The sequence below is a fragment of the Callospermophilus lateralis genome, chromosome 15, assembly GCF_048772815.1.
Source record: "Callospermophilus lateralis isolate mCalLat2 chromosome 15, mCalLat2.hap1, whole genome shotgun sequence".
In the NCBI taxonomy this organism is placed as follows: domain Eukaryota; kingdom Metazoa; phylum Chordata; class Mammalia; order Rodentia; family Sciuridae; genus Callospermophilus; species Callospermophilus lateralis.
In genome coordinates, this window is record NC_135319.1 from 79476479 (window position 1) to 80457782 (window position 981304).

General features: G+C 36.3%; 2 protein-coding genes across 2 annotated transcripts; both read left to right on the top strand.

Moving 5' to 3' along the window:
• Positions 1–647: 647 nt before the first annotated feature.
• Positions 648–29489, top strand: Trub1 (TruB pseudouridine synthase family member 1). The gene is made up of 8 exons (XM_076834458.1): positions 648–950; positions 4493–4591; positions 6982–7037; positions 14506–14587; positions 23991–24063; positions 25688–25827; positions 28029–28085; positions 28831–29489. Exons 1-8 carry the CDS (start codon positions 662–664, stop codon positions 29088–29090), a joined length of 1056 nt encoding a protein of 351 aa, XP_076690573.1. The 5' UTR covers positions 648–661; the 3' UTR covers positions 29091–29489.
• A 99609-nt stretch (positions 29490–129098) lies between these two features.
• On the top strand, positions 129099–875670 carry Atrnl1 (attractin like 1). The gene is made up of 29 exons (XM_076834523.1): positions 129099–129388; positions 143383–143466; positions 145290–145403; positions 149755–149883; positions 151251–151459; positions 171589–171763; positions 176371–176458; positions 181335–181590; positions 248311–248494; positions 265982–266136; positions 295586–295670; positions 297167–297375; positions 298321–298439; positions 304932–305064; positions 308102–308283; positions 312610–312823; positions 314628–314816; positions 321909–322127; positions 333238–333375; positions 360478–360571; positions 379184–379236; positions 409719–409813; positions 413940–414018; positions 415747–415904; positions 452494–452555; positions 473426–473504; positions 670177–670284; positions 780185–780299; positions 875524–875670. The coding sequence occupies exons 1-29, from the start codon at positions 129099–129101 to the stop codon at positions 875643–875645; spliced, it is 4137 nt and encodes a 1378-aa protein (XP_076690638.1). The 3' UTR covers positions 875646–875670.
• Positions 875671–981304: the final 105634 nt, after the last annotated feature.

A 981304-nucleotide genomic window follows, 5' to 3' on the forward strand; every position in this document is an offset into this window, starting at 1 on the left:
ATGGGGAGGTGGGGGAGACGGAGAAGAGGGGTACCAAAATAGGTCAGAATGATTTGCCATTGGCTCGGCCTATAAGTTTCTTTGTGGGATTGAATTCTATTCACTTATTCATTTCCAAATATTTATTTAAGCTCCTACTAGGCGTGAGGCAATAGAGATACAGCCAGGCACAGGTTCCTGGCTCTAACTGGGCTTACAATAGGTGTATTTTAATTCGAAACCTTGATTGCAAATCGGACGAAACAGTGAGCCTAGGCGGCCGTGGACCCTGACAAGCCGCATCAAAGGTCATCAGGTTTTCTATTCTTTGATGCGGGATGCTTTTAGTTCCGGCGAGGGTGTGCAGGTGGGATACGGAGAGGTTCCTCCATCTAAAACATAGATTTGGTATTTGGGTTTTGGTACTTTAGGATTGCAACTGAAAATAACCTCTGGGGCACGCAACTAACCCCTTGTAAGAAGCAGAAAGGATTCTAGGAGAAAAACGAACCCAGGGGCGCCTCTGCGAACCCTTGGCCGGCGCGGGGGAGCCGTGAACTACAACTCCCACAGGCCCTTGCGGCCCCGCGCGTTCGCACGGCTGGGGAAAGAGGGCTGTCGAGCGCAATCTTGTTGCGTCATCAGTATGCGCCTCCCGGTAACAGGTCTGGGCCATCAAAGTATGGCAGCTGCAGAGGCGGCCGTGGTGTCGTCTTCGTCTTTAGAAACAGACCCAGCCCCTGAAACTGCAGAAAGTGCCGAAACAGCCGCAACAACGGCGGCGACCACGGCAGCAACGGCTGCAGCCATGGCGGTTGCAGCCGCAGCTAGGACCGGATGCGAAGCCAGGGTCGTCAAGGCCGCTTTGGCTACTAAGCTGCTGTCCCTTAGCGGCGTGTTCGCCGTGCACAAGCCCAAAGGGCCCACTTCAGCCGAGCTGCTGAATCGGTTGAAGGAGAAGCTGCTAGCAGGTACTGCAGCCCGGGAGGGGACCAGTTTGGGCTTTTTGCAATACGCATTGTTGGAGAAAGAAGAGTAAGGGAAAGGGAGAACGACCACCAGATTAGCCCTGGACAGAAATCAGGCATTTCGGGCTTGGGCTTGCCCTCGCGTGAATTAAATAATTAATTGATTAGTGTACCGGGGACTGAATTCAGGGCCACTTAACCCCGGAGCCACATCCCCAGCCCCTTTTTTGTATTTTATTTAGAGACAGGATCTGAGTTGCTTAGGGCCTCTCTAAATTGCTGAGGCTGGCTTTGAACTCGGGAGCCTTCTGCCTCAGCCTCCAGATTCGCTGGGATTACAGGCGTGCGCCATTGCGCCGGCCTGCATAAATTTTTGATAACCCAGTTGTCATCATGACGGAGTGGGAGATTAAAACACACACATACACACACACACACACACACACACACACACACACACACGCATACACAATAAATTTCTACCCTACAGTGAGCACACCAATTTTCTGCAATCTGATGCCTCAGGAGGGTTTTGTTCTGTTCATGTGGATGAACCTCTTCAGAGGAAGCTCTGGCTCTGTACCCGCAAAGTTGCATTCTTCAAAATATATTAGAAAAGCAGATATACTTAGGCAAGACTTACTTCAGTGTTTTTCACATTTTAGTGGGCATAAGAATTATTGAGAGTCTTGAACAACAGCAGATTCCTAATCCTTGCCTTCCAGAACCTTGTGCTTCTGAGGGTCACATACACTGGGAAAATATTAGAAGAGCCTGAAGGATCACAGAGTTCATCAGCCCACTAGATCATTACAGATAGTAGTATCACAGAACTTTAATTTTTGTTTTTGTATTTTTTGAACCTAGGGGACATTTAACCACTGAGCTACATTCCCAGCCCTTTTCTAAAATTCATTTTGAGACAGGGTCTTGCTACATTGCTGGGGCTGGCTTTGACCTTGTAATCCTCCTATCCCAGCCTCCTAAACCTCTGGGACTCAGGCATGTGCCACTGTGCCCAACAGAACTTTAGTTATATTGGACCCCACACTAAGCTAGATCTGTCTTGTTTTAAAGAGGCAAGAAGATGAAACATACTATCTCTTCCAGTAACTGAGCTCACAGTCTAATAATCTCTTCAGGCTTTAGTGGTAAAACTATTAAGGTTATTTGAGGCTTTCCAGGGTTTGGTCCTAGCCTGTCTTGCCATTAAACCAGAATGGAAACTTTCTTAATTGTTTAGTGTTCCCTGACAAACTACATTAAAAAAAAATGCAAAACCAAATTATTCTGATAGGAAATTAATTATAACTGGCACAATACAGATTTAAATGTTTGTTGGCTAACAGGTACGCTTAACAGAGTTGAATTCCAGTGTTATACCTACTCATTGTTTTGTTGTACTTTTGTCGCCTATTACAAAGGGTCATATAGGGATGTTGAAGCAAGGAATTGCATCAAGGGTAAGGATAGTATTATCATTAAAGTTTTTTTTTTTTCTCCTTCATAGAGTTCCTGCCTTCATTTGGCCTGATTTGTTAGCCGAACTATGGCTTTATTGATCCTTAAGGTAATGGTTACCATTCTTTTGTTCCAACAAGTTTCTGACAGGATCAAAGCCATACTCTGGCCTTATGGTTAGTCCACCTCCAAGAACTGAATGTTCTTGTTGAAACTTAGTTAAAATTGATTGCTTCAATGCCATGGCTAGGTTGTTTCTGGAAACCACTCATTCAGATATTAATATTCTCAGTGCCATCCATCTCTACAGTGTTTGTGATTGAGCTATTTTTTATTTATGTTAACTAGACTGGGGCTTCCCAAGTGCCATTCTGACTAGTTGACAGAATTACCTGGGAAGGTTCTTTACGATTCCCACATTCTGATAATGGCCATGTTTGACAAGCACCAATTAAAACCGCAGTTAATGGTCATGGCCTCTAATAAACATCATTTGTCTTTTTTTTTAATATTTATTTTTTTTTAGTTTTTGGTGGACACAATTATTTATTTTATTTTTTTATGTGGTGCTGAGGATCGAACCCAGCGCCCCGCATGTGCCAGGCGAGCGCGTTAGTGCTTGAGCCACATCCTCAGCCCCATGTCTTTTTTTAATATTGATTCCCATCACACTATAATCCCCACTGTTCTCTGTCTGAATCCTTCAAGGCCTGAAACATCAGAATTTTATAGCTGGAAAAAAACCTTAACAAATGTTCACCCATGAGTATTTGTTTCAGTAAATTGAGCCAAATTTCAATGTGGTGGAGACAGTATGTCTGTAAATTAGAAAGAGGTAAATTTGGCTACAGATGATACAGTAAGTTTATAGGGCATTCACACAAGAAGTATCAAGCTGAAAATACCCCCGAAGATTTCAGTAAATTCATGGGTGAAAGATCCATGATAGATTGCAAGTGAAAAGTGAGGCATTTGAAGGCTAGGCCAAACCTTAGGAATTTATGTCAAACAGACAGCCATGCTCTTCTAAGCATGGTGATGTCGTAATTAGAGAGTGACACTGGGGCTGTGTTCCTGATAATGTGGTTCTGACTCAGTAGGGTGGTAATTATGCAGTGAGGCTGAGCAACCCAGCACATCATATTAGCTGTTTTACCTGGCTTCTCCATTTCTACTACTGCTTTGATTTCCCCTCATCTTTTCTCTCTTCCTTTCTTTGCCTTTTGCTGTTTTCTGTCTCCTGGGTTTGAAAGGTTGAGGGGGTGGGATGTAGATCATTATAGCTGTCTTGTTCTCTCCTTTCTCATTTAATCAGTAGCCAGTATTCTCTCAATATATTGTTAAGTATCAACAGCAGCAGCATAACTTTTAAGTGCTTCGTACTTTCCAAAGCATTGTCAGGTAACATTATTTAATTTTATCTTTATGACAAGCATGTGAGAAATAAATCAGGTTTTTTTTTAAAAAAAATTAAGTGCTTTAGAGGTCAAGAGACAACTGAACTGTTACCTGTTTCCCACATAACCTTTAGTTGAGATTTTTTTCTTTAAGGAACTGAGTTTTAATTAGAAGATGGGAAACAAACAAAAGTAGTTTGTGATCTCAGTGTCCTTGGCAGTATCCCTGAATGAGATGTACTCACAATGTTAGGTGGCTAGTCTACCAGTGAAGAACACCAGGTAATGGAAGAGAGTTAGAAATGCAAATTGAGGACTTTTAAAACTAGTTGTCTATATCAAAGTTAACTTCTTTTCATCATTCTCTGACAGATCACATTACCAGGAATTTACTAGATTTTTTATGGCTTGTCTTTGATATTTACCCATTTTTTTAAAGTATTGATTTTTTTTTCTTGAATTCTAGTTTCTAGACAACTAATTTTGGAACAATATTTTTTTCTGTAATTTAGGGAAGTGTGTACATTTAAAAACTGTTCTTTGCTAGTAATGTTATAGTCTTAAGTTTGTTAAGTTTGTATAATGTGTTATTTGTTTTGAATATCATCCTGTCTTCCCCCAAGTTTATAGAAACTCTACTTCACTCATCTTGGTAATTACTTTCGTTCATCTCAATTACTCTCATAGAAGCTGGAATGCCCTCTCCAGAATGGACCAAGAGGAAAAAGCAGACTTTGAAAATTGGACACGGAGGGACTCTAGACAGCGCAGCTCGAGGCGTTTTGGGTAAGAAATGAGAAAGCTAAATGGAACTGCCTCTAATATCAAAAAGTAAGATTGGTTGAATGCAGATTAACTGGTTAAAGCCATGCCAGTATTAGCCTAATTTGGAATGTTTTACTTCTACTGGATTAGAGTGCTATTTTCTAAAGAAACCCTGACAAAGTATAGAAAGTTATACTTTCATGTGTGGATTGAGGCTTTGAGAAAAGGTTTGTATCTGTACAGAAAACAGTTACCATCACAGGCCTGGAATTGCTATCTTTAGAAAGTTCTGCTTATAAGGTTTGTCTTGGGCTGGCATCTGCAAACTTAAGTTTTAGGAGTGTTCCCACCCTTCCCTGTAGGATAAGGGCAATTTGCTGTGCCAAGCTTTTTGCATGAAAATCTACTTTTCTTCCAAGAATCTGGAATTTTGTCCTAGCACATAAGCAGAGGATGCCTGGGTGACCATTCTCAAACCTCCAGTAAAAACCTTGGGCACTGAGTTGCTGATAAGCTTCTCTGAGAGAAACATTGTACATATATTATTTTTTTTTTCACTGTTGGAAAAAGGAGCAAGCTCAAGTGTGTCCCCCCTCATAGGAGGGAGGAAATATGGATTTCACCAGTGTCTTTCTCCCTTGTGATGCAATGGGATGCTGTTACATGAATTGTTTGGAATGCTTGAATGAAGCATTCTCTGGTCTCAGGCATTTAGAGTGCTTTTTGCCTTTGACCTCTTGCCTCAGTTATTCTGTTGTCATTTTAATGCTTAATGGTATATTCACATATTGCCTTATTCACTTATTAATTCGGGCAATAATTCTTGAGCACTGTGATTTTTCTCTTCTGTACGATGTTTTACCCCTGAGATTATAGACTCTTTCAAAGTCAGGGAATGTGTCTCAGTTTTCTTTTTTTGTTCCTTTAGAAATATTCCTCTTAGGAATGTGCACATAGTAGCTGTTCAAAGAGTATTGATTAGGGACTCATTTGAATGGAATCAAATTGCATTGAATCTTTGTTGTTATTATTGTACAAAGTTTTTGCCTCAGTGGGAGAAGTGTCAACACATCCTGTCATTTGAAGGATATTGTGTTCTTCAGAGTTTATTAAAGGAGGGCAGTTTTTGGTCTTAGTTCTAGAACTAATGTGACTATATTTAAATAGAGACCAAGGATCAATAGAAATGAGTTCCATAGAAGTGTAGAAGTGACTTTATGAATGAGTTGGGTCTTTACCCGGGTTTAGAAGGTTAGATTTGAATACTAAGGGGTTGGTACTGTAAAAATTGGAATGTTATGAAGTTGTTGGGGGTTTTGAAGTATGCAAAATGGGTTTTGAGAAATAGTTATAAAATGGTAGGAATTGGAAAAGGAAGGGACAGATTATGGAGCAGTCATGTTTGCAGTGGGTTAGGCCTATGGCGGTGGGAAGCAAGCATGGATCAGTAAGATTCAGGGGAATGAAAAGGTGAGGCCAGTCTGTTTTGAATTTTAACTCTATCAGTGTTAGTTGTGAGATGCTGGGCAAAGCTCTTAGACTCTCTGTGCCTCAGTTTCCTCATCTATAAAACAGGGGTAATTATAACTTTTTAGGGTCGTTTTAAGGATTAAATGAGACAATGAATGATGACAGTTTTTTTAGTTTGTTAATCATCTCTGCAGTTTCTTCTGAGTTCTGAATTGTGTGGTTATACTGTGTACTTATACACAGTTGGGTCCATTGATGATAAATACACCAATTCTATAGAATTTTGCCTGCTATTAAGTGAAGAAATTATTAAAGCCTCTCAACCTCACCTGATGAAATGTGTGGTTATAAGTATGTGTTTGAAACTGAAGAGAAAGGTAGGCCATTGTACTTTAGAGTTGGTTTATGTTAAAATACTCTCTCTAGGCCCTCATTTTAGCCTGTAGTTTTCTTTGCGTTAGATTGATTTGTTTTGTTTCTCTTTCCTGAATTGTATCCTGCCGGGCACTAATCATCTTTAAATGGTTCATTAGCTAGGATGATGGCTTTTGCTTTGTTTAGTAATGAACTCTGTCAAGATCTCATCACACCACTTGAACATGGTTAATTGCCACATGTATTTTTCTCTGGTGCCCATATAAAATTCCAGTGAGTCCTTTGAGATTGTTCTAAAACTTCATCATCTAATTGGCTAGGTTGAGGTTTCTGTAGTTTTTGATACTTTGAGAATGGGGAAAAAAGGGTCTCTCTCCCATTTTCTCTTCAGCGTTCCTTAGTTTTATGAGAAGTTCAACTGATCCGAGTAATAGGAACTTTCAAATTATGTTAACTGTATCTCTTTCCAACTTCACATTATATAGGTCAGGGACCAAATATGTAGATATTCTAAAAACCTAATTTTCAAAATAGAGTGTCATAGTATTTCTTTCTTTGATTTGTAGTGGTTGGAATTGGAAGGGGAACAAAAATGTTGACCAGTATGTTGTCAGGATCCAAGGTAAGAATACTGGAATATTTTTCTTTTATCTTTAATGTTTTTCTTACTGAACTATACTTTGAATATTTTCAATTAAAGGATAAACAAACTTTAAATTATATGAAAAGTTTCACTCTTATTAATCAAAATGTCACAAACATTTATGATTCAATTAGTAAGATTCTAAATTGAAAAATAAATTAGACTTAAAGAAAAAAATATCTGCAGTGTCCATAATTTAAAAAAATTATATGCAGCTTTTTTTAAAAAAATTAATTGTTAGATGAAAGCAAACTTATAGGTTATGATTTCTATTGGCAGATTTTTTTTTTTTTAACCTTGGAATTTTTATAAAACTAGCATTTTATAAACCATGTACTTTTTAACAAATCATACTTTGTTCAGTGGTTATAAATGTTTATTAAAGAAAAGAATATGGCCTTGAGATGACAAATTATATTGTTCATCTGTGAAAATAGCTTTAGTCAGGCATGGTGATGCATGCCTGTAATCCCAGCCAGTCAGGAGGCTGAGGCAGGAGGATTGAGAGCTCAAAGCCAGCTTCAGCAACTTGGTGAGACCCTAAGCAACTTAGTGAGGCTCTATCTCTAAATAAAATATGGAAAGGGCTGGGTATGTGGCTCAGTAGTTAAGCGCCCCAGGTTTAATCCCCAGTACCCACCCACCCACCCCCAAAAAGAAAGAAGGTAGCCTTGACAAGATCCAGAAGCACTTTTTTAGATCCTTCGTAGGAGAGAGAAGAGAGTTTACTCAGGCAAGAGAGGCTAGAAACTTGTGGACTGCATTGGGCATTGAGTGTGGCAGAAGGAACATTGAAACAAATCAGATGTCAAAGTAGTTGACCTCCCTAGGAAAGATTATTAGTGTCTCTTCCAGTTCTCAAAGGAAAGCTTATATGTGTATTTTAATTAGCAGTCAGGTCCAGGTTATGATAGCTGGGGCTGGGGGTCCAGTGAAAATGTCAGTGGAAGAAAGTTTACTATGCCAGAAGGTAGAGAAGGATTTCGCCAAGTTCTTAGACTAAATGTTTTGAAACCCTTGCTCTAAGTGTAATATAAATAGTTGGCAAATTGATTTTTATCTTATTGTTTCTTAAAAAATAAATGTGGTCAAAGACTGCTTGAGTGAATTTCCAGTTCATTGCAGACTGATGGATGACTTTTGTAAAGTATAATTAAAACCTTATAGCAATGTCAAATTGCTAAATAAGTTTCTAAACACCCTTATTTTCTGCACCTATCTTATTAACGGGTACTGGCTCGTGGACCATACTTAAGAGTGGTGGTGGTCTGTTTAAGCTTTTCTTAAAATTAAAACCCTGGAAAAATCAATGGGCTTCAAAATATGCCTTCAAGTTGAAGGGTTCTTAATGCCTTAGATGAGTGAAAATTTTCAATGTGGCTTGCTCTGTAATCTTGAAAATAATGGTGTTGAAAAATCACAATACAGAAATTGTGTTAGAATGGAAGCATTTGCCTGTTTTTCATTAACTTTATACATTGTGCTTACTTATTAATGCACAGAGTTGAGAGTCTATTTCTGATACAGGTTTTTGCCAGTTGCTTAATATTTGTTTCTTATCTTCAAAATATAAATAATGGTTATTTAATAGGGGAATATGATTTTTCTTTTTTCACATTACTTGTATTTTCCAAAATCCTTACAAGTCACTTTTATGTGTGTGTGTGTGTGTGTGTGTGTGTGTGTGTAATTTATTTATTTACATTAAAGACTTTGGGTTTTTATCCCTAAGATAAAATCTGTTGGGTTCATTGAAATATTTTATTCACCCCTTCCCCCAAACCACAAATATACACAAAAAAAATTTGTTATTGAAAGATTTTACTTGTAAATTCCAGGCATATTTTCAGAAATGTGATGACTGAAAATGTAAGTACATCATTGACTCTCATTTGAGTTTTACTTACGAATCATTTTGCTGCCCATCTAGGAAAGCTGAATGTCATGTGGTGACATCAGGGATCCTCACAAGACTATAACATAAATAGAATATCCCAGTTGTATCTCGTTACAGAAACCTAGTTCTTAGGTGTTTCACATTTCAAAAATAGGCATCATTATATTGATAGCTGTTTCTCATTTTAATTTTATGTTATGTATTTGTTGCAAGAACTGAATAATTATAAATTTACCTTTAAGTATGTTGAAAATTACATTTTTGTCAGAAATAGTAAAACTATTAATTAATATTTTTCTGATTATTGTTTTTAGTACTAGAGAGAATCTTAGAGATCATCTCATCCAATGACTTTAGAATTTTTTTGACTGAGATTCATAGCAAAAAAATTATTTTACATCATGACCCTATGTACACATATAAGTATAAAAAGCAAAAATTTCGTTGAACAACTTTAACCCTAGGTATGATGTACTTTTGAGATATATATATATATATATATATATATATTTTTTTTTTTTTTTTTCCATTAAAAAAACACTGGTGGCTGTATCTTCCTGACTTAGTCCTGACCTGGTGTTTAATCTAATGTTTACTCCTTCTCCACTTCTTATTTTTACAGGTGTTTATTTCACAGTGTTACTAGAAAAATTGCACTTGTAGTATGTGCAGTGTAGAGTTACTTTCAGAGTTACTCTAGGAGTAGAAATATTTTACTCTAGGATGATAGTACTCAGTATTTTAGTACAGACATAACTCACCAGTAAGTTCTAATTGGAGACATTGCTAATTACACCTGGGCTAATAATTTTTCTGCAGAATCAAGAAGCATCCTTAGAATTCTTTTCAACATAGTGACACTTCCTAGAACCACAATCAATTAATAGATGGAGTGCTGGACTTTTCAATAAAATCTGCAGGTCACCAGATTATTTTGCTTCCATCTCTAAAGAACAGCGATTATCTGGGTTTAAAAGTTAAGAAAAAAGCCCTTTCCCCACGTTCCTCATTATCTTGTCCTCCTGTCTTATAGTAACCCGTGTTCTAACAATGGTCATGTTTCTTGAGTGTTTTATATATATTTTTTTCACTACATTTTTTGGGGGGTACATGTATAATTTTGTAAAAAGCATCTAAATTTTCTTTTTAGTGCCTTCTTTGCACTATAACAATAATGTTATTACTGTTTCTGAGTATTTTACTTCAGGATTCACCAAATCAAATCCTCTCTCTCTTGAATTCCAGGCCTGTTAGATTTTTCTAGTTACGTGTCAAACACCTAAAATAAATTTTCACAAGCAAGTTCTGCTGGATTTCTTGAATACAGCTAATTTTACTTTTTTATTCCTATCAGTGATTTCTGGTGCTGTTGACAAAATATGATATGCATCAGAAGGAGAAAGCATGCTATTTCTTCAAGGGAGAGTTTCTGGGCCTAAACTCAGAAAGAAATTCCTTACAATCAGGGTATCAAATGACAGATAGATTATTGGCCTCAAAAATAGTTTATAACGGATGTAGAAGTAGATCTGCATAAAATATAATTCAGGCAAAGCAACTCTGAGAAATGAGGCTAATATGTTCTTCTGACCTCACCTGGTCTAAGTAGAGTATGTAGATTAAAGGAAGGTGTTAGTCCCTCTGCTGTTATTCCTAAATTATACCTTCTGTAAGCTGGTTATTTGCAGAAGCTGGATAACAGATGGTATGCTTTGGAGTAACCATCTTTGATGAGGTTTTGGATTGCTCTTTTTATTAGTTTTCTGTATTGATTGTTAAAGTTGGTTACTTTTACAGATGTTTTAGGAACTAGATCAACAGATGGAAGAGTTGATGTCCTATTATGGAAACTTGAATCTAATTAGTGTGGTAAAGGCATGAAGTTATCCCCCATCTATGTGGCAGTAAAACATAGTAGAACCTGTAGGCAAAGCCAGTGTTTCCTCAGAAAGCAGCTTTACATCACCTCCAAGAGCTGAACAAGTGTTATCATTGGAGTGCACAAAGTTTCCCACCCAACATGTAGCCAAAGGACATTCCCTAAGAACACACTAGCATTTTTTAGGTTACCCAGTCATGAGAACTCAGAAGTGTGACTTAAATAATGTTTTACAAAACTTGGGCAGATCTTTAAGATACCAGTGTTCTAATCTGCCTTCTCCAGAGTGTAGTCTAATTTCTGCCCTTTCTATATCCTTTATGAATATTTCAGATATTTTATTTATATTGAAAATTTTGAAGGGTTTACACTTAGGAACTGTAAACAGCAATTCCTTCTTACACTCAAAGCCACATGTTTTTGGTTTGGTAGGATTATAAAACATATCCTTCCTCATTCTAAAAATATCCATCTTTTTGTTTTATTTGTAAAACTTTGAATGACAAACTTTTGAAAATGATTGTGTACACTTTCTGAACTACAAAATATTTCTTCCTGAAGGGTGTGGGTGGTGATTTGCTCTTAGATGTCTAGCTAACACCTGCTGTGGGGCTCAAGGAACTCGAGGACAAGGAGAGTAGAGTAGTGTAAGCAAAACCACGAGTCCCAAAGAGCACACAATTAGATGGAATATTCTATAGGACCTCTGTTTTATTGTAGTGGAATTATGATGTAATGAATAGTTTGAGAAGGCAAGAATCAATATATAAAATGTACATGGCAGACAGTTGACACACATGGATAATGATGTGCCAAGCACTGTGGTATGAGTGCTCAGTAAAATAAACCGCTGGCCACAGTCCTTATCTATTGTCACCATTGTGTTCCTTCCCTTGCAGTTTTTTCTTCCCCTGCAGTTGTTTTTGTTGTCTTATGTCTTAAACTGTAACCTCCTAGAGGCCTAGAGCACTATAACATCTCTAATATGTGTTTGTGTTTGTCACAGGCACCTAGGAGAATATAAATTCATACTCCTTAAGATCTGTGATGGGATTTTATAGGTTTGATATAAGCCTCATTCTTTTGATGTACAAATTTGTATTAAGCACCTCCTCTTAGCCATGTTTTGGGAGTAGAGTGGATTAATTGTGTGGCTTTGAAAGATGAATAAGGTTTGATCCATAGAGAAAAGAGGGGTTCAAGGCCGTGGAAGTAGTTTGTGCCAAGGCACAGAATACCCAGAATCCGGAGGCCAGAATGGGCATTGGATACTGGCAAGCATGTTAAGGTCCCTAGTTCAAACCTATTACATAGCTGAGTGGTGGGTACAGTTGTAGCACAGTGTACAAGATTACATTGTGTTTTTTTCATGTAGCTAGATAAACCCCAACTTCCCCCCTCCAGTGGGCACTTAACACTGAGCTACATCCCAAGCCCTTTTTATTTTTTTATTTTGAGACAAGATCTCACCGAATTTCCCAGGCTGGCCTCAAACTTGTGATCCTCCTGCTGCAGCATCTTTAGTGCTAGGACTGTGCTGAGCCAACTAGATAGGTGTTTAAGGAAAAAAATCAGGATACTTTGTTACTTTACTGTTTCTTATGAGAACTCACTGTAACCAGATCAGTTACTATAACCAGATCAGTTACTATAACCATGGTTACTATGAATCATTCTGTACCTTTCTCCCCTTCTCTCCCATTTCCACCTCCCAGTCATAATAATAGTGGAAATCGTATTGTTATCTGTTGCTTAACCAGGGCTGGTCCTATTGTTCTAAACTCTTCTTATGAAGTACTCACTGATATTTCCCCCAATTAAGATAAACAACTGATGCTGGAGCCCTTAAGACTACCTTGGCCACTTGCCTTCATTGCCTGCAGGGGAGGCAGAGTTCAGACCCAGCCAGGGTGGGCCTGAGCCTGTGCTCTCACCCTTCACCCTGTGGTTGCTCACTCAAGGTGGGGTGTTCCAAATATAGAAGCAAGAACTGGGCATTAGGTGATGAGACTGAGTGTTTACTTACAGGAAACTAATTTTTGTTAATCCTAAAGAAATCTTTTTAAAAATTTTAAAATTTTAATTTTAAAAATATTTAAATTTTTAATTTAAATGCATTGGAACAATTCCCTTCTTCATTTTTTAGATATTCAAGCTATGTACTATGAAGGTGATGTTATCAAGGATCTTAGGCTGCTGTATATAATGTCTGTGTATTTATGGGATTTTAAATTTTAATTTTTTTCATTATTATCTTGGTTCCCTTCATTAGCAAAATAGATTTGCCATTCATAAACCTACATTTCAGCAAAATACTTTTGAGTTTTCTCTTTTAAAAACATACATAATAGCCAGGCATGGTGGCACACACCTATAATCCCAGTGGTTTGGAGGCCGAGGCAGGAGAATCGTGAGTTCAAGACCAGCCTCAGCAACAGTGAGGCGCTTAGCAACTCAGTGAGACCCTGTCTCTAAATAAAATACAAAATAGGGCTGGGGATGTGGCTCAGTGGTTGAGTGCCCCTGAGTTCAATCCCAATAGCAAAAAAATAAAATATATATATATATATATAAAATAAAAAATACATAACAACAGATTATTTTCAGTCACAAATAATAGTTCTTGCACTTTTCTCACTGCTTTATGGGTTGCTTCAAATAAGTAGTAACAAGAATGTGTACTACAGGGGTGCCCTAAGATGAGAAGAAGACAATGCTTAGTTGACTAAGACAGATCTTATTCTTTTGTGGATATTGATCAGTTCTTGAAAGTGACCTTTCCTTTCAGAGAGCTTTAGTGTCAGTTCCTTTTATTGAGAAAACACATGTAATAGGTGAGTGCACTACCCCTGCTATTCTAGTTTTTCTTATTTTCTATATAATTAGCTTTTGTTAAAATGCATGCTCTAGTTACTAAACCTGATATTAGTATTTTATATAAGAAGTAATGAGCTAGCTTATTTAAAATGAATTTTAATTGTATGTGTGGTAAAATTATTATTGATTCTTGTGATGGCAATGTTGTGTTTGATTGTACCATTCTTTCTACTCACGGGCAAATAGCTGCCCCTGGTATCTGTGGAGGATTGGTTTCAGGACTTCCGCAGATAACAAAATCCATGAATACTCAAGTACCTTGTATAAAATGGCATAGTGTTTGCATATAACTTAAATATATCCTCTCATACTTTAAATTATATCTAGATTACTTATAATACCTATTACAATGTAAATGATATGTAAATATTTTGTTAAACTGTATTGTGTAGGAAATAATGACAATCTGTGGTTGGTTGAATTTGCAGATGCAGAACTCATAGATACAGAGGGCCAAATATATTTGATTTTTTTTTTAAAAAACAAACTGCCAGTATAAAAGCGGTTTTAGAAATTTGTTTGCAATACTAGTATGTTTATAAGCCATAATTAACATTAAAATGGGTTTTTCTTTCTCATGTTGGTCAGTATGGAAAGTTTGTGAATGTTCCTCAGTTTACACAAATGCTTCCCACTATCAGAAACAAAGAAACCAAAAAAATAGTTTCAGTGTGTTGTTTTGCCTTCATTCTCTATCTGGTTGGTATTATTAATAAAATTCTGAATAAACTTCAAGGCATGCAGGATAGTTTTTCACAACCTCATGCCCCACTTTTCTGTTTTTCTTCCTCTAGAGGTACATTGCCATTGGAGAGCTGGGGAAAGCCACTGACACACTCGATTCTACAGGGAAAGTGACAGAAGAGAAACCCTACGGTATGAAGCTCATCTGACACTGTCCTCCTTTTTCACATTTAGAGAATGTTTCTGTGAACACAGAATTTAAAACTAAGTGTCTTACTTAATATTTCCAGTGGTTTTATTTTATTTATTGATTTTTGTGGTATTGGGGATTGAATCCAGGGCCTCAGATGTGTTAGGAAGTGCTCTGCCACTGAGTGACATGTCACACAAAGTTGCCAAGGCTAGCCTCACACTTGTGATCCTCCTGCCTAAGCTTCCCCCAAGTAGCTGGAATTACAGGCATGTGCCACCATACCTGGCTTCTGGTGATTTTAGTTCTCAGTACATTTCTTGAAGTTAAAAAGATTGGAACTTTTGTTTTTAATCACATTTTTACTTGTTTGGTAAGAATTTATGAACAAAGACTTTGTATTCTTTCTTTTTTCCTATAATGAATTTGTGTAATGTTCAGAATTATTCTTTCAAAAAACTCCCTTGCCAAAAACATTTATAGATAGGATTTAGAGTATTTTTCCTTAGTAAGTGAGAAACAAAGCAGAGATACTGTCTTGCTAGATTTTAACTTGTATCTTTCCTTTTTAAATTTTTAAGAAATAATTATTTCTTAGCTATTAATATAAATGTGCTGGGTTTAGGCCTTTAAAACTTATTATCTTATACTTCGGGAGTAAAAAGAATGACAAAGGGAAAGCTCATTCTCTGAAGTAAAGCTGGAACTCACTGGGGCTCACCTTAATTTTTCTGCCATTTCCTCTTTCACTACTTTAAGAAAGGATAGATAAATGAATTGGTCTCCTAGCAACTCTCACCGTGCTGTGCTATTTATAATGCAGCAGTTGTGGATTTGTCAGTCAGTTCACCTGCATTATTGTGTCACCAGCTGTGAATTATTTGTAGGCATTCTGGGGTTTTCCCCCATATTGAACGTTGTTTCTCCTTAATCCAGCTGTAGGCAGTCTGGCTTCTGGCTTCCCTAAGTTTTTGTGTTGATTGTCCCTATTATGTATTACAAGTTGTCCTAGTAGCAAGACCAACCTTTTTCTTGTCCATAATGTCTTCACTTATCCTGTTAATTAATTAATTAATTAATTTTTTGGCTTCCAATTTCCTTTTATTTTAAATTTATTTGTTCTAATCAATTATACATGACAGCAGAATGCTCTTCGTTATACACAAATGGAGCACAGTTTTTCACTTCTCTGGTTGTACACCCAATTTCCTTTATTTATTTATTTATTAAATACACAACAGTGGAATACATTGCAATCCTTATTACACATATAGAGCACAATTTTTCGTATCTCTGTATATAAAGTATGTTCATACTGACTTTCGCCATTATACATGTACTCTTTTTTTTTTTTGCATTACAATTCTTTTTTTTTTATTTAAGAGAGAGAGAATTTTTTAATATTTATTTTTCAGTTTTCGGTGGACAGAACATCTTTATTTTTATGTGGTGCTGAGGATCGAACCCAGTGCCCCGCGCATGCCAGGCGAGTGTGTTACCACTTGAGCCACACCCCCAGCCCTACAATTCTTAATACACATATATACCACAATTTTTCATATCTCTGTTTATATATAAGGTATGTTGGTCCCAAATTCAAATCTTCATACATGTATTTTGTATAATTTATATAGAGCTTCATATCTTGCTCAATTAATCAAAAGAATAAGGTAAAGGAAAAATAATTCATTTATTTCTAAATCTTTTTAAAATTACATGTTGAATGATCCTTGAAATTATTAGTAGTATTAGCAAATAATAAATAGATTTAACTGAAATTCAACTCTTAACTTTCAACTAGAAGACTTAAGATTAAAGAGGCTAGGGCAATAAGAGGACAGAATGATTTTCAGAGTATATTAACATACACTGACAGCATGTATATAATTAAGTTTCCCAGTGTCTCTCTTTTTTCCAAGTCTAAATAAGGAGAGTGATTGATATTCACACTAATGTCCTAGGGTCATAGAACTAAGAATGGGATGCAGCTCAGTGAAGCATAGAGCTGTAGACTATGCAAATCTGAGTTTGATTTCTATCTCTGACCCTTTTCTAGCTGTGTAACTTTAAAAATTTCTTAGTCTCTCTCTGTTTCATTTTCCTCATGTCCAAAGTAATGATAGTGAGACCAGCCTCATAGTCCTATGAGGACTGATTGGAAGAGAATGGATATGGGGGTTTCATAAACAAATCACGAGGCTCTTATAGTAGTTTTGGGAAAGATGGTAGTAATTTGGACTAGGGTATGGCAGTGACAGACATGGAAATTTTCAAATTAGAAAAGTGGTCAGTAGGTAAAATTGGTGGGACTTGATTGGATGGGGATAGTAAGACTGTTGTCAACCATGACCTAGGGTTTGGGGTTTTAAAACTGGTTACATGATGCTGTCACTCAATGAATAGGGAACATTAGTAGACGAGATTGACAAAAATACTTAAAAATCTACCCTTTCTTCCTAACCTTTAGCATTTAGGAATTGAAAGAACTCTGCCCTTCATTGCACAATTTGTAACTTTATTTACTTGCCTTAAAGAAAGCTCAGTTTGCTAACATAGTCTTATTATAATGTTGTAATAAATCAGAGAGAACCAAGAATGGTGGGTCATGCCTGTAATCCCAGCAACTCAGGAGTTAGAGGCAGGAGGATCACAAGTTCAAAGCCAGCAACTTAGCAGGACCCCAAGCAATGAAAAGTTTTTTGAAAGGTGGGATGGTATGCTGGATGGCTCAGTGGTAAAGCACCCTGGGTTAAATCTCCAGTACCAAAAAATTAATTAATTAATTGATTAATTAATTAATTAAAATAATAGAGAACTTAAGGAATTTAATAGCTAATGGAAAATTCTGAAGTATGTTCTTGACCCTCTGAAAACAAATTCTGAAACCTATGAGCAGTATTTTATATGCCTTCATTACTATTCTGAACTAAAATTGAGAACTACTCTAACTTACCTATACATTTTTTCAAAACAGTATAATATAGTAAATGAAATATAAAGAAAAAAATAAAAGTAGCTTTTAATAAAATAGATATAGTGATATGTATTATATGTGTGTGTGTGTGTGTGTGTGTGTGTGTATATATATTACTATACTAACAGTCTTCATGAAGATGTCCACACTAAAATATTGTGAATCGAGGGCTGGGGTTGTGGCTCAGTGGTAGAGCGCTTGCCTACCATGTGTGAGGCACTGGGTTCCATCCTCAGCACCACATAAAAATAAATAAAATAAAGGTATTGTGTTCATTTACAACTAAAAATATTTTTAAAAATATTGTGACTGACACAAGTACAAATGCAGACTCACATAGGTTTATCATAGTAATAACTCAGGACTGGAAAAAAGTTCTTTTGTGCTTAAATGTAAAATGGAGTTAAGTTCTAGCCTTAGATAATTATAAATGGGTTTCACCTACACAAATACTTGGCAGACATCCAGAAGTCAGGAATACCCAGGACAGTTCTTATTATGTTCTATGATCTGAGCTTAGCAGGACATCTAGCATTCCTGGCCTCTACCTATTAAAGGCCACTGGAGCTTCCACCCTACCCAGTAATTGTAATCACCAAAAATGTATTTCTTAATTGACCTGTTCACACCAACTGGCATTTGAATGAAGTAGCTAAGGCAGTCTGCAATCAATGACAGGTGAATGCTCTTACATCATTTTGTCCTAAATACATAAGCACTGTTTTTAGCTTTTGTGTCAGATAGCTGAAAGTTAGCTTAGAGGAATAAATAAATGTGTCTCTGCCTTAGTAGACTTCAAGACCATATGAACCAGGCCCTTCCTGTTGTTCTCTATCATAGCACCCTCTGATATTCCTAAATAGCATTTTTTATTGCTCACAAATATATCTTTTATGTTAATCCCTTGAGCTATGGGGCCAAAAACCCTGTTTCTTTTGCTCCTCACTATATTCTTGGTATATTATGTGGCATGTAGAAAAAAAACACGTAGTATGTGAGTTAGTAAGGCAATCCACAGACGCATCCTCTATGAAGATGTCAGTAGATAAGTTCTAGGTAAAGCCAAATATCTTCCTCCCTTCTGCTGCCTTTTCTCCCACATCCGGGTATTAATTCTGCTGTGTCCCTGAGGACACTGAGCTCAGAACACTAGGGCTCTGGCCCTGAGGCTAGATGTGGGTCCAGCTACTAGGAAGCTCTATCTGTTCCTTTATTGGGGATTGTCTTTTCTATCCCTCTATGACTTATTTTGAGGTAAGAAGTGTGAAAGTGAAGTGATATTTCAAGCTAATCACAATGGTCTAACCAGAAATTCTGGGATAGGAAGTTACCAAAGTCTTTGCAAATGGTCTCAACTAATGTTATGTTCTAATGGGAGCAGCTTCTCAGGTTGCCTATGCGTCTAGGGTTATGGTATAGGAAGCTGAAGAGTAGAGTTTGATCTCAGATTGGATTAGTGTGTAACTGAGTATCAATCTTCTCAATGGTGCCATTTGTTTACACTTAAAATTTTTTTATTATAAAGTATTACACAAGTAAAGAAAAATGAACAGTGGATAAGTTTATAGCTTAATGAATTATCGCAAAGCTAAACATTCATGCAGCTACCAAGAAATAGAAGACTCCAGGGCTAGAGGTATAGCTCTGTGGTAGAGTTCTTGCTTAGCATATGCAAGACGAGGCAAATAAAAAAGAAAAAAATAAAAAGAGTCCTAGAACATCTTCTTATCTTCTTGTACCTCATGGGAGTCATACCTCCTCCTTTTCCAAAGATAATTACAATTCAAACTTCCAACATTATGGTGATAGTTCTTAAACAGTATGTATCCTTTTGTGGTCAGATTCTTCCACTTATATTTGTGAGGTTTATACATAGTGTTACTTGTGTCAGTATTTTGGACTTTGTTATTGCTGTGCAGTATCCCACTGTGTGAATATACCAGTACACACACACACACACACACACACACACACGTATGTATATATGTATACATTACAATACTATTCTTTCTTTGTAGTGTGTATGTGTGTGTGTGTGTGGTGCCCTGGGATCAAAGCCAGGGCCTTGTGCACTATAGGCAAGCACTCTACCATAGACCTATACCCAGTCCTCTTCTGTTGGTAGGTATTTGGGGTTGTTCCCAGTTTGGGACGTTATAAATAAAACGCGATTTATATTTTGTCCTGTGCATACCTAAGTTTAATTGCTGGGTCATAGAATAAGTGTACATTCAACACTATTGGAAATTGTGAAATAGTTTGTCAAAGTGGTTGTGTAACTTTGTAGTTCCACCAGCTATTTATGAGTTCCACTTGTTTGAAACATCTTGATATTAGAAATACATTCTATTAACAATGTTTTTACTTTGGGCCACACTGGTGAGTATGTAGTGGTGTTTTGTTGTGATTTTAATTTGATTACTAAAGACATTCAGCATTTTATTTGGATTTTTTGGCTTATTAGCCATCTTTCATGGACTGTTCAGGTCTCTTTCTTCCTTTTTTTCTTTCCTCTGTATTGAGTTGCCTTTTTCTTATTGCTTTGTATGAGTTCTTTATATACTTTGGATGTCTACTCAGATATTTTCTCTTATTCTGCATCTTGCATTTTCCTTCTCTCAATTGTATTTTTCAAAAAGAAAAAGATCTTGTCTTTATTTGGTTCAGTTTACAAGTCTTTTCTCTATGGTTAGTCTTTTTAGCATTCTGTTTAAGAACATTTTTCTTACCGCAAAAGCATGAAGATATTTCCCTGTGTTCTAGAAGTTTCTATTGTTTTGCCTTTCACATTACATCCATCATTCTTTCATGTTGCATCCACGATTGTAATCCATCATTTTTTCCTACTTGGATATCCAATTGGCCCTGCATTTCCCCACTGCTCTGCATGGCCTCCTTTGCCACAGATCAAGCACTATTCAGGCTTGGGTTTGTTTGGAATCTGTTTTGTTACACAGATCAGTTATTCCATCCTTGTGTTAACACCAAACTATCTTAATTGCTATAGTTTTAAACTTAAGTCTTGACATCTAGAAGAATAGATGTACTTCTTACAGATTTTTTTTTTCCTATAGGTTTGTTTGTTTTGTAGCTTTCTTATTTCTAATTTGCTGAGTTTGAGTTTGTTTTTAAATCATGGGTAAATACTGAATTTTATCAAATATTTTTCTGAATCTGTTAAGTTTTTCTCCTTATTGAAATATTAAGCTAGACTTATATTTCTAGAATAGATTTGATAGCATTTTCTGGTATTTTCTTTGTTAAGGAAGAGTTTAAATTATAGATTTTTAACTAGCTGTCAGACTATTATTTTTAAATTTCTTTCATCATTATAAATAATTTTTCCCCTAGGAATTTTGTCTTGTCTAAAATTTCAAACATAATTGTCTTAAAGTTATTTATAATGTTCTCTTTTGATCTCTTTTTATTTTGAAGTAATATCAAACTTAGATTAAAATTGTAAGAATAGAGCAGATAACTTTTTCTAAATCACCCCAGCGATGCTTAGCCATACGTCCCTTGGTTATCTCTGCATTTTGATTTGATTTTTGTATATGCTCTCAGGTATGAGTCTGAGTTTATTTTTTTACAAATGGATGTTAGAAATCTTTTAGCACTCATCTTTGGAAGAGTGCCCTTTCTCTACTAACCTTTGAACTTCTGTCAAAAACAAGTTGTCCATATATGTATGCTTTTATCTTTAGATTCTTTATTTTATTCTCTTGATCTATTTGCCACAGCTGTTTGTGATAGTGGGACTTGTCTAGTAACAGTTACCGTGTTATGGGCGAATATTTTTAACTCCATCATACTGCTTTTAGTTCCCATTTCATTTAAGCATCAACTATTATGTTGTAAGTTCACTGAAAAAGCCAGTAAGTTTTAAGCAAATTATGATTTATTACATGATCTCATATATGTTAATTTTATGAGAATGACTTTAAAAGTTATTTCAAGGGGCTGGGGATGTGGCTCAAGTGGTAGCACGCTCGCCTGGCATGCGTGTGGCCTGGGTTCGATCCTCAGCACCACATACAAACAAAGATATAGTGTCCGCCGAAAACTAAAAAATAAATAAATAAATAAATATTAAAAATTCTCAAAAAAATAGTTATTTCAAATGAATGCTGTCACATTGATGCCTTTTTAATTTACTGAACAAAGAATAATTATTCAAGTCCTATGACACTTTGATCATCAGTCTTCTTTTTCCAAATATACATCTTTTGGCTAGTTATTGGATCTTGTTGGTGTAGAAGTTTTTATTTTGCATTTCTTTTTAAATTCTCTCAAAGTAGAGATGTTATTCTTATAGGAACAGTTGTTATAGGACTAATATCATGTTTTAGATGTAGCCAGCATGCTTTATTCTCTAGCCATGTATCGCAAGGTTAGCTTTTATTATAACTCGCTAGGTAAGCTTTTTGTCTGACAATTCAAACATCAGATGAATGATTGGCCTCGGTGACTTTTAAATGTCCTTCAACCTTGAGATTCTATTATTTTTTAGCAAATTAAATTTCAGCAAGAATGTCTTGAGCACCATCTTAATAATGAATGTTATCTAAGAAGAGAAACTGTCTTTGCCTTTGAAAGGCTCAGAATTTTATTGGTGAGATAATACCTTAAAATATTGTTAAAAATTGTGCATGATTAATTATAGAATGAACAGCACACACCATAAATGCCTGAAATGTGAGCACAGAGGAGGAGTCAATGTGGAGAAGTAGAATGAGAAAGAGCACATCTTGTCATCTTGCATGGGGGAAATCAGTGAAAGAGAGCCACTGAAGGGGGACAAAGGAGTACACATTTGCAGGAATGTCAGTGAAGAGCTTAGCTAGCAGAAGCAGACAGCAGTTTGGTCTTGTTTTTAAAATGAGGGGCTACGTTATGAATTACTGCAGTTTTATCAGCAGTGGCATTCCTTTGGGTGGGCCTGCACAGTTGTTCCATTAGCTGTCAAGTTTGAAAACTGTAGATTTGCATAACTAAGTTTTGCCACCAGTAATTATGTCTTAATATTGCAGCAGAGTAAAATTTTTTTGTGAACAAATCCTCACCCATATTATGAGACATATCTGTTGGAGGAACAGTATGAACAGGACTTCCATCTGAGATCTGTGATTTTGGAGTTGCTAGAGATTGGAGCTATCCTCAGACTGGCAACCCTCCTGCCTCAGCTTCCCAAGTTGTTGGTATTATAGGCATGTACTACCAGGCCCAGCTGTGGGGAAGTACTTTTGAGTTCTGTTGCTTTTCATCATCTGTTTGAGTCTAGTAGATTCTAGTCTTTTGTTTGTGTTTCTTTTTTAAGGTTCAAGGTCATACAGAGGTTAAGACTGTTCTCCTGGGTTGTTTCTACAGTCTGAACACAGTATTCCATGTTATCATTTGATTTTTATCATGGTGTTAGAACTATAATTAAAAGTGCACTAATTTCCAGATGTGCTGCTGCATGTCTGTTAATCCCAGTGGCTCAGGAGGCTGAGGTAGAAGGATTGCAAGTTCAAAGCCAGCCTCACCAATTTAGTGAGGCCCTAAGCAGTTTAGCAAGACTCATGTCTCAAAATGAAAAATAAAAAGGGGTGGGGATGTGACTCAGTGGGTAAGCCCCTCTGGGTTCAATCCCTGATACAAAAAAAAAAAAAATTCACACTAGTTAATTTTTGTTTAATATTGTTCAATTAAAATCAAATAGACATATACAAAAAAAAGTTCAAATGAATTTCCTGCAAAATTGTAAAGCACCATAGTTTCTTTCCATTAACTATGACTTAAACAAGTTATAGAATATTTCTAAAATTTAGTTTATTACTGAATATGAAATATGTATAATGAACCATCTGTAAGTATGAAAATTCCAGATATTCAATTTATATATCATAGTTTTCAGTTTTTAACCTTATGTAACTAAACTCTTCTCAGGTAAAACTTAAAATGTGGATAATATTTTATAATCTTCTGTCTCACATTAAGTTTTTACAATATTTGATGTCTAGAAACTTAGAAAATAATTGATAGACATTACTTTTCTGCCTGCTTTCTGATCACCCCATTATTGATCACCACAGGATCGTTACTATAGCTAATGTGCATTTTTCTCATGTCTCCTACAGGCCACAGTCAGAACCAGCAAAAGTGCATACATGATGATTGGGCCATTTTTATTGAAGAAAAAAAAATTGAAGCAATGGAAATTTAATCTTAACAAAGAACAATATGAGATTTTCTATCCATTTTATCTCATTAACACATATTTTATTCTTCTCAACCAGGTAGAATTTGGTCTATAAGAAATACATTTTAATATGCTTAGTTGGAAAATTTTTTTTAAAAGAATTCAGAGCTGTTGGTGCTGTAAAAATAGTGCATGTATTTCTGTGATTGTTTTAGTATCACTTTTTGTTGTTGTTGTTCATTTTTGGCAGATAAAATAACACAAGAAGATATGGAAGGCATACTACAGAAATTTACTGGGACAATAATGCAAGTACCCCCTCTGTGAGTTCAATTATTGATTTGATTAAGTGTTTAAATTACTTTCCACTGCTTAACATCGCTCTAAACTAGAATGGGATTCCTTTTGTTACATGGCAAGGCAGATTTTAAATCTGCCATAGGGAATGATCGTGTAAAGGTGAGCCAGATTTAGACTCACGTGAAGCTCTGTCTAGGAGGTAGTGTGGCGTGGTCTCCTGTCCTTGGGTGTTCCACAGTCTAGCATCTGGGCTGTTTGTGTTTTTATCAGCCTTTCCAATTCTGTCTACAGATATCAAGGCAGTTCTGCTGCTCAGAGATGTCTTTTTCCAGAAATTGCCATGAAGGACCGTGCGGAGAGCATCAGAGTTGTGCTAATATGCACTGCCTCTCAGAAGTTAGGCCCATTCCTTTGGGGCCTAGAATTTTTCTCTATGACAAATGGAACAGATGACAGTTATACTAAAAATATAAATATTTTGCTTTACCACTCGGTTCATTCAGGTTGCTATAACAAAATATAAACTATAGCTTAGAAACAGCAGAAATTATTTCTCACAATTTTGGATGCTGAGAAGTTCAAGATAAGGCACTCCTGGTTCAGCTGTTGGTGAGGGCCAACTTTCTCATAGCCAGTGCCTTCTTACTGTGTTCTCACAATGAAGGGGCAAGACAGCTGTCTGGGGCCTCTTTGGTAAGGGCAGTGACCCCTTCTGGGAGGGCTATGCTCTGTGATCTAGTTACCATCCGAAAGGTCCTGCTTTCTAATACCATAATACTGGTACTTAGGATTTCAACTTTTAAATTTGGAAGAGTCATAGCACCACTTAACCATATTTGTACACGTGTGACCATTTCAGGCAAATCACTTTTTTTTTTTTTTTTTAAATGACTGAGGTTGAGTCAGGATAAGTTACTAAGAGTTATTTTAGAATTTTGTATTCATATTGCATTTTTAAGTCTTTTTTCCCCTCTTTTTAAGAATGTTGAACTACCTATGGAAAAATGGTTTTTCATATATTTCCTCAAATGTAAAACTTTAAAAATTTTAATAAGGCCTGAATAAAAATTAACTTAGGCCATTGTTAAACTGAATTAAACTTATAAGGACCATTTTAGATTTTCTTTGCTCTGACTATCCAAGGATTTTGTGACCTAATAAAATTTTATTACATAAAGCTAAAATATATGAAGTAGAGTTTATGCTTATAAGCTTTTTAGAAACACTGATAACTTTAATATAAAGTGAAATTTATTATAGTAGAAATTATTTCAAGGAAATTTATCTGAGATCATTATGACCAGAGGCTACTACTGAGTTCCTTGTGCCCTTGACATAGAAAGAGACTAGGGAAGGGAATGTATGAATAGCCCATCTCCAGGAAGATCGTTAAAGAAGGGCTCATTGAATGCCAGAATGGGCTCAAATTAGCCTCTAAGATATTTAGGAGCTTTATCCCTGAAAACATTTTGGAGTGGGTTGGAAGAAAAAACAGTTCAAGTTTTAGAAGGGCTTTTCACTTTAAAGGGCTGCTAGATATTTTTCTTTTCATGCCATCATATGGAATTACCATCTCTCATTCTCTCTCAATCTCCCTCAGATCGTCCTCTCTTATTCCCTCCCTCTCTCCCTCTCTTATCTTGTAAGCTATTCTGCATTAAAGAAAGATGGACAGAGACTTTCAACTTTAATGAAGCGAGGTGAAGTAGTAGAAGCAAAACCTGCCAGGCCAGTAACTGTATACAGTATCTCCCTTCAAAATTTCCAGCCGCCATTTTTCACATTAGGTAAGATGGAGAAATCTGAAATCATTTGTATTTACTGTACCTTTATTTATATTTAGTTGCTATTCAATAATTCTAATGGTTCCCTATGTTTTTGGAGATTCTTCTTAAATTTTGAATTTATGAAAGGTTGTGATTTGGTTACATATTTAATGAGATACCTCAACCTACATGAAGGTTCAGAAATGTCTTTTTCACTAGGCTGAGTTTTTCATGTTATAGGATGTCATCTTGCTATTAAATTGGAAGTAGCATACCTTAGATCCATCCCTCTGGAGAAGGTCTGGGGATGTGGCTCAGTTTAGAGCACTGCCTAGCCTGTCCAAGGCCCTGGGTTTCATCCCCAGTACTGCAAAAAGAGAGAAAAAGCTCTCTATGGAGAAAACAGTATATATCTTCAATGTTTTAGACTTAAAATTTTTACCTTATGGAATGCTTTTCTTTCCATTTTTGACTACTGCTGATACATTTGGTTTTAGAATAGATGTCAATTTGTCCTCTTAATATTCTTTAATAAAGAAAAAAATTCTTTATTAAAGAATTTTATCCTTTAATAAAATATTTTTAGCTTTTGGACAAAAACAAATTTTAAGAATGGACTCATTCCCCCCCCCCCCCCGCCCTTTGTTTCCTGTAAGTTACTACTAAAGATCCTGAAAATATGGAAGAAGCAGATAAGGCAAAATGTATCTTTGACAACATGGTCACATTTTAATTCAGGCCATCAATTTGAATATGTAATTCAGATTTGAAATAAACTAAAAAGCTAGTTTTTGTTGTTTAGAAATTTTATGTGTTTCCTGGCTGCAGCAAGTTGTAGGTAAAGTCCTGAGCACCTAAGAGCTGTGAAGTATCAGGAGATGTAGTTCTTGATGCTCAAGCTCTCTGACATTGATCCCACCATGAATTTCATATAGTTAGGATTCCTTTTAGAAATAACTTTCCAAAACCTTTATTCCTAAACTTTGTTGCTTTTTGTCATTGGCATTATTATTTAATGTGTATTAGGTTTCTGCAGAATGTGGTATTATATAGTTAAAGAAACTCATTTTCTTAAGTACCTTGATTGTAAACTGACAAATAATGAAAAAAAAAAATCACACTGAAAAGTATTTTGCTCCATTCACTGAAAATGCAACAGCTGGCCTGGCAGAGTGAGTATTGTTTACAAAAATAAGAAAATTCCTATTTTTCTGACTTCATATGTCATAAATGCCTTATTTCTTTGACTCAAGACTGCAGTAGGCCAAAGAGTTGTCTTTCACCGAAGTCAGATATAATGCAAAAAATGTCAGCCCACCTCGATTCCATCCTGGTGCTCCTTTGTATTTTATCAGTGTCCCCAACCATTAGTTCATGGGGGGAAAGAAAGAAGAATAATTAAAATCTCGAGGTGGGGAATTTTTATTAATTTCCCTGATGGCTGTATTCCTGCCTTGATATTAGAAACAGCAAGAATGTAGTCCTTTTGTGTAGAAATGCGGCAGCTCTTTTCGGTATATCTTGAAGATAATGAAATGAAGCAAACCCCTGCTCTCCACCGATGAACTTGTAAATGCTATGCTAACAAGCTGATTAGATATTCAGTCAGTCCTAGGACTTTGTGTAATTTCAAGTTATGTTGTGATTTTTTTCAAAAATATTTCAAAAATAACATTTACTTATCCTGAGTTTTCTGAGTATAGTATAGTACACAAACATGATTCTTATCATTGTGAAAGGATTTCTTTGTTGCTTGGTTTGTTGGTTATATTTTTTTGAACTTACATATCTGAAAGGTTTTAAATATCTACAGCTCATGGGAGCAAAGCTGATATTTCTAACCATTTAAAACCTAATAAATGAACAAGGTTCATGTATCTGAAAGTATTTTTAATGTCTGTATTTCATGACAGCAAAACCGAGATTTCTAACTATTTAAAACCTATTAAGGGAACAAGGCTGAGGTATTAAAGTGGTATGACTCGCCAGTTAATTTAAAATGTGTTCATGAGTTTCTGCTGTTTGCTTTCTCCACACTTTGACTTTTCAATCTCACAAACACATATGCTGCAGGATGAATAATTTATGTTTCAGCACATAAATATTTTATCACTCAATGGTTTGCATAGTGCATTTTTTACACTTGTTTAGGGGCATCATTTCTATGTAAAGTGGATTTCATAGGAGGTTAGCAATTTACCATGTCACTGTTAACATTCCAGATGTTGAATGTGGAGGAGGTTTTTATATCAGAAGCTTGGTCAGTGACATTGGCAAAGGTAAGCAGAAAAATGAATTATGAATCATCATTTAGAGAGTAATATTCCTTTTTGATGGGAAGAGGGAATTTTCTATTTTTCATATTTCTGAGTACTGGCCTGTGGAACTGAGCTCTTACTGCTTTCAGCCTTGGGAGCATTGTCAGTTTCTAGCATGGAATTACCATCCTCTGCAGCTATAGTGAGGGACTTGTGATGGGACAGGAAGAGAAAGGAATGGCAGATGAAGGCAGGAGTAATGAATGCAAGAGCCAATGTTTTTTTAAGTACAAAACATTTTAAATCCAAGTAGATATCAGAAAAAAAAGACGTATCCTCCTAAAAGTTATATTTATTGATGCAAATCACATTAAAAAAAAAAAATCCTGGAAACCATAGTCTCACAAACCACCAGGAAGTTGTGATTCTGGCTCTGCTTTTCCCGGCAGTTACAACACTAGAATAGTATATCTCCTGTGCAAAGTAAGGGTAAAATTGACCTCATGAGGTTGCTTCATGAATTGAATAAAAATAAATATGTGCCAGTTTTTTGTAGACTTTAAAGCAGTTCATGAGTTATTATATTGTTTTGCTACTTAATTATTTGTTTATCTCAGGGGTCTTGGCTCTTACTGGTTTACTTATAGTTCAGCTTTAGGGATGGTTTTGAGAGGTTTGAGTCAAGTTCTTTTGTCTTTTGAAAGATTGTAGATTGTGAAATACTGAAACACTCATCTTATGGAATTTTCACCTTTTGTTGCTGTAGAGCTCTCTTCCTGTGCCAATGTACTAGAGCTTACCCGAACCAAACAGGGGCCATTTACACTAGAAGAACATGCCCTCCCTGAGGACAAATGGACAATTGATGATGTTGCACAGTCTCTTGAGCATTGCTCGTCTCTTCTGCCAGCAGAGCTGACACTTAAAAAATCAAAACCTGAAGAGTCTAATGAGCAGATTTTGAGCTGTGAATATATGACTCTAAATGAGACAAAGGGGGAAGATGATGTTAATAAGACATTCTGAAGTTGACCTGAGAATATCATCATTTCCTGGTTGACATTTGAATCCTGTTTGTAGATGCAGAATGACAAGCTACGTGCAAGGGACAACCGGTTCTTCTAACTACTACTTCTTCTTTTTTTTTTTTTCATGAATAAAAATGACCATCATTTAGTTTCTATAGCCTACAACTTATTTACTATACATTATGAATGGAGTTGCACTTGTTCAATTCTTTTCTATACTATCAATTGTTCTTTTAAGATATTTTTATATTAAAATATGAATTTGATTGGAATCAGGATATTGATGCTGAGTTTGATTTCTTCAGCCTTTTTCTATGAAAAAGCTGAACTGATTTTCTAAGCAAAGATTTATGAGCTACGTGTCTGAGTAACATCATTAAATGTGATTTTGATTTTATTTGGATTTCCATGTGGCTTCATTGTTTAAGAATTCTCTAACTCTGAAATGGCTATTACTGAACTCCTCCTTGCCTTTGGAGAGTTTGTTATTTAAAAACATTTCCTTAAAAAGACTGTACTCACCTAGTATTTGCTGTGTGTGTTTAGATCTTAGAAATGAATAAAGTTTTATAATAAATATTTGTAAATGAACCAATCATTGCTGCTACCACTTACAATATGTAAAAAAAAACTAATATTGAATTAATTTCTCTTCCGTTAGAGTCCAAGATAGCTCCTCCTCCAATAGCTTTGTGCAGCTATGTGCTCTCTTTTTTTTGGTGATTTCATCAACCCAATCAACTACTTTGTGCCAAATTACTAAGTAACATAATTTTTAAAATTTAAACTACAGACCTGTATCTTAAGTTAAGGTTTTCTCTGATCTTTAAATTTTATTTCTCTCTCTCTCTCTCTCTCTCTCTCTCTCTGGTTTCTTCAGTGGTTTGCTCTTTATAGTGAAGTTTATAGACTTGGAGATAGCTGCCCTGTACATTCCAGCTGATGCCTTCTGCTCCAAATACTTAAAAATAGTGATTCTAAAATGTTTTTGTTCAAATAACTGGAAAGTTACAAATCCCTCTTTCCCATAATTTTGAAAATTACAAAATAGTAAATTTTATGTAATGCATCCTTCATAATTTTGTTGAGAATGTAATGTATTATGCAACTGATATGCAGAAATGTTTAATTTCCTCTTCATTTACTCAAATATAATTTCAAAAGGAAAATTTTAAATTTCATAAAATTTGAGATTTCATAAAATAAATTTTCATAATATAAAATTTCATAAAATTTTGGGATTTTTATTGATTACCTTTCTTCTTAAAGGTGGTTGCCTGCTTGCAACTCAGCATTTTAACATTTAAATTTAAAGTGATTTCATTTGTGGTTTATCTATATGTGGTTAATATACAAAGTTAGGTGCTTCAGTAAAGCATCTTCAGCATATTGGCAACATTTGAAATGAAAATATTAAAACTAATTCTTAGTATGAGACCCAAAACTGAGCATATTGATACCTTGCTGCATTAACATAAAATGACAAACACATAAATTTATAAATTGAAAATTTATTATTTTACTTATTCATTTGTAGTACTCTACAATTTGTGTCAACCAAAGGTGACAGTGGCTACCTCTGCCTGTTAAGAGTGGCATAGGTTACAATATGTTTTCATTCATTGCCAAAGTCCAAATTGGGGGATGTTTCAGTTTTAGAATATGGATGAGGTAGTTCTGCTTTTTTTTTCCATCTTAAAAATTGACATGTACAATTTACTGATTAGGAAAATGTCAAGATTATTTGAGAAGGAAATAACTTCTAAAAATGATAGCCAGTCCTTTTATTTTATATTGAAAACATTGAAGAAAATTTTCCCAAATAGAAAAATTACCTCTAGTCCTTACCATCCTAATGCACTAACTTTCAAAGTTTGATTTTTATAATACTATTTTTTCCTTTTTGTTCAGATAATTAGTCTTAAGTCACCTATACTACTTTGAAAAAAAAACACAGGGGCCCTCCTCCACTGAGCTATACCCCCAGCCCTTTTTTTTTCGAATGTGAACGAAAAATTTATTTGCTCATTTCTTGCATTTGAAGTACTCTTCGATGACATCCTTGGCCTGAGATTCTTTGCCATAATCCTTAACAACTACACAACTGCAACCAACCACTTTACGGGGCTTGCCCTCTCGGTCAATTTTACAGAGTCCTACCCATTCTCCTAGTTTCTTGTTGTCATCGACCTTAATTAGATTGATTTGGTGTTCAGCACAAAGGGCCTCTACCAATTTGACATACATAGGCTCATTACAGTTGGATGCAAGTACACAGAGATGGGCCTGGCGCAATTCCTCAAAGTCCAGATGCTTCTGCAACAACCTTTTTAGTTTTTATTTTGAGACAGAGTCTCGCTAAGTTGCCTAGGCTATCCTTGAACTTATGGTCCTCCTGCCTCAGCCTCTTGAGTAGTTGACATCACTGTGACCACCATGTCCGGCAGGCACCTATAGTTTTTTTATTGAAAATTTTTATTTGATATTATCCATATTTAGTTTTGATAGTGATTATTGTAATCATATTCCTACCTACTCATAATTTGTTTGAATCATTTTCCTATGACAAAATACTTGAATTGTTTTGTTTTATGAAGATAAATTCTCAGAGTGGGATTATTCAGTGAAATTATTTGACTTAATAAGAGAAAAATCAAAGTTTCTCTAAATTGCTTTTGTGTGATTACCTGCATACTTTGTACATCTAGATAAATAAATGTCTTAATGGTTTCTTGATCTGTATGAGTTATTTATGCAGTAAAAGGTTGATAAAAATGTTTATCATGACTTTTGTAAACCTTAAGCCTTTTTTTTTATTTTGCTGTCTAGATTTGCTAACTTATTTTATGAATTCATTCTCTTTTATCATCATCAGGTGTGTTAAGTATTAAGGGTTAAATTTTACTGAAACTTTAAAATATTATAACTCTCACAAGTAGCTAAAACTAATAGAGATGCTCTGAAACATTCAAGATTCATCCAGTCTGGAATTTAAGTACCAGCTCTCTCCCCACCACCATTTTAATCAAAAATATTAAAGAAGTATTTATGTCTCATATATTTCAGGCCTAAGGCTTCATACCATAATACAGTTATTTTTCTTATAAGCAAAAGATAAATTAGAAATTCTTAAAAATGTCTTAACCTGGAATATACCAAATCTCTACATTTTGGACACTTTAAGCCTTTTATATTACTGAAAAATATTGACCTAACCTAAGACCAACAAAGTGGCTTTAGAATTATTTTATTTGTGGTCTTAAAGTCCCTAAGCCCTAAGGCTGGGGTTTTAGCTCAGAGGTAGAGCACTTGTCTTGCACACAAGAGGCACTGGGTTCGATCCTCAGCACCACATAAAAATAAATAAATAAAATTAAGGTATTGTGTCCATCTACAACTAAAAAAAAAAATCTTTAAATCCTTGAGCATTAAAATAATAGAAATCTGCTGTCGATAAATTCAAGATTGAGAAATGTGAGTAAGAGCTAAACTCACAGTGTCTTATACTGACCAGATCTTTTCCTCTCAAATACTTGAATCAAGACAAGCCACTGGCTCATCATCAGAAATGATTCTGCTAAGAGTGCTTTATGTCAAGTCTTCAGTACATCTTATGACTCTGACCAGTTTGAAATTTGTATTGGACTTACAATGGGCATATAGAGGTTCAATTACGTGGTGGATTGTTCTGTTTTCAAAGAAAGCAAGCAGTTGACCTTTTGAGGTATAAAATAGAAGATGTGATTCAAAAGCACTCTATAATGTTAAGACATTTATTAAATAGAGGATAATAAGTATGAAGTTTAGGCTCTGAAGTCGTCATAATAGCCTTGTACTTAAAATTTAAATAGGATTGTATTGAAATTTTCTTTCTTTAAGGTGTGTGTGAGCAGCGCTAGTTTGCCCTGCTGGTTCATTTTATGTCATTGTCAAACACTTGTTACATGACACTCAAATCAGTCACACCTTCATTTGTCAACTTGTGAATTAAATTCTTTGAAGAGAATATTTTCAGATTGCTGTTTTCAACAGTGATGCCAGTAGGAAGGTTTAAGTCAGAAAAGTATTTTACTCTTTTATCCATTACTTTTAAAATTCAGTATATCAGATTATTTTTCTCTCTGTCTTAATCTGCTCTTCATTTCTATGCAAAGTCCTTAATCATTTTAGGCCTCAATTTGTCCATCTTTAAAACAAAGGAGACAAACTTTTCTCTAAGAATTTTTCCAGCAGTCAAATATTGGGGTTCTGAGTGTAGGTCATTTGTATTTATTCTGTTCAGGAACTCATTCCTCATGAAACTGAGTCTTCATCTTGTTCATCAATTCTGGAAAATTTTCATTTCTTTGCATATCACGTCTCTTCCAGCTAGTAGTCCTATTTATATCTTCACATTTTAGTCTGTGTCTAATTACTCTTTCATATTTTTCATCTCTTTATCCCACTATTCCTCATCCTGGGAAATTTCCTCAAATCTTCTTTCCAAATAAAGAATTCCTTCTTCTGCTATTTTTATTTACTGTTTAACAACTCTATTTCAGTGGCTATTGTGTTTTATTTTTATTCCTAGAACATTAACTGTTTTTCAAAATCTTTTTGTGTGTTGTCTTATTCTTTCAGTAGGGGTTTGGTAAACTTTTTTAAAATCTTTTTATTAGTTATACCAAAAAATCACACATATCATAAATATATAGCATTATTTTTTTTTCGCAAATCAAACGTGTAACCAGCAACTAAATCAAGAAACAGATCATTACTAGTCCCTCTCCCCAAGCCCTCTAGAAGCTCTTTTCCAATCACCAGTTACCACTCCTACCCCCCACAAGGATAACCCCTTCTAGCATTATAGATCATTAATGTTGCCAATCTTGTGCTTTATATAAATAGTATTCATGCCTGGCTTCTTTTCCCAATGTTATGCTTGTTTTTTTTGTTTTATTTTTTGTTTTTGGTCTGTTTGCTTTATGGGCATTGAACCAGATTCCCTCTACCACTAAGCTACATCCCCAGCCCTTTTCATTTTTTATTGAGGCAGGATCTCACTAAGTAGTTGCCCAGGCTGGCCTTGAACTTGCTTCAGCCCCCTGCACAACTGGGATTTCAAGCTTGCACCACTGCTCCCAGTTCAAAGTTACAGTTATAAGGTTCTTCCATTTTATGTTACTGTCTTAGCTCAGAGTGCTTATAACAAAGTACCACAGTGGGTGGCTTAATCAGCGGACATTTATTTCTCAAAATGCTGGAGAATGGGAAATACAATTTCAGGGTGCTGGCAAGGTCAGGTTCTTGGTGAAGGGTTTCTTCCTGGCTTGCGGATAATTACCTTCTCACTGTGTCTTAATGTGGCAGAGAGAGGAAGCTCTTCTGTCTCTTCCTCTTACAGGGCACTGATCCCATTATGAGGGCTCTAGCCTCATGAACTCACCTAAACTTAATTGCTTCTCAAAGACCCTGCCTCCTACCCATAACACTGGGCGCTGGGACTTCAACATAGGAACTTTAGAGGGAGACAGGCATTTGGTTTATAACAGCTGCCTATAGTCATAAGCTAGTAATTCTCACTATTGCTTAATATTCCATTGTATTTAGTATTACCCCTGTTTATTCATTTTTCTGAATGATAGGCTGGCACTTCACTAGCTTTCAGTTTGGGATCTATAAGTGATCTAGTACTGATCTCCTGGTAAAAATATGCACACATTGAAGTTGGACATTTCTAATAATGAAATCTAGGTTTTAAACTATAGATGGGTTAAGCTTTAGTTGGTACCAGAGCAGTTTTTCAAAGTTACTGTTCTAGCAGTGTGTGCGCATTCTGGTGGTTCCTCACACCCACCAGCACTAAGTATTTAACATTTTGGCCATTTAGGTGGGTGTTTAGTTAATCACATTGTGGTTTTAATAAGCTTTTCCCTGTTTTTTTAGAGTGTTGGGGTGTGGGGGGGGTATGTATTTTATTTATTTAGTCTGATTGCCTGGTCTGTTGGTCTATTTAGTCCTATTGTCTACTGGTCCAATAGTTCTGTTTAGTTACCTGACATTTTTAGGGAGTGTGCGCTAATATTTTTCAAATCTCCTAATTCTCAACCAAGGCAAAATTGTGTCCTTGATGTTGCAGAGTTGGATTATGAGTTAACTCATAGTTAATTATGAGAAAACTGTGTACTTGGGTCCAGAGTATCTTTCCAGAGAGGTTTGGAGTTTGCTTTTGTGAAGCACACCAGAGATATCACTATTCCAAATCTTAAATGTATAGTTTCCTAATAATAGAGCCTCCAAATACACAGTAATACTAAGTACAGAACTGAAAGGCGAAATAAACAAATTCACCATTAGAGCTGGAGAAATCAGTTCCCTCCCCTGTGACTGGTAGACCAGGTAGACCAAAAAAAAACAAAAAAAAAAAACCAAAAAAACAAGTGATACAATGGGAAACTTGAACACAAGCAACCAAATGACCTGAATGATCCACCCAACAACAGCAAAAACAGGGTTTTAACAAATGTACATGCAAGATAGACCATCTCTATCTCATAAAGCAAGTGTTTAATAAAGTTCTAAGAATTTAAATCATATGATTTATATTCATGTATTTTATGGTCTCTGACCACAATGAAATGAAACAAGAAACTAATTACAGAACTATCTGGGAAATCCTCCAATACTCAGAAGTTAAATGACAAACTTCTAAATAACTAATGGGTGAAGGGAGATATCACAATGGAAATTAAATTGAACTGCAACTTGCAATTCATGAGACACAGTAGAAGCAGTATTCAAAGAAAAATTAATAGTATCAAATGCTTATGTTTGATAAGAAGAAAGTGACCTAAGTTTGCACTTAAAAATTAGAAAAGTAGTTACCCTACTGGTATGAGTCAGCACCACGTATAGCCAGAGGAATGAGAAGTTCCATTTGTGTACAGTGTGTCAAAAAGCATTCTACTGCCATGAATAACTAGTTAGAACAAATTTTTAAAAAACACTAAAAGAAAGTTTTTTAAAAAGTAGAAAATCTTTCTGTGGTGTTACATGCTTACAGTCCCAGCTTCTAGGGAGACTGAGACAAGAGAAACTCTTGAGCCCATGAATTTCAAGACAACCCTGGGAAACATAGCAAGACCCCATCTCAAAACGAAAACAAAAACACAACAAAGCAAAAAACTAGAAAAAGAGAAAATTTAACCCAAAGCTATCAGAGGAAATAAAATAATAAAGAGCGGAAATATATACACGAAAAATAGAAATCAGAAAAAACAATAGTAAAAATCAGTAAAGGAAAAATTGATCATTTGAAAAGATCAGTGAAGTAAAATGATACAAATTACCAATATCAGGAATGAAAGAGGAGACATCACTGTAACTATTATAGACATTATACAAAACCCTCATGCACAAGACCAGGATTACAAAAAAAGTTAAGCAGGCATCTCTCAGATGCACAGAAACAAAACAAAGGATTTGAAAACCAAAGCAAACAATGTATAAAAAGGGACAATGCCTGAGGACTAAGCAGAGTTTAACTGGGGAATGCAAAGTTCACTCAAGGTTCAATAGTTGATGTAATTCACCATATCAACAAATTACACAGAAAAACCATGGGATCATCTGAGTAGATGTAGAAAAAACACCAAACAAGAACCCATTCCTGATCAAATCTCAGCACATTAGGAACTGGACTCTGCAAGCAGCTCCAGCACACCTACTAAATGCTCCATAGCTAGCAACAGTCAAACTTTCCCAATCTGATGAAGAGCGTTTCTGAAAAACCTACACTTAACATTGCACTTAATTGTTTAAAAGGGAGAACTGGATACAGTAGTGCATGCCTGTAATCCCAGCCACTCGGGAGGCAGAGGAAGGAAGATGGCAAGTTCAAAGCCAGCCTGGGAAATATAGCAAGACACTGCTTCAAAATAAAATTTCAAAAGGACTAGGATATAGCTCATAGGTAGAACACTTCTGAGCTTAATCCCCAGAACTGAAAAAAAAAAAAAAAAAAAACAGAAAAAAGAAAGAAATGCTTTTCAAGATCAGAAAAAGGCTATTTTATCTATCTGTCTACCTGCCTATCCGTGTCTTGTTGGTATTCTGTTTCTCTCAAGGATCAGGACTAATATACCTGCTTTTGTGACTGCCATTTTCTTCTGTATACTCTGCTAAACGTGAAACATTTCATTTTCCCTCTCTCTCCTTGGGAGACTTGTCACCCTTTTGAATTCAATTTATCTTGCTGCCTTAACTTTCTGATAGGCTTAAGAAGTTCTAGTTTTTACACACTGTTAGGATGGAATTGATATTCTCTTCAAGCTATTTATACCTAAGAGGAAGCTTAATTAATGCTTCCCCTCCACCTCCAGCATTTATGGTTAGAAAGGTTTGAGGTCACTTTGTCCAAGATTTTTGCTAGAAATGAAATTTTCCGTATCTTAAGAATGGTTAAGACAGATAAACTGACTTGCAACAACATAATGTGATAGTTAATTTTATATCATTAGAAAATAATCTAATAATTAATGGCAGAAATTTTAATAAATTAGCATTCATATATTCAGGTCCTTTGAAATTATTTGAATTTTCAATTCTTCCATTAGGGAAGAAAAGGTGGGGCATGGAAAAGGAAAGTAACCTCAGCAAACTCCAAATTATTGCATCCATAAGGACAGGGCTTTGAGGTCAGATATCATTAAGTCATTAATATTCTTTTGGCTCACAGAATTAGCAGTATGATCGAAAGGTGATGACTAGGTCATTTTATTCTATATAATTTGAATATGTTAGTTGTCAAATATTCACAGTGCCTTTTGAGTGAAGAAACAATACATGGCACAAAAGGCACAGTCCAGGCCTTTAAGAAGCTTCAGACGGGAGTTCAAGAAATGTACATATAAAAAGATTTGTAGTGGTACAAGACAATACATCAGTATCAGTGAGTGCTGTTGCCAAAAAGCTGTTGATGCTTAGTGGAGCAATAACTCATTTCTGCAAACATCTGTTGAATTTCTACTGAAAACAGACGAGGAGAGTACAGAGCAGGATATCAGCAGAGAGGAGAAAGGCCTTGAATTGGACTTGAACAATGAACCCACAGAGTTAAGAGAAGAAGCAGCCGAGGAAGGAGAACGGTGGCAACAGAGACATCAGTGGTAAGGATGGAGAGAAGGATTTGCATATTTGGGATTGCCTTGAAAGCCAGTATTGATTGACAAATCACAGGTTCATAGGGAAGGTTTATTTAAAGGAGATTACCCTGGCAGTGAAGTGTGGCAAAAGCAAAATAGAGAGAAACAGGAGACACTGGAGGCACAGAACCCAGTTAGAAATGAGTGAGGTGTAGTCCTGCAGGCCAGAGGTCACAGACTCAGGACTAGAGTCTCATCAGATAGTGAGGTCTCAGTGAACTGCATAAAGGAAACTTGATGGTATCCAGTGATTTACTAAATAATTGAAGGTCGTGGAAAGCATGACTAGCAATAGTCATGAAATTAATTGTCTTAAAGGGAGTAAATCTAAATTCTTGTATGAGTAGTGTGCTCTCAGGCACTAGGTAGTTGTTGGCACAGTTGCCTAGGACAATGACAACCACCAGGCATGTTCCTCTTACAACCAACACAGAGCCACCCAGAGAGGACTGTGCCTTTCCACTTCTCTCTAGGGTGTGGCTGTGGAAGGAATGTGGAGGGCGGTCTCCAGTTGGGGCTTCCTAATTATTATTTGAAATATTAAATCATACCAGTGGTTGGGAGCGTGGACTCTTGGTGTCGGAGATTCTCCCAGCCCGACTGCTTATTACCACTATTAACCGTAGGTAGGTTAATTAACTTCCCTAAGCCCCAGTTTCCTCATTAATAAAATGGGGGTATTAATAATGTCGACTTCACCAAGTTATAAAGCCTTAATTAGGTCATTCAGGTGGTGTTTGGGATGATTCTGAGAAACCAGGGAGCAGTCAGTCAGCAGTAAATAATAGAGGGTAATAGCACATGCTGACTTACCCACAGGGGAGCAGGAGGAACCTGACCCCATGGTTATGAAGTCAAGCGATACATTTCAAAGGTGCTTTATTTGATTCTGTTTTGGTAAGAAAACTGTAAAGGAAACAAAGAATTTCCTGACAGCAAAGATGATGAAACTGTGAAATAGGCCACTGATGAAGCAAGGTGGCTCTGGAGGCGGTAGGCGTTCGCCTGGTGCATATCATGTGTATTAAAATGCACCAGAGTGTGTGTGTATGTGTGTGTGCATGTGTGTGTGTGTACGTGTGTGTGCATATGTGTGTGTACGTGTGTGTGTGTGTGTGTGTGTGTGTGTACACGCGTGTGTATACACAGCCTTGAAGTAAGTACAGCAGTCCACTGCTCTGTGGTTTCTCATTTCATAGCTTCGGTTATCTGCTGTCAACCACAGTCTGAAAATATAAAATTTCAGAAATAAACAATTCATACGTTTTATTTTAAAAAAACTTGGTAATGGGGATTGAACAGGGGTGCTTGACCACTGAGCTACATTCCAGCCCTTTTATGTCTTTATTTTTAAACAGGGTCTTTCTTTTTTTTTTTTTTTTGGCTATAGTATGTTCATCCCAGTTTATTTTATTTTTTTTTATTGGTTGTTCAAAACATTACAAAGCTCTTGACATATCATATTTCATACATTAGATTCAAGTGGGTTATGAACTCCCATTTTTACCCCAAATACAGATTGCAGAATCACATCGGTTACACATCCACAATTTTACATAATGCCCTATTAGTAACTGTTGTATTCTGCTACCTTTCCTATCCTCTACTATCCCCCCTCCCCTCCCCTCCCATCTTCTCTCTCTACCCCATCTACTGTAATTCATTTCTCTCCTTGTTTATTTTCCCATTTCCCTCACAACCTCTTATATGTAATTTTGTATAGCAATGAGGGTCTCCCTTCATTTCCATGCAATTTCCCTTTTCTCTCCCTTTCCCTCCCACCTCATGTCTCTGTTTTATAGTTGCTCTCATTATATCAAAGAAGACATTTGGCATTTGTTTTTTAGGGATTGGCTAGCTTCACTAAGCATAATCTGCTCTAGTGCCATCCATTTCCCTAAACAGGGTCTTTCTAAGTTGTTCTGGCCTTACCAAGTTGCTAAGGCTGACCTCAAACTTGAGTTCTCCTGCCCCAGCCTCCCCAACCCTAGGATTATAGGCATGTGCCACCACCCCAGGAATTCACAAGTTTTAAATAACATTTATTATAGTATCTCATAACTGTTCCATTTTATTTTTAGTAATTGTTGTTATTCTCTTACTGGGCCTGATGTATAAGTTAAGCTTTATCAGGCTCCTATATATAGGAGAAATCCTAGTATACATAGGGTCAGTACTGTCCATGGTTTGAGGTGTGCACTGGGACACATTTGTGTGGATAGGGTGGGGGACTCTAAACCCTTTTCATTTACATCATTTGTCTGTGCCTCCAAGAACCCAGTGAAGTCAGTAGGATCTGTTTTTTACCTGTTATTTAGGTAAACAATTCCAATTGGCACTAAGGACCAGATGACTCACCGAGTCACCCAGCCAGAGTGGCAGAGCCGGTGCTTGTACTCTTCCTTTACATCACATCTGGAGAAAAGAGCTCTGAGGGACAGATGTTTCATGGGAGGGATGAAACATATGCCTTAATGCCAAAAAAATAACTAGGAGTAAAAGCAGAAAACAAGACATTTGTTTCTGTTGTAGTATGACAGGAAACAAGGCCCTTCTGGGTTGGGCTTGAGCATTTAGAGGTGATTTGGTGTGGGTGGGACTGCCCTTGGAGCATTGCACCTGGTCCTGGACCACTTGTTACTATGCTCATGGAAACCAGCTGGGTGAAGTTGGAAAGAAAGCCCTGAAATGAGCAAGGGACTGATGGGATTGATTTATAAGGAAAGAGTAAAAGAGTTAAATGTGTGTAGTTGACTACATAGTTAACTACGCACAAAAAGAATTAACTGTGTACAGTTAAGAAAAGATATGAGAGACCAGCTAAATGGAAACAAATGTCTGAAATATGTCAACATTAAAAAGGGAGATTATTAGTTCCTGAACATGATACCTGGAGCCTGATATGCAGTAATAGGAAGAAAACTTAAGCTGAGCATATAGAATGTTCTTAGTGAGGGGTCTGTTAAGGCCTATTGTGGAGTCTCTGTCTCTCTGCTTCCTCATCATCATGTGAGCTGCTTCCCTCTGCCAAGGTCTGCCATGATGTTCAGCCTCACCTGAGCCCCCAGGAATGGAGCCTGCTGTCCATGCACTGAGACCTCTGAGACCGTGAGCCCCCAAATAAACTTTTCCTCCCCTAAAATTGTTCTGGTCAGATCTTTTCATCACAGCAGTGAAAAAGCTGACTAAAACTGTGGGTATATAAGCAGACGTCATTTTTTAGAGTTCTATATTCAAATACAGGCGTAAACAAGAGATAAGAAGATTTCCTTTAAAATACTTCAGCAGGGAAAGGGAGGAGAGAAAGGAAAGAAAGAAGAAGGAAAAGTAGAAGGAGGGGAAGGAGTAAGTCGAGAGGAAGAAAGGAAAGATGCAGCAGTGTGGCCAAACCTTGACAGTGGGGAATCTCGAGGAAGGCAACGGGTGAGTTCATTTTTTTTTCCTACTTTTACTTATGTTTGAAAACATCACAAAAATCTCAAAATTATTTTCTGAATATAACTTAGTCCCTGGGCTCTGATGACTAGAAAGGCCTTGTTGCTAGTGAGCTCACTTCTAGGTCCCAGGGCCTGGGAAGGTCAGCCATTCGGCTCCACAGATGCCCAGTGGTCCGGGTCAAACCGCTCTCCACAGCTGAAGGTGGAAATCAGGAACATTCTTGGAACTGTAGGTCTCTTGTGGAAGCTCCCAGAGGTGGGGCTTCTGAGGTGAGAGAGTAAGGACAAGGTCATTGAGCTATTGCCCACTGACCTTCGCTGGTCTCCTGTCCCTGCTTTGTAGAAATATCTACCATTGAGCAAAGGTGTCTTTGGAATGACTGAACTTTATTCTTTTGAATGGAGAAGCATTTTCTCCTTATTGCCTGAGTTTGGGAAGAAGAGTAATCCATAAAGTGAAAGTTTTTAAAACTCCAGCCAGCATTTGTGAAGCTGTTTATTTTCTTTTTTCTTTTTTTTTTTTCATTGAAGAATTGGGCGGGGGCGGGGGTGTAGCTCCATGGTAGACATCTCCTAGCGCGTGCAAAGCCCTGGTTCCATCCCCAGCACTGAAAAAAAAAATTTTTTTTGTTTCAAAAGACAACATCTCTCTTTCAGCCTCTCTAGGAAGACCTCATTTCACCTTCTTGCCTTGAATTTTTAGGGCACAAAATTTAGAAAGCTTTAAGAATTTATGCCTTGAGCCTGCTTTTTTTTGTTTGTTTGTTGGAGGAATATAAATATTTTATTTGAATTTTGCTGGTGGCAATCAAGCATGAACACTAGCCTGATATCTGAGAAGCTGTCACGCCTGAAATTTTCCACAGTGCACAAGGCCAGCCCATGGCAGCCAGAGTGAGGTGGAGTGTAGCCCAGTGCAGGACAAACTCCGCAACCACAGGAGCTGACTGGGAGGGAGGCAGGGCTGGCTGATGGGAAAGCCTGGTTGAATCCCCTCTCATCAAAGACATGCTGCAGTGCTGGTCTCTGTCCTGGGCCGGGCCCACCTCAGCTCCTACCTGAGCTCGTATTACAGCACCTAGGCCCCTCCGCCCTCCTTCTACCTTGTTCTCTGCCTTGTCTCCAGAGTGGAGTGTTCTAAAACACTCCTCTTCTTACATTCCTATCACCCACACAATAAAACATGGCAAGGAGCAGACCTTGTAGTTGACTGCATCCCTGGTGCTTCACACCATGCTGGCTTATAGATATTCTTTAAAAAAAAAAAAAACTTTATTGTATTTGTTTATTTTTATGTGGTGCTGAGGATCGAACCCAGGGCTTCGAATGTGCTAGGCGGGTGCTCTACCATTGAGCCACAACCCCAGCCCCCTGGCTTATAGACATTCTTCATGAAGATCTGACAGAATGCAGGCAACCTCATGCCTCCACTCTCCTAGTTGCCTCTCTGTGCCTTTCTTAACGTTCTTAACCTCTATCCAGAAGGTGGCTCTTCTCCCTTGTCCCCTGTCTTAGTCCATTTTGTGTTGCTTTAACAAAACACCCCATGCTGAGTGATGTGTAAAGAAAAGAGCTCACAGGTTTGGAGGTTCCTGAATATGGTTCCAGCCTCTACTCAGCTCTGGCTACATCACAACATGGTGGATAGTGTCATGGTGGAGCACACCTGAGAGGCATTGATTCATGGCAAGATAGGAAGCAAGAGAGATTTGGGGGGCAGACTTGCTCTTTTTATAATAACCTGCCCTTGTGGCAACTAACTGGCATCCTATGAGGATACTTAATCCCTCCTAAGGTGGTGCTTCTAGTGACCTCATCACCATCCACTAAGCCCCACCTCTTAAAGATATCGCCACTTTAACACCACCACACAGAAGACCAAGTCTCCTTGGGCATATGAACTATTGGGGCACTCAAACTACTCAAACCATCCCTGGTTTTTCAAGGCTCCACTTAAACTTTACAGTAATGAAATCTTTATTGATGGCTCAGTTAGAATAGACTCATCCTCATCTTGGTTGTCATGACACCTGGTATGTCCACTTATTTTATACTTAGCACCCCATTTTAATCACACACTTACCTGCGTGTCTTCCCCACCAGGCTGTGGGCTCTTTGGAAACAAATGCTATGTTTTGATCTTGATATCCCCAGTGCCTGGCACATTCTAGACACTCAACATCATCAAATAAACTCGGGAGCCATAATATTACAAATATTAAAAGATAATGGGCACCCAGCAGGTTTGGGTAAAGTGAGATGGCCTTCATCGTCACACGCGTGCTGTGCGCTGAGCTACCCCTGCTTTCCTGTCTGTGGTTCCGGGAACTGGAAGTGAAGCTGCTGCCTATGTTAGACCTCAGCTGACCCCTGGCCTTGCATGGAGAGATCGTCCCCAATCCCTGTGTCTTAAGACTGGGAATATTTATTCCACTACTCTAAGCTGCCTCTCAATTTTAAGAATCTATGAAAGAAACAAGATGATATATAACTTATTCTAATTTGTGGTGACTTCTCTGTTTCCATTTAAAGGAGGAGGTGGAATTGGATTGTTTGTTTGGTTTGGTTTCTTCATCAACGAGAAGCATGTTAATATAACTAGTCTGGACATCTGTCCCATTTTCAAAAATTACAAGTTTCGATCATTGCTAAATTGTACAGATCCCAATCTGTCTGCTCTGCATACATTTGCATTTATAAAAGCAGAAGCAGGCTAAAAGTCTTTCTAATGCAATCCCCTAGATACATGAAGTATTAGATTGCTTTCCCCATTGGTTCGTGCATTGCTAAAGGCTTAAAAGGATCATTGATTTGAATTATTTAATGTGTACAGCAGGTTGAGTTTCTTTCTTTCTTTTTTTAAAAGAGCCTCTGGGGGCATTGCTTTTTTTTTTAATCTCATTTTTCTTGGAAAATAAGTAGTTAAAGCTGTATTCACATAAGCTCCCAAAGTGCCAAATTTTCATTGTGTTTTTAAACCATCTAGGAAATGTTTGATTCTAATGAAATGTTACTGCTGAAAATTGGGCTGAAATTGCTGGGCTAAAAATATAGTTATAACTACACATTATTCTAATGTTGTGATTTTTTTTTTTCCTCTTGGAGGGCTGATACAGATGAAGAGATTGGAGAGATCCAATCTATAATCAAAAGCCAGCCTGGATTGTTGTTGCTGTTTTTGGCATTTAAGCTGATTTTCACTTAAATTTGGTAAACAGTCCTAGACTTTCAATGTTGAGCATTTTTACCATGTAATTTAAGTTTTAATTCTCTTTATGTTTTGATAGCTCACTCTTTCCCCATGGAAAAGGCAGCTGTATCATGTCAGCATGATTTGTGCTGCTAACATCTGGGAGAATGAGCTTATTTTAGTTTGTGTTGTGTTCAGAAAGCATGCCAAAGATGAAGACCTTCTTGTGTTGTGCAGTGTGGCTTCCCATAACAAAGCAAAGGCCCTTACTTCATCCGTTTGACAGAACACTGCACAAATAAAATAAAAATATGAAAGTCCCATCCACACAAGGCAGTCAGTCTTGCTATGTAAAAAGTTCAGGTGGGGGGATTAGAAAGGTGACTGTACAAATTATCATCTAAAATACACTTGTGACGGTGAAAAGGGGTGCTAAAATAACTAAGAGACACTAATCTACAACAGGTAGAAACTGGAACTGTCCAGGGTAAAGCAGAAGTCAGTGCTCTAACTAGAAAATTTGCCCCTGATTCTAACGGTCTCATTTACATTGCTATGTAGCAAATTCTGGAAATTCTGGGAAGTCATTGATGTAGTTCTGTGCCAAGGAGCAATATGGTAGGAATTCTAATATTTCAGGCAGTAGAACATTTTCTTGGATTTGTAGCTGGTAAAAGACATGTTAGGGCACAAGACAAAGCAATTGAGATTAGATGAAGGGCATAAACATGGTCTAATAATAAGTCTGAGGTTGCTGACAGTGAATTTTTGTTATTGGCTAAACATCTTTCTTAATAAATCAAATGAATTTAGCTATTGTGGAGGGGTCAGAAACTGGCGGCCGACCAAGGAAAGTTGGATTTGGGTTGCATGTGGCTTTGATTCCCAAATCAGAAATAATTAGCCAAGAATTTCAGCGAATGAAATAAGTTTTTGATGTTTCATGCCCCAAGTTGCAGTGAGTGTCCTATTTTCACTTACGCTAATTTCTTCTGAATTAACATACCTTAAAAATAGCTGTAGCTTCTCAAATCTGGGAGAGTAGCATATGCTTCTTGCTAGACACTTTCCTTTTTCCTGAAGGTCTCTTTGAGGTCTTTTAAGAACTCAATTCAATCCAGCAGCTATTATGTGCCTGATATATGTAAGGGGATGTATGTATGCAAGGTACCTCTGAGAGAGAGAGGGGAGAGCCAGGCTCTGCCCTCAACATGCTTCTCTATGATCCAGAGAAGAAAGAATAAAATAGTCATTCAAGAGTACATAGGTAGGTGCCATCCAAAGTGTCTGTAATACATTGAAGCCAGGTGGTGGGTGTAAGGATAGTTGTAACAGTAGTCTGTAATTTTCTAAACATTTAACATGTTTTACCATTTTTAAGAGTCAAAAAAGGGATGTGAGAATTAGAGGATTAAGAGCATCTGTTGCGGGACTCTGTCTTGCCTTCATCTAACCTTCTTTACAACATTCTGTTCATTTGAACTGTGACTTGGCTTCCCTAAAAGCTCTCACATGAGAAGAGTCTTCTTTCTCCCATGCCTACTCTACGGTAGACAGCAAGGTGCACGATCTGTTGGGGCCCTGCGATAGTCTCAGTTATTTGCTCTTAGCAACTTTCCTATGAAGTTTACTCTGTCTTTCTTGCCTCACCTCCCCTATCTCACCTACACTGAGTTTTAGCACCTGATTCCTGGTGTGCCTTGCTCCTTGGCCCACTCCTTGCACACAGAATCTGGGATATGGACACTGTTCATCTTTCTACCACAGCCCCACCCCAAGCCACCAACAGCTCTCAATTAGCTCCTGTGGTGGGTTCCCTTCTCTCTCTGCAGAAGTCCACTGTCTGCACCACTGACAGGTGAGGCTGGGGCAGAGGCAGGTTTGGAAGTCCAGAGGAAATGAAGACTGCAGGGTGTGAGAATTGTTAGGGTTAGCCTTTAGATGAGTCTAAGGCTCACAGCACAGATGGGGGCTGATGGTCTGAGATTCATCAGTGAGCTTAAACCCAGGGAGCAGGTTTAGATTGTTATTCCAGGGACAGTGAAGCAAAAGGGACTTCTGAGCCCTCAGTCATTCAAAGTGAGGCTCATAAGGCAGGAAGGAAGTCCAGAGAGAGAAGAATCCTGGGGATCAAGGTGTAAAGTATTTCCAGCAGGAGAGACTGGCTCCTGAGGGAAGTAAGACATGGCTATTGAGGAAAGTAAGATCAGAGCAAACTGCATTCATTGGACCTGGAGAATGGGGATTTGTTACCTTGAAAAGAGTAATTTTAGAAGCCACTTGAAATTTTTTTGCAGGATTTTTTGGTGTGTGTATTATTCCAGGCAAAAAGACCAGAAAGCTACCAGTTATATAGCAGTTATCACCTGCCCAGCACCATGTTACCCCCATTTCATTCCCACAGCAGCCCCTATGGAGTAAGTAACTCTGACGGGGAGGACCTGGAGGCAGAGGAATGAAATAGATATGGAGATTGCTTACGGTCACACCAGCTAGTCAGTGTGGAGCCACGGTTTGAACTTGGGCAGTCTGACCCCCATAGCCTGTTCTTTTAATTACCAGATTGGTGCTCAAAGATGACTGTGGAAAAAGAAAAGAAGAAAATAAATAAGGAGCCTCTGGGCTAGAGAATTACAAGCTGTTTACACAGAAGTGGAAAGGAAACCTGTAACAGTGGGCGAGATCAGTGGGGGAGGCAGATCAGTGTAGAAGAGACAGACCTCCCCCAGCAGAGACGGGGAGCTGGTAACTGGCTGGGAATTAAGCCTCTAAAAATACCCACAGAGCCGGCTTTCTCAGACTAGCTCACATCCTCTTGGACGCTCACACCCGCCTTGATGAACACAAGAGTTTCACCCCTTCATTTAATACTATTGATAATCCAAGTCATATTAAATATTATGTCTGAAATAAAAACAATGGGGGGAAATGCTGCTTAGTTTTCAAACTCTACACTAAAGTCCAAGTTCTAATATGACACAGACTCACAACACACACACACACACACACACACACACACACACATACACACACGAAAATCTCTGACCTGCCCGGTGGGAAAAAAAAGATGGAACAAAAAGGAGCCTCTAAAGAGGGCCAATCAGATACAGAAAGAGCAGGGACAGGGACATCATTGGTGAAGCCCTGCAGGTGAGATCTCTCATGCAAGCGGAGCGGCAGGCACTGTTGGGCGGGCAGGACAGCGGTCCTTTGGGAGCTAATGCTGTGTCTCTGAGCAATAATACTTGGGCATGCGTGGTAGGTTAGGAGCGAGCGTGGTGGTCAGAAGCAGAACACCTAATGGGGAAACGTATTATGAGTCCTGTAGAGGCAAGACAACAGTCCTGAGCCCCCAAATCCATTCCTTGCTTTCCTGAGAGAACTGAGCATTAAAATTGCAGGTGACCTTGAGGAAGGAAGGTGCTCCACACAGTCAGGCTTCTCCCAACCATCCTCGGAGAACAGGACCAGTCAGCAGTGAACCTCTTGGCCTTGGTCAACAGTTGCCTTCCAATCTCTGTTGCCTTGGAAATCCAAACATCTTTGGATCCCTCCTTTTCTGCTGTGCCAGCATGGATGGAGCTAAGTGAGAACGTTTGTACCATCAGGCACCACAATTGGTGACCCTATCACTGCACATGCAGATGGGCATGCTCCGGGCTCTGCCAGCCCTGGGACTGGAGTGCGCTTTTGAAGAGATGTGATAACAGCCACGTCCTGTTTATCTTGCCTTCAACTCATGGACAGAAAGAGGCAGCTGACAGTCTGCTTGAAAAGGGATAATAACAATAGAATAAAAACCTAATCTCACTCTTTTTCTGTGCCGGTTTCCTACCTTGCCCTAATTTCATAGATGAAATTGCATACATAGAACCGCCTTTGCAATTTAGCTCTGAAGTCCAAGAAAGGTTACACAGGGGAGCGCAATGCCTTTTTATATACTTACTCCCTGGTGGGCTAAATCACCTAGAAAGCTGGAGGAGAAAGCTCCCCAGCCCCAGCAGGTGCAAGGAGGGGACCTCTAAAGGATATTCCCGCATCCCAAAGTTGAGAGCAGTGGAAGTCGGGGAGTGATCATAACTATTATCTTTTTTATTTTTAACCTCAGTTGCAGGGAGTTAATTATATCCCTCAGTTTGTGGCACACTTTTGTAGTTATTTCAACCAGCCCCTGCTCTTGTTTCATGTATTTATTCCACATTCCTGCTCACTGAAGATGCCCCAACCCTAGCCCAGAGGCAATTGTTCTAACATATTTAATGTGCATGTATTTATTTGTATGTGTCTATAGATTGTGTCTTTTCTAAATTAATCTAATGGTGCTATGTGATGTGTCTGTCTTTCTTCACCACAGTAGGTCTTTTTAGGATTCAGTCTTGTTGCTCTGTGTGCTAGTCTCTGATCCTAGTTGCTAGGGAACACTCCATGACTCTTAGGTGCTCACAATTTGCCAAGTTCAGTACCAAAGTGTGGTAGGTGCCTTATTGTATTTGATCTTCACAATAACCCAGGAGCAGTGTGCTGTTATTTTGACAGTGACCCCCAAATCAAGTCAAACAAGTCAGAATTATAGTAGGCGATCCATAAAGGTAGATGGTGGTGTGCCCAAAGCCAGGGAGGGTTTGTGTTCACTCAGTACCTTCAGGTGTTGCTGCTAGCAGCTGGTTCTGCCTCTTTGCTTGTCTTGGTCTTTAGGTAATATTGATTTCAGCCCACCTGCCTTTCTTCCCACTGGCTGTCAGTTCCCTTGGGTCAAGCAGAAAATGGAATCACCTAGTACCAAACCAAGAAGCTACAGTCACAGAGCATCCACATCTTCTCTTGGGAGAATAATGTTGTGGAAGTGAGGGTGGCCTTAGTGCCTCTTGAATTGTGTAATCAACCACAGCCCAAGCTACATCCTACCAACAGAAAATTACAGAGCCCTGAGCTTCAGAACAAGAGCCACATCTTCAATGGCCCCACCATTGGATAAAAGGAGAATTGCCAAAGATCTCAGCTACCTCCTTTTCTGAGGAGAGGGGTGGGGGTTGAGTAGAGAAGGATAGATAGATGCTGGGTGTGTGACTGAGTATTGCTACCCAAGCTTTCTACAAGAGGCTAGAAGCTCTGTCTGAGGCCCTTAAATTTGTGAAAGTTAATAGACTCTTTGTGCCAAATATGAACATCATAAAGGACTGAACTTTATGTTTCTATTCCTACATGAATCTGGTAGAATAAATCTGCTCTCTCTCTTTTTAAGAAACTTTTTTGACACCAGTTACATGTTAAACATTACATGGAGTAACTAATGAATCATGCTCTATGAAAATGCTTCAAATTTCCATATATAAAGAAATTTTTAGCTGTGTGTGACAAAAGAGCCCTCACATTGTGTTCGAATTCTTTGGAGAAGTCTTGTATTGTGTTTTCTCAGATCTTGGATTTTGTTTCTCAAGCCTCCTTCCTATCTCATTACTTATTTTGGAACTAGTACATTTAAGTAAGATTTTCAACAAGTATCCTTGAAAAATTATCTGGTTCCTTTCTTTTTTCTTCAAAAACATGTTGAATGTAGCTGATATGTTTCTTTCAAATTAAATATTTCCTCTAAGGTGGGATTTGAAATGTATGCCTAATTTTTATTGACTAGTATTTCACCTCTTGTTGTTGAACTTCTGCTCTTATTATTTTGTAGGTCAGCTTGGCTATTCTAATAAAGATTTTCTAACATATTCTGTTTCCAGTGTGTCTTATCTTTTGACTGCATGCCAGTTGCTATTAACTTCTTTGAGTCTTCAAAATAGTTCACAGAACACTATTTCATTTCTATTCATAAAAAGAATAACCAAGGTTAGTGCAATGAGACAATGTTCTAATGGACATAATGCCTAGCAAATTTGAGAAGAAAGGAGGCCCCCCTGGACCTTACAGGTGGGTGATAGGTCACTGGACTTGGACTCCAAATGGATGTAGTCTATGCATGAAGCAAGAGGAAGGTGGGAACAGTCATACCTAATGAAACTTGATCCATCCTAGGGTAGAGGAGTCCAGGACTGTGGGGACTCAGAGCCACCCTGAAATACCAGGGCTCAGGGAGAGCTTCCTAGAGAATCAGTCTCTGAGTTGCCAGGTGATGAGGAAACCAGGTCAACTCTTCTGGCTCCCCAGAACTGCTCATTCCACATCCACTCACTGGCCTTGGAGTTGACCACACCGAGAGGCCTAAAAGTCTGCCAGGTCCTCTTTTCTGCAGAGCAGTCATGCCAACATGGAGCCAGGCCCTAGGAAAGGGCTGCCGTGTCTACTACGACTACAGAGGCTGGCTCACTGGAAGAACCCACAGCCACTCAGTCCATTCTGGCATCTTTCACAAGGAGAACTTCTGACTCAAGGATGTCTCCTTTTCTCCCCCCACTTTTTAGAATCTGAGTTGGGAGCACACAGAATTGCTGGAAGGTGGTCTCTTCTGGCAAAGTGAGACACAAGGGCCTCTCCCAACAGAAAGGGAGAAGCAGATGGAAGAAGGTCCTCCTGCTCCAGTGGTAATGGCCTCTGGCAGCCCCTCCAACAGGCAGTGCCCAAATGCCGGCCTTCCTGCCTTGAGGGCGCTGACTTCACAGCCTCTTCTGATTAGGGCATGCGGTCTGCCTCTTCCTCTTCTCTGTTGAAAATGGAAAATCATGGAAGCCTTTTACCAAATGAAAACTGGTTAAAGAGCTAAAAATGAAAAGGAAAAACATGAGTACAAATTAAGCAATAATGAAAAGATATATTACTCTTCATTAAAAGCTGACGGGAGGGCTGGGATTGTGGCTCAGCGGTAGAGCACTCGTCTAGCACATGCAAGGCCCTAGGTTCGATCCTCAGCACCTCATAAAAACAAATAAATAAAATAAAGGGTATGTCTAACTACTTCTAAAAAATAAATGTTTTTTAAAAAAAGCTGACAGGGAGGAAAAAAAGAGGAAAATGAAATAATGATCTAAATGGCCCTATTTGTTAGAAAACCAACATCAGAGAAACTAGATGTTGTTTATAATCATGTATATTTCTATAGAATAAAATGTGTAGAGAGGTTTGATCTGCTCCTCTCTGAGTACAAGTAAAAGGAGGTTTTAAAAAATGCAAAGCCATAGCAGGTTCTGTGCCTCCTGCATGTTGCTGTCTCCTTCAAATTACAGAATGTTTAAGGCTCGGTTTTAATATAGCCAAGATTACAGAAGACCTGAGAAAAAAGGTGTCCTGTCCTCTCTGGCAGGACACTCTGGCTTTCTAGTGTCACTCTGCAAAATCTCAACTATCTTAGATGGAAACGAAGGGAGCTACCCTGCGAAAAGAGAAGCTTGGGGACTTTCAGAGCTTTAAGATCTACTCCTGACCTATGTCCACCATTCTAAATCTTTCCTATAGTTGTACAGCAAGAGCATCCCAATCACAGGAAATATTAAATCAAATTTCTGTAGAGGGAAATGCAAAGTATTAGAATGTATTATGAAGCTAAAGTAATTAAATCAGAATTGGTTTAGGGATGGACCTGCAGATCAATGAGACCAACATCAAGGCTAGAATGTGGACTTGCAAATGCATAAAATAATTTAATGGAAAATAAAGATGGCATGGAGAACAGTGGGAGAAAATTGATCATGCGGTAATTATTGAGGTAACTGGCTGGTCGCTAGGGAAGAAATAAGCTTATTTCCTATCATCTTCCTTGTGCTAAATAAATTAGAGATGGATGAAATAATTCTCTGTGCACTAAATATATATTTTTTAAATGTTAAGACTATGTGTTGGACTGGCCCTGCCCCAAATCATATAAAGATGCAGAACTGGGGCTGGGGTTGTGGCTCAGTGGTAGAGCGCTCACCTAGCATGCATGAGGCAATGGGTTCAATCCTCAGCACCACATAAAAATAAAAAATAAAGATTATTGTGTCCACCTAAAACTAAAAAATAAATATTTTTTAAAAGATGCAGAACTATTAGCAGAACCCAGTTTTTTAAAGCATTTTTATCTAAAAAATAATTTTACTTTTAATAAAAAGACTCCACGAAGGAGCATTAATACAGGACTTATCAAATGATGAACTTAACCTCTTCAGGTCTTATTTTAAAAAATGAGTGACCTGGTCTTCTAGGTCCTCTTAAAGCTAAACCTTACAGCTGAAACACCAGGTCCCTATTAGCTTTTTGCATAGGGAATTACAGTTAAAGCAGAACTAGTTCTGAAATCCATTACAAACAAAATTAGTCCAGTATACTGCACAGAGACTTATATTATTACACCAGTTTATTGAATCATTAACCTTTGTTGTGTTTGTTGTTACCACGGACTGAACCTAGGGGTGCTTAACCACTGATTCACATCCCCAGCCTTTTTTTGGTTGTTGTTAATTTTTTATTTTGAGACAGGTCTTGCCAAGTTACTTATGGCCTTGTAAGTTTGCTGAGCCTGGATTTGAACTTGCAATCCTCCTGCCTCAGCCTTCTGAGCAGCTGTGACTACTAGGTATGACCCAGCTATATTGGAGATTTCTAGCATGCCAAAATGATCCTGGCTTAGACTAGCAAGATTATACCCTTTGCTCATATTAACTCTTTTTTTCAATAGACTGATTTTTAAAAATATAAACTAATACACTTTAAAAATACATTAAAAATCAGTCCTAAACTTTGGGTCCAGAACCACATCCTAACCATAACCATGCATAAGATATGTATATTTTTGTTTCTTAAAACTACTACTCAAGGGCTGGGGATGCAACTCAACGGCAGAGCACTTGGTTGGCCTTCACAAGGCCTGGGTTTGATCCCCAGTACTGAAAAAATAAATTACTGATAAAAGTATCAGCAGTTCCATCATCAACTGTTACCTGAGAGAAGATTAATATGGTTAAAGACTCAAAATGGCTAAACAAACTATATCAAAAAGAGGGGCTGGGGATATAGTTCAGTTGGTAGAGAGCTTTCCTTGTATGCATAAGGCCCTGGGTTCAATCCCCAGCAACCACTTAAAAAAAGAAAGAAAATACATCAAAAAGGACAGACGGGATAAAAAGAGTAAATGAGGATATTGGAGCACAGACAGAATGAGGGCTGGGAAATGAATAAAGCAAGGAATAAGATCAAAACCCAAGATGCCCCAAATAAACAGCTACCACTGGCTGGCTAAGCTCCAACCACACACCTGTGCAAGTGCGTCCCGCACCCAGCCATACCCACGGCTTCTGCATCCCTGGATTTGACCGACCATGGATTGAAAATACTTGGGGAAAATTGCACCTGTTCTGAACTTGTACAGGCTTTTTTTCTTATCACTATTTTCTAAAAAGCATAGTATAGCAGCCTACCAGGTATTATAAATAATCTAGACATGATTTCAAGTACATGGGTTATATGCAAATGCCATTTTATAAGGAACTTGAGCATCCGTGGATTTGGGGTATCCACAGAGGGTCCTGGAACCAGTCTCTGTGTGGGACAATTGTATCAATTTATTTAATCCTCATGGCAAGCCTCTGAGGTAGGAACTATGCTCATCTTTTTTTAATGTCTTTTTAATTTGTTCCATATATATATATATATATATATATATATATATATATATATATATGACAGTAGAATGTATTTTGACATATTAGACATACATGGAGTATAACTTCCCATCCTTGTGGTTGAGCATGATGTGGAGCTAGCTACACTGGCTGTGTATCATATATGAACATCGGAAAGTTATGTCCAATTCATTTTACTCTTTTCTATTCCTATTCTCCCTCCCTTCCCTTAATTCCCCTTTGTATAATTCAATGAATTTCTGTTCTCCACCCCTCAATGTGTGTTAGCATCTGCATATCAGAGAGAACATTCCACCTTTTGGGTTTTGGGGACTGGCTTATTTCACTTAGCATATTCTCCAATTCCATCCATTTACAGGCAAATGCCATAATTCCATTCTTCTTTATGGCTGAGTAATGTTCCATTGTGTATATATATACCACATTTGCTTTAACCATTCATAGCTTAGCTATTGTGAATTGAGCTGCTATAAGCATTGATGTGGCTGTGTCACTATAAGATGCTGATTTTAACTCCTTTAGGTATAAACCGAGGAGTGGAATAACTGTGTCAAATTCTAAGTTTTCTCACTATGTTCATCTTTATTTTACTGATAAAGAGCAAACCCAGAGAGACTGAGAAACTGGCTCAATTTCATAGCTAGTATGTGGTGGAGCCAGGATTTGCATCCAAGCATTGGATCCAGGGCCATGTAACCAACTGCTGCACTAAGTAAATATGTGCCGTATCAGTGGTGCCAGAAGTGGGCCATAAACCTGAAAACAAAATGGACTGATCAGAACTCCCTTTAATCAGCACATCCCCAGGCAGAGAAAGACAGTGTCATGATAAACAGAGCCTACTAGTGTGTATCTCATTTTGTTTCCAGAGGTCCTGGATGAGTTTTTTTTTTTTTAAAATAACTATAGCAAAATGCCTGAGGCAAGCTAACTTTATAAGTAAAGAGGTTTATTTAACTCGTAGTTCTGGAAGCTCAAAGGCAAGGCCTAGGCTCAGCTCTACTGAGGACCTCATGGTGGAATGATGTCACAATGCCAGGAGCTCTAATGGGAAGAGACCACTTCTCCAAACAGAAAGCTAGAAAGAATAGGTGGAGCCAAGCTCAGGCTGTAAGCAGCAACCCCCAGGAGAAATACCTTAATTAAATTGGTTTCATGCACCAATTTAAATGGTTTGTTTTTTTTTTTTTTTTTTTTGGTGTTAGCTTTTTGAGTTCTTTATATATCCTAGAACTTTTGCTCTATCTGATGTGCATGTGGTAAAAATGTGCTCCCATTCTGTAGGCTCTCTCTTCACCTCACTGGTTGTTTTTTTGTTTGTTTTGGTTTGGTTTTTTGTTGAGAAGTTTTTCAGTTTGAATCCATCCCATTTATTGATTCTTGATTTTATTTCTTAAGCTATAGGAATCTTGCTAAGGAAGTCAGGGCCTAATCTGGCATGATGGAGATTTGGTCCTACTTTTTCTTCTATTAGGTGCAGGTTTTCTGGTTTAATTTCTAGGTCCTTGATCCACTTTGAGTTGAGTTTTGTGCATGGTGAGAGACAGGGGCTTAATTTCATTTTGCTGCATATGGATTTCCAGTTCTCCAAGCACCATTTGTTGAAGAGGCTGTCTTTTCTCCAATGTATGTGTTTGGTGCCTTTGTCTTGTATGAGATAACTGTATTTATATGGGTTAGTCTCTGTGTCCTCTATTCTATACCATTGGTCTACAAGTCTGTTTTGGTGCCAATACCATGCTGATTTTGTTTCTATTGCTCTGTAGTATAGCTTAAGGTCTGGTATAGTGATGCCACTTGCTTCACTCTCCTTGCTGAGGATTGCTTTGGCTCTTCTGGGTCTTTTATTTTTCCGGGTGAATTTCATGATTGCTTTTTCTATTTCTATGAGGAATGTCATGGGGATTTTGATTGGGATTGCATTAAATCTGTATAGTTCTTTTGGCAGTATGGTCTTTTTGACAATATTAATTCTGCCTATCCAAGAACAAGGGAGATCTTCTAAGGTCTTCTTTAATTTCTTGCTTTCTGATAGATTTTGCTTTTAAGAACATTTTTAGATTTACAGAGTTTCCATTTACCTCACACCCAATTTCTGCTCTTATTAACATCTTGCATTACTATGGTACATTAGTGGCAATTAATGAGTCAATATTGATACATTGTTATTTTCAATATCCATCCTTTGCATAGATTTCCTTAGTTTTTACCTAATGTCATTTTTCTATTCCAGGAACCCATCCAGGACACCATGTTACATCTACTTTTCATGTCTCCTCTGGCTCCTGGTGGCTGGCGCTGTTTTAATCTCTGTTCTGCAGAGCCTGAGGACTTCTGCAGAGTTTCTTTGAAATTACAGCTCAATATTTTCAAGCACTTATCCAAACAGCCTAATGTTCTGATGGCTCATAGCCGTGTTTCAAGGCAATAAACATCTCTGTTTTCTGTGCAGCTGGAGGAACTGCTGCCTAGCCTCCCGCCAGATGACTAATTGGGGACGCAGGAGCATTTTTCCAGGTAAAGCATATTTCATGGGATTTCTTAAGCTGCAGCCTTATATGCAATAATTGTCCAATTACAAGAATTATGTTCACATTCTGCGCACTCTGTTTTCACTAACTATGTCTCCAACTTTGAAAAATATGACTTTTAATCACTGAAAATTTTACTTGACTGTAATTTCTTTTTTCCCCCCATCAGTTTCCTTTCTGTTGACTCTTTTCTCTTTTCCTATCTGCCTATAAACATGCTCAGGGTTCTCCTGGGCTTCAAAAATGAAAGAAAAAGTTTCTTGCAGTCTAGCTACCATCTAGTTCCTTGTGCCATTCATTGCTTACAATTCTGGAAAGCCTAACTTGTACATGATCATTATTTCCTTTTTTGGTCTGTCCTTTTATTCCATAATCAAGTATAAGCAGAGCTCCTTCCTCACATGTGAAACTGACCTTTTGAAGGTAGATGGTATGTGCCATATAATGACCTTCTCTTGGTTCTCTTTCTTCTTATGCCCTTAAAAGAGCCGAGTGTGGTTTGTCCCCTTCTTCAAAGTGGCCTTTTTGTTGTTGTTGTTTTTCCAGTACTAGGGATTAAACTCAGGGGCACTCAGCCACTGAACCACATCCCCAGCCCTATTTTTATATTTTATTAGAGACAAGGTCTCTTTGAGTTGCTTAAGGCCTTGCCCTTGCTGAGGCTGGCTTTGAACTCACCATCCTCCTGCCTCAGCCTCTGGAGCCCCTGGGATTACAGGTGTGAGCCACCGTGCCCGGCTTCTCACTTGTTTTTTATGACATTGAACAATCATGGTCTTATTTTCCACTGTCTTTTTAGCTTCCTTTCCTCTTCCCTTTCTCTCAATGTCCAGCGTCTGTCTTGCCTTTGACTTCTCCATGTTGTCTTATCCATGCATGTGTCTTTATTACATGATCACCTCTAGGTCTGTAACTCTGGTCTCTCTCTTAAGAGGCATTTGGCCAGTCTTCCAGTCTTCCATTGCCAAACGTCCCTAGACATTTACAATTCGATATCCCTCCGTGGTATTGACCTTGCTCAATGTCCAACACATAATCGTCCCCAGCCCCTCAGTTCCTCCTGAGCTTCTCTAACTCCTTTTATTATTCCTACTCTTCTCTCTGGAGCCCAGACTTGAAACTTTGAGTTTTTTCATCATAACCCTCTCTTGTCTCCCGTGATTAATCAGTAGCAAGAGTAATCTAATACTCTTTGAAAATCTCTCTATATATATTTCCTTCCTTGGAATTATGGTGCACTCAGCAAGTATTTACTGAGAGCTTTCTATATGCCAAACATTTGGCCAGTGCATTTTTATTTCTGTTTTCCTGTCTCTAATTTGTCCCTTGCCAATTAACTCAACAGAGATGCCAGGTGTATCTCCTGAATATTCTATGCTAATTTTGTCATCCCCGTGCTTGGAAACATTTAGCTACTGAAAAATACATTCTGTAGAGTCCTAGGGTTCTGCATAGTTCCTTAAAGGTGCCAAAGATAGGTGTGAATGAGACAAGAAGAAATAATTTCCTATTCCTATCGTGTTTCGTCAGAAAGGCCCTGTGTCTTTAGCAAAAAAAAAAAAAAGAAAAGAAAGAAAGGCTGGGGTTGTGGCTCAGTGGCAGAGCACTTGCCTAGCACATGTGAGGCCCTGGGTTTGATCCTCAGCACCACATAAAAATAAATAAGCAAAATAAAAGTATTGTTTTCAAGTAAAAAAAGTAATTTTTTTTTTAAAAAAAAAGCTAAAAAAAAGTTTTGAAAACTACTAAACTACTTATTTAGCCTTGAACTGACCTTTAATGCCCTCTCCAAGCAGATACTAATGTCTTTCCAGCCTAAAATGCTGCAAGCTAACTAAAGACCAGCCACCTTTTTAACCATGACTAGACTAATTGTTGTCACCAGTGGGAATCAAGTCAGCATGTGTCGATGTGTCTCTCACACCATGACCTCTTCTTGACTTCATCTTCCCATGTTGAATTCTGTATCCGACTTTTAAAAGCCACTTGAAAGTTGAGCACCTCCATCCACTTTCTTTCTTTTAATTTGTTCTAATTCATTATACATGATAGCAGAATGCATTTCAATTCCTTGTACACAAATGGAGCACAACTTTTCATTTCTCTGGTTGAACATGAAGTAGGTCACACCATCGTGCAGTCATACATGTACCTAGGGTAATGATGTCCACCTCATTCCACCATCTTTCCTACCCCTGTACCCCCTCCCCTTCCCTTCATCCCCTTTGTCCTATCCAAAGTTCCTCCATTCTCCCCCCACCATTTTGGATCAGCATCCACTTATCAGGAAAAACATTTGGCCTTTAGGTTTTGGTGGGCTTTTTTTCCTTCTATCCACTTTCAAGAGAAACTTTCCCTTTTCTGAAAGTCTATGAGCTGTTTGTGAATCCTTTAGCACTTACTGCATACTTGCTTGATTTTCTTGTTTGTCTTCATCCCTTAGGTATTGTAGACTCCTTGAAGGCAGTGGTTAGACATTGGCTGAGTGAAGAACCAGATCTGTTTCCCGTGGTTTTGCCCTGGAAACATCAGTAGTAGGAGTTCCTATTGAAAAGAGAGAGAAAAAAAATCATATTATGTGTATTCATGTGAAAGAGATCAAGAGAAAAGAACAAAAGGAATCATGAAACAGAATCCTAATAAGAAGAAGAAAAGCAGCTTTCTTATGCAGCAGTACCCAAGGAGGGAGAAAAGGTGAATAACAGCCCTTCTTCACTCTGTCTTGGTTCATTCCTTTGCGCCTTTGTTTTGATGAGCTCCCATGGAAGGTGCCAACTCGTTAAGGCTTCCAGTATCCTTGGAGATGACAGGGCTGCAGTGCTCATTGTATAGGGAGATGAAAAACTTCTATCCTAAGTGACTTTAACCAGGACACGTGGCAAGAAATAGAGCATAAGCTTCCTGGTACTGATGAGAGCACTCAGATTCCCAGTTTGTGACTCTTCACTTCCTGTGACTTCCTCTAGATTTAAGAGCTTTTCTTGAGAATAGGAAAAAATATATGGATTTCCCACTGTCCTTAGGATTATAATACCCCATGTAACATCCCCTCTACAAATCTGCTAACACCAACAGCAGGTATTCCTTGAACACTCTGAGTGCCTAGCATGTGCACACACAGCACTCACTCTAACTGGGTTCCCCCAGGGACCCAGCTGAAGCAGGTGATCCATGGCCATGCCAATTTCAAGTACTCAGGGATGCAAATGATGCCTTGAGTCAAGTTTCTTGATATCTTGTCTGTTTTGCACATGGACAAGTAGCTACTGCATCTATATTCTATCTCTGTAATGTCAGACTGTGAAGCATCTCTTGCTTTTTCCAAGCAGAACTTGTAGCTGATGACAAGCTGTTGCTGAGAAAATGGATATTTTTCTGCATTCAGTTCTGCATGGAAACAGCTGACCAATTTCCACTGCTGTTATGTGACTCTTTTGCTCTTGGCTGATTTTGAGTAATAGCTTCACTTCTGTAGAAAGATTTTATTTGAAGTCTATTCAGAGATTTGGTTCAACAAACTGGACTCTAGGTTTCAGAAAATCTCTTTTGAACCTTCCAATAACAGATTTTCTCATCTATTATTCCTGGAACACTTCATTCTTCACAGCTTAGCCTGTAGATGGTTTGGTGGTTCACTGTGTTCCCTTTGTCACTCTGACCTGCTTTTTCAACTTGGGATATAAATAGAACAAAATCTCTTTTATTTTTCTAATTAATTGCTCGAATTCCCACTTTCCCTCATTAGCAGGAAGTCTAATATCTTCTTGAGAACTTCCTTTTCTCAGTCTTACTTCTAAATATCAGGAAGAGAAAAAACTGGAGCTACTGTCACCCACCTGGTATCACTTTTGAAAACCAGTCCTTGGTAAATCTGCAGACACTTGTTGTTCTAGTCCATTTGCTGCTGTACAAAAATTCCCTAGATGGGGTGGCTTATTAAAAATGGGAATTCATTTCTCACACTTCTGGAAACCAAGAAATCCAAGATCAAGCTCCAGAGATTTGGTTTCTGATGAGGGTTCCATTCCTCGCAGGCTGGTGACTTTTTGGTTGAGCCTTCACACTGTGGAAGCCACAAGAAATCTCTCTGGAGTCTCTCTAATGAAGACAGTATTCTCATTTCGTGAGCCATCTACACTCATGACCTAATTTCCTTCCAAAGGCATCACCTTCTAATACCGTGATTTTTGAAGTTGAAATTTCAATGTGAATTAGGGAGGATCTAAACATACAGTCCATTGCTCTCGAACATTCTGTTGTGGTATTTTTGCTGGGCCAGGTCCTTGCTTAAGGTGCAGTTGGTCCTGTGTCTATGTTGCAAGTTAGTTCAGGTATGATATCAGAATATTTAAATATTGGTACAGCATTGGCCCTAAATGATCAGAGCTGCAGAGAATACCAGCCAACTGTTAGTCTTGCATAATGGCCCTCTTTCATTTCTAAGTCCACGTTCAGCTCTTCTTCTCCAAGTTCCCCAAATGTGCTGAGGTGGCTGAATCTAGAGAAGCTTCCAGCCTGGACCATATGCTGCAGGGAGCCAGGTCTCTTCTTCAGGCCTGTTGAAGAGTAGGAATGACATTCTAGATAAATTCTTTCTTCAAGGTATTTTGTTCCATGGATCTTTTGTTGTTGTTGTTGCATGGATCTTTTTACTATTAGGTAGGATGAAGTTCCTTCCCTAGTAGAAGATTTTTATTGATATCCTACAGCTGCCATAATGGAACACCACAAAGTGGGTAGCTTAAGACAACAGATATTCTTTCACAGTTCTGGAGGCCAGAAGTCCACAAATTCAGGGTCACTGGCAGGACCATGCTCCTTTGGAATCTGTGAGGGAGACTCCCTGCTTTCTAGCTCCTGGTGGTTTGCTGACCATCATCGGCATTCCTTGCCTTGCTGCACTTTGATCTTAATGACCTCTATCATCTCATGGTGTCTTCCCTTTTTCTCCCCTCTTGGTTCTGTATCGCTCTGTGTCTTGTGAATAACCCACTCATATTGGATTAAAGGCCACTCGACTCCTCTATGACCAAATCTGAGCTAATCACAGCTGCAGTGAGGGGAGTTCAACATCACGGTAGGGGAGGCAGAATCCCCCGGGACCTGGAGGATGAGATGAGGAGAAGATCTTTGTGGGGAAGTGCTACTGAGCCAAAAAGAAAGGATGTGGGTGGGGGTGGCCGGGAATAGTGATTTGGGGAGAAAGGTGGTTTTTCTAATGCCACTTAGGCAAGGAAGAATGTGTGAGCAGGGCACAATGCCTGTGCCTGTGAGCAGCCTGTGACTGAGCACTTCTGGGATCTGGGGACTGGGCGAGGTACCCGAGGATCTTGTCTGCTAGTCCTCACGTGATCCTTCCAGGGAGGTGCAGTGATTGTCCTCATTTGGAGGCACAAGTTAAGGTAACAATGTGACAGATCATACATGCTAAAACCAGGATTTGAACTCAGCCTGACCCAAGAGACGAAGATTGGAACTGTTATGGGGAGACACCTCAGAAAGCACTCTAAGTTCAAATTTCAAATCAAAAGAGAGCTTTATTTACCTGACCAGAGACTGTCACCCACCACAGAGACTCAAGCTCTGTGGGAGGACAGCAGTTTCCTGGTCCAACCAAAGAAAATATAAGCACAAAATCCACAACTCAGTGACTTGCTTATTGTCCTGTAAGCTAGCCAATCATAGAAATTAAAACATTAATAAGCGGGACCTGTGGGCTCTGGGCAGGACTGGAATTTTCCAGCCAGCAAGCAAGTGATAAACAGAAGCAAAAAAAGCATTAGCTTTGCAGTTCAGTTGGCGACAGTCCTGGGTTCAAGCAGGTGCTAGACAGTCACACCCTGAATTTGGGTGGGGATCGTCAGGGTGAGAATCTACTACAAACTCATGTAGAGACCCACAAGGGCATTCAAACCCAGGACGGACATAGCTCACCATGACCACCACTGCATCCTGAGCAGGATATAATTTGTGGGGTACAAAGTACAGAAAGACAATTAAAAAAAAAAAAAAAAAAAAGCTTTCATTTCAGTTTCTCAGAAACAGCTCTTTTAACAGTTTTTTATAGAAGGAAGCAAAATGGAGTCTTAGGCCTGTCTATGACAATTTTTGCTTTATAATTGTCTTATCTCACTTATCAAAATCATATCTGTAATCTATATTTTTTACTAATCTATAACCTATAATTTACACTGTTATTGATTGTATTTATCAGTTCCCACCACAACAATAACTACGATGCTTTATTTCCTCCAAAAAGGGGGCAACTGGCACAAGAGGAGCTGGAGCGGTGGTAACTACCAGTCACAAAGCTATCGTGGGGCCTGAGTTCCTTTAGAGCTACTTTCTTAGGGCTGGGAAGAGACAAGCTGGGTTTGTATCACAACCCCCATTAGTGGCTTGGGATGCATTCCATGACCTTACTGAAATGACCTTTGCTGTTTAGAGATGCTGTAGTGAAAGTCACCATCAAGGTACCAGCCTCAGAGGGCATTGAGAGCCTTCCTGTTAAAACATGGATCGCATCCTCCATTGCTCTGCCCACAACCATCCAGTGGCTTCCTGACTCAGAGTGAAAACTGATCTTCAGAGGACTCTGTCAGACCCTACTCTGTGCGGCCTTTGACTTCATCTGCCACTTCGGTGTCCCTCCCTTACTCTGCTCCAGCTATCCTCTGGTCTCTTTGCTGTCCATGGAGAGGACAGGCCCACTCTCTGCCTCCATTTCTTAGCTCACCAATTCATAACCGATGTCCCAGTGAAGTCTCTTCTCTCTTCCTCATTGTTTACTCTTCTTCTTTACCATCCTACTTATCCAAAAAAATCACCCCCAAAATGTAGAAAGTTAAAACTTCAGCAGTCATTTTATTTCTCGTGGTCTCAGAGGGTCAGGAATTCTCTTTTCTAGAAGGTTCTAGTTTTAGGATCTCTCATGTGGTTGCAAACTGTGGCTAGAACCAGGACAATGCAGGGGTTCACGGAGCTGAATCTGACTGCAAGTAGCCTTGGGTCCCCACACATCACTGGTTTGAACTTCCTCAGCATGCTGGCCCAGGGCTACGGGCTCTTCACACAGTGGCCCAAGGTTTCACAGGCAAGTGTGCCCACAAGAAAAGTGGCAGCTGTATTCTCATATGACCTCATCATTTCCACATCATCTATTTGATTGGATAGTCACAAAACCCACCTAGTTTCAAGGGGAGGAAATACAGATTCCACTTCTCAATTGAAGAAGAATCAAAGTCACATTATAACAAGAGCTGGCAGGAAGGGAGATATTATTATCAGGTAACAAAAACTCAAAAATGCCACACCTCTGCACTCCCCATCAGCCCTAAACACATCTATTGATTTAGGCATTTCCTGTGCTCTCTGACTTCTGCCCTAAAGTAGCTCTCCCCCAACCTTTTTTTCCCCCCTTGTTGTATCCCAGAGCCTAACACAGAGTCTGGCATGTAGTAATATTCATTAAGTACTTGCCAAATAGATGAACCCTGTCTTTTTGTTCCCATATTTTTTAACTGGTACATTATATTGTACATACTGATAGGATTTATTGTTTCATGTTTGGCTATATAACAATCTATATAACAAACTATAACAATATAACTTGACCAATACCACGCCCTGGCTTTTAATACTGAGCGTGGGCCTGTACCTTAGATACTAATATGACCAAGACAGAGATGAGGGAAATGGCTTCAGGAAGATTTGTGACTTATGGAGGAGCCTCAGTTACAAAGTGGAAGAGTCAGGATTGAAATGCATGCCCTGCTCTTTCTGCTCTTCTAGGCCACACCTCTGCGGACTCCCCTTCACCCTCCAGCTCCACCCCTGCCCAGAGACACACGCCACCCCATCCACTAGCAGGCAAAATTCAATTTTCCCCCAGTTGGTTGCACTCAAGCCGAGAGCAAAGCAATTGCACTTTAAATCCCCTTATAGCAGATATTTCAGAGCATGTTCAGGGGCAGCCATCACGCTTGACGTTTAGATCTCGTTTCTGGTTTGCTGTAAAAAAAGGCAATTAAATGAAAGGTTAGGCAGCTTTTTAAATGGCCAGCTCAAATTTTCAGCTTTTTTTTTTCTCTCTCTCTCTTACTGTCTTTATAGGCATTTTACCAATATTCATCACTATTTCCCTTCGGGACCCCTCAGACTTGTGATATTTGAAATAATAAAACCCTCTTTGGGCCCTTTAAAAGGCCTCGGTAAAATAGCACCATTAACATTCACAGTTCCTCATTTAGGAGACCTGATTTCACTTATTTCCTTATTCTTCACTGTTTCTCCAACGAGGATCTCACATAATAATGTTTGAAGGCTAAGGACTTCAAAGCAGATTCTTTACCATTTTTATCTGGAAAAAATATTCAATATTTGTATAATTAAAGTGAAGTCTTCCTAGAGAAAATGACAACTCAAATAATCGTAAATGTACCTCCAAGAAAAAAAGCTGTCAAAATGACATTTAGTTATGGAGTCACATTCTCTAAGGCCTTTGCTTCTCCCTCTGATTTCTTGTAATCTTTGAAGGTTATGTCATGCTGACTTCAAATCACTTTTTAAATTATTATGACCTCTTTAAGTGTGAGCTCTAAGGGTGAGGGGATCTGTCTTCCCATTGCTCCAGATTGTGTCTACTGCAAGGATTTGAGACAACAAAAGCTGAAAATAAACAAGATCTCCCTTGACTCTGGTTTTCCTACTGGCCAACATCCTATTTTTTTTTCTTTTGCACAAAAGGTTTTTAAACTGTGTTTTATGCCCTCCATCTCCATTTTCTCATCTGCTAAATTATACAGCAAAGATTACTGATGCCCTCCAGCCCAATTGGCAAATCTAAGGGAATTGGTGCAGTTCTCTTTTTAATTGGCCGTCTCCTGCCAACCTACCCAGCCTGGATGTCACACTTCCACCTTGCACCTTGGTCAGTGCTCAAGCATCCCATTACCTATGACATCTTCCAAGTAGCTACACAGTTAATGCTGTAATTTACGCATCTTTGCACACATTAATGGAGGAAGCAGCTACAAGTGGCTGAGGCCAGGGCTCTAAAAATTGACCCATCTCCAGGCCTCAGGTCTGCAGGGGGAGCTCACAGCTAAGCAGCTGGAATCCAGAAGGGCTTAGAAAATTTGCACTGGACCTTGACCAAGACTAGTGCACATGTCCAGCTCAGTGTTTAGTGGTGATTTTCAGGCAATGCTTGTACTTATTCAGTGAAAAATGTCCAGGTGTCAACTCTGTGCTGGGCATTGTTCTAGGCAGAGGGGTTACTAAACATTGTAGCTTCCCTTAAGTTGCTCACTGGGTAAGTTGAGAACAGATAAGTACAAACTCAGCAAGGATGTTCCTGTGACCATAGAGATAAATATCATAGACTTTGTTTAATCCGTTGTTCTTTAAGTTTTGTTGTGAGCTTGATTAGATGTTATATTAGAGAAGCATGCTATTGTTTTTTGTGTTACACATGAATGAATGAATAAAATGTGAGTAACTTTTTTATATAATTGTTAAAAACTACTAGAAAAGCTGAAAAACCTTGCCATGCTATGTCCTCTAAAACCTTTTATTTTATGGTATTTTTGCACTTTTCTTGCCTATATAAACACCGCTGTTTTCATTTCTTGGTATATTTACACTTTATACCCTGCTTAATTATTTACTCACATCTGTTCATTCTCCCATCAAAACAAAATAAAAAATGGCAGACTGTATAACAAGGGAGAACAGATTTTTGACAGGCAGAATTGAGAATTAGAAGGAAATAGTCAAGACATGCATGATAAACAAAAACTAATAATTGTGCACTATAGCAACTTCCAGCCATGAATTTATAAAAGCAAAAAAAAAAAAAAAAAGAAAAGAAAAGAAAACTTAAGATCTCAAGAGATATATCTGGAAAAGAAGAACTAAAATTTATCATAGGCAATTAAGAAAATGACAAGAACAGCAAATTTCTTTATTTATGGAATGCAGTCAAAGCTGTACTTATTGTCAAATTCATAATCTTGGACACTTTTTACTATTTAAAGAGATGGCAAAGCTTTAGGATTAATCAGATCTGGATTCAAATCCCAATGTGTTCATTAAATGAATGGTGTTAAATACATTATCTTCTCTCAGTTCTTTCCTTCTGCATAAATAAGATGGAATAACCATGGACTGCAAAGAGTAATAAATTTCTGAGAAGCATTTAGGATAGTGTCAGGTGGGTAATAGGCAATCAATAGTAGTAGCTACTATTGAAAATTCATTTGAGTTATAGTTTTTACTGTATTACATATAGGTTTTATTTTTTTAAGTATTTTAAATTGTAGATGGACACAGTTCATTTATTTATTTATTATGTGGTGCTGAGGATCAAACCCAGTGCCTCACACATGCTAGGCAAGTGCTCTACCACTGAACCACAACTCTAGCCCTATAGTTTTTGTTATTTAAATTTTTTGTTTAAATTTTTAATAAAAATTTAAAAACTGATACACAAATATTCTTAGTTATTCAAGAGCTTTGATGACATCTAAATATGTTTTACCTCTCTCCATCTGAGATATTCATCTTTGTTGGTTTATTTTGACTTGATACAAGAGCTTCTGGCAGTTTTTAATTAAGTCCTCACAGGTTTTATGTCATTAGTTATGTTAGTTATACAAATTATTTGCAAAAATAATATCCTTGCTTCTATTTTAGGAATTACCTCCCTAGAACAGTTTGTACACAGCAATATGAACCCTCAAATCAGATCAGCAACAGTTCTGGATGTTTGGAAAAGGTTTTAATTTGAGAAGGGGCCCTTTTGGGTTCTGCAGAGCCTGAGCAAGGAAACTGCTTTGTTAGCTCAGCTTGTGGAGAAGAGGAGATATGAATTCAATTAGCACCTTGGTGTTTTCTTTATCTTTCATTTCAATGGAAGAGGCGCTTCACAGGCTAGGTGGTGTCAAGTCACTTCAAAGGAGGGGGAAACAGTTTCTTGGTTTTTAATTTTCTACCAAAAAGGAAAGTCACCCATTTTGTTCCGCTCTAATTAGTTGAGAGCTAGTGGGTGCATGACTTAGAGAGCAGGCAGATGCTTTGAAGGCGGTGTGACACAGGTCTCCATCAATCTCTGCGCAGGACTTTGGCTGCCACTGTGTCTGGGCTGGAGGAATGGCTCAGGAAGGCAGCAGCCTAAGCCAGGTGCCAGAAAGATCATGGCAAGATGGTGAGAAAAACTGCATTTTCCAACTCTCTCACTTCCTCCTGCATCAGAGACACAAAGTTGATTATTTGAGTTGGATTTTTTTTTTTAATTTAAATTATTTTAAAGTCAGCTACAAGCTTAATTATAGACAGATACTGTGTAGGTGCTTGGATAACTCTCCATTACCAACCTCTCCTCTGTGGGAAGCCAAAGTGAAATCATATAGAATGTTTATTCCACCAACAAATCCTTGTTTTTCTAGTGAACAAACTGAGGCCGACAGTGAGAAACTATTTTAGCCAGGATGAGAAGACTAATGAATGTTCTGGGCTTTTAATTAGGCTCTAAAATCTAAGTACATCTCACATCTCCCTGACGTACTGGTTCTAACCTGCCCCCTTCAAGGCGCCTGTGTCACATACAACAGTTAGAGGACACCTTACTCTGCTGCCTTGGCAGAGTATTTTGAGTGACCCTGCCACTTACCTCCCAGAGGCAGTGGCATGCCTGAGCCCCAGCCAGGCCACTCAGGGTCTACGTACTCAATGACCAATCTGCCTGATCCGGTGAGCACTTCATTCTGCTTAACTGAGCGTCTACTTTGTATAAGGCATTGTGAGCTTCAGAAGTGAATAAACAATGAGATCCCATGATCTGATCCCATAAGCTAACACTTTGGGGAAAAAATTTAAATCCTGGCGAGCACAAGGGCTTTCTTCAGGCTAGCTAGCAGTCACAAACTCCAATGCCTGCAGAGGCCCAGCTGACAATATAAATGAGTGTCTCTGGCTGGGTGTTGAACTATTATGGGGAGTTGTGGGGAGCAATTCCAGCTGGAGCGAGCACCCTGTTTGACAGCGGGCAGCTGCAACTCGTTTTCAGCCAAATGTGCTCCAGCGAAGAAATGCGGCCCCAGTGTGGCCAGTGCTGAAGGTTCCTCCGGAGGAGCCAGCAATCTCAATCTTGGTGTAAACTCTATCAAATTTCCAACTACAGGCCAAGTGTTCCCAGCTCCGTTTGCAGTCTGTCTCTTGGTCCTTGAGCAGGGCAGTGAGAGAGAGTTGGTGAGATCCCCTTCAGGATGCACTTTTCCTTTATGCCTTCCTGCTTCCTGCCTCCTGCCTCCTCTCCTGCCTGTCTTTACCTTCCCCCCATCCCTTCCCATCTCACCTGGGTTCAGTGAACGTTCGAGGGAGGAACCTGGAGTGTCATTCACCAGTAAATTCTAGACTCCTTCTTGGGGTAAGCACTTCACTATAGATTTTTAATTTTAAACAAGGAAGTATTTATAATTTGCTTCTTTCAGGGAAGAGCTGTATCAGGGTTAGCCAACACTTCAGGGCTGAGATACATTCAGATACAGGGCTGAGTTATATTCTTGCACAGTCAAGAAGTCCATTTTGGAGTCAGAAAAGCATCAAATAGCACATGAAAGCCACCGCCTGGAGGTTTACTTTAGTATTAGAACTAGATAGGAAAAAGGACCAAATAGGCCAGCCATCAAAAGACCTGCTTGGGACTCCTCCCCTTCTCTCCTTTTGAGAGAGAATGTGAATATCTGCACAAAAACTACATAAATATTCATCATGTATAAAAACATAAATAAATATCTGTTTAAACACTACCAATGTTGAGCATCAGGAACTGAAGGTTAAGAATATCAACCACGGGAAGTGCATTGGGGGTGGCAGAGATGGAAAACAGGGGGAAGGAGTGGAATCAGATGATGTGGGGCTACCCATAGGAAGAGACTAGAAAAGTAGAGACCCTTGGGCATGGCTGCCATGGTCTATCTGATGTTTTGTTTTTTGTTTTTTTTTTCTTAAGTTTTTAAAAATTTCTTTATTTTGTTTATTTTTATGTGGTGCTGAGGATGAAACCCAATTTAATGTGTCACCCAAAGCTCACAGCTGGAAATTCAATGCCCAGAGGCAATAGTGTTAAGGGGGGGGGTGGGGGGGTGGGGGGGGGTGTCTGTAAGTGATTAGGGCCAGGCAAGGTGGCACATTCCTGTAATCTCAGCAGCTCAGGAGGCCGAAGCAAGTGGATCATGAGTTCAAAGAAGCCAGCCTCAGCAATTTAGCGAGACCCTATCTCTAAATAAAATATAAAAAAAGGGGGCTGGGGATGTGGCTCAGTGGTGGGCCCCTGGGTTTTAATCTCAGTTACCTGCCCCTCTCCCCCCACTAAATAAATGATTAGGTCCTGAGGGTTCTGCTGTCTGCCCTCATTCCTGAGTTAATGCTGCTATGGTGGGAGTAGTTAGTGAAAAGAAAGTGATACAACACTCGAGCGACCAAGAGATCTTTATTGCAGCAGTGCAAAAGAGGAGAAAGAGAGAGAGAGAGAGCAGGAGAGAGAGAGAGAGAGAGAGAGCAGGAGAGAGAGAGACCCAGCAGGAGGGAGTTTTTATAGCCCAAATCTAGTGGGGTCTCTGGGTCTGCAAGCTGCCTTGTTGGCACAAGTGTTCAGCCTTGAGCGGGGGCGGGGGGGGGGGGGGCGGGCGGTCGTTGAGTGCTCAGCCTTGAGTGGGGTTGAGTGTTCAGACTTGACGCAACAGGTGATAAAGGACGAGACAGAGCGGGGTTTGGGTGCCTGGGTTATCCTGCAGACAACATAGTTCAGCCTGTCCTGCTAACAGTTAGCTGCCCAGGAGTGGGTTCCAGATAAAGGGATGACCTCAGCCCTTTCCCTCTCTTGTGTGCACACACTCTTGTCCTTCCACCTTCTGCCATGAATTGTCCCAGTGAGAAGGACCTTGCCAGATGTGGGCCCCTCAAACTTAGGCTTCTCAGTCCCCAAACTGCAGGGAACCTCCATCCAGTCTTAGGTATTCTGTTGACTAAGATGACGAGAGACGCTAAGACGATGTGTTATTAATCGAGCTGATTCTGGGGTACAAAATCAGGAAGTAAGTGAAATCAGTGGGGGCTGGTGGGGGATAGTAAGGTGTGGGTGGATTGGGGGTTGTGAGCGCAGTGTGGTACTAGAAGGTGACTGACAACTGGCTGTCCTGGAGGTGGGGAGAGGCCATGACCTGTAGCAGGTGCTAATTTCCAGTATGTAAATACGCTGTCAACACGGAGTCTCTAAAGGCAGGGTTGAAAAGAGAAGTGCACAATTGGTCCCCCAAAACTTGGAAGGTAAGGAAGGTGAAATTAATGAAGTCAAAGAACACTCAAGATCTTGTGGTGCTTCGGGTGTGAGGGATGTTGAAGTCTCAGGAGGGGCTGTGTCGGAGTGGCTCAGTTGGGCTGACCTCAGAGGTCACAAAGCAGATTAGAAACAACCCCCCGCCCCAACCCTGCTCCCAGCCACTAAATCTATGAGAATGACCATAGACAAAGAGCAGAGGAAAGAGCTCAGGCCTAGAAGCCACAGAAGCGAGTGTGTCCTTGTGCCTAAAGTCAGTGCGTGTTAGAGTGAGATGTCATGTGTCATTGTGGAGCATCATCCAGGGGTGAGTCATGGAAGTTGTAGGCATGACACTATGTGGAAAATAAAGGTTCTTGTCCATATAGTGGGGCAGAAAGACCTGTTACTCAAGCGACATAAAATATCATGTGACTGGTACAGATAAGGTGTACTAGAGGGAGGCTTTTGGCATTAAAACAGACGCTACTTGTTTGAGTCCCTACAGATGTGCTTGGAATCATATTAAATGCTTTATCTGAATTTTATTTAATCTTTAGAACAACCCATTTTACAGACATGGGTTTGAGTCACAAAATTTAAACAACTGCTAATACAGAGCTGAACCTGGCACGTGTGTCTAATACCCAGGAGTCTGTCCCCAAACCACAGTACCACACTACCTCCCCTTCATGCTGTGATGGAGGTCAGAGATCTGTAATCAGAGATCTGGAGTTCCTTTAAAAAAAAAAAAAAAAAAACCAGCTTGCATATTCCTAAAGAGTCAATTTATGTTAAAAAAAATTTCCCTTGTGCTTGCATGTGACATGTATTTTTAGGGCCTGCTTTAGCAAGTGTATTTTTGTGTGATGGAGTGGGAGAGTGGGAAAAGTTTTGCAGAGCTGTTGAAACCAGAATTCAGGGGGCACAGCAGAGCCTGTAAAATCTCTGCCATCTAAGGTCTTGGAAAAACCACAGAGAGACGTGTTCTTGATTTATTATTCTATGTACATCCCCGGATGAATGACTAGTTAAAGGTATTGTTAAAGCATTTTAAATGACCCACTTCCAGCAGCGAACAAAATCACTCACTGTGCCAAGCCAACTGGCGTTTGTGAGATTATAAAACCACAAAGTGAGGAAAACGTTAAAACAGCTAAAGCAAAAATGATACACAATAGGGAGAAGGAGAGAAATGGGACTTTATTGTCTGCCTGGGCAGATGGCTGACCACTAGGAGGGCCTCAGTGTAACCGCCAAGGTAATTGGTTGCTGGGGTTTTTCTGGCAAGGGCCATTCAAATCTCAGCTTTATCTACGAGATCCTGGCTCATTCTTCTCCAGGCTCTGCTCTCTGCCTCCTCTCTGTAACTAGATCTAATGATTGATATGATCAGGCAATTGAAAAGAGAGTTACCTTTACCTTACAATGAGTTTTTGGAAATAAGGACGTGAAAAGTAATTAAGGACCGGATTTCCTAGCCGTCTTTCTCTCCTGCATGTACAATTATCCATGGATATAAAATTGCCTGCTTTGATAATTGTACCCTCCAAATGAGGGGCAAGTGGCTAATTATGCCCACATGTGGCCGACTGCACTCTCCATTAGCCAATTATGTGCACAAATAATTGTGCACATAAATAATTGCACTCATGGAAAATAGCAGCCCTCCTTTCAAATCCTCCTGCTTGGAGTGGCCGATTGGAGTAATTGTCACACTGGAAATATATTTGGGGAGCAAAAGCATATCAGATTCCAGGAAATGTGTAAGTGACCAGAGCGCACAGATGTGCCCTGCAGCAAATGGCATTAGGAGCCAAAGAGAATAGAAAGACCACAGGACAGAACAGGGCCAGCCCCTGAATTAGGAAGCCTGCCTCTAGGGTTGGCTGGGCTGCTCTGTGCCATGACCTTGGGCAAGTCATTAACCTTCCTCCAGGTCTACTGGTTCTGCATACACAATGAGGATGATAGATAATGACATCCAATTCCCAGCATTATTGTGGGATGGGTCAGACAATTACAAAGAATTCATGGTCTCCTTGGGCCACAGCATTACATAAATATGAGTCATTATCATGTCAATTGGCACATTTCCAATTGTGCTGGAAAGGTAATCACCATCCTGGCAAAGCAGGACCTCTGGGGGTTTTTTAGGGAGGGGAGGTTTGATAAAAACAGGAAGTTCCTTGCTCTGGCTCTAATATTTCTACAGATGAGATACCAGAAAAGGACATGTGATCATTCAGAATTCATTCATTCACTGGACACACATCTGTCAACTCACTCTGTGCCTGGCATTTGGAAACATGATGAATACCTTGACCCCCCTCAGCACACTGGCCCAGGCAACCGTCCCTCGGGTCACTCTTTTACTCTGACCCACTCCAATTAGCAAATCAGGGGAAATTTCACCTGGTGTTTAGCAAACTGACACAGATTTTTATGGTCTGCTTGCCATTAAATTCAATGAGAGTTACCATTATTCTCAGTAACCTCAGAACTGTGGTTTCAAGGACAGTGCTATCAGGTCATCTATGTCCCAGTGTCAGGGGTGAAAGTGAGAGGCAAGACCCCTGCAGTGATCTTCCAGGCCTCGCTAACCTTACCTGACTAGCTCCAGTGTGAAGCCTGGCTCCTTCTAACCCCGCCCTCTAGTTCAACCTCCAGGAACCGGCCCTTACTACCTCTCTAGTTTAACCACTTGCCTGAGTCTGCACCTCCCTTCTATCATTAGGAGAAGGATTGCATCCTGGGGGTAAAGGCAGGTTTTGCAGAAGCAGACATGCTAAGCTATTCTTGAAAGATGGAAAGGTGTTTGTTAGATGAATGGGACATAGAGGTCAAAGCCACATCACAGAGAGTCAAGGTATGAAATAGCTTGTGGGAGGGTTAGGCATGTGGACTCTGAAACCAGACTCTGCCTGGGTTTGAATCTTGGCTGTGTAACATTAGGTCAGTGACTTAACTTTGAAAGGAAAGTGACCACAACACTCGGAGCAACCAAAAGATCTTTATTGCAGCAGTGCAACAAAGAGAAAGGAAAGAAGGAAAGAGAGAGAGAGAAAGAAGAGAAGAGATGAAGAGGGAGAGAGCAAGAGCAAGAGAGAGACAGAGAGCGCGTGCAAGAAAGATAAAGAGCAAGAGATAGAGCGAGAGAGGGGGGCCTGGCAGGAGGGAGTTTTTATAGCCCAAATCTAATGGGGCCTCTGGGTCTGCAAGCTGCCTTGTTGGCCCAAGGGGGGTTGAGTGCTCAGCCTTGAGCCGGACTTGACACAAACAGGTGATAAAGGACCAGATAGAGGGGGGTTTGAGTGCGTGGGCTATCTTGCAGCCAACATCTGTTCAGCCTGCCCTGCAGACAACACAGTTCAGCCTGCTCTGCACCCAACAAACTTCTCTGTGCTTTTTTTTTTTTGCTCACTCTTTTACAAAGTGGGAATTATAATATGCCTGCTTCATAAAGTTGCTGTATGAGTCAAATTACTAAACATATTAATATAAGTGTTTGGAATGAACACTAGCACAGAGTAAACCCTAATTTTTTGACCATTTTCCTATTACTTGAGTGGGAACTTCTACTACATATATAAAAGGCCATCTAAGGAAAGCAATTCCAGTGTGTCATGGTTTAGATGTGGTGTGCCCCAAAACACACATGTGAGAAAATCTAAGAAGGCTTGTAGAAAAAATAAATGGGTCATACCCCTAATCTAGTCAGTAAATTAATCCTAATGGAATTAACTGAGTGGAAACTGGAGGCAGGTGGGGTGTGGCTGGAGGGGGCATGACTATGGGGTATATATTTTGTATCTGGAGAGTGGAGTCTCTCTCTCCTTCCTGATCACTCTGTGAGGGGCTTCCCTCCGAGACACTCTTCTGCCATGATGTCCTGCCTCACCTTGAGCCCTGAGGAATGGAGCTGGCCCTCTATGGACTAAGACCTCTAAAACCATGAACCCTCTAACAAACTTTTCTTCCCCTAAAATTGTTCTGGTTAGGTCTTTCTAGTGGGCAGCAAAAAAGCTGACTAAAACACATTGGTTTTAGTTCTCAAACTTTAGCATGTCTTTAAAAAAAATCACTTGGGGAACTTATCATAGAAATGCCTGAGCTCCATCTTCAGAGATGCTGATGCACTAGGTTGGGCCAGAGCCCAGGCCTCTTCATTTTAAAGAACGCTTCACCTCCATTCCATATGATTCTGTGCAGTCATCTAAGGACCACACTTAGAGAAACAGAATCATAGAGAAGTGGCTCCGATTGCATCCCTTGCCTTACCTGGCCTATCTAACACCAGGAGAGATTCTCTAGTCTTTTTGTGAAAGGTCTTTTTCTAGGATTGCTGCTCATTTTAGTTTGGCCTCTTCTTTGAGAGTCAGGGAGACTCCTGACTTGCCACAGCAGTGTCCTGTGCCATAGAGCTGTGTCTACACTGTCATGGTCAGAACCAAGTCTGTTAGACCCATCTATCAGCTTCCTTCTCTAATACTTCTGTAGTTTCAGGGGACAAGATTCTGTTTAAAGAAAAATTTTATTATAAAATGAATTTCATTTTTCTAATCTGTAAATAAGAAAAAATCACAAGCATTGCACTTGGGAGAACAAGGAGCCAAAGGTGAGTGCTCCCCACTCCATTGCAGTAAGACTGGACTCTGGCTGCAGTGCAAACATTGATCTGTTGCTGAATGCTCTGCATTTTCCAAAAAGAATTGGTTCTGCCTTTTGTGCTTCAATGCTTAAGGGAAGTGGTGCCACAAAATGCAGTGTTTGTAGCCTAGCTTCCTTAAATTGGAACATTTTCTAATAGAAGCAAAAATAAAAACTGCTACCAGGTTGCAAAGAGACCCAGCACATGAGGATTATCACACACAGTTCTCCTTAGGTGATGAGTGGAAGGGTGGCCTGTCTATTTCACAACATCCATCAGGGTTCAAATGCTAAAGCAATTACTGAAAAGATACCATACATGGTGGGCACTTTCACAAGTATTTTGTTGGCATAAAAAGAAATACCAATCATTTGCAATGAAAATTTTCCTATTTTAATATTACTGAGAAAGAAATCTGCAGTTCTCACATCTCCATCCTGATCTGCATAAGACAGGTTCCCCTGCATAGCCAGGAACACCACCATGCTGTCCCCCGTGCCTGCCCCCTAAGAGTGGCCTCCTACGGCTGCTGGAGGGCAGGTTTGGCTGCCAGCCGGGGAAGCTATGCTCGCACCAGTATTTGTAACCATGGCTTCTAGACGAGAACATTGGTGGCACGCTTATCTGAACAGAGCTCCTCGGGCTAAAGGAGGGCTGGATCTAACAGGATGAAATGTGATTAAGGATAACTGTGAAGCCAAGCGCTAGGCCCAGAGTCTCCAGCCTCTCACTTCTGAGAGGAGTGGAGATGAGCTCTGGGTGATGGGAACCCCTCTGCCTGCCAAAGCAGCCTGTTCCATTTGGATGACTCAAATGACTGGAAAGTTCTTTCCTATCAGGTGGTAACATATGTCCCTTCAGTCCATTCCTGCCATGGCTTGGGGTAGGGGGCTGGCATGCCCTGGTTCCTCCATGTAATTGTTTGGGTCTTTTAAATATCCCCCAAAAGCCCATGTATTAAAGACTTTAAGAAGTGAGGCCTAGTAGGAGGAATTTCAGTCGCACGCCCTCGAAGGGAACCCCTTCCTCTGTCTCTTTTAGCTTTCCAGCTGTTACAAAGTGTGTGGCCTCCTCTTTGCTGCCATGATGTGCTACCACCCCATAGGCCCCAAAGTAACAGAGCCAAACAGCCATGGACTGAAACCTCCAAAATCCTGATCCAACATAAACCTTTCCTCCTTAAAAGTTGCTTATCTCGGGGCTGGGGTTGTAGCTCAGTGGTGGCGTGCTTGTCTCGCACTTATGAGGCCCTGGGTTCGATCCTCAGCACCACATAAAAGTAAATAAATAAAATAAAGGTACTGTGTTCATCTACAACTAAATTTTTTTTTTTTAAGTTGATTATCTCAGATGTCTTGCACAGGGACACAAGGTAGCTCACACACTGCTATTTCTGTTGCTTTCTGTCTTCCTCCCTCCCTCCTGACTACCACCTTCTGGCCACACTGGCTTTTTTTCTGATCCATGCCTTTCCTGCCTCCAAGCCCACACCTGGTATTCCTCTCTCTGAAATATCCCCCACCCCCGACTTCTTAAAGTTCTCTTTTTCTCCCTCAGGACTCTGATATCTCCTCACCTTGTTCAGGTAGCCTCTCCCAGTTGCTCTCATTCACGGCACCCTGTGAATTTCCTTCATAGCACTCATGTTGACTTATTTAAATTTCTTAGTTGTGCAATGATTGTTCACCCTCTCTCCAGGCCACGCCTGTTCACTGAATGCCTCATATGCCAGTAATTTAAACTCAGTTCATATTTATTAGACATGTTCCTCCAGATAATTGTGAATAATTTTTGGTCCATCCTGAGTTAGTCAACATAGTTTAATTGAATTATGGTATGGAGAGAGCAAGCGTATTTGTTCTCCTATTTTACCCATTGAGAGATGTAAATGAGTCACAGTAGACATTTTGGAGGTCTAATATGTGCTGTAACTCACTCTCCCACTCCTTTGCCCATTTTCTTAGCCTGGGAGTGTTGGGTCACAGGTCCTATTCAGACTGTGGCCTCTGAACTCTCTGTGACTCTCCAGGATTCACCTGCCTTAGGATTTACCTGTTTACCTTCAATGCCTGTTGTTGTACCAAAAGTAGCCGATGTTGCCATCCTCATCAGAGCTGTCAGGAGGGGGAGAGGGTGGTAGCACCCCTATGGACTCCTTTCACAGAGACTGCCAAATAGCCATCAGACTGTTAATTAATGACTTTTGATTTAGGTTTGGATGGAGCAGTCCCCCGGGCCACTTAGGGTGCTATATTTTCCTCCTTGGAAAAGGCTCCTCAACTAACTGCTGAGCAGACAGAGGAAATGAAATGCTCACAGAGGAAAAGGACACAGAAAGTCTGACTTCTCAGAACACAGTATTTAGGGCTGGGATGTGGCTCAGTCATAGACACTTGCCTGGCACTCATGAAATCCTGGGTTTGATTCTCAGCACCACAAAACAAACAAAAACACAGTATTTAAAAGTGAGCTGGACTATGAAAAGGTGCTTACATGTTCTGTTATTCATCAGAGGGAACACGCATCTATTCCATCCCTCTTTGCTCTCACAGCTTGTTTCTGTCTCTGTCTAGGCTTGCGCACACACTCATTCATTCATTCCAGGAGTAATAGAGTTGCTCTGTGTCCCTTGGAAAGGAACCCGTTCTGATGGAAACCATGCTGGGCAGCCTTGCTCTTAATCATAGAGACCATGCTTTATCTTTGCACAGCCTAAAGGCCAGGTGGAAGCAGTCCTCTAAAGGAAATCAAATAGAAAGGTTCCTGCCAGGGGCTGGCAGATCTGCAGAGGGGGAACAGAGCTGTCTTCCTGAAGCTGGGCAACTGTACTAAGAGCTGCTTGAAGGGAAATGAGCAGAGAAACGTCTGAGGAGGCCACGCCAGCTACACTACCCAGGAAGCAAAGGCTCTTCCCCGCTGGCAGCTTCTCAACCCCTTGGGTAACTGCTCAGAAATGATAACTTGGCAGAGGCTCAAAGGGACATATTGCAGACACTAGAGGAAATACCTAAGGTCGAGGCATTGTTCCTGCCTACATGCACAGGAATGTACTCTTGCTTAATTGGTCAATGTCCTTGCTCCAGACAGTGGTAAAAAGAAGCTGCAGCTCCATTCCATCTCTGGCTGTGCTCCAGAGATGGAATGGAGAGAAGTGCCTCCAGAGTGCTCACTGTGGGGCCAGGGTGCCAGGTGCACCCTTATGTTGTGACATCCAGTCCTCATTCATCAGAAGGGAATAGGCATGAAGTTAAATCAATAGCCACCCTCTTTGTGCCCCTACAAACACAGTAACCTCTTTTCTCTTTCTCCAAATCTTACATATTGCTACAAGTCCTGTCTGTTCCTGAGGCAGTCATTGTTTTATAGAATGAAGTTATATAAAGTAACAATAATATAACTGGGTGCTAGTCAGGACAGTCATCAAATGTATTCACTGAAGACTACACTAACAACTCCAGCTTCTCCACCACCCGGAACATACCTAGGCAATAAGAAACCCTACAAGGAGACCAGGGTGGGCAGGTAGATGGAAAGCTGATTTGTCCACAGAGCAGTAATTAGTCCCATTCTATCCAACATGGTTCAATTGCATTTTTATAGACAGGGATTGTTTGCATAATTGTCAATTTCCTACAATTAACAGTTTTAAAATAGCTCAAAAACAATGAAAAACAGAGATAACCCAGAGGGCATGGCAGACACAGGATTTTGTTTTGTTTTCCTCATTTCAGAGGCTTTCACAACATTCCTGATAAGGGAGTATCAAGGACTCTGTATGGCAGGAAGTGATACTGGAGATGGTCGGGGAAATGTCATAGGGATACTAAATGCCGTGCAGGGGTACATGGGCACAATTTTGCCTCATCAGTGGTATGTATTATTAATAGAAAATGTAAGAAACACCTGTAGAGTATGTTAAACATTCCGTTTCCCAGGACTAACTCCTCAAGGGTCTGATACAGTAGATTTGGGGTAAAGCCTAAAAATTGTATAAGCAGCAGCCCAGGTGATTCTGATGTCCTTTGAGAAACACTGGTGGAACAAGTAGAGGGCTAGTGAAGGCTTGCCCCTAGGTAGAAACCTGCAGGTGGCTAGGGCAGGGCAGAGGAAACTCCATTGGCAGTGAGAGAAGATGGGTGGTCTTATAAGACTGCAAACCAATAGCCACAAGAACTAATATTGAGTGCTTGGGAAGGGCCAGGGGGTGCACTAAGCATTAAACATGATGGGAGCCTGAACTCATCGGTATTAGTAGATAAGAAGAAGGGCCAGAATTGGGGAGATTTTCACCAAAGCCTGGTTCAGGCTCCATGCTACTCTCATGGTGCTTGCTGGGAATTCAAGGACCGACCCAAGGACTTAATAAATTGAGTTGAGTCTTCCCAGCAGTGTGAAGCCTGGACTTCAGAACTCTCTGAATGCTACTTGGGCTTTCTAGCCACAATGGAGATCTGAACAATAATACTCCAAGTTCCTCAACTCATAAAGCCCCTCGACATTTGGACGGGGTAGCATACCTGAAATACAGGGAGCATCACTCTTTTCAGTCATTGTGAAATGAATATTCTTGCAAGATCCAGTAAGTTGATGTAGCACCCTTGAACAGGGCGAAATGAATACTCACTCAGAAATACTTGGTGTTTCTAAAGAAAATGCAAAGGGAAGAATAGTGAGAGTGGGCCAAAGACTTTAAAGAGATTTCTTCCAATCATATATTGCAATTGAAGAGAATTAAATTATCATTTTAATTGGGTAAGCCTTTACAGGGCCTTATTATTGGAAAATGAATTGCCTCCTAATTGTTAGTGTGCAAATACGAAAAGCTGAACTTAAGCTGTTTCAATAAAACATCAATTATCAGAAGCTAAAGTAGGTTCTCCAGGTCAGATTGGATAAGCTATAAAGAACAAATGCTGATTCACATTTTTCTGTGGTACTATGAGATAGAAGGAAATGAGTAATTCAAACCAGTGATTTAATTTTAGCCAACAGTTGACTCTCCTTCATCTCCAAGTAACCATGCTGGTTGCCTTGAGTCTCACGGTGAATGTTCATTGTTTTTCTGACCCTCAGTGCAGAGTTTGCATCTGTTAAATTAAAGAGTACTTGTCTAATGGGGCTGGGCCTGGACCTGTTCTGAACTAGGATTCCCAAGGCTTAGGTTCTGATTCTCTTGTTACTGTTAAGTCTGTGAATGACCTTCAGCAAGACACCTAAGGTCTGTGCAGAACTGCAGGCTTGTCATCCTCAAGACAGAGTGGATAATTCTCTCTCTATCCGGAGCCCTTACTGAGAAAAAGATTACACAATTGCAGTTATTTGAGAACCTTCTGAAAAGATGTCTTATAAATATTATAATTAATGTTATCACTGAGTATTGCTTCAATGCAGATCTTCTAAATATAAATATAGCTGAGTAAGAACTCAGTTTTCCCTGAAGCAAAATTGGAATTTGAAAAACACAAGTTTTGGAAATTCATTTTGTGATATATGATTCCAGAAGATTCGCAACACATTCAAAATCTTTTTCCTATGTAGATTATTAACAACAAAATTTGACTCAAAATATTTACTTCCAGGAGTGACTAGAACCTCAATAATAAGTCCCAATGTGAGGTTTATTTAATTTTTTTATTTAACGGTTTTCATGACAATTAAATTTTCTATAATGTCAATCCATACAAAAGTTCACAGTCTTTTGTTATATCAGTTGATTAAAACAAAATAGGAGTATTTAGCAAATACACAATACTGTTTATTTCTGATTAATTTAGAGGCTACAATGAACTTCTGCAATGTGTTGTAGTGGGCAGGATACGAACTAGAGGAGTCAGGACACCTGTATTCCAGGAAGCACTTGTGGTGCAGCTCAAGGTTATTCAAAGTGGTTCCTGGATATCCTCTGGAGCTTGTTAGAAATGTGGATTCTTGGACTTGACTCTTGATGTATGGAATCAGAATCCCTAGGTGTGTCGGGTAGAGGGCTCTGAAGTCTCTAATTCGCAGGCTCTCCTGTGATGGTGATGTGCATTCGAGTTTGAGAAGCATTGTGTAGCTTATCCTTATATTTACCAGGAATATGATCCTAAATGGGTCACATGATCTCATTGAGTTTAGTTGCCTCATATTTAAAGCAGGTCCAATAATATCTGCTTCATGGGGTCATGTTGAGGTCTAGACAAGGCATCAATGTCTCTGGCCTACAGTTTGACAGTTTCTCTGCTCAGCTTCATACTAGCTGGTGAACCTCAAGCAAGTAATTTAGTTGTTCTCAATTTATTTCTTCATCCGTAAGATGAGAATAATATCTGTTGTTCTCAGATTATTAGGTGGTCGTAAACTCAGTTAAAATTAAGTGCTGAAAGATCTTTGTACTCCCAAATCTAAGGGATTAATGAGACCAGGTTGATGATTTTAAGAGTAGAGTGAGTAATGAGATTGACCTTGTTCTGTGTTCACATGGAAATTCTAAAGAATATGAACATTTGAGCCATTCCTATAATCCCAGCAACTCTGAGAGGCTGAGGCAGAGGATTGCAAGTTGGAAGCCAACCTCAGCAACTTAGCAAGACCCTTTCTCAAAATAAGAATAAAAAATAAAAAAGGTTAGGGATGTAACTCAGTGGTAAAGCATCTCTGGGTTCAATCCCCAGTACAAAAAAAATTGCACATTTGAAACACTTGAGGAAAAGGAAACCAGTCCATAGAGACTAGTCCTCCAGGGGTGTGCTGGAATCAGCTAGACTAGCTCCTGAGGGCCAATTGCCAAATCTTCAGGAATCTTGCCAGCTGGTTGTTTAAAATGGTCATTATTTAAAAATTAAACTATATAATCAAATTTAAAATAATAGCAGATAAGAAAAATTTTTAAAAGAATACCCATCTTTCACACTTCCCCCTTCCTAATTATTTTATTTTCTGAGCCTTGGGATGATTTACATTGATTGTCTATGTGACATCCCTTCTCAACACTACATAGCCTGATATCGAATTAGTGGCTTGAAGTTGGCCACGTGATAGTGTAAGAATTTGTACCACGGAGGTCAGCCAATGCTATAGATCTAGGCCTTTTTCCCCCTCTCCTGGAGTTGTCTATTAAAAATTTACCAACATGCCGATGTTTTTACCTTTGTTAATTTACTATAACCCAGGATCTGACTCTAGACTCAGCAACCTGGATTTGCCAGCATTTCAAGAACTGAGGCTTTTTTTCTAGGCTTCATATCACCCAGGCTTGAAATCTGATATATATACAATAAGAATATCAATTGATGAATTTGCAACGAGATTTGCCCTAGGGCTTTTCCCAAGGGAAAGCAAAAGGAGTGTGGTATGCATTTTGAATGTTTAATGACATTAGGCTAAGGTGACACAGAATATCCAATTCTGCCAGGGAAGCACCAACTGCCCTAAGGAAGAGGCAGGCAAGTCCTTGGGCAGGGCTCTCTTCACCTTGGGAGGGTCACTGTCCATCTTGTTCAGAGACTCTTTCCTTTGTGGCATAAATCAAATTAACATTGCTCCCTGGTCACCTCCTGATGGTCTCACCCTTCCTTGACTCATGCCAATGCCTTCAACTGGGTTACTGTCAAGAGTTGGCAGCTATTCTTGATCTTCGAGGCAGTGTTTTTCCAAGAAAAGTTTATGAGGTTGGGGCATATGTATCGGGATCATGTGCATGTATCTTTAAAATGCAGATGTGTAGGCCTTCTCTTAAGCATCTACTAAATCAGAATTTCTGCTGGTGAAACCCAGGAATCTGCATTTGGAACAAGTTATGCCACAATTTCTATACACACTGCAGTGTAAGAACCACAGCTTGGAGGTTTCTTGCTATTTCTCCACTAGATTCAGAAATACATTGACTTCTTGATTTAATTCCCAAAGCACTTGCATTTTTAAATTTCTGGGGGCACTGCATTGCAGCTCCCCTGTATGACTCACACATTAATCATGAAGGGCATTATGGACTGAATATTTGTGTTCCCCCAAATTTATATGTTGGAACATCAACTCCCAATGTGATAGTCTTAGGAAGCAGAACTTTTGGGAAGTAATTAGGTCATGGGGGTGGAGTCCTCATGAATGGGATTAGTTAGTGCCTTATAAAGGAACCTCAGAGAGCTCTTTGGCTCTCTTTCCACCATGTGAGGTTGGAACGAGAAGTCAGCAGTCTGCAATCTGGAAGAGTACTCCACCAAACCTGACCATGCTGGCATCTGATCTCAGACTTCCAGCCTCCAGAACTGTAAGATCTATATTAGTAAAAATTTACCCCAATTTAGGAAAACTAAGTTCTAACCCTGACCTCAGGCTGGTAGCCATTTTCCTCTTTCATAAAGGAACCACCCAATGTGTCATTACCCCTGGTAACAGAAACAGAGGCACAGAATTGGATTTGCTTTATGTGAAATCCCAATGCACACAGCTTGAAGTGCTTGGGTTTGCTATCATCTCCAGGCAGCAAGAGGAATAAACTTTGGTGAGTAGAGATTAGCCCATTATCAGAGACTCATTCTAACTCCTCGAGTCTCTGCCAGGAGTGAGTTATTCAACTCCAGGGAACAGTTGGCAATGTCTAGAGACATTTTTGCTTGTAACAATTAGGGGTAGAGGCAGGGGTAGGTGGGGTGGTACTGTCACCCAGTGAGTAGAGGCCAGGGATGCTGTTAAACACCCTGCAAAACAGAACAGTCCCCCACAACAAAAAAATTGTCCCCCCAAATATCCACAGTGCCGAAGTTGAGAAAGCCCATCCTAAATTCTCCTGGCCTTTTCCATTCTAATTGATTTTTGCCCTTTCAATGTTAGGATTCATCTAGTGGTCTCTTGCCCCCAGCAGTCTGTGGAGAGTTGTTAAAGGCCTGAATCATTTTAATGTCACAAGAAAAGAGTAAATTCATATGGAAGGATGTGTCATTTTGTTTAATGATGTTTTGCCTTTCACGTAGCAGGAACTCTATAAAATATATTTTTAATTAAATGGTGAATAGATTAAAACATTAATTTCCCATGTGCTTTAATAAATAAAGAGAAGATGACTTCTCATATATAGAACTGGTTCTTGTATCTGTCTTGAGTGCATGATCAAACACTCAACTACATGCTTTTCCCTTTGAATGGATCCAATAAATGCTCTTAGCAAAGAAAGTAGAGCGGATATTATTTGCTGAAATTGAAATGCTAATAAAAACCATCCCTGAATCCAACCCCCAGATCTATTTAAAGAATTCAAAGAATGTCAAAAAAGCACATGGCTTCAAGGTTAATGTGTAAGATTTATAGAAACTTGAAAAATCACTATAACTAAAAAGAAAGTCAGTACTCCCTGCATGCCTTTAAATTAGAATGGCAGCCCAAACCACTTAATTATAAAAACAAGGAAATTAACAGGTTTTCATATTTGTTTCTTGCTCTGACCAGCATTTAGTCAATAATTCTTAAAGAGAAATAACAAAGAAGAGAAAGTTCTGAGCCAAATTTGCTTTCTCACACACATATCCAGGTTAACTGCTGAGTTTTCTATCTGCAGAATGGATTCTTCTGTAGTTTAATAGCCACTAGAGATGGAAACAGAGAGGTATAACCTCAGATTCAATTTAATTATAGCAAGTATCAATAATAGTGAATGATCAGGAAGATCAGACAAAGAAGTTAGAAGAAACATTAGATAGAGGATGCTCATTATTGTCATAACATAAAAATCATGGAATCTTAGAATCTTAAAGCTGAAATGACTTGAAATTTACAAACCCCAATTCACTAGTTTTCAGCTGAAAAAATAATTGGTCAGAAAGGCTAAATAACTTGTTCGAGAACACAGAGCACAAATCATCCTCCGGGGTCTTTGATCTCAATCAGAATGAACTGGTTATTTTCCAGGGTCCCTCTTCTGGCTATGTAGCATATTTGCCAGTCTGACTGGTTTTGGAGTTGTTTAAATATCTGTCTTCCACTCTGCCATCATCCCCTCATTCATCTTTAATCTTCAATGCCTTGAACTCAATAAATGTTGAATGAACAAAACTGATTTGAACTCAGGTTTACTGATCACAGTCTGGTGCACTTTGAAATTGTCAACTTACACAGAACCAAAATAGCATATGATTTGTCTTTAAAATTCTTTTTTGTACATGTAGTCTTCAGATAGATGCTACATAAATATTATTAAAATCGACTTCAATGTTATATTTGATTTGATTTTTTAAAAAAGTATCATGGGGATCTCTTTAAAACAATTTTGTTTTTCTTTTGGTACTAGGGATTGAACCCCTAGGCATAATACCGTTGAGCTATATCCCTAGTCATTTTTATTTTTTAGTTTGAGACAGGGTCTCACTAAGTTGCACAGGCTGTCCTCAAATTTATGATTCTCCTGCCTCAGTCTCCTGAGTTGCTGGAATTACAGGCATGGGGCACCATACTGGGCATCAATTTGTTTTTTATTGTAATATATAACTAGTTTAGGCTTGGGGATATATACAATTCCAATGTATTTTTGTTAATATTAATTTTTCTTTTGTTCTTTTTAAAATCACATTTTTCTTCTTGTTATAGCAATTCAATAATTTCATCATTGTAGTAATTAACTGTAGAAACCACAGAAGATGGCAGATAAATAAAGGAATAAAATACAAATTACCCATAATTGTACATACATTTTTTTTAACCTTACAGTCATAAGCTCTGAATAAGTAGGAACACAGTGTAGCATCAAAGGTTAACATATGGAGTGGCATAGTTGACTTAAGAAATTATCTAGCTAGACATTTCTTGATAGGGTAATTTTGCAAATGACATAAATAAGAGAATAAGTGACTTGATGATCTCTCACAGCTTGAAAGGGCGTTAGGAGGACATTAGAACCAGATTTCCAGTCTCAGCAAAGAGTCAAGGCGGAAGTGCTAAAATCTAACAATACCCCACTGGATGGAGATTTATTTTATGACTATAATAAGCCACATGGTAAATCATAAGGGGTGTTTCATTCTTCTAATATGTCTCTACTGTATTTAGAATCTGATAAAGTCCCTATTAGAATTCATCTCTTTAAGAATAAAAGGAACTGCGGAACTACAGAGAGGGCTGGAATAATCCATTAATTATATCCGTTAAGCTTCAGTTACAGCTAATAAGGAATATCACATGACTCCGGTGTGTGCTTGTTCTGAACAATAAAGAACATGAGGAAAGATAAGATTCAGGACTAAAATGCCCTTCAGCAGCACCCTATATGTAGTGGTGATGAAAGTCATTAAAAGAAAAATTGATTGAGGTATTTTAGTAAACAAAAGAACTCCCTGCTTCCCCATCAGGAAACGTATTGTTAATATAGTGCTGTTCAGCCTTCCGGAAGAAAATGTTTCTTCATGCTTCTCTCTTTAGCCTTATTCTTATCCTGTCACTTTTCAGGCGCGTGCACACACACACACACACACACAAATTGAAAACGATGGTCCTATTTTATTTGCTTCAAAAGAAACAGGCTGCTGATTTTGCTTGGAGCAGTTTACTCTTGGCCTTGATGTGAGTGTGAGGAGAAGAGCGTGTAATTGACGAGGCAGACTCTAAGAAGCAGCAGATACAGTGTAAAGAGAGGGAACAGGCATGAAGACAATGGCTATTTGGAAAAAGTAAATAATTTTGGCAGCTAATACGTCCTGAACATATTTTCTTTGATACTGACTTGCTTCACATGACAATAGCAGAATCACAGTGGCTTGTAGGCATTGCCTTTTGATATTTTTCTTTTACATTTTTGAATGTATCATAACTCACATTTATATTACCTTTGGGTTAGACTGAGATCTGTAACTTTTATTAAAATCTGGAGCATCAAATACCTGACATAGATCTGCATTCTCTGAAGGCTTAGGGGCCCAACTAGAACATTCTTTTTTCCCCCCACTTTTTTTTTATTGGTGCATTATAGATGTACATAATCGTGGGATTTGTTACATATTTGTACACATATTTGTTACAGATTTGTACATATTGCACAGTATAGCGGTATAATTTGGTCAATATCACTCCCTAGCATCCATCCCTACCAACCCCTTTTTTCTACTGATCTGCCTTTGATTTTCATGAGATCCCTCCCCCCTCCCACCTTTATTTTCCTTTTTCCTCTTTACTTTCCACATATGAAAACACACAACCCTTGACCTGAGTTTGGCTTATTTCACTTAAACAACGTACTCAACAAACTAGACTATTCTTATAAACAATGATATAAGATATTAAAATGGAAGTTTTGTTTCAGACTGAAAATACATTCCAGATCACCATACAGGAGTTAAAAAAGAATGTCTGTGGCATAGGAAGGGGTGAGGGAAAACGGCATACAACTCTTAATTATTTTCTCTCCATGAGAATATATGAGGTGGATGATGTAAATCAGGTGGAGAATATTTTTGGAGAGAGATATCGGTATGCCATGAATGGTCCCACCCTACCCTAAGGAGATAGGTCGTGAGGTCTGTCTTCTGTCCATGCACAGTTGGAAAGGGACCTCAAGGAGACCACTCCACAAGCCTCAGGGGTAGAAACTGATGCTTGGAGTGGGAGGCTGGGGGGCAAGGAATGGAATAGTCCGGTTCTGACTCCCAGCTGGGAAGAGATAGGCTGACTGGCTGCTAGGGTGCTAGAGTCCAGAAGGTGACCCGCCTGAAAGGCCACAGGAGTGTTCACTTGGCTCTTGGTCCCCCTGGAGGAGGAAGCAGCAACAAAGAGGAACTGGAGGTGCTAAAGGACGAGGAGGCACCCAGCTGGAACCTGGGTTCGGGTTCCAGTGAACTCCTGTTTGCTCACTGAATTCAATTCTCCTTCTGGAGAATTACATGGGAAAGAGCCCCAGAGATGGGGAGTGAGGGTTTCTCTAGCAATTACCACTTCCCCACAAAATACGTATACACACACACACACAGCTGTAAACATATGGTAAACTCAGAAAGCTTGAGATACTAAATCACCACTACCAGGGTATCTGGCAAGTAAGATTGTTTTCACCCCCCCCCCCCCCCCCCCGTTATCTCTTCTTCCTCTTTGCCCTCCAATCCCAAGGTTAGCAAGCAGCAGAAAGAGGAGAAGCCCTAGGAGGGAAATAAGAGCAGAAACTCTTCCTCCTTTCCCAACTGCAGGATTCTTTTAGCTGCAGCCCTTGACAGGGATTGTATGTTGGGAGGGGTGTCCTTCTGAAAATTTAATTATTATTTAATTTAAGAGCATTTTAAATTTTGACTATATCGGGATTTGATGTTTAATTATTAAACCTAGACTGTACTTTGTAGTTTGAAGTTAGGAGAATTCTTTTTATTTTCTTAGCAACCTGAACAGCTTGGGTGGGGTCTGCAAGAAAGTTCATTCCAGGGTGGGGGACGGCAAAGAAAGCCCTCCCAACCTGGTGCAGGTAGTACTTAACCTCTGCAGATTTATGGACCACAGCTTGTATAGAGGGCAGAAAAATTAAAAAAAAAAAAAAAAAAGACCTGTCGTGTATTTTTTCCATTTCTCTTTTAAGAAGAAAACTGAGTTAACATAAAAGTTGAATTCAAAGCCCAATGGGTGTTTGCATATTCAAGTCTAGGACATATCTTGTAAGCACTGAAATATGGTGTTCATTATTTCAAATGACAAGTTGGGTTTTTTTTTTTTTTTTTCTTCCTTTCTAATTTAACAAATTAATTTGCCTTGGAACCTTTTGGTATGTATTTCAGAATTGTAAGCTTTCATCATGAAAAGATGACAGTGTTGAAGATTAAAGGGTGGGGTTCTTCTCAAGATGTTCTCAGTCCTGTGAAGGAGTCTGCGCATGGAGCTTCTTTCTATCTCATAACCAGTATTTCTTGATATTCTCTTTATATTCTGTAAGATTTTCTTAAAAGAAAAAATTCAGTGGTTGAAGGACATGTCAGAGAATAGAGGATACACTTTTATATTAAAGGGAGTTTCATGATATGTCTTTTGAAGTTCATTTGACTTACGACACATCTTTCCCTCCTGGAAGTGTTAGATAGCTCTGTACTATAAGGCTGGCAGTCTTTTTGTAAAAATACAGCTTTCTCTTTTTTTCCTCTCATGCTCTAAAGAAAGTGTGTACTGTAAAATGTGAATATCAGCAATCAGAAAACAGTTTTTTTTTTTCCTTACTTCTATATCAAGGTCCTCAAAAACCTGTATCTAGTCATGAATATTTTTTCTTTACAGTTTGCTTCTTTTTTTCCTCTCTTCCAGAAACTTGGAAGTTTCTTTGCATGGCACCTGGACCAGTGTCTTTTTTAAAATTACATATAGATGAGAGAGGGTTGCTATACTCCCAAATAGACATATTGAAATTCTGTAGCTCTATTTTTGACTTTGTTTTGCAAACAGGTCCTTTACTTTGGGCAAGGTAATTTGTTATTCACAGTTTCCTTGTCCCCATATTAACAAGGTAAAAAATGTAGAAATTTTAAAGAAAGCTCTAGGTAATGTTTTTATCCCTGAATTTTTGGGGAGTTATAAAAACAAACAGCTTACTAAAACTGTAAGAGAACCAATCATGGGGTTATTACATTTAAGCATAAGCAAAATTTCCTCTTGGATCATTAAGTTATAGAATAGAAAGGTTATGTTTTGAGAGACAGAGAACACTAGGTAACTTGTGAGTCAAACAAGTAAAATTTTACAATTTAAGAATACTGACAGCAGTTAGACTTCATAGGATTCTCACATTCCAAATTTAAAACTTTCCTAATGTGCTAATAGAGGTACTGCAGCAGTAGGCATTTAAGAAAAAAATAGAATGAGTTAAAATTGTATTATGTTTTTTATCAATTCTCCTTACTCACATAATTTTGAAGGGCGGGGGGTGGTGGGGATTGAACCCAGGGCCTTGTTCATGCTCATCATGTGCTCTACCACTGAGATACAGACACCCCCAGCATCACATAAACATTTTAAATGGTCACAAAATGTTTGAAAGGAGGGGCAAATCGTCCACTTTCCCACTTCCCCTCTCCTCAACTGTCACCAATTCTGTTGTCTTCTCCTTAGACCAAGACCCCTAGTTAGGCACACGCTCCACAAGAGGGAAGTCTGGACCACGCAGATCTGCTTAGGCCAAAGAAGTTAACCATTCCACTTTCTCCTCTCCAGCTAGTTCTCAGCCCTTGACCCTGGCATTGCTTCTCCTCCTGTCCTTGGGCCCAGGGACTTACAGGCTAGCTGGTTAATGCTCCTCCCTGCCTCCTGCTGCTCTCACCCTTGGCTCCAGCCACATGTGAGAACTGGAGGGGTCTCCTTCAGAATCAACTCTGACCCCCAGGCTGCTCTCTAAGTTCAGTCCAAGAGGTAAGTGCCCCTATTTGATGAGCCTAGATTGGACAGAAACATACCTATTCACAGGATTTGGGTGAATTTCCCAGGATGTTTTTTCTTTCATAGGTACAAGCACACAAGTATTTGAATATTCTGCCTCTGGATTAAAATGGCATAATAAACTGGGTTTAGTGATCCACACCTGTAATCCTAGAAACTCTGGATGCTGAGGCAAGAGGATCAAAAGTTAGAGGTCAGCCTCAGGAACTTAATAAGACCCTGTCTCAAAATTTAAAAAATTTAAAAGTGTTGGGGATATAGCTCACTGGTAAAGTGCTTCTGGGTTCAATCTCCAGAACTGAAAAGAAAAGACATAATAAACATTCTACATAGTCTCTGTAATTGTCATATTTAGAACAATAAAATACAGTTCAATTTATCTATAAAAATTTGACCATTCATTTGACCATTCTGCCTCAGAAGTAGCATATGTTCTGCCTGCTCAGAGTCTCTCTTTCCTTTAGGAAAACGCCTCCCTGCTTTGCCTGGGGTCTGGATGGGGCTGGTGAGAGTGTCCTCACTCTCCGTTTTGGCTCACCCAGAGATAAGCAGGGGACCCAAGCCAGGCCAGCTAGACATGATTTCCAGAAAATTGGGTTCTTGAACACAGTCTCACCCCACCCAAGGTTTGGTTGGAGAGGAACAGAAGGAGACGATGATTGAAGCTGGGTATTGGAAAGGAAGATTATTCATGAGGCCCTAAGACTGAGGCCCCTGGAGATAGCCCTAGTTCTCATTCCTCCTGAAGCCATTCACTCCAGGAACAATTCCATCTTTCCAATATTCTCTTTTGCTGGAGATCATTATTTTCTGTTCTTTGAGACCAAGAAGAATGATAAATGATAGACTTGTTGCTAGGCACTTTGGTTATTTTTATTATTTTGAATACTCCTGTGATAAATATCTTGTGCATGCCTGTGTATGGATATGGCATTTTATATATTTTACATAATTTGCCAGAAGTGGCATTACTTAGTCAAAAAGTATGAACATTTTTTTTCCTGCTGCTTAATATAAATTGCCCAAATGCTTTTTAAGAGGATTACACCAATTTACATTTTTTATTATATGTTACAGAAAGTACTACTCAAAAATATTACAAAATTAGCTTCTGTTCAGGAAGACCTCGTAAGAGATGATATGTCTAAAGTACTGGAAACAGGAACATAGAGTGCTTTCAGCTTAACTTTTAAATAATTGCAGTGAGTTGTTCACGAGATCTTACAGAGTTTGGGCTGAATATGCATTTATAGATTGATTTGTACTAAACCAAGGTTTGTAAACAGATTTCTTACTCAAATGTTTTAAATTTGTAATAAATAGCTACACCTGCTAAATGTTTAATATACATTTATTAGGAGCTTTTCATTATTCAACAAAATTCTCAAAATGATACTACAATTACTCCTATTTTACAGGTAAGAAAAGGAAGGATTATACAACTATGCAGTCCAAAGAAAGAAAGGACTGGGTTTAGAGTGCAGCCCTACCTGGCTCTTCACCCTGCATTATAAAACTATCTCACTTATCTGTTTTCTAGAACTTGGGATTTGGAAGCCAGGTTGGAATCCTGACTTCATACTTAGGAACCAAACAACCTTGGAGAATTCATTCAACTCCTCTGAATCTTTGTTTTCTAATATATAGAATGGAGATAATACTATCTGGTCTCCCTAACTCACAGGGCTTTGCAAGGTGCATAGAACGCGAGAGAGTGCTGTACACATGTGCAGCATGGTTGCTTAGGGTAGGAAACACCATTCGTAATTATCTCTGACTACTATTAGAGGCTGTGGAGAACTTTGGGGCTGTGAAACACCCACTCCTCTCTTTCTTCCCTGAGTTCTGAAGTGATTGAGATTCATACCCAAGTCCAGTGGAGGAGGATAAAAATGCCACTTGAACTGGGGAATGTGGTTTAGGAGTGTGGCCCCAAGGGACTTCCTACTACTTCATGACTGAACGAAGGGACTGACTTACCCACCCAGCCACAGGGAGAGCTGGACACATTGTGTCTCTCCCACCGAGCGACCTCTTACTGCACAATGGTGGAGGAGCAGTTGACTGAGGACAGATTACTCCAAAAAACAAAGCGTACAAAGCTCCAAAGCACAGCTGGCCAGGTCCTCCTGCCCATGCAATCAGGGACTCAGTTCATTCTAGACAAAGCCAGTGAGGTGGTGTGGAGAGGGCAGGGGCAAGTTTTCTTCCCAAGCTTTGCCTGCCTGGAATTCGAATGAGAGCATGGGAATGTGAGATTCGGGAGAATAAGCTCTCTCTCTTACGAGTGAAGACTCATCATCTCTATCAGTCATTTAGAAATAGCTCAGGAGGATTACAAGGAGTCTTTCTTGACTTGTTCTGCCTCCTACTTGACTAAGTTGAAAGGAGCCATCTGTGGCTGCCGCTTATGATACTGACAATTCTGCTCCCACTCCTTAACGCCCTCTCATGTGGCCATGAGACTCCCTTTAATGTGTTCTTCAAAAAGTAAAATATGTCTCATTTTCTATAAAATCCAGCTCTGTGTCAGAACCTGCACATGTATTGTCTGCTCTCTGATGCTCCCCTTTCTCAGGGTTTGGACTACTTGCTCTGTCTCCCATAGGGTCCCCTCCAGGCCAAAGTATGTGCCAACCTCATTTGGACAGCAGACACCCTGTGGAAGGACATTAGGAGGCAAGAGCTAATTGGAACTTTGTGATGAGCTGTCATGGATGCCTGGGCCTGTCAATAGTGTTCAATAAAGCCAGAAGGCCAAGCGTTTCCTTCTGCATACTGATTGCTGAGTTAGATTTCCCAGTGCAGAAGGGCTTTCTAGGCAGTCAATTTTAGACTATTTCTCTTGGTTCTTAAGTGGTTAAAATCCCTAGCTGGTCTTTAATCTAAGTCTGAAGAATTCTTAGTTATGGCTGAGATTATGCTATGATATTTTTACCCTTGATACACACAAAACTTTCTGCAGTCTATTAGATTCCTGTATCAGTTATTGCTGATCAAATGTCTCTTTCCAGTCTCTATGAGTGACAGATACATGTTTTCTCATAAGAGGACAGAAGAACTCCCTTTTTCTTGTACCTTTTCCTTTGTGCTGCCTCCCTATTAAGTCTGGGCCCTTATTCTTCATGCCTCCCATTATTATGACCACTGAGGAGGTTTTTTGGAGCTACTCTGATTTCTGTCCTCTTGAAGATCTGTTTTTCCAATTCATTATTTAGTCCTGTGAGCTGCCTGTTCAATAAACTCCTATCTGGGCTAAAGTTAACCAGAGTCTTCTTGCAACTGAGAACTAATAAACATCAGATTGCAATGATCTGTTACTCCCAAACTTGTACAGTATTTTCTGTCTAATCCACCTACAAATCTTTAGTATCTGCTTTCTTTTTTTGGGTAATTGTTTGTGTGCATGTCTCATCTCCCCAAATGGAATGTGGTCTTCTCAAGGGATGGACCTTACCATATCCATCTGTAGACTTCATGTAGTAGCTACTAGACCTTTCACAAAGGAAGTACATGACAGACATTTCTTGGCTGATGTTCCATTTTCTCCTCCTTTACCCCCCATCATTTCAAACATATTCATGCAGATACCAGAGAAAGCACTTAGCTTTACCTGTTTCTATCCCTATAGCAGCAAGTGGAGGGCTGAGAGATGCAAATATAAATCCTCCTGATATCAGGTAGGACTTCTTATGCCCCACGGTTGTGGGATTATTGCTTGGTCATCTCCTCCCCCAACCATCTCATGAGGATTCAATCCCTGTAGCAAAGGGGTCAGATGTAGAAAAAAAAATCATTATTTTATTTAATCATAGTAGTATGAGTACTGAGTATTCGGGTGTGTGCTTATGATAAGCACATATTTATTTGTATGAGAAAAAGAAAGAATGAAAACTCGATTGCCATGTATATTATTCAGAACTTTTGGGTTATAAGTAACAGAAACTCAATTCAAAACAACCAACTTAAGTCAAAAAGGAAAATATATTGATTGACTCATGTAACCTTCTCATGGAGAAGTCAGAGTAGAGGGAGCTTCACTAAATTTAATCCAGTGTTGTGGTCTTTCTGTGCTGAAGTGTTGATGGTGTTGGGGGGGGATCTTATCAGAAGAAAGTATTTGTGTTGGGGTGGTGGAATGGCTGAACAGATGAAGACAAGGACTAACATACATTGTTAAAAATAATTTCCCATTATATCTTCTTAAATTTTGCAAATTCTTCCAACAAAGTAGCACATAGGGAAAAAGAACACATGAATTATACTAGTAGGTGCTTCTGTCTTGAACCCAGTGCCTTTAAAAGCTCATCTACTGCCCATGCCTGAGGCAGCGAGTGCTCTATAAAAAGCTTCTACAGGGCTGTTTCCAAGCGTGGCCTCGTCCTGGGATTTTTTCCTTTCTCTGTTTCTTCACAGTAGTGATGCTCCTCGTTGAACTCTGAGTCTGGGACTGTCAGTTTTGCTTTTGCTATTATCCTAGAGGCCAATGGCTTCAGATTATCCTCCATCATGCTGCAGACTCTTCACTTTAGCCAAGGTTAGCTATTCTTGTGAAACAAAAGGCCTATAAAACAATGGACATTCAAGAAACTGATTATTTTGGCATGTTATAAACTTTATTCATGTTCTTTAACTGAAGAATTCCCCTACTGAAACCAGTACCAAGCTGCTCTTGGAATGTAGGGAGGCCTCTTAAATATGGAATGTTCTAGAGAGCTATATTTTGGACATTTAACATATTCTTTAATAGGTTTGCTTAAGGCCCAACACTGAAACTCATTAAGTCTGCTATGTCCATGGGGTCAGTCACATATAGCTATCTATGATTCTATAGCCTTGTCCCTTCTGAAACTCATGTGGAAATTTGATTGCTAATGTAATGGTATAGAGAAGTAGAAGGACCTTGAAGAGATGTTTGGGTCATGGGGACAGAACTTTCATGAATGAATTAATGCTGTTCCCATGAGAGTGAGTAGGTTATTGCAGGAAGGGGGTTGTTATAAAGAGTCCACTCTCATGATTTTTATCTCACATTCTTTTCCATCATGAGATGAAGTAGCATGAGATCTTCACTAGATACCAGAATCATGAGCTTGGACTACTCAGCTTCCAGAATGATGAGCTAAATAAATTTCTTTCCTTTATAAATTACCCAGACTCGGGTATTCTGTTGTGGCATCAGAAAACACAGCCTCAGAAAAGGAAAAAAATCTCTTTGGTGTGCCCAGCCTTCCTTCCTTCAGAAGTCAGCTGTGCTTCCCACTGATTCCCCACAGGAATGTCAGTGCCCGAATCCTTCAGCCATCACCTGAAATGTTAAGTTCTCCTGACAGTCCCAGAAAGCGGCCATTACTGGAGCTCTAGAGCCTGTGCTGGATCATGAGAAATAAGAAAGCTGAGCTTTTCAGATAAACCTGGCTTTTTACAAGCCCCCTAATTTTAGTGCATAATGATTTTGAATTCACCGATAATTTGTACAATTTTCCTGTAAGTCATTCACACATAGTTCTCTAACATGAAACACTTAGCTTTGCTAAGACATGTATATTAATGAGAACTGTGCTTCTCAAGTGTAAATGTTTTATATGTGTTAAGGCTTTTGGCTTATATGTGAAGGGGCATTGCATAATATGATCTAGAAATCTTTTCTCTTTAATTCTCATATGTAAAGAATTCTGTGGATTGGCTGAGAAACACTGATCTGTCAATTTCCATGCCGACTTATAACAAGGAAATCATTAGCTAAGGAAAATAAAAATATAATCTATGCAATTAAAAAAACAGGCTAGTTTTGCCCAATATGAAACTAAGATAAAAGGAACCATGAGAAACAAAATATTTCTTTAATCAGGTCATTGTGATTCTACTAAAAAGTATTATTTTTTCTTTATGGTGAGAATTATCTTGATTCAAATGGGCAATATTGACCTCTTTGACCCTTGTACCTCTGCAGAAGCAGAAAGGTAGCTTTGCCATAAAATCTCAACTGGCACAGACACTGAGATAAGTGTCAAGGGCTTTCTTTTAAAAACCACTCTGGATTGTATTTTGGTCTTTTAGTGATCCAAAGGAAATAAATCAGATGTCTCTTTGAGAACACTTCTTCTATCCTGGGGATGTCATTCCACCAGGGGTTTATGTAGTAGTTACCTTTTCAATTCATTAAATGCTATCCCAGGGCCCAACATAGTAATTGTTCCCTCATTTGTGATCCATTTAGCTACAGAGAATTAAATATTCAACTTCTTGCCTTCCAGGATAAACTCATTCTTACCCAAAGCTCTTCCAGAAAGGAACTTAGATTCTTTGAAGAACTCCCCTGCTTATACCTAGAGCCATTCAATTGTTAATTATACCCACAGACTCTGGGAGCCCTGCAAGGGCAAAGGAGCTATATCCCTGCATTTTCAGAGCAGGAGAAAAAGCATTTGCTGTGTCTGACCTCATAAAGGCTCATTAATGCTCCATGACTGTGAAGACCTTCTGTAGGTCACTCACTTAAACACACACATGCACACACACACACACACAAATGTACATACAACACACAACATTACCCCAACACAACTGTGATGGCAGTTTGCACACTGCACTAGCTGTTTCCCTAGAATGTTTTATCCAGCATCCTCTCTCGATAGTGAATGCAAAGGATTTAGGTTGGGAAAGTGCATTAGCTTTTGATTAATGGTTGGATGAGGGCCAGTTAAATTTTTAAATCTGAATGAGCTTGCTGACTCAGGCTCCTTAGCAGCATAATGGACAGCCAGTCCTCAAAGCTTTCATTAAAAGGGGTTCTGGTAACCGATGTCTAGAGAAATGAGTTGATATACAATTCACCGAACTACTCAGCTTTCATCTAAAATGGAATATGTAATCTCAGAATTCACCTGGTCTCTTGAAATTTTCAGGTAAAATTAAATTTGAAGAAGCTGGAGCTTAAATATCTTGAAGATAGGAAGCCTCCAGTAGCTTTGTGACTGTATCCCTCTGAAGCCTGTATTTAATTATGTTTATTGCATTTTAAGTGCAGCTGGAGTCACTGATCTGCTGATAACAAAGTCTGGAATGGTTTGTGGGAGGTTCTCAGGATGTATCAGAGACTGATTGGATTTGAATTTTATTTTTAACTGTGGGTCCTCTGAATTCTGCCTTTTCATTTTTATCTTTTTCCCCCTTACTAATAGGAACAAACTGTGACTTTGCAGAAATCTTCCTAGGAAACCTGGCTGGAGAAAGGCCACTGAAGCTACCCTGACCTCAATGGCATTTCCATCTGTCAACTGATGACTCTCACTCAGCCTTTAGGCTGCAGCCTGAGATGTGTCCGACACCCCTTTGCAGTGACCTTAGAGGTGACCCCTCTCCCTCTTCTGTGTCTCAAGAAAAATATGAATGATATAGTCTTTCTTTCCCAGTCCAGTAATATTTTATTTGATTTACAAGATTGTTCAGTACTTCCAAAAGCTACTTACAGCAACCATAACTAACTTGAAAATGGCTGAGTTCTGTGCAGTCATCTCTGAGTTGAATAAGTAACTTGTCTCATAACTTGTCTTCCCCACCTTATCTTCCAAGTTTACAAAGACCACTGCCCTTCCTTGAAACCAGCCCTAGCAGCCATATATGTACTATGTCCATGGTTCTTTTGTAGGCAACAGCTGACCGGAACAGTGACAGGCAATTGCTGCAGGTAAAGCCAATCAAATCCATTCTCTCTCTCTCCTTCTCACTACACCTAGAGAGAATGAAATAGTGTATAAAGAAGCAGATATGGACTTAGAGGAGGCTGATACCTTTCTGGTTGATTCCAGTCAGTTTAGAAGCCCAGGTGCATTCCTGTCTGGGAGCATCATGATCTTCTTTTACAAATCCGTAATCTCTTCCCATCTTCTTTGTAGTTAGCTTAAATTGTTTTATGCTCTTGAAACCTAGGGTTCTAAATGATGATACAAAATTTCTGTTGTGCAAAAGTACTTGCCAGGGGCTGCGGGGTGCGGGGGAAGGAGGAAATGGGGACTTGGTGCTTAATGGTTATAATTTAAGCTTTGCAAGATGAAAAGATTGTGGGGTTTGGTTGCACAGCGACATGAGTACACTTACCGCAAGTGAACTGCATGCGTCAAAATGGTTGTGATGATAAATTTCATGTTACACGCATTTTACTAAAGATTTTTAAAAATAGTTTTAAAATGTCTGTTTTGGACAGCTTGTTTTTCTTCTCTAGTACTACAGCCTGTTCAGGTCTCTGTTGCCCCCTATATGAGCCATTGTAGTCACCAAATTCATCTCCCACTTCTACTCCCTTGGAAGCTGGTCCCCAGGATTCTACCTTGTGTGCATGGAGCAGCTGATATTCCTGAACTTGGCTGCTCTCCAATGTGCAAACCTTCGTGGCTACCCACTGAATCCAGGATCAAGTTAATGCTCCCTAGCCTATAAAAGGAACCCAACAGACCTTTCCCATGTTCTAATCTACAGATTCCCAGGAAGAAGCAAACCCTAGGCAGGCTGGCCTCTCTCATCCCCTGAAAAAAACTTACTCATTCTGGTTCCCCATCCCTATTTCAAAGTCCAGCTTCAGGCCCATCAATTCCATGGAACATTTTCTGACCATTTTAGTCCTCCAGGGACATTTATTGTTGTTGTTGTTGCTGTAGCTGTTGTTAGATTTGAGGTACTGGAAATGGAGTCCAGGGTTGCTCTACCACTGAGCTACATCCCCAGCCGATTCTATTTTAAATTTTAAGGCAGGGTGCTGATCAGATGCCTCAAACTTGCCATCCTCCTGCCTCATCCTCTCTAGTTGCTGGGATCATGGGTGAGTGCCATCATGCCCTATGACATTTATTATTTAAATCATACTTTTTAGTGTTTAATATATAAACAGCTTCCTATGAATCTATCTTGTTCCTCTGCTAATTTACTTATCTCCTGATGATAGAGATTAGATTAGGCCTTATAATCTTTGATTATTCCTATATGCTGTGTTCGAGGTAGGCTTTTAATGTTGGCCGAATGAAATCAGAAATGAAGAAGAGCTGCCTTATGAGCTTGCTGCTTCAGGACAAACATTTGCAGAGATGTAGTAGAAACATTTATTAAACACTTCATATTTTCCAGGTACCATGTTAGGGTTTTCACATGGATTGTATACCTCATTTAGTCATTCCAACATCCTATTTAAATAGAGATGATTATTATCCTCATTTTATAGATGAGAAAATACAGGCACACACATACAGGCCCAAGATCATGTCCATTGGTAGGAGGCATAGTCATGGTTCTGAGCTAAATCTGTTAGGCTCCTAAACCCATGCTGCTTCTTCTCTCTCCCTGTGTAGGCTCTGTTATTAATGCTGTCTTTTTTTTTTTTTTTTTTTTGCCTGTTCTTCCAGTGAATTATAACCTCCCCAAAGGCAGGAATCTTCTCTCAGTATGTCATAGAGGCTCACTGAAGACAGGAAAGCAGGAGGAAGGATGGAAGCAGAGAGGAATAGGAGGCAAGAAACTTTGTGTGTGGTGCTTGTGCAGCTCCTAAATTTGGCAAGAATCAGTGTTGCAAGGGGCTTGACCAGAATACACCGGCTCACCTTTCTGGGTCACATTCCCGACATCATTGGTCCCTTTCCTGAGGTGATTCAGCCACATGTTCACTATATGGATAAGAGTTCATGGTGAATATTGTCTTGCCCCACTCTCTTTTGGCCAGTGTTCCTGGGCATTCAGCCTGCTTCTCACTTGTTTTGAGCAGATGGTACATGGCCTTCCTTTTTGCTTGGCAAATGCTGAACTATGGCCTCTCTTAACTATTAAGTCCCCAGATAAAAAGCAAAACATGGGGCTCCCTGACCAACCCTGCCCCACTGCCCCACTGCCCCACTGGCTGTGTGGGGAACTAGGCCATATGGATGGTGACATAGGTTTAAGGAGTGATGGGCAGACAACCTCTAGTTGCAAGTTTCTGTGATTGTACTATAAGGGACTCTTTTCTTTTCCCTCCCTCCCTCCCTTCTTTTCTTTCTTTCTACCCAGGGTCTCCAGCATACTAGGCAAGCTCTCTGCTACTGAGCTACATCATGAGCCTTTTTTATTTTATTTTGAAACAGGGTCTTGCTAAGTTGCCCAGGCTGGCCTTCAACTTGTGATCCTCCTGCCTTAGCCTCCCCAGTAGCATAGATTACAGATGTGCCCTATATCACCCAGCTGGGACTGTCTCTTTGGTTGAGTTTTCTTACCACAACATCTCAGTTTCCTTACCTATGAAATGGGAATATTAGAATTGTTATCAGAAATAAAAGATTTTATGTATATAATGTGCTTAGCATAGTACTTGCCACTCAATAAAGAGTAGCTGTTGTTGTTGGTGGTGGTGATGCATAGCATCCTGGGAGAAGTAGCATATTAAGCCAGGCTCTGTCATGCTTAATATGTCAAGCTTCCAAACCTTTTCAATGCTGTTTTCCAAGAGGATAGTTGACCAAGATGAGGAATATGTAGAGACAGTTTATTACAGATTGTGGTCTGAAAATCAGGAATAGCGTGTATCCAGGTTCTGTGTGAGGAAACAAGAGAGAAATAAAAACTTGGTGTATAAGGGATAGAAAGCAAATTCATTCTAGTTGAAGCCATAAGAGATTTTGTTAGAGGGTTCCAAGGAGTTACCAGGAACAGGTCTTTCCTCTTGGTTCCAATTCTGAATTCAGCATGGCTTTATTTCCTTTTTTCTTCAGGCAGACTTTCTCTCCACAGTTGTGATGATAACTAACAATGTCCCTTAAGTTTCATCTTTCCAGCTTTGTGAGCAAAAAATGCAAAGTTGCTTCTCTTCATATATATATATATATATATATATATATATATATATATATCTCCCAGGGCAAAACAGTTATTGAGTAGGCCTGGACTGCAAGTTCAACCTCAGAGAAATCACTTGAAGTAGAGGACTTCAGAATCACAATCTGTAGTTCCACAAGACTCACAAAAATGGAGCAAAGAAGGAACTAGTCAAACAGAATACAAACATGTCCAATGACCTTAGAGGGTGTGGGTCTAGGAAACTGCATGCTTTCAGAACCAAGATGGACCTGAAAATTTTCCTTGAGGCAGATGAAAACCCACATTCTCCTAGCAAAAAAAAATTTTCCATTCTCTTTGTGAGGAGTTTCCATGGAGAGGCTAGCTAGCTTCGTGGGTGAGAGTGGGCAGCAACCAGTTCCTGCTGCTTCTCACTGGGGTCCATCCTTCCTGCTGTTCAGTCCTGTTCTGCCCACAGCTCACATAGTATTTCTTACTCTTATGGCTTGGGGGCTTTTTCTCTGCCTGATGCTCATAGTCCCCCCACTAAAAGCTACTGCCTTAAGAGGGAGATTAGCCAAATGAGCTGGTTTGATTATGTGTTGATTTAACTCATAATCTTATACCTGGAAAAGAAAATGTCAGAATACTATAATAGCTTCAAATATAAACACGGAGCCAAAAGACCTCTTCAGCAAACGTTGGGCTTCCTTGTCATCCACAGAGAAATACAACGGACTCTACTGGGCAAGGAACGAATACAGTGAAGAACAGCATCAATATGGCGATGTCATTCTCATGTGGGAAGACCACGGCAGCAGAGAAAGGGGAAGGTGACATCAAGTCTTCAAAACAGTGTCTATATGTTTAGGGCTAAAGTTCGAGTAATGAAAGAAAACAGATCACAATTTGAGCATCCCTTATCTGAAATGCCTGGGACCAGAAGTGTACTGCCTTGCAGATTTTGCATATATATGAGGTATCTTGGGGATAGGACCCAAGCTCAAAATTTATTTATGTTTCATATGTATCTTATACACATAGCCTGAAAGTAATTTTTTAAAAACATTTTTAATTGTAGATGGTCATAATACCTTTATTTTGTTTATTTAGATTTTTGTTTTGTTGTGTTGTGTTTTTTTTATGTTGTGGTAGAGACCAAACCCAGTGCCTCAGGTATGCTAGGCAAGTGCTCTACCACTGAGCTACAACCCCACCCCCCGAAGGTAATTTTATACAACATTTTTACTTCATCTGTATTTTGATTGTGATTTGTCACACAAGTTCAGATATGGAATTTTCTACTTGTGGTTATGCCAAGACTCAAAAAATTTTGAATTTTGGAGCACTTCAGATTTCATATTTTCAGATTATGGTTGCTCAACTTGTACTTGTATAATGTTTTTGGCTACCTGGCTAGACCTGTGTGTGAGATGGCCTTCTTACCTTAGAGACGTTGGACATTGTCCTTTGCTGTTTGTCAAGGTCTTGATTCAGATATAAAGAAATGATAATTTTTTTGTTTACAAAGCAAATTCAACCTCACTAATGTAATCCTCTAATGTAATCCTCTAATGTAATCACTAATGTAATCCTCTCAATTAGCTAAAGGGAAAGAAATGTTATTCCCAGTTTATAGAGGGGGAAAATTGAGGCAGAGTCCAGGAATGCGGCTGGTGAGTTTGGAAAGCTGAGCATCCATGCTTCTGAATTGTAATGGGCAAAAGCCCCTGGTGAACATTTAAATGCTTATCCTTGTCCTCTACTTCCAGAGGGTTTGACTGGGCAATTTGGGGAAGGACCCAGGAAACTGAACTTTTATCATGCACCCAGGGGATTCCAAAGCACATGATCCACTGAGTATAGTTGTGAAACATTGCACTAGACACTAGTTCAATGTCAGGTATGCTAGGCAAGTGCTCTACCAAGTGCTCTAACCAAGTTATTTCATCTTTCTGAGCCTTGATTTCCTCATCTGATAAATGGCTGCCGAAAATAAAAATACCTAGGCTGCATACCAAATGATTTACTTATTTCACCTAAGTTAATCCTCCCTGTAACCCCATAAAGTTAGTTCCATGTTGTCCTTATGCTTCAGGTCTCAAACCTAGATCATTTCTACTCTCTCATTTGCATAATTGCCAGGAAGATTGGAAGAAATGCATAGCAAGTATCCAGCCCATCTCCCTGATGTTGAATGAATGGCAGCAGCTGTTATAACTACTTCTGACAATACAGTCACCACTAAAATGCAGACAGTGAGCCAGATAATCTCTGAGGTCCCTTCAGCTTGCTCCATCACGCCATGATTTCAGCACACCAAGTGTTTGCTGTGTTTAAGGAGGTTCCTAGCGAGAGCGTGGCAGTGACTGAATTCAACTGTACAAATGACCCAACTCTTCCTTTAATCAGAGATTTATTGATTTTTTGTTTTGTTTTGTTTTGAGCAAATGAGTCTATAAACAAAGACTAGAAAAATACAGAAAAACATGAAGAGAACTATTGTGTTTTGATAATAGGGTTATGGATGACCATTTTTATTTAAAACATTTCCTTTTGCACTTGTTAATATAGTTTCCATAACAAATTAACATTTGGAAGAAAAGCAAAATCTCTGATACGTCTTGTGTTATCAATTTTCAATATATTTCTTAAAAATGATTTTTTAATCACAATTGGCAACTGAAAGTCTATTATAGAAAAGGGAAAAAAAATTGCTGGGGGTATAGATAGCTCAGTGGTAGAGCATTCACCTAGCAGGTACCTGCTGTGGGTTTGATTTTAGTCCTGCAAAAAAGAAAAAGAAATAAAATTAAAATAAACCAACAAAAGAATGGCATCAGAAGCTAAAGAACTTCAGAGCTGACGGACCTGAGCCTGGTTTATACATTTATTATCCTTGGCTTATCCCAAAATATTAAAAGTAAAATATGATCCAATCTGCATCTCTTGCACAGTGTCATGTTGTTTAAATAGAAAGTTCTTGGAACAATCTGTACCATCCTTGAAACACTTCATTCAATTCTTGGGCATTACATTTAATCTACTGTTCCTGCCCTGAATCATTAAACAGTACTTTCAACATCATGGCAGTCAACTAGTAAGGCCTATTGCTGTATATTTTACGTGAGACTTGAAACATAAACACTTATAGTTCTGAACCCCAGTTTTCCTTGCTTCAGAAATAAGATGTGTGATGAAAAAGGAAACCCATAGACTCCATGTACCTCGCCTCCAGTACAGGAAAATAATCTAGGTGTGTTTTATTTATTGCACTCTTCACTGAAATCAAAGTACCTCACAACCTTGATTTTCATTTACTTCCTAAGTACTAGCTAAAGTAATTGTAAATTTATATTTTGGGTTTAGAGAAAGTCGTCACTGTAGAAATGAGGAGGACAGATCATGTCTCAGGTCCTGTCTGCATTGATGCTCACAAGAGAGTATGTTTTTGAAGGTGAGGTGGCTAACAGCTTGGACCTAGGAGCCAGACTGCTAGATTCATTCTTTGTGACCTTGACCAAGTTACCTTACTCTGTGGGCCTCTGATTTCTCCTCTTCCAAATAGGGATAGCAATACTTCCTATCCCACAGAGGAATTGTGAAGATTAAATGAGTTGATATTTGCAGAAGAATATTAAGAATTTGATTTTGTTTAAACAGTGTCTGGCACATAGTGCTAAGTACTTGTTAAATAAATAAATGTTTCAAAGGGTAGAACAGTCATTCCATTGAAATGGAAGGATTGAAAGCAGAAGACCTTCAAGGGGTGCTTACCCTCAGAAAGCTTACATTCCAAAGCTGGGGGAAATGTTTCTCGTGGGATATTTTATGACTTGTTTTTAGGTAGAAGTGGGAAATGTGGGTCTGAAAGTCCTTCCTCCTTCTACTGTTTCCCAGATGACTCCATCTCAAAATAAATGCCAGAGTGACATATTTTGCAGTGGCATATCTAAGCCCCTTGGTGTGGGGTAAGGGCTGTCCAGGCTGAGGGGGCTGGGTAGGCAAAGGCTCTGAGAAAGGGAGGCCTGCGGCTAAGGTTTGAATGAGTCCCTAGAGGTCATGTGTTAGACACTTAACCGTTAAGGTCTGGGCCTTCAATAGGTGGTTAGGTAATCAGGGCTCTGCCCTCAGGATGGATTAATGCCCTTACTGCCGGAGGGCATTAGTCATTGTGGCAGTGGGTTCCTGATAAATGGATGAGTTTAGCCCCCTCTCCACTATGACTCCCTCCCTCCCTCCTCTCTTCCCCACTTTCCCTTGCCTTGGAGTGTGGGATGATGGAGCATGAAAGCCCTTGCTAGATGCCAGGACCTTGATATTGGACTTCTCAGCCTCCAGAACTGTGAGATATAAATCTCTTTTCTTTGTAACATACCAAGTCTTTAGTATTGTGTTATAGCAGCACAAAAGGGGCTCAGACACCTGGCATGGACAGCAAGAAACCAGAGTGTTGAGAACAGAGATCTCAGAGAGGGAGAGTGGGCAGATGAGAGGATGCAAGAGACAGGTGTGGGGTTTTCTTCACCCCTTGAAGGTCTTCTGCTTTTATTCTGAGGACCTGGAGGGTCATCAAAAGTATTTGAGTGGAGGAGTGACATAATTACTATTTTAGAACAGACTTCAGAGGAGGAAGGGCAGCGGTGGAAAGAATGGCTGGAAGCTGTTATAGCAATCCAGGAAGAAGGTGATGCTAGTTTAGAGCTGGTTGACAGCAGTAAGGGCAGTCAGAGAGGATTATGGGTCTTATATCCCTTAGGCCTCAGCATCCTGCTTGGCACATAGTAGGGACTCAATAAAGATTTATTAAGTGAATGCATGAATGTTCGGGTCCAGTAACTTCTCTGAGGCTCTGATTCCTCACTTCTAAAGTGGGAGTGAGAATCTGCTATTTTTATTCCAATAGTTTCTAACTCCAAGGGCACATTACCCAGCTTTCCATTACTGTAACAAGTACCTGAGATAATCAACTTATATCAACTTCTAAATATTTTCTTTTGGCTCACAGTTTTGGAAGTTACAGTTCATGGTCAATTGTCCCATTGCTTATAGGCCTCTCTGAAGGCAGCACAAATTGGCAGCCTGACAAAAGCAAACTGCTTACCTTATGGTCAGGGAGCAAAGAGAGACAGCAAAGGACCAGGGTCCCACAATCCCCTTCTGGGGCACACCCCGTGACTTGAAGTTCTCCTACTCAACTCCATCCCTACCACCAATTCCCAACAGTGCCAGGCTGGGACCAAGCCTTTAGCCCATAAGACTCTAAAGGACACTTAAGATCCAAACCACAGGAAAGGGTCACTGTGGGAATTGAGTGACATTATTTGCATAAAGTGATTAGCATTATAATTAAAAACCTAAGATTAATATACACAAATAAATGCAAAACATTTTTGGAAGCAGTTACCTTCAGAGAAATGGAAAATGTTAAACTTTTCACTTTATTCTTACACTAAGAATAAAGGAAAGAAAATGTTGGATTTATGAGTCATTTTTAGCTTCCTTTTTGTACTTTCTACTACTTTTTGATATTTTTCTATAATGAATATGTGGAATGAAGACAGAAATGAAAGAATAAGATCACTCAGAATTTCAGGTTTTTGTAAAACATCAGAAATGTAAGACTTTTCCCCTGCTTCTTCTTGTATGGTGCATTTCACCAACTCTGAATGTGGGTATTGTCCTAATTTTTCTCTTTTTCTTCTCTTATTATTCAAGAGTAAAGTGAGCTTTTGAAGCTCCTATAAGACAAGAACCACAATCCAGTTCATCCTCATGGTTTGGAGCTCCTTTCCCTGAAAAGAACAAGCACGTCTGTTTAGTGCTTGAGTCCCTTGAGTTGAAATCATTCATCATGAACTACATTTAATCTGTCTGAGCTGTAAGGAATGAGGTTCCTTGCTGGAATTTACAAATTAAATATTCAAAGATGGATTTGGAGCCAGGTGCTGGTTTGCACACCTGTAGTCCCAACTAATGGGGATGCAGGAGGATTACAAGTTCTAGGTCAGCCCAGGAAACATAACAGGACCTTGTTGCGAAACACAAAAATAATAACAACAATGACGACCGCTTCTGATTAGGAGTTCTTTACCACTGAGATACTGCCTCAGTCCTTTTTTACTTAATTTTTACAATTTAGAGACAGTGTCACACTAAATCGCTTAGAGCCTTGCTAATTTTCTGAGGCTGGCCTTGAACTTGTGATCTTCCTGCCATTACCCCTTCTGATATTTCTTAAGTGGGGGCACTGAAAGGTAAAGAGGTATGGTTGGAGGCAGAGAATAGGGCAGAGGTCACCAGGAAGCTTGTTTGTCAAACCTAATATTAGCCACATCAAGAAATAATTGAGCTAGAAGGAGCCCTAAAATGCGAGCACTCTGGACAGTATTGAGAGTCATCCCACCTGTTTTCTCCCCCTCCTTCTTACTTGCCTGTCCTAGTTGTAAGTGAGCTTTTCCTCCCAGCTAACATTCAGCTGTCCTTCTAAGATTGACTGTACACTAGGGAAACTTGGGAAACTAAAAACAACAAAATATTTTGTGGTTTTGGGGCTTTATCCAAGACCTGCCAAATCTGAATCTCTTCCTGGTGGCTCCTGGGCATTGCGTCTCTTTCCTCTTCAGTTTTCCAGGTGGTTTTAATGCGCAGCCAGAATTGAGAGCCACGCTGATCATGAAAACTCAAGGAGCAAGCCCTGGCAGGGAGAGTGTGCTTCTCTTGGGGATCTGGAAGAGTAGTAAGTTGTTAATAACCAAAGGAGTATAATAATATTAATCACCACACTCATAATATCATTAATATTAATAGCTAGCATTCACTGAACTTTAAATGTGTTTGCTAATTTAATTCTCAACAACACTGGGAGATAGATGCTATTACTGTGGGTTTGTCCATTTTACAAATAAGGACTCCAAGGCACCCCAGATTTATATAGTTTGCCAAACATGTGCTCAAGCTAGGATTCAATACTCATTGCTACCACACTGTACTGCTGCCTGCAATGCTGAAATCAGAAGACAGACACACTCCTGCATTTTCTCCCTCCATATTCCTGTGGCCTGAATATAGCTAATATAAGAGATTTCTCTGATGTAAACTAACCAAGAGATTCCACCTGCTCTTTTGAAGGCAACGTAAATTACTAACCAGCATTCTGTGATTCCCTTTGGCATCTATTTTATATAGACTATATCCACGGCTTAAGTTAGTTTCATAAGTTATGATGCTCATCAGTGAGTTTGTGATATAAGATAAAGCAGTAAGAGTTTTCCCCCAAAGAATGGTCTTTCCGTTTGTGACAAATTATTCTTGGCAATGTAATTAGCCAGTTGGGTTATTGAAACAGATGGGAAATGTTTCTTCCAAAACTTCAGAATTGAAATGATTCTTATTCTGTCTGGTGATAAATGTCAATTAAAATAGTTCTCCCTTTGCCGGAAAAATTAGAGAAAAAAAATAGTTTTAGAAAACAGCAATACTGATTGCCAAGGGAAATTTGTTTTTGCACTAAAACAAGCAAAACAAATCAAATCCCTTAAAACTAAAAACAGACTGTCTTCTGAAGTTAAATTCACATCTGGAGATTTTCATAAACTTTATTGGAAAAGTTCCAGTTATCTATATTTTTAGCATTACAAAAATATTCTTATATGTTGAATTTGATCTGAAATGTTACTTTTAACCAGGTCCTGACACAGCTCCTACTTGACTGGAAAATATTCTGTGTTGATAAATGTGCATAGATGTTGGAAATTAGGGCCATCACTCAAGTGGATGCAAAAAACTCTTTGTAAATAATGTTGAATGCCTCTTATCACCGGATGGACCAATAAACAGGAGTTGACAGTAGGAACAAAATTTTGAAATCCCTGGTGAGCACAGTATGCTTATCAAGTCTTTTCAAAGGATGCATTTGGGTTGCATTTAAAGAATGTTACTTATACAAGAAATTTTTGTCAGAGGTGTTTTTAACTATGGTGTCAGAAGACAGAAATAATAGAAGGAATTTTAAAGGACCTTATAATGACTGAGTATATACCCGTGTAAAAGCCACAGTTCAGATAATTTAAATGTTCTTTCTAATTTCAAGAAAATCTTTTGGTAACGTAGGATCTTCTATGCTAAATGTTGGTCGTGAATACGAGACAATATTTATTATATCACAAGTAAACTATTTTTTTTTAAAGAGAAAGGCAAAAAAAAAAAAAACCCACCCCAAATTACTCCTTAAATCTAAGATTAATATATTAAAATTCTAACCTACATTGAAAACATTCACTTTTATTTCACAGAAAGGAAAAACTTTTCTCCATTATTTCTAATGCTAAGTTTATATGTGTGTGTGGGGGGGGGTGTATTTACACACACACACACACACACACACACACACACACACACTTGTACCAGGGATTGAACCCAAGGGGACTTAACCACTGGACCACATCCCCAGCTCTTTGTGTATTTTATTTTGAGACAGGGTCTCACTGACTTGCTTAGGGCCTCTATAAATTGCTGAGGCTGGCTTTGAACTCATGATCCTCCTCCTCCTGAGCTGCTGGGATGACAGGAGTGAGCCTGGCTTTAAGATACATTTATCAGACTTTTTTTTTTTTTTTTTTTTTGTCTTTTAAAACAGGAAAAACTAGAAAACACTATCTTGAATTATTATTATTGTTGTTCTTAAGTCATGAACAGTTAAGCAAGGACCAGGAGCACCTTGGAGGATTAAAAAAAAATCCCGTTATCAAGCGTGGTTAGATTTAGTATATAGAGGCATAAATTTAGTGCTCAGAATCCTGCCTGAGACATATATTTAAATTCTAGGCTTGAGAGGGAACATGTCAACTCCTTTTTGACAGAAATATCTTTGTCATAGATCTTTGGTGGCACCCACTCAAGATGTTGGGATTTCAGGGTGGGGAATAGAATCTCAGCAGGCTCAGCTGTACATGACCTTGAAACTGAATTTGAAATGTAAATGCTCTGTGAGTTAATTGGACACCGCATTTATCCTACTAGCAACTGCTCTATCTGGACCTGAGTGCATTAGGTTACAAAGAATTCATCTCAGCAGGACAGAAATGGTGGCACTGGGGAGCCCAGTGATCACTGCAGAGACACTCTTTCCTCAATCAGCTTACCCACCCTCCCTAGGTTGAGAGGTTAGGTGTCTGACATGTTTCTGTCTGACATCCAGGGCAGGGCCGAGTTTTTGGGTGGGGAGATGGACAGGAAGATGGAGGCAAGAAGTACTTGTAGCAGATGAGTAGATCCATGAATGAGGGCCATTGGGATAGCCTACGTATAGGACATGTGGATAAATCACATTAAAAGATTTTGCTTTCTCCCTTTCTGGTGTTCCATTGAAGATTACAATAGACTGAATGACTCTAGCACAACAGAACTTTGAGCCAGGTTTGAAAACGGCCTATGTTTCTATCAAGGCCGGGCACCATATCAGGACCTTGATGTATTTGGCTTTCTTAGAATTAAGAGAGTTCAGAGTTTGGCGAGACAAGCTCAGAAAGCAGCAAGATATTTGTCCTGGGATCCAGCATGGCAAGTGTCCTGGGAGTGACTGAGGACCAGCTGGAGCCTGTCTTCCCTCCACCTTGACCATTATGCCCCTGAATGGAAGAATTTCCCAAAGTGGCGGCTTGAAGCTTTCCCTATACATTTCCCCCATGATTCTTGCACCATTTTTTCCCCCTGGATTTGGCCACATTTGTATGTACACATAAGTGGGAACACTATTAGATGAGCTGGCAAAACTGCTTGTCTGTGATTTCTTCACCTGTGCTTCTGTCACTCTTCTGTTTCCCTGTTGACTCTGGTGTTCGACCTTGGATGCAGGTTGGGAAAGGTGTTGGTGTCACAATGAAGGACAAAAGAAGTGGTCAATTTTCTGTTTATTAACCACCCTTCCCTTTTATGTCTGGGCTATTGTCTCTCTAATAGGAATTATTGGCATGTTAAGAGAAAAGAACAAATGCTTATTGAGTGCCTACCGATTGGGAAGACTGCTACATCCACATATGCAATTTTTAAGCCACAGTCCTCCTGAACGCTAGTATAAATGCCTAGTCAATGTCCTGGAAACTGAACAATCAGGTTACAATTCATGATTTTTAAAAGGTAGTTGGGAAGTGTTTCAAACCCCAGGAGTCTATACCTCCTGTGTTCAGGTTTTACATGCAATATTTTATATAATATTTGGACCTCGTCTCCATTCATCTTCACTCTTGAGTTATTGTTCCCAGTGTCATCATTTAAAATAGTTAAAATAAATCTATATACTTATAATTATCAGATAAATACTTTTATCCTTATTTTTTCTCCTAACCTCCAAATTCTAATATCCATCTGCCAGGTCATTATCCTCACTTGGATTTCTAATAGGCATCTCAAGCTGATCATGACCAGAAGTGAAGTTCTAATCTTCCCTCCCAAACCTGACAGTTTTTCTCATCTCAATAAATGAAAATTCTATCCTTTCAATTGCTCATGCCCTAAACTTTGGAGTTATCTTTGACTTCTCTATTTCTCATGTCCCACATTCAATCTCTCAGTATATTCTGATGCCTCTATCTTCAAAATATACTCAGAATTTCACCACTTTTCTCCATCTCTGGAGTTACCATCGCCCTTTTACTTGGATTAGCATAACAGCTTCCTGACTTGTCTTTCTTCTTCCATCTTTGCTCCCTCTGCAGTATAATTTCATGAAGCAGTTAAAATGGCTGCTAAAAACCTTTAAAGTCCTAAGCCAGATCACATTACAGGTATATCCAAACTTCTGATGGCTTCTCTTGTAAGTCAAAGTCTCTGTATTGGCCTAGGAGACCCTCCATCGTCTCCCTGCACCCTCTGCCCTTCCAACCTTATCTTCTGCTGTGCTTTCTCCACTATGCTGCAGGCACTCTGGCCTTCTCAAACCTGTTTCCCTGTTGACTCTGGTGTTTGACCTTGGATGCAGGTTGGGAGAGGGGTTGGTGTCACAATAAAGAACAGTTGTGCTGTAGAGTCTTGGCACTTGCTGTTCTTCTCATCTAGGACCTTCTTCCGTCTGATACTTCTCTCACCCTCCCCTCTTTTGTATTGCTGCTGAACTGTCATCTTATCAGTGAGCATTTCCTTTGACTATACTATTAGAAATCACAACTCCCTCACACTCCTGCCCTCCTTATTTCCTGTTCTTAACTTCTTTTTCTCTTTAGCACTTAACATCTTATGGAACTCTTTAGATCTTACTTGTTCATTTCCTCTCATTAGAGCAGGGAAGTAAGAGTAAAGAAAATTGAAGTTCAAATTCAGTACCTTGATCAACTTTACATAATTAGGAGGACCCAGGTCTTCTAACCCCCAATCTCCCCAGTTCATTTTGGTTTCTACTTTGAGTACAGGTACTATTCTTTTTTTAAAATTTTTTTTAGTTGTAGTTGGACACAATATCTTTATTTATTTTTATGTGGTGCTGAGGATCGAACCCAGTGCCTCACATGTACCAGGCAGGTGCTCTACCAATGAGCTACAGCCCTAACCCCTATTCTGGAGAAAAACATTCTTGTAAGGCTTAAACATTCACATAATAGTTAATCCTCAAAGCATCCTAACAAAGTACATTTCCTCAGAAGAAATATGCTTTCCAATGTTTGCCTTTTAAAGTTGAATTATAATATACCTGTATTATAATGTTTGCCTCTTAGATATGTGGATCAATGAACTTTTATATTTGTATACTTCTGTGTAACCACCACTCAGACTAAGTCTCCAGAGCTTCCTTTCAGTAGCTATCCCCATTCTGAGGTTACCATAATTTTGATCTTTATCATCATATATTAGTTTTGCCTGTTGTAAACTTCATTTGAAAGGAGTACAGTATAGTGTTTACTGTGCCTGCATTTTTTTCCCCAATATTATATCTGCGAGAGTCATTTATGGTGTTGCATATATCCTAGCTTATTTTTTTCATTGCTTTGCAATGTTTTCAATGAATATATTATGACTAATAAATTTGTGTGTGGGGGGGTATATGTGTATGTTTACATGCATGTATACTTGACCTATAGTTGATGGATATTTTGGTTGTTTCCAGTTTTGAGCTATTAAGAATAAAGCTCTTGAGGTTGGAGATATAGTTCAGTGATAGAGTGTGTGCTTAGCATGTTAAAGGCCCTGGGTTCAATCCCCAGCACCACTGGAAAAAAAGAATAAAGTTCTTACAAAATTCTTACAAAATTCTTGCCTTTCAGTGAATAAACCATTTACTTGTCTTGGGTATATACCTAGGAGCAGAATTATTATGTTATAGGCAGGTATATATTTAGCTTTAGTGGATACTACCAAATTTTTTTTCAAAATGGTTGCACCAACTTTAGTTTCACTAGCAACGTATGAAAATTCCAGTGGTACCACATGTTTGGCAATGTTTAGCATTATTAGTTTTTGAAATTTATAGCTATTCTGATCATTATGTTGTGATATGGTGGTTTGAATTTGCATTTCTCTGACCACTATTGATGTTAAACACTTTTTCATATACTTATTTTCCATTTGGATACTCTCATTTGTGAAGGATCTACTCAAATTTTTGCCTCTTTTTTGAACATTGTCTATGTTTCCAATGTTCACTTCTAAGTTTGATGTATTTTTTTAGCAACCTGGAAGAGAATGAATATTAAAGTGTAGATTATGGAGTCATTCATTTATTAAGTTCATCGATATCTATCAATTATCAACTATTTCCTAGGTATGACATTAGACTTTAGTGACAAAAAAAGACTAACAAGGGAATTCCTCCTACAGGCTCACTTTCTAGAGAGGAAGACCACATAAAGTGAAATGATGTAGATTTGATAATATGGGAATGGGAGTGGGTGTACAAGGGAAGGCTGGATAACATATCTGGAAAAAGCAATTGGGGTGGAAGCAATTAGGATAGATCTCAGCTAGAGAAGAGATCAGCTGATGAAGAGATCAAAGTGATTACTATGGTTGGGTTCTTGAGTTTCTAGGAGCAGAGATTCCCTCAAGCCAGTTCCAGCATGGAGTTGCTGCATAAATTGATATGCAAGATAAAATCTCATAGAAATCCATGAATGGGAAGCATAGAGACTGGAATTCAACCAACATTTTTAATCCAAGGCAGCTCTAGAATTTTCAGCAGCGAGAGTTCATGGATCATCCCTGCTTGCCTAGCAATAATAACTGAAATAATAACAAGAAATAATAACTGAACATTTCTCCACGTGTCTGCTTCTCTCTGAGCACAAAGTAGGGAGAAATCTCTTCATCTTCTACTCTCTCATTTCTCTGTATCATAGTTGCTATTAACCTATGGTTTCTTCCTATTCATAGGTTTGACCTTCTTATAATTTGAGATACTTGTGCCTTTTGGTCCCTCCTCTGTCTAAAAGTCTCTCATCATTTTCTGCACACATTTTCAGCCTTAGTTTCTATTCTTTCTTCATTCTTTCTACATTTCCTAATTCAAATTCCCCAAAGTGAGAATTTGATTGTCTGGTGCATCCCCATTTGAGTGGCATTTTTGTGCCAAAGTCACCTCATAAATTTGTGGGGGAACCTAAGGACTGCCTGCCCTCAGGTTGGTGCCTGCCTCTGTTCTAATTATCAGTAGCCAACTAAACAGAATTGTATGTAACGTGGCTGCCTAAGTGGGCTTTATTGGTGGAGTTAAGGGCTTCTCTGGAGTTAAGTACTAGTGGGTCATTCAAAACCCATAATCATGGAAATCTAGAAGTACCTAGGCAGTTGACATTTTATTTAACCAAGTAGAGGACTTTACCAAAGACAGAAATTTGTCTTGAGATTTTATGACTCTAATGCATTTCCGAAGGAAATGACCTAAATAATGTCTTCAGGACAACTGAAAGAATTTTTAATCCTTCTTGGAAAAGCATGAAGACATTCCTATGGAAAATGAAAAGAGTAATTTTCTTAAAGAAAAGTGGTTATCAAATAAGTCAATAAGAGCTATCCTGGGTTAAAAGAGTTACAGAAAACAATGTGATAAATTATTTTCATTTTTACAAAGTATGTATTCAAATTTTAAGTGACCTGGTCATTTCATCTTCGTCATCTCAAAATTGCTTGAGCTGGACAAGAAATAATTAAGGAAAGGTCAATTAAATTAATTACAGTCCAAGAAGCAAGATAGAGTACAGAGGTGAATAGGTAGGAAATTTTAATTTGAATAAAAGTAGAAATCTGAAAGGCACTCTAAAATAATATCCTAAAGGAAAGGATAGCTGGGTGTTTTTATTTAATTTTTAATAACAAAGAACACTTGATGAAATGAAAAGGCATAAAAATTTAACACTAATGAGTCTTTTTTAACTTAACAATTAACTTTAGAAATTCAATCATAGAATAACTGTTATAGATAGCTTAGGACGATTCAGAAAAAAATTAGACATTCATTTAAATGGGGTAGCTTTTGCAGCAAAGAAGTTAGAATAAAAATAACAAGGACTAGGAAGTCCGAGGCTTTAGGTCATACAGTGATCATAAGCCAAAGGAAATGTTCCCGCTGGAAATAATGTTTTCAACCCACCGGACGGCTGGGCATCTATAAACGTTCTGAGCATGTGCTGGGGGTTGGCACCAACTTCCCTGGTGACGTCTTTTGAGTCTCTGCATCCTCAACAGCCATGATACCAACACAGTATTGCTGCTTTGCTGTTTATTCATACATATTTTTGGCGTCTGGCTAGCTCTGAATGCCCATATTTTTCTCCTTTTAATGAGGCTGATTTTTTTTTCTTATTTTGAGTGATCATTTCAAGTTTCACCCTTATCCAATCCTTCTCTAATAAGTATTTCATTTTGACTAGTCTGCATGTTTAAAAGAAAATTGGTGGAGCCAAAAATCTGTTGGTAATGATGTTATTATTTATGCAGAGAAGACTTGGGATAACCGTAATGATTAACATTTCCTCCTAGCCATTAAAAATAGTCAGGCATGCTGCTGATGATATCTGCCAGGCTTAAGTTTGGGGAGGGTGTTTCCCAGTTAAGACTTAACCTTTATTTTAATTCTCCCCTTAGATTCATTCATTATATAGTCAAAGATGCCAAATCCTACTGTCAGGAAAATTTCCCACTTAGGGGAAGTAAGTAAGTACCTACCATAATTGACTTGAGGTGCACAGCAAATCGTTCATCCAGGAGCCACTATGTCTAAACTTCTGCCATTGGCATTTAACTCCTTTGTATTCATTCCCTCTTTTAGTCTTCTTTTAAAAATATACAGGTATTTCTTACATTGGATGTATTGCACTAAAATTACTAAAGAATGCTCATGATTTCTCAGATTCATGTTCCCTCTGATAGTCTGGGTAACAGTTGAATGATCAAGTTATGGGCATGCTGTGTGTGTGCTGGAGGGGCCAGGGACTGTCAGAGGTGGCCGGGGAAGTACTGCATCTTTATACTTTTCTTATATTCTTCATCAGAACCACTGTCAGAAATAGGTATGAAGGAATCTATGCTAAGATGTTCATGATTGGAACAATTTGATCATAGGCCCTTCAGTGTCACTCCCAGTAGAGAAAATGCCCCCAAATCCTTAAGCTCAAGGACAAAATCCCTAGATGGAGTTTCAAGTTACAGCAAGAGTGTGAGGGCAGTGTGTCTCTGGGGCTTTCTGATGGTCACTGCAGTCCCACATCTAGGCAGGAAACAGTGGGCTGTGAAATTGCTGCTGCCTGAGTGACAGGCAATGAGGGATCTAGACAGGAGCCACAGAGCTTGCTGTATGGTGCTCCAGCATCTCACCACCCCCACAGGGGCCTCGAGCAGCACTGTAAGGAAGGAAGGGTAGTTGACAGAGTGAAAAAGAGCTTTGCAGTCTCTGTGATGACTTTTATGTTTTACCTCTTTTGAAATTTCGGACCTCCAACAATGTTCAGGGAGGCCCAATGTGGTTTGCCATTTTACAAATGAAGAAACGGAGCATGAATTAGGTTTTCACTGTTTTGTTGTAGAGATGGAATCCTCTGTTCTTTGTGTAGTTCTCTCAGTTCTACCTTTTGCTATCTCCATAAACTAAAGAACTGCATCCAACAATAAAGAATGAGGTCATAAAATACCTCCTAAAGTGTCTGCTACCAAGTGGTTCAGATAAATTAAAGTTTCACACATGCTTCCTTCCTAGCTGTACATTTAACATTTTCTCTGTTTACCTCGGAACAAATTTTCCTGGAAAAGTATGTGTCCTCTTCATGTGCAAAAAGACTTTCAGACTGTATTCTAATTGAAAAATTGTAAACTTGGGGCTCTTGCTTAAAATCAGCAATGCTCATGGTGACTTTTCTTCCATTTAATTTAAAATTTCACATTAGCTTTGCAGAGGAATATGGGTGAGGGACTTCCAATAAGAAGAATCATAAGCCTGGTTTTAATTTACTTGTGTACATTTTCAAAATTACTGTGCCTGGAGTCTTCCAAGACTGATGTTTTTAATAAGTAGAATGTCATGTTATCGAGATTTGTGGGGCCTGGCTATCATTTGTCAGATATTTTTCTTTTTTTATATGTGTGCTCTTTTGTGGGTCCTCTTTGTCTCTGAGCTCTTTTCAAGGAAACCTCCCTGCATCCTGATGGCTTAGTCTCTCAAGATGAGAGGGACCATAATTCTCTTTCATGTTCTATTCCTTGTAAACATAAACATATTTTCCTGTGTCAGGACCCCAAGCAGCTTTCTGAAAGCTAGTAGGTTATTGTTCCTATGAATTGTTTATTTTGCTTGGGAGCTTTTGTTTTTTAAGTACTTCTTGTTTTTCCTATTATGACTGACTTTTTCTTTAAACAGAAAGAACATGAAGCAAACCTCAACTAAGGTATACAGACATTTTTATCTGTTGATCTGTATGAATGACACATTAAGAGTCTGAGTGTAGCAGTTGTTGGGATTTTATCACAACCCAACAATTCTATTTCTCAAAATCACAAATATCACTCTCTGTCTGATAGCACTATTTCTCAGTGTATAACCCATCTTAAAGTTGGTTTATTTGGATTTGAGATAATGTAATACAGTGCAGTGATTCTTAATAAGAGTCATCTTTAAAAATTAGAATGATATATTGGGGAAAAATTAGACTTCTGAAAATAAAATAATATGATATTATAATGGGAGAGGAGATGTCTCTGGAAGAAGGGTCTAAGGAGTTCGGGGTTGGGGGGAATCTTAATCCAGGATCACCAGGGTCCTTGGTTTATGTGATAGAAAAGAATTTCAGCACTTGCTAGTCAGATGCATAGACAGACTTATTTTGGAAAGTAGATACATATTCAAGGGAGAATGCCTGCTATTTCAAGAAAGAGACATAATTTTGGGGTTCTCAGCTCTTAGAGAAAATTTGGTGAAGGGTGGGTATGGAAACATATGTAGGGATGACATCAGTCTGGGGATCTCAGGATGGTTTATGGTGGTCTGTCAATCCTCCGATCCTTAGGCTGATGTGCTCTTCGTTATCTTATCAATAGACAAAGGTGGAAAATCTCTGAAATTAAAGGTTGCTCAAAATTTCATATCTCTTTTTTGATTTTTAATCCATTGGTGGGCTAATTAACAGAACACAAGTTAATTATCATGAGTGAATTTATGATCAATTTTAAGACTTGTAGATTTTCCAGGAATTTGAGAGTGACTAACCTGGGAGTGCTAGTCATGGAAAAGTGTAGAACTTTTAATATTTTATTTTCTTCTCCTTCATTTATGTCTCCCTTATACCCATTTCTTTTATTACTTCTATCCTATCTCAATATTTCTTTTTTTAGTATCTGATTAAAATTGAATTTTTGCTCATTTTTACTGACAGAGCTGGGTGGTTTGGTTTGGTTTTATTTTATTTTATTTTTTGTGGTGCCATGGATTGAACTTAGGACTTACTTATCCTGAGCACTGTGCTTTACCACTAAGCCACATTCCCAACCAAAAGCAGCTGTATTTTGTGTGTATGGGTGTGTTTGTCTTCATACATGTACTTAGGGAAATGATGTCCATCTCTCATTTCACCATCTTTCCTACACCCATGCCCTCTCCCTACCCCTCCCTCCCCTTTGCCTTATCTAGAGTTCATCTAATCCCCCCATGCCCCACCACCACCCGCCACATTATGAATCAGCATCTTTAAATCAGAGAAAACATTCAGCATTTGTTTTTTTTAGGATTGGCTAACTTCACTTAGTTTTATATTCTCCAACTCCATCCATTTTTCTGCAAATGCCATGCTTTTATTCTCTTTTAATGCTGAATAATATTCCTTTGTGTATATACACCACATTTTCTTTATCCATTCATCTACTGAAGGACATCTAGGTTATTTTCTCTAGGTCTAGACCAAGGAGTAGGGTAGCTGGGTCAAAAAAAAAAAAAAAAAAGCTGTATTTTTAAAAAAGAGTTTTGTTCCCCTTTTAGGTGAAGGAAAGTACCATCAGACAATTTCCTTTAGGAATGGAGAAAGTGTCCATGACCTTTTTAGGTACCCCATGCCCTCCCGCCTTTCAATATTGTCCCAAGGGGAAGAGGGTAGCGAAGCCTATTAGATGTCTTGAAAAGCTTGGACAGTTCCAGGTTTTGGCACTCTTTCTTGACACATTTTATCATCACTAGACCATGCCCTTTCTTTCTTTGTTTTTCCTCCTCCTCCTCCTTCTTCTTCCATTTTCTTCTTTCTTCTTTCTCATACCCCCCCCCATTCAGTAAATTCTTACACGTTCATTTTTAAAAGGAATTTTCTGCTAATTCTGCTTGCTTAATTGCTTATTTTTCTTCTTTTCCTTCCCCCCCCCACCTTTTTTTTTAAACAAATACCCATATCCTTTCTTGATTTTCTCCCCATACTTGGGCAGGAACTTTAGTCAAATAGTCAACTGATTTTAATTGATCATCTGCTGTGTTATAGACTTCGAGCTCAGCTTTTAATGAATACTTTTCACTCTTCTGCTGAACTTTCGTTGGGTTCGGGTTTTTGGTTCAATTTCATTCTTTGGTTGTCTGTCTCTGATTTAGTTTTGCCTTTGTCAACTCTTACTTATCATATGACCTTGGACAAGTTGCTTAATTTTATTGAGACTTAGAAGGCCTTTTTGGGGTTAGGCATGCATGACTAACTCGAAGATTTCTCCTAATAGCCTGAATTGTATGATAGGACAAAGAAAATCAGTCTGATTTCAGTAGAAATGGGGGTTCAAACAGTTCTGACACTAATTAGCTGTGTGAGTTTGGATAGGACACTTCACTTTTTTACTTCCCAGCATCTCATTTGTGAAATAAATACCTTAGTCCAAATTCATCTTTAGAATTATTTGGTTTTCTTATAGGTTTGCCTGGATTTTTTGTTTTGCATTGACCCAAATCTTTTAATAATCCAAAATAGAATTGATTCTTTTCCGAAATTTTGGTGAACACCAAATATCAAACTTTATATAGTGCTGTACCTACCATTTGTTGAGTGTTTTCATAAATTATCCTGTTTGGACCTTTATTAGCCCCAAATGGATATTGACAGATTATCTGTAGGCAAACCAAGGCACAGAGGTTAATGAATTATTAGGGATAACCAGCATATAGGTGGTGGAATTACAAATAAATTCAAGGTTAAGCTCTATGTTAAACTCTATGCCACTATCTTTATTTTCTTAGGAACAGACACAAAGTTTTATTATTTTTGTTTGCCTTAACATTAATATCTCTCTCTTTCTCTCTCTCTCTGTCTCTACATCTTTATGTATCTCTCTGTCAAAGATAGGCCTTGCACATTGTAGGCAAATTCTCTCACTGAGCTGCATCTCCAAGTTGAATTTTTAGTTTTCAGTCCATCTTACAGTAATAAAAGCCTTATAATAAAATGCTGCGTTTCCTGCCTCTCTTTCTAATCCCTCAGAAAAAGCAGCTTTAAAATATTTTTAATGTATTATGATTATCTTGTTATTTCTGGATTTATCAATTTTAGACTGTACTTACTTCTTATTAAATAATCAAGGATTAGAATCAAGGATTTGAGCTTAGTGGTATAGTGTTTGCCTGGCATGTGAGAAACCCTGGGTTTGAACTCTAGTACTGGAAAAAAAAAAAGTAGAAAGAATCAAGGATTTAGCACTATCATTTATTCACACCCATCTTTTAAAAGTGTACATAATTTTTGGGCCATTCAGTGGTCACCTTAATGTTTACCTTAATATGGCCATGAAAGTAAGTATTGGTCACTATTTTTCTAGCCAACAAACTGCCTTTTCTGTTCATTAGGTTTCTGTGTGATATTCTGTCTCTTCCCAAATTCTCTAAGACCTGGAACATTTTGTTAATTTTTTTTTTTCCCCAAAAGCTGCAACAGTTACAAGTGCTCATATTCATTATCTTCCTGGATACCTCCTCCTTAGCTCCTGATTCCTGGTTGTACTACCTGCTCTGTCAGCCTGGGCACAGCTGTGTATCATCATGGGATATTCTTTCATAATTCTCGTATATTCAGGCTCCTCTTCCTTTATTAAAAATGTCAAGCTGAGTGTGGTGGTGCACACCTGTAATCCCAGTGGCTTGGGAGGCCGAGGCAGGAGGATCACAAGTTCAAAGCCAGCCTCAGCAACTGGGAGGAACTAAGCAACTCAGGAGACCTGTTTCTAAATAAAATATGAAACAGAGCTGGGGATGTGGCTCAGTGGTTGAATGCACCTGAGTTCAATCCCTGGTATTAGAGAGAGAGATAAAGAAAGAAAGAAAGAAAGAAAGAAAGAAAGGAAGGAAGGAAGGAAGGAAGGAAGGAAGGAAGGAAGGAAGAAAGATTCAGTAGTTTCCTAAAAACAGGTATATTCGGAGATTTTTATGAATGCTTGGATGTCTGGAAATGTCTTTTTCTTCATACTTGATTGATAGCTTGGCTGGGTATAGAATTTTAAATTTAAAATATTTTTCCTTATATTTATACTTTCAGATTCTAGCTTTGCTGCTAAGAATATTAATGATGTTCTTACTTCTAATCAATTGCATTTGCTTCTTCCCCCTCAATTTGTGAGTTTTTTCTCTTCCATGATTTAAGCTAGGTCTTTCTTCTAGAGACTCAGTTAAGTTCTAGGAAATTTCCTTGTTAATACTTTGATGAAGTGATATTAACAAATTTTGTCTGCTCCTCTCTATGTTGTGTATTAATGCACTAACAAATCAATATATGCACTCATTTTATGTTTAATTAAAAATAGCATGTATTATGCATAATCATTAATGGATTCTTCTAATTATCTTAGTTTTTTTCTTCCATGTTAAAGGGAAAACCTTTTTTGCCCTTTTTATTCTAATTTCCAGGAAATTTCGTGGACTTTATTTCCCAAACCTATTGTTGCATTTTAATTTTATTTATTCTACTTTATTATTTATTTTCTGAATGTACCCTTTTTTTTAAAAAAAAAAAAAAGGAGTACTCAATTCTTGTTTCATGGTTGTAAATCTTTCCATATTACTTGGTTTCATTTCCTCTAATTTCCTTTTCTCTACTGGTTTAGGTTTCTGTCTTTTGTTCTGATTTTGGTGCTGGGGGATTGAACCCATGGTCTTAAGCATGCTAAGCATGCACTCTACCCTCAAGCTACATCCCCTGCCCCTAGATTTCTATCTTTTATGTTGAGTAACACTTTACTGTCTACTTTTAAGTGAGAATTATGAAAAATGGATCAGGTTTGGGTAAGACTTATTGACTAATAGACTCTTTATAGAATGATCCAGAGACTGACTTGTCAGCTTGTTAGGTGACCACAAATGAAAGCATTTTTTTGTCTTTGAATCTCTCAAATTTTGCAGATAAGTATCTTTCAGTTGGTTGTAGGTGTTCTGGGAACAGGTAGGAAAAGACAGCAGGAAAATTTTGCAACTCAATTTGTAAGTTATCACTTGATCTCATCATTTTCCACTGTGTACCTCACACCCTTCTTTTATGCCTAGTTCTCCATCTGGAGTCTCTTATTCAATTTTCCAGGAAATGAAGCCTCCTGTTTGGGTTAGTCTTTAGCTGCTTGGGGTGAGGAGGGGGACTATGGGTTCTTACTCTGCCCTCAACAATTTCTATTGTTTTCATCCTAGACACTGAACTCTACCTTCCATGGTAACTCATTAATGAATTGCTGAGTCCTGAGCTTTATTGGGTTCTTAAGGAGAAATAGACTTGTTTCTTGTTTCTTATCTATTCAGGCATGTATATTTTAATTATCATTTGTCCATTTGCTGTCCTCCTTCACTGATACTTCCAAATACATTGCCACCTCTCATCTACAAGTTGATCTTCTCATTTTCTTTGTCATTGTGAACTTATTTTCAAAAAATAAAACAAAACAAAATACACATACACACCAAAAACCCCTTTCCTGTCATGTTGGTGGAGTTTGTAGAGGGAACAAGTAAATGTACATACTTGATCAACTGTTTAATAGGTCCCATCCTATGTTTTTATATATGTATTTATTTATTGAGGTACCAAGGATTGAATCCAGGGGCATTCTACCCCTGAGATACAACTCTGTACTTTTTTTTTTTTTTTTTTTACTTCTTATTTTGAGATAGAGTCTCTCTATGTTGCCCAGGCTGGCCTCAAACTTGTGATTCTTCTGTTTAAAACGGCTTCCTATTTTACTCTTTTATTTTTTAAGATGGGGATCTCACTATGTTGCCCAGGTGGGCCTTGAACTTGCAATCCTTCTACTTAAGCCTTCTGAGTAGCTGGCACAAGCATCATACCCTTGATCTATGTGATTGATATTATTTTTTTCCAATGCTGGAGATAGAACCCAGGACCTCGGGCATGCCAGGTAGAGCACTGAGCCAAACTCCCAGCTCCCTGCCTATGTTTTTGTTAAATTAAATTTTACAAAAGACAAATTACTGCAATTGACTATTACTAATCAACATTTTTTTGTGTGTGTGACAAGTCTGAATATTTAGGAAGAAAAGTGTAAGGATGTTCATTTTATTTCCCAGTTAAAAAATATATTAGCCCAGCATAGTCAATTGAGTATCTTTGGATTTATTTCCTTGGATTTACTTATAACAATATGTTTGAAATGTGTTAAGTAGAAAAGTTGGCAGATGGATGAGTCTATGTGTGTGTTTTAAAGTGTGACAGCAAGAGAAACCAATGGAAGAAAAGACTGAATCCAAGAGAGAGCAGAATGTTAGGTTTTGGTTGTAGGAAGGGTGGTGTTTCAGATCATAACCATATAAACATTTTTAATATCATCAATACTTTTAATATCATCAATACATCAGTATCTAAACTTGATTTTTTTTTTCTGTTTAGCCTCATAGACCATTCATGTACTGTTAGTGTCTTAACAATGCAACCCCACTTGCACTATGGGTCCTTCAAATGAATGCATTTCTGGCTCTTGAGGCCAGGCTATATCTGCAGCTCTCATTTTCTTGGCTGCTTTCAGAAGTCTCATATGAGTCAAATGGGAAACAGTAACTGGAGTAGCGATCATTTTTCAATCAGGCAATTGAGAAGGGTCTACTTTGGTTCACTAGTCCAAATAGGATCTTTTACTTTTTACGTTGTAATCAAAAAGATCAGTGGATCTTAACATTTCTTTTGTTCTTTCTTAAAAATCATTCAAATTTCCTTCAAACAACCTGGTGATGTGAAGTGTCATATTTTGTCCATAATATTATAAAACCACATAATTTTGTCCATAATATTATAAAACCACATTCATAGTGAATGGAAATGAAACATACTACCCAAATATTTGAAGGCCCTGATATAAGGCTAATTCTGGAGAAAACAAATTTACTTTTCTTATATTTCCCCTTGGAGAAATTTTAATGGGTAATTCTTATCAGAATAATTCCATCCTACGTCAATAAAGCTGACTTTTCTTCAATTATCTCTTTGGAGTAATTTTTCACCTTTCTGCTAGATTTATGATGGCTATTACCAATATTGTAAATTATCTTAGTGCTGCGTAGCACTGCTAGGATGCTGACTTCTTTAGGGAAAAAAAGATAATGTGGAAGTTTTAAAATTTCTTGGCCATAGAAGATACTGAGAGATCAGTCAAGTTTCTAGGAAAGCTTTGTCACTGACTTTTCCTGTGACCATTTAAAACCATGTAAGTGTCTTGTGTCTACATTTGTGAAGTATATGACACTGTATGAAGAGCTCACAATTTAGTGATACCCCTCCAGGGTAGGAATCACAGAAATCATGCTTATTTATCTTTGTTTTCTCTTGCTTAAACTCATAATAATTACCTAGAAAATATTGATCACAACAATTTGAAAGAGAAATAGGATGTAGGGCAAGTGGAAATTCTGTTAGATCCTTATGAGAATAATTTTATATTCAGTTAATATATTCAGCTTGATTCTAAAGGCAATGTTGAGAGAAGGCCTGTAGGGCTGTATGTTCTTCAGGGTAAAGTGAAGTAGCAAGCTGATTATAGTGGTTAGATGATTAAAAAATATGTATTTTTAATGGGCACACCCTTTGCTCAAATATAGGCTACAGTCAGTATGTGGCTGAGCTGTGATCTATCTCTTGTTACTTGTACTCCACTGTACCCTTTCAATTACCTTCACACCTACCAAAGGTTTTAAGAGCTTGGCCACTTTCCATGGGTCTGAAAGCAACTCTGCATTAGATGTGAGAAAAATGTGGCTGACTTTAAACTTTGGCAGAAAGAGAAGAATGGAAGAGCAGCAGAAATTGTTCATGTATTGCTGATACTAGAAAGAGTTCTGGATTTCAGTCACGGAAATTTAAAAAGTATGATCCAGAACAAAATCTTCCTTTTAATGTTTTTTGTAGGATGTTGTGCTTCATTTCTTTTCCCATCCAAAGAAGTCTGTAAGAGGTATCCCAATGTGAAAAACATGTGCAAGTTAGGAATGGCCTGTCCAAAGTTTAGGCTTGAGCATCCTCATTGCTGGTGCAGATATGAAGTGGAAATTATGATTTGTTATGCCAATGACAGACATGGTTTTCTTTTTCTCTTGCAAGGGAGTCACTTCTTTCTGGACCTCCTTGAGTCACCACTGAGGCATTTGCAAACTAAGTCAACACTGATATTTTTTATTCACCAAAGGAGAACAAAGCATCTGCTAAAAGAAGCAGCTTGATAAATAGTGGAAAAAGCATGGAATTCAGAGGACTTGCATTTAAAGCTTCTGTTCATGACTTACTCCTAACCTGCCATTGACTAGTCTTTCTGAGTTTCTCTTTCTTTATCAGCAAAATGGGGTTAATGGAGGATTTCATCTGCAAAGTGGGGATAATAGAGATTGAAAAAGATGACGCCAGCACATTATTCCCAAAATAAACACGAATTCTGTCTTAACAATAATATTATGACTGTGTGGTGACAACCAAAACTTTTCTCCTTTTGCCGTCAGAAATGTCCTTGGCAGATTTTACATTCTTGTTCATATTGCTTTTTCTATGGTGGGGCTCCAGAACACTGCTGTAACTCGAGGATGCATAGCTGCAATTTGTGTTCTGCTTCCTTTCCCAAGGGTTCAAATAAAAAGCTGATGTGAAGAAGGCATAAAAGTACGGAGCAAAAATCTCAGTATATGCCATCAAATCTTGGAAAGTCATATAAAGGAAGAAAGATTGCCGCTGAGGAAGGGAAACGGCTCTTTTCTGGGCATGATTTCTGCTCCTCTGAAAAAAGCTCCGATGTTGCAAAAATTTTCAAGGCAGAATATCGTCCCAGATGGAGAAGGAAACACTGACAGGCAGAAAGGGAGACCGCAGGGTTCCGAGATAGCGTCGGGAAGGGGTGGCGTGCTGGGGCTTAGAGTCTCTCAGTTCTTTGTTGGGGGCGGGGGAGTCGTGTTTCTATTGAAGAAATGGCTCCCCCTTGGAGAGGTCCCTCCACTGGGAGGCTCGCAGTCACTATCTCCCGCCCCTCCCTGTCCTTGCGGACTCCACAACGTGGTCAGACTGCGGTGCCTTTAAGACTTTTGCTAGCTGCACATGCTCAGCTCTTTGTGTGTGTAGTTGGAGTTTTTCTCTTTTAAGAAAAAAAGAAGAAATAGGCAGGAGGTTGGGCTGAAGGAAGGGAGAAGCGCTAGGAAAAAAGCGCTGCACTTTTGCAGCTGCAGACGGCGGACGCCAAGGGCTTCTTTTCTGTTGAAGCCCGTCTGGGTCTTTTATTTGTGAAGCCCGAGAGGCTCGCCGTGCGGGTGGGGCTGGCTTCCCCCGCGCGCCCAGCAAAGGGCAACGCAGGCGCGCGGGCCACACCTGGGGTCCAGCTGCCCCTCTGCTCGCGGACCGCGCGGGGTGGGCGCGCGCGGGGGGAGTCCCAGGTCCCTGTCAGGGGCGGGGCCAGACCACCGCGCCGGGCAAGGGGGGAGCGCGCACACGCTCGGCGGTGCGGGGCTGCCCTGACGCTCTGCCGGCCAGGGCTGCGGCCCCAGAGCTGGCCAGCGGCACGGGAGAGAAAATGGCTGCTGGGGGGCAGCCGACTGCCCGGCGGACGGCCCGAGGCTGACCGCCCCTTCTCCGTGCCCCCCCTCCCGCGTGGGCGCGCCCACCTCGGGGCTCCCGCTCCGCCCCCGCCCTCCCGGGCGCGCGTCGCTCGGAGCCGAGGCAGTTGGCGCGGGCCGCGGGCGAGGCGGGGCCGCGCTCGGGGCCCCCTCCCCCGCGCAGCCAGGTCTCCTCCGGAGCGCCGGGCACAGCCTGCGACGCCCGCTCCCCGCCTCTGGTCCTGCCCGGGGCGCCGCGGCTGTGGGGTTGGCCCTCTGCGGACAAGGTCAGGAGGCTGGGCGGCGATGCGCGAGTGCGGCTGGAGGCAGCCAAGCGGAGGCGACGGCGGTCGGGATCTGTCCCTCCTGACAAGAGAGCGGGACTGGGGCTGGCGCCGGTGAGGAGAAAGAGGAGAGGCGGCGGCGAGGTTCACTGCGGCCGGGATTCCCCTCCGGAGCATCACTGTTCGCGCTCGCGAGCGCAGCCCGGCCGGGCATGGGCGCGGGGAAGATGGAGCCCGGGGGCCAGGCCCGCATGGACGCCCCGCAGCCGGCCGCCCCGGGGCTGTGGAGGGCTCGGCCGGCGGGCGGAGGCGGGGGCGCCTCCTCCTGGCTGCTGGATGGGAACAGCTGGCTGCTGTGCTATGGCTTCCTCTACCTGGCGCTCTACGCGCAGGTGTCCCAGTCTAAGCCCTGCGAGAGGACCGGCTCCTGCTTCTCTGGCCGCTGTGTCAACTCCACTTGCCTCTGCGACCCGGGCTGGGTGGGGGACCAGTGCCAGCACTGCCAGGGCAGGTTCAAGTAAGTGCCTTCGCTGGATCCCGACCCTCAGCCCCGTCCGGCTGCGGTCGCGGCTTTCCCCCGGGCTGGGAGCGGGCGGGAGCGGGGCCCACGCTGCACCCCTGCTGCACCCCTCCGGCCGTGGGCGCCCCGAGGGTCTCCGGCCCGCGCGGGGTGCTGGCAGACGCTGGCAGACGTGCAGCGAAGGCTCCCCGGGCTTTCCAGATGCTCGCAGCGACTTCTGATCCCCTGCACAGCAAGAACATTTTCGCACTCAGTTACAGTGCCAAACACCATTTTCGTTAGGGCAGTGTTTTAAAAATGAGAAATTATGCAAGTAACTCATGAGATACATGTGCATTATGAAAAATTGGAACACAGAAGTGTAAAGGTCTTAAGTTGTGGTCTACCGGTACTCCTCTCCCATCCTGCTCCTCTCTAGACGTGACCACTGCTGACGTTTTATTTAGTACCCAGTGACCATAAGAAGTAGGGTTTATGATGGGCTTTCAAAGTGTCCAACTGTTCTAAGCGTTTTAGGTTATCCCATTTGCTCTTCACAATAATCCTGTGACTTACAGGATTCCTATACCAGATACACAGAGAAATCAGGCAATGAATTTAAATAACTGGCTGAAGGTTACTCACTAGAAATTGATGGGTCGTGATTCCAAATTATCCCAAAACTTTAGCCAGTAGGCGATGTTGACTTTGCTAGAGTAGGCTTATATTGAGGAATACATGGGTGACATTATATTAGGTAAAAGGATGAATACCTGGACTTATTTTGTGTGTGGTGAAGAAAATGAAGTTTTCGAACTGATTAATTAGCTAATCAGGTATTGTGTGGGAACTCACTCCGGGTTTTCAGAAGCTAAAGGTGTTAAAGGAGTTTGCTTCACTGAGATACTTTCTCCCTATTGGTTGATGCTTATTAGGTTCCTGACCGTTATAAAAAGAATTGGGTAGGTGTTGGGGAGCAATAAGTATTTAGTTGAGGCCATTAGTGTAGTCTTCTGACAACTTGCAGGTAACAGAAATTCAGCTTCTTAGCCTTCTAGATACTTAATCTGAAGTTTGCTGACTGGTTTATGGCCATGAAATTACACTATGTAGATTGCCAACATTTACTGTCAGGATGATAGCAAAATTTAGGTGAAGTGTCTTGGGCTCTAAGGCAAAGGTGAGAATATGGTTTACCTTATTAATATATTCTAGAATTTTATTTTAGTTTTAAACAGAATATTTTTTATTTTCTTCCTTTCATTTTGGTTGTTGGTGGTTAAAGCAATTCTCCTTAAAACTCAATGTAAACATGTTGTTTTTAAAATGACACTTTAAAGTTTTAGGTAGATTTTGCTATTTAAATTACAGCAAGGTTTTGGAAGTAAAATCTCAAAGTGCAGTTTTATGAAATTCATTTGTAGCAATAGGTTAAATGTTTTCAGGGTTCATGATTTCACAAACTGCAGTTTAAAATACATTTAAAATATTTTGCAAGAGGTGCTGATTAAAAGTTTGAAAAGTGTTTTAAGATGACAAAGATTTTAATGAATGGTGTCTTTAGTATAGACTTCTTTACATGTGTTTTTGCACTTTGATTATGACAAAAGCAGCCAGCCTCTTTACCTTCCTGGCAAGAGAGAATTTGAACATGTAAACTAGCAGTCAACAGTGAAAAGAGCTGCATTCATTTTTTGCATCCTTTTTATACGTAAAGAGGAGATTGCTTGATTCATATGCAGTTTAGGGATATTGGCCTTTGTGTGGGTGGATTTGTTCTATTTTTCTAAAAAGGATGTAAATTGTAGTCCTGAGAAGCTCATATAGTATCTATGTTTTATAGTAGGAGAACTTGTCAGCCTGTGACCTAGCAGCGTGCAACCTGACTAGCAGTTGTCTCAGTTATTAGGAGAGCTTACAGATAAGTTGAAAGTAACCTATATAATATTGAGAGATGGTGTTTATAAACAAAATGTGTTATTGAGTATAAGGAGGATAGGTTTTTAATGTTGATGTGGTTATATGACAATAAACCTTGAACTAATCATTGAATACCCACAATTTCCTTGGAAGTTGTTGTTTCCTACAATTCATTGTACTCTGTTGGCAAATAGTTTTTCATTTCTCTGTGGAATACAAGCTATTTATTAGAGTAAATATAACCGGTGCAGCTATCTCTCTTTTGTATACTCTTAGGGGTAAAGAAGATGTATTTAATGTTATAGAGAAGAATCATATTTAGAAAAAAAAGACTTGTTGTTTTGAACAACCAATTAAAAAAAAAGAAAAGAAAAAAAGACTTGTTACTGGTAAAATGTACATGCTAAGCTATGAAAGGTTTACTCAAAGATAGTGATTTGTTTTTCCATTATTTGAATAGTAATACAGTGGGAAAGAATTTAACTAGAAGTTCTTACTTCACTAATAACCTTGAAAATCTTTTTATGAAACTGAAGGATAGCAGCCTTACAAACAGACATCAGAAATGATTGATCAATTTTGGTAAGCAGGTGTCAAAATTAATTGGTTGGTTCCATGGTAACTTAGCTATTTTCTACTGTAGAATTTCACTAGGGAATAAAGTATCCTTCTTTACAATGGAAGATTGATGGTTGGGGGAAGAAATGCAGAAGCAAATATGGCATCACAAGTGATACTTCAGTTTCTATCATTGATTCCCTTCTCTGTTTCCCTTTGAAAAGACTAAAACATTCACAATTACAGGCTTTTCCTCACAGGGTAAAACAAATGAGCATGACCTTCATTCAGTTAAGACTAAAGGTCTTAGGACTGAGAATCAGAAAGGACAGTACCAATTTGAAATATAATGAAGGGTATAATAGACTTTAATTCAAATTACATTTGAGTAGCTTAGTATAGAATTAGCTCGGCTAGCAAGTGTGAGGCCCTGGGTTCAATCCTCAGTACCACATAGAAATGAATAAATAAAATAATTGTGTCCAACTAAGAAATAATAAAAAAAAAAGAATTAGCTAGAAAACATTTTGCTATAATCCATTTGAGTGAGCAACATTCTTTTTTTAGAATATAGTTTAGAATTATTTTTGTAAAAAGTTGAGATTCATATTTATATAAATTTCCATTTTGTGTTCTTAGACATTTTCTTGCTAATGTGGGACTTATAATAATTCTAATTTCTTTAGGTAAACAAAATAACCTAATGTTCTAAGATTGGAAAACATCTCACTATATTGTGAATTATTTATAAATGTAAGTTTATTATATTTATTGAATGTTTTCCTAAAATTACCTGTATTATCAATATATAAAATTTCTAAAAATGTGTTAGATTACTCAGACTTGGATACTGAATTTCACATATTTATAATGAAACTATTTCTGGTGACAGCAAAATGAAGATATAATGTCAGAAATTAGGTTGTTGTAAACAAAGATAGGCAGGATTAAATGTGTTAACATTTTTCTAAGATGTTGTTTAAAAAACACAAGGAATTCTTTCTATTAATTGTAGGGAAACTCTCAGTAACTATAATAAAGTTAAACAGAATATTCCTTGTCCACAGGTCTTTACTTCAAAGTAAGAGTCTAATAGATAATTTATATTGATGGATTCCTTTTACATTATACACACAATAGGAATTGAAAATAATTCAAATGGACTCTTTCTAGGATTACAAATTGATACAGTGATTGATACAGTGGGATTTTGAAGAAGGGTGTTTCTGACACCTTTTGACAGATAAGAGGCACCCCTCTTTTATTCCTTTCTGTTTTTGAAAGTTTCTTGAAAAGTGTTTCTTTCCTTTTGGCTTCAGGCATTTTATATGGTTTACTTCTTTGAGCCTCTTTTCCTGCCTGGTCTTTGCTTGGATAAAAACTGATTAGCCTTCTAATATTAACTATTACTTCCTCTTTTTTTTTTTTTTTTAGAGAGAGAGAGAGAGAATTTTTTAATATTTATTTTTCAGTTTTCAGTGGACACAACATCTTTTATTTTTATGTGGTGCTGAGGATCAAACCCAGTGCCCTGCGTATGCCAGGCGAGTGCACTACCGCTTGAGCCACATCCCCAGCCCAACTATTACTTCTTTTTTTAAAAAATATTTTTATTAGTTATTGATGTCACTTTATTTATTTATTTGTTTTATATGTGGTGCTGAGAATCGAACCCAATGCCTCTCACATGCCAGGCAAATGCTCTATCACTGAGCCACAACCCCAGCCCCTTAACTATTACTTCTTAAGTACTACTTTCTTTATAAAGGAGGCTTCTCTGACTCCTGAGATTAGATTATACGTTGTTTACCCTTTTTTAAAAATTTATTTAATTTTTGGGCTGGGGTTGTGGCTCAGTAGTAGAGCGCTTGCTTCACATATGTGAGGCACTGGGTTCAATTCTCAGCACCACATATGAAAATAAGTAAATAAAATAAAGGTCCATTAACAAATTAAAAAAAAAACTATTAAAAAATTTATTTAATTTTTAATTGTAGGTGGATACAATACCTTTATTTTTATTTATTTGTTTTTAAGTGGTTCTGAGGATTGAAGCCAGTGCTTTACATGTGCCAGGCATGTACTCTACCACTGACCTACAACCCCAGTCACACATTATTATATACTCTTAAAGCACAAATTTTCCTTCTTAGTACTTTGAAAATGAAGGACTTTAATTACATCTTTATTTTGAAGAGTTACTAAAGTATAATGACATACAATAAACTGTAGAGTTTAAAATGTACAATGTGAAATTTTTTAAGTTTGCAATCTTAAGTTTTGTATTTTTTGTATATCTATATATCTCTATATATCTGAAACTACCACCACAATAAAAATCATAAAAGATATCAGTCACATCAAAAGCTTTAAATACCTCATTTTCCTTCTAATTGCTTGTTCCTGTCCCTGGATAACTATGCATCTACTGTCTCTTGATATATATTTGTTTGTATTTTCTAGAGTTTTATATAAGTGGACTCCTACATTATGTACTTCATTTTGCTTAGCTTCTAGGTTCAGTGTATTTATTTTGAGATTCATCAATGGTTATCAGTAGACTGTTTCTTTTTATTTATGAATACTGTCCCAGTGTGTGGATACACCACAATTTGTTTGTCCCTTCATCTGCTGATGGCTGTTTGGATTGTTTCTAATTTTTGGCTTTTCCTTATAAAATTTCTCTGAACTTTCATTTACAAGTCTTGGAATGGTCATGTATTTTCATTTCTCTTGGGGAAATACCTAAGAGTGGAATGGCTGGATCATATGGCATATGTGTGTGTGTGTGTGTGTGTGTGTGTGTGTGTGTGTGTATGTGTGTGTATATATATATATTTAACTTTTAAAAGAAACTGGCAAACTGTTTTCCAAAGTAGTTCTATCATTTGTGTTCCCACCAGTGTGTGAATGTTCTGGTTAATTCACATCCTCACCAATACTTGTTGTGGTTAGTCTTTTTAAAGTTTAGCAATTGTAGTAGATGAGTGATACTTCATTGGGGTTTAATTTTCATTTTCCAAAGAATAATGATGTTTAGTATTTCATCGTGTGTTTACTTGCTATCTGTAGATTTTCTTTAGTGACTTGTCTTTTCAAATCTTTTACACAATAAATTTTTTTTCTTACTATTGATTTTTATGTGTTCTTTATACTTTCTGTATACTACTTTCTTATCATTTGGAGATACTTTCTGCCATTCTGGAGCTGTCTTTTCATTGTTCTAACAGTGTTGTTCAAAGAACATAAATTTGAAGTTTCATTGATTTTGGTGTTGGAGTTAATGCTGGCCCCATAGAATTAGCTGGGACTTTCCTGATTATTTGCTGGAAAAGTTTGTGTGAATGTGGCATTATTTCTTCATTATGTGCTTGGTAGAATTTATACACACACACACACACACACACACACACGGTGTGTGTGTGTATATATATATATAATATATGGATTTATAAACTACTAATTCAATTTATTTATTTAATACATATCAGGCAATATGACCTGGATTCTTTAACATTTATTGACATGATATTGTCAGTTTTGGTAAATATTCCATGACATGTGGTGAGGGCTCTGCTATTGATAGTGTAGTGTTGTATAGTTTTAGTTAGCTCAAGTTAGTTGATAGTTCAAATCTTCTAAAACTTTTCTGATTTTCTGTCTGCTTTGTTGGTTGTTGAGAAAAGTGCATTGAAATCTTACATAATAATTTTGTATTTACTTATTTTTCCCTGCAGTTGTATCTGGTTTTGCTTCATATATTTTGAAGCTCCATCATAAAATTTTTGATTATGTTCTTTTGGTAAATTGATCCCTTTAACATTATGAAATGACCATTTTTGAAAACACTATTCTTTTTCCACTGATGTCTTTGCATCTTTGTTGAAAATTAATAGAATATTTTCACCTTTGTATCTATTTTTGACTCTGTTATGCTCCATTCATCCAAGTGTTTGTCTTTTTTTATGAATTCCCCACTGGCTTTATAACCATATCTTTATAGTAAATTTTGAAATTAGATAATAAGATTCCTCCAACTTTTTTCTTATTTTTGAGAGTTCACTTGGTTATTCTAGCTCACTTGGTTTTCCATATAAATTTTAGAATTATTTTGTCAATTTCTAAAAAAAAATCTTGTTGGGATTTTGGTTGAGACTGTGATGCTGTAATAGGTCATTTTGGGAAAAATTGATAATCTAGATAATATTGAATTTTCTGGTTCATCAGTACAGAATATTTCTTCATTTATTTAGGCTTTCATTCACTTTTTTTTAACATCAATCTTTTGTAGTTTTCAGATACAAATCCTGGATGTATTTCATTAGATTTATATTGAAATAAATTTTTAATGTGTTTGTAATTGTTAGTATTTCTTTTGTTTTCAATTCCATTTGTTTGTTAACTTTGAAAGGATAGTAAGGGAATATTACAAACAACCTTACGCCCGTAAATTTGCAAACTTAGATGAAATGGACCAATTCTCTACATGACGCGAGTTATCAAAACTCACTCAAAATGAAATAAATAAGATAAATATTCCTACATCTATTAAAGGAATTAAATCCACAGTTGCAAACCTTCTCCCCAAAGAAAATTCCAAGCCCAGAGACATCACTGGTGAATTTTACCAAATATTCAAGAACTTTATACCAGTTCTACAGAAAACAAAATTAAGTTATTAAGTTGATAAGGCTAGAATTACCATGATAAGAAAACCAGAAACACAGCAAGAAGAGCAGTATCTCATGTAAACACAGAAGCAGTCAGTCGTCTTTTTGTGAGGCCCTATGTTCAATTTCCAGTGTCACAAAAAAATCTTCAGCAAAGTATTAATTCAAATCTAGCAAAACAAAAAACATAATATATTGTGACCAATCATTTGAAAAATTCTCTTTGCTGGTATTCTTTCTTTATTCCTAATATTGAGTAGTTTATGCTTAGTTTCTTCTTGTTTATTTTAGCAAGACATTTGTCAATATTATTGATATTTTTGGAGATTATGTTTGGTTTCATTGACTTCTGCTGTTTTCACTTTCATTTATGCTGTTTCATTGTATTTTAATTTGATTTTCTTATTCTAGTTTCTTAAAGTGAAAGCTTAGATCCTTAGAGATATTTCTTTCTTTTTAATAAAATAATTTTAACATTATGTGGGTTCTTTTAAACATTGCTTTAGCTGCCTCTCACATATTTTGATATATTTTGTTTTCATTCAGTTCAATATGCTAATTTTCCTTGTGATACTTTCTTTGATTTATGGCTTATATATAATTATGTTGTTTAATTTACCAGAGATTTTTTCATTATGTCCAAAAATATTCCATGTGTGATTCCACTTCTTGCAAATCTGTTGTAACTTATTTTCTGGACAAAACATGGTATATTTTGGTGATACTGCATGGCAGTTGAAGTGAGCGTGTCTGCTGCTGAGCATTGTTCAGGTCTTTTGCTTTTCTGCCCCTACTCTGTTTACTTGTTCTATTTATAACAGAGGAGTGTTGATGTTGCCAACCATAATTGTGAATATATCTGTTTGTGGCTGCATTTCCTTTGGTCTTGTATTTTGAAGCTTTTTGGTAGGTGTGTGTATAATTAGGTGGTTTGTGTTCTTGGTGAACAGACCTCCTCTTTGTAATTGATGATTCTTTGGTAATTGCTGAAGAACAGTGGCTGTGAATCCACTTAACCCATAGATGCAGACTGATAGACAATAGCTACAAAGTTAAAGTGCTGAAAACTTTAGGTTATTGGTTTTAGAAACATTCATCTTGAAAGTACTATTTTGTCCTGCTAGCAATTTGAAGATGGGATTGTGAGTGATTTGAAGAAGGAATACAACATTTTGAAAGGGTGCTTTATTAATAATTCTAACAGAAGTTGTGATATTCTCTTCTTGTACTCTAGTAAAGTCATCTTGGGTCCCATCCCACTTTGAAGGTCACTCTATACAAATCATATCCTGACCACAGAATCATTGCCCAAGATGGTTTAACAGTAGTACTTGGGTTGGCCATCACCATATAGTAGCTAAAATCTCTCTGCAAACTGAAGGATTAACAGAGTGAAGAGAAAACACACAGATTGAGAGAAAATATTTTTAAGTCATATATCAGATAAAGGGCTCATATCCAAAATGATTAAAGAACTCAAACTATTTAATAATAAGAAAACATCCAGGTGTGGTGGTGCATGCCTATAATTCTAGTGACCTGGGAGGGTGAGACAGGAGGATTGCAAGTTTGAGACCAGCCTCAGAAAATTATGGTATATTTGGTGATACTGCATGTCAGTTAAAGTGAGAACATGGTATATCTTGGTGATACTGCATGGTAGTTGAAGTAAGTGTGAGTTTCAAAAGAAAAAAAGAAAAAAGGGCTGGGAACATGGCTCAGTGGTAAAGTGCCCCTGGGTTCAATCTCCAGTACCAAACCTCCCCTCCCCCCCAAAAAAACAGAACAAAACAAAACAAAACAAAAAACAACAAAAACAAACAAAATACTCCACTAAATAATAAAGAAAACAGGGGTTGGGGTTGTGGCTTAGTGGTAGAGCGCTTGCCTAGCTCATGTGAGGCCCTGGGTTTGATCCTCAGCACCACATAAAAATAAATAAATAAAATAAAGGTATTATGTCCGGCTACAACTGAAAAAAAAATGAAGAAAACAAATAACTGTATTAAAATAGGAAAAGAACTTGAATAGACATTTTTCAAAATAAGACATATAAAAAGCCAAAAAACAGATAAAAAGAAAAAGTTGTTCAAAAAGTCGTTCACCATTAATCATTAGGGAAATGCAAACTAAAACCACAAGGAGATATCACCCCCTACCTTTTAAAATGACTGTTGTCAAAAAAATGAAAGATAACAAGTGTTGGCCAGGTTGTGGAGAAAAGTATGCCCCTACACTCTATTAGTGGGATCATAAATTAGTAAATTGGCCATTTTGGAAAATAATAGGGAGGTTCCACAAAGAATTGAAAATAAAATTATCATATGATCCAATAGTCCCATATTTGGGAATACATTCAAAGAGACTGAAATCAGTATTCTGAAGAGATGTCTTCATCCCCTGTTCATTACAGCAGTATTTCTAATAGCCAAGATTGGGAAGAACCTAAGTGACCATCAACAAATAAAAAAGTGGCATATATATACAGAAGAACTCTTACTGAGCCTTAAAACAGGATGAATGGAATTATGTTATTTGTTATACCATGGATGAATCTAAAGGATATTATAGAAAAGTAAAATAAATCAGACACAGCAAGACAAATAACTCATAATCTCACTTAATTGGAATCTAAAAATTTGAATTCATGGAAGTAGAGAGCAGCTTGGTGGTAACCAGAAGCTGAGGGATTGGGTTGGGTAGGAAGGAGAAAAAGTTGTTCAAAAGGTGGGAGGTTTCAGTTTGGAGGAGTAAGTCCTGGTGTTCTATTGCACAACACGGTGACTGTAGTTAGTGTAGATTTCAAAATTGCTAAAGGACTGGATTTTAATTGTTCTCATCACATACAAATGATGAGTATGTGAGGTGAGGGGTATTTTAATTAGTCTGATTTACTCAGTTCACGGTGTATACATGAATTGAAGCGTTACTTTGTTTTTTTTTTTTTAAATATTTATTTATTTATTTTATTTTTTGGTGGACACAACATCTTTGTTTGTATGTGGTGCTGAGGATCGAACCTGGGCCGCACGCATGCCAGGAGAGCGCGCTACCGCTTGAGCCACATCCCCAGCCCCTGAAGCGTTACTTTGTACAACAAATATGTACAACTATTATTTGCCAAAGGAGGTTAAGAAAAAAGAATCAATAAACCAACAAATAGTATTTAAACTAGCAAACCTATTTTAAAAGGATGTCCATTTGAGGATGACTTACAATGGTGACCATGCATAAAGACTGACCTGATTGAATTTGATTATTCCTTGATTGTGGCAATCTACCATACTTAGATTTGAATTGGCAAAGAGAAAATCTCTTGGTGGTAGATGAAGGGAATGGTAGGCTCTTGGTAGGATTGTTAGTGCTGGGGATGAGAGTTGAAGGTAGGGAGAATGAACAGGGTGTGTAGTTTTCAGTTGTGTACATTTCCTGTTGTGTACATTCAGTGTGGAGGCATAACAGCTCCTTTCCTCTTACAGTGCAGAGAGAAGGGCTATTGTAGCTCCCAGAGTGTATGTTTCTTTGGAGGAAGGATTTTTTTTTTTTTTTTTCAATTTGAACTAAGGGCAAGGTATTGGGAACATAGGACAGAGCTGTGTAGTTGGAAGACGTAGGGTGATAGAAAATAGACTGTAGGGTCAGAAACATGGGCAGAGGATAAATTAGAAGCATCATGATTGCTTTAGTACTGTGATGCTGGGGGACTTTTTTTTTTTTTTTTTTTTTTTTTTTGTGGCAGTAGAGAGAGGAGATGATTCCCTCATCTGCAGTTTGGGAGGTATATTCCCAACTAGGATGGTGGTAGATTATATTGTGGGTGATTTTGGAAAGTAGGGCTGCCTACTTTTAAATTTCCAGCTTTATTTCCTTATAAAAAGAGTTATATATTTCTTAAGTATTTATTAAGGTGCTGTTTGAATATACTAAACTTTTATTCCTTCTTTTTAAAAGAAACTGAAATAAAAGTAGCTAGGAAGGTAGGTTCATAGAACAAATTAAAATTTTCTTTAAAATTAAGTCCCTGAGGCACAAAACTATTTATCACATAGGCTGAAAATATGTTTGTACTTTAAATTGAGACTTATAATTTGTATCATTAGATTCAGCTCTTGATTTTGGAAGGTTTCACAATTTAAATTACAATAGTGTTTTGATTTTAAAGGTAATTTGTTACAACTCTTAAGTTAGAAACTGACAAGGATTTGTTGATGAACCATAAAGAGCACATTTTTTTTTTTAACAGGATTTGCCCTTTTGTTATCTTGCTTTTCTATTAGTATGGAAGTAATATATGACTTTGAGATTGTAATAAGGAAATTTCTAAATTTTTCTTAATGTTCTCTATTTGTTAAGACATTATCTTCCTTGTTTCCTTTATTTATTTATTTATTTTTTTTAAGAGAGAGAGTTTTTGTTTTTTTTTTTTGTTTGTTTTTTTTTTTTTTTTTTTAGTATTTATTCTTTAGTTCTCCGCGGACACAACATCTCTGTATGTGGTGCTGAGGATCGAACCCCGGCCGCACTCATGCCAGGCGAGCGCGCTACCACTTGAGCCACATCCCCAGCCCCTCCTTTATTTTTTTTTTTGTCTTGTATTTCTGATAGTTCTTTAAGGCAGTTGATTTACAGTATTTGCCTACCCATGTCTATGTTTCCTCAGGGAGAGTTTATTAATTTATCCTTTGACCAAGCCATTCTTTATTATTTCTTTGCATGTTGTGTGTCTGTCTGTCTATCTTTTTTTTTTTTTTTTTTTTGCCAGAAATGGGACATTTAATCTTTATAATATGATAGCTAGAAATCACAGTTCTTCCCCATCCCCAGGGTTTGTTTTTGTTGTTAATTTTCTAAAATATTCCATAATGACTGTATTCTTTATTGAGTGTGGTTTTTTGAAGTCTCCACTCATTTAGCTAGTGGTTTGCTAGTATTTTGACAGATTTCTTTGATTGTCTAGAGCCAAGAAATAATGAAAACCTCCTGCGTCTTTGCAGATCAGCTCTGTGTTGTGGTATACTCTTGAGTGTGTAGCTAGGTTACTTACAACCCTGCCTTCAGAGCCCTTCAACAAAGATGGAGGTACTGGATTTAAGAAGTAAGTCTGAAGTGTATAGGAATGGTAAGGTGGTCTTAGAGGATATGAATATAGTGAGTGTAGCACAAACAACATCAGTTACTGCACTGAGTTGTGTCCATTTTGAACTATGTGAGATAATATCAAATTATGTTCTAAAGTAGTTGTACAGATTTATTCTTATTAGAGTTTTTTTTTCACCACCTCCTTGCCAGTATTTGGTATCTTCATTATTTTCATTTCTAGCCATTCTGTTGTGTGCAAAGTATTATGTTACTATGATTTTATTTTGCATATCTTTGATTATTAGGGTACTGGTTTGGATTCATTTAGGAAATAATCATAATTTTAACAGGAAAAGTTTAATGTAAATGAGAATTAACAGAATGAATGGAGATAGGAGAAAATGGCTTGTAAGAAATGGAGAACTCTGAAGAAGGCGGAAATAATAGATACAAGGAACAGCCACTGCTGCTTTAATGGCCCAGATAGAAAACCCAAGAACCCCTCCTCTTCTCAGCCTGAGACCCACTCTTGCTGGGAAGGCATGGCTGTGATTTAATGAATGGGAGAAAAGTCAGTTCAGGGCTGCACTGGTGAGACTTGCTTATCATTTTCCCTGTAGAACTTGCTATAAAGGCATTATTTAGAATGTTGGGGAAAACTGTTCATGGGGAGGTGTCTCACTGTGGGCATTTTGCTACAAAATTGCCTTAGAGGAAATGCCCTGGGAGACTGTTGTTAGCTGGGTGTTGTTGACCAATGTGTACTATAGGAGTCTGGTGCTGGAGAAACCATAGGAGCTGCTTGAGCACACTGGAACCAGTAAGAAAGACCCTTTCCTCCTGCAGTCTCTCCTGGGCACTCTACTGACAAAGCATGCCAGCTTAAATTCTTGCCATCTGGCAAAGAAAAAGATATTTAAAGGGCCCAGATCTATTTTCGCAGAGTAGGCAAATAGGATGAATTTGGAGGTGAGAGGCAACAGATGGATAACTGGCACAGTGCACACTTTGATGATTCAGCTTCCATAAGCAACTTTCTGAACATATTTAAATTCCCCAACCACAACTAACAACACTATTTCTACTTAAGAACTCACATTTCTTACAAGTGAAAAAAGTTCTTACCTTTTCCAGAAAATGAGGAGCCATAGTCTCCAAGTCATTGTATTGATCATTGGTTATATAAATTTTTTTTTTCATTTTCAGTCATAGTCACACTGACTATTCTATCCAAAGATTAAATTATAAAGTTAACTTCCAGTAACTTGTATATAAAATAAAATAGTCAAGGAGAGAGAGAGAGAAAAAAATATATAATATAACAAGCAAATTGAAACCATGCAATTCTATTATGGGCCTTGTTTCTATAACTGGTTACAATGCCATGATTTATATATGTCTGCAGTTTTGTTCTTCTATCATCTGTTCCATTGGAATTTTACCCTGTGGAATGACCTGATCTTGCCCTAAGTATATCTGTTTTAATGCATGCATTTCATAATATCAATAATTAGAATATCTTGTGAGTTTGTTCCTATTGTTTATTGCTTCTTATTTTGTTGTCTTGTATTTTTCTTATGCCTAATTTAAGTAATTAAAGTAAATTCTCACATTCTCTCAGAAATATGGCAATTTGAAAGTTTTCTTAGGTTGTAAATATATCTTCTATTTTGAAAACAGCTGTCCTATTTCTTTGGCTTAATGATATTTTGAACTTTCTCATGCTACTTTATTATGTCTTAAAGTTACTTTAAGGTAATTATTTTCATAATTTTTCCTTTCTAGGTTAACAGAACCTTCTGGATATTTAACTGATGGTCCAATTAACTATAAGTATAAAACTAAATGTACATGGCTAATTGAAGGCTAGTAAGTATACAATTTGAGTTGAATTAATTTTATTCTAAAAGATAAAAGTGATTATTTAATGCCATTAAATAGTATAAAAAGTATTTTTATTAAAAAGTATAATTTTATATTTTATAGTTTAATTGCTTATTAACATTATTTTCATTATGCATTATTTTCATAATGTTTTTGATGGGATTTACAAGTTTTAGAAATCATATTTTATAAATTACAGTACCCCTTCACTTGTGATATTAGAATAGATATATGTGTGGGGCTGGGGATATGGCTCAAGCAGTAACGGGCTCGCCTGGCATGCGCAGGTCACTGGGTTTGATACTCAGCACCACATAAAAATAAAAAATAAAGATGTTGTGTTCACTGAAAACTGAAAAATAAATAAATAAATAAATAAATAATATATATATATATATATATATATATATAAAGAATAGATATATGTGTGTGTGTATAAATAATTTTTGAGTTACTATGGCATTAAATAGGCATTTTTGGTGCTTTTAAAGCATCTTGTTATGGAATTAAAAACTCCATAGAAAGTCTAGAAATATTCCGTGGTGACTTATGCCATTGGTTTATATTATTCGACATTTTATTTTTAATGGTATTTAAAAAAGAACATTTTATAGAAGAAAGAATTAATATCCTAATTAGGACTTGAAATTGAATTTATGTAAGCACTGTGAATACATCACAAGTAAATTGATATGGATTTGTGATTTTTAAAAGTATGGTATTTGGAAAAGCATGTTTTTAAAAAAGATTTTTTATGTAATTTAGGGTTTTTAATTTTTCCTGTGTATCTCTAGTTTCTGTTTGTTAATAGTATATTGCATGTAGCAGACAAAAACTTCTAAAGGTAGTTTTGAAAGAGATCCCTCCCAAAATGTTCTGAATAGCTGGTGGAATCACTATAGGAGGTATAAATTAGTTCCATCAGAACTTACTGGATTGGATCAGTTACAGTATGCTTATTTCAATAAAATACTGAGTAATCATTAAAAAATAGCATTGCATTGAGACCTTTCAATTATGATTTGGAGAACTTAGTGTCTCCACCTAAGGGTTCTATAGAAATGAGAATAGTTACTTCTTTTTTTTTTTTTTAATATTTGCTTTTTAGTTGTAGTTGGACACAATACCTTTATTTATTTATTTGTTTTTTATGTGGTGCTGAGGATCGAACCGAGGGGCTCCTCACTTGCTAGGCAAACTCTGTACCACTGAGCCATAACCCCAGCCCAAGAATAGTTGCTTCTTGAGTGTTGAAATTTTTTTAATGTGTGTCTTTTAAACTTTTAACATTTGTTCTTTTTAGTTATACATAAAGCAGAATGTATTTTGACATAGATGGAGTATAACTTCCCATTTTTGTGGTTGTATATGATATGGAGTAGTACTGTGGTGTGTTCATATATGAACTTAGGAAAGTTATGTCCGATTCATTATGAACATTGAATTTTTAAAATCAATTTTATAGAAATACAGTTGGCTATGATGAAATGCACCCACTTTAGTAGGCAGTTCAATAAGGTTTCAGTAATGTGTATAAGCTATGTAATCTCTACCTTAATCCAGACAGAATCTGTTGACTAAATTTTTAGAAAATGGTGATTCTTGCATATGGCCTATTAACAGATTTTGAAAGTTAAGTCTCATTTTTACAAATTAGATATGACAGTTCATTAATCTTTTACTTTAGTGATTTGAGGATATAGAAAAATGATCTGTAAATAGGTTTTTAATAAAATATTCTATCTAAAATTTCTTGACTGTGTTTTGGGTATTATTTGTTAATTTAAAAATATTTTAATATTTTTCAGTCCAAATGCAGTGTTAAGATTAAGATTCAATCATTTTGCCACAGAATGTAGCTGGGATCATATGTATGTGTATGATGGAGATTCAATATATGCACCTTTAATAGCTGTTCTTAGGTGAGTAATTGTGTAAATTTAATTGATGAATTTATAGTCTGTTTTAGGGAAGTGAGTATTATAATTTGTTAATTAAAAGTATATTGACCTATACTCAAAAATAAATTTAATGCACATATTGATGGCTAAATTTCAAAGATGATTATAATACTATTTTGTGTACTCTGTCAGCTTAAGTGTGTGTGTATGTGTGTGTGTATATGTGTGTGTGTGTGTGTGTGTGTGTGTGTGTGTGTGTATAAAATGTTAATATAGCCTGGATAAATAAGTACTATATTGGTCTGTAGATTTCTTTATAAATATTATTTTTTTCTGTTTAGTTTATTCTTTTAAAATGGTTTGAATATGTTTTTTGAACTATATATTTGGGTACATCAGGGTGAGTTCGAGCTTGAGAAATAGATTTTTTTTATAGTTGTCTATTTATTTAGTGAAATGCTGAAATTTTAAATTCTGAGGGAAAAGGTTAAGGTATGCATTGTGTGATGGCTTAGTAAAGGAGGTATTTCTATCAATTGTCACAATGTAGGGATCTTGGTTGCTTCAAACTTTCATTCTTAGTAGTCACATAGACTTAACTTATTATGGCATTTTAAGTCTCCGTTTAAAAACATTTTCTATGTATGTCTATAGATGTTATAAAGTTTTATGAGTAGAAGAAAAATATATTAGGTATAGAAAAATTTATAAACTTGTAGATTTTAGAGACATCATAAGTAACATGATTGTTGACTAAGTACTCAGTGTGTTTTTTAATTTTGTTACTTGCACATTCTCTTTCTTGTATTCTAGCATTGTTGAACATTTAAGTATAAATACAGGCTTGTTTTAATGTTATTTTGCTGTTTGTATTCCTGTTCATCAAGAATGTAAAATATTTTTTGGACCTATGAGGGTTTACATTTCCAAATGACTATTTCAGAGTGAGCCCGTAGGTGCTTAGATACTTACTCTGTGATATTGGTATTGCAGAAAATATTCTTAAAAACTCTTGTTTTGAGTTGTTTGGGTATTATAAACTACTTGGTTACAAGTAGTCTTGTATCTGAAGACAACAGAAAATGGAGTAGATCCTTGAATAATTATGTTGTAAGACAATTCATGCAATTAGATAAGATCCTGGGTTCACACTTTTATTTTTAGCAATTTAAACATCACTTTGCTATTATTGCTTTCTTTTTGTGACACAATTGACCATCATTTGTGTGTATTTTCATTTATTTTTCTAGTAGTTCTAATGACTTTGCATTAATTAACACTGATTCATTAACGTTCTTACCAACCTTTTCCTGTTAGTAAAAGAATGGTTCCAAACTTAATTAGCATGATGGGATTAGTATATGGCTGTGAACATGGAACTGTCTTGAGGGAGGTGGGAACTTGTGTTTATTAAATATCCATTTGATGCTGAGCACTGTTCTGAATAGTTTAAATGCCATTGAATTCTCACAAAGATCTCCCATTCTCACAAAGTATCCCCATTTCATAATTGAAGAATTAGGAATCAGAAATTATTTACTTCTAATAGGTAATAGAGCCAGTTAGGATTTTTACTGTTTGTACTTCATTTTGCTAAGAATCAGAATCTAATTGGAATTAGATTGTTGTGTAGGTACTATTACTCAATACACATTTACTAACCTGCTCAGTTCCAGAGACTTTCTTAAGCCTGGGTGGGGGTGGTGGGTATAGTATAGTAAGGAGTAAGGTCCAGGTCATTGCAGTGAGTTTAAAAACCAGCCACCTAAGGCCACTCACCTCTACAAGACTATTTTCACTTTCGACAATAGTTGTAAGCTTGGAGGTCCCCACCCTCACTTATAACCATGTTTGGGGATGATAATGACTATAATGACTCTTAGAATTCAGGAAAGTGCCAAACTTCTGACTATAGATTTATTGTAAGGATAGAAATCAGAGCCAGCCAAATAAAGAGAGGCATTTGAAGAAAATGAGGTTGGGAACGATTATAGATACAAAGCTTTGTGTTCTTGGGATATGTCACCCATCCAACTAGTCAATGTGTATTACCAATAAGGAAGTTCACCTGAGTTTTAGTTGTTCAGAGTTTTTATTGGGGTTTCATTATGTAGGCATGATTGATTGAATCTTTGGCTGTGAGGTTGAACTCAACGGCTTTAGCCTCCCTTTTCTCTTTAAAAGTTAGGTTGATGCCATATATGGCCCAACCCTTTACTCAGTGGCTTATCTTGTTGGTGCCTCTATCCCCCATCCTAAATTGTCTCTAAACTCTAGAGGCCCATCATAAGTCACCTCACTTGCAAAAACTTTCAGGGCCTACCATGAGTAACAAATTCCAAGGACTTAAAGGCTGCATTCCAAGAACTGAGAACAAAAACCAGCCAAATTCCTTAGTATGCACTAGTCATGCACAAGGGCGGGTGGGGCATGAAACCAGATTTTTCACACATAATAGTGTGTGAAAAAGTGTATTTTAATCAGGTTATAAAAGAGGGCTATATAATTTCAGAAAAAGTAACCAGTCCTTCATGGTGAATTTTATGAGTAGAAACGTGGTAGACAAAGTATGGGGCCAGATAGGATATTCTAGGTAGAGAAAAACACGTATAAAGATGTAGACACATTAAAGACTTTATATTTTAGAACAATAGTAAGTAGTTTTGAAAACTTGATCATAAAACATATGAAGGGATACGCAAGGACCCACATAAACCAGTAAATACCAGTTGGCCATCTAGTTAGTATTCATTTAGTGCCAGGCAATGTACAAATTATTTATAACAAACATAATACCTAAAGGATCACTATGTACAAGTTATTATCCTTTAGGTATTATCACTGCCATTTTACAAATGGAGAATTGAATCACAGAAAGGTTCTGTAAGTGACCAAGTTGCCTATCTGATAAGTGATATAGAGTCAGAATATGAGTCCATGTTATGTGATTTTAGGCTTTAGTTCTTTAATCACTATATGTGTAGCTAAGATTGATATTACAGAATTTGAATTCTGTCGACAGTCTCTTTTAAAAAATCTTAGTTTCCTTGTAGGTGTGGAGCATTCCTGCTAGCTTTACTAAAATTTGCAACCAGTGGGAAAAGGTAAAGCTATACAATTACTTGTTGGAGTAGCAAGGTAGAGCCAAGTGAAGGTTTTTATATGACTTAATCATATATACAATAATTATAGTAGATGTAATATAATTATGACCTAGTATTTGTAATAATAATTACTAAAGCATTAAATCAAGAGTTGATTACTTTTTAGTTTGTGTTTGAAAAATAAATTATTTGACTAATATTTAATATGTGTAAAATATGATTCAAGGGAATTTAGTTTGTAATGGCCTAAACAAATTTAATTTGGTTTAAAGGAATTTGCTATTTTGATTTATGTAGTTTTTTAGCAGCTTATTCTCTTCCTCATTGCCTATTTTTACAAATTAAAGAGGGTAGTATGGTATAAGAAAGTGAAGATATATAATTTTTCCCCAAGAATAAATAGGTTAAAGATAAGTGCCAGTTACTTGAAATGCTACTTCTTATACATTTCTATTCCTCTATCCCCCAGATTAGTTTTCTTCTGTGTGCATATAGGCCTCAAAGAACAATATTTTGTTTTGAAATAGTTATATATTAATAATACAGTTTGCATAAATATACAGAATTTTAAAGAGCATAGAAAGCATATATTTTAAAATTACCTGAAATGCCTAGATGAGAGTATTGGAAGTATACTAGAGAACTAGAATTTTATTTTATTTTTTGGTCCTGGGGATTGAACCTAGGGGTGCTTTACCAATGAACTTCGTCCTTAGCCCTTTTTAATTTTTTTTCTTTTTTAAATTTTGAGACAGTGCCTTGTGAAGTTTCTGAGGCTGGCTTTGAACTTGCCATCCTCCTTCTGGGATGGCAGGCATGTGTCTTTGCATCCAGTGTGAAATAAAATTTTATTGTAATTAGTTAATGTAGAGCATTTCTTCTAGCTTTACTGGACTTTGCAACCAATGGGATCACTTGGTAGAGTAGCAAGATAGCTCTGAATGAAAATATATATGATTTAAGTAGAAGACCACACTGGTGTGGCAGGATGGGTAGCACAATCAAGGGAGAAATGGAACATGCAGTCCTATGGTGATGAGAAAAAAGAGTGAGGTGGTATGAGAGTAATTGTGTATTGCAGCAGGAGTAGAGCTAACTGGGTAGAAATGGATAGGACTCATTTTTGATTTATTTACTTTAGAATTATTCTTTCTAATATAGCTGCTTAATGATTGTAATAAGAGTGTTTTTGAGTTAATTTTTACTTAATTTAATAGTCATCTATATGTAATGTATAGATAAAATATTTAATTTTGTTCTTTTTTTAGTGGTTTGATAGTTCCTGAAGTAAGGGGAAATGAAACTGTGCCTGAAGTTGTTACAACATCTGGTTATGCACTGTTACACTTCTTTAGTGATGCTGCATATAACCTAACTGGTTTCAACATTTTTTATTCGTAAGTTTTTTTTTACAAAACTTATCTTTGTAATATGTGTTATGTGTCAGGAGCAGGTTAGTGTGTTATTCAAATTATATGTAGGATCCTTTCTTAAGTGATGAAATCGTAACAATGTACCACCAAATGCTATCTAAGCTCATGTTGGGATAATAAGTCTGAGGATGTTATGGTGGCAAGTTAAGTTTGGTTGAATATTAATTACAAAATTTAAAATTGTTGGCAGATGCCTAAAATCCAGTGTAGCTTTATTGGTAGCAACAGATACATGAGCATGCAGGGAGTGCAGAACTGCCTTTCTGTATTTCTAGTGTATTTTATTTGTAGTTTGAAGAGGGGTGTGAAGCTAAGTTTTGGTAGTCCTTCTCTAGACCAGAGACTGTCCTAAATGACATAATACATTATGTCATTTAATTTCTTTTTAATCAGTTCTTTCAAATTGGTATTTTTTCCTATGATACACGTGAGAACACTGAATCAGCTTAGGAGATAAAAGTATGTGGCTATACTACTGTCTCCCTCTAAAAATCCGAAAAACAATACTTATGAGAATTTATTATGTGTCTGGCACTTACATCTAGAAATTCCAAGGTGAAGTAAAGTAGCCAGCAGTGCTTTCATAGGAATGGCCACAGAGAAATTCTACACCTTAATTTTCTTCTTTTCTTCATAAAGGTAGAAATTGATAACTAGGGTTTTTTTATTAAGCCAGGAATAAAATAGTCAAAATATCCCTGAACCATCTATTTATTAAAGGATTTCTTTATTATGTAATATATACAAAAATGTATGCAATGGAGAATAAATAATAGAATATAATTAGTTTATAGTATAATATATATTATTATATAACATATATTATAAAATAAATAATAGAATATAATTAGTTTAAAAACTTTAAAATGAAATTTGGTAAACACCCTTTTTTTCTTAAGCGTGTATGCATAGTAGCATGTGCTTTAACTGTTATATAACCAAGTTATGTCTTGGCTTCTTATAGACTTTCAGGTATTCATGGAATTTAATTTTTTTCTGTAAAATATTTATTAAAAATACTTAAGTATTTTCAAAAAATCTATAAATTCTGTAGATGTTGAGTGTGTAGTCCTTAGATGTTTGGAGTCTTGGTAGCAAAGTAAACTTACTAAACAAACTAAGACTAATTGCAAATAAATGCATGAGAGTTAAAGCTTACAGAGTAACGGGATGAAGCTACATTGTAAAACGGGCTGAAGCTACATTGTTAAACTGTATTAAATTAATAAGCAAATAAGACTTAATATAAAAACTAGAAAGTTTATAAAATATCAACCAAAATTCTTTTTTAATTATCTTGAATTTAAGTATATATGAATTATATTTTACAGAATCAATTCTTGTCCTAACAATTGCTCTGGCCACGGAAAGTGTACAACCAGTGTTTCCGTTCCCAGTCAAGTGTATTGTGAATGTGATAAGTACTGGAAGGGTGAAGCTTGTGACATTCCTTACTGTAAAGCCAACTGCGGCAGTCCAGATCATGGATACTGTGACTTGACAGGAGAAAAACTGTGTGTCTGTAATGATAGTTGGCAAGGTAAGCCTGTGTGGTGTAATAGCTTCTGAAACATGTATTTAGTTATACAAATTCTATTTTCATTTTATTGAAGTTTGCATACCCAAATCACATGTATTTGTTTTTATTTTTAGAATGTTCAGGTTGACAATTAACTTCTTAATAATTTGCATCCTCACAAATAGAAATGGTAAAGATTTTGTCTACTTGCTATTTTGAGGATTAAATGAAGTTATATATGAAACTTTTAAGTTGTAGGTGTGTGATCATCATGATTTAATGTAATTTTTATTGAATCGCCAAAGAGTTGAAGACTTCACTATATTCAACATAGGGTACATTCAAATTTACTTTATAATGGGTAACTTAAGTATTGTGTTGCAAAAATAAATGGTTATCTCACAAGGTACTGCATTATATTACTCATTTCTTAGGGAAGACTGACCTCTTGTGGCTATTTTAAAAAGAGCATGAGAATATTTCAAAAGGTATTTAAAAGATTTAAGTATTTGGCTGCCTATTATGAAAGAAAGATTCCTGGGAAATAATACTTAACAATTTTTATAAATATATATCATTAAGATTAATTTTAGACTATGCTGGGGAGTTTTTATTTACTTCAGCATCTGGGTATAAAGTCATAATTTTTTTTCATTGGGGAGTTAAACTAAGGAATAGGTTTAGTCATCTATGCACTTGCCCACCCAGAGCCTACCTTTTGCTAATTATATTTTTGTTCACATATTGAAAGGCTTCCCCGTGTCAATGTATTAATTTCGTCAATAGAGTTTGACTCACTAATTGCATAACTCACTGATTACAAAAGTATGATGGTGTGTTGTTATAACACCATGCAGCAATAGTAGCTTTAGTTTCTGTTAGACATTTCTAAGTAAAAACCAAAGAGAAGGTTCTGCTCACGTAGTTGTATTCAACATTCTTGAGATGACATTTTATAAAAAGTGTTACTGAGTATGCTGAGTATTTTCTTAGTGGAATTATTTAGGTTTTGTAAGTTATTTAGGCTTTGTATAAGTTATTCTTATCTTAAACCCATGTTATCACATTTTAGAATATTAGATATGACAACTACAAAAGATTAAGTGATTTCTTATTAAATTGAATTTGAATATATAGTGTGATTATGATAGATTGTTACAAATTTATAAGAGTTCTTTGATTAAAGGGTTATATATTTTACTAGCTATTTTAATCATTTTTGACTTTTCTCCTTCCTTTTTCTAGTGCCTGGAGATATTATTTCTTTAAAAACTTCAATCTGAAACCCAGATTACTTCTTTTTCTATATGCAATAGTACATTGAGATCAATTTAAATTAAAGCCTGAGAAATAAATAGAAGAATAACTCATACACATAATGTTTGCAAACTGGTCTTCAATTGCTAGTCTTGAAAGCAAAAGAATAATATGTTGTATGAAATTCTTTATGAACATCTCTATCCATTTTCTGTTCTTCTATTAGGCCATCTTTGAAATGCTTTATTTTCTGAGGGTTTTGTAATAGTACCTCGTTCAAAATATTACCTTTAATTTTCCCAGTTTTTGTTTATTGGCTTTTTCTCATTCTATTATTCTCACCAGTATAAATGCCCTAAATCATATAATTTCCTGAATCTGATATGTCTATAAGCAAATAGAAATGGGGAAGCAAATACTCATAATACTGCCATGTTTACTTTAAAGAAAAGTTATAATATGAACAGCCTAAGAAATGTATATGTATGTGTGTTTGTGTATACACATTTGAAATAAGAATAACATGACAGTAATTTATAAATTATAAAGTATTATGTAGAAGTCACACAAATTTTATATTGTTCTTATTTATATTCTTATTTATTAATTAAGGATTTGATCTTTGAAAGTGAATATTTTGAGGGTAGAGGGCCAGGTGGAATGCTATTGTTAACACAATGTGCAGATAGTTTTCTTTGAAAAAGTCTCAAACCCAGTCTTGATTCTGCATTTTAAAAAGTAGAATTAAAAGTTGGTGTAATTATGAACAAAATCATTAGAGGGAAAATGATGTTTTTATTTCTGATAGTAGACTAAGGAGAAGTCAGTGAGGTAAAAAGGAAAGAAATATTTGCTTCTAGGACAAATAAGGAATAATCAAAGAACTAGACATTTTAAAGTGAGGGCTGCATAGGTAATCTTTAAGAGATTCAAAAACTGGCAGTTTTATAGAATGTGTTATTTGGAACTAGATTCTCTGGGTTAGAATAACAGATTTTTGTTGCCTCCATTGTATTTTGTCCTCTGATATTGTTTGACTTTATTTACTCTTTTTAACTCTCTCTTTGACTCTCTGTTCATTTTAAAAATGTATGTTACCACCCAGAAACTGGGATCTTAGTAAGAGAACACAGAGGACAAGCCTCATGTTTGTCCTGCCTGGGTTTTGTGTTTCCTTGTTTTCTGTACAATATCTCTACTACTTCTGCTCAACCATGACTCTATCCCCCTTAACTTTTTCATTGAATTCTTTCTTAATCATCTGTTCTCATATTTTTACTGTTTGATGCATTTTACCAAATTACATAGGAGTTTAAAGATAGGTGACACATTAAAGCCAAGTGTCACCCTTCTCCTATAAAAATACTTAAAACAAACCCAAACAGACAAGAAATATTGTAATTGTAAAGAATGTAAAAAATACTAAGTGTAGCATTTTGAAAAGCACACCAGTTTATATTGTGTAATGTTTAAATTTGTCATAATTTATTTTTCTCAAAGATAATGATATTTACATGTGTAATATATTGATAAAAGAAGAGACACATGTATGGCATTGTCTACTTCTATGGCTTTTTAAATAGACTTTATTTAAAAAAAATTTTGTAGTTATAGATGGACAGCATGCCATTATTATATTTGTTTATTTTTATGTGGTGCTGAGGATTGAACCCAGTGCCTCATAAAAGGGAGGCAAGTGCTCTGACACTGAGCTACAGCCCCAGCCCTAAATAGACTTTTTTGATAGTAGTTTTAGGTTCATAGAAAAGTTGAGCAGAAGGTGCAGAAATCTCTGTCCCACACATGCAGAGCCTTCCTCATTGTCAATATCTCCTACTAGAGCTGTACAGATGTTAGAATTGATAAATATACACTAAAAAAATCACTGTCATCCAAAGTCCTAGTTTATATTAGGGTTCATTCTTGGTGTTGTACATTCTCTGTTTAGATAAGTGTATTGTGACATGAATCCATTTTTAAATCCCCTGTGCTTGCTTTGTCATCATTCCCTCCTCAGTCCATGGCAACCACTGATCTTTTTTTCCTGTCTCGCCATAGTTTCCCCTTTCCTAGATGTCATATAAAGTGATGTGTTGTGTAATGATGGGAATGCATTCTGAGAAAAGGTATGTTAGGCAGTTTTGAGTGAACATCCTAATAGTGTACTTGTATGGTGTCACTAGGTGATATAAACATATTTGTATATGTCGTTTGTTGTTGACTGAAACATGGTTACTATGGGGCATGTGACTTAAATTGGAATCACTTAATATGTAACTTTTTCTGTCTAATGTCTTTCACATAGTAATATGTATTTAAGTTTCCAGAATGTGTTTTTATGGCTTAATAGCTAATTTCTTTTTAGCACTGAATAATATCCCATTATATGGATATATCACAGTTTATCCATTCACCTACTGAATGAAGGACATTGTGGTTTCTCTGACATTTTTCACTTAATAAAATTTATTTAAATCTTAGTTAAGTCACATAAGGGAAAAAGTCAACTTTGAAAAAAATTGATCTCTTAAGATAACTTTGAAACATGGAAAAAGATGAGAAATTTTTAAAAAGATATCAAAATAAAAAATACAAAAAATTGAATTTATGTTCATATGTAGAGAGTATAATAGTACAGTGATTTTCAAAGTGGATTCCAAAATGTGATGTTTCCCCTACCAACTCCTTTAATCATGGTGGCTTCAGGTTTCTGTCTCATGTGTGTTTCTGAATCCCTGGGAGTCTTTGGTTGAAAACAACAGAAGTAGTTCTTGCTTATTGAATTAGAAAAGTCAGCTACTGGAGAGAGAATACCATTTTCCAATATTCATCCTGCTCTCCCCCACCTTTTTTTTTGGCCTGGTAATGGAAGCCACACACACTTAACCACTGAGCCACATGCCCAACACTTCTTATTTTATTTTGAAATGGAATCTCACTGAGTTGCTTAGGGCCTCACTAATTTGATGAGGCTGGCTTTGAATTTGTGATCCTCCTGTCTCAGACTCCTGGGCTGTTGGGGTTACAGGCATGTGCTACTGTACAAGGCCTTTGTTTCTTTTGGAAATAGGATCCACTGACTTTTAGTTTATCCCTAGGCCTCAAGGCCTCATGACACAGTTCTCATCCTACCTTGCAGCTAGTGTGGCTTTGTTTTCAAGGCTGTGGGTGGGAATGCTGTATACAACTATTGGGTTGTCCAGTTCTTTTTTTTGACTGGTAAATGGCAGCCACTGTAGTAACCAGTGACACTAGCCCATTCACCTCTAGAATGTGTCAAGAGAGGGTCATGAATTTTTAACTTATTTTAGCAATTTATTTTGGCTCTTTTAGCCTATTTCCTAACAAAAGGATATTGAAGCCTGATACAGTGACACACACCTGTCATTTGAGTTATAGGGAGTCTGAGACAGAAGAATTACGATTTCCAGGCCAGGTTGGGCAGTTTAGTGAGACCCTTCTCAAAATAAAATTTAGAAAAAGGGCTGGAGATATAGCTGCGGGGGAGAAAAAAAGAAAAGGATACTGGACAACTCACAAGCAAGATGGGAATGCTGGAAACAGCAGTTTTGAAAAAAGGAAGCTACAAAGGAAGGATAGGTCTATAGCAAAGATGAAGCAGTAGGAAAATTAGAATACTCCTATCACTGCTACTGGACTTTCTTGGCATACTACCATTGGCATCCTTATATCGATTCTCCAAGCTGCAGGCATGGATGGAAAGAACTTTAAATTGTCCACATCTTTGTATCACTTGTGAAGATGGAAAGTCTTGCTTAGAAACATCTGGATGGGTAAATATAGGTCTTATCCATACCTTAGGTAGTTTTGGAAATATAGAGAATTTAACCTGTGATGTGTGGTGGGAATGGGTCCTGTTTCTGAACAAAATTTACACAATATGGTTTTCCCCAGACATATGAAGTTCAAATAAATGGAAAATCCAAATAAAAGATTTCAAGTATAAATTGTTGCCATAATTGTCAAGAAATGGGCTAAGTAGTTCTCTCCTGTCTACTCAGAAAAACTGCAGTGTGGACTGGATGGTAGGAGTAGACACGTGAAAGAGATACTCAGCAGGCTTCAGCATGTGATTTTTACGGAGAGATGAAATACAGGTTGCCATCTTTTATGTATGTATCTCATTGTCTCTGTGTCCATCCTGTTCAAGGTTGTTTAATCCTTTTACATGTTTTTAATTCTTCTAAATATTTTTATGTTTTCCATATTTTTCTAATTTGAATTCAGACACAGTTTTCATGTAAGGATTGAAGTTGATTGTTTTAAGCCCTTAAATTATTGATTAAAAGGCAGACTCTGAATATGTAAGTCATTTAATGGAATAGTTTCGTTGCATTGTGCTTCTGATCTGTAAAGTCATACTTTACAGATGTAAAGTCATACTTTGACTTATTTCCGTTTCTTGATCTGTAAAGTCATACTTTACAGATGTAAAGTCATACTTTGACTTATTTCCGTTTCTTGATCTGTAAAGTCATACTTTACAGATGTAAAGTCATACTTTGACTTATTTCCGTTTCTTGATCTGTAAAGTCATACTTTACAGATGTAAAGTCATACTTTGACTTATTTCCGTTTCTCAGGTGCTTAGTCCCTTTCTATCTCAAGACCTGTCTTATTTCTAAATTTCTTTCTAGAATACCCCCATCCCAATAATATTCTAAGATCAGGTCAGATCCCCTGTTCTGTGAGGTTTTTAGACCCTACTTTTTAAAATCATAGCATTCATCACAGTTCATAATAGTGTTTGTGTGATTCTTCATCTTTTCCATTGTGATATAAGCTCCACGAGGTTAAAATGATATTGTTTTGATGATCTTTGTATCCCCAGAATCTAATATAGTCCGTGACATGTAGTAGGCACTCCATTTTTTTCTTTTTATTATCAAATGAATGAATTAGAAACCTGCTAATTTACTAGTAGAATAATGTGTGAATATTCAATTATAGGTGTTTAGGGCTAGTACTCCAATAAATTATGTTATTTATTTCCATATAAAACATAATTCTAAATATATAAATGTTTTATATATAGAGAGACAGTTAAATTGGAGCATTTAAATATTTTATTAAAGTTTCCGTTCTTGAGTGAGTCCTTGGTCTTATATTTGTTCCCATTCTTTTGTTTTAGATTTTAACATTTGCCATTGGGTGGCAGTGTTTACTTCCAGAAAGAGCACTTAAACTATGGTTTTGCAGTTGAGTAAATCTGATAATTTTGTTTTATTTAGAAAATGCAAAATCTTTTAATCCAAATTCATATTTTACCCTGTAGTATTTTTTCTAAATTAATCATATAACATATTAGGGCATAATAAGTTATTTTAGGGTACACATGTAATCATGAGTTGCCTTGAAGAAATTTGCAAGGTAGCTTACATATTGCCCTTTAGTACTCTTTAAAAAACTTTTTTTTTTAGTTGTAGATGGACACAGTACCTTTATTTTATTTATTTATTTTTATGTGGCGCTGAGGATCAAACCCAGGGCCTGACATGTGCTATGCAAGTGTTCTACTACTGAGCTACACCCTCAGACCTCTTCTAGCACCCTTAACCATGGTTTACAGATTGCCTTCAAAGCATGGAGACTTAGCTCAGGCTGTAGTGTACTACAGAATGGGTCACTTAAACAACATACATTTATTTCTTACATTCTGGAGATTTCAAGTCAGATCAGTGTGCTGGCATGGTCTGGTTAGGTTATTTCAGGTAGGAGTGGTAGAAAATTTTTCATGGATATGTTTTTATAAAAAGATGGTGATATCTACATTTAAACACAGCAAAGACATTTACATTTAAATGTAAATATCAATATTTAATTTTTAATCAATGGATAAGCCTTTATATGTATGAAGTGCTCTCTATGGTTATTTGTGTTTATAATTAATATTCAGTTTATTAATTTATATTTTTAATCATTTTGGTGACAGAATTCTGAAAGCAACAAATTAAGAAACTAATTTTCCTTAAACTTAAAAATCATATTCATAAATCTTATTCAATTCATAAATTTATTAGTTTGAGTAAAAATAAAGGTAATCTACAGAGTTTGCCTAAAAACCATTCCTTCTAATGTGGTAGTTGCTGGAAACTACGTAAAATGATTTAATAACAAAGCAAGAATTTTGATTGTTGTTTCATTCTGTGTAGAAAATTAGGTATATTTAGATTACAAAATAAAATAAAAAATATCTTTAGGATCCCATTTCCTATATTAACAATATTTTGTTTAAATTAATTACATTAATAAATTATTATATTAGTTTCCTAGAAATGTTATAATAAATTACCACAAATTTGGTGTCTTAAAGCTGTACACGTTTATTAAACTCTTGCTATTTTGGATGTCAAAAGTCTAAATTAGTTTCACTGCGCTAAAAATTCAGCTCTTAGCTGGGCCTCATTTCCTTTGGAGGGTGAAGGAGAGAATCTGTTTTTTTGACTCTTCAGCTCCTGGAGCTACCTTCTTTGCATTTCTTGGCTTCTTTCCATGGCCTCTGTCTTCAGATCCAGCAGTATAGTATCAGGGGTCACATTGCCTCCTTTGTGTAGTCAGAGCTACCTCTTATTTGGACACTTCTTTTTAGAATCCATTCAGTTAATCCATGATAACCCAGCTCAAAATTCTTAATTACATCTGTAAAGTTTCTTTAAGTTGGGGAAAAGTAGTATTCCTTATATAATATAGGTAAAAATCATACAACTAAAATGTATTAATATTTCTGTGAAGAGTGAGGGACAAATATGCTATATTGTATGAACTAAAAAGCTTTGTAAAAAGTGGAGTAAAGAAAAATGATAGGAGAATTATGTTGTCAAAATAATAAGTGTGCTAAAATTATGTAAAAAGTGTTCTGTAAGAGTTAGTTTCATTTTAAACTGGGAACAAATTATTTAGTTAGAGCAAAACAGCCTATCCCCATCATATTAAGTACAGGCATATCTTCATGATACTGGAGATTTGTTGCCAGACTATCTGAATCAAGTGAGTATTGCAATAAAGTGAGCACACAGATTTCTTTTCCCTGTGCACATAGAAGTTATGTTTACACTATACTGAAAATGTACATACCTTAATTAATTTAAAATACTTTATTGCTAAAAATTGTTAAAACTCACATGAGCCTTCATTTGAATTGGAATCCTTTTGCTGGTAGAGTGTCTTGCTTCCTTGTTGGTGGCTGCTGACTGATCAGAGTCCTGGTTACTGAAGGTTGGGGTGACTGTGTCAGTTTCTTAAAATAAGACATCAGTGAAGTTTGCTGCATCCATTGACTCTTCCTTTCATTAAGGATTTTTTTGGGGTATGTGATGCTGTTTGATATCATTTTACTCACAGCAGAAATTTTTCAAAATTGGAAAGTGGGCTGCTGCTTTATCAACTAAGTTCATGTGATATTCTGTATCCTTTGTTGTCATGTCAGTGATGTTGACAGCATCTTCAAACAGGAATTGATTTCATCTCAAGAAACCATTTTCTTTGCTCATCATAAAAATTTAACTCTTACTTTGATAAAATTTTATTGTGAGATTGCAGCAATTCAGTTATATCTTCAGGCTCCACTTTAGTTCTTTTGATGTTTCCACCACACTTGCAGTTGCTTCCTCTACTGAATTCTTGCACCCCTCAAAATCATCCATGAGGGTTGTATCAGCTTCTTCCATATTCATTTTAATGTTGATATTTAGGTCTCTAAATATCTCTAGGTTTCTGAATATTCAGAAATCTTGAATATTCCTTATGGCCTCTGGAATGGTGAATTATTTCCAGATTGTTTCCTATCTATTTTGCTCAGATTAATCAGAGGAATCACTATCTATGGCAGTGGTAACCTTACAAAATGTATTTCTTAATAATAAGACTTGAAACTAAAAATCAGCCTTTGATCTATGGCTGCATAAAGGTTATTATGTTAGCAGGTATGAAAACATTAATCTTGTAAATCTCCATCAGAGCTCTTGGATGACTAGGTGTATTGTCAATAAGCACTCATATTTTATTTTATTTTATTTTTTTTTCTTTTCTTTTTTTAATTAATTTTTATTGTTGGTTGTTCAAAACATTACATAGTTCTTAATATATCATATTTCACACTTTGATTCAAGTGGGATATGAACTCCCATTTTTACCGCGTATACAGATTGCAGAATCAAATCAGTTGCACATCCATTGATTTACATATTGCCATACTAGTGTCTGTTGTATTCTGCTGCCTTTCCTATCCTCTACTATCCCCCCTCCCCCCCTCCCCTCCTCTCTTCTCTCTCTACCCCCTCTACTGTAATTCATTTCTCCCCCTTATATTTATCCCCCTTTCCCCTCACTTCCTCTTGTATGTAATTTTGTATACCCCTGAGGGTCTCCTTCCATTTACATGCAATTTCCCTTCTCTCTCGCTTTCCTTACCACCTCTCATCCCTGTTTAATGTTAATCTTCTTCTCATGCTCTTCGTCCCTACTCTGTTCTTAGTTACTCTCCTTATATCAAAGAAGACATTTGGCATTTGTTTTTAAGGGATTGGCTAGCTTCACTTAGCATAATCTGCTCTAATGCCCTCCATTTCCCTCCAAATTCTATGATTTTGTCATTTTTTAATGCAGAGTAATACTCCATTGTGTATAAATGCCACATTTTTTTTTTTTTATCCATTCGTCTATTGAAGGGCATCTAGGTTGGTTCCACAGTCTTGCTATTGTGAATTGTGCTGCTATGAACATGGATGTAGCAGTGTCCCTGTAGTGTGCTCTTTTTAGGTCTTTAGGGAATAGACCGAGTAGGGGAATAGCTGGGTCAAATGGTGGTTCCATTCTGAGCTTTCCAAGAAATCTCCATACTGCTTTCCAAATTGGCCACACCAATTTGCAGTCCCACCAGCAATGTACAAGTGAACCCTCTTCCCCACATCCTCGCCAGCACTTGTTGTTGTTTGACTTCCTAATGGCTGCCAATCTTACTGGAGTGAGATGGTATCTTAGGGTGGTTTTGATTTGCATTTCTCTGACTGCTAGAGATGGTGAGCATTTTTTCATGTACTTGTTGATTGATTGTATGTCCACCTCTGAGAAATGTCTGTTCAGGTCCTTGGCCCATTTGTTGATTGGGTTATTTGTTATCTTATTGTCTTAATTTTTTTAGTTCTTTGTATATTCTGGATATTAGGGCTCTGTCTGAAGTGTGAGGAGTACATTTGTTCCCAGGACGTAGGCTCCCTATTTACCTCTCTTATTGTTTCTTTTGCTGAGAAAAAACTTTTTAGTTTGAGTAAGTCCCATTTGTTAATTCTAGTTATTAACTCTTGTGCTATGGGTGTCCTATTGAGGAATTTGGAGCCCGACTCCACAGTATGTAGATCATAGCCAACTTTTTCTTCTATCAGACGCCATGTCTCTGATTTGATATCAAGTTCCTTGATCCACTTTGAGTTAACTTTTGTGCATGGCGAGAGAAAGGGATTCAGTTTCATTTTGTTGCATATGGATATCCAGTTTTCCCAACACCATTTGTTGAAGATGCTATCCTTCCTCCATTGCATGCTTTTAGCCCCTTTATCAAATATAAGATAGTTGTAATTTTGTGGATTGGTTTCTGTGTCCTCTATTCTGTACCATTGGTCCACCCGCCTGTTTTGGTACCAGTACCATGCTGTTTTTGTTACTATTGCTCTGTAGTATAGTTTGAAGTCTGGTATAGCTATACCGCCTGATTCACACTTCCTGCTTAGCATTGTTTTTGCTATTCTGGGTCTTTTATTTTTCCATATGAATTTCATGATTGCTTTCTCTATTTCTACAAGAAATGCTGTTGGGATTTTGATTGGCATTGCATTAAACCTATAAAGAACTTTTGGTAATATCGCCATTTTGATGATGTTAGTTCTACCTATCCATGAACAGGGTATATTTTTTCATCTTCTAAGATCTTCTTCTATTTCTCTCTTTAGGGTTCTGTAGTTTTCATTGTATAAGTCTTTCACCTCTTTTGTTAGGTTGATTCCCAAGTATTTTATTTTTTTTGAGGATATTGTGAATGGAGTGGTTGTCCTCATTTCCATTTCAGAGGATTTGTCGCTGATATACAGGAATGCCTTTGATTTATGCGAAGCACTCATATTTTAAAAGGGTTCTTTCCCTTTGTAGCAGCCATTTAAAAAAAGTTTTATTCTAATTTATTATATATGACAGGAGAATGCATTGCAATTCACATTATACATATAGAGCACGATTTTTCATATCTCTGGTTGTTTACAAAGTGTATTCACACCATTTGTGTCTTCATACATGTACTTAGGGTAATGATGTCTGTTTCATTCCACCATCTTTTTTTACCCTCTTCCTTCCTCCCTTTCCCTCTCCTTTGCCCTATCTAGAGTTTGTCTAATCTTTCCATGTTCCCTCTCCCAATCCCACTATAAATCAGCCTCCTTATATCAGAGAAAACATTGGTATTTTTTGGGGGGATTGGCTAACTTCACTTAGCATTATATTCTCCATCCATTTACATGCAAATGCCATGATTTTATTCTCTTTTATTGCTGAGTAATATTCCATTATGTATATATACTACAGTTTTTTCATTCATGCATATATTGAAGGGCACCTAGTTTGGTTCCACAGTTTAGTTATTGTGCTGCTATATACATTGATGTGGCTGTGTCCCTGTAGTATGCGTTTTTTAAGTCCTTTGGGTATAGACTGAGGAGAGGGATAGCTGGGTCAAAAGGTGGTTTTCCAAAAAATCTCCATACTGCTTTCTAGATTGGCTGCACCATTTTGCAGCCCCACCAGCAATGTATGAGTGTGCCTTTCCCCCACATCCTCACCAACACTTATTGTTATTTGAATTTTTAATAGCTGCCATTCTGTTTGGAGTGAGATGAAATCTTAGAATAGTTTTGATTTTCATTTCTCTAATTGCTAGAGATGTTGAACATTTTTTTCATGTATTTGTTGACTGATTATATATCACCTTCTGAGAAGTGTCTGTTCAGTTCCTTGGCCTGTTTTTTGATTGAGTTATTGTTTACTGGTGTTTAGATTTTTGAGTTCTTTATATACCCTAGAGATTAGTGTTCTTTCTGATGTGCATGTGGTAAAAATTTGCTCACAAGTTGTAGGCTGTCTATTCACTTCAATGATTATTTCTTTTGCTGAGAAGAAGCTTTTTAGTTTGAATCCATCCCATTTATTAATTCTTGATTTTAATTCTTGTGCTATAGGGATCTTATTTAGGAAGTTGAGGCCTAATCTGATATGATGGAGATTTGGTTCTACTTTTTCTTCTATTAGACACAGGGTCTCTGGTTTAAATCCTAGGTCCTTGATCCATTTTGAGTTGAATTTTGTGTATGGTGAGAGATAGGGGCTTAATTTTCTCCCGTTGCATTTGGATTTCCAGTGTTTTCAGCACTATTTGTTAAAGAGGCTATCTTTTCTCCAATGTACATTTTAGGCACTGTCGTCTAATATAAGAAACTGTGATTATTTGGGTTAGTCTCTGTGTCCTCTATTCTGTACCATTGGTCTACCAGTGTATTTTCGTGCCAATACTATGCTGTTTATGTTACTATTGCTCTGTAGTATAGTTTAAGTTCTAGTATAGTGATGCCACCTGCTTCACTCTTCTTGCTAAGAAGTGCTTTGGCTCTTCTGGGTCTCTTATTTTCCAGATGAATTTCATGATTCCTTTTTCTATTTCTATCAGGAATGTCAATGGGATTTTGAATGTCATTATACATATCTAAAGCATTAGATATGTATAATGCTTTTGGTAGTATGGTCGTTTTGACAATATTACTTCTGCCTATCCAAGAACAAGGGAGATATTTCCATCTTCTAAGGTCTTCTTTAATTTCTTTCTTTATTGTTCTGTAGTTTTTGTTGTAGAGGTCTTTCACCTCTTTTGTTAGATTGATTTTCCCAAGTATTTTTTTTTTTTGAGGCTATTATAAGTGGGGCAGTTTTTCTCATTTCCCTTTCAGAGGATTTGTCTCTGATATACAGAAATGCATCTGATTTATGGATGTTGATTTTGTATCCTGCTACTTTTCTGGATTAATTTACTAGATGTAGAAGTTCTCTAGTGGACTTTTGGGTCTTCTAGGCATAGAATCATATCATCAGCAAATAGTGCTAATTTGAGTTCTTTTCCTATCTGTATTCCTTTAGTGTCTTTCGTCTATTTAATTGCTCTGGCTATTGTTTCAAGAACTAAGTCAAATAGAAGTGGTGAAAGAGGGCATTCCTGTCTTGTTCCAGTTTTTAGAGGGAATGCTATCAATTTTTCTCCATTTAGAATAATGTTAGCATGGGGCTTAGCATAGATAGCTCTTACTATGTTGAGATATGTTTCTGTCATCCCTAGTTTTTCTAGTGTTTTAAACATGAAGGGGTGCTGTATTTTTTTGAATGCCCTTTCTGCATCTATTCAGATGACCATATGGTTCTTATCTTTAAGTCTATTGATGTGATGAATTACATTTATTGATTTCCGTATGTTGAATCAACTTTGCATCCCTGGAATGAATCCCACTTGATCATGGTGCATGATCTTTTTGACATGTTTTTGTATTTGATTTGCCAGAATTTTATTGAGAATTTTGGCATCTATGTTCATTAGAGATATTGGTCTGAAGTTTTCTTTTTTTGATGTATCTTTGCTTGGTTTTGGAATTAGGGTGATATTGGCCTCATAGAATAAGTTTGGGAGTGCTCCTTTTTTTCCTCACTCCTGAAATAAATTGAAGAGTATTGGTATTAGTTCTTCCTTAAATGTCTTTAAAGGTCAATTTTATTTATTTTTTTTCGAAGAACCAACTTTTTGTTTTATCAATATTTTTAGTTGTTTCTTTTTGTTTCAATTTCATTAATTTCAGCTCTGATTTTAATTATTTCCTGTCTTCTGTTTTTGGGGTTGATTTGTTCTTCTTTTCCAAGGGTTTTGATATGTAATATTAAGTCATTTATTTGTTGACTTTCTTTTCTTTTAAGGAATGAACTCCGTGCAAGGAACTTTCCTCTTAGTACTGCCTTCATAGTGTTCCAGAGATTTCAATACGTTGTACCTATGTTCTCATTCACCTCTAAGAATTTTTAAATCTTCTTGATATCTTTTGCAACCCATTGTTCATTCAGTAGCATATTATTTAGTTTCAGGTGTTGGAGTAGCTTTTTTTTTGTTTATTTTATCATAAATTTCTAATTTCATTTCATATGATCTGATAGAATGCAGGGTAGTATATCTACTTTTTTATATTTGCTTTGTGACATAATATATGGTCTGTTTTAGAGAAAGATCCATGTGCTGCTGAGAAGAAAGTGTATTCGTTCATTGAAGGATGAAATATTCTATATATGTCAGTTAAGTCTAAGTTATTGACTGTATTATTGAGTTCTGTGGTTTCTTTGTTCAGCTTTTGTTTGGATGATCTATCCAGTGGTGAAAGAGGTGTGTTACAGTCACCCAGAATTATTGTGTTGTGGTCTGTTTAACTCCTGAACTTGAGAAGAGTTTGTTTGATGAATGTAGATGCTCCATTGTTTGGGGCATATAAATTTATTATTATTATGTCTTGTTGATGAATGGTTCCCTTAAGCATTATAAAATGTCCTTCTTTATCCCTTTTGATTCAATTTGACTTGAAGTCTACTTTATTTGATATGAGGATGGAAACCCCTGCTTGCTTCCACAGTCCATGTGAGTGGTATGATTTTTCCCAACCTTTCACCTTCAGTCTATGAATGTCTTCTCCTATAAGATGAGTCTCTTGGAGGTAGCATATTGTTGATTCTTTTTTTAAAATCCCAGTCTGCCAATACATGTTTTTTGATTGGCGAGTTTAGGCCATTAACATTCAGGGTTATTATTGAAACATGATTTGTATTCTCATCCATTTTTGTTTATTTTTGGTATTTAACTTAACTTGGTTTCTCTTTTTTTTATATATTTATTTTTTAGTTGTAGTTGGACACAATACCTTTATTTCACTTATTTATTTTTATGTGGTGTTGAGGAACCACACCCAGGGGCTCACATGTGCGAGGCAAGTGCTCTACTGCTGAGCCATAACCCCAGCCCATGGTTTTTCCTTTGATTAGTGTAATACCTCCCTTTGCTGATTTTCATTGTTGGTTTTCAGTTCTTCATGGAATATTTTGCTAAGGATGTTCTGTAGTGCGGGCTTTCAAGTTGTAAATTCTTATATCTTTTGTTTATCATGGAAGGTTTTTATTTCATCATCAAATCTAAAGCTTAATTTTGCTGGATATAAGATTCTTGGTTGACATCCATTTTCTTTCAGAGCTTGATACATGTTGTTCCAGCATCTTTTAGTTTTTAGGGTCTTTGTTGAAAAATCAGCACATAATCTAATTGGTTTTCCCCATATGTAATCTGATTCCTGTCTCTTGTGGGTTTTAATATTCTCTCCTTATTGTGTATATTGGGCATTTTCATTATAATGTGCCCCGGTGTGGATCTGATGTGATTTTGTACATTTGGCGTCCTGTAAGCCTCTTGAATTTGGTTTTCCAATTCATTCTTCATGTTTGGAAAATTTTCTGATATTATTTCATTGAATAAATTGCTTATTCCTTTGGTTTGGAACTCTGTTCCTTCCTGTATTCCAATAATTCTTAAGTTTGGACTTTTTATGCTATCCCATATTTCTTGAATGTTCTCCCCTTGTTTTCACTGTGTTTTCTACATTCTTTTCAAATTATATATTTTGTCTGAGTTCTTGTCTTTCAAGTGGTCTAATCTGTTGGTGATGCTTTCAATTGAACTTTTAATTTAGTTTATTGTTTCTTTCATTTCAAGGATTTCTATTTTTTTTAACTTCTATCTCCCTATTGAAGTAATCTTTTGCTTCCTGTATTTGTTTATGTAGCTCTTTGTCAAAATGATCTTTTGCTGCCTGTATTTGCTCTCTTATATCATCCTTCAATTTGCAGAACATTTTAATCATGTACATCCTGAACTCCTTCTCTGTAATTTCTTCTGTTATGCTCCCCATGGATTCTAATAATGTGGTATCTTGATATGTTTGGGGCACTCTCTTCCCTTGTCTTTTCATACTGCTTTTTTGTCTTCCATTATAGCACTGTGGATCTGAGGCATTGCTGTTTTTACCCTATAGGCTTATAGTGCTCCTGTAGGGATCCAGTACCTCTCCTTTGAGGTGAAGGACAATGTTATCAGATCCCAATATAAACAGTATACACTTTAAAAACAGATGTTTGCTATTAAGATGTTTACAGTTTGGTCACAATATATACAGAAATGGTGAATTCAGTTATTATCTACAATATGCTCAGCAGGTTTGTAAAAGAGTTTACAGTTTCTGATGGTGGACAAAGTACTGAGGGCGAGGAGTAGGATGTTATGCTGAGGAGGTAGAGTTGTTATATCATTGGAAGTGTGAAAGAGAAACCTAAAGAGGAAGATTAGTAACAGGAGAAGGGAGAGGAAGTACTTTTGGGTAAACAAGTGGGAAGATATTAGAGTACATAAAACAAGCACACATATATATATTAGGAAAAAATAAACAAGTGTTAAAATAGTAGAAATTGGTGGGATAAAAGAAAAAATATACAACTTTAATATATTATATATATTTAGAGGATATTATTATATATATTTAGAGGATATTATTATATATATTTAGATGTCTCAGTCCTCAAAATCCTAATTCATGCAGAGTACTTGGTTTCACATATGTTGGGAATGTGAGTGCGGGAGAATAGAGGAGAGGAAAAAAAAATCTTTAAGGAAGAAATAGGATTGTTTTGGTTGGAGATCCGGATCTTTCCTGCTTCCCTTCTTATCCAGTTGGTGGGATCATCTGTTGTTAGCTGCCATGTCTGCCCTTAGGATGGTGAAGATAACAAGGGTGTCACTAAGCCAGGGTAGTGGCTGCTGGGGAGAGAGGTTTTGCCCCCATTGAAGATGGAGATGAAGGTGACTCAAGATGGAAGCGCCTGCTTTCTGCAGTGGGCTGTCGGGTTGTATGTGGGGGGGGGGGAGCAGCTGAGTGATGCTGTTGGACTATGAGTTCAGAGAGGAGCTCTTGTGTCCCGCAGTGTGTGGCTGTCAGCTGACTTCAGAGCCTGTGTGAAGTTCCTGGGTGCAGGCTGGCCACTGCACATAGGGGACTATCTCTGTTGCTGTAGAGTCCTAAGATTGCGGCGACAGGGGGAGCCCTATGTTGGTAGATGGGGGTCCACACGGGAGTGATGGCCGGAGTTCTTGCATGTGGGAAGCTGCCGGGTGTCCTGCATTGGAGTGGTTTTGGTGGGTGGCCAAAAGTTCTGCTTGGGTGTTGATGGTGCCCACTGGGGTACCTGGTAGTCCTGTGTGGCTAGTTGTTGGGAGACCTACTCTGATGCTTTGGCCTGGAGCCCATGGCACTGTGGCTGTGATTCCCTTGCGCGAGCAGGAATATTGCTTGCGGAGAAGCAGTGTTCTCACTATTTGAGTCCCAGGTCATGGAGCAACATAGAGTGTTGCCTCCCTCTTGCCTGCCATCTTGGATCCTCCCTTTGCAGCAGCATTTTAACAGTAAGCTTAACATGTTCAGTAAATCATGTTGTAAACAATCTACTATTATCTAGGCTTTGTTGTTCTATTTTATAAAGCACAGGCAGAGTAGATTAGTTCAAATTTTAAGGGTCCTAGCATTTTGGAAATGGTAAGTAAGCATTGGTTTAAACTTATAAGTCGCCAGCTACATTATCCCCTAACAGGAGTCAGTCTGTTCTTTGAAGCTTTGAAGTTAGGTAATGACTTCTCCTTTTATCATAGCTAGCTATTTTGGATAACTTTACTGCAGCTTCTACACCAGGACATGCTGCTTCACCTGGCCCTCTTATTTTATAGAGATAGTTTCTTTTCTTAAACTTTGTTACTACCTTCTACCAGTTCTAAACTCTTCTTTGTCGCTTCCTCACTTCTCTCAGCCTTCATGGAATTGAATAGAATTAGGGCCTTATTCTGAATCAGGCATTGGTTTAAAGGAATGTTGTGGGTGGTTTGATCTTTTCAGACCCTTAAAATTTTCTCCATATCAGCATTAAGCCTATTTGATTACCATTCCTGTGTTCACTAGAGTAGTACTTTGAGTCTTCTTCAAGAACTTTTCCTTTGTTAATCATCCACAACTTGGCTGATTAACATACGAGGCCTAGCTTTCAGTTTGTTTCAGTTTTGACATACTTTCATCATGCTGCTTCATCCTTTCTAGCTTTCAATTTAAATTAAGAAACACTAGACTCTTTCTTTTACTTGAATATTTAGAGGCCATTGTGGTATTATTAATAGACTTATTGTTGTATCAGGGAATAGGGAGGCCAGAGGGGAGGGAGAGAGATGGGAGAGTGGCTTTTTAGTGGAGCAGTCAGAACATACATAACATTTGTTAGTTAACTTGGCATTCTGACATGGGTATAGTTAGGGTGCCCCAAAACACTTTTAGTAACATTAAAGATCATTGATTACACATCACCATAACAGATATAATGAAAACAATTTGAAATATTGTATTACCAAAATGAGACATAACTATGAAGGGAGCACATAACATTGGGAAAAAATGGTACTGAAATTGACTTGCTCGATGCAGATTTGCCATAGACTTTCAGTTTGTAAAATAGGAAATATCTGCAAAGTGTAATAAAAAACAAAGTATGCCTGGAAAGTTAATTTTATTACTTTTTAAATTTTTTTTGTATATAATTTATAAAACTATGTGGATCTTATATTTTATAAAATAAGTTGAAGCTCAATGAGTTTATGTCTACTATTTAGCACATTTTAGTCACATTAGAATTCAAATAATTTGTGAGCTCACTTTTGATGAAGATATATTTTCTTCAATAGTGTTCTTTCCATTATATTTAGTTGTAGTTATTTTTCTTTTTACTTTGAGAAACACTAATTAGGCTAATGTACATTTTATAGATGAGGAAACCAGGAGTCCTGGGTAACATTATGAATATGGATTAAGATACAGTTATGTTTTCAGCTCAGTTATATTCAATTATAGTATTTGAAATTATTCTATACTAATTGATAGTTTTGGTTTTTGTATACATAATAATTTTTTTTCTTTGGGGATATGCATTGTTAATAATGAAGCTAAGCTGGGTATGGTAGCTCATGCCTGTAATCCCAGTGACTGGGGAGGCTGAGACAGGAGGATCACAAGTTTCAGGCCAGCCTTAGCAACTTAGTGAGCCCTATGCAACTTAGCGATACCTGGCCCCCAAATAAAAAGGTCTGGGGATGTGGCTCAGTAGTTAAGCGTTCCAGGTTCAATTCACAGAACCAAAAAAAAAAAAAAAAAGATGCTAAGAAAAACGTAATCTTTATATTTGTTTAATAGTTTATAACTTGCAAATACTTTCATTTTTATATTTTAAAAAATTATGGTAATCCTTGGAAGTAGATTGTAATTTTAATTTAATGGATGAAGACTCGATGAAAGGTAAACAGTTTAGCCTAAGATCACACTGCTAGTAAGTGCCAGAAATAGAATATGAGTAGATTGTTTTTCAATTTAAATTCTATTAGCATACTAAAGTAAATCTGAAATTTTATATATTTTAACAATTTTGTTTTGATTGTGTTATTTATTTAAACATCTTCATGTCTGATTTTTTTTCCCCTCTAGGCATTACATTTGCTGTTAGTAGTTTCCTTGCACATTATATTTCAGACTTTTTATTGTTATAAGTTACATTTGTTAGGATGATGAACATCAGGTTCTTAAATTCTCTTAATCTGTGCAGTCTGCTGTTTTTTATAATCTCTATCTCATTCTATAAACACAGTTCTTTGTTAATCCAGTGTGTTGTTTGATTTTTTTCTTCAATAGGTCCTGATTGCTCTTTCAATGTTCCTTCTACTGAGTCTTACTGGATTCTACCAAATGTTAAACCCTTCAGTCCTTCTGTAGGTCGGGCTTCACATAAAGCAGTTTTACATGGGAAATTTATGTGGGTGATTGGTGGATATACTTTTAACTACAGTTCTTTTCAAATGGTCCTGAAGTAAGTACTTATTTTAAGATCTTCACAAGTTTTATTTTTAAACTGGAATTGCTTTCTGTCCAAACATAAGTGGTTATTTTGTAATGCTGTGTACTTGCTGAGTGGGACTGATTTGGGACTATATGAACTGTTGTCTGCAGTTAATTATTTGTTATTGAGCATATAAGTTTGTTTTGTGTAGTTATTTCACTTTTTCTAAAACATTTTTAGTTAATTTTATGTAAGAAAATGCTACATAAAGGCGGGAGGTCCCTATGTTCAGCATAATAAATCTTGCTTTTTACTTTTCCGGAGTAAAGTGTAATTGTAGATATAAAAATACTTTTGCTTTTTTCTGTATAGTTTGTCTGAACTTTTACTTAGTTGGTACTTTATAAATGTTTGTTGGGATAACAATGCCAGCATTATAAAACAGATCATTTACTAACAGCGCATGCATGATAGTATTGTTCTTTGCGTGATTGAGTGATAAAGGGAACCACATGGATGGCAACTTTATCTGATATCCTTTAAAGCTGATTATTGTATTTAGTAAGCCCTTTAATAAACAGAATAGAAGAGGAAATACGAAGAATCATTTGATTATCAATGTCACTTTCAGTGTTGATATTTGTAATATGTAATAATTGGCATAACTTGGGCATCAACAAGTCAGAACTGGCCCTAGATGATTTATCATAATGGTGTGTACCCAATAGAATTATCGGTTTTTGCATTTAAAGATACAGGACTGCCAATTACACATGAATTTCAGAGAGACAACAAATAAAATTTTAGTGTAAGTGTGTGTGTGTGGTTATGTCCCAAATATTGTATGGTCATACTTATGCCAAAAGATTATTTGTTAATTATCTAAAATTCAGATTTAACTGGGCATCCTATATTTTATTTGCCAACCCTACCCTTTAAATATGTTAGCCCTATTAATTTTGAAGATTTAAAAATTCTGAGTATAAGAGGAGTTTGCTTTAAAACAATGATTGAGTGTGAATAGAATTAAAGTATAAAATAAATTCTGGAGAGAGAGGAAGAGTTGTAGTAAGTATTTAAATTAAAAATTAGAATTCTGTAGCACAATACATGAAGAATAAAATACAGCTAAAAATCTTGAGAGTTGCTGGGATAAAAATGAATTGTTAAGATATGAAATGACCCAAAGAAAATAGTGAGATTTAAATGTGGAAACTAAAAGGAAATGAACTATGATTTTTTAAAAAATGAAATGCCTACAAAATAGTTTAAACTTTAAATTAAAATTGTGTTATTCCCAAAGTTGAGTTATGATGACAACAAAGTTGTCAAAGGAACATTGAAATCTTACATGTTCTATGCAAGTTGAATAGAGTGTTTCAAATTAAGTGATGAATATTATGATATTCTCTTAAACTTGTATATTTACCATTTGAACCAGAGAGTTTAACTTTTTTGTATGTGTATATAATCTGGTTCTTGTGGTTACAGTGTTTATATTATCTCTATGTACATGTAAAGATATAAACAATAAATATATATAAGCATATACATATATATCTAAGCTTATATGGTTATAAGCTATGAATATCAGATTAGAAATAAATTTGTTGCTCTTTTTTCAGGTTAGAGAATATTTTTCATCATTCTGAATATAGTTCAAGTGTAGGTAAGGATATTTAAAAAGCTTTTAGAAGTGATAGTGTCAGTTATAATTTGATTTATTTTCTGGAGGAGACTTTTTTTGGGGGGTGCTAGGCATTAAACCTAGGGCTCTATATATGCTTGCCACACATTGCCACTGAACTATATACCCCAGCCCTAGAGTAGAATTTAATTGGGGTATAGATGTTACATTTAAGACAAAAGCATTCTGTAAATAATGTTAAAGTTCTGTATAGTGTATATTGAAATAAAAAGATACTATTTTAAAGAATACCTATTTATTAACATTAATGAAAATTGACATGTATTCCTGAGCATAACACACTTTTGAATATTTACCATGTACTTGGTACTTGGGATGTATTAGTGCATATAAGTGTCCTTATCTTTGTGAAGTTAATGAGGAAAGACTGGCAATGAAAAGATAAATCTACTTATTGAACTAAATTATGTACATGCAAATATATACATAGCTAGATAGAGAGGTAGGTAGATAGCAGGATGAGTTAATCTGGAATGCCACAGAGGAGGGATCACAATTGTAAATATAGCGGTCAAAGTAGGCTTCATGAGAAAGGTGAAAACTAGGTAAGGTCTTGGAGGAGGTCAGAGTATTGGCACTGCAGTAATTTGTAGGTGCAAAAAGGAGCCAGACCTGGGCCTCAAGGAAGGAGCTTTTTGAAGTATTTGAAAAGGAAAAAGGAGGCCATGTGATTGGTGTATGTGAGAGGGGAACATGAAATTAGGATAATGGCAGAGATAGATCATGTAGGTTGTTTTAGTTTTTTTGGGAGGGTTTTTTGTTGTGTGTGGGTTTTGTGTGTTGCCTTAAGCTTTGAAATAGAGTCATGGTAGCCACACACAACGGCTTCTAAATATTCAAGTGAAAGGAAGAGTCTCCTGTCTCTTGATTTAAATTGAAAGCTAGAAAGGATGAAGCAGCATGATGAAGGTATGTCAAAACTGAAACAGACTGAAAGCTAGACCTTGTATGCTAGTCAGCCAAGTTGTGAATACAATGGAAAAGTTCTTGAAGAAGACTCAAAGTGCTACTCTAGTGAACACAGGAATGGTAATCAAATAGGCTTAATGCTGATATAGAGAAAATTTTAGGGATCTGAAGAGATCAAACCACCCATAACATTACATTCTTTTATTCTCAACTGTTGAGAATTCATGAGATTTTGGAGAAAGAGTAGAAAGTGGGATTCAGTTAAAATGGAATTATTAAAGGAATGAGTTTTAAAGAAGACAATGAAGAACTGAGTCTGAGACTCCATATCATTGGAAGATTGGGGATAAGAGGAGAACTCAGCAAAGGACTGAGAGAAGTGACCAGTGAGATGGGAAAACCAAAAGAATGCAGTGTCTTTGAATGCAAGGGCAAGAGTACAGGTGGACCTCGGAGTAACTAAAGGTGTCAAATGCTGATGATAAACCAGGTCAGAGAAAATGAGGACAGAAAAGTGACTGTGGATTGGACATGAGGAAGTTGAATTTACCAAAAACAGTTTTCTCTGCAGTGGTGGGCCTGACTAGAGTTAGTTTAAGAGAGAATGGAAAGATAGGTGTGGGGGGGACAATAAAGGAATGGGGTAGCATAAAAGTAGGGTGGTAGCTTGAAGGGTGAGTGAAGTCAAGTGATTTTTTTTTAAAAAATAACAATATTTATATGCTGATGGCAATGATCTAGTAAGACAAAGGGTGATGTAGGGAAGAGATGAGGGGACTCCTGGAGTGTTGTGGGATTTATGCACAAGAAACAAGAATAGCTCATTTATAGCAGGGATCAGTGAGTTGGGGCCCAGGGCCTGAGACCTAGGAAAGGATTTTTTTTTTTTTTTTTGCATTTTAATAGGTTGTAAAACATATTCTATGAAACCCTGATATTTTAGGCCTGCAATCCCTAAAATATTTGTTGTCTGATTCTTCATGGAAATAGTTTGCCAAGCAATAACTTTCAGGAACAATGGGAAGCAGCATGTTGGCTGCAGATGCTGATAGGCAGGTAGATTTGGTGGTAAGTCTCTGTGGGAGCTATATTTTGGCATATTTTGTAATTTATGTCTTAGCTTGTAATTCAAACTAGGAAACAATGCTGAAAATCATTTTGGTAACCTTTCTTGTGAAGGGACAGTTTTTTGCTTTGCCTGATGAGTTGGAGGCAGAGAAGTGGGAGAGAACAGTTTATACTGATCTTTTTGAAGGAATACCCTGTTTCTTGGCTTGGTGCTTCCTCTCATATGTGTTGGCAAATCAAAATTTGAGGGTAAGCCAGGTACGGTGGCACATGCCTATAATCCCTGCTACTTGGGGAGTTGAAAAGGGAAGTTTGAAGCCAGCCTGGGCAACTAAGCAAGACCCTGACTCAGAATTTAAAAAAAGGAAATGTAGCAGCTCAGTGGTAGAAAACTTCTGAGTTAAACTGCCAGTACCACCAAAAAAAAAAAAAAAAAAAGTTTGAGTTTATACTACTGTACTTATTTTACAGAATTCAAAAAGTTATCAGTGAGCAAAGTATATTTTTGCAAGGAAATATATGCTTCTTGGTTAATTCATAAGCTAAGTTAAGCATATATGAAGAGTAATGTGAATTTCTAAAGTAAATGCCTATTGTAAAAATGGAATTTTCATGTACTTCCAAGAAAGCTGGCTTTTTAAATTTAAAAATATAGAATAACTTACTATTTTTTAGGTTAATTGGTTGAAATTGCTAAAGGTAATTAGACAACTTAATTCTAGTATTGAATATTCTACTCAAATTTATATACATTTAAGTGAATGAATCTAATTTAGAGTAGGTATTTCTTGACTGAAGTTTTTATTAAATATTTTTAATATGGCATTTGAAATTATGAGTTTACTGTAATTATTTTTTAGTTTTATGAGAATTTAGATACAAATGAAGAAAAGCATATGCAAGTCATAAAACTGAAAATCAATAAGAAGTTATTTTATTTTCTTATTTTTAGTTACAATTTAGAAAGCAGTATATGGAATGTAGGAACTCTGTCAAGGGGACCTCTTCAGAGATATGGACATTCTCTCGCTTTATATCAGGTATGGCTCTGCTTTTTGGGTTAATTTTTTTTTTCTCAGAATTTACCTTAGAGTAGAAAGTCTCAAATTTCAGATTTATTTAAAATATCTAATGAGGATAGTAGAATCATAATGGATCACAATTATTTAAGATGTCTTGGACTTATATTATTTTAGGAAAAGAGTAGATTTTTAATACATTTGAACATGTAAAGAAATAAGGATTGAGTTTTATACATGGCTTTATGTCTAATCTTAAGATTAATCACTTTTTAAAAATTGTGGTAGAATACATAAAACATAAAGTTGGCTATTTTAAGTATTTTGAAATGTAGAGTGGTATTAAGTACATTCACATCATTGTGTAACTATCACCATCATTGTCTCTAGCACTTTATTCATCTTGCAAAATTGAAGCAATAACTCTTCATTCTCCCCTTCCCCCAACCCTTAGAAACTAGCAGTCTACTTTGTGTCTGTGTCAATTTGACTATTTCAGGTACCTCATGCAAGTGGAAATACATAGCATTTATCCTTTTGTTATTGGCTTATTTCCTTGAACATAATCTCTTCAGCATTTATCCATGCTGTAGTGTGTATCAGAATGCCCTTTTAAAAAACTGAATAATATTTTGATATATGTATATATAATAATACTAATATATATGTATATATATACATATATACACACATACACATGTGCACACACATATACGTACATATAACAACCACATTTTAAAATTCATCTGTATGTTGATAAACTTTTAGATTGCTCCCATTTGTTGACTTTTGAGATTAAGATATGTGTACCTACAACTGAGTCTCTGCTTTCGGTACTTCTGGGTGTATGCCCAGAAGTGGAATTCCTGGATCACATGGTAATTCTTTCAGGTAACTTTTTCAGGAATTGCCATATTGTTTTCTACAGTGGCTGCACATTTTACATTCCCACCAGCAGTGAACATGGGTTCCAGTTTGTCCACAGCTTTCATAACACTTAATATTTTCCAGTTTTGTTTTTTAATAATAGGTTCCTTAATGAGTACAAAGTGTTATCTCTTTGTGCTTTTGAATAACGGTGATGTTGTGTAGTTTTTAAGAGCTTATTGATCATTTATGTATCTTCTTTGAGAAAAAAAGATATATAAATATAAATTCAAGTCTTTTGCAATTTTTTAATAAATATTTTTTGTCCTTTAGTTTTAGGAGTTTTTCTTATGATATTAACCCCTTAACAGATATGATTTGCAAATAGTTTCTCCTCTCCTGTGATATGTCTTTTTGCTCTGTTGACAGTGTCCTTTGATGCATTTTTTTTAATGGTGCTGGGATTTGAACTCAGGGCTTTGTCCATGCTGAGCATATTCTTTACCACTGAGCTATATCTTTTTTTTTAATATATATATGTTTTTTTAGTTTTCGGTGGACACAACATCTTTATTTTATTTTTATGTGGTGCTGAGGATCGAACCCAGTGCCCCACGCATGCCACGTGAGCGCGCTACCGCTTGAGCCACATCCCCAGCCCACTGAGCTATATCTTTAACTTAGTTTTGTGATTTTGATGTAGTTTAATTTATCTATTTTTTTCTTTTTGTGTGATATAAAATAAATCTTTGCCAAATCCAGCATATTAAGATTTTTCTTCAAGAGTTTTAAAATTTTTATTCTTATATTTAGGTCTTCATTTCATTATGAGTTAATTTTGTGTGTGGTATTAGAAAGGATCTAGTTTCATTTCTGTGTGTGTGAGTAGCTGGTTTTCTTAGCATCATTTGTTGAAAAGAATATTCTTTTCTCTTTAAATGGTCTTGGCACCCTGGTCAAAAATCATTTGACCATATATGTGGGGGCTTATTTTTGGGCCCTTTATTCTCTTCTTTGATACATGTTTGTCTTGATGCTAGTACTACACTGTTTTAATTACCATAGCTTTGTAGTAAGTTTTAAAGTCAGAAATTATTGAGACTTCCAAGTTGTTTTTGTGTTTTCAAGATTGTGCTTTAGTTATTTAGGATCCCTTAAAAATATCATGTAAATTTTGGGGTAGAGTATTATACCAATAAAAAATATTAGTATCTTCATAGAGGTTGCTTTTGAATCATTTGTTTTTATATATTTGTGGGATTCATGAATTTAACATGATTAATATGACAAGATACTTTTCTGGCTTCTATTTTGAACTGGAAAAGATATGTTTTGTGGTCTTTGATTAGGCCTTTCAGTTCAGAATTAATTTTTTCTGTGCTTAGGCAAAATTTTTGAAAAATACGGGAGTAGTATAAAAAACAAAGTACTATTTTTTCTATGCATGTTTTTAAAATAAAATATTACTTTATATGTATGTTTATTATATATATTTATATACATACATACATATATATGTCTCTTTGTCTTCGTTTAGTTCTGTGTTTTGGTTTTTGGTTTTTGCATTATTTCCTTTTTGTAACAGCTTTACTGAAATAATTGATATACCATATAATTCGCTTTTAAATATAAAATTCAGTGACTTTAGTATATTCAGAGTTGTGCAAACATCTCGTGTAGATTTGTGTAATGTCTCAGTTAACTTGTGTAATCAATTTCATAACATTTTTATCACTTCAAAAAGCAACCTTATACCCTTTAACTGTTCCCTCTATTTGTTCATTCTCCATAGTCTTTAAGCAATCATAAATCTTTTTTCTATTTCTAGAGATTAGTCTATTGTGCATTTTATATGAATGATATCATATACCATGTGACTTATGATTGGCATGTTTTACTTTGCATGATAATTTGCAAGGTTTAACGGTATTGTAGCATATATATCAGTACTTTGTTACTTTTTATTACTGAATAATATTTCCCTGTATGAAAATATCACATTTTGTATATCCATTCATTAGTTGATGGACATTTAGATATCAGATATATGAATATTCCCTGTATCAGATATATGACTATTTTCTCCAATTGTGTGAATTGTTTTCATTATCTTGATGGTGTTATTTGACTGCAAAAGGGTTTTATTTTGATAAAGTCCAATTATGTTTCTCTTTTTTAGTAGTTGTTTGTGATTTTGTTATCATATCAACCTATTGTCAAATCCCAGGTCATAAAGATTTTGTTCTTTTGAGAGTTTTATAGTTTTGGTTCTTAAATTTAATTCTTTCATACATTTAGGGTTAAGTTTTTTTTTTTTTTTTTTTAAATATGGTGGCCATTAAGGGTTCAGCTTCATTCATTTTTATGTGGCTTTCTATTTTCCTAGCATTATTTGTTGAAGGTACTGTTCCTTCCCCTTTGAATGGTCTTGGCCTTCTTGTCAAAAATCAGCCAGGCACAGATTTATCAGTTTATTTCTGGACTTTCAGTTCTGTTCCATTTATTTATGCCAATACCACATTATCTTGATTACTTTTGCTTTTATAAGTTTCCAGGAAGTGTGAGTCCTCCAATTTTGTTCTTTTACAGGATTATTGTTCCATATCTTTTGCAATTCCATAAGAATTTTAGAATCAATTTGTCGATTTCTATGAAGAAGGCAGCTGAAGTTTGGACAGGACTTGTGTGTTAGATCTGTAGATAGATTTGGAGAGTATTGTTATCTTAATGCTAAATCTTCTGATCCCTAAACATTGAATATATTTCTGTTTATTTAGATCTTTTAAAAGTTGTTCACTAAATTTTTGTAACTTTTGAAGTTTAGAAATTGTTTTGTTAAATTTATTCCTAAGTATTTTTCTAAAATTTACACTGTTACGAATGGGATTGTTTTCCTTATTTTATTTTTTGCATGGTTCACTGCAAACATAGAGAAATACAATATATTTTTATAATTGATCTTATATCCTGCAATATAATTAGTTAGCTCTTTTCATTTTTTAGGATTCATACATATGAGATCATAACATCTGCAGATAGAAATTTTGCTTTTCAAATTTCAGTTCTAATCTGGATGCCTGTAGTAGTTTTCCCCTGTTTGTCCTAGCTATGACTATTGTCCAGCACTTGTTGAGTAGAAGTAGTAAAAAATGGGCCTCTTAATGCAAAGCGTCAGTATTTCACCATTCAGCATAAATTTTGCTGTGTTTTCCTTAGTATTTCACCATTCAGCATAAATTTTGCTGTGTTTTCCTTAGATTCCCTTTATCAGATTGAATAAGTTTCCTTCTATTTTATTCCTAGTTTGTTGAAATAGTGATGATTTATATGTCATTTATATGTAAGTGAAATTGTTTATAAGTGCTGTAAAAATTACCATGAGTGAATCGAAGGTATGAATATTTTCCAATAGTCATGAGAAAATGTTAATGAAAGTGTATTCTACATTATGTACAAATGTGATCTTTTTTGGTGAATAGTACTCAGTGTAAACAGTGAATAATCGAGAAGAGAATACAGCAGTACAAATAGATGGTAAAATTCAAGTTTAATAAGTGGGGGTTCTGATCATTCAAAGCTTCCAAGACTGAGTAATGAAATGAACAACTTAGTATGTTACTTTCCTGTTGTATGTGAGGAATAAATTATTCTTAGTTATAGAGCTAATATACCCTTAATTTTAAGGTTCTGATCAGTTGGCTGCATTTTTCATTCTGAGAACTTTGAACTTAATTATCCTGTGGGATAATTTAAAATATGGTTAATTGATCACATAGTACAACCATTTAAAATAAAATGCCTTAAAGTAATTTTTCAAAAGCAAGATACATACCCTCCTTTTGTGTGTGAAAACTTTAGTTATCATTATTTGTGTGTTCCTCACTTGACGTTTTACAAATAATAACTATGCCTTATAGATGTGTGAATAGTTAATAAAATGTAATGTTTAATTGTAGTCTTTGTTTTTAATTAATGTGTATTGCTGAGACTTATCTATTTTGTCTATTAACATATGTATTTTAATTTACAGGAAAACATCTTTATGTATGGAGGCAGAATTGAAACAAATGATGGCAATGTCACAGATGAATTATGGGTTTTTAACATACCTAGTCAGTCATGGAGTACAAAAACTCCCACCGTTCTTGGACATGGTCAGCAGTATGCTGTGGAGGGACATTCAGCACATATTATGGAGCTGGATAGTAAAGATGTTGTCATGATCATAATATTTGGATATTCTGCAATATATGGTTATACAAGCAGCATACAGGAATACCATATCTGTGAGTTTCTTTAAAAATGTAATTTTTTTATTGGTTGAGAATATTATTATTTTAAATAAAATCTTCACATGAATTTAGTCAAAATGATGATTTGAGATTGGAATTATAAGCTGAGAATTAATGGTTTTTTAAATATAACCTTTTTAATTATTTTAGATTTTGTTCTTTACTATTTTAGTTTATCTTCTTAGCCAAATGAGGAAAGTTGTTACACACTATTCTAATTTCCCAAAATCTCAAAATATTTTTAAATATGAGAGATCCCAGTAGATGGTGCTATTTCCTTGGATTTTATATATGAACAGAGAATGAAAGTAGCCTAATCTTTTTACTATGCATTTCATGATTTCAGGACTTTTCATTTTTCAGCCCTCTGTTCCTAATCTTATTGCTATATCTGTATGTATATATTACTCCTTTAAAGTAAGCTTCCCAAGTATACTGTGCTGGTTTCTTAGAGATTATTATCAGGTCTATGAAGGTGACTAGGACAATCTTCATGTGACTTTCTGTACTTATAAACCTAGTTTTTTTTTTTTTTTTTTTTTTTTTTGCTTTTCTGTTTTCTATTGCAATTTTTATGGCATTTTCAAGCAGTGGTAACCTTTTTTTAAAAAATGTTTTTAAATTTGTTTACAAATATGTACCCTATGGTTGCTATTTAGGTTCAGAACATACTCCATTTCTGATTCTAGCCAGTGTAATGAACCTCAAGTACTTGAATTTTTTTTTTTTTTGTACAAATGTATCTGATTAAAGAGTTTCTGTGCAGTGTTAGAACACTCATTTGCAGGCTTCTGTTGTGCTCAAAGGAAGACTCCTCTTCCCAGTTTCCCCTGAAGTTCTTTTAGGTGATGACTGTTTTACTTCTGTGTCCTCAGTGCAGTTGGGTTGAAAGTGGGGAATGTATTCTTCTTAGTCTCTCTTATCATTTCCACTCTGTTCTCAATCTCTCCTCCTGTAAATCAGCTGGCTTTGAATCTTGTGTTGCCAGGCTCTAAACCTTTTTCTTTCTGTCTTTCTTTCTTTCTTTCTTTTTTTAAGTTGTAGATGGACAGAATACCTTTGTTTTATTTATTTATTTACTACTGAGTATTGAACCCAGTGCCTCACACATGCTAGGCAAACGCTCTACCACTGAGCCCCAACCCCAACCCCTTACTTTGCCTTTTTGCACTCATCTTTTGCTTCTCAGATCACTTTGTTTTATATCTTGAAGAATCGAGTTTCTGGCTCACTGTCACTCTGTCCAGCATATATAAATCAAATATTTTTATGATTTAAAAATATCCACATAAATATTTCTTCCAATAGTCTCTTACTTTATTGATCTCTATCCTAAAGCTCTTTTTTTTTTTTTTCCATTCTACTTGATCCATTTTTTTTTCCCCTATGCCATACTCTTGACCTTGTCATTCCAGAACCTACAGGTCCCATGCTGTCTACTTCAGATGTCTTTCCTTTCAAACACTACCAGCTTCCCCCTTCTAGCACTCACAGTCTTACAGGTTTTGGGCCTTTCTAGAACCTTTAGTCCATGAGCCTCTTCTCACTTTTTCCACTTTCTCAAGTTGGCCCTTCACAATGTCTGAAAGTCTTTTTAGTCTACTTTGGTCACCCAACTCTTCTGGAGATATACACATTTTCCTTTCTCTTCAAACTTCCAGCATTTTCTTCTTTATCACCACTTTCAGCTAATGATTTTACTTCCTAAGTACTGAGAAAATAGAAGTAATCAAAAGAGAACCTGTACTTATGGGAGTGTGTTGGAGTGTAAAGATTAATAAGCAGAGCTGCATTGCCTGAGCTTGCTTATATTATTGTCATGACAGGCTCATGATGACCCTGAAGCAAACACAGTTGAGTTACTCTGATTTTTCAAGTGAGCCTGGGAGTTGAGTTGTTAGTCGAGAATTACAGCCAGGTGCAGTGGCGCACACCTGTAATCCCAGTGGCTCAGGAGGCTGAGACAGGAGAATCTTGAGTTCAAAGCCAGCCTCAGCAACTGTGAGGCGCTAAGCAATTCAGTGAAACCCTGTCTTTAAATAAAATACAAAATAGGGCTAGAGATGTGGCTCAGTGGTCGAGTACCCCTGAGTTCAATTTCCAGTATCCCACTCCCCCCAAAAATTACAAACTTTTTTCAGAGAAGGGCTGTTTTGTTTTCTGATATACTGTATTTTGGTTTTATTATGGTATTTAAGGAATATTGTAGGTATTAGTTCTACTTTTTTGTAATGTAGTGAAATTTATGTGTGGCTCAATTTTCATAAATATTCCATAGGTTCTTGAAAAGTAGGCAAATCCTGTAACATCATGCAGGTCAATAGGTACATACGTAATGTACTTTATTGCTTATATTGTATAGGTTCTGTAATACTTTTTGTGCTTGATCTTTTTCTGAAAGTCTTAAAATATTAGCCTATTTCTGTCTGTTTCTCCTTGTATGTTCTTTAATTTATGCTTTATTGAAGTTGGTGTTATCTACAGATATTAATAACTTATGTGTTTATTGTGAATTGTATCCTGTTGCGTTTTGATGTGATTTTCTTGCTTAATGCTTTTTGATCTGAGTTCTGGTATATCTGATATTCATATAATGCCCCTGCTTTGTCAGTCTTTTCTTGGTGTACCTTTGTCCATTCCTTTACTAATATGTCTACTATTTAGTGCTTCAGAATCACTTTGTTTTATTAAATTTATGTCTCATATACAGAAAAGTTAGATTTTACTTTGTAATTTCTATCTGTTTTTAGTGTATTTTTTGTACATTTTATAGTTTTAAAAGTCACTGCTTGCTTTCTCTTTGTTTTTAATTATAGGTCTTATCTTTAGCCTCCCCTGCTTCTGTTGGATAAGTGTGGTAATTTGGTAGTTCTGCCACCACGGTTTTCTCCACTGTTTCTCATCTTCCTTTCTACATCGTTGTGGCATCCTTATCTAGCTGTCTTGGTTTCCCTTACTTTTTTGCATACTTAATCTAGAATTTGTAGGGTTTTATTGTTTTTTTTTTTTAATTTTTATGCTCCTGGTTTCTCTGGAAATATAATTTTCTTTATATTTCACCCTACCCGTCTCCCTCACATTTTCCTTTTGCTTTATATGTCTTCCCTGAGGAGAATGGAAGGATTCAGATCTAAACTATCATCAGGCTTGTTAAGTTGCTGAGGTTGCCCTTGAACTTGAGATCCTTCTGCTTCAGCCTCCTGAGTCACAGGGATTATAGGTGTGTGCCTACCATGTCCAGGAACTTTTGTTGAAGTTTTAAAAGTAAATTCTTAACTAAATCTAAAGTCAGTCAGTACTTTCACTCTTTGTGCAGCTTCCACTTTACTGTTTTAATTGTTTTCAAACACAAATTACATTATCATCATCATTCAATACTAAGAGTAATCAAATTTTTTTTTGTAAAGGGTTAGATGGCTTTGTGGGTCATGCTGCTGAACTCTGCTGGTCCAGCATGAAAGAAGCCACAGACAGCACATAAACAAAGAGCATGATTATTCTCATAAGATATTAAAGTTGCCTGATTTGGCCTTGGGCTTTGCTTTACTTCCCCTGAGCCTGAGATAGAGCATATGCTTCTAGGTTCCTAGCAACCCTTGTCTAATTTAAATTAAATTTTGTTATGTGGTATTTTTGGACATTGTATGTTCTAGTTCATGGCCCAGAATTCTCAGGGGCAGCATATTTTTCCTCCATGTGGAACCAAGGGTGAAACAGATTATGTCTGTCTGCCTCTGCAGAGCAGATTTTAAAATCCTTGCATTTTTCATTGAGAGTGTAACTCTTCAGGGATCCAGTCAAAGCTCTCGAATCCAGTACCTGCATGGGCCCTCCGAATCTGTAGGCCACCTGATTGCTATATGCCTTCTTTACTGAATGTCATTTGCAATTCACAGAATACATTTTCAGGCTTTTCATGTTTCCTTTACTGAATGACAGTCTCTTACAGCCATGAGAAATAGTCAACATAACATTGTCTAGAGATGGTTAGGAAGGCACAATAGATCTATTCTAACCTGCCATGAATGATGTTGACAGGTTGTTACCTGAGCGATTTATTTTTGGATAATCTGATAACAGAATGGCAATTTAAAGATGTTGTCAGAATAATTAAGTTTACTATACCATAGAAAAGTGCTGCTTTAGGGGATGGTACTATACTAAAGTAGGGTTACTTCAAATGTACGTAATGGGATAATTTGTCATTTTATTTATATGGTAAGTGCTTATTATACAGAGATATCCTTTTATCCTGTTTTTAGCAGGAGCTACTATATTGTGATGTTAAATTATTTTATCCTATTTTTCCTGACTGATTTTAATGGTATCAGCTACTCCAAAGTAAGTTGGATTTACTTTTAAATATCTTTATATGTTTAAAGCATCAAGAAAGCTAAGAACATAATTATTTTTGTATTAAAGAAGGATATTTTAATCAGCATTGTAGTATATGTAATGAAAAGAAAACTGAAATTATTGCTGAGTAATTCATGAAAACTGGTATTTTACTTGACAGAAATTTACTCTGGATGATACTCTAAGGATAATGATCTCACTATTATGAAGCAATTTTAGAGAGGGATAAACTTACAGTTAACATACCCCAAAATGATCACTTATTCAACTTTTAATAATACTGTAAATAATTGTGAAGTTTATCAGTTTTATACTTTGTATTATGAATTGCCTTTGAGATTTTGTCATAATTATTTCCAGAATATAGGAACCATCTAAGTACTTTATCTTCAATTATCTTAATGTGAGCATTAAACATTAACATTAAAAAATCCAAGATACTAGAAAATACTTCTTGACTGTTGAGACTGTGACTCTCAGTGGCTGTCTGTTAATAATTGACCTTACTGTTTCATGAGGATTAGGGTACCTATCTAGTTCAGGAGTACCTTCAAACATTGGGTTGACTTTGTAGCATAGAGGAATAAACATCTGGCTCCACCTGCTGTCAGACTTAGTGGGTAATGCACCTCAGTAAATGATGCATTGGGCATTTTCCCCTACCTTTGCAGAAATGATTTCTAGCAGAGCAATATAGATAATCCAGTAACCATAAGTACATATAACGTGTGATGTGTTAGAAGATAATAGGCTTTTACAAAATAGCACAAGATAAGGAGATTGAAAATACTGAGAGTTTGAGGTGGTTATGTTTTTAAAAGGAAGGCAGGCCAGGTCTCAATGAGAAGGTGAATTTTGAGCAAAGAATTGGAGGAAGTGAAGGCGTTTGCTGTGTGGATATCTGGGGGGAAGAGTGTTTCTTGAAAACAGGGACAGCTAGTCAAAAGACCAGTAAGTAAGAGTATGTGGAGCAGGTTCAAGGAATAGCAAGGAGTCTGGAGAAGAGTGAGTGCATGGGAATAAAAATTAAGAGGAAGGTGGAGAACTAATAAGGAGCCAGATCACCAGGTTTTGGTATGGACTTGGTCTTTCATCTCAGTGTAATGGGGAGACATTGCAGGATTTTGAGCACAGCGGTGAGATCAGTTTTTTAAAATTTATTTATTTATTCGTTCTAATTTGTTATGCATGACAGCAGAATGCATTTCAATTAATAGTACACATATGGAACATAATTTTCATCTCTCTGGTTCTACACAAATAGAATCACACCATTTGTGTCTTCATACATGTACCTAGGTGTAATGATGTTCATCTCATTCCTCCATCTTTCCTACCTCCTCCCTCCTCTTTGGCCTATCCAAAGTTCCTCCATTCATCCCATGCTCCCCGACCCCATTATGGATCAGCATCCACTTATCAGAGAAAACATTCAGCCTTTGATTTTTTGTGATTGGCTTACTTCACTTAGCATGATGTTCTCCAGCTCCATCCATTTACCTGCAATTGCTATGATTTTGTTCTCTTTTAATGCTGAGTAATAATATTCCATTGTGTATATATACCACAATTCCTTTATCCATTCATCTATTGCAGGGCATATAGGTCAATTCCATAATTTAGCTATTGTGAATTGTGCTGCTATAAACATTGATGGCTTTGTTACTGCAGTACGCTGTTTTTAAGTCCTTTGGGTATAAACCGAGGAGTGATAACTTGGACTGGAACCACCATTTGATCCAGCTTTCTAAGGAATCTCCATACTGCTTTCCAGGTTGGTTGGACCAATTTGCAGTCCCACCAGCAGTGTATGAGTGTGCCTTTTCCCCAAGGTCCTTGCCAACACTTACGTTGCTTGTATTCTTCATAACTGTCATTCTGACTGGAGTAAGATTAAATCTTAGTTTTTATTTGCATTTCTCTAATTGCTAGAGATGTTGAACATTTTCATATATTTGTTGATGGAATATATATCATCTTCTGAGACGTGTCTGTTCAGTTCAGCCCATTTATTGATTGGGTTGTTTTTGAGTTTTATTTTTGAGTTGTTGATTTTTTTTTTTTTTTTTTTTTTTTTTAGTTTTTGTTAAGTTTTTTGAGTTCTCTATATCTCCTGCAGATTAGTACTCTGATGTGCATGTGGTAGAAATCTGCCCCCATTCTGTAGGCTCTCTCTTTACCTCACTGATTGTTTTTTTTTGCTGAGAAGAAGCTTTTCAGTTTGAATCCATCCCATTTATTGATTATTGATTTTATTTCTTGAACAAGAGGAGTCTTGTTAAGGAATTTGGGGCCTAATATGACATGATGAAGATTTGGGCCTATTTTTTTTTCTTTTGTTAGGCACAGGGTCTCTGGTCTAATTCCTAGGTCCTTCATCTACTTTGAGTTGAGTTTTGTGCAGGGTGAGAGATAGAGGCTTAATTTCATTTTGCTGCATATTGATTTCCAGTTCTCCAAGCACCATTTGTTGAAGAGGCTGCCTTTTCTCCAATGTATATTTTAGGCACTGTGGTCTAGTATGAGATAACTGTATTTATGTGGGTTAGTCTCTGTGTCCTCTATTCTGTATCATTAATCTAGAAGTCTATTTTGGTGTCAGTACCATGCTGTTTTTGTTACTATAGCTCTGTAGTATAGTTCAAGTTCTAGTATAGTGATGCCACCTGCTTCATTCTTCTTGCTAAGGATTGCTTTAGCTATTCCAGGTCTCTTATTTTTTCCAGATGAATTTTATGATTGCTTTTTCTATTTCTATGAGGAATGTCATTGGGATTTTGATTGGAATTGCATTAAATCTTTATAATGCTTTTGGTAGTATGGTCATTTTGATAATATTAATTCTGCCTATCTAGACCATAAAAAGTGCATATTCAAAATGAATAGAGAACTAAATAACATTTATAAATACAAATGAACAGAGGTTCAAAAGAACTAAGTCTGTAGAGCAAGGGAAGGAAAGATAGGACTGTCCCTGGCAGTGTGGGGAAACAGTAACTAAAACAGGGTTTTTTTCATCTTCTAAGGTCTTCTTTAATTTTTTAAAATTTTTTCTTCAGTGTTCTGTAGTTGAAAGTAGAGGTCTTGGGGCTGAGGTTGTGGCTTGCATGTGCGAGACCCTGGGTTCGATCCTCATCACCACATAAAAATAAATAAAAAAAAATAAAGTTATTGCGTCCAAGTACTAAAAAATAATTTTTTTTTTAAAAGAAAGTAGAGGTCTTTCACTTCTTTTGTTAAATTGATTCGGTAGTTTTCCTAGTTTTTCTTTCAAAGGATTCATCAGTGATGTACAGAAATGCCTTTAATTTATGGTTGTTGATTTTATATCCTGCTACTTTGCTGAATTCATTTATTAGTTCTAGAAAATTTTTGGTGGAAGTTTTAAGATCCTCTAAGTATAGAATTGTGTCATCAGCAAATAATGATAGTTTGAATGCTTTTTTTTCCCTATCTGTATCCCTTTAATTTCTTTCCTCTAATTGCTGTGGCTAGAGTTGCAAGGACTATGTTAAATAGAAGTGATGAAAGAGGACGCCCCTGTTTTGTTCCACTTTTTAGAGGGAATGCTTCTGATTTCACTCCATTTTGAATGATGTTGGCCTTGGGATAAGAATAGATGTTGAGATATGTTTCTAGTATGTTTTGAGCATGAAGGGGTGCTGTATTTTGTCGAATGGCTTTTCTACATCTATTGAGATGTTCATATTCTTATCTTTAAGTCTGTTGATGTGATGAATTATATTTATTGATTTCTGTATGTAGAACCAACCTTGCATCCCTGGGATGAACCCCACTTGATCGCGGTACACTCTCTTTTTAATACATTTTTATATTTGATTTTCCAGAATTTTAGTATATATGTTCATTAGAGATATTGGTCTGAAGTTTTCTGTCCTTGATGTGACTTTGTCTGATTTTGGAATCAGAATGATATTGGACTCATAGAATGATATTGGACTCATAGAATGAGTTTGTAAGTGTTCCATCTTTTTCTGTTTCATGGGATAATTTGAGGAGTATTGGTATTAATTCTTCTTTGTAGGTCTTGTAGAACTCAGCTGTGAATCTGTCTGGTCCTGGGCTTTTCTTGATTGATAGGCTTTTGATGGTGTCTTCTATTTCATTGCTTGAAATTGATCTGTTTTTCCTTGTATATATCAGCCTGATTCAGTTTGGGTAAATCATATGACTCTAGAAATTTGTCAGTGTCTTTGATATTTTCTATTTTATTGGAGTACAAATTTTCAAAACAGTTTCTAATTATCTTCTGTATTTCTGTAGGGTCGATCATGATATTTTCTTTTTCATCATGTATGTTAGTAATTTAATTTGAGTTTTTCCTCTCTTTCTCTTCATTCTCATGGCTAAGGGTTTGTCAATTTTATTTATTTGTTTTCAAAGAATTAACTTTTTGTTTTGTCAGTTTTTTCAATTGTTTCTTTTGTTTCAGTTTCATTGATTTCAGTTCTGATTTTAATTATTTCCTGTTTTCTATCATTTTTGGTGTTGATTTGTTCTTCTTTTTCAAGGGCTTTAAGATATAATGTTAGGTCATTTATTTGTCGACTTTTTCTTCTTTTAAGGGATGAACTCCATGCAATGAACATTCCTCTTAGTACTGCTTTCATAGTGTCTCAGAGATTTTGATATGTTGTATTAATATTCTCATTTGCCTTTAAGAATTTTTAAATCTTCTCTTTGATGTCTTCTGCAATCCATTGTTCATTCAGTAGCATATTGTTTAGTGTTCAGGTTTAGGAGTAGCTTCTATTTTTTATTTTATCATTGATTTCTAATTTCATTCCATTTTGATATGATAGAATGCAGGGTAGTATATCTACTTTTTTTTGTATTTTCTAAGAGTTCCCTTTGTGGCATAATATATGGCCTCTTTTAGAGAAGGTTCCATATGCTTCTGAGAAGAAAGTGTATTCACTTGTTGATGAATGAAATAGTCTATACATGTCTGTTAAGTCTAAATTATTGATCGTATTATTGAGTTTCTATAGTTTCTTTGTTCTGCTGTTGTTTGGAAGATCTATCCAGTGGTGAAGGAGGTGTGTTAAAGTCATCCAGTATTATTGTGATGTGGTATTTCCGTCTCTTGAAATTGAGAAGAGTTTGTTTGATGAACATAGATGCTCCATTGTTTGGGGCATATATATTTATAATTGTTATGTCTTGTTGATGAATGGTTCCCTTAAACAGTATGAGATATCTCCTTTATTTAAAATATTTTTTTAAGTTGTATTTGGATACAATACCTTTATTTTATTAATTTATTTTATGTGGTTCTGAGGATAGAACTCAGTGCCTCAAACTTGCTAGGCAAGTGCTCTACCGCTGAGCCACAACGTCAGCCCATGAAATATTCTTCTTTATCCCTTTTGATTAACTTTGGCTTGAGGTCTGCTTTATTTGATATGAGGATGGAAACCCTTGCTTGTTTATGCAGTCCATGTGAGTGATATGGTGAGTGATATGTTTTTTTTCAACCTTTCACCTACAGCCTGTAGTTGTCTTTTCCTATGAGATCAGTCTCTTGAAGGAAGCATATTGTTGGGTCTTTTTTTTTTTTTTTTAATTCGATCTGCCAATCTTTGTTTTTTGATTGATAAGTTTAGAACATTAACATTCAGGGTTTTTATTGAGACATGATTTGTATTCCAGTAATTTTTGGTTTTTAACTTGAACTTGGTGTTTCCTTTAATTGGGTTTTCCTTTAGTGTAATACCTCTCTTTGCTGATTTTCATTTTTGTTTTTCATTTCCTCCTCATGGAAAATTTTGCCGAGGATGTTCTATAGTGCAGGCCTTTGAGTTGCAAATTCTTTTAACTTTTGTTTATCATGGAAGTTTTTATTTCATTATCTAATCTAAAGCTTTTTTTTTTTTTTTTGCTGGATATAAGATTCTTCTTTGGCATCCATTTTCTTTCAGAGCTTGCTATATGTTATTCCAGTCTCTTCTAGCTTTGACTGTCTGGGTTGAGAAATCTGCAGAGATCCTAATTGGTTCCCCGCTATCTGTACTCTGATTTCTTTCTCTTGTGGCTTTTAAAATTTCTCTCCTTATTCTGTATGTAGACATTTTCATTATAATGTGCCTTGGTGTAGATCTGTTGTGATTTTGTACATTGGCATCCTGTAAGCATCTTGCATTTGATTCTCCAATTCATTCTTCATGTTTGGAACATTTTTTGATATTATTTCATTGAATAGATTATTCATTCCTTTTGTTTATAACTCTATGCCTTCCTCTATTCCAATAATTCTTAAATTTGGTCTTTTATATTATTCCATAATTTTTGGATGTTGTGCTCATGGTTTCTAATCATCTTCACTGTGTGGTCAATTTTATTTTCAAGATTATATATTTTGTCTTCATTGTGTAAGCTTCTGTCTTCTAAGAGATCAAATCTGCTGGTGATGTTTTTGTTGAGTTTTTAATTTAGTTTATTGTTTTCTTCATTTCAAGGCTTTCTGTTTGGCTTTTTTTTTTTTTTTTTTTTCCAGAATCTCTATCTCCTTATTAAAGTAATCTTTTGCTTTCTGTGTTTGCTTATGTAGGTCTTTATTGAAATGATCTTTTGCTGCCTGTATTTGCTCTCTTATATCATCTTTTGATTTACAGAACATTTTAATTATATATATCCTGAACTCCTCCTCTGTCATTTCTTCTGCTCAGCTGGCCATGGATTCTAATAATGTAGTATCTTGGTTTGTTTGGTACAGTTTCTTCCCTGTTTTTTTCATGTTGTTCATGTGTCTTTCCTCCCAACACTGTGGGTCTGAGATGTTACAGTTTTTGCTCTGTAGGTTTATAGCATCCCTGTAGGGTTCCAATACCTCTCCTTTAAGGGGCAGATAAAAATTAACAGATCACAGTACAAACAATATACAGCCTTAAACCAAATAGCTCCTATTAAGACATTTATGCCCCGCCCCCCAATATACAGAAATGGTTAATTCAGTCATTATCTACAATATAAACAGTAGGTTTGCAAAAAGCTTTACAGTTTCTGATGGTGGACAAAGAGAGACCTGGGGGTGGGCTGTAGGATGAGATGTTAAGGAAGTAGGATGTGAGGATATAGAGTTATTAGATCTTAGAAAACGTGATTGAGGCATCAAAAGAAGTTGGCTAATAGCAGGAGAAAAGAGAGAAAGAGATTTTGGGGAGACAAATAAGTGGGAATACAATTGAGAGTACTAAAAGAAACATAAAAATTAAGAAAAAGAAAAAATATAAAAATAGAAGATAAAGGAATATACAACATTAACTGTAATATACTTACTATTCCAATATCCCATTACTCAGTAGCTTAATGCATGAAAAGTACTTGGTTTCACAAATGTTAGGGATATGAGGGTGGGAAAAGACAGTGAGAGGAGAGAAACAAACAAACAAAAAAATCTTGAAGGAAAATTAAAGGACTGTTTCTATTGGAGTCCCAGTATGTTTCCTGCTTCCCATTTCATCCAGTAGGTGGGGTTGTCTATTGTTTGCTGATATCTCCACCCTTAGGATGGTGAAGGTTATTAGGGTGGCAGAGTTGGAGGTCTTGGAGGCAGAACTCCTGGAGGTGGGGGGAATAGCACTTGCTGGTCCTGTTGGAAGTCTGTACCCCAAGGATCTCCTTTGGGGCCCAATTGTGTGATGTGGGTACCTGGTCTTATCTTCTTATGTCACCTGTAGACCTCAGAATTCCCATCTCTAATTTAGTCTCTAAACTCTATCTCACTCACCCCTTCCCTTTCTACTTCCCAATCAGGAAACCCTCTCTCCAGAGGTCTGAGGTGTTGCCCTCTGTGTTCTGTGCACCTGTCTCAGAGAGTTGTTTTGTATCAGGCAGACCAGGACCAGGCTTTGCGAGCTAAAGGCTTGCCCCATAGCTATAAGTGCTGTACCGGGTTAGTGGCCACAAGGAGGGCGGGCAGTTGGGGGCCTATAGGTACCTTGATATTGCTTCTAGACCCCAGCCAGTATCTCAAGCTGGAAGTTGCTCCAACTAAAGATGGCGATGGAGATAGTGAGGATAACAGAAGATGGAGACAAAAGTGTCCCAAAATGGAGGTGGCTGCTTTCAGAGATGGGGTGTTGGGCTGTGTGTTCAGAGATGCAGCCCTGTGATGGCAGTGTTGTAGCAGGCGCCTGTCTCCAGATTCTGTCCCTTGTCCCCAGGTGCAGGCTACCCTGTGAAGGGGACTATAGCAATGGTTGCAGTGTCCTAAGATGGAGGAGACTGGGGAAGCCCCATGCTTGTAGACGGGGGAACACATAGGAGCAGTGGCCAGGGGACCTGTGTGGACACGGAGGCCAGGATTCTTGTGTGGGAGCAGCTGTGGGGGGGGGGATCTCTGATAACTTGCAGAGAAATAGTATTCCTACTGCTTCAATCCCAGGTTAAGGATCAATAAGGAATGCAGTCTCTCTCTAGCCCGCCATCTTGGATTCCCCCCACCCCACCCCATGATCAGTTTTAAATTAATCATTTTAGCTGTTTTGACGAGGAAAGAGCAGAAAAGAGGAGGCCAGTTAGGAAACTTGTTGCAGTAATCTTGGCCAAAATGATGGTGGTTTAGGGCAAAGTGGTAGTGTCGGAAATAGTTAGGATTAGTCTATTTGCTTTATGTGTTTTTTTAAAGTAAAACTGATAGTATTTGCTGAGAGTTTGGATGTAGTCTGAGGAAAAAAGAAGGAAATTGATGATGATTGCTAGGCTTTTGTTCTGAGCAACTGAAAAGATGAAGTTGCCATCAAATGACAGCTAGAAGACTTGGAGCAAGTTGGAGGTGAAAGTGGTGGAAGGCCAGGAGTTGAGTTTTTTAAAAAACTATTATTTTAATTTATTAAGATAAAGTTTATAAACACTGAAATACATTCTCTTAAGTGTACAATTTAATGGAGATTTTACGAATGCACACCCATCAGACCTATGTACCAAGCAACAGAATATTTTGTCACCCCAGGAGGTCCCTCTTACTTCCATCCAATCAATCCACAACTTCCACAGCCCATCTCTGCTTTGATTTCTGTCACTATAGATCAATTTGCCAATTGTTGGAACTTTGTATACAGTGATCTTTTGAATATGATTTCTATTGTTCAACATCATTTTCAGATTTACCCATGTTGTGTATTTTATTTTATATTTAAAATAAATTTTTATTTTATTTCTTTACTGCTGAATAGTATTTCGTTATATGCATATGGTAGATTTTGTTTACTAATTTTACTACAGGGGCTGGGGTTGTGGCTTAGGATAGAGTGCTTGCCTGGCATGTAGGAGGTACTGGGTTGAATCCTCAGTGCTGCATAGAAATAAATAAACATTGTAAAAAATTATTTATTCATTTATTACAAAATAAATAAATAAAATAAAGATATGTCCATCTATAACTAAAAAAAAAATTTAAAAAATCACTACAGTTGTATATTTGTTTTGTTTTTAATTTAGAGATGCTGTGATTTTTCTTCCCATAAACATCCTTATTCTGGTCTTTTTGTGAGCATGTTTTAATTTATTTTGGGCAAACACCTTAGAGTAGAATTGTTGGTAATAGGGTAATGAAATGTTCTACTTAATTAACAAAACTCCTGAACATTTTTCAAACATAGTTATATAATTTTAAACTCTCATCAATAATATGTAAACATTTTAGTTGCTATCCATCCTTAATAATAATTAGTGTTATCAACTATTAATATCAACCATTCTAGGATGTATAAAATGGTAACTCATGGTATTTTTAAAAAATTTGTGTTTTCTAGATTTCTAATAAGAACCATTTTATATCCTCCTTGAACATGCCTATATCTTATTTTGGAGAAGTGTTGCTTCATTTTTTTGTCCAATTTTCATTGGTTTAATTAATGATTTGTATTCAAATACACAGATCTTTAACAGATATATAAAATATTTTTTTCAATTTATGCCTTTCATTTTCTTAGTGATGTCTTTTCATGATAGAAATTCTTAATTTGGATAAAGTTCAATTAATTTTTGTTATTTTATGGTGACTGCATTGTGTGTCCTAAGTAATCTTCCTCTCTGCTCTTATCCTTCAAGATATTTTTGATGGTTTCTTCTAAATTCATGAAAATTTCAAGTTTTAATATTTTAACTTTTGCTCTTTTTTAAAGGTTGATTATTGTAGATTCTTTACATTTTCTTTTTTTAATTTTATTTTTTTTAGATATACATGACAGTATATTTTGACATATTATTCATACATGGAGTATAACTTAACATGTTTGAACATGTTATATGTGAGATATCCACTAGATACCCAGCTGAAAATGTAGATAGGTAGTTGTATGTGTAGGTTGGAGTTCTAAAGAAGGATTTGGGCTGGAGATTTGGAAGTTCTTAGAATATTTAAAGCCATTTAAAGCTATGATCATTAAGCAAATGGGTACAGACAAAAAGGAAAAGAAAAGTATTAATTCCTAGAGTGCTCCAATAACAAGAGGATGGAAAGAAAACACAAATAAAGAAGGTTGTGGAGAACTGGAAGCCAAGTGAAGAAGGAATGTTAAGCAGCTGAAGCATCTGTGCCAGGTGCTGCTAATACATGATGCAAATGATTACCAAGGATTGACCGATGAGTTCATTTAGTACTGTGCAGTGATTGGTGATCTTGGCAGAAATAATTTTGGGTAGGAGTTTTGTAAAAGCCTGAAAAGATTGGATTTAAGAGGGAATGAAACCATGTTGGAGTGGGGATGATGAATAGAGCCAACTCTTTCAAGTAAATTTGTTTGCAAAGGAAAACAAGAAGTGAGCAGAAACTGGCAGGATATGTAATAGCCTTTTTAGCTTGAGTTTTCCTGGAAACATACCATGAGACTAAAATGTGATTAAGTGAGAGAATTTTATTTGGGACCATGAAGGTAACACTATTTAGGGGAATTGAGAAGTCATGCAGGGATGAGAATGTGGCCATTAAAGGGTTTGTTAAAGTTAATTACCATGGCAGCAGCAGAGCTTAATTATTTAGGCTTTAACCACACATAATATTTGAAATTTCCTTCTTTAATTAGTAAACTTCTAAGTTTCATGGACTTTGTCTTCAAAAATCCATCCGTTCTTTAGCTGAAAATGTTTCATACTCGATTTATATGAAACTGCATACACACACACACACACACACACACACACAGTATAACAACTGAATACTTGAGAAAATGACTTATGTGAAACATAAAGAAATGGAATTGACAGGGAAATTTTTTTTCACGAGACTACCCCAGAGTACAATGTTTAAAAGTCATACACAGTTATCAAGTGCTTAGGAGTGACAGTGACCAACCAGCCTTATATGCAGAATTATTGTTGGAAAAGTTAGAAAAATGCATAAGAGATCAGTTCCTGGTAAAGTCCCCACATGCTTTAGTTTAAGGCACAAAGTGGAGGTGGTCATTATTATTGCATAAAGATGAAGACTCTTGTTAATCCACAGCTATATTTACTGCCTTTTTTTATTTTGTGGAATTAATTTCATTTTCCTTTAAATTCTCATATCTCTATGTTTTTAAATGGATGTGACACACACTTTGATTTGAATGGGTTTCTTCTAAAATTTATGTTGAAACATAATCTCCAGTGTGGTAGACTTATGAGGTGGGGCCTTTTGGGAAGCTGTGAAGTAAGGATGTCTCTACCTTCATGAATGGATTAGTGCCTTTTGAAAGGGCAGGTGGCAGCTAGTGGAAGCCCTTTTTCTGTCTCTCTGCCACCATGAGGACACAGTATTTGTCCACTTTGGAGTACAGTAAACAAGGCATCATCTTGAAGCAGAGACGGCAGTCCTCACTAGATACCAAACTTGTTGGTACCTTGATCTCAACCTTCTAGCCTCCAGAACTGTGGGAAATATTGTTTATAAGTTATCCAGCCTGGTGTTTTATTATAGCAGCACAATGAACAGCAACCTGTTTTTTATAGGTATTCTTTTATACTTCTGTTGTGTTTCTAAGAAGTTAATTTTAGAGTAGGAATTGTGTGGTATATACACAATTTCATATATTAAATGATCGATAAATATTTTTGGATGAATGAATAGGGTTTTCATCATATATTCCTCAAAACTCAATCTCTGTATTTCTTGGTTGTTTTTTGTAGTCTAATAACCAAATTATTTATGTTGTATACCAGACATTCTCTTTCTAGTCGCAATTATATAGTGCTGTGCTACATACTCTCCATTTGTCCCTCCATAACTACCTTGCTTCCTGTTCTACTCCCATGTCCACTGGCTTCCAGTTGGAATCCGCCAGTGGGAGGCACCAGCAGTAGACCTGGCAGATGAATGAGGCTGAGGTGTTTCATTCCTCCTGGGTCTCCTTGGGTTAGTTGGGCTGCTCTATCTAGGCTGAACTGCCAGGTACCTTTCTCCATATAGCTGCTCTCTCTCAGTTCTGGAAACCACTCCCTCTTGCTTTTCTAGGACCAAGAGGTAGTAAAAGCTTTCTGCTGAGGAAGTCCCAGGCTGTTGCTCTAGATTCACATTTATGAGTAGCCTTTTCATAGATCTTCACAGTTTCATATTTTGAGCTGTCTTCTGTTTCCTCTGAGCACACTGGTTGATATGCTGCTATTGCCTTTTGAGAGATTTAAATATAACTAATTTATTTATTTATTTTTTATTAGTTACACATGACAGTACAATGATCTTGACATATCATACATTTGAATCAAATGGGGTATAAATATAACTTTTTACCTAAACACGCTTTTGTATGTACTTATCCTGTAGCTTGGGAGGAAAAACTCATTTGTGAAAAGACTTCATACCTAATATATTGAGAAAAATGTCAGGAGAGCCAGGCATGATGATGCATGCCTCTAATTCCAGTGGCTTGGGAGGCTGAGACATGAGGATAGTAAGTTCAAAGCCAGTCTCAGCAATTTAATGAAGCTCTAAGTAACTTAGTGAGGCCCTATCTCAAAATAAAAAAAGAAAAGGGCTGAGGATGTGACTCAGTGGTTAAGTGTCCCAAGTTCAGTCCCTGGTACCAAAAAACAAAAACAAAACAACAACAGCAACAAAAAAACAAAACCAGGAGAAATATAAACTATTTGGAATAGCATGGATCTAGGGCCTTCAGTCCATTTCTATTACTCTTATTCTTGAACTTTTAAATTTTAATACCATGGGGTTATCTTTAGCATTACATTTTATTTTAATGATAAAGATTGATATATTTTCTTAAGATACATCAAATATTATTTTCAATAACTAATATTTTTTAATAAGCAACACTTTAGTTATGTTCTTTTTATTAAAAACTAATAATTTGTTGGATATTCTTTGAATATTCTCTTTATATTTATTCGAACTCAACTCTAGTTACTATGTTGTTAACACAGAAGTGATCATGTCTAACAAGCAAACACCCTCAAAAGTGTATTTAACTTAAATAAACATAACCATTTGTTGTATTTCTTTCAGCTCTCTCTTTAAAATCATGTTCTCATTAAAAATTTTTTGTTGTGTTTTTAACATTATCTGCTTCACCCCTGTTTTGATTGAACCACTGAGCCACATCCCCATCCCTTTTTTTTTACTCTTTGAGACAGGGTCTGTATTTATTTTAAAAGTAGCTTTATCACATAAATATGTACAATATTGTTTCATTTACTTGTTTTTTTACTTTTATAAAAAGGAAAAAATAATATGTTACTTCTTGAGGTTTTATTTGATTTCATTTACCATGGTATTACCAAGATTTGTATAGGTCATTATGTATTGCTGCAGTTAATGCCTTTGAATTGTTGTATTTATTTTATGACTCCAGCATAATTCATTTACTCATATTCCTGTTTCTGAACTTTTTGGTTTTGTACCTGGTAAATTTACCCACAGTAGCAATTTTGAGACATAGCCTGATAAAACTTGTCCACTTTATGAGAGAAAAAAAAATTAGGGTCTTCTGGCAGAAAGATGATATGTGAGGGTGGACATTTAGACTAATATCAGATTTCTTAAAAGCACCATACAAATCAGGGCAGCCATGGAACAAGTTTTTCAGGAAACTCAAGGAAAGTATAGCCAAAGGTTTTATTTCTTACCAAAGCGTACTTCAGGTGGCAAGGTTATAGAAAGCAATTTTGACCATGTAAAATTTCAGGTAATACTGTATGTATGCACCCTTACCTGAGGAATCCAGGGTAAAGGTATGCAAGGTATGCAGACAACACTTCTACTACTACTACTACTGCTACTACTACTACTTCTTCTCCTCCTCCTCCTCCTTAAAAAAAAAAAAAAAGGTCTGGAGAGTATATAATTTAGGTTTTGAAGCCTACTGAGTTCTGTTGACTGTTGTCACTACTCAGTTCAGCTACTGAAACTATACAAACAGCCATATAAAATACACATATGAGTATGGCTGTGTTCCAGTAAAATTTGATTTACAAAAGCAATTGATGGCCTGTGGATTGTTATTTCCTAAACCCTGTTGTAGAGAATGAGTTTCCTCTAGTGAGAAGATGAATGGGAACACTTCAGTTAAAAGACTGATAGAGAGTATTTTATGTATTTAATTTTAGAGCTAGGACTAAAGACTGGGTTGGTATATGGGTAGATATGTGTTCATTCCAAGTTGAAAAGTGCTGTTAAAAATGAGAGAAGTGAAAAGAGGGAAGGAAAAAAGAAAATAGTAATGGTTACAGCTTAGGTAATAAATAGTATCAAGGATGCAGTTTAACTCCAGGTGGGTCTCTTGGACTCAATTTTAGTTTTTTCCTTTTCTAAGCAGATATAACTATTTGTAATGACTGTTTCATTTTGTCTTGGAAGTCTTTCAAAGAACAATCAGAATATTTGCTTATTTGAAGAATAGCAAATATTGGGGCTGGGCTTATGGCTTAGTGGAGAATGCTTGCCTAGTACATCTGAGGCACTGAGTTCTATCTTTAGCACCACATAAAATAATAAATAAAATAAAGGTATTTTGTCTATTTACAACTAAAAAATATTTAAAAAAGAATATAAAACATTCTTCCTGAAATTACTAGATGGATTTTTTGGACCCTTTTATAAATCTAATTTACATTATGGGATCTTAGTTTTATTATTTTTTTCCTGTATTTTGAAGCATTTTGCTATTTAATTATCCTAGAAATTAATTTATTACTCATCAGTCATTTCAAACCATGCTAAGAAAATATAGTTAACAAAGGTTGCTTCAAAGATGATGCCGTGGTAAAATATTGTCATCCTTCAGTTTTCTTTTTGCAATGCCCCAAGTGTTTTGTAACCTTTAAAGAAGGCATTAAAGAAGACTGGAGTTAGCATCATTGTATCCTGCTCTTAGCTTTTGTTGAACACATTTGATAATTTAGATTTTTTTTTTCTGCCCATAATGGTTAAGAGAAGAAATGGAGAGAGGATCTTTCACATCTTTTAATAGAAAAATAAGATGAATGCAAAGACACAGAGAGCAACTCTCCAAACCCTAATGATATTGAAATTGATCACTTAAAGTAAATCACAAGTTATCAATCTTCAGAAGATGATATCCTTAATGAATCCTTTTCAAACTCAACAAATCTGGGAGAAAACAATATATTTTTTATTGTTTGCATCCCAACATTTATTTGATCTAAGAGGTTTACTATATTTAAATTGCTACTGGAATTTGTATAAAGTTTTTTTTCACTTACGCTATTTTTTTCTGTAAGTAATTTATAACATGACTTGAGAACATAAAGCAACTAGAGGGAAACTTTGAATTGTGGTAATTGTAGATTACTGATGTTCCTACTATACTGAGGATCAAAATTGACAAACCAGATATGAATGAAGTAAGAAAGAAGGGTACTATGAAAAGTATAAACAAAGAAGAAACCACTAGAATGAAGATAGACATTTTCTTAAAACAAACAAAATGAAACTCAGAAAAATACATCGTACTGCACACAGTAGTTATAACAAAAGAATATGATAGAGTTGGGATCCACAATATTAGTACACATGAATAAAATGACCTTTTTAGTCTGCGGCCAGCACAGACGGTATGAACGGTTTGGTTCGGCCACGTGGGAAAATCCTAAGGGAGTTTAAATTAAAGACACAGACTCCAATTACCTCTAAACCAGCTCCAGGACAGCTCCTCGCACCTCCAGCCTCAAGCTACCCAGGGAAATAGCAAAGTTTACTGAAGAGGCTAGTGAGAGAGAGTGAGCACACCAGGGAGAAGACTTTTATTTGGTACAAAAATTCTGGGGAAAATCCCATCCAGTGAAGGTCAAGGGGGCCAGTGTTCCAAGGTCAGGTGAGATGATTGGATCTTTGAGGGCAGTGGTGAGACACGCCTCCATATGGACAAGCCCTCGAACCCAAGAAGGGTGGGGAAAGCTCTAACACAGAAAAAAAACTGAGCACCTCAGAACCCAGCCAGGGAGGTAACTCAATCACATGCAAGGATGGCCTCCTACATATTCCCCCTTCTTTCTTTGAAAAGCAGGTGATGATTTACTTTCTCAAGCCCCTGAATTCTTGTTTTGAAGACTCAACATCCTATAATTACAGCACAAAAGAGAATTAACAGCAAAGAGAGCAGTGCAAAGATGTACTAGGCTGAGTGTTTAAGAATGTTTCTGGGGTTAAAGCCATTTAATTCTTTTAATATTTGATTAGCTAAGGAAGAATATCCGAAAAATCAGCTCTATTATTTTGAATATCTTGAATATGATGGAGTTCCAAAAGATCCAAGCTGTTATTATTATTTTGCCAAATACCCAATATGGTTTTTAACCTTCTCCCAATACCACAGAGAGGCATTGTACTTGGCAGCTAGAACACACACATATTTATAACTTGTGTGGCATTTAAGTCTTTCTTTAAACTTTAAAGCCAAAAGCTCATTACCTATATTTATGACAGTTGCCTCTAAGGCATTTAACTTAGTCTCAATCCTTTCATCAATATTTATTTGATTGTGAAGAGCCTTGGAAGTATTCTGAGCCAAATTATTAAGAAATTTTCCATGTTGAATATTTGAGATAAAGCCACCGAAGCTGTGACTGTGGAGGCAATAAAGGAAACCAAGGTGACAACACCCACTATTATAATTCCAATGGCACATTTAGGTCTTGCTAGCTGGGCATGTATTTGTTGTAAAACTTGAAAACCAGCATCAGCGTACCATTGCTCTGAAATATTAGCTGGCAATAAAACAAAAGTGGGCTGATGAAGTACCAGCACTCCTTTTCCTCTATTATATCTGGTAATGCAATTAATTAAATTATATTTGTTATATGTTACAATATATCTATCATCTACCCATTTAACTTTCACATTTCCAATAATTAGAACATAAGGAGATTGAACACAGGCTCGTAAGCCATAGCAAGAACCTTCCTTACAGTTCTTGCCAACAAATTCCGGTAAAGGCTTGTCTGTAAAATGTAAAAATTCTGAGGCAGCAATAAAGTGCCAAACATCCTTTTGAATACCACCTTCACTGTAGGTCAAAAACTGCTAACAAATCCTGCAGGTGTCATAGCAGAACTTTTTCGTAATTGTCTTTTATCAATTTTTTGGAGACCAATTTAAAATATACCCACTACCTTTAGACACCTTATGTTGCACTGGAAAGGTATTTACACAATCTGTCCATCTAGGAAAGGTGCCAATTTCTATTGCAGAACTATTTGGACAATAAGGTATTTGTGGAGGTTCTGTAGAAATGATCAGTTTGTTATGGGAAAGTCCCACTTTAATAATTGATCTAGTATAAGATTTTAAGTCTCCATTAATAGTATGATTATTTAGTCTAGATTTCCCAATTGCTGTCTTTTACTCAAATGATACTCTGAGACAGCCAGCATGTTTATGGTGGAACCAACACAAAGGTAATTGGGTTCTATAGTCAGAATAATTAAATCTAGTCACATGATTGGGTGTAATATGAGTGTCTGTAAATCCTCCCATCATGAATGAGTCATTAGTAAACACTGGGATGAATTCTCCAGTCCATACAGCTGGGTGTACTAAAGGTGGATCTGGGAAATAAGTCCAATAAATGCTTGACTCCCTTTTACCTGACAGCCCAGTAAGGCTATTACTGTGGCAATCATTATCAGTGGAGTCTTATTTCTCCCTAGGAGCCGAATTATTTGCGAAGCGTATATTGTCAGCTTCTGTATGTCTTCCCAGGAGATCAGCTTTTCCGCTGGGTATTGCTGGGTCATCTTCTTTCTTCTTCGAAATCTCTTCCTTCTGAGGGAGGGCTTCTCTAGGTTGATCTTCAGTCGTTTGAATCTTGGTTCTGTTTCCTCCGTGTCACGCGTTCAGGCACCCAAACAGGACAAAAAACACCTTCTGGAAAAATACAAGCATGACCTCTGCCCCACATAATCACTGGATCTGGGCCTTTCCATTGACCAGTCTGTAAGTCTTTCCACAAAACTTGGCCTAAAAGGCCTGTTGCTGTGGAAGACATATGTCTCTTAGCTGCAGTGTGACCTTCTGTGTAACAATTTAGAAAAATTTAAAACAAACAGAGCATGATTGAAGTTATTTTGGGGAGTCATAATCCTATCCCCCCTTTTACTTTTTGTACTTGCAGCTTAATAGATAAATGAGCTCCTTCCACAATGGCTTGACCTTGAGGGTTATAATACCTGTTTATGGTCAATCTGAAACTCTTGGCAAAACTGTTGAAAAGAAGAGCTTACATAAGCTGGTGCATTATCTGTTTTAATCTGTAAAGGACATCCTAATACTGCGAAGGCAGTTAGGCAGTGAGAAATCATATGCTGAGCATTTTCCTTTGTATGGGCTGTAGCAAAAATAAACCTGGAATATGTATCTACTATTACATGGCCATAACACTATTTACCAAATTGAGGAATGTGAGTTACATCCATTTGCCATAATGATTTTGTTTTAATCCATGGGGATTTATCCCTGAAGACAGAGATGGAGTATGTATAACACACTTGGGGCAGTGATATAATTTGACGAGCTGTTCTCTGGTAGTAATATTTTTTTTACATAAACTAGAAGCATTTTGATGATGTAAAGAATGTGAGGCTTGTGCACAATCATATGGAGACATTTGTTGACAAACAGCTACCAATTTATCAATTTTGTCGTTACCTGAACTCAGGTTCTAGAAGATTAGTATGAGCCTGCATGTGGCCTATAAAACATGGGTGCTTTCACATTTGCACTGCCCTTTGTAGGTTATGAAATAATTTAAAGAACTCTTGTGATGATGTATACCCAATAACTGAAGTTTCAATATTTTTGGTAACTTCGACTGCATATAAGCTGTCAGAATAAATATTAATAGGCTCATTTGCAAAGTAATCTAAAGCACAAATGAGAGCTTGTAGCTCTGCTCTTTGGGCAGAAGCATGTGAGATTTGCATCACCTCTGTGTGAACACGAGTATAAAAACCTGTTTTACCTGCACTTGAGCTATCAGTGCACTGTTAGGGCACCATCTATTGGTTTGGTATGTACAATCTTTGGAAAAATAAATGGCGTTAAAATTGAATAATTTTTATCAGGAGGATAATGACTTTCTGTCTGACCAGGAAAATCAGCAAAACCTACTTGCCACAAGTTTAGAAGCTTGAAAAAGCTAATAATTCTATTGAACAGAAAATGGAATGGTTATAATATCAGGTTCTGATCCAACTAGTTGTAAAACGCTTGTTCTACCTTTTACTACTAATTGAGCAATAGAGTCATGAAAAGGAATTAATGTCTTTTGGGGAGAGTGGGCTAAATGAAGCCACTCAATAACTCCCGATATTTGCCATATAGCTCCTATGGGGGCATGAGCAGTTGGAAATATTAATAAATATACCAGCTCTTGAGGATTAATTCTCGTGATCTGTGTATTTTGAATTGTAATTTCAACTTTTCTCAAGGCTGTTCTAGCCTCTATTGTCACTGATGAGAAGTTGGAGAAGGATATCCTTGTAATATATGGAATAAAGGACTTAAATCAGAAGTAGTTAGCTTTAAGGATGGCCTTAGCCAATTAATATCTCCTAATAATTTTTGAAAATCATTAAGGGTATTTATCTCCTTAACTCTTATCTGTAAGTTTTGAGGATGAATTGTACGCCCTTCAATTAAATATTGAAAGGGAGGCATCTTTTGCACCTCTAGAGGTGCAATGCACAAACCCATTGCTGTAAGCGAAGCCTCTAATTGGGTAAAAATTTCTGAAAGTACTTCTGGATTAGCATGAGCTAATAATATGTCATCCATGAAATGAATAATATATGCATCAGGAAATTTATTTCTTACAGGTGTTATTGCTTGAGCCACAAATTTTTGACATAAAGTTGGACTATTACGCATTCCCTGAGGCAAAACCTTCCAGCAATATCTCTTAACTGGTTCTTTAAAATTAATTGCTGGGACACTGAAAGCAAATTTCTCAAAATCCTCAGGATGTAATTTTATTGAAAAGAAACAATCTTTCAGATCTATCACCATTAAGCTATAATCTAAAGGAATCGCTGTAGGAGAAGGGAGTCCAGATTGTAATGACCCCATAAGTTGAATTGCATGATTCATGGCCCTTAAATCCTGTAATAATCTCCAATTACCTGATTTTTTTCTTAATAACAAAAATGGGGATGTTCCAAGGGCTAAGCGTTGATTCTATATGACCAGCCTGAAGTTGTTCCTCAACTATCATATGAATTATCTTAAGTTTCTCCCCTGAGATAGGCCACTGAGAAATCCATATGGGCTCTTCTGTGAGCCAGGTGATTTTTTTTTGCTGTTTTCTGGATCGGGGAGACATTCAGGGCCCCTAACTAAAATTTTGGTCTGGAGCATTTATTAATCTCTGTCGAAGAGACTGGTTTAAAAGCAGATATTCATCCTGAAAATTCCTTTTACTATTCCTAGGAAGAAACCCTTGATTAAATTCCTCAAATGACCTCATAGAATTTGGAGTTATCCATAATAATCCTAATTTGCTTAGTATATCCCTTCCCCATAAGTTTACTGGTAAAGAATCTAACACATAAGGCTTAAAAACTCTACTATTTTCATCTTGGTCCTAGCAGCGAAGATATTGGGCACTCTGAGCAGCTATGAAACCTGTTCTATTCCTTCTAAATTAACTGGTGCTATATGTAAAGGCCGGTTCTTAGGCCAGAAGTTGCCAGACAGGACTGATCTGTCTGTGCCAGTGTCAATCACTCCTTTGAGTTTTTTATGATTAATTTTGACAGGGGGCACTCCTGTCACACTAATTGAGCCCCAGTACACTCTGTCCGGCCCTTTGGGAGCTGAGGTTTTACCTGGACAATTGGTGGAATTACAAGGTAAAAGAATTAATTGAGCTATTGTATTCTCAGTAGAAAGCCGGATGGCATAATTTGATTTTACAATAACTGTTATTTCACCCCTAAAATAAGAATCCACTACTCCTGGTAGTACCTCGATCACCTGTTTTAAATTACTACATTCCAAAATTAATCCTATATTTCCTATAGGAAGCGGCCCCAAAACTCGGGTATGAAATTGCTGTGGCCCCATTTCAGGCACTAGGTCAGTTACCATTGCTGGTTGCAGAAGGATTGTTTGAGCGGTTCGCCATGGCCGGTCATGATGACGTCAGGCCCTGTGACCTCCCTTCTGTTTCCCCTGTATTTTTGGCTCTGGGGCCGATCAGAAGTTTTTTGACTCCATACTAGGAAGAAGCAAAGGACAAAACGGAGGTGGATTTACTCCATCTTGGTCGATTTCCTCCCTTGCCACGTGGTCTCTTGCCCTATAATGGCAATGACGTGAAGCAGGAAGAGCCCTAACCCTATGACGCAGGATTTTGCAGTCTCGCGCAAGATGACCATTTCTCCCACAAATAAAATATCGCCTGCGGGATTGGTGTACCAACTGCTGAGGTTGAAATGCTTGTTTCAAGGCGTCTACAAGGATAAAGCCTTGTAATTGAGCCGGGCGGATATCTGAACACAAGCGAATGAATTCTGAAACTGTTCCTTTTTTTCTATGGGGGTCTAAGAACACCCTGACAAAGTTTATTTGTATTTTCAAATGCTAACTGCTTAAGGATAAATTCACAAGAACCTGGGTCTCTGTTTAATCTGTTAGTCGTTTGATATAGTCTATCTACAAAGTCTGAGTACAACTCATCTGCGCCCTGTTTAACCTTAGTTGGAGCTAAACTAGACTGGTCCCGGGAGTTAATTTGTCGCCATGCGCATTTAACACATGCAGTTATCTGAAGTTATCTGACTGTAGACTGCAAATTCGTAATTCAACTGTCTTTCCAAGTCCACAAATTCACCTGTCCCCAAAAACATGTCCATGGGGGTTTGAATATCCTGCTTTTGGTTTCTTTCTGCTTGCTCTAAACAATAATCAATCCAATAGGACCTCCAAAGCAAAAAATCTCCACCGCTGAAAGAAGAGCGGGTGATAGAGACCCAGTTGCTGGGAGGAAGTGGCTAATGGCAAATTGTTTCGAGTAAGCTTTGCACAAATGGTGAATTAGGACCATATACATCAAGCATTTTTTTAACTCCTTGACAGTTTTCAACGGAATTACAATATGGATACGGACACACTGGTGTTGGTTGTTAACCTGTTGCAAAAACTGGGAAAGACTGAAATCCACTAGATGTCTTCCCCAGCTTCCTGAGCCTTCCTAAATCCATGTTGTAACAGTGTGAGAAAAGTCATTGCTAGCTCAGAGTACCTGTTAAAATTTGTCCTCCTAACTGGAAGTGGCTGGATTTGAATGGCTGGAGCAGGTCCTGCTAGACATAATCTGTTAAAATTTCCTGATAATTCCTGGATTTCAATGTCTGACTCATTCCCTCAGTCTGAGACTCATCCATGTGTCCTTCCTCGTTTTTATCTTGGCTTTGTTTCCCAAAGCCTTGAGGAGGAGGAGGAGGAGGACTCTATACCTCTCTATGAATTTCCTCTGGACTCCTCTCTCTGAGGGGGATTATCTACCCCTCTGGAGGCTTCTTTATGGTTTTCCTCATGACTAATCCAGTCTCTTTCGAGTGGAGTTAATCTCTCAGTTTTATGCTGGCTCCAGGGTTACCTGCCTGTTGGATAATTTGAATGGACTTGGATTCTGCTCTCAACGTTGGAAAAGGAAGAGAGATTCTTTTAGTCTCAGGCAATTTTTCCATTTGTGTAGATTTGATTGCTCTCTGAATACCTTTCAATAGATCTTCCCGGGGCCATGGACTCTGGCCCAAGTTATCAAAAAGGCAAATTTCTAATGCAGTCCAAACCCTCTGAATATTATCAATAGTACTATTAGGCAATTCATCAGAAAGACAAGCTTTATGTAATTTTCTTCCTAATCTCTCCCAAGTATGTAAATCCGGTAAATCTTGATCACAAAACCACATCAAAACTTGCCAACCATCTTTAAGAACTGTGACAGCTGGGTCCTTTTGACTTGTTTCACTTTTGATTAATTACAGTCTCTAAAATAGTTAAATACATGTCCTTATCTGTTGAAGTTGAATTTCCCATTATTAATCCTTAACATCCTTGGCTCCAAACTGTCTGCTACCTCCGTGACCCTACAAATTTGTCAGGATGCACTAAATTTATATAGCGCATGCTTCTCCACTCAACCTAGAGGATTTAACCCACGTGCCCCACGTTCAAAAGTGCCACATTTAGTCTGTGTCCAGTGAATGGTTCGGTTTGGTCACGTGGGAAAATCCTAAGGAAGTTTAAATTAAGTTTAAATTAAGGACACAGACTCTAATTACCTTTAAACCAGCTCCAGGATGGCTCCTCGAACCCTTAGCCTCAAGCTACCCAGGGAAGTATCCAGGTTCACTGAAGAGGCTAGTGAGAGAGAGTGAGCACACCAGGGTGAGGGCTTTTATTGGGGAAAAAAAAATTCTGGGGAAAATCCCATTCAATGAAGGTCAAGGGGGGCAGTGTTCCCAAGGTCAAGTGAGATGATTGAATCTTCGAGGGCACTGATGAGATACGCCTCCACAAGGACAAGCCCTGAACCCAAGAAGGGTAGGGAAAGCTTTAACACATGAAAAAGTATCCGAGCGCCTCACACCCAGCCAGGGAGTTAACTCAATCATGTGGAAGGATGGCCTTCCACAGACCTTGCCTATTAAAATCTTCAAATGTATTGATGCAGCAAAACCAAGTTCTACTATATAGGATACATCTAAACATTCAAAAAGGATGAAATTGAAGGAACAGAGAAAGAATGGTTTATTAGAAAAATGAAGACAATAAGTGGGGGTTGTGATCTTAATACCAGAGAAAGTGGGACTCAGGCACCAAAATATTGTATGAGACAAGCACATATTAATGTTAATATGCAAAATATATAATAGAAGAATATTTGTAAGCTACCAGTCCCTATATAAAACAGAAACTCAGGTGATGAAAACAGAAATAGCCTAAGTGTTAATACAAAGCAGGTTACCCATTGCTGTTAGTACATGGCAGGACAGAGTATAAGAGAGGGTAAAAAAAACTTTAGTAACAACCAAGAAAGCTGATAATTAAGATACATATTGAAACATACAGTTTATCTATAGAGACTATTATATAGAAAACTTACAAATATTGATTGTATATTAACAGGCAAAGAAAACACCAGCAGTTTCAAAGATGATATTAAAATAAACACTGCAATCTGTACAATCAGAAAAATGAGAAATTATACCCCAATGATTCCAATGTATGAATTGCCAAGATCATTGTAATGTCATGTGTAGCTAATAAAAAAATAAAAATTAACACTTTTAATATTTTCAATAAAATATTTAAAATTTAAATAGTTTTTTCTTTTGGGTGAAAGGGGAAACACAAGCAAGTATTACAGAATTTCTGAAAAATGACAGTAAAAACAACAAGTTTCAGAATCTAATGACAGTAAAAACAACAAGTTTCAGAATCTATGGATATCTGGGTCTAATGATGCATCCCTTTAATCTCAGGGACTCTGAGGCTGAAGCAGGAGGATGGCAAGTTTGAGGCCAGCCTCAGAAATTTAGCAAGATCCTGTCTCAAAATAAAAAAGTTGGCATGTGACTTAGTAGTAAATGGCCTCTGGGTAGAGTCCCTAGTACCACAAACAACAAAAACAGCAACAGGAAAACTATGGGATATATTTAAGGCAGTTAAAACACTGAAGGACTTTATTTTCGTAAGTGAAAATAAATGCTCCACATTCCAAACTCAAAAAATCTAGGAAAGTAATAACAAACAGGAGGAAATTACAAATCTAGGAAAGGAATAACAAACAAAGGAGGAAATTAAAGAGCTATTACTAGGGAGGAAATAAAAGCTATAATTAATAATGTAAGAATAGAGAAACATTAGACCAATTTAATGGATTTCATAACAATCATAGTAAAAACTCACTTGGGAAATGAATGGATGCTAAATCTGTCAGTTGGGAGTGAGTATTTGGTATATGTATATGTAGATGTATATGGTCTTTAATTTTCTTCCCTACATATTGTTCATAAGACATAGGGGGAAACACAGCTACATAGTTAAGAAACATTGTTAACACCTTGTCTGATCAAAATTAAATCAACTGTTGGGTGCTGGATTCTGGGTAGGACATATAGGAAGCCTGGTTCTGTAAACTTCTCTAAAAAGGTCTAAATAGTAAATATTTTATATTTTATGCAGTATACATCACTGTTTTATTTACTCATTCTGCCATTATATCATGAAAGCAAGACCTAGATAATGTGTAGATTCATGAAATATGCCTTTATGTCAACAGAATGAAGAAAACTTAGAGAATGGGGTCAATATTCGCAACCCATGCATCTTAGTGCTTAGTATCCAAAGTATATAAGGAACTCAAAAACTTGATAGGAAGAAAACAAATAGCTTGATTAAAAAATGGACAAAGGACCTGAATAAATGCTTCTGGAAATATCCAACAAACATGAAAAAATATCTAACATCTCAGGGAAATGCAAATTAAAACACAATGAGATATTACTTCTAAGCTGTTAAAATGGCTGCTATGAAACAGATAACAAGTATTGGCAAGGATGTGGAGACAAGGAACCCTGTACACTGGTGGTGAGAGTGGCCTTTTTTTTTTTTTTTTTTTTTAAATGAAAATGAGTAGCTGACTAGATTGGGCTCATGATTCATAGGCTGCTGACCCCTGGCTGACAGACAGTATTCTGACTGGGAATGTATAACTTGAATCTAAACATTAAGCAGTACTGGACAAATGTCAAATGTAGAACATTCTATTTAAAAAAGTGGGAGGGCTTTATTCTTCAAAAATGTCAGTATCTTAAGAGACAAAAGAAGGTTGAAAATCATTCCAGATTAAAAGGAAGCTAAAGAAAACCCAATGAAGGAATGCTGACAACTGGTTTACAACATGGAGATAAGAACTGATGATCTCAGAATGGATTTTATATTGAACAAAAACATTATTGGCTCAGTTCACAAAATGGAAATATGTATGTTTATTAAAGCATTGTAGTAAATGTTGACTCTGAAGTTGATTAATGTGCTTATATAAAAAGAAAGTGCTTGCTCTTAAGAAATGTACATCTAAATATTTAGAGGTAATAGGAATGATGTATACATGTGTAAGAGAGAGAAACATATGCACTAATGATAAAAGAAATAGGACACATTGATGGTTGTGACTAACAGGTATATTGGCGTTCTTTGGCTATTCTTGCAACTTGCTTATAACTTTGAAATTATTTGCAGAAATGCTAAAAATAGAAGAAGCAAATGTAAGTTTTCACATTTGGCTATATAGAATATATATTTAACTAAAGATTATAAGAATTCCCTTGAAATTGCTGTGGCAGTAAAGGAAATGTCAGTTTGTCCTTTTTTCCTAAACTGAATTATGCCTGTAAGAAAATCTATAAATCTCTGAGGGAGTTATGTGGATGATTTTACTAACTTGGATCATAAAGCTCTTCTGGGTTAGTCCTGAGGGAAATTTATTTCACTTTAGGTTAGCAATACCTCATAAAGTTTCTAAGAATCTCAATGTGAGTCTCAAGGTGAATATAATATTAATGTTTTGCTTTAGTATTCTTCACATATTTAGAATTTGGGATGTGTATTTGGGAAGCCATTCTTAATTTTATGTTAACTTCTTTTGATTAAAAAATCAATAGTTAAAAAAAAATTTTGATAGACACATAATTGTATATAGAAATGTATTCTTTTCTTTGTAAAATGTGATGGTAATGTATGATGTCTCTTCAGCTCCTAACATCACATATTTTTAAAAATTTCATAGTGAATTTTAAGTGTAAATTAGACATTGGTTTTCAGCAAACTAGCATTTGAAAATACAGATGTATTAGGTGGGAATTAGGAATTTTTAATAAAAGTAATTATCAATTTAAAAGTAATTAAATAACAGGAATCATAAAATGCAGGATTTTATTGTGTGCTTAAATCAGGCCTAGCAATCTATCCACAGTACCACAAAATAAACAAATAAATTAGGCTTACCATTTGCAGTACAGTTAATTTAATTTAGAAAAGATTTTTTGCAGGAGTAATTAGGAAAAGTGAAACAGTTTCAATATATTGAGTCAAATTTTATTTTAATAAATTGCTTTTTCTAGGGGACCAAGGATACTGTTAAAACTGTTATGATTTTATACTTTACTGTTTCAAAAATGTCACAGTAGGAAGACTAGTTTTGGTAAGTAGAATTATTAAGCCATATGATTTTAAAACTTTATATGCTATATAAATCTACATATATTTTAAAATAAGCATTGACTGTTCTAAACTATTTCAATAGTTGTACAGTCAGGATTCAGAAATTTCTGGTCTTTTTACCTCTGTGATATTTTTTTCTTGATGGAGATCAGTGCCTTAAATTTTTGACTTACATTTAGAAGAAACATGAACTCACTGTAATTTGCACTTCCTGGTTTTTCATGACTGGTTGGAACTGTACTTGTGCAGTTTAACCACTCTTCACATATTAACCCTTAAAGTGTTTTGAAATATCTTTATTTTCCACTTGTTTTCAATTTTTTAGGTAACATTCTTAGGTCTTCACATGGCAAGTTTTCTATTCCATATCCTTTTGATAACACCTTACATTGATACAAACTAATGGTTTAAAGAATATTTTCTAATGATAGTAGCAGTAGTTAACATTTGCTGAATGCTTAATCTGTGGCAGGTGTGCAAACCCTGTACATATGTCACCTCATTTAGTTCTCAAAGTGACATGGAATATGTATGTTATTTTTATACCTTTGTACAGATGAGGGACTGGAAGCACAGATGTTTTACACAAATGACCAATGGTTACCCAAGTAAGTGGCAAATCAGGATTATATAAATATAAGAGTCGGGCTGAGGTTGTATTCAGTGGAAGTATGGTTGCCTAACACACAAAATGCCCTGTTTGATCCTCAGAACCACCACCAACACACACACACACACTACAAAAGGTGCATATGTTCTTTGTTTACCCTTTGTTGTTTTTATTACCCTCTCTGGATAAACTATTTTTTGTAATGAACCATTCAAACCTAACAGCTTAGAGTATGTTATTTAATGTAAAATTAATACCTTGTTCTAGAGAAGATGTTTTATTCATCTTATTAATCCAATCTAAGTTTGTATTTCATACTACTTTGATTCTGTTGACTAGTAGCAAAATATCTTACTTACTTCATTTTGTTTTTTGGTTCTGTTTTAAATGACTGATGTGAAGCAAGATATACTCTGTCCTGTACTTGTGTGGTTAGTGTTGGAACCTTGGTGAATGACTTGATATTTACCATTAAAATAATTTTGGCCCATAGTTGCTTTTGATTTTCAACTCTGGAATTTGAAGATATAGTTAGGTCCTCTTCTGGTCTGGTTGGTGGTAATTAACTAGAATGTTCTGTTAAGCTTGTGGGTTTGAATGGTTCAATACAAGGTATACTTTTTCCAGAGAGAGAAATACAGATGACAGGATAATGTGTAACATCTCTTTCTCTTTCCCTCCACTTTCTTTTTCTCCCCCCCACCCTGTGTGTGTGTGTGTGTGTGTGTGTGTGTGTGTGTGTGTATTTTGTTTGCTTGGTGGTTCTGGGGCTCAAACATGGTCTTATACATGCTAGGCAAGGACTCTACCACTGAGTACAGGTTCTTTTCCTTTGTCCTTGAATTGACAAAAAATGTTGACTAGCAAAACACTGGCAATAAAAGAAAGAGATGGAGAAAACCTATAGACATTTGAGGAACTTATCAGACAACCACAAAGTATAGATCTCATTTAAGACCTGATTACAACAAACTTAAAAAAAAAGCTTATGAAATGATTAGAAATTGAATAACAACTAGATACTTCCTGGATGAAAATTCACAGTCACAGGCCTTTAGGATTTTGACATAGGACCATGAATTCTTCTTGAAATAGTTTTTCTTTGGCTATCCCTGCTGCTTGTTATGTAAATGTAATTCCTTTTTCTATTATCTGAAAGACTTTCTGTTGTCACAGCTTTAAGTATCTGAGTTACAGTACCACTACAGTTTTCTTTTTTCTTGTCATATTTGAGGTTTTAGTCTTTTTCAGAATCTGTCTATTCTAGGTAAATTTTTAAATATATTAACCAAAAGTCATTCATAATATTTTTAAGTGAACTTTAAAATTTTTTTCTCCTTTACATTCCTAAAGTTGTATCCCTGGGCCTTCTTGCTTTTTGTCTCCATCACACTCTCCAGAAGATTTTTAATCTCAACACTCTCCCAAGTACCAGGTTTTGAAATTTTGTATATTTGTTTGTCTATTCTTACTTTTATTATATCTTCCTTTTAATATAGTTGATTTGTTGTGCTTTCCCCTCTTCATTATGTTGGTACTTCATTGTCTTTCAGGTTTTCTTATTTTAAAGATTTGTAAATATATACATTTAAAGATGCAATGTAATAAAAGTAAACATGGTTATAGTTATATCCTACATAATTTGGTAGGTAGTATGTTAATTGTTAATATATAAATCTGTGAAACCCAAATTCCTGCCAAGGTGTAGAACATTTACTGTTACTTGAGAAAGTTCTCTCATGAGTTTTCCTATCCTTTACCTTTTTCAATTCTTGCTATTTTTCTCCATCAAATAGTTTTATGTATTTTAGAATTTCATGTATATAATACATAATGCACCCTTTTTGTGTAAGGTTTCTTTCATTTACCATGTTTTTGAGAGTCATTATCTTTAAACATATGACTTTTAACTTTTTAAGAAAGTGCCATACCTTTTGTTCAAAATGGCATAATATATTTGTTCATTAAGTTCAGTTCATTATCTGTTTCATTTAAATTTTAGATTTTACTGATAAGTTGACTGCTTGTCTGTCAAATACTGGAAAAGATATGTCAACCTAACCAAGATGCTGTTGATTTTGTACATTTTTCTTTCTAACACATCCAATTGCTGCTTTGCATATCTTGAAGCCATGTTACTTTCTGGAATATTGATCTTTTTTATCAGTATGTAGTGATGTATTGGTAATGGTTTTGTCATAAAATCTATTATGATTTGAAATATTGTGATCATCTCATAGAGGTAAAATGCACTCTTCTCTCACTAAATGTGGTTTGGATGTTGGGAGTGATGATATTGTTTACATGTCAAGAGGGTATGAAATTTTCTTATTCGTACTGTGAGGCTTTCTGGGGAGAACAGAGAAGCCTTCCAAGTAAGTCTCAAAATGGCTTGAGAGAAGAAGACAAGGGGACTGCTTACTGGCTTTTGTTATGATTAGGAGTGGGGGTAAGTTGAAGGTTATTATATGCATGCAGGTAAGGTCTTGAGAATCTCATCAGCATCATTGAGGGAGCAATACAAATAGTGCTTTAAGTGGCTGTGTGCAGATACTACCCTTGATCTTAGTTAAAAGTTTGAGGAGCAGTTAATAGGTGCTTTATTAGAATCCCAAGCTATCTTAGCAGTCTTTATTATAAATCACTAAACAGTTAACTAAATAAAAAAGATTTCATCCTGTATTGTGGATTTTTAGTGATCAGCAAATTTGGAGGAATGATGATATTGTTTTGAAATAGTATATTAGTAGAGGAGTTGGTAAAGAAGTGTTTGGAGTGTTTATTGTTTTGAAAGTGGAATAGGCAGAGTGATCATATGTGGAACCAGAGAAAGAGGAATCGTTTTGACTCAATTTGAGTTTTTTATAGATGGAATCATGTAGTATATGGTCTTATATGGCTTCTCTTTTTTTTAAATTAATTTTTATTGTTGGTTGTTCAAAACATTATATAGTTCTTGATATATCATATTTCACACTTTGATTCAAGTGGGATATGAACTCCCATTTTTACCCCGTATACAGATTGCAGAATCACATCAGTTGCACATCCATTGATTTACATATTGCCATACTAGTGTCTGTTGTATTCTGCTGCCTTTCCTATCCTCTACTATCCCCCCTCCCCCCTCCCCTCCCCTCTTCTCTCTCTACCCCCTCTACTGTAATTCATTTCTCCCCCTTATATTTTTCCCCCTTTCCCCTCACTTCCTCTTGTATGTAATTTTGTATACCCCTGAGGGTCTCCTTCCATTTACATGCAATTTCCCTTCTCTCTCGCTTTCCTTACCACCTCTCATCCCTGTTTAATGTTAATCTTCTTCTCGTGCTCTTCGTCCCTACTCTGTTCTTAGTTACTCTCCTTATATCAAAGAAGATATTTGGCATTTGTTTTTAAGGGATTGGCTAGCTTCACTTAGCATAATCTGCTCTAATGCCATCCATTTCCCTCCAAATTCTATGATTTTGTCATTTTTTAATGCAGAGTAATACTCCATTGTGTATAAATGCCACATTTTTTTTTTATCCATTCGTCTATTGAAGGGCATCTAGGTTGGTTCCACAGTCTTGCTATTGTGAACTGTGCTGCTATGAACATGGATGTAGCAGTGTCCCTATAGTGTGCTCTTTTTAGGTCTTTAGGGAATAGACCGAGTAAGGGAATAGCTGGGTCAAATGGTGGTTCCATTCTGAGCTTTCCAAGAAATCTCCATACTGCTTTCCAAATTGGCCACACCAATTTGCAGTCCCACCAGCAATGTACAAGTGAACCCTCTTCCCCACATCCTCGCCAGCACTTGTTGTTGTTTGACTTCCTAATGGCTGCCAATCTTACTGGAGTGAGATGGTATCTTAGGGTGGTTTTGATTTGCATTTCTCTGACTGCTAGAGATGGTGAGCATTTTTTCATGTACTTGTTGATTGATTGTATGTCCACCTCTGAGAAATGTCTGTTCAGGTCCTTGGCCCATTTGTTGATTGGGTTATTTGTTATCTTATTGTCTTAATTTTTTTAGTTCTTTGTATATTCTGGATATTAGGGCTCTGTCTGAAGTGTGAGGAGTAAAGATTTGTTCCCAGGACGTAGGCTCCCTATTTACCTCTCTTATTGTTTCTTTTGCTGAGAAAAAACTTTTTAGTTTGAGTAAGTCCCATTTGTTGATTCTAGTTATTAACTCTTGTGCTATGGGTGTCCTTTTGAGGAATTTGGAGCCCGACCCCACAGTATGTAGATCATAGCCAATTTTTTCTTCTATCAGACGCCACGTCTCTGCTTTGATATCAAGTTCCTTGATCCACTTTGAGTTAACTTTTGTGCATGGCGAGAGAAAGGGATTCAGTTTCATTTTGTTGCATATGGATTTCCAGTTTTCCCAATACCATTTGTTGAAGATGTTATCCTTCCTCCATTGCATGCTTTTAGCCCCTTTATCAAATATAAGATAGTTGTAATTTTGAGGATTGGTTTCTGTGTCCTCTATTCTGTACCATTGGTCCACCCGCCTGTTTTGGTACCAGTACCATGCTGTTTTTGTTACTATTGCTCTGTAGTATAGTTTGAAGTCTGGTATCGCTATACCGCCTGATTCACACTTCCTGCTTAGCATTGTTTTTGCTATTCTGGGTCTTTTATTTTTCCATATGAATTTCATGATTGCTTTCTCTATTTCTACAAGAAATGCCGTTGGGATTTTGATAGGCATTGCATTAAACCTATAGAGAACTTTTGGTAATATCGCCATTTTGATGATGTTAGTTCTACCTATCCATGAACAGGGTATATTTTTCCATCTTCTAAGATCTTCTTCTATTTCTCTCTTTAGGGTTCTGTAGTTTTCATTGTATAAGTCTTTCACCTCTTTTGTTAGGTTGATTCCCAAGTATTTTATTTTTTTTGAGGATGTTGTGAATGGAGTGGTTGTCCTCGTTTCCATTTCAGAGGATTTGTCGCTGATATACAGGAATGCCTTTGATTTATGCGTGTTGATTTTATATCCTGCCACCTTGCTGAATTCATTTATTAGCTCTAATAGTTTCTTTGTAGACCCTCTTGGGTCTGCTAGGTATAGAATCATGTCATCTGCAAATAGTGATAATTTGAGTTCTTCTTTTCCTATTTTTATGCCTTTAATTTCTTTCGTCTGTCTAATTGCTCTGGCCAGTGATTCGAGAACTATGTTGAACAGAAGTGGTGAGAGAGGGCATCCCTGTCTTGTTCCAGATTTTAAAGGGAATGCCTTCAGTTTTTCTCCATTCAGAATGATGCTAGCCTGAGGCTTAGCATAGATTGCTTTTACAATATTGAGGTATGTTCCTGTTATCCCTAGTTTTTCTAGAGTTTTGAACATAAAGAGATGCTGTACTTTGTCGAATGCTTTTTCTGCATCTATCGAGATGATCATATGGTTCTTATTTTTAAGCCTACTGATGTGGTGAATAACATTTATTGATTTCCGTATATTGAACCAGCCTTGCATCCCAGGGATAAATCCTACCTGATCATGGTGCACAATTTTTTTTGATATGTTTTTGTATCCGATTCGCCAGAATTTTATTGAGGATTTTTGCATGTAGGTTCATTAGAGATATTGGTCTGTAGTTTTCTTTCTTTGAAGTGTCTTTGTTTGGTTTAGGAATCGGGGCAATGTTGGCCTCGTAGAATGAATTTGGAAGTTCTCCCTCTTTTTCTATTTCCTGAAATAGCTTGAAAAGTATTGGTATTAGTTCCTCTTTAAAGGTTTTGTAAAACTCTGCTGTATACCCATCCGGTCCTGGGCTTTTCTTAGTTGGTAGTCTTTTGATGGTTTCTTCTATTTCCTCAATTGATATTGGTCTGTTTAGGTCGTCAATATCCTCCTGACTCAATGTGGGCAGATCACATGACTTAAGAAATTTATCGATGCCTTCACTATCTTCTATTTTATTGGAGTATAAGGATTCAAAATAATTTCTGATAATCTTCTGTATTTCTGAAGTGTCTGTTGTGATATTGCCTTTTTCATCCCGTATGCTAGTAATTTGAGCACTCTCTCTTCTTCTCTTCGTTAGCGTGGCTAAGGGTCTGTCGATTTTATTTATTTTTTCAAAGAACCAACTTTTAGTTTTGTCAATTTTTTCAATTGTTTCTTTTGTTTCGATTTCATTAATTTCAGCTCTGATTTTAATTATTTCTTGCCTTCTACTTCTTTTGCTGTTGTTTTGCTCTTCTTTTTCTAGGATTTTGAGATGAAGTATTAGATCATTTATTTGTTGGTTTTTGCTTTTTTTAAGGAATGAACTCCAAGCAATAAATTTTCCTCTTAGAACTGCTTTCAATGTGTCCCATAGATTCCAATATGTTGTGTCTGTGTTTTCATTTATCTCTAAGAATTTTTTAATTTCCTCCTTGATGTCTTCTATATCCCATTGATCATTCAGTAACCTATTGTTCATTCTCCAAGTGATGCATGATTTTTCCTTCCTTCTTTTATCGTTGATTTTCAGTTTCATTCCATTATGATCAGATAAGATGCATGGTATTATCTCTACTCCTTTATATTGTCTAAGAGTTGCCCTGTGACATAATATATGATCTATTTTTGAGAAGGATCCATGTGCTGCTGAGAAAAAAGTGTAACTGCTTGATGTTGGGTGGTATATTCTATATATGTCAATTAAGTCTAGGTTATTAATTACGTTATTGAGTTCTATAGTTTCCTTATTCAACTTTTGTTTGGAAGATCTGTCCAGTGGTGAGAGAGGTGGGTTGAAGTCTCCCATGATTATTGTATGGTGGTCTGTTAGACTCTTGAACTTGAGAAGAGTTTGTTTGATGAACATAGCTGCACCATTGTTTGGGGCATATATATTTATGATTGTTATGTCTTGTTGGTGTATGGTTCCCTTCAGCAGTATGTAGTTTCCCTCTTTATCCCTTTTGATTAACTTTGGCTTGAAATCTATTTTATTTGATACGAGTATGGACACTCCTGCTTGTTTCCGAAGTCGGTGGTCACGGTTCCGCCTACCTTGCAGGTGCGTGGAGCAGCTGTGCCCCTCCACGGGTTGCAGGGCCTGAGCTGCCGGTGGGTGGCAGGTGCGCCTACCTTGCAGCCGCGGGGGGTGGCTCTGCCGCTCCGCGGGTTGCTGGGCCCGATCTGCTGGTGAGTCGCAGGTCTGCCTACCTTGCAGGCGCCCGGCGGCTCTGCCCCTCCCCCAACCGGGGCGATGTGTCTGGCGGGCCGCTGGGCCTGTTCTGTCGGTGGTCACGGTTCCGCCTACCTAGCAGGCGCGTGGGGCAGCTGTGCCCCTCCGCAGGTTGCTGGGCTTGACTTGCCGGTGGGTCACAGGTCCGCCTACCTTGCAGGCGCGGGGGGAGTGGGTGGCTCTGCTGCTGTGCGGATTGCTGTGCCTGTTCTGCTGGTGGGTCGCGGGTCAGCCTACCTTTCAGGCGCCCGGCGGCTCTGCCCCTCCCCCAACCAGGGCGATGTGTCTGGCGGGCTACTGGGCCTGTTTTGTCGGTGGTCACGGTTCCGCCTACCTTGCACGCACGTGGAGCAGCTGTGCCCCTCCGAGGGTTGCTGGGCCTGACCTGCCGGTGGGTGGCAGGTGCGCCTACCTTGCAGGTGCGGGGGGTGGCTCTGCTGCTCCGCGGGTCGCTGGGCCTGATCTAGTCTTCTCTTAATTAGCACAGTAAATTTGAGATTCAGAGATTCATCCACAATTTTTCCTGTATCAGTGCTTTGCTATTATTTATTTATTTATTTTTGATGCAAGGGATTGAACCCAGAGGCACTTAACAATTGAGCCACATCCCCAGCCCCTTTTTAATATTTTGGGACAGGGTTTTGCTAAGCTGCTTAGGGCCTTGATAAATTACTGAGTCTGTTTTTTTTTTTTTTTAATTTGCCAATCTATTCTTCTTTTTAATATTTTTTATTTTTTTTTATTATTAGTTGTTCAAAACATTACAAAACTTTTGAGTCTGGTTTTGAACTCACAATCCTCCTTACTCAGCTTCCTGAGCTGCTGGGATTATCGGTATGCACCATTGCACCGGGCTGCTCCTTTTTATTCTTTATTTTTTTTTAAAAATCTTTTCTTTAGACGTTGCTGGACCTTCATTTTATTCATTAATTTATGTGTTGCTAAGAATCGAACCCAGTGCCTCACACATGCTAGTTAAGTGCTCTACCACTGAGCCACAAATTGCCAGCCCCTCCTTTTTATTCTTGAGAAGAATATTCTGTTGTAAGGATAAAACACAATTTGTTTATGCACTTACCAGTTACTTGACATTTGGGTTCAATTTTGAGGTCATTTGAATAAAGCTGTTATGAATATTGGCTTACAAGTTGTTCTGAGAGCAGGGTTTTTATTCTCTGTGTGACTACTGAAGAGTGGGATTGCTGGGTTGTTTGGTAATTATGTATGCAACTATAAGAAAGTTGCATGGTGTTTATCAAAGCAGTGGTACCATTTGCAACCTACCAGTAGTGTTTGAAAATTCCTTCTACTTCATATTCTCATATTCAAAACTTGTTATTGTTAGTCTTTTAAACTATTCTGTTGGAATTGTGATGATATCTTAGTATGGTTTTTATTTGCACTTTTCTGATGATTAATGATTTCAGGCATCTTTCTGTTTCAGTGTTTGATATTTGAATATCTTCTTTGGTGAATATACAGTCAATATACGTATGTTTTGTAATTCTGACTCAATTTTTAAAAATGGTATGAAGATCTGAGATTTTTGAAAAACAGAATTCGAATTTAAATGACTGGATTTTTTAATATATAAATTATATATGATTTATATATATAAATTTTAAACTATAATATATTTTAAATTTATACACATGAATTTTCTTTGTCCATTTAAATAAATGAAGTCATTTGAATTTGAATTATTATGGAGTAGTAAGAATTCTTTCTATATTCTGGATTTAATTCTGTTATTCTATATATATGTCTTAGAAATATTCTATCCCGGTTTGTGAGATACTTTTTCATCTTTTTAAAAAAGTAGAGCTTTTAACTTTTATGAAATATAATTTATGAATGTTTTTATATATGTTCTTTTAAAAGCATAGACATAACAGAAAGTTCTATCTGAAAGATTTTTATTAAGTTTAATGTCACAAAAATTTTTCTCTTAGTTTTTTTATTATATGTTTTGTAATTCTGGCTATTATCCTTAGATCTATGACCCATTTGAGCTAATTTTCAAATATAGTATGAAGTAAGGACTGAGATTCAAGAAAATAAATATACATTGTTCTAGCACCATTTTTTGGAAATATTTTTCTTTCCCCATAAAATTACCTTGGTACATGTGTTGAAAACTCAATTGACCATATATGTGTAGGTAACTTTGTGCGTTATATTCTGGTTCATTGATGCATACTCTGCCTACTTCAAAACCACATTCTGTAGATTACTATAGATTTAGAAATCTAAAGTATAAGTCCTTTTTTATTTCTATTTTAAAAAAATTTTTGGGCCATTCCAGTTTATTTATATGACTACATAAAAATTTATAATGAGCCCATTCATTTCTTTTAAAAAAGCCTGTGAGGATATTAATAGGGGTTTCATCTAGTCTACAGATTGGGAAATCATATTCTTAACAATATTGTCTTCTAGTTCATTCACATAATGCATCTCTATTTATTTAGATATCCATTATTTTAATAATGTTTTATAGTTTTCAGTATACTGGTGTTGAAAATAGTTTACTCAATATTTCTATTTCATATTTTTACATTATTGAAATGGTATTTTATAATTTCATTTCACAATAGTCCATTGCTAGTAAACAAAAATAATTTATTTTTAGATATTGCTATCATGTGGCCTTGCTAAATTTCCACATGATATTTTTATGAGTTTTTGGCAAACTCTTTGTTGACTATATATAAAATAATTTGGTGTGGTAGTCAAAATTGTTTTACTTCTGTCTTTTCAATTTATATGCCTTTTAATTTTCTTTGTACTTATGGGATTTCTAGTGTGATACTGAGTAGAAGTAGTGGAAGCAGACTTTTTTTTCTTCTTATTTTAGGAGAGAAAGCCTCAGTTTTTTAATTATTTTATTAGTAATATTTAAAAACTGCCTTTTATCAGATGGAGGAAATTATTTTTATTGGTAGATTGTTGAGAGTCTTTTTCATAAATAGTGATAAATTTCCTCAAATAATTTTCTCATAGCTGTTGAGAAGGTAGTTTTGTTCTCATTTTTTATTTATTAATATGGTGAATTATTTTGATGTTTTTTCAAGTTAAACCATTTCTGCATTTTTGCCTCCCTTGGTTATACTGTGCATGATTAGCCTTTTCATATAATGCTGGATTTTATTTGCTAAAATGTTCTTAGGAATTTTATATTTATATTCATATGAGATATGGACTACAGTTTTTAATTTTTTTGTAATGTTTTTAGCTTTGCACTCTGGGTAGTTTTAAAATATTTTGAGAGTCTTTCATCCTGATTGTTTTGGTGAGAATTTGTGTAGAACTGGTATTAATTTTTGATAGAATTCATCAGTGAAACTATCCGGCCCAGCAGCTTCCTTTGTGAGAAATATTTTTATTTATTTAAATTTTCTTTAAAAGAGGTAAGTATACCTAGGCTCAACCCTATTTTTGTAAATGACAGTATTTCCTACTTATTTAAAGCCAAAACTTACAGATAGTCCCTGACTTATACTGATTCAGTTTATGATTTTTCTAATTTATGATATGAACTAAGTAGAAAGTGTATTTCAAAATCTGAATTTAATCTTTTTTAAAATTTAATGAAAAAAAATGTATTGGGGCTGGGGTTGAGGCTCAGTGGTAGAGTGCTCGCCTAGTGCATGCGAGGTCCTGGGTTTGATCCTCAGTAACACATAAAAATAAGTAAATAAAAACAAAGTTATTGTGTACAGCTGAAGGAAATAAATATTAAAAATTGGTACATCATAGTTATACATAATAGTGGGATTATTTTTTATGATATGTTCATACATTCACATAATATAATTTGGATAATTTCATTCCCCAGTGTTTCCCTTTCCCCTCACCCTCCCTCTCTATCCTTATCTTGTACTTTACTGGTCTCCCATTTTTCCTTTTCCACTTTTTTCCCTATTTTCTATAAATGAGAAAAATGTATGACCTTGACTTTGTAAGTCTAGTTTGTCTGGCTTATTTTACTTAACATGATGTTCTCCATTTTCATCTTTTTTTTTTAAACCTTTATTTTATTTATTTATTTTTATGTGGTGCTGAGGATTGAATGTGGAGCCTCATACTTGCTAGGTGAGTGAGCGCTCTACTGCTGAGCCACAACCCCAGCCCCCATTTTCATCTGTTTTACTAAAATAATATATATGTTAGTTCCATTTCTAGTCTTTGGAGAAAGCTCCATACTGATTTCTGTAGTGGTTGTAGTAATTTACACTCCTATCAATACTGTAGAAGTGTTCCTTTTCCCCCATATATACCTGCCAATATGTATTATTATTTGTATTCTTATTATATATCTATATCTTTATCTATATCTATCTATCTAAGTTATTGATAGACATTTATTTTATTTGTTTGTATGCAGTGCTGAGAATCAAACCCAGTGCCTCACATGTTACTCAAGAGCTCTGCCACTAAGCCACAACCCAACCCATTATTTCTGTTTTTGATGATAGCCATTCTAACTAGACTGACATAAAATGTAAGGAATTAAATCATTTTAAAAATTTTGCTAAGAGTTGCTTAGTCACCTAAAATATGGTCTGTTTTGGAGAAAGACCTTTGAACAGTTGAGAAGAAATTCAACTGAAATTGATGAAATAGTCTATAGATGCCTGTTAGGTCCATTTAATTTATAATATTCTTTAGATCTTATGTGTCATTACTGATTTTATGCCTAGATGAACTATCTACTGGTGAAAGAGGTGTGTAAAAATCACCCAGTATTAGTATATTGGCATCTTTGGAGCCTTTATGTTGAGTAGTATTAGTTTTATGTAATTAGGTGCACTGACATTGTGTGCATAAATATTTTCTATTGATACATCTTTTTGTCATATTTTCCTCTTTACCAAAATTAAGTGACCTTTATCTCTTCTAATTAATTTTATTTTAAAGTCTGCTTTGTCAGAGTTGCTACTCCTGCTTGCTTTCAGGCTCCATTTTCATGGAATATCATTTTCCATCATTTCATTGCCTAAGAGTTGAATTCCTTGCAGTCAACATATAGTTGGGTCCTGTTGTTTAATGCACTTGCCAGTTTTAATTAGAGAATTGTGATCATTCAGTGTTATTATAGAAAGGATTTTACTATTTTCTGCCATTTTTATTTATTTCTAGTGTTCAATTCAGACCTAATTCTTATTTGCTTTACTAACCTTCTAATGACATTCACCCCTTTCTTGAGCCCTGGAATTTATTTTTAATTTCTTTTGTGTGGAGGAGTTCTTCAAATATTTTCTAGAAAGTTGGCTTAGTAGATGAATTCTTTTAGTACATGCTTAGCATGGAAGACTTTTATTTCTTCTTTGATTTGAAAGAATAATTTAGTAGCTATGCCAATCTTGGTTGGCAATTTTTTTTTTCAGGGCTTGAAACACATAGTTCTAAGTTCTCGTGGATTTTAGGCTTTCTGTTGAGAAATAAGATGCTATCCTGATTAATTTACTTCTAAGTGTGACCTAATCTTTTTCTTTTGAGGTTTTAAAAATTGTACCCTTATTTTGCATTTCTGGCCTTTTAATACTTTTTCATGCAGACTAAAAAAAAGTTTCTATTTGAGGTTCTAAGTGCCTCCTGTATTTAGATGTCCATTTCATTCTCAAGGTTTAGAAAATCTACTGTTGTTATTTTATTGCTAAGATTAATAAAGCCATAAACCTGAATCCTGGTTGCTTTCCCAAATCCAAAGATTCTTAAATTTGGTCTCTTATTATTGTCCCAGAATTCTTGTGTATTCTGATCATGGTTTCTATTTTTCTTTATTACTGAGTGTTTAAGTTCATAAAACTTATCTTCATGTCCTGAAATTCTGCTTTCCACATGCTTTAATCTATTGATGAGACTTTCAACTAAATTTTTATTCAATTTATTAAGTATTTTATTTCCAGGATTTCCATTTGATTCTTTTCCAGAATCTCTATCTCTTTATTGAAATCATCTTTTACATTCTATATTTTCCATCTTAGTTTATCCCTTAGGTTTTCTTTTAGTTCATTGATCATTTTGGCATTCAATTTTTTGAATTATTTGTTTAGTGTTTCCTTTGCTTCAATATCTGTGAATAGTTATTGGGGCATTATAAACTTTTGGAATGTCTTTTAACCTATTTCTTCATTTATTTATTTTCTTTCTTTCTTTTTTAGTTGTTCCTATGTTTATCTGTTCAGATGGATTCCTCTTTAATATGTGGGTCCTTTGCGGAATATCTTTTTTATGATAAGCCTTAGGCAGGGGCTATATTTTAACTTGAATATATCTGATCAGCATAATTCAAACGTTAATTAACTTCAGCAACCCTCATGAATTATAAGAGGAAGGGGTAACCATATTGCAGCATATGCTATAAAAATTATTACTAAAAAACTATTAACCAATGAGAAAGTGGGTCAGAGATAAAATAGAACATGCTAAAAGATTAAGCATTAATGATAATATACTAAGTTGAACTGGATGAAGGGACAAAAATAAGGAAAATAGTTAATAAAAAAGAGGAAAGAAAAAAGAAGAGACGGACAGAGAGGGGAGAAGATAGAGTGAGAGAAAAGAGAATGAAGGAGAGAGAAAAGGGATGGCGATGGGAGAAAGGAAAAGAGCTATTATTGAGAGCAGATCCAATTGACAAACTAGTTAAAATTAGAACTCTGGAAAAATAGGAATTGTGGTAAGAGAGTGAGAATTAGTTTACATCAAGCTGTTGATGCAATAACTTTCATACAGAGAATCTGTTTTCTTCTTGCTGAGGTTTTTGAAACACAAATTGCCAAAGTTTTCAATTTTAGGATCTTTCAACTATGAGAATGTCTGTGTGGCACAAATAGTATGCTGTTTGCTCTCGGCTGTGACCCAACTAAACTTGTTAGGGAGTCTGTGTGCTTTGCTTTTCCCCTTCCTAGCCTGGCAGTCTCTATTGGTGGAACATTGTCTGGTTCAGTGCAGATGTCACCCTCAAAATGTCTTTGTTATTGTGATCTGGAGTTTAAGGTAATTCTGGCAGGTTTGCTGGTAGCTCTTTGACCTGCATGCAGTAGACTAACTGGATTGCATTGTTCTCTTTGTTCTGAACGCCTCAGTCTGTGTGCTGGGGAGAAATGTAGGGCCCATCAGTCTGTCCTCCAGAACTTTTTGGGCATGGTGGAGGTGGTGCCAGGCCATGGTAGGATGTTGAGGATCATTGCTTTACACCCACCCACTATTCACTCCAGTTCAATCCTCTGTCAGTCACACTCCTTCCTTATCCCGAATATCAGAATGCTATTTTCAAATGAAAGTGCCCACCACTCTGCTCTGCTCTGCAGACTGATAGATCAGAAACTATGGCTTCTGTAGCTGCCCTGAGTTTCTCCCCAGGTGGTTATAGTTTTACTCCCAAACCCCACCGACTCATGGCATGGACACACATGAATTCAGTGAAAAGTGAAGCCTACCCTTTTGTTTGGTCTTGGTGTTTGAAAAGCATATTTTCCATGAACAGGATCAAAACAAAAAATAGAGTGAATTATGAAAAACAAGATGAACTTCAGGCATTTCTAGTCTCCTGATCAGTAAGACTAAACAGCATTTGTTGAAGCTGTCACCACTTGCCTGCCTTCATAACTATCTCCCCTGGAGAGTTCTTTCTTCTATGGTAGCTCAGTATTTTTGTGTCTGAGCTCATTTTCTGCTTAGATTGAGAATTTGTTGGATAGTGGTTCCTGTTTATCTGAAAACTCAGTGTGAGACTTTCCTTTGGCTCTTGGAGGGGAGAGTCCCCTCCCTCATTGAACCACTGCTGCCCATCATTGCTACCATCTATTCCTCTTATTAATTATCTTTCTATTCTAGAAACTGACATTTTTTATTTTTACCTGGTTGCTAGCTCTCTGAATTGCCAACTGATGTTTTCCCAGTCTTCCTACCTCAATATGCTATAGCAGAACTGTTGTTCTCATTAAGTTTTAGAGAGCTGTTTGATAATGTGTGTTCCTCTGATTCACCATTTTTTCATCTGAATTTTGGTTCTCTTGAGATAGTGAGTAAAAGCAGTGTGTGCAGCTCTGAGGGAGCTATCTGATCACCAGTATAAACAACTGCTATTCCACAGTATACTGTGTTGTTGAGCTATGATGTTTGGTAAGTTAGATTTATTAAATGCATTTTTTAAGTTGTAGATGGATACAATGTCTTTATTTTATTATTTTTTAATGTGGTGCTGAGGAAGAAACCGAGTGCCTCACATGTACTAGGTAAATGCTCTACAACTGAGCCACAACCCCAGACCTTAAATGCATTTTTGACTAACAATATTTTTAACTTATAAAAGTTTTTGTCAGGATGTAACCTCATCATAAGTTCATAAGCATCTGTATTCTATTGTACATATATATATATATATATATATACACACACACACACACACACACACCCCACATTTTAAAAAAGTCATTTGATGGGCACTTTGATTTTGTATCTTGGCTAATTGAGAATAATGCTGCAGTGAACGTGGATGTGCAGCTCTCTCTTGTTAGGTCAATTTCATTTTCTTTACATATACATCCGGTATTGGTATTGCTGGATCATATAATTGTTTTAATTTTAATTTTTTGAGATAGCTCCATACTGTTTTAAGTAAAAGCTATGCTAGTTTATATTCCCACCAACAGTGTGCCAGGGTTCTTTTTTCTCTATATCTTTACCAACATTTACTATCTTTTGTCTTTTTGAGAATAGCCATTTTGACAGGTGTGAAGTGATAGCTTACTGTGGTTTTAATTTGTGCTTTTCTGATAATTAGTGATACTACATCTTTTGACTTACCTGTTGGCCATTTGTTATTTGTCTTTTTTTTTTTTTAGAAATATATATTCAGTTTCTTTGCCCATTTTCTTTATTCATATATTTTATTAATTATTTTTTATTATACAAATTTAAGAGATGCATTATGATAACTCAGTACATGTATACAGTATGTAATGATCAAATCAGGGCAATTAACTTTTTTGTTTTTTAAGTATTTAAAAAAATTTTGGTTAATAATTGTAGATATTTATGAGGTACAGTTATATTTCAGTACATGTATACAATATGTACTAATTAATTAAATCAGGATAATTAATTTTCCATCCTTTTCTCATTGCTTTTTATTTGGAGCTTTTGAGACTTTCTCTTCTAGTATTCATTAATCTACATAATAGGTTGTTGGGAATTCTAGTTACCCCACTGTGCTATGGAACACAGAACTCACTACTTTTTGTGAGGGAATGTTGAGGATTGAACTCAAGACCTCATACATATTAGGTAAGTGCCCTACCACTGAGTTCCAGCTCCAGCCTGAGAAACTACTACTTCTATCTAACTGTATTTGGCTAATGTTTTGCACCCTCCCTCTGTTAGTCCTTCCATTCAACTCTTCCAAGCTTCTGCTAATCATTGTTCCACATTCAGAACAACTGTTTTTTAGTTCCACATATGACAGAGTGTGGAGGACTCATGTCTGGGCCGTTACTTCAGGAGATAATGGAAGAGGGGTGGTAGGAGATGAAGAAAAGACAGACACACATTAGAGAAAAAGGTGGGGTCACGTGGGTACTGTCCTCTGTTGGAGGAACAGTGACTCAGAGCTAGCTCAGTGCATTTATTACAATGGTTTTATCAAAAGGTTACATTGTGGGGAAGTTGCAGCAAAGCAGGCAATCTGAAGGACATAGGAAGGCAAGACATTAGGGTCATCTTGTTTTGCTCAGAATTCTCTAGCCCTGGGAATTGGTCCTGAACTCAAAGGCTGGACTTACAATAGTTCTGCACTTTGGCATGGAGCCTTCTCAGGCCAGCATCACCATAGCAGCTGGGGCATATTGACCTGCATCTTTGCACAGGCAGCTCCCAATGCAAATATAGCCACAAGAGAGTCAGAGGCCATGATTTGATTCACTGTTCTTCACAATAGAGAAATTACACTATTTGTCTTTCTGTGTCTGACTTATTTCATTTAATGGGTTGTTTGGTTTCTTGCTATAGAATTTTTAATATATTTTTGATGCTAACCCCTTATCAAATATATGATTAGCAAATATGTTCTTTCATTCTATAGTTTGTCTTTTCACTGTTGATTTTTCCTTGCTGTGCAGAAGCTTTTTAGTTTGATATAATACCATTTGTCTGTTTTTGTTTTTGTTGCCTGTACTTTGGGGATCATATCCGAAAGTCATTGTCTAACCACTATCATGGGGCTTTCCCTAAACTGTTTTCTTCTAGTAGTTTTATTATTCCAGATATTTCAATGAAATTTTAATTTGATTGATTTAAAGGCCTAATTTCATTCTTCTGTTTGTATCTATTCAGTTTGCCTAGAATCATGTATTGAAGAGACTGTCTTTTCTGCATTGTATATTCTTGGTTTTTTGGTAAAAAACCTGTTGACCATAAATGCATGGATTTATTCTTGGGCTGTCTATTCTGTTCCATTGATCTGTCAATACCATGCCAGTTCTCTGCTACGTTGATTACTATAGCTTTGTGTAGTAGATTTTGAAATCAGGTAGTATGATGCTTCTGGCATTGTTCTTTTTGCTCAAGAATACTTTAGTCATTTGGGATATTTTATGGTTCTCTACTAATTTTGAGATTGTTTGTCTATTTCTGTGAAAAATGTCATTGGAATTTCAGTAGAGATTATGTTGTATCTGTAAATCCGCTTGGATAAATATGGATTTTTAAAATATTAATTCCTTTACTTCATGGATATAGCATATCTTTTCAGTTTTATTTTTCATCATCAGTTTCTTTCATCAGTATTTTATAGTGTATATATCTTTTACCTCTTTGTAATGTATTCCTTGATTGTTATTGTGAATGAAATCATTTTCTTGATTTCATTTTCAGACAGTTAGTGTATAGAAACACTATTGATTTTGGCATGTTGATTTTATATCCTACAACTTTGCTGAGTTTATTATTTCTTACAGTTTTTTGGTTAGATTCCTTAGGAATTTCTATTGTGTAAGATCATATCATCTGCAAACAAAGACAACTTCTTCCTTTTTCAGTTTGGATACTTTCCCCCCACTTGTCTAATTTCTGTGTCTAGAACTCCAGTACTAGGTTGAATAGACAAGAGTCAGTATCCTTGTCTTGTTCCTTGTCTTAAAGGAAAAGCTCTCAACATATATGCATTCTCTGTTTTTGAAAAAAAAAATTTTCTGTTTTTCTTTGAATAATGAAAGGATGTTTACTTTCATTGTTTTTTGTGCATATATTGAGATGATTGTATGTTTTTTGTCTTTCATTCTGTTGATGTGGTATATCACATTTTTAAAATTTGTGTGTATTGTACTGTCATTGCACCTCTGAGATAAATCCCGCTTCACCATGAATGATTCTTTCATGGGCTGTTGAATTTCATTTGCTAGTGTTTTATTGGCAACTTTTGCCTCTATGTTCATCAGGGTTATTGACCTCCAATTTTCTTTTCTTATAGTTTCCTCTGTGGCTTTGATAATCAGGGTAGTGCTGGTCTCATAAAATGAGTTTGAAAGTGTACCCTCCTGTTCATTTTTTGGGAAGAATTTGAGAAGGACCGGTGTTACTTATTTAAATATTTGGCAGCATTCACCATTGAAGCCATCTGTTTTTTTTTAGCTTTTTTTTTGTGGGGAGGATTTTGATAAAAGACTTAATTTCCTAACTTGTTATTGGTCTATTCGGATTTTCTGTTTTTTCATGGTGTAGTTATATATGTCTAGGAATTTATTCATTCCTTATAGGATATCCAAGTTGGCATATAATTGCTATTTCTAACAGTCATTTATATTTCTGTGGTATCAGTTGTAATATTACCTCTTTTGTGTCAGATTTTATTTCTATGAGTTTTGTCTATTTTTAAAATTTTTACTCAGGCTGCAGGTTTGCCAACTTTATCTTTTCAAAGAACCAACTCTCAGTTTCATTGCTTTTTGTCTGTTGTTTTTCTAGTCTCTAATTCATTTATTTCTGATCTGAAATTTATTATTTCTTTCCTTCTACTAACTTTGGATTTAGTTTTTTTCTTTTAGTTCCTTGAAATTTAGTCTTAAATATTTGAGGTCTATTTGTAATAGATCTCATTTTTTCCCTATTAATTCCCTTCTTAGAACTGGTTTGCTGTATCCCATAAGTTTTGCTACTCTCTCAAGTTATTTTTAAATTTCTATTTTATTTTCTTATTTGACCTGTTTTTAAATTTCCACACATTTTAAACTTTCTGAAATTCCTCTGATGTTTCTAATTTTATACCATTGTGATAAAAAGATATTTGACATTGATTCATTCATCTTAAATTTATAAGACTTCTTTTGTGGCCTAACATAAGACCTATCCTGCAAAATATCCATGTGTGCTTTAGAAGAATGAGTCTTCTACTGCTATTGCTGAAATTGCCTGTTAGGTTCATATGGTCTAAAACATAGCTCCAGTCCAGTGTGTATTATGTCTGAAGAGTCTCTCCATTGTTAAAAGTGGGATATTGAAATTCTCTTTCTCATTGTATTTTATTTTATCTATCTTTGAGGTTTAATAATTGCTTTATATATTTAGGCGCTCCAGCATTGGACATAATTGTTACAGTTTCTTGAGGATTTTATCCCTTTGTCATTGTATGTTGTGTGGTTACCTCTGCCCTCTTTTGATTTGTATTTGCATGGAATATCTTCTTCCATCTTTTTACTTTTAATATGTGTGTGTCCTTAAAGATGAAGTGAGCTTCTTGTGGGTACCAAAGAGTTAGGTCTTGTTTTTAATCCATTCAGCCACTATATATCTTTTGGTGGGAGAATTTAACCCGTTTATATTTAAGATAGTTATTGATAGGTATTTTGTTAATTTTTTGTCTTTGTTTTTTTAAATATTTATTTTTTAGTTGTAGGTAGACAAACAGTATCTTTATTCCATTTTTATGTGGTGCTGAAAATTGAACCAAGTGACTCATGCATGCTAGGCGAGTGCTCTATCACTAAGCCACAACCCCAGCCCTGTCTTCTGTTTTTTTTTTTTTTAAAGATCTTTAGTTGTTTGCTATCTTCCTTTATGATTATATTATTTTCTATAGTGATATGCTTTGAACTTTTTATGTTTATGTATCTGCTATAGATTTTTGCTTTTTTGGTTACTATTAAGCTTATATAAAACATAGTTATAAAAGGCTGTTTCAAACTGATATCAATTTAACTTTGATCACATAAAATAACTATGCTTTTACTTATACTCAACTCCAATATTGATTTTTGTCTATTATATATCCCTTAACAAGTTATTTCACTATGATTTACAATATACACCTTAATCTTGTCATATTCTACCTGCAACTTATTATTGTTTCTAATACTTCTGCCTTTTAATTTTCATACTAAAATCATGATTTGCATAACACAATTACAATATTATTTAACTAAAATAATTAATTCATTTCAGGAGTACTGGGGATTGAAGTCAGGGGCTCTCTGCCCAGCCCTATTTTGTATTTTATTTAGAGACAGGGTCTAACTGAGTTGCTTAGCACCTCACTGTTGCGGAGGCTGGCTTTGAACTTACGATCTCTTGCCTCAGCCTCCTGAGCTGCTGAGATGACAGGCATGTGCATTGCACTTGGCTTCGAGTATTTTATTTTTACTGTCTATTAGTTTTACCAGTGAGTTTTATACTTTCATGTTTTTATGTCGTACCTCATTGAGAGCAGAGAGCTGCTTTTTGCTCTCAATCTCATCTGACAGATGCTGCCTTTTTACTTGATGTATTTTAGACAATCTACATTTAGTGTGGTTATCAATGTGATTGAGTTTAATCATGCTATTTTGATTTTTGTCCTCTATTTGTCATGTCCATCTTTTTTCCCTTTTTACTATGTGAAAATGTTATATAATTTTATTTTCTTTATTATTAACTTCTTTAACATAATTGTTGAAGTGCTTAAATTTAGGTCTACTAGTTTGTTATTCATTTCCTCTTTGCTTACTTTAATTTCATTCCAGTTTCCCCTTTACTGTTTTCTTTTGTATTATTTGACTTTTTTTTTTTTGCAGTATTCCACTTTAAACTTATTTAGTGTGATTTTGACATTATCTTTGTAATTTTGAAAAGTAATTTTTTCTTTGGATTTTAAGATATGTTCTTAAGTTTTTACACTTTATTTAGCATCAATATTTTGCCTTGTGGGTTGGAATGTAGAAGCCTTACCACCGTTTACCCTATCCAATCTATATTGTAGCTGCTTACTTACTGTGTCTACATACATTGAAAACACCATAAGGACATGTTGTTATTGCCGCAGTCTGGCTGGGCACAATTCAGGAGCCACTTGTCAAAAGAAACTAACTTTATTTTTAGAACCACACAAGATAAACAAAACAGCTCCTCAGGAAAAAACCCTCAGAGCCCAACTGCCACCACCGGCTTCCCACAAGCCACACACCCCAACAACCTCTTCCTCCCACAATCCTCCTGCTCTTGAGGCCGATTGGCTGGGTCGCATGGGCGGAGCCAAAAAAGTCCCCCAATGAGCAGCTCCGTGGTCTGAAAGGGCAGGGAAACAGCCCAATGAGCATCACCGCAGAGGAGCCAATCAGCTAGATGTTGCTGGGGCCGCTGTGAGCCAATCATCAGCTGGCAGTCTGAAAGTTTGCTGGGGCCCCTTCAGCTCATCAGCTGGCAGTCTGAAAGTTTGCTGGGGCCCCTTCCCCTGTGGCTCTCAACATCTCCCCCTCTCTGTTTAAACAAGAAGCATGTGACTTAGGGACCGTGTCTGCCTTAGGTTGTCCAATAGTACATATGGTCCTTACCCGTTATTGGATGAGCTGACCTCAAGGCGTCAGCCTCCTGTCTTAGGTTGGTACCATAGTAATTGGATCTTACCCGTCATTGACTACCAGTCCAGTATACAGCCACACCTGTGTAGAGGTCTTCGTACCAGTGGGGGGGTGAGGTTCTTTGCCTCACCTCTGTTGGCCCCCAAATTTTAGCTGAACGATCATGACAAACAGAAGGGAGGAAGATACACCAAGCCAGCTGATGGCTCCTTTTGGAAAAATTGTACCACCGATGACACCATCAGCATAAATACCCCAACACTACTAGAAGTCGCTGCACCAACAGATAGTTCACAATGCATACAAGTGAGTTCACAATGCATATAAGTGATACATAGTCCAGGCAAGTTCTGCAAGCAGTTCAGTGATGGCTATTGCAGAAGCTGTAGATTGGTTTTATCTTTGTCTTCATGCACTGGGATGAAGATAGGAATTCTGACAATAATGGCTAAAGAAAAATTATATAACATTATATAACATTCCAGAAGGCACTAAAAGAAAACAATTTTCTTAACAATTTACATTGTCTTCACTGAAGATAGGAATTCTGGCAATAATGGCTAAAGAAAAAATTATGTAACATTCCAGAAGGCACTAAAAGAAAACAATTTTTTCTTAACAATTTACATTATCTTTAAGAGAATTATTAAATATAATGAAAAGGAAAGGTGAAAGTAAACAAACAGATCTGTTAACCTCCTTATTTGTTCACATTTTAAAACAATCTTCAACAGCTGTTTACCCAATTTAAATTAAACCATTTAAATCACGTGAATAAAAAAAATTATTTGGATCCATTTTTTCATGAGCGCTCATCATATATGACATATGGACATACATACATTCAAACACAAAACACAAGTGTGCACACATAATACATACGACACATAACATAATAGTAAAGGCCTTATAACTTTTTACAGGTGAAATCTCCATTGCAATGTTTAAAAACTCTATAGTCAAAAAATAGAACTGATCAGCAAAACATTAACCTAGGTCTGTATGAGCTCAAAAAAAAAATATGGGAAAGGGCAATAATAAAATAGATATTGAAAAAAGCATTCTGGTTCTGTCGCAGATGTAAGAATAACCAAACTGGAGTTCTGGATATCACATCTTTTTTTTGGTCTGTAGAAATCGCTTTAGTTAATCTGTCTGGAATCCAAATCAGCTGCTGTTCTCCCTGTGGAAACACATAAACAGACCCCCGATTCCAGGCAATCACTGGGTCAGGACCTTAGTTAATCTCTCTGGAATCCAAATCGGCTGCTGTTCTCCCTGTGGAAACACACAAACAGACCCCCGACTCCAGACAATTACTGGGTCAGGACCTTTCCATTGTCCTGTTGGAATATCCTTCCAAAGTACCTTGGGCTTATATACATTTTTTGGACACATATGCCTTTCCGCAGCACTAAGCCCTGATGAATCCAAATTTAAAAAGTTTAGAGTAAAAAGGGTTATTTTAAGTTTATCTTTGGGGAATATATACCCCTTCCCAATTCCTTCTTTTTGCTTTAATAAGTACATTTTAATAGTTTGATGAGCTCTTTCAACTATGCCTTGTCCCTGTGGATTGTATGGGATTGTAATGCCAAATGATGAGCAAAATTGTTTAAAAGAGGTAGAAGTATAACCAGGGGCATTATCTGTTTTAAACTGTTTTGGAACGCCCACAGTGGCAAAATTTTGTAAGCAATGAGCTATAACATCTTTAGTTTTTTCTCCGGCATGAAGGGAGCCCATCAAAAATCCAGAAGAAGTATCAACTGTAACATGTAAATATTTTAATTTTCCAAATTCTGGAAAGTGTGTGACGTCCATCTGCCAAATATGGTTAGGTATCAATCCTTTAGGATTGACTCCAAGATTAACTTGTGGTAAAAAGGTCACACAATTTTGACATTGTTTTATTATTTGTCTAGCTTGTTCCTTAGTTATTTTAAAACGCTTTTGTAAAGTATTAGCATTGACATGGAACTTTTTATGAAAATTTATAGCTTCTTCTAGTGTAGAGAAAATATGTATGTCATGTGTAGTTTTATCTGCTAAATCATTGCCCAAACTAAGGGCTCCAGGCAATCCTGTATGTGCCCTGATATGTCCTATAAAGAATGGATCTTTTCTGTCCCAGATTAGACTTTGTATAGTGGAAAGCAAAAAGAAAACAGTAGAGGAAGGGGAAATCCTACCAGCATCTTCAAGGGATACTATAGCATTAACTATATACTGACTAACGGAAAATAAATTAAATACAGAATTTTTAAACATCACAAAAGCCTGTAATACTGCCTTAAGCTCTACCTTTTGAGCTGATTGTTTGGGTACTAAAAATGTAAAAGTTTGATAAGGTGTAACTATTGCTGCTGTACCATTATTTGATCCATCAGTGAATATATTTGGAGCATTCCCGATAGGTGTTTTTCTTGTCATTTTTGGAAAAATTACAGGATGCGATGACCAAAAAGACAATAAAGGATTAGATGGTAAGTGGTTATCAAATGAAACATTAGATTTGCACATGATTATGGCCCAAGTATTTAACTCATTAGCTAACTCATCAATTTGACTCATAGTATATGGAGTAATAATTTTATTGGGAGAAATTCCAAACACTCCCTTTGCTGCTTTTATTCCTTTGAGTATTAATTGTCCTACAGCCTCAGGATACCTAGTAAGAATAGTGTTAGGAGAATAAGATAAATGTATCCATAATAATGGGCCTTCTTGCCAAAATACTCCTGTAGGAATATTTTTTGTTGGTAGTACAATAAATAATAAAGGCAAACTTATATCAATTCTATCCAAATGCATATTTTCCATATATGTTTCAATGATTTTTAATGCCTTTCTTGCTTCAGGCGTTAACATTCGGGGTGAATTTGGATCTGATGGACCTTTTAGGATATCAAATAAAGGTCCCAACTCTCCTGTTGGTATACCTAGATAAGGCCTTATCCAATTTATGTCTCCTAATAACTTTTGAAAGTCATTAAGTGATTTGAGTTGATCTACTCGTATTTGAATTTTTGGTGGACGGACCATGGTTGAGGATAATAGAACTCCTAAATAATTAATTGGAAAATTTAATTGTACTTTATCTATTGCTATCTCTAGATTATAATTTTTTAATAAGTTTGTAAGTGTGGCATAACAGTCTAGCAATGTGTTTTTAGCTTTGTGTGCTAATAATACATCATCCATATAGTGAAATATTTGTAGTTCAGGATTTTGATTTCTAAGTGGCTGGATTGCTTTGTTAACATAAATTTGACACATAGTTGGGCTGTTAGCCATCCCTTGAGGGAGTACTTTCCATTCATATCTCTGATCAGGACCTTCATGATTCAGTGCAGGGATAGTAAATGCAAAACGTGGACTATCTTCAGGATGAATTGGAATTGAAAAAAAACAATCTTTAATATCTATAACTAAAACATACCAAGTTTTTGGCAAAGCAGACAACTGAGGAATCCCCGATTGAGCAGGTCCCATAATAACCATCTCATTATTAATGGCTCTTAAATCTTGCAATAATCTCCATTTACCAGATTTCTTTTTGATGACAAAAATGGGAGTATTATGGGGAGATACAGAAGGTTGTATATGTCCTTCTGCTAATTGTTGTTTGACCAGATCATGGGCTGCTAGTATCTTTTCTTTAGTCAGGGGCCACTGAGGAGCCCATACTGGTCTTTCTGATTTCCAAGTAATTTTTATTGTCTCAGTGGCCCTTTCTGAAAATCCAACCCATGTCTGTCTGTTCCTTGATCTATTTGTATTGGTGCTGCTATACCTTGTTCTTGTTTTCCTAATCTTTTTCCTTTCCTAAAACCTTGTCTAGTCATAATAGTGGGTGCATTTTGGTTGATGTTATTTGTTAATGTCAAACCTAATTGATCTAGGACATCTCGTCCCCATAAATTTATAGGAAGATGATCCAATACATATGGCTGTATAGTTCCTTCACATCCTTCAGGATCCTTCCAATCTAATACCATTGCACTTCTATGGGGATTAGTCGCCACTCCTAGGCCTCGAAGCGTTTGAGTGGCTTGTTGTAATGGCCAATATTTTGGCCATTCTTGATGAGATATGATGCTAAGGTCTGCACCTGTGTCCAGTAGCCCATTAAATTCATGTCCTTGAATATTTAGTTTTAGCATGGGGCGAGAATCTAAATTTAAAGACAGCATAGCCCAATCTACACCTGTGGAGCCTAATCCCTTGGAACCTCTTTCTATAGCACGACTGGAAAATTTATCATGTAGGCTTGGTATTATTAGTAACTGTGCTATTCTATCTCCTGGTGAAATTACTGATATACCATTTGGAGAACTGGCTATAATTTTTATTTCACCTTCATAATCGGGATCAATTACCCCAGGACTTATCATAAGTCCTTTTAGAGTAGAAGAGCTGCGTCCCAATAATAAGCCTACTGTTCTTTTGGGAAGAGGTCCTTTCACCCCTGTGGGAATGATTTGAACTCCCATCTCTGGAGTTAGTACTGATCTGGCGGAGGCGCAGATGTCCAACCCTGCGCTCCCTCTGGTTTGTCTGATGAGGGATCTGATGGACAATGTGTCCTGGGCACTACCCTGATGGGGTTGCTGGGTTCCTCCAGTGCTCCGTATATTTGTGGTTTTGGGCCCCGGAGCATTGGGCCCCCCTGTCCATTTTTTGGCAATGGAGCCCAATGCCTTTCTCCACGATATCGTGGATAAACACTTGGTCCTTGTTCGTTTTTTGATAATGGAGTACCCTCTATGGTGGTTTGAGAACGGCATTCATTAGCCCAATGTCTCCCTCTACGGCATCGTGGGCAAATACCCGGTATTCTACTCCTTTGATACCTAGTTTTGTTAAACCCTCCTCCTATGGGGCAATTCCTTTTAAAATGTCCTGTTTGTTCACAATTGTAGCATGTTCTTGGCCTGGAATCTAAAGCCTGTTTTACTGCAGCTGCCACAATTTGCCCTTGTTCATTAATGTCTCTGGCATCTAAAGCCTGTTTTACTGCAGCTGCCACAATTTTCCCTTGTTCATTAATGTCTCTGGCATCTAAAGCCTGTTTTACTGCAGCTGCCATGACTTGCTCTTGTTCATTAATGTCTCTACATAATTTAATATATGTGTTTAAATCTTCATGTTTCCATGGTCTAATGATATCTCTGCACCAACGATTCGCTTGGTCATAAGCCAGTTGTTTTATTAATGGCATTGCTTGTTCTGTATTCCCAAAAACTCTGGTAGCTATTTGAATAAGCCTATCTACAAATTCAGCATAAGATTCATTAGTTCCTTGTATTATCTTAGATAATTGACCTTGTAAACCTCCATGTCCTTGTAAAGTCTTCCATGCCTTAACTGCATCTACAGCAATTTGTAAATATACACCAGGATCATATGCAATTTGTTGCTGCTGATCCTCATAAGGTCCCTTTCCTAACAACATATCTAGATTTCTCTGAGGATAACCAGCTGCTGCATTTCGCCTAGCCGTCTCCTTGCAAAATTCCTCATTGGCAACCTTCCATAAGAGGTATTGTCCTCCATTTAGCACAGCTTTACACATATTAGCCCAATCTGCTGGCGTCATGTTCAAGTTGGTAATGGATTCGACCAAGCTTACAGTGAAGGGTGCTTGAGGACCATAGGTTGTTACAGCCTCTTTTAGCTGCTTCACTGTTTTGAAATTTAAAGTATGGTAAATTCGCTGCCCTCCTACTTCAAATACAGGGCATGTTAATACTTGAGATCCTGTCTCAGGATCTGAACTATCCACTGCGGGGGTTGGGGGCCTCTCAGCATATGGAAGTGGCCTTGTCAGTTGGACACTTACGTCCTCTGGTGATAGAAAGGTGTTAGTAGCAGTCTCCTGTAGAGGTGGTGCTGTTGGTTGGACACTTAAGCCCTCTGGTGATAGAAAGGTTTTAGTAGCAGTCTCCTTTTGTAACTTTCCCCCTGATGGCTTTTTCTGCTCTAAACTTTCTTTCTCTGTCTGATTAGCTCGAAAGACCTTCTCTTTTACTTGAATCTTTTCCTCTTTCTGACTAACTTGAGAGACCTCGTCATTTACTTGAATCAATATGTCTTCTCCTTCCTCTACCTTTGTCTGAGTTGAAGGCTTTGGACTAAGAAAACCAGATACCAACGCCCACAATGCCAATGTGCCAGCTGGCAGAGTTCCTGGGCTGTTCTTTTCTATTCTTTTTAAATCTTCACCATGATGGTTCCATTGTGATATACTTAACAACTCCTCCTTAAAAAGCCATGGGCTACATTTTTGCATTGTATCAACGTATGCCCTGACTGTTCTTGATTTTACTGGGATGCCTTCTTCCTCTAACAATTTACTTAACACTCTTTCAGTTTGTTTTTTACTAGTTTCTGATCCCGTATTTCTACTATAATACAACCCAACAAGATGATGCCAAACAAAACCTAGACAGAATGAAATAAAAATGGAACAACAAAAATTCATTATAGCCTTTCTATCCTCCTGACATGTGCATCCGTCCTTTCTCCCTATCTGTTCCTCAGACGTAAATAGTTTTTCCTCAGAAGTGAGCGGTTTTTCTTCCGTCTCACTCATCTCCAGGGACAGGCAACTTAAAACAAAAATGAAGCAAAACAAAAGAGGAATCTTAAAATGGCTACCCATCCTCTCACCCTGCCCTCAGGGGCGAGCGGTTTACTTACCCTCAGTCGCTCCCCGTACGGGCCACCAAATGCCGCAGTCTGGCTGGGCACAATTCAGGAGCCACTTGTCAAAAGAAACTAACTTTATTTTTAGAACCACACAAGATAAACAAAACAGCTCCTCAGGAAAAAACCCTCAGAGCCCAACTGCCACCACCGGCTTCCCACAAGCCACACACCCCAACAACCTCTTCCTCCCACAATCCTCCTGCTCTTGAGGCCGATTGGCTGGGTCGCATGGGCGGAGCCAAAAAAGTCCCCCAATGAGCAGCTCCGTGGTCTGAAAGGGCAGGGAAACAGCCCAATGAGCATCACCGCAGAGGAGCCAATCAGCTAGATGTTGCTGGGGCCACTGTGAGCCAATCATCAGCTGGCAGTCTGAAAGTTTGCTGGGGCCCCTTCAGCTCATCAGCTGGCAGTCTGAAAGTTTGCTGGGGCCCCTTCAGCTCATCAGCTGGCAGTCTGAAAGTTTGCTGGGGCCCCTTTCGCTGTGGCTCTCAACAGTTATTTTTTGTTTCACCCCATCAAATGGACAAGAAGGAAGAAGAAAATAGTCTATATTTACTCAAGTATTTATCTCATCTATTGTTCTTCCTCTGTTCTAAGTTTTCTTTCTTTGCCATTTCCCCTTGTTTTGAAGAGCTTCTTTTAGCATTTCTTTTAGAACAGTTCCATTAAATTTATGGGTTATCTTCTTTGCATCAGAAAATGTGTTTATATATGTCTATGTAGGATATGTTTGTACATATAGAATTGTGAATTATAGTTATTTTTCAGCACTTAAAAAATGTTGAGCCACACACACCCACAAAGAAAGGAAAACGTTGAGCTGCTTTCTCCTGGCTTCTGTGGTCTAAAGTCACAGCTAAAAAAAAATATTATATATATATTTAGTTGTAGATGGACACAATATTTTATTTGTGTATTTTTATGTGGTGCTGGGGATTGAACCAACTGCCTCACGCATGCTAGGCAAGTGCTGTACCACAGAGCTACAATCTGGCCCAAAGTCACAGTTTTTTTTGAATTGTTGTTCTTCTATAAGTAATTTGTCACTTTTTTCCTAGTCACTTCCACGATATTTTTTTCATCTTTAGTTTTCAGTAGTTTATGTTTTTGGTGTGAATTTCTTTGAAAATATTGTTCATAATTTGCTTATCTTTTTGAATCAATAGGACTATTACTTCATTAATTTTACTTTTTGTTTTATTTTTGTATGATTTCACTATGATTTACAATATATACCTTAATCTTGTCATATTCTACCTGCAAATAATGTTATAACATGTTATATATATAGTGTTAGAACCTGGCAACAGTATATCTGTATTTTATTCCCTTTCCTTTGAGCTGATATCATATTTCTATGTTATAAATATCACAAGAATTTGTTGTTTGTTTTGAAAATTTTAAGTAGACAAAAATAGAGAGATGAATTATTTTATAATTATTTACATATTAATTTTTTGCCTATATTCTTCATTTGTCTGTATAAGTACATTTCATCTGGTATTAGGTATCATTTTCATTTAGTCTAAAGAATTTCTATGGCCATCTCTTATAGGGTATGTCTTTGCTTGCTTTTTTCATTTTTGTCTTAATAGACTTTTCTTTTTCTCTTATTTTTGAAAAAATATTTTTCTGGGCATAGAATTCTACTTTGATGGTCTTTTGTTTTTTAATTTCAATTTCTGTGGTACTTGGAATTGACCACAGGGTCCCAAGCATGCGAGGTAGGTGCTGTATTACCAAGCCTCGTACCCAGACCTATTTTTGGTTTTGGAACAGAAATTTTAGGTTGACAGTTTTTTCCTTGTCTTAGTAGTTTTAAAATTACTTTCATGGCCCTTCTTACCTTTTTCTTCTGCTTGCTCATCTTCTACTTCAGGATTTTCTTTGATGGGGGTTTCTTTTATTTTTTCCCCCCTTTATTTGTATTTCATTTACCTTTTTGGTTTTGTGAAATTAAGGCTTCACTAAATTTTGGAAATGATTTCTTCAAACATTATTTCTATTTACCTTACCATGACCACATATTTTAAGTTCTTTCCCCCTATAATATCTAATCTTGTGTTAATACTCTTAAACGTATTTTCATTTTAGGTACTGTATTTTTCATTTCTAGGCATCTCATTTTTTTTTTCTTGTGCAGATCCTGGATATTAAATCATGACCTTGTGCATTTAGGCAAGCACTCTACCACTGTGCTAAACTTTGGGTCCTGTTTTATTCTTTTTTTTAATCTTCCATTTCTCTGCAATGTTATTGGACATACTTGAGAATATTTTCAATAGTTTTTTAAAACATTCTGTTCTGCTGTTTCTGTCTTCTATATTATTTCTGGATCTCTTTCTATAGTTTGTTTTTTCTTCTTGTGAAAGTTAATATTTGCCTTGCCTTCTTACAATTGTTCATTTCTTAATGCACTTTGGAAATTGTATATTTGTACTTTCCCAGTTCTTGGATTTTGTCATATTCCTTTAAGTAGCGTTGTAGTTTGTACTAACAAGCAGTTAAGTTACCTTATACCACTATTAGCATTTTGGAAGTTTGCTTCTGAGGTTGTTGTGGGTGGATTTTTTGTAGTGTATTGCTCATTTATTACAGTATTATGACCCTTTCTCAGGGCCTCCCTTTCCGGCTGATAGGATCATCTGCTGTTGTCCATGGGATTCTTGTTCCATCTAGGGAGATATAATCCTACCAGAGTTACCTTCTGCTTCATGATTGAGGTGGGAGAATGTTGAACTTGGGCATCTTCTTCCTTTGGGGGAGGTCAGGAGATACACTTCCTCCAGACCTGGAGTCACTGGCCAGTGTGCTTTCCTCTTTATACCTTTTAGAATTCTCCTTTGATTGTCACTCAACGCTATTTATATGGTCTGTGTGGAGGAACAATGCCCCATATGTTGACTTTTAAACTTTTGATTTATTAATTAATTTTTCTTATTCTAGATTTTCTCAAATAAAAAGGAATAGCAATGATACACTCCTCAAAGAATTTTATTAAATGAGACAGTGGTGCACTTTCTGAGAGATAGGACATGCTGTCTTAGATAATGAAGCTGCTAATGATTACAAAGTTGGTTATTACATTATTGTTTTTTAAGAGCAAATTTAGAACCCAAATAGTTATTTAAATAAGTTACACATTACCAATATAATGAAATTTAGCTGCTAAAATGTAAGAAAGGGTGTGGACAGATTCCTCAACTGTTTTAAGTAAAGAATAACCACCAAACAGTATTTTGGGAGGCACAAATATATATATGTGTGTGTGTGTGTGTGTGTGTGTGTGTGTGTGTGTGTGTGTGTGTATCTCCTGTATGTGTTTTATACTAAAATGTGTATATACTAAAATGTTTAGAACTATCACTTGTGAACATACAGAATATATAAGATGTTGAAAAATAACTCTACAAAGTGGGCTGGGGCAAACGTTATTTTTTCACTTTTACATTTATAACTTTTTATTCAATATTTTTGTTACAAAGCCAGTTTATCTTTCTTTTTAAAAAGAGATCAATCAAGAAGGGCTGGGGTTATGGCTCAGAAGTAGCGCACATGCAAGGCCCTGGGTTTGATCCTCAGCACCACATAAAAATAAATAAATAACATAAAGGTATTGTGTCCAACTACAAATAAAAAATAAATATTAAAAAAAAGAATAAGCAAGAATATGAAAAACTTTTATTTTAGGCATACGTGAACATTTAACAAGTGGCTAAAGAATATTAATCAAATTCTGTAAAGCACAATTGGCTTTAATGATTCCTTTTGATACTTCATATTTTTTATAGCTAGTGAAGAATCACTTTCTTCACTACCTTAGAATTTTGTAAATGTGAAGAGTTTTTAGCCATCATTTTCATTTTTTATTAGTTTGGGTATTTTCAGTGAACTCTCTAGGATGTCAAAATTTAGGTGACAAGATAGAGGTATGATAGAGTTGTGGTCTGGGTGTACATTTAAAAACAAATGACAGCCCAGTGTGGTGGCACATGCCTGTAATCCTAGCAGTTGAGGCTGAGACAGGAGGATTGCGAGTTCAAAACCAGGCTCAACAACTTAGCAAGGCCCTAAGCAACTCAGTGAGACTCTGTCTCTAAATAAAATACAAAAAAGGCCTGGGGTTGTTGCTCAGTGGTTAAGCACCTGAGTTCAATCCCTGGTGCCAAAACCCAAAAACAGACAAACAAAAAACAAATGACAGATTTCTTTATAGTTGCTCTTTATCATCTAAATTTTCTAAGACCAACAAACTACATGCTTTTTATCTGCATGTTCTTATAAGTATGCCTTGCATATGGTTATCTCTATAAATGAACCAACGATAGGGAGTAAGTGCCTCTGCTAAATACAGTAAGTAGAGTGGAATTTAATGTAGAGAATTTACTACACAGATGCTAGAAGGATACCCAAGGCAGTGGGATCACCTGGAAATCTAGAAGCTGAAATACAGCAAGGCTGGAGCCTATGATCACATCAGCTCCTGAGCTACTGCAAGTGCCACTTTTGTCCCTAAGCTGGAAATACCCCTACTCAGTGTTATGAAGCCAACACTGCCATTTCTTCTGTTTGCCATCTGTCCCTTATTGCTTCTAGAGACATAAGAAGAAGATGTTTCTTCCTTTGTCTTCTAATCTCTTATTGGTACTTAAATTGGTGGATCCTAACAATAACACAGCTGTCAAGAGCCTTGGAAATTTAGTTTTAGGACCAGCATTTGTTGAAAATTTTCTGAGTTAATTTTAGTTAAGGACAGTGATCATATAATTTTTATTTTTGTAATATTAGTGACTAATTAAAAGTTAGTCACATAGTAGGCTCTCATAAAATACTTGCTAAATAGTTTATTTAGGCTTATATTTGAATCCGAAAATGTGTAGAAGAATAAAGATGCAATTTATTAGACTTTTTCTTTTGTGAAATAATGATAATTTTTTAAATGTGACAAATTTCCCTTTTCTCCTGCACACGGAAATTCAGATTTCCAGTATTTCAGAGTATAAATTTCTCTACCGAAGGACAAGTGTTACTCAGCTTTAGTGTTACTTATTATCTAATGTAGCACCTAGCACATTTTTAATACATTTCATGACTATTAAGTAATACTAAATAACTATTAAGTATGCAGTATTTACTCGTAAAAATGTGTCATTAAAACTAACTTGTTGATTAGTATAATACTAATACTAAATGACTATTAAGTATACAGTATTTACTCATAAAAATGTGTCATTAAAACTAACTTGTTGATAGTTTTGGTGATATATGAATTGTATTTTTAAACACCTATGGTTTATTTTCTTTCCATTATAGCGTCAAACACTTGGCTTGTTCCAGAAACAAAAGGCGCTATTGTGCAAGGTGGATATGGGCATACAAGTGTGTATGATGAGATAACCAAGTCCATTTATGTTCATGGAGGCTATAAAGCATTGCCAGGCAACAAATATGGATTGGTAGATGACCTTTATAAGTATGAAGTTAACCCTAAGACTTGGTGAGTAGATGGGGCAGAAGCATGGTAAGGAGAAGATTTGGTGTTTGTTGTATTTCATATTTGTGTTGTGGTGGCATTTACTAAATATTTTTACAGAAAACTTCTTGAATTTTTTTCCATATTTATACCAACTAACAACATGTTATTATGTGGCAATAACATAAAATACATAATAACTTTTCTGTGTAGCCTTCATTTATATAAATGATTCACTTTAAGATGATTTCTAATCCCACAGAAATACCATTTTTCGTGTATTACTTATACTGATTAGTGCTTATATCATGTTAATTTTAGATGAGGAATTTTATTTAACACTGTAACTGAGCTCTGATAGAATTTATCCTAGGATTTGTTCTTCTTTGAACTCATATTTTAATTGATATATGCAAATTTAAAAAATATTTCTTCTGTTTCATCATCTAATTTCCTCTGAAATAAAAAGCTTATGATATTTGGTTCAATTTTCCTTTTTTTGTTGTTATCAGTAATGCTGCAATATCTGTCTTCTGTTCTTCCTGTGACCGTGTGCAATAGTTTCTTTAGGGTATACACTGAAAAGTGAAATTGCTGTGTCTGAGGGTATTAACACCCTCAACTTGACTGCATGTTGCTGAATTGCTTTTCAGGTGATTGTGGTAATGTATACTTCCAACAGCAGGGTATGAGTGTCTTTGTGTCTTCATGTTGTCACCAATACAACTATCAGGATTTTTACTTTTGTCAATGTGGTAGGTATGAGTAATATCTTACTGATATTGTAATGTGCATTTCTCCAATTACTGCTATGAATAGTGTTATTTTATGTAGTCATTTGATTGTTGTTTAATAAATTGCCTATTTATATATATAGCATTCTCTTTATGTTTGAAATATTGTTAATTTATTTTTCATTTATTGATTTTATGAGTATACAAACTTTAATATAGAATTTATTATAGAATTATTCTATTTATTTCCCTTTGTAAAATCTGGGAAATGAATATTTTCAGACAGTATACATTCTTTTGAACTTCTAGCTTTTCATTACTTTATATGTTTAAAGGAAGAACAGTTTTCCACTAAGCTGTGATTTCTTCTGCTACCTCTACTTTCAAAAATATACCTGGATTTCTACATTCTTTGAAAAAAAATAGATAGGATTATTAGACTTTTTCTTTTGGGAAATAAATAAGAGTTTCTCAGACATGACAGAAGATATCGAGCTACAGATTGAAGAATTCTGTGAGCACCAAAGGAATAAATACAAAGAAACTTAAGAGATATCAAGGTAAAGCTGCTGAAAACAGGAAGAAAAAAAATTTAAAAGCAGCTAGAGGGGAAAAGGCATGTTCCCTCTCTTAGGGGCAATACTAACAACTGATTTCTTAACTGAAAGCATGAAATCAAGAAGGCATGATATTTTTAGATAGTTGAAAGAAAATAATCACCAGTGAAATATACTTTTAAAAAATCAGTGAAGATAAAAACATTTTTAGAAAACAAGAACCTAGAGAATTTGAGTATAGCTGATAGGGAGTAAAGGAAATAATAAATAAAATAAATGCTATTGAAGTAGAAGAAAAATAGTCCTAGATACTTGATAGAATATAGAGAAATAAAAAGCATAAATTTAAATAATTATTTTATAAAAGTCTGATAATAATAGAAGCTCAAATACACATATAATTCAAATGCATGAAAATGATGGCATGTATTTCAGGAAGAGAGATGAGTGGGTGTGAAAACCTCAAATCCTCATATAACATGGGAATTGATAAACAAATATTACATATTAATAGGTAAGGGTTTGAGATTTTATTATTAAGTAACAACCAGCATAAAAGTGCATCTTTGTATATCTAGCAAGGGAATAGATGGGAAAATGAGGATAGTGACCAGTTCTCCATGGAATTGGAAGAAGGCAAGAAAGACATGGAAAAGGAACAGTAGGTGTGTCAACTGGGATATCGTGAGATGGTGCATTTAACTACAAATCACTTGATGACTACATATACATGTGAGGAAATCAAAGTTTACTAAAGTGAGAGAATGATATTCCAATTAAAGGCCAACAAGTTTTGAACTGAATATAAAAACAAAATCTAGTCATCTGTTTCCTAGAAAAGGTTGAAATAAAGATATTTAGAAAAGTTGAAAATAAAAGGATAGAAGGAAGATATGTCTTCTAATAACCAAACAAAAGTAAATTGGCACAGCTGTGCTAAAATGAGACAAGTACGAATTTGAGCCAAGTGTCTCCCTGGAACATATAATAATAATAATAATAATTCTGAATTTAGGTAGACCTTATAATACAATGTTAAAATTAATAAAGTAAAAGTTGACAGAATAAAACAGAACAAATCATATTACAATATTTTTAATCCAGTTCCCTTGATAATTGACACAAGATCAGTAGATTGAAAAAACAAAAATATCAAACGTTGAGTAGCACAACTAACAGTTTGGTTTTGATATTTGAGAGCATAGAACTATATAATTGCAGCATACACATTGTTTCTAAGTACTTATGGAAGTTTTCCAAAATTTACCATATGCTGGGTTTTAACGCAAGTCTCAACAGATTAAAAAATAATTGAAAACCTACTGAGTAACATAGTGAAATGAACCCAAAAGTGAGTTCTTGGTGATTATACACAAAAAAATCAGAAAAACCCTAATATAAAAATTAATAAACTCCTTAGAAATAATTGGTCAAGGAATAATTAGAAGATATTTTGTACAGAATGATAACACATTAAAATATATGTGATTTAGGGAATAAGAGGGAGAGTTATACCTTTTGAGTGTATTTATTAGAAAATGCTTTTAAAAGCCTGAAAAATCAGTATCCAAAGCATCTTTTTATGAAGCTACATAAAGAACAGCAGAGTAAGGATAAAGAAAATAAAGATAGGAAAAGGAAAGGAATATGAGATTAGATCACAAATTAATGAAGTAGAATGATGTAGACAATCCATAAAGTCATCAGTAATCACCAAATATGTTGGTTGGTAAAGAGTAATACAATAAATAATATAAAATAAACAAATTCCACACAGAACCTAAAAACAAAGATGTCACTCAAATAACATGTCAGGATTGAAAAGGGACATTGCTAAAGGTTGTATAGACATTGGAAGTTAAGAAGAGCATATGATTAGCAGATGTAAGACAGTAGATTTAAAAAATCAGATGAATCATGACAAATTTCTAGGAAAACAAAATTTTCCAGAATGACACATGAAAAGATAGAAATTGGAGTAATTTCATATCAATGAAATAGTCTGTAATTGAAATTCTTGCTTCAAAACAAGTAAACAATCATACATATAAACAAAAACAAAACAAAATGAGAAACCTTCCAGGCCTAGATCACTTCATGGGTGAAGTTTCCTTGGTAATTAAGATATTAAAGGAATAGTGAAGTAAAGTTTTATAATATTTTTAAATGATGTAGAAAAATATTTAGGTAAATTTAACATGTTTTCATGACACAAATTGTAGTGAACTAGAGGAGAAGCAAATAATTCACATGGTAAAAGATGCACTCTAACACAAAAACTATTGCAAATGTTCAGTGAAATGTTGAAAGCTTTTTCTTTTGGTTGGAGAAGAAGATGAGGGTTTTTGAATAAAACACCAGTTTTATTCAGCATTCTATTAGAGTTTCTAGGCAATGCAAAAAATCATTTAAAGTAAAATATGATATTATTCATAAGGTATATGAGCAATAGGTTGTTGCATAAAAGATCAATATAAAAATCAGCAAAATGTAATTGTGTATACCAGGAATAATTTTAAAGCAATATAACTTATGTTGCCATCAGAAAACATTAACAACTTAAGGAACAAATCTAAAGATGTATATGAAGGATCTTTACAGAAACAAAACTATAAGCCTGTATTGTGAGAAATTAAAGAAGAACTAAATAAATGGAGACTACATTTTGATAATTGTTTGAAAAATCTCAATATTATAGAGATATAAATTCTGCCCAAATGGAAATCAATGTCAGACCAAGTATAGATCGCAATGTGGAAGATAGTATTCTAGAAGGTTAAAAGGCAAGTAAAATAGGTAAAAAAAATTTAAAAATGATTCAAGTAGTGGTATTCATAAAGAAAAGTAATAGCATGAACAATATTTATATATCTAAAATCATCACTAAGAAGATAAAAATGCAAGTCACAGTTTGGGATCTATTTAGAAATGTATAATGCCAGCAAAGGGCTGTCATCTTGAAAATGTAGAGAAGTACTATAGATCAATAGGAAAATGTAAGAAAACTCAATAAAGAAATGGACAAGAGATTTGAACAGATATGTCACAAAAAAGCTGTCCATGTGGTCAAAATACATCTATAAGGTACTCAACCTTATTAGTTGAGTTGTTGAAATTGAAGTCTGTGTTTGATTTCACTTCTGAAATTTAACATAGTATGCTACAAATTTATGATAATTTGACAAAGAGGGTCATTTTCAGTATATAATGACCAAATACATTTTTATTGCCACTTTTGGAAAAATAATCAAGACATTAAAGTTCAGGGTACAAGTCATTGCTGCCACCTCAATTCCTCAGGGGTAATTAGGTCAGATTTCTTCACAATGAAAGACTAAAAGAATGAACATTCTTATTGCTGCAAGGGTTTAGACTCCAGGGTCATTGTAGACAGGATTTTGTAACCTTGTTAAATGAGACATCTCATAACATTTTTGCATGTATAGAATTTACAATTGACCACTTACTTCGTCCTTATTCCTCTATGCCAAGGTTTACTCTGATAACAGAGACCTCAGATTTTCTTGGCCTATTGTTTAGGTAGATCTTCTCCTCTATTGTGTTTTTTTTTTAACTTTGTGAAAAACCTCAAGTTTTAATAAATAAGGAATGTTTTAAATATTATTTACAACTGGCAACTTTACTATTATATTATTATCAAATTTTTAAAATAAAAATTTCAACTGTTTTTAAAGATAATAAAAGGATAAGTAATGAACATAAGGATAATGCCTCTGTGGTGCTATATTAGATCTGTACTTTTAAAAAGTCTTTGAATTACATATACTTAAAAATGTTTTCATAATGAGGCTATTCATAGTTATATGAAATTAACTATTCTGGCTTTAATTTGATATAATGGGAGTTATTTTTACATTGAATTATTCAAAGCCAATCAAATTATTGAACTTTTGTGATTTTCTAAGAAATTTAGCTGTCAGAAGTTTCGTGAAGTGATATAGAACAATTTTATATGTTATTAGTTAAATCACATTTCACTAAATCCTGATGAATATGCCACCATTCTTTCTTGTTTCTCTGCTTAGTGAGTATCTGAAGTGTTTTAAATAAAAATTTTATTGATTCTTTGTCAAACTCTGTATTGGAAGTAATCCTAATATATTCTTAGTAAGAGATTGATAATTTAAAATTTTATAGTACATATTTATATGGGAAGGAATAGAAATACACATGGATACACCCACATGTTAAAAAATAGTACAGCAGGGAGATTTATTAAAATTAGTACAAAATGTTTATACAGACAAGAAAGACTGTTGTATGTATAAACATCATGATAGGTTCTGATTTTTGGAATGCCTAGTTAAAATCACAAATTTATAAATTGATAATTTTAAAAAAACCTATAGATTTACTTTTATCAAGTGATTTAAAATCTATAGTACTTTTTTCCTACTTTATTGTATAAATTGATAACTATTACATATGAAAGAGTACATGAATATATGTATACATAGGCACACAGACACACACACACACACACACACACACACATACACACACGTATTTAACAGTTTTAGAACCACAAGAAAACGAACATTGCCCACGTAAGCCAACAAAAAGGACATTACGACATCCTGGAAGCCCTTATGGTGTCCCTCCATGGTGACACTCCCACCATTATCCCAAAGAGAGGCAACCATTATTTTAATATTGGGTTGATTACTTCTTTTTTATTATAGACTTTAAAAATTCTCTCTCTATATATTTGCAAACAATCCAATTAATCTGCCTGTTTTTGAATTTTTCATGTATTGATTAACATTACACTTTCTTCAGAGACTTTTAAAAGTATATTTTATGTTTTGGAGATATGTTGTAATGATGAGAAGCAGATAATAAAAATAGAGAGAGTAAAATATATTTTATATGGTAATAAGTGCTATGGAGGAAAAAGAAATTATGGAAAGAGGATAAGAAGTTTCAGGTTGTTGCATTTAAAGAATGGCCAGAGAAGACCTCATTGAGAAGACATTTGAGTAGAATCTGCATGGGGTTAGTGAGTGAGCCATACCTATGGAGGACAGGTGTCCTAGGAAGAGGGATATCTAGTTCAACAGCTTGTAACAGTATGGGGCCAGTATAGCTGGTGTAGAAAAGTATCTTAAAGTAGAGTGAGGGAAGTGGTAGGAAATGACCTTAGATAATTGGGAGCCTACTATGTAGGGTCTTGGTGGTCCTTATAAGGCTTTTATTTTGACATGGTGTGTTTAGTCAGCTTTTTGTTGCTGTGATCAAAACAATTGACAAGAACAATTTAGAGGAGGAAAAAATTATTTTGGGATCTTGGTTTCAAAGGCTCAGTCTCTGTATTTCTTTGGGCCAAGGTGAGGGCATAGTGGAGGACAACATCCAGAAAGGAGAGGGAGAGAAAGAGAGGAAAGGGAAGGGAAGGTGACAAAATACAATCCCTGTGGTCATGACCCCAGTGACCTACCTCTTCCATTTATGCTCCACCTGCTTATAGTTACTGCCAAGTAATACATTCAAATTACGAATCTATCAAGTATATACTCCGCCAGTTAGATTATAGCTCTCATTATATAATCATTTCACCTCTGAACACTGCTACATTGGGTATCATGTTTTTAATATTTGAGTTTTTTGGGAAACACTTTATATCTAAACCACAGCACATGGGTAACCACCAAAGGTTCTGAGCAGAGGTATGACATTGTCTGATTTAGGTTTGGGCTGGAGCATTCTGGCTGCTGTGTTGTGATTTTGATGTAAAAGCAGAAGCAGCAAGATGATTTAGGAGGATTGTAATAATCTAAGAAAGAGATGGTGGTATCTGGGATCAAGGAGGCAATGGGAGGGTGATGAGAGTTGGTTGGTGGAACCAACATGGGTTGGATACACTAAGGGGTTGTATATGGAGCAGATGAGAAAGAAAGGAGTGAGAGATGAATATAACCAAAAGAATGGAATTGTGGTTAATTCAGATTTTAGAAAAAAGGAAAAGGTGAGAAGCTCAGTTTTGTTTATATATACATTTTTCCACATATTTTGTTGGTGCATTAATATTTTACATAATGGTGGGATTTGTTGTTACATATTTGTACATATAAAAATATAACAATATAACTTGGTCAATACCATTCCCCTTTTCTGTCCCTCCTCCCTTCCTCTGATTTCTTTACTCTCCTGATTTCATGAGATTCCTTCAATTCCAGCTTTCTTTGCTTTTTCCTCTTTATCTTCTACATGTGAGAGAAACATGTAACCCTTGATATTTCTGAGTGTGGCTTATTTTGTTTAATTTAATGGTCTCAACTTCTAGCCATTTACCTGCAAATGACATAATTTTATTCTTCTTTATGGTTAAATAAAACTCCACATGTGTATCTATACTACATTTTCTTTATCTATTCATCTGCTGATGGACACCTAGGCTGGTTCCATTGTTTGGCTATTGTGAATTGTGGTATAAACATGAATATGCATGTGTCACTATAGTATGATGGCTTAATTCTTTGGGATAAATACCAAGGAGTAGTGCAGCTGGGTCATGTGGCGGTTCCATTCCTAGTTAGAAGCTCAGTTTTGAACACATTTAATTTACAATGTTTGTTATGCATCCTAGAGAATATATTAAATAGTCATCTGGATTCAGCAGTTTCAGAATCCAGACACACTAATTTTCTTGTCAGAGAGATGAGAAATAACTAGAAAAGGACACTGAGAATGAACCATTAATTATTTAGCAGGAAAACCTGGAGAGTGTTCTATTTGAGGCCAATAGCATTTCAAAGAGAATGAAATTATCAGAAGCCATTGATAGGCAAAGTAATAAAGGTTGAGAATCTCTAATCCAAAAATCCAAAATTTGAAACTTTTGGAGCACCAATGTGATATTACAAGTGGAATATTCCACAACTGATCCATGAGACAGTTCACTCTCAAAACGTAGGCACATTAAAAATATTGTGTAGAATTCCCAGTGGCTTGGAAAGCTGAGGCAGGAGGATCACATTCAAAGCCAGTCTCAGCAACTTAGGGAGCCCTTCTCTTGAAATAAAAAGTAACAAGGGCTGGGGATGTGGTTCATTGGTTAAGCACCCTGGGTTCAGTATGAAATAATCATTTAGGAGGAAGAGTGAATGGGTTAGGGAAATGTAGGGTTGTTGGCAGATTGTTGCCCCATATGAAAAACCCTACCATTTGAACATAGATCCTTTTACTAATTTCTGTTTTTCTGTGGTTGGGTATTGAATTGTTGTCAACTTTTTCAATCTTGAGCAGTTATAGTATAAATGTTTTTATTTAGTTTTTATTGTTTTTAACACCAGTGCCTCTAAGCTATTTACTTAGGAGTATAAACCCTTGGTCAACTAAGCATGTTGAGTGAGGACAGTGAGTACTCCCAGAACATTTATAGAAAATGTTCTTTAGTGGTGTGCAGTACCAATAATTATTTTGTTAGAATAATTTCTAGTTGGTTGGGTTTTGTATGCTGTTTTAAATGAAATGTTTTTAGCTTCCTAAGTTTACAGTAACAAGTTACTACAAACTTTGTGGCTTAAAACAACAGAAATTTATCATCTAGTTCTAGAGGCCAAAAGTGTTAAATCAGGTTACCAGCAGGGCCATGCTCCTTCAAAGGCTCTACAGGAAAGCTCTTTGCTTTTTCCTGCATGTGGTGGATGCCAGAAAATCCTGAACTTTCTCTGATTGTAGCTGCCACATTCTAGTCTTAGCTTCGGTCTAAACATGGTTTTCTTATGAGGACACCAGTCACTGGATTTAGGACACATTAACCTAGTAGTAGATTAATGTGACCTCATTTTTATCTAACTAATACATGATCTCATTGTAACTTGATAATATCTGCAGAGATTCTCTTTCCAAGTGAGGCCACATACAGGTGTGAATTTTGAGGGAATACCACTTATTCTACCAGGACAGTATCTTTTTATTTCTTTTTTCTGCTTGTGACTTGATAGAAGTGCGGTTTCCCCTTAGGTTTTGATATTTTGTTCCTTGCCAGGTTTTCATATTTATTCCTGATCCAGGATCGTATCCAAGCTTATGTCATATCTTTTTAGGTTCCTTTAATCTGGAACAATCTTAGTCATTTGTTTGAAGAATGCACCCAATTTGGGTTTGATGTTTCCTCCTGATTTCATCCAAATTTTGCATTTTTCATAGGAATACCAAAATGTTGTGTTCTCCTCCCGTGACTTATGAAGTTAGAATTTTTTTTGAAAAAAAAATCTTATTTTTTTAAGATAAAATTTGTATAATGTAAAATTCTAAATTTTAAAGAGTACATTTTAAAGAGCACAATTCAGTGGTTTCTAGTATATTCATAGTGTACAACCATTGTCTAATTCCAGAATAAATCCATCACCTCCAAAAGAAACTTTGTATCTCCCTAATCTCCCTCTCTCCACGTTCTGGCAACCATTACTGTGCTTTCTGTATCTCTATATACTTGTCTGTTCTGGATATTTTATATATATGGAATTATACCAAATGTGGCCTTTTGTGTCTGGCTTCTTTCTCTTGATGTAATAATTTCAGATTTCATGTATGTTGTAGCATTTATCAGCTTTACTTCTGGTTTGTGGCATATGTTTTTATATGTCTTGTCTTAATTTTCATTTATATCAAAGTATTTTCTAATATTCTTGGTGTCTTCTCCCCCCCTCCATAGTGGGGATAGAATCCAGGGCCTTGCACATGCTAGGCAAGCCGTATATCACTGAGATAATCCACAGTTATTCTGATATCCTTGTGATTCAAAATAATCCTTGATTATTTTGAAATGTGTTATTTCATTTCTATATATTCGTGAATTTCTCAAATAATTTTCAGCTTTTGAGTTCTAATTTTATTTAATTGTAGCATACTTTGTATGATTTTAGTCCTTTCAAATTTATTGAGGTTTGTTTTGTGACCTAGCATGTGGTCTATATTAGAGAATGTTCTTTATGTACTTGAGAAAAATATGTATTTTCATGTTGGCCATCTAGTATTTTATATTTTTTGTATATCTAGTTCATTTATGGTATCATTGAAGTCTTTTATTTCCTTGTTTATTTTATAGTGATTTCATTCATTTCATAAGTTAGAGTTTAATGTCTGCTCCTATAGTTAATATATCTGTTCTCTCAAATCCTGTTGGTATTTGCTTCATATATTTTGGGGCTCTATTTGTTAGAACAAACATTTTTATCATTGGTATGTTTTCTTGAAGAAATTTAATTGTTATAAACATTTATTATAGTCTAGAAACATGTTTAATGTCTGTTTGATGTTATTATAGGGATTCTTGTTTGTTGTCAACATATCTTTTGTATCTTTTTACTTTTATTATCTCTTTCAACTTAAATTTTGTTCAATGTAGAATGTATAGTTGAAACTTATTTTGTTTTTTCCTAATCTTTTTTTATTTGTGTATTTAATACTATAAATTTAATGTTATATTTGACATAGTTGATTTATATCTGTCATTTTATTTATTTTTTGGTTTGAATCTCTGTACCTTCCTCTATCCTTATAAATCTTAGATTTGGTCTATGTTATTCCATAATTCTTGGATGCTGTGTTCATGGTTTCTTACCATCTTCACTGTGTGGTCAACTTTATTGTCTGAGCTTCTGTCTTCCAAGTGATCTAGTCTGTTGGTGATGCTTTCTATTATGTGTTTTATTTGGTTTATTGTTTCCTTCATTTCAAAGATTTCTGTTTTTTTTTTCTTTTTAGAATCTCTATCTCTTTCTTGAAGTAATCTTTTGCTACCTGTATTTGCGCTTATCTCTTCGTTGTGTGGTAAATGGTTGCCTGTATTTTCTCTCTTATCTCTTTGTTGGAGTGATCAATTTTTTCATGTATTTGCTCTCTTAAGTTATTCTTTAATTCTCAGATCATTTAAATTGTGTACATTCTGAACATCTTCTCTGACATTTTATCTATTCTGCTGTCAGTGGATTCTATCACTGTAGTATCTTGGTTTGTTTGGGGCACTTCCCTCCCTTATTTTTCATGTTGTCTGTGTGCCTTCCTCTCTTGCAGTGTGGCCCTGAGGTATTGAAGTTTCTACCCTATAATCTTGTAATGTCCCTGCAGGTTACCAATACCTTTATTTAAAGGGGAAATCAATGTTTATACCCAATTAAATTTTACCAATATGTAGCCATGAATCAATTAGCTTCTATTTAGACATTTACAGTTTTGTCACTATAAACAGAAATGATGAGTTTGATTATCTTTTACCACATAGCCAGTAGGTTTGCATAAGGGTTTACAGTTTCTAATGGTGGACAGAGATAGAATGGGAAGAGGGGTAGGTTGTGATATTTATGATGTAGGATGTGAGAATATAGAAGTATTAGATTATAGGACGAGTGAAAGAAATAAAGATGGCAGAGTTGGCAACAGAGGAAACCCAAGATGGCAGTGGAAGTATCCCAAGATGGAGGCAACCCCTTTTAGAGATGGGCTGGAAGGATGGTCTAGTGCGATGTCTTTGGGTGGCCTATTCCGTGATGCCACAGTGTGGCGTGCGGTGCTGCAATGGGCAGCTGCCTCCCGATGAGTTTGGTTATCATTTTGTCCCCTGGTGGAGATTACCACGAGGGAAGGGCTATGGTGGTGGTTACAATGTCCCAAGATAAAGACAGTTTGGGTGAAGTCGCCTATTGGTGGATAGGGAACTGTAGCACCATGTTCCTCTCTGAGCGGGTAGTGCGGGTGTTCCAGTCTTGGCCCATTTTATTTATTTTTTACATGCCTCATGTTCTTTTATTGCTCTATTTCTTTGCTGTTTTTTTTGCATTAAGGAAATTATTTAGAAGTTTAACATTTTAATTTTTAAAAAGCTTCTTTTCTAGTATTGGTTGTAGGGCTTACCATATATGTTTTTTTAATCCATCAGAATATACTTCAAGTTTATATTAACTTTATTCTAGTGAGAGATAGAGATACTACTTTTGTAGGAGTTTATTCTTTCTTCCATCTTCCTTGGTGGTATTGTTGTTATATATATAACATGAATACATGTTACAAACTCAACTATGTATTGTGACTTATCTTTTAAAGAAGCTAAAAATACAAAGAAAAACAAGTATATATTTAAAGGTTTTTTTTAATGTCAACTATAAACAGAAATGATGAGTTTGGTTATCTTTTACCATATAATCAGTAGGTTTGCATAAGGGTTTACAGTTTCTAATGGTGGACAGAGAGAGAATAGGGAGAGGGGTAGATTGTGATGTGAGAATATAGAAGTATTAGATTATAGGACGAGTGAAAGGGAAATCATTGTTATTGAATAATTTTGTGTAGTAGTTTTTTTTTCTTTTTTTCTGTGTGTATGTGTGTGCTGTGGATTGAACCTAGAACCTCGTGTATTCAAAGTATACTATCTTGAGGTATCCTCAGGTCTTGGTATTATTTCTTTACTTCAGAGGAGCTTTTATTCAGTTTATCTCTTTGTGAAATATATTTCTATATCTTTTAGTCCCCAACAATCCAATTATGTATGTATTTTCTTATATAAATTGCTTTTCAAATTTATTAGAAAAAGACAGTTGGAGAAATATTCATTTGTAATTTGGTTTATAGTTGCCTTAGCTAGCATTCTAGGTTTGAATAATTATAAGACTGAATAAACTTCATTTTGTATCTTGTAAGGTTGATCTACCAACAAATTTGTTAGTTTTTGTCAATATGGCAGTGTCTTTATTTTTTAGTCACATTTGAAAGACACTTTTGTGTATGTGAGATTCTTGGTTGACATTTTTTTTTTAATTCAGTACTTTGAATATGTCATTCCATTGTTTTCAGGCCTTTATTGTTTCTGATTAGAAGTCAGCTGTTGCCAGGCATGGTGGAGCATGCCTCTAATCCCAGTGGCTTAGGAGGCTGATGCAGGAGGATGGTGAGTTCAAACCCAGCCTCAGCAAAAGAAAGGCTAAGCACCTCAGTGAGACCTTGTCTCTAAATAATACAAATTAGGGCTGGGGATATGGTTCAGTGGTTGAGTGCCCCTGAGTTCAATCACCAGTAACACCCACCGCCAGCAAAAAAGAAAAAAAAAAAAAAAAAAAGTCAGCTGTTCATCTCATTAGGGTTCCCTTGTGTGCATAGTCAGTTTTCTCTGCTGATTTCAGGAATTTTCTCTTACAACATTTTACCATTATGTATTTGAGTATGGATTTTTATGTCTTTTCTTTCCTACTTGGAGTTTGCTTAGTTTCTTGAATGTGTGGATTAATGTTTTTCATGAAATTTTGAAGTTGTCAGCCATTATTATTTTTTAAATTTTTTTGTTAACATGTATTGATTGTATATTAATGAAGTTCCATGTGATATTCCAGAATATGCATACAGCATAGTGCATACAGCATAGATCAAATACAGCCTTTTCCCACGTCCAAACTTCTAGTAATCATTGTTTTCTACTCAGCTCAACTTTTTTTTTTAAACTTTACACACGAGAGATACTGACACTTCTCTTTATGTGTCTGACTTATTTCACTTAACGTAATATTCTCTACTTCCATTCATTTTGCTGTAAATGACAGGATTTTATTCTTCTTTATGGATGAATAATACTTAATTGTGTGTATATACCAAGTTTCCTTTATCTGTTCATTCACTGATGGCTATGAGGGTGATTCCATATCTTAGCTATTGTAACTGGAGTTGCAATAAATATGGGCTTGCAGATATTGCTTAGCTATGTTGATTTCATGTCCTTTCTGTATATATGGAGAGGTGAAATAAACCAAAAATAGATCTACTATCATATAGTAGATCTATTTTTAGTTTTTTGGAGCCTCCATACTGTTCTCCATAATGGTCATACTCACTTACATTCCTACTAACAGTGGTTGAGAATTTCTTTTTCTGCACATCCTTGCCAGCATTTGTTATGCTTTGTTTTGAAAATAACAACAATAACAACAACAAAACTTTTCAACTTTCTTCTCCCTTTCCTCTGTATTGGTATTCCCATCAGAACAGTGTACTTAATGGTGTTCTACATTTTTTAGAGGTTCTGTTCATTTTCTTCTTCTCTGTTCCTATATTGTACAATCTATTGATCTATCTTCAAATTTACTGATTCATCTGCCTGCTGATGGGAGTGTCAATCACTCCTCTAATAAAATTTTCAATTTCAATTATTATATTTTGCAGTTCAAAAATTTCCATTTTTTCTCAATTTTGACATAATATACTTTATATTTATAAGACATTGTCATATTTTTATTCTTTAAACACTGTTTTATTTACCTGTAAGAGCTTATTTCTAATAAGTACTTTGAAGTTTTCAAATGCAATTTGTCTTGCTTACTTTTCCTTTACTATTATGGGTCACACTTTTCTGTTTCTTTGTATGTCATAATTTTTCCTGAAAACCAGGTATTTTAGATAATTTATAGTAGTCACACTGGAACCTAATTCCTTTGCCTTTTCCAGGACCACTGCTATTTAATTTATTAAGTCATTTGGATGGACTCTTGTAGTGAAATTTGTTTCCTCCTCCATGTGCATATTCCAATGTTCCTCAGACTGTGTGGAGACACACTTTCACCCTCGGATGATAGTAATTTCAGCAAGGCTCTATTTTTTTTCTCAAAGCTCTCTAAAGCTCTGCTTCTGTTGATATCACATCCAGCTTTTAGCCTCCACCAATTGCTGACTGATTGTTCTATTGTTTTTAGCAAGGCTGTGGGACTTAAAAAGCTTAATAGAATTCAATTTGAGAACTTTATAGGGTTGTGTTGGAGGTCTGTTCTGACCATAGGAGGGCTTTTATTAGCTGTCCCTTCCCCTGGTTCTCTCTGTTAAACTTCCGTCTGGTTTGCAGTTTAGCTCACTGTCCTTGTGAAGCTAATACTAGTCTTAATTGCATATAAGCAAAATCTCCATTGTTTTTGAGTCTGCAATTAGTCTTTGAGTTTTTCCATCCTCTATTTTAAATGAAGTCAATTCCTTTAGGAGAGCTTTAGAGTTCCTTATCTTCTTAGTGTGCTTCTCTTCCTAAGCAAAACCTGTGTGCTGAAACTCTGGGGTTGTAGGTAGGTGAACCTAGTGGCCTGGTTCCCATTTCATAGTATCACTCACTGCTTCACGTGCAGGCAGTTACATGGGGATTGTGGCCTGTGGTATTCTAAGCTTGTCTTGTCTGGCTTTGAACCTCTGCCTTTTCAGTGAGGTAGGATAAACATTATTGTTCTTGGCCTGCTGTGCCTAGTGGGTAGCTAGCACCTATGAATCCAGCCTGGGTAGGGTAAGAGTATCCAGATTTTTCATGCTTTTTCCTGCAGTAGAGCTTCTGTAACCCAGAGCTGGAGGGCATGAAAAATGCTGGTAGCCTAATACACTCTGTAAGATATAATTGGCTTGGACTAGAAGCTAAGGAGTGAAGGAGCTTTTTGTTTTTCCTTTTTGGGGTAGAAATTCTGTCATTCTGAACTGACTCTGTGTGGCCTAGGGTGAGGAGGAGGGCAAGTAATGGAGTATGTAATGGATTTGTTGCCATACACTGTTAATATTCTTACCAAAATTTAGTAGCAGTTCTTGAATAAAAATTCTTTAATTATTACTCTTTTACTTAAAATTTTCTGAGATCTTACATTTATATATATATACATGTAACTAGTAATATATATACACACACACACACGTAACTAGTGTTAGCTTTAGCTTCTATGAATATATAATATATATTATACATATATATGTATAATATATATTAAAACTAACTACTAACTATAGTTCTTTCCCCTGGGAAGGTGTTTGAGAAAAGCCTCCTATTGTCATTCTGAAAGTCACCCTTACATTTTTTTAAAAATTTTTAAAAAATTGTTGATAGACCTTTATTTTATTTATTTCTTTATATGTGGTGCTGAGAATCGAACCCAGTGCCTCACACATGCTAGGCAAGTGTGCTACCGCTGAGCTACAGCCCCAGCCCCACCCTTATATTTTAAAGCATTAAAATAGCATTATAATCCACAATTTTAGAGATACTACTTATATAGTACTAACTATATATACTATACATATTTGTTTGTGCCAGGTGTTTATTCATGGTAGTTATAAAATATTAATTCTTATTATCATTTGCCTATATTATATATTCATTCAGAGAAATTATAATTGTGAGCATATATTCATAGTACTTTCAATTACATTTTAATTAAAAAACCTGAATATTTACCATTTCTCTAAAATGCATTGTAATTTTTAATTTTTAGGTACACACAAAAGTGTAGATGTGTACCAAAATAATCTTGAGCAAAAGAACCCGCACACAAATGAGTATAATATATGTGTTCCATTTGTGTAATGTACAAAAACAGCAAAGCAAATCTATGCTCTTAGAATTGGAATAGTAGTAATGTTTGGTTTCATTTTTTTTTTTATCTAGGTGCTGATTACTTAGTTGTGTTCATCTTGTGAAAGTTCACTGAATCTTAGACTTACGATATCTGCACTTTTGTGCATGTTATATTTAAATAAAAAGTTTATTTAGGGGTCCATATGAGTTCTATAATTTCAACCAAATAGAATTTTTAGTAAGCTTACTATGGTTAACTTTTTACTTATTTTAGTATTTGAAAGCAATGATGTTTTGCATGTAAGTGAAATAAGTGAAACCCAGAGAATCAAGGGTCATACATTTTCTCTCATGTGGAAGCTAGAAAGAATAAATAAATAATAAAAGGGATATCATGAAATTAGAAAGGAGATCAGTAGTATAGAGAATGGGGGTCAGGGAGAGGGAGGAGGGAAGGGAAAGGGGGGTTACTGGGGAATGAAATTGACCAAATTATGTTATGTGCATGTACATATCACAATGTACATATCACAATGAATCCCACTATTATGTATAGTAATAATGCACCAATAAAAATTTTTAAAAATTATGATGTTTTGGGCCTCTAAAGAAGACTTGTTTCCTACCTTTATAAATGAAAAGATAATTCAAAAACGAATTGAGTTTTAACAATTCTGTTTGATACTTGTTTGAAAAGCATTTTATGATACTGAGAATATTCAATTTTTAAAAAAAAATATTGAAGCTTAAGTGGTCATTTATAAATGGTTAAGAAAGCCTTGTTTTTTCCACAATTCCAGGAAAAATTCTATATGCAAATTCAACCCTTTATATAATTTATATATATAATCAGGGAGGTCTCTTTATCTTTTGTAATACATTTTTAAATTTTATTCTGTAGGACTATTTTGAAAGAAAGTGGGTTTGCCAGATATCTTCATTCAGCTGTTCTTATCAATGGAGCTATGCTTATTTTTGGAGGAAATACCCATAATGACACTTCCTTGAGTAACGGTGCAAAATGTTTTTCTGCCGATTTCCTGGCATATGACATAGGTATGTATCTGTTAGGATTGTATAAAGTAGGAAATATCAGAAAATTTTCCCATAAATATTCTCAAATACATTTGACAGCATGTTTATATGTCATTTTAGAGGTAAATTCAGTGATAGATTATGAATGGCATTCTCTCTAATTGCAGCATATTAGTATTGGTGTAGAGCCAAGGAAACAGAAGTAGTGGAGTGAGTTAGTGGTGGATACAGAAAATAGTGAAATCCAGCTTTGAATGTCCTTTTTGAAGGCTTTTATATATTTAATGTATCCCTCCCTATGTGAGTACTGTATCAGTCTATTGTGTTTATTATTATATTAATTTTGATAATGGATAGATATGGAATGCTGTCAAATTATGTAAATTTCAAATAGTAGGAATTCATACATTTTAGATTTAGTAGGAATGAGAAAAACTGAATTTATATTAAATATTCCAGATACTAAAACTAGGAATCTGATAGAACTAGAGAAAGGAGTATGGAGAAGGTACAGCTGAAGAAGTAAGATTATGAGACAAAATGAAAATGTATAACAAACCTCGGAATAGAAGAACTAAATAAGGTTTCCCCCCAGAGATTCAGAAATAAAGTACATTTATATTTTTCACTTAATTTAAATTATGCTACTGTCCTGTTGATTTCTGAATATTTAAATGTATTCATTTATTGAAATATGAAATTTAGCTATCCAGGAGCTCATTGTAATGACATCATTCCTGTGTATTATATTATTGAGAAAATGTAGCTGATATTTAAAATATATTTAGCATTACTTAAGAGAACCTTCTAGGATGGCATAATGTAGTATACCAAATTGAGAATATCAGGAAACATTTTGATAAATAAAAATAAAGGAGACCAAAAAAATAGCACATTGAATAGGTGCTAGAAATATACATTTGCTCTTAAGCATAGTCTGCTTTGATAAATTATTTCAAGTGGCAGCATATGAAGAAATTGTGACTCTTAATTAGGCACATTGATATTTGTTGTGTTGTAAATTTGTTTTGTAGGAAATTACCAGTAATAAAATTAAGTATATAAAACTGTGAGCATTGGTCTGTGATTAATCATTTGATCCTAAATAATTAAATCTTTTCCTTTTTTTTTTTCTTTTTTGGAGTGGTACTGGGAATTGACCCCAGGACGTTATGCATGTTAGGCAAGTGTGCCACCACTGAGCTAAGTTCCCAGCTCTTTTTATATTATTTTGAGGTAGGAAGGATCTCACTAAACTGTCAGTGCTTGCCTCAAACTTGTTATCCTCCTATATCAGCTTCTGGGATAACTGGGATTATAGGTGCATACCAGCATGCTTGGATAACCTTAACCTTTTTGAAATAATAATTTGACATGGTGACTAATGATGAACATGAGACTGTCTCAGCATTTAGAAGCCTCATAAATTAGTATCTGGCATCCAGCAAAGCGGTTCAGATGAATCACTGAATCCAGGCTGGCAGTGACCTTGTTATGGTTTATTCTTGACATACTGAGGCTTTCAGTATACTATTCTGGCAATGGTAATGAGATAGATTATTTTTCTGGAGGAAGATTAAAACTTTATTTATTTGTTCATTCATTTTTCTTCTAGGGGAAAATATTAGGAAAAGTTTAGAATGTTGTTATTGTTAAAAATCCACCCAGTAGGACTTCGAACTTGTAAAAGATTTTTTAAGGAGCTTCCACACAGTGTCTCTACTTTGATAAAGTATTTAATATTGAGCTACTTGGTAGCTGACATATTGGGGATTTATTTTTATTTCTTTTATATTGTTGAAGATTATATCTTAGGTCTTATGTGTCAAAAAATCTTACTAAGGTAAAAAAATATTAGAGGGTTTTGTTTCATAAAAGAGAGGAAGAAAGAGGTTACATTATCATTATTCTAATTAGTACTGTTTTTATTAAATTCCTTGTTAGCAGAGTGTGAGATACTATGCCAAGAGAATTATATACAGAAATCTGTAATATTTCTAACCATGTAACAAGATGTTATTGTCCTCAGAATATTAAACAGACAAGAGTAACAGAAACTTATCTGAAATTATATAGGTTTTAAGTGATGGATTAGCCTTTTGTAACTCCTGAAACTTGTGCTAGTCTTCCTATTCAACTACACCATGCTTATTGATTTGGTCCATTGTATGTTTTAAATTCCACATATATTATCAGATACTCTATATTTAGTAATGTTTGATTTTTAATGCTATAGATAGAAGAAAATATCAATTTTATTTTTTAAACAAACTGTTCAGACAAGAGGAAGGACGGCATATTTTAAACAGTTTTATATTTTAACATAGGATTTTTTTTTGGCCCTAAGCTAATAATATTGACAACCAAAACTCAAAAGGCAGCCATGTAATTCAACATAGAGTGAAAGTTTTTTTAATCTTATTTGATGATTTGTATATATTTCCCAGTAAACTTCCCCCATATAGTTTGTGTTTATCTTCCTAGGATGGTAGCACCCAGTGTTGGGAATATTTTCTTGAGAAAATTATTTTTCATACATTAGAAAATGTCTTTCACAATAATTATTTTCCTTATGGAGTAGGTTTTGTGGAAATGGATAAGAAGCATCACAAAGTGAACCAAATAGAAAATGGATCTGTTTTGAAAAAATATGTTGCTTATTTTTCTCTTCAGTATGGTATGCTAGAACTTTTTAGTATATTTAACTGTAATGCACCTGATGACTTAGTGGCTTGCATTGTTATATGATTTTTAAATGAATAGGAATATTTGTGCCAATTCTAATTTTTCTGCTCTAAAATGTACAGTTTCAACTTTAGGACTCTAATCAGTTATATACTATTAGTATCATTAATCTTTAAGATATGACCTTGCCTTCACCGTTCTCATTTTATTATGCATGATAGATGTAGAGGGTATATGTTAGTGATTTTCAGACATGTCTATGCCCAGGCATTTCTGTGAAAGTTGTTGGGAAATAAACACCTGAACTATATAATCAGATTCTTTGATATTAGGTCCTGGACATCTATTTTCAAAAAGTAACTGAAATACAGCTAATAATAGAATCAGAGCTAGTAAATAAGTCTGAATCAACTGTAACATATAGCACAATACATACTTAAACGTTCTTGTTTGTAAATCTAGCATGAAGTCAAATTTTAGAATATGAAAAAGATATTCATTTTTGTTGTTATTGTTGGTATTATTATTGCTTTCAGAAAGCCACCAAGATACTCATTTTTAAGATTAAAGAGATCTTTTTACTAAAGATAGTCTTCTATTCAGAATTCAGATAGAATTCTAAACAAGATGAAAAATAGCTTATTAATCATATTTTTCTTTAGGAAGATAATACAAGATAACAGAAACATGAAAATATAATTTCCTGAGTTAGATTATTTCAGATTCAGGCAAGGATAAGATTTGTATGAGAAATATATCTTGCAGAAAGAAGACTAGCTGACACTTCAAATCAGATTGAATTAATAATGGCGTTTAAAAATAAATTTCCTGAACATGAAGGTTTTACTTATGATATTAATTTCTTGGTAGATGATTATTTAAAAACAAAGTTAATAAAAGCTGAAAAGTAATTCTGTATGTGAAGGAATATAATTTTAATTGGTAATTCAGAATAATGTATGCTTAGCCATTTTATAAAATAGTGCAGTCATAGTTCCATGTACCCTTAAAACTCAATTCATTTATGAAGCATAGCATACATGATTTTGTATGAACCCTATAGTGTGACATGTATGTAGGTATATAGAATGGATACAGTTTTGTAAGGCATATAATTTCATAGCAAAATCATATTCAAATTAAATTATCAATTTTTAGAATAATCCAACAAAATGATCAAATTTCCAGCTTGCTTACTCTTTATGTTTATAATTATTTTTGTTTTTTGAAGGTTATTGTATTAGTTTCTCTTTCTGTTGATATTTCTCTATGCATTTATGAGTTTTTAGGACTCTTCCTTGATTGAAATTGGTTGTCAGTTGCCTGACCACTAAAATAATTTTGTATTATTTTAGGAAAACCCTTAAAATCATTTACACATTTTTTTTCTCCCCCTGAAGTAGCCAACCACTGACTATTTTAAGCTGTATCCTTTGTTCAAGGTGTTATTTTTTTCCCTCTGGGTAGTAGCTTTTTTTTTTTTTTTTTAAACCAAGCCAATAATTTTTTAAAAAGAATGATTTTTCATTTTGACAAAGGGGACAACTATCTGCGTAAGGTTTTATATAGTGCTTGGTACTTTACACATGCTTTATAATGTAATTCTTAACTATCTAGCATGTGTATTATTGAATTCAATTCATAGAGAAGACAGTGTCATTTACCATGGTTAAATCCAAAGTCATGTAGGTCATAAGGTGGCATATTCAGAATATGAAGTGAAGTCTAAATTCAAAGTGTTCAAAATGTGTGTATGAGGATTTGAATTTGGTGTCAACATACCTTATATACAAACAAAGATATGAAAAATTGTGGTATGTATGTATATTAAGAATTGTAATGCGGGCTGGGGATGTGGCTCAAGCGGTAGCGCGCTCGCCTGGCATGCGTGTGGCCCGGGTTCGATCCTCAGCACCACATACAAACAAAGATGTTGTGTCTGCCGAAAACTAAAAAAAAAATAAGCATTAAAAAATTCTCTCCCTCTCTCTCTCTCTCTCTCTTTCACTCTCAAAAAAAAAAAAAAGAATTGTAATGCAAAAAAAGTACATGTATAATGGCATAATTTGATGTGAACATACTTTATATTCAGAGTTACGAAAACTTGTGCTATAAATAGGTAATAATGAGTGTAATGCATTCCACTATTGTCATGTATGTAAAAAATAAAAAAATAGATTAACTCAAAGTGTTTTGAGCCTACCACTATACTATGATGTTAGTTTTGGAGATCTAACAGGAAAATTTTGAATGATCTTTTAATTGGGATAAGGACATATAGTATTTATTAATAGAATGAAAAACTCAAAAATATTTTTTATCAGTATATTTAACATCCATTTGGATTTTATTATGCCTGCTCCCTCCCACAAAATAGAAATAATGATCAAGGTAGAAAAATCAAGGAGAAAGAAATTAATAATAAACAATGAATCTCTTTTTTAAAAAATATTTATTTATTTATTTTTGTTGTAGTTGGACACAATATCTTTATTTATTTTTATGTGGTGATGAGGCTCGAACCCAGGGTGCGCATTTGCTAGGTGAGTGCTCTACTGCTGAGCCACAACCCCAGCCTCTGAACAATGAATTTCTATCTTTAACAAATCTCTAAGCATTTTTAGAGATTGGTTGGGAAACAAAAAATTTATAAAGATTTTTGAAAGAAAACATACACTGAAAGGGAATTTTTAAAAGGTTTTAATAAAACCCCTGGAGGGGAAAAGGCCGGGGAATATAGTAGTGTATTCAAACTCAAATATTTCAAATATAATATTAGTAAATAGAGTCCAACATGTTGCAAAAGTATAATAAACTGTGACCAAGTAGAATTTATTCTAGGGATTCAGTTATTATTTATTTTCAGGAAACTTACAATTATAATTTTTATATCAAGGCTATTGAACCCAACAGGAAATATCATTGTCTTTTAAAACACTGTAAACTGATTTCAGTTAGGATTGGGAGTCAAATAGTATTGCCAACCTTTCCTGCCAGAGAGTAGGAAAATTGTTGAATGTTTATTGAATGAAAGCCAGGGAAAAAAATCCTGAGGGGATGCTATAAGTATTTATGAGATATCCTAGGGGACATTGTGCACATTTAGAATGTTGAAAGAAGTTTTGACCTACAGGAGAAGATAAATAAAATCTTAGTGAAGTACCATCATTTAAGGGACAATGGAAAAAAACTTTGGGCAATATTCAGAAAGTTTACTCTTCTATTCCAAAGAGTTGAAATCGTTAATATTTTTTTATATCCATTTCATTTTAAGTACAAGAGTTTGAAATATTAGCGTTTTAGACTCATGTGCATAAAATCTGTTTTATGTGCTATACAATATTGATTTATGAACTGGCATTTAAAATGGAATATTAACAATTTTCAAGGTTTTTCTGTAGAGCATAACAAATGCATATTTTTATGGAAAGACATGAGAATTTGTAGAAAAATTAGGCAATCAATATGAGTTTTCTATCTGTATTATTTTATGTTCAATTGCTAAGTCTGGCTGGGCACAATTCAGGAGCCACTTGTCAAAAGAAACTAACTTTATTTTTAGAACCACACACGCCAAACAAAACAGCTCCTCAGCAAAAAACCCCCAGAGCCCAACTGCCACCACCGGCTTCCACAAGCCACACACCCCAACCCAGCCTCTTCCTCCCACAATCCTCCTGCTCTTGAGGCCGATTGGCTGGGTCGCATGGGCGGAGCCAAAAAAGTCCCCCAATGAGCAGCTCCGTGGTCTGAAAGGGCAGGGAAACAGCCCAATGAGCATCACCACAGAGGAGCCAATCAGCTAGATGTTGCTGGGGCCACTGTGAGCCATTCATCAGCTGGCAGTCTGAAAGTTTGCTGGAGCCCCTTCAGCTGTGGCTCTCAACATCTCCCCCTCTCTGTTTAAACAACAAGCATGTGGCTTAGGGACCGTGCCTGCCTTAGGTTGTCCAATAGTACATATGGTCCTTACCCATTATCTTAGGTTGGTACCATTGTAATTGGATCTTACCCGTCACTGACTACTGGTCCAGTATACAGCCACACCTGTGTGGAGGTCTTTGTACCAGCGGGGGCGGGGGTGAGGTTCTTTGCCTCACCTCTGTTGGCCCCCAAATTTTAGCTGAACGATCATGACAAGCAGAAGGGAGGAAGATACACCAAGCCAATTGACGGCTCCTTTTGGAAAAATTGTACCACCGATGACATCATCAGCAAAAATACCCCAACACTACCACAAGTCGCTGCACTAACAGATAGTTTACAATGCATACAGGTGAGTTCACAATGCATACAAGTGATACATAGTTTAGGCAAGTTCTGTAAGCAGTTCAGTGATGGCTATTGCAGAAGCTGTAGATTAGTTTTATCTTTGTCTTCATGCACTGGGATGAAGATAGGAATTCTGGCAATAATGACTAAAGAAAAAATTATGTAAATTCCAGAAGGCACCAAAAGAAAACAATTTCTTTTTTCTTTTTTTTTTAAATATTTATTTACTTATTTTTTAAGTTTTCAGTGGATACAACATCTTTGTTTGTATGTGGTGCTGAGGATCGAACACGGGCTGCACGCATGCCAGGCGAGCGAGCTACCGCTTGAGCCACATCCCCAGCCCGAAAACAATTTTCTTAACAATTTACATTGTCTTCACTGGCACTGGGATGAAGATAGGAATTCTGGCAATAATGGCTAATGAAAAAATTATGTAACATTCCAGAAGGCATTAAAAGAAAACAATTTTCTTAATAATTTACATTATCTTTAAGAGAATTATTAAATATAATGAAAAGGAAAGGTGAAAGTAAACAAACAGATCTGTTAACCTCCTTTTTTGTTCACATTTTAAAACAATCCTCAACAGCTGTTTACCCAATTTAAATTAAACCATTTAAATCACGTGAGTAAAAAAAAATTATTTGGATCCATTTTTTCATGAGCCTCATCATATATGACATATGGACATACGTACATTCAAACATATAACACAAAACACAAGTGTGCACACATAATACATACGACACATAATAGTAAAGGCCTTATAACTTTTTACAGGTGAAATCTCCATTGCAATGTTTAAAAATTCTATAGTCAAAAAATAGAACTGATCAGCAAAACATTAACCTAGGTCTGTATGAGCTCAAAAAACAAAATAGAACTTCATGATATGGGAAAGGGCAATAATAAAATAGATATTGAAAAAAGCATTCTGGTTCTGTCACAGATGTAAGAATAACCAAACTGGAGTTCTGGATATCAGCTGTTAGGGATTTGAGCCAAATCATCTTCTTTTTGGTCTGTAGAAATCGCTTTAATTAATCTGTCTGGAATCCAGATCAGCTGCTGTTCTCCCTGTGGAAACACATAAACAGTCCCCCGACTCCAGGCAATCACTGGGTCAGGACCTTAGTTAATCTCTCTGGAATCCAAATCGGCTGCTGTTCTCCCTGTGGAAACACAGAAACAGTCCCCCGACTCCAGACAATTACTGGGTCAGGACCTTTCCATTGTCCTGTTAGAATATCCTTCCAAAGTACCTTGGGCTTATATACATTTTTTGGACACATATGCCTTTCCGCAGCACTAAGCCCTGATGAATCCAAATTTAAAAAGTTTAGAGTAAAAAGGGATATTTTAAGTTTATCTTTGGGGAATATATACCCCTTCCCAATTCCTTCTTTTTGCTTTAATAAGTACATTTTAATAGTTTGATGAGCTCTTTCAACTATGCCTTGTCCCTGTGGATTGTATGGGATTCCTGTTATATGAGTAATGCCAAATGATGAGCAAAGTTGTTTAAAAGAGGTAGAAGTATAACCAGGGGCATTATCTGTTTTAAACTGTTTTGGAACGCCCACAGTGGCAAAATTTTGTAAGCAATGAGCTATAACATCTTTAGTTTTTTCTCCAGCATGAAGGGAGCCCATCAAAAATCCAGAAGAAGTATCAACTGTAACATGTAAATATTTTAATTTTCCAAATTCTGGAAAGTGTGTGACGTCCATCTGCCAAATATGGTTAGGTATCAATCCTCTAGGATTGATTCCAAGATTAACTTGTGGTAAAAAGGTCACACAATTTTGACATTGTTTTATTATTTGTCTAGCTTGTTCCTTAGTTATTTTAAAACGCTTTTGTAAAGTATTAGCATTGACACCATGAAAATTTATAGCTTCTTCTAGTGTAGAGAAAATATGTATGTCATGTGTAGTGTTATCTGCTAAATCATTGCCCAAACTAAGGGCTCCAGGCAATCCTGTATGTGCCCTGATATGTCCTATAAAGAATGGATCTTTTCTGTCCCAGATTAGACTTTGTATAGTGGAAAGCAAAAAGAAAACAGTAGAGGAAGGGGAAATCCTACCAGCATCTTCAAGGGATACTATAGCATTAACTATATACTGACTAACAGAAAATAAATTAAATACAGAATTTTTAAACATCACAAAAGCCTGTAATACTGCCTTAAGCTCTACCTTTTGAGCTGATTGTTTGGGTACTAAAAATGTAAAAGTTTGATAAGGTGTAACTATTGCTGCTGTACCATTATTTGATCCATCAGTGAATATATTTGGAGCATTCCCGATAGGTGTTTTTCTTGTCATTTTTGGAAAAGTTACAGGATGCGATGACCAAAAAGACAATAAAGGATTAATATCTGAGTTTCAACTTGAGTTCTTTTTGTAATTGTGGCCAGCCTCATGGGTAAATAGTTCTGATGATATAGTATTATTTGTTGAAATTTGGTTTTGAGAGAATAGTAACCCTGATTTTTTTTGATCATATATATCTATATCTATCTATCTTATATATTTATAGTTTGTAAACTGATACCTTGTAGCATAGAATTTAGGGAAAAATCTTTATTCCAGAGAATATGTTTTATTTATTTATTTTCTGTGGCTTTTCTGTAGGTATGAAATGGTATTTCTGTCCATTTTCATGATGTTACTAACTATATAGAATTTACTGTAGTTTGTTTAGCCTTGAATTGAGTATGCAGTGAGATTAATAATGTAGGAGACTTCATAATGTAAGTATGGGAATAGACTACATATCAACAAGTTAAATTAATTTAACATTGATTTTTAAGACATTTAATTTTTAACCAAACATAAAACTGGCATATTTACATTTCCTCCTGTTATCAGAGCAGAATGGATTCCCCATATGGCCATAACTATAAGATGAGGGAGTGGTACTGGTGCAGAAATGGTGGATGACATGGAGCTTGGATTACTTGCTTATGTAGATTGCTTGTGCCCTGTGGTCTTGATCATACTTGATCTTGGATACTATGTCCACCTTGAGTTTTTATTTGTGTCAGAGCCAACTCATGATGAAAAACTCCGAACAATGGTCATTTGATTATCTGAGGCCAGGCATTCTGTCTCTTCCAGAGTCCAGTAGATGAATAGAGGTGTATAATTTTCTACTCCAAATGGCATGGTTTTTGACATGTTTGTAGTCTGTATGGTGACATTTTCACTGGGTCTTGTCATAAATTTCACTTGCTACCTTTTCCAGCAGTAACATTTCCAATAGCTGGAGTGACTACTGGGTCATATGTCCCTAGCTATAGCATTGCTTGCAGTGTAGCCTGGACCTTCAGCAGTGCTCTTGTCCTCCATTGCCATCTAGTCAGAGCTGATAGTCCTATGCTGTCTTCCAATGTGGGGATTGGAATAGTATAAGAGTAGAATATGATGCCTTTTTAGAACTCAAAGAGAATCTGGGTATAGAGGCAGGTACTTATAGTCCTGGCACTTGAGAATCTGAGTGGGAAGATCACTTGAGTTCAAGAGTTCAAACTCAGCCTAGGCAACATAAAGATAATTTTAAAAAGACTGAAAAAGAAAAACAAAAGTTACACAGAACTCAAAGAGGCCTGCCAGATGGTTTGTTTCCTTCTTTGTAAGTGGAGTTGTGAGATAAAATAGTTTGAGTTTTAATTCACATGAGATGGTTCAGAATGTTCTTGACCACTGGACCCCTAAGTAGTTCACCAATATGGAAAGTCTCTGAATATTTTTAGGTTTTAATCTTCTACCCCTTGAAGCATGTATGTCTTAAATTCTCCCTTGCATTAGTTATTCTTGCTCACCTGGTCCCAAATAGTATGTTGTCACAAATGTATAGACTGGTACAGTATTTTGTAAGTTATTCAGTTGGATATCTTTGTTATGACAAAAGGAGAGAGACATAATATTATTCTGAGGCAAAATTGTGAATTATAATATTTTCTATGTGAACTTTCAAACTGTTATCAACTCTTGTTTTATAATAAGTTTAGCAACTCATTTGACAGTTCAATGGCTGTGTTAGTCAGGTCTAACAAATATATGTATCTTGTGTGGTGCCTGCACTTTAGGCTATTACTTGGTAGTGGGCAATTGTTATCCTTTAAACTTTGTTTTTTTTTTTCACGGCCCAGACCAATTATGTAAATGGAAACTCGATAGTTTTTGTCCTGGTGCATTCTTTAGGTTCATTAAGCTGATATTAATTTCTGTCACCCACTCTTTCTGGAATGTAATATTTTAAAATTTATTACATTGCCTCAGGTATAGCACTTCCAGCAGTTTCCATTGTGATAACCAAGGACCATTTGCCAAGCATATGTATTTCAATGACTATTCAGGGACTGAAGACATGACTCCTGGGTGAATCTATGCCCCAGTAGACCCACTTTGAGCTAGACCTTTTCCCAGATGCTATTTATTTCCTTATGTTCATGTATCCCTGCTATACAGAGAGGCAGTGATAGCATTTAATATTTCTCATAGTCAGTATTGATTCAGACCTGTATTCAACAGTACTTGAAATGTTTGCATTTGCATTGTCTTTCCCTCTAGGATTCGATTACCCAGTGAAATTACTCTAGGTGATTCGAGGAAGAACTTGGGGATTTTCATATACACTTGCAGTGGTATAGGAGGATCCTATCTCCTGGGTCCCAGAACTTTATAATTATTAGTTCTGGTTTTCAGAAATGGCTCAAGTCCAGAAACTGAGTGATGAGTTGTGACTTTTTTCGTAGCATCTGCCATTAATGTCCCGATAATTCATCCTTCATTTTTTTTGATTATGTAAGTTAGGTAATGCTCTTCTTGGCTGCACATGTATTTTCCTTCTAGGGATGCTGTGTTTTGTTAAACATCTGTATAATTCTGTTGGTTCCCTTGCCTGATACTTTGTTTGACTTGTTACTCATTATGGTAATTATCCTGTACTTGGATTGGATTCCAGTGGTTAAGTATCTCTAGTTGGCTTCCATTGTCCTGTGTCTCTATCATTCCATATATTTCATATATTGTCCATAGTTTCTTCTACCATCAGCTTTATCCTATGAAGTAGTCATTACATTCTTAGTGAGGCTGGCTAGTGGCTCTTTCACCATCACATTCTTCATGGCTTTGGTAAATGGCATACCTTCTGGCTTTTTTTTTTTGTAGATACAATGACCTGTTAGCTTTTCTGGCACTCAATGGTATATTCATTCCAGCATGTTTACATCCATAGATTTTTAAAAATTCCTTGCTATGGCATTTCTGGCATTTTGACTTTACTTGGCATCGGCCATATTTCCCCAAATTTCTAGATTCATCCTAACAGTAAATTCACACCATCTCTTGGGCATTCTTGTTGGAGGGGTAAATCCTGCGTCTTGGGAGAGTACTTTCAAATCAATAAATTCACTCTAATTCAATAATATGGTTCTAGCCACCTTGGCCAAACTCCCCTCTGCACTTGTTACCTTGTGTATTCCCTTAGCTCCTACCAATATATGCTTTCTGGGTCTTATAGATCCTTTGAGGTTTAGTATCTTTCTTTCCATAGCTGTCCTAACTCTGGATGAGTTAGGCTGATACCTCATACAAGCTAGACCCAGTGGTTAGTAGGGGAAGTGTGAGCAGATTCTGAGCTAGGGCACAGGTCTTCCTGGAAAGAAGCCTCTGCAATGTGTTCAAGCAAAGGGTGAAGGCTTTTAGGAAGATAGGATGATGTACTTCTATAGCTTCAGATGATTTAGGAAATTTTGGGAATTCAAAATTTGACAAGATTTTCACAGGTAACAATTCAGATGTTCTCATTCCATGTATCAGTTCTTTTTCTTCAGGGCCTTGACCTTCGAATAACAGACCTTCTAATTGGCAGACCTTCCATAACTGGTAGTCTCTTTATATGATACTAAGAAGACCCTCTGTCTTTCTTAGCCTTTCATTAAGTGGGGCTAAGCAGTGGGCCTGCAATTTTAGTATCATAATAGTTACAGTTTTCCTCATACTTAAAAAAAATCTACTGAACTCTTTATTGAAATATTATACACATTCAGAAAAAAACATATATTGTCCATAGTCAGGTAGATGAACTTTTATAAAGTCAATGGCATCAAGGCAATTACTACTTAGATAAGGCAATTACTAACTACATGCCACAATCCCTCTCTGCTCCCAATTTGAAAAAGTCTTTTGACTTTTATCACCATCAAATAATGTTGCCTTATTTTATTCTTTTATGGCTCTTATGTATACAATATTACATAATTTTTCAAATTTAACTGGAGGCATTATAATTATACATAATAATGGGATATGTTATGACATATTTGTACGTGCACATAATACAAATTTGGTCAATTTTATTTTATTTTTTTCCTGTAAGCCTTGAATTTTTTTAGCTTTATTGATTTTATTTTTTTAAATACATGACAGCAGAATGCATTACATATATTACATATATAGAGTACAATTTTTCATATCTTTGGTCAATTTGGTCCATTTTATTTCCTGATACCTCCCTTTTTCCTCTCCTCCTTCCTTTTACACTTCTCTTATTCCTGTAGTTTTCAAAGATATATTACTAAATATCTGGAGTATTCCTTTCCATTCTAAGTTATTATTCTTAATCTGCTACTGGTTTAAGTTTGAGCAATTGAATGATTGGCCTCTGTGTTAATAAGGCTGTCTGTGCTCTACCTATCACCAGTAATGGATTGTTCTTTGCTAGTCTGGTAATACGTGATCTAGTTTCTAAATTCCATCTTACTACTTACTTTTTTGTACCACTCCTGGGCCCAGTCATAGTTTGGGTTTTCTGGGAAGCAGACTCTGGGATAAGAGTGTAGTATTCATGATGTTCATTAGAATATCCTAAGAATCAATGGCTTTGAGAGAGCTGAGGGGATTAAACAGAATTAGACAAAGGCAAAAGTTGAGTTGTGGTCCTGAGCAGATAACCTTAACCCCTCAAGGATCTCTGGAGGTAAAGTTGGTGATCAGAGCTATCCCATGTTGTGCTGAAACAGCCAAGGCTTTATACCCCTATATTGATCAGACATTGCACGTGGATCATTTTTGGTAGAGTGTGACTAAGTGAAGTGGGCCTCTGCTACTGAGGCAGTTTCTGAAATAACATACAACTGATATCTATTCACTGGTCCCTGATGATGATCTGAGCAGCACATATCCACGTCTACCACAAATACTTGAAGTTCAGAAGATTTACTCTGAATAATTTATTTTTTTGGAAATAGAATCTGTAATGTCCCCCCACAAAGCTGATATGTTGAAGGCATGGTCCCATGCAACAAGGTTCAGAGCTGGGATTTATAGGCAATGATTGAATCATGTGGGCTCTGACCTCATCAGATAGATGGAGTTGGATCTAGTTAGAGGGATTAGGTCACTGGTGATGTGACTGGAAGAGTTTGTCTTCTTCATAGCCAGTCCCTTGCTCTTTCCCTCGCTCCCTCTCTCTTCACCATAATGTTTTGCCACACTTCATGCTCAGATCAGTGGAGTTGGGTGATCATGAACTGAAATCTCTGAAACTGTGAGCCAAAATAAACTTTTACTTCTTTAAGTTGTTTTGTTGGGTAAAAGGCAGATTTGTGGGCTGACAACACTTAGGAACTCAGAATAGAGGCCATGGGCTTCTTCAGTGTCTTTCATTGGTTAGCAAAGGGTTGCATCCAGTTTGCAGTTCATTGGCATATTCAACATCTAGAGATTGGGAAATAAAACTTTACCCTCTGCCTGAAGGAAGAGTAGTGGAATATTTGTTGAATATAACCAGTGTCTACCATAAATATTGTATATGATTCTTTTTAAAGATTTAGTATAATTAAAGGTGATGTCTTAGAAATAGTAATGACTTCTTCATTTTCTACTGCTACATATGTTAAAAGACAAAGAACTTCTAAAGTAGAATTGTTTTATTATTTATCTACATTATTTACTGTCTTGTATAATTAAATTTTTATTACTGCACTATAATGTTTTTCTGCAGGGATTTGCATACTTTGAAAGCCAGTTTTTTTTATTTCCATGAAGTTAATATTTGTATATAAAAGGCTATATTGATGGTGTGATGAGGCAATTTAATATAGTGGTAAAGAAAATCTGTTTTTTAAAAAATTTTTTCTAATTGTTATATATGATAGTAGAATGCATTATAATTCATATTACACATATAGAGCACAATTTTTCATATCTCTGGTTGTAAACAAAGTATATTCACACCATTTTTGTCTTTATTTGATGTTTGACTTTGAGGAAATTACCTAATGATCTTGTTTCCTTATCTATAACAAGTTGACAAGAATATTTACTCCTTAGTTGTTTTAAGAATCAAATAATATATAACACTGATTAATAATTGGGACTTTATTTTTATTAGGTTAAAGGGTTTTATGGCCACTCATATTAGAAAACTTAACTACTTTTAAGATTTTGTAAAATTTTAGTTAACATTTCTTTTGGGTGGTTTTGGTGATTGAACCAGTCAATCAATTGAACCTGTCACTGAGTTACATTCCCAGAACTTTATTTTTTGTTTTGAGACAGGGTCTCACTAATTTGCCCAGACTGAAAGAAGTTGCAGTCCTCCTGCCTCAGCCTCCCAAGCAGCTGGGATTACAAGCGTGTGCCACCACAAGTTGATACTCTTTAAATTAATATTATTGTAGTAATTTTAATTTTTTTCTACTGTTACAAACAATTATGTGCTTTTCCTTTGGGGATTTTCATAACACTCTTTAATAACCCCCCTTAATACTGTTGTAATGCCTTTAGGGCTGGAACTCAGTCTTACTCAACTTCATATCCATACCATTATTGTGTCCTAGAGTCATTATTACATCAAAGTTGAATTACTTAGATAGTGACAATTCTTTTTCCTAGGTTTTATGTAAGTCTATTCTCCTAAATTAGGTAGATTTTCCTTCTATTCTTAGTTAAGAACAGTTGATTTTTCTCAGTTTTCTTTTCTTTGGACTGAAGCACTCAAGGCAATTCATCTTTTTACTCTTGGCTCTAATTTTTAGGATATAATATTATGAAGAAATATGACTTGTAGAATAAGTTCTTTTGGTATTCAACATGGTTACTGAATTTATTATATTCAGTTTTTAGATGTGTGAGCAAATATGACCTTAATAGGAAGAAACTCACTAAAACGAAGAACATCTTGGAAGCCAAGTACTTCTGAGAAGCCTTGCTCATTCATGTTATCAGTATGATTGAGTCAGTAGATAAGCGATCTGATCAGTTGTATCACCCTGACTTTAAGTCTTGGACAAGCTTCCAGTATTTTTTTATTTTATTAAGGGGATTGTTTACTTTATTTTTTAATTTTTAAAATTTACTTTTTTAAATGAATTACAATTGTTATTACATATATGTAGCACAATTTCTCATATCTCTGGTTGTATATAAACTACATTCACACCAATTCATGTCTTCTACATGTACTTTGGATAATGATGGTCATCATATTCCACCATCCTTGCTAACCCCCTACCCCGTCCCTTTCCCCCTCACCTCTCTTCCCTATCTAGAGTTCATCTATTTTTCTCATGCTCTCCATCCCTACCCCACTATGAATCACTGTCCTTAATCAGAGAAAATATTTGGCACTTTTTTTGGGGGGGGGATTGGCTAACTTTAACTTCACTTAGCATTATCTTCTCCAACACCATCCATTTACCTGCAAATGCCATGATTTTATTCTCTTCTATTGATGAGTAATATTCCATTGTGTATGTATGCCACATTTTTTTTTATCCATTCATCTATTGAGGGGCATCTAGGTTGGTTCCACATGCTGCTGTAAACATTGATGTGGCTGTGTCCCTGTAATATGCTGTTTTTAAGTCCTTTGAGTATAGACTGAGGAGAGGGATAGCTGGGTCAAATAAATGGTGGTTCTATTCCCAGTTTTCCAAGGAATCTCCATATTTGGCTGCACCAATTTGCAGTCCCATAAGCAATGTATGAGTGTACCTTTTTCTCAACATCCAGACCAACACTTATTGTTGCTGTATATCAGTGAAAATCCTCTGAGAGGGAAATGAGGGAAACTACCCCATTTACAATAGCCTCAAAAAAATAAATCAATAAAAGGGGTGAAAGATCTATACAATGAAAACTACAGAACCCTAAAAAAAGAAATCAAAGAAGACCTTAGAAGATGGAAACATCTACCTTGCTCTTGGATAGGCAGACTTAATATTATCAAAATGACCATACTACCAAAGCACTATACAGATTTAATGCAATTTCAATTTAATGCAAGAAGATCAAAATCCCATTAGCTTCCTCATAGAAATAGGAAAAGCAATCATGAAATTCATCTGGAAAGATAAGAGACCCAGAATAGCTAAATAAATCCTTAGCAGGAAGAGTGAAGCAGGTGGCATCACTGTACCAGACCTTAAACTATACTACAGAGCAATAGTAACAAAAACAGCATGGTATTGGCACTAAAACAGAATGGTAGACCAATGGTACAGAATAGAAGACAGAGACTAACCCACAAAATTACAATTGTCTTATATTAGAATCATATAATATGTGATCTTTCTTTAATATTTGGCTTCTTTAACTTAGTGTGTTTTCCTGGTTCATCCATAATACCTCTTGTATCAGTATATCATTCTTTTTATGGCAGAATAACAATGTACTTTCATCAACTGGTCAGATTCCTCAGTATTTATATACTAGAATTTGGTTATCTATTATCTGTTTATGGATATTTGGGTTGTTTCCACCGTTTGATTATTGTGATATATGCATGTATTTTTTTTGTGTGTGTGTGTTTATGTGTGTACCTGTTTCAATTCTTCTAAGTATATACCCAGGACTAGAGTTTCTAGGTCATATGGTAATTTTGTTTCATTTTTTTGAGGATCCATCGTCCACAGTGCCTGCACCATTTTACTTTCCCATTAGCAATGTATTAGGGTTTCTGATGTAATTTGGATACCATATCTCCTTTGGAGTTCTTTTCCTCAGGCTATTCCCATCTTATTCTCTGCTACAACTATGAAAACTGCTTTAACTCCCCTTACCCCTATTTTACCCATTGGGAAAGCAGATAGAAATTGAAACTAATTAAGGGGGAGACTTTCAAATAAATGTAACAGATTGAATACATGTGTTCACTATATTTCAAGCTGCTCCTAAATGCAACTTGAACCTTGAATAACACCATGGCATTTGCAGGTAAATGGATGGAGTTAGAGAAGATAATGTTAAATGAAGTTAGCCAATCCCAAAAAACCAAATTTTGAATGTTTTCTTTGATATAAGGAAGCTGATTCATAGTGGAATAGGGAGAGGGAGCATGGGAGGAATAGACCCAACTCTAGATAGGGCAGAGGGGTGGGAGGGGAAGGGAGGGGGCAGGGGGTAATTAATGATGGTTGAATGTGATGATCACTATTATCCAAAGTACATGTATGAATTGGCGTGAATATACTATGTATACAACCAGAGATATGAAAAATTGAGCTCTATATCTGTTATAAGAATTGTAATGCATTCTGCTGTTATTTATAAATAAAAATAACTAAAAACAAACAAAGAAGATACGAAGAACACATTAATGGCGGCAAAAAGAGTGATATAAGACAAAAAGTCTAAAACTGAAAAACAGCAAAAAAGCAAGTGATATCTGACCTGGAAGACCTAAGATAGCTGGAATCTAAACTAACGTTCTGAAAGAAGAACATATGTACCATGGAAGCTGAACAGCTCTTACAAATTGGAGTAGAGTATGTCTAAAAACAAGGATGCTTGTGGGCCTGAAAATAGAAATTTTGATTAAAACCCCATAAATTTAGCTGTTCAGTCCCCAAATCCCTTTCCTATCCTATATAGCTGACTATGTGCCTGGCTTCCATACTACATGAAGATAGATTTATTCTCTGCAAATGTTGACCAAGACACTAATACTTAATGTTACTAAGCATGACTAAAGGTGTAAGTACTATTTTGTAAACAGTGAGATTAAGTATTCACACTTATTAGTAAGACCGGTAGTTCCCTTCATTCACTCAAATTTTAGAATGCTATTAGCCAAATTTATAGCTTCCAAGTAGGAGATTGGTGAATTTACCTTGTGGAATCTGACCAGCTGTAGAAAGCACATATAAATGTTGACATTTGGAGGCCTCTGACTGAAATGTCCCCTTCTGATGAGAATCCCAAGTCAATGTGTCTTACCTAGACACAAAATTCCCATTTTTCTAGTGCTTCCCTCTTAAATTTGAAAGGATAGCCAGTTATCATTTAGATATTTGCAAAAATCTATTGTTTTTTTTCAAAATGTTATGTAGGATAAAAGAAATTGAGATAATGTAGGGAAGATTATAACTTTAGTCTTTATGGACATATCTTACATTCCAAATTGGCCGCACCAATTTGCAGTCCCACCAGCAATGTACAAGTGAACACTTTTCCCCACATCCTTGCCAGCACTTGTTGTTGTCTGACTTCCTAATGGCTGCCAATCTTACTGGAGTGAGATGGTATCTTAGGGTGGTTTTGATTTGCATTTCTCTGACTGCTAGAGATGGTGAGCATTTTTTCATGTACTTGTTGATTGATTGTATGTCCTCCTCTGAGAAATGTCTGTTCAGGTCCTTGGCCCATTTGTTGATTGGGTTATTTGTTATCTTATTGTCTAATTTTTTGAGTTCTTTGTATATTCTGGATATTAGGGCTCTGTCTGAAGTGTGAGGAGTGAAGATTTGTTCCCAGGATGTAGGCTCCCTATTTACCTCTCTTATTTTTTTTTTTGCTGAGAAAAAACTTTTTAGTTTGAGTAAGTCCCATTTGTTGATTCTAGTTATTAACTCTTGTGCTATGGGTGTCCTATTGAGGAATTTGGAGCCCTACCCCACAGTATGTATATCGTAGCCAACTTTTTCTTCTATCAGACGCCGTGTCTCTGATTTGATATCAAGTTCCTTGATCCACTTTGAGTTAACTTTTGTGCATGGCGAGAGAAAGGGATTCAGTTTCATTTTGTTGCATATGGATTTCCAGTTTTCCCAGCACCATTTGTTGAAAATGCTATCCTTCCTCCATTGCATGCTTTTAGCTCCTTTATAAAATATAAGATCGTTGTAGTTTTGTGGATTGGTTTCTGTGTCCTCTATTCTGTACCATTGGTCCACCCACCTGTTTTGGTACCAGTACCATGCTGTTTTTGTTACTATTGCTCTGTAGTATAGTTTGAAGTCTGGTATCGCTATACCGCCTGATTCACACTTCCTGCTTAGCATTGTTTTTGCTATTCTGGGTCTTTTATTTTTCCATATGAATTTCATGATTGCTTTCTCTATTTCTACAAGAAATGTCGTTGGGATTTTGATAGGCATTGCATTAAACCTATAGAGAACTTTTGGTAATATCGCCATTTTGATGATGTTAGTTCTACCTATCCATGAACAGGGTATATTTTTCCATCTTCTAAGATCTTCTTCTATTTCTCTCTTTAGGGTTCTGTAGTTTTCATTGTATAAGTCTTTCACCTCTTTTGTTAGGTTGATTCCCAAGTATTTTATTTTTTTTGAGGATGTTGTGAATGGAGTGGTTGTCCTCGTTTCCATTTCAGAGGATTTGTCGCTGATATACAGGAATGCCTTTGATTTATGCGTGTTGATTTTATATCCTGCCACTTTGCTGAATTCATTTATTAGCTCTAATAGTTTCTTTGTAGACCCTTTTGGGTCTGCTAGGTATAGAATCATGTCATCTGCAAATAGTGATAATTTGAGTTCTTCTTTTCCTATTTTTATGCCTTTAATTTCTTTCATCTGTCTAATTGCTCTGGCCAGTGATTCGAGAACTATGTTGAACAGAAGTGGTGAGAGAGGGCATCCCTGTCTTGTTCCAGATTTTAGAGGGAATGCCTTCAGTTTTTCTCCATTCAGAATGATGCTAGCCTGAGGCTTAGCATAGATTGCTTTTACAATATTGAGGTATGTTCCTGTTATCCCTAGTTTTTCTAGAGTTTTGAACATAAAGAGATGCTGTACTTTGTCGAATGCTTTTTCTGCATCTATCGAGATGATCATATGGTTCTTATTTTTAAGCCTACTGATGTGGTGAATAACATTTATTGATTTCCGTATATTGAACCAGCCTTGCATCCCAGGGATAAATCCTACCTGATCATGGTGCACAATTTTTTTTGATATGTTTTTGTATCCGATTCGCCAGAATTTTATTGAGGATTTTTGCATGTAGGTTCATTAGAGATATTGGTCTGTAGTTTTCTTTCTTTGAAGTGTCTTTGTTTGGTTTAGGAATCGGGGCAATGTTGGCCTCGTAGAATGAATTTGGAAGTTCTCCCTCTTTTTCTATTTCCTGAAATAGCTTGAAAAGTATTGGTATTAGTTCCTCTTTAAAGGTTTTGTAAAACTCTGCTGTATACCCATCCGGTCCTGGGCTTTTCTTAGTTGGTAGTCTTTTGATGGTTTCTTCTATTTCCTCAATTGATATTGGTCTGTTTAGGTCGTCAATATCCTCCTGACTCAATGTGGGCAGATCACATGACTTAAGAAATTTATCGATGCCTTCACTATCTTCTATTTTATTGGAGTATAAGGATTCAAAATAATTTCTGATAATCTTCTGTATTTCTGAAGTGTCTGTTGTGATATTGCCTTTTTCATCCCGTATGCTAGTAATTTGAGTACTCTCTCTTCTTCTCTTCGTTAGCGTGGCTAAGGGTCTGTCGATTTTATTTATTTTTTCAAAGAACCAACTTTTAGTTTTGTCAATTTTTTCAATTGTTTCTTTTGTTTCGATTTCATTAATTTCAGCTCTGATTTTAATTATTTCTTGCCTTCTACTTCTTTTGCTGTTGTTTTTCTCTTCTTTTTCTAGGATTTTGAGATGAAGTATTAGATCATTTATTTGTTGGTTTTTGCTTTTTTTAAGGAATGAACTCCAAGCAATAAATTTTCCTCTTAGAACTGCTTTCAATGTGTCCCATAGATTCCGATATGTTGTGTCTGTGTTTTCATTTATCTCTAAGAATTTTTTAATTTCCTCCTTGATGTCTTCTATAACCCATTGATCATTCAGTAACCTATTGTCCATTCTCCAAGTGATGCATGATTTTTCCTTCCTTCTTTTATCGTTGATTTTCAGTTTCATTCCATTATGATCAGATAAGATGCATGGTATTATCTCTACTCCTTTATATTGTCTAAGAGTTGCCCTGTGACATAATATATGATCTATTTTTGAGAAGGATCCATGTGCTGCTGAGAAAAAAGTGTAACTGCTTGATGTTGGGTGGTATATTCTATATATGTCAATTAAGTATAGGTTATTAATTATGTTATTGAGTTCTATAGTTTCCTTATTCAACTTTTGTTTGGAAGATCTTTCCAGTGGTGAAAGAGGTGTGTTGAAGTCTCCCATGATTATTGTATGGTGGTCTATTAGACTCTTGAACTTGAGAAGAGTTTGTTTGATGAACATAGCTGCACCATTTTTTGGGGCATATATATTTATTATTGTTATGTCTTGTTGGTGTATGGTTCCCTTGAGCAGTATGTAGTGTCCCTCTTCATCCCTTTTGATTAACTTTGGCTTGAAATCTATTTTATTTGATATGAGTATGGACACTCCTGCTTGTTTCCGAAGTCCATATGAATGATATGATTTTTCCCAACCTTTCACCTTCAGTCTATGTATGTCTTTTCCTATCAAATGCGTCTCCTGAAGGCAGCATATTGTTGGGTCTTGTTTTGTGATCCATTCTACTAGCCTGTGTCTCTTAATTGGTGAGTTTAAGCCATTAACATTTAGGGTTATTGTTGAGATATGGGTTGTTCTTCCAGCCATATTTGTTTATTTATGTTACTAAACATGGTTTGTTTTCCTCTTTGATTATTCCCCCCCCTTTACTGTACTACCTCCCGCTGTTGGTTTTCATTGATATTTTCCATTTCCTCTTCCTGTAATATTTTGCCGAGGATGTTTTGAAGAGATGGTTTTCTAGCTGCAAATTCTTTTAACTTTTGTTTATCATGGAAGGTTTTAATTTCATCTTCCATCCTGAAGCTTAATTTCGCTGGATACACAATTCTTGGTTGGAACCCATTTTCTTTCAGTGTTTGAAATATGTTATTCCAGGATCTTCTAGCTTTCAGAGTCTATGTTGAAAGATCAGCTGTTATCCTGATTGGTTTACCCCTAAATATAATCTGCTTACTTTCTCTTGTAGCTTTTAAAATTCTGTCCTTATTCTGTATGTTGGGTATCTTCATTATAATGTGTCTAGGTGTGGATCTCTTATGATTTTGCACATTCGGCGTCCTGTAGGCTTCTAGGATTTGGGATTCTGTCTCATTCTTCAAGTCTGAGAAGTTTTCTCATATTATTTCATTGAATAGATTGCTCATTCCTTTTGTTTGGACCTCTGTACCTTCCTGTATCCCAATGACTCTTAAGTTTGGTCTCTTTATGTTATCCCATATTTCTTGGATGTTCTGCTCATGGTTTATTAACAGTCTTGCTGAGCTGTCTATGTTCTTTTCAAGTTGAAATACTTTGTCTTCATTGTCTGATGTTCTATCTTCTAAGTGTTCTACTCTGTTGGTAGTATTCTCAATTGAGTTTTTAAGTTGGTTTATTGCTTCCTGCATTTCTAGTATTTCTGTTTGTTTGTTTTTTTATAACCTCTATCTCCCTGTATAATTGATCTTTTGCTTCTTGGATTTGTTTATGTAATTCATTGTTGAAGAGGTCAAAGCGGTCTTTCATTGTCTGATTTTGCTGTCTAATGTCTTCCTTGAGACTCCAGATCATCTGAAGCATGTATATCCTGAATTCTTTATCTGACATTCCATCTGCTGCAGATATTACCTCTTCTAAAGTTGAGTTGACCTGCATTGCTTGTGGTCCTTTCTTTCCTTGTCTTTTCATACTGTTCGCGTTTCTTTCTGCTTGGTGAAACTGTTGTGTTATTGATTTTTCCCCCTATATGTTTATATTGCTCTTGTATAGTTGCAAAGTCTCCCTCGCAGGCTTTGGTGGTGGCTCTGCCCCTCCTCCAATTGGGGCAATGTGCCTACCACGCCGGCAGGCCGCTGGGCCTGTTCTTTCGGTGGTTGCAGGTCCGCCTACCTTGCAGGCACGGGCGGTGGCTTTGACCCTCTGCAGGCCGCTGGGTCTGTTCTGCCTGTGGGTCACAGGTCCGCCTACCTTGCAGTCGCGGGCAGCGGCTCTGCCCCTCCGCAGGCCGCTAGGCCTTTTCTGTCTGTCGGTTTCAGGTCTGTCTACCTAGCAGGCGCTGGTGGCGGCTCTGCCTCTTCCCCAACCAGGGAGATGGCGGGCCACTGGGCCTCTTTTGCCGGTGGGTTGCAGGTCCGCCTACCTTGCAGGCGCAGGCAGCGGCTCTGCCCCTCAGTGTGTTGCTGGGCCTGACCTGCCGGTGGGTCTGAGGTCCACCTACCTTGTAGGCGCGTGGGGCGGCTCTGCCCCTCCGCGGATTGCTGGGCCTGACCTGCCGGTGGATCCAGGTCCGCCTACCTTCCTGAATCACTTCTTACATGGTTTTCTGAACTTATTTTATAGTAGTTATTTTGAAAATCAGCTTTCCCTCTTTCTCTGTTCCTAGTTTGTGCTGGATACTCACCCAAATTATTTATACTTTAGCTCAAGGTAGATTCTTTTGGGTCACTGTCTTTTCTGACTCTGGGTGTTTCAAAATGATCTTAAAGTTCTCTGAAAATTTTGTAATAAGCTGGTTTGTATAAGCCCTGCTCTTCCATCTGACTCTTTTTTTTTTCTGTTTAATTCCCTTTATGCACATTCTTTTTTAAAAAAATAATTATATGGTTGTAATAATATAATAAATGTACACTTTATAAGTCATGGCACATGTAGGGTGTGTTTGTGTGTGTGTGTGTGTGTTGGGATAGGATGAAATTACTGAATTCAAATTGCCTTCTCATTAGCTGACTCTTTGACATTTCCATTTCTTTCTTCTTCAGAGTTCATACCCTTTATAAATTATCCATCCTCAACTCCTTTTGGAAAAGGAAATAATTTTTCAGAATTTTGTCATTTACTTCTATAATTTCAAACATTCATAAACCTAAGTATATGGAAAAACAAAAGTACTCAAATTGAGCTTATGCAATTTTTTTTTCTTTCTGTTTTTGGTTCCAGAGATTGAACCTGGTGATAGTTGACCACTGAGACACATCCTTAGCCCTTTTTAAAAAGTTTTAGACAGGGTCTAAAGTCAACTTCATTGGATTCTTATAAAGATCATTTTAAGTAATGTGGATGAAAACACTTTGAAATTTTTATGGTGCAACACATATATAATGTACATTTTTAAAGTTAATCTAATGTAAAATTGGCAGACTATTTTTGTGCACAGGCATTTATTATAGTATTACTTAAAATAGAACATGGACTGTTAAGGAAATTCATAGATATTATGTGAATGGTGCTTCTATGGGTAAAGTGTTGAGAAAACACTGGATTAAACAAAGTTCAGTTAGGTTTCTGTACACTTGTACTCTTTGTTTTTTGAAAATTTTTTTTTTAGATATACATGACAGGAGAATGTAGTTTGACATATATACATGGAGTGTAACTTCTTGTTCTTGTGGTTATACATGATGTGGAGTTACATCGGTGGTGTATTCATATATGAACATAGGAAAGTTATATCTGTTTCGTTCTACTGTCTTTCCTATTCTTATCCTCTCTTCCTTCCCTTCCTTCCTTTGTCTAATCCAATGAACTCAGTCTCTCCCCTCTTTATTGTTAGTATCCACATTGTCAGAGAGAATATTTGGCCTTTGGTTTTTGGGGATTAGGTTATTTCACTTAGCATGATAGTTTCCAGTTCCATCCATTTATAGGCAAATGCCGTAAATTCATTCTTCTTATGGCTGAGTAATATTCCATTGTCTTATATTCTCTCTTTTGAGAATAATAGGCAAATACAATTTGTGATAAGAGAGAAATTATACAAACTAAGGAATCCTCCATTTGGGAGATATGTGTACTTTGAAATACACTTTGGGAAATACAACTAAAGATGTATTTTATTGTTTCAGTTCTCCAGCTTCTTTTTCTAAACTATGATTTGGGTTTTTATAATTTCTTTTATATTCATTAATAAGAATACTTAAAACCAATTTATTATATGTGTTTAGAGACATGATTATTTAAGTAGGAAAGCAATTACTACATTATGACTTTGACTTTTACAATTAACTATATTTTAGATTATTTTGTTGTTCCATAAGGTCTTCTAAACTTTCTAAAAAAAGTTTCTGTAAAACTTGCTAAACATATGTACTTCTACTAAATACTGGCTTTAGATATGACTTACCTAAGAAGATGAAATCTGAAACATTGTCCTGAAAATGTCCCTACACATTGAATGCTGAATTATTTGAAATCTCAAAATCTATGCTAATAAATATCAATTTTAAGGTTACACTGAAATAATATGTATATTGTTTTCAATCATAGTTTTCTATAATTTTTCCTTTTTATTTTTTAAGTTACACATAGCATTAGGATTCACTTTGACTCGATTATGAAAGAATGGAATATAATTTTCTCTAATTCAGTCCTGAGTACTTCCTTTTTCCATCCTCTCCTCTCTCCCCCGTGCCTTTCTAGTACTCTACTGATCTTTCTGCAATTTAATTTTAATTTGTTTTTTAAATTAGTGTCTTATAGATGTACATGATGGCGAGATTCACTGCATTATATTCATATATGTACATAGGAGAGTTAGGTCAGTTTCATTCCACTATTCCCTTATCCTGTCTCTCCTCCCTCCATTTCAATGCCCTTCATCTAGTCTACGAATCTTTCTTCTATTTCGATGGAATCCCCCTTCCCTTTTCTTCTTTATCTCCCCCCACCCCATTTTGCACTATCTTTTGAATATCAGAAAAAAAAATTGACCTTTGACTTTTTGGGTCTGGCTTATTTCACTTGGCATGATAGTTTCATCCATTGACCAGCAAATTACAGAGTTTCAATCTTCTTTACAACTAATACTCAGTTGTATCTATATGCACCATATTTTCTTTTTCATTCATTTGTTGAAGGGCACCTAGGTTGATTCCATAGCTTGGCTGTTGTGAATTATTCTGCTATAAATATTTTTTTTGTTTGTTTTACATTTTTTATTTTTTTATTTATTTATTGGTTGTTCAAAACATTACAAAGCTCTTGACATATCATATTTCATACATTAGATTCAAGTGGGTTACGAACTCCCATTTTTACCCCAATTACAGATTGCAGTATCACATCGGTTACACATCCACATTTTTACATGATGCCATATTAGTGACTGTTGTATTCTGCTACCTTTCCTATCCTCTATTATCCCCCCTTCTCCCCTCCCATCTTCTCTCTCAACCCCATCTACTACAATTCATTTCTCTCCTTGTTTTTTTCCCCATTCCCCTCACAACCTCTTATATGTAATTTTGTATAACAATGAGGGTCTCCTTCCATTTCCATGCAATTTCCCTTTTCTCTCCCTTTCCCTCCCACCTCATGTCTCTGTTTAATGTTTGTCTTTTCCTCCTGCTCTTCCTCCCTGCTCTGTTCTTAGTTGCTCTCATCATATCAAAGAAGACATTTGGCATTTGTTTTTTAGGGATTGGCTAGCTTCACTTAGCATAATCTGCTCTAATGCCATCCATTTCCCTGCAAATTCCATGATTTTGTCATTTTTTAGTGCTGCATAATACTCCATTGTGTATAAATGCCACTTTTTTTAAAAAAATCCATTCATCTATTGAAGGGCATCTGGGTTGGTTCCACAGTCTAGCTATTGTGAATTGTGCTGCTATGAACATCCATGTGGCAGTATCCCTGTAGTACGCTCTTTTAAGGTCTTTAGGGAATAGTCCGAGAAGGGCAATAGCTGGGTCAAATGGTGGTTCCATTCCCAGCTTTCCCAGGAATCTCCATACTGCTTTCCATATTGGGCGCACCAATTTGCAGTCCCACCAGCAATGTACAAGAGTACCTTTTCCCCACATTCTCGCCAGCACTTGTTGTTGTTTGACTTCCTAATGGCTGTCAGTCTTACTGGAGTGAGATGGTATCTTAGGGTGATTTTGATTTGCATTTCTCTGATTGCTAGAGATGGTGAGCATTTTTTCATGTACTTGTTGATTGATTGTATGTCCTCCTCTGAGAAGTGTCTGTTCAGGTCTTTGGCCCATTTGTTGATTGTGTTATTTGTTTTCTTATTATTTAATTTTTTGAGTTCTTTGTATACTCTGGATATTAGGGCTCTATCTGAAGTGTGAAGAGTAAAAATTTGTTTTCAGGATGTAGGCTCCCTATTTACCTCTCTTATTGTTTCTCTTACTGAGAAAAAACTCTTTAGTTTGAGTAAGTCCCATTTGTTGATTCTAGTTATTAACTCTTGTGCTATGGGCGTCCTATTAAGGAATTTGGAGCCCGACCAAACAATATGTAGATTGGAGCCAACTTTTTCTTCTATCAGGTGCAGAGTCTCTGATTTGATATCATGCTAAATATTTATGGATATGTCTTTAGTATTGCAATGTTCTGATTTTAGGTCTTTAGGTTATATACTGACTTGTGGCATCGCTGAGTCATGTGGTGGTTTCATTCCTAGTTTTTTGAGGAATCTCCATACTGCTTTCTACAGTTGTTGCCTGAATTTGCAGTCCTACCAACAATATATCAGTGTACCTTTTCCCCCACATCCTTGCCAACACATATTATTTGTATTCTTGATAATTGACATTTTGACTGGAATAAGACGAACTCTCAATGTAGTTCTGATTTGCTTTTCCCTAATTGCTAGAAACGTTGAACAGTTTTTCATATATTTGTTTGCTATTTGTATTTTTTTATTTGAGAAGTGTCTATAGTTTTTTATATAGATGATGAATTATTTTTTTCATTTTCTATCTAGGTGTTTGAAAAAAAATTATTTTCTTCTATCTAAAGTAAAAACAATTCTTTTGAAATATCACATTAGTAAAGATTTTGATATTTTATTCTGATGGTTCTCTTTTTAGGCATTCTTTCAGTGAATATTATATATACTATTTGTCTTGTATACATATATGTAATATTTGCTGTAGTATTTAACTTTCCAAGCTTTATATTGATATTTGTGAGTTTTACTATATGAACTTTGATATACATATAAAGATATGTCATTGAAATTATCTTCCAATGTAAATTACAATTTCATTCATTTCCTTTATTCTCATATACTTAAAATTATTGTGAGGATTTTATATAAGAGCTGTTTCTATTTAAGGAATAATGAAAGTTGGCTTATGATTCTAAATTATAGGTCATGGAGAATTACTATTTTGTTGGTTTCCTGATTTTAACTATTATATCTTTAATTTGGCCAGTGATTTTTTTTACATTATTCATCTTAATTTATTCTTTTATTTCATTTTTTGTTTACCTGTTTTGTTTTTTTCTAGCTTGTGATGAATGGAAAACATTACCGAAACCAAATCTTCATAGAGATGTCAACAGATTTGGACACTCTGCAGTAGTCATTAATGGGTAAAAGAAGAACATTCTGAACTTTTAGAGGGTCAAGGATGTGAATGCTTGATGCATTCACTCATTCTCGTATTCTCTGTGAAAATCATCCATTGTTATTTAATGGCACTGGATTTTATGCACCCGTATTCTATTGTGGAATACATTTTGGTTTATTAACCATATGCTTCATTATTTTTTGTTTAAATATATTTGAGGGGTAGGAGAGTGATCAAGCAAAGATGCTGAGATAAAACTTTGAGTATCTTTTAAAGTCATCTGATTTTTTTTTTTTTTTTTACTTTTTCCAGAGATCAGATAAAGAATGACTCTTCCTTTAAAAGGATCTAACTGAAGTGATGGAGAGGCTAACCCCTGTTTCTACCAATGAGAGCAAAGAAAGTGAGAATTAGATTCTCATTTAGTTTTGTCCTGGACTAAATACATGATTGTTTGGACAAGTCTCTTAACTTCTCCAGACTTGACTATCCTTATATCCCTCAGGAAACTGAGCTGGAGGGTCATTAAATACCTTTCTCCTTTAAGTTAATATGGTTTTTAAATATTTCAATAAGAAAAATTCTGTAGTGTGGACTTAGGTAACAGTAAACAATATGCAGTTTATTCATTAGCTTAAAATGTGTAATTCAGAATGACATTTTTATTATTATCCTAATTATGTAAAAATTCTTCCCTATTGCCACATAATGGCTTGTTAACCACAGTGAAGTGGTGTATATTATCAATTGACTCTCAAAAGAGTAATAAATGGAATTCAGGTGAAATATAAAACCTCAGGCCTTTTCTGTTGAAAATTGTGTTTGATTTTTATTTTTTTAATAATAAAAGATATTCTCAACACATCTTTCTGACCTTTTACATTTACTATGTTAACAATATTTTGAGAAATAAAAAATTATTCTGTTGGGGGGCATATCAAAGTTCTTTGGTAGTGGTTAGTATTAATTTAACATTGTCTAGGTTTCTCTTTCAAAATTAAAATTTAGAAAATCTTTTTGATATTTTACTCTTGATATTTTTATTTTAAAAGTAAATAACTACAAGAATAATTCTGTATGTAACGTCTTAATACTGTGTGTATTTGAATGATTAATTAAAAATTATTTCAGGTTGCAGTTCTAAAATGCATCTTATCATTAATATATAGCTATTAACTATTTCTTAAAAATTATTTTCTGCTTTATTAAAGCAGTAGTTATTTTTCTGATAAAAGGAATGTCATAATTCTTGGTCCTTCAGTTTTCTCACATTATGTTTTGAAAACAATGTTTCCTTAATCCTTTATGATTTAGAACATTTTGGATTGTATCTGGCACGTCATAAAGAAATCTCATATTAGTTATTTTGGTGTTTTCACATCATATTACACTTTAGAAATATGATTTTAAGGTACATAGTATTTAAAAATAATATACAATTTTCAGTCAAATTTATTTAAAAATCTAATTAGAGACTTTTAATATGTTTGTTTAAGATTCTTGTTTTGTTTTTAATAGGTCCATGTATATATTTGGGGGATTTTCTAGTGTACTCCTTAATGATATCCTTGTATATAAGCCTCCAAATTGCAAGGCTTTCAGAGATGAAGAACTTTGTAGAAATGCTGGTCCAGGGATAAAATGTATTTGGAATAAAAATCACTGCGAATCTTGGGAATCTGGAAATACTAATAATATTCTTAGAGCAAAGTGCCCTCCTAAGACAGGTAAGCTTTTATTTTTTGTTTTCCTTCTTTCTGGTATTGAAACGACTCTGCCTGACTGGAAATAGAAATTCATTTTTTTTAATATGAATTACCCTAGAAGCTTCAGAAATGAAAAACTTATTATCCTCTGAATTATAATATGTGACTCAATAGAAATTAATAATTTAATATCTTTGTTAGCTACTTTTAACTATATTTTTGAAATCTATGTATTATATCTATCTTATATGTAACACCATCCATATGCATGAATTATTTTGTAATATCATTTTAAGAAATATTACATACTTCAAAGAAATAATACAAAATGATTTATTTTGCATTTGATATTTTTCTTCTTCCTAAATTATTGCCATGCCATATCTTAAAGTTAAATTTTTTTTTTTTAGAATTTGATGATCAGTGTTCTAATTTTATGTTTTTTATAAAATGTTGAGTGAGTAAATCAGGCTTATAAAAATTATCAGTTAGCATTATTTTATTTATGTCTATTTGCTTATAATTTGGATAAAAATTGTTAAGTTTGCTTTAAATTGGTGAAGGCTTCTATACATTTTTGAGGCTACAACAACAAACATATTTTTTAAGTTTTGCTAATCTATATATTAACTTAAATTTCTCTGAATATATTTGTTTAAAGGACAGTAAAAAATAATTTATTAAGTTATTTATCTTCCAAAATGTATAAATTTAAATGTCTGGGGGATTCTGATAGATTGAATTGTTAAGATGCAGAAAGTAGGTATTTAAAATCTTGTAAACACAAATAAGCTACCAGGTTAACTTCATCTTAGAGAACTGTTTTTGCCAGCGTAGGTTTTTTTTTTTTTTTTGGTTAAAAATGTCTCAGTGATCCTTAAATAGATATTATAAATGTATAAATTAAGAAGTGTGGCAATTTTCTTTTTTTGTCCCAATGTTTTTTATCTCCCATTTGTATTACAGCTGCTTCTGATGACAGATGTTACAGATATGCGGATTGTGCCAGCTGTACTGCCAATACGAATGGGTGCCAATGGTGTGATGACAAGAAATGTATTTCAGCCAATAGTAACTGCAGTGTGGTTAGTATTATGGGTGAACAGTGATGTACTTAACATTGCTGCATTATATCACTCACTCACTCACCCACCATTTGGTAGTACAGTACAAAAATAGAACTTTACACATTAAGACATTAAATATGTAGGGAATCATTCACTTATTGGTACATTATAAAGTCAGACTGGAGTTTTTGCTCAGATTTTTCAGTCTAGATTCTGTTTTGGATATAGTAATTTTCTTTTATGTTTGTGGATAAGACTGAAAAATTTTTAAAAATTAAAAAATGATTAACTTTAAATGTTATCTTCTTTACTGATAGAAATAGGTGGTTGAAATCATTTCCATGGGATTCCTGCATCAAAAGTGATGTCAGGCTAACATTTTGTTCATATACTTTTTGTTGAAATATAACCAGAGATGTTGATAGTAGTTTCTCCTCTGTCTTTAGATTATTGGCTCTGAACTTGAAGCAATTTGTCCCATGGGGGACATTTAGCCATGTGTGGAGAACTTTGTGGTCATCAGAACTATAGAGCTGCTACAGGCATCTAGCCTGCAGGGGTCAGCGATGCTGTTAACCCTTCTACAATGCATGGAATACCCCTTCCACAGAAAAAAATTATCTGGCTCAAAATGTCAATAGTGTTGCACCTCTTTTTTAAATGAAGGACTACTGAAAAAAATTCCAATATTAATACTTATAGTAGATGAAAATGAATTAGGAGCAGCAAAAATTCAGATTTTAAGTGGATAGAATCAAAGTATCATATTTTAAAAGAATATATCAAAAAATGAAAGGGAAATTTTAAAAAAGTAGTATTTAGTGGATTAAAAGGCTTTTTTAATTAGTCTATAGGTTAAGTAAAAAGAAATAATGTATACATAGATTTCCAACTAAGTACAGTATTTAGTGTGTTACTATTTCTAAATTTTTACTAGTCAACAAATGGTCCACATATTTTTCAAGATAATAGAAATAAAAGATTAAAAAAAAAAAGAAGAGGATTTGTAAGTAAATGGATGGAGTTGGAGAATATAATGCTAAGTGAAGTAAGCCAATCCCCAAAAACCAAAGTTTTCTTTGATATAAGGATGCCGATTTATAATAGAGATTGGGGGGAGCATGGGAGGAATAGACAAACTTTAGACAGGGTAAAGGGGAGGGAGGGGAACGAAGGGGACATGTGGGTAGGAAGGTGGTGGAATGAGATGGACATCATTACTCTAAGTACATGTATGAAGTCATGAATGGTGTGACTCTATATTGTGTATAACCAGAGATATAAAAAATTGGGCTCTATATGTATATTATGAATTGAAATGCATACTGCCACCATATATAACAAGTTAGAATAAATAAAAAAATTGATAACTAAAAAAAGGATTTGAAAATAAGTAAAACTTATGGTTATATCATCTAAAAGGTTTCCTCAATAACCATAATATTTCAAAATATTTAGATTTTATTCTAAAATAGTATTCAAACTTAAAAAGGAGAAAAATTAGCAGTTATTGACTAATTAGTTTGAACCCCTTTTCTTTCATACATATTTTGTTGGTATATACTTTCTAGTTTTATAAATTGCTCTAATAACAAGTATGCTTCAGTTCTGTTTGAGTTTTAACATAAATATGACATAACTATGCATTGAAAATTTAAATTATAGTTTTATATTTTCAATAATATTCATTTAATTGGAATTTATTTTAATGGAAATAGGTGCTAGGTAAAATAAGACATAGGAATAAAGGACTTGTACTTGGGTTCTTCAGAGAAACAGAGCCAGTAAGATACATACTATGTACATAATATTTATAATAAGGAATTAGCTCACATGAGCCAATTATGAAAATTATAAAATGTCCCATGATCTGCCTGCCATCTGCAGATCGAAAGCCCAAGAATTTGGTGGTGTAAATTCCGGTACAAGAATGGAGCCTTGTGAAGCTGGGCATGGCACAAACCTATAATCCCATTGGCTTGGGAAGCTGAGGCAGAAGAACCCTGAGATCAGAGCCAGCCTCAGCACCAGCGGGGCGCTAAGCAACTCAGTGAGACCCTGTCTCTAAATTAAATACAAAATAGGGTTGGGGATGTGGCTCAGTAGTTGAGTGCCCCTGAGTTCAATCCCTGGTACCCTCTCAAAAAGAATGGAGGCCTGTGAATCAGTAGCTCTAGTGGTGTAAGTTCTGGCCAAGGACAGGAAAAGACTGTGCCTGAGCTCAGTAGTAGGGAACAGAAAATTCTTTTCTTAACCTTTTTGTTGTATTCAGGCCCTTGGTGTACTGAATGATTATCCATCTTTGGGAAGGCATTTTCTTTTCTGAAGTCTATAGATTCAAATGGTTATCTCATTTGGACTCATCCTCATAGACATACCCAGAAATAATATTTAGCAAAATATTTTATCTGTATCCTGGTCAAATTTACACTTAAAATTAATTATCATGTAATTAAAATAGAAAACATTATTGATTAAAAATTGCAAGAAGATTTTATTTTAACCTTTCTGGATAATTGCATAACTGTTAAATAATAAAAATTTATTTCTCACGGCTCTCTATGTAGGCTAGGAAGTTAAGCTATGCACTGACAGATTCAGATCTGGTGAGGACCTGATTTCTGGTTCATAGAAGGACCTGATTACTGTGTTCTTAATGCTTTCTCCCAATGGCAGAAGGGAAGCTACTGTTCCTTCAGCTTTGTATAATGTTACCAATTCTAGTTTGAGTACTTCGCCCTTCTGACCAAAATCACACATCACAAGTGATACCATCACTTTAGGGGTTAGGCTTCAACATATGAATTTTGGGGTATACATTCAATGCATGCAGACATTTGTATGTGTAAGATGAATACGCATAGGTGAAAATACACGTCTCAAAAATCACATTATGTGAAATTGCTATCAAATACTTATTTATAATGTGTACTTTTGCTTTATATTTTATTTTTAATAATGTGGTAACAAGGAATGCATTGGATGACAGTGTACATGAGGAGATAGTATGCACTTATAATTTAGAATTTAATGTAATGTATCTTTTAGCCAGTTTTATCAAAATGTCTGGTGATTAGGCTAAACCAAGTGCTATTGGATACAAAAGGTCTATAGAATTTTAGACAAAATTATGTGTATCGATATTCTATTTCATTATTTAGCCATATTTTCTACAAGTTGCATAATTTGTTTTCTAATACATCAGCTAATCTGTATGTTTCTCTTGGATTTACATTTGAAATTTACATCTTAATATAAGGAGAAGATTAGGAGCGTAATGATTACTCTCCATAGTCAGTTTACTAATGCACATCTGGTTCATTACATCAAAAATGTAGCCATGTTTCAGAATAACAGTCAGACTTCTTCTGTTATTGGTACATTGTTCCTGTGAGAGAAATGCAGTTTCATCTGTTGTACTTGTTCAGTATCAGTAAATGACTCTATTGTTCTTAATGAAGAGCAGTAGAATTATTGGATGGGGATTCTGATGTTACTGTCATTATTTTGAAGACCAACATTAAGCTGTTATTATTCCAACATGTTTAGCCACACTCCTGTCATTTTTATAAATTACTTTATTTAACAATTAAACTTGATTTATTTCTTTTCAGTTAGCTGGCAAATGTTTGAAACTATACTTTTAATGATCATGTAAAATAATGTCAACAAAATCTATTAATCACAAAAATATCCAGAAAAAAGTTTATATGTTCATAATGAAAATGTGGTGATTGAAAAAGTCACAAAGTAACTTGAAATTTATAAATATGTATAAAATGAAATGTTTTATAGAAAGTAAAGATGAACATTATATGTGGGTACTTTTTTATCTATTACAGTAATTGTAATGTGCTCTAAAGAAATTAATACCTATGAAATGGAAGTGACTGTAGTGTATTTTATAAAGGAGAGTATGATACTTTGTGAATAAATATTTAGTGAGTGAAATTTAAAATATCTAAAAGGATAAAAATTGTTTTTAATAATTTTATATGTAGGATAGTTGTTCCTTAATTTTAATTTTAGCCTATTTTTTGAAGATATTTAACTCTTCTATGTGAGAAGGTCTAAGGAAAACATTTGCATCAAATACCCAGGAAAGATTGTTGTAAGGCTTAAGGTGCAGAATTAATTGTTTTGTATTTTTTTCCTCATAAATGGAATCACAGGAAGAATTGAGTAAAAATTTTTAATAGCTGATTTTCCAGGAGGTAGACTTTGTCATAGATAATGAAGTCATGTGAGGTAGTTGAACCTAGGTTTTTAATAAGGAACTACAATCAAAGTTCCTATATGGCCTTTTATTTCTTTCTTGACCTTTAATCTTTAACTTCAACCAGAATTAGTTGAAATGATTATATTATGTAGTAGTATTAAAAAAATTTAGAAGCTTCTTTTAACCTCTATGAAGGAAATATGACAGGTACATGCAAGAGACACATTAATTTTTATTTAGGATTGTGGAAGTAAAATTATTTTGAGTTATTGTGAAAGTATTTTTTTCAGATTGTATTGGATTTTCATAAATATCTCTCTCGGGGCTGGGGATGTGGCTCAAGCGGTAGTGCGCTCGCCTGGCATGCGTGCGGCCCGGGTTCCATCCTCAGCACCACATACAAACAAAGATGTTGTGTCTGCCAAGAACTGAAAAATAAATATTTAAAAAAATAAATAAATAAATAAAACCTTTTAAAAAAATAAATATCTCTCTCTCTTTTATTTTTTTACTACTTATCATGTTGTGCTTCATTTCCAAGGGTTTGCATATTTTATTAAGACTAGAATTGTATCATGTTTTCATTGAGGGAAATGACTTTATACATTGATTTTATTTAATTGTAAGCTGTTTTCAAACTCTTTTAAAAAAATTTTCATTACATAGATTCAATTTCAAATTGTGCAATTTGCACAAGTTTTAAATTAATTTTAGAATTTATATGTCAGCAGAATGCATTACAATTTTTATTACACATAGAGCACAATTTTTCATATCTCTGGTTGTATACAAAGTATATTCACACCAATTTGTGTCTTCATACATGTACTTTGGATAATAATGTCTATCACATTCCACCATCATTTCTAACCCCATGCCCTCTCCCTTTCCCTCCCACCCCTCTGCCCTATCTAGAGTTCGTCTATTCCTCCCATGCTCCCCTTCCCTATGCCACTATGAATCACCCTCCTTATATTAGAGAAAATATTCGGCATTTTTTGGGGGGGGGATTGGCTAACTTCACTTAGCATTATCTTCTCCAACTCTATCCATTTACCTGAAAATGCCATGATTTTTGTCTTTTATTGATGAGTAATATTCCATTGTGTATATATGCCACTTTTTTATCCATTCATATATTGAAGGGCATCTAGATTGGTTCCACAGTTGAACTATTATGAATTGTGCTGCTGTTTTTTGATGTGGCTGTATCCCTGTAGTATGCTGTTTTTAAGTCCTTTGGATACAGACTGAGGAGAGGGATAGCTGAGTCAAATGGTGGTTCCATTCCCAGTTTTCCAAGGAATCTCCATACTGCTTTCCATATTGGCTGCACCACTTTGTAGTCCCACCAGCAGATCTGAGTGTTCCCTTTTCTCCACATCCTAGCCAACACTTAATTTTGTTTGTATTCATGGTAGCTGCCATTCTGACTGCAGTGAGATGAATCTTAAGAGTTTTTTTTTAATATTTTAGTTATAGGAAGACACAATATCTTTATTTTATTTTTATGTGGTGCTGAAGATTGAACCTAGTGCCTCATGCATAGTAGGCTAGTGTTCTTCTCTGAGCCACACCCCAGCCCGAAATCTTAAAGAGTTTTGATTTGCATTTCTCTAATTGCTAGCAATGATGAATATTTTTTTCATATACTTGTTTATTGTTTGTATATTATCTTCTGAGAAGTGGAAGTTTTTTTTTTCAATAAGAACTCATTCTAATTACTAGAACAATAGTTAAACTTGCTAAGAGAAAAAAATTAAATAAATGAAATTTAGCCTAGTTTGAACAAAGAACAATTCATGAATTGGGCAGAACTCTGAACCAATAGAGGTTTGGAGAGCTCCTCCCCAAATCAGTTGGTATTTATAGCAGGACAATGATAGTAATATACAGAAATAGCTCAATTGGTTACATGGATGCTTGCCTTACTTGGGAGTGGTGTGATGATATAATTGCCTTATATGGACATGGTCTGATCAGCTGGCAGCCTGTGATTGTCTGAGATCATTTATCTATTGCAAGCATGTACTCAATAATAATAAGTAAGTTGAAGTTTGCTTACTTACTATGTTAGCTTGCAGTGCACTATGTATAAAGATAAATTAGTGCCAAATTTAATGTAATAAATTAATGACATAAGTAAGAGAATTCTGATTCAGTTGAATTGGATTTAGAGTTGGAAAAATGTATTTATAAAGTTCACCAGGAGACTTAAAATACACTGATGTTTAAGAATCACCACTTGTGCAATGATGAAAATCAACATGCTTTATCTTTTGATTTTCTAGTCTGTCAGAAACTACACCAAATGTCATGTGAGAAATGAACAGATTTGTAACAAACTTACTAGCTGTAAAAGCTGTTCACTGAATTTGAATTGTCAGTGGGATCAGCGACAACAAGAATGCCAAGCTTTACCAGGTAAAAATTTCAAAATTTGGTAAATGAGTTGTCTAGTTTATAGGTAACTACCATTAGAGTAAAGTGTTTTTAGTGTAAATGTTACATTTTCTAAAATTAAAGCAATGAGCAAGGATCAAATTATAATATTGGAGTAATAACGTTGTTTCTATAAGAAAAGTTTCATAATAATACATTGTTTTTGGTTCTTTTTATTATTTTATTATGTTTATTATTACTATGGACTTTGTCAGATACCTCTTCATTTTAAGGTATCTTAATAACAGACAACAATAGGTACTCAAAACTTATTATCCAGATTTAACAAATGTTAACATTTTGTCATATTTGTTACGATTTAAAAGTGCCTTTTATTTTAAAAATTCATTGAATATTTCTATTTTTATTAACTATGACATTATATAAATATTATTTGTTTTTATAAGAATCTAAATTGTACAGTCCAGAGCAAAGCTCATTTTAAGTGATTACATTTTATTTTCAGTTAAGATTCTTATTAGATTCTAGTACTTTTCCTTTTAAATGTGAAAGATAATGTCAGAAAGTAAAAAGAAAATAATTTAAGTGTTTAATGAGGTTCATCTTTTTTGTTGTACAGATGAATTTAGACACATGGTGGCAAATGACTAGCTCAAAACCTCATGTGTTGTAAATGGCAGAGTTGTAACTATTAAAAGGGTGTTTTATTTTTGTTTAATTTTTGCCTATTTCCCCTCATGAAAAATTTTTGAACTGGGGGCTGGGATTGTGGCTCAGTGGTATAGCACTTGCCTCACGTGTGAGGCACTGGGTTCTATTCTCAGCACTGCATATAAATAAATTAATAAAATAAAGGTCCATCAACAACTAAAAAGTATTTTAAAAAATTCTGAACTGATATAATTCTTAAAAATATTGGAAAATTTAATCAGATTTCATGTCTGAAAGAGAATTTTTCTTACAAATTTATGTAATGAAATAAAAAATTCTTTGCTTTTAAAAATGTTATTGAGGTTTTAGAATGTTTATTTGTCTGTTTTCTGTTATTATAATAATATCTGATTCTGGGTAATATATAAAATAAAGAGTTTTGGAGTCTGAAAATTCAAGATCCAGCAAATCCCAAGGTTTAGCCTCTGATGAGATTCCCCTTGGATATGTTATATTATGACAAATGGCATCGTGTTAAGAACACATGGGAGAGGGAGAGGTCACATGGTAAGAAAGGAAAGGAGAGAAGAGAGAGAGAAAGAAAAGGAGAGAGAAACATAAATTGGGGAGGAACCAAACTCTTAATAACAACTGTCTTGTGAACACTAACTAGGGTCCCAGGAGGACTACCTTAATTTCTTTTGAGAGCAGTCCTCTCATCTGTTTCCATTTAGCTTGTCTCAGTAAGTAAGTGCTCTCAAAAGTGGACTCAATAGAACATTTTTCCATGAAAACTGGTGAACTGCATTTTTATTTTAGTGTCAATCTCATATGAGCTAGACAATTTGAATTTATCTCACTAAACTTACTAAAAAAAATTAACTGCTTTCCTTTTAACCACATAGCTGAGTTGACACTCAATACTATAAAAGCCCAATAAAAATATTTGGTTTATTAGTATAATTTAGTTTAGCTTCAAAGGCCCATCATTTTTTCCTTTTGTATGCTTTGTCAATCAGTTATTTTTGTTTTAATTGAAAAAAATAAAGAGGCAAAAATAATCTAAATCTTTTTTTGATTCAGTAAGGTAGGAAAAAATCCCCACAATTTAACAAGAAATTTTCATAAGGAAAAGTGATTTGGTACTCCATCTTCTTTAAAACCAAAAGACTGCTGCACATGTGATCTCAAAATGAAAGAAAGCAAGGTCATACCCATAGATATTAGATGATAATTATAATTTATTGAGGGATATCTGGAAGAGTACACTTGTAATGGGATTTAAAATTATTACTCTAAGTTAATGAATATTTTTAAAATTATCAGTGTTAATATGATCAAAATCTATATATAATATCCATTAAGAAAGATCTGTGGGGCCCTCAATGATTTTTTAGAGTTAAAAACTGGGATGAGGTTGTAGCTCTGGGTAGAGTGCTCTCCTTGCATGTGGAAGGCACTGGGTTTGATCCTGAGCACCACATAAAAATAAAATAGAGGTATTGTGTCCATCTACAACTAAAAAAATATTTAAAAAAAGAGTTAAAAACTAAGATATTTCAGAACTACTGCTTTAGAATAGTTCCTAAGAGTTGCAGGAGTACATTAGTCCTTTTCTAAATTGCAAGAGGCACTGCTGTGTTTAATGTCATATGGAGAATAAAAATATTAGCGAGTAGATCAGTGTGTTCATGAGACACTGCATTGTTCATTAGTACACTCTAGAGCAGAACTTTATACTATATGTGTTTATAACATGTGTTTTAGAGACTAGGTGCTGTTTTAAGCCTAGCTGGACTACTGTAGATAAACTATTGCTGAATAGTTATTTAAACTCTAGTAAGGCAAGAAGAGCTATGTAAAAACAGACTCTAGAAAGCAAAAATTAGAGCTTTTTAATAGCTTTTTTACAAAACATAAGTGGAATGAAATGATCTACTCATGCCTAAAGAATCAAAGAACCTAACATACTAAAACAGTATACCTGGTCCCTGGAAATTAGATTTGGAGGTCAATTAGCCCCACATATAGAATTAACTTTGGAATTGCTTTTGTTTTATTCTGATAATTTTCTCTTACCGTGATCTTAGCTGGACTTTAGGACATAAATATAGTAGTGATTTTGTTTATTGAATGAAGCATTAAATGCTAATACACTATTGAAAATCTAGCAAGCTATCAGTACATTTTAATAGATATTATATGAGCATCTAAAGAAAAAAATCTAAAGAAAAAATAGGGTCTTCTTTTTTCATTCTCCAACAAATTATTAGACAAATTTTATGTTAAGATACTTAAAATGTTTTATTTAAAATATAATTTAAATGATATAAAATTATGTTATAATTCTGAAATAATTAAAAAATACGTATGCTCTCAAAATAAGACAATTTTTTTCTTTGACTAGCTCATCTTTGTGGAGAAGGATGGAGTCATATTGGGGATGCTTGTCTAAAAATCAACTCCAGTAGAGAAAGTTATGACAATGCAAAACTTTATTGCTATAATCTTAGTGGAAATCTTGCTTCATTAACAACTCCCAAAGAAGTAGAATTTGTTCTGGATGAAATACAGAAGTATACCCAACAGGTAACCATAACTGTGCTGTCATGACCCCATAACTCTTAGAAGTGATTAATTCTACTTGTTTTTTTAAAATACATTCTTACTAAATTCTAGAAATGGAAGTGGAATTGATTTCAAATGATAGCAGGCAGAGGATTGATTCTATATGTATATTTGGTAATAAGTTTCTTATCTCATGTTTTACACAGTAAATCAATGCAATACCAAGAAGTGATTTCATATGAATACATACTCTTAACATTTGCATATAATTTAATAATTTTAATACCACTCTGTAGAGAGGGGCAGAGATGATTTTGGCTTGAAGATTTTCAGAATAGAGATTATCAGTTACTTGCTATGACAACACTTAAATAATTCTGTGTTGGTATAGATGATTTTAAGCAGTATTGTGGATAGTATCTCTGCAACTTAATAGCAAGTTAACCTCCCTAATTCTGTGTTACTCATTTGTAAACTGGGATAATAAAAATAGTTATCTGGACTATTAAAATAATAAATGAGATATTACATATAAAGATACATTTTATTTTTGAGTATTTACTATGATCATCATTATTATTCCCATTTATGGACTATTACTTTTTTGTCTTTGTTCCCAGCACTGCTATTACTACTCTTGTCAAGAATCATTTAGAAGATTAATTATTAGGTAACAAAATTAACTTATTTGATGGGTAGTTAATATTGGAATTGATTATAGAAAACTATTTGCTCTAGACTAGTTTTTTATTTTTTTATGATAAATAACTAAAATTTTTGCAAGGACATTCAGTTCACTCTCATTGCCTATCCTAATTTTTGTGGTGGTATTAACATGTATATTTCTCAAAAAAAAACCCCAATAATGGATAATATAGTTTCTAATGTTAATTGTAATCTTTAAGTCCAAAGCTCTCTGCCTCATTAATTTAATATATTAATTAAATTTTTTGCTTTTATAAATAGCCAAGTATTTTGAAGTTCATCTTATAATATGAAATTTGTTGGCCTCATGACAGATTTTGTTTATGCCTGGGACTAATAGGATAAAAAAAACTATACTAATTAAATTTGTATTACCAATTGATTCATAAAATTTTGTTTTGTGAACTATAAATATATTTTCTGAAGGATGTACTGGTATTTATTTATTTAGTACACATTTATTAAGCACCCTTAGTGTACTTGGCAATCTACTGCTTGCCGAGAATATGGAAATAAAAAGACAAACATTGCTTTCAAATGATTTTAGTGTAGGGGGATTTTAGTGTAGAGGGAAACAAACACAATTATACTAAATTGATAATTCCAGTGATAGATGTGCACAGGGTGGTAGGAGATGGTAGAGGGTGAACAGCTAGTTAGTAATGTGTACTTAAGGAGAGCTTGTATGAAATGGTTTAGCTAAGTTTTGTAGGAGTTGGAGTAGGCCAGTACTTGAGGATGTTTGTTAGGCAGTTTGAGAAAATTCCTCCTTTTTTTTTTTTTTAAACACTTTGAGAGCTATAAGCTTAATGGCTGGAGGAAAAATGAGTGTGGTGACATAGGGAGGATCTATTGATTTTTAAAAATATTTTGGAAATATGTGACAGGTTTTTCTTTTTTTTTTGTTGTTGTTGTACTGGGAATTGAACCCAGGGTTTTGCACATGCTTAGCAAGCACTCTACCACTGAGCCGAGTCCCCATCCCTAAACTAAAAGATTCTGTTGTTTTTTTTTGTTTTATTTTTGTAATGGTAAGGATTGAACCCCGTCTTGTGCATGCTAGGCAAGCACTCTACCACTGAGCCACATCCCTAGCCCTGTACTTGTTTGTTTTAAGTGGTACTGAAGATTGAACCCAGGCAAAAACTCTACCTCTGAGATATATCCCCAGCCCCTGAGGTATTTAAGTTTTATTTTTAAGCATATGGAATTTACAACATAAATTAAGATCTGTTTATATTCTTATTAGGAGTTTCATGTCTATAACTACAAAAAATGAAGGGTAATTACAAGAAACAAGTAAAAATTATTAAATACCTGCTACTTAGGAAGACCTTAGTATCTGCAAGAACCACATTTTCAGAGTTTTGGAAAGTATTTAGCATTAAATCTCTATTATCTTTTCTTGGTTTAAAACATTATTTTTAGTTGCTATCATATAATCTTGAAATATGCCATTCTAGAAGTTGCATATCTCAGGATTTTTTGTGTCAGTAGCTATTTTTTCTTGCCTATTATAAATCATAGAAATTCGGCTAATAATTATTTTGAATCTGTGATGAACTTAGACTTGATAGTTTGCTGACTAATAAACTATGTAAGTGAAGAATGTTTTGTTTTATCAGAAAGCCAAGCTTTTAGCAGAATTTCAAAGTGGAAACTTCTGCAAGGTGACATTCCATTAGGCATATCTTTAAATAAAATGAATTATATCCCGAGTCATTGCAGTTGTATAAACTTAAGATAACCCTTCCTTGGCAAATAAAGATCAACAAATCCATGCACTTGAAAGAGATATGTTGGGTCAAATGATCATTTACTTATCAGAAATGGCTAATGAAATGTTACAGTGATTTATGGTGTGTGCTATAAATTTTCATAATATAGTAATTTATCTTTCATTTTCAACTGCCTGTCTGGTTCATTTACTGAGTAATAGTTACTTTAAATGTTTTATCAGCTGCTTCATTTTTGTTTCTCTTCTCTTCCTATATGATTCTTATCATGATGAGTTAGGGAGTAATATTTCATTTTAAATGACTTGTCTTTACCATAGATAGTTGGGAAATATAGGCAGAATTGCTGTAATATGAAACATAGTCATTAATCTGAAATATCTATGTTGGATTGATTATCCAGAAGTTCTTATTACCAAGAACTTTAAAAATGTTATAGCGTATTATCAAAATATCTTTTAGAATAATGTGTGAAATGTATGAGGACACAATGTGAAGCAATATGTGTGTTTTCAAAATTAGAAACACCATTTAATAAGTTCCATCTCTGTATCAGGCATTCTGCAAGATGGTAGAAAATAACCATTTTTATTCTAATGAACTTTATTTAGAAAAATTTCTTGATTAATTACTATGTGTACTGTACTCCATTGGCAATATGAGATATGTCATGATGAAAATTTGTAAGGGATTTTATTTTATTGAAGAAATATTTGTTGGGAATATCTGTATAAAATTCATTGTATTTATGTACTTTGCAAATTTCTAGTTCTAAAGCTATCTTTTACACTCTCTAGGACCATTTGTACAACATAATTAGAATTAATAATGGAATAAATATCATTTTTATATTGATGGAGAGGCATATCTTTTCTCTACCCTGGCACCCCATAGTTTAATAATTAAAAAAGGAATGATGTGCAATTTTGAAACGATCTTACATGATAATAAATATTGGTAGCTTAGTATCTAATAAGAATATATATGTATTATATATATTAAAACTAAGGTGTTTATAATCTAATAGAATTTTGTGATGATAGTAATTTGCATCAAGAATATATCATTTTTTGGATAACCATAACATTATATAGCATATTTTAAATCACAATAATGATTAAAATAAAGTATATAAATATAGATTAGATTTTGATTTAAGTCTAATTTTGTTTTAATTTAAGTCTAAATATTGCTGAAAGCATTAAGAATAGATATGTGGTTTTTGTGTACCTATTAAAATTTCAGAACAAGAATCATATGTTATCAGTTTTCTTGAGTACTTTATTAATGAAAGTGGATGACATTTAATCTGAAGTTGTGTAAAATGAACTTCATAGAAGCGAAGGTCTGAATTAGGAGAGTCAACTACTCCTTTCTCAGTTTTTTTTTTTTTGTGAAATCATGTTATGAAGTGTTCATTTAGATTCTATACTGTGTTTGTTGATTTTGTTTTCTGTTTTTGTGCAATGCAGATGGTGACAATTTATCATTAGATTCTTAACCCCATAACCAATTAACCCTTTAATTTGATAGTAGTAATACTACTGACAGGTGCAGCAGTAGCAATATGTTCAGTTTTATAATGATTTTGCCTCATATGATAGATATTTAAATTAGGCATTTATTTATACCCCCATTCCATAGAAAACAGACTCATAAAGACTAAATAAATGACCCTAAACATGTATATAAACAATAAAACCATACTTAAAATAGTGTTCTATTCTACATCATCTAAAATGTGCCAGGATTATTAATTATTATTGGTACTAAAATTGACTGCTACACAGGTGGTTCTATATATTGTCCAGTGTAATTGTAAATTGAAATCATATTTTATTTGATGAAGAACACGAGTCAGTAGTTTTACATCTAACTTTTAAAAATGCCTCTTTCCTGTTTACAGAAAGTGTCACCTTGGGTAGGCTTGCGCAAAATCAATATATCCTACTGGGGATGGGAGGACATGTCTCCTTTTACAAATACGACTTTACAGTGGCTTCCTGGTGAACCAAATGATTCTGGATTCTGTGCATACCTAGAAAGGGCTGCAGTTGCAGGCTTAAAAGCAAATCCTTGCACATCTATGGCAGATGGACTTGTCTGTGAAAAACCTGTTGGTAAGTATTCCTGAAAATTAGCATTTATTTAAAAATGTTTTTTTTTCTTTTTTGGGGGTAGGGAGGATGAATACTAGGGATTGAACTCAGGGGCACATCTCCAGCCTTATTTTGTATTTTCTTTAGAAGACAGGGTCTCACTGAGTTGATTAGGGCCTCACTGTCTTTGACCTCCTGATCCTTCTGCCTCAGGCTTCTGAGCTGCTAGAATTATAGTCATACACCACCACACTGGGCTAAAAATGCATTTCAAGCCCTCTCTGCACCACCTTTTTCCAGGGTATAATCTGAAGTAATTCACACCATCTTTTTATGATACACTGATTCCCTGATATTTATTTTTATCCACATTCCCCACTTATTGTTATTTATCTCAGCATTAATTAAAAATAAAATTATATTGTTTTATATATCTATTTACTAAAATAGTGTGATTATGAATATATGGTTGTGGTTATAGTATAGTAATAATCTCTTAATTTGCTAATGTCTTTTACATTTATCATAGTAGTGTTTGAAAGATTTGTCTGTAAGACTAATGATTAATTGAGACTTTTTAATCTTATAGATAAATGTTTTAGTTGTCAAGTAAACAGAAATATTTGTATCTTTTGAAATGGATTTTCATTAAGTGAGAAAGTAATATTGACTTCTTATAAAATTTTGCATATTTATTGTGGTAAATATGTATAATATAAACTTATCATTTCAATTATTTTTAAGGGTACATTTAAGGACATTAAGGACATTCACACTGTTGTACAACTATCAACACCTATTCATCTCCAAAAAATTCTTATTTTGCAAAACCACAACTCTGAACTTGTTAAATCATGGCTGCCAATTTTCCACCTGCTTAGTGCCTGGAAACCAGCATTGTTTTGATTTGGTGAACTTGAGACTTAGGCATCACATGTTGTAGATCATAGTTTTTATACCTTTGGGAGCAGCTTACTCTTAGCATAGCATATGTCTTCACAGTTCATCCATGTTGTAGCGTGTCAGAATTTTAAGGTTGGATAACATTTCCGTTATATGTATGTGCCACATTTTGTTTACCCATATATCCATCAACAGCCACTTGGGTTGCTTCTGCCTTTTAGTTATTGTGCATAATGATGCTATGAATATGGGTACACAAATATTGAGTTTTTGATTTCACTTTTTTTGGGTACATAGTGTAAAGTAAATTGCTAAATCATATAGTAATTCTGTTTGAGTTTTTAAGGAATTGCCATACTCTTTTCTATAGAGACTGCACCAATTTTACATTCCCACCAGCAGTGCATAGTTTCTACTTTCTCTATATCCTTATTATTTACTTTTTAAAAAAGATAATAACTATCTTAAGACTATCCTAAGGGTATTATGAATATTGTATTTGCATAGACATTTTACAGTGGGTTGTATTTTTATTGTTTGTTTACGTCAAACACATGTTCACTGCCAAGATGTGTGCTGTGATAACATGTGGAATATTTACATAAAAAATTGTGGCTGGGGAAGTAAATAATGCATAGTATCAAGTACATAGAAAAACTAGGTTGCAGATTATATTACTGTTCATAATTTTTAGAACGGTACTATTTGTAAGGAATTTAAAACTTTACAGGAATTACAGATTTTCAAATTTAATAGTAAATTTAAGTAGTATTGAAATATCATCTTTATTTTTATTTATCACTATGTTATGATGACACACTTGGCTTAATTGAAACATTCCATAAATAACAGAATGAAACCCATACATTTGTGTTAAAATGCACTTAATTAATGAAATACTTATATTGCTGATTTATTCCAGTTAGCCCAAATCAAAATGCAAGGCCATGCAAAAAGCCATGCTCTCTAAGGACGTCCTGTTCCAACTGCACAAGCAATGGCATGGAGTGCATGTGGTGCAGCAGTACAAGGCGGTGCGTTGACTCCAATGCCTACATCATTTCCTTTCCGTATGGACAGTGTCTGGAGTGGCAGACTGCCACCTGCTCCCGTAAGTGTTTTTCTAGAGTGACTGTTTATTTAACAACAACATAAATCATATTTCTGTGACAGAACGAGGAATAAGACATTTTAGGAAGTTTCAACTAATGAGAAAAAATATTGTCACAGCCAAGTTTAAAATCTGCTAGTAGTATTGGCCTCTGATTTGTATTGTATCATCATTTTGAATTCCACTAAATATCTTCCCCTAAAAATTAACATTTTGCCACATTTATAGTCTCTTCCCTCTGAACTCTTGAGTGTAGATGGGAGGTGACATAACACTTCATGGAAATGCTCACCTCAAGAATCACATATTGCTTTGTTGTGCCTCTTTAGTGTCCTTTAATGTAGTACAGTTCTCCTGTCTTCTTTTTCTTTCATGACTTTGATATTTTTGAAGAATCTTTGTCAGTTGTTTTATAAGGTTGTAAATTTGTATTTGTCTAATTATTTTTTTATGATTAGATTCACATAAGCATTTTTTTTGATCAAAAAATATCAATATTGATACACATATTACAAATGCAGGATGCAGAATCTTGGTGTCATATGGAGAGTCATGGCAGTAGAGCAGTGTGGACTTGCTGTGGGTTACTCTTCAAGAGAAAGCTCTGCCCCTTGCTGGTTCCATATTTTATATGGAGTACAGTGTAAGGATACATCTGACTGAAGTTTTGATACTGGGTTATGAGAGTGGCTCTGCTTGCCAAATAGACTGCATCAGAATGCAGCTGCCAAGGGAATTACATCACTCTTCTGATAGCACTTGGTGGCCTGGGGGAAGTTCAGAACCTGTGCAGCTCCTTCTGCTTGGGAGAAGGTCCTTGCCCTAGCTAGTACCGTGCTAACAGAGAAAATGGTTTGTCTTCCCATAATCCTGTCTCCCATACTGAGGCTGATCAAAAATGTTCCTGTCCATAGGGACCTAATTCTAATTGTTCTGTTCATATTCAGAATTAGAAAGGTGAAAAGGTAACTCCTGCTGCTCCTGCCACCCACTTCTCAATGTTGCATCCATGTCCCACTCATAAGGTACTGTCCATATTATAATTGATCTAGATTCTTTTAAAAAATAATATGCTTAATAGGGGCCCAAGAGTTACCATTTCATCACCACAGGTAGCTTTAGAATTATCTGAGATAGAGTTGGTGTCCAAATTTATGTTCATCCAGGGCTCCTTGATTTGAACAAAGCAAAACATTCATTTACTTGCTAAGTGTTAACAGGCATAGATAAAATGAAAGGAATTTTTTCTCCTTTCTCAGTTTCCTATTTCTCAACTTCTGAGTGTCAAGACAGAGAGACCAAGAGTCCTTAGAAATTATTTATTTTTCTCAGTACTTAAACCTGTAAAAAGCAGAGTTTGAAAAGATTGCATTCAGTGAATATGCTGGTGTGTTTATGCCAGCCCCCAAAGCAATTGCAGTTATAGTTCAGCCAAAGGGGACACAGATAATTACTTGGGGTGCAGTATCTATTAAACTCAGGCATGTGTTCATGTTTGAAAGTTATTAAATGGACAGAGGAAGAAACTATTTCAGTTCTCTACTAGAGAAACCTCTCTAGGAGATCTTTATCCCAAGTTTAATTCCTTTTTCTTAAAGATAGCTCTCAGTTCTCCACTATTATTATCTTGCCTCTCCTTCCATCCTACAACTCTTTTAGGTCCAGTTCAGGGTTTTGCATCAGTTCACCAGCTTCCTTTTGTTCCTTTATGCTGGGATGGGGGCCACTTAAAGGTTTTCTAGGAGTGTGGGCCATAACTTAGTTTTCCCTCTAAATTTCCCAAGTATCCTCAAGATTTTCTTGTAAGACGGTTGACTGTTTTGTATTCCTTCCATAGAAGCCATCAGTGGCAACATGATTGTGATGAGGTATAGACAACCATCCCTGCAGGAGCTTGCATCCTTCCCATCCACTGCTCTTTCTCTCTTCTCCTTCTGAGCTTTAAAATTTTGCTTTTAAGAGATAGGCTGTTCAAGTGCACAGTAAACAACTTGATAATTCTGAGATCTCTTTTGGTGGTGAATCTATTCTATTGTTTTTTGAGGCCTGTGAGTGTCTGCTCACTGCTGGGATCTAGTGGCCTCTGGAAAACATGGCCTTGTAGTTATTATTAGCCCTTCTTGCTTGAATGAGTTATCTTTCTACTTAGAGGGAGTCAGCTGTGTAGGTAGTGGCAGGTGGAGACTCACTGGCTTGTTCTGGCTTTTGGTCATTCCCAGGGAGGATGGCTCCTTGCCTGAGGAATCTAGTCAAAAACCAGTGTTTACTCCTTATGGGTACCACTGTTGCTTATAGAGACAAAAAAGTGACATACTACAGTCTAGAATGCCCAGCTGAAGTTGTACACACCTTCTCTCCTAGGCTCTTGTCATAAGCTTAGAATGGGCATAACTGAGTATATTATAGGTTGAGCTCCTTGTTGCTATCTCCTTTTAGGGACTTTGTATAGACACTGAGGGGTTGTTGGTCTGAAGTAGCTTTAGTAGCATAGAAATCATCTTATAACTAGAGGCCAGCTGCTAGGGGAGTTGACTTCAGGGCTGGAGACTATTGAGGAGATGAGATGGTCTTTAGCCTCTCCTATCCTAAGTGGTCCTCTTTGTCTTTCCACAAACATTGATGTTAAGTGAAAGAGGCCAAACATGGAAGATTAGGTACTGATAGAGTTCATTTAGATAATATTAAAAAATGGACAAAACTAAACTGTATTCTTTAGGAATGCATATGTAGGTGGCAATAGAGTAAGGCACAGACTTGTTCTCATAAATGTCAGGTAGTGGGTAGTTCCTGGAGAAGATTGGGGTGCTGACTGGGAAGTGGCAGAAGGGAGGCAATGTTTCACTTTCAAGCTGTGCACAGGAACAGAGTGCTTATTTATAATACTTTATTAGTCTCACATTTTTCTTTGTGTACTACTCAATATGTGTGATATATTTCACTTTAAAAAGGAAAAAAGGTAGGTTAAATGAAAGTCTCTAAGCTTTTATTCTCTTAAGAACTTACAAGTTACTTAGAGTGAAATCTGAGTTATCTTCTCTGTCATGTGTGCCATTCCTGTGGCTGTGTAGGCTTCATTTGTGCTGATGATGTCAGCACTACTATAATGGTTGTTTTTGTTGCAGAGTTTTTTAATTATATGGTCTGTGCATCATTGTGGGGAAGAAGGGTATTGTATCTTACCTCAAGGCAATCTCCTATTTCTGCGAGTAGTATTACCTGGCACTGATCCGCTTTCTGGAAAAACAAATTTCTTTTCAATTATTATTAATTTTTTCTTGTACTTTTAACCAGCAAATTTGTACTGAGTTTTTTTAAAAAAATGCCAAAAAATAAAATTGTGACTAGGGGTGAAGTTGACATTCTTGCTCAAAATCTAAGAACTAAAGCAACTATTATTTTTTCAAGTTGTTGACCTTTGGATGATGACATTTTCATGCTTTTAGCTTTATATATATATAGAGAGGATATATATATATATATATATATATATATATATATATATTTTTTTTTTTTTTTTGTGTGTGTGTGGTGCTGGGGATTGAACCCAGGGCTTTGTGCATGGGGGGCAAGCACTTTACCAACCGAGCTATATCCCTATCCCTAGCTTTGTATCTTTACATGATTAATTATATATAATAGATTTATATTATCATTTTCTACTATAGGTACCTAATTATTTAACATTTACAGTAATCTTTAAAAAATATTTATAGTTTCAAATAAAGCATTATATTAGAAAAGGTCTAAGTTTCATGTTGCTTTTAGAAAACTGTGTCAGTGATTGGTTTTCTGGTAAAAGGAACTTAAGGGAAACTCGTCTTTGGAAATGAGAGGCAAATATGAATTTAGCAATATTCTCCAGTTACTATATTGCGGCATCAATGTTTAAAATTCATTAATTGAAGAAAGGAAATATATTTTAAGATTAATTTTGCCTAACGGCTTCTGAGAAAGCTTTGTTAATAAGTAGGATTATTAATAATTGATAGCTTTAAAATAGATGCTTTATTTGTGAAAATGAATTTCTAAGGGCATTATTTAAAGCAATAATAGAATATTTAGTTTTTAATATATAGAAGTTCAAATGAAAATGAAACCAAAGTGAAATAGTAAAACTAGAATAATAAGAAACTTGAGAATATATTTCTCACAAATCTGTATTTCTTTTTTCTTGGTTCCGGGGATTGAACCTAGGGTACCCCACCACTTAGCAGGGTGTTGTTAAGTTGCTTAGGGCCTTGTTAAGTTGCTGAGACTGGCTTTGAACTCTCTATTCTTTTGCTTTCAGTCTCCCTAGCTTCTGGGATTACAGGAGTGTGCCACTGTGCCTGGTAAAAATTTGTATTTCTGTTAGTATTTTGTAGATTTTATTTACTTGTCTAATTTAAAACTTGATATTTCTTTACAATTAAAGGCAGTCATTTCTTAAATTTGATGACAGTTTTCTTGTGGATTGATTTTTCCAATCCTTACACATTTAAAAAATCACAATGAATATTTTATAATTTGACATTCAAAGCCCCCCAAATAAATAAAATAAAACGATTGATTTAATGTTCTTTAATTCAAGTATAGTCTCTACACTATCCATAACATTAAGGACAATAGCACAGCAAATATAACCTTTCCTGTATCACTGTTTTTTTTTTTTTTGATTTAAAAAAAAATGATAGTGGAGTGCATTATAATTCTTTTTTTTTAAACATTTATTTTTTAGTTATAGGTGAACACAAATCTTTATTTTATTTTTTTATGTGTGCTGAGGATCGAACCCAGTGCCTCATGCATGCTAGGTGAGTGCTCTACCTCTGAGCCACAACATCAGCCCCTGCATTACCATTCTTATTACACATATATACCATGATTTTTCATATCTCTGTTTGTATATATAGTATGTTGACACCCAATTTGTGCTGTAATACTATTTATCTGTAAGAAAAATATAAAACAAAATCTGTTAGTTTTTGAGTCATTATTAAATACTAAAAAAATGTTTTTTTAAAAAAGTTTTTCAACAGTGCATGTTATTTTCCATTCCTGAACCAAAATGAAACCAACATTACCATATTCAATAGTTTTATATTGAAAATGAAATCCAAGAGACTTACATTTTGCTTTGAACATGACATTTTATAACTTGTCATTAAATCCTAAAATCGAATGGATAAATAGAACTAAAAGATTAATAGTTTGTCATTCAGGCCAAGAAACCCAGGATTCTTTAACCTAAGATTTCCCTACCTGTTTAGAAAGCACTAGCAGGAGTGTTGTATTGATAATAATTTAATTTGTCTGTAATGCTAAGATATCTTAATGATCATCTTTCCTTAAAAATAATTCTAAGATAAAATTTGTTTTCCTAGGAAATATGCATAGGCTATAGTATATTAGAAATCAAATTTATTCTGTGCAAGACCTAGGTAAATTTTACTGCAAACCATCACATGATAGTAAATAATTGGAATGTGAACATACCATAACTAATTTGATTTTTGCATTATGTCCTATGAATTATACAGCAAGCCAATATAGTTTTGAGGACAATGGGAGTAAACCAGTTAATAGTACCATGGACTAAGTACATAGACATAAGAGAAATATTTTAAACCACATAAACTAAGGAGGGATGGCAGGATATGGAATGTTCATTTTTCTTCTAAATGAAGTGTCATTCACTACTGGGCACTGTTGGAAGAAATGTGAATTTCAAAGGGAAGACTCTTCATACTAATGAATTATTTGTCTACAACGTTAACATCAGCTGTTTGTGTTCAATGACTCAGAGTAGTCTTTTTTAAAATTTCTTATTAAGGAAATATAAGAGGTAGTACTTACTCTCTATCTTCTTTTATCCAATCTTTTATCCAATCTCTTATCTCCAGATTGGATAAAAGAAAAGAATTCACAAAAAAGAATATCATCATTGATAAATTCTTCAGATCTTTAATGTTCTAGTGTGTCTACACAGCTACCATGAGTTCCTGATATTCATCAAGGAACCCACACCATTCCTATTTATAGTAATGTGAGGAACATTTTTCTTTCAGCAATGTTAAACACTGAGTTCCAGCTAAGTTGTTAATACTACACTAATGAAACTGAGTCTGCCAGAAATTTACCTTGTTTTTTCCCCCTCTGGGCTTTTCTAGCAAGTGATAGAAAACATCATTCATGGTGCTTTATATGTCTATCACTATTTTTTTTAATAGATAAACAATTCCAAAATAAAGTATACCAGTCATAGCAAAGTAAAAATAAAAGAATTACAGAATATTTCAGCCCAGTAGAGGAGCTGGGATTAAAGCTTAAAGCATCACATAGCAATGATTATGAATATGATGTCAGACTTTCATGACATCACAACAATAGTAAGTGTAGCAAGTCTCATAGGTTATACCTCAAAAAGTTGAGCTTCAGCAAATCAGTCTTGGAGAGATATCCTGCAGCCCTGAAAGAGTGTACATAGCTGGTTGTTACTGAAGCAGAGTATCAGGTTCCTTTGTTCCCACTTGGTGTGCTCTTGGGGTGAAATTGAGTTTATTTATATAAGCAAATATTAGTATTTTGGACCCTTGGGAAGAGTATTGGTTTTGTGAAGCAGTCTAAATGGGGTTCAGGAATCTCAGGGAATGGGCAGGCATTACTTATACTTGATGTCCAAGGGGAAAGTGCAGAGGTTCTCATTGAAGGATCCGTAGGATGTATAATAGAGGTGGCTAACACAGCTCTGTATCACAGACAATGGTACAGCTCATTTGTAGGCCCCTGGATCAGCTCCTGAAAAGTATTAATAGTGAGAAGGTCCTCAGGAGTCTCTAAGTTTTGACTTCATTTTTCTCCATGTCATGATTATCATCCCCTTTTAAAAAAATTGCCCAATTCAGTTCATTTATCTCGTCTTTGTTCATTATATATATTTTATTTGCTTGCCAATTCCTATCTCATAGATACTAGTGCAAAAATACATTAACTTCATTACCTATAGTTGATGACACTATCTTTTTTCATAATTAAGTTTATTTTTCCTTTAGCTTACAATTCTATTTGACTATAAAGTCACATAACATATTTTTTAATGTTTCTATCACACAGCTCAGAATTGTTCTGGATTGAGAACCTGTGGACAGTGTTTAGAACAGCCTGGATGTGGCTGGTGCAATGATCCTAGTAATACAGGACGAGGACACTGCATTGAAGGGTCTTCACGGGGACCAGTGAAGCCTGCTGGGATTCACAGTAGTGAGATGGTACTTGACACCAGTCTGTGCCCTAAAGAAAGAAACTATGAGTGGTCCTTTATCCAGTGTCCAGGTAATCAAAATGTGATGAAAATAATTACAGTTTATCCTTGAATGAACCAATATATTATAAAGTTTTATTGTTCATACCATTGTATATCTTAGATTTCTCTAGAAATTCAGTATACACACTGAAACTTTATGGTAAGTATTGTAGTGTTGCCTATAACATCTGTGAGTCATCTGGCCTTATTTTGAAAGCTGCCAGTGGTATTCATTACTAATCAATTTTGAAGAATTAAATGTAATTTTTCAGGGGCTTACTTCATAGGAAATCAATACTTATGCTAAATATAATCAATCTTCTTAAAAATTAATTTATTCAGACATTTTTATAGAGTGCCTACTTGTGCTAAAGAGTATTTTAAGTATTAAAGTCATAAAAAATTAACGAATTAGACTGAAATCATTGCATTTATGTAACTCATTTTAATTAAAATTCATAAAATTAATTTCATACAATGAAGTTAGAATAGTGGTAAGTGCTGGTATCTAAATAAAGGAAAGAAGAGGATGAGGCTTGCTCTTTAAAGTAGATTGAGAAAATACCACACTAAAAAGTGAAATAAACACCTGAAGTAGATGAGGGAACAGATCACAGGGTTAATTGGGTAAAGAGTGGTCCAGAAGAGGTAACAGCCTGACAAAGGTAGTTGGGTGAGGTGGTTTATTTGGGAGATGATTTTAGGAGGCATAGTGAGGGAATGAAGAGAGTTTCAAAAAGTAACCAGAAAACTAATAATATGTACATTATGAATCTGGCTACCACACTGGGAAACTGGGACTCAGACCCACCAAGGACTTACAAAGAACTATGTCGAATGCTCCTCAAAATTAATCCCACTGAGGTACTGGGAGGCTGGGGCATATAACCACTGCCTCCTATCCCCCACTGGTTAAGCAATGTTCTTGTAGATATTAATTCCCTGCTAGTTCAGAAGTATATCAGCATGTCTGACCAATAGCTTTCTCTGGCACAAGTGAAAACCCTGAGGCAGAAAATAGAGAGATGGTGCAGAACATGCCTTAAATGAGACACTGACAATGTACAGTACTGAGACCAGATGAACCAAGAGAATGTGGCACATATTGTAAGAGTACCCTATACAAAGACTATGTTATATATAAAAAAAACCAATAACATGGATCGAACTATTGATTCACAGAAAAAGATAGATGAATCATAAATGTATTTTGCTTAATGGAATAAGCTTGATCCAGTGACTACAGTTTGTATTATTTCATTTAGAAGACAATTTGAAACAGACAAAAGTATGTGGATGAAAAATCAATCAGTTATTTGCTAGGAGTAGTGTTAAGGATTGATTTTAAGGAGACATCACTGTGAAATTATGAGGGACAGAACTTCTGGGGGTATGTTACTGAGATAGTAGATATGTAACTCTATGCATTTATCAAAATCCATGCTTTATGTAGCTCAGTAGTTGTTTTAGTCAGCCTTTTCACTGCTGTGACTAAAAGACCTGAACTGAACAATTTTAGAGGAGGTAAAGTTTATTTGGAGCTCATGGTTTCAGAGGTCATAGTCCATACACAGCAAGTTTTTTCCTGGGGGCTTGAGGTGAGGCAGAATATCATGTGGAAGAGTGTGGTAAAGGGAAGCAGCTCACATGATGATCAGAAAGCAGAGACTCCACTTGCCAGATACAAAGTATATACCCACTACTTCCCCAATGCCCATCTCCTCCAACCACACCCTACCTGCCTTTAGTTACCACTCAGTTAATCTCATCAAGGAATTAATTAAGGCACTTATAACCAGATACTTTCACTTCTGAATGTTCTTATATTGTCTTATACATTAGCTTTGGGGGACATATCAAATCCAAACTCTATCAGTGATAGAGCATTTGCCTAGCATGTGCAAAGCTCTGTGTTTGATCCCTATGACTATCCACCCCCCTCCAAATTCTTGCTGCATATCACAGATTTAAAAATAAGTTAACCATGAAGTTAGGGGATCCCAGGTTTGAAATGTAAATTGTGAAAATTGAATCTACCCATATTATTGCAAATGCCATAATCTCACAAAAAATGACTTACTTAACTTTTGGAAAAACAGTGTTTTGATACTAAAATGAGAAACCCATACATAAATACACTGTACTTTGGTAAATTTGTTTCTCACAGGTACAAGTTAACAGTTTCTAGCAATACTTTATTTGTATACTGGATTTGAACAAGTAAGTAATTTGTATTTAATGGGGAGCTAGGCTTCTTACTTTCGGAGAAAAGGTTAAAAATAAGCAAAGAGTTAAGGCTAAATGAACTGAACTGTTTGGTGCTAGATAAAAGCCTAAGAGAGTAGTATGAATTCATTTTTATTTTAAAAAGTACATAGAAGTAAATATGTGTGTGTGTGTGTGTGTACATGAGTTAGTATTCACGCAATTGTTTCCTAGCTCTTTTTGTTGAGAGGGTCTAGAAGCTTTGACAGCCATCAGTGGGATGTATTAAATAGATGATTAGATATAATTGAAGAGATCATTAATAAACTAGAAGGTAAATATGAAGAAACTGAAATTCAGAGTTCAGAAGAAATATATATTTCTTATATATAAAGGAAAGAGATTAATTTAAGCAATACAAGATGCAAAGTATGAAAATAGGTTGTTAAAGATAGGGAGGATATAATGAAAAATTCTGAATATTTTTAATAGAAATTTCAGAAGGAGAAAATGGAAAAGGGTAGAGGAATTATTTGAATGCCTCATAATACTATGGGGATATAGATACCAAACACATGGTTACTACCATCCAGTTCAAATATAAAATAGGATTTGCTAGGAAAATTTTGTAATTCAAGAGTTAGAAGAATGCATGTGTTGTGATTTCATAAATTCTTTGAATATCGAGAAATTTGTCTTTAGGTCAGACATAATTGTTCTGCATGCAGTGGCATTGCAGAAGAAATAGATATGAATCCTACAAATCTCTGCAATTTTTTTTAAGGGAGGAGCAGGAATAATATAAGTGACAAGAGAAATGAGTGCTTCTTTGTCAAGAAAAAATTTCAGTTAGCAATGATCCAGAGATGGTCTCTGGAGTTCTGTGACTGGTATTATCATAATTTTGCATTGAGCATTCAAAAAGCAAGAATAGAAAAGTATAGATACAAATTTTTATGATTACCTGTTGTCAGTGCTTATAATGAATCCATAGTAGTTAAAGCAGTGTAGAATTGGTACAGGAACAGACAGATAAACCCATGAAACATGATAGAAATTGTAAAAACATGCCCACATTAAAAGCAGTTCTTGACTTAACATGGTTCTACATAACTATTTTTTGACTTTACAGTGGTATGATAGCAATAGGCATTTGGTAGAAACTGTACTTTGAATTTTAATCTTTTCCAGGCTAGGGATGGGCACAATACTCTTGTGAGGCTGGGCAGCAGCAGTGAGCTGACTTCCCTCCCAGTCATCCTTGCTGTCACTAGGGTGAACAACTGATACACTGTAGTGTACAGTGTTGCTAAGCTGAGAAGTTGGGTAGGTTAGTTGTATTAAAAGCATTTTTGAAGTAAGGCTTTTTTTTTTTTAACCTTAAAATGGATTTATTGGGATATCATCCCACCATGATCGTGGAACATCTGTGTTTATGGTTTCTTTGTTCTTTTTGTGTTCTTTATGAAGCTGGGTACTTCATAAAGGAAAGAGATTAATTTAACTCATAATTTTAAAGTTCAGGATCAGGCAGCTCCATCTGTTCAGCCTCTGGTATATCATAATGTGGCAGAGAAATGGAAAAGGAAACTGCAGTGTGTAGAAGAAGCCAAGCACACTGGGTGGCCTTGTTTTATAACATCCTCTCTTGAAAGAACTAACTTTGTCCTGGGGGAACTACACTGATCCCTTCTAAGGGTACTGCAGGTAATTACCTTCCAGTAGGCCACACCTCTTAAAGGCTCCATCATCTCAACACCACCACACTGAGGAACAGGCTGCCAGCATATGAACTTTTGGGGGCACATATTCAAACCATAGAATATGGGGGGGAAAACAAAAACAATGGCATGCAACAGGAAAGGATGGTCTTTTGAATAAATGATGCTGGGTTAGATTAGATTGCTGAAATTTGTATGTAGACCCCTGTGTCATATGGAAAAATTAATTCCATACAGATTTTGAATCTAAACGTGGAAGCTAAAACAGTGCAACTTCTGGTATATGACATTAGCATGACATTTTTAAGAACTTTGAAGTAGGCAATGCTTTTTTAAGCAGGATACAAAAAATTAACTATTTGGAAAATTATGATATAGTGTACTAAAATGTTGAGAAATTCTATTTATGAAAAAGTATCATTGAGAGAGTGAACAGAGTAAGCTATAAGATGGGAGAAGGTATTTATAATACATACACCTCACAAATAAAACTTATCGAGAATTAAGATTTTTCACAAACCAGTAATAAAATGTATAATAGAAATATGGACAAGACACTTGAACAGGTACATCACAAAGACAATATTCAAAAGGCTCATACATCTGATAAGGTGTTTAACTTCTTTAGTAATGAGAGAAATGTAAATTAAAAGCACATTAGAATGCCACCACTCACCTACAAGTATATTTAAAATGAAGTGGTAATTTTTAAGTGTTGGCATTAATGTGGAACAATTGGATATTTCATGTTCTGTATTTTGAAAGTCCAAATGGTAAATATTTCGGAACTATTGTTTAGGGTATGCTTATGATCTAGGAATTCTGGGTGTAGTGCACCAGGTGAAAAATTTGCCTGGGACTTTACTTTATATTGCCTCTAAGCCTGGATGATTTTACATTTTTAAATGGTGGAAAGAAGGAGGAAAATAAGGACAGGAGGAATTTGCGACTGTATTCACACCATCTGAAATGTTTATTCTCTGGTCCTTTATAGAAAACATTTGCCAACTCTGCTAGAGGTTAATACCCAGCAGAGAGTTACTCAGGCTGTCCAGGAGAGATGTACAAGAATGTACATAGCAGCATGGTTTCAGTAGATCGAATCTGGAAGTCACCTAGGTGTTTATCAAGAGTCAGATCAGTACAGAAATTGGAACAACTCCATATACTGGAACAATGAAGATGGCAGGAACAAATTTGTAACATTGAGACAAAGAGGCCAGACACAAAACAGGACTTGGTCTATTAATCAGTCTACCTAGAGGTCAAAGATGGCAAAACTATTTGATGGATGAAAAGTCAGGGTAGAGGGGGCTGTGGTTGTGGCTTAGTGGTAGAGTGCTTGCCTCGCATGTGTGAGTCATTGGGTTCGAGTCTCAGCACTACATATAAATAAATGAATAAAATAAAGGTCCATCAACAACTAAAAAAAAGAAAAAAGAAAAAAGAAAAGTCAGGGTAGAGCCAGGTATGGTGGCACATGCCTGTAATCCCATTGGTTTAGGAGGCTGAGACAGGAGGATTGCAAATTCAAAACCAACCTCAGTCAGCAATGGTGAGGTGCTAAGCAACTCAGTGAGACTCTATCTCTAAATAAAATACAAAATAGGGCAAAGAATGTGGCTCAGTGGTTGAGTGCCCCTGTGTTCAATTCCCAGTACTGCCACCAACAAAAAAATCAGCGTATTGATTACTTTTGGGAGATGGGGGTAGTGATCAGAAGCATGCCCAGGGGAATTCTTTTATTTCTGAGAAGTATTTATGAATCATAGTTTTAAATATTAATTCTTTTCCATTTCTGCCCATCTTTGTTTCTTCCTTTATTACATCTTTCTTGGTTGTTCTCCTTTTTTAAAATGCCTCATTAAACTTTCAGGGGAGTCTGTTCTTCCTTGTGTACTTCATAAAATGAGATACTTCCCCCGTCATTTCTTACCAGAGTTTAGTTAACTCTGTTTTCTCCTTTCTCTCTTTTATATCTATTCTATTTGTAATGCTTGAACTTCTGATTTAAGATGGGTTTTTAAACACTCTAATGTTGGTTTGGTTGTATTTAATTCTGTTTGGAGGGCTTAGAGACTTCTGCTTTGTGTTTGAATTTTCCAGAGGAATATGCATTGATTAGAGAGTGATGGATCTGGTTTCTTATTTTTAAATAATAACTATAGATTCACTAAATTTTTGGAGCACTGTTTTAATTTATAAGATTCCTAGTTTGTGGTAATCTCCTCTGTCAGAATAGTAAACATTTGGTGATAGTGTTAAGGTTATATGTGCTCTATACTCTGAATATGGTGTTTTTTTATTTTTTGCAAGAATTTAATTTTTTCACTATATTTCTTTATGCCTCAAAGAGCCAGTTACCAAAAGGCCTTTCCCTTTTGTGCCCTGTACTTTATTTGTCCCCTGACACTAAACCTGTGACTGCTCCTTCAAATTGGGCCCACGTTTAAGACTTGTCCTTAAAGGGGGTGTCCTGGTCTACAAGGACTGCTACAATATTTCTCTTTGTGACACAGACCTATGTATCAATTTTAGACTGAGGCTAGCTCCACTCTTTTCTCTTTTCCATGGTGTATGTAGGTAAAGCCTAGCACACCACAAATCTCTTTGCAGTGGTATGGGAGCAAAAGAGATTCCTTCCTTGGATTTGTCTTTTTCTTTTTTAACCTACAATTGTTTTGAAGACTGTCATTTCTGTTGTCTGATTATAACGACGGTGTAGTTTTGGTGAAACTTTCTTTTAAAAATTCTTATTTTTTCTTTTCCTTTGGAAGACATTGGGAGACCGCACAGGTAGCTTCTATGGTTTTCAGTTATCAAAATGTTTTATCCTATTTCTTTATCACACTAAAATGGAATTATTATACAGAAGGAGTTGTGCAAGCTGGTAATCCTAGAGACTTGGGAGTCTGAGGCAAGGGGCTTGCACATTCGAATTCAGCCTCTGCTATTTTAGCAAGACTCTCAGCAACTTAGTGAGACCCTATCTCAAAATTAATAAGGACTGGAAAAGTATCTCAGTGATAAAGCTTCCCTGAGTTTAATCCCTAGTACCAAAGCAAATTAAAAAAAAAAAAAAACTAAATAAAAACAAACAAAAGAAAAAGCCTGGAATTTTAAAGAGATTAATTTTCCAATTACTTGTTATTTTGTAGGACTCCAATTTACTTTATTATATTATTTATTTGTACTCTAGTAGCTTTTCTTGCAGATATTTTAAAGGATTTTCTTAAAGTTGCGTAGCAATAAATAGGGTTGTTGGGCTGTTTTTTTTTTTCCTTTCCAAGTCATGCATTTTACTTTTGTTCTTATTGCACTGGCTAGAAACTGTAGTAAAACATGGAACAGAATTAATGAGGGTGGACTTCAGGTGTAAATAGAAAGCATTTAGCCTTTACTTTTATGTATGATGTTATATATAATTTATATTTTAATATTATGTATAAAATATATAAATTTACATATAATATTGAACATATATATATATACATATATATATATATATAAAATCAGGTAACAGAAAAAAGAAGAGATATCAATTTTTACTCTTTTATTTTAAATAGTTATTATTACCAGTGCTCTTTATTTTTTTGTATGACATTGAAGGGATCTCTATGGTCTCTTGGTATCTCTTATAGAGGTCCTGTAATATTTCTTGAGAGGTGGACCAGCTCACAGTGAATTCTCTTGCTGCTGTCAAGATTTTCTCCCTGACTTTCATAATTTTTATTATAATGCAGCTGTTTGTGAATCTTTTGTGTTTATCCTGTTTAGAATTTGTTAATCTTCTTGGATATGTAGATTCGTGTTGTTTATTGAATTTGAGGAGTTGTAGAGATTATTTCTTCAAGTAATTTTGGCATCTTTTCTGTCTTTACTCCCAAAGCCCCTATTGGTGCACCTAATGATGTTATGCATTCTTAGCTCTGTTAACCCATCTTCATTCTTTTTTCTCTCTGTATTTCAGATTATAATCTATATTGATCCATCTTTAAGTTTGCTAATTCTTTCTTCTGCCTGTTTAGATATGTGGTTAAGTATGTCTAGTGTATTTTTAAAAAATTTTAGTTATTGTACTTTTCAACTTTATAATTTTCTTGTTTAATAATTTCTATGTATTTTTTCATATTCTTTATTTGATGACATTATATTTATGCCTTACTTTATTTCTTTAAACATGTTTAAAATTTTTATCTTTAATTATTGTAAATATTTTTATTATCTTCTATTTTCTCTTTTACTTCTGTGGTTGGACTGGCATTTTTCAGTTTTATTATTCATTCCTTTTTACTCCTGATTCTTCTTTATAGGCTGTTGTAGTTTTTCATTGTGAGATTTAACTCAGTAAGTGGTTGTTTTCCTTGATAGATATTGGCAAACCAAGGTTGGGAGGTCAAATCTGGTCCTCTGCCTAATTTTGTTTATTTTGTTGTTTTTGTACTATAGAGAGTGACAGAGATGAGTATTTATGACAGAGGCTATATGGCTTGCAAAACCTAAAATATTTACTATCTATTTCTTTACAAAAAAAGGTTTTAGTCCATGTCCTGTGGAATATTTATGTGTCCTGAGCTGTGGAATTGTCTTAACAGGCCATTTCTACCTTTTTCCTAAGGCCTATGAGAAATTTCTTCCTGCAAAGAAGATTTTATATTGAGGTTTGATTTTAGAGCTCCTTTACTGTGGATTTCCACCCAACACATAATGTGTCCCATGGGCTTTAAGTTTTTAACAAGAGTCTTTTTGCTTTCATGCACATACTTCAGTAGACTTCAGGTTCTTTTCTGCTTTTTTGGTTCGTGATGTATTTTAGTACCTTTTTTCACACATAGGGGCTGCAGTTCATAGCTTCACTTTATGAACATGTTCGGTTTAGCTCCAATCCTTGAGGATGCCAGCAGTGACATCTCCTGGCCTTGCTGGATTTAAAGCCCATGCTTCCTGTTGCTTGTTTAAACTTTACTATTCTTGCTTTAAATTCCTGCTTCATTTTTAGCACCTGATAATTCTCATTTCTTTTAAGATAGCCTATGTTGAAAATGCTGTTGGGTAAATCTTTACCTTGAATTTATGTGTATATATTTTTTAAATTTATTGAGAATGTCAAGAAGATATTTTTTAAAGTTGCACATCTGTTTTAGAGGGTAAACATTTTCCCAAACTGTGTACTTTATTTGCATATCATATGCTGAATTTGTCATTATGTTTTATTTTGATATTTTTCTGTTTGTGTATCCATAAATGAGAAGCCATCTGGGATGGTTTTAAAATTTAAACAAAATAGAATTGATGACTTCTCTTCAGTTTTATTTGTGTTCCACAGGTTGGTATTAGAACCTGTAAAGTAAAAATGTATTCTGCAAGAACTATTAGGTACTGATCCAACATTCTAGAAGGGAAGTTTGAATAGTATTGTATCAGGTTATTTATTTAGGTACAGGGGGTTGAACCTAGGAGTGCATAACCACTGAGCCACATCCTCAGCACTTTTTAATATTTTATTAGAGACAGAGTCTCTCTTAGTTGCTTAGGGCCTTGTTGAGTTGCTGAGGCTGGCTTCAAACCTGAAATCCTACTGCCTCGGCCTCCTCAGCTACTGGTATTACAGGCGTATGCAACCCTACCTCTTACTAGTGTAAGAGGTAGCATGGGTTACTCTTGTCCAGTTTTGTTTGTCTGTCACCCTACCCAAATTCCTATTGTTGTTGGCAAATTTTATTATTATTAGTGATAATCTATGAGGAAAATGTTAGCTTTTGGGAGTTAAATTCATCCCCCTTATTCAGAGTTAAAGGAGTTTTTTTTTTTCCCCTGATGATTTCTTCATGTTGACAGAAATTTCATAAAGTACTTACCGTACTCCATTCCTTATTTTGGATCTTTAAGTACATGTAGTGGGCACTCAATAAATTTTGTTTTCTACTGAGTAAATTAATTAGTAATAAATTTTTTATGAAGCAGTAACTTAATCTTTTAAGTATAACACTAAAAACAAAAGCTTTTAATAATATTATTGTTCTTATAAAAATTATATAAATTTCTTTTTGAAAACTGTTGATGTAGAAATATCTTACTAGAATAAGGTAACCATCATGGACTTTTTCTTTTTTTTTAATTTTTTTTTAAGAGAGTGAGAGAGGGAGAGAGAGAGAGAGAATTTCAATATTTATTTTTTAGTTTTCGGTGGACACAACATCTTTGTTTGTATGTGGTGCTGAGGATCGAACCCAGGCCGCACGCATGCCAGGCGAGCGCGCTACCGCTTGAGCCACATCCCCAGCCCCCATCATTGACTTTTTCAAAGGCATATTTCTACATTCAAAAATAAAACTGACTATTCTAAATGTAACATTTTTTTATCATTGTTATGTAACATTTTCCTTTGATACTAAATTTTCTTTTAATTATTTCATAATGCATTTTATATTATAACAAGGGAAAATGTTTATGAGCGTGACAATGATGTTGATTGGGCAGATAGTTTCCAAACTAAGTTAATATAGTGCCCCAAATATGTGTTAAGAATATATATTTTTATGTATCAACTTTTATTCAATCTGAAATTTTTGGATTCTGTTGTTATATCAATGTTCAAACAGACTAAGTCTCGTTTATGAAGACAACAAAATGAGCTTATAAATCCTATGCTGTTTAATTCGAATTCAAATAGAATTTTAGTAAACACAAGCTTTAAAACTTTTCTAGCCTCAAAAAGATACCATTTGTGCAAATTAATTTAAAAGTGATTTTTTTGTTCATTTTAGTACTAATTCATTTTCTTGAAGAATCTATTACTGTATAATTTTCTGTTTGTTTCATTCTTTTCAACTGTAAATGTAATTAAGATGCTTTTAACATCCTTTATAAAGCTATATTATTTAGTTTGTGTTTTTGTAACTTATTAGAAAGCATTCATAAGGACTTTTAAGGAAAATGTTAAAAACATTACCTCCTTAGTTATAATATTTATGTTGCATATTATGTCTGCATTTTATAAAAGATAAGGTAAAATTTCTGCATAGAATCCATTGTTTATATTGTCTTGTTAATATTTTCGAGGCATAGGTGTTATGCATTTAAAAAAAAACTTGGAAAATGACCATTGGAGTTTGCTGGGATTCAGATTTTTAAAATAAATTCCTGTTTTTTTAGCTATTAAGCTAGCTCTCGTTATGTAGATATTTGTAATACTTTTACTATTTTTCTTTAGCTTGCCAGTGTAATGGACACAGCACTTGCATCAATAACAATGTGTGTGAACACTGTAAAAATCTCACCACAGGAAAACAGTGTCAAGACTGCATGCCGGGTTATTATGGAGATCCAACCAATGGAGGACAGTGCACAGGTACATATTTTTCATGTATTTTTACGAATGAAAAGAAATTGTATGTATTGCGTTGATTGTATGTATCACTAAAGAATAATTCTTTATTCAGTTTCAGTATTTCTGGAGAGTAATATAGATTTGTCACGGACTTTGGGAACTATAAAAATTCTGTGATAAGCTTGCTTTAAAGATAATTTTTACTTCAAAATATGAATTCATATTCATTATAGGAAATTTATCAAATGCAAATAAATAAAATTACCTATAATCTCAATATTCAAAAACTATCATTACTGATGTGTTTGTTTTAATAGTAGATTATTGTCTTGACTTTTGATATAAAAATCAATTAAAGGTTATAGGTATATGCCTCATATCAGGTAAGACTTATTTTTGGACAGGGTGATAGTATTAGCATAGCATAACATTTAAGGGGAAGGGTTTGGAATCAATCCTGGACTGAAATTCAAGTCTGTCACTGTTTCAGTGTATGACCTTGAATAATTAACCTCTCAGTGCTTCATTCCCCTCACATGTAAAAGGGATATGATGATAATTCACTGGATTGTCATAAAGCTCAAATGAGACCATATGGAATTCAGATCTTGGGAATTTTAGCACATGAAAATAATAGTGTAAATATTAGCTAAAACTGTCACATTTATTTTCAGTAAACCCTAATTTCTTCCATTCTCTCCTTCTGCTTCCTGTTTGCTTCTTTTGCTTTCTTTATGGCTTTTCTTTTAAATTTTGTTTTAAAGTGAAATTTTATTGTAAGCCTTTCTCTCTAGATTGGATCTTGCCATTTAAAAAAATTTTTGAACTAATCTAAGTGGAGATTGCATATATAGTGTCTAGAGAAAAGACCTCAGTTGTTGGCATTGAAAAGCAATCTTCAGGAGGGACTACAGCCTGGTCTAGATAAGTTTATAACACCAGCTTTAAAAATATGGATGTCTGGACCACTCCCTAAAACTATTAAATCAGTATCTGGTTTGAGGTTATAGGGTGAATCTTGGGCCTTGGTTCTTTTTCAAAGTTTCCCAAGTGACTATTGCTTGCACTCTGGGTTGAGACGCCCTAGTGGGTGATGAACTGACTTAGCTTTTGAGTTAATAAAATTGCTCAGATTTGGTGGAGGAGAGTTTTGTGACATGGAATACTCTGGCCTGTCTGAAGCACTGATATTGGATTGGCTGACATTAGCATTTTCTATGTTCTCGGCACTGTACTAATGACTTTATGTTGGCTACATCATATTAGCTTTACAAGAAATTGTATGGCTAGTGTTATTTTATCCCCGTTTTACATAAGAACACAAATGCACAAATAAGTAACATGTCTGATTCTTAGACCTTGCTATCACCTCAATGTAGTTGCTACATTAATGGGTACAGGGAAGGTCCAGAAGCTCTCAGACAAAAGCCATAGCTTAGTGCTGTGTCCAGTGGATACACAAGGTATAGTCATTGTGGGCACTGTGGAATCCATGAGATTTAGTCATGATCTACTGCAGTCATTGTATTTTGTTATTTATGTGTATCAACTTAAAAGTCCAAGGATTTGGATATATCCTCTTTTCTGCTACTGAAATTTCTGTAGCTAAGAATTTTTACTAGAAGATAAGTATATTTCAGATAGATGGTTTATATATAGTAATATATTATTTTCACCATTTTAATAAAAATATAATATGAGATGTCTTAATTCACATTATAATTTGTATCTATAGACTCTCATGTATTTAATAAATAGTTGTGTATGGTTTACTTTTATAAAAATGATTTCATATATACTTTCCAAGTTGTTTTAATGCCTATGTCCATTAGGGTTTTGTGCTCTACTTTACCTAATATATTTATTTTTTAAAATTTATATATGACAGTGGAATGCATTACAATTCTTAGTATATATACAGAGCACAATTTTTCATGTCTCTGGTTGTAAATATAATATATTCACACCAATTTGTGTCTTCATACCTTTACTTTGGGTAATGATGTCCATCACATTCCACCATCATTTCTAACCCCATGTCCCTTTTCTTTCCTTCTCACTCCTCTGCCCTATCTAGAGTTCGTCTATTCCTCCCACGCTCCCTCTTTCTATCCCACTAGGGATCAGCCTCCTTGTATCAAAGAAAATATTCAGCATTTATTTTTTGGGGGATTGGCTAACTTCACTTAGCATTAGCTTCTCTAACTCCATCCATTTACCTGCAAATGCCATGATTTTATTATCTTTTATTGCTGAGTAATATTCCATTAGTATATATGCCACATTTTTTAATCCATTCATCTATTGAAGGGTATCTAGGTTGGCTCCACAGTTTATCTATTGTGAATTGTGCTGCTATAAACATTGATGCGGCTGTATCCCTGTAATATGCTGTTTTTAAATCTTTGGAGTATAGACTGGGGAGAGGGACAGCTGGGTCAAATGGAGGTTCCATTCCCAATTTTCCAAGGAATCTCCATACTGCTTTCCATATTGGCTGCATCAATTTGCAGTCCCACCAGCAGTATATGAGTGTACCTTTTTCTCCACATCCTCGCCAACACTTATTGTTGTTTGTCTTCATAATAGCTGCCATTCTGACTAGAGTGATGATGAAATCTTAAGAGTGGTTTTGATTTGCATTTCTGTAATTGCTAGTGATGATGAACATTTTTTCATGTATTTGTTGATCGATTGTACATCATCTTCTGATAAGTGTCTCTTAAGGTCTTTGGCCCATTTATTGATTGGATTATTTAATTTTTGGTGTTTAGCTTTTTGAGTTCTTTATATACCCTAGTGATTACTGCTCTATCTGATCTGTGAGGGGTAAAGATTTGCTCCCAAGATGTAGGCTCTCGATTCACCTCACAGATTGTTTCTTTTGCTGAGAAAAAACCTTTATGTTTGAGTCCACCCCATTTATTGATTCTTGATTTTAATACTTGTGCACAGGAGTCTTAATAAGGAAGTTGGGGCCTAATCCAACATGATGGAGATTAGTGCCTACTTTTTTTTCCTATTAGACACAGGGGTCTCTGGTTGTATTCTTAAACCCTTGATCCATTTTGAGTTGTGTTTTGTGTATGATGAGAGATAGGGGTTTAATTTAATTTTGTTGCATATGGATTTCCAGTTTTCCCAGCACCATTTGTTGAAGAGGCTATCTTTTCTCCAATGCATATTCTTGGCACCTTTGTCATATTAATATAAGATAATTGTAGTTTAGAGGGTTAGTCTCCATGTCCTGTATTCTGTACTATTTGTCTACCAGTCTGTTTTGGTGCCAGTACCATGCTACTTTTGTTACTATTGCTCTGTAGTACAGTTTAAGGTCTGGTATAGAGATGCCACCTGCTTCACTCTTCCTGCTAGGGATTGCTTTAGCTATTCTGGGTCTCTTATTTTTCCAGATGAATTTCATGATTGCTTTTTTCTCTTTCTATGAGGAATGTCATATTGGAATTGCATTAAATCTGTATAGTGCTTTTGGAAGTATGGTCATTTTGATAATATTAATTCTGCCTATCCAAGAGCAAGGTAGATCTTTCCATTTTATAAGGTCTTCTTTGATTTCTTTCTTTAGGTTTCTGTAATGTTCATTATATACATTTTTCACCTCTTTTGTTAAGTTGATTCCCAAGTATTTTATTGTTTTTGACGCTACTGAGAATGGGTTAGTTTTCCTCATTTCTCTTTTAGATGATTTGTCACTGATATATAGAAATGCCTTTGATTTATGGGCATTAATTTTATATTCTGCTACTTTGCTGAATTCATTTACTAGTTCTAGAAGTTTTCTGGTGGAAATTTTAGGGTCTTCCAGGTATAAAATCATATCATCAGCAAATAGTGCCAATTTGAGTTCTTCTTTTCCTATGTGTGTCCCTTTAATTTCTTTCGTCTGTCTAATTGCTATGGCCAGTGTTTCAAGAAGTCTGTTAAATAGAAGTGGGGAAAGAGGGCATCCCTGTCTTGTTCCAGTTTTTAGAGGGAATGCCTTCAATTTTTCTCCATTTAGACTGATGTTGCCCTGGGGCTTAACATAGATAGCCTTTATGGTGTTGAGATATGTTTCTCTTATCCCTAGTTTTTCTAGTGTCTTGAACATAAAGGGGAGCTGTATTTTGTCAAATGCTTTTTCTGCATCTATTGAGATGATCATATGATTCTTATCTTTAAGTCTACTGATGTGGTGAATTACATTTATTAATTTCCATATGTTGAACCAACCTTGTATCCCTGGGATGAATCCCACTTGATCATGGTGCATGATCTTTTTGATATGTTTTTGTATTCAATTTGCCAGAATTTTATTGAGAATTTTTGCATCTATGTTCATTAGAGATATTGGTCTGAAGTTTTCTTCTTTGATGTGTCTTTGCCTAGATTTGGAATCAGAGTGATATTAGACTCATAGAATGAGTTTGTAAGGGCTGCCTCTTTTGCTATTTTGTGAAATAAATTGGCTAACATTGGTATTAGTTCTTCTTTAAAGGTCTTGTAGAACTCGGCTGTGTATCCATCTGGTCCTAGGCTTTTCTTGATTGGTAGATTTTTGATGGCATCTGCTATCTTGTCACTTGAAATTGATGAGTTTAAATTATATATATCATCCTGATTCAATTTAGGCAAATTCTGTGACTCCAGAAATTTGTCGATGCCTTCAATATCTTCTATTTTATTGGAGTACAGGTTTTTTAAATAATTTCTAATTATCTTCTATATTTCTGTAGTGTCTGTTGTGACATTTCCTTTTTAATCACATATGTTAATGATTTGAGTTTTCTCTCTCCTTTGTTAGCTTGGCTAAGTGTCTGTCAATTTTATTTATTTTTTCAAAGAATCAAGTTTTTGTTCTGTCAATTTTTTCAATTGTTTCTTTTGTTTCAATTTCATTGATTTCAGCTCTGACTTCAATTATTTATTGTCTTCTGCTGCTTTTGGTGTTGATTTGTTCTTCTTTTTCTAGGACTTTGAGATGTAGGGTTAAGTCATTTATTTGTTGACTTTTTCTTCTTTTAAGGAATGAACTCCATGTGATGACCTTTCCTCTTAGAACTGCTTTCATAGTGTCTCAGAGATTTTGATATGTTGTATCTGTGTTCTCCTTCACCTCTAAAACCTTTTTAATCTCCTCCTGATGTCTTCTGTAACCCATTATTCATTAAGTAGCACATTATTTGGTCTCCAGGTATTGGATTGGATTTTATTTCTTATTTTATCATTGATTTCTAATTTAATTTTATTATGATCTGATAGAATGCAGGGTAGTATCTCTACTTTTTTATATTTGTTAAGAGTTGCTTTGTGGCATAGTATATGGTGTATTTTAGAGAAGGATCCATGTGCTGCTGAGAAGAAAGTATATTCTCTCATTGAAGGTTGGAATATCCTATATATGTCAGTTAAGACTAAGTTATTGATTGTATTATTGAGTTCTAGAGTTTCTTTGTTCAGCTTTTGTTTGGAAGATCTATGTAGTGATGAAAGAGGTGTGTTAGAGTCACCCAAAATTATTGTTTTGTGGTCTATTTGACACTTGAACTTGAGAAGAGTTTGTTTGATGAACATAACTGCTCTGTTGTTTGGAGCATATATATTCGTAATTGTTAATTCTTGTTGGTGTACGATTCCCTTGAGCAGTATGTAGTGTCCTTTTTTATCCTTTTTGATTGACTTTAGTTTGAAGTCTACTTTATTTGATATGAGGATGGAAACCCCTGCTTGCTTCTGCAGTCCATGTGAGTGGTATGATTTTCCCTACCCTTCACCTTCAGTCTGTGAATTTCTTTTTCTATAATATTAGTCTCTTGGAGGCAGCATATTGTTAGGTCTTTTTTTTTTTTTTATCCAATCTGCTAGTCTGTGTCTTTTATTTGTGAGTTTAGGCATTCTGGATTATTATTGAGACATGATTTGTTTTCCCAGCCATTTTTGTTTACTTTTGATATTTGACATGATTTGGTTTCTTCTCTGATTAGATTTTTTTTAGTGTAATCCCTCTCTCTATTCATTTCCCTGGCCCGTTTATTGATTGGGTTATTTGTTTTTTTGGTGTTAATTTTTAAATTTTTTTTATATGTTCTAGAGATTAGTGCTCTTTCTGATGTGTGTGTGGTAAAAATTTGCACCCATTCTGTAGGCTCTCTATTCACCTCACTGATTGTTTCTTTTGCTGAGAAGAAGCTTTTTCATTTGAATCCATCCCATTTATTGATTCTTGATTTTATTTATTACTTCATAGGAGTCTTATTAAGGAAGTTGAGCCCTAATCTGAAATGATGAAGATTTGGGCCTACTCTTTCTTCTGTTAGTTGCTGGGTCTCTGGAATAATTCCTAGGTCTTTGATCCACTTTGAGTTGAGTTTTGTGCATGACGAGAGATAGGGTATTAATTTAATTTTGCTGCTTATGGATTTCCAAGCACCACTTGTTGAAGAGGCTATCTTTTCTCCAGTATATGTTTTGGCACCTTTGTCTAATATGAGATAACTGTTTATGTGAGTTTGTCTCTGTGTCCTCTATTCTGTACCGTTAGTCTATAAGTGTATTTTTGTGCAAATTACCATGCTGTTTTTGTTACTATTGCTCTGCAGAACTTTTGGAGCCCTTTGTTTTCCTTGGATGGAGTTGATGTAGGACAGATGAGCCTGGACACCAAGGAATTAGCAAGAAGCAGGTTTATTTTAGCTGCAGTGGTCCAAAGGGGCTAATTCATAAAAATCTCTGGACCCTAAGGATGAAAATTCTTTGAACTTTATATTCAGTGGGAGAGAGTTTTCAATTTTTATGGGAGTTTACATTGAAGAAGTACTTTTTGTTTTGTTTTCTTAGACTATACAGAGGTTTTCAGAAGTTTTTACCATGAAATGCAGAAATAGTAATTTTTTCTTATCGTATCAAGCTTGTGGGAAAACTTAGTTTTTACAAGAAAGAGCAACTGAGCCCTTATAGGAAATAGGAAGCTTCAGATCACATTGAACTCTCTGCAGAACTTTTTGCTTATATCCTGTTGATAAGAACAATTATGGTGAGAGTCTTTGGAGAAGCTTAATTATGACTCTTCTATTGTAGGGGAGCCACTACAGAGTATCCCTTGAACTTCAGATACTCTATACCCTAAGATTTTTTTAAAAAAATTTTTAGTGTTCATCTTTTTAAACTCTATTTACTCTTTTTGTTTTCATAAAAGGGATTTCAAAAATGAGGAGAATTGGACTATGAAAACTTTGGTATTGACATTGTCAAGTATTTAAGAGTGACTTTACTGGGATAGTAAAAGATTTTTTTTTTCTGCTGAATACTTTTGAAAGAACTGCCTGTGGTCCTATGTCCTAAACCTGCTAGAGACAAATCATTGAACTTTTAAGTGTTCCCGTGTTCCCTGGCCCCCCTGTCCCACCCCACCCCAACTATTCCCTTCAATAAGGTGTTTCTTCCTAATATTTATTTGCACAAAGTCTGTTTTCCCCCTTCAATTCTGATAAACTTTTACTTCAAGTATTGATATTTTGACATGATTTTTAGGTGATTAGATCTGATAGTCCAGACCATTTTCCATAATATTCCATGTATTCACAATTTTTAGGATTTTGGTCATGTGTGATAGGATGTTTTCCTAACATAAAATCTTTGATTTACAAGTGTTCACATGAAGTGTGTCTTGTTGCATTGTTTCTTTTCACTAATATGCCTTTAATGGAATTTCGAAAATAATATTTTTAGGTCTATAAGTAGAATATTTGCCTAATTTTGGCCAGATTGAAACCAGCATTTGTTTTTAATTTTAATTTCTGTGATACTTAGTTATCTTATGTGTATTCTTGACATTTTGTGTTACAAGAATTTGGCACTATTTGATTCTTTAAAAAGTGATTTAAGATACTATAATTTAGCTTAACTGTATAAATGAGTATATACTAACCTAAAATGGTTGAATAATTTCTACTGGCTTGAAATGACAGGACTTGGGTGAAAATTAAAAGATAAATTTATTGGTTTGGCATCGTTTTCATATTCTAAAACATAAGGCATTTATTTAGTACACTGTAGAAGATTGGAGGTTAACTTAAGAAACTCTAAGCATACATTTGATTTTTTTATTATTTAAAAAATAAAATGAAGCTAATTATCCATTTGGCCATATACTTTTGCCTTTCTCAAATAATGCACAAGACTAATTAGTGATGGTAGAGAAGTTAATAATATATTAGAAATGCCTAGAGCAGGGGTAGGCAAGCATTAGCATAAATATTTTCTGTAAATCTTTCATAAGATTTAAAATCCCCCTTAAGATATTATTTAAGAAGAAAGGCCCGTTCTTTTAAAAGTTCATTTTTATATACTATCAGACATGGGTGCAAATATTTACTTTTCTTTTAGTGTCATATATCTATATCTTTTATCTTGCTTTTTCTGTACTGGCCAATCTGTTGATTTTATAATAATAGTCTATATTTTTAGGTTATAATGGAAATATATAACAATTAATTGTATACTTAGTGGACAGTACAGACTATTTTATTAGGCACTTTTTAACATTTTCAACTTCCTGTTTCATATTTCTCTAAAGGTTTACTACTGCTCCAATTAATTAGTTAAAAATAGCATTCAGTTACATATTTATTTAAAAACACTTCCACACTTTCAGTCTGAATTTCAACAATATCTGTGATCCTGTATTCCTGACCTCAGTGCTCCATCTCAACACAATTCTGGCTGTACATTGTCCATGATATCCATTTTCTGCTTATAGCTTGCTATCTATATTAGTTGAGGTCTCCATTATTCCTCCTCTTCTGTTGCTTATCGATATTACAGATTATTTGTCATGGTTTGGGTTCTCATTAAACATTTATTAAATTATTGCATAAATGCTCTTACTATATATAATTCCTACACTTGTAATCCTTCTTTATACTTCCTTTATAGGAAAAGTCATAATTTTTTTCCCTAAAACCAGTCAAATAATTTTATTACCATCACTTATATCTCCAGTTACCTGCAGTTATCTTTAAAATAAATTAAAAACTCCTCAAGTAACTTTTCTAGTTTTATATCCTACCATTTTTTTTTCATTTTTTAACCACTCTTTATTTATTGTTATTTATTTTTTGTAGATAACAATTAAGACACTAACATTTTTCTTGTGTGCCAAGCTTGTATTTAAAAATCACTAATATTTATTAATAATTTATTTATGTCAGATATAATGGTAAGATCTTTGCCTAATGGTTTTATGTAATACTAGGCATCTTATAAAGTAGACAATTATTGTACCCATTTCACAGATGAATGAAATAATGATATAGGCTTATATTTCGTTTGAAATGTTAAATCAGCAAATGCTGGAAGCAGAATTCTATTCTTGAACTGCTTGATTCTAATAGTGCTCCAAATCAGTATGCTTTTACATCTTTTTTAATTGCACATAAGATCAGTACTCAACTCTCACCCATTTTAAAGCAACGACTTTGCGCTGCTGTATATATACTTAAGTCTGTTGTTACTTTAGCTTGAACTGTTGTAACAGTTTCCAAACAGATAACCCTTTCTTTCTTTTAATTGATCTTTATTTTGCTTTTAGGACATTCACAACACCATAGAGCTTTGCACCACCTATCTGACCACTTTTTTGTGTAAACCTAGTTCTTTTACTCCTTTAACTCCACTTTGCTTCTCTCTGTCCAGTGTTGTGCCTTTGAACTCGATTACTCATTTTTTAAATCTCAACTGAGAAGAAATTTCTGCCTGAAAACTTGTCATAGCATCATTATTATTTCAGGAAATTTGTACCTCTTTCATGTTAGTCATCAGTGCTCTTACCTGCTTTTCATTTATTTTGTCTTTCTAAGCAGGCTGAGGACTTTTTGAAAAAAAAATTATGTGTTTTTGTATTTTTTGGGTGTTATTTTTGTATCCTCATTACCTAGGTAGTACTAGTATGCTTGGTTCATAGTTAACACTTTGATATATTAACATGACTAATAAAAAATTATTTTTGTTTCATCTGTTTTACTCATTTGCATATGGCCTAAAAAATAATAATTCAGCCTAGCTAGACCTATTCAAATTTTAGCTAATATTTTCACCTTAGAGAAAAAGGTAAATAGTATTTGTAATTTTTTTATTGCTCATTTTTTCTGCTTTCCCCCCTCCCCGACTTTTCAATAGTAGATGCTACAGAAAAGCAATATTGGTTCTAATGTGTATGTTATATTTGCTCTGAATGAGGATTTTAAAAAAAATTGTTCTAATTATTTATACATGACATCAGAATGCATTTCGATTCATTGTACACAAATGGAGCACAACTTTTCATTTCTCTGGTTGTACATAATGCAGAGTCACACCATTTGTGCACTCATACATGTCCCTTGGGTAATGATGTCCATGTCTTTTCACCATCTTTCCTATCTCCCCTCCTCTCTCCCTCCGCTTTGCCCAATCCACAGTTCCTCCATTCTTCCCATACTCCTCCCCATATGGATCAGCATTTACCTACCCATTTACCTGCAAGTGCCATAATTTTATTTTATTCTCTTTTAACACTTTTAAATAATTTTATTATTTATTTATTTATTTATTATTAATTATTAATAATTTTATTATTTATTTTTAAATTATTTTATTCTCTTTTAGTACTGAGTAATATTCCATTGTGTATATATACCACAGTTTCTTTATCCATTCATCTATTGAAGGACATCTAGGTTGGGTCCATAGTTGATTTACCAGGAGATGAGCTGCTATAAACATCCATGTGGCTGCCTCACTATAGTATGCCGATTTTAAGTCTTTTGGTATAGAAGGAGGAGTGGGATAGCTTGGTCAAATGGTGGTTCCATTCCAAGTTTTCTAAGGAATCTTCATACTACTTTCCAAAGTAGTTGCACCAATTTGCAGTCCCACCAGCAATGTATGAGTTTGTCTCTCTCTACATCCTCGCCAGCACCTATTGTTATTTATATTCTTGATAACTGCCTTCTTGAGTGAGATGATATCTTAAGAGTAGCTTTGATTTGCATTTCTCTAATTACTAGAGATGTAGAACTTTTAAAAATATATTTGTTAATCAGTTGTATATCTTCTGAGAAGCAGTCTGTTCAGTTCTTTAGCCCATTTATTGATTAGGTTATTTGTTTTTTTGATGTTAAGTTTTTTGAGTTCTTTATATGTCCTGGAAATTAGTGCTCTGTCTGATGTGTGTGTGTGTAGTAAATATTTTTTTTCCCCCTCTGTGGGCTCTCTCTTTACATTATTGTTTCTTTTACTGAGAAGAAGCTTTATGGTTTGAGTCCATCCCATTTATTGATTCTTGTTTTTATTTCTTACATTTTAGGAGTCTTGTTAAGGAAGTCAGGACCTAATCCTACATGATGAAGATTTGGGCATACTTTTTCTTGCTGTTAGGCAGAGGGACTCTGAACTGAGTTTTGTGCATGATGAGAGACAGGGGATTAATTTCATTTTGCTGCATATGGATTTCCAGTTTTCCCAGCACCATTTGTTGAAGAGGGAATCTTTTCTCCAGTGTATGTTTTTGGTGCCTTTGTCTAGTTTGAGATAACTATATTTATGTGGGTTTGTCTCCGTGTCTTCTATTCTGTACCTTTGGTCTATACATCTGTTTTGGTGCCAATACCATGCTGTTTTTTGTTACTGTAGCTCTGTAGTATAGTTTAAGGTCTGGTATTGTGATGCATCCTACCTTACTCTTTTTTTTTTTTTTTTTTTTTTTTTTTTTTTTTTTTTAAAGAGAGAGCGGAGGGAGAGAGAGAGAGAGAGAGAGAGAGAGAGAGAATTTTTTTTTAATATTTATTTTTTACTTTTTTCGGCAGACACAACATCTTTGTTTGTATGTGGTGCTGAGGATCGAACCCGGGCCGCACGCATGCCAGGCAAGCGCGCTACCGCTTGAGCCACATCCCCAGCCCCCTACCTTACTCTTTTTGTTAATGATTGCTTTGGGGTATTCTGGGTCTTATTTTTCCAAATGAATTTCATAATTGCTTTTTTCATTTCTGTGAAGAATGTTGTGAGGATTAGTTTTAATCATTATAAATAACTTTGTATGGTGAACTTTTTACTCTTACTCAGCAATAATCCAATATTTTATACATAAATTGTTTACTGATGAATAATAGAGAAGTTGTATAAAGTTCAAATAAGGAAGACTATGCAATTTACTTAATTACCTTCAGTTTCTAGATTTTCTAGTGTAGATAAATAGAATCATGATATCTGACTTCTCAAACCTTAACAAGCTACATTTTATCTCACTAACCTAATTATTTCTGGGTTCATTTTAACAGAATGTGTTTTCGTTTTTCCTTTTATTTGGGGATGGTGGTACCAGGGATTGAATTAAGGGGCGCTCAACCACCAAGCCACATTCCCAAGCCTTTTTTGTATTTTATTTAGAGACAGGGCCCAACAGAATTATTTAGCACCTTGCTGTTGCTGAGGCTGGCCTTAACATTCTATCCTATTGTCCCAGCCTCCCAAGCCACAAGGATTGCAGGTATATGCCACTGTGCCCAGCCAGAATGTGTTTTTCTATTATATGTGATCAGCCAACTTAAAAGTATCTAATACTTTACCCTAGCATATAATTTTTATTTTATAAGCACATTTTGTGTATTATTCTAGCTGTCAACATCTAATTCCTTCAGATTCAAAGCTATACTGTACTATATGGTTCATTATTTATAATAGAGGTGTTGGGCTCTCTCTTCATGCTCTTAATTGTTTCCATGCTGTGCAAAAGTTTTTTTATTTGATACCATTTCACTTATTGTTTGTTAGTTTTATTTTATGTGCTTTAGGAGTCTGGTTAAGAAGTTGTGACTGTGCTAATATCTTGGAGTGTTGAGCCCATATTGTCTTTTAGAAGTTGTGGAGTTTCTGGTCTAGTTCCTATGTCTTCGATCCAGTTTGAGTTAACTTGTGTTCAGAGTATAAATAGGGATCAAGTTTCATCCTTCTACATGTAGACATCCAGTTTTTGCATCACCATTTTCAAAAAAGCTATATTTTCTTCAATACAGATTTTGGCACCTTTGTCAAATATCAGATTACTGCATTTATGTGGGTTTGTCTCTGTGTCTTCTATTCTATTGATCTTTATGTCTCTTTTGGTGCTAATACCATATTGTTTTTGTTACTATTGCTCTGAAGTGTCATTTGAGGTCTGGTACTGTGATGCCACCCGCTTTGCTGTTCTTGATCAGAATTGCTTTGGGTATTCTGGTTCTCTTATTCTTCCAAATGAATTTTATAGCTGCTTTTTTCTAGTTCTGTGAAGAATGTCATTAGTGTATTGGTGGAGATTGTATTGAATCTGTATATCACTTTTAGAGTAGTATCCTCATTTTGCCAATATTAATTCTGCCTATCCAAGAAGGTCGGAGTTGTTTCATCTTCTAATTCTTCTTCAATTTCTTTTAACATTAAATAGTTTTCATTGTAGAGGTCATTCACCTCCTTTGTTAGATTAATTCTGAAGGGTTTTTTTCTGGGGAGAGTTAGGGGTTAGTTAAGGGAATAGTTTTCCTAATTTCTTTTTTCAGCAGATTCATTATGAAGTATGAGAAAGGTACTAATTTCTGTATTTTGATATGATATCCTGGTAGTTTACTGAATTTGTTTATCAGTTCTAGAGGTCTTGTAGTGGAGTTTTTTGGGTCTTCTAAATATAGGATCATATCATCAGCAAACAGAGGTAACTTGATTTCTTATCATCTTATTTGTATCCCTTTAATTTCCTTCTCTTGCCTGATTGCTCTGACTAGAATTTTAAAAACTATAATGAATAGGAATGGTGAGAGTGGACATCCTTGTCTCTTTCCTGTTTTTAGAAGAAATGCTGTTTTTCTCTGTTTATTATGATGTTGTCCTTGGATTTGTTATAAATAGCCCTTACATTGTTGAGGTAAGTTCCTTCTACCTCTGTTTTAAACATGAATGGGTGTTGGAATTTGTTAAATTCTTTTTCTGCATGTTTTGAGATAATCATGTGATTTATGATTATTTTAACCTTAATTCATTTTATGTGGTGAATTAAATTTATTGATTTATTTTTGTTGTGGGGCAGGGCACTCAGAAAACACACCAAGTCCCAGTTTTGTCCAAATTAGAGAGGATTGCTTCATACAGGACCAAGTTGTCTTTGCAGAAAACAGCCTCAGGCTTCAACATTTTAGGGTATTTTTTTTGTAGTTGGACACAATACCTTTATTTTATTTATTTATTTTATATGTACTGAGGATGGAACCCAGGGCCTTGCTCATGCTAGGCAAGAACTCTACAGCTGAGCCACAACCCCAGCCCCAACATTTTAGGGTATTTAAAGGTAAAAACCACATCCGGGTTGACCTAGCTGCAAGCAAGCAGAGGTACAGAAGGTGAATTGAGCAGTTAGCGAAACAATGCAATGGGTACATTGGTATTTCCCACGGGACTTTTCAGGTTGCCACAATAGCAAGCAAGCAGAAGGGAAGTGGGTCAAAATGACCCTAGTTGAGTACAAGTTAGAGAATGGTTACTAATGTCTAGACAATCAGTCTCTGACAGGGTACTTTGCCCAAGAAAAATGGGGACTAAAGAGAACAATTTTACATTGTATAAGAATTGCCATTTGTGTTGCCAAGTATGTTATGCTAGGTAACTATTAATGGGTAGAGAGGCAGGGCCTTCCTATGGGAGAAACATTTCTTACATGATATGGAATCTCAGGGTAAATGGAGTCTGTTTGGTCATTGCCCTTATAGCCTGGCCCATAACAGTTTGTGTTGACCAACTTTGCATGTCTGGGATGAAGCACACTTAATCATAGTGCATTGTCTTCTTAATGTGTTTTGCCAATGTTTTATTAAGAATAAATTTATCAAGGGTATCGGCCTGGAATTTTCTTTCTTTGATGTGTTTTTCTGGTTGGTATTAGGGTGATACTGGCTTCATAGAATGAATTGTGCATTTGCTCTCTTCTTTTTATTTCATTGAATAATTTTGAGAAGTATGGGCATTTGGTTCAGTAGAACTCAGCTGAGAATACATCTCAGTCCTGAGCTTTTCTTTACTGAAAAGCATTTAATATCTTCTTCACTTTCATTATTTGATACTGGTCTATTTATATTTTCTATATTTGGGTAGATCATCTGTTTTTCTGAATTTTTCAATATCTTTGAGATTTTCTAGGTAATGGAATTTAAATTTTCAAAATAGTTTCTAATGATCCTCTGATTTTAGTAGAGTTTGTGGTGATATTTCCTATCCATCTCTAATTTTGTTAATTCTTTCTTTTTGGTTAGTTGACTTAGGGCTTATTAATCTTGTTTATCCTTTTAAAGACAAACTCAGTTTCATTGATCTTTGGATATGTATATATATATATATGTATTTTAAATTCTCAATTACATTTATTTCAGCTCTGCTTTTAATTATTTCCGGTTTTCTACCAATTTTGATATTAGTTCACTGTTTTTCAAGGGGCTTCAGGTGTAGCGTTAGATTATTTATTTTGGCATCTTTCTATTTTTTTAATGTAGGATTTCAGTAGTATTAACTTACCCTAGTACTGTCTTCATCCTGTCCCAGAGATTTTGGTATGTTGTATCAGTATTCTCATTTGTTTCTGTGAGTGTTTTTATTTCTCTGATTTCTTCTGCTATTCATTCCTCACTGAAAAGTATATTGTTGGGGCTGTGGTTGTAGCTCAGTGGTGGAGTGCTTGCCTAGCATATGTGAAGCACTGGGTTTGATTCTCAGCACCACATATAAATAAATAAAAATAAAGTTTATTAACAACTAAAAAAAGAATATTAAAAAGTATATTATTTACTCTCTAGGTGTTAGAGAGGTTTCTGATTTTTATCTAGTTTATTTATAATTTCATTTCATTATGATTTTATAAGGCACAAGAAATTATCTCTATTTTTTTTTTATATTTTCATATATTTGCCTTGTGCCCTAAAAAAATCTATTTTGGAGAATGTTCCATGTGCTAATGAGAACTAAGTTGATTCAATTGTCAGTGGATGAAATATTCTACAGATGTCTGTCAGGACCATTTGAGAAATGATATATTTTTTTTAGTTTTGAAGATTCTTTAGTTTGTTTATGTCTGGATGATTTATCTAGGTGAGAGGGGTGTGTTTTTATACTATTGTGATCTGTTTGATTCTTTGTATTGAGAATGGTTTGTTTTATGTAGATGCATTGTTTGTGTAGATGCATTGTTTGGGGCATAAATATTTATAATCGTTTTATCTTGTTATTGGATAATTCACTTAATGTGTGTGAAATGAACTTCTTTGTATTTCCTGATTAACTTTGGTGTGAGGTCCACTTTGATATGAGAAAAGCCACTTTGCTTGCTTTTTGCTAACATTTGCATGGCATATCATTTCACCTTCAGTTTGTGGATATTTTTGTTTGCAAGGTAAGTCTTGTGCAAACAGTATTGTGTTGGGTCTTGTTTTTGGATCCAGTCCAGCAATCTGTGTCTTTTGATTGAAGAATTTGACTATTTGCACTTTGGTAATATAGAAGAATTATTTTTATTTCCTGTTATTTTGATTTATTTCTAATGTTTAATTCAGTCTTCATTCTTCTTTAACATAATATTCTTTTAGTGAAATTCATCTCCATGCTGGTTTTCATTTCTTCTTCATGAAATATTTCACTGAATATGTCCTTTAGTGCATTTGTAGTGGTTATGGTCCTTTTACTTTCGACTTGTCATGGAAGTTTTTTATTTATATTTTAATTCTGAAGGATAACTTTGTTGGATATAGTACTCTTGGTTGGCACCTATTTTCTTTTAGGGATTGGTATATATTATTGTTCTTATTTCTGGCTTTTAGGGTTTGGATTGATAAATCAATTAAAATCTGAATTGGAACTGGGTTTGTGGCTCAGTGGTAGAGCACTTGCCTGGCATATGTGAGATCCTCGGTTCTATTCTCAGCACCACATGTAAATAAACAAATAAAGTGAAAAATCCATGGGCAACTAAAAATACTTTTTAAAAACTATGAATTGGTTTGGTTGGAATTGTAGCTCAGTGGTTGAGCACTTTTCTGCTACATATGAGGCACTGGGTTTGATTCTTAGCACCACATAAAAATAAACAAATAAAATCAAAAAAAATAAATTAAAAATCTGAATTGGTTTACCTCTAAATGGGACCTGCTTTTTTTCTCTAAAGGGTTTTAAAATTCTATCCTTATTCTATATTTTAGGCATTTTCATTATAATGTGTCTTAGAGAAGATCTTTTTTGATGGTGCTTTTTGAGAGTTATCTATATATCTTATATTTAGATTTTCATCTTGTTCCAAAGATTTGGAAAATTTTCTAATATTATTTCATTGAAAAGATATTGCATTCCTTTATTTTCTACTTCAGAGCCTTTTTCTACCCCAGTTATTCTTAAATATGACATCTCGAAGTTATTCCAGATTTATTGAATATTCTGGTCATGGTTTCTTAACATCTTTTCTTTATTGTCTACTTTATTTTCAAGATTATGTACTTTAAAAAATTTAAAAAAAAAGATGATCTACTTTGTCTTCAAAGCCTGAAAAATATGTATCTTCAAAGTGATCTAATCTATTGGTGATGTTTTCCATTGAATTTTTAATTTGAATGAGTCTTTCATTTCTAAGTTTTCTGTTCGATTCATTTTTAGACTGTTTCTTTATTGAAATGATGAACATGAAATATTCATGTTCTAAAGTTTCTCTCTAATTTTATTCCTTTCATTTTCTTTTAGCTTTTTGAATATTTTAACTGTGAATGTTCTAAATTCTTTCTCTCACATTTCCTCTACTGTGGTGTCAGTGGAGTTAATTGTTGAAGTGTTGTGGGTTATTTGGGGTGGTTTATTCTCTTACTTTTTCTTACTGTTTGTGTTTTCCTACTTATTGGGGTGATTATTGTTTCTTCTTTAATGCAAGGGACTATTTGTTGGGCTTCTTTCTTTTATGAGGCCTAGGCTGGGCTAATATCCAGGTATTGATACTTTAACTTCAATGTGTGTCCTCTATGGTTCCCATTATCAATTTCACTTTGAGAGAATACACTGAACCCTATTTTCTATAATCACTTAAGAACAAAGCCAAGTACTGTTCAAACTTAGAGGAGGAAAACTTTGTTAATACTGTTCTTCCCAGTTCCTCTAATTCAGGTATAAACTTGTAGTCAAGTTGTAGAATAATTTGTAAAATTAGTTATTAAATATAGTAAAATTGCTATAATATTACATAGGGATGAAAATGGGAGGAGAGAAACATTGGAAGAAAGAAGGGAGGAAAGAAAGAAAATAGAAAAGATAGAAAAGAATAATTCACACCATGATAAAAGAATAAAAAGATGGGTGGGGAGCTATTTTAGGGAGTAGCAAGTAAAGTAAGAGGGCAAAGAGTGGGTAAGAGGAGCTAGTATAAGCATGAGCTAGGAAATAAAGATGGAGAGAATGATTTCTAATAATGCTTTAAAGCATTACAAAAAATACAATCAAGTGGCTTGTGGGCAAGTGTTGGCTATTAGGGTAACAACTGTCAAATCATTATTAACAGTGACATGTATGATCAAAGTTGACTAGAGCTATTTGGAGTAAACCATACCAAGGTGAAGAAAAGTCTTGCTGAGTCTTGGTTTGGATTTCATCAGAATTTGAGATTTTTAGAGGGTGTCCATCACTCTTTGGTTTTGTATCCCTCAGAGGTGCTGAGGTATTGGAGCCACTCGCCTAGTTGCTGAGGACCTCACATCAACCCATTCTCTTTGTCAACCCAGGGGCCGGAGGCTGAGTGCAGTGTTGTGTCTGTTGGCTATTTCTCTTTTGTGTAGGAGTTCAGGATGCATGACTCTGGGCTGTTTCACTGATTGCTGTAGGTCACTGGTGCACTCACTCCTCTCCACAGGATCCTTTTCAAATTGGCATAGAGCCTGGTGACTGTCTGCAAGCATGGGACTTGTGGTTGTGGATTTTCCATGGATGGTCTATGGTGCAGAAGCATTCTCTCTGACCCACAAAGTCATTCAGGCATTGTCCCTACTGTTGGATTAAAAAGACTCCGCTGGTTTGCCTGAGTTCTGTCTTTCCAAAGTCACAAGCTGCAGGGACAGTTGCCCCTCTGCTGACTAGGATTGTAGCCCATGCCTTACCCATGTCCAAACACCTGACATCTGTGGCCACCAGTTCAATTACTATTCCTTTCTGCTGCTAGGGATGCAAATTGCTTCCCAGCTTGGATCTGATATCTCATATCCTGCTACTGTGAACAGTGGGTATCTGCTGTATTTCTCTCTGCTTACGCTTCTGTGGAGATTGTGCAAGGCAAGGGGTTAAGCTTCCCAGGGCAGATCTGCTTTACCCCATTCCCCTTGTCTATAGTGAGGAGAGGAGTTTTCACCAAGAAGAGATTCCTCTGCAAGTTCTTTCTAGATGGATTATTGAGACATCCCTTTGAAGGGGTTACACCCTTTAATTTAATTTGCCCACTGCAGAGGTATGCCCTCTGGTTTAAATTTTGCTTTCTGGAGGTGGGAGGATGCTGTGTTGGTTTAATTTCCTCTAAGGCAGCTGGTAGGCTGTAGGCTTCACAAAATGGCTGCCCTGCCTGACACAGCTGTCATTAAACTGCTTGATTTCTTTCAATGACCTCACTACTTTCCACAGCTGAGATTACATTCTTCAGACCTATGTCTGGGGTGATGGATGTAGGCATATGTTGGTGGGGTTTATGCCCAGGTGAATGTGCTCCCAGATCATAGATGAATGGGACTAGAGTTGATTCATAGGACTGTTTCAAGATTACCAGTGGGACAGAAATCAGCAGCTTAGCCTGCAGTGGAAGGAACAGGAATGAATCCCTTTAGATACCCAGGAGGGCCAAGAGATCCCTCTGCAAGTTCCAGACTGAAACTAAGAGGGGCTGGAGGCTGGGTTCAGGCCATTTTAAAACTTCTATGGGAGAGAAGTTACAAAGCTTGTCTCCCAGTGATCTCTGGCTGGGCAGAACTATTTCCCAACTGTAGCTGAAAAGAGTTAAGACCAAGATCCATGGCTGTCTTCCAGATCTGCTTTTGGGACTGAGTCTGCAGTTCCTTTCATAGGCACAGATGAGAGAATCTGTCCTCATTGGTTTCTTCAACAGGTGAGATTACTCCAGGCTACAGCAGAGAAGGGACAAAGCTGAGATTCAGGGCTTCCTCAAGATCAAGAAGCCATTGTTATATAACTATGAGAGCAGTGGTGTGGCAATGAAAGGGTGCAGGAATGTAAACTGACTTGAGACAAGTACTACCAGTGATGACTTTTGGGTTTCGTGTTCCTAAATTGTATTCTTTATGTACAACTTGTTTGAATAACCTTTATAGTATCTTTTTTTTTTAATCCTTGCTGTCTAGTTTTGCTTATAATTTGATATTATAACTTTATATTATGGGGGAGAGAAATATCATGTGACCACATTATGTCCCTCTAGTGTATACGTCGAGGCTGTAAAATCACCGTCATATAAAATTTCCCAAACAAAAGGCCATTGCATGATGATTTCATAGGTGCTTATTCAGCATAAAAAAGAGCCTCAAATGCTGACAACAACAGAATAATTTAAAAACTGTCATGATGTATAAATTCTAAACAATTGAATTTAAAATGCATTTGTGCTATTTTACTCTGAAGTATAGTGCCATAAGGGAGTTCTCTCAAAGTGAGCTCACATAAAAGGTATTTTAATGCATGTTTTATATCAGAAATTATTCAAGTTACTATACACTGATAATTCTTTTAAGAAACTCTGTAAGCATAAGTATTATCAAGTTTTGCCATAAAAATAAATAAAATGCATATTCAAGTTTTAAAATATTAATATGCATCTTTTATAGTGAACTTATGAATATAAGAGAGTATTAATTTGAAGCAGATTAATATTAAAAGATATCATGATGTATTCATTTATTATTTAATAAGCTACATAGTACCAAATTATCTAGGTGTCCCTTTATTTCTTCATGATAGTTTCCTTTATTCCTTGCATTTGCACATCTTGAATTTCTGTAATTCTCATATCTTGTATTCCCGTAGTTAATTTTACAACTCAAAAGGAAAACTATGCAAATTTACTTAAATAATACTTAGGAAGAAAAACCCAAACATTTGCGTAGAACTATCTCCTACTTAAAAAAAATTCTTAGAAACCTTCATATGTATACAAACCTTATTTAAATGTATATGTGGGAGTATGCATATTTACATTTTATTAATCATCTCTTTTCAAAGATAATAATCATAAGCAATTAGCAAGCTTAGTGTTCCCTAGTATTTTATATTATATTCCCTAGTAAAAATATAAAATTATCAAAACCAATTATTTTAAAAAATTTGAGATAATTCATATACCATAAAATCACTGTTTTAAAGTTTAAATTGAACGGTTTTTAATGTATCCACAGAATTATGCATAGTCATAATTTCATTTTAAAACATTTTTAATTATCCACCCCCCAAAAGCCAAACTCATTCATAATTGTTCCCTTTGCTCCCTTGTCTCACAGCCTTGTCCCTGACAACTCTAGACTATTGATAAAACACTGTTTCCATGGATTTTTTTTTTTATTCTGGAAGTTTTGTATAAGTGAAATTATGGAACATGTAATCTTTTGTAACTGTCTTTTCTCATATAGTAAAATGTTTTAAAGGTTCATTCATATACTAGCATATACCATCTCTTTATTCACTTTTCCATTGCCAAATAATAGTTAGTTATTAGGATACCACCATATTGTATTTTTCCATTTATCAGTTAGTGGGCATTTGGGCTGTTTCTCCCTTTGGCTATCTATTATGAATAACATTGCTGTTAACATTCATGTTAAATTTTAGTATGGAAATACATTTTTATTTCTCTTGAGTATGTATCTAAAAGTAGGTCTGCTGGGTCATATGTTATTTCTATATTTAATATTTTTATTAATTGCCAAATTCTTTATAGGAGCAGCTGTACCAGATTATATTTCAGATAACAATTCACATGAGTTCCAGTTTCTTCACATTCACACAGTTATTCTTCTCAGCCTTTTTAAAATTGTAATCATCCTAGGAAGTGTTAAGTGGTATCTAATGGGGAGTTTTGATTTGCTTTTCTCTAATGTACAATATGTTGACTTATCTTTTTCTGAGCTTGTCTATTCAGATTCTTGTTGGATTTTTAAGATGAGCAATTCATCTTATTATTATTGAACTGAAATTTTCTTTATATCCTAGATAAAATAAGACAAGATTTACAAAAATTCCCTCCTTATCTATTGTCTTTTTACTTTATTGATGGTGTCCCCTATAGCGCAAAATTTATTAATATTGATGAAGTTCAATTTTTTCTTTTTCTTTCTTATATGTATGTTTGTTCTGTAAAAACTATTATCTAAAAATCAGTCTCACAAAGATTTATTTGCAGGAGAGAGAAGGGAAAGCATATGGAAAAGGTAGGAGACCTTCAATGTTACACAAAATGATAAGAGGTTGTGAGGGGAAAGGAGGAGGAAAAAAAGGGAGAGAATTGAACAACAGCAGAGGAGGTAGAGAGGGAAGATGGGAGGGGAGGGGAGGGGAGGGGAGTGGGGATAGTAGGGGATAGGAATGGTAGCAGAATACAACTGTCACTAATATGCCATTATGTAAAAATGTGAGTGTGTAACCGATGTGATTCTGCAATTTGTATTTGGGGTAAAAATGGGAGTTCATAACCCAATTGAGTCAAATGTATGAAAGATGATATATCATGAGCTCTGTAATGTTTTGAACAATCAATAAAAAAGATTTATTTGTATGTTTTCTTTTTTAAGGACTTTATAATTTTATAATTTAGCTCCTGTTTTTAGGACTCTTAGTCATTTTGAGTGGATTATTGTGTGTGGTGTGAAGTAGGAATTCAATTCTATTCTTCTGCACATCCTTATCTATTTTTTCCCGGCATCATACATTTAATAGTTTATTTTTGGATTCTCAATTCTATCCCATTGATATGCATTTTGTATTTATGCCTGTATTATATGTATGTGTGCATATCTGTGTGTGTACATGAGCATCACGTGCATGTGCGTTTTGCAATACTGGGAATTCACATCAGGTCCTTGTACATGCTAGGCAAGTGCACAACCACTAAGACTTTTTTCAAACTTTATTTTGAGACATGGACTTGCTAAGTTGCCAAGGCTGGCCTTATAGTGCTCCTCCTCAGCCTCCTGAGTAGCTGGATAAAATTAATTGCATGTGTGTATCAGTGTGCCCAACTCATATATGTTTATTATCATAACTTTGAAGTAATATTTGAAATTAAGACTAATGCTTGAAATTAAGATGTCTGATTCCTCCAACTTGATTCCTCTTTTAAATATTGTTTTGGCTATATGAAGCTCCTTGTAATTATATATGAATTTTAGCACTAACTTTTCAATTTCTGAAAAGAGTTCTCATTAAGTTTCTGGTAGGGATTACATTATATCTGTAGATCAAATTTGTCAATACTTTTACCAATATTAATTCTTCCTACATGAAAAGAAGATATCTCAATTTATTTATATTGTCTTTAATTTTCTTCCAACAGTATTTTAGTTTTCAGGATACATGTTTTGCACTTCTTTCCTTCAATTATGTCTTAAAAGTTTGGGCTGGGGATGTAGCTTAGTTAGTAGAGTGCTTGCCTTGCATGCACAAGGCCCTGGGTTCAATTCCTAGTACCACACACACACACACACAAAAAAAAAAAAAAAAAAATCAATTGATTTAATTTTTTGTAGCACTGGGGCTCTATGCATGCTAGGCAAATCCTCATTGCTGAGTCCAATGATTTTATTTTTGTTGATGCTATTTTAAATGGAATTGTCTTCTTAATTTCATTTTCATGTTAGTTCATAGCATCTAGAAATACTAGGTTTTTGTATACTGATTTTATGACCTATAACCTTGCCTTATTTAATTTATTAGTTATAACTTTTTTATATTTTTTTTGGATTTATAAGATCATTTCATCTGTGATTAGTGATGGCTTTACTTCTTCCTTTTAAATTTGGCTAACTTTTGTTTCTGTTCTTATCTTGACTAGAATATTCAGTACAATGATAAAAATAAGTAGGAAAAGCAGACACCTCTATCTTATTCCTGATACTAGGAAGAGAATGCAATCTTTCATTATCAAGCATGATGTTACCTGTGGGTTTTATTAAAAAATGTCCTTTATCTGGTACAGGAAATTCCCTCTATTTCTAATTTTTGAAGCATTTTTAAATAAATAAATTTTAAATTGCATAAGAACAGATAAATTACTGACACATAAAGTAAAAACATCGAGTGAAGAAGCTAGAAACAAATATTCTAACTTTGTGATTCTCTTCATGCAAAACTTTATAACAAATATAATCTCTACTGAAGATCATCAAACTACAGCCCACAAGCCAAATATAGTTTGCATTATGATTTTGTGTAGCCTATAAGCTAAATTTTAAAAAATTTAAATGGCTAAAAAACATAGAAAATTTCATAAAGTGAAAATTATACAAAATTTAAATTTCTATTTCTATAAAAGAAGTTTTATTGGAACATAGCTTCATTTGTTGTTTAAATCTTACACATGACTACTTTCGAACCACATGTGCCCCACAAAGCTTAGAATATTTATTATGGCCTTAAAGAGTAAAATTTTCAATGCCTTATATCTGGTTTTCAGCTAAAGTGAGGGGTAAATAGGGAAGCTACAGGGAAGGGGCATAAGAAAACCTTCGGGAGCAATGGAAATGTGTATCTTGATTGCGGTTAGGGTTACTTGTGTGTAAAAAATTTGTTAAATTTTGTTTTACTGCACTTTAAACTGCATGCATTTACTGTGTATAAATGCAAAGCAGATCTAACAACTTTCAAAAGCATGTGTTCTTTCACTGAGTTTCATCCCCAGCTTTTAACTGTTTTTTTTTTTTTTTTTTTAATTTTTGTAGGGGAGAGGAGAAAATTGTGTAGTCTTATGTGGGATGGATAGCTGTCATTTGTGGCTGATCCTTCCTCAAATATGTGACATGAATAGGTATCTCTTGGGGCTCTTCAGAGCGTGGCCTGTCCACGTACAGTTCTCATGATGACAGTGATACATGCTTTCTTCTTGCACTCACAGCTTTCTCCTCAGCTTTTTCTGCTGGAGACTGCTAATGCTCCCAGGCAGTCTTGGAATTTTCAGCAGTCCCAGTTTGTCTAGAGGAAGAACATACATTATTTTTCTTGACCTCAGCTAGACTGCTAATAACTTCCTCAAGATAGCCCTTCCCATCTGTCCTGCCACTTCAGTTAATAGTCATAGCTACTCCTACCCAATTAATTCAGATTCCCCTCTAATATGCCTCTGGATTCTAGGGGATAACTTCAAGCTCTTCAAAGAGCTCATGTGAAGTCCCTCATTAGGCTTTGTAAGAGGACAGGTAGCCACTTTCTTGGGAGGTCTATCCCATTTATAACTCTGATGGCTTTTTCTAATTCTTAGCAAATCTTCCTTTCTTGAGTTCATGTTTTTGTGATCATGTCAAGGTATATCTTGGTGTTATATCATAATTAAAAAGAATATAAGAAAGAAGAACACACACACACACACACACACACACACACACACACACCAGGTTGAGAAACTCTAACTATTGTTTTAGTCTCCTTCTTGGAAAATATTCAGATTGCTCTTGTATTTAACTGTAGTTTGGTATGCAAGATTCATTGTGTTTTGGAGAATTGGTCAAAATACTGATATAATTATCTGATTTTTTTTTGCAATTGCTAACCATTAGCATACACATTGGAGTTCTATTGATATTTAAGAAAAAAATAACAAAAAGTTGAATATTGGGAAAATTTGAATCAGCTCATTTTTACATATGTTTGTCTAGTCCGTATTATTTTGTTTTTATCAGTTGATTGGTTTAGGTAGTTAATGGTGTACAAGTTTTCAATAAGGGTTTTTGAAAGGGCTGTTGACATGATCAGCTTTGTCTCTTTAGAATATATCATTTGGAGTATAAATGGTAACTCAGAAAAACTGAAGATAGGGCTGGGGTTGTAACTCAGTGGCATAGCACTTTCCCAGCAAGTGTGAGGCACTGGGTCCAATCCTTAGCACCACATATAAATAAATAAAATAAAGGTCTACTGACAACTAAAAAATATTTAAAAAATTGAAGATAGTTCTGATATATGGTTGTGTTTGTGCCAGTAAGAGATAGTGGATGGCAATACCCGAATGGTGCCTGTCAGAATGAAAAGGAGGGGTCATATGCAAGAGAGATGGTGTGTGTAGAAATTAGTCTACAACTGATTGGCAAAATACAATGTGAGGTTTGTGTCCTGAATAATCAGATTACTGCTCAATTGAGTTCATATGCAAATTGATCATGAGCAACCATTATGCAATGCAATATTTCATTTAGTATGCTGAAATAATTACACTGGAAATGATCTCAGAAGCTTTGAAGAATGATTTTAGGGCAAAAAATCATACCTATTTATAAAATATGTGGCTATATTTTGTTATTGTTTAGAGTAGTAAAAATAGTAGAAGTAATAGCAGCATTTATCAAGAGCTGGATATGTCAATTATTTTAAAATTTTATCTCATTTAAATCTCATGTCAATCCTGAGAACTAAGTACTATCATTTTCCTTTTTTAGTTGAAGAAACTAAGCCTAGAAAGGTTAAGTAAATTTTCTAAGGTCACATTGGGATTGTAGAATACATTCTGAAGTTAAGCTGTTTATTCTGAAGTTTTTGCTATAATTCTTGAAACTCATTTCATTAAGTAGATGTACCAAATCAAAAATGAAAAGTGGTCTAGAGTTAGAGAAATACTTGGATCCATAGTAGATCTAAGATACCACCAAAGATTTTTGAAGAGTTTTGCAGAATTTTTAAATAAGCAGATTTACATCCTTACAGATAAAAATAACTTATATGGCAGTCTTGTTTATGGGATGGCATGAGAAAACAACCTTATATAAAAATCAGGTAATAATAATAATGTTCCTGAAATATCATTGCATGTTTGTGTTATAGAATACTCAGTATCATTTTGGTTTTGATTTACAGCCTGTACATGCAGTGGCCATGCAAATATCTGTCATCTGCACACAGGAAAATGTTTCTGCACGACTAAAGGAATAAAAGGTGATCAGTGCCAATTGTAAGTACAGATGATTTCTTAGAACTTATATGGATTGAATTTGTGTTATAGAATACATTTATGTCACATATATTTGAAAAAAATAATATTTCAACTGTAACAAGTATATGATTATAGGAAAACAAAAAAGAAATCTTCAAAATTATAAATACATAAAAAGTTATATTTAAAGAATGTGTTAACCGCAGAAAATGTTTTATTTTTATTTAAAACAAATATATTATTGCTCTAGAATTATCATAAATGTTTCAAGTAGGATGATTATGTCTTTGATTAGCCACTCAAGGATCAGGGGTTTTCTAATTTAGAGCAGGTGAACACAACCATTTCTTTCTTTCTTTCTTTTTTTTTTTTTTTGCCTTCTCCATAGTGTTTGAAGTTAAAAGTGAGATCAATGCATTTTAGCTCTTAGGGCAGTTCCTACTAAGAAAGGCAGTTTTGTTTTAAATCAGTGGATCTGAATCAGTCATATGCTCTAAGTCAGAAGGATGCCTCCACTATTTTGCAACACTAAAACCTGATTGTCATAAACAGAGCCAACTTTATGGGTGTGTGGTCTGTGAATCTGCATAGTCCTGTGCTTAGACATCGCACTTAGTTTAATGGTCTGCCATCACCATCTTTAAATTCTTAAGAAATGTTTATCAAGAACCCTACATTGACACTGTTTATTGTCCTCCCCCATTCTCTCAAATTATGTATCAGGTTTTGGTCATAAACAACATTGTTTCTCTTGACCAAATTCTGTATTGATTGGATATAGTATGCAGCAATGAAAATAATTTCTGTATACCATATGAGCAGTACTGTAGTAACAGTACTATATATTGATAAATATATGAGTTTCTACCATAATAGTAAAAACAATTTTTACTAAAATTTTACATGTATGATATAACCATATAACCATCCATAATCGTATTCCTTTCTTAATGTGGTGTATTAGTAACATTTTTGTTTATCGATTAAACAAAACAACCAGAATTTTAATTTATTAGCTTATAATCTTATATAATGGAGAGTTACTTTGGTTTACTTATATATGAAATTTAGAAAATGTGTAGTTCTGAATGACAAGAGTACATTTTTATAAAGAGGAGATAAATGGAATACCAATGATGGGGGATGAATGACTCAGAGCTAGTTCAGCATGTTTATTATATAGTTTTCATCAAAAGGTTATTTGAGGGAAAGTTTCGGCAAAGCAGGCAATCTGAAGGATGCAGGACTGGTGAGACATTAGGGCCACTTGTTATGCTCAGAATTCTCTATCCCTGGGAGTTGGTGTCTGAGCTCAAGGTCCTGACTGATACAGTTCTAGGCCTTTGCAGGGAACCTCCTCAGGCCAGCATCACCATAGCAACTGGGCCATCCTGATCTTCACCTTGGCAAGGAAGTTCGCAGCGCAAACACAGCCAAAAGGCAGTCAGAGACCATGGTTTAAATCACTGCTCTGCACAAATTATTCCAATGTGCTATAGTATCATAATTATTGAGAATCTTAAGTGTGGTCACTTGGGATAATAACACATAGTTTGAAAAAGCACTAGGGTTTATGTAGTAGCTTTAACACTTGAAAAGTATGAGGGTTACTAATCATAAAGGCTGTAAACTTGGCTGGCTTTTGTTAGATGCTGAAAAGCCTTGAAGAAAGAGATTTTCATTAACTAAGGGCATGCTGTGAATATCAGCAGGTCTTCAATGATAGCATTTAAAGATTTTCATCTTCTGCAGCCAGAGGGCAGAATTTGTTGCTAATCATGCCCAGAATTTAATAATAAATTAAACTAGAGCCTCAGTCATGACAGATTTTTTATGCCAAAGTCTGCCTGAAAAGAAGAATAGGACTTTGAGACCTTTAATGGGGATGCTCCTGAATATGACTTCAAAACTTGAAATCTTCAGCTTCTTATGAAAAATACTAGTTGGAAGAAGAGTCTTTGACTTTTGCTAGAATAGAGCAACTTCCTTTTCCCTGTATACAATGCAAAGTTTTACATGAAGGTTATGTTTTGTAAGATGTTTGTCCTCTTCCAGAACATCCTTTGCCCCTTCTGTGGAATTTTATAATAATGAAGGTTTGTTCAATTCATGGCTCTGGAGACTTGGAGGTCCAAGGTTGAAGGGACACATAATGTGAGGACCTTCTTATTTGTGGGGACTCTCTGCAGAGTTTCAGGATGGCACAGGGCATAACATGGCCAAAGTGGAAGGAACATACAAGAGACAGATCCAAACTGGTTTTTGTAACAGATTCACTCTTGAGATAATACATTAACCTATTGATCTGTTAATCCACAAATGGATTAATCCACTCATGAGGGTAGAGCCTCTATGACCTAATCATCTCTTAAGGGTCCCATTTCTTAATACTTCACAATGGAGATTAAATCTCACCATGAATTTTGGTAGGAACATTCAAACCATCGGACCCATTAAATAACTATATTTTCTGAAAGGTCTTTCAGGTATTTTCTTCATTAGGACAATGGGGAGTGAGTGCAATAGTAAGGGGAACTCCATAGTCTTTGAAACTCAGCTGTGGCTATTCTCTTTACTAATGTATAGTAGAATATGTTGCCCTAGTGTCAAAAGATATGTCAGGATTTCAGAAGACTAGAGACTAGGTGATAGTATTTAACTCTTAAATATAGGTATAATTACCTTGATAGATGGCCACCAGAAGGTCTTGGTTGGCAGGGATTTATGGTAATGACTAAGAGTTCTAAAGGATGAGGAAAATGTCTAGCAAATTAGATTATTATTTAGTTTTATCACCAGGAAAAAGCCCAAACCACTAGCCAGTAAGTAGAATATTGATATCAGCTGCCCTAGTGGAAAACTAAGACCTTCACTCTGTGGATCTGACCTGGACCTTGATTTCTAGAGCCCATCAATAAAAATGGAAGCTGGGTTCCTCTGAGGAAGTGCCTATACCAACTCAGCAATACATATGATGAATATTCCCCTACTTTAATCTTCAATGGGACTGGAAGCTGTTTGGCTGAAAAACTGGCAATTGGAAAGGGAAACACACATTTATTTTCAAGGGCTGATGGATAAGACATTTGAATTGTTACTGTTCTTCAAAATAACATTAATTCATTCAATTAAATATCTGTTTAAGTGAGTTGCAGTGGTATGCACCTATGGTCCCAGTTATTAAAGAGACTGAGGCAGGAGGATTGTTTGAGTCCAAGAGTTTAGGGCTATCCTGGGCAACATAGCAAGATTCTGTCTCTTTAAAAAAGTTGTTCAGTTGGGCTGGTGATGTGGCTCAAGTGGTAGCGGATGCGTAGGGCACTGGGTTCGATCCTCAGCACCTCATAAAAGTAAAATAAAGATGTTGTGTCCATCGAAAAAACTAAAAAAACAATAAATATTAAAAAAATTCTCTCTCTTAAAAAAAAGTTGTTCAGCCCCGTTAATATGTATCTTAAGGCATTACATTAATATTTCAGAAAATACTGTTCAGAAATTTTATGTTAACATTTAATGCATGTAAAAAAATGAAACTAAACATAAACCATGTTTCTGGATAAGCCTACCAAATAAACCTTGTCTCATACACTTTTTAAAATCTTAAACTTATTATTTAGCCAATGCAAAAAAGCATTAAAAATCGTATATATTAATGGGGCACCATGCGATGTTTTGATACATGTATACATTGTATAATCAAATTAAACATGCCTATCTTCTCATTTATTGCTTCTGTTTGACAAAAGCTTTCAAAATCCTTTTATTTTGGCAGGGTGAGGGGGGAGATGCAGCACACAGTCATTATTGGTAGTTACCCTATGGTGCAGTGGCATGCCAGAACTTCTTACTCCTCTCTAGGTTCCACTTAATTCCTATTAATAAAACTTTCCCTATTCCTCCCCACTACTTTCCCAGTCTCTTGTAATTACCATTATATTTTCAATTTCTGTGAGATCAAATTTTATTTATATGTCATGTATGAGCGAGATTGTATGGTACTCATCATTCTGTACCTTGCTTATTTCACTTATAGTGATCTCCAGTTATATCCATTTGTTGCAAATGATAGCATTTTATAATTTTTAGTTGCTGAAGACTATTTCATTGTGTATATATACCAAATTTTTCTTCATCTATTAATTTGGTTACATAGGTTGTTATCAGTTCTTGGCTATTGTGAATAGTGCTGCAAGGAATATGGGATGTGTCTTCATCATGCTGATGTGTCTTTGACCTACTGATTTCATTTCATTGGGTGTATAGTCAGTAGTGGGATTGCTGAATCATATGGTAGTTGTATTTTTAATTTTGTGAGGCAATTGTATACTGTTTTCCACTGTCACTCTACTATTTACATTTCCACAAACAGTGTGCAAGGGTTCCCTTTATTCTACATTCCTATTCAGGACTTGTTATCATTAGTGTTTTTGATAACAGATATTCCTACTGGAGTGCAGTAATATCTTAATGTGGTTTTCATCTGTATTTCCCTGATGATTAATGATGTTGAGTATTTTTTCAAATTTGTGTTGGCCATTTGTCTGTTAAGGTCTACTGCCTATTTTTTACTGGGTTATTTGATTTTTTGCTATTGAGTTTTTAGTTCCTTAAATTTTTTGAATATCAACCCCTTATTATATGTGTAGTTTGCAAATATTTTCTCTCATTCTGTAGGTTGTGATTTCACAATGTTGATTGTTTCCTTTGCTCCTTCAAATCTTTTGCATTTGATGTTATACCATTTTTCATTTTTGCTTCTGTTTTCTGTGTTTTGGAGGTCTTTTCCAAAAAAATCTTTGTCTATGCCAATCTCCTGAAGGGTTTTCTCTTTTCCTTCTAGTAGTTTCAGGGCTTACATTTAAATCTATAGTAATTTTGAGTTCCTTTTTTTAACTTGTGGGAGGTAGGGGTCTAGTTTCATTCTTCTGCCTTGGACACTCAATTTTTATTTAACGTATTTTTAATTACCAGAAAATATCTAATTTACACCAGAGTTATTTTGTTCAAACAAAACATTAATTTATTAGATTAGTAGATCTCAGTGGAAATGGACTAGCAATTTCTAGAACTTTATGGATTTTCACAATTATTTATCTTAAAATTTATGGAGTGCTATTTGCATTTAAAGGATGTCTAGTCCTAGCCTCTTGTTACAATAGGAGCTTATGGAGACCAGGGGATAAATGGATAAATGAGTAATAGTTCAAAACTCTTTCAGTGAGCCCAGTGGGTCTAGACATCCACTCTGTAGTCATTTTCCCTTTCCCTGAGTATGAAATGGATATATGTAGCATCTGGCAGATATTTCATATTGGCTTCCTGACCTATGGAGAAACAGCCATTAAGGTAAAAAAGGTCAAGAGGAGGAAGGACCTGGAAACTTCTGTTCACTGTGGACCTACTCAGATGGTAAATCAGAAGGAGGAATCTCATGCTGACACAAATAAACTGTTGAAATGGAGAAAAAAGGGATATTCTCAGAAGTGAGTTGAATCTTATTTGTAAGTGCAGTTGCCAAAATAATTCCCTAGTTTCAGATATGGACATGATTGTAATGAAAGTTCCTGGAAAATATATCTTCTGTCCTGGAATCCCACCACATGTTAAAACATACCTTTACTTTCTAGTACTTAAAGATCTTGAAGACTATTAATTTCTAAAAGATAGGGATTAGATTGGGAAAGATATTGACAAAAGCCAATCAACTTATGTTATAGACTTCTGGGAACATTGTCAGAGTCCCCTACTGAGTAACAATTGGTAACTTCAAATAAATAATTTTAATATGTAACATCTGCCACCTAGATTTTCTATGATGATATTATAAAATCTTAAAATTACACAGGATAAGAATATTATAACATAATTTTAATCCCCTTTTCATGATATTTGGTACCATTCATAAATTGTCATTAATTTAATAATATATGGTTCTTGGTCTTTTTAAAAAAGTCTTCAATTTTTTTGGATACATTAGATACTCAAAAATGTATATAGTGCATACTATGAACAACACATTATTTGTGATGGAATTTTTTGAAAAGATGAATATTTCTTGGTTAAATTCTTGAATTTATTTCTTGAATAAAATTATATGTTATAGATTTTATGTATATCATAGTTGTATTCTTAGAAAATTCGGTGTGTATTATAAACATGCAAAACTACTTTGTGTTTACATGGAAAATGGCTTAAATAATAAATCATAAAGGTTTTTGGTTTATTTTCGCCTACTTAAACACCTATCATGATATTTTAAATCATGGAGAATTTGTGTTGCTTATTTTGATTTGTTGGATCACTGTGTGCATTTAGGATGTCTACCAGTTCTCATCTCTTTTTCAGTCCTTTTGGTAAAATTTATTAGAATTCCACCATTATGGAGCTAATTGTTACCCATACCTTTATGTCTGTTGAGAACCAGTGACCTAATCAATGAGTATGTCCTCTACCTACTAAAAACCTTTTATTATGTCATTGTTTTTATATGAGAACTTAGAGGATTTTGTTAATTTCTGGTAAAAATATATTGATGGTATAGTTAGCTATTTTGTTGGTAGATTTGTCAAAATTGATGGTTTGATCCAGAACCATTTACTTTTTATCCACAGTAAACTGAATATAAGCTTTAAAAAGCCATCTGGAATTACAAAAATGATTCCCTAGCATACATGGCAATATTGCTTAGCAGGTTTTTAATTGAATAACTTAATTTATGATTGAATCCTCTTTTGTCTTCCTCATTCCTTTTCTTTTTTTTACTGATGTCACACTTCTTAGCTATTTATGTTAGGTTTAAGACATTGGTTTTCAAAATCAGTGTGCAGAATAATATTCTGGAATATGATGACTGAAACCATGGGACCACAATCCTGTTTTACTAACAAATACTCTAAGTGATTGTGAAATGATAATCCTCGATGCACTTGGAGAAATATTGCCATAGGAGATTCTTCCTGAGCTTTTTTCTGAGTTACATTTAGTCCAGCAGTGTCTAAGATTATTACGTGTATTTTTCTACTGTGTTGTATCAAGTATGTTTTGGGTGGAAGAATAAGGAGGGCAGATAGAAGATGATGCCAATGTCCTTTTCATTTTAGAAAGGTAAACCTTGTACCTTCTTTTCTGGAAATTTTTTGGCCCTTAGCAGGAACTTCTTATGTGTGAAAAAGAATACATCTCAGGACTTTTATTTTTCCTAATTACTCCTATCATTTTTAAAACCTTCTATACTGGGAATAGTAGAAAGGAAATTCTTTCATTTCTGTGCCTTAATATATATTAATTTGTTATATAAGAATACAGAGGAAGAATCATTTGCTATATGTCTTGCCTTTTTCTATTACACATAATTTGCACATAGATTGTCAGTTTTATAAGCACAATTGGATAAGCATCTGGTGAAGACAGTCTTCATATAGTAACATTAAGTATTGCTAAGATTTTTATGGATCAATTTAGGCATTTCAGTTGCAACTTCAGATAGGATTAATGCTTTATTTTTGCTGATGAGCCAAATGGCCTTGTTGTCTAAGAAATAAAATACTTTGGGATTCCTATGTTCATATTATTTTGCAAACTTTATTCAGTGAGTGCCTATAATGCATCAAAAGCTACAAATCTCAAAATATCAGTTCAGAAAGCACACTACTAAAACTACGGGCCAGTTTAAGTTCGCTCAATATGAATCCATATTGGTTGCTCCTCATTCTTATTCTCCAGAGTGGTACTCTGATGTTAAGAAATCCAACTTGTACAAAACTTCTATATCAGATAAACGTTGGAGTTCTTTTATAGTATGACTTGTTGAATTTAAAATCCTTGGATTTTAGACTTGTCTCTCTGAATTTGTATAATTTGTGTTAGCTTACCATCGGGCTTCCTGTAGCTAACACCTCATCCGTCATAATTGTTCCAGAGAGAATTTCATTTGTTACTTGTGAACACTTTCTGAGTACAACTGTGACTATACTTACCAGCTTCTGTTAGAGTTGGATTAGAAATCATGTTATTGGATTCTGCCCAATAGGCTAAAGTAATTTTCACCACTTCTAATTCTGCCTCTCCGCAAAGCTCCTTCGCGTGCCATATAGCCTTTGTTTCCCCAGTTGTTCAACAGAGAGGAAAATGAGGGCCAAGAGAATTTGGAATAGTTTGAAACAGCCTGAATCCTTTTCGCTAACTCAACCTTCACCACAAGCTGGACAGTGTTTTCAGCAACTTGTATTGTGTTAAACTATTACTCTTTTAAGGTTGGTTGCTGCAGGAGTTAGTATACCTTTCCATGAGAAATGTCTGCTTCCTTAGCACTTAATTTAACTTCTTTAGTCATCTTTAATACTAAGTCATCAAGTGGAAGACTACACACTGTCTGTGGAGTGTTTAGGGTTAATTTGTTATCTGATCACTATTCATCTCTAAGAACTTTTGTGAATCCTCTAGCTCTTTTAACAGTGCTATTCACACTCGAGGCTGATTTTTAGAAGTTTAGAGTAGTTCATGATCTTCACTTGAGTATTACCTTGACATCAGGTGTAACAAAGTTTGATGGTCTTAACTCTAGATGGTATGAATAGTCCCTTGTACACATAGAATTGTTGGGATTGTTAGTTAAAAAAAGAAGGACACAATAAGGAAAATGTTATCAAAGTAAGATGTAGGATATAATAATTACAAGTGAAAACAATTGTAAGAAGAAGCAGATATATATGTCCAAGAAAGAGAATGCATTTAAACAGTTTATTTTGGTTAGTCTTCTATATTTATTACTTAAAATTATCTTGAAATATCAGGAGATGAAATAAATAGTCTCCTAGTGTCTTCTACCTTAAACTTCTATGAAGAAATAAATTACAGTAATATTTAACATTTTAATTTAGAAAACATATCTGGTAAATGTGTAGGTGTTTTATCAAAATATGGACTCATTTGGAATGCATGTGTGTTACAAAATGAATCACTGCTATATGCTGCTATGTCAATTTGATTCATTCTGGTTGCTCCAGTGCAGTGGCTGTTTTTGTATAGTTGAGCATTTTAACATCTAGGGAAAAATGATAAATGATCGAAAACATTTCAGTGTAATCTCTTTCTGAAATAATTTTCTTTTTTTTGGTCTTGCTTTGATATTTGGCAGCTGCAAACATGGTCTCTTCTCTTTATTTTTATTTATTTTTTTTCTTTATTCCACCATTATCATCATCATCAAGCAAACCAACATTGAGACATGTTAAACATCTGTCTCTTTTAATAAGAATTCTTTTAATTCTTATTAAAAGAATAAATTCTGTGAAGTAGGTTCCATTTTATCCCCATTTTATTATAAAGGAAATTGAAGCTTGCAAAAGTTTGTTTGTCTAAGGTTACAACCTAATTAGTGTTGGAGTGAACATCCACCTCAGTTTCTTTTATAAAAAAATGAATGCCCTTTACCTATTTTATAAGGTTATTTTTTATTTAATAAATATTATCACTTTTCTACTAAGGATAATTTACAAATGAAAGTTGAGGCACTATTTTCACACTGAAAACTTCTTCTCATGCTTTGTATTGTCAATTTGGAAACTTGTGTGTACTCATATTAGTGAGCTTTATACTATTATTTTAAATTCTAAATATTAAAGTACCAATATTTAATATTTAGCTAATGAAAATTAAATTTCCTTTGTATTGAAAAATTCTTAAAACTGCATATTCTAGAAATACTGTATTATATATATTTTGACTTGATTCAGTAGAGGCTTGAATTGATTCAGTAGAGGCTATGCTAATTATATTCATTTTAGTTTGTTTTTATATATGAAAAATGCTTTATCAGTAGTTTCAATTTTGGTTTCTTTTTTTGGGGTGGGGGTGCCGGGGAGACTGGCAATTGAACTCAGGGGCACTCGACCACTGATCTGCATCCTCAGCCCTATTTTGTATTTTATTTAAAGACAGGGTATCACTGAGTGCTTGCTTAGTGCCTTGCTTTCGCTGAGGCTCGTTTTGAACTTGTGATCCTTCTGCCTCAGCCTCTGGAGCTGCTGGGATTAGAGGCATGCACCACCATGCCCAGCTGGTTTAATTTTTTACTAGTTTTTATATAAAGAATTTTGTTAACTTCAAAGACATTAAGCTATTATTTTTTTAGGATGTTCTGTTGTTATACATTGCAGCCAGAGAATGTAGAGTGCATTGTACTTTTTGGTAGTCACATTGTTTTTAGTTTTCATAAATGGGACTGGTTTTATTAATGTCCCATTTGCACCAAAATATATGTATTTATCCTCTAGGATACAATATCCTCATTTTGTGCAATATTGTCTGTGCACACGTATGGAAAATAGCAGGTAAATTACATGACAACAGCTAGTATGGACTCTGTCCACTCCAGAGATACTAGAAATGATCGGTAAAATTGAGTATTAAAAATGAGAAGATATATAGCTGAGTTTGAGATAAAGAAAGAAATGAATTATCCCTAATGACCAGAAACAGAAATGTAAGTTAAAGCCAAGTGAGAGTCTTCTGAATCTATGCTGGGTTGCTGTGTTATACTGCAGAAATATGATTTTTTTATACTCAAGTAAGGTGCAAAGCTGGAACCAAGACCTCTTTCTAAATACAGAATACTGGAGTCCCTACCTATTCCCTGAATGTAAGGAGTAGACATAATCCTGAAGAATCAGGATTTCTCTCCTCAGAGTTCTGTGTAAGAAAGATACCTAGAGAATTTACATGCCACACCAGAGTCACATACTGGTGTGGAGCACAAATTTGCATTTCCCACATGATAGTGGAGCCCCAAGCTGACCAATTAATATCTGGACTGACCCTAGTTGAGTGAATCCCAGAGGTCAATCTTCCTCAAAGTTTTTGGTCTTGAGGTCCATTTATACTCTTAAAAATTATTGTGGGTCCATATCTGAAAGAGCTTTTTTATATGTAAATTACATTAGGCAATATTGATTGTATTAAAAACAAAATGAGACATTTAAAAATAATTATTTATTAAATAATATGAAACAATTACAAATATATTATCTGTTAACATAAATTTTGCATGTTAATTGAAAAATAAGTATTGTATCAAACAAAACATAAACAAATGATATTGTTTTACAAATATCTTTAACATCTGACTTTTGAATAGAAGATAGCTGTGTTCTCATACCTGCTTTTGCATTCAGTCTGTTTATGATACATTAGGTTGGTTGAAATAAGTAAAAGTATCTGGTCTCATGCGAATGATTGGTGGAAAAGGAAGTTTTTTTTTTTTTTTAACAACTTTTTTTTTTAGGTAATTATGGCTATTCTTTGATATTACACTAAAACTTGACAAGGTTTCTTAAATGTTAGTTGAGTATGTAATATGGAATCACATCAATGAGATTTTTTATGCTTAAATTCATTACTCTCCTTTGTATGCATAAAAAGATGCAAAATGCAATATAGATATATTTTTAATTACTAGTATCCTTTATTTAACATGATGTTTTCGGAGTCATCCCATGTAACTGAACCCACATAGCTGAAATTTGATCCTTTTCAATATTGTAGGATAAATCATTGTAAGATACCTCATTCATTTATTCTTCTGTTTTCCTATATGGAATCACAAGTTTTGTTTTTCTGTTTTAATCATTACCATTGATGTTTTATAAACATTCATGTATATGTCTTCAGGTTCACAAGTTTATACATTCATGTATTGTTGATATCCATATTTTTATCTCATGTGGAATGATTATACAAAATGTACTATTGTTCACAGGGCTTCATGAGTTTTCTTGATGTTCCACAATCTTGCCTATATTCGATGTTCAAAATAGTTTAATTTTAACATTTCTGATGGATATGTAATTATGTTATTTAAAGAAGTTCTTTTGTTCTTGAAAGCTTAACATGTTTATCCTTAAAATAGTACATGTTTTTAATCATCAATTGAACTCTCTCTTTACGAAGTTGTAGTCTTTCAAGTTTTCTGTGATTTTTATTTCCACTGAATTCTGTTTTTTAAAAATTATTTGTAGTAATTTATTTTAGTATTCTGGATATACATCTTTTGTTGGTTTTAAGTGTATTAAATATCACTTTGTAATTTGGATTTTCATATGTCATATGTCATTGACAGGTTCTTAATTTTAAAATAATCTCATACATCCCTATGTTACACATTGTTAGGGGCTTTTTAAAGATTCTGTTTAAAAACTACATGTTTTTCCCATAATCACGTTGTTCATCATGGTAGACAATTGACTGGATTTTTTTTTTGTGTGCATTTGAAATATTTTAATTGTTCAGTTTCCTTAAAAGATATATAACATTTAGAGTTCAGTTTCTTCTTGTATCTCTTTTACTTTCTAACTTATTTGCTTTTGTTTGCCATGATGTATGTAGTTATTTTTATTCTTATTTATCAGTTTGCAGGGATTCAGAAAGTTCAACTCTTACTCTTTAAACATTGCTTCTTCTCCATTTCTCTCTCAACTTCACTGGTACCATATTTTTTATATCTCTTATACTTTTTAATACATTCCTCACCTACTTCTCAGTTCATCTTTCCCGTTTCTACTTTGTCTAATTCACTGTGAATCTCATCTGTTTGGGATAATTTTTTTTTTTTTTGCATTTTCATTGTGTTTTTTTAGTTCTACTTTTTCATACTAAATTCTTAATCTTATCTGTTATAATCTCTAAGTGTCTTTTATAGTTCTCAATTTTTAAGGCAGAGTCTGAATCTTGCCTGCTATGTCCTTAAATATAATAAGTATTGTTCTTTGAAGGTCTATACCTTCTCTTTGATACCATCTGAATTCTCATGGCTCTTTTTCTATCATCCTTTGTTTCTGCTGGTTTGTGTTTTTGATTCTTTATCTGTTTTCACGTTTGGTCATTTTTAATTTTTGTTTTACCACGGATTGAACCCAGGGATGCTCGATCATTAAGACACATCACCAGCCCTTTTTAAAATATTTTATTTCGAGACAGGGTCTTGTTGAGTTGCTTAGGGCCTCTCTAAGTTGCTGGGGCTGACCTTGAAATCTTGATCCTCCTGACTCAGCCTCCCAAGCAACCAGGATTACAGGTGTGTGCTATTGCGCTTAGCCATTTAAAAAAAAATTATTTTTTAATTGCAGTTGAACACAATACCTTTAATTTATTTATTTTTATGTGGTGCTGAGGATCCAACCAGGTCCTTGAATGTGCTAGATAAGCACTCTTCTGCTGAGCCACAACCCCAGCCCAGCGCCTAGCTATTTCTTATTTTGTATCAGATACTATATTTGCAAATCTATTCATAGGTGGCCTGATACCTAGGATGAAATCATTTTAAAAAAGAGAATTTGATTCTGCTATGTGCCTAGGGGCAGTAGTATTTTTATCATTTTCAGAGATGAGTATGGTTCAATATAGGTGTATAGGATCTGGAAGACCTTCCATGACTATATTTCCGAGTGTCTTTGAGCTTCTAACCCCAAGAGAGAAGTATTTAGCTAGCTCACAGACCTTTGGTTGGCCTAGACTCTACCCCTCCCTCCCTCCCTCCCTCCCTCCGTCCCTTCCTTCCTTCCTTCCTTCCTTCCTTCCTTCCTCCCTCCCTCCCTCCCTCCCTCCCTCCCTCCGTCCCTCCCTCCCTCCCTCCCTCCCTCCCTTCCTTCCTTCCTTCCTTCCTTCCTTCCTTCCTTCCTTCCTTCCTTCCTGAAATAACTGTTCTCAACCTTGACTCCCGATTATGAGCCCTTGGATTATTGAGTCTCCAAGTCTCCAAATGACTCAATACCCTGGGATTCACATCCTGGTACAATAGTTCTTCACTTTCTTGCTCCTCAGTGTTTGTAAACATTAAATTTTTTTTTTAAAATTTGTCTCAGATTATCTAGTTACTTCAAGTTAACAATTATTGGAAATATCACAAACAGCCTTATAATTTTAGCATTTACACTTCTTGTACTACTGGAAGTACTTTTATGCCTGGATTTCAATTTTTTAATAATAAATTGTCTTGGAAGTGTGGTATCAATATTGACATTATTATACTTTTTAATAAACTTTTTTTTTTGTACTTGTGATTGAACACTGGGATCCTTTACTACTGAGCTACATTCCTAAATCCTTTTTACTTCTTACTCTGAGATAGGGTGTTTCTAAATTGCTGAGGCTGGCCTTGCACTTGTGATCCTTCTTCCTCAGCCTCCTGAGTTGCTGGGATTACAGGTGTGTGCTGCAAGGTCTGATTTAATTTAATTTTTCACATTATTCAGTAGGTGTTTTAGTGAGCTTTTCATCACTGTGACCAAAATTTCTTACAAGAACAACTTAGGGGAGCCAAAGTTTATGTGGGCCTCATGATTTCAGAGATTAGACTATTGATTCATTTGTTTGGACTTAAGCTTAAGTAGCTCGCTGAATGGGGTTCAGGACACAGAGAAAGAGGGGAAGGGGCCACACGGTGTACCTTCTAGGGCATGTCCCAGTGACCTTCCTCCCCAGCTATACCCACATGCCTACAGTTATCACTTAGTCCTTTCAAACTAGGACGGGCTGATTAGATTATAGCTCTCATAATCTAACCATTTTACCTCCAATCCATCCTGCATTAGCACAGGATCTTTTGAGGGACACCTCATATCCAAACCATAACATTGTATACTTAGATTTTTCCTTCTTTCTCAAATGAAAATATTATAGATATATTATAGATATTCTTTTGAATTTTACTTTTTATATCTATTTTAAAATATCTTCTGGAACTCAGTCAATATTAGATCATAAAGATCTTCATAATTCTTTGATTTTATTTCATTTAAAGAAGTAAACATGGTATGCATGTATGTAGTTTAATAAATCTCATATGCATGTAAATTTAGGTATTTTCCAATATTTTGTAATCAAAATGATGCTACACTGAATATTTGGGTGTTTATGTTTGTGTGTGTGTGTGTTTATTTATAATGTTGGTGGTTTATCTTCAGAGTAAATTCCATTAAGTGAGATTATTGGGTCAAAGAATAAATACATATATAATTTTGTCAGGTATTGCCAAATTCCCCTCCATAGTGAATTTTTTTTTCATTTTATTTTTCCAGAAGACAAATATGGGTGGGCTTCTTTATTCACAGATTTGTAAGCAGCGTATGCTTTTGAAAACATTTTTCAATCTTGTAGGAAAGAATGGGCATGTTGGTATAATTTTAACAGCAAGTACATTTTTGAAGTTGAGCATTTTTTATATGTTTAAGAGCTATTTTTATATCACTTTTTGTCTATTGTGCATTCATGTCTTTTGCAAAATTTTCTGTATGTTAGTTTCCTCCATTATATTTAAAGAGTTCTTTGTAAATTAGAGATTATTTCTTTTTCTCTGACATATATGCAAATATTTTGCTCCCAATTTGTCATATTTTTTTTTAACTTTTTTAGTGACATATTCCTTTGCTATGCAAACTTTTTTTAATGTACTCATATTTCTTAGCCTTTTTAAAATTGCTCTTCTAATTTTATACAATTTTAAATTTATATAATTTTTAAAGTTATAGTGTAATTCACCCAAATTTGCTTCTCATGTATCTATAAAGTTTTATTTTTTTTTTTTACTTTCAAATTTCTCATCCATTTGGAGTTTGATTTTTGTGTAAGGTGTTAAAATTGGATGTAATTTTTACATTTTTCCAAATGGCTATCCAGTTGTCTTAGCATTATTTATTGAAAAGGCCATCTTATCCCTGTAATTTAAGGCACTATTTATCATATACTGAGTATTCAATATATGATAGTTGAGTCTGTTTCTGGAATTTCTGTTGTATACTTTTGGTCTATTGATGTGCTAATATTAAATGCAATACTATTTAATGATAGAGACTTTGAGTATACTTTAATATCTTAATTTAGCTCCCTTCAAAGCTGATTTTTTTTCATTTATTTTTCCTGGCTATTCTTAAATGTTTATTTTTTCAGGTGAGTAACTACATAAACTTTTTTAACTCCTTTGAAATCTCATTGCAGTTCTTTAATTCAATTAAGTTGAATTAAAATTATCTTTGAATTTAATTGACATCATGATGTCGATCTATCCTAATGAAGAATAAAGACGTCTTTCTATTTTTGCATGCACTTTCGTATTTTTTAAGCCGTTTGCCTAAAATCTCATTTTTATGTTTCCTGTGGAACTATCTGTCTAATTGGCTATTTGCAGGAGACTATAATTCATTTAATACCTAAAATTAAACTATCAAAGGTTGCTGTTTGAATTCATATATTTAAAAATACTTTTAATACAGTGAAAATTCTCATGATAATCATTGGTTAATACAAAGCATTTTAGATAAGACGCTTCTAATTTGCATTTATAAAAAATTTTAAACAGAATGTAATTTTTATGTTGGACAACTTTAAAAATTCTCTAACCCTTTCCATTTAATGCTAAAAAATGTGGTGTTGGTTTCTTATTTCTGATAAAATTCCGAGTTTGACTAGTGAAAGATTTTTACTTTCTAGGCAAGATTCTATAATTTCTTCCTTCTGAGAAAATTTGTGATTTGGAAAGAAAAAGTAGCCATTTCTTTGTAAAACTTGTATTGTGTTTAGAGTAAATATTTTTATATTAATTTTCAGCTCATTATAAAATTTTGTAATTTGAATAAACTAAATGTTATTAACAAAGAAGAAAATTATTACTGCCATTTATTGGAGAAATAGGTTCATATCCTGAAATTCTTAGATGCAATATATAATCAATTAAAAGTTACTTGAAATCTGTTGTCATTTGTGAGAGTTATAATTTTTAGATTGCTGTGAAATTTTGAAGTTTATTTGGGCATAGGATATGCAGGGAATATTATGCTGAATATTTCCCATTGTAACAGTAGAATTGTGATGCTGTTTATGACAAGTCACATTATCTATAATGTTAGATGTAAATTAGTCCTTCAGTGTATGTGTAGCCTTGTTATGAAGTGATGGGATTTAAGGAGGTAAGCCTGAAGAATTTAGCAATGGTATAGGAATAATGTAGATTATGAAGTGCTTGACCTAGCAATAACGATTATTTTCTTAAGCTAGAATGCTGTTATGTATCTACAACTTAAAAATTAATCTTTGGAGAAATCACAGACAATCTAATACCCAATGTTTCTTTGTTTCAAAGAGCTAGAGGTATAGAAAGCTATCAAATTTTTATTTTAATTATTGAAACTATTACTTTAATCTTTGGAAAAGCTTTACTGTTCATCATTTTGGATGGTATAATAATTAGGAGATACACCACTAAAAATACAGTGAGAATGTTATGTGGTTATTTTACCAACTATCTCCCAATATTTGCTTCTTCATGAATTAAAATATTTATATTAAAATATTTTTCTGTACTAATGAGATCTCCTAAAACCAAAGACTTTTTTGAAGCTGTCTTACCTCTTTGAATTTTAAACTTAATTTAATTTAAATATTAAATCACTGCATTAAGTTACCCTGCTGTATATATTTCATAATATTTATTGTAGAAAATATTTCAAGAAATAATATTATGCAAATGAAGCTATATCTCTATTAAGTATAAATTCTCATTTTAATTTTATTCTGGAAATGGAATGAAGACTGTATATTTCAATAATTTTGAAAACTATGCTTTTCTCCCACTGCTATTGTTAACCATAATTTTGATGTATTTAACTTGGAGTTCATGAGTTTGAAAGCTCTTTTTTTCGTTTTTAATAATTTCCTTACGTGAACTAATAGTTTGAGCTTCTGAGTTTAACCCATATTAGTCTACTTTTGGGGGGATTTTTGCTTTTTAGAGAAAACTTCCCAACACAACTGAGAAGATCTTTTTAAAATGCAGGTTAATTTTCATAGAAACTGTGGGGAAATATGTTAATTTCAAAAATATCACAAGGATGAAAATACGGATTTATGAATTTCATCAATCTTTTCTTCTACCTAAAAATATCTGTATGTCTTCATCTAGACTTTCAACTTCTTCTCCTTATATTATTAAGGAATGATACATATGCAAAACTCATAATCATGTCCCATGTTTTTGATATTTTATATTTCTCCTAAGTATGTTTCTTTCTCTCCATGTAGTTTTCTTTCATTCCATTCACAAACGTTTTTACAAATAAGTCTTTGAAGACTCATTTCTTTTGTAATTCTTTTTTACTGTTGCATTATAGTTATACATAACGTTGGGATTCATTATGCCATATTCATACACGCACATAGTGTACTTTGATCAATCTCATTTCCCAGTACTTGCCCTTTCCCTTTTGTCCTCCTTCCCTGTGATCCACTTGCTGTACTCTATTGATCTTCCTTGTATTATTATTATTATTACTATTATTATTATTTTAATTAGTACATATGGTTGTTTATATATAAACAGGAGTTATTGTAGTGTGGTCACACAGGGACATAGCATAACTTGGTAGATTTCATTACTCAGTGCTTCCCCATGCTCTGCTGTCCTCCCTCCCCTTTGAATCTCTATGCTATTGGTCTCCCTTATACTTTAGTGAGACCTTGTTTTTAAAATTTTACCTGGCAATTTAGTTTTTAAGATATTTAACATAAAGTTAATTTTTTTAAATAAAGAAAAGCATGAGGCTTTGAATTACATTTTTAATAGTAAATAAGTTTTTGTTTTTACAGATGTGACTCTGAAAATCGCTATGTTGGTAATCCACTTAGGGGAACATGTTATTGTAAGTATTTTATATTTTTCATTTTAAATAATTGGTTGGCATTATTGGTTTCAGATAATAAAATAATCTTTGATAACTATAATTTTCATTTATTATCTCAGAATTTCTATTTCTTAGGTTTTCCAACAAAATTCCGTATGTATTGTTAAGAAAGATAATATATTTTTGTTATATTCTCTTAATTGTATTTGAGGCATTTTTTTTCCTACTCTGAATAGTAAAATAACAATAGATCTTATTTTGAACATGGAACAAAATATAAGACTTAAGAAAACTCAGGTAATTTTAGTGCAATCTTTTTCATTATGACTAATTTTTGAAGAAATAGTTTTTTATGATAGTTTTTTTTAGGGATTAATTCTGGTAATTATCAAAAACAGTGGTGATTTTGTGCCAATAGATATTTTCATTTGGTAATGATCCAACCAAACAGTTTTCCATATGGTTGTACCATTTTACATTCCCTTAAGCAGTAGAGGAGAGTTTTGGTCCTTCTACATCTCTAACCCTATGTACAGTTAGCCTTTTACAATTTAACTATTGTAATAATTGTGTAAAGATACCTGATTTTCATTTTAGATTCTATTTCCCTAATGACTAATGATGTTAATCATCTTTTCTTTCATGTGATCCTTTGTCATGTGCATATTTTATTCGATGGAGTATCCAATTAAATACATTGTTAAATTTTTTAATGGATTTTTATTTTTATATTGTTGAGTTTTCAGGATACTTTATTCAAGATGCAAGACCTTTATCAAATGTGTGATTTGTAATTTTTTTTCTAGTTTGTGGTTTGTCTTTTTATCCTATTAAAAGTATTTTCTTGAATAGTTTTCAGTTAAGATGAACTTCTACTTACCAGTTTGTTATTTTGTGAAATCTCACCAAAGGTTCCAAAGGGTTTTCTCCTAGAAGTTTCATATTTATGAGTTTTCCATTTAAGCTTTATGTGTCCTTTTGAGTTAATATATATTATAAGTGATGAGTTGAAGTTCTTTTCACTCAATTTATGCATCTAAATGTTTAAGCATGCTCAAGTCAATTTGTTTAAAGACTGTCCCGAGGTATTCTTGGATTGCCTGTGCATCTTTGTAGGACATCAGCTGTTTGTATATGTGTAGATCTCTTTCTGGGCGCTATTATATTACATGGATAAATCTACTTTTTATACTAACAGCACTTTTAGTGTAGATTTTTGTTTGTTTGTCCGGTACCAGGGATTGAACCCACTGGCGCTTAACTGCTGAGCCATGTCCCTAGCTTTTTATTTTTTATTTTGAGACAGAGTCTCACTTAGTTGCTTAGAGCCTTGCTAAATTGCTGATGTTGGCTTTGAACTTGCCATCCCTTGCCACAGCTTCCCAAGTGCTGGGATTATAGGCTAATGTAGTTTTAAATAAGTAGTGAAATCAGATGCTATTTATCCCTCAACTCAACTTTCTTTTCTTTTCTTTCTTTAAGTACTGGGGGTTGAACCTAGGGATGCCTTAACATTGAGTTACATCCCCAGTCATTTATATGTTTTATTTTGAGAAAGGGTCATACTGACTTGCTGACAGTTTTGCCAGATTTGCTGAGACCAGGCTTGAATTAGAGATCCTCTTTTCTCAGCCTCCTGAGTTGCTGGGATTACAGGCATGTGCCACTGTACCTGCCTTGTTCTTATTTTTTCACATTTATTTGGGCTATTAAATTTCATTTGCATTTGCATATGAATTTTAGAGTCTGCTTGTCAGTTTTCACAAAAAACATGCTAGGATTTAGACTGGGATTGAGCTGAATTTATAGATGAATTTGAGGAGTTGATATTTTAACTGCAATGAGTTTTTGACTCACTATATGTATTTTATTTTTGTTAATTATTCTTTCAATTATCTCAGCAACTTTTCATAGTTTTCACTATATTTTAGGCTTTCCATTTTTTTTGTCAGATTTTCTCCTACATATTTTATATTTTGATGTTATAGCTAGTGGCATTTTAAACTATTTCTTTTCTGATTTTTTCTAGTATTTATAATTGATTTCATATCACATATTCAAATATGAGTTGCTAAACTCACACTTTAGTTCATATACCTTTTAAATAGATTCTATTAGAATTTCTGTAAACTAATAATGTCTTCTACATGTAGTGGCAGTGTGTTTCTTCCTTTCTTATTTGGATACTCTTGTCTGATGTAAGGTTTTTTTTTCTTTTTCCCCCAAATATTTTATTAGTTGTTGGTGGACCTTTTTTATTTATATATGACAGCAGAATGCATTACAATTTTTATTACATATATAGGGCACAATTTTTCATATCTCTGGTTGTATACAAAGTATATTCACACCATTTCATGTCTTCATACCTATACTTTGGATAATAATGATCATCACATTCCATCATCATTAATAACCCATGTCCCCCTCCCTTTCCCTCCAACCCCTCTGCCCTATCTAGAGTTAGTCTATTCCTCCCATGCTCCCCATCCCTACGCCACTATGAATCAGCCTCCTTATATCAAAGAAAACATTTGGCATTTGTTTTTTTGGGATTGGCGAACTTCACTTAGCATTCACTTATCTTCTCTACCGCCATCCATTTACCTGAAAATGCCATGATTTTATTCTCTTTTATTGCTGAGTAATATTCCATTGTGTATATATGCCACATTTATTTTTATGTAGTGTTAAGAATCGAACCCAGTGCCTCCTCACACATGCTAGGAAAATGCTCTACCAGTGAACCACAACCCCAGCCGTGATTAGGTTGTTTTTCAAGCTGACTTTTTCAGTTTGAAGAGATTCCCTTCTATTCCTACTTTGTGAACATTTTTATTGGAAATGTGTATTTGTTTAATTTAAATGACCATAGGAGTTTTTATTTTACTTTGTTAATATCTTGATTTTAGGTTTTAAATTAGTGAATGGCATTATATGTATACAATGCCTTTTTTGGTCCATGTACACGTTGATGAACATTGTGATTATTTCTATGCTTTGACTATTAATAAAAATGCCATTATAAACATGCATATGTTCTTCAGTGGACCTATGTTTTTTTTTTCTTTCAGTAGTTTTCTAGGAGTATAATTGATAGATGGTATGGTAAATGTTTTAAGAAGCTGCTGATTGTACATCCTGTAGGTACTGTTTTTCATTTACACTAACAATTTACGTATGTTTCAGTTTTTGTACATCCTCATCAATGCTTACTATTGTCTGTTTTTATTCATACTTTAGAGTATGTTAATTAGTACCTTGTAGTTTTAATTTTCTTTTCTATAATGACTAATACTATTGAACTCAATTTCATGTGTTTGTACCTTGAACATGGTCTGTTAGATGTATACCTATTTCTCAACATTTGTTGTTTGAATTGTATCTTTTAAAATTGTATTTTTTAAATTTTTGTTTTATATGAGCATATACAATTAATTTTAGTTTCTTGATCTTATAGTCTTCTGTTTTGATGAACACTTTTAAATTCTTTTTATGTATTATTAGGGCATTATAATTATATATAGTAGTGGGGTTCATTTGGATATAATCTTATGTGCATGAAATACAATTGCTCCATTTTAGTCCCCAGTACTTCCTCTTTTCCTCCTTCCTAACAACTGTTCCCCTTATTTTCTTCTCCTGGTCTTTCTTCTATTTATTTATGGTGTTTTAATTGGTGATTTATAGGTACACATAAAGGTGGAATTCACTATGGTATATTCATAAATGTACATAACATAATTTGGTCAATTTGATTCCACAGTTTCTTCCTTTTCCTGTCCTTCTTCCATCCCTCTTAGTCCCCTTTCTGTACTTCACTGATCTGCTTTCTGTTTTCATGGGATTTCTCTATTTTTATTTCCATACTTTTTCTAACTCTACCAGCTCTGTATATGAGAGAAAACATTAGACTTTTGACTTTCTGAGTCTAGTTTATTTCACTTAGCACATGTTCTCCATTTCTATCCATTTACCAGTTAGGGGCATAATTTTTTTTCTTTACAAGTGAGTAAAACTATATTTATATATACTGCATTTTCTTTATTCATTAATCTTTGACAGGCACCTGGGCTGGTTCTGTAGCTTGGGTATTATAAATTGCATAAATATTGATGTTCCTGTATCACCATAGATGTTGATTTTAGCTCTTTTGGATAAATTCCTATGAATGGAATACCTGGGTCATATAGTGGTTTAATTCCTAGTCCTTTGAGGAATCTCCATATGCTTTCCAAAGTGGTTGTACTCATTTGCGGCCACTCCAGCAATGTATAAGAATACCATTTTTCTCATACCTTTGCCAGCCATTAGTGTTATTTGTATTCTTTTTCTTTTTGGTACCAGGGATTGAACTTGGGCACTCAACCACTGAGGCACATCCCCAGCCCCATTTTGTATTTTATTTAGAGACAGGATCTCACTGAGTTGTTTAGTGCTTCATAGTTGCTGAGGGTGGCTTGAATTTGTGATCCTTCTGTTCCTCCTTTCTTGGTCTCCAGAGGTGCTTAGATGATGTCATCCCTTTCCTCCTTGCCCCCTGCCCCCTGCCAGGTTTTATTTGTATTCTTGATGATTATTATTCTAACAGAAATGAGATGATATCTTAGTACAGCTTTGATTTACATTTCCTTGACTGCTAGGATAATGAACATTTCCTCACATATTTTTCAGCTATTTGTGTTTTTTCTTTTGCAAAATTTCTGTTTAGTTTTTTCTTTTTTGCCCATTTATTGGTTGAGTTACTTAGGGTTTTGTTGTTAAGTTTTTTTGAGTTCTTTATATTTTATGGATAATAATCCCCTATCAGAGAGGTGGTTATTCTGTAGACTGTTTTCATGCTCTTATTTCCTTGCTGTGCAGAAGCTTTTAAATTTATGACATAATACTTCTTGATTCTTGGTTTTATTTCTTGCCCTCTAGGGATCTTATTAAGAAAGTCAGTGCCTGGGCCAATATGTTAGAATGTTGATCCTGCATTTTCTTCTACCGGTTGCAAAGTTTATAGCCTAATTCCTTTGGTCCACTTTGAGTTGACTTTGGCTCAGGTGAAAGCTAAGAATCTAGTTTATCATTTTACATATGGATATCCAGTTTTCCTAGCACCTGTTAAAAGGGGTATCTTTTTTCCAACATATGTTTTTGGCACCTTTATTGAGTATCAGTTGACTGTATCTTGGTGGGTTTGTCTCTGCATCTTCTTTTTATTCATTGGTTTTCGTGTCGGTTTTGATAACAATATCATGCTGTTTTTGTTACTATAGCTCTGTTGTATATTTTTCGATCAGGTGTTGTAGTGCATCCAGTTTAATTTTTCTTACTCAGATTGCTTTGAATATTCTGAGTCTTTTATTCCTTAAAATGAATTTTAGGACTGTTTTTTCATAGTTCTGTGAAGAATGTCATTGGTATTTTTGATGGGAATTGCACTGAATCCGTATATTGTTTTTACAAGTTTGGCCATTTTGACATCAGTTCTGCCTATTTGACAACATGGGAGTTCTTTCTGTCTTCTAGGTTTTCTCCAATTTCCTTCTTCAGTGTTTAGTAGTTTTCATTGTAGAGGTCTTTTATTTCCTGGTTAAATTTTTCCCCCAAATATTTTCTTTCTTTTTTTTTTTTTGTAGGCTACTATGAATAGAATAGTTTTCCTGTGTTCTTTCTCAGTAGACTCAATATTGGTGTATGGAAAGCTATTGCCTTCTGTATGTTGACCTTATATTCTGATCCTGCTATTTTGCTGAATTTATCAATTCTAGAAGTCTTTTGGTGGGGTTTTTATTGTCTTCTACATTTAGGATCATGCCACCAGAAAACAGCAATAAATTGACTTTTTCTTTCCTTGTTAATATTCCTTGAATTTTCTTCTAACACCTGAACAATCTGGCTAGGGTTTCAAGAACTATATTATATAGGAGTGGTAAGAATGAACATCCTGTCTTGTTGATTTTAGAGGAAGTGCTTTCAGTTTTTCTCCATTCAGTATGATATTGTCCTTGGATTTGCATCTTTATAATGTTGTGTTAAGTTTCATTTTTTTATAAAACATTTTTTTAGTTGCAGATGGACACAATATCTTTTATCTATCTATCTATCTATCGATCTATCTATCGATCTATCTATCTACTTACTTACTTATTTATTTTTATGTGATGCTGAGCTCAAACCCAGTGCCTCACATATGTGAGGCAAGCACTCTACTGTTGAGCTATAACCCCAGCCTCAGTTTCTTCAGTTTTAACATGAATGGGTATAGGATTTTGTCAAAAGCCTTTTCTGGATCTATTGAGATGATCATGTGATTTTTGTTCTTAATTTTATTTATGTGATGAATGGTTTTTGAACAAGCTGTGCATCCCTATGATGAAATCCCCTTGGTCTTTGTATACTGTCTTCTTAATGTATTTTTTAAAACAGTTTAATTAAGGATTTTTGCATTCTGTGTTCATTCTTATTCTGTAGTTTTCTTTCTTTGATGTATCTTTGTTTTGCTATCAAGGTGATACTGACTTTGTATAATGAATTTGGGAGCATTCTCTCTGTATTTCATGGAATAACTTGAGGAAGAGTTGATTCTTTGAAAACATAAACAAGACTGATGATTCTTAGCCAATCTTATCAAAGAGAGATATGACCCAAATCAACAAAAATCAAGACAAAAAAAAGGGAGGTGAGGATAAAACTATATGCATTTCTGAAATCCAGAGGATCATTAGAATCTATTTTGGAAATTTATACTTCAAAAAATTGGAACATATAGAACATATTGACAAATTTCTAGATATATATGAACTGCCCAAATTGAACTAAGAGGATATAGAAAATCTAAAGAGATACATATCGAAGTGAGAATCAATGAGATACTTAACTACTTTCATTTGCACTAATTATTTGAATTTCAATTAATGTTCAGTACTTCAAGCACACCTGAGTTCAAATTAGTACCCTTCAGGTAGTAGCTACATGTGGCTAGTGCCTACCTTATTGGCTAGGTCCTCTCTTGGTTGTACACCACTCCCTTTTATGAATGTGGAAGGAATAGTCATGAGGCACTAGATGGCAGTGTTGTCATTTGTTATAAGGCCTCTGAAACTTATGAAGTTTTGAAAGGGAAAGTGCAGTGATTCTTATGATAGTGTTAATGGAATCTATCAAAATTTAAGATGCAGGTCTATACTATAACTTAAAGTAGTTGAGTGCAATGTGGTTTAACTTAATTGAAAGTAATACAGTAGCAATTATACCCTATGTATCATTGGAGTAGTTTTTCAATGTTACTTTGAAACCCCAAATAGAATATATTAGAAAGCTGTCATGCTTCATTTAGAAAAAGAAAGTTTCTAGCAAAGATAATTTGTTTGGCTCATTCATATTTCTAAAAGGGAGTAGAGATACTATACTCAGTTGTTCTTGAGAAATATAAAAATACTATCATAAAATTGTATTTTTTAAAATCTGAAACATTTTTTTTTCAATTATAGGAACAACTTTAATTGTTGTTTTAATGCATTCAACAATTCAATGTGTCTAACTTTAGCACACAAAATGAGAGACTGAAATGTGAAAATGTTGTATGGGTGATATACTTCAGAGAACAGAATTAGAGCACAGAAAGTCACTTTATGCAAGCATCTACTTTATACCAGTTTCATTTACTCTTCAAGTATATGTAATGTCCAAACTACTAATGGCAGTACTTTCTTAATGTTTTCAAGTTATCTGACAAACTTGGTTTAGTTTACCTTTTACCCTTTGATAAATGACTATTGTTTTGAATTTCTTTTACTGTTATTTAGAATTCTGGATGGGTTTTCTTTGTAATACTCTACTACCAATTTTGAAAGGAATTTAATTAATACATTTATGTTTATATTAAGTGCTCATCTCTGCCCCTTATCACATATAAGTTAGTGTATCTTACTAAAAATCCAAAGAGTTTATCCATTCATCTCACTGTAATTCCTTTAGCTGTTATTGTTTGTCTTATAAATAACTGAAGGAAGTTATTTATAAGCATATTATTTATTGGATTTGATATTTTTCTTTTGTTTGGTAAATGAGACATAATATTTCTAAGAACATATTAGAACGCTGTCATGCTCATTCATATTTCTAAAAGAGAGTAGAAGTTGTATACTAAATTATTCTTGGAAAATATAAAGATGCTAGTCATAAAATGGTCTTTTTAAAAAAAATCTGAAATTCTTCTCAATTATAGTAACAACTTTAATTGTTGTTTTAATACATCCTAACAATTCAATGTATATAACTTTAGCACACAAAATGAGAGACTGACTAATAAGCCAATTATTACAGCTGAAAATTAAAAAACATATGTCAATCTCAATTACTTAAAATCTATCTCATCCAAAATAATGAAAGCAATTAACACTTCAGTTAATTCTTATATTTAGTGAAATTATACTGGTTTTTGTTCCATATCTGGATAAAACAATTTTCATATCTCAAACTAACTTATTTTGTTAGTGAATTTTTAATCTCTGAATATAAAGTGCTTTCAAATAGGATATGGTTGGTCCCTCTGCAAATAGGTTTGATGTAACCCTAATGTACATAGAGATTCAAAACTTTTATATTTAACATATTGAAGATGTGCTCTGACAAACATTATCCTACAAAGTGTAAATGATTTCTGCTTTCTGTCATGGAATGACATAAGAAGACCCTCACCAGATTCTGGTCCTGGATCTTGGACTCCCTAGCCTCTGGAACTGTGAGCCCCAAATTTTCATTATAAATATCCCGATCTGTGGTATTTTATTATAGCACCACAAAACAGACTATGTGACATGATTTTATTTTTATAAGTGCCTTTCTTAATCTGTATGTGTATGGTTTTTTTTCTCCTTTGTTAACCAGGGATTGAACCCAGAGGTACTTAACCATTGAGCCACAACCCAGACCTATTTGTTTATTTATTTATCTATTTTATTTAGAGACAGGGTCTTGCTGAACTGGTTGGCATCTCCATAAAGTTGCTGAGACTGATCTCCAACTTGTGATCCTCCTGCCTCAGCCTTCTGTGTTGTTGGGATTATAGGCATGCACCACTGTGCCTACTAATCTGCTTACTCTTAAACATACCAACTTTATCTTAATTGTGGATTTTACATTTATTATTTTTCTCCCTCCATTACTGTATCCCCAGCTATTATTCCAGTCCTACCAAAAAAGACCTCCTACAGATATTACAAATAATTTGTTTTCATCTTAACACTTACATTGTAGAAAGTTATCTTCCTTTTTTTTTTATTGAATCTAGATTTTTCAATGAAATTTTACTAAAATGAAATTCTGTGAACCCAGGACTTTGTCTTGGTGGGTTCCTGCACTTAGAAGTGTATGTGGCTTATAGCAAAGCTTACAGTAACTATTGAATGGCAGCATACTCATATAAACTATTCATAAATAAATGGATACACATGGACGTTAGCTGTATGTGCAGGAATTTTTATTGATGGTATTGCTTAACAAAAATATTTGCAGATCATGTGATAGGTTAAGGTGTATTAAGAATTGTAATGCAAAAAATTATGAATGTAATGCACTCCACTATTGTCATGTATGTAAGAAATAATTAAAAAATAAATAAATTTGTTATGGACATAAGGTAGGATTATTACATCACTGAACAATTTTAAAGATCAGTCATTTACTTAAAGAAAAAAGTGAGTTTCAAGCTTTGGTGTTTTTGTTTGTTTTTAGTTGGCTAATGGAACATTTGATTAAGGTAAAAATTTAAACAAATGTCATTTGTTACTGAAAAATGAAAGTTTAGCTATTTTGAGATACTATAAATGAATGTGGCTTCTGAATAGGTCATAATACATTAAGTGTAATTAATATCATATTAATTAATAATTAATATCTCTTAATTAATATCATTAATGTAAAGGCATTTGTGATAATTGTTCATCCTCTTTTACTGATCGATGAACGAAGACCCAGTGAGTTTTAAGTGTGTAGTATGTACCCAATATCATGTAATCATTTACATTTAGAGTTAGGATAACAATTTCATGCTTTTTCTATGATAATATATCTAACAAATGTTGAACTCATAAATTTTTCACAGAAGTTGTTACTTTTGGAATTATCCTTAGTGTTCCAAGTCCAACAGAAATTCTTAATAATTATAAACAAAGGAGATGCTCTTCGGCAAACAAGGATGAATTAGCATTTATTGAATATTTATTACATGAAAAATAATTTATTACTTAAGTTAATAGTCACAAAGGTGATGGTATATTTTTCACCTTAATTTATTTTCTGAAGTTGACCATTTGCAGAGAGTGTCAAATATCGGAATTTACTTTTGTTTATTCATCCTATTTTTATTCACTAATTCCTTTGTTAGACTTCAGGGATATCACAATGAACAAATGGGTTCTGCTGCATTGAAACTTGTAGGCTACTAAGGAAAACAGACACTAAACTATTACAGTAAACTATTACATAGTTACCTAGTTATGATCATTATAATAACTCTGAAAGAGAATTATAGATGTTTTGGGAATGTATTACAAGAGGGTCTGACCTAATTTGTGGGACAGGAAGTGGGTGAGGTCAGAGAATGATAGAGCTTTGATGTAAAGAGTAGTTGAGGAAATGTAGTGGTGTGAGAATAGGATGGAATAGGATCAGAGGGGGCAGCATGAGCAAAATTTGTAGTTAGAGCATGGGATGTTTGAATTGCTAAAAGAAAGCCAGTAACACTGATGCACTGAGCAAAGAAGTCAAGAGATGAGGCTTATGAGATCTGTAGGACAATTATAATGTGGTGTTCCATAAGACATAAGATTTGCTCTCCATCATAAAGAGATGGGAAAAGCCATCATAAGGTATTAAGAGAAGAGTAAAATATTAAATTTTATTTTTTAAACAATTCATCTGCTTGTAGTTTATAAAATAGCTTAGGGGGGGCCTGGGTGGTGGCTTATACCTGTAACCCAGCAGTTCAGGAGGTTCAGACAAGGGGATCACAAGTTCAAAGCCAGCCTCAGCAACTTAGCAAGGCCCTGAACAACTTAGTTGAGATCCTTATTCAAAATAAATCATAAAACGGGCTGGGGATGTGGCTCAGTGGTTAAGTTGTCCCTATGTTCAATTCATGGTACCAAAAAGAGAAAAAAAAATAGGTTGGTGGTACAAAATAGCATGAAAGAGACCATTTTTATTTCATATTCAGAGGTATTACTATGACACATGGAAATTATGAATATACTTGAATTTTTTATATTCATATATGTTTTATCATGTACTAAAGAATTATTTAAATGCTTATAAGAATGCTACTATTTAAGACAAAATTGGAATCTTGATACTGTTGTCAAAGTCTATATATATCCTTTTCAGACTCCTCAAGCATGGCCAACTTCTATATGATCTTGAAAAAATACATATCTATAAATACATATCTATAAATGAATACATATATGAGACTGTGATGTTGGATCTTTGTGGATTCATCCAGAACAAAATATCATGAATAAATAGTAAAATAATCTTTATTGAATGCCTTTATTTTATGAGATAGTCTCCTCTAAGCCAAATATACACTCACCTAATTGCATTTGATCCACAGAGCTACCTGGTGAGATTGGCAGTTTTATCCCCGTTTTTACCTTTGAGTTTCACTGAGGTTAATTAACTTGCACACAAGAGCATAGTTGATATTTGGGGATTACAAATAAGATCTCCTTAAATGATATGGATAATGTAAATTAAAAGTGAAAAGCAACATTATTTGAAACATAAACATGGTGAAAAAGCATAATAGACCAGTTTCTTTCTAAAAAATTCAAATGTAAAATTTCTCAAACAAATCAAAATTTATGTATATGAATTCTGGTTTCCAAATGAGCTGAAATGAGCAGTGTAATTGATATAGCCTACACAAATCAAGATTATTTTTATTACCTGCCATGTCTAACTTCTTGGATCAGATATATAGATATTTTCAGTATATATCCTGATTATTTTTATTATTGGACACTTTTTTATTAAAAATACATCATTTTATGAAGCTTTTGTTGAAAGAGTAAACATCAAGTATTTAATGCTTTGTACTCATTATCCCAAATATATAATGTCTTTAGGAAATGTCTTCCTATTTAATGTTTTCTTCCAAATATCTTTTTCTCTATGTTAAGTTTTTAGTTCTCATGCTCTAATTGATAAGTAGTTTGGTAGAGTGTCCCTCTTCAAATGTTTTTATAGGTTAACAACCTTTTCATTTGATATTTTATTTGCTTAAACTTCTTTTATCATGCAGTATGTTTTATTCATCAGCTTAACTTTGTATATAATTTGTTCTTTATTCTTATTAGTAAAAAGGCGCCACTAGTCCCTTTCTGACTCAAGAGTCATAAAAGCACCTGCCTTTGGAACTTAGCCTGGATGATCTAGCATGTGAGAGGAGGATGAGAGACTGATTATCTCATATGTGTCTGTTAAATAAGTGAGTTAAAAATGAAATATGCCATTCTTGGAAAAAAATATAATGAACTGCATCTAATTATTTAACATGTAAATATACATTATGTGAAAAACATATTAAAGATCAAGAATCAAAAGGAAACAGCTCTCTGAAATGGCCTTTTAAGTTTCTTTTCCTTTTTATGGGCCCAGTTATGGAAGTAAGGCATATTTATTCTAGAAAAAGAGAGAAACGACAAATTAAAATCACGAATAATTCTACTCAGAGAAATATTGTTCCTTACATTGTATTACATGTTTTCCTAATTGTTTTCTATGTACTATTATTTGGGGGTAGCCTGAATTATGTATTCTCAAAGATGTCCTCATTTTAATGCTCCAGAACCTTTGATACATATTTACCATAACTATAAAAGAGATTTTGCAGATTTTATTAAGGATTTTGAGATGGGAATTTACCCTGGATTATCCTTGTGGCCCAAGTGTACTTAAGGAAAGGGGACAGAGAGAGACTTGACTTCAGCAGTAGGAGATGTGGTGATGGAAGCAACAGATGGGGAGATGTGATATAATCATTAGGAAAAGACAGCTTGTACTACATATTGGTTGTTATTACCTGAAAGGAATATTAATGTATTTACCAAATTATGATATTTTAATCTATCATTTGTTCTAGACTTATTAACTGTAAGGAAGAGGTATCCCTTTCCAATGTATTTGTTTGTTCGCTTATTATTTAAATTAGTATAGATACATGGGTCTCTTTTATTTTATAGTAATATAGTAAATGTCTATAAATATATATGTAAATATATAATATGTATAAATAAATATACAAATAATATATATAAATAAAAATATATAAATATAGTAATGATTATAATTCATAGTAATATGATTAATTTGTAATTCAGAATGTTCCATATTTGGCTGTTGAGAGCTCTCAAATTGACTCCCTTGTCCTTTTGATATGACGCTATCATTTTCTGAGAATATCTTTATTTTTTGGAACTACAGAATATTTTAGACCTCCCTTGTACTTCCCCTGTCCCAACTCTGTAATAGGCCATTTTCCCAAGAACCCACGATTTCTTATATTGAAGATGGTATTTAGAAATCAAAACCCGGAAGCCAAGTGTGCTTGTTGGTTCTGGGGTATTATTATTTCTTTAGTTTTTAAAAATAAATTCTTATTTGTTAAATTCAATCACCAGATATCATCATCATCTCCCCCTCCCCTTCCCCCTCCTCCTTGGTATATCCTAAAACTTGGATATTATCCAATGGCAGTATTGGCTATTTCTTTTACAAGAAATACTTTACAGTTTAGACTTGAGATAAGCGTTCACCTCATTCCTTTTTGACATTGATAAATAGTTGTTTTATTTTATCATTTGAAATCTTGATCTTCTTTGAGGCAATATCCCACCTTTCACTGAACTCCAGGATGCTGTCTTTAGTACTTTATCACCTCATTCCTTCTCCTTCCCTTATTATCTCTTGACGTCATTCTTGATGATATCAGTTTCCCTATGTCCTTCAATTATATATGCATCAATTATGTAAGTATTCAGTGGCCCAAAAGATTAATGTCACTCACTCTGTAGTCACAGGATAGCTTTATTATTGACAAAAGGTATACATTGCAAAACATCTGGACATCTTCAGTTTCAGGCTTTTTGTTGCCCAGATTGCTGGGTCACATAGAACATGCTCTTGCTCTAGGTGTTCAGGCACCACCAGCAGGAGTGCAAAACGCCCAAGGACTCGGAAGTGCAAAGTCTGCTCACCCTCACTGTGAAAGTCTCTATAGTGAACTGGTCACAAAGGATATTCTGGTTACATGACCAACTTTAACATTATAAATCCTCAGGCTCTGTACAAGTCATAAATAATCCACTTCTTATTACTAAATAGTGCTGACAGACTGATATGTACTGGCCTTGAAGCAAATCTCAGTTCTGTGGCTATAAAATATTAGTTATATCTAGTATACTAGATATAAGTATACTATTGTCCACTAGTCCTTGTAATACTCCTGATAGCCCTGGAGTACATCATTTGGTCAGTCTAAACTAGATGGGATTTACTAATATTATGCAGTATGTATGATCTATCTTAGTCTTTTTATTGCCATTTTTGAAAAGCTATGATATTAGAAGTAAGTACATTTCTGTAACGGATAGACACTAAATATTTTTGGCTTTACAGATGATACAATCTTTGTTACAACTAGTTAATTCTGCTATTGTTATATAAAAGTTTCTTTAAACAATGCATGAACAAATGAATGTAGCTGTAGGTTTTGTGGAATTCATAGCTAGCATTTCCTATTCTTTTTTTGCTCCCCTTTATTCGTTCTGTTTGTGTAGCAATACTCAAATACTGGTTAAACCTAACCTTTCACTGGTCAGTGTCTGAGCTTTTTCACCTTCACAATTCTGAGGATAAAAATGAAATCATACAGTTGTGCTAATTAATTGGTCTCAAAGTTTGCATTTATCAAATGAAAATACAAAACTACCTGGTAATTCTTTTGTATTTTCCTAATTATTTATTTTAAATACAGATGGGCCTCAACCTTTTATAAGTTCAACTTAAGATGTTTTTGGGGCCCGGCATGGTGGTACATACCTGTCATTCCAAGGATTCGGGTGGCTGAGGCAGGAGGATCACAAGTTTGAGGGCAGCCTCAGCAATTCAGCAAGGCCCTGTCTCAAAAAATAAAAAGGACTGGAGATGTGGCTCATTGGTTAAGTGTCCTGTGCTAAATTCCTACTACCATGGTACAAAAATATATATATTCATTAGAAACTTCATTTTGAACTTTGATCATTTTCTCACCTAGCCATATATTATCAGTGTGTGGTACTCTCTCAAGATGCTGGGCAATGAGCTGCAGCTCCCAAGCCATGGGATCTTGAGGGTAAACAACCAATATTATACAGTGTACTGTGCTGCTGAGCTGTGATATTCAGTAAGTTAGATGCATTAAATACATCAGAACGTAACCCCACATACGTTGAGGAGCATCTATGATCTCCAAACAACTATTTTCAAACTTTTTCTCTAGTCTCAAAACTTCATCTGTACCATCTGATGATTTTATCTAGTATTTCACTGAGAAAATACAACCAAACATTTGGGAATGTCCTTACTTTCTTTCCACCCCAATACATAAGATTTCTTGCATCTGTACCTGTTTCTCTGCCTTTACTCCTTTATCAAGGAAAGAATGACTTTGTTTCTAACAAAAGCCAGTGCTCAATTTGTTTTTTCTCTATATCCTAAATTCCTTTCACTCTAAAGAGTCTTTGCTCTCCCCCCTCCCCATTTTTTTTTTTTAATCAGCAGTTGCTCTGACTCTGCTGGATCATTTCACTCAGCATATGTATGTATATTCTACAATCTCCCAGTTAAAGACAAAATTTCTGTATTTCTTTTGTATCCCTCCAGTTGTTGCACTATTTCTGTTTTTCAGAACAAAACTTTAAAAAGTTGTTCAAACATGTCAACAAATCTTGCCACTCCTTTTCTCTTCACTCCCAATGACTCCACACAGATTGCTTTTGTGAAGCATCATTTGTGCTTCTTTACAACCTTTGAAACTTTTTTTCCTTGCATATTATGCTTTCCAATTTTTCCTACTCTGTCACTGACTGTCCCCTTTGAGTCTACTTTGGTTTGCTTTTTCCCTGATCTTTAAATGCCATAGTGTTCAGGGTTAGTTTAGTTTTGAATCCTTACAGATTATTTTCCAGTCTGCCACTAGAGTGACATTAGAAACTCTATTGAGCCTTCTTTTCTCTCTCTAAACTGTCCCTGAAAATCTCATCGAATCCTATGCTTTTAAATACCATCTATATTGCTGATGTTCCAAATCTTCTAGGATTGATCACTTTTCTTAGCTATAAACTTCTTTCTGTGATTTCCTGTTTAATACCACCATTTAGATATTCCACTAGAAAGTCATATTTAACATATTTAAAACAGAACTCTTGGTTCTTTTTCTCTTTCCAAAATCAAATTCTTCATGCAAATATTCCTATTTCAGCCAATGTACCAAAAGTCTCAATTGCTGTGTCCAAAGTCTAGGAGTCTCCTTTGATTCTAGTTGCTCTCCCTAATGTCTTCCCTCCTTTTCACCCATGGACTTTTAGTGATCTTACTGGCTTTACCTAAAATACATGTCAAAGGCATAGATTTTTCTCCTTCTTACTCCTTTTACCCTGTCAGAAGCTCCCCCACTTTTGGTCTGGACATTTTATGAAGCCTCCTGAGTAGTTTACCCATTTTTAGTTTTGAATCCTTACAGATTATTCTCCACTCTGCCATTAGAGTGACATTTAGAAACTTTAAATTAGATCCTCTCATCCCAGTTTAAGACTATCCAAAGGTTTTCTATAATATTAATTTTTTAGTTAATTAATTTATTTTTATGTGAGGCTGAAGATCGAACCCAGTTCCTCACACTTTAAGGTCACATTTAGTTTATTTCTCATACTTGCAAGGCAAGGGCTTTACCACTGAGCTACAACCCCAGCCCTATGATTTGACTCATACCTCCTTTCTTTGTTTTGTTTTTGTAATGATAAAAAGTTTTCATTTATTGAGTAATTATTATATGACTGGTACTTTCTGAGGTAGCCTCCTTATATATACAGTTTCTCTTTTTAGGCTTTTATCAGTGCATTGTAGTTATACATCATCTTTGGGTTCATTTTACATCCATCTTGGGGTTCATTTTACATGCATGGAATATATTTTGTTCCACTTCAGATCCCAGTACTTTGTCTTTCCTGCTGTATGGCCTTTTCTCTTACAATTAAAAAAATCATTTTAAACATTTCTATATAAATAATTTCAATGCTTAAAATCATTAAGTATTTTGATTAATGATGAGAAAAAATATATATATTTTTTTTATTTAAAAAAATTTTTTTTCCTCAAACAGGGCAATCTTGACCTCATATTTGACCTTGCTATTCCTTTATTGGGAACTTTTTCCACTGGTGTTTTTCTGATTTTTCACCTCACATTATTTTCTTTTGTGTACCTCATTTAAATCATCCCCCACTTCATAACATTTACATAACTATAAAGGGCCAAACAATATATATTTTAGCCATGATATGCCAGATGATCTCTGTTAGGCCTACTCAACTCTCAAATATAGTCAAAAAACAACTATAGACAACATGCAAATGATTGTGTGTGGCCATTCAAGTCAGCTTTACTTATGAAAACAGGCTGTGGTCCAGACTTGGCCTGTGGGCAATAATTTGCAAAACCTATTTCATACAATTACTTGCTAAGTATCTTCATAATATTTCATTCACTTAAAATGTGTTATTTATTTTTAAAGTTTTTTCTACCTTTCTCTTTCTACATAGAATGCAAACTCCATGGGAAAACATGCACTTTCTTCAGCTCTCTGTTGAATGGATTACTGATTGGAGTTTTATTAATTTAAAACATTAATCTGAGAAGAATGTATATATGCATATGTAGGGGAGAGAGAGAGAGAGAGAGAGAGAGAGAGAGAGAGAGAGAGAGAGATATCCTAGAATTTAAATGTTTCTTAGCAATGTATTCATCATTCATAGTTAAATCTTCTTTTATGACCTGAAGTAGACTTTATAGTTTTCTTAATAAAGGTCACATTTAGTTTATTTCTATGATTTTGTTTTTGGTAGGGGTGATTTTGGTTGTTTCTGGATTGGAATTTGTTTACATTTTCGGTTTAATATAAAACCTCTATTGTAAAACAAAAACTATTAAAGATTTTATGTGTTTAAATTTTATAGCTGTTTTTAAATTAATATTACCAATTTGTTATGTTGATGAATTATGCTAATGCTCTAATAACGCATTTCCTATTTTGAAGTCTACTTTGAATGATATGAGTATAATGACACCCTTTCCATGAGTGTTTGCCTGATGTGTTGTTCTGCATCCATTCACACTGTGTGTACTCTTTCCATAGGCACTTCTTATATTAATAGAATATGTTTTCACTTTGTGTTTTTTCTGTTTTTGTGATTGATGAATAGTTATTCATATTCTTTGCTTTTTTATTGTAGCTAGATTTTTTTTTATACTGAAAATTTTTCTTATTGATTTGTAGGAATTTTTGTTTAAAACATTCTAGATACTAACCCTTCATTTATTATATGTATTAAACATACTCTAAATCTGTGACTTGGTTTTTAAACTTAATTCAAAATGACTTTTGCAGAGTTTTTATATTTTATTAATCATTAATGAATTGTATGGAGAGAACTTCAGGTCATAAAAGATGCTCTCATTTTTTCTGAAAGCTATAAAAGTTAACTTTTAAGTCTTTAACTGAAATTGATTTTCATGTTTGATGTGAGATATAAGTCCCTGTGTCTTATATAAGATTGCATTTCCCTATGACATTGATTATATAATATAACGTTGTGTTATTCTCTACATAGAAAGACTGTACTCAGTAAATGTGTAAAACTTGGTGAATTTGCAGGTAAACATATATCCATGAAACCATCATAAGAATTAAGGCCATAAATATATCTATTCATCTCTATAAGTTTCCTCCTGCCTCATTTATCTATCTATCTATTTATTTATTTGCTTGCCTACTTTCTATTAGCACTTACTGCTGGACCTGCTTTCTTAAAAAAATTTGGAGTATACAATACAGTGTTGTTAACTGTGGTACTATACTGTATAGTAGATCTCCAGAGAGTAATCATTTTGTATAACTGAAGCTTTGTACCCTTTGGCCAGAATCTCCCTGTTTCCTTATCCACCCCCAATCCCTGGTAACAACCATTCTAGTTTCTGTATCTATGAACGTGATTATTTTAGATTCCTTGTAAAAGCAGGGTCATGCAGTGTTTGTCTTTCTGTGTCTGGCTTATTTTGCTTAGCTCAGTGTCCTCAATGTCCATCCATATTGCTTCTTCTATTTATCCTCTTTCATAATTTTTTCCTTTCCCACTGTATTTGCAGATAGCATAAATCATGTTATTTTTTTTCCTAGTCCACCAATAGAGCTCTTTCATCTGTCTTGATTATACTTATTCCTACTGCTACTTATGCATTGATAGTTCAACAAGTTATTTGAGTTGACTTACAGTTAATCCTGACTTCTTTTCTTTAAGCCATAACAGAATTGTTCATTAATGTAGCATTAAAAGTTGTTTTAAAATAATTTATTTTTATAAACTTGAGACATACTTTAATGTATTATGTCCTGTATTCTACTTAGTTGAGAATTTCAGAGTATCTTTCAGCATTAGGTTATATATTTTAAAAGAAAGGTAATTAGTCATTCATAATCCTTCTAAAATATAACAGCATGCGTTCTGAAATTCTGGGAAGAAACGTCATACCTTAATTGATTAGAAAATTATGTATTGGGTTTCTGGAAGACTATCCTTCCAGAAGCTTACCCTTCTAAAAGGGAAAGCTTTTGTGTAGAAATCTAAGCTTGCTTACCCCAGTTTGTAATAATTCACATTCACCAAATGGTCCTTAGTAATCACTTGAATTGAATAATAGTTCTACTAATTTTGTTCTAGGACTTTAGTTTATTTTTAACCCTGATGACATTAGGATTGATTATTACCATATGCAGTTTTTATTGTACTGGTCTAGTACCTTCAACTGTAATTAAAAAGAATAAATGAAATGAGAGATATCATGCCTGAATACCTGGCCACAATTTCGATGGGACATGTTAATGGCATAGGTTGGAGTTCTAGGGTGAATGTTCCTAGGTCTGGGGCAGTGCAGCCTCTGCTCAAGGCTGCTCAAGTGACCTAAGCCACTTCTGTCTCTACTCTCTAAGGGTTAATATCCCCTTCTGATGGCTTAATATTTAGTTCCAATTTTAAAAAATGTGCAGGTAAATTATTGAAAATAGTTTTGAAATGCTTGCTCTTCTTTGTAACATTTTCCCTTTGTTCTGAATATATATTGTCTTTTCTTATGATTATAGCCTAACTTCTCAACCACTCTCATCTGCATTTGACTTAGGTGGTCAGTATTCTTTCCGTTAAACATGTCATTTTGGGGCTGGGGATGTGGCTCAATTGGTAGTGCGCTCGCCTGGCATCCGTGCGGCCCGGGTTCGATTCTCAGCACCACATACAAACAAAGATGTTGTGTCCGCCGATAACTAAAAAATAAATATTAAAAAAAATTCTCTCTCTCTCTCTCTCTCTCTCTCTCTCTCCTCTCTCCTCTCTCACTCTCTCTTTAAAAAAACAAAAAAACAAACAAACAAAAAAAAACATGTCATTTACTTCTGAATTCCTCTTGATTCTGGAGTTCTTATTAGTTCCTGGGGTGCCCCTTCTCAGTCTTCTTTGATATAATTATTCAACACTGTTATCCCTGAGAGCTCATCCTTTGTTCCTTATCTATCTACAAAGGTGATCTCTTGCCTTAATGGCTTCAAATTTTATTTAAATGGTGATGATCTACAAATTATCTACTAGTTGTGCACCTGACCTTGACTCAGCCTATCATTGGATATTTAATAAGTATATCAAAGTTAATATCTTCAAAACTAAGCTCCTAATTATTCATCCAGTTAGCCCCACAATAAAACCTATTCTTCCTCTTCTTGGTTAATGATGAGTTTTTCCTTGATTTATTTAAGAAATAAAAGTCAAAACAACAATGGAAGCCCAACTTTGCCTTTCTTACATTTCCTCAGCTAATCCTGTCTGCTGAGCCTTCCAAATACATTCCTATATCTGAATACCTCCCATGACCTTCTTTACTGGCCACCTTAACCACCACCATTACTTCTTGCTTCCATTATTGCCACAGCCTCTAGGAGAATCACAGTTAAAACTTGATTTTTTTTATATATATATATTTAGTTGAAGTTGGACACAATATGTTTATTTCATTTATTTTTATGTGGTACCGATCCCAGTGCCTCACACATGCTAGGTGAGTGCTCTACCACTGAGCCCCAGCCCCATAAAACTTGATCTTGCTTTGAGCTTTTTGTACTTGTTCTAACAGTTATATATTTTCTTTATTAAACTCCATGGCTTATTCTCTTACAATCTTTTATCTTTAAATGTTCTTTCTCAAAAATCTTAAGTATACTTCTATCCTGACAGTAGTTTCTCTTTCCCTGATTTATTATTTTCCAAAAGACTTAGTTATCTTATGTACTATATACTTAAACTATTAACTTCTGATGTTTGTTCAACTGAATTTAAGTTGTGTAAGGACAGAAATTTTTGTGTCTTATTGTATCTCCAGGGAAAGTAAGTAACTGGGAGACAGATCAACGAGAAATGAAAGAGAGAGACCAGGCAGAGATGCACACCAGAGTTTGTCAGAGATGAAAATTACAGGCAAATCTTTCTATAGATGGAGAGGGGCAATACAGGCTTGGGTTTCACATCTTTTACGGGGCAGCTTAGTGATTAGAGCTGGGTGAGTCCTAATGCAGGTGGTTAAAGGTGGAGTTAGTATGAGGAAGTGGTGATCCTTTCTCAGAAAGGTCCTTGTGTGGGAAAGAGGAACTTTTTCTTAAACATGGCAGCTGTCACTTAAGATAGCTGTCACTTAAGATAGCTGTCACTTAGGGTAGCTGTCCAGATGCTAAGCAAGGACCTGCACTAATACTGGTCCATTGAATTTTTCTTTGCAATTATTTGTCAGTCATTTGAAAATTGGATGTATGTCTCTGAATGTCAGATATAAAGATGGTAATAATTCTTAAAAAGAATGTTACCTTATAGTAAATTATAGAAGAAATAATATCTGGTTGATCTTAAAAAGTATATAAGAAAATGTACATAAGTAAGTAACATAGAGAATAATACCTTAATAATTTTAGTAATTCACTTATAGTAATCCCATATTTACTTTTATATTCATAGTTTTTATTGAGGGCATGACATGAAAGGAGTGTATATGAAAGGTCAAAAAGTGAAATTGAGACTAGAGATGATATTAATATTGAAAATAAATTAGGATGTGGTCCTTATTACCCTGGTGTTGAAGATTGAATACCTAAAGTTTTATTTAAGGGATAAAATGGGGGTGGGAAGGGACTCCTCTGTGAAGCAGGGGTTCCAAAGGTGATGCCCAAGGGAGTAGGGGTGTCCTGCCCCTTTTATAGATTTTAGGTTTCTTTTGTTCTCATGGCCCATCCTCCCATCCTGCCTGCAGACCTAAAGGTGGAGTAATCTAAGGGCAGCAATGAAGCCACCCAGGGATACAGGCAGGAGGGTACTCATTTATAATTCCTGGTTGGGAGGAACAGTTCCCTAGAGGCAGATAACCTTGGCATCAAGTTGGAGGAGGGGGAAGTACTGTGGAGGCATCCCATCTTCCTGACCCACTCATTCCTCACATACATTGACTATCCTTTTGGCTCTGGTGTCAATCCCCCTCTGATAATGGGACCTTAACTGCTGTAAGGGAAAACAGATGATGACTGCTTTGGCTGTTTTAGGCTCAGAGGAGGCAATGTGGTCAAGCAGCTTAGGTTTCCTTTTAGGAATATTTGGGTCCGTTGAGGCATGTAGTAAAAGTCTGGTTTGGAAAGAACCAGTTGTAAAGTCATCTGGGAGGTGGGTGTTTCTATGAAAAAGACAAAAAGACATATGTGTTGGAATACGACTAACACAATATAAATGTTGCACCTTCTGGAATATGTCAATGAATATCATTATGATGATAGAAACCAGTAATTTCTCATCAGTAGGTGTAAGAACTAAGAAGTTGTTCCAGTGTCAAGGCCAATGAGGACGAGGTCTCTATTTGGGACTACAAATCTTTAAGGATATTAGTTACATGGCCAGAGTTATCAGGAATGTAAATCAAGACTTAGTTTTTATAATGTCACAGATGCCCCTATAAGATGTAGTTAAGATATCTAATGTCATTGATTTTTGTAAAATATCTTTTATTGGCATAATCTCTGTGTTTAGTAGATATCCTGTTATTTCTGTTACTTAGGACTAGATAATCATTCTAGCAAACAGATCTAAGCTGCCTATGTAGGAAGTTAGGAAGATTTGTAGCCTTAAAATGACTAAAAAAACTTCTGAGAGTTATAGTATGTTTTGATGGTTATCAGGCACTCCTGTCTAAGAATCCCTCTTGTATAGCTTCCAGACTTACTTTCTGTTGGTGGGACTAACACAAGTGTACATCTTAAGTTACATTAAATGAAGTCTTTTTTTTTTTTTAAATGTTGAGGTATGGCTCTGTTTTGATATTAACTTGTTTTTCTTGGTGTTTAAGAACAAACTGGTCACATTGACCTTGTTCCTATCATTGAGAGTCAGCTGAGTTTACTTAGGGGGTCACTCTTGGGAACTTGAGAGAAACCTCTTAGCTTCTCCAGTGCCATTTGTCAGGATGGGTCAGAGTCTCCTGGACTACATGGCTTCCTTTAGAGACATTTGAGACATTTCCTTCTCCATTGACTCTCCTCTTTGCATCATGTACACTGGTTAGCTTTTTATTCTCTAGGGGTCTGTCTCATTGATGCCCCTGATCGGTAGTTTCATGTGGCCGAGTTGCAAAGCCCTTTTCCCCCAGGTTCAAGCTGACCTCAGAGGGCTAGAGCCAAAAATTGACTATTTTCTTTTTTGGCCCTTTTACTTTATTAACTAGTCTTCAAGTTTTGGTCTTAAACATCCAGCCAGTTAGTTTCACCAGTAAGAGTACTAGGTTTTACTGTTAATGTCTATGACTTTATAGTTACTTTACCCCTTTTATTTAATTCAATAGTAGTTACTCCTTCTATTTAATTGGGATCAGTATTAGTACTGGAAGTCAGCCTTACATTTTGTCTGTTCTTTATGTGATGGTTTTTTATCTCAAATTAACTTAGGTTGATTTATTGAAAGTTTTGCAAGGCACTAACAGACAATGGTAATGAAGTTTATATGAAAAATATACAATGGAATTAAGAAGAGTAAAAATCTATAATATCTATAAACCAAGAAAATATTTTTATAATCTCAAATCTTTACTTTAAATCTTAGTTTGAAGAACACCAGCTTGATAAAATGTTCTTCTTAACCTTATGCTTTAAATATTTGCATATTTGGAAGATATGAATACATCTAAGATACAAAGAAGCCAGTAACAGTACCATGATTACACTGAGTTCTTATATTAACCAAGTTTAGCTTTTAATGAAAAATTCAGACTCTGTAATATAGTGTAATAATCTAGTGTAATAACAGTTGTTGTTTAACCAGATTTGTGCAAACCCTAATTCTTTTAAGACCAGTTGCTCTAAAGCATAAAACTTAACAGATAAGAAATTATCTTGATAGATAAGAGCATATTAATGTTTTAAGAAATCCTTGTTTCTTCAACCCATAGAAGATTAAACTTTGGTTTATATCAGTACATTAATATTTCACCTTAGGAAAAAGCCTTAAATAACCTTAACTGATTGTGCTAATTATATATAACCTAATTTAGTTACACACAAGCTTTTTGAAATGTGACCTCCACAAACATCCTATAATGTAGACATTCTACAGCTTTTTACTTTACTACACAAAACTTCTTCATCCAGAAACATTTCTCTTTCCTTCTGCTTTCCATATTAAGATATATGTACATGCCTGGAACCTTCTTATGTGTGTTTCCTAGTTTTTGACTGTTAGACCATGACACAAAGAAAAGACCACCAACTCCAACTGAAATCAAATTAAAGCAAGCTTATAATTTCGACAGACTGGGCTGCCTCTTCCCAAAACCCCGGGAACAGAAGCCAGCCCCACAGCTCTCTATGAGCACAACTTTATAGCCCAGAAAGTTACACAAAGGGGCGTGTCTTGAGAACTTACAGATAACAAAATTTTGACAAGCATAAAACAAAGGCAGGTAGTAGATCTCAGCATGGAGCTACCGTTAGAGTTTCAGAGGGGTCCTTATCTGGCCAGGGAAATGAGGGCCACTAAAGTTTCAGAGAGGATTGTTATCTGGTCAGGGAAAGCCGGGCATGGGTGAGTTCAAGGCACAGGCAGGCATTCCAAGCAGGTTTAGAAATCACATTAATTTATAGTAAAGCTGAAATTAGCTTTTAATGCCTTTGTGGTGAGATGGCTCCCAATCTTAAGAGGGAATTAGGCTGGGTTTATCATTGACCCCTTTTTAAATTCATATTTTGTAACAATCTTTATGAAATTTCTGAATTTAGACACTTTATTCCACTTTAATATAAAGAAAAACTTTGTTTTCATAGTACTTTAATTGAAACTCAACTGAAACATTTTGTACTCTTTGTATGTAATTACACCTAATCGAATCTTAACTCTTAATAACCTTGTTTTTTAGAGATGACATAGAAACAAAGCAAAATCAACATTTTTTTTCATTTACCCATTTATGAAAACTATGGGCACAACTATGATACCCCTCTTTGTGTAACTTTCTGGGCTATAAAGTTGTGCTCATAGAGAAAACACACATAATGTTTAAATATATTACCTGTGGAATTTAAGAAGTCAAGAGTACTTGATTTTGTATTTAGCAGTTGATGTTTTAGCACTTTTACTTTGCAAATTAATTAGATGTCTCCTTTAACAAACACATTTATGATAAATCTTCTTGTTGTTAAATCTAATTTACTCATTTTAACTGTAAAAACCCAGAAGATATTAGGCAACTGTAGTTCACAGTACTAGCCATCTCTTCCTTGTTGAAGACAAATCCTAGAAGCAATAGATATTGCATTGTATAAATTTTGTAGAAACCAATATGCTGTTAATTTTATGACTACCTAGAAGAACTCACATGTTTACTCTCATGTTTACCTAATTTAAATTGAACCCTTTTTAATTCACATGAACTAAAAAATATTTGGATCCATTTTTAAAAAAAAATTTGATTTATGAGTGTTTGTACACCGATTTTGATACTATGTAAATGATATATGAACACAAACACATATGTAGATACAGTAGTACAATACACAGCTGTCCACACATACATAAAACAGAGAGGGAAAAAGATATTGTAGCTTTTTATAGGTAGATCTCCACAGGTAGGAAGCAATGCTACAGATGTTCATTAAAGGTTCTATTAGAAGCTGGGGCTGTAGCTCAGTGGTGGAGCTCCTGCCTCACATGTGTGAGGTACTGGGTTCGATCCTTAGCACCATATAAAAATAAATAAAATAAAAATATTGTTTCTATCTACAACTAAAAAATATTTTTAAAAGGCCTCTATTAGATAACTTGTTAGAAATTAAAATAATGCTTATTAGAACTTTCACATTTACCTGTGAATGCCATGATTTTATTTTCTTTCATTGCTGAGTAAAATTCCATTGTGTATATATATGCCACATTTTTTTATCCATTCATCCATTGAGGGGCATCTAGGTTGGCTCCACAGTTTAGCTATTGTGAATTGTGCTGCTGCTATAAACATTGATGTGGCTGTGTCCCTGTAGTATTTTCTAATGTGTTTGAGAGCTAACCCTTAAAATTGGCCTCTGGACAAAAACAGAGTATAAAATCCTCTAGTTAGATAAAATAAGACTAATAAAAATATATTAACTGTGGTGTGCAGGATCAAGTATGAATTCACCATAAAACCATGATCTCAAAAATATAGAATTTAAAAAAAAGATGTTCTAAGAAAATGACATGGCTGTAATTAATAAAGGAGCATATAGTACATCTTTATCAGATCAGAGTTTACTTTTTTGGCTCAGATTAGAGTCAGTTCAGCTATTCAAAGAATGTGAGGGTCCTGAAGTCCTCAGGTAAGGATTATCAAAAGACTTGTATACATGAGGTCATTCCATTTTTCCTCCCTGTGCTGCAGTGTTTATAGGGAGGAACTTATTAAGAAAGCAGGGTGGTAGAGTGCAAGACCTTGCTTTGGTCTCAAGCCAGTTTTCTGCAAGCCCTGAAAGTCTTGAAAGCTCTGTATGCTCTGTAATTTACATTTCAAATGTAAACCTTGTTGATGATAGAGATCTGGCAGAAGCTAAGAAGGTAAGGGAAGCTGTTCTTTTAAGCTTGAGAGGCAAAACTTTATGCATAGGGCATTTTAACCATTTTTTTTCTTTTGTAAAATCAATCTCTTAAGGTTTGGTCCTATATTTTATCCTCTAGAGACTTGTTTTCATCCCTCCAGTTTGTAATCAGGCTAGGTTGGATGCACAAAATTATGAGATATCCTTTTTCCAACTGTGATTATGTCATTTCACTGGCCTGGCAGCAGAAGAAAATGAGACACTATTTGTGCATCTAGCTCCGAGAGCCTGTATTGGCTAGCAGTTTCCACCTCTCCTTTTTGAGGACAAGGTTCCCCTCTGAACAAAGTAAAAATCCCATTTTTTTTACTATGCAGGCTATTGGTGAACCTGGCATAACGGCTGAGAATGAAACTCCCATCTGAGTATGAGAAAACAGAACTCAGGTGACCATGCCAGAGAAAACTGCCCATTTCACTAGGGACATCTCCCTATGAGCTTCTGACAGTCCAGCAAACCTGTCTTTCACCACCTGGTTCTGCTAACTCTATTGCTGGCTCCTTGGCAGAATATCAAGGGCTTCATTTGCCCTATGCCAAAGACCCTGGGAAATTCAGACTCAAAGGCATGACTGAATTCTCCTGCCACTATAAACTTCCAATGTAATAACCCATGGGAAAAAAGCCAATAATGGGGTGCATTTTTCTGCCCTGTGGGATAAAAGAATCCCAGAGGGTATGGAAAACATCTAGTGGTCGTTAGATGCTTAATACTCTTTTCCTAGAGGAGTTTACTTAAGGGGTGAATTGAATATGTCTCCTTTTTGCAGCCAAAGATGCTCCTAGAGCACACAGGAGCACAGAAACAACAATGGGAATCCCACAGGCTTGTAAAGGCTTAATATTCGAACAAAGTGAATGCAGGCATTTCCTTATGAACCAATTCATGTCCCTATCACAACCCTAGAGTCTGAGCAGCTAGAGTCTGATCAGTGAGAGGAGAGGGGTGCTTGGGGAGGAGTGATTGTGGGGGAGTACAGTATGGCTCATCTGGAGGTACATGTGTTTGGGGGCTTTTAATCAGTGCTGCTTTAGTCACCACAGATAGCAGAGAGAGGGAGTTGGGGGAGAAATCTTTGAGGTTCACCAGGGAGTGATCTCAGCCAGATCCTTACAGTTGTCCCAAACCTTTGTCCATCTCCATGCATCCAAAGGCACATTAGGATTAGAGACACTGTATTCTCAGGCCAAACGCACTCTGAGCCTGGATAAGATAGTGAGAAACATTTGGCAAAATCCAACATGCCTGAATTACAGGATAGGTGATTTAGAAGCCACCTATGCCATGATACCTGTAACTGAGTCTTGAAGAATTGAGGCTTGTACTAACTGCATTTAATTAGCCAAGCAGTGCATATTACTGTCCTCCAGAAAGAAAGAAAGAGACAGAAAGACACAACTCAGAAAAATGTGGGGTGAATGCAAAGGAGCTTACCTTGGTGTCATGATCCTGGATGAGCACCCATTTGAAACCAGAGATGATACCAGTGTTGAAAATAAATCAAGATCCGGGTCCCAAATCCCCTGGTGCTGAAGATTCAACACCCGAGAAACACTGGAGCAAGAGCAAAAGGTTTTATTTAAGGGATAGAACAGAGGGCTGGTGGGGGGTGGGAGGCAGTCCTCTGGAGAGAGAGAGTGAAACAGACAGAGAAACACAGAGTTCTCTACAGAGGAGGGGTTCCAAAGCTGGTGCCCAAGGAAGTGAGAGTGTTGTCCTGCCCCTTTTATAGATTTTAGATTTTACTTTCTCATGCCCCCTCCTCTCATCCTGCCTACACGACTAAAGGTGAAATGATCCAAGGGTAGGAATGAAGCCACCCAGGGATACATATTAATAACTCCTGGTTATGATGAACAGGTAACCTTGGCAATAGGTTGGAGGAAGGTGATGTACTCTGGAGGTACTAGCATTTTATTTTCTTCAAGTCAGCCTGCATCTTCCTGACTCAGTCATTTATTATCTACACTGACTGTCCTTTTGTCCAGGCCTCAAAATCACACTTGAATATGTGGTCAAGAATTTGATTAGACAATGACTGGAGTTCGAGGAAACATTACTTAAAATAATTTAAAGCACTTATTACAATGCTGGCAGTTTGACATTATGAGTAGGACTCCACTTTGTGTGGCACATGAAATTTTGCAGATCCTATAACATTTCAATTCTTCATCTTGGTTTTAGCATGATGTATGGACAAAATTAAAAAATGTCTTTGCTGTGAATTGCTTTGATCTTAGTGCTCATCACATAATCATTTTAAAATTGTTAAAGCTAATAATTATCACAAGATGAACAAGTAAATGAATTAGTGTATATAATGAAATATAATTATTAGAGTTCATGTTTTCAATGAATTAAAATTTTAGGAAAGTAGGATAACAAAAGTTCTATCTTTATGTCTATAGAATTTTAGCTGAAATAAAATGCACCAAAGGTTAATTTTATTTCTCTTTAGTATAAGATTATGGATGGATTTTATTTTATTTTCTTACTTTTATACAGTTTCTAGAATGTCTGGTATTTGCAAAGTACTTTTGTAATCACAAAAAAAGAATTAAAAAATATCATTATTATGGTTGTTCTGTTTTTTATAATTATAAACATTAATTGTACAAATAGATTTTTGAGGAATTAGGATGAACTGTATGTTTTGATGTTTATTGCTAAAGATTTAAAAATGTCTTTTCTGTGAATTTCTTTAACCTTATTAATTGTACAAATAGATTTTTGAGGAATTAGGATGAACTGTATGTTTTGATGTTTATTGCTAGAGATAAAGATTTAAAAATGTCTTTTCTGTGAATTTCTTTAATCTTATGTGTTCATCGATAATCATTTTAAAATTGTTAAAGGTAATAATTATTTTGCTAGTCTTCAATAGGCTACTAGTATTTAATGAGGATAATTTTTAAATATAGTGTATAATATATTTTCCATTAACTTTAGTTTTACAGTTTTTTAAAAGTGCATATGAATACTCTATTTTTTTCCCCTGCAGACAGCCTTTTGATTGATTATCAGTTCACCTTCAGCTTGTTACAGGAAGATGATCGCCACCATACCGCCATAAACTTCATAGCAAACCCAGAACAGGTGAGGAAATGGTGTCTTTATAATATAATTATACTGGGATCAAGTGATACAACTTTTCTGTTTTTAATTGTGACTTTCCTCATTCTCAAAAGTGTCAAATTTTAGGGATATTATAGAAAAAACTAATCCTATGGATTTTTTCTTTTCATACAATTTAAGTGTCTTTTTAATTCAGAAAATTTGTATTTCATATTATTGCAAATGTTCCTATTTTTAAGTTATGTATTATTTGTATGTTTACTTTTATAACAATTTATGATCATAAATATGCAGTCAAAATCAGAGTAGTCTCTTTTGAAAGAGACTACAAGTTTGAAAGCTACAAATCAAAGCATGCTTTTAAAACATATTTTTTCCCTTACACCCTTCCATAGTAGTAGATTTTCATTGTCATTTTTCTAAATCCACTGGTTTTGCTGAGCTGTACAGTGCTCACTTCGTCAGTGATATAATTCACAACCTTAGGAAGTTTAAATGTATGAAAATTTAATTATAAATTTTAATATAAACATACCAGTTTAAGGAAAGGGTTTAAGTTTGTCATGAAACAACACATATATTAATATCCATTTGAGATTTTATAAGTTAAAAAGCCTAAGGAATAGAAATATCAACCATAATGCTTATTTCTGTGGAATTTTTATTTTTGGAACCAAAAATAACTAACTTAAAAATGAGTACATTATACATATACATTTTTATTTATATATTAATCCATATTATGTATTAGTATTCAAGAGGTGAAACATCTAAATATATTCTGAAAATTTTGAGCTCCTTTTCTTTAAAACCTGTCTGCCTTACCACTGTCCCAAAGTGGTTGGACCAAATGGAAACTCAAAAATATGAGCCAAAATAAGCTTAATAAAGTGGTGTGTCAGATGTTTATAATAGCAAAGAATGTACTCTAACAAATGACCAAACCATCTTTAAAACATGCATAAAGATGAACCTGTGCTGTATAACTTTTTTTTTAGTAAGTACTTAAGTCCTCCTTCAGATTAGTGCCTTTAATAAGGCAAATACGTATTTTTCTCTAGGCACTGGGCAAACACCAATATCAAAACTATATATATATATATATATATATATATATAGTTTTTTATCATGATATTTTAGAGGTTATGTCTTTGAATCATACATGTAAGCAAATACATATGTAGTTTAAAAATATCTTATTCATGTAATAGACCCAGCTAACAATAAATTTGAAATGAAAACAGTAAAAAATGTCATTAGAATTACTGATAAATTATATAATTTCTTAAAGTTTTCTTTTCTAGTTAAATAGGATCTTGCCTTCCCATAATAAAAGTTTTATTCTCTGTTACTCCTTATTCCCTAGGGTTTTGTTGTTGTTTTTTGGTACTAGTGATTAAACCTAGAGGAACTTTACCACTGAGCTATATCCCAGGCCATTTTATTTTTATTTTGAGACAGGGTCTCACTAAGTTGCTTAGGGTCTTACCAAGTTCCTGAGGCTGGCCTTGAACTTGGTGATCTTCTGGTCTCACACTCCTGAGTTGCTGAGATTACAAGTGTGAGCCACCACACCTAGCTGTTCCCTAGGTTTAAGGAATTCTTGGAAATATATTTAAGGTTTTGACGTTTAAATGGTTTTTATAGATATTTTAAAGATATTTTATTTCAAATACAATCCTGTCTGCACTATGTGTTTCTATAAAAATACGTTAATAATGTCAGCAAGTATATTATCAATGTGTAGGTATTTAGAAGTCCATTTTAATCCATTGGCTGCTTTTTATTGTGGTAAATATATAAATTAATTTACCATTTTAACCACTCACTTTGTAGGTATGCAGTTTTGTAGCATTAAATATAATTATAGGTCCAGGGATGTGGCTCAGTGGTAGAGGGCTCATCTAGCACATTTGAGGCCCTGGATTCGATCCTCAGCACCACATAAAAATAAATAAAATAAAGGTATTGTGTCCAACTACAACTAAAAAAGAAAATATTAAAAAAATTATACGTATATATATAATCATAATGGGGCTGGGGTTGTGGCTCACTGGTAGAGCACTTGGCTAGCATATGTGAGGCACTGGGTTTGATTCTCAGCACTGCATATAAAATAAAATAAATAAAGGTCCATCAATGACTAAAAAAGAAAGAAATATAGTTATAATGTACATTCATTGCCACTATCCATTTATAGAATCTTCTCATTTGTCTCTAATACAAAGTCTGTGTCTATTGTGAAATAATTCTGCATTCTCCCTCCCCCAGCTCCTAGTACCCTTATTGTACTTTCTGTCTCTGACTTTTCTTGTCCTAGGTATCTCATAATGAGATAATCATGCTGTATTTGACCCTTTGTATCTGGCTTATTTTATTTAATGTAATGTTTTTAGGATTCAAGCATGCTATAACAGATTCAGAGTTTCATTCTTTACCATTTCTTGATTGTTAATAGTAATTGCAAATATGTGGGGCGTTTTGAGTATCTAAGAAATTTAAATCCAGTGAGATATATGACTCAATAGTAATATTCCTCCCAATATCACCCATGATGTTATCCATGCATGATCAGATTGCTACAGTTTCAGTGTGTTCCTTTACCATCCCTAGTGCTTTCAGATGTCCCAGCTTTCACTTAAAAAATATATATGTGTGTGTATATAACACACACACACACACACACACACACACATACACGCATGTATGTTTATATGTGTGTTTGTGTGTGTGTATATATATATATATATGTATATATATAATATTTAGTTGTAGTTGGACACAGTACCTTTATTTATTTATTTTTATGTGGTAAAGAGAATAGAACCCAGGACCTAGAATGTGCTAGGTGAGCACTGTAGCGCTGAGCCACAACCCCAGCCCCAAGCTTTCACTTTTACTGTTTGATATCTTGCCAATTGAATCCAAGATCCCAGACACATGTTCTGATGCTAAACTATCATGAGAAGTGTCACAAGAATGCTTGTGACATCATTTTGTGTTAGTCATCTTTAATTAAGGATATATTCACCTGGGAATAATCTCTAATATTAATATTGGGTTATAGATCAAGGTTTCCTACTTATCCTATAAGAAAATAGTAACAAATAGCAGATGTCTTGGTTATTTTATACATTTTCTTGTATTTTAACAACAGACTTAATTTCAACCCACTGTTGACCACTTCTAGTCAGTCTTTCATCTGAGCAGTTTTTTAAGTAGGTTTTTGAATCACATTATTGAACTCACTCACATTCTTAATGATGGATTTAATAATTTTCTGGGATAACCATAGAATTATATCTTTTGGAACAGCATTGAAAAAAAGAACCCTAAGTGGTTTTTATAGGGTTTCAGTTATGGCATATATTAATGCATCAAACAACTTTAATCTCAATATTACATGGTCTGTAATACCTATTTCAAAAATACCTAAACTTGGAGTTTATAGAGGACGAATTGAAAATACAAGAGGTTTGCAGTTTTTTTATCAATTGGAAATCTTGTATAACCTTTACAACAAGTTATTTTCATATTTAATTTTGCCCATGATAATGTACAAACAATTACGAAGAGGACTTCAAGAGAAAAAAGGATTTACACTTCCTAGGGACACATTATTTCTAACATGTGTTGCTTTTTATAAAAATAGCGATTATTTTTTAGTCATATCATTGATAGTTTAAAAAATTCTACCCCTTCTCCTTCTTAATCCCCTGGTTCTCTGGCTGAAGACGAAGAAAAAGAGAAAGAAAATGAAGGCATTCTGTTTCCCCATATCTAATATTATTGATGACACCTACCTATCTTCATGATGGCTGGAGCCTTGCTTTTTTTTTTCATGCTCCCTTCTTGAAAGAGGTCATTATATCTCCATTTTATTCAAAAGTCCAATTCATAGTAGAGAGGATAAACGAAGAGCTTTAAATCTTACTCTGAATTTTTTTTAAAGACTTTTTTTCATTTAAAAATCATGAATGACATCTATACCTATTCAGTTGAATATTTACATAATATATGGTTTGAAAAATATAGAAAAATTTAGAAATATAGAAAAATTTATAGACAAATATAAATTAGTAGACTAAATCATATGTATCTTGCTATGCTTTAAATGTTTTGACTTTTATATTTTCTTTCTTGGTAGTCAAACAAAAATTTGGATATTTCAATTAATGCATCAAACAACTTTAATCTCAATATTACATGGTCCGTTGGCTCAACAGGTAAAAAAATTTTTGTGTTATTTCTCTTTCAGATAAGCTTCTATATTGAAGTTCTGTTCACTTAGCTAAATCAAATAAAAATTATATACTATACTCATTGTGTGAATATTGATAAATATAATAAATAGCAACATGAATCAAACTTACTTTGTTACCTTTTACTCTTAGTCAATTAAAATTAGATTGCTAAAAATATACAGTTCTTAATTATTTTTAAATGGCAATGTTATAAAATGCTGTGATTTTAATTAATATAGATTAATGACTGAAGAGATTGAGATTTCAGTTATTCAGTTCACAATTGAAACTATAAGTTTAGTTATTAACCTTAATATTTACATAAAACAATGAAATTCTTCTATGAATGCTGATAAGAATAGTAACTAATCTACTGTTTTCAAGCTTAGAAATATACTCCTTGTCAGCTTTAGCGCTAAGAGGAAATCAAGAAAAGACTGCACAAAATGTCTTCCATAGTAAGGCTTTCAGTTGAAAATTCTGACTTTTGAAAAGTGTTAACTATGAAAAAGTTTAAACTTCTATATTAAATTATGAAATTTTATGCTCATTTTTCACTAATGTGGGAGATGAATCCAAGAATATACATTTTAAAAATCCAAGAATACACATTTTAAGGTGATTTTGGAATACTAAATTGAAAATTAATTCATTTACTTAGAATACTAATTCTAATTACTTCTAATATTTATTAAGGTGGAACTCTTGCTAAGATTGGTTGAAACACTTTGTTACATTTGGTTAACTTCAGTGAATACTTATTGAGTGACCATTAACTAATTGAGCATTTAGCTCATGTTTTAAATTATGGCCTTCTCCCAATATATTTAAATTAGTGATGTTCAATTCGTGGTAAGTCAAATAAATTGATTTTTTTCCCATTTTTTAATTGGATTGAGACATGTGAAAATATGGCCCAATTTGTTTGGAAATCTCTGTGAAGTAGTAGTTAGTAGAAGCAGCTCAGTTTCTGGAGCCATATATGCCTAAATTCCAAAGAAGAATTTGCTGGTAGTAGCTAATAAATTTCGGGCTACTGCTTTAATCTTTCTGAGGTTCGGGTTTCAAATTGAAAAATAAAGATTATACTTATGGGATGCAATTTATTATTAGAAAATAATATAAAATTTTGATGTCAGTCTACTACATAGCATTTAATTAGTGGTAGTATTTTTTTATTTCCTTAAGATTGATTGATTATAGATTGTTAGGTTGTAAAATCTTTTAAAGATTTACAGATCATTATTTCCTCTTTTATGTTATGAACTCAGGGGCACTTAACCACTGAACCACATCCCCAGTCCTTTTTTGTATTTTATTTAGAGACAGGATCTCAGTGAGTTGCTTAGCAATCCTTGCTAAGTTGCTGAGGCTGGCTTTAAACTCTTGCCCTCAGTATGTGCCATTTTTTAAAGTAATTTTTTTTAAGGTGGAGACCATTTTTAAAAAATTCTAATCTGTTATGTATGACAGTAGAATGCATCACAATTCATATTACACATATAGAGCAAAAGTAATATTGATACTAAATCTTTTCCCATTAAATTTATTTTAGACTTTTCTACTTTGTCATTCAAAATTAAAAGTATGAATGTATATTGATAGTCTTTTTATAAGAGTAATTATAAAATTAAATGTATTATATATATAAATTAATAAAGATTCCTGTTTCCTAATATGACTTATATAAATTTGTTATTTATGTTTTAGCTGGAACAATATCTGGGGAAGAGACTCCTATAGTTTCCAAGACTAATATAAAGGAATACAGAGATAGTTTTTCCTATGAAAAATTTAACTTCAGAAGCAATCCTAACATTACATTCTATGTATATGTCAGCAACTTTTCCTGGCCCATTAAAATACAGGTAAGTGTTAAAGAGTATTTGTTTCCAATGATTACTGAATATTTTCATTACAAAAGAGTACTCTTTTTGTCCAAAATGAAGATATATTACTGACTTGAACAATACTAAAGTATATACAAGATGGTCTGTGATGATGAATGCCTCCATAAAAATACTCATACAACTAATGTTGAACCAACCAAAGAATATACTATAATTTTGAATGAATGCAAGAGAACTGAAGACATCTGTGATGTTTTGGTTTTCTGATTAATTAAGTTAACTGAGGTTAGATTCCTTCTTTGTACAATTCCACTTGAAATTTATTAACTGTTTTTAGTAATTTATTTTTGCTATAGCCTACTAAACATAATTTAATCTTTCATTAAAGATTTAAGGTGATCAGTATTGGTAGTTACTTCTTTAAGACCCACAACCACTCATAATTGATTTCTTCATCTGTACTGTGTTTCATGTGTTTTACTTTTATTATGGTTAGAGCTAGGCTATTGACAGGTTCCATTTTATTTCTAGGTAACATTTGAACGTTGTTTCTGTCTAAAATAGTCAAGGCTTGTGCTCCTACTCTGTGCTTTCATGAAAGAAATGTTGATAATTGAGTTTGCCCTTTCATTTGTTTCTTTAAGATTGATTGATTATAGATTGTTAGGTTGTAAAATCTTTTAAAGATTTACAGATCATTATTTCCTCTTTTATGTTAATAATAGACAGCTTATTTCCTGTGACTAGAAGTACTTTCATGTTTCACTTCTGCTAATTTCTATGTGATCATCTATTGGAGGGTAAATGATTTTTAAAATCACACATTTATGGAAAACATTCTTTCTGTAAATTTAATGTATCACCTAAATAAAGGAAACTTAAATGTTCAGAAATTAGTGTAAATTACTATCCAGTAAATTTAATTATGGGAATTAGTTTGAGAATTTTTTTTCTAAATTATTAGTGATTGACTTAGATTTTGATAGAAGAATATCAGAAATATTTCCATGAGATCTTCCAAAAACTTAACAACATTGAGGATGTATAATTTATTTTCTAGGATTCATACACAAATATCAATCAGATTTCACTTAGGTTATTTAGTTTATGATTGAAGGAAAGAAAGACTCATCTATAAAGATTACTGAGTAGTAATGAAAATTGGTATGATTGTTTTAATTTTTCCATAGTTTAGTTTTGATCATGCAGTTATACTTTAAATTATGTATTTACTTTACAATATACATAAATATTTAATGGTTAGAAATTAACTTTGTAGATTGGGTTTTCTTTTAGAATATACTTATAATCTCTTTATAGACCAAACTAGAATTTTTATAATGAAATTTGAATATACCCTTCCAATATACAATATGGGAATATACAACATGGAAAATAATTGGGACAGCCAACATATGTAGAGCCTAATTCCTATTATTATTATAGTGTTTTGAGGAACAGAATAATATTACATTAGTGATGAGGAATATAATAAAGCATGTAATGTTTATTTAAAGGCCTTAACAATCAAACAATTATTATACATAAAATAGTAATATTATAATAGATAGTTTTAAAAATTAATTTTATGTTACTTGACCTTTTTTATCTCCTAAGTAGAATGAGTTATTCTGATTTTAAATATCTTCTTGGGAATATCTGAGGTGCAAAGGATCAAGTCTTCAGTTTTGTTGTATTTCAAATTTTAGTAAAACATTTAGATAAAGGAGTTCTATAAACTATTAGCACATAAGCTATAATTTTAGAATCTAGGAAGATTCTTAGATTTTTCGAATATTAAAAGCCTAAATCTGTAATTGAAAGTCAATAAATGTCAACACAATTAATCTTAGAAATGTACCAATTTTTCCATACTTCATTTTTTTCCACCTTTTTCTTTCTTTTTTTTTTTTTAGTATTTAATATTGAATACTGACAGGTTCTCATCTTAAAGCTCTGTAGAGTAGTCCTCAGAGTATTCCCATGTCGAGTTTAACAACCTAGTGTTAAAAATAATTAAAATAGCTTTGTGAAAACATAAAGAGAATAGGCCTTTCATGTTTTTTCCATTTTATCTTATTTGTGAGAAAATTGGAATGGTGTTTTTAATTTAGAATAATCAGATTCCACATGTTCTTTCCAATATTCTCTAAATATAAATATATATATATTTGTAGACGAACAAAATACCTTTGTTTATTTATTTATTTGTATATGGTGCTGAGGATCGAATCGAACCCAGTGCCTCATAGTTGCAAGATAAGCGCTCTGCCACTGAGCCACAATCCCAGTCCCTCCAATATTCTTGACTTGTTCACAACAGCAAAGTAGAATGTGTCATAATATATAGTAGAATGTGAAATTTACATTATTTATTATGTTTATGTTTTAAGGACTATCTCATTTCACTTTTATATTTTTAATGTTTATTATAAAAACATTCATTTAAATTGTATCAGTCCTGAGGAATATAATAATATTATATTATGTCCTGGGGAATATAATAAAGCATGTAACTCTTACCATAGAGCTTGATGAACTTTTTACTTACCCCACATAATCAAGATATGGACGACTCAGGTATCCCAGAAGCCTCCCTCACACATTCATTGTGAGTCATTGTCCCTCCTGTAACTACCATTGTCCTTACAACCATGTATGACTTTTGTCTGATTTTGAACTTCACATGAATGGTACCATATAGTATGTACTGTGCTAGAAAGAAGGTTTATTACTTTCACTATTATATATGTGAAATCATTCATTATATGTATGGAATTCTAGTTTTAAAAAATGTGTCTACAATAAGAATGAAATATGTTTTTGTACACAAATATTGAGAATTTAGGTTGTTTTTAGTTTTTGACTGTTTTAATAAATTGCTATAAAAACGTGTTCATCTCTTTTGGTGGGAAAATACACTCATTTTCCTTGGATATTTACTTAGGAATCTAACTGCTGAGTATGCAGAGGATAGGGTAGTCATGTTGTTAGTGTTAGCGGAAACTGCCTAAAATTTTGCCACAATGGTTGTTCCAATTTGGATTACCTTTGTTTTTGATTGAGAATTCTAATCTCTCCAAATATTATCATCAATGATTAGTGCTACCCATCTTTTTCATTTTACACATTTTATTATGTGTTTAGTATAGAATAAGCCTAAAATTTTAATTTTTATTAAACAATGTGGTTTTCAGAAAGTATTATACTCATTGACTATTTGGATTACTTTTAATGAAGTTATTGTTCAAAACTTTTGCACATTTTCTGTGGCTCTTTTTTTCTTATTGTTTTAATTCTTAGTACATGATGGATATCAGTTCATCAGATTATATTTTAACATTTTTTCCTAATATGGTGTGTTTTGACAAAAATAAATTCTAAATTTTAATGTAATTTTTAATTATCAATCTTGTCTTAAACTTAGTATTTTCCCTTTTGTTCTTATTTCTCAGATTACTAATTGAAGTATAACTCGACCAGAATTTGTTATTACTTGAAATTCTTTTTTGGGGGGGTGTTTTAATTTATTGTTTATGTTCTCTGCCTCGTTAGTATTAGTGTTTTATATCTTTAACACATTAACCTTTGACCATAGTTTGTAGAAAATATCATATTACAAATGTTTTTTGTCTTTTGCTTTCATTTATTTTATTTTTGTTCAAATGGGTTATAAATGATAATGCAATAAAGTATGTCAGATTTTTCTCCCCCAGTTCCTCTTTTTTTCTAAGCCATCCCCGTATTAAGGTCAGTTATATATTATAATATTTGATAGTTTCTTTTTAAGAATCTATCAACTTCTATGGGAATACTTTATAAATATTTTTTATTTATTTAGAGTGAACAATATGGTATTTTGATGTAAGTGTACCTTGTGTACTAATTCCTCAAATTAAGATAATTAACTTATCAATCACCTCATATACTTAGCCTTTTGTGTATGTGTATGGTAAGAAGACTTAAGATCTCTTAGCAAATTTCCAGTATGTAATACATTGTTATTAACTGTAGGCATCAGGGAGTACATTAGATCTATAGAAACTGTTCATCTTACAGTTGAAAGTTTGTATCCTCTGAGCATTGTCTCCTCATTCCCACTCACAACCACCAGCAAGTAGAAACACCAGTCTATTTTCTATTTTAGTATGTGAAGTTTTCCTCTATTCTACATATAGGTGATATGAAATATTTGTCTTTCTGGAACTGGTATAGTTACTTTATATAGTATCTTCCAGGTTTATCTATGTTGCTGTGAAAGACAGAATTTCCTTCTATTTCTGTGTAAGTTTGTGTGTGTATGTGTGTGTGTGTGTGTGTGTGTGTGTGTGTGTGTGTGTGTATGTGTGTATATATATGTATATATACATGTGCATATGTGTTCATACAGATACACATATACACCATAAATATGGAATTTTTATGGAATTTCATCCACGTTCAGGTTTATACTCATCTGTCCATAGATGCTTAGGTTTAGATATTTCTTTAACACACTGGTTTCATATCTTTCAGATATATACTAGTAGGTGGGATTGATGGATCATGTGGTAGTTTTAATTTTTTCAGGAATCATCATATCAGTACCAAGATACACATCTACTAGTAGTTCCCTATTTCCAACATTGTTACCAGTCCTTGTCTTTTGATGGTAGCCATCCTAACTGGTGTGAGGTGCCTGCTCATTGTGGTTTTGGTTTGCCTTTCCCTCATGATTAATGAGTTTGACACCATTTCATATACCTGTTTACCATCTGTCTATCTTTGTTAGAGAAATGCCTATATGGCCAGTTTCTTAATTGGATTATTTGTTTTGTTGTGTAGTTGCATGATTTCCTTTACATTTTGGAAGCTATGTCCTTGTTGGATAGGTAGTTTGCAAATATTTTCTTCCTTTATCTCATTCTGTAGGTTTTTTATTTTGTTGTTGTTCCTTTTGCTGTGAGAGCTTTTTAGTTTGATGAAGTTCCACTTACTATTTTCTGTTTTTTTTTTTTTTTTTTTAAGAGAGAGAGAGATATAGAGAGAGAGACAGAGAGAGATTTTTTTTTCCAGATTTTTTAGTTTTCGGCGGACACAGCATCTTTGTTTGTATGTGGTGCTGAGGATTGAACCCGGGCTGCACACATGCCAGGCAAGCGCGCTACTGCTGGAGCCACATCCCCAGCCCATATTTTCTGTTTTTGTTGCGTGTACATTTGGTATCCAAAAGTCATTGCTAAGACTGTATCTATATGCTTCCCTCTTAGAATTACTTTTGCTGTATCCCACAAGTTTTGATGTGTTGTTTTAAAAAAGTTATTTTCATATTTCTCACGATAACTTTTGACTTTCATTTAGATTTCTTTCTTACCCCTTTGCTGCTAAAAAATGTGTTGTTTACTTTCCATATTTGTGTATTTTTCAGTTTTCCTCCTTATGGATTTCTAATTTCATATCCCTGCTGTTGGAAAAAAGCTGTGATGTGATTTTAATCTTACATTTGTTAAGGCTTGTTTCATGGCCGAACATTTAATCTACCTTGGAGGCTGTTCAGTGTGAGCTGGAGAAGAATGTGTCCTCTGATGTTATGAAATGCTCTGTATATGCCTGAAATAAGTTCATTGGGTCTAAAGTGTAATTCTAATCCAATGTTCTCCTATTTACTTTATATATGAATGATCTACCTCTTGTTGAAAGTGGGGTATTGAAGTCTCCTTCTATTATTTTATTAGTCTCTCCCTTCAAACACATTAATAATTGGCTTATATATTTAAGTTTTAGATTAGTTGCATATGTATTTATAATTGTCAGGCTATGGTGATGGATTCACCCCTTATTGTTAAATAATGAATTTCTTTGTCTCTTTTTATAGTTTTTAACTTTTTCTTCTTAATTGAGTCTTTTTCATAGTCATTTTTTCTTATATATTTCTGTATTAATGGAACAGGTGGTAGATAAAAAATGATTTTTTTGGTAATTTTTTTCATGCTTAAGTATTTTTGTATTTTATTTTGTCTATCTTTTCCTTCATTGTCAGCATGATGAATTTTGTTGTTTTTGAGTGAAGTAGTCTATGGTTATCAATTAGGTCAGGTTGGTTGATAATTTGTTCAAGTCATCTGTGTCCTGATTGATATTCTATCTGTTCTATCAATTGTTAAGTGATAGGTATTGAAATCTCTGTAATTGTGGATTATTTTATTTATTTTTATAGTTCTAAGAATTTTGTACCTCATGTATTTTGAAGTTCTGTTATGTAGATTTAGAATTTTTATGTCTTCTTGATGAGTTGATGATGTCTTTATGTTGGGAAATTACCCTCTATTTTGAATAATATTTTTACTCTAAAATCTTTTCAGCCAAATATTAACATAGCTATTTCTTTCTTTTGATTATTATTATAATGATATTCTATTTCCATTCTTTTACTTTTAACTTATTTGTACCTTTATATTTAAAATGGATTTCTCTTGGTCAGCATATAATTGGGTCCTCCTTTTTCTACATGTGGCATTTGGATATCTCTCTCTCTGAATTCAAATCTAATGTCTTATTTATTTTTTTATTTTTGTTATTCTTTTTTCCTCTTTTCTGAATTTTTAAATTGATTTTTAATGATTTATTCTTCCTCTTCTGGGTGGAGTTAGTTTATTTGGGAACAATTTAATCTTTTCAAGGCTTGTTTTTGTGATTAGTTATTCCAGAACACAGCAGCATTTGTTCTAGGATTAATGTTTCCACTTAGGCCCTAAACTTCTAGGTACACTAATTACCTGTGAATTGCAGAGTTTCCTACTCTGGCTGGAAGGCCATGGGCTGTTCCCAAGTCTGTATTTTAAGGATCTTTCCATGTTCTCTTTGAAGGTTCTTTCCTCTGATAGTGTCTTCACCAGTATGTGGTGATTCATATTCACCTGAAAACTCCAGGGCACTTTCAGAAAATCCCTGGACACCATCTGGCAGCACTCTTTTTCCATTTCTTTCTTTTAATACCTGTATTTTATTTGTTTATTTTTCATGTGGTGCTGAGGATTGAACCCAGTGCCTCACATTTGTTAGGCAAGGATGCTACCACAGAGCCACAACCCCAGCCCCTCCTGTTTCTGGGCTGCACCTATGTTCATCATCCTAGATGTAACCTGCATGCCATGAGAACTCCTGGCACTTCAATGCTTGCCTCAGTTTTCTCTCCACTTAAAGATCATTATCCTGTATTACCAGATATCCAATGTCTGAAAACCATTTTTTTCACTATATTTAATCTGTTTTATTAGTTGTGTTTTCTAGGAGGAAGATAAAGCCAGTCTTTTGTTCTCTATTTTGGGAGGGATAGAAATACTGCATATTTTTTTTTCTGTCTAAATACTAAATATAACAAATGTAGTAGCCATAAGTTCATTAAATGAGAAGAATATTACTATACACGTGGGTTTGTTTTTATTTATAAATTTGTTTTATTTAGTAGTTTGTATCTCAGCTGCTAAGTACTTTTGGGAAAAATGGTATATCATAGGCATATGTCTATGCATATTAGATTTTATAAGAAAATACTATTGTGGATTCCAGCAAGCTACAAGAAAGATATGAGAAAGTTGACAATCCATATATGAAACTGCTCATAAATATTTACTAACTACACTCTATGGTAGCAGTTATTTTGATAAGTGACTGAAATAAAAAGTACAAATAACCTAACTCCTGTTAAAAAGATAACCAAGAATTCTCTCTCCCAAAATAAATATCTTTGTTTTCACAAAGTTGTTTCAGCAGTCTAACAAGCAAAAATATTATTTCTGATAAAAATTAGCATTTAATTTTAGTGATCGTTTTTAATTAATTTATGCTTATATTTATTTTGGCTCTTGATTTTAGAAGTTGTGTTAGTTTATGCCTATGTATTTACATTGATTAAAAAACCCTGTATTGTGCTTTTATTTTTAATGGCATATCCTCTTCATCTTGATTTGCTCTGCTTTTTGCCATACCAAACATCTGTCTTTTTTCGTTTTTTTCACTCTGCTGGACATCTTTACATTCTGTTTTGTTTTTGTTTCTCAATGCTCTTTCTTGCTTTAACCTCGCGATTTCTTTCTTAGCCTTTTTCTAAAGTCAAATATAACCTTTCCTTATTCTGCTTTGTTACTCTTATGACTAATGTGTACTTAACTTTATCACAGCTTATTATAATTATTGTTTCACTCATTTAACCCCCTTAATAGTACAGGCACCTTAAACACCTTTACAATACAAACTATGCACTTACCGGAGGTAACTCAATGTATCATTTTTCAATTAAGAGATGAGTAATGTATTTCTCTTGAGGGAGAAGTGTATGGGTAATATGCACTTTCCTATACCTTTTCAACATGTAAAATGGATAGTTTATTAGTGCATATTACCCATTCTCAGCACCACATAAAATTAAAATAAATGTCAACTACTAAAAATAAAAAATTAAAAAATATAAATATTAAGGGGATCTATCCCTCATATTTCTAAATAGTTATGTGACCTTCCTATTGAAAAATTAATCCCAGATTCTTTCTGTAACAAAAATGAATTTGTATAGTAAATTGTGGTATCTTTATAAGATACACAAATCACATATGACTAACAAAAGGAAGGGAGATATATTATTAGCATAAGGTACAGTAAGCAAAATGAAAGATAAGAATAAATCATCATGTTTGCAATAGGCAGAAAGCTGTCAGTTCCAGCAGTTTTCGGTTATATGAATTGCTTGACGTTGGTGACTGGGCATAGCTGCTGTAAGAAGTGAAGTTTCTTGGTCTCATCAGCACAGCATACAATTAGTCACCATCTAAAATCTTCGTGAATGAGTTCACCTGACAAATGTAAGTCATCTCTCTAACCCACTGTACCAGGAAAATGAGAGAAAAAGAAATTTACTTACAAAGGTCTTTTGGACTTCTATACTAGAAAGTATGGATTAGGATTCCCCACTTCAATAAGAAAAAGAAAAATTGAAGAAAGTTATTCCTGTTGAAGAAGGAGGTATTTTCTGGTGACCAAAAATTACAAATATCCATTATCTTGAGTAACCTTAATAAAAGCATATCAATATATAGAGAGTAAGAATATTTTTCTGGAATTAATATTTGTTTATTTTTGGAAATTGTCCTAGGTTTGACTAGGAAATAATGCAATTGCTATTGAAAGTGAGAAAAGAGACTTACTGTTTTAAAGTATGCATTTAATTAATTTGGTACAAGAGAAATTGCATGCACAATTTCTATCAATGCCCATCTATAATGTGATATTCTTATCTTGGTCCATAGGTCAAAATTGTTTTCTCAGTGGCAGTAAATAGTAGATATTAAGAACACAGTTTCCTTTTTTTGCATTACAAGTCTTAATACACATATATACCACAATTTTTCTTATCTTTGTTTGTATATAAGGTTTATTGGCACCCAATACAATCTTCATACATGTACTTTGTATAATGATGACCATCACATCTCCATATGATCAATGTTATCCCATAAAAACAAAGTAACAGCAATAAAGCTAGAGTCATTTCAAGGGGCAAAATGATGCTTCAAGTTCTATGTACAATAATGGGTAGTTTCCAGAAGGGTCCATAAGTTCAGGCTGCTTACCACACACCTCACTCTTCCGTCTAGGTACCTCTGTATTGTTTTACTTCACTTGTTGTATCATAAACTCCTTAAGCATAGAGTCCATGTGACATGCAGCTTCACATGTTCAGAAGCAACAGAACATATTTCATGTATTTGTTTAAGAGAAAGAATGATGACAGTCCACTATTAGTTGTGAGATCTTGAGTCCTATCCTCTGATGTTGGTTTCCTCATTTGTAAAATGCTGACAGCTACAGCCTCCAATGCTGAAGATTAAATGAGATCATATATATGAGGTACTTAGCACATGGCCTGACACACTGAGTTCTCAATAAATGTTAGCCGTTTATTTTATTATCATGATTAACATTAACATTTCAATAAGTACATTAAGGTAGGGGGTTTCCTTGCTGACCAAAAGTGCAGTGGTAAATGAGGGTTAGATATGATCAATGTTATCCCATAAAAACGAAGTAACAGCAATAAAGCTAGAGTCATTTCAACTGGCAGAACAAAAAACAAACAAACAAACAAAAAACCCCCAAAACAAACAAACAAACAAAAAAAACCAGTTCCTATGATACCTTCAACTAAAATTCTCCATTTACAGTTAATATGACTGGAAGTGTTTTTTTTTTTAAGTCTCAGTACTTTGATTTCTTCCTTTGTAAAATTAGAGATGATAATAGTGCCTGCCTTTACTAAATTCTCCTGCTGAGTAACTTATTACCACAACTTTATCAATTGAAAACATTACCTTTTGTCTATTTCATAGTTTCTGTAGGTATGGAATCTGGATGAGAGGTACCTGAGTCCTCTGTTCATTGTTTCATAAGGCTTAAAGGATGGCATCAGTGAGGTTAGAATCTCCTTTGAAGCAGGAGGATGTGTTCCAAGCTCACTAGTTATTGGCAGGGTTTAGTTCCTTGGTTCTGTAGCACTGGGATCCTTTTTCTTGCTGTCAACTAGGAGCTGCTCTTAGCTCCAAAAAGCTGTTGCCATGGGTCCTCTCCACAACATGAAGATGAACTTTTTCAAGTTCAATGGTACAATCTCTTTTTACTTTACATCTCTCAGATCTGTTGAAGTGAAGTTTGATACAATCAGAGGCGTGACAATTCCATCATTTTCACTAGGAGTGCTTTTCTGTTGTATACTCTTGATTCCACTTACACTCAGAGGAGAAGAACTATACAGGAAATGTACCCCATGGGATGGATATCTTGAGGGCCATCTTAAAATTCTACCTATCACAATGTCATGGAATAGTTAGGCAAGTTTAAAAGGTAACACATGTAAAATAAAATGTATAGGAAGTCACTAAAATAAAATTGTATAGGTTAGTCACTTTTAGCCATTTTGCCTTCAACTATTTCTTCCAGTCTATTTTCTTTGACATTCTGAGATTATTATTTGTCTGATCATACTTCAATTTCTGTTTTCCATATATTTTAGCTTTTCTTTTACATTTTGTTTCTTCTCTACCCCCCACCCCAACTCTTTATTTCTCTTCAGTCTTGTCTTCAACTATGTTAATTTGTTATATTCATATATCAATTCATTCTATTCTTTGTTGTAAGATATTTTTGTCTTTTCTTCTATATTTCTCATATTTTCCCTATGTTCTTAGTAGATTTATGAGGATAACTTAAAATTCTTGGGAAAATTCTTGGTCCTAGGGAGACCGGTACTCTGAAAAGTAGAAGTAGAAGGCTCCAGTAAAACCCAGTGATTCAGCTGTTAGATGGGATGGGATATAAAAAAATCCCCAAAATATATTTTCAGAGCACTTAAATTTGAAAGCTGTAACTTTCAAACTTATAGTTCAACTCAGGCATAGTTTCACTCTAGAATTTTTTGTCCATCTGTCTTTCTTAATCTTTGCCTTTAGATGTTGAATAACATTTCAAAGAACATGCTTTATTTCAATACATTATAAGCATATAGAAGATACTCAGTACTGGTTGCCACGTATTAACAGGGACATTGACAAATTGAAATACATCCAGAAAAGGTAAACTGTATCAGGGAATAATATCATAAGAAGATTGATGAAATTAGAATTTTTACATAGAATAGAGTTTCAATTTATATGTATCTGTAGAGAGTGGGATCAAAGTTAGCCAATAGATATTATTGAGAAATAGATTGCAATCTGAGATAGAATTTCTAGTGGATAGAGCTGTCCAAAAGAATGACAGGTTTAATAAAGAACTCTGCCTTAAAAATGTTTGCGTACAGGTTTTATTACAGCCAGAAATACTGTAGAGATGACATATGGTAATTATTAGAATACTTATGAAACCCGTTATGCATTTGGTTGGTGAGTTTTCTTGTTAGAGACTTTGGAGTTACTGTCACTTTCTGACTTTGTTTTAGGTAGGCAGTAGATTTTTGAAAAAGTCAGAGCTGATGATATAGTGTTTAAATGCTATTTGTATGTAAAACAGTCATTTAAGCTTCTTTTGGAAACTGGTGGATTGTATATTAAAATATTAAGGTATTAATGAATATTAGAATTACACATATAGGGGCTGGGTTGTGGCTCAGCTGTAGAGTGCTCGCCTAGCACATGTGAGGCAGTTCGGTCCTCAACACCACATAAAAATAAACAAACAAATAATAAATAAATATATTGTGTCCAAAAAGTAAATAAATAATATAAAAAATACATATATAATATGTATGCATGCAAAAATATTAAAATTTTATGTATTCTAGCTTTAGAGTTAGGGAAATCAAAAATAGGTGGAAAATTGTTTAACATAGTCTGTTCATACAGTAAAGATCTTGACTTAAATTAAATTTTAGTTGTAAGAATAGTTTTTTTTAATAAAATAGATTTTATCAAAGCTGTGCTATCAACTATATTTTCACTTCTTACTTGCCTCCTGTCTTTTTCATCAAAAATACCTTTAAATTTTTGATTTTATTTTTATGAATTAATATTCAAAAAATATTTCAGTGTCAACTACATTTTATACAGTCAGTTTTTAGGGTATAAAAACTGCATGTGGGTGAAGTTTGCGATGATCATTGCTAAATTGAAAGGGTGAAGTTTGTCTTTTTATTCTAATAGCAATGCTCTTTAAAAATCTACTGGCTCTTTTTTTTCATGTTTATGAAGACTAAGCAATAAACATTTTAGTTGAGTTTTTACTTTTTCTAAATGTCATACTAAGTTTTTTATGACTGAATTGTGATTTTTTCTTTTAGTTCCTGTTTCTGAGTTATATATGTTATAATTGTTCAGTTCCTATAAATCTATCAGCTTTATCCTTACTAATGGAGGTCTAGAAATCAAGAAAAGGGTTGTGTTTCATGTCAAATACATAATGTGTCTACCGGAGTAGGCAATTTTAAGTAGGTGACTATTTTCACATAGTTTATTTAGTCATGGAGACTTTAATTTAGTTATGGAGATCCTCTGCCATTTTAATGTAATTTTTCACTCAAACCTTTTTTTTGAAAGCTGTTTTAATTTCATGAAAATAATTTTAATTTGAAGCAAATTTTCTTCATTGTCCTCTAATAAAGATTTTATATAGCCAGAACTGGAAATTGAAATATTCTTAACAAATTTTAGTGACTATGAAACCCATAGCAGTGCTATAATAATAAATATGCCAATAATCTGGTAATTAGATAGGAAGAAAATTCTTTTTCTTTTGGAATGCTGGGAATCATGCTACTGAATTGATTATCATGAGTTTTTAAAGTGAGATTTTATTTTGGTAACACTCTTTATGACTTATAATGCCATGCAAGTGAATCTTAACAATAAAAACGAAAATATATATTACTATAGCTGCTATGCTAATAACTTTAAAATCTGAAAGTGCATTGAACTTAAGTAGTTTGTATTCCCCAACAATAGTGCTGCTCATCAACATTTATACATCACAGTTTAAATTAAATTTAATTAGATTGGATCTCAATTACCTGTTTCTGAGAAAATGAGATTTGGTAATTCACTATTAAGTCAATCTGCAAACTGATGTCATAATTTAGATTTGATTTTTTATGATCCTAAGAATCTTTCTTTAATTTGCAATTCTAATTTTCACTCTAGACTATTGAAATCCCCTTGCTAATAATGGTTAAGTTATGCAGAAGAAAATAGACAACTGAATCTTAATGCTAATGTCTGTACACTTTTATCATGAATGTATTAGCAGTTTGAACATAGACAATGAATCATTTGAACACAAAATAAAATTTTACACTATTGGTTAAGAAGGTATTGAAGTAAAGATATAGTTTATCATATGTGTATTGTTTGAAATTTCCAGTAAGGGTTATCATTAAATTTGGGGCTAATGCTCTTATATCTTTTTTTATATGACTCCATAACTCATTAGTTACAATAACTAGTTGTAACTAATAAATATATTATTATTAATTATTGTTTTTTGCTATCTTTCAAATTTTAATAAGCTGAAGGAATTTATCATATATATTTTTAAATATGCTTTTTCATTTTAAATCTTTTTCATGCTATAAATTTAAAAACTAGTAGTAAAAGTTATATTAACTATGCTTATTATCATATATAAATATCATTAATAGATAAGCAGTACTTAAATAGGTAGAAAGAGATGAAATTTAGTGAAGCTTCAAGATAAGACTGGATTTATTAGGTATAAATGTTCTGGAGATTCAGAGAAGGAAGACAACTCAAGTTTAAATTGTAAGGGCTGAGTTGAGCAGTATAAAGAGATCATATTGCTCACAAAGTTGAAAATTTTGGGGCTGGATTGTGACTCAGCAGTAGAGCATTTGCCTAGCACATACAAGGTGCTGCAGTTTGATCCTCAGCACCACATAAACATAAATAAATAAAATAAAGGTACTGTGTTCAACTACAATTTTTAAAATGTTGAAAATTTTATATCTGGCTTTACAGAAAATGTTAGTTGACTCCTTATCTAAAATACCATTATCTAATGCCATTCTTCTTCTTTTTTTAAAATAAGTATGTCCCAACTATTTTTTTAACTTTATTTTGTTTATTTATTTTATGTGGTGCTGAGGGTCAAACCTAGTGCTTCACATGTGCAAGGCAAGAGTGCTCTACCACTGAGTCACAACCCCAACCCCAACCCCTCGAATGCTATTTTTTATTATTTATTTATTTTGAGTTAGGTAAGATTGCATAAGTGTAAAATTTGTTTTCTAAAGAAAATGTCTTATGAAGAATATTGTCAAAAAATGTTTCATGAAGAATGTTTTCAATTTGAAAAAATTGTTTTCTAAGAATTTCCATTTCATAATTAAAAAAATAAATTAATTTTTGGCAAAGGATTAATATATTACATTTTGAATTCAAATGTGAGCTTCTGCATACCTTTGAAAATTTATCATTGTCCATGATCTCTGATGACAGTTTCTTTAAAAGAGTGGATCAATGAGATGTTAATACAATGACAGCATATAGCATGTATTTCAGCTGTCAACAGTTGATAAATAAACTTGATATTTAAGATTGTACTTACATTCTGGAGTCTTGGTTTATGTTGTTATATAATATTACTGGATTCCATAAATAAAAATTCAGTGGAAAAGCAAGTTACTCCATGTTAATTTCCAGTAAGAGAATAGCTGCATCTTATGAGTCAGACATGTGATTTATTTCACATGCCTTCATAAATCAGCAATAATCTAGAAAATGAAAGTCTACTTTTTGAATCAAGTATATACAAACACTTGGCTTTTAAAAAATTTTCATATTTGTATAGGGATTGAACCCAGGGGCTCTTAACTACTGAGCTACATCCATAGCCCTTTTTAATATTTTATGTAGAGACAGGGTCTTACTGAGTTGCTTAGGGCCTTGCTAAAGTGCTGAGGCTGGCTTTAAACTCACAGTCCTCCAGCCTCAGCCACCCAGGCTTCTTGGGATTACAGGTGTGCGCCACTGCACCAGAGACATCTTGCTTGAATTTTTAAGCAATTTTAGGAAATTACAATGATATTGTTTCATAATTATTAGAGATAAAACTAATGTAAGTTATCACTGCTTATTTTTTAGTTTATTTTTTGTTCTTTTAATTCTCAGAATACCTTTTTTTTTCTGGTCACTTAGTGCAATTAACTTTGGCTTATCACCAAATATACTTAAGATAAATTGATATAACAGTAACATGGAAAATTAATACAAATACCCATATACCACATTAATTATGGTACAATTAGAGTTCTATTTTTACATATTGTAACTCGGATGTGTTATTACTTTAGATTTATCAATTTTATCACACTTCATTTTCATGAAATCTTCTTGGTAGAATAAATTATAAAGCCTATTTCATGTTTATGTTGTTTCAGTTTAGCTAGTTGGAATTGTATCTTACAGCTTAATACAAATATTATTAATTATATATCAGCCTATTCCTTATTTTTTATTTTGAAGCATTTTATATACTAGGTCAATTTTGTGGAATTTAATAAATAAAAGTAAATATTTTTGTTTTTGTTGACAAACTAAAAAGTAACAATATCACATTTCCTCATGTCTACAGATGGTGAGAAATTGTATTCCTGTTGTCAAGATATAGAGCTTTGTATATATACATAAGATGTATCTTATTTAAACATTTGTTTAGGGTTTGGGTGTCTTCTGATTTATTTTTGCAACCCCAGTCTGTCTTTACTAAGAATGTTTTGTTAACTTCTCCTTTAATAGCATCTTCTATGTTTTCTTACTCCCATAGATTTTTGTTTCATAACGTGTTAATGCTTTGTCAGCAATAGTACATATTACAATAGTGTACATTTGTATGTACACTGTATAAACATTTTATTTTTTTAATATTAAAGGGTGGTGAACTTTGCTTAAATGCTTTTTCTGCATCTTAGGAAATGATCACATGCTTTTTTTTCTCTTCATCTGTTAATGTGGTGTATCATATTTTATTGATTTTTGTATGTTGAGCCATCAGTGCACCCCAAGTATAAATTCTGGTTGATCTTGGTCTGTTATCTTTTTAATGTATTTTCAAATATGATTTATTGGTATTTGTTGGAGATTTTCCCATTTTTGTTAATCCTGGATATTGGCCTGAAATTTTCTTATAGTGCATTTGGCTAGCTTTGATACTATGGTCATGCTGGTTTTACAAATGTTTCTTAAGTATTCCCTTCTCTGATTTTTTAAAGAAAAGGATTGCTATTAATTAAATATTTGGTAGAATTTACCAGTAAAGCCATCTGGTCCTAGACTTTTGTTTAATGGGAGGTATTTCATTTCTCATTTAATCTCCTTAATTCTTATAGGTTTGTTCCTAGTTTTTATTTCTTCATAATTCAAAATTGGTAGGATTTATGTTTCTGGGAATTTACCTTCTAGGCTAACTTGTTGGTATACAATTGTTCTGAATAGTCTCATGATCTATGTTTTTCTGTCATATCAATTATAATTAGCTTCTCTTTTGTATCTGGTTTTATGTTTTTGAATCTTTTTTCATAGTCTTGTAGAGTTTATCAGCTTCATTTATCTTTTCAAAAAACTATCTCTTAGTTTCATAGAACTTTTCCATTCACATTCTAGTGTCTATCTCATTTAGTTTTGCTCTGATCTTTGTTATTTCCTTACTTATTCTAAATTTGGGGTGAGCATCTTCCTTCTCCCCCCCGCAGGTTTCTTCAAGTGTAACGTTAGGTTATTTATTTGAGATTGTTCTTTTTTTTTTTTTTTTAAACAAAGGTATTTATTACTATAAGCTCCTTCTTAGAATTGCTTTTGCTGTATCCCATAAGCTTTGATATGTTGGTTTCCATTTTCATTTGTCTTCAGATATTTTTAAATTTCACTTTTGACTTCTTTTTTACTCATTGGATGTCCATAATGTTTTGTTGAATTTCCACATATTTATATAGCTTTCAAATTTTTTACAGTTATTGGATTCTAGTTTTATATCATTGTTTGATTGAACTTATAGCCTGATACATGCTAGGCAAGCACACTCTAGCCACAACCATAGTCTAGTGGGTCCACTTAAACCAAATTTTGACTTCTGCCCATAGCCAGTGGTAGAAATGAGAGCACCCTAGTTCAGGAGTTAACATTAGGCTTATATTTCACATCTAATTGCTCATCTGTATTCAGCATAATTTCATACTCTGTCAAAGCTGGAAAACACCTTAGTTTTCTGTTTTGAAGTCTGAGTTCCTAGACTGGACACTTTTTGGAATGATTTGAATTCTTAGATTACTGCAAATGTGCTCCAGCAAATTTCTAGTATGTATATACAGTGATTGGGAGGCGGTTAGGGAGAAGCTAGCTATTGTTAGAATTATCCCCATAAAGTGTTATCTCTAAAAATTTTTTCAGTGGAGAAATCAGCTTTGAAAAAATTCTGTAATTCAGACCCTCACAATGAATCAGAGGCACTATTCTACTCATATGTAAAACCAAAATTTCACTATTTAGAAGGTTTTATTACATTTTGTTATTTAGACTATTTGTATGGATCTGTAATCATCATAGCCAGAATAAATATAATAGTGGCATAATTTTTAAAAATCAGCAGGAACATGAAATTATTAGGAATGAAAACATAAATCATTTTCTTAAAGAGCAAAATGCTTTTTTTATTAAATTGATAATAAATCTGGATTTGAACAGGAATCAGCAGCATCTTTTTCTATTTTGCACATTGGATTCAACTTAATATTTTACTCAATAATTTAAGAAAATACATTAAATACTATGTAATAGTAATATGTATACCTGGTATTGTTGATCAATTTAAGTTTTATCTCCTTTGTCCATTATATTTCCTTTGCTAAAACATTCTGATGTAAAGGGACTACTATAGACCACAGGTGAAAAGATTTTCAAAAGTACAAATAAATTCCTGAAAGGTGTAAGGTTTTCAATTACATCAAATAACCATATGATTTTATGACTTTTTTAAATCTGAAAAGAATGATCCTTCAACTTGGGTTTAAAAATTTATCATCTTTGATAATGAAACAGAAGTAATTTGATGGCCTTGTTTTTATATAGTTTAAAAATGGAAGGGGCAAAAACTTCATGGCAATTGTGGGAAACCTACAAAATTATCTCTATAAACTCTTTCTTTGGAAAACTCTTCCTATATTTCTGTTTTATTAGTCTAGGTTTAATACAGAGAATAATGAGCTAATTTTAAAATGTTATTTTATAAATGTGTGTTATATTAAATATGTAAATATAAATATAAAATATAAATGCAAATAAGTGTGGTAATTATATTTAATAATTTCATTAATTTAATTAAATGCAGTGAATTTAATTAAATATAAATATATAAATGCAAAATATTTGAAATTAAAACTTTATATACTTTTTATATGCCTTTGTTTTTCCTCATCTAGCAAATATACTTGATATTAATTAATTTACCTGATATCATGAGGATAAATTAATGTGTGAAAAGCACTTGCACAGGGCAGTACCAAGCACCTCATAAGTGCCACTTCTGTTCAACAGTGCTGAGAAAAGCGTGTGGTATAGAGAACACAGGATAAGGGGCAGTCATGGATCAGACCCAGAACTGGCATGGAATGAATATTGGGAAGTTGTAATCCAAGAGAAGGACATTTGAGGGCAACAAGGAACAGTTTGTGTCAGACAAGTACAGAGTCTTGGTAATGTGTATCACACTTTGGGAAATGCCAAATTATTTTCTGATCAACTGTTGTGTCCCTGCTCTAGAGGAAGTGGCAAAGATCAGTTTTTAAAAACTATTATATAATATGTTAAGGAGGTTGGACTCTAAACTAAAAGTGATAGGGAAACACTGAAGAAATTTAGGCAAGGGTACAAAGTGTGAGCAGAACTATAGAAACCTTTCAGTTCAGAAAAGAGTAGTTTTGTCAGCTGTGTGAGAAATTACCAGAAGGTCATAAGATTGTAAAGCAAGGAGTACAGATAAGCTTCTGTATTACATTAGGAATTAGGTTATTAAGTGTCTTCTTTAAAGTGTTTCTTTGCTTTAAGAAAAAAAATAATTGAAGCCATTTTGTGAACTATATTCAAGGATTATTATCAGAGTAATTTGTGTAATATTTATGGAGAATTGACTATTATGTTTATTCCTCCTGTTTGAGTTCAGAAAAATGTTTTATTCTATTTTTTAAAAACTATCCTTTTTAGCTGAGCATTTTGGCACATGCCTGTAATCCCTGCAGCTCTGGAGGCTGAGGCAGGAGGACCGTGAGTTCAAAGGCAGCCTCAGCAATTTAGCGAGGCACTATGCAATTCACAGAGACCCTGTCTCTAAATAAAATATTAAAAAGGGCTGGGGATGTGGCTGAGTCATTAAACACCCCTTATTTCAATCCCTGGTACCCAAACCAAAACTAAACCAAAAAAAAAAAATTAAAACAAAATTATCCTTTTAAAACTATTCATTTTCCCTTCTCCTTCTCCTCCTTCTTCTTCTTCTTCTTTTTTTCTTTTTGGTACTGAGGATAGAACCCATAGTACTTAACCATTGAGCAATATCCCTACCCCTTTTTAATTTTTTTTTTTTAATTTTGAGACAGAGTCTGGCTAATTGCTTAGGGCCTTGCTCATATGCTGAGACAGGTCTTGAACTTGCAATCCTCGTTACTCTCCTGAGTTGCTGGGATTACAGGCATGTACCACCACTCCCAGCTATCTTCTTCCATATTTTTGAATTATTACTTTAACATAAATTATACATATTATATCAAAGTAGTGTGTTGATTATATGTAGAGAGTTTATGCTTATTTTGAAAATTTAAGCTTCAGTATGCTTATGTTTATTTTTAAAAAAGAATAAAGAAGAATACAACCTGATGAGATTGTAAGTTGCTTGCCTAAAACCTAGCCCAGTTCCCTTTAAGACCTCAATAGTTGACTCACCTCCATTATGTAACAGTGCTTTTCTGTCAGCATTTTGGAGAACTGTAATTCAAACAGTGTTGAAAGAACCTTTCTTTTATCTTCAGTTTCTTGGATGAACTTGAAAATTTAAAACATTCTTTCATATTATATTTTCATTTTTGTTTATCTCACATTTTATATGAGAGTTTATTATGTATGGCAGGTTGGCATTTTTCACAAACGTATCAATTTGTCCCTCATAAAATAAAAACTTTTTTCCTTTTACAATTCTGACATTTTGTGGTAAATATCAAGCTATTAATCTACCACACCATCCAAGCATACCACATATGTATAACTTTTTTTCATCAAATAATAAAATTCAAAATGTTGATAATCATTATAAATTCATGAAAATATAGCATGTTCTACATTCAGCTTTTAGATTTCAGATATATTTTCGATATAATCTTGCATTTAGGTTCAAATGGAAAAATATATAATTATGAATGTTACTGTAGTTTCAGCTGAGTTTTTAGTCTGTTACCTTATTAATTTGGGGGGGCTTTTTAAACAATTGGAGGAAGTGACGATATTGTAAAATTTTATAGTCTCTTGATTTTTGATTATATGTCTTTGCATAATGCCTGGATGATTTGAATGAAATCATTCCAGAATAGAAAATGTTAAGATGCATTAATTGCCAAAGTCTGGCTAGGCACAGTTCATGAGCAATTTTATTTTTAGAACACACGCTGCACCACATGAGCTCTTCAGGAATTCCCTCATAGCCCAACTGCTACCTCTGGCTTCCCACGAGCCTCCCAACCCCCCCCCCCCAACTCCTCCTGCTCATTGGCTGGGTCACGTGGGCAGAGCCAAAAGAGTCCCCCAATGAGCAGCTCCATGGTCTGAAAGGGCAGGGAAACAGCCCAATGAGCATCACCGCAGAGGAGCCAATCAGCTGGCAGCTGGAAGTTTGCTGGGGCCACGGTGAGCCAATCAGGTGGAAGTTTGAAGGGGCCCCTTTGGCTGTGGCTCTCAACAATTCATAATTCCTAAATTTTTGAAACTAACCTTAAATGCTACTTGTATAAATATGTTATATTTTTCATGGAAATGATCACAGAGTCAAAATGAAAAATACTTACTTTGTTTTTAATTTAAAATGGATTTATTTTTAATTATTAATGTTAATTTTTTATTCTAATTTGTTATATATTATATGATTCAACTTATATCACACATATAGAGAACAATTTTTCATGTCTCTGGTTTTAAAAACTGATTTTTAAAAATTTATTTTTATTTTTTGTAGAGAATTTTGTTCTAATCATGGTATTGGTCAATACAAATCTTTCTTATTAGATATTTATAGATTTTAGAGTTAGAAATAGTCCATATCCTGAGAATATATCCTCAGGGAAACTACATATTTAACATGTTGTTGTTGTTATTGATTTGTCCCACTGGTAGTGGGACAAGTGTAGTTAGCTAAGTAACCATTCTTTTTTTAAAAAAATTTATGTCTTTATAGAGTTAAACATTTTTTTTGTTTTTTAATTAATTTATTTATTCTAGTTTGTTATATATGATAGTAGAAAGCACTTCAATTCATAGCACACATACAGCACACAATTTTTCATGTCTCTGGTTATACAAAAAGTAGAGTCACACCATTCCTGTCTTCCTACATATACTTAGGCTATCATTCACTGTCTTTTCTACCCCTATTCCCTCTCCCCTTCCTTTCTTCCCCTTTGCCACATCTAAATTTCCTCCATTTCTCCCATGCTCCCCACCCATTCCCATTATGGGTCACCATCCACATATCAGAGAAAACATTGGGCCTTTGTTTTTTTGGAATTGGCTTACTTTACTTAGCATAATATTCTCCAACTCAATCCATTTACCTGCAAATGCCATGATTTTATTCTCTTTTAATGCTGAGTAATATCCGATCGTGTATATATACCACATTATTTTTAATTCATTCATCCACTGAAGGCATCTAAGTTGGGTCCACAATTTAGCTATTGTGAGTCATGCTGCTATAAACATTGATGTGGCTATGTCTCTGCAGTAGGCTGTTTTTAAGTCCTTAGAGTATAAATATAGGAGTGGGATAACTGGGTCAAATGATGGTTCGATTCCAAGTTTTCCAAGGAATCTCCATACTGCTTTCCAGATTGGTTGCACCAATTTCCATTCCCACCAGCAATGTGTGAGTGTGCCTTTTCCCCCACATCCTTGCCAACCCTTATTTTTGTTTTTATTCTTAATAGCTGCCATTCTGACTGGAGTGAGATGAAATCACAGAGTAGTTTTTGCATTTCTCTAATTGCTAGAGAGTTGAACATTTTTTCATAAATTTGTTGATTGTATATCATCTTTTGCAAAGTGTCTATTCAGGTTCTTGACCCATTTATTGATTAGGTTATGTGTTTTGTGTGTGTGTGTGTGTGTTAAGATTTTTGAGTTCTTTATATACCCTAGAGATTAGTGCTCTATCTGATGTATGTGTGGTAAAAATATGCTCCCATTCTGTAGGCTCTCTATTCACCTCACTGATTGTTTCTTTTGCTGAGAAGAAGCTTTTTAGTGTGAATCCATCCCACTTATTGATTCTTGATTTTATTTCTTGAGCTATAGGCATCTTGTTAAGGAAGTCACGACCTAATCCAACATGATGAAGATTTGGTCCTACTTTTTCTTGATTTATGCATAGGATCTTTGGTCTAATTCCTAGGTCCTTGATCCACTTTGAGTTAAGTTTGTGCATGGTGAGAGATAAGGTTTTAATTTCATTTTGCTGAATATGCATTTCCAGTTTTCCCAGCACCACTTGTTGAATAGGCTATCTTTTCTCCAATGTTTTTGATGCCTTTGATAATATGAGATAACTGTATTTGTGTGGGTTTGTCTCTATGTCCTCTGTTCTGTATTATTGGTCTAAGAGTCTATTTTGGTGCCAATACCATACTATTTTTGTTACTATATCTTTGTAGTATAGTTTAAGGTCTAGTATAGTGATGCCACCAGCTTCACTCTTCTTGCTAAGGATTGTTTTGGCTATTCTGGGTCTCTTAAATTTCCAAATGAAGTTCATGAGTGCTTTTTCTATTTCTATGAGGAGTGTCATTGGGATTCTGATTGGGATTGCATTAAATTTGTATAGTGCTTTTGGTAGTATGGTCAATTTGACAATATTAATTCTGCCTATCCAAAAACAAGATAGATCTTCTCATTTTCTAAGGTCTTTTAAAATTCTTTCTTTAGCATTCTGTAGTTTTCATTGTAGAGGTCTTTTACCTCTTTCATTATGTTGATTCCCAAGTATTTAATTTTTTTTAGGCTATTGTAAATGGGGTAGTTTTCTGGTTTTTCTTTTAGAGGTTTTCTCACTGATGTACAGAAATGTCTTTGATTTTTAGGTGTTGATTTTATATCCTGCTACTTTGTTGAATTTATTTATTAGTTCTAGAAGTTTTCTGGTGGAACTTGTTGGCTCTTCTAGGTATAGAATCATATCATCAGCAAATAGTGCTAATTTAATTTCTTTTTTTCCTATGAATATCTCTTTAATTTCTTTCATCTCTCTAATTGCTCTGGGTAGAATTTCAAGAACTATGTTAAATAGAAGTGATAAAAGAGTGCATCCCTGTCTTGTTCCAGTTTTTAGAGGGAATGCTTTCAATTTATTTCCATTTAGAATGATGTTAGGCTGGGGGTTAGCATAGACCTCTATGATGTTGAGATATGTTCCTGTTATCCCTAGTTTTTCTAATGCTTTGAAAAGGAAGGGGTGCTGTATTTTGTCAAATATCTTTTCTGCATCTATTAAGATGATCATATGATTCTTATCTTTAAGTCTGTTGATAGGATGAATTACATTTATTCATTTCCATATATCGAACCAATCTTGCATCTCTGAGATGAACCCCACTTGACTGTGGTGCACTATTTTTTGATATGTTTTTGTATTTGATTTGCCAGAATTTTATTGAGAACTTTTTATATCTATGTTCATTAATATATTTGTCTCAAGTTTTCTTTGATGTGTCTTTGTCTGGTTTCAGAATCTGGGTGATGTTGGCCTCATAGAATGAGTTGGGAAGTGCTGCCTCTTTTTCAATTTCCTGAAATAAATTGAAGAGTATTGATATTATTTCTTCTTTAAAGGTCTGGTAGAACTCAACTGTGTGGCTCTGTATCCATCGTTCTGGGCTTTTCTTGGTTGGTAGGCTTCTGATAGCATCTTCTATTTCATCAATTGAAATTGATCTGTTTAAATTGTGTATATCCTCCTGATTCCATTTGGGCAAATTATATGACTCTAGAAATTTGTCAATGCCTTTGATAGTTTCTATTTATTGAAGTACAAGTTTTCAAAACAATTTCTAATTATCTTCTGTGTTTCTGTAGTGTCTGTCGTGATATTTCCTTTTTTATCATGTGTGTTAGTAATTTATGTTTTCTGTCTCCTTCTCTTCATTAGCATGGTAAGCATTTATCACTTTTATTTATTTTTGTCAAGCGACCAACTTTTTGTTCTTTCAGTTTTTTTAGTTGTTTCTTTTGTTTCAATTTCATCTCTGATTTTAATTACTTTCTGTCTTCTACTGCTTTTTGTGTTGATTTGTTCTTCTTTTTCTAGGGCTTTGAGATGTAATGTTAGGTCATTTATTTGTTGACTTTTTCTTCTTTAAAGGAATGAACTCCATTAATGAACTTTCCTCTTAGAACTGCCTTCATAGTGTCCCAGAGATTTTTATATGTTGTATCGGTGTTCTCATTTACCTCTTTTATTTCTCATTTCTTTTTTTAATTTAATTAATTTTATTTTTTAAAATACACAACTGCGGAATGCATTACAATTCTTATTACACATTTAGGGCACAGTTTTTCATATCTTTGTATATAAAGTATGTTTATGCCAATTAATGTCTTTATATACATGTGCTTTTTGTGTTTTTTTTTGCATTACAATTCTTATTATGCCTATATACCACAATTTTACATATATCTGTTTGCTTATAAAGTATGAATTTGTTAATCTCCTTCTTGATATCTTTTGCAACCCCATTGTCCATTCAATAGCATATTATTTAATCTCCAGGTATTGTTGTAAATTTTATTATCTATTTTTAATTTTATTCCATTATGATCTAATAGAATCTCAACTTTTTTATATTTGCTAAGAGTTGCTTTGAGACATAATGTATGGTCTGTTTTAGAGAAGGATCCATGTGCTGCTGAGAAGAAAGAGTATTCACTTGTTGGTGCATGAAATATTCTATATATGTCAGTTAAGTCTATGTTATTGATTGAATTATTGAGTTTTACAGTTGCTGTTTTCAGCTTCTGTCTGGAAAATCTATCCTGTGGTGAGAGAGGTGTGTTAAAGTCACCCAGAATTATCATGTTGTTGTCAATTTAATTGACTGTGGAACTTGAGAAAAGTTTGTTTGATGAACATAGATGCTCCATTATTTCAGGCATATATATTTATTATTGTTATGTCATGTTGGTATACGGTTCCCTTGAGCAGTATGAAACGTTCTTTTGTGTCCCTTTTGATTACATTTAGCTTAACGTCCACTTTATTTGATATGAAGATGGAAACCCATGCTTATTTCTGCAGTCCATGTGAGTGGTATGTTTTTTCCCAACTTTTCACCTTTAGTCTGTGTATGTCATTTTCTATGAGATAAATCTCTTGAAGGCAGCATATTTTGTTTCTTTTTAAAAATTCAATCTGCCACTCTATATCTTCTGGTGAGCTTAGGCCATTAGCATTCAGTGTTATTATGGAGACATCACTTGTATTCCCAGCCATTTTTGTTTATTTTTGGTATTTAACTTGAGTTGGTTTCTCCTTTGATTAGTTTTTTTCTTTAGTGTGTTACTTTCTTCTGCTGTTTTTCATTGTTGTTTTTCATTTCCTCCTCATGGAAAATTGTGCCAATGATGTTCTGTAGTGCAAGCTTTCGAGTTTTCAATTCTTTTAAATTTTGTTTATCATCGATTTTTTAAATTTCAATATCAAATCTAAAGATTAATTTTGCTGGATATAAGAGTCTTGGTTGGCATCATTTTCTTTTAGAGCTTGATATATGTTGTTCCAGGATCTTCTAGATTTCAGGGTCTGGGTTGAAAAATCAGCATTTATCCTAATTGGTTTTCCCCTATATGTAATCTGTTTCCTTTCTCTTGCAGCTTGTAAAATTCTCTCCTCATTCTGTTTGCTAGGCATTTTTATTATAATGTCTTGGTGTGGATCTGTATGGTTTTGTATACTTGGTGTCCTGTAAGCATCTTGTATTTGGTTTTTCAATTTATTCTTCATGTTTGGAATATTTTCTGATATTATTTCATTGAATAAAGTGTTCATTCCTTTCATTGAGAATTCTGTGCCTTCCTGTATCCCAGTAATTCTTAAATTTGATCTTTTTATGCTATCCCATATTTCTTGAATGTTCTGCTCTGTGTGGTAAATATTCTTTTCAAGATTATTTTGTCTTCATTGTCTGAGGTCCTGTCTTCCAAGTGGTCTAATCTATTGGTGGTACTTACAATCGAACTTGTATTTGGTTTATTGTGTAATTTCAAGGATTTCTGTTTTTTTTTTTTTCAGAACCTCTATTTCCTTATTGAAGTAATATTTTGCTTCCTGTATTTGTTTCTATAGCTCTTTGTCAAAATGACCTTTTGCTTCCTATATTTGCTCTCTTATATCGTTCTTTAATACTTTAATTATGTACAGCCTGAACTCCTTCTCTTGTAATTTCTTCTGTTATGCTGGCCATGAATTCTAATAATATAGTATCTTCATTTGTTTGGGGCACTTTCTTCTCTCTCTCTCTTTTTTTTTAATGTTGTTCATGTGTCTTCCCTTCTAGCACTGCAGATTTGAGCCATTATAGTGCCCCTGCAGGGTTTCACTACCTCTCATTTGAGGGGAAGATCAGTGTTAACAGATCCCAACACAGAGTATATACATCCTTAAGCCAAATAGTTGCTATTAAGATATTTAGAGCTTGGTCAGTTCAGTATTATCTACAATATAAACAGTAAGTTTGCAAAAGGGTTTACAGTTTCTGATGGTGGACAAAGAACCAGTAGTGAGGTGAGGTGTAGGATGAGATGTTGAGGGGGTAGGAGATGAGGGTATAGAATTACTAGATCTTAGAAAGTATGAAAGAGAAATCTAAAGAAGATTCTTAGTAGCAGGAGAAGAAAGAGGAAGTGATTTGGGGTAGACAAGTATAAAGACAGTAGAATACATAAAACAAACACACATAAATATTAAGAAAAATAAAAAATGTAAAGGTAAGAGAAAAAAGAATATACAACCCAAGTGTAATTCACTATCTAGACATCCCAGTCTTAATTCATGCAAAGTACTTGGTTTCACATACGTTGAAGATGTGAGGGCCAGAGAATAAAGAGGGAGGGGAAAAAAATCTCAGAGGAAGAAACAAGGATTGTTTTGGTTGGAGATTAGTATCTTTCCTGATTCCTGTCTCATCCCATAGGAGGGATTGTCTGTTGTTTGCTGGTTTCTTCTTCCTCAGGATGGTGAAGTTTACCAGAGTGTGGGGGGGTTTGTCTTGAGTATAGGGCACCTGGAATTGGGGTATGGCATTCACAGGTCCTGAATGGAACTGCCCCCCAAGGATCTCCTTTGGGTCCTACTCCTGTGATGTGGGCACCTGATCTTATCTCCTTATCTTGTCTGTAGACATCACAGTTCCTGGTCTCTAAATTAGTCTCTAAACTGTTGCTCACTCATTCTCTCCCTTTCTACTTCCTAATGGGGACCTTCCTCTCCAGAGGTCTTTTGAGTTGTGCTCTGGGGGCTGCACACCCACCTTGAAGAGCTGTTTTGTATTGGGCAGTCACTGTGCTGGGATAGTGGCTGCTGGGGGAATTGTCAGTACCTGCCAAGCCTGTGTTCCAAACTGGGAGTTGCCCCAACTAAAGATGGTGATGAAAATGACACAAGATGGAGGCAGCTGCTTTCAGAAATGGGGAATTGAGTCAGGTGGGGGGGATGGGCAATGGCTTTGGGCGACATGTTCAGAGATGCAGCTCTGTGGCATTCAGTACTGTGGCTGTCAGCTATCTTCAGAGTCTGTACCATGTTCTTGGGTTCAGGCAGGCTACTGCACATAGGGGACTATGGCAGTGGCTGCAGATTCCCAAGATGGAGGCAACCAGGGGAGCCCCACGTTAGTAGATGGGGTTCCATATGGGAGTGGTGGCTGGATTTTCTGTGTGTAGGTAGCGGCTGGTGTCCTGCAAGGGAGTGGTGCCCTGGATATCTGTGCAGGTGGGCAGCCAGGAGTCCTTCGTGGGTGCTCATGCTGGTGGACCTGCTCAGACACCTGAGAGTTTATGTGTGCAAGTAGTTGGGAGCCCTGCTCTGATGCTGAGTTCTGGATTACTGCATGGGAACAGTGGTTGTGATTCCTGTGAGGGGGTACTCTATTACTGGAAGAGAAGCAGTAGTTTATTACTTGAATCCCAGGTCACAGAGGAACACAGAATGATGCCTTCCTCTAGCCTGCCATCTTGGATCTTTCCTAAAAAACCATTCTTTTAAGGCAATCTCATTTATTTTTCATAGGCAAAGAAATAATGCTTCAGGTAGTGCCACTTAATTTAAACTAGAAGATTGAAATCTGATCTCATTTGCCTTCTGAAAGAAGTTGCTAGAAACAACATAGTTTAGAGTATTCATTGCTGAAATTAAGAAACTGAGGTACAAAATATATTTTTGATATTTTACTTATAGTATAGCTAGAATTGTAACAAAACAGAAACATATACATGTATATGAAAATGTATGTTTCCCAATGCTTTGAATTCTATAATAAATATCAATTTTATTAGGAAAAATCAGTTTACGATCTGAAGTTGGAAAGTGATTTTGTAATTTATTGGAATTATTTATGTAAGAGATTCAGATAAATACAAATTTTTAATGTTTCTCTCAATAGCATCTTAGTAACAGCATATGAAACTCTGATAATATTCTTAGTGTTAAGCTTGTTATGAAATTTATTCATTGATCAAGCAAACTTTGTTTTCTCTTAAAAATTTTTTTAGTTGTAAATAGACACAATACATTTATTTTATTTGTTTATATTTATGTGTTGCTGAGGATCAAACCCAGTGCCTCACATATCTAGGCAAGTGTTCTACCACTAAACCACAACCCCAGCTCTAATGAACTGTTTTCTATGTACAATGTTCCAAATACTGTTCTAACTGTTGGAATAAGTGCAATAAACAATATGAATAAATTCACTCTTTTCAAAGAGCCTACATTTTACTGGGAAAAGATAGTTTAATGACCACCCAGTAAAATAATTTCAAGTTACAGTATTAAAGAAAATGTTCACACAATAGTTTAGAGTAAGGAGAAGGACTAGTTTTGATGCATGTCTTTGAGAAGCCTGAGACCTGAGGTAAGACCTGGCTTATGAGGAGAAAACCCTGTAAAGACCAGTTCCAACCCTATCTAGAGTGGCCCTCCCTTTGTATGCATTCCTCTTCCCCAAAGGCCTATGGTTTCATTGGTAGGGGTTTGGAGTTAGGGCATGCTATTCTCCATAAAGGAAAATTGAGCACAGCCAGATGTATTTTATACACTAAGGAATGATTTCTTGTCCCAACCACTTGCATAATGAAAGATAGGATATTTTTCCTTTCTTTATTTCATTAGCTCTTTTCAAGTTGCAAAACAAGATATAATTCATTATTATCACAATTAATTGTCTGCTCCTTCGACTAATATCTTTTTTTCCCTGTCACTTAATCCAAGTACCTGGCATAGAATCCAGAATGAAGTAGATACTTAATAGAATATTTTATGAATGAATAAATTGACATACAATAAGAGAAATCTTAAAAAGTATCTTAGTCTGTTTTTCTTGGTATGACAGAATACCACAGACTTGGTAACATGTAAGGAAAAGGAATCCATTTCTTATAGTTCTGGAGGCTGGGAAGTCCAATACCAAAGTTCTGACATCTATTAAAGCCCTTTTTATTGTGTTATAATGTAGTGGAGGATGTAATTAGTGAGTAGGAGGGAGCCTTGGAGCTTAGAAATGTCTCTCTTCTTATAAAGCCATTAATCCTATCATTTGGGCCCCATCTTCATTACCTCTTCTAACTCTAACTAGCACCCAAAGTCTCCATCTCCTAATACTATAAACATGAATTTTAAGGAAAGCATTATCAACTCAGTTTGAATGTGAAAAACACATTCAAACTATAGCAAAAGGAAATCTGATTGTCTGCTTGGTCTCGCTTGTCAGTTTTTCCAAATTACCCTTGAAATCTGCCTTTCATTTCTAGCATCAGTCCAGTCTTATTTATTTATTTACTTACTGACTTATTTTTCTGGTATTGAGGATTGAACCCAGATCTGCTTTACCAATGAACCACATCCCCAGTCCTCTCTGTTTTTTATTTTGAGATAGGGTCTTGCTAAGCTTCTTAGGATCTCACTAAGTTGCTGAGGCTGGCCTTGGTCTTGCAGTCCTTCTGCTTCACCCTCCTGAGTTGCTGGAATTACATGTGTGCAGTACTACACCCAGCCCAGTCTTGGTTTTAGAGCCTGTGTCACAGTAGACTGTCTGCTTGGCCTTGCTTGGTCTGAGACAGGGTTTTCTCTAGATTATCTCCTGTGGAATATCCTAAAGAGTCAAAAATGAAGACACATTTTGAAATATTTGCACAATTATAGTGTCGACTCTCCTGTTGAATACTCAGTGTGGAGCACTGTTCAGCCTATGTGCTGAGTCTACATTTACTCATCAGCACTATTCTGTTAATAGATTGATTCCTTTGGGGTATTCCTGGCTTCAGTTTTTAAGGCAATTTATATTTCAGTTACCATTTTTAACAGTGACCTCCCCTGTTAATTTTATCCTACCATTTTACTTACCCAGAAAGGTAAGATAATATTGTCTGTAACAGAAATTGGTTGAGGTCTACAGTCTGTTTTTTTAGTGTGCAGATATTATATTGCAACTTAATTTGTGAGAAACTATCGTTTATGACAATTTGGAAAATAGTTTTAATTCAGAGGATTATATACCACCTAGTAATGGCATCTCAGTTTATAATCTAAACATAAGCTTAAATCAAAATAGCATTCATATCTCTCATCAAAACTTTTGAAGTTTTAAAACTGTATTGTTACTAGACACAATAATGCAATTAATTCAAGTTTTAGACTGTTTAGTGCTTTACTTTATGATTATAACTTTTATAGCCTTCCTTGACTAAATATTCTTTGGGCAAATGTAGGAAATCATAGATATTTTCACATGTGTCTATGTTTTGCTTAATTACTTCAAATTGTGATGTTTGCTCTAAAATTCTTAGTTATATGAACCCACAAAAAACAAATATAACATAATGCAATTTTGTAGTACCAGCTTGGAATCATGTGCTTTGCCCATTTAAATTTATTATACTACTGTTGGTTATTCCTACTACTTAGGCATCAGTTAAATGAAATTAATGTTGAATGATTTATATGTTAAAGACTAACAAGTATTTTGGAGTGATAATACTAAGTTAAATTGGCAGTGCACAAAGAAATTGATAGCAAGTCCATAATCTGAATATGTATTGTTTTTTTCCTAAAAATATTTCACTTTCTCTAAGATTTCCTGGTTATGTTCCTCTACCCATTTATTTGGTTCTTCTTTCCTTTGCCTTTATTTACCCTGTATTGCTTAATTTTGATTTTCATGTTGAGTATTTTCTCTTCAATCTGGAGTATATCCTGAAATGAAGATATGATTGTTTGTTCCTGAAAATTCATGTGGTCTAAATGTCCCAACCCTTTTTAGAATTTTCCAAGGAACCCTGTACTCATCTGGTTTTAAATTGGGCAGAGCTATTTCTCCTTTATTCCTGTATTAAAATTGGCTCATGGGTCTCAGTGAATAGTGCTTGGAATTTTTGGATTTTCCTGTTATTTCCTCTTTTTCTTCCCACACAGACACTGGTATCATGTTACAACTTACATCTGTGGTTTATGTACACCTTTCTGTGTTTTTGCATTTAAGGGAATAATTAATATGTCAGTTAATTTTTGTTGAATTTATTGCCTATTTTCTTAAATATCGCAGTCTATATTTTTAAAAATATTACAGTTGCTGTATCTTTTTAGGTGGGCATTCAGGAATGTTGAAAACTAGGCAAGCATTATCACTGCCTACCTAGCACTCTGCCCCATGGATTGTATCTTTAAATTTTTCCACTGCTTTAGCTAGTTTTTGTCGTATTTGTATTTAGTTTTAATTTAATTATATTTGAATCTGATAATGTAACCTAGAAGACTACTATTTTAAGTACTAGTTTACATTGTTTCATTTTTCTTTATATTCTATGGTTCAAAGAAAAGATTTTTTAAAAGCCTTTGTTCCAGAGTATTCTGCTCTGATTCATACAGACTTCACTGGAAGTTCAGTATGTAGTTTGTATTTTCTCCTAGTCCATATTCTCCATATTATCCTTTCACATTAAAATCTCCAACACTTCATTGTAAGTACATCTATTTAATTTTGAAGTTCATATCGCCAGATATAATACTCATATTTCCAACTTCATCTTACTTAACAGACTAAATCGACCAGTACTTTCTTCTTGTGCCATTGCTCTTCCTTTACAATCTCAGCATAATGGTCTCCTGTTTTCTTCCTGGATAATTTTACACATTTTAAAAATTTTAGTTCTAATAATGGGGGATACCCTTGAGCTTACTCTTAGACTTTATTTTTCTGTTGTCTAGCCTATTTTCTAAAAAATACCATACAGTTTCTCCTGTCTTTTAAGAAATATCACCCTATGTATTATTTTAAATGACATTTACCTTATTTTGACTTCCAAGTAGTTAAAATTAACCTTTTCACTGTTCTCCAAACTAGTACTTATTAATTTATTTTTGAATATTTTATAGGTGTCTCATATTTAACATATTCTAAACATGCTTTTCTTTCTTTGTCTATTAAGTCATATGGACCTTCTCTTGTCTTCTGCTTCTTATTAAGTAGAATGTCATTTGTCCAGTTGCTCAGAGCAAACCTAATTATTCCTTCTGAGTCCTCCCTTTCATTCATCTGTCATATCATATTTTTCAGCATGTCTTCTCTCTCTAGACTAGGTCCCTAACTACTTATTCTTTTGTCTCCATGACTACTTCTGTTATGCAAATTATTATCACCTCATATCTAGAAAAATCAAATATCCTCCTGTCTTAGCTCCTCACTTTCCTTTACTATTTATGTCTTTCCTACCCAGTGTGATTTTCTCTTGATAAATCATGTAACTCCATACCTCAAAACCTTCAGAGGTTCCTATTGCTCTTATAATATGTTACAAACTCTAAATCATGGCCAGGGACTAGGGGATTATTTCCCATTGCCAATCCATATGTATTTGCACCTACTCTGTCCCCTGAGCTCTTGTGACTTCCCTTTAGTTGTTTAAAATATGTATAGCCTAAGCATCATCTTTATACTTGGGAAGTCTTTGCCAACATGTCTTTGTGGTGGCTTTAAACATATCATTGGGATATGAGCTCATATGTCACCTCTGTAGTCCTGATCTAAATTAGCTACACAATTACTTCAGCATATCACTTTGGTTTTTCCTTCAGAACACTTACTACTGTTGAAAATTATGATACCCACTTAACAAGTATACCTGGTTGTTTCTTTCTCCAGTTATTGGAAAGCAAGCTGCAGGAGAATAGAGACTTTATTTTATTTCTTTGAAATTAATTTTTGGTCTGCTTGATCAGATGAATTCCAAAAGAGATATACATCTTAAGAATTTCTTCTGTAACTTGGTGTCAAATTCTGTGTGTCCAGACATTGTATTTCTACTTATTTTGACTGTATTTTTGGTGCTTGTAGTTGTATTATTGTGAAACCTTTTTTTTTGCCTCTTTTTTTTTTTAGCTAGGTATTGACTGAATTTCACTTCATTTTAAATATTTTGTTCTGCGTGTTTGTTGTTATTGTCTTTTTTAGTTTCTCAAATTTTATTATTTTAATATATACATTTCACAAACAGAAATCCTCTTAACATCATGCACAATTCCATAACCAAATGGTTCAACTTTATTAACATTTTCAACTATTTACATTCTCTTCTATCAACAAAAGTGCACTTCAGTACAGCTTGACCAGATATACTTACCAACAATCTGTTTTGGGTTGATTTTGAAGTTGCCCATCAGTTATGTTTCCTTCCAATCTGGAATAATAATAAAGTAAACAGGACATGGAGATTAAATAGATTAGGCACCATCTTATTTTAGGAATCAAACACTGAACTAGAGCACTTTCTCCTCATCTCTTCCATAACCTCCAACTAAAATAGCTATACAGGTGTTACCAGGAAACTAAATAGAAAGGCAAACTGGGGTTACCGGCCTAGGCATAGAACAGATTGCACTTAGTTTTGTACAACTAAATGAAAAATTTCAGCCAGTTAGTTTTTGTAGTCTAATAAGTTATGCATCAATCTGATAGTTTAGTGGTTTTTAAGTCTTTTATAATACTTTATATTTTAGATAAAATGGTTTGCTGTTCTAGATAGGTTTAGCACTGCAAACAAGAAAACAATTGATTTTCCTCATTTTAGAAAGCTATTTAATTTTCATGGTGTTATTACCTTGCATTGAAATCTGGGACAGATGTAGAGCTCATCTCCTTTGGTTTCAGGGATTAGAGTCCTCCTTTGTCACTTGTTCATTGTCTGAAATTGATTGTTTTATATATTTTCTTTATTTTTTAATTGTTTAAAGCAGGAGAGAAAAGTCATCTCTGTTAGTCTATTTTGACAAAAATGGAAATTCTGTTACATATATAAAAGATTTTCATAAAAAATTATTATAAGAAAATGACATTCCCTAGAAGAATAGTCAATACCATAATTGTTCAGCTTCAACTATGTGAAAAAACTTATATTGACCACCTCATTTATACATAATATAAAAATGTAATAAAGTGTATTATACCTATTATATGCCATAAAATCATTTATAATGTGTATATATGTTTTTATGTATGCACATAAAAACATATATATATACATATATACACATATATGTGTGTATATATATATATATATATATATATATATATATATATGTATGTGTGTGTGTGTGTGTGTGTGTATTTTTTTTGTAGTGGTGCTGTGGATTGAGCCCAGGGCCTTGTGCATGCAAGGCAAGCCCTCTACCAACTGAGCTATATCCCCAGCCCTGCCATATATTCTTATACACATTAAATTTCTATTAATTCTATTTTTAATTCTGATTAATTTTATATTTTATTCTCACATTATGTGGTAGTTGCATTTATCATTACTATTACATATGGGAAAACTGAGATATGAGTAGATTACCTAGTTTTCTAAAATATACATGGCTAGTCAGTGAGCTATCTTTCAAAATTGGTTATTGTCTCTCTAGATGCGCCACTGTTGCCTAATACAGTCTATAATACCTCTTCAGGAGAAGTATCACAGTGTAATCTCTGTAATGTTAATTGAAATCAGGAATAGTTGTAGCTTTTTTGCTTATTTCACCTTTCACAATTATCTTTTGTTAATGTGATTTTAAAATTATATGACATATTTTATACTTTGTTGGTGCATAGCAAATATTTGTATGTGAGTATGCCTTTTCCCTGGACAAGGGTATGGAGGGGAAAACCATTTTCTCAATTTCCTGTAATAAAGTTGAATTTTTGTTTCATTTCACAAGGAATTTTCAATTGCATTAATTGAAAATGTGATTATTACTAGATGTAGAAACTCATTTGCATATTTTAGTTAAGCATATTTAATCTGTCATAGCATTTTACATAGAACTGTTAGCTCACATTCTTGAAATAATTTTATAATAGTTTTAACCACTCAATGTCATAGACTATTCAAAGACTATCATTAGTAGTTGAATATATTAGGCATTCTAGATAAAGTTTTAATGCCAGCATATTTTTGATTATTAATAAGGAGATCCAACTGTCTTAAAGACTTAGAAATATTGTATTTATAAATGCCATAAAACTTCACCTCAGGTTTTCAAGAAGAACTTGGATTCTGTAAGTTTCAAACTTTCTTTCATTTTGATTTTTCAGATCGCATTCTCACAACACAATACAATCATGGATCTTGTGCAGTTTTTTGTCACGTTCTTCAGGTAATTTGCTTTTACTGACTGAATTTGTCAATCTGTTAGATAATTTATCAATTATCAAATTTAAAATATATACTATATTCTGAATATGTATATAAATAAATCCTTACCACAGAGCAGAAGGAACATACTTCAAATATATACTTGTGCAGGATTATTTTAATGTTATACTACTAAATGGCTAATGGATTCCATGAAAATAGGATAACTTTGTGTTCCTGTCACATAAACATATTTATTACTGATATGTATCAAAAGTACATTCATTCTGTAAATGTTCCCTGAAAATGAAATGTGAGAAAACATATGTAGTTTTGATTTATGATTTTATATTTCAAAATATATATATGAGTTTTAAGGCTACTAACAAAGATATACTGTATTTTTTAGAAAGCACAAGAAGTTACAATTATTTAATGTATCAAAATGAAACTACTTTTTGATGCAGAATATTGTGGATAAAAATATACACTTACCTGAAAAGTTCAGCTAAGTGTAAAAAATTCACAAAGTTGAATATATATGTAAATGATTTTAAATGTTTAGGGTTTTATTTTTAAGCTTTTGGATTTGTGTGCTTATTTAAGTTCAGTACCTCTTTTATTAAGCAAAAGAAGGCTGGTATTAATGTTTTTCGTGCCTTAGAGATAATCCTATTTATTAGGTTGTCACTATGGGCAAAGTAAAATAAAATATTCTAATCATTGTATGAGATCAAATATATTTGATGGGCTTTTTGTCATTTAAATTTCTTCCAGTAGTGAAATGTAAATTAGACAATTTAAAAATCATTTCATTGTTAAGAGAATAACATGGACAGAATATTTTTTTAAGTTTATTATTTATTTTTTAGAAGGCCACTGCTAAATTTAAGAGATTTAAACAGGTTAACATTCACAGATGCCTTTCAGTCAGGCCATCTTTGCTGCTATTGCTTTTTCTAAGCTGGTTTCTGGGTAACAAAGACCAGTTAATGTGTCAGCTTTCAGTTTGGTCATGGTTCCATGGAATCAGTTCTCAGACTCTGTGCCAGTGTTTTACCTCTGTACTATCAGAGTTCTAGTGGTAAGCGCCATTGGGCTGGTACTGGAGAGATCATTCACAGACATAGCCTGGCTCCAGTTTTAGTGTTTTATTCCTTCTTCATTTGGTCATCTAGCTTCTCTTTTCACATATAGAATTAAAGGTATTTTGTTGTTGGTTCTAGTGAGGGTGTGCAATATAATGTAACAAATAATTACAAAACTGATGAGAATTGTTTATCTTCAATAGTTTTTCAGTTGTATAAAATGGAAAAGTGGGGGCTGGGATGTGGCTCAAGCGGTAGCGCGCTCGCCTGGCATGCGTGTGGCCCGGGTTTGATCCTCAGCACCACATACAAAGAAAGATGTTGTGTCCACCAAAAACTAAAAAAAAAAAAAAAAAAAAAAAATATTAAAAATTCTCTTCTCCTCCCTCTCTCTCTCTCTTTAAAAAAAAAAAAAAAGGAAAAGTGCCTGAATCTAAAAAGTCTGAATTATTTACCTAAAAAAATAAATGGAGACATGGTAAATTTTCAATGGTGGCACTGTTTTTCACTATACCACTTAGTACTGTTGTGATCAGGAGGGGCAGTTTCAGAGATTGTCAATTGGTTTTTAACCACTGTGCTTCATCTAATTGTAAGAGCCATGAAAATAATATTACTCCAACTACCTTGTACATAAGTTCTAAATACACACTTAAGGACTGGGGAAATTATCACTGGATGGATTCACAGACACAGTTGGTCCACTGTGAGCAACCATCTGTTACTTGCTTCCCTCTACCACCCCACCCCCACTGCACCTTGACCCCAACCCTAATAAGGTGCCATGATGGCAATTTGAGTCCATGGGTATGTGTGTCACTTCTGATCTCATGTCTACTAATAGACAAAATGATTGTTTATTCCCCTTGCACCATTTATATAGCAATGTATATTATTGGATGTATTCTCAAGTTTGTGGCATTAAGTCTCTTCAGGGATCATTTTATAAATTTTTCAAGAAGTTTTAGTGTTTTTCCTTCAGATCCAGCCACCTGTTTATTCAATGGATTCTGGATTTGAAAATTAAGTCTGAGAACTGAGCAGAGAATCATGACTTTCCATTGAAGCAACCACCTTCAACTTCCTATTCCACCTTCCTTGCTTAATGGAAAACTAGACACCCAAAAGCACCATTGTTGGCTGTCTACCTATTTCACCTCTCAAGAAACCATGCTTTATTAATCATCCCTACAATTCTTTGTGGACCAATCCCCTTGGCAGCACCTACATTATTGTTAATTTAATTATGGTAATTATGGCTCCTGAGTCTGGCAGTTAAGCATTGACATCTGTCCTTTATTACTCTGGGCACCCATGTCCCTCACCTCATGGCAATTAACAAATCTATCCCTGTGACTGCCTTTCCTGTTTTCAGCTCTAGTCTACAAAAGGAAGGCAACACTAAACTTCTTTATGATACTAGTATCCTTCTCATCAGTATATTCCTAATGATCTTGGTGAATGGTAAGGCTTCCAGGCCTTCATGAAGCTGAACTGCTCCATAGTCCTTTTGGCCTTATATAGTATATCCATTCCAGCATATTTCCTGTCTCTTGTTTTTTTATCCCTTTCTCTTCTATCTGCTGGGGCAACTCAGGTATTTCACTTTCACTTTGTATTGGCCATTGACTTTTCCAGGCTTCTAATAGTCACTCCATAACAACTTTTTACCATTTTTCTGGAATCCTCAGGGGGACATTTCATCTCTTGTGTTCCTGAAAATATGCACTAAAATCAATGAATTTTTGTTTATTCAATCTTACATTCTATCTCACTTGGTTAAATATACAAATGCAATGGCTCTTGCTAGTATAGCTGGCTAATTCTTGCAGCTGTTTCAAGTATACACTCTCTTTCTTCTTTTCTCGGGCTCAACTGGGTTATGTAGTGATTTAACCTTTCCCATTGCTCAGGCAGTCAGGAAAGGAAGTGGGGATAGCCTCTGAGGGGAGCAACTGTTGCCTCAGATTAAAAAGGGCTCTCGGTGTCTTCTAGCATGGCAAAATACTGGTTATTGCTAAGTTAGGGATCTGTAGAAACAACATCTTCAGAAGCATACATCCAAGATATTCCATATTTCACTGCCCGTGGTCTTCCAAACCATGGCCCTTACCTTTACATGACAGAAATGCTTTGAGAATTCTGAGATCTCTTGGGCTCCACTGCTCTAACAGATCAGCTTGCTGGTCATCCATGTTGGCTCCTTTGTCAGGAATAAGAACCTCATTTGAAGTTAAGAGACCCCATTTTGCAGGGGCTTAGTCCCTGGGAAACAGATGAGGTATCCTGGCAGGTAAAAGATGTGAGGTGCAGATGGGATAGTAGACATGCTTTATTTGGAGATAACCGCAGCCCCAAGCCCTCAGCCTTTATCCTCCAACCCCATGAGTCTTTCCATAGGTGTTTTTTATTATGCAGGCCAGACACAAATGGCACATTGCCAACAGGTTGCATAAAATGAGTGCTTGTTCACAAGAGAATATTTTATGGCCTTGAGTACATACGCTGAATTAGGGTGTTCATGACTTTGGCTACATACTAAAAGCATAGTCCGCTAGAAGCCTCTGTGAGGGAGCCTAACTATAACCATCTCGGGCCTGCCTTATAGACAGGTTTAATTGGTTTAGCTAGTCATGTTTGTTAATGGCCTTCTCTCAGTTTCCCTATGAAAGTATCAATGCACAGTAATAAATCAATTATACTTTCTTTTGAAGGTGTTATCCCCATCTTTCAAATGCCTAAACTGTTCTGTGTACCCTAACATTCCCTTCATAAGGACATTTTCTCAGGTAACCACTGTTGAAATTTTTGACAAGTTAACCCTTCTTCAAGGGACTATCTGTGCCCCACCTAGGAACACGGATGCTATTCTTTTAGCCTCCCAAGCAATGAGTGAGTCAGTTTCAAATCCCCATCTTCTGTTTATTCAGACAATTCCTCAGAGAAGCAGACTCTCAGATGGGATTAGATAAGCAGTAAATAAAGTAGAGAAACCCCTTGTGAGGGAAAATTGGAAGGGAGTCTAAGAAATGGTGGAAGAACTTTCAGGTCACAATGCCGACACATTTGTGAAGGAGAAAAGAAAGACAGGGAAGTTGAATGAAAGAACCCAAGAGTACAGGGTGCACTAATAAAGTTCACCAAGACCAATGTGTGTCCTTGAACTAAATTACAAGAAAGACTTTTATTTTCCAGGAATGGGGCTGCATTGATATCTCTGCCATGCTGAATGACTAAGAACAGCCTTTGGGGAGAGTGGCCTCAGCATGAATAATACAGTGATCAGTTTAAGTGGGCGGAAGCTGTGCACACTGATCAACTATGCTCTCTGCAGTTAGGGATCAGAAAGAGCACATTTTAAAAACATTTTAATGGTTGGCCCAGTAAAGGTATTTGTTGCTCAAAAATTGGTAGAACTGACCTGTACAATTATATGCATTCGAAGCCAGTCTCAGAAAAATCATAAGTTAAAGTTTTCTCTCATATGTGGAAGCTATACCAAAATAAGGGAAAGAAAGAGGGGAAGATTGGATATCATAAAGACAATAGGAAGATAGAGTAGAAAGAGGTGCAGAAGGAGGGAGGAGTGAACAGAAAGGGGAGGAAATGCAGAACCAATTTTAAAAAGTCATGCTTTGTGCGTATATAAGTATAAAATAGGCAATTTCAACCTTTATGTATAAGAAGAAAGAACCAATCGAAAGTCAATAAATAGATGAGGGAAAAGAAGATAAATAGAGTAGAGGAAGGAGAATGGAAAGGAGGAAAAGGGAGAGAAAGTGAACTGAAATCAAATTCCATGCATGTACTAATGTGTTAGTATGAATCAAACAACTATGTGTAACTGTAATGCTCTAATAAAAAATAGTAAAAAAAAAAAAAGACTACATACATACATGCATTTGTTAAGGCTTTTAATTTTTTAATATTATTTTATGGGTATATTTTCCAATTGTGTTACATTAATTAATATTTACGAGTCCTCACTGGTTTTGGTTTTTCTAGACATAGTTGGTAATTGCTTTAGGAAATTGTCTATTTTATTTTTCAAATTTTTTGACACACTTTTTTTCCAATAACATTGTAAAATTTCTCCTGTATTAGAATTATGCTTCTAATTCTAATGTAATTTTTCATATTATTTCCTTTTTTTTTTTTCTTGATCAACTGTGCAAGAGCTTTGGAAGTTTTGGGAATCACATCACAAGCCATTGTGTTGTTGTTTTCTAATTAACTATTTTATTTCTACTTTTTGGAGTTTATTATTTATTTTTTCTAACTTCTTTATTTGATATTGTAATACTTTCTAGCTCATTGATTTCTAGCAGTTTGCTTCTAATACACACATTTATGGCTACTGAGTTTTTCTTGTTGTTGTTGCTAATTCTGCTTCATCTGCACGCCAAGAACTTCAGTATATGTTGTAGTATGCTGGGCTCAAAGGATGATTTAGAAATTGTTCCTTTCTCTCCGATTTTTGGGAAAAGCTGAGAAGGATTAGTGTTAGTTCTTTAAATGTTTGGTAAGATTTACCAATAAAGCCATCAGATCTTGGGCTTTTCTTTCTTGGGGAATTTTTGATTGCCAATTCAATCTCCTTACTATTTATAGATCTATTCAGTTTTTCTAGTTCTTCAGGATTCAGTCTCAGTTTGTTTTCTTACTTTAGAAATCTGTTCATCTAAGTTATCTAGTTTGTGGCACCATTAGTACTTTCTTAAAATAACTTTTTATTTCTGTAGAATCGGAAGTAATCTTCTTACTTTCTGATTTTAGTAGTTTGAGTTTTCTCTCTTTTTTTCTTTAGCAATCTAGGTAATTTGTCTGTTTTGTTTCCAGAACTAACTATTGGCATTATTGAATTTTTCCTAATGTTTTTCTCTTTTGTATGTCAGCTACCTCTGTTGTAAACTTTATTATTTACCTTTATGTGTCCACTAGTTTTGCATTTAATATATGTTCTCTTCTAGCTCTTTATATTACAAAGTTAGGTTATGGTTTGAAATTCCTTCTTTTTGATGTATGCCTTTATAACTATAAATCTTCCTTTCTCCACTGCTTTTACTGTCTGGTATATGTTTTGGAGTTATGTTTTCACTTCATTTTTCTCTAAGAATTTTTAATTTCTCTTGTTATTTCTTCTTTGATTCACTGGATGTTTAAGAGTATATGATTTAATTTTTATATTTTTTGAATTTTCTACTTTTCCCTCTGTTGTTGATTTCTACTTTCATCTTGTTGTTAGAGAAGATACTTTGTTTTTGATATCTATCATTTCAAATTTGTTGACACTTGATTTGTGACTTAAATGTGGTCTGTCCTAGAAAATGCCCAGTTGACCTGAGGAGAATATGTATATTCTATTGTTCTTAGATATAGGGGGCTGTATGTATCTGTTAGACATAATTGTTCTATTGTGTTGTTAAAGCCCTGTATTCCCTTGCTTATCTTCTGATTGTTCTATTAATTACTAAGAGTGAAGCTGAAATATTGTTTTAATAATTTTGAGGTTTTTTTTAATCCCAATAAGTAATTTGCCTTAAAGTTTATTTGATTTGAAATAAATGTAGATATAGATATACAATGTCTTTATTTACTTATTTTTATGTGGTGCTGGGGTGCCTCACATGTGCTAGGCAAGTGTTCTACCACTGAGCCATGACTCCAGCCCCCTTAACATTTTTGATTTTGAATTTTCAATGAATTCTTTTACATAATAAATATTTGAATATTGTTGTGTTTTTGTTTTAATTATTGAAGAACCTCTGAATTTTTAGTGATGGGGAAATAAAAATTTAGTGAATTTCTGTTATTTTGATTGTTGCTTATATTGTAATTTATCTATCTTAACTTTCATTTTTAAAATGCTTTCTCAAATCATGTTTTTTCTTCTCCTGTGCTTTCCATTAAATTGAATGTGTTTCTTATATTTCTTATCTTTTTCCTTCTAGCAGTTTAGGACTTATACATTTTTTAATTTAACAATCACTATTAATTTTAACAAGCATACCAATACTAACGTTAATCAGGATCTCCTTTCTTCCTGGATTGTATCGGAGTCCAAGGAAACTGAAACTTTCAGTTTTACATATCATTGTCTCATTTATAAATGTGCTTTCTGATTTTAAAGCTTTTAAAAAATACAAATATAATATAGTTCAGCCATTTAAAATGCACGATTTGATTGTTCTGTAACAATCATCAAAATCATTTTTATGTATTTTCATTGCTCCAAGAAGAAACAAAATGCCTATTAGTAGTCACTCCCCTTCCCTCCCACAAACCTCAGTTATGGACAATATATAATCTACTTCTGTATATACATTTGCTTATTATTGACATTTCATATAAATGGAATCATATAGCATGTATTTCTTTGCGATTGGCTTTTTTTCATTTAGCATAAAGTTTTCAATGCTTATCCATAATGTAGTATGGATCTGTACTTTATTTCATTTTATTGCTGAATAATATTTTATTTTGTGATATAATCCATTTTACTTCTTCACTTATCACTTGGTGGATATTTGGGTTACTTCCTTTGGCTGTTGTAAATAATGACACTATGACCATTTGCATATAAAATTTTATATAGAAATGTTTTTATTCCTGTTGAGTTTATAAGTAGGAACAGAATTATTGATCATTGTTGTCATTTTAAGAAATTGCCAAACCTTTTTCTATAGATGTGTTATGGTTCACTCTCACCAGTAAGGAAAAGACTGCCAGTCTCTTTATCTTTACAACTCTTGTTAATAACTGTTTCTTTTTAAAATTATGGCCATCTTAGTAACTACAAAGGGAAAGAGAGATGAACTTATTGGAGGAATTAAAAAGAAATGGTTTAGGTAGAAGTTGGGGAATACAAAAGCAAAATAAACAGTATGAAGTAAGCAGTCAGCTATGATTATGGAAATACATGTGCCAATGGGAAGAATAATGCCAAATTAATACAGTGATCAAGTTATGGGGGAAATGAGACATTTAATCATGTTGTACATAGGATATTTTAAAAGAGAAAAAAGAAGAAATATAAGTCCCTAGTGGGAAAGAAGTAAACATAAGTCATTAATAAGAAATATCTCTACATTGAAGGAATATTTGGCCTAAAGATTTTTTTTAAATATGGTGCAAAGAAAAAGATCAATATAAAGGATGAAAAATAAATAAGAGTCCTGTTTTTCAGAAACGAGCTTATGATGATGGATAAATTATTGGAAATGAGACCTGAAGGTACAGATTTAACTAAGTAGAAGTAATAATGACTTACTGTATTAACTGTTTAATTTTTCTGTGGCTTTGTTACAAAAGAAACTAGATATTTATGTCCCAATTGCTCTTGTAAATCACAGTATTCAGTATGGTAGGAAAAAAACTAGTGACAATGCAAAGTTTATTGCCATTTAGCTTTACCAGTGTTCCACATCTAATTTACAGTGCTGAGGTTTGAACATTAGAGGCAGAAACAGACTTCTCTCAGAGTCCTGTCAATAAGTCACACTTAGAGGTGAATGTGGTGTAGCACCTCCAAGCTAACTTGTCCCAACTCAAGCTAACTGTCTTGGCAGACAGCCTCTCCTTTCCAGTATTCTCTAGCTCAGTTATAGTATCAGTACTTATCTAACTTCAGTACTGGAGAAGTAGCTAGTTACTCTACTCTCCTGAGTATCCTACAAACCCTAATCCTACCTTCTTTTATCAATATTATATCTAAAACAGCCAAAGTGATTTTTTTTTTAAAAACTAAACTAAGTAACCCTGCAGTTTAAAACTTCCTTTCACATTTATAGTTCACATTATGGCTTCAGGTTTTTACATAACTTGGTCTAATTATCTGTCCCATCTCAAATTATTATCTTTATATTTGAAAAATTCACATTTCTTTTTGTGTGGGAGGGTGGGTGGGGGTGCTGTATTATTGCTTGTTTGTTTTCTTTCCTTTTTTTGTTTCCACATTTGTTTTAACTTTACTGTGAAACATTTCTTAATTTTTGTGCAGTAAAATTCACTTTTTTTGGTACAGTCATATGATTATTTTGTAATCACCTGTTATTCAGGGCTACAAGGACTGGTAGATGAGGGGATTAGGAAAATGACAAACAGAAACAAAAGTAGAGAAAAAGCAGGGGTTGGTGGTTCAGCCTGCCTTTGATGGAGGAAGGCTGACCACAAGCAAGTTCAGCACAATTTTATATAGCTTTATACATCAAAAGGTTTTCTTGTGTGTTTTCTGCAAGATAAACAGAGCTGAAGTTGAGGGTAATACAGCTAAATTAGGACTTATCAGCTTGCACCTTAACTCTCTACCTCTAGGCAGCAGACACTTGAACCCAAGGCCATAAACTAATAAATTCTGAGTCTGGCACAAAATCTCCTTTGAGCAGGATGGGCAATCTTTGATTGGAGTGCCTTTGCACCTGAGAAATTCCCATGGGAGTTGTTGCCTCTGTCTTGGTGCAGTTCAAAAAGTTCCATGATTCATTCACAGCTCCTGACAATCAACAGCTCTACAAGGTACAGAATTCCACAACTCCAAAGAACATCATTTATAGGACCTCTTCATGTAGTCTGACTCTCTCTATATACCCCAAAACTGACTTGTTTGCTGTCTCTTGCCTTTTCTAGAATGTAATTAAACTGGCTTTTCCCCTTAACACACTGAATTTGAGATTCATCCAAGTTTTTTTTTTTTGTTTGTCTTGTTTTGGTTTTGTATAAACAGCCTATTTCATTTTATCACTACATAGTGGTTTTTCCAGTTTATTTGTTCACTTGTTGAGAGATTAAGCAATATGGATTGTCACACCTTTTGCATTCTAAATAATGCTACCATGAAGAAAACACATGTATTTGTATAGGTTTTATGCAAATATAAGTTTTCCTTTCTCCAGTTAAATACCTGGAAGTAGGATTGATTACTGGTTCATATTTGTCAAAGTATCATTTCACATAGACACTAGCAGAGCATGTGGTACCTCACCAGTGTTTGGTTCTGTCATATTTTTTATTTTAGTCATTGTGATAAATGTGTGATGGTATATTGTGATTTTAATTTTAATTTACCCAATGTCTAATGATGCTGAATTTCTTTTCACATACTTAGTAGCTATAATTCTGCCTTCTCTGAAGAAGTGTTTTTCAAATCTTCTTTCCATCTTTCATTTACCTTTTATTGAGTTTTAAAAGCTTTTAAAAAATATTCTGGATGTATTTCTTCCATTATATGAAATATTTTCACATAGTCTTTGAATTGTATTTTCATTCACTTAATGTATCTTTCATAGAGAAAAAAGTTTTGATTTTTAAAAAAATCCAACTTAATTTTATACTATTAGAGTTAGACTTAAGGATTCTTTGGCCAACTCAGGTTGGGATTTAACCCACCCAGAGCCTTGGGCATGTTAGGCAAGCACTCTACCACTGACCTACATCCTAAGTCCAGGATTTATATTTTTGTGTTATTCTTAGATCTGACATTCATTTTGTTTTTTTCTTATTGTTGTTTATGACAGAGATGTAACACAGGTTCATTATTTTTCATGTGAATGTTCACTTGTTGTTGCATGATCTGTTGGAAACAATGGCCTCTCTCCTTTGATATGCCTTCACAGCACTCAAAAATCAGTTTATCATGCATAGAGTTCTAGTCTCAGGAAATAGTGTGTAAAACACATGTCTCTCCCATTGAAGTCATTTATAAATCCTGGACAAAAATGCGTAGGTAGCTATTTGGTATTTGATATCAGCAGGCAGATCAGGGAAAGACACCAGAATTTTAAATAAATCTGAACTATTTGGAAGTTTGCCACTTTTCCCCCCTTTAGTATTTTCTGATTAGAATGCAGTGCAGTCTAAAACTTGGAATGGGCTACTGTGCTGTACACAGGGAAAAATTCTCTATTTCTAACTCCTAGAAAAGGGAACTCTTCAAGCCGAAACATTTGGGGAGACCCCTGACTCCAGTTCTTTTCTCTTTTTTCTCAATTCACTTAATACCTCTTCCAGGCAGTCTCACAGTAAGAACATTGGCAGCAGCAAAAGTGGCTCAGAATCAGAAATTTTAAAAGCCCAAATTCAAAGGGACTGCAACCTTTCTCTATGTATTGTGGAACTGTGGTTACAGAGGGTCAAATAAACCCCAATGCTTTCTCTCTTCTTTGTCTTCCCAACATGGAACTTGGCACAATTATGGAAGTGGACTGTTTCTAGTCAAAGGATCGAAGAGTGGAGGCTAGGAAACAGAAAGGACCAGGGAGATAACAGAGAGAAAAATCATCCCATAAAGTTGTCTTTGAAATCTTAGGTTGATCCCTGAGCTTCTATGTGAAGATCTGATTCTAATAATCTAAACAACGAAGTCGAGAACTGAACCTAAAAGGTAGAATTGCACTCTTGCCTTAGACTGACTTGCTATAGAGACAGTCCTGCAAAAGCTTCCAATATATGGCAGCCACTACCCATAGATGGCTAAAATAAAATCTCTGTATAGAGAACATCAACATTATCTAGAGAATATAAATAAAACCTCAGTCCCTCTGTAAAGTCAATGAAGCACAAGAGAGATGGATTAAAGGGAACATTCTTAAATTTTATTACCAAGTCAAGGACTGCCTATCAAGTGTTTATTGCTTTTTATAAAGCTTTATCAGGGACTGGGTCTATTAGCTATGCATATGGAAAAATTGACATTTCACCCCTGCCTCATATTGAACACAAAAATAAATTCTAGAAGAAAAAAAAATAATGATGCATTTAGAAGATAATGTAGGAATTCCTCTTCAACTTAGGTTAGGAAAATTTTTTTTTAAACAGGAGACATAAAGTACTATCATAAAATTAGACTACAGAAAAACTTAAAATTTTTGTTATTTGGAGACACCATTGACATGAAAATTCAAGCCAAACAATGGTATAAACTATTTCCAACCTATATAAAGGGAAAAAGCCTTATATTCATAATGTATAACATATATAAATCAATGAAATAGTCTAAAAACACAGCCCCTCCACCCTTAAGTGGCAACAGACTGATCATATACTTTACAAAAAAGGATATACAAGAGGCCAACAAAATATGGAAATGTGCTCAATTTTATCAGGGAATTAAAATTAAAATTACAGTGTAATACTACTCTATACCTACTACAGTGACTGAAAACAAAACAAAAACAAAAACAAAAACACAATACCAAGTTCTGGAGAGGATATGGAACCAACACTTCTGGCACACTAGGACTCCCTGGAACATCTTTGAAACCCATTTGACATTATGCTCTAAAGTTGAATTTACATGTAATCTGTGTCCTAGCTATTTTATTCTACTAAAAGTCATTTGAAATATATTTAAAGTAATATGTCTTATGAAGCCAAAACCTGGTAGTATCCAAATATCCAAAAATAGTAGAATGGAAAAATATAGCTAAATAATAGGATAATATGGAGCAATGAAGAAGAACAGGTGAATGCTAAAGGAACAAGGATAATACCAACATAAAATTGAATGAAAGTTGCAGAAATAAAAGGATAAATATTATAGGATTCCATTTGTAGAAAGTTCATAAATAGGCAAAACTAACATGTTAACCTGTTAACCAAATATGGTAGTTCCATTTGAGAAGAAGAGTTGGTTTTTATTTCTTTATGGGGAAAGTTGTTTCTGGGTGTATTAACTTTGTGATAATTCATTATATGTGCACTTAAATTTCTCTGTGTTTTATACATTAATGTTTTAAGGAAGATTTGAAAATGATCATATACTAGTATTAAAGTTTTAGTAAGGGAATTTTATACTGAATACTTGTAACATCAAAAACAAGTTTTTGTGTTTCAAAAAATCTTGTATATAGGAAGGACCACTATGTTGTCTTTGTACACTTTTTATTGCAAAATTGAAATAACAAGATATCATCCATGTAGTTTATCAGTAACATGAGGAGTCAAGAAGGAAGATTTTCCTTACTATATATTTTTAATCTTTCTAATTCCATCTTAGGCAAGAGGCTTGAGAATACCCTATTGTTTTGGAAAGAATGTCAAGAAAGGATGGAAGACTTTCAGTTTGGGGAAGATTAATTTAGGTACATTTTCCCATGAATTTTATATAAATGATATCTCTAGTAGATTTTAAGGATTCTTTCTAAGCCTTCATTTAACTCCTTCCATATTTAACTCCTTCCATATGACTGTGTAGCAGCCGTTCAATTGGACTGAAATTGATTACTTACCACTTCATGCGTATGCTAAAGCCAGTTGGTACATCTTTAATGATTGATGAGGGGTGGGCATGTGTTTAATGTGAGATATGGGTCGTGGAACTGCAGCATTTATTTTTGGTGCCAGGAGAAAAAAGCCTGAGAATAAAGCTGATACCCTGCAGATTGTATAGTCCATACCATCTGAGAGAAATATAGTTAGGGCCTGATCAGACCAAATCTTATTCTTCCTTTGGAGGGCCTTAGTCTGCCATAATAAAACACCATAGACTAGTTGAGTTAAATGATAGAAATTTGATCTCTATTCATTCTGGAGGCTGCAAAGTCCAAGACCAGGTGCCAGCATGGTTGGTTTTGGTGAGTACCCTCTTCTTGTCTTGAAAATGGCTGCTTTCTCACTGTGTGTTCTCCTGGCATAGGATTGACAAGTGTTTGCCTACTTCCTTGTTTTGTTTTTTCATGAAGCAAGTATTCTTAATACTAGTTTTTTATGTTAATTTTTAAAAAGAACCATAATTTTTTTTTGCAATATAGTTTCTTAGAAATCAAGAACATTTATAAAGTATAGCTGATGAAATAATAATGCCAATGAAGCTTTCAATGTCAGAAAAAATGGTATTATTCAAATCACCTAAAGTACCAGTTCTATTCACTTAGCAAGTTTATTGACAACTACCATACCCTATGCACTGAGATATGTTTTACTGAGTTTTATGTATCTATGGGAATTTATTAGAATATGTTTCAGAAAGTTATATTTAAAATGTTTATTGATTGATAAGCCATCACGAAGCGCTCTCTCAACTTTCACTGCTGACCTAAGAGGAGTTAGCATAGAAAGCATTTTTTGAAACAAAAGTATCTACTTTTCTCAAGAAAGCAAAATTATTGAAGACTGCATATTTTATGGTATCCTGAATTATTGCAAAAGTGATACTTTCCACCTTAGTCATACAATGTAGATTAGAAAGAACTTAAACTCCTCATAAAGAAATTCATTGTCTTGGAGAATTCAAGATGGCAGGCCAGAAGGAGGCAGCATTCTGTGTCATTCCATGACCTGGGTCTCAACTAGTGGTAATACTGCTTCTCTGAAAGTGATAGAGAACCCCTATACAGCTGCTCTCATGCAGAAATCACTAGCACTGTGCCCCAGTGTAGGGCTCTGGGCCTCAGCATTTGAGCAGGACTCCTGGCTCCAGACCCCAACTCCTAAAGTTCTAGTCCAAGCAGGGCTTGTGAAGGCCTCAGCAGGATCACCTATCAGCACCGCTGCAGAACTCCCAGTTGCAGTTCTGCTCCCATGCAGGACACTCAGCTTCTACCTACCCACAGGAACTCTGGCCACTACTCCCCTGTGGACATCCATCTACCAGCAAGGGGCTCCCCCAGTTACTTCATCTTATCACTGCCATAGTCCCCTTCGCAGTAATCTGCCTACACCTGTGGACATCTCACAGGCTCTGAAGAGACCCAAAGCCATAGTACTGAACGTCACAGAGCTCATCTCTGAACACATTGGACACACTATCACCTGGCTCCCCCAACTTCAACTGACACCCCCATCACTGGATACAGATGCCTGTATCTTGGCTTACCTTCCTCGCCATATTTGGTGAGGACAGCTCCAGATTGGAACTCCAGCTGGCCAGGTACAGGGTTTCCAACTCCCTTTTCTGCCCAGCAGCTGTAACCCGGCACAGTAACCATGCAACAGAAAACAGCTCTGAGTGGGACCTGTGCACAGTGCAACCTGGGTGCCACCCATGGGAGCGCTGGTAAGAGAGGTCCCTCAATTGGAGACTGCTAAGGGAGAGGAGATGGTGCAAAAGTGTGGAGACTAACAGAAACCAGGAACTTGGTTTAGGCACTCAAGTTGTATGAGTGGACCCAAAAAGAGACCCTTGAGGTGCAGTCTCCCTGCAGAGACTGGCGGGTGCCACACCTCACTTCCAGGCGCCCTGCATCAGGACCAGCCGCCCCACCCTGGTTACCTTCACCATCCTGAGGGCAGAGACACCAGCTTACAACAGACAACCCCACCTATTGGATGAGAAGGGAAGCAGGAAAGATAACTGATCTCAAAAACTATCAACAATTCTGTTTTTTTCCTTCGAGTCTTTTTTTCCCCATTTTTTTCTCCCCCTCTATCCTTCTGCCCTCACATCCCCAACATATGTGAAACCAAGTATTTTGCATGAATTAGGATTTTGAGGACTAGACATTTGAATAATACACTATAGGTGTGTTATATGCCTTTTCTTTCTTTCTTTCTTTCTTTATTTTTTACTTTTCCCCTCCAATTTTTAACTATTTTAACATCCTTTATTTTTCTAAATACATATATGTGTTTTTTTATGTACTATACTCTCTTCCCATGCACTTGTCTACTCAAAACTACTACTTTAAAAATTTTTTTAATTGCTAGATGGACATAATATCTTTATTTATTTTTATGTGGTCCTGAGGATCAAACCCAGTGCCTCACACATGCCAGGCAAGTGTTCTGCCACTGAGCCACAACCCCAGCCCCCAAGACTTCTTCTTTTCTATTCTCTTGCTACCAAACTTCTTTGTAAGATTTCTTTCACACTTTTTAAGATATGTTAACTCTATATCCTCACATCCTACCTCCTCAGCATATTATCCTACACCTCACCCTCAGATCATTGTCCACTGTCAGAAACTGTGAACCCTTTTACAAACCTACTGATTATATCATAGATATAATATATTATTATAGAATAATCAAATTCAACATTTCTCTGCATTGTGAACAAATGGTAAACATCAAATTGTTTATAGGTGGTATATTGCTGATATTGTGATCTGTTAACATTATCCTTCCCCAAAATGGAGAAGTATTAGAACCATACAGGAGCACTACAAGTCCATAGGGTAAAAACAGTAACACCCAGGATACACAGATCTAGAAGGGAAGACACATGAGCAACATGAAAAGACAAAGGAGGAAAGTGCCCCAAACAAATCAAGATACCACATTATTAGAATCCATGGGAAGCACCGCAGAAGAAATTACAGAGAAGGAGTTCAGGATGTACAAGATTAAAATAATATGTGAATTGAAGGGTGATATAAAAGAAGAAATAAAGGCAGAAAAAGATCATTTTGTCAAGGAGCTACATAAACAAATACAGAAAAGAAAAGATTACTTCAACAGGGAGATAGAGGTTCTAGGAAAAAAAAAAAAACAACCCAAATAGAAACCCTTGAAATGAAAGAAACAATAAACCAAATTAAAAGCTCAATTGAAAGCATCACCAACAGAGTAAGAACACTTGGAATATAGGACATCAGACAATGAAGACAAAATATATAATTTTGAAAAGAATGTAGACCACATATTGAAAATGGTAAGAAACCATGAGCAGAACATTCAAGAAATATGGGATAGCATTAAAAGACAAAATTTAAGAGTTACTGGGATAGTGGACGGCAAAGAGTTCTAAACCAAAGGAATGAACAATCTATTCAATGAAATAATATCAGAAAACTTTCCAAACAAGAAGAATGAATTGGAAAACCAAGTTCAAGAAGCCTACAGGATGCACATGTACAAAATAACAACAGAACCATACCAAGGCATTTTATAATGAAAACACCCCACATAGAGAATAAGGAGAGAATATTAAAAACCACGAGACAAAGGAAAGAGATTACATATAGGGCAAAACCAATTAGGATAATGGCAGATTTTTCAACACAGACCCTGAAAGCTAGAAGATCTTATAACAACATATACCAAGCTCTGAAAGAAAATGGATGCCAACGAAGAATCTTGTATCCAGCAAAATTAAGCTTTAGATTTGATGATGAAATAAAAATCCTCCATGATAAACAAAAGTTAAAAGAATTTACAGCTTGAAAACTGGCACTATAAAACAATTAAAAGCATTGACAAATCAAAATGTTGGTTCTTTGAAAAAAATAAATAAAATTGACAAGATGCTTAGCTATGCTAATGAAGAGAAGGAGAGAGAAAACTCAAATTACTAATATACATGATGAAAAAGGTAATATCACAACAGACACTACAGAAATATAGAGGATAATTAGAAATTATTTTGAAAACTTGTATTCCAATAAAATAGAAAGTATTGAAGGCATCAACAAAATTTCTTGAGTCATATGATTTGCCCAAATTTAATCAGGATAATATACACAGTTTAAATAGACCAATATCAAGTGATGAAATAGAAGACACCATCATAAGTAAACCAACCAAGAAAAGTCCGGGACTGGATGGATACACAGCTGAATTCTAGAAGACCTATTACCAATATTCTTCAATTTATTTCAGGAAAAAGACAAAGAGGGAGCACTTCCAAACTCATTCAATGAGGCCAATATCACTCTGATTCCAAAACCAGGCAAAGACACATCAAAGAAGAAAACTTTAGACCAATACCTCTAATGAACATAGATGTAAAAATTCTCATTAAAATTGTGGCAAATCGAACACAAAAACATATCAAAAAGATAGTGCAACACAATCAAGTGGGATTCATCCCAGGGATGCAAGGTTGGTTCAGCATATGGAAATCAATAAATGTAATTCATCACATCAATAGACTTAAAGATAATAATCAATGATCATCTCAATAGATGCAGGAAAAAGCATTTGACAAAATACAGCACCCCTTCATGTTCAAAACATTAGAAAAATTAGGGACAACAGGAACATATCTCAACATCATAAAGGCTATTCACACTAAGCCCCAGGCTAACATCATTATAAATGGAGAGAAATTGAAGGCATTCCCTCTAAAAACTGGAACAAGGCATTCCCTCTAAAAACTGGAACAATGCCCTCTTTCACCACTTCTATTTAACATAGTTTTTGAAACTCTACCCAGAGCAATTACAGAGATGAAAGAAAGAGATATGCATAGAAAAGGAAGAAATTAAATTAGCACTATTTGCTGATGATATGACCTAGAAGAACCAACAAGTTCCACCAGAAAACTTCTAGAACTAGACCAAGGTAAACTTATACATTGTTGGTAGGTCTGCAAATTGGTGCAGCCAATATGGAAAACATGGAGATTCCTTGAAAAACTGGGAATGGAACCACCATTTGTTCCAACCATCCCTCTCCTCGGTCTATGCCCAAAGGACTTAAAAACACCATACTACAGGGACACAGCCTCAACAAAATTCATAGCAGCACAATTCACAATAGATAAACTGTGGAACCAACCTAGATGCCCTTCAGTGGATAAATGGATTTAAAAAAATGTGGCATATATACACAATGGAATGTTACTCAGCAATAAAAGAGAATAAAATCATGGCATTTGCAGGTAAATGGATGGCGTTGGAGAATATCATGCTAAACAAAGTAAGCCAATCCCAAGAAACGAAAGGCCAAATATTTTCTCTGATATGAGGAGGCTGATTCATTGTGACCTGGGGCGGGGTGGAGCATGGGAGGAATAGTTGAACTCTCTAGATAGGGCAGAGTAGTACAAGAGGAAGGGAGGGTGCATGGGGTTAGAAATGATGGTGGAATGTGATGGACATAATTATCCAAAGTACATGTATGAATACACAAATTGGTGTGAATATACTTTTTATACAGCCAGAGATATATAAAATTGTGCTCTTTATATATAATATGAATTGTAATGCATTCCACTGTCATATATAAAAAATTAATAAAATTTATGAAAATAAAAAAACCAGAAATTCATTGTCTTACCATCTCAACTGAATATCAGGTTCACTCATTTTGGAGGGAATATTGTGGATTATCAGATTATCAAATAAAAATACATTTTGGTAATTAAATCATTTAATTTGTTAATATAAAGAATTTTTGTATATTTATTACCATCTACTACTACAGACAATTGAAAAAAATGGTTAGCAAGATTTGGAATCTGAGTACAAAGGATGATAAATTGAATGTATGTTTACATTTTAGTTGTAATAGTGATTTTAAAAAAAACAGAGGAAAGAGGAAAACTTGCAATTTAGTACTTTTGAGGAGTAGAAAACTCACATATATTCTCCTTGATTCAACTTTCTCATCTTTTAAAAGAGGAAATGACAGTGTACATGGCATATTTAGTGTTATTATGGTAATTAAAAAAGTTAATGTAAAACACAACAAAGTGCTTACTATGTACTATTCAGTAAATGTCAGTTGCTTTTATTATTATGAATGCTATTAATGAGTTCAATTTGGACATGGTAGGTCTGTGTCTCCCATGCTAAAAGTCTTTTTTTTTTTTGAGAGAGAGAGAGAGAATTTTAATATTTATTTTTTAGTTTTCGGTGGACACAAAATCTTTGTTTTTATGTGGTGCTGATGATCGAACCCAGGCCCCATGCATGCTTGAGCCACATCCCCAGTCCTCCCATGCTAAAATTCTTAAAGGCATGGGCGTCTAACTGAAATTCAGATAAAGGGATCTTCAGACTATATCTAAAGTTTAAATTCTCAGTACTGTATTTTGGCATTTACATTGATAACTGGTAATAACAAAATAAGTGCAACCACTAATTTATACCAGAACAGTATTTCTTAACCTGGGTATTATTGTACTTTGGGGCTGGTAAAACCTTTGTTGTTGCAGGGGTGACCTGGTTTATTGTATTAGCAACATCCCAAGAGATGCCCACTGTATGGTGACAACAAGACCTGTCTCCAGACTCTGCTGAATGTCTCCTTGGGGGCAAAGTCACTACTGGTTGAGAACCACTTGACCAGGGCATCCTGTAGGCTTCTTCAGATAGATACAGACATTTTATCAAATTGCAGATGGATTCACATTTCCCAGAAAACAGGGATGGCATCAAATGATAGAAATTAGGATGTTTATGGTTTGAATTCACTAAAAATGGAAAGCCTGACTTACAAGTCTGTAGCTTCTCAGTTATGCTGGATATTATAGGTGCCCAGACACTGTCAAGAGATGTACTGGGAATTTTCTCCCTGGAGGGAATTTGAACTAAACAAATTCTTAGATCTTTTTAATAGTAAGCTTCTATAACTTTGGCATGTCTATCATTCCAGTTATGGCATACTTGAAACCATGAGAATAATGAATGTTTCTGAGGCATGAAAGGAACATGGTTCTGTGATGTTAGTTTTAAGGGATGTCTGTAATTTAAAAAGAAGGAATCTGGTGTGTAACCTACCTTCATTGGTCCTATATTGGTTAAGAAAGGATGAAAGAAAAAAAATAAGTATTCAGAAGCAAGTGGCAAAGAATGAATTTTTGGTATTTTCAATTTTGAAGTGATTCTATAAATAGAGAAAATACTAGTACATTTAATTTCTAGATGACCTTCAGTTGAAAAATATTCTTAGGAAAGCGCCCTCTAAAATGTTGAATATCATGTAAACAGTAAGCATTATTAGTATTGACATTTTTATTAATATTACAAATCAGAAAGCAGATGTCAAGGAACTAAGTAAGGAGTAGTATAAAGAAATACTTTTTTGAATTATTTACTAAGATAAAATGATTATTCTATATGTTTTAATCTTCCATGTATTTTTTTACTTAAGTATATATGTCAAATATATTTTGAGCAAAAATAATTTTTGCTTTATTTTTCAGTTGTTTTTTATCCTTGTTACTGGTGGCTGCTGTGGTGTGGAAGATCAAACAAACCTGTTGGGCTTCACGACGGAGAGAGGTATCAGTGTGTTATTAATCTTTGTTTTAAGTCTTTGAGCAAAATCTCCCTTGTTTTGTTATTATACTTCTTTCAAGTACAGATTTTTTTCAAATCAATTTTACTTATTAATATTGCACAATCTAGTATTTTAAAACTTCAGGTAAAACTACCCATGTCATTTTAAGTCAGTATGTGTAGAAGGTTTGGTTATTTGGAGTTTTATGATAGTATTAGAATTTTAGAGAATATATATATTAATTCATCTAGTTAAGTAATCTGTAATTTCTTTAACTTAAGTATTTAGTTATGCTATATAAACATAATATATTTTTCACCAGTATCTCTCTTAAAAGAAAATTCAGCGTGGTAAATATTTTTGATTTTAGAAAAAAATTTTCTCTTACAAATTTGTTATAGCATTGTTTTGTTTTATTTGTCTTTTTTTCCCCCTCTGGGTAATCAAATCTTTTCCACATCTTGATTAGCTGATAATCCAACTGTGTTTAGAGAGCACATCAGTTGATACATTTCTGTATCAGAATTAATCCTGATATTCGTAATAATCCTAAAATTGATGAAAACAGTAATACTTTATGAAATAACAACAGATGAAATAAGTAAAAAAATTAGTTTGTGTATGTAAATTAATTGTAAGAAACAAAGAAACAATCATCTGGGGGAAAATATCTAGTAGATTTATTGTTCTATACCTCATATAATGAAAAAGCACTTTTCTGTTTTTATTAGAATTTTTATTGTGTTCTGTTATTATGAATACTAGCAGTCTACTATTAGTATTATTAGTATTTTATTTGTCATTGCCTTTCCTAGTATATTTCTATATGTATGGTTTTCCACATATATAAATATACTTTAGATATTTAACAGTTCAGAGTATTCTCATCAATAGAAGTAGCAAGCGATATGAATCCTTCTTAATTATCCTCCGATTTTCAATGGCACCCACCAAAACTCATGTATACTTCTATTTGCAAACTTGAGGTCATTTTCCTTGAAATAGATTATTATTATTTAGGTTCTCTGCCTTGGTGGTTTTCCACCTGTAGTCAGTGCAACATCAATGATAATTTTTTTGATGAGGTCCTATGATAGAAAGTAATCCAATTGAAAAGGAGCTTATTAAATATAAATACATGCATATTTGATAGTTGGTGAATTTTGGAGTGAAGCTTAAATTTTTTTCTGGGTATTTTAATGATCTACTATGGCAAAAGTATAGATTTAGGAAGGAGAACCATAATTGTAATCAGGAAGTCAAAGGCCTTTTATAAAGAAAGAGAGTTGGTGACCATTTATGTCCCTAAACATTAGAAAACAACTCAGGATTAATATGGAGTCTCTAATCCTACTCTATTATGCTGAGCAATGTTTCGATTTCTAATCTTTGAAGTTTATAAAGTGAAGTTCTGTAAACACAGCACTGTCAAAAATAAATGTGTTACTCTGCCACTAACTGGCATCTAATTATGAGTCAACAGTCTATTTGAATTTACTTACCTCTGAAAAGAAAGTCTTGTTCTATAAATAACTAATCCTCAGCATGGGATGTTTAGAGCCCTTGAAATGCTCACTGTGTAATAACAATTAGTGAAGATTAGAAATAATATAAATATGTAATATTTGAAAAAGACTAATGCAGATCATTAATTTAGCTTTCAAACTTTCACACTTCTCAAAATGACAAATTGATTTCAGTTAATATTGTATCACCTTAGTATAGTAATACAATTTATTACATATTAAGTAGGTGTTCTGGCAAACTAATATTACTTTAATTTTAGAAGTATGAAAATGAATTTATATTTTGGTTAGAAATAAAAAGCTTTCAAAATATTTGGTGATCATGGGAAGGACAAGGAAAATATGGAAAGTAGATTAGGGATCACTATAACAGAACTAGTGTCTGCTTGTAAATATTGCTATGTCCGCTGGATATTCCTTAGTATATTCCTCTCTACCTAAAACTTATCTAATTAGTGCTTCTTTTTGTTTAAGAACACAGGGATATTTCCTTTAAAATTTTTAACCTCTTGTCAGGGCAGAAAATCTATGTTGTTGAGAGGTCATTATGCTACAGTACATGTTAAAAATATTTTGAGGAGTTTTCTCTAACTTAATTTTGCTAAATAACATTAAATGAAAAATTCTAAATACCTTAGAAATCATTTATGTGTTATTTTTGGAAGTAGAGATGACATTGTCTTTGTTGACTATCAGAGATGTATTATTAGATAATAATTTTTGTATTTTAAAAGATTATTTCTAGTTTTGTTCTTATGAGCTCCAGAGATTATTAACCTCACTGATTGACTAGAGATATGTTCTGAAGTGTTACATTTTATATTGTTGAAAGATTATTTCTTATTTTAACTTTGTGAATCACAAGGTTTTTAAATACATGAATTAATGTGTAAAGGTAAAAATGTGTTTTTTAAAAACCTTCTTTTTTAGTTTATCTATGAGATTAATTATAATATTCCCAAAGGCAAAAGGGCCTAGTAGTTTTATTTGTGTGAGTATGTTACTCTTTGAGACATTAAGAGATCAGTATGTATAAAACTCCATAGACACCTATGATTGACAGAATTAGAATTTGTAATGGAAAATGAAAAGTATTCATAAGATTTTTCCTTTTAGTATTTCTGTAATTTTGTTATAGTAGTTGTATTGTTTGCTTTTTAAATGCTGTTCAAGATGAAAATAATATTTGGAAAGTTTTTAAATATATTGTGTTAATTTCACTAGGCATATTGCTTTTTAACTATTTAAAACTTTGGTTCCCTTAAACATACATGTAGTTTTCATGGTATAATTTTAATACCTGAGATGTATTATTTTTGTTATTTTTTTTGAGTAACACCCGTGAGAATTCAAGGATTCTTGAAAACAAACAAAAAAACCACAGAGGACTTGAGTTTTGATATTATCCCTTCATATGGTAGAACCAAATTCATTTCTATGGTAACCTATTAAGAATGTGAAAACTTTCTTTTAGGCTGTGCTAAGAAATGAAAACAGTAAGTGGGTATTTGTCAGTGGAAATATTATAATATACTTAAAAAGATAAATTAATCATTAAAGCTTGTCTTTTTACAGAGGCATAGAAAACATATAGCTTAAATGGTGTATTCAATTTAAAAATATTTGTTTGGAGCAAACATATATTAAAAGGAGTTTATTGAAATATTGCCTTGCTTAGTAGTCTTCATTTTTAACTGAAATTTGAATTTTTAATAGACATCATAGGACATAAACAAGTCAACATGTTATAATTCTTCCTTGCAATGAAGATCTTTAATCATGTGCTTAACAAGGGTAAAAATATCATGAATATCTTAATAGTTAAAAGAAGTAATTTTTTTTTAGTCAAAAACATTTATTCTATATGTTTGTAGGGGCTTAACTGTAGTATATCTCAGTTAATATCTAACTACAAAATCTATAAAGTAAAAGATCTATTGGTAAAGGTAGATTTTTTAAAATATGAACTTCATATTACTAGTGAGTCTGTGTTTGATCCCTACATTTCTTGTGCTAGTAATTTTCCCTTTTTTCATTCTTAAACTTATATTTGAATGTTTTAATAATACTTTAATTTACAATTTTATCACATTATTTAAAGCTATTTTAAGTATATTTTGTTTCTTTTATACTTAATATGAAAAATTGCCAGGAATTAGATAATGCCCTATAGCAATTGAACTTATCTTTATTATGCTCTGCTTTGCTTTAGATTTCATGCGGTATCAAACCTACATTTGGATTTTTCATTATCAACCTAAAGCATGAGTTAGAATTAAACAAACTAAATCCTATAAGAAGGGTTCCAATACTTTGAGTACATAACAAAGTATTTTTCTAGAGGCAGGCACCTTAGTCCTTTCTTTATAGTTGTTTTAGTGGGCACAAAAAAAATAGATAGGAAGTAATGCTATTGTTTATCCCTGAATAATGACATCTCCTTATTAATTAATGATAAGATATTCTATGAGTTGCTACATTTATTGTAATTGAATTCATAAATAAATATTACTAATGTGAAACAGCAATTTTATCAGTTCAGTAAGTTCACCTTCTTAGATACTCAACTTATTTACAGAGAGAGAATTGGGAACACAGTGGATGGGACAAACTAAAATTAATAGACTAGGTAGTTAGTGCAAACAACTTTTTGGTAGAATTTCTTAGTAGTTAAAAATCTATATTTCAAAAAAAATTTAGCAGCATGAAAAGAAAACAAAAATTAGTCATAATCATCCCAATATCTATAGTTCATATAAATTTAAACATTTTAGTAAATACAAATTTCATGAAAACATGATTTTTCTTAATTATTAGTATAACACTCATATAAGCATCTTTTCAGTTAATGACCTCATGACAATTTTCTTTTTCTCCTCATTTGCTTTTTATTGAATTGCAGACTAGTGAATACTATTGTGTAAATATTTTTATTTTCAGTTTATTATATAAGACTAGAAATTACAGGTGTTCAGCACATCTGTTTATATTGTCATAGTTTTTCAAATTAACCCAAATATAAAATAACGTAGATTGAAGAGTCAAATATATTTGGGAAGCATAGGATTTGAAAATTTACCAATTCTTGGTTTGTAAACCTTGTCTCAAAAATCTTATTTTTTAAAAATTTTTATTATTGGTTGTTCAAAACATTACAAAGCTCTTGACATATCATATTTCATGCATTTGATTCAATTGGGTTATGAACTCCCATTTTTACCCCGTATACAGATTGCAGAATCACATAGGTTACACATCCACTGTTTTACATATAAATGGAGTGATTCTCTTTAGCTTAATTTAAGGGAGGGTGTATTAATTTTTTGCTATATTCCAGACAGATTCATAAATGCTGAAGATATAAAGAAAAAAAACATGGACTCTGTTTTTAGGAAATTTCATAACTTTAAAACATTTTTTGATAGAACAAACACACATACATATCATGTGCATAGTGCTTAGTTGGACACCTGTGTGTACTTTATTGTGGTCCTACATAGGGGGATATGGTGTATCAAAATGGATTTGGAAGTGAGATAAGTAATGGAAGTAGATATAAACTGTTGCATAATTATATGTAGAATTAATTTCAAAAGGCAAAATAAAGCAAAACAAAAAACTTTTGGAGTTGTTTTAACTAAATAAACAATATTAAAATATTTGTTTAAAAATCCTATTTTACAACTGTAAGTCATTATCTTTACATTTAAAACTTTATAGTTTAATAAATGGCCAATGATACTATAAATTTTGTCTCAATAAATGTTGTTCTGAGGAATATTTTCTCGTATACTCTAAAATGAAGTTTAGTTATTCATTTGTGTGTTTGATGTATTTGTGTATTTATGCATTTTACATCAAAACTTTTTGTTATCTTTTTAAACTTCAAATTTAACCTGGGTACCCTGTGGTTTAATTTGCTCTATCTGGCATCTTTATTTCATTTCTAGTGCTTACTATGGAGCCCAAGGAATTGGCTTAGTCCCCTAAAATTCATATCAAGTAAGAGAAAGAGAAAGGAACAATTCTTCAAAGTAAAATCTTGAATGTTGTTTTAAAAAATGGGGGTTATACTAGGCCACCAGAAATAAAAAAAATATTTACTTTGTATATTATCCATCAAAATTAAAAGAAAATATATGTGAACCAATAATTAGGTTTCTGACCATATATTCTGCAGATGTATACCTACCTACCTTTTCAAAGTACGTTTATAGAAAGATACTTCTATAAACAGAAGAACTTTTGTATATCAAAACAATTTCTTATCATCCAAAAAGAATTTTTAAGTAAATTTCATTTTCTTACAGTGAGATGTTATATAACTGAACACAAACAGTGAAATAAATGGGTTTTTATTAATACAAAGCCACTTACTCCTTCATTCAAAAGACTATTTAGTAACAATTGTTGTTCCCTATCTGCTTTTAGGCACATACAGCATTGAATGAACCAGATAAAAATGTCAGCCCTCAAAAAGTTGCTGATCTTCAAGCTACATTATTAACTCAAAATGCATTATGTAAACTTTATGATATGTTTCTACTTGTGGAAATCATACATACCTGATCATTATATGCATGGATATTCTAAGAGACACCAAGATTCTTTTTAGATCTAGAATGAGCATTTTTGTGAAGAAGAATGTTAGTATTTCATAATTGTAACACTAAAATAATTATATTATAAATAACTAAATATGACTTAATATTTTAAATTTAGGCACTTTAGGAAAAAATTTTAATCCTCACCTTAAAAGTATAGATTTTCCTCTTTCTATATAAGGGATTTGAGTGCAGTGGTCTAAGTGTGCTACTAGGAAATGGAGAAGCTATAATTTAAAACTAAATATTGTCAGATTCCAGAATCCAGGCTCTCTGAAACATTCAAAGACCTTCAAAAACAGCATGAGTTTGAACAGGTTTGATTTTTCTTATTAGCCTTTTATACTGTAAACTATTTATGTTTTTATTGTGCAGGGAATATATTGTTTTGCCTAATAAGAAGACATGATCAATCATGATTTGGTATTCCATTTAGAAAAAGCAGTGCTTATTCAACTACTGCACAGTGCTCCCTTACCACCAAAAATATTTGTTTTATACTCATATAAAGTGCTATTTTCGAAGTATTTAGCCATGTATCATTCATGTTTGTATGTAGTAAGCAAAACAAAAGCTAACTAAATTTGTTAAAATATTACTAAAATGTGTTCATTTTCATAATCTAGGATTTCATAAATCTTGTTCAACTCAAGTAAAAACATGTTTGTTTCATATATTATCATTAGCTAAGATAATTAGGTTTGTAACCATGTAGGCAATGTCAAGTACATCATGACTGTCATCTGGCCAGCAATGACCAGATGATGTCATTAATTGGGAAACAACATCATATTTCAGAGAAGTTAAAATGTGAAAAGATTGTTTTAGAAACAATAAAATATGATAGGGCCAACTTAAGGCTTTTGGTGATAAGTGAGGTAATACATGCTAAGTGTTTGCCTCACCCACTGCCTTTTACCTGACAGACTGTGACAAATTTTGACATCATAGTTGCAAATATATAAAAAAAGAATGATAAATGTTATATATTACTGTTCTTAGCATCACATGTGGATCTTTAAATTTATACACACCCACCCACACACACACACACACCCATATATATGTATAGTGTCTAGACACACATTATATATAAAGAGTATATAATATATATAATTAAAGATAATAGAGTATATTATATATAAATTAAATATAATGTATATAACAATTAAATATAATTTAATTATATATTTCATAATATAATTATTATTAATACATCACATATTACTAATATACAGTGTGGTAATAAATTGAATTTACATTATTAATAACATAATATACGTATAATATATATAATATAAATTATTAATATATAATGATATATACTATACATACAATACATTCTATTTTTCTCTCCTTTTAAAAAATTGTTAATTTTTAAAAATAAATGACAGCAGAATGCATTACAATTCTTATTACACATATACAGCACAATTTTTCATATCTCTGGTTGAATATAAAGTATGTTGACACCAATTTGTATCATTTGGATAATGATATTTATCACATTTCACCATCCTTGCTAATCCCCTGCCCCCTCCCTTTCCTCCCACCCCTCTGCCTATCTAGAATTCATCTATTCCTCACATGCTCCCCCTCTGTACCCACTATGAGTCAGCCTCCTTATATCAGAGACAACATTTGGCCTTTGTTTTTTGGGGATTGGCTAACTTCACTTAGCATGATATTCTCCAATGCCATCCATTTACCTGCAAATGCCATGATTTTATTCTCTTTTATTGCTGAGTAAAATTCCATTGTATGTGATATATATATATATATATATATATATATATATATATATATATATATATATATCTCACATTTTTTTAATCCATTCATCCACTGAAGGGCATCTAGGTTGGTTCCACAGTTTATGTATTGTGAATTGTGCTGCTATAAACATTGATGTGGTTGTGTTTCTGTAGTATGCTGTTTTAAGTATAGTATATGGGTATAGTCCAAGGAGAGGGATAGCTGGGTCAAATGGTGGTTCCATTCCCAGATTTCCAAAGAATCTCTATATTGCTTTCCATATTGGCTGCACCAATTTGCAGTCCCACCAGAAATGTATGAGTTTACCTTTCCCCCCACATCCTTGCCAACACTTATTGTTGTTTGTCTTCACAATAGCTGCCATTCTGACTGGAGTGAGATGGTATCTTAGAGTTTTGATTTGCATTTCTCTGATTGCTAGAGATGATGCGCATTTTTTCATATATTTGTTGATTGATTGTATATGATCTTCTGAGAAGTGTCTATTCAGGTTCTTGGCCCGTTTGTTGATTGGGTTATTTGTTTTCTCCGTGCTTAGCTTTTTGAGGTCTTTATATACCCTAGAGATTATTGCTCTATATGATGTGTGAAGGGTAAAGATTTGCTCCTAGGATATAGGCTGTCTGTCTGTTCACCTCACAGATTGTTTCTTTTGCTGAGAAGAAACTTTTTAGTTTGAGTCCATCCCATTTATTGATTCTTGGCTTTAATTCTTGGGCTATAGGAATCTTATTAAGGAAGTTGGAGCCTAATCCCACATGAAGAAGATTAGGCCCTACGTTTTTTCTATTAGATGGAGAATGCATAGTGAGAGATAGGGGTTTAATTTCATTTGTTGCATATGGATTTCCAGTTTTCCCAGCACATTTCCTCTATAAATTGGAACAAGACAGGGATGCCCTCTTTCACAACTTCTATTCAACATAGTTCTTGAAACACTGGCCAGAGTAATTTGACAAAAGAAAAGGGATATGTATAGGAAAAGAAGAACTTAAATTAGCCCTATTTGCTGGTGATATGATTCTATACCTAGAATACCCAAAAAGCTCCACCATAAAACTTCTAGAACTAGTAAATGAATTCAACAAAATAGCCACATATAAAATCAACACCCATAAATCAAAGGCATTTTTGTATATCAGTGACAAATCCTTTGAGAAGAAATGAGAAGAACTACCCCATTTACAATAACCTCAAAAAATAAAAATAAGATAATTGGAAATCAACTTAATGAAAGAGGTGAAAGATCTATACAATGAAAACTTCAGAACCCTAAAGAAAGACATCAAAGAAGACCTTAGAAGATGGAAAGATCCACCTTGGATAGGCAGAATTAATATTATCAAAATGACCATACTACTAAAATCACTATATAGATTTAATGCAATTCCGAACAAATTCCCAATGGCATTCTTCATAGAAATAAAAAAAAAAGCAATCATGAAATTCATCTGGAAAAATAAGAGACCCAGAATATCTAAAGCAATCCTTAGCAGGAAGAGTGAAGCAGGTGTCATCGCTATGCCAGATGTTAAACTATACTACAGAGCAATAGTAACAAAAATAGCATGCTAGTGTCACCAAAACCAACTGGTAGATTGATGGTATAGAATAGAGGACTCAGACACTAACCCACAAAATTACGATCATCTTATATTAGACAAAGGTGCCAAAAACATGCATAGGAGAAAATATAGCATCTATATACAATATATTCTATATAATATAAATTATATATACTATATAATATAATTGTTAATATATGATACAATATTATACATTTAGTAATACATATTAATTTAATTATATATTATATTGTACACAATTAAATTACATATTATTAAATATATAAATGTACTATATTAATATATAACATAATTATATATAGTATGTAATAATAAATAATATAACTATATATTAGGAAATTACACCAGAACACAATGAGGAGTGATTATGGCTCAGTTTAAGGAGTAGCATTGAATGTGGTGAGAAGTGGACAGATTATGGTGTAGTTTTCAGATGAAAACAGGGTTAGCTGTATAAGGATGTATGAGGAAAAATAAGCATGACTTCAAGATTTTCAGTTGAACAACTATGAGAATACAGTTGCCATTGAAGGTGACTGTAAATAAAATTGGTTTAAGGACAGTAGTTGACTTTCTTTTCAAAACAGTTATTTTTTAGTTGTAGTGGACACAATACCTTTATTTTATTTTTATGCCGTGCTAAAGATTGAACCCAGTGCTTCACCCATGCTAGGTGAGGGCTCTTCCTCTAAGTCACAACCCCAGCCCAGTAGCTGTCTTTTTAATGTTGAATTTGGGGCATGTAGTCATCCAGCTAGATGTGTCAAAGAAGTAGGATTTCAGTCTGACAGGAGGAAAGAGATCCGATCAAGAGAGACAATTTGGGAATCTTAGCATATGAATAGCATTTAAAGTTACATGACTTGATTAGGAATAATTCAGTAAGAAAACAAGCAAACAGCAAAGAATGGAAAGCAACGGTCAATGTAATTGTAGAAAAACTAAATGAGTGTGAGTGAGCTCCTAGAAGCTGAGAAAACATTATAAAAAAGAAAGTATTTATCAATCATCTCAAAGGCTGTTGTTGGGTCAAAGAGAATCATAACTGAACATTGCCAATTAGATTCATCCACTTTAAAATAATTGATGATAGAAATTAAAGAGGACCTAAATAAATGGAAAATATTCCATGTTGATAGATTCAAAGATTTTATATTGCTATATGACAAAACTCCCCAAACTGATCAATAGTTTCATATGATCCTTTCCCAAATAGCAGCAGGCTTCTTTGTAGTAATTGACAAGTGATCTTAAAACTCATATAGAAATTCAAAAGATCTAGAAAAGCCACACCATTCTTGAGAAAGAACAAAGCTCATATTTTCCCAAATTAAAAGCTTAGCCCAAAATTACAAGAGTGAAGATAGTGTGCCACTGACATAAGAATGGATATTTGGATCTATAGAATATTATTGAGAGTCCAGAAATAAATTCTTATGTTTATAGTCAATTGATTTTTTACAAGAGTACCAAGGCAACTGGGCAACTGAAAGCCACATGCAAAAGAATGAATTTGGAACCTTAATTATCATCATATACCAAAAGTCAATAGACCTACATGGAAGAGCCTAACTATAAGCCCTGTGGAAGAAAACACAAGAATAAATCTTCCTGAAAAGTCTTCTTAGATTTTGCATCAAAACACAAGTAACCTGTATACTCAGAAAAATGAGATACCGTATCCCATGTGATTCAAATGTATGATATGTCAAGGTCATTGTACTGTCATGTGCAACTAATTAAAACAAATAAAATTTTAAAAAAATAAAAATTAGATATAAAAAACCCACAAGTGACAAAAGGAAAAACAAATTACAACCTATCAAAATGAAATTTTTTGTGTGTGCTTAAAAAGACACCAGGGTGAAAGTGAAAAGGCTCTACCTCAAAATGGGAGAGAACTTCTGCAAATCATATATCCCGTTCAGAGACTTGTGTCTAAATATGCAAAGGATTTTTACAAATCAGTAATCAAAATGCAAATTTCCCTATTAAAGATGGACAAAGGATTTGAATAGCCATTTCTCCAATGTATATGTCAAGATAGCTTAAAAACTTGTTCAAAAACATTAGTTGTCAGAGAAACAGAAATCAAAGTCCCTATGAGTATGATTAGGATGGTTATGATCAATAATTATGTTAGTATTATTAACCAGTAACCATCACTACCATTTACCAATAAAATAACAAATTATCACCAATGAAAATATTTCTGATATCATAGAGAAATTGAATCACTGTTTCATTGTTTTTGAGTTTCTGAATTGGAGCATTCACTTTAAATACAGTTTGCCAACTCCTCTCAAGAGTAAAAGTTCCATGTAATAGTATATACTTAAAGGAAATGAAAACAGTAAATGTAGACATGAAAACATATACACAAGCTTGTACATTAATGTTCAAATATAGATCTAACTAAACTTACATGAGTGTTCATAGCAACATTATTCATAACAGTCCCAAACTGGAAACATTTCAATGTCCATCAACTGATCAGTGGACAAATAATATTTTGTGTACTTATAAGGGGAATATTATTCTGCATTAAAAAGAGTGAAGTACTAACATGCTACAACTATAGAACTTTGAAAACTTAGGCAATCTATGGACACAGAATGTATACCCATGGTTAATGTTTATTTAAAATGTTTTTAAAATGAGTCCCTTCTAGATTTTGAGGTTTTCAGAAAACCTAAGTATGAAGTTTTATTTTGAAATAATATGATTAGTTAAATAACCATCTTCAGTTAAAAGAAGAAGAAAAAAATAAAGAAGGAAAGAGAGACATAGACACTTGTGGGACTCGAGGATACTAGGTAGGAGGCATGGGGGTCTGAAGGGAAGTGATTGCTGATGGATATAGGATTTCTTTGGGGGGTAATGAAATGTTTTAAAATTAGACTGTGGCAATTTTTATACAGCTTTGACTAAACTAAATATCATTGAATGTGTTCTCTAAATGGTTGAGTTATATAGTATATGAATTATCTCAATAATCCTGTTTAGAAAGAAGAGCGAGAGAGAAAGGGGTCAGTAGGAAGGGAGGTAAGGAAGGAAGGATCCCCAGAGAGAACTAAAGATAACAGGAGGATGGGGAGAGAACAAGAAATAATTGTGGTTAAGGACTTCAAAGGATACTCACAAGCTTGGGCCTTTGTTCCTGTGGTATTCTTAGTAGCCACATTGTCTGTATTCCTGCCTTTTGTGATGGAAGAGATGTTTCCCTTATGCTTCTTTCTACTGTCTGACCTTCCATTTCCATAAATAGTTGATTGAATCATCTAGATAAGGCAGCCAAATAGTTAACCCAAAATGAAAAGATCACACTTTTTAGCAGGTTTTGGTATTTTGTATTGTAAATAGGTCTTTAATTAATATAGTACAACAAAGCAAGTAAATTAAATCTTATCCTTGAAGCCTGACATAGCATGCTATACCTGAGAACGTACAATCATGTATATGATTTATTTTTCATAACATGAGAAAGAAAATGGAAGTTTAAAAGAAAAAGCTGTCTTATTTTATTTAAATATTTTAGGCAACTAGTGTGCATCTAAATATTCGGTTAGTAAGGGAAGAATTTTTTTCTGATTTGCATTGCTTTTGTTAAAATAATATCATTGTAGTGTATGGTTATTTATATTACATAAACTATTATTAGAAGACAGCAATAAAATTTCTTTGAATTTTATTGATTTAACACATTAAAATTTGAATATTGTATGTGATAATATTTCCAGCTTTCTATATTAACTTCATTCATATTCTGCAATTTCTGCCTTAAAATAAAAATTAGGCCGTAATTTTCCTATCTTTGTTGAGTCTCCCTCCTGCTATTTCCTACTTCTCTTAACAGTATAATTTGTTTGCTAGCTACATACTGCTGACACATAGGCACTTAAACACACATTTAAACTTAATACAGAATTGAGCAAGAGGTATTGTTTTGTGAGCTAAACTTTCTTCTTACTGTGAGCTTTGTAAACATAGTTTACTTTAGGAAACATATAGAATGTTTTTTTTTCTAAATTAGAATTTAGGAAAAACATACTTCCAGCAAAATAATTTTACTAAGACTTGAGAACATAACTTTTATAATGCATTGCTTATTAATTGTCCAAAAATAAGATTAGTTACTTAACAGTATACAGTAATCTTAGTCGCTTGTCTTGTATTTTTATTTCAGAGTAAAAGTGCTTTTATCATAAAATGCATCCTGAAGAGTTGGTTTATTCAGTAATTCAGCCATATAATAAGGAACATGAAAATAGGTAATCTGTTGAATGATGCAGCTGTTGTGCACAAACTTGTTACTAGCAGTTATTCATTATAACAGAGATTCTCAACCAAAGAGAACATTTAAAAATAGTATAATTTGAAAAAAAAAACTTTATTTAATTTGATTTTGGGTATCCTCATTAATGGAGCCATTCTTGATTCCTCATTTCAAGAGTTTCAGTGTACTGGAAATCATGTTAAATCAGTATTTGACATGTACTGTCCTCACCTAGAAATGTTCTAGTATTCTTGTTGCATAGTATGTTTATTTATTTTTAAATTATTTTGATATTCTTATAATTATGATCTAATTTAGCTTATTGTTATTTACTGAAATGATTTGTGTACTCTAACTGTGATATTTAGGCAAACCCAGTATTAAAATGTATAGAATGCAAAGTACAAAAGAATCCAAATTTAAAGTTCATACCTGGTCATCATTTTTAAGCAAAATGTGTTAGATTTCAATTAAAAACCTAAACAATCATTATCTATTTTGTAAATTTCTCTTTTGCTATCTTTATTTTTAATTATTACTGTCTATCAAGTTGTCTACTATTATAAAGCATTTTTTTAAAAATATGCCAAGTTATTGTATAATGGTATTAATTTTCTTAAATATTCAAGTTAGCAAGTTTCTACTTTGTCTATTCCTTTGAAAGTGTCTCTTTTTATTTCTCCTTAAATTCATTCTGAAGTCCTGAAGTCATGGGCTTCATAAAGTATATAACTGAAACATTATCTTTGACTTTCAAAAACCATACATAATTTTTTAAACAATACTATGTAAGGCTCACAGTTTTCTAATCAAAGTGAGAGAAATATGCTATTCTTAGAAACTGATTTTTGTATTATGTCATTTAATATGAAACATTTATCTCAAATAGATGTGGACAATTTATTATTACTTTCAGAATAGTTATTTGCCTAGCAGATGAACTAACCTAAATTAAGCAGTAAATCAGTTTTGCTTCCTTTAGATAATTGGTAATTTACATATAACCTTTGGCTATTCTTTTATCCTAGGGTATTGATATAAGTTGCATAAAATTATTTTTCATATAGAAAGTACTTTAAAATGCAAAATCTAATTAAAGGCACTATTATTTTAGGAGAGTTGAGTTGCTAAAAGGTAGTATTTTGACTTTTAGGAATATTTGAGGATTCTGAATGGAGTATATAAGAAAGCTCAATTATAACCTCTATGGACTACTTTTGGCAACTTTTTTAATCAATTGAAACAAATGAAACTGCCAAAGTACTTAGAGCACTGCATTTTTTCTTACATAAACTGTATTTAGACATAATACTATTTTTACTTTATTATGCTACCTAGCCTAATTGCGCTATCTAGCCTTTTATGTTAAGGAAACATTAAAGGATTAAATTTATAAGATTAGTAGGTGAGGCTGATTGTGACTAGTTATTTTGCCCAGGGCTTCTGACATAGACCCCAGGGGGTTGCCCAAGAACTCTGGACATCAACACATTTATAACCAATTAATGCCACACTCACTAGTGAATCATGCTCCAATCCAGGTAACTAAAATCCTGTTTTGGAGAAGACATGGGATGGTGTGCTTTTTTGTCTAGCCAGGTCATAATGTATTTATCACAAACCTCTTTTCATTTAACACAGATTTTTAGCAACTACCGGATCCTGGATAAATAACTCTCTTGCATTAATTTTTAAAACTAAAATGTCTTGAAATTTTGAAGAACATTGAATATGGAATCTTATGATTTATGGAAACTTATGATTGCTGTTATCCAGAATTTAAATATCTTGGATCACTGTTTAGCAAGTGTAATATTTTACAAATTAAAGAGCTTCTTCAGATCACTGTATTGATTTTTCTTCAATATATATGGTAAAATGGACTGCTATTTTAATTATTTTTTGAAACATCTGGATAATAATTTCCAGATGAAAAAATATCTCATTTTATTATTCAGATTAATTCAAAATTTGAGCTCATCTAAATAATTTTGTTTTCCATTCAATTTTGTGACATCTATTTTACAAAGAAAATTTTATATCAATTAAAAATACATCTCAGATAATGTGATCAAGAATTCCATACATGCCAATAACCTATTACAAGATTAAGAATTGTTAATCTTGTTTGTAATTGTTTTATTTCAGTTTTGCTCTCTGCCTTGATAGTTTTAGTGTCTTTTTATTCCAAAAATTTCATCATATACTGATTCAAATTTTGTTAAGATATTATTTTCTATTAATGCAGGAACATATTTTTCCTTACTTTGTTAAAACTTACTCATTTTTATGTCTTCTAATTAAGTAATTGCCTACTTATTAGTGAACAATGTAAAAGTATTTTAATAACAGTTAGTTTAATTAGGATGGTGAAAACCAAATAAATTCTCAAGACAGTGCTAGCAAGGAGAATAATGCATAATAAGTAACAGTTGTAATGTCTGTCATCTCTTTTTGTTTAACCTTTATAAAACCTTTGTAGTCTTGCAGCTTGATGAGTGAAATATTTAGAGGCAGTTTGAGTACTATCATCCTTTATCTAGTTGTTACTCTATTTAATATGCCTCATTATTGTGCTTAGAGTTACTTTTTATTTTTCTTAAGATAAATGTTTGTTGGATTTCAAATGAAGGTGACTTTGATACTGAAAGCTGGCAGTTAATGATAACAGTGAAATAACTTTTTATGTATGTGGGTCCATAGAATCACGTCTGGCAGAGGTTATTGTCATACATAGTAAGTGGCCAGCACCCTTTGCAGACTATTAAATCATGGTGGTATGTGTCATTTTAGCTAGAAGAAAGAGAGGATATTATAAGTCCTTTTTCAATATTGAAGTTCACAAGAAACAGAATAAGTTCTAAATGGCTTAATCTTTTTTAATACCAAAAATTTAATATTAAAAGTAAACTTAATAATCTGAATACAGGAGTGCTAAAAAAATAAAGCATATTCACTGACACTAGAATGTCCATGTAGTGAAGGTGTGTTCTAACTTTGTTTGATTGAAGACTTTAACTGCCAGCAGCATCACTTTGATAGCAGTGTTTTCAGATCATGTTGACCATAAAAGGTAAACATTCTTGTCAAAAGGGGCTGAAAGTTACCCTAAATTTCTTTCCCAAAATCTAGATTCTAAACAAAATTCTCAATAAGTTCTCAATGCTGGGGCAAAGCTCAGGTTTTATCCTAAAAAGAACATGAAGTGGTTAACTAAAAAGCAAGTGTTGATGATGATGATGATGATGATGATGATGATGATGATGATTTTGGTACTGGAGATTGAACCCAGGGCCCCTCATCCACTTAGCCACATCCCTAGTTCTTTTTATATTATTTAGAGATAGGGTCTCTAAGTTGCTTAGGGCCTTGCTATATTGCTGAGGCTAGCTTTGAACTTGGGATCCTCCAGCCTCAGTCTCCTGAGTTGTGAGGCTTACAGGCGTGCAGCCACAGCAAATGATATTATTCTTGAATAAGAATTTTTAATAACAGATTTGATTTTGGAGTGTCATGTTTCATTTTAACAGTTAATTTTTTAAAATAAAAGTGCATTAGTGTAATATAAAATTAGAGCTAAATAAAAAGTTTAAATTGCAATGTTTCAATCTTTCTATAACTTCCTTCACCCCTTTGTGCCCTGCTTCTATAAACATTTGTATCTTATTTATCCTTCAAGATTTCATTTATATAAATATGATCAAATGCAAATATATAATTTTACATTCATCATCTCTTATACAAAATAATACATTTTCATATTTTGTCAAACCTGAGACAACATATAATATGATGGACATTTTTATGAACCACTAAGGAAGAAAAAAATTGGCAATTAAATGTTGATATAACATTGATAATAAAGTGTGTTGCAATGTCAGAAATATTAAAATGTAAAAAACCCACATCTTGGAGTTGCATAAATATGGTATGTGACCTCTGCTACTCATTGTTCACATCACTTAAAAACATAACTTGGGATTCTTCATGCTGCAGACCTTCTTTATTCCCTTTTTTTAATAGGAACATATTGTTTATAATGTTATTGTACTCTTAGTTAGACCCTATAAGTAGACACTTACTCCTTTACTTTGTTAGTATTTGAAACTATACTTAGTCCATTTTATATGTTTGCAGGTATAATGATAGGATAAGTTGCATATGAGTTTGCTGACTTAATGGTAATCATATCTGTAATTTTTATAACAATTAGTAGATTTCCCTTCAGAGGGTTTTAGTACTTTCCTTTTCCCACCAACTGTTTGAAAAGTGTTTGTCAAACTTTGAAATTTTGCCCATTAATGTGAGAAATGGTGTTTAATTCTTATTTGTATATCTTGAATAAATGAAAGGTCAAGAATATTTTATAGTGTTCAAGAGTCATTTAAAACGTTTTTCTGCAAACAATTCACGTTTTTTTCTATTATATTGCTGAACTTTTTATTCTTTATTTTTAGGTATTCTTTCTACTTAGGGGATATTAACCCTTTATCTCTGATATGAGTTGTAAATATTTTTCCTACCTTGCCATTTGATTCTTCATCTATTATATTAAACATTATCTTAGTCTGTTCAGGTCACTCTAACAAAATAGAATAAACTGCGTACTGTATAAACCATAGACATTTATTTCACACAGTCCCAGATTAAGAGATTTTTCCAAGATAAAGATGTGAGCAGATTCTGTGTCTCGTGAAGGTCTGTTACCATTCATAGATATAACCTTCTAAGTTCTCCTTTCATGATGGAAGGAACTGGCTAACCCTCTGCCATCTCTTTTATAAGGGCACTACTCACCTCCCGAGACTCATTAAATCCTCTTTAACACCATCACCTGGGAATTAGGATTTGAACATATGAAATTTCTTTTTTTTTGTGGGGAACACATTCAGGAAATAGCATGCATGAGATCTTATTTATGTTAAATGTAGTCAAATTCCCCAAACTTCTCTTTACTGGCATTTGGAATTTATGTCATAATTAGAAGGACTTTGCCCATGTTTTTATCTGGAAATGTTTTGACTTCATTTTTCATTTTGCATAGACTGACTTTGATAACCCCAGTGACCTACAAATCCAGTCATCTGTGCCATTGTGTACTGCCTCTATTGACTCTAGGATTGTGCTATGACTGTTATGACCAATCAAATGTGAGTGGGGTGGTGATATGTAGCCAATTTGAGGCTTAGCCCTTAATTATACTTGCAGTTCTTCTTCTTCTTTCTTTGGAGCTTAATAATTAGGTGCTTTCTTGGAACATTGTCACCATGTATTAAGGGAGCCCCTGTGGAGAGGCCTTCCAAAAGGAGAATCAACACTGGTAGACAGTGGCCTCAGCTGTCTAACCTCCAGATGACAGAGTATCCTGGTGAGCTGGATCTTCCAGCCCAGGTGAGCTCTCACTTGAGCCTACAGTTGACTGCAGCCATCCCAGATGACACCACAAGGGGCAGAACTTCCCAGCTAACACAAATAATTTTGAGAGAATGTACTGTTTCCATAGACTACTACATTGTTTTACACCACCCCAAACATAGTGACTTACAGACACAAAATTTATATTTCTTCACAATGTGTGTATTATGTCTCAGCAGAGATGATTGCCATCTCTCCACTCAGCATCAATGGGGTAGCTTCAGTAAGCTAGAGAATCTTCAACTAGGATGCCTCTCTTATGGTTGTGGTCAGACTTTGGCTAAAAGCTCAGCTGGGATTGTTGGCTGTTGAGCGGGGAGGGTCAGTTTTCCTTCACATGGGTTTATCCATGTGGTTGCTAGTATTTCTTAAAGATGGGACCTGAGTATTAGGAGGGTATTATTAGGAAATGGTAGATGCTTGTCAAGACTAGGCCTGTAGGAAAAAGGGTATGAGGACCAGTTCACATTCATAGGTGTAGACTGTTGAGATCTTCCTAAAAGAAGTGAGGAAGAATATTTTCCTATCTTTAATTCATCACACATTTAAATATTTTATTCAACTTTATCTTTTTCCAGGTGGCTATTTATTACAGCATCATTTGTTAGTAAACTCTTTACCACCCATATTTTGAGATGATCTTTTTTAAAAATATTTTTAGATGTTGATGAACCTTTATTTTATTCATTTATTTATATATGGTGCTGAGAATTGAACCCAGTGTCTCACACATGCTAGGCAAGTGTTTTACGACTGAGCCACAATCCCAGCCCTTGAGATGATCTTATTACCAACTATTAAATTCCTATATGTTTCTGGGCTTTTTGTTAGTTTCCACTGGTTTATCTATCCATGTGCCACTACCACATTATTATAAATATTGAGGCTCACAGTGTAGTTTCTGTCTAGTAACTTAGCTTCTTCTCATTCTTTTGCTTTCATAATTTTATTATGTATTTTATATGATTATTTTTCTAAATAGATTTGATAATCAATTTGTCACATTCTGAAGGGAATCAATGATTAGTATTATAATTGATAGAAATGAAATTGTTACCTTTAATATTTTGAGCCTTCCTATCATATTCAATAGTATTAGTCACAATTTAAAATAATATTGATATGAGATATATTCCTATTTTACCACATACCCTGCTTTTGGGTCCTTAAAGATTTTTTAAATTTAAATTATTTATTTTAATTTGTATATATATGATGGCAGAATGCAACACAATTCATATTACACATATAGATCACAATTTTTCATGTCTCTGGTTGTACACAAAGTATATTCACACGGTCTTTATATACGTACGTAGGGTAAAGATGACCATCTCATTCCTTTGTCTTTACCCCCCCATCCCCTCATTCCCATTTTTCCTATCTAAAGTTCCTTCATTCCTTCCATGCTCCACACCTCCATCCCCATTATGAGTCAGCATCCTCATATCAGAGAAAACATTCGGCCTTTGGTTTTTTGGGGATTGGCTTACTTCACTTAGCATAATATTCTCCAACTCCATCCATTTACTTACAAATGCCATGATTTTGTTCTCTTTTAATGCTGAGTATATTCCATTATAGATATATACCACATTTTCCCTACTCATTCATCTACTGAAGGGCATCTAGCTATTATGAATTGTGCTACTGTAAACATTGATGTGACTGTGTCCCTGTAGTAAACTGTTTTTAAGTCATTTGGATATAGACCAAGGAGAGGGATACCTGGGTCGTATGGTGGTTCCATTTCCAGTTTTCCAAGGATTCTTCATACTGCTTTCCAGATTAGCTGCACCAATTTGCAGTCCCATAAACAATGTATGAGTGTGCCTTTTCCCTGCATCCTTACCAACACTTATTATTGTTTGTATTCCCAATAGCTGCCATTCTGACTGGAGTGAGATGAAATTTTAGAGTAGTTTTGATTTTCATCTCTCTAATTGCTAGAGATGTTGAACATTTTTTCATAGATTTGTTGATTGATTGTATATCAGCTTCTGAGAAGTGTCTGTTCAATTCCTTGGACCATTTATTGATTGGGTTATTTGTTTTATGTGCATGTTAATATTTTTGAGCTCTTTATGTATCCTGGAGATTAGTGCTCTATCTGATGTGCATGTGGTAAAAATTTGCTCCCAGAATGTAGCCTCTCTCTTCATCTCACTGATTGTTTCTTTTGCTGAGAAGGAGCTTTTTATTTGAATTCATCTCATATATTGATTCTTGGTTTTAATTCTTGTGCTATAGGAGTATAGTCTGTTCTGTTACCATTGGTCTTCAGGTCTATGTTGTTGCCAATACCATGCTGTTTTTGTTACTACTGCTCTATAGTATAGTTTAAGGTCTGGTATAGTAATGCTACCAGTTTCACTCTTATTGTTAAGGATTGCTTTGGCAATTCTGGGTCTCTTATTTTCCATTTGAATTTTATGATTGCTTTTTCTATTTCTATGAGTAATGTCATTGGAATTTTTGTTAGGACTGCATTGAACCTGTATAGTGCTTTTGGTAGTATGGTCATTTTGACAATATTAATTCTGCCTATCCAAGAGCAAGTTAGATATTTCTATCTTCTAAGGTCTTCTTTTTTTTCTATCTTTAGCATGTTGTAGTTTTCATTGAAGAGGTCTTTCACCTCTTTCGTTGATTACCAAGTATTTAATTTTTTTTAGGCTATTGTAAATGAGGTACCTTTCCTAGTTTTTCTTTCAGAGGATTTTCCAACTGTTGTATAGAAATGCCTTTGATTTATGGATGTTGAATTTATATCCTGCAACTTTGCTGAATTCATTTATTAGTTCTAGAAGGTTTCTGATAGAAGTTTTTGCTTCTTCTAGGTATAGAATCATATTGTTGGCAAATAGTGATAATCTCTTAAGGATTTTAATAGATTTTCCACCTTTAAAGTTTTTATATACACATATGCAAATATATCTATAAATATTATTGGCATATTTATTAATTTAGCACATTGTATTAATATTGATCCTGATGTTTTACTGCATAATCATAATTTTTTAGTAGTTTTTCAGTTCATTCTTTCAGGTTTTCTAGGCATACAGTCATATCAACTGAAAATAGCTTTACGTCATATTTTGTAATATTTATACCTCAGATTTCTTTCTTTTGTCTGATTTTACTGGTTAATATTCATAGTAAAATGTTAAATAATAGAGTGATATGGAATAGTTATGTCTTGTTCCTGACTTCTGTGAAACTATCTCTAGTGATTCTCTATATTTCAGTTGCTTTGGGGCTTTGGATTGATTGATTCATCTATTTATCCATGAAATAATGTTAAATTGTATATTTCTGTTTTATTAAGTATTTTATTAAAAATTTACATTTTAATTTAATTAAATAAATACCTTTTAATGTCTGCAAATATATATCATTTCCCCCTAAATCAAACAATGTGTTATGTTGTAATGACATTTTCTAATGCCTAACCACCCCTATAATTTTGTGATAAATCTCCAAGATATTGTTATTGATTTGCTGTGTTGCTGGATTTTTTTTTCTTTTTTTAATATGGAGTTTCATGCCAATATCCCTAAGAGATACTAGTTTATAGTTTTCTTTTTTGTCTATTTTTTTAGCCTTTGGTATTATTATACTCACTTCATAAATAAGTTTTGGAAGTGATCCTTCTTCTCTGCTACAATCCACATGCCATTGGAATTTCTTTTAAAGGTGTGTTAAAATCTCTCTGAGAAAGTTTCTGGGCTGTGTTTTGGGGGCTGTTAACTGTGACAGGTTTTTAAAATTTTTCTATTCCTATAGAAATTGTTGGTTTGAAATTTTTTTCTGTGAGAATTATGTATTTTATTCAGATTGTTATGGTTATTTGCATAATGTGCTAAATAACTGCAAACTCAAGAGTTTGTTAATTTACCAAAGTATAATTAAGCTAGAGCTATATAACAAGAGTACAACAGAAATCTCTATGTATTTGGAAATTATGAAATCCATTCAAAATCATGCTTGTGTATAGGATAATATCACAGTGGGAATTTAATAAATCATAGAATTTGATTGAATGATAAGTATAAAAAACATATTAAAATTCTTTTACATGCAAATAAAACAGTGTTTGATAAGAAGTTGATAGTTTCTAATCCTACATCACAAAAGAAATGTTGAAAGTCAGTGACATTAGTATTCATATCAAAAATTAGGAAATGAGCAAAATTAAAGTCAAATGAAATGGATGGAATAAAGTAAACATAAGAAAAGAAATTAATGAAATAGAATATAATGTACAATAAAAATATTGGTGAACCTAAAGTTGGCTTCTTGACAAAGCTGATAAACCACGGGGAAGCTAATACAAACAACTGCAGGTCCTCACACCTGCTGGCTCTGTCAGAGATGCTGCTCTTACTAGGCTTCTCATTTCTTCTGTCAACACCCATTTTCTTTCAGAACTCACTTCAAAAATTTCTTTCTATATTATGACTTACCCCTGTTGGATTCATTTATTCAGAAAATTTTGAGTTCATTTAAAGTAGGATAGGAAGACATTTGGTTTTATGTAGAAATGTTATGTAATAACATTTTTGATATATTAATGTAAACTTCTCAAACTGAGGCAAATTTAACATGATCTATATTGTTATTGACTTTTTTTTAAAAACCCCAAATCTGGGTCTTTTCCCCTTTACAGAATGGGAGAGAATATTTGCAAGTCACATATTTTGATAAGGAATTAGGGTTGAGAATATATAAAGTCACTTAACAACTGAATTTAAAAATTGGCAAAGGATTAGATTAGAAATTTCTGAAAAGAATGCATATGAATGATCAATTAGCACAGAAAGATATTCGAGCTTAATGTCATTAGGGAAGTTCAAGTTAAGAGATTTGGGCATAGGAACCTGTTGCCAAATGGGGACTCAGTTTCTATTCTATATATCATGTTTCTGAATATTTGATTAAAATGATTAACATGGAAAATTCATATATATCTTACTACAATAAAAAACTGTAAACACACAATGAGATACCAGATTATATCCACTGGGAAGGCTACAACCGAAGATAATAGCGGGTATTAGCATGGTTGTGGAAACATTGGAAACTCATGCATTGTTGTTGGGAATGACTTTCTCAAAATGTTAAACAAAGTTACCACATAACCCAGCATTTCTGCTCCTAGATATTTATTCAGGGAAATGAAAGCACATGCCTACACAAAAGATATCTGTACCTATATTCATAGACACCTTCTTCATAATGACTTGAAGTGAAAACAATCCAAACCCTCTTCTTATTAATATATAAGCAAAATGTGGTAAGTGAATGAAGCAAGACACAAAATATCACATATGGTATCATTAACATTTATATGAAATATGCAGAAAAGGCAAATACATTTAGACTACCTTGATGGGTATTAGAATGAAGAATGACTGTTAATGGGCAAGATTTTTTTTTATTGGGGGGGATAGTGATAGGAACTTTCTAAAATTGGATTATGGGATGATGGCTGTGTACATCTCTAAATATACTAAAATGCATTGAATTGTACACTACAGTGAATTTGTCGGTGTATATATTTTATACTGCAGTATATGTTTACTGCAATAAAATTGTTAAAGTAAATGTGATAGCTCTGCCTACAGAGTGGAGAATAAAGAGTATAAAAGCAGAAGTATGAAGACCAATTTGGAAGGTAGAACGGTAGTCCATGTAAGAGATGGTAGTTGCTTGGACTAGGTGGGTGGTAGTGGAGATGGAGGGACAGGAACCAATTCAGGATGTTTTTTAGAGGTTAAATGTATACTCTTTGCTGCTAGGTTGGATATAATGGTTGTGGTTGGTTCTCACTATGCAACCTTGGGTTTTTGCATTCAGCACCTGCATGCATGGTGGTGTTTTAATTTGAAATAATAACTGGAAAGGGAAAATGTGTGGAAGGAAGTTAGGCAGCCATCAAGAGCACTGTTTGTTTTCATTAAGTTTGAAATGCCTAGAAGATATTCAAAGGCACAAGGTTCAGATAGGCAGTTGGACATGAAACCATTTGGATATGCAAGCCTGGATTTGCAGGAAGAGGACTGAGATGAGAATATAAATTTGCCATAAAAATGATATTTAAGGCCTAAGATTATGTGAATGTTAAGTGGTGTTTTGATTATTCTTAAGGCAAAGGTCACAATGTCCTTAGGGAACTCAGTGAATGAAGGTAGGTATGCGCAAGCTGTGCTAAGTTTTCACCACTACGTGGTCAGAAGAGGCCTCACAGAATAGGTACTTTTGGAGCTGCCAAGAATATTGTTTTTGCTAAATGAAGAAATCGGTTAGGGTCTTATTAAATGTCAATATGGGTGAAGAGGGTGCCATTGGAAAATACTGGCAGATGTGAAAGTATCCATTGTTTAAAAAACACTGAATAATCAAATGGGGGTCTATGATTAAGAAACAAGAGTTGAAAGTTGAAGCAGAAAAACGATATTTCTGTGTGTGTAGTTGTAGAACTTGTGACAGGAGTAAAGGAAATGAGAAAACTAGATCAAATGAACCATTTAAAGCAGTAAATTCTTCAGGAAATAGTTATCTTAATCATTCCTTACAAAACCATGATCCCATTTGTCTTGCTTTTGATAAGAAGCAAATGAATTACAGTAAGTATCCATATATACATGAAGCATGAGTACATTTTTCAAACATCCTTGTTCATTTTTCAAGAAAAAATGCTTGCCACTAACATTTCACTTAAGTATTTCCTTTAAATTTACTTTATCTGTGTGTGTGTGTGTGTGTGTGTGTGTGTGTTTTTAATGAACGTCTATCAAAAGACAGTACTGGTATATCAAGAACTATCAAGATTTTTAATATCAAACTTACTAATGTAAGTTTTATACTTTTTCTAAAACCTATGCTGAATGTTTAGCTGAAATTTTTTGATAAATATATTGCTGAGTTCTTCAATTTCTGTTGCATTTGAATCCTATGTTACATGGGTACCAAATGCTTGTTAGCTCATTTCTACCTTCAGATTCCAGGAGCCCCAGAAATTATATGGCCAGTACTGATATCACAATCAAATAAAGTTTGCTCAATCCTATTCTTGGTAACCAATTATTCTGCACATAGATGCTGGAACAGAATTTTCCATCTTTTGATTCTTATTATTTTAGATGTAGCCCATTTTTTTGAAAATCATTAGAAGTAATTCTCAAATTACAATTGCTAATAAGCAAATGTAAGTCATTTTGAAACAACCATACTTGTGGAAATTTATTGAGACAATATTTCAAAACTAATATATAATGTATTATGTCTGATTTCATGATAGTAATACAGCAGAACTTATTGATGTTTTCTAAATATAGAATTTTAATTAATACTACTGCTTATTCATTGCTGTTTTAATATAAGGTGTTTAAATGCTCTTTATCTCAAGAATTTATAAAATATACTTTAAAAACATTAGATCTCAGAAGGCAATTTAAGAAAATAATAATATTTCACCCTTTTCCACTTAATGTTCAGTTTTAGAAAATAAGTGTTGTTAATGGACCATCCACTTTCAAGTCATTTTGTTTACTAAGTGAGGGCTGAGATCTAAACAATTATGCATGTAGTAAGACCTTTTAAAACAGAATACATTGCATTAAAGAATGTTATGTTCATTTGCAGTGAAGCTGAGAATAGTGTCAGAATTCTGCCTAACTAACATTATGTTGAGAACAAACTCTGTGTACATTGTTACATTTATTATTATCTGAACGTCTAAAGTTTTAGTGTTGTTGACATCTGGAGTGTTTTTCAGTATGTTTTATTATGTGTTTTATTTACTTTCCTTGATCACAAAGCTATTTACCATTCCTGTTAGTGTCTTCCAAGTGTTGGAACCTTTTTCTTTTTTCATGCTTAATGATACCTTATTTGCCACAACTTCATTTTTGCAAACATCCTCTTTTATTTATATGTGTGTGATTTTAATTTTGTATGGTATATATTTAAGGCATACAACAGGATCTTTCAACATGAATTGAGTATTTACTGCAGATAAGTTAGCATATTATCTTCCATAGTCACATTGTGCATGCATGCTATGTGTAAAAAGCTCCTAAGGTCTGCTCCCTTATCAAATTTTCAATATACAACACTATATTCAAGAATAAGTTTAGTTCTCCTGATAAATGCTGGGTCTATACTTATTCATCCTACATAACTGCAAGCTTATGCTCCTTAATCTGTGTCTCCCTGTTTCCTCCCTTTCCCCATACTTGATAATCTTCCTACTTCTACCTATTGGACTTTTAAAAATCTTCATATTTTATAGATAAGTTAGATCAAAAAGTGTTTTTTTCTGTGTCTGGTTTATTTCACTATACACAATGTCCTTCTGGATCATCCATGTTGCTGCAAATAGCAGTGTCTTCTTTGTTGACTGAGTAATGTTTTATTTTGTGTGTGTGTGTGTGTCACTGTTTCTTTATCCAGTCATTCATCAACAGACACTTGTTTCCATATCTTGACTGTTGTGATAATGGTGCAGTGAATACAAAAGCAGATTTTTCTTTATGAGGTGTGGATTTCATTTCCCTTGAGCATATATTCAGCCCAGCTAAGAGATTCCTAGACCACATGGTAGTTGTATTTTTCATATTTTTAGGAATATACATACTGTTTTCTGTAATAATTGTAGCAATATACCCTCTCATCAACAGCATACAAGGGTTGTTTTTCTCCATATTCTTGCTAACACTTGTTACCTCTTGTCTTTTTTAAGAAATGAATTTACTTATTTTAATTAGGTATATAAGGCAGCAGAATGCATTTTGATTCATTGTACACAATTGCAACACAACTTTTCATTTCTCTAGTTATACTCGATGTAGCATAGCACCATTTGTGCAGTCACACATGTACCCAGGGTAATAATGTCCATCTCATTATACCACCTTTCCTGCCCCCATCCCTACACACTCCTCCCTTCCCTTTGCCCAATCAACGTTCCTCCATTTTTCCCATGCCCCCCCATTATGGATCAGCATCCACTTATCAGAGAGAATATTTGGCCTTTGGTGTTTTTTGGGATTAGCTTACTTCACTTAGCATGATATTCTCCGAGTCCATCCATTTACCTGAAAATGCCATAATTTTATTTTCTTTTAATGCTGAGTAGTATTTCATTGTGTATGTAAACCACAATTTATTTATCCATTCATCTATTGAAGGGCATCTAGGTTGGTTCAACAATTTCGCTATTTTGAATTGAGCTGCTATAAACATTGATGTGGATGTGTTACTATAGTATGCTGATTTTAAGTCCTTCCAGTATAGATCTAAAGAGTGGGATAGCTGGATCAAATGGTGATTCCATTCCAAGTTTTCTAAGGAATCTCCATACTGCTTTCCAAAGTGGTTGCACCAATTTTCAATCCTACCAGGAAAGTATGAGTGTGCCTTTTCCCCCACGTCCTTGCCAACACTTATTATTGTTTGTATTCTTGATAACTGCTGTTCTGACTGGAGTGAGATAAAATCGTAGAGTAGTTTTGATTTGTATTTCTCTAATTACTAGAGATGTTGAACATTTTTCATATATTTTTTGGTCAGATGTATATCTTCCTCTGAGAAGTGTCTGTTCAGCTCCTTAGTCCATTTATTGAATAGGTGGTTTTTTGGGGGGGGTTAAGTTTTTTGATTTCTTTATATCCTGGAGATTAGTACTCTATCTGATAAGCATGTAGCAAAAATTTGCTCACAAAATGTAGGCTTTCTCTTTACCTCATTGATTATTTCTTTTTCTGAGAAGAAGCTTTTTATTTTGAATCCATCCCATTTATTAATTTTTGATTTTATTTCTTGTGCTTTAAGAGTCTTGTTAAGGATGTCTGGGCCTAATCTCAAGTGATGAATATTTGGGCCTATTTTTTCCTCTAGTAGGCACAGGGTCTTTGGTTTAATTCCTAGGTCATTGATCCATTTTGAGTTGAATTTTGTGCATGGTGAGAGAGGGAAGTTAGTTTCATTTTGTTGCATATGCATTTCCAGTTCTCCCAGCACCATTTTTTCAAGAGCTTATCTTTTCTCTAATTTATGTTTTTGGCACCTTTGTCTAGTATGAGATAACTGTATTTTATGTGGGTTTGTCTCTGTGTCTTCTATTCTGTACCATCGGTTTACATGTCTATTTTGGTGCCAATACTATTCCGTTTTTGTTACTATAGCTTTGTAATGTAGATTAAGGTCTGGTATTGTCATGCCTCCTGCTTCACTCTTCTTGCTAAGGATTGCTTTGGCAATTCTGGGCCTCTTATATTTCCAAATGAATTTCATGATTGCGTTTTCTATTTCTATAAGGAATGACATTGGGATTCGAATTGGAATCATGTTGAAACTGTTTAGTGTTTTAGATAGTATGGCCATTTTGACAATATTAATTTTGTCTATCCAAGAATTTGGGAGATTTTTCTATCTTCTAAAGCCTTCTTCAATTTCTTTCTGTAGTGTTCTGTAGTTTTCATTGTAGAGGTCTTTCACCTCTTTTGTTAAGTTGATTCTCAAGTATTTTTTTTTTTTTTTACTATTATGAATGGGGTAGTTTTCCTAATTTCTCTTTCAGAGGATTGATCACTGATGTATAGAAATGCATTTGATTTATGGGTATTGATTTTATATTCTACTGCTTTGCTGAATTCATTTATTCTAGTAGTTTTCTGGTAGAGTTTTTTTTAGATACTCTAATTATAGTCATGTCACCAGCACATAATGACAGTTGAGTTCTTTTTTTTCCTGTTCATATCCCTTTAATTTCTATTGTTTAATTTCTCTGACTAGAGTTTCAAGGACTATGTTGAATAGAAGTGGTGAAAGAGGGCATCCCTGTCTTTTCCCAATTTTTAGAGGGAATGCTTCCAATTTTTCTCCATTTAGAATGATGTTGGCCTTGGGTTTAGCATAGATAGGTTTTACAATGTTGAGGTACATTCCTATATTCCTAGTTTTTCAAAAGTTTTGTGCATTAAAGGGTTCTATGTTTTGTTACATGCTTTCTCTGCATTAATTGATATAATCAAATTATTCTTATCTTGAAGTCTATTGATGTGATGAATTATAACTATTAATTTCCATATGTGGAACCAACCTTGCATCTCTGGAATGAACCCTATTGATCATGGTACACTCTTTTTTAAAATATGTTTTTATATGCAATTTTCCAGAATTTTATGAGAATTTTTGCATTAATGTTTATCAGAGATATTGATCTGAAATTTTCTTTCCTTGATGTGTCTCTGCCTGGTTTTGATATCTGGATAATATTAGCTTTATAGGATGAGTTTGGAAGGGTTCTTTTCTTTTCTATTTCATGGAATAATTTATGGAGTATTTGTATTAATTCTTTTTGTAGGTCTTTTAGAACTCAGTTGTGAATCTGTTTGGCCCAGGGCTTTTAGTGGTTGGTAGGATTTTGATGGTATCTTCTATTCCCTTGCTTGAAATTGATCTGTTTAAATTGTGTTTGTTCTCTTGCCTCAGTTTGGATTGATGATGTGCCTCTAGAAATTTGCTGGTTTCTTTGAGGTTTATTATTTTACTGGAGTATAGGTTTTCAAAATAGTTTCTAATTGTCTTCTGTATTTCAGTAGCGTCTGTCGTGATATTTATTTTTTCATCACAAATTTTAGTAATTTTAGATTTCTCTCTCCTTTTTGTTAGGGTGGCTAAGGGGATGTCAATTTTATTTATTTTTTCAAACAACCATCTTTTTGTTTGTTTTGTCATTTTTTGAATTGTTTCTTATGTTTCAATTTTATTGATTTCTGCCCTGGTTTTACTTATTTCCTGACTTCTATTATTTTGGGGGTTGATTTGTTCCTTTTTCTCTAGGGCTTTGAGCTGTAATGTCAAGTCCTTTATTTGCTGACTTTTTTTTTTCTTTCAATGAATGAACTCCACACCTTGAACTTTTCTTTTAGCATTGCCTTCATAGTGTCCCAAAGATTTTTATAAGTTGAATTAGAGTTCTCATTTACCTTCAACAATTTTTTTTATCTCCTCCCTAATGTCTTCTATTTTCCAAGCAGCATTTAATAGTGTATTGTTTAGTCTCTAGGTGTTGGAGTAGCTTGTATTTTCTATTTTATCATTGATTTTTAATTTCATTCCATTAATGTCAGATAGAATGGTCAGATAGAATGTATTTGCTAAGACTTGCTTTGTGGCATAACTTATGGTTTATTTTGGAGAAGGATCCATGTGCTGCTGATAAGAAAGTGTATTCACTGGTTGATGGATGGAATATTCTGTATATGCCTGTTAAGTCCAAATTATCAATTATATTATTGAGTTCTGTACTTTCTTTGTTTAGTTTTTGTTTGGAAGATCTATCCAGTGGTGAGAGGAGCATTATAATCATCCAGTATATTGTGTTGTAGTCTATTTAGTTCTTATAGTTGAGAAGGGTTTATTTGATATACATAGATGCCCCATTGTTTGGGACATAGATATTTATGATTGCTATGTCTTGCTGATGTATGAATCCTTTAGGCAGTAAGAAATGTCCTTCTTTATCCCTTTTCACTAGCTTTGGTTTTAAGTCCTTTTTATTTTTTAGGAGGATGAAAACCCCTGCTTTTTTACGTGGTCCATGTGAGTGTGCTATGTTTTTTTCCCATCCTTTCACCTTCAGTCTGTGGATGTCTTTTCCTGTAAGATCAGTCTCTTGATGGCAACATATTGTTGGGTCTTTTTTATTAGGCCATTCACAATCAAGGTTATTATAGAAATATTATTTGTATTCCCAGACACTTTGGTTTATTTTGATTTTTAACTTGACTTGGCCTTTCCTTTAGCGTAGTTCCTCCCTTTGCTGATTTTCATTATTGTTTTTCATTTTCTCCCCCTGGAATATTTTGCTGAGGATGATCTTTAGTGCAGGCTTTTTCCTGTAAATTCTTTTCACATTTGTTTATCATGAAAGATTTTTATTTTACCATCAAAGTTGAAGATTAATTTTGCTGGATATAAGATTCTTGGTTGGTACCCATTTTCTTTTAGAGTTTGGTTTATGTTGTTATAGGATCTCTTGGCACTGAAGGTCTGGGTTGAAAAATCTTCTGAGATATGAACTTGTCTCTCCCTATACGAGATCTGATTCCTCTTTCTTGCAGCATTCACAATTCTATCCTTATTCTATATGCAAGGCATTTTTGTTATAATGCGTCTTGGTGTAGATCTGTTGTAATTTTGTACATTTGGTGTTCTATAAGCCTCTTGTCTTTGATTTTCCAATTCATTCTTCAAGTTTGGGAAATTTTCTGATATTATTTCATTGAAGAGATTCTGCCTTCCTTCAGTTTGGATTTTATGTCTTCCTCTATTCCAATAAATCATAGATTTGGCCTTTTGATGCTGTCCCATAATTCTTGGATGCTCTGTTCATGGTTTCTTACTATCTTCACTGTGTGGTCAACTTTATTTTCAAGATTGTATATTTTGTCTCCATTATTTGTCATTCTGTCTTCTAAGTACTCTAGTCTGTTGATAATGCTTTTGATTGAGTTTTTTATTTGGTTTGTTTTTTCTTTCATCTCTTTTTTTCTTTTATGAACTCTAGTCTGTTGATAATGCTTTCGATTGAGTTTTTTATTTGGTTTATTTTTTCTTTCATCTCTTTTTTTATCAACTCTACTCTGATGATAATGCTTTCAATTGAGTTTTTATTTGGTTTATTTTTTCATCATTTTTTCTTTTCTATCTCTTTATTGAAGTAATCTTTGTCTACTTGAGTTTGTTCCCTTATCTCTTTGTTGGTATGATCAATGGTTGCCTATATTTGCTCCCTTATCTCTTTGTTGGTGTGATCATTGGTTGCTTGTTTTTGTTCTCTTATCTCTTTGTTGGAGTGATCAATTTTTGCTTGTATTTGCTCATTAGATCATTCTTTAATTTGCAGGTCATTTTAATTATGTATATTATTAAATCTGTTTCTGACATTTCACCAAAGCACTGTTCTTGGATTCTATTACTGTAGTGTATTGCTTTATTGTCTTGCTTTGTTTTCTTCCCTTGTTTTTTTTTCATATTATCTATGTGTCTTTCTTTTATGCAGTGTGGATTTGAGCTCTTAAAATTTTTATCAGATAATCTTGCAACATCTCTGCAGATTGCCTGTGTCTCACCTTGGTGTTGAGCTTCCAGTCCCAGGATGCATGGTACTGCAACTAAAGGTGGTGGTGGCAATTGCAGATGTAACTCAAGATAGCAGTAGGGGTGTCCCAAGATGGCATAACCACTTTCAGAGATGTGGCTGAAAGGGTGGGCCTTACAATGGCTGTGGGCTGCCTGCTTCTATGTCCAGTCTATTGTTGCAAGGTAGAGATGCTTTCCTGGGGAGGGCTCTGTCGATGGCTGTAGTGTCCCAAAATGGAAGTGGGCTAGGCCTGGGCTCCTAGGTGGGCCTGTGGGGTGGTGCTAGACCTGGGCCTGGTCTCCAGAATGAGTCCACTGGTTGGTGGGGTGGACCTGGGCTAACTGGATCTGGGCTTCTGCATGGGTCAGCTTAGGTGGTCCTATGCCTATGCCTGGGCCTGGGCTCCTGTGTAGGTTGGCAGGTTGGCAGGGGGACTGGCCTCACCTCTTGTCTTTTTTGATAAGAACTACCTTACTGGTGTGAGGTGATATCTCAAGTGTGGTTCTGATTTACATTTTACTGTTGTCGTCTTTGAAGAAATATCAAGTCTGTTCAGGCCCTTTGTCATTTTTCAATCCTATTTTTATATTACTATTGAGTTGAATGAGTCTCAAATATTTGCATATTAATTTCTTGCAGATGTATCTTATGCAGATAAGTATTTTTTTACAACCTGGGAGAAAATTATTTGCATATCATATATCTACACTTGATTGACAAAATATAATCCCCAAGGGTATTTCTCTCAATGACTTGCTTTTACCAGCTATGTCTCACCCACCTATATTCCCACTCAGTAATCTATTTAAGTTATTAATCCATCAAATGGATCAATCCACAAGTTACTTTATAGCCCTTATAATTTAATTCCATGTCTGAATATTCTTGTATTACCACATGAGCTTTTCAGGAGAAATCTCATATCCAAAGGATAGCATGTTTCTTTTTCAGTTTCTTCTATCAATGTTTTATAGTTTTCATTGTACAGATCTTTCACTGGTTAAATTTATTCCTAAATTTATATTGATATAAGTGACAGAATAAATGGGATTGTTTTCTTAATTTGTTTTAGATACATTATTATTAGTATAAAGAATTACAACTGATTTATCTGTGTTGACTTTGTATTTGATGTCATGGTATTTGGTTATTAATTTTATATTTTTAATGTGTAGTACTGTTTTTTTTTTACATAGAGGATCATTACATCTGCATACATGAAAATTTTTAATTCTTCCTTTCTAGTTTGAAGACCTTTCATTTCTTGTTCTTGTCTGATTGCTCCTGCTAGTATTTCCAATATTACATTAAATACGAATGAGAATGGAAATACTTTCCTTACACTATTTTAAAGGGAAATATTTCTGATTTTTTTCCTGTTTATTATCATATTGGCTTTGTTTTTTTTCAAAATGCCTTTCATTCTGTTGAAGAAATTTTCTCTCTACCTATTTTGTTGAGAGGATTGTAAATATTATTATCAAGAATGGATATTGGCCTTTTTCCCTTGTTTTTTCAGCATATAGTAAGAGTTATCATGTAGTTTTTAATCTTTCATTCTGTTTATGTTATGTTGTACATCAAATTTGTTTTTTTTTTTTTTGCATGTTAAACTCTCCTTGCATCCCAGAGATAAATCCCACTTGATGCAGAGTATATCCTTTTTGGTGTGTTGTTGATTTAGTTTTCTAGTATTTTGTTAAGTTTTTGGATTGATGCACCAGCAATATTGCCCTGTAGTTTTTTTTGCTTATGGTATCATTTTCTGACTTTGAACTCTGGATGATGCTTACATCATGAGTCGGAAAGTATTCTCTCCACTTAAATTTTTGTGGAGAGTTTAAGAAGAATTTATACTAATTCTTGTTTTGATATATGTCAGAATTCAGTCATACCATCTGTCTAGGCTTTTGTTTGCTAGGAGGTTTTAAATTATTCCTTCAATCTCATTATATTATTTGATACAGAATTTTTGTTTCTTCTTGATTTAGTCTTGGTAGGTTATATGTTTCCAGGAATTCACTGAGGAATTTATTGGCATATAATTGTTCCATAAGTCCTTATGATTTTGTTTTTAATTTCTAGAGCATCTATTATATGGTCTTTTTCTTTCAACTTAAACAATTCTCTTTCATTTCTGTCTTTAGGTATGAATCTTTTCTCTTTTTCTTGGTCTAGCTAAAAGTTTGTCAATTCTATGTCTGCCTTCAAAAACTAACTCAATTTTGTTGTTTTTTTTCCCTAAAGTTTTTCTCTATTTGATTTATTGTTGTTCTGATCTTTATAATTTTCTTTATTTTTTTAACTTTGGGTTGAGTTTGTTTTTTATCTAGTTTCTTAAGAAGCAAAGTGAAGTTGTTTATTCAAGATATTTCTTCTTTGGGGGGGATATTGGGTATTGAACTCAGGGGCACTGAATTATTGAGTTACATCCTCAGCCCTATTTTTTGTCTTTTGTTTAGATACAGGATCTCAATGAGTTGCTTAGTGCCTCGTTATTGCTGAGGCTGGTGTTGAACTCCGAATCCTCCTGTCTCAGCCTCCTGAGCTGCTGGAACTACAGGTGCACACCACTGCACCTGGTTCTTTTTTCTTTTTCAATGCAGACCTTTATTACAGTAAGTTGTACTCTTAGAACTGCTTTTGCTTCAATCCTACAAGTCTTGATATATTGAATTTCCATTTTTAATTGTCTTAAGATACTTTTGATTTTTGTTTCTTTCTTTTTTTGACCTAGCTTTTCAGGTGTGTGTGTAATTTTCACATGTTCTATTTTTTTCAATTTTCACTTGTTATTGATTTGTAGTTTTGTACCATCAAAGTAAGAAAAGAGACTTGTTATAATTTTGGTCTTCTTAAATTTATTTACTTGTTTTATGACCTAACATGATTTATCCTGAAAAATGTTCCATGAGAAAATGTGGCATATAATTGCTATATAACAAAATTGAAAAATGTGCATTCAGAACATTGGATGGAATGTTCTGTATGTGTTTGTGAGGTCTTTTTGGTTTAACATATAGTTTAAATCCAATGTTACTTTATTGGTTTCTATTTGAGCAATCTAGTCATTGTGGGATATTATTTATTTAAAGTTTTGTACTGTTATTGTACTAATATCTATTTCTCTTATTAGTTTATTAATATTTGCTTTATATGTTTAGGTGCTTTGATATTCAATGCATATGCATTTATAGTTATCACATGTTCTTTTGGGTTGATCATTTTATCATCATACAATTGCCTTCAATGACTCTTATTACAGTATTTAGATTCTATTTTGTCTTATATTGGTATTGCTTCCCTGTTATTTCTTGTTTTGGCTTTCATTTGCATAGAATGTCTTTTTCTGTCACTTCAATATTAGCATATGTGTGCTGTTGAATATCAAGTGAGTGTCATAGAAAAATAGAGTTGACTCTTATTTAGTTTATCAATTTAACCACTTTATGGCTTTTTATTGAGTATTTTAGTCCTCCTATGTTTAAAATAAAAATTGACAAATAACTATTTTTTTTTTCATTTCCATTTTTAACTGCTTTTGTCTTATGGTTCTTTTTTCCCTTTTGGCTATCTTTTGCTGTTGTTTTTGTTTTTGAATTGTAGGTGTTGATTTCCTGTTTGCTCTGGTGTAACTTCTATAGATGTTTTGTTTGGGGTCACCAAGAGGCTTACATAAAATATCTAATATTTTAACAGTTCTATTTAAACTGATTAAAAACTTTCCTTGAATGCAATAACTCTAATTTTTTATTTACCCACGCTATATGCTATCAATGTCATGTTTAATAATTTTTTGTTATGTGTATATATTCACATTATTTATTTGTAGTTATTTTTAATATTTTGTCTTTTAATTTTTATATAGTTACTATAAATTTATTTACTACTCTCATAGTAATAAATTATTTTGTTCCTCTATACTTAACCTTTACTAATGAGTTTCATACTTTTTTATGTTTCCATGTTGCTGTTTAACTTCTTTTTCATTCAACTTAAACAATTCTCTTCAGCATTTCTTACTGATGCTGATAATCTCTTTTAGTCTTTATATGTCTGTCAAAGTATTTCTCTCCTTATAATTTTTGAAGGTATGGTTTGCTGATGTGTTTACTATATCATTAGTTAGCAGATTTTTTTCCCTTCTTGTAGCACTTTAATTACATCATTCCATTCCCCTCTGGCCTATTAGTTTCTGTAGAAAAATCATCTCCTAATCTTATGACAGTTTCCTTGTAAGTAACAAGTCTGTTTTCTCTCACTGCTCTCAAAATTGTCTCTAACTTTTGACAAATTGATTATAATCTGTTTTGATGTGGGTCTCTTTGGATTCAATTTATTTGGTATATATTAATTGACTTAGATCTAGAATTCTGTTCACTTTTCCATGTTTGGAAGGTTTTCTGCTGTTATTTCTTTGAATAAGCTTTTGGTCTTTTTTTCCCCTTTCTGTTCTCCTCCTGGGCCTTCAGTAATGAATACATTTTTCTATTTGATGATATCCTATAAATCTTTTAAGCTGTCTTCAGGCTTTTTATTCCTTTTTCTTTTTTTAATTTGTTCTAAGTAGTTATACATGACAGTAGAACACATTTTGACACAGCATACATGAATTGGGTATAATTGTATGTGATGCAGATTGTACATGATGCAGAATTATACCAGTTGTGTAATCATGCATGCACTTAACATCATAATGTCCAATTCATTTTGTTATCCTTCCTACTCCCATAATCCCTCCCCTCCTTCATTCCCCTCTAATCTAAAGTATCTCTATTTAGCCCTACCTCCTTATTGTTAATTAGCATCTACATATCTTAGAAAACATTCAGATTCTGGTTCTTTGTGTTTGGATTATTTCACTTAGCATAATATTCTCCAGCTGTATTCATTTACCAGAAAATATGATAATTTAATTTTTCTTTCAGGCTTAGTAATATTTCACATTTTCTTTATTCATTCATCTATTGATGGGCACCTAGGTTGCTTCCATAGTTTAGCTATTGCCGCAGTCTGGCTGGGTACAAAATCACGAGCCACTCAAGCAGGAACAAACTTTATTTTTTGAAACTGCCGCCTACGCTCCATACACGTCCAGGAAGATTGCTGATTTACCCACGCCACGTTCTCCCTGATCCCAAGAGGAAGGTCCTCCTCCGGATTTCCCTCCTGCCGCACTTCCCCAACCAATAGGAACTCTCCAGGAGTCCCATAGCAGGCCTAGGTGGACAGCAGGAGTCCAACATCCATATGAATGCAAATCTTAACATAATCATATCATCTCAATGGCTCTGGCATCACCTTTCAACCAAAAATGCCATGCATCATATTACTTGGCTATGGCTCTTAGCACCTCCCCCCTTCTGTTTAATTAAGCAACAAGCAATGTGGCTAGGGACCATGCCAGTTAGGTTTGTCCAATTCAACATATGGTTCTTACCCGTCATTGGATGAACTGACCTTTAGGCATCAGCCTCCTGTCTTAGGTTGATACCACTGCAATTGGATCATACCCATCACTGACTACCGGTCCAGCATATAGCCATACTTGTGGATAGGCCTATGCACGAGTGGAGAGGTGAGGTTCTTTGCCTTACCTCTGTTGGCCCTCAAATTTGGCCTTGGTGCCGGTGGGGGGGTGAGGTTCTTTGCCTCACCTCTGTTGGCCCCCAAAATTAGACCATCACTAGTAGAAGGGAGGAGGATACAGAAATGCCACGACACCAAGTCAATTGACGGCTCCTAGGAAAAATTGCATCACTGGTGACACATCAGCAAAGATACGCCAGCACTACCATAATTCGCTGCATCAACAGATAGATCACAATGCATACAAGTGATACATAGTCCAGGCAAGTTCTGTAAGCAGTTAAAAGCGGAGGAATCTATCAATATGTCCATTTCCTCCCAAAATAAATTGACTCATTGATTGAGCATTACTTGTTGAGTTATTATTCATTGATGTATCAGTTTATACAGTTTGCTGTGATAGTTATTGAAGAAGTTGTAGTTTAGTTTCATCTTTGTTTTCACTGGCACTGGGATGAAAATAGGAATTCTGACAATGATGCTAAAAAAAAATATGTAACATTTCAACAGGTACTAAGAAAACAATTTTCAGAACAATTTACATTATCCTGAGCAGAATTATAAAATATAATGAAAAGGAAAGGTGAAAGTAAACAAACGGATCTGTTAACTTGCTTATTTGTACACATATTAAAACAATCCTCAACAGCTGTTTACCCAATTTAAATTAAACCATTAAAATCACGTGAATAATAAAAAAATTTCGGATCCATTTATTCATGAGCGCTCCTCATATATGATATATGGACATACTCACATACAGACATACAACACAAAACAGAAGTGTGCACACGTAACATACAACACATAAGACAATAGTAAAGGCCTTGTAGCTTTACCTAGGTGAAATCTCCATTGCAATGTTTAAAAACTCCACAGTCAAAAAATAAAACTGATCAGAAAAACATTAACCTAGGTCTGTATGAGCTCAAAAATAAAATAGAACTTTATTATGTGGAAAAAAGCAATAATAAAATAGATATTGAATAAAGCACTCTGGTTAATCACTGTCGCAGATGTTAGAATAGCCAAGCTGGAGTTTTGGATATCAGCTGTTATGGATTTGAGTCAAATCATCTTCTTTTTGATCTGTAGAAATTGTTTTGGTTAATCTCTCTGGAATCCAAATCGGCTGCTGTTCTCCCTATGGAAACACCCAAACAGAGCCCCGACTCCAGACAATCACTGGGTCAGGACCTTTCCATTGTCCTGTTAGAATATCCTTCCAAAGTACCTTAGGCTTATGTACATTTTTTGGATACAAATGTCTTTCCGCAGCACTAAGCCCTGATGAATCCAAATTTAAAAAGTTTAGAGTAAAAAGGGTTACTTTAAGTTTATTTTTTGGGGATATATACCCCTTTCCAATTCCCTCCTTTTGTTTTAATAAGTACATTTTAATAGTTTGATGAGCTCTTTCAACTATGCCTTGTCCCTGTGGATTATATGGAATTCTTGTTATGTGAGTAATGCCAAATGATGAGCAAAATTGTTTAAAAGAGGTAGAAGCATAACCAGGACCATTATCTGTTTTTAACTGTTTCGGAACGCCCACAGTGGCAAAATTTTGTAAGCAATGAGCTATAACATCTTTAGTTTTTTCTCCAGCATGAAGGGAGCCAATTAAAAATCTGGAAGAAGTATCAACTATAACATGCAAATATTTTAATTTTCAAATTCTGGCAAGTGTGTGACATCCATCTGCCAAATATGGTTAGGTATCAGTCCTCTAGGATTGACTTCAAGATTAACTTGTGGTAAAAATGTCACACAATTTTGACATTGTTTTATTATATGTCTGGCTTGTTCTTTAGTTATTTTAAAACGCTTTTGTAAAGTATTAGCATTGACATGGAACCTTTTATGAAAGTTTATAGCTTCTTCTATTGTGGAGAAAATATATATGTCATGTGTAGATTTATCTGCTAATTCATTGCCCAAACTAAGGGCTCCAGGCAATCCTGTATGTGCCCTGAAATGTCCTATAAAGAATGGATCTTTTCTGTCCCAGATTAGACTTTGTATAGGGGAAAAAAAAGAGAAAACAGTAGAAGAAGGGGAAATCCTACCAGCATCTTCAAGGGATACTATAGCATTAACTACATACTGACTATCAGAAAATAAATTAAATACAGAATCTTTAAACATCATAAAAGCTTGTAATACTGCATTAAGCTCTACCTTTTGAGCTGATTGTTTGGGTACTAAAAATGTAAAAGTTTGATCAGGGGTAACTACTGCTGCTGTACCATTATTTGATCCATCAGTGAATATATTTGGAGCATTTATGATAGGGGTTTTTCTTGTCATTTTTGGAAAAACTACAGGATGCTTAGACCAAAAAGACAACAAAGGATTAGATGGTAAGTGATTATCAAATGAAACATTAGATTTACACATGATTATTGCCCAAGTATTTAACTCATTAGCTAACTCATCAATTTGATCCATAGTATATGGAGTAATAATTTTATTTGGAGAAATCCCAAATACTCCCTTTGCTACTTTTATTCCTTTGAGTATTAATTGTCCTACAGCCTCAGGATATCTAGTAAGAATAGTGTTAGGAGAATAAGATAAATGTATCCACAATAATGGACCTTCTTGCCAAAATACTCCTGTGGGAATATTTTTTGTTGGTAGTACAATAAATAATAAAGGCAAACTTATATCAATTCTATCCAAGTGCATATTTTCCATATATGTTTCAATGATTTTTAATGCCTTTCTTGCTTCAGGCGTTAACATGCGGGGTGAATTTGGATCTGATGGACCTTTTAGAATATCAAATAAAGGTCCTAGCTCTCCTATTGGTATGCCTAGATAAGGCCTTGTCCCATTTATGTCTCCCAATAACTTTTGAAAGTCATTAAGTGATTTGAGTTGATCTACTCGTATTTGAATTTTTGGTGGAAGGACCATAATTGAGGATAACAGAACTCCTAGATAATTAATTGGAAGATTTAATTGTACTTTATCTATTGCTATCTCTAGATTATAACCTTTTAATAAATTTGTAAGTGTGGCATAACATTCTAGCAATGTGTTTTTATCTTTATGTGCCAATAACATATCATCCATATAGTGAAATATTTGTAGTTCAGGATTTTGATTTCTAAGTGGTTGGATTGCTTTGTTAACATAAATTTGACACATAGTTGGACTATTAGCCATCCCCTGAGGGAGTACTTTCCATTCATATCTCTGATCAGGACCTTCATGATTTAGTGCAGGGATAGTAAATGCAAAATGTGGACTATCCTCAGGATGAATTGGAATTGAAAAAAAAACAATCTTTAATACCTATAGCTAAAACATACCAGGTTTTTGGTAAAGCAGACAATTGGGGAATCCCTGATTGAGCAGGTCCCATAATAACCATCTCATTATTAATGGCTCTTAAATCTTGTAATAATCTCCATTTACCAGATTTCTTTTATTGACAAAAATGGGAGAATTATGGGGAGATACGGAAGGTTGTATATGTCCCTCCACTAATTGTTGTTTGACCAGGTCATGGGCTACTTGTATCTTTTCTTTAGTCAGGGGCCACTGAGGAACCCACACTGGTCTGTCTGATTTCCAAGTAATTTTGATTGTCTCAGTGGCCCTTTTTGAAAACCCAATCCATGTCTATTTATTTCTTGATCTATTTGAATTGGTGCTGTCATACCTTGTTCTTGTTCTCTTAATATTTTTTCTTTCCTAAAGCCTTGTCTAGCCCTAGTAGTGGGCACGTTAGGACTGATGTTATTTGTTAATGTCAAACCTAATTGATCTAGGACATCTCGTCCCCATAAATTTATAGGAAGATGATCCAATACATAGGGCTGTATAGTTCCTTCACATCCTTCAGGATCCTTCCAATCTAATACCATTGCACTTCTATGGGGATTAGTCGCCACTCCTAGGCCTCGAAGCATTTGAGTGGCTTGTTGTAATGGCCAATGTTTTGGCCATTCTTGACGAGATATGATGCTGAGGTCAGCACCTGTGTCCAGCAGCCCATTAAAGTCATGTCCTTGAATATTTAGTTTTAGCATGGGGCGAAAATCTAAGTTTAAAGACAGCATAGCCCAATCTACTCCTGTGGAGCCCAATCCCCTGGTACCTCTTTCTACAGTACGACTGGAAAATTTATCATGTAGGCTGGGTACTATTAATAACTGTGCTATTCTATCCCCTGGTGAAATTACTGATATACCTCTTGGAGAACTAGCTATAATTTTTATTTCACCTTCATAATCGGGATCAAATACCCCAGGAATTATCATAAGTCCTTTTAGTGTAGAAGAACTGCATCCCAATAATAAGCCTACTGTTCCTTGGGGAAGAGGTCCTTTTACTCCTGTGGGAATGATTTGAACTCCCATCTCTGGAGTTAGTACTGCTCTTGCAGAGGCGCTCCCACTAGTTTGTCTGATGAGGGATTTAATGGATAATGTGTCATGGGCACTACCTTGATGGTGCTGCTGGGTTCCTCCATTGCCCCTCCAGTCCGTTTTTTGGCAATGGAGCCTGATGCCTTTCTCCATGATATCGTGGGTAAACACTTGGTCCTTGTCTGTTTTATGATAACGGAGTGCCCTCTATGGTGGTTTGAGAACAGCATTCATTAGCCCAATGTCTCCCTCTACGGCATCGTGGGCAAATACCTGGTATTCTATTCCTTTGACACCTAGCTTTGTTAAACCCTCCTCCTATGGGGCAACTCCTTTTAAAATGTCCTGTTTGATCACAATTGTAGCATGTTTTTGGCCTGGCATCTAAAGCCTGTTGTACTGCTGCTAAGACTTGCCCTTGTTCATTAATGTCTCTACATAATTTAATATATGTGTTTAAATCTAATATATGTGTTTAAATCTTCATGTTTCCATGGTCTAATGACCTCTCTGCAGCAACGATTTGCTTGGTCATAAGCCAGTTGTTTTATAAATGGCATTGCCAAATATTCTAGAAGCTGTCTGAATAAGCCTATCTACAAATTCAGCGTAAGGTTCATTAGTTCCTTGTATTACCTTAGATAACTGTCCTTGTAAATCTGCACGCCCCTGTAAAGTTTTCCATGCCCTAACCGCATCTACAGCAATTTGCGCGTATACACCAGGATCATAGTCAATTTATTGCCGTTGACCCTCATAAGGTCCCTTTCCTAACAACATTTCTAGATTTCTTTGAGGGTAACCGGCTGCTGCATTTCGCCTAGCTGTCTCTGTGCAAAATTCCTCATTGGCAACCTTCCATAACAAATATTGTCCTCCATTTAGCACAGATCGACACATGTTAGCCCAGTCTGCTGGTGTCATGTCCAAGTTGGTAATAGATTCGACCATACTTATGGTGAAGGGTGCTTGCGGGCCATAGGTTGTTACAGCCTCCTTTAATTGCTTCACTGTTTTGAAATCTAAAGCACGGTGAATTCGTTGCCCTCCTGCCTGCTCAAGTACAGGGCATGCTAATCTTTGGGATCCTGCCTCAGGATTTTGTCCATCAACTATGGGAGTTGAGAGCCGCTCAGCTGTAGGTGGAGCTGTTGGTTGAATTACGCCCTCTGGGGATAGAACGAAGTTAGTAGCAGCCTCCTGTTGTAATTCCCCGCCTGATGGTTGTTTTTCCTCTAAGCTTTCTTTCTTCAAATTTTCTTCTGTCTGACTAGCCGGAGAGACCTTCTCTTTTGCTTGACCTGACCTCTAATAATTTACTTAACAGTCTTTCGGTTTGTTTTTTACTAGTTTCTAATCTACTATAAAGGTAACGCAACCCAATAAGATAACATAAAACAAAACCGAAACAGAATGAAACAAAAACGGGGCAAAGAATAGTTGTATCAATTTTCTCTTTCTCAGGGCCGAGAAAGAGAAAATAGAGAAAATTGATACAACTATTGATACAACTTCAAACCTTGAGCCAACCATTTTTCCCAGTTTGCCTGAGCAAATTCTAGGGATAGGCAGCTTGAAACAAAAACAAAATAAATCAAAAGAAGAACACATTGTTTTTTGAAATGGTCACCCATTCTGTCGCCTTCCCTCAGGGGCGAGCAACTTTACTCACCTCCAAGCTTCAGGCGTGCCCCGCACGGGCCACCAATTGCCGCAGTCTGGCTGGGCACAAGATCATGAGCCACTCAAACAGGAACAAACTTTATTCTTTGAAATAGCCGCCAATACCACGTATACGCCCGGGAAGATTCCCAATCTATCCACGCCGCGTTCCTGGGGCTCTTCCTGGAACCCCAGAGCAAGTTCCTCCCCCGGAATTCCCTCCTACTGCACTTTCTCAACCAATGGGAACTCTCCAGGAGTCCCGCAGCAGGCCCAGGTAAACAACAGGAGTCCGGTATCCATATGAATGTAATTTTTAACATAATCATATCATCTCAATGGCTAGCTGGCATCACCTTTTAATCAAAAATGCCATGCATCATATTAATTGGCTGTGGCTCTTAGCAGAGACTGATATTTACTTGTTTAGAATTTAAAATTTGTATGATATTCAGTGGTCTTTTCATTTTGAGTCTGAAAATCTGTAATCACTTTGTGGCTTTGAGTGACCTCATATCTATGCTCAAGATTTCTGCTTCTTTATTGCTCTGGACTGAGCCGCTTTCTTCCACTGGACCCTTATTCCATGGTGGACTACCTGTCCTTGGGCAGAGCAATGGAGTGAGCCATCAAGGAACTGAGACATCTGGAACTGTTAGCCCCACAGAATCTTCTCCTCCAAGTTGTTCTTGTTGGATATTTTGGTCAAAGAGAGAAGAGAGATAATTAAAACACAGCCATACATCACTGCACAGCTTGATAAATGAAATTGTTTGTGTTTGTGTGTGTGTGTGTGTGTGTGTGTGTGTGTGCCCACACTTGTGCAGTTCTGGGAAGTGAACCAGGTTCTTGCACATACTGGAGAAGCTCTTGTAATGTGCACACATCCCATCCCTGGGATTGGGGCTTTCTTGGCCTAACCAGCTCTCAATCCTGTTACATTGAGGCTGAACTGAATACAGGAATTTTGGAGGGATACCTACATTCAAACCAGAGAACATGATAAATAAGAACCCACTAAAGGTAAGGTTCAGGAAGCCTCCTGTGCTAACTTGAGCATTTCTTACTTTTTGTGTGAGTGTCCACAGAACTCAAGATGTGAAAAATCAGGGATGTAATTACATCAAAGCAAAGTGCACCCATCTCCACTCCCCAATTCCCAGCCATTCACTCTTCATAACCTTCAGCTGCCACCAGGAGGGATTGTCAGGTGAGGAGGCTGCAGGGCAGTGGTAAGGCACCCAGCCACTGCGACAGGCGGGCTTCACTGCACATAGGATTATGGAGGTGAAGCCACAGAATATACTGGTCTCCAAAGCTTGCCAGAGACTTCTTCTCAAACAGCTACAACCCACTGTCCCCACAGAAAAAGGTCTGGTCAAAGTGAGCAGCTCAAAGTGAATCAAGTCGACACTGTCACAGGGGAGCATCTCCATCTACACTCCAAGAAAGGGAGCAAGTCCCCATTTACATTGGCTTAAGGCAAGTGACTTCCCCATCTACCCTGGCTCAAGTTGAGCAGGTATACAATGAGCAGAAGAGAAAGGCACTGTGGTCCAGGCCTGGGAGAGGATAGCTACTAGGCTCTGGTTCTAGTCCTTAGGCCTTTCTCTAAAAAAAACAAAACTCGCAATTTTTTGAAACAATTTATTATACAATGTTAAAAAAACATAATTTATTATACAATGTTAAAAAAATATTATACAATGTTAAAAAAAATGAAAATAAATTTCTCCCAAAGCATGGAAGAAAGGACAAAGAGCAGGGCAGGGGGAAGGAAGTGTCCCAGGGAAACGTCTCTATGATGTATTCGATGTGTTCCACAGAGAAAAGTCTTTTAGGATGTGTCTTCGCAGGTGGGGGCAGAGGAGTCTTCTGGTGGATGCAGATGCGCTCCTGCCTGGATCTGAGTGGAGAAGCCTGAGCCCGTCAGCACACCTCACTTCCACACCATGACGTCAGCATCCGCACAGCTTAGCATCTTCCTGCTGTCCATCAGTTCTGTCTGTCTGGGCTGGGCGTTTCCACTGGAACCACTCTCTTTCTGGAGAGTGGCCCACAGAAGCAGGATATGCAGCAAAGCTGCCGGAGGCACTTGGCGATCCTCCTCCTCACCCTCTTCCAACCCCAGCTTCTGTCTGGGGGTTGCCTTGTGGAGGTCTCTTGGGAGGGTGAGGGGCTGCTGGGCACTGGCTGAGGCTGGGAGGCTAGGCTGGGAGGCGGTGTGTCCTTGAGGAAGCGGAGTGTGATGGTGGGCACGCTGGCACTTCTAGCAGGCTGCTGCTGCTGCTCACAGGGCAAGGGAAGGGCAGGCTCACTGGGGAACTTCTTGTGGCAGACCCAGGGAGGATCCTTAGGGCCTGGGTAATGCTTGGGCTTCACCTGGACTGTGGAGGCCTCCCTCTGGGTGCTCTGGTGCTGGAGGATGCGGTAAGTGGCCATTGCATCATTGAATTTCCTACTCACCACGGACACCCAGGTGTTATAGTGGTCATAACCCATGTTGATCATAGTTTTCAAGATTGTGAGGTCCGGGAGTTTGGGGAGTACCTCACAAGGAGAACTGGGTGAAGCTTCCTCACCCTGGGTCAGCCATGGGTGCCCCATTACCTGGTCTATGGTGGGCCTCTGCTTGGGGTCCACTTTGAGTATCTCACGGATGAGGCTCTGGGCTTCCTTGGAGACATGTGAAGGAATGATGTACCTTCCCAACTTGATGAGTTTCTTCAGCTTACTATCGGTGCTTGCCTCAAATGGCCATATCCCTGTGAGCATTGCATAGAGGACCACACCCAAGCTCCAGATGTCTGCCGGGGGGCCCTCATATTCTTGATGACAGATAATTTCAGGGGGAACATAGAGGAGAGTGCCAAAGAATTTATTCAGCTTCTTGCCAGCTGTGACTCTGGTGCTCAGGCCAAAGTCAATGAGCTTCACATTGCTGCCGTCGTCCACCATCACGTTCTCCGGCTTCAGGTCCAGGTGCACGATGCCCTTCTGGTGGCAGTACTGCACAGCCCGCACGAGCTGCCTGAAGAGTCTGCGGGCCTCCTCCTCCTCCATGCCAGTTTCTGGGATGAAATCCCAAAGCTCTCCCCCACCTGCATGTTCCATGATAAGGTAGAGGTATTTCTTCGTCTCCAGAACCTGAAAGAGATGGATCACATTTGGATGGTCCAAATCCGCCATCATATCTGGTTCAGATAGGAAGGTGAATTTCGTGGCTACTTTTGCCAAGACCTTCACTGCAACCTCTGTCCCAGTAAGAAGATGGCGGGCAAGTTTCAACTGGGCGAAGCCCCCTTCCCCAATGTCCTGCAGGACCATATAATGGTCCGTGAAGGCAGGCTCAGAGCAAGAGCTCTGCTCCTGCAGCGCTACTCTGCTCTGACTACACTGATCTCTCATCCTAAACAGGAACAAGGATGCTAGCTAAACTAAAAAAAATATAATAAACCAAAACAAAAAACCAAAATAAAAAACCAGAAAATGAAAGCAAAGAAAACAAAAGGGAGAAAAAAAAAACCCAAATCAAAAAACCCGATATCCAAAGACCACAACCAGCCACCAGTCACCAACCACCAACCGCCACCAAACGCTCTAACTATCTGGGAGTCCGACAGGTCACCACCAACAGCTTCCTGTACTTATGGACAAAAAACCCAGCCACGGCCACTCTCTTATATACCCGCAGTTTGAGATCGCCTCACAGTGGCTCCTTGTGAGGTCAGAGCCAGAAATGACTCAGGCATACCCAGGCATAACCCCCAGGGATCCTCTCACTTTTGGGCCTCCAGGACCTTTCCAACTTTCATAACAACTTTCCAACTTTCATAATAGAACAAGAAAGAACCCTGGAAGGTTGTTTGCTTCAGTGGGTTTTGGAGACTGATATTTACTTGTTTAGAATTTAAAATTTGTAGGATATTCAGTGGTCTTTTCATTTTGAGTCTGAAAATCTGTAATCACTTTGTGGCTTTGAGTGACCTCATTATATCTATGCTCAAGATTTCTGCTTCTTCATTGCTCTGGACTGAGCCGTTTTCCTCCACTGGACCCTTATTCCATGGTGGACTACCTGTCCTTGGGCAGAGCAATGGAGTGAGCCATCAAGGAACTGAGACCTCTGGAACTGTTAGCCCCACAGAATCTTCTCCTCCAAGTTGTTCTTGTTGGATATTTTGGTCAAAGAGACAAGAGAGATAATTAAAACACAGCCATACATCACTGCACAGCTTGATAAATGAAATTGTGTGTTTGTGTGTGTGCCCATACTTGTGCAGTTCTGGGAAGTGAACCAGGTTCTTGCACATACTGGAGAAGCTCTTGTAATGTGCACATCCCATCCCTGGGGTTAGGGCTTTCTGGCCTAACCAGCTCTCAATCCTGTTACATTGAGGCTGAACTGAATACAGGAATTTTGGAGGGATACCTACATTCAAACCAGAGCACATGATAAATAAGAACCCATGGAATTGGTCCCCACTAGATGTGTCCTCTGTGAGGGGTGTCCTTCATGTTGCACTGAAGGACTAATATTAGATAGGAACTCACATCTTGATGGAGACAAAGAAACCTAGTAAAATAAATTTGTGACAATTATTTTAAAAAGCTAGTGCTATTTTTGCTTTCTACAAGACATGAGAATAATATGAAAGCACCCCAGTTTTCTTCTATGGTATCAAATAAATAGCATGTATAACACTGTAACATGAATGAGGGAGAGGTGTAGAAGAAGTTCAGAAGCCTCATGTGTATACTACTGAAGTCATGTTGCTAAAGATTCACACCAGAGTGGCATCTCTTTCTCATGTTAAATGGAACCCCCATGGGAAACACAAGGAAGTCCTTGTAGAGCATACCCAACATGAGAGGTTAGGGAATTGAAATGTTTCACCACTATTATGAACTAAATAGGAGGATAGATAATCAAATACAGAAGCAAGGCATATTAAATAAAAGCTTGTGATGTTCTTCTTATAAGGACACAAGGCATGCTGACCCAAGGTTCCATCCTTTTGTCCTTATAAGGACAAAAACCACGGCAAACCAAAGGCCTTGTCCTGATCTCCTTATAAGGACACATGCCATTCTAAACCAGGGCCCCTCCATGATCTCCTTATAAGGGCACAAACCAAGCTGAACCAAGACCCTGCCCTGATCTCCTTATAAGGGCACAAGTCAAGGTGAACCAGGGCCCCACCCTGATCTTCTTTTATGACACAAACCACACTGAACCAAGAGCCCCATCCTGATCTCTAGAGACAGAAAGACCCCTCCAGAGAAACCCAGAGCTGGTGCCCCTGGTAATGGGGGTGCCTTGCCCCTTATATAGTCAGCCATCAAGGACCTCTGGAACTGTTAGCCCCACAAGGTTTAAGGTTTCCTTTATTCTCAAGCCTATATGAATAAAAGGCAGAAAAAGACCAAAAGTCAGGGAAGGGCCATCCAGGAGTGACGTATCATCCATCTTTTATGTGAGAAATCAGATCTCTAGCCAGCCCATCATCCCTGGAATGTGTTGGCAACAAGGTGGCAAGAAAACTCTACCTCCTCTCCTGAATTCAGTCCTTATCATGGATTAAGTCAATTTTGAGAGAGGAATCCTTGGTGCTGGCTGGACCAGTGGCAGGGAACCTGCAGAACGTTCTGAATATCAATAGAACCTAAGCTCTCTTCAGGCAAAGCAGCTGGGCACAGAATAAGAGGCCGCCACTGGGCAAAGCATGCTGAGAGCAGTGACCCACACCAAACCTCCATCTACCCCACAGCCCTCCTTTTCCTTAGGATCTCATCTACTGGCCTCATGCTTCTTCTAGGGTTTCACAGTTTTGTGGACTCAAATTGTTTGGCACATGTTGTTTGGGGCTAAAGGACTCTTGAGAGAGACTTTTCCTTAGCCTCATCAGTCATCTTTAGAAAATAAGGTGGGTGGGTGCCCAGACCTTGGCTTCATACTAATCACTGTGCCTCTTATGAGTGCTTACTATGTTTTATGCACTAGAAAGGATGTGCATTCTCTCTGAATCAATGTAACAATCCTGAACTGAAGTACCAAGTATCCCAAACATTGGTACTACTAAATATCTATTGGTTTTACATGATGACAAATAAGTTGGGAAAATGCTGATAGTCTAAACAGTGATGGGAATTCTCCAAGAAGGGAGTTCATGTAGAGTTTTTCAATCTTACTTAGTCCTAGAGCAACTTGGAGTAATTAAGTATTTTAAGGAACACAAAACTGTGGCTTTTAAAGACCTCATTACGCCTACTCTGGAGGTTTCTGCCTTGTTGCTGTCCTGAACCGAGCAGCTTTTCTCCACTGGGCCCTTACCCCATGAGGGACCACCTTCCCTTGGGCAGAGCAATGGAATCAGCCATCGAGGAACTTAGACCCTAGAACTGTTAGCCCCAGAGAAGCTTTTTATAATGTCATGGATGTACCCATAAGATTAAGTACCCATAAGATTAATGCCATCTTATTTTTTAAAATACTTTTTTTTTATTGGCATAACCTCTGTGTTTAGTAGAGTTTATTTCTGTCACTGAGGGCTAAGTGATCATTCTAGCAAATGGATCAAGTCTGCCCATCTAGGATTTTAGGAAAATCTGTAAGTCTTCAATTGAGTAAAAAAAGCTTCTGACTCTTTTGATAGTTATTAGGAACGACTAAGAATTTTTCAAGCCTCCAGTCTTACTTACTCTTGGTGGGGCTGATACAAAGGTACATCTTAAGTCACACTAAAAGACCTATTATCTTTCCTTTTAAGTGCCCAGGCATGGCTGTATTTTGGTTATAAGCTCTAGTCAGGTGTTTAAGACCAAATTGTTCAAATTGATCTTATTGTTTTCTACTGTTAAGAGTCAGCTGAGTTTCCTCACAGGGTCACTCTTGGAAACTTGGGAGAAGCTTTTTAGCTCTTCTGGTACCATCTGACAGGACAGGTGAGGACTTTTGACCACGTGGCTTCCCTTGGAAACATTAGAGACATTTCCCTCTCTGATGACCCTCCTCTTTGTAGCGTGTACACTGGTTTGCTTTCTCTTCTCTAGGATTTAACTGATCCCCCTGATTGGGAGCCCATGTTTCCCAGATCTCAGAGGGCAAGAGCCAAATATTGGCTATTTTATTCTTGGCCCTTTTACTTCTTTTCCTTTAGTCTCTAAGTTTTCATTTTAAACATACAAAGCCAGTTTCACCATCTTACAATAAGAGTACTGGGCTTTAACTTTAATGTCTATAACTTCACAGTTCTTTCCCCCTTCCTTTGAGTTGGGGCCAGTGTTAGTACTGGAAGTCAGCCTTATATCATGTCTGTCTTATGGGTGATGGCCTATTATCTCAAATTAACTCTGGTTGTTATATTAGAAGTTACACTTTGTAAGGCACTAGGAGGCAATAGTTTTAAAATTTACAAGAAAAATACAAATTGAAATTAACAAGAGTAAAAACATATTGAATTTATATAATAGCTGTGAACAAGAAATATAATTTTCCATAATTATAAATCTTTACTTCAAACTTTAAAGAACACCAGGTTGGTAGAACATAATAAACCTTGTATTTTAAAGACTTTTACACTGGGAAGATATGAATACAAAGAAGCCAGTAACAGCACCACAGTTACACTGACATTCTTTTATTAATAAAGTTCAATTTTTAAAGAAAAATTCAGAACCTGTAGTATAATACTCTGAAACTACAGTTGTTTTAACTAGAGCTGTGCAAACCTAATTCCATTAAGACTAGTTTCTCTAATAAAATTTAGCAGATATAAGAAATTCCCTTATTGGATAAGAGCAGATTAACATTTTTGAGAAATTTTTGTTTCTTTATCACATAAAGGTTTAAACTTTGACCTTAGGAAAAGGCCTTGGACCTTAGGAAAAACCCTCCACAAACCTTCTGCAACTTACTTAGACATCCTACAACTGTTTCCTTTAGAACACAAAAGCCTTTCTTATCCATAAACATTTCTTCTTTTCATTCTACTTCCATACTAAGATATATTTTCATACCTAGAACATTACTATATCTCTTTTCTAGCTCTTAACCCCTTTCCAAATTCACATTTTGAAATAATATTATAAAATTTCTGAATTTAGACTAATTACTCCACTTTAATAAGATGAAATACTTTGGTTTTTATAGTACTTTAATTGAAACCCAGCTGAACCCTTTTGTACTCTTTGTATATAGAATTATACCTGAGAGCATCTTAACTCAGTAACCTTGTTTTTAAAGGTTAGACACAGAAACAAAGCATTCTTAAACTTTTTTCTATTTACCAAATTTTAAATAGCAAATATTTAAAGAATTTGGGAGCCTTTGAAGTCCTCAGAAAAAGGTTTTTAAGAAAAAGAAAGTTTTTACATTAGAAATATTTTCATTTTTTTCTCTTTTTGTATTGTATCATTAGGGAGGAACTGGTTAAGAAAGCAGGTTGGTAGAGTGTGAAAGCAGATAAGAGTCTGCCAAGTCAGAAGCACTTGGGTTTAAAATGGACACTTTTTCCTCTTTTCTTAACTGGTTTTCCATAAGCCTTGTAAATCCTACAGGCTCTGTAATTCACACCTTAAACATAAGCCTAGAAGAGATAGAGCACTTGAAGAAACTAAGTAAGAAAAAGTGCCGTAACCATTTTTTTCTTCTTTTGTAAAACTATTCTCTTAAAGAGTGATGTAGCCTTATAGTTCATGTTTTCTCTAGAGAGCACCTTTTTTTTTTCTTTTTTGTTCCTTGAGCTTTAACCATTACTTCAAGCAGGGTGCCAATTGTCCAGGTCTTTACATTTACCCCTCCCTTTTTATGGAACTAGGGGCAGGTTTCAATGACAAATTCTAAAAACTGCAACAACTGTGCCTTCTTTGATTTAAGTATAGTCTTGCGCAAAGCAACATAGAGGTCCCTATTTTGGGATCCTGGCTGTCCCATATTTTACATCTGACTATATACTTGTGCTCCTTACCTTTTCTTTGACGTGCATCCTCAGGAGCTTCCCCTCATCTCTATCATTGAAATTCCTCCGTGTCTGTTTACCCATATAGGCCACCAGCTGCTGTGACCTGGGTGGATAAACCCAAGAAACCAGCAAGGGGGCAATTGGGGATTAAAGAAAACACAGACACAGATATTGAGAGAAAGCTGGGATCAGGTGGAACCCTGCATTCTGATGGAGAAAACAGTGACCCAGAGCTGGACCAGCAAGTTTATTATATAGGGTCTCATAATCAGGAAGTTAACTTTAGAGGCATTGTTTTTTGTGCACTAGAAAGTTACAAGGATAGGAATATTCTTGTAGCTATTTCACTGTTGCAATGCTAGGAGCTTCCTGTGGCATCCAGGAAGCCCATTGTCCAATGTTTCTACTAAGTGGGCAGGATTGAATATTACAGCCCTGGTGAAACCTTGCTGTGCTCAGAATCCCTCTATTGCCAGGAGCCTGTGATCAAGGTTGAAACTGGTAAGACACTTGTACAGAGCCTCTTTGGGTAAGAGTTGCATCACCATAGCAACTGGACATTCTGTGCCCTTGCAGCAGGTGCACCACAGCTGTGAAGTAATCAGGGATCCCCAATCTCAGTCACTGCTCTCCACACATGAAGATATATACTGGAGATCCTCAATATTGTCTTGGGTGAGAATGGACTTTGTGTCATGTGCCTTCATGTCTGTCTTTCTATTGCTTCCTACTCTGACTTTGGAGATTAAAAACATTGCCTCTAAATTGGAGATGTCTGACATTTAGACTTAGTGCACTATCTATGTCTTAGTGCACTATCTTTTTCTTTCTTTTTATTTTTTTGTGTTTGATGCTAACTGCATTTTCAATATTTTTCTTCATTGTTTTAACTTCTGTTGAATACCAATATGGTATGTATACAAACATGAAAATGGTATATTCCTATCAGTGCATACTAATTTAAACATACACTAAACAACTCTTTAGGAAAGAGTAAAAATAAGTTATGTGTAAGAGGAAAAGCTAGCATAAGCCTTATCACACTAAATACTGATAAAGGGATTTGTGTTTTAGGTTTGCAAAATATCACTATAATTCATAATTATAGTGCCCAAGAAATATAGAGAGATAAATATTTGGAAAAGATTCAGACGGGATTGTTATACTGAATTTGCAGAAAAGTAGGTAGAGGACTAATGTACAACAGCAATGGTATGTGGAGCATTAAGAGTGAGAAGACAGGGCTCACCTTAACTGCAGCTTATTGTGGAGGCATTTTTAAAGAAGAAAACAGTGTTAAAAATCAAAATTTGTAATTCCTTATTTTTAAAATATTTTTACAATTTTAAGTTTGATGGGCGGGGTGGAGCTATTATACTTAAGCTTGCTGATAGAGGGACAGAAAATACAGGTATTTAACAGCTTAAATAATTTTCTAGATCTTTATATCTGTAGTTGATTTGTTAAACTCTTGAGAAAGTATGGGAATCTCTATAAACTATCCATATGTTATCTATTGCCTTATTGGTTATTTAGTAAGTGTCTGCACTTCTTTACCTTTTCTCTTTATCCACTAAGCCAATAAGGAGCCATGGTTACTTTGGCCCAGGCTTAGAAGAAGAAATACCATCAATAATTATAGTAATATTTCCTGCTCATTAAATGCAGGTGGAATGTCTGTACACATTGCACCAAACTAAAGGCAGAACCATTTGCTCTGAAAGCTGTATTCAAACTTCTTCTGTGGTGATGTTGTCTCTGTCTGTGACTGAGACAAATTATACAGCAATTGTGTGAGACAATATTTTGTCTTCATAGATAACTAAAATGTCTTTTACACATGAACAGATATTTTATTATCTTGTGCCTTTACCCTTCAAATTAATGGTCTAGTAAATTACAGTTGAATTCAAGTCAAAAATTCTATACAAGTATTCTTGAATGGTGTCCATACTAATACCAAAGAGTTCATCAGGATTTTTGTTATTGGAGTATATACTAAGAAAATGAACCCATGAGTGGGTCATTATTTTAAACACATTAAAGTGTTCCAACTTTAACATTTTTTTCTTCTGGACTGTAGTGTCTTATGAGAACTGGGTAATTTGGACTTGAGTCTTGCCCTATCATAGACAAATTAAATAATAAAAAAGGCCATGAACATTTAAAAATTGGTAGACAATCCAACCTATATGTTTTAAGAAGTTGAGGTTTAAAGGAATATTAGGTCAAAGTATTAGGTTCTCCAGAGAGATGAAAATAGTAAGGATATCAATGTAGATATAGATAGATAGATTAATCAGAGCAGATTTATCAGGAGAACTGCCTCATATGATTATGGAGAAGTTATTGAGAAATCCCACAATATGCTATTTACAAGCTGGAGAACCAAGGAAGTCAAATTCTCAGAACCAGGGAAGTAGAGGGTTTAACACTTAGTTTAAGGCCAAAGGGCTGAGAATCCAGGATGATGCTGTTGGAAGTCCCAGGGTATAAAGGCTGAATTTCCAATTTTATATAAGTACAATGTCCGCTCTAGGAGAGAGCTATCTTTGATTACTGTCTTTTTGTTTGTCAGGGTCCAGCTGCTCTTGTGGTAGTCACTTACTTAGGGCAGACCTTCCCCACTCAATCCGTAGGCTCACACAGCAAACACCCACGTACACACCCTCTCAGACACACCTGGAAATGATGTTTTCACAGCTTTCATACATCTCCTAAACCAAATTGACACCGAAATTAATCATCTCAGTCATTTTAGTTGAAATGTCCGTGGACTAAAAACATTACTGAATGGGATTCTGTGTCTCCCAAGCCAGCGTCAAGACTGGTTAGGGTGAAGGCAGAGAGCACAGGGAAGGGTATGTGAGGAGGAGCACAACTGCTGGGGGAGATGATGTCGCAAGTCCCTCGCACTGGATTGGAATCCATGTCTGAACTTGGTCCTTCCTGTGCAGGACAGCTGGAACATTGCCTTTTCTACATTTTAGAAGGAAGCAATAGGGTTGGAGGAGTGAGCTCAGGGGTCAAGAGCTTGAATAGCCCGATTAATGTAGTACTGGGTTTGATGCTTAGCACCCAAAAAAAAAAAAAAAAAAGCTATATGGCTTTAATATTTTGATAAAGACTCTTGTGAGCACTCATCAGTCAGGTGCATATTTAGTGTTGATTTTATGTGAATAAGCAGCATTGAAAACTATGTGAAGTCATATTTCTGTGTCATGAGGACTCCTCTTAGTGCCCACTACCCCTAGGCAGTCACTAAGAGAATGTCCATACTGGGAGGAGGTAGGGGGCAATTTCCTCTGCTCTCTGAGGATTCTCTAATTGAGTTTATAAAACAAACTGAAAGTGGGCAAATCACCAGGAGAAAAGGATACGAATTTATAGTGGTAAAGAAAAAAAAGTCTGACATTTCCTAGATGTAATTACAAAGGACAGAGAGGGGAATGGGGAGAGATAAGGGAAGTTAATCAGTTAACAGCAGGTCACAACCAAGAAAAAGTTGATCCACATTTTGGAATTTATGTTAAAACCTTGACTTAAAATCCCTGGTGGCCAACTTCCAGGTGCCACAATCTCCTGTTTATGTCTAAACACTCTGGACTACAAATTCCAACCAATCCAGCAGCAACAAGCACATCTCCGAATAGATTTCTTTTCCTATCCCCAAACTTTCTCCCCTTCACAATTATCCTGCCTCTATTATCTGTAGCCAATGTAATTTCAACATAAACAATTTATGCTTTCTTCCCCCATATTTTCTTTATATAAATGCTCTTGGCTCTTCAGTCTGGTGAATATTCCCATTTGCTAGATGGGTGCTAGAAAAATCCCCCATGGTTACAAAGGGACAATTTAGTCTTTGGGGGGATACTTGTGATCTATAGTTAGTGGAATCCTCGGGTGCAGGACCTGTGGATACAGAGGGACAAATACATAAATACAAATATAAAATAAGTCAGTAATCATTAAAGTGAAAGGATTTGTTGTTTCGTTCGTGTATGTTGCTTCATTTCCTTAACCCAAGCCACTTAACAGAAAAAAAAAAAAAACATTTTAAAATTATTTAGCACAATACAATGAGTAGACAGGAGCAACATGCCATCAATAAAGAAAAGATTCTAAGTGTGTTTATGAGACAGACAGAAGGCGAATTGATAGTCATCCTACCAGAAATCTTACTTGATTTTTTTACAAGTCTAATGTATTTTTTTAACTTCCTTGGTTCATCCAATAGAAAAAAATAAACATGACCCATTATTGCTGTTTTAACTTTGCGTATTTCTTATTTTAACATTTTTTTCCAACATCTATTCATTTGTATTTCCTTGAATTGTCTATTGATTTCTTTTTCCCTTTTAAAAGTTGGAGTATTTGGGTTTTTCTTATTACTGCATCATTATAAAAGAGTAGGAATTATTTGCCCATCAATTATATTTGACTTTTAAAATATAATTTCTTGCAGCTGCTTCCCAGTTTTCTATTTGCTTTTCAATTTTATTTGTGGAATTTACATTTTCAGTTACTAAAACAGGAGAAACATTTTTGGACATTTATTGTACCATGTCTGGGGTTTTGAAAACACTTAAAATGATAAGGTGGTGAACCAATTCACAACTTCATGGTGGGAAAGCACATTATAAATTCATGGTGTACACAGTTACTATATAAAAAACCAGTGATTTCCAATAATATCATGTTTGATACCTAAATTGTACAGAAAAATTAAACTGATCATCTTCTCTTTCAACCTTTTTAATTGCATGACAATGTTCAGATTTTGAATATCCCATATATCATAAAGAAATAGATTTAACACTTTTAGATTTTTTGGACCTTCAATTTAACAGTATCTTTCATTTTTTTAAATGAATGCAATCATCTTTGGCTTTGAAGTGTGATAATTCACTCAAAACTGTACTTTGAAATTAAAGGCTTTTCAAGACAGTTGTGGGCGGCTGGCTGGTTAAAGTGGGATGTTGATAGGAGGAATAACTTAATTTAACCATTATTGTTTGAAATATAGCACATAGATTATATTGTGCTTCTATGAGAAGAGCTATAAAATGATTTCCATTTTTTAGGAAGTACTAAAGGTAATGTGAAAAATATATATGTTTTTCTGGATTTTGAAAAATTGTCTGCCAAAGAGGTGAGTTAGTTATATTCCTGGCCAGAGTATTAGTTGTTACAAAGTTTTGGGTAAATCAATTAAACAAACATTTTGTGTCTCAAATCTTTATTTGTAAGATAACCTGGAAAATATCATGTCAGTTTTATTTTTAGAAGAATGATAACTGGAAATTTTTTTTACCGTATTCGAAATTTCTACATGTACATTAATTGGATTAGGTTTCTGCTGTTTGTAGCTAAAATAATCCAGACTTCTTAAACTACAAACAGAATTTACTGTCTCACATATTTTATTCAGAATCTCATTCAGTGTCATTACAAATTAGTCTTTTACTTTATCTCCACTGTCTTTTTCTCTGTGTTGCCTTATTCTCAGAGAAGTGAGGTGGCCAAAATAGCTCCAAGCTTGCATCTAATCTGCTTGGTTATCTTGTGGAAACAGAAGACCTAACACTGTTAACTTCGAGGAAAACATTGCAGGAAGAGGCTGTGAGCCAGCTATCTGTTGATAGAACCATCACTATGGCTAAAGGGATATGGTATCCCTGGTATTCTATTCCTTTGATACCTAGCTTTGTTAAACCCTCCTCCTATGGGGCAACTCCTTTTAAAATGTCCTGTTTGATCACAATTATAGCATGTTTTTGACCTGGCATCTAAAGCCTGTTTTACTGCTGCCAAGACTTGCCTGTGTTCATTAATGTCTCTACATAATTTAATATATGTGTTTAAATCCTCATGTCTCCATGGTCTAATGACCTCTCTGCAGCAACAATTTGCTTGGTCATAAGCCAGTTGTTTTATAAATGGCATTGCCTGTTCTGTATCCCCAAATATTCTACAAGCTGTTTGAATAAGCCTATCTACAAATTCAGTTCATTAGTTCCTTGTATTACCTGAGATAATTGTCCTTGTAAATCTCCATGACCCTGTAAAGTTTTCCATGCCCTAACCGCATCTACAGCAATTTGAGCGTATACATCAGGATCATATTCAATTTGTTGCCGTTGACCCTCATAAGGTCCCTTTCCTAACAATATTTCTAGATTTCTTTGAGGGTAACCGGCTGCTGCATTTTGCCTAGCTGTCTCCGTTTAAAATTCCTCATTGGCAACCTTCCATAACAAATATTGTCCTCCATTTAGCACAGATAGACACGTTAGCCCAATCTGCTGGTGTCATGTCCAGGTTGGTAATAGATTCGACCATACTTATGGTAAAGGGGGCTTGCGGGCCGTAGGTTGTTACAGCCTCCTTTAATTGCTTCACTGTTTTAAAATCTAAAGCACGGTGAATTCGTTGCCCTCCTGCCTGCTCAAGTACAGGGCATGCTAATCTTTGAGGTTCTGCCTCAGGATTCCGTCCATCAACTACGGAAGTTGAGGGCCGCTCAGCTGTAGATGGAGCTGTTGGTTGAATTACGCCCTCTAGTGATAGAACGGAGTTAGTAGCAGCCTCCTGTTGTAATTCCCCGCCTGATGGTTGTTTTTCCTCTAAGCTTTCTTCCTTCAAATTTTCCTCTGTCTGACTAGCTCGAGAGACTTTCTCTTTTGCTTGACCTACATGTTTTCTACCATAGTCTGGACCTCTAACAATTTACTTAACAGTCTTTCGGGTTTTTTTTTTTTACTAGTTTCTAATCTACTATAATGGTAACACAACCCAGTAAGATGGCATAATACAAAACCGAAACAGAATGAAACAAAAACGGAACAAAAAATAGTTGTATCAATTTTCTCTTTCTCAGGGCTGAACAACTTCAAACCTTGAGCCAACCATTTTTCCCATTTGCCTGAGAAAATTCTAGGGATAGGCAGCTTGAAACAAAAACAAAATAAATCAAAAGAAGAACACATTGTTTTTTGAAATGGTCACCCATTCTTTCGCCTTCCCTCAGGGGCGAGCAATTTTACTCACTTCCAAGCTTCAGGCGATCCCCGCACGGGCCACCAATTGCCGCAGTCTGGCTGGGCACAAAATCATGAGCCACTCAAGCAGGAACAAACTTTATTTTTTGAAACTGCCGCCTATGCTCTGTACGCGTCCGGGAAGATTGCTGATTGACCCACGCCGTTTTCCCCCCATCCCAAGAGGAAGGTCCTCCTCCGGAATTCCCTCCTGCCGCACTTCCCCAACCAATGGGAACTCTTCAGGAGTCCCGTAGCAGGCAGAGGTGGACAGCAGGAGTCCAATATCCATATGAATGCAAATCTTAACATAATCATATCATTTCAATGGCTTTCTGGCGTCACCTTTCAACCAAAAATGCCATGTATCATATTACTTGGCTGTGGCTCTTAGCAAGCTATTGTGAATTTAACTGTTATACCATTGATGTGGCTGTAGTATGTATGTCACTGTAGTATGCTGATTTTAAGTCCTTTGGGTATAATCTGAGAAAGGGAGGATAACTGGTCAAATTGTTCCATTCCAAATTTTATGGGGAAAGTCCATTGTGCTTTCCAGCGTGGTTGTACCAATTTGCAGTCCCAACAATGTATGAGTATACATTTTCCCCCATATCCTCGCCAACATTTATTGTTCCTTATATTCTTGATAATTGTTATTCTGACTGGAGTAAGAGGAGATTTAGTTTTGATTTGCATTTCTTGAATTGTTAGAGATGTTGAACATTTTTTCATATATTTGTTGATTGTTGTATTTCTTCTGTGAAGTATCTTTAGCTCATTTATTGATTTAGTTTTTTTTTTTTTGCTATTAAATTTTGTTCTTCACATTTGATATTTTTCAGTGACTTCTCTTTGGGTTCATTTATCCTTTCTTCTGTTTGATCTAGTAGAACCCCTTATTTATTTTATTTTTTAATTAGTTATTATAATATTCAGCTCTATGCTTTCTGCTTCGTACATTTTTCTATTTTCTATTCTTATTAAAATTCTCACTTCATTTACATGTTACTCTTTTGACCTTGATGGGCATCTTTATGACTATAATTCTGAATTTTCTTTTCGGTCAATTACATATCTCCATTCCGTTAAAGTGAGTATCTGGAGTGTTTTTCTTTTATTTGAAAGATATTTTTCTATTTCCTTATATTTATTGACTCTCTAGTTTATTTCTGCACATTAGATAACTGTGCTATTAAACTGGTCTTTTTAAGGAAATGGACCTCAGCAATAAGTCCAGCCAAAGAGTCTAGGTGCCTCTCAAGCCCTTGTGTTAGTCCAAACCTCTGTCTGTTTTCTTGGTGATCCCTACAAGATTAGCATGTTTCAAACTATATCAAAGCAAGATAGAGAGGGCACAAAATGGTCACCTGCGAACTCAGCACGTTCTCCACCCACCAGGTGTCTCTTGCTTAGGGTGTGAGTTCAGAATGGCCAATTGCTGTTTTATCAAGAATATTCAGCGAATTTAACCTTCATGGAGTCTGAGACAGGCTTTTAAGCAACAGATGGTCACAAACGCAGTCCAGACGCGAGAAAATCCCAGTCGCACTGTGCGCGGAACTCAACCATCTGAACAGCAGCCCGCCCCAGATGGGCGAAATTGAGTCCTGTGGAGTTCTGGCAGTGTAGAGAAGCAGAGTTTCAGGTCCTGTGAAGATCTGCCGCCTGCGTCTCCACAGGGCACCAGACCAGAGGACTGAAGTTGGGACTTAGTGGAAGTGGAGAAAAGGCCCAGGTCTATCCTCCTTACTGGACACCCCTGCGTGGAAACCGGCAGTCACCATCTTGGAGAATCTACTTCATCAGCTTTGGGTGGATCACACAGCAGCAAGTTTGTCGAAAGATCAGGTGTGTGATTCCCAGTCCCCCTCCCCCCCCCACACACACACCCAACTGGAATAACACAAAAACTCTCTCTCCAGCTCTCTGTGGGCGTGAATATCATAGCTGAGGGAAACTGAAAAGGCACCTGACATCCAACTCCCCCTCCCCCCAGCTGTGATAACCAAAACCCTTCTCACCAGCTCTCATCGTGGCTATCAGAGGGGATAGAACAGAACAGGTTGCCGGTTTCCAACTCCCTGTATCCACAGCCATGATGACTGGGTGAATAACAAACAGAGAGCACCCAGTTATTCAAGAGTTCAGGGTGGCCAGGGTGCTGCATGACCAGAGTGAAACTAGAGCTGAGGACAGGAGCCCCAGTAATTAGGGCCTGGAGGGCAGGAGAAGTGAGGGGGATGGAGACCAGGAGCAACTCAAAGAGACCAGGATTGGAGAGACACCCAGCAGGGAAAGGAGAGCTGCCCCACATGGATTGCTTCCTGCATCCTGAGGGCAGAGACTTAGCCTGGAAAGCACAATGCCACCTACTGGAAGAGAAGAAAACAGAACTCTGAGTGCATTTTTTTCTTTTTCTTTTTTTTTCTTTTCTCTCTTTCTTCTTCTTTTCTTTGTACTTTTCTTCCTCCTTCTCTTCCCCTCCCAACCTCCCAAATGTTATTACTTCTACTACGTGTAAATTACTAAATGCAAATAGGTGAATGTTTCTAGGCTTTTTATAGTTCTTCTAAGTACTTAGCTACCCCCGCATACTCCTGACTATTCTCCTGTTAATATCACCCTTCATTAGAGTTCTCCTCCAAAGTAGCTAGGATATACTAACTCCCATATCCTCACATCTTTCCCCCTAAACATAAAGTCCTACAACCAACCCTAAGTTCTCTATATGCCACCAGAATCTATATGCCTTCTGTGAAACTAATGAATTTACTTTAAATTACAATTGAACCCAACATGTCTACACATTGTCTCCCATCACAAAGGAGAGATCTTGGAGCTATACAAAAGCAAAACAAATTTATAGGAGAAAATAATAACACAGCAGCCACACAGAGCTGGAAAGAAATGTGAGCATCATGAAAAAACAAGGAAAAAAAGGAACATAAACAATGCAGGGCAACTCAACAATAGAGGAGGTGGTAGCCACAGCAGAGAGAGTTTCAGATAAAGATTTCAAGATATACATGCTCAGATGTTATGGAGTCTTAAGGAAGTCCTTATACAGCAAATGCAGACAATGAAAAATCACTTTGACAATGAATTACATTAAAAAAAAATCCAAGAAGCAAAAGAGACACTCTACAGGGAGATAAAGGTTATACAAAAAAAAAAAAAATCAGAAATCCTGGAAATGAAGGAAATTATAAACCAAATTAAAAATTCAAATGAGAGTATCCAGTAGAGTAGACCAATTAGAAGTCAGAACATCAGACAATGAAGATAAAATATATCATCTGAACAAGAGTCTGGTCAACTGGTAAGACACCACAAGTATAACATCCAAGAAATATGGGATAACATTAAAAAAAAAAAAACTTAAAAGAGTCACAGGGATAGAAGAAGGTATAGAGGTCCAAACCAAAGGAATGAGCAATCTGTTCAATGAAATAATTTTAGAAAACTTTCTAGACATGAAGAATGAAATGGAAATCCAAATACTGGAAGCCTACAAGATGCCGAATGTACAAAACCACAAGAGACCCACACCAAGACACATTATAATGAAAATATCCAACATACAGAACAGGGAGAGAATTTTAAAAGCCACAAGAGAAAGGAGGCAGATTACATTCAGGGGTAAACCAACTGGGTTAATAGCTAATTTTTCAACACAGATGCTGAAAGCTAGAAGATCCTGGAACAATGTATTTCAAACGCTGAAAGATAATAGGTTCCAACCAAGAATGTTTTATCCAGCAAAATTAAGCTTCAGGTTTGACAATGAAATAAAAACCTTCCATGATAAACAAAAGTTAAAAGAATTCGTAGCTAGAAAAGCAGCACTGCAAGCATTTTGTGCAAAACACTACACAAAGAGGAAACGAAAAACAACAATGAAAATTAACAGTGGGAAATAGCATAGTAAAGGGAAAAACTAATCAAGGAGGAAAAACAAATCAAGTTAAATAACAAAAATAAACAAACATGGCTGGATGTACAAACCATATCTCAATAGTAATCCTAAATGTTAATGGCTTAAACTCACCAATCAAGAAACATAGGCTAGTAGACTGGATTATAAAAACAGATCCAACAATATGCTGCCTACAGGAAACTCATCTGATAAGAAAAGACATACACAGCCTGAAGGTGAAAGGTTGGGAAAAAAATCATATAACATTCTCATGGACCTCAGGAGCAAGCCAGGGGTGTTCATACTCATATCAAATAAAATTGACTTCAAGGCAAAGTTAATCTAAAGGGATAAAGAAGGACACTGTATACTGCTAAATGGAACCATTCACCAACAAGACATAACAATCATTAGTATATATGCCCCAAACAATGGTGCATCTATGTTCATCAAACAAACTCTTCTCAAATTCAAGAGACAAATAGACCACAACACAATAATCATGGGTGACTTTAATACACCTCTCTCACCACTGGACAGATCTTCCAAATAAGAGTTGAATAAAGAAACTATAAAACTCAATAACACAATTAATACCCTAGACTTAATTGACATATATAGAATATATCAACCATTATCAAGCACATACACTTTTTTTCTCAGCAGCACATGGATCCTTCTCAAAAATAGACCATATATTATGCCATAGGGCAACTCTTAGCAAATATAAAGGAGGAGAAATATTACTATGCATTTTACTCAATCATAATGGAAGTCAACGATAAAATAAGGAAGAAAAATTCCTGCATCACTTGGAGAATGAACAGTATGCTACTGAATGAACAATGGGTTACAGAATACATCAGGAGGAAATTAAAAACTTCTTAGAGATAAATGAAAACACAGACACAAATTATCAATCTATAGGACACTATGAAAGCAATATAAGAGGAAAATTTATTGCATGGAGTTCATTCCTCAAAAAAAGAAAAAGTCAACAATAAATAATCTCATACTACATCTCAAAGCCCTAGAAAAAAAGAGCAAATCAACAGCAAATGCAGTAGAAGGCAAGAAATAATTAAAATCAGAGCTGAAATCAATGAAGTTGAAATAAAAAAACAATTGAAAAAATTGATAAAACTAAAAGTTGGTTCTTTGAAAAAATAAATAAGATCGACAGACCCTTAGCCATGCTAATGAGAAGAAGAGAGAGAACACAAATTTCTAGCATACAGGATGAAAAAGGCAATATCACAACGGACACTACAGAAATACAGAAGATAATTAGAAATTATTTTGAAACCTTATACTCTAATAAAATAGAAGATAGTGAAGGCATCGATAAATTTCTTAAGTCATATGATCTGCCCAGAATGAGTCAGGAGGATATACCCAACTTAAACAGACCAACATCAAGTGAGGAAATAGAAGAAGCCATCAAATGATTACCAACCAAGAAAAGCCCAGGACTGGACGGATATACAGCAGAGTTTTACAAAACCTTTAAAGAAGAACTAATACCAATTCTCTTCAATCTATTTCAGGAAATACAAAAAGAGGGAATACTTCCAAATTCATTCTACAAGGCCAACATCACTCTGATGCCAAAACCGAAGACACTTCAAAGAAAGAAAACCACAGACCAATATCTCTAATGAATATAGATGCAAAAATCCTCAGTAAAATTCTGGCAAATCGGATACAAAAACACATCAAAAAGATCGTGCACCATGACCAAGTGGGATTCATCCCCAGGATGCAAGGCTGGTTCAATATATGGAAATAAATAAAGTAATTCACCACATCAATAGACTTAAAGATAAGAACCATATGATCATCTTGATAGATGCAGAAGAAGCATTCAACAAAATACAGCATTCCTTTATGTTCAAAACTCTAGAAAAACTAGGGATAACAGGAACTTACCTCAACATTGTAAAAGCTATATATGCTAAGCCTCAGGCCAGCATCACTCTAAATGGAGAAAAAATGAAGGCATTCCTTCTAAAATCTGGAACAAGACAGGGATGCCATCTCTCACCACTTCTATTTGACATAGTTCTGGAAGCACTAGCCAGAGCAATTAGATGAAAGAAATTAAAGGTATAACTATAGGAAAAGAAGAAATTAAATTAGCACTATTTGCTGATGACATTATTTTATACCTAGCAGACCCAAAAGGTTCTACCAAGAAACTTCTAGAACTAGTAAATGAATTCAGCAAAATGGCAGGATATAAAATCAATACCCATAAATCAAAGGCATTCCTGTATATCAGGGACAAATCCTCTGAAATGGAAATGAGGAAAACTACCCCATTCACATATCCTAAAAAACAAACAAAAAAAAAAACCACTTGGGAATCAACCTAACAAAAGAGGTGAAAGATCTATACAATGAAAACTGCAGAACCCTAAAGAGAGAAATAGAAGAAGACCTTAGAAGATGGAAAGATATAACTTGCTCATGGATAGGTGGAATTAATATTATTAAAATGGCAATATTACCAAAAGCACTTTACAGATTCAGTGCTATTCTGATCAAAATCCCAATGGCATTCCTTGCAGAAATAGAAAAAGCAATCATGAAATTCATCTGGAAAAATAAGAGACCCAGAATAGCGAAAGCAATTCTAAGCAGGAAGAGTGAAACAGGTGGTATCACTACGCCAGATTTTAAACTATACTACAGAGCAATAGTAACAAAAACAGCATGGTACTGGCACCAAAACAGGCTGGTGGACCAACATACAGAATAGAGGACACAGAGACCAACCCACAAATTACAAATACCTTATAATAGACAAAGGTGCTAAAAACATGCAATGGAGAAAGTATAGCATCTTCAACAAATGGTGCTGGGAGAATTGCAAATCCATATGCAACAAAATGAAATTGAATCCTTTTCTCTCACCATGCACAAAAGTTAATTCAAAATGGATCAAGGAGCTACGAATCAAACTAGAGACTCTGCATCTAATAGAAGAAAAAGTTGGCCCTAATCCCATCACATGGGGTCAGGCCCTAAATTCCTTAATAAGACACCTATAGCACAAGAGTTAAAACCAAAAATCGACAAATGGGATGAATTCAAAGTAAAAAGTTTTTTCTCAGTAAGAGAAATCATATGTGAGGTAAATAGGGAGCCTACATCCTGGGAACAAATTTTTACCCCTCACACATCAGATAGAGCTCTAATCTCTAGAGTATACAGAGAACTCAAAAAGTTAAACAAAAAAAAAATAAATAAATAACCCAACTAACAAATGGGCCAAGAACCTGAACAGACACTTCTCAGAAGAGGATATATAATCAATCAACAAATACACAAAAAAATGCTCACCATCTCTAGCAATCAGAGAAATGCAAATTAAACTACTCTAAAATATTATCTCACTCCTGTAAGAATGGCAGCCATTATGAAGTAAAACAACAAGTGCTGGCGAGGATGCGGGGAAAAGATACACTCATACATTGCTGGTGGGACTGCAAATTGGTGCAGCCAATTTGGAAAGCAGTATGGAGATTCCTTGGAAAGCTGGGAATGGAACCACTGTTTGACCCAGCTATTCCCCTTCTCGAACTATACCCAAAAGACCTAAAAAGAGCATACTTCAGGGACACAGCCACATCAATGTTTATAGAGCACAATTTCCAATAGCTAGACTGTGGAACCAACCTAGATGCCTTCAATGGATGAATGGATAAAAAAATGTGGCATTTATACACAGGGAATATAACTCAGCACTAAAAAATAACAAGATCATGGCTTTTGCAGGGAAATGGATTAGAGCATATTATGCTAAGTGAAGTTAGCCAATCCCTAAAAACAAAGGCCAAATGTCTTCTCTGATATAAGGGGGGTGACTCAAAATGGGACAGAGAGGAATAGCATGAGAAGAAGATTACATCATTATACAGAATACATGTATGATGATGTGAGGCTAAAAAATTTTTTAAAAGTGTGTCACATTAGATTTGGTAGAGAGAAGTTATGGGAGGGGAGGGGAGGAGAAGGGGGGATAAGAAGGACAGCAGAGTAAAATAGACACTAGTATTGTTGTATATATATATGTGTGACTGCATGACCAATGTGATTCTGCAACCTGTACACTCAGAAAAATGAGAAATTATACCCCATTTGATTCAAATGTATGAAATGTCAAGATCATTATACTGTCATGTGTAATTAATTAAAGCAAATTTTAAAAAAGAAGAAAAAAGCAAGATAACCAGTCCCTTGTGATACAACTGTGAAAGTTGGCATATTAGATATGTGTTCTAGTTCCTTTAGTTCTTAGGGAGAAGCTGGGAGCTGGATTTATATCAGACTTATTTTTCAGTGAGCCATGGAAAGGATCTTAGTTTCATTCAGACCTCATACCATGATGCTGGGGTGGCAGTGGAACTATGCCCATTTGAAAACCATCTGTTTTATTCTCCGTAGTCCTGGAAGACTCATAAACATGGAGTCTCTTCTGCTCTCAGCAAAGTGGCTTCATAGTCAAATCCTTTGGGAGGAATTCTAAAGTTTGAGGTACTACATTGTTGGTCAAAATCCTTTATTCCTCAGGGAAAAGCTGGGCAGTGGAGTTTCCTTCCCAGTTAAGAGGCACTATTCCCAAGTGGATTTGTTCACGAGTGTGTCTCAACTTTCCTGTTTCAATGTGATTGTTTTGTCATTTCCTATTATATAGAGGTTTGTCAGAATGTCACTAATGCTTCTGGCTTTCTCTAAGGGGGAATTGGTTCTTGTGCAGATATTGGGTGCATCCGTGGGAGGAGGGAAAGTTGGAAGCCTCCTATTCCACCATCCTGTAGACATCAGCCCTGAAAACATCCTTAATATGGGGATTCAGATAAATTTAAAACAAGAATAAGTGATTGTCAAGAAAAAGATTGAGTGATTGCCTTACATATTTGTAGCATTTTCCATGTACAGAATTTTTTTCCAGGTGATTAGACTATTAATATTGAGTATTACAGAGGTTATGATTATTATTCTAGATCTCTGTAAATTGACAACTAGTGTTTTTGAGAATGGCAAGCAAGACTTATATGAGTTGTGATAATAGATATTGGGAAAAATTAATAACTTAGAGTAAATGTAAACTATAATTGTAACAATACTTGAACATATTTATATACTTATAATCTATACAGCATAAACCAAATTTTGCCAATAATTTCAAGGAATTTTGAGCAATAGTAAAAGCACCAGACTTAACACAGCTGAACTTAAATTTTCATTGTAAAAAAACTCTTTCCAAATGCTTTCAAAAAAGAACAAATATTAACAACAAAAATGAAGTTTTCCTCTCTGGTTTATTATTAGAATGTCAAGATTAGATATTTACTGAGCCTAGGCCATGTATCTATACTTGTAGCTATCTTTGGGGCAATGATTTTTGGCAAAAATTTATCAATAGTCATCAATTTTTATTTTAATTTGAATGAACTTTAAAGACATATTTTGAGTTAAAATTGCTAATCTAATACATAATTTCTTTTCTTAAAGTCTTTTGGATAAAAAAATGTCAAGTTGGTTATTGATGAAGATGAAACAACTATATTGGTAACAGGCCATCTCCATTGCTGTTATTTATCCTGTTATATATGAAGTTGGCACAGCTTTGTTTTGGTTCTCTGTAAGGAAGCTTTAAGAAAGCAGCTTACTTTAGCCTTGTGAAGTTCATAGTTATAGTATATATATATATATATATATATATATATATATATATATATATGCAAAATAAATAAGAACAGGGCTTATTGTTTAAATTGAAAATTTGACTCACCAGTGTTAAGAATAAATCTGAATTGTAAAGAGTCTAATTGTTAAATGAATACAATCATTTACTGCCATAGGGCACAAAAATTATAAAGGTCTAAATGCTCCTTTCAGACCAAGATGCAGAGACTAATTTTACATGAATGCGTATCTTAGCAGGATTAATAAGCTTATTCAAGCACATGAATTGTGCATTTGTTCTTTATACTGAACAACAGGCTTGCATCTTCAGTGTCACCCTCTTTTGATCTTCATCTTCCAAGTTCTTTGCTTTAGTACTTTGCTTTCTTTGTATCAACTTTTGTTTGCCCAATTATTGTTTCCTTTAGTAGATAGTTAATGTAGTTTCAGCTTGTGCTTTCCATTATTTGTGTTCTAAATCCATTCCTGTCCAAAAAGTAAGTAAATATAAGCATAAAATATACTACCATGGAGTAGGAAAGGGGAAAGAAGAATATTTGTGGATAATAATAAAATCTAATGCAGTCTATTCTCTCACAAATTCTTCACTTTCTTTTGTATCTGCAATATATTCTCTGCCCAGATCCCTACCCCAGGAAGGAATCCAAAGAAAGTCCCATCTAATAAGCAGCCTTAAAGTAAAAGATGAACGTTAGCTAACACCCACTCCCCATTTTTCACATTTGGTGATGAAATGGGACAGGAAAGCCATGATAATGCTCTTATTGGAAAGGTAAGGATGGAAGCCTTATAGCAGTTCCTGACCATCTCTCACATGGGTTGGTCAGTTGTTTCTCCCTGAGTACAAAATCTTTACTTAGGTTTTCAGGAGCAACTCCCTACTACATTGTTCATGGCTTTTGACTCTGCTCCCTGAGAAACCCTTGTGTGTTAGCTATCTTGCTTGCTCATACGTGAAGAGGACACTGGAGAATATATCTTCTTTGGAGTCTAGTTATTGAGTCTGAAACTGTCTAATTTTCTAGATACCACTGTACTTGTGTACTTGCCCATACAAATGTACATACAGATGCATGCATGTTTTAACAAATAATACCTGGTTTGAGATCTCTACTTAACCTTTTAAAACAGTTTACTCACATATTAGCTGGTATCACTTCTCTATGCCTCATTTTCCAGGATAACATAGTGAGAAACAGATGTATCCTGTATTGCAATAGACTCTACACTATAGGACTCTGAAATTATAAATCTTGGAACCTTGTACAGGGCAATTTGCACATGTACCCCTCGTCTCATATATAGAGGGATTCTTGCTCACAGATATAAGTAAATTTTCTTTGGTCTTGACTTCACCACCATGGAATATAAGCAGATATCTCCAAGATAGATCCCCTAAATATTCTTCAAGATTTTTATCTTTAACTTCCAATATTTATTTGCTATTCAATCATCTGGTACCAAGATTGCTAGAATATTTTTGTCAGAAAGCCCTGACCATGCAGAAATATGAAAATATTCATGAAATATTTATGTTGTCTCTTGTCTTTGAGAAGCTTTCTCAGCCCGTCTCCTGCCTGTAAAGTTATTTTAAAATGACCATCTTTGGGTCCTTTATAGGTTCTTTTAAAATAACTGCATTGTTGAAATATAATATGTGTACCATACACTTCATCTATTTAATGTGTATAATTCACTGATTTGAGGATCTTTGCAGAATTCTCCAATTCTACAACTGTCACCACAATTTTAGAATATTTTCCTTACCCTAAAAAGAAATCCCACATCCATTAGCAATGCCACCTACTTCTATCCTGCTCCCTCTCCCTCTCCCTCTCCCTCTCCCTCTCCCTCTCCCTCTCCCTCTCCCTCTCCCTCTCCCTCTCCCTCTCCCTCTCCCTCTCCCTCTCCCTCTCTTTATCAGGCTTCTTTGGTTTTATACCCTTGATCCATCTATCTTCCCTAAGACTGTTTGTTTAAGTGTCTGTTTGTTTAAATGTTTGTTTGCTGGGTGCCAAAATAATCCAGTGACAGACTTTAACAGCAGGTGTGCCAAGTCATTGAATATCTGCCTTATTTCCTATTTTATCTCATCCTGAAAAGAAAGAGAATTCTGAGTTTACCTCTTTATTATATTAGCTTAACAGTTTTAGCAATATCAAGCAGCTCACATCAGTAATATTGTCTTTTGAGACCATGTTGTCTGCAATGTTTGTTATGCATTATGCAGGTTAGATAACATGTGAAACATCACAAATTTGCCAGTTATTTTCCTACTGGATGACAAGGCTTGCCTTTTTCCAATTTCTCATAATATTTACCCTTCTTCTATCCCTGAAGCCAGTGCTAGATACTTAGCATTATAGCACCCAACTTCTAAGTACCAAATGTTTTTGTTAGCTTTTATTTCAGTAACAACCCCAATATCATAATAGGTATGAACCACTCCTATTACATAACAGCTGAAGCAGTTGATTGTGGCCCTACTTCAGACTACACATTGATAGTGAGTCTGTTCCATGTTTTTTCATCTTGGTTTCAGAGCATCCCCCATCTGAGAGGACATGCTGTTTGTTCTTAGTTGAGAGAAGTAACAGAGGTATCAAGCCAAACTCTGCAATTGCATTTAAAGCTTCTGTCAGGATGTGGAATATATCTTATTTTCATGTGTTTTATTGACCAGTCAAGTAACACAATCAAACTCCAAATTAATGGAAGTAAGAATACTTCCAAATCATGTCAGGGAGGAATGTAGTGGCAAGAAGAGTATTTGTGATCAATAATTATTTCTGCTTTAGAAAGAAAGCATGATCTTTGTCCTTTGTATCAGTGGGCAACTCATTTTTAAGAAAATGAATGAGATGATCAGGATCTCAGTAGCTTTGCACTGTTTCACAGAATTGTATGTGCTTACTTATGAGAATAATTATTCCCTTTATATAATGGAAGTAATGAGTTGTTTCAAAAGTGAACTGATATGTTGATGATAAAAATCTGAACATAACTAGATTATTAGTAATACGAGAAATCAGTATTCTTAAAATTTGTTTAGCCTCCAAGTCAAACACAGTATAATATTCTTACTAAAGTAATTTGTCCGAGATCCACTAAGAAATATTAGCTCATTAGCCATTTTAGAATATTACAAATCTTTGAATGTCTGCAGTATATGGATTTAATTGAGCAAAGAGTTTGGTTTGGAAACACTTAATTTGTTTTATTTCAGAGAACGTCTCACAAAATCAAGTGATTCTAAACCTTGAATTAATAGTTTAGTAACAAGTTTATGCTAGTATACCACATTGACATGTGCAAACATAGGAAACCAATTTTATTTTAAAAATGTACAAGAGGAAATTTTGTACCTTGGTGCCAACATACTCTCCTACAGTCGCTGTTAAGTACCATCCTACTCCCAGCCCCTGCAGCTACCATTCTACTCTGTACTTCTATGAGTTCAACTCATTCAGATTCCATGTATAAGGAAGATCATACTGTATTTGTCTTTACATGTGTTGCTTATTTCACTTAACATAATGTCCTCTAGGTTCATCCATGTTGTTGCATTGAGAGGATTTTCTATTTTAAGGCTAAATAGTATTTCATTCTGTATATGTAATGTATTTTCTTTATCCATTAATCTCCATAGATGAACACTTAGGTTGAGTCCAGTCTTGGCTGTTGTTAATAATGCTGCATGAACTTGGAAATATAGATGTGTCTTTGGCATAGCAATTTTATTTCCTTTGTGTTTATACCCAGATTAGGAATAGCTGGATCAACTTTTAACTTTTTGAGAATCATCCTTATTGTTTTATATAATGATTATACGAATTTATCATCCCACCAAGAGTGTACAAGGGTTCCCTTTTCTCCACATCCTCACCAATACTGGTTACCTTTTTGATAAAAGCTTTTTGCCACCCTGTGTTTATGGACTGGAAAAATTAATATTGTTCAAATGTCTGTAATACCCGAAATGATCTACAAATTCAAAGTAATCTGAATCAACATTTCAGTGACATTTTCTCCAAAAATAGGGGAAAAATGATTTAAAAAGCCATATTAAATCACCTAAAAGGCTTGCATAGCCAAAACAGTGTTAAGCAAAAAGAACAGAGCTAAAGAGATCACACTACATGATCTCAAAATCTACTATAAAGTTATAATAATCAAATCAGCATGGCACTATCACAAAAATAGACATAGACCAATGGTATAGAGAGCCAGAAATTAATCCATACATACACAGTCAGCTGATGTTTGTGAATCAATTGTGGACAAATGGACAATGGGGAAAATGTCTCTTTAATAGCTGATGCCAGGAAAACTGGATATTCACATGCAGAAGAATGAAATTGTCACCCTTCTCTCCCCTCATGCAAAATAATACCCTTTCCCAATCAGACCTTTCCACAAATACAGTTTACTTTTCTGACATTTTTATTAAAATCATTTATGGCTTGAAAAGTTTTTCTTTAATTTATCCTTTTCTTCCTTCCTTAATTTTAAAATGAGCTCTTAACATGTTAATAGTTAAGACAGTGGTTAAAAGCTCCAACTTAAATATTATGCTCCAACTTATTTTATTGAGTGGGTAGAGTTATATATTGTTTTGTTAATTAAGATTTAGTGTCATAGTAACATTTGATTCATTTGAGATACGAAAATATGGCATTTGTTCAATTTTTTATATTTATGACTCAGCATTTTATGAATTGCTTTATTCTTCAAGTGTTATGATTTGCTCTCAATTTTGAAAGGTTAAAAACGAAGCACTAATGATTGATAATTATAACTTGAAATCAAAATGTCAGTATATTTATTGTAAAGCTTCCTAAATGGACTGAGGATTTCACTAATATACCAGATAATCATCAATCATAACTACTTCAACCCCAATCTAAAGATAATGCTATCTTTAAGTTATGCTTTAATTTTTCCTCTGTGTGGTTTTATAACTAGTTAAACAGTATGAGTTATATTAAGTGTTATCAGTAAGAGTAGAGTGATGATAGTTGGAGTTATGTTGTTTGAATTTGAACATATTGTTCCTTTTTTTGTGTTCAGAAGAATTTTTTAAATTTTTATTAATGTTTTAATTTATATCATGTCATTTTTTCTCATTTGAATCAGTTGGCATAAGTTATCATTCAAATATATGTCCACAGAATAATTTCAACTCAGTAAACACAGTGACGTCCACAGATTTTCATGAATAAGTAAAAGGATTAACAAATATAAAGGAAACTCTTTGTGCTTTTTCTTTATTAAGAATTCCACCTAACATTTTACAATAGTAAAAATGGGTAACAAAGAATTTAGAGGAGTCATGTTCAATAAGTGGGAAAATTTACTTAAATAGAGGGTCTTTTTGCAGGTTTATTGGTTAGAAGTGGTTAAAAGGTAGAGCAAGTACAGTGTTGGAGAACTGTGAAGCACAGATGAATTGATATGATAGATAATGGGAAGACTGTATGTGGACAAGTACTCTGTCAAACTTTAATATGCAGTAGTTATTAATAATTTACTTGAGATAATTAAAGAATGTGTGATATTAGAAAAATATCGCTTACAAATCAGTATTTCTTTGACAATTAGTACTACATTATTGGTCTTGAAAAATCAAGTTAAATTTATTGCTATATATATAAATTGGTTCATTTGGGAGACTGAGTTAGGAGTCCAGGAAATTGAAACCTGCCTGGACAGAACATTGAGACTCAGTCTCAAAAAGTAAATAAAAAATCAATTGATTTTATAATGTTACATCAATTTCTTATTTGTTGGTTGACAATAAGTATGGACAACAACAAAAGAATTTTAGAGAAAGAGTAACCTTCACTCTATTATTGACTTTTTTTCTTTTTTGGTGTTCACAATTCACAGTTAACAAAATATTTTGGCCTTATACCAGTTTTAGTCTAAGTAGTCTGGTAAAACACTTTGATTTATATTTACCTGAAAGGTAAGAGAATTCAATCATTTAAGAAATGAGGCGTTACTCTTTGTTTTGTCTTTGCTGAAAATTTTTTCTCTAGAGCAGATTGAATTTCTTCTGATTTTCATTGTTACCCAAAAGATATGAGCCTCAAGTTTATTACATAAGTTCTATAACACAAATATTATTTATATGTTAATTTTAATGTTAGTTAAAATAATAATAAAAGACATAATTCTCAGTTTTTTTGAAAGGGTAATAATTAAAAATAATGCACATGTATGTATAGTGGTGTTGTCTATGTCTTTACTATCTATATTTATGAAAAAAAGAAAATGATATTTTAGCTTTACTAAAAATTTTACATTATGTGAATTAGAATTTCAGTTGAATATAAATGTCTTAATTACATTGAAAAATGTATTGTAAAATATCAGAAAATGCTTTGAAAATTTGGCCTCCAATACTTCATTTATACAAGATTGATATTTTTCTTATTTATTTTACATCGAAATTAGTGTTATTTTTTACACTGCTGAGAATTATACAAATTCTTTAAACAAAGATATTTCAAACAAAAGTGTTTAATTTTGGTAGTAGGTATAAGCTTATTCAACTTTTCAAACTAGAGAGGTATAGATTGCTTTAAGCCTGAAATCACCTTTTGTTAACCTAAAATTTAGTTTTAAACATTAAAATACTTCATAAAAATCCAGAGATCTAGCTTCTATTCAAAATCATTTGAAACAAAAGCCATAGACTGAATCCATAGTGACAAATTAACTAGATGTGCATTTCACCCACTCTTCTTAAGTAGGCCACAACATTCTAGTTTTCTCATGGCCTCAACTTACAACTTCTTAAAGCTTCACATCATTCCCTTGTGTTACCTACTTATACGCTCTGGGCTGTATACTTCTGATGCTTATCATTCTTTTTTTTAAATATTTTTTTTAGTTTATAAATCTTTACTTTATTAATTTATTTGTGGTGTTGAGAATTGAGCCCAGTGCCTCACACATGTGAGGCAAGTCCTCTACTGCTGAGCCCCAACCCCAGCCCTGATGTTTATCATTCTTTACACTAATATTTACTGATTGTGAACCTTGTTTCTTTTTTAAAAAAAAATTAAACTATTTTTTTTCTTTTTAGTTATACTTGATAGTATAATTATTTTGACATATTATACATATGTGGAATATAATTTTCCATTCTTGTAGATGTACATGATGTGGAGTTACACTGGTTATGTGTTCATATATGAACATAGGAAAGTTATTCCCAATTTATTCTACTGTCTTTCCCATTTCCACCTCCTTCACTTCCCATCATTTCCCAAGTCCAATCCAGTGAACCTCTACTCCTCCTACCCCACCTTCAATTGTGAGTCAGCATCCACATATCAGAGAGAATATTTGGCCTTTGTTTTTTGGGGATTGGCTTATCATGATAGTCTCCGGTTCCATCCATTTACTGGCCAATGCCATAATATCATTCTTCTTTATGGCTGAGTAATATTCCATCGTGTACATGTACCATATTTTCTTTAACAATTCATCTGTGAAGGGCACCTAGGTTAGTTCCATAGCTTAGCTATTGTGATTTGTGTCACCGTAGTATCCTGATTTTAAATCCTATGGGTATATGCCAAGGAATGGCATAAATGGGTCAAATGGTAGTTCCATTCCAAGATTTCTGAGGAATTTCCATACTGCTTTCCAGAGTAGTTCACCAATTTGCAGTCCCACCAGCAATATATCAATGTACCTTTTCCCCACACACAGTTGCCAATATTTATTGTTACTTGTATTCTTTATAATTGTTCTGATTGGAGGGAGATGAAATCTCAGTGAAGTTTTTTTTCTTTTAAGTTCTAAATCATGTTTAATAATTGAACATATGATATAACACAAGTCTAAAACTGGCCAATATGCAGTCTCAATTACAGTTGCACCAGTGGAGATGTGGATATCCTTTTTCCTGTTCATGAGTGAGGGGCAAAGATATTGAACAAAAGAATTTCTAAACAAAATGCATGTATAGGTCTATCCTTATCTGTAAACTGTATTTTAACTTTGTAATAAATAATTGTTACATAAAAAGCATTATTATAAATGGAGCTGGAGATATGGGCTAAGTAGGTTCTCATAGTTTTCTATGATAGAAAATTTGCATTTCTCTAATTGCTAATGATATTGAACATTATTCATATATTTGTTGACCATTCTTTGTTGACCATTTGTTGACCAGTCTTCTTGAAGCATCTCTTCAGCTTCTTTTCCCGTTTACTGATAGGGTTATTTCTTTTTTGGATTTTAAGTTCTTTATATATCCTGGAGATCAATGCTCTGAGGTGTATGTGGCCAAGATTTTTCTCCCATTCTGTGGATCCTCTCTTCATGTTTTTGATTGTTACCTTTACAGTGAAGAAGCTTTGTAATTTGATACAATCCCATTTATTGATTTTTTTATTTTTCTTTTTGTGTTTTAGGAGTCTGGTTGAGAAATTTGATTCCTAAGCCCATATAACAGAGATTTGGGCCTACTTTTTCTTCTATTAGGCACAGGATCTCTGGTGTAATGCTTAAGTCCTGGATCCACTTTCAGTTGAGTTTTGTGTTGGGAGAGAGATAAGGGTCTAATTTCACTTTATTACATGTAAATTTCCAATTTTCCCAGCACCATTTGTTGAATAGGATATCTTTTCTCCAGTGTATGTTTATGGCACCTTTGGCTGATATGAGATAACTATATTATATAACTTTGTGTCTGTGTCTTCTGTTCTGTACCATTGGTCTTCGTGTCTTTTTTGGTGCTAATACCAAGCTGTTCTTGTTACTATACTCTGTAGTATGACTTAAGATCTGGTATTGTGATGCCTCCTGCTTCACTTTTTTTTTTTTTTTTTTTTTTTGCTAAGGATTGCTTTGGGTATTCTGGGCTACTTATTTTTCCAAATGAATTTTATGACTACTTTTTCTATTTTTATGAATAACATTATTGGAACCTTAATAGGAATTGCATTAAATCTGCATAAAACTTTTCATAGTATTAGTATCCTTAATAGGAATTGCATTAAATCTGCATAGAACTTTTCATTTTGACAATATTAATTCTGCCTATCCAAGAACATGGGAGATCTTTCCACCTTATAAGGTCTTCTTCAAGTTTTTTGTTTAGTCAAATGTCTGTTTCTTCATGTGTACAGTGGAAGAACAATTTTTTTTTCATTGTCTTTCTACCTCTCACTAAAAGGGAGTGTGACTCCATTAGAGAATAAAGTTCCAGTTGTCATATTCTACATATGGAACTTCAGTCCCTAACTGAATGCATTCCTACTGGATGCATGTGAAGAAGTAGGGAGTGTTATGAGAACCTTGCCTAATTGTTGCATGGAACACGAAGAAATAAACGGGGGAAAGCAAGTTGTGGTCAATCCAAGGCAATCCATAGTATTGTCACATTGACTGTAGTATTCTTCCATTGGATACAGCAGCTCTCAGACATTTTGGTCTGAGAACACCATCATAAAACCTATTGAAGACCACTGAAAAGTTTTATTTATGTGAGATATAGCTAGATATTTAATTTTTTGGAAATTAAAATTGAGAAAGTTTTAATTTGTTTATTTAAAATTGTTTTATAAACAACAATGAATACCCTTATTATTATAGTAAGTATATGAAAAATAACAGCATTTTCAAAAAAATCATTGAACTGTGGCATTGTTTTATTTTTTATAAAATCTTAGTAATACGTGGCTCAATAGAAGGCAGCTGACTTCTTTAGCCTGTCTCTCACATTTAATCTGCTGTGAAAATTGATTGGATTGAAGTATATGAAGAAAACCCACTCTTACTCAGATATATAACTTGAAAAGTGTAGAGGAAGAGGAACAGAAGGAGTGAGGAGAAGAGAAAGTAGAAGTACTGGGAATTGAAATGGAGCAATTTACATTCAATGCATGGATTTTTATGTAAAAATGAACCCCACTTTTATGTATAACTATATTGTATTGATGAAAACATTTTAAATGGTCTTTTCAGATAGTTGGGGATATTTTTCTTTGATGCTTCATTTGGATTGACAAGTATCAAGTTAACCTCACTATTTTTATACCCATGCATGATTTGTTGTATCCTACATTGGTCCTTTGGAAATTGATTCACTAAGTTATGCAGGCCTTCTAAATATTATCCATTTCAATTTGTAATAAGAAAAATATCACCCAACCTAGTAAGAATAGTAAGAACGCCTTTTTTTTTGTAAATTTTCTGTATTTTACAGGATGTATAGGAAATTTCTGGATTTTACTTTAAATATGTGTTTGATATTATTTGAAAATGCCAAACTTACGAAATTGTTGTGCAATTTTACATTCCACCTGGAACTTATGAGAGTCCTAATTGCTCTACATCCTTGCCAACTTGTAGTATTCTCAATATTTTAAATTTTGTTCATGCTAGTGGTTTCATAATAATGTCTCATAGATAGAATTTGTGAATATCTTTTTAATGTTCTTATCTGCTTTTGTCTCTTTTTGTGAAATATGTCTGATTATTTGTTAATTTTAAAAATTAAAATATTATTTTTTTCCCTTTTTTAATTGATTTTATTTTTTTTAAATACATGACAGTGGAATGTCTTAAAATTCTTATTGCAAATATGTACCACAATTTTTTATATCTTTGTATAAAGTATGTTCATGCCAATTTATATCTTTATACATGTACTTGTTTTTTTGCATTACAATTCTTATTACACATACATGCCACAATTTTTCATATCTCTGTTTGTATATAAAGTAGTTTGACCCCCAATTCGTGTCTTCATACGTGTACTTAGGATAATGATATTCATCACATTCCACCATCCTTGCTAAGCTTCTGTCTCCTTCCTTTCCACCCCTCCCCTCTTCCCTTTCTAGAATTCATCTATTCATCCCATGTTCCCTCTCCCTACCCCATTGTGAGTCAGTCTCCTTATATCAAAGAAAACATTTGGCCTTTGGTTTTTGGGATTGGCTAACTTCACTTAGCATGATATTCTCCACCACTATCCATTTACCTGCAAATGCCATGATTTTATTATCTTTTATTGCTGAGTAAAATTTCATTGTGTATAAATGCCACATTTTTTTAATCCATTTATCCATTGAAGGGCTTTTAGGTTGGCTCCACAGTTTAGCTATTGTGAATTGTGCTGCCATAAACATTGATGTGGCTGTGTCCCTGTAGTATTTTAAGTCCTTTGGGTATAGTCCGAGGAGAGGAATAGCTGGGTCAAATGGTGGTTCCATTCCCAGATTTCCAAGGAATCTCCATATTGCTTTCCATATTGGCTGCACCAATTTGCAGTTCCACCAGCAATGTATGAGAGTATCGTTTTTTTCCACATCCTCGCTGACACTTATTGTTGTTTGTCTTCATAATAGCTGCCTTTCTGACTGTGAGTGAGATGATATCTTAGTGTAGTTTTGATTTGCATTTCTCTGATTGCTAAGGATGATGAGCATTTTTTCATATATTTGTTGATTGATTGTATATGCTCTTCTGAGAAATGTCTGTTCAGGTCCTTGGTCCATTTGTTGATTGGGTTATTTGTTTTTTCAGTGCTTAGCTTTTTGTGTTCTTTATATACTCTAGAGATTATTTCTCTGATGTGTGAGGAATAAAGATTTGCTCCCAGGATGCAGGCTCTCTATTCATCTCACAGATTGTTTCTTTTGCTGAGAAAAAACTTTTTAGTTTGATTCCATTCCATTTATTGATTCTTGATTTTAATTCTTGGGCTATAGGAGTCTTATTAGGGAAGTTAGAGCCTAATCCCACATGATAAAGTTTAGGGCTTACTTTTTTCTTCTATTAAACACAGAGTCTCTGGTTTAATTCCTAGGTCCTTGGTCCATTTTGAGTTAAGTTTTGTGCATGGTGAAACATAGGGGTTTAATTTCATTCTGTTGCATATGGATTTCCAGTTTTCCCAGCATCGTTTGTTGAAAATGTTATCTTTTCTCTAATGCATGTTTTGGCACCTTTGTCTAAATATAAGATAATTGTAATTTTGTGGGTTAGTTTCTGTGTCTTCTATTCTTTACCAGTGGTCTACCAGTCTGCTTTGGTGCCAATACCATGCTGTTTTTGTTACTATTGCTCTGTAGTATGGTTTAAGGTCTAGTATAGTGATGCCACCTGCTTTATTCTTTCTGCTAAGGATTGTTTTAGCTATTCTAGGTCTCTTATTTTTCCAGATGAATTTCATGGTTGCATTATTTTATTTCTATGAGGAATGCCATTGGGATATTGATTGGAATTGCATTAAATCTGTATAGTGCTTTTGGTGGTATGATCATTTTGATAATATTAATTCTACCTATTCAAGGACAAGTTAGATCTTTCCATCTTCTAAGATCTTCTTTGATTTCTCTGTATAGGGTTTTGAGTTCTCTGTATAGGGTTTTGTAGTTTTCATTATACAGATATTTCACTTCTTTTGTTAAGTTGACTCCCAAGTATCTTATTTTTTTTTTTTTGAGGTTATTGTGAATGGGGTAGTTTTCCTCATTTCCTTCTCAGAGGCTTTGTTACTGATATACAGAAATGCCTTTTATTTATGGGTGTTGATTTTATATTCTACAACTTTGCTGAATTCATTTACTAGTTCTAGAAGTTTTCTGGTGGAGTTTTTTGGTTCTTCTAGATATGGAATCCTATCATCAGCAAATAGGGATAATTTAAGTACTTCTTTTCCTATATATATATCCCTTTGTTTTCTTTCATCTAATTGATCTGGTCAGTGTTTCAAGAACTATGTTGAATAGAAGTAGTGAAAGAGGGCATCCCCGACTTGTTCCAGTTTTTAGACAGAACACTTTCAATTTTTCTCCATTTAGAATGATGTTGGCCTGAGGCTTAGTGTAGATAGCCTTTATGATTTTGAGATAAGTTCCTGTTATCCCTAGTTTTTCTAGTGTTTTGAACATAAAGGGGTGCTGTATTTTGTAAAATGCTTTTTCTACGTTTATTGAGATGATCATATGATTCTTATTTTAAGTCTATTGATGTGATGAATTACATTTATTGATTTCCGTATTTTGAACCAACCTTGCATCCCTGGGATGAATCCCACTTGATCATGGTGCACATTCTTTATGATATATGTTTGTATTTGATTTGCCAGAATTTTATTGAGAATTTTTGCTCTATGTTCATTAGAGATATTGGTCTGAGGTTTTCTTTCTTTGATGTGTCTTTGCCTGGTTTTGGGATCCGGGTGATATTGGCCTTATAGAATGGGTTTGGAATTAATGCCTCTTTTTTTATTTCCAAAAAAGATTGAAGAGTATTGGTATTAGTTCTTCTTTAAAGGTCTTGTAGAACTTGGCTGTGTATCTATCCAGGCCTGGGCTTTTCTTGGTTGGTAAGCTTTTGATGGCTTCTTCTATTTTCTCACTTGATACTGTATATCTTCCTGACAATCTGAGCAAATTGTGTGACTTAAGAATTTGTCAATGCCTTCAATGTCTTCTATTTTATTGGAGTATAAGATTTCAAAATAATTTCTAATTATCTTCTGTATTTCTGTAGTGTCTGTTGTGATATTACCTTTTTCATTACGTATGCTGGTAATTTGAGTTCTCTCTTTCCTTCTCTTCATTAGCATGGCTAAGGATCTGTCAATTTTATTTATCTTTTCAAAGAACCAACTTTTTGTTTTGTCCATTTTTTCAATTGTTTCTTTTGTTTTGATTTCATTGATTTCAGCTCTAATTTTAATTATTTCTTGCCTTCTACTGCTTTTGCTACTGGTTTGTTCTTCTTTTTCTAGGGCTTTGAGATGTAGTGTGAGGTCATTTATTTGTTTACATTTTCTTCTTTTAAGAAATAAACTGAATGTAATGAATTTTCCTAAGTACTACTTTCATAGAGTCCCAGAGATTTTGATATGTTGTGTCTATGTTCTCATTTACCTCTAGGAATTTTTTAATGTCCTCCTTGATGTCTTCTGTGACCCATTGTTCATTCAGTTGCATATTCTTTAGTCTCCAGGTGATGGAGAAATTTTTATTTTTTATTTTGTCATTAATTTCCAATTTCATTCCATTATGATCTAATAAAATGCATAGTAGTATCTCTACTTTTTTGTATTTGCTAAGAATTGCTTTGTATCATAGTATATGGTCTATTTTAGAGAAGAATCCATGTGCTGCTGAGAAGAAAGTGTATTGATGCAGGTTGAAATATTCTGTATATGTCAGTTAAGTCTAAGTTATTGATTGTGTTTTCTGATTTTCATTGCTGCTTTTCATTTCCTCTTCATGAAATATTTTGCCAAGGATGTTTTGTAGTGCCGGTTTTCTAGCTATAAATTCTTTTAACTTTTGTTTATCGTGGAAGGGTTTTATTTCATCTTCAAATATAAAGCTTAATTTTGCTGAATCCAAGATTCTTGGTTGGCACTTATTATCTTTCAGGGCTTGATATATATGTTGTTCCAGGATCGTCTAGCTTTCAGGGTCTGTGTTGAAAAATCTGCTGTTATCCATAGTTTCTTTATTCAACTTTTGTTTGTAAGATCTGTCCAGTGGTGAGAGAGGTGTTTAAAGTCACCCAAGACTATTATGTTGTGGTCAATTTGGCTCATGAACTTGAGAATAGTTTGTTTGATGAATATAGCTACACCATTATTTGGGGCATATATATTTATTATTGTTATGTCTTGTTTGTGTATGGTTCCCTTGAGCAGTATGTAATGTCCATCTTGATCCCTTTTGATTAACCTTGGCTTGAACTCCACTTTATTTGATATGAGTATGGAGACACTGCTTGCTTCCGCAGTCAATGTGAGTGGTATGATTTTTCCCAACCTTTCACCTTCAGTTTGTGTATGTCTTTTCCTATTAGATGAGTCTTCTGGAGGCAGAATTTTGTTGGGTCTTTTTTTAAAATCTAATCTGCTAGTCTATGTCTTTTGATTGGTGAGTTTAAGACATTAACATTTAGAGTTACTATTGAGACATGCTTTGTATTTCCAACCATATTTATTTTCGTTATTTTACTTGAATTGGTTTTCCTCTTTGATTCATTTTTCCTTTAGTGTACTACCTCCCTCTTCTGATTTTTATTGCTGCTTTTCATTTCCTCTTCATAAAATATTTTGCCAAGGATGTTTTGTAGTGCCGGTTTTCTAGCTATAAATTCTTTTAACTTTTGTTTATCATGGAAGGGTTTTATTTCATATTCAAATATAAAGCTTAATTTTTCTGAATCCAAGATTCTTGGTTGGCAGTTATTTTCTTTCAGGGCTTGATATATGTTGTTCCAGGATCGTCTAGCTTTTAGGGTCTGTGTTGAAAAATCTGCTGTTATCCTAATTGGTTTTCCCTATATGTAATCTGATTCCTTTCTCTTGTGGCTTTAAAAATTCTCTTCGTATTCTGTATGTTGGGTATTTTCATTGTAATGTGCCTTGGTTTGTGTCTGTTGTGATTTTGTACATTTGGCATCCTGTCACACTTCTTGAATTTGGATTTTCAATTCATTTTTCATGTTTGGAAAGTTTTCTGATATTATTTCATTGAAGAGATTGTTCATTCCTTTGGTGTGGACGTCTATGCCTTCATCTATCCCAAATACTCTTAAATTTGGTCTTTTTATGCTATCTCATATTTCTTGAATGTTCTGTTCATGGTTTCTTATCATTTTCTCTATGTGGTCTATGTTATTTCAAGATGATTTATTTGATCTTCATTGTTTGCTGTCCTATCTTCTAAGTGGTCTGTTCTCTTATTGATGCTTTCATTTAGTTTTTAATTTAGTTTATTATTTCTTTCATTTCAAGGATTTCTTTTTTTTTTTTTTTTGTATAACCTCTATCTCCCTGTTGAGGTGATCTTTTGCTTCTTGAATTTGTTTATGTAGCTCATTGTCAAATGATCTTTCACTGCCTGTATTTGTTCTCTTATGTCTTTGAGATCCCAAAACATTTTAATCATGTGTATCCTGAAATCTTTCTCTGTAATTTTTTTCTGCTGTAGTTGCCAATTCTTCTAATGATGTGGTGTCTTGATTTGCTTCTTCCCTTGTCTTTCTTCCCTTGTCTTTTCATGTTGCTCATGTGTCTTCCTTTCTATCTCTGTGGATCTGGTGTGTTATTGTTTACACCATGTAGATTTTTTAGTGCTCTTATAGGGTTCCAAGATCTCTCCTGCTCAAATGGCGACCCAATCTAGTAGCCACGCCCACCACAAAATGGCGAGGAAGGTTTTCCAAGATGGAGTAAGTCTTCTTCCAGCACAGGGGTGTCTGGTGATGTGGAGGGAACTGGGCCATAGCCTTGTGCTGTGGGTAGGTAGCACCCAAGTGACCTGCGTGGGAGTGGCGTGCAGGCTGGAGTTCTGCAGAAGTGCCAATAGGTGTTTCTGCTAAGCTGCTTGTGAGTCCTGTGTGAGCTAGAACTGAGGGCTTTAGGTCCGGAGTCTGGAGACTTACTGGAGCATAGGGGCTCTGATTTCTGTGTGGGTGGTCGCTGCGCTGGTGATTTCTGTGAAAATTCACTGGCTCCTCGAGATCAGATCTGGGAACTGCCCCCACCTAATATGGCGAGACTGTTGAGCCAAGATGGTGGCAGTCTGCTTTCAGCGCCCAGGTGTCTGGTGAGGTTAGAGGAGCTGGGTGATGGCATTGTGCTAGGGGTAGGTAGCAGCTGAGTGACCTGTGTGATAGTGGAGTAATGTCTTGGCAGTCTGCAGATGTGTTGATAGGTGATTCTGCTAAGGCACTAGCGAGTCTTGGGTGAACTGGGATGTCGGGCTTTCAGTCCTGCTTTGGGTCCTGCTTGAACACTGAGGCCTGGAGCCCTGCACAGGGTCACAGCCCTTGTGATTTCTGCAGAGAGTATCTGGATAGGGGTCCTCTAACACTCTCAGAGATGCAGTATTCCGACTAGGTGAGATCTGGATCATAGAGCCACACAGAATGCTGCCTCCCTCTGGTCCGTCATCTTGAAACTTGAAAAATTAAAATATTATTCTTGCCATTGATGTAAGAGTTCTTAATATGTTATGGGTTAAAGTTCTTTGTAAGTTTTATGCAATTCAAATATGCCTCCATATCTGTAAGTTTGATTTCAATATTCTAAGTGTCTTTCAAATGCAGAAAGTTTAATTTTGATGATATGATGAAAATTTTTATCAAAAATTGGGGATTACTTAAAGTATTATATTGTTTCCCATATGTTTCTGGTTTTACTTTCAAATTTAATTTGACAGTTTTCAGATCACATGCTTTGTATGATTTCATTGTTTATGGAGACCTATTTCATGGCTCAAAATAGAATCTACATTAATGAATGTTCCATATGTATTAGAAAAGAATGTCATTGTGGATTGAATTATTGTATTAATGTCAAATTAGGTAACATAATGTTTGCTTGTAGTTTCATGTCTCCTATAATCTTGCTTTCTGTATACTTATGCTGTCATTAGAAAGCAGTATTGAAGTATTGGTTTGTAATTATATGTTCATTTATTTCTCATAATTAGTTCTATCTATTTCTCAGATTAATCTATTTCATTAGTTAATCTATTTCTCAGATTAGTTCTATCAATTTTGCGTCATGTGTTTTGAAGCTCTGTTATTGATTGCATGCAGTTTTATGATTTCTTTATGCATTGACACATTATTATAAATATCCCTTTTTGATATGATAACAACCCATGTTTTTAAGGCTATTTTTCTAGTATTAATACAGCCACTTCAGCTTTCTTATGCTTAGTGTTTGCACAATGTTATTTTTCTTTTTTAATAGCAGTATCTTGTCTTTTTATCCAACACAATAATCTCTTTCTGCATTAATAAAAAACATTTTGTTGTTGTTGTAGATGGATGCAATATCTTTATTTTATTTATTTACCTTTATGTGGTGCTGAGGATTGAACCCAGGTCTCACACATGCTAGGCAAGTGCTCTACCACTGAGCTGCAGCCCCTGTCCTCTTTCTGCATTTGTAACTATAGTAATTAAACTATATATCTTTAATGTAATTATCAATACTGCTGTCTCCAACATAGAGATGATTTTAATTTTTTCTCTCCTTTTTTCATTTTTCTCATTTCCCTTCTCCTTTTTCTGTAATTGAGTATTTTTCACTTCACTTTAACTTTAGTATTATCTAACTATCTCTACTTTCCTTCATGGTGGCTCTAGAGTTTACATTATGCATTTTGAAAGTATCACATTTAAAGTAAAAACTGTTTTTCTACTTAAAATACTTCTGATACTTAATGTGAGGGACTTTTGTTTGTTTTTGTTTTTCCCTTGCCAACCAATTCATCAATTCTGTAGACACCAACTGGGAGTCATCTACATTAATACAGTTCTGACACTAACCACCTACCTTGAGTGTTAGACTCCACAGACTTATGTCTCACTCCCTTAAGTCAGCTGTTCTTCTTCAGATGCCAACTGCTAGTCTGGCTTTGAACTACTATTTCCTAGTACTCCCTTATCTGGTTTTTATAGAAAAACTCAAGTACTGAGGGAATTGATTTATTTATATTTATTATAAACAATATTATAACAGAAAGTTAACAATAGAGATTGGAGAGTTTGGGGTTGCTAAATGCATATACATCATGTAGATATTCATTTGTAATTAAAATGTCCTTTATAATAGAATAGTAAATATAAGTTAAATACTTCCCTGAATTCTGTGAGCATCTACAAAAAAAGGCACATAAGGGCTGAGGTTGTGGTTCAGTGGTAGAATGCTTGCCTAGCATATTTAAGGCACTGGATTCGTTCCCTAGCACCACATTAAAAAAAATTATGATAAATAAATAAATAATCAAATAATTAAATAAATAAAATGAACGTGCTGTGTTCATCTACAGCTATATTATATAAAATGCACACACACACTCACACATATGTTTCAAGAGGCACATAAGACAAAATCTACAAGCATCCTTAGCACAAGCACATATGCCTGCATAGAGTTGGGTGAGGTGTCAGCCTCCCAGCATGTAGATGGATCCACCAAACCAGAAGCCCTCCAAACTTGAGAGATTTCTTTTTCTTTTTCTTTTTTTCATTTTGTGTGGTGTGTGCACGTGTGTGCGTGTGTACGACCCCACGCACAGGGGATTGAACTCAGGATCTTGCACATGCTAGGCATGTGCTTTCCCATTGAGCTACAGCACAACTATCAGTTGAAAGATGTTTATGGAAACTTTATCTCATAGGCATGATCAATTATTAATTCAATCTACAACCCTTTCCCCTCCCTGAAGAGCTAGTGGTGGGACTAAACATTCCAAGCTCTTAATTGTAGCTTGGTCACCAGCTCTCATCATAAAGCTATTCAAGAACCCACCAAGGATCTCCTCATTAGAAAATGCTTCTTCTATCAACCCACCATTCAGGGAATTAATAGTCTCTAGAGCTTTGTTTCAAGAACTATGTTCAAAGACCAAATCTTAGAACTAACAACAACAAAAAATGATGTTTGCACTCCATGATTTATGCAAGTATAAGGGTTTGGGGACTTGCAACCAAATGCATATTTCTTATGTCCCAGCAGTCTACATTCAAATTATATTATGCAATGTCATATAAAATATAGAAAACATAACAATTTCTGTTTTTCCTCATTCATCCCATTCTACTGGTATGTTTTTTAATTTATAAATATTAAAGCAAACAAACATCAATGAACTTTGAAAGAAACGTGAAAATAAGGAAAAATAATCTTGTATTTATCTAAGAATTCCATTCCTGTGTCTAGATCCAAGTTTTCAGCTAGTGTCATTTTCTTTACTCTTGAACAGTTTCTTTAAACATTTCGTTTAGTACAGATCTACTGGGGAATTAATTATTTCCACTTTATCTGGAAGGTTCTTTATTTTGCCAAAAGGTTTCAAAGATATTTTCAAAATGTTTTTTGTTTTTCTTTTTTCCTTAGTTTCTGATAAAGTGAAGTATCTGCTTATCTCTGTTCATCTGCATGTAATGTGTCATTCTTTATATGTCATTTGTGGGTCTATGTCATATTTCATGTTTCTTGGCATGGCTAATGCATTTTGATTTTATTTAAGAATTACACATTTACAATTATTGTTCCTTTGGTGTTACTTGAGGTTAGTTTTAGATCTTTTAAGGCTTATTTTGGAATTTTATCAAAGCAGTCCAGACTTTCATTTTTTGATTGGGATTCAGCACACTACTAAAGTATATCCTTTCTCTGTTCTCTACTGAGTACCCTGAAAGATCAGCAAAGACTTTCCACTCTGACTGGTAGAAGCTCAAAAGTCTTCAGCCCTTTGAAAGCTCAGGATAACTATCAAGCTCACCATTCTTTGATCATTTTTTTTTTGGTCTGGCTTTGTGCCATTTAGTATTCAGTAAAAATTCAAAGTGCTACTTTGAGCTCCTTTTCTTCAGAGAACCCTCCTCTCCTGATTGGCATCTTATAGTTGGTAGCTGCCTCAACCTCTCTGGACTTAGATCTTCTACTCCTTAAGTCAGTTCTCATGTAGGATGCTCTTCCTGCCCCTCAAGCTGTGAGGTACCACCAGACACAAGAGCATTTGTTGGCTATCTTCATTTGTCTTCTTTTTCTCAAAAATTACAGTGTGCATGGACTATTTTATCCAGGGCCTGGAAGCAGTATGTATTCTGCTCACTTTTCTAGTTTGGTGTGAGGGTAAATCTGACCTCTGATACTCAATTATGACTAGATGTGGAAATTTTTATTTGATCATATTTTTGTATTTGTAATTTTGTTTCTAAAAGAGGTACTTGAAATATGTATTATAAATTATATTTCTTCTAAATTGTGAGTTTTGTTCAGAAAAGTTCTAAATAATGAGAATTGTAACATTTTCTACTATTTAAAGTGTTAACTATTTTACATGAAATAATAATAAATAGGAGATGGATAAGAATGCATGACAACTCTTTACCAAATATGTGTGTTCAGTATAATTTTTATACAATTTTATAACCATACATTAATATAATAATAATAATTAATAACTCTTTTTTAAAGAGAGAGATAGAGAGAGACAGAGAGAATTTTAATATTTATTTTTTAGTTATCGGCGGACACAACATCTTTGTATGTGGTGCTGAGGATTGAATCCGGGCTGCACGCATGCCAGATGAGCGTGCTACCATTTGAGCCACATCCCCAGCCCAAATAACAACTCTTTAAATGCCTTTGCTCAGAAAGTTTTTCTATGTCCAATGTTTCATTCACCAGAAACAATCAGCTGTGATACCTGTAATTTGGGCCAGATTTTCACTTTCTCTCTCTATTTGATAGTAGTAATTTTCCTTACTAAACTAAAAATAATATATCTTGGTGTTAAATCAGGCTTATTTCTTGAAGAATGTGAAAACACGCTAACTCAATAGAAATGTTCTGTAGTTATATTTAGTACATGTATACATATACACACAGATATATATATATATATATATATATATCTAATATTCATGATGCATAGATTATACAAAATTATTCTTATCTTTATATTTCAAATATATTTCATTATATAAATAGTGAATAATTAAGTAAACCTGTGCTCTTCAGTATGTTGATACAGAAATATATATGCAAAACATCAGTGGATGTCATTCAAAATATTTAATCTTTTTATCTTATGATAAGTGTTTTCAGTTTCTAGTGTTAATTTCTAAAGATGGAATTACTATGTAACTTGTTTTTTGTAAAGAGAAATTTGAATATAATAATTTTTACCCCATTAGAAAGAAAGCTGCACATATAATGAACAGGAAAAAAAGGGAGGGATAAAAAAAGAAAAAGATTTTTTTTATCTGAGTTTATCATATCCATCTGTGTTAGAAGTCCAAACTTCATTACCTGACATTGACTGTTCTGCAATAACTTGAAATGTATTAGAGATGATTTGTATTGTCATTTTGCAAATGTGCAATATTGTGTTTTTCATAAATATTTTTCACATAGACCCTTATTGAGAGGCAAAAGTTCAGATAGCAGTTACACAGATCAGACTTTGCATATTTGACTTGTAGGATTGTACATTTTCAGCCTGGTACTCATAGAATAAAATGCACAGCTGCCACCAAAATGTTAATGGAGGCTGCATGCTTAATTTATTGCTACACAGAAAATCTCTCCCTTCCTGCTCAGTATATTCAATCAAAAGTATTCCTTAAGAAGTATTCTTATCTGCTTTTCATTTTCAAGATACAACAATGGAATGCTATATTCTATTAAGAGGGAATGTTTAAGTAACAAATTTTAGAAATTACATTGAATTTTGGAAGTGCTTTTTGGGGAAATTTGATTTATAGAAAGGAACACTCTTGGAATACTATTATAGCATTTCAAGCTTTTTTTCTGTGCTTGTAATTATTATGCAAATATTATTGCTACTTGCAAAAGACCTTTCTCATGAATTGCTTGGTAATGGAGCAAGGTTATTCAACACTACTTTTTAAATAGATGTTTCTGTGACAGTATTATACATAAGACCTAAAGATAAATTGCTGGTGGTAAAATACTAAAAATTGCATCTACCATTTTTGTTTCCTCGGTGCCAGAATTAAAGATGTTTATCTGAATGCTTTCAATCAATTTATTTTTGTGCTTTCCAACCCTTCCTGTTTAGTAAATATGAAACAATGATTGTTCTCAGTTTTCTTCTTTAGCTGTCACAAAGATGGTGACACAATGTTTAGAGGTATGCTCTTTAACTGTCAGCATTTGTTACAGTTCAGTGATGCATGATAAAATGTGAGGGACATTGTCTTCCTGCACTACTAAATGTATTAATGCAGTGATAATATTTCCCAATGACTTCTTACTCAAGGTCAACATAATGAGATTCATCTGTATTTTTCAACCATTTGTTGTTGATTAATATATTTCCACTTTATCCTGTTTGTTCAAGTTTATTTGGTACTCTCTAAATTTTGAGGAAAATGTATAATGAAATTTAGAGGTGACCCCTTCATTTTTATACTTTAATTATATTTTTAAAAACATTTTCAATTCATCTTTCAAAATAAATGTAACATCCTTTAGTTAAGAGATTTTATTGATACCTATGAAAATGTCACTTGACATGGAACTCTATTTCTCTGACTTATTTGAAATTTTTGTTTATGAGCCTATGATATGAAAAATATTTTTTAAAATGTTAATTATATTGTAACCAACCATTCATGCTATATATATGGCAGTTGTCTCTTACTTATGATGCTTTAAAGTTTCAATTTGCTTTCATAGCAGTGTTTATTTTCATCCTGATCAGAATTCTTTGAGAAAATTGATCCCAATGATCTTAGCATCCTAAATTCACACAGCTTAAACTTAAGTCTAAGGTTTTTTTATCTGATTCCAGTATATTTTCTGCTGTTCCACTTTTACTTGACAATCTGACTGTGTATCACTGATTTTATATATATATATATAGTGTGTTATTATTGGATAACAGAGTTTCTCTTAGTGCAATTAAATATTTACTGCTTCTGGATTAATCTTTCTAAATCATCACTCTAATGATGCTATTTCATTGCTTGTGAAACAGTTTGTTGCCAACCCTATTCCTCCTTCATATATGGAAATCATATTCTTCCATTTGAAATATTTTCCTCCAATAAGAGATACCATTGTTGATGGATTTTCATTTACTGTAGGTCATTCCATTTCACTGAGCAGAGCACATATTGAATATCAATAATTGCATGGGATAATTTTCTTTTACTTAATAGAAAATGATATATGCTATTGGTTTGATACTATAATTTCAATTACAAATGACTTTTGTACATCATAAATTGCCCTTAATTATTCTCAACATTTTTAGACTTTTTTAAAGACTTGATAATTTAATTTGAAAGTTACTTTGCCCAGTGGTAGTTTTAAAGAAGATTCTTGAAACCTTTTAAATTCCATATGCTTAGCTACATTATAGACATCAATTATATTATGTATAGCTACCTTCTATACTGAAGAATCTCAAAGAATAAAATGTACAATTTGGAAATCAAAACTAGTACTCAAAATCCTCAAGAAATAGTATGAAGAAGCAATTTGAAAAGCAGACCTTAATTTTTCAGAATTTTGAATTTGAAAGATTCCTGTAGGTTAAATAAGAAGAATTGAGAGCACTACCTACTTTGATACTTTTGGACAAAGTTTATTATAACCAAATATTTTAGAAGCCCAAATAAGTCAGTGAATTCTCAGTTTTTCCTAAAAACATGCATTTATCTTTTATCCATTTAATTGTTATGCATGGACAATACTAGATTTTTATTACTAATTAAAGATCTCAAAGTTAAAAATGCATGATATATCAAGAATATTTATTATTACCATTTGGAACAAGTGAGATATCATTACCCTAGGTACGTGTATAACTACCCATATGGTGCGACGCTGCATTATATACAATCAGAGAAATGAAAAGTTGTTGTAATTGTGTACAATGAATCAAAATGCATTCTGCTGTCATGTGGACCTAATTAAAATTAATTAATTAATTAGAAACAAAGATTATTTATTACTGCCATTAGAAGAATTTCCATTGTTGGACATTTTAAATTATTTTTCTGTTGTGAAATCTTAACTTCTGTTCATAAAAGGAGTAGGTTCAGAAAGTGTAGACTAAATTAGGAAACATGTGGTTTCAAACTTTTCTTTTCTGTTTTAAAACTCACATTTTAAAGTGAAAAAATAGTTTTCTATCTTCAGAAATGCATTTTCAAGGGACCTACACAGCAAAGAAACTGTTTTCTTGACTGCTTTCTTTTGTTTTAAAAAAAACCTTTTCTTGCCTGCTTTCTTTTGTTTAAAATTTAAAACTGAGGCTAATTCTGTTTTAAAAATGATAATAGTTATTGGAAATTTTCATTTTCAATTGTTTGGTTATCATGAACTTATTATATGTTAACTAATGAAGATATTTAAATGTAGAAGTAAAGTTGAAATGGGTATTTGAATATTATTAAAATGGCATAACACTAATACGAATTATGGTTTGTGCAAAATCTAAGATTTTTAGAAAGGTGTATTATTTCAATAGGGTGTCAGAGGCTTCACTGTTCCCAAATCACAGCTTTCTTTGCAAACTCAATACTCCTTTAGTCAGTGATCGCCACAGACATGAGGAGCACACTGAGAGTGTCACCATAGGGTGAACAGGGTGTGTGCAAGACAGGGCTCTGCTGGGACCACTGGGAAATCCAAGGACCGAACTCTTTGATCTGCTAGAAGTTGCATCCAAAGGGTACTTGACCTAATCTATAAGTTGAGGTAACATTGGCTGTAATTATAAGACAAGAGTAGAGTTGTTAAAAAATCGAATGATTATATCTTTGTTTTGTGAATCACTGTTTTATTATAATCATCAAAACTGTGTCAGAACTCACATTTTAAAGACAAAAAAATAGTTTTCTATCTTCAGAAATGCATTTTCAATGGACCTACACAGCACAAAAACCTTTTTCTTGCCTGCTTTCTTTTGTTCATCATGTTCCACAGTGCCCAAAAAGAGGGGTGAGCGGGTATCAAGAGATTTCCCCTGAGTACTCTCCAAAGTTATATTTGTAGCTTTTTATGTTTTGTATATATAAAGTAATTTTGGTTCTGATTAACCTTTAATAGCATTATAGCACCATAGTGATGAGAGCCCTTTTGTATGAGTTCATATCTCAGTCATGATGTTAAACTTATTTGTATCTAGTTTTCTCACCTGTATATTAGGGAACATAATGGTATCTAAGTCACAAAGTTATGTGATTAGAAAATAAATTGCTACACATAAATAACTTGTTTTGTTACCAAAAGATGTGATCTATTTAGCCATTATTGGAGGATTGCATGTTGGAGTTATAGAAACTGAGGCAAATTCTATTTTTAACAATATTCAGCTAAACATCATCTATTTGAGTTAAATAATTGAGGCTTCATAATAATAAAAAGAAGACTACTTTTATAGTAACATTTGAATTAGTGAAAATTATGTAAAGGAAGTGACAAATATAAATATTAACGTTTGTTTTATGATTTCAGATACATAGATGATACACTATGCAAGTTTATAATTTCAAAATATAAATTCTCTACAACCAATACTTTGGTATTTCAAAGGATTTTCTTTTTATACCATGTACCTCTTGATACAGTGAAATAGTGAAAGAAGAGCTTAATAAAGTGGAACTGATTGGATTGGTCATTTGTATACCTCTGTGGGTATTAGTTTAATTGTCTATGAGATTGAGTTAAATATTAAATTAATATAAATAACATAAAGAAGGGAAATAATAAGATTGGAAAATTATTTTAATTATAGGTAATATTTTATGGCTTATAAAATATGTATACTTAATGAGATTAGTAAAATAAAAATTTTTACCCACATCAGGTTGTTTAGTTTATATTTCATGTATCATTTAATAGATATTGTCAAAATATAACATTTAAAATTAAATAGAGGTAGGTATTAGCAAGTATAAATTGATAGATTGGCTACTGTGTATCCTTTTAGGATTATAAACTACAATAGGTTTAGCATATATCTTAATCAGGTTCAGTGCACTCATGAAGGATTTCTTAAATATTGTCTTTCAGGTGTTTTTCTTCTATCATAAAAAATTATGCAGTTAGGGGGAAGTATCATGTTTAATAATTCCATTTTTAATTGATTTCAGGAAGCCAATTTAATAATTAAGTTGTGTGGTGATAACATTTCATTAAATGCCATCAATTGTCATCTAATGCATATAGACATTAAAAAGCTAATATTCTTTGAAACTTCATTTGGAATTTTGAATACTATTTTATTAAAAAGAAATCAAGGCCAATACTCAAGGACTTTGTTGGTGGGATAGATTGATTAGAACTTTTCTACTAAATTTTAAAATCATATATACATATGAAAATGATTTTAAAATGTGGTGGTGCTGGGGATTGAACCCAGGGCCTTGTGCAAGAGAGGCAAGCACTCATTCTACTAACTGTATCCCCAGCCCTGTTTTCTTATATTTTTATTAGTGCATTATAGTTATACATAATATAGAGTTCATTTTGATATGATCATACATGCATGGAATATAATTGGCTGCATTTCAGTTCCCAGTACTTTTATTTTTTAGTGATTTAACCTAGGGGTGCTTCACCACTGAACTACATCCCCAGCTCTTGTTATATTTTATTTTGACACAGGGTCTCACTTGCTGAGACTGGCCTGGAACTTGCCATCCTCCTGCCTCAGCCTCCTTTGAAGTCACCGAGACTACAGGCATACCTGGCCCCCAGTACTTTATCTTTCTATCCCCTCCTCCCTCTTCCTGTTCCTCTTCTCTGTTCTTCTGTTCTTCCTTCTATTTGCTTATTGTTTTTTAATTGGTGCTTAATAGATACAGCTAAAGGTGAAATTCTCTGTGATATATTCATACACATACATTGCATAATTTAGTCAGTTTCATTCTTCAGTTTCTTTCATTTCCTGTGCCTCCTCCCTCCTTTTCCATCCTCTTTCTCTGTTTCAGTGATCTACCTTTTATTTTCATCAGATCTCCTCATTTTTTAAAAAATGCTATACCTGTGTTATATATGTGGGCTAGAATTTATAGAACTTGAAGATATGTTAAAATTCATGGAAGTATAAAATGGAAAATTAAGTCAATTTTAATATATGTATTTTTTAAATAATTATTTAAATACCTAGAATTTTAAAATATTTTAAACATTATAGGACTGGGGATATGGCTCAGTGATATAGCATTTGCCTAGCATGCTTGAGGTCCTGGGTTTGATCCCCAGCATTCCCACAAAAGAAAAAAAATACAACTTAATATTGCACAGTAAAAGCATGAAGTCCAGAGGGAGAGTAGTTGAGAAGTTAGCTGAACCCAGAGATGCAGTCAGTCCGCTTAACAAAAGCTGTGGCTTTTGGTGGAGGAACACAACTACTAGGATCCCCCAGGAAGGGTGTTGGTAGAACACTCTGACCTTTCTCTCCTGAAATCACTTTAACTCCTATTGGTGTCTCACATTGATTGGGCCCAGCAGAAGCCAGGGGCAAGGGAGTCTGGTAGATGTCCATAGAGTGGATCTGTTTTCCTGTAGGGCACAGAGATGACAGGAGAAGTAGTGGGAGGAGGGAGAGAGGAGAAGTAGTGGGAGGAGGGAGAAAGGCTTAGAAAGTTCTGGAGAGCCAGTTTGGTCCTGCACAAGTGGTTCAAAATCTTTACATCTTTTTATTATCACCAGCACTATCTCTTTGTTTTAGGGTATTTTGTGAAGGAAAAAGAGGCAAGTTCTTGTAATTCAACCTGATAATTCTGTGTTACCTTGTGAATCTGACCATTCATATGTATGCTGTTACTGTTAACTTGGATTTACTGAATTTATAACTACCTAATAGCATAGTCTCACTGTATAAAAAATGTAAAATTAGACATACGACCTGTGAAAAATGTCAACAATTCTCTCAGATCAAGCAGATAAGAATCATTAAGGAAAGAGAAGATCTGATAATACATACAGTTAATATCCTTGACTTATGAAATGATGAAACCCTGATCCAAAAAAGGGAACATAAAATTTTAAGTACATTTACAGTGATTATAAGAATGAACCAAACAGCAAGTCTCAGATTGTTTTAAATAATTGGTTTCACACAGAACATAAATTGTTAGTCTAACAAAAAATAGAAATCTAACTGAAAAAATGCCAAGAATTAGAAAAAATTAAATGTAAACACTACCAGATATGACAAGGAAAAAATTGAGGTAGAAATTTTTACATACTTTGTGCTGAATGACTTATCAAAACTTTTGAGATATAGCCAAAACAGCATTAGTTACTGCAACATCTACAGGCTTTAATATTCATATTAAACACATATAAACACAAGCTGAAAATTAATGAGCTGAAAATCTAATGCATAGAACTTAAGGACAACAAAATGAACCCAAATAAATGAGAGTAAAAAATAATGAAGTTAGTAATAAAAAAATTAATAGAATAGTAAACAAATCCCATGATCAGGTTTTTTTAAAGGATAAAAGATAAGAGATTAGCTAGCTTTTTAAAGAGAAGAAACAAATAATAATTGTTTTGAAAATGCAAATGTGAAAGAATACTATGTATTTTCTAGTAAATCAAAGTAATAGATATTTAGTAGAATAATATGTTTGCAAGTTTTCTACATTTCAGTAGGACCAATCTATCCATTAGGTACCATAGGTACAATGTTCAGGGCTCAGAATATTTGTAGTAGCTCATAAAAGTATTTTAATTTATTTTGAAATCAGAAGAAAATGAATATGATCAACATAAATATGCAATAATGAATCTAAGAAGGATTATAATTTTTTCTATACCAACAAAGTACAACTTTTTCATGTCCCTCACTGAATTTCTTCTTCTTTTTGTTAACTATATTTTTAGGGAGGAAGGAGCCAAGAAAGGCAGAAGTACTTGGGTTCTACTAAGGTCAAAATATAGCCCTGGATTCAATAATTTTTAACAATTAAAAATTTTAAAATATTTCAAGTCATGATATTATATAACTTTTTAAGAATATGATTATGCCTCCTAAAATGCTTTGCAACTTCACATTAAAATAATATTTTATAAAAGTAGACAGCAAAATACTAGATGACATTTTATTAATGTCCTCTTCAGAGTAATTTTTAAATGTTATAAAATGAATTGTCAGCAATACACATATATTTCATATGATTATAAATTATAAGACTGGTATGTTAATATGCTTTGAATAACACTGATTTTGGAAGTGTTACTAATACTATATTCTAGGGTAAAATTTAGTATAAGGTATAAAAACAATGTGACAATGGTATGCGGGATTTGGCTGGAACGGATTTCTAGAAGCCTGTTCTATGTATCTCTTCCCATCCTGCATTCAGTCACATCACGTTGGTAGCTTAAAATGGGCCATGGTAGGAATATTTATGCTACAGAAATAGGCCAACCCTGCAAATCAGAACACTCCCTCATCTTTTGGGACAATTTTTAAACATTTACTTCCACACTATTGTATTGAATATATGATACATAAGAAGTAGTTTCTATAATGCCAGCATATAAAATAGAGGATAAAGGATTATCTTTGTATAAAAAATCTTTTTGCAAAACCTATTTCCTTTTCATTAAGGCTCTCAGTTTCTAAATTGGATGTGTTGTGTCTTTAGACTTCATCACCAGAACTACTTCTTAATTCTCTTTAGATGATTGGAATGTTTTCAGGCAATAAGTTTTACTGTTGTAATACTTAGTGAAAACCAAAACAGTATGCCTTTTGGTGTTCAAAGTGATCCTATGTGGAAAGGGAGATTGGGAAGGAAACTGTGTAAGCTGTCAATACCAAAAATCACATCCCCTACCTACCGACTTGGCAGAAATGCAATAATATGGAATTCATGATGTTGTCCTCTCTGATAGTTTACAGTTTAAGTGGATAATGCATTTGTTTTTAATCCAATAATCATGTGATATTGAAAAGAATATAGCATTATCTTATTTTGAAATTGGGATATACTTCAGGCAATCAGATGAAAACTTCAATCTTTTAATAACAAATATTACTATATATAAATTTAGTATTGGTGAAAGTTTTGTGAATTTTATTGATATTCTAAATATACTATACTATTTACACAGTTTTCTCTGTTTACTCATTTACTCATCATATTTTTCTATTTATAGTGTCAAAATTTAGTGTAGGGGAATAATCACAATGTCCCTGTGGATTCCATTCTTGCTGTAGAGCAATCTAATCAGGATAATTTAGGATCAGAAGGTGGAAGTGCATAGGATCAGAAGGTGGAAGTGCATAGTATGACATAGTATGCTTATGTCATACTTGAAAGAGAACAACCTGTTCTCTCTACCGAGGGAACTTTAAAGCCCCAAGCCAAAGTCCCTCAACTAGCAGCATCTTGCCCCTATGTTTCCATGGATTGACCTCAACTTTTGTGTCCTGCTTTCCCAATCATCACTGTTCTCTCATCTTCTCAGTTTGCCCCAGCCTGCCTTGCAGAGTAAATATCATAATAATTTCTATAAATTCTTATCTCCATACTTCTAGAAACAAGATACAAACAACAGTAAGCCCTTCTCAAGCAGTTTGGGTACATTTGGTCATCATTTTTGTGACACACAACCACCATATGCACACATGCATAATTATTGAGAACCTAAGTGATGACAAATATAGCCTATAAATTTTGAGATGAATGGTTTGTTTTGTATTCATGTATCCATGGTTGTTTATGAGGGGGGAAGGGGGATTAGGAGTAATTATTGATTTAGTAGCCAAAGCCACATAGATTCATTTCAAACATAAGCTGTCCTGGTAATTATCATACTTAGAGTTAACAGTAATTTGGCTCAAATAATTTATTTTTGCTCTCTATATTGCTTAAGCGTCTGTCACTCAATTAATTTTTCCAGTGTTTCAATGTGTTCTGGTTTGTATTTGGCATATTTAGTTCTGTTACAATAATGAGATTAAATCACAGAATTTTCCAAGGAATCTTTTGGTAATATTTAATATGTTCCCTTAAACAATCAGCAAATTAAATTATTTTAAGTCATTATTAGTATATCTGCTTTATCTTATTCAGATTTGATACCAATAGTGAACTTTCAAATTAGTTTCTCAGAGTTCACAAACTAAATTAAGTCTAGTTTGAAATAAAAATAGGTGAATTGCCAAGAACATATTTTATTATTTATATAGATCTATATGATATAAAAACACATTTCCATAATTAAGATATTACTTTGGGCTTTTGTATGAATATGATGGAATCTATCAGCTAGCACCTGCATGACAATCAGTTCCTTATACACAAATCTTAAATAAATATAGTACTCTTTTTTTAGGGAGAGGGTACTGGGAATATAACCCAGGAGTACTTTACTAGTGAGCTATATCCCTCAGCTCCTTTATTTTCTTTTCTTATTTTGAGACAGTGTGTCACTAAGTTGCTTAGGAACTCACTTAGTTGCTGAGGCTGAACTGGAACTTGCAATCCTCCTGTCCCCGCCTTCCAAATCACTGATACTACAGGTGTATGCTACTGTACCTAGCTTCTGGTACACTTTTAAGGATCCTCAGCACATGTATCTTTCCATCTCCTGATATTTAATTTTCCTTATCTCCATATAAGCTCCATATTTCATGCTTCAATGATAGAGGTATAATTAGGCAGACAAATGGGGGGATAATTTTTATGCAATAATTTTATTGAGGTAAAATTCACAAACTTAATTAACTATTCTAAAGTAACAATTTAGTGTTTTTTAGTATGTTCCCAATAATGTGCAACCACTACTTCTGTGTAGTTCCAAAATATTTTTATCACCACAAAATGGAACTCTGTACCCAGAAGCAGTTGTTCCCCATTTCTCCGCTCCCTGCCAGATACCCAAAACTACATTCAGAGGTCTCTGCATAGATTTACTTATTCTAAATATTTCACTAAAGTAGAATCACATAATATATGATCTTTTGTGTGTTTGGCTTCTTTCACTTAATGTTTTCAAGTTTCACTCATATTGTTGTATATATCAATAAGTAACACATTGCATGTGTGTACTACAGTTCATCTATTAGTTCATCCATCAGTGGACATCTGGGCTATTTTCCCAGTTGGCTATTGTGAATATTGCTGCAAAAGTTATCAGTGTATTTATTTGAGTGCCATTTTTCAATTCTTGTGGATAAATTCTAGGGTTGTAACTGCTGGTTAATATGGTTATTCTATGTTTAACTTTTTTAAGGAACCACCAAAATTTTATACAGTCTGAGAATAACTGTTTTTTTAATTTCTACTAGCAATGCCTGAAAGTTTCAGTTTTTCTGTATATTTGCCAGGACTTATTTTCCCATTCATTAAATTATAACCATCATATTGAGTTTGGTATCTCGTTGTGGGTATACTTAATGATAAAAATGAGCATCTTTTTATGTGCTTATTTGGAAAAATGTCTATTCAAATCCTTTGCCTGATTCTTAGTTGGATTGTTTGTCTTTTTGTTGATGTTTTTTGAAGTTTCTTTATATGTTCCACATGCAAAATACTTATCAGATAATATGGTTTGCAAATATTTTCTCCCATTCTAGGTTATCTTTTAACTTTCTTGAATATGTTTTGTTGTTGTTGTTTTTATTTTTGTACTAGGGATTAAACCCAGGAGCTTTCTACCAACAAGCTACATCCTCCACCCTTTGTATTTTTATTTTGAGACTAGATCTTGCTAAGTTGCCTAGACTGACCTCAAACTTGCAATTCTCTTGCTTTATCCTCCATATTGGCCTGTATTATCAACTTTGGCTTTGAATGTTTTGGGTGTACAACATTTGTAATTTTATGAGTTTATGTAATTTTTCTTTTATGTCTTGTATTTTTGCTATCATCTCTAAGAATTTATTGCTAAATTCAGGGTTGTGAAGATTTCTCCTATTTTCTTCTAAGAATTTTTTCTTAGCTATTGTGTTTAGGTCATTGATTCGCTTTGAGTTAAATGTTTTATATGTTATGAGATAGTGTTCCAACTTCATTTTTTTGCAGAAGGATATTCCCTTATCCAACCGCTATTTTTTTTTTTTTAAAGAAACTGTTCTTTTCCAACTGAGTGTTCTTGGCTCCTTTGTCTAAAAGCAATTGGCTGTCTTGATGTATAAGTTTATCCCAGGAGTCTCATTTTTATTTCATTGACCTATATATTTATCTTTCCAAAAAAATTCAATGATAAATAAAACTGGAATTATGCATCAGAAAGAGTGTTTTTACATTTTTAAATTTATAGTTTAAAATTAATTTACAGTTAAATTTAAAGCTGTGTTAGGAAGAACAAAATAAAATTGAATATGTCACTGTCCCTACTTGGAAGAAAAGCTTAATATTTCATGTGGGGCTGACATAAGTAAATCAACATTTTAAATTCAGTCTCAAAAATAGTAAGAGCGAGGGGCTGGGGCTGTGACTCAGTGGTAGTGCACTTGCCTGGCGTGTTTGAGGCACTAGGTTTGATTCTCAGCACCACATATAAATAAAAGTCTATCAAAACTAAAAAATATATATAAAATAAATAGTAAAATTGAGATGAGTATAGAATAATACAGGAGATTTGGGGACATAGAAAGCATTCACCAGTTATTTTCTACCCTATGTTATTGGTCTAAAACCATTATGAATCCTATTCTCTTTACCAGAAATTTCTTTGTAAAGAGGGGCATGAACGTTACTTGAAACCATGAGAGACCCCAGAAGAGGTTACCAAATATGTTGTAGATATGAAGTGTTGTTACTTTTAAGAGAAAGTCATAGCAAGCTGGTTTCTCCCAAATATTTTCCAAAATGTACTATTTGCATGAAGCCCCACTGAGACTGCAGACAGTGAGGTTAAACTGGATCCTGACGATGTCACTGCAAACTCAAGTCTGATATAGCTTTGGACTTCCTTTTACATGATCTCATTAGTTTATTATTATTTTAGTTTGAACATGAAGTTTTATTTCTTGAAGGTAGAAATCTGATTAGAAGGAGCACAGTGCTGGAAATCCATAAAAATATGAATAAGGAGCCAGGCATCATGGTGCACGCCTATAATCCCAGCAACATGGGAAGCTGAGGCAGGAGGATTGCAAGTTGAAGGCCAACCTCAGCAACTTAGTGAGACTTGTCTGAAAATAAACAATAAAAAAGGGATAGGGATATGGTTCAGTGGTAAAGTGCCCCTGGGCTCAATCCCTAGTACATATACAAACACATGTATGATTAAGGATCAGAAGGTTTCTAGATAAAATGATTTTAGGTTGAATGTTAAAGAACAAGTAGTAGTACTTAAGAGGTTAAGGATGATGGAATTGCAAGAAGGAGCATGATTTATGTTCACAAAATTGATGATTTGCCTATTATTTTATTATAACTTTAAATACATTTTAACTGAAACAAAAATCATTAATAGTTTTTTTAATATAAAGTAATGAATTGGCATTCTATTTTATTTTTCTAAGTCTTTGATTCTTGATTCTGATAAAACAGTAAGATATTTGTTCATGTGGTACACTCTGGAGCCAAAATGCCTGGGCTCAGGTATCAGCTCAGTCATATACTAGCTATGTAGCCAACAAAATCTTAACCTCTCTTCCTTAGTTTCCTTTTCTGTAATGAAGGGATGGATAATAATTATAAAACCTTTTTTATTTAATTATTGTAAGGCTTGAATGAGTTACTGCATGACTTAGCACAATGTTAGTAGTCAAAGATATTATTCTAAAACTTATTCTATTAGTATTCATTTATTCCATAGCCTGATTCCTTCTGAAACATTGATAAAAAACACTTTCCAGGTCAACAAATCTGCAGGCCAGAAGTCATACTATATTGAGTCATCTGGAGGTTATTCTGATAAAGATCTGCTTGAGCAGCTAGCCAGTGCCCTTGGTCTGTATCACTATCATGCATCCATTGAGTCATAATGGAGTAAGTGAGGTATTCATCTGAGCAATCAAATAGCATCTGAGGATCAAAGTGAATTTCCCCTTGTCACAGAGGGAATAACCATTAGACTTGGGACCTGATTCCATAATCCCTTGGTCATCTCACTCTATTAATGATATAAGATTTCCAATACTCTTATTAGGATTTATGTAAGTAAGTAAAATGTGATGTTCCCCCACCGATATGATGGCTAGTTAAAAATCAACATTTTTTTTCTTTAAACAATCATACCCCCCACTATGTGGTTGTTCCTCATTGTAGAACAAGTTCTGCTATGAGATGATGTAGAAAGATCTCCTTGAAAACATGGTACCTACATAATAGTGTATTTTTATCCCTTAAATATTAGTCTTCTCAAGAACATAAGCATCACATATCAAATAAGTGTTTAACAAAAGTTTTGTAAACATGGATCCACATCTTTAATTTGTCATTACATAGGTGTATCATAAATATTATTTGGAGCACAGAGTAACAGTCATGATGGAGATTCCCAAACTCCAAATGATAGAAACACATTGGACTAGCATAGTACCCCAGGCCTGGTGAGCAGATCAGGGCAGGCAGGCAGCTTCGTTCCACAAGTTCATCCAGGGATTGAGGATCATCCACCCTCATTCTCTGCCATGTAATATGGTGTTATCCTCCTTTACAGGGCTGAGGTTGGCTCTCGAGTACCACTTCTATATTCCAGTGCATGGTTAAAGGAATTGAGAAATTGGAACTTTGATTTGTCTTGGAAGAATATTTATCAGCACTTGCAGTAATCACTCTGCTCATACTTCCCTGACCAAAACTTAGTACTAGTTGCAAAGGAGGAAGTATGAGTTTTAGCTTGCATTCCTGGACCTGTCTAAAATTCAAAGTATTCTGCTACACAAAGGAAAGAATTATTTCTGGATAATAACAGTTTAATTATATAAACCTATAGGAGTAAGTAGTTTAGTTTAGGATCTAAGTAGAGGCAATGAAACCACATAGGGAAAAAATGCAGTTACCTGGGTATGAAGAAATAAATACTACTATATGACTTATATAGTTGGAAGCAAATAGGATAGAATGGATCTAATAATTGTTACTAGGAAAGGAGCCCCATGTCTTCATGCCTGGATTAGATAAAGAAAGAAAACTCTTGCTTGCTTGTTTTCCTATGATTTTCAATGAGTAATATTTTTAGATACACAATTTAGAGATTTTTATTATAACTTTAAATGCATTTTAACTGAAACAAAAAAATCATAATATCTATGTAATATCATGTTATTTTGATACATGCATACATTATGTAATGTTAAAATAAGTTAAATATATTTATCTCCTCAAACATTTGTCATTTATGATGAAACATCCCAACTCCTTTATTCTAGAAATATTCAGTACATTTTAATAACTTATGTTCCCCCTACTGTGCAGTAGCATACCAGAACACATCTAACTATAACTTAGTACTCATGGATCAACTTCTTCACATCTGTGCCTGCCTCCTGCTATTCCCGGTGTCTATTAACCACCATTCTACCCTCAACATCCATGAAATCAACTGTTTTATATTCCATCTGCAAGTGAGATCATGCAGTACTTGTCTTTCTGTGCCTGGCAGAGCCCACTTAACACAACAGTATGTGTTGATACAGAAGACAGGATTTCATTCTTTTATAGCTAAATAATAATCTGTTGATTAAACATACCATTGTTTCTCCATTCAGTAGGTGATGGGCACTTCAATGTTTTCCATTTCTTGGCTATTATGAAGAGTGCTGCAATAAACACTAAGGTGTAAATGTCTCTTTGACATACTGATTTTCTTCCTTTTATATACTTGGCATTTGAATATATCATATGGTAGTTCTATTTTTCCATTTTTTGACAACCCTTCATATTGTTTTCTTTAGTGGGTTCATTAATTTACCTTCCCACCCACTGTATTCTCCTGGAATTTGTAATAATAACCTTTCTTACTGGAGTAAGATAATATCTTATTTTGATTTTGATTTACATTTCCTTGATTATTAGTGATGTAGAACATTTTTTAATGTACCTTCCTGCCATTTTTGATCATCTTTTGAGAAATGTTTATTTAATTCTGTCCATTTTTAATAATGGTGATGATAATGATGATGATGGTTTTTGCTTAGTTTTTTGGTTATTTGTATATTCTGTATATCAGCTCCTTGTCAGATATATAATTGGCAAACATTTCTCCCATTCTGTAAATTTTTTGGTTTAGTGTGATCTCATTTCTCTATTTTTGCTTTGCTTCCTGTGCTTTTGGGAGCATGTCCAAAAAAAAAATTATCACTCATTTCACTGTTCCAAAGTGTTTCCCCTATGTTTTCTTCCCATTGTTTCATAACTTCATGTTTTACATTTAAATCTTTAATCCACTTTGAATTGATTTTTGTAACTGTTAAGAGATAGGGAGGGATCTACTTTATTATTCCATGCATGGATACCCAATTTCTCCAGCACCATTTCTTAAAAAGATGTTTTTACTCTGATACATATTCTTTGCACCTTTTTCAAAATCAGTTGTCTATAGATGTGTGTGTTTACTTCCAGTCCTTCTATTCAGTTCCATGGGTCTTTGTGTCTTTTTTTATGTTAATACCATGTGGTTTCAAAATTAAAGGTTTGTTGTGTATTTGAAGTCAGTAGTGTAATGCTTCCTGCTTGGATCTTTTTGCTCAAGATTGCTTTGGCTATTCATGTTTTTCTGTGATTCCATGCAAATTTCAGAATTGTTTCCTCTAGTTCTATGAAGACTGTCATTGGCATTTTGATAGGGGTTGCACTGAATCTTTATATTGCTTTGGGTATTGTAGACCTTTGAACAGTACTTATTATTCTGATCCATTAACATGGGATGTCTTTTCGTTTTTGTGTTGATTCCATTTTTTAAAACAATGTTTTATAGTTTTCTTTATTAAGATCTTTTGGCTCTTTGGTTAAATTTTATTCATAGGTATTTAATTATTTAGTAGTTAATGCAAAATAATTAAATACCTATGATTTCTATTTCAGATAATTCACTATTGAAGTATAAAATATTTATTGATTTTTGTGTGTGGATTTTGTGTCCTACAGCATGGCTGAATTCATTTCTTAGTTCTAATAGTTTTTTGGTGGAATCTTTGGAGTCTTCTAATAAAAAAAAATCTTGTCATCTGAAAATAATGACAAATTGACTTCCTCTTTTTCAGTTTAGATGTCCTTTATTTTTTCTGTTGTCTAATTGCTCTGGCTAGGACTTCCATCACTATGTTAAATAAAAATGGTGAAAATGGGCATCTTTGTCTCATTTCAAATTTTAGAAAAATTACAGCTCTTACCCATTTATTATCATGTTAGCTTTTGGCTTATTATAAATGACCTTCAATACACTGAGTTATGCTGCTTCTATACCTGATTTGTTCAGTATTTTTATCATAAAGGAGTTATGAATTGTAAGAATTGGTTTTTGTACTTCTATTTAGATGATTATGATTTTTTTCTTTTCATTCTTTTGCTGTATTATATCACATTTACTATTTTTCATCAAATTGAAAAGATGCTGAGCCATATTTTCATTCTAGGCATGATCTTATTTGGTAATGGTGAATAATCTTTTTAGATTCAGTTTGCTAGTATTTTGTTGAGGATTTTTGCATCTGTGTTCATCAGTGATATTGGCTTTCTATCTTTTCTTTTTTGTTGTGTCCTTGTCTGGCATCAGGGAAATGCAGGCCTCAAGAATGAATGTGGAAGAATACTCTTCTATTTGATTTTTTGTAATAGTTTAAGGAGAATTGATATTAATACTTTTTGCACTTTGGGTAGAATTAAACAGTGAAGTTATCTGATCCTTGACTTTTTTTTTGAATGATAGACTTTTAATTATTGATTCAATCTTGTTACTTATTATTGGTCTGTTAGCATTTCTGTGGTTTTAGTTACATGTCTTCCTTTTCATGTTTGATTTTTTTTCCCTATTATCACTTTTTAAAATTGGTTCTTTTTTAAATTATATATGACAGAATCCATTTTGATATACTTACACAAGCATGGAATATATTTTATTCTAGTTAGAGTCCCATTCTTATGAGTGTACATGATGGTGAGATGCACTGTTGTTTTCATATATGTACATGGGAAAGCTATGTCAGATTCATTCCACTGTTCTCCTTTGCTTATACCTGCTCCCTTCCTTCTATTCTCCATTGTTTAATCTGCTGTATTTCTAATCTTCCCCTCAATCTTAGCTTTCACCTATCAGAGAAAACATTCAGCCTTTGTTATTTTCTCTTTTCATTCTGTTGCTGTATTATATCAACAACAGAATGAAAAGAGAAAAAAAAGTACTTCACTTAGCATGATGCATCCATTTGCTGGAAAATAGCATAAAGTCATTCTTTATAGCTGAGTAATTCTCTATTGTGTGTGTGTGTGTGTGTGTGTGTGTGTGTGTGTGTATATATATATATATATATATATATATATATATATATATATCACATTTTCTTTATCCATTCATCTGTTGAAGAGCACCTAGGTTGGCTCCATAGCTCAGCTATTGTAAATTGAGCTTCTCTAAACATTGATATGTCCGATTAGTATTAGAGTATGCTCATTTTAAGTCCCTGGGGTATATACCAAAGAGTGGGATAACTGGGTCAGTGATGGTTCCATTCCAAGTTTTCTGAGGAATCTCCATACTGCTCCCTAGAGTAGTTGCACCAATTTGCAGTTCTACTAGCAATGTATGAGTGTATTTTCCCCCACATCCCCACGGACATTTATTGTTGCTTGTATTCTTGATAATTGCCGTTTTGATTAGAGTAAGATGAGATCTTATGTTTGTTTTCATTTCTCAGATTACCTGAGATGAACATTTTTTCATATATTTGTTGATTGATTGTTATTTTTTCTTGAAGTGCCTGTTTAGTTCTTTTGCCCATTTATTGATTTGATTATTATTATTATTTTGTGTGTGTGTGTGTGTGTGTGTGTGTTAAGTTTTTTAATTCTTTATATATCCTGGAAAATAATGCTCTATCTGAGGTGCCGGTGGGAAAGATTTTCTTCCATTGTTTCCTTTACTGTGAAGAAACATTTTTAGTTCAGTGCTATCCCATTTTTTGATTCTTGATTTTATTTCTTATGCTTTGGGGTGTCTTATTAAAGAAGTCACTTCCTGTGCTGATATGTTAGAGTGTTGAACCTCTTTTCTTCTAGTAGATGTAGGGTTTCTGGTTTAATACTTAGGTCTCTGATCTACTTTGAGCTGAGTTTTGTGCAGGATCAGAGATAGGGGTTTAATTTCATTTTGCTACATAGAGTTTCAGTTTTCCCAGCACCATTTGTTAAAGAGGCTAGTTTTTCTCCAAAGTTTGTTATTGACGCCTTTGTCTAGTAGGAGGTAACTGTGTTTTTGTGGGTTTCTGTCTTCTATACCATTGGTCTTCATGACTGTGTTGGTGCCAATACTGTGCTGTTTTTGTTACTATAACTCTATAGTATAATTTTAGGTCTGGTGTCATGATGCTTCCTGCTTCATTTTTTGGCAGCATTTTTGGTAGTATGGCCATTTTTCAATATTAATTAATTCTGCCTATCCATGTGGATGATCAACATGATCCTATATTTAGAAGACCCAAGTGGATAGGCAGAATTAATTAATATTGAAAAAACGGCCATACTACCAAGAATATCATCTTCTAAGATATTCCTCAATTTCTTTTTCCAGTGTTCTGTAATTTTCATTGTAGTGGTCTTCCACCTCTTTTGTTAGAATGATTCCTGGGTATGTATTTATTTTTTGAGGCTATTGTAAATGGGATGGTTTTTCAAATTTCTCTTTCAGCTGTTTTGTCATTGGAGTATAGGAACACAATTGATTTATGAGTGTTCATTTTGTATCCTGCTACTTTGTGAATTAATTTATGAGTTCTAGAAGTTTTCTGGTGGAGTTTTTTGGGGTCTTCTAAATATAGGATCATGTTGTCAGCAAACAGAGCTAGTTTTAGCTCTTCTTTTCCTGTTCATATCCCATCCCATTTTTTTTTAAATAGTCAGAATGCCTTTATTTTGTTTATTGTTATGTGGTGCTAAGGATTGAACACAGTGCCTCACACATGCTAGGCAAGGCCTCTGCCACTGAGCTATAACCCCAACTCCTGTTTATATGCCTTTTATTTCATTATTTAGCCTAATTGTTCTCTCTAGAGCTTGGAGGACTGTGTAGAGTAGAATTGGTAAAAGTGGGCACTCCTGTCTTGTGCCTGTTTTTAGAAGGAATGCTTTCAATTTTTCTCCATTTAAAATGATGTTGGCCTTGGGTTTGTGCTATATAGCTTTTACAACATTGAGGTGTAATCGTTTTATTCCTATTTTTTTCAAGTGTTTTAATTATGAACAGATGCTATATTTTGTCAAATGCTTTTTCTGCATCTGTTGAGATAATTGTGATTCTTGTCTCTAAGTCTCTTGATGTGATGAATTACATTTATTGACTTCCTTATGTTGAACCAGCCCTGCATCCCTGGGATGAAACCTACTTGATCATGGTGCACTATCTTTCTAATGTGTTTTTTAATGTGATTTGCTAGTATTTTATTGACAGTCAAGGATGTTGGTCTGAAGTTTCCTTTCCGTGATGTGTCTTTGATGGATTTGGTATCAGGGTGGTATTGTCTTCATAGAAGGAATTTGGGAGGGTTCTCTCCTTTGCTATTTTGTGAAATAATGTGAGGAGCATTGGTATTAAGTTTTCTTTAAAAAGACTTGGTAGAAGTTGACTGAAGATCCATCTGGTCCAGGGCTTTTCTTTTTTGGAAAGCTCTTGATGACTTCTTTAATCTCATTACTTGAAATTGATCTGCTTAAATTTTCTATATATTCTTGGTTCAGTTTGGGTGGACTGTATGTCTCTAAGAATTTATCAATGTCTTCAATATTTTATAGCTTATTATAGTATAAGATTTTCAAAGTAACTTCTGATTATCCTCTGTGCTTCAGTAGTGCCTGCAGTGGTAGCTCCATTTTCATTGAGGATTTTGGTAATATGCATTTTTCTTTCTGTTATTTTGTTTATTTTTCAAAGAAACAATTTTTTATCTCAATTTCATTAATTTCAACTCTGATTTTAATTATTTCCTGTCTTCTGCTGATTTTGGTGTTGGTTCTTTTCTTAGGGCCTTAAGATGAAATGTTGGATTATTTATTTGGTATTTTTCCATTTTTTTAATGATGTATGTGCTCAATGCTATGAACTTTCCTCTTAGAACTTCTTTCATATTATAATTGTTCATAATAATATAATTGTTCATTATAATTATTCATTATATGTTCATAATTATAATGAACAATTATGAATAATAATAATTATTCATATTATAATTATTTATACAATTGTTCTGGGGTATCAGGTGCCTCTCTTTTCATCTTTGATTTTATTTATTTGAGTCTTTTCTTTCTTTATTAGGGTTTGCCAATTTTATTTATTTTTTTTTAAAGAGAGAGAGAAAATTTTTTAATATTTTTATTTTTATTTTTTTAGTTTTTCGGTGGACACACCTCTTTGTTTGTATGTGGTACTGAGGATTGAACCCAGGCCGCACACGTGCCAGGCAAGGGCACTACTGCTTGAGCCACATCCCCAGCCCCAATTTTATTTTTTTTTAAATCAACTCTTAATTTCATTGATTTTTGTATTTTTAGTCTATTTCATTTATTTCTGCTCTGATCTTAATCATTTTGGAAATTCATCTCAAAGTCTTGAGTTGAAATGTTTTTTTTTTTTTTAAAGAGAGAGTGAGAGAGGGAGAGAGAGAGAGAATTTTTTAATATTTATTGGACACAACATCTTTGTTTTGTATGTGGTGCTGAGGATCGAACCCGGGCCGCACGCATGCCAGGCGAGCGCGCTACCGCTTGAGCCACATCCCCAGCCCGAAATGTTTTGATAGTAGACTAGATAGCCATGGGGTTTGATTCAGAAATGTCTACTTAGAAATATTAATAGCTGGTTACTTGCATTTTGTGTTAATTGTTTGCAAGATTAAAAAATGAATAAAAAATTATTAAAACTAACTTCCACGCCATCCTATGTGGGTGTGGTACCTAGTTTGAAAGGTGCAGATTCTGAAAACAAGAATGTATATGGAATTTATTTCCCTTATTAATTCTTCTGCCTATCTAATAAGTCCTTTACTCATGTTATGTCAGGATATCATCAAAAATAGAGACCTTGGAGTATTCTGACACCAGTGATTCTTCAGAAAGTGAGATGCTTTGTATTTCTGTTTTTAGACTTAGGATAAGGACCATTTTTGTCAGTAGATGTTTGCAAAAAAGATTTTATTGTAAAATAAATTAACTTTATTCTCTATTAATTTTCAAAGCATTGTTGAGTCTATTCTCAGATCTATAATAAGGAAAAGAAAGTTCTCGAGTATGACAATTTTGGCATTTTATTTTCCCTAATGAAAAAAAGCAAGTATTTATGTAATACCTAGCAAGAGATATTAATATTACCAAGATCTGAAAATTAAAGTTAAAATCTATGAAAAGTAGATCAAATTGTGTACAATAAAACATATAAAATTGGCTTCTGATATATGAAACCTGCCATGATTATTATGCACTTTTATTATCATTGCCAAATTATCCTTATCATTTTCCAAGTTACTATAATGGAACAGATTTTCCATTTCATGCTACCCAGTAATAATTCATTAGTATCTATAAAGGCACTTGAATTCAATCAACCATATTAAGCATTGACCTATTTCCAGGATGGTTCAAAGAAGAGTGATACATATATTTGGATACTGATGGTCTTAGATTCTGGTAAAACATAGCTTATTTTATGGCTGATGAAATTAATACTGGAACAATGAGTTTAATTGACCACCAGACAGTAAGCAAATAAAATGTCAAAATCTCATATAATTTAGTAGTCCATTAAGCCTAATGGATTTACATTCACATAAGCCAAAATTTAAGTAAAAGTGTAGTTTGGATACTCATCCCTTACCATTTAAGTAAAATTTAGAACAGTGTTCAGTCTAAAGTCTTTATAAACTGTTTTTTAGTTGTTGATGGACCTTTATTTTATGTACTTTATTTTATATGTGATGCTGAGAATCAAACCCACTGCCTCACACATGCTAGGCAAATGCTCTACTACTGAGCCACAACTTTGGACCCCTAAAGTGTTTGGTTTTCTACTGTATAAAAGTATGATGATGATGATGATGATGATGATGATTAAGAATGTAAATTGATACAACTCCCTTGGATAATTATTTGGTAATATGTATTAAAGCTGATCATGTACTCTCCAGTAAGTCAGTATATTAGAAATACACCAATAGGAATGCAAACACAAGTTTACAAAACCACATGCATGTATGCACAGAATAGCATTATTAGTAATACACATAACCTGGTGTGATAAACATACACACATACACACACAGACATATACATCAGAAATAAAAATAACTTAAGATTATATAAAGTTATAAAAAGAACTAATCAGTTTTCTACATGGAGATTAGTGATTACACATGTGAAGGGTGGTATTCACTGGACATCTAATGGGCTTCTAGAGTGCTGCTGGTACAGGATTCCATTTTTAATTTTCTTATTAGTACATATTAATTATACAAATAATGGGCTTCATTATATTTCCTTACTGCATACAACATGCTTTGATCTTATATACTCTCTCCTGCCCTCTTCCTTACCTCCCTAATCCCTTTCTGTTGAGAGCCACAGCCGAAGGGGCTCCAGCAAACTTTCAGACTGCCAGCTGATGATTGGCTCACAGCGGCCCCAGCAACACCTAGCTGATTGGCTCCTCTGTGGAGATGCTCATTGAGCTGTTTCCCTGCCCTTTCAGACTACCAGCTGATGATTGGCTCACAGCGGCCCCAGCAACATCTAGCTGATTGGCTCCTCTGCGGTGATGCTCATTGGGCTGTTTCCCTGCCCTTTCAGACCACGGAGCTACTCATTGGGGGACTTTTTTGGCTCCGCCCATGCAACCCAGCCAATCGGCCTCAAGAGCAGGAGGATTGTGGGAAGAAGAGGTTGTGGGGGTGTGTGGCTTGTGGGAAGCCGGTGGTGGCAGTTGGGCTCTGAGGGTTTTTTCCTGAGGAGCTGTTTTGTTTATCTTGTGTGGTTCTAAAAATAAAGTTAGTTTCTTTTGACAAGTGGCTCCTGAATTGTGCCCAGCCAGACTGCGGCATTTGGTGGCCCGTACGGGGATCGAACCCGCGACCTTGGCGTTATCAGCACCAATACAAATAGATCAAGGAACAGACAGACATGGGTTGGATTTTCAGAAAGGGCCACTGAGACAATAAAAATTACTTGGAAATCAGAAAGACCAGTATGGGTTCCTCAGTGGCCCCTGACTAAAGAAAAGATACTAGTAGCCCATGATCTGGTCAAACAACAATTAGCAGAAGGACATATACAACCTTCTGTATCTCCCCATAATACTCCCATTTTTGTCATCAAAAAGAAATCTGGTAAATGGAGATTATTGCAAGATTTAAGAGCCATTAATAATGAGATGGTTATTATGGGACCTGCTCAATCGGGGATTCCTCAATTGTCTGCTTTGCCAAAAACTTGGTATGTTTTAGTTATAGATATTAAAGATTGTTTTTTTTCAATTCCAATTCATCCTGAGGATAGTCCACGTTTTGCATTTACTATCCCTGCACTGAATCATGAAGGTCCTGATCAGAGATATGAATGGAAAGTACTCCCTCAAGGGATGGCTAACAGCCCAACTATGTGTCAAATTTATGTTAACAAAGTAATCCAGCCACTTAGAAATCAAAATCCTGAACTACAAATATTTCACTATATGGATGATGTATTATTAGCACACAAAGCTAAAAACACATTGCTGGACTGTTATGCCACACTTACAAACTTATTAAAAAATTATAATCTAGAGATAGCAATAGATAAAGTACAATTAAATTTTCCAATTAATTATTTAGGAGTTCTATTATCCTCAACCATGGTCCGTCCACCAAAAATTCAAATACGAGTAGATCAACTCAAATCACTTAATGACTTTCAAAAGTTATTAGGAGACATAAATTGGATAAGGCCTTATCTAGGTATACCAACAGGAGAGTTGGGACCTTTATTTGATATCCTAAAAGGTCCATCAGATCCAAATTCACCCCGAATGTTAACGCCTGAAGCAAGAAAGGCATTAAAAATCATTGAAACATATATGGAAAATATGCATTTGGATAGAATTGATATAAGTTTGCCTTTATTATTTATTGTACTACCAACAAAAAATATTCCTACAGGAGTATTTTGGCAAGAAGGCCCATTATTATGGATACATTTATCTTATTCTCCTAACACTATTCTTACTAGGTATCCTGAGGCTGTAGGACAATTAATACTCAAAGGAATAAAAGCAGCAAAGGGAGTGTTTGGAATTTCTCCCAATAAAATTATTACTCCATATACTATGAATCAAATTGTTGAGTTAGCTAATGAGTTAAATACTTGGGCAATAATCATGTGCAAATCTAATGTTTCATTTGATAACCACTTACCATCTAATCCTTTATTGTCTTTTTGGTCATCGCATCCTGTAATTTTTCCAAAAATGACAAGAAAAACACCTATCGGGAATGCTCCAAATATATTCACTGATGGATCAAATAATGGTACAGCAGCAATAGTTACACCTGATCAAACTTTTACATTTTTAGTACCCAAACAATCAGCTCAAAAGGTAGAACTTAAGGCAGTATTACAGGCTTTTGTGATGTTTAAAAATTCTGTATTTAATTTATTTTCCGATAGTCAGTATATAGTTAATGCTATAGTATCCCTTGAAGATGCTGGTAGGATTTCCCCTTCCTCTACTATTTTCTCTTTGTTTTCCACTATACAAAGTCTAATCTGGGACAGAAAAGATCCATTCTTTATAGGACATATCAGGGCACATACAGGATTGCCTGGAGCCCTTAGTTTGGGCAACGATTTAGCAGATAAAACTACACATGACATACATATTTTCTCTACACTAGAAGAAGCTATAAATTTTCATAAAAAGTTCCATGTCAATGCTAATACTTTACAAAAGCGTTTTAAAATAACTAAGGAACAAGCTAGACAAATAATAAAACAATGTCAAAATTGTGTGACCTTTTTACCACAAGTTAATCTTGGAGTCAATCCTAAAGGATTGATACCTAACCATATTTGGCAGATGGACGTCACACATTTGCCAGAATTTGGAAAATTAAAATATTTGCATGTTACAGTTGATACTTCTTCTGGATTTTTGATGGGCTCCCTTCATGCCGGAGAAAAAACTAAAGATGTTATAGCTCATTGCTTACAAAATTTTGCCACTGTGGGCGTTCCAAAACAGTTAAAAACAGATAATGCCCCTGGTTATACTTCTACCTCTTTTAAACAATTTTGCTCATCATTTGGCATTACTCATATAACAGGAATCCCATACAATCCACAGGGACAAGGCATAGTTGAAAGAGCTCATCAAACTATTAAAATGTACTTATTAAAGCAAAAAGAAGGAATTGGGAAGGGGTATATATTCCCCAAAGATAAACTTAAAATAACCCTTTTTACTCTAAACTTTTTAAATTTGGATTCATCAGGGCTTAGTGCTGCGGAAAGGCATATGTGTCCAAAAAATGTATATAAGCCCAAGGTACTTTGGAAGGATATTCTAACAGGACAATGGAAAGGTCCTGACCCAGTAATTGTCTGGAGTCGGGGGTCTGTTTGTGTGTTTCCACAGGGAGAACAGCAGCCGATTTGGATTCCAGAGAGATTAACTAAGGTCCTGACCCAGTGATTGCCTGGAGTCGGGGGTCTGTTTATGTGTTTCCACAGGGAGAACAGCAGCTGATTTGGATTCCAGACAGATTAACTAAAGCGATTTCTACAGACCAAAAAGAAGATGTGATATCCAAAACTCCAGTTTGGTTATTCTTACATCTGCGACAGAACCAGAATGCTTTTTTCAATGTCTATTTTATTATTGCCCTTTCCCATATTTTTTTTTTTTGAGCTCATACAGACCTAGGTTAATGTTTTGCTGATCAGTTCTATTTTTTGACTATAGAGTTTTTAAACATTGCAATGGAGATTTCACCTGTAAAAAGTTATAAGGCCTTTACTATTATGTTATGTGTCGTATGTATTATGTGTGCACACTTGTGTTTTGTGTTTGAATGCACGTATGTCCATATGTCATATATGATGAGCGCTCATGAAAAAATGGATCCAAATAATTTCTTTTTTTTATTCATGTGATTTAAATGGTTTAATTTAAATTGGGTAAACAGCTGTTGAAGATTGTTTTAAAATGTGAACAAAATAGGAGGTTAACAGATCTGTTAACCAATCGGCCTCAAGAGCAGGAGGATTGTGGGAAGAAGAGGTTGTGGGGGTGTGTGGCTTGTGGGAAGCCGGTGGTGGCAGTTGGGCTCTGAGGGTTTTTTCCTGAGGAGCTGTTTTGTTTATCTTGTGTGGTTCTAAAAATAAAGTTAGTTTCTTTTGACAAGTGGCTCCTGAATTGTGCCCAGCCAGACTGCGGCATCTTTCTACTTTCATGTTAACACTCCCTTCTTTTCCTCTAGCATCTACATATGAGATAAAATAAATGATACTTCTCTATTTGAGTCCAGTTTATCTCACATAACAAGCTGATCTTGAGTTTCATTAATTTTCCTGAAAATGACATAATTTCATTCTTCTTTATAGTTGAATAGCACTCCATTATGCATACATGCCACATTTCTTTTATTCATTTTTCTCTTGATGGGCAGCTAGGTTGATTTCATAACTTAGCTATTGTGATTAATGCTGTGATAAACAGGGGTATGCATATATCTCTTTTGGATGGTGACTTTGATTGTTTCATGTACATACCTGGAAGTTGGATAGCTTAATAATATGATGGTTCTACTTTTAGTTTTCTGAGGAACCTCCATATAGTTTTCCATAGTTTCTGTACTAATTTAAATTCCACTTTAGCTGTATAAGGGTTTCCTCCTCTCCAGCATTTGTTACTTTAGCTTTCTTAATAACCATTCTGACTGGGGTGAGATGGAGCCTCAATGTACTTTGATTTGTATTTCCTTGATAGATAAACATGTTAAGCATTTTTTCATATGTTTATAGACTTATTTGTACTTCTTTTAAGTATTATCTGGTCAGTTCTTTTGCCCACTTACTGATTGAATTGCTTGTTCTCTTGGTGTTAACTCTTTTTAATTCTTTATGTATTCTGGATATGAATCCTCTGTCAGATAATAGCTGGGAATGATTATGTTCCATTCTATATGCTGTTTCCTCATTCTGTTGATTGTTTCCTTTGTTATAGTCTTATTTGTCAATTCTTGCTGTTAATATCTGAGCAATTGAAGTCCTACTTAGGAAATTATTGCTCAAGTCAATATCTTGAGATATTTCCCTTGTTTTTCTTTAGTAATTTCAGAGTTTCAGGTCTGGCTAAGGACTGACCCATTTTGAATTGTTTTTTGTATGGGGTAAGAGAGAGAGCTCTCTCTTCAGTCTTTTACAAGTTGATGTGCAGTTTCCTCAATACCTTTGTTGAAGTGTTTCTCTTTTGCCAGCATAGGTTTTTGGTATCTTTGTTAAGGATCTGATGACTGCAGATACATGGGTTTATTCCTGGGTCCCTATTCTAAATTCCACTGGTTTATGTGTCTGTTGTTAATGCCAATATGATGCAGTTTTTATTGCGATAGCCCTAAAGTAATACCTAAAGTAGTTATTGTGATGTTTTCAGCATTATTCATTTTTCTCAGGATTGCTTTGGCTGTTCAGGGTCTTTGTGCTTCCACATGAATTTTAGAATTTTTTCTTGTTCTGTGAAGAATGTCATTGGCATTTTGATGGGGATTACATTGAGTCTGTAGATTGTATTTAGTAGTGTGGCCAGTTTTTAAAAATTAATTCTTCCAGGTCATGAATATGGGAGATCTTTCCATCTTTTATTGTCTTCTTCAGTTAACTTCTTCAATGTCTTAAAATTTTCATTGTAGAGGTCTTTAACCAACTTGATTAGGCTTATTCCTGGAATTTTTTCTTGTAGATAGCGAAAGCCTGAACCAATTAGATTGAGATTGTTTTGTGACACAGAGAAGTCTTTATTCTTTAATCAGTGTACTCTTGGTTCCCTTGTTTACAACAGCCAAGCTTAATATGACAGTTGGCTACCTGCTTACACCAAATACTGCTATATTTTCCCGTTTAATTCCCAGAACAATGTTGTGTGTAGACATTTGAAATTCATTTTTACAGAGCCACCATTTGACTTAGCTATCTCACTCCTTGGTTTATACCCAAAGGACTTAAAATCAGGGAAGGGGAGGGGATGTGGGGATAGGAAAGAGTTTCAAAGACAAACATTTGCTCAAGGTGACACAGCTGAAGACTTTATATTAGGGTCTTATTCCAAAGCCTGTTCCCTTTACTGTATAGTATACAGGCTTGTGAGTCAGACAAACCTGCATTTATCTGTGCTTACCTATTTACTGTTTGTGAGATTTGAGAGCTTTATTGACTCTCAAATAAATCTCTAGGATATATAAAGAACTCTAAAACCTTAACATCAAAAAAAAAAAAACAAATACCCCAATCAATAAGTGGGCCAAGGAACTGAAGAGACACTTCACAGAAGAAGAAATACAGTTGATCAACAAATATATGAAAAAGTGTTCAACATCTCTAGCATTTAGAGAAATGCAAATCAAAACTATTCTAAGATTTCATTTCACTTCTGTCAGAATGGCAATCATCAAGAATACAAGCAGCAATAAATGTTGGCAAGGATGTGGTGGAAAAACATACACTCCTACATTGCTGGTGGTCCTGCAAATTGGTGCAACTACTATGGAAAGCAATATGGAGATTCCACAGAAAATTGGGAATGGAACCACCATTTGACTTAGCTATCCCACTCCCTGGATTATACACAAAGGACTTAAAATCAGCATACTATAGTGATATAGCTACATCAATGTTTATAGCAGCTCAATTCACAATGACTAGACTATGAAACCAACCTAGGTGTCTCTCAGTAGATGAATGGATAATGAAAATGTGGTATATGTACTCAATGGAATATTACTCAGTTTTTAAAGAAGAGTAAAATTATGGAATTTGCCAGTCAATGGTTGGAGTTGGAGAATACCATGCTAAGCAAAATAATCCAATCCCACAAAACCAAAGGCCAAATGTTTTCTCTAATGCTAATTCACAATAAGGTGGGGGGCACTAGGGAAGAATAGTGTTACCTTAGATTAGGTAGAGGGAAGTGATAGGAGGGAAGTGAAGGAGATGTGGGGTTAGGAAAAATAGTAGAATAGAACAGATATTATTACTGTATGTATATATGTGACTACATGACCAATATGATTCTGCAACATGTACACTCAGAAAAATGAGAAATTATATCCCGTCTATATATATCAAAGTGCTCAAATGCATTGTACTCTATGTAAAACTAATTAAAACAAATAAAAAATATTTTAAAAAATATTTGAGAGCTATTAAATAGAAGTTTGGATAATACCTATTTCACTAGTTCATTGTGCTGTGAGAATTGAACAAATGAACAATTGTATTTTTTCCCAAGTAAACACTAAATAAAATTAACTTCTATTATTATGTCTTCTCTACTGAATAGGGATTCCATGACCATTAGAAACCTATGTATGAGGGGCCCAGAAGCAACATATCTGGCATGTTGTTAGCAAACAATAAATGGTAGCTATAATTTTTAGTATTGTTATTTGTCATATGTGATTGTTTGAGGAAAATCCCTTGATTCTCTAGTAGATTCATAGACACATTCTTAAAATGTAGTCTGCTTTTCATCTAAAATTTCTGGTGAAACAGTCACAGTTCTGAATAAAAGCAGATGCCATTACTTCCAACATTATTTCTCAACTGTTTTTAGATAATATAGGGTCAGGAATGTTACCCAGTATATCAGGATTTTGCTTCAGCACTCAAGAGCTGTGGACAGGCTAAAATAGTTTCTTCATCTAAGAGACTCTGGCGCATACTCAGTAGGATTCTCATTATTCACTCTTTCTCCATGTTCACAACTGGAAGCCATGTATAAAGCTTGTCTAGTCCATTCACACTTCCATGAGATTTCATGACCTATATAAAAACTGTATAGGATACTTCTGTTTTTAAACCCATTATCTTAAAAAAAGTGCATTCTCTTAATTTACTACACTCTTTCAAAAAAAAGTTATTAAAAAGTAATGGTGTGAAAAATTTCCTGTTTTGGTCCTCATCTACATAGTTCCTGCCCCATCCTCAATAAGTTTTCCCTATTATGAGTTCCCTATATATCCTTCCAGAGATTTCTCCCTTTTTTTCTTTTTTAAAAAATATTTATTTAGTTGTAGATGGACAACATATCTTTATTTATTCATTTTTATGTGGTGCTGAGGATTGAATCCAGGGCTTCACACGTCAAGGCAGGTGTTCTACCACTGAACTGCAGCCCCAGCCCTCCTTCTTTTCTTAATGCACATAGAAGCACTCCAGAGTTAAAAATTTTAATATTTGACCAAACAAGTTTTTTGCTTGGCACAAACAGTAAGGTAAAAAACTCTGTCTCCAACTCTGTGGATCCCTATTATGCCTGCTAGGAGACATGACAAAGGCAGATACTATAAACATACTCTGTATGTTTATATTAGTGGCTTTATTTCTTCTTTTTGTCTTCTGGCAGTGATTTATGGTAGAGCTGCTTTTAAAGTCCCATTGATTTCCTTCCACCCCAACCCAATGTGCTTGCTAGAAAGCTGAAGAGTGAGGATGGCAGGAATGCACAGATAGTCCTTGGCACCTTTGGAGACAAACAGTGCTTGAAACCAGAGCTCTTCCCCAGCCTCTGTTCTCTCACCTACTCTACTCCATCCCATTCTGTCCTCTGTTTCAGGCTTTTTCAAACTTAACAATAATGCATCATATATCTCAAAATATACAAAAGAGAAGATTATAAATGTAATCACCAAAAATGAAAAATTTTAAGGTAATATATATGCTAATTGCCCTGATTTAATTACACAATGTATATGAGAACAAAAACATCACATTGTGCCTCATAAACATGTACAACTTTAGATGCCAATAAAAAATTTAAAATTAAATTCACCAATATTTTAGGGGAAAAAAACCCCTTGCATTATATATGCCCTTAAGCCATCAGAAATTATGGGTAATCTGTATAAAAGAGATGATCTTTATTAAAAGAGCCTCAAAGTTTTTTAAATGATTTTTTAAAATGAAGTATAACTTTATTGTAATATTCATTTAAGATTATATATTACTATCATTTTATAATAATGGATTATGTATTAATAAAATTAGTGTCCATTATCTATTAGATAATGCATAACATTAATTTTAAAAACCAGAGAATTTCATTTCTTTCTTGTGGACCAGTTTAGTATGGATGTTCATGTCAGTGAACTCTCTTCTATGTAGTGGGTCAGAGGCCACTCTTCTATCCATGGCTCACTCACTCACTAGGCCTTACAGCTAACAGAAATGTAGAATGTAGAAACAGTGGACAAAGAAGTCTTCTTAAAAAAACTGCTCACATCTGCTGCAACTCACTAGCATGAATTAGTAGTGATATGATCACACTTGGTTGCAAGGGACAGATCCCACCATCCTTTCCTGGTCAGCTACCTCCTAACATCAGCTGTTACTCACAGGGAACCACCGGTGGGCAGCCAGTCATCTCTGGCACAAATCCTCTTTAAGGTAGTTTATTGCTTTTGGTATTATCTCATTATGCAGACTTGCAATTTAGTATATTAACAGATTTTGTGAAATTTTAATTCAATTAAGTGTTAAAGTGACTACCACCACACTTTGTTATGGGTCACATAGGTGCCATTTTGTGATAGAACATTTATGTGTAAATTCTCATTGTCCATGCAAATAGTATTTCTAAAATGAGAGTCTAATCTGTGTACACTTCTAGTCTCTATCATTCTCTAAAAGTGTAACCTTGGGAAAATCATTTGGTTTCTCTCCAGCCTGTGTGTCCTCTTTCATATAAATCAAGTAGGTTCAATAGGGTGTTATAATCTTTAAAGGTCTTTTCAATCTCAAAATCCAGTATTTTTGTTAGGCAAATTTTTGAAAGTTGGTAGAGGCATGTTTGTTTCTCTTTCTTATTGGTCGCTTCAATTTAATTATAATACTTAAGAAATATGTCATTCTCATTTTGAGCCAGTAGTTCTATTGAAAGAGTAAAAATTTGGTACTTGTATTTATTCATGCTTAGTTAAATTTAACAGCAACATGAAAGAAATGATTACCTGTTTTGGATATGATTTCATAATAAGGCCTCTGAAGGTCATTTGAAATACTGCACTAATTAATGTTTTATTTTCAGCCTTCCTTAATTATTCTAGCCAGATGGTCCTTTATTTATGTTATTGCTGGAAGTTTCCAGCTGAGGTTGTTTGATTGTTGAAGAAAAATATGTGATGGCACTATAAGATAACTGTAATTGAATTGTTAGGTATGTTAGAGCATTTGAGCCTTCTGTCCCTGTTCTACCCACATCTGGGAAATAAGTTTGTTAACAAAGCACTTTGACACATCATCTGATGCTTGTATGAGATTATGCATTATGTAGATGTAATTCAAATGGGAAAATGACTTTTTGTTTATTATAAAAGCAGGTACTTTGCAAATATCTCTCTGAAAAATTCATTTTCTGAATAAAAAAAAAAACTTAAAATAAGTACACTTTTAAGGACATGGTCTGTTTTTCCAATGTCCTAATAACTTCAGGAATAAACTGTTCCATTAAGGTCAAATTTAAAATTTTACAGATTAACTAGCATTTAGGAAGCAGTTAAATGGGTTTTTATGTCAGGGAACTTCAAAAGTCTAAATGAATTATCAGCTGAATAGATAGTCCAATAAAAGGAACAGACTTAAAGTGGAAGATAAAAGTGATAAAGTGACAGTAAATTAGAGAATAGAGCTAAAAGCTCCATTGTTATGAAGAACAACAATAGACCTCCCGAATTATCTGTGTTTCTTTAGAAAGTATCTCTCCTTTCTTCACTTGTAAGTTTTAAAATTACTAAGTAAATTAATAGTATTTGATCTGGAAGCCTCTATCAGCCAAGTTAAGTTAGGTGAAAAGCCTTATTAAAATGGCCATTGGCAACTTAACATTGGACAATTTTCTTCTAAGCAAACATGATTTTGTTATTTTAGTACTTAAGCTGTGCACATGCAGAATAAATCAGTTCAATGACCTTCTTGCAATATGCTTCAAGAGTTTGAAACTATGACATATGAGGAGCTGAAACAATTGGACATGATTGTCCAAACTTCTCAGTAATTCAGTCTATATGCTATTTGTCATGTCATAGAGGCTTTATCTTATCTTTATTCATCATGATTTATATATAAATGTAATTTTTTTGTTTAGAAGATTTTTACATGACTCAAGATATTTGTTATTAGTGATAACAGAGATGTCAATTCCGGATGATACTTTGATATTTATTGAAATGAGCAAAGCAAAACAAATAAATGTCAAATATATATTATCAAGTATGTATCTACTTGAACAGAAAAATTGAAGTTATATATTTTAAAAAATTGTTAAAGAAATCTGAAAGGAAAAGGATTAGGCTTATTGTTTTGTCTTCTCTTTTAATGTTTTAATTAGTTTACTATAGTTCTACATGATATTGGGATTCATCTTCACATAATCATATATGCATGGGTTATAATTTTTCTTGTTCAATCCCTAGTGCTTGCTCTTACTTCCTTCTTCCTATCACCTCTTTCTCTTTCTCTACTCTACTGTTCTTCCTTCTGTTTGTTTATATTTTTTAATTGGATTTTTATAGATATACATAAAAGTGAAATTCACTGTGATGTATTCATATGTGTGTGTGTGTATATATATATGAATGTATATGAATATATATATATATATATCACAAAACAATTTGGTGAATTTTTCTTCTTTTTAAATTTCATTTATTTATTTTGCTCCCAATAAAAATTAAATGGTATACTTAGATAGTTAGATCAGCATCCTGTAAGTACTAAAAGCTGCTTAACAGGATGCTATTTGTTTTTCCTCATTAACTTATTCCTATTTATACTTATTTTATACTTATTTATACTTATTTTAACTTATTCCTATATTATGGTTGGTTAATGGTTAATCATTTCCCACCTGAATAATTCTTGTCTGAAGTACGCTTTTGCAGCCCAGTTGCTAAAATAAACCTCTGAATGTATAATCCTGAAAATATTTTAATCTGACACCTATGGAACATGTGCTGAGAATATCCATATATGCCTCAGAACTTGTACTTAGTTCTAGGCAAAAGGAAGAATGTTTCCTTGCCTTGCTATGGAGAAACTCCTAACCACAAGCCCTTACTTCAGCTGTTGCCCACCACCTAGAGTACAAAGAAAGGATCCCAGAGTTGACATGAATTAAAAGAAAAAGCATGCTTTAAAAAATAAGCAAAACATTTATTCATAAAGATCATGAGAAATTAGAGAAAGGGAGATTTATGTAAGCTTCTTGCTAGAAATTATTAAATGTTTTATTGGGATTCATTAGAAGATCAAATAGATGCTTTACCCAATTTTATTTATTTTGGGCTCATTTTGTTTTATTTTTATCAGTACATTAATTATAGAGATTGGGGACTTTCATTGTGGCATATTCATACTTGCATATAAAAATATTGATCAGGCAAAGCCCTAAGCAAGTTAGTGAGATCCTGTCTCAAAATAAAAAGGGCTGGAGATGTATATCAGTGGTTAAGCACCTCTGGGTTCACTCCCTGGTACCCCCCCCACACCAAAAAAAAAATGCTGAGCAATTTTACTCCAGTACCTTCTCTTACCTTCCTTTCCTTCTTCTGCTTAACCCTTTCCTCATTTCAGTGGTTTCCCTTTTACTTTCATAGTATCCCTTTTTCATCCAAAAGAATGAGCCAGCATACTTTAGAGTTACATGCATACCCATGTTTATTGTAACACAATTCACAATATATAAGATGTGGAGTCAGCATAGATGTTCATTATCAGATGAATGAATAAACGAGGTATGGAATATACACACAATGGAGTTTTATTCAGCCATAAATAAGAATAAAATTGTGCCATTTTCTGAAAAATGAGTGGATTTGGAAAGCATTATGTTAAGTGAAATAAACCAGACTCAGAAGGACAAGTGTTATATTTTTCTCATATGTAAAAACTAGCAGGGAGGAAAAAAGGATGTTTATTTATTTTTTAACTTGAATTTTCTTGTTCTCTTCTTATTTACCAATGGTGTTAAATTTTTTACACATATATGGCAGCAGTCTACAAAAATTACCTGAGAAAAAATGTGCAATTGATCAAACAAATGGTACTACAGGAAATCTATACTAGGATGAACTATTTAGTTAGCTACTATTGTGTGATGATTTACACAACTATGGTTTTCTTGTCTAAAGAATTTATTAAATATGTTATAGGATCCAGGTGTAGTAGTACAGGCCTGTAATCCCAGCAACATAGGGATTATAATTCCTCCTGTGAGGCAGGCGGATCACAAGTTCAAAGCCAATCTCAGCAACTTATTGAGGCCCTGAACAAGTTAGTGAGGTCTTTTCACAAAAGTAATAAAAAATAAAGAAAAAGGGAAGGGGGTGTGTCTTAGTGGGTTTAATACCTGGTACCAAAAATAAAAAAATATTAGAGGGATTTAAATACATCACAGGAATTTTTTTCGGTACACTAAAGAATTATCTTGTTCATAAGTTTGATGTTGATTTTAATAAATATATTTTTCAAAGAAGAACCCTAAATAATTATTTAGTAAAGACATATTTTACAGTTTATTTATACATATATTTATGTATAATACATATTTTCATAGTTATTAACATTTCTTTATCCAAATGTATCTGCCAGTAATCATATTGTGTTACCTTTAGACTAATGCAGTCTAACAAAAGTTAGAGCTTTTCTATCTTGTATTTTTTCATTGTGTGTTTGAGATGGTGAAATAATTCTTCATTCTCAATTACTAGAAAATAATTTACTGAATCCAGTGTGGACTATGAGCCAGATGCCTAGAAAATGTCAGTACTGACCAAGAGTAAATAGGTGTTGATGCATATTTTGTCCCTGTTACATCAATAACATACCTGCTTTCCATTTAATTATTCATGAGATGCACATGGACAGTTCAAGTGATCAGGGACCTATAGAATGGAAAACATATTTAAGAGAACCAGAAAATGGAAACATGCATGTAACTATTTCTTTAGATTGATAATATAATATAATGTTCTTAATTTTTAAGGGCAAAATCTTAAAGAAGCAGTATATATTCAAGATTTCATACTCTAAAAGCATCTAAATAGGAATTTATCATCCTGCATAAATTTTATTTTTAAGGGACAATTATATATTAAGCCTAAAAACCATTAGATAAGAAAGTTTTGTTATTTACTTAAATTTTATTTTGATAAAGTAAAATTGTCCTTTTTCTGAGATTATTTTATTTTCTATTATTTGTCATTTATTGTATATGAATTATTAGAAGTGTATAGTGCATGGAGATTTCCCTTCAGTTTAGTAAAGTTGATTAGCAGTTTAAATGTTGTAGTTATGTGGTTTCTAGTTAAAAACTAGAACAGAAGCCTTTGATTTAGTAATTTTTAAAATAATTTTTACCTGTCATTGCATGAAATAATTATAACACTAAAACTGTGAGCTAAATCAATAAGTAATCTAATAATGCAAGGAGCTGAAAAAATACATTGGGCTCAGAAATGAAACACTTCAGATTTATTATGTTAAATGTAAAAGCTTTCATGTTTTATAATTTTGAGTCCTGATGTATGACCTTTCAAAAATGTTATATTGGCTATTTATGTGTGGCGGGGGTGGGGGGGGCTGAGTTATGTATATGTTAATATTCATCTGAATTTATCACATACATTTTCTTTGTCCATGAGTGCCTCCTTGTGGTTTTCAGTATGAAATCTATCAAATACCAACGTTCTAAGTGATGTGATCACTGTTTCCTCTCTCAAGCTGGTTTCAGTGTGTCTCCCTGCCCTGATATTACCCTAACTTCACACTGGCTTTGCCTGAACCCATCATAGATTCCCTTTTCTAGATCTGTTCATAAAAACTTCCCCTCTGTGTAGAATGTTTGCAGACTCCTCTGTTACCACAAACTGGCCTCCATCCTCATACTATAACAGCATCTTTTCTAAGGGACTGTTAGCTCTCAAGTTATCACATCTTCCCGAGGGTCTTTCGAGTCATGCCATCCCTCAATCTGGGCTAAGTATTTCTCCTATGTCTGTCTACTGCCTGTGTTTGTTTACCTCTGTGAGGGGATTAATCATTCTGTTCAGGAATTTCCCCTTATTTCTCTCCTCAACACTCTAAGCTCCCTTTTTGCAAAGATTGTGTCTTATTTGTCTTTATATTTCCAAACAATGCAGCAAAGTGATCTGGCATATGGTAGACACTCAATAAAGTTGTTTCATTAGTGCTCATCAAGTAAAATCACTTGTGAGTTCCAACTATAAATGCAATCTTAAATGTACCTATGATCACATCTTTTCATATGCCTGAATTCTGAGTCTTGATAACTATTATGAATACTAATATTAAATATAGTATCTCTGGTTTCTCATTTTGAAACAATTCCATCATATTTGTCTCTAAAACTATATTTTATGCTCATAAGTAAATTCAGTGTATACATTCTGAAACATTTTTTTTTCAAAGCAGACAGTGCTTTTCAGTTATTTGCACATGGGAAAGATTGGCATACTGTTGTAGACAGAATGAAACTCTGTATTTCTAATAAGTCTGTTTATCACTTTTATATATTCTCTGATTCTTGTTGACTAATTTTTATTAGTCAACTGGTAATATAACTGGAAAACTTAACTGTTTACTGTTGCATATTCTATTTTTAAGTTATATTTTAAATTTCTTTGAGACTTTTTTAATAGCTGTTAGAATTATATGTAATTGGTGTTTTTGTTTGATAAAACAATGAAAATTGCTGGTGGGAAATAGAGCCAATTTCATTATGTCTGCAAATAAGATGTGGTAGAATTTAAATGACCACAAATTCTTTGATATTATTTACAAAGATAAATGACATTTAGGTTCCCTCCCTGATGACTTTGTCAAGTTGAATACAGTTGAAGTGATGCTGTGCTAGTGTCTCTTCCGGGACCTCAAGAGACTGACCACTTCTACATCTTGTCTCTTGGAACACTCATTCTTTGAGTATTTGTTCTGGGTAAGCCAGCTGATGTGTAGGAAGACTGTCTTCCCTAGGGCCACCATGTTGCAAGAAGCTCAAGACGTGGAGAGAGGGAACTAGAAAGACAGATAGGCACGAAGAGACATCAGAATGCCACATGTGTGAAGAAAGAATGTGAATCCCTCTTGGAAGTGGATTTTCCTGTTTTGGTTCCCAGCTGACACAACATGAATCACGGGTGAACCACCTATCCAAGGTCTCCCCAAATTCCTAAATCATCATTATGAATTATTGATATAGTTTATTAAGCAACAATAGATAATCAGAACAATGGATGATCACATTTTTATTTTTTCCATATTTTTATTGGTGCATTACAATTGTACATAATGATGGAATTTTTTGTTACATATTTGTACATGAGCACAATATAATTTGGCCAATGTCACTCCCCAGCACTTTCTATCTCTGTCTCCACCCCTCACTCCTCGAATCCTTTCCTCTGCTGATATGCCTTTTTTCATGAGATATACCCCCACCTTTTTTATCTTTGTTCCTCTCTAGCTTCCACCTGAGAGAATACAGGATCCTTCTGATTCTGAGTTTGATTTATCTCACTTAACTCAGTGATCTCTAGTTCCATCCATTTCCCTGCAAATGACATGATTTCATTTTTCTTTATGGCTAAATAGAACTCCATGGTTTGTATATAACACATTTTCTTTATCTATTCAAAAGATTTTCTTGCTAAATGACATGGAAGTTTATTCCCTTATTCAGTTATAGTAAATACACAAATATTATTTTCAAGACTATTTTTATTTTCTTAAAAACTTTTAAGGAATGTTTTATGATAAAGCCTAAAGATTGGGTTATGATCTTATCTTTTGCATCCTTATCAATAGGCATACGTTGCCAAAAGTTTCTTTTTGTATTTCTTATTACTTAATATTTATTCAACTTATACCTTTTACTCTGATATTAACATGAAAAATGTTTGAAGAGCTGAGGAATTTGTTCTGAGGAATAAAATTTTAGTGGTAAAGTAGAATCGAAGATGTCCTTCTTCTTCTCTGGTAGCTATCTCTTCTGAATTTTTAAAATACTTTCTTTGATATGTATGTTATATTTTTAGACTTTCTTTTACACCTTTTGGGTAAGCCCAGCCCACTTAAGTTGGCAGCAAGAAAAGGGAGAGCAATTAAGGCAATAAGCTGCTGCAAAATGCTAGTAGTTCAGATCAGCTTAACTCTTGCTGTATATTAATGATTAGAACTTAAAATTATGAGCAATGTAAAGTCTACTCAGTTTATTTACCATGACAATGATCATGTCAGTAGAAGAAACGAGAACATTTTGAACTGTTAGACTCAATGCACCTTATTTGTAACTTAAGTCTTTTGCCTTCTGATGTTATCCTTTGTCTACTACAAAAATGTGTCCTCCTTATACCATGCACTAAGTAGAAAATAAACCTGACCAAGTATGTACTGGTGCCCATGAATACCCTTTAGTTGCGCATAGGTTTTATCCTTATAATGTTGTTAGTTTAAGCCAGGGACTGTGTCCAGGACAACTGGGAATTTACTCTTTGTGGTTACCCAAGCCTTCTGCTGTGCTTAATTGATCTCCATCAGTATTATTGGCTTATGTCATTCTTGTGCTCCCAAGAATTTAAACTGGTGATTCTCACCTCTGTTATTATCCATTATAACAAATATAACATAATATACATATATAATAATATAACATATATACATATATATCTTTTTTTAAAAGTATCCTAATGTAAAAGAGACATAAAATGGAAGTAATTTATAAAAAAAATCAACATGTTTTAGTGACTAAATACTTTTATGACTATGCTATAAACATAATTATGTAGTCAGAGGCTTGTATCTATTCATAAGATCATCACAGATATGACAGCTACAGATGCTGACAGATAGAGGTTGTGGTATTGGTGACTCATCTACCACGAGCAGCCTTTCAGTACAGTGATGTGATTTTTCAGAAGGAGTAAATGACTCATGGTAAAGTCATTTAAACAAAGCAAAGGGCAGTCTTTTCAAATACATGGCAGTTGCAGTCCTAAAAATTTCACTATTAACGTCAACTGTAAAAAAACATATTCTGTGTTTATATAAAAATGTAGTTGGTGTTGGATTTGTCTCATTTTAAATGGGTGGCTGTGTGGTCAGATGTTTGAATGCTGCATAGGAATCAGGAGATTCATGAGGGTTGGGGGGCAGTGGCTTCAGCAGTGCAGGACCTTTGGAATCCCAGAATTCTGCACAAGGCTGCCAGCCCAGCAATTTTCCCATTCATTGTGAAAACACTCACATTCACTAATACATACCTAACAAATTTTCATAACATCTCAATGCAAGGACTGGCATCCCTATAATTAAGAACCTGTGCTTTAAACATTCTCATTCTTTTCATCTTTTTTGTTTCTACTCCTTTATCTTGCTGACAGAACATGTTTTCTGCATTGCCTGGGTTTACACATATAATTATTCTACTAAACATAGTACAAAATGTTGCCAAACTTAAGTTATAATTATATCTTTCCCTTTGTGAAATTTCTTTCCAAATATATTCTATGTATATAAATACTGACAAATGTTTACTATACCTTTTAACCAACATTACTCATCATATTGTATTATACTTCCCAATTTTTTTTACATTTTATTTGGATGTATGAGTCTTCTAATATTTAATAATGTCTCAAAGGGCAATAGCAAATTTTTATACAGGACTCCTTTACTCATAACAGATAAATACGTAGAGCACTGGTTATATATGTTGAGTGGGTGGATGAAAATAGGTTATTCTATTAGTGTTCTGTCTTCTAGGGGGCTACTGTGATTCTAGGATGTTTCATCACATATAACATCACAGAAATAATATGATAGTTTTTAATCCATTTGTTTCAAATTAGCAACAGTGCCCACCTCAGGGCACCAACTTGGAGCATACAACTAAAATATGTTGATTTTTTTATAAATTACTTCCCTTTGGGGTTGCCTCAATCCTTTGACATGGATCAGATCTCTGATCCAAGAGATGGCACTCTCCACACAGCTTCCTCTTGTGCTTTTTAGTAGCCTCTCCCTCCTCTCCTTGTGCCTTGACCAGTACAACACAGTCTCCTGTGTTCTCCTGAACTCTGCTCACACCTTCATAAATAATCTTTTTATGAACTTTCCTCAAATTCCCCTAGTTTGAGTGTCCTCTGTTTCCTGATAGGACACCAGTTGATAACCCTCCTGGCAGTCGTGTTCACATGACATTGTGCGCAGAGCCCTTCTAGTCATGTGTTCATTACCTAAATCAGTATGTATTTGTTATGCATCCAGTAAGTACCAGACAGTCTCCTGGGACCTCATGAAACATACATCTCTTTAAGTTAAGCCAGCACTACTGAGACAGTTATGTACTATGAGAGGCAGTTATTGTTTAATTTAATGAGTCCTGTCTATAGGGAAGTGCATAGTGCTATTGGAGCTCATAGGAGACTCCTAACTTAATAAGCATTGGAGAAGTCGTCTTGAAGAGCATGAGATGTAAGCTGAAACCAGAAATAAGGAAGACTTAGTCCCACAGAAAGAGTTGACAGTGAGAAAGGAGTTTTCCAGGTCAAGAAAAATATGCTTACAGAGTCAAGAAATAAAGATATGCATTGCTGAGCAATAAAAATGTAAGATTTGGAGTGTTTAGGATGAGTGAAGTGTACCAAGACATCAGGCTGCAGGATAACCATGGGCAGATTAGGGGAGACATGCTAAATGGTGCCAAGTTTACCTCTCCTCTAATGGGCATCATCAAAGCAAGAAAAATAAACATGCTTTAACTTTTGAAATATCCTTACTGGGTTATAGAGATTGTATATGAGGAAACCCAGAAGAGAGGGAGAAATATAGGAAGTATGGCATGTGCTGGGTTGAACTGATGTGCACACATGCAGTGGAGAAGAAGAAAAATGATCAGATTCCCAAGAGATTTTATAGTCAACATCTGTAAGGCATAGTGATTTTTTGGAATTTGGGAAATGTGAGTTTCTGATGCCAGAGATTAAGGGAGACTTTGAGGATATATCTACAAACTCAAGACCAGGCAACTAGTTGGTGAATGCTACATTAGGTGTGGAGAATCTAAGTGAGAGGTCTAACAGTTCTGAAGTTTGCATTTTTTTGTAATTTCCATTTGGGTTTACCCCTGTTTCCATTTTCATGCCACTTTGGGACAACAGCATAGACTGGAATGCTCACCTCACAGGGTTGCCTTTGCATTTGGAGAAAACCTTATCTTGGGCCCATTACACACACACACACACACACACACACACACACACACACACGACTTGGGCTTATAAGAGAGATGAAGATCTGCCCTCTGCATGAAGTGATCATTGATTGAAGGGAGATTAAGATGGAACCATAGGGAAGATAAATCTGAAGAATATGATTGTATCACATGCCGAGAAAGGTGTTTTAGAATGTTTCACAATAACAAATAAAGACTGAAAAATACTCAGAGAAAGAAATTAACATGCTGACCAAGGAACTTTGACTAAAAACAGTTTCCATGGTGATAGTGGATGGAAGCCTAGATTAGAGGGGTAAGGCAAAGTAAAAAGGAGAGAGTATACAAGATCTTCTGAGTGCCTTTTCTCTGAAAGAGAGGGAGTTTGGTTTTAGTTTGGGTGGGCTCAGGGACCTGGATTGCACGTATGCATTTATTTACATAGTTAAGTACACATGTGAATATGTATCTGTGTATGGTAATGGGGAGATCTTAAGGAGTTTTAAATGTTGGTAGAAATAGGAGATTAAAGGTACACAAAAAGGAGAATAACCAATAGATTTAGATTTACGGGAAGGTAGGAAACAAACAATATTGTTACCAACTTATTTTGTTCTTTCCTACTAACCTGAACCCTCAAAGGCAGAAGCTGTATGTGTCTTTGCTTTCTCAGTACCTAACACATTATTTAGGGATTACTAGGATTTTCTAAATTTCAGTGGAAGGAAAAAAGTAGAGTAAGGTGGTAGGTGAGTTAATTTACTTCAGAGCTCTTCTTTGACCCATGGAAAATACTGGCACTGTATCCCATCTTCAAAAACTGTCAAATGTATATTTTTAAATGTATTTTATTTATAAAAAAAGTTTTTAAAGTATCCAATTGGGACATTAGATAACAGTTTTAATAAGTTTAAAGTAGTACTAAGTTTATTATTTTAGTGTTCTTCTAATGTTCACTAAATGAAAAAAAAAGAAAGTGATAAATGTGAGAAATGAGTTAGATCAATGTGGTTAAATTTAATAAAATACAAATTGAAGAACTTATATTATTTCTATGACCACATCAATGTATGTGGCAAAGACTCCCTCAATCTACAGGTTCCAATAGTAAGAACAGGATGACTGTGTCCAGAAAGCTTTATTCTCATGTTCTTGTATCCCACCTGTTCTCTTTTATTGACTGATTCTATTTCTGGAGATTCAAGTAAGTTTCCATTAGATTAGACCATATACCAGCCACATGGTTTTCTGTCACTCTAAAGTTTTAAATGTAATGAACTATTAGAAGTAATCTGGATTTATAATAAAAACTAATGCTATATATCGTGGAGCTCAGCTGTGATGACTCAATCAAAATGAAATTTCATTCAGTTGTGCTGCGTGGGGTGGGATGTGCACTCTGCCCAGCTGTGTGCAGCCTTCTTGTCATCCTTCCTTTCTACATGATATTGAATAATCACACTTTATTAAAATATTTTAGTTTTGAGGAACTTCTAGAAAAACATTTACTTAAGAATAACTTCTGATTTATAAATTTAGACCCTCATAACAGAATTTCAAATACAGTAAAAATAATTATCTTGGTGAATAAGAAAAGACAAATTCAAACCATCTGATCATTCCAAACACAGAAATATTAACTTGACTATTGATTTTCAAATACCATAAAAATAATACTCCATATAAGAAAAATACTTTACCTAAATTCCTTTATTAATTTTGACATTGACCATATACACACTTTGAAATTCATATATTGAAACTGCTTAAGGGATAAAAGGAAACATTTGACATACCCTTGACATATACTCATATGTATCAGATTAGTTTGTTAGCATTTACAGTAATAATTTTAAACATGGAAATTGTAAAGTGCATAAATATACACTTTAAAAAATTAGTATTTTTTTAATCTGGTTGACTGTAACATGTACATCTGCACCTGTGCTGAGTGCTTCATATATATTATTTCACTTAGTCTATATAACACAATGATTCATTATTTTACCAATGAGTGAACTGAGGTTCAGAGATGTGTAGATAACTTGATCTGGTCCCACATTAGTAACTGGGCAAACTGGATTCACACTTGGATTTGTGTGACTTGAAATCCATACTCTAGGCCCTATCATATGTATTATTATCTTGTAAATTTATAATGTTTTCACTTATACTTTCAGTATCATATTTGTTCATGCATAATATAATTGACCATATTTGCATATGTCTTTTAAATGCATTTAAAGAATATGTAATACTTATTATTGTATCAAGAATTGCGTCAGGCATTTTGAATTACAAAATGTACCTAATAGTGCTATCTAATGTCAGGAATTTTTAATATAGCTGCAAAAGGGTGACATCCATGAGTAAAATAATTAGTGAACAGTATGGTCCAAAGTATATGCTTTACAATGGTACAATATGAAAAAATATATTTTTTTAGAGACAGTAAGCCCTATAGGAGTTTAAATAAAAGAGTTCAAGATAGGCATCTGTCATTACAGAAAGTTTACAGGACAAGAGTTCTAAGCATTAATAAATGCAAAATATTTGAATTGATGTAGATACATAAAATGGGCCTGCTTTGATCCATATGCTTTAAGATTGAGGACCCTCTAAGACTGAATTGGGTTATGAGTTTCCTGGGCCTGGAGGCAATTTTAGCACAGAGGCCCCATGAATCTGTGCTCTGTGGCTATTAGTCTGATAGATCCGAGGCACTTTATTTGCAATTCAGGTACCCACCTTGCCATTGACAAGTCTCTTGCTTGGTTCCTGTTTGTCCATAGCTCTTACCTTAACTGGCTTTCATCCTGGCAGACTCAACTGTATTCTCATCCTTCCTTGGTCCTGTTCTCATTGGGCCTATCTGCCTGGTCCTTTTAATAGTGTTCTCCAATAAAGAGATGACTTTATCCTTGCTAACTTCTATGGCTGGCTGCCCCAGAACTTGCTGACTCCCTGTGGGAACCTACAGGAAGCCTCACAGCAGAATGCTGTGATCTCTTTGGAAGAGTCAGATATGCTGAACTTGAGTTTAAATAGCAGGAACAGTTAGACCATGGAAAAGGCATCCAAAGAGAGGCAGCTAATCATGATGCCATTGTAGGTCCCAGACCTCATTTTTCCTTTCTGTGCTATTAGATATGAAAAATGATACTTTATGAGGATAATATGTACATTTCTCATAATTTCTATTTCTAATTTGCTGTGACTAATACATAAATGGAAAGAAAATATTTTTGTTTAAGGTGGTGAGTCATTAGGTTGCTTATTAACTTTATGTCCTGTCACCATGTATAATAAACATACCACTTTGAAAAAATTTAATGTTTACCAGTAAAATAAAATTCAGAAATAAAGTAGTTATACAGTCTTGAAGAAAGTCTATTTTTATCAAGGGTTTATAATCACTTTTCAGTACATGAAAATTATCATATAAATAATTTGATATAAAATGTCACTGTCTTCACATTTCAGGGTTTGCTTTTTAGATGCAGGAAAAGGAAATAGATTTTCTTCCTCCTTTCTGTTCCTGGAACTAGAACCCAAACCATTTGTAGATATTCTCTCCTAATGCTTGCTTTTTAATTTACCTAACTGTAATTTTATCCATTGGTGAGGTCTACTGGATCAAGGTCACCTTGCCCTATGTCAGGCTATTCCCCTTCTTCACTGTTTCTGTTATTTCAAAATATATGTCACAGTTATTAAATCCTGAGTTTTTATTTATTTTAATTTTAAAACCACAGATAATTTGTTTCAGCATAGAAACATTATCCCAGAAATGTTGTTCCTATTTGGGCATCTGGCTACTGAATCTGAAGACCAGATGGGAAACATTTAATAGTTTCTCATTAATCCAGATAATTCAGCTATAGAAGAGGCAATAGGTTTGGTGTCATGGACAGCATTCAAATAAAAGTTGTCAAGAAGCTAAAGCCTGCTGATATGAACAGGGGACAGGAACTGGGGAGAGGGACCAAGGTCCTCCTATATGTGTTGTAGAAATATAGTGTGAACTCACTGATTATTAAAGCTGTAAAGATTTTTAAAGATCTGTAGTACAAAATTTCTATTTTTCCAAAGAGGCCTGAGGCACAATGAAAATAAATGCTGTAAGTAGTTAGCCAACATTAAAACCCATCTCAATACTTCTAGCCAGTTCTCTTTGCCCTTTTAAAATAATGCAAAGACAATACGGTTATTTCATATGTACCAGTATTTGGGAAAAAAATAGAGTGTTCTCATTGTTTCTTGCCTATGAAGAAAAAAAAACAAATTTGTTTTATGTTTTTTAAGGCTTTAAAAATAAGTGTTTAGAGTTTAAATGAATTAACAAAACTTTAGTATACATAGCTGAGATTTATATTTTCAACACTTTTAATTTCTTACTTTAAAAATCAAGTTGGGAATCCTGGATCAAGTTCTTTTGCACTACTTGGCTAGTGTCTCAAAGTTAGATACTTGGGGCGGGGGGTTAATAAGAAATGGTTCTACATAGTGGGAATTTACCTCATGGCACATAACCAATTCACATTTTCTTTTTTAAAATATTTTTACTTTTTAATTGTAGTAGGACACTACGTTTATTTATTTATTCTTATGTGGTGCTGAGGATCAAACCCAGGGTCTCGCACATGCTAAGCAAGTGCTCCACGGCTGAGCCACAACCCCAACCCCCAATTAGCATATTCTTATGAAAAATAATTTACTTCCTATGTTGTACATGGCCTCCAGATAATATCATGCCTTATTAAATGCTTTTCAGTAAAGAAGATAGACCTGCAGTTTTGACCCCTTGGTGATACTCTGTAAGGTCAGTTTGCATTTTGATCATTACAATTTGATGGTACTATGTCTAGTGAATAGAGTACCAGGTTGCTGCTGAATAACCTGCAACATATGAGACGGTCCCCCATCCCAGGGGGAAAAAAGCAAAGTATTATTTGGCCCCCAAAATGTAAATAGTGCCAAAGTTGAGAAACATGACTGAAGAGTTTAAAATCTTTAAAATCAAACTACTCAACTGCACATTGGTAAGGTAAAAACCAGGAAATGTCTAACAGAGTTAGTGAGGCATGCTAGAAGTACTCTTGCTCACTGAATTAACAGGGCACTGATTGCCAGCTCCCCGGTATCACTCTCTGCACCCTTAGAGTTTTAGACTGAAAAAAATAATACTTACCTTCATCTTAAAATAAAAAGTAAAAGCTGAAATGTTGAGCTTGTCAACTAGATAGCACAGAAAAAGTAATAATATTACCTCAAATTTTTAATTTTAGGTCAATATTAGATTTATGGGGAAGTACAAGAGTTTCCTAATACCCCTCACCCAACTCCTCTCATTGTTAGAGTCTTATATTACCTTGGTACACTTGTAAAAATTAAGATAATATTGGTACACTACAGACTTTATTTGGATGTCTCCACTTTTCCCATTAATGTCCTCTGGGTTAGGTGTGAGGAATAAGTTCAATAAAGTCTTCTATAACATGGAAACAATAGAAAATAACAGTGTGTTATATATTTGAAATGGGCTATAAGAGTATACTTTGTTTTAACTACAAGTAAATGAGAAGTATGTGAGGCAATGTCTATTCTATGTTAACTATTTTGATTTAGCCATTTCATATATATATATTTTAAAATGTCATGTTGTACACCACAAATATATATAATTTTCATTTGTCAAAGTAGTTTTTAAAAGTCAAGGAATTGAAACAACCTAAATATCCATTAACTGAAGAAAGTATAAACAAAATGTGGTATCTCAGCAAACAGTCCTATTCAGACATAAAAAAAGAATGAAGTTCCTTTTTAATGAATGAAGTTTCTCGTAAATGCTAGGATGTGAATAAATGTGAAAACGTTCTGTGGAATTAAAGCAGCCAGTCATAGAAGACCAAAAATTGTATGATTTGGTTTATGATTTAGGTTTATGATTTAGGTTTCCAGACTAGGTGAATCTATAAAAACAAAAAATAAGTATTTGCCTAGGGCTGGGGAGGTGGTGTAAGGCAAATGGGTGGAATGGTGAGTGACTGCCAGTGAGCACAGAATTTATTTTTGGAGTGACAAATATGTCATAAATTTAGATTGTGGTAATGATTGTACAATTCTGTGAATATACTAAGAAACACTGAGTTGTACACTTTAAATGGGTATAGTACATATTTTGAATCTCAGTAAGAATATTTACACAAGGAGAGGAATTTTTTATATATTTTTAAACAAAGTTCTTTGGTATATGTGTAAAAATATATGTTTATAGTTTTAAATGAATAAATAAATCTTTAGTACATACAACTAGAGTTTATGCTTTCAGCATTTTAATTCTTACATTAAAATTCAAACGGGGAATACTGAGTGCAAATATTTTGTTTCCTTTTTTATTCTTTTATTTTTTATTCTTTTAGCAGAATTTTCTCCAGGAAACATTTTAATTTTGGTAAATTCTGCTCAACACTGTTCTTTCTATAATGGATCATACATTTGTTATATCCAAAAACACATTATCACTCACAGACAACTTCTGTATTCCCTTCTTTATGTGTGTGTATGTGTGTATGTTTATGTGTGTGTGTGTGTGTGTGTGTGAGAGAGAGAGAGAGAGAGAGAGAGAGAGAGAGAGAGAGAGGCGGGGGAGAGAAACAGAGTATGTATGTTGCTGGGGATTAAATCTCAGGCCTCCTGCATGATGGGCAAAGGCGCTACCACTATTCAAAGGTTGCTCAAGGGTTAATCTTATTTTTTAAATTTTTTTAATATTTATTTTTTAGTTATAGTTGGACATGCTATCTTTATTTTATTTATTTATTTTTATGTGGTACTGAGGATTGAACCCAGGGCCTCACACATGCTAGGAGAGCGCTCTCCTGCTGAGCCACAGTCCCAGCCCTCAAGGGTTAATCTTGTTTGGGAATAAATATTTTGTTCAACTACTATATATTTATTAATTATTTTTCATACTTTTTATATCTCATGATTTTGGTAACCTTAGTGACTGGACTGATGGTATCCAATTGCATGGCTCAGTCCTATGTTCAGTTTCAGCATCAGCACATTAAAATCTGTAATTTTTTAAATAAAATTACATAAATCTTTTATTTTTGTACATGAAAGGATTTCCCAAGCACTTCATGTTAACCTTTCTATATTGCCCATGTTTGGCAGAATACACTCCTGTCACCATTCTCAGAATTTCTCATTTCTGTTCTGACTTATTGATTTCTGTTTAAACAATTGAAGTTTAAATAAGATAGTCATGTGATCACTTGGTCTTTTAAGGATCCAGGATTTTCAAAACTAAATTTCACTGTTTCCCTTCAAACATAGTGATTTCTTGGTATTATTTCTTTTAGGATTTGTAGAACTAGATCCAGAAAAAGGCAAAGCTTCCAATTTGAAAAGGAGGAGTACTTTCTTCTTTTGAGTTTTCAAAAAAAAGGAATTTACATATGATTGCTTTTTAATTTATAAGTATCAGATAACATTTTTTTCTTTAAATTTTATTATTTTACTCTTTAATAATAAAAAGGATTTAGCTTACTTAAAGAAGACCTCTACCCTGAGGTTCATGAGAAGATTTATATTAAATAATTTAGTAATATTTATATCACATATTGAAATTCTGTATTTTTGCTTTTTATAAGTATTTCCAATAGAATGTGATAATAGCCTAAGGATGTATAACATCTATAAGTAGGAATGTAGGAGATGCAGCCCATTAATATGATAAACACTAGAATTGGAGTGTAGCTAGATGCAGAACAACTGGATTTCTATTACTATGATCATGTCCCTTACATTTCCTTGCAGCTGTAGTAAATGTGAATGACCTATCATAAGGTAAAGCTAACTTTATGACTCATATCACTTTATGTAATTGACATTCTATGTTCAGGTTCAGTGTGCTCTTGACATATTCCCATCATTTCCATTCATGAGAGAATCTCTTTCTTGTGAACTGGGGTGACTTTTTTATCGACATAACACAAGTGCAAAAGATTTCCAACAAAGCATTACTTTGTAACAATAGGCCAGGGACATTGTGCCATGCACCAAATCATAGTCACTGAAGCACAAAGATATTTCATTGGTATGCTAGGTAGAATTGATATTCTTCTATGGAGATTTTGATTGATTACATGCCCTTTATTCAACAACTGGTAACATTTCAGGTATTTAATTCTATACTTATTAAATTTCATATATACATCGTTGTGTTTTCCACCTGAATTCCCAGCTGAATATAAAAGTAATAATAAGAAGTGTTATTATTTGGAGATTTTTTAACAACTCTCTAATTTCATAACTTGTCATTTCCTTTCTCTTTGATTTAGAAATGTCTTATGCTTGTGGAGATTTCCACAATTTTTAAAATTTTTAAAATTTTTATTTTTTATATATGACAACAGAAAACATAATGCATTCTGTTGGCATATATAATACAACACCCTGAGTTCATATTACACATATAGAGCATGATTTTTCATATTTCTGGTTGTACATCAAGTAGAGTTGTGTCTTTGTGTCTTCTTACATATACTTAGAGTAATGATGACCATTGCATTCCACCGTCTTTCCTACTTCTAAACCCCCTTCCTTCTCCTCCCTCCCCTTTTTTCCTTTGCCCTATCTAGAGTTCATTTAATCCACCCACCCACAGCATATTATGAATCAGCATCCTTAAATCAGAGAAATCACTTGGCATTTGGTTTTTTGGGATTGGCTAATTTCACTTAACATTATATTCTCCAGTTCCATCCATTTACCTGCAAATACCATGATTTTATTCTCTTTTAATGTTGAGTAATATTCCATTGTGTACATATACCACAGTTTCTTTATCCATTCATATGCTGAAGGGCATCTAGGTTGGTTCCACAGTTTAGCTATTGTGAACTGTGCTGCTATAAACATTGATTTGTCTATTTCCCTGTAGTATGCTGTTTTTAAGTCCTTTGAGTATAGACCGAGGAGTGGCATAACTGGATTAAATGGTGGTTCCATTCCCAGTTTTTCAAGGATTCTCCATACTGCTTTCCATATTGGCTGCACCAATTTTGCAGTCCCACCAGTAATGTATAAGTGTGCCTTTTTCTCCACATCTTCACCAACACTTATTGTTATTTTTTTTTATTCTTAATAGCTGCTATTCTGACTGGAGTGAGATGAAATCTTTGAATAGTTTTGCTTTGCATTTCTCTAATTGCTAGAGATGTTGAACATTTTTTTCATATATTTGTTGATTGATTGTATATCTTCTTCTGAGAAGTGTCTGCTCAGTTCCTTGGCCCATTTATTGATTGTGTTATTTGTTTCTATGGTGTTAAGATTTTTTGAGTTCTTTGTATATCCTACAGATTAGTGCTGTCTGATGTGTGTGTGTGTGATAAGAATTTGTTCCCAATTAATAGGCTCTCTATTCACCTCACTGATTGTTTCTTTTGCTGAGAAGACGCTGTTTAATTTGAATCAATTTCACATTTGGTATATACAAAAAAATAGGATAATTTGAGAGTGAATGTTTTCATGTACTGATTAAGATCTTAGACTCTGGATCCACATATTCTGAGTTTTTAATCTCGGCTCTGTTCCTTTCTTTAACCATGTGCAATTCAGTTATTCTCTCAATACCTCAGTTTATTTATCAAAAAAGTTGGGAAAATATCCATATATCTATAGATTATGATACCTTATTAATCAAGTATTAATATGTGAAGTGTTTAAAACAAATTCTATGGGTTTGCTATCATTGATGCTATTGAAAGAAAACGAAAGCACATTTGTTCATTTAATTAGTCCATTTATTGTTATTAATTCATTTGATGTTCTTGTAGTGAAAAAAATGCAACAGTTCTCTTTGCATTTTGGATATTTTAAGTCTCATTTTTATCTTTACATATGAAATCTCTCACAATATCTCATAATATATTAGATATTTGGAATTTAATAATTTAATTTACCTAACAAGGCAAAGCAAACCACACTCTTTAACTACTAAGCAAGTATTCTTTTTTAAAATCAGCCCTATTTTATGAAGCTGTAGATGTTATATTTTAAGCATGTAATGGTGGACAGGTTTCTGTTTTTCATCTGACAAAAAATTAAGACATATCCTAACAATTAAAGATATATTTCCTTGTGAGCATGCCATTGTGATTGAATGAGCTATGGTAAGTTGAGCAATGGAGTAGAAGTTGGAACACCTGAGTTCTTCACCCAGCTCTGCCATTTACTTCCTGTGTTCATCTCTGACTTTCATGACTCACGGGTTCTTCATAGACTTGCTGTGATTATTGTAAAAATCAATTATAAGGATTAATGCAAAAGTACTTTGGATATTGAAATCAACATACAAACAAAAATCAGTATCATTGTTTATTTTGTTTGGAAATAGCTGTTTTCCCTATGGAAGAGGGTAGGAATTAAGACAACTTTTAATATGCATTATATGAATTAGGGTTGGAGTACTGCAGAACATGCTGATGCTCTTGCACAGAGAGAATAATAATGGTGATTTCCAGGCTATTAGAATGGTACATCAGCTTCCAGAGGACTCTGTGGTGATAAAGCACAGACTGATCTTGACAGAAGTGACCAATCTAGGAGTCAGATCAATGGTATCTAAAGGTGACTTATAAGTCTTATTATTGTCCAAAGGCTTTTGACACATCTCCTATTCAAATATTCTTCAAAGGATTATTACAAATGACAATATTCACAAATTTCAAATGTATTTCATTTGATTATTCTCCCTACTAGAGATGCTGATATCTCCAGAATATAAAGGAGGAAAGAAAATATAATGGACATAGTAGATGCTCATAATATTTTTTAAATGTAATTAGTTGAGTACTATGTAAGAAAAGGAAGAATATTTGCTATTTTAACAAACTTTTATTGTGCTTCATATTTTCATGCCATTGCAAAGATGATAAGCTCTGCCTAGTCTCTGAGATCCTTCCAGTCTGCTTGAGGGAAAAAAAAAACAAAACATCAAGGAAGGTGTCTATGTTCCTCATTCCCAATATGCCTAAAAGGGATCCATCACTTTCCTAACTAGGACACTGAGTGCAGGCAAGACAGGAGCCTGGGTGATTTGGAGAAGGGAAGAGGTTAGCCAGACCATTGACTCAACAGGAAGTGAGAGAGTGGTGGGCAGTTTCCAAAGGATGTAGGGCTCAGGGGCAAGAGATTCAAAGATTGTTCCTGAAATTGCTTGTAAGTAATATGACTCACTCTTTTATCTTAAATAAACCATCACTGAACTTTCATATTTCACTTTAATATGTTTGAGTTGGAATATGTGGAAATTGGGAATGATTTTTGGATATGATTTTATGTTGAGAAATAATAGCTTATTTTTGCGTGATGCTTACTTAAAATTTTGATGAAGAGATATAAAAACAACATAATTATACATAATGTATGTGCTTTTGATAATTACTTCTGTTATTTCTGATTGCCCGGCCTAGAGTTATACTAGGTGCTTTTATATCATCTCATCTTTACAACTTGAAATATGTAAGCATTGATACACCCATTTTAAAGACAAGAAAAAGAAGGTGAAGCAATGTGTGCAGATCATACAGCCTAGGATAGGCAGAGGTGGAGTCTCCATTGAGGGCAACTCCAAAGCCTGTTCTAACTTAATAATGTTTCTTTGCAATAAACATGACTTATTTTAAGAATAACTCATAGAAGCATCTCCTATTAATTCTATATTTATAATCTCATAAATTGAATCTTAAATTATAGCATTTTAGAATATAGTATATAGATAAGTGAAACGTATTTGGACTGGTGTAAAGAAAATGATTAAATGGATAAAAATAGCCCAAGGCAATTATATTAATTTAGGCAAATATAAGTGGAATATTAGATTAAGAATATAATCTTCCTAGATTTTTCAAAGTAATAACCTTTCCTATTGCAGAAAATGTTCATTTTATGTAAGATACTGATTATTGAGAAAAAAAGATTAGTCATCTGTTTTTAATGTCTCCAACTTCCTAAATAAGTTATATTGACCCATTTCTGTATTTCTTAAACCATGTTTTATCTAGTGCTCCTATCTAGTTTGGAGGAAAGAAAAAAAGATGAAAGACATTTCTTTCTGAATCTGCAGATATACTAAAAGTCTGTGCTCACAGAAGTTAGATAATCTTTTTGTCCAATTTATGAGGTTTTTGTGTTTCTTCCACTCTTGCCACAACTGTGTCAGCAGCTTTATTTTGGGCTAATTCCTGCCACTTCTCCTTTTTCTTAATTCCCATTTCCAGTCCAGTTACTCTTTCACTTTACCGATTTTAGGAATGAATATGGACTCCTTTTATACTAAAGATGCCCCAGAGGTTTGTGTTCTTTCCTAGCATTCAGTGAAGCTTTTACATGTTGAAGTGATTTGGGCGTTCCCGGGAGAGTCCCACAGGTGTTCAGGAATATTCAAGTGAGGTCTAAACATAAGATGCTTATTTAAGACTGTAGTTTTTTTAAATGCTTTTTTTATAAAACTACACATGGCAATAGAATATATTTTGACATATCATACATCCGTGGAGTATAACTTCCTATTCTTGGTGGTTGTTCAGGATGTGGAGTTACACTGGTTGTGTATTCATATATGAACAGGAAAGTTATGTCAGACTCATTCTACTCTTTCCTATTCTCAGTCCTCCTCCCTTCCCTTCATTCCTCTTAGTGTAATACAATGAACGCCCCCCCACAACCTTATTATATGTTGGCATTTGCATATCAGAGAGAACATTAGGCCTTTGGTTTTGGGGGATTGGCTTATTTCACTTACTGATAGTCTTCATCTCCACCCATTTACCAGCAGATGCCATAATTTTATTCTTCTTTATGACTGATTAATATTCCATTGTGTATATATGCCCCATTTTCTTTATCCATTCATCTGTTGAAGGACACCTAAGTTGGTTGCATTGTGAATTGAGCTGCTATAAAGATTGGTGTGACTGGGTCACTATAGTATCTTGATTTTAAGTCTTTTGGGTATATGCTGAGGAGTAGGATAACTTGGTCAAATGGTGGTTCCATTCCAGGTTTTCTGAGTAATCTCCATACTGCTTTTCTGAGTGGTTGCACCAGTTTGCCATCCCAATAGCAATGTATGAGTATACCTTTTTCCCCATGTAATCATCAATACTTATTGTTGCTTGTATTCTTTTTTTTAAATATTTTTGTTAGTTATTGATGGATCTCTATTCATTTATTTGTTTGTATGTGGTGCTGAGAATCGAACCCAGGGCCTCACACATGCTAGGCAAGTGCTCTACCCCTGAGCCACAGCCCCAGCCCCGCTTGTATTCTTGATAATTGCCATTCTGACTAGAGTGAGATGAAATCTCAATGTAGTTTTAATTTGTATTTCTCTAATAGCTAGAGATGTTGAATATTTTTTCATATATTTATTAACATTCATATTTCTTCTGTGAATTGTATGTTCAGTTCCTTAGCCCATTTATTGATTGGGTTATTTGGGGTTTTGGTGTTTTTTGAGTTCTTTATATATCCTGGAGATTAATGCTTTATCTGAGATATAGGTAGAAAAGATTTTCTCCCATTCTGTAGACTGTCTCTTCATGTTCTTGATTGTTTCCTTTGCTGTGAAAAAGACTTTTAGTTTAATACCATCCCATTTATTGATTCTTATTTTACTTTTTGAGCTTTAGGACTATTGTTAAGGAATTCAGTTTGTAAGCCAACATAATGGAAATATGGGCATGCTTTTTCTTCTAGTAAGTACAGGGTCTCTGGTTTAATGCCTAAATCTTTGGTACACTTTGAGGTGAGTTTAGTACATGGTGACAGATAGGGGTTTAGTTTCATTTTGCTGCATGTGGATTTCCAGTTTTCCCAGCACCATTTGTTGAAGAGGCTATCCGTTCTCCAATGTATGTTTATGGCATCCTTGTCTAGTATGAGATAATTGTATTTATGTGGGTTCGTCTCTGTGTCTTCTATTCTGTACCATTGGTCTCTGTCTGTTTTGGTCCCAATACCAAGCTGTTTTTATTACTACAGCTCTGTAGTATAACTTAAGATCTGGTATTGTGATGCCTCCTGCTTCACTTTTCTTGCTGAGGATTGCTTTAATTATTCGGGGCCTCTTGTTTTACCAAATGAATTTCATGAATGCTTTTTCTATTTCTATGAAGAATGTCATTGGAATTTTAATAGGAATTGCATTAAATCTTTATATTTCTTTCAATAGTATGGCTATTTTGACAATGTTAATTCTGCCTATCCAAGAATGTAGAATATCTTTTCATCTTTTAAGGTCTTCTTCAGTTTCTTTCTTTAGTGTTCTGCAGTTTTCATTGTAGTGGTCAGTCACCCCTTTTGTTAGACTGATTCCTGAATATTTTTTTCAAGAACATTGTGAATAAAATAGTTTTCCTAATTTCTCTGTTGATTCATCACTGATGTATAGGAACACAGTTGATCTATGGGTGTTAATTTTATATTCTGCTACTTTTGCTGAATTCATTTATGAATCCTAGAAATTTTCTGGTGGAGTTTTTGGGTCTTGTAAATATAGAATCATGTTGTCAGCAAATAGTGATATCTTGAGTTCTTCATTTCCAATTTGTATCCCTTTAATTTCTTTCTTCTATTTGCTCTGGCTAGAGTTTCATGGACTTTGTGGAACAGAAGTAGTGAAAGAGGGCATCCTTGTCTTGTTCCAGTTTTTAGAGGAAATACTTCCAATTTTTCTCCATTTAGAATGATGTTGGCCTTGGGTTAAGCATATATAGATTTTACAATGTTGAGGTATGTCCATACTATTCACTGTATTTTTTCAAATGTTAAGACTATAGTTTTAAACTTGAATGATGAATTGGCCCTCTATAAAGGAAATAAAAAAAGAAACTCACCCATACTTAGATGATTTTAAAAATGCTTACTTTTATGTATATAAAAACTAAAGTAGATTAAATACTTTTCTGCTCATAAAGTTATGAAACTAAATATGTCTTTAAAATTTTAAGCAAAATTAATATTCCCAGTTCAAACAATGTAATGAAGAATTTGAAGACATTTTGTGCTCCCTGTTCTTTGTATTTATCCCTTAGAATTTTAATAAAATGCTACCTCTTCCAAGAAGATTTTCTCATTCATCACATCTCTAATTAGTTATCCCTCTGCTCTAAGTTTCCATAACTTCTCATATCTTTCTCATATGGTAGTTATTATATCATCCTTTATACTATTATCTGATTCAACTTAATGTTTCTTGAGAAGAAAAATCATTTATATCTGTTCACCACAATGCCTTGAACAGAATCTTTTTCACTTAGTTATTTATTCCTGATTATAAAATGTTATATATAGTATATTGTTTTAAAATAATATAATAATATAATAATTATGTTTGTTTTTGAAAAATTTGAAAACAAAGTTTTTAAAGGCAAACTATCTCTGAGAACTCCAGAGACAGTCATTACCAATTGTTATAGCATATCCTTTCAATCTTTTCTTCTAATTATCACAAAATGAATAGATTATACGTTATTTGAAAGCAAAAATGCTTTCAAATAACATATAGGTATGTGAGTGTGTCTTATTTTATGAAGTTAGGTATGTTTGTTTTATTCATTTAACCAATACTTTTGTTGATTCTGCCAGGTTTTTTTTTTTATTGGTTGCTCAAAACATTATAATGAGAAATTTAGGATCAAACTGTCTATATGATTTGGCATTTTTCTATTTTTGCTTTTCATATTCTTATATAATTATTCTCCAGGATGTATATTTTATGAGTATATACAATTATGGTGAACCTAAATTCTGTAATTTGGTGACTATACAATTATGAATGTACTGTAAGCTTATTCAACTTTTTTTTAAATTTTTTTTTATTTGTTGACCTTTATTTTATTCATTTATTTATATGCAGTGCTGAGAATTGAACCCAGTGCCTCACACTGAGCCACAACCCCAACCCCTTAGTCAACTTTATGTATGCATTTTTATATGACTCAGTCAATACATTTGGAGATGTGATTGTATACCAGTCATTGAGTAATGATTAGAAAAACAGAAGTAAAAGAATTTATGCACTGTCAGGGCCTAAGTCTTTTAGAAAGACAAGTGAGCCAATGATTGCAGCTCTGTTAACAGTGAGCCCAGGTGAGGTCTAATTTACTGTGGGGCTTCTAATTCCCTTCGTAACTTGCATAACCTAATTAAATTAAGCACTCAACATAAATTACTTAAATCTGAGCCATTTAAAACTAACAGATGCAAGAACCAGGGTAGGAAACATTACATATTTCATGCTTTTTTCCCCCCAGATCTTAACCCTTGGTTCTAAGGATAGGAAATTTTTTCTTGCTGGAGTTCCATAGGTTTGTGGAATAAGTTCTTCTTGAACTAATTGCAGAAGCCTTGTTTGTTATTAGATCTTCAAATAATTAGTCTCCTCTTTCTTCTGTGCTTCTTTAACCTTCTTTCCTTGCTACCTGTCCCTTGTCATTTACACTTGCACCTACACTTTCATGTCCATTTCAAATGCTCTTGACTTTTGTTTCTCCTAAGTCTACCAAGGGACTAGTTTTTGATTCTTTTTCATGCACATTTATCATCACAAGATCACATCTGGGGTATTTTAAAGTTTTAAATTAATAAAAAATAAACTTAAGTCACAACTGTACAAACAATAAGCCATATCTTAAGAGACTAAAACTTTATTTGCCCATTTACAGATTTTCTCCAGAAGAAATTCCAAATTAATCTAGAATGAAGGGCTATTAAATATGATTTTAATTATCATACCTGTACTATTTTCTACAACACCTAAACCTAAGAAATTTCCTAAGAAATGAGGTGTTTCTAAATTGTTGTGATTTTTTATTTGCATATGCAGGTAACTCTGCCTAAAATGTTCTAAATTAGCTGTGTTTGTCAAAATTCAACTTACCATTTATGACCTGGATTAAATACTACCTATTCATGAAATATTCCCCAATGGTCCTACCAAGTAAAATATTGTTCCTTTTAAAGCTTCAATGGTGATTTGTGTCCATTTCTTTGTACTTCATCCATATTAAGTTGTAAGTTCCTTGGAAACTAGAACCACTTGTTTATTTCTATATTCTCTGAACTGTCTGAAGGAAAATCTGACCACACTAGAAACACTTTTACAGGCATCTATCTGTTGCACTGAACTGATTGAAAAGAGCATTTTGAACTGCACCTGCAGCATTTGTTCATGAATGTACCGTGACTTGAAAAGTATTGGGAAAACTTGATATCAACATGAATAACTAAAAATAAGCTTCCAGTTACAATCTTTTAACACTTTTGCTATGAAATGAAGGTTACTATATGAAAACTGATACCCAAATGAGGAGGAAAAAAGACTTGGAAATACGATCATGCTTTAATAACACAACACTAATCTAATAAACCACACAGTACTAATAATACTATGAAATACAAAATTCATAAGACTAAACTATCTGTATGACAATTATCAATTATTTATGCATTTAAAATTAATATGTTTTTATACAACAAATTTAATCTCTAGGAACAGATTATTATAAAGAAAACAGTGAACTTATCTACATAAATGATGTATTCTGACTTTGAAATCCAATAAAACTTGGAAATTAAAATATATTAACATTTGGTGTGAACCAAATAAAATGTAAAGTTCACAAGTTCTAATTGAAAGTCTCATTTTCTGCCTGGGCCATATTATTTATTTTCTTAAGTCAAACATACTTTTAGGAGCTTCTGTCTTGCCTTACGTTCTTGATTCCCGGGAAATATAAAGTAACAAAGATCCTTTTAGCAGACATTTTTCTAGATGTATTAACTTCAAGGTTCATTGTTCATTTCATTCACCACACCTTTTTATTATAACAAATAACAATGGAAGAATGGAAAAGGCTATAGGAGTTCTACTCTGTTACCTGCTGTGGTTATGACCCTGGCCAGATATTATTAATAATGGGATAATAGCTAGCATTTATGAGTGCTTACTATGTGCCAGGCAGACATGTATATGCTTTATATATATTATTCAATGTTAATTTCATAATAATTTTATGAGATAGATATTTATATTCCTTATCCTATAGATGAAGAACATTTTATACAGAAAGATTAAATAAATTACCCAAGGTCAGAAAGCTGGTAAGCTCCCTAGACAGTGAGCCTGGACCCCAGGATCCCAGAGCAAGCACCTGTGACAGTGCACTGAGCACAGAAGGAAGTTCTAAAGCCTGAGTAGTCATCCCTGAATAACCTGAGGAAAAATTTTGAAAATCAGTCTTTCTGCAAAGGAAATCTAATAGCCCTTTAAGTGACTATTCCATAATAACAAAAAGTTAACAGTGCATTAAATTATAGTTTCCTAAGGATAATTCTTAATGTTAGATGAAATTTATTTCTAGCATAGTGACATTAAGGAAGAGATGTCACGATACACAAAACTTTTAGTTACAAAAATGAAAGAAAATAAGTGTTCCAAGTGATCTGCCTAAGATAACAACTGTTTCCAAAACCCTGTATATTTTGTTGGAGTTAGAACACAGTTTAACCAATTAAAGAAGATAGTAAAAAATAACCCTGGATAATTCCACATTTATTAGCAGTAGATAGGCTCAATGATACCTTGCAATATCTCTTAAACAAAAAATTTGATAGAATTTATTCAGTTATTCTAATAACCATAGTAGTCATGTGACTTCCCTTTACAGATTAGAAACAAGAATGATAGGTAAATTACATGTGACCTTAAATGAGTGTCTGAGATCTGTATTTCTCCATCTCTGTCTCTCTCTCTCTCTGTCTCTCTCTCTCTCTCTCTCTCTCTCTCTCTCTCTCTATATATATATATATATATATATATATATATATATACACACACACACATATATATATGGGCATGAAGTTAGGAACACAATTCTGAACTAACTTGTAACATGCCAATTTATACCACAACAATATATTTTAAAGAGAAAAGTGGGAAAAAAGATAAACATATGATAGTCCTTCCTCATCCAGTTTTGTGTTTTGTGGTTTCAGCTACCCAGGGTAAAACTGGAAAATTCCAGAAATAAACAATTCCTAAGTTTTGCATTATGTACTATTCTCAGTAATTTGATAAAATCTTCTCCTTTGTCCTGTGTGCCTGTATTCACTTCTCATCCTTTAGTCACGTAGGTTAACAGATTGACTGGCAAGGTATTGAACCTTGTGTTCAAATAACCTTTATTTTACTTAATAATGCCCCCAAAGTGCAAGAGCACTGAAGGCGGCACTTCAGATGTGTCAGAGAGAAGCCATGAAGTGCTTCCTTTAATTGAAAAGGTTGAACAGTCTTAGCTTAAGGAAAGAAAAAAATTATCAAACTGGGGTTGCTAAGGTGTGCAGTGAGAAAAAAAAATCTATCCATTAAGTTGTGAAGAGGGAAAAGAAATGTGTGTCAGTTTTGCTGTTGCACCTCAAACACCAAAGTTATGGCTACAGTACATGGTACATGCTTAGTCAATATGGAAAAGGTATTGAATGATAGGGTTTGGTACTCTTCAAAGTTTCAGGCATCCTCTAAGGGTTTTATAATGTGTCCTTCCTTGGGTAAGGGGAACTGCTGTAATCAGGGGACTAGATATTAGAGAGGAGGGAGAAAGAATAAAGATAAAGAGTAGCAATAGAGATGAGAACTGGAGAGAGTAAATAAGGAGAGTGGATGTCAGATTATTTATTTATACCTGCTGGATGAAGGAACTCACAGGTAAGTTTCATGTTGGGTACATGAACTTGTCTCTGGGTTCCTCATTTTCTACATGACCCATGACTCAGACAAGAAAGTAGACAAAAGGTAAATGAGTTGTTCTAGCTTCTGCTACATGCTTTTATTATTTTAACAATATTAATTCCATAGCTGAATTTTTTTCTGGCTATCCTTCCAGTACATGCAAGTCCCCCTTTATCTGTGGGGGATATGTTCCAAGACCCTCATCAGATGCCTAAAACCTTGTGTAGTATTAAACCCAATATATACTATACTATTTCCTTTTACATACATAGCTATGTATTAATTTAGAGCTCAGTAAGATATTAACAGAAATTAATAATAAAATAGAATATTTATCACAATATACTGTAATAGAAGTTGCCAGTATCACTATTCTTGCACTTTGGAATCATTATTAAGTCAACTGAAGTTCATTTGAACACAAGAAATACGATTCCTTGAAGTCATTCTGCCAAACCAGAAGGCTACTGAGTAACTAAAAGGTGGAGCAAAGAGCATGGAGATGCTGGACATAGGAGTGACATGTGTCCCAAGTGGAATGGAAGAGTACGGCATGAGATTTTCTCACACTCAGAACAGCATGCAACTTATAGCTTATAAATTTTTTTATTTCTGGAATTTTCCATTTAATATTTTTGGATCACAGTTGACTGCAGGTAATTGAGATCACAGGCAACTGCAACCACTAGAAAGTAAACCTCAGGGAACAAAGCTACAAATAAGATTGAGCAAATATGTAAGCCTACAAGAGGATGGATCATGTTCTATTTATCATTATTTTCTCAGCCCACAGCATAGTGTCTTATACATTGTTGGAATTTGGCTAACATATGTTGAATAAATGAATAAACAAAATGTATGAATAAATAAAACAAAATAAACTGATAAGGTATGATATGTACAATCTAGAATAAATGCTACAAAAATAAATGGAATAAATGGTACAAAAATAAGAAGTTCCAGGAATGTGTGATCCAAACAAGAAAAAAATATATGACCATGAGGTGGCAGTAGCACACACCATCTTAATTTAGGTAACAGTTTGACAGGTTTGCATGCAGAAGCTCCTCATAACATGGAATTGTACAAAAGCTTACCATGCAGGAGCCACCATTCAGGAGAGAAGGATAGCAAAGAAAGTCCCAGAGGAGAGAGTTGGGAAATGGAGAGCTTAGCTTTCCAGGTCATGATCCACAGTGACCACCACAGTGAGTCTCTGGGTCAGAGTCCTGAGGGATATCAGTGGCTTGATGAATTCATAGCCCAGGGCTTATCTATAGCATGTTCCAGTAGATACTGGGTGAAGGTTTATGGGTTATGCAAAGCAGATCAGCTCTCATTCACTAAATCCTATTTGAGACTCTGTTTGAAACTTTAAGTTTGTAAAACTTTAAGTTTGATGATGGCAGACTTTTGAGCTATCACGTCTTAGCCTTCTCTAAAGAATTAAACAACCAAGAGACAAGCATACAGGAAGCATTTTTTTACTCATTTATGTAACAGTACGTAAATATGATATAAAAGTAATTTAGGAGAGAGAAGAAATGAATTTATTGGCTTTTATCAAATATAATTATTTCATATCTTTATTTCCTTAGGTTCATCAAGCTAAAATGTTTTATTATACTAAGAATCAGGTTTACATCACTGTACGCTCACACAAATTAAGGATAATTCCTATGTTCTGAGTTTCAATAAGAGACAAATTGAACACTAAATACCAATCTCTATAGATTAAAAAATAAACTGAATTTTTTATAAAATTGATTATGACATAAACTCTCGCACGTTTGTTAATATAAAGAAAAAATATGGTGAAGTTAAAATGAATAAAACCCTCTGAAGAAAAATGTTATAATTACATGTTCTTTATTACCACTCTACTCATTAAGGAAAATTCAGTTCTGGCTTCTCTTTTAACAAAAAGACAGTCTATAATTCTGTGCAGTATCATATGAGTACCTATAATCCTCTTAAGCACATGGTATAGCCATGAATATCAATACTCAGGACAAGAGTGTATGTTTGTCTTGTGTTACCTAACTCCCAAAGCAACTTAAATTTTATGCCAAATACTGTGAATGCACAAATGTTACACGTGTCATAGCTATCACATGTCACATGTCATAGATGCCAGCAAGGGATAACAATTGCAATGTCCTATCTAATCACTGCACCTAGCTCAAGTGTAGACATTTTGGTGATATGATGTTGTTTCTACAATAGGTTTCTACTTGGCTTTGTGGGTCCTGTGACCTATGAACATGTATGTGCTCATTGTATACCCAATGGAAAATGGTAGAAGAGGAACAGAATAAACAGTACCATTCCCCATCACAATAGAAGAAATGGCAGCCATATGGTTGGCACTATTCTATAAGCATTTTTAAAGTAATCTGTGTGGTGGTCATGAGGGTGAGGGGTCCCGACTCTCTGGAGGACACACCTCCCACACTGTTCCTCCGGGTCTCCAGAGAACTCTCAAGAAGGCATGTCTTTCCCATTACCCTCCTTTTCCACATTGAAGCAGGTGCTGTGGAATATGTCTTACTTGAGGACTTACAAAGCTTTCTCTTCTCACTTTCTGCTTAAGAAAGTTGGTAGCCTTGAATGGTAGCAGAGTGTTCTTAGTACAGGTTTGTGGTTCCTTTGGTAATCCAATCTCCTCAGAAACTCATTGGGTTTCCTAGCTATTCAATCACATCACACTCCACGTGCCAGTAATCATAAGCTTCTTTAGGGACATACTTTCTCTGTTGCTTTGCTTTATCTTTTCGACACTCTGTATATATGATAGGGGCTTCACTGAGACTACTGACCCCTGTGGAAAAGCAAAACTTTCAATGTGATCTTTGCCCTGTTATTTTATCCTGTTAAAATATTTTAAGGAGCCTCATTATAATGTGATATTTACCCTGAAGCATCATAATGTACTTAACAATTTTAATATGCAGGAAGACTATAGCTTTATTTTTTTCTCTGAGACAGGTTAAATTTCAATGGGTTTTTGTGACCCAAAGTCTTCCTTCGCTTTGTTTCTTAACTGTGTAGTTTATATTAGTTACTCTTGAAATGTTGCAAGGCCTCACATATTTGGACTCTCTCTTCTATTTCATGTCTCTTTGCCACTTGACTATTTCCTGGTGAAAGGGCTTTCCTTATTACCTTACCAAAAGTCATCAACATAGGCTACTAATACTGTTTTCCAATATCATCCTGTATACCTTGTGGTATTCATGATCTGTACACTTTCTGCCAATTTATCAAAGACAATATTTATCAAATGTTTTTTCACTAAATAACATGGATTGTTTTCTACCCATCTTCTAATATCAATAATTTGATGGCTATAAGTGCCTCATTGTTTAGGTTTTTGTTTATAGTAGTGCCCTATTCCAGGTACCAATGTCTGGATTAGTCAAGATAAGCTTTGATATGCTGTGATGACAAGTTAGTGTTTAAATCTCGCTGGTTTTACATGATGATAGTGCATTTCTCACCCCTATTACATGTCTAAAGCAGATCGGCCAAGGGCCTTTTGTCCTCATAGTCATTCAAAGACTCAGGCTAACAGAAGATCTATGTCTAGATTCTCACTGATCACTAGGGCAGATGTAGAGAGTACATGAAGAATTCACATCCTTTATGCTTTGGCCTAAAAAGCAATTCTGTCTAATAAACTGTGTTATTTCTTCTTACAGATTAGTAGACAAAGTTATTCACATGGCCCTGCCTAGTTGCAAGTTGCTTAGATAAATAAAACCAATTGTATGGGCCAATCAGTTAATATATTTAGTAAAGTCTTCAAAGAATGATATGGACAAAAATTAAGTAAGCTCAAGAAAGAGATGTGCTCAAAACAGCATCACTAAGGACAGCAATGTGGGCTGTAAGAAGCAAGTTGATGCTGGAAGTAATGTCTGGAGACATGGCTATGTGGTCACCATGCCTTCCAACAGGCAGATCCTCCCAGCACTGACTAGATCCATGGCTTCCCAGGAATGAAACTCTTCTGAAACCTTACAACACCATTTGTGTGTTTCAGGAGAAATGATTCACACCATAGCATATACAGATTTGAAGTCAAATGTGATTCTGCTTTAATTGGAAGTCTATGATGATGTGCCTTTGTGAATTACTAAAATTTATGTTACATACTTCTTTCCAGACATTATGTAATGAGATTCTAAATTACTTAAGGAAAGGATCGTGATGAATCCACCATTCTCACTTTCAAAATTGAAAAATTTAAAATATAGCTTTGAATTTTAATTAATAGACTCTTTAAAGAAAATAGATGTGGGGCTGGGGATGTGGCTCAAGCGGTAGCACACTCGCCTGGCATGCGTGCGGCCCGGGTTCAGTCCTCAGCACCACATACAAACAAAGATGTTGGGTCCTCCAGTAACTAAAAAATAAATATTAAACTTCTCTCTCTCTCTCTCTCTCTCTCTCTCTCTCTCTCCCTCCCTCCCTCCCTCCCTCCCTCCCTCCCTCCCTCCCTCCCTCTCTCACTCTCTCTTAAAAAAAAAAAAAGAAAATAGATGTGTTTGGTCTTCTATATAGTTTGTTAATTATGGACAAAGATCTTAAAAAGTTAATAGACTAAAATTAAAACAAAATAAACATCGAACAGACTAGCCATAATTTTTTTTTTATTCATTAAGGTACTAAGTATTTTGTATGCATTATTTCATGTATTTCTCATAACAATCTGATGAATTAATAAAATTATTATTCCCCACTCTGAAGATGGCAAAATGGATAGAAGTCAGTTCAGCAACAGACCTAAATTCACAAGACAAGGGGCAGGACTGGTGTTCAAACACAATCAGTCTGACCCTGAGGGGCTTCACTGCTAATTAGTACTGTTTGAACACTGGTCTCCTCCTATGTGATATAAGGTTGTATTTGTGGTGTACCACTGAGTACAGCCATCTTGAGAGTGTTCCTTCACTATCCAATAGTTATGTCATACTAAACTAATGGAATTTTTTTCAAGTGACACAGATAGTTTTCCCCATTTTGCTTACTCCCACATATTCACTCAGGTGAATGTGTCTCTCACAAAGTACTTTCATGGCATTTTAATACACTATCAACCACTGCATCTTTTGAGTCTCATTGCTCTTGTTTGTATTAAGTAACTTTTTTTGCTGTGTACAGAGAAGGTGACATGTAAAATAAATACAGATATATCAGGCAGATTTGCCTTAAATTGGTCCTGAAATATAATGCAGTGGTTCAGAGTGAAGGATTTTCATGATCCCACAGCTATACAGCCTTTCATTGTTGTAAAGGTGTTTGTAGACTGTCTCCCACTGGTTCCACTCTAGCCGTAAAGATAAGACTTTTTGGTTTTTCCTTTTGTTCTCTCTGATTAGTGATATAGAAAAACTAAATACAGGGCTCACCTTCTAGCACCATAACTTAATCACTGTGTGAACTTAGGCAAGTTATTTTATGATTCTGTGTCTTTGTTTCCTAATCTGCTAAATAGGAAAAAAAAATGTACTTCATATGTTGTTGTAAAAATCAAATAGTGACAGTAAGCTTAGAAATGTGCCTATTATATAGTAAGCACTCAACATATAACAGTGTGATGATGAAGACAATTATAATGCAAGAAGAGCTTGTTAATTCCCTTCCTTTACAAAAGTCTACTGCCTCCATAGCGGAATCTCCCTTTGCCAGAACAACACAGCTGGATCTGAGAACTGCTAGGAGCTTTAGGCCTCTAAGCCTATTTTCTAAAGGAGTCTATAAAGGAATTACACTTTATTCTTTAACTATCACAACAGAAGCAGTATTGGAGAAGAGATTAAAAGCATAGAATATGGAATGAGATTACTTGGATTTGAATCCTGGCTTTGCCTTTCAGTAGCTATAGAACTTGAGACAAGTTGCTTAGTATCAAAGAGACTCAAGTTACCCCTTATATAAAAAGGGATAGGGAAAGAATCATAACACTTTCTTATAAAGTTGTTATTAGATATCAGGATTAACATAAGAAAACACTTATAAAATTGTAAAATTAGAAAACAATTATAAATACACTCCTTCAGCACATGTATTATTCTATATTAAAATGTCTTTTCTTTATTTCATGGAATTCTGGACCAACAAGGTATGAATATTACATTTTAGTGTTAACTCAGTTCCTAGAAGACAAAGCAAAAAAAGAAAGACAGTGTCACTTATTTAATTTTTATTATGATAAATTAATAAGTTTTTATAATGCTGACTTTATTGTTACGTAGCCTGATGTTAATTTTATTTTCTGTGAGGAAATTATCCTTTCTGTTCTCTGTACCTATAGACTTTTTTGCAGGTCCTCTTTGAAAATGAATGAGTATGAAGCATTTGTGTTGAAGGAACCATACAAAGAAGAAGGTGTATGGGAAAAACAGAACTAGTGTTTGTGTGACCTGTATATTAAATGCCTTTCAGTACTTCACTCATTCAACCTCACAACAACCCCACAGACTAGGTGACCTACCCATAAAAATACTTGACCAAGATTCATATAATAAACAAATTGTAGTACAAATTTATTTTCACAACCCAGAGAGTATTAGTACATCAACAATTTTATAGAACATAGTAGCTGGATTCCTAAGTTGATATATTTTATGAGCATCAGTATCTTAAGATGATTTATAATAATTTATATTATCATTAATAAAGCATATAAACATAGGCATAGCATATGCATAAGTTCTGGCCAAAGAAATTTTCATTGACCACTATGTCTCTATATGCTCAATTAGATTTTGAGAAAATAATCTAGATTTTTTTTCCAAATTAAACTTCCTACTTCTTGGCAATATGATGTTTCCTTAGTATATTTTATATATTATGAACTCAAGGTATTTCTAAGAAAATAATTTTTCTAAAGTCCTCCAAAAGCAGTGCACTGAAGAGTATGTTACAACCTGAATATGAAGCATAGTAGGAAATATATATTTTTTCTATTCTTTAATGACCTACTATGAAATTTTGTGTTATCTGTATGTTTGAATAATGTTATTGCAAGTACATTTTTTTAAAAAGCCTTACTACCTACTTTGACTTTCCCCCATTTTATATGTCTAATATTTTAATCTTTTGGACTAGGATATTTATAAGAAATAATATTGCTGGACCGTCATTCAAATGGATCATAGTTCATAGTATAATTTAAATTTAAATGAGCTTCCACAATGTAACTATCGATGAGCTTGTGATAATGATTTAACCTCCCCGAATCTTAATTTCCTCATTTATAAACACTGGAATGACAGTATATCCATTACAGAATTGTTCAGTAAACTGCAGATACTGTATGCCTATGTGGCTAGCATGTTATGGTACTTAAATGTTAATCTTCATTTTTTTCTATTAATGTAATTGCTTTGTAGCTGTCATTACAGAATACAGCTGGTATATTTTATAATAATACTTATTATATAATAATATTCAACACATGCAAAAGGAATAGCTGCAAACTAGCTATCAAAGCACATCAACACTTTCCCACCATGAGTCTATAGATGGGTAATTATCACATTTTCACTCTACAATTAGAAAAATAAGAATAATTTAGAAAGATTTTCAAAAAGCCCCCTTGATTTCAGTTATTTTGTTCTTTTTACCTGTGTTGTGATTCAGAGTTCTTGTGTGAAATAACAATAAAAATAGTGGGTTTTTTTAATGTCTTTTCTTAAGCATAATAGAAAAGTTGGAATTTCTGTGTCAATTACACAAATGTGTTTTTAAAATTTCTTTTAAATATGAACTTTGCCATTTTACCTATGTGATGTAGGGAAAATTATTAAAATTCCTTATGGAAAAAAATTTCTCATCAGTAAAATGGGAATACCAATGGCAACTATTGCATGGATCTTTATGAAGATAAAATTAGATATTATATCTAAGACTTGTAGAACAGTCTGGCACATAATAAACATTCTGTAAGAGCTAAAATTACTATCATTATCATTAGTTGGTGAAATCTGAACTGCAAGAATTATCCATTTAGTTAATTCATCTTATACCAAAATAACTTAATAATCCATATATACAGATGAAATGATACAAGAGATCCCCTTTGTACACAGAGATTGTTATTGAATGTGAAGATATTTTATAAAATATACCCTATTTGCAGCAATAAATTGAACATTTTCATTAAATATAATCCATATTTTATTTGGTGATGTTAAAAGTCTGTTTTCATATTCAACTAGGTTTTTGATGCTTTTGTGATATTTAAAAATATAATTGATGCCTACATTATATTTAAAATTTAATTATAAAAAATTTCCTTAATTATTCATTATTTCTTAAAGATTTTCTGTGTATTTACCACATAATGATGAAGGTGTGTGTAGTTTTATTTGAAATAAAAATAATTGCTGATGATGAGGTATGAGTTTTCATTTTTTTCCACATTGAATTACTATACATAGTTTGTTTCTAGAGGTTTAGGACATTTAGAATATTATTCATAATTTGCTCTTTATAATATTCTTATAAGACATCACAAGGAAAAAACAGGATAATTAGATAACTTTTTAAAATAGCTCAGCATTTCCTTTAATTTGAATAGCATTTGTTCCATTTTTCTTAGTAGAAAGTTATTCTTATGTTAATCCTGAATTATTAATATCATACTGTGGGCAAAACAAAAACCTTCGTCCGTATGTTTGGATGGTTGAAGAGGAAGAAGAACTTTTTGAGGAAGAAAACAGCACAGTACTGCAAATTATTCCTTTTTAGTGAAAGGAACTGCTGCCTTACAGATTTAGTTCTAGAGAATTCTAATTTGACCATTTCTTGAGCTGCGTCCCTTTACAAACCTTAGTCTGACTTCTCCTAAGTACAAAAGCTTTGCCCTTTTTCTTCATGGCAGAATGGGAGGGCTTGGCAAGAGCCGTCATTAAGCCTCATTCATCTACACTTTTTCAATGGTAACAAAATTTATTTCCTAGAATACAAACCCTAAAATGTTAATGCTGTGATTTTAATGTGTCCTCCAGAGTTTGGAAACTTAACCCCCACTGTAGCAGTGTTGGGAGGTGGGGCCTAATGGGAAGTGTTCAGGTCATGAAGGCTCCATCATCATAGATTAATGCCAGCTAGAAAAAAGTGGGAGGCTGAGTTTGATTCTGGATCTCTTGCCCTCTTGCCTCTCTGCCTTCCACCTTAGAAATGACTCAGAAAGAAGATAGTTTTACTCAACTTTTTCACTGCTGGTGACCAAAGAACCTGCAAAAACAATTTTAGAGGGGGAAAAAGTTTATTTGGGGACTCCTGGTTTTAGAGATCTAAGTCCATAGAAGGCCAACTCCATGACTCTTGGCCTGAGTAAGGCAGAACATCATGGTGGAAGGGTGTGGTGGAGGAAGGCAGCTCAGGACATGGAACCTGGAAGCAGTGGGAGAACTTAGTTCACCAAGAACCCAAAGGCACCCCCTCCCCCCTACTCCAGCCACACTCTACCTGCCTTTAGTTACCACCCATTTAATCCCTATTAGAGGATTAATATACTGATAAGATTAAAACTCTCATAACCTGATCAATTTACCTTTAAACTTTCTTGCATTGTCTCTCACACATGAACTTTTGGGGGACACTTCATATCTGAATCATAACAATGTTCCTTGCCAGATGCAGGTTTTTCAACCATGGACTTCCTAGCCTCTCAAACTTCAAGAAATAAATATCTGTTTTTATAGTTTACCCAATTTAGGTAATCTGTTATCACAGCACAAAATGAACTAGGACAAGGAAGGTACTATGTCATTTATATTTTCATCCCTAGTACCTAATATGATGCTTAATACTTTAGTAGTTGCTCAGTGAACATTTATAAAATGAATGGATCTTAAGTCAGTGGATCAAAGCAACATGCCAAACATATGATTAATTTTGAATCATCACTTTTAACTGAGTCTGTTAATTCAAGTTTCACATTCACAGGCTTCATATCCATACTCTCCATTCTGCACTAGACCTATTACAGAAACTGACTACTGCATTTGGAGCACAAGTTGACTAAGCACTGCACTGAGTAATTAATATAAAATTTTCTAAATCACTTTACTGAGGTATGATTGATACTCAAAAAACTATACATATTTAATGTATACACTCAATGAGTTTAAAGATAAGAGTACACCTATGAAATCATCACCACTCTGTCATAAACCTATCCATCGACTTCCAAAGCATCCCCTTCCTTCTTTCTCAAGAACACTTAATGTAAGATCTACAATTTTACCAAGATTTTTAAGCGTATCATGCTTTGGTTTTTAACTATAGGCATTATGTTATATAATACAGCTAGGTTTTTCTCATCTTGTATAAAAGAAACCTAGCACTCTTTGGCTATTATTTCCCTGGTTTTCCCTTCCCAGAGCCCTTGGCAACCACCATTCTTCTCCTCTGTTGTGAGTTGACATTTTACATGCCTGACATAAGTGGTATCATATCCTTTTGTTTCTAATTTTACTAAGCACAATATCTTCCAACTATATCCATGTTGCTGAAAATGGCAAATTTTCCTTCTTTTATAAGGCTGAATAATAATATCCCATTGTATTATATTACCACGTTTCTTTATCTCTTAATCCATTGATGGAGTTTGAGGTTGTTTTCATGTCTTGGCTATTGTAAATAATGTTAAAATGAATGTGGAAATGCAAGTATCCCTTTGAAGTACTGTTTTAAATTCCGTTAAATATATGCCAGAATTGCCATTGATGGACCATATGGTACTTCTATTTTTAATTTTTGAGGAGATTTCATACTGTTAGCCATCCAAACAGGTGTAAGTTGATATCTGACCATGATTTCAATTTGTGTTTCCTTGATGATTAGTAATGTTGAACACTTTTCATTTATCTTTTGGCCATTTGTGTATCTTTTTGAAGAAATATCTATTCAGGCTCTGGAGGCTGAGGCAGGATTCATGAGTTCAGAGTCAGCCTTAGCAAAAGTGAGGTGCTAAGCAACTCAGTGAGACTCTGTGTCTAAATAAAGTATAAAACAGGGCTGGGGATGTGGCTTAGTGGTCGAGTGCCCCTGAGTTCAATGTCTGGTTCCAAAAAAGAAAAAAAGAAATGTCTATCCTTTGCCCACTTTCTAATAAAGTAATTATTTTCTTTTTACTATTGAGTTGTATGATTTGTTAATATATTTTAGATATGAGCCCTTTGTCAGATATATGATTTGCAAAGATCTTCTCCCTTCTGTACATTATCTTTTAATTTTGTTGTTATGTCCTTTGCTCTGAAGCTTTTTAGTTTGATGTAATCTCATTTGTCATTTTTGCTTTTATTTGCCTATGCTTTTGGTGTCGTATCCAAGAAATCATTGCCAAAGCAAAATATAAAATTCGAACTTCACTGATCAGTGTTTTGGACTCAATAGAGTTCTGAGACTCTTCCCTAGAGTAGTATAAAATAAGATAATTTAAATTCCTAATTCATAAACAAGAAAAGAAAACTCTATTTCCTTAATTACAGTAAAGCAGTTGTAGCTATTAGCAAACAGCTGAACACTTTATAATAATGTGTGAAGCTGATAGGTGCCTGATGAAACCTTATTGATGTAAGGATCTCATTGCAACCAGAACTGTTCCTTCATTCCTAGACGTGTGAATCAAGAGTTCAAGAATAATTGTCAGCAACCAGATAATGCAGAAACTTACAGAATAAATTGCTATATAGCACTGGCAGCTTACAAAGTTGTTGTCAGGAGCCATGAACCATAAGTACACATTTTACTGGATATGTTACAGGTGAAGGCCACTCTATCACCTTCATGAGTCAGTGGGCCTGGGAATGTTTAATGTGAAAACAGATGTTAGATTGTTAAAGCGCTCTTTAAAATTAGTCCCATAAGGAATTAATAGAATGTATTTTATAAACTTATGTATTTAGAATTTTTTAATTGACCTGGCAAACATAAAATGTAGAAAATAGCTATCAAACCACATAGTAGCTGTAAAAAAAAAAAGATTGATTTCCCCCCCTCCCCCACAGATACTGGGGTTTGAACTCAAAGGCACTCAACCACTGAGCCATATCCCCAGCCCTATATTGTATTTTTATTTAGAGACAGGGTCTCATTGAGTTGCTTAGTGTGCCTCCTGTTGCTGAGGCTGGCTTTGAACTCCCAATCCTCCTATCTTAGCCTCCTGAGCCACTGGGATTACAGGCATGCACCACCATGTCTGGCAAAAGTTTGATATTTTTCTAACAGTATTTAGAGCTTATTGTTCATATATGTCATTATCATTGGTCATAGATTAATATATGAGCAAGGAAAGGGTCTTGTTTTTCCATACCCTCTTTTAACGTCTTTACATGTAGCCATTAGTGCTTCCAAGTTGCCATATTCTTAAAAAGGTGCTTAGAAAACAATTGAAATTTGATACATTTGTGTACCAACGACCAATTTCTGTGGAAAATTCTTTCTTAAATTACTTTTTTTAATGTATAATAGGGTAAAAGGGAAAATTTCATTCAAATAAGAGCATTTCTCCAACCATTTCTTTATGATGTATAGTAAAAGGTTTGTGACTATTTAAAGGGCTGAGAGGTAACTACTTATTTCAAAATGTTGTACATATCTTTAGTTTTTAATGTCCTATTATGGGTAGAAGTGAGATGGGACTTAAATTCAAGTTGTTACCAGAGCTCTAATGGCTCTGAATGAATCCCTATTTCATGTAAGCAAACATTGGCTAGGATTTAGTAAAGCTATTGGACAAGGCATATCTATTTATTTAATGGCTATTTTATAGTTTTTCTATAGAACATTGCTTCTCACACTTTTTATTAAGTTCAGTACCCTTTGTCCCAAGCAAATGTGAAACAAATACAAGGAAAAAAAAAAAAAAACTAAGGGCTAGGGATGTGGCTAGGCGATAGTGTGCTCGCCTGGCATGCGAGGGGCACTGGGTTCGATCCTTGGCACTACATAAAAATAAAATAAAGATGTTGTGTCCACTGAAAACTAAAAAATAAACATTAAAAAATTCTCTCTCTTAAAAAAAAAAAAACTATAGTTGTAGGGGTGATTGGTCAGAAGCCACAAGAGCCCTGCCAGCTTTTATCCTCCTATTTTCTCATCTCCATTTCTCTACCATCAAAGCACATTTCAAAAAAGGATAACTGAATGGAAAAAAAATGACATATAAATCAAATGACTATCCGTATACTATGTAGTCATAGTACCAAATGACTATCCATATGGCAACCTAATTATAATCCCTGAATCAGTCATAGTCCCAGTTCTGATCTATGCCTCCTTCTTTTTGACATTTCCCTTTCCTAGATACCACTTTCAATTTCTCACTTCCACCCCTACTGCCACTCTCACCCCCACAATCTATGCAGAGAAACACAGACACATACATGCATACACACACAATTCCCAGCCATGACCACTGCCAACTTCTTAAACTTTAGTGGCCAAAGTTCAGATTAAAAGTAGAATTTAGAGTAGATTAAGAAGATGCTGATTCCATGACTCATCTTTTCTCTCAGCAGTCTTCTCGCCCAGCTGAACTTGACCATTACTTCTTTTTTTGGATAGCAACTATATGCTTGAACTGCTTGCTCTCTATCCAAGTTAATCCACCTTAGATTGGGACTCTTGCTCAAAGCCCTGATAAAAGACAGGCATCTGTTAAACAGAGACTTAACCTGTAAATAGTATATAATGAAATAATTTAGGTCCCTCTCTCCCTCATGGTATTTTATATCCCAATAGTAAGATTAATTGCATAATATGAAGAATTAAGTTCTCCTGAACTCTTTTAGTAAGAGGACTGCTTAAGTAAATATTTTTATGAGTACTGTGCAGTTAAGTGGCCACTTAAATTATATAATATCTTATATTTTTATAGTTATTATCTATATAATAATTTAGTGTTTCTCAGAATATGGGAGCCAGACAACCACTGATACGGGACATGATTTTGGGTAGTGAACAGGCATTTTTAGGTGATATAAAAATACCTGCCTTTAAATAACACCAAATTTTATATTCATTGTTAAATTATCTTTTAATTCTCAAAGAGAAAGTCTCACATTGGTGTGAATTTTATTTTTAAATAGATTTGCTTATGTAAAGATGAGTAGATACAAATTAAGATCAGACAAGTAATAAGAACTTACAAAATTTACAAAAGCAATACTGGTATTACTTCAATTTGGAAAGCTACATGAGCTCATTTGTTCTACATAAAAATTTGTGTGTGTTGTCATTTATTCGATCTCCATTTTTCATCTAATGAAACCAGGGCTGAAAAGGCTTAATGATTTGACATGTCTAATAAATAACAGAAACCCGGATTTGTCTCAGGACGGGTCATAATTGTAACATGTTCATATAGTAACACACATACTGGTAATTTATATACAATATGAATTCAGAAAAAATGCATAGTATATAAACGTAGTTAATGAATACATACAAATAATGAATACATTTGTATTTGAATACAATTGTATGTATAATGAATACATACAATTAGAATTGGACTTTGAGTGTTCCAGCATTGTGGAGCTAATGAGGATTAGTTCTTAGGAAGTAAGTACTTGACAGGGATCTTGCTTAAAGTAAAATTCAGGTAGACCATTGAAACAGGATATTTTCATAATGTAAATATCTACGCAGAAGCATGACTTTTGAATTTTATGTAGCATGCATTTTCACATAAATTGATACTATTATATTCATTTTGTATGCACTGAATGTCATTCCTGACATTCTTCTAAATTCTTGATAGTAAATAAATGATATTTTGGGGGATACTAAAGCTTATTTAAACATGATTTGATTCCCAGCACAACTGATAAAGTTGTAAGTGGAACACAAAAATACTATTTAAAAGAGACTACATTCAGAAAAGATTTCCCCATGTGGGAATAAGGCATTTGCTACGAATAGACTAAACAATGGACCACTTTTCTTTGCTTTATTTTAGAAGGGTGGAAAAGGATGATGGAAATGCAGCTTCAAGTGACTGAATGCATTTTACTTCTCTTGTCCATTACAAATGTTATAAAATGCCACCATGCAAACTCTGTAAATCTTAATCCATTTATATGACTCCTCAGAGATTAAAGGGCTTGTGGAACATTGTTTGAATTTAGTTAATATTTCCTAAATATGAAAAGGATGCCAATTTGATGAAATAAAAGTAAGGCTTTCAAAACTGTGCTTTGAAAAAAATCAACTAACTGACAAATTAAGAAAAAAAAAGAAAAACAAAAGCAGGAAAAGAACATTTTCAAACCCTCTCTTAGTTTAGAAAGACAGTTGTCAGCAACATGACATCTTCCAAATTCAACTTCAGCAGTTCGAATCTGAAAGATAGTTTTCTATGCTTGTCAGCTAGGTCTAAAATCAAGGGACCATTATCAAAGTAAGGAATGTAAACAGCTCCAGAAATTCAATACTTTGACAACATAGATTATTTTATAGCAGTTTCAATCTGAAGCCTGGCAAGTATTTATAATAGTTCAAAAATCATTTTAAAAAGGATGGAAGGTGAAGTTGGTAACATTTAAGTGGTGATTTGAATATCTCAGTATTCAGTTCAAGCTCTCAGCATTTTAATCCTAACAAAATGTCATTCTAAATCCCTCGAAGAATAAATGCGATTTGTATTTTAATCTATGTTGGTATAGAGTATACACTCATGATGTTGATACCCATATATTTATTAGAACTATATCATTATTTTCTACAATAAAAACAAACAAAATACTAATGACATTAAATAAAGATAAAGAATATGTGTATCTTAATGTAGAGGTAAAGAGAGAGATTATAAAATAATAAGAAATTAATTGAATTCTCAGCAATCTAACAGTAATATAATAATTGAAAAATAAATGTCATGGAATTATTTTTTCAAAATTCTTATGTTTTATAAGTTTCTATTTAAAATTCCTAGTTCAGGTCAATGAAGTTTATCTTACATAGTTACTCTCTATGCCTAGAGCTGGTACTCCTATGAGCAATCATTAAACCAAAATCAGAAAGTATATTAGCTAAAGTAAGTACTGTGCAAAGCTTTAAAAATCAACTCCACACTCCTAGGGGCTTGACACAGGACACAGGACACAGTCCAAGGTGGATCAGTAGTAGAAACAGCCACATAGTAATTTAGGGATGCCAGATTCTTCCATCAGGCACTCAGTAGTGCTGTAGATCCTCCAAGTCATCCCCTCCAACCTATGCTTCCTGTGGACAAGGAGCAAAAGGAGAGGTGAAGTGGGGGCCTGTAGGTGATTGAAATCACTGGCACCCATATTTTCTTAAGCAGAACTTGTCACATAATCTCATTGTGCTATGCAAGGCTGGCAAATAGTCTAGGATGATTCTGAGGGAGGAGAGGTGAATAGCAGCTCTGTTGCACTGATAAAATGACTTGGCATTTAGGATTAGCATTTTCATACTCAACACAAGGAAGGATATCTAGAAGGGATTCATGGGGAACTGAGTACTGAATCATGCTAAAAGAGGTATGAGACACACACAAAGAAAATAGGGCTTCCAGGGAAAAGAATAATGTTCAAGATCTGACCAGAATAGTACATATTTCAGTTTGCTATAAGAACAGATAACTACTCTTCAGGATTAGAAGATCAGAAATAGTGTGAGTATCCTGGTGTAATATCTGAGAGCAAAGTACCTTCCCAAGAAAAACTATTGTGGAAAACCAGGAGAGAACTCAACTATGAGAAAAGGTAATCATTTTAATACAATTAGTGAAAGTTTTGAGTCATGAAGTTTTAGAAAATAAATGTTTCAATACTAACATATTAAAAACTGTATTACCATAAGAAATAAAATACCAACACAGAAGAATTTCATAAAGAATAGATAGAATTTTTATAATATTAAATATCAGCCTGTAGGAAACACTTATTAAATATTTTCAATCAGTGTGCTATCTCATAAAAAATAATCTCTTATAACATTGCTAAGCTTCTATGCTGACGTAGTGTGGAGCTCTAGATTGGGGCATGCTCCTCACATCACACTTACTGTACTATATTCTAATTATGTGTTCTCTTGTCACTCAATTATGTGAGTTTCCTAGAAACCAAGGACTGTGTGTCATTTGCCTTTGTAAAATCAGTACCTAGCATATAACAGGATATTCAACTAATGATTATTAAAATGTTTAAATTGTTTTTAAATATACAAAGGCTTCTCATTTTACAGCCTTTCTAGGATTATAACTATCCTCTCCCTGAATTTTCTTGTTTTCTACTATGTAAAATGTAACAATAAGTCTTGCTATACAAAATATTTTATTCCTTTGCCTCTGGGAGTTGTCAGTTAATATTGTCATCTTCTCCCCATGTATCTGCTTTTATCATTCAACTTGAAAAGCCAAGAACTCCATGACAAACCAAGACAGCACAACCTGTCTTGGCTATTATTCACATTTGCCATGCTTCCTGTTATCGAAACTAGAAATATTTTAGTCTTCCTGCTCAGTGTCATAAGTAGGCTGATATCATCCAGTGGTTGTTGTACAGTATTGTTTGTGTTCCATGAGAAGTATGTGTCTCTTGAAGAAATGGAGTGGAGAATATTGTGGAAAACTGGATGTGTTCTGTCATGTTTACAGAATACAATATCATAGTTGGAGTTTGTACTTTATAATGCAAGTATCACATATTTTTTTTAAATGCATGAAAAATATCAATATGTTAGACATAGAATTCTATTGCAATCAACGTTTTTGAATGTGAACACTATAGAACATATTATATAGTATTTTGAAACTTTCTTTCAATTAGGAGCTCTTATCTTAATGCCCTCTTAATGCTACAAAACAAAGCATTTTTCATAACTAAGAAGACAGAGCCTCCTTTCAACTGTGTCATTGCTACCATCCTTACTTGGCTGTCCTTTTTTGTTGTAAATTAAAATAAATGAAGGCTGTCGAGCCAAGTCAATGATGGAGGCTAATTTAATGTGATATAATTGATGAACTATAAGTTGTTTCACTTTTCCCCTTTGAAATATACCGCATAGAGCTTAAAGTGCCAGATGGAGAATTTTGATTTATACTCTTTGTCACAATGATATTGGAAAACTCACTGTACTTGATAGATAAAAGGGAATTAACTCTTTTTGAGACTTTTATCATTTCTGTGCATATGCCTATACCAATCAAAGAAATGAACCCAGCATAAATATAATGTGAGAGCAATCAGTTTAAAAGAGAAGAGAAACATGACTTAGCAATAGGAGATTACCAATTTGATGCTAATACAATTGTTAGATACAATGGAAACAAATAATCTAAAAGAGAAAGAGATTAAAAATTCCAGGTGTGCTACCAGACTTGGGTGATCATGAATTATAAGAATTTGGATTAATTTGAATTTCTTGAACCAGAATATATGTCAGAATTTTCAAGTAAGGAGAGACTAGATCATGTAGACATCTCAGCATGATGAGTCTTCTTAGCATATGGCACACTGATAGAGTTCAGCTGAACTTGTAAGATGCTATAATTGTTTCTGGTATCAGGAAGAAATGTGTTAAGGCAAAAAATTGGCAGCTATTGGAGACAATTGTAACAGCAGTATTCTTTTCAGTGCTGTTTCCATTAGGTTATTTCAAAAAGATCATCAATACTGCTCATGCACATAATTGTGATTTCTTCTCACATGATCTTTACAAGATAGCTAGCTAACAGAGAGGAACAAGAAAAAATTTTTTTTTTCAAACTCTAGTCTTATACCTTTTGGTATTTGTCAGAAGTGCTAGGTGCTATACTAACACTGTTAATCATTAAATTTGTTAGTACATGGAAATTGGAATTCAGATATTGGAGCTCTTCTTTAATCGTATGATCAGAAATCACATTTCCATGATGCAAATGAGGTACATTCAGTAAGTGACAATCTATAAAAATAACATTTTATCCAAACCTCCAAAGCATTAATTAAATAGCTATTCGATATAAATAAGACTGCAAATTCTTGGGTTGGGATTGTGGCTCAGTGATAGAGTGCTTACCTAGCATGTGTGGGGCCCTGGGTTCAATCCTCAGCACCACATAAAAATAAATAAAATAAAGATATTATGACTAACTATAACTAAAAAAATAAATACTAAAAAACCCTGAAAATCCACCATGATCTCTTCTGCAGTAACTGCTTTTTGTTGTTGTTGCCATATGCATGTTTGTATTGAGCTTCATTTTTTTTTTGAGAGAGAGAGAGAGAGAATTTTTTAATATTTATTTTTCAGTTCTCGGTGGACACAACATCTCTACCTCATGTTATGTGGTGCTGAGGATCGAACCCAGCGCCCCTTGCATGTCAGGCGAGCACGTCACCGCTTGAGCCACATCCCCAGCCCTTGAGCTTCATTTTTATTAAGCAATCGTAATGATACCAAATCACATGGACAACGAGAGTCCTAGACAGTAGGAACTACTGAGTGCTGTTGAAGGGCTGAGGAGTGCATTGAGGGGTTAGCAGGCAGCTGCAGCCTACTGGCATTTACAGGTTCTTGTCTGAAAACTTACCGGCAGAGAACCAAGCCCTTCCTATCAAACACCTAAGTTATTGCGAGAACAGTAGCAGTTTTGGACCAAGAAAATTCAAACCAACCATGCAATAATCTTTAAGAAATAAAAGCATGTTGCCAATCTAAATTTCAAAAACACCTTGGCATCATCTCAGTAAAGCAGATGCATTATATAGTAGCAGCAAGAATAAAAGAGATGGTGTTGGAGAAACCAGGCAAGGGCAATGTCAGGAGGAGTAGGAGGCATGGTGCTTGGGTCCGCCAGGCTGTCAAGGGAAGAAAAGAGGGCAGCAGCTGTGTGTGACCTCCACATGCCAACAGGCTTATCATCGGAAGCTCTCTCCCCTTACTTTCTGTAACTTCCTGCTGTGTTGGTTCTTTAACTACCTCAGTGTTTTTTTTCCCCCCTTTTTAGACTCCTGAATCTTAATGTCAATTATTTTTATAAAATAAAATCATATGATCATCTCAATAAATGTAGAAAATTCGATATCTTTCATAAGGTTTAAGAAAATAATTATTTAAGAAAATAATTTCAGCCAAGGAGAAATACAAAAGTATTTCCTTTAACCAGTAAAACAGATGTTCAAGATAAAAACAGATGTTCAAGATTTTTATGTAGAAAATTATGAAGTTATAAAATTATAACACTTCATAAAACTTTATTAAGACACATTATGATGACCAAACTAAATGGAGAGAAACAGCATCTGCATGGATAGGAAAATTCCTTATGATAAAATTATCTGTTCTCTTCAAATTGGTCTCTGGACCGAATGAAATTCCCATTGCAACAGGTTTTTGTAGAACTTGAAAGATAATTCTAAAATTTACATAGGAAAGCATCAAGACACTCTGGACAAAGAAGTATAAGAGGAAATGACTTGCCTTGCAAGACATCAAGCCTTATTATAAAACTAGGTTAATTAAGGAAATGTTAAAATTTTGCACAGGGATAGACAGTTAGACCAAGGGAACAGAATAAAGTCAACAGCTAACCCACACAAAATTGGAAACTTGACATGTTAGTGTAAATCGTTGAGTAAAAAAATGAATGTGATAGCTTTACAGAGATGGATGTTAGAAACATAAGCCTAAGTAAAAGTAAGCTTTTATAAAGCCAGAACATTTTTACAAATATCCAAAATAAAAAATGCAAAACTACAATAGTGTTTCTGCAGCAAGGAAGCAGGGAGGTGTCACTGAGAGGGAGCATTTAGGTCAATAGAAGTTTCAGCAAGATACGTAGTCATATCACAGAAGCAGAAACAAATAGTTACACTATAAACCCTATAAATGATGAAAAGACAGTCATTAAAATTACTGAAGCATATCAAAATGACATTGAAAAACCATTTTACACACACAATATTAGGAAAAAGTTTTAAATCTGACAATGCAAATATTGCTGTCTATATAGAGAGGTGGGGATGTTACTTGGTATGACTGGAAAATAAATCAGAGCTCTCTTGCAAAATTGAAGATATACATAAAATGCTCCTGCATTCACCTTGAAGAAAGTATTCAGAAATATTCTTGGTGATGTTGTTTGTGAGGGCAAAACCCTGGAAGCAGAGCAGAGATCTATTTATAAACTATGCTATATTCATATAGTGGAATATTGTCATATTAAGAAAGAATTGATTATAAGGATAAGTGTCAACATGAATAAATCTCAAAAAGATGATCGTACATGAAGAGTAAATATCAGGGATGTATATAACACATAAAGAAAAAACCCACCCACAGCTAAGCAATAAGATCATTTAGCAATACATGTACATATGGGTAAACCTCTCAAAAACAAAGTGAAAAATTACCACAGTACTTAGATATAGGTTTCATGTGGAAAGAGAGAGATGCACCGGAAATCCAGGATACCAATCGTTCTCTTTCTGAAACACTTGATGACTGGATAATTACTGTATGATTGAATAGGTTTCCCAGAGTGCTGCAACAAAATACCGCAAACTAGATGCCTTAAACAATGGAAATGTATTCTGAGTTCTGGAGATGTAAATCTGAGATCCAGATATCAGTATGTTCCTTTGGAGGGCTGGGTATGCCTCTCCCCCAGATTGTGGTGGGTTCCTGGTCATCTTTGCATTGACAGCTTTTTATCGGCTTGGAAAAAAGTCAGTGTGAGTACTGTTGCATTGTTAGCCTTTACCATCTAGTCCATATACAGAGTTAACTTTTCACATCTCTTTTGACACCATCTTATATCATCCCAACCTCAGGCCCCCTTCCACTTTGCTGTTGCATTGGTTTCCTCAGGCTACTGTAACAGTCACCACAAGCTCAATGGCTTAAATCAGTGTATTCCTTGACAATTCTAAAGGTCAGAATTCTGAATTTAGTTTTGCTGTACTGATTGAGGCGTGTGCCTGGCACACCTCCTCTGGAGGCTCTCATGGAGAATCCATTCCTTAGCTTCTGGACCCTTTATCTTCAGAGTACTACATCTTGTTTCAGTGGACAAATTGCCTTTACTGTCATTTTCTGTAGTCAAATCTCTCTTTGCCTGCAATCTTAAAAGGGCACAATTATCACATTTAGGAGCCATCCAGGTAATTCATGAAAATCTTCCCATCTCAAAAATGCTCTGCAGAATCCTTTTTGCCACATGAGAACTTCCATGGGTTCCAGGGATCAGGACCTGTCCATCCTTGAGGAGATGGTTCAGCCTGCCACAGCTGCTCTCTGACCAAGTCACAGCACACATTTTTCTCTGCCTTGGCTTCAATTTTATCCATGAACTTTCTAGTACCTATATTACCTTTTTATTTTTAGACACTTTTTAAGTTTGGACATGAACAAGTGTATGTAAAGATGTCCCCTTGTATCACACTGACCACCAGATGGCAAACTTTGACACTATATTCTTAGCGTACATTGTTAAATACCCCAATGTACAGTCAGTTATAGTGCCATGCAGTTTGGGTTCAAGTGAACTTTCACCATACTAGGCCATTTCTGATGAGACAGCCAAACACAATCAGATTTAAGAACTGTCCCATGAGCTACTTTAATGTTCTCTGAAACAAATAACTGCTGTAGCTCTAAAATCAACTATTACGCATATTCTACTTCACAGATTATTCCAATCTTTTTGCATCCTTCTGTTTCTCTAGTAACTTCTTATGGGTTTATTATTTTTTTTGAATAGGGTCAATTATCACAATTATAAGTATTATAAGTATTATAAGTATTCATCTATAAGACTTCTAGAAATCTCAGGGAAGTACTAACCTTTGTCACTTTTATAGTATCATGTAATATATAAGTAGAAGATGTAAATATGCCAGATTTCTAAAATAGCAGATGTTATTAATTATTACTGGATTGTTTTTGTTTCCCCAAATCTTACATTCTTTTTTTAAAATTTTTTTTGTACTTGTAGATGGACACAATACCTTTATTATTATATTTTAATGTATGTTTTATGGTGCTGAGGATCAAACCCAGTGCCTCACACATGCTAGGCAAGCACTCTACCACTGAGCCACAACCCCAGCCCCCAAATCTTGCATTCTTACAGTAACAATGTAAATAATTCAGTGGCACAAAATAATATTATTCTTCCCTCTTAGAGAAAAGTTGGGCAAAATATAAATTTAAATAAATTCTAATTCATGTTCTAAAGATAAAACTTTCTTGTATATTCCAGCCATAAAGATATAGTTGTAGATGGTATATAATTGATTTCATGTTTTTACAGTGGTAATTTTTCTTTTGAACCTCATTGAAAATATCAGATTTATTTTATTGATCCTTCTCTATTATATCTCTCTGTGTCCTTTAACCTAAAGAAAGCATCATTCCAAATCTTATTTTTATCATAATATATGATTTCATATATGTATATTTATGTATCCATAGAAATATTAATTTATTTATTATTCTGCATTTTTGCATAAAATTATATGCCTAACATTTCAAAATGTCATTACAAGTTCTTTGAAAATATTTTAATGATAATACAGTGTTTTCCTTTTTGATATTACATTTTGTTTAAGGAAGTAATGAATCTTGCTGTATCTCTCATTATTTCGTTGATAGCAGTAGGATTACTAGTCAAAGACATGCATTTTGGATAATTTTGATACCTGTTAGCAAATGGCTTTCTAAAAGGGCCAAGTCAGTTGCATTCTCTAAGCACTCTTTAACAGTGTGCCTTATTAGTTTAAGTCTGTGAATTAGGTAAAAATCTTCTTTGAGGGGTGGGGTTGTGGCTCAGTGGCAGAAACACTTGACAGCATGTATGAGGGACTGGTTTCAATCCTCAGCACCACATAGAAATAAATAAAAATAAATAAAGGTACATCAATAACTAAAAAATAATTTTAAAATATTCTTTGATGTGCTCTTATTTACTAATTTGTCTTATTAATCTCTTTCCTTTAAGTTGTTAAATATATAATAAGATGCAAATAAAATCATCATTAGTCAGCCAGATGCACTAATATTATGAAAGAAAATAAACATTTGGGAAGATCATTGTCATTTTTAAAGGTGGCAGGGATCACAGAATGGAACAGTGTAGATTCTCTAGCTTCTTATTTTGAGCAGATCCAAGGTGTTGTTTCTGCAATAGAAAGACAATGAGAGTAAAAATGACTCTATTAACAACAGTTGTTTTGTCTTTAACCTTTAGCAAGTCCCATATTTGCTGTGTGACTTACTTTTCACTGCAAAAATTGGAGCCTGAACTTGCAAGGTTCTTGTGAAGACACATTCACTTTCACAAGTGTGATCTTCCTAAAGAGAATTACTATATTAACAAAAAGGTGTATAAGTATAAAAGAAAATATGTTTGAGTATTTATAAACTCTTGCTTCCTTTTTCATGCTCTTCCTTTGAAAAGGCTAAGAATTTTTTTTTTATAGGAAGGGGACATACTTTCAGTGAGATTATACTTGATGTTCCTCTTCTTTCATTTGCACTAGAGAAAGTCTTAGCAGATCTGATACATTTATTCTCTGAAGATAGGTTTGCATAGTTTCTAATTAAATGTTTTATGTCATCAGGATATACTAAATTATCATAAATGTTATTGTAAGTTCAAGATGAAATATTACTAAGAGAATTGCTAAAATGTAGCATTTAAACTCTATTGGCTCTGTTTTTTTTGCTAGTATCTGTGGTATATGTTAGACTGATGAGTTTACAGCAGTTTCTAACTTGAATTAAAATATGGATTTAGTCGATCTTGAAGTCAAGACAACATTGAAATTAGAATAAAATTTGCTTGGCTAATCATTTCACTTTTTTAAGGAAAGCAGGCAATGAATTGGGAAAGTAAATTATAATTATTTACTTGGGAGTCCCAGAAAGGAAACAAACCCATGTGGTTTGTTGATAACTGTAGCATTCAATGGGTTTAATAATGATTTATGTTATGTTCATTAATTTTATTACTGATGAAGAGAAGAGTTGGTTGAAATTTAGCAAAAACCAGTTAGATTTTCAGGAACATTTTAATAGTATTTATAAAAATTAATTCATTTTCCAATAACTTTAATATTATTTTTAAATTTTGACCTCCCTGGTCTTCAAATTTTCATTAAACAAAAAAGGTGATTCTTAATTAAGAAACCCTAAATCATCCACCACAGTGGTAGAATTCAGTTGTTATCTGGACATGTCACACATTCAGATACCTTGCATGTTCAATGACTGTAGCTTGCATCATACGGCCAGCAAAGCTTGTGTCACATAAATGATGGATGCAAATTTAGTTAGGTTTTTCAAATACTGGTATCATATGCTTATACCAGTAGTATAAGGGGTGAAAACTTATGTCCTGTGGCAGGGCGAATAAAGATTTATGGAATTCATAGAGGAAAAAATTTGAGAGAGTTGAAAAGAAAGAAGGGAGAAAAGAAAAGCAACGGTAGTTTAACAAATGAGAAGAAATAATGCTCAGGCATTTGTAGTATTAAGAAAAACATAAAGGTCTTCAGTTACTTTCATAAAACTTAGAGAATTGTGAAATTAAAGAATAATTCTGACCCCAATTATCATTTAATTATCATACAGCAGTTTTTCCGTCTTATGCATCCTTTAAGCACCGCCTTATCACAGGTGGTACTTCTCACATGCACAGCAATGGCTTTTCCTGAAATCACAGCACTTGCTGTGTCACTTATTTGACATCTGATTGTACATTTGCATTTCTGACTTATTCGGTCATTAAAATCATCTATTTAACTCTAAATCTCAATTTTCTAGGTAGACTATAAATCTGGAAGACAAGCACTTTGTCCTGGTTCTTACTATACTCTATAGTCTTAGCAAAATGGCTTGCATTGTGGAGGGGGTCTCAATTGTCTGATGATTGATTGGCTATAATATAGAGTGTTCTTCACCCAAGGAAGTCACTTAACCTTATATTAAAAGAAAAAGATAAAATAGCACTAAAAGCATGCAGAGACTCAAATGCAATTTAGAAGCTTTGAAACATGTATTTCATCACTAAGTTATTTATTGTTTGTGTGATAGTCCTGATGTGGAGGGTCATTGAGCCAAGATAGTATTGATAGGAGTACAATAAATGGAAAAGGAAACATGAATCAGATTATTTACATTTTAGAGATGGTTGTTCTTAGGAGTATTGCACTTGAATTCATTCCAAAATATCTCCCTTGAGCTGAAAGTATAATCATTAATTGTATGACCTGTGATAAAATGTCTTTGTCCCACAGATAGGTTACAAAACTGGCTGTGAGTCAAGATAGAGTAATTGTAGGGGAATAGAAAGTGTTTGGACATACTTCTGAAAGCTGAAGATGTGATTCATTCTTGATGTGCTGGGCCGACAGCTCCAACTTTCAGAAAGCAGAGAGAATAGTGAAAGAAATGACCAAGTAGGTTGGGGATGTGGACGTCCTGGGAGAGAGAGAACTGATCATGTCATTTAGAGTATATAATAGGAAAAGGAATAGAGGGAGGTCATATACATCCTAGATTTTAGCAACATTGATTTCAAAATGTTTACAGAAAAGCTTTATCACATGGCAACAAGTTCTAAAATAAAGTACCCTAATTAATCATTATTCATGGATCAATTTATTCATAAGAGCAATAAGTTTTAGAAAGTCAAAATGTACAAACATTAGGATAACATGACTGAAACAGCGCAGTGTGTGTGCTGCAGCTGTGATTCATCTTGATCTTATCAAGGTATCTAAGAATATACAATGTTCTCTAAAATAGATGGAAATGTGGACACTGAGTTCTTGTTGGTGGTTTCTTGGGTGGGGAGCGGGAAACAAAAACTAGAGCCCTTCTCTGGATTCTAAACAAATGTAAACTAAATAATTAATTGGCAAGTATTGGTCAATAAATCATCTTTATTACTGATAAAGACCATGCTGAAGGATATGACTGGGTCCATAAACCAAATGAGCTTGCTGACTCTGAACCCCCGATTTAGGCAGATTTAGTCACCTACCCTGGATAATGTGAGATTATGGCATATGGTTCCTCTCAGATAAGAATTTCTGAGATAGAGAATCAGAGCAGAAACCATATTGTTTACAGTCAGATTAGCTTTGGGGGTGAAAGGCAGACATGGGTTGAATATACCCCAATACATCTATGAAATCAACACTCCTGATGAGCACAATAAAGAACCAGAGAGAAGCTAGGGGAGTGTTCATGGACAATACCCCTCATGGGAGTTAGGAGTGGCAAAAGCTTTGCCCCAACTCTTTGTTCTCTTAGCACCCTGGACTTAAGCACAAGACCTGTGGTCAACCATGGAAGTGGTCATACACCCTGAGGGAGGAGACCAGCAGTTTTACAAGGCAGCTCTCTTGCCTTTAGCACTCAGGAGCCAAGTCCATTGACTTCTTTGGGTATTCTCCCAGGTTCCCATTTGTGGTCAGTTTTGATTTTATACTTGGAAGCCTCTGAAATTGGTTGGAATGGGATATATTAAGCAACTTCATTAATTATTTTGTGACTGATCTCATACTCACAATATTTAGAAAATAGGATCAATCCCTAGACAAGTTATCTTAGGCAAAACAATGTTGCCTATACTTAGTTTTTAGTATGGTTGAACACCAAACCCGAGACTCAATGACATATGAAGGGAGAAGGCTAGACTGAGAAATCTTGTTTTTTAACCTTTCCAGGTTGCCTATCAGTCTTTAAAAACTCTCCTGAATTCATGTCCTATGAGTTTATATATCTGAGTGGAAAACAACCCCAAAGCAAATGGTAATTGGACATTTTCTATACTTAAGAAAGTCACTACTGCCATCTTGCAAAATTTAGAAATTCATAATGGTGTCAGCCCCAAACACATCTCATTCAGATTCCTTTTTTCTGTTCACCCCAATACTAAATCTAGAGTGACTGTATTTGGTGAATAGCACTGACTAAATTGTGACAAACCAGAAGGCACTTCAGTCTTATTTTATTTACTGTGACATTTTGACAGTAAATATGTTTTTCATATATAATTATGGAATTCAAAGACAACCTGAGATCACACAGTTTAGAATGATCTTGAACCTGTGCTCAAGCTGCTTTATTTTAATGATCATCAATAGGTTCCTCCTTGGTTCTCAATGAATTCTTTAATTCAGCAAGTATCTATTGAGCATCTGCCATGAATCAGATTCTTGTTAGATGTGGAGATTTTAATATAAGTAAAAATCCCTGTACTATCAGTAGGGAGACAGATTTTAGACAAACAATAAGCAAAATACATAGCATGCCATTCTACCGAGAATACGATGGAGAAAACAAAAGAGGGAAGAGAAATATTGGCAGTTGAAGAGAGAAAAACTGAAATTTTAATGGGGTGGTCAAGGAAGAAACACAAAATGAAATTTTATGCAAAGTAACTAGTGTGACTACTTAGGCCTAATACAAACCATGTAACTCTTTCTGGTTCTGTTAGAGCTAGAGCTAGATCTAGATGTAGTATCTGGACTTCTTTGTAGTTTAATAATAGCAAATATTGTTTTGCCCAATAATTTCAGGCTTCCTTTTCTACAAATTAAGTCATTGCCTCAGTTGTACCTGCTGAGGGAGAGCTGCACCTTAAGGCTTTGGGCCTGGTTGAAGCCCACTGATCATCTTTGTTAGACTGCCCATGACATATTCTATCCCTAAGGAAGTGGAGTCATTTGTTTAATTTGTAAATTTGAAGGCAATAAACAGCATCAATAATAAAGATGATATTATGGTCATTATCTTCACTTTTTATTTTTCAATTTGTTCAAAATCCCAGTGGATAATAAGGGTCTACTTAATGGAAGTCTTACCAGAGACCCCAACAGGTCAATAGATTCATTGCTGATTGCTCCATAAGTGTCTATTTCTAGAGAAAGGGCTTTAATACGGTAATAAAGGATTCATTTCTTTTCTCTGATCCATTTAAAATTTTCATCAACTAAGAAATAAATGACTTGATTATAAAATTTAAAGATTTATGGGCAAGTTGTTAGAGAGGAAATATATTAGATAAGAATAAAGGGAAAGTATAGGTTAATTATTAGTTATATAGAATACGTTGGTGAGAAATGAAAATATGTATGGTAAAGGAAAAACAACTCTATCATCAGATATTTCTTGGCAATAGGAATTGTCATAAATCAGTAAATCTAGGACGATGTGTACCCACCAATAGGTGAAGCAGTGGAGATACAGAGGGAGAGGCTGAGTATTCCAGTGCATTCTTAGTCTGAGACTGAAAGAGCTAAGAAAGCTGCTTAGTCATCAGTTGCTGAGAGATTGGCTAAGACAGAAATATAGACACCTCTTAAAGTTAGTTACCCCCTTTCAGGACCCACTATTCATGCTCTATGTATACAAAGAATAAAAATTTTAATTTGGCAACAAATGATCCAAAAAAGTGGACTTCAGGGCAGTGTTTTGGAAGATACATTTTGTAGGTGTTTCTGCAGTGAGCAAAGGGTGATTTCACTAGGTTTGAAAATAAAGGAAAGTGTACCTAGTCTCCTAGCTAAGGATCTCCTTAGGTACCATAGGTGTCTTGTTTTTCAGAGGGGACATAGCCTGTGAAAACAAAGTCAGTGCTTTGAAATCTGTATACTCTCTATCTGTTCTACCTTTACAACTGTAGGGAGGGAACCCTGGAATGTGAAAAGGCCAAAGTCATTCTATTAGAGACTTGTGTAATTTGCCTTGGAGGCCAACGAGTATGGCAGTTCACTGTATTGAGTGTTCTTTGCCAGCAGAAGATGTTGATCTAATCAAGGGAAGGCATTAGAGAGGCTCAACACAAACGACCCTGTGAGGAACGAAATTAACATGTCAGAAGTTCAAGATTCAAAGAGAATTCTACACTCAAGGAAAAATGGGTTAACAAAATAACAATAAGAAAACATGAAAAATTTATAAATGCCAATGTAAAGTTCTGAATTTGGTTTTAAAAATTCATTCATACAAGTGCTAACTGGAGAAGACTTGTCTTGATTAAAGTTTATGTCAGAAAGACCTAGAAACATTGATTAGGGCCAAAAACATAGAGTGATTCTAAAAGTAAAACATAAAAATACTATTTTGATAAAGGAAAAATGCAAATTACTTTAGGGTAAGAGATGTAGTTTTCTATCATAGTCTATACTAGTCAGATCATATCTAGAATATTATGTTCATTTTACATTTTAAGAAGAACATTTAAAAACTAAACAGTGAAAACTATGTTATATGAGAAACAATTCTGCCGTACTCAGGAGGCGATGAGTAAGCCCCTTGAGGGCAAGACTGTGTTTCATAATTCTTAAATGCCAGTGCCTGGCCCTTTTCCCAGAACACTGGAATAGTCCATAACTGTTTGTTACATAAATAATGAATGAAAATGTTAAGATATTAGGACTGTTTAATTTGAAAATGTGAGAAAGATTTTCAAATATCTAGTATATTTTCAAAGGAATTTCAGTAAATAAAATTGGAAACACACTGCCTAAATTTTAATGATCTACAAAGAGTTCAAGAATATAATTTTTGTTTAGTATAATGAACAATAGTGCTATGCTAACTTAGTAAAACGTGGTCCTTTGCTAGATGACCACTGATGAGAAAGCTTTGACCCTGCTTGCATAGAACCCTGGACTCGGTAACCCCTAGGAGTCCATCCGTCTCAGAGAATGAGTCATTCCAGTGAGTCTCTTATGACCATGACTTTCTTACATTCTGACTTTTGTGGTTTAACACACTTTTCTCAGTACATAAGAAAACCAATTTGTATTAGTCCTGCCTCAAAATGCCCATCATATTAAAAATTCAAACAATTGAATTTAGTTTATTTTAATTATATCATGCCTCCTTTCACAAAATATTGAATATAAGACTCCATATTCATTATCACACCAATTTGTCAATGAACACCATAGGTATATTCTAACAGAGGCTTTTAAAAACTTTAATTAGCAGATGTTTTAACAAAGGAACATTTTACAAAAGAACCATTTTTAAAATTTCTAAATATTGAACTGAAAATGACTCCATTAGCTAATTGAAAAATAATCACATTTTCCTTTTAAAAAAAAATATTTTAGAATAGTGATTAAGAGGAAACTGCCAGCATTTGGGTCATTTACTTACCTAGGGAGATTTAATTATCCCTTGAAGAACTTCAAAATGATAGTCACAAGTAACCCAAGTGTTCAACACAAACTCCTTCCTTCACTTGATGAAAAAAGCTAACCAGATTATGTGCATTTAGATTTTCATAACCTGGAAGCTTGCTAATGTAGTGGTTCAGAATAGAATCCTGAGCATTGTATTGATTCTCAGAATGGGGAGGGGGTTGATCTTTCACAAATTACTTCTTAAGAGGAGGAGGGAACTGCTGAGGGATTCTGTTGTAGCAGGAGCCTCCAGTCATAAATTACTGGCAGGCAAGTGGAGTCCTTGTGTTGTTTCTGTTATAATCAGCTGCTTTTATATTTCCACTCATCAAGGCTGCCTGGATGGTCTTATGCACCTCATGACATCAAACACAGCATTCATTTGCTCTTCTTTTTGAGAGCAGGACAAGCATTTCTCGCACAACTCAGACCTCTAAGTTGGGCCAGTAATACATCCTGCAGCATGACAGTGAAGCATTCTAGTTGAGAACATTTGTTTTTAAGTAGTAGGTTTTAAAATTTGAAATTACCCAGCTTCCCCCATTTTTTTGCTCTTCGAGGAGTTCTGAGTATTAACATCCAATCTGGGGATCTAGCTTTCAAATGACCTTTTCAGTACCCATCCTTTGCTCATTTTGATTTGCTCAGGTAAATTACAACCACCTGGCCTTTTGTATTAAAGAAGGTTAGGTACAAAAAATGACCTTTTGATACTTATTGGGAGAGCTAGGTTCATTGTATTTGAGATTAACTGCTGTTGCTGTTTTCCTAGATATATATTAAATTACTTTATTTGAGGATGATAAAGCTTATTTCTTGCACCCTTTTGTGCCAAGCTACTTTTAACAACATAGGAATGTATTCTCTGATCACTGTAATGAGAAATTATGTTTTAAAAACTAACGAATATGATTTATTCAGCTCCTATGTTCCTGATAATATAGAGATGTAATTTTGCTTTCTCTTGACATTGATAAAGCCAGTGTTGTTTTTGGGCCATTCTGCTTCTCGCCATCTGGCTTATTTAGACTTTGCCTTCTTTCTCTTTCTGAAAAAATTCAAGTTTGACTTGCCTGAGGAACTTTCTTGCTTGCTGACTCTTCTGCCTGAAATGTTCTATTCTGTCCTCCTTTGTTCCACTCATCTAGTATTCCATTTGCTCTGCTCCCTTCTCTGTCTCCTATGTAATTAGGTTGAGCTGTGTGACTATTTCTGGAAAGTGATGTGCATCCTTCCTGGGTGAAGAATTGAAAAGTTGATGCACGATTCATTGATCTCTTTTTCTGTCAAGACACTATGGAATTCTGGGTTTAGCTGGAAAACCACAAAATTGATGCTGATGGTGTTGTTGAATCACCAGTTAGGCATTAGCTAGACCTATAGATCCTGTGTAAGCAAGAAGTAAACTTTTCTATGTTTATCTATTGGGGATTTGAGGGATGCTTGCCTACTCTTGACTGACTACTCAAGGTTTCAGGGCAAATGCCATTTCTTATTAGAACTGTTACCACCCTACTCCAAGTCTTCCCCTCCCCACTCTCTCCCTACCATATTACATTTCCCATTACATTTTTTGGTAATATTTTCTTTACTTGTTCATATAAGTCAATGTTGAAAAAATAAAACACACATATGCCATTTAATATGATTTTTAAGTGCCCACCAGAGTAATCTTTTCTTAAACTGGGATTGAACCTAGGAGGGCTTAACCACTGAAACACATCCCCTGCCCATTATTATATTTTATTTAAAGACAGCATCTCACTGAGTTGCTTAGGCCTTGCTAAGTTGCTGAGGCTGGCTTTGAACTCAGGATCCTCCTGCCTTAGCCTCCTGAGCCACTGGGATTCTAGGTGTGTGCCACCATGCCCAGCCAGAGTAATCTTTGAAATTGGTAATAGCATTTCTTTTTGACTTAATGTCAACAAGAATAAAAATAAGACAAAACTACTACTCTCTTGCAGAGGTCTGTTGCATTTTACACTGTTCACCAGAAAGGACAGTCTTGCATCATTCAGTGGCAGAGTTTTTAAAAGTCTTCTGGATGAATCCATTTTGTATGATTTCTTTTATCCTGAAATGAGATCATCTTTGGCAAAGTCTGCGTTAGTGATGACATTTATGTCAACAAAGAAGGGATTATGAATCTAAATTTTAATTTTAAAATTGCCCAAAGTAAGCTTTGAAAAAATGTACAAAATTTTTACATATAGCCCAGGCTTTTCCCACTGAGGCTTTATTACTTTCAACTCAAGGCTACATAAATCCTTCCTTCAATATCAAAATATATTGTCTGACACTTGTCTGCCTATAGCCTCCCAATAGATGTCTTAGAAAAGTCTATGATATGTACTTGTGGGTCTGTGTGTGTGTATGTGTGTGTGTGTGTGTGTGTGTGATCAATTCCTAGAGAAGTATCTGGCATGTAGTATTAATTCATTAAAAATGAGTTTAATTAATGAATGATTATAGTAAAATTTATTCATCAAGTTAAGTGCAGATAAGAATGTACTCTCCATAAAATTGTTTTAAGAATGGGCTTTTAGTTTTTAAAAGAAAGAAAACGGAGGGAAAAAAATCAGCTCATGATTTTAGTCTAAACTCTTCAAATCTTCCTGTGGAATGCTAAGCAAAGAACTTCATAATCCGCTTCCAATCCATAATGAGATTTCTTGACAAGGTAATAAAACTTTCTGAGAATTATTTTGTTATTGCTGATTCATAAAGAGATCTACCACATGATCTACAGTGCTTCCTTTCTCACTGGGGGACAAAAAGTGTATTTCTGCATTAACTTTTCAAAATTCTGTAACCAAAATACCTGGCAAGAACAATTAGAAGAGGGGAAATTTGTTATTGACTAATGGTTTCAGAGTTGTAGTCCATGGTCAGCCAAGTCCATGGCTCTGAGTCCAAGGTGAAGCAACACATTCCAGCAGAAGGGCAGGGAAAGCACTGTCCACTCATGGCATCCAGGAAGCAGAGAGAGGAGGGTGGGCCCCAGGAGGATGAGCCCTTCCAGGGCCTACCCCTGGTGACACACCTCCTCTCAAAAGTCCTCATACATTGGGAATATTTATAAATGAAGTCAACAGACACACAGTTGATGAAAACTAGGAGTTGGCTATGATAAGGAGGGTTGGTGTTTCATTTAAAGAGAAATGATGAAGCTTCCAATTATTTCCTAATTTACTTCAAAATATTAGGAAAAAAATGGAAACAAATATTTGCAATTTCAGGAGTGGATATGATAATTTTACAGAGATATTGGTTTTTATTTGTTGTTTGTTTCACACCAATAACCATCTTGATCTTTCCAAACAAAATGTTACCAAGATCTATACAGTGATATGAAGCTTCAACTTATTTGATATGCAACCTTGTGTAATGCTTCAAGATACAGTTTTTGTTTTGAGAAAATTTTAAATTTTGGTAACTCTCCCTTTTAAATTAAACTCATTTTCCATGAAGACTTATGGTGATTGACATATTAACAGACAGTTGGTAGGTGTTTCCTCAATCTTCTTGACTTCAACTTTCCATGGGGAAGAACCATCCATGAAAGAAGTACTGCTTTCAATCTTAGGATATTTAACTAAAAATGCGTTACTATGAATATGTGAAGAAGAGGATCTTTTACTTTATTTTCTTTGACAGTTCCTAAAATAACCTAAACCAAGACAGTCCATATTTAAAATGCCCATAATTATAAAAGCAGATATAGTGTATTTCATTTCTATCAGTAGAAAAAGCCTTTTAAGGACCTTACTACATGAAAATAAGGTCTGACCAGATAGTTTTTACCATCACACGCTTGTTAATATTGACAATTCCAGAGTTCCAGGAAACTAATCTTACATTGAAATTATAATCTAAAATGAGTGTATAAGTCTGATATCTTGTAGAGACCAGATCATTCTGCACACAGTATAGGTGACATTGCATGTACACCAAAGTTTGCATAAAAACCAACATGTGAGAACCAGTAAGCTAGCCTTAAGCAAAGAAATGAAAGGGAATTTTAGAATTAGATGTTTGAGTTTTAAATCCATCTGCCTTTAAAATAATTTTCAAGTTCATTTCTTACACATAGGGATGTCAGAAATTCTAAAGTGACTTTCTCACTTGCTTTCTGAACACACTCTATTCTGCTTTTAAACATTAATATATGTGAACTGACTTGTTTGTTGAAAGAATTTAAAGGTATAGTATACTTATATTTAGGTTCTGACTGAGGTGCAGTTAACTTCCAAAGACAGCACTAAGTTAAATGATTGAAACTACTGAAATTGTAGGAAAAAAGTTTTTAGTGACAAGTTTATGGACTTTGTATGCATTGTCTATGTGCCCTTTAGAGGTCTTTGGTGTCTAGGTTGAAAATTGCTGGCCTACTGAATCTATGAGGTTCCTTACAGGTCTAAAAATCTATGAAGATTCTGTCTCACTCATACCAAGAATGTGATCAGTGTTATCCAAATGACATCAAAGACATTATTTAATCTTTAATTTGGCCTTTCACATGTCTAAGTTTTAATTTGAATTCTAATATATTTACTTTGAATTAGAATTTGTATAATTTATATGCATTTTCATGATTGTGCTTTCACACATACATTGACATGCCCCGGCAATATGTTTGTGTGTGTATTATGTGTTGCGCACCTGTATGAGCTAACATAAACTATTATCACTTTATTTTACTTACATTTTAATGAAAATTCTGGGAATATTTTCCATTCTTTCTTTATTCTTTCTCTGTCTGGTAGCAAGCTTCATGGTAGTACCAAGAGCAGGTACTACCATGGATTGGGGCCCTTCTGGGCAGTCGCTGAAGTTTATTTTACAAATTAGTACAAATATTGCAAAAATATCAATTGGCAAAGACATTTTAAAATCAATGGAAGTGAATGTTTTCAATAAACTCAGTGAGAACCCATCAGAAAGCTACTTGAAAATTTTCATTTCTAAGTAAACAACAGTATTTCAAAAGTAAGCACATCCCCAGTTGTTCAAAAGTTGTAGAGACCTAGAAAAAAGTAATCGGAGTAACCTGAATAAAGTTTGCCAAACCACTACCATAAAGGACTAACACCACTATCCAGAAAAACCAGCTTCAGATTAGAAGACTGGAAGCAAAAGATTCCCAATATCTCTGAACAAGAGCCTTGTGCCTTGAAGATCTAGTTATGTAAAATGATAGAATCATATACTCTCCTGCTTTGATGGTTCTGAAAGGTATTTCAGAACTCTTTATTTCTTTATACTATTGTAACACCAAAGGAAAAATCTACTGTTTTTATTGTTGCTCTGTTAGATGTGTTTGTGTTGATAATAGAAACACCCGTTTTATAAAGTTTATTGTTAATCACTGATTCAAGCTCTTGGTTCATTTCAGTACATAAACTCAAGACCAATGAAAAATCATTTTAATTTCTCCTTTTATAACTTTCAAAAATTTTAGGAATTTATTGCTGTTAGATATACTAATGCATTGTGATGGTTTTATGACAGCTTTTCCCATAATCCTTAATTGCAGTGAGGTAGGTAAAGAACAATACGGGCCTGATGTAGATTTGCAATACAGATCCACAAAACTGCCCCATTAAAAAAAATGCCAACCTACTTTGGAATATAAGACATAAAGTCCATAATATCAAAGGATGCATCCTAGTTTTTAAATTTAATCATAATTAAAATCAATTTTAAAACTTGCCTTTACCCATTTTAATATGATGCAAAATTTTATGCTTTAAATTGTTCACATGTTCATAGTCTATTCCTATTGAATATCCACTAAGTGCTTGGGGGTTAAGAAATAGCCAAAAATAACTTTTGACCTCCAAGAAGATTCTAGAAAAGAATAAAGATACAAAGAAGCAGCAGCATTCTAATATAGTGAAAGCTGGTAGCAGAGGTGAAACAGAAGGGTATCTGGAGGTGAAGGAGGAGGATGTGTGGGAACCTCTCCCCACAGAGATGAGAGGAGCCCAGGGCAGGAACAAGTGTGTTGTGTGCATGTGCATTTGGAGGGTCATTGTCCCACAGTTTATTAGAGACTATGTGCCTTGTCATAGTTGGAATGTGTCTAATGTGAACTTGGGAAATAATACAGGATTTGAAATAAAGGTAGGAAGAGGAAGAATTATCTGTATTCATGTATAAATTTGATAGGAGCAATTATTACACCTAGTTGTCAAGTTTAAGTGGATTTTCACATTACTTTTAATTCCATGTGTGGTCTGTAAGAGATTTTGAATAGTAATAGTTATTTTGGACAACTAATATGATACTAAGATCATCTCTTTAATTTTTAAATTTTCCTCACATCAGTGTTTATGACAGCATGATTATAATCTATTGTATTATGATCAACTTGTTCTCTTGGTTTTAGAGTTCTGCTGCATAATTGGCAGTAGAAGAATAGTTACAAACAGATACATGTGCTATTTGGCTTCTTACAGATGTACATTTTTAGACTTCATTTAAAAAAAACAATCGCATAAAGTAAATTAATTTGCAAAATTTCTTAAAGTACTGTATATTTTCTCCTAATTTTCAGATTGTGTTTTTAATCATTTTTCATCACAAATGGCACACCAAGAAGTTCCAAATATAAATTCATTTTACAACAATAATGACATTTTCCAACTGTCTCATAAATTTGCAACATTTGGTAAAAGGAAGACTCGTAAAGCAAAATGTGTCACCAGTGCTAAAGAAAATGGGCTTGTGGTAATTAGTGTGTCATCTTCAAAGACAAAACTAATGCTTGAAATTCAACAGCATGATTGTGAAGAATCATTGTGTGCTCACAGAGCGCCCACCTCTGTGCTGAGGGGTCCAAGTTCATAGCTTCATTAGTTCTAACCTTAGGACCTGAAGATGCTAGTTGTTCCCCTTTCATAGAGGGAAGAAATAAGTGTTTGAAAAGCCTGAGTAATTTGATTATGGTCCAATAGTGAGTGAGTAGAGACACTGGGATTCAAAGCAGGTCCCCTGTGGTACAGGTGTAGGTGTAGGTACTATGGTGAACCCCACTTTACAGACGGGGAGAAGTGAGGTTTCCAGAGGTCTGAATCTTTTGGCTGTGCTCCACTAAGAAGTGGAGAAACTGGTCTTCAAAGGCAGGCTCTTCAGATCCAGAGTCTGTGTCACTCACCTGTTGGTGTTTATGCTATTTGACAAATTTAAATTATAAGCATGTTGTTGACATTTCCTTTTGTTCTGCAAAATGCAGGAAGTAATACATCCAGGTATTAATTGGATAGAAGGAGGACAGGTGTTAAGGACAGGACTAGAGCCAGAAATTGGTAGCAAAGATAATTGTAATTTCTTCCATTTTATTATTTTCTAGTCACCACAGCAAAGCAAGAGTGTTTCAGGAGAATGCAATTCACTCTTCATCCATTTCACAGGAACAACAGTTGCCTTAGTTCCCAAAGTCAGAAAGTCAGCTATGTCAGCAAGAGTCCCCAAATTAATCTGCTAAGTGGCCCAGATGAAATTTGTATGTCTTATTCTCTGTTTCTATCTTTACTGATACCCTCTCTTTATGCCCTAATTATTACTATTGTTATTATCATCATCATTCATCATGTTGTATTATACAAACTACCATGTTAAAGTCTGGGCAAAAACAAACATTGTCTATGCAGAAAGTACTGTAGCAGGCACTCAATTCTTAAAACGTGATAGAAACTCAAAACTCAGAGGATAAACTGGAATCTTTAAAAATACTTTGGCATTCTACAAATAAAATTTTAAAAATTAAACAGAAGTATTAATCACTGATTTTTCTTTATTGTGAGGATTAGGGTTTACAATAATATATGATATTCCAGGGAATATCTAAAGTTAGTGAATTTGGAATGTTTATCAATTTACATTGTGAGTTTTGGTAGTGTGTATTGATTATGTACTCTAGACCTTTCTTTCACTTTCATGTGTATAGAAATGACAAGATGAGGAATCAGAAACTTTTCATTTGTTAAAAAAAAATCACTTAATCATGTGAGATGCCCTGTACAAGTTAAGGAGAACCTATACAAATGGAAAAATGTGTTAATATAGGATTGGGGATGTGGCTCAAGCGGTAGCGCACTCACCTGGCATGCATCTGGCCCTGGTTCGATCTTCAGCACCACATACAAACAAAGATGTTGTGTCCACCGAAAACTGAAAAATAAATATTAAAATTCTCTCTCTCTCTCTCTCTCTCTCTCTCTCTCTCTCTCTCTCTTAAAAAAAAAAAGAAAAATGTGTTAATATAAAAATTAGAAAACTGTGAACACAAACTATGGTTTGCAGTTTTCTCAGAGCTAATTGTATATTACTCTGGGAAAGGTCGATTGTTTATTTGTATGTGTGGTGGGGGGTACATGTGCATGTTGGTCTGTGTGTATATTTCTACCAAAGACCAAGAGCACAGTGTCTTCCACTTTCAGCATGGTGTTTATATTTTGCATAGTCTTTCTCTTCAGATCCATTAGCCACTCCTATTGAGAGGTGCAGATCAGATTCTATTTGCTAACAACTATATTTTTAATAAAATAATTTTGAATTTATATTAAAGGAATAATTTGATAATTAAATCACATTTACTATCTACTTTGTATAAGTTTTTATTATGGATTTATTACTTCTAGGAAAAGTATAATTTAGTAAGTTAAGCTACTAACGATTGCATTACTGCTATCCCATATTATTATGTGGATATCTCTTTTAAATAGTGGTTAAGCAAAGCCTGAGATTATATTTTAGATCCTCATTTCATGAATACCATCACCACTATGTCACAAGTGTTAAATATGTAAATAATAAACTGCCACTGGGTGTTGCCTTGTGTCCCTTGTCTTCCACAGGGAATCTTATGAATGATGCATCAGAGGGCTGCATCCATTTGCATGCAGAGCCCAGTAGTTAACGTTTTAAGTTAAAGCCAGTGAATCTTTAAAAGTCTGTATAAATAATAAAGCCATTCATTGTGTTCAAGGATTCTGCCTTCTTCCAATGATATGATTCTCTTCTCATTTGAAAGAATATTTAATTCCATCGCTCATCTTCCTTTAATATTTAATAATAATTTTATTAGCTGTATTGAATGAGAGGGGCAAGATTTGCAATATCTGGTACTGGCCATCATTTTTTTCTTATCATGACTTAATGAATTTTATAATTACAAGGAGAGGCAGAAATATGAATTAGCTTGGTAGTTGGTTGGGACTTTAAGGTTTATTGATTTTAGCTTGGGCAAATCCCACAATAAGTACAAGGAGAAAGAAAAAATATCGAGGGTGCTTTAGAAGCACAGGCACAAAACTTCTACAATTTACTAATCATTCCTAATTTAAAATAATGAACTTGGAAGCTTTGAATAAAGTTATAAATACCAACAATGATGATCCCTACCAGTTCCATAGAAATTGACAGGGGATCTTGACATCTTACAATACTTAGTCTTGTAGGGTATATGTTCCTTTAATCTCTATTCATGCATTTTGACAACTTTTCATTATCATTTCTTAGACATTTGTACTGTTATTTTCTTTCAGCTAAGACAAAAGCATAGGTTATTTTGAGTGGGAAAATTTGGCATAAGCTGTCATTGTAATAGCATTTTTTTATTATTATTTAAGTAGCACGTCTCACCCAAGGTTTTCAAAGTGCTTTTGAGAACATTTTATTAAGCTTGTGGGATGGAGGTCAGGGAAAAAGTTATTTGTAGGCTCTATACATTTAATGTCCCTATGGAAATATAACCCAGGCCATGGGGAGAAGGTAATTTTCATCTTTATCTCTCTTGATATGGATGTGTATATGAAATGGTTCCTAAATTTTCAGTGCCATTTGTTCAAAAATGAAACCAGATATTGTTGAGTTTAATGTGCTTTCAAGCCTATTTTAAACAGATCATTTTTAACCCCCTCCAGCAACTGCTTCGAGAACGACAGCAGATGGCCAGCCGTCCCTTTGCTTCTGTTGATGTAGCACTGGAAGTAGGAGCCGAACAAACAGACTTTCTGCGAGGACCATTAGAGGTAGGAACAGTGGTGCCGAAAGGGGACCACAGTGATTTACATATTTATATTGTTTCTCTAATCTGCATCTGCTTGTGAAGCCACACAGAGCCTGATTATCTAGAATTGACAAGATTCAGCTACATATGTTATGCCATTTTCAAGGCACACAGTTTTAATGGTATGACATGAACTGTAACAAAAGCCACTGGAGAATCTATTAGCCTAGGCAAGACTGACAGACTGCTCACCTGGCAGCCTTTTCCTGACAGGTAGGAGTTGAAGGAATTTAAGATATAGTTATGATGGGAGAAACAAAGCACAGACACTTAGTCCTTGGTACATCCACTGGCCCCTAGTTAACAATTCATCTCTACCTTTATTAGCAAAGTTTACTATAAAAAATGGAAGGACATGAGTAGCACTATAGTTTTATTTTTAAATTTTGAGAAGTATGATTTTTTTTCTTGTGTGTGAAGAATGGCTGTGCAGAAATAGAGTACAGTGAAACAAATCATCATACACAGGTAAATGTGGTGTCAAAACCCCAAAACAATGCATGAAATGGTTTCTGAGAACAAAAACCCCAAATAGTAAAAGCTCACAGATTGTGGTTAATGATTAATTATTGGTGTGCTTTTGAAGCACACCAATTCAATTTCGTGCTTATTATTTTATTTTTATTTTATTTGTATCACAGTATTTAAGTAGAAAAATTAAAGCACTCTCATATTGAAATATTTTATTCCCTTTTTAAAATGCTCTCATTTGAATAATTATATATTGATATTTTTAAGATTTTGCTTTTCTACAAGGAAAACAAGGTATATAAAATTAAACTCCTCCCCAAACCTAGGTACAAATATAATTGATTCTGTAACATTTTTGGTGATTCTGAAAAAATGAAACTGTTACGCGTCATGGATACTATCCAAAAGGCCTGTTCTGGGAGGCAATAAAATGTGTGCTGTGTCTGGCTTTTGTGTTCTTGACTTTTTACTACTCTAGATCACAGGTTGCTGTGGAAGCTTTGAACACTAGGAAACTTATGTGTGTCTCTTCCATTGCTTGGGGAGAAATTGGAAAAGAGACACAGTGATTAGATGAAAGTTACAGCGAGTGCTGTCATTTCATCTTGGCCCCTTGGTTCAAATGTTAGTACAAAACCCTTAGCAAATAGAAAACCTGGACTATTTGAATCCAAATTCTCGTTTGTTCATCTGTTTAAAACATTCTCAAATATTACTAAAGCCAAGGAACAAAGGGGAAAGGAATGTCAGTAGTGCAGACATAAGCCAGAGCGGGAGGAATTATCAGAACCAGGAAGCTCACCAGGTCCTGCCTGTGTCTCAGTTGCTCCCTGGAGGGGTTTGAGAAACTGCTATCAGGTGCACATATGTTCATTACATCATCTTGTTCAGTTTTTCCAAACTTTTCTTTCTTCTTTATCATCATGACTTTTTAACCTTAAATTTTACTTTGTGGAGTTAGAAACATCGACCCCACCTTTGTTCAGTTTCTATTTGCTGGCAGTCCTTCCTTCTCTGTCCTTCTGTTTTGCACTTGTCTCTGGTAGAGGAGACGATTGGTTTGTATTTCCCCCTTTACTCTGTGAATCTCTGCTTGGTGTACACATTGACAAAAGTTACTGTTTACCAAGAACAATACTTATTTCAGCTATCCAATGTGTGTGTGAGTGTGTGTGTGTGTGTGTGTGCACGCGCGCGTGCGCGTGTTATTAGCATGCCTCCTTGTGATTCTTTTCCCAGCTTCTGTTGGATAAATTGACTTTTGTCTACCAAACCAAGTATTTCATATCATATTTTTGTTTCTCATAGTACCCCTTACTTAGCAAGATCCGTCATAGTGGTTACTTTTCCTTAGCAAGTTTAAACCTTACAAACACATTCCTCCACTGCCAGTCTCAAACAAGATTAATGCTTAGAATGCTCTCAGCTCCCTGTTTCTCCTTCCAGATGTTGACACTACCTGAAAATTTTGATCTTAATGTTTTGGATGTACTTCTTTCTTTATTATGGAATATTTTAATAACAATGAATGTTTTATTATTTTTATTTCTAGCTGTTTGCTCATTCATTTCTTTCATTTTTCACTAGTATAACCCTCCTAGAGACTTTTTTTTAGGTGGCATTCTTCTTGAGAGATCAAATGGGTATACATGTGTGTGAGTATACACACACACACACACAAACACAAACAATTTAATGGTATGTAAAACTCAGTTTAAAGTTTCCTTCTTTAAAAATTTAAAAACAGTTTAATGTCAACTTGAGTGTCCTTTATAAGCAGTTTCCATCTTATTTCTGGAATTTCTCAGAATTTTCTCTTAGTAATACTTAAATTTAGCTTCAATGGATCAAAATAAATATTTGATTTTTTTCCTAAGTATTAGACAGTGTACACATACATTGATGTAATCACCAAGCCCCCAGTTGAGGTGGGCAGAAGTGAAGGCTTAGGGGAGTGGTCCAGCCCTCTGCCTTCATGGCTGTGAGATTGCTCACCCAAGCTGACCTCTGGAGTTAACAACGCTACTCTGTAGCCTTGGGCTGGCACCTGGCTGGTTCTGCTTCCCTGCTGCACAGCGGGTGGAGCAGGTATCAATCCATCCTGGACAATGTGACTCTGTCCCTTTCCTAAGGCAGGCTACCATTTCCTTGTATTTTTTTTTCCTAGGTTTCTCCTGAAGATTTTGTGAAATTTATCTCTCTTATTTGATCTCCTTGTTCAAAGTCAGTGAGGGGAGGGACAAGCAACTTTCTGGTTTGCTGTTTCGTTGACTAAAAGGCCATTGGTGCCAGTGCTTTCTGTACCTTAAAGCATTACATAAATGTTGGAATTCTTGATATTTTTCTTAATTTTATTAATACTCAGTTCTCTGAATAACTGGCATGCCTGTATTTCTTTTGTACCCCTTCTATTCAGAAACATAATTTCAAGATGTCAAAGGAAAAAGAAAAAACATAATTACATGTAGATTCTCATTTAGCTAAGCTTTTATTTTAATCTGTGAGTAAAGTTCTAGTTATTAATGTACATCATTTATAAAAAGGTTTATTGAAATAAAATTCATGTAACATAGTTCCCCCACTTAAGCTATGTAATTTAATTTTAGTATATTCAGAGTTGTGTGACCATCATCAAAATCAACTTTAGAATATTTCATCACCCATAAAAGAAATCCCATGCCCATTAGCATCCACCAGGCTTTCTTCAGCCCTCCCATCTCTGCCCTGGAAGCCCTGGGAAAGCTCTAATATGTTTCCTGTCTTCATCGATTATCCGATTTTGGACATTTTGTACAAATAGAGTCATATAATATGTGGTCTTTGGTAATTAGCTCTTGCGCATAGCACAATGCTGACGCATTGTGGCGTATGTCAGCACTTCATTATCTTGTTGCAAAATGGCATTCCATCATGCAAGCCTCACCTTTTGTTTCCACTCCATCAGTTAGTTGATGGACATTTGTGTTGTTTACACTTTTTGGATATTCTGAGCAGTACTACCACGAACATCTGCAGAAAATTGTTTGTATGGGCACATGTTTAAATTTCTTTGGGGGTTTATAACCTAAAGGTGAATTACTAGGACACATGACATCTTTGCATTACTTGTTGAAAAGACCCTCTGTTGAATGGTCTCAGGTTCCCTTGTTCAAAACCATTTAACCATAAATATGTGAGTTTGTTTCTGAACTATTCTATTGATCTACATGTCTATCTTTACAACAGTGCCACACTGTCTTGACTACCATATCTTCATTATAAGTTTTAGAACTGGAAAATACCAGCTATCCATGCTGTTTTTTTTAAAGATTGTTTAACTCTTCTGGTCCCTTGAAATTTCATGTAAATATTGGGATCTATTTTTAAATTTCTGTCAAGAAAACTGCTAGTATTTTGACAGAGATAGTGTTGGATGTGTACATCACTTCAAACATTCACTTTATTAAGGGGGTAATTTTGTTAATTAAGTACCTTTGGGCTTCATTCTCAAAATCCTAAACTTAATATTAGATTTCCTTCATCTTGGCAAATAATTATGATTTCTGATATTTTAAATTCCCTATGGCCATATATATCCAATGATCTTAAGTTAATTGACAACTAAGAAATTCTCTAATAAATTCAAGTTGCAAACATTTTTTGTTCAGTAGATATTTTTAGAGTTTAAATTGGTTGTTTACTTCTTCCTATTAAAATTAAACATCAAAGTAAATCTCAGCAGCTAACTGCTAATTCCTTCCTTTGACATCTTTTAGAAAATAATAGAGATAGAATTAGAATGTTTAAAATTATATTGCTAAGCATTTTGTAATAATTACTACTTGGAAGTTATTTAGCTGATCTACATACACATACATACAAATCCATATATATCCACATATATGTGATATTTGTTGTCCATTATTACAGAACAATGAAACCTGTCCTAAATCTCTTTTGTATATTTGTAACTTAGCACGATGCTTAGTATGATAATTTAGTGTTCATTTTCTCACATAGTAGATTCTGAAGCCTGGGCCTATTGTTGTTGTTGTTGTTGTTACTATTATTATTATTTTGTGCTGGGGTTTGAACCCAGGGGCATTCACCCCTGAGCTATATCTGAAATCCTTTTATTTCATTTATTTATTTCTTTAATTTTGATACAAGGTCTTACTGAGTTGTTGAGGCTGGCCTCAAATTTGCAATCCTTCTGCCTCAGCTCCCCAAGTTACTGGGTTTACAGGCATGTGTAGCTAGCATAGGACTATTCTGAAATCATATTATAAATTTTGTTTAAATCTAAAAATTAAAGCAATTTTAATGTTTTCTGCTAGACTTTTTAAAATTCAATGTTTAAACTCAACATAAAGCAATGGCTGTTTCTGTTATGTAAACATTTATTGACTACTCATGATGTGGTAAATTAAGGGAAATATTTCTTTAAATTAGATTTGATTCTCATGTGCAGCTCTTGAGTTTCATTCTGTACAGGCAGAGGGGAAATTTAAGGAATAAGAAACGAATTGCCTTTTATACATCTTTGGGTGATTTTGCACCATTACACACCAGAATGTCCTATTCTCTGAAGTGGATGTGTTCCTAAAAATGTTTTGTAAGGTAATTATATGTTTTTAATGCATGAGAAGTATTGAATCTTTACAAGACCTTTAAGGTGCAAAATTCTTTGTGAGTAAAATAAAAATAATTATACTATGAATATGAATGAATAATCACTCTAAATTTTCTATTGGTAAGTCTGAATTGTTGTATTTTCCTATATTATTATAGTGACAAAATGTATTATTATACTATTCATTAATGCATTTAGAATGTGAGTTTATCCACAAATATAATTCATTTGATTTTAAACTTACTTTTAAAAAATTACTTTTGTAATAGCCACATGACCCATAGTATATATTTTGTCACTTTTTCTCCCAAGCAATAACATGAGAATTTATAGCTGTTGCTCAGTAGACTTTTATGGAATGCTTCCCATGCATCAGGCACTGTATGGGCACTTGAGAAATGTCAGGGAACACAGCAGAGAACCCTGTCCAGTTGGAGCTCACATTCTAGCCAGAGAAAGGAAATTATTTAATGTTAGCAATTGGACATGATTTGAAGGGTTGGGGAGAGTGGACTGTGTCAAATGGGAGGGGGGCAGGGTCACTTTGCATAGACTCAGTGAGAAACCAGCAAGTCTTGGGAAAGAAAGTTGCAGACTAAGGGAACTGCTAGAGCAGAGGCCCAAAAATGGGCATGCCTGGCAAACCCAGGGATCAGCAAGGCCAAGGGAAGGGCAGATGTAGGCAGATGATGTCAGGCCTCATAGACCACTGATGTTGGTGTTCAATTCCAAGAGAAGAGAGCCACTTTTGGGGGTCTTGAGAGAAGGAGATAATCTGACTTTGCTTTTTAAAAATCACTTGCCTTCTGGACTAACAATAGTTTTTTTTGTTTGTTTGTTTTGTTTTGTTTTTTATTGGTTGTTCAAAACATTACAAAGCTCTTGACATATCATATTTCATACATTAGATTCAAGTGGGTTATGAACTCCCATTTTTACCCCAAATACAGCTAACAATAGTTTAATGAGGGATATTTTCAACTAGTTCCCTGATAAGTACAAAGTGAGATAAGGACAATTTTCTCACTATGGATTGAAAAATATGCTGGTAAGGAAGGAAAGCAAGAAAGGGGAAATGTAATTCATTTCTCACCTTGTTTATTTTCCCATTCCATTCACAACCTCTTATATGTAATTTAGTATAACAATGAGGGTCTCCCTCCGTTTCCATGCAATTTCCCTTCTCTCTCCCTTTCCCTCCCACCTCATGTCTCTGTTTAATGTTAATCTTTTCTTCCTGCTCTTCCTCCTTGCTCTATTCTTAGTTGCTCTCATTATATCAAAGAAGACATTTGGTATTTGTTTTTTAGGGATTGGCTAGCTTCACTAAGCATAATCTGCTCTAGTGCCATCCATTTCCCTGCAAATTCCATGATTTGTCATTTTTTAGTGCTGCGTAATACTCCATGGTGTATAGATGCATTACAGTACATGGGGTAGAGAGAGAAGATGGGAGGGGAGGGGAGGGGGGATAGTAGAGGATAGGAAAGGTAGCAGAATACAACAGTTACTAGTATGGCATTAAGTAAAAATGTGGATGTGTAACCGATGTGATTCTGCAATCTGTATCTGGGGTAAAAATGGGAGTTCATAAATCACTTGAAGCTAATGTATGCTAATGTATGAATATGATATGTCAAGAGATTTGTAAGGTTTTGAACAACCAATAAATAAAAAAAATAAATAAAGGGGAAATGGAAGGAGCCTGTTCCACTGTGGACGACTAGAGCTTTACCCATGGCGAACCCCGAGAGCCAAGGTAAAACACAGCTCAAACTCCCTGACACCAGGGGGTGCTGGAGTAGGGTACTTATATCCCACATCCCTGTGGTCACTAGTTGAGGCATACTCTGTAGGAGGCCAGGGAAAGCCCTTATTTGAAAAAATCCAGACATTTTGGCATATACAAGCCAGGGATTGGAAATCATCCTGGGGTTTCTACCAGCAGGGGCAACAAGAGAAGAAGCAGAAACTCCTTAGGAGTCTTCTGCAGGAATCCAGGCCAGAGGTGATGGCAGCAAGACCAGGGTAACAGCAGAGCCATGGGAAATGGTCAGAGTCTGGACCAAAATTGAGGTTTATTATGAGTATGGTGTTCTCATTTACAAGATCTGTCCAGTGACTTTATGTTTGCAAGGTCCAGATAGCAAGATGGTAGTAATTTTATTTCTTTTACTGGCACCATAATAGTCCTAGAGCTTCTGATACTCTAGTTGTCTGTTGGTCATTGTAATGGATAATAGCACCAGTCTCTGCTAGCACATCCACTCAGATAGCACAGCACGTGTTTTCCTTAAATAAATAAAAGATACTATAAGAAACTTAGGTAAAAGCACCTAGTGCCCTTAAATGACTTAGATTGTCTGAGCTTTTTAGATCTGATATGACCCTAAAATTACATCATAAAAACAAGTTATTCACAGGCAGTAAAGTTGAAAGGCTAAATGTTGAAAATATTCATCCTCCATTCCTGTTTCCTTTTTTCTTCATTGGAAGGGCAGGGCAATGTGTGGTAAGGAATTGTCAACTTTATATAACCTTGTATGAGTCTGTAAGCGTCATTCACAGTTTTCACCAGGATAAATTACTCATTGTGTGTTTTTTTAGTTATAATATTCTAGACATTTATTTTTACTCTCCTACTTTCAATACTTAAAAACTAGAAACTAATTTTAATGATTTAATCCAACAATTAAGGATTTTTAATTGATTCATTATATGTTATAGAATAGTATATATATGGCAATCTAATTTTTTATTAAAATCTAAGAAAAGGATCTGTTCACTAATTTCTTAATAGTTATATCTTCATAGATAGTATGTATGTGGAATTCTTTTTGAATATCTGTATTATCCTTTCTATAATTACATGTATTAGTTTTTAAAGGAAAAATAAAAGAGTAAGATGAAAGTATAAAACATGGATTCTTTTTTCCCAATTTTTAGCCTCATATATTGATTTCATATGTATTGAGTGTTTAGAATCTTTCCAGATATTCAAAATGAGTGTTTCCAATTACTGTTGCCACATTAGGAAATGAAACTTTTAGGCATATTGTAAATACACTGAATGCTCTGTTACCTTTTAACTCATGATATTTAATTTATCCACATTCCAAATTTTTGAAAATATAGATGCCCTTTGGGATATGTTCTAGATTAGTGTTTAAGTGTACATAGCTTGCCCTGAAAAAGCATTCTAATTATGAGGATGTATATGCCAAGGTAAGAAGCTTGACTTTGTTCTTCCCAGGTCATGCGGACAATTAAAATATTTAAATCAAGTTTAAAATGCTGAATTTTCAAAATTTATTTTCTGTCTCAACCATTTGCACCTTAGGTCAATATTATAAGCAAAGCTGGTTTCCTTTTTTCCCTTACTTTTGAAGAAACTGAGGCTCAGAGAGCTTAAGACCTTCATTAAAGTTAAACAGTCAGTAGAGCAAATACTCGAATTTGGAATTGCAGATGCCCCTAAGGTTCCTTTTCCACACCACTATTTAATGCACACTGATTTTAATTCAAACTGAAAATATAACTTGGGCTCTTGTATAGCAACGGAATTTTTTTTTCTTGTAAAGCTATTATCACAAGTTGCTGAAAGTCCATGTAGTCTCTGATTCCATGTGTTCAAATAGCCATAGATAATTGTGGATCTTAAAAACATCCAGTTGGAAGATATAGAATGACATAGTAGATCAAAAATTCCAGCAGTTGTAATCTAAATTGCCATAAAGAAGTTAGGATGGTTTACTAAACCACAATAAACTCAGTACATAAGTTTTCTGTTATTTTTTTTATTAGATGTTTCTCATAAAATAACTTTTATAGTTATTTCTATGCTATAAATATCAGAGTCGTCCTGTAATTTGCTTTAGAAACAAAGTATAATACAGGCTTATTTGGTCATTATAGTCAAGTAGGCTTATTAACAATTTTAAAGACAGTATATACAGCATGATTAATTTTGACCAAATTAATAATTTTAATAGTATATCAGGGCATATATTTTAACCACTTTATACCCGAGTTTTCAACCCACATATTTGTAATGTCTTGATTTTCCCCACATGTAAAGAAAATTATAACTTTGGAGTGCTTTCTTTGTTCAAAAACATGTTGGATATATGAAAAGTATTGATGAATTCAATCCCCCCTAGATAGAATAGTCTAATTTGGAATCTACTTTCCCTGTGGTGGCCATACCACTGCTGTTGTCGACATTGCATTGAAATCAGCACTCTGCTTATTGAGAAGTTCTGCCTGTTATTATGTAAGAAACATTTCCCAAGGTTACTGAACACATTGTTCAAGTCTAAGCCAGACACGGTGAGCAGCTCTCCTGCTAAGAGCATTGCTGGCTACCCTTCCAGAACAGCACAGGCTCCGTTCTCTGCCCTTGGCCAGAACCACTGACCCTCCAGTTCTTCTTTCCTGGCTGGGCATCTTCACAAACAGCAGTTCCAGTGGTTGGCCTGCACAGCTTAGTTCATTTTCCTGAGTTTCCTATTTTGCAGTATTCTAGATGTCTTATTATATTTGAGTTTCAAAATATTTTATTATCACTTATCATCATATCCTGATTATATAAATAATATTCTCATTCTAGATAACAAACTAATGCATAAATAATCAAAATTAAAATCTTACACATTTCTACAACCCACTATCAGAAATCTTGTTATTTACATCTTTCCAATAACATTTTCCTTTTGTATAGGCATAGTTTTTAAAAACCAAAAACAGTACACATATGATTTTGCATTGCTTCAGTATTATATTAAGAATATTTTTCACTTCTATATTTGATTCAAATATCATTTTAATTATTTTGTAGTATACCATAATTTATTTGCTTTTGATTAAGTATGCTCTAATTTCACACTATTATAAGTAAAACTGTAAATAATGTTTATGTAATTCTTGATCTGAACTTATGAAAGAAAAACTGCTCTGCCAAAAAATATGACCTTCTATAGATCGTGAAACATAGTGCTTATTTACTTTGTAGAATATCCCTATTCATATTATCCTCTGAAAACTGAGCATCCCTGTTTGCCTGCATCCTTGTCAAAAATGAATATTAGTATTTTTAAAACAATTTCATTAATTTGGTACATGGCATGTTATTTTTCTTTTAAATCAATCTCTTATTGTTAATGAAAGTAAAGATTTTTTGTATTTCTTTAACCATTTGTATTTTTCCTTGATGTTCATTTTGACCCTTTTCCCTTGTTTACTTCTATTTTAATAGTATTTCTTGTTTATTTTTGTTTTTGTTTTGGTATAGGGATTGAATACAAGGGCACTAAACCACAGAGCCACATATCCAGCCACTTTTATATTTTATTTAGCGACAGGGTCTCGCTGAGTTGCTTAGGGCCTGGCTAAATTGCTGAGGCTAGGTTTGAACTCACAATCTCCTGCCTCAGTCTTGCTTACTGAAAATTGCTCTGGTTCTGACTCTTATGTTCCACTCTTGCTATAGCATATTGACCTTCTTTTCTAGTTAATCTAGCTTTTCTCTCTAATGGCTTTCAAAATTTCTGATCTTTGGTGTCCTGCAGTTTTACCATGATTTACCTAAGCACAGATTTATTTATATTGAACCCATTTGGTGTGTTTTGGGCTTCCTGTGCTTGAGGATTCAAGTCTTTGCTTACTTCTGAAAATTCAGTCATTATTTGTGAATTTTCTTCTCCATTTTCTTTGTTTTCCTTCTAGGACTGAATGGATCTCTGTTGAACCATCTCATCCTATTTTCAGAATCTCTCTGGCCTCTCTATGTTTTTCATCTTCATCTCTTTCTGTGTTTCTTCTGGCTATTTCTTTGGAGTCTTTTGCCAATTCGCTAATTCCTTTTCAATAATATATAATCTGCTGTGTATCCTATTCATTGTATTATCTTCAACATGCATTTTTTAAAGTACCTAATTTGTGTTTTTCTAGGGACCTAAATATAGAATCACAGAGTATTTCTTTTGCCAGGAACCAGCAGCCTACCCTTCTTTTTTAACAGCTTCTCCCAAGGTCCCTGGCATAATGCAGGAATATGAAGCTACTGCATCATGGGTTGCTTGCATTAGAGTTTGACCTCAGGGAAACTCCACTTTCATGGTTGTTTGCTGCTCACATGCTCCCCTCTCCAGTTTTAGCTGGCTGCCTCAGAGTATTCCATACTGCTTGAAACCTTAACATATTAAAAAGTATGTGTGTGTATATATGCTTTTTACACACACACACACACACACACACACACACATATTTTAAGGGAGAGTCCTACTTAAAGTAGCTACAGTTTGTTTTCTATAACAACTCTATTTTCATAGACACAAGTTCTCTGAATTTTTGTTCCCCTCCCCAGCCTTGGCTTACAATGTTCATATTCACTATAGAAAGACTCAGGTTTTGGCATCCTCTCAAGGGATGGCAAGTGGGGAGTGGGGAGGGAGGTCCTGCCTACTTATCGATGGGCTAATGGTCTTGAAACAGTCAAGCCACAAATTCCCTACTTGCCTTTTGGTACTCCTCAAGGTTCAGGGACAGGGACAACTCAGGTCACCAGTTCTGCTTTTTCTTAGCCTCTTTGGGGCCGGAGAGTCTAGGCACACTCCTTTACATACCATGTTATGTACAGCTCTCTTCAGACCATACCTCTGCAAAATCCTCACCCTGGATCTTGCTATTTGTTTCTATGCACTCATCCAGTCCAAAGGAAGCAATATCAGGCATGAATCCCACAGCTAGAACCTATACAGGACCTAATCCATATTTGCAGAGTCACCCAGAGACCCCAGGAGCCATTTAAAGGAGATTTCCAGTTTGTAGTAGAGAGAAAGAAACCATGTTGAGATCACATCTTCCCACATTCTTCCTAACACATGCTTGAGAATGTAAGGATTTTCTTATTTTAAGAAAATTACTTAGAATAAATACATTTTTATAACTATATAGTACTGGAAGTCTTAGCCAAAGCAATTAGACAGAGACAGAAATTAAAGACAAACAATAGGAAAAGAAGTAGTCAAATTATCAGATTAAATGATTCCATAAATAGAAAAATCAAAAGTCTACTAAGACTATTAGAACTGATAAATGAATTCAGTAAATTTACAAGGTCAACATAACAAAAATCAGTACCTTTTTAAACTAATAATTAACTTATTGAGAAACAAATGATAAAGGTAATCCACTAATAATACCTACACCAACATATGAAGAAACTTAACCAATAAAGCAAAAGACTACTACAATGAAAATTATAAAACAACAAATGAAATAAATTGAAAAGGACACACACACACACAGAAACATCCCATGATCATGGATTGGAAAAATTAATATCATTTAATTTGAGAATGGTGAGAATGGAGAAAAGGTCACTATTATACATTATTGGTGTGAATGTAAAATAATACAGTCATCATGGAGAACATATGGAGATTCCTCAGAAAACTAAAAATAGAGCTACAAAATGATCCAGCTTTTCCACCTCTGGATATGCATCTAAAGAAATGAAATCAAAGAAATATTTGCAGACCCACATTTATTGCTTCATTCTTCATTCTGTGACTAAGATATAGAATCGACCTGGAAGCCCATCAATACATGCATGGATAAAGAAAATGTAGTATATAAAGAATGTAACATTGTTCTGTCATAAAATAACATTCTATCAATTACAGCAAAAATGAATGGAACTGGATCACAGGGTGTTAAGTGAAACAAGCCAGGGGCTGGGGATATAGCTCAGTTGGTAGAGTGCTTGCCTCACATGCACAAGTCCCTGGGTTCATCCCCAGCACCACAAAAAGAGAGAGAAAGTGAAACAAGCCAGACACAGAAAGACCTCTGTCTCTCACTTTATACTAAAATCAACCCCAAATGGGGTTGTAAAAGCAACTGTCTTACTTTCATATGCAAAATATAAAAAAAATGTACATGTGAACATGGAACAGTGATTTCTAGAGGCTTGGCAGAATAGGGGAAAGAGGACTAGGAGGAGATTGAAGAACAGGTACCAAGACACAATTAATTAGAAGCAGAGTGGGGTAATTCGAGTTCACAATAACCTAATGGCTCTCTCATGAATTACTAGAAGAGAGAGGAGCTTAGAGAGTGCAAACAAACAGTAGTGGTAAGGAGATGGAAGTATCAGTCACCCGACTTCATCGTCACATCTTATATACATATAAAATACATACAATTGAAATAATAATCATTCTTATTATTTTATAATATGTAATATATATCATATAATAATAAAATTATATAATAATTTTAGGCTGGGGATTTAGCTCAGTGGTAGGGAGCTTGCTGCATATATGAGTCCCAGGCCCACAAATAATAGTAATCATAACAAAAAAAAGAATAAGTCAGTAAAATCTTTCAAAAAGTGGCTATGTAAATCAAGGCTATAATGTAATTTATTGGAAAGTTATAAATATAGTTCAGCAGTTCTTGGGGCTTACTCCAGTTCTGGGTAAATAAGACTGAATTTCCAATACTATCCCCAATTATCACTACTCTCTGATAAAGTTGCATTCAACAGAATAAGCACATTATGTCAGCTGTAACCAAAATACTCCACAGTCTTGGAAATATGGTAGAGTGGATCTGTGTGCTCTCCAATTCTCGTAATATTCATCCATATCTATGTTAAAATATGTGTTTAATATATGGACATGACTAGTATTAATATCAATCAATACAGTTTTGTCAGTAAGAATAATAAAAAGCTAGTTATAATATTTTATGCTGCTTTTTATAATATTTTAGATTGTTTTGAAGCACTCGTTTTGCTTCAGTAATCATTTTCTGATATTTGTTTAAATATTTTATAAAGGCATCATTTCCTAAGACAGTTGCTTTTACACTAAATTTATTTTTAATACATTTTGCTTATGTTTCATATAAAATCAGTAACTAATTTAACTTATATTTTCTTCTTTCCATTACATACATTAGTAAATAATCCCTTCAAGTTTATATCCTCAATGGAATAACTGACTATAAGAGTTCTATAAAATGCTATTAAATCAAATAGAAATCTTATAAAGTAAAATACAAGATATTGGAAATGTAGAGCTAGATATTTTATATGTCGAAGCTAAGAAACCAATAATGTTACACTTTAGCCAAGAAAACATTTTCATATGTTCTCATACTGTACTCTCTTGGAAAATAAAATAACATATTGGTCAAAATTTAAGGTATTGAATCTGGAAATTTACTCAAATCTTAATAAATTTTTAATCAATTTGTAATTCCTATACTTCTCATACCAGAGACCTTTGTGTTCATACTTATATTTTGTAATTTTGTTCATATTTATTATTTGACTCTATTTTGTTTCATGAAAGATGACTCTGGATTATTCTTAATGACGTAAAAATGGGGAAGACTAAATGACATACATATAAATTTGGGTACAATTTTTTAGGAAGTATTTAGTTTTTTTTTATTCCTCTCTTATCCCCAACACATCTCAGAAAACAAAAGTCATGCTAGCCCAGTTTTGTTTTTCCATATTTCATACTAGAACTTCTACCTTATAAAGAAACACTATATACTCAGAAAAATTGGTTCAACATTTACTAAACAGTGTTTGCAAAGCAGTGCAGGAGGGGGACATAGACAAGACGTTGTCTTTCTCTTCCAAAAACGTATGGACTTACAGGAAGAAAAAAAAAACAAATCAATAAACACGGTAATGTTATTAGTGCTAAAGGGACAATAAACACAAAGAGGAAAAAGAATGTAATACTCCATGTTTTGCTCAACCTTTCATGAAAGATTACAGACATTGATCTGGGCCTTCAAAGATGGGTAAGAGGTAAGTAGGTGGAGCTAAGAGTAGACTGGGATCTGGGAGGAGTAAAGATGATGCCTAATTGGGAGCAAAGTAAGCCAAGGACTGCGACAGACATCTATTGTGTGTGTGAAGCAGTGCGAGGGTGGCATTCCTGAACAGGGAAATAGTTGCAAGGGTTAAGCTAGAAAATGTAGGCCTGAATTATGGAAGTGAGTAGGTTTTAACAAGATGCCAAGTATCACACAAAAGGTTTGGAGCAGAAGAGTTTTACGATTGGTTTTAGAAAAATTATATAGGTAATGATTTGTAGCAACAGTTGGATTGAAGAATAATTAAAGCAGAGAAGGAAGTTGGGAGACTGTTCCCCGCAGTAGTGGTTGTCAAAATGTAAAGGAGTAAATCTTAATTTAAACTGTGACAACATAAAAGGTACAGAACTTAAATAACAAACTGAATAAGGGAAAGAGTCTGGGACAGAAGGAGGAATCTGAATTTTGGAAGTTCTTTTTTGTTCTTTAGGTCACATACTTGAGTGAGGAAAAAAATTAAAAGGTTCCATAATGACAAGATAAGGAAGGACAGAGAGTCCAGCTTTCCAGAGGCTTCAGGATACTGATAGGAGGGCCTCTTCTGAACTCACTGCTGGAGGCAGGGCCAGAGGCTTGGTGGTGAGGGCAAATGTCGAATGGCTGACAGAGTGGATGACTGCGGATTAGACTTGAGATTCCTTAATTAGCCCATTTGTTCTTCACTTACTAATCCAGCATGTGCTGTGTGCCTCCACACACCAAGCAGGTCTCCACCATCCTTCCCTGAACTGTCCTGCTAACCTCCTTCCTGGTTCTCTGCCTTTCCCTCCCACTTCCAGGCTGTCTTCCACTTGCAACTGAAGTGATCTTTCCAGCATGCAAATCTACTTGCACTGCCCTGTTTGAAACTTGGGGATAGAGAAATTAACATAGAAGCTTGGTCCCTATTCTTATGAATATTTGACTTAGGAGTAAGGAATTCAGAGTTTAAGATAGTAAATAGAGTTATTGATTGATTAGTCTCAATTAGGTAGACCTGTGTTCTAACATTCACTTTTGTAAACTTTCTTACTTAACTTGAATCCATTAAAATGTACACACAATATTTGAGACTTAAAAAAAATAAAAAGAAAATAATAACTTTGTTTAGAGAATATAGTGATTTTAAGTAAAAAGACCAATACTTTTTGAACAATGTTGTTTAAGCAGTCTGTGGTACTCATGCACCATACATCTTTATTCTGGGGGGAAGTAAGAGTAAGTGAATATGTACTCAATATGAGTAAATGTGGATAAATATTGAGTATGTAAATATTGAATATTATTAAACCAAAATAAGTTTTTGGCTTATAGTTTCTTATCAGAAGAGTCACTCTTTCAAAGTTTTGAAGTAGGTGTTATATATGTGGCCTCCTGAATCTTCGTTGTTGTTACCAGGAATTGAACCTAGGGGAACTTAACCACTGAGCACATCCCCAGCCTTTTCTATTTTTTATTTTAAGATAGGGTCTCACTAAGTCATTAGGGCCTCACTATGTTGCTGAAGCTGGCCTTGAAATCACAATCCTCTTGCCTCAGCATCTCCAGTCACTGGGATTACAGTCATGTTCCACCACTCCCAGCTTGAGTCTCTCTTTGAAATGATTCAATATGACATCTCTGTGTTTGGGGGAATTGGGGGCATTTTTAGAAATGTACGTTTGCAAAACAGAATAATTTAGCTTATGTAAATTGAATTTCAAGCAGTTCCAGATAACATTTTATTAAGAGTACATTAAATTTTGATGACCCTGTTTATTCAACAACAATAACGAATTAACAAAAAAATGCACTAAACTAGGCATTCCAGTCATCACAGGATGTTTATGACACAGTTGGTGTCTCTGAATGAATATCTTTGAATCTGCTAGGAATGTCATTAATTGCCTCCCCTCTCAAATTATTCCCTTCTTCTGCTACATTTTCTTCTTCTTTTTCTAATTGTTAGTCCATAATTTCTCATGCATTCTATCCGGTGCCTATGATGCTAAATCTGAAATGCCGTGTCATTCCAGAATATTCATCAAAGGAAGTTTAATTTTGGTATAATTAGTAGCAATTATTTTTATAGTTAGGTTACTATATGAGCTCTCTTTCTACTATAATACTTGACTGACAAAATATTTTTACTTAGTCTTCCACTGTGTTGAATGAGGTGATACATGCATGCAAAACACATACATTTATACAGATTTTATCAAGTATTGAGAGAAAATGTGCCTGATGTGCTTTGATTATTTTCCTGTGCATTCTTGAGTTGTCAAGGTGATATAGTTATCATATCAATTATTAATTTTTAAGTGATGTTTCTTCCTTGGATCAGAAAATTATTACATTCTAATTGTAAATACTTTTGGAGCTATCGTAAATTCGCCATTAATGTTTTCATACTCATTTTTCTAAGGAAGTATGTCTTCATTTCTCTTTAGTAAAAACAACGTGTCTTCAGTTGTTGGTCTTATGGTAATGGTATGTTTTACATCAGCAGTTTTCCAAAGTGGATATGCCATTTTATATTCCTATTTGCAACATATTAGAATTCCAATGACTTCACATCCTCACCAGCCCTAGGTATTGTTTGTTGTTTTATTTGACACTCTCATGGGGGCGTGGTGGTATCTATCTGATTGTTGTATTTAGTTTTGAGGAGACCTTAATTACTCTCCAACTATGTGGGACCTGCCTACCCATTTATAGGTATACATATCTTCAAATTCTAACTTTTCTATAGCATAGACATTAACTGAGGGATATTCTAAAGAAAAAATAGATGAATGTATTAGTCAGCCTTATGTTACTACAACAAAATGCTTAAGACTGCTAACTTATAAATACAGGAGATTTATTTAGCACACAGTTTCAGAGGTTTAAAGTCCACAATCAGGCTGGCCCTACTGGTTTAGCCTTTGGCAAGGGCAGCAGATAGCTGCATATCTTGGCAGGATCATGTGAGAGCAAGCAGTCATATCTGGAACAGGAACAGAAAGAAAAGAGAGTGGGCAGAACCAAACTTGCTCCTTTTATAAAGATAGTCTTGTAAGAATTTAAGAGGTCACATAAAAATTACCAAGAATTCTTAAGTAAACTACCTTTTGAGAGCATGTGCCCCCAGTGACATAAAACCTCTCACTAATCCCCCTCCAAAGATTCCACCACTTCCCAAGAGCATCACCCTGGGGCCAAAGCCTTCTGTATGTGGACCTTTAGAGGACTCAGCTGTAAGGGTTAGGAGTCTTTTTTAAATGAACTCCTAAAACAAGAATCCAAAACTATCCCTTTGGGAAAAAAAATCTTCATAAAGTAAAAAATTGTGTTTTTCCAGCTTCCTGAGAGGCCCTCTTTCATGAAATAATGACATTAAATAATAAATAAAATATTAAAGATTTTTTTAACTTTTTAAAAATTCTTTAACTTTATAATAAGAAAATGTAAGCATACTTAGGAATAGGGAAATGAATCATGTCACTCAGCTTCTACAGTTGACTCATACCAATCTAGTTTTGTCTCTTGCAACCTCACCAGTGGTTATTTGAAGTAAATCCCAGGCATCTAAAGATTAAATTTTAATTGAATCTCAGATTTCTTTATTTATTATATTAGTATTGAAAATAATTATTTTAAAAGTGTTTAAATTTCAAAAATTAATTTCTAGTATTAATATCTAAGGTTCAGTAGTCTCTTTATTTGATCTATTTACATGTGAAGAATTTTCTAGGTGCAGTTTTTTTCAGGTATTGATTCAGTATGCTATGGGAAACCACAACACCTGAATGAAAATAAAATCTCATTAAGTGAGATTGTTTTACTTAGCATACTGTGTATATAGTTTCTTTAATAGCACTGTATAGACATTAAATTATAAGAACTGCAGGTTTTGCTTAATGGAAGTTGCCACTTAAGTTAACAATATAGGCCATTTGATTTTCTATTTACTATATTATATATATTTTTAAATTACACATTGACTATAATCCTAGGAGTACTTTCTTAATTCTTTTTACAATATTGATCTAATTTTTCTCACTGGGAAGCTCAACTGAAGTGTATAACTGGTTTTAATTAAGAATAAAAAAAGAAACCACATCATTAGGAATTCTGATTTTTGCTTCTCTAACAACAACAACAAAAAAGACCATGAGCAATATGAGATTAGTAAAATGTGAAAAATGATAACCATGTTAGGGGTTGCCTATAACAAACTACAGTAATTGGGGAAGTAACCTTGACACATTTCAGTTCAAATATGAGTATCTGTAGTTTATTATATTCCAGACAGTATTCATTACCAAAGATGTAGGGCCAAATTAACTTTAATGTTGCACTCTTCTCAAGACATTCCATAGCTAGCAATAACATTAAGATAATGCCGTTAAAATAAGAATTTCAATTATAAGGCAGATGAGACTGTGAAAAACATGACAGTCTTAATGAGCAGTAGGAGTTGGTCTTTGCTTCAATAAGGCACACAGTTATCAGAGATGGGAAGGAAACAAAACACAGGCTGCAGCCTTCTCCTGTTGGGTCATGTCATCCTCTACTGATAACAGCTTTGGGTTCAAATTCATTTCTATTCATACTCCCAGACTGGCATTAGGATGATGGTCCTGTTATCTTCCATTTGCAGCTAGAACACCTTCAGTTGCAATAGTGCTTCATTCTTCCAAATAGCTGAAAGCATGTTTTCACATTTGCTCTCATCATATCTTTGTTAAGAAAGAAAGGGAATCAAGGTGTTGGCTCCATCTTGCAGGTGGGAAAACGGGATCAGTGTCTCAGTGGTGACATGGGGAATAGATTATTTGAAGGATCACTGTGTGCTTCTTCAGAGGACTGTTTTTAACCAAGAGGAGATGTAATGAATGACCCAAATATTGTATCATTCTTTGTATTTGTATATTACACATCTCTTGTTTTTGACTTCAGAGTGGTAGCTAATGAAGATCACAGGACAGATTAATAAAATCAGAGGAGGAAAAGGTTATCATCAAGAGCTATCTTAGTCTATTCTGGCTGCTGTAACAAAAAACTCCCTAAACAGGGGCCTTATAAACAACAGAAATTTAATTCTAACAGCTTTGAATCATGGGAAGTTCAACATCAAGGCCCTGATGCTGCATGTCTGGTGAGGGCCCCTACAGGTTCATAGAAGAAGCTTTCTATTGTATCCTCACATGGAGGGAGGAGTAAACAAGCTCTCCTTATAAAAGCACAAATATAAGCTCTCCTTATAAAAGCATTAATCTCATTCATGAGAGAGGGCTCTGCAATCATAACTAATCACCTCCCAAAGCTCCAGCTCCTAATAGCAACCCACTGGGATTAGGATTGGGGAGCACACAAACATGCAGACCATAGCAAGAGCTCTGGTTCTTTGTAGCCACTAAGCATACAGCCACTGTACAGTGGCTACACCCAGGCCCTGTTGATAAAGCCCACGCATACTGTACAGTGTAGAGTTCACACTGCTTTCTGGAAATGGCTTCACCAAGTAAGTTACCCCTAAGCATCCAGCAGTGCTGACACACCCTGATATGCCCCAAAGCTTTAAAGTCACCTCAGTAAGGAAGGCTAAGAGCCCTCCTGTTTATCTGATCTATAATTCATTCAGTTGGTGGAAGTGATTAGCTGCATCTCTTTTGCCTCTCTGCTGTAAATTCTCAGGGATTGTAGTTTCTTCTTCAGTTTGGATTTTCCCATTAAACTTTCAAATAGAGATTTTTTTCTCATTCTGGCTATTTTTAAGATTAGAAAGTCTTTTTTGCCTCCAGAAAGCCCAGAAGACTAATTTGGTTTTAATTTACCCTATATATCACTATTTGTTCACCACTTACATAATTAATACAAACGTTTTCCCTCAATTTCTTTATAAATATATTTCTCATAAAGCATTTTCATCCATATTGCTTGCTCTAGAGCGTGACCAATTTTCATAGTCTTTACTACAATATGCTGTATAATACCCATGATGTTCGTGCTGTCTACTCTCATATTTACTTAATCTATCATCAAAGGGAGCATGGCTGATGCCTTTAAGTGAACCAATCGATTATGCAGCATTATGTTTAGCTTCCACCAGCAGCAATTTTCTTTTTTCCCTTAGGAACCTTAATTCTGGAAATGAGCATTCCACTAGATTCAGAGTGTTCATTTATAAAATACAAGTATATTTTTGCTTACATAATATATATTTAAATGTTAGATCCATAGAGTAACAATAAAATGTATAAGGCTTTTCATTAGAGTCTATGATGGTTTTAAATCATGATGAAATTTATTTAAATTGCAAATATTACAGTAAATCTTTCTAGATGAGCCACAGAGCTTAAATGTAAAACTGATGTTCTTAAATTAAATAGTTAATATATTGTCTAACAAACTAAAACATAATACTCTATTGTCAGAGTAATTTTTAAACAGATCGTTAATGTCTTAAATGTAAAAATATAGTGGATTTTAACAATCTTGTTTAAATAATTTAATTTTTTTCTTCCTTTTTTGTTTTCTCTCCTTTTATCACTATCTCCTTTTATAAACCAGCAATTTCAAAATGAGGACAACTCACTAATCCTCAGTAATTGTCTTTCTTCCAGTTCCTTCCTTTTTGTCCTGTTAATTTTACTTAGAAACACAGTATTGCCATTTCTGAGACTTTTGTGTGGTACTAGTATCTGAACACATAGATCTACAGTCTTCATGATCTATTGGTAAGAAAATAAGTGATGTAGAGAAGTGGGTAAAAAACACACGTACAGCAAAGATACTTAACAAAACATTCATACTGTGTCTTTTATAATCTTTTATGTTCTTTAGACATGTAATTAATATTATTGCCCTCAGAATAATGTTTAAAAGTGATCTTTTATAAATGTTCTTTCAGCTTCATGCACTCTTTTGTGGAGAATAAATTGATTCATCTCATTATCAGTCAAGTTCAGAACTTAGTAGCATGTATGTCTCTAGGATGAAAGTTATTTTGGAATTCAAAGAGAGGTATATAAAAAGAAATGAAATCAAGGCAAAAAAAATGTAGTCATCTTACCTCTAACACAAAGAACATTAAATTTGAAGTCAGAAGACCTAATTCCAGTTCCAGTTCTACTTTGCACTTGTATGACCTTGAAAAAGTAACTTAAGCATTTCTAAGCTTCGAATTCCTCACTTATAAAGTGAGGGAAAGAAATGCCCTTCTGCCTGTCAGTCTTCTTGTTGGATCTTGTTGCTGTATTTCGATGTCAAATTTAACATTGCTATCTAAACATACAGCATTCTAGAAGAGATTTACTGTCAACCATTTTCATTTATACATTTTTAATATTGATTTATTGATTTCCTTCAATGTGTAAGGAACACTGCTATACACTAGGGAAATAAAAAGGAATTAGATAATACCCAAACACCTCAAATTCTAGGAAGAAAGGCCATATGAAAGACAATAGAATACTTTCATTTCAGTCATTGATTCAATTGACAAGTTATTGGTTGAATGCTTGCAAGTTGAAGTAATTATAATATAATAAGAAATATTATGATGGTTTAAGGAAAAAAATCTAAAATGAAGCCATATTAGAATATAAATAGGTCAACTTATATATGCAAATTTAGCATATGAAAAATGGCCTATCCATCAGTAGGACAAGGATGGGCTTGCTTCTTAGTATGTGGGATTGGAATAGCTTTATGGAAGAATGTAACTAAATCTACTCCAAATTCAACAAAATCAAATTATGAAAAGATCCAAAATTTAAAAATAGGAACTTTATATTATATTCAGAGTGGCCAAGTTTCCTAACTTTGATTCAAAATTCAGAGACAATAAGGAAAACATTAATAAAGTGGATCATACATAATTTTTTAAAATTTCTATGGTAAAAAAGTAAAATAAATGAAAAATGTAGAAAATATTTGCAATTTATGTCATGGACAAAGCATTGATAGACCTTAAAAATACAGAGAATTTTAAAATTAACAAAGGACCCACAAGTCTATAAAAATTGGCAAGAAATATGGACCATTCATAGAAAAATGAAATGCTAAGAGCCCTTAAGCATAGGACATATTCAAATTTACTTGAATTTTAATTTAAGAAATTAAAATTAACTCAGATTACCATTATTTATCAGTAGGATTGACAGAATTTCAAGATTCACAGTATACTTGTGATTGGTAAAAAAGGACCCCCAATGATGTCCACATCCTTGTCCCCAGAATTTGCATGGCAAAAGGGGTTTTGTAGATACAATTAAAATAAGGAGTATAAGACTTATGAACTGTGGAAATTACCCTGGATGGGCTCACTGTGATCACAAAGGCTCTTATCAGTGAAAAAGGGGCCAGAAGAGTCAGTCAGAGGAGAGGATGTGACGAGGGAAGCAGAAGCCACAGTGATGCAGTTGCTGGTGCAGGAAATGAAAAGGGCCATGAGGAAAAATTGTAGGCAATCTTTAGAAGCTGGAAAACACAAGGAAATACATCTCCTTGCTAGAGCTTCTGGAAGGAACACAGGCTTGCCAACACCTGAATGTTAGCCATCAAGATCTGTTCTCTGCTTTCCAGAACTGGAAGATAATAAATTTGTATTGTTTTAATCTACTTAATTTTGGGATATTTGTTACCATAACGATAGACAATAATACAATAACCTAAGATAGAGGTTAACAGATAGGAAAACAGATATGTTCATATGTTTTGAGGAATAAAAATTGGATAGCTCCTCTGTAGGAGAATTTTACTCTATTTACATATACACTTTACCCTTAGATTCCACGACCCACCTCTGTCACTGTCAAAAATACAAAAAAGATACGCACAAGGCTACTGTGATCCAAGTATCTATCAGTGGTACTAGTTGAAAAAACTGAGTGTAATATAATGCTATATTGTGCAGCTATAACAAGTGTTGCTATATTTTGCTGTGAGATGATCTTACAATACCATTACATGAAAGTAGCAAAGTGGAAAAAAGTGCATATGGTATATTATTATTTGACTAAGCAGGCAGAGATTATAAATATACATATGCAGACACACATAGTTGCTTTTAAAAACATGAAAGGGCAAATTAATTTTTTTTTACTTGTGTGTTTTTTAGTGGTTATTCAGAAGGCTGAAAAGAGAACATTATGAAGGGGGCAGATATGGAAAGTGAACCTCTATAACTGTACTTTATTTTGTAGATCTGGGCCTGACACTATTTAAAAGCATTAAAACTGTAAAGTTTGCCAGATTAAAAAAATCTAATGAATAAGCAAAAGTTTAAATTATTATCTGAATGAACATAACTAAGAATGCAGTTTATGAGAATTTTTAGAAAACAGCTCTCAGAATCAATAATGAATGGGGTTCTTTAAGAAATATTTATTCAGAACCCATTAGGGTCTCTTGATCAAAAAAGGGAATTGGGTGATATATAAGTATTCTACAGGGAAGATAATGAAACATCCAGAAGAGGAGTGTGATGGGTTTTCAGATAAAGGAGAGAGCACCTCCACCCAGGACAGTGGCTGGGGAAGGCAATATTCATTTAGTCAGTAATTGATCTAGGTATTTGCTAAGCACATCTTATGGACACAACTCTTGTAGACACTGGGGCTCACCCATTTTTAAAGCAGTTCAAAACTCCTTCTTGAACAGCTTGCATGCTGGTGGGATGAGGGCAACAGACAATTTTTAAAAGATGAAAACAGAATTGAGCATTATGCTTAGTGTTGTGCAGATCACTGTTGACTATGGCACATTCTTGTCCTCAAAACCCTCAGAATCCCTGCAGGGGGACATGGATGCTTATCACATAACCAAGTGCTGTGCAGTGTACTATAAGCCTTCTGCTTTTTAAGAGATCTTAGAATTTTCATGATATTGTGCACTTAATAGATAGCAATACTCAATAAGTGTTTATTTTTTCATAAAAATACAAGAAAATGATATATTTGTGCATATTAATGTTAGCAGCTATTTTGTACTCATTCATACTGCCCAGCCTCTGAAATGTTTGTCTGTTGTTATAACTAGGTAGCACTTCCTGAAGATAGACAAATATTACTGACATAGAGTAGATAATAGAACATTTACAGAGATGATTCATAAATTCCAATGCTTCTACTCATCAAAGAACAATCAACATCTTATGGCCTTAGAAATAATTTTAATCATAGATCTTTCAGTATCAAAATAATTTAATTCATAAATTTTAAATATATTAATAACATGTATGTAAGTGATATGTGTGAATAACTATTCAGTCATGTGTAGCAGTTTTACAACTCAAGATTTTACCTTTAAGTTAAAGAAAAATAAAGAAAAAAAGTCAATTTGTTTTCTCCTCTTGCAACTCTTTAGATATGTTGTTTCATTTTATTAATGATAATATAAGAAAAACAAATATATTGTCAATAAATACATTGTCAACAATTGTTAAAGGCTAGAATAAAATTAGCAATAATTATAAAAAGTAATTTAATTTGCCTTTGTCCCAATATACATATTAAAAGAATATGACATATATAAGAAAGCTGTATTATTAATTTAATCTATAGATAATGCTTGATACAAAATAATTCTAGAATGTTCCTCATAATCCCCACCCTATGGGTTCTTGTCCTATAGCTCAGGAGTCTTCCCTGGGAACAGACCTATCTTTTCAGCAAAATGTATGGAAGTCATCCTTTTCATTTGATTTGCTTTGTCAATAAAATTCCTTAAAGCAAAATATTTCTAGCACTATGATAAATTAAAGTCTTGTGTTCTGCATGAGACTGTTTACCATGAGCTTGGTCAAGGGCAGGAACAATTCTGGGAGACCCCTTGGCCCTTGCTGTGGGGTGACACCAGGTGAGTTTGTTTATCGACAGCTCCATTTCCACATCTAGAAGACAGGGATCGTAACACCTGTCCTCAGTGATGTTGTGAGCAGGAGAGGAGATGCACAGGTCGTAGTTGTTGAAGCAACCCATGACATGTTATTATCAATAGAAAAATCTTCTCTTTACCTCTACTTTCATATTTCTGGCTTTGTGTAAATTTTAAAATGCATTAGTCCATTTTCATACTTCATCAAGTAGAGAACATGTAACAGAATAAGTTGTTTTTAATAAAAATCTTTTTGTTATTTTAATAGTATTGATAACAATATATTTGTACATTATTCATTTTACAATGCTCCATCACAGCAGCCCAGTAATATAGGCTTTATATTATAGATCCTCCTCATATCACACATGAGTAAAATTTCATTCTAAAAATTAGTGCTCATTGCACTGTACCATTATGCAAATACAGGAGGTCTGAGTAGTCAGACCCAATGTGTTCTGAATTGGGGAACCCAGTGTTTTAAATAAACCTCTGCTTGCCTGCCTTTGACCTTAAACCAGGTTCAATATGCACTGTCACTGAGGTGGTTCTTTGTTGCAAGGCTACATGCCAGTAACACCCCTGCTCCAGTGTGACACCCAAGTGTTCCTTCCAAATCCTGGAGATGTCCTGAACAAATGAGTAAGAAAAATTGAGAACCAGTGCTTTAAACTGTAGCATGGCAAAGTTTTAATTAGTTAGATTCTGATTAATGTTTTGTTTTTTTATTGGGTAAACAGGACTTTCATTGTGAACATTTGACATTGGCATGATAAAATTTACAGAAATAAAAATTAATTTTATTCAAAATGAAGAATATATATATATATATATATATATATATATATATATATATTCCTTCTTCCATATGTTATTACAAAAGGTTTGTTTAATTAATGCTTCCCATAATACATTGTTCATTACACCCTTATCACAAAACAAAAAGATTCAAACAATATTTTGTTTTATTCAAACTATGCAAATTATATATATTTGTGGTTTTGGTTTGTTTTTATAAATGCTGGTTAGATAATGCTTGATACAAAATAATTCTAGAATGTTCCTCATAAGAGGGAAGAAGTTTATTTTTATTTTCTTCCTTAGTACATGTAATAAGACCCTGTAACACCACATTTTCCCTCCTTCAAAAAAAATCAGTATATAAATGCAAAATATGTGTATTTTAAAATATATTTTATTGGTGCTAAAATTTAAATAAAAATAACTTGTAACTAATTTCAGACACCCCTAGATGGTGTGTCTTGGTGATATTTAAATACTGAATAAAACAATTTATAGCTTAATTAAATCATTTATTAAGGTATATCTTTTCTTATTATCCTATTATCCTGGATCAGAAGAAAGATAAATACATTGGGTAATTAAGCGATTGAATTTTAGAAACATTTCTTTTGAAACAGAACATGTATTTATGAATTATCAAACAGTTGCTTATTATGAGTAAGAGAAAAAATTTTATATATACACACATGGGATAACAGATAACAGAAACAAAAAGAAACAAAAAAAGCTGCTACTTTTGCTCTACTTGTCTCAAAGGTTATCAACTGGTAAGTACTACCAGCAGAGCATGAAAATGACCAGTAATTCAAGAGTAAATCGGACAAGGTAGAGTTTGTTGTATTTTTAACTACAGAGGGCTGGTCAATAGCTGCACTCCATTTGCCGTTGTTTCCCCATGGAAAGCTCAGTTTGTTAGCTTTAGGATAGGCTCAGTCAATGGATTCTTTTTTACTAAGAGAAATGATCCATGGGAGGTCCCCCGAGGAGGAAAATCCTGAGAAAACCTGGGCCGCCTTTCATGCTGTACAACACAACCAGGGAAGTAAGACTCTGACCTATTTGAGGTAGAGTTTCAAAGACTGAGCTGCTGGAGCTCTTTTTTAAAAAAAATCAATTCACATTATCAAAAGAAAGCTGAAAATGATAGCAAAAGGCTGGTTTTATTAGGAAAACTTTTCTTCTATTATAATAATGCATTATGTGAAGTGCTTGGAATTGGCTTCAAATAATATTAAAGCACATATTAAAGAAGACGATAATTACGCTTTGTAAGTTTGCCTGTTTGTCGGCACCCTTTGTCATCATCTCCTCCTGGAACAATGGGAGAGGTGGGAGACACAGATGGGCAAGATGAGCAGAATGTTAGCACAGGGTTCCTCAGTGCCCTGTGACTGGACCCACCCAGTGGTCCAAGTGCATGTGCTGATGAGACAAAAAAAGGCATGAATAACTTTCCCCTCTAAGTATTGCTGACAGTCTAAATTCTCCACTTATGCAAATGAGATTGAAGAGCAATATATTTTTTGAAAGCATTAGGATTTTTTTTGATTACTGTTATATTCTTAGCTACTTCCCCCAAAGGAATTGATGTGACTTACAATAAAAGGGACAGAGAAGATAAAAACACATTTGTTGTTGTTTGTTTTGATGGTGACAGTGTTTTGTTTTATTTGTTTGAAAGATTGGCATATTAGAGTCAACTGTAGAGTCAAACAGTTGGATAAAAACCCCAGCTTTTTCTCTAATATGCTGTTTGATTTGGTCAGGTTGATTCAGGTCTTTGAATTTTGTTTCCTTAAATAAGAGCAGGTACAATAAGGACTACCTTAGGGTGTCACAAGGGTTAAATGCACTAAAATACATGACATACCTAGCTTCATTCCTGGAACAAAATACAGACCCCCAATAAATAGTCCCTCCCTCTGCTTCTCCTCCTCGGGAGAAGGAGCTTTCAAGGAAGCAAGCTCAGGCAGCCCTTCTCCCTGTCTTCCAGCAAAGCATTATCTTTTCAGTCTCTAAGATCATCATAATGAAATTATGTATGGAAGAAATGGGCCATCGCAGCCTTCATTTGTTCATCAGAGCTTTTTGAGCACCTACTCGGGGTCAGACCCTCAGGTGAGAACTGTGGGGAACTCTGAGAAGTAGCTGGCCTGCCCCAGCCCCAGCAGAGAGATCTTTGTTGCTGGGGAAAAAAGAATTTCAAAAAACTAGGTTTTCTTCTTCCTTCCTGTTTTGAAAACTATTAGTAGACATGTCATTATGCTTAGAAGTTTTATTCCTCCTGGCTGCAGTGCCAACTTCTTAAAAAAAAAACCTGCCTAGTCTTTTGGCAGATTTGCTAGAATTTTCATGACCTCGCCCATGTTGGTTGGAAGTATATAGAAGAGACAGATTAATTAAAGCAGAAAACCTAGTACTTCCTAGATAGTAATGAAAAGTTCAAGACTAAGGATTCATTGATAGAATAGTTACTTAATGTGAGCGGAAACAACACAGTGAACTCAATATCTTTAAAAATCACAACTTAATGAATTCTTGCCAGGAAGACTGAAACTTTATCCAATTTCTCTTGATTGTAACATGAGATAGAGAAAAAGAGTGTTTTTATATTTTACCTGAAAGTAAGCCTCTCAAAATATGCTGTATAATTATTATAAAAGAATATAAAATTATACTTTAGAAACTATTAATAATTTATATTGACAGATTCTAATTACAGAAAAAATTTGAATGTAACCAGTTAATTATTAAAATGATCATTCCCTAACAACATTACTTTAAAATTTCTTCAGGGGCTTGGAGAATGAAAGCTCATAATTTTTCTAGTTGTGTTGAAATACCTTTGCCCACTTTTGTTTAAATTATTGAAATGTTCTTTCTCAGCTTAAATAAAAATTAGGTCTTTAGAAGCATTGATGGTTAAAATATAAAGGCATTATATTAAAATATGCTTTTTATGGCCTTTAGTAATATTGGATACAATTTTGTGTGGATTATGATTATAAATGTTTAAATAATTCATAATTCATAAAGGTAATCACAGAACCTGTGCAATATATATATATATATATATATTCTCAAATTCTATCAGAGTTTTTTGTTTTGTTTTATATATGCATTTTAATCTATCACTGTTTGTAGTTTGTATCAAAGGTTACGATTCATCCATGAATTATTTATTTATTTATTCATTTATTTATCATTAAAAATATTTTTTTGAACAACTGTCTTAGGCCCAGTCCTATTCTGAGTCTGGAGATGTAAACACAAATAAAGCCAGATCTTGCTTCTGAGATTCATAATCTGAGGGAAAGACAGAGACACTTGGCCACTGACATAAAATAAAGACATGTACATATTATCTATGAACAGAAAGAAAAGGGAAACTAATTATGCTCAGAGATATGGAGTCATTATTTTAGTGAGAAGACAATATTTGAACTGGAGCCTTATAAAAAGGAAAAGGAAAGAAATAGTTCTCCTGGGGAACAGAGGCCATTCCATTCAAGAGGATGCATGGTATGACTGGTCTAGCTGCCACGTGGAGTTCAGGAAAAATGATGAGAGTCCAGACATGAGTAAGGTGGCTGTCACAAAGATCCTGGGTCCTGTGGACAATGGGAAACGAGATTTCCAGCATGGTTAATATGTGTTTTGGATCAAGCCCTGTGGCAAGGTTATGGGGAATAAATTTGAAGGAAAGACTAAAGGCAGAAAAAGATGTTAGGAGGCTACAACTTAGGTCAGGGAAGAAATCAGAGTAAGCAAACTGTTTACTCATTCACTCTTTCTTTAGTTCAGTAAATATGGGATTTCCAACTATAGGTCAGATACAGTGTTCTTCGCCTTGCTAAATAATTCCATATCAGCACCTATGGAACTACCTCATTTGTTTAAAATAATCGCATTAAAATTATCAACACCTGGGGTTGGGGTGTGGCTCAGTGGCAGAGCACTTGCCTAGTATGTTTTGAGGTACTGGGTTCGATTCTCAGCATATAAATAAATAAAATAAAGGTCCATTGACAAAAAAAAAAAAAGAATGAAGTCCATCATTACAAAAAAAATATTGAGAGGAAGGTACAGAGATTCCATATATCCCTTAACCCCGTACATGTACAGCCTTCCCTGTTACCAACAACCACACCGGCGTGGTACATTTGTTACAGGGGATGAACTTGCTGGGATCCATAGTTTATACTAGGGTTCACTCTTGGTCTTGTACATTTTTAGGGATTTGGACAAGTCTATAATGATATGTATCTACCAGTCTGCAGTATGTGTCCACTGCCCTAAAAATCATGCTCTCTTGACTATTCATTGCCACCCCACCCACCAACCCTTGGCAACAACTTATCTTTTTATTGTCTCCGTAGTTTTTCCTTTCTCAGAAAGTCTTATAATTTGAAACATATTAGTATGACTCATATAATAGTATGTAGCATTTTTCAGACTGGCTGAATGCTACATTCATTAATATGCTTTTAAATTCCCTCCATGTCTTTCTGTGGTTTGAGAGTTCATCTCTTTTTAATACTGTATAATACTCCACTATCTGAAAAACGAGTGTATTTATCCATTCACAAATTGAGGGTACCTGGTTTCCATATCTCATGCATTATGTACATCCTTTTGCAAGTTTTTGTGCAGGAATATATGTCAACTCCCTTGGAGAGATACCAAGGAGTGCAGTTCCTAGATCATACAGTAAGTGTTGCTTAGCTTTGTAAGAAACTGCCCAACTGTCTTTAAAAGTGACTGTACCATTTTGCAGTCACACCAGCAATGAATAGAGTTCCTGTTACTGCACATCCTTGCCAACATTCAGTTACTGGGGTGTTTGGGGGTGTTTGGAGTGTTTGGGATTGTATATGTAGTTCTTGTTTTAGTTTCCATTATCCTGATGACATGATGTGAAACATCTTTTCATATATTCCTTATTCATTGTATATCTTCTCTGGTGTGGTGTCCGGTAAGGTATTTGATCCATTCTTGTTGTTGAGTTTTAAGTTCATCCTGTGTTTTGAATAACTTCTTTTTCATACATTTTCTTCCCATCTCTGGCTTGGCTTCTCATTCTCTTGACATTGTCAGAAGGTTTTTAATTTTAATGAAGTCCAATATATCAGTTTCATGGATCATGCCTTTGGTGCTATATCTAAAAAGTCATCACCATATCCAAGGTCACTGTTATGGTGTAGATAAGAGGTGTTCCCTGCAAAGCTCATGTTAGACAATGCAGGAATGCTCAGAGGTGAAATGACTCAATTATGAGAGCTATAAACTAATCAGTAGATTGATCCATTTGATGGATTAATAATTTGAAAGGACTACTGTACTGGGTAGTAACTGTAGGCAGATAGGGTGTAGGTCAGTGGGGACATGTCCTTGGGGATGGTATAACTTGTTCCTGGATCCTTGTACTCTCTGTGTATGGGCTGACACAAGCTGAGTGAATTTCCTCTACCACATCCTTCCAGCATGATATTCTGCTTCACCTCAGGGCCCAGAGCAATGGAGCAGGGCTAACCATGGACTGAACCTCTGAAACCATGTGCTTCTAAGAAGTTGTTCTGGACAGGTATTTTGGTCACAGTGAGAAAAAGCTGACTAACACTGTCACCTAGTATTTTTCCCTATGTTATCTTCTAGGAATTTTATAGATTTGTGTTTTCACTTAGGTTTGTGATCCTTTTTGAGTTAATTTTTGTGTAAGGTATTAATTAGCTCATTTTAATAGTTGCATAGTATTCCATGGAACTATGATTAACTAGTTCTCCATTGATATTCAGTAGACTTTTTCTAGTATTTATATATATGCTGCAGTAAATATTCTTCTCCTTCTCTTCTTATTAAAACACCATTAAATCTCAAGTTTTCAATTCTGCAAATATTTTAGTGAAATCAACCCAGGAGCATTAAAATAGGTTGGAGATCATAATTTTAAATTTATATATATATTATATTAGTTAATATCAATGTTATTGCATTCTGATTATTTTATTCTATCATAATTATATTTCATAATCATATTATTATGTGTAACTATATTTTTGTATTACATATTTATATATTTATATTATATGCTATATTTAAATTTCACTTGTTCCACATCTGGCACAATAGGACAGAATGGTTTTAACCTTTCTTCTCCTCCTCCATAAAGTCTTATCATCATCTAATACACTATTTATTTTCCTTATTTGTTTCATTGGCGATGTCCTCCCCACACTAGCATGTTAGCTCTAAAAGGCAGAAGTTTTTCTTTGGTTTGTTTCCTATTGTGACCTCAGCTCCTAGAATAAATGCTCAATGAATATTTCTTAAAAGAATGAATTTTGCACAGATAAAACTATATCTAGAGAAAATAATAGATGTGAGATTGCTAGTTCAAGAGGACTATGCATTTGTAATTTTGACAGATGTTGTCAGATTGATCTTTACAGAGCAGAGTGACTCATCTTTGAAACTTCTGACATTTGGGGTCTGATCATTCTTTGTTGAGGAGGAATGTGCACTGTGGGCTGTTTTGCAGTATATCTGGTCTCTCCCCACCAGATGCTACTAATATCCCCAGTTGTGACAAAAAGAAATGTCTCCAGACATTACTAAATGTCCTGTTAAGAAGTACTGCTATAAATGTTATATACTACTTTAGGTCCCTACCAACAATTATGACTGTGACTTTTCCCCCACAGCCTTGCAAATGTCATGTTTTAGCAAACAGTTTGCTCTTTGAAATCTGATGGTGACAAGTACTCATAGTTTTAACTTGCATCTGGATTCACATTTGGTTAGAACTTTTGTTTGCTATAAAACAAAAGCATTTGTTTTCTGTAACAAATCCTAGCATTGTACATGAAATGATGAATGTAGTTTCATTTTCCATTGTAGAGCATCTAGGATAGAGTGAAGATATGAAATCCACAATTGACTGGGAAGAAAGGTTTTTTCCTCTCATTTTCCTTTGTTAAAATATGTAATGAAGAATAAAATTATTTTTATCTTCAGACCATTATGCATTCATGGGCCAAATATTCTATAGAATTATATCAATTGGCCTTGATGAATGAACAAAATTTGGATTCAAAAGACGTGTGAATTTAAGTGCAGGCTCTCCTAATTACTAGTTGTGTTACCTTGGGGAAGTCATATAAACGCTGAGCTGCAATTTATTTATCTGAAAATTGTGGATAACATTTGCTCTCTGTACATCACTGAGTTATTGTAAGAATTGTTTTTTTAGGCTGCAAGGTCTCTCACAATTGCAAGGGCTTATGATAATTATTATGAAGGTTTTATGACCCAGTGCTGTATCTCATGACTCGAAGTGCCCGAGAGGTTCTCCATTCTCAGTGCTTCTGCAATCATTTCAAACTGTTTTCATTCATTTATTTATTAAACACAGGCGTTTTATATCCTTACCATAGCTTCAGCTCTGTAGCCTTAAATCATTACAGTGCAATTCCTTTCATAAAATACCTAAGCTTTATAATTTTTTATCTTCAGACTATTATGTATTCCAACATAATATTCCACACTCCAGGTAGATTCATCACTCATTCATTCATTCAGTGTACATTAAAGAAGCATCATTAGTTCCCCCCAAACTGCATTTCCTTCCCAATAGCCCCATTGTTGTCAACACCGTTCATTAACCTAGTCATGAGGGTCAGAACTCCACAGTCATCTGCAGACTTTTGCTCCCTGTAGCACTGACCCTGTGCACCAGAATGGACTTACTGCAGTCCTCTACAGTCCCTCTCACTATAGCCACAAGAGTCCTCCCTTAGCTGCCACATCAAACTCAAAGTGTTTTTCTCAGCACTGCTCATTACCCTCATCAGTATGTTCTCCTGACTTTGCACAAGACTCATTCTTGCACCTTTGCTCTCATTCATGATGTTCTCCTCCCTAGAATTTCCTTTATTTGTTCCTTTGCCCATAAGCCAGCATTGTCTTTCAAGATCCGCATCATCTGCATTAGTCCATGTTCTCCCTTTCTTGATATTTCAGCATTCTCAGATCTCTTACCACTTAACTCATTGTTCCTAGCCAGTTTCAATTCATGTGTCATAGTGGATCACAATGTTGGCTGCACATCAGAATCATCTGAGAAGTGTTTTGTTAGTTACTGTGACCACATTGATAATTCTAACTCTCATTGGATTTGCTCATTACAGTTTCTATGCCAATGCCTTAAACACTTTCATGGATATTTTAAATGCTGTCTTTTCTTTTCTAAAAAAGTTTATGAGTTTCTTGGTGGTAAGATGCTAAAGATATATATTCAGTAATTGATGTACTAATAGCTTGAATATCAAATGTTTCTTATTCATTTTCTGCAAAGCCCATGATTTGTGTCCTGTTTCTGGTTCCATGATGTTATAAGTTACCTAATCTCTTTAAGCCTATGTCTTCATATGTAGGGATAATGGGAATAATAACATATATGTTGCTATATGTTAATTATGAGTAGAACTAGGACCTAGAAATCATCTATCAGAGCTAAGTAGTGGCCATTTTTATTACTACTAATATTATATATCCTTTCTGCTCTTTCAAGATGTTTAAAACCTTTTTTTCTTGTTTGCTTTGACAGTTTGCTATTTTATACTTTGTCAATTTACTAATTTACATTATTTCAGGATTAAGAAGACACAACATTAAGGTCCTATCAAATCACAGTGCAATTTTTATGTCTTTTATATCTAATTACATTTTCTTACTTCAAGGAGAAAATTTCATTTTTGACCACTCATTTCTCCACTGACTGTTCCCTTGGTCAAAAGAAAATAGGCCCCATTAGTTTTTAGCTTGTCAGCAGCAACTCTCAACCATGAAGATTCTAAGTTTACATCTCTCATTCACTTCACCTGACATTATCAAGTGGCTATTTATTAATCCTAAACAGCATTTTAAAAAAAGATTTTTAATTTGCTAATTTAACCCATTTTATTTTAATGTATATTTTTTCATTTAATTTTGAAAATAATGGAATAATAACATTATTCTATTATATTTAAATGCATTTACAATGTTCCTATAAGAATTAGCAAGAAAATAGAAAGTACTTTGTTTTCTGCAGAAGACAGTCTATAAATTACCTTTATTATTAAGTTTTATATCTTTAAATGAGTCATTTTTCATCTTAGTTTCTTACTAATTTACAAATTAAAAACTGTATTTTAAGTAAAAAATACGGAAAAAAAACAAGTATTCATTAATGACTTGTCACCATGAAGTTAGGTGAAGACTATTGGAAGTAAAATAACCAAAGTGGCACATTGTCAAAATTTCCAAAGCAGTTAAAAGAAATAAATCATTTGCTCAACTAGAGACATTTACAGTGATCTTTTCAGTTTCAAAATTATAAAGTAACATATGAAGACCTGCCCCTCCTAAAACTATATAGGTTTCCTTGAAGTGACTATTAATCACTAAATTTGTTCCTAAAATGAATCAAAACCTAAAATTATAATGTTGCTAAATAGTGCGCATTTTCAGTTCCAAAATAATTGTAGCTGAAATTTATACAGATGTCTACAGCACTGTGGCATCATATTTATAAGAAAATAATTAAGGAATTTTATAAATTACTCTTTCAGTGTACATAAGGGGACAAACAGATGTATGAGTCTCATCTCATCTGTAACATGACTATATTGATATTCACTTCACCAAATAGTTAAAAGGTTTAATGCATTTACCAGGGCACATGGTACTCAGACATTATAATAATGGGCCCTGCTGTTTTGAGAAGATGACTGGGGAGAGAATATCACTTTGGAGTTAATCATATCTGGTTTCACACTCCAAGTCCTCACCCGATGGTGGGCTAATGTGGGCAAACAGTCTGAACTCAGTTTCCTCTTGAATAACCCCAGAATGAGTAACTGCAACCTCATCATAGTTTGGTGTTAAGAAGTGAGTGAGATCCTACCTATCAAGAACTTTCCAGTACCTAGGACATAGCATAAACATTCAGTAAGTAGTAGTTATGATCCCTCTTATTTTTACTGGTCAACTGAGTGTCCTGGGGTCCAGATTTCCTTATGTATATGTCTTTGAACAAGGTCCAACAAGTACTGTCCTAGGAGTAGATTGACTTTGAAGCTAATGAGCTTAATCCCAAAAGCCCCTATTTGTACAGGCCACTTCCAAACTGGTACTTAATATTGCATTCTTAATTTTACATTTTTTCCTTTAAAAAAATGCTGAATGTTTTTTCTGATATAAGGAGGCTGACTCATATTGGGGAGGGAGGGGGAACATGGGACATGAGACGAATAGATGAATGCTAGATAGGGAAGAGGGAAGGGAGGGAAAGGGAGGCAGCAGGGGATTAGCAAAGATGGTGGAATGTGATGGACATCATTATCCAAAGTACATGTATGAAGACAGGAATTGGGTGTCAACCTACTTTATATACAAACAGAGATATGAAAAATTGTGGAATATATGTGTAATAAGAATTGTAATGCAAAAAAAGTACATGTATAAAGATATGACTTGGTGTGAACATACTTTATACAAAGATGAAAAATCGTGCTCTATATGTGTAATAAGAATTATAATACATTTCCGCTGTTGTGTATTTTTTTAAAAAAAAGTCAATTAAAAAAAAAGACCTACAAAATTCTGAACATTTCAGCTGAATCTATGTTATAATACTGTGAAGATTTTGTGTCTTTTTTAAGCTGAAAATTATCAGGGAAACTGATGCCATCTAATGATAGCAATGTTTACATTAAACTGCTATTTTTAAGCCCAAATCTCAAGTTTATTGTGGCCATTCAAAATGATATCTAAGGCAAAAATGGCATGTTTCAGCAAGGAAAATTAGATATAACTTGGATATGTCAGTAAAACTCAAAGAAGTGCAATCAATAATGTAGAATTGTCTAATTTTGTATACTGAATATTTTCTAAGCTGTTTTTCCAAAGGAAAGGAAAACAGTTTTAACAGATCAGTGAGAAAGCTAACTTACTAAACTTATTCAAAATAAATATCAGTCCTCTTCAAATCAGTGTGTGTCAAAAGCATATTGAGGCATAGATCTTCCAACAAATTATAAATTAAACATCTATTATTTACATTCAATAATTGAAGCTGAGAAAATTACATATTTGAAATCAATAAGACAGACTCTGGTATTTTAAAAATAAGCTGTAGTCCACAGCTGTATTCACATTTAAAATTGATAGCTTCAAAACCTTGAGAAAAAAGTTTTAGGTCTTTCTTGTGACATCAATTGGTGAGTTAGCATAAAACCACTGGAAATAAGTTGTGATTTATTTATATTTGTTTTTTTTAAAAAATTGATGGATTTTTTTTCATTATTCCTATATGTTTGGTAGGTATAAAACTTGAAGAAAAAAACCCACTGTGCAAAACAGTTCAGAAAAATATCCTTGATGTGCAAGGCAAGAACTTTTGTGCCCTCCCCATTAAAGTTTCTATCCATTTCAAAATAGTGTTTAAAATGATTCATCTAAAAAATATGAAATTCCAATCTTATAAAATAGAAGGCTTTTTTTTAAGAAGTCAGGTCCTAAACAAGTTGAAGCATAGAGTTAATAAAAGAAAAGACTTATATTATTCATCAAGTATGTTATGCTAGCACTATGATAAGTAACATCCTTACCATCTTAAAGACAAAGCAATTCCAGAGCAACCAGGGGTAAGCAACTCTTCCAAGGTTATTGGTACAACCAAGACTGGCATTCACAGGATTCCTAATCCTTTTAGGTTGCATCAGCTCTCAGCATTTTTAGGAAATGCCCTTTTTATTGTGTTTTCAGCAGGTTGTGAATCTAATATACTAGCTTTACTCTTTCTCTTTTCTATGCTTTCCTTCCTGAAGAATATTTCTAGGAGAGAAATCAGTTACAGTTTTCTGTCTTTTCCAACGAGTTAAAAACATAAAAGATCAGAGATGTAGTAAATCAGTTCAGAAGCTCAATGACTTGATTGGGATGCTCAATTTTACTATAATAGCTGGATCTGAAATGTTATCTGAAATGCTTACTCCTTCACAATTCTTCTCTACACCACAAAAATTGTTCATAACAAGAACAATCTTTGGTAAAAAAAAATAAAAATAAGATGAGATCTTTCAGACAGCTTAATGGGCTGCCACTGTACTAGATAACCATTGTTTAGAGCAGTCCCCCATTAGCTGAAGGCTAGTGAAGACGGAACATATCGAACAGTGTCTGAAGCTGCACTTTACAAGTCAGGATAGACAGTCCTCCTAAGAAATGGAAGCTCCTGACCATTACAGATGTTCTGTGGCTAGAGATGAAGTGCATACTAACAGAACAAAGCTTGCGTTTTGTGGCATTTGGATCCAAGGTAAAAAACAAGGTTAACAATTTTTGTAAAGTCCTTCTTTCCCAATAACAGAAATTCCAAAATAATTGATTACAGTACTTACAATAGCATTTTTCTGCTATGCTTGGTACGTAAGTAGGAGTTAAAGAAAATATCACGTTGCTCAATATTTTAGCAACCAATTACCCAAATTCTTCCTAAGTCTTGTTGAATTGCTCCCTTACAAAAAGTTGAACCTTATTAAGTATTTACCTCATTGATATGGTCCATTTGAAGAAGCAATTTATTAGTCTACTGATTAACACCTGTTTGATGAAGCTCAGAAAAGAAAAGATTTTAATTGAAAGCAAATGCAGTAAATGCTGGCTCTTTTTTTGTAATTTCATAAAAATACTAAGGTTATATGTACACATAAATACATACATAAGTACATATATATGATACCTATAAATTCACATATACATTCACATATAATTTATATATAGATATATAAATCTCCTTTTCCCTGGACAATTTTACTATGTTTTTCCCAGGAGCTAAAAGCCATAAGTATCTCCACAGATATTTTTTGCAAGTGAAATTGCTTTTCATTTGGCAAAAACTAAACCTGTGATTCATAGCAGCTTAGAGCACTCAAGGCCAAAGAGTACATCTTGTTTGCTTTGACTGACATTTTTGCAGGCTAAATCAGACCTGCATGATTCAGCTGCATTGAGATTTATAATGCTAGGAGAGGAGAGATTTGGGGGTGGTGTAAAAGGGGATAAAGGGAAATTGTCTTGGAAATCGTGGCTAGTGACTAAGGTAAAAATCAACCACAGCCAACCGGCAGTTTCAATTGATATTTGATTGGGGAGTCATCGTTTTCTTGCCACCTTTTATAAAGAGACCTAGCAAAGAACATTAGAGAAAATTCAGTAAAGAAAATCATTGTAGGGAAGCAGGAAAAGAGAGGGACTTTCCTTTGCTATGAAAAATGAAATCAAAGTAGGGAGCAAGCACAGGCTGAATCGCTCTTTTTAATATTGCTCAGCTCAGGCATTAAAAGTAAGTCAAGTGAGCATTGTGTATACAGGAAAGATGAAGAAAAATCCATTACCAAAAAGTTTCCCCTAAATGTCTACCATTAGCAGTGTATTCCTTTCAGATTTCTTCAACAGGCTTGCCAGTCAGTTACCTTTGGAATTCACATCCCCAGAGGGTTTGAAGTCTTCCTACAGGAGGCACTTTCTGATCTAAACTGTAGTACAGAGGCAACACAAGAAAATTGCTTTGGGGGAGATCAAGCATTAGAAAAGTGAGGTGCAGGGGTTGGGGGCGCAGCTCAGTAGTAGAGCTGTTTCTTATCTGGGCCCTGGGTTTGATTCCCAGCTCGGGGGGTGGGGGGGAATGAAGTGCTCAAAAGAAATCACAAAATGGCTGAGCCTAGCCAACCCTCCACTTTTGCTTAATACTTATTTATTTTTTAATCAATAGAATATAACCTAGTCACAATGAATTTTATAGAGGACCAGCTACAAAATCTATGGTGCAACATGTAAAGACGGGAAGAATTTTAGCAGAGTATTCAGCCAAGCCTGGGATCCTTCTAAGATCACAGATTATCTGCCCATGAAGTCAGCCGTCATTTTATTCATTGTAGTGGTGGAAACAGTGAACTCTAAACTTGGTTAAAACCGAGAATGTTTCCTTAAAGATTACTGAAATATTTTGACTTGTGAACCCTGAATCCTAATATCAAATATTTAAACCTAAACATTTTTTAGTTTAATGTGGGGCATTAGAAATCTCTAAATTTAACTTTTTCCTTTCTTCTTTTTAAAAATTTTTTTAGTTGTAGTTAGACATAATACCTTTGTTTTATTTATTTATTTTTTTATATGGTGCTGAGGATCAAACCCAGGGCCTCGCACACACCAGGCAAGCACTCTAATGCTCTAACGCTGAGCCACAACCCCAGCCCTATCTTTCTTATAACTTAATTATCAGATTTCTGTGTGAATTATAGGATTCATGGGTTCCCACCTCATCTTTTTAGAAAGTTGGCACTTTCCAAAAACCCCTCAAACATGGGTTCAAAAGACTGCTCTTCATTTACTGTTTCTAACTCCTGAGCCACCCAGGTGTAGAAGACCCAGGACTGCTCTCTCTAGCTTTCCAAACCAGCACTCACACTAGCACAACCAGCCATTTCCCAGCTCCAGGTCTGGGTTAGGATGAGTGTAGATGAAAGGTAGGGGTCCTTTAGGGCAAGGTGTTCCAGAGGCCCAGAAATAGGGGAATTAAGCCTATAGGATTCTTGGTCACCTACGCTACAAAAAGCACCTCTGGGTAGAAGAGGTTCCACATGCCAACTCAAATTGAGTGCGCTTCTGTGCAAGGCGATGTTGATTTCCTTTGTAGCACATTTCACCTCTGGTCCAGCCAGACAGGAGGATGCTTTTGGTCCTCTATTAAGTTTTCTTTCTTTGTCTTTTGTTCACACACCGTTGTAATTAGTATATCAATAATCCTGCCTCCACCAACAAAAGGCTCCAGGATTCTCTCCCTCGTTAACTCTCTTTCTTTTTTTTAAGATCAGTTATCACTTATAAGTCTTCTTCCTAATCATCTACTCAACTAGTTTGGAGTAACCAAAGTCAGTTTTAATGTAACACTGTCTTTTCTTCCTCCTGACCCCATCCCACAGGCAACAATGGAAGTTAAATGAAAGAATGGCATTTTTATGCTATTGACTCAGAGTTATAAGACATTAGCTGAGAAATGAGCAGCAAGTTTTGAATGATCTACTGTTTTAATTTTTAATAGTACACTTTAGGGAAAAAAGATAAATCCTGTTTTTGGTCAGGGTTGAACCTTAAAAACTCCTTTTTCTAAGTCATATATATCAAGTAATTTCATTATATCTAATGAAATGCTAAGTGCATACTTCTGAAATGCTTGACTCCAAATATTCCCTTCTGAAACACACCACCTTAGCTTGGAAGCTTGCTGGAATGTGAATTCAAATAGTTCCATTTTTATAATGTCGAATCAGCTTTTAAATACCTGGATGGATTTTTTAAAAATAGTTTTATTCTTTTATCTATTTTATAGAAAACACCTAACAAAAACTATATTCATTTTAAAAATTCAATTTGTTGTATACATAGTCTTCCATTATAAATAGATTACTTTGACTTTAGGAAATAGTATTTTCTCTTAAATCAGAAAATGTTTATACAGTAACTACTTTTTTTATGGTATTGGATCATTCTTCCGAATGGAACCTTTTTCTAGGATTTTATAACCTTCTAGTTATAGTCCAATATAACAAAATAAACATGAAACCAAAGCCCAAAAACAAAATATGAAGTTAAAATATTTGAGCTTAAAAGGACAGTATGCTATATGGACTTCAAAATATGTAAGAATCTGAAGAAGTCAGTATAATAATTTGTTAAGGTAAAGTATTTAAGGAGAAAGTGCATCTCCAGAAAAGGCAAATACTACTTTACTGAAGGAACTCTAGTAAGCAGTGACACAGGCTGTCTGCCTTCTTGGTGACATGGCCAATTATGTCATGATCTACTCAGCTGCCCAGCTTACTCATAAATGCAAGATAACACATCTTCTAAATAAATGAGATAGTTAAAGAATAAGTAGTGTGTTATCTAGGAAGTAAATTCAGCACTAAGCTCAGTTTCTACAAAAGCAGACCTTTGCCTCCAATTATACAAGGCACATATTGATCCCAACATGGAGTAGCTATAACTAGATATTACATGCTCCATACAAGTGTCATTTGGCCTTCCTGAAAGAAAGAATGTGACCTGGTGAAGACTGAAGAAACCTTTCCAATAATATGTAGTTGTCAAATAATCTTATTATTATTATTTTTTTTTTTGGTAGATTCAAGAAGGTTTCAAATGCTGAATTGGCATTAAGTCCACCAACGGATAGTTAGGATAATTAGGATACTGTTATATTGTCCTAGACAAAACAGCTTCTCTAAATAGAGGTTTCTTCCATCTAGCTGTATCTTCCTAGAGATATAAATGCCATGTGATCATGCTATTCAATCATTCTCTTAATCCAGATCTCCCAAAGGGCTGACCAGAACCTTAAAGTTCTAATTCCTCTAATTCTTTGGCATTTAAATGCCTTTAAAGTCAGATACTACTCACTTTTCAGCCTGATCACCCTCCACAACTCCAGGCCAAGCCTCTTTTCTTAACCACATTAAACCTCAGTGTGCCTCTGTGCCATGCTCTTGCTAATTTAAGTCTTCAATATTTCCTTATTCTCCTAAAAATTCTACTTAATATCAAAAGACAATTCAATTTTTTGTAGAGTCATTCCAATTGCAGTTGATATTTCCTTCTCCATTTCCTAAACTTTTCTGTACCACTCAAGAATCAGATTTCTTTATTTTATATTTTATATGTTTCTTATAAAATATACTTCTTTCCATCCACATCTCACCTCTCTAAATAGACCATATTCTGAAAGGCTGGTAAAAATTAACTTCTCTGCAGTTGTCTACAGCATCTAGCAGCATGCTGAACAGAGTGATGCTTAATGACTTGTTCATTGATTGAACATTCACTCTTAATGAAGGCACCCAATTAGATTCTGTTTGCATTACAAATGAGAAAGGATAACATTATCTCTTTCTCTTATGATCAAACAGAAAATATTTTACATAGGATTCTATTCCTTTTCATCTCAGAATCTACCAAAATGTTTATTGAAACTTCTCAGTGACCCACTAAACGTTTTTGTTTTGTTTTGTTTTTAGGTACTAGGAACTGAACCCAGGGGCACTTTACCAGAGAGCGACATCCCCAGCCCTTTTTATTTTCTGAGACAGGGTCTTGCTAAGTTGCTTGGGTCCTTTCTAGGTTGCTGAGGCTGCCCTTAAACTTGTGATCCTCCTGCCTCAGCCTCCTGAGTCACTGAGATTATAGGCATGCACCCCTATACCTGGCCAAAACATTTTTTTAATTAAAAAAATCAAAATAACAAATTAAACAGGTTTAAAAGCATGATGTTTTTCCTCACTGTGTGATTAAAGACACTTTTCTAGTAGGGAAAGAAAATTCACTCCAAGGTGTTGGAGTCACTTCCCACAGATTTTATGGGGAATTCATTAGGAACAAAATTTAAACATTTCCAAACAGCTTAGTTAACTGTGGATTTCATTCTGAGATTTGCCCATCAAGTCCTTGTGAGTTGTACTTTTGCTACATTATGACTGAGGTTTACCTATTTTCTCTCTAGAAGCAGCCTGCTGCTGCTTTAAACCAGTGGACTCTCATGTCTTAATGTGCGTTAGCATCCCCAGGGAAAGGCCTGTTACAGTGGTGACTTTCCAGCCTCACCTCCTCCAAGGTGTTGGCTGATCCCCAGTAGTGTTCTACACTTCAGTGAGCATCCCTGTGGAGTCTGATGGAGGTCCTCCAGCCACTGGGAGTTTATACTCAAAACGAGAACTTTTTACTCTAGGATTTTGCTGAATTATCCAGAATATGCAATAGAAAGCAGGTGGACGCAGTGGACCAGACCCTCGATTCTCCGATCTATGCAAACCATCCACAGATGCAGCTGCCCTCTGTGACTCATTTCATGGAAGAAGTAATGAAAGATTTCCCTACTGGAACCCTAGTGAGCATGGCCACTGGGAAGTGCCCCATCTCAGCAGGCACCAGGGCCAGAGCTGGAACCCCAGGCAGGGCAGTTATCTGGGCACTCTGATAAATAAGATCAACGGGAACATTCTTGAAAAATCTCTCTGTCACAGCTGCCTCCACAATTATCAGTACAATAATGACAGGCACTGAAGAAAAAGCAGTCTCTGGGAAACCCACACTGAAGAGGAATATGGATCACTTTTGTCATCTCAACACCATCACAAAATTCTAAAGACAATGCTCCGGAGACCTTAGGAGACCAATATTAGTATAAATATGACATTGCTGGCAGATATAAGCAAGCAAATAACTTTACCATCATAGTATGGGGTAGGTGTAAGGGATAATGTGCATATGGTCAGAATGGCCAGAAAGATTAGAACATTTTAAAATGTGGATCATGTTATTTGGATTCTTGCTGGATTGGATTCCCAAGGAGACATCATAACATCACTAATTACACACACACACACACACATACACACATCAAAGAAACGGGGGCAATAAACAACATGAAGAAGCAATAATTTTCAATCTTGGGCCTACCAGCTTAAAATTGAACTAGGCAGTAGAATGCTTCCCTTATTTAAAGAAAAATGAGAACCAGAATGTTCATATCACATTCTAAATCATTCATACAGATGCATGTTTTTTGAAAGGTACTGTAGAGAAAGTTGGAACATTTGAATTGCCACACCAACAAAAGGCTTTCCAAAGAAAGAATGTTTGAAAGTCTATGTACTCAGAAAAAGTACCATTGGATCAAATGGAAATTCTCCTCAGAACAAGGAAGAATATTGATTAGTAGTACACACTGAAGATAACCATGACTTTTGAAAAAAAAAGAAGAAATGATAAATGGATAAATGGACATATCCTTGATGAAGTTGTTAAAAAGTGAATATAGCAAAACATTAAGAGTTATAGAATTGAGGTGCCAGGTAAATTGTAATTACTACACAATTCTTCCAACCTTTCTGCATACTTGAACATTTTTAAAATGAAATGTGGGAAAACATTCATCAGTAGAAAAGGGGAGCTGTCCTTTTCTAGTGGCAAAGTCAGACAGACGGAAGCTGAATTCCTGTCCTTCCACATGCTAACTGTGTGATCCTGGTCAAGTTAATTTAAATCAGTAAGCTCTCATTTGGTCCTCTTCAAAAGGAATGTAATGATACCTACCATATAATAGAGATGAAGGATTTAAACAAACATGAGGTGTTTGACAGCTAGTAAACTTCCAAAAAGTGTAAGTGATCTTAATTGAAACTAGTGTTTATGTTGAACAGTAACAGAATAAAATTAAATTACTTATATATTTTCCTTTCTTTGAAAAATGTCTCTAAATTAAGACTATTAATTTCAGTATAAGAATTGTGATTATAATTGTTTCATCAAGAAATATGAAGTTCTTGCTAAGCAAACACTGTGTTTCCTATAATATGTTTCTAAGTTCAGTAATAATTCTGTAACACTAAGGCAAATTGATTGATATAAATTCCATGATGTTTGATGTGTTTGAGATTAATTTTACCAAATTTAAACTTTAGTTTACTACCAAAAAAAGAAAAAAGATATCCAGTATAAAATTCTAGCTGAACATGCTGTTTCCAACAAAACAGTTCATTCAACAAAAAATAACCCTTGTTCACTGCTGTGTGAGAAAAAATGGAGCTTAATACAAGGCCCTCACCCACAAAAGACTTTCAGTGTGGTTAGGAAGAAATACCCGGCCCTTGGAAAAAAAGAACAATACATGAGTTAAAAATATAAAACATGCAACAAAGAAGTAAATGATTAAGAATCAAATGAATAATACAGATAATATGAGCTGAAAGTTCAGAAGAGGAAAAATATCATTATGGCCTAGAAATGAACATTCTGGAGCATTCTATGCCTATTTAAGCCCTTTGAAATATGAAAGAAACTTATTGGGAACGTGTGGTTTTGGTGAAAGGCGAAACACAATTGAACAGAGGACAGTGTTCCAGGGCAGGATTTCTTTGAGATTATGGACAGGAAGGAAAAATGAGAACAGAATATTTAGCTCTAATCAGCTAAGAATTGCAGCTAAATACTATACCCCTCCTCATTTCAAGAAGTATTCATTTAGGGTCTAGTTAATGAGAAGCCCCAGGCTGGGTGCTGAAGGCTACTATGAATGGCATCCAGCCTAAGTTCAAGGGGCTTATCAGTAACAATAACAAAAGTTATCTATCAGATGCCATGTGTGCCAGCTAGTTGAAGTTTACAGTCTACTAGAAAAGTCTGCAGTAGACAAGTCATAAAATGGCTAATGTCAAGGAAAGACACTAGATAAAATGCTAGGTAGGTGCTGCTGTCCGGCTGGGCACAATAACCGGGATGTGACAAGCAACTTGAAGGTTGAAGCGGGAACTCAAGGTAGCGGGCACCCAAGGTAGCATGAGCCGCTTTATTGCGGTACAGCAGAGGTATATATACCTTACTGATTACACACAGCTTGTCTCAATTAGCATCATCTAGATACAGTAGTCAGCCAATAAGGAATCCTCATCATCTTAATGGCTCGGTGGCATTGCCTCGCAAACCACTCCTCCTGGCAAATTGCCAGGCGCCATCTTGACTTGATTTGTGGTCCCCAATAGGTAGGTTCAGCAAAGTAAATTTTCCTGCAGTTGATACACAAAATAGAGTAAGCATTCATGCAAGAGAAAACCTGGTTTGTCTATAAAGAGGAATGAGTAGAATGTGGCCAGGGATGCAGTGAAGGAGTAAGAAGAAGGAAAAGAACCTGGCTAGCCAAGTGAAGCTCACCCACGGAACAGCAGTACGGTTGCTTGGATGGTGAGAAGGGTGGTGGAGAGGGACAGTGGGCCAGAGCACCAGGACTTTGAATACCAGCCTTAATGTCTTGAGCTTTATTCTACTGGCAATAGGAAGCCATTAAAGTATTATGAGCTAAGGAATGAAATGCTCAAAACATTTTTGTTATTCATTTTTAATCTGGTAGCTTGTGTAGGATGAATTGGAGGAAGAAAAATCGAGACACATAACCAAAGGTAATGAGGGCCTGAACCAGGGCCGTCATTGACAGTTATTTCACTGGATAAAATTAATTTCCTGTAAAGAACAAGAGGAAAGCAGAGCCTACCCAAGTGTGCTACAGTAGGGGACTGGCTTTGTTTAGAATGCCCAACACATGGGAATTATAAAAGGCAGACAAGTTTTTAGTCAGTTTTATTATTGTTTTTAAATTCCCCACAAACAATGCCCACTTTATTAGGTGCATCCAGTCCAGTTTGACACCGCTGTCCCCACCATGGTACGTGCCCCACTGTGCTAGGCCACTTCATGGGAGTGGAAGCACTGAAAGAAGGCTCCCTGATTCCAGCTTAGCACCTGGAGGTTTGAGGGTGTGTTCATAAACACAGGAATCAGGAAGATGTAAGGACAGGTTTGGAAATGAGTTCGTTTTTATACACATTAAATGTGAGTTACTGTGGGGCTGGCCAAATAGTAACAGCCAACATTGGAAATGTGAGAGTGGACATAACTCAGCTGAAGTCAGGCACACATCCTAGGGTGGGGAGTCATCTTCACACAGGTGGCATCCAAGGCCAGCAGAATGCTTCTTGCTTCACCACATATCGAAGCCAAACAGTGCTCAATGTGTGTAGTCAGGAGCACCTGCCAGAACTCTCCATCTTGAATTGCCTTCCTTTCAGCTCCTGCCAAAGTACAGGATCACTGGTACTTGAAAGCTAAGTATTAAGAAAATTGTAAATGTATTCTTTTCACTTTTTCCTAAATTCTATCACTGCCACTGAATTTATTATTTGTACCAGAATAAATAAACATCAGAGAATAGTTTACATTGACTACATTAGAACTTAGCTTCCCAAGGAAATACTCCCAGTGATTTTCAGGGTAATGTCCTTCCCTAGCATTCCTTCAGGATTGGTAGGAAACACATAGAAAATGTCAACATAGTCTACAACTAGTGTTAACACATTGTTATGCACATACCACACACATGTCCTTGGGAAAGGTGAAGAGCCAGTATGCTTCCTCTTGTCTAGTAGTGAACATACCTTTCAATCTTTGCAGCTAGGAATTTCAGAACTGTGTTTAATGATCAAGTGCATTAGCCCCCTCACCTTAAACTCTTGATAAAACAATCAACCCAGTTGGCCTGTGTGGGCATAGACTGCTTTTTCAGGCCTTTTTTTTTTTTTTTTTTTTTTTAGTTGCCTGGTATGAGTTTTGCTGTTAATGACTTCAGAACCCTTTGAATTTTAGGGAAGCTGTCAAGGTATAGATTATATATAGTAACAATAAATAGTTGAGAATGTGATGTTTGATGATATTGTTTAAGGATATATGATTGAGAAAGTATACAAAAAGGATTAATCAGAATGATTAGCACAGTATATTTCAAAAGTACTGTCCATAGAATCCAAATAATAATAGTAATGATATAATTGCCATTTATTACACATCAATAGCAACTGTACTTTATAGCATTATAAGTAATAATGTGGTCTAGTAACCACATTATTCCCATGTTATAGGTGAGAAATTTAAGGTTCAGAGAGCAAGTGACTTATTACAGTGGCAAAGCTTGAGACTCATCAAAGATCCCATTAATTCCAAAAACATGTTTTCACCTACCCATCCAATGCTCTAGCCTTAGAACATATATCCAAAATATGTATATACCACTTACTAGATATTTTCTTTGGGCCTCTAAGGGACCGTTCAAATTTAATCTGCTAGAATCAAACATATGGCAGACAACCAATACAATATGTAATTTAAGTTTTACCATTTATAATAATAACAACAGAACTATCAAGTATGGAGGAATAAATATAACACAAAAAATGTATGAAGGTCTCTGCTGAAAACTAAAAACATCACTAAGAGAACCAAAGATATTCTATGAAATTGAGGAATACACTATGTCCAAGAATCAGAGGACTTAGTGTGATAATGATGTTTTTAATTCTCCCCAAGCTGAAAATAGACTCAGTAATAATCTTAATCCACAAAATTACAATTGTCTTGTATTAGATAAAGGTGCCAAAAACATGCATTGGAGAAAAGATAGCCTCTTCAACAAATGATGCTGGGAAAACTGGAAATCCATATGTGACAAAATGAAATTAAACCCCTATCTCTCACCATGCACAAAACTCAATGCAAAATGGATCAAGGACCAAGGGATAAAATCAGAGACCCTGCGTCTAATAGAAGAAAAAGTAGGCCCAATCTCTATCCTGGGGGATTAGGCCTCAACTTCCTTAATAAGACTTGTATAGCCCAAGAATTAAAATCAAGAATCAATAAATGGGATGGAATCAACTAAAAAGTTTCTTCTCAGAAACAATCTGAGAGATAAATAGACAACCTACATCTTGGGAGAAAATTTGTACCCCTCACACATCAGATAGAGCACTAATCTCTAGGGTATATAAAGAACTCAAAAAGCTAAACACACACACACATACACACACAAATCAATAAATAGGCAAAGGAATTGAACAGACACTTCTCAGAAGATATACAATCAATCAAAAATATATGAAAAAAAAGTGTTTATCATTGCTAGCAACTAGAAAAATGCAAATCAAAACTACTCTAAGATTTCATCTCACTCCAGAGATGCTCAGAATGGCAGCTATTATGCATATAAACAACAGTAAGTGTTGGTGAGGATGTGGGGGATAAGGGCACACTCACATACTGCTGGTGAGACTGCAAATTGGTGCAGCCAATATGGAAAGCAGTATGGAGAATCCTTGGAAAATTGGGAATGGAACCACCATTTGACCCAGCTATCCCTCTCCTTGGTCTGTACCCAAAGGACTTTAAAACAGCATATTACAGGGACACAGCCACATCAATGTAAATTCACAATAGCTAAACTGTGCAACCAACCTGGATGCCCTTCAATAGATGAATGGATAAAAAAAAATGTGGCATATATATACAATGGAATGTTACTCAGCAATAAAAGAATAAAATTATGGCATTTGCAGGTAAATGGGTGGAGTTAAAGAAGATAATGCTAAGTGAAGTTAGCCAATCCCAAAAAACCAAATGCCAAATGTTTTCTCTGATATAAGGAGGCTGATTCATAATGGCATAGGGAGGGGGAGCATGGGAGGAATAGACAAACTCTAAATAGGGTAGAGGGGTTGGAGGGGAAGGGAGGGGGCATGGAGTTAGAAATGATGTTGGAATATGATGGATATCATTATCCAAAGTTCATGTATGAAGACATGAATTGGTGTGAATATACTTTGTATACAACCAGAGATATGAAAAATTTGTGCTCTATATGTGTAATAATAATTGTAATGCATTTCACTGTCATATATAAATTTAAAAAATTAATTAAAAAAATAAAAAATAAAAATGTAAATTAATAATAACAATTTAAAAAACCTAAAACAACAAAAAAAGTGTTAGTTCAGATAGTATGGAGTTGATATGATGAAGAGAAGACTTTTCACAAGAGGATATCCAAACACCTATAAAGATGTTCAGTTTCATTAGTTATCAGGGGAAAACAAACCCAGATTATAATTCAACACCATCACACATCCATAAGAAAGGCTAAATTAAAGACAGCCATTACCAAGTCTCAACAAGGATAAAAAATAACTTCCTCATAAATTCTCGTTGCATTGGGAGTATAAATTGGTACAACCATTTTCAAATACTGCCCATATATTCAAAAACTAAACATATACATTCCATTTAACAAAGTAATTCCCCTCCTAATAAGCTGAATAGAAGTGAATACAAATGCTCACCAAAATTATGTACAAGATTGTGAATGGCAGCATTGTGTATGATAGCTAAAAGTCAATCAGGATGAGAATTGATAAATTTATGTATTCACATAGGGCAATACCACAGAGAACAAGTCACAACTACAGGCAATCATTAAGGATGAATCTCACAAGCATAATGTTGTACAAAAGAAGCCAGACACTAAAGAGTATCCCACCTATATAAAGTTCAACAAGAGAGAAAACCAGTCTGTGATAATACAAGTCAGCATGATGGTTACCCTTGAGAGTGAGGGAATGACTGGAAGAGGGACTAAGGAAGCTTCTGGGATAATGGAATTGTTCAGTACATAGTTCTGTTCACCTCTTGAAAATTTATCAAGCCGTATTTTTAAGACTTTTGTAGTTTCCTTTCTGCATGTGTGTATGTGTGTGTGTATGTTCTAATAACAACCTACCACAATCACCACCAAAAAAGAACAAATAAAAAGTAATAGTCTCTCACCACTGGCTCAAATCTAGGTGGGATAGTCACTATCAACTTCCCCACCATCTCTAACCCTCGGTGCTTTTCATTCTATTGCCTTTCTACCCCAGAGTACAATCCCTGTAGATCCATGAATATATTTAGATAATTCAGGATGTTTGTGCCAAACAATGATCCATGAACCCCCAAAAGATTAGAGGAATAGTTAATATTACTTTGCTTTTGAAAACAGAAGGACTAAAAGTCCCTGGGCTCAAGTGTCTTCGTATTAACACATACAAAATGGTAAGTAAAGAGGCCACAAGCTGCGGAGCCCAGATGTTCTTGACTGGGGAAACATTCATCAATGAAATCTTTAGCAGCTTTACCTGCTTCAGACCTCACCACCTCAGCTTCATGGTTTATTTAACCAAGCTCCTAGTAACTTGTAGCAGGAACATCAAAGAATGTGTTTTAAATGCCCATTTTAAATTTTGGATCAAAGAAACAATACGGGAAAATTATCACTGCTTTAGGTTCAATTAACATTTTATCCCCAATGTTGACTTTACTCCAGTTAAAAAAATTATACGAAAAAGAAGAAAAGTTGATGTGATCATAATTTACCATTCTGTTAATTGGCAAATCACCATTTCCTACCATCTGATTCCATTTACCTGGTTATGAAATAACCTACCTATGGTAGGCCACTTGCGTATAACTGTGCTCATCCTACAGTGCAACTCTTCAGTGCTTGGAAGGAGAAAGAGCCGCGAAGTTGAAATTGGGACTCTATCATATTCCTGATTCTATTGCTCACCCTATTAGGACTTCTAGGAAAATCATTTTACCTCCCTGACCTTCAGATTTTCAAACTGTAAGTTGGTAATAACCCTTAGCAGTGAAATGTCTTGAATGTTGGCTTTTAACATAGCAAGAGTCATAAGAATATGATTAAAGCTAATAAAACAGGTTTTAGGAGTTTACTCTTGGGGCAAATCTTTTTGCTACACAGTGTTTTAAAAATAGGATAGTGATGAAAGATTCAGAAAAGTGTTAGCATATTAATTGATCAAGTGTATTTGGTAGAGGCATTTTTATTAATAGTATACATGATTAATCTCTTATAACTCAAGTTTCCAAATATTAGATATTCCATTTAAGGATATGAAAACTGCTTCATGATCTGGTTGGTATTACTCAGTATGGATTTATTTTTTCCTAGAAACAGATAATGAATATAATTAACCTGAAGTCTAATGGCTCTGTAAAGGTGATGGTAAATTGTTATCTCTTCTCTGTAGTTTATGAACAGGATGAAAAATTAGAATGTATGGATTCCTATTGCCTCTACTATACTAAACACACACAAGAGTAAACACATATACATTTAAGTGTATATAAAGGTATGCAATAAAAGGAAAAAAAATGCTCTTCCTGTTCTAAATTAGATTGATAATGACCCATAGGGATATGGAGATCAGTTGTGATCGAATAAAAGTTTAGACGTAGAGCTTCAAGTTTCTTAGAATTACTAGCTAAATAACTGTGAACATACCATTTAACCTCTATTTGCCTCAGCAGCTCATTTTGAAAAATAGAACAGTAATTCCTGAGAGTTTGTTGTGAATATTAACTATGGTAATAAATGTTAAAATATGTATAAATTGCAAAGTACCTACAAATGTAGGATATTATTGAGATAACCTTTGGGTTTTTAACATTCAAATACAATTTTATTTAGGCTCATAAAGCGGTTATTCTTTACTAGATTTGTGTTGGTGAATTACAGACAGATGATAAGCAGGAATCCTAGCTCAGATATTAATGAGAAGGAGTTATAAAGTACTTTAGAGTCAAAACTGTGTGGAGAACCTAGCTTTGTTACTTATTTATTTTGTGCACTAAAACAAGAAATTAATTTCTCTGAACATTATTTTCCTTTACTGTAAAATTGAAATAATACACCTTAAGTATCATTGTAAAATTTTAAAAAATCTTGTATTATCTGTATAGTCACAACACATAGAACCTGTTAGCTTTCAGGATTAATATTTTATTTGTTCAGATATTGTCTGAGATGCTATGGCTACAGTTAGATAAAGACATGGGCTCTACCTTCAAATCCACAGACTGTTGTGAAGAAAATATATAAAGCAATAATGTTGATACAGAATAAATCTTAGAAAGAGAAAGGGCTGAGAAAAGGAAAAAGGCATGCCCACAGTGCAGAGAGTGGTGGAATCAGAACTGACTTCCTCGAGGGAGTCCCAGTCCTAAACTGGGAGTTGATAGGAGAGCAGTGTCAGTTGCAAGGTGGGTCTATATTCGTTTCCTATGGCTGTCACTGCAAATTACCACAAACTTAGGGACAAAAAACAACAGAAATGTATTCTCTTTCAATATCTGGAAGCCAGAAGTCCAACATTAGAATGTCGACAGGGATGGTTCCTTCTGGAAACTTTGAGAGAGAAACCATTCCGTTCCTCTCTCCTTGCTTCTAGCTAGCTGCAGACAATTATGGGTTTTCCTTAGCTTTAGTTATATCCCTCCAGTCTTTGCCTTGGTCTTCACATGCCCTTCTTCCCTGTGTGTTTTCACATAAAGACACTAGTCATTGGATTTAATAAGTCCCACTCTAGACGCAATTTTAGCTCATTTTAACTAAATTTGCAAAGCACCTCTTTCAGGTAAGGTCACATTCTAAGAGTGGACACAAAATTTGGGTGGACACTATTCAACTCAGAACAGTCTCCCTCAGATCCCCCCAAATTCATGCTCTCCTACATGAAAAATACATTTGTCTCATCTCAGCAACCCTCAGAGTCTTGACCCATTCCAGTATTAAGTCCAAATCCAAATTCTTACGTAAGAATTCAGAAAGTTCCAAACCTTATTATCTAAATCAAGTGTTTGTAAGACTTTGGGAATGATCCATTCTACAGCAAAATTTTCCTAAACCTGTGTATTTGTGAAGCTAAGAAACAAGTTATCTTTTTCCCAAATGTGTTGGTGGTTCAGGCATACCTTAGACATCCCCATTACAAAGGGAGAGAATGGAAGGAATGATTGCCCAAAGCAAGTCTGGAACCCAGAGAGCAAATTCCATTAGGTTTCAAGGCCTAAGAATAATCCTCTCTGGCTTGATGTTCTATTTTGAGACCCTTTTGGGCATTCCTACCTTCTCTGGCCTCCTCATCGATGGCTCCACCTTAGAGTGATTGATTCTTCCTTCATTTTCCCTGTCAATTCAAAATGAAAACTGGCAGTGTGTCAATCAGTATATAATTCTCAAAATTGTGCTGATTTTTCCATCCAATTCACAAGGATTTTCCATCCTCTGGGAGGGTTCTCCAAAGATCTTCCCCATATAACTCCACATCTGTTTGCTTCTTCTGAGAAGATTCATTGCTTCTATCCATGGGTCATATACTTAATTTCTTCAACAAAATGTTGTCCATTGACAACCTTTGTGTTGTCTCCAGAGAACACTTTTTTACCTTTTACTATCCAGATAGCCTGGTGATTTCCCAAATCATTAATTGCCTGTACTTTTTGCTTAGCAGTTTTTATCTACATTTCTTTCTTTCTTTTTGTTTTTATTTTTTGAATGATTTTTTTATTATTGTATATTTTTTGCTTTTATTTATTTATTTATCTATCTATTTATTTATTTATTTAGATGTGGTACTGAGGATCAAACCCATGCCTCACACATGCTAGGCAAGTGCTCTACCATTGAGCTATAACCACAACCTCTAAATTTATTTATTTCTGTTTGCATTATTATAAGCAGGAAAGGGGGAAAAACAAACAAACAAAAAATAGGCCACAGCTGCCATATTTTGCTTGGAAATCTCAGTGAATTATCCAAGTTCATCCCTTATATATTCTGCCTTCCACCCAACACAATTGAGTTGGACACAATTCAGTTAACTCTTCTGTCACTTTTTAACAAGTATTGTCTTTCCTCTAGTTCCCAATAATATGCCACTCATTTTATCTGAGATTTCATCAGAGGCACCTCTAACGTTTATATTTCTAGAAACATTCTGTTCTTGACAATATATGTGTTTCCTAAGATGACAGGCACTTTCTCTTCAGCCCTCCTAACTTCATTCTAAACCAGAACCACCTTTATAACACCCATGTTTCCACTAATAGCTATTTCCAGGCATGTGGGGTTTTGCTATCATATTCCCCAAAACTCTTCCTATCTCTACCCCTTACCCTATTCCAAAGCCATTTGTAGATGTTTTAGGTGTTTGTTATAGCAGCAGTCCTTTCTAGGTTCCAACAAACATCTGAGTCATTTTCCTAGGGCTGCCATAACTACTACAGATGAGGGGGCTTAAAGCAACAGTGATGCACTCATGGTTCTGGAGGCCAGAATTCTGAAATCAAGGTGTCAGCCATGTTCCCCCTGATGGCTCTGAGGAAGAATCCTTGCCTCTCCTTACCTTCTGGTGGCTCGTGGCAGATCTCAGCATTCTTTGGCTTGGCTCGATCACTCCTGCCTTTGTCCTCTTCCTTGCACATCTTCATATGGCCTCTTTAGAATGAAAGAAGTCATTGGGTATAAGGCCCATCCTAATTCGGTGTAACCTCCTCTTAAGTAATCATTTGGGTAAAGGTCACACTCTGGACACAGATTTGGGAGAAAAGGCACTATTCAACCCCATATGAGTTCTTATAGATTTCTGTTTCTCTGATCTTCTTTTAGGTTGACAACACTATATTAGGTTGCTATGGTGATAGTTTATTCATTTGACCTACTGTCTTCATTCTAATCCCCCATTTCTTTTAAAACTGTGTTTCTTAAATGTTAAACCTTTAAACTGACAGATAGACTGATGGCAGCATCTTGAGAAACCAAACATTATGCTTGTCTGGAGATGAGAACTTTTTTTTTCCAAAATAAGGTCAGAAACAGTAAAATATTGTTTTTAGTTCATTGGATTAATTTGTCTGCTGCCACTAACTGTGGTCAAATAATAATCTTTGTTTCTGTTCATGGTTAATTACTTGCTCAAGTTGAAATCATCAAGTTTCTATAACTGATTCTGTGAATTGATATTTAATACGTGGTCTGCCGTGTCTACCCAGCCTGGGATTTGTTACTTTAACATATCAATCGATGGCAAAGTCAATGTGTAAGCTGGTAGTGATTTTGGAAGTGTCTTTATATTCAATGGTCTTATACCTTGTTTGTAATTGAAGGTCATTCTTTAAGAAAAGAATGGTATCTATGGCTGTAAATTCATTGTTCTTTCTAAACTCTTGAGAATGGAGATTTGCAACATCGATATGAAGCCAAGTTTTTCCCATTCAGACTACTAAGACTAATGCTCACAGTTTTAATTATTTTCACTCAACGCAGCAAATTCCAGGAATGTTATTTCTTACCTGCTTGACACTTAGAAAATATGTCTGTCTTATCTATTTGAAGCCTATGAAACAGTGGTCTTTTCTGTTTTCAGGTAGCTCCTATCATAGCACTCCTCTAAGAGTCTACTTGTCTTATCTTAATAGCAGTTCATGACCAGGGTTGTAACTCTAGAAACTCCATCTCAGACTGCTGTAAGCTGTGTTGCAGAGTTGTTTCTTGAGGCTGTGGATGAAAACATGCTCCGTGCTCCTCTTTAAGTTTTCCTGCTGGTTGAATGTTTCTTTTGTCCCCTTATTCCCCCAAAGTCATATCATATCCTAACCCCTGGAACCTGTAAATGTTCCCTTGTTCAGCAAAAGGGCCTTTGCACATGTGATTACTTGAAGGATCTTGAAATGGGAGATCATCTCAGCTTATCAGGGTAGACTTGAAATGTAATCACAGGTGTCCTTATGAGGCAGAGGCAGAGGGAGACCTGGTAAGAGGTAGAAGAAATGACAGGGTGACCACAGAGACAGAGACTGGATTGTGCACACAGCCCAAAAAATGCCAGAAACGGCCAGAAGCAAGCAACTGATGGTCCCTGGAAGGTTCTGGAGAGGGTGCTGCTCTGGTAACCCCTCCATTCCAGCCCAGTGAACGGATCTCAAATCTTTGGTGTTCAGAATTGTGAGGAAAACAAATGTCTATAGTTTTAGGTCACCAAGTTTGGGGTTTTCACAACAGTCTTGAAAAACTAATACAGGTATGGGATATTTGCCTTAAAAGATGTAAGTTTTCTATACTCCTAACAAAAATGTATACTAGTTCACTTGTATATCATAATCATGAATTTATGTGTGATAGTTATGTTTCTCAGTAGCACTATGTAGTGAGCACATCCCCTGAATCAATACTAAGCTTTGAGTAGCTTCCCTCCCTTTGACCTTACGTGAAATACCTGACCTATCAAAATCAACTCTGGACTTCCCTACAGGACTCATTTTTTTTTTTTTTTTTTTGTAAGTCGGGAGACTATTTCAGTGATGTCTTCTAAAAGGGGGCATATCTTCCTGGGTATGAACAACATATTCCATATTTTCTCCCTCTGTAAGCCCTCGAGTTCTGTTCAATTTTCATTTCCCATTTTAAGTTAAATCAGATTAAACCAAAGCTTCCTTCCTTTATGGGTGCAACGTTAGTGGAACAACTAATTGTTCCTCAAATGGCTAATTATATTTCTGCTTGCCTACTTGAAGGTCTAATTAGCCAATTGCATGTGCTTTTGTGGGGGCAAGGAGATAATTGGTGTTCTCAAGCAGGTAATTAGAAAAGCAATTAGTAAGGCCCACAACTAATTACAAGAATGAAAATCGTGCCCACCAAAATGGTACCAGTATCTACCTGGTAGAAAACCAGTCTCTGGAAAGTGGCAGGAGACTTAATGTGTTTGGCACTATTAAAACTCAGGCAGTAAAACAAGTCATGGACCTCCCTGGTCCATAGGCCACCTCTGTGAGGGTCTGTCAGGTCTCCCGAACTGTGGTAAAGTGTTGCAACTGGGGAAGCATCCCCATTGCCAATAAGAAACTGCCAGAAAACCTGGGCATGAACTTTATCCACATCAGGGACACTGTGGTCTTTCATTCTGGAAATAGCATATTATGAAGTCCTTTCTAGAGGAACAATTTTTGTTGATATGTTATCAGCATCCATTTTTCACACGTTGTAAAATGAAAGGTTCGGGAACACGCCATTTGTTTTTTTGTTGCTTTCAGCTACTCCTGACCAGCTCTTCAAGTATCAGGATTTCAGCTAAACGTTTCAGCGAGTTCACCTGTAGCAGGAAGCTTTCTGTGGTTGGCAGGTTTTGCTGTTGAGATCCCTGCGGGCTTTATGCCCCATGATGCTTCTGATTGTGCTGTTTGTTCTTTGTTTCTCAACTCGTTATTCCATGTAAACGAGAAGGGGTAGAAAGAGGAAAATATGTTTTATCTGACAGCAAGTCAACCAATTTAGCTCTCAAGTAACAAGAAAATAAAATTTGTTGAGAAAGTTGGTACCCTGAATACCTGAAAAAATTAAATCTGCTGTCAAGCAAAATGAAAAAGCCGGAATCACTGCATCTCCTGACACATTTCAAAATGGGTATACAGAGCACAAATTATAGTGTGCTTGATGGTGCTGGTGGTAATAGCACCCAGCGCTCCTCCCAGAGCTCAAGTTCTACTGCTAAAAGGGTTCAGCTGCGTGGGTTGTGCATGGATAGATGCCTGCAAAAGCTGAGGTCAAGATTTCTAAATATGGAGTGAGTGTGTCAGGAGAATTGGTGATTTACCCGGGATTTAAAAGGGGGAAACGACTTTGTCATTTTTTCCAATTTTAAAATCTCTCTGCCCTGCCCTGTATTTCCCCACCACTCCTCCTGTGCAGTCTTAATCATTTGCTTCCTTCGGGACCTCCTGCCTTGCAATCCAGAGCGAAATGCCCAGGACTCTGGGAAAAATTTCTCTTGAAGTAAAAGTCAAAACAAATGCAAATCTGCTATTATGGTTGAGCAGTTTAAATGCCGCAGCACAAATGAGGATTAAAATCTGAGAAAATGTATCCAACATAAATATGCACCAAGAGGTTATTTTTAAAATTTAGCAATGATTGAAGGATAATATAGGAGAAGGATTAAAGGCATTAATTACATGACAGATAAAGAATAAGCAGAACTTACTCTGAATCAGTATCAAACAGTCTTGTTAGCCAGAAAATAAAGATATTTTTGTTCCATTAAATATTTTCTTCATGCTTCCAGTCTTTCAAAACACATTTCATTGTAAGTATGTGTCTCCCAGATTCACCAGGGGACTGTAGAATGTGGAATCCCAGGTGTTGTCAACCATGCTGTCCTGTCTGCCTTGCCGGATAGGACCATCTCACAAGTGAGCCGCTGTCCTCTACCTCATGGAGCCCTCAAAGCAGCCTTGTTAGGATCATTTTTTAAAGCTCTTATTGTTTGAAGGAGGTTCCCGACTTTAAACTGACTCGTCCATTGTAACTCCCATGCCTAAAGCTGCCACAGGCAGGTCCTGATGCTAGTCAAAGATGTCTATCAGATATCAAAAGGCTCATGTGCTAATAATCCTTCCTCCAGATCCCCTGGCCTTCTCCTTAAGGTTCAATCGTAGCTGCTTTCGTATCTGTTCTTAAAGAGTGGCCAAGTAGTTGAAAGCTTATATCCAACTGGAGGGACATTATTCAAAGTGGGGAGAGGGTGGAGACAGGAAAAATGAAACACTCTGCTTCATTTAGGTGTAAAAACTTGCAACAACTTTACTATTTAAAAAAATCAAACTATCTTTTAACTGAATATTTTGGTGTCAGAGAGACCTAGCTTGAATATGTTTTTAGAAATTTCCTATTTTAGGTAATATTTCCATTGCTTTTCTACTTTCATTTTCTTTTTTCCATCTCTACTCCTTATTTTAATAAGCTTACAGTAGAAAAAATTAAAAGGCACCTTTTTCTTTTATTCTCAGTTGCTTGCCTCACACATACTTCATGCTGTGTCCAGAACTTTTATTAGTAGTAAAGAAAGGAATGCTAGGGGTTCTGAGTTAAACACATTTCCTCTTCCTCTGCCATCTCCCAAGTAAATGCACTTTCTACAACAACCGACCATGATATCTGGAGTTCTCTGTACAAATGAATTCTGGACCAAACTCATTCTTCCTGGCCAGCCATCTTGGCTCTATCTCCTCTCCTCAATCTCCCCTGAACTCCCTTCCCAACTTCTTCTTCACTAACTTGACATTTATTTCAACAACCTCTGTTATTCACCCCTGAAAGGTGTTTTAGTGTCTTCCTCAATTCCCTTACCAGGAACAATCTTCACTTTTAACTTAGATCAGGATCAACTGACCAAAGTATTCTGATTTTACTGAAAATAATTCACCCCTCAGGATCCAAAGTAACCATCGGGCAAATAGCAAGTAATTTCTTCCATTCTCAAAACAAAAGTAAGTGATTATAGAGTTTCTGATATTTGTTACCCATTCTAGGAACATGAAAGCACAGGCTGATTCTGACAGCCCACTCTCTTTGTTCTCTGGCCCAATCCTCAGAGTGACTTTGCTTTGCTTAGGGCTATCATATGAAAAAGCCACAATTTCCATTTAGATTTATTCCGAAGATTCCAGCAAACATACTGCTTCACAGATGATCTCATCTTGTTTTGATAATGTGCCCAATCATTTCATATACAATCAAAATGAGTAATCAGAGGTTATGCAAATGAAACTTTATCATCATTGGGACCTCTGCCTGTTTGTAAGCATCCCTTCATTCTCATGTGGTTGACATTAGCTATTATTCTTGTCGACAGAGTTTTCAGTGGAACATTGTCCACCTTTCTTTTGTACACTGTAGAGTCCAAAGAAGCACACTCATTTCCTTTTTATGTTGTTAGAATTAGATGTATCATTCAGCTATAATCTGAGTTCTACAATAGCTGCAATCACTGTGTCAGTGGCCCCTGAAATGAATTCTTAGATTCGGCAATCACTACACTATCAACATATATTAGGTGTAGCATCTAAATCTTCTGTTGGGAATGTTGCATTTTAGCCATTTAAAGCAGTGTGCACTAAGTGTAACCGCATGTGTCTACATTAACCTACCTTGCAGCATTTTTCAGTGTGCTGCCTTCTTTCTACACTGGGTGTATTTAACTATAAACACAAGTTGTGGAGCCATAGATTATCCTTATGCAGTCTAGGAACTCTTTTTTAAAACATATTTTTTTAGTTGTTGATGGACCTTTATTTATTCATTTATTTATATGTGGTGCTGAGAATCAAACCCAGTGCTTCATGTATGTGAGGCAAGCGCTTTACCACTGAACCACAACCCCAGCCCCTAGGAACTCCTTTCATAATAGAAATATTGAAGTTTCATAAGAAAAAAAATGAAATTTAAGGTTTGGTATTCTTGTTTATTTTCTTTAGTATTTTGCATTTCTTTCTTTGTTCAAAACTTTTTAAATGATACCAGAGATTATTATAACCTCAATTTAATTTAAATAGACTAAACAAGAAGAAGAAGAAGAAAAAAATTCTCATGTCAAAAAATAAAACTGAAAATATCTGTTTTAAGTTTGAGGAAAAATGGTAGAGCTGGTGCCTACTTTTGATAGCAAATTAATACAGTTCTTTGAGAGATTTGTTGCAGGCACACATTTGAATAAGTAGTATTGGAAATAATGTAATTTTACAAATGATTATATCCCAAATAAGCAATAAAATTTTAAGGAGATACTTAAAGAAGAGGCTTAAACATTTCTTGTAATTACCACAAAATAATAATTTGACCATTTTTGAGGGTTCCACACTGAATGGATCAAGAGAAGAAAGTCTTAATGCCAGTCTTCAATGAAAAAAGAATAACATAAGAAAAATAATTGTGTGATTTTTCATTGTCTGTGCCTCATCTGCTTTTTTTTTTTGTCATAGGTTATGTTTGAAAAAACAGTTTCTTTTATGTATTTGTCTTCAGCTCAATCATGTAATAAAGTTATCCTGCATTTGTAGTATTTTACTTAGTCTTTTATCAAAGAAATTGCTGGTAGGTGGCCAATGTGACAAAGGCTGTAGTTCAACTATGCTGATTATTATTGTCTCTGTTAAAGTGACCTCAACAATTTCCAAAGCATATTGATATAACAGTAGCTCATCATCTATATTCTGTTAATGCACAATAGAGAATAGTCCTACTGCAGATATTATAAAATGACTTTCAAGAAACTGAAAGCTTTATTTAATTTAGTAAAAAGATGCTTGAAGACTACTTTGTTTTAATGAAAATACAGAAAGTAACACATGGAAAACAACCATGAAGATGTCAGTCAGACATAGCTATAACACCCATCAGATGGCAATTCATTTATTCATAAAACATTTATTGACTGGGACTGGGGTTATGGCTCAGCTGTAAAGCACTCGCTTCGCACATGCACAAGCACCTGGGTTCGATCCTCGGCACCACATATAAATAAATAAAATAAAGTTATAAAAAATTGCAATGACAGTCTTTAAAAAAAAATTTATTGACTACCTAATATAAACATAAGCTACTTCACCCTGTCCCAGTAGAAAATGAAATAAGTTTTAAATATAAAGTTAGTAAGGTTGGAAAGGAGGAATGACTGCTGATGGGTGTGAGATTTTGGAGAAAAAGGAATGAAATGTTCTATGATTAGATTGTAATGTGGGCTCCACAACTCTGTGAATGAACTAAGTAGCCAGTGAACCTTGCACATGGACTTTAAACAGGTGGGTTTTAGGGTGTATCTCAGTAATACTATCTAGAAAATCAAAGTCTTACTGATGAAAGACAACAATATCTTAACAATATTGATCATAGTATTATTTACTGGCTTTCAGCCACTGTTGATGAACTAGGTGAATGTACATCAGTTTATGAAGAAGCAGTCCTGAAGAAGTTGGGCCACTTGGACTTGAGAATTAACACTTATTCTTCTCTGCATAAAGAAGTGAAGGCTTGTGACACATTACACTTAAAGATTTTCTGTAAACTGTTTTTTGTTTTTTTGTTTTTTTTACTAAGTAGGAAGACATTTTGCAGTCATATCATTTGAGAATAATTTGTCACCTGAGATCTCCTTATGTCTCTACTAGTTTAATGTATATTTCCTAAAAACAAGAGCATTTTCTGTATAATCACAATTTAGCCATCAAAATAGAGAGATTACTGTTAACATATTCCTATCATCTAATCCTCATATTGCATTCAGGTTTCACCAGTAGTCTCAATCATTTACAGAAAAATTATAGCCAAAGAATCCAGTTTAGAACCAGGCACCACATTTTGTTTTCCTGAGTATGGAGCAGTTTCGGAGTCTTTCCTTGACTTTGATGCACTTGACACTTTAGAAGAATTATTTTATAATGGGTTTTAGGATGTCCCTCGATGTGGATTTGTCTGTTGTTTCCTGATGATTACATTCAGGTAATGAAGTCTTTCCGGTGTTGACTTCAGCACAAGTGAGCTCATGGTCTCCTCATTGGGTCTCATCAGGATGCACAAAACTGTAGTTGTTCGTCACTGATGACGGGCATTTTGATCATTTGAGGAAGGTGATATATGCAGGCTTCTCCAATGTAAAGTTAATTATTTTCATTTTAAAATGAATATTTTATCAAAGATATTTTAAAATGATGTAATTGGCCCATTCCCTGTCAATTTTTTTATTTATTTTAAGACACAGTTCCCCATTTTAGTCACTGAATAATAGTGTTACTATTATTAAGATGATGTTGAAATTGCCCAGGTTATCAACATTGAGAGCCCCTTTATAGTGGCTTCTATGTTCTTCTGACAAGTGTCCACATGCTTTGAGCACTTTCTTGCTTTCTGGCACAAGATGTTCTGGTTTCATTTTGTACTTTACTTTCTTTGCCTCCAGCATTTCTCCAAGAAGCCCTGGTTTCTTTTCATGAAGAATGGTCTAGAGAAGCCATGGTCTGGCATCAGGTGTACTCATTGCTAGAAGTGTTGCTGTTCCCAGGCCTCTCTGGGGGCAGAGATAGAAAATATATATGTGTGTTTGTACATTTACATGTCTATTTATTTATCTATACATCGAAAAACCATTATTTTACACACAGCTATAATTCCATCTCAGTAACCAGAGTTCATTTATCTTTTTTCCATATTCATAACTCCTTTCTCTAGCCAGATGATGAAACTACTTTCTGTTATCCTTAATATAGTTACTTATTAATTCTTTCAAGCCCCATTTTATGTAACTAGTCTGTCAACTCAGTTGTCCTCCTCCAGTGCAGATCCCATTCTTCCCCTACTTGGTCTCCAACACTCCAGGCTTGACTGGCTGCCACTCTACACAGGTCACTCTCAATCTAATAATGTTCTCGTGCTGTATGCCAGGCCACTCCCATCTGTGCCTCTCCTTACTCTACCCAGGTGCCTAGGTTCCTAATTCAGTGCAGATACACATTTCTCATCCCACTCAGGCTCTGGATCCCCACTTGGACCATGTATCCCCACCCTCCTGGGCTCTGATACCCCCACCCAGACTGCCATCTATGGAGATGCCTTCTTCACCCAGCTTGGGACAGCTTTATATCAAGCCCCCCACGTGTGGATGCCCTTGTCACCCATCTAGGTTCTGATGTCACATCTCTCCCCCTTTGTGGACACCCCCTGACCCTCGGAGGCTCTGATGCCCTGTTTGAGCACCCTGTGACTGCCCTTTTTCCCCTCGGGTGGGTGGACACCTTCTGTGTCCCACTTTAGGACTGAATTGTTCAGAAAGGGAAGGGAAGAGAAAAAAATGGAAAGGGAAGGGGAAAAGCTCATGTTATATTTTAACTTAACATGTTTTTCCCACCTATTAATCCTAAGTTTGTAACGGAAGGGACCACATTTTTAAGTCTTTTTGTTCTCATCTTTCAACAGAGTATGTGACACATAGAGTTAGGAACTCAACAACTGCTTGTTAAGTTAGCCTCAGCCCAGTTGAAAGCTGAGAACTTACATAATTCCAGGCCTTAGCTCTTATCAGTGATCTCAGTAAAGCCTTTTGAGCTTTGTTAATAGAAAGTGAATCATAAGTAATTTGGCCAGTGGGTCTGCCCAAGAGGACATCTTTCTGAAGGAGTACAACAAATGATCTTGTTTTGTCACAGAGGCTGAGCCTTCTGTATGCAATACACTGATAATGTGGATGAAATCTGTTGATTTATTTTAAAATCTTAAGTTTAAGAATAACAATTTTAATTAAATACACAGCTTTTATTCTTACTTTGTATCAAAATATCATAATTGATCATAATTATGCCTTATTTTCTCTATTTTCAAAGCATAAAGTAATTTTTACATATGTTTAATTTTATATAAATCCAATAAACATAATACATTGAAGGAGAATTAAAATAAATGGTGTTTGGAATGAAGTAAGTATTACATTGGAATGGCCAATGGAGAGTTTATTCTGAAGTACAAAGTCTTTCCTTTTAGACTCTCTTGTTGGCAAGACCAAGTTTTCTTTATTTGTATCCTTCCTGAGAAATGTGTTTATTTATTCAAAACATAATTGTTAACAATTTAGGGCCAACCAATATTTTATGGGGCTCAGTGCAAAGTGAAAAGAAAGGGCCCCATGTTCAAGAACTAGGAAAAAGTTGCCCTTGAAAGTTCTGAAATGTAATGCCTTTTCCTTTTTCCCAGTCTGTTTTTGACCTGTGTGGCATTTTTCATTTGCTGTGTAATTTTACACTTCCCCAGCACTGGGATACATACCAGGAAAGTGTGAACCTTTACAGGGCCCTGAGGCTCACCTGGGGCAGGAGTAGGGAATGGGGTGCACATGCACAGGGCCCACGTATTCAGGGCTCCTCCTCCTGCCCCCCACTGGATTGTCTCTGAGGACACCAGAGTGAACAAAACAGACAAATGTTCCTGGGTCAGGGAATGTACATTCTAGTGGAAAACTCAATAAAAAGTGTGTGTGTGTGTGTGTGTGTGTGTGTGTGTGTGTGTGTGTGTAGTAACTGTTATGTAGTGCCAAGACCTGTGACAATAAGAAAAACCAATCAGGAACACAGGATTTGGTGCACTGAATGTAGCAGACAGATGGGTTGCAGTTTAACACTGAAGGTTAGGAAAGCTTACATTCAAGCCAAGACCCAAGAGCATTAGGGGTTCAGTCATGGGGATTCCTAGGACAAGAATGCTGCAGGCAGGGAAGAACAAATTTACATTCTCTTTAGTAAATGCTACAATTATTTCAGTTATAAAATTCCAATTTTCTCAAGTTATCTTCGACTTCTCCCCATCACCTTCTGCCTTTCCCCTTATTATGAATATTCTTTTTAGAATCTGTTCCTTCTTCTCCTTTCCCAATTAGTCACCCTAGGTGAGACTCCAGCTTCCTCTCACCCATTACAAGAGGCTTCTATTTCCCCATTTCAAATGTTTGAAATGCCCCCTCTACTCCTGTAGCTACAGTCTCAGACACAGCTGATTGTGTCTTATTACTCAGTTTGTTAAGTGGCTTTCACACATTTCACAAACCAACTACAGGAGCATAGAACCACATGTCATCTCTGGCTGTCCTAAGAAGACCTGCCTTAGATGCTAGCCAATCAGTCTGTCCTATTTTGGAGTACCACCTGCCCACTGGCACTCTGAGCCCTATGACTCCTGGATATCTTCACTCTGTCTCACACTGTTGAAAATTTACTCTTAACTCAACCCTGAGCCCCAATGGTATTTTATCCCTGAAATGTTTCTAGATCTCTCCAATTAGAGTGAATGGCTTAACCTGGTTTCACTTTTATCTAAAGATTCCTGCACCCACTGGATAATAAGATTTATTTAAGTTAGAGATCCAATCTTATTCATCTGTACATTCATCATACCTATCTGTTTGCTTCTCACATAGTAGGTACTTAATATGTTTTTTGAATTGAATATTATTATTATAACTAATATTATTAATTGTAATGATATTAAATCTTTAAATAATGCACATGGCAATAATGCAGATTAGAATAACTTGAATTCAAACACAGAATGGCTGGCAACTGGCTTTATCCTTTTATTCAAAATTCTTTGAGAAGGAGAAGGCAACCTAGAGGCTTAAGTGATACCAGACCATGGGGAGTCAGGCAATCCCACCCCAGGACTGAGACATTGGTTAGTCCCCTGTGTTCTCCCAGCCCAGTCTCTCTGGATCAGGCCAACAAGATGTGCATTGACTCTCTAGAATCACTGCAGCTGCCCCAGAAGTCCAACCAGTTACTGGACTCAGAATCCTACCCATCAATTTTTAAGCTAGAGCAGTTACCACTAGGTGGCAGCAAACCTCAGCCCAGGGTAGGTGGGATCAAAAGGAGCTCTGAGATGGTCAGCTGCACAAGTTCACTTGGTCATTTACCTAACATTAAAATGAATAACAAAGCCTTACATTTTCACGGCAGAATTTTGAGGTATCATTTATTTCATTATGGCAGAGTTTAATTAACCATTTTTCTAAGATTCTATTACAGATCAGATATTGTACCAGCCAGTTTACATGCATTATCTCTGATGCTCACAGTAACCAATAAGGCAACAGGCATTAATGTTTTCCTTCTGTTGGTAAAGAATTTGATGCTTAGAGAAGAAAACTCCATCGTTCAAGATTGTATAGCTTAGTAAGTGGCAGACCTAAGAATTGAATTCAGTCCTTGAGTAGTCAAGTTATGGAAAGAAAAAAAGAAAAGAAACAGGAAGAGAATAGAGGAGAAAAGCAAATGCTGTGTGTTGCCATTTCTGTTTTCTAGGCCCTAGAGGTCTGATTTTGCCCAGGAAAGAGAGACTTCTTGCTTGCTTCTTTATCTTTGTTCCTTCCCTCCGTTCTTCCACACCAGAGACTCACTAGTACCATTATGTACTGAATGTGTGTGTCCCCCAAAAATTCATGCCAAAGGCCACAATGCTATAATAACAAGAAGGGGGCCATTTGGAAGGTCATTAGGTTTAGATGAGGTCATGAGGGTGGTGTTTCTCTCCTCTCCCTTCTCCTCCATGTGAATTGACAAGAGTGGCCATCTGCAAGCCAGGAAGAGGGCCCTCACCAGAACCCAAGCTTGCCAGCACCCACCTTTGACTTTTAGCCTCCAGAACTGCAAGAGTTTGCTCTAACAACCCAGGCAGGCTAAGGCAATGACTTTTATTTTCTGTAAATAAGCTCACCTCGTACTGTCTCCAGAAGGTGGTTCACATCTCTGTCATCCAGTGAAGTTTTTGTCTCCATGGTCATTGTCAGCACTTCATCCCAAGGCTTACCCATACGTAGTCTTAGGCTGGTCCTTGTATTTAGTAAGGGTGACCCTTTCTCTAATTTGCTTTAACACTCTATATTTTCCATTGTTAGTGGTTCAGATCTCTGGTAACAGTGAACTAATTAACCCCATCTTACCTAACTTTACATGATTGCCTGCTTTGACTTTGAGGAAATATGAGTTCTCTGGGAACTATCATCATTATGGCCTTAAGGGGAGATAGGCTAACTTGCCACTTAGGCAGCAAATAAGGAGAGAAAGAATAAAGACCAGCAAAAGGAAGAGAGAAATAAACTTTCCTGCAGAAGGTTCTGAAATTTCAGTGAATTATTCTGCTTCCAATTATATCTAATAAACCATTATGTCCTTCATTTGTAATAAAGATATTGGAGTATTATTATCTTTGAAATGCAAATTATGTAGTTAACCATTGTTCCCTTTTTAAAATTCTTTATCTAATTTGTAGATGGGGGGATATTGTTCTTGGACTATATTGGTTAAGAACCAAATGATCTACACCCACACAGCCTCCTGTCTACATTAACATGACTTTACTTTTTAGCTGTCTTCATTAAAATGACTTTACTATTCTACTGTCTTCATCAGCTTGATTCTACTGTTCCAAGAAACTCTTGCCCAGGAAGATAAAAATTGAAAATAACTTTCTTGCTCCTTTTGGGAACTTTGTGAAAATCCATTGAAAGGAATATTAATTTCTTTCAATTGATAGCATCATGTGACTGTTTACCATCCAAGGTTTACTTGGAAAACCCTACTTGGAGTGCCCATCAATCCTAAATCATGTACAGTACTTGAACTAATCCCAATTGAGCACTGCTCTGTTGGAAAACCCACCTTACACCAGAAATACTACCCTCCCCACAAATCTTATTAAATATCCCAACATTGTGCTCCCTCTTTCCAGAGACTTCTATGTTAAGGGAATTGTCTGCCTTGTGGTGATAACAGTAAACTCACTTTGTTTTAGCAATGGGCTATAAAATGCCAATTTTGTTAATATTTGGGAGAGCCGCCATTCCACATGGAAGTATTAGAAGCCATTTCCTTTCAACTTATGAAATTAAACTAAAGGTCTGCTTCTGCCCAGAAAAAAAAGAAACTTCTCAACTTTATCTTATAGGTGTTACAGTTTCATCATATCTTTCTTTGATAAGAAAGTATACTATCATAAGCTTGCAAGAGTAATCACAGAGATGGAAAAATTAATTTTCATCAGAGGAAACAGTGGGAAACTTTTTTAAAAAATCACTGTAAATACAGTTAATTTAAAGTTATATTTTGAGATTAAATTATTTTCTCTCTGGCATTCAGACCCTGAAATTCACTTTAAAATATGTTGGTGAACAATTCTCTTTCTCCAGAAGTACATTTTTAAACCAGCAATATTTTATAATTGCAGTATAAAATGAAAATAATTGACTGCAGCTTGCTTTGTGGGACCTGGCTTTTATTCTACATAGATATGAAACATAATGACATTCATCTGTAAGAGACTTTTATACACTTAAGAGAAATTAAGTCACAAGACTATAGGTTTGTTCATAAATCAGCAAATCAGATAGATTCCTAAAACTTTCCCAGAACACTATCCAGGGACTCCTTTGCAATTTGTTACCGGTTTTATATTTCCTTTTAGAAAAGGTTCATCTCCCAATGAATATTTGGCCAAAAAATATATATATAACATTGAAATTTATAAGAGCTTACACCAATTATGTCATTTTTTATTTAACAGTTTTAGAAGACTTGTTCCAAAATTACTCCTGATTTTCATTTTATTTGTAGTTTTCTAAAATGCACCTACTGTTAGGACAACACAAAAGCCACGCCACCAGTAGTAGGGATACTGTCGGGCAACAATCAAGACCACATGAGAAGGCAACATGTTGCAGCTGAAAGTATTTTTAATGACTGGAAATTGCTTGGAGTGCTTTTAGAACGGAAAGGGTGCTAATTTATTTGTCTAATATACTTACCCAAATTAATTTAGCAGTATTACTTTGGTCCTAATTCTCATACAATGAAATTTATGTATTAATATTTTTAAATGATGCATCATTTTTTCCTGAAGGATGGATACAATGTATTGTAATGACAAAAGTCTACCAGCAGTCACTAAAGAAAGGTTTGAATTAACCCCTCACCAAAATATATAAAACATTTGATTTTATGTGACCTTGCAGATAAAACATCACTATGTAAACTATTAATGAGAAAAATAGAATCACATTTTGTTCTTCATTTCACCTGATATATAGCTTCCATTACAAATATAGAGGGAGATTTACTCTGGCATAATTTTTGTCTCAGTGGTGTGTGTGTGTGTGTGTGTGTGTGTGTGTGTGTGTGTGTGTGTGTATGTGTTTAAAAAATTGGATTTTTGTATATCTTTATGATTGAGTACATTGTTTACTACAGACTGAATTCTAATGAAATTCTCAGTAGAGAACATTTTCCCATTTTTTTTCCTTTAGAAAATATGAACCAAAATAACAAATATCTAAATAGATTCTAGCAACTGCAAACTTAGGGCAGGTATTCGATGTTATGTACCGGCACGCTTATTCCAGTTTTTTGTCTTATATTCTTCTGAGTTATGAAGATCTCTTGGTACTTAGGCTCAAGGCCTTGCCAATAAGCATAAAGATCATGAAAGATGTCTGTAAACTAGAAAATCTGTTTTTTTTTATAATTATTGATATACATTTTAAATGAAAGGATTAGGCTCATGTAGCTGACATTTAACTAAAAACATTTAGTTTTCACTATTTGCCAGGTACTGTGGTAAGCATGATACATGACTGTCTTCTTTAGTTCTTTTGGGAACCTTTATTATCATTATTTTCCAAAGGACCACAATAAAATTTGGAAAAGTTAAGTAGCTGGTCTAAGATACACAGCAAGTAAAAGGTACTCAATAACTATATTATAAATACAACTTATTTGAAGTTACACTTTGAGATTACATCATATTCTTGCTGGCATTCAGATATCTGAAATTCACTTTAAAATATAGCGGTGAACAACTTTCATTCTCCAGAATGAACTCTGCGAGATGATTAGGTCATGAGGGTGGAGGCACCGAGCCACTAGAGGATATAATGAGCAGAAGGTCATTGTTAAACCAGAGAACTCTCAAGAGACCATGCCTTGATCTTGAACTTCTTAGCTTCCACAACTACGAGAAATAAATGTTTGTTGTTTAAGCCACCTAGTCTATAGCAATTTGTCATAGATTTTTCATATATACCACCAAGCCCAAAGATAGCAGGAACCTTAAAATAAAAGCCAGAACTTCAGTAGGTTGGACTATCATGTACTCGTATAGGTTTCCTCTCTCCCATATAATGGGAAATATATTAAAATTACAGGGAAGTCAAAATAAAAAGTTATTTAATATGCAAATAATTTATTCTGCACCATTTCTTATGTACATGTTTCCATTTATTTTAAAGAAATTTTAACTGGACTTTTTTTTTATTTTATAGATTGGCCTAGCAAAGTATAGGGTAAGTCTAGAGAATAAATTGCAAATTGTATATGTTATTTGTATGTACTGGGTGGCAAGGATTGATTTCAATGCAGTATGCTTTCTAGGAAAACAGAAAAATTTAGTATTTTTCAAGGGGCACAATCTACACCCAAACATTCTCCATTTCCCCACGGATAGTTGAAAAATATGCTTCCTTGTTATTTAGTCCAAAAATCCAGAGTGGCCTTATCTACGATTCTAGTAGTTCTTCTAGTACTTCATCTCATTTCCTTGAATATACATCTTGGGTTGTCTACTTCTGCAGGTTCATTCTCTTTTACTTCCATTAATAATTCTTTAAGGCAAGTTTTTATAAAAACTCAAAATAGTGGTTAGGGACATGAGCACTTCCTACCACTCATATTTAGCTGTATTGGGTCAAATGTTTACTGTTCACTATTTCTTTCCATCTGTTTCCTTCCCTTAAGCATCACCTACTTGACATTGCTAAAAGTTTGATGAGAGAGTATCACCGAGTCTGTAACATGACAGAACCCAGACACAACTGACAGGCCCTGGGTGGGGGACTGTGAGTGACACAAGTATACATAAGCAGCTGTGTGACTTGAAAACACATCTGGCGTGGTTGTCAGGGACTTTTATGGAACTAGATTCTAGAAATCATCCCAATAATAACTTTATATCATGTAAAAAAGAACTCCACAATGGAATGGATTCTCACATTCAGAAATTACACGCATTTTCCCAGCATGGTATCCACTTACCTACCACTTTATGCCACATAAAATGATAAATTATCTAGTGCCATCTAAAGCCATCAGGAACATTTAAAAGTTTTATAGTACAGTATTTTAAAGTTTACTAACCATTATATAAAATTAATAAGACAGTTTATACAGTTTCTTGCTTTATTGATTGTGGGTAATAACCTGTGGATGGGATATAGTAGAATGATGTGACTTACTGCTTTTCAAAGATACTTATTTAAATGTTAGTAATTTATTTTGGTGGTTTTGGGATTCCTTTCACTTATGAAGTCTGAGTGAAGAATGGTTAAATATTGAATCGCTTTATTCACTAAATATTTTTGTGGAGAATTTCTTTAAGGGAAGATGTGGATTTTAATGCATAAATTTTTTAGACAGACTATTGAAGTTGAAATTTCATTTCAAGAGGCAGTCAGCTTTGTTTAACTCTATATTTTTAGTATCCCAAGTTACTGAACCAGACTTTGCTTTAATTAATAACTATAGGATGTGAGGCAGTTCCAGTGCTGCTTTTTCTATTAACTTGCAATTTCCTGTAGGAAATTAATAAAATGAAAGTAGGGGGTGGCCGGCAAGAATAAATACACGCTACTGTTGCAAGTCACTAAAATTCATCAGAATAAATTAAGCTGCACAGCTTTTGAAAAAAAAAAAATACATTGTATGAAGTTTTTCAATTCTTAAGGCAAAATTGACAAACAGCGACATCCAGAAGGGATCAATTTCAATATAATATAGAAGCAATAACTTTAGTTAATCGATTAGGATATAAAATTTTTCTAGGCAGTATAGTTTAATGACTAAGAAAGTAGATTCTGGAAACAACCTGATTTTGAATTCTGGCTATACCATTATTAGCAATGGGATTTTGCAATTTACTTACTTTCTCTACCACTTTATGTTCAAAATGTAGATTATAGTAATCCCTATCTTACAGGACTGGTGCAAAGATTAGATGAATTAATATGAACAATTGCTACATGGAAAGCAATGCACAGGTATTGACCATAATTGATATTTGTTTTTTTCTTCAATATTAACTCTTAAGAGATATCAGGCTGAGAATGTAGTTCAGTGGTAGACACTTGCCTAGCTTACCCACGGCCATCATGGGTTTGATCTCCAGCACATCATGCACACACACACACAAATAAATAAAATAAGAAAAATTATCTTTTAATTTAGCTATCTATTTCTACAAGAACCAAAATAAAATCTTTAGACAAGAAACTTAAGATTTAAAAATGCTTCCAAGTTTTGTTTGTATTTCTGGGACCCCAAATCATTTGGCCTACTAGGAAACTTACCTCACCTACGGAGGGTGTGTGTGGTTGTGCTCACATACCAACATGTCAGTATCATGTTATCACATTCCAAGTGTCTGATCATTTTCTGCAGTGAGCAAAAGGATTTCTTTTGCAGAGATTCCAGAAACTTTGAGAAAATATCTGTAACAGGGAAAGAGTAGGGTGAGGGAAATGGGGAAGTACTAGGGACTGAAGTAGAGCAAATTATGCTCCATGCTTGCATGATTATGTCAGAATGAGCCTAATTTATGTATAACTATAATGCACCAATAAAAACATAAAAATAAAACTATGGTTAAAAAAAATTTGGAAAAATGTTAGCAATTGGCCAGAATATACAAAGAAACACAGAAGTGACAAGCATTTATCTCTGTAGCTCAGACACATAAGTGAGGATGGCAGGCTTCTCAAACTATGTTTTCTTTTTCAAAGTTATGCTCTTTCTCGTCCTATAATCAATATGCATTGAAATTTAAATAAAGACCTCATGAAATATGCAATTAAGTCCCATACTTCTTTGACTGTACTGTTTATCTAGTTGATAGTATTAAAAATTTTCAGTTCTGGCTTCATTTGAACTGTGTGTAAATGCTGCCTAGAAGTCAGTGACATACCTGGAATACCTTCTCCTTCTTTATTATTATGTCCTTATGTGCTCATCTAAGCATGTCTTGTTACTAGAATTGCCTTATAAAAGTCATTTTTAATTTCCCAAGTTAATTAAAGATTTTTCTTAGGTTTACAGGCTCCCTAGCTTGAGAGATTTTTTTTTTCTGGAGGGAGGGAGAGGGCAGTTGGAAGAGTAGTAACTTTTATCATTCCATCATATATGATTTATCTTTGCTGTATGAATTATTCAGCTATTACTTTTCTTTAAGAATAAAGAGTAACTGCAACAAATCTTACTAAAGTTACTAGAATACATTTGCTACCAAATTTATGTATATTTCCCCTTTCTAGAACCAGTTTAAGTGATCTTTACTGAGAAAGACTTTATTTGGTAATTTGTTATGTTTTTACTTTGAAAACGACATTAACATTTTCTATGTGATGACTTTCTCAGTGTAGAACACTTAAGCCAGTGTTAGGAAGTAAACTTTTTCTTTCATTGTAAGTATATATATTTTTTATTAGTAGTAAAATGTGCTTAGCATGCACATTCCATAATTTATCTATTTATCTCTTCATGAACTTTTGGCTTGTATCTAATTTGGAGCTATTATGAATAAAGCTGCTATGAACCTTTGTATATAGAGCTTTTTGTAGACAAATATTTTTATTTCCCTTATCTAGGAATGGTATTGCTAGATTTTATGATAAGAGTATGTGTAACCGATGTAATTCTGCAATATCTGTAATGTTTTGAATAACCAATAAAAAAATTTAAAAAAAGAGTATGTTTACCTTTATGAGAGATGCCAAACTCTGCTCAAAGGGGCTGTACCACTATGCATCCCCGTCAGAAATGTATGGAGGTTTCAGTTGCTCCATACCCCATCAGCACTTGGAATAGTCAGACTTTTTAATTTTAGCCATTCTTTGGAGTATTTTACTGTGGTTTGATTTTGCATTTCCAAGATGGCTGCTGATATTGAACATATTTTCATTTGTTTATTGGCCAGTGATATAACTTGGCTATGTCTGTTAATTTTGATGATATTTAATTTATTGATTTTTCCCATTTATGGATCATGTTTTAATGTTGAATTTAAGTAATATTTGCCTAACTCAAGGTCATAGGGATTTTCTTATGCTTCCCTTTAGTTTTTATTACTTTCCCTGTTATATTTAGGTCTGTCTGTGTAGTTATTTTGTGAGTTTTTCATCCGTTTTTCTTAATATGGTGTGAGATGAGGGCTGAAGTTCTTTTTTTTTTATATGAATACTAATTGTTCTAGCACTTTTCTTGCTCCCATTGGATTACCTTGACCACTCTTTTGATATATATATATATATATATATATATATATATATATATATATATACAAATTTAAGTATATGTGTGTGTGTGTGTGTGTGTGTGTGTGTGTGTGTGTTTCTATGTTGACTGCATCTATTCCGTTGAGATATACATGTATCCTGATGCCAATCCCACAATGTCATTTTTGTGGCTTTATACTAAGTCTTAAAGTAGTGTGAAGCCTCTAATTTGTACTTATTTTTCAAAAATATAGGCTATTCTAGATCTTTTACATGTCCATAAATATAGTAGAATCAACTTTACAATTTCTCAAAAAAAAGCAAAATTTGCTGAGATTATGATTAGGATTGGATTGAATTTATGAATTTATATGAGGAGAACTGACATCTTAAGCATTGTGTTTCTTCTAATCTACAAATGTCATAATACCACTTCACTTATTTAGGTTTTCTTTAACTTCTCTCAGCAATAAAATAGTGAAGATTTTGTTAAATGTTGTATATATGTCACTTTTTGATGCTATAATAAGTGGTACTATTTATTCCATTTCAATTTCCAGTTGTTTGTTGCCACTGAATATTAAAATGCAATTAACCTGTTACCTGTGACCTTTACTAATTTTAATAGTGTTTTGTGGATTCCTAAGGATTTTTCTATGTAACTAATCATGTCATCTGAAAATAACCAAGATATCTGTCTTCCTTTCCCATTAGTATGCCTATTATTTCTTTTGCCTGCCTTGTTACCCTGGCTAGGAAATGTTGTACACTGTTGAATTGAAACACAGTGCCAGCCAAAAACCTTGCTTCATTTCAGATCTTAGGGGAAAACATTTAGTTTTTCACCCCTGAATGAAACTATAGGTTTTTCTAAGATGTTCTTTATTATATTTAGAAAATTCCCTATTTTAGTATACCAAGGTTTTATCAGGAGTGAATATTGACTGAAATATTTGTCTGCATTTTTAAAGATAATCTTGTGGTTTTAATTTTTGAGTCTGATAATATGGCAAATTGAATTGATTGAGTTTCCAATGTCAGGCTGACATTGCCTTTTTAGGATTAACCTCACTTAGTCATGGCATATCATTTTATATATGATTGAATTAAATTTCCCAAATTTTAAAAGGATGTTTACTGCTCTGTTTATAAAGTATACTAGTCTACAAATTTTATTATTTATCATGTCTTTGTGCAATGTTAGTGTGATAATGCTGGCTTCATAAAATGAGTGGGGACATATTCCCTCCTCATCTGTTTTCTAGAGAGTTATTATAGAATTAAGTGTCATACAATCTTCAAACAGTACAAATACCAAGTAAAATTAGTCAGTTCTTGGGATTTTTTTTTATAGGATAGTTTTAACTAAAATTCTTTTTTTCCCCAGAAAAAGAACTTAATTTTTATATGACATATTAACCTTCAGCCAGGATTATTTTGACAGTGTCTAGAAGACAATAAAGTGTCAATAATAGTGGTAATTTTTATTCAAAAACAGCTTTAACATATATAAAATCATGAATATTTGTTCATTCTTGATGGTGAAACCACAGGTGTTTTTTCATATGGTATACTTGAAGCATATAAATATTAAATGCATGGGATTTCTTTTTCATCATTTTCTTTTTAACCTATCTATGTATTTATATTTAACATGGGTTTATTTTGGATAGCTATCATTATTTCTTACATTTGTATCTTATATATTCTGCCTTTTAATTAATATAGTTAGACCATTTGTGCTTACTATGATTATCAATACGATTGAGTTAAAACCTACTGTATTATTATTTGTTTAGAAAGACCATCTTTGAGTCTTGCCTTACCTCTACAGTTGCATACATATTTCACGTTTCTTTTTCCTGTTCTACGTGTAGTCATTATTAACTGATTCTAACCCCTTCAATAGGTCAGATTTTTATACCCTCCCAATATTTCCATGGCTATTCTGTCTGACTACTTAAACCTTTCCAGTGTTCTCCTGTTTCTCAACTACTGTAATTTATTGCTAACTCTTCAGATCTTTCATCTCCAGTCCAGAGAAGGTACCTTTTTCTGCACTTTGGTGTCACTTACTCTAGAGTTTGTCATAGTTTTAATTGTTTGGCTTGACCCTAGGGAGAAGGAAGTATGCTGGAGAATGAATCCACACATCTTCCCCTTGAAAAGGAGAGTCTGCAGCAAGATTGCCATGGCAATCCTATCTAAAGTTCCTCCATTCCTCCCATGCTCCCCACCTCCATCCCCATTATGGATCAACATTCTTATATCAAAGAAAACATTCAGCATTTAGTTTCTGGGGATTGGCTCAATTAGCATAATTTTCTCCAACTCCATCCATTTACCTGCAAATGCAATGATTCTATTGTCTTTTATTTTTTAATTTTCCAACAAATTCATCACCATTAATATATCAAGTTGACAACAATTATAAAATGGTACTAAATAACAAATATCCAAAAAACAATATGTAGTTTAGAAATATTTACAAAAGGCAAATTGCAGCAATAGGCATTGATAAAAATATGATTTGCCTCTATAGAAAAAAATAATTATAGCAGATATTTTAAAAGTGCACATTTTTCTTTCTCACTGTAATAGCTTTATTCAGACACTCATAGAACATCTTGTACCTACAAAATGTATTCTTTGATAATCAAGTATGCTTTGAAAAGGGGAACTTTATGAGATATTCATATTTTTTATTTGACCCATGTGTGCATCTCATTTGCATTATGTTGGTGCTAGGAAGCTCCCATTATGTTTTGTTTTTATGCAAAGAGGATAAAACTACATCTTGTTTAAAAATGAATAAATTAGGTCAAAATGTATTCATTGACATCATATAAATGTAAGATCAAGTAACTAAATGATCAAATGTTCAGCCTTCTAAATATAGCTGTACTTCAATTTAGGAGCAAATACAAAAGTAAAATTAGTGAATTAATTAATGCTTTTTCATCTACTTGAGCCTCATTATAGCCACTTTGGAGAAAATATCATGAAGTTAATATGGTCAGCAATGGTAATTTACTTCTCCCAAATATATTTTTTAATTAAAAATAGTATTTCCAAAGAGATTTTTCAAAACATGGCATTGTCTAGACATTGGAATTTTGCAGTTTTTCCTTTAACAAAAAAAAAAAAAAAATTGTATGTTCATTTTAATCATTTAATCTATCTATTAGATCTTATTCAAAGCAAACTATAGGTTCTAACTTTTGAAAATAAGTTTAAATTTTGAAAATAAATTTTTGAAAGTGCACTAAGTGTTCTAGGAATGCAGAGGTCAAGCAACTAAGATCCAAGTGTTAAAAAGAGCACTTTGCTCGCTGTACTAGGCAAACTGAATGTTTTCCTCCTTCACTGTGGTTGTGTATCATGACATTTAACATGCCCTTGAAGGTACTACAGAGCCTGAACTTCAGGACTCAGGGAGGGCTTCCACCAAGAGAGTAAGGCAAAAGAACAAAGAGGAGGCCCCCCTGGCATGGTTGTGGACAAAGCCCTTGCCCTCGTACTCATAATCTTACTGTCCAGCTGAGTCAGAAACACTCAGTAGTTAATTAGTTCTGAGACCTGAGTTTGAGTTCTAGCTCTTATACCTACTAGACATATAATGTGAGCCAAGTTATTTATCAAGCCTCTCTGGGCCTGTTTCTTCATATATTTTAAAGAATAATCATAATATCTGCTTTACACAGATACTGTGTTGCCTAAATTTTATAATTGTTTGAAAAAGAAAACTTTTTCCACTGGGAAAGCATGGTGCATATATTAGTTACAGCTCACATACATGATCAGGTTAGATGAAAATCTGAGGCACACATTTCCAAGATAATCTGCCTACACAATTCTGGTGTGAGTAGGCAGGGGCCATTAAACAGACAAACACCCACCAATAAAAAACAAATCAGTCCTTTTGTGATGTGGTATGAAATCCATAGTATATTTCTATACTTATTCAAGACTTACTTTATTCTCACTTCCAATTGAAGATAATAAAGATTTATAAGGTGAGACTGGGGGCTGAGAACATCCTTCCTTCCTTCTGAGAAGCCCACATTATAGAAAAGTAGAGGTTTATTATTTGAAAGCAAGAAAACTGCTCCATTCTCATATTTGGGATTCTTTTAAATACTTAAACTATTGAATTATACCACCAGAAATCTACATTCATTGGTGTGTATGGGGGGAGGGGGGAGGGAGATTGAGCATCCCTAATCCAAAAACCCAAAATCCAAAACAATTCAAAATCTAAAAAACTGAGCATTGACTCCAGAGGTGGAAGATAGATGATGGGTCATAGTCAAAACGCAGGTGCACCAAAATATTATAAAAAATTACCTCCAGCTTATGCAACATATATATGATGCATCAGTGAATTTCATGGTTAAATTTGGATACCATCCCAAGATCTCCCCCCTCATATATATGTATATAATACACACACACACACACACACACACACACACACACACACATATAAAATGATGTACACACACATACACAAATATAAATATTCCAAAATCTGAAAAGAAATCCCAAGTCTCAAATACTTTTGAGCCTGAGTGTTTCAGTTAAGGGATACCAGCCTGCACACAACCATGCACCACAAAACAACAGTATATTTTGGTCAGAAACAGACTACATATAAAAACAATGGCCCATGAGAATATGTCACTTAGTGACATCATAGCATGTTAATCTAAGTGCACTCTGTGATGTTTATCCAGTGACAAAGTTGCCTAAGGATGTAGTTTTCAGAGTATATCCCTGTCGTTAAGTGACACCATTGTGTCATGTGACTGTCTGTAAATGCTAGTATAGAATGCTGCATTCCTGAATGTTTTACATGTTTTCTTCAGTACTTTCCTTAAGCCACAGATTACATGGAGCGTGAAGGATAGCCAAAGACTACTAACATAGCTGCAGAATCACCCATCTTCAGGTCAAAGTTAGTAGGCTATATTCATGTGGAGATTGACTTCAAAACAGAGATTTTTTTTGTCTTTGATTTTTTTGTGGCCTTTTATCAGGAAAAATATAATAAAGTAAAAATATGTGCACACATAAATAGAAGAGTATGCCAAGAACAGGTGCACTGGCCAGATAGTCCCTAGAGCTGCATCTATTTAGGTAAGGCTAGACCATGAGAGTGGTGAACCCCTGAACAGCACTGTGCACTTCACCTTCTCAGTGACTTCCTGCGTTGTGCATCTAAGAGGAGAATAAATGGGAAACCAAACTGATTCCATGAACCTCGAGTACTATCGCAAATAAACATGCATTGTGGGACTAATTATGTTCTCTGTGAACACTGTCCAGACACGGGTTCAGCAAATTACAAGTGTGGGGCCAACTCAGATCACTTTAAACCCAAAGAAGCCTTTCTCCAGTATGACAACAAAATAAGAAGCATCCATGTATCACTAAATTCAGCAAGCACAAACTTTAATCGCTTCATATCTAGCTCCACCTGCCAAGTAGCTCAGTTTCTTTGTGGTCACACATGATCTGCCAACTGCAGTTTCTCACAATCTGCCACTTTTGTTCTGTAAGGGAAGCCTGACTACACTGCACAGTTCTTTGGGTTGTTGCTCCACAATGGTGATGCTAAACAATAGGAATTGAGTCAAGCATTATATTGCCTTAAGAATCAGATGTTTCATGTCATTCATTCAGTAACTCAACAACTATTTAGCACCTGCTGTGCACCAGACAGAGCAACACAAATTGTAAGAATTTTTATGGCTTTAAACACACACACACACACACACACACACACACACACAACAGGTAAGGTCATATATGTGAGAAAGGAAGGAAATAAATTTACCTGTGAAAGTTCTAGCCTGGTCTAGGCATTTTAATATTTATTACTTTATTTATTTTGGGTAGTTCTGGGGATCAAACATAGGGCCTCACAGATGCTAGACAAGCATTCCACCACTGAGTTACATCCTAGTTCAAGATGAGGCATTTTTAATATTTTCCTATTTAAGGAGCCCAACTACCTTGTAAGATATCAGGTGACTTGCCCAGAGTTACTGAGAATGATTTCAAACCCAGACCTTTCTGACTGTGCTGCCTGTCCTCTTATATCTCCATCATAGACCATCCACACACTATGAGGAACACAGGGAGAAAGTGAGTACCTCTGATCTATATAATATGTCTCTCAGCTCTTATCAGCAATTAAAATAGAATCGTGTCCAGAGTGGCATGTAGGTTAGAGCAGGGACTTAGCAAAGTTTCTTTTCCTATTACCAGGTTCCCTTAAAGCCAGGAATTTAACCTCCCCCTCCTAGTCTCATCTAAATAACCAAGAACATAAGGTTTTTCTTTAATTCTTTGACTTGAGCAGCAATCAATTATCCTAAGCTATTATTATTAAAAAGAATTTCCAGAAAAAAAGAAATCACAAATTCTGTATGATGTGATAATAAACATGATTTGGATTCAGGAAGTATTTCATGAAACTAAGTTATCTGAAGACTCCAAACACCTGAATGATCATAATTTCTTTATATAACCAATATTTTTTGACCACTGCATATAAAATAGGGTGCTATGGCTCAGACAAAAATGAATGAGACATGGCCTTTGCCCTGAACATTATTTATAGTCTGATAAAGACAGAAATGCACATAGATGACCAAGGCTGTGAAAGAAGACTAAGCCATCCATGCACTTAGGGGTGACTATGTTGAGACAAACCTTATTCATCTTAGTGTTCCTTTTTCTACCCTGGGTATTTAAGTAGGAAAATAAAATTGCCTCTTATACAAGGAGAAGAAAAGAACAAAAACCTATCAAGGTGTTTCACAGGTTGAATTAACTTAACATTGAATTTTTAAGCTAAATGGCCCATTAAAAAATGTTTTGTTTTGTCACTTACTTGAGAGATACTTAACCCTGTGACACAGGCTGCCTCCCCAGATATACCATTTTAATATATGGCTCTGATTGTATATTTTTTTCTGTTTTACTCTATAGTAACATATATTTGAATTGATCATGACCACAACAGAAAATTCCAGATTTCATTAATCAGTGTTTTATCATCAGGGAGAGATTATTTTACAACAAAATTCTAAAACAAAACTTTTTATCCATCAGACTATGCCCATTCTCTCCCTCCCCTTTTAGCTGCTCCATTAGTCTGTGCAAATTGCCTTTCATTTTATTGCTTTCCTGGGCTTCTAAGTGCTTGTTTAGAAACAAATTTTCTTAAGTCCAAGCTAAAGTCCAGGATTTATTTGATGCAATTTTTTTATTGTTTTTTCTCTATCAGCCAATTCCTTACATGCTCGTTTCAGTTTCTGAGAATAAACACCAAGAGCCCGGGGCTGCTGAGGCTCTGTGGAATAGATTTCCATTTGGTCCACGAAGCCACACTGAGGGCAAGTCTTGCCTGTTACATTCCTCAGTGACTTTCAGGTCAAGCACCCTATTTGTGTCAGGGACCTAGGAGGAGCTTATTTGTGTTACTGATTCTTCAGGATTTAAAAATGACTAGGAATTACATGGATGACTGAATGCTCTGTTTAAAAAATTAATATGTTTATTATAACTATTTTATTCAGTATTCTATTTTCATATTAGCCTAGCAATCACCAAGTAATTAATATAATGAGACTCCATTCTAGTAAATAATTATCAGAAAAAAGGTTATTTTCTAGAAATTATATTTGCTATGCCTTTCCTCATAGTTCTTTACATTGCTCATATCTTGAAAGCCAGTGATATTTACTCTGCTTCTTTCCTTCTAGCCATTTAAATTACTCTTTCCTCATACCAGGAGGGATCTCCCTCTGGAAATCCAGTAGATGCTTCCAGTTCTTATGCTTAACTCCTCTTGGCTGTTGCATTTTATACTACAAGCCATTCTTTCACTAAGTCATTAAAATATATCTATATTAAATGCTACCTTAGTGCCAGATGCCATTGGAATCATTGGGAAAAGTAAACTAGATAGCCATAGTCATTGCCCTCTCCGAGTTCTCGCCAGTGGGAGATTTAAAAAGAAACAAGTAATTACATGCACAGCTCCCTTCAGTTTTATTGCATGACTTCATTCCATCCAGACTTTATCTACTTTATCAGATCTCTATCTCAAGGTCTTTTGCTAATGAGTCTTCCTTATGTTCAGCATTACTGTTTCTGAGGCTTTCCCCCTAGGTCCCCTGACTCCCTCCACCCCCCACCCCTGGATGGTGGGGATCTCATATCTGCTTATCAGATTTCAACCACCATCCATATACCTGCGATGCCTCTTCTTGCAATTTATAGTTTATTGGACAGCACCACCTCTTAGCACCACCTCAGAGTCTCTCCTTGCCTCCTCCAGCTACATATGTTCAAATTTCTACGGATGAGCTTTTACTCTATAGTAACATATATTTGAATTGATATATATGTTTTTCTTTTTCTTTTCTTTTTTTTTTTAAACTGGAGATTGAACCACCCAGGGGTGCTTTACCATTTTATTTTATTTTTTTCAGATAGGGTTTCACTGAGTTGCTTACAGTCTTGCTAAGTTGCTAAGGCTGGCTTTGAACTTGAATCCTCCTGCCTCGGCCTCCAGAGTCTCTTGTATTGCAGGTGTGCACCACCACACTAGATTGGCTTTAACATCTGCTCTTCAGATCTGTTTTTCCTATTATACTTGTATTCATTCTCTTGGAATGAATTTGTAGAAAATATCTTCACCACTGAGTTCTGTGAGGACAATGAACTTTTGTGACCAGCACTGGATCTCCACTTCTTAATATAGGTGTTCAAATACCTACAGAGTCAATGAAGACATTTTCTTGACTCTCTTGCCCCACTTACCACTAAGGCAATTTATTCAACTGAACCTCTAGTCCTACAAACTATACCACCAAAATCTCTCTAGAGATTCATCACCTTGTTATTAACTCTTTTACATTTTTAAGATGCTATTTTTGTTCCCATATTTCTGTCTCTCTCAGTAGCAACCTATATCCATGTGCTTTATGTGACAAATGAATTTAATTTTATAAAATACAATAGTACAGATGTTTGAGTGTACAGATCCTGTCACGTCGGCCCACTCAGTCACTGGCCCCACAAACACCAAACATGAAGCACCGCCTCATCTCATAAGCAGCTCTTTTTCTTTCATTTGTGAAGTAGAAATCTATTTCCAGGAAATAAGTGTTAAAATTCTAACATCTAACTTAAATGGAGGACTAGCATGTGGCCCAGGAGGAAGCAGTGGGGCTGTTCACTGGGAGATGAAACCAGAAAATGTGACAGCACAGGCAGAACTGACCTACAGAATCTGGCCCAGCGCAGGACCGCCTTCTCTTTATCATTTATGCAAATCCCTTTCAAATCACAGGTAGGATACACCTCTTTCTGGGAGCCTCACTCTAAAAATGCTACGGTATTAATGTTGACAGAAGTATTATAGAGTATCAGAACACAGTACTTGTCATCCTGTCATATTTAAGTGCAGGTCACCCTCATGCCCATCAAATGCATGCTAGTATGATTTTGTGAATTTTTGTTACAATGGAATAGATTGAGATCAACTATTTGAACTACCACAGATGAGTGTGAAGATGTAGTTTTTATGTCTTTCTGTGTCTGGCATAGTTCACTTAACCTCACATCCTCCAGTTCCATTCATTTTGCCACAAATGACAGGGTTTTATTCTTTTTATGACTGAATAATATTCCATTGCACATGTATTCTGGATAACAGATACCGAAATATATATAAGTCCAGTGTTCTGCAGCACAGTGAGATGACAAGAGTTTACAATAATCTACTATGTATTTTATGAAGAACTAGAAGAGAGAAAATCAGTTTCTAAATACAAAGAAATACAAAGAAATAAGGAGATGAAAATGCTAATGACCCTACTTTGACTGTTATGCAATATATATATATATATATATATATATATATATATATATATACACACACACACACACACACACACACACATACTGAATCATTACATTGTACCATGAATATCTATAATTTCTGTGTAAATTAACCAGAAACAATTTTAAAAATACATTGACTGAATTCCCCAACTGTGTACATGTCTAGTTTTTCACAGTATTTATTGCAGGGAACCCATTACCTGGGTACCCCAGAACTGCAGTGTCTCAAGCAGTTCCTTCATCAGGATCCACAAAGGAGATCTTTTGAGGAAATCACTGTGTGCTTTCTACAGTTCATGTCATAACTTTGGATTTTCCTGGGTTAATGGCTGACCTCTGACTCTATATTCATTATTTTCTAATGAAGGCAGGTAGACCTGAACTATACCACACAGTAACTACTGTCTGCCTATTTTGGTTTGGATACAAAATGACCCCAAATGACTCATGTGTTGAAGGCTTGTTCCCCGGAGCTTTGGGGAGAGATAAGACCATGAGGGCTCTCACCTCCTCAGTGGATGAATCCATTCATAGCGAATGGAGGAAGTACTGCAGGTGTGCCCTTGAAGGAATTATCTTGTCCTTGGTCCCCTCCCCACCCCCACCCTGCTTTCTGGCTTTATTCTGCCTCAGCTCAGGCTCAGAATAATGGAGCTCGAAGACTGTGGGCTGAAACCATGAGCCAAAACAAATCTTTCCTCCTCTGAGTTGCTTTTCTCAGTTATTTGTCACAGTGACCAAAAGCTGACTATCCCTTTCCAGAGGCAAAAGGTTCTAATTCCAGGGCTTGCTCTATTCAGCTCATTCCTCCTGATCTCTAGAGCTGCCCACCAGACCCTCATCTGAGAGGAGAACTGGGTCATGACAAGGAATGTAGGCTCTGCAGTCAGACTGTCCTAGCTTTATCATGTTTTGTCACCTTGGTTTCAACTCTGTGCCTCAATTTCCTCATTTTCTAAAGGGAAGAGAAAAACTTATGTCTCATAGGTAGCTGCAAAAAATAAATATGTTTATTCGTTCATTGACCTTGCAAAAGCACCTAGCACATAATGAACTTCCTACACCCAGGACATTATTAACATGGTACATTCATGCTTAAAATCATCCTTATTCCTCCTATGATCTCTTTCCGCCTTCCCCCCTATCTAAAAGATAGTTAGTTATAAATTCTTGGTCTACAAAGGCCTTCCAAGTCCCTTTCCTATCTGTCCACACTCTGCCTCTTCAGCTGTTTCTCTTACCTTTTCACTGTTTATATCACCCCTGTGTTTTAGCTGTGTCAAGCTGTACACAAAGCTCTCTCTGGACCTCCCACACATTGATAAATACTAGTCCTTTCAGACCTGGGACCTGGTCCTCTGGCCTGATGCTGTCTTCTCCGGGATGATCCCCAGCTCCAGCAGCCAACCTTGAACTGTTTGCCTGTCAGTGCAAGCTCACACATCCCATATTTTGTTGCATGGCGACCCCTTGTTTCTTTGGGTTTCTTTCCTACTAGAACTACTCTATTGGTGGGCTCTGTGCTTAGCACAGAGTCTGACACACAGATGATGCATCACTGAACAAATTAGTGCTATAAACAGAATTGGCACATATGGCCATGAACATGAGATTTTAAATTTTATTGATTTAGCTTTTGGTCATTTATTGTTATGCATCTTACAGCCTTTTGCAAGGATGACTGATGTGAAATACACACAAATGATGAAAACACCCCTAGAGAGTTGTTTCCTAGGGAATCTGTCCTGGTCAAGGTGGCTAGGACCATCTCCTTAATGCATTTTTCAGAAACATATCCAACAATATACTATCCTGGTTTTATCAGATCTGCTTGTCTCTCAGTTTTTCTTGAATTGATGGACACTGGCACCCTCTGTTCAAGGATCACACAACAAAAGGCAAAATAAACATGCCCAAACTCAGAACTCTAGAAGACAGTGTCCCAGCCATGGGACAGAAGGTGGGGGCAGCGGAGTCTAAAAATCTGATACCGTAACTCAAATTTATTGCTTTATGAAAAATGTAAACTAACGAGGCAAGAGCCAAAGTATTACAGCTTGGGTTTCCAACTCTGAAGGTTGCACCCCTGCAAACTGTTGTTGGAGAGAAAAGTCATAATGTTGGCCTGTGCTCTGGGATTTCACAGTTTAAAATATGCAAGACGAGTGCCTACAATTAACGTGTTATCTAAGGATACACATACCAGTTTAGCGGACAATGCCAGCAGGCCTCGAGCTGTCGCAGAGATTATGTTTCCCATGTTTTGTTGCATCGGTCTAAAGCCTTCTGAGGTCAGAGCCGGGTATTGGTCTGTGTTTTTGTTGATGATTATCCAATGGAATGACCACATCGTGAACATATTGTTCAATGTGGTGTGGGTTTCACTTTTCTTATGAGCAAAAGAATTCTGACAACATCCTAACAGCTGTAGCAACCTTCTGCCTGGAATGGATATTAAATCAGCAAAGGAATGAGAGCTGCCTTGTCAACAGAATAGCCTCATGTGCCACATGTTGGCATAGGTAAGAGATGACTTAAGAACAAAAACAGTTGTCAAATTCTGACACAAGGAACTACCCTAAATTCAGTGAGCTTGCAAGTGGTCAAACATGAAACTCAGACCAGCCTGAAGCTGTGGTCACAATGAAATCATGACCAAAGAAGGTTCCCAAGGGGCTGCCTTTGAATGCAGACCCCAGAACCATTTCCTGCTCGGCACCCAAAAGAAGTCAACCAGAGAGAACTGCAGCAGTCTCATTGCAGCAGAGGGCAGGGACATTAAGGCCTCACCTCATGCAGGACAGAATGAGTGTTTTAAGACACACCAGGCCTGGCTCAGGCCTAGGACAGCAGATGCATGCAGCTGTTAAGGCTGCGTGGAAATGCACTGTGGAAAATGGAAATCAAGGAAATAAAGCGGAGATTCTTCATGGCTTGTCAATTATTTTACTCTAAAGGACATTTCAATCGCCATGAAAGGCTTGGACAGAGGGGCAGCTACGTTACGATGTTTGCTTCTCACTCTGCTGCATAGCAAGGTGGCAGCTGTCTACCTATTTTTGTTGTCATTGTTGCCTAATTTCTCAGGATTTTACTAGTGCTTCACATTTTGGATTTCTTGAAAGAAGCTCAAATTGTAGTCATTATATTTACCTCCCTAAATTTTATTACTATTCAGCAGTCTGGGGGAAGTTATTTGCAAACCTAAATTTCACAATAGTCTATTGAACAGCAGCCAAGTTCCACTTTTAGCCTGTGTAGGTAGTGAAATGTATATACATTTATCAACCTATACAGAGCATGTTGAAGTGTTTTACAACAAATTTAAAAGAATGCTATTAAATTCCTTTTGTAAAAAGTGTAATGTCCTATTATTAGCCTTCTCCAAATTCCTGGTGTTTTTAGAAACCTCAGGAGGTATATAATTTGACAATATTTTGGGGAGAGAGGGTCTTGGAATAAAGAAAGGGGCCTAATTGCTGCAGAAGGGCACTATTTTGTAGTCTTGCTTTTCTTCAGTTTTCCTGTCTGCAAAATTTCCCTCTATAAATATCACATGAAGACCAGACATCATAGGTGATGGCCTACAAGAGATTTGAACACGAGATGATGTGCCAGATAGTATTTAAAGGGGAAATGCAAAAAAATGAGCAGATATGTAGGGTTCTTTATTCCTGTAAATTTCCCTAAATTGGGGGTGGGGAGAGAAAATTTGTGCAGATAGGAGTTGAGGGCATCAGAGGTTTCAGGAGGAGGGTGGAGCATGAAGGAGACCAGTCTCAGCTTGGGTGGAGTTTTCATGGGGGAGAGAGCAAAGATAAATTTTAGCAGATGAGAATTTTTAGAAAGTAAAGTCAAGTCTGCATTATATGATCAAGTTTTGGTTGACTTCCACTTTGCAGTATCTTCTTCAGAAGATTTCAGTATACTTTCCTTTTTAAAAGTTAAAAATCATTAGAAAGCAAAGCACTGCTTGTTTACAATAAGAGCTGAGCAGCATGGTGCTCCCTGATGTAGGTAGTGCCTTTTCCCCATACACTAGCTTATTCTTTTAAGCCCAAACTGGAATCCTTTTTCCATCTATGCCACTAAGGAATTTCATTTCAGCTGTTGCCAGAACAGGTGAGATTTTCTTTTCCTTCATGATTTTGGGGACTCCCCAAGAGCTAAAGCGGAAAACAGCCAATTTTAGAAGATCCTAGAAGTGTGCTCTGAATAGCTCAACCTCTTGTCTACTTGCCCTGAGAATTGTTCCTAAAGGAGTACCTAAGCCCCACTTTCTCTGGATTTTGCGTGACTAATACTCCATAATTTTAGTTACATTAAGGAAACTCATCTCCATCATGGTCTATGAGGCATAAAACACTTAATTTAGGGACTGAATGTAGTCTACAGTAAGTGCAGTGTTAGCTACTATTACCTAATCCACAGACCTGAAACAGGTATGTCTTTGTTACTGCAAAATTCTCCTAAGCCTGCAGCTCTGGATGAATATGTGAAGTGCCTGGTGCACTGTAGGATCCCAATAAATATTTGGTGTGTGGATGTACAAATGAACAAAAAACGTTTTTAGCAAAAATTAATTCATCTGGATAAATGGCTTAAGAATATATAGAGGTGGAACTACAACCAGAATAAATTCTTATTTGCTGCTTACATCATTGGAAGCTACTGAAGTAAGATTTGAAACATCTCTTCATTAGGAATGCAGCAAGACCAACTTTCTCATTATATGGGGCAGCATACTGAGTAATAAGAAATCTGGCATGGCTACAGGATCTTGCACACAGGCCATGGTCAATAAACATTTATTGAATGACTGTCTTGTTACCAAGACTTTGCAGCAATAAGCTTTAGGGGCTTTAGTCTGACCATCTGCTTGAGTGGGATGAGTGGTGACAATGACAGTTCACATTGGGCGTGTGTTCATCAATTCCTAAAATGCATGCCAGGTAAATACAGACCTCTGTCAGAAAATGCAGCAGTATCTGGAAAGCTACCACTTGTCAACTACAGGGTGCAGAGGTGCAGCTGTTTTTGCACTGACGGTTTTAGATAGAACCAGGAACACTTGGAAACATAATGGAAGAATCAGTCACAATTGAGTTTTTTCTTTGGGGAGCTTGGCCAAAGCTGCCTGGTTATTTCCCATGGAACGTGGAATATCTTTGGCCCATTGCACTGTGATAGCATCTTGACAGCTCCTTTGATGTCAGCCATACTGCCTGAGTGACTTTCCCTAGCCTGCATGAAAACGTGCAGATGGGAAGTTGTAAACGGTTGAAAAGTTGCCCTCCCATTCCAGGGCTGAAAGCCATCCACCACGGAGCCATCCACAGCGTCCTGTGTGCCGCTCCCTCCCCAGCCCACCTGCCACAGATTTCCCAGGGTTGTATTTTGTGTGTTGGGGAAAGTGAGAGAACAAAAACATGCTCTGCCTCCCTCTTGTTCACTAGGTCACACCCAGAGTGGTTCATCTGCCAGTGTCCCTTCCTTACTTTGTGGGGGCTCAAGGGCCCCTGGGAGGCTTCCCTACCTGCACCACTCCCTGTTTTCTAGGAAAGGAGGAGTTGGAAGACAGAGGGCTCAGCTTGAGGTCCTTCCCTCTCCCTCATTCTCTCCATTTCCCCCACAACCTGCAGACCCGTTAGAGGAAGGAGGACCAGAGATTAGAGTTTTTCAACAGATGACATTTGCCATTATTCTTTCAAGTATAGAAATAAATATCTCATATATAAGAATAGATGGTGGATCTGCATGATTACCCCCAGAGCCCAAAAGAACTCATAAGAAAAATGCCTTCAGTAGAGGGATATTGGGGTGAGACGGAGTTGGGTAGAGAGGAGCCCCGGAGTGGCACTTGGGTGTTCACTAATTACTATGTCCCCAAACAAAGCTCTTTCCTCTCACAGCCCCAGGGCTGTCATTTGTAAAGTTTGGAGAGAAAAATACTGCTCTACTTACCCCCCATAGCAGCTATAGGAGTCAAATGAGATATTCTTTTTTCATGTGAGATTTTAAAGAGTTTTTTCAACTCTTAGGTGTTAGCAATCTGACTTTTTTTTTATCAATGAAAGTGACACTTTAAAATTGTTTTCGCTACCTGCTATTAACTAAAGGTATTAAGAAACTTTACAACCAATATAAGAAAAAAATAATATGATTAAATTCTCTGACAAATAGTAATTTCATCTTATTCAAACAGTCTTCTTTCGAGGTAATTTCAGAAAATATGGAGCTATTTACAGAGATTAATAGGTCTTACTTTTCCTTTTATCAAGTGAATAAAGGGGGAAAAAAGCTAAGGTCATGGAAAATTTGAGAGCTTGTGGTTGCTACAATTGGAGAGATTAGTTTATGTTTTCATTTTAAAACTGTTTAGGTTCTGTGGAAAGGGGGCTTGGGCCTTTTCAAATTAAAATTGAAGCCTGGTCAGAGAGCAGTAGGAGAGGCAGGGTAAACCCGGAAGAGACCTGAGGACTCTGGCCACTCTCCAGCGCTGATGACTCCAGTCTGGAGTCCCCATCTTGGTCAGGAGCTGCAGAGCCTCTTCCCACCCAGCGGGAAGATTGTCTCCTGTCCCTACCGCCATAGGGCAATGCTGAAGGAGGGACAGAAACACTCTGTCTTCAGAGGTTCCTGAACACTTCCTCATAATTTGATATTCTTACTCTTGTTTCATTCCTTCAAATCTCATAGGGGCTTGCTTCAGGGCTTCAGGCCTTTAACTACTGTGTGTCTAGCTGTCACCTGTGGCCTGCTGTTTCTTCTAGCTGCTGGCACGGAGGGGGAAAGAGCCAGACGCTAGAATCATGGCAGACCTGTGTTCAAGCCCCGCCTTGTCCACTTTCCTGGAACAGGCAAAGGAGCCATTAGAGCCGCCAACATGGCCATTATTAACCTGTGTGTCACTTCTGAGCCCACACTGACCTGCTCCCCACCCCTGTCACCTTACTAGTGCTGTCCTGCTGGCTCCACAGCCACTGCCTCCTTCCTGATGCTGAGCCTACCTGGCCCCTGGGTCAGGTCGCAGCCCTGACCAGAGCTGAAGTTGCAACACAAAAGACTCTGTGGTGGAGAGAGGAAGTTAAGCAGCAAGGTTTCTAAGTTTTCTAAATGGAAAATGAGCATCATCAGTACTTTCTTGCCCCGTATTTCATTTTACTGAGTTAAAAAAAAAAATCCTTTACTATATATAAAAAAGAAGAATAAAAATGAAATAGCAGAAGAAGAATTTATGGTGGTCAACTTTAATAAACAGGCAAGTAAAGATATCTTTAATTAAGGAGGGCAAGGGCTAAATAATATTATAGTTGCCATCTGTTAAGCTCCAACTGTATGCCACACATTAGACTAGATGCTCTACATAAGTTATCTAGTTTACTCATTGAAAAAGCCCAGGAATTATTGGCACTATTCTTACTTTCTTTTTATAGCTAAAGATACTTGGCACTGGAAAGATTAGAGTAGTTGCCTAAAGGTGCACTGTATACAAGAGGCAGAGCTAGGATTCAGACTCAGTTCTGCTTTTCATCGTATAGAGTGTTCAACTAGAGTCGCCTCACAGTCTGTGTCAATCAGAGCCACATCTATGCCCTTGGGCCTTTCCATTATAAATCAGGAGACTTAGATTAAGTTATAAGAATAAAATTTTTTAAAATCCATAGTAAGCTAAACAGACCATCACAAAATGACAAAATGAAATTTAGGCCACATCCTAAATGCTTTGTAAGTGTCAATTTATTTAATACAAAAACCCAGTAAAGTAGATGTTAATAATTATTATCATTTTCAGATGGGGAAAATTAACACAGAGTGAAAAGACATGCCCAAGTTCACACTGCAGTGGCGGAGTGAGGAATCCAATCATGGTGTTATACCACAGCCCATTCTTTGAACCTCTGTCCTACATCCCCTGCTTACATAGTTACTACCAGAGCTCTCCACTCCTGAATCATAATGGCCTGCCTGCGGCAGTTAAACTAGGTGCTGTGGCTGTGCTCTGAGAGCCAGCTGTCTCACATCCTCCATTCTGCACTAGGAGAACATGTTCCCCTCCACCCTTGGGGTCCTGGAACTGTGTACTCCACTAGCTTACCCCTCTGCCATTCCATTAGAAACTACTTTCTGCAACAACAGTATTCCTTCTTGATCTTTTTATTGTGTTTCAGGTAACATTTTAAAACTTGCTACACCTTGAGCCATATTATTTTAGATTCTTAGTGATGGGATCATAGCTACGTTTTTTTTTTTCCTGAATGTTTTGGAACCCACTTTCCCAGGTTCTTGCATACTTGTCTGAATCCATAGCCCTCAGCACCTCTTCTTCTCTGACCTGATTGCTCCCTCCTGCTCGCCCCTCAGGCTCCCATTTGCTTTCAGAACTCATGGCTTGTCATTAGGCAAAGCCCTGTATTTTCGGGCTCTTCAACCAATTGGAATGCCCCCTTTGTTGTTTGGCTCTAATCAAAGCCTGACTGTTCCCTAATGAACACACTCCCCTGGGGTTCTCACTAATGTTGGTCCTACAGGTCGTAGATCAAAAGTGGGGTGTGGGTTTCTTTGACTCCTTGAAACTTATGCCCTCAAGGCTCCCAGATACTGGATTTCCTACTCAACTATTCTCTGATGCCGTTCTCTGTATTTCCAACTCACCTACTCAGCTAACCTGTCCCCAAAGAGCCTCTGCTCTCCATGGAGACCTCCAGTCCATAGACCTCACCACCACTTCAGTGTGGATCAGCCCCTCACATTCCTTTTCTCACTCTTCCTCTCCTCCTGAGCCTACTTACATCTTCTTATCTACACCAGGAGCAGTGTCTCCTCTCTCTCCTGCTCCTTTCATCCCCCATGATCACTGTACCCTGGGTTAAACCCACCTTGGCCAGTTCTCCCTCTGTTTGAATCCTCCACCCAAGCAGCAAAATGAGACCAGAGAAGAAGACAAAGCAAAAATAATAAAGAGAACACATCCATGTTTCAGCTTCATGACCACACTTTCAACAAATCCTGTACTTCCCAAGTCAACCCACTGATCTTCCTGCTGGTGCTTGAAGGTGCCATTCCTGATCCTCCCAGGGGACTTTCCCTTTATTACTCTTCCTCCCGGGCCTTGTCCTGGCTTCACCCCTTCACTTCATCCAGGATATGCTCAAATTCCACTCCTGAGAGGCCTTTCCTGGTAGCCCTGGCTGAAGTGGCCTGGAACAGTAATGTGCAAAGTTGGATTTGAGCATCTATAGGAGGAATAGGTTGCTTTGCTAGGATTGTAACTCCTAGCAAAGCATGGTTGCTGTCCCCAAGGTTCTTATCATGTGCCCTTTCCATACTCTGCTGGCATAAACCAGACCAGGATATCTCTTCTTCATTCTCTCATCCTGCCAGCCAGCTCAGTGAGGTGACATGATTAGTTCCACTTGCCTTCCCTGAAGGAGTCTCACAGCAGGCCTGGAGCTGGTGCCAGACTGGGAATCAGTATTAGGAAAGCACCGCCCTGGTTTCTTCTCCAACAGGATGCCTGCCTCATAGGACTACAGCATTGTCACCCCGTACTGCACCAGCTGCCTCCCCACGTGTCCCTCCTCGAGGTTGTGAAACCACCCTGGAGTGTATCCTTTTGCCTTCCTGTGGTAGGAACCAACTGTATCTTGAAAGTAGTGATGGAAATGTTGCCCTTGATGGGTTTCATCTGCTTCATAGCCATCAATATGACTTAATCATGATCTGGGTTCAGGAAATCTTGTAACCTTGCTAATACAGGGAACATGGATTACTAATTGGCACAGTGTCCAGCAACTGCTCTTTAGTTTAGCTCCTCTGCCAGCCCAAGAGAGAGCTCAACAACCAATAAATGCCAATAAATAACAGTTGACATTATTATTGATTTTTGAGAAAAGACGTATAAAGTTGCAGTTTCCTAAAAGAATATGACTTAGGCAAACTAAAGAAATGGGTCTGTCCTCTGCCGTTCCTGTTGATGCCTTACAGACCTCAGTAAGAGTAATAAATGATGTCATACCCCACTGTATAATTGACTCAGTTGAATACCAAGTATGAAAAATAAAATACTGAGTGCTGCTTACTCAGTTCTTTGGATTATTGACCTAACTATGGTGCTGGCACTAAAATCATAATTTTTGTCATTTTTTTTTTGAGGTTGAAAATCACCTTTCTGGTTAATAGGGTAAGAAAATTTAAGAAGAAATTTACAGTCTCGAAGAGTAAGCCCTCTTCTTCGAGGGATAGTAACCGTGACAATATAGCAGCTTCAAAAAATTCTGTGAGAAATGGAAGTGTAGATGTCCAGCAGTATTCTCCATAGCATGACATATTGAACTGTGTGCGGCCAAAGTAACTTCCTTAGGTAATGAGCAGAGAGCTGTGTTTAAAATCACAAATGTGGTAATGGGGCTGGGTGTGCACCCCTGCACCTCCCTTTATGACTGAGCCTGACTCTTCACAGCTCAGAGCTCATTCATCCTCCAGGAAAGCTGTCTCCTCCCAGAGTTAGGTCTTTCCCCCGGGACGGCCCCACCCAGGAGGTCACCAGCCCTGGAAGGACCACCCTGCTCCTGTCGCTCTAAGCAGATGTCGTTCCCAAAGCTACTTCCCAATAAACCTGCTGCACTCATCTGGGAGTCTCAGAATCTGATTCCTAGAGATTCCAACATACAACATAGACTGTCTACACTCTGAGAAGTCACTATGGTATTTCCAATTTTATAAATATCATTGATTGTATGATGATCACAGAACTCAGATAACTAAATGAATTTTGCCGTTGGCTTTTGCTATTCTTTGTGGTATTTTTCTATTTCTCAAATGAAAGTGGCTTGAATCATCCCAAAATAGAGGAAATGTGCTGGGGTATTGGGAATGGTCGTAGTTCCAGTTATCACACTACATGATTATTTCCAAAACACAACAAAAAGATAGCAAGCAATTGATATTCCCTGACCATTCTCTCAGAGTTTGGCTGAAGACTAGGAAACTGTATTAATTTGTATTAGTTTGATGCCTTAAAACAAGTGCTGGAGGCCAGGAGTCTGAAATGAAGGTGTTGTCCAAGTTGATTCCTTCTTTGGTCCTGAGGGAGAATTTCTTCCTTGCCGGTCTCCGTGCTGGTGGTTGCCAGCAGACCTTGGTACTCCTTGCCTTGTGGACACACCTCTGCAGTCCCTTTCTGTTTCACATGGTAGTCTCTTCTGTGTGTTGTCCCTATGTGGTCTCCCCTCTTCTTAAAAAGGTACCAGTTCTACCTTAACCTAGCGGGACCTGTTAACTACTCTTGATTAAGTACACCTGCAAAGGCCCTATTTCCAAACAAAGTCACATTTTCAGGTTCTGGGTGGACGTGAACTTTTAGGGAGAACTAATTAGCCTACTACAGAGACCAGCTGGGGAAATGAGCAAGATTTGTTCCCCACTGATATCTGTGTTTGTGCTGTGGTTACTTTAATCCTCCTGCCATCCTTTTTAAAGAAAACATAGTGAGCCAGATGTGTGCAGCAGGCCACACCCAGTGACAGAAGGCTCCTCCAGGCTTAATCAATTAGGTAATTACTAGCACCAAGAGGGAGTTGATTCGGCAGCATGAGTACAACCAGGGGAAGCATCATTACACAGACTCTGGCCATTAATTTTTAGTCATACTCAAAAAGGAGTTTTGGGAAGAAAACGATTTAGATATTTTATTCACTCTCATATACTTAGCTTTTCAAAGCAAGCTCTGATGAGGTAGTTCACACAATCAAATAGTTTGAGGAAAACACCAAAAGGGATGCTATGTGAATATATTTTATTTGGCCACAGGAAATAAATCCACACATCTCAAGTCAAAGAAAAGAGTAGCAAGTCCTGTCTTGGGGGTTCCAGGGAATCTGGGAATGATCCACGTGCCTGCAAGAGGACCCCATGGTACTGCTAAATGTGTAACAAGCATTCTCTGCCTTCTGTCATCTTTCCTCTCATTTTCCCATTAGCCCACTTGATTATAAAATTAAGGAAATATTAATTTACCAAATAGTGGGGAGAGAACTGGCACACAAAGAGACTTCCTGGGCCAACTAGAGGCACCTAAGAACACACTTAGGGGCATTTCTAAGCATATCCATCCATAAAATATTTTTCTCTTTGCTGTGCAAGCAGAAAGGTTGGTAGAATATGTATCGTTGGAAATGACTTTTGCCTCTGAACTTTCAAACATTTGCATTGATCAATGATCATCTTCCCCATAATAGACTAATGTCTGAGCTTGGAACTTGGTTCCAACTTTAATGCACACACACTAGAATACTGCTCCCAGACTTTGGAACCAAGTCTGAGAAAATGAAATGATGCAGGAAGAGAGAGAGGGATCAGAAAACATCTTGACATATAAATCTCTCTTACTTCCCTACCATGGGTCATTAAAACAAATTTAGAGGAAGAGGAAGGGAATTACTAAGGCCAAAACATAAAAAATGCTGATATTCAATTGTTTTAACTAACAGAAATTATAAAAGTAAATGATTTGACCTAATATAAAAATTTAGGCAATTACTTTTCCCCAGTCACTATGCAAAGTGTCTTATGCATATATTAACTTTTATAATCCTCAGCATAACCTTGAAGATAGTTATTATATCTCTATTTTTGATGTAGAGAAGCTGAGGCACAGATACATTAAATCATTTTCCTGAGATCCCCTAAGATTTGAACCTAAGCCTGCTTCACAAGCCATAAAGCCATTTGGGCCTGGTGAAGCATTATTAGACTTTAGAGTAAGATTATTTCCAAAGTCTTTTGTCAAAATCTTGAAACTAGTTAGGTTCATCTGCCTATGAACTTCAAGGGACATATGAGGATTGTTACAAACTGTCAAGGAGATGTGTGTGGTCCATGGGTCTAGGAATGTAGAAATGAGGCTGTGCTGGAAAGATGCTGACAGGTTACTACGCCCACAGCAAAAGGAAGATGGTACTGTGGAGGATAAGAAAAGTCCTTCTGAATATCAAACATTTGCATTTGCAAATATCATTTCAACCTTTGCATCATAATGGGTGTTTTGTGGAAAAGCAGCCATGTCACTCACTGGCAGCCACAGGATCCTTAGACTGCCTTTATATAAAGTAAAACAATAAGCACTGAGCAAGATGGCATTGGTGGCTTCAGGGGCAGTGCAGAAGAAAGGGAAAAGAAGAAATCCCTAGGCTCCAGCTGCTCATGTACACATAAGCAGTTCCATGTATCTTCAGCAGAATGTGAAAACTGATACTTGTAATGCTGATCATGGAGCATCAAGACAATATTAAATGTACTGTAGTCTGGTAGAAAAACAAAAAAGGGATATTGATTTTAAGCAATTAACACTAGTTAAAAAAAAAAAAAAACCTTAAGATGGCAATGTCTTGGGCCTTGTAGGGTTAATGTTCAGTTTTCTAGGAGAACTTTCATCCACAATGACCCTTCTGAGAGACCCAGACAGATTTTACTGAATGGTAATTATGTCTGTATTTCTGGAACAAGTCAAATAAACTCTTTCATTCGGAGTTTTGCCCATGCTTTTGTTACTTATAAAAGGTTTGATTGGTATAGCAATCATAGTAGAAAGTCATTTATTATGCTGGATCTATTAACACTTGATTCCTCATTAAGAATATTGCCAAATCTGCACTTTTGTTCTTTCTGCTGACAGTTGGTTTTCATAGCGCTTCTTGATTTACTTTTATGATTGAAGTTTCAGAAGTAAATGTTTTAATTTAATGTGCACTTGGTGTAACAGATTTGGCCAATGGTTTGGTAAAAGAGTGCCAAGTTCCTGATAGTTTGTCAAGTCTTTCTGGGATGACGTTTGATATAGCATCTCACCACACACCATGATGTGTAAAGTAGGTAGCAATAATCCCAGTCGTGGCCAGGAGAGTGCCAGGGGGCTGATGAAGGGCCTGAATTGCTTGGAGGGCCCTAATTTTACCCTCAGGACACATCACTCTTTTCAGAACAATTTCAAGGCTCTATCCCCAGAGAACTCCCAGCAATTTCCCAGACAAACCATCTGCCTGTTCACTCCTGGCCATCCACTGCAAGGTGACATCCTTTACAGCACTTCTCAGATCCTCTCCTTCCTTCTCCACTCCCCTGCCTAGAGCTCAGAGCATAACTGCTGGGCACTCAGCTCAGAAGTCATGTGCGTGGCAGTCAGCTTGGGAGGATGCTCCACCAGAGTGGGTTCTGTGGCTTCTGTGGCCTCTAACGCGGTAGCTGGTGTGTTTGCCTTTTAAATAGAATTGACCTACTGGCTATGTTCCCAAGGCAATGCTGCATTAATGGTATAACACGTTTTGAAATGGACCATTCTGGGAATAATACTAAGATTTGGATTTTCTAACTTTCCTATTCGTTTACATCTGTCTGCTCTAGATTAAAGTTTTCTTCAAAAGGTTCTGCCACAAAATTAAGATTTACCTTATACACTATTCCAAAAGGGAAAAGGCCAATACCCATTTATTCATGAAATATTTATTGAACAACCCAGTCATAGGTGCCAGGGAAGGTCTACTCTACTCTATGCAACAGATAAGGCTGACAGCTAAGACTATAAGACCAGGAATAAGAGTGGGAAAGTAGGCAGACCCTCCATGACAGCGTTGATGTGCCATGTGTGGGAAGGCTGGCCCTGGGATTAGCTTTTCTCCATCCTATAAGCGCCCAACACCCAAAAAAATTTTCTCCTGGAGACTGAATTTATTTTCTTTTTCTTTTTGATTGTGGGGTGGGGGTTGAATACTGGGGCTTGACCTTAGGGTCACTGGACCACTGAGCCACATCCCTAGACCTAGTGTATATTTTTCTTAGAGACAGGGTCTTACTGAGTTGCTTAGTGCCTCAGTTTTGCTGAGGCTGGCTTTGAACTCCTGATCCTTCTCCCTCAGCCTCCTGAGCTGCTGAGATTACAGGCATGATACACCAAGCCCAGCTAAATTTCTTAATTGATTGATTTCAAGCCACTAACAGAGATTTTCAAAATATGTCCTCTGCCTTCAAATGACTTACTTTTGAGTTGAGCATCTTCAGATGGAACAAAGAACAATTTCAAAGCAAAGTGAAAACTGGATAGAAAGGTATAACAATAATAGCTGACTCTTATCAAGTACTACTTACTATATGTTTATACATTTATATAGTAAGATAGATATACTAATGGGAGTATATATCTACATTTCCCTTAGTCCTCATAGCAACACTGGGAATAAGGTATTTTATATTCACTTTACAGATGAGAAACTGGAGGTACAGAGAGGTTAAATGATTTGACCAAGCTCACATTCGGAAGCAAGCACAGCCTTGAACTTGGTTAGCTGGGAGCTAAGGATTGTTCTCTTGCACTGTGTTATACTGTCTCTCAATTTTGGTTAAAGTTGCTGAGATAGAGCAGAGAAGGTGCAGGCATGGCCTAGGTTGACCTGGGCTAACTTCTTGCAGATAGAGAGGCTGGAGTCTGATCTTGCAGAAATGGTAGGTGTTAGCAGGTAGTCCAGGTGGGCAGAAACACAAGTCTGGGCGTGAGCAACATGGGAGTTCAGTTGATTGGGGAGACATGGTCCCTCACACTTAACAGTACCTTTCAAGGCCAGAAAGGATGGAATCACTTTTGAAATTCACACATGAGGGCTGGGGTTGTGGCTCAGCAGTAGAGCACTCGCCTTGCACATGCGAGACCCTGGGTTCAATCCTCAGCACCTCATACAAAACTGAACAAGTGAAATAAAGGTGTTGTGTCCAACTACAACTAAAAAATAAATTAAAAAAAAAAAAAAGAAATTCACACATGAACCACAGTGGTTAAGTTCCTTTTTGCACTGAACTACAGAGAAAAGTACAGACTATTAAAAATCTAGCTATGACAATTATTTCATAGATAACTATTTTGAAATTTTGAAAAATATTATCAGGAATGAATTTTGAAAGATAATCTATTCAAAGTCACCTTCTGTGAACATTCTTATTTATTAACCAACTCTGAGAAAAGCATGATTAAATTTCTAAAAGAGATAGTGTTTTCCCATTTTACTTTTTCTGGGACCTAAGTGCCTTGGGAAAATACATGGCAACACTGCTGCTCTCACAATCCGGCCTCCTCACTCTCCAAGTCACTGCCATACAGTTAAATTGACAGTAAAACTCAGTTAAATAAGACCTACTGCAAATATAAATCTTCAGTTTGTGTGTGTTGTGCATATGCTTGTGTCTGTTAAGAACAGAGCTTGAACATGGAGGTATTTCAAACAAGGAAAAATATTTAGTGTGATATAAAAATAGTTTACAGTTTGAGTACATTTAGAATCTTAGGAACTGCATACTAATTCTGTGAATGTTATATTTTATTCTTCTACCTATTCCCACATGTAGTACTTTATTCTCTTTGAAATGGCTTCTAATGTAGTTTAACCCTGTTTTTGGAAGTGCCCATTAGGTTAATTTCTTTTATTAGTATGAATTTTTCTCCTACTGAGTAAAGCCAGCTAATATATTTTCCCCTTTATCATTTCATGTAAAAGCAAAAAGTAAGTGAGGAAACAATATGATTTCCACCTTGATTTTTTCCTCAAGTCTAAACAATGAAATCAGAGAATCTGTTCTTGAGATCTGGAATCTTGGTATTTGTTGATCCTACCGGATCAACACACTTGATTAGCTGTGAGCCTAGCCCCTGGTCTGACTTAATTCAATGTTCAGTAAATTAATTCAATTTTACTAATGTGACTAAAAACTAAATTTCATATCAATATAAACATTCATTAAACTGAAAATAACAAGTCGTGCAAACTGTTGAAAAGGACTCATTTTTATTTATAGATGGGTTCTGATAAGAATAGCATTAAATGTGTTTTAGAAGGGAAATGTTGGCATGATTAATGTGCAGTTGTTTGCATTTTTAATATTTCACTCATGTATCAGATTAGTATTTGTGCACACTGTCAGACTTTATTCTGTTCTTGTCAAAACACTTATTACTGCTGACAGGTATAACATATCCACATCAATCCTTAATTCTTTGATTCAATTTTCTAATTGCTTTTTTGGCATGCGATGGTGGCCATTTAGTCTTATGTGATGTATTCATCATATGGTATAATAACGCTCTTTATAATTAGATGTGCCATTTAAAGTGCCTGAGCAGGAAAAAAAATTACTAAGGATTGGAAATTTTTAAATTTCTCTACATTTAGACATGGTATGAGGTATTGGTATGTCACTGATTCTGGTGGTTATCCATAAATCATAATCACAGAATGTTGAAGGAGAGAGACCCTAAAAATTATCCAATCTATCGTTCATGTTCCTTTTGGGGCAATTGACTTAGTAATATACTCAGGATCACTCACCTAGACAATACCAAAGCTGGCCCCAGATTCATGTGTTCTGAATGCTAGTCAGGAATGGAACATGTATATGTGTATAAACTTCATTACTGAAATCCTAGCTTGGTTTCTGCTATAAACAGCCAAGCTGAGAGAATGAGAAGCTCCTTGGCCTGAAGTTACATATTTTTAGTAAAATGTATACTTAGAACCTAGCATGACCTAGTATTGGGGTATAATTAGAACCTAGATATGAGTTCCAATCTTGAATGTGCTACTCACTAGTTGTGCTACCCTGAGAATATCATCTCACCTCTCATAATGTCAGTGTTTTAGTCAGCTTTTTCGCTGGTGTGACTTAAAGACCTGACCAGAACGATTGCAGAGGAGAAAAAGTTTATTTGAGGGCTCAGAGTTTCAGAGGTCTCAAACCCCAGACAGCAGGCTCCATTCCTGGGCGCTCGAGGGGAGGCAGAACATCATGGAGGAAGAGTGTGGAAGGGAAACAGCCCACATGTTGATCAGAAAGCAGAGAAAGGGAGAGAATCCACTCAACAGATACATGTACATAAGCCAAAGCCGCACCCCAATTCCCACCTCGTCCAGCCACACCCTACCTCTTCAATTACCACTCAGTTAATCCCTATCAGCAGATTAAATCACTGATTGGGTTAAGACTCTCACAACCCAATCATTTCTCATTTCTCTTCTGAACGTCTTTCTTTAATATTAATAATTTAGATAGAAATTATCATGCCTTATAGTAATCTCATTGTGTGGCCTCTGTGACAAATTCATTCATTCATCCCTTTGCTTTTTCATCTACGTTCAAGGCACCATAATACATGCTACAGGTACGACAAAGAAGAATCAAAAATGATGCCTGCCTTAGAGGATCAGGGACATATGACATGTATATCAATACCTATAATAATAGATGGGGAGACGTAAGTCCCCAAAAGTTGGCACAGAGTATGGGCGTTTCAAAGAGAAGTGAGTACACAGGGAGTATAACAAACAGGACCCGCCCATGATGAGCTTGATTAATGGGTCGATAGACTGTTTACACAACTGTCATTCAAGGGAAAAAATAAAGAGAAACATAAGAGGAAAAACAAAGTAAAAAGGGAGGACTAAGAACCTCAGACCAGGGAAGACGTCATGGATGAGGTGACAGCTGAGCCAGCTTTGAGGGATGCTTAAGATCAGAAAAGTAAGAGACCTGTGGGAAGGATGTCCAAGACAGTGGAAGGACTCTGAGTGAAGCAGATGCAGAACCCCTGGAATCCCTGGACACAGTTGTGGGACAGTGAGATTGTAGGACAGAAATTGTCAAAAATAAAAGATAAAGTTTGATAAGGGAGTAGACATAAGACTGGTGGCCCTGGAATGCCATTTGAACCCAGTCCACAGAGATCATAAAGGGTCAGCCTTCAAGTCCATTTGGACCCCAGATGTTCTTTTGGTTGGCGGATAGTTTAAGATTTAATGTCTTAAAATCTAATCAGTGCCCACCACTTTTTATTGTCTTACCTGGAAAATAAGTCAGTCTTCTTAAGTGGTATGCACAGTCTAGACTCAGATTAGTCACCCAGGCTGTGAATGTAACTGGCATAGGCCAAATCCTGATTTTACCACCTACCAGGTTGGCAGTCTGGTTATATTACTTTAAGAGTTTACTCTTTGAGCTTTAGTTTCATCACCTGTAAAATGGAAACAGTCCCACATCATGGGGTATGATTAGATCGTGTAAATGTTAGTATAGCACCAGATATATTGTAAGCCTTTAATAAATATTAGCTATTATTATTAAGTTACCCACCTGAGCCTTGAAGGAATTTGAGTTTGCAAGTCCTACTTTGGGACTATTGAAAGTTTTTGAGAAGGGACATAACATCTTTTTTGTAATCTTCTGAGTCCTTGAGTATCAAGAGTTAACCTGGCTTAATTGTAATGGCTAGTCCAAAGGCACCACATGGTTCTGTTGAGTCCCTAATTGCGAGGTCTAGGTTTCCAGTGACTAGCCTCAGCATGAACTCTAGAAGCAGCTCATTGGCTCACCCACTCTTGGCAAGGGCCAGCAGAAGAAGAAACAGGGAACCAGCTTTGCCCATTGGTGTTTCTTAGACCTGCAGCAACTCATGTGGTGGCAGTTTCCAGGACAGATCTTGGGTTCAGCTGGCAGTCTCCCTTTCAGAACACATTATGCATTTTAAGAGCCATAATCTTGAAAATCCCTAAGCTTCCAGAAGCTTCTCTGGTAACTTGTCTCTGGTAGCTAAAAATGGAAAGAGTTTAACATAAAATGTTTTGCCCCTCAAAATAATGACTTGAAAATAAGAGTATAGCAGTTTCAAAAACACCAGAGTGATCCAGATAAGTCTTTTGTAAAAGTGCTGTGTGCTTAATAAACAAGGACTAATTACATAACTGTCAGGGATGTTTTCTGGCACAGTCTAACACCAGCTCTTTGCAGTACAACAAATATGAAAATGCCTCGAAGTAAATCACAGTTGCTGGGTGCTGTAGGCAAACCAACCCTTGCCTTATCTCTCTCAAAGGCAGCCATGGAAAACGCATGATAAATTGCACAGTTCAGTGAACATGTTATGTCATTGTGAAATGATTTTGATTCATGCTTATATATTTATTGCAAAACAACTAAGAAACCTCAAGGTATTAGAAATATTATCATTTGTGGGTTTTGCTGTTTTCTGTTGTAAAATCCAAGTGCTAAGTGTCCCTTTTTAAAAAAATTTGAATTCTGTACTGAAAGTGATATTACCCACAAAGTCTTTGGAAATCATTTTTACAAATTATGTGAATTCCTTCCAGAACTGCCAAAGAACTGTGCTAGCAACTAATATTTTAAACACAATGAATAATTCATGATTTTGCAAATATCCTCTTATAAAAGTTCTTATAGCTAAATATAGACCAAGTTTAAGCCAATTTGATTTTAAAATAGAATTATAATCTTTTATATAGTTTATCAATATAAAGAGATTTTAAAATGTTTTCTGTATAATAGCAAGTAAGAGTGAGAGAATTACTCTAAGGGAGATATTACAGAATTAGCTTTTATGTAGGCCTTGTTCCTTTTCTGAGGTCAAGATGTTATACTCACAGTCCTTTACTGAGCCTCTGAAGCTTGAAGTGTTAAATAATTAGGCCATATTCCACTGGAAATTACAGTTATCTTTTACTAATTTTTCTCTCCATTGATGCTTTTGATATTTAAACACCAGCATTTGATATTTAAAATCTTTCTGTGCTGGTGTTAAAAAAGTTCTAAGGTAGCCTGGCAACATGATCAGCTGACACACTACCAAATCTTACTATTTTTCTAAATTCCCTAAACCAAAAAACTCTAGTTTCTCAACATTTTTTCTGTAATCATAAAATTTTATTCTAATTTTTGCAATCAAGTTGTTTTTACCATGACTTTGTATATTCTAAGTAATGCCAGATGTTACACAGAAAACTGGAAACTAAGAGAGATTACCTTGCCTAGAGATGGAAACTATCAGTTATTTCTTAAGACATAATGAAAGGGATTTGGGTATTTCTAATAAGTTACTATTATTTAAACTTTGACTTCATTTTACATTCTCTTAGTATATTTTAACCAATTGACCTTTAAATATACTTTGCTTTTACTAAATTAAAATAAATTTTAGTTGCCTAGAAATACGGTTGGAAACATTCATAGTATTTTTCTTTTAGCTTGGACTATGACATGCCTATTCTCTAAATATTTACATCATTGGAGAATATCTATGTGCTTATGCTGATTTTGACTTAACATTTTTCAAAAATAAGTCTGTTAAATTAAATGTAAGCTTTAAAGTATGAAACCGTAGTTCATGCACTTGATGTAAGTAATGCAACATGGCCAAGAGCATTTTCTTGGAACATTTTAATGCCCTTTGCTTCTACTACCATGGTCACTTTCACCTTTATATTGAAAACTCCCCAAATGTATCTATATGAGGATAATTTTAAAACATGAGATTTATGTTGCTATAAAGGAGAAATCCTTTATAACCACATAAAACCGTTGTCACCAGAAATTTCAGTCTAAGTTTTACATGAAAGGGGACATATTTTATCTTTAATGCCTCATTAAACTTTCTGGAAATGGCAATATTCTAGAATATTCTAGGTGAATGACTACATACATCTATATTTCTTCTGAAAAGTTCAAATATTATCAGTGGGAAAAAACCTGAATAAAGCATTTGTTCTAATGATTAAGGCCGCAGCATTTTTTCTTTTTAATTTTGCCTTTTTGCAGAGATGTCGCTTTGCTATAGCAGCCATGTCTCACCTATAGTTCTATGAATGATAGAGCCAAAACAGCCTTTCCTTAGATAAAATGATATCCTCACTGTTTCAAAGATTACATTGTATTTAAATTCTGTGTATACGTTTGTGTGCAGGTGGGGGTGTGCATGTGTGCTTGAGCATATCTTTATGTGGGGGTGGCACAGGCTTGTATGTGCACATGTCATAAGCTGTGTTGTGTGTGGATTTTGTTTGTTTGTTTTGTTTTAAAGAGAGAGAGAGGGAGAGAGACTTTTTAATATTTACTTTTCAGTAGACACAACATCTTTATTTTATTTTTATGTGGTGCTGAGGATCGAACCCAGCGCCCAGCGCATGCCAGGCAAACACATTACTGCTTGAGCCACATCCCCAGCCCTGTGTTGTGTGTTTTAAGAACATAGACTCAGGAGGCAGTCTGCCTGAGCTTAAATGCCAGCCTTGCTACTTCTTCCCAGCTATATGAATTGAGGAAGTGTTTTTAACCTCTTCCTTCAGGTTCTCATTGTATTCAGGTTGTTGTAAGATTTATGTAAATTAATATATGTAAGTCACTTTTAACTCTCATCCATAATTAGCACTGAAACACTAATATTACTATCATTCTTATTTTTTTTTGGTGGGGGGTTTACTGAAGATTTAACTTAGGGGCACTCCACCACTGAACCACATCTCAGCCCTATTTTGTATTTTATTTAGAGACAGGGTCTCACTGAGTTGCTTAGCACCTCGCCATTGCTGAAGCTGGCTTTGAACTCAAGATCCTCTTGTTTCAGTCTCCTGCCACTGGGATTACAGGTGTGCACCACCATACCTGTTATTATCACATATTCATTTACTTTATTAATTTCTGTTACATTACTTATACCAGTGTATTTGTGGGTGATGATGAAATATGTATGTCACTAAAGTGATATTAAAAATACTCCAACATGAACTCACATGTGAATTTTTTAAAGAAGTCAAGTATATACAAGCAGAGAGGAGAATGGAGTACCCCAGGACAGAGAGGGATAGAGAACAGGGAGATGTGAGTCAAAGGATATAAATTTGTACTTCATAGGAAAAATAAATCAAGAGATCTAGTGTTTAGCAGGGGGGCTATAATGAATAACATTGTGTGGCATAGTGAAATCTTGCTAAGAGTATGGACATTTGGTTCTTTTATCACAGAAAGGGAAATGTTAACTATGTGAAGTGATGGATGTATGAATTTGCTTGACCATAATAATAATTTCAACATGTATATATGTACCAAAACATGTTGTACACTTTAAATACAGATAGTAAATATAAATTTAAAAAGTAAAAAATAAATAAATAAATAAAGATACGCCAACAGAATATTTGGAATGGTGATCACTTAATTAAATAAATGGGGTTGTGTGTAATGTTATTAGTGAGGGAAAATAATTGGGAAAAAACAACAAACATTGCATAACTTTGTGGCTCACTAGCTGCACATCAGATATAGAGGGGTGCATTCATTTGTTCTAATAAAAAGGGATTGCATGTCTACGCTGGACCAGAGTTAAAATGACCCAGGGTGTGTCCCTGATAACTAGGACCATGCAGTTTGGCTGACTGGAAGATGGACAGAGTGGAAAGTAGAACAGTAATGTCGTGCCAACTACACAAACTTACTTGGGTTTTCTTTTTTAGGGGGCTCCCAAACCCATAGCCATCGAACCCTGTGCAGGAAACAGAGCTGCTGTTCTGACGGTGTTTCTTTGTCTACCACGAGGATCATCAGGGGCCCCACCACCTGGGCAGTCAGGTATGGTAAAGGAGGAGCCAACAGCAGTTAGACTGAAAAGAAGAAAGAGCACTGCTAAATAGCACAGTAAGGACCTTTATGGGTCCTAATTTAGAGCATGCTAAAATTTTATTAGCATACAAACTTTCACCCTAGGGGACTTGTGCATTTGGGGTATTTAGTGGCGTCAGAGGATGATAGCTTGATACAACCACCTCAGTGCATTTATGACACATTCTTGCTCCCAAGACTAGACCAGTGGAGTCCCTGGGCTAGGTGAACTCGCCCTTAGAATAAGTGTAGCCAGTTTTTGTTCAAATTCTCCTTTGCTACCTGAAGAGCACGGTCTGGTCTCAGACGTAATTATATGTATCCTCGTGCATGTTTATTCATTCCTGTGACATTGTCCATTTTGTAAGTATAACTCACAGTCAGATCACATGCCACACTTACTTTTCTTCTTATACATCCTCTTCCATCTATTTATAATTTCTACTATTTTTTCTCTCCTTACTGTTTTCTCTACCCAACTCTTAGGGGAATGGATGTTTTTGAAGGGCAAAGGGGATTTCAAATATTTCTATTCAATTCCCCTCAGATCTGGCAGGTTCTCAGCAGCAGTAATTGATGATGAACTTGCCTCCCCAATTATTTTATCTTTTCTTGCTGCCCCAGTTAGCTTTGACCTCGCTCCTCACTTTTCTTGATTTGTGTTCATCCACACACTAAAAGTGAAAAATACACTACTTTATACCTTGTAAGCTTTAGCTATTCAAGTTGCAGAATGTTTCCCGTACATAGGAACAGAAGGTTTCTATCATTCATTATACCTAATGATATCTTGTTGCAGGAATTTTTAGCCAAAGTTCATTTTTAGATGTTTATGCAAATAAATGGACATTCTCTGCACTTTCTTGTACATTGAGTGAATGTCTTGCTCTTCTCCTTCCAGCAGCATCAAAATAAATGGCATGCAGTAGTAGAAGAGTTTGGCCCTGGTCAGATAAGATGGATAATTATAGGTCCTGTGCCCAGCTAATGGAAGTATTGTTTTAAAGCTGGGATGATTTCCAAAACAAACACTTTACTAATGAAAACAAGTCTCTGTGATATACCCCAAGGTTCTTCTAGATCCTTGACAAGATGACTTACTGATGGGGAGAGTGAAGACAACTGCCAATACTCTGTCCCTTTAACCTTTGAAATCCTTTTTGGCTGATTTTAAAGAGCCAAGTAGCAGTGTGGACCATCATTTCTGCTGTTTTTTTTACAGATGCTTTATGATTCTTAATGCCATCTTGATGCCATCCTAAATGGTGTAGAACTATACTCTTTGCAAACATTCTCCTATTTTTCACATTTGGTCTCCTTGATAAAGCTATAAATAGGTGATATAAAATTCTCTTCATAAATGAGAGGAATGATGCATAGAAAGCACTGTATTTCTACATTCAAAGACTCTTGGCGGGGGGGTATACTAGAGGGTATAGTGAAGAACAAAAAATACTTACTGCCTGCCTTCCAAGTAATCCTTCCTGGTGATCTATGGCAAAGAGCTTACTGCTCTACAGTTGACAGCTCAGGTCTTCAGAAAGCCAAGTACTTGGATGAGTACTGAAAATGTCTACAAGGTTGATAAAGGGAGACAAAACACTGAAACAGCTAACATGCATCTTCCAGAGGCAGAAGAATGAATGATAAGTACTGTGTGCATAATTCAGGATGAGCTGGTTTCTTGTCTTTTAGAAAATCAAATAATTTTTCTAGCTATACTTTTAGAAGTAAGACTCTTCTTTGCTTCTATTCCTTTAAAATACAGTATTATGTCTTGTCTGAATCTGTTTTGAAATGTAAAAATATGATAAATGAGTAGATGGACAGATATAAAACAAGAAAACTGTTAATGATAGAATCTAGGTGATGGGAATATACTGGTGTTGATTATAAAATTCCCTCAATTTTTCTATATCATTGAATTTTTAATAATAAAATGTCAGGAAACAACAAAACAAAAACTCTTTTGACTTCATTGCAAAAAAGAAGCCAGCATGTATAGAAAGAAATTTTCTAATGTTATCATCTGTTTTCCCTGAACGAGGCAAATAGTGACATCAATATAAAAACCAAATGGATAATTTTCTCCACTCTTTATCAAAATGTTTGGCGTGTGTATACCAAACTAAAACTTAACCTACAGTCACCCAATATTTGAGCAGAGATACATTCCAATGATTATTGGGAGCTTGGGAGGGAAAGGTTGCCATTAGCTATTTCATTGCTAAAATTTGATTTATTGTATTTTTTTTTTTTTTTTTGGTAACAAAAAGTCCATACATGTTTTCCTGCTATCCTTATGCCAGAAAGGATGTTCATAATGCTCTTGTTGATGAAGATGGTGGTGGTGGTAGTGGTGTGATCAGAAGCCTGGGAAATGTGACTTTCAAAAAGCACTTCCATTTTTGAGTCTCAGTTAACTTAAATGAAATGAACAATTGGAATAGAATTTATTCATTGTTTCTTAGGTTCCTCTCCTAAGATCCCTGTATTCTAGAGAGCCTCCCTCAGGACTGATGCTAGGTAGGAGGTTGGGGACATTGAGGAGGGGTTACAGGAGAGTCTTCATGGACAAAAATACCTGCCCTTACTCCCACTATGTGAAAGACAGAGCCCAGGAGTTTTCTCTTGGCATTTGGGCTATTTATGTCTTCAGATATTCATGTAGCTATTCAATGATTGAATTAGTGTTTATTTTAGGTTAAAAGTCTTCTTACAATAGTTTTTAAAATCTTCTACTTCTTTGAAATGTTCCTCTCTAAATGTTAGTGTCATATGCATTATTCATTGCCATGAATAAAAACATTTAAGAGAGAATTTCGGGATATGGGAAGCAGAAGCACCTGTGAGCATGGAGATTGGATTAGTCTGGGTGCTCCAGAAAGACTCAACCAATAGAACTTACATTTAGTACCTGAGAGGGGATCATGTGTGTGATGAAGTCCTACAACAGGTGTCTGAAAACTGCAGAATCCTGTGGTGCTGGTTATGGCTGAGTCCAAGTCAAAAGGCCTCAGAGTTGAGGAAGCCAATGGTCTAACTATCAGTCTGAGGCCAAAGGATGAGAACTTGGGAACCACTGGTGTTAAGACTGGTATTAAGAATCCAAAAGATGGAAAGCTGGAGTTCTGATATCCAAATGGAGGAAAGGGGAATGTGTCCCATCTCCAGGATATACTCAGGCAGAGATTTACCTTTCCTGTCTGTTTTCTTGGAGTCCCCACACAATTGGATTGTTCACTCAGATTCACACTCTTATCTCTCTGACAACAGCCTCATAGACCCACTCAAAAACATTGCTTTACCAGGTTTCTATGTATTCCCTGATCCCAGTCAAATTGACAATTAAAATCAACATTGTTGTCAGCACCAAAAAATGAATGACTTAGAAACATGCAGGTGTAGTCTGGCCATCTCTTTTCAGTAGTACCTCGTGATTTATTTCAAATTTAAAATGGCATTGTCTTTGGACTTCATTCTCTAACAACTGTTTCAGTAATGTTTAACAAGCAACAATTAGACATGGCCCTGTTAGTGTCTGTCTGACACGTGTGAACCACCTTCCCCACGGCTTTCAACTGATCAGAGATCAAAAGAAAAACTCTACAGATTCATCCCTTAGATTACCCAAGCGTTAATCTTTTTAATTTTTTTAAATATAATGAATTTAAGTGCTTGTGAGCAATTCTCCCTCTAGGTGGCTGAGAATAGTAAAGCAGAAGATTTTAAACAGGTTTTGTGGCATTCTGAGAGCTAGACTCATCAGGTTCCCTGCTCCCCCTACCAGAAGCCCTGCGGCTTCCTTCTGCTCTGATGTGAGCAAGCCCCACGGAGCATGCCAGACTCTCCTGGGCTCATGCAGATCTTTGTTGTTGGCATATGTTCATTGTGCAGCCACTTTCTCCTCTGACCTCAAAGTCATTGCAAAACTGGCATTCCCATGAAAACAGGACACAGTAAGTAACTCTGGTGCATGATACCGACAACCACGCGTATCTCCAGTCACCCTGGACAGCACTGTCCCCATGCATTTTAGAGTCATATTACAATGAAATGTGGTTAAAGCAAATAAAGCTCTTCAAAAGCATAAATTGAAAATGATAATGACCACTGTCACTTTGTGATGGAAGATTATGGATTTCACAATTTATGGATCCTTTCTAATGAGAAACAGACTAACTTCTCTCACTTGGGTTAAAAATCACAGGGTCCCAAATGTCCATGGTTGCAAAGAAGCTATGTGCTTCAACTAAAAGTCAAATTTGCCATGATCCTGTCCCATGTATGATTGACTCTGACATTACCAAAGAGAATACTGCTGGAAAGCCTAGGGTTTTGAAATTTTCTTTTAGGCTTAGAAGTTTTAGCAGGATGATCAGTTTTTTAAGAATAACTTGGAAACACTGTATAATGTTTAAAACAATAGTCTACCCAACTGTGTCATGAATGCTTTTCTTATTTATAACAATGACAAAAAGAACTTTGTCTTACCCAAATGGAAAGAGGTGGAGGAAGAGAACTAGTAATTCTAGTATTAGACGCTTTCTATGTATATTCATTGGTTTAACCCTCTTAATGACTCTGAGAAGCCGCTTTTACTGGCGAAAAAACTGAATTCCCACAGGGATTAAATGACTTGCCCAAGGCCACTATAATGGCCACTATAGCCACTGACTGAGTGAAGCAGAATTCACACCAGGGCCATTGAATCCTCAGTCTGAATGATGCAGTGCTTCTTTGGATGAAGACAGGGATATTCTGGGTAGCCCTTATTCCTGAAGAAGCTTTAAACCCAGTTAAAGAGGAAAGCCCAATAAGATCTCTGCTGAGCACTGGGCTTAAGGGGGCAAAGAGGACAAATTTATCTTTCCTGGCGATTTAACTGCAGCAATTAGGTAAAATATGTGCAAGCTGTGGCACATCTGCTAATGAAACTATGATTGTATGTAATAGCAACAGGGGCAGGCAGTCAGAGGAAAAGAATTTAAACTTGTAAGTTTTAACTACAGACTTAGAGTCACAATCCTGGAGATAGAGACCCAGCTCTGCCACTGGCTAGCTGTGTGAACAGGGCAAGTTGCTTAGTATCTGAGCCCTGTTTTCTCATGTATAAGATGATCGGATTGGGTTGGACTCCTAGATGTATTTCACTCTAGCCCCTTGGTATAGTTTCACTACCAAATATGTTAAGACATACTGGGAAAGTAAGAGCAAGTAATTCACTTTTATAAATAAATAAATGTATATAGTTGTAGATTAACACAAAATATTTACTTATTTAATGTGGTGCTGAGGATTGAACCCAGTGCCCCATATGTACAAGGCAAGCGCTCTACCCCTGAGCTCATTCTCAGCCCCAAGTAATTCACTTTTAAATTGTATTTTTACTTATCTTTCCAACTACTCAAGACTAGTTGAGAAACCTTATTTTCCTATGCCTTGCTTGTCAGTGACAAAAAATTAATGAGCATCACTCCTTAAATTAAAAAAAAAATCTAAATAATCTGTTAATAAAGTCTATTTCTCAATATTCTTATAAAGAATAAAATGTATGTTTGAAAGATGTAAATAGTTCATAGTGCTAATATTAGCTTTCCATTTCTGTGATGGAGTACCTGAGAAAATCAACTTAGAGAAGAAAAGATTTATTTTGCTCATGGTTTCAGAGGCTGACTTCCTTTCTAGGCCTGCAGTGAGGCCAACTATCATGGCAGAGGGGAGTGGCAGAGCAAAGCTTCTCACCTGGTGGCATCCAGGAAACAGAGAAATAAGAGAGGAAGGGGCTGGGTACAACATATACCCTTTCAAGCACACCCTAGTGACCTACTTCCCCCAAGTAGGTCCTACCTCCTACAGTCTCCACCCCCTTTCAATACTGCCATCAAATGATGACTCCATTGTAATTCATCCACTGATGAGATCAGAGCCCTCTTGATCCAGTGGTTTCCCAAAAGCCCCGCCTCTGAACACTGCTGCACTAGGGTCTGAGTGTTCAACAACTGAACCTTTGGGGGACATTCCAGGTCCAAACTATAACAATGACCCTATTTTAGAAGGGAATGAAAGGAATCTCAAAATGCCAGTGAGAGGTAGAATGTTCTCAATGATCTCAGGGACAGACTCCAGGCCTGCGGGTTTTCAGTGGAGTATTCTTTCCTCTGAAGCCAGTTTTTAAAAGCAAATCTCCATTTTCCAGAAGCCTCTGGAGTTTCTGTCCCTCTGGACTCCTTTTCCTTCATAACTCTGCCTCTATAAATATCTTCACACTTGTAGAGACACATCTGTTGATCTAATCTTAGCACTTCCTTTGTTAGAGGGAGCTGAATAAGAAATAGAACTACTGAGTTGTATCAAAAATTCATTATGAAAATTCTGGCATGTTATGTTCTTACCCTCAAATCCAAATATTTCTTATAGCCAGTACATGTGTCTTAATAAAGGAGAAAGAAAAAAGTGGCAAAATAAACTATAAAATTAGGCAAAAGACCCCCAAGACAACAGTGATGGGAATAAATGTCTGAAATTATTATTGATAAATATTACTCTGCTTCAAAAAATATCTAATATTCAAAAGATCCTGAAATCAACAGTAAGAAAACCTTTTTCTTCTATCCAAAATGTGGTCATGTGGATTTTTATTTATTAACTTAATTCATTCAAGAAACATTTGAAAGCATCTGCTTGGTGCCAGCCCTAGATATAAAATAATGAACACAACGGTGCTTCCACCCTTGGGGAAGTTATAGCCCGTGTGAAAACAGACACAACACAATCACGCAAATAAACCCATAGTGACAAGTTTGTGGTAGATGCTAGGACAAAAAAAAAAAAAAAAAAGTCAAATAGTTTTCTCTTCTAGTGAGAGTGATAAACAAAGTAGCCCTTTCCTGAGTCCTCTCTCGTCACCCTGTCTCTGTGATGTTTGGTGAATAGGCCCCAACTTCCGGAAACCTCCTCCTGTGGTATTCGGTGCCCCCATGCATCTCAGGCACTGACCTAGGGGAATGTGCTGAGAGGCCCTGGCCTCAGAGTGCCTACCCTCTGTAGGGCCACTTCTCCTGCCCAGTTACACACAGGAGGTGTCCTCAGGGCCCTCCTCGGGGGCTGGCAGCCCCTCTGCACCCCCAGGGGTACTGCTCTAGCTAGCTCCTGACCCTGTGGGGCGTCACCAACACCCCTCACCTCTGCTGAGCAGCAGCACCTTACCTGGCTTTCTACTCTTTGGATGTGAAGTCACCCTCCCTTCCTCCTCTCCTGTCACCTCCCCCCCTTCCCCAGACCAGCTCTTCCCCCGACATGACTGTTTCTGTGAAGTCCACTTCAGAGTGCCTCAGGTTGCCACCTTGGAGTCAGTCCTCCTTCTTCTCTCTCCCCTTTTCCTTGTAAGCAGGTGCAGAGCTCTGTAGACCTGACCCCTGCACCATAGAAGGCACATCTTTTTTTCCATTTTTCCTCCCTCCGTGGCTTTGTTCAAGCTGCCAAAGGAAAGCACAACTCCAGTCCCATCACTCCTTTCCTTGGGAACCTTGGTGGACTTCTCATGGCCTGTTAAACCAAGTCGAGGCATTTATTTATCTGGGGCATGAGACCATCCTTGACCTCCTACAGCCCCGCTTCTAGACAGCACCACAGAATCTTCACTACGCCTACCTGTACAGCAGCACTGGCCAGCTGAGGCCCTTGGGCAATTATTTTAGCCTCTCAAACTCTCAGATTCCTCATCTACAAAGTGAGGAAGATGACCTAGTAGAATGTCTTTGGGATCACTGCTACAAGTCCATACCTATTTTCCTTCCTATGATCCTGTGTATATATGTGTTCTCACACTTACTGTTGTTCAGTGTACTTGAAATGCCTTCTTCCTTTCAGTGCCCTGTTTTCAAAGCCCATTTCATATGTCACTCCCTCTTCCACAAAGCCATTTCAGTCCCCTCATACAAGTGTGACCTTGCTCACTGAGAAATCACATAGGATTTACTGGTTCACTTCTTTACTGCTTTTTGACAGCTATCAAAGTCACTGTGTATGTTTCTTCACTTTCTCCCCAGATAGTAAGCTCTCTGAGGCCAGTGGCTATGTCTTATTTTATCCTTGAATCCCTACTCGCCAACAAATTCCTGATACTTAGTAGTTGCTTGGTAAATACTTAATTGATGAATAAAATAAATTATAGACCTTCTTCCTCCAAAAAGACACAGAAAAGATATATATGCACAAATGTAGTGTATTTCACCTCAAGTCCATAATCTTGGTAAAATAGATTTTGTTTTTATGATACATATTGGATTCAAGCTACATATCTTGGGAACTGAAATCAAGCCTAGAAGAGTACTTTTGATGGATATATCTATTAAAATGTAGTTGTTTAGATTTAAGACTCAATGAAAATTAGAATATTATGAAAGATGACATAAAACAATAAAGCAAGTAATATTTTCAATGTAGCACATATTAAATATATAGTCATTCTATTTTCATGATTTGAACTTTAATTTATTCCTTGGATGATAATTTTTAAAAACCATTAGATTTAAACTTGAAAAAGCACATCTGAGTTCCACCCTTTATAAATAGAAAAATAAATGATTTTGAATCTCATGGAATAAAGGTTCACATATTAGTTACATCCAGGACAGATAATCTCACAAAATATAGCTAATGGATCAAAAACATTAATTGCTTAGTCCTGGGGCTTAGGAAACTTACCTGTAGCCACATAGTAAATAATTAGGGATTAAGAATTTAAGTCCAGAAAAACTCACCCCAAAGTGCTCTCCTAAAGCTTTTCAGTTTTCTTTATTTGTTTAGCTGGAGGGGAGAAATTATCCTCTTACTTTTGAGCATAGCACATACTTTTTCTCTTATTGACTAGTGTCACTGTGACATGATATGGTTATAGTCCTCCCATTTGAGATTTTAAATTTTATCTTTGTGTGATGACTAATTGAAGTGTTGTGGCATTCCCACAGAGAATCAGGGCACGAAGGCATTCAGCAGGAAGCAGCATTTATTAGTGCCAGCACTGGCCCAACAGATTCACATCCAAAGGCTGAGCACTGAAAGCAGAAGGCATTGGGTTATATACCTCTTATTAGTTCCTCCATACTTGCCAGCTCTTTGTCTCCCATATAGTAATACACATTCTGATTGGGTATTCTATTTCTATAGTATAGAGTTGCAACAGTGTTACAACAGAGTTGTGGTATGTGCACATTGATACTGATGGTGCCATGTTATCTTTCCTTTGTTTGGAGAAAGTCCCTACCACAAGAGAAATTGAACAATGTATAATGGAAGCAAAGAAAAAAATAAGGACAAGAAACTCAAAGACTAGAAAACACAATCAATTAAACATGCTGCAGAAATGAGTTAGCCCAAAAAGTTAACTCAACTGTTTTCAAGATAAGCAATTAGAAACAAACTCACATGAGAAGTCAGAGATTGAGACATGAAAAATGAGACCAACAGCCCTGAGACACAGCCAACACATTTTACTTTTCCTTTCCTTCTATCCTGCCTGTCACTCTTTCTAGTACTTCTAGAAATGACTGGTAAATAATAATTGACTGGTTAATAAATTATTGTGGTCAAAGAGGAAAACAGGAAACAAGTAAAGCTCAACTTACAAAGCTAAAGGAGAAAATCAAGATTTGTTTACAGTAAGCACACTATGAAGCAAAAACCACAAAATAAGAATTTCATGGGTAGATAAAGGATAAATTATTTCCATCCCTGGTATTTCTTGTAATAACCAACACCATGATCTGTATGAAACTGCCTATTATTTATATTGTAATTTATACTTTTAATTGGTCATGAATTAAAGAGAAAGCTGCTGTCTCAATGAGTTGATCTGTACATTAAAATACTAGTGTAGGGGTGGGTAATTCTTTTTTTTTTTTTTTTTTTAAGAGTGAGAGAGAGTGAGAAAGAGGGAAAGAGACAGAGAGAGAATTTTAATATTTATTTTTTAGTATTTGGCGGACACAACATCTTTGTCTGTATGTGGTGCGGAGGATCGAACCCAGGCCGCACGCATGCCAGGCGAGCGCGCTACCGCTTGAGCCACATCCCCAGCCCATGGATGGGTAATTCTAAGTGTCAAAGAATGTTAGCATTTTTAGAGCTCTGGAAATGGTTTTAAAAGTCATTTATTTCTACTTCATATTTTTACAGTTTTTTTTTTTTTTAGTTATAGATGGACATAATAGCTTTATTTTATTTTATTTATTTATTTTTATGTGGTGCTGAGAATTGAACCTAGTGCCTCACACATTCGAGGCAAATGCTCTACCAATGAGCCAAAACCCCAGCTTCCTAGTTCATATTTTGAAAAGAAAACCAACCTGGGAGCTAAAGATGGGGAGAGATGTATCTGTGATCAATGAGTTTGTAGGTGAGTAGGGACTAGAACCAAAATCTCTGAATCCCTCCTGCATGAAAGGGCTTTATCCCTCCCTCACATTTATTGTACCATGCTGCAAAATCTAGCTAGAAAAAGAAAATAACAATAATTCACCTCTTACAAGGCAGTACTGCACAATATTTGCCACACAGAGCCCAGAAAGGCTGACAGAAACTTTATAGATAATAAAAGAAATTTAAATAATCTTAGAAAATAATTCTTCTTACCAGCAAAGTGTTGAAATGCTAATAAAATAAGGGTTTTCTTCTTCCCACATAAACATTTTTCTGAGGACCATGTCATTAGGCCAGAGGTTCCACAGAATATCTAGAGGGAGTGTGTTCAAGTTTGATAAGAGTTCTGGGTTGAATCTCAGATCCTGTCACATATAGTACCATGGTGCCAATAGCATTTACCAAAGGTATTTTTATCCCTTATTCTTAATGAAAGTCCCAGGGGAGGAGCAAGCACCAGCAGTAGAAACGTCATTCTACAAATGGTGAACGTTGGCTATAATTGCATCAAACACCTTAAGGCCATAGTGATCATTCTCAAAGGGCTTTTAGGGAAAAAGTTAATGGCCCTCAGAAAAATGAGTAATTCATCTCCATTTGTCCAACTTATAATCTGCAAATGAGCATAGCTCATGCAAATTAAGCAAACTTCCTTAATTGATGGACAGCATGTCCAGAGCAGTCATGCCTGAAAAACACTGGCAAAACTCAAGAGAGAGTTCCTTAGCTTCTTCCTTGAGAGCTGGGACTTAAATTGGTCCATAGGACTCCAGAGAAGTGGTTTTAGGATTCCTACATGGTCCCAGGGATCATCATTTAGAAGCCCTGGGGCATAAATGTATTTTTGTCCCCTGGACCTGCTGTCTGATATAATTTGAATTGAACCTTGAAGCCCCTAAAAGTCTGGATGTAGTGACCATACATTCAGTTCCATTTATCCAACAAGCCAGGCAAGGATCATCAAATCAATAACATGACTGTGCCATCTGCCTTCTCCTTGCTCACCATCATAATGAAAAATGACTCCTTAAGTGTTCTGCAAGGCAATTAGCTCTGAAAGCAGAGCTGTAATGGGGAGAGGCCAAGTTGCATTTGTATTCAAAACTTTACTGGTAAAATGGAAAGGAAGCTGTTGTCCATATTAATAGATACATAAAATGTATAAATGGGGTAATTTGGTATTACTCTATTTATGCATAATATTATACAACAGCAGAAACAGAGAGCTAGGAAGGGCAATGAAATGACATCTGGCTCCTCTGATGGCCTGTAGCCACAGCTGGTGACCCTGTCCAGAATCATCCTGGACAGACAGACTGTTTCTAAAGACTTTCCCAAAAGGCGTGCTTGTGACTTCCGGGGCTAAATCATCCTGTTATTTAACAGTCTTCATGCAATTTGATCCTATTCTCTTTTGTTCTCTTTCTTCTTGTTCTCATCTCTCCAGAAACAGAGAACAGCTGATTATGCTCCCTAAATAATTTATCACGTGTACAAGGCAATTTTGAAATCACCTCCCAGCCTTTGGTTCAGGTCCCATGCAAGACTCCAGTCTTCTTCCATCTGTGCCTTGAAGGCCCCAACTTCCAGCTTCTCCTCTCTGACTCTCAGAGCCCTTCAAGCTTCCTAAATGTCACTGACTCGAGGAACATGGGGTATGAAGGGTCTCTAGAGGTAGTTCTGTACCTTTATTTGACATATGAGGAAACTGTGGCTCACCTTGAAAAGACTTCCTCCGAGTTTGCCTTCTCCTGTGTGGCAGAGCCAGCCCAAGGGCCCTGTTTCTCAGTGCCTAACCTCTGCTTTAAAACCAACTGCCATTAGTTCCATCTTCCCATTGGCAGTGCAGTAGGACTTCTCTGTCCCTTCCTGGGCTTTTCTGCTATTTTGCATTTTGTATACATGCCTCACTGTTTTTCTTGCTCAAGAAAAGAGAGGCAGTTGATTTCTCTGATATTCCAGGGTCACTTTTGAAATTTATCCTATCCTATCCAAAATGCCATTGGCTTTCCCTGACCTTTTGATGTTATTTGCAAATTCAAAGATTTTAGGGAGAAGTCAAATGCCTCAAAGAGCTGGATTCCAGAGTGACTTTAAAAATGCAGTCCTGGGCTGGGGCTGGGGCTGGGGCTCAGTGCAGACTGCTTGTCTTGCACATGAGGACTGGGTTTGATCCTGAGCACCACAGAAAACTAAATAAACAAAATGAAGATATTGTGTCCATATACAACTAAAAATTGAAAAAAAATGCAACCCTCCTTGCTCCAAAAGTACCACACCTCTATACCTTTGCATGGACCAGTCTGTCTGCCTGGACAGGCCTCCCAATGGCCCCCTGCACACACCCCTCTTCTTTTCCTCCAAGAGAATTTCTAATTTAAGCTTCTCTTCCTCTGTGAAACTTATTCCCTTCTCCATCCATTCTCTGTCCACTACTTTTGATTTTTCATATTCTAGAAAATGTTCATTATACTCTCTCCATCCTACCCAGGCACTCTAGGGGTGGGAATTTCCCCTGATTATTATATCCCCAGGAGTAAATGGCACCTAAGGCACACAAAAGTCAATGCGCATGTCAATCCTTTTCCTCTTCTTGTGCTCACCTGCACCTGTTGACACTAAATTCCCGGAGTCCACCTCTTGAGCTAGCTGTGAATTCATACTGTCTGCTGCACTTGATCATGTAATTGGTCTATGTGCCTTGATATAAATTAATTCTAGGTGCCTCTCAGTTTGAAAAACAAATGAAAGACCTCCTTAAGTCTCTCGCTCCAAATTCGGTTTATGAAATTAGGACTGAAAACTTTACTGAGGTTAAAGATTCCTCACTATTTGCTGGGTCTGTCAAAAGTCTAGTTAGTCATTTTGTATAGCTGGTTTTCTTCTATGTTAAATGGATTTCTTTGGCTCTTTTTCCATATGTAAAAAAAACATCACTTTGATTGTTTTTTATTATTCATAAAATCATTTTTTGATTGTTTATAAAACCCCCTTTTCCCTTTCTGGAAAATGAATGGTTCATTGATTCTTCTTCCTTCTCAGGGCTTAAAGCAGGCTCAGAATTCCTACCCTTTGTTTGGTGACTTAAGGGTGCATCACCAGACTCTGCTTCTCATGCCTGGACTATCCATTTACAGCTTCTTCTTATTATGGCTTGACTATGTAGCTTCTATATCCTTTGCTGAGGATTTTTATTAGATCACAGTGGCTATTTGAGGCAGATTTTGCAAATATTTTAAAAGTCTGTTTTAAGCATTGTTTGTTATTAGCCTTTTCTCTTGTATGTAAAAACAAGTCAATCTTATTATACCTAATGTAATACAGAGTTTTCCCTGTTTGCCTTTTCACCTCTAGTAGACCATTTTAGTTCTTGTATTATTATTGCTTTTTATTTTCTCCAGTGCTTTGAAATCATCTTTTGCTAGGCTTCTTAGGTAACTCTAAATCTTTTTGGAATTCTCCTAAGTTCTATTTTACCTCTTTATGCAGTTCTTGCCTATCTATCCAAGACTCCCCTCAACCTTCTTTTTTCATCTGCCTTAAAAATATTACTCAGGAATGCAAATTAAAACACTACTCAGATACTACTTCTCATCTTTCATGTTGGTGAAAGTTAAAAATTATGACAGCATACCACTGGTGAGAATGCACAGTGGTATAGCCTTGCTGGAGGGGGATTTTGAAATACCTAACAAAAGTACACAGGTATTCCTTTATCCCAGCAATCCTGCTTCTCAAAATTGTAGTAATATTGCTTCAGCAATATGAAAATACATATACAGTGGTTATCTCAATATTTTTTGTAAGTACATGTGTTAGCTTTCCATTACTGTGACAAAACAACCAAGAAAAAACAACTTAAATAGGGAAAGTTTTATTTTGGCTCACAGTTTCCCGAGGTTTCAGTCTACGGTCAGCTGGCTTCATTGTCTCAGACCTGTAGTGAAGCAGTACATTGTGGAAGAAGGGCACGGAGGAGCAAAAATGCTCATCCCATGGTAGTCAAAAAGCAGGGTAGGGATTAGGGACAGGGATGAGATGCACTTCCAGGCTGCTCCTGGTGATCTGCTTCCTCCACCTGGGTTTGCCTTTTATGGTCTCTACCACCTTCAGATAATGCCATCAAATTACGAACCCATCAGGGAAGTCACTGGTAAGGTCAGAGTATTCATGACCTCAGCACTTTCCCAAAACCCCACCTCTGGACATTACTGCATTGAGAACCAAGCATTTGATACCAAGCTCATGTCCCCCATGAGCCTTTTGGGGACACTTCATATTCAAATCATAACAGCACAAAACTCGTAAATGGCTCTATACAAGAACAAGAAAGGAAGAAAGGAAGGAAGCTAATCTCTAGGAACTAAGATGAAATCATTTCCAAGAACATATTGCTAAGTGTGAAAAATAAGGTGCTTAAAAGTATTTTCTGTTGCCCTTGATGTACAAAATAGAGAATATATGAAATTTGAAGATATCTTTTCATTTATTTAAAAAAAAGATATAAAAGAATGATAAACCAGAAATTAGAAGGCTGGTTCACTGAAGAAAGTGGAGTGGATGTGGGTTATAAAGATGGGGCAGTGAAAGGGAGTAGAGGGCAAAAAAGGGGTGATATTTGCTGAGTATGCCAATTTCCTATGACTCTGTTCCCTTACCAAATCAGAAACATGAAGTTTTACAAATTCAGAAAATCTGTAAACATAATGAGGATGAGGCAGAAACTAACATGGAATACAAACTAAAAATTGAAACTAATTATGCTACAAATAAATAAACAAGTGTGTTACAGGGACAGGGAGAAAAGAATGACCTAAGTTACTTCAGGATATAATTACTTATGAATTATGTAAGGCAAAAGGTAAAAATACCAACTAAGAACTATATCCAAACACACTAGTGCTGGTACATTTGTTTATTCTACACACAGGGGCCTGGGTGTGATTCTGACACTACTATGTCTACGCTAGGATTAAACAAAGCAAATACACTGTGGCTTCTCATTGTCAGGGAAAAAAGATGCACATGAGAAAAGTGAGAAGACTAGAGTTAATCCTGGGGTGTCAAATAGCAATTGAAGAGATCAATATGAACGCACTCACCCATAGGCAGCTATTTGTAGAAATGCAGATGTGCCCATGGGTGTAGTGTACATCTGTGTTTCTTAGCTCTATCCACTGAGGGACTAGAAGCAATGATATGTCCATAGCAATGAATGTACTTAACACCCAATATCTTGTTTTCTTACAACTGTTCTCCAATAAAAGGAACCAGGGTTTTAATGTAAATGGTTAATCCTGAGCTAAGAAGAGAAGATACAAGTTGAGCTTGGAACATCTTATGGTTCCAGAAAATAATTTAGCACTCAATATGAGAACATATTGAAAGGACACAGAAGCTGAACTGAAGGAGCCAGCTGATGGCCAAAGCTGTGACAACTTAAACAAAATAAATTAGTGTTTGATTATAATTCAAAGAGTAAATTAAATATCCATGAATCCATACTAACAGAGGTAAAGCCAACTAGATAAAGAAGTGGAAGAGAAGGGGAAGCACTTCCTTACCATAGAATTCTAACAAATGAGTGTAAAAAAAATGAAGGAAATCGAGAGGTTATCATTAGACAAAAACCACAATAGTAATTATTAAGGACAAGAACCATTAATGGAATATAAAATTAATAGGACAAAATATGATAGAAAAAAACATATTTTCATAGTTTCAAAATATCTTTCCAGAAGTCATTTATTGATTAGAGAGGGGAAAACTAAACTTTTGCATGAACATAGCAGGTATAACCTCATTCAAATGAACAAGGTTAAGATGACCAATAGAAAAAGAGAGAAATCCCGGCCCCTCTCTCATGTTACTGTAAGAAGAGCAGAAATCACCTGTGTGGTACTCTCAATAAATTCATAACACCAGTGTAATCTCCCAATTGGATAATCCAGATTGAGGAACAGTCTACAAAACAATATGGCCAGAACTCTTGAACAGTGCCCAAGAAAGGAAAGACAATCAAAGACATAAGCACCAACACAGATTAGAGAGTAATGATTATACATGTAGGGGGGATCCTGAATTAAATTCAGGACCAGAAATGAAACATAAGTGGGAAAACTGGTGAAATTCAGATAAAGTCTGTAGCTTACTCAGTAATACTACATCAATGTTTATTTTTTGATCATTTTTTCCAATGATTTAAAATGTTTCATTAGGGGGAACTGGGTGAAGAACAGATGAGAACTTTTTAAAACTTTTCTTTGTCTAAAATGACCTCAAAATAAAAAGTATTTTCTCAGGCCTCATTTGCAAGTAGGTCATGTTCCAAAGGTTAACCTAAGATTATAGGCTGCAATTATTTTATCACTGAAATAATTTTTGTTTGGTTATTTAGTTCCAGGGTGAACCTCAGAAGCTTACTTAGCCTGGAATTTGGTGTGCATGTGGTCTCTATTTATTTCCTAGTCCCATTGTATTCTAGAACGTGAACAATTTCCTATGGCTCTGTTCCCTTAGCAAATTTTGTATCCCTATTTTAAGCTAAAGAAATGAAGTTTCAGAGAGGTTGCTCTACTTGCCCCGATTTTTTATTTTAAGGCTTTAGAACAAGAGAACTGCAGAGCTGATTTTAGAGCCAGGTCTGTGTGACCCCCTGGCAGCACTATTTTTGAAGTATCTGAGGCCCCCTCATCTGACAGCCTTCTTGTTCACAAATTCAAGACCCTGAAAAGGTACAGATCTCATGGATGCCTCTGTGTGCTCCTCTTTACTCCCTTGATTTTAAAACTACACATTCACCTTTATTTTGTTCATGAGAATGCCCTGTTCTCAAAATATTGAATTTTAAATAGTTCGTGGATTTTTTTCTCTAATTCTGCTTTCCATCTTTAAATCATATTTTATAGATGAATCAGTGTTGAATCTCTAATGCATCATTAGGAACAAGGTTCATAAAAGCTTTAAACAAGATGAAATATATTTACTGAATCACAGTGTGCTTACAATCTGTTACCATATTTTTTTGTTAAAATTTTTGGAAATGTTTAAATAATTAAGCATGTCAAGACCATGATATGAGACTAAGAAGCTCTTCCCTATTAAAAACATCCATAAAATATGTTGACATGAACACAGTGTACTGAGCAATTATAAGGAGCGGGGCTTCTAATGCAAATGTTATTTCTATTATGACTCTGTCAATTTAGAAAGTATGTTTAAGTAGTCTAAGTGTCCACATAAGCAGAGATACCCACACAGAGAACAAATCCCAAAAAACAAACAAAACAACACCACAAGAGCACTTACCAAGTGTTTTTAAGTCAATCACCATAATAAGTTCTTTCTTATATTTTCTCATTTAATTTCTCAGTAATAACCCCTGTAAGGTAGATACTGCCATCTCAATATCAGTAAAATTAAGGCTCAAAAACTCACTAATATTTATAGAACTCATAATGGAAAGTACCAGGATGTGAATCTGGTTTATTTTTTTCTTTCCTTTAGTTTATGCCTTTAATCCCTGTATTCTAATGTTTTCCTGACCAGCAAATATTAAAAACAGCATTGAGAACTAAAAAAGAAACCAAGGTACTTACACAAAATATGGTAAGCTTACATTTAATCTGCTCTATTTTATAATGTTTTTAAAAAATTGCAGAAGAAAAGCTACACAGGATTTTAAAGTGATTCAGAGATCAAACATGATTTTCTCTTTGTCCCAGAGTGCTTCAGAGTCAAACCCATGGCTTCAGGGCCTCTGGTGCGCGTCTGCCGCAGGGTCTCGTAATTGGTAAATTTGCATCATGTATGTCACCAGCAGCTTAAGAAGGCACAGATGTCAGTTTTAGGAAATACTGGGAATTTCAGTCTTGCTCAGACTAATTGGTTCAATCGATAAAATGCTAATGAGAAAATAAATCCAAATCTTTACCTTAATAACCCTGAATTCTGACCACAAAGATTAATGTAACTGTCTTTCTGAAATCCCTATATTTTACTGGGTAAAAAAAGGACCAAAAAAAAAAAAAAAATTTGTTATCTATTTGTTTTTTCTTTTAAAAAAAAAAAAGCAAACCCATATTTGTCCTTTAAAAAATGATCAGTGTTAAATTCGTAATAGGAGAATTACCAGAAATCTTAGTTGAAAACATTAGCTGGTTCATCAAATTTAATTTGATAGTTACATGGTCTTAAAACAATAGAATTCCATGTTGCCACTTCTTGGCTCTAAGGTCATCTTGATAACACTTCTAGAAATAGCAAGCAACTAACTGCTGAAGCATTAGCATCCCTTTTGTCTCAGATTGTCAGAGGGCACTTCCATATTTTTCCCACCATTTGTAGTGGAAAGAGGTCCTTTGGATGGCGTCAAGGACAGAGACTTCTTACTGCAAGCAGCAGCCTTGAGGGCTGCTAGGGTTCCTGGGATGCTTTTCTCCCAGTAAACTGGTCCTCTTTCCTCTTGCAATCTGGGCATCATTAGCATAACAGGATCAGACAGAGGCCGTCCTGTTCAGCCCCCTCTCCCGTCCTGTGCTGCTTCCATCTCATATTTTTAACATCTCCACAGCCTGAGACATACTGGTTCTCACAGTAATAATTTCCAGATCTTAATTTCCTTTTAGTGTTTGGAATGTGGCCACTTTGTGATTGATTTTCATCCACACGCACTAGAGCTTTCACATTGAATTGGCTGCTGCCCCCTCAAGGCTGCTACCTTGCAAGGTTAAATGGTGTTCTTGCAGAGATAGCATTTAGACATGGGAGGACTCTGGAACTTGGAACTCATCCTAGCTCTTGCCTTTCTCTTTCATTTTCTTCCCAGCAAACTCCTTATGTTAGTATCTATTATCACTTTTGCTCCCAGACCACCAGCATTTGACTTCAGCATCCACTTCTCTGTTCAAACTTTCCTGCATGGGTCACCAGTGACCCCCATAACAGGGCCTCTTTGGTGATCTCTCATTTCCCCTAATCCAGTCATCGCACAGCAGTTATTTATTTTACTGCCTTCCTGGCTGAACCATGAGCAACACAGAGGTAAAGGCAAACTTTCCTTATCACAGTGTCATCTATGTATAGCAGGGTCCCTGCCACCACAGACCATCAATACTTAGCTGAAGGAGTGAATGAGTGTGTTCATATATTCCATCTCTCTAATTTTATACATACAAAACCAGAAGCCCTAAAGAGGGCGTGCAGTTTGCCCAAGTTGTATAGCTGATTATCACTAGAACTTGTCAGGTAGTCTTAAGTCCCATAACTCCTAGGCCAGTTGGTGTCAGACCATATGAAAAAGTTTGACTTTTCTTCAATTGCTTTCAAAGTCCAGGTATGTCCTTTTGAAAATATGTAGTGGCAAATATTTATTATTTAATTGGTGCCTTTTATATTTGAATTCATCCTAAAGCCTCTATGATCTGGCCTCGAACCACCTTTCTGTACTATCTGCTTGGGCTTCACACCACAGAAATATAACACAAAGCTGGTGTCCCCAGCTCTAGGACTTTGTTCATGATGATCCCTCTGCAGGATGCCCTTCTTCTTTTACTCCCCAAATGTCAAAACTTCCTACCTCAGTTCATGTTCTTTCCAAAACAAGTATTTGATGTGTAAAGATGGAGGGAGGAAGGAAATGAATTGGGAGGGAGAAGAACTCATGTTTGCATATATTTTATTTGATCTCACCACATGGAAACTGGAAGATGTATAGCAACTTGGTGTTCAGTAAAGAGGGAGAGACAATGAGCGTCACAACCTATAGTGCATTACAAAAATGTGTAAAGCCATGTGTAACAGTCCTGTCCTGTCCTGTTAGAGCCTAAAGGATTTCAGGTCTCAGCTGGGTTAGTTTGCATAAAAATACTCAATGAGATGATCTGGCAGCTTCTGTCTGTAGTTGCCAGGAACCCAAGTTTTGTGGAAAGAGCTAGGTGATGTTGATAGCCGGGTGTTTATAGATGTGTGCACATGCGTGAATACATACAAGTACATGCAGGGTACAGGGGAATTGGGATTTTTCTGTGGAAGGAAGGCATCATTTCTCTTCTGCTGCCCAATTCTGTCCACTGTCCACCATAACCACAGACACAAATATCTGCCAGTTCTTCTCCCTCCCAATTGTGGGTATTTGTGATATTTTATTGGTTGGCTTTCTGATTATAAAATTAATGTCCTTTCATTTTAAAAAAATTGGAAGAGAAACAAAAGTCTTACAATCTAGAGATAGCCCAAAATAGACATGTTTCATTTCAGGATTTTAGAAAACTTTAGATTCCTTTCTTGTATAAGTGGCATCATTTTTAATGAAATTCTGTATTCTGCTTTTTCATTGCATGTTATATAATGAGTATTTCTCAGTGTCATTAAAAATTCTTCAGAAACATAATTTTAATGACTGAATAATATTGCATTTTATGGATGTATCATAAACATCTTAATTATTTTCCTCTTCTTGGATATTTATGTTGTTCCCAGGCCTTTTTAATATTATAAATGATGCTGTGGTAAAGATCCACATAGAAAACTTTTGTCCACATCTCTGATTATTTTCTTAGGATACATTACTAGTTCTAAAACTGGTAGATATAAACCATATTTATTTAAAATACATATTGCTAAATTGCTTTTTAGGAAAACTTTACCAATTTATTCAGTGAACTGAGACATTCTAAATGCCATAAAAACTCCTCTAGTAAATTATGGCCACATCCCTCCCTAATGAGAATGCCCTTGGGACATGGAGAGACAGTCGGGTTCTGCAATCAAGGGGCTGATCGTAATGGACGGTTCACAGGCCTCTATATCCAGCAGACCAGAAGCCTGGCAGAGGCATCGCAGAGGAAGAAGACCACAGAAGCCATCTAAAGGTCACCCTTTAGCATATGAAAGACCTGGCAGCAAAGTTTTCCTTTATATATCTAGTGCTTTTATAACATGCACTTTATTTATTATTTGACACACACCTGCATCCTAATAGCAATGGTTTCCTAGGACCCAACATCCTGGTGGATTGTTCCCAGGAGCTCCCCAGCCTGCATAACTGAGTAACCAGATTCCAAAACAGAGATTATTACCTTCATGTTCAGTGTGACCTAACCAATTTCATCTTGACTTGATTACTGACAATATCATGGCTATCTTTATACATCAGTCAAGCTTTTATGAAAGGCAGTAAAATATTAAAATGGTTCAGAGCAAAAACTCTGGAGCCAGACTGTCTGAAGTTAAATTCTACCATTTAATAACTGTGTGATCTTAGGCAGGTTACTTGATCTATCTGTGCTTTCATTTCATGATCTATAAATTGAGGATAATACTAGTCCTTTCCTTTGGAGTTGTCATGAGGAGAGAATGAGTTAATACATCTAAAGTACTAGGAATATTGGAGAAGATACGCTAAGTGAAATGAACCAATCTCCCCCAAAAAACAAATGCCGAATGTTTTCTCTGACATAAGGAGGCTGATTCATAGTGGGGTAGGGAGGGGGAGCGTGGGAGGAATAGACAAACTCTAGATAGAGCAGAGGGTGGGAGGGCAAAGGATGGGGCATTGGGTAAGAAATGATGGTGGAATGAGATGGACATCATTATCCAAAGTACGTGTATGAAGACATGAATTGGTGTGAATATACTTTGTATACAACCAGAGATATGAAAAATTGGACTCTATGTGTATTATATGAATTGTAATGCATTCCACTGTCATATATAAAAAATAATAAGATAAAGTACTAGGAATAATTTTGGGTTCATAGTAAAGGCTATGGAAGGACCTCCTATTATTATTTAAGTTGCTAAAAAATAACTTCAACAGAGGAACTAATATCAGATAATAAAAATATTTTAAAACAATTGCTTGAGCTTTGGAGATAAAAGAAAAACTTTTCCTCAGTCAGATTCCCAAGAATATTTTAGTTCTGTCCTGGAAAATTTTTCTTAATGACAACTATATTTAGTATTTTTGAATCTCTCAGAAATATTTGAAAGCAGTATCTTAGGCTGGAGGTGAGGACCATTTGCATTAGCATCCCACCTGAAATTTTCTCATCCACACAAAGACAAATGATGTACTTCATCATAAGGCATTAAAAAATAAAATTTATTCTTGTATTCTGTCAGGAATGCCCTGAATTAACATTTTTGAATGATACAATTTTCCCCTGCTCTCACAACCCGGATATAACAATGTCAGCAACAACAAAAGGCAGGCTTTCTTTCAGAACTTCTTGTGAGCTGTACCTTTCTCTTGGATTCACCTGGACAAATCTCACTATGGTTGAGGTTATCAGAGTGTGTCTGGAATTCGACAGCACCAGCCCTGCAGAGGCTTGTCAGATTCTTCATATATATATATATATAAAACTTCTGACAATGAACCATTTGAAATCTAATTCCACTGAATGATCCTAAGGAACAAGTATGCTGAATGAATAGCATCCAAGTGAGGGAGCTGTTCAAAAAAGTCAGGAACTGCTTGACCGGCAGAAATTGGGCCATGGAGTTGAGAATCTATGAACTCTGGTCCATCATGGACATTTGAAAGTCATAATCTTCCAAAGGGCTTTAATCGAATATGTAGAAATCTGCATGAAAATTAACTGAGTCGACTAAATCAGAATAAACACAGCTAAACTAAACAGTATAAATCTTCAGAAGAAGAACTCTAATTAAAAAGAAATATTTCTCTTCCTGGACCTTGCCATTCTGGTTGTTTTCAATATTACGCCACTGGGAAAATACAACCGTTTCTAATCAAATCATTTAAACTCCCATGCTGGGGCTTAAGTGTGAGTTCTCCCGTTTTCCCCTGCCTTACTTGTTTTGGGGATAAAGCAGTGCAAATTCTTCAGACACCAATCAGATTTATCATCCTGTGCCTTTTGATGACATCCATCTGTTTATCTAAGAAGCCATTAAAGACTTATTGAGTTACAGAGCTAGGGAGAAAATTGGGTTATCATCTATGGTTAAATCCAATTCTTGCATCTGCCATCTTTTTAGCTTATGTGATATATTTCGAAATTACTGTGAGTTGCAGACCTGCAGTACAAGAATACATTTGCTTCATAGCCTTTTTATGTCATTTCTAGAGAATTTCTAATGCATGAGCAATTTGTGGTTCAGGAAAATGTTGACAGAGAGATTTCAGTGCTTTCTCTTGTTAAAAGTTCAAAAGCCTATTCGGAACCATGCCAGCTTAAAAGTCTTATTCGAAAGTGGGTACTGTTCAATTCCAAGGTTTATATTTTGACAAGCTTATTCAATGAGAAATTTGACTCTGGGTCACAAAGGTAGAATTGTGTTAATCTGAAGATAAAGATAAATTAATATCAAGTCAAAATTCAAACGGACCAAAAAAAAAAAAAAAAGTGAGAGCTCATCACAAATGGTGTTAAATAAATACCAGCGGGTAAACTGATAAGACACAAAGGGTCCAATCTTGCTAGGAATGACTAGGTAGGAGTTCAGTGCTTATCTCACAAGTCAAGCAGCTTAAGCAATGCTAAAAGTCATGTTTTCTGAGCTGGCTGAAGAGGCAGTGGACTGTGTGGAGAGAACTAATTGAAATAAAGTGAATATTTGCAGTTTCCTGGAGTTGTTGTTATATCCTGACTGCAGGAGCGCTGAGAAAGAACAACTGCAAATCAGGCAGCTGCTTCGTTTTGCCGGTTTTCCCAGCATTTGTCAGAGAAATAATGAAGAGCCCATAGTAAAACATTTCCTTGCATTGTTTATGTAGATCAAGCCAGAATTCTGGGAAGCTTAGATTTTCTGGGAATATTCAAGCTTTGCAGCAGAGCCACTCTTCCTTAAATTCTAGCCATGCACACTATTTATTGGCCATTTAAGAAGATCCTTCCGATCATGTTTCACCGTGTCCTTTCATTGTTTACCTCCTCTTAAGATAAGTGCCCTGAAATGGGAGGGACAAGCCATGCGACAGATGAGCATAAGCAGTTGAGACTTACGTGCCGGATGTGGCCGGCTTCAGAGCAACATTCCTTCATCTGTCTACCTGTTTGCTTGCCTGTGACCCTCATAGAGCTGCTATCTGTGCTGTTAGCAGAGAAACTGTTTTTGTAAGTCACTGTGATGCCACAATGAGAGAAAGCTGTTGCCAAGGCAAGAACAACCAAAAACCAGGACCCAGAACCCAAAAGTGGCAGACATGGGATAGAAGAGTCTCCTGGGAGTATTCCATGGCCTTTCAGTAGGACTGAAAATTACACAAGCTTTCTTTCAGCAAGAAGGGTTGGACTTTTTATGGTTTTAAGGGCTGTGGCTTTTGTCTCTTCATGACCTTAGTCAATCCATAAAACACTTCCCTAACTTGCTAGAGGATGAAATTCTATAATTAACAATTAATTTATTTGGCTCAGGCTTGGTTAACCTTTTACCATACAGGTGCATATTACTCATTAGGTTCTTGCCTTAGGGTAGCTTCTGGCCAGGGAAGGGAGGAGTGAGGCTCCTCTGGACAAGAAAGAAAAGACATTGTGTTGCTCCAAAGCTTTGGCCTGTGGTTTATTCTATTGATTTTCTATTAGTTAAGCATTTTGATTTTTAATCAGAATGTCAGAGGAAAATATATTGGCAATTTTTCAGTCATTTATTCAAAGGCCAATTGCCGAACACCTATGCAGTATTTTCCAACATTTTATTTAATGATTTTATTAATTTTGGTGTGCAGGTAAGAGAAATGATACTGTGATTTCTCTAAGGAGGTTTTTCAGCAATTCCATTCATCAGTTAGGGATGTTCACCTGGATGCAAATAACTGCTAGGATGGCCAGTGTCAAGATTCCGAAGGCATACTAGGAAATGCTAGAGGTGATTCTCTGCGAGAATCAAAGTGAGACAACGTACTGGTGCCTGGGATGATTCACCACTCCTGCCTTCTTCTCTCCCATCCCCAGATCTGCATGCATCTCCATGCCTCTCCATGATGTAGCTGTTCTCTCTCTGATAACCAGAAGGATCCGTTGCCTTTTCCCAGTATCTGTGACACCCTCCCAGTAATCTTGAATCTGTCCTGTGGCTTCCTTAGAAACCAGAGTCCTTGGCTAGAGGAGCCTTGTGTTTTGGGGGTCGAGTCCTTCTAGTGTTACTCTTACTCCTTGAACCCTTGCCACTCCATGGCAGTTTCCATTCTGACACCCAGCAGGACTAACTGAAGGTAATAATATTGCCTTTTAGTAGTCATATTACCATGTGGTACTGGCTTGGTTTCAGGTCCACTTGAGTCCACTTCTCATGTACTAGCCAGTATTGGAGAAAGAAATTAATGTTATATTATATACAGACTTTAGGAATACAAAATAAAATTCAGATAATAACTTCTCTGAAAGAAAGTATAATCTCCTTGGGGAGGCAACAAATAAATAAAACTTCTAATTACTACAAAAGATAAAAATGTAGGTAAGATAAAAAGAACACTTACTAAAAGTTATGTGGAGTCAGCAGAACTTGAGGTTTTCTGGTGCTAGGTAGGACTTGGGCAGGCAGCATAGAAATAGAAGGAGAATCTAAGCAGAGAGATACATGAGCAAGAAAGGCTAGGGAATCAGAGCTCTTTGGAAGTGGGACGTCACTAGGGCAGAAGAAGATGGTAGGAAGGCCCTCATTCCAAGATGAGTTTGATTTGACCTAATAGGAATTGGGAAACCATTATGGGTTTCTGAGCTTCAAAAGCATCGTTTTAAGAAAATTACTTTTGTTTCAGTATATAAGCTCAGTTAAGACCAGAAGATAAAGATCAGTTAGTAATCCAAGCAGGTAAGTGTCCTGATAGTTGTAGAAAAGGAGAGGATCTGATGAATTTGAAAGTTTTTGCAAAAAGGGAATTGACAGGAGTTATTGACAAAGTTGAATTGATTAATAAATTAGTTATTCCTTTGTGTATCTCAGCATTATACATCTCTACTAGTATACTCATTAAAGAAATTTTTATGTTAATAGCAAAGTTCCTTAGAGAAGCACTTCAGAATTCTTCCAGTTGAATAAGGTAGTGAGCTGTTGGAATCACCACCTTAAGGATCTTAGCAAACAAGGAGGCACGCATCTTCTCTGCCATCACCAAAAATAATGTAGGTGATCTTTATAAAGTATCTGGATAAGTGAAACTCGCTTTCATTACTTCGCTTGGGAAAGCAGAGGTATTGGCCAGATCAGATAGCACATTATTAGGTTATCCTGAGGGGCAAATGGAGGAATAAGTTCAGAGTCAAGTTTTCTAAGAACAGACAAAAAAGGAACTCCAAAAGAGTTCCCCCAAACCAAAATATCAGTCCCTGAGAGAAAATGGAATGTGCTGTGAGAGTAAAGATCCAAAGCTTTGTAGTTGATTTATTCATAAGGCACTAATATTGCTAATGTGTATTGAGTACCTATTTTGGTGCTGGGGGTTTTATATAGACTGTTTGTTTCATTTATAAATATTAAGCACTAACCAGGTAATAGCTGAGCAGTGAACAAATCAGCATAGTCCCTGCCTTTGTTAAAGTTATGGTCTGGTATAGGAGAGAGGCCTCAAGAGAATAATCACACAAATACTTATTAGCAAAATATAAATTGTGACCTTTGCAGTGAAGGAAATGACAGAGTACAATAGGGAGTAAATAAGGACTGCCTATTGAAACTGACAGAGAAGCCTCCCTGAGTAAATGACATTCCAGGGGAAACGGTGAAGTATGATCAGAAATTATCCAAAGACTCTTAGGAAGATTTTGGGGCAAAAGTGAGATCAGGGTTTGCAGAGGTAGAGGGCTGGCTGTTGGCATCCCAAAGATGTGATGGACATCAAGAGACAAGTTTATTGACAACTGACTCCTTGAGTGTAGGGCCTAGAACAAGCTGACCATTAATGATCAGGGGTTGGGTAGGGCCAGATTCAGTGAGAGGACAGTGAAGGGCAAAGTAGAAAACCATACACTGGGAATCTTGCAGTAGAAATTGGGAATTTCAAACTCAAAAGTTTTTTCTCTGCAAAAGAAACAATCAGTGAGGTGAATAGAGAGCCTACAGAATGGGAGCTCATTATTACCACACGCACATCAGATACAACATTAATCTGTAGGATATATAAATAACTCAAAAATCTTAACACCAAAAAAATAAATAATCCAATCAATAAAGGGTCCAAGGATCTGAACACACACTTCTCAGAAGATGATATACAATCAATCAACAAATATATGAAAAAATGTTCAACATCTCTAGTAATTAGAGAAATGCAAAACAAAACTACTCTTAAGATTTCATCTCACTCCAGTCAGAATGGCAGCTATTAAGAATACAGACAACATGGGGCTGGGGCTGGGACTGGGGTTCAAGGAAGTGCACTTGCCTGGCATGTGTGAGGCATCGGGTTCAATTCTCAGCACCACATATAAATAAATGAAATAAACGTCTATCAACAACTAAAAAAAATTTTTTTTAAATAAAAAAAAAGAATACAAAAAAACATTAAGTGTTGGTGAGGCTGTGGGGACAAGGGCACACTCTTACATTGCTAGTGGGACTGCAAATTGGTGCAACCAATCTGGAAAGCTGTATGGAGATTCCTTGGAAAACTGAGAATGGAATCCATTTGACCCAGCTATCCCACTCCCAAAGGTTTTTAAAACACCATATCTACAGGAACACAGTCACATCAATGTTCATTGCAGCACAATTTACAATAGCTAAGCTGTGGAACCAACCTAGATACCCTTCATTGGATGAATGGAAAAAGAAAATGTGACATATATACATAATGGAATATTACTTGGCATTAAAAGAGAATAAAATCATGGCAATTGCAGGTAAATGGATGGAGTTGGAGAATATAATGCTAAGTAAGCCAATCCCCAAAAAACAAAAGCCAAATGTCTTCTCCAAGGATGCTGATTCATAATGGGGATGGAGGTGGAGCATGGGAGGAATAGATGACCTTTAGATAGGGCAAAGAGGAGGGAGGGGAGGGGAGGAGACATGGGGGTTGGAAAGACTGTGGAATGAGATGGACATTATCCCAAGTCCTATATGAAAATGGTATGATTCTATTTCATGTTCAACCAGAGATGTGAAAAATTATACTCTTTTTGTGTAATATGAATTGAATTTCATTCTGTTGTCATATGTAACTAATTAGAATAAGTAAAATTTAAAAATTTTTAAAAATCCCTATCCTCCAAAAGTTATGGTCTATTGGTGGGAAAAAATGAACTGATACATAATCTTATACGACAGGTAATGCATAGAGTTGTAAAGAAGGAATAGCAACCTTTTTACTCGCCGCGTTGGTCAGCTTTCCATACTGTAACAAAATACCTAAAAAGAAGGAAGGAAGGAATTGGGAATTTGGCTAAAGTTTTGAGACAAGGTACAACTGGAATTGTTTTCTCTTTTGATGGATTTTATTGTTGCATTATTAATTATGCAGAATGGTGGGTTTCATTGTGGTGTACTGTATATGTGTGTAAGGATAGTTCATCAATTTCAGTCTCCAGTAACACCCCTTACCTTCCTGTCCTTCCTTCCCCTACCGACTTCCTCTATCCTATTGTTCTGCCTTCTACTTTCATGACTAAAATGTCCTCTTATCACCTGCCCACAAAATCTATAAGCATGATGAGCTGAATGGGAAAGGTGGTATCTAATGGTCACAGTGTCACGCCTTCAGATTTTCAGCTGGATAATTGTGGACCACTTCTAGTGATTTATCCTGGGAAGATGCCTAGCCTTTCTCTGCTTTAATTTTTCAACCTGTAAAATGGGGATAATGCCACTTTCTTGGGGATTGTGAAAGGCTCAAATGAGATAATGTCTGTAATCTACTGCATTCAGTGTCTGATGGACAATATGTGCTCTTCCTTCCCATGTCACCAATTCTCTTACTATTCTGCTTGGTTCTTATTTATCTGGGCAATAACCTGAAGATTTTACTACATACCTAGTAAAATGTATGAGCTTAATAACTGGCATTTTCTTTGCTGTTCATGAGCTCTTCTGAGTCTTTTCTACCTATTGCTCAATTTGTAATTATGTTTCATATTCTTGAGGCTCTGAAGCAAAATCTCCAGGTTGGGGGGAGGGTGAAGGGATTGGTATGTAAATTTACTCACTCAGACATAGAATTTAGGGTGTGCTTAATTAACATTTGATGGATGAATGATTACTGTATAATAATAGAGATTTGACAGTGATAAGTATAGTTAATTAATTGCTAAGATAGTATACATTAGAAAATAATTTCAAAGCATTTTTTGGGTAATTTGTGTTTTTAAGTGGTTAGTAAACTAAATTCTAACCTTTTGCTCTCTGAACATTCTCTTAGCTATATGTCTACCATGTTTTAATTAGAAAACTGTTCTGACAGTTCCGGGAAAGGAAACATTTTTTTCTGTTTAAAACATTTCTAGCATTTCAGCTAAACAATTTATCTAGAATGATTTTCCCTTTAAAAGGAATAGTAGACAATTAGAGGCATAGTACAGTAAATTTTCTGCCTTATGGATCCAAGCCAAGAGCCATACAACTTTTGTGCTTTATAAGCAATTGCAAACTACAATGAGTAAATGGTATATTGTAATAGACTCTGCTTTGAGCTGCCATTACCATAGAAGACATTTCCGGCTTTCTTAGAAGCATGAGAACAAAATTGAGAAGGAGGCTCTATCTGATTGAAACTAGGATGCTCCTTGCATTGTGCCTCACTTTAGGTAAAATGGCAGTCATTTTATTTGGTATAAATTTGAATGGAGATATCACTTCTTTTTAGAGTATAGCCTGCATAAAAGAAAGAAAGAAAGAAAATCGGTAGTGGATACATCTGACTAGAAATGAACCTGTCTGCATAACCTTAGACATCTCTGAGTCTGATCAGACCCTGAGACTGTTCTAGAAATCAGAGCGGAAGGTTAGATTTTCTCAGACCAACAATGTCTGTGAAAGATACTGAAACCTCCAGAATCCAGAAATGGGGGTAAACCCCATCCAGATCATCCTTATATATACCTATATATGCATGTATGTATATGCATATTGTGTAAAATGTTGGCTCAAACAGGTTAGTGGCAAGAAGCTGGAAGAATATACTGGTATTCAGTTATTTCCCCTTGATAATATCTGAATGAAATTATTTTATTTGGACTTCAGAAACAAAAGTATTGCTTAACAATATTTAAATCTCATAATAGTAAAATACATTTACACAATTAACTTGAAATATTTCAGTCAATTTCCTATCTATATAAACACTGTGTTGGTCTCTTTCTAGGGACTCAGCAGTATTTTCCCTTTGACAGGAGGATTTCAAGTATATTTTATTCATTTATTCAAAAATATTTACTGCACACAAGCATATTCCTAAGTACTATGAAAGGAATACACACCTACACTAAAATGGGCTACCAGGCATACCTCACTAAATGGCCACCTGTAGGGAGACAGACAGGAATCACATGGTGCCTCCATAGCTTCCCTCCTCAGAGGAATCCAGCAGATGGAAGTGGACAAGCTGTGATTCGAGGTTGCAGGTCCAGAGAGCTGCCTTCTTCTCCCTGCACTCTCCGCACACCTCTGTCAGGAGCAGCAGATCTAGTTTGGAAACCACTTCACATGTGGTCCTGGCTTGCAGAAAAAATGGAAGAAACTTTGCTGCACAAGAAGCCATCCTGGCTAGCTACTTCAGATCCTTCTGGTCAGCCTCACCACACTGGCCACACAACCAAAACACAGAACTTAATTGTCACCAACTGAAAGCCACACTATTTGTCATTATGTATTTATCACAATGTCTTAGGCAGGAGAGAATGCCAGCAAGAGTACTAGGTAACTAAGTAACTATAAGACACTATATAATTAGAAATAGGTAACTAGGTAACTATAAGACACTATAAATAAGAAATAGATACAGACAAGAAATCTGGATATACCTGCCCCCCGACACACACACAAATCAAATGCTGTGAACCTGATACTCTGTACTTGCCAATTAGATAATTAGACAGAGTGGTATATCTCTAGTCTGGGTATATTAATCTGGATCAGGTATATATTTTTCTATTTTCTGTGGCTATAAGCACTTTTCTTGCACTTTTTTGCTGTCCAAGACGTCTTTGTATTACAGAGAACTAAGGATCTGTTTCTTTTATGATTAGGGTAAAAAAGTTCTATATGACATTGTCTTGAGGTCCTATGGTTTCAAGAGTCTCTGCTGCATAATCTCTGTGTTTTGTTAATGCTATTAATACTAATGCCCTGAGACTGTGTATAAATGAGGCTTACAAGTTGCTTTTGGACCAGCAGCAACATGGCCTATAATTTACCTCTAACCCCTTAAATATTAATTATGTTTTTAATTGATTTTTTTAAATAAATGACAGCAGAATGCATTACAATTCATACTACATATATAGAGCACAATTTTTCATACCTCTATTTGTATATAAAGTATGTTCACATCAATTTGTGTCCTCATACATGTACTTTGGATAATAATGTCCATCACATTACAAAGCCTGATTCCTCTACTCACTGGCTATGTGACTTTAAATAAATGACTCAGTTTCTCTGAACCTCACTAAAATTGGAATTATAATGCTATCTCAGGGAATTCTTCAGAGGATTCAATGAAACTAAATGGACTGGCATCATGTACACATTCCACTGCAAAGTCTCTGAGGTGTTTTCAGTATTGATAAAATAAAATGCTGGGACTGGGGTTGTGGCTCAGTGGTAGAGCATTTGCCTAGCATGTGTGAGGCGCTGGGTTCCATTTTCAGCACTACATATAAACAAATAAATAAATAAAGGTCATCAATAACTAATAAAAATTTTAAAAAATGTTTATAAAGTATTTTCCAACTTTAAAATGTTGTGTTATTGGAGAATAGGGAGATTCCATTGGGAGGAATGAGAAAAGATGAAAATGCAGCCTTTGAGGCATAAAAGTATTCAAGAGGAAAATGATGATGGCTACCACATACATGTCACATATTCTATGCCAAGCACTTTTTAAAAAAGTATATGTACGTTTATTTAAATGATCACTTAAATACTGCAGTAACTCCATGGAAGAAATATACCTATTATTGAAATTTTGTAGATGGGGAAGGGCCTTGCCCAAGATCACATGACTAATAAGTGACAGGATTTGAACCCGGGCAGTCTGGCTATCAAGTCAGTCTTGCAGCATGATGTCAGCAGAGCCCTGTGTGTGGGCAGAGGAAGAGGTGAATATAGTCTCCGAGAAGATGTGTAACAGGGTAAAGGGATATGGGGACTTTGAGAGGAATTCAGGAAAAGCTTAATGGGAAGACCCTGACCAGCATGTTTAACACTGAAAGTAAAAACAATACTCACTTAACCACTTTAAATCCTTTTTTAGAAAGTAGATTTTGGGTAAGTTATAAATAAATAAAAATCACCATGAGTTTTTTTGTTTGTTTGTTTGTTTTTAGGAACATTAGAGATTTGGTCTTTTGTGGTTCAAATGGCTGTAGGGAAAGCATTTTCACCCTGAAACTGGGTTGTATTCACTCATAGACACCAAGAAAGCAGGGGAGCCAAGAAGCAGCTGTGGATGATGGAGAGGAACAAATGAGAAGAAGAGTATGTTGAAACCTAGGGGTTGGCAGGGGGCACATTTTTAGAAACTAGAAATCAAAATTCACTAGCTGGTAAAGGCCAGCACAACAGAGGTAATGCTGAAAATGTTTGGAAATGAGATGAGGAGAGCCTCAGACCAGAAGCATTTTATGTACTAAACCAGGAGCCCAAATTAGTTCCCAGCATAAAGTCATCCTGCTCAAGCCTTCAAGGAGAGTGCTCACCCAGACTGGCAGGTACTGTCAGCCAAGGAGAAGACCTGTAGCTTGTAGTGAAAGCCTGATTTTGCAAGGAACAAAGGACCTGCATCACAGGGTTCAAAATGAGCCTGGCTGTGGAAGAAGGTGGACCCAGGAGAAAGGAAAGGGAATCCCAGCTTACTGGCCAGAGAGACCTGTGATGACCAGACAAAGGAAGTACTGGAAGGGCCCACTTCTCAGCATCCATGGGAGTCTCGGATTACCTGTTCATTGCCTTCAACTAAATGTATTCCTGCTCCTGAGTTCAAAACCTGGCATAGAGCTTCAGTGGTGCTTACCCCTTAGCTGGGATTCCCCATGCAGTGATAATCTCAGCAGAGCACCTTGCAGATGTCTCCCATGGGAAATGTAACCTACAGGCCCACCAATTCCATAACTTCACTCCATAGCTAACCAAGATATTAAACCATCTTTGATTCTTCTCGCACCTTTATACTCCAGGAAACTCTAGGGTTGAGACCACCTCATTTCCTAAACACTATTTCTGTGGTTCAAAAAGCGAGAGAACAGGCGTCCATAGAACCCTGCTGTGTGCTAGGTGCTTTAGAGCTCTTTTGCTATTATGTCCATTTTGTAAATATGGAAACTGAAGTGGGAAGACTGTGTACGTGGCCCTGAGCTGTTAAGCGCTCCCTACCCAGATCAGTCTGATTCTCTCAAGCTCTTTCTTCTGTCTGCATTGCTTTGTTCAGCAGTTTGCTTCAGGATCTGCCTCTAGATGAATTCCCTAACCTCCACTAGCCGTCTTCCACACTCATGCTAGAGGGAACTTTCTTAAATACACACAATGTATTCTGTCACGGAAGGATGGCTAGGGCTAGCCATTCCTAAAAAGGTAAAGTTAGCAGGCTATGCAGCCTTTACTTATTTTCTCAGCCTCCTTTTCTAACATTCAGGCCCCATTTCCAATATCACCACACAGACCAACACACCAAGGTCCTGATCCTGAAGATGTCACAGGATCAGCACTCAGCATTCACGAGCAGGGGATATCTCTGAGGTAGGGGTTTGGGGATAGGGAATCTGAGCCACAAAGGCCTGGAATAAATCCCGAGAACTGAGCCAACGAGTGCAAGCATATGGCTCCAGGGAGCACAGATGGAAAGGGTGTGCAGAGGCACAGGGAGGAAGGCCAACAGGTCTTTCACTGAAGTGAGTGACCTTAAGAGCCCCACTTGGGCTCTGACACCTGCCTGGCACTGCCTAGCCGGGCTGACCTAGTCCTGCTTCCCTACGGGTATCCATAGTTGCATATTTCCATCTCTTCACCCATGTTAACTCTCTAGCATCTAGGGCCTTTTGTCACCTGGAAAGATCCCACTACTCTCCAGGCTCACGTATCATTGTCATCTCCTCTGTGAAGCCTTTCAGACTCCTTCTAGGTAGTGTTAAAATGCTGCTGTATGGTTTCCAAACAGAAAGGAGAGAACTTTCTGGTAAGGGAGAGGCCTGACTGGAGAGTGAGAAGCAGGTAGGGAATGTGCTCCACACAGGGCTCTCAGGTGTTTGCTCATTCTGCTGCTATAGCATCAGCCTCTTTGTATGGTGACTAGTTTTATAAATAGAGAGATGTCCTCAGGTCCTTCAACCCCAACAGATGGAAAGCCTTTTGCCTTGACTCCCAAAGAGCTACTAGTTATTTCTGGGAGTCTCAAAGGAATAAACCAAGGTTACCATGTAACTTCAGCTCTCTGACTCCAGAAGTCCTTTGTCCATGTTCATTGCCATAAACCCTTTACAGATGTCACAGCACTCCCATCGCTTATCAGGAACAGAAGATAGCAATTATCTGAGGCTGCAGCCTCTCAGTAATCCCAAATTCTTGTTCTCTTAAGCACCAAAGCTAGACTGGGCTTTGTGCAGATAGTGAGAATTAGGGATGCAACCTCTAGATCTCAGGTTCTCTTCCATCTGACCATGAACCACATCCAGATGAGAACCTCCTGCACAAGGGGCTCACATCTAGTCTGTAAGCCTGAGTTGGGGAAAGACTCTGCGTTTCACTCCATCTCAAACCCATCCTTACTAAAACTCTCTTCCCTTCTGTTATAGAAACAAAGTTCTTGGCGTACATGAGTGAGTGAATTACATCTCTCAAGAGTTAGTCCAACTCTATCTTTAGGTATCTAGCTTATAGAAATGGAAATATATGAGGTACCAAAGGACTTTTACAGGAATAGTCATTACAACCTAATTTATAATAGCTAAAGATTGGAAATACTCCAAACTTCCATCAATAACAGACGGATAAATGAAATGTCATATATTCACACATGGGAATAGCACATGGCAATGGAACAAATACACTATTGCTGCATGCAACAATGCAGACCAGTCTGACATACATATGGCTGAGCAAAAGAAGCCAGCCACAAAAGAGGATGCACTGTGTGGTTCCACTATATGCTCTTTACAAAGGACAAATACTCAATTGTGGTAGGAGTCAGTTTAGTAGTCCCACTTGGGGAGGAGAGAACAGAAAGGCTCTTATAGGTTTTTGGTGTAGGAAGAACCGTGACTTTGGGGGTAAACATTGTGACTAAAGCTTGGGTCTTCTGCCTGGGTAAGGATCTCTAACCCATACAGAAATGGTCAGATGGACATTAGATATAAAGTATATCTTTACAAACCATCCCTTCAAACCCGATGGCAGGACATTAGAGGTGGACACAGAAAAAGATACTTTCAGTAGCTTGGTTTCCACTCCATTCATTGGAAGGAACCTAGTGATTGAGTCTATAAATAAAATTCCAAGGGACTATAGTGTGCATTTAGATTGGGGCTCTGATGGCAGCAGTACTACAGCTGAGGAAGAAGAAAACCTGCTGTCATAACAGGTCAAAGGAAGTTTCCATCTGGACCTTTCCTTTATGTGGCTGTGTTAAACACCATCATTCCAAATGAATTTGAACCTGGATGTTATCTCATTACTCTTTATATGTGGCTCAATATTTCTTTTAGTAATCTATGCTTGTGAAGCACTTACAAACAGATCTTGGCCTATTTTCAAGGATGGGAGATATAACACACCAATTAACTAGGAAGAGTTGAGTTTAGGGTGGTTTTATTTCACCATGCAAAATGTGCAAGCTGTATCTCAGCCTAGCTGGCTATTGCAAATTCCAGTACCAGAATCACATTATTCCCACAGAGGATCCTCTGGCTGTCAGGAGATTCTCAGCAAACAACAACAACAACAAAAAGCATTAAGCTGCTTCTTCCTAATTATGTCTCTCTCTAAATATCTAATTATCATTGAGAACAAATTGCATGTTACAGAGATAATATTGTGGGGAAGCGTTAATCTGTTGGGCTTCTGTTTTTGAATTCCTGAGTCGGTGCTGCAGCTGCTGGAGCAAAAAATTTTGCCACCTGGACACTTCATTATGATTTCATATTTAAATGAAAAAACTGCTGAAAATAGGTTCTATTTATTGGGCTTGCCTTCTTCAGGCATTCTGTGCTTAAGTATGTAACACATGTGCAGGTTTTCCCAGTTTCCCAGGAAGCTGGGAATAGTGGAATAATTGAGAACTTAGAGGACAGAATTACAAGGGATCAATGGGAATAGAATAATACCAATAAGGTGATAGTGGAATTGACTTTGCTAATTATTCTTTTATCCATGCACAAAGGTCTGCAGCATTTTTTATCATATTCCTCCGCAACTACATGGGATTCCCTTAATAAATGCTGATCCAAAAAATACACATTCCCAAATACTACCTGATAATTGCACCTACCGTAATATGCTTAAGGCTAATTAACATTCAATTTTCACTTTGGAGAATAGAAATTACCAGGTACTTATCCTATAATTACATCTTTGTGCACTCCCAATTGTAATCCATGGCTTTTGCTGTATAATTAAGTGATGAACAGTGACTGTACAAGTAGAGAGTACTTATGTGAAATGTGCATCTTATCCATAAATAAATAAGTAAATGGATTCAAAGAATCAGACCTTTTTGAAATTTCATTTTTCTCAAGGAGATTATATAACATGTCAAGAATTTACAATAATATCCTTAGTTCCCCAGAACTAGGAAGAAAATGGTACTGCCCTACTGTCTAGAAGATGCCTGCCATGGTCTGTCTCACCACCAGGGAGGTGGTGTACCTCCTCACTCCTTTTTCCTGGTTGTGCATCAAAATGACAAGGCCTTGCAATTCATCCACTAAAAACAACCTATCTCTAAGCTATTACGTTTAGTAGTTTTGTGTCAGACGCTTTGGATAAGAATTTATTTTTTTGAAATGTTACTTTCTAATCACAGTTTTCTTGTAAATTCATTGGAGAAAGTTCTAAAAACACTGTCAAACACAGAAAAAAATATATAATTCACTTGTAATTCCATGTCAGTGTTAGCTTTTTACTATGCTTGCTTCTAGTCTCTCTTATAATGGCTCTCGTGCCCACACACACACGTGCACACACACGCACACACATACACAGACACACACACATTCATATATACATACTCATATAGATTGCAACTTGCTTTTTTATTCTTTTATTAGCAATTACAGTACACTTTACTTTTTCCATATTTTTGTTGGTGCATTATAGTTGTACATATGGTAGGATTTGTTGTTAGATATTCATACATGCTCACAATCTAACAATATAATTTGGCCAGTATCATCCCCAGTATTTCCCTTTCCCTTCCCCTGGTCCCTTTCCTCTGTTCCACTGCTCTTCCTTGGAGTTGCATGAGACTCCCACACCACCTTTATTTTCCTTTTTTTTCTGTAGCATCCTCATATGAGAGAAAACATACGACCCTTGATCTTCTGAGTTTGGGTTATTTCACTTATTATAATGTCCTCAAGTTCTATCCATCTTTCTGCAAATGACATAAGTCCATTTTTATTTATGGCTGAATAAAACTCACACACACACATATACACTCACACACACATACATACACACACACACATCACATTTTCTTTATCTATTCATTCACTGATGGATACCTAGGCTGGTTCCATAGTTGGGTTGTTGTGAATGGTGCTACTTTTCACAGAGGTTTGCATGTACTGCTCTAGGATGCTGACTTTAATTCTTTAGGATAAATACCAAGGAGTGGTATCGCTGGGTTATGTGGTAGTTGCCTGTCTACTCTTTTGAGGAACCTCCATACTGATTTCCATAGTGGTTGTACTAATTTACAGTCCCACCAACAGTGTAAAAATGTTACTTTTTCTCCACACCCTCTCCAGCATTTATTATTGTTTGTATTCTTGATGGCTGCCATTCTGACTGGAGTGAGATGAAATTTCAGTATAACTTTGATTTTCATTTCCCTAATTGCTAACAATGTTGAACATTTTTTCATATATTTGTTAGCTGTATTGTTTATCTTCAAATGAACTGTTTAGTTCATTTGCCCATTTATCTATTAGGTTATTTATTTATTTACTTATTTGTAAGATTTTTTTGAGTTCTTTATATATTCTGGATATTAATCCTTTGTCAAAAAAGTTGCTAGAAAAGACTTTTCTCCCATTCTGTTGGTTCTCTGTTCACATTCTTAATTCTTCCCTTTGATGAGCAAAAGCTTTTAATTTGATGCCATCCATGTATTAACTCTTGTCATTATTTCCTGTGCTTCAGGGTCCTGTTGAGAAAGTTGTTGTCTTAATCTATATGCTGGAGTGTTAACTCTATGTTTTCTAGGATTTACATAATTTATGATGTAATTCCTGGGTATTTGAATTGATTTTTGTGCATGGTGAGTGTTATAGGACCAGTCTCACTCTTCTAGATATTAATTACCAGTTTTCCTAGCAACATTTGTTTAAAAAGGCTATCTTTTCTCCAGAGTATATTTTGGTACCTTTGTTAAGTATCATTATGACAGTAGATGAATGGGTTTGTCTCTGTGTCTTCAGTTTTGTTCCGGTCTGTGTGTCTGTTTTTATGCCAGTACCATGCAGTTTTTGTTGCTATAGCTCTGTAGTATAATTTGAAGTCAGGTATTGTGATGCCTCTAGCATTGTTTTTGTTTTTTGTTTGTTTTGTTTGGGTTTGTTGTTGTTGTTGTTGGCTTAGAATTGCTTTGGCTACTGTGGGTCTCTTATTCTTCCAAATGAGTTTTAGGACTTTTTTTCTAGTTTTGTGAATAATATTTTTGGTATTTTGATGGGAGCTGCATTAAATCTATATATTGCTTTTGGTGATGTGGCCATTTTTAAAAATAGTAATTCCGCCATTCCATGAACATGAGAGGTCTTTTCATCTCCTTGTTTCTTTTTCAATTTCTTTCTTCAATGTTCTTATTGTAGAGGTCTTTCAGCTCCTTGGTTAATTTTGTACTCGGCTTGTTTGTTGTTGTTTTTGTTGTTGTTTTAAGACTATTCTGAATGGTATTGTTTTCCTGATTTCTTTCTCAGAAGATTCATTATTGGTTTATAGGAAAGCTACTTATTTTGTACCCTGATTTCATAACTTACTACTTCACTGAATTTGTTTATTAGCTCTAGAAATGTTTTGGTTGGTTGGTTGGTTCGTTTCTGCAAACAGTAATAATTTGACTTCTTCCTTCTCTATTTTTATCCCTTTTATTTCCTTCTCTTGCCTAATTGTTCTGGCTAGAATTTCTAGTACTGAAACATCTACAAATTAAATACACAATAAAGGCTATATACAATATAAGAGTGAACATCCTTGTCTTGTTCCAGATTTTAAAGGAAATGCTTTCAGTTTTCCCCATTCACCATGATATTGGCTTTGGTTTCTTTGTATATAGCCTTTATCATGTTGAGGTAGGTTCCTTCTATCCCTAGCTTTTTCAGTATTTTTAATGGGTTCTGAATTTTGTCAGAATCTTTCTCTGCAGTAACCTGCTTTTTAAAAGCAATATATTATGAACATTCTAATGAAATATTTTTCCTTTTATTTCCTATGACCCCATTATATACTGTAATATTGATAATCCTTAAATTATTTATCCATTATTTTCTTTCATTTCTTATTGGTACATTATAATTATACATATACTGGGATTTATTGTGCCATATTCATACATGCATATAATTTGCTTGGCCTTCTTCCCCACCATTTTTAAAGGTCATTTAGGATTCAGAAAATCCTTGTGAAGGATTTTCTAAAAGAGTTTTCATGAAAACATATTAAAGACCATCCATTCCAAAAACTTACTTTGTGGCAATTTCAGTGCCTGAGTTGTCTTCTGGATTCACAGTCCACTGGAGGCAGTATTTGTCACTTTAATTGTTGTGGACTGGTGAGAAAGGGCAGCATCTACTTTATAAGTAAATGATTATGTGCTTGGCCTTATCAGGTGAGTGACACCAGAAGTCCTCATGGTGTGCAGGACAAAGGCAAGCTCAAATAGAGGGAAGGGTGTCAGCGCGGAGCATTACATGCAGTAGCAGGGAATCATCAACTCCCAAGCCTCCGTGTGGTTGATATCAAATTCACATAAACCAGCAGCAATCAAGGTTCACATAAATATCATCAGTCGCCCTAAATTAATGTTGTTGATTGAATTTTGTTTTGTAAATATTGTATTTAATTTGTAGATGTTTTACATTTGTTTGGGTTGTATAAGCACCATAATTTATACAATCAGTATGTAATTTCATATTTTTACACATTTAAGTAACACTAAAAGTAATTTAAGTCAATACTGTGGGGGTAAGAATTTTTTCTTTTAAAATGGATCCATACATTTTTCTCAACTGGGGTAGTACTATTCTCATAGCTATATCATTACGCATAGCATTAGAATAAATTATTTCCTTAGAGAAATTTCTCAAACAGAAAATTACTGTCAAATGTTATAAACATTCTAAGGCTTTTGATGTTGTCAAATTTGAGTACAGATTTCTCAAATTACTTTTTTTCCCTTTAGTTTGGTTTTCATTTTTAATACTTTCCACAATACCTATTGATTTTAGTTTGACAAATAACAGACATTGTCATTGCCTGCAAATGTGTTAGGAATGCAGAATCATGGACACTATCCCAGACCTACTGCATCAGAATCTGCATTTCAACAAGATCCCCAGGTGGTCTGAGCACATATTCTTGTTTGAGACCAACTATTATAAGAATCAGACCCAGAGCTAGACTGCCTCTCCTCCGCATGCTCACAGTAAAGTCACCTCAATCCAGCATGTGTGTTCTAGTGTGTCGAGACCACGGTCACAAAACACCATGAACTGAATGACTTATGAACAAGAGAAATGTGCTTCTTACAGCTCTGCAGTCCCAAGATCAGAGCACCAGAAGACAGCTTGTGTGAGCGCCAGTGTCCCCATTTCATGGGGGGATGACTTCTCCCTGCGTCCTCACATGATGGAAGAGGCAAGACAGTTCTCTGAGCCTCTTTTGTCAGGGTACAAATCTCATTCTTGAGGGCTCTGTCCCTGTGACCTATCACCTCCCACAGACCCTACCTCCTCTTACCATCACCTTGGTGGGAGGTTTCAACATATGAAGTTGGGGGACACGAACATCCAAGCCGTAATTGTGTTTGGAATAGCACTCATTTTTTCCCAGTCTCTTTTGTCTATCCACTCTCTCACATAAAGCAGAACACTTCCTCTGTCCTACATCTCATGTCTAATTTATCTCCAAGTTGACCAAGCTCTCATCCTCTTTCTCCTCCCTCTCTCTCCACTGCCACCATCCTTGTTGAAGCTACCAGTGTTTATTACCTGGACATTGTGCAGAATCTTCCTAACTGGTCCCTTCTTCCATCCTTAGCCCCCTCCAATTTATTTTACAAAATAAACTGTGGAAAAGAGTTATCTTTTAGGTAGAGATGCTGGATCTTGTCACCATCTTGCTCAAAAACATGCCAATGACCTTTCATTGCTCTCATGATAAAGATGGAAACTTGTGATGTTCTCATGTGAAATCTCTCTGCTGCCTGCCTCTTGAACTTGTCCCAGGCCATATTCTATTCATTTCTTCTTTCTTTCTTTCTGATAACCACTCTTTATTAGCAAAGAAAAGAGAATAAAGCAAAAAATATTTTTCTTTTTTTTCTACAAGAAAGGTAGAGTATACTACATAAAGATAATCCAGAACTTCCCCATAAGGACAGTAAGACAAGTCCAACAATGGATAAATACTCACTTTTTAATGGCATATCAATCACAGGACTGCTGTGAAGTTATATAAAAATTAAGCCTACCTGCATATTAGAGACCTATTTCCCTCACTCGTGGCCATATTCTCTCAGGTAGCAGTCCTCTCAACTTTGCTCTCCCCTCACCTTGCAGCTTACCTAATCAACTCCTCTTTTTCCTTGGATCCTGGTCAATCATTTCTTCATGGGATTTTTCCTGGCCTTCCAAATTAGATCCATTCCTCCTTTTTTTCTTTTTCTTCTTTTTTTTTGAATTTGTTTTATATGACAGCAGAATGCATTTCAATCCATATTACACTCATAGAGCACAATTTTTCATACTCTAGCTGTACACAAAGTAGAGTGTCACCATTCATGTCTTCATACATATACCTAGGTTAATGATGTCCCTCTCATTCAGATCCATTCCTCTTATTCTGTGATGCATATTTGTCACAGGTGTAACTCAGTGTTGGTTTTCTCTTTTGGTATATTTGATTCTTTGATTAATATCTGACTTCCCCATGAGAGAATAAACTCTAAAAGGGAAGGGACCATGCATGTTTTCCTTTTCTTCCTATGACAGTCCAACAGGTAGGGCCTGGTGGATGAGAGGTGATTTCCTACAGGTACTTACCTCTCTAACTCTGTTCATTAGTGATTCTAACATGTGGAATGGGAATGCCCTTTACTGTCACATAGCTAAATAATACCTAATTTTTAAGACTGAACTAATAAAATTATTTCTCCTTCATGTGGTCCTTCCAGCTTAAGTTCTCTTTACATCCTTATATGGTATTTGTTACCCTCTACCAAAATTATTAGTATACTTTTTTCTCAGTGTTAATTGGTATAAGCAACCAATTAACTTGCTGGAAAAGTTAAACATGTTTAATTTCACTCACTCAATTTAGTGTCAGCCTAACTGAAGCACTCCATCAAGTGACTCATGGATTTAGGTTTCTTCTAAGTTATGCCATTGTCCTAGCATGTTACTGACAAGGGTGCATCAGAGCATGGAAATCTCTCGCAAGCTCTTGAAAGCTCTGGCCCACAAATGGCATGTCACTTCTGCTGACTTTTCATTAACTGAAACTAATAATGTGACCCCCCCCCAAATGAATGGCTTAAAGGAGTATGGTCTTCCCATATGCCCAGGAAGGTGCATAGAACCAGACGAGTGAAAAAAAATAGTAATTTCTACCATGCTATAAACCTTTGAAGGAGGATAAGGTTTAAATCTCATTCACCATTACACTGATGTATTCAACCTTTCACATATTTGGCAATTAACACAAATTGCTGGTTCCATGGGTAGTTGAAGAATTCACATGATTAATAAAAGGAGGGGAGTGAAACAAAAATCAGAAGAAAGAAAAAAAAAAAAACAGAAAAGCAGCTCTAGCAGACCTCCTCTCTTTCACAACCCTTTGCTATTTGTTTCAGTTGCTGACACACATCTGGGCAATTCTAAGAAAGCTGATCAACAGTCTGCTGACCCCACTAAAACAAGTTATAATATTGCAAATTCCTATGCTGCAATATTAAAAAAAAATAATGTCTACATGCTAGATAGTGTGTGAGGTATCATCTACTGTGATAGTTCTACAGTACAACATTCTTAGCTCAGAGCTTGTGTGTCTTGATCTGGACCACCCAACTCCTGACCACCTGCCTCAGGATGTGGATTTAGATCTTTCTGATTCTACAATCTATGCTCTTACCATCACACCATACTGCAGTTCATGAAACTCCTGGATATTTAACCATCCTGCAAATGAGTACATGTAAGCATGTAATTAACCTACCCATTGTAATCCCATGACCAGAAGGAAGGGCACACTTGTAGAATTTTGCCAAGACTATATCCATATTCTAAAGAATTTTGCCAAGACTATATCCATATTTTAAGGAATATCCGTGCATTTAATTAAATTGGTTACATATTCTAAAGCCAAGGTGATAGTCTCATGATGGGTAATGTTGTTTGGATAATGTGTTTCTGGTGTGTGGGACCCAAGGTGTAGGAGGGCGAGTTTCTAGCTGGAACAATGACCACAAAGTCCCTTGTCATTTCTTCCTTTGATATATATACTCATCTTGTGTTTCACAAATAAGAGCAGGTTCTGGCTTTGTGCTTAGCTTTGTGTTTATTTGACACATTAAATCATGGAGGTCCCATCACAGGAAAGTCAGAGAAGCCCTCGGAAGTCCTTTTATCATTTTCTGTGCACCCAGATCACTGAAGGTGGTAGACTATGGAGCTCACAGGGCAAAGTGGCAGTCTGTGTAGTATTAACAGTGTGGAACCTATTAAATACAGAATGAAGAGTTGAAAGATCTCATTTCTCACCAGCTCTAATACAGTTAATTTTTAAAACTGTTTATGGAACACAGAGACATTTGATTGAGCACTTGGTAGTAAGAATCTTTCTCTACCCCTCTCATTCATCATCTATATTCGCCGTATCTTTGTTAAAATTTGCAGTAATGGTGCCATATAAAGGGCCTTTATGTGACTCACAGTGCCTATAAAATAATGTTTTTTCCCTCAAATCATCTTTTCAAAATTGCTGTTGCTTGTTATTTCACATTATTTTTTTCAAGTGCACTAAGTTTACCTGCTACTGGAAAAGATTATTTAGAGAAATGTACACTTTCTATTTCCTTTAATAGCTAGTGTTATGATATGTTTGATAGTTCATGAAGGACACTGTCAGGTTTGGAGAATGAGCCAATAAACTTTAGGTGCTAAGAAATATAGCCCCATAATGATGCCTACTCATATGCAGAGATATTTTATCAGCTTAATGGTACCTTTTAGTGTCTGACACCTTTGGTTTACAGGTTTGCTCAATGGCCTGTTTGCCTCTGTGCCAAATTAGTGTTGAGGGAGGTTTCTGATGAGAAGAATATTCAGTGTAGGCATTAGAGTCATGGCCATCAGGTTGGAGGCGGTCACTCTGGTTTAATCTCAGTTGGTACCTTTTATTGCTGATGCCGACTGGGACTCGTGAAATGCCCACGAACTCTTGTTTGACTTTAAAGGTGCTAATCAAGGTGTGTGGGCAGGTGAGGATAGTGAGGATACCGTCTGCCTATAGCATCAACGGGCATTTTCTTTTGTAAAATGTGTTCTCTCTGCCCCATAAAAAACAAGTCATATTTTCCTCTTCTTTTAAACACATTGTTTTCACGGCAAATGAAAGCTTGTGATCTGTGAAGAAGCATCCATCATTATATTCAAAACCTGAGTGGCAGAGGAAGAAAATTAAGAGTGAGGACATGCACAGAAGGAAACATCAGGTCAGGAAGTAGAGGGCAAGGGGTAATGTTCTGGATAAAGTCTGATTGTTATCTCTAACCCGCCTAAGCCCGTGAACTTCATCCAAGAACAGACTTGGGTCTGGGCTTGCTGGCTTTTTCTCTTTAGAAATACAGAGTTTGGCTAAAGAATGGGATATCTAATTTTCTCATGTAAATACTTCGTGCGGACAATACAGCAAGATAAGTTGTGCATACAATTATGCACGTGTGATGCACACCCATGTTTACAGCAGCTTAATTCACAACAGCCAAACTCTGGACAGCCAGGTGTCCATCAACAGATGACTGGATAAACAATGACTGGATACACAATGGAGTTTTATTTAGTCATAAAGAAGAATGAAATTATGTCATTTGGAGGAAAATGAATAGAACCAAAGGCCATTATGTTAATCGAAATAAGTCAAACTCAGAAAGTCAAGAGTCCTATGTTTTCTCTCATATACAGAAGCCAGAGAGGAAAAAGGAAAAGAAAGGTGAAGGTGGATCTCATGAAATTGCAAGGGAGAGCAATAGAGGAAAGGAATCAAAGGGTAGGAAGAAGGGAGGGAGGGGGAAATACTGGTGAGTGACACTGGGCAAATTATATTGTCATACCATGTGCAAGTACGAATATGTAACAATAAATTCCATCCGTATGTACAACTGTAATGCACCAACGAAAAGGTGGGAAAATAATAATTTAAAGAAATAGAAGTATGTGTGTTTGGAGCAGTCGCTGGCTACCAAGGCGAGTTACTGCGGTCTCCTTTCAGGCATTCCTCTGTCCTTGATCCATTCAGTAGACATTATTCTCCACTTTCTTTTCTTTTAAAATGCATCTTCTCCAAGTACTATAAGATCATTCAGTAACTTGTTTTAGACAATTTGTCTCCTCAAATGGACAGGAACTTTCAAATATCACAAGAAAGGGAAGTAGCCTCAGTGTTCTGTGGCGATCAGACGATGTGACTGTGGATCATGCAACTTAGGTAAGCTAATAAAACTGTTCTTCCTCAGTAAGACCCATGTGACTTTGTTGCATCGACCAGTTAACCTTGCATACTCTAAAAATGCTGCAGTGCAAGTGGCCATTATTAATTCAGCTTGTCAACTCATCACGAATGAGTGGGTGCCGAGGCTCACACCCTCACTGAGTGACAGACGCAGGCCAAGCAAAGCCAGTCCAGCTTGACGCACTCAGGAATCAAGAGCATGTTCATGTGGACGGGAGTAAACATCCACTGCGTTGGCTGAACCCCAGATAGGTTTTGATTTTGTTTTCTTCTGCTATACTCACTCCATTTATTCTAAAATCGGGCTTTGGGAGCTTTTTCCTTTTTTCTCTCAAAAGAATATTTCTGAAATTTCATGGACTTGCAAAGGTGGTTTGGTTTTCATTAAAGCAAAATCTGATGGCTTTCGTCTTACAGACTTGCCAGACAGCAATGGCAGTGAGTTAACTATTTCCTGATGAAGGAACATGGTAAACTTCTGTGTAACTCTGTACCCAGTAAAGGGGGATTCACATTTCTAAAAGTGTAATGTAAAAAAACTTCTTGAATTTCTCTTTGTAGTTTATGTCTGTTAGAAAACTTTCTGTCCTGGAGAGCTACCAGTATTTTCAATATGTGTAGTCAGTTCTTAACTTTCATGTGATACTGCTTTCCTTGTTGTCTTGGAATAAGAATAGTGAATTCAGGACATTTCATGCTGATAGTATGTTTTTGGTCAGACCTGTGGACTCAGAAGGCAGCATGACAAGTCCATCACTTAGATCATTCTGTGTATGTTTGTGGATATTACAGAAAACCTAATCCCCTCAAGCCACCTGTATTAAACAGCACTTGTATATTATGTAACAAATTTCAATTTTGATTCAAATCATTCATAATCAGGAACTATTTACTCTAGATAGAGAACCTTCAGATGATTGGGAACAGATAAGAACAGCTGTTTCACCAGCCTGTTGTGCCCCTGTGCTTGTGATTGTAAACTCTAATTATATTTGTACTATATTATAATGAAGTGATCTAATTAAATATTTCATAAACTGATAAAATGTTAGCTCATAAGTTGTTTCTATTAAAATTATATTAATACTTTAGAAAAATTGAGATAAGTTGCTTTTTAAAATTGCTATTGAATTCTCTCAGGAAACAGATGGAAACCTAGGGAAGAGAGGGTTTCAGGAGGAGGCCATGTTTCACTGGGTGTCAGCACTTCAAGAACAGGAAGATAAAGAACATGAAAAGACCACAGGCTAGGCAGTCAGGAACCAGTGCCAAGCTTGTAGAGTTTCATTATGTGGATGAGAGAAAGGCTAGATTTCAAGATAATGTGCATTACATGGAGAGAAGTATATGTAGGATGTGGAGACTATGACTGTGTGGGTCCTTCAGAAGCCAGGTCAAGTGGAGAGGGAGAAGTGACAGACATTGACAGTCAATAGCTGGGAAGGGTTTCAGAAGGGTATGAGAAGAGTTTTTGAGAGTGTGGTGCAGAGGCAAGAGCAAGGCTTTGGATTTGCAAGCTGTGTGACTTTAAGCAATGAATTTAGTCCCTGGAATAGCTATTTGTTCCTGATTCTGTAAAACTTAAATAATGATGCATTATTCAGAAGAGTGTTGGATGGATAAAATTAAATGTAGACTATATGGCAGAGTCTTGACCAACAGGAAGACTTTGTGTCCCACATTGCTGGTTTAGCATAGCAATTAGGGAGTAGTTGTGGGGAAGGCAGAGCTGCCCTCCATTTAGAGCACAGAGACCTTGCCACTCCCAAAGATGGCTAGGAGCCAGGGCTAAGCAGCAGAGGGGAGCCAGGACCAGCAATGAGACAAACAACTAGCATGGTGTGAAATGGGATTCCTTCCTTAGGATCCCCTTCCAAAATAAACTTTGCTATTGAACTACGAATGTTCAGTGTGGACATACTGTGAACCAAATAAGGACCAGAATTAATAAAGTAAAGGAAACTTCCTAAAGAACCTGAATTCAGGAAAATTCAGGAGACGGCTATCATCTGATCGTCAATAGACAAAAAAAAAAAAAAAATCTTTAGAAGGAATTTGCACTTCTGCAGGGCTATAGTTTGGATCTTGGATGTCCCCACAGGGCCATGCATGGAAGGTGTGGGCCACAGCCATGGCACTACTGGAGGAACCTTTTAGAGGTAGGCCTAGTGGAAGGAAGTTAGGTCCTGTGGCTTGTCCTTGAAGAGGATACTGGTACCCTGGCCCCTCCTCTTTCTTCTCTTTGCTTCCAAGCTGGCATTCTGTGAGCAGCTTCCTCTGCCATGAACTCCCACCATGAGGTACTGTCCTAGTCATAGGCCCCAAAGCAGTGCATTCAACTGACCATGAATTGAAACCTCCAAAACTGTATGCCAAAATAAACTTTTCCTCTTTATATGTTGGGTTATCTCAGGTGTTTTGTCACAGTGACAGAAAGCTGACACACATAGGGTAAAGAAAGAGTAAAGGGAAATATAAGGAAAAATCAATAAGATCTCAGGGGGCAAGGAAGGCCTGAGCTGACTCCTAGGCTACATATAATGCCTAGAGCTTTGAACATGATTGATATGGAATCAATGGTATTAATTAGTGTAATTGATGGAAGATGCACCAGTGGTGATTGTTGATGGTAATGGTCCATTGTCCACAAAATGGTTGTAGAATAGGACTGAAATGATGGTTTTGTGTGTGTGTGTGTGTGTGTGTGTGTGTGTGTGTACGCTTTGGGGGTATTTGGGGGTCATAGGCCATTCAGTTAATGACTAGAGAGAGCTTTGGCACTATTCTGCTTTCCTCTGACTCTGTTGTTCTTTGGGAAGTCACGTTGAGCTTTGCTCGGGAACTTGCTGGCCTTGTCATGATTTATCCAGTAAGCAATGCTTTAGTCTCACCTCTACAAAAATCTAAGAGCTTTGAAATTGGCTGCAGACAGGTGCAATATATGTACGGCAGGTAGCACCCAAGAGAATTTTTATTCCTTCCCGAAAATTACAAACACATATACCAAACCTCTGAAAAATGCTGGAGTTGTAATAAAAATGTGCTGGTAATCTCCAAAAAAATATCAAGGAAAATTAGTTTTTGAAGTACCTACAAAGATATTGACCATTGTTGCATTGCAATAATGGTCGACATGTGTTCTTATATGTCCTATTTGTTTAAGTTAGCAGCAAAATCATGGCACCTGTGAAGCTACCACGGTAACCTGGACAGAGAGAGGTGAGGTTATTTCCTTTAAAATCCACCACAAATATTCACCTCCTTCTGCTTATAGTCAGGCAGCCATAATGGCTGTTGCTTCTGGCAAGCTAAAGTAGCATGTGGGATCTGTGCAGAAACACTTGGAGTCCACAAAATGAGCTTTTAGGTTTATCCCCTGGTAGTTAATTACTATACCTCTAGGTCAATTAGATGGCTCCTAATCGCTCAGTTGTAACTGTGGTTTCACTGGCAAGCTGTGTGTTGTAATTCTAGTTTACTTGTTTTCTTAAATAAAACTCAAATTGCCACGTGCATGAGATCCAGAGTAACCATCAAAACTGAAGTATGCCAGAGTGGGCCATGTAATTAGCACGATTTCATCAAAAGCTTCTTATTTTAAATTGCTGTTATATTGTTAATGTTCTCTTGACTCCTCTAAAGATCATTTCTTTAAAAAATAAAATAAAAAGAACACCTTTGACTTCATAACTTGCACACAAATGATCTGAAATGAAGCAGGAGAGACAGTCCAAGGTGGCTGTGTGCACTGAAGGAGCAACTCTGCTCTGACCTGCTGGGGACACTGCTGAGGTACTTGTTGCAATCCAGTATTCTCTAGTGTGATTCAATCCCAGGTGCCAAAAGGTGGGTCATAAAGCAACACGTGGCACATGACTGTGCTCCTCTGCTCTTCTAAGGTGAACATGCTATTTCAAGCTGTATGGAATCTCCAGCAAGAGTTTAAGGTCACTTCCTACTTCCTCTTCCTGAGACTCCTCCATCGGAGAAATCCCAGTGAAACATCTTTTCCCCACCTCTGCCCATCTCCCCTCAGGAAAGCCACAGAGTGGCTCTGTACTTTGAGCAAACACGTAGTAAGCATCTACTACGTACCAGAGGCTGCTGAATTCCAGGGAGATGAAGGTTGAGTGAGACCCAGACCCTGCATAAACTGTCCCACAAGTAGGAAAGTCTAAATGAAGACATTTAGACAAGTAATTTCACTAAACTATAAAAACTCTTTTAATTGAAGAGGAAACACGGAATTGTATTCAAAGGTGACGTGCAGAAGAGGAATCAGAGTCCACAGAAAAGCCGAGCCTTGAACGGGGTCTGGAAAGATGCAAGGACTTTGACAGGTGACCAAATGAGGAGTGGAGACATGACCAGACAGAGAAGAGGCCTGTGCAGAAGCAGAGAGCATGGCTGTGTGTCTGCCCACCACATCTCCCAGGTGCATGAGGACACCATAATCCCTGACAGGGTTGGAAACAGGAAAGGGGACACGTGTAGGAGCCCAGTTAGCTTTCTCTACATCATTATCATGGCCATCGTCATCATCAAACCAGATTTGTAAAATTCCTCCATTATGTTCAGCCATGCTGATAGAAAAACAAAAGGATCACCCTTTTTACTTGGATTCAGTGATGTGTTGTCTTCCTTCCTTAAATAAAATGTTTGATTATGGTTCTACTTATATAATACTTTTAAATTATAAAGAAACGTGTGACCCACAAATAGGAAAGTTTAAATTGACCAATCATCATGAAGTAATGTTGGAAATCTCTTTTAATATACCACCTAAAAAGTGGTGCTAAGTTCACATGGTCTTACAGGGATATTATTTTAAACCTTCAAGAAGTAAAATTTTCTATGCCCATTAGATGGTTTCAGAGCACAAAGAAAAAAGTCAGCTTTACCTGGAGGCCATGAAATCGCAGCAAACCCAACAAAAGGAGCATAGAGAGAGGACCCTGAAAAAAATGGTCATGGGTTTATATAAAAGAGCAAAGGCACAAAAATATTATTAAAACTCTGGAAAGAAAATAACGAGGGGCTGGGGTTGTGTCTCAGTGGTAGAGCGCTTGCCTGGCATGTATAAGGCTCTGGGTTCAATTCTCAGCACCACATATAAATAAATAAAATAATAAAAAGGCCCATCAACAACTAAAAAAAAATTTAAAGAATAATAGAAAATAATAATTGTCCTAGAAATTAAAAAACATAAAACTACAGAGGTTAAAACATGTGGAGATTAGCCTACACTAATCATTAAAATAAAGAATACAGAAATAGGCACAGATATATATGTTCATTTAGTGTACTAATAAAGTAAATAAAATAAATGAGATAGTTGGTGAGATACTTTTAAAGTATGTGAATTTAGACATCATCCCTTATATTAAGATGGATCAAATAGTATATTATAAAAAGACGTATGTAAGTACCTTAGATCAAAATATAAGTAAATATTTTTGCAGATTTTTAATAAGGAATATATGGGAAGAAAAAAGACTAATGACTGGTGAGTACAACACTGATACATAAATTCGATAGTTGGGAAACTATTTACATTTATGACAGAGTCAATATCCTTAACTTAAATTTTAAAAAATAAATGTGCCAATAGAAAACTAGGCAAAGGATATGAATAAGTAATTCACATACATACATATATGCCAAAGAAAGAAATAGGAATGACCTATATCAATATGAAAATATATTCAGATTGCTAATAAGCAAAGAAATGTAAGATTTGACTATAATGAATGATCACTTGTGACCTATTAGATAAGCCAAGAAGAAACAAATTCATAATACCCAGTGTTGGCAGCATTTGGAGAAATAGGCACACAAGCACTGTTGGAGGAACCGTCTGTCATTTTATCTCAAAATTTGGAAGGTACTTCAATAATCTCTCTTAGGAATTAAGGATATTTGAACAAGTATTCAAGCCTGTTGATTTCAATTTTGTATATAATAATGAAAAATTAGAAATATCCTAGATGTTAATCAGGAGAAACGTGAAGGCTTAAATGCCTACATGGATCACAGAGCTTGTTTAGTGGGGGAAATAGGTTGGATGTGAGACAATAGGGAGTGATGGGGACTGTAGAAAATGTTACAGCATCTTCACAAGGGCACAGCTGCTCTCAGCTCCAGCTATTGGCTACCATGAGGAGTTGCTGGGCAAGGCTGGCAGATTTTGTATTTTTCTGGAACAGAAGCTAGAAATTTGAGGATGCCACCCCCAGATTCTTAAATTATAAAATATAATAATTATTAAATTGTTATGATGATTCTTAATCATGAAACACTATATGGATCCCACCTACATATACATAGACATGAACTGCATAGCAAAGTGTGTGCAGTTATCCCCACCCACTAGTCAGGCTCAGCCACACAAGTATTAGTGGAGGTGACACAGTGTATCCAAGAAGCTCTAAGAGCCATTGCAAGAGTTCACTGCACTTTTCATTCTGTCTGTCCTAAATAGGAACTTCCTGGATCCTGGTGTGAAACACTGTGAAGCAAAGTCTCGTAAGTGACCCTGACCCTTGACATATTGTGCAATTAAGAAATAAATGTTTATAGCTATAAAGTCACTGACTTGTTGAATTTATTACAGCAAAGCTATTAAGCAATTTTTAAAATATGGCTATTTTAGTAGACATGAAAAGGCTTCTACAATATATTATTGAGTGTAGGGGGAAGTAGGCAGGAAAACAGAATGCATAAGGTGCAATTCTTCATATTTATAAACCCTCCCCATGCAGGTATATGCATTAAAGAAAAGTCTGGAAGATATGCAAAAATTATTGGTAGTGACTATGTTGAGAGACAGGACATTTTTTAAACTTTATTTTATTTATTTTAATTTTTTTAATTGTAGTTGGACACAATACCTTTATTTTATTTGTTTATTTTTATGTGGTGCTGAGGATCAACCCCAGCGCCTCACACATTAGGGGAGCACTCTACTGCTGAGCCACAACCCCAGCCCCAAAAGACAGGACATTTTTTTACTTGGTTTTCCACTTCCCTAAACTCTGTATTTCCTGTTAAATGAAAATAATATTTTGCATGATTTATGGTTGAAAGATGCTTAAGAACCACATAAAGCAGTATATAAAATAATCTAATTAGAAGCTTCTACCTTCAAAAAAGTAGATATCTTTCTACTTCTAAAAGCTTCATTGTGGACCAAAGACCATCCAAGGCACTTCTGAAACAGATCACAATGCAAATATTTGCTTCTTGAAATTTAAAGAATATTTGTGAAACTATATTAACTGAGACAATGTGGTATTGGCTGTACAGTTAATGGTCCAATTTTAAAAAGTGGAGAGTATGAAATGATTCACAACAGTTGGCATTTTAGACACATAAGGAAAAAAGTGTACATTCCAATAAATAATGTTGAAAAATTGTTTGTTCGTATGAAAAAAAATCCCTGAAATTGGGCCCCTATCTCTCATGGTAAATCAAAATTAATGCCACATAGCTTAAAATTTTAAATGTGAAAGGTAATAGCAAAAAACACTTATTAGACAGTCTACAAAAGATTTTAATGACTTTGGAGGAAGGGAGGGAATTTTTAAAAATATAAATTTTAAACTATAAAAAAGCTGATTAATTCAGTAGTTACCATTGAAATCTTTAGTTCATCAAAAGCCTTCATTTAGAAAAATGAAAAGATAAACTATAAAATAGGAAATAATATTGTTTCTCTAATATTTACTCTGTGACAGATATTATAGGAAGCACTTTCCATATAATAGTACATTTAATTTCACAACAACCCTGTGAAACAAGTAGCATATCGTTCCTATTTTACAGATAGCACTGAGACACAGAGAGGTTAGGAAAGTTGCTCAAAGCACACAGTGGTAGGACTGGAACTTGAACCCAGGTAGGCTGGCTCCAAAGTCCCCTCTTTTAATCACTCAAAACTAATTATACTTCTGGGCACAGTGGCATATGCTTATAATCTCAGCAGCTTGGGAGGCTGAAGCAAGAGAATGGAAAATTCAGCCTCTGCAATTTATCAAAGCCCTAAGCAATTCAACAAGACCCTATCTCTAAATAAAATATTTAAAAGGCCTGGGGGTATAGCTCAGTGGTTAAGCAACCCTGGGTTCAATCCCTGATACCAATAAAAATAAAAATAATAAAAAACTACATTTTTACTGACTCAGGTATATTAAACAAAGGATGATAATGCAAAATATATGAATAGCTATAAATCAATAATAAAATACGAGCAATTCAATGTAAAGGGGCAAGAGATTTAACAGGCATTCCACTACAAAACCTAAATAGTAGTCAATTTTACTAGTAATCAGTGGACTACAAATCAGATCCACCTGATTGACAACAGGCAGTTTCTGGGTGTAAAATAATGGCGAGAACATGGACTTCTCCACACTGTCACAGGATAAATATATAAACATCATCTTTCTCATAAGAGTTAATTCACTAATATTTTGGTCCTACCATCTAAAATTTTTGTGGATAAAACCTCTGTAGGTTGCAAATTTTAAAATGTAACACAACATTTTATTTCATATGGACACATGAAATAGTTCCATTTAAAATAGAAGCAAATATGCTTTAATTCATAAAATATGCATTTGGAGCTTATTAAATGGCTTATAAAATATAAAATTAAACTTTAAAAATTGAAGGAAAAAATGAGCCTCATTCAGGTCTATTTTGATTAAAAACAGACTACATATTTGAGAGAAAAAAAATTCTAACTTATCCTTTTTTTAATTTTTTTATTAGTTGCTCAAAACATTACAATGATCTTGACATCATACAATTGATTCAAATGGAGTACGTAATCTTATTTTTCCACGTGTACAGATTGCAGGATCACATTGGTTATACAGCCACGTTTACACATAGGGCCATACTAGTGTCTATTGTATTGTGCTACCCTTCCTATCCGCCCCCCGCTATTTTTAATATTTGATTTTTAGTTGTAGTTGAACACAATACCTTTATTTTATTTATTTTTATGTGGTGCTAAGGATTGAACCCAGGGCCTTGCACATGCTAGGTGAGCGCTCTACTGCTGAGCCACAACCCCAGCCCTCTTAAGAACTTTTACTCCAACTTGAAAAGGTTGATACACCAAAATGGTAACTGTTCACTCATGGTTGATACACCAAAATGGTAACTGTTCACAGCAAGATCTTAGGCTGTAGGTTTTCCATCATAAACGATGTCTGGTGTCCTCTGTCTCTTCTCTACTGTTCCTTGTATAATATTTACTTAAAATATTGAGCTAGTAAGGGAAGTGTCAGAAGATTACAGTTTAGTTCTTTGCAAACCATAGCATATCTATAGACTGACCCCAAAACAGTCTTGGTGGTGCTGTTATTAAAAGGCCACCAACAAGGGAAAAAACTGAAAAAAGAGAAGGAAGAAAAAAGCCTTACTTTTCTAGAAAGTTTCCTAACATCAGTGCACAGAAGTCATCATGCTTTGAACTCTGTTGTTTTGATTAGCTAGTAGTGAAAGAGGACCAATGACCTTCAGTCCCCACAGCCCAGCCCAGTTCTACAGACAGCTCCCGTCCAGTTCAGTTGAGAGATGGATGTTAAAAGATCCTGATGCCACCAGCACCTTATGGAGCCCAAAGTATAATAATAGGGTAAATTATGTTTTCTTTTCCACATCTGCACGCTGAGATTGTTTTGGAGCTCTTTCAACTTAACTCATTATAATCAAGTTGTATCAGCCTTTGTTTTAATAAGATTCTAATCTCGAGGTCTATCCCTCGCATCAATGACTTTACACTGTTAATTGCTTTCTTGTCCTCCATTAAATTGCGGCTCCAATTGCTTCATCTTACCAGGCTTTTTGTGCTTTGTATTCTGCCCCATGCTTTGCAGGCACACTTAGTAACATCATCTTCCTAAAGAACAAAATTACCTATTATCCCTTTAATCTTGATGTACTTTTTTATGGGTTTGGTTCCTAGCTAGTGTCCAACCAGGAAGCTACTTATTATCTTCTTGAAAAAAAAAAAAAAAAAAAGTGGTTTTTTTTTTAAAGCAGCATAGTATGCATGGCCAAATTTATTTCTAGATAGAACTTACAGAGTTTTATTGTTTTATAGGACCAATTAAAAAGACAAAGGGGTCTGTTCTCCCCTTGATACACCAGAGTGATTTCCATTAACATTAGTGGAAGGGAACCCCTTGCATGGTGATGAGTGAAGCCATTGTATTAGCCAAACAGTAGCTTCTGGAAGGAACGGCTCCCTGTTTTCCACAGGAGAAGCTACAAAAAAGCAAACAGCTCAATTCGCAAATGCGTTTCCCCCCTACGCTTTCTGCTTGTTTGTACATTCAAGAAAATCAGTGAATAATTTGGAGGCAGCTCCTTCCTTCAGAAATCAATTGGTTGTGAATTTGTTATTTTAACGCGAATGACACAATTTAAAGAAGGAAATCAGTGATGAAAAGCATCCGGGGGATTTGACAGGTCTTTGCTGAAGTGCGGTCCTGGGAGACCTGCTTCTGGAGGCAGAGGTGAGAGTGGAAATTGGTTACCTGACGAACTCTGTACACGGAAGCCTAATTTTCAAGGGAGACTGGCTGACAGTGTCAAGCTCCTCTTTTGACACACCATCCCTGAAATCTATCAAAATCTGGAAACTGGTTCTGACTTCTCAGCATAGCCTCTGCGTCTGTGATCCACTTGGCCCCCTGTGCACCTTATGAAATTTTAAAATTTTAGACTAACATAATAAGTCACAAACTGGGGAAGGTTCTTATTTATGATTTCCTTCTTGGGTTGATTGCTTAGGAGTTAATTGTTTAAGGTGTGTCTAGCTCCCTGCTATCACTTTTCTCTCCCTCTCTCTCTCTCTTTCTCTCTCTCTCAACATTTACACATTCATTTTGTATCTGGCAGATTTCAAATTCATATTGGTTTTTAACCTTTGAAAATGCACTTCAAAGATAGAAGCATTCTTCAGAGTACAAGACGGCTCCTTGGTATCTTTCCATGTGACCTCCATTTCCTTAGCCTCAACTTGCCTTTAGCTGTAAAAACTGGGCTCAGTAGCATTACTTTCTGCTCCGCATTTCTCCCTTCCCATGACTGGTTAGCACCATCTCTGGAATGTTGTTACTATTCATACTGACCTGGAAAATGCTTCTGAGATATTTTCCTACTTTAATTGCTTCCTTTCTTAACTATGACAAATTCCCTGCTTCAAAGCATTACCTGTGACTTTCCTTGGAGCCAAGAGACATTCAAATCCTTTAACCAGAGTTCCTGTTTATTTAGTTTAAAGTGTCTGTACTGCTGTCTTATCTATCACCTTTAATATTCTCCCTTTTGTTTTGGGATCCAGTTTGACCTTGATCTGCTCTTATCAGAAGTCCTTGAAGAATCATCTTAATTTTCTTTTCACAGCAAAACTATATTGATGATTTTTTCCACATTTGGTATTGTGGAGTGGTTTACAAAATGTTTCCAGAGGAACTTGGGTGTGCATGGGTGGCAGTGAAGAGGTGGCTAGGGGGTCCCAATGAGCATTTCATTTTGATTCTGTATTTTGAAAATTGTCTTAGTCCCCTTAACATTCCTCAGTGTGTTAATTCTGAAAAACTGACACCAAGATGAGATGAGATGTGCAAGAGCTTTCCTGGGGGGATGCCTGTAAAGGGCAGGGACACAGGAAGAAGCGTGATTGAGAACACAGACCAGGATGTACGTGTCTAGCTCCCGCTCGGGGAGCACAGGAGGAAGAATGGCTGGGTGGGCAGGCGGCAGTTCTGAGAAAGTTTTAGTCAGGCCAATGGGAAGTCCTCAAGCCAGTGACCTGCTGGAGAAGTCCCCTGTTGGCAGAAAGGGCCTGCACCAGTACCTCACCCTGCTCAGCATCAGCTGGAACTATCCTGGGGGACTCTGGCAACAGGATCCAGAAGGGCCACATAGGGTTCATTAGGGGAGCTGACTGGTACCTTTTTTAGGCCACCACCCCAGTGGTTAGTTTTCTCACCTATAGTGTGGCTATTGCCCCCAGAGGAGGAGATCTACCTATCAGGACAGTCTTGCTCCAACTAGTCATTTTCCCAATACCAACTACTGATCCTTTGGCAATTATGGTGGGGTAACTAATAGGTTGTATAGTTTGTTTGTTTTTTAACCACAGAATCACTGAAATTGGTGAGAACTATATGATAAATTAAGTCTAAAGCTGAAAATCTACTTCCTCTTCCTCATTCCAGATTATGTACGATTGTATTGCTAATACAGCACATGATGGGTTGCAGAGATCAAGTCCCCTGAGAAACTTTAATAACCGACTTCCACGTGAGGGTGCCCTAAGTTGGAACACAAGGCCCCTACCATTTCAAATCCCTGGAGAGTAATTTAAGCCTAAATATTTAATCACCTTACAAAGGAAAGCCCAAAGAAAACACAGTCTGCAATCAGATCCTCTTGTCCTAGTGAGCTAAATTTCAAAAATTAAAGCCCAAAGTTCATTCTTTTTGATTTCTGATATTATTCAGTGCCAGCTCCTGGGGTTCTTGATATCCAGGGAGAGTGAGCATTTCTAGCAGCTTAAGCCTAGAGTGTCCATCCAGGACAGTGGCTATAGTTCGTTCCTTCAATGCTTCACAAATGACAGCCTAACTTTGAGGGATCTGAAAATCCATAAGACACTCCAATGAGTACAATCCTGCCCTCACGGGTCCAGCCCCGAAAGTACTAATCCTCATACCCAGTGTTACTAAAACTGCATCAGGGAGCCCGGGGTGAATGAGTGAAGAAGTGCACAGGAAGAAATTCTCGTTTTTAGTTCTCCAAGAATGCCACTCACTCAATACCAGATGCCCAGAACCCATGACCACTAAGTAGAAATTCAACTGAGAAAAATCCCTCCCACGTGCTAGTTAGACCATGTACATTTATACCTATGGGGGAAAATCCAACCATGTAAGTTTAACTCCAGCAAATGTTCTTGATCCAGTACTTCCCCCCTCAAGAGGCTATGAACCATGGCTGTCATGTGTTCCCTGGAACCCTCGTATGCAGTGGCTTACTAAAATATAGAAGAGGGTTGACAAATAGTTGTCATAATAAAATAGAATTTAATTCCCACCTATGCCATTCAAGCTTCGATGTCAGCTTCCTGGAAGAATAGCCAGGGGACCTATTTATAAGGGGACCTATTAAAAATCTGTTTCAATGTAAAATTAGGTGATCAAGTTTCCTTAATACTATGCAACAAAAGTGAAAATAGAAATAAATCAGACTCCAAGACCAGTATGACTCTGTCATTCATAACCTCTGATTTCAGATTCTATGTTCATCATAAGAGGCATATTATTCTCATTGACTATGATAAACAAATGTTTGCTGTAATAACTGTAACTGGCTTAAAAAGTGATAAACATAACATATATATAATAATAAAATTGTGCATTTAACAATGCACAATTTTATTTTAAAGTTGCTTTCTGTGGATAATATTTGAAAACCACTGGTTCAGCAAAAGTAAAATTGGCTTTGAGCCTGGGAGTTTTGCCTAGATTCAAGTTCCTCTCTGCCATAACATTTGAGTTGTAGGTAACTCTTTTATAAAATGGGAAGGATCACATATACCTCAAAGTTGTCTGAGCATTGAGAAGAATTCAATTAAAAAATCTTAAAAGCCCCAAGCACCAAGCATGCTCGCTATATTGTTTCCTTCTCTCTCTCTCTTTCTTCCCCTCCCCCGCCCCTCTCTCTATCTTTAATTTTTCTTAGTTATACATGGATATAATATCTTTATTTTGTTTATTTATTTTTATGTGGTGCTAAGGATCAAAACCAGTGCCTCACAGTGCAAGGCAAGTGCTCTGCCACTGAGCTACAGCCCCAGCCCTCCTTCTCTCTTACTTAAATGTTTTTGCATAAACATTTACTAAGGGTCTGTTTCGTTGCACACCTGTGTTTAAAGGGGTGCAACAAAATAGATCCTTAGTAAATGTTGACTTATTTTATTTATTAACGTGGAGATACTTTAATTATTTTAAATAAATAAATTTTAAATTGGTAAAGTAGTTTTCATTATTGGAATTAACTGATTTCTTCTAAGATTTCAAATTGTTTTGCCTATCTCTTGGTCCCAGCATTGCCTCCTACTAGAATTTAGTGCCTTGAGGGGAAGGACTATATTCTAGCCTTCATCTTCACAATAAGGGCCAGATAGCCATACTCAGCAAATGCCAAATGAATATATATTTTTTGAAAATTCAAGAAAACATGTATATAAAACATCTTACATACTAGTCTCTGTTGTAAGTGCTTTGAAAATATTGACTCGGTTAATCCTCATGACCCTCTGGGGTAGGTAGTATCATTATACCCGTTTTATAGATGAGGAATTTGAAGCACGGAGAGTTTAAGTGATCTGGCCAAAGTCACACAGATTGTCAGATGGTAGAGCCAGGCTCGAAGTCCAACACTGCCTGGCTTCCATGTCCATTTTCCTAATCCTTGACAGTGCTGCTTCCCCTTAATGAAAATGATTGTCATCATGGAAAAGGGAGTAGTAAGCTGAATTAGGAATAATTCAGTGCTCAAATTTTTGTATCATGGTTTCTATAGTAACCTTAACTCTTCTTTTCCATATGTGTACATTATGAAAGAGGCTTTCCTATGGTTGAGCTCAGCTAGTTGTAAGTGACCAAACCAGAAACTATAATCCAAAGGCCTTGACCTGCAAAAATGTTTGAGAATTGAAATAAACTTTTTACTCTAAAAAAGTTACAAAATTGAAATTAGGAAATAGCTATTAAATGTCATATATTGCCTAATACATTGTGAAATTTAATATTCATAAGCATTTCAATACACTTGTAAACAATTTATAGGTTGAATTTGCTTATTTTATTAGAATTTCAAGTAGGCAGGATCACTATTGAATGATAATCAGTCATACTTTCTATAGGATACTTAAAGTAAATATTTTTAAAATATTCAAACTCTTTATGACAAAAAATACATTTAATGTGAGTCATTTGGCTATGTATGATGTGACTTGAAGAGGGACCTATGAAGGACTTAAGTATTGTTGTTAGGACTCATGTCATTTCAGTCCTCAACATATTAGCCAGCAAGCTGCCCAATTCTCTGCAAACGGACACTCATACAGAAAGAGGCAAAGGAGAAGGCATACACTGTCTTATTTATGGGTTTCTTAAGTAACCAATTTTTTAAAAAATAATAGCTGTTTTTCGTATACATTATCATGCATATGCTTGACTTGGTGACTCTAAGCACTATTTCTTACAAGAAGCAATAGAGAGCAGTTCCTAGGGTCCTGCAAGCACACAGGACCCTCTCCCTCCATTAGCCCATCTGCTTAACTTTGAACCTCCCCTGACTCCTCGGCATCTAGCACAGCATCTGCGTACACAGGAAGCTGTATGAATTTTCTGAAGCTGCTGTAAGCAATTACCATGACCTAGGCAGCTTCAGACAACACAAAAGCATTATCTTACAACTCTGGAGGTCAGATGTCTAAAATGGATCTGCAGAACTTCCTTTCCAGGCTCTAGTGAAGATCTCTGCCCTTGCTTTTCTCAGCTCCTGGAGGCCCCCTTCCTCCATCTTCATAGCCAGGAGTCTCTAGGAGAGACTTTTGCTCTAACCTTCTCTTCTGCCTCCCTCTTCCACTTTGAAGGATCCTGGTGATTATAAGGGGTCCACCCAGATAATCCAGGATTATCTCCCCATCTCAACATGCTTAATTTAATCACATCTGTAAAACTGCTTTTGCCATGAATTTTCATGTAAGATAAATTCCAGGGATTAGTATGTGGGTGTCTTGCGGGGTTGGGGGGCATTATTCTGACTACCAGAGACCCACTTGGCAACCCTAGGTGAACAGATAGGGAACCTGAGCATTTGCCAAGTGACCCTCAGGGGCTTGCCATCCATCTCAGCATTCTCTGCCAGGGTTTCCCTAATGCGCATATTCTGCCTCTAAAGTGACTGCTGCCTCTCTTCCTACTCACTACTGTTCTTAAACTAGTGATAGGAAAGTTGTATGATTCCCTCTCTTTCTCTTATTCTCTTGGTAATGAAACCTTGTGAGACAGACCCAGGAGATGGGGAGAGCAGTGTGTATAGAGAGGTGTGTGACATTTGCATATACACACACTGTTATATTTTTCTTTCCTATCCTTACCTCTCGTTTTTCACTACTTTTTATTTTAAAAATCTATTTTTTTTAGAAAATGGTCACATGCATTTCAAATTTTTATGTTCTGACCTCATTAGTGAACTTGATCTCTCTCCCTGTGCTCCATCCCACTCCTCATTTTCCTTGTTCCTGTGGGTTAACAGTGTCAAAGGCAGCCATGGAGTAAAACTGCCAGTCAGATCTGCCACTCAATAGCTATGATATTCTCTGCAAAGTCCTATGTCTCCTTGTGCCTCAGTTTCTTTATGTGTAAAGTGTAAGTAAGGGTAGCTTTTCAATTTCGTGCCGTACTTGGGAATAGTATTTTGTTTCTCACTCAAACATATCTGATTCCTAAAACCATTAAGCCAGGAGAGGCAGGCCAAAAGCCTCAGCTTAGATGGGAGTCTTCTCAGTCAGACCCACCCAGCTTTCAGCTTCATCCACCACTCCCTCCTCCACTGCAACCTCCAACAAAACATGTCTGGCCAGAGTCTCCCCACCACGCCAAAGGCAGGAGCTGACTAAATGTACTCTTTGTTCTCTTGTTCTTCACTTTGATAAATTTTAAATAGGAGAGGAGTGGAAGGGGCAAGTGTCAAACAGTGTTAGAGGGATTTTCTAGAATTCCCAGGGAGAATTATCTTGCCTGGAGAAAGAAGAAATATACTGAATGTGTTTAAATTCAGCTAAAATGTATGTTTCAGTTTAGAACACAGCTAGTCAGAGAGGTAACTGTGTAGTGGTCAGAAATACCGGGCCCAAAGGATGTTTTAAGCATTATTGAATCTTATCTTCCCTAAATAAACTAGATGGGAGAGCTGGGATAGCCTGATCCTCACTTCACTCTGTGGGCATTGGGTGTGAACAAATAAATGGAAAGTCATCTTCTACTTGGGGTGTTTCCCCCTGATTTGGGGTGTGAAGACGATGAGAAGTCTCACCTCTGGGCAGAGCATGGCACTCCTGAGGTTCCTTCTTCTTATTCCCCCAATTTCTTAGCACCACCACCTGGTGTATAAACACCAAAGACAACCCAAGAAGGGCATTGCCACAATGCCCGCCCAAAGTCTCTTCCACATGGAGGGAGTGCCCAGACCACAAGCACATCCCCTGAAGGATGGGGACTGTGGGAACAGGGAGAGGGGTTGTCCATACATCCTCAGCTTCACTCTTTGTCCTCATACGCTTTGCATGGACTTCTTTTACTTTTCAAGAGCTGTGTCAAGGTGCTCTATTTGATCCCTCTGGGTAGGATTTTTGATAGGTGGTTTTCACCAACAACTCTCTTTCTCTCTCTCTCTCTCTCTCTCTCTCTCTCAGCAAAGCATCCAGGATCCAGGCTCTGGCCTTTCACACCTCTAGGCCTCTGTAATTGCCACTCCAGTAACTGAACCTCCCTCCTGCCCTCCCCACTCACAACAGGTGGTTCCTGCCCATTGTCAGTACTCAGCATCTGTCTGTGAAGATTTTCCTAATGACCACCACACCCCAACACACACAGCAAAGAAAGGTCATTAATTAATATTGTATGCTAGCCTTTAATGTACTGTTCGGATGTATGTGTATGACAGAGCTTTCCAGCAGACTTTTCCTGAAAACATTTTGTGCAGTGGGCTATAACTGGTTGTGATAAAAGTCAAGTTACCTGCCTTTTAAAGGCATTTGAATGTATATGAAGGGGGGATAACCACAGAGGAAAATCACAACTTCTCATCTTGCCTGCTAATAAATTTTTCTTTTTTAAGATACTAAACTATTACAGCAACACCTCTACTAAAATGCATGACTATTATTTCCTTTTTGCTTTATAGTACACAAGTTTTCATAATCATTATCACTATCTTGATCATGCCGCTAATCAGAGCTGGGTAGCTGTGACAACCTCAGCAAATTCTTATTTCTGTTTGTACCTCTGTTTCTTTTTGTACCTCACTTTCTTTATGTATAAAATGCAAACAGGCAAGCTTTTGTTTCATAATATTGATGTAGTGTACACTTTATAGATGTCAACACTGAGGCCCAATTTCATCAGTTAAGGCAAATGGCTTATCTAAATCTACAAATGACTTGGAACTGGAGAGGAAAATGTGGTCATCCATCTGCCATGTGATGACACCAAACCAGCAAGAGGGAGACACAGGTAACAAAGCTTGGCTGCTCCCCTCTGGGAGCTGCTGCCTTGCTTTTCCCATGAACCATCCTGGGTTCCTCCCTTTGCCTCCTTTTTGAGCTGCCTATTATTTTAGTAGTTGGTTGCATGCTCAGTTGGAAAGTTCGAAGTCTAGGAAGTCATCATGATGATTCATTTCCTGCGTCTGCATACCTTAACAGAGCTCCGTATGGTGCGCTTCCTTTATGTACTATTTTTCTCACCACCACACCATGTGCTAACATAAGACTATTAAATGATTTAATCTCATGCTTCTGACTTAAACAGCTTCCTACCCATTGGAGTGACAGGAAGCATTTGGCTGGAGAGCTACAGGAGACGGTGCAGCCGGGTTCTAGAAGTCATCACTTGATAATGAAGATAGCAAAAGGCAGCTACAGCAAGCAGGGAATCCAGGGAAATGATACAGATACCATAAAACATTGATGATTTTATTGTAGGAAAAGCTCACGCAAATCAATAAGGACAACCTAACCTGCAGATACAAAAAGGGCAAAATACTCACAGAAGCAAATGACAAATAGACTAACAACTAATAAAATACATGAAAGTGAGGAAAAGTGAGGATAACTGTTTTAGTGTCTTTTTTATTGACTACTAGATAGATTATAAACAGTAATCCTCACCTGTCGAATTAATGAAAAATTAAATCGATATTACATACACGGAGACATGGGGGGACATGTGATAAAACAGATATATTGGTAGAGGTATGACATAATAGATCTTTCTGTAAAATAAATCGGGCTGTGTATCAAAATTGTCTCTACTCTTGGGCTCCATAATTTCATTTTAAGGTATCTACCTCAGGAAAACCATTGTAAGTATTGTTGAATGCTCCAAAGCAGAGATGGCCAGCCAGCATTGTTTGTAAGGGGGAGAAAGGAAAGCTGAACAACACTAAGAAAATTTTACACAAATTATCATATAGCTACATGACATTTCACAAAAATGCCAAGAATATTTAAGGACTTGGAAAAATGTCAAGCCACAATTCATTCACCTAAAATCTTGGGAGAATGTCATCGCCCTTCCCATGATGGTGGTGGCAAAGTGGCTCTGCACCTGAGTGAGCATACAAGACAGGGAGGGAACATGTGGCTGAGGACCAGGGAGCCTGGCTGCTGCCACTTGCTGGCCACATGGCTGTGCAGTCACTAGACTGCCCAGAGCTCCCAAGTCCCTCCAGTATGCCCTACGCCTACCTTAGCAGAGGAATTGTGAGATAATGTGGTGAGCAAGCTGCAGTTGCTGCTGCTGTTGGCACAGAATGCAGACACTGGAGAGAGGAAATTATTAGCGAGATGGATAATAAACTGTGAAAGTACTTCACAAGCTAAATTGCAGTTATGTATAAGATAATATTTTAACGGATTCCTAATTTTCATTCCTTTCCACATACAGAACAGTCATACCCCAGCTGTCATCAGTATCTTAAACATAATTCCAATTGCCTAATTATGCAGATGCCCTCCTCTAACACAGTCCCAAGTCCTTTGGTCAGTCCCAACACCAGTTCCCAAAGATGGCTACAGAACCACTCAGAACCTCGCAGGACAACACTGTGGTTAAGAGCACCAGCCCTGGGGTCAGGACACCTGGTTCAAAGCCCAAATTTGTCATAGCACTTGCAAACCCTTAACCTAGGTGCTTAGCTACTGTAAAACCACATTTCTATACTATCGGAAGGGGACAGAAACCTTGATCTCATGGGGGCCACAAGAGGATTAATCCAGGTAAAGGGCTTACTGTTCAGCTAGTGCCACAGTTAGTGTAGACTAAAAACGAATGGCAGGCTTTATTATTACCCCTGCCTCTAACTCACAAGTGGCTTCCAGTTACAGAACAGTGCCCACGCTCTCCCAGGATTCCCACCGTGGTCCAGTGGGGGAGGCTAGAAGCAGCCAGCAGAGTTCAGGATGGAGTTAGCTCAGGCAGAAGGCAGACAACTTGCAGCAGTGATGTAGAGGAGTTATTGATGCCCAGACAGCTCATGGACATTCTCAAGCTGTGAATACTCAACCGGGGACCCAACCCCAATGTAAAGTTCAAGTATAAGTGCAAGTTGAGAATAAAGTTAGCATTGAGACATTTCTTAAGGAGAAACATTCCAGAGAAGGATGTGGAGAGAAAGTCATCTGGTATGTTCCATAAAACATGAAAATGATGGTAATCAGCAGTCACATTGGTCCAAGAGTGGGGGTTCTGGAGTGTGTAAGAGGCTGACAATTGTCCAGGCAGATGGAGATACATTTATGCCGCAACGTACCCAGCATGAGGCCTCCTCTGCCTCTGCAGCTGTGGGTGACACGCAAGGCTGGAGGTGCCTCCTGGACTCCTGCCGGAGGGCCAGGCCTAAGCCCTTCCCTTCCCCTCACCTGATTCCCTTTCAGCTTAACTGTACCCCACCCTTGCTTATGGCCATTTTGTAATCTTCATTTTTAATTCCTGTTGACTAGTTGAGAACTTTCCAACTTATAAATATGTTCCCTCTCCTGATTCTTCAAAGATCAAGCAGTGAGACAAAGGGAAAGAGAATCAGGAGTCAAACCTCAACTCTGCTACATGCTCTATTTGTGGCCTTGGCAATGTTATTTAATTTCTCTATGCCTCCATTTCTAGATTGGTAACAAAAAAATACAGACATATAACATCCCACCCCATGTTGTGAGATTTCATTAAAAAAATATTTGGTGAGAAACCTGCCATATAAAAGGTGGTTAGTAAATGATGCTTTCTTTCCCTTTTGGTGGAAGGAAAAAAAATGTTTAAAGGCAAATGTAAAATGTTGTTCTTGTGGCTTTGTAACTACCTAGTCAATATGTTTGTAAATATTTTCAGGAGTAAAATATCTGACCATTACAACCAGGTAATTGAGAAGCACAATCCTAAGGTCAAGTGCTGATGATATAAAATAAATAAGACAGAATTCTTGCCAGTTGGAGCTTTCAGCAATTAACACATACATACACAGGTGCATACGATAAAGAAATATATTTATAGAAACATAAGATATTCATATGTGCTTACTTGTTCATGACTGTTTAGATGGAGACTGCCTCCCGAGTGATTGATGATCTGGTGGCGGGGGCGTGAATGAAATTGCAGACCCCAGGGTAGCAAGTTCTAAGAGATTTGAGTGAGAAGGTAGATTTTGAGCTGAGAAGGGTCACGTGTTGATGTCTAAGAAAATGCATTCTATAAATTGTGACACCTCTGAAAGTGAAGTCAGCTGGCTTTCCTAGGCCAGCAAATTGCTGGTGACCCTAGAGAATTGTGTGAGGCCACAATTTAATTGCACAAGCTTTAAAAGATCTGCAGTCCTTTATCCCATTAATTCAACCTGCAACTTTGTTCTCTTGTCCCTTTTGAATATGCAATTCTCATTGATTTCAATGGAGTTACAGACACAGAGAAAGGGAAGAATTGGGCCAATTATCTGTTCAAAGCAGAGCATCATTTAAAGTATAGTGTTAAAGTGTTTTCAGGCACATTAGTGAGTCAGCTCCTTCTCAGTTTGTCCAGAAGGCTTTCCAGTTTGCATGCAGCATTTTAAAGGGCGCTCTCCTTCCTTAAAATCTCAGTGTCTTATCCAGGCACCAGTAATTTGATTGTGGATGCTGGGAGGCAATGACCCCACATTTTAGTCTCAGTGTTACTGCTGAAATGCTTCAGATTTAAGCTATTGCCTAATCATAATCACCAACCCTAAATAACATTAAAATTTTTACAATGCCTATTGAACTCGGACTGCTGTTCCACACAGCAAGGCAAGTCGACATAGCCTTAGCCTTCAGACACCTTTGCTCCAAATAGTCTTGGTCTATTGGTCATGCACCAGCACAGATCAAAGAGGGAAAATGGTTGTAAGTATAACATTCAAAGCAAGTGAACTTGCACAGCGTGAGCAGGATGCTGTGATTTCAGCTTGCCCTCATCCTATGGGCTATGTGTTATGGCATTTGGCTGCATAGAAAAGTTCTAGAAAAACAAATCCAAGTTTTATGATTTCCACTCTGTGATACCATGGGCATTAGAATCCATGAAAGTGTTTTTTGAAAACTTCTTTTGGGGAGAGATTCTGATGATGCAGACAGCCAGGCACCCCAGCTTCTTAGCTGCTCTGTGCTGGCCAGGAACTTCTCAGGGCTGATAGAAGTATAGCCCTGGGAGCTCAAAGTCCTCTTTTTGCTCAAAGAAAGTTATTTCTCCTATACTTTGAGATATCCTGACTTCACTCTTCCAACACTCCTCCTTTTCCTTCTGTCTGGGTATTTACAATGTTTAGTAGGACCAGGATCAGGACTGGCCTCCATCACTAATTGTCTCAGGTATGGCAGAAAAATTCAGTTTGAGGTTCTGCTTTTGCAATACAACTGAGGAAACTTACCATCTGTGGCCATGCGGGTGGAACAGTCCACCCAACATGTGGCAACACTACAGATGCTATCACCTTGCAGCAGAGTGGAGGAAACATTGTCCAGGCTTTGGGATGGATTCTTACTCTGCCTTCAAGACCTACAAGACCTAGAGCAATCTCTGAGTTTTGAGTTTCTTCCTCTAAAACAGGGTCATGATATCTACACGGTAGAGTGATTGAACTATATATGATGAAGTATGCAAAAAGTCTGCCCAACCAGAGTGGGGCTTTGAGGGGGGTGGTATTTGTTGTTGGGTTTTGTTCATTTTGTTGCATTTTCAGAGGGAGATATTATTTAAGTGTATTACAGACTTTCCCTGGAGTAAAAAGTTCATATGTGATTAACATGTTAAAGAAACAAAATCTCTTACTTATTTTTTACAACTGTCATAAGAAACAAAAAGACCCTGTGAAATAGCATACCAGAGAGTTATGACCAGATTTTGCTCCTACTAATGCTCAGAGGGAAATCTGTTGCAGGGCCTGATTCTTACTATTTCATGTCAGCTCAGTGCTGACTCACCAGTATTCCCTGTGTAAACAAGTAACAAAATGAGTGGGAACAGCAAAAATCATGGCTGTTATGATTATTAATGTGTATATTTTGATTGACTTTTTTTACATAAAATCCCATTTGTAATCATTTTTTTAAAAAGTAAATAATAGGTCTCAGAAATAATGATTAATATGACATTTAAACATTTTCTGAATGTTTCTTGCTTGCTATAAAATAATCTAAATTAAAGTAATGTGTGTCTTAGCTTATAGCAATATATCTTCTAGTGTCTTCTCTGTCTTCTAGGTAGTTAAATAGTCAACAAGTAGTGCTAATTGCATTCGTCATGGAATTTAAGGTTAAGAGGTTCTCAGGGAAAGCTTAAGTAATTTGAAGAATTAATTCAGTAACTTTTAAGAAATGATGAGATCTTTAAAAATTAACCAGTGAGTATTTACATAGTAAAGGTATACAAGGATTAGGGATTTGAGGATGCTAAGCTGGGAAGAAAACACATAGCCAGACCCTCTTTGGTGTTAGCTGATGAAACAATGAACAGTAAACCTCCAGGGGTGGAATTATATTGCACAGCCTTCAGGTGCTAAAGAAGCACAGATGGAGAGAGATTCTAGTGAAGTCAGTGGTAACAGGACAGCTGGTGGAGAAGGCAGATCTTGTGCTGGGCCTGGAGGAGTTAACACACTTTGGCTACTGGCTTAGCAGCTTTTTCACTGTTGACTAAAAGACCAGACAATAACAATTTTAAAGTGGAAAGGTTTATTTGGGGGCTCACAGTTTCAGAGGTCTCAGTCTATAGAAGGCCAGCTCCATCCCTCTGGGCTCTTGCAAGATGAAGCAGGACATCACAGCGGAACAGAATGTGGAGGGAGGTGGCTCAAGATATCACACAGCAGAGAGAGAGCTGTGCTCAACAAGGACAAAAAAAATGTACCCCAAGGGCACACTCCTAGAGACCTACCTCCTATAGCCACACCCTACCTGCCTACAGTTACCACCCAGTTCACCCCTATCAAGGAATTAATTCACTGATTAGATTAAACCTCAAAACCCAATCATTTCACCTCTAAACCATCTTGCATTGTCTCACACATGAGATTTTGGGGGATACATGTCTAAACCATAACAGCTAGTGTGCTAATCAGCTTTCTGTTACAACAACAAAATAGCTGAGGTAACTGACTTATTAGAAGGAAAGGTTTATTTTAGCTTATGGTTCCAGATATTTTAGTCCAAGGCCAATGGGCCTATTGCTTTTGTGCCAGTGGCAAAGCAATAAGTCAAGGATGGAGTGTGTGGCAGAGAAATCTGCTTATTCATGACTGCAGGGAAACAAGGAGAGAGATGACGGGAAGGGGCCAGGATCCCGATATTGCCTTCAAAGAAACTTCCTCAGTGACCTTGCTTCCTTCCAGGAAGCCCCATCTCTTAAGTTTGATTACCTCTCAGTAGTGCCACAGGTAGGCCAAGCCTTCAACATGGGCCTTTGGGGAGTATTCATGATCCAAACTACAGCAGGTAGGCAAAGGTAACACATTCCTGAAGTGTTTTAGACCTTAGTGGGCATCTGTGAATTCTTTCACAGTATCATCTGGAAGAGATAATTTGCAAACTTCAGAATTTGACTACAAATGGCTAAAATGGTTGGACCTTGCTCAGCAGTAAAACTCCAGGAAATATGAGCCCACAGGAAAAAGAAACACTTCTTCTGAGGCCCACCTCCAGTTGGTATGCAGTATGCCCAGAGGTTATACATGCAGATCTTCAATAGATAAGGGGGTCAACAGATTGTGGTTATGCAAATGAGGTGTTCAAATTCTATTCAGGAGCACAAGCAAATAAGTTAGGAAGAGAACCTGAAAGCTAGCTAAATTGGAAAGCTGGCTGAAATGTGACATAGAACAAACTTGGTAAGGAATGACGGATTCACTCAGCCCTGAGGAGGTACAGCAGAATGGAGAACGACTTCCCATAGAGCTGTGCTCATTATGATCTCAGCTCAGAGTTCTCCAGTGATAGGTGCAGAAGGCATATTGGAAACTTGCCACATGTCTAATTATTTTCTGCATTATCATGGAAAAGTGCACACATTTAAGAACATGGTGAATGTCATCCTCTTTTCCTTGGATAAAAGGATGATGAAGGTATTGGTGCTTGGTGCTCTTTATGCTATATGAAATTGCATATGTACTGGGTTGTTTTAAATTTTTTATTTTAATTAGTTATACATGACAGTAGAATGCATTTATGCACATTGATATAACACACATAGATGGGATATAATTTTTCATTTTTCTGAGTGTACATGTTGTAGAATCATATTGGTCATGCAGTCACATATATACATAATAATGTCTGTTTCACTCTACTGTCTTTCATATCCCCACATTCCTTTACCTCCCCTCCCATCATTTCCCTCTACTTAATATAAAATAACTCTCTTCTTCTCTAGTGTCCCCCCCCCCTATTGTGAATTAGCATCTGCATATTGAGAAAATATTTGGCCTTTGGTTCTTTGGGGATTGGCTTATTTCTCTTAGCAAGATATTCTCTGACTCCATCCATTTACCAGCAAATGCTATAATTTCCTTCTTCTTTAAAGCTGAGTAGTATTCCATTGAATATATATACCACATTTTCTTTATCTACTCATCTATTGAAGGACACCTAGGTTGTTAATTGAGCTGCTATAAATATTGATGTGGCTGTATCAATGTAGTATGCTGATTTTAAGCCCTTTGTGTATAAACCAAAGGGTGGGATACCTGGTTCCATTTCAGGTTTTCTGAGGAATCTCCATACTGCTTTCCATAGTGGTTGCACCAATTTGCAGTCCCACCAGCAGTGTATGAGTGTAAAAAAGAAGTTATAGAATGCAACTTTGGGTGCTGTATTATAAAAGGCAATTTAGCTCTTCATTCTCTCTCTGGGACAACTTTCTCTGGAAAATTCTAAATACCAGGTCGTGAGGACATTTACCTGTGGTGAGGTTCACCTGGTGAGGAGCAGAGGCTCCTGCCCAGAGCCATGTGAGTGAGTTTCAAAGTGGATCCTCAAGTCCCAATCAGATCTTCAGATGACAGTGGCTCTGTCAGTGCCTTTCTGTTTTGGGCACCAGTTATTGAACCCAGGGTGCTTTACCACTGAGCCACATCCCCAACCCTTTTTATTTTTTATTTTGATATAGAGTCTTACTAAGTTGCTTAGGGCCTCACTAAGTTGCTGAGGCTGGCTTTGAACTCAGGATCTTCCTGCTTCAGCCTCCTGAGCTGCTGGGATGACAGGCATGCTATGTCAATATCTTAACAGCAACCCCATGTGAGGCCTCAAGCAGAACCACTCTGCCAAGCAGCTCCTGACTTTAGATCCACAGAAATTGAGATCAGTAAATGTTTGATATTTTAGGCACATAAATTTAAGGGTGATTTGGTATGTAGCAATAGATAGCTAATACAAAGGGACGTACAGAGTAATGTGGCATCCTGAAGTAAAAGCTACACAAAAAGGTAAGAATTCCAAATTCCCTCTTTTTTTTTTTGGATACTAGGATTGAACCCAGGGGCACTTAATCACTGAGCTACATCCCCAGTCATTTATTTATTTATTTATTATTTAGAGACAGGATCTCACTAAATTGTGGAGGCTAGCCTCAAACTTGCAATTGTTCTGCCCCAGTCTTCTGAGTTGCCGGGAATATAGGCATGAGCCACTGCAGCCTGCTAAGATCTTCCTAGTTTTAGATTGACTCCCAAAAGAAAAGAAACAAACCTTGACCTACCACTGCTTCCTATTTAAGAACACATGTCAAAGGCACACACTTACAGCTGCCATTTTTACATTTTTTCAGAAAGCTTCAGGCGTTCTAGGTTCTCCTAACAGTTGGGGCCACTACGAAGGTGCTGAGCTGGCAAGGAGCCAGGACCCAGAACCCTGCCTGGCCTGTGCCATGTGGACAGAGCCAGTGAGAGCCTGTTGACACTCAAAAGGGCAAAAACAAAAACTGCTCAAAGTTGTCTGAACTTAGAACTGCTATTTCACACTAACCTCAATGTTTCAATGGTTTCAATATATAATGAATTTTCCAGAAATAGAATCACTATATAAAACATTAAAAGTTTATATTCTTTTTTTTAGACTCTTTCTAGAGTTTTTTAAAGCCCATCAGGGACAGCATTATATTAAGTTACTTATATATGGTGGAAAAGACAGCTGTATCATCGGCATTTCTACCTGAAGAATCCTTGGTGATTCTACGAATGATGAAGCATTAGTTACTTCTAATATAGCCATATGTAAGCACTGCCAAATGAAATGTGCATTCATTTATTTTAAACTGCTTTCCACTTATTTCTCCTGTATATTGCAGTTTGAGCACTGTTTGCTTTAATGAAGATTGTTTACGTAGACTTGGTACATGTTCTGTGACTTTTCAGACACTAAGAAGCACTATAAAACCCTTGAAAGGAGGGTACTAAGTCTCAGCATTGAGACCCATTGCTCAGGCTGCTTGCAGCTGTGTTGAGAGGCAGAGCAGCAGAGTGTGTGGCAGACCTGGGTTCAAATCCTGGGTTACCAGCCTTTTATTTTCTCATCTTTAAGACAAGCAAGTACTTCATGGTTTTGAAAGAGTCAGATATAATGTATTGAAGTGTTCAAGACAGTGCTGGGCCCATGGTCGGGCATGATAACAACACGTGCTGTGTGTGCTGTGATCTGCTGTGTAATTGGCAAGACGGTGTGCTTATGCCTTGTCATGAGTAAATCAGTGAGTTTATTCCTCTCAGGTGTGCTGGGTGAGATGCCAGCTTGATTCTGAAACCTAACAATAGTCATGCTTAAAAATAACAATAGAGAAACCCAGTGAGAGATAAGGAAGCAGAGAGAGAGGGAGGGAGGCGCACAGCACCCCAGTGACCTACATCCTCCAAGGAGGTCCTATCTCTCAGTAGTCCAGTTGGCCAAAGGATGGACCCACTGAGGAGGTCAGAGGCCTCATGTCCATCAGTTCCCCAAACCTCCACCTCTGGACACGAGACTTGGGAGAACAATCCAGATCCAAACTGTAACAAGTGATTACCTGTGCCACAGGCACGTGGAGTCTAAGAGGCACAGGAACTGTCTAGAGCTAGATGAGAGGCGTTTGCTAGAGAGCCACAGAGGAGCTCTGAGAAGGGAAAGGGCAGCCCCCAAAGAGCCTAGAATAGACATAGCTGAACTTTAAAGTGACCTTGCGTGGTTAGCCAAATTCGATTCATTTCCACCACACTTTTAAAAACAATCATATTCATGGAATTCATGAAAACATTGATAAAACAGGGAGCTCCTCTAGTCAGTCCACATAAAACAGTCATATAAACCCAACATTGTATAGATATTAGTAATAAATTGCAAAAAAAAAGTTTCAAGAGAAAAATGAAGATGTGAAGAAGTATCAAAATATCAGTACTTATTTCTATATCTGGTATATATATAGAAGATATTTAAATGTAAATTACCTTTGAACTAAAATGAGAAGTTAGGAATAGCATAATCACAGAAATGGTTATTAAAACCATCTGAAATTTCCTGTGTTCCACAGTATCAAATAATGATATGAAAATCTAAGTGGCTCACAGACGATGGTGTTAGAGAGATTTTAGTAGACATTTTTGTAGTTTCACAAAAGGAAGTTCTTAAAGAATAGAAGGAGGTTTAGGTAATGCCATTATTTAATCAAAATGTCAAATACCAGCCATCACACACCACCTGCTTTTTCAAGAAAAGGAAGCTAGGAACTAAAGGAGGTCTCTTAAAAAGAGATAGAAGAAGGATAAATGACAAAAAAAAAAAGTGGAAACTAATTATAGTCTAAAGAAGATGGGTGTAGGGTATCGTTTTAAAATACATTTATCTCAGAAATTTATATGTGAACTAAAGTGTACTAAAGAATAAAAACTTTGCTTTTCATATGTCAATCTATCAGTGAGCCACACCCAGCCTTTTTTTTTTTTTAATTGTAAGACAGGGTCTCACTAAGTTGCTGAGGCTGGTCTGGAACTTGTAGTCCTCAGCCTGGAGTCGCTGGAATTACAGATGTCATCACAGCTCCCATCTTAGAAATAAAAAAAGCTCCCACTTTTTTAAAGGATGAGGAAAGAGGCTCAAGTTACATTGAGTTTTAACATTAAGGTTCTCACATTCCTTTACAACTACCACTTCTGCATTTCTGGCTTGTACTCTATTGGAGTATAATAATACATTCCTCAGTTACCTTCTAGTGGCAGCTATTTCCCATGCTTAGGGTTTGATTTTTAAAGACATTGTTCAGGTGCTGAAAACAAGTAGCAGGTGCCACCTAAATACATCCAGTTTCAATCCCAGAAGAAACTTCTGGGATTAGTAAACTTCACATCATGTAGCAGTTGATTTTCTAAAAAGTTGTGTCAAAGTTGTGAATCCCATCATTTTTAAATGGGTTATCCAAATTTAATAACCTTTTCAAACTCTACATTTTCCAATATTATAAAATAAAAAAGGATTAACTGAAGTTGGGTAATTGAGGGTTAATCAAAAATTCCTGTTTCAAGCCTAGGTGTGAATATGCTCCTTAAACATTTGTGAGCTCCCCTGCCTTCCAGATTGCTGGCTCACCTAGAAAGGCATGGTCAAGGTTAGACCAGCCCATTGAGGCTGCTGCTCACACATGATCCAGGACTGAAGGTTTAGAAGCTTTGGACCCTTCCTTGCACCCCTCTGAACCCAGCCCCATGCTCACCAGTTTCTTAACACTAACATTTGCTTGAAGAAATTCTGTACATATTCATAGTGAGTTTGACAGTGTCTGAGTTAGGGGAAATATTTCTATTGTAATACTTATCTTTGTTAACTGGGATTTGTGTGCTTTCGTGAAAAGATGGAATGAAGGGTAGGTTTGTACACAATCATTTAGCTAAAATCTAACATTGTTAAAGTTTTCTGAAGTTAAATAGCTCATCAAAATTAAGTACACTTTAAAATAAAATAATGCAATCTTTTTACATATATAAATAAACAACCAGAATAGTTTTGTTTCTCAAATGTCAGTAAGGATTATCTTTAGCAAAAACACTCCATCAATATTGACTTTTTCAAGTTGACATATGTGACGATATAAGAACAGATTTTAAAAACTAATAAGAAAATAAGAAATAAGGTAACCTCTTCTTATAAAAAAAGTAATGTGCAGAGAAAAAAACATAGAATAAGAGGAGAAGAATCTAAGCTTATTTCTACAGAAACAAAGATCTGATAGGATAAGGGAACTTAAGAATTTTTAGCACAAGGAAAATATGCACAGTGAGGGGGCACATAAGTTATTCTCTTCGTCTCCTTAAGGATATCAGTGTTTCTTTATCCCACAGTGAAGGGAGAATATGAATTATTCCCAGGAATCCAACATAATGGATGAATTGCAAAATGCTTTTCCATTTTTTAAGATCATTTTGTTGTCACAGTTTTGTTTTTTTTTTGTCTAAACCTTTACTTAAGGATTGAAGTGTTTTTAATGATAGTGAAGTAACTCTACTAAAGTGGTCCTACAAGTTAGTAGGTTAACATCTTAATGTAACCCATTAATTATATGTATATACATTTAAAATATTTTTATTATAATATTTATTATATATAATATAAATATAAAAAATATTTTTATTATATATAAAATATGGTATACATATACAGGTAATACATACAGATGTATGCTGTAGGTCAAAATTTGAAATTACATTTCATTCAAAAATGATTAATAGTGTGAACATTTGTTAAGAATACTGTGATTACTGTTTTTAGTAATTTCCTTTGTATTTGCCTAGGAATATCTAAAGAACAAATTAAAATTGAAAAATGGGCAATAACATAGAAGGATCTTCCTTTGTCCTAAGAGTAGGCAGGGCCTTTCCAAGCAGTGTGGACATGTGGAATCAAAAAGATGATCTGTAGGGGTGGGGCTGTAGCTCAGTCATAGAGCACCTGCCTCACACCTGTGAGGCATTGGGTTTGATCTTCAGCACCACATAAAAATAACTGAATAAAGATATTGTGTCCATCTACAACTTTAAAAAAATTTTTTAAAAATTGATCTGTAGATTGCACTATATATAAAAGCAAGAGTTTTATTCTTCAAAAAAAAGTAAAATAACAAGCAGCAAATAAAAAAAATATTTGTAATATGATTTATTTCTGTTGAATGTTTTTGTATCCAAATCTTTTCACAGTGATACAAATATTTGACAATATTGTGTTGTCTTGTCAAATGAATCAGGGCAAAAAGTAGGCGTTGGGAACAATTTTAGTGCTGTTTTCAGGCTATTGTTTAAAAAAAAAAAAATTTAAGTTCTGCAGAAAGTTTTTCATGCTGTGATTCAGTGTGGTCTCCTCAGAGCTCCAACTACACTTGCAAAATGTTAGGGCCAAGTAGTGTGGGGCAGGAGGGACCAAAGTAATTTAAAAGCCAACTTAGTACTTGAATAATTCTAACTTTGGTGGTAGTTACAACAAAGAAAATGAAAATAATCCTTCTTCACTACCTGGTTCCATGGACCATTAGGAACCAAAATGTTTTTTCCTTTTTTGTTATACTAGAGAATTTCTAAGTTTTCTTCTAATGATAAAATTCTCTGGTCTATGAATATCCCCATTATTATCATCATATCTCATTTTGCTTAAAGAATGTTAAATCAGTAGTCTTTTATCTATATCTATCTTTTTTGAGAAAGAGTGAAGAAAATTGAATTTAGTTCCTTCATGATTAATGCATTTGTCAAATTTTTTTCCCAACAAAAGAAAATTAATTTATTTTGTTTTTTCATGAATGTAAATTAAAGCTCTACAAACTATTGTAGTAAACTTAACGTTCTTTTTCACAAATTAAAGCTAACCAACTTAGTGTTAATGAAAGGAACTATATTCAAACACAAATTCTAATAACTCTGGTAAAAAGAAAATCTCATACTTCATAAGATTTTCCTTACATAAAATTCATGTAACTTCAACAGAAAGTCATTAAAATATAATTTTCTACAGCAGAGCCTGTATTAATTACCTTGCGTGAAAGTCTGAAGAGTTCCTTAATAAATGTCTGGTTCTGTGTGTCCCTGGAAAGGAGAATTGTGTATTGATTAGTTAATGATCTCAAATCAGGGGTCCCAGTTTCAGCTGGTGATGATTACTGTCTTTTCTTTTTCCTGGATTGAATATCCTGATCAAAAACAGAGGTACAAGGGTTTTTTTAAAAAACAGGGAAATGTTTTGCTTCTGCTTATATTGATAATGCAGAGAATGCCAAATATAAATTTAATTTGATATTTTGCAACAACTTGTTAATTCATATGGCTTAATCCTCTCTCTCTCTCTCTCTCTCTCTCTCTCTCTCTCTCTCTGTGTGTGTGTGTGTGTGTGTGTGTGTGTGTGTGTGTGTGTGTATGGAATACATCTTTATTAGTAAATGAGAATTTTAAGAATGATTTTATAAACATGCTTTGTGAACCTGAGAAATTTTCTCACATTTTTAAGATGATTTATATGTACTACACTGGGGTTATAAGAAACAACAAAAAAAAATATTTCCAAGTCCATTGAATCCTTGTGTCCTTTGAGTGACTATTCACAAACTCCATTTGAAAACTTATTCTGAACAACATAAGAGAATAAAAACCATTATCTTCTCTTGCTTTCTGTACCACAATCACATTTATGCTTGGTTTTAACTCATTTCAGCAAAAGGAAATTTCTACTTTTTATATTGACTAAATGCAAATCGTAGTGGCTAATGTATACTCACATTTCAAATAGGAAAAATTCAGAGACACTATGTTTGATTACATTAATTTCTTATTGGGATTTAGAATTTTTATGTAATATTAAATGTTCCTTTTGTAATATTAAATTTTTCAATGTTTGCTAAATTCAGTACATTGGAGTTAATGCTCACTTAATTCTAGGACTAATCATTTCAACTTCAAAAGATAAATCTAAAGCATAAATCTTTTGACACATTGGAACTTATTTTTCATACTAAAAGTCATGAAAATTAATTAAATAATGAAATTAATGCTGACATTATCCAAAATCATCTTGGCTTATGTTCCTATGAACCAGAGAAATGTGAAGTAGGGAAGAACACACAGCCCAAGTAGATCAGAGAGTCCAGTTAGTGCATTTGCCTTGGACGTGGTCACTATAGAGTGAGAAAATTAACTGGTGGAGGGGGTTGTAGGCTTTTGGTGATGAACACGTGGAATATATTTTTGCACCCACTTTTTGGTTTTATCTTGGCTGTCTGAACATCTTCTTTCAAAATGTCAGCAGTGATTAGATTACATTATGGGATAATTAATATGAACTTTTATCTGAAAGCTAATTTTGAGTAATACTAGAACAAAACATATGTCAATATGTTAATGATGGAAAGTTGAGCAGATTGCTTTTATATATTTTAAAAAATACACTTTTTCTCTTTTCAGTTCACCTTACTTTTGAAATGCCAATTCAATATAAATGTTTGAGAAAGGTTAAATGCCCTATGAAAGACACACCATTTGAAGTCTGGTGCTATAGTTTCTAAATCCTTCTGTAGAATGTGATATAAATTCTTGTGTATGAAAACACTGGCCCTTTCAGGAAGTGTGGGAGGCCTTTCCTCTGGGCCTGGGCTCTGGGCTATGGCTATGGCTTATAAGCCAAGCGCAGCTCACATTCAAATGCAGTGCTCCATGCTTTTCTTGTTGTGCTATGTTCCTTGCTTCCTTGTTTTAAGCAGGCCTTTCCCCCCAATTAGTTGAAGTTGCTAAACAGCCTGTCTCATCCCATGGTAATCCTAGGGATGTGCTGGACTTTTCCCTTCCCCAGAGGTTGACCCTACCATGTTGAATCACGTGTCTAAATAAAGGCCGTGCTCAGAATTAGAATGAACAGCTCCTCTGGCCGGATCATAACCCTCCGGACATGACCTCACTTACATGCTATGAACAGGGGAGGCCACAACTGGATTCTGATCTGCACAGTTCAAGCAGCCACGCAGTTCAGCTACCTTCAATCCAATCATTGGGTTTGTTGGAATTAAAATTAGATTTGGAATATAATTGGTGGAGTTAATATATCCAGCTGAGCCCACGCCAGTCACACACGCACAGCCTCATTTCGTCTCCAGCAGCTCATTCAGTATTTTGTGCAGGTGACATTATTTATCATCCCATTTGCAGAGTGCTGTCATCATGAGAGTCAGGACCTCCTTTTTGTGCACTCTTTCCATTTTTGCAGACTACTCTGGTTTTCTAGGAATATTAGGTAGCCCTTTGGTGTTCTGGTGCATGGCACATGGTCAGCATTTTTATTTCTCCATCCACTTCTCAATTAGTTCTGACAAAGAAGTAAAAACAACTGGTTTGCTATTTCTAACTCTAGAAAATTAAATCGGAATAAAATGTAATTAGTTAAAATGGTGCTAATTGCATTTGTTCTGATAATTCTGATCCAGATTTGTCAAAATGCTTTAAATATATATTTTTACAAAAAAGGACATAGTCTTAAAATTACCAGTTGATTTTAAATAAGTTATGTCCTTTCGAGAACCCCATTTACATTGTTTTGGGGCAAGTTATAAATAACTTTATCAAAAAATTGTAATCTGTATTTCTCTAACATGAGAAATTTTGGATTGAATCTGATGAGATTATAATTTTTAACCTGATAGTACTATACTTGTGTAATACTTCATGTTCTTATGTTTAATGCCTCTAAAATGTAATAATAAGTCTGTTTTTCTTATTGGGGGGGAAAAAAAAAACTTCCTCTAATTATGGGAACTCATCGACCACTGGGCTGAAAGTCAGAGGCAGCTGGGTGGTGAACTGGCCTCTCGCCCAGACCTCAGAGCAAGACTAATTTGAAACCCTTTATAGAGCATAGCTCACAGCCTACAACCCAGAAGATCTCACTCTAATCAACCATTGATCCCAAGAGGTTTCCTTTATTGACCTGAAAATAATTTTTTTTTCATCTTCATGCCAGCTAAGGCACTTACAGAGAGTAGGTAGATGGCATCTACACTGAATATGCCTAATGAAGAGGGCAAAGTCTCCCTTCTCTCCCACAGATGACATTTTGGTTCTCTTCCCAGTGGCATCCTGTAATGACACATGATAATAAGAATGCCTCTCTCCCTCCATCTCTTAACCCATTCCATCACCCTCTACGAAGAACCTGTGCTTGGCAAGGTGCCCCTTCTGCAGACTCACTTGGCAAATCAGTTAGGTGGGCAGGGATTGTGGAAGCCAGGTAAGAGAATTCACTCATGTCTGTAGACACCTAGGTGTGGATGCAGGGCAGTTGATCTCCCTGTATAGGACATCAGAAAGTTCCAGTTACTCTAAAGTTGCTTCCCTCTATGATTTACCTGCCTATGGAGTTTGAAAGGTTCACACCAATGCTGACTCTGTGACACTTCTCAATTTATAGTAGCTCAAAGGCCACTTTGATTATTCCCAAAGGCAAAGTAGAGCAAAAATGATACTTTTTTTCACTCAGGGAGGTCAGCATTTATGGGACAGACTCAGATTCTCAAAATTGTTTCAGAGAATGGAGGTTTCTTTTATACCAGCTCAATCAGATTAAAGAAGGTCAGTTAAACAAACTACTTCCAAAAAGTCCCTGTTTTGAATTACTGCATTGAATGTGAACTATCAGGGTCCTGGATCTCTTAGCAAACATCAGAGAAGGGTTTCAAGGCTGTTTTGAGAAACATGCTGTCCAACTATACAGCCTTTTCCTTCTGCAAAGATTTATCAAGGATCAATGCGGCTATAGACACCTCTGTTTTTGTTAAAATGCCTTTGGCCTTTAAGTTATCTGTAATAACTTTTAGGAAGGTCTAAGCAATTTAAAATAATATTAATGGAAAAACCATGATTCTCTATAGCATTTTTCCCTTCCATTTTATCTAAATGGCTAGGAGTGAGGATTTGCATAATTTTACTTAGTTTTCTTCCCCCATTTTTGCCATAATCTGTGTTTATATAGAAGCCATAAATTTGCTTTACTAATGGAATTTGTTAAAATAATATTTTGACTTTGCAGAGATAGTTGTATTTTTCTGTTTATTTTAATGTTGAAACTTTTAAAATACTGCTATGAGCTTAGAGGAGCAAGAACACCATCTTGGAAAAGACTAAAATTCATTGCTTTAGTTGATAGCTTGTTTTTTAATATTTATTGTGGTATATCTGTGCTGTGTCATATTGTAAGCCTTGTATCTGTCTCCTATACTCCCCCATATTCTCACAAAAAAGCTATAGAAAATAATGACACACTGCCACCAAAAACTGTTTAATCTTGACTTAAATTTGTAGTGTAATTTCTTAAAAATGGGTATCTAAGCTAAAAACAAAACAAACTAATAAAAAGCATGTGTGTCAGCTGTAATTTTGCCCAAGTCTCCCAAGAAAGATAAGACCATGAAAGGTGAACTAATTTGTGTCTTGAGGAAGTGATCCTTTTAGGAGCTGAGGGGAGCTGGCGGTGGGAATTCCAAACATGGTTTAAAATACCACAGGCTTCTCCAAGGGCATGTGGGGAGAGCTGAGTTGCTAGGGCTTTTGACAGCAAGCCAGGTGGCAGCTGCTTTTGTATTTCGTCCATCTTGTTCAAACAGCCACAAACATTAAAACCTGTTCAGAGATGATGTGGACCAAGATCCTGAGCCAGAAGCATAATTATGTCATATCTCTCTCTCTCTCTCTCTCTCTCTCTCTCTCTCTCTCTCTCTCTCAGTGTAGCCTGTCCTGTTCTTGGGAAGGGGCATTAACACATTGGGAGTACAGTGGCACCTGCAGGATCATCTTACCTGGGTCACCCTCGTGGACACAATGAACCAGTCACACTGATGCCAAGGTGTGCCACGGTGTTCCCACCCCAGTCTGATTTATCCCCACCCTGCCCACTGAAACCAAGTACTAGATGAGAGAGATGGAAGGAGGCAGACTTGTATTTCCACATACTTTAGAGTAAAGGAGACCTGAGACTTCTCTTCAGGATCCAATCCCTCAGCAGCACACAGCTCCATGGCACCTTGCTCCATTCCCATTCAAGCAATATTGATCCAGCACCTGTCTTACTTGAGATAAATAAACATTGGGACCTAAGAGTAAATACTCCCTATTTTTTAGGTATTCCCAATCAAAAGGAATAGGCAGAGTTATAAAGATAAAAATCAGGCTAAAACATAAAAAGTTAGAAAACTAAATTTATGTAAACACACACACACACACACACACACACACACACACACACACCTGCGTATGCTCTATTAGGCTGCTCAGAAATTGTTGGAGCTAAGATCAGATCTCAGCCTCTTTGCTTTGAGACTCACAGCCAGTTTCTTGACCAGTATGGCTGACATCATAGAAACTTCACCTAAGTACAAACCATAGCTCATATTATCAGTACAGTTCTGGCTCTTGTAGAAGAATGTCCACTCCTTCCCAAATCCTTAACTAGTAAGACCGAATGCACATTTCTAGCAAGTTCCTGACTTCACCACATGACAGCACATGTGACAGGGGACAACAGCCATGTCTGGGACCTTGCTAATGGTCTGCTCTAGAAGGGCAGCTGCAACTATAAGTTTGTAGACAGAAGTGACCTTAGAAGCCACCTACTGCAACTTCCTTCCAAGAGATGTCTCTCAAGGGATGCTCTGAATTTCAAATCAGGAAAAGTTTGGGAGCCACAAACTCTGCTGGCTTAGAGTTGCCATGAAATTGGGGGCTATTTGCTGCAAACAGAAATAGGACCCACAGATTATAACCAGTTACTGCTGAGTCTTCCTAGAGTCTGCAGCCAGTTTCAGTGGGGGTATTCCCTACCTCCCTAGTGTCCTATCTTCTGCTCCATCAGTGACCTGCTTAGTTCTCCCTTCTCACTCTGTTCTATCAAGGTGGACTCATCCACTGCAGGGCAGAGACTGCCAGATTCTATCCCCACCCCTAGCAGAGAGGTGTTGTCAGGAAGCAACATTTGCTAATGGCATTGGAAGGGTGTTGTGGACTTTTCTGACCCAATGTGGTCTAAGGAAAAGAGATACACCATTTCTACCCTCTCATCTCCCACCAGCTACCTATGTGTCAATGCTCAAAGCAACCTGGGTCAGAGATGGCAGAAATATCATCAGTCTGCATCCTTGAATAACATATAGGCCAGAGTTGTGCCCCCTTCACACACTCTGACACCAACCAGGAACACTTTGCATTGTGAAAAATGAACTTCTATTTTGTTAAGCCATGGAGATTTTAGGTTTTAACCTTTACACCAGCTAGCACTACCCCCACCCATGCAATGATAAAGTCTTCAGATCCCATCCATGCAGACAACTCCCAATTCTAGCCCTGTGAGATAGACTTCATTCCAGAGGCTCACCCCTACATATCCAATTAGATAGCCCCCATGATGTCCCTTAGGTCAGTTCTGGCTCTTGTAGAAGAATGTCCTAGAATGTTCTAGACTTGTTAAGTCTAGAACCAAACAACTGAGCCACTGCCTCCCAAACACCCTGGGTGTTTCTTTTCATCATATGATGGTGAGCACCAGGGACTCAAGCCAGAAAACTGGGAGTTTCTCAGATTCCACCTTATTTTCATGCTCCATAGTAATCCTTTCCTAAACACCCACTTTGCACACCCCCTTCTCTCTCCTGATGGCTGCTTTCCCATCCAGTTTAATAACAGTAGCCTGGCTCCCTCCTCCCATTTCCTCCCATGCTACCGACAGGGGTTGTATTTTTGAAATAAAAATCAGATCAGGACTCTACATGCCTTAAAGATTAAAACTCAATGTCCTGGTTTGGCATGTGAGGCCATCCTTTGGACCATTTTCTGCCCACCTCTCTGGCTTCTCTCTCAACATTTTCTCTTGTTGTTCTGCCCACAGCAAAGGTCCTGACATTTTCAAATACCTTTCCCTGCCGTGCTGTTGGACTTGTGCTCCTTCTACCCCAGAACACACCACACCCTCATGCCAGGGCTTGACTCAGCTCAGAGATCATCTCCCTTGGGAACCTTCAATTTCTACAATCACATTTGAGCTGTTGCCCCTGTCTTTCTTTTCCTCCTACCTCATCCCTCCCTCACATAGTATGTGACTGTGCAGTCCCTAACAAATCTAGGAGCTCTTGCATCTTAGCCCTAGCTTAGTGTTCTTTAAGAACAACCAACTACAACTCTATCTGCGATATGCCCTCTATACATGCTCATGGGTTTTACCAATACTGTCATCCTCTCCTATCTGCATACATTGATACAAAATCCTAAGGCAACACCTGGTTTATTGTAGACTTTCAGCTAGTGTTGACAGAATTGGGTTTTTCAATTATTATTGTTGTTGCTTTGATTACTATCATCATTAATTATTGCCTTTGACCATACTGATTCCACATCTCCTCTAGTTTTAGTTTTTCTTTTGGCTCAAATCCTGTAGTAGATTCTTGTGCTCAAGACACAACTTTCCTCCCAGGACTACAAAGTGAGCAGAGTGGGAGTCAAGGGCCCAGAGCCCTGGGTTGAGGTCCCCCCACACCCCCCACTGTGTGAGCTCCATGGATCACTCACTAGCTCTGTGCCTCGTTTTGGTCATCTGTGAAACTAGGACAAAAATAGCTTCCTGACCCACTTCAACAGAATAGTTATGAGGAAAAACCTAGATCATGGTAGAAAAGCATTTTTATTAACTCTGAAAAATGTACAAAAGTAAATGATTGGTTGGTCATATTTCCAATAGCATAGACATTAAGTAATGCTTTCTCTATGGAATGTTGTCACCCTCCATTGGGTCCTTATAGCTTTCAGCCATTCCCCCATTCCTTAGAGAGTGGGCAACTGACGTAAGTGCTATATGTCTTCATGGGCACATTCTCAAATTTTTATCCCAGGCATCGAAATAACTTGGCCTGGAGAACTGAACATGGTGTCACCGTCCTGACAATGCTGCCTGCATTGATATTGTCTTCAGGTCTCTGAGTCCATCTTTCTATCAATTCCCCCTTATTTGACATTCACCCCACAATAGCCACACTGGTTTTGGAATGAGTAAATGGATGAATTGCTACTCCAGGATACAGTAAAATTTTCCAGTGCTCAGTTTTTTTTGTTTATTGCTTTCTATTTGGCTTTACCCTCTTGCATGACAACATGAGGATGGTGATATGATGAGGATGTGGTGGGGAAGGACAGGAATTGACATTTTGGCCTCTTAAGTGCCTGGTACTTGTCTAAGCCTTTTACATTTAATCTTCACCATTACTTGGTCCAAAGAACATATGTGCTTGGCATCCTGTACTGTAAGCTCCATGAGGGACAGAGTCATTTATATCTTATCTGTCCTTAGGGATCAAAACAGAAGCCTGGCATATAGTCAGCACCTAAGAAATAGTTGTTGAATGAAGCAATTTGCTCTTAAAATGACTTTGATCTTTAGAACTTTGGAGTTTTCTGGGTACTTGTAATCCACTAAGTACCTAATTTTGTATAATATTTTATAAAATGCTTTCTCATACGTAACTTCATTTAATGTAAAGCAACCAATGACATTTTATCACTAGAAACACTAAAATACAATTTTCTGCCAAATGAAACTAAAGAATGGACATCATTATGTATTACAAGAGTCCAGTTTCTTCAATGAATGATAAACACTTAAATTAATTCAAATTAAGGATGACTAGGATTTAAAAGAAAGAATTATCATATATTAGAACTTTTTTTTTTTTACTGAAAGAAGAAAATACTAGAATAAATCGCCCCATTCTGCTTAAAAAGAGGGAATTCTCAGTTGAGTGCCAAATTTATATACCAATGTGGAAAGGTAGCTGCAAGGCTGATTCTTTGAGTTTCTAAAAGAAAAGAAAAATGAAAAAAATATTTCAAACAAACCACATAAAATTTTCTAGTTGTAATTAAAATTAGAACTGATGAAATCTAAAAGAAGCCTAATTTGCTAGCAGCCATGAGGATTTTCATTTCACAGTGACTTGAGACAGTAATGGCCATGATCTACTTTCCATGTCCTAACCAATGGGGAAGAGTTCCTATTCGAGAGTGTTCAGCAACATCACAGGAAATGGTAGATCAGGCACCTGTGGTGCTAGGATAGGATTACAGTTTCTACAACTTGAAGAGCATGTCTTTAAATGAAATTCTAAAATGTTATGATGGGTTGAAGGCCAAGTACAACTTTATAACCAAAATATGATGGTCCTTTGTATTTAAACACTGGCATCTGCAGCCATCATTGGTTTTAAGTAGGTTTTTAAGTAGGTTAGGGGAAGCATTTCCTAAAACTCTCAGACAAATATGACTAGTCCATTTGTCATTTTGGTGTCTTCAGCTCATGAAGTATTTCAATTTTTATCCAACAATGTAACCTTTGGAGTTTTGCCTAATAATGACTTCAGTTGTGCTGGCCTTCCAACAGATAAATTGAAATGGAAATGCGTATTTTCTAATTATGCATCTAGACCTCGCTGTGTATTGGCAAGGGTGGCCACACTGAATGTTAAATGAAGTCTGCACAATAGCGAGAGTCTGTGTGACATCAAAGTTTCCCAAAGTCACTTTCTTAATCATGTGAAGGATAGCCAGGACTCTGATCAGTAGTATGTGGCTCTATACAATCAGAGGAAAAACATTTAAACATCCCAGCATGGTATTTCCATTTAAATCTGATTACAGTGAAATAAAACTGTAGCCATTAAAGGTTTAGAAGAACTACAAATACAAGCAGTAAAAGAAGACAGATAGTAAATGAGGTAGTAAAACATTTCAGCAGGGCAAACAGTTTATAGCACTCATTCAGTCTTCCCGATGCAGACTGTGCAATTCACCACAGACCCCGCACCGTTCCCTGAACTCCACTTAAACCTGCAATTAACCTTTCACGCCTAATGAAGCTGTTTTCCTGGAAAATTAAAATATATAGTGGTGCCTGCTTTTGCAGAGACTTGGGAGGAGAGCATTTCAAAACCAATGACTTCTCTAAGGCTTTTGTTCAAATGTAAAATGGAAGTGCTATGTTTGTATAGAAAGCAGGAATGTTCTTTCCAAGGCAGTTTCATTTGATGTGCAGTATTTTATTACTGTACTTATTAATTGTTCTGCATAATTGTAAAAAAAAACACACATCAGTAATTTTATGATTAGATTGTTACTGCTAGAGTCTACTATTACCATTTCACTTCCATTAGGGAAAACCAGAGTTTTACTAACAAGAACTAAATTCCTGATGTTTTTCCTTGGTGGTTTTTGTTATAAATTTAGCAATTGAAAAAGATGTATTTACCATTTAAATATTTAGCTGTTAGTCATTTATGTTTTTCCTCTTTAGAGCCTATTTGCACCTGTTCAAAGAGATAACAAGTTCTTAAATTTTAGGAGACAAATGTTGTTTTTCTTTAAGACTGTGAGCAATGGTCTGATTTGGGTTTGCATTGTTCTACCTATTTACAAAATAGTTGTGGTGACTTTTGGCAACCAACTTGTGACTACTGACTTGTGCCCATTTGCTGAAGGCAATTCTGGTGGTTCCAAGGGGACCTGCTTCCTTCACAGTTCACCTGGCCTGGGTGACCTAGAGCAGCCACCTGCTTGACAAAGACCAGTTTGACACCCCAAGAGGCCATGGAAGATGGGATAGGAAATAGAAGATGGACTTTCTTTCTTACGTGGTTTATACTTAATATTTAAATAATCTAAATGTCACAGTGTCTGGTATTTAAGAATTAAAGGTACAAAGAGGTAAAGTTTATAATAAATTTTTAAGCCCCAGCATTTTTATTGAATCTACCGGTATATTTTGATGTAAATTCTGCTAGCCTGCAGCGTCTGTGCATCATCTTGACATGGTAAATGAAATTCCTTTAGACCGCCAGTCTAAAATAATGAATTGTTCCCCCAGTTAATTGTATTGCTTTGATAACAAGGAACTATGCTAGGCCTAGAGAACACAATAAGTGGATTTCATCAGATGATTTGTGTGACGTTTTGAAAAATGATCTTCAGGAGTGACCTGATTTTAATGGAACTCTCGCGGCCTCAGCACGCGCCACTGCGCAGGATCTGGCTGGGACCAAGCGTCTCCTCCCAGGGCGCAAGGCGCTTGGGGTCTTGGCTGGAAGACCTCCCATCGGGAAAGCTCCTTGGGACGTCCAGCCGGGAGAAAGAGCGCACCGCACAGCCGGGAGAAAGTTTCGCACAGACGAAACTACTTCTGTCTAGGTTGCTTTTATTTTATCGATATGTGTCTTTTTGAAAAATCCAGGAAAGACCTTAAGTTGCCCTTATCTCTTCATTGCCAGTGTGGAAATAAACCAAGACCAACACAATGGAAACAAACAAAAGCTATTTATTAGGAGCTTGTTATAGAGAGGGAGTGAGCCACCATCGCTTGTGTTTTGGCAAACACTTGAGGTCAGACAGAGGCTTGGGAAAGCTTTCAGAGGAGCAGGCCAGCCCCAGGTGGGTCGAGATTGGAGCACCTGGCTCCCGGGAGGTTAACTGCAAGTGGAGCCTTCTGCTCATTTGGTTAGGTGTGCATTTCCCTCCATCTGGACACCCCCCCCCCCCACCCTTACCAGGGTTATTGTTTTGACTTCATGGATTGTTACTAGAGATAGCAGTTTGAACTCCTACTGGTCTGACTTATAGCAGGCTGGCTTCCTGGGATCCTCATTGTAGATAGTGGGTTGGTTTTCTGAGCATGTCGCTGCTGACTGGTCAGAACTCTGCTGTTTTATATTGACTTGCCATTATCTGTATGTTCAGTCTCTTCCCCACATAGAGTTCAGTTAGGGACTTGGGGAGGGAATATTATCTGTTTTAAAGAGCTACTAACTTGACTTTAAATCAATTAAGAAAATTAGATTCCTTACAATAACAGAGTGTGCTGAGGGCAGTGGCAGAAACACTTCCTCCCCCACCCCTGAGTTCCGCCCACACTTCACAGTTGGGGAGGATAGGAACCTTGATTCTTGTAGCCATGTCCTCCTGTAGGATGAAAGAGGATCTAGGAACTTTTGGATTGTTCTGGTTGTTTTCTGTCTGTAAAGTTCATCATGTTTTAAACATGAAAATATGCAAAAATAGTAACAAAAAATTTATCCTCAAGTTGACATTCTAGGTAAGTACACACACAATGTGGTTAGTAGGATTACTGTGTTGTTCATCATTAAATTACAAGATTTATAAGGAAGGATAACTCATGGTGGGTTACAAACTGATCTAGTAAAGCACTCAAGCGTAAATCTGAATGAAATTGTCGTTTGACCCATCAAAAAGGTAAGTCCTGAGCAAGTGGGTAGGGAGTCCTCTGTGAAGGCACAGGGTGGACATTCACATAGCACTGCCTTGGGGAATGGGTGGTCTCCCATCCACTTATATCCATTTATTCAGAACCTGAAAATGTGGTTGGTTGTCCCATTTTCACAGGGAAAAGATAAAAAGCTGTCAAATAAAAAATCAGCATGATTTGCAATTTTATTTGTAAATCAAGAACTGAAATATGGTTTATGACTTCTGATTTTTCAGCTGAATGTGTCTCCAAGCTTCAGAATCATTAGTAAACCCAGGACATGTTGTGAGAGACACTACTTTAATTAGGCTTTGGACTTCGTATACCCTGAAATACACAGATACTGTGACAGCCTTGAATTAGCATAGAATTTCCTATTTTGGCAACTCAAAACTGTTTACTCCTCTCTGGCTCTGTATCTTCTGTAAGAAAAACAACATTTGCTGCCATATGTAAATGGAAAAGTATTTTTCAGAGCTTCTTTGGCCCAGGTCATGCAATAGTTTAATGAATAAAATGATTTCATCTTTGGATGTTGTGATCATTGAAATTAGTGTAAGTGGTCTCTGTGCCCATTAAAGGAGACATACATTATTTGTCATATTTGGCTGTCTCTGCATAAAATGGTGCCAGGAACAAAAGAGCAGGAAGTTGTAAGTTATGACAGAAGTATGCCAGGAGAGCTGGAGAAACTTAAGGTCTGCCTGAACTGAACTTTCAGTTAGCACAAACACAGTCTGTGATTTTTTAAAAAATTAATGCCCTTCACCTCCATTTTATAGAGCATAATTAATGTCCTTCACCTCACCATATTAATTTAAACTTGGAACCTGTGTTATCTCCAAGTATTTCAGGATAATATTTAATATCCTAGAAAAGTAAGCCACTCCACAGCAGGCCTTAAAAGGTAAATGTGTATAATTATTAGGCTAGCCACCAATCATTATTAATTTTGTGAAACCTTCCCTCTGACACCATAAATTTCTCCTTCTCCCCCAATACCTTCTCTTTTGTTTCCAGGTACGTGAGTCTACTTTTTCCTTTTAAAAGAACATGTGCTCATATAATCACACGCATCATCACATCATATCACTTGGGCTTGTGGCTTCTGCCAAGAAGACCTACCTGTATGTCTCTGTCCTCTGCTGAACATCTTAGACGAGGGACTTAATGTCTGCTGGCTACACTTCCTCCCACCCGTACCCTGCTCTAACTGTCAGGCTTCCTTCCTCAGGCATGAAAATGACACAAAGCTCACTGGGGTCTTCTTTGAGGAGTCTTAACAGCCTGTCCTCTGCAGGCCTTAGCCTGGGGCCCAGTGTGACACGTTCTAACAGACTTCTTGATCTCTACCCTCCCGACTTTCCTGACACCTGGGCTGGGCTGTGTGACCTGCCTCTCTGTTGGCGTTTCTTTCTATTCATAAATCTCTGGAGTTTTGTCTTGCCAGATCATATTTGAAGCTTACATAGAATAAATTGACCTACAGGGGTAAAATAATTCAGTGACTTCTTCTGTGGGGTTAGATCCAAACCAGAAGTCTTCATCTAAGAGCAACAGGTGGAGATGATGGCTGTGAGGGCTTGGGGTGGGTCAGCTCACTTGGAAGTCAAGCCTCCAAGACCTTGGAGAAAGAGAATGAGTCAGAAGTTCCTCAGTGAGCACTTCTTAGACAAGCCTAAGCAGTCTGCCCTGTGATGTAGGATGGTGATTTGAGATGTTTTAGTCAAGAATGATGGGAACCGACAGAAACTGAAGTGGTTCACTTGTAGCTATGCTAAGGCAGGGAGGGTCCACCATTGAACCATTGCTTGTGTTAATTTAGTAAAGTCTATTGTCTCCAAGTCTCTAGCTGAATGTCCCTGTCAATCAGTGAGCAAAAAAAGTAACAATTATTTACTATAACAACACAGTCTTTTCAGAATTGCCTATGATAGCTGGAGACCCATTTTGGATCATATTCTTCCAATAATATCCACAGTCCTTTTCTAAAACATTTATCAACTAAACTTCAACAGGTGGTCTTTCTTCCAAGTCCATTTGTGCATAGCACAGCTCTGTCCTCGGGGTGCTTTTTTGGCTAACAACCGTTTAAAAGAATGAAATGGCAAGCCACTGAATGGGAAAAAATATTTGCAAAACCTTATCAGGTAAAAGACTGGCATCCAAAATGTACACAGAACTTTAAAAGTCAACAATAAGAAAACAACCCAATTAAAAGAGATCAAAAGACATGAACAGATACCTCACGAAAGAAGGTAAACAGCAGATGGTAAATAAATACATCAAAATATGCTCAGCATCATATATCGTTAGGAATTTCAGATTAAAACAACCATGACACACTGCTACACATCTATTAGAATTGCTAAAATTCAAAATGAAGACAATAGCAAATGCTGGTGAAGATGTGGAGCCACAGGAACTCTCCTTATTGCTGAATGTAAAAAGGTACAGCCACTCTGAAAGACAATTTGGTAGTTTCTTACAAAGTTATAGGCTTCCCATGTGATCCAGCAGTAGCACACCTAGGTATTTATGAATTGAAAACTTATGTCCACATAAAAACCTGCACACAGATGTTTATAACAGCTTTATTCATAACTGCCAAAACTTGGAAGTAAGAACAATTAAGATGTCCTTCAATAGGGGAAAGGACAAACAAACCAGGGTACATCATATAACAGAGTATTATTCATTGTAAAAAGAAAATGAGCTATCATTTCCCCCAAAGATATGGAAGTACCTGAAATGTGTTTACTCAGCTTTCTTTCCCTATAACAAAATACCTGAGGTAATGGAATTATAAAGGGAAAAGGTTTATTTTGGCTCATAGTTTGTTTGGGAGGTTCTAGTCCATGATCAGGCAGACTTCAGACCTGTGGTGGATGCTGCATGGTAATGGCAGGGAGCACTTCATGGAGCAACCTGCTCATCTCATGGCCAGGAACCAGGAGAAAGGGGCCAAAAAAGTCCAAAGGGGCCAAAAAAAGTCCCCTTCAGTGAACTCCTCTAGTGACCTAAGGACCTCGGACTAGGCCTCACCTCCTGAAGAGTCCACTGCTTCACAGAAGCACTACACTGGGGACTAACCCTTTAACAATGGGCCTTTGGGGAATTCAGTATTCAAACTATAGAAGGCACATAGTTTTAAGTGAAAGAAACCAATCTGAAAGGCCACACTGTCGGATTCCAACTCTGTACTACCCAGGAAAGGGAAAAACTATCAAGACTTTAAGCAAAGATCAGTAGCTGCTGGAGGCTTTGAGGAAGAGTGTGATGATTCAGTGAAGCACTGGGGATTTTTAGGGCAGTGAAACTTTTCTGTATGATGCTGTATTGGGGGACACATGACAGTGGGCATTTCTCAAAACCCACAGAACTGCACAGCACAAAGGGTAAACCAAAAAGTCAATTGTGGACTTCAGTTGATAATCATGTATCAATATTGATTCAGTTTTTCTATAAACCTAAAACTGCTCCAGATTTTTAAAAATCTTTGTATAAACTTTGTAAAACAAAAAAATATCTATATTAACAATGAAAATTCTTCATACATCCAGAGCTAATGTGTTCAGGCACAATAACTAAGGTGTGGGAACCCACTGATCATGATGTTGGTCAAACACTGAACTTGATTCAGCTAATGTTGTGAGATCCTTGTGGTCCAAGTGTGAAGTGCACATGAGCAAGTTAAGCAATATTTTAGTAAATAGAAAACTACTTGATGGCAAATGATCAGGAAAACATTTCATAACTAACATAAAACAAGAGTGAGCAGGACCCTGGGCCACAGGGCTTGCCATTCAGAAATGGGGAAGCAAGCATTTAAATATCCTTCTCCTTCCCTTCCAGGTCTTGCTATTGCCAGTGCCCTGATAGATATTTCACAGCAGAAGCCTTCAGATAATAAAGACAAGACTTCAGGGGTCCGAAATCGAAAACACCTCTCCACACGTCAAGGAACTTGTGTCTGAGAAATGGAAACCACTCCTGTATATTCTACGCTGATTTCCTTCACAACTGGCTTCCGTTAAAGCTGTCCTTTGGCCTCAGGTTTTATGGAGGCCAATCTTAGTAGGATCCAGGGCCCAAGTGCAGTTCCCTCTAAGTGGGCAATGTCCCAAGTGGCCAAAGAATGTTCACAAGTTTTATAAAAGTAACAGTATTGGTGGTCACAGGTGATAGGGTCAGTTTTTATGACTGTTAGGCTTATCATAGCTGATGTTAAATTACTCTGGAAAAAGATGTATATTGTTTCTTAATGCAGATGAAAACTATGTAATTCATATAAATCAACTGTTTATATCCCAAGACTTTAAAGAAAGACATTTTATAATGCCTGAATGATGAGAATTGTACAGTTTTTGCTTCAGAAGCAAACTTAGGTCACTTGTATATGAACAGGAAATGAACAAATCACAATGACTTTAAATGCTGTTTTATCTTGTAAATGTGAAAGCAAGTTTTTGATTTAGTAGCATGTAGGTAAGATATTTAAATATTTCACACGACCATATCATGTTCAAACTCAATTTGAGAACATAACAATTTTCCACCTACCTGGAATGCAGACCAGAATGAACCGTCTGGATGGGTATGTGCAACTTCACAGGAGGTTTATTAGAATTCTGAGTGTAGAGAACATTCCTGTCGTCCATGCCAACTGCCTAAGTCATTATCAGAGCTGATAGAGCATGGAAAAGCCTGTCCAGCAATCAATTTTTCCCCTCCTTCCAAAAACAGCCTCTGATACCACAATCTGAGGAGATTGAAATTGAGTGTGCAAGCTTCTGCTCCAGTATGGTAATTTTCTAATTGCTTAGGAATCATTGGATCAGACCTAAATGATCTACCTGCATTTTTATAAGAACGTGTCATTTTCTTTGGGCCTTCCTCTTCTAGCAGCTAGATTTTATTTATCATTTACAAATATTATGAAATGCATTTTGAGATGACACCCCCAAATCCTTTCTGCCAGCCATTTCACATAGCATATACAAAGAGAAGAGCATTGCTGGGCAGGCCTCAGCAGACCCCAGTTTCTAACATGAACACACCGGTGTCATGGGAGTGAGTCTACAGTTCAAAATTAAGTCCACTGTTGGCCACGCACAGCACATTCTTAATGATTCAAGATTCTGAATTATGGCAGAAAGAAAAATTAAAATAAAACAGATTTCATTTTGGAACATAGAATCATTTGTGTCCTAATACTGACAACAGTTCATTAAGCTCTGAAGCATTAACAGATCCAATTTGGATTTGCAGTTTTTGACTTTGGGGTGACTACAGAATATATAAGAAAAATGACAGAAATATCCAAAGCTGCTGTATAAAATATAGTTTTGTTTAACAGGAAAGTCACTCAAATCTAATTGATGTTTAGTACTATATATGTACTCTTCATGTTCTTTGGATTTCTGGAAGGTAATGACACTTTACAGTTAATGCCTAGTTAATTGCATGCCATGGATGTACAGTAGCGGAATACGACCCTATTGTGAAATTAAATGTCTATTTCAGATGCCATTTATACATAGCTTAATTTGATGAGGATTGAATGTAATATATAACAGGAATGATCATATAATATGTAGTTGCATCTTATAAAAGATTGCTAGGTTGCATCTAACCATGACTGTCATTATTTTGATAATTAGGCACTTATGAATTATAGTACCTATTCCTTATGTTGGCATGATAATTTTGCTATTTTCCATGCATTAAAAGTAATGCAAATTCTTAGACTAATTTTAGTAATTTTATCTATAGCCTGATGGGGTTTTAGGGGCAAGGGGCGGGCTGGTTGATTTCACTTCCCTATGATATTTTCTCTCCCAAAAAACAGTGGACTAAGTTTGTAAAAGTCTCCTAAAAAAAAAAAAAAAAAAAAAAAAAATTATCAGCCTTTTTTTTGGACCCTTTAAATGTTGATTTTTTTCATTTAAAAATAAATTGACAAAACTGGTGATTACAAAGCTATAATCATTTTAAAATAAAGCAGTTGCCCAATTTGTTTTGCTTGCTCACAATTGTCACTAAAGAAAGCTTACAGAATGAAAATACAAAAACATACAGACTTGTACATAAAATCTATCTCAGCTCTATTTTTAGGAAGTCTATGCAAATGATATTACCATGAAAAACCTGTCAAGTTTCATCCACCTTAAGACCCATCTCTACAAACTTGAATTTTGGATAATTATGGGAGATGATGCAATAGTAAAGTCATCCTGTACCTTTCTGGACCAAACAAACATTGCTAACTCCAAGGCCAATCATGAAGGTATTCTCAATGTATCAAAGCTTTTCACAGGTAATAAAATTCTTTGCCCTCAGGTGAAATGGACCTAATAGACATCAGAGATCAAGAATAACCACGATCTATGGCTTATTCTAGACCCCCAACCCCCACATCCCAAATACTCAAATTTGGATGTCTTCATTTAAAAAATATCAAACCACACATATGTTTTCTGAAAAGTTAGCACTTAAATTGACTATTTCTCTTGAAAACTTACTTTAATGGAATTCTGAATATTTCAGTAAAGAAGGACTTTGAAACATTCTCTAGATTTTAGAATTTCTTATTCTGCCAAGCATGAAAATATTTGGTTAAATAGATGAAGTGTCTAGGGACACTTTGTGGACAACTGGAACATTTTTGTTAAAAAAAAAAAATCTGCTTGTGCTTAAGTTTGATTTAATACATTTTGGGAGAATTAAGATTCTCACAATTGCTTTAAATGAGTGAAGAGTTATCTTTAGTGAAACATAGAGGAGAAATCTAGATGACATATACCTCAGTTTTCTGCTTAATAGGAAAACTTCAAGTAGGACATCTTTAAATATGTAATCGATACTTTCTGTACTTCCCAATACTTCTTTTCTGTTGGTGTCAGAAAGATAGAGGTGATCGACTCTAGTCAATGCCATGGGGTCATCTAGAGAGCAGGCTGGAGGACAGGCTGGAGCCCAGACACTGGGACCAGCCTTGAAGTGTGTGGCACTGGGCAGGTTTCGAGTGTCCAGTCTTCCTACCTGTAGAGGGGGGTGATGGTGCCCACCTTTCAGAGCAGCTGTGACACGAGAAGACAACAAGTGTGAGTCTTCCAGGCCAGCAGGCCCTCCATGCAGCCTGGCTGCTGTGAATCATGAGGCCCCTGGGACATTCTTCCCTGTGAATGGATTTATGGATCTTTCTATTAATTTTCATCCATCTTTTCACTGTAGGTGAAAGTTGGGTTTTTACAAAAACACTTCCTGAAAATCCTACATTTCTAGGACATAGAGATTCCTGAAAAAGACATTGATATTTAAGTCAATAGAACTTTGATTCTTTCTAAGTCACTTGTAGCTGAACATTTTTTTAAAATGACAGTTTGATGACATTGGGAGAAGGAACACCAGTTGTGGTCTTTCATGTACAAACTAGAAAAGAAGGGGTCAGTCTTACATTGTGTTGCCATACATAAAATTTATGATTTGGAAAGTATTTTATATTTTTTAGAAAAGTTCTAAAAAATTGAGAACTGATCATATTAACTAATTCAACCTACCTACATTTTTAACAAAATCCACTTCCAAAACCCATTTGCTCTTTATTAGAGTGAGCTCAGAACTTATTGATCATAAGAATCCCCTGTTTTGGACAGATTCCCACATTGGGACTCAGAAGGACAGGGTGGCCCTGGGCTGGTACTTCATAAGCTCCTCAGTGATTCTTACCAATAGGCAAATCAGGGACACACTGCACTGGGCCAGAGAGCTGCCTGTTAGAGCTAGCATTAGGAGTTCTTTAAATAAATAATGAAGTTGTCATTCCAATTCAAAATGCTTTAAATAATTTCCCAAGGAATACCAGCCATCTGGTTGGTGTTCATCAGTATTTTCATTTAACATTTTAGTTTTATCAAATTTTTTAAATTAAGAATTAGAATCATAGTTACTATCGGGATACATATACACAGGTGTGCATGCCAGTGTTAACAGATTGTGCAAAAGTTCAAATCCGCTTCAAATAAGCCAAAACTTAGGAAATACCATGTTATTAGTCTGGAAATAAAAACATCATCAGCTCTTCCAACGCCCACTGCCAAATTCAATTTTGCTTTTTGTTTCTGGTGTTTTTACCCCTTTACTCTTCCAAGATCATATAGGAGGAAACCCCTTCCCGTCTAAGACTTGGTTATAAAAATTGTGTTATTGAATTTCCACATTCAGAATACATTTTTCTGTCCATCCATCCCCCTTGCTCTTACCTAGGTCTGGGCCCACGACCACAGGCCTGTGTTTACAGAGATTGTTCTGACTTAAGTCAGCTTTCCAGTGCAGCCACGGCACAGCCGAGGAGTTTTCTCCAAGGTCTCTGCTAACCTTTGCATTTAGTCCCCATGTGGCCATTGGGGTCCAGTCCTCCTAGGAACGGTGCTGCTCTGCTGGGCCTCAGACTGATACTGCTGGGAAAGAGCGAGTCAAGGAGGACCCAAACCTTCTTCTCTCCACCCACCACAGGAAGATCAAGCCCCTAGGATCCCTCTTGCACTCTTGGGCAGGCCATCTGCCAGGATCCTCCCATCTGCCAGGCCAGCTTGGCTCTGCCTCTGCTCTCAGAGATAGAATGGGGGTTCCTCCTGTGAGACCTGTCATGCCTTCCAGGGGTCAGGCTGGGGAAGGGACCGGGATCAAGAGGCCCATCCAACCCAGAGAAAGATGCCCAACCTGGCTGGCATCTCCCAGGAACTTCAGAAAAGAGAGAAACTTTGGGACAGACCTGGATGAAGGTGTGCCCAATGTGGGTAGAGCTGAGGGCCACATCCTGGAGCCCTTTCCTCAGCCACAGTGAGCAGTAGCCATTCTGAAGCCCCAGGACTCGCTCACTCTCCTCCTGAAGGTGGACAAGTGGCTCAGTTGACATTAGGAAATTTTAGCTTAAAACTGATTTTCTCTGTCCTGAATAGGTTTCTCCTAGAAATGCCTGTAGCCGAGGTGAAGGGCAGGCATTCTTACAGCTGCAACCCAGAGCCCTTTGGATGAACATACAATTCCTTCTGCCAGTTCTAAGTGCTTCCTCCCTTGTACCTGGCCTGGGCAGAGCAGGCAGGACATTGTTGACCCTCCGCTTCCCCAGCCCTGTTGTGGAAGCAGGAAGTGTAATATTTTGCTTTCCAAACATGAAGCTTATGTTACGATTTTGAATGAGCTTCTGTAAACTAACACCCTCCCCACCACCCTCAGATTCTAACTTGCCTGTTCCCAGCCTTTTCTCTCCCTTTTGTTGATGTGATTCTCCTCATTCAAGGACTGGATGTGAACAAGAAACCAGATTCCTCAAAGATCATGCCAGAAACACTGTATTCAACTCACCAGCAAAAGGTTTTAGCAGAAGTAGTATTTTCACTCAGGCAACAGAGTTGTTGAAGCAAAGCATTAAATCAGTCATGTGCATGGTCAGTTGGGGGATGGATCCTCCTCCAGAAAAACCCACCCAGGAATGAGCATAAGCAAGAAAACTCTCGTAATAGTTTCTATGTAATAGCCCCTATGACCCAAAGATATTTAAAATCGTGTGCTTTCCAGTAAGGTAATGGGTATCTTAGAATAGATCCTGGGTGGGGACACGCCAATTTTAATGTAAACTCTAAATGCTAGCTCCGGCTTTTAATACCTTAGGCCAATTGTCTTAACCATTTCTAAGTAAACTGGGATGAAAACACATACTTTACCTAAGTTTTATGATGGGTTTTGTTGTCGATGGTGTTGATATAGGAAATAGACCATAGGGAAGTGTTTTCTTTTACTTATGAAGAGATCTAAAATGCCAGTGAATCATGAGCATTGATCGTTCCCTTGAACTTCGGTTTTTTGGGGAAGCAGGGTTTGGGGGTGACACTAAACTCCATATATGTGCCAAAGCTCTCAAATAATTAAATTGTAACTGAAATCAATAATGTATGTGTGCCTAGTGATTTAGAGGTGTTCCCAGGATTGTTTTTCACAATTTCTATGACATGTTTTAAAAGTTCTCTTCCTCAACTTTAAATGGCCATTTTGCAGCAAATACTAAGAGATTTTGTTAGGTTTTCTTTCCCATCATTCCACCCCTCTTCTGACCCTTCATTGACTAGTCGGCTCATTACCCCTCAGCTGCAGACTAGCTCATACCTCTATCAGTGCTTAAAAATAAATAAATAACATAAAATAGGTGTTGTAGCTCTTGGCTCCCTGGTGACAATGCACACTGGCAGCAGTAACCTCTTCCTTTAGATCAGCCTGTTTGAAATACAATGGCACTTAAAAGGGAAGGCCAGCTGGAAGGACACCAGTAAAAACACTAGCGCAGCTTCAAACAGTTTGATTTCAACCTGAAATGAATTACCTTTGCCATACAAATACATACCGGCAAACAGGATATGATGCTTATCAAGTTCTTCTTAGAATCAGAACTCCTGGTCAATTGGAGCTCGTTGCCCAGTGCAGGTTAGAGAAGAAGGAGTCCCTAAACTTCCATGTGCAGATGAACTCGTCAGAGGAGGGAACAAACTGAGCTCACAATGTCCACTCCTTGCTGATTTCTAAAGTGACAGCTCCATTTTGACCTTCCAGTGTAAGAAAATGTATCAGTGGTTGAAGGAAGCAGCCTTTCTATGAAGAACAACCACCAAATGGTACCATTTTGTTTCTCACAAGGCTGCTTCTTTGATGAGCTTGTCAACCTGGAGTTGTGTAAAGACATACAAGGATGTATTATTTGTTTTTACAACATAGGCAACGTTTTGGCGACATTCTTCTGAACAAGACCCAGAAGATGATTATGTGGCAGCCTTTTTTTTAGGAATTCTCATAGGTGATTATATCACTGAACCATTTTGGTTTTGCACAGTAGTGAACTGAGAATTCTTTTATAATCAAGTGGAATATCCAACAAGGCATATTATACTTTTGTGAGAACTCATTGGGGTAAAAATGATTTTTTTCACTGTTTCAAAATATATACAACCATATCTAGAGTTCTTCTTAATTAATACAATTATTAAATTATTAAATCCAGTCCTCCAGGATTAATACGATTCACAGTAATATTCTCTTTTTTGGTGCGAATCGCATATTCTTGATGGAGTCTTGATAATTGTCTTTATATTGTAGGCACTAAGGGACTATTCATAATATCTGCAAAGACTGCAGCAAGGTCAAGTTTATCATCTTGGCGGAATGCATGACAAAGCATAATGATTAATAACTTTTGCTAAGTTTGAAATTTAAGTCTATTGGTATAAAGTTTAATTTAACCTGTAAGACATGTCACTTCATGCTACTAAAATTTAAATGCAAATTCCTCAAATTGTATCTTAATCACATTAATAAATAGAACAGATCAAAAATGGCAACACTGTTTGGGAATTGTATGTTTATTTGATGTGAAACGGTTTATAACCTTTGCCATGACCAAAAATACCCAGGGAAATAGAAGAAATTGAACCAATCGTCAATTTTTCAAAGACTCAAGGAAGCGTGATCCAGTGGTTAAAATGGAAAGTTGGCAAAAGTAGAATGAGACCATTTTCTTCTCTTCCCAGCAGAATGACCAAGTTTTGCCATGCTTACGTACCCCTTGTTGAAGGATGGGAACACTGCTTCCTCCTGGGGGCTCATGAGGAATGTGCTTCCAGAGCCTTCAGAAGCTCGGCTACAGCCACAGCCTGGCTGTTATCAGAGGGCTCTCCCATGGCTCGTGAATAAGCAGTGACACCATATCATCGCAACACCAAACTGAGAAAATGGCTTTCCAGTGACATTCCCACGGTTATTACTCCACGTTTTCCAAATTTTGAAGGTGGAGAGATGCAGCAGAGCCCACTGGCCTACAGAAGGGGTCTAACTGCTGTACTGATATATACAGGGGTGAAGGGCTCCGTGCCCTTATACAATTTGAATTTCCATCGGCTGCTGAATTTGTGAAGTTTGCCACTTTGTCATTTTCTGTCCCATTGTTCAATGATAAAATTACTCCTCGGTACATAAGCATCTGAACTCCCATCAGGTAATTACACAAATGAAGAATTTCACACAAAGCACTGCAATTTGTATCAAAAGAATAGCTCACATGATTTCTCAATATCAGCATCTGTAAAACATTTTTAAAGTTCTCAAAAAAATAATAAGCTACATTTTCCTCTCTTCCTGCTAGTCATTACCTAGATATTTTTCTCTTAGATAAACAATCTACAGTGTGTTTACTGAACCTTACATTGATATTCCCCAATAGTGTTTGCAACTTGAGTTTTTATTCCAGCAGCTACACGAAATGAGTCCACAGTGCAGAGCCGGCAGGCCCCTCTGGAACCTGAGATTATTTGTTCTCTCACTGTTCTAAAGGTAATTAAGGAGCATTGCATGTTTCTCAATTAATGATTTCTCATTCAACAGGGGATCTTTGATGCTAATTTGTTTTAATCAGGGCAGAGGCTCTGCTCAAAAACTCTAAACAATTCAGTGAAGAGGAACTAGGAATTTTTAATCAAGTGGAAGGGATTTAAATGCTATGAGGGAGGCATCGATCATACGCTTTCGATTCCTGTTCACTTCACTATGTTCTTTTGGTTTTATAAACCAATGCGAGATTATTAAAAAGAGCATATTGTATTACACAGTATGGTTTTTCTTTATGAATTTGTGTGTATATACAATGGATTTCAATTTCTCTCGTGGACAGCCAATTTACATTCAACCTTCACTTCTTTCTATATATAGAATATATTGATGCATGCATCTAATCCCCTTCATTATACTCACAAGTAAAAGTAGGGAATGTATATGTAAGAGTATATTTACATATATGTAGCAAAAGAATGATGGAAGATGCATTATGAATGAGCATTAAATTTAAAACATTCTTTTCATCCCTTGGACAACCGTCTCTGAGTGGCTGTTCATAATTTGAGCAGCTAAAATCAATTTGTGCAGCTAAAATCAAATTGCAATACGTACATAGAAACATTAATGATTAGACCCAAGGTTTTAGTTTGTAGTTTTTTAAAAAGGTCTTTAGCACATGACTTTTCTTTATGAAAATCAACATTCAAAAGAGAGAAGTTAGAGTTGCTGGTTTTCTTTTCTAATGATCAGGTTTAGTCTTATTCTAATGTTTTCAAATCAATGCTGCTTTATAGAATGTCAGTCATGTGAAAACAAGGTTGACTTTTTTTTTTCATTCTCTACATGAATATAGAAAAAGCCCAACAAATGCTCAAGAGGCATAACTAGTTAAAAACTTCCATTTCTCTAAATTGAAGTAAGTGGAAAAATGGGCTTCTAAAAAGATTTTTTAAGCCAGTGGTTCTCAAACTATAGAGGCCACCAGAATCAGCCAGGGGGTGGGGAATCTCGTTAGAACACATGGCTGAGTTCCAATCTCCAATCTTTTGATTCCATAAGGCAGGGTGGGACCCAAGAACTTTCATGTCTAACAAGATCTCAATTCTGGGACTCAGGGTGCCAATTTGAGAACTCTTGTTCTGAACAAATCAAGGAGGTCATGGTCTGGTTAGAATGCAGTACTGAGCAAAGAAGCTGCACTCCTCTATATTCCAGCATTATCTGATTCCACAGGTTCTCTGCCAAAAAGGAGGCAGGCCTCCGTATGACTCTGACATGGCCTCCTGGATTTCTGGCCTGAGTCAGGCGGGAGTGGGGTTAAGAGGCAGACTTGCTTAATAGAGTTGACATTAGTGTCTGAGTTTTAATTCATGCAGATCCTTTTGCAGGAATCACAGACATTTGAAAATGAACTTTTAAATGGAAATGGTGACCTGGTACACCTTACTAATGGAAAATGCCAGGAGTCAAATCAGCTCATGAAAAGCTACACCAGGATGTTCCCTAGCCCTCTGGTTAAAAGAATGATTTGGGGCTCTGTGGTTTTGATAAGGGCCCTGGATAATTCTTTATTCGAGACAACAAACGTTCGTTTTTCACTGTGCTATATGTTCAACATGGCTTAGCAATTAATTTTAACATCTATGCATGGGGAACACCTCTGAGGACACCAAATCTTTTTCCTTAGAACTTTTCTTTGTAAAGATGTTTAAATTACCTATCTAGAGCTTCAGAGGCAAGGCCATTCATAAAGCCTTTGTGGGGGCAGGTGCTCCTACCTGCTTAGGCCTAAAATGTTGCAAAATAGCCTTAGTGCACATAAATTGGACCCGGGTGTCTCTCAGCTGTATAATCATCACACGCTGTGAAAGTTCAATTATGATGTGCTTTGGTCTGTCAATGTTGCTGTTTTTTTCCGACTCTCACATCATAAGGTAGTTTTGAGGATGGGGAGAACTAAGTTCTCATGTACCAAGTTTGAATGGCTCTTTAATTTCATTTACCTTTTCCCTTAAAGTTTACTTATGAATATGAAATTAATTAGTAGACACACAACCAAATCAAAAGATGACCTTGTTGTAAAATACATCTTCTAAATGTTCAAATATTCAATAGCACCTACTATGGTTCAGGTTCTGTGCTGCATTATTTATCCTTCTACCATCATTAAGAGAATATTGGAGTCCTAGTTTCACTGAGGCTTAGACCATTGACCTGCCTAAGCTCACATGGCCAGCAGGTATCAGATATAGGAAAGACTCTCCCACCTCTCACCATACACTGCTTCCTCCAAACCTGCTGTGCTTCCTTGACATAATGCCTTCATCATAGGACGACAGGAAAAATGATGTGTGAAGCTCCTGCCATCCTTCCCTTATCATACTTTACAGTGACAGAAGCATTTTTAACAGAAGGGCTATCTCCTTTTTTCTAATGAGCAACCTTATCTTCTGGCGTTGTTCCCATGGGAAGGAAACGAGCTCTGTCTCTTCCCAGTTCCAGGCTGTGTCCAGCTTTCAGATGCCCATGACCCACAGTACCCAGGGGTTGGCCTAGTTAACCACCCAGTCGTCATCCTGCACGTTCATGGGCTGGTTTCAGACCTAATCATGTCATATTATTGGGTCACAAAAGTGCGAATGATCTAATCCAATGTGACTTTTGCAATTACAGGTTACATATTGATGTGATGCAATCATATTATTGGTATTCCACTTGAGAGGGATTTATAAATCTCCAGACTGCAGTTGCAATGTGTGGCTCAGCCCGGTGCAGAAACTCATCAGCACAGTCGGTGGTCATGGCTGCTCTGGAGACTCACTGTGCTTTTCCCACTTCTGTGCTAAGCACAAAGCCCTTCTCCACTCTGCAGACCTTTACTAAGCAGTCAGCCCTGGCAAGCCCAACACACACACACACACACACACACACACACACACTCTCTCTCTCTCTCTCTCTCTCTCTCTCTCTCAGCTTTGGAGAAATACAGCCCAAGTTTTCACAGGTGCTCTAGATACTATCTGCATCAGGTCAAATCGCACCGCAGGTCACTGTGAGAGGCACTACAATTTTGTCCTTGAACTCTGTCTAGCTTTGCCATCATAAACACCATCTAGTCTCCACTATACAGATTCCCTAATGACAGCAATTGACACACAACATATTTTGATTCAAGTGTGTTCAGGGGACGAGGCAGTTGGCTTCTTATCCCAGCTTTGGTTTCCTCATCTGTCTAATGCAGGCCCTTTTCAGGACATACTGGCTGCTTCTGCCTGAATTCTTACCTGGTGACGGTGCTACTGTGCTTTCCTGGCTTGGTGTGCCTTATGCTTTTGTGGAATCTAGAACCTGTCACCTCAGTTCAGCTTCACAGGACATACATGTTCTCAAGATGGCACAAGATCTTCCTGAGTGGCACTGACAAGGTCACAGAGCGTCATCCTGTACCTTGGGGACTGCCTTGTTAAGCTCACATTGGCATCAGAGGGTATAGAAAGAAAGGGGTATGGCAAACTCCTCACATGTTTTCTTTATCTTTTCCAACAGAGAACCTTTGCACTCTTCAGATAGTCTTTACTCACCACTGCCAAAACCCTACATTTTTATTTTATTTCTCAGAGAAGCCTAATTTCTGCCCAAAGGACAGCATATTGTAACTCGATTGTCTCAGCTCTATGTTGAAACTTCATTACCTCTAAGCGGACTTTATGAAATACATTCTTCCTACTCAGAAGATAAAATGAGATGTAGAGAATTCATAAATTATTTGGGCATCAAAGGATTCTGTATAAAGAACTGCCAGTTAACAGAGGCAGGGATGGCAATGCCCTACAGGAACAGTCGTCTAAAATGTTCTCTGGAAATATTTTTTGTGGAGGCCAACTCTCAAAAGAAAACACAGATTTAATCTATGGTTATCTTGAACAGCAATAGACCTTTTTTTTTTTCCTTTTGGGGGCCAAAATACAGGGTGATTCTCTGGAAAGCAGGGCTGAACCAATTTAGAATCTTGCAAACACTAGGAAACTAGTTTGTGTGTTTGTATGCAACATGCGGATTGACGTTGACCTAGATACATCTCTAAAATTAATTTAACGGCACTGCACTGGGCCTGGCTAATACTCTAACAAGTGTTTCTTTCTTTAATGATGAGCATAAGCCCCGAGGGCCTCGTGTTTGATAGAAGTGACAGCTATGCCAGGCAGAGCTCTAGAGAAGTGTGCTGACTCAGAAACTAAGAGGACAGCGCCGGATGGTAGGGGGTTGTCAGACAAATCAGGAGCCTTCTAGATTAAAAGTTATGTCGCTAATCAGTGCTACAGGCATCCTTTAACCAAGTCCCAGAGGAGGTAGTGATTTCTTTACAATTTATTTCTTAAAAGAAAAATCAGCATCGCACCTAAAATCTGCATCATAAAATGAGCCAAGGTCCTACTCCTTCAATTATTTGACATATTTTGAATTCCATGTCATTTGAATAAAGGAACCTCTTTTCTTCTTCTTCCTCCCCTTTTTTCTTTCTTCCCCACTCAGCCTCAGGAAGATCCATCATGTTCCTGCAGCCGCAGAGGGCATTGGAATCTTTGTCTTTCAAATATGCTCAGAAATAAAATGGCAGATGTTTGTGTATTTCTAAGATATTGCATAATTAAGTCTGATACCAATGAGGGAATTCAAACAAACAATTCAGGAAGAAAAATAGGTATTTTATGTCTATTTGCTTGGGATTTTCTTTAAAGTAGTTTAAATTACACCCAGGATTAATTAATCATGCGGCTGATTGCTGCGATGTGGGCAGTCCAGGGAGCATCACTGTTATTTGGAAAGCGCATGCAGGACACTTAGTCCAACTGGCCTGAAATGAGCCTGTGGCAAAGGACATTCATGAAGGTCTCCAGGAGCAGGGGCTGGAGAGGGGCACAGATGGTTGGGCAATCAACGTGAACATGCAAGCCCCATTGTGCAGGATTTACCCTGTTCGAGTATCACCATACTTGAAGGGACCTTTGGGACTGTGACTTATAAAGATGATTAAAGAATTCTAGGATTCGGTTACAAACTCAGGAATGAGAACTACAGCCCCATTGCCATACAGTGACAGGTGGGAATTCATCTCCCTACAAAGAAGATGGGTCTTAGGATCCTTCTGGTAGCAGGTCTCAACTCCATGTCCTGTGCCTTGTCTCTGTTCTTTGGTTTCTTCTAAAAGATCCTCTTTGTTTTATCTGGGTGTACTGAGCTGTAACAGACACCCGAGTGTCAGAAATAAGCCATTACGAAGGTATAATTCACGTAACAAGAAAGGACCTAGGAATTAGTACAGACACCCTGCACCTAATAGAGGAAAAGTCTTCATCACATGGGATTAGGCCCCAACTTCCTTAACAAGACTCCCTAAAGCGCAAGAAATAAATCAAGAATTAATAAATGGGATGAACTTAATCTAAAAGGCTTCTTCTTAGCAAAACAAACCCTCAATGGAAAAAAGAAAGAGCCTACATTTTGGAAACAAAGTTTTGCCACATGCACATCTGATAGAGCACTAATCTCCAGGATATATAAAGAATTCAAAAAAATTAACACCAAAAAAACAAATAACCCAATCAATAAATGGACTAAGGAACTGAACAGACACTTCTCAGAAGAAGATATATAATCAGTCAACAAATATATGAAAAAATGTTCAATACCTCTAGTAATTAGAGAAATACAAATCAAAACTACTCTAAGATTTCATCTCGCTCCAGTCAGAATGGTAGTTATTAAGAACACAAACCACAATAAGTGTTGGGAGGATGTGAAGGAAAAGGCACACTCATACATCTCTGGTGGAACTGCAGATTGGTACAGCCAATCTGGAAAGCAGTGTGGAGATTCCTTAGAAAACTGGGAATGGAACCACCATTTGACCCAGCTCTCCCACTCTTTGGTCTACAGCTGAAGGACTTAAAATCAGCATACTATAGTAACACATCCATGTTCATAGCAGCTCAATTCACAATAGCTAAATGTGGAACCAACCTAGATGCCCTTCAGTAGATAAATGGATTTAAAAAACAATGGTATATATACACAATAGAATATTATTCAGCATTAAAAGAGAATAAAATTATGGCATTTTTAGGTAAATGGATGGAGTTGGAGAATATCATGCTAAGCAAAGTAAGCCAATCCCCCCAAAAATCAAAGGCCAAATGTTCTCTCTCTGACAAATGGATGCTGATCCATAACAGAGATTGGGGAGGCATGAGGAAGATGGAGGAAATTTGATTGGACAAAGGGGAGGGAGGGGAGGAAGGGGGCATGGGGGCAGGAAAGATGGTAGAATGAGATGGACATCATTAACCCAGGTACATATAAGACTGCACATATGGTGTGATGCTACATTGTGTACAACCACAGAAATGTAAAGTCCTGCTACAATTGTGTATAATGAATCAAAATCATTCTGCTGTCATATATACCTAATTAAAATAAATAAAATAAGTGTTTTTAAAAAGAAAATCTACCATTTTATTTCTGAGCATATTTGAAAGACAAAGTCAGCAGTTTCACAGACGTTCCCCTATACCTTATCTCCAGAGCATTGGCTTTTTCTCTCAAGTGAGTTCATCTTGGTTACAAGATGGCTGCCATGGCTCCACACTTCCCATCCTCACATGACTTTATAATACAAAGCAGGAAGGTAAGGAGAAGGGCATTTGAACTTTCCCTTTAGAATCCTCTTCTTTCATCAGGAAGGAAAGTATTTCTTAGAAGTTCACCTTACCCTTCAGCATATCTTCCCTTAGCTTTCCATAGCTACGGCTGAATTACTCACTTGCCATAGACCAACTTCTGGTAAAGGGGACTGTGATGGTTGAATAGACCCTCTCTGTTCAAAATGTGATTCAGGGGAAGGGCACTGGTACACGTGGGAGCTTGTTAAAAGGGCAGGGTCCCAGACCCACCTCAGACCCACTGTGTCGGAATCTGAGCCTCCTGCTGATGGCGTGCACGTGGAGGTGTGTGAAGCATATCTTTGGGTAATAAGGATCACCTGCAGTCCTATAGCTGGGCAGGTTGGAATTTGAGAAAATCAGGATCATATTAGCAAGAAAGGTGGGGACCCTTGGTGTTGCCACAAGCCTCTGATCTTCACCAGGTGGACCACAACTTTCTCTCCAAAGAGTCCTGCAAAATCCTGGCTGCTTATGTTGCCTGCTGGCCCAGGGAATGGTTTGGTCCCCTTGAGTGACATGCAGTTCTCTCCCTGGTCTGCTGGCATTTGGGCCATAACCATAATCTCCCTGAGTGCTGAGGCAATGGGCCTGTTTGCCCTTCATCCCTTTAGTGGGAACAATCTCTTGCTGAGTAGGGTCCAGACTGAAACTGGCCTCCCGTGGTGATGGGCTGGAAATCAGCCCTCACAAGTTCAAGTCCTGATTCCGGGAGCCTGTGCATATAACCTGACACTGCAGAAGAAGCTTTGCAGTGTGACGACCTGAGGACTTGAAATGGGAAGAGTATCCTAGATTATCCACCTGGGCCCTAGACGTAACCCCAAGTGTCCTCACAGGTGAAGCCGGGAGAGTTGTCTGCAGGAGAGGAGAAGGCAATGTGGCAGACAACGGAACAAAGACTGGAATAACGTCACCACAAGCCAAGGAAAGCAGGCAGCCACAAGAAGCTGGAGGCTGCAAGGAATGGGTTCTCCCCTGACGTCTCTGGAAGGAGCTGGTCCATCGACAACCTGATGCCAGCCCCGTAGCGCTCACTGTGGACTTAGGGCCTCCACAGCTGTGAAAGAAGACATTTCTGTTGCCTTCAGCTCGAGGCGTGTGATCATTTGTTAGAACAGCCACAGAAATGAACACTCGTCTTGCAGCCCCTGACTTTTCCTGAACCACGACTTTACACAGCAGTGTTACTTCTTAATTATTATAACATAATCTGTAGATGTAGTTGTAAATGAAATTTTTTCAGATCTTCAGACACAGTTACAATAAAATCTGCATTGGGTTAGAGTAAGAATTAGACAGGTAAGAGTCAGAATAAGCCCTAGAGTGGTGCTCTCCTCACCCATGATGGTTGCTGGCCTTAGGTTGCCACCGTCTCTTGCCCCAGTAGCAGAAAGGGCAGGAGACAATGGGAGGGGATCCTGAGACCAGCAACCCTCACCCCCACCCAGAGCTTGCTTTGGCTTCGGATGATCCTAGGATGCAAACAAAGGGGCCTGATTAGAAAAACCACTTCAACATGTGCTGTCCACATTCCACCCCATGGCGAGCTGGGAAATGGCACTTTTCTCCTTCTAAACCATTTGACAGGACAAGGAAGACGGAGAAAGGTCAGGGAGGAGCACTGAGGACACTAAACATGCCACTGGAATGAAGAGAAGGTGGTCATTAGTGGCCTCGAGGAGACAGCAGATGGCTCTGGCGAGGCGTTAGGGGGACTGGGAAGGTCTCGTGCAAAGTGGTGACTGCAGCCGAGTGGGCAGAGGCCACCGCTCAGGCTGGCCTGAGGAGACCGTAACTCTGCAGACAGGAAGGCCTGAGGCCCCAGAAGAAGAGAGCTGCTCCTACGTTGGCACGTTTGTGCTGATGGAGGCTTTTAAAGAGGCTTTTGGACAGTGTTCATCTCAGGCCATTTGGATGGAGATGGATGAGGGTCTGAACTGAGGGAGACTAATGTGAAGAATAATTGTTTTCACTGCTGGGAAGGAGGGGGAAGAAGCTGTCACAGTCTTGCAAGCACAGCTTCTTCTCAGAAATGTGCTCTCAGACCTGAAGTCTGCTCTGAGCTCCGTGTTCCTCTAAATGGCTGTCTCGAAGGGCTGCCCACCCTCGCCACTCTGTCACTGCTGGTGAGTCTGGATGCTCCCGAACCATCTTCTCCACCTCCAGTTCTGCTGGATCTCCTGGTCCTTGGTTCTTTTGTTTGAGAAAATTTCCAGTTCACCTTCCAATCTTTAGCTCACACATGGGCACATCTGAGCCTTACAGTGCCGCCTTCCACCAATGGAGAGGGCTGAGAGGTGGAGTCTACAGAGGTTTTCCTTTAACCCCTGTTTATACCACTGTGGGGGTACACTTCTCCAGACAAAGATGTCCTCAGGAGAAGCACCCCTGGGCTCCTCATCCCCAGAGAAAGAAGATCCAGGTTAAAATACAAAAAGAAATAGGATACAGTGATATTCAGTTCTTTTTATATTACCAAGTTCTAACACAAGCACTAGAGTTGACAGAATATTTAGTCACAGTCCTCCACTCTCAGCCATAGAAGGAGGTGATGATAGATGGCTGGATTCCAAGAGGAATCAGTGGGAGAGAGAGTTCAATAAGGAGTTGAAGCTCTGCCTGCTCTCCTCTGTCCTTGGACCAAGACCAGGAAAGATGTGACTCTGTGTGTGTGTGTGTGTGTGTGTGTGTGTGATGTGCATGCTGGAGGGGTCTCAAAGTCTGGGCACTGGAAGCTGCCTGGGGATCATGTAAGCCCAAGGACCGTGGAGGCTGAACCATCCCAGCCGATACCAATGGGATAGACACTGATGGTCAGAGCAAGACAGGATGGTGGCCATTGCCAGAGATGCCACCAGGGAAAAACAGTAGTGGGGGATGGATTGGTCAGGATTCTCTAGAGGAACAGAACTGACAGGATATATATAAATGATTCTCAAAAGATGGTGTATTAGATTGGCTTACAGGATCAGAAACTTCATCCACAGTGGCTGTCTACCAGCTGGAGGAACCAGTAGCTGCTCAGTCCAAGAAGCTAGAGCTTTGAAGGAAGGGCCAATGATGCAGGCCAGTCCCAGACCCTTTTCACACTCATTATAATAGTCTCAGGAAAAAAGAGAAATGGTGGAATGTATACTGTAGGGGGGGTATCAACAGACTTTCCTTGAGTTTCTTTTACTTGGGGTTCCATTTGCTCAGATTCTCTCCTTGATTCTGCACCCCCTCCTCCTACACTGTTGTTGGGATGCTGTTGATTTTTCATGGTCCCCTCAAAGGTCTTGCTCTGACCATGCATTTCCTGACAACCCCCATGACCAGTGCTTTGGTTCTCTGGTCTGTGCCCATATCATTTGATTTAAACATGGGCACTGCAGGTCCTGCCTAAATGAGCTCTGGCTGAGGTCTCCTCCTTCACTGGAGAAGCAGAGAATCATGGCTCTGTGGAGCTTGGAGCCCAGCAGGAGGACCCAGACCCCTCTTTTGCCACTTCCTGGTCCCAGGACATGGGATGAGACACTTAATGTTATAAAAAGCTTTGCAAAATGAGGATATAAAACTAGGAGACAGTGGTCTCCTCCTGTGGTTCTGGTGGTGGGACGGTGAATAATGCAGAGAAGCCTTAGCCTTCCTACCCCTTCTCAGCCCTCAGCATCTTTCACAAGGCGCCCATGCACCTCCCCCACAGGGTAGGCACCTGAGATGTTTTGTGTAAATCCATGGGTGCATTGGTGCACCCAGTGAGAACTCTGGGAGTTCAGGGGGTGTTCAGAGAAGACACCTTTCACCTCCCATTATTCCTGATCTGACTTGATCTGAATATAAACCCTTTGATTTGTTGGACTTAGATGTTGCCTTCATTACTAGTTTGCTTCATGCCACTTTGGATTCAAAGTTCATTACAAACATTAATTAATCTATTCATTTATCATATACTTACTAATTTTCTAGAATGGGTCAAATAGACTTTTCTAGACTATAAGGATAAGGAGGCTGATGATATAAGCAATGAACTAAACAGATGGATAAAAGCCCTCGCACGTGGAGTCTATATTCTAGTGGGAGGAAAAGTCGACAAATCCAAGCAGTGCAGTGTCAAAACAGGTGTTCAGGGTTCTGGAGAGAAGAAACAAAGGAGGGAGGGAGGGCTGGTGGCTAGGAAAGAAATTACAGAGAGAGAATGTTCTAGAAGGAGCACCAGCTAGTGCAAAGGCCTTGAGACAAGGGAGTTGCTGGCTTGCTAGAGGCCACTGCTCCAGAGAGCCAGTCGGTGAGGGGAGCAGAAGGCCTAGCTCAGGCAGAGCTTTGGGGTGTCTCTGCACCGAAGTAAGCGGGAACCCCTGGGAGGTTTTGAACACACCGACTCTACCTGACTCACTCTCCACCATATTCATGATATTTGGATAAAGATATCAAGAAACTAGTCTTACTATACTCTGAATTAAATTTTACAAAACAGCCTCAAAACCTCCCATTACAAATATTATGTGGAATACAAACACCAAAAACATTCAGCGTGACAAGCATTGTGCAGAGATGGTAGTATCAGTACAGATTTTCCTTTACAATCCTGAATAGCTCTATTTTAAAAATACTGTTTTTATGTATCTCAGGCACAAAGTACTCAAAATTGGCACTAAATAGTCTCATATGCACATATCATATAAAACAAATTTTCATGATGATCTTCATTACTGTCTACTTTTAATCTTTCCTTATGCAATTCTCTGAAATGTTATATGCTTTATTGAAGGATAGTGCATAAATATGTGTGTATGTGTGTGTGTGTGTGTGTGTGTGTGTGTATACACACATCTAGATACATTTTATATATACAGAAGAGAAAATCCTAAGAGCACACAGTTCAATGAAATTTCAAGTTCATCACAAAGGCAAGCACACCTCTAACTCTGTGACCAGATCGAGACCCACAGAACTCCAGCCACCCCAGGCCACCCCTTGAGTCTTCTTCCTGTCACTGCTCTGTGCCCCCATCCAAGGGCAATGGTGTTCTTGACTTTGGCCTATTTTAAAACTTCAGATAAATGGATGACAAGACCCATTCTCTTTCCTGTCTGGTTTATCTCTCTCAACACTTGGTTCTGTGAGGTCCATCGTGTTGTGGCCTGTATCGTGGAGAAGGTTTGTTCTCCATGGCTTGCTGTGACTCGGAGGTGGCCAGAGGCAAGAGTGCACCCGAAGTTGTGAGTGAGGAGGGTCAAGGGATGGTCTGGGGAGGGGGTTGGTCAGATGAGGAAGGAAGCAGGCTGGGCACTGTAAGGGGCTTGGGTCTAGATGTAATTGACAGCAACATCTAGCTGATTGGCTCCTCTGCGGTGATGCTCATTGGAGATGCTCATTGAGCTGTTTCCCCGCCCTTTCAGACTACCAGCTGATGATTGGCTCACAGCGGCCCCAGCAACATCTAGCTGATTGGCTCCTCTGCGGTGATGCTCATTGGGCTGTTTCCCTGCCCTTTCAGGCCACGGATCTGGGCTGTTTCCCTGCCCTTTCAGGCCACGGATCTGCTCATTGGGGGAATTTTTTGGCTCCGCCCACGCAACCCAGCCAATTGGCCTCAAGAGCAGGAGGATTGTGGGAGGTGGAGAGGCTGGTGGTGGGGGGAGTGGCTTATGGGAAGCCGGTGGTGGCAGTTGGGCTCTGAGGGTTTTTCCTGAGGAGCTGTTTTGTTTGGCTGTGTGGTTCTAAAAATAAAGTTAGTTTCTTTTGACAAGTGGCTCCTGAATTGTGCCCAGCCAGACTGCGGCATTCTGCCCCTTGAGAGATCTGTGACTTCAGGAGCAGTTGCCCCAGGGATGAAGAGGCAGAGACCCTGCCAGGAGGCCTGGGAAAGCCTTTACCAAGGCTCCTTCCTGGGCTCTGGGCTCCATGGCATGTGCACGGCCACGCCTTGATGTGGCAGCCACAGTAACTACAGCTCCAACCTATGAGCCCAATAAGAAAAGCCCCTGGGAGGCTCTGGATGACCAGGGGCAGAACTTAAAGCAAGGCTGGGGAGTCCTTTTTAAATGGGCTTCTTCCTGGAGAGACAGCTACTCACTGTGTTGTGTGACCATCAACGTCACTAAGATGTGTTTGTAGGAGTCTTTGCTGAAAGGCACTGACTTAGGACTTTCCGTAGCTCTCTATGTCCTAAAGATTTTCAAGAAACCCCAAATCCATTGTTTTCTGAAATGCCTGACTTTTTCTTTTATGATGCTTCTCGATTGTTCCCTAACACATTCTCTTCCTTTTAGACTGACATCTCACCTTGCTTAAGTGTAAAAAAACCTTTTTATGGCTGAGTCTGGAACTCCCTCCGCAGGTTCCTGACAAGAATTCATGTCTGCAGGCATCAAATGTGAAAAACGAGGGCCACTGGGTCAAACTCTCCACTCCCCCCATTTGCAGGTAGTCGGCTTCGTCTCTCTCCATTTCTGGATTTTGTGAGAGTCTACCCCTTCTTTGCAAGCCACTATTTCATCATGACTTGCTGGGTTCTTCTGAATTTCCTGAGAGCTTAGACAGCACTTGATTTTGTTATTCTACCCCCAAAACTTTCTTTCCTTTTTATGTTAACAGGACACTTTTTAATCCATGCAAAGTTTCTCTTTCACTGGATACAAGAACTCTTTTCCTTCCAAGTACACAGGGTTGCATACACCTGCTTAACCAAATCAATAAACAAATGGATTATCAAGTAGCCCTCAAATAAACAGCCTATACCACTTGACAGACAAGGCGAGTGACATCTTTGAACTAAATCTAATAGAGAAAGACTGGAATAGCCAATTCCTGTTGGATTTTCCCCCCCTGAAATAAAATGAAACTGAGCCTTCACACAACCCTGTCATTGATTTTCACTCTTTCATCCTCCATGAAAGGAGCCCCCCTCGTTCCAGCGTTAGCAATAGCAAACAGCTCTGCTTCTATTTAGAGCCCCGAGTGCTCTCCTTTTCTCCTTTTTTTTAGATTAAGGACTTTGTGTGATCCTGGTGATTCGAGACTGTAAAAAAACTGGCCTCTGAACTGGCCTAATCCACTGATCACCTCACAACACGTTAGGACCCAGTGTGCTTGGGATGGTCGAAGTTGGTAGGAAACGTTCACGAGTTCTGCTGAGAACAGGATTAAGGACAGTAAAGTGTGGCATCCAAGGGGTGTGTGGAAGGCTGGGGGGAATATGACACGACTAAAGACGATGACCTGAGCTTGCTAAGGAGCTCAGGGTACCTGGCTGCAATGGCTGGAAGAGGAGCCCGCAGGAGAGATCCTGCCGGTGGATATTTTATGCAAGTCTGCACCTGTTAGATTGTCCCTTCCTCTGCAGACCTTCCCAGGATGACAGCTCCTCCCTGGGACTCCTGCTAATTATTCTTTTGGCTCCTGGGGAGTCTCCAAATGGGTCAACCAGGCAGCCTGTCTTCTTCATCCCCTTCCCTCCAGGGTGGTCCACAATTCAGTTGTTCACTGGGCAGCTACTAGGGAGTCAGGACTGTATCCAAAGCTGCAGGGAGAGAAACAGGGTTTGTATTATTTACTGGAGGAAACCACCATTGACGTGCAGTGTGGTCAAGTGCCAGGAGAAAATAAGGTTGTGAGCATTTGAGAGCTGCTACCCACCCAACCCATGACCTCATTCAACGCCCACAGGAGCGTGCCTGGGGAAGGAACTGCTGTTCCTCTCACGGGTTTGGAAACTGAGATGGAGAATCTCAAGGAAGTGCTCCAGACTGTGGCTCTGCCAGAAGCAATTCAGGGCTGGAGGCCTCACCGATGAGGAGCCAGAGGCAGCAGGATGAGTGGTGGAGGGCACCCTGATGGTTTTCCAAACTTTCCCAGACAAATGGAGAGAGAGTCGGGTCTGAAGGAGGAGCAGAGGTGAACTTAGCTCAGGAGCGGGAAAGTCATTTGTAACAAAAGGAATAACATGCCCATGGACCCAGTGGCTGGTCTGGAATTTGGCTGAGCTAATGACCATGACCCCGTGATGGGAAGAGGCTGCAGAGAGGTTAGAGAAAGGTATCCATACGTTCCAATGTATGCCTGTTGTCACTGCATGACTTCTACTGGTGCCCTGCATGCTCGGAAGTGTCCTGGTTTGGGTGATGAAGCACAGGACCACCCTGGAGAGGCTGGAAGGGGGTGGCACTTCTTGATAAGGAGTAGAACTCGCAACCTGCCAGGTGGGGAAGCCAGACTTGGTAAGGAAGGCTCTGGGAGCAAATGTAAATTTTAAACGGTTTTCCTCGGGTACCACGTGGAAGGCTCTAGAAGAGAGTAGGGGCAGAAAGAAGGACATGTGAGAAGGTCATGGCCAGGGTCCAGGGTGTGGGTTTGAGCCCAGAAAATGACTGTGACAACAACAGGAAGGCAACATGCTCTTGACCCAAGATGCCCAGACTGAGGGGATCCTGGAGATGGTCAGTGAAAGAGGGAGGGAGCAGGGAGACAGTGTTGGGTGGAGAGTGCAGCCTGAGAGACCATGGCCTGGCCCTGGAGTTCTCCAACTTAGAACTTAGGGAACCTCCTTGAGGAGTTGAGGAGCTTCCTCGGGGCAGAAGCTGCAAGGCAGCTGATAGGAAAGGGGCCGGGCTTGGAAGAAGAGAGACTCAGAGGGGTCCACAGACACTGGGCACTGGAGAACGTGGTCAGAGAGATGTGGGGCCACAGAAGCCTGGGGCCTGCAGGGTTGAGAGGGAGAAGAGTGGGCAGAGAAGACAGCAGGGATGTGAGCTGCCGTGGGGCTTCCTGGGAGTGAGGCGGGGGGATCCTGAGCCTGGGAGTCGGAGGCATGGGGGTTGCCAGCCTCCTCTGTCCCCACGATTCCCGGTGGCTTTCCGGCCTGAGTTCTGGCCTTTTGCTCTGCTGTTTGTGATGTCCAGTCTGTCCCCCACCTGTGTCACTGCTTAACTCTCTTCTAATTCTCACAACCTACAGAGACTCAAATCAGCAAAGCCCAGCTCCACCACCCAAGGCGCCCCACCTTCCAGGGTCACCTGTCAAGTCAAGCCAAGGTCACCCACCACCTAGAGACGGGCACTCCCTCCTGCCTTTCTCCCTCCACCGGCCACACTTCATGCAGCACCAAGTTGCAGGTGTTAAGTTGGACCATGCCCCTTTCCTGATTGGAAACTTCTGGCCCTCCCGCCACCTTCAAATCTGAAGTGACGCTGGTGTTTAAATCCGCCATGATCTGCCTGCAGCCCTGACTTCACCTTCCTGCAGTTCCAGCCTCAGCTCTGAGCCTGTCTTGCAACATGTGCCTGAGGCTCTGCCCTGTGACCCTCTGCTTGCCACCATCTCCCCAGAGTCACACGCTCCACTCGCCTCACTCAGCCACTTCCCAGTGGCCTCCTGGCCGCCAAACTCAAATGCATCTCTCTCTGTTTCCCTCCCTTTATTCTGCTTTATTTTTATTCAATTGTAACTTCCCACAATTATATTTTCCCACTTTTCCTATGACCTAGATACAATAAAATCCATTGATTTTTTTTGTGTGTGTATGTGTCTGTATAGTTATGTAGGTGTTAACAAAAATATATGATCCTGTAACTAGCACCACAGTCAAGATATCACCCCTATCACTTGTGGTCCCTTGCAGTTAACCCCCATCTACCTCTTTCTTACCAACCATGCATCTTTTCTGTCCTTACAGTTTTGCCTTTTCCAGAGCATCATATAAATGGAATCCTGTAGCATATGGAGTTTTGAATCTATCTTCTTTCATTTAGAATAATGCATTTGGTGAGGTGTGTTGTTGGGTACCAGCATTTCATTCCTTTTCATCGGTGCATAGCATTTCACTGTGTGAATAGATCCTATTTGTTTATCCTTTTTCCATTGAAGAAAACTGGGTTGTTTCCAGATTTGGTTGAATGTGAACAAAGCTACTGGAAACACCTGTGATCAAGTTTTGTGCAGTTTTTTCATTTCTCTTGGGTAGAAGCTGGGGAATAGGATCACTGTGTTCTGGCAAACTCTTCCAGAATGGTTGGACCATTTCACATTTTCACCAGCAATAGATGAGAGCTACAGTTTGCCAACGTTTGATATTGTCAGGTTTTTGTTTGTCTTGTTTCTGTTAGCCATTCTAACCAGTGTGTAGTGGTGCCTCCTCATGGTCCCATAATTAGGTTTCAAATATCTCTTCTAAAAATATATCTATCTATGATATATAAACAGACACAGCCAGGCCATGCATAACATAAACTGACCCTCAACCTCTGCAGCAACCTGCCCAAATTGGTCAGAACTTGGTGTATGAGTACCAGCTTCAGAAGCAACCAGAGAAAGTCAAACATCCAACCCTAATCAATCCTGTAGGAAGCACCCAGAAAATGGCCTCCAATCAGAGCAGCCTAGAGCCCCCCTTATTCCTACTGCAAAGCAATCCTCTACCTGCCAAATGTGCGTGGCAGAGACTAACCCCCTTGCTAGAGTAAGTTTACATAAATAGCCTCTGCTTGACCTCATTTGGGTGGTCTTTATTTATTTTCCAAGTTCACATGTTCACTGTCTTCTTCCATTGAGTCAGGGTCTCTGTGCCCCTCCGTATTGCCAGTGTCTAGACTGGTCTGTCCAGCGGGCTAGCAGATGCTCCAAAAAGCTTGTTGACTGACTGTTTGGTCTCACTGGGGCTAATTTCTTTTTAACCATGCCGTTGCCCCAGCCGTGAGAGGCCTGGGTGTCTGGCAAGTGCCTGGGGAGGCACTATGCTTTCTGCCCAGGCTGATCCTCACCACCTCCTGGTTCCCACCCTTCTGGGTGGCCTCCCTCTGCTCCTGTGGCCAGAGCTCAGAGGTCTGTGGGCCAGCTCCTCGGGCTTGCAGAGTGAAGGATTTTCAGTTCTTTCTAAGGATCCTGTCTGCTATGGGAGAACAGGGAGCACAGGGAGAAAGTTTATGGGACGCTCTGTGGAAGTAGCCAGAATCTTCCCCACTTTTGGAAAGTGCCTTGTGAGAAGGAAGGCCCATTAGACTAAACATCACATTGTCCCAAATTATCCCAATTTTGGAAATGCTCCTCAGGCTCTGCTCCTTCCTGGGAAAAGGGATTTACAAACCCTCAGCCTAAAGCAGCTCTGAGTGCCTCTCAGCTCAAGGGCTTTCAAAAGACCCTTCTGGAAGCCAGCTTGCAGAAACTCAGCCTTTGGTAGCAATAAAGGACTCCTTAGGCCTGGGCAGCGGGTCTCAGCCTGAGCTGGGTGGGCTCCAACTCAGGAAAGCTGCTGGAGGCAGGGTGGGGTGCTACAGGGAAACCCCAGAGCTAACCGCTGTGTGCTGTGTCGCTATCTAGTAAATGAGGCTCTAAACACTACCAAGTGACACAGAGCGAAACCTGACCTGCGAGGTCCCCCGTCTGTGTGTGAGCGGTTCTTGGGTTTTTGTCATTGCTCTCGTTATGGTGCCAGTTTATTTTCTTAACAACATCTGATTATTGTTTAATCAGCAGTCATCTGGAACATCTCCACCAGCTCACCCCAGATTAAGTATTTAATGATCTGCAAAGATTTGAAGATGCTATTTTATGGGGCTCTGATCATCTTGCCATGGCATCAATTCACCCTCCGTCAGTTGAAAGCCAACTGTTGGGTGCCCCTGTTAGGGATGTGTCCGGCAGGTGTTTCTGGGAGAGAGGGACGAATCCACGCCACCCTGAGATGTGTCCCCAATCGATGACTCCACTCTGGGAGACCTGACCATTTGTGGGGTGACAGAGGACAGGCTGTGAGGAGGCAGTCAGCCTGCCAAGAGTGGGGGAGTCGGCAGATCCTCCTATTCTGTCCATCCTGTTCCTCAGTAACTGGCGGGGAGGGGGGCAGCTCACAGGATTCAGGGCTCCCAAAATTGGGCAACATGCTACAAATAGCAGTGTTTGTTACTCTTACGACACACACTAACTCATCTATCTCAGACACACACAGAAAGACAGGCTGCGACTGGAAGGAACTTGGGCAGAATTGTTATACATGAAGCAACTGCACCTACCGCATTTGGTTGTGTTTCGAAAGGGAGAGATTAGGATAAACTTTGGTTGATTTCTGTTCAATTTGCTATTAAATTAAACTTTATTTGTTAATGCGTAGCACACCCTCCAGGGTCCAGTGGGGGAGATAAAAATGGTTAAGGGACTGACGAGGAAGGAATGGAGGGATGGGCATTGAATTTCTGGAATGCACAGGTGTGGGCCAGGGGCTTTCTCATTTTCTCTTTCCACCTGATCAGGATAGTCCCTGCCAGGACACGAGGACAGGATGCTTACAGACTGAAGGGCTCTTGGAGTTGCTAAGTGCCTGGGCTGAGGTGGACTCTGATCCCAGCTGCAAGGGCTCTGGGGGATGGTGAGCTCCGTAGGAGCAGGACTTCACTAGAGATCTCAGTGATGTGCATCCCGCTCAGCTGCCTGTCTAGGGGACAAAGCCCTCACCCAGCTGGATTTCTCAGCTACAGTCACATCAGTGCCACAGGAATCAGAGAGGAGGGCAGGGAATATGCAGATGAAGGCTGGCACACTGACTTCCCTCCAAGCCTTTCCCCAAGAGCTTCCCAAATGATATTCGGATCCCTGACACCTTCCCTCCCCTGCATTGGCAATGACCGGCCTCCCAGCCTGCAGCAGCTTCTCCGCTGCATTTCCCTGATCCAGCAATTTTTCCTCGGTGCATTATTTCCCCCTGATTTTCAAATTCCCTGTGGACAATAATCAGACTCTGAGCTCCGCACACTTGGCAAATTTTGAGTGTCAAAAAAAAAAAATCATGTTTATTCCTGTAAAGCCTTTTTTTTTTTTTTCTTTCCCCATGAATTCTCTTAACAAATGCAGTTTTTACTTGACTCCAGGCTTTTTCTTGAGTTTAGTTTCCTGGAGCTGACTCTGTGTCCCAGGTTCCTTCTGCTCCCAGGGGCCTGCCGCCTGCTGTGCAGCTCTGGCTCTGACAGTCCCTAACCCTAGGGAAGACTGGTACTGTCACTTTCCCAGTTGTCAGTTCTGATAGTCCTAATGTGTCCTGAGCCATGTAGAACATCAACCGGAAACGGAGAAGAGGAAATGACCTCCTTCTCCCTTCAGGCTGCCCCCACCCCCGGCTCTGATAATAAGGCACTCTAATGTCATGAGCAAAACACACAATGGCAGCTCTGACCGCAGGTGAGAGCAGTGGGTGCACAGGCCATCCAGGTGTCTAAGGTCCCCAGTTCCATCTGGACACCAGATGTCCAGGGGCTGCTAGGAACACGGATACAGGGAACATGGAAGTCACAGAGGATCAGTGGCTGCATAAAGTCCAGTTCTTCCTTCTGTTCAAGTCATGGGAGGTAACTGAACAAGTGACCTCTTTGTTCTTTTCTGTCTCACCTCCTGACATTGGAGGTGACCATCAATGAGGTAGTAAGAAAGCGATGATCAGGCCGGGTGCTGTGGCTACAATTCTAATCCCAGTTCCTTGGGAGGCTGAGGCAGGAGGAATACAAATTTGAGGCCAATCTGGGTAATTTAGCCAGATGCTGTCTCAAAATAAAAAATAAAAAGGACTGAGGATGCAGCTTAGTGGTAGAGCACCCCTGGGTTCAATCCCCAGCACCAGAATAAAAAACAAAAATAAAAATGATGTTTAAAAGGTGGCGAGAAGGGGTAAAGATCTAGGGTCTCCTGCCACCTGCGGGCTAAGGAGTCACTAGATGCAGGGAGGTAACCTAAGCAGAAGGGCCGGATGACACTTAGAGAAAGGCTCAACTGGTCTTGATAGTGAATTGGAGCATAGAAATTGAAACCAGAAACATTTAGGAATGGGAACACTGGGTTAAGGGCCAGTGTGAAAAGAAGACTTACCAGAGAGACCTTGAAGGCTGTGCCTGTGTTCCAAAGGGGATTTGTGTGCAGTGTTCTGTGCCAGACCTGGGGTGGGGACAGAAATCACAGGGCACAGGTATACATTTGGACTGAATGTGAGGAGGAACTTTTAAAAATTAAACTTAGTATTTCAGAGAAGGTAATTTATTCACATGGATCAAAAATCAAAGGGAGGTAAGAAAGGATACACAGACAAATTTTTCTCACCCCCCACTGCTCTTGGTTTTCACCCCTCCCCTGCCACACTCGAATGCACTTGTATAATTTATTGAGAATCCTTAATGTTTGCTCATGCAAACCAGAGCAAATACAACACGATTTTCCTCCTTTTTGTGCAAAATCTAGCTTACTTTATGCACTGCTTCACACATCATGTGGTTTAATTTTTTTCTTCTTAAAATACATCCTGGAGATCTCTCCATGTCTATACAGATTTTAGATTATTTGTTAGCAGATTTTGTGGTAGATTCACTGTGTGAAGATACTATGATTTATTTATTCTCTATTGATGGATTCTTTAGTTGTTTCCAGTCTTTTATGACTACAAAAAAAAAAAAAAAAAAAAGCCTCGTTGACCAAACTTGCCTGTATTTATGTGATTTTATACATGCCTGAGGGCATCCAAAGGATACAGACCCAGATATGGGATTGTTGAACCAAAAGTTAAACAAATTTGTAATTTGGGTTGATGCTACCAGATCATCTGCACATGGATCAAGCCAGTTCACACTGCCATAAAAAAACAACAACAACAACAACAATAAAAAAAAAAACCAAAACACCCTCAAAGGCCCATTTGGCTAAGGTCCCCTAGGTGTTTTCAGGTTTGGAGACATCTGGCCTATCGGGTAAGAAGCCGGGATCCCAGCATGATTTCAATCTTTTATGCATGAGGCAGAACATCTTCTCAGGTATACACACAGGCCATTTGTGTTTTTTGGTGATCTCTGTGGCCTGCACTTTGCCTGTTTGTTCAGTTGAGAGCTTGTTTCTTATTGATTTCCAGAAGGCATGTTTATATTAAGAAGATTCTCTCTAAAAGCAGAGCAGGAGAGAAGAGCTACCTGTCAGCAGAGGTGTTGGTGGATGCAGTGGGGGACTCAGGCAGGAGCTGGAGATCAGACAGGCAGGTGTCATTAGTAATAACAGCCTTGTTGCTATCAGTACCCATGCGCAAAGGGGCAGCTCAGATCTCACCTCTGCCAAGGTCTCACCTCAGCCTTCTCAGAACTGCCCATTTGGAATTTTGCTGATCTATCAGCGGGGCTCACCTCTATGGGCATCCCATTCTGCCTGATGTTGGTAAGTGGACAGAAGGTGTAGGAGAGAGTGCTGGGCTTGGGAGAAGGGTGCTAGAAGCTCTAAAATCTGCACCCCAGTAGGGCTGCACAGTTCATTCAGTCAGGGCCCTTCCCCATCTGGGCTTTAGTGTTCTTGTCTGGACAATGAAAGAACTAGACTAGCTTGGCATCCAGCAGAGCTACCTGGGGAGGTTTTCTAACCACACACATGCAGGGTCCCAACCACAGATTTGGTAGGGTATATTTTGATGCGCATCCCTTAGTGGAGACCTCTGGTAGCAGAGATGTCTGTCAAGGTCTGTTCTGATCTAGTTGCAGCCAATGCCCAAGAGGCAAGCTCACAGGAGCTTGCTTCTTCCCTGGGTAGACATAATTCACATCAACCTGCAGTAGGTACCGAGGAAACATCTATGGGTTATGTCCTGCTTAAGCCTCCTTTTCTTATTTCTGCTGCTTATGAAAAGACACTGGGGGTAACAAACAACTTCATAACCTCTAAAGTGTGTGGATTTGATCCGCTTACAGCACAAAGTTAATCTAGCCCAAATGAATCAACCCAAAGTTATTAGCCACTTGGAATCCCTCCCCCGTGGGATGAGAGGTCATGTATTCACAACACGTGGAGTAGGAATAATTGTTTCCTCTTCGATGCTGAGCTTGTATTTCCTTGATGAAAAATCCATGATTTTTTCCCACCTGATTAAAGGCTGCTGTTCACCCTGGGAGACTTCTCAGTTCTCGCTTTAATAACTCTGGCTTCTCTGACCTTTCATTTCTGTTCCCTCACTTATGCCACCTAGACTTGGTAGAAAAATCCAGAGTGTGTGTCCAGCAAATGGTTTCTGGAAGGGAGGCAGGCTTCTGGCTCACCAGCTGCATTTTCGAGCACTTTTGCTTTTTAAATGCTGCTAAACAAATAGCCGGCACCACTGGTCATTAGGGAAGCCACGGATGGTGAGCCCGTGCATCAGCCCAATTACTGGGGCACGTCCAGCAGGCTTTCCACTGCGGGATGGAGCCTGCAGCTCTTCAAGCGAAATCGGTGCTCTAGGAGCCTAAGAATTTGTTTTAGGCCTAATTGGCCCGAGGCTAGTACATGGTCCCCAGCTTTGTCCCCTAAAGCAATGAACACGGCTTTTCAGTCTGAGAGCGGATGAGCGGCTTCTGCAAGGCCCCTTTCCATCACGGATGAAGCCTGGATGTTTGCCACATCAAAGGTGTGCAGCAGAGACCGCGGCTGCCACCACCTCAGGCTTGCTGGGTAATGCAGTGCGCTGGAGTACCCGAGATGACAAAAACCACCTTTCTTTTTAATTCTCAGTTCCAACTGAATTCTTTCCCATGGTGTTTTTCTCCCATAAATCAGCATCAAGAATAAAGCATTTATACACAAACGCTCCTTACCAAGGAGCCTTCCCTTTACTACTCTGAAGTCAAACAAATGACAATGTTGTCCCCACCCTACTGCCCTGTCAGTGGTACCAGGGCACTGCATGGGGAATCAAAGGACTGGCTGTGGCCTTGGGTGCAGGACAAACAAACTGTTCTCTTCTGCTTTCACACCTCAACGTCAACATGGAAGACTTCTGTGACCTCAGAAAGTGTGGGGGTTGGGGCTGGGCTTGGGGCTCAGTGGTAGAACGCTCACCTAGCACATGCAAGCCCTGGTTTGAGCCTCAGCAACACATAAAAATAATAAAATAGTAAAGGTATTGTGTCCATCTACAACTAAAAAATTTTTAAAAAAACCATGCAGGTCACTCCTTGCCAGTAAGGAATGAAAACTGTAGCAGTAGCCAGCTGGACAACGAACTCTGTTGGAAACTCTGCCTCGAGAGACCATCAGGCTAAGGGAAGGGTCCTCACAATTAGCTTACCCCAAAGACCTGCCAGACACCAAGCTAAGCCCCAAGTGTTTCACCTTTGCTCCTGACGACTAGCTGCAAACGGATTCCCCTAACCTCACCTCAGGTTCAATATTAATTCGCTAGAGTGACTCAGAACTCAGAGAAACTCACCCACCAGTTATTATAAAGGATATTACAGATGATACAGATGAAAAGCTGCACAGGGTGAGGCAGGGGTGGGGTGGAGCCTCCATTCTGCTCCAGAAACTCCAGGGGTTCTGTCCGTCTGGAAGCCACCCGAGTCCTGCCCTAAGGTCGCCTGAAGTGTCACTAGGCAGACACAATAGATTAAATTATTGACCCTTGGTCATCAACTCAACCTTCAGCCTCTCCACCTTCCCCAGAGGTTGGAAGGTGGGGTGAAAGTCCAGACCCTCCAATCCTGCCTTGGTCTTTCACTGACCAGCCCCATCTAGAAGCTTCCTAGGAGCTGTCAGCCTGCAGCAGCCAACTCATTGACATACAAAGGATGTCACCACTGCAGAGATCCCAAACATTTTAGGAATTATATGCCAGGAAACAGGAGAAAGCTGGCTCTGCCCCCAGTATATCATGTGACCTTGATGGTGACCATTAGCCTCTTCAAGGCTCAGATTATTCACAGTAAAAATGGGAAGAACACTACCTGTTCAGTCTATTTCACTGACTAATTATAAAAATTGAGTGAAAGCACCTTTGAGAAATATAAAATTTCCCAATTTCATAGTGAAGGGAATTTCTCTAGAATCAGGGTTTGTTGTTGTTGTTTGTTTTGTTCTGCTTTGGATCTTGTGTGGTAAAGTATTTTTCATCCGCCAAAGAAAACTTTCTTAGAGCTGGTATATCTGGAAACAGAAGTGCAGCTCACCTTCCTCATCTGTCACCATTTGTCACATTTTCTAAAGAAGATCTCTGTAGATCATGCGCCAATTTGTTGGGGGCAGCTATCCATCAAGGCAGAACCTGGAGCATTCATCCTGAGACCTGGCAGCTGCCACCGACACAAAGCAGACGCTGCCCTGGGGGACTAAGAAATGACAGCAGCAGCTCCTCTGAGCGGGAGCCACAGCACCCTGCAACCCGTGACGTGTGCCTTGGGGGAGAAACTGCAAAGAGAGAGAGAGAGAGATTATTGCAAACCCTCAACCCTGTTCTATGTATCTGTCGCCCAAGTCTAACCCCCCCAAAGAAAGGATGGTCTCATGACACTCTGGTCCCATTGGCCCATATCTTAAATGTCGACATTAAAATGGATATTCAGTTCAAGGAATCAACGGGAAGCTCGGGCGAGGCTGTGTGGCCACTCAAACTTGGAGGAATTATTCATTATCTGTGCAGCGCGTACTTCAGCGTGTGCACAATTCTGAGCCCACGGTGAACAAAACAGACCTCTAGAGTTTCTTTCTGGATCTGACAGGCCAGGGAGGGGAGGATGAGGTGGCAGGTGACAGCCGATCGCTGCCTAGTGCAGTCTGGAGATGTGCAGGGGGGCTTCAGGGGCACCTAGAGGTGCGGCTCACCTGGGTGTGAGGGATGAAGGAGACATAAGGTGTCAGTGGGGTGGGGGCTGTGGGAGTAGGTGTGGTCCAGACAAAGGGAGAGCAGACGTGCTACCCCAAGAGGAGGGAAGGCTGTGGCATGAGAGCAATGTCACAAGGAGGACCCTTGTGACTTGGTAGAATTGGAAGCTGTAAGGGTGGGGCCACAGTTTAACAAGCACTCAGATGACAGGGACGCACGCTCTTGTTTAAAGAACACCCCATTAGAGGAACTGGAGAGCATTTAGCCCTGATTCCAGCCCAACCAGGCATGGGGCATCCTTCCTCTGGAAGAGATAGTCCCTCCTCACTCCTCAAATTCCCATATTTTCTCAAGCGTTGCTCTCCTTGCCACATCATGGGATTCTGTTCTCAACTCCTGATGGGGGGTGCAGCACCCAGCATCTGGCCTTACACACCCCCACTCCATGGGACTGCAAAAAGAAGTCCACGCAGCCAAGCTTCTCGCTGGAATTCATCACCCCTCCCTCAATAATTGATAGAAGAAGGAATAAAAAGAACAGAAAAGCAGAAAGGAGATATATATAGAGAGAGATATATCAACAATTGTTACCCATCTTGACTTAGGCAGCCTTTGTAGAAATGTGAACCCAAGACAGGAAAATACAGATTCTTTTCAAGTATGCAAAGAACACTTATCTCGATAGACTATACTTTGGGTTACAAAACAAAACGCAATAAATACAAAAGCTTTTAAGCCACACAAATTATTTCTCTGACCCTAAGGGAATTAAATTAGAAGTCAATTACAGAAAGATATTTGGAAAAACCTCAAATATTTAGAAACCAAGTAACATACAGTAATGTACTGCATAACAATGACTTGGTCAATAGTAGACCAATAAAACTACTTGTACATCATAGTCTCATACAGTCAAATCACCAAATGACGTCTTCACCCTCAGCACCAACATAGTTTGTATTACATTCTATGATGCTAGTACAATGACAAAAATCACCTGACCCTTCCTTAGGCATACATCCCCAACATTAAGTGATTCATGACTTTACTTCTAGACATCATATGGAGCCAAGAAGAAATCAAAAGGGAAATTAGGAAATACTTTGAGAGTATAAACACAAAATTGTGAAATGCAACTAAAATATTATTTTAAAAAGCACTATAGTGTGAAATGCTACATAAAAAAAGAAGAAAAGTTTAAAATAAATGACCTTATTTTCTACTTTAAGAACTAGAAAAAAATTAAAGGAAACTAAACAAAAAGTAAGCAGAAGAAATGAAATAATAGCCATCCATGGTAGCACACGCCTATAATCCCAGCAGATTGAGAGGCTGAGGCAGGAGGATCACGAGTTCAAAGCCAGCCTGAGCAACTTAGCAAAACCCTAAGCAACTTATTGAGACACTGTCTGTAAATAAAATATAAAAAGGGCTGGGGATGTGACTTAGTAGTTGAGTGCCCCTGAGTTCAATCCCCAGTTTAAAAAAAAGGAAAAGAAAGAATAAAAATCAGAGTGAAAATTAATGACATAGGAAAGATGTTTTTAAAAAGTCAATAAAACCAAAATCTAGTTATTTGAGAAAATCAATAACATTAGTAATCCTCTATCCAGGCTAATTAGGAAAAAGAAAAGAGAAATAGAAAAGACAGACACAAATTATTGGTACTAGGCTCAAGAGAGGTGATATTACCATAGATTCTGTGGATGTTATAAGGATCATGAAGGTTTATTACAAACAAATTTATGCTAATAAATATAAAACTTGGATGAGTAGAAAATTTATTTGAAAGACACAGGTTATCATCAACACTCACTCAAGAAACAACAGATAATCTGAATAGTTCTGTAACTATCAAATAAATTAAATTTATGGTTTAAAATCTTCCCATAAAAAGCAAAGGAAATGAACAAAAAATTCCATGCCCAGATGGCTTCACAGTGAATTATATCCAAATATCTAAGGAACCAATGAGCTCAATTCTATATAGACTCTTACAGGTAATAGTAGAGGAGAACATACTTCCCAAATTTTTCTGTGGGACCATTACTCTGATACCAAAACTAGACAAAGACACTGAAAAAAACCACAGACCAATATCCCTCATAAGCATGTACACAAATGTTCTTAAAATTTTAGTAAAAAAATTAAACAATGTATTTGTTACATTATACATTATAGTAAGTGGGCTTTATACTAGGAATTCAAGGTTGGTTCAACATTTGGAAATCAAGCAATTTAAGTCACTGTACAGATGCTTCTCAGCTTATGTTGAGTTTGCATCCAGATAAACCCTATTGTAAGTTGAAAATAATTTGTGGAAAACATTTTGAATGCACCCAACCTACTCAGCAGCACAATACACTCTTTACTCTCCTGATCCTGGCTGACTGGGGCTGGGGCTTGCTGATACTGCAGTTTGAGATTATCATACCAAATATCACACACCATGGAATATCATTCACTATTAAAACAGACACATAGTATAGCTTGGAAGAATCCTGAGGACATACGCTAAGTGAAATAAGCCAGTCACAGAAGTCCAACATTGTCTGACTCCTCCCACAAGAGGTTCTTAGAGTAGTCCAATTAAAGGAACAGGAAATAGAAAGATTGCTGCCAGAGGCCGGGGAAGGGGATGGACAGGGTGTTGGTGTTAAACCCGCACAGACTTTCAGTTTGGGAATATGAAAAAGTTCTAGAATTGGGTGGTGGTGACAGTTTTCTTAACAATGTGAAGATATTTAATGCTGGAAAACTATACACATGCAAATGGTTAAAATAGCAAAATTTATGTCATGTAAATTTTATCACCATTTAAAAATGGACACAGGGGGCTGGGGATGTGGCTCAAGTGGTAACGCACTCGCCTGGCATGCATGGGGTGCTGGGTTTGATCCTTGGAACCACATAAAAATAAAATAAAATAAAATAAAGGATGTTGTGTCCACCAAAAACTAAAAAAATAAACATTAAAAAATCTCTCTCTCTCTCTAAAAAAAACAAATGGGACACAGGGAAGCTTTGAGGAGCGATGACATGTGTTCATTGTGTTGATTATGGTGATCAGTGTTTGTGAATGTCAAAGCCTCAGTTTGTAGATACTTTAAACATGTACTTTGTTCTGTGTCAATTACAAAAAAAAAATCAAGCTGTCTAGAAAATTTAATAAAAAGAGAATTTTAATAAATAATATAAAGATGCAGATCCTTGTGAAGTCCACATGTATTTTTTATGAGTTTGAAAAAAATCATCTTAAAGTTCACCTCCTAGAACACTAAAAAAATGAGCAGAGCCCTCCCTACTACGTTCCTTACATTTCTTATATATGTGCTATTCCCTTTTCCACACACAAAAAAGCTTGGCACTGACGTATCAAGTAGCAAATTTCCTTGCTCATTCTTTCTATCCATCTCTTAATGTTGGAGATCCCTCCAAAGGCCATGCACTTATTGGTCACACTAGGTGGTAGGGCTCCAAACAGGTGGAGTCGCAGGTTGGGGGTGTCTGGCTCCCAGTCTAGGGAAAACCTTCCTGTAGAGCATGGAGGTAGAGAGAGCCTTCCAGGCACATAGGACTGTGATAACACTGCGGCTGAATTTTGAGAAATATGTCGAGAGCAAGGACAAGAGGAAAGGGCCTTTCTGGGAACATGGAACAAAGCAGGAAGGTGGCACAGATGAGGCGGGCTAGTCGTGGGAAGGCTCTGTGTTGGTTTTCTAGGCTACACGACAAACTGACTGGATGGAAACGGCAGAAATTTAGCCTGAAACACTCGTCTCACGTATCTGAGTTCAGAGGGCAGAAATCAAGCTGTCTGCAGGACTGCGATCCCTCCGAGCTGTGGGCAGGAGTCTTCCTTACCTATTCTATTCCAGTGGTTTCCAGCTATCCTGGGTGTTGCTCAGCTTGTGGAGGCACATCCCTGATCGCCACCACCTTTCCATATGGCCGACTCCCTCTGTTCATATCTGCATCTCCAAATTGTTTTATAAGGACACCAGTGCTATAGAACCTAGGTTATGACCTCTTTTTTTTTAATTTTTTTTAAGTTATTGATAGACATTTATTTTATTTATTCATCTTTATGTGGTGCTGAGGATTGAACCCAGTGCCTCATACATGCTACACAAGCACTCTACCACTGAGCCACAACCCCAGCCCAGTTATAACCTCATCTGAATGTAACGAGTTTTGCACAAACCCTCTTCTCACACGAGGTCACATTCTGAGGTTCTGCGCATAGTCACAAATTTGGGGTGGGAGGATGACAGTTTCCAACCCAGTTCAGCCTCTGTAAAGAATGGGATAAAGCTAGACATTTACAGTAAATGTAAATTGGTGCTGGATTGTGCAGATTTATGAACACTGTGCCCCACTTTTGGGATTTTTCTAAAGGCAATGGTTTGCCTCTCCATGCTTCTGGACACAAGGCAGAGGGAGTTCTATCAGTGCTTTTAAAAAGAAACTGTGTGGGATCCATGAGGTAGATCAGTTGAGAGGAAAGAGACTGTACCAACACCCAATTCTGGAGTTGTTATCATTGTCCCCCTTATGTGTAGGTGAGGAGGCAGATCCCACAGGCAGAGGCAGAATCACCACTGAATTATGAGGAAGGACACTGGTTGGGTAAACTGGTTAAATGTAGTAGAATAAAGGACAGGCAGAGTTAAAACTAGACCTGATCCTGGGAGACAGCAGGAATAGGATGACATTAACCAACAGAGTGGCAGGCAGAAGGAACAGCCAGTTGCTTTAGGGACTGAGGGCTAGGAAGGTAGGAGGCAAATTTAATTGTAAAAATTGAATCCTACCTAGCATGAGTCATATGGAATAATCTAATAGATACACAGTTTCACAGAGGCTAGGGGACAGCAGTTCTCATGACCACCAGCCCATGGCTTTTCCATGACATTGTACTGGAATTTCTATGACAAGTTGGATACAGGAGGCTGATGCTCAGGCGAGAAATTGAGACTGAAAAGTGTAGGTTTGGGAATTGGATATAGAATGGGGATATGTTGGCCTGCCAGGGTGAGGACTTGGATGCTTCTGATGAATGAAGGATACAACTTCTTTCTAAGGCTTCCCCTCAAATCTTGTCTCTGATTGAGCCACATGTCTGTTCTTGAGCCAGTCAATAGCAAATGGAATGAAATGGCACGCCATCTTGAACCAATCACCTGGAGCGGGTATGGAGGGTAGGATAAATATCTGGAAGTTAATCAGTCCATCTGGGGCATGTAGGGGCTGATGGGATTTGTGGGTCACCAAGAGGAAAGATGCAGTTCACTCTGATTGAAATACAGGAAAAAAATTTTAAAGGCAGTGTCTTAGTCCATTCAAGACACTATAAAAAGATGCCTGACACTGGATAATTTATAAATAACAGAATTTCATTGCTCACAGTTTTGGAGACTGTGGAGTCTGAGATCAAGATGCCAATAGATTTGGTCTGGTGAGGGCTGGTTCTCTCCACTCAAAGATGATGCCTCTGGTTGTATTCACCCTGGGTGGAAGGGACAAAGCTGCTCCCTTCCATGCTTTCGTGAGCACACTAATCCCATTCATAAGAGTGGGACTCTGAGGACTCAATCACTTTCCAAAAGCCCCTCATCTCTATACTACCACCAAGTGGATCGGATTCTGACAATGAATTTTGGAGAGACACATTCAGACCACAGCAGGCAAGCTGTCCTTTAGAGGCAGTAATAAAAGAATCTTTAGATAAAGATGGAGGAACGGCCCAGAGAGAAAGAACAGGTACCCTACAGCAGGTCAGGTCCAGAGGAATTTTAAGGAGGCAAACACTTTAAAGTCTCCATTTTAATCTCCATCCAAAAAGTGATCTGCATGTGTCATGTTCTGAGAAGCCCTTTTCTCCTCCCCTCCCGCATCTATGTCCCATCTGTTCTGCTTTTAATGAATTCCATGAACCAAGAGACTCCAGACCAGGTCTTGCAGGACCTATGGACCAGGGCAGCGAATGTCTGAGCCATGGGGACCGTGTTATAGAGCAGGACTGTGCCTGAGCTCCCCGGCACTGATGTTAAGTGTCCTGCAGGATGGGAGAGAGCAGAAATTGCCAACCAGAAAGTTAATGGCCAAGCTCAGAGCTATTCCTGCCTCCCACAGAGGGTGCCAGAGCTCAGCAAAGTTCACAGATGGAGCCCACTTAAGAAAAATGGCACCTCCTAAAAACCAGTATGGCTGCTACGTTAATTGCCAATTGGGAGGGGAAGACAGAGAGGCCATTACACACAGAAGGGAGCCGTGGTCACCTGCCTCTGAAGGAAGGCTGCACCCCAGTCCTGCTCCACTCAGCTGCAGACACATGCTGAGAGGAAAGTGCTCCCTGGAGTGGGAATTCAGCAGAAAGTCCTCCGGCAGGATGCACACCGTCCATTGCTCACTGAACCCTGTGTCCTCCCCCAGGATGCACCAAGTGGCCTAGTTGCAGTTCACAGGCTCATTTGTTTGCTCACCCAGCTGTCTGGTTTTAGAAACCTGAGGGAGTTAATAACGGGAAAATGAACTTGGTGTGTGCACTTCTAATAGGTGTGGTGTGTCTGCCCGCAGATACCCAAACTGCATTGTTACTAACTGGGTTTTTATCTCAATGAGACACAGATTAATTACAGGAGGTAAGTGAAGAATCCCATTCATGAATTTGGGTTCATGCAGCAGTGAAGACATAGACAAATTAGGAGTGCCTGTGCCGTCATGATGCCTGTCAGAGGAGGACTCCAACAGATGGGCTTTAAATGCATGTACTTCAGAGGATTATTTCTTCCTCCATGGTGGGGAAGCAAATCCACCCGGCTTTCTAAGGGGAGTATCTGGATGCAGAACAATTATGTCTGCCATCTGCATTTCAAAGTCACTGCAGACAAGGCTCGGGGACTGAAAGAGAAGTTGGAATAAACATCTCACAGAAGTCACTTTTGTTCATTGCTCTTGGAGGTTGGCTCATCTGTCAGAACAACAACTGTTACATGCAGTGTTCAGAAATCGGCACTGAAGAGTAGCCAACAGATCCCTACCTCTTTGAACTCACTTCAGCACACTGAGCTACTCTCAGTGTGTGGGCACTGGTGACCTTGAGAAGAAAAAGGATGAGGCTAACAGAAGAACTGCACTGACCTCATAGAAGGTGGGATGTTGAGGACTTGGGGTGGCAGGATCTTCCTGAGAGAATTCTTCTTCCTGACTCAAAGGAGCCCTGATCCTTCCCAAGGCATATATCTCTGAAAGATGCTGGAACTTGGAGTAGGGGATTCTTGTTCTCCCCAGCTGGCAGCACATTCATGGGGGGCCAGTGGGCTGAGCACATCCTCTGTTCTCACTCTTGGATGGGTTCTCAGCTCCATGGGCCGCACGAGCCACGTCCAGCATTCTGGTCCTTGGGAAGGCCAATCCACTTGCCCTCTGGGGAGAAAGGATCTTATAACAAGAGTAGGTGAGGCAAAGGGTGGAGTAAAGGGGGAGTGGGGAAAGGGGAGCAGGCAGGTTTTAATATACCTTCTCCTCATTACATTTTAAGTTCTGTGTCTGTTTTTTTCATCAGTAAATTTCCCTACTAGGCAGAACAAAGACTGGCCCACAGTAGGTTGTTTCCTGAACATTCTCACATCTCTTCCCAAAATCTTTCTGTAGAGTAGTGGTTCTGAAACTCTAGTGTATTTTGTTGGCCTCACCACAGGTGTATTGGTCTGTAATCTGAGAGTGAGGTTCAGAGGGGACTAAAACCTGCATTTTTCCAGCTCCACAGGCTGGTCTGCACACCCCACTTCCAGAAACATTGCAAAGGTTCTTAAAACAGGCTTTGTTTCTAGAATACAAATATAATGAGACACTAGGGAGTCAGGACCTTCAGAGTCATGCAAAGCCCAGCATCTTGTTCTTGGTTTTGATCTGTCTCATCTGTAAGCCAGTCAGTCATTATTTACTCATCAAAACAGACAGTTAGAAGGAAGGGAGGCATTAGGCTGTCTCTCTGTCTTGTACTATGAATAAGCCCTTGTATATTCTATTTTTGACAGTGCAATTGAAATTAATCAAAGACAGAATGTCCTATTTGATTATAGAAGCCTTCCTTGAGAGGCCTTGCATGAAACGTTAACTCCAAGCAGTTGCTTGGGCCAGCTCACACTGGCCAACTGGGTGCCTATCTTCCCAGATCCCTATTCGGTGAAGCCATATTGGTAGCATGAACTTAACCATGCTGGGAGTATTTACACCACAGAAACTGGCAAGAGTCAGCCATCTGGGCTTTTGTTAATCATCTCCCAGAACACCACTGGCTCTGGGTTGATGAGTCACATCTGTTCTGAAGGTGCAGAATTTTAAATTGAAGTTTAAAGGCCTGATAGAACAAGATCACATCATCACTGGGGGCAGCAATAAAGGCACAACCAAATAGTCCCAATGAGATGCCACGCTGGGAGGACTAACATGACTTTCTGTGCTATACTGAAGAGCCTTCAGGGCACCTTTAACACCCTCCTGCTTACAATGTTTCCCTTCTCTGACCCCCCATCTGCACTTATCCTTCCATCAATAAGCATTTCCTGAACACTTATGTGTCTGTCATTGTACCTAGTTCCAAGGGGCATGCAATGTGTTTGAGGCCCTGCCCTCAAAGAAATTGGCATGAGGTAAAAGAAGGGGAGATCCAGCTAAAGACCGAACAAATCCACAAATAGCAAAATGGTCTAAAGACTTCAGAAATCAGGGTGCCCCTAAGGCATTAGAATTAGGTCCTTACTTACCTGGTCCTGCAGACACTGGCCTCCATCCACCCTGCAGGCAACCTGGCTGTGTTCCAACACCCTGTTGCCTCTTGGGTCTCTCCCCTACGTCTGCAAGACAGGACTGATGGTCTACTGTCTCTGTACCACTCTGTGTGCAGCAAGCGGTGGGTGGGAAGAGTGAGTGGATAGATGGACTTGAACCTGTAAAATAGGCAGGCTTCAAGCCAGGGAGTGGCATAAACAGAAGCCTGAAAAGGATTTGGCACAGAGCTTGAGCCAGGAGCTCTGAGAACCTAGGCCCCTGGAATCAGAAGTGTATGTTGGGGAGCAAAAGGGGAATGAGTTTGAAGGGGAAAGGAAAATGCAGATGAGCTTGGACCTGGCTGAGCAGGTCAGGGATTTTCTAATTATGTTCTTCCCAGGAACCCCAGGGCACCGCAGAGGCGCTTCAGGAGTTCTGTAAATAATTTAAATTTAATTTTCCAAATTACATATTTTAAACAGTAATACAATTACACCGGCACACACAAATTTGGTTCCCAGTAAATTTTAACACATTGTCGACCTCCAGTGGGTTAACTTGAGCTATCAGATCAATTATCTGAATGAAACTCTGGCTGTTGCTGTTGGATGGAAAACTATTCTGAGATTGCAACATGAGCTATGAAGCTGCTATGGTATCAGTTTTACTGGGTGTGAAGCAAGATTTTTCCCATTTCGTGCAACTTAAATCAAATATAGAAATTACATGCTGAGGCTGATGTAAGATTGCCGTTTTCTTTCATAAACCCAGATTTCAGATTTTTATGTTCATAAAAACAGCCTCTTTATTCTCATTGACTGACTTCATTATGTGCACAAATGTTTATTCATTTGAACTTAGGAAATAAATTTATATTACTGTTGCAGAATCCTTAAGCAGAATCCTAGACCTTAAAATTTCTGGAATCTTACTGAGTTAAAGGCAAAAAACAACCAGGACACCCCAACTTGCATTAGAAAGCCCAGACTGAGGGCTGGGGTTGTGGCTAAGCAGTAGAGCGCTCGCCTAGCATGTGTAAAGCCCAGGGTTCAATCCTCAGCACCACATATAAATAAATAAATAAATAAAGGATTAAAAAAAAAAGAGAGAAAGCCCAAAATGATCATTTCTTAGGAAGTGGTGATATAGAAACTCCTATAGGGTGAATGGTTTCTTTGTTTGGGGAAAACACTGAGGTGGGGCCTTTAGTTATAGAAATGTAAGGACAGGAATCTTTTCCTAAATGTCAGCCCTTGAGATTCAACCTATAGTTTAAGAAACTGTGCCGCAGTCTCTGGCTGGGCACAAATCACGAGTCTCCACACAGCTTGTAGATTCAAACAGCAATTCTTTATTCCCGAACTCACACCGGCCGTCTACAAACACGCTCTGGGGGAATCCACGTTCTCTGCCCAAATCCACTCTCCCAAATCCACACCACATGGGCTTCTGTCTCCCAAAATATACTGTCTGACCCTAAGCACTCAAGAGGAACTCAGCAGCAGGATACGCCCTATTCTAAAGGGGGAACACCCTAATCTCCTATTATGCTAAACCGCCCTATTCTAAAGGGGGAACACCCTAAACACGGATCCTGCCCTGGTCCTTGAGCAAGGTCACCTTTCAGAAGTCCTTCCACTAGACAGCATGGGAGTAAGCTGGCAAGGAATTTGTCATACCTACTTGGCTGATGGCTCCCAGCAAAACTGGAAACTACTTTGGGCATAGAGAGGGGAGTAGCTGGGGTTAACAGGCCAGAAGCAAAGAGGGCTTCTGGGTAGAAATTATGGTTGCATCATGTCCCCTGAAAAGTTATGTTGGATCCCTACCTCTAGTACCTCATCATGTGACTAATTTGGAGACAGTCTTAGCAGAGGTGATTGAGTTGAGATGAGATCATTGGGGTGGACCCTGATGAGTAGTGTCCTGGTGAAAAGGGGAAGTATGGACCCAGAGACAGACATGCACACAGAAAGAACACGCTGTGAAGCTTGGAGTTGTGCAACCGCAAGCCAAAGAACTACCAGAAGCTAGGAGAAAGGCAGGGACAGATCCTTCCCAGAGCCTCCTGACCTGCTGACTCTTCTATTTCAAGCTCCTGGCTCCAGGTCTGTGAGAGAATTCATTTCTATTGTTTCAGCCACTCCATTGCGGCACTTGCTAGAACAGCCACAAAGATGGTGAGCCCTGGACACTTTCGTAGAGGATGATGGCAGTGTCATGGCATTCACTGTCTACCCAGCCCTCTGAGCTCCTGTGGCCAAAGGGAGAGGGTCAGAACCTGAGGGCATATTCCAAAAGACTTTGAGGGCAAGGCCAGTAATTCAGGGGCCAAGTTCATTGTATATTGGGATTCTAGAAGACATTTTTCTGAAAAAGGAGTTCTGATATTTAAAAGAACACTTATGATAGGAAGCAGGGAAATTTTGAGCTTCAGGTGGCATAACAAAAGAGGTATTTTTAAGAAATCTGGTTTGTTGGCCTTGTGCAATCTGATTTGGCATAAAAAGAGTCAGAAGTGTCTTTAGCTCAAAAGCTGGGGACACAGTCCTGAGACCCCATGGTCTATGCCCAATGAATACTCATGGCTTAACAATCTCGGGAGTGGAAGAGTCAGTGGGGAGAGAGGACCGGTTTTCACAGCTGATTCACAGCTTCAGGGTGGACAAACTGGAACGGGGGAGATGTGCTAATCAGCTCAAGCTACCCAACCCATGTTAGGGTGGCCATATATCCAGTCACTGCCCATTGTTTGAAGCACAAAATTGCCTTAAAAAAGTGACTTGGGCTTTGAGCAGGGGATTCTGAGGTGTCCTGGTCACCATCCAGGGTCAAGCCTGCACCTTGCAAATGAGACCTCTCCACACTCTCCAAGGAGGGGTGGGGAGGGGCTGGACAGAGCTTCTGTTCAGAGCCAGTCAGGCCGTTGAGTTCACATTGTTGACCTTGACAAACGGAAGCCTTGCTGTTCTGAGGGCCCATTCCTGGCTTTGCCTTGGAGTTAGACACATCATCTCAAAAGATACAAAATTGGTATATTGATTATTTCAAGGTGAAATCACTTGAATAACTGTAACTTGCCAGGGAGTGATGTTAGTCAAATTATATTGTTATAATGTATACATGTATCAACAACAAAAAAAAAAATCCCATTATTCTGTACAACTTTAAAGCACTAATAAAAAATGTGGAAAAATAAATGAAACCAAGAAAAAAAAAAAAAGAAGGAACAAGAAAGGCCCATTTGGGCTGTCTTTCCCTATATATAGCAAGCCAAGAAGATTCTTCTGGAAGGAATGTCCTTCACATACCAAGATTGGAAATTAGCCTTGATCACCAGAGACTGGTAAATGCAGCTGCAATGAATCTGAAAAAAATAAACTGAAACAATCCTTCTCAGCCACTAGCTTCTATATTCCCCCCTTAGTAAATCCTTAGAAATTATTCCCTAGTCCAGGGATCCATCTGTCCGTCATTCCTTCATGAACTTATTGTTCTTTGTCTAAAAAGTACAGAAGTATTGTTTTAGTCAGATTTTCTGCTGCTGTGACTAAAGGATCTGACCAGAACAACTGTGGAGGAGGAAAGGTTTACTTAAAGGCTCACAAATTCAGAGGTCTTAGTCCACAGAAGGCTGACTGCACTCCTCAGGACTCAAGGTGAAGAGTGTGGCAGAGGGAAGCAGCTTCCACGGTGATCAGGAAGCAAAGAGAGAGACACTCCACCCTCCAGATACAAAACATGTACCCCACAGCCACGCCCCCCCCATTAACCACTTCTTTTAGCCACACCTCACCCGCCTCCAGTTACCACTCAGTTAATCCCATCAGGGATTAATTCATGCTTAGGTTGAGACTCCAACAACCCATTCATTTCTCCTCTGAACCTGCTTGCACTGCCTCACAAGTGAGCTTTTTGGGTATACACCACACTCAAACCATAACACACATCATGTTTGGTCATTTCTTTGGACTTGCTCTCGTGTGAAGCTCCCCATGTGTATGTAAATTTAATAAAACGTTTCTGATTTTCTTTTTATTAATCAGCTCTTGTATTAATTGGGTTCCTAAATCCAGCCAGAGAGCCCACATAATAACTAGTGGGGCAGAGGACTCTCCTCTCCCTACAATCTCTTTCCTTTAATCCACATATAGGGAAGGGGTGAGAAGGGTGGAAGAGGACAGAGCTGGAGATCCAAAGGGCTAGTGGCACTGATGGCATCTGAAGATCCCTCCTTGAGAATCTGGATTTCCTTGAGGCTCTGGCCATGGTTACCTTGACCTGGGCTCAGGAAAACCACCTTTCACTGCTTCCCATCCTTGCAGGTGAGTTCACCTGGAAATAGAGTTTCCAGTGCCTCTGATATTACTGCTCAGGTCCCACAGCCTGGATATTATAGGAGAGCCGCGTTTTAGGGCATTCTTCTTTTCGCTAAGGCTTATTATAGGCATAATTCAACATGATTCCATGTTTATACTGTGTAGGGGGTTGCATGAAAATTCACACACAAACATTCCTTGGTAGAGCTGGTAGCCCAAATCTGTTTCTAAAAAGATCTGGTCTATGTTGACTCCTGGCCAGAGGCCTAGAAACACGGGAGTTAGAAAAGTACTTATGATCACTCTTCCATTGTCAGATAAGGGCTTCATGGGACTCAAATAACACATTTGGGATTTCCAAAGTGCTGTACAAAGCAGCATTTGCGGTTTGGCAGAACACGTGGTTACTGGGCAGCATGGTGAAGGGTCTACAGCTCCTCCAGTGAGTAGGGTTTAAGGCTGTTGATTTGCTTGGTTTATGCACTCTCCCTCCCTTTGCTCGTGCCTGGTCCTTGTAGTCAGGCACCATTATCTGCTCAGGACGTAAATTCAGGAGAACACTGACACCTGAAGAAGGAAGGAGGCACTTAAGCTGCAGGGTATGAAGCTGAGTGGCCTGTCAGGACTGCTCAGAGTAGCTGACCATGGGACAGGTTTTCAGGGTCTCCCTGGCCCAAAGCATCTCGCCCACAGACCTGCGCCAGGGCCAGGATTTCCACTAATACAATGGGACTTGGGTTTATTAATGGACTGTTACGTATGTGGAGAAGACTCACCCTGCTGAGGGCGATGCTGTGTGCTTATATCTGGGGTGGATACTGGGGTCCTTACCCAAACAGTCAAGGACACTCCCTAGCATGAGTTGGGACATGAGTTCTGATGATAAAGGAGAGGACAGCAAGGGACAAAATACAAGTGACTTTTCCCAATGCTATCCCTTCCCTCTTTCCAAGTCTCAGGGGTTAGTTTCAGCTCTACCTGTCCTTGTCCTCTTACAGCCAGGGAGGTCTTCCACTGAGCACTTAATTAACTGATTGTTTCACAGCAAATATCCTTGGCCTCCGGCTCTTTGTGCTTCCTTAAATTAGTCCCATCCCCTCTCTAGTTCTATTTTCATTTTAATAGGAATTTCTGTGATGATTTAACTCCTATTATCAGCTAATCTGAAAGTTTCTTGGAGGCAGGGATAGTAGATTTACTTGTGCTGGGTATAGTTGACCCTGTGAGACCAAGCTGGGTGCAAAGTACACTAGTGGATGCTGTGCAAGTCCTTGCTGGTTGATTTGTGAGTGAGTGGGATTTAAATTGTCCCACTGTAGCCAGAACCATGAAAGAAGATTTTGGTTCCTTGGCCATGGTTTCTTGGGCAGACTTAGTCATCAGTCATAGTGACCAGCTTTTATTGAATACTATTTGTGTGCCTTGGCTTGTGTTGATCAATCCCATTTAACCTTCAGAGCTCTGTTTTTCAATATGGCAGCCACTCACCATGCATGGAAAGTCTACATATATGTTGAGAAACACTTAGGTTATAAAATAGAGGATCTATAAGGCTTGAAAGGCTGCTATTTTTAATCTACTGGGCTAGATGAATACCATTTCATTTCGCCTATCTTCTATTTTTAAAATGTTGTTACTAGAAAATTTACTATTATATGTATAGTTTACATTTCTGGATTTTAGTCTATTTCCAATGGACAGGACTGCTCAGAGCAACATCACAGGTTCTGTTATTTTCAGTTTACAAGCGAGGGCAATCAAGCTCAGAGAGGATAATAAATGATTCAAGGTCACATGGGCAGTAACTGGAGAAGCTGGCATTTGACCCCAAGTCTGTCTGGCTCTAGTTGCTATACACATAACCACTGCATTCTCTCAGATTTATGACTTGCTAAGTGTACTTTGATTCTAAACAAGGGATTAGAGCCCACCCATGGGCTATCGGAGGAAGGGTGTGTTTCACACACCACCATCATGGATCCTAAAAGTCTCATTACTTCCTGGACTAGCCTACTGGGAGCCCTTGATGTTCAAGTTCAACTCTGGGCCCCATATACACATTCTCCATAGCTCATCCTGCTGCAGAAACGTGGCAGCCTTGTTCAGTGTCTCCTAGGAGTGTGGCATACAGTTGTCACTTCATTCAAGTTTGTCAATTGAAGAAGAAATGAGTAGAGTGAATTTTGCTCTCAAATATTCTTGGGGTCACACAGAGGTCAGAATGACAGCCATCCTGGTCAGACAGAATGACTAGAACCAGGGACACACTCAGACTTGTGAATTCCATCAAGACCTTCCAACCTGTCACTCCTATTTATCAGCCTTTAATAAAAGGCATTCCCTCTCCGTGGTGGCTGGAGGAACAATATTATATATCTGAGGTTTGAGATCTGACGGGAAATTAGTAATTTATCCGGGGAGACTGGGCAGGGGGAAAGAAGAGAGAATGAAATTGTCACCTAGAATTTGCAAGCACTTGGTGGAGGTGTACTTGAGAGTACCTTTATTTCTAGAAACGGCAAGAACAAACCCATCTTTGAAGACAAAGCTTTTATAGCCTGTCTCAAAAATATCCAAACACAGTGGGGTTGTACAAGTGTCACAAAAGAAATTAGGTTTCTCTTTCTCCCTGCAAGAACAAATGTTTATAGGTGTATTGGCGGCTAGGTCTCAGGGTAAGGAACATAAATAAACGATTTTGCTTTGCTTTTCCACCCTGAGCAAATATAAGTGAAAACTGAGCGTGTGTGTTTTGGCAGGTGGAACCTGGGGCCTGTGAGGAGCTCATGGGAGAAGATAAAAGAATAAAAATAAAGCACCCACTTCCCCTTTAGTCTGCCTGACTAAAAACCCAATTAAAACTTTCCTGCCCATTTGTGGGGCTGCTGACAACAGGTTCCATGTCACTGAACTTTGGCTGCTGTCCTGCTCCTAGCATAACAATGTGAGACTTCTCAACTGGCCTTGGTGTTAATCAGGGCCTCATGGGACGGAGCTGTACAGATTGCTAGGGGCTCTGATCCGGTATGTTCATTCATTTATCTTGCTTTTCCCCGACACGCTTGCTGTCAGCTGCAGAGCTAAATACTGAGGCATTCTGAGGTGGTTAACTTCTGCTGAAGCTGAGAAAATAGCTTTCGGAGCCCCTTATCACCAAATCAATCTATCCGGTAAGTCCCAGAAACTAGAATAATATGTTCTCGCAAATTCTCTTCTGGTGTTTGACGGCCTCAAGAAGTTATTTTTTTCAATTTATTTTAATTTCTCTCTCTCTCTCTCTTTTTTATTTTTGCAAATTGAGTTTTTATTTCCCTTGTTCATTATTCAAAACTCCTTTGGAGGCAAAGTTTGTAAGAGGCTCCTGTGGATTTTTCTGGATTTTAACCCCACACTGCCCCGTCCCTGACTCCTCTCTGAGCAAACGGGTTCCAGGTTAGCCTAAATTCATATGCCTAGAGGCTGTCCCTTGAGGGCTTTAACTCCCTGGGGCTGAGGACCTGTCATCCTGGACACCCTTGAGATCTAGGGGAGGTGGATGCTGAGGCCAAATTGGAGCTATTCCTTCATAAATGAATGTGAACCACACGTGAAATTTTAATTTTTTTCATAGATACATAAAAAGTGCTAAAAGAAGTAAAAATTTTTAATGATAATATATTCAAAACATCATTTCAACATGAAATGAACAAATTCCTAATGAGATATTCCACTTAACAGCACATCTCAGTTCAGTCTAGTCACTGCAAGGGCTCAGGAGCCATGTGTGGCGGGGGCTGCCCTTTGGGGCAGTGTAGCCCTTCAGTGAAGAGTTCCCACCCTCTCAGCGCCTGCGAGCCGATCAGGAACGGTCAGGGTATGGCTTATGGATTGTGCTGAGTAAGCTTGGGGTGTAGACGGTGTGTCCTTGCATTGAATTATTAAGGAGGAAGGAATAGGACATCGAAGGTTTGGAGACTAGGTCTGCCAAGAAACGTCCCCAGAGAGGACATGACACAAAAAATGTCATAATTTAACCAAGGACAGAGGACAGAGGAAATTATAAACTGGGCTGGCAGCATCAGCACCTCCAGTGGCAGAGAAACTGAGGCGAGACATCTAACCCCCACACACCCTCCACCCTAAATCAATTTCCCAGCAGCCTGCGGGCCTCTGGTACATGGTGAGAGACTCTGGGACACGGGGGTGGAGGTGGGGGACAGCCTGTCCATAGGGGCAACACTAACATCAGCCTTGGAGACACTCTGTCAACACTGCACAGCCAGGGTGACAAGCAGGCCTTCAACTCAGCTGTCCCCTGTTTAAATCCTGGCTTTACTGCCCAGGAGTTATAGACTTGCAAAATGGTTTCACCTCCCTGGGTAGACTGGCCTTGTCAGGAAGCCAGGGACAAAGGTGGTACCTGCCACACAGGGTACCTGACAGCATCAGGTGGAGCCCTGGGTGCCAGCCTGGCACCCCCCCCTGGTGGCTCTTCTGTCTTGTTCAGAACTGTCAAAACGACGCATGTGCTCCTGCTGTGGGCAGCACTGGTCGATGCCATGCGTGCCTTTGGTCTACGTCAGACCTTGTCCTGCCTGAGAAAAGCCAGGCCACAGGCCACCAGGTGGCTTCCTGCTTGTTTGGATGGATAGAGCTTCCTGGTCATTCAGCAGCTGGGTGGCTCTCGTCCTCTCAGGCTGGTCCATTTGAATCTAGGTCTCATTCGGATCCCCTCGGTTCTGCTGAGCCCTCCCTTTGTCATCTCGTCCTCTTCCAAACTCGGTAGCTGAGATAGAGAAATGTATTTCTTGTGTTTCTAATTAATGGAAGGGGAAGGGGTATTGGGAATGTTCGTTCTGGGGTGTGTGTGTGTGTGTATGTGTGTGTGTGTGTTTGTCTGTGTGTGTGAACAGGAGCCAAGCCTGAGGGCTTATGCCCTCCTTCACAGGCTTATACTTCTTCTCTATTCCTTCACCTTGAGTTTCCGCTCACCTGCGTGGGCTATAATTGCACTGGAAGCCTGATCCACCTCCTTGTCTCCCCATGGAGTCCCTAGAAAGAAGGCAGATTGGGGCCGACTCCCCTCTGTCTGGGGGCTTCGTTCTACAGAGTGTCTTTTGCTGCATGACACAGGCTTGACACAACCTCTCAAAGCCAAGAAAGCTGGCCCAGGTCTCCAGGGTCACAGGGTACAAAGGCCCTTACCACTCCTCAGCCAAGTCCCAGCAATCGTCATTGGAATTATCATCTCCAACCACTTATTAAACCTTTACCACATGCCAAACAGTTGCTAGGATTTTCTCTAATCTTCCTAACATTGTACAAGGTGGGGATCACTAGGCCTGCTACATAGGTCTTTAACCAAAGGAATGATCCAATACCTTCTGGGGCTATTCACATGTAAGCCTTTGAGTTACACTTATCTAGAGAGAAATAAGCTTTGTTAAGACACCACTCTGCGGGGGAATTGACTGCTTCCCTGCGTTTAGCTGCTCTGGGCACCATAATTTTGACTGCAATGTCAGGCAGGGTCTGCCTAGTTCAGATACTTATCTGTAACAGCAAGCAGAATCGTTCTTTCTCTGAAATCTTTACTAAAAACAGCCCAACAAATTAATTGGCAATGGAAACTTCAGTGTGGAGGGAAATGACACAGGTTTGACTACACTCCATTCTGATATTTAGTACGAGACACTGTTCTTCTTGTTTTCCCCTCTGGTCTCTCTTCTCTCTCCTCCTTCCTTTTCTTTCTTCACTTTCTTCTCCAATTCCTTAATAATAATAATAATATTATAATTCCTAGTAGTAGTGTTTGGTGAGGGTCTGATTCATTCCTGTTCCTTTTTCACTAAATTTTAAATGAGTACTTTTGTCAACAAAAAGAACTAGAAGGAGAAGCGATACCATGATCAAAGGTGGAGACAACTTTGAGGGCATTGTCCAAGTTCTCAAGTTCTCTCTGCGTGTGTAATCTGTTCTTTTCTTTCCCACCTGGCACTCAGAAATTACTTCATGATACTAAGTATATTACTCTGTCTCTGCCTGTGAACTTGCTCAAATTTAAGTACAGACTTAAAGAAACTTCATTTTCCTCCAAACACCCCCATCAAAACGCCACTGCCCGCCTTTCCTGTTGCCCCAAGCTTTGCCCTCGCTTGGTTCCAAGCACAGATCTGCCTGTCTTGAGCTGCATTTGTTTCCTTTACTCTGCCCAATGCCATGATCAGTGGCACACGCTTAGCAACTCTTGGGGTTTAAACTGAGAAAGAAACCTCTATTAGACAAAAGTAGGAAGACCTTTTGTTTATCGTAGAAGGTTTTTATTTCATCTTCAAATCTGAAGCTTAATTTTGCTGGATACAAGATTCTTGGTTGGAACCTATTATCTTTCAGCGTTTGAAATACGTTGTTCCAGGATCTTCTAGCTTTCAGAGTCTGTGTTGAAAAATCCGCAGTTAACCTAATTGGTTTACCCCTAAATGTAATCTGCTTCCTTTCTCTTATGGCTTTTAAAATTCTCTCCTTGTTTTGTATGTTGGGCATTTTCATTATAATGTGTCTTGGTGTGGGTCTCTTGTGGTTTTGTACATTCGGCATCCTGTAGGCTTCTAGGATTTGGATTTCCGATAGGGAAGAGGGGTGGGAGAGAAAGGGTGGGAGAAAGGGAATTGCATAGATGATGGAAGGAGACCCTCATTGTTATACAAAATACCTGTGTGAAGATGTGAGGAAAAAAAAAAAGAATAGCGTTACCCTAGATTAGGTAGAGAGAAATGATGGGAGGGGAGGGGAGGGGTTGGGGAGATAGGAAGGATAGTGGAATGAAACATTATAATTACTGTGTGCATATATGTGAATGCATGACCAATGTGATTCTGCAACCTGTATACTCAGAAAAATTAGATATTATATCCCATCTGATTCAAATGCATGATATGTCAAGGTCATTATACTGTCATGTGTAACTAATTAAAACAAATAAAAAAATAGGAAGACCACGTGCAACTCTATCAAACATTTTTCCTCCTGGATGCAGAAACTCAGGGGGTCTTCTCACATTAACATTGCACACTCATTTGCACATCCTAGAGGTCACCATGAGTGCAGAGGGGAGCATATGGTCTCACTGTTGTCATCTGTCCACTTTGCTGCTGTGCTGTAGCCGTGCTCTGGCAGGATGAGCAGTAGGTAGGCTGGAGGTGCAGGATGCGCCGGAGGTGGAGGAGTGTTCTCCACCAAGAGCTCAGCCTGCTGGACCAGACTGACCCAGAACACTGAATTTCTTCAAGAGCAGAGTCTCACTGCCAGAGTGAGCACTGCAGATGATGTCTGTGAAGCCCCTGGGAAGGGGCGGGTAAGAAGTAGACACCATGGGCTGGGTTGGCTGTGACAGGGCAGTGCAGGGGGGCCGCCAGAGGGAAGGAGTAAGCCAAGGATGGACATCGTCAATGACATAATTGCTCCACAAGAGAGAAAAGAGACCAGCCTGCCTGGGAAGGAGAGTTCATGCTGTTAACAAGTGTGAGAAATAGTGGGAAGGAAAATCCAACATCTCTCAGATTTGCAGTTCAATATGGGAGTCACAGCTCTGTGCCTGTTGAAATTTAACTCTAATTCATTAAAATAAAAATGATAATGAATAAAACGCTTAGTTCCTTGGTTGCGCTAGTCACATTGCAAGCGCTCCATGGTCACAGGTGTCTAGTGGCCCCACTGGACAGAGCACTAATAGGACATTTCCAGCATCACAGAACGTTCTGACATACATCTGAGGATACTGACTTTTTTATGAGTGTCTTGGGAAATGATTGCAGTTAAGCAGGTTACATGAGGATAAAGGAGCTTAATTTTTTTAAATGAATACATGTTCAAGATTTCATTTAATTCATTAATCGGTGAAAGGAAAATGGAAGTTGTTACAACCTGTTCAGTAATCAACTTTTTAAAATTGAAGTGAAATTCAAAGAACATAAAGTGAGTGGTAAATTTTGAGTTGTGGCTGAGAAGGAGTTTTTAAATCCTCAGTCTGTCAATTGTATGGAGGATGCGTGTATGGGCGGGGCTAGAGGGAGGAGAACTGAAGGCCAGTTGGAGGTCTCCCGCAGGGGACTACAGCAGAGACTGAAGTTTTGCAGGTCTGAAGTTGGTACCAGGGAGGCAGAAGCGGGGCCAGATGGGTGAGGAAGGGTCCTCAATATCACTAGGAAGAGCCCATCAGACATAAGGACTGCATAATGGAAAGGGGCAAATCAGCAACTGCGGGTTCCTGCAAAGTGGAGAGGTGACATCTGAGGAGGAACAGAGAAGCAGACAAGCTCTGAACTCTGAGTTGGTCGTGAGCTACCTAAGGGGTGGTTTCTATCCAACACTGGAAAGGGGGTTTGGAGAAGGAGCCCCAGGTAGAGCTGGCACATCCATGGCCGGCAATGGAAGGGGGCAAGGTACACAGCTGTGTTGACACAGAGAAGGGGAGAAGGGCACCCACATTTTGGAGGGAGGAGAAGAATCTGCAGAAGAGAAGGAGTAGGTGGACAGGAGTAGGGAGGAGGAAGGCTTGGCCAGCTCAGCAGATAGTCCCTGAGTTCCTGCCACGTGCCAGGGGTAGTGTGGTACAGAGGATATGGCGGTGACGATCAAAGCCCACCCAACTCTTAGACTCCTGGTGCTCATGGTCCAGGAGGGAGGGTGATAGTATTCAGGGGTAGGAAGACTGACTTCCTGAGACTGCCAGGAAGTCAGAGAGGAAAAGCAGCCCTGAGGACACTTGTTAAGAAGACAGCAGTTGCGGGGGGTTGGTACAATGACGGGGAGCGAGAGGACAGAAGCTGGATAGCAGGAGACCGGAGGAGTGATGGGTGAGGAGGAAATGGGGACAGTAGGTGGCATCACGTTTTCAGGAGGCATGTCAGCAAGAGGAAGAAGAGAAAAGGGATCTCTGGAGCATGGAGCAGACCTGAGGAGAGGCTGCTGTGGGGAGGCTGGGGAGGCTCCCAAGGAGAGAACAGCTGATCCGGGAGTGAAGCTCGCCTGAAGCCATAGCAGGATGATGTCTCTTAGTGTTGGGTGACCAGTGGGTTAATTATTTTTTTTTTAATTAAAAAGTGATGCATGCCTATGGTAAAAACTCATAAAGAGGTCTCCTCACCCTTCCTAGAGGCAACTGTTGGTGCCAGTTCTTTATGTATCCTCCTGGAAATACCCTATGCATATGAGACTGTGTGTGCATTCAGGTGTGTCTAAATCTCAGCCCCTCTCCCCTTTATATTTACACAATTTGGAGAGCACACTATTTTGCCTCTTGCTTATTTTCATTTTGTAAATAAGCTTTGAAGATCCTTTTCTCTCTATATGTAGACAGCCATCTAATTATTTTTAATGGCTATGATTTTTAAATGTGTGGTAATTTTTGAAACAGCCTCAATTCACAAGTACTTACGTTGTTTCTTTTCTTTTTTTACACACGACACAGCAGAGAATATCTTATGCCAACACTTCTTTCCTTTGTAATTGTGGTAAAATATACATAATATCGTATTGACTATTTTAACCATTTTAAACATGCCATTCAGTGGCATTAAGTTCATTCACACTATTGTGTGATCCTTGTGACCTTCCATTTCCAGAACGGCTGTGTTTTACAAAACATCCATTCAATGATGATTCCTCATTTTCTCCCTTTACCCAGCTCCTGGCAACCACCATTCTACCTTCGATGAATTTGACTACTCTAGGTAGTATGTGCTAAGTTGCTTAGCATCACTAATCACTACAGAATTGCAACTCAAAATCACAGTAAGATCCCACTTTACTCTCATTGGATGGCAATTTCACCTCACGGAGGTGAAATCATATAGTATTTGTCTTTGTGACTGGCTTTTTCCACTTAGCACCATGTCTTCAAGGTTCCTCCATGGTGTTGCATGAGTCAGAATTTTGTTCCTTTCTAAGACCGAATAATAGCCCATTGTTTGTGTATATCATGTCTAGTCTATTCAGTCACCCGTCAAGGGACCCTGGGTGGCATCTACCTTTTGGCTGTTGTGAATAATGCTGCTATGAATATGGATACTCAAATTGAACTTCCTGCCTTCAGTTCTTTTGATTTATCTCCAGAAGTGGATTTACTGAATCATATGGTAACTTTATACTTAAGTTTTGGAGGAACTGTCATCCTGGTTTCCACAGTAAGTGCCACATCTTACATACCCACCAACCCGGCCCAAGGGTTCCAATTTCTCCACCGTCCTTTACCAGTACTGGCTTTGGTGCTTCCTTGCTGCTGTGGCTTGTACAATAGCCATTGCCATCCAGGGGGAGTGAACTGCTATCTCACTGTGATTTTCAGTTACAATTCTGTAGTGATTCATGATGCTAAACATCTTAGCACATATTTATTTGACCATCTGTAGATCTTCTTTTTTTGGATAAGAACTCAGTCTTTTTTCATTTTTAAATTAGAGTTATTGTGTACTAACATTTTCATCCACATTTAGAAGATAAATTCCTGTCTGGAGAGTTGCCAAGTTAAATGCTGGTGCACTTTAATCTTTTTATACATGTTGCCAATTTGCCCTCCAAACAGCTGATATAAATTGTATCAATTTGTGCATCTTCTAGAATTTTATATGAATAGAATCATATAGTATATATCCTATTAGTCTTTTTTGCTGGACATAACTATTTTGAGATTCATCCATGTTGTGTTTATCAATAGTTCATTCCATTTTTTATTACTGATAGTATCCCATTGTACAGACATATCATGATTTGATGACATTTGATTTTTTTTTTTAAGAGTCTTGCTATATTGCCCAGTCTGGCCTCAAACTTATGGGTTAAGGGATCCTCTTGCCTCAACTTTCCAAGTAACTGAGACTACAGGTGTGCACCACCACGCCCAGCTCTGACCTATGATTTATTTTCACTTTTTGCCCATTACAAATAAAGTTGCCACAAACACTTATTTATTTAAAAGTTTTCTTAAACTTAAATTTTTATTTTTCTTGGGTCAAGAGTTGAATGGCTGGTCATGTGGTAACCACATGTTTTTATTTTAAAGAAACTGCTAAGTCGTTCTTCAAAGTAGTTGTACTATTTTGCGTGTAATTTGAATCATTATAGTTGGGGTATAGTGGTGTATCAGTATGGCTTTGATTTGTATTCCCCTCACAACTAATGATGTCGAATACCATTTCATGAGTCTGTTTGTCATCCAGGTATCTTCTCTAATGAAATAGCCTGTTTGCCTTATTATTGAATAGTAAGAGTTCTTTATATGATCAGTTTGTGAGTCCTTTTTAGAATATATGTTGTACTATATTTCTTCCAGGCTGTGACTTCCATTTTTTGTTTTTATAATAGTATCTTTTAAAGACACTTCAGATATGATCAAGCCCAGTTTATTGATTTTTATCTCTTTTGTAATAGTTTGTGTTTTGGGTATACTATTTGAGGAATTTTATAAAAACCCAAAGTCACTTAAATTTTTTTTCAATTTTTTCTTCTAAAAGTTTTATATAGTTTTAATATTTACATTTAGGTCTATCATCCATTCTGAATGATTTTTTGTATATGGTACGAGGTAGGAGTTGAAATACTTTTTTACACATGACAATCCAGTTATTCAAATGCCATTTTTTAAATATTTTTTTTAGTTGTCAATGGACATTTATTTATTTATATGTGATGGTGAGGATCGAACCCAGTGCCTCACACATTCCAGACAAGCGCACTACCACTGAGCCACAGCCTCAGCCCCATCAAATGCCATTTTTAGTAAAGATTATACTTTTGTCATTGAATTGCCTTGATATTACTCTTTGAATCAGACTGAAGTAAATCTATTACTGGACTCCAGCGTGTAACATTGCTCCACATGTCCATCTTACTCCAATGCCACTCTACTGTAATTATTTTAAATTTATAATAAATTTTAAAATAATCTAATATGAATTTTTCAACTTAACCTTTTGTTCAAAGTTGTTCTAGGTCATTTGCATTTCATTTGTATAAATTTTATAATCAACTTACCAGTTCTGGACAACAAAAGAAAAATTATGAAGCCAGTGATGTGAGACAAAGAGCTGACTGAGCTTCTCATCTTCATTTTTGAATGGTATTTTTGTTGCCTATAGAATTTTTGATTGAGAAACTCATTGCTGCCTGCCCCCTAGGACTTTAAAAATGTCAATCGATTGTCTTCTGACTTGCTTGACTTCTGACCATCTGACAAAGAAGTTGCTGTCAGTCTTATTTTTGCTTGCCTATACATAAGGTATTTTTTTCTTTTGGCTGGTTTTAAGATTTTTAAAAATAATTTGTTTTAAACTACCTGATTATGATATGTGCTTGTGTATTCAACATTTTCCCCAGAGTACTTGTTTTCCTACAGATTACTGTTTTTTGTGTTGTTTTGATTTTAGTCTATTTTTCAATATATGCTTCATTTGGGGCATTTTCTACTGCTCTGTCTTCAGTTTCCCTAATTTTTTCTTCTACATCATCTAATCTACTAATAATAACAACACATATATTTTCAACCTCATTGTAGTTTTTGTCTCTAGAAGCTTGTTTTGGGGTCTTTTCTTTATACATCTCATAACCCCTTTGTCATGAAATATAATTTTGTGTTAATTTCCTTGCTTTTTAATTCCTTCATTTGTGTCACTTTTGAATCTGTTTCTATTATTGAGCATAATCGTCACGGCTTGTTTCTTCCTGGTTCTTTACATGCAAGGCGATTTTTAAAATTAGATACCAGACATTGTAACTTCCCATTGTTTGGGGCTGAATATTTTGTGCTCCTTCCACAGCATGTTGGCTCTGAGCTCCCGTGGCATCACATGGCTACAAGTGCTTGTTTAAAAACCATGGCTATCTCTGTTGTACAGCTGGAAGCTCTAAGGGAGATGAAATCAGGTATGTCGTGTTCCTACTGATTCCCAGCATCTAGCAGAATGCCGGGTGTACGGCAGGCACTCAGCAGGTATTGGTCAAATGGATAAATCTATGAATGAATCAGTAAATAGACGGGAAAAAAAATAACAAAAATTCCGGTGGCTTTGTGTTTTACTTATCCAACATTGTGTAACAAACTGTCTCCCAAATTAGTGGCCTAAAGCGACAACTGTTTTATTACATCTCACAGCTGTATGGTTTCACTGAGTGAACATGGAGGTTCTTTTGCTTGTCCTACTTGGGTCTCCCAGGAGGGTGCAGTGAATGGGGCTGGAGTTGTCTGGAGGCCGACTGGGCTGCTAGGATGGTGGGATTTCTTTCCCTTTCCACGTGGTCCCAGGGCCGTTCTCTTTACAGTCTCTCCTCGGGCTCTCTCCAGCATGGTCTCTGGACTTGGCACTTGATGGCCCAGCCTCCCTCAAATACACATGTTCCAGGAGGAAGGAATCGTGGCTGCCAGTTTTAAGACCCTGATATGGCTCATTGTCACTTCGTTGAGCAGTCACAGGACCAGCCCTGATTCAAGGGGGGACACTGACCTCTACTTCTCAGTGCACTGCTATAGGAGGAGATCCTGCTGTCACGTTCTTCTCCTTTGAGATCCTGGTGTAGCTGAGATTTAACTACAGCTGCACTGGGAAGGCTGGAGCCTGGTCTTGGATCTTACCCTTTCCTATTGGAGGAACATATGTAGAAAAGCCTTCATTTCTAGACAGTGTTCCAGACATCAGCTCCAATCCAGAGATACTGTCACCCAGTGTTCTAATGGCATGCTGGTTTGCCACCCACCCTGCACAGAGATCAGTTTGCTTCCCACTTTTTCTCCCCATACCTTTGCATCTAAAACCCTTGGTACTTGGAACCAGCTCCCCTCCTCTCTGCCTGCCTCTTTTCCTTCCTTTCTCCCTCTCCTTCCTTTCTTCATTCTTTTCACATTTAAAAAAAAATCTATTTATTTTTATGTGGTGCTGGGGATTGAACCCAGAGTCGCACATGTGCCTGGCAAGCGCTCTACCACTGAGCTACCACCTCAGCCCTCTGTTTCCATTTTAAGTGGGTTCATGAACTTGCCTTCAATCTAAAAAGTTCTTATCTGTGTCCCAAATTTCCTTCTTTCTCTTGACTTGCACTTGTTTTGTAAATCCTAACATGCTATGAGTAGTTGTCCAGACAATTAAAAACAAATAAACAAAAATGAAGTGGTAAATATGGCTCTTCTAGGGTCAGAAGGGTCTTGGAAAAAGTGCTTGTCTAATTTTTGTTTTGTTTTGTTTCTGCCCCAAATCTTAATTCAGGGAAAAACAAAACCCCAGTGAAAACCTCAGTAACTTTATCTCTCTAACTCTATAATCACCAAGAGGGCCAGGATAAAAGCCACCAAGTTTTGTTTTCACAGTTCCTCCCACCACAGGCATTTAAGAACTTGAGATGTGCTTGTCAGAGCTGATGTTAAACAGAGGCTTGACGGCCTCCAGAAGTTCTGATTCTTTGGTTTCATTTCCTCATTGCTGCCCCTAAGATCATGGTTTCCTTAGACCTGGATCTTAGGATGGCTCCCACCCACTGTCTTTCCCCTCCAAGGTCACCAGAAGTTCAATTTAACTGCCTAGAAAAATCACATACTTCCAAGTTTTAGATTCCACAGAAGACACTCTTGTGAAGATCCAAGCTTTTCAAGTTGAATTTTTCTACCTGGAACTTCTGAATCCACAGGTCACTATAGAAATGCACATTTATTTTCCATCAGAAGGAAAAAAATGTTATTTATTCTTATGTACGGATTTATACACCATCAATCAAGCCCTCTTCCCTGGAGAGAGTATGATGGATAAATTAGCCTTCTATAAATACATGTCGTAAGCACTGTTGTGCCATTCAGAGACATTATTATAATTCATCAAAGCCAGTATGCAAATGGGACAATTGCATCAAGGAGAAAAGATTTAGGAAATGAAGATCTACCCACAAGGGGTAAATCCTTGCCTTCAGTTTGGTGCCATCGGAACTTTGGACTTCATCTGCGTCCTTGGTAAACACAACGGCCTGACTCCTGGCCACCATCCCAACTCTTCACCTTTTTGCTCCTGGGATACAATACATTGCATACAATGTCTGATATTTTTTGCTAGATAATGCTTTGGGCCATTTTCTAGACCGAGCCCTTAAACTGATAAGAGTCATATTTTTGCCATCCATATTTCCAACATATTGCCGGAGGTTCTGGGCAATAGATATGTTTTTGAGTAAATAGAATACTAAATCGAGGCAATGGATCATAAGTTTAAGGCAACGAGCCTCTCTCTTCACCATCCAATAAAAAGGTCACTAGACTCAGGGAGAAATGGAATCAGGGGAGGGGGGGAGGCAGAAAGTTTTAATAATGCCATCATCAGAAAGAGCAGTCGAGCTTTTCTTCCTCCTCCTGGACCTGGGAAGCTAAAGTCCTCATCAGCACAGGAAATATGCCCGTTTCCATCCCCAACGACGCGTGGTTCTGGAGATGGATCACAGAAGCGTTGGCTCTCATCTCCTGAAAATCCATCAAATCTGACTCTCCTGGGCCGAGACTTGAGTCATGGCCCTGAGGAGGCATGGGGATGCGCCCATTTATCAGCCTTTTATGTGCTTTTTTAAAATAGAAGACGCTTCATGGTTCCCAGGCAATTCACTGGCAGGTGTCCCCTTGCCGTGCTGTGCTAGAGGCGGTGGGGTGGGACAGAGAGTGGCAGAGGCGTCCACGCCTGGATTGGCTGCTGGTGATGGAGAGTGTTCCAGAAAAAGAAGAGATGAGAAAAGCGTCCCACCTCACTTCCGTTGACCTCACACAGGACCTTTGTGGGGTGTGCAGTTGGACTCACCATTGAGTTGAGGAAAGGAGAGGCCAGTGGGTTTGGTGGGAAACAAAAGTTTGTAGTCTGCCTTCCCCGCCTTTTTCTTTAGGGGTTGCTGCTGCAGTGTGATTTTGAAAGTTCCTGAAAGAACTGTGTATTAAAGATTTGGTCCTCAGCTTGGAGCTATTACAAAACAGTGGGAAGCTGTAGGTGCTAGGGCCCGGTGGGAGGTTTTAGGTCACTGGGGTGTGGCCTCAAAGAGGATTATAGGACAGCAGACTCTTCCTCCTCTCTCTCTTTGGCATTCCAGTCGAGAGGAAAACAATTGATCCATCACAGGCTCCCAACATGGTGTGCTTCCTTAGCTCAGGCCCCAAACAAGGGGGCCAACTGATGTGGGACTGAAACTATCCAAACCATAAGCCAAAATAAAACTTTCTTCTTTGCTTGTTATCTCAGGTATTTTATTGCAGTAATGGAAAGCTAACGTTTGCAGTTACCTTTATCACCTCACCTCACAAGCTTGAAACTCTGAACCCTGGCCTTTTTTTCCTCAGAAAAATTTGACAAAAGGAGTAGTTGCTTTTTAAGAAAATTTTAATAAATTCAGCCACAGTGCCTAGTGATGTTGATTGTGAATTACCTCTCGCAGTGCAGATGCTGCTTTTAGAGAGTTCTGTTGATCAAATAAACAAATTGCTTTTTCCTATAATAGTTCCTAGCCCTACAGTGGCTTAATTTCACATGTTTATGCATTCATTTTTAGAAGCAGTAGGCCATAATGCAGTGTCTTGGGAAGTTAGCTTCTGTCTTGGGTTTAACTGGCATCTGTGACTCTGTTAAATTTTCTCAGACATTTCCCCCACTTCTGTCTGACTGCTTCCAAGCTTTGTGTGATGTTTTATTTAATATGGCATGCAAGATATTGGTCTTCAGTTCAAATTGCAATTTCACATCAAAACTGATTCTCCTGACAGTTGGACGAAGATGGTCCATTTCTGAAGTTTACATGCTGCCTTGGTTTTTCGGGGGAAATGGAACAGCTCACCTATCCTGAGACTTTTTCCACAACAACAACAACACAATTTCCCCATCTAATGGAATGTACTCTACTAGTCTCCTTCAAGTGCCTTGGTATAATCGAATTGTGTTAAAATTGTGTTAAAAGACACTTTCCAAAAAACAGGGCTATCAGCACTTTAAATCTACTCTGGCATGCATCCCTAACATTAGCAGGAAATCTGGGGCTACTGAAGCAATTATCTATGAATTTTTGAGTGTCTCCTTTATAAGATCTGGGCCTTGCCTGGCCTCCCAATTCTTTGTGAAAAATGCAACTTGATCACAAGATTTTATAGACCAGTCTTATTAATGACAGTTGGGCCAAAGCCACTGAAAGAAAAATCTAAACTCATGGATATCTTTTTAGCCTTAGCAGCCTATATATAATCAGAATGATTGATTATGAAAAAGAAGATCATGATTTGCACAGTATATTAATAGTTGTTCTAAAGGTCAAAATGAACAGAAATATCTTAATTCTCCACCAAATGCCGTAGAGTGGTATTCAACTCTCCTTAAGATATGACCACAATTAGCTTCCAGTTTTACCTCCCACCCCTTCCCCATTCATTGATTAATTTGTTGTCTGTGTCTCTAGTGTTCATTGAGCATTTCCTGTGTGCTAAACATACCTTCCCTCTTATTTCTACTTATTTGAGTTCCATCATCCTTGAGAGCCAAGAAGCATTGCACTTCTTAGATTATCTCAGATACTCTCAGGCCATGGGGGTATCTCTGGACTCCTCTGTCTTTCCTTTATGACTTATTTTCTACTTGTTCTTTCTTATTCCCTGAATAAATCCTCCAGGTTTTTGTGCCCTGGGTCACCAGTGAGACTGAAGCCAGAAATAGACAGGTAGTCAGTATAGGTAGAGAGGTCTAGTCAGGTCAGATGAATCAGGCCAATTTTGAGTGAGTTCTGCAAGTTGGAGACTGTCCCCTGAGGGATTGAAATGTTCAAGAACCTGCCCCTGCTCTAACCTGTTGCCAAGGTAACCTGTCCCTGGAATTGCCCCTCCCTACAGAGAATTATGAAGTTGTTAATTAATGTGTCTTTGGCTGCTCCATCCTGCCCTTCCCCTTCAGCCCACCTGTTTCCCACCTTTGGGCCACCGCACCAAGCATTCCTGGGCCTAGTCAAATATGCAGGAAGGAGAAAGACACGGGGAAGAGGGCAGGAGAACAAAGGAAGCCTAGGACACATAAGAAGGGCAGAACACCTCGCTTCTTGAGATACCAGGATACCAGCTATGGCCCCCTTCTGCCTCCTGGAAGAAGTCTATGTTACCCCTTTTTAAATAAACCCTGCTCTATATGCCTGCCTCGGCGTGCTTCTCTAATGTTCAAACTTCAACATGTGGGGAAGCAGGACTCCGATAACCAATAACCGGCGGTATTATATTTGGAGGTTCCCCTGAGATCTACACCGAGGTAAGCTCCTCTTAACCCACCCCACATCTATTTGAGGTGCATCTTTCTGTCTCATTCATTTTGGAGGATGATGGACACCCATCAGCTACTTAAATACAGTTAGTGCAGCTGCCACTCTTAAGATAGGTAGTTAGTGTAGTTAGATAAATCGGGTCTGATTTTGAGTCCAATGAAGAAAATGGAGACCACATCGAAAATGGAAACAAAGGAGTTCCATCTGAGCCCTGGAAACCCAAACAACACCTGGGGAATTAAAATGTTAATGTCCCCAAAGCCCATAAAGAACTGTTAATGAAGTAGCTACCAGCAAAACTGGAAGATGCTAATCAAACCACCCTAGGGCCTTCCTGCCCAGATCACTCCTCCACTGTTTCCCAGCTTTTGGCCTTCCCACCTGCATCCCACATCACTGAAGGAGAGAGGGAAATAAAGGACAGGAATGTGGGAGGCAAAAGAAGACCTTAGATATAAAAGAGGGGAGACCTCCCCTTTCCACGGATTCTGCCTTTGGCCTTGTGACTCAGGACAGATGCCCTTTGTGGGTTTAAGTGGATGGTCATTAGAATTCACTGCCCCTTCACCCCTGTCCACAGCCACCTTCTGTTCATGGGAGGTACTCATCCATTTGCGGAGTGAAGGAGTGGATAAGCATGCTTTCAGGACAGCTTTGCCTCCACTGCGGGTCTTCCTGAAGTACTTATGTGGCACAATGGTGGTTGGTGGCACCAACCTCAGGTGCTCAATTTCAGCTGGACTTGAACCAGCCAGGTATATTGGTCCATCTCAGTGACAAAAATCTTGACATGAATAACTTAAAAGGGGGAAAGATTTATTTTGGCTCATAGTTTCAAGGTTTCAGTTCATGGTCAGCTGGCTCTAAGGCAGAAACTTCACAGTTGAAGGTTGTAGTGGAGGAAAGCGTCTTAGCTCACGGCAGCTGGGAGCAGAGGGAGAGGAAGGAGCCAGGAAGAAGATACAGTCCCCAGGGACACGCATCAGAGGACCCACGCCCTCCAATGAGGCCTCACCTGCTACAGTTCCACCACCTCCTAATAATCAAGTGGATCAATCCTCTGATGAGGTCAGAGCCCTCATGATCCGCTCATTCCCCAAGAGCCCAGGATTGGTAGCATGAGCTCTGTGTCTGCTGTCCAGAGGCTAGGTGTCTTGCAGTGAAGTGACCTCTCCTGGTCAGTTTCCTTCCTCATCTGCAAAAGGAGAGTCTTCACTGTTGTGAAGAAAAAAGACAAAGCAGCAAAGTTGTTAGAACTGCCTGGCTGGCAAGTGCACGCTCAGGAGGTGCTCGGCCAAACTCACTGTCACTGAAGTGGACAGGATGGCTCTAGAAAATTCTGTTAGTGCTAGAAAGGTGCAGACCATGGGGGTAAAGCTGGCTTTTGGTATCCATGAATTTGAGAATGTGTATGTCAGGGGTTGTTATTGTCCAACTTGAATACTTCAACCTGAATCTGCTAGAGGCTTTTAATGACAATCTATAGGGGTCATCCAACGGCCTTAATAAGGGGTCATCCAACTGGCTTCTTATTAAGGCAGTTGGATGAACCCTATAGTTCAATTGGCTATGCCCTTCACATAGGTCCATTCTTCCAAGTGGCCCTCAAATCCCTCAAATTTAGGGTGGGGAATGGTCATATAGTTTGGGGTTTACATTGGTTGGAGCCACTCTTACCTGGAGATGACAGAAGAGGAGGAAGAGAGTGGAGGATATGCCAATGTCAAAAGCTGCTTGGTGTGGGGAAGTCTCCTCTGGGCTGTTTGAACTGCACAGTTTGGTTCTTTATAAGTGTCCTTTTCATACCTTTGCTCAAAGCAGGGGAAGGAGACTTGGCTTCTAGGCTTTTCCTATGAGAGTTTCCCATCTTCTTCCCAAGGTAAGCACAAGAGTGCTTCTCGCAACCTGACTTAACAGGGTTTATAGAACCTGAAAACACACACAGGGCCTCTGGTCTAGCCACCTCCCCATGTGTAAAGTAAAAGTCATCATTAACCAGCCTTGGGGCCAAAGCAGAACTTACCTGAAGCCCAAATACCGCCCACCTCCAGGAGTGTGTGTGTGTCTTTCTTCACACAGTGCATATTTTTCTCATTATCTGAGTTGAGCATTTGATTAATTCTCATAATAACTCTAAAAAGGAACTGAAGTTCTTTTACTGCTTCCTATCATTAGGTGCCTAACAGTAATTTCCCTTCAGTGATACCAAATGTTCTTCAAAGGCCAATCTGACCTTGAAAGAGGAGCTGTTCTTATAGGGCAACTTGACAGGAGATTTGAGGAATCACCTCTGTGCATCCTAACAGACGCTCTCTTTGGGAAAAGCCAAGGAAAGCTGAGAAATGATGTGTAGACTCTCTTCAATCATGTTTTCTCATAAGGTGTATCTTGAAGGGATGGCACCTGGGGGAGAAGATCAAGTTTGAAAAAAAAGAAAAGGCTAGAGGTTTCGTTTCCCTGATCAAGTTGAGACATAATGGTCAGACATTTTTTACCATGTCACCACCCGACATTAAATATCCTACTGACCAGAAATTAAAAACAGAAAGGAAACACTCACCCATCGATTTCCTACAAGGATCTCACCTTCACTCTTCTCAAAAAGTGGCAGATCAGCCAGGACCACAACCTTGAGGAGAGGAACCAACAGCTGGGAGAACAGAGGATGCTTAAATGTCCTTTGTGGTCCTGGCTCAGGCTTTGATGAACTTCCAGGACAGAGCACTTGAGGACAGATGAACACAGAGCTCAAGGAAGCCTCGTATCTGCAAATGGTTGAGATCAGCCTCTGGATCTGCGTTCAAGTCCAGTTTCTTCCTGGGCCAGTTCTTGGTGTCCAGTTTCTTCATCCTGAAAGTGGACCGACTCCAGGAGTGTCGGGGCCTTAAGTGAGATCATTTGGGCACAGACCAGGCCCAGTTCTCTCCAATTCAGGCCCTGTGGTCAGAGCAGGTCCCACTGGTTTCTATAATTTGAGTGTCTGGATCTGAGAGAGCAGGATTCTTAGAAGCAGATCTTGGGAGACATAGCAGAATTCAAAGACACACATATTGTCTACCTTCTGCTTTTCCCCATTTCTTTGCCAAAATTGAAATCTGCACTGTAATCTTGAGGACCACACGTTGACAACCCTGGGAGTGCTGACTCCTGTTGTCTTTAAGCCCACGAGAGACCACTGACGTATCTGAATTCAATGTGAGTGTTGGACACAGGCAGTCGAAACCTTCTCTTCTCATCCCAGACTTCTGTCCCAGTTCAAGGACTCAGGGATTCTGTCCTGATCTCAGGAGGAGACAGAGTTTCATGGTATGGTTTCCAGACCTCGGCCATTTTCAAACCATTTTTGTGTTTCCTGCCAGGCCTGAGCAATTCCTGGACCGTTGTTAACTTACTGTTCATCTTTACAGTTACTTTAATAGGCCGACTTTCGTTTCCTTGCTTCATTTAAGCAATCCTACCTCTGAAATTACATGTGGATGTGCTAATTGTATTTTAATAATACACAAGAAAGTAACTACATAGCGATTAAAATAAAATCCACATGAGTCTCATCTAAAAATGATCTTGTCTGCTACCTTTGAGTTGCAAAGCACGTTTTGGGGGACACAGCCCTGAAAGCCTGGTGGCCAAGTGGGATTTTCCAGGAGAGACTAGTCTAGCTGAGGCAGAACCATGACCCTGCTCTGCACATGGTTTGCTCTACTGTCTGCCCAGAGCTGAGGGCTCCGCAAGAGAAGACTCAGAGGGGCCTTTTTCCGTCAGTGACAAGAATGAGTCTCTGACAGCTGTCACCGAACAATTAATCTTCAAAATGAGAGCTCAATTACCAAACATGTGTTCTCATGAGCAAGGCTCCACTCTGGTCATTCAGAGCTAGTATTAGACACAAATAATATATATTTTTTCCATTCATAATGATCTTCCCTTAATGCAGTTTCGATGATTATGATGTATGCTGTAACTGTTGACTCCTCACAGTTGGAATTGTTAACATATTGTGAAAATATGCATAGAATCATTCTTTCCAAGCTGACTTTTGCTGTTAAAATTAGAAAGACCAATATGAGTTTGAACAGCATGAATAGGAAGAGTAGATGATCAATTCTTATGCTTGGAAATGCAATTGCCTCTCTGGAGCCAGAATTTCTTGCTTTCACATCTTATATCTCCTTGTGCTTATTGTAATAAAGACAATAAAGTAGAATGAAAGGGGGTCGAGGCGAAGAGGAAATAATGGAATATTTTAGTATAAAATGATTTTGATTTTAATATTTTTCTACTTGTATTAACTGATAGATTTAGTTATTAGGAACTTAACACAACTAAAACACATTCGGGTTTTCAAGGGACTTTGAAGTGAATTTGGATTCTGATATGTGTTGATTTGCTGCGAATTCAAAAGAGGGCAAAAGTGTTGAAAATTAAAAGGGAAATCCAGGCAGGACACAGTCTTTCAAAATTTCTCACTGTAATTAAGCAGCTATCCATTGAACTGATCAAGACCAAACCCATTTGTTCAGATCTGAGACTTGGCAATGGCGTCCCTCAAGAGACCAATGATCCCTTTGATTTTTAATAACAATTAGGATTTCTGTTTCAATAGTCACAGCTAGTTGAAAAATACTCTCTTGCCCCATTAGGAAAATAACAATTTCCGTCTTTTCTCCCATTCCCTTTGAGAATCGGTGTGGTTTCCTGCCTGGGATTGGTGCTCTTTCTGTTACGGTTCTATGGGCACTTTGTTCCCATGGAACCATTAAGAGAATGGGTTGGCCACTCAAGGAAATTATAACTCAAAGAAGTCCCAGCTCTTCGCTCAGGGAACAGTCTGTGACTTGTATGTTCCAGAACTGAGGTTCAAAAGCCATTCTCCCGACACCTCCCTGACACCATGAGGACTCCATGACCACAAAAAGACCGTCCCCTCTCTGAATGAACAATAACGCCATCTGGTCTGCAGGAAGCCACCTTGTCCCGAGAGTTTGTTGGGCCTGACACTTGTAGATCAGAAGTCTGCCATGGCACACCCCTTATAACTTGCTCTGAGATGTCAACACTTTCCTTGTTTTGAGTAGTAAACAGAGATTTGTTACAGAGCAGTAAGGAGCTATCTGTCCTGCGTGCCCCAGAGGGGTATGATAAACTTGAGTGGTTTACTCAAACCCAGCTCTAATGAGAACTGGAAGGTCCTGAGAAGAGAGGACATTCCCATATGCATGTACATAACATGAAAAATTAATGTCCCAAATCAGACCACCCGACAGAAAACAGGCCTGCCGTCCTAAGTGAGGGTGGAGGAGACACTTCTAATTAAAGCATCAGCCCTCCATCCAGATCTGTTTAGAGTCATTTTTCTTAAAATGCTTGGTTTCATATGAGCATTTTGCACAGATGACATGAGGTTTTGCTTTACACCCTGTATTTCTACAGAGTCTGCTTTCAAAGCCTAGAGTCCTTTGTGACAAAGGAGTCACCAAAATCCCAGTGACATTCGTTCCCTTAGGATGACTTTTTAATATGGTATGAAATGGCGTATTATTTTAAATTGTAGGAAGTGTCTTAAGGAGACATGCATTCCAAGGTAGCATGATCTGGTTATAATATTTGTTTCTGGGTTTCATCAGAAGTCTCTGGAGTTCAGGATTTGGGGGATTTAGAGAAGCGAAGGTCTGGAACATTCTTGAGCAAGCCCTGCTCAGGTTAGCTCCGAGGCTAGGGCACAAGTCAGCCTTACTTAAGCACTTCCTTTGGAGGGGTATCGATCAGAAGCTGCATATAGAGTTTTGCTTGATGTTCTGACTATTTCGATGGATTAAATGTATTTCAAATAGATAAGCTAGAAGATGGCTTTTTAAATATGCAGAACAACAGAGCAGGAAGTCCATATGGCGTGGAATAAAGACACACACACTTCTGAAAACTTAAAAGGCTGTCATCCGCTAAGCCTGCCCGTAATAGCCACTCTCAAAGATAATTGCCACCCATGTGTCCTTGATGAAAAGCGCATCAAGATGCCCAGGAAATTGGCTTAAACTGCAACAAGAAAGATTCAGATTAGCCGAGGCAGAACTTCCTGGCTGAGCAGCTCTGGGTTTGGAGAGTGGGGTGGGAGTACACTCTGAGCTGGACCTGTGTGCCTTCGGGTTTCCATCTCTTCTGCTCCTTGAACCCTGAGCTTCTTTCTCTTAGGTGCGGGTTGCCCTAAGGAGGCAAGCCATGGGTGGCACAGCAAGCTCATGCCATGGACAGAGCTGTGGGCAAGCTTAGTACGGGGGGAAATATGGCAGGCAGTGGCCACCACTCAAGAAAATATCTCACCCAGAGAGTAGGGACCTTGAAGGGTGGGGACCAGGGAGAGGTCAGCGGGGAGAGCCAGAAGCTAACTCAGGAGTTCCCACCCATGTCTGCAGGGATGGGATCAGGAGATGCCTGACAGAGGGCAGCCGCCCAGGTGGGAAGCCTTGACTCCAAGCATGGTGAGCTTGCAGCCAGCAGGCAGGCCACGGCCGGGAGTTCCAGGGAAATCTGCACTGTGCGTTGACTGCTAGGTGAACGTGTGGGATTCTTAAGAGTTTTCTAGAATCTCTTGAAATGATGTAGGTCCAGAACATCCTGGCCACCCATGACCAGTTCTGTACACAGTTGAAGTGCCATTAAACCTGTTGTGGGATCCTGTGAACATGTGAGCAGGCAGACCAAATGCTGGTGATTCCCTTGAGTGCCTTGAAGTCCGTGTCAGGGTGGCTTCTGACCTGGAGCACCTTCACCTGGTCCTGGGAGCTCTACCATCAGCTTGTGCAGTTCACCTGGGGCAGGACAGAGAGTCCGGCACCCATGCTTGGAAGTCTGGGACCTTCACATCCTCTTTGGTGAGCCCCACAGCCTCCTCAGGCTCAATTGAGTCCTCTCAATTCTTGCAGGGTGAGGGAGGCCAGGGCAGCCGCAGCGTGCACCCCTTCCCAGCGCAGGCAGGGAATGTAGACGGGGGGCCATGCAGCCTCCTGCCAGGCAGCCAGAAATTCCCAGCACCAAATCTCCAGGGTCTGTGCACAGGGCCCAGGTGCCATTCAGGCAGCCCCGGCCAATGCCCTTGAGCTATCTATTAGGCACTTCTGCTTCAGAGATCACAGTGTTAGAGAGAATTATACGCACTCCTTTCTGTGTGGATTCTGAGTTATTTTGCCTATTTGGGGTAATAATTCTCATTATGCTTTGTGGTCCTTTTTAATAAAAATGACATTCCCCTTATCTTTAAAGGTTGAAATCTCAGTCTAATGTATGACCCACACTCTCCTTGGAGAGTTATAAAAATTAGATTATATAACCTCACATTTCCCACTAATGAACATGGGGATGCTCGAGCCCAATGAGAGGGAGACAAGCGATGGGGATTTATGCTTTAATAATCCCACTTAGATTGGTGTGTGTGGCTGCGGGCAGTGGGCCTCCGACGGGTACAGCAGGCACCGTGGCTCTCCTGGCCAGCAGGGCAATATTTTTTATGGCAGTAAATCTCTCTCGGGTGAGGGCTTCTTCCAGGGTACCAGGGGATGGCTGTGGCAGTGGCTTGGTGTATAAAATTGCTCTGAAAATAAGACTATTCTCATCATCTCGAAAAATGCCACCTGGTACTGATTTGCTCTTTGGGTTTTAATGTGTAGATGCTGCTCTGGGCACCAACTGACACCAGGCAAGGTTCTGGTTGCCAAAGCACGCATTTCTCCCCATTTATTCCTTGTCATCTCCCTATGAGGTAGGCACTGTGCCTGTCCCTATTTCATTTCTGTGACCTTCTCGAGGGTGATCGCATTTATGTCAGTATCCCCAGCACCTGGCACTGTTCATAGTAGGTGGTTAGTCATCATTGCCATATAATGAAGGGTAGACCTGTGACATTTGATTTCATGTGTCAATCTGTCTGGGACACAGTCCCCCAATATTTGCTCACATATTATTTTAGATGTTTCTGTGAATGTTTCTGGGAGATGAGATCAACATTTATTGGTGAACTTTGAGTAAAGCAGGTTACCCTCCATAATGGGGGTGGGCCATGTCTCATCAGTGAAAGGCTTTGATAGAAAAAAGACCAACTCACCCAAGCAAGAAGGAATTCTGCTAGCAGACAGCCTTTTGACTCAAATCGAAACTCCTTCTGCCTTCACGAGGAGGAACCACATCTGATGTACCCCCAGCCTGTGGACCCCTGATCCTCCATCAATTCTCAGCAGGTATTGGAATAATGAACTGACGGCACACCTCCTGAGGGTGGGTTTGCTCAGCTGGCCCGTGTTGGGTGTGTTGATCGCTGTGCACTTACTCCACACCACAGCCGCAGGAGGAGGAGCAGCTGCCATCTGCAAATCCATTAGTGGATAGGAAAAACAACTTGAGAAGTGACTTCTCCAGTGTCACTCAGCTCGCCAAGGTTCTGGTCCAGACCATTTGACTCCAATGGGTTGGTTTGGGTTCCTTGGCATCTGGGAGTGGGCAGGGCTATGAAGAAGTGAAGCCCTACAGGGCTGATGTCCCCAGAGGGATTCAGGAGAGCAGAGAGGTTGGGGCTGGTACCCTGTGAAGGCTCACCCCACCCTCCTTCCACCATCCCCAGCAGCCGTTGCCTGGCTGGTCCTTTCGCCTGCTCAAAAGAGCTGTACCTGTGCACCACCAACTCCATAACCCGCTACAGACCCACCCACGGCATCACAATGTGTTACAAGTTGAATTTCCTTCTGATTCTTCTCTGTTGTTCTTTTCATCAGAAAGCTGCTTGCCTGAGAAGAGAGGCCAATGGCCGCAGATGGCACTTCAGAGGGGCACCTGCAAAGAGCAACCTCTCTCTTTGATCCTGCTAATTATGAGCAGCACATTTCCATTCCACTAATTGCAGGGAAAATGTCCTGAGTGTGTGACTGTTGGTGTCCCTGGCCCTCAGCAGCCTCCACTCATCACAGGTAGCAGGCCCCTGCCTGAGGTTTGATCCGGGAGCAGTCTGTGTTCAGGGACTTGGGTCTGGGTCAGTTGCATTCAGCCCATCTGGGAAGCAGGGGTTGCTGAGATCTTTGGCTACCCACCTTCCTCTGGAAGCCTGCCCAAAACTCACCACTAAGGAAGGCCCTACTAAGCATTCATTCCAGAAGATTCCAGACCAGCACGAGGGCTGGTTTCATTCAGAGGCTCACAGGTGCCTGAAGTCCATCCAGATGGAAGGAAGGTGACCAGCAGTCTCCAGGATTTCTCTCCCCACGGCTCCCCCTGCACCTTGGTAGCACTGACACCAGCAGGGGACAAGTGTCCCGCCTTGCCAGGCCTCTTCAGCCTGGCCCTTGCACTTCACCCTGTTCCTGCATTCACTTGCACCTGACCTTGCTCCCCGCCAGCCTCATCAAACAGCTGTTGCTGCTCGGCCCTAGGGAGCTGGCAACCACCATCATCTCTGTGGGTCACAATTCTTGGGGTTGGTAACTTGAGCTGGCCCAAAGAGGATGGTCCTTCTGGACTCGGTGGGGTTCACCCATGCTGTCAACAGGTAGGACAGTGAGGCTCCCTGCTCTAGAATGGCCTCAGCTGGGATGGCTGTGCTATTCCATACCACCCCTCACTCACACCACCCCTCACTCATGCACATAGCAGGGGCTAAGTGTTCAAAGCCCCTGGAGCCTGGGCTCAGCATTGGCCCCCAGTGAATCACACCCTCTGTGCTCTAGTGGCCAAAGCACATCACAAGGCCAGCCCTGCTTCATGGGTGGCAAAGTGGATGTCATTTCTGGGTGGAGGAGCTGTAAGGAGTCTTTACAAAGGACACACATGCAGGGAGGTTTGGAAGTTTTTTTTCCATTTTTCAATCAACCTACCCTACCAAACCCCATGCCCATTCTGGGCTTGCTCTCAGCCTTCAAAATTCAGAACTGATACAGCCCCTCAGACTTTGCTTGCCCTCTAAAGACAGAATCCACACATCCCCCTCTTGCTCAGATTCCACCAACTGTGCCAGGTCTCCCTGGCCACTCCACCCGGCCCTCCTAGAGTGAATGGTCCTTGTGACAAATAGCAGCTAGTCTGAATGGTGCCAATTTAACATGTTAGGTGTCACTTCAGGAATACCTGGAAAGGAATCTACAATCTTGAAAGCATTCAAGGCTTGAAAAATTCAAGGCTTATTCAGAAGACAGAAGCAGGGACTAGGGGCTGTGTGTCTGGCCTAGATTCTGCATCACTGCTTCTCAACTGTGGGAAAGTTACTTCGCCTCCCGGTGCCTCAATTTCCTTACATGTAAATAGGATAAAATAGGATCTCACTCCTAAGGTGGTTCTGAGGCTGGCATGAGTTAATATTTCTAAATCCGTCAGGACATGTGGGGAACATGGATGTGCTTACAGGGGAGCTGTTTTAGTTACATTATTGCCACTGAGACTAAAAGACCTGACAAGCACAATTGTAGAGGAGGGAGGGTTTATATGAGGGCTCATGGTTTTAGAGGTCTCCGTCTATAGACAGCAGGCTTCATTCCTTGGGGCTCAGGATGAGGCAGGACATCATAGTGGAAGAGTGTGGTGGAGGGAAGAAGCTCACATGATGATCAGAGAGCAGAGACTCCACTTGCCAGATTCAAATATATACCCCAAAGGCACACCCCTGATTCCCCACCTCCTCCAGCCATGCCCTACCTGCCTTCAGTTACCACTCAGTTAATCCCACTGGGAGATTAATTCACTGATTGTGTTAAGGCTCTCATAACCCAATCATTTCTCCTCCAAACCTTCTTGCGTTGTCTCACACATGAGCTTCTGGGAGACACCTCACGTTCAAACCCCAACAGGAGGGTGTGGTTGAGACATCCAGGAGGGAAATTGTGAAGGCAGGTCTGTGAGGAGGGAGGAAGGTTCCCCAGGAGTCCTCAAATCTAATCCCATATCCCATTCATTGGTAGGCATTTCAGTTGCCCACAATGAGAGATGGACTGACCAAGACATGGACCTGCCCAGTGGAGCCACCTCTTAGAGGAGAGTCAGATGGCCTCCTGAAACATACCCCACACGGGCAGCCCCTCCGTGCCACCTCCCAGGAGGAGGTGCCGAGATCAGAGGAAGGAGCCTGATGGCTAACCACCTGGTCATCTGCTGGCAGTTCATCTGGGAACTGTGTAGTTCTGCTCTGGCCCAGTGACCATCTCCTTCACGTGCTCCAGTGCAAGTACAGATGCCTCTCAGACCAAGGCTGGGCAGGTCCTTCCTTAAGCCACTGAAATTGGTGCAGACTGTATTCCAGGGGTTGGAGGTTGGGGCTTTATTTAGTCCCCCACTGGACTTGGCCACTCCTGCCAAGCTGCATGTTACTTGAGCACACCAAAGGCCAACACAAGTGGTTCTCCCTTCCTGGGACACTCCTTCTTGTCAATAAGGTCTCAGCTTATATGTCACCTCCTCAGGGAAACCTAAACTAGCTCCCTGGTCTATTACTGCACCGTATTTTAATATCTACATAGCACTTGTTATGGGATCTGGAATGTCCCCTCAAAGCTCAGATGTTGAAGGCTTGGTTTCCACGGCAGCTATGTCCAAAGGTGGGGCTTTGGGGAAGTGATTGGATCCTGAGGGCTCTGACCTCATCAGTGGATTAATCCATTTGATGGATTAATAATTTGAATGGACGACTGGGAGGAAGTGGGAACTCTAGGCCTCTGGGGCACGGATGAAAGAAGTAGGTCACTGGTGACCTCTCTTCCCCGCTCCCTCCCCCTCTTCCTCTCCCAGCTGCCAGGAGCTGAACAGCTTCCTCCAAGACACTCTTCCACCATGTTATTCTGCTTCACCTCAGGCCGAGAGCAAGAGAGTCACCTGAAAAGGGCTGAGACCTCTGAAACAGCCAAAATAAACCTTTCCTTCTTTAAGGTATGAGTGTCAGTCATTTTGGTAACAGCAAGAAAGAGCTCTAACACAGCATATCACAATTTATTTCTCCATTTTTTTTTGTTTGTTAGTGTATCTAGTTTTGTTTGTTAATGTATCTAATGTATCTATCCACTGCCTCCCACTGCAGTGTCAATTCCAATATGACAGGGACCTTGTCTTGCTCATCACTGCATTCCCAGTGCCCAGAAGTTGATGAGCACAGAAATGCTCAAGAAATATCTTTTTGGTTGATTGGATGGATGGATGGATGGATGGATAGATGGACGGATGGATAGATAGGGCAGAGTGATTTTTAGAAGGGCAAGTGATAGGCTCTTATATTTGAAATCTAGGCACAGGATTAGGAGATGCAGTTTTTCTTGTTTAAAACATCACTGACTACAGTACTGTGATCAGTTTTACTCTCAAATGACATATTTGTCCTTAGGAATTCATTTGGTTTCAAAGTCTATATTGCCTATTCCACAAGGCCATCCCTTTATGGGCCAGAATCAGTGTTGACACCCTCCTGACCAGGCTTCCATTGTAATGGGACTCCACATGGATAGAAAAGGCCTTTCCCAGAGCTGTCACCTAAATTCCTCCCGGACACAGGAGAAGGGTGAAAGGTTCAGCTCATTTTGTCCTGGAACATCTGAAACACAAGTGGGTGGTGAATCATTGTGTAATAATATCACTGGGCTGGCCATGTAAGAAATTTCCATGGGATACAGGAGGACATTTGTTGAGGAACAGCCAGTCTCCCTTTACTGTCTACCATCTTTAAATTTAAAGGATAGATGGGACATGCTTGTTTTTTCTCTCCTTTTTGTCCATAATGTCACTGGACCAGAGCCCATTAGGAGGTTAAAAAACAGAAAAGGAATGGACCAAACACCTTCATATGTGGTCATGGCCCTGTGCCTAGCAAAGACCCATACCCAACTATCCCCAGGGTTACAAGTTCCTTTCTCATTGCTTGCCAATAGCTGTGGATGACCTAAACTCCCTCTCTGCAATGTCTCCCAGAAAAACTTCATCCCCTCCCTTTGACCCTGGTTTCACAGTGACTTCAAGTAGCCGAGTAACAGCAGCAATAATATCAAAATAAACAAAACAACTACCAGTGGGCCAGGTTTCTGTTAAAACAAGTGAAGTGAAAGTCAAAAGTGGCCATTAGCATGTTGCTAAAATTAAAAGTTTACCAAATATTTCTCATTCCCCCAAAGAACTCAGAGGAAATTTCCCCCCACAGAAAGGCTGAGTTGGATGGTCATGTCAGTCCTGAGAGAACTTTCTGGGCCAGAGTTAACTGATATGAACTTGCCGGGTTGTACTGACGGAGCTCCTGAACGACACCCGGGACTCTACAAACCAAGTCTAGTTATTGATTTAGAACTGGTAGAGGTCAAATAATGTCATCTTTTTAGTATGTAATCGATCAAAAAGCCAAACCTCTAGAAATGCCCAGGTAAGATTTTTAGTCCCTAGAGAGCTCATCAAGCACTGTGGCCTCCAGTCCTTTCTAATAGGTACTTTCCAACTTCACAGGTACGTCCTACCTGATCACTTATTTTTATAGACAAAGGCAATTTCTTTTTCTTTTTTGTTGTGAAATATGTCATACCTCCACAAGAAGTGTGCTTGTGTCTGTTGGCGTCCCTCTCCTTCCCACTCCCAGGGACAACCTCTATCTTGATGTGTGTATTAATCTCTTTACTTTGAACACCTGTTATTATGGTTTGGAAGTGAGGTGTCCCCCAAAAGCTCACATGTGAGACAATGCAAGAAGGTTCAGAGGAAAAGGGATTGAGTTGTGACAGTCTTAACCCAATCCCTGATAGGGATTAACTGAGTGGTAGCTGAAGGTGGGTAGGGTGTGGCTGCAGGAGGTGGGGCATTGCGGGCATGGCTTTGGGGTATGTATTTGTATTTGGCAAGTGGAGATCTCTCTTTCGGCTCTCTGATCATCATGTGAGCCACTTTCCTCTGACACACTCTTCCACTGTGATGTCCAGCCTCACCTGGAGCCCGAGGCATGGTGCCAGATTTCTAGGGACCGAGACCTCTGAAACCATGAGCTTTCAAATAAACTTTTTCTCCTCTGGTTGGGTGTTTAGTCGTAGCAGCGAAAAAGCTGACTGAAACACCTGTGTTTAGTTAAACTTTTATATCAATGGTATCAATGTAGTCATGGTATACATGTTATTCTGGGATTTGTGTTTTTCAGTTGGAATGGTTTTTAAGATTCACCTTTAGTCTGGTTCTTTCATTGTCACCACTGTATACCATTCCATTGTTTGAATATACTGCCATTTACTTAATCATTTTATTGCTGAAGGGTATTTAGATTAGTCCCAGTTTTTTGTGGTTTGTTTTGTTTTGCTGCTGTAAACAATGCTGTTATAAATATTTTTTTATATGTGTCTTGATGCACCTGTGCAGGAGTTTCTCTAGGGCAGCATTATCCAATAGAAATAGAAGGTAAGTCACAAATGAAAGCTGTATGTAACTTGAAATTCTCTAGTAGCCATATTAAAAATGTATAAAGATGAAATTAGTTCTAATCATATATTTCATCTAATTCATTGTATCCAAAACATCATGATTTCAAAGTGTAGCCAATCCAAAAATTATTAATGAGATATTTTACATTATCTTTTTCTCATACCGTGTCTTTGAAATTTAGTAATTTACACTTACAGTACATCACAACTTTGACTAGGCACATTTCAGCAACTCGATTGGTACACTAGTTGCTAGTAGCTACAGAATTAGACTGCTTTAGAGAATGTGAATAAAATAAAATTTCTGGATTGTGGGGTGTGTGGGTGTTCTTCTTCATTAGACAATGCCAAATTATGTTCCAAAGTAGTTACAATTGCTCCACCAGTTGTGTGGTCCCAATGGACTAAATCCTTGTTGGGGCTTGGTCTTGTCGGACTTTCACACATTCTCCCATCTTGTGAGTTGCATGGCATTTCACTGCAGTTTTAATGCACATTTCCTGATTATTAATGAACTTAATCATCTCATGTGTTTATGGGCCTCAGCTGTGGTAGTTTTTTTCCCCGTTATTTTTCTGTTGAATCACCCCCCTTTTTTATTACCCATACGCAGAATTTCTTTTTATATTCTGAGTACGATCACTCTGTCAGTTATATATGATGTAAATATCTTTTTCTGCCTGGTGACTTGTCCTTGTCTTTTTACTCTGTAATTGTTTTTTTATTATACTTTTGTTTTTAATGGTTTCATGGAGATGTAACCCATCTGCCATACAATCACCCATTTAAGGTATATGATTCAATGATTTTAGCATGTTCTTGAAATTGTGCAATCATCATCCCAATCACTTGTATTTTATCATCCCCAAAAGAAACGGGTTACCTATCAGCAATCACTCCTCATCTCTTCAGAGATCATTCTTAATCACCACACTTAAAACATACAGAACCTGAAAAAATACCCCTCATTCATTCAGGATGGCTGTTGCTGGGAATTCGACTCGTGTCATTTTCTCTCACCCATGCAACTTTTTGCCCACCTGCCTTCTTTGAGCTGCTATTGTTAAATATTTTATATTTGTGCATGTCATTGTCCTTAACATAAAACTATGTGCATGTTGTTTTATGCAATTACATTTTTAATTGGTCAAGAGAAGAATGGAGAAAAAGCATGTGATTTTACAGTTTTTACAGTTGTCCCTTGATATCCATTGGGGATGGTTTCAGGACCCTCTGTTGATACCAAAATCTATGGATGCTTAAGTCCCTTCTATAAAATGACATAGTATTTGCACAGACTCTACATAACTCTTCCTCATACATCATCTCTAGATTACTTGTAACATCTAATGCAATGTAAATGCTATGCAGATAATGATTATACTGTATTTTAAAGGAAATAATGACAAGAAAAAGATCTTTTACATATGTATGTATGTATGGATTTTTTTTCCAAATAGTTTTGACCCACTGTTGGTTGAATCTGTGGATACAGATCATTCTGCAGATATTTTGTATCTGGGTTATTGTTCATTGCTCATTAGGATGGCTGTTCCTGTGGATTTGAATAATTGGTGTCATGTTCTTATTCCAAAGTGGCTTTTATTCTACCCACCTTCTTTAAACTGTTATTGTCAAAGATTTTATCTTTCTGTAGGTTATAACTCCAACATACATGTTGTTTTATTCAATGCATTTTGGATCAATCAAGAAAAAAAGGAGAAAATAAATGTAATTATGCTGTCTTTTATAATTACTTACAAGATTACTGGCACTCTATTTTTTTTTCCACATAGGTTCAAATTACTACTGGCAGTCATGTGCTTTTAAACCTCAAGAACTAACTTTAGCATTTCTTGTAAGGCAGTTCAACTAGCAACAAATTATCTCAGCTTTTGTTTATCTTGGAATGCTTTTTCTCCCCTTCATCTGCAAGCTAATTTTACTAGACATAAAACCTTTGGCTGATAGTTTTTGAATTTGTTCAGTCTTTTGAATATGTTCATACCACAGACTTCTGACCTCCATTGTTTCTAATGAGAAATCAGCTGTTTGTCTTATTAGAGTTCCTTTTTATATAATGAGTCATTTTTTTTCTGCTTCAAGGTTTCTCCTTTGCCTTTGAATTGTTACATTTTATCAATGATGTGTCTATGGATCTCTTTGCATACATCAAAACCTTGGATTGTAGATTAAGATTTTCATCACATTTAAAAATGTTTCTACCACTTATTCATCAAAACATATTTTTCTGCTTCTTTCTCTTTATAGTCCCTTTTAAGGGTTCCCTTGTTACCCGTGTGTTGGTGAACTTAATGAAACTTCATTTCTCTGAATCTTTTTAGTTTTTCTTCATTCTTTCTTCTCTCTGTTCTGCAGATTGTACAACTCTATTGGTATCAGATGGACTGTCAAGGCACCCCAATTCTTGCGTTCAAGTAATGCTTCTCTTACTTTTAGTGTAAGAGTAGCAGTGCTAGCAATTTGGGTATGTCAAAGAGAAGCCATGAAGTGCTTTCTTTAAGTGAAAAAGGTAAAAGTTTTCTCAACTTAATAAGAAAGAAATCATATTCTGAAGTCCCCTATATCTGCAGTATTGTATGATGTTTTTGAAAGAGCGAAAGACCATATTCATAAACTTTTGGTACAGCATATTGTTATAACTGTTCTGTCTTATTACTAGTTATTGTTGTTAATCTCTTACTGTGTCTTATCTATAAATTACACCTTAGGAGAAAAAACTTAGATATATATAGTTCAGTATTATCTGCAGTTTCAGGCATCCACTGGGGGTCTTGGAACACATCCCCCATAAATAAGGGGAGACTGATATCTTTGCTTGATTATTTAATGACTGGAGGAAATATTTTAGTAACTATACGTCCTTTTCTGCCCTCCCTTCCCCTCACAGAATAGACCTCTGATGTTTATCCGGGGACATCATCTTGGATGCACCCACAATCACTCTGGGTTTACTCTGGTGTTGTTAGGGCTATTTTTGATTGAATCTATCCAGCTATTCAACTCTACTAATTACCAGCTGATGGTCCTATTGTTGACTTCATTGACCTGGGGGCATAGATTTATGTGCATGCTCTTTTCAATCCAATTTACAGGGCTCTGAAGGGATTCCTGGGGTGAGTGCTTTAGCTTTGTTATGACACTAGGCTGGCTCTCCCAGCTGCAGTTCTCTAAGCAGTTTACCCTATATTCTCTAACAAATCTACAAATCTCCTTCCAAATGTCTTTCACCACCCTCACTTTTTTTTGAGTGCTACTTTAGGCTTGAGTTTCTCCACACTCCATTGCCAATGAGGTCAGTCAGTCTCATTGGAAAGAGATGAGCAGCACTGTTTTATGGCCTGCTTCAACTTCCAGACAAAAATCTCTGAGCTATAGTCATGGAACTGGCAATGAGGGATGGGCAATAGCACAGTTTTCTCTGAGTGACAACTCCACCTTGCGGACCTGAGCACTAGGTGAGGAGTTGGGGTCAGGAGAAGCAAGTCCTCTTGGTTTGCTCTTCATGGCACAGAACCTCCATCTAATGAGCAAGGCCCCAGTGTTCTTCATGGAATCTTGACGAACATAGGGCCACCCCCCTGGAGCTGGGACATATTTTCGTAACTAAGGAGGGAGCCCCAAACTCTTGGCGTCACTAGTTAACATCTGAGTTAATTATGTTATGAAAAGAATAGACTTTTTATAAGAGTAGCTATTTAAAATTTGTCATAAAATTCAATGGGCAAACACAAAAAATTGTGTCTGGAATAAATGCTAAACTGGATAGATATTAAGACAAGAGTTACAAGCTGATACCACGTTATAAACCGGAATGTCTCTGACCATATTTATGATGGAGTATGTGATGAATTTTTTAAATGCTTCATGTGTACTTGAAAAAAGTAAATGTTAAACATTTGTCTGGTGCAGTGTTTTATACACAAGCTTTCTCAAAATAAAAATTTGATTGGAATTTAACCCTCAGGGCATTACTATTATCACTTTGGAAATCAATGCTTACATTTAAACACATTCCTTCTTCTAATCCTCCTTGCATCTCAGGCCTTCCATGTGAAATCCTTTTCTTTCTGCCTTAAGTACATACTTCAGAATTTCTTTTAATGAGGGGCTATAGTTGAAAAGCTCAATTTTTGTTTAACTGAAAGTGCTTCTTCCTATTCTTGAAATATATGTTCACTAGGCATAAAACTCCACTGACGGTATTTTTTTTTCCTCTTAACACACTGAAAATAGCATTCCTTGGCCTTTTATCTTCCATTCTTACTGCTGAAAAGTTACTTATCAGGTTTTTGTTATTGGTGGTGGGTTTTTTGTTGTTATTATTATTGCTTTTGTTTGTTTTTTGTTTTTCTTTTTTCTCTGGGTGGACTTAATTTATTTAATTTCATAATCCATAAAATTCCAAAGAATTCAGAATGGTATAATGAACCCTAGTATAAGTATTTTTTTGAGGGAACTCATTGAACTTGATTCATTTTACTTCTTCAGATATTACATTTGTTCCACCTCCACTATTCTTTATTTCTGGAACCCCACGTAGACCTCGAATTCTCCACCTCAGCACTATTGGCATATTCCTGTTTGTGCAGGGCAGTGCTTCCTATTAGAGAACATTTGGCAACATTCCTGAGCTCTAGTCACTAGATACCAGTGGCACATACCCTTCACCCCTGCCTGTTTTGACATACAAAAATGTCTTTAGACTTTTCCCAATGTGCCCTGAAGGGCAAAATGTCTCTCGCCCCAAATGGCATTGACCACTGATATAGAACTATGTTAAACCTTTTTATTCATCTTTCCTGTTTCTCAATATTTCATCACATGGTGTTTCAAATCTGTTATCTCTGGATTGCAATTTGGATAATTTCTCCACTACTTTTCTCTTCAGTTGTATCTTCTTTGTTGTTTTTAGCAGTCTCCTTGTCTCTGCTTACATTCGAGTGTATCCCTTATTTCTACAAACATTATCATTTTATGTTCAGTCTCTGATAATTTTAGCATATGATGTTATCATTACTGATTTTTCTTTTTTGCTTAAGGTCCCTTATTTCCTTGTGTGGTTGGCAAGAATTGCTCACTTTCCCTGTAAATTTGTATATGGCAAGTCTTCATTTGTGGGATAAAGGTGGGCTTCTTCAGAGAGGATTTAATCTAGCATCCAATGGATGCCTGGGATCACTTACATTGTTGGCTGAAGGATTTTCAGGTTCCCAGCTCCTAAGAATTCTGGATACAGAGCTGAATAGGGCTAGCTTATCAGTATTGATTCTCAGGGACTTCTCTTCCTCCTTCCCTCTGTCCTGGGGTTCAAGAGTGCTAACATTTTCCATAGTCCCCTTGGTGGCAAGGAAGTAGAGGAGTTGTTTCTAATTCACTTTACACTGAAAATCTCTCTCTCCTGGGATTCTGGTTTTATTAGTTAAGATCTCTTATTTGACTCCCTCCTCCCAGGTGGACCTAGTATTTTTTCTCTGGTGTCTTGTGAGGCTGTGAAAAAAAATCTAAGCTCAATATACTTGGTTCTACAAATGCCCCCAGGGAGGAAGCTGTTCAATTTTCCACCTACTTCTTGGGTTCACATCCTCACTTCATTATTTTACCTTAGTGTTCCTTATTTTCTTGCCAGCTCATCAATGCACTTCAGAGGGTGCTTACAATGTTTTGCCAGCATTTTTAGCTATTTTCAGTGGGGGAAAAATGGTCAAGGCACCTAGTTATTTATTTCTCAGGCAATAAATACTGAATTACTTTTTTTTTTTCCTTTCCCTTGTTACAAACCAGTTAGTTTACTGGGCATGCCATTTAAAACTCTACCAGTTTTATCCTCAATACACAGCTAGCCGGAGTTTCTTAGGTCAGTGTTTTATAGGAGTTCCAGATGGAGAAATAAACTAGAAACACTTTGAGATTGCTATTTTTCACAGACCTTTCCTTCGCCTTTGACTCTGTGGCTGGAACCAATTATATTCCAACATGTGTGAACTTAATGTAGTCTCCTGGTTATTGAGGCTTGCACGGGGCTATCACTGGGTAAATCACTATCTCAGCACAAATGGTTGCTGGGTTGATCATTTAATAATTTCCAGCATTGAGGAAACAATTTCTGGCACACCCACAGCTTTCTAACATGTTCCCCAGTGACTGCACGCCACTTTGGTGTGAGCTTGGAGTGTGCCCACCTGCAATGAAGAAGAAAAAACATATGCCACGGAGACTCTTTTCTGTTACAACAAGAAATAATAATGGTGGTAATGAGCATGATGATGATGATGACAGCAGTATTTACCTGTGGGCCACTGGCCACGCCCAGGACTTACCTGGATCAATCAGTTCCGATGGTCTCATCTAATTAATCTGAACAACTGGCCCTGTTATTTAATTATTACCAGAATCAAAATTAATTAATAACTGCTTTATTGCTAATGAAACCCTTCAGAAACTCACCTCACTCAGGTCTCCTGGCATGAGTTTTGGCAACCAGCTCATGTAGGAGCCATTAATTTTGACCCCGCCCCGGGCTTTCCAAAGGTGTGTTTTTATGGATGAGGTAGATGTTTAGTTTTTTTCCTATAAAAATGTCTTAAGACAGTGGGATGCACTGGCACACAACTGTAAATCCAGCTACTCAAGAGACTGAGGAATCAAGATTGCAAGTTCAAGGCCAGCCTCAGCAACTTAGTAAGAGCTTTCTCAATTTTAAAAATTAAAACAAACAGGGAGCAGTCTGGGGGTGTCATTTAGTGATAGAGTTCTTGTCTAGAATGCATAAGGCCTTGGGTATGATATCCAGGATCACAAACAAACAAAAAATGCCCAAAGATAAATTTATTACAGCTGTTACATGACAGGAAACTTTTATCCACCCTTTCTTGTGTATCATGGAGGATGTTTGGGGGACATGCTGTAAGGAAATCTTGACTCTTCAGGAGGACTTAGGGTCACCTCTAAGTGGAAATTGAGAGGCCTCCTCTTTTTTGTTGAGGACCTCCATTGAGGCCCATCCATTCTACTACACTGGTGATTTTTTTTTTCAACATTTGGTAAAAACAATCTCAAATCTTAATAAAAGTTTTAAAAAATGTCTTTTTTTTTTTTTTGTCTTAAGGACTTGAGAATGAGTTGTGGACATGATACCACATCACTCCCAGGCACTCTTTCTGGTCCTTTCTCATGCTTGGAGACACTCTTCCACATCACTAGAGTACAAAGGGCAAAATCAGAAGTTAGCGTTGCTCTTTCATTACCATCTAATTCAGACTTGATAACGAGTTTCATGAATGGTTCCAATGATATCTTTCATCCGGAAACATTCAGCTCAGGACCACATGTACATTTTGTCATCCTGTCTTTTTAGTGTGCTTTTCCTTCATCTTTCCTCAACTTCTATGACTACAATACTTCTGAAAATCACAGTCAGGTATTTGATGGAGTGTGTAGAATTTGGAGTTTGTGTGATTTTTTCCCCCCATGACTTGTTCTAGGTCATGTACCGGAAGCCATCCATGAGCCATCCATGAGCTCTGCGGTGAACTAAAATGACGAGGAACCCATTAGGCAGGAAAGTCTAGTATTGGAGAATGCCCAGTTCATGTGACTTCCTACCTAGCTCTGTCACAGGTTCAGCACAGCATTGGAGATGGGGGACCTGCTGGAGCCACACAGCCTCTTGGAGATGGGTGTGGCTTGCCAAATGCTCATCAACCTGTTTTCTGCAAGACTCCTCTGGCTGAAACTTCATCCTTGCCTTTGATGTGCTCCCGCTTCCATAAAGAATCGGGGCCTTTTTCAGTCATTCCGTCCCAGCTCCTATCAGGACTGGCAGACCTACTAGGCACTCCCCTTTTTATCTAATTTCTGACTCTGTCTCTATTTCTTACTAATTATTTCAGACTTTTCATTTCTCAAGTGGCTCACACCTCCTGAGCAGGAACCTACCCTGGCGGGGTGCTGGTCTCCCCGCAATAGTCACATGTGTTCAACAGGAACATCTCAGAAGTGACGGACATTGAGCCTAAGCTTCCTGCCGGGTGGAATGCAGCACTCATTTGACCAGTTTTGGATGATGTGAGCATCAGATACTGTCAAGCTTCTCTACCTCAGTTACCCTCCCCGCCTCCTGCCTTGTAATTAGCAAGTATTAATTGATGGACATACTCTGTAAGTCTATACAAAAATCTCATTCCTCACCAAACTTTCAATGTATCCATTTAGTACTATCAATGTTGGCCCATGGTTTCCTATTTTATTCCTATTTTTATATCTTGACAGTCATATTTTCCAGATGCAGCCAGTGGTTTCCCTTTCATATAATATGACCCCATAACTTTTTGAGTATTTCCTTACTTTTGACACAGCAAAACAATGCAGGCTCATCTTCTCCCTTCTGCAATCTGCTCTTTCTCCAGTGGCTGTCAATCAAGAATGGGATTTCAAAGCCCAGATCAAAACCAGCTGGTGTGTTCGCTGCTTTGGGGAATGTTGCTGTTCTTAGGTCTTCTCATGAGCAAGCGCTCTTTGTTGGTCTTTAATGTAGCTGGTAAGTTTATAGGTACATTCTTTTTAAAAGTAGACTTTGGTATTCTTTTAATTGTACATTCATTTAATATTGAACATTTAGAATTTACAGAAAAGTAGAGAGAAATCACGTTGGTGCTGGTCATGGAGACCGCTGTTAATGTCGTGCGGCTCCTGGAGGCCTCTGGGGCTGGGAGACCCCACAGAGACTGTGGGCCTGGGAGCTACAAGGAGTCTCCTGTGAGGGAAGCCCACCAGCACCTTGTGGCCCCTGCCTCTGAGGAATGCCCCCAGTAGCGCTCAGCAGAGTTCCTGGTACACGTCGTTAGTGCCCCTCAAAACTTAGCCTTTAGCATCTGTTTTTACCATTTAAAGTGAAGCCGATGGCCATTCCAGCCTAGGTGGTGGCCTCAGCCAGACAGGGGCAACCACCCATTTCCCTGAGCTATGTGCAGATCACCACCCCATTATCTTTGTTTCCACGTTGGCATGACCTTGTCTTCAAGTCATCTATCAGTTTTGCCTCTTGGATGGGGAGAGCTCCAGAAAAACATGATGAAGTGAAGGCCGGATGAGGCTAGTCTTGCCAAGAAAAAGGGGGGCAACTCGATTTGTGAGGAACACAGATGGCAGTGTTTGCCAGTGGTGGCTTGGCTGTTCCCTCGCCTTGGCAACCCTGCTGAGCATCCGTTCGGACGGCATCCGAGGAGCAGGGATACTGTGATCCTGGTTGTGAGGTCTGAGACCTATTCTAAGCACCTTGACAGCAAACTCTGGGAGGACGCATGGCTTCACCTTGCCAATGACCAATGAGGAGGGGAACCAGTCCTTTCCTAGGCAAGCTGTCGGGTGGAACGAGGCATTGGCGGGGACTAGGACATCCTTTGCCTGTTCTCTGCTGGATTTTGTATCCCTTCCCTCTTCCTTTGGCCGTCTTGGGTGGGACTTCTGCTTCTTGGGCCCTCTTCCTCTCTTCCTGTGTTTGGACAACCCGTGTCTCTGCAGGAATGGTGACCCCAAGCTGGGGTGGGCTTCCATACATGCTTGGGTGACTCAGCTGTATTGTACATTAAGAGTAACTGGCAGGTCCCACCTGCACCGGTTACGTTGTGTAACTCAAGTGGCTCTGCCTTTTGTCATTTAATTCTTATGAAAGATTGAGCTCTTCTTTTTTGTCATCAAGACAGAAAGGGAAGTACACAAGCGACTGGAATCTCACGTCCCAATGTTTCACTTGGGAGCAAAAGGCCTTTATTAGTCTCATCTGTAAAATAGATGCTTTCCTCATGGGCCACTCTGAAAAGTCAATGAGATGGTGTTTAGAGTGCCTTGCCTGCACATGGTACATGCCAGGTGCCTGAACTCAGTGAGCCTCTTCTGCCCAGTAGATACAGCAACAGTGGGACCTGCTAGGGCTGGAGACAGGTTTTTGCCATCCTTGGCACAGTACCAGCATGGAGCAGGCACTGGGCCCTTCTCGGCCTCACTCAGAAATTAGTTGATACGGTTGCTTCCTAGAAGAATGAGTTACATGGCCTCAAATGATTCCCAAGAAGACATCAAACCTCCCACCCCGAACTCCTACCTCGTCTCCCAGTCTCCAGATATAACTTCCCCCCAAATTCTCTGCCAGCAGGTTGGACACCCTCAGTTCTAACCTTCAACTTGACCTGATTCTATTCTGGAAGCATCACTAAGTCTAAGAATTAGACTTGGCAAATTCCTCGCTAATTCACCTTCTCCCCCTTTCCTCACTTGCCCTAAGCAAGGATTTTCAGGTACTTTGTCCCTCGTGGTGTTCTCCAATAGCCAACATACAAAGGAGAATGGGGGGTCGAGGTGGGAGGGCAATGGCATAAGAACCTCTACCTAACCCTTCACTTCAGCACTGACCCTGGAGCACACCACAGAACTCCAGGGAGCCTCTGGGAGGCCACTGCCTCCAAAAGGGGTCACCTGGCTCTGCTGTATACCCCGTCACCAGAGATGCCTTCTTCAGCGCCCTGGTTGTGTTCGTCCCCTACCTACACATGTCCAGCACTGTCTACTGCCTGCCTAATAGAGCCCCCTTCTTGGCATTTCCACTTGCTGGCTGGGTGACCTTGGGCAAAGGTACTTGATTTCTCTGTGACTCAGGTTCACATCCGTAAAATGGGAATTTGGGTGAGGTCAAGCCTAATCATGCATGAAACATTCTCAGCTCTGTCTTGGCACCCTATAAAAAGGGTTCAGGAAATCTTGGATTGATATATTATTTATATAAATCATATAAATATGATTTATATTGTCTCATTGAATTATTAACTTAATCTCAAAAATTCTTAATGTGGGGAATTTGGTCCATAAGTGTTTACTCTGAGACTTATGGCTCCTCTGTAGTTTTGCAGAATTGTGGTTTTGGGCTTCTAGATCATTATTTTTCAAAGTGTGGGCTAGAAATTACCCATATAAGAATAAGTATGAGTCATGCAGAGCCTGACTCAGGACCCCCTGAACTAATATTTATAGGAGCAGGGTACAGGAATCTGCATTTAGCATAATCCTGTAGTGATTCTTATATATTCTGCAGAGAACTCTCAGTGCAGCGTCGACTCTTCCCCTGGCTCACAGGTCCTCTGAGCCTTGAGACAGCCATTCTCTGATACCATTGCCATCAACCCATCTGCAACATTTGCTTTTATTTCAAAAGCCTCCTCCTGGCCCATGCTGTCATAGATGCAGCCGCATGCCAGAAATATTGCCTTCCACCAAGAAAAAAAAAATTATTTGCAAAATTACTTCTTCCTTGGCTTAAGTCAGGATGTCACTTTTGCAGGCATTAGGTCTTTCAGAAGGTCTGCATCACACTGCTGGACAGACCACTGATACGACAGGAGCTCTTCATTTCTCATTTCCTTTCTCTCATGGTAAAGCTTATTGAGTTCCATGGCAGCAACTCATTAATTATTTGCCATTCTTTTGTATTTTTTACCAAATTTACATTGTGGAACAAGCCATCCATACAGTATGTGTCATAATTACTGTTTTGCAATTTCACACCAGCAAAAATTTATTAAAACTTCACGACTCATTAATAGTAAGTGATCATAATCGCTTAATAGAAAAGGAAACTGCGCTAATGACATCGGCTTTGATTAACGTATTTGACCTTAAGTCATGAAGTCAAGTGAAATTAATATCGCGAGTGTTGAACATAAGGTTATTTACAGTGCACATCATTTCAATCATCATAAAAGGCAAATAAACTTGTTTTGAGTTTGACTAGCTTTGAAAGCCTTTTAACTCTTCACAACAGATTAAGGGAACATTAATGAACTCCTACACAATGACAATTAAGTGACAGGATGTGAGTAGACACAGAAATGGCTCTTTTCTATCAAGAGCAGAAGCAATGTCATTCATTTGGAGGGGAAACATGTGGAGGCACTGTTAGGGGAGGAGTCTGTCTCAAAAGAATTTAGGATAGGGAAGCAGGAATTTGGCAATCTTCTCCATATGGGCCTCCCCTAACAAAATCAGTGGACAAGGGTTTAAGAGGTTCTGTAACTTAGAAGCATCTTAATCCCATTTATAAGACCCAGCAGACCCTTGGGATATCATGGATTCTGTTGCTTGTCCCAAGATGCACATCAGATGAAGTGGCCTCCCCAGTGAGTGAGTCTCTCTCCTGTGCCTGAGAAGATGGAATTCTTCCAGGACTAGAAAGAGGGAAGAAAGAAAAGTCTATGGACATCCATGAAGGCCGGGATCAGATTTCTTTGTTTTCCAAAGAGAGGGTCCACCCCACCCTCAGTACCTGGTTTTCACTCTGTACTCTTTCCCATGCCAAAGTGTGTCCATCATGTGACAGAGATTGAGGTCAGAGCACACCATAGCAGAGGATCGAGCTGGGGGCCAGCGCAGGATTAGACTCTGACAACACCCAGCTTGGCCCAGAGTCACCTTCAGTTTCTATTGTTGTTTTCTGTATAGCAGCAGCTGCTACCAACAGAGGAACTTCACAGCAACCCCCCAGAGGAACACCCCCAGAGCATGTTCTATTATTTACCCCATAGGACAGTTGGGGAAACTGAGGCTCAGAGACGTCAAGCAACTTTATCTCCAGAGTCTGTGTCTTGGGGTCGTCTCTCCTCTCTTGTGGGGGTGTTCACACATCTTGCTGAGGAGAGATGGTGCTCACAGGGGGAGTAAGTGAGAAGGTCACACAGGAGCACAGCAGTGACTCGGGTGAGCTGTGAGTGCTGCGGGTGCCCCAGACGGAGAGCTCACTGCAAACTGGCGTGACTGGGAAGGCTTCCCAGAGGCGCACTGAAGGATGGGTAAGTGGTGGCAAGCGGTGAACGTGGACGTGGCGAGGGCATGTTTGGAAGGCAGCACGTAGGTATACACACTGGACACGGAGAAGTAGGAGAGAAAGTAGGGAGGCAGCTTGGAGGCAGAACTGGGAGCCGGGATGATATATGACAGTGCAGTTAGGAGGAAGAGTGGGCAGAGGAAAGAGGCTAGTGCAGAAAGCACCCCAGAGGCCGAGACAGAGGAGCAGAGGGACGGCAGGCCCCGCTGCCAGCCAATGGGAGTCGGGCAGCGAAGGAGAGGAATGAGGCAAAAGGAATGATAGAATTTGGGCTGGTGACTGTGGGTGCTTAACAGAACTGTGGGCCTCTTCCTCTCCCTGTCCAAGGACCTGCTGCTCCCTCGTGTACCCTCCTCTGCAAAGGGGCCACCCTGCACCTGACAGCTTAAGCCCACCCAGGGAGCATCCCTTGCCCACCATCCAACTCTGGGCATGGAATCCCGTCACTCTCCTCCCACAAGCTCTCACTGGCCTCGGCTCTGTGACATCCCAGAATGTGCCCCATCCTCTCTTGCATGAGCCCAGGCTGCAGCCCAATCGTTCCCCTGGCCTGTTGGGTTGCCTTGAGAATGCTCTCCTGCCTACAGCACTGTGACATCTCTGGTACCCCAGGTCCCGGCTTCTCTAGCTGCTCCTGTCTCTCCCTCTGCTAGATCCGCGCCAGCCATTCTCTCTTCCAAGGGCAATGCGCATTCCTACCGCAGCATCTTGACCCTGCAGATCTCTGGCCCAGGGTGCTTTTTCTCCATTTCTGGAAATTTCTTAACAATTAGACCTGAAGTGTGAGGACACCTCAGAGAGACTTCCTCTGGTCACCCAGATAAGCACCTCCCAGTCCCAGCACCCTATTTATTTTAGAGTCATAATCACCTGACATTTACTCAGTGCTTGACCTGGTGCTCCTACTGCAAGCACCTTCACCTGTATGGTCTCCCATCATCCTCAGGACCACCGGTCATGTAGGTGCCGTCAGCATCCTATTTCACAGGGGAGAATACCAACAACATGTTGTCTTATTTGTCATTTGACAAATGACATTTGTCATTGTCACATTTTCCTACTTGCTTGCAATCATAAATGTTCCTCTTGTTACACTGTTAGCTCAGTGGGAAGAAAGGACCATCCTCTTATGTCCCCGGCTGTACCCCTGCACCCAGAAGGGTTGCCTTGCAGAGGGCAGGTGTGACTATTTGTTAGGAGGTCTGGGAGTCTTGGGGGGCTGGGGAAGGAGGAGGGACAGTGCCTGCTGGGGTCAGGCAGATCAAGGAGATAATTGGCTCCTCCTAGGGAGGCTGGAAGTACTGGAAGTCAGGTGAGATCACAAGGAAGGTGACAGTATGTGATTGGCTTTGGGTGGCAGTTGAAGCTAGGAGCTGGGAGTGCATGAGCTCTCCAGAGGGGACAGGACACTCAGGGGGCAGAGGAACAGGGGCCAAAACTTCCTGGACTGTGGTGCTGTATGTGAAGACACAGAGGCAAGGTCTGGGGTCAGAAGCCATTAAAATGTCCCCAGTGAAATGATCGAGTGTAGGATGGTTCAGCTTCCCTCTCAGTTAACTTGAATCAAGAAAAGAGTTCAAGCACATACACTGATTCTTCATAGTTCCAGAGGATTACCAATTTAATTCCTCAAGTTCCCCTAAGAACCTACTCCCTTTGTGGCTTTGACAAATGATGGGGACTGCAGGACTCTCTTCTGGAGCCAGGGTAATCCTGAGGTCACAATGCCGACTCTCGAATTCGACTGTCTGGGTTTGAATGCTGAGTCCCTCCGACCTGAGGGACTTTACCAAGTGACTTAACCTCTGAGTCTATTTTCTCATCAGAAGAATTGAGACAGCAGAGCACCTGCCTCGGAGGCAGCTGTGAAGACCCAGTGCAACGGTCAGAGTTCCTTAGGAGTCTGCGCTTACCCCAGCCGTCGGTGAGCCAGGTGCCCTTAGGGAAGTGACTCTCTGACTCTAGTTATGAATGGAGAGATCAAGCAGGGACTCAGAAGTGGACTCAGAAGTGGACTTGATGATGGGGGGCTGCCAGCACACCTGGAGGTCCCAGACAGTGCCTGGGTAGTCTGTGCTTTGCTGGCTCTATGCTAGCTTTGCTGGTGAAGCGAAGCTGGGTGTGGGTGGTCCCTCAGCGGCACCTGGAGGCCGAGTTCCAGCAAAGACAGCACCAACATCCTAGTTGCCTCAACCCCCACACCTTGGTTTGCAACTTGAGGCATTGTAGTGTCCAGTAAGGAAGTCACTGTTTCACCATCTGTTCTATTTGTCTGCCCACCAGGCTTGTGAGCAAGTGGCCATCACATAGACTGCTAACAGCCCTGTGCTGCATGCCTAACGTCTGCTGTCCCCTGAATGAAAGCAGCAATTATTCAAAGAACAATTCATATCCTATAAAAATTGCCTTTAAGGACTTGAGGACTAAATAGACATATATAGAATATAGAATATATAGACATACTCTGCAGAAGTGACCGGGGCGTTAAAATAGTTTGAAACTCCCCACGTGAGTTGCAAGATGCCACTAATGGGACACAGGAAGCTAAAGGAGATGGTTATACTACAGGGGTAGTAGAGGCTGGCTGCAGGGTCTCCTCTGCTACTGACCACACAAAGCTGTGCCAGCCCTCTTTCTGTATCCACAGAATTGGCATGATCCCCAATTGGCTCCTCACCATCCGTGGGAGGAGCCAGGAAGATCGCTGGCAGGTGCCCTGCAAACAGTAAAGCGCTCTCAGGTAAGGAGTCACCTCCTGAGTTCTTACTCAGGAGACAGAAATGTCTGGGAAGGATGAACACAGGCCAGTGGTGTCAGGGTGTAGAATATGGCTGCTTTCTCCTTCTGGTATCCAGTGCTCATGGACAGACATGGGGACTAGGGATCCGCTTTGAAATGACTGGACGGTGAAGCAAATTGAGACTAGACTCATGCATCATCCCAAAATGGTAACCTTTTTCTTATCACCTGGTTAACATTTTTTTTCTCACTTTAACAGTTTCTCAGTCTAACAGTTTTCGAAGATCCTTTCCTCAAGCTGGAATGAAATCCTTGCAAGTCAATGCCCACGTTCTGTCACTGATTGCTCTAGTTTGGTTCTTGTGTATCCCCTGAAGCCCATGCGTTCGAGACGTGTCCCCCAGCATGGCAGCATTGGGTTAGGGGTGTGGAATCTTTTCTTGATGTTGTTTTTTAGTTGTAGATGGACACAATGCCTCACATGCTAGGCAAGCTCTCTACCACTGAGCCACAACCCCGGACCCTAGGGGTGTGGAATCTTTAAGACACCGAGCCTAGAGGGAGGTTTAGGTCATGGGGGGCATGCACTTGCAGGGATTTATGGGACCCCAGCCATCCCCCGACCCTTGTGCATCCCAGGGATAGGCAAATTGGTTTGCCAAGTACTGCTGTCATGATGTGCTGCCTTGTCACAGGCTAAAAGCTATGAGGCCAACCAGTTGTGGGTTGACTCCCCAGACTGTGAGCCAAATAAACCTTTTCTCTTTTTAAGGTGATTTACCTCATATATCCGTAACAGTAATAGAAAGCTGACTCGCACTTGGTCTGCTCACTTTCTGTTCCCTGGTTCTGAGGTAGTAAGGCAAAGGGAACTGTGTCGGCTATTTAGTGGGAGTTGTCAAAGTGGAGCAGTGCTCTCTCTCCTCCTCAAGTTGTCTAGGTGTTATGGTTTGGATCTCAGGTGTCCTCCTAGAGCCAATATGTGAGATAAGGCAAGAAGATTTGGAAGAGAAATGATTAGGTTATAACCTTAAACTAATCAGTGAGCTAATTCCTCATGGGATTAACTGAGTGGGAATTGGAAGCTGGTGATGTGTGGCAGGAGGAAGTGACTCATCAGGTGTGGCTACGGAGTATATATTTTGTATCTGGAGAGCGGAGTCTCTCTCTGCTTTCTGATTCAATGTGAGCTGCTTCCCTCTGCCACGCTCTTCCACCAGGATGTCGTGCCTCACCTTAAGCTCCGAGGAATGGAACCGGCCTTCTAGGGACTAAGACCTCTGAAACCATGAGCCCTCAAATAAACTTTTCCCCCAATTGTTCTGATCAGATCCTTTAGTCACAGCAGCGAAAAAGCTGAGTAAAACACTAGTTGTGGGGCAGGAGTGAAAAAGGTCAAAATCCAGGGCAGGAAGGGACAAGGAACAAAAAGGCTTTCCTGAGCCAGTCCCTCTGCCAGGTGTCAGAAATACAAGCCTAGGCCCGCACCGCGTCCCCTGGGAGCTGCCAAGGCAGGGAAGGTAAAAGAGGCTCAGGAGGTGATGGCTACAGAGGAGAGGTGGGGAGCGCGACCAGGCACCCCACAACGTCAGAGCTGGGGCGCACACACCTGAGGTTGGACAGTAACAGGCAGCTCATTTCTCAGGGCGCAGACTGTGGGTGAAGTAGCTCCGTGAAACACTTAGGCAGGCTTTGTCACTTGGTTTAACTGTGTATGTTGCAACTCCTTTAATTGGTTCCATGTCTGGAATGAAGGACTGAAATGGAAGCGTGACTCTCGGGGGAGCAGTCCTGGCACTTGGATGGCTTGTCATAGTTCTTTTTTAATCTGCTGTTCTTTTCCTTAAGGCGAGGGAGGTAATCTAATTATCTTTTGAAGACAAGCTTATGCCACTGGCCGCTCTCAGAACCGAGCCCCAAGAGTGGGTGGAGGAAAAGTAGTAGGAAGTGGGGATGTGGGGTGTACCCGGAGCTCTCCTGCTCGGAAGTCCGGAGGCGGTCTCCCCCTGAGGTCTGGGAGTGGAGTAGAAGAGTCTAAATGGGTGCTGGCATTAGAAAGAAGCACTCAGGTTCTGCCTAGGCTGTGTGACTTTTGCGGTAGTCCCTGCCTTCTTTCAGCCCTAGTCTCCTCAGCTGCATAAAGAAATGAATTCTATCTCAGGGTTGCTGTGGGGACTGAGTCAGATCATGTGCACACAGCCCATTCATCCTGGGCCTGGCGTGTGGTAAGGATCCAATAACCAGTAGAAGCTGTTACCATCGGCCTTCTCAGGATACCATCTGCAGGGTGGGGTGAATCCTTACCAGAGCTGACCCAGCCTCCACTTGGGCTGACCAGGCTCTGCTTAGAGATGACTCTTTTGGCCAACCACAGGGGGAGGGATGAGTTTTAAACCCTTCTGTGCACACAGGGCACAGCAGGAGCCTCTTTCCCCAATGGAGTGATCCGGTGGCTGGTGGGGTTGTGCAGGTTGCTTCGTGGGCTGTGCAGGGCATTGCTGGCTGCTGCTGCTAGCCCTGGAAGTGCTCTGAGCCGGGGCTGCACTGCCTTCCCCCTCCAGAGGCTCGGACGCTCATCTGGCTCCCAGAAGTCCACAGCTCACCCTTACTTTACTTCGTATTCTCTACAACACAGCAGTAAAGACACTATATGGACATAGTAAACACTGTGTATCTAGGGATCTATTCATCTATCATCTATTAGTATCTATTTATCCATCATCTATTTGTCGTTTATAACATCTACATATAGATGTTGATATTCTTCTATCTTTATGTATTTATCTATCAATTTCTATTCATCTATCATCTCTACCTCACCTGTCCATTTATCATCTATTGATTTTTACCCTCTAGCCACCACCTACTTATCATGTATTGATATCTATTGTCTATCTATACCTATTTATTGTCGATCAATATCTATTCATTTATCATCTCCACTATCCGTCATCTTTCTCTCTTTCTATACTGTAATCTTCGTGTCTTCTTTGTTCTGGACCTTGCCTTTTCATATAACACACTGTAGATCACTTACGGTTCCAGCGGCTACATCTACCTGTTTGCATAGTTACCCAACATTCCCTCTTCTCCTCACACCAGAATCTCCTCCATCCCTTCACCATCAACAGATATTCATGTTGTTTCCAGTAGTTGACTATCACAAATCACCCACGGTGGCAATACTTTTGTACACAGGGAACTTGGCACCCTGTGTAAGAATGCAGGGCGAATTTTTTGCAGTGGAATTATCAGCTCAGAGGATATGTGGGTTTTAAGTTATGATGCATATTGTCCAATGGTTTTCTAAAATGAATGTCCCATCCATAGATTGACCAGGTCAAGGTGCACCTCATCTCTCTCTCTCTGCTAGCCTGCATGGGAGAATTATCCATGAGGATAAACCCTCCACGTGCCAGCACTGCAAGTTTATGTGACTTTTATGGCTACCCCTGCTCATATCTTTCACATCACTGTGTTTTCGTTTATGCTTTATTTATGTCATCAAACACCAGCAATCTTGTATCTTGTTTCTGCCACAGTTTTTATTCACTTTCTTGGCATTTCTTTCTGAGTTTTATTAGACATTTCTTGTTTCGGCTCCTAAAATTTCTATCGCCTGAATCCTGGGGACTTCGTTATATTCAGAAGATGATTAGAATATGAACCTGTGGCACTAAGGGAGGACCTCAAGGCCCCTGGGTCCTTGCTGTGGCTGCTTCCTCTTCATTTCTGCTGCGAGTGTCTGGGAATGTTCTCCTGCCTGTCCACAGGGATGCCTCCCCACCTGTGCTGACCGGCAGGGGTTTATTTCTTTGTGAATGAACTTGGGGACTTCTGCAGAGGCTTTCGTGAGCCTGGGAAGCTGGGGGCTTTCCTGCATTTTTGGTACACCTTTAAAACACCAGACCCAGGTCCAAATGCTCACAGACTTTTATCCAAACCAACCTGGAGATACTGTGGCATCTGACCAAACTCATTCTAAACCTGGTCATTTGAAGGCAGGCCCAGGAAGCAAGGCAATAGAAAAGCTTAGCTGAATGGAATAATCACAAAAAGAACTACAACAAAAATATGTCCTGTGGAGTCCAAGTAAAACTGCAGGCTTCTGCCTACTTGCTGTCCTCTGGACCATAGGTCACATCCAGAGGCAAACATTAATGTGATGCAATTAATGACTGTTTGGTGTTTTAACATTCTGCTTTAGAAAGGCCTGGTGGTGATAAGGATTCGGGGGATAGTCACTTCCTTCCTCTGGGAAGTGGGGAACTCACAATTTGGGCCACCGCCACTGCGATCCTAATTCAGAGTAATAAGATCTGGCCTTGTGACCTTAGGTGATGTCCTCTTGACTAGGTACTAAGTTAGATGTTGGAAATAAGAAAAACAGCCCCATTCTGAGTCTTTATCTTTCATCAAAATACTTCCTATCTGTAAGTCTGGACAAATCATTCAGTAAAAACCTGATGGTAACTAAAGAGTCCACCAACTCTATCTTCTAAGTATAAAACTGCATTTTGGGGACAAGAAATAAATGTCATATATGGCTCTACAATAAATCTGATTCCTCTTTGTATTCATAGAGGAGGTATTAGATTTGGTCTAACGCAGTGGCTTTTAACCAGGGTGATTGTGCCCCTGCCCAGGGGACCCTTGAAAATGTCTAGAGATGTTTTGAGGATGAAGCTACCCAGGGATGCTGCCGAACATCGACAGTGTACAGGACCGACAAACCCATTCTCCCCAGGCTAATAATTAATCTGCCTGTGTCACTCACCCTCAGTCCTGGCCAACTGCTGTCCCAAATCCCAATATCTGGCAATTTCCCCAATGAATTATGATAAAAGAAAAAGACACCAAAATCATCATTTTTTTAAAAAAAAGAAAACAATGTTTATTAGGATATTCTGGGGTACAGGTGGCCAAAGGGTCTACGTACACTCTGTAGTGCTTGAGCAACAAGCTAACAGAAAATTCAAACATCACAAAACCACTTCCGAAGTCCAAATAGCAAAACTTGTAGTTCTGCGTGTAGTTGTTCCTCCATGGGTGCTGCCAAGGAAGCTCATCATGAACAGCTGTGTGAGGAAGAAGCGTGGATAACCTCAGGAGAGTGCACAGGTGTCCTCGGGAAGTGAGGGCCAGGGATATGAGATGAATGCATAATCCATCTTCTGCAAGTGGAAAACCCCAGAAACATAGTACGACATGGAGTCCCGGTTGCCTCCCTTAACCAAAGGCTCCTCGAAGAGGCTGACTGTACCCCTCATCCCAGCTCTGAGGAGCATGGGTGTCTAGCCCCCTTGCTCTGGAAAGAAATCAGCAAACATTCCCCAAATAATCAGGAAGGCGTCTCCTATCCCACCTGTATTGTTACCCGGCATGAAACACAATGAACAGCAGCGGAGACATACCCTCAGGTTAAGGGTAAAAAAAATGCAATGGTATCCAAAAATACAAGGAAAAAAAAAAAAAAAAAGATATACCACATCCTAAATCTCACACAGCGCCTCAGCAGGAGTTGGATTAAACAGAGAAAATAATTTCAATATCAAGGGAAAATGCGCACAAGATGGGAAAACTCTTTCAAGCAAACTCTGTGGTGAGAAGAACTTCCCCCTCTCCCTTGGGTGCGGGAAGGGAGAAGAAGAGAAAAGATGGATAATTAGGAGAACTGTGAGGCCCTGGATTTCAGGTTTGCGAAATTATTTCTTCAACCCTCTGAGGACAATCAGCTATTTCTGAATCCAGAAAAGCAGAGAAGTGCCTGATTACAGTAAGACACAGCCAAACGAGGCAGGGCGGGCTGTGATTTGGTTCTATAGTTTCCATTCTCTCTCTTCCCTCCTCCCCGCCACATTGCAGAAGTGCCTGCAGCTAAAGATGAACAATAAAAACCCCAAATGCATATCACTATTTGCATGCCAGGAAGATAGTGCTGGATCACACAGCTCTGCAGCAGTAGTGACAGAGAAAGAGAGTGCAAGCTCTACCAACGGACCCTTACACACCAGTGCACTAGAAAACCAGAGACCTCCATCCATCCCTGCCAGTCACCCTGGCCTGGCTCCTGCCCTCGAGGCTCAGAGGAGTGACGCTCTGGGTTCTCCATGAGGCCTTTCGGGTTTAGACTAAGGGTGCTGGGTTTGCCTTCTCCCCAGTGGGTGAGCTGGCTTTGCTGCTGGGCCCATGGGGACTGTGACTTCTCTTCTGGAGACCAAGTCTGAAAATCCAGCTCAGAGACTATTTATAAAAAGGAGATCAAACTGAAGGATTCTAGTGTTTCTCCTAAAGTGCTGTCAGAGGGTCCAAAACTCTCTAGTTACTTGTGGGGAAGGTTCTGCTCCAAGTGGTGGTTCATCTAGCCAGAGGATCTGCTCAACAAAGTGCTGCACTGACCAGCATTTGACTTTGCTCCTCAGGATGTGGCTAGAGAGTCTGTCACTCTTGGGAGTGGTCTGGGATGGGGGAATGCACTAGAAGGCCCAGAAACCTCCATCCATCCCTGCCAGTCACCCTAGCCTGGCTCCTGGTGGCCGACCTGTACTACTGACTCCTAACGGCCCTGGGTTTCTTGACCCAGCATCCACTGGACTGTCAAATTCTTACCACTGTCTCGTCTCATTATCTATGTGACATCGGGCACATAGTGGTGGTCCAGCTTTCTTGTCAGTGACTTGGGATTGAGGCAGATTCCAATCTCCACAGACTCACTGGTCTGGCAGATGCCGAGAGCTATGGGACTGGCTGGTCACAGCCCTTCAGGGATAAGTGCTAGCTTTTCATCTCTCGGCAAGGAACACAATGGACAGATGTAAAGTGGCTGTGATCCCAGTGTTTTCTAAGACCTTTTGTCCAAATTCAGTACCTCACAGCGTCAATTTCAGTGTCAGTGCAGCTCATTGCCAGCACAGCTACACAAATGGACCCGTTCTTGCTACCATGAGACAGAATGAAGCCCTTCAAGGTCCCAACTGACATTTTTAAGTACCTACCGTGGCTCACGCTTTCTGCTGGGGAAGACTGGTGAGCCGGAAGACATGTTGGGTTGGAGGAAGTGGCTGACTATCTGATGGGTCTCCTGGCACTCTCTACAGGACAAAAATGGGGATTGCTAAGAGAGCCTGGCCTGGGATGAAGACAAGAAAATCAGAGAAACCGTCTATTGATGCTGCTGCTGCGCTTGGCAGCTGCCCTTGAGCAAAAATAAACTCCCCATGGCAGTGGGACAAGATGCTGATATTGGCACCTGCCAGAGGCAGACAGCCGAAGTCGCAGCTGCGCTGGTCAAATGAGCTTGGAGACCTTAGGGGGCTGAGGCCTCCATGACTATTAGCAGGCTGCGGTGCTCTGCAGGCAGTTTATTGAAATAGGGTTTGTGCGCCTTCCCCACCCCTCTGGGCTGGGTCTCAGAACAATCAGGAGTGCAGGTGGCACGTGGCACAGAACAACCATCCCTAAGCTGCCTCTGGGAGGGAGGAGAGGCTCCAAAGAACACAGGAAGCCATAAAAGGATTCCCGTGCCCGGACAGGACAGGGCATGCTCAGGGGGGACAGGACATGCAATGTGAACACAGGGCATCCTCGGGGTGAGTGTCAGAAGATGAACTTTCGACTTGAGGATTAGTGTCACCTTTCAACCATCTGGGTGCCAAGAAGGACTTCTCCTCCTTCAACAAAATGGGCATCTGATGGGACAAGAATGAGTTTGGGTGGCTATAAATTTAGAGCGATTAGGGTAAGGAATCGACAGAAAGGGATCTTGTTAAATACTTAGGCCATAAAGAACAAGGGTGGACGTGAAGACCATCAATCAACAGTATGATAGGGAAGTGAGCCAGCCAATGTCTTGAGACAGCCATCCTCAGAAGAGAGACCTCCTGAGTGTATCCCAGCATGGGTGTGGGGGCAGCTGTAAGGCCTCAGCAGAGAGGATGTTATTCAGGGGTACAGTTCTCCTGAAGAATCTTAGACAACAGATGTAAAACAAATGATCACTCAAGAAGAAAAGCTGTGTCAAAGTCCAGAGGTGCCAGGTGTGTAAGCAATTCCTAGCTCAGGATAAGAATAAAATGCAGCTTCTTCAGGCATCCCAACAAATCCCCGGAATTTCTAAAAAGAAATTCCTTCCTCTGCCACCCATATATTAGCTCTGGCCTCCTTTCTGTAAAAGGAACAACCGCCTACTTCAAAGTCTCTGGCTGTTTTGTTAGAAATGCCTCCTGTATCGATAAGCAAGACACATCAGCGGACTATATGACACGCTGGCCCCTGGCATGTGGCTTCCTGCGGCACCTTGATTATATTTCATCTGTCCAAACTCCATGCAGATGGGCCTTCTGCCGTCACAGTGCCTGGGCCAGTGGTAATTCACTCCCATCTGTGGCCATTGCTTGCAGGTCTTTCTTGAAAAGATGGGTCTCCCATGGTCTCATTTGCTCCAGCAGAAGAGCAGAAGCCAAAGCAACAGAGCTCACGGGAGTCTTGAGTCCAGGAGGTCAAGAACAGCGTCAGGAGAGAATTAGAAAATGCGAGCTCATTTACATAGCCCCTCTTCTGGTCCACAGCTTATTGACTCAAATAAATCGGGCAAGTCTAACTATAAGAATGAAAACTTACTTTCCAAAAGACAGCTCCTCTGAGGACACTATTTTGTAAATAATAATTGAAATACATTTATGCTGGATTCTAAGAAAAGAATTTGCTAATTATAATAAACTCCCACGGCTCTTACATCTCTTCTCTCCACTACTTGACACTGACTCAGAAATGCTTCCGCTCTCCCACTCTCCTAGTTGGGCAGATGGAGCGTTTCTGGAGTGGCTGATTTAGAGACAAGGAGGCCTGAGGGAAATGGGTGCAGCTGGGAGCCCCCCAACCTCAGAGCGCAGGCAGGACAGCAGCAGTCCCAGTGGAGACCAAATCCAAGGCCAGGGCAGCTCCAGAGAAGCCCTGTTCTGTACTGGGTGAACCTGAAGTCACAACTTCTAAGATATGTTTTTGATACAAGATAGACAATCATTTAGAAAAACAACAACAACAACAAAACCAGAAACAAACAAACAAAAAACCAGAAATCACTCTCTCATCATAATCTGGATACAATTTATTACACTTAATGAAAAACAACCTAGGTAATTCTCAACATCTGTTTTTTTCTATTAGAGACTTGAAAACAATCAGATATGGAAAAATAAATATTCAATTGGCATTCTGAATTTCCTCTCTATATTGTGCACTTCTTCTTCCATGTGCTCTATTAAAAAGATACTCAATCATATATTAACCAAAGATATTCAACATCAAAGTGGAATGGATGTGCTTCTAATCAAAATGGCAATATTGCCCTTTTTCCCCTCTCTCTCAAGTAAGTAGGGCATGGCTAGACTTGATCTGAGAGTCACGGTCTGCATGGACTCAAGTTTCTGTTCTGGTGTTGCTTTCAGCAAGAGACCCGACCTCAGCAGACAGCCCCTGTGTTTGTGACGTCCCCATTGAGGGGACTGTAGAACCCAAAGTAGGAATCCCTTTTGCTTGTACACACCCCAAGGGGAAGTCACACAGGTAAAAGATTTAAATCATTTGCCTGCTTAGGTCCTGGGACAAATGATGGTCACCATGGTAAGTTGGAATCACATGTTTCAGGTCACCGTGGTAAATTGGAATCACACTGCAGGACAGGACTGCTTGCTTGCCTTGATTGTGTAAGAATCTCCTTCATTTACTTCCCTAGCAAGATCCTGCCCCCTGTTTATTTAATCAGTAACTTATTTTTAAATGGAGGATTTGGTAACTCTAATATGCTTTTATGTCTGAAAAAAATAAATGGGATCTTCGTTAGTGATAGAGCTTTTCAAAATTTAATTTATGTGTTAATGTCTAGGCAGTCTTCAATGACGGCTGCCCTTGTTAGCACAGAGAACGCCCATTTCCTCTTTGGTCATCTGAAGCTAATTACTTCTGCATGCGGCAGAAGGAATCAATAACTTTCTACAGTGGATCACATAGAATCAGACCCATATGCCACCAGTCCAGTGTAGATACACAGAGACACCTTAATCAAAACAAAATATGTTCTGTAAGAGATATGCTCTCATAGATGACTGGCATTCCAAATGTTTTGACACATTTAAAGTGTTTATTCAAAGTAAGAGTCTTTATGGAACTTTTTACTGATCAAATACAGTTGGGTGTTTGATGCATTTCCCTTGAAAACATTTTGAAGTGAAAAATCTTGGTAGTGAGCATTATACATTTGTGTTTATTAACATTTGGATATAAATTTACTTCAAACACTGAAAGAGCTAAAAGACTAGGCCTTTCTCTGGGATTTCGTAGATTTCCTCCTCTCACCCACCCCCAGTCATCTGATAAATCTTTCTAGGCAAACCTCAGCGGGCAAAGGGGATCAATATGAGACGCACACCTTGGGCTTTCTCCTCTGGCCCTCTACCAGCGTGGGAAGAAAGTCCGTGCTCCCCAGCACCCCGTGGAGGGAGACACAGCCACAGGTCCTTGATCACTGCACATCCTGAATCTCACCGTATAAACCAGGCTTCAAAAGCACACTTTAGGGTCTCTTCGGT

What these genes read in the sequence shown, in the direction of transcription:
- Atrnl1 (XM_076834523.1), top strand. Translation starts at nt 129,099, where the DNA reads ATGGAGCCCGGGGGCCAGGCCCGCATGGACGCCCCGCAGCCGGCCGCC. An exon ending in CATACAGGAATACCATATCT is followed by an intron (nt 181,591 to 248,310) that starts GTGAGTTTCTTT and finishes TTTCCATTATAG; the next exon opens with CGTCAAACACTTGGCTTGTT. An exon ending in CCAATAGTAACTGCAGTGTG is followed by an intron (nt 298,440 to 304,931) that starts GTTAGTATTATG and finishes TTGATTTTCTAG; the next exon opens with TCTGTCAGAAACTACACCAA.
- Trub1 (XM_076834458.1), top strand. Translation starts at nt 662, where the DNA reads ATGGCAGCTGCAGAGGCGGCCGTGGTGTCGTCTTCGTCTTTAGAAACA. An exon ending in GTATGTTGTCAGGATCCAAG is followed by an intron (nt 7,038 to 14,505) that starts GTAAGAATACTG and finishes TTCTTCCTCTAG; the next exon opens with AGGTACATTGCCATTGGAGA. An exon ending in GGTCAGTGACATTGGCAAAG is followed by an intron (nt 28,086 to 28,830) that starts GTAAGCAGAAAA and finishes TTGTTGCTGTAG; the next exon opens with AGCTCTCTTCCTGTGCCAAT.